Source organism: Lissotriton vulgaris, chromosome 3_1, assembly GCF_964263255.1.
Source record: "Lissotriton vulgaris chromosome 3_1, aLisVul1.2, whole genome shotgun sequence".
NCBI classification, from domain to species: Eukaryota; Metazoa; Chordata; class Amphibia; order Caudata; family Salamandridae; genus Lissotriton; species Lissotriton vulgaris.
In genome coordinates, this window is record NC_141689.1 from 1340713117 (window position 1) to 1341866549 (window position 1153433).

The following is a 1153433-nucleotide window of genomic DNA, read 5'->3' on the forward strand; positions in this document are numbered from 1 at the left end:
ACTATTCAAAGTTGTCTCAAAAAGGAAAGTTAAGCAAGATCAGTTTTCTCATAAAGGGGATACCATATTCTGTTAAGTCATGGAGAGGTTCTGCTGAGAAATCTGGAAAAAGGATATCAGTCTAAGAGTCAGACAAAGAAGATGCTGCTGAATATTCTACATTGTATTAGCTTAAAACATACAATGTTACCATTTAATACGTCTATACACATTATTTATTCAAACTACTACACAATGAGACTACCCTTCAAACTTGCAGTTATTTTCAACATAATATGTTACATTGGACCAAGCTGTGCTCTGCAGGTGCATCACAACAGCTGGTAAATACAGTATACTAAGATTGCATAACAGAAAGCAGTTTACATGAGAACAGAATACCAAGGGCACACTCAGATAATACCAGTGGAGTCGACTTCTCTTGGAATTAACAGACACATTAGTAAAGCAAGATGGGAACCAGAAATTAGACATTTTAAGAATGGGGCCTACATTAGCTATGGTCAATCTAAATGAAATGAAATACATTTATAAAAAGCACATGAATACCTGAAGGTTCAAGGCCTCAGTGCTAGACCAGATGAAGGGACAGACTATCAAATTAGAGTCTTCAGTAAGGCCTGAGGCTTATATAGTGAAGAGCTAAGTTTTAAGGGCTTTCCTAAAAGCCATGTGGCTCTTCGGGCTCTTAAGGTCATAAGGAAGGGTGTTTCATAACTTAGTGGCTGCTGAGAAGGATCTGTCACCTCATTTTGCTTTCCAAAATTTGAGGACCACTACCAGGTTATGTAGACGAGCAAAGAGATCTGGTTGGCACATACTAGGGAAACATTGCTCTGATTGCGTTAGGCCCTGAGTTATATAATGCCTTGTGGGCAATGCACATGGGCTGGAACATGATGTGTTATTTCACTGGGATCCAATGAAGCTTGAATAATTCCTCTGAGTTTGACTGAAACTTGGGGATATCCATTATCAGTCTCTCTGCTGCATTTCAACAAGTTTGGAGCTTGGTCAAAGGTTTAAGTAAAACACATTACAATAGTCAGGTCGTGAGGAAATCAGGGCCAGAAAAAAACGACTTTGCGCGCTGACACCAGGATGTCAGGAAAAAGTTTGTGGAGAATCCTGATGATGTTAAAGCATGTAGTTATGGCTCAGTTAACTTTCAGATCAAAAGCAAGCTGTAGGTCTACAAGAACACCCACATCTTTTGCCGAATTGGCAGGTGTGGCAAGGTTGCCAACATATCTGCCCTCCAGTTATTATTTGAAATAGATGGTTGACCTTAAAAAAATGATGGCTTCCATTTAGTCAGCATTTAATTTTAGACAATATTTGGCAACATCCTTCATGCAGTTGTTAAAGCTGGCGGATATAACATGTCTTTCATCTCTGATAGACATAATTATCTGTGCGTCATCTGTGTATGAGAATGCCTGTAAGCCAAAAGGCCGAATCTATTTAGCCAGCTGGGATACAGATTAAACAATGTTGGCCTTCGGAATGATCCCTGAGGTACTCCACATGGCAGAGTAAAAGAGCTTGATTTAAATTGATCATAGGTTACAATTTGAGATCTCTTTGTTAGGAAAGATTCAGAAGCTGTAAGGCTGAGTCCTTTATACCTACATGTAGTAGTCGGTCAGTCAGTAGGGTTGGGGAGATGGTATCAAAGGCTGCGGACAGATCCAATAGGATCAGTGCAGCAGCCTGACCCATATTGACTAATGTTCTAATGCTATCAATAGCTGAGACTGAGGCTGTTGCTGTGCCATGGCTGTTCCTGAATCCAAAACAGGAGGAATCCAATAGTTCATGCTCTTCAATAAAGGACATTAGCTAGACATGCAGATGTTATTCAAAAAATGTTGTGGGTGGAGGGAGCAAAGATATAGGGCGATCATTTTTTAAACCGTTGGTATTTAAATGAGTTTTTTTCAACAAGCGCCTAACTGCTGCTTCTCCCCACAAGCATGGGTAGCGATCTGTGGTGATGGTCCTGTTCCTGATTGAGGTCAAAGGTGGGGCGATTGTGCTGGCAAATAGCTGAATGGCTTTAGGTGGGCACGGTTCGAAAGGAGGCCAGGACTTGACGTTAAGGAGGTGGAGCTTTGTTTGATCTTCTAATATTTGAATGAAGGAAGAGAGGACCACTTCATTCTCCGTAGTTCCATCTCTACTTTTTCTAAGGTTTAACTTTGCCTGTGAATAGGAGTTTGCAGAATTTTGTGTATCATAAATAGAGGAATCAAATTCTGAATAGATGGTAAGGATCTTCGATTGGAAACAGTTTGCCAATTTATCACAGGACTTCTGGGATCCATCCATTTTTATAGGATCTTTAGGTGAGAACAAAAGGTTTACCGCTTTGAATAGTTCTCTAAAGGAGTTGGGGGTATTCATTTTGTTGGTGCAAAAGTTTGATTACTCCTTTTTGATTGTTAATTTGTAGTCCCTAATGAGAGCTCTATGTGCAATTATTTCCTGGGCACCATAATATTTCCCCCAGTTTCATTTTTGCCTCCAACATGCTTGTCTAAGCTGTCTGAGCCGGTCAGAGAACCACAGGGCTGTTGGCAGCTCCCTATGACTCTGAGTGGCCTTAAAAGGGGAAACCAAGGCCAAGGCAGAACTGATCCAGGATGAGACCTCCACTGTGACCAGATCAACATCCTCAGGTTCAGTTCTGTTGCTAGTTCTGAAGGCAGTGGAGAAGGTGTCTTCTGATAGACACTTCCAATCTTGTTGACCACTCTGTTGTTGGCTCTGCTCGAGTCCTCATGCATAGGCTTCCAAGAGAGTGTAAAACCAACAGCATAGTGGTCCCGGCCAGTTAAAAGGGAGCACTTCACCAAGTTGCAGCCAGGAATCATTGAAAAAGATTTCAGCCAGTATATACCCTGCGATATTTGTGGGAGCATCTACCAGTTGGGAAAGATCGAAGCAAGACATAGTGTCAAAAAGTGACACAGATTTTTTGCATGTGGCATCCTCTAAATTAAAGTTATAATAGTTAATATTGTGAAATTAGCTTTCTCTAAGTATGGTTCAATCAATTGGCCAATTTCTAGAGTGAAGACTGATCTAAGGTCTGGTGTTTTCTTAACTAGTATGCCAGAGAAGGATTTTGTGGTCTAGATTTTTTAATGTGAAGTTTAAAGCCTCACAGGGAATCAAATCCCGCAGAGATTTCATAAAGAAGTGCTACCTAACTTTATGGATAATTACAAGACCTCGGGCGTGGTTTGGGCGCCGATGGCGGAGGCGGCGTGAGCAGCTAGCTCCGTGCCTGATCCCGCCGATTATCCTGAGAACTGCCTGGGTTACGGTGGTAATAACAGGAACGGACGTCGGAACGAGTTCGGAGGCCTTCCTGCCTGCGGAGGTGATGTCTAGTGTCTCCGGTCGCCCCTGAATTGCAGTTTTGCTCCTGTTGCTGAAGTAGGAGGAGCGGCATCAAGATGGTGGCCGGACTCACCCGGGGGAGCTAGTCCGGGACACCCTGCTCGCTGTATGTTGGGGTTAGCTCCTACGGAACGATTGCGGAGGAGGCACAACGGGCAGACCGCCGCTCCGCACCATTATCTGTGGTTACTGGAAGTTGTGGCAGGTCATAAATCGCCACGGCAGAGTGGAAGCTGAGGTGATGGAGGACCTAAAATGGCGCCCGCACTGTTAGTGGCCTGGGTTTCATGGCCCCTGATCCGGTATCGCCGAGGCGACCGTAGCGGCCCAGGAGTAGGACACTGATCATTCCACGGTGGTGCCCAATAACAACGGAGGCCCTGAGGCTGATCTGCGGGTTGAGGCGATTCCGTAGCTCCACGAGGGCTGCGGTAGTGAAGTGTGCCCACGGAGGTCCTGAGACAGACGCTTGGGGGCCAGGAGAAAATCGGACTGCAGAGCGAGCGCAGTAGAGCTCCAGTGCCGGACGAGTGGAACTGTGGCAACCGAAGGTCCCTTCCTCGGGCCGCCGGTGAGTGTGGTGCTGCGGGCCTGATCCTGGCGCTGTGGAGGTGGGGGCGGGAGCAGGCTCGTGGCGCTGGGCAGCAGGGGGCCACGGAGGGCTGAATAGGGAGCCACTGGCAGGGAGCACCTACGGAAATACCTGGGAGCGCCGGCGGTGGACTGCGGGGCGCGCCCTCCATTGTACATGACCAACGGATGTACCGGAGAACAGAGGGGAGCAGCCAGTGACCGGCTGGGGACCATCGCGCTGTTACCCCGGAGGCAAGGTGGAAAGCCCAGATCAGTGGGATTCAGTGAGTGCCGGCTCGGAGGTCTGGAGTTCCTGACTGGAGGGTCAGAGGGGCTACCCAAGGAGTGGAGTGACGGCTGGTGCGTACTGTAACTGTGAAGAAAGTACTGGGACCAGGATGGCCCCTACAGCATGCTCGGAGCTGCGCTGCTAGGGGCCCCAGAGTGGACCAGGGAGAGAGGCGGTGGGGTACGCGGTTTATATGAACAGTGAGAGGAGTAGAGCCTATGGAGTGATAAATCGTATGTTGTGTATCTCCAATTGGTCGCGCAGGTCTCGACCCTGATCTTAACCCCGGTGGTTGTTGGCGAGGGCGCTGTTGCGCTCGACGGTGTCGGTTGGCGAGGTGGGGGCCCACGTGCTCATGAGGAATGAAACCCAAAGGTAGAAAAGAGGATGCCATGGACCCCGAGGGGGCCCATGGAGACGGAGAAGAAGCTTAGACCACGACCTCGGAACAGAGGCTGAACAAACGCCTAGATCAAATCCTAGAAGCCATAACGGCAACGAAGGAGTCCCTCCATCAGGACATAACTCAAGCTGCGACAGGGCTGTGGCTCTTGAGGGCAGACCATTCGAAGCCAGCGGATAGGGTCAAGGACACTGAATCGGTCCTTCAAGACCTCAAGCCAGCGGTGGTTACGGTAGAACGCAAATTGGAAGACGCACTGAGGAGATTGGAGACACTGGAAAAGAAGGCTGAGGATGCTGAAAGTCGTAATCGACGTAACAACGGGCGGGTTGTAGGCCTGCCCGAAAATATTGAGGGGACCGACATGGTTGCTTATCTGGAGAACTGGTTCAAGACTACCGTTGCCCCGGAGGGCCTCTCTCCCTTCTTCACACTCGAGAGGGCGCATAGGGTCCCGGCCAAGCCACCTTCACCGGGCCGCCATCCTCGCCCTGTGGTGGCCAGAGTCCTTCACTATAAAGACAGGGATCTGTTGATTCAAAATGCACGCTCAACGGGACCTTTCTAGGTGGACAATAGCACTGTAACAATCTTTCCGGATTACACTCAGGAGATACAGAGGCGTAGGGCTTCATACTTGTCTGTTAAAAAGGAGCTTAGGGATGAGGGCATACAATACTCACTGCTATTCCCAGCCATACTGAGGGTGATACTGGATGGGTCGACGCAGTTTTTCCTGACAACTGAGGACGCTTGGTCTTGGCTCGAAAGGTACAGGGCAGGCACAGATCGTAGAGGCAAGGGTGAGGGAGGACTGCCCAGGCCGCCGCGGATGCGCCAATCACAGCGCCCCCACAAGAAAAACAGAATACAACAGGCATTGCAGCGCGCACAGATAGCAGCTGATAAACAGGGAGCTCTGGCGGCTACAGCGGGGATAACTGGTTCGCAGCAGGAAAACTCAACCAAGGGAACAGAATCCGAGGAGGACAGGAGGCGCTCTGCAACAGAGATGTCGGATGATGATAGCACTAAGGGCCCGGAGGTTGCGCCCAGATCGGCTGATGACTTGTAGGTTGCTTCCCTCTGCATGGGACTCATTAATGAAGAACTGAGAATGGCGGTACTGGAGGGCCTGGTAACAACTGTGAACTTTATAACTGTGCCTTCTTATTGCGGGACATTGAGGGCTGGGGGCTGGCGCAAGAGCTGTCACCTGTCGGGCCGGACCACCCACCCCATTGCCCTTAAGGCAGCCTCTAGTGGTTACTGCAGGGTAGTACTGTGTGATATGTTAGGGTAGTTTGGATGGGAACTGATAATGTGTTATTGGGACCTGTTCTGGGGGGGAGGGTTCTGGATGTTTTTCGGGGTGTTTTGTGTTTGGGGTTTAGCAGATCTGGTGTGGGTAAGCGAACCATGAGGGAAGAAGTAGAGTGGGAAAGTTGCATTGGGAACGTTACCTGAATTGAAATGTATTACATGGAACGTAAGTGGATTACACACTATGTCAAGGCGTCACAAGGTGCATGCATATTTGATAAGGAGGGGAGTCCAGATAGCGTTGCTTCAGGAGACCCATCTTACCAAACAGGAGTGTACTGCGCCGCAGAGGAGATGGAGAGGTCAGGTGTTTGGCACTGCTTATTCTGCATTCGCCAGGGGGGTGTTAGCATGGGTGAGGGCAGGGATTCCGTTCCAGGCCACACATACTGTGATAGATCCTGAGGGTAGATATGTGGCGGTAGCGGGGAGATTGAATGGCAGAGAGGTGGTATTATGCAGCATATATGCCCTGAACACGGACCAACCCCGATTCTTTGACAACATTTCCGGAAAATTGGCACATCTTCTATCAGGCCAGGTAATAGTGGGTGGAGATTTTAATTCTCTTACAGATGTAGCACTAGATAGGTCGCACCCTCCATTGGTTGACTCCCAGGTCCGCAAGATTGCGAAGAAGAGGGCGGAGTGGCAGAGCGGGTGGGGGCTGATTGACATATGGAGGGTGCACCACCCTGAGGATAGGGATTATTCCTTTTTCTCTGCTCTCCACGAACTGCATGTTAGAATTGACACTATTTTATACACCCAGTCACTGGCACCCTTGGCAACACACTCAGAGTACCTGGCTAGGACCATCTTGGATCATAACCCACAGTTGGTATCCTTTCAATGGCAGCGTATAAGGGCGGAGGTTCCCACCTGGCGATTACGCCCAGACACCCTGGAAGACCAAGCCTTTAGATCCAAAATCCAAGAGGGTATTGAGCATTAGTTTGCTACAAACAAGGAACCAGCATCCACTAGAGGAATGGAATGGAACGCATTTAAAGTGGTGGTGAGAGGGTTATGTATAAGTAAACATAAGGGAGAAAGGACAGTGGTGTTAACTGATGTTGAAAAAGCAGAAGAGGCGCTGCAGGAGATAGAGAAACAGAGACCGGAACAGAGGGAGCTACAGGACCGGCTTTTGGCAGCTAGGGAGCTAATGACCACTGAGACAGAAAGGTTGCGCAGTTACTATTATAAGCAGTATATGGCAAAGGTACATGCTGAGGGGGATAAGGTGGGCACGCTCCTGGCAAAAATGGCAAATCCAAGGTCAGTAGGAAGCCCGGTCCTGTGTGTTCGAACGGAGTCAGGGGATATGGTCTATTCTCAATCTGCGATCCTCTTGTGCTTCCTAAGATACTGCACAACACTCTACCAGAGTCATCTGGAGGCGGACACGCTGAATATTGAGGGCTACCTGACGGGGATTCAGCTCCCGCAGCCAGGGGAGGAGGACGCGGAAACCCTGGGTCAGGCTATTACTATAGCTGAAATCAGGGGAGCAATCAAACACATGGCCAGGAACAAGACCCCGGGGATAGATGGTCTCCCCATAGAATTTTATATGACATACATTGATGCCCTTGCGCCCCAGCTGCAGGAGGTATATAATGAGGCGATAGAGTTGGGCCACCTGCCCGAATCCATGAGGGTAGCGCTGGTCGTCCCCTTGTTGAAACCCGGGAGGGAGGGTGATGATGTGACCTCCTATAGACCGCTGACTATGCTGACGGTGGACTACAAAATACTGAGTCGCATATTGGCCACAAGACTGATGTCCCACATGACTGCTTTGGTTCATGAGGATCAAGCAGGGTTCATACCAACTAGGAACACCTCGATCAATATCCGTCGCCTTATAAGGTTACTAGGAAGTGACCTAGAGGCTGAAATGATGCAGCTGTGTTATCAGTAGATATCGAAAAGGCATTTGACAGCCTTGAATGGGAATATCTAGATAAGGTGCTGGAAAAATTTGGATTAGGCGAGCAATTTAGACGCTGGACAAAGGTCTTGTATTCCTTCGCTGCTGCTAGGTTGCGTCTGGGCTCTGTCGTATAACCAGAATATCCGGTGTGGAGGGGTACGAGACAAGGGTGCTCGCTCTCGCCCCTGCTGTTCGCGGTAGCGATAGATCCTCTAGCGGTCTACGCCAGGTTAGGGATAGCGTATGGTGGCCTGGTCTGTGTTGGACTTCCGCACTACATCTCGTTGTATGCGGATGATTTACTGCTGTTCCTGGCGGATATGACGGTCGCACTGGAAGGGGTGGTGAGCATGTGTTCGGACTTTGGGAAGCTATCGGGATTTCGAGTGAATTGGACTAAAACGTGTGTCTTTCCTTTAAGGATGGATATGCCCCAGCCGCAACTAGCCGCTGATTTAATATGGGAACGATCGTGCTTCACTTATTTGGGAGTTCGGATCTACCATAAGGCGGAAGATATGTTGGAAGGGAACATAGGGCGCTGCATAAGAGCCCTGAGGGGCAGTATGGCGTTTTGGGCAACCCTACCCCTGTCGGTACTGGGGAGAGTTGCGCTGCTCAAGATGGTGGCTTTGCCATGCCTACTCTACTATTTACGTATGCTGCCGCTCTGGGTGCCACCCCAGTTTTTTCGGGAATTGCGGATGCTCACCATTGATTTTTTATGGGGGACGCGGAGGCGACGGGTGGCACTGGATACGCTGTTGAGGTCGAAATCGGAGGGGAGACTGGCAGTTCCTAACTTCGAACTTTATTATTTGGCGGCGCAGCTGCAGATCCTTACACAGAGTGTAGCACTGGAATTTAGGGGCCCAGAACAGGCTCATGGATCGGGATACAGAGGCATGTCCTCTCCTATATTGTCATGCAGCAGCACCTGGTGGACCGGAATTTAACCGTAGAGGAGACGACCCTGAGGATGTGCTGGAATAAAAGCCAAAAGAGGGCGAGAGTGGCACCCCCATAGGCACCTGAAATCCCTCTAGGCATGTTGACAGCATTGCCACACGGAGGGGACTGGTCCCAGCTACTGGAATGGGAGGAGCTGGGGTTACAAATGGTGGGCGACTTATATGCTGATGGCGAGTCGTGCCCTTTCGGGCGTTGCAGGACCAATTTGGCCTTACTGACGGAGGTTTCCTTTTGCACATGGCTGTTGCTACGGCAATGCGGAAACATTGGAAGACAGGGCAATCGGAACCACAAACCACTACGGCATGCCAATATGTAGTAATGGCGGCGGGTACATTTAAGGCGGTCACCTGCCTACATTCCCGAATGTTGTGCGAAGGTCTGGACCCCCTGATGGCCCTCAAACAGAAATGGGAAGCGAGTATAGGGAAGCCCATTCCAGACACAACATGGGGTCGTATCATGACGAGGACCTGGAAAGGGTGCAGGAATGCACGGTTTCAGCAGGTACACTTTTTTATAGTACACAGAGCTTACCTCACTCCGGGAAAGATCCGGAAATATTTCCACGTGCAGGACGCGGCATGTCCTAGGTGCCTAACACCTAATGTGGAACTAATCCACATGATGTTTGACTGTCCGAAATTAGGGCCCTATTGGTCCGAGGTAGGGGCGCTTCTTAATGAAGTTACTGATCGGCAAGTGGAATATAGCATGGCGACTTGTTTATTGCTTTGGTTTCCTCACACTAAAACGACCAAGATAACTAGTAAATTCATTGATCTGGGTCTCATTTTGGCCCAGAGGGAAATAACCTGGCATTGGAAATCGAAGGAAGGTCCCTCTAGTAAGCGGTGGGCAAACAAACTCCATAAATGGGCCCGTAGTGAGAGCACGGTTAGATTACGCCAGGCAGCCCGTACAGCTAATGAAAAGAGTCTAGAGGCAGCACGCGCATGGGCAGAACTAGTGAGAGCGTTAGGTGACAGTCTGACACCAGTGGAGGACTAAGGTAGGAGGGTTCTGGGAGTTGTTCCATGTAGGGTACAGAAGGATAATTTGTGATCCTACAGGTTTCTCCCATTTAGGTGTTAAGACACTGAACGAAGGCCCACACCAGCTGCGGTTTAGGGGGGTGGGTTTCATTGGGGTGTTGAGGGTACCTGCTGTTATTATAGATGGGGTTGACCTCTTAGACTTAAATAGGTGGTTCTTGGGACGGTGCAATCGGACTAGCGTCTCCCTCCTGAGGAGCGGCTGAGAGGAGTTGGTTCGCCAATGAGGTTTACTATAAAGGAATAGGGGATTGACACTAGGCCTAGATACTACACTGGTAGTACTTATCAATACACACCATCTAGAGCAGGGGTACTCATAGTACGGCCCGCGGGCCGCCCGCGGCCCGGCAAGCCTTCCTTGGCGGCCCGCGGACCTTACAGACATGTACCAGTTTAAAAAAAAAAATTCTCGAGTGTCAGTAAACACCACCGGTTGCAGCAGCCTGGACTAGGAGAGGCTCTGCTCTCTGGGGGCTGAGAGATTACAGCCATAGAGTGGAGCTGCAGGGGCCTCAGAAGAGGTAAAACAGAACAAAGACTCATTAAAAAGTTAATGGTCTTTAAAGACGTGTGAAATGCTCCGGCGCGGCTGTGCGCGCGCCAGGCAAGCTGTCTCATCCCGGGCTGACAAGGGGGTGGCAGGGGCGTAACACAGGCCCCCCGCAGCCCCCGCATTGCGGGGTGGCCCTGCGCTCCAGGGGCCCCATCAGTAAGCCAGCAGGCACCACGCACCCATCAGGTATTATTTAAGAATTAAAAGGTTTCGCACATCGCCTTCGTTCTTTTCACCAGCTAGTTTCAGAGCTGCCTGCACCCAGGTATACTCGTGTCCACTCAGGCATGTACACCCTGCTTGGCACTACGATGTGGTAGGAGTAGCTCCATTCAAGAAAACAGTACGAGTCTGGTGCACAGAGTTATTGTTTTTTAATGACATGTCAATCATTTCGTGGCACTGGTAAGGTAACGGCGTGTTTTAGCTTTTTTTCCAGGCTCTCTGGTGGAAAATCTTGACAGACACTTGTGCTTGTTCCCAAAAGCAGTTTACGGCAGCAAGTCCAATGAGGCGTCTTCCAGTCTGCCACAATTTCCTTTCTATTACGGTGCTTTTGTTAAGAACTTCAGTGTATGTCGTCTTTAACCAGCAAATGTTAAACGTTGTGCCAAGTACATCTGCACTTGAAAGAATTACAACTCTGAACACTCTTTTTCTTATCACGGTGCTGGACACAGGCACAGGGAAAGTGGGTGGCCAGAGTGTGCGTGTGCTGCTGACCAGCCTTTACATTGCTGTCAGAGCGCGACTTGCAGAGTTGCTAAAATGCATATTTTTAATTTTACCAGCCTTGCTGCCCTTTGCCCCCAAGAAGGCATTGCTGGGGCTTGGCGGGCTCCCGGGAGGGAAAGTCAGGGGAGGGAAAGAGAGGGAGGGGGAGAGAGAGGGATAGTCAGGGGAGGGCGATGGAGGGAGAGAGAGGGAGAGTCAGGGGAGGGCGAGGTAGGAAGAGAGTCAGGGGAGGGCGAGGGAGAGACAGGGAGGGAGAGTCAGGGGAGGGCGAGGGAGGGAGAGACAGAGGGAGGGAGAGCGAGGCCTGGAGGGAGAGTGAGGGAGAGCCAAGGCGAGGGAGGGAGAGCCAGGGCGAGGGAGGGATGGAGAGTGAGGGGAGGGTGAGAGAGGGAGAGAGACAGGGGAGGGCAAAGGAGGGAGAGGGAGGGAGAGAGTCAGGGAAGGGAGAGAGTCATGGGAGTGAGAGAGGGAGAGTCAGGGGAGAGTGAGGGAGGGAGGGGGGGCGAGTCAGGGGAGGGAGAGAGGGAGAGAAGGGGGAGGGAGGAAGGCAGAAGTAGGGATGGAGAGAGAGGTAGGGAGACAGGGGGAGGGAGAGAGGGAGGGAGACAGAAAGAGATGGAGGGAGACAGAAAGAGAGAAGGAGGGAGACAGCGAGAGAGAGGGAGGGAAACAGCGGGAGAGAGGGAGACAGCGAGAGAGAGGGAGACAGAGAGAGAGGGAGACAGAGAGGGAGGGAGGGAGGGAAGGAAAAGGAGGAAGGGAGGGAGACAGAGAGGGAGGAAGACAGAGAGCAGGAGGGAGGGAGACAGAGGGAGGGAGGGAGACAGAGAGAGAGAGAGACGGAGGGATGCAGAGGGAGGGAGACAGAGAGAGAAAGACAGAGAGGGGGAGGGGGAGGGAGACAGAGGGAGGTAGAGGGAGGGATGGAGACAGGGATGAAGACAGAGGGAGGGATGGAGACAGAGGGTGTGAAGGAGGGAGACAGAGGGTGTGAAGGAGGGAGACAAAGGAAGAGGGAGGGCGACAGAGGGAGGGAGGGAGTCCAAGCGAGGGAGAAAGAGAAAGAGAGAGAGGGAGGGAGAAAGAGAGAGGGAGGGAGACACAGAAAGGGAGGGAGACAAAAAGGGAGGGAGACGGGGAGGGAGACAGGGAGGGAGGGAGGTATGGAGGGAGGGAAACAGGGAGGGATGTATGGAGGGAGGGAGAAGGGGGAGGGAGACAGGGAGGGAGGGAGACAGGGAGGGAGACAGAGGGAGGGAGGGAGACAGAGGGAGGGTGTCATGATCGCTTACACAGACGCAGCGAAGGAAAGTAGAAAAGGGAAACAAGTACGAGGGATCCCTTTAAACTACATGTCCCAGAAGGCCAAGCGGCGCTGGAGAAAAGGAAAGAAGGCGGAGCCTATATAACTCCTCCTTGGAAACAGATCGGCGCTTGACAATTGTTTTCTTGGTTTTGGTTGAGGCGGATGGTGATCCCCGCCGGAGTGTGAGTGAGGAAACATCGCCGATCAAGAGCCTGCGTGTTCAGTCTCAGGAAATCATCGCCGATCAAGAGCCAGCGTGGCCAGCCTAGTTCAAGCCCTTTTTCTGATCAAAAGCCAGCGTGGTCAATGGAGTGAAGTAACTTCCGACCAACTGCAAGTATAACCCTAGGAGAACGGGATCGTTCTTCTACTCTCTGTTTATTGTTTGTCCGAGTTCCTGCTAGCATCCTGCTGCGCATTCAGTATTACCAAGCGTTTGAGTGTGTAGCTTGGTAGAGTGTGCTAAGACATATTCCTTTGTTTCTCAAGCTGCATTGAGGAAGCAAAATACACGGAGCGAAACTACTTTTCCGCTACCCCCGGGGTAAAGCCGAGACTAAGAGGATTCTGCCCTCACGAGAGAGTGACGAATAACTTTCTCACCATCCGCAGAGGACGAAGGAATCTGTTGTTATTTCCTTTATAGAACATCTGAAGTGTTCCTTGGTAAGTGCCAGAGATTGGGGTCGGGGAAGGAAGTGTACTATTGTGGAACCGGGACTTATACCTGTCCTTTATTTCTCCACGCTGCAGTCTGTCCCTTCACTACGGATTCTGCCGTATCAGACCCCGGGGACCCTTCCATCGATCCGTGTGCCCCCCTGCGCCTTATCCTCCCGGCTTCTCGCAAATACCCATTCCGGAGGTGTTCTTAAAGACACCACTGGATGCGGTGTTCAGATAAGTCAGAAGGACATTCATCGCATCGTTCCTGCTGATCAAGAAGTTCTCAGGTTAGTGGCGCGCAATAATAGTAGCGCTGCTTGCAATCGCGACAGATTGTCAAGCCCAAGAATACGTTTCAGCCCGGACGATGGACGCCGACGCTACTCTCGCTTCACTGTTGGAGAGCTTCTCGGAACTACGACAAGAGGTCATCACCTCTCGTGCCGAGAACCAAGCATTATATCAGGAAGTGGCCCAACTGCGTAAAGATATGTCTGACCTGGCACAGAAGGAGCCAGTAGTCAGGCCCATACTCAAACCTGCCACATTACCACCGCCTTCCTCTTCCCGACCCGGGGGGTACTTTTTGCCCTTATCTACTCCCGCGGTAGTCACGGAAGCACTACCAACGGTTCAAGTGATCCAGAACCAAGGGATTCCTTTAGCCCCCCCGGAGAGGTTTTTCGGGGATCCTCGAAAGTTCGAAACATTTTTGAACCAATGCCGGCTTCATTTCCTGTGTAAACCCGTAGTCTTTCAGGAGGAAGCAGTGAAAACGGCATTCATGATGTCCTACATGGGTGGGAATGCCTCGAGCTGGACAATTCCCTTATTGGAGCGAGACGACCCTGTATTGCATAATTTCTCTGATTTTTGTATTGAGTTGAGAAAACTCTTCGATCGAAAATCCCATATGCTCACCCTTGACAGGGAAATCATGACTCTCAAACAAGGTTCACAGGATTTATTAACCTATATCACTACCTTCAATCGCTTGCTGGTGGAAACTGATTGGCCAGCGGAAAAACGGATTTCCCTTTTTTATCAAGGGTTACGAGGAGAACTGAAGGATGTTCTTGCTCAGGTGGTGCAACTACCTACCATGGTATCTGAATTCATAGATCTGACGGTCCAGTTAGATCATCGCCTGCTGGAAAGACGAGGGGAAAAACCAAGGGGAGAGAACCGTTTCTACTATCCCCCCATTCGATCTAGATCCGGAGGAGAAGACAAACCTAAGGTGTCTGACGACGCTGAACCCATGCAAATCGGGGGAGTTCGAGGCCCCCTTACTACAGAAGAAAAGGACAAAAGACGACGCCTGAAACTGTGCCTATATTGTGGGAAAGGAGGACATTTTATCAAGGAATGCAGAGCCAGGAATTATGTTCCCGGGCGCTCTACACTTCCCCGAATCCAGGCGACACAGAAGGAAGCCGAACCGTCGGAAAACTGAAGATCTCGAGTCCGAAGGAGGTCTCCGACTCGAGATACCAGTTCCCTATGATCTCCCCTGTTCTTGCCAATACACTTCATCCCGCAGTGGCCCATATAAATATAAGTGTGACTCTCTGGATAGCTACCAACGATCCCTTGCAAGTAGATGCCCTTCTCGACTCCGGGGCCACTGGTAATTATATCGACCAGGATTTCGCGTTAAGGATGGGCATCCCGTGCGAGAAAAAGCTACGCCCCGAGACGGTAAAGGCAGTCGACCGAACCATCCTTTCTTCAGGCCCGGTGGTCTACAACACCCTTTCTTTATTGATGGAGTTTGGTGAGGATCACCGGGAACACATCCAGTTCGACCTGATAGACGCCCCGCAGTTCCGACTCATCTTGGGAATGCCGTGGCTTACGTTACATGATCCTTTTGTCAGTTGGTCAGCTCGTACGGTCAACATGACCTCTCCGTTTTGCAAGGAACATTGCAGAACCCACGAACCTTTACCATCCCTCTCTGTACCCTCATCGGCCTCCTATCTGGCGAACGCCTGTACATTTGAAAGGTTCTGTTGTGTCACGGTGCTGCCCGTCGAATACCAAGAGTATAAAGCCTTGTTCGACAAACAAAAGGCCGCCCAATTACCACCTCATCGGGTCTACGACTGTCGTGTTGACCTTATTCCGGGGGCCGATATCCCTTGCAGTAGGGTTTATGCCTTAACGGAGAAGGAAACCCAGTATTTGAAATCATATATAGATGACAACCTTGCTACAGGGTTTATCCGCCACTCTACATCCCCTGCATCGTCACCCATGTTTTTCATTGCCAAGAAGGATTGCGATGAGTTGAGACCCTGCATTGACTACCGTGCGATTAACAAAGTGACGATAAAAAACCGTTATCCTCTTCCCCTCATCCCGGTTTTGATGGACCAGTTGAAGGGTGCGAAATACTTCACGAAACTCGATCTCCGGGGAGCGTACCACCTCGTTCGTGTACAGAAGGGGGATGAATGGAAGACGGCATTCCGAACCGAATTTGGTTTATTTGAATACCGGGTAATGCCCTTTGGTCTCTGCAACGCCCCTGCTGCCTTCCAATTCTTCATGGACAAAGTTTTGCGAGGATGTCTGGAAACATACTGTGTGGTATACATAGACGACATCCTGATTTACTCAACATCAATGGCAGAACATGTTGTCCATGTAAAGACCGTACTACGAAAGTTACAACAAAATTCGTTATACGCCAAGTTGGAGAAGTGTCTTTTCCATGTGCAGGAGGTCGCCTTCTTGGGATATATCATAGACGCCCAAGGGTTCCGGATGGACACCAGCAAAGTCGAGGTAATCCTTAACTGGAAAACTCCACACAATGTTAAGGCAGTCCAGAGCTTTCTTGGCTTTGCCAATTACTACCGGCGCTTTATTCAAGACTTTTCTAAAACTATTCATCCCATCACATCCCTCCTGCGAAAAAACGTCCCGTTTGTATGGGGAACCGAAGCAGACCAGGCATTTCAACTTCTCAAACGCAGATTTACGCAAGTCCCCATTCTCCGGCACCCGGATCCTCAGCTGCCATATATCCTGGAGACCGATGCCTCTCAATCCGCCCTCGGAGGCATCTTATCACAAAGACATCCCAAAACCGGACAGCTGCACCCTGTGGCCTACTATTCGAGAAAACTCACACCCTGTGAGATCAATTACACTATCACTGATAAAGAGCTCTTGGAGATCAAAAGAGCCTGCGAGGAGTGGCGACATTATCTCCTCGGTGCGTGTCACACGGTGGAAATTATCACTGATCATCGCAACTTGTTCCTCAAAACGGCGAAGGCATTGACTCCGAGGCAGCTCCGATGGACTTTGTTTTTTTCCGATTATGATTTTGTCATTAAGTACAGGCCAGGGTCACGCAATGGTAAGGCGGATGCCTTATCCCGTTTGGGGGTCGAGGATGCAGTTGAACTCGGAGAACCCCCTTTTATCCTTCAGGAAGCTGACAACCACAGTGCGTCCCTCGCTCTAGTATCATCTGCGGACTTTCTGGAGGATTTGAAAGTAGCCATCGCCGATCAAGATATCGCTTCTTGGATCCAGGAAGACCCGGACCATCGACATGTGGAGAATGACTTGGCGTACCATTACCATGCGTTGTACGTCCCCCAGAAACATTTGCAACAACAAGCCCTGAAGTGGGCGCATGACTCAGCATTAAGCGGACATATGGGGATATTCAAGACCACGGCTAATGTAGAACGTTCCTTCTGGTGGAAGGAGGTTCGCACCGATGTCAAAGAGTACGTGCAAACCTGTGCGATTTGTGCCCAGGGTAAATCAGTGCATACCAAACCAGCAGGTTGCCTCCGTCCGTTGCCCATTCCTCCTAAACCTTGGCACACCTTATCCATGGATTTTATAGTGGAGATGCCTCCCTGCGCTCAGCAAACCGTGGTTCTGGTGGTCGTAGATCATCTCACGAAAATGGGGCATTTCATTTCTTTGCCGGGTTTACCTACTTCTGTGGAATTGGCTAAGGTATTTCTGCAACACATAGTACGTGCTCACGGTTTGCCCAGTGTGATTATAACTGATCGTGGCACGCAGTTTACGTCACATTTCTGGAAGGCACTCTGTGCCATCTTGCAAATCGATGCCCGACTGTCGTCTAGCTATCATCCGCAGACGGACGGAAAAACCGAACGGCTTAACCAAACGCTTGAACAGTACCTCCGCTGTTTCACCATGCAAAATGCTTCGGATTGGACCACCCTTTTGTGGTTGGCGGAGTTCGCATATAACAATGCAGTTCATACCACCCTGGGGTGTTCCCCCTTTTTCTGCCTGTATGGTTTCCATCCAAATATGCTTCCGTTCGACTGGCCTGCGGAATCCTTGGTTCCCTCCATTCAGGAACATCATGCCCATCTGAGGGCCATCCTTATTGATGCAAGACATTGTTTGGAGAAGGCGCAAGCAGCTCATAAACTATTTGCGGATCGCAGGAGGTCCGAGGAGCCGACATATCAGGTGGGGGACAAGGTGTGGCTCTCCACAAAGAACATTCATCTAAAAGGAGTAAATAAACTTAAGCCTAAGTTTGTGGGGCCTTACAGCATCAGTGAGGTGGTGAACTCAGTGGCCATGAGGTTGTCTCTTCCACTTTCCTGGTCCATACATCCGGTGTTCCATGTGTCCCTCCTCAAGCCTTGCCCCTTGAACATGCGATTGCCTGTACGGCCCCCCGCTCTGGAGGTGGATGGCCAGGAGGAATACGAAGTGCAACAAGTCCTGGACTCTCGTATTTTGCATGGCCGGATTCAGTATCTGGTAGATTGGAAAGGGTATGGTCCGGAGGACAGAACATGGGAACCCGCTGATCATTTGCATTGCCCTGATTTGGTAGCCGCATTTCATGAGCAGTTCCCGGGGAAACCGGGTCGACCGCCGAGTCGGCAGTCCTCGAGAGGGGGTTCTGTCATGATCGCTTACACAGACGCAGCGAAGGAAAGTAGAAAAGGGAAACAAGTACGAGGGATCCCTTTAAACTACATGTCCCAGAAGGCCAAGCGGCGCTGGAGAAAAGGAAAGAAGGCGGAGCCTATATAACTCCTCCTTGGAAACAGATCGGCGCTTGACAATTGTTTTCTTGGTTTTGGTTGAGGCGGATGGTGATCCCCGCCGGAGTGTGCGTGAGGAAACATCGCCGATCAAGAGCCTGCGTGTTCAGTCTCAGGAAATCATCGCCGATCAAGAGCCAGCGTGGCCAGCCTAGTTCAAGCCCTTTTTCTGATCAAAAGCCAGCGTGGTCAATGGAGTGAAGTAACTTCCGACCAACTGCAAGTATAACCCTAGGAGAACGGGATCGTTCTTCTACTCTCTGTTTATTGTTTGTCCGAGTTCCTGCTAGCATCCTGCTGCGCATTCAGTATTACCAAGCGTTTGAGTGTGTAGCTTGGTAGAGTGTGCTAAGACATATTCCTTTGTTTCTCAAGCTGCATTGAGGAAGCAAAATACACGGAGCGAAACTACTTTTCCGCTACCCCCGGGGTAAAGCCGAGACTAAGAGGATTCTGCCCTCACGAGAGAGTGACGAATAACTTTCTCACCATCCGCAGAGGACGAAGGAATCTGTTGTTATTTCCTTTATAGAACATCTGAAGTGTTCCTTGGTAAGTGCCAGAGATTGGGGTCGGGGAAGGAAGTGTACTATTGTGGAACCGGGACTTATACCTGTCCTTTATTTCTCCACGCTGCAGTACGTCCCTTCACTACGGATTCTGCCGTATCAGACCCCGAGGACCCTTCCATCGATCCGTGTGCCCCCCTGCGCCTTATCCTCCCGGCTTCTCGCAAATACCCATTCCGGAGGTGTTCTTAAAGACACCACTGGATGCGGTGTTCAGATAAGTCAGAAGGACATTCATCGCATCGTTCCTGCTGATCAAGAAGTTCTCAGGTTAGTGGCGCGCAATAGTAGTAGCGCTGCTTGCAATCGCGACAGAGGGAGGGAGGGAGACAGAGAGAGGGAGGGAGACATAGAGGAAGGGAGGGAGACATGGAGGGAGGGAGACAGAGAGGGAAGGAGACAGAGAGGAAGGGAGACAGAGAGGGAGGTATAGAGGGAGGGAGACGGGGGAGGGAGGGAGACAGGGAGGGAGACAGGGAGGGAGGGAGACAGAGAGGGAGGGAGACAGAGAGAGGGAGGGAGACAGAGAGGGAGGGAGACAGAGAGGGGGAGGGAGACAGAGAGGGGGAGGGAGTTAGAGAGGGAGGGAGACAGAGAAGGAGGGAGACAGAGAGGGAGGGAGACAGAGAAGGAGGGAGACAGAGAGGGAGGGAGACAGAGAGGGAGGGAGACAGAGAGTGGGTGGGAGACAGAGAGAGGGAGAGAGGGAGGGAGACAGAGAGGGAGGGAGACGGAGGGAGACAGAGAGAGGGAGGGAGACAGAGAGGGAGGGAGGGAGGGAGGGAGACATAGAGGGAGGGAGGGAGGGAGGGAGACAGGGAGGGAGACAGTGAGGGAGGGAGACAGGGAAGAAGGGAGAGAGAGGGAGGGAGGGAGACAGAGAGAGGGAGGGTGGACAGAGAGAGGGAGGGAGTCAGGGAGGGAGGGAGACAGGGAGGGCGGGAGGGAGGGAGACAGAGAGGGAGGGAGACAGAGAGAGGGAGGGAGCAGAGGGAGGGAGACAGAGGGAGGGAGAGGGAGAGAGGGAAGAGGGAGAGAAAGATAGGGAGGGAGGGAGAGGAAGAGAGAGAGGGAGAGAGAGAGAGAGAGAGAGAGAGAGATATGTGTGTATGCTGGATCTGGTGAGTCAGTGGACGAAGACGTCTGCTGCAGGGGCCTGTGTTCAACCTCCTGGTCACAGTTTATTTTTTTGCTCTAGCCCCGCCCCCTCTCTCACTGACCCCGCCCCCACCGGTGCGGCCCTCGGCCGCAAACCACACTGTAAATTTGGCCCCTGTGAGAAAGTTTGTGAGTACCCATGATCTAGAGCATAGGACTGGTTAACTGAAGGGGCTAAGGGACAAAGGAAATAATGAAAAGCAGATACTAGATGATCCAGTTGGCAAAGGTTTAGGTCTCACGCTGGAATTACCAAATATGACATTGATTTGCTATCGCCCCCCGGCCTCCGGGATGTGGGCTGAATGGCTGTGGAATGCTTGATTTATGTTGAACGCAAGGCATTTATCTGTTTTGCTAGCGGGACACCTGGAACGGATGGTTGTATATTATCTAATTCGGCAATAAAAAGAAAGTAAAAAAAAAAAAGGATAATTACAAGACCTCCTCCTTGTCTATTTTCTGCATTGTCTGAGTGTCATACGCCCCGGGGGAATGGCATCCGCCAACTCAGGGCCAGAAGAGTCACAAGGCCATGTTTCCATAACTAGGACACAATGAGGGTTTTAGGACACAAATTCTATATTGTTTTTGATAAATGACCTAGCGTTAATCAGGAACTCTCTAAACTTCTCTTATTTGAAGCTACTCTCCTTCTTTAGTGGCCCACTCTCTAGATTACTATGGGGTTTGTTGGGTGCACCAGGTGAAGGAAGAGCAATCCAGGTTGGGAACCCACATGATTTGCAGGTCAGTACCTGTCTCCAACAGAGCCCATTAATGTAAAACAGAGAGTAGCTTTGTAGTGTTCCACCACAATTTCTTACGCACCCGAAAGTAAGTTAACGTGGAGCCTCTTCTGGTGCAAAACAACCATGGTTTCTGGTGCATGGTGTAGTCATGGACAGGCGCAGAGGGACTTGCCTTGCCCAAAATGGCGGCTAACACATCAACCAGGAAGGGGGACAGAGGACAATTGCTCTCTCCCCACAATCGGACAAGCCATGGACGACCAGCGAACAAAAGTGAGGCAAAATAAGAGGCAGTGCCACCGCAATGCACAGGAGAGCACAAGTGAGCAAGTTTTAAGTATTTTGTTTTTTAAGGATTAAAAGCAGTATAATTATGGTCCCTCCCGCTCTCCTTGATGGGGCGTGCCGTTTTATTTAAAATTATGGCACTCCCACGCCTGCTCTATGCCCTACAGAATACACCCTTCCCGATCCCAGACCAAATTTTCAGAACGATTGAATCGGAGCAACGTTCCCTGCTTTGGAGTGGGGGGTGTCCAAGAATTGCTCTTAAGAAACTGCAGAGGGGGCCCTATGAGGGAGGATTAGATGTGCCGGATGTCCGCCTATATTATTAGGCGACACAGTTGATTAATGTCAATGGATGGGTGTTTGGCCTGTTGGACGAACCAGCCTACAGAGTAGATAGGTTAGCCTTTGGCAGCGGTACCTATTTAGTGGCCCTCTATACTAGGGGTAGGCGCGGTCGACTTCTACCTCCCCAAACGGCAGCGGTGGTTGGAGTGTGGAAACGGGCAACAAAATTGCTAGGATGGGAGGCAAAGCCTACGGAGTAGACTCCTCTGTGGGCCGGGACATTCCTACCGGCAGTGGCGAAATTGCAAGGTCTGCGTCAGTGGAGCCTGATTGGTATTGATGTGCTGGGTGATGTTTGGAAACGGGGAGAGATGGTGGGTTTTGCAGACTTGCAGGCTGAGTTCCAGATGGGGAATGGGGAGTTCCTACACTACCAACAGCTTAAACATGCCATGCACCGACACCTGACTCCAGGGGTGGAGCTACCTGAATATGCTCTGTTGGAGGATAGACTACTACTAGACCCTATGATTGATAAAGCGATCTCCCTCACATACAGGAAGCTTATTAATAACATCGCAGACACACTGGGCCCCCTGCGGGAAAAGTGGGAGTCGGATCTGGGGATGCTGGAGGATGAAGATTGGGGGGAGGCCCTGCAATGTCCCAGAGAAGTGGCGATACGTGCCAGGTTCCGACTCGTCCAACTGCGCATCCTGCATAGGTCAAACACCCCACGAACTATGCAATACATAATAGGCTATGTGGACTCACGCTTTTGCTTGCCGGGGTGTGGTGAAGAAGGGTCCTTCTTCCACATATTGTGGGATTGCGCCAGAATCAGGGTGTACTGGTCCAGACTAGCAGGCATTATGTCAGGGGTGATGGGAGCGGACGTGCCCTGGAGGCCAGATGGCATGTCTTAGGAGTCACTAGTGACATCACCTGGCCGGAATGGGACAAAGTGTGGTTAGCTCTGGCGAGTATGGTAGCCAAGAGAAATATCGCAAGGTTATGGGGAAGTGATCTTGTGCCTACGGTGGAGGAGTGGGAGCAAGATTTGGACTGGTACCAACGGGTTGAAAAAGTTATCTATAAGAGTCGAGGTTGTCCTAAGAAATGGGAGAAAATATGGGCGGCTTGGAGGAGGTACCGAGGAGAGTGGATGAACTCACAGGCGGATGAGGAGCCGACCTGAGGGAGGGTCAGTGTGGAACTTTGTACTCCATAGCTGTGCACTTACTACTGACGTCTTGTGGCACTTGTTCTGCATTGGATTCCTTAGGATGTGGATGCACTAGGGAGGGTCGCACTGCGGTCCTAGCGGGGAGGGAAGGGGAATGGGGTGGGGTTGGTGAATATAATATGTCTGCTTTGATGGGTCTAGAGTTAGGGGTCCACTGGGGATGTGTCAGTGTTTATAGGGGGGTCTGTAATGGTGGGTGGGTTTAAAGGCTTTATTAATGAATATGCGGCTGATTTTATTTGTAATTGTCAATGAACTTCAGTTGCTAACTGATGTGCACTGTTATGGAGCTGGTTATTTAAATAAAAAGACCCCCTCCCCCCCAAAAAAAAGAAGTATAATTGTGGTCAAAGAAACACTGGGCTGTTGGCAGCTTCCTATGTCTCTGAGTAACTTTAAAAAAGGGGCAACCAAGTCCAAGGCAGAACTGAGCCAGGGCATGTGACATTTACACAGGACAGCACACCATGTCTCCTTCAAAAAATAACTAAAAATCCTCTTATTTCAGAAAAAATTAGATGAAACAAACCAGGTCTTAGTGATTTGACTTTTCTGTTTTTACTATGGCTATTTTCTCTGCCTTATTTGAACAATAACTGTTGCAAAATAACAATCCTTTATATGTTATCTACCCGTTCTCTAAAGAAGCATTCTTCGGCCCTTGGGTTAAGTTTGTTCTATATTGAACCACAAATAAAATTAATTGATTCATGTAAGCAAAAGGTCTAGATTGCAATACAACAACTATGTATTCCAGATATTAGGGCTATTTAAGAGTTCCTTTGCACTGTTTTCTGAATTCTCTTTTAAAAATAAATGTTTTGATGCCTATTGACTCTGATGTAACTCCATTGGCTCCCACTGCAAACCCACATCATCTCCATAACTAGCGGCATCATTTAGAAAGCCATCATGACTAGCACCCTCGCTTATCTTGCAGACAAGCTCACAATCTCTGATGCTTCTGGGCATACCCATAGTCAAGGCAGCACCAGACTGCATATTTAAAAGGGTGAAAAAGAAAAAGGCAGAAGGCTTTTTTCATCAATGCACCCAGGATCTGGAACAAAATCCCATATTGAGCAAGTCCTGCTTAAACACTGCTCCAATTTAGGAAAGAGTTGAAGACTCACATCGCAGTTAACCCCTTGGGGGGTAAGGATGTGCTGGACATGTCCTTAGTTTTGGCGCTTGGGTTCTAAGGACTTGTGCAACACTTCCTAGCACTTCCCCCCACAAGGGAAGCACTGGTGGGCCACCCTCACTGCATGCCCCACCAAGGATGTCACTCCTGATCCCTCACCATGCGGTCTGATGAAGTCAGTGCGCATACTGCCAATGTCATGGCCAGGGGCGTGCTGAATGCCATTTCCTTTCAGCGTTTCTAGGAAAGAAGGTACGTTTTCTCTCCCAGAAGGGATCGGGAGGGCCGAGAGACACCTGGGGAAAGGAAAGAGTTTTTCCTCCCCGCCCCAGTGTTTCTCTTTAGTGCTTTCCAACTGCAGGATCACAGGTGGGAAGCCGACCACCGTGCAACAGGAATGCACCCACTAGACATCAGAGATGTCTTTTTATTGCAGGGAGTGGCCTCTTGGGTAAGGATCACTCCTCATTCTTTGGGCACATGTTTTGACCTGCTTCCTCCCTTGTGGGTGCAGAACTGCCATTTTGTAGGCCGATTTGCTCCCAAAGGGAGTGGCAGACTACCAGACACCAAAGAGTGTGACATTTGTTATCATTAGGGAATGGCCCCTTTGGCAACAGTCTCTCCCCATTTTTTGTGACATGTTTTGGCCATTATCTAGCTCGCTCATTTTTTAGGCCAATTTGCCTCAATGGGGCATAAAATGACAAGACACCAGGGAGTGTATTGTTTATGAATGTTTAAGAGTGTCCCATTGGGCAAGGGTTGTATCCCATTTCTAGTGATATTTTTAGACTGTTTTCTGCCACCCCTGCCTTAAAATGTCCGATCTGCCACCAACGTGGGGGTGGAAAACCACAAGACACCAGGAATTTTATTGTTTATGTATGTTGTTGATTATCTCCCCAGTATTGCCCACACATGTCCTTTGTTTTCTGCTCTACCTGGGGGCAGATCAGCCATGGAAGGGGGGGGGCAGAAAACAACCATACATCAGGGAATGCGTTTCTGTGTGTGTGTGAACTGGCATTTGGCTGGAAGTGTGTGTGTACTTGTATTTGTATGGCAGTGTGTGTAAACTGGCGTACTGCTGGCATTTGGTTTGATGGTGTGTTTGAACTGGGGTTTTTGATATGGGTGGACTGGCTTGTAGCCAGCAGTGTGTGTGGTTGGCATTTGTATGGTAGTGTGTGTGAACGGGTGTTTCACTTGCGTTTGGCTAGTGGCTGGGGTAAGGGTCACTCCCTTCTGGGGTACTTATTTCTTGCTTTTGCTTTGCACCTTCCTTGAGGTTACATCAGGCATTTGGGAGGCCAATCTGCCCCAGGGGCAGTTTTCATAGTATTTTATAATGTTAACTGGTTTATTACCAGTCATCATTTGCATTTGTGATCTTATTGTTTTATTTCTCCTTTTTATTGTAGTGCAAAGCTTTTGATTTCCTTGGTGGTAACTCCTGTTTGCGGTTTCGGCACTGGTAAAGATTCAATTTTGTAGTTGCATGTGTTTGGTAAGGAAAGGTTTTGTAATGTTTCCTTCAAATTAGTATAATTGCCTTGCTTCAATGCTTTTCAATTTGTTTTTAAATAATTGTAGCATATTTAGTTTATGATTTTGTTTTTTCATATCCATGTTTAGATTTGTGAAATATCTGTATTGTATTATTTAGTGTTTAATTGTTTGGGTTTTTTCTATCTGTTTATTGATTATGTGTTTTTGGATGATATTGTCAAGCAGACTATTTTGTATGAAGGACAGTTTTGGAGGGACAGCAGTGCCACACTTAAGACCCATTTTAGAGCTACCCTGTAGACTACCACAAATCTCAATGAGATTAAGCAGTTCTGGGTTTTACCTTTTTTTCATGGGATTGATAAGGAATCCATTACTGTCTTTATATTGGTTAACTAGTCCCTTAATGGCAACTGTTATATTTTCAGCAACTTTGAGTCAAGATAGGTATTTGCTTCTGCAGCAGGTGCTGCACTTTGTGGATAATGCCCTGATTGTTACTGTCTCTTTAAGCCTGTCTCTCTGCCTGTCCTTGACCATATAGCAGATTGTTTCTTAGAGATTTATGTTCCAGGAAAAGATATATAAGACGCTGGCGTTGTTCAAGGGACGTTTCGTTTTCAGACAATACATTTCCAGCAAGAGAGCACATTTTGGTATTAAACTGTATATGCTGTGTGATAGTGCCACTGGATATGCATATAATTTCATGGTGTACACCACTAGTGATTCTACAGATGGAAGAGAAGTCCACATGGTCACAGTTATTCATGATGAAAGTACTGGGCTGTGACTGTTTGGGGTCATGTAGCACATAGGGGGTACAGACAGAGTAGATCGAAGGTTGGCACCTTACAATGCTTCTTGATAGTCCTATATTTGGTACATGAAGTTGTCTGTTCATCTATTTCATTTAGCATCCTTCAATGCTTACGTTGTTTTCAAAGATCATTCTCTAGGATCCCTGATGACCTTTGTACAGTTTCTGTGGAACACTGAAGGTATTGGATCCTACATCTGACCAGCCCGGATCTCAACAAGTGGAAAAACAGAACAGGTTGGCTGGACAGGATGATTAACAAAGGATTCTGAAATCTCGCAGCCAATATGTACTACATGACCACTGGAAATATATTCCAAGAAAATTTATTTTCTTTTAAACTTGGATTTCAAAAATTTCAAAAAACAACAGACACAAACAAGAAACTGTCAGAACAGTTAGTTCAGCAACATGCAATCATGTGTGCAATATCTACAAATATACAAATTTACAAATGTACAAACACTTACAGCAAAGAATCAAACAAAACAAATATTTTCACACCAAAAACAATAGAACACATAGTAGTCCAAATTAATTGCTATTAAACAGTGCATTATTCGTGCATGAAAAAAAGAAAAGGGGAATCCAGTCCTTAGAACTAAAAACGAAAAGACAGGCGGAACTAAGATGGAAAAGGGTGCCTGCCTGTCTAACAAAGCCTGTGGTCGAATGTTTTTATAGGGTTGCACTGCTAGGGCCCAATGTGGTGGTATAATTTACGTCCTAGCGGGGCCCTTTGATCTTGCCACAGGTTGGGAGTGTCAGTACAGTTTCAGCAGTCTGTCATAGGCAGCCTTGTTGCAGTTGAGCAGGCAAGTATTCCTAGTTTGTGTGGAATGACATTTGGCTGCCAGTGTGTTTTTAATGACCAGCAGCAAGTCAGTACACACATAGCGAAATGCTAGGCCACACATTCAGCAAGCTGGGGGGTGGTATGATTGCTGTGTCTGAACTGGCATCTAGCTGACGGTGTGTGTATCTGTCGTCTAGCTGGTGATGTGTGTGAACCAGTATTTGGCTGGCAGTGTGTATGTGTAGTTACTTGCTGCTGGTCACTACATACACATTCAGGGCCGGACTGGCCACAGCAGGCATAGGGCGTTTGCTCAGGATGCTGGAAGGGTGGTCGCCAGTTCTGTTACTGAGGCCGGTTTTGCAGCGATGCTGGGATATCGGCCCCCAGTAACAAAAGCAACAGAGCTGGGGCCTGGTTTTGTTGAGCAGCAGTGCTTCACGCTTGCCACCCCTGGGGGGTGGGGGCCGGTCCAACAAAATTGCCAAGGCTGCTTTGGGCTCCCAATATGGCCCTGCACAAACTGTCAGCTAAACGCCAGCCCACACACACTACCAGCTAAACATCATTCTACACAATCCGCCAGCTGCCAGGCGGTGTGATTGTGGTGTGATTGCGGTGTCAGTCCTGTGGGCATTTGATAGTGATATGCCCTTGAATGGTGCCATTTATTCAACTGAGTGTTGCAATGTGCTAGGTCAATGGCTGGCGATGTGAATGGTCTTGTGTGTGTGACACATCAAAAATGTGTGAATGGTCTGTAAAGGGGTTGGTGCCTTGTTGTGGCTTTACATCTTATTAGTTTTAAGTCACTGGTTTAGTCTTACCAATTTAAATTGTCCTTATGAACAGAGATTTCTAAGCTTTCTTTTGTTAATAAAATATATATTTTTAACTTTTAAATCACCCTAGTGCTAAATCCAATAGTGTACCTGAGAAGTAGATGGTGGTGCAGAGATATTTGTCTTTTCTGTCTTTCTCTGCCAGGGTGTACATTGCCTCCAGGGAAATTAAACCACCCAGATATTTCCATAAACTAGACACCAGGGGGACTGCAAGAGGGTGTGCCTTACGTGGATCCTACAAGGTGTTTTTTACCCAGAAACCCTTGTATTCTGTTAACATAAGCTAAAAATACAACTTTTCTTCCAATTTCTGTTCTAAAAAATCAGCAAGGAGCCACAAATGTCCTGCCACCATGAGCACCACATGTTTCCCAATAAAAATGGCACCTCACCTGTGTAAGTGGGCCTAGCACCCACAAATGTGCAGGGTCCATGACGCAATGTGGCAACATGAACAACAGTGGTAGTTACAGTTTTTGGGCCTGGGATCTGCGGCCACCCAGGGGAAACTACCAAACTCAGGCTTTCCTGAAAACCAGACACACAGGAAAATACAGGGTGGTGTGTCTCTTGTCGATCCCACAAAGGTTTCTTACCCACATGGCCCTGCAAAACTCTCAGTTTGCCTAAAATCACACATTTTCCTTATATTTCTGTGACATTATCTTCCTGATTTAGAAAGAATCCACTAAATTCCTACCACCCAGAGTTCCCCCACTTGTCCTGATAAAAATGCTGCCCCACTTGTGTGACTGGGCCCAGTGGCCGTGATAGGAATGGATCAAACTAAGGTTAATAGGAGTCTTCGCAAAGGGACACTTATTGACCTTTGTTTGATACGTTCCTGTCGCTGGCAGTCAGCCCAGCCACACAAATGACATATCATTTTTATCAGGACTGTAGGAAAGTAGGATCTTCTTTTATGGTTATCCTCACTTTTTGCTGGTGCTATGGTGTTTCTGACTAGTCTTAGTGGGATCCTGCTAATAAAGACCTTAGTCTCTGTGCTTCTTCCCCTAAATTGGTTACGGTGAGTACTTAAGAACCTCCTAGATTGGCTACTGGTGTACAATTGTAAGTCCCTAGTATATGGTACTGAAACACCCAGGGCATAGGTATATCCCTTGGGCTACAGCATGTATTATGCCACCCACGAGAGACCACTCACATTGTGACTATGGGTCTACCATTGCAGCCTGTGTAAGCTGGTGCTAGCACCACTTACGACAGATGTAGGTTTCCCTATATCTGAGGTCACTGCACTTAAAACCTATAAGTCACCCCTAAGGCAGGCCTTTCAATCCTGAAGGCAGGGTGCTCGGTTCTAAGTGTTAGGGTGCCCCTGCATGAGCAGGACACCCCTACAACCTTCGGAGTCCATTCTCCCGGGTTGTGTGTGCATCAGACATTATCATATATAGAGTGGCCATGCATTATTACGCGATGGCTAACTCTAAACGGGCTGTAGCGAACCCTGTCATGTTTGGTATCACAACATGTTGGAATTATACCCCCACACTTTAAACAGTGTGGGAGGTATGATTCCATGCACTGTAAAGCCCTCAGTGCTCCCGGTACCAGTCGTCTAGACCCAAACAGCAAAACTTGGCTGCTGCCAACCAGAGACACGATTCTGCCCTCCTGCTGCTGAGCCAAGCTTGAGCAGAGAAAGGCAAAACAATAGGTGTCCTGTTAACAACCTCCAGCGATCGACCGCTGACAACTTTCTGGACCGGCTGGGAAAGAGGGCGTGGCGTGGACCTGGGAAAAATGCGTTGCAGTCTACCGGGCGCTGATGGCAGGGTGGGCGGAAGAAAGATCAATCAATCAATCAATCAAGGCATTTATAGAGCGCACTACTTACCCGGAGGGTCTCAAGGCGCTTGGGGGGGGGGGGGGTGCCGCTACTGCTCGAACAGCCAGGTCTTGAGTTTCTTCCTGAAGGAGAGGTGGTCTTGGGTCAGGCGAAGGTCGGGAGGGAGGGTGTTCCAGGTCTTGGCGGCCAGGTAGGAGAAGGACCTTCCTCCTGTTGTCGCTCTTCGGATGCGGGGGACGGCGGCGAGGGCGTGGTAGGTCGATCGGAGGTGGCGTTTGGGAGCGTAGAAGTTGAGGCGGTTGTTGAGGTAGCTCGGGCCTTGGTCGTGTAGAGCTTTGTGTGCGTGGGTGAGGAGGCGGAAGGTGACTCTCTTGTTGACGGGGAGCCAGTGCAGGTCTCTCAGATGTCCGGAGATGTGGCTGCTTCGGGGGATGTCGAGGATGAGTCTGGCTGAGGCGTTCTGGATCCGCTGGAGTCTCTTCTGGAGCTTGGCGGTGGTTCCGGCGTAGAGGGCGTTGCCGTAGTCCAGTCGGCTGGTGACGAGGGCCTGGGTGACCGTCTTCCTGGTCTCGGTGGGGATCCACCGGAAGATCTTCCGTAACATGCGCAGGATGTTAAAACAGGACGCGGAGACGGCGTTGACTTGTCTGGTCATGGAGAGGGAGGAGTCCAGGATGAAGCCCAGGTTGCGTGCGTGGTCTGTCGGTTTGGGTGCGGTGCCCAGGGCAGGGGGCCACCAGGAGTCGTCCCAGGCGGAGGGCGAGGAGCCCAGGATGAGGACTTCCGTCTTGTCTGAGTTCAGTTTCAGGCGGCTGGTCGTCATCCACTCGGCTACGTCTTTCATCCCTTCGTGGAGGTTGGTTCTGGCGGCGGCGGGGTCGTTGGTCAGGGAGAGGATCAGCTGGGTGTCGTCGGCGTAGGAGATGATGTTGAGGTTGTGTTGGCGTGCGATGGCTGCAAGGGGGCTCATGTAGACGTTGAAGAGGGTGGGGCTGAGAGAGGAGCCCTGAGGAACGCCGCAGATGACTTCCGTGGCTGCAGATCTGAACGGTGGTAGGCGGACTCTCTGTGTCCTTCCAGCGAGGAAGGAGATGATCCACTCCAGTGCCTTTTCCTGGATTCCGATGTTGCTGAGGCGCTGCACTAGAGTACGGTGGCAGACAGTGTCGAACGCCGCGGAGAGGTCTAGGAGGATGAGGGCCGCTGTTTCACCGTTGTCCAGCAGGGCTCGGATGTCATCGGTGGCAGCGATGAGGGCGGTCTCGGTGCTGTAGTTGGCTCGGAAGCCAGACTGAGAGGGGTCGAGGGATCCATTCGTCTCGAGGAAGGCGGCCAGCTGCTTGTTGACGGTCTTCTCGATGACTTTGGCTGGGAACGGGAGGAGCGAGATGGGGCGGTAATTCTTGAGTTCGGTGGGGTCCGCTGTTGGTTTCTTTAGTAGAGTGCTGAGTTCGGCGTGCTTCCAGCTCTCCGGGAAGGTGGCGGTGTCGAAGGAGGAGTTGATGATGTCCCGCAGGTGGGGTGCGATGACAGCGTCGGCCTTGTTGAAGACGTGGTGGGGGCACGGGTCGGTCGGGGATCCGGAGTGGATAGAGTTCATCGTGCAGATGGTGTCTTCTGTGTTGATCTGGGTCCAGGCGCTGAGGGTGGTGGTGGGGGGCATTAGTGCGGTCGTTGGGAGCGTTGTTTGTGGGCTGAAGCTGTTGTGTATGTCCGCGATCTTGTTGTGGAAGTAGGAGGCGAGGGAGTTGCAGAGGTCTTGCGACGGGGTGATGTCGTTGTTTCCGGCGTTGGGGTTGGAGAGCTCTTTCACGATGTTGAAAAGTTCCTTGCAGTTGTGTGCGTTGTTGTCCAGCCGGTCCTTGAATGCTGTTTTCTTGGTGGCGCGGATCAGTTGATGGTGCTTCCGGGTGGCGAGCTTGAGGGTGGTCATGTTGTCCGGTGTTGGCTCCCTTCTCCAGGCTTTCTCGAGGGCTCTGCAGTTCTTCTTGGAGCTCTTGAGTTCGTCGGTGAACCATGGGGCCTTCTTGCTGCCGGGTCTGCTAGGCGGGGTCCTCAGAGGGGCGAGGTCGTCTGCGCAGTTGCTGATCCACTTTGTGAGGTTGTCGGCGGCCTGGCTGGGGTTCGCTGAGCTGGCGGGAGGGTGCTGGCTCAGGGAAGCGGCGAGCTGGTCTGCTGTGATCTTGTTCCAGTTTCTTCGAGCAACCTGTTGCTGGTGGTGGTGGATCGTGGATCTTCTGAAAGTGAAGTGGACGCAGCTGTGCTCCGTCCAGTGGAGTCCGGTGGCGTGGCTGAAGACGATGTCCTTGCTGGATGAGAAGACAGCGTCGAGTGTGTGTCCGGCGAGGTGGGTGGGGGTGTTCACCAGCTGCTTGAGTCCGAGGTTGGCGAGGTTGTCAAGCAGGGTGGTGGTGTTGCGATCGTTGTTGTTCTCCAGGTGGAAGTTGATGTCCCCCAGGAGGATGTAGTCAGCGGAAGGGAGGGCGAGCGGGCTGATGAAGTCGGCGATGTTTTCGCTGAATTGTGTGCGTGGTCCCGGGGGTTGGTAGATGAGGGTGCCTCTGAGGGTGGTTCTGGGGTCCGTGTGGATCTGGAAGTGCAGGTGTTCGGCGGTTGTCAGGGTGTCGTCGGTGTTGGTCGTGATGCGGATGGTGTCCCTGTAGATGATGGCGATGCCTCCTCCCGTCTGGGAGACACAGCCGTAAGCCAAAAACGTGAGAAGGGAACTGCAGTTCCCAGAAACCTGTGCGGCACGTCTACACACACAGGAAATGACATCGCTCCGTGACCCTAAGGGCTATGAAAGCTGGCACACATGGAGGGAACATCGCGGATTATTCCTGTTTGCTGGGAACTCTAAGGACGAAGCAGTTGGTGTTACAGAGTGTCCGGTGCGGTAAGGGTGTCTCTGACACCCCCTCCCCTGCTCCTTCCCTGTGTGCCGCATTTCCTCATCGTAGCAAACCTTTTTTGAACTGCAATGCAATCCAGGAGCTAGTACCTTTATTTCACGGCTCGAGTATATGCCACAAGTTTGTTATTTCTGCCATATCGTTCTGCAAAAAAGAAAGAATTGCTAAACCTTCATAGTTACCAGGTGATATAGTATCTGCATTCTAAAGACTATACAAAGTTCCTTTTCTACTCACTCAACTGCTGTTACTGACTTGACGGTGTGTTATAATGCCAATAATCTACCTGAAGCATTACCCAAAGTGAACAACCATATGCCATTTGTATGTGTTAAATGTTGTGTGTTTTTGTTCGTAATATAGCAGGGGCTCAGGGAGAGGTGGAAGCCAAGCCTTATCCTTCCTCCCTTGTGATGTTAGGCATTGCACAAACATTGATGGATACTAACTTGATTTGAAAGATTATCAATTGTTGGCTATCTTGTAGTGTATTTCCTATTTTCCCAAGGACTCGATCTCCCAGTAACCCGCGAGGGTAGCAGGGAAACACTGGAGCTGGATTTCTCGGCAGGAGAAAAGACAGCGTCTCTCTCAGTGCGTCAGCAGGGAGGATCGGCTTCCTTCGGCACTCGAATCAGCTGGGCGTTGGGCAAGTAGATAGCCGATCTGCTCCAAACCACCGTGTGTTGCTTAAGGCAGATGTTGGTATATTTATACCTGGAAGGTGCCGAGTTTGACGTAAGGTTGGACATAAGATGTCACTAAGAACTGGCAGTTCTTTCAGGACTCTCAGGAGTTCTAGGACAAATCAAAACAGAAGCAGGGGGAATTCCCGGGCTGCTGGAGGCTTTGTTTGTTTAAGAATGCGTTGTACTTTCTAGGAGTCTATGAGAATAGCTTTGCCGTATTTGGACTGCATTGGCTATGACTTAATATGGATATGATTCGTATGCCTTTATAAGAAAATGATATGTTATAACCACATAAGGGCATACATTGGGAATATCAAATTAGGGTCCTAGATACATTCACAACACCCAATCCACGTATAATGTCCATCATTACTAAATACTAAGCAATACTAAACATATAACGATGCATGTGTTTTCTAGCCCACCCAAAAATACATTGTAAGCATTTGAAATGGTGTGTACACGAAAATGAGTATAATACTGTACGTTTTTTGTAAGCAGTGGTGTCATTCAGATAATGCATATTTTGTACATTTAGAATATTGACTGATGAATCACGAAATTTACATTTATGAAAATGCTCTTAATACAGAAGAGAAGGTCGAGACCATTTCATCACATATTTATACAAGACTGTACATGTGCTAGAGGCTAAGTTATTGTCTCTAGATATTTTAAAAATAGAAATCTTGTTTGAGAAAGAAACTCTGTTTATTTAGACCGTGGTCTTTAAACAATGAGATCGAAATGCATCACATCAATATCAAAACCATACAAAATGTATAAAATCAGGCTGTTACTCTCCATGCCGCTTTCTATATGTTATACAAAATTTAAAAAGAAAAGGCATTCTATGGGTAGCACAGACATAAAAAATGTTAAGAGGAATTTTAAAACACATGCTATACATAATAAAACTGGAAGATATTACATTAAAAGTAGGCAATTTCGATATGTTTCTCATTACAGTACTATCCGATATCTTATAGGCTTGCAATCCCTCGTAACTTAGCTTTTACTTGTGTCTATCGATATAGGTTCCTCAATTTGATTTATTTTGTTGTTCCTGTGCTATGCGATTCGCCTTTTTCAGAAAGTTACCAAGTGCAATTGCTATTTCCAGATTTTCCATTCCTATCAATAAGTTTGCCGCTTGTACTCGTTGTCTTATGCCATATTTTATAAATAAAGGTCGTAAGAACCGTTTTCTCACTTCTAGACATGTCAAGCAGTCAAGTAGTATGTGCAGCATTTCACACTTGGCCCCCAGGCCACATTTACATGTACCATCTGGATATAACATTTCTGCCTTAACTCTCCCTTCCATTAGCCAAGGGATGGTGCCAATTCGGATTTTCAGTATCTCCCACCTAAATGCATAATTTGGCAGGGTTTCTAAGTATGGGTACCCAGTCTCGTTTTCCCATGATTCTATCATATTTACCACTGATTTTTTGTTTCTTAGATATCCTATATCCTGCCTTCTGGAGTACTCCCTTCCTTGTACTCTGAGTGTACTCTTCGTGAACTCTACATCTAGAGAATTTTGGTTTACTCCCACTTTTAGATTCCCGATTATTTCCTTTATTTTTCTTTTTGCGTCTAGTGCCCACCTTAGGTTACTGTGGCGGATTTCTTCACTACACCAATGTGAGACCTTTTCCCCTACCCCCTGGGATTGGCGTTTCCAGAATCTTACCATCGCCATTTTGGCCTGAGTAGTCCATCCAATCATATCTGTTTCCAGTCTAATTGCCTGTATCATAGATGACTTAGGTAGTGACAATAATGTTTTCAGGGCCTTACCTTCCTCACGATCCCAGCCTCCCTTTCCGCTTAGAAGGAGTACTTCTGCACCATACAGTACTTGGGGCGGTATCATGGACTCGTATGCTTTTAATAAAGGTTTGTGTGACATATCCCCATAGTTTTTATTGAATTTTTTCAGGCCACAAATGGAGGAAGATGCTTTTGCGTTTTGGTGTGCCAAATGTATGTCCCATTTTAAGGAGGGTTCAAACCAAAGACCAAGATATTTATATTCTTTTACCGTTTCTAATTTTATTTTATCTAGGTACCAGCTAAAATTCTTGGTCCCTTTACCGAAGCACATGATCTTTGTTTTTTCCATGTTCACTGTCAGCAATTTATCCTTACAGTAATCATGGAATACATTTAGTTTTCTTTGTAGCCCGAGCTCTGTCTGGTCAGTAATCACAAGATCGTCTGCATACAGCAAGCAAGAGACCTTTCTACTATTCATTCTCGGGCTCGCGCTTCTTTCCACCTCTAGTGCTGCTGGGAGATCCGCTAGAAATATTGAAAAAAGGAGCGGAGCTAGGACGCAGCCCTGTCTCAGTCCATTCCCTATTTCAATTTTCTTTGTCAGCGCCCCTTGTATATCTTTAATGACTTGGGCCCAGTTCCCTCTGTGTAATTCTTTCAAGATTTCAAGTAAGCACACAGGGATTTCATATTTAATCAGGCACTCCCATAGTTTCCCCCGGTCCACTGAGTCAAAGGCTGCCCGGAAGTCGACGAAACAGCAGAACAGGTTCCCCTTTTGTTCTATCGACTTCCGGGCAAGGGCCCACAGGGCATAACAGTGATCCACGGTGGAGTGCCCTTCTTTAAAGCCTCCCTGTTCCACCGGGATAATTGAGTTCTCTTGCACCCAGTCCTTTAATTTGCCAAGAACTATTTTTGCAAATATTTTCTCCCCGATGTCCAGTAGATTAATTAATCTATAATTTTTCGGGTTGTTCATCTCCCCTTTCTTATGTATTGGCCTTATTATGGCCCCATTCCAGTTATCGGGGAGTTTGCTAGTATCTAAGATGACTTCAAACACATTTGCAAAAAATTCCGCCCACCAATCTACTTGAGTTTTGATTATTTGAGCCGGGAGGTTATCTGGGCCTGCTGCTCTTGTGAGATTCAAACCTTTTATCGTCTTTTTAACCTCTGGGGCGGAAAAAACTGGTTTTATTTCTGCTACCAGACCGCTCCAGTCTGTGTACAGATTTTCTTCCCGGTCTTTCCCTGGGCTGTACAGATCGTGTAAATACTCCTCCCATGCGGACTCTTCTACAATGCAGTTCATTTTCCCTGGTTGGCGATCTGCTGCTGAGTGGACTAACTTCCAGAAGTTTCGTAAGTTCTTAGTTTCAATTGCCTCGAGTAATTTTTGCCAGCATCCCTCTTTAAATTCCCTTTTTGTCCTTCTGATAAGCATGTTATATTCTCTTTTTAGGCCCACTAGGGTGTTTACATTATCTTGGTCACTCTTTTGCTGAATGCGGCGGGTCATTCTCCTAACTTCCCTTTTTTTCTCCAGGCATTCTCTAGTAAACCAGCCGGTAAGTTTCTCTATCTTCTCACTTTTCGCTTTATTTTTGTTTTTGCCTCTATTTATATTTTTTAGACCTATACTAAGAGTTTGAACCACCTCCTCGATTTTTCGTACATACCAATCGAGGTTTCGACCCCTTGCTACATTCAGGTCTAGGTTCTGTTGTAATTTTATTAATCTGGCAACATATTCTTCTGTAAGCCTAGTTGTACGGCGTCTGGGATAATCCACCTCTTGTTCCATAACCTTTGGGCCAGATTCGAAGTGCACACCCGGGATCTCTAAGGCTACCATGTTATGGTCACTTCCATCTCTATTCACAATTCTGAACCCTGAGATTAATCTAAAATTCCATGGTGTGGTAAAGGCATAATCTATGGGGCAGATTTGAGAGCCTGGTTTAAATGTTTTTTTAGCGGGGCAGTCTAGCTCGCATCTTCCATTTAAACAGAACAGGTTTTTTGTTCCCAGGAGGTTTCCCAACTGCAAATCTTTAGCACTAGATATACTTTCAGGGAATGTTGCTTGAGGTATTTCATAGGCCTCCAATATGTCTAGAAACCAACAATCTACCTTCTCGGGGTGAAGTTTGTGATTAAAGTCGCCCACGAGAATAAGCATATCCCTGCCGTATTTTTCACTAAGGTAATCTATATCCTCCTTAAAGAGAGCCATTTCCTCTACATATTGCTCGGTGGTGGCCCATTGCATGTACACATTTAACATTAGAATTGTATCCATTTTTATACACCCTGATAGAATTATTCTACATGCCAACAACCATTTGCATTTCACATTTATTTCAATTACTTTCTTCATGATCTTAGTCGCTACCAGAGTCATAATTCCACCAGCAGAACGCCCAAATCTACATTTCTTTGCAGGTCGGTTTAGCTGGTAGAAGCCATCAAAAATCGGGGTCTTGCCACATAGCCAAGTCTCCTGGATACACATAATGTCTATATTTTCCCCCAATTCCCTTATATTATTTTGTTTCAAGTCATTTCCTAGGCCATTTATATTCCAGGAGATTATCCTTATGCTATGTGGCATACCTTTTCCCTATTCAGTATCATCTAGCCAACCTTCCTCCCCGCAGTCATTTGTGTATCTCGATGAGGGTCCTGCCTGGTCAGCCTCCTTACTCCAGTTTCCCCACCCATGTGCCATCTCTGAATTGTTTGCAACTATTTTTATGTTTCCTAGGGGCAATACCTCCTCGTCCTCCAGGTCACATAACCTAACCTGTCTCTTTCCTAGCCCCGCGTGGCATTTTAGAAAGTGGTTTCCCTGCCATCCCTTTCCTTCTACTTCTACTAAAACTTCGTTCTCATTTAGTAGGCGGATACCTTCTTTTTGTAACTCGTTTACTGCCTTTTCAATCGTGTCTTTTACCAGGTTTGAGTACAACGTGATTCTAGTAATCTCTTTTCCTTCTCTATTTTGTCTAAAACCCACTTCCCTAATATCGCTTGTTCTTATCGCTTTCAGCTTTTGGCATTTGGAAAAGCCTTGCAGGAGTTGAGACCTATTCAGAGGCCGCCTCTTACCTAGCTTTTTTCCCCCTAGCCTTAGCGGGATTTGTTCAAGGTATAGCCTCATATTATCGTTTTCATCTTTCCTTGACCTGCTGGGTATAGGATGTTCATTCGTATCTACCTTTTCTGACTGGATATAGGGTCTGTTTACTCTCACCTCCCGTGTTACCCAAGCCTCTAAGTTTCCTCCCAGTTTCTTCCCCCCCCCCCCTTCGGCTGGCCTATGTGTTTGTTATCGACTGTCTTCTTCAGGGGTTTGTGTGGGCCTGCACCTTTTCCCTGAGGCTTTATGTTGTTTGATTTTGGGATGCTCATCTGCAGGTGGGGACCTTTTATTTCCTTTCCAGTAATCCTATCTTCCTCTTGCGTCGTGACTACTTCCTCCAAGGAGGGGCACACCTTCCTAACTGGTTTAGTTCCTGCTCGTCTTACTCTATTTATTGGCCCACGTCTTGTCTGCTCTGCCCTTCTTATTATCCTCATTGGCCACTTCGAAATATATATCTGGTGGCCCTCATGGGATTGATTGTCAGATTGGGGCAGGGCCTCCCTCTGCCGGGCTGGATCAGGGTTAGGGATTTTGCCTACCGTACTTGGTTTGTGCTCATTTCCCTTTGGATTTTTTACGGTTTCTCCCTGTGCCTGAATTTGGGGCTCCGGATCGGGGATTTGTCTTATCATGTTTGGCATATGTGATTTAATCCCCCGCAGCTCCCCCTCTATATTTGCAAGATATGTTTTCTGAGTTTTTAAAATAGAGTTATTAGACAGGGTGACCTCTAAGAGGCCTTGCAGGGTCCAGCATTGATGTGGCTGACAAAGATGAAAGATCGCGATTAGGTTCGAGGTTTAATTCAGATGTTTTATCCAGTTCGGCACAGTGTTTTGAGCTGGTGTTTCCAGTTTCCGATGGACATTTATTTTGGCTCCTGTTCTGACTTGTCCTTTTATTCAGGGAGGTTTCTTTCTCCGTTCCTACCCGAAGTATTGGGCTGTCCAATGGGATTGGGCTGTCCAAGGATCCTCCCTCCACTTCATAGGAGAAGGATAGACGAGGTGATGATGACAGCCGTGGCGGGATCAGGCCCCCCTGGTCTAGTAAAAGCTGTAGCGATTGATTAGCCAAATTGAGGGAGTTGGACCCATGTATCTCCAGGGGTAGGGAGGCCCCTGCGTTCTTCTTCCCCTCTTGGCTTGCATTCCGAGATGCCACTTTACTAGTTGTAATGTCTTTGTCTTTTGCAGGTGAAAACACCTTTTTAAAGTGCTTCCCCATAAACTCCTTTATTGAGTTTGACGCTGCACTACCCGGGGTTTTGGCCGTCACCTTTGGTCTTTTGGCTCCTTTCTTTTTAGTTTTCGGTGTAAATTCCAAACACTCACTGCTCTCTTCCAAGCTGCCCGGGTTTGTCGCATTTATAGTGTTTACAGCGTTGAGTCTTGGTCTCAAGTTATGTTCTACCAGTTTTTTCCCTTTTTTTGAGGCCATAATTGGCTTTCACCCAGCGCTGTTAGAGCTCGCCGGGGCATGGTCTCCCTTATTTCACCTGATGAGTTCTGTTTTTATCCTTACTCTATGAAAGTTGATTCAGTTAAAGTCTGAAGGATAGTTCAGTGCGTCTATTGGATCAGAAAGACTTTTTAGGCTCACTACTAGTATCTAGACGTGCTCTGTAGAAAGTCTTTACTTAAATTTGGAGCGGTCCAGACATCATATATTTATTCATGTGACTCTCCAAGCCAGGATTAAAGATACCGGTGAAAAAGAGAGGAAAAAAAAACAAAAAAAAACCGGGTAAAAATGCAAAGTTGTGTTCAGCGTTTTCACCACCTCGCCGTATCCCCACTTAGGTGAGTGGCAGGTGAGCAGGCAAGCAGGTGGTGTTCTGAGGCTAAAAGAGCTGTCCAAAACTAAGAGGGGCCAAAATAAGCTGATATCAGGAGCGTGGGCAGAGTATGAGCGAGCAGGATGCAAGGTAGTGCCGCTCCTCTCCTCCTCTCCCACCCCCTGCCGTATGGCTCCTGGCTCCTGACACCCAACGGTCGTCTTTCGGCTCACCTGTAGTGATTGCAGGATCGAAGTGGTACGAGGGTAGCGCGGTGCAATGTCCCGTATCCCGTGATACAATCAGTGTTGTTGTCCCGACTCCCGGGTGCGCTCCTGCACCTCCTGCGGAGGTGAGGCTGGGCTGGGGCTGTCAGCTGCAGGTCGATTCGTCCGGTGGGGTTAATGAGCCGTGAAGCCTAAGGCGGCCCGTCACCTCCAGAAATCGGGAGTCGGGCGAAAATACTTTCTGCCGGTCTGCCTGCCGTTCTGCCTGGAGCAGCGATGTAAGCAGCTCCGTGCACTCCACTTCAAGTTTCAAGCTCCGGCACCGGCACCAGGCTCCTGCTCCAAGCTCCTGCTTCGCAACAACGCTCTCACTGATTCGCTGCAGTCCGACGAGTGGATTGTTCTCTAAGAATAGTTCTACTTTAAGCAGAGTATAATGTGCCAAAAAAGGGTAAATATTTTGGGAACTGGAGAAAAATAATTTTGCTCTCGGGAAGAGGAAACAAATAGTTCCAATGTTTTTTAGAAGTTCTGTTTATCAAAACTGAAGGCCGAATTCAAAGTTCAGGGAACGCTGTGTGCTCGCTATTTCAAAAGTTATTCTCATTGTTAGGAGAGAACATTAACTCAGATAGGCTGGTAAAAAATTTGTCTACAACAGTAGGTGAAAGTTGGACCAGGTCCGAAAAAGTAGAAATAGTGCATATGTGCATAGCATTGCCATCATCGGTGTTTTGATCAGCAATGGTCACGAAAGGTTGTACCTGTGTGCCGCTTTCATCTCATACCTCACCGCCACCTAATCGTAATGGTGAGGTCTCAACGAATGCCGTCATCAGAATGGCTAGCCGCTTGGGACAACACGTTGCATGAGCCGTTACCGAACCAAGCAAAGTATTGACATCCATAGGTACCGCTGATGGGAGTGTGAGACAGACGTCTAACATGCATTTTTCTCCGCAAAGCAAGCATCATAGAACAGGTAGGATGCAATCTTGCCAGATTGGTGTGAATGAAAGAAACCAGGTCGTATTCAGATCTCTCGGCCGAGCCAAGCCGAGGACTTTAGTAATCCGCTGTCGGTATTGCATAGCTACGATTGTGTCTTCCATTGTAGCATGAGTTTTGTCTGCGACTTGACTTGCCATATCAAAGCACAAGGAACAAAAATAAGATTCCTGCTACGAGTCCCAAGATCAGAGGCAGGCCACCGAACACAGAATGCACGAAATTCGGGAAGATGCCAAGAACTGCTGCAAAGGGTGCTAACAGTCCTGAAAAAATTGTCTTAAATACATGTGTGATGCCACTGGTATCTGACATGTTTAAGATTTGACTTAACATTTCTACGAAATGTACGGGGCAATTTGTTGATAATAATGCATGTATCTCTGCTGCTGTCCTTGCAACTTGCAGATCATACGTTTCTTTAGACGAGGTTAAAGGCACAGTTGTTTGTAAAAGAATAGACTTCATTCTGCTTAAAGTATCAATTCGAATAGAAGAGATATTCAAAGAAGGCCATATTGCTGCCTCCATGTCTAGATTGCTGTTTGGATACAATACTTGCATACAACAAGTGACCATGGAAGTAACGCTCACGAGATAGGCTTTTCCTGGCACCATGCCACAACAGCTGTGGTCATTATTTATAACCTAGCTGCCGTTGGAAAGCTGTCTGAAAAAAGGCTCTATCTGTGTAGCAGGGGTGCCGTGCTGGTGACATGAAAGGTTGTTTGATGAACCTTCGCAGACTCCATGCAAGTTAATTTCTTGACACAGAAGTGTACAGCTTAGTGAATTTTTACAGTTGTTACCACTAAGAAATACCTCCTTCTTGCCCCCACTCCAACATCTATGTGAATAAGGCAAACTCCAGGTTGACTTGATGTATCCTTTACCCAACCTTTTATACAGGCCTGCTGGTATATACGTTTGGCAGTATTGGAACTGAAAAGTTGTTATCGGGATTGTAACGGTGCCATGTGTTATCCATTCAATGACCGGTCGTTCTGACATTGTCAATGGTAATTTTTCTAGTTTTTCAATGCTCAGCACCGTATAGTCTGCCCATCTTTGTGCCAAAGAGATTTGTCTATCAGTAAGGTTAAAGATAGAAAATAATAACGTTGTGTTGATTAGACGCCATGGCACGTTGCCTGAACGCAGATTTTGTAACGTCCAGCCTAACTGTACAATAGAACGTAATTGGGATTAGCCATGTTGTAACATTAGCATATCCTGTTCTATTATATCAATAGCAGATGATACAATGCTTTCCAGTGAATACATTCTGGAGGACGGAATCGTTAACCCATTGTCCACTACAGACAGGGATTTTTCCAAATTAATACGATCAATTTCTCGTATTTTTCTGCAGTTTCAATTTGTGTTATTTTCCAAGCTTCATTGTAAGATGCGTATATACCGGCACATATGAAACGTTTTTTCCGCTGTTTGCGAGGTCCCAGTTAGAAATCTCACAAGTCAGCACCTTCTTTAAGTAAAGTCAAGTGTTGCTTAATTTCGGGTAGTGTGGATTTCTGTAGCCATTCTAGGCAAAGTTATCCTACACTGTATGTTGTTATTATCCCTGGATGTTGTCTCTGGGAATATCTTGGGCCTATTCTGTGTGAACCCCTGTATTTTGTTCAGGAATCTATCTTGACAGTTATAAGTGTCTGTGTGCCAGATCAACCATTTCCTCCAATCAGGATTAGTTAGGTTTTCTTGTAAAATATAGGACACGTCTAACCCCTCATCTGAAGTGTTATTTCTATCAGGCATAGGCTTTGGTATAGACGGGTTGTTTAAATCTTTTATCTTGGCTAGGCCAAGACAGGTTGTTTGCTGAATGGTGTCATTCAGGAATATCATTTGTTCTGGGATCATGCAGGCTCTGAATAATGATTCTAAACCTTGTACCTGCCATTCTTTTGTACCCCAGACAGTTTTTGTCTTAATGTTGCTTTTCCAAGATTCAAAACCAAATGTAGACATTTTTTCATAAAACTTTTCAGAATAAATCAATTTAGTATTTGTCAACATGTTTTTCACTCCTGTCTTATTCATAATTTTAAAATAAAACGTTTCTGGATCAGTGATATTAAACCCTGAGAAGTATGGGAATTTCTCATAAAATGTTCTCAAACTGCCTTTTGGCGGAGTTGGACAATGTTCCCACTGATTATAACTGAAAACATTTCTAGGATTAGCAGATTTATGCAAATAATGATGCCCAAAGTGATTGAAGCAATACATTTCTTTATGATTCGATGAACCCTGTAAATAATCATGTTCTGTAAGTTTTGCTGACGTTTCTAAATCTGACATCATATTATTAGTATTTTCAAAGTCCCAATCATCAGAGAAAGTACTAGGTGATACAAAGTCACTTAAAGAAATCTTGAACTGATGTGGATATTTCAGGAGCTCAACCGGACCATAGATTTCGTAATCAGTATTGTCCCATGCTACACCCCCAGGTACAGGAATGGCTGTGATGTTCACTGATGATAGTTCTCTTTTTTCAATATGAGAGGATCGGTGAGGTTTTAGAACCAAGTTGATGTTTTGACTTGCTGTGTCCATTGTACTGTATTTTCCCTCAATCATTCTTCCCAAGCTTAAAACTAAGATGAGCCAGAGCAGGGGGAAAAGTACACCTAACACAATCCACAGTTCAATCCATGGTGAAATCAGATATGTTTCTCCAAGTTGATGAAAGAGTTCTGTAATCTTGTCTTTGAAAGTTTTTTTGTTTGCTGGCTTGTCTCCATGTTCACTTGGATCATCAGAAAAGTCATCGAAGTTGATAAAGTAGCCAGATGCAGTTCTGTCATTTGTTGGAATTGCTTCCGGATTTTCATTAATCTTTGGGTTTGCTTCTTCCTTTGTTTTATTACAATAGTCTGAGGCTACATCATTGTAGACAGGTGTTTCTTGACGAACTGTTGAAATTGGGGTTTCAAGAGGCACAAGTTCCATGGCTTTGTTGCATAGTCCTTTTTTATTCATTGCAGGTTTATCAAATGTGATTAGTCTTTCAGTTTGAACCTCTTGGATTGTAGCAAGGTTTGGTCTTCTGCTACTTCTTGGGAGTCCACCGGGCCTACTACTTATTATTGGCCACATGGTTGTGGTTTTACCAGGTCGATTGACACAACTCGGTTCTCCTTTTTACCAGAAAGGGGCGGTAGTATACTACTGATCTTGTTCCACTGATAGCTGTAAGAAGGCCCAAATTCCTTCTTCACCGCAGTCTTTTCTCTGACCAGATCCCCAATCTTTGGAATCCAGACAGGTCTTGCTGGGACAGGTGGTTTTTCTTCAGTGGTTGTTGGCTTTAGCTTTGTGTTACTTAGACTTCTTCTTGTTTCATTTAAGTCCTGTAAAACAGCCAAACGATCTTTGATATCAAAGGTTTTTTGTTCCACCACTGAAGTCTGACAATCGAGATCTTCTATTATCATTCTTGTACCAAACAAAAGTTCATATGGACTGATTCCCCCCTAGAGAATTTCTTGGCAGATTGTTAAGACTACGTTGGACACTTATTAGATGTTTGACCCACCCATCACCCAAACCTAATACCCTTGCTGTTATAGATTGCTTTATGTCACAGTTTTTTCTCTCCACTACCGCATTTCCCTCAGGATGGAATGGACTAGAGTACCGCAATTCAATGCCCATGCTGGCCATGGCCTCCTTGTAAGCTCAAGAGCTAAACGCAGGACGCTGGTCAGAGTGTAGCATGCCAATTGCGTATCTACCGATAAAGACTCGCAAATCTTTTATAACAGTTTTGGCATCTGCCGAGCGCTGGGGCCACATCTAAATAAATATCGTCTTAATATTTATGTGATCGCATTTGTCTGGTCGGACGCCTGCGTGTAGATAGTCTATTGCTGTCTTATAGAGGTGTCTGGGCTGGTCTTATTGTGCTATGGTCAGATATCTGGTCCGGCTCATAACTGCGATCTCTGTTGCAGTCCTGACAATCCATTGCAAAGTTATAAACTTGCACGCTCATTCCCGGCCACCAGTATTCTGATTGCAATTCTATTAGAGATTTCAGGATCTCTTGGTGCCTCAGACCCATTCCCATGTGTGCTTCTTAAATCAAGAAAACTCTCCGGTTCGTGTTTGGAATTTCTCTGTCCCCCACTCCAGGGATTTGAGCAAACGGAACGGAGTTCGCATCAATTATGTATGTATTTCCGAGTGGATAGTTTAGAGGTAACGCCGCATAATTGCCTTCCATTGAGGCTCTTACTGCTAGTAGCGTTTCTCCATCTATTTATTTTTTAGAACGCTTTTTTGTAGCTACGGAAGCCGGTTGACCAGCTGCGGCTGTGGCTCTGTTAGCCAATTAATTCCCTGCAACGTGAACGCCATCACGTTGAAGACTCTGCGTATGTATCACGTGAGTCTTTCGTAGTTCTTTCTGTAAAAGAACTACTTGTTCCCATAGTTTTTTATATTTTATTGTGCCACCGGTCTCATCTTTGTAACTTTTTTCAATCCAGGTCTGCATGGAATTATTGTAAGATTTGACGCAGTAATGCGAATCGCACACTATTAGTGTGGGGAATTTGCGTTCGGCATTTTCAAGCGCCATCTTCAAATTTTGTTGTTCAGTTCGCTGAGCTGTACAGTTTTTGAGTGATTCAGTTTTAGTGATCATCAGTCTGAATTTACCTAAGCACCAGCGACCTTTAACAATCGCGCACGCTGCATTGTAAACTTTTTTATCCACAACGTAGTGTTGTGCAAATCTGTCTGTGTAGATTACACAGCTGTACTGTTCAAGAGGCAGGATTTCGATCGGCAGAGGATATTCTTTTTCATATTCTAGATGTTCTAGCTTTTTCATTTTTAGATCAAATGCGTGTATCACGTCAGTTGCAGCAAGAGAATTAACCCATTGTATCCATTTTGGATCTAATGCCATTGCATTTGTAATGCTCGGTCTTGTTACTGCTTCAAGAGGCAGAATTTCGATCGGCAGAGGATATTCTTTTTCATATTCTAGATGTTCTAGCTTTTTCATTTTGAGGTCAAATGCGTGTATCACGTCAGTTGCAGCAAGAGAATTAACCCATTGTATCCATGTTGGATCTAATGCCATTGCATTTGTAATTCTCGGTCTTGTTACTGCTTCAAGGGCTGATACTGCTGTTAAAATAGATATCCTCCTACCATGAGCTAGGGCTTTTTCTTTTGCTACAGCCGTTTGAACCGCAATTAGAATTTTTTCAGTAGAACTGAATTTCATTTCAGCTTGTGTGTACAAGTGTGATTTGTAAGCTATTGGTACCGTTTCTCCCTCATTAGAGGTCAGGTATGTAAATCCGCATCTTCCTGGGATGACTTGGATTACAAGGTTGCGTTCGTTTGCGCATGTTTGCAGTTTTGTTTTATTTAACATATCTGTTTGTAATGATCTTAAAATTTCTGTGTGTTTTTGAGTCCAATTAATAGGTTTGAAATCAGGTTTTATTAATTGGTAGAGTGGTTTAACCCTCTCTGCATAATTTAGAATGTAAGTTCTTCCGAAATTCAGAAAACCTAGAATTGATTGTAAGTTTTTCAGCGTTTTTTGGAGCTTGGAGTACTGCACACTTCTCTAAGAAGTTGTCTACTAGGCTTTTGCCTTCACTTGATAACTCATATCCTAAAAATAGGACAGTCTGGTGGGTAATTCGTGACTTTTTAAAGTTAAATTTGTACCCTTCAGATGCGAACCCAAGTATGATGGTGTTCACTCTTTTCAAGTGTGTCTCCAGGTCATTGTAAGATAGATGTCATCGACATAAGATAATGCCTCATCATCATACATTTGTAGTAACTCTGTTACCCTGGCTGAAAATAATCCTGGGCTATTCTTGAATCCCTGTGGGAGACGACAAAATTGCTTTTTGGCCCCCATGCTGGAGAAATTGGTCAAATACCTGCTTTCTGGTGCAATGTTTTGACAGAAAAAAACATTTGAAATATCAAATGTCGTTTTATATTTTTTTGCGCACGATATTATTCATTAGTGCTGCACTATGTGAGTTTTGCCCTGCAAATGTTTTGCAACAAGAGTTTAAGTGTCTGTAGTCCAATACTAGACAATATGAATTGGTTTGGAGACAGGAAACAAAGGATTGTTCATTTGTGAGGTGCATGTTTCAATCACCCCATGATACTCAAGTTGATCTAAGATCTCCCTGACTTTTTTTTTAGCTTCTTGCTTTACAGGATACTGCCTCTGAGCAGTAGGTTGATTTTTTAACTGGATTTTATGGTGAGGAGAATCCTCATCCAATCCTACATGATTTTTATATAATGCCGGGGCTTGGGCTACTGCCCATTTTCTTGCATATGTGTATTTTTTATGAATTGGAATGTGATTTGAGAAGGCAGGCATAATCATTTCTTCACCATGTGGGCACTCCCTAACAAACTCTGGTGGCCAGTCTTTCTCTGCTAGAAGGATATCATAGCCTTTAGATAGATTCTCCCAAAAGAGACCTCTTATTTTCCTAGTTTTGTCCCCCTCTATACGTAATGTTATTTCATACAATTTGTGGGGCATGCTAACTCTGGTGGCTGCAGTTTCCACTTGAATGTATTCATTTGTGTCCACTGTCTCCAGAAGATTCATCAGGATCTTGCGAGCTATGGTCACTTCTACTGCGCTGTCTAGCATTGTTTGGGCCCACTCTCCGTTCTTGAGTTGTGTCCTCAGGATCCTCTGCATGTTTTACTTTGATACTGGCTACCTTCTTTTTGGGAAATTGTAATTTTTTACTTTGATGAGCAGGTTCTTTGTCTTTGGACTTGACGCGCTCTTCTTTATGTTCTGACCGTCCTCTTCTTTCCGATTTCCGTGAGGAAGTCTGAAAAGATCAAGAAGGACGTGTATCAATATCTTGATATCTGTCAGGTTTTTCTCAAATTGTCCCTATTTGTAAGGTTATATCTTTTTTCAGAGGGTTCCCGTTGTGGAGCCTTGCCCCTCCTTTCTGGAGATCTATCTCTTCGTTGGGGAGACCTTCCTCTGGTCTGAAAATGTTTTTCTCTGGGAGTGGTTTGCTTATTACCCTCTCACTTCTTCTTTTGACAATTTAGATTATTTTTAATAAAAGTCTTTTCAGGATTTTCAGTTAGTTGGGGTTTTAGCAGTTTCCCACCCAAACTATCTCTGCCTAATTCTTCATAGGATTATTCAATTATTCTGGCAAGTTCAAAAGGCTGTTCTGCTATATCTGTTTCTTTGAATTTTTGGCGGATCGCCACGGATGCTGATTCTCCTTTTATGTTGGCTAGTAGTATAGCCGAGACTTGCTTAAAGATCTTCAGTAATTTCATACCTAGAGTTAAAGCAGGCTCTGGACCGTATTCATTTTGAATCTGTCTTAGTACGTCTGGTATAACCGCCATGGACGGAACACCTGTTATGTCCCATGGAGGTGAGCAGTCTCGAACACTGCCTTGAGACGTGTTTTTCAGGTGGAAACTACAGTTCCCATGATCCTCAGCGATGCGCGCGACACATTATGCAGATGACGTCACACGCGGAAGCTTCAATACAGAGCCGTGGACAACAGCGCCTCGCCGTTGATTCTACCTTTCTTCACGAAGACACGGTAGGGGTGTTCTCACCAAGTTCCAGCGTATCCTTTTCGTGAGCCTCTTGGCTCATCAGGTTTCCAGTTCCTTGAGTATCCCGGTTGAGCATTGTGCTCGAGCGGGAGGTGACTATTGTGTGTTGTTTTGATCAGTTGGCTTGAGGCTCCATTTCTCGAACCTGAGGAGGAGCTCTTGTTCTACTTACTAGTGTCAGAATTTTCACTGGACTCTCCGTTCACGAGAGTGGGATTGACTTTGTTTGTATGAGCGCCCGGATCGGGGCCTCGGATCGAGTTACCTTATTTCTTGATTCTTTTCCTGAGAATACGTGACACTATTTCAAAGCCCTCTGAGCCATTTATGCATTGACTTGGGCAATTGCTCTCTGATTTAAGAGATTCAATTATAGTTCTATTAGGAGGTTTCCTTGGGTACAGTGGAACTGCACAATGTTGGACATCATGCCAAACTGATGTTTATCTTTCTGTTTTGCTGAAGAAGTATTCAGCAATCTTTTGACCCGGTCCCGATGTGATATGCAGTGAGGTATTCCTATATTGGAGTGTCCGATTTCAATTATTCATGGTACCGCCCTCCAGGTGAAGCTAACCAGGAGAACATATCTATTGTGGGATCTGTGACTAACGATTGCGTTATCTTTTGGATTTTCTTGCAACAGGGGTTTAATGAGCTTCGCCTGGCAGGCTGTTTTCCATTGCCCTCTGTTGAAGCCTTTTCTGTTATTACAGTTGGTACGGGTTTACAGTACTAGAGTGTTGTTATGTCATGTACTTGTGATTGGAAAGATAACCTGTAGTTCTTTGCTTTCTAGATTTGTGATATATGTTCTACATTCCGATTGCCAGGCAAAGCAAACCTTTTTCCTTCCTACAGGTACTAAGCTTATGAGTCCATCTATCTCTTGTGGTACATTGTTTAATGCATCTGGGTATAGTGTCTCTAGTGTATGTGCTTGACTCATAGTGCCTTGTTCTCGTTACAGCTTCCTCTCCCCGCTGTCCCCATCCTACCCTACCTGATATCCCTCACTTGACCACTCCTGCGTGTCTGTGTTCATTCAGACCAAGAGGCTGTCAAGAGGTGGAACCCATTGAGCATCGTATGATCCTGAGGACACCCGGACCTAACAACACCATGTGTTTTTGTGTAGATTGAAGCAAAGACTGTTCCCCAAGTATCACAGTCCTCCATATGTGGTGCAATCCCCATTGGCAGGCAGATTGTCAGAATTCTGTGTTTTTCGTGAGGAGTAGTATCAGGAAATACTGCCTCTATCTGAGTAATTTTTTGAGCTAACCAGAATGGAATTTGTTCCCGTTTTGCGGGTATTTTACCAATGCATGATTGTATATTCTGAGGTGTAATTTTATTTGTGTTCCCCTGGTGAGGGGTGTGTTGTGGAATTTTTATTGCTGGTTGGACTGTTAAAGTCCGCATGACATATTGTACCAGTTGTATTTTAATTAATTGTTTTAGTTGAACTAAAATGTCTCTGTCTGACATTTTTTCAATGTCAGGATGAGGTGTATAGCTGGCTAGAACCGGCCATGTGGCTCCTGGTCCACCTAGTGGACCGAGCCTGGTAATGTGATTTTGATGTTTTAGGGCGCCATTAAACCAGAGCTTATGCTCTTGGTAAGTTAGTGGAATTTCAACGTCCTCGAAAGGGGCGTATTCCTCTGGAGATTCCTCTAGTTTGTAGTAGTGGAACTCGTGTGTCACAGCATTCGCTGCTGGAAAATGTATCCATGAATAGAATACCTCTGTCTGCCGATATTCATGTGCCTCGACAACAAATATGACTGTACCACCTCTTGATGATACTCCATTTTCTATAAGTTTTATAGTTATGGTTTTCCTTACATTTGCCGGGATGATTGTAACACCCGGGTCATTTTGTTGGAGTGCTGTGTCATCTAAGACTGCTTGAGCTGCTATTCTAGCTCTTTCTCTTTCTTAGTCACTTTCCGGCATTTTTGCTGACAGAAAGTTTGCAGATCAAGTTTCAAGGACACAAAGATTAGGTGCACAATATTTTGGAATACTGTATCCTTCAACGCTGACTAAGCCAAAAACGAATACAGAGGAATCTCTTCCTACTAAGTTTTGGCGGATAATAACCTTTTACCCACTCCAGACGTCTATTAGAGTTTTTACGGTAAAAGGGGTCTGTGTGAAAAGCACGACTGAGATACTCTAGTATCTAGCGTTAAATTATCGCCTTACCAAATGTTGGGCGCCATGTAGTGTAGTTCCTATATTCCCAATAGGCTCTGCGCATTGGAATAACATTAACAATAGTTTAGACATAGGACTGAGGTCGACTCGGTCTCTATTGAATATGTTAGACTTAATTGTGGGTGCCAGCTAGCTCAGAGGTCACTAGAAATGTTCTCGAGTAAACAAGAAGGTGTTAACTTTCCTGAATAGACAAGAAGGGATTAGCTTCTGACAACCATATAACATGACAACTTTGTTTCCCCTGAAATAAGGAATATCTCCAGAGTCGCGGAAACAATAGATACCGTAACTATTTTACTCAGTCAATCGTGCATGCTTTGTTTCACCAGAAATGCAGAGACATAGAAATTGTCAGGACTAGGGTGGCTTGCGGTCTAGGGCCCGCCCCATCCAGTAACTATTATGGCAACAGTCACGTATCTTGTCCTAAGTGTCCTAAGTATCTATGTGGTAAGGTACATTACTTTCTTTCAAGGGGGCGTTGGTGGAACAATTGTTCAAAGCCCTAATGTATATCTTGTTGTGTAGACCTTTAAATGAAGTTCCATTCCCCCTCTGTCCGCCTAATGCGTGAGGTTCGGCAACCTGAACGCGTCCGCGAGATGCGTGAGGTTCGGCAACCTGAACGCGTCCGCGAGATGCGTGAGGTTTGGCACGATGTCGCATCCGTGAGATGCGTAAGCCTTCCCAATACACGCGCTTACAGGGAAAACACTGGGCGTTGGCACGTCAATGTACTCGACCACGCCCAACCCCTCTTGCTCACTATTCTGGGGATTTTGAAGGTGTGGCAGCTTCCTCCTGATGCTCTGACTTTGGCAGAGAGCTTTGGGAAGCATTTTGGATTTCTTGCCTAGGTCCAGCCGATTCTTGCTGAAGGTTCGTTTTGAAGTGGCATTCCAAGGTGGAGGTTGCTGTGGAGAGGTTTGTGTCGCAGCCTCCAGAGGATTCTTCTAGGATTTGGATTTCAGTGGCCACGCCCTCCCTGTTAGTAGAGTAGGTCGTACTCTACAGGTAGGACCAGTACAAGTATTGATAAGCACCAGTTTTGCCGCTATTTATGCCAAAAGTGAATTGAAAGGTAATTCAATAACTATAAAGTGTGAAGTCAGAATGTTTTTTGGGGAAACTTTGCATTTCATTGTTTAATGTGAATTAACTCCTATGGAGCCTTGATTAATCCTATTTTGAATAGTTCAAGTCACTATACTTTTAGTCGCAATTCAGTTTCCAAGAGAATTAGCAAAAGAGGTAATTTTGTTAAAAGAATTTGAACACAAGCTTCCTGAAGTTGAGCAGAGAGCAGTTTTTTGTCAAGTATGTAAAGAGATATTTACAATATAAAGAAGTTATAGAATCTCTGTTTTTTGTTTAATAAGGAACAACTGTGTCACAAATGTGTCAGTGAATTCACAACCAAGGTCACTATTACTTTAAATGATTATTTGAATTAAAGTCAAGTCTAAAGCCAATTTAGTCTTTGTTTTAAAGAAACTATTAGTGTTTTTCATTTGTTGTGGAGTTTGTTGAATTATCAGGAAAAAACTTGCAACGTTAACTTTTCCTTTTCAGATCTCCCTCCCCGCAGTTCCCTTCCTAACTCCCTTTTCCCCGCTTGATCACTTCAATATTCTGTGTATTTACTACAATCAGAATTGGAGGTATCGAGAGGTGGGCCCTTATATCAACTCGACAGATCCTGAGGAAGTCTCCGCTTGACAGAATAGTGTGCCCACAAATTTTTTCCTCCCGATCTGTCTGAGTTGCCATAATGGCCACCATAGATGATTTGATGGCAGTAATTGTAAAAATGCAGGCTGATTTAAATGAAACCATGAATGCAACTGCGTTATTGGCCGAAAAGGTGGATAATATTCAACTTCAGAGTACTCCACTTCCTGATGAGATTCAGGATGCTGGTGCTAAGGCGTCCACTAATATTTCAGTCACTGTTCCACCACAGATTCCTTTAGCTTCTCCAGAACGTTTCTCAGGAGACCCTTCTAAAGTGCAAACATTTCTAACTCAAATTGAGTTACATTATTCCTGCAGACCAGCAGCTTTTCCTACCCCTCAATCTAGGATTGCGTTCCTCATTTCTTACCTGTCTGGAGATGCTGCTAACTGGGCGGTCCAATTAGTCAGACAAGATAGTGCTTTATTGTATAACTGGATCGCTTTGTAGAGGAATTTGAAAAGGTGTTTGATAGGCGAACTGTGACTTTATCTGCAGACCGAGAATTATTACAGTTAAGACAAGGAAACAGAGATCTCATTTCATATCTATCTCATTTTAATAGACTTGTTGCCGAAACCACTTGGCCTGAAGAAAAGAGAGCTGCTCTTTTTTATCAGGGCCTGAAAGATGAGCTAAAGGACGTTCTCACCCAAATAGATCCACAACCAACAGCTTGTTCCGATTTGATAAATTTGAGCTTACGTCTAGATCATCGGCTCTCAGAAAGAAGGTCAGTTAAGAAAAGGAGTGAGAAACCAAATTGGAAAAATGACTCAAGATCTCGAACTCAATTCACACATTCCGAATCCAGTTCTGAACCAATGGAGATCGGAACCCTTAGACAACCTTTATCCAAAGAAGAAAAAGATAATAGATGCAAAAATGGTCAATGCCTTTACTGTGGTCGCAAAGGGCATTTTGTGAAAGATTGCATGATGAAACCGAAAACTAAACCCCCAAGTGTCAACAAGGCAGCAATCATCGAAAAACCAGATCAAACGTCGGAAAACTAATTTGCCCACGATGTTTAGAAGGGGATCTCTTGGGTACCATCGCTTACCCTTCCATAAACTCTTGTGTGTCCAATTACAAAGCTCATTTCCGTTTAGCAGTGCAAATTCAAATAACTCTTAAAATTTGGCAAATGGAAGTTTTAATCGATTCTGGAGCTACAGGAAATTTTGTCGATTTAGAAACTGTACAAAGACTAAGTATCATTTGCGAAAAAAAAGAGACACCAGAAATTGTCCAAGCAGTTGATGGGAAAGTTTTATCTGGGGGCCAGTAACAATGCAAACTTCCAAGGTGGTTATGGTTTGTGAGGACTCAAAGAAACAAAGACATATGGAAGAAGTGCAATTTGATGTAATTCAAGCTCCTCAGTATGGGTTCATTCTTGGAATGCCTTGGCTCTGTTTGCATAATCCTCTAATCGACTGGCAAAAAAGAGAACTTGTATTCCTCTCTGATTTGTGTCAGTCATCTTGTCTAAAAACTTTGGAACCAATTGTGAGTCAAATAGCAACTGCGGAAGAAAAGGAAACAATATTACCCAAAGTTTACAGAGAATATCAAGAGGTGTTCAGCGAAGAAAAAGAAGCAAAACTCCCACCTCATCGTAGTTATGATTGTCAGATTGATCTCATACCAGGATCTTGTGTACCAAATTGTAGAATTTATGCTTTATCGGAAAAGGAAAATCAACACTTGAGAGACTATCTAGATCAGTATTTAGAAAATGGTTTAATCCGCCCTTCTAAGTCACCAGCCGCCTACCCTTTGTTTTTTATTCCGAAAGCAAATGGGGAATTAAGAACCTGCATCGACTATAGGGCGTTGAATAAAATAACAATCAAGAATAAATACCCTTTGCCGTTAATCCCTTTCCTTTTGGATCAAGTCAAAATAGCAGTAATTTATACCAAACTTGATCTCAGAGGGGCTTATCATCTGGTGCGAATCAGACAGGGTGACGAGTGGAAGACTGCATTCAAAACTCGATATGGTCTGTTTGAATATTTGGTAATGCCATTCGGCCTTTGTAATGCACCAGCAGCCTTTCAATTTTTTCTCAATGATGTTCTACGAGAATTTTTAGACCTGTTTGTTATCGTCTATATAGATGATATTTGAATCTATTCAGACTCTGTGGAAAAACATGAAGGCCATGTTAAACAAGTTCTAAATACTCTGCAAACACATAATTTGTATTGTAAACTAACTAAATGTGACTTCCATGTTTTTGAAGTAGAATTTTTAGAAGTGCTTCTCAGACCAACGGGCATGAAAATGACTGATAGAAAAATTCAAGCAGTAGCTGAATGGCCATTCCCAAATTCAGTTCGAGATGTACAATGTTTTTTGGGTTTTACAAATTTCTATCGTCGATTTATTGATCACTTTTCAGCAGTGGTCGCTCCTATCACTCGATTACTAAGAAAGAAGGTAAAGTTTGAATGGACTTCTGAGGCTAATGATGCGTTTCAGAAATTAAAGAAAGCTTTTACAGCAGCCCCAATTTTAATGCATCCAAATGTTAACGAACCCTTCATAATTGAAGCAGATGCTTCTGATGTGGCAATTGCAGCCATTCTTTCTCAAAGACACCCCAAAACTGGCCAAATGCATCCAGTGGCATATATGTCCCGAAAATTGAACTCAGCGGAGCAAAACTATATTATTGCGGAAAAAGAATTACTTGCTATTCTAGAAGCATTCAAGGAGTGGAGACACTATATAATGGGAGCGAAATTCACAGTAACAGTATATAAGGATCATAGAAATTTGCAATTCATGAGTTCAGCCAGGATGTTGACACCAAGACAGTTAAGATGGATGATGTTCTTTGCAGAGTATGATTTCATAGTAACCTACCGTCCAGGACAAGACAATAAAAAAGCAGATGCTCTTTCTAGAAAAGACTCTTCTTTACCCAGATGTGAAGGAGCTCCTCAGGCAATAATAGATCCAGACAAGGTACTCTGTTTGTTATCTGCAGAACAATTCTTAGAAAGAATTCATGAAAATGTTTCTCCTTCTCAATGGAAAAAATGGGAGAATAAAGAAGAGAATCAAACAATCAAAGAAGGAATACCATTCCATGGAAAACAGGTTTATCTTCCTACCGAAGACTTACAAAAAACTTTGTTCAATTGGTTACATTCTCATCCAATGGCAGGACATCCTGGCCTTAAAAAGACAGTAGAAAAAATACAAAGACTATTCTGGTGGCCAACTCTTCCGAAAGATATAACTCAAATGGCTCAAAATTGTGAAACTTGCGCAAGGTTTAAAACGGATCACAGTAAACCTAAAGGTTTTTACAAGTTCTACCCACTCCAACCAGACCTTGGGAACATATTTCCTTAGACTTTATCACAAATCTCCCGCAGATCAAATCGGCATTCAGTCATCTTAGTTGTTGTGGACAGTCTAACAAAGTACGCGCATTTCATTGCTTGTAAACAATTGCCTACGGCAGGTCAATTAGCACAATTCTTTCTAAAGAACATAGTGCGTCTTCATGGTTTGCCTTCATTACTGTTATCAGATTGAGGTTCCCAATTTTCATCCAAATTTTGGCAACAATGGTGTCATTGTCTACAGATCACTTCAAATATGTCTACCAGTTATCATCCACAAACGGATGGTCAAACCGAACGACTAAACCAAACATTGAAACAATATTTGAGATGTTATGTAACAGATTCCAAAAGATCTTGGTTAGATTTGCTTTGGATTGCAGAAATAGCTTATAATTCATCACCTCATTCGTCTACAGGATCTTCTCCTTTTGAAGCTCTTTATGGATACTTACCAAAGACAATTCCTTTAAACTTGCCTAAAGAAGAGAGTAATGCACCTGCAGTGCAAGACACAGTACAACTCATGCAGACAGTTCATCAGAAAATTCACAAACGATTACTACAAAGTAAGGAAGAATACAAAAAGCAATATGATAAACATGATCGATTGGGACCAATGTATGTTTCAGGAGACAAAGTATGGTTGTCCACAAAGAACTTACATTTTAAACAAAAAAACATGTTTCATCCTAAATTCATCGGTCCATATCCAGTCATTCGTCAAGTAAATCCAGTAACATACAAATTACAACTTCCCAAGAACGTGCGTATTCATCCTGTGTTTCACACATCTTTGTTAAAACCAGCTAGACAAAATGTAACTCCCAGACCAGCACCAATATTGATTCATGGTAATTGGGAATATGAAGTGCAAGACATACTAGACTCCAAACGCAGAGGTACAAAACTGTGATATCTGGTATCTTGGAAAGGTTATGGATCTGAGAATGATTCTTGGGAACCAGCAGAAAATATTCATGCCTCTCGTTTGTTACGCAGGTTCCACCTCCTCCATCCTTCAAAGCTGGACCCTAGACCGCTCTTGGGAGGGGGAAGTACTGTCAGGACTAGGGTGGTTTGCGGTCTAGGGCCCGCCCCATCCAGTAACTATTATGGCAACAGTCACGTATCTTGTCCTAAGTGTCCTAAGTATCTATGTGGTAAGGTACATTACTTTCTTTCAAGGGGGCGTTGGTGGAACAATTGTTCAAAGCCCTAATGTATATCTTGCTGTGTAGACCTTTAAATGAAGTTCCATTCACCCTCTGTCCGCCTAATGCGTGAGGTTCGGCAACCTGAACGCGTCCGCGAGATGCGTGAGGTTCGGCAACCTGAACGCGTCCGAGTGATGCGTGAGGTTTGGCACGATGTCGCATCCGCGAGATGCGTAGGCCTTCCCAATACACGCCCTTACGGGGAAAACACTGGGCGTTGGCACGTCAACGTACGCAACCACGCCCAACCCCTCTTGCTCACTATTCTGGGGATTTTTAAGGTGTGGTAGCTTCCTCCTGATGCTCTGACTTTGGCAGAGAGCTTTGGGAAGCATTTTGGATTTCTTGCCCAGGTCCAGCCGATTCTTGCTGAAGGTTCGTTTTGAAGTGGCATTCCAAGGTGGAGGTTGCTATGGAGAGGTTTGTGTCGCAGCCTCCAGAGGATTCTTCTAGGATTTGGAGTTCAGTGGCCACGCCCTCCCTGTTAGTAGAGTAGGTCGTACTCTACAGGTAGGACCAGTACAATTATTGATAAGCACCAGTTTTGCCGCCATTTATGGAAAAAGTGAATTGAAAGGTAATTCAATAACTATAAAGTGTGAAGTCAGAATGTTTTTTTGGGAAACTTTGCATTTCATTGTTTAATGTGAATTAACTCCTATGGGGCCTTGATTAATCCTATTTTGAATAGTTCAAGTCACTATACTTTTAGTCGCAATTCAGTTTCAAAGAGAATTAGCAAAAGAGGTAATTTTGTTAAAAGGATTTGAACACAAGCTTCCTGAAGTTGAGCAGAGAGCAGTTTTTTGTCAAGTATGTAAAGAGATATTTACAATATAAAGAAGTTATAGAATCTCTGTTTTTTGTTTAATAAGGAACAACTGTGTCACAAATGTGTCAGTGAATTCACAACCAAGGTCAATATTACTTTAAATGATTATTTGAATTAAAGTCAAGTCTAAAGCTAATTTAGTCTTTGTTTTAAAGAAACTATTAGTGTTTTTCATTTGTTGTGGAGTTTGTTGAATTATCAGGAAAAAACTAGCAGCGTTAACTTTTCCTTTTCAGATCTCCCTCCCCGCAGTTCCCTTCCTAACTCCCGTTTCCCCCCGCTTGATCACTTCAATATTCTGTGTATTTACTACAATCATAATTGGAGGTATCGAGAGGTGGGCCCTTATATCAACTCGACAGATCCTGAGGAAGACTCCGCTTGACAGAAATAGAGAGATGGGCGTTTTCAATAAAAGGGTTATTTATTGAGCAGTCTTCTTTCTCATGCAAGAGAAGTGGATTGCCACAATTGTAATACTTGTCATAAAGTAAAGTGCGTACAGTAAAAGGAGTATTATGAAATAATACTGTAAAAGTATTTATATGGTTTCTAAGCCATAAGATACTTAAAATGGATAAAATACATACAATGATAAAATGATGACTAAACATACTCAACGTGTTTCTAAGATACGCCTACCCCAGTGTACCTAACCTAAGCCTAGTACAGGGAAGGAGTAGATGAGTTACAGTTTTTGCCAATAATCTGAATCAAGAATTCTGTAAGAGTCTAATCAGCTCCGTACCTTGGGTATAGAATGAAGGAGGTCTTGTATCTCTCTCTGAGGACTCAATCTCCCAGTAACCCGCGAGGGGAGCAGGGAAACACTGGAGCTGGATTTCTCGGCAGGAGAAAAGACAGCGTCTCTCTCAGTGCGTCAGCAGGGAGGGTCGGCTTCCTTCGGCACTCGTATCAGCTGGGGGTCGGGCAAGTAGATAGCCGATCTTCTCCAAACCATTGTGTGTTGCTTGGCAGATGTTGGAATATTTATATACCTGGAAGGTGCCGAGTTTGACGTAAGGTTGGACATAAGACGTCACTAAGAACTGGCAGTTCTTTCAGGACTCTCAGGAGTTCTAGGACAAATCAAAACAGAAGCAGGGGGAATTCCCGGGCTGCTGGAGGCTGGGTTTGTTTAAGAACGCATTGTACTTTCTAGGAGTCTATGGGAGTAGCCTTGCCGTATTTGGACTGCATTGGCTATGACTTAATATGGATATGATTCTTATGCCTTTATAAGGATATGATTTGTTATAACCACATAAGGGCATAAATCGTGAATATCTAATTTGGGTCCTAGATACATTCACAACAATCTACCTGTCAAGCTTGGCATAATCATATCGTTTCTGCTAATAGTACTTTTTGAATGACATTTGGAACTATACAATAAGGTCTATAGAAGACTCCTTAAGCCAACTGGAAGTGCATGATGAATTCCAATCGTCCTTCTTTAGGCTACTGTAGGAGCTTGTTTTTTTCCCTGTACAGGTATAAAGGGATATAGGAAACCTATGAGTGACTGTAAGATCTGCTTAAACCGTTTCCTAAAGTCGGTGTTATCATCAAGTCTTTCTTTCCACAGATCTACCTCCCCGCTGTTCCCTTCCTTTCCTTCCCCCGATTGACCACCTTAATCTTACGTGCTATAATGGCAGGTCGGAATTGAGGGTGTCACATAGGTGGACCGATTTGAGCAATGAACCGATCCTGAGAGGTCACCGAGGTACACGTGACATTATCCTGTCACATGGAGGAGGTATGACCATCTCCCAGACAGAATTTAGTGTATTGGGGCTGGGTGGGAGCACTTGCCAGTGCCACTCAGTCAGCATGAGGGGCACAATTGGTGCCCTCCTTGCATAGTCCAGTTCAAACCAGCTCAGGGAGCTGTTGGTTTCCGCTCTGGCGTGAAACTGGACAGAGAACATGGCAATATCCTCCCCACTGGCTGACCCCTCCCCTGGGAGGGATCCCTGAATCGTCCCAATCCTTTCCTTAGGGTACTTAAGGGCTTACCTGTAGGTGTGTCCCTAGATTCGTCGTGGGACAAGATTAATTTCAAGATACCACTTCTTCTTTGACCACCTGGTCACTCTGGTCTTCGTTCTGGGCATCAAGACTGCAACTAGGAGGACTCCTGCTGCTCCTGGTCTTGTTGCCCTGCTCGTCTGCTACAACGCTTGCGCCTGTACTCCATATAGGAACCTACGAAGGTGTGTGGACATCCAAGAAACCTGAAGAAATATCCCTTGAAGTGAAAGAGTCATTTCCCTGCATCTTCAGGCACAGCAACGAAGCTGACCGGTCTGTTGATCCTAGGTACCAAGACACCGAAAGGCTCAGCAACAAAGGTTGTGGTTCTTTACATCCCTCGAGGCCTGCCCAGTCCTCTCACCAAGTTTGAGGCCAGTATCCCTCGTCGGAGCCACAGGAACTGAACCCCTGTACATCGTGTCGACTTGCTGTTGCAACGTCTTGTTGGCTTCCTTCCTCCAACATCTTCAGGCTCCAAATAGACCCAACCACAAGTCTCTCCAGTGACCAAGATCTTTGTCCTCACTGCAACTCTTGCAACATGGGCTTGCATCTTTGGTTAGCTGCTCGAAGTGCTCTTGCGACTCCAGTGCCTCCAGCCTGTGTGTCTTAGTGAAGGTCATCTTTGAATTCAGCGGGCTCCACTAATTGCTCGGGCCTGCTCTGACTACCCGACTGTGAGTCAACTGGACCTTGCTGATCCCGACAATGAACCTTCTTTACTTTCCACGTTGCTTGCTGTTGCAAGGCTGATTGGTGCTCCTGACGGACACCGACCGCTCAACTCTTGACATCTGATGCAGGACAGCTCATGCATTGCTCCTGGTCTTCCTCAGCATTGCCTAGTCCACACAGTGGCAATTTCAAGGTCAGCGTCAGCTCTCCTGCAACACTCGATATTGGTGGGCATTTGTCTTGTGTGCCTCCTGGTCACTCCTGAGTGGCTTAGATTCTGTCCCCTCTGCTTGCAGGTACTTCTAAACTTAAATCCACCTTTGGGTTACATCTGACACTTTCACTTTCCCCAGCAGCGGCATCTTCCTGAAGTCCTCCATTAAGTTTGACGGCTGTTTCTAACGCCACTTCACACCGATGCATCCGGCTTCCCTGGAGTAGGTATCCTGGTTCCTAGGAGATCCCTGGGTAGGGTGGCTCTCCAACCTCCAGTCGTCCACTGGGTTTCCTCAGGGTCTACTTGGAAGGGTCCTTCTTCTTTAAAATTGCAACCGCGACCTACCCATTGACTTGTTTTGAGCCCGCGGTCGTGTTCCCACTCTGCACGTCGCCTCCGTGGGGCTCCTGGTTACTTACCTCGAGTGGTTCCATGGGTCCCCGGCATCTCGACGTCTTCTGGGTATAGTCTTGACATAAGTAGTAGTTCGCATACCACTATTTCAGTATATGGTTTGGTCTCCCCCTGGCGACCACTGTGTATTCGTGCTACTTACCTGTTTTTATTGCAAAGTATTATGTGCATTGTATTTGTGTATATCTCTGGGTAATATTTGTGTATATCTCTGGGTAGGAGATATCTGAATATATCTCTGGGTAGGAGATATCTGAATGTGTTAGAGAGTATCTTACAATAAATACCTATTTTCATAAATATACTGTGAGGTTCTTTTTCTCTCATTCTAGACCAATATGATTATACTCTGGAAAAACAAGCTGCTTTAAACTTCTTCTGGACTAAGCCTGAAGCCTGCTCTCTACAGCTACCACTTTGACGGCTTTCTAAGGTTGTCTAAGACCACTAATAAAATCACTAATAGCGTTGTCTGGATTGGTGCAGGGTGCCCACTTACATAAGTATGCATCATATACTAAGCCAGCTTCTTATAAGGAGACTTGGAGGAATGGTAGGATAATTGTGGCTCTCTGCAGATTACACAACTTGCAATTGCAGAAATCTGAGGAAATGTGTTTTAGTTAAAGTTTGAGGTTTGCAAAGGCTTCTGGGTAAGAAAACCTGGTGAGAGCCACCCAAGTGGCCTAAATTCCACAGCTAGCCACAGTCATTAATGCCCCATGAAGGGCTATGCTAATTTGGCGTTTCTTTGTATTTGTTAACCTATCCCACTCCTCCCTAGCTGTTGTACTGCTAGTTAGTGGGGCATCAGGCAGTAGAGAGGGACCCAATAGAATTAATGCAATCTGTTCATCAGAGAAGGCAGGCAGTTCCTGTCCATATCATTGACAGAATGGCTGTAACCAAACACCTTGGGTAAACTTACTTACAGTGTCTGAACAACAGACACGGCCTTCTCTTTAAGGTATCGTTATTTACAATTGGCACAATCATTCGAAATTAAAAACTTTTTGAAATGCCCTCACGGCCGAGCCACCATGCCGAAACCATAAACACAAAAGGAGCACAAGGGGGTATAGTATACAGTCTGGTCGTCCCACACTCAAAAGTCTACAAATACAAGTAGACCTGACTGAGGGCTGTGTTTAAATTCTAGATGCCCGCGTCCCCAGAAGATCTTCGGAACAGAGCACGAAGCTGCTGGCTAAAGGCGGTAGCAGTAAGGGGCTGAGGGCTGGTTTGGGACTTGAGTGCAGGGGTGAGGACAGGGACACCTCCTTGGTTCAAGCTCCCATAGTTCCATCTGTTTATAAATTTGGGTTCGCCAATTGTTGTCGGTAGTTGTGAGTGAGGCAATCAGGCCCACGATTGAGCAGAGTATTTGTGTCAGAGGGGGTGTTTTTAACTTTGCATGAGAGAAAAATGGTGGATGAAAATTCTGACAATAGACGAGAGAATCTTAAACAGGGTCACATAATGAGTGCATGTAATTATTGTAACATGGGTTATATTTAATGCATGTATATTTCTTGGTGTGGCTTGCAGGTACGAGGGATTACAGCAACCACTCGGTAATTATGCACATTTTACAGCAGTTTTGAGACAACCCTGAAGTGCATTTGGAAGTAAGGTGGTTTTTACATTTGGCACGTTATTCTTTTTAATGTCATACAACCACAGGTCCGGTGTGAGTCACAAGTGAGGTGAATACTGGTTACCCTGGCAGCCCTGATGAAGTTGCATAAATAGGCAGCAACAAAATATGTCTGCTTTCTGCTTGTGAAAATGGTTTAAAATAAACAATTTTTTAATTAAGGACGCTCACGGCACCAAATAAAATTATACTTAGCAAGTGAGTTGTACCTCATTTTAAATACTGAGAATTACATATCTTTTCTCACGGACCAGCGGGCATTTGAGTGACACAAGCACTGACAGTGCATTTACACAAGTTTTTCACTGTTTGTTTCCCTTTTCTCACCTCTGAGAATTCAATAAAGTACACACTTTTTCTGTTGTGTAATAAAGCTACTGATGATGATAAGTGGGTGAGCTAGTGAGTACCAACCAGCAAGCACCCCTTGGTGTTAATACCGTGAGGTGCTTTCTTGGACACAAAAATCTTTCTTTCATATGATATGTGGTGTATTGGAGTTTTTTCTTGAAACTGAACAATTAGACACTAGGTTAGTGGTAGTGTGCCTTGCCTTAGAGGAAGTTTTGAAATTTCTTATAAACTCCTCAGGTGTCTTCAAAATATATTGAGTTGTTCAGAATCGAAATTTGCCTAGCATAGTAACAGTACGTTTCAATTCTATTAAGGACACAGAGGCGAGGATTATGCTTTTCTCTCTCCGCTGTTTATTCAAAAGTAACCGCATAGCAGCCAGAAAAGCAATAAACATGGAAAAAATATCACATATGCCCAACATCAGGCTAATAAAGACAACAGAAAAAATCAGAACACATTAGGGAACTACATATCCCATCAGTCCATGCTCATAGTCCTTCTACAGTGTCCACAATCCTTAAGGTAGGGTGTCCATCTTGTGGTCTCTTCCTCTTTCTTCGTGCGAGACACGCCACATCATCAACGGTCTTCTTTGCGCCATCATTACCTAGCAGGAAAAACACAACAGCGTGAGCGTTGCCATTCCGCTAGAGGAAATAAGACCAAACCGTAAGAACAACACTCGTCACCAGAACAAGTCTTAATGATTGCATTTAAAAAATAAACTGATTACTTACACCAATACGGGGAGGGATCTCCGCAGGAAGTGTGGGTGGGATAATCCTCGCCTACGTGTCCTTAATAGAATTGAAACTTACCGTTACTATGCTAGGCAAATTTCGATTCTATGTCAGGACCGGAGGCTTCAGATTATGCTTGTTCAAAGCTTATTAACCACCAAACTTGCAATATCCACCACAGGCTTGAAGTAAAACCGCTTGAAAGTGAATCCGAGGACCAATCCGCCGCACGCATCAGGTCCTCTAAACGTGCTCACAAGGAGAAAGCCTTCGAGGCCATAGCGCCTCTAGCGGAATATGCTCCAAATTGTTTAGTATCAATGCCAGCTTCTTGGAGCACCCACCGTACCCAGCGGGCGATGGTGGGGGAAGACACCGCCTTGTGCGGTTTTCGTAGCGCAATTAAGAGTTGCCTCTCGCCCAGAGGGCAAAATTCCACAGTAACGTCCTCGTATGTCTTCAAACACTGCACAACACAAAGCTTGGGAACGTCCACGAAGGCCGGGTACGAGATAGACCTCGTAGCAGACTTTGTACGGCGCCGCACAGTAAAAGTAACCCCCTCCGGGGAAAACATTCGTGCAGAAATATCCAAGGCACGCACATCTGGAACCCTACGACAGGACACCAAACACAAAAGCATAGCCAATTTTGCCGATAACTCTTTCAGTGAAAGATACGGGTTGTGCTGCCAAGAAAGAAAAAGGTTTAGAACCACATTCACGTCCCATAAGACTGAATATCTCGGCTCCGGGGGTAAAGAAAGACGTACACCTCGAAGAAGTCTGCAAACCAAGGGATGTTCCCCTATGGGGGCCCCATCCAACGGTGCGTGCGCTGCCAAGATCGCCGAATGCATTGCGTTAATGGTCCTGTAGGCCAGCCCATCTGCCGCCAACTCCGCTAGGAAATTTAGGATGGGAACGACACCTGCGACCAGGGGATCCAGGTCCCGTCGAAGAGCCAACGAACCCACCTGGACCATGCTGAGCGGTACCTCTTTGTGGTACTGTCAGCCCACGCTTTAGACAAGAAGGACTCAGCCGAGCCTGAAAGTCCTGGGTGCGACCAGCGTCTCCGGAAAGCCGCCACGCCATGAGGCGGACAGAATCCTGCATGATGAGGTGATGAGGCTCCCCGTCCGGATTGAGAAGGAGACGAGGAAATCGGGGGAGTAGGATTGGAGAATCCCAAGAAAGTTCCAGAAGAACTGGAAACCAAACTTGCGACCTCCACCAGGGCGTCACCATCACCACGTCCGTTTTTTGGCAGCGGAGATGGGCCGCCGACCTCACCACCATCGAAAACGGGGGGAAAGCATAGGGCTTTTCCGACTCCAGTCTTGGAGGAACGCATCGGTGGCCTCCGCCAGGGGATCCGGTCTCCAACGGAAAAACCTTGGTAACTGAAAATCGGGGCGGGACGCAAACAGATCCACCGAGAACGGGCCCCACATGGTCTCTAACCAGTGAAACACCCGCGCGTCCAACTTCCAGAGACTCGAATACCGCAGGTACCTCTAATGCCAATACACCACCTGATTGGCCTGGCCCGGGAGGTACTCCGCCATCACTGAGACCTGATGGGCTAGGCAGTAATCCCAAAAATCCTTTGCCAGATTTGCCAAGGCCCGCGACCGAGGGCCGCCCAGGTGGTTGACATAGCGGACCGCTGTCCATCCGCAAAAGCACACATGACTTCGCCGAGTCCTTGGTCCAACAACGGACCGCGAAAGAGCCCGCCAGGAGCTCTAGACAGTTGATATGGAGTTGTTGCTCCTCCAACGACCAACCACCGCCTGTGGAAAAATCCCCGCAGCGGGCGCCCCAGCCTGTTCTGCTGACGTTGACTCTATTATCAAGTCCGGAATCGACCCGAAAATTGCCCGGCCGTTCCACGCCTCCATATGGGAGAGCAACCAGGACATCTCTCCTTTCACTTCCTCCGACAGAGGAACAGACTGTTCGTAAGTCAGGCCCCTTCTGAGGTGGTAAGCCTTGAGGCGCTGAAGGGCCCAATAATGAAGCGGCCCCGGAAAGATTGCCTGAATCGAGGATGAGAGAAGCCCTACTTCCCTGGCAATCTGGCGTAGGGACGTGTGAGACTTGGCGATCGTCTGACGAAGCACGTGCCGGATTTTGGCCATCTTCCGAGAAGGAAGGCTCAGAGACGCCTGCACGAGTCCACAACGAACCCCAAGAACACCATCTTCTGGGAGGGTGCGAAGACGGACTTGTCCTTGTTGACAATGAAACCCAGACCCTGCAACAAAGAAATTGTCTGGTCGAGTTGAAGCACCAACTTGTTGGTACATTGGGCCATAAGCAGGATGTCGTCCAGGTAGACAATCATCCGTATGCCTCGACTCCGAAGGACCTCCACTGCCGGGCGTAGTAGTTTGGTGAAACACCAGGGGGCCGAGGAAAGTCCGAACAGAAGGGCCGGGAACTCAAAAATCTGGTCCTGCCAGAGAAACTGTAGGAATCGACGATGAGGCAGGTGTATGGGAACTACCAGATAAGCATCCTTGAGGTCCAAACAGACCATCCAATGGTTGGGCAAAAGCATGTCTCTCAGGAGGTGAATACCCTCCATCTTGAAGTGGTTGTACACCAACCAGCCGTTGAACTCCCGGAGGTTTATTACAGGCCTCTTGCCCCCGTCTGTCTTTTCCACTAGGAAAACATTGCTGAGGAAACTGGAGGGGTGTCTCGTTGATCGGCAAATGGCCCCTTTGCGTAACAGCTCTGAGACCTCTTTGTCGATCAACCACCCGTCTTCCCGGGAGAAAACAATCGGGTGCGGGGCGTTCACCTGGAAGGGCTGATTGTAAAACTCTATACGGAAACCCCGTACAGTTTGAAGAACCCAGGCGTTACTCGTGATGGTCGCCCAGGCATCCGGGAAACAAGTCAACCGCCCTGCTATTAGCACTCGGTCCGGAGGGATTACACTCACCGTGGGAACTATTGTTTCCTGCGTCGTTCCTGAAGCCGCCTCTTCCACGAAACCATTGGCCTTTGGTGGGATAAAAGTTGGTATAATTGGCTGAGGAGTTTTACTGGCCTCTGCCGGAGCCTTGCCCTTTATTGGGTTGATTCTGACCACCATGGCCGGTCGTGAGGCCCCTACCACGACCGGCCCCCCTAGAGAAACGCTGCTGGAACACCCTTTTGATGGTGGATTGGGCTTTGTCTAGGGAGGAAAAGGTGGAAACAAACTTCCCCAGTTCTTTTATGAATGGGTCGCCAAACAAGCCACCTTGCGCCACCGCTCCCGCCTCTGAAGAGGCCAGATCCCCTAACTTGGGGTCTAATTTAATGAACAGCGAGCGCCGGCGTTCGGTAGAAAGCGCACAGTTGGCGTTGCCCAACAAAATGACTGCCCTCTGTGCCCAATTAGATAAAACGTCTGGGGCTATGGTAGAGACGGACGCCTTGGCTTCCTCCGCCATATCTAGGATCTTCGTCAGGGGGCCTATGGTATCCAAAAGCTTATCCTGGCACGACCGCCAAGAGCGGTCGATGCCCTTGCGAGGATCCTTCACAAATTTTGCCATAAAGGTGGCCATCTTCCCGTCAAGCTCCGGAGTCATGGCCACCTTCCCTTCAAGTGTCGGACGCAGACGTTCTCCCCTCAGGTAACTACGTGCCTCCTTCTCTAGAGGCTTGCGGAGGCGCCCCCCCACGAACTTCGCGACTTTGTCGCCCGGCGTCCAGGCTGCCGACCTCGGGTGGATTATATCGTCCGGGTCCAGCATACCTGAGGTGTCTTGAGGCAAATCATTCGAAGTACCGGACGGGCGCCAAGACCGCACTGAATCCTCGTCGTCGTCGGTGTCCGCAGGGGAGAGCCCTCCCGGGGAGGAAGGGGCTGTCCCCGTGTGCACCGAAGGGCTCGGGGCCGGGAGCGACGCTGGGGCAGGGTCAGTTGCCTTAGCCAAAAACGCATCCCTTAGGCGTTCAAAGGCGTCCTTATCCACACCCGGGTCACCCCCCGAGCCGCCGTCCCTACAGACCTTCTTGGGTGCTGGCGGATGCCCCTCCACCTGGGACTGGGTACCCGCAGGGGTACTCACTGGCGCAGGAGCCAGCTTTGCGCACTCCTCTACTATACGATCCGAGAGTCAATCCTCCATAGGCCCCACTATCTCCTGCACACACCTGTAGATGGATTGATCCACTGCATCATAAAATTCATCATCCCCCAAATACTGATGGGTTTCCTCCTCCTCTACATAATATCCTTCCGCCATGATTGCCTGTTTGCTATGGTGTGGAAAAGGCAGAAGTTTCCGACTGGCACTAGGGACCAGGAGTATGGGCCAAACGAAGGCTAGCAAAGGCTTTTGTCACTGGCGAGCCAGGGAGTATAGGGGCAGCACTCCACCTAGCGCGCAGACTCTCTTAGCAAAGACTGGGTCGAAGCCACCTTCCTGCGTGCTTCGTTAAGATATACGCTGGCTAGCGGACTAACAACCACCGATAGTGCTGGGAAGGTACAGCCCGAAGGCGTAAATTGCGGTAACCCGCTAGTACAGACCCGTCAGGGGCGTAAATCAAAATTGGGGCAATACAACCCAACAGGGCGTCAAGGCGGGGCAGCAGAGGAAGGCTCCGGCGTGGCTCTCCTCCTCAGCGCGGTTCCGGCTGACAGGGAAGACCGTGGTGAGGAGAAAAAAGACCCAACGCCTCCCTCTAGCGGCGAGGAGGCAGCGCCGCAACTCTCGGGAACAGTCGCGTCAGGGGCGAAACGTCCCAGCGACAATAAATAAGGGGCTCTGAAAGATAAAACGTGCACGTGAATATCAATGAAGAGCCCCTAAGCCAAACTACAAATACACAGTGCCTAGAGCCCAAAACACCCCCACAGTTACAATAACCAGTGAGAGCATAGGAAAAAAGCACTTAACTGGCTGCGAAGCAGTGAAGAAAGAGGAAGAGACCACAAGATGGACGCCCTACCTTAAGGATTGTGGACACTGTAGAAGGACTATGAGCATGGACTGATGGGATATGTAATTCCCTAATGTGTTCTGATTTTTTCTGTTGTCTTTATTAGCCCGATGTTGGGCATATGTGATATTTTTTCCATGTTTATGCTTTTCTGGCTGCTATGCGGTTACTTTTGAATAAACAGCGGAGAGAGAAAAGCTTAATCTGAAGCCTCCGGTCCTGACATAGAATCGATCTGGTCTACTTGTGTTGGTAGACTGTTGAGTGGGGGGGCGACTGACTGTATACCCCCTCAAGCTGTTTTTGTGTTTATAGATGTATCTCCGGCAATGGAGGCCCTGCCTCCTGGTCCCTGCCTGAACCCTCAGAAGATGACCCCGCATTCTGCCTTGGGGGTCATCCCTCTGAGGGTTCATCTGTTTAGTGTGGTATGTGGAGCCTTCCAACATGCATAAGATGCCAGGGGCCGGCTGGGGCCTTCTGCCCGCCTGGCCACATGTGAGTCTCATTGTACTCCTACACCAGGAATGATGCTCTTATTGTCATGATCTGGCATAAGGAGCCTACCAACTACGTCTCCCAGAATGTAAACTTAGTAGGAGGTGTTTAGAGTATATACTGCGGCTGACCACCGGGGCGCGCTGTATGTGATTGTGAATTCTGAACTTGGTTTTGATGGTAACGGTTCCATGGAGAGGAGCTGCTCGTTTCAGAATCCCGGAAGAAAAGGAACACGAGTCCGTGATTTTCTACCTTTGTACCAGAGAGTTGCAAGGAAAACCTTTCTTGCAATACGAACTTCGTTTTCGTGCTTTCCCGCTAGCGGCTGCAGCGGGAAAGAAGCTTTGTGTTCTCAGCTGAGACACGCGTTGTGTGGAGACTCAGGAAGTGGAGGTCAAATGAACATTTACTTCGCTCTGTTCATTCCTTCTCGTTTGGCTCAGCGAGGAAGGGTTTTGTTGCGCGTTGTGTCGGATGTGACACGAGCAAGAAAGTGAAGGCTGTCTGAAGAAAGCGGCTGTTTACTTTGGGCATATAACTCATTGTTGGCTGTGACGGAGAGGAAGAGCAGCCTTTTTGGATGTCGAGTGGTGCAAATATTAGAATCCGGTACTGGCAGTGCTCCGGATATTGTGAAGTCCGTTGGCTACTTTGGAAAACAGTGTGAATTATCTTGAGGAGCTCCAGAGCACTGTTTTCGTTTGGACCCCTTTAAAGCAAAGGCTCAAGGGTTTACGCTAAGGGGAACAAGTCTTCAAGCTGGTACGCCTCGGAGGAGGTTGAACTTGTTCCTATTCAGAACTTATTTTTTTGTGTTCCGTTTAGTTGGGCCCAGCTAGGAATACTGTATTTTTGTTCTTTTTGTATTGCTCTCTTTTGGATGAACTGGTATGGTTTTCAATACTGTATTGAATCCTTCAGCTTCAGACCCCTGGAATGACATTTGGTTTTCTACAGAGAAGTGAGAGCTTCCGGGTTACTGGAGAGAGTCCTGCTATAATTTCAAGGGAAAGGAATTAAGGGTGCGTTCTCTGTATATATATTGGTGGTAGTATTATTCAGTTTGAATGTGAACCAACAGTAATTTTTTGCTTGGTTTTTAGGAAGCAAGTGTAAATATATAGAGCCGTATTGAAGAAGAGAGGAAGGGCTCACCTCCTGATTCAAGTGGTAGGTAGAGATTCATTAGCGAGAATGAAACGAGAGTAGTTAGGATATATATGTTTTAATGCTCTCCGTTTTGTCATTTCAGCTATCCCTTCCGTTCCTGTCCCTTCCCTTACCTTTCCCTCGCTTGATTACCTTTGTGCTCTGTGAGTTATACTAGTCAGAGCGCGGGGAAATCAGGAGGTGGACCCCTTTCAGCATCACCCTGATCCTGAGGAGGAATAACCGTGACAGAATCACATACCCAAGAAATTGTACTCCTCCCGGTCAGGGGGTGTTGAAAGATGACTACCCTGGACGATGTGTTGCAGGCTTTGTTAGTAGTGCAGCAAGAATTGGTTAATTCACGTGCTGAAACTGCGGCTCTTAGGGAGAGGGTGGATAAGCAGGCGCGTAATCCTTTCGATGTTACTGGGGGTGCTCTTCCAATACAGGTCACGGTGCCCCCACCTATCCCGTTGGCCAGCCCTGAACGATATGCTGGGGATCCTCTTAAAATACAAAATTTTTTGACCCAGATAACCTTACATTTTTCATGTAGGCCCGCTTCTTTTCCCACCAATCTGTCTAGGGTAGCTTTTGCTATCTCCTATCTTACGGGAGATGCTGCGAATTGGGTGGTTCCCTTGGTTCGAAATGATGATCCGTTGATGTCAGACTGGGTAGCTTTTCGGAGGGAGTTTGAGAGGGTGTTTGATAGGCCTGCGACCACTCTTAGTGCAGATCGCGATCTGTTGGGCTTGCGTCAGGGAAAAAAAAGACCTGGTGACTTACATGACCACCTTCAATCGTCTGGTAGTGGAAACGGCATGGCCTGAAGACAAGAGAATGGCGTTGTACTACCAGGGATTGAATGAAGATATCAAGGATGTGTTGGCCCAAATTGACCCTCAACCCACAAGCTGTATTGATCTTAACAATCTCACCTTGTGGTTGGATCATCGTCTTCTGGAGAGGAGCAGTGAGCGTAGGAGGGGGGGGGAACATCCGGGGTGGTTTTGAGGTTGCCAGTCCGCCTGTTAGGAAAGACACAGGTCCAGAAGTGATGGATGTTGGGGTGTTCGTCCCCCTCTGACGAAAGCGGAAAGAGAAAGCAGACGTGCGCAAGGTTTATGTATGCACTGCGGGAAGAAAGGGCACTATGTGTGCGACTGTCCGATGAAACCGAAGAATAAGAGTTATCCCTTTCCCGTCAAGAAGGTGGCTGTCACGGCAACTAGGGGTAATTCTGGAGAACCGGAAGATAGTGAGAGAGTGGCAAGAGATGAAAAGTCTGTCACAGAGTGGAGGATTCCTTCGTTAGAGGTGCCGAATAGGGTGGGATCAGAGTCACATGTGGTGTTATCCATGTTTTTGACTATCGGTCAGCAACAACACCCGGTACGCTCGATGGTGGACTCTGGAGCCACCGGGAACTTTATTGACTATGGCTTAGTAAAGCGTTTGGGTCTTGTTAGAGTGCCCACACCTAGACCTGAGACAGTACTGGCAGTGGATGGCACCCCATTGAAATCTGGTCCTATTGTTGAGCATACTGAAATGTTGGAATTGTCTCTTGTGGGTCAACCGTGGAATCATGTGGAGAACATTAGGTTAAACATGATAGCGGCTCCACAATACGAAATCATATTAGGGATGCCCTGGTTGTGGCAACACAACCCAACCATGGATTGGCAGTTAAAAACCATCCAGTTTGAGTCAGATCAGTGTGTAACCCAATGTCTGAAAGGAAACGTTGATTTACACACACTGTCCTTGCCTCAGGCTTTTCAGATAGCTACGGCAGCAGAGAAGGAGGTGGTTTTGCCCGTGGAATACTATGAGTATAAGAACGTGTTCAGTGAAGTGGAGGCAGAGAGGCTCCCGCCCCACCGCGACTATGATTGTCGTATTGATTTGGTAGAAGGGGCTAATATACCATCTTGCCGAGTATACGCTTTGTCGGATTCTGAGACAAAACACCTGAAGACCTATTTGGACCATCTTTGTTCATTGGGGTTTATACGTCCATCACGTTCTCCGGAAGCTTCGCCCCTTTTCTTTATTTCGAAAGCGAATGGTGAATTAAGGGCATGTATCGATTTTAGCCAGCTAAATAAGATCACTATCAAGAATCGCTACCCTCTTCCACTCATCCCAGTCCTGCTAGATCAGGTAAAGGAAGCTAGCCTTTACACCCGTTTGGATTTACGAGGCGTGTACCATTTGGTGCACGTTCGGGCCGGAGATGAGTGGAAAACCGCTTTCAAAACACGTTTTGGTCTGTTCGAGTATCTTGTAATGCCGTTTGGGCTTTGTAATGCCCCTGCGGCATTTCAGTACTTTCTTAATGACATTATGAAAGAATACATTGACCAATTCGTCGTTATTTACATCGACGACATTCTGATTTACTCAAATACCCCTGAGCAACATGTCAGTCAGGTTATCTTAATTTTGAAGAAACTGCAGGAACATTGTTTGTACTGTAAACTCAGTAAGTGTGAGTTTGGGGTTACTGAAGTTGAATTTTTGGGTGTCATTTTGAGTCCTCAGGGTTTTCGGATGGCAGATAGAAAGGTGGCAGCTGTGCGAGAGTGGCCTATTCCTAGGAGTGTTAGAGATGTCCAATGTTTCCTAGGATTCTCCAATTACTAAAGGAGGTTTATTTCACACTTCTCACAGTTGGCCTCTCCAGTAACCCGGTTGTTAAGAAAAGGGGTATCTTTTTGTTGGACCCCTGAAGCCATGATGTCTTTTGAGCAGTTGAAAGAGGCGTTTTGCTCAGCCCCCATTCTCAGACATCCTCAAGCAGATGTTCCTTTTGTGGTGGAGGCAGACGCCTCTGATGTGACGATAGGGGCTGTTCTGTCACAAAGAGACAAGGGCACAGGCCAATTACATCCCGTGGCATTCCTGTCAAAGAAACTTAATCCTGCTGAGGTGAATTACACAGTGGCTAAGAAAGAACTGCTTGCGGTGAAGAGAGCGTTCCAAGAGTGGCGTTGTTATCTTTGGGGGGGTCAACACCCTGTTACGGTGTATTTCGACCATCGCAACTTACAGTATCTGAAGACAGCCAGGCACCTTTCAGAAAGGCAAATGCGCTGGATGTTGTATTTTTCAGAGTACGACTTTACCATCACTTTTCGCCCTGGAGCGGAAAACAGAAAAGCGGATTCCCTATCCAGACAATCAGACTCTGAAATGAAGGTAAAAAGAGTGCCACTGCCGATCCTATCCCCAGAGATGGTGCTGTGTTCTTCACAAGTAGAACAGTTCTTGGATACAGTTCGTAACTATCGTTCATTGATCCAATGGCAGCAGTGGGCCGCGAAGGAAAAACACACGACCCTTAAGCATGGTTTGCAGATGCGTGAGAACAAACTGTTTCTTCCCACTCATGCTCTCCGTCTGATGGCCTTTAATTGGTGTCCCAACGCTATGGTAGCAGGTCATCCGGTTCATCAGAAAACGATTCATGCTCTACAGAGACAGTTTTGGTGGGAAGGCATGATCAGAGATGTGAAGAGCTGGATTGACCAGTGTGAAACTTGTGCTAGAGCGAAAGGTGAACAGACAAGGAGTAAGGGTCTTCTGATGCCACTTCCGACCCCTTTGAGACCATGGCAAGTGATTAGTATTGACTTTGTCTTGGGGTTGCCATTGGATAAGGGCTGTGATGCTATCCTGGTGGTGGTGGACAGCATGACAAAAATGGGACATTTCATCCCCTGTAGGAATCTTCCTACGGCTGCACAAACCGCTCAATTACTGTTGACGCAGGTGGTTTGGTTACATGGAATCCCGAAAACCATCATTTCTGACCGAGGGCCACAATTTGTAGCTCGCTTCTGGCATATGTGATGTAAGGCGTTACACATGAAGGATGCATTATCAACCAGTTTCCATCCTCAGTCTGATGGTCAGACAGAGAGGTTAAATCAGACACTTAAGAAATATCTGCGATGCTATGCTGAGGAGGTGGAAGAATCGTGGGTATCCTTGTTGTGGTTAGCCGAATTGTTCTACAACAATGCTTGGCATTGTTCAACCGGAGAAACACCGTTCCAAGCAAATACCGGATATCACGCACACACACTGCCTGTGGCCATTCCTAGCGACGTGCTGAACCACCCCACTGTGACAGCCCAGATGAAAGCCCTGATGCAGATTCATAAGCGCATTCAGAGACATTTGGGGAGAGCAAAAACCTCTTATAAGAAGTGGGAAAACCGACATAGACAAGAGGGCCCGGTGTATCAAGTGGGAGATCGGGTATGGTTGTCTACCAAGAACATTCGCTTCCGCCTTCGCAGTATATTCCATCCATGCTTCATTGGGCCGTATGAAGTTGTTCGTGTGGTGAACCCGGTGGCGTATAAATTGAAGTTGCCGGCCTCATTGAGAATTCATCCGGTCTTTCACTGTAGCCTGCTCAAACCTGCTAGAGCTGGTAGGCGGAAGGGGGTTCCCCCAGTGATGAGGGATGGCCAACTGGAGTACGAGATGAGGCGAATCTTGGATTCTCGTATCCGGAATGGAAAGGTGTGGTATTTGGTATCCTGGAAGGGGTACTCATCGGAGGATGATTCGTGGGAACCCTGTACCGGAGTGCATGCCCCTAGAGCAGTGCGGTTGTTTTATGCCCAGAATCCGAACAAGTCTGGTGCTAGGAGGCGCTAGGGGGGAGGGTGTACTGTCATGATTTGGCATAAGGCGCCTACCAACTACGTCTCCCAGAATGCAAACTTAGTGGGAGGTGTTTAGAGTATATACTGCGGCTGACCACCGGGGCGCGTTGTATGTGATTGTGAATTCTGAACTTGGTTTTGATGGTAATGGTTCCGTGGAGAGGAGCTGCTCGTTTCAGGATCCCGGAAGAAAAGGAACACGAGTCCGTGATTTTCTACCTTTGTACCAGAGAGTTGCAAGGAAAACCTTTCTTGCAATACGAACTTCGTTTTCGTGCTTTCCCGCTAGCGGATGCAGCGGGGAAGAAGCTTTGTGTTCTCGGCTGAGACACACATTGTGTGGAGACTCAGGAAGCGGAGGTCAAATGAACATTTACTTCACTCTGTTCATTCCTTCTCGTTTGGCTCAGCGAGGAAGGGTTTTGTTGCGCGTTGTGCCGGATGTGACACGAGCAAGAAAGTGAAGGCTGTCTGAAGAAAGCGGCTGTTTACTTTGGGCATATAACATATTGTTGCCTGTGACGGAGAGGAAGAGCAGCCTTTTTGGATTTTTGAGTATTGCAAATATTAGAATCCGGTACTGGCAGTGCTCCGGATATTATGAAGTCCGTTGGCTACTTTGGAAAACAGTGTGAATTATCTTGAGGAGCTCCAGAGCACTGTTTTCATTTGGACCCCTTTAAAACAAAGGCTCAAGGGTTTGTGCTAAGGGGAAACAAGTCTTCAAGCTGGTAAGCCTCGGAGGAGGTTGAACTTGTTCCTATTCAGAACTTATTTTTATGTGTTCCGTTTAGTTGGGCCCAGCTAGGAATACTGTATTTTTGTTCTTTTTGTATTGCTCTCTTTTGGATGAACTGGTATGGTTTTCAATACTGTATTGAATCCTTCAGCTTCAGACCCCTGGAATGACATTTAGTTTTCTACAGAGAAGTGAGAGCTTCCGGGTTACTGGAGAGAGTCCTGTTATAATTTCAAGGGAAAGGAATTAAGGGTGCGTTCTCTGTATATATATATTGGTGGTAGTATTATTCAGTTTGAACGTGAACCAATAGTAATTTTTTGCTTGGTTTTTAGGAAGCAAGTGTAAATATATAGAGCCGTATTGAAGAAGAGAGGAAGGGCTCACCTCCTGATTCAAGTGGTAGGTAGAGATTCATTAGCGAGAATGAAACGAGAGTAGTTAGGATATATATGTTTTAATGCTCTCCTTTTTGTCATTTCAGCTATCCCTTCCGTTCCTGTCCCTTCCCTTACCTTTCCCTCACTTGATTACCTTTGTGCTCTGTGAGTTATACTAGTCAGAGCACGGGGAAATCATGAGGTGGACCCCTTTCAGCATCACCCTGATCCTCAGGAGGAATAACCGTGACACTTATCACATCTCAGTGTGTTACCTACTTCGAGTATTCCTATGGTAACTCTGCTGTCTTGACCCACTTACAGCCTGCCCTGGGGAGGTACAGGTCCAGCCATTGTGCGCCCATGGAAAAAGAGGGATTTTAATTTATGTGCATCAGCTCCTCACTGTCCTGAACCTAATCACGCCCTGGCAAGCTGCGTATTCAGTCTTTCCACAAGTGACAATTGCCTTTAGTGCTGCCTACACTTATGGAGATTTCCCTGTATGTTTCATCCACGCCTCTTGGAAACAACATATATAAATCACTTGCATGTTTAAATCAGTCACCCTTATAGGATTGATCATCTGTTTGTCACCTTAATTATTCTGGAGTTGGGTGCCATTATCCTGGATTAGGTCCTTGCCTACTGCAAATGCCTATATCGGGGGAACACTGCTCTTTATAAATACCACCAATTGGATGCATGAACCTCTGAAGGGTGTTGTCTGTGCTCCGTTGAGTCCAATTGAGAGCATCCCCAAATGTCATACATTGCTTTCCTCTTATTGGCCAGTATTGTGTGGAAGTTGATGTACCCGCTCTGTTCTGATTTGAGTACCGAGTGCTATACTTGTCTCCTTTTCTTTCCATACAAATGTTCGGCACCGACAAGAGCAGGACAGCAGACCTGACCATAAGAAAACCTTATCCAATCGATGGAAGATAACCACTCTTGATATTTATGTTTCCTCTTGAGATAATAGTATATAAATGCATGTATACAGTATTTCCATTTTGCTATAAAAATAAATCCCCCTTGTCCTTCCCATCCCGCCTCCCTCTGTCTCACCCCAAGCTATTCTGAATACTATGAACTCCCAAACATCTTTCTCAGACTTTCACCCCCTTCAAACATTCCACCCAACTAACAAGTACACATGACCAATACTTACAAAAAACCTTTACTATTTTCCTATTCCAATTCCATTCCTGTGAAATTGAGAGCACAAACCTAACAAAATGTATCCACAGGAAAAGATAAAAAGATTGTATTAACCTACTTACTATTAATCTCCAGTTCCAGAGAAGCGTGGTTCTCACTAAAAAGGTGCTTCAAAACACTATGTAAATACATTTACAATAACAATTTCAGATCAGCCCTAAAAAAACATGTCACATATAAACTGGTGAATTTGCTTATCAGCCAAATTTTAGGTCATAGAGTAACCAATCATATCCAGCAAACGTTCATCACAATGTCATGAGGTCAAGGAGATGGAACCTCCCTGTCATCAACCTAATATAGCATTTGCAAAACCCATATGATAGTGCTGACTGCATGCAATCATTCTTAAAAATCAAACGGAATGACACCAATGAGAAAATATCTTCTCCAACATGCAGCTAGAGTTTTTAAAAAAAAAATGTTTCTCCATATTTAGACCCCAGTTCTATAGAGTATTGTGTCTGACTTAACCAGTTAAAGTTTTTTTATTACATCATAATACATTTATTAGCTTCAACCCAACTATTTTTCAGGAGATCATGGATGTGCTCCCAAGGCCAGGCTTACATCCCCTCACTCGCCAAAAAAAGGTAACAAAATGGGGAGCAACAGCCAACGGCAAATAGGTTAAGTGACATGCGGGTTGAAAAAGTTTGGGAACCACTGAGTTAAAGTGTGAGGTGTGCAAGGGCTTCTGGGTATAACAACCTGGTAAGACCCATGCAAGTCACCCCACCCTGGATTCCCTTAGGTAGCTATTTTTCAAAAATATACAGGTTTCTAGGTTTCCCTACGTGCCAGATGAACTAGAGCCCAAAATCCACAGTTATCCTCATTACAAAAAAAGAGTGCATTTTCAGTGGAAAAATGTGATATGTCCATAGTGTGTTTTGCCACACTTCTTCTATTCTCGCCACTAGCCCTACCCACACAAGTGAGGTACCATTTTTATCTGGAGACTCGGAGGAATGGTAGGTGGTAATAAATGTGTTGCTCTCTGCAGATTCCAGAGCTTTCCATCACAGAAAAAGGAGGAATATGTGTTTTTAAAGTCAAAGTTTAATATTTCCAAGGGCTTCTGGTTAGGACAACCTGGTGGGAGACACACAGGTCACCCTACTCTGGATTTTCCTAGGTGTTTAGTTTATGAACATGTATAGGTTTGGTGGGTATCTCTTGGTACTGGCAGACCTTGGTCCCAAATTCCACAGCTACCTACATTGAAATACAGGAAACATTTTAAATGAAAACATTTGATGTATTCATGTTGTGTTTTGGTCCCTTTGATGTTGCAGATACTAAGCCTAACCACACAATTGAGGTACTATATTTATCGGCAGACATCTGTTAATACAGAGTAGTGGAATGTTTGTTATTGCCATTTGTATTTATCTGCATTTGTGCCTTACAAATATATGCCAGTGTGTTAGAAAGAAGACATTTAGAAAAATTCTTACTGAATCTCATGCTATTATGTGTACCCACAAATTCCAAGATGTACAAATACCCACTGCTCATAAACTCCATATCTAGTGTTAATTTCATAAAGACATAGGATTCCTTGATACCCATTTTTTCAGTGTTTATATTTTACCATATGAATTGCTCTATACCCTGTACACAATGAAAAACCATTGTAATCTACAGTTTAGATGTGCTCTGGGTACCTTGCGTTCTTGGAAAACCTGCAAACCCTTTATAACCCCACAACCATGAGGCCTAAAGGAGAACCATCCCAAATACCCAAAAACGGGGAAGAACATTACATCACAATGCTTTAAACATCCACAACCCAGGTACCTTTCTTATCACTCGTTGAACTCTTACTTACCTTTGACCATGTACCGTACCATGCAGCCTTTTGGCTAGTGTAAGTAAATGTACCTGATCCACTGAATTTAGATTAGATATGGATATGTACATATTTTCTAGCTTGAAGGGGGCGGGGCCAACTGTCTATCAAGATGGCTGCTTCTTGATGGGGCTCCTGCCGCTGCTGTCATATTTCCCCAAAAGATCCTTTTAAATCCTCAGTAAGCCGTTATTATTATAAAGGGGAGGAGCTGCGCTGCCCCTTGGGGAGACCGGCTAAGCCCCTCAATCCATGTTCCAGTGCCCTAAGGAGGGGTCGACAGTCAAGGCCTATGACTTGCGGCTTGACCCCGGACTGACGTGCTATTCCATCCAGTGGGAGACGGTTGATTAGCGTGGCGACAAAAGCTGCAAGTGGAGTGTGATCCGAGCCACTGCGCGGAACGGATAATGGGACTCTGCTGAGGCCGACGGTGGAGGAAAGGTCGAGCTGGCATCCAATTCCAGTGGAGCAGTGGCTCGGGTCTCTGTGGCCTGCGGGGGCCCTGGGTAAACTGGGACAGACCTGTGAGGGGAGAGTCTGGGGCTAGAAAAGGGCCGCCTGTCCCGGCGAGGTGCTCGAGGGCCTCTTCCAAACAATCTTTCTCCTGCCAGTGGATTCTGCCCTTTACCGGCAGGCCCCCCTGCTGGAAGGACTACCAGTGGGCCAGACAAATCTCATAAGACATCCTCCTTGTGCTTGGACCTAACTGGAGGTGCTCTAGTTGGGAGCAGCTCTTGGCTGAACTGCCCCTGAACTGTGAAAGCAGCCCCCTGAACCCATGGGGGAGCACATTTTCTTTCATCAGCCATGTGGAGCTGCTGCCAGCAACTGTCCTCACAAACTCACCTCTGATAGAGAGGAGTAGTGCTAATTTGGGCCTCACTGTGACAACGTCAAGGGCATCTAATAGGGAGCTGAGCTCAGCTGTACCACACAGTTGCTTGTGGGGTGGTGGACAGAAACCGAACAGGCCACAGAGGTGCTTTTTCCTGCACTCTGGTGGGTGGTGGTGAATTCAGAGCCCACCCCAGTTGTGACTCCACACCTGCGGTGTGACTCGAGAGGTGACTTTTCTAGAATTTAAGGAAGGAGATGTCGGGGCAAGGGACCTCATACAGCCCGTCAGACAAATGTGGAAAAATATGCGCAGCTCAAGGCAGATGTCCCAGTTTCAACATTGGAGGGACCGCAGTCTTTGTCAGGGACGACTCCAACGGTTGAGGTGACCCAAACTCTACAGGACATTATGACAGTGATCTAGGGCATTAGAACAGTCCTGGAGGGCAAAATAGACTCAGAAACGACCAAGTTCATACTAAATCATGCCGATGTGCGGAATATGGGCACCCGAGTCAAGGAAGAGGAGGACTCTATAACCTTGTTGCAGACTGAAACGAAAACTCTAAAGGCCCCAGTCAAGGAACTGATAGCCAGTACAGATGTGCTGGAGACTAGAGGGGAGGACTTTGAAGGGGGATGATCAACATGTAACAATGTCCCCATAATTGGAACGATAGTGCACCTATTTGTGGAAGATTTAGTACTCAAACATTTGCAACCTCGCGACCTTTCAACCTATTTCTCAGTAGAGTGGGTGCACTGAGTGCCTGGAGGCCCGCCCAGACCGGGGCACCCCTGCACCCTATTGTGGCACATACTTTAAACTACAGACACAGACATATCATCCTGCACACAACGTGGAGTGCATCACTGCTCAAGTGGGAAAACAGTACCATTACCTTTTTTTCCAGCATTTACCCTCCGGGTACAGAAGCTGCAGTGCTCCTTTCTGGAAGTCTAAAAAGACTTGCGGCAACGTGAGCTGAAATATGCTGTGCTCTACCCTGCAACATTGCGAGTGGTGGTTCTTTGACAATGGAGAGGAGGTCTGGAGCTGGCTTGTTGGCCGGGGGACAGTCCACGATAAGAGATCTCACCCAAAACAGACCAAGCGCAGAACGGACCTGATAGCTCAATGCAATGTCGACAAACTACCAACAACTCCGGGCATCCTAAGGATCCGTATATAAGTGACATGGACCATCGAATCGCCAAGGGAAACATCAGCTGGTTCTCTACCAACTATATGGTCTGATCCTTGAGTGACACGATGAATCTACTCCCTACCTCACTTAAGGTGAGGGCAATCTGGTGTGGACATTAAGAACTGCTGTAGGACTGAGTGCAACTAAACAGTAACAAATAATGCCTGTTATATTGAGGGGTATGGTGGAGCGGTGGTAGAATGGTTCCATGCCTCCCTTGTAATAAGTTACATGAGTTGAGATAAAAGGCGCTCTGCACAGTTGGTTGGGGGGTAGTTTTAAGTCTGTCATGCAGAGAGGCAGAGAGGGGGGTTTACAATAGTGGTTTATGCTATTTATTTGTTAATAATATGTGTGTTACTAGCTGCGATGACACATTCTGCCAGATGCAAAGTCCACTAGGGCCTGCTCTCTTAATCTGATCCCTACTCAGAGGTAGTCATTATAATATAAGCTTCCCCAGTAGATCCTGCGCACCAGATGCTTGAGAAGCTTCCACATCGTCTCGGTTTGTCTACCAAGGATCCCTCCCTCCTACTCCGGGACGGGAGAATGACAAACGGTCCCAATTCCAGCAGGGCATGCCCATTGACAAGGTCTGACAACGGCTTTGTTACCAACACCCAGCTTTAAGCAACTCTCCTGGAATGCAAATGGCTTGGGAGACAACATAAAGAGAGGAGTGCTCCTGCAATATCTGAAAAGACACTCTCCAGATGTAGTACTACTTCAGGGAACCCACCACTAGGATACAACTTACTGTGCGATGAATAGGTGGCGGTACAAAATGATTGTCCATGCTGGTTATACAAGAGGCTCTGGAGGTGTGGGCATACTTTTTCGGAATTTGTTTCCTTTTATTGTTCAACATGACACACATGGGCTCTATGTGGCAGTCACAGGACACTGGGAGGGCCAACTGTTCACCATAATTTCACTTTACATACCTCAGAGATTACACAAATTGGAGTTCTTGGATCTGGAAGCACTACTCCTCTGCCTCCCTGAGGGTAGACTGTTAATGGCAGGAGACTGCAATGCAGCTCTTTGCGATGCAGTCGACCAGAGGTCCTCACATCAAAGGTAGACCTCTAGAAAAGTCCTTACAGACTTTCTGTCCACGATGGGCTTAACAAACACATGGCAAGCCCTCAGTCCTACTGCCTGCCAAAATACCTTTCACTCAGAGGCACATGGCAGTTTATCCTGTATAGATTATATGTTCACATTGGCCCACCAACTTGACCAGAGGCAAAGGATGGTGCTTAATCCATGTCATTTTAGGGTGCCCTGTATTCGAGCTGGACTTCAAGAAGCCACTGATACTTTGCAGAGAATGAGGGAACAGTGGTGTGATGGTGGGCGGACTGCAGGCTGGAAAAGCAAGCGAGGAGGCCGGATATAGTGGGCGATGTTGTTATTTATTCAAATACAAGGTATCAAACAAGATACGGGCCACATGACATATAGTCCAGGTAAGGGATCCGAGGTCGGGTACAGGGCTTGGGTCCAGTTCCTTGCTTCAGGTTCGTCTGGTGGGTCCTTCGTCGGGGAGGTACCTCGGAGGGCAATAAGAGACAAAGAAAAGACCGGTTAGTCTGGTCGGGAACTCTATACAATGCTTCCACCATCAGCCGGGTAGTGAGGGAGAGAAAGGAATGACTGTGAGGAAAGGGGGGGCGGTATCCAGAAGGGAGGTAGGGTGAGAGCGAGTCGAGTGAGGTCGTGACGGGTAGGGATTTCACACAGTGAGGTGCTATACATCTAATATACAGTGAGACGAAGTGCCTATGGGATAGGATATATACACAGTATCTACAACAAGCACCTAGCGAGCTCTCAGGTGGAATTACGGTACTCACACGGTCCGCCGTGACTCTCCGCTGAGTCACGGCCGCTCTTCAGCCACCTCCTCGGGTCTCCACCAATCCTCCGTCCACACGTCTTCTTCGGTTGCCTCGTCTCCGTCTCCAGCTCCGGTTCGGGTGTCCTGCCACGATACTCCAACGTCGGTCATCTGCCAGCTCTCGGCTTTTACCTGTTTTGACGCTGCCACGGGGTTGGAACTTCCGGGGTTAGAGGGTTATCCTTCCTGTGGTCGAAAGTCACTGATTGGCTCCTGCAAGAGAGAGGAAGGCGGAGTTCCGTTGGACATGGTTGGAGCGCCTATGCTCGTTACTGTCATGGGGAAATGGTCGCGGCGCCGCAGTCCTGGCGGGAAGGAAGGTGATACAGGTGTGTGGGGGTGTTCGTAGGATAGGGGGCTCCGGGTCTCCGTCTTACATCCCCTTCCCCTAGCTGTCCTTCCTGTACGGGGTGGAGGAGATGGAGTATGGGGGTAACGGGAAAGGTAATCTGCGTTGCCTTGGTCTGTCCCTTTCCGGTGGAGAGTTTTGAAATGGAAGGGTTGTAGGGAAAGGAACCAGCGGAGAACACGGTTGTTGTGCCCCTTGTTCCGGGACATCCAGTCCAAGGGGGCGTGGTCGGTGCAGAGAATAAAGTCACAGCCTTCCAGGTAATATCTTAGACTTTCCACTGCCCATTTTATTGCCAAGGCTTCCTTTTCCACTACCGCATAGTTCTTTTCTCTAGGGAACAACTTCCGGCTCAAATATAGAATGGGTTTTTTGTTCCCCTGAGCATCTCTCTGGGACAACACGGCCCCCAACCCTTGGTCGGAAGCATCAGTCTGTAAAATGAAGGGAAGTGAATAGTCCGGGCTCACGAGGACCGGGCTGGAGGTCAGAGCGTTTTTCAGGTCCGTGAAAGCCTTCCATAAGATGGGAGTGGGGTTCTTTAGAATCTCCTCGGACCTGACTGTTTTCTTGACGATGTCGGTGAGGGGGGCTGCTCTCTGTGAAAAATTGGGTACAAATCGGCGGTAGTAACCCAGAAGCCCTAAGAAGGCCCGGAGGTCTTTTTTAGTTTGGGGGAAAGGCAGGGACTGAATGGCTTTTGTCTTGCTTTCTTGGGGTCTTATCAGGCCATTCCCCAGGAGATATCCCAGATATTTCACTGTTTTTGCAGCCAAGGTGGTTTTGGCGGGGTTAATCGCAAAACCAAAGGAACCCAAGGTGGAGACTACGTTAAAGAGATGGACCAGATGTTGAGCCCAGTCATCACTGAAGATAACAATGTCGTCTAAATAGGCTCTGGCATACTGTGAGTGGGGTCGCAGAACGTGGTTCATGGCACGCTGAAAGGTGGCAGGGGCACCATGAAGCCCAAAGGGCATGACGATAAACTGGTATAACCCCTCTGGGGTCGAAAAGGCGGTTTTCTTTTTATCCTCTTCCCTGAGGGGTATTTGCCAATACCCTTTACAGAGATCAAGGGTGGAGATGTACTTCGCTTTCCCAATCCTCTCAATCATTTCATCCACCCGGGGTAAGGGATAGGTGTCAAAGCTGGATACCTTATTGACTTCCCGAAAGTCAATGCAGAACCTGACAGAGCCGTCAGGTTTCGGCACAAGGACTATAGGGGAGTTCCATTCGCTTATGGAGGGTTCTATTATCCCCATCTTTTGCATTTCCTCTATTTCCTGTCTTATAACCACCCGGCGAGCCTCAGGGACCCTGTAGGGTTGTAACCGGACTACCTTCCCTGGTTCTGTCTGTATCGCGTGTTCGATGATAGAGGTTCTGCCCGGGGTGGAGGAGAAGACCCCTTTTACGGGTGCTAGGGCCGCGCGGAGCTCATTGACCTGTAGGGTGTCAAGTTCGGGATTGATGCAGGGATCAAAAGGGGTTGGAGACGGGAGACCGGTGCCGGACAATACCGGACGGGGTCCTTCCCATTTTTTTAGAAGGTTCACGTGATATATCTGAGTTGTACCCCGAGTGGGATCCAACTCCACTTCGTAGGTTACCGGGGTCACCTGCTGTATGGTGGTGTAGGGACCTTGCCATTGACCCAGGAGTTTCTGGTCTGAGGAAGGCATCATGAGTAGGACCAGGTCACCTACAGCGAAGACGCGGTTTTTGGTGCCCTTGTCATATTGCCTCTTCTGGGGGGATTGGGCCTGCTCTAGGTTCTGGCGGACTATGTCCCGAATCACCGATAGGTGAGTCTTCAGGTTTTCTATATATTCAGGGAGTGGCCGGGTACGGTCTGGCTCCGCTTCCCAGGCTTCCTGAGCCATGTCCAGCAAGGTACGAGGAGGACGCCCATATAACAGCTCGTACGGGGAATAACCCAGGCTACTCTGTTTCTTACACCGAATGGCGAATAGGGCCAGGGGTAACATGTCTTCCCAACGTTTTGCCTCCAAACCTAACAGTTTTTTCAGTGTTTGTTTGATGGTGGTGTTGTACCGTTCCACCAAACCGTCGGTTTGACGTTCGGATTTGTTTGATTCCCAGTTGGGAACAAACGTTTTTCATGAGTGCAGAGACAAACGGGGTGCCTTGATCGGTCAGGATTTCCCTGGGAAACCCCACCCGAGAAAATATGGCAATAAGGGCTTTGGCTATATTTTGGGCTGTGGGTTGGCGTAGTGGAACAGCTTCCGAAAAGCGAGTGGCGTAATCTACTATGACCAGCGCATATCGACACCCGCTTCGGGAAGGCAAGAGGGGACCAATGATGTCCATCCCTATTCTGCTAAACGGGACGTCAATGATGGGGAGGGGCTGCAAGGGTACCCTAGGGGGTCGATATCTGCTATTCCTTTGACAGACCGTACATTCTCGGCAATAGCTCTTAACCCTCTGGTGAACTCCCGGCCAGTAAAACTTCTCTAAGACAGCCTGACTAGTCTTCTCATCCCCGAAATGGCCTCCTAATAAGTGACTGTGAGCCAAAAAGAGGACTTTGTCATGAAATGGAGCGGGGACTAGTAGCTGTGGGTTCTGTTGGGGGCCCCCTTTCCGGTATAGTAACCCATTCTTTTTGTAGAAGTAGGGACCTACGTGTAGGGGGTCTTCGTTCTCTAGGGCGTTTCCCCATGCTTTTCGTAGGAGTGGGTCCTCTTGCTGAGCTGCCCAGAATTCCCGGTCTGTTTGCCAGGGGTGGTCTTCTGGGAGAGCGGGATAGGCAGTTGCATAGTCTTTTTTCTCTCTTCGCTTCTGACTCTTGGGTTTGTGAGACTTGGGTTCGATATCCGGGAAGGTGTGACCCTCTGAGTAAGGAGCTTCCTTCCACCACTGGGTCAGAGAGTCAGTAGTGTCCTGAAGGAGCGAAGGCAGTCCAGGGTAATCACTTCCCAATATGGCTTGTTCCGGTAGTGCCGGCACAAGGCCCACGGTGAGGCTGGTTCCGGAATCTTTTTTATGTTGCACTCGCACTTGAGTCGTAGGGTATTGTTTAGTGTCCCCATGGACGCATTGAATGGCTACAACACCCGTAGGGTTACAAGGAGGATGGGCTAGGTCTTGCGGCCTGAGAACACTCTGACGGCACCCCGTGTCAGCAAGGGCCATGACTTGTTGTCCATCAATAGACACGGGGCAGTGAAAGGGAGGAGGAGAGGCCCCTGGAGTGTTACAAACATAGTTTCTTACGAGGCTTATCTCCATCGGCTCCTCCTTCTGTGGACACATGCGTGCTATGTGTCCAAAACCCCCACAGGAATAGCATTGGGGTCCGGGGTTGGGTGGCCGAAAGGGAACCAGTGGTTGCAAAAGAGGAGGAGGCTCTGTTATCGGGCTAACGGGGGTCGTGGAGGACGAGGGGTGGCAACGTGGTGTGGTCTGTGCAGGTGTTCCTCCTTGCCCCGTTGGAGTTCTTGGGCACGACTGAAGGCACAGGCAATGTCGATGGCTGTGTCTAGTGTGAGGCGGGAGTGCTGTCTCACCCAGCGTTGTGTGGCCGGGTGTAGCGAATTCAAAAATTGTTCGAGATATATTTTCTCCAGGATATCTTCCTTTGTAGAGACCTCAGGTTTGAGCCACCTGTTGGCGAGATCTTTAATACGAAACTAAAGAGCCCTTGGATTCTCTTGGGGTTTTTCTCTTGCTTGTCTCAGTTTTACCCTGTACGTGTCGTCGTCTATACCAAGACGTTCGAGCATGCATTTTTTTATGTCTGCATACGGGGTGGTCCCCTGTACGTTGGCCTGTTGATAGGCGGCTTGTAGGTCACCGGTTAGGAGGGGTCCTAAATATTGGCCCCATCGGTCAACCGGCCAATTGGCTGCTTGGGCCAACCTCTCGAAGTTGGTGAAGAAATAGTCGGCATCTTCTCCTGGCACATACTTCTGAAGGACTACGGAAGGTAGTGACGCCAGGGGTCGTTGTTTTCCTAGGGCATCAGTCAGTTTGCCCATCGCTTGTTCGTGGACGGCGCCCTGACCTTTGAGGACGTCGTACAGCTGGCCCCTGTCATCTTCCGCGGTCTTCAAAAACTGTTCCATCAGTTTACCGAATTGTTCCTGGGACTCGGTCATTTGTTTCACCACGGCCTCCATGCTTCCAGCGGATCCCACTTCTGACACCAGATGTGATGGTGGGCGGACTGCAGGCTGGAAAAGCAAGCAAGGAGGCCGGATATAGTGGGCGATGTTGTTATTTATTCAAATACAAGGTATCAAACAAGATACGGGCCACATGACATATAGTCCAGGTAAGGGATCCGAGGTCGGGTACAGGGCTTGGGTCCAGTTCCTTGCTTCAGGTTCGTCTGGTGGGTCCTTCGTCGGGGAGGTACCTCGGAGGGCAATAAGAGACAAAGAAAAGACCGGTTAGTCTGGTCGGGAACTCTATACAATGCTTCCACCGTCAGCCGGGTAGTGAGGGAGATAAAGGAATGACTGTGAGGAAAGGGGGGGCGGTATCCAGAAGGGAGGTAGGGTGAGAGCGAGTCGAGTGAGGTCGTGACGGGTAGGGATTTCACACAGTGAGGTGCTATACATCTAATATACAGTGAGACGAAGTGCCTATGGGATAGGATATATACACAGTATCTACAACGAGCACCTAGCGAGCTCTCAGGTGGAATTACGGTACTCACACGGTCCACCGTGACTCTCCGCTGAGTCACGGCCGCTCTTCAGCCACCTCCTCGGGTCTCCACCAATCCTCCGTCCACACATCTTCTTCGGTTGCCTCGTCTCCGTCTCCCGCTCCGGTTCGGGTGTCCTGCCACGATACTCCAACGTCGGTCATCTGCCAGCTCTCGGCTTTTACCTGTTCTGACGCTGCCACGGTGTTGGAACTTCCGGGGTTAGAGGGTTGTCCTTCCTGTGGTCGAAAGTCACTGATTGGCTCCTGCAAGAGAGAGGAAGGCGGAGTTCCGTTGGACATGGTTGCAGCGCCTATGCTCGTTACTGTCATGGGGAAATGGTCGCGGCGCCGCAGTCCTGGCGGGAAGGAAGGTGATACAGGTGTGTGGGGGTGTTCGTAGGATAGGGGTCTCCGGGTCTCCGTCTTACAAGTGGACTTGGCTCGGGAAATATGGGAGGCATTCAAACAGTTATTAGAGGCCATGGTTAATCCCTAATGTTATGTTATGTTATATTCTTTTCATCAGTAGGAAACTTTTTCCACGTGAGCAAAGATATCCCATCATAGAGAAGGAGTGCCTAGCCATCAAGTGAGCAGTGGACAAGCTTAGGTACTATTTGGAGGGTACTCACTTTCGCCTTTACACAGATCATGCCCCACTGCTCTGGATGAACCGCAACAAGGGGAACAACCCGAGAGTACTGAGATGGTTCCTTTCCCTTCAACCTTTTTCCTTTGAGGTGGTTCATAGGAAAGGATCAGCAAATGGAAATGCTGATTTTCTCTCCTGACTTCCCTTGTTCCCCGAACGTGAACAAACTGGGGTAAAGGTGTGTGGGGATTTGCAGTCACTGGACTCTTCAACGGAACACTTTTTGCCTCATATCGCCTCCTCCCTTCTGTGTTTACAGCCCAAGGACGACTATGCCTTTAAATGTTCCGAGGAAGCCCGTCATGTGACGGAATCACATGACGAACAGCCCTTCAAAGCGGAAGACGCCAGGACTGGACGGCGTTCGTTAGGACCGTCTCGTGGATCCTGAGAGGAAGAAGAGACACTCGTCAAGACTTTCTCTGTCCTGCCGTGGGACGACGCCTGACCAGCGTGTGCGGGGAAGAAGGAGGGACCTGAAGGATCGTTCCAGGAAGCAGAGTCGGAACGAGGAACAGACGGGCAGCCAGACCCTAGCTGGCAATGCGACGACGCCTGCCACGGCCCAGGAGGGACGTGGCTGGACAAGGTACGGGGCTGCCTTGGGCTGCTGGGGCATAGTAGCGCTATCCTTAAGGGTCGGGCGTAAAGGGAGAGCCTCACTGAGCTATAGCACCGCCTACTACTAAGAGGATTAGAAAAACGCTTGTGACACTGGTGGTGGTGGTGATATCTTCCCTTTCACTCCCGAGCTTCCCGCGCCACTCATAGAAGGGAGAAACCTTCCTTACCGTTCCTTTTTGTGTGTTCTTTGTTTTTCCGGTCCCTCGCACCCTTGAGCGAACTACCTTCTGGAACCAGCTACTGAAGGGGGAGCACCCACCGCCTTGAAATAAGAATCTGAAAGCGGACTACGCCTCCCACAATCCCTTGTCGGAAGGACAAGATTGACTGTGTTCATTGTCCCCTTTTTGTTCTAATCTGTTGAACTGAACAGTTTCCACGACGATACAGGCTTAATAATTGTATACAATAAAGCCTTCACTTAGTCACCACTACTCCCTTGTCCGGGTCTGCTTCTCCACCACTCCACAGTTATGTTATGTTATGTTAACTGTCCTTGTATAGCGCTCAGCTGCCCCAGCAAAGGGACATCCCAGCGCTTTCACTCACAGAGACCCATACTGAAAGTCACAGCGAGGGACGCCAATAAGGAAGTGACGGCAGAAGGTATTGTGATGGAAAGAGAGACGTTTTAATAGCTCTCCTGAAGTCTGACAGGCCCTCCAAGCCACGAATCTGAAGTGACAGAGAGTTCCATAGTTTGGCCGCCAAACAAAGGAAAGAGCGTCCTGCTGCTCGACAGAGCTTCACACGGGGAACCTTGACCAGGTGCTGCCCGAAGGAGCCCAGCACTCGAGATGGAACATCCGGAGTCAGCAGATTGCAGAGCAGGATGGGCGAAGCAAGTTTCAGTATCTTAAATGAAAGACACAGAGTTTTCAACTTGATACGCTCCGCCACAGGAAGCCAATGGAGTTTCCGAATAGTGTCTCAAATAGGACAGAAACGAGGAAGCCCTAACAAGGTTCTAGCTGCTGTGTTTTGAATACGTTGCAGTCGAGTGATCTCAGCTTGATTGGCCCCCAAAAGCAGGGAGCTAGCGTAGTCCAGTCGAGATAGAATAGTGGCCTGGACAATCAGCTGACGCCTTGAGGGTTAAAAAAACTTTAGAAGAGGTTTAAGGCCTCGTAAAAAAAAAAAAACATGTACTGGCAACTTTTTTAGTATGAATCCGAAAACTGAGGGAGGAATCCATCCACACCCCCAGGTTCTTAACCTCATCCTTAGGTTCAGGAGTCTTGTCTAATGCCGTCGGCCACCACTGTTCATCCCACAGGCTAGCATTCTTACCAACTAACAGCACCTCAGTTTTGCTTGCATTTAACTGTAGGTAGTTGGAAGTCATCCAGTCCGCCACGGCCGTCAGGCCATCTCTAAATCTAGAGCCGTTCAGGGTGGAGCCATCAGTCAATGCCACCACCAGCTGCGTGTCGTCCGCATATGAGACGATGGAAAGATCCCACTGCCTGGCAACTGCAGCTAATGGCTGGACATACAGGTTGAATAAAGTGGGACTCAGAGCAGAGCCCTGAGGCACCCCCTGTTCAATGGAGTGCGCCTGAGATACAAAAGGGGGAGCAGTGACTCGAAAAGATTTTCTGGACAGAAAGGATCTGAACCAATCCAGAGCCAGACCTGTGATAACTGCCTCCTCTAGTCGTTGTATCAATATGCCATGTGAGACCGTGTCAAAGGCGGCACTAAGATCCAGTAGGATCAGTGCCGCTGTCTGACCTGCATCAAGAATGGTCCGCAGATGCCCAGTCATGGCAAGGAGAGCAGTTTCGGTGCTATGGCCGGAACGGAAACCATTTTGCGACATGTCCAGAATGTCATTGGAATGCAAAAAGTTAGTATGGTGTTAACATGTGATTCCACCACTTTCGCCACCCACGGAAGGAGAAATATGGGCCTAAAGTTTTCAGGCTTGCCAAATCCAATGTTGCTTTCTTAAGGGTGGGGGACACCCATGCCTGTTTCCACGGTGTTGGCACCATGGCAGAGGAAAAAGACAAATTAATATTCTGGCAGAGAGGGGCTAAGAACAATGAAAGAGACTCTTTAAAAAGAGCAGGCTTTAAAGGGTCAGCTGGGGAGCCTGATTTAATTTTCGGACTTAACCTAATCAGCTCCTCTAGAGAAATCTCAGGAATAACCATGAGACTGGAGCTCACGCCTAAACTTAAGGGAATCGGTCCAGCGGAAGAGGTCATAGGAGGAAAGGACCTATATATAGCATGCACCTTTTCCACGAAGAAGGAGGCCACATCTTCACACTGCAGTTCCGAAGTAATAGCCGGCACCAAATTTTTCATGGCTCTGAGATCTTTTAAAATCTTAAAAATAAATTTTGCAGGGTTAGCGCTGAGCTTAATCTCGTTGGTGTACTAAGCCGCCACAAACAGCTCTATGATACGCTTTAAGTTCGGCCAGGTACAGTGCTTTTATTCTGGGGTCATACTCTTTCCTCCATGCACGTTCTGTTTTCTTGCAAGCCTTCATCAACATGGACAAGGCGTCGTTATACCATGGACTAGAGTCATGGGTGCGACCCTTACACCAGCGCGCTGGAATAAGAGACTTGGCGCTGGAATATGGGAGGCATTCAAACAGTTATTAGAGGCCATGGTTAACCCCTAATCATGGGTCATAAAGAGGAGAAAAAAAATCAATCTAGAAACCTTGGAATTAGAAATCCCAGATTTGGAGGCTCTCATGGTCTTGGACGACCATGCCGCAGTGCTGCATCGCTTTGCTTTTGAGCGGAGGGAATATAAGGATGACGCTGAAGAAGGGTCCAAGGTCAGGTGCTGTGCAACCCAGCACTGGCTCTATGAAGTAGCAGTTAGGGTGAGCAAACTCTTGGTATGGATGGAAAGGCGGTAGATGGCGTTGAGATGGGTGTTTGAAGTCGTGGGGAGAAGGGCAGCCGAATTAGAGATAAACAGGGAATAGCCAACTCATTCTCAGCTTATTACCATCAAATATACACACATTCCTCCGCTTCCAAAATAAAAGAGGCACAAGAGTTGCTGTTAGACCTTCGTAGGCCAAGCCTTGCAGCAGCCGACAGGGACTTCCTTGAATGGGACCTCACCGAGGAGCAGGCCTTGCAGGCCATACATGTACTGAACCTTGGGAAGGCTGGCAGCCAGAACGGCCTGCCCATTGAACTGTATCAACTCACTGCAGCAAATATTGCCTCCTACTTCCTGTGTATGTTTCAGGAGAGCCAGGAGGCTGGAATATTACAGGCAGATCAAAGACTAGCTAATATAGAAGTACTCCATAAAGATAGTAAACCGCCTGACAGCTGCGCCTCTTACAGGCCGAAATCACTACTAAATGCAATGGTAAAAATCTTAGCAAAACTATTGGCAACCCGCCTGCCTTAGGTCATACTGTCAGTGGTCCATCCGTACCAATCTGGCTTCATGCCAGGCAGGAACACTGCACTCATTTTGAGGTGCCTACACAGGGTGCTGGGTCAGTAGGCTCTCTGTGAAGTGAAGATACAGCGGTGATATCGTAGATGCAAGGATGGCCTTTGACACAGTGGAATGACCCTCATGTATGTAGTACTAGAAAAACAGGGGTTCGGCCTGTGATTCTTGGCCTGGATTTAGCTTTTATATTCTGGTCTGCTGGCCCAGGTAACGGTGAATGGGGTTATATCAACTGTTTTGCCGCTGGGTCGAGGCCCAAGACAGCGATGCCCCATCTCCCCATTGATTTTTGCTTTAGTGTTAGAACCACTTGCGGTTTGAATAAGGGGGGCCTGCTAATTAGGGGACGAAAATGGTTGTAGAAATGGGAGGATAGAATCTCCCACAAAGGCAGAGGTCTTCAAACTTTTTTAGGCCAAGCCCCCCTGGCAATATATTTTAGGAGTCGGGCCCCCCATCACTAAAATTTCTAGAAGTTGGGATTTAGCATCTTTGACCACCAGTTTATCCCTGAGGTGTCAGCTGAAAACTAATTTTCACAACAGCAAAATAACATTAGCAGGGTTTTGTGAAGTTAAGATTCGTGAGTTGTAAATGTGGCCCACAACCACTGAACTCATTCAACGCCCTTTGATGGAAAACTTTATTTTGGGGGAAACCACCACAAGGTCAGTGAATGCACTCCCACCTTTCAGGACCATATATAATACCATGTAACCTGATCTAGAGAACAAGCAGAATGTTGGCAGACCAGGCAACCACATCATTCTCGGGGCAAGGTCGTTGCTCTGAAAATACATCTCAATCGATTGAAATTCTCACTGCCATATATGTTTATTTTGTATTATCATGTGAAAGCAGTATAGATACCATAGGCCCTGGTGCAGGCAACAAAAACAGCCTCTTTGATTAGAGCTGGGATATCAGGGTTTAATGGTCCAGATCTATAGTCAGGCTGTGCAGGAGGCTTCTTGACAGCACTATCACAAATGAACAAGAATGGGTGCACAACTGCAACAAGTGGCCTGAAAATGCTGTAGTATGGAAAATACTATGGCAAATGGTCAAATGTAATTTTTCCTCAAGCTCTGAAAATGCCTGCATCACAGCAGATCAGCTGAGGCCAAACAGCTTTTGGCTAAAGCGCCAGGACTCACAGAGATAAGACTCTCAACTGAGACCACTGAACAACAAAGTGCAAGGCTCCTAGGTCATCAGCATTTGCATGGCGCAGTTATGCTCTGTGTAAGACCTCAAAGCGCACTATTGTTTTCTCTAGTTTATTTTTATTTAATGGTTCCTTTTTGTCTGGCTATCAGGGTATTCCTCGGCCTTTTAGAAAGATTCTCAGCACAGAAAGCATCACCCAGACCTTGAAAAGGTCGACAGAAGTGACTCCAGAATTGTACCTTTTGGTGCGACCCAAAATTTGTAGAATTGGAGTGACTCGGTGGCTGCAATCTGAAAGCCAGCGCTTGGTAAAGTTTCAGGCTATTACATTCTGAGTGATTAGTTTCCTTTCCCTTCTGGTGGTGTTTAAATCCACCCAAGTTTCATGAACCTTTCCCTGTTTCAAGTACATGTACAGTCTATTGAACTGTTGCATGCCCTACATGTGTGTGTATTTATGGGTGAAAGATTATCAGCTTGTCTGATAGTGTGAACGCCTGTTGAGTGATAATGTTTGTACAAGTGATGTGCTCTGAGGCAAAACTCAATTTATGTTTAGCAGTGGTAAAAAACAAAAGTAGAACGAAGATGGGGAAATAAGGAAATGATACTGCAGGAAAATGTTTAAACTTGACCTACAAGTAGCATCAAATGTCTAGACATCTGTACAATGAACTGATGTAAAAGGCAGCAGCAAGGACGCCAAAAGGCACCAGCAAGAAAAGCTAAGGCCACGGAAGAAGCACAGCTCTCCCTGCAAAGCAGCAGATGTTTTTAAGTTTCATTTTATGCTGCTGTGTCTCGGATTAAAGGAATGTCAAAGTTGACGCTCCCACATAGTTATTATTTGCTCTGACTGCTGCCTCCAATCAGAGAGAGTCCTGTTTGCGATGGCCATGATTCTCGAGAATGAACAGCAGCAAACATGCTTCACACATCTGAATGAATGACGTAAAGGGGAAATCTTTCTATGAAGCTTGCGCTGGCCCCTGAGATGTTTCCACGGCCCCCACGGGGGGCGCGCCCCACAGTTTGAAGACCTCTGCTCTAAGGGGACGATATTCTGGTATATATACCTGATCTGTACCCTATGCTGCATAGAATATTACATATCTTTGAGCTGTATCGTAAATACACTAGATATACTATCAACTGGGACAAGTCACTACTTATGTACTCCACAGAAATCCCCCATGCTTCCCTAGAGATTGCAAGGCAAGGGTGGTCACAAAGGGGTTGCCCTATCTGGGGGTCTACCATACCAGAGACTCTGATGTTTTTTATGAACGTAATCTTGAAACCCCACTCTCATGATTGCTTAGTGATGTCCAGCATTTGAGGACCCTGCCGCCGTTGCTCTTGGGTAAGGCATCACTTTTTAAAATGATGGCCCTTGATATCAAACATTCCTGAAACAGGCAAATGGGGGTCTGTGTGTCCCACACTTAGAGAATATTTCCAAGCCGCACAACTAAGATATATGATCAAGTGGTACAAACTAGAGTCTAAAAACAATTGGTGTTTCATCAATCGTACAATTGCAAGGATGCACATATGGAAAGTTCCCTAGCTCCCGAAACAGCATAGACCGGCTGGTGTTTACATCTCACCAGTACTGAGGGCGACAATTGGGGTGTGTGACAGAGTACAGGATCCCTTTGGCCTTTCAACCCCTGTTTCTCCATTAACACCTTTCATAGGCATCCCGAGCTTTCCCCCCACTCGGGAAGGGTCTGGGTACCTGAAATGGCAAGAAGCCATCTGTAAGAGGATAGGTGACTTATTCGATGATAAGGGGATTATGGATTTCCCTGAGTTGGTATCAGGCTTTGGAATTCCCCAAGACGCCTATTGGCAATATCTGGTGATCCGACACTGGGTAACACATCCTCAGGTGCAACCCTATGCTGGCCGGTCCCTTACAAAATTTGAGATATGGTACATCACACGCACTTCAGACTAGCGCTTGCTCGCCAATATTTATTCCTTTTTGAATACACACAAACATATTGTTAAGACCCCAGTGCAGCATAAATGGGAATCGGAGATGGAACGGGAATTTCCCCCCAAAGAGTGGCAGGATATAATACACAGGGCAAGAGCCTCCTCCTGTAGTACCTCGGGGAAAGAACTTTTCTTAAAGATCACACATTATTGGTGCTATACCCTGGTTAGAACTGCAAAATGGAAACCCAGGGGAAGCAATTTGTGTTGGCGCAACTGTGGGAAACCGGGCACCCTTACCCATATTCGCTGGCAGTGCCCAAAATTAAAGACCTATTGGAACACAGTCCTGGAGGATGTGGACTCCATTCACCACACTGAAATACCCAGATTTCCCAGTTACACCCTACTGGGGCTGCCAAACCCCCTAACATACCTTCTTAAGTCAAATCAGGGATGGGCCATCACTCTAACACTGGGCGCTTCTAAGCAAGCGCTCCTGTCCTGTTGGGGAGCAGAAGAGGTTCCAACTAAGATAGACTGGCTATACAAGGTGTGGGCAATATTGGGCATGGAAAAGATCACGGCTGGTCTGTCCCACACTCTAACCAGATTTGGCAACACATGGGGCACTACCATCGAATTCCTCTCCACCGAATTTATGGAACCCACCTGCCCAACATACCTCTGAGTGCTCCGACTCCCCACCATAACTTCCCACTCAGGAGACTATGCCCAAATAGAAGAATAATCCCACATATGGCTCTCTGTCAGCCATGTGTAAACAGAACCCCTCCCCAGGCACTAGAACTCTCACCTTTCCTCTCTTATACTTTTGCTTCTTGTTCTTTTCCTGTCATTCTATCATCCATAACTCCTTCTCTATTGTTTCCCATCAGCCATGTACATAGGCCGGGGATGTAGGTGGTGGCTAATGTTAATCTATGCATCTTCAAGGTCAATAAAAAGATTTAAACCATAAAATGATGGCCTTACCCTGCTATCTATATTTTCTCCATAACACCTCATATTCAGTACCACCTTCATACTTTTTTGCAGTGGAACCCACTGTGCGTAGACTTCTTTAGGATGGCATTGCCCTCAGAATATCCCACCCTAAACTGACAAGAGGCTGGTAAGATGGTGGTATAGCACTCCTGGCCCTTCAAAAGTACTACTGGGCCGCCCATTTCACTGCAGTCAATCATTGGGTTCACTTACTCTATGATGAGCCTTCGAATAGAATGGACTGACGTAACTGCAACTGGGAGACTGTGGCGTGGGATTAGGGACAGGCAGGAGACTTTTTCTTGGTAACAAAGGTTTTATTTTTATAAGTGTTCTCCTGCTACGGGAAGTCAGTCTCTCCCTCGCAAACTCCGCCCGATCCGTGGTTGCGATTCTGTTCCTCAGCTGGGATGGACTCACCTTCCTCTACGGTCCGCTCACCGATAGGGTTCTTCTGATCCTTGGTCTCAGCCCCGAAAAGAAAACCAACAAAGGGAGGCCGTCAGTTTCACTATCTGCATGTATGTATCCCCACGGAGACCGGGTTCTAGTGAGGGAGGACACCAGTGCTATACAACTAATTACAGTGCTCGGGTAGAGTGAGGGATGGTTGTGAGGGGAAGGAGGGATGGCGGGACGCGGGAAGGACAATGTAGGGATATTTACAGGATTATACACGAGCACCTCCTCCTTTGCCCCCGACCCAGGCTGCCTAACGCCACCGTACCAGTGACAGCCACACTCCTCCCTCGGGAGTGTGGCACGGCTGTTCACCGGGTCGTTGGCCTCCTGGCACTCCACTACGGGTTTCCCTCTCGAGTTCTCCGTACCCCTCGCTTCCTTCCTTCGGCACTTCGATTCCTCTGCTTTCTGTCAGATCCACGTTTGCTTCCTGGATTTGGTATGATGCACAAAAGGGGTCCACCTCCCGACGTCCCCAACTCTGGATGGAACTCAGAGTAATGAGGCAATCAGGTGATGGGAAAATATTGGATGTAAGGGCCGGAACCGCTGGGAAGGGAATGCCTGCAAAAAAGAACACAGTGTAAATACACAGCATAAACAGTCTACTCTCGTAATTCTCGCTAAGTCTGAACTAATACCTGTGGTCAGACTGCTGAAGCCTTCTCTCCTCAAGACATCAACTAAAAGATCACCAACAGAGATACTTCTCTCCAAGACCATGAAACGACAACTCAAATTGCAACAAGGAATGATCCACTCCAAAAATGGAAACCACCCCCACAGTAGGTAGGGATAGCATCAAGAGGTATTATGATTGACGGAACAGGAAGGGTTCCCAATATTGTCCAGCGGCAATAACAAAATAATAAACTCAGAGTCATTCAGAAAACCCAAAGGTTGAATACTCCCAGCGCCTGGCAACAGCGCGAGTAAACCAAGTTAGTAACTTTCCAGCGCTTTGTATCCAGCGCAAATCAGAAAAGAATAAAGGGCTTACCTGAGCACAACTCGGCTCAGCCTACGGCAAACCTCCAAACAATAAATCAATGTTTCCAAACAGGATAGATGCCCCGCAGTCTGTTCAACTCTCGAACGCTTCCATCAGCGTGAGAGGAACCGAAGAGGGGTCCAGAAGACAGCGCCACCCCAACGCGGCTCTTGAGAGTCCTAGCGATGAGATGCCCGCGTTTTGTTCGACTCTCAAGCGCTTCCGTCAGCGTGAGAGGAACCGAAGAGGGGTCCGGAAGACAGCGCCACCACAACGCGGCTCATGAGAGTCCTGGCGAAGAGTGTTAACCAAAAACCCAGCGGGACACAGATAGCGAGCAGCAGCTTTTCCGCAGCGCGGCTCGCTGAACAGACAGAGGAACAGGACAGGGACCGGAGCAGCAACACAGGAGGGCATCAGGGATTCAGGGAACAGCAGCAAAAGGAAAACAGACGACAAACAAGCCTGTTTGTCTCCAAAGAAGGACATAATTACGCGCACCTCCTATGCGCTCTGGCTGACCTTTATTGATTATGCTCCTCCCCTTGACTAAGAGCATTCTGGGAGATGTAGTCCAGAAACATCATGTAGGCGCACAGATCAAATCCTGACAGTACGCCCACCTCCCATGCGCCTCCTAGAACCAGGCTTATCCGGGTGGGCGGCGTGGAAATCCCGCACAGCCCTGGGAGCATGGACATTCGAGGAAGGCTCCCAGGAGTCATCCACCGCCGAATAGCCCTTCCAGGCGATGAGATACCACAACCGCCCTCGGCGGTATCTGGAGTCCAACACATTCCACACCTCGTACTCCAGTTGCCCATCTCTGTCCAACGGTGGAACCGCCACCCTCCTGGCCTTTTCTGCAGGCTTCAGCAGGCTACAGTGGAACACCGGATGAATACGCAGGGAAGCAGGTAACTTCAGCTTATAGGCCACAGACCCAACAGGACGGATCACCTCATAGGGCCCTATAAACCTGGGATGGAAAATACTGCGAAAGCGGAAACAGATGTTTCTGGTGGACAACCACACCCGATCTCCCACAGCATAAGTGGGACCCTTCTGACGACGACGATCGGCCCAAGATTTGTACTGAGCCTTCGCCTGAACGAGATTCTGTTGGATCTTTGTGCATCTCCTGAAGGACCTTCATTTGAGAGGCCACTGTAGGCTGCTCCGCCACATCACAGGGGATAGTCAAAGGAAGGAATTTAGCATGGAATCCATGATTGGCCCTGAAAGGCGACTCCTTGATAGAGCTGTGCCAAGCGTTGTTATAAGACAGCTCCGCCAGCCATAACAAGGAAACCCATGATTCACTGGCTTCCTTTGCATAGCACCGTAAATAGGTTTTCAGAGTCTGGTTCAGTCTCTCCGTCTGACCGTCCGTCTGCGGATGAAAGCTGGTTGATGTCGCTGCCTCTATCTGAAGAGTCTTGCACCACATTTTCCAAAATCGTGCGATGAACTGTGGCCCCCTGTCCGAGATGATAACCCTTGGGAGTCCATGAAGCTTGATCACATGGGTCAGCAACAGTTGGGCTGTCTGACCCGCCGTGGGGAGGTTCTTGCACGGGATGAAATGGCCCATCTTAGTGAGGCTATCTACCATGACCATGATGGCATCACAACCCTGATCCATAGGTAGACCTAAAACGAAATCCATGCTTATGGTGTGCCACGTCTGAGAGGGAGTCGGCATGGTAACCAACTTGCCTTTTGTTTTGGATTGCTCGTTCTTTGCTCGTGCACATACATCACATTGCTTCACCCAAAGTTTAACATCCTTATCCATGTGTTCCCACCAGAATTGTCTTTGCATCAAACAGAGCGTCTTGTTACATCCTGAATGACCAGCCAAAACAGAGTCATGACACCAACTGAACGCCTTGAGGCGAAGCTCCAAGGAAGGCAGGTACAGACGGTTTTGATGAAAAGGGATTCCGTGTTTGAGGGTTCGATGAGGAACTTGGCTTGCCCATTTCTTTCACCACTCTGAATCCTTATGTGTCTGGACCTCTTCCAGAAAGTTCTCGATCGTGATGGCACACAACACTTTCTCAGGTGCTATGATGGCTTCGGTGGTAACTTGTCTGATTTCATGAACGTCTTCCTGTCTCGACAAAGAATCAGCCTTCCGATTCTCGGACCCTGGCCGAAACGTGACTACAAAGTCAAACTCTGCAAAAAAACAGCATCCACCGCATTTGTCGTTGGGTGAGGTGCCTGGCTGTTTTCATATATTGCAGGTTCTGATGATCGGTGTACACAGAGATCGGATGTTTGGCTCCCCAGAGATAATGTCTCCACTCCTGAAAGGCCTTCTTGATGGCCAATAGTTCCTTTTCTGCCACCGTATAGTTGAGTTCAGCAGGACTCAATTTCTTCGACAAGAAGGCTATGGGATGTAATTGTCTGGTATGACGGTCTCGTTGAGACAGAACAGCCTCCACTGCTATATCGGACGCATCTGCCTCCACTATGTAAGGGATTTCACTCTGTGGATGTTGCAGTATAGGCGCTGAAGTAAATGCTCGTTTGAGATACATAAAGGCATTCATGGCCTCCACAGTCCAACAAAAAGGGTTCCCCTTCCTCAAAAGATGAGTTAAGGGAGAAACGAGCTGGGAAAAGTGAGAGATGAATCTCCTGTAATAATTGGAGAACCCCAGGAAACATTGCACATCTCTCACATTCTTTGGAGTAGGCCATTCCTGCACTGCCAACACTTTTCTGTCAGACATACTCAAACCGGATGGAATCAGAATCACTCCCAGAAATTCCACCTCATGCACGTGAAACTCACACTTGGTTAACTTGCAAAACAAGCCGTGTTCTAACAACCTCTGTAATATGAGAGACACATGTCTAACATGCAATTCCAGATTGTTTGAGTAAATCAGAATGTCATAAAAGATCACAAATTTGTCTACATAGTCCTTCAGAGCATCATTCAAAAAGAACTGGGTACTCGAACAATCCGTAGCGTGTTTTAAAAGCCGTCTTCCACTCATCCCCCTCTCTCATCCTTACAAGGTGGTAGGCCCCTCTCAAATCAAGTCGGGTGTAAATGACTGCCTCCCTCACTTGATCCAGCAAAACGGGGATGAGTGGAAGAGGGTATCGGTTCCTGATGGTATTTTTGTTCAGCACTCTAAAATCTATACAGGTCCTCAATTCCCCATTGGCTTTCTTTATGAAAAATAAAGGGGAAGCTGCCGGCGAACGGAATGGTCGAATGAACCCTATTCGTACATAATGCTCTAGGTACTCTCGTAGGTGTTGTGTTTCGGGTTCTGATAGCGCATAAACCTGACGGCAACACTGCCCCAGGTATGAGGTCTATTTGACAGTCATAACTGCGGTGAGGTGGCAGGGACTCCGCCTTACTCTCACTAAACACCTCACTGAACTGGGCATACTCAGTTGGTACTTCCATGTCCTTTTCAGCCGCTGTTGCTATCTGATAACCATGAGACAAAGCCAATGCATGAGTAACTGACGAGTGATTGCATGTAGTCCGACATATCTCCGAATCAAAAACTACAATTTTCTCAGTCCAGTCTACCGTGGGATTATGATACCACAACCAAGGCATACCTAGGATTATTTCATATTGTGGTGCCTCAATGATGTTCAAAGTGATTTTCTCGATATGGTTCGTGTGTTCTCCCTGTCTAACCAACTCCAATTCCTCTGCCATTTCCGTGATAGGACCAGATTTCAGGGGTTTCCCATCCACAGCCAATACCATCTCCGGTGTATTGTTAGGATTCGGTCCCCAGTCCTCTTTTGATGACCATGTCTTCGCCATCACATGACACGCCAGCAGCATAAAAGGGAGTCCTACCATAGTGTTGATGCTTGTTATTGCTAACCTGTGGGATCCTGCTATCTTGGTTCCTGTGAAGCTTGTTGGTTGTTGCAGATTCTCACGGGCTCGTGAGAATCGTTGGAGTATTGCCTTTTTTCTTCTCCCTTTTCCCTTGTCCTGAGTCCCGCTGTTGTTACCTACTTGTTCCCTCCCTCCTGTTCCCTTGTCTCCCCTTCCCGTGTACTTCGTAGTTAGTTAGTTAGTGTACCTTCCTTGTTTTTTGTTTTTCCCCCGTCTCTTGTTAGAGATTCGCCAACGACATCCAGGGGCTCCTGTTTGTCAAGACACCTTTTGGTGTCTTTTTTTCTTTTGTACCCGAGACATTGCAAGACAAAAGAGTAACGGACGCTAGGCGTTCGTGTTGTAAACACGTCTTGTGGTAACCGTTCCGCCTCGTTATGGGCGGATCTGACGTTTGAGTAGTATCCCGGCTGGGTATTGCCTTTCGGTCATTTCCAAGAGACGAGTTGTTATCGTTTCTCGGCTCCTTAGCTTTTCCCCCTCACACTCCTTTTTTAGGTACAGGGGTTTTTTGTTCATGCCCGTTATTTTGGCATGTTTTTTACCCTGTGAATCCCTACACGCCCAAACCAAACACCCGGTTTACTAGTCCTGTTTTATACAAGAGAAGTCATCTTGGAGTTTTTGATACCCCGGACTAGAAACCCTCTCGGAGCAAACCCTGCATTCGTTTCTGGTAAGTGCATGTGTGGTGAATTGCTGGATATGGTCATTCGTTACAGAGGTAGGATTGGGGACTGAAAGCTTATTGTGAGGTGTATCTTTTTTTCTCCCTGTTTATGCAGGTGCGGAAGCGAGGAGGAGGGTGTTAATAACAAGCCCACGTTTACTTACACTGCCCGAACTTGGATGGATGTGGAATCAGGGGACATGGCAGGGGCTGAAGCCCCCACCATGCTTGATGTAATGGGTGCCCTAGCTGCCTTACAGGCTCAGGTGCAGGACTTACGACAAGAGAACATAGGATTGAGACAGGAGTTGGGTGCAGCAAGGGCGCGTGAGCACGTACAACCCAGAGGTCCGACACCCATTATACAGCCGGCCACGTTCCAGTATGGAGGGGCGGGACAGAGTAATCCTGGAGGCGGTACCCCTGTCGCTATCACTGTGACATCCCCCGTTCCTGTTCCCCTGGCTCAACCCGAACGATTCTATGGAGACAGTGGGAAATTTGGGATGTTCATGAATCAGTGTCAGTTACACTTTATGTGTAGGCCTGGTGCCTTTCCTGACGATGCGGCAAAGGTAGCCCTTACGCTTTCATATTTGGCTGGTACTGCTGCCCAGTGGGCTATCCCCTTAGTTGAAGGCAAGGATCAGGTGTTGCGTGATTATGATGCTTTCAAGGAGTTGATGCGGGGGTTATTTGCTAAACATGCATTCATGCAAGCCAGTGACTCAGAATTGCTGAAATTGCGACAGGGAAGACAGGACCTACTAATATATATAGCGACCTTCAACCGGTTGATCTCGGAGACTCATTGGCCAGCGGAAAAGCGGACCTCATTGTTTTACCAGGGTCTTAATGATGATTTGAAGGATGTGGTGTCACAGGTAGTGGATCCACCAGAGGAGTGCGCCGCGTTCATAGACCTGGTGGTTAAACTGAACCACCGGCTTTCAGAGCGACGTGGGGATCGTGTACGTTTTCAGGTGTCCCGAGAAAACTTTATGAAAACGGAAGTTAAACCGACCCTTGGGGAACAGAAGTCTGTACCGAACCGATGGAGATAGGGGGAGTAAGGGGGCCTCTGACTCCTGAAGAAAAGAAAAGAAGAAGAGATAAGAATTTATGTCTCTATTGTGGACAGGGAGGTCATTTTGCAAGAGAGTGTCCTGTTAAACCATCAGGCGTAGGGTATGGAAAAAAGGTGGCATATGTACAGGTGGGAAGGTCCCTCCTCACTGAGCACTCAAGGGGTCAGTATGAGGTGTTGGGGGCAGTGGATTTGGCGCCCAGACATTTTGTCATTTCTGCTCAGCTATTGTTGACCGCGCAAAGACGGGTACCAGTATCGGTGCTATTAGATTCGGGTGCTACTGGTAATTTTATTGATATCTCCCTAGCAGAGAAGTTGGGTGTTCCTTGCCATTATAAGAAGCAACCGGAGCCCGTAAGAGCGATCGACGGAACCGAATTGTCATCAGGGTGCATCACCAGACAGACTGTGCCTCTGCGGTTGTTATGTGAAAATGGACACTCGGAGCGAGTGGTGTTTGATTTGATTGATGCGCCTTCCTTCGGTCTGGTGTTAGGGGTGCCTTGGCTCCAGGAGCACAATCCCAGGATTCATTGGGTACAGCGTCTAGTAACTCTGGATTCGCATTACTGTTTGAGGCATTGTTATAGCGAGGCCAGTGAGAAGGTCCCTCCATTGTTCTGTGCAGCTATGGAAGAAAGTGGGGTCCCAAGGCAGTATGCTGATTACACCGATGTCTTTGATAAGGGCTACGCACAGAGCTTACCACCACACCGGTCTTTTGACTGTAGGATCGATCTAGTGGAAGGGGTTCCTTTGCCCTGTAGTCGTGCCTATGCACTGTCCGAACCTGAGGAGAAACACCTCAAGGAATACCTAGATGAGATGCTTGAACTGGGGTTTATCCATCCTTCTTCTTCGCCCGTGTCTTCGGCGATCTTCTTTATACCGAAGAATGAAGGCACGTTGAGGGCTTATTATTATTATTAATATTGCATTTCTTATATAGCGCCAGAATCGACCCCCGAAGGGGTATCTCCGCGCTTGCCTTGGGAACCCGTCCTGGTTTTTCCCTGTGAGATAGCCCCTACAGGGCATCCCCAAGGTGAAAGCCAGGCATCCCGCCGCAGGGGGGCCGTTGTGGAGATTAAGCAAGCTTAATGCCCAGAGTTGCATAGTGTGAACCCATGATTAGGTCAGGCACCGAAGCGAGAATTATCGAGTCCGTGGACATTTGAGCTCAACACCCTGCCGCGTCGGGAATCGAACCCTGGTCCCGGGTCTGACCTCTGCTTCAGGGTCTGCCTGCTCTAACCAGTGAGCCACACAGGACATTAAACAAGGCCACAGTGAAGAACAGGTACCCTCTTCCTCTCATCCCCGTGTTGCTGGATCAGCTCCGCAAGGCCACGGTGTTTACAAAACTGGACTTGCGTGGAGCCTACCATCTGATTCGTGTGCGGCCTGGGGATGAGTGGAAGACGGCTTTTAAAACCAAACATGGCTTGTTTGAATACTGTGTGATGCCGTTTGGCCTGTGCAATGCGCCAGCGGCGTTCCAGTATTTCATTAATGAAGTTCTGAGCGAGTACCTGGATAGAACAGTAATAGTGTACTTGGACGACATCCTTATCTTTTCAGAGACGGGAGTAGAACATCATAAGCATGTGCAACAAGTGCTGCAGAAATTGAGGGAACATCGGCTATATGCCAAACTCGAAAAGTGCCAGTTTGATGCGGTAGAGGTGGAATTTTTGGGGTTCCTGATATCAGCAGAAGGAATACGGATGGACCCAAAAAAGATACAGGCGATCATGACCTGGCCTATACCAACCACGGTGAAGCACATACAGGTGCTTCTGGGGTTCGCCAATTTTTACCGGCGATTTATCGCCCGTTTTTCTGATATTGTGGCGCCGATGACTCGGTTGTTGCGAAAGGGGGTTCCTTTTTTGTGGACCCAGGAGGCACAGAGTGCCTTCCGGTTGTTGTTGAAGACCTTTACGACCGCTCCTGTGTTGGCCCATCCTGATCCTGCCTTGCCGTTCTATGTAGAGACAGATGCTTCCGCTGGTGCGGTGGGTGGGGTACTGTCGCAGAAGGAGGAGGGCACGGGCCATATGCATCCTATTGCCTATTTTTCGAAAACCTTGTTGCCTGCCGAACGCAATTACACTGTGGCAGAACGTGAGTTGTTGGCCGTGAAACTGTCCTTTGAGGAATGGCGTCACTATCTGTGGGGAGCCAGACATACGATCACGATCTATACGGACCACAAGAATCTGGAATTTTTTAGATCAGCCCGGGCATTGACGCCAAGACAGATGCGATGGGTTTTGTTTTTCAACGAATATGATTTCATCATAACATACAGACCCGCGGCGAAACAGATCAAATCTGACGCACTGTCTCGGATTCATATTGATCCGGAGGAGGTGAAATCAGGGAAGGAAAGTAGACCTATGATTGATAGTGAGAAGATTGTTGGAGCAGCTTCGGTGGAAGAGTTCGCATCTAAGGTGAAAGACCTATTGCGCAGGATGGATTTGGGCCCATGGGTACAGATGTCTCAGGTGGTGTTCCGGGATGGGTTGTTATATCAGGGTGATAGGTTGTTTGTTCCACCGAGCTGAGAGTAAAGGTGGTGGAGTGGTGCCACTCCTCCTCGTTAGTCGCGCATCCTGGAATGGGTAAAACGAAGGAGTTGTGCTTGAGGTGGTTTTGGTGGGAGACCGTGGCGCAGGATATTCAGCGTGTCAGAGCTCCAAGCATTACCTGATATGTAATCACCTTGGCTTGTACTTGCGCGGGAGCAGAGATGATTCGGGCTCAGGAACTAGATGCTAGTACCCGAATCCCAAGAGACGATGCCGGCAGGTCTATAAGAACCTCCCTACATCATCCTCCGGGAAGGGGGTGTGGATAAAATAACAAACAGAGAAGAGACTGGTCCGGAAAGTTTCCTCAGACAACTTCCTTCAGGATGTCTGCGTATTAGAAACCTGTAAGAGGAGCACACCATTAGTTTTCCCTCCTAAACTACTCTGACTCTGATGTTCTCGGGTTCTACTTTAACTCACTTAATATTTTCCTGGACCTTGCTTCTCTTCTATGGGATATGGTTTTTCTCGTCTAGTTAGTCGTTACTGTATGGGGAGACAAGAGCGAATGGGTTAATTCCTTACTAATACTATTCTGTGGTCACCCCTGAGCCAATTTCCTTTAACATACTTACTTGGCTAACTAATCGAGGACGCTGCTTAGGGGGTTCTGTAAAGTTGCTCAGAGTTGGAAAACCTGGAACAAGTCTTTACTTATAAATAGTCTTTACACTAGCAATTGACTCAAGGGGGAATGTTCTGGTAATCCTTCTTTCCCGCTTATTTCATACAAAGTTCAGGAAATGATTTCTCTTTTCTCTTTTCGCTCAATGTTCAAGAAATAGGTTTCTCGTTTCTCTTTTCACTCAATGTTCAAGAAATAGATTTCTCTTTGTCACACAGGTTCTAGAAGTTCGAGTTATGCACTTGACAATGTAAACTACGTCACTACGAATATCTTCAGTTTGGCCAAACACTTGTTATTCGACACTAGCTTTCCGTTGCTGACTGACTCTCTTACTCGTTGAAATCTTCTTCTCCACAAGAAATCACCTTTACTCACTATACTCTCGACGACTCTTCGGAGGTTCTCTTACTGCTGGAAACTTGGACTTGGAAAAGGGCAGGTTATTACGCGTTTGTATTAATACGCCGTAACAACGTTTCCTCGACACTCGCGCTAAACGCAAATGGAGTACTACAACCAGGATACTTAAACTAAGGATTCGAGGAATTCACCAGAGTACGCACACAGGTTCTTCTTCTCTAACGGTTCAGGTGAAGTGCGTAGTTTCTAGAACTTACGTCCCGCTCATACTCTCCGCACCAGAACGAGGCTAAACGACTAGAGCATCAACCTCACAGCACCACGGCACCGCAGCAGCCATTTTGTCTCTCCAGAGTCGGACCCTCTCCGACCATGATGAATCTGTGTACCTTCGGACTTTACTTTGGGTCGAGGTTGAACCACACATCAGCGTATCCACATGACGGGTTCTGACAGTACCCCCCAACAAGGCAGGCTCCTTCCCTCTGGGCTTGGAAGGGTAGCGTTGATGGAAGGAATGAACCAATCTGGGAGCGTGAACATCTTCTTCCAGTTCCCACGATCGTTCTTCCGGCCCATAACCCTTCCAATCGATGAGGTAGTACAGTTTCCCTTTGGAGACCTTGGAATCCAGAATGTCTTTCACCTCAAACTCTGTTCCCGTCTCCAGGTGAATTGGCTTAGGGGGTACTTGCATTCTCAGGTCTGCAGAAGTTCTCTTAAGCAAGGAAACATGGAAGACAGGATGAATCTTCAGCCTAGGAGGGAGTGTCAATTGATAGGTGACGGGATTAATTTGCTTCTCCACGGGGTAAGGACCAATAAAGCGGGGTTGAAATTTTCGATTTCCCTTTAGTCTCAGATGTTTTGTGTTCAACCACACCTTATCCCCCACGGACAGTGGAGGACCAGCACGCCGCTTCCTATCCGCATAAATCTTATACCTCTCCTTAGCCTTTTGCAGATTGTCTGTTGCCTTTTGCTGGATTTGACTCATCTGGGACACCAGGTCCTCGACAGCTGGGACTGCAGTTTCCATTTGTCGAATTGATGCGTTTGGGTGTCGTCCATAATTCAAGAAGAAGGGGGAGAAACCAGTGGAACTGTTTCTCGCATTGTTATGGGCGAATTCCGCCGACCACAAGTAATCGGCCCACTGAATTTCCTCCTTCAGAAGGAATAGTCGAAGATACTGCTCCAGCTCTTGGTTCACCCTCTCTGTTTGCCCATCTGTCTCTGGGTGATAGCTCGTGGAAAACCTAACTTCAGTACCTAGACCTTTCATGAATGCTCTCCAAAAATGAGATACAAACTGGGTACCCCTATCCGAAATGACCACCTTGGGTATGCCATGGATCCTGACTATTTGGGAGCTAAAATGATCTGCTACTTGTTTAGCTGACGGAGTTCCTTTTAAGGCTATGAAGTGGGCCATTTTTGAGAAGGCATCTACTACCACTAGAATGGTGTCATAACCTCTGCTCAAGGGTAAATCGGTAATGAGATCAAGAGTCACTGTGTTCCAGGGATAAGGAGGGGTGGGTAGGGGTTGCAGGAGCCCCTTTGGTGCTTGTCTTTCAGATTTTCCCTGAGCGCAGATCTCACAAGCCTTAACATATCTCTCAATATCTGTTGACATTCCAGGCCACCAATAGTGTCTCTTTATCAACTCTTCGGTTTTGTTCTCTCCCTTGTGTCCTGCCAGCTTATCATCATGACACTCACGCATCACTTGTTGCTGCAATTCCGTTGTAGGCACATACAAGGCCTCCCCTTGATATGGCAACTGACGAACAATCTTCCTGCTAGGATCTTCCTTAACCCAATTCTGTTTAGCCTCCGAACTCATGCTTTCTGCTATGGCCTCTTGGACATCGATCGAAACTGTGGCCCCAATAAACTTGTTCTCAGGGATGATCGGTTGAACCGCTATGGCCGTTCTCTGAGGGTCGGTGTCCAGTCTGGAAAGTGCATCGGCCTTCCCGTTTTGTGCTCCTGGACGAAAGGTAATTACGAAGTCGTAATCTGCAAAGTACAAGGACCATCTGAGTTGCCTTGGCGTGAGTGTTCTGGCGGATTTCAAGAATTTCAGGTTTCGATGATCCGTGAATACTGTGACTTGATGCTGTGTCCCCATCAGATAATGCCGCCACTCCTTGAAGGCATCTTTGATAGCCAGTAATTCCTTCTCGGTGATAGTGTAGTTGATTTCAGCCGGGGTCAGCTTCCTAGATCGGTAAGCTACTGGATGCAGTTGACCTGTGCTCTTGTGACGCTGCGACAGGACTCCCCCCAACGCCTGGTCTGACGCATCAGTCTCTACATAAAACGGTTCCGATGGATCAGCATGAAGCAGGACTGGTGCAGTAGTAAAGGCTTCTTTTAAGGCTTGGAAGGCCTCCTCGGCTTCTTCCGACCACTCGAACTTCGTTCCTTTCTTCAATAGCCTGGTAAGGGGTAGAATCCTTCCGGAAAACTCTCTAATGAATCGTCTGTAGAAGTTGGCAAACCCAATGAAGCTTTGGACCTCTTTCACGCTCGTTGGAGATTTCCAGGTGGTTACTGCCTCTACCTTCCTCGGATCCATTAAGATGCCAGACGGGGAAAGGACAAATCCCAAAAATTCGACCTGGGAGACGTCGAAAGCACACTTCTCCAGTTTTACGAACAACTTGTTCTCTTGTAATTTCCTCAAGACTCCTTTCACCTGCTCATGGTGTCTCGTCACATCGGAGGAATAAATCAAGATGTCATCGATGTATACAATGGCACACTGGTCGATGAACTCCTTCAGGACATCATTAATAAAATGCTGGAAGGCAGCTGGGGCATTACATAGCCCATAGGGCATCACTTGGTACTCGAATAGGCCGAATCTAGTCCGGAAGGCCGTCTTCCACTCGTCACCTTCTCGCATTCTGACTAGGTGGTAGGCCCCTCGCAGATCTAATTTTGTGTAGACTTGAGCTCCTTTGACTTGATCCAATAGTTCCGATATCAAGGGCAGGGGGTATCTGTTCTTTTTTGTGATCCTATTGATTGCTCGGTAATCGATGCATGTTCTTAATTCCCCTTCCTTCTTTGGCACGAAAAATAGGGGCGATGAGACGGGTGACTGTGAGGGTCGGATGAAACCATTTGCCAGATACTTGTCCAGGTATTCTTTCAGATGTTGGTGTTCTTTCTCGGTTAATGCGTACACTCGACTGCATGGCAAATTGGCTCCAGGTTCTAGATCTATCTTGCAGTCATAGGCTCTGTGTGGAGGTAAAAGCTCGGCTTCCACTTCGTTGAACACGCCTTCGAACTCCTTATACACCTCCGGGACCTGGCGTGTGTCTATGGCACACACAGAGTGCTCTACAAGACTCAAGGCATGAGCTGGGTTTATTTCTTCTCCACTATCCCTTGGAACAAAACAGTTCTCACAACAGTAGTTTGAGTCCATGAGAACGGTTCTGGAGTTCCAGTCAATCGTAGGGTTATGCTCCGTGAGCCATGGCAATCCAAGAATTAACTGAAACTGTGGAGCATCGATCAGGTTGAACTGGATCTGTTCACGATGGCCATCTGCGGTAATCAGTTCCATCACCTCTGTGTGGCTCACGATGGGCCCCGATGACAGGTTTGTTCCGTCCACGGCGCGGACTGGCTCACTCTTCTCTTTCTTAATGGCTCTGATTCCCACCTTGTCCGCAAAACGCAAGTCACAGAAATTTCCCGTCGCTCCAGAGTCTATCATGACGGAGACTTCGGTCAGGACCGTCGATCGGAACATCACTCTCATAGACAGAATCAAATGTGGAGCCGCCGCTTGTAGGGTATTCGCCACATGGTGTTCCTTTGGAGTCTCTTCAGTAATCGCACCCACCCGTTCAACTCCAGCCACGGGTGGTGCCGCTAGTTTTCCTTCGGCTTGAATGTTCCTTTGGGCTTCTTCGGACAGTTTCGGACAAAATGCCCACTCGAACCACAATATATGCACAGGTTATTCGTTCTCCTCCTCTCTCTTTCTTCCTTCGTTAGGGGCCCTCTGATGGTTCCGATTTGCATTGGTTCTACTCCGGAGTTCCCTTCTGAGGTTCGTGTTCCTTCTGGACGCGCCCTGTCAAATCTAGGAACGACCGCTCGGAAATCTTTCTTCTTTTCACCTCTCCGCTCTCCTTGACGAAAATCTATTTCTAGAACTAAATCGATGAGGGCCGATATCTCCGTTGGGCGATTTGGAATTTGAGCTAACACGTACTTCAGCTCGTCTCTCAAACCACGATAAAACACTGCTGCTCGCTTGCTTTCTGGCCAATCAGTCTCCACCACCAACTTGTTAAACTGCGCCAGATATGCTATTAAGTCTCGATTGCCCTGTCGCAAATCTAGTAATTCGTTGTCCACCACCTGGGAGATTCTCCTGCGATCAAATATCCGAAGAAATTCTTGTTTGAAATTTTCGAAGTTCCTTAACAGCGGGTCTTCTCTGGTGACTAGAGGCATGGACCAGGCCGCCGCGTCCCCGCTCAAATACGAGAGAATGAAGGCTACTTTGGACTGCGCGTCAGGGAAAATGGATGGGCGGCACAGGAAATGCAAGGAGCATTGTGAGAGAAATATCTGTGCCTTCTGTGGATCCCCACTAAACCTTTCAGGGGCGGCTAGAGAAATAACTGGAGACAGGGAGTGAATGACTTGTGTAGTTGACCTGTTTGTCGCTTCTAACACTGGGTTCATGGCCTCTCGCTCTAAACTACTAGTTCTGTGTAACCTCAGGGCTAACTCGGCTGTTTCCTTTCGGGCGTTAACTACCTCTTGTTTTAAATTCTGATTCTCTTCCCTTACTGCTCCCAGTTCCTTGTGGATTGCGTCTAGGATTGTCCCTAACGATTGAACATCTATTCCTTCGGCCATCTCTGCTCAGGTGCAAAAAATACTTGGGCACTTCACTCTGTCAGAGCTCCAAGCATTACCTGATATGTAATCACCTTGGCTTGTACTTGCGCGGGAGCAGAGATGATTCGGGCTCAGGAACTAGATGCTAGTACCCGAATCCCAAGAGACGATGCCGGCAGGTCTATAAGAACCTCCCTACATCATCCTCCGGGAAGGGGGTGTGGATAAAATAACAAACAGAGAAGAGACTGGTCCGGAAAGTTTCCTCAGACAACTTCCTTCAGGATGTCTGCGTATTAGAAACCTGTAAGAGGAGCACACCATTAGTTTTCCCTCCTAAACTACTCTGACTCTGATGTTCTCGGGTTCTACTTTAACTCACTTAATATTTTCCTGGACCTTGCTTCTCTTCTATGGGATATGGTTTTTCTCGTCTAGTTAGTCGTTACTGTATGGGGAGACAAGAGCGAATGGGTTAATTCCTTACTAATACTATTCTGTGGTCACCCCTGAGCCAATTTCCTTTAACATACTTACTTGGCTAACTAATCGAGGACGCTGCTTAGGGGGTTCTGTAAAGTTGCTCAGAGTTGGAAAACCTGGAACAAGTCTTTACTTATAAATAGTCTTTACACTAGCAATTGACTCAAGGGGGAATGTTCTGGTAATCCTTCTTTCCCGCTTATTTCATACAAAGTTCAGGAAATGATTTCTCTTTTCTCTTTTCGCTCAATGTTCAAGAAATAGGTTTCTCGTTTCTCTTTTCACTCAATGTTCAAGAAATAGATTTCTCTTTGTCACACAGGTTCTAGAAGTTCGAGTTATGCACTTGACAATGTAAACTACGTCACTACGAATATCTTCAGTTTGGCCAAACACTTGTTATTCGACACTAGCTTTCCGTTGCTGACTGACTCTCTTACTCGTTGAAATCTTCTTCTCCACAAGAAATCACCTTTACTCACTATACTCTCGACGACTCTTCGGAGGTTCTCTTACTGCTGGAAACTTGGACTTGGAAAAGGGCAGGTTATTACGCGTTTGAATTAATACGCCGTAACAACGTTTCCTCGACACTCGCGCTAAACGCAAATGGAGTACTACAACCAGGATACTTAAACTAAGGATTCGAGGAATTCACCAGAGTACGCACACAGGTTCTTCTTCTCTAACGGTTCAGGTGAAGTGCGTAGTTTCTAGAACTTACGTCCCGCTCATACTCTCCGCACCAGAACGAGGCTAAACGACTAGAGCGTCAACCTCACAGCACCACGGCACCGCGGCAGCCATTTTGTCTCTCCAGAGTCGGACCCTCTCCGACCATGATGAATCTGTGTACCTTCGGACTTTACTTTGGGTCGAGGTTGAACCACACATCAGCGTATCCACATGACGGGTTCTGACACAGCGGTATGTGTCAGCTTGTCCTGTTTGTGCCATCAATAAGCCCTCACATAGTAAGCCCTCTGGTCTGTTGCAGCCGTTGACGGTTCCTCCTTCCCCTTGGCATACTATCAGTATGGACTTCGTCACTGACCTTCCCTTGGTGTCCGGTTTCACAGCCATCCTCGTGGTAGTAGACTTGTTCACCAATATGGCGCACTTTATACCACCTCAAAAGATTCCGACAGCAAGGGAGATGGCCTTGGAGTTTATGTCTTCGGTTGTAAGGTTACATGGGTTACCTACAGCAATAATATCAGACAGGGGAGCGCAATTTGTGTCCCATTTCTGGACGGAGCTCTGTCTGGTGCTCAAGATGGATATACGATTGTCATCTGCGTATCATCCTCAGTCAGATGGGCAGACGGAGCTCACCAACCAGACAATGGAACAATACTTGAGGTGCTTGATTACGTCCCTATCGTGTGATTGGGTGACGGCTTTACCCATAGCGGAATTCGCCTATAACAATAGTGTACACACGGCCCTGGGTATGATACCGTTCTTTTGTTCTATGGGATACCATCCTAGAGCCCTAGCTATCCAACCCACTGGGCACATGCCAGCCATTGACGAAGTGTGTAAACAATTGAGTGACATCTGGGAAGTGGCAAGGGGTAGGCTACAGGAAGCCAAGGCGGCTATGAAAGTACAGGTGGATCGTCATAGGGTCTCAGCCCCTGGTTACAAGGTGGGCGATCAGGTATGGTTGGTTTCATGTAACCTACGACTACAGGGGGCACGCAAACTACAGCCCCGGTATGTAGGCCCTTTTCCGGTAGTACAGGTGGTCAACCCTGTGGCTATGAAGCTGTTATTACCATCGGAATATAAGATCCATCCAGTATTCCACACCTCATTATTGAAGCCCTTTGTTCCGTCAGACCAGGTTTTGCCCCCTCCCGCCCCGGTGTTGGTGGATGGTCAGGAGGAGTTTGAAGTGCAGGCTATTCTTGACTCTAGGCATAGGAGGGGAAGGTTGTATTACCTGGTGGATTGGAAGGGCTATGCCCCGGAAGATAGGACATGGGAACCAGCTGGAGGGGTACAAGCGCCCCGGTTAGTGAGGCTATTCCATAGACAACACCCCCGGAAGCCTCGGCCTGTGGGGAGGATCATTGGGGGGGGACTGTTAGGATTCGGTCCCCAGTCCTCTTTTGATGACCATGTCTTCGCCATCACATGACACGCCAGCAGCATAAAAGGGAGTCCTACCATAGTGTTGATGCTTGTTATTGCTAACCTGTGGGTTCCCGCTATCTTGGTTCCTGTGAAGCTTGTTGGTTGTTGCAGATTCTCACTGGCTCGTGAGAATCGTTGGAGTATTGCCTTTTTTCTTCTCCCTTTTCCCTTGCCCTGAGTCCCGCTGTTGTTACCTACTTGTTCCCTCCCTCCTGTTCCCTAGTCTCCCCTTCCCGTGTACTTCGTAGTTAGTTAGTTAGTGTACCTTCCTTGTTTTTGTTTTTCCCCCGTCTCTTGTTAGAGATTCGCCAATGACATCCAGGGGCTCCTGTTTGTCAAGACACCTTTTGGTGTCTTTTTTTCTTTTGTACCCGAGACATTGCAAGACAAAAGAGTAACGGACGCTAGGCGTTCGTGTTGTAAACACGTCTTGTGGTAACCGTTCTGCCTCGTTATGGGCGGATCTGACGTTTGAGTAGTATCCCGGCTGGGTATTGCCTTTCGGTCATTTCCGAGAGACGAGTTGTTATCGTTTCTCGGCTCCTTAGCTTTTCCCCCTCACACTCCTTTTTTAGGTACAGGGGTTTTTTGTTCATGCCCGTTATTTTGGCATGTTTTTTACCCTGTGAATCCCTACACGCCCAAACCAAACACCTGGTTTACTAGTCCTGTTTTATACAAGAGAAGTCATCTTGGAGTTTTTGATACCCCGGACTAGAAACCCTCTCGGAGCAAACCCTGCATTCGTTTCTGGTAAGTGCATGTGTGGTGAATTGCTGGATATGGTCATTCGTTACAGAGGTAGGATTGGGCACTGAAAGCTTATTGTGAGGTGTATCTTTTTTTCTCCCTGTTTATGCAGGTGCGGAAGCGAGGAGGAGGGTGTTATTTTGATCTGCGCTCTACAGGGGTGGAAGGTTTGGTGCCTTTGTTTATATTCCACCCCCTTTTCTGGGTCATCGGGTTACTCATCTGTACCATCTAGTGAGTGACCGGTGAGTCGGGGAAGTGGTTGGGACACACCTCGTTCCTGCAGTGTGTGGGTTGGGCAGGAGCCTAACATGTATCTCTTCGTATGCGCTTCAGTTCTAAACGTTGTACTAACCCGCTATCAATGAAATTCCCGGTGGCACCGGAATCCACCATAACCCCCACTCGATGCGTTTGATGTTGATCCGTTAGGAACATGGGAAGCACTATGTGTGCTACAGAAGTTGTTTCTGTGACTCCTGCCAAAGAAGGCAGCTGCAACCCATGTGAAAGGGATTCTACCTTGGACTCCACCATCTCCGTAGGATTGGGACAAAAGACGGGAACAGTGGTAATTGCCACCTTTTTGGTAACACCAAACTTGCCTGTTCTCCTGGGTTTTGTGGGACAATCCTTCACATAATGGCCCTTCTTCCCACAATACATACATAGACCCATCATTCTACGATTCTCCCTCTCTGTCCTAGACAAGGGAGCCCGCATAGCTCCCACCTCCATAGGCTCTGAATGTTGTTCCGAGGAAGAGGGCGTGTTTCTATTTCCTTTCTCGGTCTTTTCCGTAGGGGCGTAAGACCTTTCACCTCTTCTTTCGGCTAACCTATGATCCAAACGGAGCGTGAGGTTCATTAAGTCTGTGTATGTGGTGGGCTGGGGATCTATCTGGGCAAGGACATCTTTCATCTCCTCTCTTAACCCCTGGTAATATAGAGACATCCTCTTATCTTCTGGCCATGCTGTCTCTGCAATCAGACGATTACATTTAGTCAAATATGTAACTAAATCCTGCTTTCCCTGTTTGAGTTCTAGCAATTCTCGATCAGCAGACAAGGTTGTAGCTCTCCTATCGAAAACCCTTTCGAACTCTCGTCTAAAAGAGTCCCAATCCGTAAGGAGAGAATCATCGTATTTGACTAAAGGGACAGCCCAACTGGCTGCGTCTCCGGTCATATAGGATATAGCGAAGGCTACCCTGGAATGATTAGTTGGGAAAGAGGCGGGTTTACAAGAGAAGTGAAGCATAATTTGTGTTAACAACGTCTGAATCTTCAAAGGATCCCCTGAAAACCTCTCAGGACTAGCCAGTGGAATTGGAGGTGGTACGTTAACTTGTATCTGACACATTGCTGGTGAAGCATCGAACGGGTTTCTCGTCTGTCGGTCTAATCTTTCTCTAAGAGCTGCGGTTTCTGCCTTAGAGGTTGCCAATTCTTGTTGAACTAATACTAATGCTTGCAAAACATCATCTAAAGACACCATTTGTGCACTTCACACAGAACCGAGGAAACGATATATCGTGGGTGCGTAATTCTGTCAGATCCACGTTTGCTTCCTGGATTTGGTATGATGCACAAAAGGGGTCCACCTCCTGACGTCCCCAACTCTGGATGGTAATGAGGCAATCAGGTGAGGGAAAAAATAGGATGTCAGGGCCGGAACCGCTGGGAAGGGAATGCCTGCAAAAAAGAACACAGTGTAAATACACAGCATAAACAGTCTACTCTCGTAATTCTCGCTAAGTCTGAACTAATACCTGTGGTCAGACTGCCGAAGCCTTCTCTCCTCAAGACACCAACTAAAAGATCACCAACAGAGATACTTCTCTCCAAGACCATGAAACGACAACTCAAATTGCAACAAGGAATGATCCACCCCAAAAATGGAAAACACCCCCACAGTAGGTAGGGATAGCATCAAGAGGTATTATGATTGACCGAACAGGAAGGGTTCCCAATATTGTCCAGCGGCAATAACAAAATAATAAACTCAGAGTCATTCAGAAAACCCAAAGGTTGAATACTCCCAGCGCCTGGCAACAGCGCGAGTAAACCAAGTTAGTAACTTTCCAGCGCTTTGTATCCAGCGCGAATCAGAAAAGAATAATCGGCTTACCTGAGCACAATTCGGCTCAGCCTACCGCAAACCTCCAAACAATAAATCAATGTTTCCAAGCAGGATAGATGCCCCGCGGTCTGTTCAACTCTCGAACGCTTCCATCAGCGTGAGAGGAACCGAAGAGGGGTCCAGAAGACAGCGCCACCCCAACGCGGCTCTTGAGAGTCCTAGTGATGAGATGCCCCGCGTTCTGTTAGACTCTCAAGCGCTTCCGTCAGCGTGAGAGGAACCGAAGAGGGGTCTGGAAGACAGCGCCACCACAACGCGGCTCATGATAGTCCTGGCGAAGAGTGTCAACCAAAAACACAGCGGGACACAGATAGCGAGCAGCAGCTTTTCCGCAGCGCGGCTCGCTGAACAGACAGAGGAACAGAACGGGGACCGGAGCAGCAACACAGGAGGGCGTCAGGGATTCAGGGAACAGCAGCAAAAGGAAAACAGACGACAAACAAGCCTGTTTGTCTCTGAAGAAGGACAGAATTACGCGCACCTCCTATGCGCTCTGGCTGACCTTTATTGATTAAGCTCCTCCCCTTGACTAAGAGCATTCTGGGAGATGTAGTCCAGAAACATCATGTAGGCGCATAGATCAAATCCTGACACTTTCGCTCCGAACCTCTGCTTCGTCTTGGGTGTCACCGCACACCGAGTAGAGGGCTTCCGGGTACTTGACCAGTCCGGACCCTCTGACGTCAGGTGGGGGCGTGGTCACGTCTTCTCTGTAGGCCCAGTTAAAGGCGCCCTCCTCTTTTTCATCACCGATGTCGGAAAGCAGCCGACAGCTGTCCCAGGTCGTCTGAGGGGAAGGAGGTGCGGCAGAGTCAGCAACCCACCAGTCACTAGAGGGTATCTCCGTCACCACCCTGTTACAGTCCTCCCCCCTGGCTTCTCCGGATCGGGGAGAACCATTGTTTTGGACAGATAGTCCGAGTTACCATTGTCAGTTCCTTTCCTATGGACAACAGTAAAGACAAAGGGTTGTAGAAAAAGGAACCACCGAAGGACACAGGGGTTCTGGGCCTTGCTCCTTTGCATCCATTAGAGGGGCGCATGGTCCGTATACAACGTGAATAACCGACCCTCCAGATAGTATCTCAGTTTATCAACAGCCCAGCGGATTGCCAAACACTCCTTTTCCACCGTAGGGTATTTGCGTTCTCTAGGGTGTAGCTTTCTACTGATGCACAGTAGAGGATGTCCCGACCCGTCCTCCCCCTCTTGTGATAATACCGCCCCAAGGCCTGTGTCAGAGGCGTCTGTGGCTAGGGAGAATGGTTTCCCAAAGTCGGGGGGTATCAACACCGGACTAGAGGTGATGGCTTTTTTTAGGTATAGAAATGCTTTTCTTGCATCTTCTGGGGGAGGTGAGATGAGAGTATTTTTGACATTTTTCTTGAGGAGATCCATTAGGGGAGCGGCTACGTCTGCAAAGTTTTCAATGAATCTCCTATAATAGCCTATAAGGCCCAAAAATGCCCTCAGTTCCCTTTTGGTAGAGGGAAAAGGGGTATTGGTTATCGCCCTGATCTTTTCCTCTTGTGGGGCTATCACGCCCTCTCCTAATATAAAACCCAGGTACTTTACTTTGGGAAAAGCTACTCCAGATTTTTTTGAATTGACATGCAGTCCTGCTTGCTGTATGGCGGTTAGGACTCTGACTATATGGTCTAGGTGTTCCCTCCATGTTGTACTAAAGATGACTATGTCGTCTAAATAGACCGAACTGTATTTGGTATGAGGGGCCAACACCTCGTTCATCATCCTCTGGAAGGTTGCTGGGGCCCCATGCAGGCTGAAGGGCAACACATTAAACTCGAATAGGCCATCATCTGTGGTGAAGGCCGTCTTACACCTGTCCTCTTGCCTTAAGGGCACCTTACAGTAACCCGTGGTCAGGTCCAGTGTGATGATGTAACGGGCTTCGCCAATTCTTTCTATGAGTTTGTCAACCCGGGGTATAGGAAAGGCATCAAATGAGGATATAGCGTTCAATGCCCTGAAGTCCATACAAAACCTGGTGGACCCGTCCGGTTTAGGGACCATCACAATAGGCGAGGACCAATTACTCCCCGAGGGCCGTATAACCCCAAGTTTGAGCATCTCCTGCACTTCCCTTTTTATGTCCACTCTTCTAGCTGCAAGTATCCTGTAAGCCCTCTGTTTAACCACCTTTCCCTCCTCAGTGTCGATACAGTGTTCTGCCATGTGGGTGCGGCCTGGGGTATCGGAAAAAAGAGTGGAAAAGGGTCTTAAGGTCCGTAGGAGCTCTTTCTGCTCTACCTCGGACAGTTCGGGATTGATGGACAGTAGTCCTAGCGTCGAGCTCTCCTCTCGTGAAGGCAACCCGAAGTGTGTTGGTTTGGGAAGAGGCCCTATCCATTTTCTTAAAAGGTTTATGTGAAACGTTTGTTACCGCGCGGGAGATATCTGAACCCGATAGGTTGTTTTACCTATGGTTTCCACTATCTTGTATGGTCCCATCCACTCGCTCTTAAACTTCTGTGTTGAAGAAGGGAGAAGTACTAACGCCCAATCACCCTTCTCCATAGTCCTCCACTTCTTACCCTTGTCATAGTATTGTTTCTGTTTTTGTTGGCTTTTCTCTAAGTTTGAATAGGATAGATCCCTTAGTTTACCTAGCTTGGATTTAAGCTGCTGTGTATATTCCAATAAAGACCTTTGGTTTGATGCCTCCTCCCGTTCCCAGGCTTCCTTGGTTATTTCGAGGAGTGAGCGTGGCTGCCGACCATAAAGCAGTTCGAAGGGGGTGTACCCTAAGGTACTCTGTACCTGAGCTCGCAGGACGTACAGTGCCAGAGGCAACAATTTGTCCCAATCCTTGTTTTCAGCAGACAACATTTTTTTTAGTGTGGCTTTTATTGTCCTGTTATACCTCTCTACCAGCCCATCTGTTTGGGGGTGGTAAGCAGAGGTGCGTATGTGATGAAGGTCTAACATCTTACATACCTCCTTCATCATTTTCGATACGAACGGGGTGCCCTGGTCTGTTAAGATCTCTCGGGGGAACCCCACCCTTGAGAACAATTCTTTTAACTTTTCTGCCACATTTTTGGTAGTCGGGGAACTAAGTGCAAAAGCTTCGGGAAACCTAGTGTTGTAATCCACAACTACCAGCGCATAAGTATGGCCCCTAGCTGTACGTGGGAGAGGTCCGATTAGGTCCATTCCGGCCCTTTCAAAGGGATTCCCTATAATAGGTAAGAATTGGAGGGGAACTGCAGGCGGTCTATACATGTTTTTCTTTTGGCATACCTCGCACTGTTTACAGTATGCTGTGGCTTCCTTGTAGATGCCGGGCCAAAAGAAAAGCTTTACAATGTTTTGCATTGTCTTTTCTGCTCCGGAATGCCCAGCTGTCAAATGGGTATGAGCGTAGAAAAGGATATGTTCCCTAAAGTTCTTTGGCACTACCAACTGGGGGGATTCGTTTGCTTTCCCTTCCCTATATAGCAGATCATTCTCTATCCCAAAGCGAGGATAAGAAGTGATAGGGGTGTTCTGTGAAACATGAGCCGCTTCCTACGCATTAAGGAGAGTCGGATCGTTGGCTTGTGCAAACTTAAAACTCCTGTCTAATACCCAAGGCTCAGTTGTTAAATAAGTACCCTGAGGACGCCTCACTAGTTGTTCATTTATCTCTCTCTGGAAGAAGGACAAGAAATCAGGGTTGTCTACCCCTATGATGAGATCCTCTGGTAGGGACTCCACCGCCCCCACCCTAACGGAACAAGGAGATCTGCATATAGGATGCAGGGATATGTGGGCCACGGGATAAGGTTTTATGTCCCCGTACATCAGGTTTTAGTTGTGAGGGTAGCACAAGTTTTTTTTGGATCACTGATTGTCTACATCCTGAGTCCAATAGTGCCCTTACGCATTTCCGGTTAACAAGGACTCTTACATAAAAGGAGGGCCCCATCTCTGCTTGTACATCACTGCTTGTGGGATGTATCCGACCTCCAGAGGTTCGTCATTACTCCTTTTTCGTGGGCAAAGCTGGGCGATATGTCCCCAATCCCCGCATTCGAAGCACTGGGGTCCCTTCCATCCTGAGGGGTCTTGCCCTTGGGGGTTCTGGTCCTGTCTTGCTCTTTTCTCCTGTTTCACAGCAGTGACGGGTTTGAGTCCTTTGTCTGTTTCCCATGGGAAGGATCTTGGTTGAGCCCTCGCGTAGTTGGAGGCCATCTCTATGGCCTGGTCGGCAGTGAGGCCCGAGTGTTGCCTCAGCCACCGTTGGGTACCGTAGGGCAGGGCCTCCATAAACTGCTCGAGGTAAATGCTTGACATTATGTCCTCCTTACTACGGCTCTCAGGCTTCAACCACTTATCCGCGGCCATTTTCAAGCGCAGAAACAACGTCTTCGGATTCTCCCCAGCTACCCCTTATTCTTTTCGAAACCGCAACCTGTAGGCCTCTGCGTCTAGCCCCAAATGGTCCAAGATTACCTCCTTTATGTCAGGGTAAGACGATGTTCCTGCGTGATTTGCGACTTGGTAAGCCGCTTGGGCTTCCCCGGACAGCAGCGGAGACAGAAAGAAAGGCCATTTATCCTCTGGCCAGCCGCAGGCCCGGGCTGCCCTTTCAAAGTTGGTGAGGAATGCATCCGGGTCCTCACCAGGTATGTACTTCTGTAGAACAACCCCAGCGGGATGACGTGGATGGCTCTGTCTTTCCAGAGGTATTGGGATGCTGGGGTTCTGTACAGCCTTTTGCAGTGCTTCAATCTGTGCTGTTATGGTGTTTTTAAAAAGGGTCCTATCAGCGTCGGCAGAGGTTATCTGCTGACTGATAGCCCACTCCAGCTTTTGTTACCCCTCTATCAAGTGTTGAATGACCTGATCCATCTGGGGTGTCTGGATGGTGGGGGCGAATCCCACTTCTGACACCAACTGTGGCGAGGGATTAGGGACAGGCTGGAGACTTTTTCTTGGTAACAAAGGTTTTATTTTTATAAGTGTTCTCCTGCTACGGGAAGTCAGTCTCTCCCTCGCAAACTCCGCCTGATCCGTGGTTGCGATTCTGTTCCTCAGCCGGGATGGACTCGCCTTCTTCCTCTACGGTCCGCTCACCAATAGGGTTCTTCTGATCCTTGATCTCAGGCCCGAAAAGAGAACCAACAAAGGGAGGCCGTCAGTTTCACTATCTGCATGTATGTATCCCCACGGAGACCGGGTGCTAGTGAGGGAGGACACCAGTGCTATACAACTAATTACAGTGCTCGGGCAGAGTGAGGGATGATTGTGAGGGGAAGGAGGGATGGCGGGACGCGGGAAGGACAATGTGGGATATTTACAGAATTATACACGAGCACCTCCTCCCTTGCTCCCGACCCACGCTGCCCAACGCCGCCATACCTGTGACAGCCACACTCCTCCCTCGGGAGTGTGGCACGGCGGTTCACCGGGTTGTTGGCCTCCTGGCACTCCACCACAGGTTTCCCTCTCGAGTTCTCCGTACTCCTCGCTTCCTTCCTTCGGCACTTCGATTCCTCTGCTTTCTCTCCGAACCTCTGCTTCCTCCTGGGTGTCGCCGCACACCGAGTAGAGGGGTTCCGGGTACTTGACCAGTCCGGGCCCTCTGACGTCAGGTGGGGGCGTGGTCTCGTCTTCTCTGTAGGCCCAGTTAAAGGAGCCCTCCTCTTTTTCATCACTGATGTTGGAAAGCAGCGGACAGCTGTCCCAGGTCGTCTGAGGGGAAGGAGGTGAGGCAGAGTCAGCAACCCACCAGTCACTAGAGGGTATCTCCGTCACCACCCCATTACAGAGACTTTCTCAGAGCACTCTATGCGGGACTGGCTACAAATCATTTCCCACCCGACCTCCGTAACAATGCAAATATGGCAAGACGGAAGTCTTGTTTTTTAGTCTGGCATCACCCCTTCCATCTAATCTCTGGTGGCCTATAGAGCTGAATCTTCCTCCAATCACAGAAGATTCATCTAGAAACCTGGGGATCAGGCTGGTTAAGGACCTATCCTTTACTACTCAGGTGCGTCACATCTCCTCTGCGTGCTTCAGGAAGCTGAGACCCATTAGGGAAATTTATATACTGACTGTCGGAGGAATGGTGTAAGAGTGTGGTCCATTCTCAGGTGACCTCACAGCTGGACTACGCCAACAGCTTCTATCTGGTCCTACCCCAATACCTGACTCGCAGGCTACAAATAATTCAGAATTTTGCAGCAAGACTGATTCAGCGGGTACCAGGGTCGGATTGGTAACGCGGGCACTCGGGAAATGGCCGAAGGACCAGTAGCCGAGTTCTAGCTGTGGGCTGTTTTTTTGGGCAGCCTAGGGGTTGTCTGTGCTGTTAGGATGCTGCCAGCGGCCCAGTGGGTGCCTGTGGGGCTTTTCTAGAGACAGACGGGCCAGCCGAATAATGTATGTTGATTGAGCGGGGCCAGGGGGCCTCAGCAGAAGTGGTCTCACTTGCATTCATGTGTGTCAACTTATCGTGCATTTTTTTTATCTATGTGAAGTTAATAAAACATGCCCCACACCCCTTTCTTTTCATAAAACTTTGCTGAAGCAGTGTTTTGCTGAAAGGCAATACACAAATGTGAGCTACTTGTTTTTTTGAGTGCCCGGCCGAATTTTTATCCCAATCCAACCCTAGCGGGTACTCCTCCGGCAACATACCTCCCCTCATTTGCGACAACTGTACAGGCTCCCGGTAACCAGGAGGATAGAGTTTAAGTCATTGACCTTGGCCTTTGGAGCCATCAGAGACACAGACCCTAGGTATCTCAGGCAGAGGTTGCATTTATATCATCAGGAGCGGGCCCTGAGATCCAACACCGGTAGCTCCTTCGGGTTCCACGCTTCTCAAAAGCCTGGCAAGCTGGCAGATCCTTTACAGTAAAAATAGCGAAACTTTGGAACTCTCAGTCTGTCCACCTTCTTCTGATTGAAACAGAATTAGAATTCAGGAGGGCTCTAAAAACCTGGCTCTTTATTCAGGTATAACTGCCGGCTTAACCCTCTCGTTAGTCTGCTGTTAGCGCCGGGTCACCTCATCTACGGTAGCTGCGTGCTCTAGAAATGTCTATACAATACATTACATTACATTACAATCTATCCTGGCGGCATTGGGGGTGGTGAGGTAAGATTACTCAGGTGACCCCACTATAGGACACAGTGCAACTGGGGAAGATGGGAGTATCAAGGCTTAGACAAATGGGACCTAATAGGCCTTTCAAGAGTGGGAGATCTGAGGCAGGGGAAGGAGTGATACCCTTTGCGTGTCTACAGAGAGACTATCAGCTAGAACACGCTGAGACGTAATGCTGCCTCCAGATCAGTCATGCACTACATAGGGCACTACAAAGGGGAAAAGAACTTCCTTAGTCCTCCCCTTGGAAGAGAGACTACTTGATGACGATATGGAGAAGAAGGCGATCTCCCTAACTTACCACAAAATCCTAAACAACTACCCTGACATCTTGTCATGTCTTCGAGAAAGGTAGGGGGGCGATGTGGGACAGTTGGAGGATGACGAATGGCAGGAGGCAATGGCATCCCCGAGGGAGGTGGCCATACATTCCTGTTTTATACTCATGCAACTCAAAGTCCTACATAGAACATATTTTGCCTGTACGACACTGATTAAGATGAGCTGTGCTGAGTCGGCGATGTGCCTCATGGGGTGTGGAAACAAGGGCGCATTCTTTCATATGCTGTGGGATTGCCCGGTCCTCCAAGAATACTGGGAGGCAGTGACGTCCTGTGTCATGAATGTGCATGGTGGAGACATGACAAAAGAGGCAAAGTGGTGCCTTATGAATATATGGGAGGCTACAGATCTGAATAGCATTGATCTCCTCTGGGTGACAATGGCTTTATAGTTGCCAAACGCAACATAGCCAAGATGTGGAGGACTTTATCCGCCCTTACCTTGAGAGTGTGGAGGGAGAATATAATTTGGTGTATGCGGGCAGAGCGAGTGATTTACAAGAGTAGAGGCTCCCCGAAAAAATGAAAGAAAATTTGGGGAAAGTGGAATGAATATAGAGAATTGTGATGCAAACCCTTAGCTTGAGTTGATCATGTGAGGATGTCGGAAGAAACGCTGTTTGAAGGGGCGGGAAACCTCTGTTGGTGATACATTGACTGCCTGGACACTGATACAGTTCGCCTATTGTTGGACTATGTCTCAATATACTGTACCGGGATTCTTGATGTCATTGTAATGTTATGTTTGATTATTGCAGATAAAAAAAAGTTTTTCTTATTTTCTAGCACAGGAGATTCAGGGCCAGATGTAGGTAAGTAAGTAAAATCTCTTTATTCGATTGTTTACATGTAACAATCATAAAAGTACATATCAAAAACATTTATCACAAAGTACAGTTTATGCAAAAAAACAAAGTATGTTACCACATAAACACGAGCACAAGCAAAAGTAACAAGTTTGTAATTTAAAAGCAGTAAAAATACAATGTTAAAAAAAGAGATACATATCAGGAACAAAGCTAGTTAGCCTTCCATGCTTTTCCTGTATTTAAGTGCAAGTTTTAAAAAGCTACATAAAAACAGAGTGCTGTCGCTATTTAGCATTTGAAGATAATAAAGTGCTGGTCTGTATTGTGCAAAGTGGAGCCGTTGTAGTAAAGGTTTTAAAAACAATTTGCGAGGGACTGTATAATATGAACAGAAGAATAAAAAGTGTGCCAGATCTTGTGGAGACTTATTGTCGCAGCCACAAGCTGGCAACACTTGACCCCTGTGTGCCCCGCTTGGTACGGCTAGCAAAAGGTGAAACATATCAAATCGGAACCTCGTAAGCAGAAATCGTTCATAACCCGACAAGGGCCAGACAAGGTAGGGTTCTATGTGGAGGGTCGTTTTGGTGAGAGCATGCAATCTCACACTTTTTTTCTCATACTCTCTATCCTCCCTTGCTAGGTACCTAGTTGTCATGAAGGTGTTCTTTACGTAAATAACGTCAGACTTAGTTATTTTCGCAGGGTCTAGGAAAAGATCAGGCCGGCCTAGTTCGGAGAGACATCTACTAATATATTTTAACCACGGGATCTTATACTTCCCTTCCCACACTAATGCCTCTTGCAGGATGTTTCTAGTGAGGGGTATATCTGGATTTAGCCAACTGTTTAGCCAGCATAGCAAGGGGTTAACAGCAATCCTGTCGCTTAGATGGGAAATACCTAATTCTGTGTGGACAGAAAAGTTTGCTGAACCCCTGGGGAGCCTTAGGACTTGCTTTAAAAAGTTGTTTTCAGTGGTCTCAAGGGTGTATGAGGGTTCAGATCCCCATAATTCACTCCCATAGCATGCAACTGCAATGCTTTTAGCTTGATATAACTTTAGAACAGCGGCCACTGGGCTATTACCCATTTTCTTTGCAAAATCCATTATACCTGCGTTTACGCGCACTACCTCACCCTTTTTCTTTTGTATTGCAGGTGCCCAGGTTAGTTTGTGGTCAAAAAGGACACCAAGATACGAGAAGGTCTTAGTTGTCGGTATTTTTTCGTTGTTTACAGAGTGGGGATATCTTTTTTTTGGACCTGAGCCGGTCATCATGATGAAAGATTTCGAGTTATTGATGCTCAGTCCACGGGAATTCATAAATACAAAAAAAGAATCAAGCAGGGTTTGAAGGCCGATCGCCGTTCTAGAGATTAGGACGGCGTCGTCCGCATATAGCAAGACGGGCATGCCCTTCCTCCCTATGTATGGGTAATCTGCACCGGTTTTTAGTAGGTGTTCCTCCAAATCATTAATATAAAGATTAAAAAGAAACGGGGCTAGGATGCACCCTTGTCTAACCCCCCGGTTTATCCTGAAGTCCCTAGTTACTTTCATGTCCTGTGTAAAGCGAACATTTGCTCTGGTGTCCGAGTGTAGATCTGCTAAAAAGTTAATTAGATTTTGCTCCACACCCATTTTTTGCATGACCTCCCAAAGCCTGCCTCTGTCAACGCAGTCGAAAGCGGATGATAAATCCATAAAGGCCATATGGATGGACCCTTTTCTGGCCATGGTGTATTTGCCATTTATTAAATACAGATTCAGACATTGAGCTATCGTGGAATGACCTGGTCTGAACCCGTATTGGATGGGTGACAGAATGTTTTTTTCCTTGGCCCAAAGTACTAGCCTATTTAGAATAATGCCCCCCACCACCTTGGCGATTGAGTTGATAAGTGATATTGGCCTGTAACATGTTACACTTCTCCGATCCCCTTTCTTGAATACAGGCACTATGGTCGAAGACCCCCATGATTTTGGACAACCTTTAGAGATCCCGGCATTTATTACTGCGGTAAGGACTGGTGCCCATAGTTGAATGTCTGATTTAAAGAGGTCGGGGGGAAGACCATCGGGGCCCGGAGCTTTATTGCTGGTCAGGCCCTGAATCCCCTTTACTACCTCCCCCACTGTAAAGCACAACAGTTCTTCATCAGGGGTGTTAAAATCATTGTCCGCTTGTGCATCGTCACTTTGAAAAATTGTTCTAAAATGGGTTAACCACTCATCCTCGGGTATATTTGACCCAATCACAGAATTACTGGGGTCGTCGAACAGGGGCTGGTTTATAATGTTCCAGAACTTGGAGCTATTACCCAGAATTGCTGGGTCACTCAGAGATTCCCAGATGCTTGCCTTCACTTCTTTTTTCCGGGCTGCTAAGGATGTCTTATAGATGTTTCTCAGTTCTTTTACAAGGGTGGAATCTCTGGGGTTAGTCTTTAGTGCTTTTTTTAAGTTACGTCCAGCCTTTGAACAGGTTTGATCGAACCATTTCGGGTGGGGTTCATGATGACCCTTCACTGGTATGGTTAACAGTTCGCCCACTCTATCTACCACAACTGAAAAGGCGGTTAAAGTCACTTCAGGCAAGGTGGTAGGAGAGGCACAAAGTGCGAGTTCTTTGCCACAACTATTATTAATTGAGTTATACAGAGTAACACTGTTGACTTTTGACCACTTCAAACGCCGTTTTCCGTTTATTGGCTTTAAGCTGCCACAGTCTTTCCTGGGCTTTCGAAGTTCAAAGAGACCTCCTCTGATTTTGATGGAGATGGGATTGTGATCACTGAACAAACTTGTTTGAATTTCAAAGTCAGTTACTAGATCAACCAGGTCTCTTGAAAGAAGAATATGATCTATATAGGTGCCATTTCCGGGTCCTTTATACGTGGGAATGTCAAAGATGTGGGAATCCTCTGATATAGACATTGCAACTGTCAGGTTCCTGTCATCAGTTAGGTTATTTACATGGGTACCACGTGGCGAGTGATCAAAGTGGAAGCCAGATCTGTTATTGCAACCTAAAAGTCCAATTGGTGTATCTACAGGGTTACCGCATGGATGCGTGTTAAAATCTCCAGCAATGATGGTGCTGCGGGGCAGACTTAAAGCTTTAGTTTTAAGGAAGTCATGTAGATGGATAATGTTACACTCCCTATTTGATAATACGGCATTATAAAAGTTAATAAGGGTCAATGCCCTTTTTCCCCTCCTGAGTACCAGGGTTTGAATATGTCTGTTGTTGGATTCCCTGTTTGAAACCTGGCAATTGAGTGCAAGGCTAACATAAACTACCAAGCCCCCCTTTGATCTTCCGCTATTCGATGGAGTTGCCGGTAGGAAGAAACTTTGGAAGCCCTCAATATGTGCGTTTACGTCTTCCATCCATGTTTCTTGGAAACACAAAATGGTATAGTCTTTTATGTGTGATACCCATGTTGGATCCTTTACCTTGGAGGCCAGGCCAGCAACGTTCCAGGACAAAAGTTTTATAGTACTTGTTGATGTATCATTTGGGCCTACTTCCTGGGCGTTGGTTGTAGGTGGAGGTGTCACTTGATTCCCTTGGACAGTTATTGTATCCGCTTGTATTCCAGTGCTGGGTAGAGAGTTTACAACGCCGGTGGTGTCGCAGAGAACTTGACACAGCATGGAAGATGGGACCCCCTCAATGAATAAATTGGGACCAAGGAACAGAGGGGAAAATGACAATTCGTTCTAGAAAGATTGTTCCTTCAATGGTCATAGAATTTACTTTGCAGTATACATAAAATTATTTAAACAAGGTGACAGATTTATGTGACAACGTTTACTTTATCATAGTTTTTATTTTCATTTAATGCATTTTTTCATTTCTCTTTTTATAGGAAAGACATAATTCATCATAAATACATTTTTAAAGTGAGTATTTTTTGTTTTTAAGAACAAAACACAATTATTAACACACCAATACATACAACAATCAACCCACACTACAACGGACCGACCATGTGCAGGGGTCTCGAATTCTTCTGAGACCCTAGTATTGACAAATTTTGTTCTTGTCAATTAATACTCAGTTTTTCTCCCTTTTTTCCTTTTTTGTAGTGTGGGTTGATTGTTGTATGTATGTGCGTATGCTAGTGAATTGAGTTGTATGTTTGATATCAGGTGGTTGTCTTAAAATTTATTGTGTACCATAACTGTGTATATATTTCCAATTATTGGTGTGTTAATAATTGTGTTTTGTTCTTAAAAACAAAAAATACTCACTTTAAAAATGTATTTATGATGAATTATGTCTTTCCTATAAAAAGAGAAATGAAAAAATGCATTAAATGAAAATAAAAACTATGATAAAGTAAACGTTGTCACATAAATCTGTCACCTTGTTTAAATAATTTTATGTATACTGCAAAGTAAATTCTATGACCATTGAAGGAACAATCTTTCTAGAACGAATTGTCGCAGAGAACTTGATTCAGAGGATGTGGGGGACTAGGTTCATATAGGGGCAATGTGCTCTCTGACTGGTTTACTGGAAGAGCTGCCTCCGGGGTTACACCTAACCCTTGAGTAGGATTAATCGTACACTCTAGTGTAGTACTCACTAGAATGTTCGAAACTGCTTCCATGCAAAAAGACTCGGAGTGTGTAGGAGGGTGGGTTAGGGGTACAGTATGTCAATCAATCTCGTCCAGATAGTCTGGGGCATAAAGCGTGTCATATCTGTTTGAGACGGGGACCCCATAGTGCATGTTTAGCTGTTGGGGGTGTGAATAGTGCTGAAACTGTGGGCGAGGTGGAAACTCCCTTCTCTCCTGAAGATTTGTACGATATCTGTTTTGCCTGTTAAACCATGGGGGTTCGTTCCTGTGGTTTGTATGATCCAACGGGGTGAGCGGGTCATACTGCCATAAGGTTTCCCTAGCTTGGTGATACGCCGTTTGCTCAGGCAGCCCCCCCTGTCCATAGGTTAGCTGTGATTGTTTTACATTGTGAGTGGGATTATTGGAGGGATAAAAGTAGCTCAGATCCATTGTGCGGATCAGGCTATTGGTCGTGCCACTTTTCCAGCTGTTCACAAAACTAGCTGCACGGCTATCGCCGAAGGTAACCACAATGCAATCACCCTCAGTTGATTTAAATCTGGTGCCCACCCAGTCTACTCTTTTCACATGTGAGATATGGCCAATTATATGTTGTGGAATCGGTCTGTGATTTGTAAGCCAGTGGCTGACCTTATTTTTAAGTTCCGCATGAGATTCTGTTTTCTCGTCCGGTAATTTAGGTACCCCAATCATGACACTGGTATAAGGGCTGGATTCAGGTGAATGATTTATGTGGGTTGGTCTTTTGACTGCCACTGGTTTTGGCAATTTGTCCCCTGTTAGCGTTATAGGTACACTCAAATGTGTAGTTTTAGTTTGGCTCGATAGTTCTGGGTGGGTTGGTACTAGTTTGACTGGGGAACTTTCAGCGGCCCATTCACTTTCCTCAGTTTCATTTTCAGGTGGAGTTTGGGCATTGGTCAGGGTAGTGGCCGCTGTGGGGGAAGGGTTGGCCACCGTGTCTAGATTTACTCTCGGCTTAGAGTGAGGAGTTTTATCCTGACAGGCTGGCAGAGTGTGGTTATTTGCAGTGTTATGATTAGTTTGCTTTGTCCTTACAGCTTTGTTACTGGTTGAGGCAAGTGAACTGCGGGCTGGTACAAAGGTGGAAGTGCTTTTTGTTGCATTCAATATTTTGAGTAAGGTGGTGGATGCATCATTTTGAGCCCTTTCGAATTTCCCTAGAGCCTTCTCGATGTTAATGACTCTCTCACTGATGGGCTTCAAGAGGGTCTTGATTAGGGCTTCTAGTTGACCCAGAAGCGGCTCATTGCTTGTTTGTGTGTTGTCTAACTGATCTGAGTGGGCTATAGTCATGACTGTAGGACCTATCTGCTGCTTGCTCAAGGGCGGCCCTAGCTCCTGACTAATTGTGGGTGGGCAAAAATGTACTGCTTTAGGTGTAGGGTTGGCCAGTCTGAAAGTGGACCAAATATCTTTAACTGGATGGTGTTTTTTGGCCTTTAAGCGAGAGGTTTTTTTAACTAAAGATGTTTTTTTGATTCGAGAACCACGGGACCTGTTTGTATTTTTTGACCCTAGTCTCCTAGCCGAGGAGGGTTCTATTCCTGTAGGAGCTATAGATGTTAAGTCTGCCAGGGTTAAAGACCCGGGATCTAAATGGTCTGAAGACGGTAGACATATATTAGTACCGTTTTCGCTAGGCACCATAAGACTGTTGTCCCTACTGCTACCTGGGGAGGGAATGGACAGGACAGATGGGGTGTTGTCTCTTGTTTGGGGACTTGGGAGCCCTGTGAAGGACAGCATTAAGATTGATTCTTGGGAATTCATTGTAGTGTCTTTTGAATTAACGTTTTCGGTAGTGTGTAGGGAAAGGTCCGGAAAACACAGGTCTGGCGTTAGAGATAGTCGTCTTTCAGTATCCTGGATAGCATCAGCCACCACACTGATTGTTTTCTGTAACATTAAGTCAATAGCAGTTATTGTAGGAAGAGGTGTTTTGGGTGCACTTGTTGTTCTTGTTACAGATCTCGTGGCCACGGGGGTCTTTCTGGTTTTGGACATCTTCACGTTGTTATCCGAGGTGTGACAGTAATGGGGAGCTCCCTTTTAATGCGCTGCAGGTAGAGCAAGGCGTATTAGGCTGCCTTGGCACGGATGAAAGGGGGATGGCCCGTCCCGTCCTCCTCGGTCCCCTGAGGGCCACAGAAGGCCCGCCCTTTGCCCGGGCTTAGCCCGGCGCTGCCCCGCGCGCTCCCGCGACGCGGGAGATGAAGGCTGTTTATAAGCGCCTCCTGGCGCGCTCCGCCTCGACGTGACTTCCGGTCGCGGAGGCCGCTGGGAAATGTAGTCTTTCCCTCTCCCTCACTCTGCGGCAGCGCGGTTGTTGTGAGGCTGCGGCGGGGGGAGGGGCTACTCGGCGGTGGAACTGCAGCGAGGTCGACGGCAATGGCGCTCTTGCGAGGATTCTGCTGGCTGGAATGGCGACGTTACTCCCAGTAAGTTGCTGGCGTTTAGGATGTTCACCCACTCCTCTGATGCTGAAGGCTGCTTTTAAGCGCCTCCTGGCGCGCTCCGCCTCGACGCGACTTCCGGTCGCGGAGGCCGCTGGGAAATGTAGTCTTTCCCTCTCCCCCACTCTGCGGCAGCGCGGTTGTTGTGAGGCTGCGGCGGGGGGAGGGGCTACTCGGCGGTGGAGCTGCAGCGAGGTCGACGGCAATGGCGCTCTTGCGAGGATTCTGCTGGCTGGAATGGCGACGTTACTCCCAGTAAGTTGCTGGCGTTTAGGATGTTCACCCACTCCTCTGATGCTGAAAGCTGCTTATAAGGGCCAGATGTAGGTAAATGTATGTTTGTGATTCCTTAATAGCGATTTTTAGAGAATCGCTATTAAGGAATCGCAAAATGCCAAGTAGGTAGGAATCGCAATATTTATGCGATTTCTTAATATTCCTTAATTGTGAATCGCAAATTGCGATTCGCAATTAAGGAATACCTTCCCATTCATTCCTATGGGCCAAGAGACCCATAGGAATGAAAAGGAATTGTTCCCACAATTTGCGAGTCACCAAGAGGCACTCGCAAATTACGGGCGCAATTTCAAGAGTGCCAGGGTTCCAAATGGACACCCTGTTGCACCCCTGGAATGTGCATGTGTGCACATGTGGCACACATACATGCCCTAAGGACATGAATGTGTGTCACATGGCACTTAAAAAAAAGCGAAAAAGTTTTTTATTAAAGAAAATCGCTAATTACCACCAACTTGAAGTTGGTGGTAATTAGCGATTCCTTAAGGCTAAATTGCACTTTCTTTTGTGCTTCTTACATTGCATTTAAGGAATCGCAATTTCCGATTCCTTAAATGCAAGAGCAAAATAAGAAATCACAAAATTTTGCTAGTAGGTTTCAACTTACCTACATTGCTCGCTGCCAAATAGCGACCACAAATGCTGAAATTCTGCAAATTTCAGCGTTACGGCTTGCTATTTGACCACCTACATCTGGCCCTAAGTGATTGCCCAGAATCACAGAGTGTTAAGCCAACGCTGAGATTCGAATCTGGCTCTCCAGCTCGAAGATAGGCAGCTCTGACCATTATCACTTCCCTTCCTTACTACAGAAGTGACTAGTGCTTTAAAGAAAACATTACATTTTAACTCGGCCATCACCTTAGAAATGGCTGCCTTCTCGATATTGGGCAAAAAGAAGCTCAACATCACTACTAGTATGCACATTTAGCGATTACATTTTTGTGGATTTGCTTTCATAAATACGTTGCACTCAACCACTGTGCGATTTACGTGAACTTCTGGGGTAAAAAAGTCGGTGAGGACACAAGTTTTCAGTTCTTGACTAAGGAGAAGGAGATGTTTGATTGCAAAAAAAAAAGTTTTAAACAACTGTTCAGCGGTATCACGCACAGGTGTTTCTCCAGAACCCCACACGGTGCTGCCTGCATAAAGCTTAGTTAAAAGCTTATTTCTAGTTTTTCGGCAACTCCCTAGGGTTTTGCTTATGTTGGGTTTTCAATACACGTGTTACAGAGAAGTCGTGAGTAGCAGGCTTTGGGACAAAATCATGGCACTCTGAGGATGGCCACCCCAGCGCCTCACAAACAAGAAGGGATGTACTGAGGAAATAGAGGGAGCTACTCCTTCCGCTTCCTTTATGTTTCTTGATTTTTTTAATAGCAGTTTAATGGGCACCAGCACTCATTTTTGGGGACGTGTACTTGTTTGTCATCATCACACTTTGACTCAGAGCAAGAGAAGGGAAGACAGAAAAGTGAGAAAGATAGAAAAACAGTGACATAGGGAGAACGCATTGATGAAAAATAACCATCAAGATGAGGGTAAAGAGGCAGGAAGTGCAGAGTGGTGGAGGAAAGAGGCTTGAGGCGGAATCAGTTGGAGCGATAACATTCCTTGCAAGTGGTGGTCTCATAGGAAAAACGTAGGAGCACTTACTTATTTGTGTATTTATTTATTTTTAGAAAATTGAGCCCCACTATCAATTTATTTAGGTTTCTTGTAGAGCGCTAACAATCATCCCAAAGGGATATCACGGCGCTGAGCTTGCTAAAGTGCGGGTGCAGTGGGCATAGTTGAGTGGATTAGTCGGAGTGGGGGAAAAGGAAGGTTTTTAGTTGTTTCCTAAATGCCAGGTGGCATTCTGTGAGTTGTAGGGCCATAGGCAGTTCGTTCCATTTCCTTGCAGCGATGTGGGAAAAGGCTCGTTCACCCATCCTGGCTCTCTTTACCCGGGGGATGCTAGCTTGCGCCGAGACTTGTGAGCAGAGGTTTCTGGTGGGAGTGTAGAACTGAATCCTGTTTCTAAGGATGAGAGGGCCTGTCTTGTGTAGTGCTCTATGAGTGATACACAACATTTTAAAAGTTGCTCTTTGCTTCATTGGCAACCAATGTAGATCACGCAGACAGCTTGTGGCCGAGTCGAATGTTCTTTTCATGCAGATAGCCTTGGCCGCTGCGTTCTGCACCATTTGGAGTTTGGTGAATAGGTACTCTGCCATGCCTACGAACAGGGAGTTTCCATAGTCCAGCCTACTCATCAGGAGAGACTGGACTAGGATCCTTCTGCACTCTATTGGAATCCATGGAAAGACTCTTTTAAGCATTTTCAGAGTTGCAAAGCCTTTACCACATATAGCGGCTGCATGAGTTTTCATGGAGAGGGAGGTGTCAATAGTTATTCCAAGATTCCTTGCTGTTGGTGTCGGGGCAGGAGGGATACCCAGGGCTTCTGGCCACCAGGTGTTCCACAGTTCAGTGTGGCCTCTGAACAGCAATATCTCTGATTTGTCTGCATTTAGCTTAAGGTAGTGCTTGTGCATCCATTCAGCCAAATCAGAGAGACAGTTTAGAAGCTTGTCCTTGGGGTTATTCTTCTCGTCCAAGATTACAGTGAGTTGGGTGTCATCAGCATAGGAACAAATTTCAACACCCCATTTTCTGCCAATTCCAGCCAGGGAAGACACGAAAACGTTGAACAGAGTAGGGCTTAGCGAGGCCCCCTGCGGGACCCCGTATTTGATGATCCGGCGAGGGGATGAGAACTCGCCCAGGTGCACCGATTGTGATCTTTCCGATAGGAAAGACCGCAGCCATCCCAGTGCTCTGTCCCTAATGCCCCTAGAGGCTAAGGTCTCCAGGAGCAGATTGTGTGGGACGGTGTCGAATGCTGCAGAGAGGTCTAACAGGAATAGGGCAACTGTTTTCCCCTGGTCCACATGCATTTTGATGTTGTCAAGCACGGCCAGGAGAGTTGTTTCTGTGCTGTTGTTGGCCCTAAAACCTGTTTGTGTGATGTCCAGTAGGTTATTCATTTCGAGAAAACTGACCAGTTGCCTGTTGACCAGTTTCTCTAGGACTTTCGACAAGTAGGGAAGTTGGGAAATGGGTCTATAGTTGGCCGGGTTGTTGATATCTAGGCCTGCTTTTTTTAGAAGGGGGGTGACTGTGGCGTTCTTCCAGCTGGATGGAAATTCTGCCGCTTCTAGCGAGTGATTCAGCACTTGGGTCACTACAGGGCAGATTAAAGGGATGAGTTGTCGGAAAATATGATGAGGGCAGGGGTCCAAGGGGGAGCCGGATTTAATTTCGAGCATTGCTTTGCCCACTTCCTCTTCAGAGAATGAGCCGAAGCTAGTACAGCGGGCTTGGGAGGTGGGTGGCTCGTGGTCCACCGGGGGGCCCGCATTTGGGTTGGGGAAGGAAGAATAGATCTTGTCTATTTTTTCACAAAAGAAGTTGTTCATTTTGTCGCAGCTGATTTGCGAGGGAATCAGATCAGATGATAAACTGGGCGGGCTACATAGCTCTTTAACTATTTTAAAGAGCTCTTTAGAGGAGTCTTTATTCTCTAGAATTCTATGAGAAAAGTAGTCCTTTTTTGCCTTCCCAATGGCTTTAGTATATTGCGACAGTTCATTTTTGTAGACTGACCTAGTCTCTTGGGTTCTTGTTAACCTCCATTTGTGTTTGAGCATGGTACATTTCCTTTTTAGTGATTTCAGTTCCTGGCCGTACCACTTTTCTGACATGGTGCGCCTGGGTTTAGGATTCCGACACCGTCGAGAGCAGTGCTCAAGAGCCATTGCGATGTGGTCGTGAAGTCTGTCTGTTGCTTCATCAACACTTATTTCTCCTGTAGGGGGATGGACAAAGTGTTTCTTGAAAGTTTCAACCTTGAAGTTAGCATAACTTCTTTTGTGGGTTGCTATCTGATAGGAGGGCCTAGTGTTTTTAGCCGGTAAGTGAATATCAAATTCAACCAAAGAGTGGTCTGTCCATGGTAATGGTCTTATCCCTGAGATGGAGAAAGGGTTAATATTGGAGAAAATCAGGTCGAGGGTGTGTCCGGCCCGATGGGTTGGTTGATTAATTCTCTGAGACAGCTGCAGTATCTCCATATTTTCAGTTAGTTGTTTAGTGAGGGGGTTATTACTGTCATCGTAGTGGATATTAAAGTCCCCTAGGAGTAATATATTTTTGTTCTGAAGGCAGATTGGCATAACTTGTGCCAAGAGATGAGTGTTGAATTCAGAGGTGCAGCCCGAGGGGTTGTAGATAACGGCTCCACCAAATAGGATGGTGGTGTTAGTGGATATAGAAAATGCCATAACTTCATGGGTACTGACCTGAGTGATCGCTTCTTGTCTACAAGTAAATGAGTCTTTAAATAGCAGTGCTACCCCCCCTCCCTTCTTTTTCTTCCTATTCAGGTTGAGGATTTTTTAGTTGTCTGGGAGGGTCGTGGCAATATCCGGGGTATTGTGGTTGTCTAGCCAAGTCTCCGTGATAAAGGCTAGGTCTGGTTGATCATTTTCTAGAATGTCCCATATTTCAGTTGCATGTTTGGGGAGGGACCTTACGTTCAGATAGATACATTTTAGAGTTACTTCGAGGGTAGTGAGGTTGGTGGGGCAGTGCCAGGGGTTACTCAGCCAGTGGCAGTTCCGACAGCTAACTGGTCCCAAGGTGCTTAAGGGTTCCAGTTGTGCACATGATGCTTGATTCAGAGAGTCTGCGGTATTGAGATTTCTTAGCTCGCTCCCTGAGTAAGTAATGGAGCGTTTGCTCAATGGCCGAGGATGGCTGGAGGGTGGGACAGGGATTATGGCCCCGGGTCCCGGACTGTCGCGGACGGGCGCAGACGGGCTTGCCTTAGGCGCGCCCGCTGCGCCCGTCCGCTGCGCTTCCGGCGTGGTGGCTCCATTTTGTATTGGCGAGGGGCGGGAGGGTGGGAGGGGCTGAGCACTCGCCTGCTCGCCCTGCTCCTGCCCTCACCCAAGATGGCGGGGACCCCGGCAGCGCTTACTCGGCTGCAATGGGGATGATCAGGGGCACATCATGGTGACAGGCAGTAAGTAGCAAACGCTAATTTGGGCACTCAAATTTGTTAAAACTATTAAAATCAGCAAACAAATTTAGATACAATAAAATCGATTTAGACAATGTTAAAAAGCGCTAGTAGAACGTGCAAAATAGCTTGGTTTCAAAAGTCCCGGCTTTCCGCCTCAGGACGCTTTACCCACACTCCACGCTCAATAGCAATCAAAGAGGGAATGCGTGATGGGTCTTTTGTAATGGCGAGGGGCGGAGGGTGGGAGGGGCTGAGCACTCGCCTGCTCACCCTGCTCCTGCCCTCACCCAAGATGGCGGGGACCCCGGCAGCTCTTACTCGGCTGCAATGGGGATGATCAGGGGCACATCATGGTGACAGGCAGTAAGTAGCAAACGCTAATTTGGGCACTCAAATTTGTTAAAACTATTAAAATCAGCAAACAAATTTAGATACAATAAAATCGATTTAGACAATGTTAAAAAGCGCTAGTAGAACGTGCAAAATAGCTTGGTTTCAAAAGTCTCGGCTTTCCGCCTCAGGACGCTTTACCCACACTCCACGCTCAATAGCAATCAAAGAGGGAATGCGTGATGGGTCTTTTGTAATGGCGAGGGGCGGGAGGGTAGGAGGGGCTGAGCACTCGCCTGCTCGCCCTGCTCCTGCCCTCACCCAAGATGGCAGGGACCCCGGCAGCGATCAATTAATATTTCATAGCATGCCATACACACATCTTGGTAGTCTCGAAACATGAAACAACCAAGGGTGTCACACATACATTGAGCCCCTAGGTGTTCTAGAAAAATTTCTACTTGCAATGTGTGGGGGTTTGTAACAAACTGAATATAATATAGCAACTAAATGAATACACCTCAAATGGCCACACCAACGGGGGGCACTTTTTTACGGTTCATCACAGATTAAAGGCACATATAGAAGCTGTGATTATGTGCAGTTTTGTAAACTTGCTTAAACGCTCCCTAAAGCTTTTAGTAGATATGCCTTCAGCCTAACACATACTCGTCGTCACCTTAAAAGTGGCTTTGGCGTCCAACTCTCAGAGGTGTTTCAACAATCCCAGACAGGTTTGGTTTGTTTGGTGTTCGAGAGCGCGGGGTGCTCGGCGTGGTTAAAGAGTAAAGGAGCACATGGGGGAGTTGAAAAGCGCAGGGGTAATTGTAAAGCCCAAGGGTTAGTTGTAAAGCGCGAGGGTTAGTTGAAAAGCGAGAGAGGTAGTTGTAAAGCACGAGCGGTAGTTGAAAAGCGTGAGTGGTAGTTGAAAAAACATTCATAAGCTATCCTCTCTCAAAGCAGCTTCAATTAGTTCTTGGCAGTGCGTACCAACTGTGCTGTTCCAGTGTTCGAGCACTCTGAGAGCGCTGTACATGTAATTGTATGTGTACGGTACATACTGCTTGATGCATCCGCCCAAGCACAGTGAGGACTTCCTGTAATGGTGCTAGTATATCCCTATGATGAGGCACACACTGTACTGGTGTTCACAAGTGCATTTATTAATTAATGCAGAAGAGCGCCGGGAAACGCGTCCGGATCGCTCCGATATCGGCGCTCAATGCACGCACAAAATGGTGGCCCGCTCCACGTCATCACGCTCACGCGTAACAACTGGAGTGCAACGCTACATATTTACCTTCTTTATAACAACAACAACAAGCATACAATGAGTCTCTGAGTCTCCAGGGCAAAAGTTACTTCACTTCACCCAGCTCATAGTCTCTGTATTTGGCAGGTCTCACTATGTTTCTTCCTGCACGTGTACGCCTTACCGGGGGAAGGTGAGGCCCTTCTCACTGTCCTCTGCCGTGTTTGCCTGTCTGATTCCTGTTCCCATGGGACTCCCCACATCAGGAGTCTTGTCAGTCTTCTCCGGATGTTCCTCTGCGATGGGGTTGTCTTCCTCTTCATGCTCGACTCCACTTCTTTCTGCACCTAACTCTTTCCTCCCTTCGCTCAATGGTAGACTGTCCATGGGTGATCTTTGGTTTTCGTGGGGATGCCGTGTTTTGTTCAGCGTTCTCTGCACCTTTCTCAGTTTTTTTTCTGGACGAAAGTGAAAGCCTACCGTGCTTGTTTACAGTAGCCTTGCTCCTCAAATGCTGTTGCTGTGTTGCCATCTCTCTAGGGACACTCAGCTTGAAGACACTCGACTTGCTAGCTGCAATGCTACATCCGCTATGCTTTGCCTCTAGACACGTTGATCCCTCGCAGACTTTGCTGACTCTGCCCCTCCTGATTCTGAAATTGACCAACACAGTCAACACTCTTCTCTCTGTCTTATGATGTCTGCCCTGCCACCATTTACTTCAGACACTCACCCTCACACCTCCTCACCCTCACACACCCTCACACCCTCTCACCCTCACACACCCTCACACACCCTCACTCACCGTCACACCCTCCCGCACCCTCCCCCACACTCCCGCACCCTCACACCCTCACCCTCACTCACCATCTCACGCTCGCTCACCCTCACCCCCTCACACCCCCACACACCTCACCCTCACTCCCCCTCCCCCTCAACCCCCTCACGCTCACACCTCTCACCCTCACAACCTCTCACTCTTACACACCCTCACAACCCCTCACCCTCACACACCCTCATCCTCACCCTCACACACCCTGTCCCCCTCACACACCCTCACCCTCATATCCCCTCACCCTCACATCCCCTCACCCTCGCATCCCCTCACAATCCCTCACACCCTCACAGCCCCTCACCCTCACACCCCCTCACCCTCACACACACCCTCACTCACCCTCTCAACCACCCTCACCCACCCTCTCACCCTCACACACCCTTTCACCCTCACACACCCTCTCACCCTCACACACCCTCTCACCCACCCTCACCCTCACACCCCCTCACCCTCACCCTCACACACCATCACACCCTCACCTCACACACCCCCTCACCCTCACACCCCCACACCCCTCACACCCTCACACACACCCTCACACCACCTCACTCTCACACCTCCTCACCCTCAAACCCCCTCACCCTCACACACCCTCACCATCACACACCCTCACCCACCCTCTCACCCTCACACACCCTCTCACCCCCTCTCACCCTCACACATCCTCTCACCCTCACACACCCCCACCCTCACACCCCCTCACGCCCCCTCACCCTCACCTTCACACCCACACCCTCACCCTCACACACCCTCTCACCCTCACACCCCCTCACCCTCACACCCCCTCAACTCACCCCCCTTCACCCTCACCCCATCACCCTCCCTCACCCTCACACCCCTCACCCTCACAACACCACACCCTCACAACCCCACACCCTCCCTCTCACACCCCCTCACACCCCTCACCCTCACACCCCCTCACACTCCCACACCCTCGCACCCCTCACCCTCACTCACTCCCTCACCCTCACACACCCTCACACCCACTCACACCCCCTCACCCTCACCCCCCCTCACCCTCATACACCCTCACCCTCACACACCCTCACCCTCACACACCCTCACCCTCACACACCCTCACACACCCTCACCCTCACACACCCTCACTGTGAGAAGTTGTCCCAATTCTGTGGGCACCTTGTATCAGTCCAAACAATCCCTTATGGTGGTGGTTGTAAGTCAACCTTAAAAAAAACAAGCTATCCTAGGGGTAGCATGGACTAAGCAGCCTTCAGGCTAAACTCAAGAGGGCATGTGAAGCCAGCTGTTTTACCATATGCAATACTGTAATATCAAATGATATATAACACAAGTTATATATTATAAAATATATGTATTTATTCTCAGAATAATCCCTTGTACTCTTTATGAGTATAGAAGCACAAGCGTTTAAACAAAAGTACAATATAACATATGAAAGTTGCACGTTTATGGATGAGGACGGTGGCCACTCAAACCATATATCAAAAAAGTGGTATAAGTATCACTATTCAATCAGTGGTAAGGCCTATGGCCTTGGGAATCGCTGGGGCTACTCGGGACTAGCAGTGATGAAGTCGGGAGAGGCCCGCGGGACGGGTGCAGCGCTAAAAGCACACGCATGCACCAATGTAAAGTCAATGGTGCGTAAAAGTTATCGAGTTACAGTTTTAGGAGTCTTCCGACTGGACTAGAAGTACAAAACTTTAGACTTAGACACTAGAGGGGTAAACCACTGCAGGAGCACCGGCGTTCAAGAGTTACCTCACCCACAGACAGCGGGTGCACAGGTGCCAAAGTGTGTCGGGTTTCGTCGTGTAGATCTATGGAGCCTGGAGATGAAGATGCTGCAGGCGGCCAGAAGAGAAGTGTCCGGTGTGATCCAAGGGTGGATCGAAGATGTAGAGTACCTGAAAGCAGAGAGGACAGAGTCTGGGTCACTAGCCAGTGACCAGGAAGGAACCAGTAGTGTAGTTCCTATATTCCCAATAGGCTCTGCGCATTGGAATAATATATTCAGCAGTGTAGACGTAGGACTGAGGTCGACTAGGTCTCTACTGACTATATTAGACTTAAGGTTTGCCAGCTAGCTCAGAGGTCACTAGAAACTTTCTCGAATAAACGAGGAGGAGTTTAACCTCCCTGGAAAGACAAGAAGGGATTAGCTTCTGACAACCATATAACATGACAACTTTGCTCCCTCAGAATAAGAGTGTATCTCTAGAGTCATGTGAAAACAATAGACAGCTATTTCACTAAGTCAATTGTGCGTACTTAGTTTCACCAGAGTGCAGAGACAAGAGAGACGGGCGTTTTCAATAAAAGGTGTAATTTATTGAGCAGTCCTCTTTCTGATGCAAGAGAAATGAATTGCCATAATGGCAATACTTAATGTAAAGTAAAGTGTGTACAGTAAAAGGAGTATTATGAAATAATACTGTAAAAGCATTGATATGGTTTCTTAGCCATAAGATACTTTAAAATGGATAAAATATATACATACATTGACTAACGTACTCAACTGGTGCTTCTAAATACGCCTACCCCGGTGTACCTGACCTAAGCCTAATACATTGGAAGGAGTAAGTAAGTAGCAGTTTAAGTTAAGTTGGTTTTGCCAAGAATCTGACTCGAGAATTCTCTTTAAGGGTTTTGTCAGCTCCGTACCTGGGTAATAGAATGCAGGAGGTCTGGTATCTCTCTTTCAGGACTCGATATCCCAGCAGCCCGCGAAGGCGGCTGAGAACACCGGAGCTGGATTTCTCGGCATGAGAAAAGACAGCGTCTCTCTCAGTGCGTCAAAAAGAAGGGGCAGCGTCCGTGAGCTCTCGCATCAGCTGGGCCCTCGGGCAAGTAGATAGCTGCTCGGCTCCAAAACCACCACTGTGTGTTTGCTTAAGGCAACGTTGGTATATTTATACCTGAAATGTGCCAAGTTTGACGCAAGGTTTGGACATAAGACGTCAATAAAGATGTCACTAAGAACTTACTGTTCCTTTAGTGTTCGCAGGAGTTCAATGACAAATCAAAAAAAAAAGCAAATGGGGATTTCCCAGGTTGCTGGAGGTTTGGTGTGTCGAAAGAACTTGTTGTGCTCTCTAGGAATCTAAGGAAGTAGCTTTGCCGTGCTTTGGACTGCAAGGGCTATTTACTAAATATGGATCTGATTCTTATGCCATTATCTTATCTTATCTTATCTTAATGGAATTTTGTTTAGCGCTCTGTCACCATGAGTTTCCTGGCGCTGATTGGGTGCTGAGGGATGTAAAAAGGAGGGGAGCTAGCCAGACTGTGTGAAAAGACTGGTTTTCAGGAGTTTTCTGAATTCCAGAAGGGAGTTAGAAGATTTAAGCGGAAGGGGCAGTGGGTTCCAGAATTTGGGGGCCGAATAAGCAAATCTACAGCCACTAAATTTGTTAAGCTTAATTGGGGGTGCAGCTAAGGGATGGAGATGAGAGGACCGTAGGTTGCGTACCGGACAGTAGGGGATGACTAAGGATTTGAGGAAGGCAGGGGAAGTTCCAGACACAGCTTTGAATGTGAGGCAGCCGATCTTGAACGCAGCCCTCTGTTCGACCGGCAGCCAGTGGAGTTTGCGAAGTAGTGGTTTCGCCGATTGCCATTTCGGGATCTTATAAGCCAGTCTAGCCGCCTGGTTCTGTACAATTTGAAGCCTATGGAGAAGATATTTGGGTAGGCCGTAGTACAGGGAGTTGGAAAAATCCAGGCGGGAGAGCACCAGGGCGATCAGGACTTGAATCAGGGCCTCAGGTGTAAGGAGATGGGAGACTTTCCTGATTTTTCTGAGCTGAAACATGCAAGATGATACAACAGCAGCCACCTGAGACTTAAGGGAGAGCTCTGTGTCTATGACGACCCCAAGACTCTTAGCTGACTTCGCCGAGACAGGCGGGGAACCGAGCCCCACCGGCCAGAACTGTGGGCCCCAGTAAGTGGGGCTGTTACCTGGGAGGATTAGCTCTGTTTTCCCCGGGTTCAACTTGAGCTGGTTAAGGTTCATCCATTGCTGGATATGTAACATGACCACCTGACAATCCAGAGCTGCATTAGGAGAGTTGAGGGGGAAGATGATTTGCAGATCGTCTGCATAATTGAAGACGGTGATGTCCCACCCCTTCAGGGAATGAATAAGCGGTTGGAGGTAAAGATTAGCGCTGCTTCGTGGAGTTTGTTGTTGACAGCCGCCATCGCCAGTCGCGAGGCCACGCCCACCTGACAGGCCACGCCCACCCCTCCCGCCTATAAGAACGCGCTGAACACGAGTGCGCCCACTGTAACCATACCTCTGAGGCGGAAGCCGGAGGAATTACTCGCTGTACTTTTAAATTGTTCTTTTGTGTTGAGACATTTTTTAAAACTTTGATTCCTTGCCCTGAGCTCTCTGCTGGGCTGCTTGCCATACAGGTATTCCACATTCAGCGGACTTAGCGCTGCTTCGTGGAGTTTGTTGTTGACGGCCGCCATCGCCAGTCGCGAGGCCACGCCCACCTGACAGGCCAGGGCCACCCCTCCCGCCTATAAGAACACGCTGAACACGAGTGCGCCCACTGTAACCATACCTCTGAGGCGGAAGCCGGAGGAATTACTTGCTGTACTTTTAAATTGTTCTTTTGTGTTGAGACATTTTTTAAAACTTTGATTCCTTGCCCTGAGCTCTCTGCTGGGCTGCTTGCCATACAGGTATTCCACATTCAGCGGACTTAGCGCTGCTTCGTGGAGTTTGTTGTTGACGGCCGCCATCGCCAGTCGCGAGGCCACGCCCACCTGACAGGCCACGCCCACCCCTCCCGCCTATAAGAACGCGCTGAACACGAGTGCGCCCACTGTAACCATACCTCTGAGGCGGAAGCCGGAGGAATTACTCACTGTACTTTTAAATTGTTCTTTTGTGTGGAGACATTTTTTAAAACTTTGATTCCTTGCCCTGAGCTCTCTGCTGGGCTGCTTGCCATACAGGTTTTCCACATTCAGCGGACTTAGCGCTGCTTCGTGGAGTTTGTTGTTGACGGCCGCCATCGCCAGTCGCGAGGCCACGCCCACCTGACAGGCCACGCCCACCCCTCCCGCCTATAAGAACGCGCTGAACACGAGTGCGCCTACTGTAACCATACCTCTGAGGCGGAAGCCAGAGGAATTACTCGCTGTACTTTTAAATTGTTCTTTTGTGTTGAGACATTTTTTTAAACTTTGATTCCTTGCCCTGAGCTCTCTGCTGGGCTGCTTGCCATACAGGTATTCCACATTCAGCGGACTTAGCGCTGCTTCGTGGAGTTTGTTGTTGACGGCCGCCATCGCCAGTCGTGAGGCCACGCCCACCTGACAGGCCACGCCCACCCCTCCCGTCTATAAGAACGCGCTGAACACGAGTGCGCCCACTGTAACCATACCTCTGAGGCGGAAGCCGGAGGAATTACTCGCTGTACTTTTAAATTGTTCTTTTGTGTTGAGACATTTTTTTAAACTTTGATTCCTTGCCCTGAGCTCTCTGCTGGGCTGCTTGCCATACAGGTATTCCACATTCAGCGGACTTAGCGCTGCTTCGTGGAGTTTGTTGTTGACGGCCGCCATCGCCAGTCGCGAGGCCACGCCCACCTGACAGCCCACGCCCACCCCTCCCGCCTATAAGAACGCGCTGAACACGAGTGCGCCCACTGTAACCATACCTCTGAGGCGGAAGCCGGAGGAATTACTCGCTGTACTTTTAAATTGTTCTTTTGTGTTGAGATATTTTTTAAAACTTTGATTCCTTGCCCTGAGCTCTCTGCTGGGCTGCTTGCCATACAGGTATTCCACATTCAGCGGACTTAGCGCTGCTTCGTGGAGTTTGTTGTTGGCGGCCGCCATTGCCAGTCGCGAGGCCACGCCCACCTGACAGGCCACGCCCACCCCTCCCGCCTATAAGAACGCGCTGAACACGAGTGCGCCCACTGTAACCATACCTCTGAGGCGGAAGCCGGAGGAATTACTCGCTGTACTTTTAAATTGTTCTTTTGTGTTGAGACATTTTTTAAAACTTTGATTCCTTGCCCTGAGCTCTCTGCTGGGCTGCTTGCCATACAGGTATTTCACATTCAGCGGACTTAGCGCTGCTTCGTGGAGTTTGTTGTTGACGGCCGCCATCGCCAGTCGCGAGGCCACGCCCACCTGACAGGCCACGCCCACCCCTCCCGCCTATAAGAACGCGCTGAACACGAGTGTGCCCACTGTAACCATACCTCTGAGGCGGAAGCCGGAGGAATTACTCGCTGTACTTTTAAATTGTTCTTTTGTGTTGAGACATTTTTTAAAACTTTGATTCCTTGCTCTGAGCTCTCTGCTGGGCTGCTTGCCATACAGGTATTCCACATTCAGCGGACTTAGCGCTGCTTCGTGGAGTTTGTTGTTGACGGCCGCCATCGCCAGTCGCGAGGCCACGCCCACCTGACAGGCCACGCCCACCCCTCCCGCCTATAAGAACGCGCTGAACACGAGTGCGCCCACTGTAACCATACCTCTGAGGCGGAAGCCGGAGGAATTACTCGCTGTACTTTTAAATTGTTCTTTTGTGTTGAGACATTTTTTAAAACTTTGATTCCTTGCCCTGAGCTCTCTGCTGGGCTGCTTGCCATACAGGTATTCCACATTCAGCGGACTTAGCGCTGCTTCGTGGAGTTTGTTGTTGACGGCCGCCATCGCCAATCGCGAGGCCACGCCCACCTGACAGGCCACGCCCACCCCTCCCGCCTATAAGAACGCGCTGAACACGAGTGCGCCCACTGTAACCATACCTCTGAGGCGGAAGCCGGAGGAATTACTCGCTGTACTTTTAAATTGTTCTTTTGTGTTGAGACATTTTTTTAAACTTTGATTCCTTGCCCTGAGCTCTCTGCTGGGCTGCTTGCCATACAGGTATTCCACATTCAGCGGACTTAGCGCTGCTTCGTGGAGTTTGTTGTTGACGGCCGCCATCGCCAGTCGCGAGGCCACACCCACCTGACAGCCCACGCCCACCCCTCCTCTCCCTAAATGTGCTTCCCACGCAAGCGCAGCGGACGAGCGCAGCGGGAGCGCCTAAGGCAAGCCCGTCTGCGCCCGTCATCGCCAGACCATCGCCTCTCGCCAGTCCCCCTGCTCAACTCGTACCACACAAACTGCAGTACGATAGAAAGTCCCTCCTCGCACTCAAACCAGACTCAAGATGCGATAAACTTGAAGGCTGCCTTGGACAAACAGGTCTGTATTGCAAGCCCTGCAGTTTTCTGACACCTTCACCCGGGCTAGCCAGCCACAATACTACTGCTTATAAGCAATACACCCTTACCATCCTCCAACTTAATGTTAGATCCCTTGTGAAACACCACGCCGATGTGTTCACCCTTATAACAGAGGAACGTCCAGACATTATGTTTATCTGCGAAACCTGGCTCCACGATGACCAAAACAGCATCCTAAATCTCTCGCTGCCTGAGGGCTTCTCTATAAAAACCATCAATAGAGACTCCAGGGGTGGGGGGATAGCTGTTATTTACAAATCGTCATACAACTGCACTTTTGAAAAGGAAGCCATCTGGGGTTGTGAAAGCGCACGATTCAAAATCTCCACTAGCCCCCAGTTCACCCTCTCCGGACTTTATATCTACCGGCCCCCTGGCCCCACTGCCAGGTTCATTGAGGAACTCCTAGATGTCGCTCACACTCTAGTGATATCCTCTCCCAATTTTACCATCCTGGGAGACCTTAACTTACATTTCGACTCCCTGACCGATCCCACCATTAAGAAACTTCAGGCAGACCTCACAGCCCTTCAGCTAAACCCACTCATCCAAACTCCCACTCACTCTGCCGGGCATTTATTGGACCCTGTTTTCTCCAACCTCTCAGATGCCTCGGCTGTCCCCCTTAAACCCATGGGGTGGACTGACCACTCTCTTATCAAATTCTCCCTGAAGATCAGAGACTCGATTGTGAAAAACACCACCAGTTCCCGATACAAGAGGCAACCTCCACCTCAACCTCACAGACGGAGACATTAACTCTGCCTACGTGGCCTTTCAAAAATGGATCAACTCAGGACTAGATTCCCTAATTCCAGCAAAATGGACTAAAACCCGTAACACTCCATCTAACCCATGGTACAATGAAAATCTTCTAACCATGCGGAAAGACTGCAAAAGAGCTGAACGCCAGTGGAGGAAAGAATATAAGGACACCGACAAAGCGGCTTACCTGCTAAAATTGAGGTCGTACCACAAGGCGGTTCGCACCACCCGTGCTTCCTTCTATGCGGAAGCAATCAGCTCCAGTGAGAACCCCTCAAAAACTATTTTTGAACTTGTTCAAAAACTTAAAGATAGTTCTAATCCTGCCCCTAGTATTACCTCCGCACAACAATGCGATGAACTTGCCATCTTCTTTACGGAAAAAGTAAAGAAAATCTATACTCCTTTCCTCAGATCCTCCCGGATACCTCCAAACCTCGTGAGCCTTTGCCAGAGAGTCCCAGTTTGTCCCTCATCCCCAGCTTAACACATGACGAACTTGCCAAACTGTGCACTAAAGTCAAATCTGGATCTCCCACAGACGCCATGAGACCCGCCAAATTCCTAGAATCTCTCGAGTTCTTCCTTCCTCCTCTGACTACCCTACTTAACCTATCATTCTCCTCAGCGGTGGTTCCCACATGTTGGAAGCAGGCCTGGGTCTCTCCAATCATAAAAAAACCCACCCTAGACCCATCAAAACCAGAAAATTTTAGACCAATTTCATTGCTTCCATGGGCCTCAAAATTGGCAGAAGCCCATGTGAACAAGGTTCTAGCCAACTACATGACGCAACATCAAATCCTAGACCCATCACAGAACGGCTTCAGGCCAGGATTCAGCACCGAATCCGCCCTGCTGACCACCATTGAACACCTACGGAACATCCTGGACGCCGGTCAAAGTGCTGCGCTGATTTTACTCGACCTTAGCGCAGCCTTTGATACGGTCTCCCACTCTATCCTGCTAAAACGTCTCGAAGCCATAGGTATCAAGGACCTTGCCCTGGAGTGGTTCCGATCGTTCCTGACAGACAGATCTTTCCGGGTCTCTGCCCCTCTGTTCATATCCCAGCCTCACCCCATAGAGCAAGGCGTCCCCCAGGGATCGGCGCTCAGCCCGTTCCTATTCAATCTTTATGTCCAGCCACTCGCTGAAATATCAAAAGAATGGGACCTGACGCTAGTGTCGTACGCCGACGACACCCAGCTGGACATCTCCCTGACTGAAGGCCCCTCGATCTCAGCGGCGAGATTCAAGAACGGATTAGAGGCAGTCGCACGCTGGATGTCACACAACTGCCTCCAGTTGAACGCTGGCAAAACAGAGGTGTTGCTCCTAGGTAAAAATCCCGACTACTGGACTGAACACTGGTGGCCGTCCGCACTGGGCCCTATCTCCCCCCCCAAAACCGTGGTAAAAAACCTTGGTGTCTGGGTGGACGCATCTCTTAACTTCCAGACCCACACTAAGAAACTGGCTGCCACCTGTGTAGGCCTGTTGAGGAGCCTTCATCCGATTCTTGGCTTTTTTGACCACCATGCGCGCCAACTGATAGTCCAATCTACCATCTTGGCTCGACTGGACTACGCCAATGTCCTTTTTCTTGGCCTTAACAAAGCTGAGATGGCGCGGCTACAACGCATACAAAACTCTGCTGCCAGGGCAGTTGTAGGCCTCCCTCGTAGGTGTTCTGCAAGATACACCATCCAGAATCTACACTGGCTGCGCATGGAAGCCCTAGTTCAGTTTAAAGCCCTTACTACTGTTTTTAAAATTCTCAAGACTGACTGTCCTGGTCTCTTGCGTCCACTCCTAGAGACCTACATCCCTCAGCGGGCCCTACGCTCCTCGGGTCAAAACTTGGTTGTTACCCCACGTATAAGGCTAAGCAGAATAGGCGGTCGCTCTTTCAGAGTCTTGAGGGCAAGGCTCTGGAACTCCCTGCCACTTCACATTCGCTCCATGACTAACCTGCTGGCCTTTCGTAAAGCGATCAAAACACTTCTATTCCCCCCATCTTAATCTCATCCAGTCCTTCCTTTCCTTCCCCCCCCCCTCAGGTTATTGTTATGGTTCAGCGCCGGGACGCCTCGTTGCTGGGGCAGCTGTTCGCGCTCAATAAAACGTAATAACATGACATAACATAACATTAAAAAGCAGGGGGGACAGGGAGGATCCCTGGGGCACTCCACAAATGAATGACTCCTTAACGGCCATGAAAGGGCCTAGACGCACCGCCTGGGTTCTGCCTGTCAAAAAGGATTTAATCCAGGCCAGAGCCAGACCCTGGATGCCGGCTTGTTCGACACGGTGGAGAAGGATGTTATGATCAACCGTGTTGAACGCCGCCGACAGATCCAGTAGGACGAGCGCCTGAGGAGACCCTTTGTCGGCATTGCCCCTTAAAGAATCCATAACTGCCAGGATCACAGCCTCGGTGGAGTGGGCAGGTCTAAAACCGGCTTGATTGGGTTCGAGAAAGTTGGTACGCTCGATGAAATGAGAGAGGCAGCTGATAACGTGTGCCTCCAGGAGTTTGGATAGGTAGGGCAGGAGAGATATAGGCCGATAGTTTGCAAGGTCCTCCGGGTCGGCTCCGGGTTTTTTCAATAGGGGTACTAGGACAGCCTCTTTGAAAGAATTGGGTACTGTGCCTGTTTCAAGGGAGGTATTTAACAGAGGCAGAATGCAGTCCGGCAGAGCCTTGCAGATGTCGCCAAGAACAGAGGGAGGGCAGCAGTCGTTAGGTGAGCCGTATTTAACTCGGCCAGCGAGTTTTGCCAGGGTGGGAGAATCAAGGGTAGGGAAGCATGATAGTGAAAATTAATTTTCAGGGGAGGGAGCTGACTTAACAGCGGGATAGATGGAGGGGATGGAATTCTTAATCATAATTATTTTTTCTATGAAGAAACTATTTAAGGCGTTGCAGGACTCTTGGGTGGGGGCCTGGGAAGGGAGGGTTCTAGCGTCAGACGTGACCTCACTCATCACTCTGAAGATCTCCTTGGATTTATTAGGGGCAACGAGAATCCTTTCAGAGATGTGAGAGGATTTTGCTGCTATGATTGCACTTTTATATTTTATCCGTGCGGCGACATTTGTTTCTCTGTCAGTAGGCGAGTAGTTGCCTCTCCACCTACGTTCTATGTGGCGTAGTTCAAGCTGCTGGGTTTTCAGGGAGGAGTTAAACCACCTGTGTGATTTGCTGTGACGAGAGTGAGGGAATCTGGAGATGGGGGCAAAACGGTCACTGGCATTTCTGATCCAGCTGGAGAAGTCATCCTCCAAAGTATGGACAGTTGCGACATTACGCGGTGGGGGGTGGGTCTCAGCCAGAAAAGAAAGAAAACCTTGAGAATCAAGGGCGCTCCATTTGCGAGCGACCCCACCTGCGAGGGGAGGAACCTTGACACGACCCCTGATTGTGATCACCGTGTCGATCATATGATGGTCCGACCAGATACAAGGGGTGACCACAGGACAGGAGAACGTGAGGTTGTGGGTCCAGATATGATCTAATACATGTCCCCTGATATGGGTAGGGGAGGAGACAAGTTGGGTCATATTGAAGTTCGGCAGAACTTCAAATAGTTCAGCTGCATGAGGGCCAGCGTTGCTGTCATTATTGATATTGATTTAGGTTCCTAGATAAAAACACAATACCCACTCCACGATCTAATGTCCATCATTACTAAAACTAAGCAATAGTAAACATTTAAAGGTGTATGTGTATTCCAACCCACCCCAAAAGACATTTTTTGCATTCGAAATGGTGTATGCGAAATACACGAAAATGATTATTTGTACTGTACGCTTTTTAAGCAGTGTAATCATTCAGTTAAACATGCTTATATATATTAGCTGAATGATTTGCGAAAATTACACATGAAATGGCTCTTAATACAGAAAAGAAGGTCGAGACCATTCCTTCACATATAAATACAGTTGCTGTAAATGTGCTAGAGGTTGAGGTAATACATTGTCTCTAGAGTTCCTAAAAATAGAAGCTCTGTTCTTTAAGAATAGTTCTACTTTAAGCAGAGTACATGTGCCAGAAAAAGGTAAATATTTTGGAAGTTTGAAAAAAATAATTTTGCTTTCAGGGGAGAAAATAGTTCCAAATGTTTTCAGTAGCTTTTGTTTATCAAAGCTGAAGGCCGAATTCAGAGTTCAGGGGAACGCTGTGTGCTCGTTGCTTAAAAAGTTATTCTTTCTGTTCAGGGGAGAACATCATTTCAGACAGACTCGCAAAAAATTGGTCTATGACATCAGGTGAAAGTTTGACCAAGTTTGAAAGTGCCGCAACAGTGCAGTCGTGAGAATGATTGCTATCATCGATGTCATGATCAGCAATGCTCACAGAAGGTCGTACCTGGGTGATGCTGCTCTCATCTTGTACTTCACTGCCACCTAATCGTAGTGGTGAAGTTTCAACAAATGCCGTCATCAGAATGGGTAGCCGCTGGGGACAACACGATGCATGAGCCGTTACAGGACTTAGCAAAGTATCTGTATCCAATGGTACTGCTGATGGTAGTGTAAGACAGACGTCCAACACGCATTCTTCTCCGCATAGCATACATCGAAGCACAGGTAGGATGCAATTTTGCCAGATTGGTCTGAATGAAAGAAACCAGGTCATATTCAGATCTCTTAGCCGGGCTAATCCAAGGACTTTAGTTATGCGGTCCCGATAGCGTATAGCTAGGATCGTTTCTTCCATCGTTGCTGGAGTCTTGTCTGCAACTTGGCTTCCCATATCGGAGCAGAAGGGTCAAAAATAAAATTCCTGCCACGAGTCCCAAAAGTAGTGGTAGGCCGCCAAAGACAGAATGGACAAAATTGGGAAAAATGCCCAGAACTGTTTCGAAGGGTGTTAACAGTCCCGAAAAAATTGTCTTAAATATATGTGGGATACCACTGGTATCAGACATATTTAGGATTTGGCTTAGCATTTCTACGAAATGCACGGGGAAATTTGTTGATAAAAGGGTATGTATCTCTGCCGTTGTCCTTGCAACCAGAAGATCATACGTTTCTTTTGATGACGTTAAAGGCACGGTTGTCTGTAAAAGAAGACTTCATTCTGCTTAAAGTATCAATTCGAATAGAAGAGATATTCAAAGAAGGCCAAATCGTCGCCTCCGTATCTGGAGTGCTGTTTGGATACAATACTTGCATACAGCAAGTGACCATGGAACTAACGCTTGCGAGATAGGCTTTCCCTGGCACCATGCCACAACAGCTGTGGTCCACTATTAGAATATAGCTCCCATTAGAAAGCCGTCTAAAGAATGGCTCTATTTGTGTTGCAGGTGTGCCGTGCTGGTGACATGAAAGGTTATTTGAAGTCCCCTCACAGGCCCCATGCAAATTAATACCTTGGCACAGAAGTATACCGCTTAGTGATTGTTTACAATTGTTACCACTAAGAAATGCATTCTATTTCTTTTTACTATAACATGTGTGTGTGTAAGGCAATTTCCATGATGACTTAATGTACCCTTTACCCAACCTTTCATACTGGCACGCTGGTATATACTTTTGGCAGTATTTAAATTGGAAAGTTGTTATCGGAATTGTAATTATTCCGTGTATTATCCATTCAATGACAGGTCTTTCTGACATTGTCAATGGTAATCTCTCAAGTTTTTCAATGCTCAGAATCGTATAGTCTGCTCCTTTTTGTGCCAAACTGATTTGTTTATCAGTAAGGTTAAAGATAGAGAAAAATGACGTTGTGTTTATCAAACGCCATGGCACGTAGCCTGAACGCAGATTTTGCAACTATTATACTACTACTATCAGGTATTGGCTTTGGAATAGACAGCTTGTTTAAGTCTTTAATCTTAGCTAGGCCAAGACAAGTAGTCTGCGGAATGGTGTCATTCAAGAATATTATTTGTTCTGGGATCATGCAGGCTCTAAATAATGCTTCTAAACCTTGGACCTGCCAATTTTTTGTACCCCAGATGGTTTTCGTTTCAATGTTGTCTTTCCAGAATTCAAAACCAAATGTAATCATTTTTTCATAAAATGTTTCAGAATAAATCAATTTAGTATTTGTCAACATTGTTTTTATCCCTGTCTTACTTAACAGTTTAAAATAAAATGTTTCTGCATCACACGTGTTAAACCCTGAGAATAATGGGAATTTCTCATAAAATGTTTTCGAACTGCTTTTAGGTGGAGTTGCACAATGTACCCATTGATTATACTTAAAAACATTTCTAGGTTGAGCAGATTTATGTAAATAGTGATGTGCAAAGTGATTGTAACAGTACATTTGTTCATAATTCGACGAACCCTGTAAGTAATCATGTTCTGTAAATTTTGCTGACATTACTAAATCTGACATCATATTATTTATGCTTTCAAAGTCCCAATCATCAGAGAATGTACTTGGTTTTACAAAGTCACTTAATGAAACCTTGAACTGATGTGGATATTTCAGGAGTTCAACCGGGCCATAGATTTCGTAATCCGTTTTGTCCCAAGCTACCCCACCTTGTATTGGAATGGCTGTGACATTCACTGATGATAGTTCTCTTTTCTCGATGTGAGATGACTTGTGTGGCTTTAGGACCAAGTTGATGTTTTGACTTGCTGTGTCCATTGTACTGTATTTTCCCTCAATGAATTTTCCCAAACAAAGTACCATGATGAGCCAAAGCAGGAGGAAAAGTATATCTAACACAATCCAAAATTCAATCCATGGAGAAATCAGATAGGTTTATTTGAGTTGATGAAAGAGTTTAGTTAATTTGTCTTTGAAAGTTTTCGTTGTTGGTGTTTCTTCAGGTTCACTTGGATCTTCAAAGAAGTTATCGAAATTGATGAAGTAGCCAGATGCAGTTCTGTCAATTGTTGGAATTGCTTCCGAATTTTCCTTTGCTTTTTCATTTTTTCTTTCATTAGCATAGTCTGAGGCTACATCGTTGTAGACAGGTGTTTCTTGACAAACTGTTGGGTTTCAAGAGGCACAGGTTCCATGGCATTGTTGCATAATCCTTTTTCATTCACTGCAGGTTTATCAAATGTGATTAGTCTCTCAGTTTGAACCTCTTGGATTGTAGCAAATTTTGGTATTCTGCTATTTCTTGGGAGTCCACTGGGCCTACTACTTATTATTGGCCACATGATTGTGGTTTTACCAGGTCGATGGATACAACTCGGTTCTCCTTTTTACCAGCAAGGGGCGGTAGTACAAAGAATCTTGTTCCGCTGACAGCTAAGACAGGTACTGCTTTTCTGTAAGAAGGCCCAAATTCCTTCTTCACCTCGATCTTCTCTCTGACCAGATCCCCAATCTTTGGAATCCAGACAGGCCTTGCTGGGACAGGTGGTTTATCTTCAGTGGCTGTTGGCTGCTGTTTTAACTTTATGTTGCTCAGGGCTTTTCTTGTTTCATTTAAGTCCTGTAAAACAGCCAAACGATCTTTGATATCAAAGCATTTTGTTTCTACCACTGAAGTCTGACTATCTAAGTCCTGAATATGCATTCTAGTACCGAACAGTAGTTCGTACGGACTGAGACCTTTTAGAGAATTTCTTGGCAGATTATTAAGACTACGTTGGACACTTGTTAAATGTTGGACCTACCCATCACCCGAACCTAATACCCTCGCCGTTATAGATTGCTTTATGTCCCGGTTTTTTCTTTCCACAATCCCATTTGCCTCAGGATGGAAGGGACAAGAGTACCGCAATGCAATGCCCATGCTGGTCATGGCCTCCTTATAAGCTCGAGAGCTAAAAGCAGGACCCTGGTCAGAATGTAGCATGCCAATTGCGTATGTGCCGATAAAGACTCGCAAATCTTTTATAACAGTTCTGGCGTGCAGGAATCCACTGCGACCATGATATATTTATAGTTACCATCCCTTTGTAAGGGAACACAGTGGTCCAGGTAAACACAAGCTAAAGGTCTATCTGAAATTAGAAGGGGCGTCTGTGCTGGTCGCTTCACTGTTGATAGTTTCATTCTTTGGCATATTTCGCATTCTAGAACATATTTCTTAGTTTGTATTCTCATGCGCGGCCACCAATATCTCTGTTTTAATAATGATATTGTGGCGGAGACACCAGCATGTGCAGAAGCAAGCCCTTCGTGTGCCGCTGTGATTAGTCCTAACCTGTGTTCCATGTTTGGAATTGCCCTATCCCCCACTCCAGGGATTCGATCAAATGGAACATTATTCGCATCAGTTATGTATGAGTACTTTACTGGAAAGCCTTTCGGGAGTGTTTTTCTGTCCTGTTTTACTGATGCACTAACAGCTTGCATTATATCGCTGTCTATTTTTGTTTTTGACCGGGTGATAGCAGCTACGTAAGCCGTTTGCACAGCTGCCTTCGCGGCTTCATCAGCCAATGAATTCCCCGCAACGTGAACGCCATCACGTTGATGACTAAGTGTATGTATCACGTGAGTCTTTTGTAGTTCTTTCTGTAAAAGAACTACTTGTTCCCAAAGCGTTTTATGCTTGATTGTGCAACCTTTTGCATCTTTTAAACCGTTTTGAACCCAGTTCTGCAAGTATTCATTATAAGACTGAACGCAGTAATATGAATCGCACACTATTAGTGTGGGGAATTCGCGATCGGTATTTTCAAGCGCCATCTTAAATGCTGGTAGTTCAGCTCACTGAGCTATACAATCTCCTACAGATTGTGTTTTAGTGACCAGTGGTCTAAACTTTCCTTTGTGCCAAAGACCTTTAACAATCGTGCACGCAACACAGTAAGCTTGTTTACCCCCAACTGCGGGTTGTGCTGATCCGTCTGTATATATTAGTAGTATTCTAGAGGCAGGATTTCGGTTGGCAGAGGACATTCATATTCATATTGTAGAAATTCTTGTGTTTTTAAATTAGGATCAAATTAGTGTACTACGTCTGTTGCAGCAAGCGAATTAACCCATTGGATCCATCTCGGATGTAGTGCTTTGGCATTTGGAATGCTTGCTTTTGTTACCGCTTCTAGGGCTGGTACCGGTGTAACGATTATTATTCGTTTACCTTGTGCTAGGGCTCTTTCTTTTGCTACAGCATTCTGAACCGCAGTTAGAATTTTTTCAGTTGAACTGAATTTCATTTCAGCTATTGTGTACAAATGTGATTTGTAAGCTATTGGTACCGTTTCTCCCTCATTAGAGGTCAGGTACGTGAATCCACATCTTCCTGGGATGACTCGGATTACAAGGTTGCATGTGTTGTCGCGAGTTTATAATTTTGTTTTAGCTAACATGTCTGTTTGCAATGATCTCAAAATTTCTGTTTGTTTCTGAGTCCAATTGATTGGTTTAAAATCAGGTTTTATTAATTCATAAAGAGGTTTAACCCTCTCTGCATAATTTAGAATGTAGTTCTTCCGAAATTCAGGAAACCTAGTATTGATTGTAAGTTCTTCAGCGTTTTTGGTGCTTGGAGTACAGCGCACTTCTCTAAGAAGTTGTCTGCTAGGCTTTTGCCTTCACTTGATATTTCATATCCTAAAATCAGGACAGTTAGGTGGGCAATTCGTGACTTTTTAAAGTTGAATTAGTAACCCTCTGCTGCGAACCAGAGTATTATGGCGTTCACTCTTTTCAAGTGAGTATCCAGGTCATCATCTGTGAGATAGATGTCATCAACATAAGATAATGCCTCATCATCATATATTTGTAGTAATTCTGTTACCCTTGCTGAGAATAATCCTGGGCTATTCTTGAATCCCTGTGGGAGTCGACAGAAATTTTCTCTGACCCCATTATTGAGAAAGCGGTTAAATACCTGCTTTCAGGTGCAATGTTTTGACAAAAGAATCCATTAGAGATGTCTAATGTTGTTTTGTATTTTTTGCGAACAATGTTATTCATTAGTGCTGCACTGTGTGAGTTTTGTACTGCAAATGTCTTGCAACATGAGTTAAGGTGTCTGTAGTCCAAGACTAGACGATATGAATCGTCTGTCTGGAGACAGGAAACAAAGGATTGTTCATTTGAGAGGTGCATGTTTCGATCACCCCTTGGTATTCAAGTTGATCTAAGATCTCCCTGACTTGTTTTTTAGTTTTTTGTTTCATTGGGTACTGCCTTTGTGCAGTTGGTTGACATTTTAACTGGATTTTGTGAGGAGGGGAGTCCTCATCTCATCCTACATTATTTTTATATAATGTAGGAGCTTGAGCTACTGCCCATTTTCTTGCATATGTGTATTTTCTATGAATTGGAATATGATTTGAGAAGGCAGGCATAATCATTTCTTCGCCATGAGGGCACTCCCTGACAAACTCTGGTGGCCAGTCTTTCTCAGCTAATAGGATGTCATAGCCTTTTGAAAGGTTATCCCAAAACAGACCCCTTACTTTCCTAGTCTTATCTCCCTCTAAACGCAATGTTATTTCGTATATTTTATGAGGTTTGCTAACACTGGTATCTGCAGTTTCCACCTGAATGTATTCATTCATGTCCACTGTCTCCAGATGATTCATCAGGATCTTACGAGCTATTGTCACTTCTGCTGCGCTGTCTAGCATTGTCTGGGCCCACTCTCCGTTGTTCAGCTGTGTCCTCAGTATCCTCGGCATGTTTGATTATTTTAATACTGGCTACCTTCTTTCTTGGAAATTGTAATTTTTTACTTTGAGCAGGTTCCTTGTCTTTGGACTTGACGTGCTCTTCCTTGTGTTCTGACTATCCTCTTCTTTCCGATTTCTACGAGGAAGTCTGAAAAGATCGAGAGGGACGCGTATCAATATCTTGATATCTATCAGGCTTTTTCAAATTATCCCTATTTCTAAGGTTGTATCTTTTCTCAGAGGGCTCCCTCTGGGGAGACTTATGTCCTTGGTCCGGAGATCTTTCTCTCCGCCGAGGAGACCTTCCTCTGGACTGGAATCTTTTTTCTTTGGGAGTGGATTGTTTATTTCCATCCCAGCTCTTTTTTGGAGTGTTTAGATTATTTTTAATAAATATCTTTTCAGGATTTTCAGTTAGTTGGGGTTTTACCGGTTTCCCACCCAAACTATCTCTACCTAGTTCTTCATAGGATTTTTCTATGATTCTGGCAAGCCGTGTGAAAACAATAGACAGCTATTTCACTCAGTCAATTGTGCGTACTTAGTTTCACCAGAGTGCAGAGACAAGAGAGACGGGCGTTTTCAATAAAAGGTGTAATTATTGAGCAGCCTTCTTTCTCATGCAAGAGAAATGAATTGCCATAATTGCAATACTTAATGTAAAGTAAAGTGCGTACAGGAAAAGGAGTATTATGAAATAATACTGTAAAAGCATTGATATGGTTTCTTAGCCATAAGATACTTTAAAATGGATAAAATATATACATACATATATACATTGACTAACGTACTCAACTGGTGCTTCTAAATACGCCTACCCCGGTGTACCTGACCTAAGCCTAATACGTGGGAAGGAGTAAGTAAGTAGCAGTTTAAGTTAAGTTGGTTTTGCCAAGAATCTGACTCAAGAATTCTCTTTAAGGGTTTAGTCAGCTCCGTACCTGGGTAATAGAATGCAGGAGGTCTGGTATCTCTCTTTCAGGACTCGATATCCCAGCAGCCCACGAAGGCGGCTGAGAACACCGGAGCTGGATTTCTCGGCAGGAGAAAATACAGCGTCTCTCTCAGTGCATCAAAAAGGAGGGGCAGCGTCCGTGGGCTCTCGCATCAGCTGGGCTCTCGGGCAAGTAGATAGCTGCTCGGCTCCAAAACCACCACCGTGTGTTTGCTTAAGGCAACGTTGGTATATTTATACCTGAAAGGTGCCGAGTTTGACGTAAGGTTTGGACATAAGACGTTAATAAAGATGTCACCAAGAACTGACTGTTCCTTTAGTGTTCGCAGGAGTTCAATGACAAATCAAAACAAAAGCAAATGGGGATTTCCCAGGTTGCTGGAGGTTTGGTGTGTCGAAAGAACTCGTTGTGCTCTCTAGGAATCTAAGGAAGTAGCTTTGCCGTGCTTTGGACTGCAAGGGCTATTTACTAAATATGGATCTGATTCTTATGCCATTATAGGGATAGTATTGATTATAGCCGTACAAGGGCATAAAATAGCAATATTAATTTAGGTTCCTAGATAAAAACACATTAAGGAAGGAACCAGGCGATGTCGGGCGCAATCAGGTGGTTGACGTGAAGCTTGTCTCCACTGCCACGTAGACTCTGGGACACCGAGGATGTCCAGGAGTGGATCACGAGCTGTCCCACAAAGGCTCTCGCTGTCGGCGGTGTCGGCTTCCGGAACGGAGTTAACAAGCCTTGCCAAGGGCAAACCACGCAGGATTTGAAGATCCCTTCTTACTCGGACCAGCAAGGTCAGAGTGGGTGCTCCTTTTCAGGGGAGCGAGGGCCAGTCTGGAGCACCCAGACTAGCAGAGCAAATTCAAAGGTTCCTCGGTACTGGGGCCACTAGCCAACAGGCAAGCGACCGGACCAACGCGTCGAGCAGGAAAATGCAAAAGGGCCCCACGCAGCACTCGGTGAGTGTGGAGGGGAGGGCTTTGGTGCAAAAGCTGCTCGGGCTGGGGCTTCTCAAACCCCAATGCACAGCATCGAGGAAGCCTCAGGAGCTGCACGGTCAGCACTTCGTGGTTTTTCCAAGATGGCCGGCCCCACGCTTCAAGTCGCCTCCACGGGTCTCAGATTCGCTGGGACTGTGGATCGAGCTGTATGAAGGCAGATAAGATAAGACAGGCTCAGCTCATGCTAGAGCACCATCTCACATAAAACCAAGCACTCTGCCTCCAGGATTGTTAAGGCCTGCCATAGGAGTGACTGATAGGTATATATGTGTCCAGATATAGGTTTAGATATAGGTATACTATATCTAAGCAAGGGGTGATTACACCACCTTGCCCCAGCTGAGTGATCAGCCTGTTGTGTCGATTTAAGCACCAGCCAGGGGTGGCAAAAGATATGCTGCAGCCACTGGTAGGCCTTGGATGCACCTGTGCCCTGGGCACCTATAGTGCACTGTACAGGGGCTGATAAGGTGTCCAGTACCAAATTGGTTATGCACCTAGGGTGCATGGAGTCCATTTTACAGAGAGAGAAGATAGCCTGGACTCTGATTAGCAGGGTCCCAGGCCAACTAAGTCGAACACCAGCGAAACACAAGGCAAAAAATCTGGGGTAACCATAGTCAGGTATCCACCCTCCTACACTCACACACCCTCACACACCCTTACTCGCCCTCACACTCCCGCACCCTCTCACCCTCACACACCCTCACTCACCCTCACACCCCCTCACCCTCACACAACCTCACCCCTCACACACCCTCACACCCCCTCACTCACCCTCACACCCTCACACAACCTCACAGCCCCTCACCCTCACACCCCCTCACCCTCCCTCACTCACACACCCTCACCTTCACACCCACTCACCCTCACACCCTCTCACCCTCACACCCCCTCACCCTCACCCTCACACACCCTCACACCCCTCACCCTCACTGACCCTCACTCACCCTCACCCTCACACACCCTCACACACCCTCACTTGCCCTCACACTCCCGCACCCTCTCACCCTCACACCCCCTCACTCACCATCACACCCCCTCACACAACCTCATCCCCTCACCCTCACACACCCTCACACCCCCTCACTCACCCTCACACACCCTCACACACCCTCACCCTCACACCCCCTTACCCTCACACCCCCTCACCCTCACACCCTCACCCTCACACCCTCTCACCCTCCCTCACTCACACACCCTCACAAGCCCTCACGCTCACACCTTCTCACCCTCACAACCCCTCACCCTCACACACACTCACACTCCCTCACCCTCACTCACCCTCACACACACTCACACACCCTCACCAGCATAGCATAACAAAACATAGCATAACATAACAAAACACAGCATAGCATAGCATAACAAAAAAAGCATAGGATAGCAAAACATAGCATAGTATAACAAAACAAAGCATAGGATAGCAAATCAAAACATAGCATAACAAAACATAGCATAGCAAAACACAACAAAACATAGCATAGCATAACAAACACAACAAAGCATAGTATAACAAAACATAGCATAACAAAACAAAGCAAAACACAAGAAAACAGCATAGCATAACAAAACACAACAAAACATAGCATACATAACAAAACATAAACATAGTATTGCAAAGCATAGCAAAACATAGCATAGCATAACAAAACAGAGCAAAACATAGCATAGCATAACAAAATACAACATAGCATTGCATAACAAAGCAAAGCTTAGCATAGCATAACAAAACATAGCATAACAAAACATAGCATAGCATAACAAAACACAACAAAACATAGCATAGCATAACAAAACAAAGCATAGGATAGCAAAACTAAACATAGCATAGCATAACAAAACAAAGCATAACATAACAAAACATAGCTTAACAAAACACAACAACACATAGCATAACAAAACATAGAAAAACACAAAAAAACATAGTATAGCTTAACAAAACACAACAAAACATAACGTAGCAAAATAAAACATGTAATAGCATAGCAAAACATAGCATACCAAACACAACAAAACATAGCATAGCATAGCATAACAAAACATAGCATAGCATAACAAAGCATAGCAAAACAGCATAGCATAACAAAACAGCATAGCATAACAAAACACAGCATAGCATAGCATAACAATTCAAAGCATAGGATAGCAAAACAAAACATAGCATAGCATACAGCATCACTCTGCACCACCACAGCATCACTCAGGGGCACCACAACATCACTATGCGCTACCACAGCATCACTGCACGCCACAGCATCACTCGTTCGCCATCACAACATCACTCAGCTCCACCACAGCATCAATCTGTGCAATCATTCAACAACACCTGGTTCAAATATGTTCTCTCAATGTTTCAAGCTTTATTACAAATGTAACAAAAAGATGTTAATATTACACTTCTGTTCTTGGATTTTTGTCACAATAAAATACACTGAACATAATCTTCACAAAAGTTATTTCCAAAACTTTAAGCTATTGCCATTATAAATTTCAATAACTTTTACTTAAGTATTAATTATTGAAAAAAATGTTTAAGCCATTGTTATTTGTAATATCAATACATGTAAGTCACGTAAATACAACACATTTTGTGCTACAAATGCTATAGGTATCACATTTGTGAAAGTTATAACTATTGGCATTGTAAATGACAAAGCTATTAATTTAGCTATTTTCAAAAACAAAACATAAATAAAAAAATTGTTATTTACAATACCAATAGCTCAAACTTTCATCAGAAGCGGCCGCTCCACTCACTGCTCCCTGCCTCCTGGATGTGGTATTGTAAACGCTGAGACCCGGTCTCACTCCCTGCTTGAGCCTGCATAATTTAAAAGAAGCGCCTAGTCAGTGATTAGCGCTAGATCGCCCCGACCGCCGAGCATTTCTTTAGAAATCCTGCATAATTTAAAAGAAGCGCCTAGTCAGTGATTAGCGCTAGATCGCCCCGACCGCCGAGCATTTCTTTAGAAATCCGCCGAGACCACTCACAGCACCTAAGTCCCATAGTGCGCTTGTGCCACAGCAGCTCCTGCACCGTGCTGCCTGAAATTACATTATTGCCTGCAATTGTGCTTTGAATTTGCATCGCGCTCGCCTCCATTGTGCCCCTGTGTTGTTTTGGGATTGCCTGCTTGCTGCTGCCATTTTGCTGCCATTTTGTTTGGCCTTCCCCTGATCTCCACCCCGCCTCCCTGCTGACCCTCCCTCGCCCCTCCCCTTCCACTATCCACATATGTCAGATGCATTTGCGCGCAGCGTTTTCGCGCAGCGACTGCGCCTCATTCGTGCCGAAGGTGCGCCAAAGGTAAGCCCGTCTACGCCCGTCCGCGCCTGGACCGCGCCCAGCGCCAGACCCCCTGGCCCCCGTACCACCCACCCCACCCGCACTACATACGCCGTCTCCACCCTCCTTGCCCTTAACCCCGGCCGTCTCCCCAACTGCGTCCAAGCCGCTCCTGGACACACCCATGGACCCTTCTCCTGCAACTCCTGCAAGTTCGACGGCACCAAGAACAACTCCTCATCCACGAACACACAACAGATATCTGACTTCAACCACCTAAAATGCATCCTGCTCAACAGCCGCTCGGTCCACAGACACGCCATCGACCTCTGGAACCTACTAGACGTTGTTTGTTTGCTCGCTGCCTGCTGGACCTGGCTGGAGCTATCCCTCACTAAGGCTGCCAACTCGCCACGACTTGCGGAACCCGCTCCGCGGGTCCCGCTGCGGACCACCGGCAAAACTTACCGCCAGCTCGCGGTCTCCTGCTGGGCTGCTCTGTGGGGGCGTGCGAGGCTTCAGGGCTGCGAGCGTGAGGCTGAGCCACCTGGCCCCGCTCTCCCTGATTGCCCCGCCCCCACCTTCCTACAGCCCAAAAGGCAACTGGACCCTCCCCTCTTGGGACGTTGTTTGTTTGCTCGCTGCCTGCTGGACCTGGCTGGAGCTATCCCTCACTAAGGCTGCCAACTCGCCACGACTTGCGGAACCCGCTCCGCGGGTCCCGCTGCGGACCACCGGCAAAACTTACCGCCAGCTCGCGGTCTCCTGCTGGGCTGCTCTGTGGGGGCGTGCGAGGCTTCAGGGCTGCGAGCGTGAGGCTGAGCCACCTGGCCCCGCTCTCCCTGATTGCCCCGCCCCCACCTTCCTACAGCCCAAAAGGCAACTGGACCCTCCCCTCTTGGGACGTTGTTTGTTTGCTCGCTGCCTGCTGGACCTGGCTGGAGCTATCCCTCACTAAGGCTGCCAACTCGCCACGACTTGCGGAACCCGCTCCGCGGGTCCCGCTGCGGACCACCGGCAAAACTTACCGCCAGCTCGCGGTCTCCTGCTGGGCTGCTCTGTGGGGGCGTGCGAGGCTTCAGGGCTGCGAGCGTGAGGCTGAGCCACCTGGCCCCGCTCTCCCTGATTGCCCCGCCCCCACCTTCCTACAGCCCAAAAGGCAACTGGACCCTCCCCTCTTGGGACGTTGTTTGTTTGCTCGCTGCCTGCTGGACCTGGCTGGAGCTATCCCTCACTAAGGCTGCCAACTCGCCACGACTTGCGGAACCCGCTCCGCGGGTCCCGCTGCGGACCACCGGCAAAACTTACCGCCAGCTCGCGGTCTCCTGCTGGGCTGCTCTGTGGGGGCGTGCGAGGCTTCAGGGCTGCGAGCGTGAGGCAGAGCCACCTGGCCCCGCTCTCCCTGATTGCCCCGCCCCCACCTTCCTACAGCCCAAAAGGCAACTGGACCCTCCCCTCTTGGGACGTTGTTTGTTTGCTCGCTGCCTGCTGGACCTGGCTGGAGCTATCCCTCACTAAGGCTGCCAACTCGCCACGACTTGCGGAACCCGCTCCGCGGGTCCCGCTGCGGACCACCGGCAAAACTTACCGCCAGCTCGTGGTCTCCTGCTGGGCTGCTCTGTGGGGGCGTGCGAGGCTTCAGGGCTGCGAGCGTGAGGCTGAGCCACCTGGCCCCGCTCTCCCTGATTGCACCGCCCCCACCTTCCTACAGCCCAAAAGGCAACTGGACCCTCCCCTCTTGGGACGTTGTTTGTTTGCTCGCTGCCTGCTGGACCTGGCTGGAGCTATCCCTCACTAAGGCTGCCAACTCGCCACGACTTGCGGAACCCGCTCCGCGGGTCCCGCTGCGGACCACCGGCAAAACTTACCGCCAGCTCGCGGTCTCCTGCTGGGCTGCTCTGTGGGGGCGTGCGAGGCTTCAGGGCTGCGAGCGTGAGGCTGAGCCACCTGGCCCCGCTCTCCCTGATTGCCCCGCCCCCACCTTCCTACAGCCCAAAAGGCAACTGGACCCTCCCCTCTTGGGACGTTGTTTGTTTGCTCGCTGCCTGCTGGACCTGGCTGGAGCTATCCCTCACTAAGGCTGCCAACTCGCCACGACTTGCGGAACCCGCTCCGCGGGTCCCGCTGCGGACCACCGGCAAAACTTACCGCCAGCTCGCGGTCTCCTGCTGGGCTGCTCTGTGGGGGCGTGCGAGGCTTCAGGGCTGCGAGCGTGAGGCTGAGCCACCTGGCCCCGCTCTCCCTGATTGCCCCGCCCCCACCTTCCTACAGCCCAAAAGGCAACTGGACCCTCCCCTCTTGGGACGTTGTTTGTTTGCTCGCTGCCTGCTGGACCTGGCTGGAGCTATCCCTCACTAAGGCTGCCAACTCGCCACGACTTGCGGAACCCGCTCCGCGGGTCCCGCTGCGGACCACCGGCAAAACTTACCGCCAGCTCGCGGTCTCCTGCTGGGCTGCTCTGTGGGGGCGTGCGAGGCTTCAGGGCTGCGAGCGTGAGGCTGAGCCACCTGGCCCCGCTCTCCCTGATTGCCCCGCCCCCACCTTCCTACCACACACCCCGTGGTCTTGGCCCATAAGTATCGGAGAGAGACGCTGCGCGGGAGCGCGCGGGAGCGTCCGGGGCTAAGACCGGGCAAAGAGCGGGCCGTTTGAGGCCGTTCGAGGACAGAGAGGACTGGACTGGGCCACCCCCCTTGGTTTAATATTTTGGTAACTATAATATTATTACCTGAGGGGGAAACAGTCTTGTTTGTTAGAGTGCCCCAGTACTATGGATCCAAGGGTAACCCGCAGCAAGTCCTCCAAACGTGGGTCTCTAGTTAGTGGCCCAATGGACGACTTTATAACCCGCACCAACATAGCCATAGACAAGGAAATATCTAAGCTCCAAACCCGGGTGTCGCTAGAACTAGATGCTGCAAGAAGACTGTCCGAAGTAATCGGACTTTCCAAGAAATCCTCCCTAGGCCACATAGCAACCTCTGTTACCCCCGAGCGCCCGGAACGCCCACATTGCACACTCACTCAGGTAGATATTCATCATTTACCCATCCCGGTCACTCCTAAATCTGCATCAGGAAGTAAGGTTGAGGCTATCCCACTGACGCCTCCTAGTGTGCAAAACCCTACTCCCTTTATACCTCTCCCGAATGTGTCTAACAGTATCTCCAGAGGCAAACAACCAAAGAGGAAACGCAATTCTCGCTCAGCTTACTTTCGTAAGAAAGCAAAAATTGCTGTTCCCAAAGATCTGTCTGTGAATAACATCATAACACCCAATACTGGAGCTGAGTCCACCTCCAATTCCCAGTCTTGTAATGTGGGATATGGAAATATTGCATCGATTCCCCTCACTAATATTACATTAGCCGAGGACTCCGAACCAAACGGGCTAACTAACAACAACAAAGAATTTATAGAGGTGGTCTGGGACACACTTAAAAAACTTCTGTCACCTTTGGACCTAAGACTATCAAGGATAGAAAACAATCTGTTAGAAATGGAAAAGAGCCTTATTGCGTTGGCCACTCTTGGGTTGAGAAGTCTGGAAAACCAGGGCACCATTACAGCTGACCCAATCCCACAACCTATCATACCCCAAACCAATCTAGCTTCCCCCTTGGTCCCACCTACAACAAAACCGGTTCCCAAACCAAGGACAGTTACGGTGGAGCAAGCTCGTGTCAAACCAAAGGCACCTCCACGAGGTGATACACGTAACTTGCAAAACCCCAAATCCGTAACAACAACTAGACCTGCCCCTAGTGTAACCCAGGCCCCCCCAGCCAAAGATAATTTCCGAGGTGGCTATATTGACCTTCCCCCAGAGGCAAACGACTATGTCGTTGTACTGACGGGGGTTCCAACGCTAGGTGATGGCCAATTTGAAAATTACTGGTCACTTAAGAACAAAATAATGCACTGGCTGAATGTAAACAGACCTATCCCCAATGGCAGGAAAAGTGGGGTATCGATGGTTCGCAGAACCCCCTGGGTAGGGCCAACGTGGAAATCCAGTCCGGGAGACTGCATAGTAGTGACCTTTGAAGATCCTCACACGGCGGACTACATTTGCAGTTGGCCCAGTAATGATGACTCTTTAGTTAAACCCAAGCCATTATCCTTTTTCTAACCTCCTCGACCCATTTGTAATCAGGGGGACAATTGGACATCGGTTCAGCAACACCAACGGCAGAATAAGTCCTGGGGCCATAGGGAGACCTTGCTACACTGGAATGGCCTTTCTACCTATAACAGATTTGGTGGTTTAGAGGAGGTGGATTGACTCTCTAAGCAAAAAGCTAAGCAACCCCGGAAGGTATTCTCGACTTCGCAAAGGCATCATTTCACTGTTTGTGCTGCCCTTGAATCTGCAACAATTCGAGTAGGACAATCCAGCAACGCAGGGGTTGATGGTGTGACAATGTCACTGGAAATGGCGGCAAATTGCAACAGGGTTGATTGGCCAAATCCATCTTGCGAGACTTTCTCTGCACCTACTTCTCCTGAACAATTGGTTTCTTCCTGTCCTGCCCTCTATGTGTCCCACAATCTCCCGCAAACTGAGTCGCTTGTGAGGTCTTTAAAATCTGCGGGCGCATCTGCTTCTCCTAGGCCGATGATTATTGACCACACTAGGGCTTTTCCATCAGCTGACTCTGTCCTAAAAATTCTATCTTGGAATGTGGCTGGTCTTGGTCGTAATTTTGACATCCCTGAATGGAGTGACTTCCTGGAACCCTTCCATATTTGCCTCTTACAGGAAACCTGGTGTCTGGAGCCAAGACACCGAGTGGGATTTTCCACTTTTTTCATCCCCGCAGTACGGGAACAAGGATCTAGAGGTCGTCCGTCAGGCGGACTCATAATATGGATCAGCATTGCTCTAGGCTTCAGGGTAACAGAAAGAAACACCCAATCCTCGGATCTCCAGTGGCTAACGGTAACACACAAAGGGGGGAAAAAATTGGAAGTCTTCAACATTTACCTGAGGGGTGCCAAAGGCGGTGCATCCCATTTACAATCCACAGGCCTAATCCGCAACCTGGCCACCTGTGATGCGGACTCTCATATACTGCTTGTTGGGGATTTTAACTGCTGTTTTGAGCCCTTGGCCAATGAAGATATCTTGGACACGTTTGAGGAGTATACTAGGAGAGGGATTCCTATTTTGAATCTTGCTCCGATCCCCAAATGGTCGCAAAATGCAATAGAGATCAATGCCTTGTGCATGGAGCACAATTTGCGACCAACAAATGGCCGTTCCAAATCAGACCATATGGGTGCTCACACCTACAACAGGCAAGACCACACGTCTAGGATTGACTATATTATGCTTAATTATAATCTTTGGCAACATCATCTAGACATGGAGGTCATAGTGTCGGGTGATAGCGACCACAACCCCTTATCGCTATCTATCTCACTCCCTTGGCAGGCAGAAAGGCAAGGCCGAACCGATCACAAGTGGAAATCCTCCCATGAAATAGCCCCTGCAAACTGCAGTAGGCGGTTAAAGTGGGCCAAAGTCCTAGCAGATGTTGCAAGAATTGACCAAGCCGGAACAATTTTGGAAGAGGTGGAGTCCAGGTTGATCAATACTAACCAAGGCGATGAGAAGATCCTACCTCTATTCACTAAGACTGTGCAAGCACTAAGTGACTTATTTATTGTTCCGCAAACCACACGAGGGGGTATTCCAAAATTACTGCCTAAACAGTCAGACAAGTGGTATACCCAAAAATGTTGTGAGGCCAGGAAGGAACTTGTTGTGACATTAAAGTCTAAAGATGCGGTTGCTATTAGGGCAGCTAGGAGAACTTATAAAAAAACCATAACTGAAGCCAAGCGGACTTATGATTTTAATTTCTGGGGAGATCTGGTAGAGGCCAGCAATAGTAAGGATGCTAGGAGGTTTTGGGACCTACTAAGATCTAGGGAAAAGCCAATAGACCAGCAACTAACTTGTAATATAACAGGGGGTGTATGGTTCGAACATTTCTCGCAACTGTACTCCGCTCCCTCAGATCCAGCTCAGTTAGCCTGTCCATCCATGTGTCTTACAGCTAACCCCTCGTGTTATGATGGCCCATTTACCAACTTAGAAGTCGAAAGAGCAATTCAATGCATTGTCCAGAACAAGGCAGCGGGTCCAGATGGAATCCCAGGAGACCTAATCAAGAACTACCCATCTCCTTGGAGTAGACTAATCGCCTTGCTCCTGAATGAAGTAATGTTAGGTGGAGTCTTTCCTGATTCTTGGAGGGGCGCTGAGGTCGTACCTATTTTTAAAAAAGGCTCTAGAGACGACCCAGCGAACTACCGCCCAATTAGTTTACTGGACTCCTCTCAAAAGGTAGCAGGGAAGGTGGTACTGGGCAGGATTATTGAGTGGGCAGATGAAAACCATATCCTGTCAGATCTACAAGCAGGCTTCAGATCAGGAACAGGGACAATCGAGCAGACGTTCCGCCTTCTAATGATCTATTGGAAAGTGGTGGTGCTGGGAGGGGGCAGTCTGTATTTAGTCTTCATTGACTTGCGGACTGCCTTCGACCTAGTGCCACGCACACTCCTGTGGAACGTCCTCGATGGGTTAGGCCTTCCACCCTACTTGCTGTCGTTGCTTGTTAAATTCCATGATAGTAATTTTGCCCAAATTAGATGGGGTAGACAGGGAGAGAAAACACCCCGTATCCCCGTGGACAGAGGCGTCCGCCAGGGGTGTGTGCTTGCCCCCACTCTGTTTTCTCTTTATATTAACGGAGTGGTGGAGCATCTTCTGCAACAACCATCAGATGCACCTACCCTGGCTGGAAGGAAGATCCCAACGCTTCTGTTCGCCGACGATACCCTCCTAATTTCAAAATCACCGATGGGCATTCAATCGTTGCTTTCTAGGTTTCAAAGCTTCTGCAACGAAAGGGGTTTAGCAATAAATATAGGCAAAACCAAGTTTTTAGTCCTTAACCCGCCAAAAAAAACTGTTTATCCCCCGGTTCTGGATTCCGTTCCACTTGATCGTGTAAAGGAATTTGACTACCTGGGTATACGCATCAGTGATACTATGAGCTGGAAGTCACACCATCAAAAAGTCTTCCTTACCCATAAAAGGGTGGCAGGTGCGCTGCTCAAGGAGCAGCGCTCATCATCATCAAAACCCATTGGAGCTCCTTTAGATATCTATAGGGCAAGGGTCGTAAGTGCGGCACTTTACGGTGCTGAGCTGTGGGGCACTCAAAAAGTTGACACTCTGGCCCACCTTGAGAACAACTTTCACAAAGATCTAATGGGTTTGCCCCACAGCACACCAACAATCCCATTGCTGTTAGATGCAGGTACCCGGGCAATCTGCGATCAAGCAAAACTACGTCCACTCCTGTTATGGTCTAGAATCTGGAATGTGCAGGAATTAAGTAGTTATGCAGATGCCCTATCTGACATTTTGTCATTACCCGGCTCTCATAAGATCATCTGGCTCAGGGAGGTTAAAATGCTGCTCTACAAATTAGGCCTAGAAGAGGCTTGGTCAAATAAATCTGCACCCGCGAAACAACAGTTGAAGAAAATCTATTGGGCATGGGTAGACAGTGAGAGGGCACGATCCACAACTCATTGTAAATCTGTACTATTGTTTTTGTCAGCTAAAGAGTCACCGGTAAGGGAACCCTATCTAGACATCATACAGGACCCGAGGGACAGAGCATTATACACTAAGTTCAGATTGGGGGTGCTCCCAGTATACGAGTTTACTTCCACTTGGAAACCCCCAGCTCAAACTGTTCCTTATTGCCCCTTTTGTAACCTAAGGGTAGAATCTGTGCCCCACATGCTGTTCGAATGTAGTGTCTATGCAGCCCCGAGACGTAGGTGGTTGAAGCCCCTTTGCAGATCTTTGGGAACTCGCTCTCATTTGGAAGCCTTGCGTATTTTACGTACAGATGCTAGACCCTTCTTTTCTACCTGTATGGCAAAATTCTTGGGGTGGGCATGGCGACTAAGATCCGCAAGAAAACTATTAATCCAGTAAATGGGCCCATTCAACTAATATACTGTTCTATGAATGAAATGTTCTTAAAATTGATGATGTTGTAAAAATGTTTTTATAAATGAAGTGTAAATGCTTTTATGATATGTTTTTATCGAATAAAGCTACTACTACTACTACTACTAGACACCATTTCTCCCGACGTCGCCTTCCTAACAGAAACATGGATGAACGCCTCATCAGCCCCAGACATCACCATTGCCATCCCTGAAGGATACAAGATCATCCGTAAGGACCGCACCGACCAAACAGGAGGAGGCATCGCTATCGTCCATAAGAACTCCATCCGCATCTCAACCAGCTCAGACGTTAACCTTGCCAGCGCCGAACACCTTCACTTCCAGATCCACACCGACCCCAAGACCACACTCAGAGGCACCCTCCTCTACCGACCTCCAGGACCCCGTGCACAATTCAGCGATGACATCACTGACTTTATCACCCCACACGCCCTCCCCTCTGAGGAATACATTCTATTGGGAGACCTCAACTTTCACCTGGAAAAGAGCAATGACAACAACGCCACCTCCCTTCTGGACAATCTCGCCAACCTCGGACTCAAACAAATTGTCACTACCCCCACCCACATTGCAGGTCACACACTCGACCCTATCTTCACCTCCAGCAAACATGTCTCCTTCTGTCACACCACAGCTCTCCATTGGACGGACCACAGCTGCGTTCACTTTATCTACAAGAAGACCACAACCCACAACCATCCTCAACCTACTATGCGAAGAAACTGGAACAAAATCACCATCGACCAGATCTCCTCATCGCTTCTTAAAAACCCCCCTGCCCACTCCTCAAACCCCGACCAAGCAGCCATTAACCTCACCCAATGGCTATCCAACAGCGCCGACATCCTAGCACCGTTGAAAAAACGTCAAATCAAACTAGGCAGCAAAAACGCCTCCTGGTTCAATGATAATCTTAAGAAATCGAAGAAACTCTGTCGCTCCCTCGAGAAGGCCTGGAAAAAAGACCCAAACACCAGCACCAGGGACGCCTTCAAAAACGCCACCCGCATACACCACCAACTAATCCGATCTGCCAAGAAAGCCGCATTCAAAGACCGACTAGATAACAACGCCCACAACAGCAAGGAATTATTCAACATCGTCAAAGAATTTACCAACCCCTCAGCCAACTCCAACGACATCACCCCCTCTCATCAAGCCCTCTGCGACTCCCTAGCTTCGTTCTTCCACAACAAAATCGCAGACATCCACAATAGCTTCGACAACCGACCCGGAGACCAACCCACCCAACCTTCTGCAGGACCTTCACCCCCCTTGAACATCCTTAATGACTGGATCCCAATCTCCACTGAGGACACCATCCACCTGATGAACTCCATCCACTCAGGAATTCCCACAGACCCATGCCCTCACCACATCTTCAACAAAGCAGACTCCATCATAGCACCACACCTCCGAGACGTCATCAACTGCTCCCTCAACTCCGCCACCTTCCCGGAAAGCTGGAAACACGCAGAACTCAGCGCCCTTCTGAAAAAACCCACAGCTGACCCCACCGAACTCAAAAACTACCGCCCCATCTCGCTCCTTCCGTTCCCGGCCAAAGTCATCGAGAAAGCTGTCAACAACCAGCTCGCCGCCTTCCTCGAAACCAACAAATCCCTCGACTCCTCACAGTCCGGCTTCCGAGCCAAACACAGCACAGAGACCGCCCTCATTGCAGCAACAGACGACATTCGAACTCTACTGGACAATGGAGACACAGTCGCCCTCATCCTCCTCGACCTCTCCGCAGCCTTCAACACAGTCTGCCATAGCACCCTTCTACAGCGCCTCAGAAACATCGGAATCCAAGGAAAAGCACTGGAATGGATCACCTCGTTCCTTACCGGAAGAACCCAGAGAGTCCCCCTCCCACCATTCAAGTCAGAGGACACTGAAGTCATCTGCGGCGTACCACAAGGATCCTCACTCAGCCCCACCCTCTTCAACGTATACATGAGCCCCCTCGCGGCCATCGCACTCCAACACAACCTCAACATCATCTCCTACGCTGACGACACTCAACTGATCCTCTCACTCACCAAAGACCCCAACACCGCCAAAACCAACCTACATGAAGGAATGAAGGAAGTAGCCGAGTGGATGAAGCACAGCCGTCTGAAACTGAACTCAGACAAAACAGAAGTCCTTATCTTAGGTACCTCCCCCGCCGCCTGGGATGACTCTTGGTGGCCAGAGGCCCTTGGAAAAGCACCCATCCCGACGGACCACGCACGGAACCTGGGCGTCATCCTGGACTCCTCACTCTCTATGAACAAACAAGTCAACGCCGTTTCAGCATCTTGCTTCAACATTCTTCGCATGCTCAAAAAAACATTTCGCTGGATCCCCACCGAAACCAGAAAAACGGTCACCCATGCACTGGTTACAAGCCGCCTGGACTACGGAAACACCCTATACGCCGGTACCACCGCAAAACTCCAGAAAAAACTCCAACGCATCCAGAACGCATCAGCCAGACTCATACTAGACATCCCGCGTAAAGACCACATCTCTAGTCACCTGAAAAACCTCCACTGGCTCCCCGTCAATAAGAGGATTACTTTCCGCCTCCTAACCCACGCACACAAAGCACTTTACGAACTTGGACCCGATTGCCTCAACACACGACTTTCCTTCTACACCCCCTCCCGCCAGCTACGATCCTCCAACCAAGCCCTTGCTACCGTACCTCGCATCAACAAAACCACCATGGGAGGTAGATCCTTCTCCTACCTGGCAGCTAAAACCTGGAATTCACTCCCCACTCACCTTCGTCTCACTCAGAACCACCTAGCATTCAGAAAGCAACTTAAAACTTGGATATTCGACAAGTAATTTCCTTCTTCAAGCGCCTTGAGACCCTCTGGGTATGTAGCGCGCTATATAAATCTTTTGACTTGACTTGACTTGACTAATGCGAGACCTATTGCATTGCAAATGCTTGTTCCAACATGGTATCCTTCACATTTCGCCTCTTATTGCAGTGCTCAGTGTATATTCTCTGTGCTCTCTCTAGGTTGTGTTGAACCACTGCCGGTGACCATTTGCTCTTGACCGTCTTCTCCTTCCACGCCAGATTATCCTTGGTGAACGGGTCACGTCCTCTCAGAATTTGGAACGGACTGTATCCAGTACTAAAGGGTGTAATGCGTTAGGCCCACAGCATACTCCATTCTTCCTTCTCCCAGTCCTTGCCCATCGCTGTGGCTGCCTGTATGGAGCCCATTATGACACGATTAAACATTTCGGCTAGTCCATTGCCTGCTGGGTGGTAGACCGACGTGTGTTTCATCTTGATGCCATTCCGTGCTATGTACTGATACCACTTTTCTGATGTAAATTGAGGCCCATTATCACTCAGAATGGAGCGGAGTATACCTTCTCTAAGGAAGGTGGCAGTGAGAAATCTAAGAACTGTTTCCGTGTCCATCTCCTCCTGCATGTCTATCTCTGGCCGCTTTGAAAATCGATCAATGAGAATGCACACATACTTTGGGGTTCCCTATGCATCCACTACTGGCCCAAGAATGTCTATAGACAATTCCTCCCAAGGGTTAGCAGGGTTGTCGAACTTCCCCAACGACGGCCGTAGTAGGGTCTGAGATTTATCCGCTCTTTGGCACTGGTCACATTCACATACTTTCTCTCGATCTGGATGTCCATTGCCGGCCACCAGTACACCTGCTTGGTTCTCAACCTCGTCTTCACAATGCCTAAGTGCCCTTCAGGCAACACCGCTAGCAAGTGTGGTATCAGTGACTCTGGAGGGACTACTTTGTCTCCTCTAAACAGGAATGTCCCCTGGTCTCCAATGGACAATTCCTCCCGTACCTCAAAGAATTTTCTGAGTTCCGCTTCAGGTGTTTTTTCTCCGGCCATCCTTGCAGTAGGAAGCTTTTGATTTCCTTGATATCTTTGTCGTTGTCATATGCCTGTTTCCATTCCTGACCGCTTATCACTCTCTTCAGGTCTTCTGCAAAAGCTACTCTGACTTAGTCTTCATCAGCGCCAGTGGGTGCTTCCTCCATCGCCAAGGCTCGGCTGAGATAATCTGCCACCTTGTTTTTAGTTCCCGGGATGTACTCGACATCGTATCTGTAATCTAACAACTTCAGTGTCATCTTGGCGATGCGGGGTGTAGCGCTTGAATGACCGTGAGACGTGAGTACTTTGACCAGGGTTTTATGGTCTGTCTTGAGTAGGAACCTCGTGCCCCATAAGAATTGGTGGAATTTCCCCATGTCCACATTGCCGCCAGCATCTCTTTTTATATTACGCTGAATTTCTGTTCTGTCGGTGACAATGACCTGGACGCAAAGCTGACAGTCGCCATCTCTCCATTCTTCCTTTCTTGCATGAGGACTGCTCCTAGTCCCTGTTCGCTCGCGTCAGTGGTCAATATGGATTGTCCTTGTGGATCATGCCCTTGTAGAGGGACTGCTTTGCTGATGTCTTCCTTGATTCTCTCAAAATCTCCTTGCGCCTCTCCTGTCCATTCAAAGGCTGTTTTGTCTCGTATGAGCAGCCTCAGGTGGTGTGTCTTGGTGGTGAAATGCTGTACAAACTTTCTGTAATATTCGGCCATCCCTAAGAATGATCTCACTTCTTCCTTGTTCTTTGGTGCGGGTGCTTCACATATCGCCTTGACGTTAGCGTGTTTGGGCGTGATGCCTTGCTCACCTATCTCATGCCCTAAGTAGGTCACTGACTCCATTCCGAACCTGTACTTCTCCCATTCCGCTGTCAGGCCATTTCTTTCCAGTACTTGCAGCACACTTGCCAGCTTCCTGTTATGGTCCGTTTTATCTTTTCCCATCACCAAGATGTCATCATGGAAATATTGTACTCCCTCTATGTCTCTAAATAGTTTGTGCATCAGTTTTTGGAACACTGCCGCTGCTGACTGGAACTGGTAATATCCAAAGGGCATGATAAAAGATATCAGTTTTCGGCTCGTGTGATGCAGGGCTATCTGGTGGTATGCAGACGTGAGATCAATGGTGGAGAACCACTTTTTCCCCTTTGTTTTTGCTAGCCTTTCCTCAATCCTCAGTAAAGGTAATTTCTCCACAATTATGCATTTGTTCTGCTCCCGTAAGTCCACACCCAGGCGAACCTTGCCGTTGGGTTTCGTCACCACCACCAATGGGGCCAGCCATTCTGAACAATTTATCGGTTCAATGATCCCCTTGTCTTCCAATCTCTGCAGCTCTTGTTGCACCGCTTCTCTGATTGCTATGGGTATATTCCTCACCTTGTGAGCCACGGGTATGACGTTCTCCTTAAGATCGATTCTGTGTGTGAATTTTATTAGTCTCCCGACTTTTCCTCCAAACACCGTGGGGAACTCGCTTTTCAATTTCGTGACGTTTGGCTGATGCTCTATGCTGGTCATCTGGACTTGCATGTCTCCTCCTGGGTTCAATTGTATGCCCAAGTCGCCATGGTCGATCCATCCCAGTACCGATGGATCCTTCTCAGCCACATGTAGTTTGCACTCGGCACTGCGTTGTTTAAACACAAACTTCAGGACTCAATATCTGACCATCGGAATGGGTTCGCCCGTAAACGTGACGGGACGTATGTCTGGAGGTTCAAGGTGTGATCCCAGGCTAGGCTCGAAACTTTCACTCCACACTGTCCATTGTACTATGGTGTATGGAGAACCCGAGTCCGCTACCATCTTGACAGTCAAGTCAAGTCAAGTCAAAGAATTTATATAGCGCACTACATACCCAGAGGGTCTCAAGGCGCTTAGGGAGGGGAAGAGGATTACTTGTCAAATATCCACGTTTTAAGTTGCTTTCTGAATGCTAGGTGGTTCTGGGTAAGGCGAAGGTAGGTGGGGAGTGAGTTCCATGTTTTAGCAGCCAGGTATGAGAAGGATCTGCCTCCCATGGTTGTCTTGTTGATGCGAGGTACAGTGGCGAGGGCTTGGCTGGAAGAACGTAGTTGGCGGGAGGGGGTGTAGAAGGACAGTCGTGAGTTGAGGCATTCTGGTCCGATGTCGTAGAGTGATTTGTGTGCGTGGGTTAGCAGTCGGAACGTGATCCTCTTGTTGACGGGTAGCCAGTGGAGGTCTTTCAGGTGACCAGAGATGTGTTCGTTATGCGGGATGTCTAATATGATTCTGGCTGAGGCGTTTTGGATTCGTTGGAGTTTCTTCTGGAGTTTAGCGGTAGTACCTGCGTAGAGGGTGTTTCCGTAGTCCAGTCGGCTCGTGACCAGAGCATGGGTGACTGTTTTTCTGGTTTCGGTGGGGATCCAGCGAAATGTTTTTTTGAGCATGCGAAGAATGTTGAAGCAGGATGAGGATACGGCGCTGACTTGTCTGTTCATTGAAAGTGAAGAATCCAGGATAACGCCTAGGTTCCGTGCGTGGTCCGTCGGGATGGGTGCTTTTCCAAGGGCTTCCGGCCAGCAAGAGTCGTCCCATGCAGAGGGGGATGTACCTAAGATGAGGACTTCTGTTTTATCTGAGTTCAGTTTCAGACGGCTGTGCTTCATCCACTCGGCTACTTCCTTCATTCCTTCATGTAGGTTGGTTTTGGCGGTGTTGGGGTCTTTGGTGAGTGAGAGGATCAGTTGAGTGTCGTCAGCGTAGGAGATGATGTTGAGGTTGTGTTGGAGTGCGATGGCCGCGAGGGGGCTCATGTATACGTTGAAGAGGGTGGGGCTGAGTGAGGATCCTTGTGGTACGCCGCAGATGACTTCAGTGTCCTCTGACTTGAATGGTGGGAGGGGGACTCTCTGGGTTCTTCCGGTAAGGAACGAGGTGATCCATTCCAGTGCTTTTCCTTGGATTCCGATGTTTCTGAGGCGCTGTAGAAGGGTGCTATGGCAGACTGTGTTGAAGGCTGCGGAGAGGTCGAGGAGGATGAGGGCGACTGTGTCTCCATTGTCCAGTAGAGTTCGAATGTCGTCTGTTGCTGCAATGAGGGCGGTCTCTGTGCTGTGTTTGGCTCGGAAGCCGGACTGTGAGGAGTCGAGGGATTTGTTGGTTTCGAGGAAGGCGGCGAGCTGGTTGTTGACAGCTTTCTCGATGACTTTGGCCGGGAACGGAAGGAGCGAGATGGGGCGGTAGTTTTTGAGTTCGGTGGGGTTCGCTGTGGGTTTTTTCAGAAGGGCGGTGAGTTCAGCGTGTTTCCAGCTTTCCGGGAAGGTGGCGGAGTTGAAGGAGCAGTTGATGACGTCTCGGAGGTGCGGTGCTATGACGGAGTCTGCTTTGTTGAAGATGTGGTGAGGACATGGGTCTGTGGGGGATCCTGAGTGGATGGAGTTCATCAGGCGGATGGTGTCCTCAGTGGAGATTGGGTTCCAGTCGTTAAGGGTGTTCAAGGGGGGAGAATGTTCATCATATGGTTGGGTGGGTTGGTCTCCGGGTTGGTTGTCGAAGCTGTTGTGGATGTCTGCACTTTTGTTGTGGAAGAATGAGGCTAGGGAGTCGCAGAGGGCTTGGGAGGGGGTGATGTCGTTGGAGTTGGCCGAGGGATTGGTAAATTCCTTGACGATGTTGAAAAGTTCCTTGCTGTTGTGGGCGTTGTTGTCTAGTCGATCCTTGAATGCTGTTTTCTTGGTCTTTCGGATTAGTTGGTGGTGTGAGCGGGTGGCGTTTTTGAAGGCGTCCTTGGTGCTAGTGGTTGGGTCTTTTTTCCAGGTCTTTTCAAGGGAGCGGCAGAGTTTCTTGGACTTCTTAAGATCATCGTTGAACCATGAGGCCTTCTTGCTGCCAGGTTTGCTTTGACGTTTTTTCAGTGGTGCTAAGGTGTCGGCGGTGTTGGATAACCATAGGGTGAAGTTGGCGGCGGCTTGGTCTGGGTTAGAAGAGTGGGCTGGGGTGTTTAGAAGGAGCGATGAGGAGATCTGGTCGATGGTGATTTTGTTCCAGTTTCTTTGTAGAGTTGGTTGGGGGTGGTTGATGGGTTTAGGCTTGTTGTAGGTGAAGTGAACGCAGCTGTGGTCAGTCCAGAGGAGATCCGTTGTATGGCTGAAGGAGACATGATTGCTGGAGGTGAAGATGGGGTCGAGTGTGTGACCTGCGATGTGGGTGGGGGAAGTGACCAGTTGTTTAAGTCCGAGGTTTGCGAGGTTGTCCAGGAGGGTGGCGGTGTTGCGGTCGTTGTTCTTTTCAAGGTGAAAGTTGAGGTCTCCCAGAAGGATGTAATCTTTGGAGGGGAGCGCGTGTGGAGTGATGAAGTCTGTGATGTCTTCACTGAATTTTGCGCGGGGTCCTGGTGGTCTGTAGAGGAGGGTGCCTCTGAGTGTGGTCTTGGGGTCGATGTGGATCTGGTAGTGAAGGTGTTCAGAGTTGGCGAGGTTGACGTCAGAGCTGGTAGAGATGTGGATTGATTTTTTATGGACGATAGCGATTCCTCCTCCTGTGTGGCCGGTACGGTCCTTGCGTGTGATCTTATAATCTTCAGGGATGGCAATGGTGATGTCTGGGGCGGAGGAAGCGTTCATCCATGTTTCTGTTAGGAAGGCGACGTCTGGAGAGATGGTGTCTAGTAGATTCCATAGGTCAATGGCGTGTCTGTGGACCGATCGAGTGTTGAGGAGGTGAGGTTCCGTGACGATTTGAACCCGTGTTTTCAATATTGTCGGAAATACATAATATTGGTATCAGCGAACTGCAAATGATCCATTTAGCATATCCTGGTGTTTTCGCTATGCTACGAGCAAGAGCACTCCTGTTATGAACACATTTCTGATCTACCCACGGCATCCATCTTAGATCATGGCCGCCATTTTGTGTTCCTTGCCCTCACATATGCAATAACCTCTGATCACTTCATTTCGATTAAGGACACGCAGCCTTAGCCGGAGATTCACCTCTTTCATGACACGTGCACCTTAAACCAGATCACGCTGTAACTACATGACTCGACAAAGGCTGCCTCCTCTGCCCGAGGCCAGCCCACCTGAACTGGTTCTCGTGTCCATTGTCCCGATCATGATTAGGCGGCCGAAGCCGGTAGCCTTGCCCATTTACAACCCACAAACATCTCTTATCCCGCTTTCCTATCTTCTGCACCTGGCTCTGCTCCTTTCCTTCTGGGCCTTTATTAGGGGGAGGTAACGAAATTTACGATGAGGCGGTCCGGCTCTTGAATGCAATATTGACAAGGGATTGTGATGAACTAGTGGGAACCCCTCTCCGTAGATGTTTTGTATCAGATTTTATCAATGGTTCCTGTGTACGCCAAATATTTATTGTCTGTGACACAAAGGTTTTGGGAATGTACTAACATGTGAAGAATTCGCCTGAAGGCCAAAAACTAGTATATAAGGAGCAACCCTCTTTGTACAAATTGAACAGGCTCCTAGACACTGCCCATGCGTAGTTTCTGTGACTTCTGTGTCCCTGCAGTAATAAACCTTTGGTCTTTGACGCCACCATCGAGAAGCCCGTGTTTCTGTTCATTTGCGCACCAAGGCAGGTGGAACTCCGGGGTCTTTGGGTGTTGTTCCCTGACACCTCTGGACGGAACCAAAAAGTCCAGAACTCCAGAGGATGCATTGTAGGTGATTGGGGTCGGGAATCTGTGGTGTGGTCGTAGCGGAGATGTTGTCGGAGCCGATGAATTTGCAGGAGTAGCAAGAGAAAGGTCCATGGGTGTGTCCAGGAGCGGCTTGGACGCAGTTGGGGGCGCGACCGGGGTGAAGGGCTAGGAGGGTGGCGGCATCGTAGGTAATGCGAGAGGGCTGGGCAGTGCGAGGGGCAGGGGGTCTGGCGCTGGGCGCGGTCCAGGCGCGGACGGGCGTAGACGGGCTTACCTTTGCGCACCTTCGGCGCGGATTGGGCGCGGTCGCTGCGCGTAAACGCTGCGAGGTAAGGCATCTGTCATATGTAGGTGTCGGGTGGGGAGGGGCGAGGCAGGGTCAGCTGGGAGGCGGGCGCGGGGTGGAGCTACGGCCTAGTAAGCACAAACAACAACAAAATGGCTGCAAGTAGGGGGAAAACGAAGCTGGGTGAGCCTGGGGGGTAAATAGAGGCACAATCGACAAACGATAGAAATGCTTTCCTACCAACAGTGCGCAGCCCTAACAGCACAATACAAGAATGTCAACAATGCACAGGGCAACAATCACACGAAATGGTACCCCTCCTATAACCATGTCACATTGTGGTTTCCTGGAGCGCCTACAGTCAATGCCCAGCACTTGTTCTTCAACGCACAATACACTGTCATCTTCGTCTTCCCCTTCTTCGTCAACTCCCTCCTCTTGCCCTATTCACTTAACTGTTGGCTTTTTTATTTTGCGATGACACACTTTTTCAAAGTGTCCTACAATTCTGCAGTACATGCATTTCGCCCGTAAGGCAGGGCAACGTTTATCATATGCTGCATTGGATGGGCTCCCGCACGTGTTAGTGCCTTCCTTGTTCGGTTTCTTTGCCTGTGTGGGACGTGGAGTCCATACGCCTTGCACTTTCCTTCCCACCTCCGTTGTTTTACCCCTTTCCGGTGGTTCTGCTTCGACAACTGTATTGACCATGGGCCTCGCGGTGTTCTCTCTCTTCGCAGCATCCGCACATCTTTTGGCTAGCTCAGCCTTTTTCACCACAGCTATTACCTCCTTCAGGTTAGCATCCCCATTCACCCATAGCTTGTCCTAGATCGCTGCATTTGTCGTGTGCATGACTATTTGATCTTTGATAAACTCGTCATGCAAGGCCCCGAATTTGCACGTGATCTCTAGTTTCTTCAATGCCGCCACATAGTCATCGATGGACTCACCCGTTGCTTGGTTCCTCTGTCGGAAGTTGTATCTGTCTATAGACGTGCACACCGCCGGTTTGTAATGGTTATTTAGGTCTTCTATTGCGTGCCGAAACACGTTGTCATCAGCGGCTTGCCGTTGTGCGGGGACCAGATTCTGGAAGACCCTGATTCCTTCTGGTCCTAAGTTGTGGAGTAAGATTCTCTTCCTCCTCTGGCTGGGAAATGCCACTCCATTCTCATCCTCTAGAGCTTCTAAGTAGTTCATGAAGTATTCTCTCCAGTCCTCCCATTTCATCATGGGGCTCGCCCAGTAAGTGGAGATGCCTGCGCACACATTTCTGCTTGTCTATCTGGCGCTGTCTCTTCTCCCCGTGGACTGCCCGGCGCGCTTGTGCCTCTGTGGTGCATTTGATCTTGTTGGGGCTCCAAGGCACCCTCCTGTCCATGCTGTGCTTGTTCCGCCAGGGCCCTAGCTACCTAGTAGGGACTTCTGTTGGGTGGAGCTGCACCTGGTGGGACGTCGGTCCCCACCGTCGTGGGTGGTCCCTCTCTGTGGCTTTCTTCCCTCTTTAGCACGTTCCTTTACTCCTGGGGTGTGCTGGATATGTTTGTTCCCGGGGTTCTACTTCTGCCCTTATTGTGGAATTGGGTGTCTCCCTTCTTTATTAAAAGGTATGCAAGCTCCCCCCTGCTCTTGGCTGCTTCTATCTGGGTGCTTGCCTGTTGTGGTGTAGTCCTCTGCCGCGCTCTCCTGCTCTGCACTGTCCCCTTGGTCACTGTTCCTCGTGGCCTCCTTGCATGCTCTTTAGTGGGTCCTGGTGTTGCGTCCTGCTCAGATCCCATCCTCGTCGCCACTGTAATGGTGGTAGTATATCCCTATGATGAGGCACACACTGTACTGGTGTTCACAAGTGCATTTATTATTTAATGCAGAAGAGCGCCGGGAAACGTGTCTGGATCGCTCCGATATCGGCGCTCAAGGCGCGTACAAAATGGCGGCCGTGCTCCACGTCATAACGCTCACGCGTAAGGACTGGAGCGTGACACTACATTACCCCCTCTGCTCGAGCTCTTGTAGTGTAGTTCCTATATTCCCAATAGGCTCTGCGCATTGGAATAACATAAACAATAGTTTAGACGTAGGACTGAAGTCGACTAGGTCTCTATTGAATATGTTAGACTTAATTTGTGAATGCCAACTAGCTCAGAGGTCACTAGAAACTTTCTCGAATACACAAGAAGGGATTAGTTTCTGACAACCATATAATATGACAACTTTGTTCCCCAAGAATAAGGAATATATCTCCAGAGTCGTGGAAACAATAGATGGCTATTTCAATCAGTCAATCGTGCATGCTTAGTTTCACCACAAGTGCAGAGAAATAGAGAGACGGGCGTTTTCAATAAAAAGGTTATTTATTGAGCAGTCTTATTTCTCATGCAAAAGAAGTGAATTGCTACAATCTCAATACTTGTCATAAAGTAAAGTGCGTACAGTAAAAAGAGTATTATGAAATAATACTGTAAAAGCATTTTACTTAAAATGGATAAAATACATACAATGATAAAAGATGACTAAACGTACCCAACTGGTGCTTCTAAGATACGCCTACCCGGTGTACCTAACCTAAGCCTGGTACATGGGAAGGAGTAAGTGAGATGTAGCTTGAGTTAAAATAGTTTCTGCCAAGAATCTATCCAAGAATTCTCTAAGGGTCTAATCAGCTCCGTACCTTGTTTATAGAATGAAGGAGGTCTTGTATCTCTCTCTCAGGACTAGATCTCCCAGTAACCCGCAAGGGTAGCCGGAAAACACCGGAGCTGGATTTCTCGGCAAGAGAAAAGACAGCGTCTCTCTCAGTGCGTCAGCTGGAGGGTCGGCACCCTTCGGCACTCGCTACAGCAGGGCGTCGGGCAAGTAGTTAGTCGATCTGCTCCAAACCAGCGTGTGTTTTGCTAGGGCAGATGCTGATATATTTATACTGGAAGGTGCCGAGTTTGACGTAAGGTTGGACATAATACGTCAACGAGAACTCGCAGTTGTTTTAGGACTCCAGGAGTTCTAGGACAAATCAGTATAGAAGCAGGGGAAAATCCCGGACTGCTGGGGATTTGGTCTTGTTGTGATTTCTAGGAATCTGTGGAAGTAGCCATGCCGTATTTGGACTACATTGGCTGTGTCTAAATATGGTTATGATTCTGATGCCTATATAAGGATATGATGAGTAATACCTATATAAGGGCATGAATCTGGAAATTGCACTAGAGCCCTAGATTCGTCTACAACACTCTCTTGTGCACTCTCAGCTGAGATATCGATCTGACAAGCGTAAACACCGTCTGGTAATGAGAGGCCCGTCTTCTACCTGGAGTGTGCGGCGCATGGCGCCTCAGGGCCTTTGAAGCCTGCACTGGGGGAGATGGGCCTTCTTAGGACGCCTTATCAGGACCTGCTGCCCTGACAACTCAGAAGCTGTGGCCACAGAGGCGGGGCACTGTGTAACCCTGCAAAGTAGGCGAGAAGTGGTGAAGAAAGGTGGGCAACACATCTCAATTCATGTCACGATAGGTCATGAAGTGAGATATGGTGTTTGCGTTTGTGAGGGAAGGCGGGACGCTGGAAACGAAAGAAGGATGTTAGGGGAACATTTATGTAGGAGGAAGATGTTTGTCTAGCGCATGTCACACATTAGGGGGTTTCAAAGCACTACAAAGGGACAGGAGCAGAAAGGACCAAGCCTCCATCAAAGGAAAACAAATGCGCGCCCGCAAAAGTGACCGAGATCACGATCAAGCGGGCGGCGAGCGATGCCCTTAATGAGGATGAGGAATGGCATATGGCTCAAGTCCGCGCACATGCACTGCAAGCTGTAGCCAGTGCATTTTTTGGGTAGCATTTTTTGAAGCCCTTCTTACTTAAGGTCTGCCCAGACCAGCGCAAGCAAGCGCTGGGTCAGGCTCGACCTAAAAACATGTGTGTCTGTGTACGGCCGGGGGCGGCTAGTCTAGCATTAGGTGGCTGCCGGCCAGGCAGTGCACTGATCTCATTAGTCATCATTCATAAAGCATGCAACACAGTCACAGACAGTACTACCACACAGTGACACGGGGTGGGTGTGACCAGCTGACGACCGTCATGCCACCATCCCCCCCACACCTGAGGTTCCGTGACAATTATAAGTGGTGTTTTCGACTCGTTCGAATATGGACGAGTTTGGTATCTATGAACCGCAAATGACGAGTTTAGTGGGTGTACGCATTTTCGCTATGCTGACCTGAACCGTTCGTCTTATTCGTGGGTTTCTTCATCTGAACCCACAGGTTCCATTTTAGATGCGGCATCCATTTTGTCTCTTGCCCTCAAGTAGCCAGCGAACGGACACTGTCCGCTTCGTGACCCTGGGATTACCAAACTCCTGCGGAAGACACGTGTTCCTTTGAGGGTGTCTTTATGACGAGGGGGATGATACTGCAAAGGCAGATGGCCCCGCTCGAGGCTCATCTTGCCGTGACGGTCTATTGTTTCAGCCGTGCATTCATTAGGCACGACTCCTTTGATCCTGCAATGGTGTTTCCGATATCGCCCCCCCTACACTCTTTTCAATCTGTTGTCTATCTTTGTCTTCCCTTGCACCTGTTTCTGACTCTTCCTTAAACCTCGTTTACAGCCGGAATGGAATGTACTTAATGGTGGGATAATGTACTTTTACAGTTGGGAACCGGCGATGCTACTGTAATTATGTTCCGGGATCCTGAATACATGAAAGCAGCCCTTTTGAAGTTTACTGTGGGAACTGAGTTGTAACCTTTTGTTCGCCATGTTGTGCTATGACGGAAATATGTATAAAGGAGCGATCCACTGTTGCAATTTGAAGCAGTCTCCTAGAACCTACATGCGTTGTACTTCTTGTGACTTCTGTGTTCCCTGCAGTAAATAAACCTCGATCTTTGACGCCGAAGGAAGTGTCCCGTGTCTCTGTCATTTGTACGCCGGAACAGGTAACCCACAAAGGTTTCAGGTGTTGTCCCCTGGCACCGCTGGGCCTTAGAATAGCCTAGTCCTTCAGTTGGCGCCCAACGTGGGGCGACATCAGCGGTACCGGTCCAAAGCCCGACGATCGTGAGGAACTTCGTGTGAAATCTCCGAGGGAAGGTGCACCCCGCTTCATCGATCCTGTTGTCGAAACAAGTGGCCCGAAGACTTTTCCCACGAAGATCCCCGCCTCCTGACGGCTGCGACGGACTGATACCCTGACTGTCAACCTGTTTTGGCGCCTGGCGTAGTCCTTTGTACAGCGAGACGATTGACGGGCCTTCCTGGTGACGCCATTGCTCTTTCAGTTAAGTATTTGTGGGTCGCTCCCAGAGTCCTTGGTTGTTGTTGGTGCTTGGTTGTTTGCATGGTTCCATTGCATTTGTGGTTCTTAGTTGTTGGTTCTTAGTTGTTGGGTTTTATTTGACGATTGCAATTGCCAAAAACCGAGGGTTTTGCATTTTTGCGAGGACATCGTAATCCAATAACCCTTGACGTTTGTGAAACTCGGTTAGTGTGCACGATGCCTGGCCGTAGTACTTTGTTTAGTTGCTTTAAAAGTTGTGGTGCGGATTCCCGATTGGAGGACTCATGTGCGATACCTCCAGTTGGAACTCCGGTCTATGAGTTATATAGTCGACATGGAGTGGGTCCTATTGCATATAATGATTGCTGGGTCCGCTACACTAAAGATTACAATGGTACTTTTGGACCGATTCTTGGGTACGATGTTTCTGATGTCCCTCAAAGACGAAGTCAAATTCCTGATGGTAGGGAACGTGATACGTTAATAAAAATGGCGCGTCATTGGATTAGGTACCCTGCTAAACATACCCCGCGCATAATCTTTGAGACGTTCTCTCAATTTAATGATCCCACACAGAGATTTGTGTTTGAGGAGATGTGTAAATGTTTACGAGAAGTAATGGATAATGACGAGGTAGACAATGTGCCGCCCGAAGTGACTGACCTTCAGCATCAGTTTTCGAGTGGTATGATCGTGGGTGGTAATGTTCGACGTGCTGTAGAACATCTTCTATCTTTTCGGCCTACTGTCCTCCCTCGAGCACTGTTTAAGGATAAAACTGAGGAATGGATGGCAACACCTGGGCAGTATCCCATGCGAGAAGTCCCCCCAGTTTGGATGCCAGGTGATGCTAATGCCGTTCCTATCATTCCGCCACACTTCCAGAGAGTTTGGATACACCTCCCATGGAAGCGATCGGAAGTTTTGCAGGTGAAACAATTTTTGCCTGACCCCCGCAAAAATCCGGCAGGATACTATAAGGAGTTATCCAAACTTGTGGATGCTACTATTATGAATCTTGCCGATATCGACATGTTGTTCGGTAACGTAGTACCTCAACCAATTTGGGCGAAAATACGTCAAGAGAATCACGCAGCTGAGTTAGGCGGTGATTGGGCTGCACTTGTAGCGGCTGACGCATTGCAGGTTGGTGGGGCTAAGCCTGAGCAGTTAATTACGGCTCTGCCTCAAAGAATCATTACACTTATGAAGACACTTATGCCAGCAATGAAAGTTAATTGGGATAAACTGTCTGCGTGCAAGCAAAAGAAGGACGAGAGTGTCTCCGATTTCTTTACGAGATTTGAGGAGGCATTCATCGATCATAGTGGTCAGGATATGAGCACTGAGGGAGGTCAGCGAATATTTGTAGATAAATTTGTATTGAATTTGCTGCCTGAACTCAGCAATAAGCTGAAAAACTCTGAAAGTTCGTGGGCTGTTTCTACTTCTGCTCAAATATTGGCCACGGCTCAATATTACGAAAATAGGGAAAAGGAGGAAAATGATCGTGCGGATAAGAAAACAAAGGACCTCAAAACGAAAGTTTTGTTGCAGCAAGCGTATCCTCCACGCTCGAATCAGAATGACTCTCGGCAGCAGAATAGATCGCAATCGCAGTCTTCTAGGTCGCAGTCGCGTAATGACTCTTCCACGCCGAGATCTATGCTCGGGTATAATCAATGTGCATACTGTAGAGGTGAGGGTCATTTGAAGTTTATTTGTCCGGTCTTGCGCGACCGAAATAATGGTGGTTCGGCTCGAGGAGGTCGTAGTGGTCCTCAACAGGCTTCACGAGGTAGAGGTCGTGGTGTTACTCAAAATCAAAACGATCGTTCTAATAATTCATCCGATTAAAATAATTGCTTTGACCAGCGTGGTTCATTGTCAGGTAGATCTGCACAGTATCATGTGGACGATTGTTACGTCGAACATGATATGGATGACGGTAATTACTAGGACAGCCATAGACAAAGAGAGGGAGTAGTATCAGTTCCGGTTGATCAGAGAGGGCCTTACGTCGCAGTTGCCACATCGGGCGTAGTTGAGCCTTTTCTGTTGGACACTGGTGCAGCGAAAAGTTCCATCATGCATTAGAAACTCCCTGGAGCACCTTTGTCTGGCTTAACGAATGTTTCTGTTGGATTCTCTGGCGCCCCCGTTAGCAATCCGGTTTCTTGCCCTTTGCCCCTCACAATTGGGCCTCGTGAGCTGAAAGCTCCTTTGATTTTGACTACTGGTTGTGGGGAGAATCTTTTGGGCCTGGATTTGCAGAAACGGTTATATGCGACTCTGTACTGTTCTCCTGCGGGAGTGGAGCTTACTTTAGGTCAGAGAGTGATCTCTCCTATGTATTTGTCAACTGATAAGCTCCCACCGGAATTGAGTTCTCTTCCTAAGTCTTTGTGGGCTACAGGTCCCAATGACGTGGGCCTGCTGGACATCTCACCTTATGTTGTTCAATTGAAATCGAATGTACGATTGCCACGTATTCCCCAGTATCGTATCTCTCTTGATGGTGAACGAGCATTGTTAGCGATCATCTATGACTTGATCAAGAAAGATGTTATCGAGGAAACTCGGGGAAATGTGTGTAATAGTCCTGTGTTACCTATTTTGAAACGAACTGATCCATCTAAGCCTCCTGTGTACCGTTTTGTCATTGATCTTTGGGAGGTGAACAAAATTGTGATTCCACAATTTCCTGTGGTGCCTGACATTACGGCTTTACTGACTCTGATTCCAGCCTCCGCTTCATGGTTCTCAGTGATCGATCTGAAGAATGCTTTCTTTAGCATTCCGATTGCTGAGGAAAGCAGAGATCTATTTGGTTTCTCATTAGGTGGTCGCAGCTTCAGGTTTAAACATGCTCCCCAGGGCTATTGTGAGAGTCCATCGATATACAGCCAAGCCCTGAAGAGTCAACTTGATGCGTTTGTGTTACCGGCTGGTGCGGCTTTGATCCAGTATGTTGATGACCTGTTAGTGGCTGCCGACACCAAAGAGATTTGCAAAACTGCTACAGTATCGCTGTTACAGCATCTCTGTGCCTTACATCATAAGGTGTCACCTTCTAAACTGCAATATTGTTGTCAAGAAGTAACCTATCTAGGTCACTTATTGTCAAAGGAGTGAAGAAGGTTGACCCCAGAGAGAATTGCAGCGATCGCTCGAATGACTGTGCCAACAACTCAAAGAGATGTGCGTGCCTTTTTAGGTATCACGTCATACTGCAGGCAATGGATTCCAAATTTTTCATTGCTAGCGAAACCATTGGTAGCCCTCACGTGCAAGGATGTTCCAACTCCTTTGCCATGGACTGAAGAGTGTCAGAAAAGTTTTTCCGAACTGCGTGATGCAATGTGTTCGGCTCCTGTGTTAGGTACTCCTGACTACAGCAAGCCGTTTACACTATACGTTCACGAGAGAGAGGGTTGTGCGTTGAGTGTCTTGACGCAGCAATTTGGTGGCAAGCAGCGTCCATGTGCATATTTTTCCTCGACCTTGGACCCAGTAGCCAGAGCATTGCCGAGTTGTCTAAGAGCGACAGCGGCGGCTGCGGTGTCCATCCGACAATCTGCAGGATTGGTCATGGATAATATGCTTACGGTGATGGTTCCGCATGCAGTTGATACTCTTTTAAATCGTACAAAAACCCAACACTTGACGAGCGCAAGGTTGTCCGGTTATGAGTTGACGCTTTTGGCAAGTCATATACAAATAAAGCGCTGCAATGTACTAAACCCGGCGACGTTGTTGCCGACTAATATGGAATCAGATGATGTACCACCACATGATTGTTATTTGCGAACTGAGGAAGAAACGAAGGGTCGTGTTGACCTAAAAAACACTCCATTGGCAGATCCCGATGGTACCTTGTATGTTGATGGTTCATGTTTTAAGTTGCCAAATGGTGATGTGACGACTGCGTATGCTGTGGTGACGTTGAGTACGGTTGTGGAAACTGCGAGATTGAGTCAGAATTCGGCGCAGGCGGCAGAGTTGATTGCGTTGACGAGAGCGTGTGTTTTATCGAAGGGAAAGCGAGTGAATGGGTTTACTGATAGTCAATATGCTTTTGGCGTTGCACATAGCTTTGGTCGTCTGTGGAGAGAAAGAGGATTTATGACATCGCATGGCACGAAGATCCAACACGGACAGCTCGTGAACGATCTTTTGGACGCACTTACATTGCCTAAGCAGGTGGCGATTATTAAATGCAGCGCGCACCGAAAGGTGACAGATGATGTTGGTCGTGGTAACGCGTTTGCGGATGAGATTGCTAAAGAGACAGCTAAAGACCTTGCAACCCGAATGTACGTTTTGAGAGTTCAGTAAGGTGGCCTGCAGAGACTGGTATGTGTGAGGACACTGTTGAGAGCGTGAAAGCGATTCAGAATGAGGCCACCAAAACTGAAAAGACTAAGTGGAAAGAAAGCACGGGAAAGTTAGATGCGCACGAATGTTGGATTGATTTGTCGGAAAATCAGAGATGGATGTTGCCGGATGCATATGTGCTAGCCGTTGTGACTATGGCTCACGGCTTGTCACATATTAGCGCGAAAGGTATCTGCAAGTTGCTGTCCCCTGTATGGAAGAATGATGGTATCGCTAAGTGTGCTGAGAGAGTGGTTAAGAATTGTATGGTATGTATGATGTACAATCCTGGCAAGGGCACTCCTACTCCACCTGGCCATTTTGCTCCTCCTACATGTCCCTTTGAGGTTATCCAACTGGACTTCATCCATATGGAGAGATGTAATAATCTGAAGTACGTTTTAGTTGTGGTTTGCGCATTCTCCAGATGGATCAAGGCTTATCCTCTCAAAGATAATACTGCCTTGTCCACAGCGAAAGTCCTACTGAAGGAATACTTTCCTCGGTATGGAATGCCACGGATTGTATGGTCGGATAAAGGAAGTGAGTTTGTGGGCAGTGTAATGCAGAGTGTGTGTAAGGGCCTTGGAATTCGACAAAAATTCTATAGTGCCAATCATCCCCAGTCAGCAGGTTTAGTTGAAGGGTACAATAGTACTCTGAAACTGAAACTTGCTAAGATCCAAGCTACGACTGGTTTGTCATGGCCTGATGCCTTGCCTCTGGCTCTCTTGTCGACCAGGGCGACTGTACACTCTCGAGTAGGGCTTAGCCCATATGAGATTGTGTTTGGCAGACCTGCGAACATTTGGGGGGTTCCGAGGCCTAAGGCCTTCGATAATCTTGAGTACCCAATGTTAATTGATTATCTTCATGATCTCAATGCTAAACTGAGGTTAATTCATCAACAGGTCTTTGAAGCACTGCCGGCACAGACTGAGGGTCCTGGACATCGGCTCCAACCGGGTGACTGGGTGGTTACCCGTAATTTCGGCAGGAAGCGCAATTTGGAGCCGAGATTCGTGGGCCCGTTTCAGGTCCTCCTTGCAACAAGAACTGCAGTTCGTCTGGAAGGCCGGAAAAATTGGGTGCATGCCACCCACACCAAGAAGGTGCCTATACCTTTACCGGCAGATTCGTGGGTGAGGACAGGAATTGCCGAAACGGAGACCGGGACCCCGATAAAATTTGTGTCGTTCAGTGATGCTCAACTTGTAGGAGACACTTCATTGCAGTCAGACACATTTGTTGAACCTTCATCATTGGAAAACTCAAGACCTGAACTCTCATCTGATCGACAGGACTCTGTTTCGCAACCTGAACAATTATTTGAAGAGCAGACTCGTCCTGGAAGAAGCAGATATTTTCTTCGTTCTCACAACAAAGACTAATAAAACACTTTTTGCTTTTTCCCCCTTTTTGAATTCATATTACCCCTTATTGTCATTTTGAACATTATGAACAATTGCATCTTCCATTAATTCTTGAGTTCTTTTCCACGTATGTTTCTTTTTCCACAGCTAAGAGATTTGCACTAAAATTGAATGTTTGATTAAAGAAAACCCTACATCCGGGTTGACCGTAGGGCCGTGCGGGTACTTCCTTCTGTTTAGCAGGTTCCTGACACTAGGTCAGTACTTTTGTCGATTCCTGGGAACTCCTGGGAATTAATAATCGCTACTCAGAACGAAGTGCGTCAAGAACGTTGCGGACGGTTTTTAGAAGATGGAATTCTCAAAGTTGTCGGAAGTGGAGAAGATGTTAGTTCAAGGATCAACACTACATAGGGTTTTACGAACAAAATGCTTTCTGTTTCAGGTGTCCCTGCTGTTTTTAACTGTTTCCATGCTACTGCTGGGTGGAGTGTATTTTGGACTACAGTCGTTACTGCCTTCTGCTTTACCTACTTCTTCTTCTGAACCAAAATCTATTCCCACTGTTTCTCCATATTCCTTCCATCCTCTGCCCCAACATGAACAGATTAGACGTGCGGAATTCATGAATAACTCCTTTGTCCAGCTTCTTCATCAACATCAGTTGGTGATGAACACTACTAACTGTTGGGTGTGTGGTTTAATGCCACATACCATGGATCGGGGAATTCCGTATTTGGTCCTTCCTTAAAGTTCCCAGGGGTCAGCTCGAGCATTCCAAACCATGTTTCGTAGCGCACTAGATTCCTACCCCCATCGAGAGCCACGCACTGCAGATCATGGTCCTGGCCCGTACCACAAGCCTTTGGCGAGGGCGATTGCCGATTTAGATAGAGATATTTTTTACGCATCGCTTATCCCAGAGGAAGAGGTGCGAGCATACAGGGATCTGAGTGAGGCTGAGTATAGCATGTCAGTGGGTGATAGACAGCTTAAAAGCTCGTCTCCGATCTGGATCGTACCCCATCTCGGTAATTTCTGCTTGAAAGGTCTTGGCCGAAGTCCGCGAGCTCTGCTTGGGAGGAGTGCTTGCACTGAAACGTATGTTTTACCAACGCTCTCTTCCCCAGTTCTTTTGACTGCCAAGGGTACATACTTTGTATGTTACGACCGCGCATATACATGGTTGCCTCGTGACTTCTCAGGCACCTGTTATATTGCGAATCTGTTGCCGCCGACCTTCACAGTTGGGTCGGACTATCACAAGACTAGAGTTGTGAGAGGCGTTATTAGCGAAGAAGACACTGCCGGTCAAGAAGCAGGAGACTTCTTTAAGGGTTTCTTGCCGTTTTGGGGACCTATGATCAATAGTAGGAACCTGAGACAGTTGACTCGTGTGGTGGAATCGACTGCTAATATAACTGCAAGTGCTCTTGGTAATCTGACAGCAGAGCTTCAGGCGGACAGGCTTATGACGTTACAAAACTGTATGGTTTTAGACGTTGTTCTTGCAGATATAGGTGGTGTATGTAAGGTGATCCATTCGAGTTGCTGTATTTTCATCCCTGATAACGCTTCAACTGTTTATCAAGCCATCTCGAAGTTGCATAAGATCTCCGAGTCCATACACGTGGACGTAGGTGATTGGACGCTACTAGGGTGGTTTTGGGGCCTGATGTCGACGTGGGGTTGGAAGATTCTGATGATCATTGGGGTTGTTGTAGCATTTCTGTTCACGTGTTGTCTTTGCGTACAGTGTGGTCCTGCCTTATGTGGCCTCTGTGCTACTACGTGTATGAGACGGCCATCTGTTACCAAGGAAGCATTGATGGATAGAATAATGTTGCAGCAACATCTGAATGATTTGATGAATATCGAGATCGATTCTGATATTGACTAGTGCTTGCCTACATGAGGGCAAAAGGAGCGTCTGAGGTTCCGTGACAATTATAAGTGGTGTTTTCGACTCGTTCGAATATGGACGAGTTTGGTATCTATGAACCGCAAATGACGAGTTTAGTGGGTGTACGCGTTTTCGCTATGCTGACCTGAACCGTTCGTCTTATTCGTGGGTTTCTTCATCTGAACCCACGGGTTCCATTTTAGATACGGCATCCATTTTGTCTCTTGCCCTCAAGTAGCCAGCGAACGGACACTGTCCGCTTCATGACCCTGGGATTCCCAAACTCCTGCGGAAGACACGTGTTCCTTTGAGGGTGTCTTTATGACGAGGGGGATGATACTGCAAAGGCAGATGGCCCCGCTCGAGGCTCATCTTGCCGTGACGGTCTATTGTTTCAGCCGTGCATTCATTAGGCACGACTCCTTTGATCCTGCAATCGTGTTTCCGATATCGCCCCCCCCTACACTCTTTTCAATCTGTTGTCTATCTTTGTCTTCCCTTGCACCTGTTTCTGACTCTTCCTTAAACCTCGTTTACAGCCGGAATGGAATGTACTTAATGGTGGGATAATGTACTTTTACAGTTGGGAACCGCCGATGCTACTGTAATTATGTTCCGGGATCCTGAATACATGAAAGCAGCCCTTTTGAAGTTTACTGTGGGAACTGAGTTGTAACCTTTTGTTCGCCATGTTGTGCTATGACGGAAATATGTATAAAAGGAGCGATCCACTGTTTGAAGCAGTCTCCTAGAACCTACATGCGTTGTACTTCTTGTGACTTCTGTGTTCCCTGCAGTAAATAAACCTCGATCTTTGACGCCGAAGGAAGTGTCCCGTGTCTCTGTCATTTGTACGCCGGAACAGGTAACCCACGAAGGTTTCAGGTGTTGTCCCCTGGCACCGCTGGGCCTTAGAATAGCCCAGTCCTTCACACCCCCCCCCCCCAATAAAGCAGCGCTGCGTTGGTTTGGCATGAGCGGCACATTTATTGGCATCATGATGATGATCATGGCATGGGCGCATGGCGGCTACCACGCTACTAGTTAAGTTACTTAACTAAGTCAACTTCTTATCTTCAGTACCACTGTCTACTGCTGCTGTTAATTATTGTTAACTTAAAGTAAACTTAGTGGTTCGTTCATGGTGGTCTGGGCCCGGGACACACTGACTGCAGTGCAGACAGTGCACTGCCTTAGGCTGCAGCATTAGGCCTGCCACTGCCAGCCTTCCTGCCTCACCTAGTGCTTCTGTTGTTTCCGTACTGGTTACTACAACAGTACTACTACTAGTAGTGCTGCGCAGCTGCCAAAATTGAGTCCTCCACGCCAACGTCGTTGTTGGGTCGCGCTGGTTGGCTGGTGTTGAAGTTGTTGAACGGACTCAGTAAGATGATGACTCAAGTCGGTGTGGAGGGGTTGCGGCATGCCTCGGCCCGTGGGGGCATGCTGGGACCGCGGGCGTGGCAATAAATGAAACTGCTCTCACGCTGCCTGCAACTTATAACGCACAACCCCAACGACTGCAGAGCCAAAATCCAGCCCCAATAAAATCCCAGTGTCCCTCCCGCCCCCCCAGCGTACACAATAAGAAGCTCACATTGATTATGAAATGAGATTTTATACATAGATATTCTTATATGTTAGAGAATGGTTACTAATAAATTGAAAGTCAAAAGAAATGATTGGTTCTGGGATGTAATTTGCCAGGGAAGGGAACCCGTGGCAAGGTTCCTATAAAAAAGCAGGCAGTACAATTGGAGGATGCAAAGTAGTTCGACCTAGTAGGAAAATAATTACATTTCATTGTTTTTTTTAAACAATATTCCCAGCAATACGGAGAACTCTCAGAATGTTTTCCTTTCATTCTGGGAAACATAGTGGGCTGATAAACTTTCCAAAGACTTAAGGTGTGTTGTGGGATAAAGGAGGAACTCTGTTGGAGGTCACATTTTAAATAGTTTTAAATGCGTAATAAGAATTTTTCACCAAAAACACAAAAGGGAGACCAAAAGTAAGTGCCAGTAAGTAAAAGCGTTCTATAGCAGTAGATTTTCGATGTCAGATCAGCAGAGGGCTAGGGTGACCAACCGTCCGTAAATTTTACGGACTGTCCGTAAATTAAGGCTTATGTCCGTTGTCCGTGACGAATGTCTTAACGGACGGCGTTTGTCCGTAATTTTAGCTTGTCGGATAAATAGCATAAGTTATTTTCCACAGTTTAGATTCCCCAGCTAAAGTGCAGGCGATTCTCCCGTGCTGTATTCCGGAGGGAGGGGCAGACGGCTGAAAGAAATAAGCCCAGGGTGTCTGCTTCCCCAAAGAAATGCAAATGTATGTTAATGGTTACTTGTAAAGGCTGCTAGGGAGGTGCTAACTGCTGGAATCCTTGGAGCTTTCTGATGACAAGATATTTACAGAGTTCATGAACAAGAAAAACAATTGAAAGATCAATAGATTAGGGCAAAGCAAGCCATGGAAGGGGACTTCAAGATACACAGAGTGGCACACTGCAAACTTGAGACAGAAAAGAAAGGGCACAGAGATCAAACAGTTTAAAACCAGTGATGTGTCATTTATTTTCAACTGCTGTATGGCAAGCAGTGGGCAGCCACTTAGAAGTTTAGCAAAGAGCATATAGTATGCAGAAGTGTTCAATAGCACTGTAAAGGTTTGAGTAAGCACAGTTTTGTTCTCACTTCAGCGTACGTTATTTCTTGGATATTCTGATGATTTCCTTTGTTTGATTAGGAACTTCAACAATTTGTTTAGAAATGTAAACTTTTTTCCGTAGTTTTTTTAACAGATTTTTTGTATCTCCTCTGACTCCTACATCTGGCATTGCCACCCTTTGACATGAAGGTGCAACTTTTAAATTGATGTACCACACTACCTTTTAATTGTGGTCATCTGGCAATAGTGCCACCTGAAAACAGAAGTATTAGATTTTTTTCCCTAAAACCTGAGGAGCCATCTTGCCCATCAAGTTCTGGCCTTCTACTTAGACCTCACATTTGTTTTGGTTGTGTTCTCATGTGCTTTCTTTGTTTCTCTTTGCTGTAGTTGTTGAAGTGACTGACACACCAGATTTTGTGGGGGCAGGACTGCAAGCATCAGCCCCCACCAGCACACCTGTGGCCACAAAGCAAGGTCCTGAAATTGTAACCAGTTGGGTGGATAAACAACGGATCTTTCATCCGCTGCGCAGGATACTCCCAGGCAAAGCCCGGGCCTGTTTGCGCCTGGAAGAGGCTGGGTTGGGCCATCGCTCTTGGTTTTGCGGCTAGGGGAATTGTAGTTTTGGACTACAAGCCTGTAATGAGCTTGACCAGCAACTTTAATCAGCTGTAATTGTCTTTTAAAAGCACCTTAGCTTATCTTGTTTTCTGCCCGCTAGTGTTGTTGGATGGCTAAGCGAAGCTAGGTCCTAACATGAAGGGCGCCACTGCCCAAAAAAATATCAGTACACTAGATTAGTATATTAAAAAGGATTGAAGATTCCCTGACTTAAATATATCATGCTGGAACTGACGAATCTGGGAAGGCCGGCCGGCCCTCTTCTCTAATCCAACCGCCATCACTAAATCAGATATAGTCTGGGCTAAAACATTTTTTTTAAAGCATTGTGGCACTGCCAAAGGGAGGAACCCGAAATCTCAAAAACTACTATTAGGGAGTATGTTATGTTACAAGCCTCACCAGCCTTGGAGCCGTATCTTGAGTGGGTGGATAAACTGAGACAGATTGATCTTAATTTGGTTTAGATATAGCTTCGTGAGATGGCACCCCGGTTTCCCCCTTGGGCAGTTTGATCCATCTAGAGCTTTAATATGTCCATCAGATGAAATCTCCCCTCAGAGTCTGCTGCATTTTTTGGGGGTCAATATTACTCTGTTTTACTAAAATAAAATGTACTTCCATTCATAAGGGAATGGGGAATTAAGAGATGTGGAGCATCCCAGGTCTATTTGCAACAACTAAACTCCTCTTCTATCTTTGTAAATTTTTGTTCTGTTTTTCAGAAAGTTCAGTTAATAAAGGACAACTTATGTTATTCTGATTATTAGCAATTTTGGGACCTGTTGAGGGTGCTCTTTTCTTTCTGAAATGTTTATATGTGGGCATCATTAATTTTTATGCTCCTGCACTGTTTATTTATCATCTTTTTGTGTTGCCTGGTTAACTCTCCCTTTTCTCCATATGTATATTTTATCTGCACTGATTCTGTCTGGCAGCAAACAGAAAGAGGGCCCTGACTAGGCTTGGTTTGGTCTTGTAGCTGGATTATTGAGGTCTTTTACAATTTACTCTCCATCGAGCTTGTTTTGTCTGGCTTGACTGTTTTTATATGCTGTATTTTGCTCAAATAACCAAAATGTATATATCGTTGATGTGATTTTCGACACAATTTTATGGTTGCTTTTGGAGCCGAAATAACGTTTTTTGACTGACTAACTGGCTAAACATGTAACTATTTGTTAGCGTTAACAAAATGTTTGCTTTTGAGAAGGAGTGTAGTGGCTGAATGTTCTGTGTAGCCTGTCGGTGTGGAATCTGAGGTGCTGTTTGAGGTGTTAACCCCTTCCATGCTCATGACGAGCCCAGCTTATCATGAGTCACAGTGGAGCTGTGCTCATGATGAGCTGGGCTTGTCATAACGGCCGTGGCCCGCCCATGTGTGATTGATTCCCTGCCTGTGTGGGAGAATTAATCAGTGGGTGGGGTCGTGATGAGACCAGCTCGTCATGAGCACAGCTCCACTGTGACTCATGACGAGCTGGGCTCGTTACGAGCAACGCGGTGCCGCGGCTCCCCTCCCCCGCGCCGTGGGGGAATTACCCCCGCGGCGAAAGGGTTATGGGTTAGAAACACAGACACTGGACAACAGAAATTAAGTGCGCTAAAAAATAGAACTTTTATTGAGAGACAGGTGAACAAAAATATTGTATAAGTAAACATGAGCATCCTAGCCTTTTCGGGTGCAAAATAAGACCCCAAAGGTTTTTATAACTCTTTAGCACTTGGTGCAATACTTTTTTATGAGTTTGGCCAGGCCATGGTTAGTAGAGTTGACTTCTTTTGGGTGCACTTTAGGTTCTCTACACTAATCAGGCCGTACCTACTGCAAGAATTTGTCCTTGCAGTTGATACAGTTTTCTGGTATGTGTGCAGGAAGCACTGCCAATAACCAGGTCCTTGAATTGGTCCTTCTCGTGTTCTTCTAACCCACGTAGGCAAATCTGTGCTTAACATACTGTCGAAACAAGCAGGCCTAAAGCAAGTGACTAGTTCCAAAATTACACACCAAGCAAAACTGGAACTGAATTCTACTCAATGTTATTTTATTGTTTGGTACCACAGGGTACACTCGTTTTTAGTTTAGTTAACTGGTCACTGATACTTAATGAATCACTGTTTCACAGTGAGTCCACCTGGGCTTCCAAATTGGGCCCTCCAATGTCTTTGAGTTTCTTTTATTGGCAAAGGTATTTCATTTATTTTAATCAACTGTATGATCATGGAAAGACCACAAAGCAATAGAATAACAGGTAAATATAATTTTTGGACGTGGACATGAGCGTTAATATGTACGTAAAATATATGGGATAAAGACTGAAAAGGGTATCCTGTTCAGGTGTGTGAAACACAAGAGGTCTGTAACCAAACTAATATCTCCTTTATTTTCGAGAAGTTATCAGACATCTCACACTACTCTTGTGAGTCATTGTGTACTTTTATCATCTGTCCGCGCCATTCTTACCAGGATCTCCTCAGCTAGTAGTCACTCAGATGTCCTGGTACCACTACCGCAAGGAGGGGCTCTGTGGTCATCCAGTGGATTATTATAATCCTGCAATTGGCTAGTAATAATAACAATAAGTGCATGTAGAAAATATTCCCTTTCTTAACCACATCGCTGCTGTGGTTATTTTTCCCCTGTGCTGGAAATTCCTATTCTCCTATATTCATGACGAGCTCAGCCCGTCATCAGCACAGCTCAACTGTGCCGCATGACGAGCTGAGCTCGTCATGAGCATGGAAGGGGTTAAATGTTGGATGTAATCCTAATATGCAATAGTGTATGGATTTATCCACTGCACTACCGGTGCTGAGGTCAGTGCCTCTACCACCCCTCACCAGTGTTCGCTGACCACCGGGCAAGACCAAATCTAACGGCGATGGTCGCCCCATTCTGTCAACATTGGGGACATTCATCCATCCATGTTGTATATATTTTTCTGAGTGTTTGTGGTGTAATGTAGGGTCAATGTGGTATCTTAAATTGGACTAGACTGAAGTGGATGTCACTGGATACTGTTTTATTATATGTGAATACTTTCGCCCAGTCTGAATCGGTTTAGTGGGGTAGCCAGGTCACATTCCCACCTGCCTTGGAAGGCTAATGGTCCTGTCACTCTGATTTGTAAGAGAGCCCTATTATAATAGACACCTACCTACCACCCTCTAAGTTTGGTGTTTGTTTGAAGGGCTGTAGATTCCAGGTGGTCGTCCCAGGAAACTCACCCAACATAGCTCAAAAAGGGTTGGCCATAAACCATTTGAAACTAAACTCTATCAAAACTGAATTCTTCTTAATCGCCCCCCCCCCAACATATCGTCCAGCATCCTCGGCTGGATGAAGCACCTAACAGCCCTCAAAGGGCAACCTCTCATTGTCAAATCAGCGAAATCGCTGGGTGTGACACTGGACAGAAACCTAAAGATGCAGAAACATATCAGCGCCTCCACAAGAGCAGCAAATTTCCACATGAACACCCTGGGAAGAATGAAACCCTTCCTGCCAGCAAACGACCTCAAACTAGCAGTTCAAGCCCTAGTAATCCCAAGAGTGGAATATGGGGCTGTAGCCCTATGCGGCCTCCCCAGATCAAAGACAGCCCAACTAAGAGCCTCTATCAACTCAGCTGCGAGACTCATCACAGGTTAAAAAAGAAGCTCTCACATTTCTCCAGACAGTAAAGCCCTCAACTGGCTACCATTTGAAGCTAGAATTCATCTGAAAATCGCATGTATGATGCACAAGGCGTTTCATCACAACACTCTGAGCTATCTAGCTCAGAAACTGGTTCTCTCTTCTTGTAATAGAGCCTCCAGGAGCTCCAGGAATCTTCTACTGAAACCACAACGATTTGTCAAGAAGAAAACTTACAACCAGACTTTCTCTGGAATGGCTCCCAGGATCTGAAATGCTTTGCCCACAGAAACAAGACTGAACCCTTCTACAGTCTACTTCAAAAAAGAAGTGAAAGTGATTCTCATGGCTAAATTCACTTGACGTACTTACTTATTACTGTAATGTAATGACTAGTCTGTATTAGTGATCACCTTGTATCGAATCAACTATATTTTTATTGTTCTATACTTGTACCTCTTTCCAACATCTTCCATGCAAAGTGCTCTGATACCTGCAAGGGTCTTGTTTGCGCTATATAAAACCTTCAAATAAATAAATAAGATGACTCAGTGAGTCAAATTCCTGTTGCTGACTTCCATATATCCTACAGCACACAGGTCTGAATACTGTCAAGGCTTCTTCAACTATTCATCCTTCCAAGTCCTATAAACTGATTAGAACTCAGTTGGGATAAAATAAACCATGTAAATAGGAAGTGATTCTTGTTATATATTTTTCTGTCTTTATCCACACCGTTGACAGAGAAACACTTGGTTTGATCCTAATGCCTCCTTCTGCCCAAGAAAAAGACCATAACAACTTCATGGCATTTGCATATATGGGGACATAAGGTGCTTGGTTTCAAAAAGATGATTCTATCTGCATCTTGCCTGGCCTCCTGTAATAAGATTCCAGTACTTAAAACGTAGACTACTTGGTCTTTCTTGAAGTAGTTGTAAAAAGTCTTAGAATGTAAGTCACCGAAAAGCAGAATAAGTGGGCATGATGATCAAATCCAGCAAAGAATCCCTAACCCTTTTTGCCTTTTGTGTAAATTTAATTTTTGTTTTGTGTCAGACCTTACGCCATGTATCAGAGGTATGTGCTAATGTCATGTCGAGGCACTTTTGACCTGAAGGTAGTATGAGTTGCCAGATTTATATGGAACCCCTGGCCCAGAAGGGGATCCCAATTAAATAACTTTGGATTATCATATACAAAATATCCAATGAAGATATTGTGGGGGATGATGAAAATGCAACAGCGACATTGTTGTCCGGTAGCATTTATTGTTGAATGCATGTTGCTATAATTTGAAAATGGCTGGTTGCCACATTGTGTGGGTAATGAAATGTGGTTAATGTGGGTCGGCTGACGGCAGAATTATCACAGCGTCAAACACTCCACCCCCACAGGTTTTTGTCTCTGATGTTATACAATCATTGACAACCTGACACACTTTAAAGAGAGTTCATGTATATTCCATACAATGAAATACAATCTCATATATAATGATATGCCCTCTGTGGTGAGGGGCGATATGTCCTTTTTTGTTGAAGGGTCTTAAGAGGCACACAAATCCTAGCCCTTTGCAGTGCATTGCCGCTGATTTAGGGTGGCTCTCTCTGGCCTTTTCCTCGTATGTCCTCTTTTGTATCCCTCCCCTGGCATGAGTGCTCGTCCAGACAGAAGTTCACACAGCTTTTCTCTCCTTCAGTCAGAATCCATGGGCTGATAATGCCATTCTGGAGTTCATCCTCATCTGAATTATATACTATTGCGTGACCTCCTCTGATGTGTCTGTAAAACTTACTTTTTGTCCCAAATTTTTCGTCCTGAATTTTGACCTTCTGTCCTGAATTTCTGTCCTGAATTTTGACCCTTTGTCCTGAATTTTTACACTCACCGTCCTGAATTTGCACCCATGCCAGTTGGTCACCTTAGCAGAGGGGCCAAAAATAGGCAAACCTAACGAAAGGTACGCTGAAATAAAATGTAACTCTTATACAAAGTGGCAAGAAAAATCATTTAAATGAAACCATGATGTTTATGAAAAAAGTGTATTGTACATTTTTTGTGAAAGCTAGTTCGCACATTAACTATAGTAAAAAAGCAGCATATGTGAGACTCAAACCTTAGAGCCTATGTTTAAATATAACGACGAGAGAAGTATTAAGCCTAATAGTGTGTTTGCCTAAGGCTGCTTTGTTAACTGATTGGGGGTGCCGAGGCCAGGCCTGCAAGGTGAGCCGTGATCTTACCTGGGTGCTGTTGGCCACCGGGCGGTACTGGCTCCCAACTACTGCTCTGCTGCCAGTCCCTTAACATCAACGTCGTCGGGGAAGGGGGGGGGGGGGTCGCACTGGCTAGCACTCAGAGTGAATAGTAAGTAACTGAGGCGAGTTGAAAGGCCGCCCGTGGCCCTTTGAACCACGATGACTCAGTGGTGAGGGGTCAGATGCCGTGGGTGCAGATATGTATGCTGGGGGGTGGCCAGGGGCGGATTGGCAAGGCGGGCATTCGGGAATGGGCCGAAGGGCCGGTGCCTCAGTGCCCTCTGTGGGCCGTTTTTTTCTCCCCTGTCCCAGTCCACACAGAGTGGACTAGGAAAGGGGAGGAAAAAAAACGGCCCACGGAGGGCACGAGACAGACAGAGAAAATGAAAGCAGCCTCGCTGTGCGGCCGGACAGCGATTGTCAGCTGTGGCCTCTCCTTCACCCCTGCCCTGCCAAGCAATCAAGCTGAGGCTAGGCTGGGCAGGGGTGATTGATTGCATGAATCCTCCCTGGGGGCCAGGTGTTTCTCAGGCCTTTGAGCCATTTTCACCTCGGCCCCCCTGGGGCCCATGCAGCCCAGAAATGGTGTTAATTTTAGCACTTCGCCCACAGCCCTTCACATTCAGGGCATAGTGGACGAGGAAGAATGGGTCTTGCTCAGGGGCGTAGGAGACACTAAAATTCTGGGGGGGACAGGGACAACCTTGTGGATTTTCCATTGACCCTATACAAATCACCACCCGTTAAACAAATACATTTGCATCGTTTTGAAGTGAAATATTGAGAAAAGCAGGCATGTAGTCACAGTTTGCATATATGCTTTATTGTTGTTTACATTCACATAGTAATCAGACCAAATGTTAAAAAAAATGTATATGAATCTTGCATCTTCATGCACCAAGCAAAAAAGGATGCTGACTTCGGGTGAGGGCGTCATGGTTGCAAGTGCATTATGGCTTGAAAAGTACCTGCTGCTGCATTCCTGGTCTCCAGAAATTTTCAGGCAACAATAAAAATGTGAAGATAACTTCGGTAATTAATGATCTTTATTGAGAGACATCAGAGGTCTGAGTACTGAAAGTTTTGACTCATGGTAAGGTAGCCACAGTGGGGTAATATGCCCGCTACAAAGATCGTGTACCACGCAGATCACAAAATGCTTATAATGTAAATAGGTCAGTGAGTTACTGCTTTTGTCGGAGAGATTCTTTTGCTATTTGCAGTTTATAAGTTAAAATCCTAACACTGAACAGTGAGCTATTACCCTTCATCAAAGAGCTGCATGAAAACTGCAAGGTATAGATTAGAACGTTATGATTTTTACCCAGTCTTTCATTATCCCAAAGTTTGAAAATGGGTTCATTAGGATGGAAATCCATTCTGATCATTAAAGAGAACCCCCAACCATGGTGTTATGTTTTAAATTCTGGATTTGTGCTTCTCTAGTGTTGCAAAGCCATCTGTGCCCTGGGCACTCCCCAACTTTTTGCTGACTGGTACTGGTGGTACCTGACTCCGACTGACCCTGGCCTCTGACTAACCAGGCCCAGGGCTAGTGCTATGTTGAAAGAGACACTTACAAATACAGTAAAAACACCTACATACACTAGGGTGCTCTATGGGTTAGGGTACCTCCATGATTGACATGACCTCTCCTATTACATAATAGGGCATGGGTATTGAAACTACCTTTAAGTCCCTAGTATATATTAGGGCATAGTGGTTTAGAGGCCAGCACCCCTTCCTGCTCTTGCATGTGTGCACTGCTGTAGCCTGAGGTTAGTTTAAAAGCAGACCCGTGTTGGAGGACTGCTTTTAAAATGCAAATTGTGCCCAATCTTGACTTTTGGATTTAGGGCACTTACAAATTGATAAACTACAATGTTGGGGCATATTAGGTATCCCCAGGGGTTCCCCTAGGTGTCCTAGGGGTTAGAGATCAGGTATCTACAAGGAAGGCCCTTATAAAATGAGTGTTATATGCCCTGGGTTTAGTGAAATTGCACATTTCACTGCCTACATTGTAGTATAGTGCTTCACAAAAACGGCTTTTGTGCTCGGAGCACTGTGAAGTGAGGATCTGCAATATTTTGATATAATCAGAACCCCTAAAGTCTTTCCTATGTATTCTAGGGGTGGGGGTCCTGTAGGTATAAGGCGGATCCTTATACAGGCCCTGGTATTGGAGAAATTGGCCAGTTAATTTTTCCATTGCAGATCCCCGGCCCATAGATTAACATTGCAAGAGGTTATTAATTAATAACTGGAGAAAGGAAAGCCATACACCTAGGATTAAAGGACTCAGAAGCATATTAATGATAAATGCAACAATGTGGTATTGTTGAATTTATTCTAAAATGTACAGACAAGAAGTTATAAGATTTTCTTGTCTGCAAGCCACAATTCAGCCCTCTAGTGCCCTGCCTTGATTTGTCAGAGGTAAATGGATTGGACTGGCTCTTTGAAGAGGTGATAAATGACCCCTGGAGTTAGGTGGCCTGTCTAAGAGTAGAGGTTGCTGGGCATACTCACTCCAACAGCAATTGTTGTGAGTATTTTCGTATAATTGTGCAAGATGCATCATACTTTCCAGAACCAACAGGCTTCCCGTCGTGGTACTAAACAACTCATTTACCTGCATATGTCATTAACCCCCAAATAAAAATACTGAGACTAACTAGCTCCAAAAGTAATTTTTACCAATGTTTGCGTATAGTTATGCAAACTGCCTCGTATTTGCCAGAACCAACAAGCTTCTTGCCATAATACTGAGCACCTCCTGGCTAAACGCTCGTATGGTACTCGAGCGTACTCGTTATCTATGTCTCATTACCCTTAAACAGAGTCACCCGTTCCAACTTAGCCTCTTACCTCCCTTTCCTCAAAGAAATATGCTGCTACCGCACCTCTGTGTGGCGTCTCGGCTTGCACCGGCGAATTAAATACACCTGCGTTTACCTTGCAAGGCCTGCTGACAGCCTATCGAGAACTTCCTTACTCCTTATGGGCGCCGAACGAAAAATAGACCAATCAAATGGGCTCATATTTCCAAAATTGTGTTAAACATTTTGGACTGGTTTTAGGTGTTACTTATTGGTATTATAAGCACACATATAACTGCTATATGGAATCACTAAAAGGCCTGCTATTGAGTGAAAAGCCCAATTTTGAAACCTATATTGTTACTTTTAGGTGTTTTAAGCACATATAGCGACTAAATATGAATCCTAATTTTAGTTATAAAACCTACTTTTAGAATTCATATACAGCCAAAAAAGGCTGTTATTATTATCTATGAAAAAAAGTCTAGTGGAGATACCACATATTAAAAAGTATAAAAGTTTATCCAGGTATAAAATCCAACTTTATATTGCAGTCCCTCCAATAATGCATGCGAACATTCCCAGTATTTTATTGCGGTCCCTTCACTAAAGCATGCAACAAATAGCAGGGTAAATACCACATATTATAAAAAGGTGATATAAACACTCAGGGGCAGATTTACAAGCACCTTGCGCCTCTTTTATGCTGCTGTTGCGTCACTTTTGTGACGCAGCGGCGGCGGAAAAGATGCGCCATTGTGCGGGATATTTACAATGTGATGCATCTGGGAGATGCGTCACGTTGTAAAGCCCTGCGTCAGAAGGAGGCGTTCTGGCTCAGGAGGGGGGTGTTCCAGCGCAGGAACGCCTCCTAAAAGCGGCTCATTGATTAGTTGTAGGATAATTCTGATGCTCTATCAACTACTCAAAAGGCTGGAATCCCTCGATTGTCTACAATTATGAATGTGGAATTTACATTTTTCACATTTTAATCATGTTTTTAGTTCCTGGCAAATTGATATTAAAACCATCTGGGTATGTTGTGATGCCTCACATGTATAGGTAATGTATGCTAGGAGAGTTTTATGTAATAATGGCAGTGACGACTGGGGTAGCACCTGAAAATACTTGCACTAAGTGAATGCTGGCTTGGCCTGTTCATATAGATGTGGTGCGTAGCTTATTGTGGGCTCTGGAAGGTCATTAATGGGACTAGTTTTATTGAGGAAGTTTGAAATACCAATATGGAAAGTTGATTTTGCCACATCAATGCACTCTTATATGCTTTAACTCAGCAGGTATGTACAAAAAATAGATGTGTATCCTTATTTTTCAGTCGGACCCTTGAAGTCATGAAATTATTGCTATGAATTATTACATTTGTGGAATTGCTATTTTATTAAAGTTAACTAAAAGACGACTTTCAAACAAGAGATGATTTCGACTTTCTGCTTTTTTTCCGTTGGACAAAATCACATTGCTTGCTATCAGGATACTTAAAGTGAACTATTTTTCCAACTCAACAACCTATCCCATAGATGTGAATACAAATAAATAATTTAACATTATTCCTTTGCACTCCGTTTCTTCCATTTTCATATTAATCATAGTAATAAGCAAAAGGCTTCTTCTCAAAACTTACCGACTTGGTGTCTGCATACTTTGTAATGCCCCATTTGATTCGTGGTAATATCCTCTGTCACAACGTAACCCAGATGCGTGCTTAGACTACGACTAATGCTAATTTGTTTTAATGTTCCAGGGTCAGGTGAGTTTCAACTGCTTAAAAAAAACATTTAAGCAGAACAGTAGCCTTTGGTTGACTGAATTGCGCAGGTAGTGTGAATAAGGTCAAGTCGGTGCAGGGGAAGGGCAGGATGCAGACAGCAATAAACAAACGACTTCTCTCCCTTTGTCCTGAAGTGCAGACTGCAGGCAGCCGTAGTAGCGAGAATGAGGTGTGAAATGATTCCTGGAGTTTTGCAGCACACAAAAGGTAAAGTCACACAGGTTAAGTACAGGGCCATTGGCACGCCAAAGCACTAGTGATTTTTACGTGTCAATGGCCCAGCAACTAATAGGAGAGAGAGGACAAGTTATTTCGTCCCCTCATCCCCCCAACCTTGTCCCCCGTGTCCCCCCCACTAGAAAATCTGGGGGGGACACGTCCCCCGCGTCCCCCACACTTCCTACGCCCATGGTCTTGCTGTGGGGGCCAGGTGATGTTTGGGATTTTTTTATTTTACTTATTTATGCAATTTTATATAGCGCGGACTTTACCCGAAGGTGTCAGAGCGTTTCACACAAGGAACAGCAATAATACATGAGGAGAAAAATTACAAGTGGACAAATTACAAAAGCAAACGTTAAGTTACATGAATCAAAAGTGACAATAGTGAGCAACCAAAATACATGAGGTAACAATCGGTACATTACAGGAGGAAAAAGTGATATGTGTGCAGGTTACAAAAGCGTACAAAGTACAAGTAGTGGTATAATACTGCAATAAATGGCAGACACTCCAGCACAAGAACAAACGTTACATAGGCAATGGTGGCACTTGTGCAAGTATCTAAAGCAAACAAAAGTGAGAGGTAGCATACAGTGTGATACCAGAGAAAAGTGACGTGTGCAAGTTACAAAAGGGTACCATACACAGGTACAAGGGTAATACTACAGTAAATGGTAAACACTAAAACTGCCAGAACACACTGGGAAGGCACTTCCCATGCACCAGCTTCACCTCAGCCTCCCCCCTGGCTACCTGGCTACCTGGCTACCTTGGATGACCCAGAAAGCTGTGTTTTGTGCTCCCATGCCAGGACATTTTCCCGAGGCCTGGAGGGCTGATTAATTTATTAATTGCAGGGGCCTTACCTCTGTTCATGTGCTCCTGAGCGGAAGGTCTGGGGAGGGCTAAGTAGGTTAGTAATAACAGGGGCTTTGCTGCTTTTCAGGTGCTCCTGTGCTGGAGGGCTGGAATAATTTTGTGACAGAAAGGGTCCTTGCTATTTTTTTTAGTTGCTCAGCATGTAGGCCATTGTCACCTTGGCCCTGTGCCGTGTGCAAGAACAGTATCCTCCCACTTTCATTCCTTGTCTGTGCAAATAGTGTTTCATGAAAGGGCCCGCCCCTTGAATGTGGGCCACGCCTCTTAAATATGGGCCACGCCCCTTGAATGTGGGCCACTTTTTTCGTCAGTGCCCGGGCCGAATTGTGATCCCAATCCGACCCTGGGGGTGGCAATGCGCAATCAAAGATGCGCACATTTCCTCCTGCCGCCCAACCCTCGCAGAACTAAAACCCAGCCCAATTCAGTGTCTCGACTCGCCCAAGGGCCGGAAACACTGCTAAGGGCCGCAGCCTCCTCGCCAACACATAATCATCAGAGACAGTCCGCTGACTGCAGATTGCTGCGATTGCGTCTTTGAGAAGCTAGAGAGTCATTCATCATTCATGAAAAATCTCCATTTTCGCCTCTTGGAATCTTCTGTTGATATCCTGATAACCGGCGTAGATCTGGACTTTTTGGGCCTACGGTGGACACCGCTATAACCAACCCCGCTTGCTGTGGACTTCCTTGTTTGTTCCTTGCAATTTAAAGCGCCTAGATGAGACAGAACCCCCAGAGTTGTGTTTTCTGTGCCTCTTGCCATGTTCTGAGTTTACTTGCTCTTCCCATCTTTTTGCATTTGTCTGTTTATGTCCGATTCCTCTCATTCCAGCGATTGGACGATTAAAAAAAATAGATCATGTTTATAACCTAACTTTTAAATTAGACAGGGTAATCAGGCCACTGCAAATTCTGAAATAAACCATTTTCCTGGCAGAACAGTTGCCCTTTTCCTCCCGATCAGCATCCTGGATCTTTAAAGAACTACAGGCTCCGGGAGACGACCGCCTAGGCCCCCACCCCAGACGTGATGTGTTGAGTTAAACCTGAGAGCAGGATGTTTAGACCCTACCATCATCCTGCGGCCGAGGCAAGAGTGACCAGATGTGAGCGCCATTACCAGCATGTGTAGTGTTTAAATTTCCCAAGCCGGAGCCGTGGCACTGAACACCAGAACACTGCTCTATCCCCGCCCCCGTCCCCAGCAGTGCCAGACGATCTGGGTGAGATGTCCACATAGTTAACTCAAGCACACTGACTTTTCCAAAGTCATGACACATAGGGCTGACTTCAAGTTCCAACGGACCCTTCCTGGTGTGTAGTTGTGTTACTTTCAAGTTCCATGACAAAAGCCACCACCGTAACAGTAATACTCTGTGCAGAGAAGCTATCAAAATCAATGACGCATCATGGCGTGTAGACCTGGCCCTGATAATTAAGTGCTGGTGCTAAGCACTTGAAACACCGGCAGAAATTAAGCACTGAGTTTAATATAGCGTGTATATGGCCCAATGGCACCACAGCGCAAAATTACATTAGGTTGTTTTTAAGTCTCAGCTAGACAGTGCTTGCGCTGGATACGTTGTCTCTTCAAGACATGCTGTATCTACTATATGGGTAAGAGCACCTTCCATATTTTTCATTGGTGCCTGTTACAGACCTTTGTAAATGCCTGCTTTTGTTTGGTGAATATGCTTATTAGTCTCTCTCCTTTTGGTGTTTTGGAACCTACCATGCCCCTGTTACATGTCTATAATGTAAGACCAAGGAAAAACATCATACTTCTCTCATCTATACCTTGCAGCTCTTTGATTACAGTTAGTAGCTCACTGTTCCATGTTAGGATTTTAACATATACCCTGCTAGTAACAAAGGGGTCTCTTTGACAAAAGCACTGACCTATTTAAGTCAAGTCAAGTCAAAAGATCTTTATTCGGAATAAAAACATCCATAAAAGTACATGCAGATTGCAATTTCAAACAGTACAGTACAATGATAAAACAGCCGGCATAGAACATAATTCAGTCAATCATTTCCACAATAACACCTAAAATGGCCCTCTTTGTTAAAAACAGCATTATATACAATTAAAAAGTTTTTTTTAAAACAAGTGAAAAAAATAGCAACAACATTAATGGCTCCACATCAATATTGTGCAAAAATGCTAAATGTGCAGAATGAAGTATAAAGTGCATGGAACAAAAGTGCAATGTGCGGATATTATACATCATTATATAAAGTGGCTCGTGACCGAACAGCAGCTTAAGGAAAACAGCTCACTCTGAGTATTACTTCATCTGAGCCCAGTAGTAATAAGGTCCTCAATGCTGTTCTAAAGTTGGACAACTTACATTTCCGACAATAAGGCATTAAATAATGAGCGGAAAACAGTTTATAAAAATCACAGAAAAACAAAAAGTGCATGAGACTCTGTTTCATATTTGGATTACATGGACAATTTAAAGTTTCCAGATGTTTATTGTAACCCAGGGGGAAGTTTAATAAGTTTACTATGCTCCCATCCCGAAAGCGAAACAGTAGGCTCCTGTTCCATCTGCCAAGATGTAAACGTAAGTATCTCTGTGGAGGGCCTAGGTGACTGTTTAGGGATTCAAAATAACCCATATATTTTGTAACAGTACACTTTGACAGATTCTTCCTTTCCCGCTCCTCTCTGTAAAAATGATATAATGCCCTTTGGATAATAGTCTTATGTGAGCGATTTATTAAACTGGGTGAAGTAAACAAATAACCGTGCCCTACGCTATCTAGGCATTCTTTTACAGCTTTTAACCACGGAATACAATGTGCCCTGTCACATTTCAGGCAATCCAAGATTATGTCACGGGTCAAAGTGGCAGCTGGGTTAATCCATATCTTTAGCCAGAAGAGTGCTGGTCTAGATGTAACAAAATCCTCTATATATGAGATGTTTAATTCACTATGACATATATAGTGTGGGGAACAAATGACCCCACCCAGCACCTTCCGACAAAACCTGTTTTCTTCGGTCTGGATATGGATACAGTTTGTACAACCCCAAACCTCAGCGCCATAAGTACCAGTTGGGATGCATTGGGTTTGGTAGATCTTTACTAGTGGTGCAATCACATCAGCATGGTTGGGTTTTCGTAAAGAAGTGACACAATTTATCGCTTTACCCAACTTGTTCCTTGCATAAGAAACATGTGGTTGCCACGAACCAGTATTAGAAAATAGCAACCCCAGATAGGGAAAAGTGCAAGTGCTTATCAGAACATTTGTCCCTGATTTAATCTCAATAATTTTGTACTTTTTGGGGCCACAGCTCATAATAAAAGATTTTTTAAAATTTGTGGTCAAGCCTAGGTCAGCCATGAAATGAACAAAACCTGAGATTAAAGTGCGCAGTGCCTTAGGTGTGCGGCCCATTAGGACTGCATCATCTGCGTAAAGAAGAGTGGGTATGGGAACCCCATTCACGTAAGGTACATCTTTTGTTAGGGTACTCAAGGAGCTGCTCAAATCGTTAATATAAAGAATAAAAAGCAGGGGGGCCAGCACACATCCCTGTCTGACCCCCCTGCCAATGCTGATGTAATTGGAAACTTCGCCAGATTGGTTAATGCGCACATGTGCTCTTAAGTCACTATGTAAAAAGGCTAAGAAGTGGACCAAATAATCATCCAAACCATAATTAAGGAGGGTGGACCATAAACGAGAACGGTTGACGTAATCAAATGCAGAACTTAAGTCCATAAAACCAAAATATAAGGGGGATTTTTTAGCAGTGTTATATTTTGCCATAATCAAACTCAAGTTCAAACATTGTTCCACTGTGCCCACGCTGCTGCGAAAACCAAGCTGGTTAGGGTGTAGAATTTTGCTTTCATCTGCCCAAGTTCTTATTCTTTTAAAAATGACCCTGCCCAGGACTTTCAAGGTATTATCGATTAACGATATAGGGCGATAGCACCCAGGATCCAACCTGTCGCTTTTTTTAAAAATAGGTACAATAGTACTACACGACCACGTTTCGGGCATGGATTCATTTGTTAGATTATTAAAGACGTTACATAACAGTGGGGTCCAAAAGTTAAGTTGACACTTTAATTGATCGATCGAAAGCCCATCGGGACCAGGCGCTTTATTGCCTGCACTTTCAGTGATGGCATCCTCGACCTCAGACACAGAGATGTTCAAAGGGGTTAAAGGGGAAGGGGTTTCTGTGGGGTTGTCAGATGCGGCATAAATTTTAGAAAAGTGATCAACCCATACAGACCCAATGATATTACAGTTAATTGCTATTAAATTCGAACCTAAGGATCTTAGGTTCTTTACCTCCTTCCAGAACCCAGTGGTATCTGTTAGGTCAGCCATACGTGCAAGGGATTCCCAGTGGCACTTAACTAATTCATTTGATCTAGTACGTAGGGTAGATTTATACTCTGCTCTAAGCAGCCTTACTTGGGGAATATCCCTGGGTTCAGATTTAAGTGCAGCCCTTAAGTTCCTGTTTGCTCTAGAGCAAGAGGCATCAAACCATCTAGGTGTTTCCTCAAGTTTCCTGGGAGCCGGTCTAGAAATCTCACTTTTTATTGCAGGGCAGAGTTCACTAAATGATTTGATTACATTACCCCCACGTCCATCAAAGGTAAGACAATTGTCAATCAAAGCTGGGTCTTTTTTAATAACCTTTGCCAGGACTCCCCTGTTATCCACGCCCCTCCAAATTACCCTCAGTTTGTCCGTCGAAACTTCCAAGTTTCTTGCACCTATTTCATTTTGTGAACACTTACCCCCAGGAAGTTGTAGGTGGATTACAATGGGATAGTGATCGCTATATACTTTGCACACTACCTCAGCTTTAATTAAAACATTAGCAATGGGAGGAGCTACGCGGGCATCCAAGATGGTCGCGTGAGCAGAGAGCTCCCGAGACCCGCGCCGTCCTTCTTTATCTATCCTTCACCTATCCTGGTCATTTTGACGGGCTTTTGCAGCGCCATCATCGCTGATACTACTGATCCTTTTCCGGTCAAAATCGGACCCTGGGGACCATTTTTCTGACATTTGCAACTTTCTGGCCTGCCCGCGGGCGCGACCGGGGACTCGGCTGCCCACTGTGGCCGACCTGTAATTGAACAACAACGGCTGCCTGGCATCTGGCCCGCCGGAGGTGTATTGCTTTCACTTTCGGTTTCCTTCCCTTTGTTCCTGTCTCCTCCTACTCTGCCTCGCCTGCTGCCCTCTCAGCCTGCACTATCCTCCGTTGGACTGGCAAGAAGGCCGCGACACCTCTGTCTCAGTGGCGCATCGGAGTTTCGAGACTTTTCTACCTTCTCGTCACTTCCCCTGGCTATCCGGCTGACTCTGAACGCGAGATGGCAACGAAAGTGGAGGCCGAAAAACGCCGGAAGGCTGCGACCCGGGGGGGATCGATCCAGTCGAACATGATCGAACGCTACACCCAGCCGAGAGGCTCCCCCGGGGCCGTATGCATGGGTGCTGAAGGACTTCAAACAGACACATTGTCTACTTCGGATGTGTCGCTCCAAGACCTTATGGCTGCCATTACTGGACTCAAGGCCGACATGAGTCAACAATTCGAAGCCGTAGTGACCAAAATAGACACGGTGGCGGTGGATGTGACTCTGATTCGGGCCGACTTGGCCAAAACAAATGAGCGGGTGAAGGCACTGGATCTTAAAACGTCGAGCCTGGTGAACGACATGGCTGAGGCACAATCCGAAATTGGCAATCTGCGTGCATCGCACGACTTACTGCTCAAGCGGATGGAGGACTATGACAACAGGGCCAGGCGGAACAACATACGCCTTGTCGGAGTGCCGGAAGGCGATGGTGCTGTAGCGACCGATCTTTTGGTCGAGGAACTTATAGTCGCCCAACTGGCTCCGGCAGGACTCAGTAAGTTCTTTGCCGTGGAGCGCGCCTATCGTTTTCCTGGAGGTCAAGTGAAGCCGGGGAACCCGCCGAGGCCTATCATCGCCAGGCTTTTTCACTACCGGGACAGGGATGCTATCCTCCAGGCCGCCCGTAAACATGGTCCCCTGAAGTATGACAATAACTCTGTCTCCATATTTCCCGATTTCACTCCTCAAGTGCAGCAGCAAAGATCAGGTTTCCTTGGAGTGAAGCGTCGCCTAAGGGACCGGGGACTGAAATATGCCATGCTGTTTCCGGCCCGGCTCCGGATCGAATATCGGGAGCGTGCCTATTTCTTTGATCAACCTGAACGTGCAGCCGACTGGTTGGACTCGTTGCCGGCAGATGACTTTGGGAGCGGAGGCCCTGGTGGTGCGGAAGGTGGTGCAGCGGCCCAGGAGTAACAGATGCCCTGGAGGTTCCGATTGAGACTATGCAACGTACTGTGTAAATTGACTTATTTCCTAATGACTCTGCCCGTGGCGGTGCGGTAACGGGTGATTTCTCCCTTCCTCCTCGGGGGGTTCTTTGTGTAGAAGTATGGGGCGACAGGCACACTGCAGTTGGGGGTGGCTTTTTAGTCAGCAGGGGTGCAGGGAGGGGGGTGTTGTAACGGGTTTGGGTTCTGGGGCTGGTGTTTGGGGACTGGGTTGTGTTTCGTTTAATTTGTTCTGTTCTCTGTTTCATGGTATTTCATATCTTGCAATGACTTTTCATAGTGGGTCCTGCTGGGGGGTGGGTGTGGAATGTTTTTGTCGCAATGGGGGGGGGTGAAATGCGGATTCTTTCTTGGAACGTAAATGGTTTGGGTGACAGGATTAAGCGGGGCATTGTACTGCAATTCTTGAGGCGCCACGCCCCTGATGTTGTGTTCCTTCAGGAGACCCACTTGATTGGCAATGCTTGCAAGGCCTTAGACCGCCGGGGTTATCGACTGGTTGCACATGCGGGTTTCACCTCGGGTTCCCGGGGTGTGGGTATTATGGTAAAGTCTTCCCTTGCTCTTGCTATCGACGATGTTATCCTTGATGAGCGTGGGCGGTATGCTGCTGTTTCGGGGAGGTGGGAGGGTAAGCAGGTCGTGTTTGTTGTTGTCTATATCCCCCCGGGGCTGCAGGCTACCACTTATGCTGATTTAGGCAGGACTCTCCTTGGGCTGCCAGACGGCTTGTTGGTCCTGGGCGGGGACTTCAATTCTGTCATGTCCGGCGACTGCGACCGGCTACCCCCTAGAGTATTGCCACAGTCCCAGATGTGGCTCAGTGAAATGGCTGACACTTTTGGCTTAGTTGATGTCTGGCGCTCACTACATCCCACACTCCAACAATACACTTTTCACTCTGGTGCGCACGGCAGCCTCTCCCGTATCGATTATTTTCTTATGTTAGCCTCCACATTGTCCACTGTCCGTGAGATTCGGCATCTCCCCCGGGGTATCTCGGACCACTCCCCCCTGCTGATTACGATTTCTGTGGGCGGTCTGCCTGGTAACAGAGTTCCCCCGATCCCTCCCTGGCATTTTCGAAACCCCCGGCTCCGCTCAGACTTGATTAAGGCAATAGATTGCTATTTTTCTGAGAATCTGGGCTCAGTCACTTCCCCCACTGTTCTCTGGGAGGCCTTCAAGACGGTTATTCGGGGTTCCGCCCTGTCACTCATTGCCACTGAGCGTAGGGTCAAGAGGGAGGCTGTTGTGGCTCTTGAAACCGAAATCACTGCGCTTGAAAGTGAGTTGGGTGGGAATGACACGCCTGCACTGTTGCACGAATTGGAATTGAAGCAAGCAGACTATAAAGCCTGTGTCACGGATGCTGCTAAATTGATGCGGTCTAATCAACTTGGTCGACTGTATGATGTGGGTGACAAGGCTAGCAAGCTTCTTGCGTGGCTGGATAAGACTGAGCGTGCAAGTCGTGTTGTTCCCTCCATTGTTCGTGATTCTGGTGAGACTGTCTCTGATCCGGGTGAGATTGTTGAGTGCTTTGTTGACCACTTCCGTATGGTTTATACGCCTGTTAGTGATCGAGATGAGGCCGACTCCAGGCTACTCCTACGTGACATTGCCCTGCCTACTGTGTCTGATGCTGACTGCCTCGCTCTGGAGGCCCCCTTTACTGTCGACGAGATTGCCCTTGCAATTCGTTCCCTTCGCTCGGGTAAGGCAATGGGCCCTAATGGACTCCCCATTGAACTTTATAAACTTTGCCCCGACAAGATGGCCGCCCACTTGCGTCACATGTTTCTTGAGGCGGTTGAGGCTGGATGCCTCCCCCTTGAGCAGCGCCTCGCTACCATAGTGGTCATCTATAAGGACGGCAAACCTCGTGACCGTTGTGCCTCGTACCGCCCCATCTCCCTCCTTAATGCGGAACCCAAAATCCTCGCTAAGGTGCTGGCCAATCGGATGCTTGCTGTGATTTGTGACTTGATCCACCCGGATCAATCCGGCTTTATCCCCCACAGAAACACTGCTCTTAATTTGCGTAGGCTCCACAGTGTCCTCGCGAGAGCTTCTATTCTCGCCGAGCCAGCAGTAGTCGCTTCCCTTGACGCCACGATGGCATTTGACACTATTGAATGGCCCTACCTATGGGCAGCCCTCGCTAAATTTGGCTTTGGCCCCAATTTCATCGCATGGGTCAAGCTTCTTTATGAACAGCCGCTAGCTCAGGTCGCGGTGAATGGTAGGTGCTCAGACCCCTTCCCCTTGGGCCGTGGCACACGTCAAGGCTGTCCCCTTTCTCCGCTTTTGTTCGCTTTGGCACTCGAACCTCTTGCCGCGTGGCTCCGGTGGGAACCCTCGATCAAAGGGATCCGATGGTCCCCTGACCTCGAGGATCGTGTCTCCTTGTACGCGGATGACATCCTCCTTTATCTCACTTCCCCTCAGAAGTCACTCAATGTTCTCTTCGACGTCCTCACGTCCTTCGGTAAGAACTCGGGACTTGTCATTAATTGGACCAAGTCCTGTGTCTACGCCATAGCTGGTACTCTGCCGCCTCTCCCCCGCAGATTTCCCATCCTGGTAGCGACTGACGGTTTTAAGTATCTGGGGGTCCATGTATCCATGATCTCTTCGGTCCGCTATGAGCGGAACTTGTATGCTCCGCTCCGCAGACTGAAGCAGGATGTTCGGCGTTGGCGCGATCTGCCCTTATCTCCATTAGGCCGGGCGGCGCTTTTTAAAATGATGTCGCTCCCCCGATTCCTCTATGCCCTGCAAAATTTCTTCGACCCTGTTCCAGCTCGCTATTTCCATGAAGTCGAGAGTTTACAGCGGCAACTTATCTGGGACGGCCGTGCCCGCATTGCCTTATCCAAGCTCACGCTCTCCTGGTACGACGGAGGTATTGCGCTGCCGGATATTAGACGATACTACTGGGCCTCGCACCTGAGCGCCATCAACCATGCGACATACTCTCCGGAGCCCGCTCCTGCCTTTGCTTTGGATAAATTGCTGTTGCCCGGTGGCAACTTTAATAGGGCGCTGTACTCTAAGGCCCCCTTCCGACTCCTTACGGGCCCAACGAAATGTGCTGTGCGGGCATGGCGAGACGCTACGGTGGCCACGGGCTGGGGTGGTAGACTGACACGTATGACGCCACTGTATGATTCGGAACGACTGGGCAACCTGTGGAAGACGAAAGGGTTTGAGAAATGGGACATGATTGGGATTAGCACGGTGGGAGACCTGTGGGCACGTGGCGCGGTTAAGTCCTTTGAATCACTAAAGCTGGAATACCGGCTCGATGATAGGGAGCACTTCCGGTATATGCAGGTGAGGCATGCCTTGTCTTCTGTCTTCCCCTCCGGTACGGACGTTCCGCAGTCCTCCCCTTTGGAGGATCGAGTTCTAGATGGCCATGTCCCAGACAGTACCATCTCCTTAATTTACAAGAAGCTCATTAATAACAGAGCTGACCAGCTCGAGAAGCTCCGGGCTGCCTGGACTGCTGACGGACTTGAATTGGACGACGAGGACTGGCAGTCAGCTGTGTCCTCCCCTAAGGAGGTGGCTATTCCGGCACGACTTCGCTTTGTCCAATTGAAAATCCTTCATCGCGTGTATCTTACTGGAATGCGTCTGGTGCGAATGGGTTTGGTTTCGGATGGACGATGCAAGCGTGGGTGTGGGATGGATGGTACCTTTCTTCACGTTCTGTGGGAATGTCCGATGATTGTAGCGTACTGGTCTAGGGTGCATGATGTGATGAGTCGTGTCACGGGGGTCCCATTGCTTCCTGAGGCGCGTCGTTGTCTGTTGAATGTGTGGGAACCGTCTGACTGCACTGCTGCCCAGACACTTTGGGTTACCCTAGGCAATATGGTCGCGAAGAGGGATATTGCGCAGCTTTGGGGCTCCCCTAGACCGCCAGTGCTAAGTGCCTGGAAAGAGAACATGGACTGGTCCATGTTCCGAGAGAAGACGGTATATGAGGCCCGGGGGCGTCCAGGGAAGTGGTCCAGAGTTTGGGCTCCCTGGAATACTTATCGTGGAGACATCTGTTCTCCCCCACTTGACTACGAGGTCCCTCTCCCCTCCTTTCCGTGATTTACGTTCCTCTCCTATTCTCACCACATGCTTTGTTCTCTTGCGCGCGCCACCCCCCCCTCGCCATCGTCGTTTCTCCTACATCCATTCCCCCCCCCCCACCTCCAGCAACCCTTGCCACTATGATACCATATTTTTGTTTGTTTGTGTTCACTTCGACAAAAACATAAAAATAAACCTTTCTTATCCTATTTGTATGATGTTACGCTCTTGCCGATAATGTTGATGTGAGAGATTGCTCCAGCAACGTACTGCCTCGTATTGCACTTTTCGCTCAGCCTGTTTTTGTCATAGCGGCCGGCCCTGCGGGGTTGTAGGCAGACGCTGTGTATTGTGCATTTGTAAATAAAGGTTTTAAAAAAAAAAAAACAAAAAAAAAAACATTAGCAATGGAAGATGAAACAAATATATAATCAATCGTGGTGGCACTCCCATGGCCAATGAAAGTGGGAAACGGGGCAGAGCTTATTTCGGTGCCAGCGTGCTCCGTGCAATTTACAAGTTCTCTAGTTGCAAGGAGATTCAACAGTTCTGCACCTCTTCTACAGGGGGGGTTTCTGGAATGTATATGTGCGTTGAAGTCCCCTCCTAAACAAATACCATCAAATTACCCGTATTTCTGTCCATCCATGATTTCATCAATAAAATCAAACAAAAGTCTAAAATTACGATTAGGTTGGGACAAAAAATCGTTATTGTAGAAATTAATCAAACATAGCCTTGTCCTCTTAGTATATATATCAATGCCATGAAGCTTAGACAGTTAGTTTGAAGTGCTTCAACTTTGGCTTCTGCAGATATTTTGACCCAAATCGAAAGGCCCCCGCTCGGTCGACCTAGAGGGGGGGCCAAAACAGTCCTATTATGACAACTGTACCCTTCAAATAGCAGGTCATCCGTGCACCAAGTTTCTTGGAACATTAACACATCGTGACAATTAACCCAGTCCTTCCAGGATTTGATTTCCATCTTTGCCTTCAAGCCGGCAATGTTCCAGCTAAGGATTAACAAGTTTTTATCGGGCCTTAGGCAAACATCCTGATTGGTTGCTTGGGTAGATACTGTTATTTTATTCACCCGTTGATCACATTGTGGGGTTTCAAACAGGGAGGTGTCGGATAATGTCAGGGGTGCCTCAGATGATATTTCCACTGTATGGTCAAAACCCGGGGACACAACAACTGGTTCCTCAGCAGTAGATGACAGTCAGTCCAAGGTGCCCAAGTCGCGAAGAATTGAGAACCTGTTTTGCAGCGGAAATACAGGAGGTGGCTGCATCATTCTGTGTGGTGGTCGGTAGAAGTAACTTAGCGGTAAAGGGGTCACCACAGTGGATGGGCCGGGTTGGACAAAGTTCTTATTTAACAGAAATTTTACGGTGCCAGGGTTCCTGAAATTGACTATAATACAGTCCCCATTAATGTTTTTAAAAAGAGGACCGACCCAGGTTACTCGGCGTGTAGATATGATTTCTTTGGATATGTCGTGGCCGACCCCCTTATGCTTAGTTAACCAGTCGATGCATTTATTGTGCAATTGAACCCATGATTCTCCTTGCCCTTCCCTAAGAAGTGGAATACCAGCCAGAACCAAGACATAGGGACATGCCTCAGGTGGAAGGTGTAGAGCAGGGCCTTGATGTTTGAAAGGCCTGTTGTCCTCATGTGGAGTCTTGTTCTGGCTGGAGTTGGGAGGAACCTTCTGCTTGGTCGTGCCTATGACAGAATTACATTTCTGATTGATCTTAGGGGCACTAGAAGCAGTGGAGGACGAGGAAGATTGAGGGGTGGATGGTGTACTTAAAGAAGCAGAGGAATTACCTTTCCTTGTATTTGCATCCACCACAGATGTTATAGTTGTGGGCGGACTAATGACAACCTGTGATTCTTTAACCCCATTTGTTGTGGGCAAATTACAGTTTTTTGTGCGGTCACCACTAGTAAGGGCACGGGTGATAGACTCCAGGTCTTTTAACAAACGTTCACCTCATATCTTATCTAGACATACCGTACCCTTTCTCTTAGCATCATCATTTTTGATTAGGGTTTCCAGTCTTTCAAGTCTCTTAAAAATATTATTAAATTGTTTGATCATTTGACCTTCTAATTGTTTAAAAATTGTGTCCGCGATGGTCTCAATAAGGTTCCCCTTTGGTTTAGAATGAAAACTATTTTCATTGGGGGATTCTGTCTGCGTAGAAATTGTAGTAGAATTTATACCGTCATTTATAACAATGGTATCACCCAGGTGAGGTTGAGCTGGCAGAGATACTGTTTGTTGTTTTTGTTTCTTCCCCCTAGTCCACATACTCTGTGGTGTTGGCTGGTTATTACTCCTAGGGGGCTGCTTCCTTTTATTTATTGTAGAATTTACTGGGCCCCTTTTTCGCTTAGCTCCAGTGTTCTCGGTGGTCTCTGTACACTCAGGGGTTATTGGTAATGATGATTGCGAAACGGGATCCAGAACCACAACTGGTGTTATATTAATAGTAGTGTTTCCATCTTCAGGTACGACGGGCAAACTGACAACAGGGTTTGACTTTACCACAGTGACTTCAGGGAATATATGCATATTATCATTAGGGCTACCTGTTGTGCTAGGTTGATTAATAGTAAGTGAGCCCATAGAAAACCTCCTCTCAGTTTCAACAATCTCATTAAAGGCAGTGTCTATTAGTGTCTCAAATGACGTTAAAAGAGATGCTGAGGTTTCGGTGTCCTGAGTGGCTAGATCTGTGGCGTTGCTTATAGCATTACGTTTGCCCATTATAACAGCTGTAATCTCACCTTGGCAAAAGACGTTAGATGGCTGGCCCGCCCGACCACTGTTGACCTCTGAGGGCCTCAGAGGGCCTGCCCTTGTCCCGGGCTTCTCCCGGCGCTCTCCCGCGCGCTCCCGCGACGCGGAGGGTGTAGCTCTGTTTTAAGCACCTCCTGGTGCTTACTCCCACTGTGCGCGACTTTCGAGCGCAAGGACTGCCGGGAGTTGTGGTCCCGCCTTCACGGTCCCCTCCTCTGCGGCCATGCTAGGTTGTGAGGAGCAACGGCAGCAGGGGAAGACCGGCGGCGGCTATGCGGCGAGATGTAAAATGCGAGGCTCCGATGGTTCACCCAACAGGGACACAGGTAGAGTCAGCAGCAGCACTGTGTGAGCGTTTCTCCCCACTCCCCCGAGGGTGTAGCTCTGTTTTAAGCACCTCCTGGTGCGTACTCCCACTGTGCGCGACTTTCGAGCGCAAGGACTGCCGGGAGTTGTGGTCCCGCCTTCACGGTCCCCCCCCTCTGCGGCCGTGCTAGGTTGTGAGGAGCAACGGCAGCAGGGGAAGACCGGCGGCGGCTATGCGGCGAGATGTAAAATGCGAGGCTCCGATGGTTCACCCAACAGGGACACAGGTAGAGTCAGCAGCAGCACTGTGTGAGCGTTTCCAAAGTCATGACACATAGGGCTGACTTCAAGTTCCAACGGACCCTTCCTGGTGTGTAGTTGTGTTACTTTCAAGTTCCATGACAAAAGCCACCACCGTAACAGTAATACTCTGTGCAGAGAAGCTATCAAAATCAATGACGCATCATGGCGTGTAGACCTGGCCCTGATAATTAAGTGCTGGTGCTAAGCACTTGAAACACCGGCAGAAATTAAGCACTGAGTTTAATATAGCGTGTATATGGCCCAATGGCACCACAGCGCAAAATTACATTAGGTTGTTTTTAAGTCTCAGCTAGACAGTGCTTGCGCTGGATACGTTGTCTCTTCAAGACATGCTGTATCTACTATATGGGTAAGAGCACCTTCCATCTTTTTCATTGGTGCCTGTTACAGACCTTTGTAAATGCCTGCTTTTGTTTGGTGAATATGCTTATTAGTCTCTCTCCTTTTGGTGTTTTGGAACCTACCATGCCCCTGTTACATGTCTATAATGTAAGACCAAGGAAAAACATCATACTTCTCTCATCTATACCTTGCAGCTCTTTGATTACAGTTAGTAGCTCACTGTTCCATGTTAGGATTTTAACATATACCCTGCTAAAAGGGGTCTCTTTGACAAAAGCACTGACCTATTTAAGCTATATGCACTTTGCAATCTGCCTGGTTCTTTGCAGCAGGAGTCGTAACCCTATGTGCTAACATATAATGAGTTAAAACTTCCACAAGACAAAACTCTTTTTCTTTTCAGGGAGAACATGAATCACCAGTTATCTTGACATGTTTATTGTTGTATGAAAATTCCCGGAGGCCAGCAATGCAGCAGCAGGGGCTTTTAACACCATAAAATACTTCCAAACACAGCGCTCCCTCGAAGAGTCAGCACCCGGTGCGGTGGCACCGGTCGCACCACCCTAGAACCGGCCCTGGTAAGGTGCACACGCGTGTACCCAGCTGCTCTCAAGAATGGGCATGTGTGCTAAGGCCCTGGTGCAAGGACGGGAAATGGCACAACTATTCCCTTGTTTAAAAGTAAAAAACAGATCTATACTTTGTTTCTGAAGCATGGTTGAGGAAAAGCACACTTTCAATGTCATCAATACACAATAAAGTCCACAAAGCCAGTTTTGATATTCTTTCATTATTCTTGGTTAAAGATACCACAAAAACAGTCAAAGCATGTCGTTCCTTCTGACTGTGGAACTACTATAGGGTAAGAGAACGTTTTTATCCATCACATTGAAATGCTGATGCACTAATTCCTTGTCGTATGTTTTTACAAGCAGTCACATGGCAATCAAGCCGCATGTGCTCCACATCTGGGTGATGTTGGTCCCAACCATCTAATAGCGTTTTTTAGGCACAATTGGTTGCAATGGGCACCTCTGACCTGGCGCCAAACAGTGTCTGAGCTCTCTTCCGAAAACCCTTTTCTGCACACAGTGTGTACACAGTGACCCTGCTTTCAGACTCCTCCAATACCAAACACGGGGACCTCCCTTGAGTACTTGCAACCACTGTACTCTGCATACAGACAACTATGCACAATTCCTGCTGTCACTGAGACAGTATTCCAGATGCACTCTTTTGCTATCTCCATGCCCAGACCCTAGGGCCTAGAGTCTCTCACTTCCACAGTTTTGTTCACATGACACGTGCACAGAACGTTATCATATTTTCATGAAATGGCATTGAAGCCCATCCTTGAGTGTGTGTAACCGTTCACCAGGGCACGCATACATGCTAACCCTCCAGATTCAGACAGGAAACTACTGATTGCAAGGCTAGCCTCCTGTCTCCCGATTCCTGTCTGCAAAAACCTGATCCTCATCAGGCTTCCATACATGCCAACATTTTGGAAGAGGAAAGTGCATTTTATAAAAAATTAATCTAGAGAATGTATTTCTCCCATTTACTCCTATTACGGGCTGCATTGGGTCTATCGGGTGTATGAGACTTGCAAGTGTGCTGCTGCAGAATAGGAAATCAGAAATTCAAATATCGTTTTATTTCCATACCTGTCTGGAGCACTGAGAAATTGCTATGGCAGGCAGAGAAAGCGTGACAAAAATGTTGTGCACTTGCTTGCAGGAGCAGGTTATTGGCAGTGCATATTCCGAGTTACACAAGTCCAGCCCCTACTATCTGAAGCCTACTGAGGAGTCGGGTTTTAACATGTCGGAATCGGGAGGCAGGAGACTAGCCTTGAAATCAATAGTCTCCCACCTGAATCCGGAGGGTTGGCATTGATGGTGAGGTGCCGGGTTTTTAGAGACCCGGTGGTGCCAGGGGACCACACCCGAAGACCTCTAGGTTCTCCCTGTTCTGGACTTACAGAAACTCGGAGTCTTCTAGATGAAGTCAAAGATCGAGTTTATTGGCTGCAACCAAGTAACATGCGTCCTAGAAGTACGACAACACGGGCCGTAAGTTCTCAGGAGACTGTTCGTTTTTACAGAACCAGACTTCTCCTTATATACATAAATAACAGCTGCAGGCAAGAATTCTTAAGTTTACGATATGGCAATACAAATATTTCCACAATAATACAAAGAGCGAAGTCATGCTGGTCAGCACATATTCTAGATGTCCAGTTTGTGATGGATTACCCCGCCAGATCCAGAACTCCCATCAGATATCGATGAAATGCCAATAAGGTCGAGCCCCCTCCCATCATGAAACGGGTCATAAACAAGAATCATGGACAGGTGTGTGTGTGTATGGAAAACAGGGTTTGTATGCAGTGAAGGGTTTATGACATGTTGTGCTTTGATGATATCGGGCTCGGCCACTGGGTGAGGAGCTGCCCAAACAGGCTTGGCTGGAGGCAGTGGAGTCAGCTCGGCCAGGTCATGGGGGAGTCAGCTACAAAGGATGTGTCCTTTTAGATCAAGCTCGGCTTTAATCAATTGACTTATATGAGGGCAAGCCATAAGATGGATGCCGTTTACAAAATGGAGTCTGCGGGTTCGAGACGCAAATCAAGATTTGAGGGTGTTAGCATCGCTTAATCATGACGCAAATGCATGGGGATGATGTCCTAATCATTACCGGTTCGTAGATACCAAATTCGTCATGATACGACGGTATTTTATAACACGAGTGTTGGACCCCGTGGCTGGTGAAACGGAGGGGTCCAGAATTTTACAGTACCACAGACCCTCCTTTTGCCCTTATATAAGGCAATAACTCACGCTAGTCAGAGTCCAAATCGGTATTAATGAATTCACGGAGATGCTGCTGTAGCATCATTCTGTTGCTCAGTTCGTCCCTTGACACAGACTTCCTTACACATGAAGTGGCGCAGAGGCTACATATTGCAGGAGCGCACTGTACAAACAGGCAGAACATAAACAGAACGGCTAAGATCATCCCAATGAAGATCAGAGTTTTCCATCCCCAGGCAGAGATCAGTTCCCAGAACCACCCTAGCAGAGACCAATCCCCTTTCTCTGTGTGAAGGGAATCGGAGATTTTGTGTAATTTGGAGATGGCCTGGTACACTGTCGGAGCATTATCGGGGATGAAAATGCAGCAACTAGATTGGATCACTCTACATACACCACCACGGTCTGCAAGTATGACATCTAGGGCAACCCGGTTTTGAAGGGTCATAAGTCGATCCGACTGAAGCTCAGCTGTCAGGTTGCTAAGGGCACCGGCTGTTTCAGTCACGGCGGACTCAACTATCCTCGTCAATTGTCGAATGTTCCTGCTGTTCACCATAGGCCCCCAAAATGGCAGAAAACCCTTTGCGAAGTCTCCAAATTCTTGACCCGCAGTGTCGTCTTGACTCACGACACCCCTAACAGTCCTTGTCCGATGGTAATCTGCCCCGGCCGTGTAGGTGGGTGGCAGCAGAAACGAGATGAAGCATGTGCCCGAGAAGTCGGCAGGCAACCAAGTGTATGCCTTGTCGTGGCAGATGAAGTATGTACCCTTAGCCGCCAAGAATGGAGGGGAAGTTCGGGAGGCAAACACGTATGTTTCCGTGCATATGCTCTTCCCCAATTGTGCTTCGGGATCCCTGCCAATGCCTTGCAGACATAAGTGACCACGGTGGGGTACTACCCAGACTGAGGATGATTTCTTTGATTTCTGGCTCTCACTTAATGAAATCCCATACTTGGTGATGTTCCACCTACTGCATGGGGTAAACTCATCTTTGGGAGTGGCTCTGATCGTGTCAATATCTCTACTCATGTTCTTGATTCCTGCTATTAATGCCTTGTTGTTTGAGTTCTCTCCCCGAACGTATGGTTCAAGGGAAAACAGGAACATGGTCTGGAAAGCCCACAAAGAACCGTAATAACTGAAGGGCAGGACGAAGTAAGGGATACCCTTATCGGTTGTGTGCGGCATGAGTCCACATATCCAACAGTTCGTGTTGTTCATAACAGATGGGTGCTGGTGTAGGAGTGAGACAAATGAATTATTTACAAATTCGAGTCTTCTGGCAGACTCGTGTTCAGGTAGGGGATGGAAGGAGTGTGTCGGATCAGTGGGAGAAGGTGCGAGTTGTGTGTTGTGTATGAATGGAACTTGAAAAATGGACAGAGCAAAGCTAGTCAAAAACATTATTATACTACACAACATTAGGATGCTTAACACTAGAAAACGTCTCTTTGCCATTATAGTACATATTTTCTTTTCAAAAGTCATGTGTCTAGCAGGTCTCTCAACCCCTGGAAACTCCATCCTCTGGTTGCTGCCCACGGTGGGTGGTTGCTTCTGCCAAGATGTGCGCTCCATCCAGTCCGGGGTGATTCCCTCAGACTGACCAGAACCGTTGTCCTAGGCGTCCCCGGCTGCACTCCTCAGACTTCAACCGCGGCCTTAGCAGCAGAACCGGATGGTGGTTCGAAAATCAAAAATGAGCTAGTTCCCTGGGAGAGAGCTGTGGAATCAAAAATAGTTCATGGAAAAAGGGAAGATCGCACTAGTTCGAGTATGTCAGTTCTTTGGTCTTGACCTTAGATTATATCGTTCCTTTTCAGGCACGGTGTGATCTTCAAACAGTGTTTCAGGTTTTGTAGTGTCCAACTGCAGCGACGGTGGCACAGATCCTTGCAGAATACAATCACTCTCTTTGTCGGTATTAGTTCCTTTTAATCGTGCATCGCTGAAGGGGACAAAACGTGGTACAGATTCGGTCTCGGAGTCAGCGACTCCTTGCTGGACCCATCGGTCGTATGGAAGGGGCAACGGGACCCTTTTGCAATGGGCGCCGTGCACCCAACGTTTCTTTCCGTGGACACGTACTGCAGAGCGGGTCGATAGTAAAACCTGGAAAGGTCCGGTCCAGTGAGGCTCCTCGTTCTTGGTACGTCTGAAATTCCGAATCAGGATCCAGGAGCCGGGTTCGATAGTGTGGCCTGGATCGTCAGACGCAGGTGGAGAGGAGCTGTGGACCTGTTGATGTAAAGCATGCAGTATAGTTGTCAATTCGTGCAAATAGTCAAACAGTACAGGGTGCTCGATCTCACTTATCCTCTTAGGCCTTGGCACACCCCAGATGTTAGCTGGGCGGCCAAACACTATCTCGTAAGGGCTAAGTCCCAATCTAGAATGGACAATCATCCTGGTAGACAGGAGTGCTAAAGGCAGGGCGTCGGGCCACTTGAGGCCTGTGCTGGCTTGTATCTTGGCCAGTTTCAATTTTAACGTGCCATTATAGCACTCTACTAATCCTGCCGATTGGGGGTGGTTTGCAGCGTGGAACTTCTGGCGGATGCCTAGACACTCACACACTCTCTTCATCACTCGTCCCACAAATTCACTTCCGTTATCACTCCAGACAATCCTAGGCATGCCGAATCTAGGGAAAAATTCCTTGACAAGGGCTTTGGCAGTTGACAATGCAGTGTTGCCCTTAAGGGGGTATGCTTCTATCCACCTGGAGAAGACGCAAACGACAACAAGGACGTATTTCAGATTATTGCACCTCTCCATGTGAATGAAGTCGAGTTGCAAGACCTCGAACGGATACGTTGGAGGTGCAAAATGACCAGCTGGGGTTGGGGTTCCCCTACCGGGATTGTGCTTCAAACACACCATACAGTTTCTGACCAGATTCTCTGCACATCTTGGGATACCACTATTCTGCCATACTGGGGCCAACAGCTTACATATTCCTTTCACACTGATGTGTGCCATTCCATGGGCCATCGTCACCACTGCGAGCACATAGGCGTTAGGTAACAACCATCGCTGATGTTCTGACAGTTCGACCCAACAACCATTCGCGTCTAACCTACCCTTGCTTTCTCTCCATTCATTCACCTCTTTCTCAGTCGCGTCAGATTGTATAGATTTCACGCTTTCGATGGTGTCCTCACACATACCCACATCAGGGGTCCATCTAGCAGGACCTACAACATACATCCGACTCATTGTGTTCCTTGCAGTCTCTTTCGCGACCTCATCGGCAAATGCATTCCCTCGACCAACATCATCTCGGATCTTCCTATGCGCGCTACACTTCACAATCGCAACCTGTAGGGGCAAGGTCAGTGACTCGAGAAGGTCGTGTACTAGCTGGCCATGTTGTATTTTTGCACCATGTGACGTCAGGAACCCACGTTCACGCCACAATCTTCCGAAACTGTGGGCGACGCCAAAGGCGTACTGACTATCAGTGTACACATTCACTCGTTTTCCTTTCGCCAACACGCACGCTCTTGTGAGTGCGATTAGTTCTGCCGCTTGTGCAGAATTCTGGGGGATGCGAGCTGTCTCTACAATCGTATGTAATGTTGTCAAGGCATATGCTGCAGTCGTGTCACCATTCGGCAACTTGAAACATGAACCATCAACCCATAAATTATCATTACATTCAGGGAAAGGAGTATCCTGCAAGTCTACTCTCCCTTTTGTCTCTTCCTCTGTCCTAAAGCAGCAGTCATGTTTGTGATTTTATCTGTCTCTGCTGGTGAAATGGGTAGTAACGTAGCTGGGTTGAGTGTATCACACCTCTTTATTTGAATGTGGCTTGCCAACAGGGTCAATTCATAGCTGGACAGTCGAGCACTAGTTAGGTGCTGTGTTTTCGTCCTGTTCAGTAGGATATCTACTGCATGTGGGACCATAACGGTCAGAGTATTATTCATGACTAACCCAGCCGACTGTCGAATACAGACAGCCGCTGCGGCAGTGGCCCTCAAACAACTCGGTAATGCCTTAGCTACGGGATCTAGAGTCGCGGAGAAGTAGGCACATGGGCGTTGTTTGTCCCCAAAGTGCTGTGTCAGGACTGATAATGCGCAACCTTCCTTCTCATGGACGTATAATGTAAACGGCTTGCTGTAGTCGGGATTGCCTAACACAGGAGCCGAACATAATGCTTCACGCAACTCATGGAAACTCGCCTGACAATCTTCAGACCAAGGCAAAGGATTGGGTGTGTCTTTACGCATTAATGCCAGCAAGGGTTTAGCCAGCAGTGAGAAATTCGATATCCATTGTCTACAGTATGATGTAATGCCCAAGAAGGCACGCACTTCTCTTTGTGTCCTTGGGACACTCAGTTCTGCAATCGCCTGTATTCTTTCTGGGGTCAGTCTCCTTCCCTCCTTCGATAAGATGTGACCTAAGTAGGTTACTTCTTGTCGGCAAAATTTTAGTTTGGAAAGCGAGACTTTGTGCTTCATGTCACATAAATGATGCAACAATGACAACGTGGCTTGTTTGCAAATCTCTTCAGTATCTGCAGCGATCAGTAAGTCGTCTACATACTGTATCAGAGTCGCGCCACCAGGTAGAACAATCGTATCGAGTTGCGTTTTCAGAGCCTGACTGAATATTGATGGACTCTCGCAGTAGCCCTGAGGAGCGCGTCTGAAGCGGAAACTTTGTCCTCCTAGATTGAAGCCGAAGATATCTCTGCTCTCCTCGGCAATCGGGATGCTGAAGAAAGCATTCTTCAGGTCAATCACCGAAAACCAATTGGCTGAGGCTGGAACCATTGTCAATAAGGCAGTAATGTCGGGGACGACTGGAAACTGCGGTACAACGATCTTATTCACTTCCCTTAGGTCGATCACGAATCGGTACACAGGGGGCTGTGAAGGATCGGTACGCTTTAAGACAGGCAAAACAGGACTGTTGCAAATGTTGCCTGTGGTTTCTTCAATGACGTCTTTCGCAATCAGATCGTATATTATTTCTAGCAAAGCCTTTTCACATTCTTTTGACATTTTATACTGGGGAATACGTGGCAACCTGACGTCAGTTTTCAATGTTATGACATACGGTGCTATCTCCAAATGACCCACATCATTAGAACCATTCGCCCAAAGTACATCTGGAAGAGATGATAACTCAGTCGGAATTCTTTCTTTTGACACATACATCGGGGAAATCACTCTTTTACCAAGCGTAAGCTGTACTCCTGAAGGAGAACAGTACAAGGTCGCATATAGTCTCTTCAGTAAATCCAAACCTAACAAATTTTCGCCACAACCTGTGGTAAGAATGAGGGGTGCTTCTAATTCGCATGGGCCAACAGAAAGGGGCATGGGACTGGAGATCGGGTTTCTAACAGGGGCGCCAGAAAAACCTACTGAAACATTCATTTCGCCAGACAAAGGTGCGCCAGGAAGTTTTGAGTGCATAATCGAACTTTTTGTAGCACCAGTATCCAGCAGAAATGGCTCCGACACTCCGGATGTAATTACCTCTACATAAGGTCCATTCTGATCTACTGGAACTGAAACAACTCCCTCTCTTTGTCCATGGCTGTCCTAGCAATTATTACCCTCATTCTCAGTCTCTGCGTAATAGTCATCTGCATAGTACTGAGCTGACCTAGAAGATGTATTGTTCTGTTGGTCAAAGCTATTCATAGAATTCTGAGGCGGAAAAGAAGTGGTGTTCTGGGAGAAATTTCCACGGCCCCTACCTCTAGGAACCTGTTGAACACCTCTGCCTCTTGCGCCGGAAACGCCGCTTAAACGTCGTGCAAGAGCTTGGCAATTACTTTTGTAATGACCCTCTTCTTTGCAATATGCACATTGATTCGGGCCATATGGAGAACGCTGGTGGAAAAACTCGTTTCCTTGCGCCTTTCTCGAATACTGCTGTGGTTGCTGATAATTTGGCTGACTAGGGGTGCGAAGCGGGTGTGCTTGCTGGAGAAGAACTTTAGTCTTTAGTTCCTTAGTCTTCTTCTCTGTCTTATCTAGCTCGTCTTTGCGCCTATTTTCATAGTACTGGGTTTTGGCTAAAATCTGTGCTGATGTGGAAACAGCCCAAGCACTCTCTGAATCTTTCAATTTATTGCATAATTCAGGAAGCAAATTATGTACAAATTTGTCTACAAACAATCTTTGGCCACCCTCGGTAGCCGTATCCTGACCACTATGATCGGTGAAAGTCTCCTCAAACCTCGTGAAAAAGTCAGACACATTCTCATCTTTCTTTTGCTTGCACGCAGATAGCTTGTCCCAATTTACGCGTAATTCAGGCATCAACGTTTTCATGTACGCAATAATCCTACCTGGAAGATCTGCTATTAAAGGCTCGGGTTTAGAACCACCAACTTGTCTGGCATCAGTAGCAGTGATATTAGCCCATGAGTCACCTAGTTCCTGATTGTGATCTACATGACGAATTTTACTCCATAAGGGATGCGGAACCACGTTCCCAAACAACATGTCTATATCTGCTAAATTCATTATACATGAGCTGGCAGTCTGTGATAATTCCTTGTAATACCCTGCGGGATTTTTACGTGGATCAGGTAGTGTCTGTTTGAGTGCTAAAACTTCGGATCTTTTCCAGGGGACATGTACCCATACACGCTGGAAATGCGGTGGAACAGGCGGTTGCGCGTTCGCATCGCCTTCCCTCCATACCGGAGGAACCTCTCTCATGGGGTACTGTCGCGCCTTTTTCCTACCAGACACATCGTCCTCATCAAACGATCTAGAGCTATTTCCTGTGCTCCTATAAGATAACAACAAATCCATTGCTTTCTCAACATCTGTGCCTATAATCATGCCTTCGTAAAATTTGAATCGAATGCGGGCTAGTTCCTGCATTCTGCGTTTTGGGTCATTGTCTCGTACATCTTCCCAGAGGTACACACACATCTCCTCAAATACGTATCTTTGAGTGGATGGGTCCCACTGACGAAAACTTCCATAACAGACTGAAGATCATATCTTACAGTATCAGTAACCCATTTGCGTGCTAACTCATTCAGTACTTCTCTTTCCTCGTAGTCGGGTAGTTGACTGCGCAACTGTCTACGTTCTGGTTTAGGGGTCGTTTTAGGCGACCCAAAGAAGGGCGAGAATAGACCAGTGACAGTTCTTGCCACTCTCTGCCTGACAGAAGGAGAAGCTTGCGGCGAAACAGATGCGCCAGAGAAGACAGGCTGATGTAAAGAGGAAGTCGAAGCGACAGCAGAGGAAGTTGAGGCAGTAGCAGACGTAGTATCGTAGTGAATAGTTGGAGCAGTAGGCAAGGTTGTAGAAGTAGAAGGAGTATGTAGCAAAGGCGGCGGCCCTTGAGAAGGCTGCGCCGGCGAAGTAGGAACCAGCTGAAGAGGAGCTGGTGTTTGTGCAAGAGCTGCATTTCGTGCACCTGGGCGCGGTATAACAAAGCGCTTCGGGGGTGCAGTAGCATCTAGCGCATATGGGGGTGGTGAATTCAATAAGTGCGACATTAAAGGATCGTTCTCTGATTTCCCTTTTGAACTTTGTCCTTCATGTGGCAACATCGGGTAGCATTTATCTACTGCTAGTTTCTTGCTTCTGAGCATTTGTTCACTTTCTTGCTCTTCCTCATTATCTCTGTATGCAATGGCGGCTTGCACCATTGACATACCTCTTCTATTCTTCTTTGCTAATCTTATTTCTTTCTGTTTGGCTTCTTTGCGCCATAAGCGAAAAGAGTCAAACATCGCCGGCCGGGCTTTCTTCTTGAACAATTTGACCTCGAGGTTGTCTAATATTTCTGAGTCAAAACTACCATATTGGGGCCATTTTAAAACACCATCCTTGCGGGTGTATTTTATCCATACCTCGTTATACGTAATAGGACCTACTCCATGCTTTATATATAACTCATATGTTGGAGTTCCAATCGGAGGAACCGGACACGAATCCTCTAATCGGGAGTCCTTACTACAACCAAGACAAAACAAGTTTCCAAGTCTGCTGAGACCAGGCATCTTTGCTCACTAGTCTAGCTTCAAACTTCAAGGGATTATCTAATTATGATATTATTGTGAATACACGAACCCCTCGGTTTTGGTGCTTGCAAGTACCAATAATACAAACCGTATCTCTGGGATACCAAAACTAAGAACCAAACTAAGAACTGGGAGACGCTCCACTTATACTTAACTGAATATTGAAGATCGGTGACGTCACTAGAAGACTCGTCTATCGTTTCGCTCTACCAAGGATCACTGGGTCCAAAACAGGGCGATAGTCAGGGCAGCAGTCCTTCGTAGCCGTCGGGACGCGGGGAACCTCACAGCAAAGACCTTCGGAACCACGTCGACATGCAGGGGTCGCTGAAGTGGCTGGCCGTCCTCCGGAATTTTCACACGAAGCTCCTCACGAACATCTGGCTTGGACCGTCACCGCTTGATATCGCCTCGAGTTGGGCGCCAACTGAGGTGCCGGGTTTTTAGAGACCCGGTGGTGCCAGGGGACCACACCCGAAGACCTCTAGGTTCTCCCTGTTCTGGACTTACAGAAACTCGGAGTCTTCTAGATGAAGTCAAAGATCGAGTTTATTGGCTGCAACCAAGTAACATGCGTCCTAGAAGTACGACAACACGGGCCGTAAGTTCTCAGGAGACTGTTCGTTTTTTACAGAACCAGACTTCTCCTTATATACATAAATAACAGCTGCAGGCAAGAATTCTTAAGTTTACGATATGGCAATACAAATATTTCCACAATAATACAAAGAGCGAAGTCATGCTGGTCAGCACATATTCTAGATGTCCAGTTTGTGATGGATTACCCCGCCAGATCCAGAACTCCCATCAGATATCGATGAAATGCCAATAAGGTCGAGCCCCCTCCCATCATGAAACGGGTCATAAACAAGAATCATGGACAGGTGTGTGTGTGTATGGAAAACAGGGTTTGTATGCAGTGAAGGGTTTATGACATGTTGTGCTTTGATGATATCGGGCTCGGCCACTGGGCGAGGAGCTGCCCAAACAGGCTTGGCTGGAGGCAGTGGAGTCAGCTCGGCCAGGTCATGGGGGAGTCAGCTACAAAGGACGTGTCCTTTTAGATCAAGCTCGGCTTTAATCAATTGACTTATATGAGGGCAAGCCATAAGATGGATGCCGTTTACAAAATGGAGTCTGCGGGTTCGAGACGCAAATCAAGATTTGAGGGTGTTAGCATCGCTTAATCATGACGCAAATGCATGGGGATGATGTCCTAATCATTACCGGTTCGTAGATACCAAATTCGTCATGATACGACGGTATTTTATAATACAAGTGTTGGACCCCGAGGCTGGTGAAACGGAGGGGTCCAGAATTACAGTACCACAATGGCCTTTTGTAGCCAGGAACCGGTCTTTTGTAGCTTCAAATATGCACTGCCAGTAACCAGTGCTTAATTTGTAAAAAGAATAAGTGCCAGGGCTGTCAAGAGGCCACTGCAGTTTGCACCACACATTGCCCACCATGCTGCCAATGATAATAACAACACCAATACACACCCTCAAGTGTGACAAGTCTGATTATTTACAGGCTTTCAAAGATATAAGTAAGTCTTGGGCGGCTCTCATATTCATTGTTAATGTAGATCGAAATAATTATGAACTGATGGTGTGGTCAACTCTACATTAGCTAGATAGCGCCATCTTGTGGCAGACTGTAAAGAGCCCCGTTGTTGACATTTAAGTGCAGGTGTGGGTGCCTCAAACTGCAGTAACCTGAAGGCCAGTGCACAGTATAGTATGTATTGTAGTGTTTGGCCCTCAGGCCCACCTGGCGTCGAATGACCGACACAGACACCTAGAAGTATCGTGCGATAACTGGCCCAGGGCGTGCGCCCGGCCCATTTATTAACAGGGTCACCTGGCTGGTGACGCCTGTGGTGGGTGAGTGTGTCTGACATCACAGGCGAAACACTAGAATGTATGCATCCGGATACTTACATGTATGTCACGCTCTCTCAGCCTCCAGTTTTTTTTTCTCAGTCCACCTGACAGGTAAGGGGAAAAAAAAACATGTATTTTCATAGAGTCCCAGTACATGACAATACACCCGATTCAGCCCTCAATAGAAGTCAATGGGAGTGACACATTCTTACGATTGTTATTGTTTTTAATCTCCTACTTTAATATTATATATATAATATATATTATTATTTTTATTATTATTATCTTCCTAATGTTGGCTTGCACGTGGACGTGAAGTAACAGCATTAGCACCCAGGATAATGAACTGCATGGCTCCGCTAAATTCTTATATGGTCCAAATGACGAGGCTATGCCAATGCTTTTTTTTTTTTGTAGTACATGAACATTCATGGAGTTGCCCCAGTTTAAGAGTTTTATCTCGAGGGGCATAACGTCACTCTCACTCTATAAGGGCAACTTGCCCCGCCCTGTTTCCGGTTGCTTATATTTACACTGAGTGACGTATGCTGAATTCCGGCCATTCACGCTCCGAGCATTTGCCAAGATGGCGACTCACATCCGAAGACTGAGAGGAGGTCAGTGACAACTTTGGCAGAGCAACATGCTAACATGCTCTTGTGATTTTCTTCCAAGCACGAGCCAACAAAATAGTGCGGCCTCGTCACGTTTTATTTCTATTTTTATCATGTTTTGAGAAGCGGGTCGGTGAAGGGGAACCCGTGGGCTCGAGGGGAGGAGTGTCTGAGGTGTGTAGATGATAGAAGCACACAATCATGTGCAAGGGTGAGGTGAGTCTGTGCGCTAGAGACACATGAATGGACAAGAGTATGGGGGAGGGAAGCATATGTGCAAGAGAGGGCAACATGAGCACAGCTGGAGGCTAAAAGCACACGTGTGACAGCGATGGGGGGGGGGGGGTACAGAAACTCAGAGGCGAGAGAGGGCACTTAAGTGCGGGTGAGAGAGTGCGACAGGGATTGCTGGGGGCAATAAGCACATGAGCGACACGTGCGCTCATGGACTGCTTCAAGAAACAAGCATTGGCACGGCCAAAAGGTCTCGCCATTTGAACCGTATACGTTTGTAGCCATGCAATGATAACATAGCACATCATTATTACACTGATATATTGGCACGTGAGCAGTCGTTGGCAATGTTGCCCCCTCCGAATGGTGGTGATCTACAATTCACATATAAAAAAAATAGGGGATGTGTGGGGAATGGGAAAAAAAAAACATGTTTTCTAAAGAGCAATAATCACCCACACACAGGGGCGGCTGGTGACATTTGAAAGTGGTGTGGCGTAAACTAATTTGCATATTGCAGCGAGCGAGCCCGAACCACCTTGCATCCATCCATACGTCATTCATGCATCCACCCATCCTGCATTCATACATCATTCATTCATGCATCCACCCATCATGCATGCATCCATCCATACATCATTCATGCATCCACCCACCTACCCACCCACCCTGCATCCATACATCATTCATGCATCCACCCACCCATCCTGCATCCATACATCATTCATTCATGCATCCACCCATCGTGCATGCATCCATCCATACATCATTCATGCATCCACCCATCCATCCACTTACCCATCCTGCATCCATACATCATTAATTCACGCATCCACCCATCATGCATGCATCCATGCATCCATGCATCCATCCATACATCATTCATGCATCCACCCACCCATCCTGCATCCATACATCATTCATTCATGCATCCACCCATCATGCATGCATCCATCCATACATCATTCATGCATCCACCCATCCTGCATCCATACATCATTCATTCATGCATCCACCCATCCATCCATCCACCCATCCACCCATCTAACCTGCATCCATCATTCATGCATCCATCCACCCAACATGCATGCATCCATCCACCCACCCATCCACCCACCCATCCACACAGTGACAGCATTAATGGCCGACAGCAAAGTTAAGGCATCAATTAGATCTCAAATAATCCCTGCGTCCTGTTGTCCAAACACCTCCACATGTCAATTCTTACCCACCAAGGGTTCAATCTAGCGTTGGAACTGTTTTATTTTCAATAGCTATTCCCATAGTTTTAGGGGAAAAAAATGAGCATCAACAAAATTACCAGAAGCCCCAGATTTAATCATTGGCTGAATCTTAATATTTGCCCTTTCTGCAAACTAACTCTATAAACAAAAACAAATGCCGCTGTGCTTTTTGCACGATTTGGGTCAAGAAGATCCGGGACACTACATAAAGAGAACTTGAAAGTGTGGCCTCAATCATTAATAGGTCTTCTCTTTTTCCACGTACTGACTTTCACTTGTATAACTTTTAATTTGGATTTCAGGTTTCATGGGACAGTCTTTTAAAAAGTAGATGATTTTACTACATGGGTCCATGGGGCTTAGTGGGCCTACGCCCCAATGGACGCACCACGCCTGCCCACACATACTTGCGAGTGAAAGCACATCCAGCACTAATATGAATTTTATTTGCATAATTACTTAAAATCATTGCTAAGTTGCAGTACATTATCAAAATGATATTAAAATACGTGTGTCACCAATATTATACAAATGTCTAATCGTATATAAAAAATTGTCATTTAAACAGCGGTTACAGACTATTTCTAAAATGTAGGTTACATTCTAAAATTCATTGGTTTAAAAATTGCGTATTAGAAAAAGTCTCTGTTCATCTGTTCTTGAGACAGAGTCAGTTGGGGGTCTTGTGAGGGCCACGCAATCCTTTCCTGGTGGGGGCTCTTCACTGTTAGTCTCCTTCTGTTACTCCTGGAGACACAACTATTGTAACCAACCGATTTTACTCTGTGCCGTTTTCAATTTGGGCCCTTTGCTTCATATTCGTAATTTTGGCCTGGTCAGAGGGCTTCGTGTTGGACTGGAGCAGGGCCACTTCATCAGCACATTTATCCTATGCCTTAAAAACATTGGTTTTAACAATCTACATCAGTGTAGCAGTAATGTCGGGCAGCAACATATCAGGTGAACCAACTTTTCTGCTCTATAGTTGCACAGCCTGCATCTGAGTATGTTGCTGAAAGATTTCCAGCCGGGGTTCTGTTCTTTTATTGGCAAGGGGACTAGGCGTACCCATTGAATTTCTTTCAAGCATTACTTTCCTAGGGCGTTGTTCATGTATGGCTGAATTTTGTGCGACTCATATGCTTTGGCTAGGCCGATCAACGCTCTGATGGCCTTCAGTTTCACTATATCTTCACTCTTTGATATCTGGGTGGTTTGATTATTTAGCTCCCTCTTTATTGCATGATAGTTTAGTTCTTCTTGGGCCAGGACGCTGTGGCTAAGCCCAGCTCCGCCATTGTCTCTAGACAGTACTTCTGCCATGAGTTTGGTGCCGTCTCAAATATTGTTCTCAATACCTCCTTAAGGGATCCTTCTTGGGCTTTTACTGTCTTGAACCAGAATTTAACCAGTGTGCTCCTGCATTCATATTTTTGTTGTACAAGGCCAAACTTAAGCCGAATCAGGGTGTTTTGTGTATACTTGGGGAGCCTAAAAAGCCTTCTGTAACACTGGCACTGGGATTTTTCCATAATCTTTTCCATCTTTACTGGGAATGCATGTGATGCGTACCCAGCAACAGTGAAGAGTTTAGATTTTGTTAATCTCCTGATAGGTTTCGTGGTAGGGCTGTGTAGTTTACCTTGAAGTTTGCACAGAGCATAGATGATGGCTTGTATTTTGGCTTGAGTCTTGGCATGGTGCAAGGTTGCCTTACCTTTGTCATTTAGCCATGCTCCTAGGTAGTGGTATGCTCTTTCTGTGGCTATGTTCTTACTGTATACACAAGAAGAGGGGGAGATGGACACAACCTTACCTCTTCCTCCTCCAAGACGATATATATACAAAAAAAGAGGTAAGGTGAATACCAGTCTATAAGTTTTAAGTATGTATGAAGTTATGTTAGGAGCACAATCACTTTGTAAAAACTGTCCTTAACCACAATAAATTGTGGTATGCTTCATCATAGGGCTGCTACTAAACGCCTCTGCGCAGACCAACGCTAGTGGCGAACCAATAGGGAGGGGTACACAATACCAACAATAAGAAACAGGAAAAGAAAAGGATCCTAAATAGGTGCAGGCAAATAGTCAGTTTTAACACTAAGAGATATTGTCATAACAATTTTATTCATGGATTCCCTTGTCCGGTATAAAAAAGGTATAAGAATACCCTCAGATGGTGGTGGCGGCGTGAGTGAATTATGCACTCCCCATCCCTCCGTTCTGCATAGAAGTCAACATGTTTCTGCTGGATTCCGTTTCCCTTCCTGCATTCATCAGGACAAACAGGATCCCTATGCTACTTTTCCAGTTGTTATAAATCCCCCTTGGAATTTACACTGTACTAAGTATTACTCCACCTGTAAGTCTGGAGCAGTCCAGTCCACTTACTTATCAAATGACATCTGTAAGTGGAGAAAATAAAAACAGTGATAGCAATCTGTACAGTGGTATACCAACACATACAAAAATTCAATAATGCAAGTGAAAACATGGTGCTCTCAGTGCTAACTTCATAAAAGCAACCCATTTGGTGCGACTAGGGTGCTCTATGAATCATAAATAACACACCCTTAAAATGGGCAAACAATGTCCCTCCCGCTTTAATCAGGAATACCTATTGTAAGTTTCTCATACCTAAAACTTAAATAGCGATGCTAGGGTGAACACCTCTGTAAAGACAAGGTGTGGTGGGGCAACGTGCCCCACGCCGTACTCATAGTTTTAGAAGTATTGTAGAAGCTCTGTCATTTTATGTCATAAAAGAATCCCTTTGGGCACCTTAATTAAGAGACGCCAATTCTTTCGACCACGTACACAGATATAACTAAAACATAAAAATCGAACTATTGAAGCAATGTCAGAATTATAAAAACATAACTCTATAACAACAAATTCAGTTTGCACAGTTTATTCAGGTATCTTTTAAAAAAAGACCAGTTAAAATAGAAACATAATTAAAATTGGGAACACAGGCAATATATAAAGGAACAAAATATATACAAAAAACCATAAACACTTCCTATTGCTAAAATGGGAGGTACAACATAAGAATTAATATTCCGCAGCTGTCGGAATAATCCTTAATCAGTGTGCAATGTACTTGTCCCTTTATTTCAACGCGTTTCAACGGACAAATGTATTATAGCCGCCTTCATCAGGAATATATTAGCTGTCTTCCCAAAGACCTCTGAAATTAAAACAGTTTGTTTTAGATTCCAGAGAAATAACAATTAAAAATTAAAAACCTGCACAAACAAAGTAAATTAGAGTTAAGAGTTATCTACACATTGCTCCTGAAATAATTACACATAGCAAGACATTAATACTAATCATATAATCTGACACAACAATACTTTTAGACAGTACATATATCAACATGTGAACAAACATCTATAATATAGAAACAGCACCTAAAAAAGTTGCAAAAATTAAAACCGTTGCGATAATCATTTCCGATAGAGTGTCCATATGGACAAACCAAAATCTTCATGCAATTCATTGAAAGATATACAATCAGATACCATATATGTAAATCTCAACACTTTAGTTTGGTTCATACTGGCTGATGGGTAATATCAACAGGGCAGTAAACTGATCCCACGCTTAAAGGAAAAACTCCATTCCCACACATACCTTAAAAGCAAAACTGCCTTAACGTAAGGTGTTTAAAGCCTCCTTTCTTGATAAAAAGACCACGAACGATGTAACACCAGGTTACTAATTAGGTTTCACAAGGGTGTCTGTAACACATAATACAAAGGGCATACGTATATACATTAGCCCTTCTCCTGAATAAAAAGATCTCCAGAATTTTCTGTATATATACCTCAATCGGATTTCCACAAAATTTCTTTCAAAATATTCTCAGCCACAATCAAATAGATATGGAAAGCTGAAAAAGCAAGGGAGAATAGGAATTGGATAACAATATCTTAATCCCAGTTGTCATTCCTAAAACTGCGACTAGAGATGCAATACTTACATCCTTATCGCAAATTGCTACTTGGTATTAGTGTCCAGAAATACGTAGCCTAAGCGTAGTCTGTGGTTCTATAAAAATTTGAACCTGTAAGACAGATATACAAATATACCCTTAGTTCACTAGACATGCCACAATGAATCCCAGCGTTTACATAGGGCCCGATACCAATACTCACTTTAAAAAGTGTAGCAATACGATAAATGTGCACGTGGTACGTCGGCCATATGGAAAAAAGATGGCGTTTTACATGTATTTACACACGTCTCATCGTTCGCAATCTACAAAGAATTTAGAGATAAACAGAGGACACACGTTAGTATCACTCTTGTATGTCGCTCATGTTACTAGATAATAGGGGAACTAAGGCCGCTATACTTACACAGATAATTTTCGACTGACGGAGTCTGTGCTTGGAAGATGGAGAGCTCTATCCAGCCAGTCAGTTGTAATGGGTCCGCATTCTCTCCACCAAATGTAGAAGCTCAGTCATTTAACTGTGAAAATAAAAGATCAATAGCAATCACTGAAATAAACAATTCGCTCTCAGCACATTTGTTAGCAAGGTTTATTGGGAACCCAATCAGAATGCAATCATATATACGTGCACACGGAGACCTCAGCAAAGCTCACTGAGTGCTCAATTGGTATGACAGTGCAGAGACATTTTATAGGTATAAGCCCCCACAGGATGGGCATCATAGCATACGTAATCTGGATCAGACTATGTCCTGCTGGACCAATCGGTGAAGTGCAAATGTGGTGTGATACCCTTTTAAGGCTCGAAATATGTCTATACCATGGTGTTGCTGCCCACGTGTCCTCTACAAGAGCAGATTTGGGTTTTCCCCTAAAGGTGAAATCTGTACCTCTGGTATACCTGGACTTGGCACGTACTTGACCGGCCAGGCCTGCAGGTCATGTCGACATGATTTACTTATAATGTGAGGTTTTGCAATAGCTAGCTGGAAGCTGGCATGTTTGTTCTCGGAAAGCCTTGCGTTGCTTGCACGTTGCATCTGACTGACACACAAAATGGAGCGTGCGACCATTTTGTGGATTTCTGCTGGTGTCTTTCTTTAGTAGCTAAAAGAAGACTATAGGCCTGAAAACATATTTATTTGGTATCATAGAAATGTCCGCTTCGTCATCCCCAAATCTGATACTAAATCATATGTTAATCAGAAGTCATCCATCCTTATCATCTCCTGTCCCTCATCCTTATGGTTGTGGCGTATTGTATTGCCTTTCCTGGATAGGCAGCGGTCACAGGAGATGGAAATTACTGTACAACAAACTGGGCATATTTTGATCAGGAGGCATAGTGTCAAAAAGGCTGCTACCACTATTATAACTGCCTTAAGTATCCAGAACCCCATTCTGTGAACCAGTTCATCACATCTTCCCATAGGCCACCTGTGTGTATACTGTGGGCCTCATCTCTAATGTCTTTAATCTTTTTTTATAGCTTTGATTATATTCCCACTGTTATCCGGAATAAATACACAGCATTGGCTCTGAGCCGGGGAAGATGTCTCATAGAGGACGGAACAGACTCCTTCTTCCTTGGCCAGAATGATATCGAGGGCAATCCTGTTTTGGACCACGACTGCCCTCATGGAGGTAAGTATCTCTGTTATATTTCCTAAGGCATCAGTGGTAGAGTCCGCTAGATTCTCAATCATCCTGGATAACTGGTGTATCCTTTCTGAGGTATAGATATTGCCTAGTACTGGGATAATTGCCCCAACACCTGTTGGCATGTGGTCTACCCATGCAGCTGTTCTCTTGGCCCTAACTAGTGTCAGCTCTTTCTTCTCTGCTGGCACTAATTTTGTGAAGTGGGTCATCTGCGGGATGATGGATGCTAGGTAGCAACTCCCATACCATCCTGGGGGCAGGTAGAAGTATGCCCATGGACCACAGACAAAGAAAAGGCCCCTGTAACCTACTAGACCTGGTGACTGCTCGTCACGACTCCTAACTCGAGTTAGTCTGGTTGTATGGTTACAGCTGCTCGTCCCCCTGTAAATCTGGGGGACTGCCTTGGTGGGTAGTATGCCTTTTATCCTGTTTATCCTGCCCTCACAATCAAACAAACCTTGCTCCCCTTTAGCCACTTCTTCGAAGGTGCAACCAAATGAAATGCATTCCTTCCAGTTGTCTTTGGACAGCAGTTCCGAAAAAGTGCATGTTCTGGTAGCTCCTTTCGGCAAAACCGGTATTCTTTTTGGTGTTACCATTTCATCCCTGAGGATGCAGGAGGGGGCTTGTTAGACGGGACCTGGAGGGTCGGCCGAGGACAAGGGGAGAGGCCTCCGGGGAGAGCCGTCTCCTAGCGATCGTACAGACAAGTAACTTCCCCCCCACAGATGGACACCACACAAAGATAAGGTTTAACGCTTTTTATATGTAGTTCTTGAAGTAAGGCAAGGCGGTACAGTGAGATCAGGATACGAGGATCCTCTCAATTCTAGTCTCTGGAAGGGAAAGGGGGTAGCTCGACAGTCTTGTTACCAATCTGGCATGGAGGTGGAATGATGATAGCTCACAATCCTCGAGCTCGGCGTTCTGGAAGGTCGGGCCGCGGCAGCGCCAGCAGGTCCCGAGGAGGTCGTAGATAGCAACGGGCCGCGGCAGCGCCAGCAGGTCCCGACGAAGATGGTGGTTGCAAGGGGGCCGCGGCAGCGCCAGCAGGTCCCGACGAGGACGTAGGTTGCAGAAGGCCGCGGCAGCGCCAGCAGGTCCCTACGAGGATGAAGGTTGCAGAAGGCCGCGGCAGCGCCAGCAGGCAGGACGACAGTTCACAAGGCAGGGCTGCGGCAGCGCCAGCAGTCCGTCAAGGATGAGTTCTTCACAGTGTCTCTCGACTCCAGGATACAACTGCCTTCCTGCTCTGGAGCTGCCTCAGTTATAGGTCTGGCGTCCTTTGATGTCCGGACCCTCGCGCTTGGAGGTCGGGAGGTCCGGGATGAGGGAGTCCAGACACCCAGCAGGGGGGTGGAGCCAGCGCCCTGGGAGGCTGGGGGCGATCGGCACCTGGCGGGGGAGAGCCATCGACACTCCTCTCTCCCATTGACCTGCCAAGTGGTCCGTTCACCTCCTGGGTGGATGGTGGTGCCGGGATGTCGGGGCCTGGCCAGGCCCAGGGTTGGGGTCGAGCTGAGGCCACGCGGCCTCGTGGTGCAGTGTCCAAGATGGCGGCTGGGCCCGGGCAATGGTGCTGACGGTGGCCCGGGCCAGTGACACAGAGATGTTCGAGGGCAGGCGTCCCGTAGGGGACAGGTTGCGGGTTGCTTCTGTGGGTAGCACATGGAGAGCCGGTGTTCGGGCTCCGTCATGCGGGGAGGGAGCGAGCCCTTCCTGGGGCCTGTCCAACAGGGCTGAAACTTCCCCTACCCTCAACCTTGGTATTTTCAAGTGGCCTGTTTCTATGTCATCCCAGCCTGCTCGCCCTTTCCATTTCTCATTCCTAGAAGCCTTGTCAAATCCTTTTAGCAGTCTCCCTTAGTTGGCTGCATATTCATACAAGGGATCCTCTTAGATCTGAGAGGAGGGCCTTTTGTTCTTCTGCTATAGCTATAGCCATTACTACCGCTGGGATCAGCAGTCAGTATTTCAGATGAGGTCATACCTATCGATACTGACACAGACATGCTGTGTTGACTTTGTAACATGTCATGCAATAAGACACAGCCTACATATTTAAATACTGGCAGCACGTGGTACTTCAAACTATGTGTGGCATCTGTGGGCAGGTGTGTGCAAACATAGCAGTCTGGTATATTCAACATTGTCACATACAGTTTCAGCATTTCTATATACTGGTTTCCTTCATATGTATCCCACAATCCTTCTTGGTCCCCTTTATTCACATCCACCCCCACATCAGTAATGTTCGTTGTTATATTCTGTTCATAGTCTCTTGGGGGTTTTGTTGGCTCAGTTCCATCACTACCATCCCACACCCTTCCATTAAGATGTGGTATTTCAAGCTCAGCAGAATACATTATTATTATTGCTGTTACTATTATTGCTGGTATTGGTAACAATATTGCAAGAATCACTGCTCTCCAGTTACATGTGTGTCTTTCAGTGTACTGCATGACTCTGTACAAACCTTGGCCTTCCCTATGCTATGCAATCTTTTTGTGAATAGGCCCTAAGTTTATTCTTGGTCCACTCGGGCTTGTGAATAGGCCCTAATTTGTTCTTCTTCCTCTTGGCGCTATGCTAACTGTCCCTTAGAGTCAAGCATTTAACCACTGCTCTTCTCTTGTTTTTAATATCTCGAATAGGTCTAGGACCCGTGACCTCTGTTGCAAAAACGGCACAATGGAGAATGCTCTAAGTTTTGAATAATGCTAGAACCAGTACTTTCTATCGCAAAAATGGCACCATTGAGAATGTCAAAACGTAGATCTGTTAATTCTTGCTCAGGGACTTGCTCAGGGCCCGTTGGAAAGGCAATCTCATTAAAAATTAATCTTATTAGCTCACTGAGCAATAGTGGCCTCGGGACAAATAATGTTAAAGTTGCAGTTATGTCTCTTCCTGGGCACAAAATAGTTAATTGTGTCCGCAGGCTTGTATTGACACAGATCGAAGTCTATTTGTCCGTGGCCTTTGCATTTAGCAAGCAGTCCGTTAATTATTAATCCACTTCTTCAGCTTTCTGTTTGCTGGAGGAGCGAAGGTTATATCCTCGGTTAGGCTCTGCTGCTGGTATGTGAATCGGTGGGATCCGTTCTCCGTCCCCGGGGGTCACTTTTTTCATGTGGGACGCGTGGATCCACGAAGTTAGACCATCACATTTCACTGCTGTAGCCGTTGTAAGAATGACCTGCATTGGCCCCCTCCATCTGGGCTGCAAACAATTCCTCCGTGTGTGGGCCTTTACCCAAATCCAGTCCCCGGGTAGCAGATCGTGGGCTGGTGGCGTTGCGGCCTCTTGAAGGGACTACAGCACCTGACAATGGAGGTAATGTTAAATATCGGTTAACTTCTTACAGTAACACAATAATAAGTCATCCGTTACTGACAGGGGGGCTGTTGACATATGTTCAGGTATGTGCATTGGCCTTCCAAATACTATGTCATGTGGGCTCAGCTTTGTTACTCTGTCTGGTGTACATCTCATTGCTAGAAGCGCTAAAGGCAGCGCATCTACCCATGAGAGGTCTGTTGATGCACACATTTTAGCTATCTTATTTTTCAAAACTCCATTCTTCCTTTCGACAGCGCCTGCTGCTGGTGGGTAGTAAGCACAATGCTATTTTTGTTTTATGGCCAATCCCTTGCATAGTCCCTTTATAACATTGGAAATTAATGCAGGCCCATTGTCGGACGCCAGGAGGGAGGGTACCCCAAACCTTGGCAGTATCTCCTTCATTAGGCACTTGGCCACGCTCTGTGCATTACAATGTTTGGTGGGGTAGGCCTCTGTCCATTTGCTAAACATATAGACAATGACCAAAACATATTTATATGACTGGGTGGGGGGCTTGTCTATAAAATCAAGCTGAAGGCTTTCAAATGGCCCATGGGGAGGTGGGAAGTGGCCAGGCGCAGTTGGGGTACCTTTTCCGGTGTTATATTGGGCACAGACATAACACTGCTTGCACAGCCTTTCTGCTGTCAGGCGGAAATTTGAGTTATACCAACACTGGGAAAACAATCTGATCATGCCATCACGTCCTACATGTGAGGGCCCATGGAACAGTCTGCTCATTGAAGGGAACATGGTGGAAGCCAAGCATATCCTGCCATTAGGCCCTACCCAAAGTCCCTCCTTTGTTTGTGTGCACCCTTGTTGCTCCCACTCCTCTTTTTCCTGGTTAGCTGTATTCCTCTGAATATGAATTGGGTCAAAATGTAGTGAACCACTATCCTCTTTTGTGTCTGCCCTGTTGTCTACTAATTGTACCATAGCTCGCTGGCAGCCTGTAAGTGCTATTCTCTTCGCCTCTTGGTCAATGAAAGCATTGCCTCTGGAAATGGGGTCTTTTGATGAGGTGTGAGCAGCACATTTTATAATAGCCACTTTGAAAGGTAGTAGCAGAGCTTGGAGGAGGTCATAAATCAATTGTGCATGCTGTATCTGCTGGCCTGCTGATGTAAGGAACCTCTTCATTGCCCATAGCTGGCCAAAGTCGTGGACCACCCCAAAGGCATACTGGCTGTCCATGTATATATTCACTTTCTTTCCTTCAGCCCACGCACATGCCCGTGTAAGTGCCACGAGTTCGGCTGCCTGTGCACTCTTTGCTGCTGTCAGCCTTCCCCCCTCCAATAATTTAGTAGCTGTGCCCACCACATAAGATGCTTGTAATACTCCTGTGTCATCCCTTAAGCATGACCCATCTACGAATAAATCTCCTTGAGCATCTGGGAGTGGTGTATCTTTAAGGTCTGGGCGTATCTTAGTATGCCTATCTATGGCCAAGGCACAATCATGAAAGGAATCATCTGAATCAAAATCCTCCAGCTCATGTTCAGTTGGTAACAAGCATGCAGGGTTCAAAGTGTTACATCCCTTGATGATAATGTGCGGTGTCAAGAGTACCAACTCATACCTGGTGAGGTGCTGTGTCTTAGTGGATGTGAGAAGTGTGTCCACGGCATGTGGAACGTGTAGTACTAGTGTGTGTCCTAAAACTATGTTGTCTGACTGTTCCACGGCAAGTGCTGCAGCTGCCACTGCTTTCAGACACGGTGGGAGCCCTGAAGCCACTGGGTCTAACGTGGCAGAGTAATATGCCACGGGCGGTAGAAAGCTCCATGTTTCTGAGCCAAAACCCCATTGAACAACCACCCTTCTCGTGGCAAAACAAGTGAAAATCTTTGCTATAATCTGGTATGCCTAGTGCTGGTGCTCCCTTCAATCCTCTTTTCAGCTCATTGAAGGCTTTCTCACATTCTTGTGACCAGGGTACAGTGTCAGGTATGCCTTTGTGTGTTAGTGCCTGTAGGGGTTTCGCAATGAGAGAGAAATTCGGTATCCAGTGATGACAATATCCTGCAACCCCTAGGAACGCCCTAACTTCCTTCTGAGTTCGGGGTTTGGGAAAATGTGTTATTGTCGAGATTCTGTCTGGCAACAGTTTTCTTGTTCCTTCTGTTAACTCATGGCCTAAGTACTTCACAGAGGTGAGGCAAAACTGTAACTTCTTTGGGGAGACTTTGTATCCCTTTAGTGCTAAGTGGCATAGGACAGCGATGGTGTCCTTTACACAAGCCTCCTTTGAAGGCGAGGCCAATAGCAAATCGTCAATATACTGTATAAGTGTGGACCCCTCCTTCAGTACCAGGGAGTCTAAATCTGTTTTTAAGGCATGTGTGAAAATGGATGGTGACTCTGTATAGCACTGCACCAGCCTTGTCCAACAAAACCTCTTCTGTCTAAAACTAAAGGAGAAGAAATGTTGGCTTTCAGGGTGCAAGGGGATGGTAAAGAAGGCGGAGCTAAGATCCATCAGTGTGAAGGTGGTAGCTGACACTGGTATATTAGATAATATTGTTGCTGGGTTTGGGACCACTGGGAAAGATGGCAACACCTTATTTTGTTCAATTCTCTCAAGTCTTGGGTGAATCTGTAGACAGGGGCCCCGTTCGGGCCCTTGGAGGCTTTCTTCACTGGGAGAATCGAGATGTTACATTGACTGTATTGAATCTCTCTTAAAGTTCCTTGCTTCAGGAGGTCTTGTATCACTGGTGCGATGCCTTCCTCCCCCTCTTTGGAGATCTTGTATTGTGGCACTCTTGCCCCTGGCTTCAGTTTTATCTGTACCGGTGGGTAGTTCAATACCCGCCCTACGTCATTGACACTTGTTGCCCAGACTTCAGGCGGCACACAATGGCGTAGTTCTGGTGGTATTTTGGGGTCTGTGCATTTCATGAAGGCTTGTACCATAAGGCCATTTGCCTTGCTCTCCAGAAGGACTCCTGCTGGTGAGCAGTGTATGGTGCATTTCAATTTGCATAACTAATCTCTCCCCAGCAAATTCACGGGGCAAAACCTGCTAAAAATAAACTGGTGGTGCACTGTTATTGTGCCTACTACAAACTGTAGTGGCTCAGTAAGGTATTCTGTAATAGGTTGGCCAGTCATGCCTACTGCGGTTATCGTAGTCCTAGAAAGTGGAGCTTTGGGCGTTGTTAGTGCCTTCAGCCTTGATCTTTGAGCCCCTGTGTCAATTAGAAATGGAACAACCCTGCCCAATATCTCTCCCTCTACATATGGTCCGATTGATCTACTGCTATTGCTGGTGCTATCACGCAGTTTCCCACTTTCAGGCATCCCTAGAATGATGCTGGGGGTGGGGTGGGGGCCAGTCAGTCGTTACTGGAGTCCACCCTTCCCCCCCCCTGCCCATTGCTGCTGGGACTCATTTTCCTGTTTCGGGTTGTCTCGGTACCCTGTGTGCCGAGTGTAGTTGGTGTGCTGGTGTCTGCCCTCTTGCCCGCTGTTGTTTGTACCTACTGTCCTCATTTCTTTTCTTCAATATTGGGCAATCTGCTTTCCAATGATTGGGGTCCTTACAATAGAAGCATGCTGTTCCTTGTGGTGGCAGGGAGGTTGATCTGCGGGGTAAGGAAGGTGTCCTGCCGGTCTGCTGTTTTCCTCGCCTCGTGCCCCTCCTCTGTTTCTTTCCCTTCCTCTGTTATTGCTGTAAAACCGTTCTTGTGCTACCATTAGCCTCACTTTTTCTTTCTTTAAGTTTTCTGTCTCCATCGCCTGCGCGCTAGACTGGAAATCTGCGCAGTATTTTGTCGCTGAGAGCACTTTCTCTATTGGCTCTTGTTGCCAGCAGACAAAAGAAGTCCAAGTGTGTTCTGATAGGTGGTGTGAGGCCTTGTACAAATGTAGTTACCAGGGCTGGCATCGCATCTCCCATAGGGTTTTTAAATCCACTGTTCTGCCTATATACTTGCAGGAGGCAGTCAAAGTATGTATTCACACTTTCATCTTTCTCCTGTTTAGTACTTGTAATTTTGCTCCAATCAACCCTATCTTTAGGTACCTTCTCCTTCAAGTGTTCCAGCACTTTTTTGTATAACTTATCTACTTCTGGGCCTGGCGTCCCTCCTTTGCCCGTCCTTGGTTCCACATCTGGCCAATCAATCCTTCTTTTACAATCTTTCCAAAGGTCCTTTGGGATGATGATATTGAATAACGTGCCGAGGTCTCTCCATAGTAAACCTCCTAACGCTGCCATTCTACTAAGCTCTTCATACCATTTTCGCGGTTCTTCTTAGCCTGGGAAAGTCTCAGCTGAAACTGCTAATGTCCTGCCTTGACCATGGGACATAAACATATGCTAAATCGTTTGGCGCGCTGCCAGGTGGTGGCAGTATCTCTCGTAGGGGCATGATAATTGATGGGACCTCTGTTGTGGTAGAGTTGCCTGTTGTGTTGGCTGAGGTGATGGAATGGGCAAGAGAGTGAGCTACGTCAATTACTGCACTTGTGTGTATTAGCTGCTTCCATTGTTGTAATTTATCTATAGCATATTTAAGCGTGTCCTGCAACTTAGACTCCTCCCATGTTATTAAATCTGAGTCTGTGAATCCGAACTTCCCTACATCCCAATCATATTTTTCTGGTAGTTGGGCACGACTACCTGTGGTTGTCTGGGTGTCGGCTTGCTTAGCATATGCTAAGTGGGCCTGGGGTGCTTTGTTCATTAGCTCTGCTCGTGCTAAGGACAGTGTTTTCTCTAAGTACCTCCTATTCTGTGATTGTATAAAGGAGTCCACTGTTAGTGAGCCCTCCACGAGCCGCTGTAGTAGCGCTTGACAATTTAAAGAATCGCTCTTTAACATCAATTTTGGTGACTTTGGATTGGACGCAGAAGCTCCTCCCACCATTCCCCCTAAACTGCCTCTTCTTTTGCTCTCTGGAGCTGACTCTGTTTCTGCCAAACACTGCTCTAGTGTTGAAATGTCGTGTTCTGTGTGATGGACATATGTAAATGCATCCCATATTAGTGAGTGCCACTGTTGCTGGCTGAATGAGTCCTCCTGTGATTCATCCTCAAATAATTGCTGCCATGGTCTGTCTATTAGTTTAGGTGTTTTAACCTGTTTCTTAACACATTCTTTGTGAATACTGTGTTTCTTCTCGTTGTAGTCTCGTCTAGTCTGAAGTGGCTTTGACCGCTGTTTCTCTCATTACTTTCAGAGTACCCAGGTCTTGGATAGACTCCAATTCCGGTCTCGCAACCTTATCTTTCAATGCTCTGCGTACAAAGGTTATGGCTGCCTCTCGTTCCCCGGGAGTTAGCTCAGTGTGTTCTGGCTCAGGTACATGCAGCGGTGAATCACCACCCAGGCATCCCAAGAGATTATCTTCTAAGAGTTGGTCTTCCACCCCTGCCCCACCTTCTACCATCTCTTCTTCTTTAACTTGGACGCATGGGAATGCGCCTACTGTGTCTAGCTGATCTTTTCTCCATCTGCCCTCCAGTTTTGCCTGTAATAATTTCTTTTTAATTCCCATAAGTACACTGTGGACCTTTTGATTTGACTGCGCTTGTTGAACGCATCTCGCTTAACACAAAGTCCCAATTATAGAAAGCCTCCCACTCCAAACTTCTAATCTTCTTTACCTTTAAATTTAACATCTGGCGCAAGTATGACAATTTTGCCATGTCATATGTGCCATTATATGGGAACTGGAGATCCGGGTTTTTAGATGTGAGATCATGCCACTTGTGTGTGTACATAATTGAGCTTAAGCCTCTTTTTATACCCACATTATATGCAAGTGAGTTCTTGGGTGGGGCTGGCTGAGCCCTATCTAAATTCTTTTTACTACTGCTGTTTCCCATGGTTGGATTGTGTGTAGCAGCTAGTCCTAAACGCCTTACAAATAACTGTTCAAGTATACCAGACAGATGGGTTGCAGGGTAGACTTCAACACGGTAACATGCGACACAATAGGTTGACAGAAATACTTCACATATATATTTCAGCCGTACAGTATTTGCAAGAGGGCAACAAGAAAGCCATACGTCAATCACCCCAACAGGTCATGTAGTGCCAATTCACCAAAGCTGTTTCACAAGGAAGAAAGAAGCCAGATCCTGGTTGTTTGTTGAGCCTTGATGGCCTGTGAAATGAGTAAGATAGGAAACCAGACCCTGTCTGTGGCTGTGCCACAGGGTGCTGACATTCAACAATAGAGCCAGAGTGGTGAATTGCTTTGTGCAGTTCAGACAATCACGTAAAACATCTAGGACAGATACTGGGGATCCTACGCGGCAGCGCTGTAGAAAAAACCTTTTGTGCAGAGAGTTTTGAAATTTAGAGAGGTGCACTTTAATCGGTCTTTCCAGCCAGTCCCTTTCAGAGGCCAGAGGGTATTATGGGCGGGAGTACTTATTTGGCAACGTTGGTAACTGGGTGTGTGAGGTGAAGGTTTTTTATCAGATTTCCGCCAAGTAACGTTCTAATACCCAGATTAAATGAATAAGCTGGCAAAGGTAACCTAGAACCTAGCACCAAGCAAAAATACTCCACATACCTAGCAATATTTGGCCTCTACATAGGCCAAGCACATCACAAGTACACAATAAAAAAATGCAATGAAACCTATAATGATGGAGAAAAGAAACACTGGTGTACCAAGCGTCACACCCCCCTCTTTGTGCCGAGGAGAACCCCTAGGCACGAACCTAGAACCACTCTGGCCCCTAGGTGGACGTCTCCAGGTGGAGGCGGAACCCAGGCAGGGCGACGGGCGCCAGCCAGAGAGCCAGGAGCGCCGGGGGTGTTCCTCATAAATGCCCAAATATTTGGCCAGCGGTGCGGTGGCGATGGTGCTGGACCCAGATCAGAGCTCATGAGGACCAAACAAAGTATAATCGATAAATACACAATAGACAAGAAAACCTGGCCGCTAATCCAGCCACCCGTATCGCGATACCTAACAGGCACATACACTAGGTGCCAATCTGGGGAGCAAAACTGCCACGTCCTAAAACGGCGTACTACCTGCTACCACCCACAGGGGAGCAAAAACTGCCACAGCTCAACAATGAGGGGCCAACTGCTACAACCCAATACTGCAGGATGAAAATCCCCCCCCCAAGTGTACTCACCGGGCCTCGTCCAGTCTGTTAGAGCATACCGACGTCCGCTGCAGCCAAGGGCGTCCTGCACTCCCAGCGGCCGGTGACTCTCTGCTGGGGTGTTGCAGACCTTCGCCCGCAATGGCAGGCCAAGGGCCTACTGATACCGAAATCACCAAAGAGTTACTGCCGGCCAGGAATCCTGCAGAAGCTTGCCGTCACCAGCCCGCCAGGGAACGCAGGAGACCAAGGCCAAACCCTACAGAACAAAAAAAGTATGTGAGAAAAGGCAGCGGACTTCAGGTAGCAATGACCAAGGCGAACACACGCCCGTGGCACAGAAACTAAGAAAGGTCAACAGCACAGAGGGCGAGAGAAAGAGAGAGTCGCCTCCGCGGCAGTGTGGTGACAAAAACAAAAATAAACCATCAGAGCCAAGAACAGCAGAATGAAGAAAGCTATCAGAAAAGGAACCACGAAAGACATGGAGTCCGAACAAGCCGTGTAAATATCCCCAGGACACAAGCACACTTGGTCAGACATAGAGAGTCAAGAATAAGAAGAGGCAGAAGCACAACACAAGCGTGCCGAGAGCGAAAAGAGCATTATTACACCAAAGACAACAGAGAGGCCATAAACCGACCCCCTCCAGCAACCAACGAGACCGGGGAGAGATAAACAAACAGAACGTTATCACCTCAAATCCCCGCCCTCAGAAGGGTGCTGAAGGGTCCGATCACCAGTGTCCGCTCCGTCGATGTAGCCAATCAGTTGTAATGGGTCTGCATTCTCTCCACCAAATGTAGAAGCTCAGTCATTTAACTGTGAAAATAAAAGATCAATAGCAATCACTGAAATAAACAATTCGCTCTCAGCACATTTGTTTGCAAGGTTTATTGGGAACCCAATCAGAATGCAATCATATATACGTGCACACGGAGACCTCAACAAAGCTCACTGAGTGCCCAATTGGTATGACAGTGCAGAGACATTTTATAGGTATAAGCCCCCATATGATGGGCATCATAGCATACGTAATCTGGATCAGACTATGTCCTGCTGGACCAATCAGTGAAGTGCAAATGTGGTGTGATACCCTTTTAAGGCTCGAAATATGTCTATACCCTGGTGTTGCTGCCCACGTGTCATCTACAAGAGCAGATTAAATGTGCTCTCATAGGGTCATACATGTATCTTCACTCGGCACACCTTACAAGTTTATTATGATGGGCGCTAGAATAGGCATGGCAGTAAAGGGTGACACCCTGTAGTCACACTTTGTGAGGAGAAATGGTTGACAGGTAAGTGCTAATACCTCCAGAGTATACATATTTATGGGACACCATTGTCCACAAAAATGCTAGAGTTAAATAGTACTGATGCGTATTGGTACAGAGATAAAGCCATTCACAACAGCTGATTACATGGCTGACGCCGAAAGAGACTGCTAGTCTCCCCCGGCATGGTGGGAGTCAACCCAACTGCCTGTTATTCAGAGAAAGTAAGCCCCCAGTTACTTCGCCAAGGGTCGTCAATCGCCACCTCATCTGTCTCTCCGGGTGCAGCATAGATACACAAGCCAGTGAAGACCAGCGTCCATAAATGGATAATCGCTTCCCGTCACGTGGGGTGTGTGCGGCGTAAGCACAACAAGTGCGTTAACTTGCACAACATGCAAGTTAACGCAACTAGAGCGTTAACTTGCCTTCTCCGTTGTGATGTACCTCCGCAAGCATAATAGCTCGTGATTGTGAATATCACAAGTGTAAAGATGGAGAAAGAAACGTAACCCCCCCACCCCCACCCCCGAATTTGGAGAATAATTCTAGGGCGTGTAGCCTGTAATGTATATTGACTTGAGTAAGCTAAAAAGAGTTTCTATAAGCAAGCGAGTTGGCTTGTGACCATTAATGGCTCAACCATGAAACTGATGGAGGACATAGCCACGACAAACCTCTAGTTCGGGTTTGTAGCCTGTTGTGTGTGGTAAGCATAAATAACAGCAAAGTGTGGCATACATGAGTGTAATGACGTAACTATCAACCAACACTTTGTTAACATAGTGGGAGCTAGTGGCTCGCAACAAACGGGTTAAAACAAACATTGATAGTAAGAGTTTCCCTACTCCTGGAGTTGAAAGAGGAACCAACTTTTGTTGTAACTACATCATAAATGGGGCTGTAACGGGTCAGACTTCCCCGATCCGTTAGGGAATGTTATAGAGACAGAGGACACAAAAGAGTGGTGACCAGCCCCCCCTGAAGGATATAAACTCGTTTTATTTCAGCCTGAGACATGGAGTCCTGGAACAGAGGCACTATTGGACGAGGAGTCCCCAGAGATCGAGACTTGTCCCTTTAATGAAACGAGCAGAGAGAGAGACACCACGCCCCCCCCGATGACGTCTCAGCAAGACTGCCAATCGGGAGAGAGGAGGAATGCGAAAAGCTGGAAGGAAGGAGGAGAGGTGTGCGCGACCTGGAAAAGAGACGGTAGGAAGGAGAAGGACGCTCAAGCAGGAGGGAAGCAGGCTGAACCAAACGGAAACGACGGAGACAGAGACGAAAGCCGGACTGGAGGACTTGCCTGGAGGCCAACGTTACCACTTTTCGCCCAGCCGAACTCCAGGAGGAGTGTGGCTCACACATGTACGCAGCCGCCTAGCGGGCTTGGTAGGGAGGAGAGGGAGAGTGAATGTCGAGGGCTATCGTTTAAAAGTTCCCCTGGTACTAGGACGCCCTCCCAGACACCCCTCCCCTTGTCAACCCCTTCACTAGCACTAGTCATGGCGTGTATGAGTCGAATCACACCGTACTGTGTCTACACTCCTTTTCCCCTAATTTCGAGTGACAAAGATGGAACGCTGACGCGTGGTTTTTTTTTGTTTTTTTTTATGTTTCGCCGAACTGTACCACACGACGCTCCCCAGCTGAGGAGAACAGGAAGGTGGGGATTTGAGATTCCGCAGCCCTCCGAGGAGGACGCCAAAAGGAAGAGCCCTGCCTGCAATTAACCCCAAAGACTGAGACCGGGAAGAGCAAACACATAAGTCTCATTCCTAGGACTTTAATAGTTTCATTTGACTCTTTTGTGTGATATCCCTCTTTTGAACCTGGCGTCTGTGAAACGCAGAGTTCACAGAAAAATAAAGCCTCGGTTACAGCACATTGGAGTGGACCTGTTCAGTGACGTAGACCGCCCTGTCCCCAACCCTTCACAGGGACATAGGCTAATAGGCAGTAAGGACAACATCTCCAACTTAATGTGTACCAGGAGACAGTAAGGACAGGCACTCTGGCATAATATTCCTGAACAGTCATAGTGGTACTGGGAGGCCATAGTAGCAGTATAGGATTACAGCGTCATTTTTAGACACCAGATAATAGTCCTCTGGTGCTTATAAAGTAATCTTTACGACAGAGGTAGTCTATACAGGAGTTTACTTATGAGTAGGGAGATAGCCTTACCCTGAGGATAACAGAGAAGGAGGGCTATCGTCATGAATATGTTACAGGGAGGCTATAGAGTCCTATATCCTACCCAGGGCAGTCCATGAGATATCGTCATTTAACCCTGTCTTAAGACTACGAACTCTGTAGACCCACTTCTGTTCACGTATGAACAGGGCACGTGAGGGGTTCCTGGGTTGGAAGAGATGAAAGGTTTATCCAACACGGCCCAATAGATATCCTCAACAGTGTGGCCCTTCTCCATATAAAGTAATGTGAGACGTGTTGTGGTCCTAGCACAGCGGATGTTGCTCCTGTGCATTTTCATTCTCACTTTGACCTTCCTACAAATTATCCCCACGTAGGTCAGGCCACAAGGGCATCTGATCATATAGATGACATTAGTGGAGTTGCAGTTGGTGTGCACACGCTGTTCTCCTGAGTAGCTGAGGCCACGTCAACATTCTTGCTGTTAGTTGTCAACCTGCAAATATCACACGAGCCACATCTCGTGTGGCCTGTGACTGCTGGAAGATTCCAAGCTCCACGAGGAGCCCCTCGAGGGTAGGTTTGCAATCTACAATGGACCAGATGATCCCTGATATTCAAACTTCTTCTGAAGGCGAATAGGGGTTTCTCAAGGCTGAGGCCACTGGAATTCAGTATCCACCAATGTTTTAAGATGATTCGCTTTATTGCTGTAGAAAAAGGGGTGGTGATGGACGGAGCATCTGAATCAATCAAACACTCACACCCAGTCAAAAGATCTGGGTCTAATCCATCACCGTTATTTAGCCCACTCTGCCACCCCAGTTCAGACATGGCTATATGCAAATCAGTCTGACCCTGTGCCTCATGGGAACAGTCCAGCCCGAACTGCCAAGCCATGTCTTCCCTGGACCGGAAACAAGCTTCCGAGGACCGGTTTCTGGCATTCCAGCCGTCTTCAGCCCGGCTTGCTTGAATCCAGTGGCAAAGTGAGCAAGGGACTCACGTCTGAGCATACCCTGCCACACTTATGGTGGCCAAAAGCGGTATAAAAAGGGGTGCAAAAATTGGTGGTGATGGACGGAGCATCTGAATCAATCAAACAGTCACACCCAGTCAAAAGATCTGGGTCTAATCCATCACCGTTCTTTAGCCCACTCTGCCACCCCAGTTCAGACATGGCTATATGCAAATCAGTCTGACCCTGTGCCTCATGGGAACAGTCCAGCCCGAACTGCCAAGCCATGTCTTCCCTGGACCGGAAACAAGCTTCCGAGGACCGGTTTCTGGCATTCCAGCCGTCTCCTTCACCACCCCCCTTTTGTACCGCTTTTGGCCACCATAAGTGTGGCAGGGTATGCTCAGACGTGAGTCCCTTGCTCCCTTTGCCACTGGATTCAAGCAAGCCGGGCTGAAGACTGGATCTCAGAACTTGAGGCCAGTTTTTTGCAGCAATAAGATCCTCTCATACCTTCATTCTATACACTACCGAAAGTACAGGACTGGCAGTACAATACCCCTAGGCCTTTCATTTTACATCTGGCCGAGATAGCACTCACAAAAAATGTCTGAGTACGGGGTAACTTGTTACTTGCAAACCCATGGCTTATCAATGGGGAGTGCTTTCACGGCTAACCTGGCGGGGGTATATGTTGCAGCTTTTGAGCAGAAACACATCTTTGATGTTGGGACATCTGTGTCTGGAAACGCTTAATTGATGATGATATCCTCATATGGAAATGGAACGAAGAATCCATGACAGAGTTCATGCAATGGCTCAATACTCGGAACACTTTTTTGCATTTGACCACTACTATCACCAAGGAAGGCCTTCCATGTTTGGACTAGTAATTTTTCCACAAGAAGCAAAGCTATCTACTAAAGTCCCCCACAAACCTATAGACAAGAATGGACTACTACAGTTTGGGAGTTTCCACCCCAAATCCCTCACGGACAATATCCCAGTAGGGCAGTTCCTGCGCTTTCGTAGAAAATCTTGAGAACCAGAGAATTGCAAGGAAGAAGCTGCCCTCCTGTCAGATAAACTAAACAGAGGGTACCCTAGGTGAGTGGTACATAGGGCACAGAAGAGAGTATGGAATTGCCAGAGGGAAGCCCTTTTGGAAAAAGTAGAGAGACCATAGAAGAGGAACACTATCTGTGTTGCAACATTTAACACAGTCTCTACAGCAATAAAACGTATCCTCTTAAAACATTGGAGGATACTGAATTCCACTGGCCTCAGCCTTGAGAAACCCCTGTTCGCCTTCAGAAGAAGTTCAAATATCGGGGATCATCTGGTCCATTCTATACTACAAACCTACCCTCGAGGGGCTCCTTGTGGAGCTTGGGATCTTCCACCAGTACAGGCCACATGAGATGTGGCTTGTGTGATGTTTGCAGGTTGACAACTATCAGCAAGAATGTTGACGTGGGCCTCAGCTCCCCGTGGGAACAACGAGTGCACACCAACTGCAACTCCACTAATGCCATCCATATTATCAGATGCCCTTGTGGACTGATCTATGTGGGGATGACTGTAGGAAGGTCAAAGTGAGAATAATGGAGCACAGGAGCAACATACGCTGTGCTAGGACCACAACACGTCTCATATTACATTATGTTGATAAGTGCCACGCTGTTGAGGATATCTATTGGACTGTGTTGGATAAACCTTTCATCTTTTCCAACACCAGGGGCCCTTCACGTGTGCCCTGTTAATAAGTGAACAAAAGTAGGTCTACAGGATTCGTAGTCGTGAGACCAGGCTAAATGACGACATCCCATGGACTGCCCTGGGTAGGACATAGGACTTTATAGCCTCCCTATAACTTATTCATGACGATAGCCCTCCTTCTCTGTTATCCTCTGGGTAAGGCTATCTCCTTACTTATTAGTAGACTCTCGTATATACTTCCTCTGTCGTATATATTACTTTGTAAGCACCAGAGGACTGTTATCTAGTGTCTAAAAACTACCCTGCTGTCCCATACTGCTACTGTGGCCTCCCAGAACAACAACTATGACTGTTCAGGAATATTATGCCTGAGTGCTTGTCCTTACGACTCCTGATACACGCTAAGTTGGAGATGTTGTCCGTACTGCCTATTAGCCTATGCCCCATTTATGATGTAGTTACAACAGTCGGTTCCTCGATGAACTCCATGAGTAGGAAAACTCTTACTATCAATGTTTGTTTTAACCTGTTTGGTGTGAGCCACTGGCTGTACCCACTATGTTAACAAAGTGTTGGTTGATAGTTACATAATACACTCATGTATGCCACACTTTGTTGTTATTTATGCTCACCACACACAACAGGCTAGAAGTCCTACCTAGAGGTTCGGTGGTTTGGAGTGTTTCTATGTCCTCCATCAGTTTCATGGTTGAGCCATAAATTGTCACGAGCCATCTCGCCCACTTATAGAAACTCTTTTTAGCTTACTCAAGTCAATATACATTACAGGCTACACGCTCTAGATTTAATCACGGAATTCGGGGGTGTTTTAAGTTTCTTTCTCCATCCTTATGCTTGTGATATTCACTATCACAAGCTATCACGCTTACGGAGGTAGATCACAATGGAGAATACAAGTTAACGCTCTAGTCGTGAGTCAGGGGTGTGGAATTTAATGAAATATGTACTTGTCCATGGGACAAGTAGCTTCATAAATCTACTTGTCCTGTAACAAAATCCACTTGTCCCTTTGGTGCCATGTAGTACGCTGTCAAATATTGGCTGCAATCTCTTTATAGAAGAGCTCTGATAATAGCCTCTCTGGTTATGTCAGGCTAATACTATAGAAGGATTTGAATTTTGGAGGTTTTCACCAGCTCTTCTAATCTTTTCCCATACTGAGAAAGGTCGGAAATTTACCCCCGACAACGGCAGAAGTAAAGTTTCTTCCAGAGTTGGGAAAAATGTGGTTGGAGAAAAAGTGAACTTGTAAACACTCAACTGATTTCTGCTGGGGCATATTCATATTTGCTCATGCTAAGATGCAATTCACAAATATTTTCTAAGACTACGGTTTCCTGGCCTACTTAAGGAAATTCATGTGAATTCATGAAAAACGTAAATCTGCATTAATACAAGGACATATATCATGGGTGCACTTTCGTGACTAACATTTGAGCTCCTAATTAAATTTTGAGTTAATGAAGACCTTTTGTTTATATCAAAATGCTATCTCTGCCTATCTGTGAGCTGGCTTCATTGTGTGTGACAGCATTCTGCTATTTTACAAAGTAGTTTTGTTCAGTGCCAAGAATTTCTATGGCAATGTGGCCTTTATGAGACCAAATACTAGCTGTCTAGTAAGAATGTGCCACCAAGCCTACCTGATAATACTAAGTTAGAGAAAGGAGCACAGTGTAGGCCAAGTGAGTAACCAGAAAATGTAAGTACCTCCCATGTTGATTCAAAGTTCTTATGACACCAAGCAAGCGAAAAAAAGTCATTGGAATCCTCTCCAGAATAGCTCTCTTGTCTCTTCCATCTAAGCATCTATCCATTCATCCTTTCACCCACTGATATCTAGCATTTCACCTTTACATTGGCACCCATTCATTCTTTTATCCATTAGCCTTTCACCAATCTGTTCGTCCATCTGTTCATCCGTCAGTCCATCCACTCATCCATTTCAACCATCCACCCTTTCGCTCATCCATACACCCTCCCTTTCACTCCATCTATACACCCTTCCATTCACTCCATCTATCCTTTCACTCATCTTTCCACCCACCCTTCGACCCATCTATTAATCCATCCTTCCACTCATCCATCCATTTATCCTTTACACTCATCCATCCTTCCGCTCTCTAACCCTTAAAACCTGTAACCCATCCACTCATTCACCCTTTCCTTCATTATAACTTCCATTGTCCATCCACCATCCCCGTCACTCAACCATCCGGTCACTCATTCATCCATCCATACATCTAGCCAGCCACACTTCTACTCACTCATCCTTTCACCCACACAACCATTCATCCTTTCAAATTAATTACGAGTCTTTGTCTGACGAGCTGCAGACAGAAAAGACCCATCAAGAGCTCCACCTCTACTGTAGCTGCTAAAGCCTATCCTGCCATCTCCAAACCTATCGATCCAACTGATCCATCCCGCCTTCCTTTCATTCATCCATCCTTTTGCTCATCCATCCATCCTATTACCCCACACATCCTCCTTTTCACTCCTATTCATCCACCCTTTCACTCATCTCTCCATCCACCCTTTCACTCATCCATCCATCCACCCCATCCATCCTCCTTTTCACACATATTTCCACCTACCCTTTCACTTCATCCATTTATGCTTTTGCTCATCCATCCACACTTTCACCCATCCATCTTTCGTTTCGCTCATATATCCACCCACCCTTTCACTAATCCCTCCATGCACCTTTACACTCAACTGTCCACCCACCCATCCATCCATCAACCCTTCCACCAGGCATCCATCCATTCTTCCCCACCCAGTCAGCCATCTATTCATCTACTCTCTCGCCCATTAATCCACCCTTTCAATAAGCTGCCCATCCTTTCATTTATCAATACACTTTCAACCCATCCATCCCTTCATGCACCCTTGCACTTATCCTCCCATTCTTTCACACATCCATCCTTACTTCCATCCACTCATTCATCCATGCATCTATCCATTCACACTTTTACTCCACTCATTCATCCATCTATCCATCCAGCCTTTCACTCATTCAGCCATCAATTCACCCTTTCACTCATTAATGTATGATCTATTATCCACTCTTGCACGTATTCATCCATGCATCTATACATCCACCCTTTCACTTATTCATACATGCACCTATCCATCCACTCATTCATCCGTGCACCTATCCAGCCACCCTTTCACTCATTCATTCATTTATGGGTCTAAACATCCACCCTTACACTCCGCTCATTCATCCATCCATCCAGCCTTTCACTCATTCATCCATGGCTCTATCCATTCACCATTTCACTTATTGATTTATGCATCTATCATCCACTCTTGCACCTATTCATCCATGCATTTATACAACCACCCTTTCACTTATTCCTAAATGCATCTATCCATTTACCCTTTCACTCATTAATTTATGCATCTATCATCCACTCTTGCACGTATTCATCCATGCATCTGTACATCCACCCTTTCACTTATTCATCCATGCATCTATTCATCCACCCATTCACTCACTCACCCACCCACCCTTTCAAGTCCATTATTGGCCTTTGTCTGTGGACCTGCAGACTGAAGAGGCCCATCAAAAACTCCACAGCCGCCGTAGTTTCTACAGCGGTGTGTTCACAATGAGCTTATCAAGCTGGCTCCAACTTTCAGTTTTGCTTTATCATTTTATTGTTCTGTTCTGGGGACCCAGCTTTTGCATTCACCCTTTCACTGCCAATAAACTGCTCAGAGCAACTAATTAACTGTCTGGGACCTACAGGGTTGAACAGCTGTGTATCGGATTACCATAAAACTGTCTACTTGTCCTTTGGACAAAGTACAAATTAAAACCTCTTGCCCTCCTAAGAAATCTAGATGTCTCGGGCGTCGGGAGATAGGAATACCCCACCCCTGGTGAGTACCTTGCCCGTGTCTCAACACGTTGTGCTTACGTCACACGCACCCCACATGACTGGAAGCGATTATCCATTTATGGATGCTGGTCTTTTACGGGCACATGTATCTACGCTGCACCCGGAGAGACCGATGAGGTGGCGGCTGACCACCCTTGACGAAGTAAGGAGGAATTGGGGGGTTTTACTTTTTCTGAATAACAGGCAGTTGGGTGCACTCCCACCACGCCGGGAGACACAAGCAGTCTCTTTCGGCATCAGCCTACAATGTAATCCGCTGTTGTGAATGGCTTTATCTCTGTACCAATCCGCATCAGTACTATTTAACTCTGGCATTTTTGTGGACAATGGTGTCCCATAAATGTGTATACTCTGGAGATATTAGCACATACCAGTTAACCATTTCTCCTTACAGAGTGTGACTACAGGGGGTCACCCTCTACTCCCGTGCTTATTCTATCACCCATCATATTAAACTCAGTAATGTGTGCCGAGTGAAGATGCATGCTGACCCTAAGAGAGATCATTTAATGATGCGTCTTAAAGTATGAGTACGTTGGTCCACCACACCTTGTCTTTACGGATGTGTTCACCCTAGAATCGATATTTAAGCACAGTATGCTTTGGCTATAAGAAACTCACAATAAGTGTTCCTGATTAAAGAGAGAGAGAGCCATTGTTTGCCCATTTTAAGGGTGTGTAATTTATGATTCATAAAACACCCTAGTCACATCAAATGGGTTGTCTATATGAAGTTAGCACTGAAAGCACCAAGTTTTCACTTGTAGTATTTAATTTTTGTATGTGTTTGTATACCACTGTACAGATTGCTATCACAGTGTTTATTTTCTCCATTTGGAGATGTAATTTGATGAGTAAGTGTACTGGACTGTCCAGACTTATAGGTGGAGTAATACTTAGTACAGTGTAAATACCAAGGGGAATGTATAACAACTGTAAAAGTAGCATAGGGATTCTGTTTGTCCTGATGAATGCCGGTAGAGTCGGAATCCGGCAGAAACATGTTGACCTCTATGTAGAACAGAGGGGTGGTGAGTGCATAATTCACTCACTCCACCACCATCCAGAGGTATTCTTATACCTTTTTATACACCTGACAAGGGAATCGAGGAATAAAATTGTTATGACGAGATCTTAGTCAGTTTTTTTTATTTTTATTTTATTTTTTGAAAACCTTTATTTGTGTAGATGGTTGCATACAAATACGGGCCTACAACCCAGAGGCCAGCCACGGAACAAACTGGAAAGCATCTTTATCAATAAAAATACGGAGTGGTTACGCAATACTACACAATGCTGCGAGTCCGTGATGCTAACTAAGTGGAACCACTCGGAATAGGATCAGAGAAGGTTAATTTTTATATTAAGAGAGTAAAGGATCGGTTGTATAATAAGCGTCCTGGTGCACATGGCGGGGAACAAAACCAACAACATTATAGTAGGGAATCCATAGATCTATTATCAGAAAGGTCCAAAGCATGCAAGTCATAGATGCCCTTGCAATTCTTCTTCGGTAGTGTCCACCCGCAACCTCATATGCCCAAAGACAAGCAGAACATCACTCTCATAACAGTCAAACCATCAGAGAGACGGATAAAGTTGCAATCATTATACAGCCCAACCCGGAGAGTAAAAGAAAACAAAAATACTAGAAAAAAGGAAAAGGGGGACTCCACGTTACTGTACCCGCCCCACGGCGATAATGGCGATCAACAGTCCAGATAGCAAACATGCTTAGGGGCGGGGCGGCTAAGTCAGGATAAGCAGAACCTAAAGTAGCGTATTATATAGGAATACCCAATCCCCCCCCTCCCCCCCCCCAGTAACTCACCCCGCGGGAATCACGCACAGTCATGGAGAACCAAGAAAAGGACACAAAAGAGCCATAGAAACAAATAACTATCTAATAGACCCCAATCCACCCGCCCCACCCTGCACCCCTGCAGAAGGCTATGGTCTACCCCCCCCCCCCGGCAGCGTGCCTGTTGCCCTAAACATGAACCCGAAATATAGAGTGAGATAAAATAGGGAAAGGGAAAGAAAAAAGGGAAAAAGGAAAGCCAAGGGAGAGGAAACCATGTAACAGGGCGCACGGCCCCCCACCCCCTGCCCATACAAACAATTAGTGCGGCCCAAAACGAAACTGGCAAGTTTCCAGGTAGCCATACATATTAAGGATTTGACAAATTATCACAATTTGGGGCAGTCCATAACTCCGTGCACCGAACAGCAGTCCTCCAGATTAAGAACCGGGCTCACCCCAGTCCTTTCTTAGCTATCGCCACGATGTATGTCGAAGTAGCGGGCATAAAACAAAGCGGTGAGAAAAGGCCGCGGAGCAGCCGCTGAACGGCCAATGGAAGCAACCCCTGGGATCTCCTCCGCCGATGGTAATGCAAAAGCTGTTTACGGCAGTCATGTATACCAGTGTCAATGGTCACCAGCAAATCTTCCCGCATGCGAACCGGAACATCGCTACCCCCACCAGAAAGCGGGGAACAAACAGCGACCACCTCGGGCCCATCCGCATCTCTGAGGGACGGCCCAGGAGCAAATCTTAGTCAGTTTTAATACTACTTGCCTACACCTATTTAGGATCCTTTTCTTTTCCTGTTTTTTATTTGTTTGTATTGTCTACCCCTCCCTATTGCTCCACCTCTAGCGTTGGTCTGCGCAGAGGCGTTTAGCAGCAGCCCTATGATGAAGCACGCTACAGCACGCTACAACTTGTTGTGGGAGAGGGCAGTTTTTACAAAGTGATTGTGCTCCTAACATAACTTCATACATTCTTAAAACTTTGCGACTGGTATTCACCTTACCTCCTTTTGTGTATATATGTGTAAATATATATGCTATGCTGTTACTGTCCAGTCTCCACTTTAAGCATGTTTTCTTCAGATATTTACCAAACCCCACGTCTTTCATTTTCTGGAGTTGGCCACAAGCTTGTTCTCCTGGTTGTAGATGTTTAATGCATTCACCCCTCTTTGCAAATCTACTCTGGTGTGATTGAGAATCACCAGGTTATGCTTAGCCGTTGCTGTCCGATTTTTGAGATTGCCAAGCTTTCTCCTTGTATAGCTTTCCCCAAGTCTGCTGTGTAAAGGATAAAGAATGTAGGTGCCAAAACAAAGCTGTGCTTTAGGCCTCGGTCAGTTGGCAGCTTGTGTCTGACCATATCGCCTAACAGTTTGATTCTAACCCAAGTGTAGGTGTACAGCGACATAATTGCCTTCAGTAATATGCTGGGGATCTTCCAGCAGGGCAGTTTGTGCCATAGCTTGCTTCTGTTTACCCCGTCAAAGGCTGCCGAATAGTCTACAAAGCATGCAAATACTGGCAGGTGTTTACGGGTGTTTGCCTGTGGTGCCAGGAACGAGAGAACCATAATCTTGTCGATATTGGAACTTCCTTTCGAAAACCATTCTGGTAAAAAGTTAGTATTTCATTGTCCTCGATCCAGGCTGTTAGTTCCTGTAGCAAAGTACTGGATTATGCTTTACCTTCGATGTCTAACAAGGCAATGAGTCTATAATATTTTGGGTCGGTTTTTGCTCCCTTCTTGTGTATTGGCTGCAATAACGAGCCGCATCAGGCATCTGGCATGTCTCCCAAGGCTCTGCATTCGATGTACAGAGGTGGTAGCAACTCTGTCCACCCCTTGGGGTCCTGCTTGAACAATCCCCCGGTAGGCCATTTGGAACAGGGGCTCTGTCCCTTTTTATCTTTTTTATGACCTTTAAGATTTCTTTCGGGTATTGGGCTAGGCCCACCTTGTCAGTCCGTTCTTCTTACTCCACTTTGGCCCCTTCTAATCTAGGAGACCTGCTGACATTTTGGCCTCCTAGTTTCATAGTGTATATTTCTGCCCTATGTTCTAGCCAGGCTTCGGCTGTGACTGCATTCCGCCTGTCCGTGTTTGTGTTTTCCATCTTGGCTATATGCACTCCCAGAATTTCTTCTGTCTGTTCGGTTTGCATAAATCAAATAATTTGATCCATTCCTTCTCCATCGTCTGACATTATTCTTTCCATAATAAATGTTTGTGGTTCTGCTGGGCTGCTTTATAAACTCTTTCTGCCCCTTTTGGAGCCATTTTTTATATGCCTGTCTGAGGCTGCGGGTGCTCTTCTTTAACCTTTTGTTGTATTTTCTGGTTTGTTCTTGGTGCACTACCAATTTGGGGTCTATGTTCAGCGCCCCTTTCAGGAGGGCTTCCCGCAGTTCATTGATCCAGTTGGCTCCGTTGGGGGAAGCTTTTTATGTCGCTTGTGTGCTAATCTCAGCTTCCAAGTTTCCCAATTCGAGACCGTGAAGTGGTTCCATCTGATCCTCTTCACTAATTTGTGCTTCTCCGACCCGTGTGTAATGCTTATGGGCACCAATTCTTCACGGCTGTCGCACTGGAGATTAAACTCTGCAATAAGCCTTGCTTGGTCACGTTTGTCATTTTGGTGTATCCGGAAGTCCAGAATTCTATTCCACATGCCTTTCCTTATTAAGGTATAATCAAATATGGTTTAATTATTGAAGGTCAAAAAGTTTAAAAACCTTGGGGCTGTGTTGCTCAGCCCAGGCCTGAACTGAGATTAGACCATACGAATTTGAAAAGTTGCCTTGACCGTTGTCTGGACTCAGGTGGTGAAGATTTAAGTCCCATTAATAATCAAGTCCAAATGGGTGTATTGACAGAGGACTTCCTCTAGAGTTGCGATAATCCGTTTGGTGTTTGCCAATTTTGGAGCACCATTATGGTTCAGATATACATTGATGATTAGGAGTTCTTTTCTGGATTTACCATCCCATAGACCGTTTATCACAATACACTGTGCCATGTCCGTTGGACTCCCAATCTCTTCAATTGAGACCTCTACTGCAAGTTTGACGTAAATTGAGACCTCCTGTGGGCATGGAGTTTCCTGGCTGGCACATTGATACAGGCAAATCCATGTAAGTGGATATCCTCTGTGGTCCATGTTTCCTGCAGGCAGAGAATGTCCCCCTCCTGGATCTTTTTCATTGCAGAAACACTATGTACTGTGCTTAAGATTCCTGCCACGTTCCATGTTCTGAGCCTCAGGCTTATCTTGTGTTCTCTATTTGCCGATCCCTCAAAACAATTTGTAATGGAATTATGATGTTTGCCTTATTTTGCTCTTTAGGGCTAGGAGTACCGCTTGATACGACCGCCAAGCAGTGTGGTGGCTTTGAAGGGTGCCATTCTTGTCAGGGGTCTTTGCCAGCCTCAGTCTGCTGTGTTCCTTTCAAGTACTTTCCTCTCACAGTGACCCTTTTTTTTCACTCATTTCAATTGTGAAGTTGTGGAAGCTCGATGGCGTGTCTACGGGGTGGGTCCCTTTTAGGAAGCTTTGTGTCTTTTGAACCATTTCTATGTTGTTCGGTTAAGCCCCCCTTGTGTGACTAGCACGTATGGGTATTTTTCATCTTCTAATTCCCGGACCACTATGCCCCATTTTCCAAAACTAGTCTTTTCTCTTAAAACCATGTCAGCTTGGGTAGATTAATTCCAAGTTGTTAGTGGGTTTTCCATGGTGGATTGCTGCTTATTCACCTCAAATTGTATACTGAGGAGGTCTTTGCTTGTTATTTGTGTTAGCGAGGGGATGTGATGAAGCAACTTCAAAATATTTTCCCTATTAACCCCTCCTATGCTCATGACGAGCTCAGCTCGTCATGAGCCACGGTTCCCGTGTGCTCATAACGAGCTGAGCTCCTCATGAGCCGTGGAACGCTCGCACGCTGGGCTAATTCCCCTGCTGTGCTGAGCGTTCCACACAAGAGGGTGTGGTCATGACTAGCTCAACACGTCATGAGCACACGAGAACCGTGGCTCATGACGAGCTGACCTCGCCATGAGCACGGGGGCGCTGTGCGTGCCCCCCCCCCCCCCGGCAAAGCGGGGGAAACAGCCCCGCAGCCAAGGGGTTAAGGGTGTCTGTCCTTCCGCGTGACCTGTACTGGGGCAGAACAGGACTTTAAATGAAATCAATGTATGAGCTATGGGGTTTTCGTCAGTGTTTGTCTGTGCTCCTGAGGCTCTGTTCTCTGTTAAATGAACTAGGGTTTGCTCAGTTGGTGTTCCATTTCTGGCAGACCCTGCTCCCTCGACGGTCATTTCCTTACGTCCCGTCAGCTCTTCCTGCGATGCCTAAAAGGCAGCATCTATGCCCTGAGGACTTTTTTGTCTCAGGCTTCCTTTGCTCGCCGCTGGCATGGACGTGTGAACGGGTTTCGGACTACTGCTTGTTGCCCCTTGAATTAGCCCTGGCTCTGTGCCCTTGTGGGTTTGGATCGGAGTTGGATTCCTACATACTTCGTCATCCTCCAGTGGTGTTGGAACATAGATTTGTGTGTTCTTCATCGAGTGCCTTCTGTTTTTCAAAAATCAGAATGAGCTTCCTGCAAGGAGGTGTTTCGTTATTGGCAGTTCTCCTCCCGATCGTGGGTGGGTGCTCCCAGATCCTTTGTGCTTGAGTTTGCCAATTAGTTTTGTCTTTTCTTTAGTCTTTTTTTCTCGCGTCTGGACAGGGGCAGGGGTAGCGGCCCTTGGGCTGTTGGAGTATCTGGTCCTGGGGAACTCTTCCGATGTAACCACCCGTTGATTCTGGCTGTTAGCTGCTAATTCTGTTTGTCCTGATCGTTATTGCCTTGCACCGACTCTGTAGGGGGTTGGTGTGAGAAGTTGGCCTGGTATATGATGATCACTTATTCTAGTGAGCACCTTGCACCAGTCCAAACGACCCTTATGGTGATTGGTTGTAAGTCAACCTTATAGACCAGCTATCCTAGGGGTAGCATGGACAAAAGCAGTCTTAGGCTAAACTCAAGAGGGCATGTGAAGCCAGCTGTTTTACCATATGCAGTCCTTTTAACATCAAATGAAAGGACACCACACAAGTTATATATTATAAAATATATGTATTTATTACTAGAATAATCCCCTGTACTCTTTATGAGGACAGAAGCACAAGCGTTAAACAAAGAACTTCATATAACATACAAAAGTTGCACAAATATGGATAGGCCAGGTGGCCCCTCAAACCATATACTAAAATAGTGGTATAAGAACCACGTCACGAACAATGGTAAGGCCTAGGGCCTTGAGAATCGCTGGGGCTACTCTGGACTAATGAAGGTTAGGTCGGGGGAGGCCCACAGGATACGGGTGCAGGGTCTATAGGCAACCGTTGCACCAAAAGAAGTGAATGGTGCGTAAAAGTAAGAAAGTTACTGATTTAGAAGTCTTCCGACTGGACTAGAACTTAACCACTTAAAACTAGGACACTAGAGGTGTAAACCACTACCGGCGCACCTGAATACTCTCGTTACCTCACCCACAGGAAGCGGGTGCATAGGTGTCAAAGTGCCCCGTGTTTCGTTGTGGAGTTCTATGGAGCCTAGAGGAAAAGATGCTGCAGGCGACCAGGAGAGAAGAGTCCAGTTGGATCCAAGGGTGGATCGAAGATATAGAGTACCTGAAAGCAGAGGGGACAGAGTCTGGGTCACTATCCAGTGACCAGGATGGAACCAGGAAGGAACCAGGCGATGTCTGGTTGCGATCAGGTGATGTCGAGTAGTTTGTCTCCGCTGCCACGTGGACCAGGATGGATCGATGACGACCAGGAGGTGGACACGGACTGTCCCACGTAGGCTCTCGCTGTCGGTTCTCGAATCGGAGTCAACAGGCCTTGGCAAATGCAACCCACGCAGGAATCAGAGATGGCTTCTGGATCGGACCAGCAAGGTCAGATCGGCTGCTCCTTTTCTGGGGAGCGAGGGCCAGTCTGGAGCAACCAGACTAGTAGTGTAAATTCAAAGGATCGTCATCACAGAGGCCACTAGCCAACGGGCAAGTGACCGGACAACGCGTCGAGCAGCAAAAATGCAAACGGGCCCCACGCAGCACTCGATGAGTTTGGAGAGGTGATCTTTGGTGCAAAAGCTGCTCGGGGCTGGGGCTTCTCAATCCCCAATGCACAGCTTCGAGGGTGCCTCAGGAGCTGCACAGGAAGCACTTTTCTGGCTTTCCAAGATGGTCGGTCCCACGTCTCACGTCTCCTCCACGGGTCTTAGCTTTGCTGGGACTGTGGATCGGGCTGTTGGAAGTCTGTGAGTCCAGATCTTGTCGGTCTCTGTCGTTCGAGCTCCGGCGGGAGCAACGGCAAAGAAAACCTTTGAGCGCTGATGGTGCCTGCTTGTGCAGGGTGGTCACTCCTTGACCACAAGGGAGATTCTTCAGTCCTCTACATCGAGTAGGATGCCGAAGGGTCCAGAGTTTTGTATCAAAGTTTCAGTCAGGATGATCTAATGTCTATGGGCACAGCTCCTACCTTTATTCCAAATCAAGGGGCTGGATCTCCTGCTAGGTCCCTCCTATGGGTGGGACCCAGGAAGGGGGTGGTTACACCCCTTTCCCTTCGTCCAGTTTCGCGCCAGAGCTGGAGTGCCACAGCACCGGTTTGAACTGGACTTTGCATGGGACACCTTGTGTGCCCCAGGCAGTGTCTAGTTTCATTCAGGCCTCCCTGCCCCAATCCACTATCTCCTGTCTAGGTGGTGCTAGCACCTCCCTGTGACAGGAAACCTTTTGTCCAGGCCTCCCCTGCCGGAGTTTCGGTCAGCAGCAGGAGGCCAGACTTGTCTGTGGCAGCAGCATCCATTTTGTGATGCTGAGGCTCTGGTTAGATTTAACCGCGTTTAAGGAAAGAAACATGTCTTCTCCCTCTAGAAGGGTGGAATGCTACCCCCGTGCCAGGACTGGCGAGAGGGTAGTATTCCAAAGCGAATGACACCTTACACAACATGTTTTGATAAAGCCAAACCATAGATAGCATTTAACCGCGAGGTTCAAAATGCACTTGAGTATATGGTATGGCAATATCCCAGAACAGCTATAAGGACATGGTTCCGAAAGCTGCAGACAGGCTCAGCTCATGCTAGAGCACCATCTCACATAAAACCAAGCACTCTGCCTCCAGGATTTTTAAGGCCTGCCATAGGAGTGACTTATAGGTGCATATGTGTCCAGATATAGGTTTAGACATAGGTATACTATATCTAAGCACGGGGTGATTACACAACCTTGCCCCAGCTGAGTGATCAGCCAGTTGTGTCAGTTTGGATGGCCAGCCAGGGGTGGCAAAAGATATGCTGCAGCCCCTGGTAGGCCTTGGATGCACCTATGCCCTGGGTACCTATAGTACACTGTACAGGGGGTGATAAGGTGACCCCATACCCAATTGGTAATGTACCTAAAGTACATGGTTGTGAATTTAGAGAGAGAACAGCAGGGCTGTGGGTCTGATTAGCAGGCCCACAATCACATTAAGTCGAAAACATTGAAGCAAAAAGCAAAAAGTGGGGTGACCATAGGAAAGCAGACCCTACTCTCCTACAGTTGGCTATTGCTAGGGCCACCTCTAGGCTGGCTTCTTTCCTCAATGTTATTGAGCTGGATTGTGTACTGGGCACCTCTGTGCTTTCCGCAGTGGTCGTAGTTTCGGCCTTTGTTTCTGAGTTGACATTGCATCCATTGTTTAAGGTTAGTTTTTTCAGGTCCGTGGTCAGCGTTGTCAAGACTTCCGAGAGCGTTGAAAGTTTTCCCACGATGACTTTGCAGTGGCAGTCCTTGGTGTTAGCATGTTTTTCAGGCATTTCAAGCTTGAGGCTTATGTTTGCAATGCCCAAGGATATCGTTTGCATCATGTCCATTTGCGGTACAAAAGGGGGTGGTGATTGCTCTTCACACCACTGGAGTCAAGCTATCCAGGCTGATGAAGGCTGATAGCCAGAAACCGGTCCTTGGATGCTTGATTCCGGTCTAGGAAAGACATGGCTTGGTAATTCGGACTGGACTGTTCGCATGAGGCACAGGGTCAGAGCTGATTTGCATATAGCTAGTGTCTAACCCAGGGTGGTGTGGAGTACAAAGAAACGATGGATTTAGGCCCAGGTCCTTGTACTGGGGTGAATGTATGACATTGTTCTACATTCTGTCCATCAACTGTGTTTTTTGAAATTTTCACCCCGAGTGTGCTGGGTATACTCAGACGTGAGTCCCAGGCTCTCCACACCACTGGAGTCAAGCTATCCAGGCTGATGAAGGCTGATATCCAGAAACCGGTCCTTGGATGCTTGATTCCGGTCTGGGAAAGACATGGCTTGGTAGTTCGGACTGGACTGTTCCCATGAGGCACAGGGTCAGAGCTGATTTGCATATAGCTAGTGTCTAACCCAGGGTGGTGTGGAGTGCAAAAAAACGATGGATTTAGGCCTAGATCCTTGTACTGGGGTGAATGTATGACATTGTTCTACATTCTGTCCATCAACTGTGTTTTTTGAAATTTTCACCCCTCATGTCCATTTGGCCCTCTAATTTGTGTGACTGCCAGTTGAGGGCATTTGTGGCTGCCATAAGTGTATCACTGATCGAAGCCAACCTGTTGCTTTGTTCTTTAAAGTCAACCCTGCTGGTCTCTGTGCCTTCCACCTGCTTGATTTCGGGTGTCTTGGCCAAAGACCAGTTAACTTGCTGCTGCTTCTCCACTGAGGACCATGCCTTAAGGCTGCCTCTGCCGGCATCTTCCCACCCGCTTGAATTCAGGGTACTTGTTTGAGGAGGATCCAATTCTATTGGGTCGCATCCTTTGTCTCACTGGCCTTTTTAGGCTGTCCCCAGGACCCTGTATATTGTCATGTGGAACAGGATGGGACTCTTTGAGTGTGACTCCCTAGATAAGTCCTGCTCCATACAGGGCATAGCTGTCAGCTCTGAGAGTTCAATCACGCTGTTCTCTTACCCGTTCGTCAGTAGGCATGTACTGCAGGTGGGCCCTTTGGTGGTGGTGTCCGTATTGTGTGTACCCCACACTGTGCCATCGTTGGCAACATGTCCGGCCTCTGGAGTGGGCATTGGGGGTGTAGCCTCACTGTCACCACTGTCTGGGGGAGTGTGTTGTGCGTTTCTTTCTGGTAGGTCGTCCTTTCCACTGTGATTGTATCTAGGTGTAGCTTTGTGGTTTTCATCCATGGTTGTGTCTATCCTCCTGTAGTAGTCATCCAAGGTGTTTACCCACTTTCGGGCGCTCTCTAGGCCACCTCTCCTTCCTCCTGGTTAAATGTATTTTTCCACCTTTTACCATGATTACCGCCCTGCAGGAATACTTGGGGGGCAATTTTCCAGTCAGCTGTTGGAATGGCTGAGGCCTTGTATTTGGGTCTTGCGAGTCATCGGCGTGTGCCTCTCAAGTTCCCTCTCCCGAGGCCTGTTGAACTCTGTGGTCTCCGTGGGGGATGTTCTAGGTGGTCGTCTAAGTTGCTCATTGGGCTCAGGTGAAAGGCTTGTGTGTGGACTCGGGGTTGGTTCTCCGACTGAGCGGTGTCCTGGATGCTCTTTTCACCTCTGTTATAGCAGCTGTGTTGCTGTGCCGACTGTTGGCCTGGCTGATCACTGGGGGTGGTAGCACACCTTGGCTACAAGCTGCACCCACACCTCGGCGGGCCACCTCTGCAGCTCAGGGGTTCTGCCGTCGCCGCCTCAGCGGGGGCGCCTTGGCCCTCTCCCCTTTGTGCCTCTGTGCTTATTGTGGCAGTGGCTTGTGTTATCTGGTGCGGTGGATGGATGGGCTGGCTAGAGGTCCTTGAGCACCATGAGAGCCAGGGGAGCACGCAGCGTGTGTGCGTGTATGTATGTGGCAGAAATCGGTGTGTGGCAGATGAGAAAACCGGGAACCCCCAATAAAGCTAATAAAGCAGCCAGAGCAGATGGAGCATAATGAGACGGAGTGGGGCGGGCTTGGGCCAGAGCAGACCTAAGTTCCGAACTGGAGAAGAGCAGAGCTTGTGTGAGCTCGAGCCAGCACGGGCACAGACAGGGCAGGTTCAGGTAGGACAGGTGTAGGATAATCCCGACCCCCGTGTAACTCTGACCAGACCCTGCCGTGCCCGAGCAAATGCTCACCAGTGTAGGCGCTCTGGCCTCTCTGTGTCGTCTTTGGCCCTAGGCCCACATGCTAACATGAAGTGACACAGAAACTACTGACATGCTTAGTGAACTGGCTGCTCGCATGTGCACCCGGGCCCTTTTATTAACAGGCTCACGTTACTCGTGACGCCTGTGATGGATGGTTGGTGCATGTGTGCCCTCTTCCCCCTAGGAAGTGGTTGACAAACTCAACCCAGCAGGACACATCACTCTCCTCCTGGGACCGACCCGCACAACTCCGCTTCGCACAGCACAGTCTCACCATCTCTTGTCTTTCTGCCTGCTCGTCTCGTATCCCGCTCACGTAACCTCTCCTTCGCCACGCTTTAAATTTTTTTTTTTTTTAAAGTAAGTAAACTTATTTGTTGATTAATTAAAATCATTACAAACTAGAAAAGCAAAGAAAACAAACAATTATACACCACACTTTTAACAACCTCGGAAAGATCCACCAATTATGAATTAATTAATGACATTTTAACAGAATATTAAAAACCTTACATAGAAATAATTAAAGTGCATTATGCTTACTAAGGTGCCTTATGCTAGCAGCAACTACTATTTTAGCAGCATCTAACTAAAGTGACATGTGTTAGCAGCAGGTATTTGCGATGTGCATCACTACCAAGGATGGTTTATAGATAATATACATACGACCACAGATCTAAGCTAACTTCTGCTTGCCGCAATTCTTCAGCAATTATCAACAGACTCCTTAAATTGGATTGTGCTACTGACACCCTAAGCTGATATCACATTGTTCTTCAAACAACCTATAACCATTACACCTAGAACAAAGTGCATTATGCATTCTAAAATAAAATCCTTACAAGAGAATTAAAGTGATGTAAGCAATGCTTTAAAATAGAATCCAGGGGGCGTGGCCAAGATGGCGGGCTGAGAGGACGCACTTGCTGAGAGCTCCCGAGCCCCTGGAAACCCTGCACCGCTCACGACCGCTGATCTCCCCCAGATCGAGCGGCTACCACACCTGGTGATCCCCGTGGTGGTGTAGAGCAGTCGGAGAGCCCCAGTTGTCCCGCCGCGGCGGTGCTTCCGCTCGGGTACCGACTGAGGCGGTGCCCACTGAGAGACCTACGGGAGGCCCGAGAGCCGCGAGACCTTCAGGCTTGGTGCTCCGGCGAGGTGATCCAGCGACTGAGAGTGGCCTGCCGGCGTGCCCGCGCTACGGCGCCTGGGTGGGTGCCGAAGTGGCCTTCGTCGATGGAGCGGAGCTGAATAGACGGTGGCAGCGAAGGCGTAGCCGGCCTACGGCAACTACGCAAGACCGGGGCTCGAGAAGGCCTACCCCACGTGGCTGCTCCGGTCCCCCCCTGGCCGCAACGGAGTGAGGTCGCGCTTCCAGCGTGTTTGCACATCCCGGCGAGCCGGCCCTGGTTGCCTCGTGCCCTTTGACTGTACGCCCTGCATGTGGTCCCGTGACGGGGGTCGGCCTTGATCCCTGGGCGTTGGCCCCATTGCCTGTAACGGGCGGCCATCTTGAAGACCTCGGAGCAGCCGCCCGGTCTCGACCGGGGCCCCTGGACTACAGTGCCCCCTTACCAGCGACTGGGGACCGGCCAGCTTCTGCTGCTCAGCTGCCCCGGCCTGTGGCGCTTACTCGCCGCGCTGTGGACGTCGGCGATTCCCGCCTCTCCAAGATGTCGAATGCCAGAGGGCAGAGGAGAGGCGATCGGACTTTGCCGGACATGTTGGGGCGCGGTGCCCTGCGCAGCGGGGGGAGCCAGCCTGCCCCGAGCCCCCCGGCCAACTCCATGGGCGCTGACCGCGGAGAGCCCCCAGTGACCCGGTCGTTCCTGGAGTCGCTGTTTAGCTCCTTGAGAGAGGATTTTCAGACTTTGAACAGGAGGTGGCCGGAGAGGTCCGGGAAGTCCGAAGAGAAGTGGACTCCCTGGGGGAGCGAGTTAACACTGTGGAGGCGGCTGGTCATTCTAGAGACGAGGAGATCATCCACTTGCAGCAGGAGGTCCTACGGCTGCGGGAACAGCAGATCGAGTTACAGGCCCACGCCGAGGACCTTGAAAACCGGTCCAGGCGGAACAACATCAGGGTCCGGGGTGTTCCGTCCAACGAAGAGGGTGAGGACGTGGCCGCCTACCTGGGAGCCCTATTCCGCGAAATCCTGGGGGAGTCTGAGGACTTCCTAATACGTATCGACAGGGCGCACAGGGTTGGCCGTCCTCGCAGGGCCTCGGCGCCCCCCCCCCCCCCCCGGCATTTTGGCCTTTCTGTCGGACTTCTCCTTGAAGGAGCGGATTCTACGCGAGGCGCGGCGGCAGCAGCCTTTCCGCTTCAGAGATCACCCGGTGGCTCTGTATCAAGACTTATCCACGATCACGCTGCAGAAGAGGAAAACATTTAAGATTGCCACGGACTTCCTTCGGGGCGCATGTTTTGGTACTTTGCATGGTCTGAGACCCATTTTTAAATTTTTCGATGCTGAGACAAGACCGATTATGGTCCAGGCTCTGGTTCTTACCAGACTGGACTATGCCAACTCTCTGTTTCTGGGCTTAAATCAGGCCGAACTGTCCCGTCTTCAGAGGGTTCAGAACGCGGCGGCTAGGATGCTTGTCGGCCTCCCGAAATTTGTCTCAGCTCGCCAAACCATCCGCAATCTTCATTGGCTTCCGATTGAGCAAAGAGTTAAGTTTAAAGCCCTCTGCTTAACTTTTAAAATCCTCAACCTAGCCTCTCCCCCGATCCTTGCACAGACGATTCTGCACTATGCTCCTGCTAGAGCTCTTCGCTCTGCCGGACTAAATCTCGCCATAGTGCCTCGCTTTAAAAGGGCTAGAGTGGGTGGTCGCTCGTTTTCAGTGCTGGCGGCTGCTCTTTGGAATTCTCTTCCAGCTCCACTCCGCTCAATTTCAGATCTGCTTCTTTTTAGGAAGACCTTGAAGACTTTTCTCTTCTCCACAGTTTAGTTTGTCTCTTGTCTAGCCTTCTTAATCGTGTTGTGTTATTCAGATCTCCAAGCGCCGGGACGCCTCTTAGCTGCGGCATCCGTGCGCTATATAAAAAATAGATAACATAACATAACATAACATAAACGCAGTATTCGTGGGGGCACCCCTTCCGATTGATTTTCCGGTGGAATGGAACATTGCATCAGCTTCGGTCCCTCCAGGATGTCTGCGGAGTATTGGGGATCACGGCCTCGGATATGGACACCCCGGCACCTCGCCGCAGGCGAAGCACTAGAGACGGCTGGCAACAGGTCGGAGAGAGGCGATCCCCGCCGCCTGCGAGGCCTGACTCGCCCACGATTCGAGCGGACATGTCGAGCGCCATCCAGGAGGCCTCCAGGGCGACGACGAACAGCGATGTGGCCTTGACTGCCTGAACTTACTCCGGGGGGAGTCTACATTAGCTTTTCAACATTGCAGGTGCGGGGGTTCTAGGGGTAGGGGGGGCGGGGGTGCTTGTGGTGGTGGCTGGACGTCCACTTGATCGACTTTCCACGGCCTTGTCCGATAAGGACCGGACTGGGACAATGACGCTTTTGAATGGCTTGGGGAGCGGGGGGGGGGGGGGGGGGGGAGTTGTTGGGGGAAGTTTCGAGTTTGGGGGTTCGCTGGGGAGAGGGGGGTTGGGGGAAAGTTGAGGTGTTTTGGGGTTTGGGAACTGTACTGTGCCGTTGGGATGTTTGCTTTCGCTGTGGGATGATGTCTCTTACTGTGGCCTTCAAGTTTTGCCCGGTGGGCCTTGCCCGCCTTCATGAGCGTCTCTGGTGTTCCCCTCCGTGATGGCCCTTAAAGTTGTTACTCTGAATGTGAAGGGGCTTAATAATCCGGTTAAACGGCGGGCTGTCCTGTCCCTGTTAGAGAATTCCCAGGCCAACATCTGCCTACTGCAGGAGACCCACCTGCTAGCCAAGGACTGTTCCAGAATGCGCACCCCCAAGTTCCCCACGCAACTCTTTTCTTCCAGTGCCTCTAAAACAGCAGGTGTAGCGCTTTTGTTCTCAAGAGGGTTCAGAGGGGAGGTTTTGCAGAAGGTAGCGGAGCAGAAGGGGAGACTCCTGGCATATAGGATCAAGGTGGGGGGCTTGGTGTTTACTGTAGGCTCCATGTACGGCCCCAATGACCATCAGGACCAATTTCTGCACAGGGCGCTGGAAGACGTGGCATCCACTCCTGACAGGCACATTGTACTGGGGGGGGACTTGAATGTGGTTTTTGATGCGACTTTGGACAGGTCAGTGGAGCGGCGCCACCAGTTGGGGGAGCTTTCGAGCTCGATTCGTACCCGACTGGAGGAGCTTGACATACACGACATGTGGCGCCGCCTCCACCCCGCGACTCGCGCATACTCCTATTTCTCCCATGGCCACAAGTCCTACGCGAGGCTGGATCATCTTCTAGTGACGGGCCCGATGTTCGAACTGGCCTCGAAAGCCGACATGGGGGTCCTCTCCCTCTCCGACCATGCGCCGGTGGAGGGCACCTTCCGCCTGCCTCCAGTGGCTCGCCCGAGGGGGGTCTGGCGTCTTAGGGACACGTTACTGCACAGGCGATCGACGGTGCAGCAGATCCGCGCGGCCATAGCGGACTTCCAGCGTGTAAACGACAACGGCGACACCACCCGCGCAACGCAATGGGCTGCCCTGAAGGCTGTCCTCCGTGGCGAATTTATCGCTATCTCCTCGGCGGAGAACAAGGATCGCCAGCTCAAAAGGGACGAGCTTACCCGACAGGTGCGGGAGCTGGAACAGGTACATCACTAAACGGGCGCCCCCCGAGTCTGGAGGCAATTGAAGGCCGCCAGGAAACTCCTGTCCGCTCTTGAAGGAGCGGAGTACGCGGTGCTTCGCTTGAAGCACAAGTATTACACCGGTGGGGACAGGTGCGGCCGGCTCCTGGCGCACAAGCTCAGGGTGCAACACCAACAGCACCGGGTGAAGGAGTTAGTTACCCCTACCGGGGGGTCGGTCACGGAGGACGAGCAGATCGCGGAAGTTTTCCGCAACTACTACGCTGACCTCTACGCTGGCGAGGCCCCCTCCGCACGGGCTGAGACGGACTATCTTGACTCGGTGTCGCTTCCGTCGTTGACGCCGGATCAGGCCCAATATCTGGAGCGGGAGATCCGGATTGAGGAGGTGGTTACGGCAATCTCCCGGCTCAAGACTGGTAAGGCCCCGGGACCTGATGGCTTCATCCCTCTCTTCTACAAGACCTTCTGCCAGGAGCTCGCGCCTCTGTTGACGCGTCTCTTTAACACATTTTCGGAGCCGGGTGCCATTCCCCCTGAATTTCTTCAGGCTACGGTCTCTGTGATCCGGAAATCGGGCAAGGATCGGACTGCCTGCGGGTCCTACCGCCCAATCTCGCTTTTGAACACAGACCTGAAGGTTTTCACTAGCATTCTGGCGGCACGTCTGGCGCTTCATCTCCCGGGCATGGTCGACTCCGATCAGGCCGGCTTTGTACCAGGCAGGCAGACTGTGGACAACACGAAGAGAGTGACTCATATCCTTGAGAAGGCCTCGAGGATTCCCGGGGAACGCATGCTCCTCTCCATTGACGCGGAAAAGGCGTTTGACAGGGTGCACTGGCCTTATTTGGAGAAGGTCCTGAGCAAGTTTGGGGTCGGCGAGAAGTTCCGGCACCTGATTTTCAACTGCTACCGTTTTCCAACCGCGGTGGTCCGGGTGAACGGGGGCAGCTCTCGGCACTTTCCAATAGAGCGTGGTACAAGACAGGGGTGCCCACTGTCCCCTCTGCTCTTCGCTTTTTATATGGAGCCATTCGCTCAAAGGGTCCTCCAGAACCCCGACATCATAGGAGTCCGGATGGGAGAGTTCCACCATGCTCTCAGCCTCTATGCGGACGATGTCATACTAACACTTGACGACCCGCGGAGGTCTCTGCCTGCGTGTATCGCGGAACTGGACCTCTTTGCCACGGTGGCGGGCTTCAAGGTGAACCTTGGGAAGTCTGCGGCCCTTGATATCTCGCTGACTAGCGCCACCAGAGCTGACCTGCAGAGGCTCTTCCCCTTGAGCTGGTCTGGGGACCGGATTCCGTATCTGGGGATCCTTTTGGCACCCTCACTCCCTGCGATGGTCACGGCCAATTACACAGCTTTGAGTGCAAAGATCAGGGAGGAATTGGCCCGCTGGGATAGGGGCACGTTGTCGCTGTTGGGCAGGGTGGCCGCAGTAAAGATGACCCTCCTGCCACAGGTCCTGTACCTGTTCAGGGCGCTCCCGCTACAGCCTCCCAAAGGATGGCTCGCGGAGACCCAATCGCCCATCGCACGTTTTGTGTGGCAGGGCCGTAGGCCTAGGATTAAACGGACCATAGCTACACTATCGCCGGATTCTGGTGGACTTGGGATACCAGACCTGCAGAAGTACTTTCAGGCCGCCCAATTGCGCTATTTGGTGGAGTGGAGCCGATGGGAATCGGATAAACACTGGCTGTTTCAGGACCAGGCGGTAGCAGGTAGAACGCTACAAGAGGTGCCTTTCCTGAGACGGGCCCATCGGCCCCCTAACCTTTATGCCTCCTTTGTGACGCGGGTCCCGCTTCGTGTGTGGGACTCTGTGGCTACCAAGCACGAACTCACTACCTTTCCCTTTCCCTTCACGCCGCTGATTGGTAACCCGGACTTTGGCCCGGGTATGGAGCCTGGAGCCTACGATCGCTGGCGGGCGGCCCGTTGTTGCACTTTATATCATCTATATGGCCCGGAGGGTGTCGTTACCTTCCAGGACTTGCGTCAGGATTATGGCCTCCCAGAGACGGAACGCATGCGATATATGCAGGCACGTCACTGGGCGCTACAGCCTCAAGTGCGCGCGACGGCAGACCGGCCGATCACAGCGTATGAGCGCCGGCTAGTGACTCGCTCGTCGGACGCCAAGCTCATCTCCGACTTGTACAAGATGCTGCAACCCCCCCCTTTCACATCTATAACCCGGGTAGGGAGCGGTGGGAACGGGAGCTTGGTCGAGTGCTGAGCCATGCTGAATGGGACCACATCTCCTACCGAGCGCGCCACTCCGCCTATCACACTGGGCTCACAGAGACCTTCACCAAAATCACAACCTATTGGTATCGCACTCCTGAGAAATTGCATGAGATGGACCGCTCAATACCTGGGACATGCTGGCGCAACTGTGGTCAGACTGGCACTCTTACTCATATATTGTGGGACTGTCCCCTTCTGGCTCCTTACTGGGAGGAGGTCCTCAATGAGGTTGACAAATGCTTTGGAATAGAACTACCCCGTTTCCCTGCATATGTCCTAATGGGTTTGCCGAATGGATTGATGTACCCTCTTAGATCTAAAAGGGGTAGACAGACAGCGATAGCTTTGGGGTCAGCAGTACAGAACATACTCATCCACTGGCGCTCCACCACGCTCCCCACTGTTGTCGGCTGGCTGCACAGATTGTGGCATGTCCTTGGCATGGAGAAGCTGTCCCTAGTAGTGGCGGGAGGCGTAGACGCTTTTGAGGAGCTGTGGGCGCCCTTCCATAATTTGTTATGCTCAGAATTCAAAGAAATCACCTGCCCTAGGTATCTTAGACTGTTGCGGCTGACACCGCCGCCAGACCCGCCTGTTTGATCGGCCCATGCTGGCAACTGGTAGTGGGGGTAGACAATAGGTTGCCACAGGGGAAGAGCGAGTGGTTGACGGCACAGTACAGGGGGTGTGGGAGTTGGGGGGTTATTGGCTGGGTGGGAGGAGGGGCAGGGTTGTTCCCCCTTTTGTCCCTTTTCCTTCTTCCCCTTTTGTTTTCACGCACAGGTGCGCGAGCTGTGAGATCCAGGCACGACGGTGCCCACCGTATCGAAAGGACTGCCTTTATGTATCTACTGTACCATGCGCACTGGTTATGAGGGGCACCTGTGGTTCTATGTTTGTTTTTGTTGTTTCCTTCCTTACCCTGCTTCAATAAAATACTTTAAACCTAAAATAGAATCCATAGTTATAGGGCAATGCTCAATACTATTCAATTATAAATTAACAAAAACGGTCTCCGTTAAAAAATAAAAATGTTAAGAGCCTTATAGCCAAACCAGTTTTTTTTAAAGTTAATTTACCACAGGAATTCATTTGCTTAGAACATCTACTTTTTGAAATGTCTTTTCCGCAATAGTGATGAACTTAACAAAGAGATGAATACGTTTAATATCGCCCCCTCTTAAACAGGCAATAATTGCATTCCTACATGTTCTAACTCCCAGTTCGTTAAAAATCGGTTTGAGGATAGACTTCTGAGCGTCTGCCAGGGCTGGGCATAGTTACAATATGCATTAAGGTTTCCTCACTTAGCCCACAAAGCCTGCAGATACTCGTTGACCATTTATTCTCCCATTTTGGAGTTCCGTCTTTAGTCGGATATCTTCCCAACCTTAAGTGCATAAATGTAATCTTAATCAAAGGTCTTAGATGATATGACAGATAAGGTTGGGGCGACAACCTACCAAAAGAGTTAGCTATTGACCAGAAATGATTTTTTTCCTTAAGTCCTCCGTATCCGCTATGGTAGATAATAATGCAGCTGTCTGATTCATTTCTTTCTTAAAAACTAGTTTACTCATCATTTCATCTTCTAATTTTGAACATTGAAAATTACATAGACGGGGGCGTGGCCAAGATGGCGACGGAGTAGGACGTGCCTGTGAGCTCCTCCAGCACCCCGAGCCCTTCATCGCCTTGTATAGCTTTCCTGGGGCGATCTTTGCTCCGGAATCGACTTTATTGGGGTTACTGAGGTGCCCCGAATGCTTTTGAGCCTTTTCCCGACGAACTACGACCAAGACCGGCGGACTTAGCCGAGGTGTTGAGGCGGCGACGCACATGCGCTAGTGCGGCCTACACTGCATCGCCCGGAGAGCATCGGCTGCCATTACCCGGGGGACCCTGGGCCACAGCGACTTGCGGTGAGGAGCAATCGCACTGCAGGATCCCCTGACTGGGGCCACCACGAACTTAATCTACCCCCCTGTGGCTCATCTTGGCTCACATCGCCTAGACGGAGGTGGCGAGGAAGAGGCGAGCTGTCTGGCTGCTGCTGGACAGCGCAGAGAGGCGAGCGGAGAGGAGGTGCTGATCCGACCCTACCCCTTATAGCACGTGGGCGACTCAGCAGACATTGATTGTGCACAGCGACTGCTATCCTCTGATAGCTCCGGCCTCCCGGTGACAGCGGAGCGGAGGTCCCGGGGGGTGCGAGGCTTGGTGGCCTGATATCCCGGGGCGCTCCTAGCGATCGTGGGACGCGCGGGGGCTAGCCAAGGCTCCTCATCATGACGACGAGGAACCGCATGAACAGGCCTGGGAAGGAAGGCCCTGGGAAGGGTCCATCCGGTTCGCCCCCCAGCTCCAGCAAATCCCCTGTGAAGGAAGACGGGGATGGCCCGGTCACACAGGCCTTCCTGATCGAACTTTTTGCGTCCATCAAGGACGACATCACGGAGCTGAAGTCACAGCTGGCCTCCGATCTGCGCGAGGTCTCCGCCGAGATGTGGATGGCATTGGAGAACGGGTGGCGACCCTGGAAGAGCACTATCTAGGCCTTACTGGTGACGTCCACCAGTTACAGCAGGATATGCTCAGGCTCCGGGAGCAGAATTTAGACCTTCAGGCCCACTGCGAAGACTTGGAAAATCGGTCCCGCCGCAATAACATTCGAATCCAAGCTGTGCCCTGGGAAGGAGAAGGTGAAAGCTTGCGGGAGTATGTGGAGGCCCTTTTCCTGCAGGTTCTAGCAGAGGCGGACTTCTCGGAGATCCGCATGGACAGAGTGCATCGAGTTGGGCTGCCACGTGGCGCGCGCTCGCCGCCACCGGACATTTTAGTTTGTGTCCACGACTTTCAATTGAAAGAGAGGATCCTACGAAAAGCCAGGGATAGCAACAACCTGCAGTTTCGGGGACACAGCCCCCAGCTCTTTCAGGACTTGGCGGCCTCCACATTGCCGAAGCGGCTGGACTTCCGCCCGGTCACAGCTTTCCTGCGAGACCACGGGGTGTCCTACTCCAGGGGCCACCCCTTTCGGCTCATCTTTAGATGGCAGAACAGGCTGGTGCAAATACGATCCCTGGCGGCTGCCAGGGAACTTCTGGGCATGGAGGAGGAGGCTGCGTCGGCTGGCGCCAGCGCTTCCCCAAGAAGACGACGCCGTTCCCGCTCCCCGGCATGGCAGAGAGTGGGCCGCCTCGGTGTGGCTGAGGGCCCGACTCCCTCAGTGAGCCAAAATGAGAGGGGAGAGGTCCTTGCCTCGGTGGCTTCGGTGACTGATTCGGGCCGGCTAGACAGCTCTTCGGCAGCCTAGGCTCCCCAAACGGCGGCCCGTGGGGCCGGAGGGGCTCTACCACCTCAGGTACATTGAGGGACCGTGCTCCATTGGAGGGTTACCCTGACCCTGAACTCGAGGGGGCATTACCCGGGTCTTCTACCCCCGACCCTTATGGTCATGTCCAGCTGCTACTTTTCTTGGTTTATTTGTTCTCTTTCCGGTTCTGGAACTGTTTTTTCTACTTAACGTCTTGGGGCTCCTTTGGATGGGGCGGGGGGTCGTCTTGGACAGGGCTCAGTGGTGGTAGCGGTGGATCTGGTATGATTGCGGGTGTGGTCGGGTGGTTTATGGCGCTACAGGGGGCACTATGTAGAGCGGGGGGTGGGAGGGAAATGTCTAAATGATGCCTGTTACGATAGGTTCCTGGAATGTTAAAGGCCTTAATTCCCCCCAAAGCGCCAGAAGGTGTGGAAATACATTATAGATCATCATCTGGATGTAGTGGGTCTGCAGGAGACTCATTTGGCCCGTAAGGACGAAACCAGGCTTAAGAATAGGCAATACCCACTGATATACAGGTCTTCTGCCGCCACTAAGCATCGGGGGGTGGCACTTCTGTTCCTCTCTACACTGCAATTTCAACCCATGGGTGTGCGTAGCGACAAGGAGGGTAGATGGCTGATGGTGAAGGGGATGCTCCTTGGTAAGCTCTGCACGTGGGTGGTTCTCTATGCGCCGAACACGGGCCAAAATGGGTTCCTTGAGGCTTTCATGCGGGAGGGGGGGGATTTTGGGGAGGGTGCCTTGTTAGTGATGGGGGACTTCAATTTGGTTTGGGACAAAGGACTTGATTGCTCGCACCAACAGAGGACGGAGGAGGGCCTCTTCTCCCCCGAGTTGCGGGATGCTATGGACAGTCTGGGTCTCATTGATGGCTGGCGCGCCCTCCACCCCTACACTAAAGACTACACGTTCTTCTCCCATGTTCACCACACGTATTCGCGTCTCGATCACATCTTTCTAACCCAGTCGTTACAGGGGGACCTGCAGGAAAGTAGGATATTCCCGCTCTCTGTATCAGATCACAGCCTCTTGGCAGTATGCCTGACTTGGGCCCCGGGGACGTCCCCCCACCGCAAATGGTACTTCCCTGTCTCACTTACACGAGATCAGGAGTCGCGCACTACACTCAGGGTGGCCATTGGCGAATTCTTTGAGTTTAATAAAGAAGGGACACCTCGGTTTTCACCCAGTGGGACGCCTTTAAGGCGACGACACGGGGTACGTGCATTGCGCTGAACTCCGCCCTGAACCAACTTAGGCGTGAGGAAAGGGAGGCGCTGGAGGCGGAACTGGCGACACTTGAAACTGCGCACAAGCAGAATCCTTCTCGAAGGACGCTCCGTCCGCTTGCGGCAGTGCGGGGTAAACTCAGGGCCCACTATAATAATCGGGCGGAGTTTACCCTCCTGTGCTTACGACGTCTTTCTTACGCACAAGGCAATAAAGTGGGGAAACATCTGGCTCGACAGCTTCGCGATCAGCATGAGAGAGAATATGTGGGTGGCATCCGGGCGCCCGAGGGCGCCTTGGAGCACCAAGACGCGGCTAAGGCGGAGCTCTTCTGCAAATTCTATGCCGCCCTATACTCGGCGGATAGCCTGGTGCCGGAAGATCAAGAGGAGTATCTGAGGGCTCATCCGCTTCCGCAGGTTTCCAAGGAGTGGAATGACCTTTTGGAGGCCCCCTTTACTAGGGAGGAGGTGTTGGCCGCAATTAAGTCCCTTAAACCGCATAAGGCGCCTGGCCCAGATGGCTTCACGGCACCCTTCAATCAGACCTTTGCCTCTGAGCTGGGTGACTTTCTGGTGACCCTTTTTAATGGCATGAGGGAGGCGGGCCAGACTACGGGCTCCATGGCAGAGGCGATGATTTCAATTATCCCCAAAGCCGGGAAGGACCCCTCGAAATGTGAGTCATACCGGCCCATAGCTCTACTGAATGTAGACGCTAAATTATACTCCTCCATCTTGGCTGCACGGCTCCAGGACCTTATGTCTGCCCTTATCCATCCCGATCAATCAGGATTTATAAAGGGTCGCCAGACCCACGACAACACCAGAAGGCTGATTCACTTGATCGAGAAGGCCAATCGCTTCAAGATCACGGCGGTCTTGGTGGGCCTTGACGCTGAAAAAGCGTTCGATCGGGTAGACTGGAACTTTCTGTTTGGTACGCTGGCGGCCTTTGGTTTTTCCCCCAAATTCATAGATATGCTTCGGGCCAACTACCACAGTCCTCGATCAAGGGTCATGGTTAATCGCCATGTTTCACCCTTCTTTGCACACTCCCGGGGTACGCGGCAGGGCTGTCCCCTATCTCCCCTGCTCTTTGCGCTCAGCATTGAACCCCTAGCCCTTAAGGTGCAGGAGGACCCAGGCATCAGTGGTCTCCCCTTTTCGGGAGAGCAACATAAAATCTCCCTTTTTGCTGATGACGTTCTATTGTCACTAGCGGACCAGGGAAACTCCCTTCCGCGGGTACAGGAGGTACTCTCTCAGTTTGAAGCCGTGGCGGGTTTTCGGGTCAACCCTACCAAGTCATACATCCTTAAACTCACGCTACCATCTGCAGAGGTGGACCGTATCCGGCCGCTCACGCCCCTGTCATGGGCCAGCTCCTCTTTACAGTACCTCGGGGTCCGGCTGACCTCGTCCGTCACCACTCTGTATGCGGCCAACTTCCCACCTTTACTGGCCCAGATACAGACTGAGCTTAATCGGTGGAAGCCCATGTTCATTTCTTGGCTGGGCCGCGTCCATGCTGTTAAAATGACGATGCTCCCTAAGCTCCTATACCTGTTTCAAGCGCTTCCTATTGCTTTAGATGGGGACTTTTTAGGCGTGTTAAGACCATGATCCTACACTACATTTGGCATGGGGGTCGCGCTAGATAGACTTTCCTTTCTCATGCTGCGACGGCCTCTGAAGAAGGGTGGGGTCGGCCTCCCAGATATGCACCTCCTATTATAAGGCGGCGCAACTCCGAGTGCTGGTCGAGTGGACCCAGATGGAATCGGAGAAGCACTGGTTGCATATGGATAGGAGTGTGGCGGGGAGGTCGATATGGGACCTGGTCTGGAAGGCGAAGGGGGATCGCCCTTGGAACGCCTATATTAGCACGCCTACGAGTACCACCCTGATGGTCTGGGACTCGGTTTCTAGCGATGAGAGGTGGACCTCCTTCCCGTCCCCCTTCACCCCTATACATTTTAACCCGGCCTTTCCAGCGGCTCTCATGGAGGGCCCATTTGATGGGTGGAGAACGGGGGGTGTTACGCGCTCACGCACCTGTTTCATGGTTATGAGCCACTTACCTTCCACAATTGCATGCGTGATTATGCGGTGTTACCGTCCGAGCGTTACCGACATGCTCAAATGCTACACTGGGCGTTGTCGCCGGAGGTGCGGGATGCAGCGACAAGGCCTCCCACAGATTTCGAATCCTTTATCACCCGCACTACGTCCATGAGAGGGGTGATCTCCTTCCTCTATGGCCTTCTGTTGGCCACGGCTATCTCGCCTCGCCCTAGATACATGAGTTTGTGGGAAGAGCACTTAGGTCTGGATATCTCAGACGGGGAGTGGACTCACCTCTGGCGTGACCTGCACAGATTTAATCATTCCATTGACCTTAGGGAGGTCCACATAAAAACGATGTTGGACTGGTATCTTTACCCAGCCCGGTTGAAAAAGATCTTTCCCTCTACGTCGGATAGATGTTGGCGAGGTTGTGGTCTCTTGGGGGATTTTCGCTATATTTGGTGGGACTGCCCTGTCATTCGCCCCTACTGGGAGGAGATACTGTCCCAAACCAAGGATGTGCTGGGTTACCCGGTTCCTGACTCAATTGGCTTCGTTCTCTTGGGTCTCCGTGATCCGCTCCTGGAGCATCAGACCAAAGCGGATAAACAAATCCTTTGGCTCTGCATGGGTGCGGCCAAGCTGACCTTGGCGGCGGCTTGGAAAAAGAAGGAGGCCCCTGCACTCTCCCTCTGGTATGCTAGGTTGTGGAAATTTCTGAGTATGGAACGTATGGCGGATGTTTTCAGAGGAGATTTTAAAAACTTCATCTTTAGATGGGGTCCGCTAGTCCGCTTCCTTTCTCAAGGTTTACCGTCTGCGGTCTGCCCGCCCACTTTACGTGCGCTCCATTTGTTCCAAGTGTGAGAGAATGTTCGGATGTGTGCCTGTTACTTGGCTGCCACCACTGGGGGGGGGGGGGGGGGCTGGAGGGTTAAAGGAGTTGGGGGGAGGGTGTTTTGTTCTGTCTATCTCTGTGGGTGGTGGGTCTTTGTGTTTCACCTCGCTGCATTGTTTTCTTATGGCCGAGAAACGAGGAGGCGCAAATTAGACTGACCGAATGAGCCCCAGGCTGGGGCGGCTTTTGCCTGGCGCCACTGTGAACCGATGCCTTTCTATGGACTCCCCGCTGGGGGCAGCATTGTTGGCTGGCGGACTTTGAGAATCATCCTGGCTAGGGTGGCTGCGTTGTCCAATCTTCAGCAATATTAAACTCCTATGCCATGTATAGTGAGCTCCTGCGAGGGCTTTTGTCGCATTTACTGTGTTTCTATCCTTCCCTTACTTCCCTTCCTCTTCCTTCTTGTACTTTCAATAAAAATATCTTTAACAAAAAAATTACATAGACATTCATTTAAATAAAGCTGCCAATTCCTCGAATATTCACCTTTTGAGATTTCGAGCCAGCACAGCTTTGCTAAAGATCCGTCCTCTGATCGAACTAATGATAATAAGGACTTTAAAAATGAAGATTGACAGGCCAATAATTGGTCTTCAACCCAAATTCCAATCTTATGTTGGCACGACTAATGTATTTAGGGATCTTAAAAACTAATTTATATGTCCTAATTCTATATCCTCGAGCAGTTTCCCTTCTTTGCCCCTAAAGATGATGGAGCAATAGTCCAAAGATGGAATTAAATTTGCTCTCATCACCCTCATTAGATGTTCATAATTAGGGCATGATAGTTTATCCCTCAATTTTCTAAAGACCAATGCGAGAGAGGAACCCCTAGCTTCAAGGTTATTAAAATGCTGCCTAAATATCAATCCGTCGTCAAAAGTAATTCCCAGATATTTATATGATTTAACATTTTTAATTACCAGGCCGTTAATATTCCATTCTTTTATTCTCTGTTTGCCTTTTCCCATTGTCATTATTTTTCTTTTTTTATATTGATTGTTAATCCATTTTTTGTGACATAAGAGTTAAAAGAATCAATTAATTTTTTTAACCCTATAACTGTTTGGCTCAATAAAACTGTATCGTCTGCATATTGCAGATATTTAATCTCTTTACCATAAACCGAGGGTGAGAGCGAATTAATATTTTTAAAATGGGCTGGGAGATCGGCCATAAAAAGATTAAAAAAGCAAGAAGCCAAAACACAACCTTGTTTCAATCCGACATTAGTAGCCAAACGACGGGTCGTATGTTTGCCATCGCCAATTTTGATCTGTACCCAGGTGTCGGAGTATAGTAGTATAATCATTTTAAAAAGTATTTCCGATATACCTCAATTCCTTAACTTCCAACAAAGAATATTTTGCGGCACAGAATCCAAAGCGGCTTTTAAATCCATGAAACACACATACAATCTCTGATTCTTAATTTTGGCTCTTTCGCTTAATAGTGTTAATAAAATCAACTTAACTCCTATTCTGTTATGCCCTGTTGCACTTCAAATTGCCTGGAATGAAAATTCTTCTAATGAACTAAATACTTATAAGGTCCAAATGACGAGACAAACTAGATTTGCCAATGCTTGTTTTTTATAGCACGTGACCATTGAATGAGTTGCCCCAGATTACGAGTCTTAGCTACTGGGGCATAACGTCTCTCTCACTCTATACGGGCACATCTCACGCTGTGCACAGTGCACTTTCCCCGCCCTATTTCCGGTTGGTTATATTTTCACTGAGTGGCATATGATGAATTCTGGCCATTCACGCTCCGAGCATTTGCCAAGATGGCGACTCTCATCCGAAGACTGAGAGGTGGTCAGTGACAACTTTGGCAGTCCAACATTCTGTTGTGATTACAGACCTTGTGCTGAGGGTGGGTATGTATGGGAGCTTATGAAAGGTGCCGAGAAACAGCTTCTCACTGAGAATAATGTGAAAGGGGCTTTCTTTCTTCAGAGAATCGCTCCAGAGTGCAGACAGAATAAGGATTGGCAAAGCCAGTGGGTCTCGTTTTAGAGAACTATTGGCCCTCTCAATAGATTTTCTTCCAAGCACGAACCAACAAAATAGTGCGGCCTCGTTGTGTTTTTTTATTTATTTATAATGTTTTGATAAGCGGGTTTGTCAAGGGGAACCAGTGGGGTCGAGGGGAGGAGGGTCAGAGGGGTGTGGATGATAGAAGCACACAGCGTGCAAGGGTGAGGTTAGTCTGTAAGCTAGAGGCACATGAATGAACAACAATATGGGGAGGGCAGGATATGTGCAAGAGAGGGCAACATGAGCACAGATGGAGGCTAAAAGCACACGGGTGACAGCGATGCGGGGGTGCATAAACTCACAGGCGAGAGAGGGCACCTAAGTGCGGGTGATGGAGAGCTAAGAGGATTTCTGGGGGGGAATAAGCACATGAGTAACACGTGCACTCATGGACTGCTTCAAGAAACGAGCATTGGCACGGCCAAAAGGTCTCGCCTTTTGAACCGTATAAGTTTGTAGCCATGCAATAATAACATAGCACATAATTATTACACTGATATATTGGCACTTGAGCAATTGTTGGCAATGTTGCCCCCTCTGAATGGTGGTGACCTACAATCCACATCTAAAACAAGCATTGGCATAGCCAATAGGTCTCGCTTTTAGGACCTTATAAGTGTTTAGCCATGCAGCATATTATCCCATGTGCTGTGCCACCAGGGATTGAAGAGCTATACAATTGTTGCATACTGTGTACCCTTTATAAGCAGAATCCATGTGCAAATGGTCTGATTTAGCAAGGACATTATTTGAATGTGGAGTTGTACACTCTGTGTCAGTGCTGGCTTTAGGGAGGTGCGACCAGTGTAGGTACCCCTAGGACTTCCCTATGTTTAGAAATAATACTGGTTTAAAAAGCACATGTTGCAGAGTTTCTGGTCTGTCCAGCAGTTTTCACGCAGCAATAAAAATGTTAAGATAACTCTAGTGACTGTTATTGCAGGGCAGAGATCAGAGTTTAATGTATTGACAGTTTCCACTTATGATAAAGTAGCACATACAGTTAATATGTCAGCTGCAAAGAACGTGTACAATAAAAATTAGTCATGCAACTTTCCCTGGCACCGAGCGGGTACATAAAAGGCAGCCGCACTGCAAGCTTCATTTACACACACACACACACACACGTACAGCTGAGGCATTCCCTACTCACAAACCGGTACAATGGGCAGCAATATACTCTGTTTTTTACACACCTAGCACATACAGCACAGATAGCAACAGTGAAAGCTTCCCTCGCAGAGAGGACAAGCTAAGCATGGATATGGGCAGTACAGGCTTCCTTCATAGACATAACTAGTATAGTGCAGGCAGTCTTATTCCAAATTTCCTGCACAGAACACAAGAAACACACAGATATTAACAGTACAAACTTCCCTCGCACAAGAAACAGGTCCAACTTAAACATCAGCATTGCAAGTGTCTCACATTCACACATCGTGTACATCACAGGCAGAAGCATTGCAAGCTGCTTTATTCTTTGGGGCACATAACACAAGCTTCTTTGGGCTCAGGACAGGTATGAAGAAGACAACGTTTCACATTTCCTTCACATGCAAACAGGCATTCAAGCTTCCTTCGTGTACCTAAAGGGTGCAGCAGACGTCGTAGCCTCAGAAGTTCCTCGCACACACAAAGTATCCATGTGGCTTAATGGCTAGAGCGGCCGACTGTGGAGGTGGGAACCGGGTTTGAGTATGGTGGGAGGCTCAAGCATCCTGTGATGCTGGGCAAATCACTTAATCTTCCCATTCCTAAAAATGAATGTGTACGTCTGTGATGCACTGGTGCTCATGTAAAGCGGTCGAGTTAGCGAAATATAAAATTGCAAAAATAATACCGCTAACTCTGCAAACTTTCCATAGAGACAGAAGAAGGACATGGTGGGCATCACCAGTGCAGGCTTCCCCTCACAGGTGAAGTGCATTAAACAGCAGCGCAAGCTTTCATCCCTAGGGCATTTAGGGAAAAAGACAGCAGCAGTACAAGCTCCATTTCCACTCAAAACAATGAATGCACTGGAAGCAGTTGGCCATATTTAACACTCACAGCTGAAACATGCAGTATTTGTGTATGTGTATCTGATAAACGGCATGTAAATCACATTGTGCACCATTTCAAGCTCTACTTTCCAGAACATGAACAGCAAAGAAAGCATCCCTTGGACAATCGACACAGGCAGCGGCGTGCAAGCTGCTATCACACAAACAGGGTGAGCAAAAATGTGCAAGCTTCATTCACAGTAGTTGCTTCATTCATAACATTCGCACATGTGCCTCAGCTCACCAATATATGGACAAAGCAAAGTCGTGAAAGTTAAATTTGGTCCAAGCAGCCACCTCAGTATGATTGGTTAAGGTAACTGCACTGATTCCCTGACCATCCAGTCCTGCGCCTGCTGGAACTGCCGGAAAGAGTGTATATAAGCAGACTATCGGAATTAAATGACAGGGGGGGGAAATCAAATTATGCAGTAGACCGCTATATAAAAGCTAACAAAAAAAGTTTAAGAGCGAGTCAAAACCTAAGAACACAATACTACCTGCCGTAATGTTAGCTGCATGACCTTAACATGGTTACTTATCATCTTAAATTGGGGACACAGTCACCACACTACACATGCGTGGTGCGCTGAAGTCTGGGCGTGTTTGTACGCATGAAACCTAGTTGCCGTTCAATTTGAAAAATTCGAGCTGTGCACTTGTGTAACGAAACCGTTGTCGTTGTAGTGTATGGCATATTTAAATGCGGATTACTGCTAAATGGTTTGTAGTCGTTTGGAGTCATTTGTAGGATTAAAAAAAACTGCTTCAGTTGCCGCTTTGTACATGGGGAAGGGAAAACACAGATGGCCGTGATGAGACGGAGGTAAGGGAGTCTGTGTTGGTGCCCTGTTCATCGAAAGGTGGGTGACTCTAAGGCAACGGTTGTTTACCGCACGAAAATAGACCAGGACAGACCGGAGCAGAACCAAGAAGAGCAGGGGTTTGAAAAGAGGCCGTGGGGGGGTACAAGAGGCTGCTAGGTGAGACGGGATGCAATAGGAGGGCGGGAAGGAGATGCAGGAGGCGGCCAAACAGAACAGAGAGCGGGTTTAGACAAGTCCGCGAGTGGTGCGCGATAGAAATATCTCATACAGCAGCACAACAGCAAAATATCTCATACAGCAGCACAACAGCACAATCCCCCCTCTGTGACCGAGGGGGGGTGAAAGCAGAGACGATCGGGTGGAGGAGCATAGGAATCACACAGCCATGACGAGAGAGGAAAGCCAGATGGCGCCTGTGCGTGTAACCGTGCAAGTAACCGCACGCTTTAGGCCACACAAAGCGTGTGGTCAGCTTTTTGAAGCCCACGTAATAAAAGTCTCGCCAGAGCAGCGCATGTGCTGGCTTGGGCGAGACCTAAAAAATTAGAGGGGGTGGGGGTGGGGGGGGGAATGGATAAAAAGAACATGTTTTCAAATGAGCAATAATGCCCCACACATACTTGCGACTGAAAGAACATCCAGCACTAATACAAATGACTGCACATAACCGCATGAATATTTCAGCAATATTGCGTCTAATACCATAGGCAGCAGAAAGAAATCAAAGACTAAGTTGAGAGAAGTCCGCTCTGCTACATTGTGACCAATCTTTGACAAAACAGTAATTCTAGGCCTGTTGCACGCAAACCAAGAGGTCTATGTATTATCTTGTATATTAATACGGACTATAACAAATATTTTAATAACCACGAGCAGAACCAAATCTGTGTGCTCTGTGTTGTCAATAACAGACACTGACTATAACGCAGCGCACTAGGGTGACCAAACAATAAAATAATTCACATTCTATATGGTATGCCCTCCGTTCCCTTTAATCGCAGAGACATTAGGAATGCCAATGAATACATAACCAAACCATATGGATCAACAATTAACCATATTTCCTCTAAATTTGAAGCTGTCTAAATTGAGTGTTATACCAACTCTTATGTAGAATAACCAGGGTTACTGGAAATATGAGATATGGTGGCTATTTTCTGCATGATTATGGATTTGCAGTACCAACCACATAAACCCTCACCTAATAGTTTGTTGTTTCTAGCTCAAACAGTTCTACAAATGCTGCTAACTGTGTTGCTGCTTAGTGACTGGCCACTTTTCAGATGCTCAATGCTGTACTTAGATGTTAATTCTGTTAACCTCCTGATTGGGTGACAGTGCAGTAATACTGCCACAGACTGTACTGCATACATTTCACTTTCTTTGCCGTATAATTCGGGCATCCCCTATCAAAGAATTCCAGTTGTCCTGCGTATTATTTACAATCGACTGCACTAGTTACAACTAGCACTACTGACTAACACTGGGCTCCACAACTTTGTATGCTGTCCGTCAGCAAAGCGCTTCAGTTCCTCATTCTGTAGTGCTAGGAAATCTACAATAGAATACCATAACGAAAAGTCAACCAGCAGCAAACGCAAGGCTGTAAACGTAGCAGGCATGGGTTAGATATTTGGAAACCTGTTGCGACACAATGTAAATTGCCAAATCTAATAGCAGCCCTTCTATCAATCAATACCATGTTTCCCTTGTACCAGATGCAGAGGGTAAAGTGTTCAAGAAAAAGAAACGGAAGAAAATGTCATTCGTTTTGCCATTCCCTCATGCTAGGCAGAGGGCAGTATGACTCCTGGCTCCATTCCATGGGTATCCAACGCTGATTGCACTGCCGTCGCCTCTGCCAGTATAAATAATACATTCTTCACATTCTTGACTCTATTTCCAAATCACAAACGAGCAGGGAAACGTTTTCCTCCATTCCCACGCGCGACTGAGATTAGTCCACTACAAAATGGCAATAAAAGAAGTTTTATAAACTGGTGCTATGTAAACGCACAACTTGCCTCTGAGGCTAGGATAGGGCTACTGAGTGGCTCCAGGTTACCAAGGGCACAGTGCTCCAATCTTAATGCATTATAAGAGTTGAAGTCCTACTTATCCCAAGTATATTTTTTGTTCAGAAGATGTTTATTTTCCATCCCAGAAAGCCCTTCTGACATAACCATAAAACACATGTGATTTCAGAGTGTTAATTGCACTCTCGCATCATTCAAATAACCGACTTCCTAATTGACGGTTTGCATTTTTTACCTGCAAAAATCGAAAAGCATCATTTAATGAATCCACACTGTTGCATCAAAACCTATCAGTTTAAACGGCGAGAAGAGGGGTCAACTAAATTAAGGTTAAATAAATGATCAGTTAATAAACAGGGAGCGAACCAGCAAAAAGAGACCAATGTTCTTTTAAATAACATGTCCAACTAGCGCAAGTGAAGTACATCGTAATACGCCAATTGTAGAGAGCCATCCGGCCTCTCACCCACAATGTATCCAGGCACCTACACGCACGCCTTCACCCTCGGGACGGGCACGCCCCGAGGTATATATTAAAAGCGCGGAAGACCGCTCGGGGTCTTTTTCCGGCATACCCTCCACACTGTGTGTACGTGTCCTTCATTACTGTATTTGCTCACCTTGCGAGGCCCAGACCTCGCGCGCTACACTGGCGACGAGGCCGGCTCTGATCCCATGCGTGCCTGGCCGTCTGCTGGAGTCCCGCGCTCCGTTGCCTGCTGTCGACCGCCGGTCACATCTGCCTGGTGCCCTCGTGGCCGCGGAGCTCGTCCGCCGGCCTGCTGCCTCTGTTTCAGTCGGCTCCCCGCCCACGCGCCTCCGAGGTCGGAGCGTGTTCAGCTGGCGGGAGCCGCCCGGTGAGTGGTTCACCCCCGCGCTGTGCGTGCTGTCGCCTGGGGGCCTGCCCTGCTGCGCGCACAGCGCTAGCGCGCTCCCTGCAGTGTGCTGCCCCAAGGGGGTGGGGGCGAAGAGGGGAGACGCTGCACGTCAGCCCCGGGGCCCCATGCTGCGGTGCCTCACACGCCTGCCCCGCTTTCCGCCTGCTTCCGCCCCGGACACACAGCCTACTCCGGCCCGGGTGCTGCTTTCCGTGGAGTTTCCATCAAGCACTGGCAAAAGCAACCGATCAGGCACTGGCTGCCTCGAATACTGCCTATTCCCCACACTGCTGCCACTGCCTGCTCAGGCCCCAAAGTCAGGGGGGGGGAGTGTGGTGCTGCACTGGGACGTGTCACTACAGTGGCACACAAGCACAAGGCTCTCCAACCTCTGCATCCCGTGGAAAGTACTTGTCTGGAGGCTAGACTGTCACACACTCACTGCCCTGACCCCGTTCCTCGCGGCGCGACCCGTGCATGAGGGGTGTGATCCAAGGGAGAAATCATCATTATGTCTGGGCAGGACGCTGCCACAGGAGGCACGTCCACAGCACCGGCCGCGCAGGCCGCTACGCCGCGCCCACCTCCACGGCGCGGAGCAGACACTCACGTGGTCAGCCATGCCCACACTGGTGTGGCCCCGCTTCCACCATTCAGCGAGATTGCAGACCCAGCCACTGCGGCGCCGCGATGGAAGGCGTGGCTAGGACGTTTGAACCTCTACTTTAGGGGCACCCGGGAAACGGATAACACCGTGAAGAGATCACTCCTGATCCTGTATGGAGGCCCAGAAATCTACGACCTGTTCGAATCTCTCCCGAACACCGGCGAGGACGATGACTACGACGCGGCGGTGACCGCACTGAACACCCACTTTGACCCCCAAGTCAACACTGACTATGAGAAGTTCAAGTTCAAACGGGCGTGGCAAACTGAAGCCGAATCAGTAGACATGTACTATGCGAGGCTGCGCCGGCTGGCCAGCAGCTGCCCGTTTGCAGAACCACGTGAGGAAATCAGAGACCAGATCATCGTGGGATGCAAGTCGAAACTGCTCCGAAAGCTCATCCTCAGACAGCCCGGCATCTCGTTGGACGCCATTCTTGTCCTTGCCCGCTCCCACGAGCTGTCGGATTCCAGAGCTGACGAAATGGAACTGGCGCTCCGGTCCCCCATAGCTCCGCAGGTCACACCCAAAATGGCGCCTGTCAAGGAAGAAACCGTCGACGCGATACAGAGGAGACCGGCGGGTGGAAGACCGCGACAGTGGCAAACTCGGGACACTCAGTGTGCCTACTGTGGGGGAGACCATGCCGCGACCGCCGTGTGCAACGCGAAAGGAAAGACGTGCTCGAAGTGCGGCAGACTCAACCATTTTGCCGCGGTATGCCAAGGAGGACGATATAGGCCCAACGCACAAAGGTCGCGGGGAGGATATGGTTCGCGATCAATGACATCCAGAGTGAGACAACTGTCACTAGAGCAAGAACATCCTCCGCCAGACACGCTGGCCCAAGGCCGGAAACCGTACTATGAAGATGAAGAGGATGATGAAGTGTATGTAATATCACATGTCAGCAGGGCTGCCACCCGGAAGAGACCGCCGCCCATGTGCACGATCTCCGTGGAAGGATCAGAAATCAGAGCACTGATCGACACCGGAGCCTCCGTGAATGTCATGGACTCTGACCAATATGAACAGATGTCGCCTAAACCCACACTGGCCCCGACGAACGCTCGGATATACACCTATGGGGGCACCGAGCCCATGCCGCTACGCGGCGTCATCAGCACCACTGTTCGAAATGGAGAGTACACAACGGAGGCCCGGTTCCACGTAACTGAAGGGAAGAAGGGCACCCTGCTCAGCTGCAACACCGCGGAAGACCTAGGGCTGGTCTTCTTCGCCAACCAAGTCCACCAGTCGCACGCCGATACCATGCTAGCCGAATTCCCTGCACTCTTCAGCGGCCTTGGAAAGCTCAAAGGCAAGAAAGTCAAACTGCATATAGACACCTCCATCCGTCCTGTCGCCTTGCGACACAGAAGAGTGCCTTTCAACCTCCGTCCTCAGGTTGAAGAGGAGCTGAAGAAGCTCGAAGCCCTCGACGTAATCGAGAAAGTGTCAGGACCGACCCCATGGGTATCCCCACTGGTGGTTGCCCCCAAACCCAAACAGCCTGGGGCCATCAGGCTGTGCGTCGATATGAGACTACCAAATACAGCTGTGAAACGGGAGCGCCACATTACGCCCACCATGGACGACATTGTCGCCGACCTCAATGGGGCGAAGTGGTTCTCTAAACTCGATCTCAACGCGGGATACCACCAGTTGGAGCTTGATCAGAACAGCCGGTATATCACGACCTTCTCCACCCACGTTGGGCTCCGGCGATACAAGCGGCTGAGCTTCGGAGTGTCATCAGCAGCCGAAGTGTTTCAGAATGCGATAAAAGAGGTTCTGTCCGGGCTGAGTGGGGTCATCAATTTGAGCGACGACATTCTGATCTACTCAAACACGCTGGAGGAACACCACACACATCTTAGGGCCACCCTACGAAGACTACAGGAGCATGGACTAACTCTCCACAGAGATAAATGCTCATTCTACCAAGAAGCAGTGGACTTCTTCGGCTACCGATTCACACGCGAAGGGCTCCGGGTTGACCCGAAGAAGGCGGAAGCCATCCAGAATGCCAGCACGCCCAGAAACCCCACTGAGGTGAGAAGCTTCCTCGGGATGGCCACGTACTGTGGCCGATTCATACCTAACCTGGCCGACCTCGCCGAGCCCCTTCGTACTCTCACTAGACAAGACCATGAGTGGGAATGGACGGGCGCAGCAAACCAAGCATTCCAGGAAATCAAGGCGAGCCTCCTGGACAAGGCCACGATGGCCTACTTCCAGCCACGTAGGAAGACAGAATTGGTCGTGGATGCCAGCCCCATGGGCCTTGGTGCAGTTTTACTGCAAGAATATGGCCAAAATGACTGGAAACCCGTCGCATATGCAAGCAAGGCCCTCACGGACACCGAGACACGTTATGCTCAAATCGAGCGAGAGGCGCTGGCCATCAAGTGGGCCTGCCATCATTTCCACTTGTATCTCTGCGGCCAACCCTTCACCATTGTGACCGACCACAAGCCACTCCTGCCCCTGTTCACCGGATCCTCCAGGCTCGCCCCACCGCGAATTGAACGATGGGCCGTCCAGCTACAAGGCTACAACTTCACCCTGGTCTTCCGGCCCGGCGCCCACAACCCAGCAGATTATCTGTCCAGGCACCCCGATGTAACCAGAAAAGCAACCCTGCTGGCGGATGGTCCATTGGTGGAGGAATTCGTCCACATGGTATCCGTGGCTGCCTGCCCGGAGACCCTCACCCTGCAGGAGATCGGAAAAGCCACCACTGAGGACGAGACTCTGACCCGGGTCAAGAACGCCCTGGACACTGGAAGCTGGACGAGGTTTCTGGAAGGAGCACAAGGACTTCGTCCGGAGATAAGCCATGCCCGACAACAGCTATGGCAGAACCGCCACGAACTGAGCGTTGGCGATGAAGGCATTGTACTGCGAGGGCATCTCATTGTGGTACCAGCGAGCCTCCAACAGCAGACCCTTGCGATCGCCCACACAGGCCACCAAGGAACAGCCAAGACGAAGGCGAGGCTGCGCAACAAGGTATGGTTCCCGGCCATGGATCGCATGGTGGATGAGATGGTGCGCTCCTGTCATGCCTGCACCATCACGGGGTCAGACCCTGCCCCAGCCCCAGTCATCACTGAAGAAGCGGCGACAACACCTTGGACTCAGCTGAGCATAGACTTTGGGAGTTTCCCAGACGGTCGACACACGCTGGTAGTCGTGGACTCTTTCTCGAAATTCCCCGTTGTGGAGCTGCTCTCGTCCACAGCGTTTGGACCAGTCAAGAAGGCGCTGGACCACATCTTTGCCACTATGGGACTCCCAGAGGAGGTGAAATCGGATAACGGGCCCCCTTTTCAAGGGCGAGAGTTCCAAGCATACCTAGGCGGCCTGGGGATAAAACACCGCAAGATCACACCGTTGTGGCCGCAAGCAAACGGGGAAGTGGAGAGGCTCATGCGGACTCTCAACAGGGCGCTCCGCATCGCTGTCAACGATGGCAAAGACCCAGAAGCTGCGCTAGACCAATTCCTGAGCGCATACAGGCAGACCCCTCATAGCACCACCCATTGTGCACCGGCACACGTCCTGTTCAAAAGGGCACCCAGAGGCCACATCCCCGTGTCCTCCGCATGGACCCCGGAAGAGAGAGATGGTGATGCCATCCAGGCACGGAGAGCCATCACGAACCAGAAAGCAAGTGAAAGGAGACGTGCAAGGCACCCAGGGTTGCAAGAAGGAGACTTTGTTGTGGTACAAGATCGGCACCCTGGGTGGAAATTTAGAACCCCGTTTGAAACTGAGCGATGGATCGTGGAGAAAGTCCGAGGAACAATGGTGACGGCCCGCCTCGGCCAACAGACCGTCACACGAAATGTATCCTGCTTCAAAAGAATAGGAATGTCGGATGGCATTCCCCAGGAGGCTGACGACACCATCGAAGATGGTCCAGATGGTCAGGACGATGGAAGAACGGGAGCCCAAAACTCCGTGCCCCTCCAAAGCCATGACCAGTCAGGAGAAGACAGACGCCACCTTGCCGGGCCCCGAAATGAAGCAACTGGATACACTCCTTCCTCCCGAGACGAAGCAACAGCCCCGGCTGGGGCTGTTGAATCTCCTGTCCGGTCCAACCACCGATACCACCTGCGGCCCAATCCTGGGCCGAGTAAAAGACTCCAAGACTTTATGTGCACGTCCCCATAACCATCGGGCTTGGACAGTTGTACATGTAAACTAAATTGAAGGAGGGATGTAGAGAGCCATCCGGCCTCTCACCCACAATGTATCCAGGCACCTACACGCACGCCTTCACCCTCGGGACGGGCACGCCCCGAGGTATATATTAAAAGCGCGGAAGACCGCTCGGGGTCTTTTTCCGGCATACCCTCCACACTGTGTGTACGTGTCCTTCATTACTGTATTTGCTCACCTTGCGAGGCCCAGACCTCGCGCGCTACACCAATGACCAAAACCCTCCCCACTAGCAACAAACACTTCATTGATTGATAATGCGAGTGCATTAGCACAGTCACTCCAAAACGTAAACAAAACACGGAAAATCACAATGATTACTGATAAACGAACAACGCCAGAGAGATTCCAATCCAGACACTATCTTCCAGTACAAATGGTGAGGCATTGAGGATTTCTTAATATCCATACACAGATCCTTGCCTCGGCCCCTCCATTCCCTGAATGCTAGCTTCCAGCTGCTGTGCCTCACTTCCCAGTCTACCTTCACCCCCAACTCGCACATGCACCAGACAAAGATCACCTCCAGCTTTTAATCCCTTGTCGGGCGCAATCACTGCAAAGAAACTAACTGCGAGATGCCCAAAAACAAAGATAAGTTTAAGAAAACCACAACAACCCATTTCACCAGACTTGACTATGGAAGAATAGCCAAGAAATTAAATTAATAGATAAACCCAAAACTGATCAGCATGGCCCATAACATTTTTTTCAGTGTAGGATCTAACTGTATGGAAGAGTCGGTGAGCTCAAACAGTAGGAAAAAAACAAGATACCACATTTTAAAAAACAAATTCAGCTTAAAGAGCTTAGCAACTGGAATACAAATGCATAATGAGAAGGAAAGTTAGGTGCTGCTCCGAGGGAGGATACAAAGGCCAACAAGGCGGCAGAAAGATGAAGGATTGACCAGTAAGGAAGAAGGCTTTTTAAAGGATGGTCAAAATGAGTAATGAAAATGCATTGGTAGGATGTAAGCCCACAGAGTAGGCTACAGAATGTCTCGAGAGATAGCACATGCGCTGCGTAGGCTCGAGCTAAAAAGGTAGCTTTCAAAATGGGAGCTCTGGAGGGATAGAAGTACTTTGGCCATACTCCAAGGGAGGGGCAAATACTAGACAAGCAACGAAAGCCAAGAGGTCTTGCCTGTGCAAGAGCTATTGGCTTTGCCAATATGTATTAGCCATGTTGTACACCAGCATGGCTTAAAGTTAGTGGCGTGAAGAAGAGTGGCGTGGAGTGTTGTAAAGTGCAGTGTTGTGGAGTGTAATGGAGTGGTGTAGAGTGTTGTGAAGTATCTAGATGTCGTAGAGTAGTAGGAAGTTGAGTGGAATAGAGTGGAGTGTGGATTGGCACGGAGTGTCATTGAGCAGAGTGAAGTAGCCTTCAGTGTTGTGGAGTGTTGTAGAACGGAGTAGATTGTCATAGAGTGGAATGGCATAGAGTAGAGTGTTATGGAGTTGAGTAATATGTCATGGAGTAAAGTGGCATGGAGTGGCATAGTAGAGGGAGTTGTGTAGAGCATCCTAGACTAGTGTTGTAGAGTGGCACAGTGGAGTAAAGTGTTGTAGAGTGTCAGAGTAGAGTTTAATGGAATAGAGCATCACAGAGTGTACTGTTGTAGAGTGGAGTCGTGTAACATAGAGTTGTGCAGAGTAGATTGATGTAGAATGCGTTGGTTTTGAGTAAAGTGGTGTAGATTGCATTGGCGTAGAATGCAGTGACTTGGAGTAGAATGGCATTGGATTGTAGTGCAGTGCTGTACAGCGTAGATTGCAGTAGCGTAGTGCAATGGCGTGGATTGGAGTGACGCAGAGTTGAGTCTCGTAGAGTGGAATGTTGCGGGGTGGAGTGTCCTAGAACGCAGTTGTGTAGAGTGCAATTTAGTGGCGTAGAGTTGAGTGGTTCAGAGTTCAGTGCAGTGGTGCATAGTAGAGTGGCGTAAAGTTCTGTGGCAGAAAGTGCTGTCTTGTAGAGTGCAGTGGCATAGAGTAGCGTGTAGTGGCGTGGAGTGCACTGGTGTCGAGTGGAGTGGTACAGAGTAGAGTGCATTTGTGTAGCGTGCAGTGATGTAGAGTACAGTGTAGTGGTGCAGAGTAGACCGGGTAGAGTGCATTGGCATACATTAGAGTGTTGCAGAGCAGAGAGGTATAGAGTGAAGTGGTTAGAGTGCAGTGTCAGAATGCAGTCGTGCCCAGTAGATTAGAGTGGTGTAGAGTGTAGTGGCGTAGTGTGGCGTTTAGTTCAGGGGCAGAGGTTGCACTGTTGTAGTTTGCAGTGGTGCGGAGTTGCGTGGTGTAGAGTACAGTGTTGTAGAGTAGAGTGGTGCAGAGTAAAGTGGGATGGAAAGAAGGTGCATTGAGTAGCCGCCGGTCGGCCAAGCTCTTGGGCCTTGGCAATTGCATAGTGGACCTGTCTGATGTTGTGCCTGGTGGTACGCTGTGGCATTAACAAGCAAGAACATTCCATTCTGTGTATTTCAATTTATGTATTCGCATATATTTTGCAAAACATCATTTGTTTAGACCAATGTCATCCTCATTTTGTAACCCCATGCAGTATATTCTAATCACAACATAAAATTGTATGTATCTAAATACTTTTTATTTAAAAAAAATGTTGTAGTGAATGCTAAAGCGATTCATTAAAAACAAATCATACATATTTTTCAAAACAACATTCTGTACAAATTTCTTGAATTTCACAATAAATCAATACATATTTCTCAATACATCATTTTAAAAACTATAGTTGTACATATAAAAATCTGTGTGTCGACGCGTTTCGGTGCTTCGTTTTTAAAGAATACCTTCCTCAGGACAGGTTTAAAAACATCACATCTTCTTTATTAATATTCAATTTGTCTTTTTGGTACCAGATATGTACCTGGGGTTACAGTAAATGTTGAACCTCCACTTCCACTCTGTATTTCATCAGAGGATTTATTAATGGCCTGGGGGCACTACGCTCCGTTGCGAGGACTATGTTTCAACAGACTTTTGAGTTTTATTCGTTCTGTGTTTCGCTTGCCCGGGGTAATTTCTTTCTTTGGCTCCTCTTGGGGCCACACAACAATCCTTCCTCTTTATTCTTTGAGGGGATATTCAGAGTCTTTCCTCGAAAAAAAAAGTAGCGGTCCGCCTGCCCGGTCTCCCTGGTTGCCAGTGTTCAAAAGTCTGTTGAAACATAGTCCTCGCAACGGAGCGTAGTGCCCCCAGGCCATTAATAAATCCTCTGATGAAATACAGAGTGGAAGTGGAGGTTCAACATTTACTGTAACCCCCGGGACATATCTGGTACCCAACAGACAAATTGAATATTAATAAAGAAGATGTGATGTTTTTAAACCTGTCCTGAGGAAGGTGTTATATAAAAATGAAGCACCGGAACGCATCGACACACGATTTTTATATGTACAACTATGGTTTTTAAAATGATGTATTTAGAAATATGTATTGATTTATTGTGAAATTCAAGAAATTTGTATAGAATGTTGTTTTGAAAAATATGTATGATTTGTTTTTAATGAATCGCTTATGCATTCACTACAAAATGTTTTTTTAATAAAAAGTATTTAGATACATACAATTTTATGTTGTGATTAGAATATACTGCATGGGGTTACAAAATGAGGATGAAATTGGTCTAAACAAATGATGTTTTGCAAAGTATATGCGAATACATAAATTGAAATACACAGAAAGGAATTTACTTGCTTGATTGTGATACTTCCCGGTCCTTTCTGGGTTTATTTGGGAAAATTCTCTCTTTTCATAGCCACGCTGTGGCATTAAGCCAGACTGATTTGGGTGAATGAGGTCTTGGATGCATGATCGAAGGTGATCAGCGAGGACTTAGCACAGGAGTTTGGGCTAAAAATTGAGCAATTAAATAGGGCGATACGAAGCAGGATCTTCTGGGGGCGACCGGGTTTGAGAAAAACTACTGTTTCTGCATGTCGGTGGGTAGAATGTGTTTCTCAAAGGCTTCTTGGAGTGCTGCTAATAAATGTGGGCCCAACATTGTCATATGCGGCTGCAAAAAGTCACTGGGAAATCCATTGGGTCCAGGCGCTTTACCGGGGTGGGTGTTTGGTCAGCGCTGCTCTCAGCTCGTCAAACACTATTATGTCCCTTACCTGATCGGAAAGACTATTCTGTCTACCTCTGTGCGAGCACTGGGAGGATTCTGAGTCCGCCGACGGCAGAGAGTGTGTCTTGAGGTGTGTTGTTTCATTGGCCCAGGAGAACACCGCCTCCGGAGAGTCAAATAAGTAAGGACTTTGAATTATAAATCACTTTCATCCGGGCCGGATACAGCAGCATATAAGAAAAATTAAGTTCCCTGAGTCTGTTTTGCGGCTTCAGAGGGTTGTCGCTGCTGCTGCACAAGCCTGGTATAGTCTGGGAATATCATGATTGGGTGCGAGTTGAAGAGCAATCGGTCCTTGTGGGTTCTCGCACACTGGAGTATAACATCTAAGTCTGCATAATGAAGTAGTTTGGCAATCACCGTTTGCCGAGCGGGGGCTTCTTCATCAGGGCCCGGTGGGCTCTCTTGACCACAAAGCAGGTGGAGAGTGGTACCTCTGGCAGCAGGAACATGAGCCACTTTGTGAGGAAGTTGTTAATCGATGAGCCTTCACAACCCTCTGGAAAGCTGACTGAGTGCTAGTTGTTCCGCCGGGCCCTGCCCTCTGCCTCTTCACACGATGCCAATTCCTGCATCACCACCGTGAGCTTATTACCCTTCTTTTGTAGAGATGTCACTGTAACCTCCACTGTTGAGACTCTGGCTTCTAGCTTTGTGATGTGGTCTACTACCTTGCGGAGATCTTGCTGCAGGAATGAAACCTCGGATCCCACAGCGCCAATCTTCTCTTTGAGTGCTTCTCGTGACAGGGTGATTGCTGCAAGTAGGGTAGCATTGTCCGGGGCAGGGCCTCCCGATCCCTCCCCTCCTGAGCCACCTGAAGATGTAGTGTAATGATCCAGGGTGCTCTGTTTTGAGGCGGCATTTCCCAACTTGTCTTTGCCCATGGTGGAGGGAAAGGGTCATATAGAAGGAGGTATCGCCGGGTGGCATTGCAGCTGGTCTCTTTCCCCAGTGATGTTGCTGCCTTGGTCCGGGCTGCAGAGTAAGTCTTTATAGTGTTTATATATTGCTTCCCCATGGGTCACTAGTATCCCCACCAGGGCGGGGTCCCAGGCCGAGCCTCACGGAATCCGGTCTCCCAGACCGAAAGCCGCACCAAGCCTAGCTTGGCTGCCTCTGCAGCCTGAGAAGGCCGGCTAGTATGCCCCCTACAGGGACCGGAGTTGCCGAACCCCTGACCTGGCAGCCACCCCAGGGGATTCCCACTTCGATTCTGTAGCTGTGGTCCCCACGTTATATGTCCCGGTGACTAGGTGGTAACTATTGCGGTGTGGCCTGCTGTAAGCCTGTGGAGCCCTGCAGTTACCCTGCAGCTGCCTCTTTGTGTTGGGGTCTATGGCCCGCAGCAAACTGAGCATGCAATCAGTCTCTGCCCGGCGTGTTCCAGGGTACCCGGGTCTTAAGTGGTCTAATTCCTCTTGATGAGCCCTAGGTAGAGCCTGCGTGACTCCCACAAGTCAATTTCTCTTGTTTTGCCCCTTGTATTGGCTAATGTGCAATAAGCCTGGAGGAGGGGCTCAGGGTAACCCTGCCTGCAAGGTGGGGGTGGCCGTGCCCAGTCAATCCTGCAGCAGCGCTCGAGAGACACCGCAGTATTCCTTAGTGCAGGGCCCCAGGGCGAGTGTGCCCGGGCCCGGCTCACCACGGAGTGCGATGGCACCCCCACTGCGCACCGCACTGTTCTAGCCCCTCATGGTGGTCCAGCGTAGCTCTCAGAGGGTGCCCCAGGCTGCGTCGGCAGAATGTCCTCACCCGGGACTGGCGATTCAACTGTCCCGGCCTGCCTGTTCTCGGCAGCCGCCAGGCCCAGGGGGTGAAAGCCGATTCTCCTTACCGGCACATGGGCCCCAGGCTCCATTGACATCCGATCGCCGGGTCCCTTGCTGCCGCAAGTATTGCAGTCGGTGTGGCTGCGGATGTGTTGCCTCATGGTCTGGCTCAGTATTACGACACGCACTCCGATCACGAAGGCTACTCCCATTTGGCTCCGTTCTCGCTGCTGCAGGCCTGCTCCACGTGGCAATTATGCAGCGATATTTGCCACAACAATGCCTGGTATCTTCTCCTCCAGCGGCGATGTAGAATTTGGGCACTGGGGTCAGGATAAATTGCGGATATTGGCGGATCTTGGCTTAGTCGGATGGAGCTTCTCTAGGGCATGTCCGCCTTGTTAGGCTGCCAAGCTACGCCCCCGTATTTATTTGTTTTGATCATATTAAAATATTTGTTCAATAGCCAGCATGATTGTCGCATAAATCCTCTCACTTTGAAGTCAGAAAATTAAAAGTTAACACTACGCTTCCTGGAAGACAGAGCCAGATATTTGACCTCTACCTTTGAATGCACACCATATGTGACAAGATTTAAAGACCTGTTTACAGACATTGAACACTGGTAGAAGGAGGCAGTAAATAAGGTGTGGTCCACAAAAGGGAAAAACGCAAGCTTTTATGTATACTGTTATATTGCATTCTTTGTTACGGATGCCCATAACACATTTGTCCTCCACTATGGCATATATACCAACCTCTTGAGCGAGGATAATGTCAATAGCATACCTATTCTGTTCTGAATAGGTACGCATGCTCTCTAGTTCCAATGTAATGCTCCTTAGAGCGTTTTTAGTGGCGTTGGATAATATTTGCAACTTACACCCAAAATCCCTCCCAGGGGGAATATTGAGGCCAGGATGTATCCAAATGTCTTCCCATTGCTGTAATTATTTATCTCCAGGTCTGTGACCCTGAAAAAAAAATTCTGCTGATAGTGTTCTCTTATGCCATCCCACATGGGGTGGGCAGTGGCGCAGGGTACTCCCAAGGGCAAGACCATTCTCAAGGCCACATACCCAGTGCCATTGTAATAATTTGAATATGTTCCATTGGCCAGAAAGTAAATTCCACGTTTGGCATATAATGGGTCCTTTCCCTCCTAATATACTTGCATATAAGCTGTGTTTAGGGACCTATTGCTCTTATCATCCTTCATAACCATAATAAAACGGATCTTCACTTTTCCTGAACAATTGAAGGTGATGTTACGAGCAGTTGTTTGTACAGTAGGGCAGCATGTTACATAATATCCTGGCTTTCTAGTAACTCTTACCTGTCCGGTGTACACCCCAGTTAAAGTTATATTTTCCTCTTCAATGTATATAGAATCACAATCCATGTTAGTACTACAGGCAGGATAACCACTATGCCGGGCAACATTATTGGACAAACAAGGACCTGAATAAAGCATGCCCAAAGTAGCCAAGTATTTTTTTAAAGTCCGGGGGTCTGAAGAATGTCCAGTTAACTATAGACAAAGGGTAGGCAAACTACAACACACTGGTGGAATTTATGCAGGCCTCGAAAAATTCTTAAAAATGTTACTAGACCTGCAGGTTTAGTGACTTAAATACCTCGACCTAATTATAATGCTCTTGACCCATAAGCTGGTTTTAAATTATGTGATCCTGGGCAAGTATTTTAATTCACTGAGACACCATTTTCTTCTTGATCACATATGAGAGCACCTTCAAATACGCATGTTCAGCATGTCTGCTGTACAGAATACTCTTCTTTTTTTTAATTTAATAGACTTAACGTTTGCTCCATTTATATATTACAAATCTAGCCACATAAAAAGGTCCACATGACCGCTGACTTGCCTCAGTTCACTAACTGCATTGTAATCCGCGCAGGGGCAGGAATGTTTCTCAAATCATGTTTTGATAAGTAAACCTAACCAAAGCATAAAGTACCAGCACACCGTCATTTGCAATCAGCAGATTATACATTCAAATGGCTACAGAATTTCCCACTGACGTGGTTTTAAAACTATAAAGTGTACAATGTCTGGAAATCCAGTTTCTGCAAATATTTGTCATTTGCACATCACCAAGTAAAGTGTTCTGATTTGTTTTTGTTTTTCTCCTATGTAAATCTTTGTATCACATTTCTGAATTACAAAGAATAGTTATTTCATAATTCCGAATATATTTTAAAATACTTGTACTATTCATTTACAAGCTGTTTAAATGTTGTTAGAAAAAAAGGAAATGTTACTGTCTTTTCTTTCACAGTCATTGTCAGATAACTTACTATACAAAAAGCACTAAGCAACAATTAGTAAAAACAAACAGACATTTGACCTCTGTCTTTGAACAGACAGCAAATGTGTCAAGACAAAAATAAGATTTAAAGGCGTCTTTATTGCTTATTTGCTTTTAAAGGAACAGAACACCTATTCTTTTCAGCTTAAGTTAACTCGCCAGCAAGGAGTAAATGCTAAAAATAACTTAACCTGATAAAATCGTACTCGCTATTGCGAGTGGATTTTTCAAGGCCTGTTATGGGACAACAAGCTAAAGCATTTCCAAAGAAGCAAATTCAGTTCAGCAAGTGGCGTAAGATGCAGAAGTATGAAGACTCGGAGGAAGGTAAGCAGTATCAGATCAACTTTCACCATCGCCAAGCCTTGAGAAGGTCAAGCACGTCGCAGCTCTGGACCCGGTAATTTTTTTTTACCATTAGTTGTGTTCAGAAGATGCACTTACTACCGTCTCTAGTCAGCACTCAAAACAATTAGAGAGAATGTCTGCAGTGTCTCTTTTTACTAACCTCACTGTACAAGTTAGTCCATTAAAAGTTGCTTTCTTGAGCGCCGGGAGGTTTGTGCTTGTTCCGTCCTACGTACTTTACTATCTAATCCTTCAATCTCCGGGGACGCAAGTTGTAGGGTGACTTAGCAAGTGGGGTGCCCAGGGGTACAGAAGGCACGTTACCACTTGAGGCCGAAACACTTCCTTCTGGAGGCTGCTCTGGGCAAAAAGGTGGTGCTCTTTTCACATTTGACAGATGTTTCCATTTCTTGTGGCCTTCACACCACCCTTCTGTCTGTGTCACCAGGAGTACTTGCACTGGTCCTTTACAGTGGGGCTGTAGACTGTTCTTTCTCACGAAGCTTTTCATCAGGACCCAGTCTCCCGCCTTGATGTTGTGCGTTTCTCCTTCCAAAGGCGGAGACCAAGTGTCTCTGACCTGTTGATGAATAGCAGACAACCTATTAGTTCCTTATAGTACTCCAGCAATGCACAATGAGGTAAATCATGCAGTTTCGATGGAGATGCAAACCTGTGTACATTTGCTGGCTTACCCATTACCACCTCAAATGGAGATAACTTAGTTTTGGCTCTTACAGTGTTTCTCATAGAGAAAAGTGCTTAAGGTAACACATCCACCCAATCAAACCTGCTTTATGCACATATTTTTGATAGTTTATTCTTTAAAGTTGCATTACACCTTTCCACCAGGCCTGTGGCTTTTGCATGATACATAGAATGGAACTTTTTTTTAATGCCCAGAACTTGACACACTCAGTTTATTACTTTGTTGTAACAACTATCTAAAGGACCGCTCCACCACTGTGCATCTAGGTTCACTGGCTGTGTGCAGCAGACCAGTATGTATTGGAGTCCCCCAGGGATCTATCTTGAGCCCTATGCCTTTAATTTGTATGTCACTCCATTGGCCAGGATAATCCGGTCCTACGGGTTTGAGGCGGTCTCGTATGCAGATGATACCCAGCTGCTGATCAAATTTGGCCCTGACCCTACTGACACAATGATCCGGTTTAAAAACTGTATGACCCACAATGACCGCTAGATGGGCCAAAATAAATTACAGTTAAATAACAGCAAAACCAAGATCATTTTGTTCGCAGGGCCGAAGATCACTGGTCAAGCAGCTGGTGGCCCCTGACACTCTGCCCCTGTCCATCTCCAAAACAAACGGTCTGCGACTTGGGAATTAACATTGACAAAAAGCTTTTCATGAAAGTCCATGGGAACAGAGTACTGGGCACCTGCTATGCCATCCTGCGGAAATTACGAAAAATCTTCAAGTGGCTACCAATTCAAACCCGGAAACCCGGAAACCACTGGTGCAGGGCCTTATTGTAAGTCGCATAGACTACGGAAGTGCCTTATTGGCCTCTATAAATGAAGATCTTTTCTCCAAATAACAGATTCTGCAGAAGACCGCAGCTACATTAATCTTGGACTTGCCTCCTAGATCGCCCTCCAGTCCCAACCTGAAACTCCTTCATTGGCTTCCAATTAGGATGAAAGGGCAGTATAAAATCCTGTGTTTAACACATAAAAGCTTCTATGGCACTGGCCCTGGTTATCTTGAAAAAAATTTGAAAAAATTCCAGCCCGCCAGAACCCTGAGATCCAGCTCCAAACCTCTCTTAATTCCTCTGCGGGTTCGCACTGTGCGCAACAGAGGCCGCTCTTTTTCTTATCTTGCCTCCCAACTCTGGAATAAGCTACCGCCCTACCTCCCGTCCATCCCAGACAACCGATGTTTCCGTAGAGAATTAAAAACATGGCTGTTCTCAAATATGAAATGAGATAGAACCCAGGTAGTGGAATGGTCTGCAAGCGCCTTGAGACCTAACGGTGATCTGTGCGCTATACAAGACTTTCTGACATTGTAAAGTGTACCCCGTTATCATTCCAAATGCCTCTGGCCAATCCAAATCTCAGAAAAGTATTCTTTCAACTGGGCTTTTGCAGTGCTGATGGCTGTATTATCCTTCAAAGAAAAAGTCTCCACCCAATTACTGAAACTGCATATCACTACCAACACATATTGCTTTCTGCTGCTAGGGGGGAATTGGATAAAATCCATCTGGAGACACTCAAAAGCATACTCTGGCATTCGGACATTATCTTGCGATACTGATATGCCCTTCCCTACATTGTTTTGGGCACATGTCATACCATTTTTGCTAAAGTTAACTGCTGTTTTTCTTAATTTGTCCGCCCATATTTTCTGATTGGTATTGATGTCATTTGCTCCCACGTGTGGGCCGTGCACCGTTTGGACCATTGGTGGCACACAGCTATTTGGCAGTATCCACTCAGTTGTTGACTTTCTATCCACCCATCCTCCTAAATGGTCACTGAAGACATAACCCATATCTTTCCATTCTTTCCTCATTTGCCTACTTTTGTATTTTCATTACCTCTGCATATGGATCATATTCCTTTCCTCCCATATCCGTTGTTTTCACTACATACATCAGTGTATTCTCGCTTAAGGCAGTACAACTTGCTGTTTCATCAGCAATGGCATTCCGCTGGCTCACTTCATCTGTTATCTTCCTATGGGCTGCACTCTTCAAATTAGACACTTTCCTTGGTATCTAATATCATTCTACCATCTGATAATTGAGTGACCGTGTTTTTTTTTTTTTTTTGCGAAACTTGATGTGATAAACCCTCTTTTTGCCTACAGTCTCCCCGAGTTGTGAGTAACTCCAAAAGCATATAGGCTGTCAGTTAAAATATTTACCGTCAACCTTCCAGATCATTAACAGGCAAAAGTGAGTGCTATCAGTTTGGCATTGTGTTGAGTTTTGTTCTATCTAACATGTTTCTACCACTGTTTTGTTCGTTGTGATCAGATATGCTGCTGAGGTAGTTCAATCCAGCTTCTTGAAACAAGAGCCATCCACAAAAAGGGTGCCATCTACAAGTAGCAGTGGTATGTCAACCAAATCCCCCTGACCCTTGGTTTCAGCTTCATTGACAACCATACAGTTGTGCTGTCCTTCTTCCTGCTCCAATGGAATAGGCCTCCGAGTGGCTGGGTTAATAGTATTACATTGTTCTTAAGTGACATTTGCTTCCATCAGCGTCAATTCATAATGCGTTAACCAGGCATTGCTCAAATGTTGCGTTTTTGTTTTATTCAATAAGATGTCCACGGAATGGGGTATGTAAACAGTAACCTCATGATAATTGATCTGCCTGTTTTTGCTCAGCTGCCGCCTTGTTTTTAAGGCATTTTTAGTAGGCCTCTCGCTACCGGGCCACTGTTGAGGATAATAGGTTCAGGACCTATTTTCCTCTGTTTCTCTGTGTTAGTACAGCTAAAGCACAACTTCCTTTTTCATGCACAAATAAAGCAAAGTGGTGAGTATAATCTGGCATACTCAAAACAAATGGATTACATAGCAAATTTTTCACTGTTAGGAAGCTTTCCTGATTTTCAGGATACAGTGGCACTGGATCCCTGATATCCTTGTGCGTTAAAGACAATAAAGGTTTCCCTATCAAGGAAAAGTTTGGTATTCATTGTTTGCAAAATTAAACCATGCCTATAAATGCATGTACATCTTTAGGAAGTTTTGGTGGAGGCATGTTTTGGATGGCTTTAAATCTATCTGGTTAGAAAATCTCCTTCCTCTTTCGACAGGAAGTGACCTAAATAGGTAACCTCCTGTTGACAATATATCAATGTAGATAGCATTTTAGTAAAACTTGGACTTTCTGTATACCCCTGGGGTGCCCTCCAAAATACATAGGACTTACCTTGAAAACTAAAGCCAAATAGATGTTGACAATCATCATGTACTGGGATACCAAAGAATCATTTTTTGTAAATCAATCACTTTAAACCATTTAGCATTAGTGGGGATCGAAGGAAACATGGCATTTTGTATCTGGGACAATAGGTTACTAAGGCTCCGTTATTTTATTAACCGCTCTCAGATCAACCACCATTCGATATTTCACTTCTCCTCGGACTATCGCATACATTTCCAGGCACTCCATGTAATATTTTTTTCTCCAGTAAATCCAATATTACCTCTTTAAAACCATGCTCTCCTTCCCTAGATATTTTATAATGTAGTATTCTAGGCAGTATGGCGTTTTCTTTCACTTTTATACTCACCAGCTCCATTTGCATACCGTCAGTGTCATTTGGACCTCATGCCAATAAATTGGGATCCATATTTAATTATTCTGGTGGCAAATCTTGTTACCCTTTAATCATAAGCTTTAGCTAAATGCATTCTTTTTGCATGTTAAACACCGTCATGAGTGCCATATATTGTTGCATGCATCATTTTTGAAGCTTTTAAACCCCAAAAATGAAGAGAACATCTCTCTATTATCACAAAAGGCATTTGCCCTGTAATAGAGCCAATTGTGAAATCAGGAGTCTTAAATATGGGGCTACTAACAACAATATTGGAATATCCCACCAACTTGTCTATTTTTCCCGAGAGAGGGACAAGGGGGAGCAGTCGGTGGGAGATAGAGGTGTTGGTGACAGCAGTATCTAGCAAAAATGTTGTCTCCCTCCCTGCAACTGTCACTTTAACATACAACCCAGAAGAATCCACTGGTTTTGCAATTGACTCTCCTTCATGCATTCCACTCGTGGTATTTCCCGCATCCTCCGAGAAGTTGTGTGTAATATGCATTAGCACTTCTGTGAAAATAGGTACTGTTCTGTGCCTGTCCTGCACCCTCAATATTAAATTGTCCTCTTCCTCAACCTCTTCCTCTTGCCTTCTGTGTTCCGCTATTTTGTCATTGTAGAGACTCACTTATTCTTCCAGTGGCCTTCCTGGAATCAATAGGCACATGTGTTGTAGCCTAATTCTGTTTTCTGTTGCGCCGGAGCTGAAGCAGCTCGACCAATCCCTCTTTCACGTCCTCGACCCCTCTGATAACTTCCGCAGTTTATTGGGCATCCCCTATTGGGGAACGCTTGTTGCATTAAAGCTTTACTCTTTAAGTCCTTCATTTTCTGGTCCTTCTTGCACTTCTCGGCAATTCTTTTATTTTCATAATATTCTGCCTTCATTCAGCCAGGCTTTTGGCTGTTTATTTACTTACACCTGTATGGCATCCCTCAATTCTGGCTGCAAGTTGCCAACACACCGGGGAGCAAAAGATGTATCGTCCTGCCACAGTTATGTCCTGTCCACTATGTGACTTAAACACCTCTTCTATCCCGGTGAAGAAATTGGTAACTTCTTGTCAGTCTTTTTGTTTACATGCTGTCACTTTGTCCCAATCTACCTTTTCCATGGCAATATTTATTGTAATTTTTGTATCAGTCTTTGGGGTGGGGAAAGAATATCCTGATGAGGTAATGCTCCAACTGCTCTAGCAGGTTCATGCTGTCCTACGGCATTTCAATCTATCTGTAGAGCTGCATCATTAACATTCTTAGCCTGGTCCCAAATTTCTCTAGGTACTACGTAGCCAAATAGTGTTATAACGATTTTAAGTGTCATGGGACTTACTTTTGTTGCTTGTTCCAATCCTTCATAGAACTCTCGAGGATCCTTTCTAGGATCAGGTAAGTCTTTCTTTATCACTACCAAATCTGGCTTACTCCAGGGGCTGTGAACAAACTGAGGTACAACATTTGCGTTTGCTGCCCCACTGGTGGGTGAAAAGGATATATTTTCCTCATTAGCATAGCAGAGGAGGAGGGAAATTCCTCCTCTGTGTCAGTCTGTATTTGTCCTCTTATTTCTGTCTGCCACAAGTAAAGTTGTTTGAGAGCATTCTTGCAATAGTCAGGGGACAGGGTGGATTTAAGACTATCTCAGCATATGTGTCGCAACATATCAGGTGGTACCACCCTCCCCTGTGTATTTCTGTGTAAATCATCATAATGTTTGGCGAGAGAATATGCCATGTGTTTTATAGCATAATTTTGGGACACTAAAGGTAATTTGTGCATTATGTCCAAGGCGTCGTCTTCGATGGATCTGCCTTCCACCATTCAATATCTAGTAGGTCCCTAAGTCTTTCCTTTTCTCGTCTTCCAAGTTGTGATCTAGCGATTGGCACTAATGGAATACCCCATGTCACATATTTTTTTCTTTTGACAAACCATTGAGCTAGGTCTCAGACTAGGGACACCCCAGGCTATATATTTAGTCACATCCAGAATGTATTTCCTCCAAGAACTGAGGGTTGTTGCATGGGTGCGGTCTGCAGGGAAATAAGAGAAGTGGTTGGGCCGGGTGTCCCAGGTAATGATACTGGAGGGGGCATTTGTGTCGGTAAAAGTGGCTGTGTCACTTGGACTGGGGGCGGAGAGGCATTCAGAACATTTGAGGCATTTGAGGGGGGAACATTGACAACCTGATGTTCTGGTGCAGGGGCTATAGTATCAGAAGTTGCTGAGCCATGTTATATGGAGGAGGTATGTCCATAGGTTTGTCTAGTATGTGTATTTCTGCCTGGTTTTAAGTTGTGCGGTAAAACATGTCTGTAGTCATTCTAAATTCCCTATTGCGGGCGTGTATGGTGTCTTTTATTCTTCAAACACAAGGAGATGATGGACGGAGGGCTGAAACTTTTCAGACACTCACCTCCAGTCACAGATCTGGGTTGAATCATCATCATTCTTTTTCTCACTTCACCACCTCCGTTCAGACCCAGCTATACGCAAATCAGTCTTGATCCTGTGCCTCATGCGAACAGTCCAGCCCAAACTGCCAAGCCAGGTCTTCCCTGAACCGGAAACAAGCATCCTGGGACCGGTTTCTGGGTAACACCCTTCATAAGCCAGGTTAGCTAGAATCCAGTGGCAAAGTGAGCTTCATATTCAGAGGCTTTCTGATGAATGGTTTTCTTTTGTTCACTCTCCCTTTCCTTTTTCTCTTTTATAACCTTGGTACGTGCATATTCTTCCCAAGTGTTATATGTTTCAGTCATAGCCGGCCGGACAGTTTTGCTGAATCAAAGGTACCATCATTCGGGAACTGTAAATTCTTATTCTTTTCAGTATACTTATTCCAAAGTCTGTTTTATAAGTTTATTCTAACTCCCTTCTTTACCATTTAAATCCAACCTGGACTGTCCTCTACGTGAGTCAGAACTCTCATCTAATCTATCTCCTGAAGTTACAAAACACCAACAACATTTTGAAATGCATTTCTTCATTTTTGTGTTATTAGTTCCCATTTTTGTTGACAGCCACTAATATTAATAAATAATAAATATTTCAATAGAACAGTCTCCCCAATATCTCATTCGGTGTCCAACATCGGACCACTGGCCTTCAGACAAAACGTCTTCTCCTAAAATATCAGTACAGGGACCTCTGCCAGGGAGATCCTGTTGTCTGGAGGTCAGTTCGGGACTTTAGATGGCAGCTGCTGAGAAACTCTGTCTCGTCCATGCAGGGTCTTCCACGATCAGTCAGTTCACAGTCGAACCTCCTCGACCACAGTCTCCAGTCTATTGGATGTACTTTAGAGAGGTCCCTTTGTGGTCGCCAGTTGTGGAAGTGCAATTTCTTCTCCACTCCCTTACAAGACCAGCAGTTGGAGATAACTGAAAATGTGTCAGAGTTTATTATCAATCGAGCGGGTATGCAACCTCACAGTGCTAGGATGGCTAAGAGAGCTGCACACGTGCCAGAAATTTCACAAGCCTTTCATACATTTCTTACACAATAGGTGCATGTCGCAGGAGTCTAAAAACATTTAATCTCTTTGGCGCCTATGGTTACAAGGTAGGCGCTCAGGAAACATATAACTCCTTACTGATAAAGACATCTGTGACCGCAGAGTTTCTTAAGCTTTACGCTAGGCCAGGTGTAATATAGATACTGCTCGGAACAACATGCTCAACAAATAAAACTCAGAACATTCTATGGTAATTACTCGCAGGCAGTTCTTGTAAGATTTCCAACAAGCGAGAAGTGCAGGTAACAGAAGCAGATTACTGATAAGCCTAAGGTGAACAGAAACCAGAGAGGCAGGGTAGGAGCCAATACTAGCTGGGCGAAGGCGCGCACAAACCAATCTTGTTTGTGCAGGCATGGAGGATTACTAAAAGCCCCAAACCAAAATGTCGGCCAATTAGAAATTGGAGACATTTATTTTCACTGATCAAATATACTCTCACTCTCACTTCTCTTTTTGCTCTTGTATTGTTTTGTCCCTACTGATTCTTACCTAAATTCATTCTCTCCGCATTAATTCACCCACTCCCCCAATTTTTTCTGCACTCAGTGAATCTCTTTGCTGATGTTTCAACTCACTCTCTTCTGCACTCACACACTCTCCCTACTTCTGTACCCACACTCCCCTGTAATCACATTCTAGTGAACTCAAAATACTCCACATATCTAACAAAAACAAATGAGTCACCTGAGACACAGGAGAGCGGGACAGGAGTATAATCAAAAGTAAATTGGAAATAAAACACCCTCTCCTACAATTGACATTCACAAAAGAAGTTTCTTGAGTCATCAATGTTTCACTGCATATTCATACATCATTTATTGTGCAAAATTAACAATATAGAATTAATATAGTATACATAGCATCATTAATACCGCAGTTCATCTCAATTTTCTTTAAAAATCAATCAATTGTCCACGAGAATGATCAAATATGACTTCCTATTCCTTTCTTTCTTCCTGGTCAGTTGTATTCTTCAGCTATTATAACTTCTTCACTCCATGATAGCATTCCTTTAATATACATCTGGTGTAACCCCAGTTATTGTCCTTACATCACGTATTTATATTGAGTCCATACCTAGCATATAATATAACTGACCACAATGAGATTATTTATGATGCTATATATACTATATGAATTCAATATTGATAATTTTGTACAATAAATTATGAAGTATAAATATGCATTGAAATATTGGTGACTCATTAAGAAACCTCTCTTGTAATTGTAAATTGTTGGGGAGGCGGATGTTATATTTAGAGTTTACTCAAACACTCCATAAGCTCTGGTCTCATCCGCGCTTACTCTATCCTCATGTACTCAGATTAGTTCTCTCCTCTCGCATTAACTCATTCAAACTTGCTACATTAATGCACCCTCTTTCTCATGTACGTTAACTAACCTTGTCCCTTTCACTCATCTCTTGGTCTTTTAGTACTCACACTTCCTCATTCATCCAATTTTACTCCTATCTCATGCAATCGTGCATACTCCTTCACCACTAGTACTTAGGCTATTCCTCTTGGAAGTCTTGTTGTCTTCCGTCTGCACTTGCATTTTTTCATTTTCCAAACACACACTCTGTTCTTCCTTTACAGAGACTCAGTTCTCTCTCCTGCACTCAAGTTCCCTTTTCCTTTATCTGGAATTGCACTCTCTTGGCCATCGTGCTCTCTTACATTGCCTTTGTCCTACGTGTACTCTAGTCCTCCTGTTCTGTACTTCACTCTTCTTCTTTTCCCTGCACTCACACTATCTTCCTGCACTCAAAACTCACTCACACCTGCTGAACTGACACTCACTCTCTCCTCGCAATCACTCACACTCCCATCCCTTGTATGTCCTATCTGTTCCAGGGAGACATCCGCTGTTGCCATCTTAGAGGACAGGCAAGCTAACAAGTTGCGGTCACCATCATTGCACTTGACATGGTGTGCCAACCCACAGGAGGCTCCTCTGCTATGACTTTTTAAATTCTTGTGTGAGCCAGTCCTCCTGATCTGTCTTCAAGAACATCCTCATGAGCTTCATCTCATGGCAGCAGGGAATGTTCTTTAGCTAGTGAATTGGAATAATTCAGTTTTCAGAAGTTTCACAAAGTATACATGATTGAGTTAATGCACACCTGGGGGGTCGGTTTGAAGGTTGTTGTGGGAAGGTGGATATCTGACTACATGGTTACCCCAACTTTTCGCCTAGTGTTTAGCTGTTTTTTTACTTAGTTGGCCTGGGATCCTGCTGTTCAGGGCCCCAGGCTATCTGCTCTCACTGTAAAATGGACTCCATGTACTTTAGGTACATATCCAATTGGTTATTGGGTCACCTTGTGAGCCCCTGTATAGTGTACCATAGGTACCCAGGACATAGGTGCATCCAAGGCATACCAGGGGCTGCAGCATGTATTATGCCACCCCTGGCTGGCCATCCAAACTGACACCACTGGCTGATCACTCAGCTGGGGCAAGGTCGTGTAATCCCCCCTTGCTTAGGTATAGTATTCCTATACCTACCATTATATATAGACACATATATACCTATAAGTCACTCCTGTGGCAGGCCTTGACAATCCTGAAGGCAGAGTGCTTGGTTTTATGTGAGATGGTGCTCTAGCATGAGCTGAGCCTGTCTGCAGCTTTCGGAACCATGTCCTTATAGCTGTTCTATGATATAGCCATACCATATTCTTTTAAGTGCATTATAATGCTTGCGGTTAATGCCAACTTTGGTTTGGCTTTATAAAAACATGTTGTGGAAGGTTTCTAAAAAACACTTGGGAAACTAGCCCCCGCCAGTTCTGGCAGCGGGGGTAGCATTCCACCCTTTTAGAGGGAGAAGACATGTAGTTGTAGATTTTCCCGGTTAAAGTTAAACAGAGCCTCAGCATCGCAAAATGGATGCTGCTGCCACAGACACGAGGCTGACCTGTTTCTGGACGAAACTCCGCCAGGGGAGGCCTGGACAATAGGTTTCCTGCCTTGGGAGGTGCTAGCACCTCCCCAGACAGCCTGTAGTGGATTGGGGCAGGGTGGGTTCAATGGAAACTGCTGTTTCCAGACACTGCCTGGGGCACACAGGTGCTCCATGCATAGCCCGGTTCAAACCAGTTGCTGGGGCACTCCAGCCCAGCTCTGGCGCGAAGCTGGACAAAGGGAAAGGGGTGTAACCACCCCCTTCCCAGGTTCCACCCATAGGAGGGACCTAGCAGGTAATCCAGCCCCTTAGATTGATATAAAGCTAGGAGCTGTGTCTAGAGACATTAGATTATCCTGGAAAGAAACTCTGAAACCGACTCTTGGACCTTCGACGTTCCATTTCGACTGGAAGACTGAAGACATCTCCCTTGTGGTTAAGGAGTGACCACCCTGTGCAAACAGGCACCAACAGTAACTTGCCGGTTTGCTTTGTCGACGCTCCCGCCAGAACCCGAAGACTCAGCGAAGCAGACTCTGGACTTCCAAACTTCTCTGACTCCGACCCACAGCAAAGCTGAGACCCGTGGCAGACATGAGAGACGTGGGACCGGACATCCTGCAGTACCTGCTTTTTGCTAATTGTGCAGCTTCTGAGGCGTTCTCAAAGTTGTACATTGGGGATTGAGAAGACCCAACCCCGAGCAGTAAGTGCACCGAAGCCCAGCCCTCCACACTCCACGAGTGCCGCGTGGGGCCTGCGCCTGCATTTCTTCTCGACGCCTCTTCGCGGTTGCTAGCTCGTTGGCACGTGGCCCTCCTGAAGACATCCTTATGAAACAACACCGCTTGCCTGGTTGCTCCGGGCTTGCTCCTGCTTTCCTGTAAACGGGAAGCTCCCCAGACCTTGCTGGTCTGAACAGAAGCTGATCTTCCCTTCCTGCAAGGATTGCCTTTGCCAAGGCTTGTTGGGTCCAATCCGGATACCAACACCGCCAACAGCTAGATCCTTCGTGGGGCAGTCCGTATCCAGCTCCTGGTCATCGTTGACGCCTCCTGGTCCACGTGGCTGCAGAGACAAGCTTCACCTCCACAACTGATTGCATCTCGACATCGCCTGGTTCCTTCCTGGTCACTGGCTAGTGACCCAGACTCTGTCCCCTCTGCTTTCAGGTTCTTCACTGCTCCGATCCACCCTTGGATCCATCCGGACACTTTCCTCCTGGTCGCTTGCAGCACTTTCTTGCAGCTCTCCTAGGATTGATCGACGAAACCCGACACGAAAGAACACCTATGCACCCGGCTTCCCTGGGTGAGGTAACTCTAGTACTCCTGTGCTCCCGTGGGTAAAAACTATCCAAGTGTCCTAGTTTAACTGGGTTTTCCCGCAGTCCACCTGGAAGTGTTCGAAATCTACTACTTTGGGGACACTGTTTGCCTGTTTGCCTAACCTGGACGGCGCTGCCGATTGCTGGAGGCTCTTCTGTCCTTGACCAACGCCTCGCGGTACCCGCTCCGCGGGTCCCGCTTCGGATTCTCCCGTCCTGTGGACGCTGCTGTGGGGTTGTGAAAAGCGGCAGGGCTGCGAGCGCAAAACCCGGGACTCACACTCCCAGGAGTCCCGGTGTGTGAGAGGCCGAGTCACCTGGCCCCGCTCTCCCTGACCGCCCCGCCCCACCTCGAACAGCTGAAAAGAGGGAAGGACCCTCTGTACTGCGGGACACTGTTTGCCTGTTTGCCTAACCTGGACGGCGCTGCCGATTGCTGGAGGCTCTTCTGTCCTTGACCAACGCCTCGCGGTACCCGCTCCGCGGGTCCCGCTTCGGATTCTCCCGTCCTGTGGACGCTGCTGTGGGGTTGTGAAAAGCGGCAGGGCTGCGAGCGCAAAACCCGGGACTCACACTCCCAGGAGTCCCGGTGTGTGAGAGGCCGAGTCACCTGGCCCCGCTCTCCCTGACCGCCCCGCCCCACCTCGAACAGCTGAAAAGAGGGAAGGACCCTCTGTACTGCGGGACACTGTTTGCCTGTTTGCCTAACCTGGACGGCGCTGCCGATTGCTGGAGACTCTTCTGTCCTTGACCAACGCCTCGCGGTACCCGCTCCGCGGGTCCCGCTTCGGATTCTCCCGTCCTGTGGACGCTGCTGTGGGGTTGTGAAAAGCGGCAGGGCTGCGAGCGCAAAACCCGGGACTCACACTCCCAGGAGTCCCGGTGTGTGAGAGGCCGAGTCACCTGGCCCCGCTCTCCCTGACCGCCCCGCCCCACCTCGAACGTCTCTGCCCATTGGCCCAAGGACCTATAGATGCAGCTGTCCGTCGCTGCGCGGGAGCGCGCGCGGGAGCGACCGGGGCGAAGACCGGGCAAAGAGCGGGCCGTTTGAGGCCGTTCGAGGACTGAGCGGACTGGACTGGCCTACTCTCTTTCGCCCGCTACTTCCTACCACAGAGGACCGTAAAGTTCGATCCACGCCCTTCTTTTCTTATATATATTTTGTTGGTTGGCCTTGCCCCTTGCTTAAGATATGTGCACTAGAATAACCAGGAGTAAGGCCTCCAAAGGTGGTCACCCAATTAGTGGTCCACTGGATGACTTCATTACCCGCACTAACTTCGCCATTGACCAGGAAATATCCAAGCTTCAGACTCGGGTATCTCTCGAGTTGGCAGCGGCCAGAAGACTGTCTGAAGTCATTGCTACCTCCAAAAAATCCTCCTTGGGCTCTATAGCTGTGGCGGTTACTCCAGAGCGTCCTCCCATCCCCCACTGTATAATTTCCCAGGCTGAGGTACACCAGACCCCTCCCCAACTCATCCCTTCCCCACACCACACCTCACAACCCAATCTACTGGAATTGAGCGCGCCCGTCACTTCTTGCGCCCAGAATGCCATTCCTACCCTTCCCCCCCCAGTGGTCTTTAATGCCCCTAGTGCCCCTAGTGCCACCCAATTAAACCGGAAGGCTCGCTCTCGTTCCGCCTAGTCACGGAAGAAGGCGAAAATCGCGGTCCCACAACATTTGACACCGATGAATGGCCCAACACCCACCATCAAAGTTGCTCGGCCGTTTTGGGAGCAGCCACCACTGGAGGGAGTTGGGGTGGGGACAACCATTGAGCAATTACCTGCTTCCACCCCAGTGACTGAAGGTCCACAGATAGATGGTTTGGGTAATAATGATAGGGAATTTATAAATCTGGTATGGGAATCCCTTAAAAAGCTTCTCTCCCCCTTAGATCTCAGACTTTCACGAATCGAAAATAATTTACTTGAGATGGAAAAGAGCATTATTGCTCTGGCCACTCTCGGTTTGAGAAGTCTTGAGAATCAGTGCCTCCCTGTAGCTGATGCTATTTCTCCAGCTCCCATAGCGCAAACGCACCAAAGCCAGCCCACTATACCCACGATTGTACGCCCGGTTCCTAAACCGAGGACTGTGAAGGTGGATCAAATACCTACTGTCTACAATCCCTAAGGCCCCGAAGCGGACCCCAACCCACCTACCTGTCAATTCTAAAGCTGGGCTAACTTCAAAACTCCAGCCTGACAAGGTAACTATACCACCTACCCGGGACTTTCAGGTTAAGAACAATTTTAGAGGGGGCTATATTGATCTTCCCCCGGAAGCAAATGATTTTGTAGTTGTGTTGATGGGGGTTCCACAGATCAGCAATGGCCAATATGAGGATCATTGGTCCTTGAAAAATAAAATAATGCATTGGCTTAATGTCAATAGACCTATCCCCAATGGCCGTAGAAGTAAAGTGCTGATGGTGCGCAGAACTTCTTGGGTGGGCCCAACTAGGAAAACAAATGCGGGGGATTGTATAGTTGTAACTTTCGATGACCCGCACACAGCACAGCACATATGCTCGTGGCCTTGTAGTGAAGGGTCCTCTGTCATTCCGAAACCCCTGTCCTTCTTCTATCCCCCACGACCGATCCACAATCAGATGGACAATTGGTCATTAGTCCATCACCAACCAAGGAGAAACCATTTTAACCATCAAGTGGATCCTCTTTCACATTGGAATGGTTTCCCAATTTCAAACAGATTTGGAGGTCTGGAGGAAATAGATTGACTCCCTAGGCACTCAGGTTCCCACACAGCGGGCAATGTACCATCTTTCCCAGCCCATGGGCGTCCCGGGTCCCTTTGTGCAGATATCGAACCCTCAGCAACTGTACATCCTTTTGGCCTAGTTCGAACACCACACAGCTCTATTTTTGAGGGGGGTTTGATAGCTAAGAGTAGTGCAGATCAAGCCGAACTGACTGCATTGGGAGCCTTTAGTCCACAAGGTAGGAATGCCCAGTCGGAATCCTCGCATATCCCACCAAAGGCCCCTGTACAGGCCACACCTTCATCTGTAGGAAGTCAGTCTGAGGGAATCAGGGTCCTTACAACCTCCTACAAAATTTCCCAAGATGAGCCCCTTGACAGGTCACCCCTAGCGGCTGTGCCTATTTCAACTGCATTTGCGTACTCCCCCAGTCAACCTATCACAGCTGTACCTCCGTTAAAGATTGTAAGCTGGAATGTGGCAGGGCTAAATCGGAACTTTGATAATCCCGAATGGAATGTGTTCATAGAGCCATTTGACATTTGCATTTTGCAAGAAACCTGGACCTTGGACCCAAAACATAGAGTAGGATTTACCACCTATTTTGTCCCAGCTCTCCAACAAAGGGGTTCAAAGGGTCGTCCGTCTGGAGGCCTTTTAATATGGGTTAGAATTGCTTTGGGTTTAAAAGTGAGCCATAGGTCCACTCATTCTCCTGACTTACAGAGGATCTCAATACATTGTGAGGGGGGCAAGATGTTAGAGGTCTTCAACCTATATCTGAGGGGCGCCAGGTGCGGGACATCAAGCCTACCTCAGACAGGTCTTAGCAACGACCTAGCTGCTTGCAAGATTGACTCTTATATTCTCCTTGCAGGCGACTTCAACTGTTGTTTCGAACCGCTGGCAAAGGAGGATATCTTGAATTCTTTCGAAGAAGATGCAAGAAGGGGTATCCCGACTTTGTCCCTGGACCCGATTCCTAAATGGACACAAAGTGCGATAGATATCAATGCACTCTGTTTGGAGCATAATTTGAGATCAGCGAATGGCCGCTCAAAATCGGACCTTATGGGAGCCCACACTTACAATAGAACGGGTCACTCCTCCAGAATCGATTTTATCATCCTGAATTATAATCTTTGGCCATTCCACTTGGATATGGAGGTTGTAGCATCCTGCGATAGCGACCACAACCCCCTTTGTTTAACCCTCTCTCCAAATTGGCAAAACAAGAAGTACAAGCAAGCACCCATTTGGAAGTCATCCCATGAAATTGTTCCGTCCAATTGTGGTAGGCGTTTGAAGTGGGCAAAAGTTAAAGCTGATGAGGCAAGGATGGCGCAAGCCGGGTCCATCTTGTCAGTGGTGGAGCCTCGGCTTGACGCTGTAAGCCCAGCCGGTACAAAGTCTTACCACTTTTTATAGAGACCATAGTATCACTGAGTAAATTGTTTACTATTCAATATACTAAACCCAGGGTGGGTTCCAAAAGTGATTCCAATGCTAGAGACAATTGGTACTCTCCTAAATGTCGTATTGCTAAGGGGGAGCTTATTGCTGCAGTAAAGAGTAGGGACAAGGTCGCCATTAGTTCCTCGAGGAAATCTTACAAAAAAACAGTGGTTGAGGCAAAGGAGGATCATGATTACCATTTCTGGTGTGACCTAACTGAAGCTAGTACCTTGAAGGATTCCAAACGGTTTTGGGATCTCCTAAGAGCAAGGAACAAGCCCATTGACCAACAAATAACCTGCAATATTCCGGGTGATGCTTGGTTTGCCCACTTCTCCAAGCTTTATTCTGTTGCACTGGACTTGTCTCCTCCATGCCCGGGATCTTTGGCCATTACAATAGCTAATTCTCTTCCTATAGACTTCCCTTTCACTAGTCAGGAAGTTGAAGGGGCTATTAGGGGCATTGTCCCCAACAAGGCTCCAGGCCCTGATGGTATCCCAGGGGACTTACTTAAATCCTACCCGGTAGTATGGAGCAGATTAATTGCTTTACTCTTAAATGAGGCTCTGCTAGGGGGATCCTTTCCTGACTCTTGGAGGGGCGCAGAAGTTGTGCCTATTTTTAAGAAAGGCAGCAGGGACGACCCAGCAAACTACCGCCCCATAAGCTTGCTGGACTCAACCCAGAAGGTTGCGGGGAAAGTTGTCCTGGGTAGGATCCTCCAATGGGCCGACGAGGAAAAGATCCTGTCTGATTTTCAGGCAGGTTTTAGAACAGGGACAGGCACCATCGAGCAAACATTCCGCCTTCTGATGATATATTGGAAGGTGGTGGTGCTGGGAGGGGGTACGTTATATCTAGTCTTTATAGACTTGAGAACGGTCTTCGACCTAGTCCCACGGGAACTACTATGGAATGTCCTCGATGGTCTAGGGCTACCTAACTACCTGTTGTTCTTGCTTAAAAAATTTCATGAAGGCAATTTCGCCCAGATCAGGTGGGGTGTCCAGGGAGAAAAAACATCTTGCATCCCAGTAGACAGGGGCGTCCGCCAGTGGTGTGTGCTTGCCCCCACTCTGTTTTCTCTATATGTCAACGGAGTGGTGGAGCATCTGCTGCAACATCCTGCGGATGCGCCTACCCTGGCGGGCAGAAAGATCCCAACGCTCCTGTTTGCGGATGACACCCTCCTGATCTCGAAATCTCCAGCAGGCATCCAGAAATTGCTTTCTAGCTTTAAATCCTTCTGCGATAGCAGGGGTTTAGCTATAAATATAAGCAAGACCAAGTTCCTTGTCCTTAATCCCCCCAAGAAATCTGTCGCCCCACCTGTTTTAGACTCCACCCCCCTGGAGAGAGTCAAAGAATTTGACTACTTGGGAATTCGCTTGTGTGACTCAATGAGTTGGAAGGCACACCATCAAAAGGTGTTTCTGACGCATAAAAGGGTCACGGGTGTTTTGCTCAAGGAACAACGAGCCTCCTCATTGAAACCAATCGGGGCAGTGCTAGATATCTACAGAGCAAGGGTTGTAAGCGCAGCTTTATATGGCGCTGAACTGTGGGGTACGCAGAGAGTCGATACGTTGGCAAAGATGGAAAACAACTTCCATAAAGATCTGATGAGGCTACCCCACAGCACTCCTACAATCCCCCTCTTGTTGGATGCAGGCACTCGCCCAATCTGCGAGCAAGCAAAACTGCGCCCTCTGCTACTTTGGTCCCGGGTATGGAATGTCCCAGAATTGTGTAGTTACGCTGACGCCCTGAAAGATCTGTTGTCTCTCCCAGGTTGTAATAAGATACCCTGGTTTAGGGAGGTAAAACGATTGCTCTATGAGCTGGGATTGGGAGATGCTTGGGCCAATAAAACAGCACCGCCCAAGCTGCTTCTAAAGAATGCCTACTGGCTATGGGTAAAAAATAACAGAATGCGTAACTCCAATCTTTGCAAATCTGTTGCCCAATTTTTACTAGTTAAAGATCTCCCCTTCAGGGAACCTTATTTGGACCTAATCCACAGTTCTGGAGACAGATCACTCTACTTCAAATTTAGGGTGGGTGTTCTCCCCTTAGGATTGTTTACTTCCTCTTGGAATCCTCCCTTTCAAACGGTCCCATTTTGTCCATTTTGCGACTTAAGGGTTGAGTCTGACGCCCACCTTCTGTTTGAGTGCAGTGCTTATGCAGCTCCTAGATTGAATTGGTTAAAGCCCTTGTGCAGAAGTCTGGGAACAAGATCACACTTAGAAGCACTACGTATATTGCGCTCTGATGCCCGCCCATTCTTTGCATGCTGCATGGCAAAATTTCTTGGCTGGGCATGGCGTATAAGATCTGCAAGAAAGCTATTGATTCAATAATGTCCTCTTTTCTGTGACCTGTTTTTAGATACTAGTGTAAATATTTGTAAGGATAGCTTAAATGTGTATTTTATGTATTAATGTCTATTATGATTTCCTACGGTATTTTATATTATGCACTTTTGTAATGATTTTACTTTTTGTACTGCTTTTATGATATGTACCGTATCGAAATAAAGCTATACTACTACTACTACTTTGTAACGTTTACGTTCCCATTGAAAGTCTATGGTAACCCGCTTGTGTGTTTAGACACTGCACACGCATCCTGTGGGACTCCTACTTCCTAACCTTTGGTTGTTCAGTGTAGCCCCTGTGATTTCCAATGCCCTAGGCCTACTCACCTTTCCTGAAGTGGTTCTTATACCACTTACTTAGTATATGGTTCGTGAGGCCCCTAGGGCAGAATTGTATTTGTGCAACTTATAGCATGCTTATTGAGTAACTTGTGCTGTATCTCGAACTCTGACCTCATAAAGAGTTCAGAGGGGTTGTGTTAGTAATAAATACATATATATTTTATATATACCTTGTGTTGTGTCCTTTCATTTGATATTCAAGGGACTATTAGTGGTAAAACAGCTGGCTTCACATGCTCTCTGAAGTTTTAGCCTAAGACTACTGTCCATGCTACCACTAGGATAGCTGGCCTATAAGGTTAACTTTACAACCATCACCATAAGGGTTGTTTGGACTGATACAGGGTGCCCCCTAGAATAGTGGACATCACATGTCAGGCCAACTTCTCACAGTTGTCAACAGTTTGTCTATATTTTTTCCACTTGAACTTCTCTTGTTGGATACATGTCATAGCTGCTATTATTTTGTCCTTTTTTTTTTTTTACTGAAGGATTTGTTGATAGTGCAGAAAATCTTGAATGTGTCCTTGGTTTTGATTGGCAGCTAGTGAAGTGTTTTCTGAGAAGGCTTGATGTGGTCCCTTTTATGTAGGTTATGTCCCATTCAGGCTGCCAGCTTTTGAACATGTTGCAGTATAACGATGCACTTTTTGGAGAAATCTGGGACTGTAATCCTAGAAGAGCATGAGGAGGGCACTGGTCGTATCATCCTGGTAGTCAAGGAGCTATTAAATAATAGTCCAAGCATGAGGCGATGTTAGTAGTGTTGTTTAGGTTATTGTCTGACGGTAAAATAAATGTGGAAGTCAGCGGCATATATATGGACGTTTTCTTGATGCTGCCAGAGAAGCTGTGCCAAGAAGCACACATAGATATTGAACAGGCATCGGGAAAGGGATGAGCGCTGTGGGTACAGGGTTCTCGGGAGTACTGAGTCAGCTGTTCCAAACATTGATGCTTTTGCTGCAATTTTGAGAGAAGCTCTGTGGAGCCAGGGTAGCACAGTAGGCGGACTGGTTCTAGGATTTTTGAGGCCCCAGGCGAAAATGAAGATGTGAGCTCCTCTAATTTGCATGTGCACAAGAAGCGATATCACAGAAAGTGACATCACAGGACTATTAATCTTCTTTGGCATCTCTGAAGTGACCTAGTGTGGATATGAACAACATGGATAAAAAGATAAATACCCCAATTAAATAAGTCTACTTATTTAAAGCCGTATTAGGTGTATCACATTAGTCGTATTGAACGGAAAAGCTTGGCACAGGTCTCACAAAGATGGATGTCCTTACTCTACGTTAACAGATTGTTTACAGATTAGTGCATGATAAAAATGTCAAAACAATGTGGAAAATTAATTGAATAACCTCACTATGGTTAAAATTATGCTACAGGATATAGTGATTTTTTTAATTATTGTATTTTATTGCTTTTTAAAGATGCAGAGAAAAATAACAGACTTACAATAAAACAAAAGAGAAAAAACAAATAATCACTGAAATCAAATGCAAATATGGCGTCGACAATAACAGTACTGAACATGGCAACATTTAGAGGTAGGGCAAGTGGGGGTCATAAGACACAGCAATTATAGAAATAATAAACCAGCAGTGAGGTAATCAGGCGGGGACAGTTCCATGCTTACGGCTGCTAATGGGCTGGAGGTTATAACAAGAAAATACCATTACATTTCAGATACAGTTCAAGACATTAATGGTACAGAGAATTAACACAATTGTTGTCTAATCCTCAGGAGTATCAACCACAGTTTGGTGAGCGGCTTGATACTGAGCATTTCGTTATACACCTCAGATTGGGTGTTACAATGAACCATATTGTGTTCCCACTCCGCCACCGTAGGCATGGGGCCCCTCATCCAATGCATCGCCAGCTGACGCTTGGCGAGGAGACCCATTGCTACCAATTTGCTTGCAGCTTTCGTAAGGGGTTTAGTGTATCCCAGGAGAGCCAGTAGGGGATCCGGAGCAAGTATGTAATTCAACTTCTGGAAGATTGTTTTCCAATAATGTAGCAATTGTGGGCATTGCCATGCCTGATGAAAAAAATCAGTGTCTGGTGTACGACACCGCTCACAATTGTCAGTGTCCCTCAGTCCATACCCAAAGAGCTTGTAAAAGGGAATAAAAAACTCTATTTAAAAATGTTAAATGGGAGAGCCTGTGACTGCCATTGATAGATATCTTGCGAGTAACCTCGAGCAGTAATACCAGATGTCATCTGGGATTGAGACACCTATATCTGATTGCCAGGCTTGCCTAACCTTGCTGAGGTAGGACATCTTCGTGTCCAGGGCTAAGGTGTATAACTTGGAGATGATCTTACGCGGGGACTGAGCACTCAGCAGAGCGGACAAAGGAGGAATGACCAAGGGCTACTGTAACTCCTCTCCTAGTATCGCCCGCAAAGCATGTTGAGTTCTGAAGAAGTGGAATCTGGTGAGGGCTAAATGTGCGCCTATCTGCGCCTGCGATCTCCTTCCATGTGCCCAATCGCCCGTACCGGAAAAGGTCAACCATGTTTTATATACGTAATTTGTTGAGGGAGTCCAGGGCCCCTTTCTCTGAGCCAAGCACGAACCATTGGCACCATTCAACATGCATTCGTGGTGAATATAATTGCGCCCAATGGTACAATCTTAGCAACGCATGCCATGCGTGAACAACTGACTTAATCGAGCCCAGTATACCGCTGTGTCGTGTTGGGGTCTGTGTTATGAAGCGAGGCAAATAGTGAGGGGCAGCAGAAACCCTTTCAATGTGGAGATGTGAATATACCCTGGGATTATCATCAAATAGAACCTTGAGACGCGCTGGATATAGCATAGCATACTCTATGTGCTTGTCCCGTAGTTACTGGTTCAAGGGGATGAATTGCCGCCTGGCTTCCTGCATCCGGAGGGTAAAGTCTGGGAACAGGAAGATGAAAGAGCCTTTCTATTTCAAAGTACCCAGTTCTCGTGCCTTACGCAGTGCAGCATCCCTGTCCCAGTAGTTTAGAAGTTTCGCTATTATAGGCCGAGGCAGGGCACCCGGCTGAGGGCGAGGGCCAAGCGATCGCTGTGCTATCTCAACTACCAAAAAGTGGGAAAAGGTGTCTGCTCCTAGAAGGGTGGTCAAGAGCTTTTCAACAAATATTTCCATGTTTCTGGTCACCGTAGATTACACCAGGCCTGTAATGCGGAGATTAATGCAACACGAGTGGGCCTCCAAGTCCTCAGCCCGATCCTGCAGTGCATCCAATGTATGCTCAACCCGCTTCTGTGTGCTATCAGCGTCTGTCTGGGCCTCCTCCACTTCCGCTATGCGGCGCTCCGCCATGTTTATACATTCTGAATGTTTATCAACTCTTTCGGACAACCTGTCCATTCTGTAGGCCAGCGTATCGATCTTAGAGTCAATGGCTGGTAGCCCCTTCTGCATGGTCTCAATAATCTGCTTGATATCGCTCACTGAGCCGTCAGGAGGGGACTCCGAGTTGGGAAGCTTATTGTCTGCTGCATCCTCAAGGTGCCTGGACTTACGGTACTCAAAGGTGAGCTTAGGTTGGGACTTGTCAGGCTTCCCCATAGCTAGATCCGCACTCCAGAAGAGTACACTGGCCCGGCCACAAGGCGGCGACCAGGAGCGGAGGAGGCTGCAAAACTAGGACGGTAGAGACGACGGGGAATCCACAACGAGGAGAGGAGGATCAGTAGCAAACTCTCCAGTGATCTAACCAGGGTGGAGGGCAATGTAGGGCATGTGGCCATGCAGAGACGAAGGTAGGTATTATTCAGCAGCACTAGGGGACAGTAATTGCCAAACTAGGAAATGCAGCACCCACCACCAGTCCCAGGCACTGGGACTGGTGGTGGGTGCTGCATTTCCTAGTTTGGCAATTACTGTCCCCTAGTGCTGCTGAATAATACCTACCTTCATGAAGGACGCTCCTGGGGCAAAATGATGCACACCCCCAGGTGCAGGGCTGGGCCGCGCCCCCAAGAGGAAGAAAGTCCACGCCTCTGGCAGCCCCCCGCATCAAGGCCAAAGCTAGCTCTAGAAAATGAGGCGAAGTATGCAGTCTGGGGATCCCCCCAATAGGCACGCCAACAGGGTGTGTGGGATAGACTTGTGTGTAATTGTGTTAATGTATTCGACCACCCCTTCCCAGAAAGCTGTTAGTTCAGCGAAGGACCACACTGTATGGAGTATTTCAGCTCCATGTGCCCCACTTCTGGGGCAAGCTGGCCTACTAGTTCGAAAGAGGCGAAGAATTTTACAAGGGGTGAGATACGCCCAATGAAAAAAGTAAAATCCAACTCCTACTTGAATGTTGCACTAGTAATTCTAAATTGTAGCATGTTTTGCTTCAAGTGTAAGGTTTTAGAGAGAGAGTGGTATCGTTTCTTGAGCTGTGCTTGAGATGTATACTGTCTTTGTAGCAATAGGCAAGGTGTCCAAAATACACTGTGTAATAGTGCATCCTCAGTGCCTTTTTCAAGGGAGCTGCAGGGAAAATTAATTAATTAATTGCAGGTTTATATAGCGCTAGGATCGACTCCCGGAGGAGTATCTCCGCGCTTCGACCGCTGCGAAACCCTTCCTGGCTTCCCTGAGAGATGGTCCCTTAGTGGGTATCTCCAGGGTGAGACCAGGCATCCCCAGCGGTCTGGTGGGGCCGTTAGTGAAGATGAGGCAAGCTAATGCCCAGAGTTGCCGAGTGTGAACGCTGATCAGAGTGGGCACCGAGGCGAGAGAATTATCGAGTCCGCTGACCCTGGTCCAGAAACCTGCCGCGTCGGGAATCGAACCCTGGTCCCGGGCCGTCCTCTGCTCTCGGGTCTGCCGCCTCTAACCAGTGAGCCACACTACGTCACCTTTGTGACTTAGGTCAGCCAGTGCAGCTCTCTGCGAGCCCCCATAAACAAAGTCCGACTTTCTATTTTAAGCCCCACTTGCCGACACACCCATAATAAGTTCCCTATGGAGGGTACATCACAGCAACCCCTGCCCCCTTAGTTTACCCCCACAGCAATAGCCATTCAGTAGCATCCCCACAGAAATAAGATGCAATAATATCTTAATGACTACAAGAGTATATAAGACCAATTCTCCAGAGATGAGTAAAGGTTCAGCTTCCAGGTTCTAGCTAAGAAACTGAGCTGTTCCACAGACTCAAAGCAAAATCTAACTGAAGGTATAGTTTCTCTGTCCAGATGATACCAAGGCCTAAACTCTCATTGCAGCAGCAGGAATAAACAGCACTAGTATACTTCTGCAACAAACCCTCACATACTTGTGAACACACTCACACCAAATGGTCCACAGCATTATTCACACAACTTGCTTCCACACAAGTCTATCCCACACACCCCGTTGGCGTGCCTATTGGGGGGACCCCCAGACCGCATACCCACTAGACCCACCACCAGGTTTGTGGATCTTGCCCTGGTCCTTACTATGCATTGGGTGCAGGGTCAAGACTGATTTGCATATGGCTGGGTCCAAACTGGAATGGCATGGTGAGCAAAAAAACAATGGTTTTAGGCCCAGATCTCTGTACTGGGGTGAATGTATGACATTTTTCTGTATTCTTTCCATCAATAGTTCCTTTTGCATTTGTCACCCCGAGTGGGACGGGTATGTTCAGACGTGAGTCAGGAATTAAGCTATCTTGGCTGAAGAGGGGTGAAACCCCGAAACCGGTCCTAGGATGCTTGTTTCCAGTCCAGGGAGGACCTGGCCTGGCAGTTCGGGCGGGACTGTTCCCATTGGGCGCAGGGTCAAGACTGATTTGCATATGACTGGGTCCAAACTGGACTGGCATGGTGAGCAAAAAAAACGATGGTTTAGGCCTAGATCTCTGTACTGGGGTGAATATATGACTTTGTTCTGCATTCTGTTCATCAATAATTATTTTTGCATATGCATTGAATAGCACCCAGGGACCCAAATCTGGCCAAATGGGGAGGGGCGCTCATTTGGTGGGTGGTTTATGAAAGTGGAATATTATTCCTGGAGGCAAGAAGTGGAAGGGGTTCGCTGGAGTTGACCAAAGCGTAGGATCATCTAGTAGACTGCTTCAAAGAGCTTGATTAGTACCCGCCTGCACACACTCATGTACCCTTTGACGAACCAGTGGGGGGAACATGACTAACTTTCCTCAGACGCTCCTTATGATGGCACACGTAGGACATCATATATCAAGATATTTCTAATGTTGCCAGTTGTGGAGGCGACACCAGATGAGGAGTTGTAGGCGCCATTGGGATGGGAGGTATGCAGGGGGGCAAGAATGGGGAGTACTTGCGTATTGAATCGGTAGGTCTGCAGTAATTGTTACCTTACGCTCATCAATCAATCAATCACGAAATTTATAGAGTGCACTACTCACCCGCGAGGGTCTCAAGTCGCTGGGAGGGGGGGGGGGAGGGGGGGGCAGTACTGCTCGAAGAGCCAGGTCTTGAGGTGCTTCCTGAAGGAGAGATGGTCCTGGGTCATTCGTAGGTGGGTGGGGAGGGTGTTCCACGTCTTGGCCGCTAGGTAGGTGAAGGATCTTCCTCCGGTGGTGGTTCAGCGGATACGTGGAACGGCGGCAAGGGCGAGGCTGGCGGAGCGGAGCTGGCGGGTAGGTGTGTAGAACGTGAGGCGGTTGTTGAGGTATTCGGGACCCATGTTGTGGAGAGCTTTTTGTGCGTGGGTGAGGAGTCTGAACGTGATCCTCTTGCTGACTGGGAGTCAGTGCAGGTCTCTCAGGGGGGCGGAGATGTGGCTGTGTCGGGGGATGTCCAGGACGAGTCGTGCGGAAGCGTTCTGTATGAGCTGGAGTCTTTTCTGAAGTTTGGCAGTGGTCCCTGCATAGAGAGCGTACCCGGCTGGTGACGCGGGCCTGGGTGACCGTCTTCCTGGTTCTTTAGGAGCATGCGGAGGGTGTTGAAGCAGGAAGAGGTGACGGCGTTGACTTGCCTGGTCATCGTGAGGGAGGAGTCGAGGATGAAACCCAGGTTGCGTGTGTGGTCCGTGGGCTTGGAGGGGGTGCCCAGAGCCGGAGGCCGCCAGGAGTCGTCCCAGGCGGAGATGGATGGGCCGAGGATGAGGATTTCCGGCACTTGGCCCACTCACACATTGAGGTTGCGTTTTTATCAAGAGACCTGAGGGAACTTTGGGTGGTAGGAAATTTGTGTTGGTTCGGTGATCCCACAAATTTCTCACACAGAAATTTGAGTAACAAGTGACTTTTTAGCTATATTTGAAGTTTGCAGGGGATTCTGGGTAAGAAAACACGGTGAGATCCATGCAAGCCACACCTCCCTGGACACCCCTGGTGTCTAGTTTTCAGAAATGTCTGGGTTGGGTAGGTTTCCCTAGATGGCCTTCGAGCCCTGGACCAAAAACTCAAGTGTACCCCTTGTAAAACTAGGTCGTTTTGTGATTGATAATGTTGATGTATCCAATGCATTTTGGGCTCTTCCCTCTTGCACGCACTTGGCCCGCCTACACAAGTGACGTCTCATTTTTATTGGGAGAGCTTGGGGAACGCTAGGTGGTAGGAAATGTATGGTTACCTTCTAATTCTGGAATCATTTGGCACAGAAATGCAGGGAAAATGTGCAATTTTAGTAACATTATGATTATGAAGTTTGAAGGATATTAAGGGTAGGAAAACATGATGGGATCCACAAGAGGCACAGCACCCAGTACTCCCATGGGTGTCTAGTTTAAGGGAATACCTAGAAATGGTAGACTATGTATACCCTGGCAGAGAAAGGCAGAAAAGACCAATATTGCTCCACCACCATTTATTCTTCAATTACACGCACATACTGGTTTTTACTTCAACTTTGCGGTCTCCAACAATACACCGTCCCTGTGCAGTGACTCTGCAGTTGAATAAAACTAATTTTCATACCATTGCTTTGTCTTAGAGAAGGAACGCATTTTTTATATTAAATGTGTATATATTTATATAATGCACACATATATAGAAGTAGCTTGATGTTACATACAACAAATGAGCTTTTCGCCATTTTTCTTACAAATGTCCGCATTTTAGATTCTGTAAAAGTGACAACAATGTGATGTTGATTTCAGGTGTGTGTTTTTTTTTTTTATATATCCTGCAGTTCTGTCACAATGTCAGACACCGGTTTTCACAAGGGTGAACCTGAATTTACAAGTCTTCAGCAGGAAACATGTTTCTCATGCTGCAAAGTAAGTGCTTTATAAGCCTGTTTTGGACAAAAATGTGTTCTGTTATTTTAGATAACAAGCCTCCATCCGGCTAGATGGTTCTGCCTTAACATTTTCTGCAGTAGTCTACAGCACAAGCAGGAGATATATTGCGCTAATCTGCTTTATACTAGTTGCAACATAAATAGTTGAAAAATACACCTCTGCTTTCAAGAGATACTCTGAGTAATGCTTTACGATTCGGATTATTATATACAGCAGAAAATATTTAATGCTGCAAGCAAGTGACTTCTACCCAATGTCTCGATGCGACAAGCCAGGATTTACTACTGCATTATACAACAGCAACTCCCTCAAAATTCAGGAACTGTTAAATTTTCTTTTTACCTATTATGAACACAGTACAGAATATTTTTAAGGTACCAGGGAGCGTGCTTTTCTCTTACTGAAAGGCTAACTAGCAACAAGTCAGGTAGTGCAAATTGGATAAAGGTGTAGAAAAGAAGAATATGAAAAATATATATAGTTGCGTTTCTTTGATTCCCCAGCACCAGGACACAACTTAAATGTTGCCTGCAGTTGGTGTAGATTCTCTTTGAAAGTGCGGCGTCCAACACTCTATTTGCTTTGTGTATTACTGCTCTTACATTGATAGCACGCAGGGATACAGAAAGGTGATGTTTCCAAAGTCTTGGTTTGCAATGTATGTAGCACTTTACTGGAGTGCTGTCCACGGTCCAAAACAGTTAAGCATGCACCCCTCCCAGTCACTCTTTAGAATCATTGGCACATATTAGTTTTGTCCACATTGACCTGCCTCCTCTCTCCGAATTCAAGTTATCTAAAACACGATATGGGCCAGATGCTTCAATTACATTTAATCTCATACGTTAGAAAAACCTTAAATATAATTTCAGGAAATCTCATCAACATATGTGCATATAGATTTTGAGACCATGCCTGTTATGTATTCTATGCAGAGAAAGTTGAGACGGTCCCGCGATGAAGGCACCTCAGCCGAAACGTGCATAGCTTCCATCTACCTCCAGCCTTCCCATTGTCTATGAATTATCTGGCTCTCCTTTTTTGTATATAAATGTGAAATGAAACAAACTGTTTAATTACTTGTGTAAATCAATTGCACTGTTGTCTCATGAATACATTATTATGTTGTACTGTTCTTTGTGTATTGGCAATTTTAGTTAACATAAATTAAAAATAATGTTTTGATATTTAGAAACAAATAAAATAAAAGCAAAATAAAGTTTTTTTATAAATAATTCATCATGGTCATTAACTTACAATAATGCACACTGTTTTCATGTATAATCATTGTAGAATTTTTTTGAGTATTGTACGCTTGCTCCTAGTGTTCTTTTCCCTTTAATGTAGTATACAGCACTAGCAGGAGATTTATTGTGCTAATCTGCTTCATACTAGTTGCCACATAAATAGTTGAAAAATACACCTCTAATCACAAGAGATACTCGGAGTAATGCTTTACGATTCCGATTATTATAATAAACTGAAAATATGTAATGCTGCAAGCAAGTGACTTCTACCCAATGTCTCGATGCGGCAAGCCAGGATTTACTACTGCATTATACAACAGCAACCCCCTCAAAACTCAGGAACTGTTGGATTTTCTTTTTACATATTATGAACACAGTACAGAAATCTTTTTAGGTGCCAGGGAGCGTGCTTGTCTCTTACTGAAAGGCTAACTAGCAACAGGTCAGGTTGTGCAAAGTGGATAAAGGTGTAGAAAAGAGGAATGAAAATTATATATAGTTGCGTTTCTTTGATTCCCCTGCACCATAATACAATTTAAATGTTGCCTGCAGTTGATGTAGATTCTCTTTGAAAGTGCAGTGTCCAACACTCTGTTTGCTTTGTGTACTATTGCTCTTACATTGATAGCACGCAGGGATACAAAAAGGTGTTGTTTACAAAGTCTTTGTCTGCAATGTATGTAGCACTTTACTGGAGTGCTGTCCACGGGCCAAGACAGTTAAGCATGCACCCCTCCCAGTCACTCTTTAGAATCATTGGCAAATATTACTTTTGTCCACACTGACCTGCCTCCTCCCTCAGAACGCTAGTTCTCTAAAACACGAAATGGGCCAGATGCTTAAAAATTGAAGAGATTACCAAGCCAATTCTCCTTCTTAAAAGTAAAATCAGGCACGACAATATATGAAATTCTGTAGGTAAGTTATTGCCTGTCTCGTGTCCTCTCTGTATCTATCCAGCCGTCATTAAACTCTAAAAGTGGTGAGGGCTTGAGTGTTTTTTAAAGTATGACATTCTTTGACTCAGAGCAGCTAATGGGTATGTGCTGTGATCAAAATAAGATGTCATAAGCAAAATGTAAAAGTAGGCCAGGAGCCTGCAACATCATTCAGTTAACTGGAGTTAACTTTGGCGAACCAGGACTGTATAATGAAAAATGTCCTAGCTATCGTATCATTATGGTTTAAATTCTATTACGGATCGGAGGCGAGGATTAGGCTATTCTTTCTTCTTTATTTTTCACAGCAGCCATGTTTAAAACGGAACACTTAACACTTTGACTACATTTGTCATGAGTCCAAACCACAACAAAGTACTAGAACCAGAAAGTCCATCCAATCTGGGACCTCCACCTGACATAACCGTCGTCTCCCTTCCAAGGACTTCCTTTTTAGGTCAAGCCTGTAACAGCACTTACGCTGTTCTGGCGAAGACTTCATGTAAGGGCTTGCAGAAATCACCCCACACGCTCGCACGTGTGCTTGTAGTTTTGTCCCAGGCTATTGGCCTTTGCGTGTGTCTCTTTAACAAAGACAGCACGTAATTGGCCAAAGCCTCTTTTTGTCCCACCTATGTGCACGCCCACGGCCTAATGCTTACAGTTACGCGCAGCAGCAGCATATGTGTAGAAATTAAGTCCACGTTTCCAATTATCGTTCCCAGACACGGGCGCGATAATTGGAAACATATGCTGCTGCTCGCAACCGTGCGCGCACAGCAGCAGATTTCGCATCTCAGGGGCGAAAAGTGTTTTAAATTATTGAGCCCTGGTGGTCGCTCGCGCGCACCACTCGTTTTAAAATTTTTTTTTACTTTCAGCGGGATGCCTCCGTCCAGGCTGTGTCTGGTTTGCAATATGCGTGTGCATGGGTCGCGCCTATAGACCGCGAGAATACCCCTGTAGCGCCCATGCTATGCTCGGGTATGCTGTGCATGAAGCGCTGTGCTGTTTACTCACTCGCTCCATGAAGCAGCCACACCTGCAGGCTCTGAGGTAACCTTCCTTGGCCTCGGGACCGCCTCAGCACTGCCTCTGGGTGCTTCGAGGCACCTCTAGCGCCGCCTCAGACTGCTTCATGAAGCAGCCACACCTGCAGGCTCTGAGGTAACCTTCCTTAGCCTCCGAGACCGCCTCAACACTGCCTCGGGGGGCTTCGAGGCACCTCTAGCGCCGCCTTACAGACCTCTTCATCAAGCAGGCACATCTGCAGGCTCTGAGGTAGCCTTCCTTAGCCTCCGAGACAGCTTCAACACTGCCTTGGTGGGCTTTGAGGCGCCTCCGGCACCTCTTCCCAGACATCGTCTTGCAGTTGCCACACTTGCCCCTGCAGGCTCTGATATAGCCTTCCTTAGCCTCTTAGACCGCCTGGACATCGCCTCTGGGAACTTCAAGGCGCCTCTAGCACTGCCTCACGAACCATATATGACCGTGCACTGCCGACTCCACACTGCCCCGTGGCACCTCTTGCACCAGTTGCCAGGCTGCTTCACCCAGCCGCCCACATCTTCCACTTCACCACCCCCTCCATCTTCTGGGGTAGCTTTCTTCAGCAACCGAGACTGCCAAACTACTGCCTCTGGGAGTTTCGAGGTGCTAATAGCACCACCTCCCAGGCTGCCCCCTTCTGACTCTCACATCGGCCCCTGGACTGCCCTCCTTCCGTTGCACCTCGAGACATCCTCTAGCACCTCCCAGACAGATTTCAGCTGCCTCCCAGCATTACCCCTCAAGCCTGCCTCATGCCCCCTCCCACACCACCTGCTCCTGCAACGCTTCTAGCAGCCTCCTCCTATAGACTCCAGGCTGTCTCATCACAGGTCCGCAGCTCCCGCCCCCTTGCACTCTCCACTCCTGGCCTCTGACAATAGTACAGTTCGGCTTTAAAGCAGTTTATCGCGCCTCTCCGGCATCGTGTGACACCAAGAGCTGTCTACCTTTGTCGCAGCGCTCGATCATTAATACTGCAGGTGCAATGGCACAGTGGTACAGGAGTGTGAGCCGCATGTAAAGTTGCCCTAGGCCCGCATGCTGAGATACAGGACGGCCCGGACACTGGTTACAAGGCGCATATCTGGCCCAGGGCACGTGCTCCCAGTCCCTTTTAGTAGCAAGGTCACCTGACTGGTGAATCTGTAAAAACAGAGTTAGACCCCACGATCCAAAGGGACAGGGTACCACAATTAGGCTATCCAGTCATATATAAACCGCTCCCTTTGGGTATGTGTCAATCGACCTCACAACCAAATCATACTTTACTTATAGTTGCACATACCATATGTTTCCCTGGAGACATCAAGGTAGGACCCCGTGACTTTACAATTCTTAGGTCCCAAAGGCGAGACCTATTGGCTATGCCAATGCTTGTTCTTCCTGCCAACAAGTCCACTGTTGAAGCTCATCACTCCTGTTTAGAAGATTCTGTCCCTGCAAGCAAAGACTATGTGTGAGAAACCTGGATTTCAGCTATCACCAGCGATAAAACAATCCTTATCCTTGAGAGTAACAGGCAGTCAGGAAAAACCTTTACTTAAGTCTATACGAAGTATCAATACCCGGGCGGGTCATTACTCGAGAATGCGGGCGGGCTAATCCTCACCTCCGAGTCCTTAATCGAATTGAAACATTCCGTTACGATAGCTAAGACATTTCTCCTTCTATGTTAGGACATGGAGGTGAAGATTAGGCTTGTTTAAAACGTATCCACCACGAGCGCCACTATGGCGGGTACTGGTTTAAAATAGAACCTTTTGAAGGTAGAGTCAGAGGACCAGTCTGAGGAATTTAAAATACTGTCAGAGTGCTCCCAGTACGAAGGCTTTTGAGGCCATTGCTCCCCATGTTGAATGGGCACTCTAAAGTCTGGTATCTATGCCAGCCTCCTGCACAATCCACCTGACCCATGTGGCTATAGTCTGGGACAAGACCGCCCTGAAGGGTTTCCACAGCGTGATCAACAGTTGCTTTTCCCCATGGGGCCGGAACTTCGCAGTCATGGCCTCGTAGGCCTTCACACATCCTGCCACGCACAGCCTATGGGACGCCGGATAGGAGATTACCTGGGACTGAGTCTTGGTTCATCTATTCACCTGGAAGGTGAACCCAACCTGGGTAAAAGATCTCCCTGGAAATGTCCAGAGCCCTGACGTCCAAAACCCTCCTGCAGGAGATCAAACACAGCAGCAGAGCCAGTTTGGCGACAACAGTTTGAGTGAGAGATACTTATTCCCCAGCTACGGAAAGCAAATTGAGGACCTTGTTGACGTACTGCAGGGTGGAATACCTCGGTTCTGGAGGGAGGGAAAGCCTGATCCTGCTGAGCAATTTTTTGACTAGTGGATGCTCCCCAATCGGAGAAACCGCCACTGGACTTTCTCCAGCTGAGATTGCCGACCGAAACGTATTGATCTAGCGACACACTAGACCCTCAGAAGCCAATGAGGTTGAGAAATTGAGGATGTGCACAATGTCTGTCCCTACGGGATCCAGACACCGTCGCAGACACAAACCCATCCAGCGAGACCAGGCAGAGTGGTATAGTTTTACAGTACTGTCCGTCCATGCTCGAGCTAGGAGGCCCGGGACTTGCCAGTGAGCCCGGTAATCCTCCATGCTATAAGTGTGAGACTGTCCCTCAGTATCAGGGGGTGAGGATTGCTGGCTAGATTGCTCAGGAGATGCGGCAATGGGTGTAGACTGATTGGAGAAGCTCAAGAAAGTTCCATCAGAACGGGAAACCAAACTTGCGACCTCCACTCTGGCATAATCTCCACCCAAAGGCGAGATCTCCACCACCTCCGCTTGTAGATGGCGCACCTGGGTGGTGAGCCGCATGATCATGGCGAAAGGGGGAAAAGCTCTGTCCCCCAGTCCTGGAGACAGGCATTTGTCGCCAACATTCTTGGATCCGGCCTCCAGCTGAAGCAGCGGGAAAGCTGGTGATCAAGGTGTGAGGCAAACAAATCGATCGTGAAGGGGTCACAGAGCGAGAGGAGGGATTGAAACATCGGTAGAAACAGATTCCAAAGGTTTGAGTCCCACAGTGACGGGATTGCCAATCGGCCTCCTGGTTGGCTGAACCCAGGATGTGGTCCGCCGTCACCAAGATCTGATGTTCCAGGCAGAACTCCCAGAAATCCTTGGCTAGGTCCTCTTGGGTCTTGGTGCGAGTGCCCCCCAAATGATTTATGTAACGGACTGCCACCACATTGTCCATTATGCGTAGGACACAAGATTGCGCCCGTTCCGTGGTCCAGGCAATTGATCAGGACTGATTGCTCCTCTGCAGACAAAACGCCGCCGATGGTGAACTCTCCACAACGGGCTCCCCAGCCTGAACTGCTGGCATTCGATTTGATTACCAGGTCTGGGCGAGAACTGAAAATGGCTAGCCCATTCCACTCTTCCATGTGGGACAGCTCCAGTTGGGCTCTGGCCTGGCCTCCTCGGAATGTGGCACCTGTTGAGCATACTGTCGTAATGTCTATTCTGTCTATTACGGAATGTTTTGTTTTTTTAAAACATTTTTATTCAGTTTTGCATAATTAATCAAAGCATTCTCCATTACATCATGTTCTATTACATCGACCGCTATTCCTGTATGGAATGTTTTATATGTTGGCTCAAGAACTTTCTCGGCATCTTCATCACGCCACTCACCGGCAGCCATCTTTGTTTGGGATGTCCGTGGGACGCGTTGTCTTCGTTATTAAAGAAATTTCTGCTTGTTGTTGTTGTGTGTCATACGGTGATATACACACACACCCCTATTTCTAAGCTTGGAATGCGTTGTCTTTGTTATTGAAGAAATTTCTACTGTTGTATGTCAGGCGTTGATACACACACCCTACTTTTAAGCTTTTGATGACACACTCGTCACTTCTCTTCAACACTCAGTTTTCCAGGTACTCATTCCAGGTCCTTATAATGTTTTATTCATTTTCTTGGTTGTTACACAGTGACACACACACACACACCTGGATCAATTAGTTTGTTTTGTTGTGTATCACACTGTGAGACACACACATTTGCCATCTCATCAATAAGTTTGTATTACTATGACATTATACAACTAATGTTTCATATATTTATATCTATATGTCGAGTTATTCATTTGTGTGTCACATTGTGATACACACACCATTGTGTTTATTTTATTGTAGGGTTTTTCGCTTTTTCTATTTCTTCAGTGTATTTCTCCTCTATGAACATCATGCAATCTATCAACCCTCATCCTGCATTCTTAGACACTCCTGGTGAACCTACTGTCCGATGGGAAATTTGGTATGATGCATTTGAAACTTCCCTGGGAGCCATTGGAGCAACCAGATTTAGTGCTGATTTCTGCTCCACTCACTAGGGTTTGAAGGGATGTAGATTTACAAACATTTACCTAATTTATTTGCGGAAGAGAGTGATGGCATAGATGAGTATTGTGAGACTGTTCTTAAGTTGAAGAACAGATTTGACAAACAACCTAGTCTCATGGTGTTAAGGCACACGTTTTTCAAGAGAAAACAAACTGAGGAAGAAGATGTTGAATCTTATATTTCAGTTTTGAGGAGATTTGCAGAGGTCTGCAAATTTGAAAATTTCATGGATCAGCTCATAAGAGACCAGTTTGTCTGTCAATGCAAAGATAAAAGCATTAGACAAGCTTTTAAGTTTAGGTGATCCTACTCTTGATGAAACCATAAAAAATTGCTAAGAGCATCGAGATAGCCATGGTTTCCTTGAAAGAACTTGATGACAAAATTAATGACTGGAACAATGAGAGTGTTAATGTTGCTTGTACTGGTAAATCACAGGTCAAATCTAAGAATTTAGGTACAAACGTTTTTCTCAAATCTGTCAAGACTGAGGGTTTTAACTCTGATCTCTGTTTTAGGTGTGGTAATTCCCCGCACGGTAAGAATGGAAGGTGTCTAGCCATTAATGTCATGTTCAATTATTGGAAAAAGGTGGGAAATTTCACCAAGCTCTATCTTAAAAGAAGGAACTCCAACTCCAAAAAGCCTGTTGTGTGTGTTGTTGATTCTGATTGTGAGAGTGACACTGATGTCATATCAGTGATTAGTGAAGAGCAATCTTTCTGTAAAGTTGAGAGCAAAATCTCCTTGGAGGATGGTTTACTGTTGAGAGGTGACAAGCGTATTCCTCCCTCTGCTGTCAGATTGAACTTCATGAAAAGAGGTCATGAAGGACACCTGGGTGCCACACTCACCAAGTGTCGCATTCGTGATGCCTTTTGGTGGCCATGCATGGATGCTGAGGTTGAGAACCTGGTCCCTGAGTGTTGTTTGTCGTGCCTCTGACAAGAGCTTGAAAGTGTTTACTCCTCCATTACTTCCAATTGAGTGTCCTAAAGGTCCGTTGTTGAAATTTGGGGTTGATGTTCAGGGACCTTATTATGTTTTATGTGGACAGAAAAAGTATGTCATTGTTATTATGGATTATGCTTCCAAGTGGCCTGAAATAAGGCTTGCCAAGGAGGCTAATACTAAAGTCATTATTGACTTTTTCAAAGATGTGTTCATGAGGGAAGGGTTTCGAGAAGTGATCGTTTCGGACAATGGCAAACAATTTGTGAGCGGTGAATTCCACTTTTTCTTACACTCTCCAGGTATTAAACATGTAAGGAGCTCACTCCATCATTCTCAAACAAATGGTCTTGTTGAGAGGATGAATCGTTTGGTTGGGGGAGTGTGTCAAATGGGCTAGAGCTGGGGACCACGACGTAGGCCAAGCACTCAATTACATGATTTGTCTTTACAGGACCATCCCTCCTTCCTCCACTAAGATTGCACCTTTTGTGTTCATGAGGGTGAAGGAAAGCAAATACCACTTTTAGACCTGTATGGATGTCAAGTGTTGAAACCTGACTCTGATGTTGATAAATTGATGTCTGTTGCTAAAGAGAATGTTTTTGAAACTCAATCTAAACAAAAAGAATAGTTTAATGCTAATAAAGGCGTTAAGTTGTCCTATCTTAACGTTGTTGACTTTGTCAAGATTGAGTCTTCAGCCTATGTAAAGACAGGGGAAAGCAAGTTATCCAAACCAGTCCGTGTTGTCAAAATTGGTTGTAACGCTGTTCAAGTTGAGGGTGGGCATTGGTGGAATGTGTCCAAAGTTGTTCCTTGTTCTAATGTTTCCCTAAACCCTGCCAATTTGTGTAATGTGATTCAAAATTCTAAGGTTTCAGACACATTTGTCTAACAAAGTTCTGCGCCTCCTGCTAATGTTAGGAGAGCCAAATCTCGTGCAAAACCTGCTTGCTTCAGGTAATTTCCTTTGTTTTTTTGTTTTGTTTGGGAAGAAGGGAAGGTGTGTAGAAAAGTCTATTATTTCTATTACCGAATGCCTTATATGTCATCTTTAGACCTTTGCATGTTGCTTAGTGCTGTAGAATGTATTTGCTTGACTGTTCGTCTTGGGCTGCTGAGCCTGGTGGAGTCTCTGCCTTCTGGTTCCACAACCATGTAGTTACTAATAAACTCATCAAATCCTGCTCTAGTGTCCAGCTCCGTTACTAAATGTACATCAGTCTCTGACTCAGATGAGACAAATTGATTTGTCGGAGCGCCCGGAAGTGGAGGGGTCCAGAGAAGATGGCATGGATCGAACACGATAAAAGCGCCACCACCCTGGCGATATTGAGCAGGGAGGTCAGAGGTTTCGCCAACATCCTCCTGACTTTGCGTCTGATTTTCGCTACCTTCCTGGAGGGAAGGTTCAATGTGGCTCCCATAAATCTATGACAAACCCTAAAAATGTGATCGTCTGAGAGGTTTTCAGGTTGGAATTTGTCTGGTTGATGACAAAACCCAGGCCCTGTAGCAACTCCACAGCGTAAAAAAGCTGGAGTGAAAGAGACTGAGTATATTGGTCCATGAACAACATATCGTCCAGTTACACAGTCATCTGAAAGCCCCTCGCTCTCAGATGCTCTACCACTGGGTAAAGCACCTTGGTGAAACACCACGGAGCCGACTACAGACCGAAGGGCAGCAAGGTGAACTCGAACATTTGGTTCCACCATTGGAACTGGAGAAAACAGCGGTACGATTGAGACCGTAGGATAAGCGCCTTGAGGTACAGGCGAGCTATCCAATCTTTGGGCCTCAGGAGATCCCCTTCATTTTGAAGTGGCAGTAAACTACCCACTCGTTGAACTCCCTGAGGTTTATAACCGAGCATTGACCCCCGACCTGCCTCTGTACTAAGAAGAGATCGCTTATAAACCCCCTGGGGTGAGGTATGGTGTGACAGATCTCTCCTTTGGCTAGAAGTTTCCTCGACCACCAGATCTATAAGGGTGGCCTCCTGTCTGGAGAAATGGAGGGGAAACCTGGACGGGAGACCCGTAGAACTCCACCTGAAACCCTTGCACGGTATGAAGAGCCTGGTCTTCCTCATAATAATAATCTCCGAAATCCTCCATCCTGGTAAGTAAACCAGGGCAGTATCGACAACAAGGTGGGAAGAGCAGGGGAAGGGTGGACACCCACCAGGTAAGAGGGATAAAAGGTCTGGGAGACCCATAGATAAAATGTTTGTTTTATTGGAATAATGCCCACAATTGGCTACCCCCTAGTGGCAGTGGGAGCTCAGGGACCAGATTCAGTCCAATCTGGCAGGTAAGGAAAAAGGCACTAGACCCAGGCAGACTCTCCATGCTGAGGTTACGCGCATCTACCCAAGCTTGGAGGTGTGCCCTCTCGTGGCCAGATGAACGCCACACACTCCGGCCCCCTGGTGAGCACAAAAGTGTGCCCGCGAAGGAGCGACAAAGCGTTTCCGCGGCTTCAGCAGCGAAGACTAAGCCCGTGGCTGCAGCGGCATAGACGAAGTCTGCGCTGCGTAAAGAAATGGCAAGAAAAAAACCATGGCTAAGAAACAACAAGGGCACCCAACGAGTCAACACAGGACCTCGGGGAACATAGTCTATATTTAACAACAGTTGTCCTATGCATAAGTTGATAAATCTGGATAAATATAGACACAATGGAACTATATTAGTTGGTGTGATTTATCCAGCCGGACAGTGATCAAAAAAAGTTTTCACTATTTAGAAATTTGACAGAAAAAATTATCTTACATTCACAAAGAGTGAGACACAAGCCTGTGCCTTCACGCTTACAAATTGGCAAGGTAGAGGGATAGGGAAAGGCAAAGAAAAAGATTAATTAGGCAGAAAGTGGGCGATTTCTGAGTAATGAGAAGATAACAGAAATTCAGTTACACCATTAGTCACACTTCTCATTTAGTATACATTTGCATATATGGCGTAACAAGAGGTTGACGACGTTTCGATTCCATAACCATGATACAAGGAATCATCATCAGGACAAAAGTATTGTGCCTAAAAATTGCATTACACAATAGCCTAAAGAAGAAAGGAAAATGGAATATGTCAATAAAGAAAAAACAGAGCAGCCTGCATTTGTGACATCAGGTGAAATTAAGTGAATAAAATTCCTTAAGGGAACAACTAACGGTGACACGCGTGATGGATCATTTAAAAGAGTGTTGGGAGAAAAAAACCAGGCCAATTTACAACAGCAACTGACAAAACGGTATGTGCGGCGAGCTAGCATCCATGTAATTAATAATATAAGACACATCACTTCATGACAAAGATAAACAAAAAAGTGGGGGGGTAGAGTGCGCCCCACACTCCTCACAAGGCTGCAGAAGCAAAGAAAGAGGCAGTCCTTGGAAGAGAGACAACTGTTATGTCAGATGGAGGATCCTGATTGGATGAACTTTCTGGTTCTAGAACTTTGTTATTTGGACTCATGAAAAATATAGTCCAAGGGTTTATTGTTCTATTTTAAACATGGCTGCTGTAAAAAAAATAAAGAAGCAAGAATAGCCTAATCCTCGCCTCCGTGTCCTGACATAGAAGTCTTCGTGAGATCCAAGCACTTACAATTTTTTAAGACTTTATAATTAGGATACGTTGAAAGAGATACACTGCTTAACTTGTGTTTAGATCTTGCAAGTGATATCTTTTAGTTTTTCCAAGCTTATGTAAACACGAAAAAAAGCTTTAAAAAAAAAGTATTGGAGGCGTGGCCAAGATGGCGGGCTGAGCGGTCGCACTTGCCGAGAGCTCCCAGACCCCTGAATTCCTGCACCGCTTGTAACCGCTGATTCCCCCCCGGATCAAGCGGCAACTGAGCCTGGTGCTTACGGTGGAGGTGCGGAGAGCCTGTTGAGCCTGGTTTGCGCCGTCGGGGATGAGATTCTGACCGGTACGGCCCGGGTCGGACCCCGTTGAACGGCTCGAGTGTGAGCCCGAGGCCGCGCGACGGAGCGACCGGCCTCCGAGGGGTGAAGCCCGCAGCGGTGCATGAGCTGTTGGAGTGGGAGTCGGCAGCAGCTTCGCGAGCGGCTCGGAGTTGTCCGACGGCGGCTGTACGGAGCGGAACGGAGCGGAGGTGCAGAGCGGAGGCGGAGTCGGCATCGCCTCACTACGCCAGCCCGTGGCTTGAGGAGGCCCGCTGGAGGAGATCGCTTCGGCTGGTTGTCTGTGTGGGACTGAAGAACGAGTCTCCCGGGGAAGATCTTTCCCTGAAGCCGTGGACCTCGGCGAACGTTGCACTGTGACTCTGCCCACTGGCCGGATTTTTGGCTCTCAGATCGGAGAAGGAGAGGGGATCTCCATCTTGGGCGTTGGCCCCTCGACTTTACTGAGCGGCCATTTTGTGAAGCTCGGCCGGGCCTCCCGGTGCTCTCTGTGTGGGCTGCTCCCGGATGGCATATAGCTGCTTTCTTTGCTGGACAGTGAGCCTCAGCGTCCTTTATTGAGCTACAATGTCGAATGCTAGGGGACAGCGACGGGGCGACTGGACCTTGCCGGAAATGCTGGGACGGGGCTCCCTACGCAGCGGAGGAGCCCAACCTGCCGCGACCTCCCCGGCGCCGACCAGGGGGGCGGATGGTGGAGAGCCCCCGGTGACGAGATCGTTTCTTGAATCGCTGTTTAGCTCCCTTCGGGAGGACTTTCAAACGCTCAAGAGTGAGGTGGCCGGGGAGGTCCGTGAAGTAAGGAGAGAGATGGACTCCCTGGGGGACCGTGTGAACACAGTGGAGGAAGCGGGTCACTCCAGAGATGAGGAGATCACCCATCTGCAGCAGGAAGTCCTGCGGCTGCGGGAGCAACAGATTGAGTTACAGGCCCACGCCGAGGACCTTGAAAATCGGTCCAGGCGAAACAACATACGGGTCCGCGGTGTGCCGTCTGGTGAGGAGGGTGAGGACGTGACTGCATATCTGGTGGCCCTCTTCCGGGCGATCCTGGGGGAGTCGGAGGACTTTCGGATTCGCATAGACCGGGCACACCGGGTGGGTCGCCCCCGCAGAGCTACGGCGCCCGCTCCGGACATTCTGGCCTTCCTCCCGAACTTTCCCTTGAAGGAGCGGATCCTCCGTGAGGCACGAGGGCAGCAACCCTTCCGATTCCGGGACCACCCTGTGACCCTGTTTCAGGACTTATCCACAGTCACGCTACAGAAGAGGAAATCCTTCAAGATCGCCACGGACTTCCTTCGAGAGCATGAGACACAGTATTCCTGGGGACACCCCTTCCGTCTGATCTTCAGGTGGAACGGTGTCTTGCATCAGCTTCGGTCCCTCCAGGATGTCTGCGCGGTGTTGGGCCTCACAGCATCGGACACAGATACCCCGGCCCCACGGCGGAGGCGCAGCACTCGTAACGGATGGCGACAAGCTGGGGGGGGGGCCTCTCCTCCGGCGGAGCGTCCGGGCTCGCCTGCAATCCGGGCGGACATGGCGGCTGCCATCCAGGAGGCCTCCAGAGTGGCGACGAACGGCGAAGTGGCCTTGACGGCCTGAACTCACTCCGGGGGGAGTCTACTCTAGCTCATTCGTATTGCAGGTGCGGGGATCCGGGGGGTGGGCTGGGAGGAAGGGCGAGTGCTGGTGGTGGTGGCTGGACGTCCACTAGATTGACTTACCACGGCCTTGCCCGTTTCGGGCCGGACTGGGACAATGTCTTTTTTGGAAAGTTTGGGAAGCGGGGAATGGGGTTGGGACAGGCGGGCAGATGTTTTGATTCTGGGACCTAGAAGGGGGACCAGTAGCGGGGGGTGGTGTAGATTTGGTTGTGTGGGGGCAGGGGGGGGTTTCTAGTTGTGGGGTGTTGGGGTATGGGGACTGTACTGTGCCAGTGGGTGATTCAAAGTTGCTCTGTTTTGAGGCCTCGAATGGTGCCTTCTGTGTTTGATTGCGGGGCTTTGCTTCTTGACGTGTGCTCCTTGAACTCCCTCCTTGATGGCTCTTAAGGTGCTTACTATCAATGTGAAAGGGCTGAACAATCCGGTTAAGCGGCGGGCAGTGTTATCCTTGCTGGAGAACTCACAAGCGGATATCTGCCTGTTGCAGGAGACCCATTTGCTGGCTAAGGATTGCTCGCGGATGCGTACCCCTAAGTTCCCCACGCAGCTATTCTCCTCTAGCACTTCCAAGACGGCGGGGGTTTTCTAGGGGGTTCAGGGGGGAGGTCGTGTGCAAGGTAGCAGAACAGAAAGGGAGACTTCTAGTATACAAGATTAAGATGGGGGGATTGGGACTGACTGTTGGCACCGTCTATTGCCCCAATGATCATCAGGATCAATTCTTGCACAGGGCTTTGGACGACGTTGCATCCACCTCTGATAGGCACATAGTGTTGGGGGGTGATTTGAACCTGGTTTTCGACGCGGCACTGGACAGGTCTGTGCAGCGGCGCCATCAGTTGGGTGAGCTTTCGGGCTCGATTCGAACTCGACTTGAGGAGCTGGACTTGCATGACATGTGGCGCCGCCTCCACCCCACCACCCGCGCATACTCTTATTTCTCACACGCCCATAGATCTTATGCGCGCTTAGACCATCTCCTAGTGTCGGGCCCAATGCTCCTTTTGGCTTCGAGTGCGGACATGGGGGTCCTCTCTCTTTCTGACCACGCCCCGGTGGAGGGCGTTTTCACTCTTCCGCCGGTGGCTCGGCCGAGAGGGGTCTGGAGGCTCCGGGACACGCTTTTGCACAGGCGGTCGGTGGTGGATCAGATCCGGGCGGCCATTTTGGCTTTTCAGACCGTGAACGATAATGGGGATACTTCTCGTGCGACACAGTGGGCAGCCCTCAAGGCCGTGCTCCGAGGCGAATTTATCGCGATTTCCTCGGCCGAGAATAGGGACCGACAACTCAAGAGGGATGAGCTCACCCGGCAGGTGAGGGAGCTGGAGCAGGTTCATCATAGGACAGGGGCCCCCAGGGTGTGGAGGCAGCTGAAGGCGGCGCGGAAGCTCCTGGCGGCCCTCGACACGGACCGTGCGGAGCATGCGATGCTTCGCCTGAAACACAAATATTACACAGGGGGCGATCGGTGTGGGCGGCTCCTGGCTAACAAACTTAGGGTGCAGCACCAGCAGCACCGAGTGAAGGAACTATTGGACCCGGCCGGAGGTAGAGTCACGACCGATGAGCAGATAGCAGACGTCTTTCGCAGCTTTTATGCTGACCTCTACTCCGGGGAGGCCCCTTCGGCCCAGGCTGAGGTGGACTATCTGGACTCGGTCCCGCTCCCGTCGCTGACACAGGATCAGGCTCAGTATCTGGAGCGTGACATACGTATCGAGGAGGTGGTCACGGCGATATCCCGCCTCAAACTGGGCAAGGCCCCGGGTCCGGATGGCTTTATCCCGCTGTTCTACAAAACCTTCTGTCAGGAGCTGGCGCCTTTGCTGACTCGCCTCTTTAACTCCTTCGCAGAGCCGGGAGCCATCCCCTCCGAATTTCTCCAGGCCACGGTTTCAGTGATTCCGAAGCCGGGCAAGGATAGGGCCGCTTGTGGGTCCTACCGTCCCATTTCGCTGCTGAACACTGATTTGAAGGTGTTCACCAGTATATTAGCCGCACGCCTGGCGTTGCACCTCCCCGGCATGGTTGACTCGGACCAAGCGGGCTTCGTGCCCGGTAGGCAAACGGTAGATAACACGAAAAGGGTGACGCACATTCTCGAGAAGGCTTCCAGGATCCCTGGGGAGAGGATGCTCCTGTCCATCGACGCGGAGAAGGCTTTTGACAGGGTGCATTGGCCCTACCTGGAGAAAGTCCTGAGCAAATTCGGGATAGGGGAGAGGTTCCGTCATTTGATCTTCAACTGTTACCGGTTCCCATCTGCGGTGGTCCGGGTGAACGGCGGCAGCTCTCGACCCTGAGGTTCCGTGACGGTTCCGTGACGACTTGAACCCGTGTTTTCAAGTTTGTCGGAAATACATAAAATTAGTATCAGCGAACCGCAAATGATCCATTTAGTATATCCTAGTGTTTTCGCTACGCTACGAGCAAGAGCACTCCTTCCACTGACACATTTCTGATACACACACGGCATCCATCTTAGATCATGGCCGCCATTTTGTGGTTCCTTGCCCTCACATATGCAATAGCCTCTGATCATTTCATTCACTTCACTTTGATTAAGGACACGTAGCCTTAGCCGGAGATTCACCTCTTACATGACACGTGCACCTTAAACCAGATCACGCTGAAGCTGCATGACTCGACAAAGGCTGCCTCCTCTGCCCGAGGCCAGCCCACCTGAACTGGTTTTCCTGTCCATTGTACCTGATCATGATTAGGCGGCCGAAGCCGGTAGCCTTGCCCATTTACAACCCACAAACATCTCTTATCCCGCTTTTCTATCTTCTGCACCTGGCTCTGCTCCTTTCCTTCTGGGCCTTTATTAGGGGGAGGTAACGAACTTTACGATGAGGCGGTCCGGGTCTTGAATGCAATATTGACAAGGGATTGTGATGGACTGGTGGGAACCCCTCTTCGTGATGTTTGGTATCAGATATTATCGACAGTTCCTGTGTAACGCCAAATATTTATTGTTTAGAGACACAAAGGTTTGGGAATGTACCGACATGTGAAATATTTGCCTAGAGCACAATTTTTAGTATATAAGGAGCAACCCACTTTGTACAAATCGAACAGTCTCCTAGATTCTGCCCGTGTGTAGATTCTGTGACTTCTGTGTCCCTGCAGTAATAAACCTTTGGTCTTTGACGCCACCATCGAGAAGCCCGTGTTTCTGTTCATTTGTGCACCAAGGCAGGTGGGACTCCGGGGTCTTTGGGTGTTGTACCCTGACACCTCTGGACGGAACCAAAAAGTCCAGAACTCCAATTGGCGCCCAACGTGGGGCGACGTCATTCGGTACCGGTCCAAAAGCCTGAAGAGTTCGAGAAGCTTCGTGTGAAGATTCCTGAGGGAGGCGCCCCACTTCATCGATCCCGGCATATCGCAAAAGTGGCCCTGAAGTTCTCTTCCACGAGGGTTCCCGTTCAGGACGGCTGCAGTGGGCCGTTGCCTTGACCGTCGCCCTGTCTTGGACCCGAAGTGGTGCAGTCCTTAGTACGGCGAAACGTGACGGGTTTCTCCTTGGTGACGTCTTCAGTGCCTCAGTTAAGTATTTAGTGATAGCTAGCTGGTTACTTTTGTGAGGATTGTTAAAAATCCTTGATCGGTTCTTGGTTTGGTTTGGTTTCGTAAGATTATCACTAGTTGTTCTGGTTACGATAATCTATTTGGTTCAGTTTTGGGTATCGATACATCAGTTCGTTTTGGTAGGCCTAAGTTCTTGGTTCAAGTGCACAATTTGTTTCGTGTTTTGTTTGTTTTGTGTTCCGGACTGAGAATGGTAAGTCGGAAAATGTTGTCTTGTTTTAGTTGCAACAGTGACTCACAATTAGAGGATTCCTGTCTGGTTCCTCCGATTGGGACTCCCCTATATGACCTATATTGTAAGTATGGTGTGGGTCCTATAACTTATAATGAGATATGGGTCCGTTATTGTAAGAAGGATGGTGTCCTTAGTTGGCCACTGCATGGTAGTTTTGAACAAGAGATTCTCGACAATTTAGAAGCGAAATTGTTTAGGAAGAAAGCCCGGCCGGCAATGTTTGACTCTTTTCGTTATTGGCGGAAAGAATCCAAACAGAGAGAAATGAAAAGGTTGAAAAAAGAGCAAAAAGAACTAGAAGAGTTAACTCTAGAGCAAGCGACTAAGCAGTTGCAGGCTAACGAGTGTGAGAAAGCCATAGATGTAGCCATTAGAGAGCGTAACTTAGCGATTGACAAGTGCTATCCTGCCTTGCCATCGAAAATGGCTAAGATACTGGAGGATTCCGAAAACGATCCTCTGCTATCTTATCTGTTACGGTCGCCTCCACCGTATGCACAAGGTGCTGCGGCTCCACTTATACCGGATGTTCAATTGCCGGTTGCTGGACAACCTGGTGTTCTTGTTCCTCAGAATCAAGTTCCTATACCTCCTGTGGTGAATGTAAATGTTCCTACAGCTCCTCCTCTTCCTGCACTGCCCGCTCCTATACCTACCACTGTACCTATTGGTCCTCAAACTATTTTCCTCGATACTCCTACTGTTTCGTCATCTATTCCTACCTCTACTGCGTTCTCTATGTCTGCGAGTGTACTAACTCCACTTTCTGTTCGTCGAAGAATTACTGATTCTGTTACTAATATGCTGTCTCCTATATATAAAACCTTGATTAAGACTCCTACTCCTGACTCTGTTCAGAGACGGAGTCAGCTTCCAAGTACTGAGGAACGGGGAGTTTTAGACTCCACGGCTCTCAGATGGATTACAAAAGTTAGAAGATATAGTACGAAAGATGTGTTAGAGACATTTATGCAATGGGGAGAGCCAACACAGCGATACGTCTTCGACGAGATGTGCTCGTTGTTGCGTGAGGAAATAGAAGAAGACGATGTCGAATCAGATTTGGAAGATTTAATTAAAATTCAAAAAGAGTTTGCTGCTGGAATGATAGTGGGCGATAATATAAAGATAGCGATGGAACTCATTTTGAGTTTTAGGATTGATCCATCTCTTCGTTCGCCGAGAGATTTAGAGAAAGGTAGAATGAAGCTAAGTCGCCAATATCCTATGAGGGAAGTTCCTCCAATTTGGCGCGAAGCAGTACAACGTGATGATAATGCGGGTATTGCAGCTGCTCCAGCACAGTTCCAAAGAGTATGGATACATATTCCGTGGAAGCGAGCAGAAGTGTTAGCAGTGAAACAGGCCTTGCCAGATCCACGTAAGAATCCAGCCGGATATTACAAGGAATTGACACAGACAGTTGAGGCTTGTATAATGAACTTAGCCGACATTGATATGTTGTTTGGTAATGTAGTTCCACAACCAGTGTGGGCTAAAATTCGTAGAGAGGATCATCAGGCTGCTTTAGGTGGTGATTGGGCAGCTATCACTGCAGCAGATGCTCAACAAATAGGTGGTGCGAAACCCGAACCCCTAATTGCTAATCTTCCTGGCAGAATAATAGATTTAATGAAGACTCTGATGCCAGCATTGCGTGTTAATTGGGATAAATTATCCGCATGCAAGCAGAAGAAAGACGAAAGTGTCTCCGACTTCTTCACGAGGTTCGAAGAGACTTTTGTAGACCATAGTGGTCAGGATATGAGCACTGAAGGAGGACAGAGATTGTTTGTTGATAAATTTGTGCATAATTTGTTACCCGAATTATGCAATAAATTGAAAGACTCAGAAAGTGCGTGGGCTGTATCTACGACAGCGCAAATACTTGCGACTGCACAGTACTATGAAAATAGGGATAAAGAGGAAAAGGAGAAATCAGAGAAGAAAACGAAAGATTTAAAGACTAAAGTTCTTTTACAGCAGGCGTATCCGCCTCGCACGAATCAGACTAATATGCAACAGAATTCGTATCAAAAGACAGATTATAATTCGACCAGGCCTCAATACCAGTGGAATCAGTGTGCGTACTGTAAGAAAGAGGGTCACTATAAAAATGATTGTCAGATTTTAGCGCAAAATAATGCGGCAGCAGCTCAGAGAGGTCGTGGTGGTTTTGCACAGAATTCTAGAGGTCGGGGACGAGGTGCTATGCCTCCACAAACTAATGATCGTCCTTCTAATCACTTTGATCAGCGAAATGTACAGTCAGCTCAACAGAATAGATCTCAGCAATATCTTGTTGAGGATTATTGTGAAGTTGAAGAGGGATTTCAACAAAATGGGTACTAGGACAGCCATAGACAGAGAGAGGGAGTAGTATCAGTTCCAGTGGATCAGAGTGGGCCTTATGTCGCAGTAGCAACATCAGGTGTAGTCGAACCGTTTCTGTTGGATACTGGTGCCGCAAAAAGTTCTATCATGCATGCGAAACTCCCTGGCGCACCTTTGTCTGGCTCAACAAATGTTTCCGTAGGTTTTTCAGGCGCCCCTGTGTACAACCCGATATCTGGTCCTTTGTCTATTTCTGTTGGACCGTGTCAATTGAAAGCACCCTTAATTTTGACGACAGGTTGTAATGAAAATCTGCTTGGTTTAGATTTGTTAAAACGACTATATGCGACATTGTACTGTTCTCCGGAAGGAGTACAGCTTACTTTGGGTAAAAGACTCACCTCTCCGATGTACTTGTCAATGGACAAACTCCCGCCGGAGCTACGTTCACTCCCTGATTCTCTTTGGGCGACTGGTCCCAATGATGTAGGTCTACTAGAGATTCCACCGTATGTAGTAACTTTGAAAGCGAATGTGAAATTTCCAAGAATTCCTCAATATAAAATATCGAATGAAGGTGAGCGTGCACTCTTATTGATTGTGCAAGATTTGATTAAAAAAGGTGTGGTTGAAGAAACGCGAGGAAATGTTTGTAATAGTCCTGTATTGCCGATTTTGAAACGAACAGATCCTACAAAGCCTCCAGTCTATAGGTTTGTCATAGACCTTAGAGAAGTTAATAAGATTGTAATTCCGCAGTTTCCTGTAGTGCCAGACATTACTGCTTTGTTAACATTGATTCCTGCTACAGCTACATGGTTCTCAGTCATCGACTTGAAGAATGCCTTTTTCAGCATTCCGATAGCCGAGGAAAGCAGAGATATTTTTGGCTTCTGTTTAGGAGGTCGCAGTTTCAGATTTAAACGCGCTCCACAAGGCTACTGTGAAAGTCCATCTATTTACAGTCAAGCTTTAAAAAGCCAGTTAGATTCTTTTGTCCTTCCTCCAGGTTCTGCCCTAGTACAATACGTAGATGATCTTTTGGTGGCTGCCGATGACAAGGAAACTTGCAAAGCAGCTACAATTTCACTATTGCATCATTTGTCTAATTTGAATCATAAAGTGTCACCTTCCAAAATGCAATATTGCTGCCAAGAAGTAACCTACTTAGGTCATCTCTTGTCAAAGGAGGGAAGGAAGTTGACCCCAGAAAGAATAAAAGCAATTATGCAAATGAGTGTTCCACGCACACAGAGGGAAGTACGTGCCTTTCTAGGTATTACCTCTTACTGTAGGCAATGGATCCCAAATTTTTCACTTTTAGCAAAGCCGTTGGTAGCTTTGACTGGGAAAAATGTTCCGAGTCCGGTGCCATGGTCTGATGAATGTCAAGAGAGTTTTGCTGAATTACGAAAAGCTTTGTGTTCAGCTCCTGTATTGGGCACACCTGATTACAGTAAGCCATTCACGCTCTACGTTCACGAAAGAGAAGGTTGCGCGTTGAGTGTCTTGACACAGAAGTTTGGTGATAAACAACGCCCTTGTGCGTATTTCTCATCAACATTAGATCCGGTAGCTAGAGCATTGCCTAGTTGTTTGAGGGCTACAGCGGCAGCTGCAGCTTCCATTCGACAATCTGCTGGTTTGGTGATGAACAATATGCTAGTGGTCATGGTTCCTCATGCAGTGGACACACTCATGAACCGAACGAAGACACAACACCTTACTAGTGCGAGATTATCTGGTTACGAGCTGACGTTATTAGCGAGTCATATTCAGATCAAAAGATGCAATGTATTGAACCCAGCAACATTGTTGCCGACTGATCAAGAGTCGAGTGATTCTGAGCCACATGACTGTTATTTCAAAACGGAGGAAGAGACAAAAGGTCGTATCGACTTGAGAGATACTCCTCTATCCGACCCAGATGGTACGCTGTATGTGGACGGGTCATGTTTTAAATTGGAGAATGGTGATGTGACTGCTGCCTACGCGGTAACGACTTTGAAGACGATTGTGGAGACTACAAGAGTGAGTCAGAATTCTGCCCAAGCTGCAGAGTTAATAGCTCTTACGAGAGCGTGTGTTTTAGCTGAGGGAAAGAGAGTGAATGTGTTTACAGATAGTCAGTACGCATTTGGCGTGGCCCATAGTTTTGGCCGGTTGTGGAGAGAAAGGGGTTTCATTACGTCCCATGGGACTAAGATTCAACATGGTCAGCTAGTTAACGACTTGTTAGAATCTCTAACCTTACCGACTGAAGTTGCGATTGTGAAGTGCAGTGCTCATAAAGCAATCACGGATGATGTTGGTCGGGGAAATGCCTTTGCTGATGAAACCGCTAAACAGACAGCTAGAGACATGATGAGTAGAATGTATGTTGCTACGTCTGCAAGATGGATTGCTGAGTCTGGAATGTGTGAGGACACAATGGAAAGTGTGAAAGAGATTCAGAAAGAAGCGACTGAGGAAGAGAAACGCGTATGGAGAGAAAGTACGGGCAAATTGGACTCGAATGGATGTTGGATCGATTTGACAGAACAGCAGCGTTGGATGTTGCCTGATGCGTATGTGCTTGCAGTAGTGACGATGGCGCATGGAGTGGCGCACATAAGTTCTAAAGGGATATGTAAGATGTTAGCTCCGGTTTGGAAGAATGAGGGAATCAGTAAGTGTGCAGAGAGAGTGGTGAAAAATTGTATGGTGTGCTTGATGCATAATCCTGGCAAGGGAACTCCAACTCCAGCTGGTCATTTTGCTCCTCCTTCCTGTCCCTTTGAAGTAATACAGTTAGACTTCATTCACATGGAACGCTGCAACAATTTAAAATACGTCCTGGTGGTGGTTTGTGCTTTTTCCAGGTGGATAGAAGCATACCCACTAAAGGACAACACTGCTTTATCAACTGCCAAAATTCTTCTCAAAGAATTTTTCCCTAGGTTTGGAATGCCACGGATTGTATGGTCAGATAACGGAAGTGAGTTTATAGGGAAAGTTATGCAGAGTGTGTGTGCTGGTCTAGGATTGAAACAAAAATTTCATAGTGCGAACCATCCCCAGTCTGCTGGTTTAGTCGAGGGTTACAATGGCACCCTCAAGCTTAAAATAGCCAAAATTCAAGCATCCACAGGTTTGGCTTGGCCAGACGCACTTCCTTTGGCCTTGTTATCAACGAGAGCAACAGTGCATTCTAGAATAGGGCTTTCTCCATATGAGATTGTATTTGGCCGCCCGGCAAATGTCTGGGGTGTGCCAAGGCCTAAACAATTCTGCTCCATTGAATATCCTATGTTGATAGACTATCTTTACGACTTGACTGCTAAATTAAGTCTTATTCATCAACAGGTCTTTGATGCTTTGCCAAAACCTCCGGAGAGTCCAGGGCATCAGCTGAAACCCGGCGACCACGTGGTGGTCAGAAATTTTGCGAGGACAAAGAATCTTCAGCCTCGCTACATCGGCCCCTTCCAAATCCTGCTGGCGACGAGGACAGCTGTACGTGTTGCTGGTCGCAAGCACTGGATCCACGCTTCTCACGTAAAGCGTGTTCCACTGCCGCTGCCCTACGACGACTGGGTGAAGAAGGGAATTGGTGCCTCCGAATCTGAAATAACTCCAAAATTTGTCCCTTTCAGCGATGCCGATTTGATTTCTGACACTTTGAAACGTGACTCTCCTCTTGAAAAGACTGCTTTGAACATTGAAAATTTGTCTCCAGCATCAGAAGAAACTTTGCCATCTGCGAACGTAAACTCTGCAACAGCTGCTAGTGATACACTATTTTCCGATCAAACAGTACCAGCGAAGAAAAGATACAACCTTAGAAGCCATAAAACGAACTAATAAAGCAGGCAACTGCATATTGTGATTTTGATATTTATATACATTGGACTTTTTTGCTTTTCAGCCAGGAAGTTTGCTATTGTTTATTGTTTTTAATAAATTGCCTTGCCGTCTGGGTAGCCGTAGGGTCGTGGCTGTGTGCCTAGTTTGAATTTGCAGGGGTCTGACACAAGGTCGATCTTTCTGTTAGTACTGGGAACTCCCAGGGCTGACAGAGGCATTTTCATCTACGTACACATCATCAGTGGTCGCGAGCGGATTGTAGAAGATGGAACTTCCTGCGCTGCAACGAGAAAATGTGATTTACGTTCGCAGAAACAGACTAAATAGAATTCTTCATAGCAAATGTTTCTTGATGCAATGTGCCATTACATTTTTGATTGTTTTAGCAACACTGGTGGGTGGAATTGTCTTTAGCATAAATTTGATTTTTGTGCCAGTATCTACAGTACCTCCCCTTGATCCTGCTATTTCTACTGTTTCTTCTATACACTCTTTTCACTCGTTTCCGGAACATGAGCAAGCTCGACGCTCAGAATTCATTAATAATACTTTTGTACAGCTCTTGCACCAACACCAACTGGTAGTTAACACGACAGACTGTTGGGTGTGTGGCTTGATACCCCACACTATGGATAAAGGTATTCCCTATCTGGTTTTGCCTTTCAGCTACAATGGATCATTTCAGGCCCTTCAAACCATCTTTGCTTATGCTCTTGAGACCTATCCTCCACGTCCACCACGCTCCACTAAATATAACTCTGCCAACAAAGCTTTAGTCCAGGGAATTATTGACATGATCAAAGACGTCAATAATACTCCATCTTACCCTAGAGACGAATTGCGAGTATATTTAAGTTGGAATACTTCAGAGTATCGCCTTAGTTTAGGAGAAAGCAAGCGTAAAAGCTCAACTCCAATCTGGGTCGTACCTCACCGAGGTCAGGTCTGTTTGCAAGGTAATGGGAGAAATCCGAGAGCTCAGCTAGGGAGGAGTGAGTGCGTAGAGACTTATGTGTTTCCGGCTAACTCTTCCCCTGCCTTTCTTACTGCTAGGGGTACCTATTTCATTTGTCGAGACAGAGCTTATACATGGTTGCCTGCCGACTTCTCAGGATCATGTTATATTGCTCGATTATTGCCTCCGACATACACTGCTTCACCGGATTACCACAGAATAAGAGTAGCTAGAGGTGTTTTCAGTAAGGAAGATACAGCTGGTCAGGAAGCTGGAGACTTCTTCAAAGGCTTCCTTCCGTTCTGGGGGCCTATGGCCAATAGTAGAAACATACGTCAGCTAACACGGGTAGTTGAATCTACTATTACCGAAACTGCTGGTGCCCTTAGCAATCTGACAGCTGAGCTTCAGGCGGATAGGCTCATGACATTGCAGAACCGTATGGTTCTAGATGTTATACTTGCAGATCGAGGTGGGGTATGCAGAATGATCCAATCGAGCTGCTGTGTCTTTATTCCTAATAATGCTCCAACAGTTTACGAGGCGATCTCTAAGTTGCACAAGATTTCGGACTCCATACATGTAGATGAGGGAAACTGGTCCTTTATGGAGTGGGTTTGGACTCTGATCTCAGCGTGGGGATGGAAGGTTCTAATGGTCATTGGTGTCATCTTAATATTACTATTCTCATGTTGTCTGATTATCCAGTGTGGTCCTGCTCTGTGTAGTCTTTGTGCTACAACCTGTTTTAGGAAACCACCTGCATTTGGAGAAAAGACACGAGAAAGGATGATGATACAACAGCATGTCACTGACCTGATGAGCATAGAACTAGATTCAGACATAGATTGAGTAATTGCCTATGTAAGGGCAAAAGGAGGGTCTGAGGTTCCGTGACGGTTCCGTGACGACTTGAACCCGTGTTTTCAAGTTTGTCGGAAATACATAAAATTAGTATCAGCGAACCGCAAATGATCCATTTAGTATATCCTAGTGTTTTCGCTACGCTACGAGCAAGAGCACTCCTTCCACTGACACATTTCTGATACACACACGGCATCCATCTTAGATCATGGCCGCCATTTTGTGGTTCCTTGCCCTCACATATGCAATAGCCTCTGATCATTTCATTCACTTCACTTTGATTAAGGACACGTAGCCTTAGCCGGAGATTCACCTCTTACATGACACGTGCACCTTAAACCAGATCACGCTGAAGCTGCATGACTCGACAAAGGCTGCCTCCTCTGCCCGAGGCCAGCCCACCTGAACTGGTTTTCCTGTCCATTGTACCTGATCATGATTAGGCGGCCGAAGCCGGTAGCCTTGCCCATTTACAACCCACAAACATCTCTTATCCCGCTTTTCTATCTTCTGCACCTGGCTCTGCTCCTTTCCTTCTGGGCCTTTATTAGGGGGAGGTAACGAACTTTACGATGAGGCGGTCCGGGTCTTGAATGCAATATTGACAAGGGATTGTGATGGACTGGTGGGAACCCCTCTTCGTGATGTTTGGTATCAGATATTATCGACAGTTCCTGTGTAACGCCAAATATTTATTGTTTAGAGACACAAAGGTTTGGGAATGTACCGACATGTGAAATATTTGCCTAGAGCACAATTTTTAGTATATAAGGAGCAACCCACTTTGTACAAATCGAACAGTCTCCTAGATTCTGCCCGTGTGTAGATTCTGTGACTTCTGTGTCCCTGCAGTAATAAACCTTTGGTCTTTGACGCCACCATCGAGAAGCCCGTGTTTCTGTTCATTTGTGCACCAAGGCAGGTGGGACTCCGGGGTCTTTGGGTGTTGTACCCTGACACCTCTGGACGGAACCAAAAAGTCCAGAACTCCAACCCTTCCCCATTGAGCGGGGCACGAGACAGGGGTGCCCGCTCTCCCCTTTGCTCTTTGCCCTGTACATGGAGCCATTTGCCCAGAGGGTTAGGCAGAACCCTGACATTATCAGCGTCCAGATGGGTGGGTTCCGTCATGCGATTAGCCTGTACGCGGATGATGTCATTCTGACGCTGGATGACCCGCGGAGATCGCTGCCGGCCTGTGTGGAGGAACTGAACTTATTCGCTGACGTGGCGGGTTTCAAGGTGAACCTGGGTAAGTCAGCCGCCCTGGACATCTCGCTTACTGCTGCCACTAGGGTGGAACTGCAGAGGCTTTACCCTCTGAGCTGGTCCAAGGACCGGATCCCGTACTTGGGGATCCTGTTGGCGCCCTCCCTCCCGGAGATGGTCACGGCCAATTACGCGGCTCTGGGCGCGAAAATCAGGGAGGAACTGGGCCGGTGGGATAAGGGCACGCTGTCGCTACTGGGTAGGGTGGCCGCGGTGAAGATGACCCTCCTGCCTCAGGTGCTTTACCTCTTCAGAGCGTTACCGCTCCAGCCCCCCGCGGGGTGGCTTGCCGAGACTCAGACCGCCATTGCACGGTTCGTGTGGCAGGGCCGCAGGCCGAGGATCAAGAGAGGCATCGCTATGCTGTCACCGGAATCCGGAGGGCTGGGGATACCGGACTTGCGGAAATATTTCCAGGCCGCTCAGCTCCGCTATCTCGTGGAATGGAGCCGGTGGGAGTCTGATAAGCATTGGCTGTTCCAGGATCAGGCGGTGGCGGGTAGGACGCTGCAGGAAGTGCCATTCTTGAGGCGGGCCCATCGGCCCCCCAATCTTTATGCGTCCTTGGTAACGCGGGTCCCGCTCCAGACGTGGGACTCGGTGGCTGCCAGATGCGAGCTTACCACCTTCCCCTCTCCCTTTACGCCGCTCATTGGCAACCCGGACTTCGGCCCTGGGATGGAACCGGGTTCATATGAGCGCTGGCGGGTGGCCCGCTGCTGCACTCTGTATCACTTGTACTCCCCTGAGGGGGTTGTCTCCTTCCAGGACTTGAGACGGGATTATGGCCTCCCGGAAACGGAGCGCATGCGATACATGCAGGCGCGCCACTGGGCATTACAACCCCAAGTGCGCGACGCGGCACACCGGGAAATCACGGCGTATGAGCGTTGGTTAATTACTCGCACGTCGGACGCTAAACTGATCTCAGATCTGTATAGAATGCTACAGCCCCCCTCCTTTCATATTCACAACCCCGGTCGGGAACGTTGGGAGCGAGAGCTCGGGCGCGAGCTGAGCCATAAAGAATGGGAACACATCTCCTTCCGCGCACGCCATTCGGCTTACCACACGGGTCTTACAGAGACCTTCACTAAAATCTCGACCTACTGGTACCGTACTCCGGAGAAACTGCACGAGATGGACAGGGCAATACCAGGGACGTGCTGGCGCAACTGTGGCAACACTGGTACACTAACACACATTCTATGGGAATGCCCCCTGCTGGCTCCTTACTGGGAAGAGGTCTTGGGCGAGGTGGACAAATGCTTTGGGATAGAACTGCCTAGATTCCCGGCCTATGTCCTGCTAGGGCTGCCGAATGGGCTGATGTACCCCCTTAGGTCTAAGAGAGGTAGACAGATAGCGATTGCGCTGGGGTCAGCGGTGCAGAATATTCTCATACACTGGCGCACCACAACACTTCCCTCTGTAGTTGGTTGGCTGCACAGATTATGGCACGTTCTTGGAATGGAGAAGATGTCCTTAGTAGCCCTGGGGGATACTGATACCTTTGAGGAATTGTGGGAGCCCTTTCACTGCCTGTTACGTTCCGAGTTTCGAGAGATCACCTGCCCTAGATACCTTCGGTTGTTGAGGCTGACGCCGCCACCGGACCCGCCTGCTTGATTGGGGGGGTCGGTATTGTATAGCAGAGATTCATGGAGAGTTCGCAGTAGTGGAGACTGTAGAAATTGGCACAGTACAGGGGGTGGGTTGGGATATGGTAGTTGGGGGTTTTGTTTGGTTAGGTAGGTTTTTGGAGCGGGGTTGTTTCTCCTCCCTTCACCCCTCCCCCCCCCCTTTTTCTTCTCTCTTTTCCTCTCTTCCCTTCCCTTCCCCCCCTTTTTTTTCCTCACCCCCCCTTTTCTTTTATTCGTTCTCTCCTTTGTCCCTCCCCTCCTGACTTTCTTTCCTTCCCCCCATCCCGTCCCTCCCTCCCTTTCTCCCCCCCCCCCCCCCCCCCCCCGTTGTCTGTACGTGCCCACAGGTGCGAAAGCTATGCTCCCGAGTCGGATGGAGCCCCTTGCAAATTGTGACTGCATTGTTGTACTTGCTGTATAATGCGAACTGATGTGCGGTTCCTGTGGTTTATTTGTTCCCTGCCACCTTGTGTCCTACCCCACCCTGCTTCAATAAAATACTTTAAACCTAAAAAAAAAGTATTGAAACAGGCGCTTTGACTCTATCCAAATACTGATCTTCTTTTCAAGCATTTGAATGTTCACCAATTGTTTTATTCAACCTATGAAGTAATTCGAAGACTGATGGACATTTGTAACACAAACCCTTTCCTAAAAATAATAGAAAGGGGCTTTGCAGGGTGTAACTTATAACGAGTACTGTCGAAAGGGATTTCACTCTAAACTTTGACAGACCCCATTGCAAGAGGTTGGTATCACTATAGTGTAGTCCCAAAAAGTACCCTGTCGGACCTACGACGATTACGGATAACATATACTGTAGGTCTGGTGGCAGACTGACTCTGTACACCCCGCCGCATATATTAGGCTATGGTTCGCATTAGCTAGCTCGCAGTGCCACTAGAGTGTCCTGTTATCAGAGAGATTTGTTTTTGCAACTTTAGAACACAATAATCTCAGACTCGTGTAAACAATATATTACTTTACACCCAATCGCTTGTGCTTGCTTGTTTTTGCTCTCAGAGAGATACAGGGAAGAAACAGTCGAACGTATTTACAATAAGAATTTATTGTACAGTAGTTGTTCTCATGTAGAATAAGTGCGCAGTTACGAGTGTAACACAGTAGCAGAGTTAAAGAACCAGCAGTACAGTGAATAAGAAGAAATAGTATTGATCTACCATTTTGCAATAGTCATGAACCTATACATGAATATAGAATGCATTTATAAAATAAAGTGTGTACTCCTAAGATGCCTGACTATATGTACCTAAGTGTACCTAGCATGTGAGTAGGTGCTAAAGAGCCTAAGTACCAAGAATCCCGCTAGGCTTTAGTCAAACCCTCATGCCTGAATAGTGAGTGTGGGACTTCTTCCTGGACTTGAGATGGACACCCCGCAAGGGATCGTCAGTCCACTGTCACCTGAAGTGGTCATGTCGGAGCTGCAGCGTCTCTGGTCAGTGTGTCTGCCTTGAAGTCTCGGTTCCCTCCTGCTTACTTGATAGTAAGAGGTGCTGTATTTATACAGTCTATGTACGCGTGTTACCCATTGTTCAGTATGAGGATGAAGAGGATTAAACCTTGTGCGTTGATGGGAGAGGTGAAGTGTACCTCCTGGAGAGTGTACTCATAAATTATATATATGTGCTAAGGATGACGTCTTAGCAATATCAATCGGGCAGAACCGACTTTCTTCATGAACTAGGTGAAAGGTTTAGTCTATGAAAGGCTGCAGACCTTATAAGACGTGATGTCCTGGTAAAGCATTCTGTCCTTATTTGGAGTTAAGTCCTTATAAGGCTCGTTCATCTGAAATAACGGGAGCTGATGTAGGGAAAGTGTACAGTATTCCTTGGACCTATATTAGGGTACCAATATGAAATATAACAACCACTCCACCTTATACTTAACAATAATAATACACATTTTCGAAATACACATTGACCATGTCAGTGCAGAAAATTATCAAGCAGTCATTTAAAATGTTTTTTTTTAAATGTTAAAAATCATTTAAAAACTGTTTTTAAAAAATTGGAAAAAGTTTCTTTGGTAATGTTTGACATTTTTGTAAAGGTCCACAAATCACAGTTTTAAAGAGTTCGATCATACAAGTTGAACTACTGTAAGCGTACTTAGAAGGCCATGCTCTGAGATAGATAGTGTCAATTTGAAAAAAATCTTTTGAGAGTAAATGAAGGGAAAGGAAAAAGTTCCATATTCGTTCCCAGTACATGGTAAGCCAGATTTAGATTAAATGTTCTGGCTGGGAGACATAACTTGTCGCTGTCTGCTGTCATAGGGGACACACGTAGTACCTCGCATAGCACGTCAAGGGTGCATAGATGAAACTCCTCAGTGCTGCCAACAGTTGTTGGTGAGGCAGCCGGTGCTGTATTCAAAACCTTAGTTAACCCTGGCCACCAATAGCGCTGTTTCAGTAAAGAAAGTCACATTTACGCCTTTATGCGCAGTGCCCAAACCCTCCTGTGTATCTAGTATTAACCCTTGCCTACGATCCATATTTGGTATTACTCTATCCCCCCACTCCAGGAATCTGAGCATATGTAATGTTTTGTTCATTATAACTTGTAGGAGAATTTGAGTGGAAAAGTTTTAGTTACTGCTGTGCTGCCTTTTTGGGATGAAATGACATCTACCATTATATCTGTCTATTCTCGTTTTTGAACGAGTCCGCGCAGCTACGGAAGCCGTGCGAATAGCTCCCTTTGTGGCTTCATCAACCAATTAATTCCCTTCCACGTGCACGCCATCACGTTGATGACTCAGTGTATGGATCACGTGAGTTTTCTGTAGTTTGGATTTCAATTCCACTACCTGTTCCCATAGCATTTTGTGCTTTATTGTGCCACCTTTTGCATCTTTAAACCCGTTCTGCTCTCAATGTTGTAAGTACTCATTGTACAACTGTACACAGTAAAAGGAATCACACAGGATGAGTGCGGGGAATTCATGATCCGTATTTACAAGTGCCAGTAGCAGTGCTTTTAATTCTGCCAACTGAGCCGTGCAGTCACCTAGAGATTGCGATTTTGTGCAACTGGGATGGAACTTGCCATCATGCATGCAACCTTTTACGATTGCACATGCTGAAAAATATTGTTGCTTACTCTCTATGGCCGGTTGCGCAGATCCGTCGGTATATATAATATATTCATACTGTTAAAGAGGCAAGATTTCATTAGGTAGAGGATATTATTGTTCATATTGCAGGAATGCCTGAGTTTTTAAACTGGGATCAAATCTGTATTCAAAGTCTGGTGCAGTTATAGAATTTGCCCATTGTATCCACCTGGGTTGTAACGCTTTTGCATTTGAAATGCTGGCCTTTGTATCCGCTTCTAAAGCTGGTACTGGAATTCCAACAGTAATGTGTTTCCCCTGAGCCAGTGCTCTTTCTCTTGCTACCGCTGTCTGACCTGCTGTCAGGATTTTTACTGTTGAAGTGAAATGCATTTCTGCATTTGTGTACAGGTGTGATTTGTATGTCATTAGTACTGTTTCTCCTTCATTAAAGGTTAACTAAGTGGTGTACTTTTACGAGTGTCTGTGTGGTTGGATGCAATCATGTATTCCTGGAGTAAACAAAGAATATAAGTATGTTCTTGTGTCCAATCCTTGACTGAAAAGTCAGGTTTTATTAATTCATAGAAAGGTTTTACCCTTTGTGCTTAATCCAAAATGTATGTCCTGCGGAAATTTAGGAATCCTAATATTGATTGTAAATTTTTTAAAGATTTTGGAGGCTGGAGCAGCGCACACTTTTCTAAAAAGTTAGCTGCCGGACTATTGCCTTCACTTGACAGCTCATATCCCAAAAATAGAACATTGAGGTGGGCGATTTTTGACTTTTTAAAGTTGAACTTGTAGCCCGCTGCGGCAAATCCCATAGTAATTGTGCTTACCCTGGTCATGTGCCTCACTAAGTCGTCGTCTGTCAGATAAATATCATCCACATAAGACCACGCTTCTTCATCAAATTTTTGAAGTAACTCTGTTACTCTTGCTGAAAGTACACCTGGGCTGTTTTTGTACCCTTGTGCTAGACAACAGAATTGTCGGAGGGACCCCAACGCACTGAAGGCGGTCAGATACCTGCTTTCAGGCGCTATATTTTGACAGAAAAATTAATTTGAGATATCAAGAGTGGTTTTGTATTTTTTGCGCACAATGTTATTCATTAATGCGCCACTTTGTGCATTTTGGACAGCAAATGTCCTTGTGCATGAGTTTAAATGTCTGTAATCTAAAACTAGACAATATGTATTGTCTGGTTTAGCGAGAGGAAACAAAGGATTGTTCATTGGAGAGCTACATTTTTCAATTAACCCTGGTATTCAAGTTGATCTAAGATCTCCCCAACCTGTTTTTTTAGCTTCTTGCTTTATAGGATATTGCCTTTGAGCATTAGGTGAAACTTTGAACGGGATCACGTGGTAGAGGTTGAGTTCTCATCCCACCTCGCGTGATCTTTGTACAGTGCTGGTGCTTAGGCTACTGCCAACTCCTGTGCATAAGCATGTTTTAAGTAAATGGGAACATAGTTGGAAAATGCAAGATAAATGATACTTTCTCCCCTGGGGCACTCCATAACTAATGCAGGCAGCCAATCGTGTTCTGCTAACAGGATGTCATAACCAGATGATAAGTTCTTTCAAATATTTTTGACACACACCAAGGATGTCTGCTGTTGCCCCCACTTTTTGCCATTGCCATGGAGCCGCTTACGTGCCGGCTCTGGCAGGCTCTTCATGATAGTGTATACGAGTTGGTAATACTGATCATGTCATCTCTCTATATTCGGACAATGCCATGATTTGCCTGCATTGACCGTTGATGTCTAGGCACATAATGCTTAAAATTATGCGCACATTTTGGGATTTCTCCAGACAACTGGTTAATACTGCAAAGTCTGCACTATTCCCATTGGGCCAGCTGAGGGGCCTATCCGTGGACGTTCCTCCAAATGCGGGGCTACCCAGGACAATAGAATGTGTCAAATATCTTGCCATATAGGTCATACATGGTGAGCATCAGTTTTATGATCTAAAATGTGTCAAATATCTTCCATATAGGTCATACATGGTGAGCATCAGTTTTATGATCTGATCCTGGGCTGAGTTCTTCGTAACCTACACCCTTTGATTATATTTTGAAATACACTGAGACTGTCCCTCATGGGAAACATAGCCTTAATTAAATTGTGATAGTGCCACGCTTTATCTACAAGGTACAATGTACGGAATTCCCTGAGCGGTATATAGGGACTTAAGTAAGCTGCTCGAAGAGCCTCTTTGGGCAGGCAGAAGGTGTAGAGAGCCTCAGTACACTGAAATAGCCTTGGGATAGGGGTGGAATGGAAGTCGCAAATATGGAATTATATTATCTGGTAGCACAACTATGACACTGTATTCACTGGTTAAATGAGTAGCCTAATTTAGAACGCTCACTTTTAGACGGAACACATGACGCAGACCTGCTTGGGGTACTGCTGATGAGGGGTTGGTGAATTTCACCTTAATTACCCAATGTGATCCAGATGATGGGTGGTCTCTGGGAGTGAATGGTGCAACAAATAATTTGGCAAGTGCCTTATGCTCCTAATCTAGATATTTGGATAATTCTCTTAGGACAAATGGCCAGAGTAATGGCGATAGCTAAATGGCAAATGGGTGGATGCTTGATGCTCTCTGACCTCTACATGGAGGGAAGTTTTTTACACTACAAGATGCCATTTAGACATTCGGACCAGGGGGTGGCCAAATCCTCCAGTACGCCAAAATAGCGGCCGCGGCTTGTTAGTTATGGCAGTCATTCCCTGAGGCCCCTCCTCCTACACAAACACTGGTGTCTGTATTGTCATTGGCCGGTGGGCTTAAACTCAAAAGGCACAATTACCGAGCACTCCGGAAAGACTGACAACTGATACTGCTCTGAATAGAGGATACCTGGCAGGATCTCCACAATGAGCCTATTGTCCCTACTGACTGGCTACAATTGCTTGAGGGGGTCCCTAAGGTCTGTCTGTGCTTGGTTTAAACAATTACAATACAATGTAATACACATGCTTTATGTCACCCCCAGAGGCTAAATGCCGTCTATCCCAGTAGAGACCATAGATGTCCTAGTTGTGGTGCAGCGACTGCAGATTTTTTACATATGATATGGCACTGCCCCATCATCTAATCATATTGGTTGGAAGTGTTGCCACATCTCCGCCATGCAACAGGATGGGAGGTGCCGCATACAATACATTAATGCTTGTTGGGACTCTTACCTCATAAGCCTAGATTGAAGCTGAGTAGACATTCACAATGCTAGGCCTCCTAGTGGCTAAAAGACGCATAGCTATCAGCTGGTTGGGGGCTAAACTGCCTACAAGTGGGGCTTGAGAAAGAGACTAATTGGAAAGGGTGGCAGCACAGGAGGCACATATAAGGAGAACACCTAGTGATACCAATGTGGTTCATATTCTGCTCTCCTTGGCTACCATGACCCAGGCGCTCTTGGAGCCAGAGGAAGAGGACAGATTCATCACGTATAGCCGGACCATAGAGGTTAGAGAGATGCCTTAATTGTAACCGTGACTGGGGACACAGGAGGCGTACCTACACACTCATTGCACGTTGAAACTATGTGTCAGTTGGATTGCAGAAAATGAATTCTCAATAAATTCTAAAGGCCGATTGCCTTAATGGAAGCTTGGGTGGGTTGGGGATGGATGGTGTTTTATATGTTATATTTGAGGTTAAATTGATTTTATATCTGTGTGGGATTTCAATTGCCATGATTAAATGTATTTTAGTTGAAGTACTACCTAGCAGGACGTTCCTGCCACTCGGGCGGTTATGGTCTACCACTATACCGTATGTACTAGGAATACCCGTTTCTACTACCCACTATACGGGTGTGACCGTTGTCTGTTTGGTGGTGTTTGACCATTATACTATGAACCATAATACACTTTCACTTGATATCCTAATAAAGAATTTGTTTTTTAAAGACTCAATGGCACAGATCTAACTTTGTGCTTGTTCGATATTGCCACCTGTTTAACTTTCTTATGTTTGAAACCTACAATTTTTCACAAGCTACCTAAAAAGACACTCGGAAACTAACCCTCGATGGAATCGGATGAGTATAAATATTTGATGACCAGAACATGCTCACTAGCTCCCAGCTTAAGCATCGGCCCAAAAAGACCCTGGTGAAACAAAACCAAGCTATTCAGACTTCTTAGCGCCACATACATTTTTACTTTAATTTTATGCTCCTTAAATTCTAGATCATCCTCAATCAAATCCTTCAATTCCATTTTCCTGCCTTAGTATGTCACTGGAACTCTATCCAGAGGAAACCGTTCCCTGTCTCGCCATGATTTGCAAAAACATTCCGACCTAATCACTGTGATTAATGCCTCAAAATCAACTAAAAAATGCACGTTCTTGTCACCCACCACAACATCAATGTATGGGTCTACACAGTCATTCGGGACCCTCCGGACTCTTGTCATTAGTAACTACCACAATCATGTCCTGAAATTCCTTTACCATATGTTGGACTCTTACTTCATCATCTTCCACAACACAGTTAACTTTAGACATTTTAGTTTGACAGCTCTGGGACACCTTAGAAAAGTTCACTACTTTGCCACATTTATGACCTGAGACACTCCTGGCTGGGCACCCTCTGGTTTCTCTGATATGTGGGGAGTTGTCACACCTAAAGCATATATTGGTGCATTTAAAAAAAACTTTACTACATGTTTGTGACATCCTTACATACTGTTCAACTGCTTGGTAATGCATTAACATTCTCTTTTACAATAGCAGTAAAATTCCGTTCTTTCGAGGCTCACTAAACACTTTTAGCCAATTTAATGACATCTTCTACTGATGGATTGCCCATAGTAAGAAGTTTTTGTTAGTGTTAAGACTCCACTATTGAAGCTTTTGCGGAGTATGTTCCACTGTGTGGCAGTTGGAGTGTATACTTCGACAAGGCATGCACAATGGGGCATGATTAACCATTAAAATGGCAGACAACCAAGTTATGGTTGCGCAGTATAGCGTTTGAAGGAAGGTCACTCCACCCCCTGCAGTGTGCTCTGCCCCAATGCCAGATTCAGCTGAGACGCAGTGCCCAAATCACACGAAGAAGAAGCAGCCACACTTTAGCAGGTCACTTTAGACCGCAGACTGAAACGAAAAGCCTCACTACTTGATATGCCGGACTGCATAGGCTCCTACTCGTCACCAATTTAAGTTAAGGTGAACGAAGCCAAACAATGGTTTGAAAATGTTCAGGGTGTGTTTAACCCCTTCGCTGCTATCCCCCCATGCTAACCCTTTTTTTGGCTATTTGGGGTAGTATGCACGTAGGCCCCTGTAACGTTTTGACCAAATAAGGTATCCACGCCAAATGTGCATCCTTTTCTTCCAACTCAATGGGGATTTTAAAGGTATCCAGGGACTGTTGATTCCCCTGGAGGGGACCCAGAAATTAGCCAAAATACAGCTACATTTGGTTTTTTTCTGGAAAAATGGTGGAAAAGGGCTGCAGATGAAAGTCTGTTTATTCTCCCCTGCAAATAGTATCAACAAGGAGTTCTGGTGATGAAATCACCAGCTTTCAGAGACTGACAGACTTTTTTTCAGAAAACCCAACATTTTACACAGTTTTAGCATTTTACTGGGACCTAGCCTATTTTTGCTATTTTTTGTGCTTTCAACCTCCTTCCAGTTAATGATAAACATGGGTATGAAAGCAAGATAGATCCTAGTAAAGTATACATTTCTGAAAGGTAGACACAATTCTGAATTCATCAAGGGGTCATTTGTGTAGATCCTTCAAGGTTTTGTTATAGAAACAAACAGTTGAAAATCAGAACTATTGAAAATGAGTAAAAAAAAAACCAGCCGATTGAAGGTGGGGGCGTGGCTACGCGGGCCAGCATGGCGGACGCAGCTTAGTGGAGCTCCGTCCCGCCCGCTTCATATCCTGCAATTACCCTGTTTCTCTGGACCGCCCCGCTGCCCGGAGGAGAGGAATTGTGGACCGGACCTGGTGGCGAGTCTCCGGTGATGTTTGTGGAGCTCCAGGGAGGAGAGGCACGACATTGTGCAGCCTGGGCTAGTGAGGCGAAGCCGGGACCTCGAGTTTCGTGTCTCCCGGGTCCCGGCGTGCCGGTGGCGGCCTGCTGGGAGCCGAGTGAGGCCCGGTGGCGCGGGTGCCCCTGAGCGACTCCAGGCGATATTTGGAGCCCCCGGGAGATTCCTACTTGTGGCGGGCTGCGGAGGTGGAGGCAATAGGTAATCACAGTTGCTCTACAATTCTGTGTTCCCTCAAGTCCCCTGATAAAAATGGTACATCACTTGTGTGGGTAGGTGTTGTGACCACGGCAGCAAACGACCCAAAATGCAACGTGGACACACCACATTTTCACAGTGAAAACTCACACTTTTTTTGCAAAGTGCCTAGCTGTTGATTTTGAACCCTAGCTTTGCCAGCTCCTAGGGAAATCTAGCAACCCTATACATTTTTTAAAACTAAACACCAAGGGGAATCCAGGATGGGGTGACATGTCTGGCTCTCACCAGGTTCTATTACCCAGAATCCCTTGCAAACCTGAAACTTTGTTAAAAAAAACACACACACATATGCCCCGATATGCTGCCAAGAGGGCAGAAAGACTGTAGCTATGTTTTTGGGGGGTGGAGGGCATTGGCATGCCCCCACCTCTATGTATAAAAATATCCCTGGTGCCTTGTGGGCTATCTGTCCCCCCCCCCCCCCGGAGGGGAAGATCAGGAACTACTGCCTCATGGGGGGGTAGAAAGACTGTGGAATTTTATTGTGAGGGGCTTAGGGGTATTGGTGTGCCCATTCTGAGCAGGCCCTACCCCGTACTTTGGCGGAAAAAAATCCCTGGTGCCTAGTGGGCCTTCTTCCCCCCCCCCCCCCCCCCCCCCCCCTCCCCAGGGACAGATAAGGGGCTATTGCCCCATCTGCCTCCCAGGGGGCCAGAAAGACTGTATTTCTTTGGGGGTGGGGGTATTGGCATGCGTATAACTTTTTTATTTTAAACCCTGGTGCCTAGTGGGCTATTGCCGCCATCTGCCTCCTGTGGGGGTGGATAAAGTATTTTGCCTTCTTTGGGGGTGGGTAGAGTGGCTGCATTGGGATGCCCATTCTGGGCAGCCCCCACCCCTGGCATATACAAAAATAATCCCTGGCGTCTAGGGTGCTTTCTGCCTCCCCCGGGGGCAGATTGGGGGCTTCTGCCCCATCTGCCTCCCAAGGGGGCAGAAACATTGTGGCATTTTTGTTTGGGGGGGCATTGATATGCCCATTCTGGGCAAACCACACCCCTTGCCTATAAAATGAATCCCTGGCATCTATGGCTAATGCCCCCATCTACCCCCCAGGGAGGGCAGAAAGGCTGTTTGTAACCACATTATATGAGGGGAGCAAAGACCCTTGCCCAAGGGGCTGCTCTCCCCCTCCCTGGTGGCTAGTGGGTGGATTCCTGCTTGGGGTTTGCCCTTTTGGGGCGATCCCCAAGATGGGATCCACTAGGGAAGTGTACCATTGGAAAGGGGAGACCTCTCCCAAGTGTTTCGGTGATAGGGGCTGAGATAGTTTCAGTTTCATTGTTTCAGTACTCGTGGGGCTAAGTTTCATTTTCATTGCAATGACGTCAACGCACCATGTGTGCGATCGGCATTGCAATAAAAATGCAAATTGGCCTTGGGAGGTTGGGGAAGTTCTTCCCCAACCTCCTGAGGCCAGTAAAAAAAAGAAATACCTCTGCTGTCTGCAGCAGAGGGATTTAGTGCCCCTGTTCTCATGACCAAATGGTTCCGTCAGGAGCACTGGTGCTCATGACAGAGCCATTCCGTCATGAGCACTGAAAGGGTGAGTGGCTGTAACTAATGCACAACCACTAAGCCACCGCCTTCGTCTTGTCCTGACACGCTCCAACTGCCACACAGTGGAACATAACCTGCACGAACTTCAGTAGTGGAATCTTAACAGTAACATTCTACATGCTTACTAAATAGAAACAGAGTATAACAGAAACATTGTGTGACACTGACTTATATGTTAATTAAAATGGTGCTGTCATGACCCAAGAAACAGTAGCTAGAACTAATTACTGTTTTCAGACTCGATGATAACAGTTCTTTGACCTAGAAGTTTGTGGACCATAATATGTCTGTCCTGGGCTATGCTATTCAGCCAATGTAGGCTTGCTGGAGCTGGAAGGAAAGTGTTAACTTCTGGCCCATTTATTTGATTTGCATTGATGTGGACAAAATGTCAGCTTTGTGGCAGGTATGCAGCTAATTTTTTAAGCAGTTCATGCTACTAATCCTCTTGACCTAGTGCTGTTCTGAACTGATGGAAAGCATGTTTTCTAGACTTAGTAGTCAGTTGTGTGTTGTGGCTCATCCCCCTTTTCTGCCTCTCGTCATGTTTTAATTACATTACTCCCTGCCTCTGTTCTGCAGCTCATTTTCACTCTCTGACCTATGAGTAAAAGGCACGTTTCTCAGACTACACGTTGGTTTTACAGGGCTTGCCTGCTTTCAGCCCTGATACTGTGTGGCCTCCCAGGCGGCAGGGTGACTCCCACTTATGTAGTGCATCCTCGCAAACTGAACACAGACAGGCATTTTTATGCTTCAGCCCTATTCTTTCTGAGCCTGTGTGCCATCAGCAAAGGAGCACCTTTCTCAGCTCGTCACAGAATGAGGTTTGGAATGAGTAAGAGTCACTGACCCCACCCCAACCTACCCTGTAACGAGCTGCAAAAGTGCTGATTTCACAGGAGGCTGCCACAATACCTGGGAAGAGAGGGGACAGGAGGTTGGACAAGTGAACTGAAAACACATTACAAGGCATAATAATGAATATATTCACCCATACAGTCACTGGTACATCCATTCAAAGACCCAGAGAACCACTCACAGACCCACACAAACTCGCACACCCACTCACAGCCACATAAACGCCCACTCACAGCCCCATACACACCCACACAGCCAGTCGCACGCCCACACAGCCAGTCACACGCCCACACAGCCAGTCACACACCCACTCACAGATTCACAAAACCACTTAGATACCCATATACCTGCTCACACCTATACATCCACTCACTCACACACTCACTCACAGATCCAGAAAACCACTCACACACCTACACAGGCACTAGAAAGCTATTCATACACCCGTTCTCACATCTAGCTACTCAGCCACTACCACACACACCCATATAGCCCCTCACACACACACAGTTACTTATACAGCTACTCGTACACCCACACACAGGCAGTGATACAGTTCTATAAATTATAATAGAATATGCTTATATTAAATGTGTTGTTGCTTTGTATTGAATGTGTGATTTGGATGAGGGCGTGGCTTGGATGCCGAGGAGGTAGGCTGCGTGAGCCCGGAGCTCCGCGCCTGATCCCAAATATCATCCTGATTATCCACGCGAATTCCAGTGAAACTTGGAAAATCTGTGATTTAAAGGCATCGCGGAGGCAGCGGCGCTCAGAGTGGACGACCTGGAGCTGTTCCTCGTCCTGAAAATCGACCTCGAGTAAACGCATCGGGTGTGATAGCCATCGATCTAAGATGGCGTCCTGAGGCCTGGACGATTGTCGCAGTCGGCGGAGGTGGTTTGAGGCCTGATTCCCCTGCTGATCCACAGCTAGCGGTGATTACCGGACCGGAGGGCCTCCCCTAACCCTGTCAGCAGGCACAGGCGGCCTTTCTTCGACCTGGCGGCGAGTTACGGGGACACAAGAACGCAAGCACATTCTCTGAGGAGGCCCCAAAATGGCGGCGGCTTTGTGACGACGACCCTGATTCTCCTCGCGTAGACTGGCACCTCGAGACCCCGTTGTGGCAGAAGACTTCCGGAAGCTGGCCCCACGGGTGCGGTCGGAGCAGCGCTCAGTGCCCTACAGGTGTCTTAGACCCCTGATCCTATCGCTTGGGGAACTATCCGGTGGAGAGGTCCTGCGGTGCGGAGACAGCGAGGAGAGCAAAGGGGGTCCTGGGAGCCAGTGCCTACTGCAGCCAAGATGGTGAAACCAAAAGGGAAGGGGGAAGGAGCGGCTGAATCGGACACGACGAATGGAGCGGATCGAGACCACTCTGCTCTCCAGCGCATGCAAGACCGCATACTAGAGGCCATTACGACCACGAAAGACTCCCTGCAGCAGGACATCGCCCAGGTGGCGACGGGCCTAGGTCTCCTGAAAGCGGACCATGACAAGCTCAAAGATAGTTAAGAATGTGGAGATATCTATTCAGGAATTGGCCCCGGACCACGCAGCCGTGAAAGCACAGATGGCGGATGCTTTGGACAGGCTGAAGGTGTTGGAGAGGAGGGCCGAGGATGCGGAGAATAGGAGTAGGCGCAACAACGTTCGCCTCGTGGGCCTTCCGGAAAAAATTGAGGGCGATGATATGGTGGGCTACCTCGATAATTGGCTACGCACCGAAGTAGCACCAGAGGGACTATCTCCTTTCTTCTCCCTGGAGCGGGCCCACAGGGTTCCAGCCCGACCTCCGGCCCCGGGCCTGCCGCCTCGCCCGGTGGTGATTAAGCTACTTCACTACAAGGATCGAGATTGGCTACTACAGAGGGCGAGGGAAGCGGGACCCTTTCAAGTTGACAATAACAGAGTCACCCTGTTCCCGGACTACACTTTTGAGACCCAAAGGCTCAGGGCTAATTTCCTGTCGCTCAAGCGTGAGCTCCGTGGGGAGGGCATAAAATACTCCCTTCTCTTTCCAGCGAAGCTGAGAGTAGTGGTGGATGACAAGTCGCTTTTCTTTACCACCTCGGCGGATGCTTGGACCTGGTGGGACACGTACAAGGATGGCACGGACGGAGCTAGGGTCAGGGCGGAGGAGGCTAGAGAGAAACAGCTGATCAGGAAGTCTCAACGTATCCGCAAGAATCGTCGGAGAATTGGGAAACCATCGGTGTCACAAACGGAGACAGAGAGGAAGGCAGCCTTACAGGCGGTGGTGGACCTCTCTGGCACGGCGAGGAGCCAGTCCAGGAAGGGCACGGACTCGGAGGAGCAGGGCACGGGATCGGAGATGGAACTTTCGGAATTCGGAGGAGCCAAGGGCCCCATCGTCACGCCACAAACATCAGGAGAAATAGTTGATGCATGAAATGCTGGACTTGAGGAGCGACCTGATGGTCAGACACTGGGGCGCTGTGCCCGTGTGCGCAGTTTACCACTATATGGGACTTCGTGAGTTTCCATGGGGGGATCATGGGGCGGGATATGCGGGACTGATTTGCTTTGACGAACTCCTTCGGCAGCGGTCCCCTCCCTACTGGCCCTTACGGTCATCGCAGTGGAGACTGCGAGTATTAGTGCCTTTCATTGAGGGGATATTTAGTTGTGACAGTTTGGATGGGTTCACTTCCAATTGTGGGGGGGCCTGTCCTGGGGGGGTGGGAACCGAGAGTAGTTGGGGAAGCTCAGGTTGGTGTTGGGGGGATGTGGGGTTCATCTGTTTGGAGTGGGAGGGGGGAGCAGCAATATGTTGGCACGAGCGCATGGTTGATGGCTGTTATTGTTCTGTCTGTGGGTGCAGGGGGGTATGGCTAATACGGGGGCTTTGAAATGTGTGACCTGGAATGTGCGGGGTCTCCATACTATGGTGCTTGGACACAAGGTCCATGCGTATCTGAAACGTAGGGGTGTGCATATAGCTTTTCTTCAAGAAACGCACCTCACCAAGCAGGAGGGAATAGCGCTGCAGAGGAGGTGGAGGGGGCAGCTATTCAACATGACGTATTTGGCCTTTGCGAGGGGAACACTGATTTGGATACGGGCAGGGGTTCCCTTCCAGGTCACCAAAACAGTAGTAGATCCAGAGGGTAGATTTGTGGCTGTGGAGGGAAGACTTAGGGGCCGGATAGTGTCTCTCTGTAGTGTGTATGCTCCGAATGTAGACTTGCCCGCTTTCCTGACAGCGCTTTCGGGCAAATTGGCGAGTTATTTGGCAGGGCCGATGGTCATGGGGGGAGATTTTAATTCGGTGGTGAATACTGATTTGGATAGATCCCATCCCCCATTGCACACCTCCCCAGTACACAGGGTAGCGAAACGTCATTTAGATTGGCAGGAGAGTTGGGACCTGGGGGACGCCTGGAGGGCACTACACCCTACCACGAGGGATTACTCCTTTCATTCTACTTTGCATGACCTGCATGTTAGGCTGGATGTGTTTCTGTGCTCTTGGCATATGCTCTCGGCGGTGGGGAGCGCGGAATATTTGGCCCGCACGTTGTCGGACCACAACCCTTTGTTGTTGTCCCTGAACTGGATGGTGGAAATCAACTGTGTCCCAACATGGCGGCTGCAACCTGATACATTGGATGATTTGCTTTTTAGGGAGGCCTTGGGGGAGCGAGTGACACGTTATTTTGAGGAGAATAGTGGCTCCGCCTCCACTAGGGCTGTGGAGTGGGATGCGTTTAAGGTGGTGGTCAGGGGTCACTGTATAGGGAGCGCTGCAGGTGCTCGTAAGACTTTGTTGGATGATCTTGAGAGGGCGGAGCAGCGGTTGAGGGAAAAGGAGAGGGAGCGCCCGAATCATCCTGAGCTCCAGGAGGAGGTTAGTGGCGCCAGAGAAGCGATGGCGGTGGAGCTAGAGCGGTTACGTAGCTTTGATCACAAGGTATATCTGACGAGAGCGCATGCGGAGGGTGATAAGGCGGGGTCGATGCTGGCGTGGCTTGCCAACCCGATCAGGCGGGGTGCTCCAATCATGGCAGTTCAGGAGGAGGGGGCGGGCTTTGCCACACCCAAGCCGGGATTCTGGATAGGTTCAGAGCATATTACGAGGGTTTGTATGAGAGCGGGCTGACGAGCGGAGCGAAAGAATTGGAAACCTTTCTTGGGGGGTTGCAGCTACCACAGCTGGAGAAATCAGAAGCAGAGGAGCTGGGTCGGCCTATAACGATCAGAGAGATAGGGAGTGCGGTGAAACAGATGGCCAGGAATAAAACCCCAGGGCTTGATGGTCTGCCGATAGAGTTCTATAGCAAATACTTGGAGAGCCTGGCCCCACAACTGCAATTGGTCTACAACGAGGCGCAATCGCGAGGTAGACTCCCACGGTCAATGTGCGAGGCCCTTATGATCCCGTTGTTAAAACCTGGTAGAGCGAGTGAGGCCCTCCCATCTTACCGTCCATTGTCCATGCTCACGACGGATTACAAGATACTGAGCAAAATCCTGGCAAATAGATTGTTGGCTCACATGACAGGCTTGATTCATAAAGATCAGTGCGGCTTCATCCCGACGCGAAACACCACCCACAATATTCGCAGGTTGACTAGGCTGTTGGGGGCTAGCTTCTCGGAGGGGACGACTCCATTCGTGCTCTCCATAGATATCGAGAAAGCCTTCGATAGTCTTGAATGGAAGTATCTGTATGAAGTGATGAGGCGTTTCGGTCTAGGAGAGGGCTATATTAACTGGACCAAAGTCCTATACACGGAAGCCACGGCTAGGGTTAGAGTGGGTTCCCTGATCTCGCGTTGGCAATGGAGCCTTTTGCAGCGGAGGCCAGGTCCGGCCGCTATTATAAGGGGCTGGTCTACGGGGCAGGCCGCATGTCATCTCATTATATGCGGACGACTTGCTGATGTTTTTGGCCGATGCGGAAGAGGAGTTGCTGGGAGCGAGACGTTTGCTAGAACTATTCGGGCGGATGTCGGGCCTGAAGGTGAATTGGCCCAAATCGTGTCTGTACCCGCTGAGACTGGGAGAGCCATGCCCCCTCACGGCGCAGGAACTCCGATGGGAGAATCACTGCCTGCACTACCTCGGCGTTTATGTGTATCATACCCCGGCAGATATGCTGGATGGCAATGTCACTCGTTGTATTAATGCCTTGAAAGGGTGTATGGATTTCTGGGCTACTCTCCCACTCTCGCTGGCAGGTCGGGTCTCCTTGCTTAAGATGGTGGCGCTACCTAGGCTACTATATTATTTTAGAACTCTCCCGATATGGGTGCCAGGCTCAATCTTTCGGCGCCTGAGATCGTTGGTCATAGCTTTTCTGTGGGGGACGGGTCGGCGGCGAATAGCACTGGATACCCTCTTGCGTCCCAAAGATGAAGGAGGCATGGCGGTGCCTGATTTCGAATGCTATTACCTGGCGGCTCAACTGCAGACTTTCACACAGGAGGTCGCGAAGGTGTACCGAGGCCCAGAGCATTCCAGGGATGAGGGCACTCCGCGGCATGTGCTTGCTTATATCACGCTGCATCAGAAGATATTGCTTAGAGACCTCACAGTGGAAGAGCAGACGTTCCGACTTTGCTGGAACCGGGCGCGCAAACGAGCGGGAATCCGCCGCATGTATGCTCCGGAGATCCCGCTGGGAATGGTCACAGCCCTGCCTCATGGTGGAGACTGGTCGAGGCTGCTAGGTTGGGAAGAGGCTGGGGTCCAGATGCTGGGCGATTTGTATGAAGATGGGGCATTGCTTCCTATTCAGGGGCTTCAGGAGCGGTTCGACCTCCCACGAGGCGATTATTTATTGCATGCGGCGGTAACGGGCGCCATGTAAGACCACTGGGGTGAGGGATTGCAGGAACCTGCGACCTCCATGGCGTGCCAATACGCGATGATGGCAGCCGGAACCTTTAAGGCGGTAACCTGTCTGTATTCCAGAATGTTGCGGGAGGCCTTGCAGCCGCTCACAGCCCTAAAAGCTAAGTGGGAACTGGACCTCCAAATGGAGATTCCTGACGCTACTTGGGGTCAACTATTGCGGAGGGCGCGGAAGAGCACGAGGAACGCTAGATTCCAACTCATACATTTTTACATTGTTCACCGAGCATACCTCACGCCAGGGAAACTACGGCAGTACTTTGGAGTGGAACAAGCGGCCTGTCCTAGGTGCGGCACACTGGGGGCGGATCTGGGACACATGCTGTGGGATTGCCCTACCTTGGGGGAATACTGGCAGGAGGTTGGGAGGGCTTTAAACAACGCCACGGATAGGGAGATACAGTACACTAAAGCAGTGGGGGTGCTGCACTGGTTCCCGCACATGTCAAAAAATAAGACAACCAGCAGATTCATAGATATGGGGCTGATATTGGCGAAGAGGGAAATAACCAGGAATTGGAAATCGAAAGTGGGGCCCACATACAAGCGCTGGTATGGTGAATGTCTGAGGTGGGCAGCCTGTGAAAGCACTTTACGATACCAGATGGCTAGGAGGACCGGCGATGAGAAAGCCGAGGAGAGGGCAACAGCATGGGAAATGATGGTGCAGGCGCTCCGGGATGATAATGATGAGGAGGAGGGAGAGGATACGGACTCTGAATCGGCCGACCCCACTAGCGCACCTAGGAGCACACCTTTAGCGATTGTTTAACTCCTCCTTGCACACACCAGACTTTATTTTTCTCTAGGATTCTACTGTAGCGCTGCCATGGGGGGGGGGGTGTTTGGGAGTTTGGGGAGTTGGGGGGGGTGGTTGATAGGGGGTGGGGGAGGGGCGAAAATTTAAAAGCAGTCCGCGCCTTCCTGGGTTTATGGCTACGGACTTTGGACAATGAAGCAGGAAGCAGACTCATTATATTTGTTGTTCAGTCTTCTACCTGGAGACGTGAATAGCATGTTGGGGGGGGGCGAAATGATTATGTGCCTTACTGCTATGTTGATCTGCTATTCCTCAATGTATTGTCTGTGCAATTATTTTGGTACTGCAATAAAAACGATGTTACAAAAAAAAATTGAATGTGTGATTTGGATTGGGAAGAGAGCCGCGAATTTGCCTGCAACATAGCCGACAGACCCTTATTTAGCTGAGGATCAATGGCCGATTCCAGTGAGAATTTCATTTTTTTAACAAAAAGCCCCAATGTTTGGGAAAAGGGTTAGCTCTGAAAAGAGCTATTGTCTATGGTGTATAGATGATAACTGTACATAAAACCGGTTTCAGTCTTTTACGTTGCAGAGGAAGACCCTGTTGCATGTGTCTGTAAATTGGACTCTGTCTTTTCAATATATTCTGTCTATGTTGAAGCATTAGTTGTTAGGGTATATAGAGCCCATGTTGTGGTCTCGGAGAAATGCAGAAACCAATTTGTTGACGTGTTTTCTGGTTTTCTTTATCTGTGACACAAATGAGTAGACCACTACCTTTTTTGTCTTTGCCACATGTCGGAGAACACCAAGCCAGTATGTGGAAAAAGTGACATTAATTTACCAAAGGTATCCTTCATTGGGATTTCCAGTCCTACCCCAGTAATTGTGCTTGGGTCATTGCCACTACACTGCACAATCATGAGGTCTGAATGTTGGCAATCTTCAATGAGTTCAACCAAAGGCAGCAATTGATGCCTCTTTAACTCCCTCTGGCAAACCCAAGTAATGTCTACATTAGATAAACCAAGGCCCCTTTGCGCCCTTTGCTTTTCTGGCTGAAAAGCTGGTTAAACAAAGATCTTGATCTCGCACATAAACTATTAAGAGTCCCTGAGCGTGGATCACATGTCTGACATACCATGGATTAACTACCTGAAGGGGTGTTTCAGCGAGCTGGGCCGTTTGGACCTCTTTTTAACACCTGATTGCATCAGCAAGGCAGATGTGGCTCTTGTGAAAGAATCTTTTATAACGCGCAAGCAAATAAAGTGCGAGGAGAAGGAACTGTTGAAAAATGGTGTCCGTAAACATTTAATGCTTAGAACAACTCTCGCAATGGAGCCATATCTCTCGTGGCCTTTGACAACGCATGAGCGATTTTTGTTAGTCAGGTTCAGATTGGATATATCCATCTTTTATTAGTAGTGCCTAAGGGGAGCCACAAAGGTCAGGTGTTAGCACCCTGTTGCTGCGGCAATGTGTCCACAGGATTTGCTACACTTTGTCTTTTTCTGTTACTTTTATGAAGCCCCCCTGAGGCTGTTTTTAAATCCCTTTTAAAAAAGCTAAACTTTTTGCAGGTTCGTCCAGCTCTCTATTTTTTGCAACTTTTAAAACCTGAATATATTCCGCTTATTGTTGGTTTTTTAAAATGCTCTTTAAGGTATAGGAAATGTCTGGAATCTTAACTGTCCTGGATCCTATGTATTTTTATGAACTGTTTTTATTATAATAATGTGATGCATACTGTTCCCTTAACTTTTGATTGAATAATGGGTCAATTGTACTTTTTATCCTGTACATCTTTTTGCCCTATTTTTGTAAAGACAAAATGTAACTTTTATGGTTTTTATCATGAGAACCGAATAAAGTTTAATGGATAAAAAAACTGAAAACCATACATACAAAGATGTATCGGAGAATAAGAAAGAGGGAAGGTGGTGCATCATCGTCAGCCACTGTGTTAAAAAGCGGTCCAAACGGCCCAGCTCGCTGAAACACCCTTTTAGGTAGTTAAGCCATGGTATGTCAGACATGTGATACAAGCTCAGGGACTCTTTTAATAGTTTATGTGTGAGATCAAGATCTTTGTTTAACCAGCTTTTCAGCCAGAAAAGCATAGGGCGCATACCCAAAATATTACTGATATATGGGAGGCCAGTTTCTTCGTGAACGGAAAGGTTTGCTGCCCCTTTAGGAACCCCCAACAACTGTTTAAAAGAGTTATTTTCAGTCACCTGGATTCCTTCCACTCTAGTGTATCCCCACAGCTCGCTCCCATAAGTGGCTATGGATACACTCTTGGCTTGATAGATTTTCAGCATTGCAGCCACAGGCCGATTGCCCATTTTAGCCGCGAAGCTGAAAATCGCTGGTCACCTCACCCCTTTTCTTCTTGGTTAGGGCATCCCAGTTCAGGCGATCATCCAATAGGACACCAAGGTAGGAAAAGGTGGGGGAAATTGGTACTCTGTCTCCATTCACCACGAAGGGGTACTGACGCTTTGGACGGAGCCCTACCTGCATTATATATGATATTGCTTTGTTTATGGCCAGATCTCTCTCTGCCATAAACCCTCGGAATGTGTCAAGCAGGATTTGCAGACTTTTAGGGGTACGCGCCAGGACAACCGCGTCGTCTGCATATAGCAAGACGGGCAGTCCCCTGCATCCGACATACGGAAAATCAACCCCAGTTTCCTGCAGGGTCTCGTCCAAATCATTAATGTACAGATTAAAAAAGAAAGGGAACTTAGATACACCCCTGGCGTACCCCCCTTTCTGTGTTAAAATCCCTTGTACCCTCAGGTCTTGAGAGTACCTAACATTTGCCCTGGTATCTCTATGCAGATCCCTCAGGAAGTCCACCAAGTTTGCCTCAACCCCCATGGCCCCCATGGACTGCCACAGCCTTTCCCGGTTAACACAATCGAAGCCAGAGGAAAGGTCCATGAAGGCCATGTAGATTGTCCCCTGACGGGCAATGGTGTACTTGCCGAGAATAAGGTAGAGGTTGACACATTGTGCCACAGTTGAGCGTCCTGGGCGAAACCCAAACTGAATGTCGGATATGATCTTATTTTCTTCAACCCAGGTGCTCAATCTGTTCAGCACGACTCCTCCTACAACTTTTACCACGGAATCAATAAGGGAGATTGGTCTATAATTTGTGGTACAATTGCGATCTCCCTTTTTTTTTTTTTTTTTTTTGGAAAACCTTTATTTACGACATAGTAGTACACAGCTATTCAGCCATACATCCCGGAGGCTAGGCAGCAAGTCGTTACGTAGCATGAGTGGTGTACACAGAATACAGTACAAAATCACATGAGGTCTATTTTATGTTCTAAAAAGAGAGAAAACTGTGTGATAACGGAGAAGCACCTACAAGAGTGCAAGAGGGCAAGGCAAAGGAACGTGAGTGTGGCATCGCCCCACTTCAGGGCAGGATGGGCCTATATGCGGAATAGGATACGGGAACAGGTCACATGCATGGATATTGGAGGGGGGAAGGAAGACAGGACATTGTGTATCAGTAATTCAGCTGGACTCCTGGGCTAAGGGGACAGTCGCTCCTCCAAGGGCGCTGTGTCCGGTGGGAGGCAGATATCACCCCTATACTCATTCCAGGGCCCCCAAATCTTTTTCCATTTTTTGGGCCTACCTCTGGCAACATACACAGTCTTCTCCCGGAACATGCACCAGTCCATGTTAGCCTTCCACATCTCTACTGTGGGGGGCAGAGCCGCTCCCCATTTCTGTGCAATGTCCTTTTTAGCCACCATGTTGCCTAGAGTGACCCATTGAGTTTGTGAACTGGTATAATCCGTGGGGCCCCATACATTTAACAGACAGCGCCGGGCTTCAGCGGGCAAGTCAACTCCAGTCACTTCACCCATCACCATGTGTATACGCCTCCAATACGCAGCCACCGCCCTACATTCCCATATAATCTGCATGAAGGTCGCTAGGGAACCACACCCTCGTCGACAGAGACCATCCTCTGAGTGACCCATGTGGATCAGTCGGGGGCCAGTGACATAAACCCTATGTAGGATTTTCAGTTGTACAAGTCTCAGTCTGGCCGGAATTGCCACCTCCTTCAGAGATGAGACCGCACACTGCCAATCCTCGTCGTCCAATTCAATTCCATCACGGATCCACTGATCTCGCACCCCCAGGAGAATGTCAGTACGAACGTTAATCAGCTTCTTATAGGTCAGTGAGATGGCGCTGTCGGGCATGTAGCTGTCCAGCAACCTGTCCTCCAGCGGGGAAGATTCAGGGATCTTTTCACCCTCCGGCATAACTGCCAGGAGGGCGTGTTTTAACTGAGCGTATCTGAAGAACTCCCTTTCCCCCAACTGAAACTCTCTCTGCAGCACCTCGAAGGGCTTGAACTGTCCCTTAGCAATCATGTCTTCCACCCTGGAGATGTCTATCGGGTCCCAGCGGTCAAACCCCTTGGTATGCCACAAGTTACCCAGCAGATCGGAGTCATAGAGTGGAGTCACCATCGTGAGTTTGCCTTTCCATCCCTGTGCCTTCGTCACCGCTCTCCAGATGTGGACCGATGTCTTAGTGGGACCTGTCATTCTTCCATCCAGAGACCTAGAGTACAGAGCCCTGTAATATTTCCCATCACCCAGGAGCCACCGGTCCATTGCAAAGCCCGGATTTATGGCTGGTCCATAGAAGCCGTGATTAAGGGCTGCCAGTTGAGACGCCCAATAATACCTGCGGATGTCAGGCAGCGCAATCCCTCCGTCGTACCACGGGAGGGTCAGTTTAGTAATAACGAAGCGCGGCCTACCATCCCAGAGCAGGGTCCGCTGGAGGCCCTCAACCTCTCTAAAATATCCAGACGGGACCAGATCCTGGGTGTTCTGAAGCACGTATAGAAACCGGGGCAGGGACATCATCTTGAACAAGGCCGCCCGTCCAAGCAGGGAAAGCGGCAACTTCCGCCACCCCTCCACATCACGCCGAAGGCGTGCAAGAGGGGGAAGCAAGCTGTTCGTGTACCGTACTGCGGGATCAGCAGAAATGTAGATTCCCAGGTATTTGAACCCCTGTCTTGCGACCTGTATGTTACAGTCCCGCAGGAGTCTCGGGACCTCACCCCTCAGGACATACAAATGAGACTTCGACCAATTAATGACGAGTCCAGAATGTCTACCGAAGGTGCGCAGTACATCACACACAACAATAAGGGACATACACGGCGAGGTGAGGTACAGGAGGATGTCATCTGCGTACAGAGACACCCTATCCTCAAAGCCCGGGGTCCACTTGATACCCCTGATGTCTGGATGCCCTCTCAACCACGCTGCCAGTGGTTCCAGTGCCAGTGCAAACAAAAGGGGGGACAGGGGGCATTCCTGCCTGGTACCCCTGCCGAGGGCAAATGGAGCCGATGCGCGGCCGTTAACCGCCACTTTGGCAAGCGGGCTGGCGTATAGGAGCTTGACCCATCCTATGAACCCCGGACCACACCCAAACTTCTCCAGCACCGCCCACAAGTATGGCCACTCAAGGGAGTCAAAGGCCATCGTGGCATCCAAGGACGCCAAGATGGCCGGCTCCTGAAGGGTGCGGACCCTCGCGAGGGCTCCGTGAAGTCTTCTCAGATTAAGGGTGGTGTTACGGTGTGGGATAAAGCCAGACTGGTCCGGGTGCACCAAGTCGCCAATCACTCCAACCAGTCGGTTGGCTAGCAATTTAGCCAGGATCTTGGGCTCGGCGTTCAATAACGAGATAGGACGATACGACCGACACAAATCTCTGGGCTTCCCTTCCTTATGAATGACCACAATGGTGGCCAGCCTCTGATCGGGGGAAGTGCACCCGACTCCCGTGCCTCAAGAAACATAGCCCGCAGTGGCGAAGCAACGAGGTCCGGTTTGATCTTATACAGCTCCACTGGGATACCGTTGGGGCCGGGAGCCTTGCCAGATCGCAGGGAGCGTATCGCCTGAGCCATCTTGTCCACTGCGATGTCTCTATCCATGTCCTCTTTCTCAATCTCCGACAGACACGGTACATCTGTCTCGCAGCAAGGCGCCCGAGTCCTCCTCCGACATCTCGGAGTCCGTGGTGTAAACGGATGAAAAATATTCAGCGAAGGCCAGAGCAATAGCGCTAGGGTCGGTGACAGCCGTGCCATCCCCCCCCAGCACCTCCGGGACAACGCGGCTGGCCCTTTCCTTCTTGTCAAGCCAGGCAATGAGCTTACCGGCCTTGTCTCTGACCTCATAGATTCGCCCCTGCTGGTCCCTACCCATGGCCCTCGCCGCCTCCGCAACAATAGCTTGGTACTCCGACTGTTTGAGTGAGAGAGCGTGTAGGAGGTCCGGCGTAGGGCCGGCCTCCAACTGAGTGTCTATCGCCGCTATGTCGGACTCGATAATCTCCACGTCTCTGCGTCTCCGTACCTCAGCTATTAGGGAGAACGCCTCCCCCCCCGGACGGTCTTGAAAGCCTCCCATAAGGAGACAGCGGAGGTAACCGAGCCCGTGTTTTCGGAGAAGTAGAGCTCCATGGCTTTGGCCAGGAGTCCACGAGTCTTAGGATCACGAAAGTACCACGGGTTAATCAGCGCCACCCTCTCGGCCGCTCCAACATCAAAATCGAAGGATACCCAGATCGGAGAGTGGTCCGAGATGCCCCTCGCCATCAATCTGGCCTCTGAGACCGCCGATGCGTGGGCCGCCAATGTCAGGACATAATCAATCCTGGAGAGGCTACTGTGAGCCCCTGAGTGAAACGAGTATTGGCGCTGGGTAGGATGTAGAAGCCTCCAGCAGTCAAGAAGTCCTAGAGTGTCGAGAAAGTCGGGAAGCCAGGTCTGCGCACCTCGGAGGTCTCTGGATGGATACCGATCTAACGTCCCTGAACCTACTGCGTTGAAGTCGCCTCCCATAAGAAGCAGCCCCTCGGGAAGACCTAAAATGGCGCCCACAAGGTCTTTGAAGGTGTCCGTCTGTAGCCCAGGGGGGACATAGATCGAAACTAGAGCCAGGGTACGCCCCTCCCATCTCCCCGTGACGGCGACGTAGCGTCCTCGCTCATCGACCACTCTTAAATCAATCTCCAAGGGGAGGGTCGAGCGCACCATAATCCCCACCCCCCGGGACCCGGAGGAGAACCCAGAGTGTGCCACCATTTTGAAGCCCTTTCTATTAAGTGCGTGGCACGTGTTCCCTACCAAATGCGTTTCCTGCAACAGTATTACATCCGGCACACACCTCTTAAACATTTGTAGTACAATACCCCTCTTGATACGGTCCCCCAGCCCATTGACATTCCAGCTCAAAACATTCAATTTCCTACCCCCCATCATCGAAATCCACACCCATCCCACCCTCGACGGGCACTACCGCTACATGAACAGAATCATACCTCCAATTGCCTTGCCAAAAAGGGAACAAAGAAAAAAGGAATTCAACCCAAGAACGAAAACAAGGAACCCGTCCGCCCCCCTCACCCTGCACCCCTGCATTAGACTAAAGAGCCCACCCAACTCGCAGTGTGCCTGTTGCCCCTAAAAAACTAATCTACGAGAAGCCACCGAGGAGAAAGGAGGTAACCCTATCCCCCTCCCATCCTCCAAATAGAAAAGTACGGGGGAAGCCCCCCATGAGTACAGGATTACCAAACCAAACAGCTGAGGGAAGACCCATTGTCCAAAAAAGTCCTGTAGCCAGTCATCACTCCTGCCGGTCGTGGCCGCCTGTAGCTTCTTCTGACTGCTCCTCTGTGTCTTCACGCCGCTGGGGTAAGGTGTCAAGCCAGTCCGACACCACCTCCGGCAAGTCAAAGAACAGAGCCCGGCCGCCATGTTCGATCCTCAGTTTTGCAGGAAACAGCATAGCATACTTCATGCCCATGTCCCGCAAACGCCGTTTCACTCCCATGAAGCTTTGTCTCCGTCTCTGCACGGACTGAGTGAAGTCCGGAAAGAAGTTAATGGCAGCGTTCTGGAACTTCAAAGGCCCACCGCTCCTTGAGGCCTGTAGAATTGAGTCACGGTCCCTAAAGTTAAACATGCGGGCAATGATAGGTCTCGGAGGGGCACTTTCCTTCGGCCGGCCCCCAGGCATCCTGTGCGCCCGTTCCACGGAGAAGAACTTACTAAGTCCCTTAGGGGCTAGATGGTTCTGGACCAGGTCCTCAACGAAAAGGTCCACAGCCGAATCCTCGGCCCCCTCCGGCACACCAATAATGCGGACGTTCTGCCGCCTGGCCCGACCCTCATAATCCTCAAGCCTCCTCGCGAAAAGGTCGTTGGCCGACTTTAAGTTCCGGACCTCGGTTTGCAGGTCCGAGACGTCCGTGGTGAGGCTCGAAGTCTTGATGTCTAGTGACTTGACTCGCTCATTTGTTTTGCCCAAGTCCGCTCTGATCAGGTTAACGTCAATCGCCAGAGTGTCCACCTTGTGCGCCATCACCTCGTGCTGCTGGTGCATCTCGGCCTTCATGCCTTCAATGGCGCCCATTATGTCGCGGAGCGTGGGGTCTTGAGCCTCAAGCGACACTTCCCGATGTAGGTCCTTTGGTCTCGCGGAGGCACCAGGCGAGCCCTTCGGCTGAGCGTATCTCTCCATGTTGTTGGACTGCGAGTACGTAGTCTTTCTGCTGACCCGAGGCTGTGATTTGTCGGGGCCACCTTTGCCAGCCATAGTTAGTCACCGGGCCACCTCGTCCGTCTACACAACGGGCCTCACTGGTTCACCTACGTCAGGGATTAGTTATCCCGCACTCCCTCTGGTACGTGCTCACTCCGCCACTACGCCAGCTCCGCTGTGGGCCGGAGCGGTCAGACCCGTGCCTCGTCACCTCCGTCTGGCTATGTCGCATCCGCCAGCCCCGGCCTGGATCTTGGTCCCACTGCAGTCTGCTAACTTCCACACGGTGTAACTGCGCCCAGGAACGTCGGATTTGAAATCGGACAACGGGTCCCGTGTCAGCGTCGGTTCACCTTTAACATTCCACGAACACTGATAAGGATATGTGACAGGATTAATACGGAGGATCGGAGGGTCTTCGGAGCTCCGAGCTCACGCGGCCATCTTGGTTGCCAGCGAAGCTCCTCGCGATCTCCCTTCTTAAAAACTGGAGGTTCCCCAGGATTCCGGGCACCCAATCTTTACGACCACGTTCAGCACAGCCACCAATACTGACGCCCACAGTGAAGGGTTAGATTTAAAAAGGTCAGGAGGGGGCACCGTCAGGGCCTGGAGCCTTCTCACAAGTGAGGTTACTTGGCTGCAACTCGGACACAGGTGTCACACTTTTGAAGATGGCACTAAAATGGCCACCCATTCCTCCTCCGTTATGTTTGTACCCAGATTCTCAGGTCTATCGCTTGTTAAAAGTGGACTATTAATAATGTTCCAGAATCTAGAACTACTGGATAGGGTCAGGGGGTCTATAAGCTCCCGCCAGGTGTCCTCCTTTAGTTCCCTTTTGAAAATACATATCTGCTTTTTATAATTAGCACGTGTGGAGCGAATCAGAGAATTAGCCCTAGGAGTTGTTTTCAAAGGGGCCTTTAGTGCTCTAGCAGCTTTGGATCATGAAAGGTTAAACCATTTGGGGTTGCCGGTGATCTTGCTCTGACCTGGGACGGATAACAGGGTCCCTACTATGGAAACTATTCCCTTAAAGATGTTTAATGTGCCCAGGGCTGTAGAGTCTGGATTCAGACAGTATGAGAATTCTGCCTTACAGAATTCTTGTAAATTTTTATAAAAAAGGGATGGTGTTACCTGGGTCCATTTTAAGGCGTCGCCTACCATCAGTTGTCTTCAGGGTTCCCACCATTTGTACAGACTCCTTCCTTTTTAGTAGATTCTCACCTAGTCTAACACATACAGGGTTATGATCACTAAAACGGCTTTCCAGAATTGTATAACCCAACAAGTAAGTGTGAAAGTTTGTAGAAATTAAGATGTGATCTATAAATGAACCACCACTACGTCCTTTAAAGGTCGGTATGTTTTGTGTGCTAAATGGGGGTATCAGTCTCATTGCTAAAAAAAGATCAAATTCATTGATCATATCATTTAGGGCATCCCCCTGTATAGAATGCTCGAAATGAAGGCCCTTAAACATAGGACACCCCAGTTCACACAGTTTGGAGAGTCCTGGGTCACCACATGGATGGACGTTAAAGTCCCCCACGATCATAAGGCTATTTCTTTGGGGGCCACAATGCCACTTAACGAATTTGTCCAGCTCCGCTATCTTACAACCCTATTCTCTATTAACTGCGTTATAAAAGTTGATCAGGCATAAGATTTCCTCGTTCAATAACGATGGCCTGTAAGTCTCTATAGGAAGAGAAGATGGGCTTAATCCTACATTTCAGGGACATTGAAGTAAAGATGACCAATCCACCCTCTGCTTTCCCTCTAGATGCAGGAATCGCGGGGACGAAGAAGGCATTGCACCCCTCTAAGAAGAGGTTACAGTTAACCAGCCATTTCTCCTGGAGAAATATAACAGGAAAATTGCTTACAAACTGTACCCAAACTGGGTCTGCAAACTTTTCCGCAAACCCGGCTATGTTCCATGACAGTACATTAAAATTGTGGGACTTAAAAGAATCCACTAATGGGACTATATTTGTATCCTGGTGTGGTGTAGCCATAGAGGTTCCTGGCAATTCACAATCTGTTGCCACCTTATCCAAAGCAGTTTCTATCGGTACTGCACATGTTGATTCCAATGATGCTATAGGTGGGGGCTCAGTACCCGACAAAGCTATAACAGTGGGCACAAATGGCTGGGCTAACAGGACTGATTGGGCCATGCTCTCACTCAGTCAGTCTCAATCATTTAAATTCTTATCTATTCTGTCCCTGGGTGAAGGCCCCCCAAGGATTAGCCCTGTCTGACCAATGGCTGGGTTTGCTGGTCCTGCCATGGACCACTGATTTGAAAGACCATAAATGATTTTAGGTGTTCCGATAGTGCTCCCTGCTCTTCTCTGCCCTATAGAAGTATCCTAGAGGCAAGATGGCGTTGGTGTGATCAGTGGCAGTAAGCGGAGCTCCGTGGCGTCCAGACCCCTGTAAAGCTAGGAAGCAATGCTCGGCGATGCTCAGGGGATCGGACAAACTGAATCCGCATGGATTTTAAGACATTGTATACTGGGCGAAAACTCAGCAAGGAATAAGTAGAAGAAAGGAGAAAGAAAGGACTAAAGGCAGACAGGAGATTCTGTCGGTGCGTTTGGACGGCGTTTGGGCAGTAATGGCAATGGACGGCAATAGTGGACAGCAAGAAGGCGGTGTAGTGGCGATATTGTAATGGAGGAGGAAAATTATCAACTATCAATGGTTAACTGTGGGGAGAGGGAGAGAGATATACCGGTGCGATACTGAGTGGTACGGAGTCGGAGTCAGACAAAAGTGTGAAAGGCAATCTCTTAAAAAAAAAAAAAACATTCAAAAATAAAAATCATACCTGTTTCTCACTTGGTGCTTGAGATAGCTTGAGATAACGTCTGTGAGGGTCTGCGGTCCGATGGCTCTGTGGCTCCAAACTTCCCCGACGTGGTTTTGCAGCTGATTGGCCACGCTGTATGGCCACGCAGCTAAGAGGATCATCATTTTGGCAGATACAGGTGTCTACGGGTGTCCGCATGTGTGGTCCTCCACTGTTTCGGGGTTCCAGACTGTCCTGACTGTCCTGCTCTTGCCACAACACATCCAAGTTTCAAAGCCTCGAGGCAGACTGGGGCGGATTGGCAGCTCGGCGATTGCATGGACTCGGCGCTCCACTGTTGTCCTGTTTCCAAGGAGACGCTGCTAGACGCTACAGGGCCCGACCGGTGCTTAATGCAGAGCGCACACAAGGCGAATGCTCGAACAGGGACTGGAATATGTTCTGGCTCTGGTTTTGGTTCGGGTTCGGACTCAGGGCAGCTCCATTCAGGCTGCGCTCCCAGCGGCTTGGCCCACTTTGGATACCAGGTAGTAGCGCTCCTGAGGTTTGTGTCACGCCTGGTGAATGGAGGCCCTTTGAAACGGCTTTTCTACGGGTGCTTCTATCAGAGTTCATTGCGGACAAGTGAATTCATGCGGATACCAGGAACTGCAGAGAGAACGGTTTGCCTCTGCTCCGGTTCTAACCGGTATACTGTGGCCCCGGAGAGACTACAGCAGGGTCAGCAGGGCCAGCAGGGCCGGAAACCAACAGTAGAAGAAGTGGAAGAAGTGGCCGACATGACAGAAGCGGAGGGGTCCGGCCCCGGGTATGTACTGCACGAGCAAAGTACTGAGAGCACTTCGGGTGCAATAATTATAACTGACACACAGGGGGCTGGGAAGTGTCTTGAGGATGCAAGTACTCAGGGCTCGATAAACCCAACGAGGCGGGCAGAGACCAGGGCGCTAAAAATAAAGACAGAGACAAAGACAAAGAAGATAAAATAAAAATCACCGACAAAGAGAGGGACAAAATTAAACAGAAAGAGCAGAAGGAAAAGGAGAGGGATAAAGATAAGGAGAAAGACTCAGCTAAAGACAAGGCTAAGGATAAAATCCAAGATAAGGAGCATGATACAGACATTGGTCAAGATGGAATTATTGGCAAAAAAAGCCCAACGGCTACAGACTATAAAAAATCTAAAATCTACCGCCCGAACTAGTGGCCAGGCTAATGATGCTCAACCTCGGATCTCGACCATATTTGCACCAGCAACCAAAGGGCAATCCGACCAGGGGAAGGTAACAGAAATCGACAGCAATTCAAATAATCCGTCTGAAAAACCCGGCAATCGGAGCAAAAACTCTGTAGCCACTAGTGGAAAAGCCATGACAGGCCCAATATCTGAGGTGTGCAGTTCGACTGAACTTAAAAGACCTCCAGAGGGCCTGACAGCCATGTTACCTGCATAACACACACAGACTACCAGCCTATTTGCTCCAACCTCCTTATCATTGCCCTCAAGCTCGACCAGTGTAGTCACGGGAAAAAACGAGCATTCTCAAAGGCTCGATTTAAAACTTGATACTACAGTTCCACTCCTAGAAAACCCGGGATCTGAATCAGAACTAGAATCAGAGACAGAGTCCGGACTATATGAGACGGGATGTCTACCTCAAGTGAACCCTATGGTTTGAGACAAGAACAGATAGATTTTGAAAGCCCCGAGCCCTCTGATTCCAAATTCAAAACTAACTCTAAAAAGACAAATGACTCTCCTAAAGAAAATAGCGCAAGCATAAAACAAGAAAAAAAGACAAAGGAGACATCATAAACTAATAGATGAGGATACTACCGATCAAGGCAATAATACAGATCGGATCGATTATCGCCATAGGAATCCATCAACACAAGGACAATCAACGTCCGATCCAAAATATAATTCGGAAAGAGATGTAAATATGATCGCACACAAATCATCTGACGAAAGGATGGTCACAGTGAACCTTCTCTGGGCGATGTATTTAACTCAATTAAGAAATTTCAAGATATCGTCGAATCTGACAATGAGAAACTTCAAGGATCCACCAATAAGGTGGGACAAACTTGCCTAGAAATTTCGGAAAGAATGGCATCGGTAGAGCTCAGGACTGAGAATCTTGAAAAGGATGTTTCTGTCCTCCAGAAACAAGGGAAAGAACATGAAGGAATTGTGCGAGATTTAATGATGAAAGTGGAGGATTTTGAAAATAGGGCCCGGAGGAACAATCTACGCTTCTTGGGAATCCCGGAGGGAGTAGAGGGGAAGGATCCCAGGGGCTATATGATCTCTCTATTTAAAGAATCTTTCCCGGAATTATCAGCCTGGGACTGGGATAAAGAGGTTCAGCGGGCTCATCGTTTTCCCTTTACTTTAAATAAACGATCACATTCAACAGAGAAATACCCAAGAGCATTCTTGGTTTATTTTGGTAACTTTATTTTACGAGAAGCAATATTTGATCTGGCTCGTCCTACACACCAAAGAGAATACAAAGGGTATAAGTTTTTCAGTCGACCTGACTTTGCCCATGCAACGGTTGAAAGAAGATGGCGGTTGCAACAACTTTTTACCCCTTTTGAACAGCTGGGAGCCACAGTATATTTACAGAATCCTGCCAGACTGAAGGTCATGTATAACGGAAACACCAGAACCTTTATTAGCGAAATCCAGGCGCAAACCTATCTAGAGGAAATCACAAGAAACAGCGTTGGCAAAGATAAACTTAAACAAGCACTGGCGTTGCCAATAGGTTTCGCATTTGGAAAGTTGGAGCTATTGGTTTTGTAAAAGACATTTTATATTTATATATTGTTATTGGCATTGTCAATAACAATATATAAATATAAAATGTCATTTACAAAACCAATAGCTCTAACTTTCCGAATGCGAAACCTATTGGCAACGCCAGTGCTTGTTGTATTTATTAGCAGAATAAGACCACAGAGCACCTGATTGTGCGCTTATAAACTATGGCTCCTATACGGCACTGTTCACTTGAGCAGGGGGAAACCTTGCAAAGATACCATACAATTATAGAGAGGTAATGAGTACAAGGTATGTTTTGACCTTGAGGGTTCTAAGTGACATCATAAACATGAAGCTTCTTCTTCCTGTCAGTTATAACCAGGGCCCTAGACTTATGTTATTGTAAAGTCGTGTTGTTTTTCACGTAATTATAGATTTGCTGCATATCCCATCATCTGCTGCTTAACCTGCACATTTTAGCCGAAAAAAATTGTTTCTATATCAAAAGGTTTAAAAAGATACTAAAAACACAGTGATGTCTTTCTGTGCAGTGGAAGGCGCCTTACAAAACTTGATTGGTAACATTTCTGTTGCTTATTCCTATATATGGGTGTTAAACTGATACTAATAGGGTGCAACCAATGCCAAGACAGTGTTGACAAGTGTAAACATGACAACATCATTTAAGTAATACTATAACGTAAAGTGCTGCATCATGCTGCATAATTTGGCTTTTCTTTCCGCATAATTTACTCAACCTTGCTGCATAATTTACCCTCCCCTGCTGCCGCATACTTCCAGTGGCCTTGGATATAACCCCATAGTTCAAAAGAAAGGAATCCCCTTTATTCATGTTTACACTCCTGCAGTTCTATATGCAACCCATCAAACGATCAAATGTCGAGTTTACCAATTAAGTGCCTAAACCATGAGCAGCACCCATCTCCCATGCAGCCGGCCTCGAAAGCAACAACGGGATTTTACCAGCTACGATGTAAGAAACTAATATGGCTGCATGCGGGCCTAGGGCCCAAGACTCGACAATTATCAGGAGATGGTGCGAGAACAAACATCAGGGGAACGGGAAAGAAGGAAACGAACGGTGGAAGAAATTGAAAACATCAACATCTGTTCCCTTGGGTGGAAAGCATGAACGACTAAGGAAGTGCAATGCCAGACAACAAGGAAGGCATAGCAATAACTCCTAGCGTGCAGGGGAACTAAGAAGAAAGAACGAGTTAGAACTGCAGAGCCGCGACGGCGACAGGGGACACAACGAGGAGATGTAAAACCCATGAATAAAAGGTTTTCTACCGCGTCTTCTAGCGCCCCCTATTAGCCGGGCTCCACAGCACAAACTCATAACAACAACAATGCAAGTGGGAACTTCGCTTGCGCGCAAATGACTGAAAATCCCCTGGAAGCAACGACGCTTCCATACCTCATTCAATTTAACAGAACTTACAGCAACAACTGACACAAATATATAAACGAGGCACATAAACAGCAGGCGGATTAGGGAGATGCGCGTGCTTGTGTGGTCACGTGACCCGCTTTTGTGGTCACGTGACTCACATGCACTGTGGAAAAACCGCAGTGGTTTGACGAGTCCATGGAGCACTTGAATGTTCGCCCATTACATTTGCAAGCGAATGATAATAGGCGAAACCTAAAAAGGGAGGGAAAAAAAACATAATACTTAGTGTGTAACCAAATGTTAGTCAACAGCACACCTGCGCCACAGGAGAACCGGCAGTAAGGACCTGGGGCTGGTCCACGGAGAGAGGGGCTCCCGATGGAAGCTGGCAGGCACCACGGAAGCACTACTAGGGGGATACAGGAGGTGATATCTGGAATGGTAGGGGTGGGTCTGCATTGGGGTGGGCAAGAATTATTGACGGTGTCCCAGTGTGAAATCTGTGTCTTGATGGTGCAAGGGGGGTGGGTGGTAGGGGGGTAAAAGCGGATACTACATGGTGCAGCTGACCAGACGCCCGAGAAGGGCAAACACTGAGGTATCTTCTTGAGAACAGAAGACTTGGCGCGCCGCCCAGCCTCCGGGATGTGGGCTAAATGGCTGTGTACTGTATCTATGTCACTTCAACCTTCGTGGTGCCCTAAGTGTAATGGTTGGCCTATTCTGAGGTCTTGTTTCTAATTCTGCAATAAAAATAAATTAAAAAAAAAAACAGCACACCTGCGCCAAGAAGCGAAAATATATTTTTGAGAAAGAGAGAGGGTGGTGGGCAATATAGTTAGCATAGACAGATGTTATGTCCGTGCAAAATGACTACAAGGAAACGCATTGCTTAAAATGAATATGTAATCCTATACTCCCAATAGTAATAGGGGTTAGGACGCCGAGAGATGCCAGCTGCATCGAATCACACGATGGCCACAACTTGGTTCCGACGGAACCCGGTTGCCTCACAAATAGGTGGTGGGGTGGGGTGTGGGTGGGGGGTAAAGGTAGATGGGTTTTAGGGGGAGGGGGGTGGGGGGTGGGGGCAACCAAACAGGCAACTAATCAGTTCAGAATCTATGATTGACATAGTTGCGAGAAAATTGAAAAAACGGGCATTGTTCACAACTAAAAAGTGCAAATACCAATATATACAAAAAAATTGTCTAATACTCCTAAATGGCTAAACTAAAAATCTTGAGTATCAAAATATGTGGGCTTAATGATCTTAGGAAGCGACAAAAAATAACAATTGGCCTCCAATCAACCAAGGCAGATATTGTTTGTTTGTAGGAGACCCATATTGAGGTGTCCCAAAGACACATATTAAAAAATTTGGGTTATAGAGCAGTTGTCGCTACAACTCAGGCAAATAAAACACGGGGGGGGGGTGGCTATTTTGGCACGGGGTGGTATAATGCGCTTTACAAGATCTGCTGCAGATTCTTGTGGCAGATGGGCAATTACTGAGGGTGTATGTGCTGAAGGGAAAAAGATCACAATTTGCGCAGTTTATGCTGTGTTTTTGATGACCCTGAATTATTACTGTTTTTATCAAATGAACTAGCTCATTGGCCGGTACCCATGGTTATTTGTGGTGATTTTAATATTAACCTCCCAACAAATTGGTCTTCTGGCCATAACTTCAAATATCAAGGAAGGAAACCTAAAACTTTCGAAGCCTTGGAATCACTTTGTAATACTCATGGGTTAACAGATTGCTGGGAGACAAAACACCCGTATAACCCAGGCTATACTTTCTTTTTTCATCCTCATCAAAAACTAGCCAGACTGGATTACTTTTTTGTTTCACACACCATTGTATCTAGCTGTTCAATAAATCGGTTACCCAGGGTTCTTTCTGACCACAATCCTCTACTTATGTGCATTAATATGGAGACGATACAATCTGATTGTAGCCTGTGGACCTTTGAAAGATCTTTATTGCACAACAAAAAATACTGTATACATATGGAGAATTGGATCCCAGAATTTTTAAAGTTTAATATGGGTAGTGCCCCTTTGGATGTGGTTTGGGACGCATTGAAAGCAGGTATAAGGGGCGAAACTCTTAGATTTTCCATTAACAATAATAAGGAAGAAAAACTAAAGCTGTTAAACTTACAGGAAGACTTAATAAGATGGGAAGAAGCCCTTGCTAGAGCGGTGCAATGCGGAGTCAATGTAGAAAGGGCGGTACGAGAGGTAGCGATTGGAAGGAATCTAATATCTAAAATATTTACCACCAAAGCAATCAGTAAAGCGGTAGTGAACAGGTAAAAAACCTACGAACTGAGTGAGCGGGTGGGTCATCAATTAGCTATTCGTATTAGACAACAGAACTCAGAAAATATGATTAAAGCAATTAGAGATCCTATCCATGGATTAACTCATGATCCTAAAGAAATCAGAGAAGCTTTTAAGCGTTATTACTCGGATCTCTATACTGAGATAGGTAATAGCCAGGTCAGTATTGATGAATATCTAGAATTAACTACACGCCCCCGTTTATCTCAATCGGATCAAGATATTCTCTCGGTCACTCCGGATTGGATAGAAATTCTACTCTCAATAAATAGTCTTCCGTCGGGTAAAGCAACAGGCATTTATGGAATCCCTACAAAATTCTATGTCAGATTTAGTAACAAACTGAAAGATATTCTTACTAACTTAATGACTCATATCTTTCAAGGTGGACGCCCTCCGGCATCCTGGGCCAGTACAAAAATTATTGTCTTTGCCAAAAAAATAAGGATCCTACGGAATTGGTGCATATCGACCAATCACATTAATCAACAATGATTCCAAAATATATTCTAAATTATTAGCCTGTAGATTGTCACCTTTAATCCATAAAATTGTATCCATTCGACAACACGGATTTGTACCAGGGAGATCAACCACAGACCATATTCAGAGGGTGATCACGCTTTTCGATATGGCTGAAGTGGCAGGAGACCCTATGGCCTTGATATTGCTAGATGCCGAAAAAACATTCAATAGGGTCTCCTGGCAGTATCTATGGACAGCCATGTCGAAAAGTGCGATTGGCGACCAGTTTATTAATGCTGTTCAGGCGATGTATACCACCCCGAGGCAGTGGTAATGGTTAATGGGGATTTATCAGATGCCATCAATGTGACTAGAGGTACGAGGCAGGGCTGTCCCTGCTCCCCATTATTATTTGCCATCTTTTTTGATCCATTTATTTCAAGGCTAGAATCAAACCACCTAATACAACCCAGGAAAACAGCCAATGGTGAAACAAAGACCTTGGCTTTTGCAGATGACATCGCAATAGTCCCCGCTGATCCAGAGGAAACACTAAAACAAATGGAAGAAGAAGCGAAAAAGTTTGGCGATATATCAGGGTATAAATTGAACGAACCCAAAACTCGGATTGTAATCAGTAGTCAAATCAATTTTTCTGACGACAGGGTGGTAGAGAATGCATTATATCTCGGTGTCAATATCACCTCCAATCTAAACAATTTAGTAAGTCTCAATTTGAACCCACTTCTTAAAAAGACTGAGAAAAGTTTAAATAGCCTGCATAACTTATATTTATCTATCATAGGAAGATGTAATCTTATTAAAATGCTATTCTTTCCGAAATTTCTGTACTTTTTTCGGACCATCTGTTTAAATTTCGACCCATCAATATTTAAAGAAATGGATAATATATTTTCTCGTTTTATCTGGGGATATGGAAGAACACGTAGAGCTCAAAAATATATTATCTTACCAAGGGAAAGAGGGGTTCTGGCGCTTCCCAACCTTAAAATCTATTGGTGGGCAACCATCCTTAAATACAGTAGAGCTCTCTTAACCCCCAGGCAAGAGCCGAATATAGATATGTTAGTCCCAAACCCACAGGAACTCATTCCAGGCAAAGAGACAAGTGATCATTTGTGGAGGTTAACATATGACTGTCATTTCAAAAAGGTCCGCTTTAAAACACTTAAAGGTATTTATATTGTTTGGAACGTGTGCGAAAACTCTTGGGACTCGGTAGGTTCTCCCACTATACCACTCTAGTTAGAAATTCTAATCTCCCTGAGATCTTTACAGATTATTGTATGACACGATGGGTAAGATCGGGAATCACACAGATTGGTTTGTTATGACAGTACGGGCTTCTGCTCATTCGAATCCCTAAAACTAAATTTGGGCTAGAATCGCGTGACTTTTTAAAATATTTGCAAGTTAGGGATTTTTTTGCTAAAAAGGGGGGTGGCAGTAGGGCCATGAATACAATTCCAGCAATCGAAACAGTGGTGCGCACTAATAGGGTTAAAATTGGTGAAATTTATAAAGATTTAGTTGTAAGTCTCCCAGATGATTTAGACAAGCATATCCATTATTGGCAAAACAAATTAGAATTAACAGAACTTCTTACGCGAAATGCTCTAGAAATATCAAATTGCTTATTAATGTCAACCAAACTTAAAGCCCAATTTTACAAGACGTTTTTTCAACTTTATTATACACCAGCTAGAATACACAAATGGAGTACCGGTAAAAGCACACTATGTCCTCGATGTGCTCAGCCCGAAGCAGATTTGGTACACATGTTAGCTACATGTCAAACCCTGAATACTATCAGACAAGATATATCAACGTTTCTGTCAGGAATATTTGAGAGTAATATTGTGATCACCACTGCGGAAATTATACTGGGGGTAGATAGGAACGTTGGATCCGCCAACATGCAGGGATTACTGTTTATCTCAATGGCGGTACTTAGAATCTGCTTAACATCTGCATGGTTGGACCTGTACCCGCCTACATTCCAGCAATGGCGGGCACGATTCCTTGCTACCTATAGCCTGGAAATAGCTGTATACAACCATAAGGGCCTTAAAAAGAAAAAAAAAGGGTTCGAAATATGGTATCCCGTTACACAATGGATCGAGAGATCAGACTCGTAATGCTGATTAATTGCGTGTATATGAAAGGATATTCTTTGTATGGTTATGCACTTATCGATTTATTCGATTTATTATTTGCATAACGTTTAATCTAAAATATTTCTGTTTATATTCATTGCCTGTTTGCGTGGGGTTGTTTTTATAATTGGGTGGGATGGGTGGGAAAGAATGATCAAAAATCATCAATAAAGAATTTTAAAAAAAAAAAGAAGTATCCTAGGGATAGTACCTGTATTCCTTGTTCGCTATGTGAAGGGCCAGCAGCGGCCTCCCCAAGAATTCTCTTGGCGTATCCAGGATTGCTGAAGTTCACCACAATGCAGTCCCCCCTACCCAGTTTCCTCGAACCTCCTACCCAAGCAACACGTCGAACCATAATAATGTTGTTTGCGATGTGTTGCGATCCAACCAATGCATTACTTTATTTTTTAGTTGGTCATATTCCTCTGTTGCTCCATCCGTAAGGGGCGGGACATTTCCCAGGTTTACCACCAGCGGGGTTGATTGGGGAGGCAGATCGATAGTTACTAATTTATGAGGGACCGCATTGATTTGCTCCTGTTGCAAGCCTCCTTTCTTTTCCATGACTTTGGCCACTGCTCCAGTCCTCTCTATTAAATCTATTTGCTGACACCCCGGGATTTTGTCCCTCCGCTCCCCTAAGCTGTTACTTCTAATATGATCCGAGATCCTTGAGACACAGTTGTTTTGACTACTTATACAGACCCTCCAGGATATCGCGATTTCACGGTTTGCAGCGAAATCGGCACTTTTGTAAAAATCCCGCGATTTTTACAAAAGTGCCTTCAAAATCGGCACTTTTGTAGAAATCGCGAGGCATTTTTACAAAAGCAGCTATATCCTGGGGGGTCTGTGTCTTTCTCTGTACTTCGCTACATTCCTGCAGTTACGTACCCTCAGGTGAAGCTGTGCACTGAACATCTGATCTGTACATACATTCTCCGACCTCCAGGACGTTTCTTGCAGCTTCGTGTAGACGGAGCCCAATATCCATCAGACACCACTAAATTATCCGGGTCTGTCACAAGAAAAGCAGGGCCATCACTTTGCAGTGCTCTGTTTTGTGTCAGCCGCGGGGAAGCAGTTTTATTTGCACGGCCGTGCGGGCCTGTGGGTGCCGTCTGCATGAGCTCACATGGGCAGCGGTTGTCTGAAGCCCCCACTGCAGGTTATAGAGTGACCTCGGGCCTCCCCAGGACACATCTGCAAACACAATATCCTTCCCAGAACCAGCAAGGCAAGGTAAAGTGCAATATCACAGCGCCTAGCGCTCCGAAGGAACCGCGAGGTGAGCTGTATAGAATTCTCTCCGCGTCTATTTAACCAAGCCCCACAACCATTTCCCCATCACTGGAGCAGTGCGAGACTTCGATTGCATCTCAAGAAAGCTTTTTTCAAGAGAATTATGGCACGTGGATGGCAGCCAGGGCCCAGTGCAGATGTAGAAGAGAAGAGAGAGGCTAACTTGATATGTTGTTCACGTGCAGGAGGTGGAAAAAGCAATATCGGAGGTTGGTGCTGCTGGGTCTCAAAGCTGTGCAGTGACACACAGATATGTGCCCGATCTTAAACGTAGAAATGCAGACTTTATCACCAAAAGGCAACATTGTCTTTTTAAACTGTCAACAACGGAGAGATTTTGCTCGACATTACCGAATTCGATTTCTAAATTCTTGTTATAATAACATAAGATGTGCGACTTTCAAATATTTAAGTATTGCAGTTATTTCAAATATTTAGTTAACTGAATGCACTTGTGTCAAACCTGTTGATTTTAAATTGCAGTCTCCAATATTCCTGCCAAACTCTTTCTTGTCCAGGTCCTTACGTAGATTATGTGTAACCTACATCCAGAAATCGGCTCCTCAGTGCTTATCAAAACCAACAACCTTCTCAAATCCTTTCTAAGGGCTTCAATATTCTGCAAGAGTATCATCTCTTTCTATAGAGGGCAATCCTTGAAGTTCCAGCAGCCAATGTGTACCTTCATTGACCCTGAGCATATCCTTTTGTGCCCGCACAAGACCTGCCATGTCCGCCCGCAATCTTACTCCTTTCTTGTAAATTCACACTGTGGATGAAGATTGTAGGCTGGCTGGAAGGACTCGGGCAGCTGGCTTCATGCAGGCTTATTTCCACCTAACTTAGAAATTGTCCTAGAGCGCCCTCTGCTCTTTGGCTCCCAAACACCCATCACACTTGACGGTACACCACAGCAGTTAGAGGAGCTGAATTAGTTGCCACCCACAACATCTTGCAATCCTAAAAAGCCTTCCACAGTGGGTGGGTGTGTAGTATCTTTGCGCTATAGTCAAAGCATTCTCAGTTTAGGAAATGGTATGAGTCAAGGTGATGGAACCACCTGCAGAATGTGTTAAGGGGTCCTGAGACTTCCATATGTTGCATATATTCACAGTTTTGGGGTTGTATGGGGGCACCTAAAGGTTGGGGTGCACCCTGCTCCACAGTGGCTTTAGGACACTGTGTTACGCCTCTGAGTTCCGTTTTGAGTCATTGCATTATATCACTGTGCATTAATGAAACATTATATCACGGCACCTAGCTACAGGGAGGTCCCGACCACGCAGATTGCCTATCCAGTGCATTGACCAGATCAGTTGTCGGACCAGGTAGAACACTTCCATATTAGGCACCCACATTGCTCCACATTAAAGGGGAAGAATCACCGTATTTATTGCCATTATTTTGCATTTGACCTCCGCCAAATAAAGTCCAACAACAAACTACTGGGCTCCTTGAAAAATGCTACTTTTCAAATCATGGGTCTGGCCTCAAAGAAGTCCAGCAGCAAAGGCAATAATATCATTTTAATAACTGTGATTCTGCATTTGGGAGAGACTGATCATTTACTTCAAAAGGACACTGAGGATCTCACAGTGTCTCTACATTGTAAATAAACCAAATATACATAGCTTCATGTTGTTAAATAACTAAAAAACTAAGATATCTGTGTTTGTTGTAGGAAAAATGGCCACATAAAATGCCGCAAAATTGCCGCTAAATTTCCATATTTGTGCCGCTAAATTTCAATTTTTGTGCCGCTAAATTTGCTAATCCATGCCGCTATATCCTGGGGGGTCTGTATAACCTCACCCCGCCCCATGACCTGCTCCCTCAAGGCGTCAGCGGCGGTTACGGCTGACGGTACAACTGCAGCTATACCTCCAAGTTGATGATAGGATTGTATATATCTATGCTGGTCAGCTATGGTCTGTTCAATATTATGTAGCTTCGTAAAGATTGGGCGTAATTTCTCCTCTAATATGCTGATGAGTGTAGATTTAAAAACTTCTACTAGCAAAGAATCACACACTGTCTGTGCTGCCCCACCTGATGAACATGAGACAGTAGTTTTAGACTTTTTAGCTTGACTACCCATTTCTTTACCTTTCCTTTTGGTGCTACCAGTGGAGTGCCGAACCCCCTCCAGGTGTTGTGGTGAGATGGGCTTGCTAACAGCCATGGTATTGCTATGGGTGTTGATGACGAAGCTTATACCCCGTCCTTGTTTGCAGGAGCTGGTTGGGTGGGTTGAGCAGCCCCCTGTTTGTTAATTATGGTGACAACGGGGAATAAGGGAGTTGGTGTAGTGCCTGACTCGGGCTCCACACCCTGAGAGAGCACCACCAAGGTAAAAGTACCATTCTCTGCGCCCTGCACAGAAGTAGGGTTTTCAGATTCACCCATACAGATGATAGGGTGAGCTAACTCTCCCTCCAGTGGCAGCCCTGTACAGTCGGATGGTGAACTTGATAACCGCCTGTTTACCAACTCAATCTCCCTGTCTATAGCTGTAGCCGCTCTAGACAGGTATGCGTCCAACAGTTGTTTGTGTTTCCCAAAACATCATCCCGATGTACCTGTGTCTTACGTTTCGCCTTCTTTTCAAGTTTGGTTTGTCAGGCACCTCTAATTGACTGTTCTAACAAAAAAAACACCCTATGTAAAAGACAAGCTTGACAATTATCTCAGACAATGCGTGAGTTCTGTGATGTACTGACCCCGTAAAACACTCTTCAAATCTAGTTCAAGTTCAGAAAGAAAGGTCCAAAATCACTGACCCACGCTGATTATGACTCCTCTTCCATGTAGTCGGAGGGGGTGGCCCAGCCCTGCCTCTGACGGGTGCGGACAGGCCCGCCCGCGCCGCGTGAGGGCTCTGGTGCTTTTGAGCACCTTACGGCGCTTCCGCTGACGTGTTAGACCTGTGCCCGCTGGGAGGCTGGGGGTTGAAGTTCTGGGAGCCCCACCGGAGGCTCCCTCTGGCTCTGAAGGCACCTCCCGGTCAGACAAAGGAGAGGAGACCAAATAATAGCAGCAGGTAGGAATTAGAAATCGTTCAAAAGGAGCGTCCCGCTCCGCGTGAGGCCTCTAGTGCTTTTGAGCACCTCACGGCGCTTCCGCTGACGTGTTAGACCTGCGCCCGTTGGGAGGCTGGGGGTTGAAGTTCTGGGAGCCCCACCGGAGCTGCGCTCCTCACCGCAGGCTCCCTCTGGCTCTGAAGGCACCTCCCGGTCAGGCAAAGGAGAGGAGACCAAATAATGGCAGCAGGTAGGAATTATAAATCGTTCAAATGGAGCGTCCCGCCCGCGTGAGGGCTCTGGTGCTTTTGAGCACCTCACGGCACTTCCGCTGACGTGTTAGACCTGTGCCCGCTGGGAGGCTGGGGGTTGAAGTTTTGGGAGCCCCACTGGAGCCGCGCTCCTCACCGCAGGCTCCCTCTGGCTCTGAAGGCACCTCCCGGTCAGGCAAAGGAGAGGAGACCAAATAATGGCAGCAGGTAGGAATTAGAAATCGTTTAAAAGGAGCATGTTACAAAGTAGTGTATGTGCCATGTGAATACTTTTTCACCCAACCTCTAGAATGTTTTTTCTTGCATAGATTGCATTGCCACAGTTTGGAAGAACTTTCTTTTGTCCTGAAGGGATGGAGAAATATTTCAAAACGTCAGAGGAATTCTTAAGAGGTGATAAATTTTCATCCTGATCTTTCTGTTCTTATTTATTTTCAGCTGAAGACATCTTGACTTTGAAATTCTCTTCTTATGAAGAAAAGCCAAATAAAACGATGGAGCTGTGGTTTTGAGACAGTCTCCAGGGAGATGTGAAACCCAAATAATTGATTTGGGGTGTGGATTGCAATGTGGATGAGTGGTGACTGTATTCAATAAGAAGTTGAGGATTAGGTGTGTTGCTGGATTCGCAGCGGAGTTGTGGTGGCATTGCAACGGATCTGTGGATCTATGAAATTAATACAAAAAAAGAGAGACTTGCGGTCTTGCATTTATCATAAGTTTACAGAAGATATGTTCAGTTGATTTGTTAATTGTCACTTTTAAAATGTATAATTAGAATAAATGTGTTAATAAAATGTATTTATAATCTCATAAGAATGTATATTACTAAATTATAGGTGAACTTGTAGTACAATTAATAATAAAAACTGTGACATTCACTAAAAAAAAAGGTTACAGGGACGTTCTAGTTAGGCTCAGATTTTACACACACAAAACCATAGAAAGTCAGCGTTTCTAGTTACCTGAGCTCACTAGAACTTACGCCCCCTCAATGCACTACTTATGACCTCCCCATATTATATCACTCATTACATGGTCAGTTACATCACGGATGACATCTTCCACAGAACCACTTGCACCCCATGCAACATAATCTCATACAGCCACTCAACACACCCACAAAACCAGTCGTATACTCATTTGCAGACCACCTCATCCAGTGAGTGTGTTTCGTAAACTTTTACTGAAACAGACATATACAAAGCTACTGCATAAGTTAAATTACTGTTTTTTTTGTGCTACTAATGAGTGATACTGTTTCTAACGTGTTCTTGATCTATAATCTAGTTTAAACAGCGGGTGTACTATTTATCAGTGTCCTAGCCTCTATACTGACACATGTCCCCTGCTGATGTATGTGTACTGTAGTGCTTTGTGTCTAAGATGTTCATTGAGACTTCACTCCACAGTGATGGCTGAGTATAGTTTTGTTTTATATAGGACACAAATAATGTCAGCGGGTCTAGACAAGAAAATGTGGAGCATAGAACTGGAGAAGTACTAGTGGAATTCCACACCAAAAATAGAGAAAACAATGATAGGCACCTTGTGATCCCTAACAGGGTACCCATCAGTCACCACTCGGAACCGCCCTTCATCATTTGGGATTCCTGTTAACCATGTTGTTGGTACAGCACTGGTTCCAGATAGAGGGTAAGATGTAGATACCTCTTATGAACCTAGTGGTGCCCTGTATGGTTGGAGTGTGACAGGCCATTCATTGGCTGGACAAAATGAGAGTGACTGATTTGCAGTGCAAGTGGAAGAAAGTGCTAAGTGAAACTAAAATTGGGTGAGGGAGCAGGGAAAAAACATGTTCGAGGCATGTGGGCTGCTAAATTCATATCTTAGCATTAGATCGCCACCTAGTGTTGGGTCCGGATGATCGCACATTGTTGTCCTGGAAGAGTCTTCGAAGTATCCTGAGATGGGTGGCTCCTCCCCTGGACTACAGTGCGCATGGGCATCGGCTCCATCCCCAGATTGTTTTTTTCCGCCATTGGGTTCGGATGCGGTCTCGACGTCTCTCCGTCGGAACCGAATAAACATCAATCTTTACGGCCAAAAGGCTTTGGGGTTCTTTACGTCGGTATTGTTTGCGTACGGTCTCGAGTTCCTCCGTCTCTCGGAGCCGGATTCAGCGGAGTTTGTAACACTCTTCGGACATCGAGGCCTTCTCATCGCGACTCGACAACAAGTTCCCAACATGGAGCGGAGTCCGTTTAAACTCTGTCCGCTCTGTGGGTCCAAATACCCACACATAGACGTGCATCCGGTCTGTAATAAATGCCTTTCGCCAGACCACGACGAAGGCAGTTGCAGGGCCTGTGCGAGTTTCAGGTCGAAGAAGACTCTCACGATTCGGCGCGCGGTGCGCCTTGTGGCCAAACAGGCGGCCCCGGATCCAGAAAACATCTTCACCGACCAAGAAGACGAGGACCAGAGCCATCATCTTCAAATCTCCCCGCCCGAGACGGAGGTCGAGGCCGATCCGGAATATGACGACGACGGGGTCGTGGATCAAGGCCTTGAATACGTCGACGAGGTAGGGGACGACAATATGGTTTATGGGGCCGCGGAAGATAGCTCAGGGGACGAGCTATGCCCCGAAGTTGACGGACATCAGGAGAGGGTCGCGGGATCGCCTGTCGGCCTTCCCCAAGACCCTGGAGCGCAAGCCACGGCCCCGCCTGCTGGCCCGGCCACGGACATACTTGCTGCGCCGAGGGTTTCGAAACCGAAACTGAAAGCAACGGTCTCGGCAGCACCTAAAATGGCCGACCCGAAACCGAAACCGAAAGTCAAGGACTCAAACGTCCCTAAGATGGCGGTCGTCACCGCAAAAACAGCTACACCGGCAGCCTCATCGACTCCGTCGACCTCCGGTCCACAGAAGTCGAAGAAACACGGCGATTCCACAGGGTCAAAATCGGCGCCGGAGGAGAGATCCGCTAAAAAGAGTGGCACGCACAAAACTAGCGCGTCGGCGCCGGCAAAGCCAGCCAAAGCAAGCGACACAGCCCCGGCTCCAACGGGGACATCTGCGCATCGCTCCAAGCACTCGGGGTCGGCGCCGTCCGTCCCTCCAAAGGAGCACCGGAACGTCGCTTCCGAAGGCAAGGCCGCCTCGTCGGTGCCAAAGACATCGGTCACCGACGCATCTCTCGTTGCTTCTTCACTACAAAGAATTAGGGAGAAGGCTTTTTCTTCGTCGACGCCAGCACCATCGACGCAGAAGGCGGCAGACGTCCCGGTCAAGCCCGCAAGTAAACTCCTCTTCCTTCTACCGCCAAAAGTGGCGCCGAAGGCCTTTTCATCGAAATCGACGCCAAAGAAGGCGGAATCTTCTACGGCAGGGCCATCTTCGGGTCAGGTGCTCGACCAGGAAGAGGATTCGGAGTGTTTCATAGATGCGGACACGGGGAAGTTAACCCTTTACAAAAGAAAGATCACTTCGCAGCCGGTGGAATCCTATGTCATTCCCCTAAAGAAGAAAAAGTTTCCACAGGACGCCTCAGGCCTCATGGAACCTATCCAGCCTCCTATGGGAAGGAGCCCAACACCGTCTCCAGACCACTCTGAAAGTGAAGGCTATGGTGAAGATGAACAATACACGTTCCCAGTCAATGAGCCTGAGGCACAGCCAGATTCATATGATGTCATTGGGGACCAGGGCACCCAAGATATGGGACAAGACCCACAGACTTTCAGTACACGTGCGTCCCCTACAGAGGATTCTACAGGTTTTCATGCACTCATTGAAAGGGCAGCTGCTAATCATGATGTGGACATGCATGCTGACCCAGTGGAGGAAGACTTTCTGTTCGACACCTTTGCAGTTTCGGAGAAAACTGTAAAGACACTGCCTATGCTCAAAGGGGTCCTCAAGCATGCTGCGGACATCTTTAAGGAGCCTACCAGGGCGAGGGTGGTCAACCCACGTATTGAAAAAAAGTACAGACCAGCGCCTGCGGACCCTGCATACATTCGAGGACAGTTGCCGCTTGACTCCCTGGTGGTCGCAAACGCACGCAAGAGGGCCAACTCCCAATCAACGGGTGAAGCTCCTCCCCCGGATAAGGAGTCCAAAGTGCTAGAGGCAGGAGGCAAAAGAGTGGCTGCGCAGGCTGCCAATTTCTGGCGTATTGCAAATACACAGGCACTACTGGCACGTTATGATAGATCACATTACGACACACTAGAGCAGATTGTGGAACACCTGCCTCCGCAGTTTCAAGAGGGCACCAAAATGATTATACAAGAAGGGCAACTGATCTCCAACGCGGCCATAAAGTGTGCACTTGATGCCGCGGACACGGCCGCTAGGGCCATTAACACCAGTGTTATGCTCAGAAGACAGGCGTGGCTCCGCATATCAGGGTTCAAACCTGACATTCAGACAACCATACTTAATCAACCAGTCAACCCGGATAGACTGTTTGGTCCAGATGTTGACACCACCCTGGAAAAAATTAAAAAAGATACTGAAACTGCTAAATCTATGGGGGCCCTACAATCACAGCAGTTTCGTGGCAATAATTTTCGTCGCTCAGGTGCCCGTGGAGTCACCAGAGGACAGTTGGGTCAACAATCACAGTTCCCTAGAGGTGGAGCACAATCCTCGTACCCCAAACAAAACAAGAGGGGCTACAGGGGAAACAGCAACAAAGGACGCGGCAAAGGAGGCAACAATTCACGCTCCTCTGCCCCAAGCAGCCAGTGACTCGCTGTCACTGCCCCCCGACCACTTAACACCTGTCGGGGGGAGAATACAGCAGTTCCTGCCCGTCTGGATCAACATCACCACAGACAGGTGGGTGCGACAGCTTATCCAGTACGGTTATTGTCTAGAGTTAAAATCCACTCCACCCAACATTCCACCAAGGCAAAGACCTATGTCCGCAGAGCACTTGCACTTATTGCAGCAGGAAGTGTTGGTGATGCTGCAAAAAGGAGCAATCGAGCTCGTGCCAGTGGGGGAGGAAGGCACAGGGGTCTATTCCCTGTACTTCCTCATTCCAAAGAAGGATGGATCTCTCAGACCAATTCTGGATCTCCGTCCCCTCAATCTGTACATACTGTCAGAGCATTTCCACATGCTTACACTGCAACAGATTCTTCCTATGTTAAACAAAGGAGACTTCTTAGCAACCTTAGATCTCAAGGATGCTTATTTCCACATTCCGCTACATCCGTCCCACAGGAAGTACCTCAGGTTCACTATCCAGGGCACGCATTATCAGTTCAAAGTCCTACCCTTCGGAGTCACAACTGCCCCAAGGGTGTTTACCAAGTGTCTGGCGACAGTGGCAGCGCACCTCAGGAGGCAGAACATCCATGTCTATCCCTACCTCGACGACTGGCTCGTTCAAGCCAGGTCGGAACAGCAGTGCGCCGCGGACATGTCAACTACCATTCACCTCCTTCACGACCTGGGTTTCTCGTTGAATTACCCAAAGTCACACCTTCAGCCGGCACATGTCCGGCAGTTTCTGGGTGCGTCAATCAATACCCTGACGGCCAAGGCGCAACCAAACCAGGTCAGGATAGACGGCATACAGTCTCTAATCCAAAAGTTCAGACCGGGACACTCACTTCCAGCAAGAGTGTTCATGCAGTTGATAGGCATGATGGCCTCCTGCATCTTCATAGTCCCTCACGCACGGTTGCATATGCGCCCGCTCCAGGAGTGCTTAGCAAATCAGTGGACACAGGCTCAGGGACAATTAACAGACCTAGTGTTGGTTACCAGTCGGGCATACAACTCTCTGCATTGGTGGACTCCACACAACCTTTGCAAGGGCCGACTGTTCCAGGAGCCAGTGCCACAGGTTATCCTGACAACGGACGCATCTCTCCAGGGATGGGGAGCTCATCTGCTCACTTACACAGTGCAGGGACTATGGACGACGCAGCAACAGAAGATGCACATCAACTATCTAGAACTGATGGCGATCTTCATGGCGCTCAAGTCCTTCATTGTACATCTGTGCAACAAGGTGGTGTTAGTCCGGACGGACAACATGACCGCGATGTACTACATCCAAAAGCAGGGGGGCACCCACTCACCACAGCTGTCTCACCTGGCTCAGAGCATGTGGAAGTGGGCCATTCAGAGGAACATCTTCCTCATGGCAGAACACCTCCCAGGGAAGGACAATCAGATGGCGGATCTGCTCAGCAGATACAGCCATCAAATGCACGAGTGGGAGATACATCCATCGGCACTCCAGCCGTACTTCCAAAGGTGGGGTCGTCCAGACATAGACCTGTTCGCCACAAGGGAGAACACAAAATGCCAAAGCTTCGCCGCCAGGTTCCCACACCCCCAATCGCAGGGCAATGCGATATGGATGAACTGGTCAGGCAAATTTGCTTACGCTTTTCCCCCGACACCTCTGATACCACTGGTGGCGAGAAAACTAAGGCAACACTCGATGACACTTATCCTAGTTGCTCCAACGTGGGCGCGCCAAGCCTGGTACACCACGTTCCTCGAACTCTCAGTGGTGCCGCATCAAAGACTGCGCCTCACGCCCAGACTTCTGACGCAGAACCATGGAGAAATTCAGCATCCAGATCCGCAACAGCTCAACCTGGCGATCTGGCTCCTGAAGTCTTAGAGTTTGGATACCTCAACCTACCTCCTGAATGCATGAACATCATCAAGGAGGCTAGGAAGCCGTCAACCAGAGCATGCTATGCCGCGAAATGGAAGCGTTTTGTCATTTACTGTGCGGACAATGACATAAACCCGCTAGATGCATCTATCCCTAACATCATTTGCTATCTGTTACACCTTTATAAGTGCAAACTAGCGTTCACTTCTATTCGGATACATCTATCCGCCATCGCAGCTTACCTTCAAAACAGGCAGCATCTCTCAGTCTTCAGGGTGCCTGCCATTAAAGCGTTTCTTGAAGGTCTGAAACGAGTCATTCCCCCAAGAACACCGCCAGCTCCGGTGTGGAACCTCAATGTGGTCCTCACCAGACTGATGGGACCACCATTTGAGCCACTGCACTCGTGTGAACTGCAATTCCTGTCGTGGAAAGTTGCTTTCCTAATTGCGATTACGTCACTAAGGCGGGTTAGTGAGCTGCAAGCGCTCACAATACAAGAGCCTTTCATTCAAATTCATCCAAATAGGGTAGTGCTACGTACTAACCCCAAGTTCCTTCCAAAGGTGGTGTCACATTTTCATCTCAACCAAACTATCGATTTGCCGGCATTCTTCCAGAACCCACAAACAGTGGCAGAAAGAATGCTCCATACGTTAGACGTACGGAGGGCGTTGATGTACTACATAGACAGGACACAACACTTTAGGAAGACGAAACAACTCTTTGTTGCCTTCTCACCACAACACAAAGGCAACCCGATTTCCAAAGCAGGAATAGCCAGATGGATTGTTAAGTGCATTCAAATCTGTTATCAAAAAGCCAAGCGCACTTTAACAATACCCCCAAAGGCACACTCCACACGCAAGTTGGGGGCATCCATGGCTTTCCTAGGAAACATTCCTCTAGAGGACATTTGCAGAGCAGCCACGTGGGTTACACCACATACCTTTACAAAACACTACTGTGTTGATGTACATTCCAAACAGCAAGCGGCTGTAGGGCAGGCTGTTCTCAAAACACTTTTTCAGGTTTCTGCAGCTGGCACGGGCAACCGCCGCTAATGGAGGGACTGCTATGTATTCTATGCTAAGATATGAATTTAGCAGCCCACATGCCTCGAACTGAATATGCTACTTACCAGTATGCATCTGTTCTTGGCATGTAGGGCTGCTAACATTCATATCGCCCACCCTCCTCCCCGGTGCCCGTCGCAGCTGCAGATATACTATTGTATTCAATCATTAGCATGGACATCCTTTACACTTTTCACTCCATCCTCTGCCACAATGGCGAAAAACAATCTGGGGATGGAGCCGATGCCCATGCGCACTGTAGTCCAGGGGAGGAGCCACCCATCTCAGGATACTTCGAAGACTCTTCCAGGACAACAATGTGCGATCATCCGGACCCAACACTAGGTGGCGATCTAATGCTAAGATATGAATGTTAGCAGCCCTACATGCCAAGAACAGATGCATACTGGTAAGTAGCATATTCATTATTTGTGATTTGCTCGCTCCTCCAATGTTAAAAAGCAGCAAAGGTAAATTGAACAAATATTTACTAGGATGTAATCGGGGTCAACATGTTTCTGCAAATCTAGGGACTACAGAGTCTGTTGCATTCATCAGGACCTAAGTTGTAATATAGCGACTGCAAAGATAAATAGTGAAGTGTATATTAAAGAAAAGTGACTACATATAAAGCAATCTGCGACATGAAAAAAGATCACCTGGATCCCTAGGTATCGTCTTATTTCGCAGTTGATGTATGTCACTGGTGGAGAAAAACACAGACATCAGTAAAATGACCACATTCGCTTTGGCAAGGTTAGCATGTGCTTAGTTCACATTTAACCATAACTAGTATTATTATCAAAAACACATTGGTTTCTTAGGTTATCCACATGGAGATGCTGTAATTCTTACATGGGAAATTGTATACTTCGCCTTACCATTATAGTCGAAGTAGAAGGCTGCACCTCGCCTGGCAACGGCTCAGGACTAGAGGGAGGCACCGCTCTATAGGGAGGAAGCAAGGAACAAGCAATGTCATCGCCTCCTTAGTTTGTTAAAAACAGATACGCACCGGCACCATCACAAGAAAGCAGGGAAAATATATACTGACTGATGTTAAGAGTCTTGTACTATAGAGATGGTCAGTATCGGCATGTAAACCACGTGCTACTAAGGATTGGTTTGCCGATGGAGAGACTCGAAAAAGAACGAAGGGTTTTTACAGTTCAAAAAGCGTTTCACGCGCCATATCTTCGGTCTCTTATAGCGTAATTAAAATGATGTCGCAAAGGGAGCAACACCCTGGTATTGACCGAAAAAGCCAGGTTTGTGGTAATAGTAGTTCTCACAGCGAATGCATCTCGTATACAATAACGAGTGAAGCACTCGGCATACGTTTATGGGGGAACTGCCCAGTGAATGGAAAAAATGAAAAAAACAGGTTCTTCGTATTTCTTACCTCTCCGTCGGTACTTCGCTGCCACCTTCTGAACCGGTTGGGAGGTAACGGAGTGGCGTTGAGGCTTCGATTAAAAGCCCACTGCTGATTGGTCCGATCCCGGTCAGATGATGTAGGCGGACCAATCGGAAGGCTTGTAATGGGTGTGTTATGGAGAAGACATAAAACGGGCTATGATAGGTCCACGGAAGGTCAAGTGGACGGACCTTTTGGGTGTATCGAAAGGATCAAGAATGAGTCATGCGGATGAGTTTTGAATTGTCTGTAGTCTGTTCAGGAGGTGTGCAGTGATTCATTCATAGTGTTCCTGTAGTCCAGCCTGCTGGTGACTAATGCTTGCGTTACGGTCCTTTTATTGTAGACTGAGAGCTACCAGAAGAACTTGCACAGAGGTTTTACAATATTCTTTAGTCCTACTAAATGGTCTAAAAAAAGGTGTTAAGTTTTTTAAATTTTATTTTATACATTTATAAGGCGCATCAGCGACCTTAAACAGAGGTGTCCTGGCACTAGCGTGGTCCAGCAAGACATGGGAGGTGAGGGTGTAACAAGACAGAAGGTACTTACTAACTAGCCTTGGCTAAAGAGCCATATCTTTAAAGCTTTCCTGAACTCCATGTCACATGGTATAAGTCGGAGTCTATCAGGAAGGGATTTCCATAACCTGCCCCCAATGCGAGATTTTGCAAATTGGGGAACTCACAGCAAATTCTGTGAGTTAGAACGTAAAAAACTTGTTTGCTAATGGGGGTAATGCATTTTTTAATGTGGTTGGGGCAGCTACCTCTCTGGGCCTTAAACGCAATTGTCAAGGCTTTGAATTCAATCCAATTCACAACCCGCAGCCAATGGAGCTGCTTGACATGCGGAGCGATATGTTGGCTTTCTTCTAATCAATCTCGCAGCTGCATTCTGCACCATCTGCTTTCTCTTTATCAGATGTGCCAGAAGACCAAGATACAGACTATTGGCATAGTCAAGCCTTGAGGTCACAGTGGCATGAACAACTGATTTTTGACAACTCTCAGGGAGTAGATACAGGAATCTTCTCAGCCCCTTCAGGATGCCAAAACAGGTGGATGTGATGGACCGTATTTGGGACACAAAGATCAGGTCAGTGTCCTATTTTACACCCAGGTTTTTTGTCGTAGATGACGGACAGGGTGGGGAGTCCATTTTCTCCGGCCACCACAGACCAGGCGACGGTGGGGAATTCTTGACAAAAAAGAAGACCTCGGTTTTCTCTGCGTTCAATTTTAGCTTATTATTCATCCAGATGGAGACGTCACACAGGCATCCTCTAAATCTCGCAGAAGAGTTTGCTGAATGGTCCTTAAAAGAAAACACCAACTGTGAGTCGTCTGCATAGGTTTTTATTCCCCATTTCGAAATAAGCGCGCATAATGGAGCCAGGTAGATATTAAAAAGTAGAGGGATCAATGCCGAGCCTTGCGGTACCCCACACCAGAGGGGTTTAGCTTCCGATTTGAAAGGGTGCAATATGACTCTTTGCGTGCGATCGCTGAGATAGGACTTTATCCAGATGAGTACCGTCCTCTTCACTCACACCCACTTCAGTCTAGCCAGCAGTATTGGATGGTCCACCGTATCAAAAGCGGCGGACAGGTCCAGTAGCACTAGCATAGCCGAGGATCCTCAGTCCATCTCCATTCTTATAGATTCTGCCACTTCCAGCAAAGCCTTCTCTGTGCTGAAGCCCGCCCGGAAGCAAGACTGTGATTCGTGTAAAATGTCGCTGCTGGCAATAAAATTACTAAGTTCATGTTGGACCAATTTCTTCAGCATCTTCGCCGGTGCCGGGAGAAGAGAAATAGGGTGGTAGTATTTTAAATCCACCGGGTCAGCATTAGGCTTTTTTAGAATGGGTAGGAGCATAGCATGTTTCCATGACTCTGGGAAGTTACCAGAACATGGTTTCTGAGTGCTCAATCTAGACTCCAAAGGGATAGAGTTCCACAACTTTGTGATCAAGTAGCTGAAAGAGCAGCCACCAGACTTGCTCGGTTTATCTTGGGGACTACTGTCAAAGTGGTCTCTGAGGACCTAAGGCATCTATTTGGATGTACAATTTAATCAGGGGTAAGCGGTAATGAGGGCCGTTCTGATAAAAAATGTTGTGGTCGATACACAGTGGCAGTTGTTATAGATAAGGGTAAACCCAAATTAGCCACCGAGACCTGGGTAAAGGACAGTACAGTAAACAGTAGGTCCCAATTTCAGGGATGTGGAATTCCTATAGCCCGACGCCCAGGACATATTGTTTGGGGTCAAGGGCAACAAGTTTTAATGTGTATTTTGTCCTTGGGACAAGTAGGCCCAACCCCCTGCAGCACAAACCCTTTGGCTGCCAGTTTCCAGTACCACATTAAGGATCAGGGAAGGGTACTGTCTGGAGGTAAGTTAATATTTATGTGCATGTGTTAATGCTGTTCAAACTTATATTCATGGTTCATTATTTGAAAGCCTTTATTATTAGGGTGAGCGCGCTAAGTAAATGTACGTTCTGACTGCACTACTGACAGTGGTAGTATGGGACATATACAGACCAAATGAGTTATTGACTCCTGAAATAGGTTGCACAGCCGACAAATTGTTGACTCTGATTTGCCTGCCTATGGTGAAAGTCGATCTATAGATGCAAACGTTCCCATTGTATCTGCGGAAATTTCTTTTTATGATGGGTAGAGAATGGTTTGTTGATATATGTTTGCTGGCCTTTTCTGTCGTAGCTACCGAGGACCAGATAGGCGTGTTTTCTTTTAGTAAATGCACTTTGATTCGATTTCCATTATGTAATTTTTAGGTCTCGCCTAGCTTTGCAGTGCCTGCGCTGCTCGTTCGGCGTGACATATAGTGAGAGAATAGATTTAAGAAGAGAACTTGAAACCCCGACCCCCATTTTCATTGGCAGGCGTTACCGTTTATGCTAAACGGTGGGCTGCCATTGAAAATGAGGTATTTTTGTTTCCGCCTTTTCGTCCGTCCCATCCGGACTGGCTCGTCTGCTTCGCGGCTGTCGCAAAGCAATTTCTTATCTTTAGTGGGGCCATCGGTTTAGAATCAGCAGCATCAGGTTACTTCCGCTGCATGTTTATTTTTGCCTCGCGCTTTCATTGAAAGTGGAAGTGCTATGCAAAGATAAACAAGCGGCTGCGAGCGCTTGTTAATTTGGTAGAGGCTTTCTTTTCAATGTTGTCCATTACACTTACAACGTAGAGATAAGCTCAATGCCATCACGTCACACTGCTAACTCATCCTTATTGTCTTTAAAAAATGATGTCATGATCTAACTAAAGAGCAGATGAGGGTATGTATCACTTGCTGTGGTGCACAAATTGCATTTTCTGCTGACTCGAGCGCCAACGTGGGCTTTTGTTCCAATTGGTCAATTTTTGCGAAAGCGCTTACCCAAAAATTTCCGAGAATATCACAGGTAATCGATCCGCTTGGAATGATTTCAATGAACAATGCGTCTGGCATTTTGTAAGATCTCGTACTGGTTTGGTACCTAACTTTTTAACTCAAACAGAGCATCAACACCGCCAGAGCCTTCGGAGCGTTTTCCAGTAAGGGGACTGGCACAACCGTGCCCCTGCAAACTGCAACCCGGAAACCATTAGGCAAACAAGAGCTGACTTAATGCCGCCTCGGCCGCTCCGGGCAGGGCTCCAGCTTCTAGGGACAGCTGCCAGAGGAAGGAAGCGCCGGAACAGACGTCATGCGCGGTTACTCTACTCTTCTCGGGGGTGAAACCCCCTAAATAAAGAACCTTGTTGGGAGGTGGGAGAGGACACTTCCCTTCTCTTCTCTGGGAATAGTTAAAGATGCTCTGCGGGTTGTCCTGCAGCAGGGTCCGTGTGCAGCGGCTGCGCGGCTTTCAAGGTGCTCTTAAAGGCATACGCACGGAGGAATTAGTGACCACTCGTCTGCACTGCTGGCAACCCAATGGAGACAACCAACCCCGGAGACTTCTTTCAGCCTTTTTTTAATCAGGGAAGCAACTGTTCCTGATGTTTTAAGAGTGGAGGATGCAGTGCTGATTTTTTTTGCTAAATAACTGGATGTTTATTGCCATCTTGCACTGCTTCGCTTGTTGGAAGCAGGAGAAAGGTGATATTTTAAACTGTTTGCTTTATTTTTCTAATTACTTTTGCAATCCTAGAGGTGCAGATTCATAATTAAACAACACCTTTGACACATAACTTGTGTACCAACACCAATTGATAATAATGCACATATTACATGTTTATTAATTAAAACCTTTGCATACCTCCGTTTGCAATGTAGTAGATTTTGCAACAACAAAGTGAGCTATTGCCATTTTCAATTGCACCATTTGATTAATGCTTCACAAAGGTAAAAAAAATACTAACATTTTCAATGCCAATAGCTCAAAACAATGTAAGTGCGAGACCTGTTGCATTGTAAATGCTTGTTACAGTTCTATTCAGGAGTGTTTTAAACTGTAAATGAGTTAATTTCAAGTGTTGAGTATGAACCAGGGCTACGTCTAGGGCTTGCGCCCAGATTTTTGAGAGTTTTGTGCTGTTGAAACCCGCAACTTCGAGCCAGATGCGGTGCTTTAATGATCCATGCACAGCAGATCTTGTAGAGTGCAGGTATTTTATTATGCTGGCCATTTGTACAAGCATTTGATCCTGTAATGGGAATTTTAACCTAATTTGCGCTGGTGAGGTGTTACCTGGCAGTTAAATTAAAGACCTGAACACTGTGCCCTGTTAAAAAGGAGACCCCAATTTTCCTGGTTAAACCTCTGAGCCATATGACAGTGTTGGCACCGGTTTAGCAGAGACAATTTACGACAGATGAAGGAGAACTTATTTGTGCCCTTGGATATTGCCCAAAAAAGCACCTTGTAACGAGGCTAATTTTGGTTTTAGTGAGTTAATGTGTAGTAAATGACCTCCTTTGTTATCCAGCCAGCAGCCCAAATATTTATATTGGTTCGCAGTGGTCAGTCGGTTGTTGTCAAGGTGCCAGTGGTGGTGTTTTCTCTTTTTCCAACCAAAAATAACTATGCTGCTTGTTATTTCATAGTTGATCTGCGTATCATTTGCCTGACAGTGCGTGGCTAGGGCGTCCAACAATCTTTGAAGCCCTACTAGCGTCTGACTGAGCAAGACAACGTCGTCCCCATACAGCAGAGAAGAGATGTGTTGATTCGTCAGTTTGGGAGCATGACTGTTAACCAAATCACACATATACAGATTAAAAAGGGTTGGTGCTAAAATGTACCCGTTTGACACTTTGTTCCGTGTTGATTTTATCTGAAACTGTCATACGTCCTCCTAGTTTCACTCTTGCCCGCGTATTGGAATAAAGCAGTATGATGCATTGTAATAAAGGTTCTGGGATTTTCCAAGCTGTAGGTTTGGTCCACAGCAGGTGAAGATTAACGAGGTCAAAAGCTTTACCGTAGTCAATAAAGCAACAAAACAGCTGTTCCTTTTTCTGGATTTGTTCGGTGGCAAGCATCCTTATGGCCACCAGTTTGTTTATGGTGCCCGCCTGTGTTCTGAACCCAGTTTGATTGAGGCAGAGCAGGTTGGTAGACATAGCCCAGTCTTGTAAGTCCTCGAGTAATAGGGAGGCAAAATACTTTGCCTCAATGTCCATTAATGCAATATGTCTGTAACTGTCTGGAGTTGAGATAGGGCTTTTTTTTATATGGGATGAAGAATCGAGCCGTGCCAGGATAAGGGTACTGTATGCTGCACTATACATCTCTTAAATACATTTTGGAGTGCTCCAGACCAGAAATAGATGTTCTGTTCATAAATTGACGCTGGGATGCCATTTGGGCCTGGCGCTCTGTCACCTCTGCTTTAACGGATTAACCTGGCGATTCTGCCCGCATCAATGGTTGTCGCGTATTGTAGGCTTTTAGACATAGTCGATAGTGACTTAGTTTGTGACAAATTATATTCCGTTATGCCTGAGGCTTCAATGGTATTTGTGGGAGAAGCTTTATATAACGAGGTCACATGTATTACGAATTTTTCAGCTATAACATTATTCCCATTTGTGGCACTGATCGATGACTGACTGTTCTGTCTATTTACGATCATCCCAAAACGTCTTGCATTTCTATGCCTACATGCCATGAACATTTCAGATTGAACCCATTCCTCATGATCTAGTTTGACTTGCCAGGTCTGTTTTTATACTCTAAATGCAGTGCTTTAACCTCATTAGTTAATTTCGGGTTTGCTTGGCTTTTGAGTGCCCGGCACTTCTTGTTAAGTGACCTGTTTAACATCCTTAACTTCTTTGTGTACCACGGTTTAGAAGCGGTGAGTTTTAAGCAGATGGGACCCGGCCTGTTGATAACCATGAAGGCAATTAATGATTGTACTAGCTTTCCCAGTCGCTTATAGCATCAATTAATAGTGACCCCTTAACACCTATAATAGTTTTCCAGTCATCAAACTTTGTCGAGACTTTGGCACCCCATTTGATCCGTCTCCAAATGTAATGATCCTTTCTCCTTATTACTGATATTGATAGGTTTTTATTGGTTGTAGTACAGAGATCCCAGACCTGGGGCATATGATCACTTTCACAGCATAGCTGATCGAATAGGTTTGAATACTGTTAAAGAGCGTGGTGGAGATGAATGTGTAATCCAATTCTGCTGACCTCTTTGGGCAATAATGCGTTGGGTGTATTGGTTGGTCTCCTGCGAAACGGCCATTCAATGCACGCATTGTTAATGCCTCTATTGTTGCAAGTAATGAGCAACCCAAGGAATCAATTCTTTGCAAGCATAAAGCCTGTGTTGGAATTTGCCACTGGATATCCTCCATTTATTTCTGCCATCCTTCAATAGGGATTCTCTAACATGTTTAAGTTAAAATCTACAGTTAATAAAAGATGAGATTCCATATATCTTTGTTTAATTGAAGTGACTATTTATTTATAAAGTTTTAAAACCAAAAACAATGATCATAGATGGTCTAATTTCTTCACACACTTTTGTTTCTCTAACAATGCTGGATGAACATAAACATTTATTAAAAATAAATTGCAGATTATATGGTTAATTTGCCAGTTTTTGATTTCCAAACATTGGTTGCAGGTGAATGGAACTCGCAGTATCCTTCAATTATTGTCTCCTTGTCACACCAAGATTCCTGAATGCATATGATATCATGGGCTCTTAAAAAGGTCATAGCCTCAATATCGGTTTGTAAGTTTTCAAGACCTGTGACATTCCAGGAAATTACCGTAATTGTTCAATTTTTTTATCCTATTTCCTGTTTCTTTTAAGGTTCTATCCCGTCTTTAGTGTCATTGGTTGTTTAAACTGGCCAGTGAACTAGCGAGTCAGTCTCAGTTCTCCTGTTAAGGCTCTATCAACAGGGCAGCTAAAGTGCATTTCCTACCTGGGGGCGCTAGAGGGCGCACAGCGGGATGGCTGTAATGTGAGGTAGATCCGCATGTAAGGGGAAAGATCTGCAGATTTCCAGCGACAAGCGGATGACTACTGGACCACAAATGTAGGGACTAACCATAGGAAGGTGCCTGGAGCAATAAAAAGTGACAAACAGGCTGTGAAGTTGGAGCGAACAGCGGTAAATTGGTGCCAAACGCTACCTCGGTAAGAAGCCCCGGGCTCGCTAAGATGGCGGCGCCCCACAGGGATTGAAAAGGGGACTAAGCTCGGTGGCGAAAAAACAAAAGAACGGCGAATACAAGTAAGGAGGCATGACAACGGGCTTGAATGAGGGATTAAATGAACTAGAGAACAGTAGACAGAGGCACGGGCACAACCGCGGCATACATGCCAACATTTCAGAGGAGCAGTGGGAGATTTTTTTAAAAAAATCGGGAGAATGGGGCCTTGAATCGGGTTACTGTCATGTGTGGGCTTTGGAAGTGTGCTGCTGCAGGATCGGACATTTCAAACGCAAATGCACGTTCTTTTTCTTACCTTTACGAAGCATGGAGCGCAATAGCAGGCAGAGAAAGGGTGATGCAAGTGTTGAACACTGCCTGGCCCGGCACGTTGCTGGCAGTGCATTCAAACACCCCTCCCACCCCCCCCCCCCGCCCACTCCTGAAACAGAGCACACACACCGCCGCCCCGAGTACTTCACAGGTCTTTAAAAGACCATGCGCTTGTTAATGAGGCTTAATTGGTTTTTCACCCCTCCTAGCCCCAGCATCGGCCCTCTGACGTTTCCTGGAAGAATTAGCATGTTACACAATACCAAGCCCTGTCAGCTGAAACCCCCGAGGAATCGGGTTTTTGCTTGCTGGAATCGGGAGGCGGGAGACTAGCCCTGAAATCGGTAGTCTCACGCCTGAATCGGGAGGGTTGGCATGTCTTCCCCGGGGTGATACAAGGTTGCGGCAGCGACATACGCGAGCTCCTCACATGAAATGGCAGGTGGCGCGGGAGCGATCAGCAGCTAAGACGAGCCTCGATTGAGATGGGATAGCGGTGAGCAGGAGGGTACAAGGCGCCACAAAGATCACAAAAGTTGTAACGATTGTCTCCAGGCAGTACACTTCACATAGCATTGCCATTAACTATGATGCATCCCCACAGTGTGTGACTGGTGATCGCCGGTCTCGAGAGATGCAAGCTGCTTCAAAAATTCTCGCACACGGAAGACGAATAAGCGCTGCGAAGCAGAAACAAAGGGACAACGCATGCTGATACGGACACAATAATACTGGCCTGCAGGAGAGTGTGCTGAATTGCTGAGCAGTGGAGCAAGGATACAGGCGCTATTGCAGGGAAAGGCAGGGATATGGCAGAGTAATACACTCGCAAAATGTCAGACAGCGGCAAACTGATCGGAGGCTAAGACGGGAAAGCAACAGGGGGTGCAAACAACAGGATCGTAGGAGGCACATCAGGGCTTACAAAATATATAGCAAGTGGCTTCATCAAGTAAACTCCTCACAGTAATATTATAGACTGGGAGGCCGTATGACCTGCCAATTGTATGTGTATGCTGACTGCTGGTGTTATGCATAGGGCGCATTTGCTGAGATACCCGTGCATGGAGCCCTCAAAATAGTTGATGCTGCGGAAGGGGACCGACTGTGAAGGGAGATGACAGGTCTTCTAACCCAATAGCATGGAAGACTAGAAATCGCCTAGACGCCGAACAGAATGTTGATTTAGGTAAATCGAGAGGAGATCGCGTGCGTCGCCTTGGTGCGACTGGTTGTGACACAGGGCAGAGGTAGACCGTTTAAGGATGGCGCTGGGGCCCTCAGGAATAATAGCACCAGTGCATTACTGATGATTTTCTTTTCCACATGAGATAACTGGCGATCACAAACAGAGGTATAATGGTCTACTGATTGTCTGGTAAGGGCCGGAGGAGTGGCCCATTACACGAGCGACGGGCGGATCTACAGCGTTGCCAAATCCACAATAAGAAGAGTTACCTCAACAAAAATGGGAAAACCCGACAAGCAACAATCCAAATTGTCATTTGAAGCCAAGAAAAGCAGTAACGGGGCAACAGTAAACTCGGATACTGAATTGGACACTGAACAGACCCCAAATGCGAACATGGAAGGAGTTTTGCAAGCAATCCAACGGAGCCTACAAGACATCAATGGGAAATTAGATATCATCACCTTGAGGGTTGATAATATGGTGGCTAAGTGTGATAAACATGGAGAGAGATTAGTCGTGGCGGAAACACGACTATCGGCGGTGGAAGATGAATCGCATGATGCAACACGAAAATGCGCAGAGATGGACAAGCTATTGGATACCATCAGGAATAAGGCGTAAGATTTGGAAGCAAGATCTCGGCAAAATAATATTAGAATCGCGGGAATTCCGGAGTCAACAAACACCGGGAAGATGGAAACCTATGTGGAGGAACTGATTCGAAATGTCTTTGGAGCGGAACATCTGTCCACGGTATTTTTGGTAGAGAGGGCACATCGATCTTTAGCTCCGTGACCAAAACCAGGTGCCACTCCCCGTATCATAATAGCCAGACTCCTCAATTATAGAGATAGGGATGTGATTCTAAGAATGGCTCGAGAAAAGAAACAGATCAATTATCAGGGGAATGAGCTGGAGTTCTATCCGGATTTCACAATGTCGGTCCAGCTTGCTCGACTAAGGGTTATGCACGAGGGTTGAGCTACAGTCCTCTAGACACTGGCCGCAGCACAAGATTGTCTAAAGAAGCTCACTCGAGGCGAAAGGAGCAGCAAAGAAAAGAATGCAATCAGGACTCGGACTAATTAGTTGTAGGAAAGTTAACTTTCGCTGATCGAACATGGTGGGAGATGGTAAAGTATAAGATTGTGTTATGGTGTGTTATGGTGAAAGATCGTTCTGCCATGTGAACAGTGGGGGTGTTAGAAATGGGATTTCTGGTTGGCTGAGGTTTGCGTCAAAACGAGGCAGAAACCACCACTCTAGTCAGGGCAAGGGAGTTACACGCCAAAGATAACCCCTGCTCACCCTCTAGGTAGCTTCGCACGAGCAGTCAGGCTTATCCCGGAGGCAATGTGTAAAGCATTTACGCTCGCACCCAGCAACAACACCCAAGGCCCACCACAAAGGAAACTCCACACAAGGTTATATATATAAAAATAGCCTTTGTATTATACCAAACACATTAGATAGTAAACACATAATTTACACTGTGCCACTGGCACAGGCGGAATTTACAGGGGATTATATATATATGGGACAGGGCCACATGGGCCACCGTCAGAATTAGCACTTAGAACATAGAATAATTGTAGTACCATAGAACAAGTGTAGAACACAACCAGTAACTACTTGTAAAAGGTAGGTACACACTATGCAATCCTAACCACCTTAGGCATATATCATGCAGGGAAACATGAACTCACTAGCATAACCTATACCAGGAAACACAACCTCATAAGCATAAACACATTTAGAGGTATAAGCAAGAAGCATTGCATATTATGCATAAATCACATTAGGCAAGTAATCACATTTGCGCCAAAAATCACATAATGACCCGAGGCCAACTTGGCCTCTCAGGGGCTCACAGGCCCAATGTCCTGAATGTCTGGGCTGGCTATGCAGGCAGCCAAAGAAGAATGCGCAAAAGAACAGGCCTAAACGATGCAGCTGCCCACTAAGTGCTGGGCAGCTGGGGAACTGATCCTGGGCACCAGCGGGCCCCCTGGCTCTCCTCTGGGGCTCAAACAACTGTGCCCCCAAAATAACGTGGGAGCCTCGCAGGCTCTGATTCAGCAAATGGTGCAATGCTTTGGAGCCTCGTGGGCTCTAGATACAAAAATGCCCCCAGGAGCCTCGTGGGCTCGAAATATAGCAATGCCCCCGAAATAAGGTGTGCGCCACGTGGGCTCTAAAGGAACGATTAATGCCCAGAACAGCATTGGAGCCACGGCTCTAAAACAGTAATGCTGCCAACACGTTGGAGCCTCCTGGGCTCTAAATTACAAAATGCTGCCACACTGGGGGAGCGGCCCGCTGCCAACCCGGGCCGCTCTACCTCCAGAAATGCCCCCGTGAACGTTGGAGCCTCGTGGGCTCGAAACACCAAATGCCCCCACAACGAAGCTAGCACCACTGACAACGAGGGGTGGACAGCCTCGGTAAGCAAACAAAAAGCAGAAGCGGGATGGGCACCCGCTAAGGCTCTCAGAAACGGGGTGGCATCAGCAAATAATTAAATAAGCGGGGTGGGCACCCGCAGGGGCCACAAAAGGGCACGAGCGCTCCCCCTAGGAAATACAACAGCGCTCTGCCAATAAATGCAAAATAAAGCTGGGGCACAACAACTACAAAAAGCCCCCAAAGAAGGATCCCCCTAAAGCAAAAAGGGGTCCCAGAGGTCCTGGGCATCAGGAGGGGCAATGCAAGGCCCAGGGTCAGCACACAGGGCACTCCACCAGCAGCAAGTCCCCTCCTGTTAGGAACCAGGGGCTGGGCAGGGCCCAGGGAGGCAAGCCTTCCCCTGGGCCCCAGCAGCAGCACGCCCCTGGTAGATTAAAGTCAGGAACAAGAACATTTTACAGGAGGTCACAGCCTCTTTTTATACGCACAAATCCTTTGTCTCTATGGTGTAGGGTGGGGGAAAACCAGACACAGCTGGTTCTGGAGCACTCTGTTGTGCTCAGCCCCTTTCCCCATTCACAGGACAGGCTAGGGACATCAGTCGCACCACAGGGGGCGGAGCCAGTATTGTCTAGGGAAGGCCCAGCCCTATTCAGGTCCCAGGTGCACCCTTCCCTGCTATCAACATGCAGATCTCTCTATTCACCACCGGGGCAGACCCATCCTGACTCCTGGAGCCAGGCACACCAGCCAGCTCCAGCCAATCACAAGCCAGATAGTCAAATCATATTCACTGCACAGACAGGCCAACGTCTAGAAGTTGCACTTCCACACAAGACACAATAAATCCGCACACATCATCCCGCAGCATTTAATCACACGAGTCCGCACATACCAAACTCGACCCTGCACTCGCCACACATCCGGAACCACCATGGACACACATATTCCCCATGCATTCCTATGGGAGGGCAGGCCACTCTCACACACGCACTCTGAGAGCGCACGCACTTTACACTGCACCACAGTGTCAAAGTGCGCAAAGACCAGAAATCACTATAATGATGTAACAAAAAGTTCAGGGGTGAAATTGCCAGAAGGGCCAAGTCCAACAGGGGGAGTGAGAAACTTGAATGTGAACATATTGCGCAGTAAATGGCAAGTGCAGGAGGGCAATATTGAGGGTAGACTGAGTTAAAATGAGATAGAGCATCCTCATGATTACAGTTGCCAGTACATGCATGCCGTTCTCTAAACCTGACCGGAACAGGCAATTTATATGAGAGGTATTTTACTGCAATCTAAAGGTATTGTCTTTCCTCGGAAATAGGCAGGTGTAAATGTAAATAAATGCCAGCATCTGTAAAGCGCACAGCTACCTCCGATGGAGGTGTCCCAGCGCTGGGGGCCGTCGGGAAGATTAAGCAAGTTATTGCCCAGAGTCACAAGGTGCTAGGCTAACCTGCCACCAGAGCCGGGGATCGAACCTTGAACCCTGTGGTCCGGAGTCAGGCACCCTGGCTGCTGCGCCACACCTTTTCCACCGCCACACTTCTTCCACCTCTAGGTGTAATATGTGATGATTGCTGTATGCCCCCGTTGTTTAGAATATTATGATGGTTAAGGGAGTCATGCATTATAACGTACTACAATTGTGACCGTAGAAGAACTACACATGAGATATAACACTTTGAGCGTGACCTAATTGCTGGCGAGCCACTTCCTGTGGCGATGCCCTTTTTAAAACTGTTTAAACTGAGCTTAGCATCATGGTATGCAGTGTAGAAAAAGGGGGCCAACAAGAATATCAGAAATCAACACCCGAGATAGGACTGCATGCCTAATGGTTATAACGCAAAATGTATATAATGGTCAATGTAAAGTCTGCAATACTAAAGCATACCTGCCCACATCCATTAAGTTGGATGGAGTTGTGTGCATCTGGTGGACCCCCTAGGCGGGTGTTCCCCACTCAAAAGTTGGGTTATGTTGTTCGTTGATATCCGGGTTAGTCTTTGGCATAATTGGGATTCTGAAGTGGTTGGTGGTGGTGGTGGGGGGGGGGGGGGGGTAGGGGGGTAGGGGAGTTATGAACAGTTTAACAGACCAATGCATTTAAGAGACATTGCTGAAATCCAGAATATGCTGAAGCGTATTAAATGCATAAGGTAATTTTGCAAAATGACAAGGCTATATGTTGTACGTTATACAGGACACTGATTGGGAATTAGAGAGATGGAAATGTCAAATGAGAAACTACAATCTGCACAATTGAATCTCTTAACTTGGAACGTAAGAGGATTGAACAACCCGAAAAAGATAAGGCAGGTTTTTGCTTATTTGGACAGATTACAGGTAGCTGTCTCTCTTCTACAAGAGATGCACATTGCACCACATTCGCCCATGCACATTGGAAAACGTTGGGCGGAATCAATATATCACTCACCTTACTCCTCATACATCCCGGGGTGTTATGATATTAATAAGGAAAGATTTAAATTTCCATATAGACACCTACATGAATGATGAACTAGGGCGGTATGTCTACTGACGGGCACACTGAGGGAGCAAAAACTGGCTATAATAAATACGTATGGACCAAATGTGGATGACCCTGATTTCTACCAAACAATATGGCGCAAAATTCATGATCTACCAGACATTCCTGTACTATAGGGGGAGATTTTAACATTGCACTGGGCGATGATTTGGATAGATCTGGAGCATCCACAGAACACAAGCGGGCAAGGGGTAAATTACATGACATTATGGCGGACGTGCCTATTACTGATATTTGGAGGGCACGAAATCCGGACCGTCTAAATGCAACACATGTTTCAGCAGCGAACCAAAGCTGGTCTCGCATAGATTACTGGTTGGGGTCTGACGATATATTACTCTGGACACGTTCAGTGAAGCATATGCCCAGGACACTATCCGATCACCCTGTGTTCATGTCCCTAACAATGCCACATTATACACCACCACTGTATAGTTGGAGGTTCAATGCAAAAGCATTGTTAGATACAGTGTATGTTGACACTATCCAGCTTACCCCCAGCTTACATTTTTCCTAATAGCTGTTAATTTTCTTCCATTTTTATCCTTATTGTCGTTCTGTTCGTGTTGTGTTCCTTTCCAGGCGCAGCTCTGGACGCCCCTTAGCTGGGGCAGCTGTGCGCTTAAAAATTGAGTTAACATAACATCATGCTATCACAGATTACTTTGCTTTAAGCAAACCCACTACTGAAGAACTCCGCCTCCTATGGGAAGCATTTAAGGCTAGTATTCGAGGAATTTGTATCAGTACCACAGCGGGTATTCTTAAAGATATCAGAAACCAGATAGCTGCACGAGAGACTAAATTACGTACACTAAAGCAGGAATATGACAGTACACAGAATACACGGATATTAGGTGAGAACAGAAATTTATTATCAGAATACCAAAGCTATGCTGAAGATGAACTAAAATATGTGACCAAGAGTCAGAGGGCGAGATCCTATGGGGAGAGTGGTAGACCAGGGAGATCACTGGCCGCCAAGATATGTTCAGGGCGTGCGCCGCAGAATGTAAGCCTGATAAGGGATAGAACTGGTACGCTACACCACGATGCACCGGAAATACTACGGGAATTTATGGACACTTATGGGGAACTATATGCCTCAAAGTGTACACTCTGGGGAAAGCATTATGAAATACTTGGTGAACGTGGAACTGGCTTGGTTATCGGACAGGCAGCGACAATATCTATCCATGCCAATTATTGTTGCAGAGGTAACAGAAGTTATTAAATCATTACCAAATGGCAAGGCACCGAGCCCTGATGGGTTCACGGGCGAGTTTTATAAGGCATTCGCGGACCAGCTGGCGCCGCATTTGGTGGAATTGTATGGTGATGCTTATGATAAAAACATTTTGCCACCAACGATGCGAGAGGCATTGCTAATTGCTCTCTTAAAACCTAATAAAGACCCGGAATATTGCGATTCATATAGACCTCTGTCTTTGGTTAATGTGAACACTAAAATATTGGCAAAATTACTTGCTGTTCGGCTGAAACCTCTGATGACCAATCTGATATGACGGGACCAGTCAGGGTTTATTCCTTCGAGCTCAACAGCGCATAATACCAGAACACTCTTTGAATTATCACACTACCTAGCCCCTAGTACAAAAGCTGCATCGATCCTTCTAGACGCTGCTAAAGCATTTGATTCTCTTTAATGGACATACTTGCATACGGTGCTGCAGCGAATGGGATTCCCACCTGGTTTTATACAATGGATACGATTGCTCTATGCAACCCGACAGCATGTATAAGAGTTGATAAATATATATCGGAGGCCATCACAATTGCTAGGGGGACGAGACAAGGTTGTCCTCTGTCCCCATTATTATTTGCGATAGCACTGGAACCCTTAGCGTGTAAGATTAGACAGGGACACCACTACTCAGCACTACAATTTCCGCAACGGCCGCTGCATATAACATTATATGCGGATGATATGATGCTGTATGTAAGAGACTCAGAACAATATCTAAACCCCTTAATTAGAGAATATATTAAATTCGGACAACAATCAGGACTAACAATAAATTGGTCTAAATCAATAATTATACCCTTAAAAGACACCACATGTCCTTGCATAACGGATTATCCGCTGGAATGGAAATCAGAGCCAGTGAGATATTTGGGGGTGTGGTTCCACCAGAACCCAGAAGTGATAATTCGCACTAATTATGGTAGAGCAATTGATGTTCTGGAAGATAATATTGGGAGATGGATACAGTTACCATTGTCATTAGCGGACAGACAGGCCATTGTAAAGATGGTAATATTACCAAAATTACTTTATTTAATAATATCCACATACAGCCATCAGCAGAGGTATTCCTTAGGATAGCAACTATGGTGCTCCGGTTAATTGGGGCTGGTAAACAAGCTCGTATCCAATTGCGCATTCTCACCCTGCCATACTCAAAGGGCGGTTTTAAAGTTCCAGATTTCTTCTTATATTATTTATGTGCGCAGGTGCAATATGCACACTTTTGGTATCACAGAATCCCTTTCTTGACTCGTGTTGCGATTGAAAATGGTGATGCCAGGCCAATTCCACTAGATGCTATATTACCACACAGCAGGCCCCCGCTGTATAATCGAGACATTAATACAATAGATACAACTAACAAAGCTTGGCGGATAATGGGATGGAAAGCTAACAAATTGCCACTATATGCACCTGCGTTACCACTGCATCACCATCCTTACTTATCAGTCACACAAGAGGAGGTGGGAATGGGTCTCCTGCGTCAAGTGGGGATGGATACCATGGGAGATTTGTATTGCGATGGGGCTTTTAGGCCACTTACTGAACTTTCATACATAAGTAATCAGACGTTGCTGTTCCGCTTCACGTATCATCGCTTACAGGGGGCGATAAAGAAACTGTACACGTCTTATCCTGCGGAATCGCCACAACTATCTACACTACAGCTTTTACTCACCGCACCTACAGCTGCACACATGGTATCTAGGCTTTAAGCTACAATGCAGGAAGACACAGGAGACGCGGCACAGGGAGCATGGAGTAAATGGAATGATGGACTGGATGTGCCACTGACGGAAAAGGAATGGGCTACTACCTGTTCACGCACCCGGAACCGTAACGCGATCGTGAAGGATCCCGTCGCGTACTGACTCCCCGCACTACGGGGACGCTTTGCTGTAGAATCTTCTATACTTCTCGCGTTGATACACGCCATTAGGCTATATTCCAAAGCTTCATTACCTGAAGAGCGCAACACTGAATAATATCACTCAATATAGATTCTTCGCCACGCACTCGTTGGAGAAGAACACTTTTGAAATGACAAGGCTTTTTAGAACCCGGTCTCGAGCGGAGCCGGGTCGGAATTATCACCGGCACCGCGACCTGTGGTCATATATCTATTTCCTACAGCCCTGAGGAGTCGCAGAAACTGTGTTTTCTGGCGACGAAACACGTGTCGGCTGGCTTTTCCATGAACAGAAAATAAAAAAAGAAGAACCAAAGCACTGATCCTCCAATCCTCCGTCTGTGATCATTGAACTTTATGTCCACTGAGACATCCTTTGTGCTTGAACTTTATTTAAGTGTGCAGCAGGTTTTGCTTCTTCGATAAATGTATTGAGCACCACTTCTGTTTTTCTGTTTCTGGAGTGGTTTTACAAATCTCAGTGGTATGGCTGAAGAGGGGTGAAACCCCGAAACCGGTCCTAGGATACTTGTTTCCAGTCCAGGGAGGACCTGGCTTGGCAGTTAGGGCTGGACTGTTCCCATGAGGCACAGGGTCAAGACTGATTTGCATATGGCTGGGTTCAAACTGGAATGGCATGGTGAGCAAAAAAACGATGGATTTAGGCCCAGATCTCTGTACTGGGGTGAATGTATGACATTATTCTGCTTTCTGTCCATCAACTGTTGTTTTTGTAATGCTAGGGACCAGCACATTTTCTGTTCTCTGTTGATTTTTAGATGATTTCTGTTGATTGAGGCAGAAGTATGTGCCCAATAATGTCGCTTATCTAGATTTTTGCTGTAATTTAAGTTGTTTTTTATTCTGTTTCTTTAACCGCTTCTTGTTTCATTTAGACAAACGAACTGGAGGGTTTGAAGGCATGATATCCAGAGCTGCAGAGAGATAATGTGCTGTTTTCAAGTCTAGGATGTTATTTTCTTCTTGACTCGTGGGGATGTTATTTACCATAATTGCGGGTTCCGCTTTCCTGGACGCCGGATGAATCTTCATTTACGACCACAGTGTTCTTCCAGGAGGTTAAGTTGCTAACAGTTGTGAGATTTAGGTTTGTCTTGGTGACCTGGTACTGACTGACTTTTGAAGTCTGTGATAGTTAACCCCTTCCATGCTCATGACGAGCTGAGCTCGTCATGAACAATGGGAAACATGGATCTGCAGCACAGAAGAGGAATTGATGTAGCATGGATGTGGTTAAAGCCCAAGACTGTGTAATGATAGTGGAGTTTTTGTACTGAGATTGTTCCTTCCTGGTCAATTTGACTTCATGTAATAGGTCACCTACTATTAAAGGTAAAGGGGGCAGTTTTGCCATGAGGATAGCACACATACAGTCTTTATTATTTACGGATGACGTGATAGACGGGCACCCTGCGTATGGCTGAGGCTTTTGCGCTTCCAGGAGTAAGCTTCTTATAGTTGAATTAAGCCTGTGAAAGCGCGAGTCTATAGTTGTAATGTACTGAGTTCATGTCTCAAGCAGTGATATTTGGATATCAAACTTGTTAGATTGATATTGTAATGCTTAGGCGATAGTGTCTAATCTGCTGAGCAGTTGCTCCTAGGTCCCCGTTTTTAGGTGAGGACCGACTGTCGTGGATTGAGGGACGTGCTGATTATTTTCTAAGGTCTTAGTGAAGGTTTGGCATGAAGGGCTAGAGGTTAAGAAAGAAGAGGGGACCCACAACGGGGCTTGATCCACCAATGACTATTTCCGTTTTCTATGGAGGTTCCCAATTCCAGTGGATCATACCCTTTCACCTTTGGATTAGGCGGTTGTTTTGTTTGATTATCTCACGGTGTGTTACAGGAGTTATGCCCACTAAAGTTTGCTAAAAAACTGGACCATTCTGTCGACTGTGCCTCCTGCCCTTGTGATGGGGAAACTGGTGACTGTGATGGCCTCTTTGGTTGCTGTTCGTTTGCTGAGATTTTTGAGGTCGAGGTGGTGGTAGAATTAAAGCAGAAATGTTGAGCTGGTTGAGAGACTTGAGGGCCGAGTACTGGTTCGTCCTGATCTGTAAGAAGCGTCGAAGGTCGTGGTGGACTAGGTGTTATGTTATCAGAAGCTTTTATAGCGCACGGTCACAGAGAGTTTTATGGCGCTGATACAGTAATTGCGTTGCGTGTGGGTTGTTAGTAAGCTTGTTTAAACAACCAGGTTTTCAAAGCCCTTCTGAAGCCCAGTAGATTGTCACAACTCCTAATTGACAACGGGAGAGAATTCCAAAATTTGGGGGCTAGAAAGGAGAACCTGCAGCCACCTTGTTGCTTGAGTTTGAAGGCAAGGGTGGACAGTAGGTGAAGGTGAGCAGAACGTAATTTACGCTTGGGGACATACTTGGTGACCATGTCGTTGATGAACCTAGGGCTCTTACAATGCAACGCCTTGAAGGCAAGGCAGCCTGCTTTCAAATGCAGCCCGTTGCACCACCGGCAACCAATGGAGTTTGTGCAGACAAGGCCTAGCCGATTGCCATCTCGGCTGTTTGTAGATTAGTCTTGCCGCCTGGTTCTGGACTATTTGAAGATGGTTAAGCAGGCACAATGGCAGGCCCATATAAAGAGCATTTGAGAAATCAAGGCGTGAGAGGACCAGTGCTAACACCGCCTGAACAAGGGCTGGGTGGGTCAGCAGGTGAGCAATCTTTATGATTTTTCGCAATTGGAAGAGGCTGGCGGATACCACTGACCCCACTTGGCCTCTAAGTGAGAGATCTGCGTTTATGACAACCCCTAAACTTTTCACAGAAGGTGAAGGGGTAGGGGAGGTGCCATATTCACTTGGCCAAAAGTGCGGGCCTCAGCTGATATCGATTTTCCGGGCAGCACAAGTTCCGTCTTGCCCGGGTTAAGCTTCAGATGGTTAAGATCCATCCAACGTTGGATATGGAGCATAGTGGTTTTAAATTCCACAACAGAGTTAGGGGAGTCTAGAGGAAAGACTAGCTGGAGGTCGTCTGCGTAGTTAAAGACGGCTACCCTCCTCTCCTTTAGTGAGTGGATCAGTGGCCCAAGATAGACATTAAACAGAGGAGAGAGGGAAGAACCCTGTAGTACCCCACAAGAGGTGGATACTTTGGGGGCCGTAAAGGTGCCAAGGCGTACTGCTTGGTTCTACCTGTGAGAAAAGACTTGATCCAATTGTAAGCAGGGCCTTGAATGCCAGCCTGTTCAACACGGTTCAGTAAGATGTTATGATCAACCGTGTCGTACGCGGCAGACAGATCAAGGAGCACCAGAGCCTGGGAGACCGCAATGTCAGCATTGGCTCTCAGCGTATCAGTAACCGCGAGGATTACTGATTCCGTCAAGTGCGCGGGCCGGAAGCCAGCTTGATTTGGCTCCAGATATTCTGATTGTACTATAAAATTAGAAAGGCACCTGGTCATATGGTACTCCATGATCTTGGCTAGGAAGGGGGAGAAGGGAAATAGGGCAGTAATTGGAGGGGTTTGTGGGATCAGCCCCAGGTTTTTTTATGTGTTAGATAGGGAGAAGCAGCGCATTTAGAACCTCTTTAACCTCCTCTTTTGTAGGGTATAGAGCAGCGCCTTCATAAAGGTGAATTTTTAAGGAATTTTCTGAATCCTGGACCATGTTGCACACATTGAATTCTGAAACTGGGTTAATCCGGGAATTAAAGTGCGCTCAATGGAGGGTGGAGACTCCTGTCTAAGGACTCTTTGCTTGTGCATACAAATTAATTGATGTCGGAGGTTCCCCTCCCCCTTTGAGTTTGACGCTGGTTGTCCTATGACCCTTTCTTTTTCGTTGTACCGTCTGTATTTCACCCCTGCTATGTCCTGAGCACATTTTGATGGCTGGATTACCCTGACCTGCGGCCTACTTTCAAACCGCCTTTCATGCTTCCTTTGATTACACTGCTTTAAGGCCTGAGCTAGAGCGCTTTGGGCCAGGGACTATGCACTTGCTTCAAAAGCGCTCTTAAGTCGTCCTCTTATTCTTTTATCCTTCTCATGGGTTCCATTAACCTATTGCTATAATTGCTTCAGCTATCACCGAAGGTATGTAAGGTTTAGCTCTTGTAGAAAATGCTGTGCATAACGTATGTAATGCTGTACGTCTCCGTCCATCCAGGGGTTGCTAGAGTCTGAAAGGTTGCGGTTTAACTTTTCTTCTGTTGGTCCCCCAGGAACTCTTTAGTTGGACGTCAAACCAGAAGAACTGAATTCCAAAACTTCCACAGCTCCCCCCTGCAGCGTTAATCTTGGCAAAAACAGGTAGAGCAGAGTAGAGACAAGCGGGTGGCAGCAGAGTTAAAATCAGTATTATGTTTACACCCAGGTGAGCAGGGCACTACAGGCGGACACAAGCTGCACCCAGTGGTGCCCGGGCCACCTCCGCCTGAGGCGCATGTTCTCCAGCTACCGTCTAGAGGGTCCGCACTCACCCACTTGAGGAATACACTGTGCTACGCACCGTTCTTTCTGTGAACTCCTGCCCAAGCGTGTTTTCAATTGGACACTTGCTCTTCTCTACTCCAGTGTCCGAGTCTGCATTCTTGCTCACCGTCAAAAAGATGCTGAAGGAATTTGCAATGGGAGATTGTGGCAGGATGTTGCTGGGATGGAGCTGAAGCTAGAGCTGGAAAGACCGGGCTGCCCCCTAACTTAACCGGGCCCAGACCGGTCACGCACCCACAACCTGCAACTCATAGGTCGTAACCCACATCTCGACCGGCTCTTGCGGCTTCTGTGACTCCTCCTCGTGCTACACGCTGCAAGTCTCACGCCTCTGATGTGTGCAGCAGCCCTTGTTAACTCGAGATCCTGGGGCTGAAGATAAAGCCAAGTCTGGCCTCACAAAGCTCCAAACGAAGAATGGAGTATATCGGAGGCCGCAAATGCAGCAGCAATGTGAAAGAGACACTTTAGTGATAGATTCCTTACCTTAGAATATCCCCAGGCGTCAGACTGGATCCGGAAAGTTTTGCTTAGCAGTACCCCTACGCGTCAGTAGGTGGCGTCCTGCGGCTCCGCGTCAGTCGCTGGAGTCGCATGCGCAGAGATGACATCACGGAGACTACTTAGGCGCCACCCATGCGCGCTGACGTCAGTTCTGTACACGACTGTTCGCACCAGGAACGCAGAGCCATGCAAGATACTGCCCATTGGTGCATAAAACTAGGGCCCTAAACGGGGATGACCCTAAGCCTAGTAATCAGTTCGCAGAACGGGGAGGATGGGTGGGGTGGTAAGGAATCTTTTACTAACTAATGTCTCTTACAGATATATCGTTACACAAGTAGTAACTTGTGCATATGAAAGAGACACGTTATTGGTAGATTCCTTACCTTAGAATCGATACCCCAGCAATACCAACCCCAGTGGTGGGTCTGTGGTAAATTAAATTACCTATACCTTTTTCTATACATTAATATCAATAAGAATAGCTCATAAAATGAGAGGCAGAGTCCGTGGTATCTGAGTCAAAAGGGCTTTATTCCAATGGCTCGAGCCAGGGGAGAATCTGGTTCCATCACCACTAAGGTTCAGGAAGGGATATCTTAACGTTTATTAACATCACACATTATATATAGTAAAATCACATAATTGCAATGAATACAGTAGGCGTAACACTCCAGGCGGAGCAAGTGAAAAGAGAGAGATAAGAACATATGGGCGTAGAAAGAGGCGTGTAAAGAGGCGTACACGTGGGTGTTCACTCGGCGTGTCATAGGAGTGTCACAGGTGGGTGGATGCATGGAGGAGATCCGCAGGGTCAGCAGAAACCTTTACCCGACATGCGCGCGCAACTAGTCATGACGTGTAATTGACGTGTAACTGGGGAGAGCTGGGGGGTTGCCTTTAGCACTAGAAGAGGAGTCTGGAGTCTGGGATGTCAGAACGACCTGCACCTTTGGCATATCTGATATCTTGTGTTTGGAGGATGTATTGTCTGAAATAAAGGTCTCTCGAGCAGAAGTCGTTCATCACTAAATGCTAGTATGTGCATACATTTCTTCGTGCATTACGTGGGGGCATGGGCCTACTATGGCAACGGGTTCAGTAAATCACTTGCATGGAGACAGAAAGGCTAGGCCCTATGCTCTGCAGGCGGAAAGTGTTTACCTATTTCAATGCAGGCCTTAGTGCAGAATTAACGTTTCATTCATGGAAGGCCTAATAACTGACATGTCAACGTTAGACGGAAATGCAGGGGCATTATTATGCCGGGCACAGGAAAGGAATTACATGGTAACATGGACATACATGGAGCATATGTACGTGGATAGGGTGCGAGTGGGGGACACATTGACCACACAAAATTTTTGCTTAGCAGTAGACCTCCGCGTCTGTCCCTGGCGTCGAATGCGCAGAGATGTCGTCACAGAGACTACTTAGGTGCCACCCATGTGCGTAGGCGTCAGTTTTCTTTTTCCGTGCCAGCAAGCGCAGATCCGGATTGAGCAAGTACCTCAGTCACTTTTTGACTACTATTTTGAGACTTTTTGTCTCGCCCTTTTTTCTCCTGGTGCGCGTAGGGATGCCTAGCTTTAAGTCTTGTGGTACTTGCGGCCGTAATATGTTGGTAGCGGACCCCCACGATGCTTGCCTCTACTGCCTGGAGACTGATCACGACTCCTGGGACTGTCGAGCCATGGCCCGGAAGGCCTTGCGGGAGTGGTGCCGGAAATTGCTGGAGACTCGGCATTCCTCTAACCGCTGCTTCGGGTCTAGGGGCCGTTCCCAGGACCGCTCGCGGGACCCGAGCCGTCGCTTCTCAGGCTCCAAGTCTTAGCCCTCGTATTCCGGTAAGCGACATCATAAAAAGAAGTCGAAGAAGCATGTTCGCTCTCAGACGTCCCCCCTCGGAGGCAGACTAGGGGGAAAGGGGCTGTTAGTCCCATGGTCTATCTGCCCTACCCGGGTCCGTCGGCGACTCCCAAACAGGTGCAAGAGGTTCTTTCTACCGTGGACCGCCTTTTCAGGCCTCGGACTCCCGCTGGCGCGCCTTCTGGCCCTACGGTCCCATGTCCAGACCCTGTTGGCCCTGCGGCTCTGCCAGCGGCTCCAGCCCTGGCGCCACAGGATCCTATGCGGTTGGCTCCGGTGCCACGTGGTGCAGCACTGCCGGCTTCGGCGCCGCCCTTGGCTCCACCCTCTGCTCCGCACGGGATGCCGTTTATCCCACCCTTGCCCCGGTTCCCGGACCATTTTGTTCTGAACTGGGATCCGCATTGGGAGGCGGCGATGGCACGACCCTGGCCGGCGCCATTCTTGGCGCTGTTTACGAAGCCATTTGTTCCTTCTCCGGCTCAGACCCTGCAGCCGTGACTGGCGCCGGAGGCAGAGGAGGACTGGGAAGGATCTGAGGACCCTCTTGCCCGGCAGTGTGATTCCGAGCAGGATTGGGTGGCCGATCTGGAGGACGCCGGCGATCTCGATGTCTCTTCTGACCCAGGGTTTAATCACCCCTGCCAACGATGGAGGAGGGCACTTCCTACATGATGGTGCTCCGTCGGGCTGCTGAGGCCCTCAACCTCGACTTCCCCTTGGTGGCAGTCAAGTCCGGAGAGGCGGCTTCTGTGGCCGTTCTGTTCTCCGTGACTTTCTGGTGTAATTTTATTCGCAGACCTGAGGAAATAGAAAATTTTGTGTGGTCAATGTGTCCCCCACTCGCACCCTATCCACGTATCCTATGTTTTTAAGATCTGTTGTACGGTCCACATAATGCCTCAGTGGGACTTGAATCTTGTCTTACTTAATGTGCGCTCCATTTGAGCCCCTTCACAACTGTCCCTTACGTCTTCTCACCTTAAAGACAGCTTTCCTGGTAGCTATCACCTCTTATTTATTTATTTTGCGGGTTTGTAGAGCGCTTGAATAAACTCCCAAGGGAGTATCTCCGCGCTATCTGACTGCTGAACCTGCAGGAGATCGAATTCCCTGGCTCCAATCTAGTTCTTAAACTGTGTGGTTAGACCTGGAACAAGAACGTCTTCAGCTTTTTTCTGAAGGCCAGATGGTTTTCAAGCTGCCTAAGCTGGAGAGGGAGACCATTCCATATCCTCGGTCCCCTCACAGACAGAGCCTTACCCCCTTGCCTTACCCGCTTGATCCTAGGAATCGTGAGAAGCATTTGGTCACTGGACCGTAGAGCACGAGAAGGAACATACGGCACAAACTTGTCTGCCAGATAGGAGGGACCCAAACCATGAAGTCCTTTGTGGACCGTACAACAGATCTTAAAAACAACTCTCTGACGGATGGAAAGCCAATGAAGCCTGGCAAGTAGAGGTTTTGAAGGTGTTCTCGGAGGGGCATTTAGAACCAACCTGGCTGCGGTGTTCTGCACAACCTGTAACCTATCCAGATCCTCCTCATTAGCTGACAGCAAGAGACCATTACAATAGTCGAGACGGCTGATAACCAACGCCTGGACCAGAGTCTTTCTGATGGTGTCTGGAAGCAATGGAAAAACTCTGCGCAGCAATCCAATGGTCCGAAAGCAAGATCCAACAATGTTGGTAACATGCTGCTTCAAGCTGAGTTCTTGTTCCAGACGTACCCCTAGGTTCTTGACTATCTGCTTAGGCTCGGGGACTGGTCCTAGATCTAAAGGCCACCAGTCAGGAGCCCAGCAGATCTTAGCCTCACCGAAAAGCATAACCTCTGTCTTTGAAACATTGCACTGCAACATATTCAAAGACATCCACTGGGAAACTGCTCTCATCCCCTCAGAGAAAGAATGTAATACCTCTGGAGTAAGATGGTCAAAGGGAAAGAGCAGCTGGGTATCGTCAGCATATGACACTGGGCAAAAACCAAAGGCTCTCACCTCTGCCAGAAGAGTGAGTGAGCTCCAGGCTCTTTCTTCTAAACCTCCTTTCCTTTCAGTTCATCTGGACAAGGTGGTTCTAAGGACCCTTCCTTCTTTCTTGCCAAAGGTTGTCACGCCCTTCCACATCAGGCAGACCATCACTTTTCCCACCTTTTTTCTGCCTCCGCATCCTTCCAGGGAGGAGGAAAGGCTCTACGAGTCTGAACACAAAACCTGCACTCTCATTCTATCTGCAGCATACACAACAGTTCCAGGTGGATGATCAGCTCTTTGTTGGCTATGTGGGAGCCAAAAAAGGTTGGGCTGTGCACAAACGGACCATTTCTCGGTGGTTTGTTCTGTGCATCAAAGCATGTTACTCCTTGGCCAAGAAGGAGCCTCGTGTGGGGCTGCGTGCCCATTCAACCAGGGCAACTGCAGCCCCTACTGCCTTGGGATGCAGCGATCCCTTGCAGGACATTTGTCCGGCAGCTACGTGGGCCTCGCTGCACACGTTTACCAAGCACTACTGCCATGACAGTCAAGTCCGGAGAGACTGCTTCTTTGGCCGTTCTGTTCTCCGTGACTTCCTGGTGTCATTTTGTTCGCGGACCCACCAGGGTTGGTATTGCTGGGTTATCTATTCTAAGGGAAGGAATCTATCACTAACGTGTCTCTTTCACGCCCCACCCATCCTCCCCGTTCTGCGAACTGATTACTAGGGTTAAGGTAATCCCTGTTTAGGGCCCTAGTTTTATGCACCAATGGTCAGTATCTTGCATGGCTCTGTGTTCCTGGCGCGGAAAGTTGTGTACAGAACTGATGTCCGCGCTCATGGGTGGTGCCTAAGTAGTCTCCGTGACGTCATCTCGGTGTATACGACGCCAGCGACTGATGTGTAGCCCCAGGACTCCACCTACTGATGCACAGGGGTACTGCTAAGCGAAAGTTTGCGGATCCAGTCTGACGCCTGGGGATATTCTAAGTTAAGGAATCTATCACTAACTGATGTCTCTTACAGATATATTGTTACACAAGTAGTAACTTGTGCAACAGGCCCCGCACCAGCAGACCCCCAGCAGGAGCAGCAGCACCCAGCAGAAACAGTACACGGAAGCCCTAAGCCTCCTCTCCGCGAGCTGGGGGCGGTACTGAAGTCTGCACTGGGGGACTAGGGACTAGAGACCTAAAGCTGCAGGTTGCCAAACAGCCCAATTCCCCCTTGATGACTCCTCTCGCTGCTCTCCACCGCCTTTCTTCCCCGCCGAATCACGCCAATGGTAAGCGGGATGGGGGCCAGATTGATGGGTCTGGGGCTGATGACTATTCCTCTGGCTCCCCCAGGCTCATGGGGCGCCACTCCAGCAGTTCACACCCCCTCCAAATGCGCTTGTGCAGTGCTGGGGCGTCAGTAGTGTGCACGCTTAGGGATAGAAGGTGTTCTGCTGTTGTTATATTTTTCTGTCCCTTGTGTAGGGCACATTGCTTGATTTCCTGCCGGCCGGTAGTCCCCACTGCGATGTGGGTGCAGCGCCCCATCTCCCACCCTTAAATGTATTATACCTTTCCACGAAGGTCGGCGGGGGGTACCAGCCGTGGCTCCCTTGTATGTCTCGCCCACCTACGAGGTGCAGTAACAGCTCCTTCCCGCCGAGACTCGTGGAGGGCAGTCACACCACTATAACACTGTTGGGGGCACTTTTCAGTACAGGCCAATATTCTGTCTGGACTAGGGCCAACAGGGTGGGGGGGTTGCCTGCACTATGTGGCTTCTTTTCTTTGTTTGTTTCCCCCCCCCTTGGGCTGTGATGGAATCCTCCTCACCTCCTGTGTAGTGAGGATTTTTGAAGTTCCAGCCCGAACTCCCGGGCCGACGCGGGCCATATGCCCCCACCCCCCCCTCTGGTCGCAGAGTCTCAGGAGCGCCGCGAGTTTGGGCTGCCCCTTTTGCACGGCCCCAGTGTCATTTAGTTGACGTGCCCGCTGCCTCGTTCCACGCTCCAATCCACTGCATCCGTTCTGACTCGCTGTTGGCTTCTGCAGTACTTCCTTGAGCCGCTCATCTCACGCAGGTCTCTGTGGGTACTTGGCTGAGTTCTGAGATAAATTCTGCATGACAAGCTCCCTTTAGAGCGGTGGTTTAGCGGATTAAAGTATCATTTGCTGTCTGGGCCTGTCCCTTTTGCATGGCCCGGGCCTCAATTAGTTGACGTGCCCGCTGCCACTTTCCACGCTCCACTCCACTGCATCCGTGCTGACTCAGTGTCGGCTTCTGCAGTACTTCCTTGAGCCGCTGATCTCACTAATGTGTCCATGGGTACCTGGCTGAGGTCTGAGATGAATTCAGCATGACAAGCTCCCTTCAGAGCAGTGGTTTAGCTGATTAAATTGGTACAAAAGGGGGTGGTGATGGACGGAGCATCTGAATCAATCCAACACTCACACCCAGTCAAAAGATCTGGGTTTAATCCATCACCGTTCTTTAGCCCACTCTGCCACCCCAGTTCAGACATGGCTATATGCAAATCAATCTGACCCTGTGCCTCATGGGAACAGTCCAGCCCGAACTGCCAAGCCATGTCTTCCCTGGACTGGAAACAAGCATCCGAGGACCGGTTTCTGGCATTCCAGCAGTCTTCAGCCCGGCTTGCTTGAATCAAGTGGCAAAGTGAGCAAGGGACTCACGTCTGAGCATACCCTGCCACACTTGTGGCGGCCAAAAGCGGTACAAAAGGGGCTTGGCAGTTCGGGCTGGACTGTTCCCATGAGGCACAGGGTCAGACTGATTTGAATGGGTGTGAGTGTTTGATTGATTCAGATGCTCCGTCCATCACCACCCTCTTTTGTACAGCGTTTAGCGGATTAAATTAACATTTGCTGTCCGGGCCGCCGGAGCTTCGCCGTTGTGCAGCCATCTTGGTTGCGCGCCCCATGATGAAATCATATTTGACACTGTTTATACGTTATTAGAATATCCCTTATGCTTTGCATGGCAGTATCTGGTTCTGTACAATGAAGTAAGGTCCCCTTGTTTCCGAGGAGTGGGAAAGCCTGGTAATAGGTTACGCGAGGGAGACAATGTTAGACTTTTACATTGCGATTTTATGTGTATGCACAGGATTTTGTGAAGAATGTCATACAATCGGAAATGGTCTCTGTGAAAAGATGCGTGCTATCTTTTAACTTTTGTATTCTACAATGAATTCATTGCTTTGTGATTGATCTAATCAAAATCTGATATTTATTTTTTCTTTTCTTTGCTATACAAAATAAATTGGCTAATGACATCTCTTTTTCTACCCTTCACCTTGCAGACCTTGCGTCTTTGCATCTTGTATCAATCCGTGTATTTTCTTCAGAACATTTCTCACTCTTTAAATTCATTTGGTGTTGCTTCCCTTTTAAACCCGCAAGAAAATAATTGTAATGTAAGCCAGATATATGATGCTTTGTGAATGCAGGGATTATGCAGCATAACAATTAGAAATCTAGACAACAGCAGCAATTGAGATAATATGGTTTTCTAGACTGAATTTTATTTTTCTCTCCCTTTTCAAAAGAGTCACAAAGAAAGGATCAAATAATGTGAAGGCTGTGGCGGTCAGGCTCTCTAAAGAAGAACTTGAGTTGAAGCGACAAGACCGAAGCCGGCATAAGCCATTTGGCTTGACAGCATGGGAACCCACTGATGATGTGTATGTCAATAAATACTATCGATGGCCCATCTACGAGATAGAGAATGCTGTTGAAATGTTGAAAAAGTATCAGCAATTAGACTTCACTTACCCAAAACAACCTGTGTATGTTGACCTGAAATTGGATACAAGCCTCGACAAAAAGGTGGGTTTATATTGGTTGAACAACCAGATTTAAGCAATACATTTGTTGATGGATTAGATACAACCATAATATTGTGGACGTCTTATTACTCCTTCCCTATTTGGCAACTTTACTAGTCCAAATGCACTTTTTTTTTAACAGACTTTATTGGTTTTCCAATTATATTCGCCATACTTGGCAGTAACAAAAAGCCTGTACATTGCATTGTCCAATGTTATATCATGTAGTTATAAGTGACAGTGCTCTGCAAAGAAGTACTGGGTCATCATAGAATCTTATGTCGTACATGTACATAATACTTTTCCTTAATTTCGCAGATATCATGAATGTAGGCAAATGTTATATGATATAAACTACCCAACCCTCCTCCCAACTGTGTTCCAGCAAACTTCACAATATTAATGTATAGTGTACGTCCAAGTGCAATTTGCATGTCCGTCTGTTTTATACTGATTGTGCCCCTTAGCCTAATCCTTTGTTCAGTATACTCCTGTGTGCCCAGAGTTGCCTATAGTGTGTTCGGGGTTGTAGGTGTGAGATCAGGATCTACACTTTTAAATGCTTCTAACATGACATCCCATTCCATGGATATCTATTTCTTCTGGAGCCCACAGGCCTCCTCTCAGACATATAGCAGCGCTTTCTGCACAGCCCCAATGTAGCGTTTCACTGTGCCAGGTGTATGTCGTTGGAGGTTTTGATGACTTCCATCTCATGGTTAGGGATCTTTTGGCTATGATGAGTGCAAGGTCAAGGAATACAAAATTTTCTAGCTATCGCGACAAGAATTTTAGATTCTATTAAGGACACGGAGGCGAGGATTATGCTTTCTCATTTCTTTACTGCAACAACAGCAGCCAATGAAAATACACATGTAAAAAATAACATTTCTCATGAGGCTTTGAACCACGCCTCTCTTACAACAACCAATCACAATGGTATCATGTCTATAAATCCTGGAGACACTACTCCGGCCTCCTCTTTCTTTGCGCGAACAGTCAGTAACAGTCTCGTCACACTGAACAAGTTTATTTCTTCAACGGAAAAAACAGATCCACCAGAAGTCTCAACAGGGAAAATCTGAACAGCGAAGGAAATCCTCCATCCGGAAGGAGCGGCAGCCAAAACCACAGGCGGTCTTCAACTCTTGTTGGAGTCGTTCCCTAGAACAGAAAAAGGAACTTTGAGAAAAATTTCCACCACAACCTAGATCGTTGTAAGGGTGGGCAAAACTGTTAGATAAAACCACGTAAACAACAACAGTTGCATAACAGTCCCAACGGGTGGGATAATCCTCGCCTCCGTGTCCTTAATAGAATCTAAAATTCTTGTCGCGATAGCTAGAAAATTTTGTATTCTATGGCAGGACCGGAGGCTTCTAATTATGCTGGTTCAAAGCTCACATTAAAGCTCGTCAATCACAGCATCAGAAACATGAGGAATCGGTTTGTAATAAAACACTTTAAACATTGAATCTGAGGACCAGTCAGCTGCCTTCAGAATGTCTTCCAAGCGGGAACCCAATAAGTAAGCCTTAGAAGGCATCGCACCCCTCGCAGAGTGTGCCCCATAAGCAGAAATATCAATGCCGGCTTCCGACATGATCCACCTAACCCATCTGGCTAAAGTAGCAGCAGCGACTGGCTTGAACGGTTTCTGGATAGATATCAACAACTGCCCCAGATGATCGATCCTATGTACACTAGTACGCTCCTCATAACATTTAAGACATTGAAGAACACACAGCTTGCCGTTATGAGGAAAGGCTGGATAATCAACGGAACGGGACATGGTCTTGGTACGCCTAGTAATGACAAAGGACACACCTTGGGGTGAAAACATCCTCCCAGCCAAGTCCAAAGCTCTGACATCTGAAACCCTCCGACATGAAATGAGGCACAACAACATAGTAAGCTTGGCAGAAAGCTGTTTCAGCGACAAATCAACATTATCGGGCCAGGATTCCAACAAATTCAACACTTTATTAACATCCCACATGGTGGAATACCTGGGCCGAGGAGGGTTGGCCACACTCACACCTTTAAGCAACTTACATACCAAGGGATGCATCCCCACAGGTTTACCATCTATGTGGTCGTGACCAGCAGAAATAGCAGACCTGAAGTTGTTAACCGACCTGTAAGCCAGGCCAGAAGTCGCGCACTCTGACAAAAAGTTCAGTACCTCGGTTATATTTGATCCCACGGGATCCACCTGTTTTGAAAGGCACCAACCCACCCACTTCTTCCAAGAAGCAGAGTATCGTTTTCGGGTGGAAGGACCCCACGCCTGCTGCATAAAACTGGAAGCCTCTCGTGAAAGGCCTGCAAGGCGTTCATGTCTCCGGAGAGCGTCCATACAATCAATGACAGTTGGTTCTGCAGGACCAGGGGGTGGCACGTTCCCACTGGGTCCTGCAGAAGCGTTGGGAAGACTGGGAGCCGGAAGGGGAGGTCTATTGACAATTCCAACAGTGTGGGAAACCACGACTGAGTCGACCAATAAGGCGTTACCAACACAACCGTCGCCTCCTGTCGGCGCAGCAACGCCGCTACTCTCGGGATCAGTGCAAACGGTGGAAACGCATAATTCCTCTGTTGTCCCCAATGGTGAAGGAACGCGTCCGTCCCCATTGCCATTGGGTCCGGCCTCCAACTGTAAAACAGGGGATGGTGGGCATTGAGGCGCGAGGCAAACAGATCTATCCGACATGGGCCTCGTAGTGACATGATCCGGGAAAACAGCGATGGATGGAGTCTCCAATCGCTGGAGTCCCGGAGAAATCGGGAATGCCAATCCGCTACCTGATTGAGTTTCCCGGGAAGGTATTCCGCCACCACGGAGATCTTGCGATCCAGGCAGAAGTGCCAGAATTCCTTCGCAATGTGCACCAACATCCGGGACCTCGTCCCGCCTAGTCGATTGATGTATCGCACCGCGGAGACATTGTCCATCCGAAGGAGAATACAACAGTTGCTCTTCAGCGGTGAGATAGATCTGATGGCAAAGGACCCTGCCAGAAGCTCTAGACCAGTGTTTCCCAAACTGGGGTCCGTGGACCCCCAGGGGTCCGTGACACATGCCCAGGGGGTCCCCAGGCAGCAGTTTCAAAAGAACTGCCAAGTTCCTTGTAGAATTAGCAGTTTTCGAGCAACAATAAAAGTGTCAAGATAACACCAGTGATTAATGTACCTGCTGCAGAGAGATGCGAGTTTTGTCCTGAGGCAGGCTTCACTTACCTAATGTAGCACAGAGGGTTAATATGCCTGCTACAAAGAACGCATAACATGCATTTTAAAAAACAGTATTGTATGTGCATAGGTCAGTTGGTTACTGTTTTTGTCACAGAGATTCTTTTGTTACTCTGCAGCTCATAAGAGACAATCATAATCTAGCACGGTGACCTGTCATCAAAGAGCTGCCTACACACTGCATGGTACAAGTTAGTAACTTATGTTTTTTCCAGTCTTTCCTTATCCTGATGCTGCTTAGGGGTTTATTTGGGTGGAAATACATTTTTTTTGTTAAAGTCAATGCTAACCACTGTGTTATGTTCTGAATCCTGAGTTTGTGCTTTTCCAGACAAGCACTCTTTAAAAATGTCTACCAGTATGCATGACATGTGAATCCTACACCTTGTAGTCCCCTTTGCCTTATGTACCATTTTCTCTACACTGATTTACACATATGATTCATTGTCTTTATATGTGTGTGATGTAATGTGCTCTGACATCCTACAATGGAATGAGAGATGCTATAAAACAAATGAAATAAATGTGACAGATGTGCTATGGAGAAATGAGAGGCACTGTTGAAGGGTGACAATAAGGGAATCATTGAAGAACCCCAATAAAGATAGTTGTATCCTGGTGCATATTAAGGTCATCATTTACTATTCTTTAAAAGCTAATACAATTCAATATATAATGATAAATGTGTTGTAGAATGCACCATTGATTCCTAAGTTTTCTTGGGGGTGAGAGGCCACTCACTGCACTTAGTGTGCACTGTATGGGGACTGGTCTCAAAACACTTGCCTTGGCTGCTTTGGGGTTCCACTCTGGCAGGAGCCTTGTACTGTGAAATAAAACAAACTATTTAAAAGTTAATCACAGAGATGCAGCACCAATCTTCCCTTTACATTTTCCCATTTTTTGCAAACTCTTTCAATATAAAATACTAAAATCCTTAGTAATTCGAGTATTTGATTTTGTGTAAACGTGTGTTTATTTTTTTCGAATTACTCTTTTAATGTTTGAAATTTAAATCATACAAATTGCTGGGGGTCCCCGACTTCCAGTGGTGAGTCAGTGGGGGTCCTCAGGAGTCAAAAGTTTGGGAACCACTGCTCTAGACAGTTGATGTGAAGTGATAGTTCGTCTGCAGACCAACGTCCTCCTGTGGCAAACTCGCAGCAGCGAGCGCCCCAGCCCCACTGGCTGGCGTCGGATTCCACCACCACATCCGGGGCCGCGCCGAAAATAGCTCGGCCGTTCCAGGCCGACATGTGGTCCAGCCACCATTGAAGCTCCTCCCTGGACTCGGGGGAGAGAGGGATCAAATGATCGTAATGAAAGTTTCTTTGCAGGTAAAAGATCTTGAGTCTCTGCAGAGCTCTGTAATGCAAGGGCCGGGAAAAATTGCCTGAATCGACGAGGCCAGAAGGCCCACAATCCGTGCCAATACCCTCAAAGAAATCTTCTCTTTGCCCAGGGTAGCTGTAATCTCTCTCTTGATCGACCTGATCTTTGAAAGGGGAAGGAGAAGCTGGGCCGAGACCGAGTCTATCAGGAAGCCCAGGAATTCCATCTGCCGATTCGGTATCAGCACCGATTTCTTGGTATTGATCACGAATCCCAGATTCTGCAATAAGGACGTCGTCCACTCCAAATGAGTGAGAAGGAGGGACCGGTCCTGGGCCAGGATCAGCATATCGTCTAGGTAGACAATCAGCCGAACTCCCATCTCCTGGAGGCGGGAAGACCACTGGCTTGAGCAGTTTGGTGAACACCCAAGGGGCTGAGGACAGTCCGAAAGGAAGTACCTCGTAACAAAACCAACGCCCTTTCCAGGGGAACTGCAAAAGCTTCTGATGTGATGGGCAGACTGGGACCGTCAAGTAGGCATCTTTCAGGTCCAGTCTGACCATCCAGTCGTTTTCTAAGAGAAGGTCTCGCAAAAGATGGATGCCCTCCATCTTGAAATGGCGATACTTGACAAAGGGGTTGAAGTCTCTCAGATTCAACACGAGGCGCTGACCGCCTCCTTTCTTTTGAACAAGAAAGACGTTGCTGCAGAAGCCTCCCGGAAGGAAGGGTCCCACAGCAATGGCCTGTTTTGCCAAAAGCTCGTCCAGTTCTGTGTCTATAAAACTCTGTTCGAGATGGGAAAAAAGGAGAGGACGGGGGGTGGGGGGAGGGCTGAATGGGGCAAGACACCATCTCTATCTCGTAACCCTGGACGGTCCGAAGGACCCACACATCTGAAGTGAGAACTGCCCAATTCTTGACAAAATGGCGCAATCTTCCCCCTAACGGAAGTAAAGGAAGAGAGGGACTTACCGGAAGATTGGTTATCGAAGTTCTTGTAGCCTCGATTGATTCCTTTGTTATAGCGGCCCCTGAAGCCGCGTGATCGGGACGGGTAAAATCCGGCTTGGTCCGGTTCTTGTGTGTACCCTCTTCACCGTCTAGGGGCGTAGCCTCTTTGAGGACTGGGATTTGAGTAGCGGCCGGTCGAGCGTCCTCTGCCACGCCCTGCCCTACCAGAGACCTGATGCAGAACACGTTTCAGCGAGGCCTGAGACTTGTCCAAGGAAGCAAAAGTGTTCACGAACTTGGCAATGTCCTTAACAAAATTGTCCCCAAACAATTGTCCTTCCGCCAAAGGACCCGGTTCCGAGGAACCCAATTCCACAAGTTGGGGGTCGATTCGGAGAAGGACGGATTTCCGTCGTTCAGAGGCAAGAGCGCAATTCGCGTTCCCAAGCATACAAATGGCCCTCTGAGCCCAGCCCGCCAAAACCTCAGGATGTATGGCGACACCAGTCTCTTGCGCCTGCAGGGCCAACTCCAGGATCTTCGCCAACGGGCCCGAAAGGTCGAGGACCTTATCTTGGCACGCCCTGAGCGCGCGATAAATCCCTTTCTTCGGGTCCTTCTTATATTTTTTAAGAAAGGTGGTCATGGAGGGGTCTTTATCTGGCGTGATAGCCACCTTGTGGGGTAAATCAGGGCGTGGGCATTCAGATTTCAGGCGGGAACGAACCTCCTTGTCGAATCCCTTGCGGAGATGAGTCTCCAGATAGGCCGCCACAGCAGGAGGGGGAATCCAGTCGGATGATCTGGGGTGGACAATGTCCGTCGGATCAAATGAAAAGGGAGTGGGAATGACCGGTGAAGTGGGCTTGCGCTTTTTAGTGCGTTTGCGGGGAGCGGCATCCGAGGAATCGGTATCGGTGCCAGTATCCGTAGTGGTGACAACCAGGGGGGAGTTGGGGGGAGAGGTAACAGGTTTGTCCTGGGACCGGGACTCCTTAGACTTATAAAGTTTTTCATAAGACTGGGCATGAGGCCAGGACAGGTCAAGAGCCGCCTTCTTAGGGGGGGGTTGAAGGGGTTCTTTGTCCGGAGCGGGCATCGGCTTACCCGGGACCAGCAAATCCAACTTCTTGGCCAAAGGGGAGAGGGCCGAGGAAAGGGCTTTATCCAATTTGGCATCAAGTTTTTTGTCTATGATCTCCTCCATGGAGTCCCCTTCATAGAAGTCTTGATGGCCTTGATAACCATACGCAGCATCCTCCTCTTCGCAGTACTCAGTGTCTGCCATCGTAACCAGGAATCCGAAAATTCCAACTCTAATCCCCAGCGGGAAGCAAAAGACCAGCCCAAGCAGGGGCGTCGATGGTGGGGGGTGCCAGGCGCAGGAGCCGGAAATACCAGGAAAAAACAAGGGCAAAATACAGTCCCACTCTAGGACTATCGGAGAAAAGTACGAAAACGTCTCTGAATCCTCTGGAAGGGCAAGGTCAAGCAGGTAGGCACCGTCGCCTAAACCAATGTAAGCTGCCAAAAGCACGGAAATCGCCCACGGCTCCTGGCCCAAGCTGCGTCGATCCCCACTTCAGCCGGGGGCAGAGCGTCGATCTGGCACCTTCGAGAACTGCGCGTGCCAACTCGGCGTGCGCGGGCTCCCCGAGACGTACGTAAGGCCTCAACGGCTCCGACGTACGCTCGTTCCCCGAGGGGGGGGCTAAACCCCTCACTAGTGCGGCTAGCCGAAGCGTGCGCCGCGGGCAGCGATGAATGGAGATCGGGGGAAAGGGCTGGACGGGCCTATGTGCGCAACACGCGCCACCAAGGGGGACTGGGAACGGAGCGAAGCTCCGGCCCCAATCTAAGAGCAATTCGGACAATTTACGAATAAACAGTGCCAACAGAGAGCGCGAAGCGATGAATCAAAGCATACAAGTATACACGAGTAATGAAGAACAGTAATCAATGGTACCAAACAATGCAAAAGGCATAAGTCACAAGTGATAGAGCAAACATGAAAAGGAAAGAGCACTTATCTGGGCTGCGGAGCAGCAAAGAAAGAGGAGGCCGGAGTAGTGTCTCCAGGATTTATAGACATGATACCATTGTGATTGGTTGTTGTAAGAGAGGCGTGGTTCAAAGCCTCATGAGAAATGTTATTTTTTACATGTGTACTTTCATTTTCATTGGCTGCTGTTGTTGCAGTAAAGAAATGAGAAAGCATAATCAGAAGCCTCCGGTCCTGCCATAGAATTGGAGTTGTACCTTATGTGAGGCTGGACGTTTACGTAGGCCAAATAGGCACTCCAACACAGAGTCAGCAATATTGGCGCGTGTGGCTGCCTCCAAGTGACGTCGGACCTCCCCTCAAAACCCTCTCAGGCACGGGGATTCCCACAGCATATGTATTAAATCTGCTTCCTCCAACTGGCATCTAGGGCATTGATGTGTATTTGGGAACATCAACTGTAGGTGGGGTGGCTTAAGCTAGACCCTGTGTATGACCATATATTGTATACATTTAAATTTTGCATTTTGGGTCCCTTTTTTTTGGTGTTCCAATATAGCAGCATTCTCTGTCCGAAATCTCCTGACCCACGTCTTTCATCCATTTAGCTCGCAGGACATTGAGGAGCCCGGACGCCCACATAAAGCCATTTGATGAGGTAGCACTCTTGTCTCATGTAGTATAGGGATTTAACTAATTCGTGTGTTTGGGGTTCCTCCCACTGGGGGCCCCTATGTTTCTTTACATATTGCGATATCGCCGCATGTAACATGTATAGATGGTTTGGCACCCCGGTTTCATGTACAAAGTTCTCATGGTCCATTAAAATCTCGCTGTTGAATAACGCTCCTACCGTGTCCACCCCTTCGTCTGACCATGCTTTAATCCTGTGCCTCGTAAGCCTTCCATTTGGCGTCAGGATCCTCAGTAGCGGAATGTTGCCTGCATAAGGGGGGGGGGGGCAGCGGAATGTATATTGCAGCGCTTTCCTCCAGCACAGTAATGCTGTACGCAGTAGAGAAGGCGAATCCAGGGGAATTTTATACCTTGGTAGCAATAATGTGTGCAGGGTTCCTTGGTCAATGTTTTGTGCAGTGAATCCGATCTCTTGCAGGTTGCGGGCCACCGTCCAACAGGATTGCCATTACAATTGGCATGGGTAATAGTACGCCTGAAAGTCCGGTACCCTAACCTCCCTTTACATGTCCCCAGCTGCAATTTTTTAAGGCTCACCCTGCGCCGTTCCGTTCCCCAAACAAGGTCCGAAGATACTGTGTCTATTGTGTGGAAAGTGACTGGTGGTGCTATGACCGGCAAATTGGTGAAGTAATATAGGAGCAGGGGGAGGTCCACCATTTTTTACACCGCCACTCCCCCAATGACTGAGAGAGGTAGTGTGGTCCAAAAGGTGACCTTCGAGCGTATCCCACCGATTGCCCTATTTAAAGTAACCTTCTAGCATGTCTGTCTGGGATCGGTATAGAGGTATACCAAGATATCTGAAAGTGTGCTGTGCCACTGGTAATGAGTGCGGCCCAAAGCCAACCTCTTCGGGGCTTGCGTGGCTTTGAAAAAAGGCGTTCGATTTTGTTTCATTAATAGCGAGAGGCCCGATATATGTTCAAACCATGTAAAAATTCTTGGGATAGGGTCTATATCGCCTAGGAGATCTTGCACATATATAATTGTCATCCGCATATGCAGATATTAGATGTGTGGAATTGCCCACTAGTATCCCAAGTTGGTTAGCCACCTGACGCAGCCAAAGCGCCAGCGGCTCCAGCGCTAGTACGAACGGCAGTGGGAATAGGGGGCACCCCCGTTGCGTGGCCCTGCATATCTGATATTCTCATGAAATGTGTCCGCCTGTCCGGACTCTTGCTGTGGGGGGTATAGCAGGCACAGCCAACGGAGGTATTCGAGGGGCAGACCGAACTTTGCAATGGCCTTAAAGATATAAGCCCAGGAAAGTGTATTGAATGCCTGCCTCAAATGGAGTGCAATTCAGCCGGCGATTGGGAGATGTTCAAGGTTTGTTGCCATTATATGATGTAGCCTTCTGATGTTTAAGGATGTACTACGTGCTGGTATGAATCCACTTTGATCTATGTGTATTAACTTGTGTAAGTAGGGAAGGAGCCTATTTGCCAAGGTCATGCTTAATTTTTTATAGTCTATCACAACAGTGATAGCGGGCGATAGCCTGTCATGTCTGCTGCGTCCCTCCCCGGTTTGGGTAATGAGACCACTAGGGCCTGGGCGGAGTTATGGAGAAGGTGACCCAAGTCGAGCGATTTATTGTATAGGACCTCTAGTTGTGGAATTAAAACCTCGGAATAGGTAGCAAAAAATTCCACTGGTAGACTATCCAGTCCCAGTGCTTTATTACGTAGGAGCCCATTGATAGCAGCCTTTATTTCAGCCCTTGTGATGGGACGTGCTAGATTTGTTCGCGCTTCTACAGGGATCTGAGGACAGGGAAGGTCGTTTAAGGAAGTGTCTGTACATGGCGTCTAGTGAAGGCGGCTTGGCTCACATTTAAGGGGTGTGGCCCACATTCAAGGGGCGTGCCCTTTCATGAAACACCATTTGCACAGACCAGGAATGAAAGTGGGAGGATTCTGTTCTTGAGCAAGGCACACGCCCAAGGTGACAATGGCCTACATGCTGAGCAACTAAACAAGCATCAAGGTCCCTTTCTGTCACAAAATTATTCGAGCCCTCCAGTATAGGAGCGCATGAAAAGCAGCAAAGCCCCTGTTATTACTAACCTACTCAGCCCTCCCAGACCTTCGGCTCAGGAGCACATTAACAGCAGTAAGGCCCCTGCAATTAGTAAATTAAACAGCCCTCCAGACCTCAGGGCAATGTCCTGGCAGGGGAGCACAAAACACAGCTGCTAAGTCATCCATGGTAGCCAGGGGGAGGCTGAGGTGAAGATGGTGCGAGTTCCAAACATCACCTGGCCCCCACAGCGAGACCCATTCTTCCTCGCCCACTATGCCCTGAATGTGAAGGGCTGTGGGCGAGGTGTTAAGATTAACACTGTTTCTGGGCTGCGTGGGCCCCAGGGGGGCCGAGGTGAAAATGTCTCAAAGGCCTGAGCAACACCTGGCCCCCAGGGAGGCCGATTCTTGCAAACAATCAACCCTCCCCAGCCCACCCTCTGTGACTGCTTTGCAGGGCAGGGGGTGAAGGAGAGGCCACAGCTGATAATCGCTGTACGGCGGCACAGTTAAGCTGCTTGCATTTCTCTGTCTCCGTGCCCTCTGTGGGCTGGTTTTTTTCTCCCCTTTCCTAGAAAAAAAACGGCCCACAGAGGGCACTGAGACACCGGCCTTTCGGCCGATGCCCGAATGCCCACAGTTGCCAATCTACCCCTGGCAGCGCCCCCTCCCTCACCCGTTGAGTCTCCTCATCCGTGCCGGGGGTCGGCTTCTCGCTACTCCCAGGAGGAAGCACAGTCCCAGCTGGATGGCATGACGGTCCCCTCCGGGCAGGCACCGTCGTTCGGGACAGGCTCTCGGCACACGTGGCAAATCACTCATTCAATCAGCCGGTGGGGTTGCAGGGGCATCCAAGAGGCGTCTCCTCTACTCGACGAGTACCGCTGGATCGCAAAATCACCTTCGGGGCCTCTCACCGTGGTCCTCAGTTATCTCGACCTCGCTCCCTCGGAAGATGGCGGCTGCCCCACAAGTCCCGCTGCTAGTATACTTCGTTACTAGGACTGTTTCGGTCACTCCACCATCTGCGGGAGAGCCCAGACTGTCGCAGCACTCAGGCCTGCCGGATGGGGCCCGGATGGAGCTTGGCACACTACGATAACACAGGATTGTGTCGCTCGGGCCCTGCAGCCTTCTAAAATGTTTCAGCCAGGTTAGGTGGTAAGTCACAACCCCCTCCCCGTCCACATGCACTGTTAACTGATTCTTCACAACTCTCTTGGTTGCTTCTAAGTATAAACTATCTGGATGTGGGAGGCTCCAGTCAGTAACACATTCTGCTTCATGAGGTCCAAAGGGCGGAACAAAATAATAAAAAAGTGCAGTCAGTCTATCAATGAAAGCTGTATTTACAATCAGTCGCGGCCGGCATGACTCGAGGGTGGGGGTGTCTCGTGCTAGGGGGGTTTATTTTTGTTTTTTAAACGTACCTTCATGGGTCCCGCGCTGTCTCAGGTCCTGGCCGGGTCCCGCATTTTCCTGCTCCCCTGCCAGGAACAGGAAGCAGGCAGCCTCCCTTCCCTCAGCCAATCACATAGCTGCAATGGCGTGGGGATGCCGATCAGCCAGGCTTCTGTGGGGAGGCCATTTTCTCCATTCTCCAAACAGTCGGGCCTGCAGCAGCATTGGGCAAGCCGCTCCTACCCTACCCTGGTAGTTTTATCATTTTATGTTTCTGCTTTTCGCACTGCAAGAAAGCAGTGTGGCGATGCTCCTCAGTCCTAATGGAGGAGCCCCCCCTGTATAACCAGTGCATCCTCGTTGTTGCGTGGAGCAAACCCGGCGCATTGCCTTCGGAACTAGTGCATCTCCTTCGGAATCAACGTACCTCATTCAGAACCAGCGCTTTGCACTCTAAATCGACGCATCGCACCGGTTGATTGAAGGAAATCGACGCTTTTCATCCAAGACGTGGCTCGACAAAGACATCATTTCGTCGGCACTTTCCTTTTTGGTTGACAACAATGCATCCCAGATCAAGGTAGTTCGGTTTGGCGGGTCCCTGTATCCGCCCGCACTCCATCGTAGTCGTTCTGAACTTTTGACTTTGTCCTAGTCCAGTCCAACCATGTAACTCAGTTAAGCGCTTATTGCTTCTAAGCCCTATTTTATATTTATTCTTTGAAAATTCATATCTCGAATTTTACTTGTTGGTTTTTCCAAGTTTTGTTCTTGTTTTTAGTTATACATTTATTCTTTATTTTCCTAACCTGTTGCAAAGTCTTTTTGTGGTGTTTTCACTGGTTTACTATTTGAAGTGTTGCACAAATTCTTTATACATTGCCTCTTAAGCCTGACTGCTCTGTGCCAAGCTACCGGAGCGTGAGCACAGGATAATTTAGGGTGCGTTTTAATTTACCCTGGCTAGAATTGTGGTTCCTGCTGCGACAGAGTGCATACCTCTGTCAACCAGAGGCCCAATTTTTAACACCTTGCCTTTCTGTGATGACATTTACAGCTCACAACTAATACCTTTTCGTTATAGTTTTATTTTATTTGATGTTTATCTTGTAACACAATTTGTTATGTTTTCTTTTGATATTTTGCTTATATTCCCTTATCAGATTCTATTTCTGTCCAGTGCTTCAAATGTGGTGCATTTAGAGGAAGTTCAAACACTCAAAGAGCTTTTAGGTATGTGCAGTGTAATTATGTTGCATGGTGTGGAATTGTGTGGTATTGTGTGCTGTAAAATTGTGTGGTGTAATTATGTGGAATGCTGCAGAGTTGAATTTTGTGAAGTGTAATTATGTGTTTGGAGCTGAGTGGATATATGTGGAGGGTAAATTTGTGGTGTGAGGTGTAATTATGTAGGTTGAAGTGGAGTTATGTTTAGTGGAGTTGAAATATGTTGCGTGGAGTGATATTATGTGAAGTGGAGATATGTGGCCTGTAATGGAAATTATGTGGCATGGAGATGTATGATGTGGAGTTGAATTGTATGGTGTGGAGAAAAAAACCGGCCCACAGAGGGCACGGATGTTGAAATGTGTTGTGTGTAATGGAAATATGTGTTATGGATTTGTGTAATGTGGAATTGTGTGGCGTAGTGTTGAATTATGTAAAGTTGAATGCTTGTTGTCTTCACAGGCCAGCTGAGTGTGGGGTACAGTCTACATCGGTTGACTGTTTTGTCCAGTGATCTCTGCGGGGCTAAGATTGCAATTAACTTGGAATGCATGCAGCATATCTACTGTAGTGCTGAGATAGCAGCCTTCATGGGGGGTGAGACGATGTTTCTCTTTTCTGTACGCTCACCCCCTAAAATTGGCTGAAACAGTGTGAATGCCATCCAGCAGCTGTTCATGCCTCCCCTGTTAGCGCGGGAGTCTTGAGATGACTCCTGCTTCGGGCAGTTGGATTTATCACCGCTTTGAAGTTTCAACGCAGGCTCTGCTGAGGGGAGGGGACATGTTAATTTATTATGGCTCGCCGAGTCCTCTGTATGTACTCAGCGACCCAATGGCATTCCTGCAGTTCTTCTCTCTGGTAGCATTTTCGGCATGAGGGACAGAAATAAAGTTAATCTATTCCTTCTGATAGACGCATGCATGTCATGGACAAACGGAAATGATGCGTACGAGAGCGCAGTTGCAGGGAACAAATAGTAAGCCTATTAGGCGGGCTGTAGCCCAGTTATTGTAAACAACATGTCTCGAAGAGACAGTGCTGTCTAGCTGATACCTAAAAAGCATTGACAAAGTCAGTAGGTTTTGCCTTTGCATGATCAAGGGGCTTTGTCAATGTTATTTTAGCTTATTAGCGAACGTTTTGTATGGGAGAACGTATTTGAAACGTGCCCACGTTGATTAACTTGGAGTAAGATGTATAAAAAAAATGTAAGTTCATCTCCTTGGGTTAATAAAAAGTATTTATCCTTGATGCAAGCACCAGTTGTTATATTAAAGAGCAATACTTGATGTGAGAAAATCATGTTGCAGCTAGTCTTGTAATGTAAAACAAAGGACCTTCTAAGAGCATCTCATCATCCTGTGTCACCCAATTATGCAGCTACAGCCAGGTTCGGACTGGGCTATAGTGCGATCATGCAGTGCCAATGGGATTATCTGATAGGTCAATGTGTGGGCCGTTCAACCCCCCTCCCCCCCAAAGGTTTGTGGGCCTGCTTTATGGTCTTGTGGGTGGTTTTTACTGTTGATTTTCCAGATAGTACCACAAACATTGCCTGTAATTGATTCTTGACTCAGAGCTTTCTGAGAGCCAGTGCACAGATTGTTGCTGAGTGCTCAAGGGGGATTGCAGTGAGACAGGGCAACTGGACTTAGCGAGGAAATAGCACTGTGGTCTCCGTCCGTCCGGTCAACCCTTAATGTTACCCCCAGTTGATCCCCTTGGGTCCCAAGGGCCCAGTAGCATTGCAGGACTGGGTCTTGCACTAGTGTGGCACGGCATCGGTACCAGAACCGGTGAACCCATGGAGTGAAGCTGGGGGAGGGACATAGACTGGTCGTGCTCGCATTGAGGCCCATCTTCGGCCTCGGTGGTGGCTCCCGTGGACTTGTGCGGGCCACCTACTAGCCCACTGATCCTGCGGTACTTCCGGACATTTATTTATTTATTTTAGTGTTTTATAGAGCGCACAGCTACCTCCAAAGGAGGTGTCCCGGCGCTGAAGACCTTATCTCAGAGGGGGGAAGGGGGAAGGAGTGAGAGTTTAGATCTGGGAGAAGAACCAGGTCTTTAATTTTTTTCGGAAAAGGGGTTCTGAGGTGGCGAATCTTAACTCTGTGGGTAACTGGTTCCAGAGTTTAGAGGTGACAACGGCGAAGGCCCTTCCACCCATGCGTGTGAGACGAAAACGGGGGGTTGTGATTAGGCGTAGATTGTTGGATCTGAGGTTACGCTGTGAATGAGAGAGTCTCAGTCTGCGTCGGAGGTATGCAGGGCCACGGTCATTGAGGGCTCTGAAAGCCAGGGTCAGGGCTTTGAATTGGATCCGCATTTTTATTGGGAGCCAGTGAAGTTTGATAAGGTGGGGGGAGATGGAGTGTCGAAAAGGAATATTGTTGATTAATCTGGCCGCTGCATTCTGGACTCTCTGTAGCTGGTTGATGAGATAGGCGGGGGCCCCTAGATACAGGCTATTTGCGTAGTCCAGGTGGGAGGTTATCAGGGCATGGACTACTGTTTTTCGGGAGTCAAGTGGTAGGTAGGGAATGATTTTTTTTTAACATGCGTAGCTTTCCAAAGCAGGCAAAGGTTACTTTACTGATTTGGGTTTTGCAGGAGAGAGAAGTGTCGAATTGAAATCCTAGGTTTCGGGCCGCTGGGACCGGCACTGGTGGAGGATTTAGTTCGGATGGCCACCAGATATTGGGGGGTAGAGGAGATTTTTGATTAAAAAATAGGACTTCAGTCTTATCAGTGTTGTTTTAAATTGTTCTCGGCCATCCATGAGGCGATCTTTACCATGCAGTTGCGGAAGTTGTCAAATGATTTTTCATCATGATCTTTGAAGGAGAACACCAGTTGTGTGTCGTTGGCGTAAAAAGTCACCTTGACTCCACATGATTCAACAATCTTTGCTAGAGGTTTAAGGTACACATTGAAGAGGAGAGGGCTCAGGGCAGAGCCCTGTGGGACTCCCCAGGTCAGTGGTTTTTTGTCAGAGAGAAACGATTCTAGCGTCACTTGTTGGGTTCTGTTATTTAAAAAAGATTTTACCCACAGGAGGGGAGGGCCGCCAATCCCTGTCTCTTGTAGGCGAGTCATTAGTGTGTCGTGTGAGATGGTGTCGAATGCAGCGGACAGGTCGAGGAGGACCAACATGGCCTCCTCTCCCCTGTCCGTGCATTCTCTAATTGACTCAGAGACTTCGAGTAGTGCAGACTCGGTACTAAAGTCCGGTCTGAAGCCTGACTGGGTGTCATGAAACAGGGAGTTAGATTCCAGATAGTCTGATAGTTGGAGTTGGACTGCTTTCTCTAGTACTTTGGCGGGTTTGGGAAAAAGTGAAATCGGACGGTAGTTACTCAGACAAAGAGGGTCCATACCTACTTTCTTTTGGATAGGGATAAGTAGTGCATGTTTCCAGGCAGCAGGAACAACACTGGTGGAAAGGGAGGAGTTCCAGATTTCGAGAAGAGAGTCGATAATTAAAGGAGCAATGTCATTCAGGATTGAGGCTGGAGCAGGGTCTAGAGGAGAACCGACTTGCAATCCAGAAATAATTTCGTAGCTTGTTCCTTAGTAAGAGGTTGGAAAGCTGTAAAGGCCAGATTATGATTCGTGTCGGGACTTTTAGTGTTGACCTTACCATTTTGTTGGATGGTGGCTGCAATGTTGATAATTTTCTCTTCAAAGAAATTTGAGAGACCGTCGCATAGTGTTTGCGACATGGGGATAGGGGCAGCGAGGGCATTGGGCTGAGTGAAGTCTTTGACTATGTTGAAGAATGTCCTGGTGGAATTCTTAGCTTTGGCAATGGTATCAGAGAAGTATGTGCTCATGGAGTGGTGTTTGAGTTTACGAAACTCTTTAAGGCCTTGTTTGTAGAGCGCCTTGGCTGCTGGACATCATAGTTGACTTCACCTGCCAAGTGCAATGGCGTAGTAGGGGACTGGGGTAGCATGAGAGAACCTCTTGTACACTCTCAGCTGCCAAGATCTGCATTTGTGACTGCAGCAAGATGCTCTCTGCTTTCCCTTGGCCTCACGTTGGACCATTTGTGACCTAATAGCCCTGTCAGATTGAGAGGCCTCCAAATTGAAGTCTGTAAGTGCATGCTCGTTCTCCCCCCTCCATACAGGAGGGGTGAGGCAGGGCAGAACTAACTGACGAAAGGCTGAAGTATTAAAGTTCCCACTAGAAGGCTACAGGAGGAGACCACACAAGGCTTATTGAGCTTAGTCACCCACTCGTCTCATTATGCCCTCTACCATCTCACCCCAACAACCTGTTCAGATGCTGTCAGTAGTAATTGGTTGCAGCTTAAATTCACCTGGCTTCTTTATAAAGCCTATTGTAGGTTTAAAATTGCAGGTGACTAGTGACTAGTAACTGGTAATGGCACCCACCTGTGATCTGTAAACAAGAGGTGGTCAGTCTAGCTACGTGAGTTGTTTGTTCTTGCAGAAATGGTTCGAATAGGTTGAGATGCGAGTTAGATGCTGTGCATCCTTCCTCTGAAGCCCAATAAATCAAACACCACAATGTGGTAGGTAACATGAAATTAGGCAAAGTCAGACAACAGGCCACACAAAAGAGCCAGAACCAAAAAAGTCCTTAATGAAGCTCAAGACCAACAATATGACAAAAGCAAGTGCAGGTCAGCCTAGCCCACTGATATCACCAATCCAAACACTTTCTGGAAAGACAAACTGTGCCAGTAAATTCACGTTTTTGAAGGACCCAGCTGAAGTCATCTATTTAAAAACAGAAAACATTGAGGGCCTGCCGAACCCACTTATGTCCCAAAAATCACACTTGATAACTTGTTCCGATCAACAATCCAACCCAAAAGAGGTTCTAAAAAACAGTATCCTCAGTGTAGGAAGCTGGTTCTCTAAATAGTGGACTAAAAAGTACACTGTGCAGAGAGTCCAATGGGTCTCCAATTGGTTTACAGAGGCTAAAATAGATAATACTTACACTCTCTTTTGTGGTAGTGTGAGCAGTTGGGCTTATCAGAGAGTAGTGCTAACCATTTTTTCCACGCACAGAGGCAATAAATGAGACAAACGCTCAAAGGTAGTGACTCTTCTTTGTCGTTCTGTTAATCTGTCGAAACTGAATCTTGGGTTGAGGGGGCCCACCTAAATACTTGATTCAGGAGTGTTTAAGGGGAGTGACCGGTAGTAGCCAATGGGCTACCTAACGTTAGGGTGTTGACAACCTCCATATGACCACTTCTGTGGGAAGTGGGTATAGCTGTGACCCTAGAATGATCATTCTGTCCAAAACCAGATGGAGGAATCTGAAAAGTGGGGTCCACATCAGCTGGCCTGCCTTACTTACTAATCTTCCTGCCTGTCTTGTCGCCAAAAGTGGGGGCAGGACAAGGGGTGGGCATCTCCACTATCTGGAGAGGCCAGGGTTTCATAACAAAGGCGGCAGTGCCTTTGAAGATTCCCGCCTGGAATGCAAGAGGTGTGAACACCTCTGCCCTGAGCAGGCTGTGTTCCTGGCCTCCAAAAGCAAAGGCTTTCACTTCAGGAGGCCAGAAACCCGTCTGTGGGGGGCTGTCTAGTTGAGACCAGTCAGCCAACACACTAGTAGTCGGTAGGTTAGCATGGGGCACCTCTAAGGTGCCCTTTGGGTGTACTGCTTAATACATCCACCACTGACATAAGTGTAGGTTTATCAAGATGAGGTGTTTGGTACCAAACATTTTGGGGTAAGTGAAGCTATTGAGCTGGGGAACACACAATCACAGATGTCCAGCCCATGTACTTGTCATGGCTTACCTTTGCACTCGTATTATCTAAGGTTCTTCTTGGATATCACAGGGACACATCCACTGGTGCAGATATGCCCACTCATGGGTTATAGTGCACCATGCCTGATGGTTGTACGGCTTGCTGTAGGGGTGACTTGCCTATACCACATTCAGTGTTTTGCTAGGGACACCAGTGTGTGCCATGTCGACTCTTCATTTATCTCTGCACCAAAATACACAGGCTGCAATGGCAGTTTGCATAAGCTTGGTGAGGGTCCCTTAGGGTGGCACAGTTAGTTCTTCAGTCCTTAGTGACCCTCTTTAGTTCCAAGGCCTTCAGTACCAAAGGTACCACTTACGTGGGACTTACAGGGATCCTAAATGGGTTCCAATTGTGGAACAATGGTATGGTTTAGGACTTTAGGTAAAGAACACTGGTACTGGGGAACTGGTTAGCAGGAACCCAGTACACTTTCAATCAAATGTTCACCACAAACTAGGACACCAAGTGTGTGTGGGGGGCTACTGCAACAAAAACCCAGTTTTCTACACTCAGTAGCAAGCGAAATACCATGAGGTAACTCTTTCCCGATAAAGTCACAGATCGATGTACCAAACTGTCAACATTCAACGCCAAGACTAGTCCTAAGACCGAACCCACATCAGTCGTCTATGCAGGAAAATATCACCTGCAACAGTACTAGTAACCCTATTGAAGAGGTTGATAATTCCAGGCTACACTCAGTCTCAATAACGAATTATATGGCTCTCATACAAGCAACGGCAGTAAAGACCATCAACTTTGCTGGCAACCTTCAAGAGTGTACATATTCAGTAATAGACATTTCGAGTCACTTGGATTTATCAGTTCAAGCAGACCCAAGCAATGATCATGAGTCGTCAAGGCAGAACTTAGTAACTTTAAAACAGTCCCAGTCAGATGGTATAGACCGAAATACCCTCCACACCTCAGTAACAAACGCAATCTGGGAAAAGAAAGATGCAGGCATGGGCATACAGAGCAATCGGAATCATGATATCCTAAAGTTGGAGAACATTTCGAACTTACACTCCTCACTACTAAATATCCTACAAACTTCAATCTCGGTGCTCAAAATGCAATCAGACAAACTGGATCTTCAGATTGACCTCATGAACATTATAGCTTCCCACATCTCTGGCATCAACACCAAACTGGATAAACTGACAGATATGATAACCAGCACAGAAGAAAGGAATCCACAGTTCAATAAGTCAGTGGGTGTGACCCCATTATTGATAAGCTAAGTACTATCCCAGCTAGTATCTTAAGTGAGAGGAAAATCCCCGTGGCTGAAATAATATCTAAATGGCTCACCCCAGAGTGAGCAACTGCCACCTAGCTCAAACAACAGAAAAGCAACAGATGCCAAAGAAAGGCACGTAGTTCACCATGTAAAATATCTGTGGATCCAGTGTCAACTGAACAGGCACCCCAACTCCTCGATTCATCATTGGAAAGGGCCTTTGAACAGAATGAACTCATGACTCTAATACAAACCAAGAGACAGAAGAAACGCACTAGGAAGGCAAGAAAGAACCCTCCGCGCATAGTGAAAGACGATTCGCCCAACAACAAAGTATATTCCATCTTTGCATCCAAGCAGGAACATCAAGACCTAGAAACAGCAAACACCTCAATGACTCGGACCAGCGATAATGAATTCAAGGAACTTAAGGGAAAGCTGATATGCTTGGATTCACTAACTAGACTCATTGCAAAGAACAGTTGGAAGGACTGACATCCTCCAGAAGGCACTTGAAATCATTCAAATGCAATCAGGCTCTGATCGGAGCCCACAGGTTGGGAAGATGAGTAAGTACTCCCGCCAACACACAGAGACCCCGGAACCAGACAGGATCCTGTCCCTTGCAACTAAAATCAAATCACAACACAAGTTAAGAATGACAATCGAACACGCCCATCCAACAACAAATAAAGGTAGCACCAATAGGTACAAACGCATCCATAGCCAAACACCTGCTAGTCGTACTTTCACATCAACTAGTAACACATCTGAGGGAAACCCATGTGATGCTGCCTGGGGGGTTCATAACCCAAAGAACCTCTTTCTAAGTGAGGATATTGTAGTAAAAATCAACATGCTAAGAATAGAGGGAGCAAACAATGCAATGCACCTAATAAACATCGACTTGGAAATGTCACTCCCGCCTTTAGCCTAAACTATGCTGTCCAGGAAAATGGAGAGTCCAAATCAGCAAGTCATTTGAACATCTCAGTACTTTTCGCAGGACCAGCTGGACATCTTGAACTGAGGAAATATATTGTGACTGGTCACCGAATTACACACTGTAGCATATCAAATCATAAGACTTGTCATCAGTCAAATTTATATCCAACAAGGATCACAGGCAACTGGAGCAAACCCTCTCAACATGGAGAACAGAAGAGATAGCACTCCTAATCAACAACGCAAGCCAGAAGTTTGAAACATGAAACATAGCACTCTCAAAACCCATAAAATTATGTTACCTTTCTCCTGTGCTAATTCCGGCCAGAAGATCTAGCACCGATCTGTGACCTATTCCCGTTTAATCAGTCCTACAAAGTGCTCGTGGTACAACAGAAACAAGCATTCAATCAAAAACAAACATCGAATCGATAAGAGCCAGGATCAATGGCAGTGGCTAGCATGGGCCCAAAATGATCCAGGTAAAGTGACTCCCAACACAAGGGACAAGTAAGCTCCAGGAAGCTACAATAAACATTGCAGGAGCAAAGCATGAACTTCGCAACAGTGTTCCTCTGACGAATTGGGGAAAATTAGATAATCGCTCTTCAAGAGACCTGGCTGGTCAATCTAGTGCAACTGGTAGGTTATGTTCTCCATCATTTTGAGGCCAGAAAATCCTATCAATTCAAGAGATTAAAGGGGGACCTTTCAGTATTTGTGCGACAGCACTAAACGTCACCTCAGAGCAACTACTCCCCTCGGCCTCTGACTTACAAGTGATCAAGTTTAGCACGCAGCATAAACACTTTACAAAAACGGTAATATTATTCAAGGTCTATGCATAATGCAACGTCCAAAAAAAGACTAACTCATTATAAAGTGATCACTCGTATCAGGCACCTGGAGCTGAGGTTAAGCCCACAAGACGCATGAGTGCACTAGACAAAATAGGATACCTAAAAACAGCTAATCTGCAATGCTTGAGATGGTCCCACTGCTCACTACTGAAGCTGGCCAACAAAGGGAAAGACATGTTGTAGTCTAGTAGTGCACCCAAATGTACCCAAACAGAAGTCTGGACTTCCTTCTCAACAAGGCTGCTAACATGCAGTCCCATTCTAAACCATACCAAGAGGCAACCCTTTACGTCCAGATGGCCTGACGAACAAGTACCAAGCATTGAAAATAGAGCTAAGACAAGTTGTTTGGAGTGAAAGAAAACACAACCCCCCAACTAATATATGGGAGAACATAAAAAACTTGAGGAAGCAATATAAAACATACCTCTAGGAAAACATGAAAACAAATAATGAAAAGTTCCGGTCAAAACTCCTTTTCGATGCCAAACAAACCAACACCAGTGCTTTTTGGGAAACCGTAAATATCATTATAAAGGGACTCCAGTGCGCATAAGTATGTTGCATGACCATCAGGACCCTGGCCTACTGGAGATAGCCAGGTCATCGTACTAGTGGAGAATAAGTATGTGGCCAATTCTGTTCAAATAGAAAGAGATGATTCTTATGGCGGCACAGACCAAGTGGGTGAAGAAGTGAGAGGATTACTACGAGAAGGAGCATGGTATCATAAAGAAGCGGTGACAGGGGAACGGGGACAGGGAGTCCCGAAGAACAATGGCAGGAGTGGAGCACATCTCCTGAGGAGGAATGAAACCAGAGAGGACGCCAGAGGAAGGATCTGAAGAGAAAATGATCAACATGCTGAAGTGACTTCTGCAGCAGCTTGTGAGGAAACTGAGGCAAATTTCCTGGGTAGAGTTGCTGAGGAAGTGGCTCCCACGGCTCTGGACCAGAGCTGTGGCCACATGCAAGTAAAACGCATGGGTTAAGGGACTGCAATGTAGTTGGAAGGACTGTGGAAATCTCTCTTTGGGGTCTAATAAAGAATACACTCGGTTTTAGAGGTCTCTCTCAATTTGTAGCATTGGCATTTTTTTTAACTTGGGATCTGTCACGTTCTAGATAATGGCAAGGAGAAATTTGGCACTGCAGACTTGGGGTTTCAGTGTGCGAAATCACTTCTTACCCTAATCATAAAACACAAATCAGTCACCTTGTTGTGTGGTGTTCGGATGGACATTGACCAGTAAGAAACTGATTAGTAAAGCCTTATGTCCTTTTCTCTCCGAGGGTACAAAACACCTATATGCAAGGACCTGCTTCCAGGAAATCCCGCGGGTAGAGCTAGAAAGAAACCCCGGCGTGTGGTGATTCAGCCGTATTGTCAAACTACAAAACACGTTCTAAATGAAACACATTATACTCATACCTCCTCTGTAGTAGAGTCCCATCCATTCTCAGGGTTTAGGCATCAATATAGATGCAAGAGTAATGAACTGCTCAAACATGATGCAGAAAGCCTGGGTCCGTCTGATTAAAACATTTTCCAAGAGCTTACAAATGGGAAATCCAGAGCAAAATGGATCAGCAATGCTTGGCTTGACAAAGCAAATTACATCACCATCATCAAAAAGCTGGGTATATCTAACCCATATAGCACACCAGACAGGTAGTCTGAGCTGGTCAGTCCACTATGCAACAGCAAAGCGGCAAAAGTGATAGTGGCAGGACGAAGAGACGGGGTTCCAGGGCCAGACGGCATCCCGCAGGCCATCTACAAACTTGACCCCGTATACTGGGTAAACCCACTATCTGTACTATGTAATGAGGTGGGAGGAACAGGCCCAACGCCTGATAGCTGGTGAGGGTCAGTAATAAACCCGGTCTTCAAGGATGGAGACATGTCCAATCCTGACAACTACAGGTTATTAGTACCCATAAATTCAGAAGCCTAATACTATTCAACGGTAATCTTGGAGGAACTATTAGGATGGTCAAGCATTCACAATCTGGTCCCCATCAATCACACCGGGTTCCGGAGAAGATTCGAAACTACCGCGAACATCCTAGCTGTACTAACAATAATAAACAAGTGTAAGCGCTTAAAGAAGACGCTGAATCTATGCTTTATAGACTTCCAAGCAGCATATGACCGGGTGAACCACAGCCTTTTGTGGGGAAAACTAAGGTTGTGGGGGCTCCCAGATGGAATACTACGCAGTTGTACACACACACTTGGATCCAAGTTAAATTGGCTGATGGCATAAGATTATTGAGGAGAGTTCCTACGGAAGTCGGCCTTAAACAAGGATGTGCCTTAGCCCCACATTTGTTTATCTTGTTTGTGGCTGACTTGTCTCCAACACTTGACCCAGTAAACTCCCACCCACTGTGACTGGGACCTTTATGCTGACTCATATTTCTTATGCAGACAATATAGTCTTACTTAGCCAAACAAGAGTGTGACTGTAAAGATGTATCGCGGAACTGACAGAATACACCATGGTCAATGCATTTGTAATATATCAAAAACAAAAACGATTTCTATTTGGAATCGATCTGGCCTACCACTCGAGATCAAGCTTGGAGATGAGATCCTAGAGAAAGTCGGCAGTTCTAATTATCTGGGACCGTACATAGACAAGATATTAAACCTCAAAGTGCACAAACTGTACATCATGAATAAAGTAAATACACTGACTTATGCGTTTTGTGCTCTTGCCAAGAAGCTGGATGGTCCCTCCTTCAACTCGTTCTCAGTAATAGCAGCTAAACTACTCCCAACGGTGGTATTTGCAAGTGCTGTCATGCACAGTAAAGACACCTTGCTTCTGGAATGAATGAATTAATGTATTTGTGTGATTACTTAAAATCATTACAATTTAAAAACCATAAGAAACAAGGTGGCAGTCCAGTTAAAATTCGAGTTTTAAGTGCTAAATGTTTCTATAAAATCATGTCAGCAGTTTGATGTGCGTTGAGCCAGTTCTCGACCCTATGATTTGTGTCCAAATAGTTTTCTTTGTTAATCAATCTAAAAAGAACTCCTATGGGGGTTAGGCTATATTCTTTTTGAGAGTCTTCAATAAAGTGGCAGTGCAATTTAACCCCGCATTCTGATAGGTTATCTATGAGGCCATATTAGGATGTGTAGGATCAATAGTGTTCATAATGGCACTGGGTCATTCAAGAAGTAACTGATCCTCTTAGGAGCTTGGGGCTCATCTGGCTGTTGGTCGCTCTCTGCATATGCCGTTTTGTCTTTCAAACGGGAACGGGTTTGTTGTATGAATTTTACCAAAGTTTCCATGTTCTCATTGTGTCCAAGATGTACAGCTGGTGGACTGGCTTCTATGCTGTACGAATGCCCTAATGGAAAGAGATGAGCCTGAGATGGATTAGGCGGGCTTGTCACAGTACCAGGCAGCCTAATAATATGTGTGCCAGAGATTCCCTTATGTATTTACATAGTCTGAACTCTATAATGCATGTAAGTGACTTCCAGGTTGGGTACAGTTCTCTTAAGGGAGGGAGGTATAGACTTGCGGCTACGATCTGATTTAGGGCCCTTTTTCCCACGGCCTGAGTGAGATGGTGCTTTGTTGTTTGGAATGTTTGTGGAAGACTCATGGTTTTATTAAGGTCCCTTGCCTGGAGAAAATTCAAAGTCTAGAGTGAGGCACTGGAGGCGCAATAGTTTTTTTTATTGTTTTGACAGTTGTATAGTCGATAATGCTTTGATCCCAATTCTCGATTCCAGTTGCAGTGATTCTTTTGCTGTTGCCAGTTTGGCAGACCAGCTATGTTTGGTCTTGTAAAGGTTTTTATGAGTTTCTTCATGAAGTTATCTGGGACCAGGGTTGCCAGATACAAGTATTTTGCTAAAACGGCCAGCTCTGCTAATTTTTGGTGGAAGAGGTCTAATTCAAGGCGAATCAAGGTGTTTCTTGTGCAGGAAGGCAGATAAAGTTGTTTCTTGCAGGCTGAGCATTGTATTTTTTCCAGATCCTCAGCTAACATACCCGAGAATGCCTGTTGCGTTACTCGCAACCTTCTGGCGAGTGTGCTCACAACCCACCCGTAACGGTCACAGCTCGCAATGTTGCACATTAATGGTACCCCCTTCCTTCTCTATGGGGTTAGCCATGTGCACCCGCAATTGATTCCCCCTCCGGCATATTAATACCAGACCTCTTCTCGAGCTACCCTCATCTCTATCGGCGCCTTGAATTAACCCTTCCTCCTAGCACGCCCCCCCCCCCCACCCGGTAAGCCTGCACGCGATCCACGCACGGCTCACCTTCAAGCCAATGAACTGGTTATCGAGACAGTGAATATTCGCCTTGTGAGGTTTTGGCATGTTTGTTCCTACCAGCGTTGGCCACTAATTTGAATAGCCCTCTGTACATTACAGTAATTATTGCATGTACAATGACCACAAGGCTTGTTAATTACATCACCGCTTAAAGCTGCAGCCGCCATCGCTCACACGCTGTGAAATTTGCACAAACTGTTCTTCCATGTTTTATATTGCTATTTACTGACTGTACCGCTGAACGAAATATGCCGCTGTTTTCACAACTTGCATGCTATCTCCTTCAAATAGACATGTAGTCGTCCTTACAGTTCATCCCCCGATTTATGAACCCTTGCCCTCCAATAGACACGTCGCCGTCCTTGCATCTCATCCCCCCCACTCCTAGATTAAGAGACCCTTACCCACCTCACGAGTATTTGCCCACATGCATCTTCCCTCAACACGGCGCACACAGTTAATTTACCAATCCCAAGCAGATGAGTCACTTATACCTCTTTGACTCCAGCGCTCCCACCCTATGTTGAAGTCTCCTGGCTTTCATCACCCTCACCCATAATAAGTCACATCTGACCTCACTCATTTGCACCTCGACCAACCAAAATTTCGCAGAGAGCCACATGGGCCCTCCTCTGGAGCTGCATGCAGGATTGTCACCCTTATTCTCTGACCTATTTGCTACGCCTTCTAAAATTCTGCAATTCTTGTATTTTTTTCTCCTCTTTCCTCCCCAGGCAATTTAGGCTTTTTAAGTATTAGGCATAATATCTATGTCCTGATGATGATCCGCGGATTTTTAACTCTGATCGAAACGCCGTCTACACTTTGAAACACCTTATACACTTCAACCTTGTGTGTACTTAATTGTAAAGGTGTCTAATGTGATTTGTTGCCTTTTGATATTGCTTATTTCCCAAGTAGAACAAACCGTGAAGCTTTGCCTAAAGCCCTTTGTTTGTTGTTTTCCCCTGCATGTAATAGTTTTCCATGTGTTAAGTAGGGCACAGGCTTGTGTCCCACTTTTTGTATTGTTTTGTTTAAATTTCTTTCTATTGCCAAAAGTAAATATTAGACCTCTGGACATGTCAATCCAATATAGTTACGATTGAGTCTATATTCATTTTTCTAAATACTCTCCCTTCTCCAGGGGCCACTGTTGCTTATAAGAATTAACTCCCAAGGTCCCTGGTCGATCTTTTTGGGTTCCCTTGTTGCTTTAAATATATGACTATCAATGGCGGCATATAGTGTACAAAGGGCGTACATGACCATCTTCCCTTTAAGCTTCTTTTTTTGTAGATGGAGCAAAGGGCAGCCTGTTCCGCTCAACCAAGCACCTAGAAAATTGTAGCCTGATACACAGTCCAGGCTGAGTGTACCCAGACACTACTTGGTAAGCCTTTTTTTGGGTGGTTGCCAAAAGATCACAATTTTAGATTTACTCGCGTTGACAACTGTAGGAGGCTGGCTTAGTATAGGTTCGCACTTCTGTAAATGTAGCCCCCTGCACTAATCTAGACAACCCTTATGATTGATTTTAATGGTCTTAAGCAACCTTAGAAAGCTCTCTAAGTGGTAGCTGTGGGGAGGAGCCTTCAGGCTTAGTCCAGAAAGAATGTAAAGCAGCTTGTTTTACCAGCACTTAATCTTATGGTATGAGTGAAGTGAAAAATAACCACACAGAGTAGTTATAAAACATATGTATTTAATATTAACACTGACTTACGCAATGTATCGTCTCCTACCCGGAGATATAAACACAATAAACACAATTACTTTGTCAATAGAATGCATAAATAGCACAGAATACACAGTGGTCCTCAAGGGAAGACCAAACCATATACTAAAACAGTGGAATGCGAACCACAACTTAAGTCAAGAGTGGACCCAGAAGACATAGAAAAGTCAGGGACACAAGGAACCAGCCAAGGTGGCTATGTGTAAAGTGGGAACATGACCAAGTACTTAATTGAAGTCAGTTGCGGTGGCAATTTTAAAGAAGGACTAGAGGACCCTGAAGAAACCCAGTGGAAGATGGAAGGTTGTTGAGCCACCCCACCTATGGATACCCCAGGAACCAGAATACCTACACCATGGAAGCCTGGTGCATAGGTGCATAGTGACGTCTGGAACCGCCGTAGACCACAATGGAAGACTTAAGAAAAGATGCTGCTGGCGAAGAAGGTGAAAGTGTCCAGTGGAACCCAAAGATGGTTTCAAGGTGAGAAGTACATGCAAGCAGAGGGGACAGAGTCGATGCCACTCGGGAGTGACCAGGAGGCACGGAAGATTAATGTCCACTGATGTTGGGAATGCAGGAGAGTTGACAGTGCCCTTGAAGTTGCAGCTGTAGGGACCAGGCAAGGCTGAGGAAGAGCAGTTGACAAGCTGCCCCGATTCAGATGTTGAGAGCCAAGGGGTCAGTGTCCGGTAGGAACACCAACAAGCCTCGACAGCGGCAAGAGATGTAGTTGTTGAGCAAGGTGCAGTGTTGGGTCCAGCTAGGTCCAAATGACTCACCACGGGCAGGTAAGTCAGAGCAGGCCCTGGGCAAGCAGGGGAGCCATTGGAGCCAAGCAAGACCCTCAAGAGGACACACGGGCTGGAGGCAAAGTAGTCGCAAGAAGACCTCAAGCAACTCACCAAAGAATGAAGGCCCACAGTGCAAAGTATGTGGTGCAGGCGAAGTTCTTGGCAGCAGGAGATGCTTGAGGCTGGAGCTTCTTGGAGCCGGAAGATCTCTGGAGAAGAGAGTCAGCAAGCCCTGGCAACGGGAAGTTGACGTGGTGCACAGGGGTACTGCTTCATTGGTTCCGAAGAGGGATACTAGCCTCCAACTTGCTAGGAAGAAAGTGCAGGATTTGATGGAGTTTCAAAACTACCTGTTTTTCTGAATCTTTCGGAGTCCGTAGGAGATCGGGAACAGCAGACCTATCCGCTTCATTGTGGTGCTTGCAGATGCGGGGAAGTGACTCCTTCACTCCAAGAGAGATTCCTTCGGGTGTCTTGGATGTCCACAGGCCTTGTGAAAAACATGTATCGAGCACAGGCACAGACGTCGCAGCAGACTTGCAGGACGAGGAGACAAGGTGCAGCAGGAGTCTTGGTTCCCCCAAAGCGAAGTCCAGCGATGTCCAAAGTGCCCAGACGAAGTTGAAGTGGTGTTGGATCAGAATCTTGTCCCACGACAAATCTAGGGACTCATCCACAGGTAAGCCCTTAGGTACCCTAAGGAAAGGGTTGGAACGATTCAGGGGTCCCTCCCAGTGGAGGGGCTGGACAGTGGGGAGGATACTCCTATATCCTTTGTCCAGTTTCGTGCTGTAGCGGGAGCCAACGGCTCTCTGAACTGGAGTAGGTAGGAGGGCACCAAATGTGCCCTTCAAGCAGTCTTGAATGGCACTAGGAAGCAGCCCCACCCGGTCCCAATAGACTAAGTCCCGTCAGGGAGGTGGTCACACCTCCCTGTAAAAGGATACCCATTGTCCTGACTTCCTCTGCTCGAGCTTAGCTCAGCAGCAGGAGGGCAGAATCGTGTCTCTGGTCGGCAGCAGCCATACTTTGCTGTTGTGTCTAGAAGACTAGTACCGGCAGCACTAAGGGGAGGAGTTTTAATGTGCATGGATCATACCTTCAACACCTTGTACGGTAGGGGGTGATTCCCACATGTTTGATACCAAACACGACAGGGTTCGTTATAGCCAGTTTAGAGATTGTCATCGCGTAATGACACATGACCACTTTATATAGCGTAATGGCTGATGCTCTTAAAGCCCGGGAGAATGGACTCCATGGACTGTAGGAGGTGTCCTGCTCATGCAGGAGCGCCCTCACACTTAGAACCAAGGACCCTGCCTTCAGGTTTTAAAGGCCTGCCTTAGGGGTGACTTATAGGTTTTAAGTGCAGTGACCTCAGATATAAGAAAACATATCTGTTGTAAGTGGTGCTAGCACCAGCTTACACAGGCTGCAATGGCAGGCCTGTAGTCACAATTTGAGTGGTCTCTCATGGGTAGCATAATACATGCTTCAGCCCATGGGAGACCTCTGGTGTACCAATGCCCTAGGTATCGTAGTACCATATACTAGAGACTAAGAAAGGTACCCCAGTAGCCAATCTGGAGTATACCTAAGTACTCACCATGTCCAATTTAGGGAAGAAGCACAGAGACTGGGGTCCTGATTAGCAGGATCCCAGTCAGACGTGTCACTAAAACCTAATGACACCAGTAAACAGTGGGGGTAACCATGAAAGCAGATCCTACTTTCCTACAGCAACCAACTTGTTCTGGATGCTGTAATCAATAAGGGCATTGAGGGCTTTTTGGAGTCCTCTTTTTGTGTGATCTAATTAAACTAGATCAGCGTACTGCATCAGGTGGATTTCTAATTTTTGATTTGGCAAGGGAAGCTCCACACAGTGCTGGGGCCAGATCAGCAGTATATAGGTTAAATAATAGCAGTGCGAGGACGCACCCCTGCTTTAGCCCTCGATCTGTGGCAATTTTTTCTGTGGCAGACTCCCTGGTGAGTTTGATCCTTACCTAGGTTCTAGAGTATAGCTACCTGATAGCATGGAGTAATTTTGGACAGATGTTTCACCCTTCCACTTTCCGCCAGAGGGTGTTACAGACTACGCCTTTGAAGGCTGCTGAGTAGTCTGTGAAATAGGTAAAGACTAGGGTAGTGCTGCAAACTACTGCTTGTTGAACTAGATACAAGAGGACTGTGATGTTGTCGAAAGCCCCCTTATCTAAACCCGGTCTGAAATATGGGTAGGATCCCTTGATGTGCCCAGTCCGCTAGCTCCTGCAGGAGAGTGCTGGGATAGGCCTTTCCCTCGATGTCCAATAAAGCAATCCTCCTGTAGTTTTTTGCGTCAGTATTTGCCCTTTTCGTAAATATAGGCTGTAGAAGAGAGCCCCTCGATGAGTCTGGTACATCTTCCATGAGCCTGCATTCAGCGCACAGCGGTGTGAGGTTTGTGGCCCAAATGTTTGTATCCTCCCTAAAGAGCGAGCTGAGTAGGCCATTTGGGCCCCGGGGCTTCGTCTTTCAGGATCCTTTTTAGGACGATGTGTACTGCTGCTTTGTTTGGGCCTGCGTATACTGCCGGACACCTGGGCACCTCAACTCTAGTATTTTTGTTGTTCTCTGTACGTCATATCCATTAGACAGATGGTTTCCAGATCTATAGTGTAGAGTAACTTCAGATGTGCTACACATGACTCTGTAAAGGCTGAGTCCCCTCTATTTGAGGCCCCATGGGTTAAATTGTTCAAATATTGCCAGAATTGATGGGTTTTACTGGGTAAACAAACAAAAATGAGGAGTATACCCAGGGGACAGAGCACTGTCCTCGTGATATTAGGAAACAAAGAGCACAGGAAAGGAAAGTGTCCTTTCTCTAGAAGACCCCTCACTCACCAACCTAGTTGGTGACATGCCTCATCATTGGGGTCCCACCCGAATAGCCGAATGCCATCCGGGTGTGCTACGACACCTGATTACAGTGGAGCTGGTTCTTATGTTTGTGTGAAAGTGAGTGAAAAAGGTGTGAATTAAAAATTGGCCAGGTATAACCCACTAAAAAATGTTATTCCGGGGCAACTGGACAATATTTAAAGAGTTGTTTAAGATGCTCTGCTAGGTTAAATTGACCTTCAGCATCTTCCAGTGAAAAAAGTGCATAAAGTGCAATAAAAATGGTCTAAATGTTTCAACCCTCAGTTGTAATTGCCAGGTTTTCGTCAGGACCAGTGAAAGTGACCTGGGGGGTGTACACACGCTAAGGTGCACCCTGCCCTTGGTCACTGTGACCTAATCATGTACTCATGGTAGGGTATCCTTTCGTCCCATTAGTAGAAAGGAAATATCTGTGAAGACAAACACAAAGTCACAGACAAACAATTCAAATAGCTACAATGTGTTGTTTTATGAGATAAGTGCTCTTACAATTCCCAATGTATATTGTGCATAGCATGAGATTACCAAAACATCTCAGAATGTGCCTCCTCAGAGGCAGTGAACTGAAGTACTCACGCACACATTGGTGACAGAATTTAGCCACTAGGATTTAAAACATACCAACTAAACACACTTAAAGTGGGTGTCTGCGCACTCCATGTGAAACTACACACCCATCACTCAATCGTGGTGGGTATTGCCCACTCTCATTCAATGAAGTGAGTGAGATCACAGCAGTTTCCGGGTGGCGTGAATTGGGGGCGTGGCTGGGCAGTCATGTGACCCGCGTCAGCACGTCGGTGCGGTGTAAGCGCTCAAGCTGGTGGTGGAGCTGCCGAACAATAAAGTTGCTGGCCTTCAAAGATAGGTGTAACTCAAGAAAGTGGTTGAGGGCATGTTAGACGTTTAGAGGCATGAACGGGAATTTAGAAAAACTCACACAGACTGGGAAACTGAAGTGAGTTGGAAATGTCAAAGGAGGGACACAACTGGAAGAATATACTTGCGATCTTGGTGTAAAACAGGCATTCATCATGCTTGCAAATACTCGGTGCAAACATGGTTACAATAAAAGGACGGGAAGATCGTACTTGCGCAGGTCCATCATGCCTACAAAGTCTCAGTTGCAACATCCTCGTAATTAAGGTGACAGGCAAAATCTACTTACTCAGGTCCTGGTTGATCCCATGTGTTAGCCACATGTGAGAAATAGACAAAACACACCAATCATTAGGTTAAAAAAAACCAGCACACGGATCCCAGGCGTACTCCTTGTGTAAGTGTACTGATACAGCTGTACGAAGCTTCATCGGACAGATAGCTCTCATTTTGTAGAATGGAATTCCATGGGAAATGTTCGTTTAGGAAGAATGGAATTCAATGGGATATTTTCGTTCAGTCCCGCTCTATGGGTGAATAGCCTATAAATCGACTGGAACCTGCAAGATACCAAATTGCTGCCAAAGTACCTGATTGTTGGTCCAAGGAGAACGAGCACCTGAAGAGGCTGAGCCCTCGCCCACCCGCCTCCCGCCGCCTGACCCTTGTCCCATCTGTGGGTCCACTGCTGAGCAGAGCGCGGTGCTGTGGCCTGTAAAAAACTACACTTCCCAGCATTCCCGGCGACGCTGTCCGCGTCAATTGAGCGCCAGGAGGCGCATAAATTTGTTGTCACCCCGGTCGAGTGGGGAACCTGCAAGATACCGAATTGCTGCCAAAGTACCTGATTGTTGGTCCAAGGAGAACGAGCACCTGAAGAGGCTGAGCCCTCGCCCACCCGCCTCCCGCCGCCTGACCCTTGTCCCATCTGTGGGTCCACTGCTGAGCGGAGCGCGGTGCTGTGGCCTGTAAAAAACTACACTTCCCAGCATTCCCGGCGACGCTGTCCGCGTCAATTGAGCGCCAGGAGGCGCATAAATTTGTCGTCACCCCGGTCGAGTGGGGAACCTGCAAGATACCGAATTGCTGCCAAAGTACCTGATTGTTGGTCCAAGGAGAACGAGCACCTGAAGAGGCTGAGCCCTCGCCCACCCGCCTCCCGCCGCCTGACCCTTGTCCCATCTGTGGGTCCACTGCTGAGCGGAGCGCGGTGCTGTGGCCTGTAAAAAACTACACTTCCCAGCATTCCCGGCGACGCTGTCCGCGTCAATTGAGCGCCAGGAGGCGCATAAATTTGTCGTCACCCCGGTCGAGTGGGGAACCTGCAAGATACCGAATTGCTGCCAAAGTACCTGATTGTTGGTCCAAGGAGAACGAGCACCTGAAGAGGCTGAGCCCTCGCCCACCCGCCTCCCGCCGCCTGACCCTTGTCCCATCTGTGGGTCCACTGCTGAGCGGAGCGCGGTGCTGTGGCCTGTAAAAAACTACACTTCCCAGCATTCCCGGCGACGCTGTCCGCGTCAATTGAGCGCCAGGAGGCGCATAAATTTGTCGTCACCCCCGTCTCGCGGGACGCCGGGCGAAGCCCGGGCCAAGGGCGGGCCCGTTTTAGCCCGTTCTAGACAGTGAAAGACTGGACTGGGCCATCCCTCTTTGCCCTATCATTCAAATCAACCCGTGGTAAGGCGACATACTCCTATATTTATAGTGTAATTGGTATACTATTGTTATATTTACCTCCAGGGCAGTGCTGCTTACAATTGTCTGATCATCATGTCGAGGCAGAAAACGCCTGCCACCCCGGCTAACACAATGGATAATTATCTGGTCCAGGTAGTGACAAAAATCAATAATGATCGGAGGTCCTCTCTGGGAATTATGGATTCACCACCCTGTGCACAAATTAACCAATCTGGGGTATTTCAGTCTGCCAGTGATGAAATTATCGTCACCGACCCTATTGAGGACCCTAATGAGTGTTCCGCAATAAATGTATCTACGGCTTCTATTGCTCAGCAACTTGACCCTTTTGTAGATCTAATTAACTTAGAAGAGCCAAATAAATCTGATACAATTGTGGAGCTAGTCCCAGAGAGCAATACCCCTCCCACCCCGGTCCCTGCACCAAGAGCTAAAAAAGGGATTACCAAGCCACCGCCTAGAAGAGGTGGACTACGCTCTTGCAAGAACAAACCTGTAACTCCACCTAGAAGAACAAAGAAAAGGGCGGAAGACGGGATAAGGGAGGAAGAGTACGAAAACATAGATGGGGAGGATACCCTCTTAAATAAGCTCATGGGCTTACTAGAGTTCAAATTATCAGGGCTAATGAAACCCCTCATATCAAAAGTAGACCAACTAGCTAACAAGGTTAACAAGTTAGAGACCCTCCTAAGGAAAACAAATGAGGGGATGGGGGAAATATCAAATTTAATAATAACCAAATTTGAACACATAGAGGCTGCAGGGAAAACACTCGGGGGGAACATGTATGCAGGCCCACAAGTTCCATCTGAGCAAATCCAACAAGTCAGCTCTAGGCACGGTGACACTCCTGATACGGTTTTAACTTTAGATCCAGTACAAGCAGTAGGCAACACTACCTCTGAGATTCCCAACCCAGAAACCGGCCCAGTCGAACTAATTGTCGAAGCCTCCCCCTTGATTCTAGTACTTGCAAATACACCACCGTTGAAAACAGGACAGATCGAGTCTCCAGATTCCTTAAGAAATAAGGCTCTCCAGTGGCTTAGCAACAACATGCATATATCTCCCTGGGGTAAGGAAAAATTATCTGATGATCTGCTTACAGCAAGAAGGGTTAAGTGGATAGGCACTAAGGCAAAGAAATTCCAAGGGGACTGTGTGGTTTTGAATTTCAAGGGCCCTGAAGTATTGCCTGATGTCCTACGGAACATCTTCCCTCCACAACATAGAACAGCAGAAATAGTACCACTGACACTGGATTTCTTCTATAGCAGAAGAGGTCTAGTAGCTAAACCTAGCATACTGAGAACAAAGTGGACAGTTGTGGGAAATAGAAGGACCAGGATTAACCCAGTATGCGAGTGGGGGCTAAACTTGGATAACCACTACTCTGCGTTAACCAACCTAAACGAGTGTGATTGACTCGTATATGCTTCCCCCGTCCCTCCTGAAATCCAACTGGACCAAGGATATGTTAAGACTCCTACTACAGACGAGCCTCCATTAGATAAATTGCCCCTAGACTCTAATGTATCCTTCACTCCCGTTCCAGAGGAACTAAATAGAGTTCAGATGGAACCAAAAAGGGCATTAGAGGTAATTGAGAAGTTACCAACATTGAGTGGAGCCCTGGCCCGAGACATAGATCGTGTAGAAACAATAAATACCCCTGATATTGACCAGACATGCCACCATATGGCCACACCGCCATTATCTATTATTTCTTGGAACATAGCTGGAATCACAAACAAGCTAAATATCCCAGACTGGGTCAACTTTATCGACCAGTACGATATTATCATGCTGCAAGAAACTTGGTCGCTCACACCAATTTTCCGGCAAGGGTATTTGAACTTTTACGCTCCAGCTATAAGAAACCGAGTGGGTCGTCCCTCCGGGGGCCTGTTAACCTGGGTACGTCAAACTTTGAATTGCTCGGTCAAGCAAATGTCTATACCCTCCAATGATATTCTAGCACTCGACATTAGCTGGCAAAATGGCCAACAATTATCCCTGTTTAATCTTTATTCCAGGGGAGTTGCTAGGGGCAAACCATCAGAGACCTTAACGACCCTCGAGCATCACATTGAAATGCTACCAGTCGCACCTCATATAATAATAGGCGGGGATTTTAACACCACCTTTGAACCCTTGGGCGAAGAGGATAGGATCCTGGCCGAAGATGAGGATACCAAGTGGAGAATTCCTCAATTAGAAATCCCAGTAATCAGAAAATGGAGCACAGTAGCAATCCAATTGAAAAGTTTTTGTCTTTCAAGAGGGCTTAGAGCAGTAAATGGTCGGGCACTGTCAGATTCAATGGGGAAAAATACTTTTGATAATGGCCGATCGGCCAGCAGAATAGATTATATACTTCTGGATGTAAGGGCCTGGGACAAATTGGTAGATATGGAAGTGAAGGACAAAATAGAAAGTGATCACAATCCTTTGTGCCTGACACTCCATCCCTACCATGAAATACCCGATCATCCAAGAGGGGATCAAATGGTTACACAAGACCTTGTAAGCTCAAATAACCTCCGCCACTTGAAGTGGAGTATGCTCCTAGAAGACATTGCTAAAATAGAGACCTTAAAGGAAATAGTGGTGGACGAAGTCTCTAAGATTAAGTCCCATTATGGGATGACCGACTTCACAGACTACATGATGGCTGCCCATGAGAAACTGTTTTCCGAAATCCAAAGGTTTTTTGTTAAAACAGTAGCCTCAAACAAAAAGAAAAGGGTCCAAGAGATCAGAGGGTGGTATGACAAGAGCTGCAGGGTAGCACGAGATAATCTTAGCAGGGAACTAAGATCTGGAAGTGCAGACTCTGTAAGGCTGGCGAGAAACCAGTATAGACAGGCTCAAAAATTAGCAAAGAAGCGTTGGGATGAGGATTGTTGGCGAGAACTCAAAGAGGCGTGTGCCTCCAAGGACTCAAAGCGCTTCTGGGCCACAGTAAAATGGGCAAAGGGTGGCATAGCACTCCAGCCTACTAACTATGTCCCGAAAAACAATTGGGTAGAATACTTCCAGCCACAGTATGCCCGTAATCCCATGTTTAACAATGATTGTCCTCCTCCACAAGTTTACTACAAATCACCTATATTTGTTGAAAGGGATGTGAGTATTGTATTGGATTGTGTAGCAGGGGGTAAAGCTCCAGGCATGGATGGAATTCCGGCTGATATTTTTCTATCGGATCGGAAGACCTGGTGTAGCTATTTTGCAATGCTGGCCAATGCGGTGGCTATGGGAGGGAAAGTGCCTGCCTCATGGAAGGGAGCTGAAATCATTCCCATATATAAGAAAGGTGATCGATCCCTGGCTAAAAACTATAGACCCATTAGCTTGATCGATACAGCTCAAAAACTAATGGGCCGATTAGTCCAAAACAAACTGCAGCAATGGATCGACGAAAAAAATATTTTGTCACCTTATCAAGCGGGGTTTCGTCCCTCAACTAGTAGCATTGACCAAGTCCTCCACTTCTTAACTATCTACTGGAGAAACGTTACTTTAAAGAAGGGGACATTGTATGCAGTCTTTGTGGACCTAAAAGCCGCTTTCGACTTGGTCCCCAGGGAAAAACTCTGGCAGACCTTGGCGGATGTAGGCTTAAGCCAGGAATTGCTTACACTCCTTGTTCGCCTACACGAAAATAATTTTGCAAGAATAAGGTGGGGCAAGCAAGGAGAAGTAACTGATCACTTTCCGGTAGAACGTGGGGTGAGACAAGGGTGTGTCCTAGCGCCAACTCTCTTCTCTATTTATATAAATGGCATCGTTGAACACTTAGTGAAGATTGCTAGTGACGCCCCAGTAATCGCTGGCTCTCGTGTACCAGTCCTCATGTTTGCGGACGATACACTCTTACTTTCCCGCACCCCCAGTGGGCTCCAAAAAGTGGTTGATGCCTTTGGTGTATTTTGTGATGGGAGGGGTCTTGAATTGAACACCACCAAAACAAAATTCATGTGCCTCAACCAGCAGTCCACCTTCAAAGGTGTAATAAAATACAAAGGCACACCTCTAGAAAGAGTGGACTCTTTTTCTTACTTAGGCATCACTCTACAAGAAAACATGAGCTGGAAACAACATATAACCACAACCCTATTAAAGTTTAGGCAGCTAGCAGGTGCAATCACCCTAAAACATCGCACCTCGCTGACAAAGCCAGTAAACTGTGTGTTGGAAATTTATTCTATGAAAGTCCTGGGGGCTTGTCTATATGGCTCTGAACTATGGGGGTTTTCAAATTTGAGAGAACTGGGCCGAGCTGAAAACAGGTTTTTACGAGGGATTGTGATGGTCCCCCAAAGTACACCGACAATCCCGCTCAAATTGGATCTGGGAAGAAAATGCATAGAGGACATAGCAAGGCTACGCCCACTTCTATATTGGAGACGGATTATGGTGACTCCAGAACTAAGCCACTATGCAGCGGCATTGACGGACGTCATTAAATTCGACCGCTTTCATAGCATTCCATGGTTAAGGGAGCTCCGGGGACTCCTTATAAAATTGAAACTGGACTATCTATGGGACACCAAAGATGTATCCTGCTTCCCTTCGAAGGCAAAGTTAAAAGATCTATATTGGGAAATGGTTTATTTTACAATGTTTACTGACAGTACAAGCTCAAATTTAACATCTCGCTTCTTAAATATAAAAATGTACCCTTGTGAAACTTTTTGGGACATTATTGAAAAACCTTACGATAGAAAACTTTATTTTCAATTTCGCATAGGTACACTTCCGTTGAACGCGTTTAAGAAGCATTGGTCCCCGGCATGGGATGAACATTGTCACCATTGTAATGAACAAACTGAACACATTTCCCACCTCTTGTTCTGTTGTCCTCTGTACTCGTCCCCCAGACGTAAATGGTTAAAACCTGTGTGCTCAAACTTGGGAACCCGTAGCCAATCAGAAGCCCTCAGGATACTTGAAACAGACTGTTCAACATTGCTTGTGGTTGGGGTAGCAAAATTTCTTGCTTGGTCATGGCTAATTCGTACCCGATCGTTAATGGCAATTGCATCATAATGAAATTTTGTATATTCTCAATTTTGCACTTTGCCATATGGATTATCGTATTTTATTCTATAGAAAATCTATTTTTTATGAACTGTGACAATTTGATGTAATTTGATGTATTTTTTAACCATGTATTTATTCGACATTTCATGTTTAATATGTATTTTTAGAAGTATTTTTACATGTAGTATTTATTGTATTAGGGCTAGGTGAATGCTTTTATGACAAATGTCGAATAAAGCTTTAAAAATGAAAAAAAAAATGACTGTTCTTTTTCAAAAAGTTTTTGTTGTACATTTGGTCACATCCTGATTTGTTATATAATGGTCAATCTCATGTCATTAGTTGTATGTTTTTTTCAAGGAAGTGTTCAGTCAGTTTTGTTGTAGCCCTTTTGCACCTGATCGTGCTGTGGTGCTCGCATATTCTCTGTTTAATTTTTCTGCAAGTCATGCCAACATATTGAAGTGTGCATAGGCACGTTATTTATTTATTTATTTATTTATTTAAACACTTATTAAGCGCAGCGAAGGCCCGTGGGCGTCTTGGCGCTAAGTATTTGCTGAAATCTGCCTTAGAGAGGGATGTAATTATTGATCAAATAGCCACGTTTTAAGCTGCTTTCGGAAGGACCACAGAGAGGGGCTGCTCTTTATGGATAGTGGCAACCTATTCCAAAGCTTAGGTGCTGAGACGAGAAATCTTCTGTCGCCCCATGAGACCAGTTTGGTACGGGGTATTTCCAGCTGGAGGAGGTCAGAAGACCTCAGAGATCTGGTGGGCCGATAGGGAACAAGTTGTTGCGTAAGAAAGGCTGGTCCCTGATTATGCAACGCCCTATAGACAATACACAAGGCTTTGAATTTAGCTCTGTTCCTGATGGAGAGCCAGTGAAGTTCTCTGATGGTTCCTGAGACTGATTGAAACTTGGGGACATCACCCAACAGTCTGGCAGCCGCATTTTGGATGGTTTGCAGCTTATTGAGAACTTTTTCTTGGGAATTCAGAAATAGGGCATTACAATAGTCCAAAGTGGACAGGACCAAAGAGGTGATCAGGGTTTTACCAGCAGAAACTGGAAGGAAGGGGAGAATTTTTTTAATGATTCGTAGCTTATAAAAAGCAGAGGAGGCAATCTGGCTTGCATGAGGGAAAAACGTGAGACGATCGTCAAACATGACACCTAGATTCCTCACTTTGCTGACAGGGGTGGGGGGAGGACCCATAGACTGTGGCCACCAGCGGGAGGACCATTCTGGGGTTAAACTTCCAAAGATGACCACCTCGGACTTATCCGAGTTCAATTTAAGGCAATTAGATGCCATCCAGTTCCCTATGGCCTGCATACCCAGATTGAAGTTATCAGCGATTTTTTGGCCGTCATTTCTGATAGCCAAAACCAACTGAGTGTCGTCGGCGTAAGATGTAAGGCTCATCCCATGGGCACGAATGGTTTTGGCAAGGTCCGACACATATATATTGAATAGTGTCGGACTCAGGGATGAGCCTTGAGGTACACCGCACGGCAAGGACAGGGTGGTGGACTGAAAGGGCCCTATGGTGACTACCTGGGTTCTCTCAGCAAGAAAAGAAGCCAGGAGAGTCCTAGCCCTGTGTCGAATCCCCAGTGCTTCGACACGGTCGATCAAGATGGCATGATCGACCGTGTCGAATGCCGCTGATAAGTCGAGCAGTATCAAGACTGCTGTACCACCCGCATCACGAATGGTTCTGATGTCCTCAGTAGCCTTGATCAGGGCCGTCTCTGTCCCGTGATTTAGGCGGAAGCCAAACTGGGAATCATCCAGTAGATTATGGGTTTCTATGAAGGCTGATAGTTGAATATTTAGGGCCTTCTCAACAACTTTAGCCAAGATAGGCAGATTAGCAATTGGTCGGTAGTTTTTAAGCTCGTTCCTATCTAGGTTATGTTTTTTTAGTAGTGGCTTTAATAGCGTCTTTTTGAGGTCAGAGGGGTAAACACCTGTGTTAATCATTGTGTTACAGATGGTTGTAATAGCTGGTAGCAGTACTTCTGATACTGGGAACAGTACTTTAAAAGGGCAGGGATCAAGGGCAGAGCCTGATTTGATGGATGACACAATGTCCCTAACCTGATTAATAGAGACCTCATTAAACTGGGAAAGAGATGGGCCAACCATGGAGGAGCTCACCATCTCAGGAGCAGTGTTTTGTTTTGTCTCTTCACAGTTGGCAAAGACAGCATAAATATCATTAACTTTGTTGTAAAAATAATTGGCCAATGCATCACAGAATGATTGGGAAGAGGGGGGTTGTAAGTTAGGTAAGCATCCGGCCAACTGTTTGGTGGTCTCAAACAGAGCCTTGCTTGAGTTTTTAGAGAGTTCAATTTTCTCTGAAAAGAACTTCTTCTTAGCATCTAAGATCATGTTTTTATATATAGTGACCGATTGCTTATATGTTGTTTTAACCTCTTCGGAATAGTGTCTGCGCCAGTTCCTCTCATTTCTCCGGCACAGCTGCTTTTGTGCCCTTAAAATTTCCGAGTACCAGGGGGCAGAGGGGGATGATCTATTTCGGGAGCATTGTTTTGACTGAACCAGTAGAGTGGTCGCGGAAGCAACCCACTCGTTATATTGAGAAATAGCCATTTTAGCATCATTTGACAGAGGCGGACTGGTTTTGATCAGAAGCGATTGTAAACTATTGCTGTCAAGATTTTTCCAATCCAGGAAGGTCTGGCGATGGTTGTCATTTTCCTTAGCTAATCCTGGGGCATAGTTGGTTAGGTTGGCCGTTATAACAAAGTGATCTGACCAAATGATAGGGAAGATGGCTGAGATCTGTAAATCATTTAAATTAGTAAAGATGCCATCCAATGTGTGGCCTCCTTCATGGGTAGGGGCTTTCACTAACTGGGAAAATCCGAATGTTGTTAGACATGCCTGAAGGGCGGCAGTATCATTGTCTTCAATTTTATCAAAATGAAAATTAAAATCACCTAATATGGTGAATGAACCATCCAGGGCAGCTGTTTCCAGAATGTGACCGATATCAGAGATAAATGCTGACCTTTGTCCTGGAGGACGGTAAAGAAGGATGCCTTTAAGTAAACCACATTGGTGCTGTTGCAAATTGGGTTAAATTGTTCAAATATTGCCAGAATAGTTGGGTTTTACTGGGTGCCAGTTCAAAGATCTTTATCCATTTCTCCTCGTTTGAGTATCCATATGAGTTGTTTGTGTTGCTTTGCTGCTGATTTTAGCTGCTTTTTTGAGGGCTCGGATATTATTTTCTTATGGGCCCTTTGTTTCAACTTAAGCAGCTGAGTGCTTTGTTTGATCTCCGGAATTGTACCAAGGGTGTGGATTGCCATATTTGTTTTTGTACTCTGCATCTTTCCTCGGAGCAGCATGCCCAGTTCTAGTGCAAGATTTTCCCAGGCCTATATCATGGCCAGCTTATTTGTCGCTGTCGGACAGCCTTCCCTTGTAGATCTCCATCTATCAAATTTGTTGGTGGTTATCTGTGACCATTTTATTCTCCTCAAGAGTCTGTGCAGTTGCTCACCATTTGTCCTCCTGAGGGGTCTGAGGATATCGCGTGTTTGATTATTGAAAGTGGGTCGGTGGGCTGACCCGGCTCGGCCATTGTTGATATAAATTGCGCTGATTCTAAGTTATAAGTCTGGAGGAGCATGTTGAATCTTCCCGTGACACTGGTGTCGCTGCCATGGCTATTCCGTTCTCCCAGGCGGTGCATGTTGAGGTCTCCATGAATATTAATTTCGAGGGATACGTGTTGTGCTATTAGTATTTCAATTTGTTCAGTTAGTCGGGCCAGCTTGTCATTGGTTCCTGGGCTATGAGGATTCTAATATGCGTAAATTATTAGTATTGTTGGTGGCTTGGCTTAGCAGGCTAACATAGTAACGCATCTTAATGTCTCGCTGAGCCTAATCCTCGAGATCCAAGATTAATCCGAATGACTGGCTGCCATCAGCAGACCGGATCGCAGGGCGCACCCTAGGGAACAACGGAGCAATATCTCTGCTACCTTCCTGGAGCCTCTGATTCCTGAACCTGGTGAGGAATGGTGTCTGGCTAGAGGCCTGCACTGCCGTGTGGCGTGAGGGAGCAGATTACTGTGGGTTCCACCCTTTGGCTTGGGATGGCCTGCAGGGATTTTGCCGTGGTGGGGAGACCCGTGGGGGGGCCTAGCCTACGAGTAACCAGACTAGTGCAGGCGGCTGTGCAGTCGCTGTGTGTTGCTGGAGGTCTGCAGCAGGAGCCCACCCCGCCCATTGAGGACCGCTCCCTTCTATGACCCGGGTGCCGGGCCAGTGCTCGTTCCCCTTCCCCCTCTGGCCCGGCTGCTGCTGCGGAGGCCCTGCAGGGCGCTAGGACTAATGACTTCTGCTCCGGCTGCCCTGGATTGAACCTGGTGCAGTCCTTGGTGACGGCTGGGCTGGCGCAGACCCCAAAAAGTGTATCACACAAACGTTGGAGTCTCTTTTCCTCCCCCCTCCTGCTCGGTTGCCCGGCGGTAGATTGCGCTGGTGTGGTGTACCAGTCGAGCTTGTACAGTGGGGCTCCTGAGGAGGGCAACAAGCCGGAGCCGGCCGGGGCTCCGGAAAGGTACTGTACTGGTACTAGTGAGGGGGCCCGCCGGGGCCCGGATATCGGGGTGGGAACCTCCACCCTCACCCTTGAACTGCTCTCTTGCTGGGAACAGCTTGGGATCTCTTGTCCTCAGGGCTGGCGGAGGTGCCTGCTGTCTTTGCTCTACACAGGTGGCCTGCGCCTGCTTTCCTGACTGAGACCAGCCTGCCCACAGGAGGCCCTGACCTTGACTCCTGGGCCTTAACGTTCCTCGCCTGTCAAAGCAGTGCTGCCTACCCCCGGCTGCATCTGGCTCAGATTTGGGGCGAGGGGCTGGAGTGGTGTGGCCCCACACAAGAAGACCTGCATGTCGTGAAGGAGTACCCACAGTGGCCCATCTGTTGCTGGGGCCACCCTCTTTCCACCTGCATTGACTGCCTATGCCCTGCTGAGGTGGATTTCCGGGCCCTAGACCTGAAGAGGGACCTCGATTTTCTGGGCTGGACTGCTGCGCCACCTCCATTGACTCCTGGAGGTTCCCTTGGGTTGCAGTGGGCCTTATCGGGCTCAGAGGACGGGGCCCTTGGTTCTGACCCCCACCCCGCTGTTGGCTGGAGGTTCGTGTGGGTAACCACAGACCTTGCATTACCTGCCTCACCAGCCCTCTGCGGTTGTGCCCCTGGTGCCCTTTAATCGCCACGGTACCGGGGACCACAGTAACTGAATTGGCCATTGGGGATTGCCTCCTGACTGATGGGGTACCTACCTTGCTTATTGTGGCTCCATTTCTGGCAATTGGTTTGGCGTTTGGGTACCTGGGGCTCATTGCCCCCCTTCACACTTACCTCCAGCGTTATTGTCAGTAGCACATCTACTCTGCCACTGATGGGCAAGGACAGGTCTACCAGCTTGGCACCCGAACAGATGAAAATGGATCAATTCATGTCTGTCGCCTCCAGACGACCACGGACCTGGCCCCTCGACTCAAAAACTTACCACAATATTACAGGCGATTTATACTTTGCAATCCGAAGTGGAGAACAAGATAGGGGAAGTTAGAATGGACGTGGCCCTACTGTGCCATGACCTCTGCAACACCTTGACTAACATAATCTGAATCTCGGTTCTCCTCTACTGAAGATTACATTTCAAATCTTAAAAAAACAAGTCTCCACTCTACTCACAAGACCAGCGGACCTCCGCGGGCGTGCAGAGGACACCAAACTGCTCCCTGTGCAACAACATCCACCTGATTGGAGCCCCATAATGGTTGGGATGGCCCCAGATAAGTGGCGGACTGAGTGGCGAGTTGTATAAAGTCTTGGATGCCAGCTGACTGCCTCTCCTCATGGTTTGCCATTGAAAGGACACATCAGGCCCTGATCCCCAGGCCTCCACATCACCCCATAATCGCCCGAAAGCTGAACTTTCAGGACAGGGATGTTACCCTAAAAATTGCCCGGCAACAACCAGACCCTCGTTTCTGGGGTGCCAAAGTACTTCTCTCTCTGAGGTTCAGCAGCACCAATGCTCCTACACTGAGGTCAAGCAGAAGCTGAAAGCAATTCGACTCCAATATCGCCTTCTATTCCCTGTACACCTTTGGGTTCTCCACCTGAGCTAATCTCACTTCTCTGGCACACCTGAAGGCACACCTGAAGCCGTCTGGCAATGGCTCACGGATGAGCTCCCGCTGCATGGCCCTGCTCCCCTCCCTCCCGGCACTAAGAAGTTCCTGGCTCCTTGGGAACACAGACTCTACCCAAACCAAGTAGACAATGTAACCGGTCGTGGAGGGGGGCGCAGGAGAGGGCATTTCATGTCACCTACAGGGTCTCCCCCGGGAAGCTCCCCTCCACGTCCTCCCGGCAAGCTTTGAATTCCACATCAGCAGGCGAGGAGGATAAAATAGCAGCTTAAGAGCAAGGGGCCTTATAGCGGGTCTTGAATGCCCCTCACTCTGACTCCGATCTGTCCTGCAGACATGCCATTAGATAGCTAGCCGGCTGTGCTGCTCCTTGTCTAATAGAGACTCAGCCTTTATCTGTATGCACTGGCACGGCGACACCAAGGAGGCCAAGAAACTGTACGTCTCACCCCTTGGGTCCCTGACCCGTCTGAGTAAGATTGCAGTGGCGGACACAGACACCACGTTGCTCGGGAGGGCGACAGCCTCGTCCTAGCCGCATGTCTCTAGACCTGGCCACCAATCCTGGAGCACCTGCAGTCCTGCCAGAAGCGAGAACCTGATCCAGGCGAGGATACTTCTTATCAGCCTTATACTGCCTCACCTGCCCATCCACCAAGGGACTGCGCGGACTCCTCTGGGCCACGTAGGCCACCTGATGGCTAAATAGCCTCCACTTATAAGCTCCACAGCAACTTTGGTTGAATTTTGAGGATCTTCTACATGAAGAAGGGGGTTGCTCGCATACCCATCAAGACACATAGAATGGTATTAAGCACACAGGTTTTTATTGTTCACATTCTCTGTAGGGCGATTGATGCTTCTGGGGTAGAAGTATGGGAAGGGGTGGGGTTATGGGGTTATTTATGCACACTGTTAGTTGCCTTTTTGATTAACTTTCTTTTCCGCCTTAGGCTTTGGCACAGGCACACACTGTATTCTTATGCACTATCCTTCGCTCACTGACATCGCCCAGAAGTCCTGTTGCTGCAGGAGACCCATCTTTTGGGGGATATTTACCCCTTCTTGGCCCGGAAGGGCTACAACAGTATTCCATGATGGGTATTCACGGGGGGCCACAGAGGTTGCAGTCTTGCTGCACCGCTCCTTCTCACTGGTGGTAAAAAAGGTAATACGTAACCCGCAAAGGGCGCGATATCACCTTGGAGGGCATGCTAGAGGGCCAGGTGGTCCTATTGGTGCGCGTCTACATACCGCCCAGATCTTTGGCCGCCGGGTTACAGGGTCGCTGCCGTCTCTTTGCCCGCCTCCCGCAGGGACTCCATGTGATTGGAGGCCATTTTTAACGCTGTACCTGACCCTTAGATGGATAGCTCCAGTACCCCCATGGTGTCCTCGGGATTGGCACCGGTCATCTTACAGACTGGCCCGCGGATTGGCGGCTTTGCGAGGCCTGGAGGTTTTGGCAGCTTTGACGTCGACAATTTATGCACATCTCAGCGGCTCACCATACCGATTCCCTGATAGACCTGGCCTTCTTACCCACCCAAGACTTCCAGAGGCTGACCTATATCCAGAATCTGGCCCGTGGTATCTCAGATCACTCCCCTTTACTTTTACACCTAGGTCATCCTATGGTGGGTCAGTGACCTATGTGGATCATAAACACCTGGTACTTCTAGGATGAGGAGTTAACACGCCTCCTCCGGTCTGAGCTCCGGTCAATTTTTTGTGACCAATGCAGGCTCAGTGGCCAAGACGCATACATTGTGGTCTGCAAGTAAAGCTACAATGTGAGGCCTCGCTAAAAGCTATATCAGGGAAAGGGAACAGGACCTGTTAGCTCTGGTAGCTTGACTGGAGGCGCAGGCTCTACAGCTAGAGCAGCAGCTGGAGTCTGACTCTTTGCAATACCAAAGGAGATGATGGACGGAGTGTTTGAGCAAATCAAACACTCACCCCCAGTCAACTGATCTGGGTTTAATCCATCACTATTCTTTAGCTCACTCCACCATCCCAGTTCAGACATGCCCATATGCAAATCAGTCTGACCCTGTGCCTCATGGGAACAGTCCAGCCCGAACTGCCAAGTCATGTCTTCCCTGGACCGGAAACAAGCATCCTGGGAGCGGTTTCGGATTCAGAATCCTCATCACACAGGCTATCTTGAATCCAGTGGTAGAGTGAGCAAGGGACCCACGTGTGGGCATACTCTGCCAACTTAGGGCAAACAAAGCGATACCAAAGGGGATGATGGACGGAGTCTGACTCTTGGGCAGGCGTCACTCGCCAGCTGAGCCTCTTCAGGGTAGACATCCAACTACACTCCCTAGAGGCAGCCTCTGGATGTCCACAACGGCTAGAATTTATGGTTGGGAGGACAAGAACAGGAAGCTACTATACTGGCTGGTCTCATCAGCAGGCCACAGGATCGTCCCTGAAGGCCTTGACACACACAATCAACCTCTGCATTCCCTCTCGGAGATAGCTTAGTCTTTCGCTCACTAATACCAATAGGTGTATGGTAAACCTGCGTCCAGGGACGTGACAGTAGGGCAGGTCTTCTTTGACTCTCTTCCGCTTCCCTGCCTAGCACCCCCTGAGGCCAATGGATGAGCCCCTTATGGCAGAAGAAGTTGAGAGGCGATCTCCGTTATAGCACCGTGTAAAACTCTAGGCCCTGACAGTTTCCCCATGGAATACTATAATGCATTCCGGGAAACTCTCACCCTCTACCTTTTGCAGCTCTGCCAAGAGGTCGGTCAAGTCTGGTCCTTTCCTGCTGTGGTGGACTCGGCAACCATAGCGGTGATACCTAAGACACAGCCCCCCTCCATCTTGTGTGCGAACAACCGCCCGATATTGGACCTTAGCTGCGAAGTTAAGATTTTTGGTGGCAATCCTGGTGAACCGGCTTTGGCCCGTCATCACAGGACTGGTGCACCTGGACCAATGTGACTTCATGCCGCTCTGGAGCCCAAGATACTGTATCCTAAGGCTGCATGTGGCCCTGGCCCACAGTCATCGACTGCCCCAGACTTCGCTTTACTGCTTATTGATTTCAAAAAAGCCTTGGACTCGGTGGACTGAGGCAATCTCCAGTCGGTGTTGCCCGAGCGGCCCTCGGGCCCAGACTTTAGGGTTTGGTCTGAGCTCTTTATTCCAATCCTACCGCCTGGGTCTGGGTAAACTGAGCATTCTCTCAGAGGCCTTCCCCATAGAACGGGGAACTTGACAGGGTTGCCCCTCTTTCTCGCTCTGGCAATAGAGCCCCTAGACGCATTCATCCATACTGATCCCCTCGTCGCCGGCTGGAGGTGGAGGATAGGCCACGAGAACCACATTGCGCAGTACGCGGACGATGTCCCGCTGTACTTGGCCAAACCTGCTGTGAGTCGGCCCAGATAGCTCCTGTTGCTTGAGCGGGTCAAGCAGGCATCCAGTCTGCGGATAAACCCCTTTAAGTATGTGTTGGGTTCCTTTGGCACCGACTAGGGCCTGTTTTGACTGGTAGGCGACAATCTCCCTTAGCTTTAAGTACTTGGGTATATGGATCACATTACACCCCGAACTCACCTGGGCCCTCAACCTCCAACCTTTAGTACAGAAAAGAAAGTCAGACCTCACTAGTTGACGTACTCTCCCCTCAACATTTAAGGCCGTATTGCCCTCTACAAGATGATGACTCTCCCATGCTTCCTTTGTCTTTTAGAATCTACCACTTAAGCAACCCTGAGCTTGGTTCTCTGCCTGACAGCAAAGCAAAATAATTTTTGTGGCAGGCTTACCGGTCACTATTGCCCTTGAACACGGTTAACGGGGGCCCTACGACGGTGGCATGGGTATGTTCAATCTCTCTACTATCTATCCTCTGACCCGCTTGTCACTCATGATTGGTTCAACGGGGGTGTTATGTTCCATATAGGTACCCCAATATAGGCTCAGGTAGTCATCTAACCTTTCACCTATATTCTCCCCTACCATTACACTACATAACGATTTTTAGTACGGACTTTTTATCTAGTTCTGGTAATGCCTGAAGATGACATGGGGCTTTCTCCGAAAAGCTTAAGCCTCATTCATTACGCATGAGGATTCTTGGAATCACAGGTCAGCAGGTCTACCATCTCCTGCATAATAACTATGTATAAGGGTGCAATGTCTATCCCAGAGCGTACCACTTTGGGTATATATACACCATATCTTGCTGAGGTAGCCAGATGAGAAAAGGACTTCCATGCCGACTCACTGATGCAAGACGCTGAGGTTCCTGCACGCAGACACTCCAGCTTGCAGTGGTATGACATCCCTCGCGGGGTGTTCATCTCGAGACCAAGAGGGAGTCCCACAGTTTCTCACTTCAGGTAATGGGGTTGAATTTATCCTAGAGGAATTCTTGGCTTTTACACCTACATACATGCTAGGTACACGTAGGTACATCTAGTTAGGATCACATCGTAGGAGTACGCATTCTACTGTCAAGTATTGTATATATTTGCCTGTATTCATTGTTTTAGCACAATGGTAGAAATCTACCATCCTTTTCCTTTGTTAGTACTAATCATTTAGATCTGTTACTGTCTAATGGTGGTTTCAGCACACCTCTTGTACACTAGAATGACGCTGGTTCAATAAATGCTTATTGAAAAATGCCCCCACCGTTTATTCTGTGTAACTCTGAGACAAAGTGAGCATGAGTCACTGAACGAAAAGTAATTCACTGTTTCCACAATCCCTGATGGGACAGAGTTGTCATGTTTGATAGTTGCCTAGAACTATTCTCTCCTTGATCTGCAACAGGCTTACAACCTTACACAAGCTCAGTTTTATAAATACCTTCAACTCAGACACAACCTTCACACCCACTCCCTCCCAATGGATACCCTTTCGGAATTTAACCCTCCTGAAGTCAAGCTACTAATGGGGCACATGGGCAGGGGCGTCATTTTGCATATTTATCGCACACTCATTATCAATTCCCCCAGATCCCAGGACCAGCTTAGGACCCAGTGGGAGGGCTGGAAAGGCCCCGTGGAGGATGGGTACTGGAGGGACATACTAATGGCCCCACGCGAACTCACCACCTCCGCCAGATTGTGTCTCATTCAAATTAATTACCTATACTCTGTCTAGCACTCTCCACACCATTTGCACAGAGCTGGTCTACGACACACCTCCACATGTCCTCAAGTCGATCGGGTTTTTTCACATGGTGTGGGCCTATGACGCTGTGCTCGAGTACTGGCCAGGGGTGACCAGAAAGTGGTCAGAGGTTCTGAGCTGGGAGGTTCTCTTGTCTCCTCTAATGGTTCTCTTGGGGTGTTTGAAGGCTCAGGGGGTACAAGTGCTGAGAGTTTTTTTGGGGGGACGGCCCTCCTGGTGGCAAAACGCGATATGGCCTCGCAATGGATGGCCTCTAGACCACCCGCTCTGTCAAGGTGGAAAAGAGGTGTCAACTGGTGTACGCAGCAAGAGCGGATGGTTTGAAGCACGTGACTGTCCTCGGAAGCATGCAAGGGTGTAGGGTAAATGGCTTGGGCAGATTGCTTAATTGATTGCATTGTTATGCTGGAGTTCTTCACAGAAATTCACTGTCAAACAATTATTGGATGCCTTGCCCATTATGGACTACTTACCTTCTGCAATGTTGTATTTTGTGTGCCCTGCTCTACTGTTTCAGCAATGCTACTGGTCTAAAAACTTAATAAAATCCTATATATATGAGCATGCGCCTGACCTACTCGTTAGCCCTTCTAAAACACCAGCTAGGACCATGTCGGAGGTGTTTTTTAATTTAGTAAAGCTCAACTTTAGGGAATTTTTGATATATATGGAGATGCCTCCCGAATGACTTAGTTTTTATGGCCAGGTTGTGGAATTTCGCATATCCTGGTAATATTGCTTACGTTTCTTGCACACAGAAGAGATCCGCTCCTTCGATAAATTAGATGGCCACCAAACTTTGGAGAGTCTTGTGGATGCAAGCGACATTCCATGTCATGATGTGAAAAAGTTGTTTGCTGCCTTCCGTGCAGCTGGGTCGGAAGGGCCCCATGCTAGTGGCGTGCCTGCATTTTATCGGCCAAGTTGGTAGAGACCCACCCCCAGTAGGCTGAATTTGGGCAGAGTGGCGGACGAGGAACTTTGCTGCTTTTGGTGGAAGTAAATAATTGCCTACCTCCGTTCTGGCTATCCAGTCTACACCTTATGGTATTGATTACATGTTCTTTTGGAGTGCCAACTTGGCTGGTCCCCTTCAAAATGCATACCAAGGAGGTGTTATTGGAGAGTGCCTGTATAATGAATGGGTACTTTTCCTTATCGATCATCCCGATGTCAATCCCCCAGTCAGCAAATTGGCCTTTTTCATTGCTGATGTATTGGCATCTTGCCATGTTATAATTGTCAATTCCCTTCCTAGGTCTGAGGTCGGTGTGACAAACTGGACACTGGCAATGTCTTTGTGGGTGATTTGAGACAGCGACTGGATGTGTTGTAGGAGTTTTAGAATGTTGGTTCTATTTAGGATGTCAATTTTGCCTTTGTATATGTGTAGCACAGTCATACTAATTTTTTTTAAATTGACCGTCTCCTGGGAGATGGTTGCTTGGCCAAAGGCAACTGTAGCTAAGGGAGATCATTTCTGTAAATGGAGTTATAGGGGCAAATATTTAGGTGCTATTTGGAACTTGTGGGTGACCTAAAAAACTGTGTTCTATCTAATATGCAGTTCTTGGGAATTCTATTAGCCGATAAGCTGTTGTGGGCCTATGTGGCTGTGCCATTATTCTTACTTTGTTAGCCAGACTTCCTGATTCGTGGGAGTCCGCCATGTGTCGTATACCAAGGAAGGAGCTTTTTAGGTCTCGCTGAGCCAGCGCGCATGCACTGTTCTGCGAGGCATTCAGTAGGGGCTTTTCAACACTGAACACACGCTCCTGCGTGTGCTTAACCCGCGATTGGCCTTTTCATGCGCCTTTTTTTGTTGTTGTCTGGTGACCTATGTGGCTGCTGGGTGGGACCTGGTTGGAAGTGGGCTGGGTTCTGTTGAGATGCTGGTCTTGCAAGGATGAACTTAAGTCACAATCAGAAATGCTAGATTGGTTGCCTTGGGCAGTGCATCCCTGCATTTTGTGCCAAAGGGGGTGCTCTTTGACTATTGACTGTCCAGAGCTTTCCAATCTGGGTCTGTTGTATTTTGTCCCTCTGTGGTTGACTAACTGATGGTGGCCCCCAGGGTGGCCTGGGCTTTTGTGTGTGTGTAGTAAATATTTTTGTGGTAGTGTGACCCTGTTCTCGGGAGGTCCTGAGATTCTGCTCTCATATGAAATGTAGGATAGCATAGTGTGGTTGGAGCGCTATTTCTTGCATCGGTTGCTTGCTTTAATGGTTCCTTTTTGCCTGCAGTGTGACTTGATTTGGTCAGTGTCGTTTTTATTGACTGCCGTTTTAAGTGCTTTTGTTGTTTCTTAAGAAGTTTTCTCTCTGCGTCATTAGTGGTGCTGTCTGGGAGGAGCCCCAGTGGCCCCCATGTTGATAGCCTCGGGCACTCGGTTTGATTGCTCTGCCCGGCAGTTTGAGCGGATTGTGGTTGCATGGCTTAACTTGATTTCATATGCACAAAGTTTTGGCTGTCTTGCTTCTCTGCTTAGTTCGGTGATCACCTTTGACCCATTGAGCATGGCTGGGTGGGGGGGTGTGAGAGCCTGGGTGGGTTTTAATTGTACGTTTTAACTCTACCAGTGAGGTGAGTACAGTTGGAAGCAAGGTGAATTTGTCCACTATATCTGGACACAGGCACTCCAAAGATGGATTTTTGGCGCTGCTGCTGACCTGGGCAATCTTGTCTACCTTTCTGGCTATGTCAGCCATTGTGAGTGGCATTACTTGAAGAGCTTCCATCTGCATTTTGAGTTTCTCAGTTTGCCATGTTATGGCGTTTATGGCTACCATCAAGGAAGAGTTGACCGACCTTAGTAGATTGTCTTGTGCATATGAGAGTTCAAATGGTAATGGTGAGGGTGGCTTCGGAAGCGAATAGCTTAGTTCTGGCGAATAGGAGGAGTCTAAGATAATGCATGTTCCCTAGTTTCCCTTGTGTGTATGCGATTCCTGATTCGGCTGTGCCCTTGCTGCTTTTCTTTGTGTGGCCGGAATGGTTGGGGCTTGTTGGTAAAATATCCTGTAAGGTCTTGTAGCACTCTGGTGTGACTTGGGGGGATGACTGTAGTGTCTGGTGGCTTTGAGGAAAGCTCGATGATTGTACACTTGTGTCCCTCAGGTTAATGCCGGAGTGATTCCTTTTCCTTTCCCAGGGGTGGCTAGCTTCCTTAGAACGAATGGATGCTGATTGTGTAAGTGCTGGGTAGAAGGATTCTGTTGCCTGCGGTCCGAGAGATAGGCCTGTCTCGGTGTCTGCGCCTGTGCCTATGCCTGAATGCGGGCATTGCTCTCTTTTTTTTACAATAGGCCTTTGTCCCTTCCCCTTTGGAAGTCCCGTTTGTGCAGGCAGCTTGTTCTGCTCTCGTTGGAGGTAGATTTCTTGGTCCATACCCAACTTATAGGCCGTACATCATTGGTTGTTTATCTGGGGTTCTGCTGTCCCCATTTGTATTTGTGTTGGCTGGCGTACCTTCAGGTTTAGGTTTTGTCTTCTGCTTTTGCCTAGCTTCTGCCTGCCATGCTCCTTTCTTTGTCATTGCGGCAATTGCACTATTTGATGAGGGCCAACGTGCGTAGAGGCTGTTGAGAGGCTTCCAGGTCCCAAGCATGGGTCTTGGCTTGTTGTGTCTAGTCTGGTTGCAGATTTGGTGATTGCAGCCCTCTTTGTTCTCCCTTCTGGTTGGCGATTCGATCAGATGTTACTTTGAGATGGACAGATCAATGGAACCAGTAATGGGACGTGCATTGTGGGGGTGGGCCCCTGGCGCCAGTGGAAGTGCTCTTGCGCTGCTGCAGGTTTTACTGTGTCATGACCAATTGCTAGATGGGGCAAGTGAGGGCTGTCCTGGCACCCCCCACAAGCTACACCCAGCACTAGTCTGGCCGCCTCCGCAGGGTCTCCGAGGGCTCACACATACGGCTGCCACCAGCTGGGTGAGCCCAGCTACCACTCTCGGTAGGCCTTGCTTCCGCCTGCAGGCTGCGCTGACCAAAATTCCACTATATCTCTCTCTCCGCACTGCTTACCACCACCGATGTTACTGTGCTGTGCTCAGGGATTATTCAGCCGGCACCTCAGCGGGCTCTGTCGAATCGGAGCTTCCAGTCCTGAGGCGCTGCCGGCCCCGCACAGCGATCTTGCCCCACCCACCCTGCACTGCCGTTGAAACTTGATTCGGAAGTAGAAGGAAGCCCTGTTTCTGTCTATGGTAAGGCCTTATCTTGGAAAAGTGAACCACCTCTCGTGCCGGAGTTACTTCCGCAGAGCATCTCACCCACAAATGTCTGCTCGGAATTCGGCCTCATGCGACAAATCGTAGGGAGAAGCTACTCTACCATTAAAACATGGTACAAAATACGGGCAAACCAAAGATGTTGGTTAATTAATGTCATATGACACTCATAGGAAAAGGACCCTCACTCCATCAACAATGAATACTTGCAGCCATCATTGGAAGAAAGAAACACAATAGACCCATGAAATTTTAACTTACCTCATCCAACCTCTTACCAAGCAATAAATAAAGCTGCAAAAATACACTCACTTTTAAACAACAAACATATACTAACTGGCCGCACGCACAGATGGTATTACAATCTTATAACAACCTGAAGCTGGCAGCATATCTTAGCACGATGTACTTGGTGTGCCTTTAGAGAAAACTGATGGCTATGTGTCTTGGTGCCCTGGCATCCTTGGGCGACCAGCCATCATGGAAATCTAATGGCCCTAAGTCGTGCAGACTGCGGTGCTGTAAAGGACGACATCATCCACCTGGTTAGCATATGTCCACTTTTAAAGAACGTACATATTTTATTACTGATCACATTTTTACGACGGGGGCATCAGAACCTGCAGGAAGGCCATAACAAAATATTTTAATTCTTCTGATACTCAGATTAACTGTAAATTGATGGAATTTTTTTTTTTTAATATTTCTTTTTATTTAACAGTTCAAACAAAGCACGTCAATCAAGTACAAGCAGGCTACTTCATTGTCACAGTGATATTATACAGAATACATTGCCATTGTTACGTCAATCAGATCAAGGGGTGGCAATCGTGTCTGCATCAAATTAGCGGCTTGGCGGATGACAAATGTCACTTCTATACTGGTTCCATGCTCCTCATATCTTAATCCACTTCCCGGGGCATCCCCTGGCTACGAAGACTGACTTTTCTCTGTACATACTCCAGTCTAGATACTCTTCCCACTCAAGGGGAGCGGTTGACAAGCCCCCCACTGCTGCGCGATGTTATGTTTCACGATAATATATGCCAAGGTTGCCCATTGCGTGGTGTATGTATTGAGATCTGTAGGCTCCCAGATATTTTTTTATTTTTTTTTTATTTGTCAAAGTAGCAAATTACAAAACATACATGGCCGCTTGCCTACATCCCATCTCCGGCCGGCGTTATTCCAAAGTATCTTGTTAGGTAAATATGCCCAAAACGAGAAGACCAAGTATCACAGAAAGCTTATATTCAGCTAGAGACGGAACCTCTCAGGCAAAATGTCACTGTTGTCAGATGTGTTTTGTTCTGTGCATGTGTGATCTAATCAGTACATTTTTAACATTTTCTCCCGCCCCGCCCCCCTCCCCAGAACATCCATCCCACCCCAACAATTCCCCAGGTGCTGCTCCTTGCGTGTGGTAGTGTGTAAATTATTGGTGCAATGTGGCCTGTACTGCGTGACTCGTCCGATAGCCCCAAGGAACACCTCCTATATCCTCACTCCCAGGCATGCTATGACCCCCCAGGTTAGTGTCCCGCGGCAGTGTAATCGCTACCCTGGCTACCTCGACCAGTGTCCGAGTCCGGGATGCGCTCCTGTTCCTCCCCCTCCCTTGCTGTGAGTTCGTCATCCACTTCCCTGGAGGTTAAGTAGGTCTGGTACAGTCCCCAGAAGTTCTAGGGTCGACTTCGGGGTGGGAGCAGCTCACTGTAGAGCTCCGCTTGTGTATTACAAAACAGCAAGTCGTTGGACCACCGTTTCAGCATCGGTAATGGGCCCCTCATCCAGCACATCGCCACAACTCGTTTGGCGAGGAGCATGCCCATGCTTACCATTTTTCTCACAGGCACAGGAACCTTTCTCGCAAAGCCTAGCAGGGCGAGGGTCGGGTCCAAGGCCAATTCCATTTCCACGATAATGCTCATTTCAGCGAACACCTTGCACCAGAATCTCTGCACCCCCGGGCACGTCCATGCCAAATGCAAGAAATCCGCAACTGGAGCCTGGCATCTCTCACAGTGCGGCGTGTCTCGGAGACCGTACCTGTGTAGCCTCTCCGGCGTGTGATACATTCGCTGCAAGAATTTAAAGTGGACCAAACGATGTCGTCCGTTCAGCGAGATTCTTCTGGAGGCCGCACAGCAGTATGCCCACATGCTGTCGTCTATCTGGGCATTCAGGTCGGTCTGCCAGGCTAAGCGCGCCCTCGTGTATTGTAGCGCCGTATGTTCGTGTCCTATCTTATAGAGCTTAGATATTAGCTTTTGTGGTGTCTCGGTGGCTATAACATAAGCTAGTTCCGGTATCCCGGGGGGGTTCCTCCATGTCAGGGCCTAGCAGTTCAAGAAGTGCACTCCGCACCCTATGATATTGGAAGAGCTGAAGCAACGAGGGCCGCTCCCTCCCTCGAGTCAACTGGTCCCATATCTTGACTTTCCCATGTTCGAACAGGTCTCCCAGAGTGTGGGCGCCCAGTTCGCGGAGGGCCCTGCAGACTCTTGGTTCCGCCAGAGTGGGGAGCCATAGCGCCCAATGCACCGGCATATTCGGTGCGTACATCAGCTCTTTGTCTTGCCTCTGTAGTATGGAGTGCCAGGCATGGTTAGTGGACAGGAGGGAGTCCAAGGTTCCAACTCTACGGTCCCTTGGACCACAGATTGTCGCTGGGAGTGGGGTCGGATCCGCAAACAGCCTCTCCAGTATCACGTGCGGGATATCCTGATTACCATGAATCCAAGTGTGGAGGTGGGAGGCCTGCGCGATTCTATAATAGCGCTCCATATCGGGCGCAGCCAGACCCCCTTGCTCATACGGTAGCTTAAGGACCTTCCACTGCACTCTAGGTTGCTTTCCGGCCCAGGCCAGTCGTATGAGAAGTTTTTCAACATTGGTGAAAAAGGCCCTAGAGAGGACAATCGGAATGTTATTAAAGAGGAACAGAAACCTCGGAAGAACTACCATTTTCATCATGGCAATGCGTCCCATCAACGACAATGGCAGCTTAATCCAGAGTTCAACATCGTCTGCCAGTTTGTTATAGGCAACTCCGTAGTTTTCTCTGACCATAATGTCGGGGTCCGTGTGGAGCATTATGCCCAGATAACGAATCGGTTCTGTGGACCATTGGAGTGGGTATTCCATCTCGAAAGATTCAGTGACGGGGGTCAGGGGGAACGCCACTGATTTGGGCCAGTTGACTTTCAACCCCGAGAGTGCTCCAAATCGGACCACTTCCCTCAGAACCGAGGAGAGATTATTTACCGGGTCTCTGATGTACAGCAAGGTGTCGTCTGCATACGTGGACATTCCAATCTTGTAGGTGGGGTAATTGATAGCTTCATAAGAGTGATACTCTCAAATCGCACAGGCCAAAGGTTCCGCCACCAGGGCATAAAGGAGCGGCGAGAGGGGGCATCCCTGTCTCGTGCCCCTGCTGATGACAAACGGGTTCGAGACTGTATCGCCCAGTCGGACTCGCGCAGTAGGTTTATAATAGAGCGCGCCTAAGAGTTGGAGGAAGAGGTCTCCCAGGCCCAACTTCTTAAGGACTGCGCATGAACTGCCACTCTACGGAATCGAACGCCTTCTCCATGTCCAAGAAGACTGCGATGGCTTTGGCGTCCTGCCTGGTGTGCTGTATGGCCCCCATCACAGTGCGTATGTTGTATGTGAGATTGCGTGCCGGTATAAAGCCTGCCTGTTCGGGGGCCACCAACTCAGGGGCCACAAGTGCCAGCCTGGCCGCCAGCACCTTAGCGTAGAGCTTGGCGTCCACGTTTAGAAGGGACAGCGGGCGGTATGAGCCTGGAAGGTCATGCGGTTTACCCGGTTTCAATATCGCTACAATTATTGCCTCTCTCCTAGAGGGCGGCATGGCGCCTTCCTCGCAAATTTCATCAAAGAGGGTCGAGAGGTACGGCAACAGCTTATCCCTGTACGCCTTGTAAAAGGTCACAGTTAAACCGTCCGCCCCGGGGGCGCTCTCGGACCTCATGCCATCCAGCGCGTCTGAGATCTCCTCCCGCAGTATGGGGGACCTCAGAAAGTCCCTCTGCCAGTTCTCGAGGAACGGCATGTTGATATAGCTTAGGTAGTTATCAATTTGATCCTCCACCCCGGTAATCTTGTTAGTGTAGAGCTCCGCGTAAAAGTTCTTGAATTCAGTGAGAATGTCCTTCTCCGCTGTTAGCAAAGCTCCCCCAGCCGATTGCAGTTCTGTGACTACCTGCCTTCTCCTGGCGCCTTTCATTATCCTGGCAAGGAGTGAGCCAGGTCGTTCCCCCTCACCATATGTGCGCGCCGTTGCATATTTGCCCAGGTGACGGACCTCCCTGTCTGCCTCCTCGTGGAACTCTTGCAGGAGCTCCTGCAGGGTCCCGTCCTCTGTGGGGGTCGAGTCCGCTAGGCGTTGCCTTTCCCGCTCTGCTATTTGCCCCTCAAGGTGTGTCAGTCTGTGTCTGATGGCCTTCAGGACGCTGAAATATTTAGCCATGGCCACCCCCCTGATGTAAACCTTAAAGGTCTCCCACACCGTCCCGAAGCTGTTCACTGAGCCAACATTAGTGGCAAAGAACATATCTATTTCCTCTCCTAGTTCGGCCCTAAATGTCTCATCCAGTAGCGAGTATGGTGGGAAGCGCCACGTGAATGGGGGCATCTTTTGCCTGGGGGTGTTGAGTACCAACAATATAGGGGAGTGGTCCGACAGTGTGCGGGGAAGCACTCTACAGCCCTTCACAGTCGCCAGGAGTGGGAGTGTGGACAACCAATAGTCTATTCTGGTGTGAATATTATGATACGCAGAGTAGTGTGTATACCCCCTCCCCTGTACCGGTGTCTCTCCCTCCAAACATCCACCAGCCCCAGTCTCACCATTTCAGCTTGCATTTGCTGCGCCGCTGCTGCCGGGCGTCTGGGCGGGCCCGCCGATCTATCCAGCTCCGGGTTAAAGACAAAGTTAAAGTCTCCCCCCCCACAGTATCCTATCTGAGGACCACTCCGCGCAGTGTCCTGCCACTGCCGCGTAAAAGTCGGGAGAGTCATAATTCGGGCCGTACACGTTCATGACCAGGAAATTCTGCCCCTTGCCCGTGCATCTACTTAGCACAAACCTCCCTTCCGGATCAGCTCTTATTTGTGTGAGGGATAATTTGGATCTAGGGTTGACCCATGTGAGAACGCCCCTAGCATGAGTGGTGAAACCCGCATGTGTGGAGTTACCCTGGAGTCCCCTGTGTGCAAGCATCCTGCTGGTGTTGGGCAGGTGCGTTTCTTGTGGCAGGGCCAAGTCTATGTGATGTCTTTGGAGGTAGTGCAAGACCTTGCGGAGCTTACGATAATCATTCAGCCCCCTCACGTTCCATGTTAGAGCCTTAAGAGTCTCAGTGTCATCTATCAGGTCCCCATGTGGTAGGTCAGTCATTCTCAGTGTGGTAATGTATTGTGTGTGGACCCATTTTTACAATTCGCAATCCAAACAACTGCATACCTTTCCTGGAGCCCAAAAAGGCTCCCGCCTTGGACAGTGAGCAGCTTTCCATAGCGACAATCATATGGTACACGCAGCATCCGCCAAACTCCCCTTTGGAATGTAACACTTCGGAGCACGCTGAAAACCCCCCCCAAACATACCCCATTCCAGAACTTCCGATTCCCCCCCGCCTCCCACAGCCAACCAACCCCAACCTGGTGTGACCGAGTTCCCTGTGTCCCTTCCCCCCTCCCCCTGCCAAAACCGCACAACAATTCGACAAACCAGGCCCAATCCGAGCCATAACTGCTGACAGCGCTGGGGCAGAGGTAGCCAGTCCAGTTCTTTTGCTGTCCCCTCTCCTACCGGGACTTCTGTACAATGTCCTTTGTCTGCCCCCTCGCCATCGCCCCACCAGTAGAAATCAGCAGTGACTGTGAAGCATGGTATTCTACGGACAGTCTAAGGTCCCCCCGCCCCCCCCTGGACCCCCGGAGTCACTTTCACCCCTCGTGATTAGCGCCTGGACTCTAATCCCGACTTTAGGCAGTTACAATAGCTAAAGTGCAACCCCACAGTAGTACAAACTCACAGTGTTTCAATCTCACCCACAGTCCACCGTGCAACAGTCCAGCGGCTTCATTGGACTGCTCGGTGAGGGCATCGTCCCCTTCCCCAAGGGGGGAGCCGCGGGGGTTCTCACGTAGTAGGGTCTCCGCAATGTCCCGGAAATTTCCCCCTCTTCCTCAGTCTTGCTCCTCGAGGTAGTTATTACCGGTCTGCTCTGCCGTCCGGGTCTCTGGACTCCCTCGGCGCTCTCTCGCCCAAACCTTCAGGGGTTTTTGTAGTTCTTTAGGGTCGGTAAAAAAATGCGAGTGTCCCTGCCTGTTGATGCGTAGCTTCGCCGGGAATAGCATGGCGTACTCCAGGCCAAGTTCCCTGAGTTGCTGTTTGTACGGGACAAATCTTTGTCTCTCCTCCTGCACTTTCGACGTGAAGTCAGGGTATAGCGATATGTCCATTCCCTCAAACTGTAGTTACCCTTTCTCACGGGCTGCCCGGAGGGCTGCGTCTCTGTCCCTGTAATTTAGTAATTTCGCTATGATCGGCCTGGGGTTGGCGCCTGGAGGAGGCCGTGGACCGAGTGTGCGATGGGCACGCTCAACTATGAACATTGGCGAAAAGGTGTCCTCACCCAGGAGCGTTTTCAGGAGCTTTTCGACGAATAGTTCCATTTTGCCTGTTTGGGTCGTCTCCGCCACTCCTGTAACGCGAATGTTGGAGCACAGAGAGCGCGCCTCCAAGTCCTCTGATTTCTCTTGGATGACCTGCAACAGTCGTCCGAATTGCTTGCAGTCGGCGTCCCACTCCGTTTGCGCTCCCTCTGCCTCAGTCAATCGGCGCTCCGCCATGTCCAGCCTTTCCGCATGCTTGTCCATCCTTTCAGTCATACGGTCCATCCGGTAGGACAGCGCATCGATCTTATTACCAATGGCAGACATGCCTTCCTGCAGACCCTTTTCCATGGTCGTGAGCATCCCTTTTATCTCCACACATAGCGAGGCGTCTGGGTCACCAGCGGCGCCCGGAGATTGGGCAACTTGCTGATCCGGCTCCTTTTGACGCTGTTGGTCGAACGACAATTTCGTTTGCGTTCTATCCCCCTTGCCCATAGGTGTTTCCGGGGGACTGGGTTCTCGTAGGCTGCGTCGATTCCGCCGGTGCCCGGGGGGAGGGTGGTACTCCATGTGGACGCGGGCACTTCTGGTTCCCAGTGCCCCTTGCCAACTTCCCCGTTGTTGGCGGGCACTTTCACGGGTCCAGTGGCTCAGGCGCGGATTATGAGGGCCCCGCCTGGTCACAGTTCCGAGCGCATGTGTCTCCAGGCCAGGATGGCAGTAGCAGGCCCTTCACCCTCCAGCGCGGCCGGGACTGCCTAGGGCGGTGCTGTACACCAATGTGTGGGGGGGGGCCCTCAACACTCAGACGGTCGCACGCTCCCCAGCCTACGTACTGCGCCCCTGTGCTGTGGCATGCACTGTCGGCCGGGGGCCGGGGGTAAGCGTACTGTGAGAAGTTGGCCTGGTATATAATGCTCACTAATTCTTAGTGATCACTTTGTACCATGCCAAGCAACCCTTATGGTGATTGGTTGTAATTCAACCTTGTAGACCAGTTATCCTAGTGGTAACGTGGACAAAGCAGTCTTAGGCTAAACTCTGAAAGGCATGTGAAGCCAGCTGTATTACCATACACAACCCCCTTGAATACCAAATGAAAGGACACCACACAGATATATATTGAAAATATATATTGATTTATTAACTATAAAATCCCCTGGACTCTTTATGAGCACAGAAGCACAAGCGTTAAACCACAAGACAGTTTAAAATACACAAAAGTTGCACAATATGGATGAGCCCTAGGGGCCACCTAAACCATATACTAAGAAAGTGGTATAAGAGATACCAATAGGAAAGGGAACAGGCCTAGGGCCTTGGGAATCGCTGGAGCTATTCGAGACTAGCAGTGACTAAGTCGGGAAAGGCCCGCGGGACTCGGGTGCAGTGTTCAAAGTGCACGCACTTTCCAATGCAAAGTCTATGGTGCGTAAAAAGTACAAAGTTAGAAAGTTAGGAACCTTCCGAGTGACCTACGGAGCTGAAACTTAAGACACAGGCCCTTGAGATGTGTACCAGTGCAGGAGCACCGGCGGAGCTGAGTTACCTCACCCACAGGAAGCGGGTGCACAGGGTCGAAGTAGTGTCGGGTTTCGTCACGCTGGTCGATGGTGCTTGGAGCTGAAGATGCTGCAGGCGGCTCGATGTGAAGAGTTCCGGTGGATCCAAGGGTGGATCTGAAGTTGTGAAGACCTGAAAGCAGAGGGGACAATGTTCAAAGTCACTAGCCAGTGACTACCGTGGAACTAGATTGGAACCAGGCGATGTCGGGTGCAAACAGGCGTTGTCGGGTAGCTTCTCTCTGCAGCCACGTGGACACCGGGGGTCGAGGACGTCCAGGAGTCGGTCACGAGCTGTCCCACGCAGGCTTCTCGCTGTTGGCGGTGTCGGCGACCTGATCGGAGCAAACAGGCCTTGGCTAATGCAAGCCACGCAGGAGTTGAAAGATGCTTAACACTCGGACCAGCAAGGTCAGAGCGAGTGCTCCTTTTTACAGGAGCTTGGGTAGGTCTGGAGCAACCAGACCTGCTGTGTAAATCGTCGGTTTCGTCGCCAAGATGGCCGCTGACCACGTGGCTAGTGGCCGGGATGGCGCGTCGAGTGGCACAATGCAAAAGGGCCCCACGCAGATCGTGGAGATGCTGGAGGGCTCTTCTTCGGTGCAAGGGCTGCTCGATGGTGGTGGTTCTCAATCCCCAAAGCACAACGTCGAGGATGCCTCAGATGCTGCGCAGTCAGCTTTTGGGGGTCTTTCAAGAGGTCCGGTCCCACGTCACTCGGTGCCTCCACGGGTCCCTTCTTTGCAGGGACTGTGGATCGGGCTCGGAGAGGTCTGGGAGTCTGGTTCTTGTCGGGCTCTGGGCTCAGGCTCCGGCGGGAGGCGGCGGCAAAGCAGACGTCGAGTTGCTGGTTGGTACCTGTGTTCACAGATGGCCACTCCTAGGCCACAAGGGAGATTCTCTTCAGTCTTCTGAGCAGCAGAATGTCGAAGTCCAGTCTGCTTCTTTGTTTAAAGTTGATTTCAGGATGATCTGCTGTGCAATGGCACTGCTCCCACTCTTATTCCCAATCTGAGGGGTGGATCACCTACTAGGTCCCTCCTCTGGGAGGAACCAGGAAGGGGGGCGGTTACACCCCCTTTCCTTTGTCCAGTTCCGCGCCAAACCTGGGTCTGGAAAGTCCCAGGACCGGTTTGGACTGGCCTATGCACGGGACACCTTGTGTGCCCCGGGCATGTCTGATTCTATTCAGCCCTGTCCTACCCAATACACAAAACCCTGTCTGGGGTGGTGCTCGCACCTCCCAAGGCAGGAAACCCTTTGTCCAGGCCACCATCTGCCGAGTTTCGGTCAGCAGCAGGAGGCCAGACTCGTGTCTGTGGTGGCAGCATCCATTTTGTGATGCTGAGGCTCTGGTTAACTTTAACCGGGGTTAAGGCTACGCACATGTCGAGTCCCTCTAGAAGGGTGGAATGCTATCCCCGTCGACAGAACTGTCGAGGGGATAGTATTCCAATTCGTATGACACCTTACTCGACATGTTTTGATAAAGCCAAACCAAAGATAGCATTTAACCGCGAGGATTATAATGCACTTAAGAGTATATGGTATGGCAATATCCCGGAACAGCTTAGGGAGTGTTCCCGACAGCTGCAGACAGGCTCAGCTCATGCTAGAGCACCATCTCACACATTTCCAAGCACTCTGCCTCCAGGATTGATGAGGCCTTCCATAGGAGTGGCTGATAGGAACATATGTGTCCAGTTTAGGGTTAGGCACAGGCATAATGTACCTAAGTAAGGGGTGATTACACCGACTTACCCCAGCTGAGTGATCAGCCAGTTGTGTCAAATGTGGAGGCCAGGCCAGGGGTGGCACAATACATGCTGCAGCCCCTGGTAGGCCTTGGAAACACCTATGCCCTGGGTACCTAGGGTACACTGTTACAGGGGCCAATAAGGTGAACCAGTTCCAATTCGTAATGCACCTAAAGTGCATTGGCAGTAATTTAGAGAGAGAACAGCAGGCTGTGGGTCTGATTAGCAGGCCCACAGCCACATTAAGTCAGAAACCAGTGAAGCAAAAAGCAAAAATTTGGGGTGACCATAGGATAGCAGACCCTACTCTCCTACACGTACATCCAGGGGGGCTATGGCGGCAGCTACACAGTCCCCTCCCGGCTTTACAGTTGGTCCGGCGCTGCCACCGAGGTGCCCGTCGCCCCCAGCGACCTGCAGTGTACCTCCGGTGTCCGGTCCTGGGGTCCGGGGCTCCAAGAAGTCGGGTCTCGACCAGGCTCCGCCAGTCCCCGAAGTGCGTGGCTCGCCGCGGCCGCATGTCGGGTGACGCAGCGTGGCCTTCTGTTCAGGAAAGCCCGGGGTTTCGGGCCTGGTCCGGCGCTCTCAGAAAAAACTGCCAAAATAAGGGTTGTCGGTGTCAGTTCGCGCCCAATGTCACACCGGAGGTCAGTCGGGGGTAGGGGCAGCGATTCCCACCGTTCTTGCACAGCGTCCACTGCCAGGGAAGGATATTAGCAGGATAATGTCAGGCGACAGCGAGGAGCTCCGCTCTTACGCGTCCGCCATTGACGCCGGCTAGCTTCGCCCCCCGGCTCCCAGATATTTAATATGCTTCTGCGGGCCTCAGGCTGCAAATGTACCCCCAATACCGATCGCATTGGAAGGTGAATGTCCCTCCAATATTTTTGGACCTGTTGACAGTTCCATAGTATGTGTACTAACGTACCCAGCTCCCCACACACTCTCCTGCGGTCGCGACTGTCCGCCCGCCCGATCCGAACTAGGCCAGGACCTGTTACATATATCCTGTGCAGTATTTTAAGTTGTACTAGTCTCAACCTGGCCGGGATTGCTACTACTCGTGGGGAGAATACCGCCTCTTGCCAGTCCTCATCATCGATTTCTAGATCTTCCCCGGTCCACTGCCCTCTGAGGGCCTGTAACGGATCCTCCATATTGTTTATTAATTTCCGGTATATTAAGGAGATGGTCTTCTCTGGGAAGTGCCCGTCTAGGACTCTATCCTCCAGGGGGAGGTCTCCGGAAGCGTTGCGCCACTGGGTATACGAGTAAGCAGGGCATGACGGACCTGAAGGTAACGATAATACTCTGTGTTTGTCAATTCATATTGGGATTTAAGTGACGCAAATAATTTCACCACTCCCTCCCACAGATGTCTATGATTCGGGAGATCCCTATAAGATCCCATTTATCAAAACCCTTGGATTTCCAGAGGCTCCCCCGTTTCTCCGAGTTCCACAGTGGTGTGGGTAGCGTGAGTCTCCTTTCCCATTTTAATTGTTTGGAGACGGTGTGCCATACTTGGACGGCGTGTGCAGTCGGTCCAGTCAGCGGGTATCTATGAGGTTTAGCGTATAACACTCTAGTATAGTCACCTCCACGGAGCTGCCATCTATCCATGGCGTATCCGGGATCACCCGGAGGTCCATAGATCCCGTGGTTGATAGCTGCCAGTTGAGACGCCCAGTAGTATTTCTTCACGTCTGGGAGACTAATGCCACTGTCATACCAATTAAGAGTCAATTTAGAAAATGCTATTCGAGGTATACCCTCCAATAAAAGCTGTCTCTGGAGACTCTCAAGTTCTTTAAAGTAGGAGCGGGGACCGGATCCATTGTGTTTTGGAGTGCGTATAGAAAGCGAGGCAAGGCCATCATTTTGAAATGGACCGCCCTGCCCAACATGGAATGGGGAAGAGACTTCCAATGTGCTACGTCAGTCTTAAGTCTCTGCATGGGCGGGTCCAAGTTACGGGCATAACGGAGCTTCAGATCTAGCGTCACAAAGATTCTGAGATAACGGAATCCATCAGATACAATCGGGATCGGGCAACCACGTGGTATCACCGCCGGTTCTCCCCTAAGGACATAGACCACTGATTTAAGCCAGTTCACAGTAAATCCAGAGTACCTGCAGAATATGGCCAGTACATCTAGGAGGCAGATCAATGAACCTCTAGGATTTGTAAGGTACAGAAGATCGTAATCTGCGTAGAGACATATCTTGTCCTCCCAGTCCAGAGACCACCTCAATCCGCGGATTGATCGATCTTGCCTGATCCAAGCATCTAAGGGCTCCACTGCCAAAGCAAAGAGGAGCGGGGACAAGGGGCAACCCTGCCTGGTGCCCCTACTAAGCTGGAAGTCTGAGGACTTGCGATTATTTACCACTACCTGGGCCATCGGGTCGGAGTATAGGAGACGAACCCATCCGATGTATTCCTGTCCAAAGCCCAATTTGGCCAACACCGCAGACAGATAGGGCCACTCCACCATAACAAACGCCATTGTGGCGTCCAATGATCCTACAATTGCCGGCTCCAGTATGGTAGATGCTCCACTCAACACTCCATATAAGCGGCGTAGGTTCAGGGCTGTATTGCGATGCGGCATGAAACCCGACTGATCCGGGTGAACCAGAGTGGTAATCACTTCATTCAGACGCGTCGCAAACAATTTGGCGAGAACCTTAGGCTCCACATTCAGGAGTGATATTGGCCGATAGGAGGTACAATTATTTCTTGCCTTCCTTGTGTATGACAACTATGTTGGCCACTCGTTGGTCGTAAGGGAGCAGACCTTTTTTTCTGGTCTATGTCATGATAGCTCGGAAATGGGGAGCAAGTCTATTGGAGTTCAGTTTATACAATTCAATGGGAATACCATTCGGCCCTGTTGCTTTGCCTGAGTTCAAACCACGGATAGCGTGCGCCACTTTTAGATTCGGTCAGAGGGGTATCTAAATAGTTCCTATTTTTGTCTGAGAGCGTGGGAAGTATTATGTCTCCTAACATTTCCGCATTGTCATCCTCCGTAAACCTACCGGTCGTACTATATACTGTACGGTAGTGGTTGGCAAATGCGTCGGCTATGTCCTGTGGGTCCGTTTTAGGACTGGAATCATGCCCTAAAACCTCAGGCACCAGTCTTGATGCCCAGTCACATCTATCTAGCCACGCTATCAGTTTTCCTGCTTTGTCTCCAAGCTCATTTTTCCTGCCTTGGACCGCTCTACTCTGCGCCCTGGCTCTATCTCTAATGATGCTATGAAACTCATCGTGTCTCCATCTAAGAAGATGAAGGCCTTCAGGGGAAACCGCTCGGGCCAGCCCCTCTTCTGTTTTCAGTATATCTTCTTCTGCTCTTTCAAGGTGAGCTAGTCTCTGCTTCTTTTTCCCGGCTATTAGGGAGATAGTTTCACTTCGAATAACGGTCTTGTACACTTCCCAGACAGTCTGCGTGGAATCTACAGAGTCCTTGTTTTCTTGAAGGTAGTGCTCTGTGGCCTTGACCACCTCTTTCCAAATGTGCGGATCTTTCAAGTACCATGGATTGATGGGGGCAATTCTACCAGTGCTCACATAGTCCCACTCTAGTTTCAGCCACACCGGGGAGTGATCTGAAACACCCCATCCCAGATGACGTATTTCTCGGATAGCATGGGTCTGTGCTGCCAGGACAAGAACATAATCTATTCTGGATAAACTGTGATGTGCCCCCCCCCCCTTATGTGTGTGAATTGTTTCATATCTGGGTTATGCACCCTCCATCTATCCACTAGCCCCATTGTGTCTACAAACATGGGGAGCCACCTCTGAGCAGGTGTGATTACACGAGGGGGATGACGATCTAGTTCCTCGGACATGACGGCGTTAAAATCACCCCCCAATACCAGGACTCCTAACGGTAGTGTGAGGAAGATCGTGCCAAGGTCTCTGAACGTTTCTGTCTGCAGTCCGGGTGGGACATATATCGAGACAAATGTGGCCGTCTTCCCTTCCCATTGGCCTGAGACCCCTACATATCTGCCTCTTTCCACGCGACCCTGAGGTAAATCCCACGTATATTACCAGTTTATACCCTCCTCTGTGCAAGGCCATACATTTATTCCCTATCAGGTGAGTTTCTTGCAAAAGGATCAATTCCGGTGCATGCCTCCTGATAAAATGATTGACCATTCCTCGCTTTATTTTGTCCCCAAGCCTGTTTACATTCCAACTAATCACCTTATCCCGATCTCTGTTTATTGTTTGACATCTCATTCCTGTGAAATTATCGTAGCACTGCATTGGTCCTGATGGTGTCTCAGAAATCAAAATTGTTAACAATAAAATTCCAACATTGAAAAATAATCCAACCCCCTCCCAACTCCCCACCCACCCTGCACCCCTGCTCTTGGCTTTTGCTCATCCCAAACTGTTGCCCTACACACTAAAACTAATGATTAACTAAAAGTAGTTGAGAGGAGGAAGCCACCCCCCCCCCGAACCCGTACCATCTCAAACAGTTTGTCCTCTGGAGCTCGGATTACTCTGTACAAAGTCATTGTAACCCAGGAGAAAGTCTAATGTCTTATCATGGGGCCGATGCCCCTGCACCTGACAATGTTCGAGCAAACCATGAGTGTGGATGCCGGATCTCAATCTTGTTCTTGCACTACTTGTTGTTCACCTCTAACCCGTGATCTGGACTCCCCAGGGGGCCGGCTGTAGAGCCAGTCAGACGCCACTTCAGGATTATCGAAGAACCACGCTCCTCCTCCACTTCCTCACGTAGACGCGCCGGGAACATCATAGAGTACCTTATTCCTTTGTCACTGAGTTTCTTCTTGACCGCCAGGAAGTTCCTCTGCTATTTCTGCACCAACTGCGTGAAGTCAGGAAAGAAAGAAAGGGTGGCATTTTCATAACGCAAGGGGGCCTCCAAACGTGCTTCCTGCAGGATAGCGTCTCTGTTCCTAAAGTTCAGGATTCTTACAATCATCTGTCTCGGGGGTGCACCGGGCTATGGCCGCCCGCCCGGAACCCTGTGCGCCCGTTTGATGATGAAGAAGTTACTAAGTCCCTTGGGTTTAAGGTGCTTTAGGACCAAGTCTTCCACGAACAGGTCAGGGGCCGGGCCTTCTGACTTTTCAGCCACTCCCAAAATGCGGATATTATTGCGCCTAGCTCTTCCTTTATTTTCATCCAGCTTACGCCGAGTCATTTCATAGGAGGACTTAAGATCCCACACTTTCTGTTGAATCTGTTCCACATCGTCAGTCAGACTGGCCCTCTTCATGTCTAAGTATTTGACCTTTTCGTTGACTTTGGTGAGGTCTGCTCGTATTAGGGTCACTTCTATGGAAACCGTATCAATCTTCTGTTCCAGCGACTCAATTTTTTTCCCAAGGGATGACTTGACCCCATCTATAGCCGCCATGATATCATGCAAGGTTAGATCCGATGCGGGGCTCGTGGCATCCCCCCCTCACATGGCGGCGAGTCTGCAATCCGTCGGTGATCCCCTGGGGAGAGTGTATCGATCCAATTTATTGGTTTGGACTTGTCTCAAACCCTTAGTGGACCTAGGCAGGTGCTTCTCAGAGTCCAGCTTGGTCGCCATTTATGTAATAGCGTGGTATGCAATCGAGCGGCGTTTCCACAGAGATCTTGTCGCCGAAGGCACAGATCTATGGGAGCCGTCCATGTGTTCACTAGGCCACCGGGAATATAGAATCTGGGAATCCCAGGGGGGACAACACTCAAGCGGCAGTCCTAGCACCAGGCGGGTGTGTCCAGTGCGCAGTTCAGTGCGCCTGTTACTGGCTTGGATGTGTTGTCACAGTTTGCCCCAAATCGGCCCCTAGTATGCTGACTTTATTGCTGCAATAGGACACTGGCCAGGGGGAGTAGATGCATCCCTGGAACAGTCCTGCAAACCTCCACCAGCACGGTCTCACTTCAATCTCCCACGGCTCCTGTGGGTTCATGTGATACTCCTAGGCACTCCCAACTGTGGATCCTCTCATGCGCGTTGATATGGCAGGCACAGGACAGCCAAGGGCGGCTCTGCAGGTGCAGCATCGCCAACCACAGGTCAAACAATATCTGCCCCCTCCGAGTATTGTGAGAGGGGGGGCCCCCGGAAAAAAGCCGCACTCACTCACCCCCCTTCAGGCGTGTCTTCCGCCGCTCGAGCCCCGAGGCGCTCACCGCAGCAGCTGCGCCCCTGGGTCTTAATCTTCACTCAGGGGGTGGGGGAGTGCGAGTTCCAGGAAGGGGAAGGCCTCCGGTGAGGATCACCTCTCGATTTGTTTACCGCTGGACGCCGCCAGAGGCTTTGGCTGCGACTCTCTCCGGTGACTACGGGGGGGATCGGTGACTTCTGATCCAACACTCCTGTTGTTGTTTAATTCAGGGCCGGCCACCAAATCACTCCAGTCCCGGGCCCGAAGCCCAACAGGCCTCAAAAGATGGAGCCCGAAACTCCCATTCACGGCATCGCTGGAGGGCCAGGATTGCAGCCGGTCGATCCACTCCTGTTCCTCCTCCGATTCCCGAGCTTTCCGGGCAGGATCAATGGCAGGATTTTGGGGTCAAGGGATAGCGGCGGCAGAGCCGAGGACTCACACGGCCATCTTGGTCGGGTGCGTGGCTCCTCCAAATTGATGAAATTCTTGATTTTATATGAAAATTGTTTATAGGAAGTGTTTTATTATTGTGAAACAAATTTTAATACCAGCTGCATTTGAACTCAATCCGTTAACAAGCCTAGATGATTCTATAGGTTTAGCAGCACCATGGCACTTTACCAAGAATTATACCTATCAGTGGCTTAGATGAAAATAGAAAATAACACAACAGCATTTTACAAACAGGTAGCTTGATAGTGCAATATTATATAAAATCTAGGAAGGGCCAGACCAAGTTGCGACACTATCGCACAAAATGTGGCATCACTGACAGCAACCTTAATCACAATATAATTGTTTGATGATTTTATTGTATCAACCTTAACTGCAATATGACTTTTTGATGATGTATTTATCTACCATAGATTATGTATTAACTGCACTATGGCACTTTATTAGTAAATATTAATGAACATGAAGCTTGATGGTTCAAGTTTCACTAAATACTTAGGATGCCCTGGACTTCATCGCTACTACAATTTAAAAAAACGAAAAAATGTTCATAATTGTGTATTCGATTTCTTTAAAATTTAATGTGTAATTTATGTAGTTTTGTGTAGGTGTCAATATTATTATGGTTTTTATTGACATAATACAATAAATTTTGATCATTGCCTGTAAAAAGCACAAATGCATGAGGTGCCCCATACCTTGCAGAACACCTATACAACGTGTCTATAAAAGTTCAAAACGTTCCTATTTACAAATGTGGGCCACTTTTTTAGCTATCTGATTCGCTTACAGGAGCCACATTTATTTTGGTGCCTGGTCCTATTTTCTGCCTCAGTATGACAAGGGAATCTCTCTCAGCCGAAGATCTTTTTTTTAAATGTATGTCATGGTACTGTGTACTTGGAAGTGTTGGATGGGGGGGGGGCACAAAAGTCTTATACATGTCAAATGAAATCTCTAATTTTATTTTGTCTGTTAAGTGAGGGAAATATTTTTTTTTTTCAAAACAGATTTTATTTGGTATTTCCTTTAGCATTTTGGCGTGAGGCCTACATATATTTATAAGAAAGCATCTTTTCACGTTTCGTATAATACCTGCGAACATGCAGGACAATCAACAATAACAATATGCAGACAAATCCAGAGTCAGCCAAACAAAACCCCAGGAGAGACATCAGGGAGATAGCGAAGACCAGCGTGGAATCAAGGGGAACAATGTACATGTACCTACTGAAGTATGCCATTCAAGGGTCCACTGGTGGTAAGTGCGGAAGCTCAATCCCACAGTACGATGCCCAGCGGGTCCAAATTTTACAGTGCTTCTGGGGGCAGCCACGTGCCAAAAACACAGCTATTTCCGCACCCTTGCATCTATCTAGCTCAGCCTTCCACTTGCCCAGAGTCTGGGGCGACGTCCCTTTCCATAACTGTGCTATATCACGTTTAGCAATGGTGAGGGCCTGGAAGAGTAGTTTGAAGTTTATTGGTTTATATAGGAATCACCCATGAGGGTATCTCGGCGCTGTGGACGGTGAGGAACATCTTAGACAAGGGGAAGATTAGAAGAGGTGGGTTTTTAGGGTTTTAGTAGGTGCTGCTTATATATATTGCCCCCAATCCCGTACGTGCTATGCAGAAGAAATAAAAGTATGTCATGTGGGAGCTCCCATGCCAACACAGTGCTGAGGCACGAGGAAACCCTGCACCAGAAGGGCTGTAAGGTGGAACACTCCCAAACTGTATGGTGGAATGTCCCTAATTCTTGGTCGCACCGCAAGCATGTAGGGGATTGAATTGTGCCCATTGCCCAAAGTCTAGTTCGGGTGTAATACACGCGATGCAGGTATTGAAAGATTTGTTATGTCTAATTATTGACTAGTTTCTCCTTTTATGTCCTGCAGAAAAAAGTGGAGCCTTTCGTCAGCATCCTACATCTGCCCTACCGTTTCACAACGGAGGCAAACAAGGTCTTGGTGTTTACTGAGGTGAGTGCAAAACTAGATATTCGTTATTGTTACTTATTGAATACCACTGCAGATGAAAGATACGGAACGAACTAGTGAATTGTTAAAAATAAACTTATTAGCAATCTTAGAAACAGCTCTAGAAAACCAGATTCCCACACTCTATTATTTTGATTCATGTGTTTTTATTTTAAGCTCTTGTTCTGTATACGTTGCCTTTTCTCCTACATGCTAGTTTTTGGTTGTGGGTAGCCCGATCCAAGCCTCAATGTGAAGAGAATTGGGGTGGGCATGCATCAATTCCCAGATTATTGAGAAATGAAATCTTTTTTTCTTTTTTACTCTATTGAAACAGTGCTCGACATACAGAGTCTGCTTGTACTTACAATGCACACTTCGAGAAAGAATCCACATTTTCAGGCCAACACATAGGAAACGCCACATCACATCCAACAGCCACCCACTGGTTAGGAATCCCAGAATGCACACCAGGCTCCCCACACCTTTCCCCACATCTTGGAGCAGCCCTGACTTCAGTAAACCACAAATTATGCCCTTTGACACCAGCCAAGATCAGATTCCCAGTCTCAAAGAAGTGAAATCTTGTGTCATTATTTTTGTTGATTAGGTTCAGTGTGCTTGTCCTTTTTCTAAGAATCATTTGCAGTACTCTCACTGTCTTCATTAGAGTTGAGTGCATGTGTGACATTGTCTGGCAGTGGATGATATGTCCATTTTTACTAGACAGATTCACTACTAAAGACAAACTGTCGAAGGTTATACAACACCTCAAACCTACCAATTGCAACTTCGAAATTCTTTCTGTAAACATCATCAAGGCAAAATTCCACCACTTGGAAGCAGCTTGTCGCTCACTGATCAATGCCTCATTCACAAGTGGAATCTTTCCAAGACTGCTAAAATGTGGTCAACTTACTGTAATATTTACAAGATTGAACCTCATTTCCGATTTTAGACGTGTTCCCAATGTACATTGGTTTGGGAAATCAATTAAAGTGTATTTCCAATCAAATTTCAGTATCAATGAAGTACATCTGTTAGTGGACTATCTGTTTAGTTTATGCTCTACCAGTGGCATCGTAAATGGACTTTCCCAAAATATTGCTCAATGTGCACCGCATGCAAGATAAGGGGTAATCTTGTTGTACTCTTGATCTCTCAGCAGCCCTTGACACATTTGTTCTTTGCAGGCAAATATCTAGCTTGGGACACTGCAGAAGCTTTTGTTGGCAAGTTCTGAGTTTGTTTACTTTTATAATCTATAGATAACCAGTGAAGAAGACTGGATTGTGAGTCATTTGGTTCACTTTTGGAAGGGGATGGAAGTGTCCATTCAATAGTGCACGGAGGGAAAAGACCTCCGCCCAAAAACATCATCCATCAGCAGTCACCTTCTCAAGCCTTGTGAAGCTTCTTCAACCCTCACCGCCTGGCAGCTTACTACTGCTCTTCTCTTTTTATCACCCACTAAGTACCGAAAGAAATTTGACTCTAATTTGTGACAGGCTCAAGGTAAAATTATTTCCTACCTACCGCTGTGAAATCTGTGGATTTTGCACTTCACTCAACTCTTTCTCACCCTGCACGATATCATATGAAGAAAGTGGCCAGCATTCACCTTGGCCCTCGTTAAAACATCAACTTTCTACTCTTCCATGCCCAACTGAATTGATGGCCATACTATAGTTCTCTCTAGCTTGGGCTTTGGCAACACCATAAAGCTGGTGTCCCGAAATCCTTAATTTCTCCTCTTCATGCTGTCATTCAATCCACTGCCATGCTCCACAGGATAATTTGAACAAATATGGTTCTCCAAAATGTACATGGGATACCTATCTTAGGATCAGATTTTAAATGTGCTGCCTCGCACAGAAAGCTATTTATCCAAATAAAAAAACTCCCTAACATAATTACTCGCTACCTCAGGTGTAAAAAAGTGGCCTCAACAGCAGGAACTCCAAAACGCTAACATTAAAAAATCTTCCAAGCCCAAAACCAGGCAATAATTGTTGCTGCTGCAGACCTCTGCATCTTATACCAGTCCACCTAAAAACCTTTCCTGCTAGTCTCAATTTAATAAAACATTTTTAAAAACACATCTTTTTTTAAAGTTCCTACATTAGCTTATAATTCCAGTGTACCTGGCCATACCTCCCTGCTTATATTATTGTTCTTTGCTGTATCCATATTTTTAGAAAAAGGGGACCCTACAAATACAATATGCTTGCTAGTCGCAGGGAAAAAGCTATATGTGTAAAGTAAACAATAGCAAGCTTCCAATTACGCATAGGGTTGTTATTGTTATATTGGATTTATATCGCGCCAATCACCTACAGGTCTCTAGGCGCTCGGAAATCGATGGAATTCATACAATAACTACATACAACACAGAGAGATAATGCAGCAGCTAACCTACACTATACCCAAAACCCTTCCAAACAGCAATGTCTTTAAAGATTTTCTAAATCGCAGGAGATTCACCTCTCTGCGTAGCCACTCAGGTAGCTTATTCCAGAGCTGAGGGACCAACACAGAGAAGGCTCTCCCTCCCTTGTTTACCAGTTTGCACCGAGGGCAGATCAGCAACTGAGATTCAGAAGATCTGAGTTAAAAAATAAAGAAAAAAAGGGTTAAAAATCCTAGGCATTGTTAAACATGTAGGTGTAACCACATGGTGTGCTACTATGAACGACTGACTGAGACATCAACTTGTTTCTTGGTATAAAAATATTATATAAAACTTCTGTATGCTACCTCTCTTCTCTCTCTACCTTAATACCTTTCATGTCCCCTTTCACCCTTTCCCTTCCTCTTACTGGGACAGTGGATAGGGGGAACAGCCAAACATACGAATTGTACCACAACCAACATGGCCAGTTTGGGCTACTACCCTGTAACAACAAAGCGATGCCTAGTACATGTTATGTTGTAAAAAAATATTCAATAAAAATATACGTAAACATTTTTTTTTATTTCGTTTTTAAATCTCTTTTGTTTTAGTATTTATTCTTAATCAGTTGTGTTAATATACATATATACAGGATGAATAAACAAACATATATACATAAAAAGGGAAAATCAATCCAAATAATACAAACAATAATTGTTACTTTCGCAAAAACTTGACAGATTTGATGAAGGCTAGCGGTAGATAACAGCTACGCACGTTTTGGCACTTCTGCCTTAGTCAGGGAACCGTCTCTAGCGAAAAACTGTATAGGGCACAGAACATTATTTTATGGTTACACCTTTCCAATATATATACAAGTTGTATGTACGATTGTGCACAAACTATAGCCTAGAATATTAATTTGACCTCTCATTAATACATATAATTCAATACAGATGATTTTATCAAAGATTGGCAATGAACATGTGTAAATAATAATAAATAAGAAACATACATACACACACACACATATATATATATACACACACACACACACACACCCACACTCAAATTAAATTAATATATTATTTGATACATTCTTTGTCCAGTTTCCCAAACAATGGAAATAGCTCATGGCCACTCCATCCATAGCGTAAAGAAAAGTAGAAATTACAGAATTGAAAGGAAAAATAATAAACCTTTTTAGTATAGTGAGATGTAAAACATAATAGAGTCTGAGTTAGATAAAGTAAAAGAATTGAAAATGAATACACTATAAGGCCCAAATTATAAAATTAACAAGGAAAATGTTATTTATTGATGTTATTATATCATTGCCTCTGGAGACCTCTAGTATTAGTTATTAATGTCGTTATATTTTTGCCTCTAGGGTTATTGATGTTGTTATAAGTTTGCCTCTAGAGGACACTGGTATGGGCGGGATCTGAACATAATAATAATAATAATAAAACATTTATAAAGCGCCTAGCTGCACAAACTGTGTGTCCCTGCGCTGACTGTTAACATAATACAGAAATCCAGAGGCGCTGTGGTAATGGAGCTCAAAGTGGGATTAGATGTTCGGGAACAGATACGTTTTTAGTTTTGTCCTAAATCTCAGTTCGGATGGCTCCATCCGCAGGTGGAGCGGGAGCGCATTCCAGTGTTTGGAGGCTAAATATCTAAAGGATTTTCCTCCCATTTTGGCTCTAGTGATTCGGGGAAGTTTGAATAGCATCATGCCAGATGATCTTAAATTCCTGGTCGGGCGATGTATAGTAAGGAGATTTTTTAGGTATTCGGGACCTTTGTCCTGAGCGATGCGGTGGGCATAGCAAAGGGTCTTAAACTTAATCCTCTCCTTAACTGGGAGCCAATGGAGTCTGGACAGGGCAGCTTTAGCAGAGGTTCTTCTTGGGAGTCCGAGCATTCTGCACGCATTGTAATTGGTGTAGGCCCTTCTGGCTGAGCCCAATCAGGAGGGCATTCCCATAGTCCAAATTGGGTGTCACCAGTGCATGGACTATGGTTTTTCTGGCTTCGGTGGGAAGAAGATCTAACACCTTTTGAAGAACTTTTAATATGCCAAAGCACCTTCCCGTTACCTTGTTGACTTGGTTCTTGCCAGAGAGGTCGGAGTCCAGCATAACGCCTAAGTTTCTAACCGCCTCTGTAGGGGTAGGCAAATTACCCAGTTCGCTAGGCCACCATGCATGAGACCACACAGAAGTGGCTCTCCCGACCACCAGTAGTTCGGTCTTATCGCCATTGAGACGGAGACAGTTGTTGTTCATCCAGGCCGCTACTGCCGACATACAGTCTGAGAAATTGGTGGCATATTCTCTTCGGTCAGGGGTTAGCTTAAACACCAGCTGGGTGTCGTCAGCGTAGCTAACAATGCCCACCCCAAAGTCCTCTACAATGTGTGCCAGGGGTTCCATGTAGATGTTAAATAACGTAGGGCTAAGGCTAGAGCCCTGTGGAACCCCGTGGCTCACCTTCCGAGGAGAAGATCTGAAGGGTGGGCAGTGTAGCCGGAAACTTCTGTCGGTCAGAAAGGAGCGTAGCCAAGCAAGTGCTGGGCCCATTACTCCCTTATCAGAGAGACGAGACGGCAGCGTTGAGTGCAGCACGGTGTCAAATGCTGCACTGAGGTCCAATAGGACCAACGCCGCTGTCTCCCCCTCGTCCACCATCTGCCGAATGCATTCAGTCGAATATAGAACTGCCGATTCAGTCGAGTAGCCTGATCTAAATCCTGACTGGGAGGGATGAAGGAGAGCTTCTTTCTCCAAAAACTCCATGAGTTGTTTATTAGCTACTTTTTCTATAATTTTAGCACAGAAAGGGAGAAGGGAGATTGGGCGGAGATTTTGGAACTGAGAAATATGAAAATTAGTCTTTTACTTTAATGGCATGACTTGGGCAGTTTTCCATACTTCTGGAACATATCAATCCTGGAATGATAAGGTGATCATGTGACTAATGTGATCAATTAATGTGCTTTCCATAACTCCCTTACACCGATCCGGTGGACAGGCGTCGGTGGGGGAGCCGGACTGTATGCCGTTAATGATTTCCAACAAATCCTGTTTGTCAGGGGTTTTAAAACTGGTAAGTGGGGATTTGTATGTTAGAGTGGATCTGGTGTCCGCGTTGGTGTTTATGGGAGTTATATTACTTACAAAGGTGGAATGAATTCTATCCACCTTCTCTACAAAGAAGTCAGCAATTTGCTCACATATCTCAGCAGAGTATGTATCTTGAGCATCTAGTCGTGAGGGAATTGTGAGTTCTTTATAGATACTAAACAAGTCTCTCGTGGGATTGTTTGCTTGCTCAATTCTATTTTTATAATGGATACTTTTCTCCGCTCTGACCAGTTTCTGGTACTTTTTTAGTTCCATTTTGTAACTCGCTTTGAGTTCAGGTGCATAGCTTTTTCTCCATTTTCGCTCCGTAGATTTGCATTGAGCCTTTGCTGTTCTAAGTTTCTCCGAAAACCATGGAGCAGTTCTGGATTGTCTTGCTGGAGGTTTGGCTGTCCAAGGAGCAATCTTATCTAATGCTTTCGACATCCATAATTCATAGTTGTTCCAAACCTCCTGTAAGGTGTTACCTATTGTTGGGGGATGTTCTGATAAAATGTTATTAAAAAGTTCAGGAGTGAATTTCTTCCAATTACGACGTTTCTGAGGGGGATGCTTTATGGATATAGTTCCTATAGGTTCTATTAGTATCTCAAACAGCACAATGCTGTGGTCAGACCAGATCAGTGGAATAGGGGGTAAGATGTTAATGCCTTCCCAATTCGCAAAAATGGGGTCTAGAAGATGGCCCTGCTGGTGTGTGGGGGTTGGAGAGAGAAGCTTTATATCTACAGAGTTTAGTGCGGCAGCTACAAGTTGTGCCTCGCTGGAGTTAGTATCTTCAAAATGAAGATTTAGGTCGCCTAAAATAATTAGATTTTTATATCTAATTGCTAGCTGGGTTGCCGACTCAATGAGTTGGCTGCAGAAAGGCGCCGCGGCTCCCGGGGGTCGATATATCAGTAAACCAGTAATCGCATTTGTCGGTTCTATTTTTATTGTAAATATGCCACATTCACTGTTAGTTATGGAATATTTCATTAGAGTGCATTCTAGCTCTGATTTATAGATTAGTGCTAGCCCTCCTCCACGTTGTTTTTGTCTGTCAATTCTCAGTAGGCTATAACTGGGGTGTATTGCGCCCAGAATGTCAGGGGAGGACAACTCTTCTAGCCATGTCTCGGTGAGAAACATGGCATCCAGCTCTTTATTTATCAATAGGTCGTGGATCTCCATTTTATGTTTAGTCAAAGACCTACAGTTTAACAATATCATCTTAAAGTTAGCTACCTTTTTTGGTATTTTATTTATCGTGGGAAGTACTTGGTTGCATATTTTACAAAGGGGGGGGCATATAATCTGGTTCTAGGGTATGTAAGCAGCTTTGAGTCGGCTTCTTACCGATTGTGAGGAGATCAGCTTTGGAATAATATATTCGGGAGCTGCTGCTGCTTAGGGCATCTATTGGAACGGCGAGGCCATGGAGTCCTGCCCCCGCGCCCCGGTCGATCGCGGACGAGCGTAGACGAGCTTGCCTTAAGCGTGCCTTCAGCGCGCAATCGTCGCGCCCGCTGCGCTCGTCCGCTGCGCTTCCGGTAGGTACACATGCTTTGTAGCATTGTGGGATGGAAACAAAAGGGGCGTGGCTACGGTAGTGGGCGTGTCTCTGGCGACCGGCCAATCACGTCGGTGCAGCTGGAAGTCCCTGCCTACGTCAGCATTCAATCTGCTGGTCAGGGAAAGTGGTACAGATACGGCGATTAAAATCAGGTATTTTAGCAGTTCAGTGCAATTTTAAAAACACAATCTGTTCCCTGCTCCCGGCTGTGCCTCAAGAGCTCAAACTATAGAAACGCTGCGCTCGTGATCAGCGCGCGTTATAACAAAAAGGGGGCGTGGCTACGGTACTGGGCGTGGCTCTGTGACCGGCCAATCACGTCGGTGCAGCTGGAAGTCCCTGCCTACGTCAGCATTCAATCTGCTGGTCAGGGAAAGTGGTACAGATACGGCGATTAAAATCAGGTATTTTAGCAGTTCAGTGCAATTTTAAAAACACAATCTGTTCCCTGCTCCCGGCTGTGCCTCAAGAGCTCAAACTATAGAAACGCTGCGCTCGTGATCAGCGCGCGTTCTAACACAAAGTGGGCATGTCTCTGGCGACCGGCCAATCACGTCGGTGCAGCTGGAAGTCCCTGCCTACGTCAGCATTCAATCTGCTGGTCAGGGAAAGTGGTACAGATACGGCGATTAAAATCAGGTATTTTAGCAGTTCAGTGCAATTTTAAAAACACAATCTGTTCCCTGCTCCCGGCTGTGCCTCAAGAGCTCAAACTATAGAAACGCTGCGCTCGTGATCAGCGCGCGTTATAACACAAAGTGGGCGTGTCTCTGGCGACCGGCCAGTCACGTCGGTGCAGCTGGAAGTCCCTGCCTACGTCAGCATTCAATCTGCTGTCAGGGAAAGTGGTACAGATACGGCGATTTAAAATCAGGTATTTTAGCAGTTCAGTGCAATTTTAAAAACACAATCTGTTCCCTGCTCCCGGCTGTGCCTCAAGAGCTCAAACTTAGTTGGTAGTGCCTGGCAATATATGCAAATCTGTTGTATATGTGGATTACTAAATCGTTCTCACCTTAAGTTTTGAGTAGGGGACTAGATAATTAATGCCCTTCCGGTGCTTGAGTTGTTTGTCTAAAAACAGAGAACACCTGGATATTAATGCCTATGTCGTACATCATGTAAAAAGATTGTAAAGCTAAAAAGTCAACAGCATTACTTACTTCAAAATTATAAAGGTGTACGACCATAAACAAGTTGAAATACTGAAATAAGTCCATCTAGGAGGGACAGTCTAAGCTCCTATGGTGGTATAAAGTCTAAAACGATTACAAATTCCTCTTAGTGTGACAAGTCTTCATATTTTGTTATTATCAAAGGCATATAAATTGTTATAATCAGGACGAAGAAACTTACTGTGTGAACGTCAGAGGATACTGTTACACTAACAGACTTGGTCCTTAAGAAAGGATTGTTGAACCAAAGTTAGCGCAAATAATTGATCGGCAGGGAAAAAGTAGAAAGTCTGATAGGGTAATGTGCGATGACCCCAATGATAATTAAATCTTAAAGAAGGATGACATGAACCCCAAATCCCCATGGAGTGGTATATTTCGTTTAGTTAATTAAAAAGAGGTGCTTACTGTTTATACACGGGCTCATGCACCATATATATTCTCTCTTGCCGCAAAGAGTGTTACATCTGAAGAAAAGATGATATAAACATAGCATCAATCACCTAAATCGACAAAGTGGTATATTTCGATTGATAGGTGAAAAAAGCGTGTGGTGATTACTTTCGATCTTTAATGGAAGCTCTTTCGCAAATTAGTTATCTAGCCGCCAAAACTGATAATTTCCTTTAGCCCTTGGGTGATCCATACTAGAAACAGAACATCGGGTCTGTTAGTTAATGTAAGAATATCTGGGAAATATTTTGTATTTTTTAAGTCCCAAAGATTGCCCTGTCTGAACTAACTGCTTACCTGCAGATGACAGCAAATCGTTCCATTCTGTGGCACCCGTTCGCTAGCAATGCCTCTTTCTAACGGATCTATGTATGTCGTCCGGGATTTGGCGCGCTTTTTCAGCTTGATTGGGGGAAGAGAATAGAGAACGGACTGTGTACATAGCTTACTGGCAGAAGATATTAAGAATGGAGAACGGGCTTAGGCTGTGGTGGCTTCGAAAATTCTCAGAGAAGCCTTATTGTGAGTATCCCTCTTCCTCGCGTCACTTCATGTACTTGACATATTTCATTTTTCATAATTATGGTAGCATTTACATCCATTTGTATTAGCCATATAATTTTGGCTTTAAAACCAATTCATGTCGCCCTCAAAATTAAAGTAGGCACATATCACCTGCTAAAGTGTTTTGATAGCTTTGGACATCAGAACAATAACTGATGCAAGGACATCGTGTGGCGTCAGCCTTTCAACCTTGTCATTCTTTTGTCAGGGCTTCAGAGCCTGAAGAACAGATTCTGTAAATGGAGGACCTTTACTGTTCCCTATCCGACAAAGGAATTCTGTCACACAACCTTGTGCATGAGACAACTTGCTTATCATAATAAATTAAATTGAGCTGACTGAAGTATAACATTTAATAAGTGAAATACACCAGGGACCTGGAATGGTTTATGTAAACACACGTATAGCTTTTTTATATCTTGAATATATCCAGAAGGTGAACACCGAACAGGAAGTTCTTTGCAACAGGATCATTAAAGTAATAGATTACACATCTGTGGTAGAAAGGTCTACACATCTATCACACTCAATTTAAAAATTACAAAATCATCAGCATTAACGATGTGGAATGGATACAAATGGGAAGAATATTGAGAATGTGTTGAATTTACTCTTGCACAAGGCAAACCTTGTAGACAAATCTACAAGTTGGAAAATGTGGATCCATTCTATTCACAAGGCCTTCCTTTGAAATTGCAGGCAGTGAAACTAGAAAATGGGTACAGCAGTGGCACTTTCCAGGTATTTTAACTGCATTGTGATGCTTCCAGGGCTTTTCCCCGACCATATCCTACCTCCAATCCCACACCTGTATCGTTTCCCTGTTTATGCTGTTTCAGTTTTGGGCCTCGCCCATCATATGTTCCATCCCTGATTTCACTTGTCATACTTCAGTTTTAGATAGAGATCTGTGTAGCTTCAACACTGTGTGAAAGCAGGGAGCTCAGAGTCACTGGTCTCTCTATGGTTTACTGCATCTCAGCAGAAGACTGACACAAATGTGGTACCAGTATGGCCTAATATCAGAGAGGCAGAAATGCCATGGGTCAGTACTGTGGTCACTATGGCTGAGTCGGATGTGAACAAAGAAGGTGGGGAACACTCTGGAAGGTTCTTTGAAAGGATGTGAATTTTACTTGAGTTTGGAGAAAAGTAGAGTGCAGAAGTGAATATAATCTACCAGTTATTGGACAACTGTATCTGGGCATATTGAAGACATTCTTCCCTTAGAGATCTAGGCTAATTTCATTAGAGAAACATGTAGTTTGCATTAAAAGTCACAAATGTTTTTCCTCAGAAAAACTCCTTTGCATATCCATGGAATAAATAAGTCTGTTCATCTTAGATCTAGTTTTTGTCATACATATGTCATCTGATACACAGCAGATGTCTGGCTTTGAGACAGCCCATGTGCTTATATACAAATACATCAGAACCAGTCCGCTCAATAGGCCCGACAAGTGCTGCAAGTCCATAGTGCTACATAAGTCACATTGTAGGAGAAGGTGCTAGATATTTCACAATGCATGAAAGCAGTGTTGGATCTGTACCTTTTGCAGGGTTATCCCCAAACCCTTTGCTTTCTTCCGGTATTTTTCGGACCTTGGTTTTGCTGGTTTTAGGACTCTGGGCACTTTACCACTGCGGACCAGTGCTAAAGTGCAAGTGCTCTCTGTCTAAATTATATTGGTGATTGGTTTATCCATGATTGGCATATTTTAGTTACTAATGAGGCACTAGTCAAGTGCACCAATTGTGCTCAGGGCCTGTAAATTAAATGCTGCTAGTGGACCTGCAGCACTAATTGTGCCACCCACATGAGCGGCCCTGCATATATGTCTCAGGCCTTCAACTGCAGTGTCTATGTGTGCAGTTCTAAACTGCCATTTTGACCTGGCAAGTGCACCCACTTGCCCGGCTCAAACACTCCCTTTTATTACATGTAAGGCCCTGTAAGGTAGGCCCAAGGTTGCACCATGGACAGGGTGCAGTTTATTTAAAAGGTAGGACACATACTGTTGTGTTTTACATGTCCTAGTACTGAAATACTGCTAATTTTATTTTTCACTAGTGCAAGGGCTATTCTCCCCTAGGGTAACATGGGGTTTGCCTTGAAATATCTTTTAAGGGTCATTTCACATTGAGACAAGATAGAGATTTTCACTTTGGGGACTTTGAACTCACAATTTCAAAATGCAGCTTTTGCTAAAGTTTTTTTTAATTTGCATGTTAGAAAATGCCACTTTTAGCAAGTACTTGCTTAATCATTCTGTGCCTCTGCCTGTCTGTAGAACACACATCTGGGCTGGCTGACAGTTGGGCTCTTGTGCATTCACTCTAGCCAGTCAGACAAACTGAGCTGAGGTGTGCCTTGTATATCCTGATGCATTCCTGAGCTAGAGTAGTGGGAGGAGTTGTCACTGACACCTGAATAGGGTGGTGCTTGCCCTGACACAAAGCTGTCTCCACCCCTTCCCTGTAGTGCGCCTGGACCCAGGTCAGGGAAAGACATGGTCTTGTGCACTAGTAAGACGTTCCTTTGAAGTTTGCCTACTTCAAAGGCATAAAGGAGTATAAGTATTGGACCTCTGGCACCCCAAAATCAGAACACTTCAGGAGTTAGGGCGTTCTGCCAGGTAGTAGAGCTGGATGCTGTAGCAGGGACTGCCACTCTGCCCGTTGATTTGTGGTGCTGGCCTCCTACGTGCTGCTTCCGTCTTGGAAGTGAAAGGACTGGACGTTTCTTTCTGTATCCTTCTTCCAAAGTTCTCCAAGGGTTTGTGTGTGCTTGTCTCGTCTTTGAAGTCTCAGGGCCATCAAAGACTTCACCTGCCAGTGTCTGGCCTCTTCTGCTGACAGTCCTGACTTGCCAAGTGGTGCCAGTTCCTGGTGCCTTGGAAGTGTACCTTTGGTGATCTTAAGGGGAAATTCCACGCATGGACTCCCACTGCCTCTTTTATCAACACATTTCTGCAAAAGATCGATGCATCGCTGCTACCTGCCCCAATGCGGGATTCCCGTTTGAAGCATCGACCACGGTGTTCACCGCAGGTCCCAGCATGCCATCGCTGCCAGTCAGAAAATTCTCACGTGAGTCCCAAGCATCATGTCACCGACGTCAGTGGCATCTGCTCCGACTCACTCTGAAGCAGCACCTGCTTCGCTGCTGTGGAATAGACGAAGCCCCTCCACTGCGGCTGTGGAATCAACGCAGCCCCTGCTTCATGTCTGTGGAATAGAAGCAGCACCTGTATCGACACATCGCGTCTGGATTTTTGACGCATTGTCCCTGGCTGCCGACTCTCCATTGATACCGTCACAGCAGTAAGGAACAGACGCCACATGTCTGGAAACTGAAACATCACCTCCCCTGCCAGTTAATGAACCAACACATCACCTCCCCTACCAGTACGGAACTGATGCATCACCTCACCTGTTTTGTATGGAACCAACGCATTGCTCTGCTTTTTCAGCTTCTCACCTCCCCTCCGTCTTGCATCATCTTTGACTTTTGATGCATGAACTGTAATTTGTGCTAAAACAAAGTATCCATCTATACAGTCCCCGCAGACCCCCAGATTTGCTTGGACCGACGGAGCATACAATACGTATTTGGTACCAAGCGCAGGCCCGCCTAAAGTGTGCAGGAACTATTACACAAATGACACCGCTATGGGACTCAACGATTGGGCTGCCTACGTAGGAGCAAAGGCTTCCAAAACTGGGATAACATAGGTCTTTCTGTGGTGGGTGATCTTTGGAAGAAGGGAGAGGTGGTCGAGTTTGCGCAGCTACAAACGCAATATGGTGTGGCTCAGACTGAGCAATTTAGATACCTGCAGATCCGGCATGCGCTCCGGGCGGTCCTGCCTCGGGGTACCTCCTTGCAGGAGTCCACCCCACTAGAGGATAGACTTTTGACAGAACACATGATGAGCAGGGCGACGTCCTTGACGTACCACAAACTAGTCAACAATTTACCAGACCCTACGTCCAAATTAAAACAGACTTGGTCCCGGGACGTGGGCGACCTTGATGAGTCTGAATGGCAGGAAGCCCTGTCATCGCCCCGTGAGACAGCGATACCTTCTAGTCTCCGGTTGGTCCAACTTAAGGTGTTACATCGCACTTACTACACTAGATCAATTCTTTTCGTGATGGGAGCGGCCCCACATAAGTACTGTTTACGCAAATGTGGGGAGGAGGACACATTCTATCACACTATTTGGGACTGTACACACATTGCGGCATACTGGATTAAAATAATGCGCACAATCTCCCCAGCAATAGAAATCTCGGTTCTACCGGAACCAAGACGCTGTCAACTGAATGTATGGAAGCCAAATGACCTGAATCACCAACAACAAGATTGGGTTATGTTGAGTATGATGTTAGCGAAACGTAATATTGCTATGCTATGGGGGGGTCTGAAGCTTTGCCTACACTTCAAAAGTGGTGTAAAGATATGGATGAGGTGGCGGAGAGGGTGGTCCTTGTTCATCGTGGGTGCCCTCGAAAGTGGGAGAAAGTGTGGGGGGCCTGGAACAGGTTTAGAGGAAATATCTGTGAACCGCCGGACATTGGTGCAGACGATGTCTCCCCATAGTGGGAATGTATTGATGAGGGAGGGTTGGAAACGGGGTGTTGTGTATGGATTTGTCTTAATATTATTGAATAGTGTCAATGTATGGTGTTACTCTATCTCTTTTGATGTGTTCTCAGTTAATAACAGATCTTAATGTATGTATTTTTGCCCTGCCTTACATCTTAATAAAAAAAGAAGCCTCCATTGATTTCTAGGGACTAAATTAGCTTACTCTTTTAAAAGTGATATTTTGACTTGTGTATGTTGGATGTTTGCCGTTTCAGCCTTGTTTTATTCAGATAAATATTGGCTATTTTTCTGAACCGGCATGGACTTTTTTTTGGTAGTGTTTTCAGTGTGTTACTGTGTGTGTAGGTACAACTACTTTACACTGTACCTCTAAGACAGTTCATATCAAGTTACTAAGGGCAGGGCTTATCTTTATTTATTTTATTTTATTTATTTGCTTCTATAGCGCTGGACTCGACCCCCTGAGGGGTATCTCCGTGCTTCGCACGCTGTAGATGACAGAGAATAAAGCCTTGGGTGCTGAACGGTTGATGTGTCTAAGCTTCCCTAAAGAGGTAGGTTTTTAGTGCCTTCCTAAAGGAGAGAAGATTGGTATTATGGCGCATGTTTAAAGGAAGTTTATTCCAATGGGAAGGTCCTACATAAGAGAGGGCACGGCCACCCTGCTTTGCCTTTTTTATAAATGGAATTTTTAGTAGGAATTGGCTGTTGGAACGCAGAAGGCGTTCAGATTTGTAAATTTGAAATATCTGAGTCAGGTAATGGGGACCTGATCCAAAGAGACTTTTGTGAATGATACAGCAACTTTTACATTTGATTAGCTGGCGTACAGGCAGCCAGTGAAGCTCTTCCAGAAGGGGCCTAGATGGAGATCTTGAAGGAACATTGAGAACCAGTCTGGCCGCAGTGTTTTGGGCCACTTGGAGTCGGTTGATTACATGTTCATTTGCTGAAATAAGGATGCCATTGCAGTAATCCAACCGACTTATTACAAGCGCCTGGGCTAAGGTCTTTCTGTAAACATCTGATAGGTAGGGAAAAACCCTTCTCAATAGACTGATTGTCCGAAAACAAGATCCAGTCACCAGATTCACATGTTCTTTTAGGACCAGGTTCTGGTCTAGTCTGACTCCTAAGTTCTTAACTGATTGTTTTGGACAAGGAATAGGTCCCAATTCCAGAGGCCACCAATCTGGTGACCACAGAAGATTTGCGTTCCCAAATAGCATGACTTCTGTCTTGCCCACGTTACACTGGAGGCAATTAGAAGCCATCCAGTGAGATACCGCTCTCATACCTTCAGCAAAGGAGTTCTTAATTTCTGGGGTTAAGGTCTGAAAAGGGAACAAGAGCTGGGTGTCGTCAGCATACGACACAGGGTTAAACCCATACTGTCTCACCATGTCAGCAAGGGGGGGCCACATACACATTAAATAATGTGGGGCTTAGGCATGAGCCCTGCGGAACTCCCTTGGTGAGCTCCCTAGAGATGGAATGATAGGAGCCCAAGCTGACGCTTTGTGAGCGGCCTGTGAGAAAGCTTTCCAGCCAGGACAGAGCTACGCCTTCGATCCCCACCTGCTGCAACCGGCCGAGAAGAATCTCATGAGACACGGTGTCAAAGGCTGCAGACAGGTCTAACAGCACCAGAATCATGGAGCCTCCTCTATCCTGTGTCATATTGATGTTATCTGACACGGAGAGGAGTGCAGATTCGGTGCTGTAGTTGGGTCTGAACCCAGATTGAGAGTGGTCCAGACCCCCTGTAGCCTCAACAAACCGTGACACATGAGTGTTTACATGTTTTTCGGCCAGTTTGCTTAAGAATGGTAGCAGGGAAATGGGGCGTAAGTTGGATATTTCTGACCAAGGCAAGGCCGTGTTTTTACGGATGGGGTTTACCACCGCCTTTTTCCAGTCTTGGGGTATTCATCCCTCTTTGAGAGATAGATTGATGATCGTCTGTATCATGGGAGACAGAAGATTGCTTTTTAGGGCCGTTGTTTTTGCTGGAATGAGATCTAATGAGGAGCCGGTTTTAATGCTACTGATCAAGGATAAGATTTCTGTTTGACTGGTTTCAGGGAACTCAGTTAACTTAGGTTGGTTATTATCAGAGGGCATCAAAGTATTTTTAATGCTAGTCCCGTAGTTTTTAACCATTGTGATCTTTTGATAGATGGTGTCAATTTTTTCCTCAAAGAAGAGGGAAATATCATTACATAATGATTGGGTAAATTCATCAGGACTCTCACTAGCCAAAGGCTTTACAAAGGTCTGTAAGATCCTGAACAGCTCTCTGGAGGAGTTCCCTGCTTCTGCTAGCTGTGATGTTAAGCTGTTCTTTTTAGCTAGCCTGATGTTTTTATAATAGGAGCTTAGAGCTTCTGAGTGATTTTTCCGGCTTTCTTCCGTATGTGTCTTTCTCCATATTTTTTCTAATTTCCTGCAGCCTTGCTTTTCTATCCTCAATTGTTCAGTATACCATGTCTCCTGTTTCGACATGGGATATTGTTTTTTAGTTTCAATGGGGCGATGAGGTCTACAGCTTCTTTAAGGGTTGTGTTATATTTGGAAAGAGCTGATTCCGCATTATCTATTGCAGTGATAAGTGGTTCTTTCCATACCTTCTGGATTTCTTCTAATGTGACCTTGTGCCATTGTCCGCGCCATAAGGGAGGAGCAGACTGTTTTTTAATTGGTTTTACTAATCCAGGAAGAGTGAATTCAACAAGACAATGGTCTGACCAGTTAACTCGAGTAGGGGGTCGACTACATAGCTTAGGGCCATTAGAGAATATCAAGTCTAAGGTATGGCCTCCTATATGTGTGGGACCATTATTTTGTAACTGGAATCTTAATAAGGTAAGGTCTGAGAGCAGGGACATGGTTTCAGGGTGGTCGGGAATGTCAACATGAAAGTTAAAATCACCTACTAACAAAAAGTTTTCTTTGGCTTTTAGGTGTTGTGCTAGTAGTTCTGTTAAAGATAGAGTAAATTCCTTACTAGGCCCAGGTGGGCGATAGATCAGAGCTCCTTTCCAGTTTTGTTTGGAGCCTGACTCTATCTTGAAAATCATCATTTCCATCGCTGAACAACAACTTTGCTCTTAGCTGTGTGATGGCCTTACCTTGACTAGAGTGAGGTTCCCTACTTGGACAGGGTGCAAACCACTATTAACTAGAGACCCCATTTCTAACATTGATGGTCAGCAGTGAGGATAGGACTTGTTTGTACTTTGTATACAGTGATTGCTGAACACTACTTACATATCACAGACCATTAGGAAATCACCTACTGTTTTTCCTTTTCTCTCTGTTTTTGCAGCTGGTGAATTTGATCCGCAATCATGTCTCAGGTTGGTGAACCAGCAGTTGCAGATTTGGTGTTTGAGCTAGAGAGGTTGGATGCCTATACGGTACCTCATCTCAAAATGTTCTGCAAGGAGTTGAAATGTCCTACTAGAGGCATCACTAAGAAGGAGGAGCGGCAAAAGGCGCCGAGGGCCTGTTTGTCAGCAAAGGAGGCTGGTGGGCACACAGCAGGTGAAGATGATAATGTGGATTTGGAGGAGCGAAGCCTGCATGAGAATTTTGTGAATCAGGATCCACCTGGGAGGGAGGCACCTTCCAGGGCAAGCAGCAGTGTTTCTTCAAGAGGTTTGTCCCCAGAGGCGCTGGAGCACAAGCGTGAGGGAAGGGTCGGATAGAGCTGAAAAGTCTCAAGATGGAGCATGAGAGAGATCTCCAGCTGGAACCAGCTAAACTCAACCGAGAGGCAAACCAGGATAACTTGGTTATAAAGGAAAGAAGGATGATGCTAGCTCAAGAGCTGAGCTTGAAGGAGCTGGATTTGAAGGCCAAGTCCACCACAGATGGTGGTAGCATTTCTTCAGTGTAGTCTGAAAGAAACACATTCCTAAGAATCATGGGAAAGAGGTTATCAAGGAGGATGGTATCCAGTGGTGAATTCAGGGCTATGTGGCAGCTCTCCACATGACATGGGGCCCGAGAGAGATTGGGGGATGGTACTGTGGAACTACTTTACAGTGGAGGGGAGAGACACATTGCTAGCCTTAGGGAAAGTACATGAACTCACCTACACTACCACGAAGGACGCCCTCATCACCAGGTCTGATCTTACTCCGATAGTTACAGGGACAAGTTTAGGCAGAGCAAGAAACTTTATTCTCAGACATGGCTTGAATGTGTAGATTCTTTTTGCAGAGCACTGGGTGGTTGGGTGAAGAGCAGTGATGAAACAGATTACCGGATGCTGTACAATCTGAGTGTGTGGGAGCACTTGTCTAGTCTGTGTTTTTCCGAGCTGTGTCAGCACTTGATGGACAGCAGGCTTACTGACTCCAGGAAGCTTGCTCGGGAGGCAGACTACTGGATGAGTACCCTGGTACATAAGAGCCTGTTTGTGGGACAACCAGCCAAGAAGGGTGGTTTAGGAATATATACCTTTACTACACAGTTTTTACACTGCAATACAATTACAAAGCGGTTGTTACAACGACTGTGTTGTTACCACGCAGTACCATTACAACGCAAGTCGTTACAACGACTTGCGCTAGATGGCGCACTGGACTTATGAATAGTATGATTTACTATTCCAGCTCCTGTGTGTGCAACAGTAGGGAAGGTGTTGGAATAAGAAATTATACTAGTCCTTTGTCTAGAGCGCCATCTAGCGCAAGTCGTTGTAACGACTTGCGTTGTGATGGCATTGCATGGTAACAACGCGGTCGTTGTAACAACCCCGTTGTGGTTGTATTGCAGTGTAAAAACTGCGTAGTAAAGGTTGTTTCCCGTGGTTTAGGCTCCCCCAGCAGAGTCAGAGCAAGGTCAAGGGAGATGCTAACAGGTCCCTGGGTAAGAGGCAAGGAATGGGATCCCATGCTCATTCTGAAAAAAACGGGGAGGGAGGGTTTATTTATTTATTTATAAAGTTTTATAGAGCGCGAACAATATCCCGTCTGGTGGCCCCTCTGTTTTGAGTGTTCCCAGTTAGGCCACATGCAGGGGGATCCTACCTGCTGTAATAGACCATCCACTGCTGCTACCACTACTAGGGTGCTCAATGTGGCCTTGGGGGAAAGTAGTCCCCAGATGCAGGTTATAAACCAAGCCATGATGTCCCTTGGTTGGGAGTTGGACTCAGAGGGTAGGTTGGTGAACCCGGAGGTTGGGAGTCATCACTTCCACCAGGTGGGAGTGAATGGGGTCACAGTCGCTGCTCTGAGAGAAAGATGGGCTAGCCACACCTTGATGGTGGAAAGGCTAGTTTCGGCAGAACAGCACACCGCAAGATGTATAGGTAACTCAAGCCCATGAGCAGGACTTCTTCCGTTCTATGGCCCTGGTGTCTCTACAGTGGGGTGGGGACGTGACCCAGAGAATGGTCATAGCTAGTCCCCAGATGCCCATAGACTGCGTTCTGGGAAATTATGCCCCCAGGTGTCAGGGTAACTGAGAGGGGCAGTCTCCACAGGTGCCGTAACAGTTCAGTTTTCTGGAGGAAGGTACTGGGCCTCAGAGGGAGGAACAAGGTGAGGGAGAGCCCACCTCTGTTTTCTGTTCATACTTAGGGTTCAGACCCTGGGCTAAGAGACCTGTCTCAGGATACCACCCCTGAGCTGGGGGAGGTGAAGTAGAAAAAGGGTGCTAGGCGCCTGGGGCTACTGCGTCCACTTTGAGAAACCACAGCGGTCAGAAATCCCTGGATGGCCTGGGGCCTGGCTCTTGACACTGACAGCTGTCAGTAGCCTCTGCTGGTTGTTGTCTGTATAGACAGAGTTCTTCCTGGGTTAGGGATAGAAGTCTGACTCGAGGGGTGGAATGGGCCACATCACTTTGTTTGCCATGGTGTTACGGTCTTCCTATTAGGATGCATTTGTTAGCAAGTTAAAGTTCGGTGCTTCACAGATAGGGCTCACAGATGAGGAGATTGGTCTGGTTAGTGGTGGTGGGGGGGGAGGGAGGGGCTGGGGGGGAGGGAAAGGGAGGAGAGAGAAAGATATATATATATATATATTCTGGAGCAAATAATTCTTCAGTGAAGAAGACTCCGCACACCACTTTGGATTACGTTGATTTGTTTATTCTCCTGTAGGTTTAGGTGGGGTAAAACCTACAGGAGAATAAACAAATCAACGTAATTCAAAGTGGTATGCGGCGTCTTCTTTACTGAAGAATTATTTGCTCCAGCAATTGACAGCGAGGCTGTCTCGATCCTCGCCGCCAGCACCGGCTTCAAGTTGCTCCCCCCCGCTTTGGGACATTTGCTCGTGAATATATATATATATATATATATATATATATATATCACCCCTGGTGAATGGTGCATTGCAGAGTGGTTGTTAATTAAAATGGGTGTGATGAGAGCAAGTGAACAGTGACGGGTGAAAAGGGGTAGCATATGAAGAGTGAAGAGGGGATGTAGGAGAAGCCTAGGCAGATTGGATGGGTGGAGTCAGAGTGTACTGGAGAGCAAGGGTTGGTGATTGGGGCCCAAGTGACTAAGAAGGGGTCATGGATGGAGGAGGGGCCAGGGCACTCAGCAAGTCAGGGTAAAAGACGAGTGAGCAGAGTGGGGGCAACGGTGGGCTCTCATGCAGTGGTTGCTCAGCACACAGATGGGGGGAATACAGAGAACAGGAGTTACGGTGGGGAACCTCAATTTTTTTTTACTGCACCCCCCTTACACTGCTTTCGGGGGCAATCACATTTGGGGGGGCCGTATTAAAAGGGGTTTGGGGGTGTACTATTAAAGGTGATAGGGTCACAGAATGACATGGCGTCTGGGAAATTTTGTGGGGCTATCCTTAGATTTTACTGCTCCCCTCCTCCCTTATGGGGTGCACCCCATAAAAGAAATATGGGCAACGGGGGATAGGTGGGGTGAACAGGTTTGTGACAGCTTAAATTACAAAACAAGACTCATCACCATTGAACTCACCTCTAAGAAGGCTCTACTGCCATCCGCTGAGTCTGCACCACCTCTTGACCTCTTAGACAAGTGCAAACCTTTCAGCATGAACACCAAGAACAATGCTTCATGGGTCACTTTTACCCACTTCAGTGATAAAGAAATCAACAAGATTCTTCAGAGTATCAACCCATCTAACCACTTCAGTAACCCGTGGCCCCCGGCCATCTACAAAGAAATAAAGAATGTCCTCATCCCCACCTGGACAAAGATTGTAAACGCTTCACTGTCACAAGACACAATCCCAGACTGCCTAAAAGCAGCTCAGGTGTCACCGACACTAAAAAAAAACTAACACAGATAGAGCTGACCTCAATAACTTCCGCCCTATCTCCAACATCCTCACCGTAGCCAAACTCCTAGAAAAATGCTTCAATCCCAACTCTGTGCTCACATTGAGAATTTCCAACTTCTAGACCAGCATCAATCTGGCTTTCGGAGGGGGCACATCACTGAATCGACTGTCACTCACGTCTTGGATGACATTTTAAAAATGCTTGATCAAAATGAATTCTGCCTTCTAATCCTGCTTGACCTTTCCTCTGCCTTCGACACGGTCAATCACGACAACCTCCTATCCATTCTGAAGAACAGGATGGGTTTCACTGGTCAGGTTACAATGGTTGTCCTCCTTCCTCAACCACAGATCACAAATAGTCAATGCAAACCACTCTCTCTCCCAGCCCTCTCCAGTACTAATGGGGGTTCCCCAAAGGTCCGCCCTATCTCCTATACTCTTCAACCTATTCTTGGAACCATTAGCTAATTCACTAAATTCCACGAACATTCTCTATCCTACGTATGCAGACGATATGCAACTTTATTTGACAATCTCCTCCCCGGACAACATAATCTCACCCAACACTACCCTAACGTCTACTCAAAACTGGTTAACTGAGAACAATCTCCTTCTCAACACCACCAAAACAGAATTCCTTCTCATCTCTCCTCTGAACCACACCTTTGATCTTTGGTTGAATCCCCTCACTGCTTTTATCTGCTCCCCTCTCATTATAGCCTCAGCCAAATCTCTCTGAATCACCCTGGACAAGCACTTGAACATGAAGAATCATATCACCAATGTGTGCAAGGGAGCTAATCACTTGATGAGGACACTCAGAAATTTTAAACCATTCCTTCCACTAACTGATTTCAAGCAGGTGGTCCAAACGCTTGTTCTGCCGAGGCTAGAGTATGGCAGCGCTACGCTTTGTGGCCTTCCCAAATACACCCTGGCTCCACTAAGAGCAACACTGAATGCTGCGGCTAGACTGGTCACAGGTACCAAACGAAATCCCCAGCCCTAAAATCGCTTAAATGGTTGCCCTAAGATGCTCGAATTCAGTTAAAGATTGCCGTTCTGGTGCACAAAGCCCTACATGTCAAAACTCCCAGGTACCTAGCGCAAAAGCTTGAATTATCCTGTGGTGGTAGAGCCTCAAGAAGCGCTAACTCTTTCCTCTCGAAACCACGCATCTTTAGCAAAAAGAGAACCTGCCAATGAGCCTTCTCCGGCACTGCCCCGAAGATATGGAACTCTCTTCCACCGGAAGTTCGCAGAATCTCCTCCATGATTGCTTTCAAACTGGAAGCCAAAAGATTCCTAATGAACAAGTTCTTACCTTAATTGGGTTAGGATCATCTGCTCTGTCATTGATCCTACAACCATTAGACTCAGTTGATGCTGTTCTTCTTTGCCTTATCGTGTACCACCCTCGTAGCCCGCTATGTACATGTTGATTGTATTACTCGCCTTTGACTCCTTTGTCTTGTAATCATGTGATTATTCTTGTTTTTTGTTCCTACTTGATGTTGATATTGCATTTATTACCTTCCTTCCATCCTTTTGTAAAGCGCTCAGATATCCTTCGGGATCTTGTTCGCGATATTTAAAACTTTATAAATAAATAAAATAAATGTTGAAAGGTTTTTAAGGTCTTTTAATTATAATACATTCATTTTGTGATGATGGTGCTTTGATGAAGTATTAGAAATTCAGTATCTGAAGTCCTTTGTTTTATCTGGCTATTGCATGTGGCCTAGGCTCATTCATAAGTTTCTCTAGCCAGCAGTCTTGAGTTCTGATTTGTAAAACTACCTGGTTTCCATTTCTTCTTACTTCCTCCTTCTTTGGCTGCAACACCTGTCCGTGAATAAGTGCTCTGATATGTGCTGTGTGCATGCCTCTGATGTATACTAAGGCATGCGCCCAGCTGTGTAGTACAAAAGATTCTCATAGGTAAACAGGAAGAGGGCTGAATATCCACAGAGTGGTATTCATTTTCAGTCCAAGACGTTGCTCCACAGGAGGGCTTATCATTTGCAAAATATTTGTTTGAGACATATGAGCTGTAGATCATATGCGTTCGCATAGATCGCCATCTTGTGTTGGGCTCGGATCTTTGCATTTTGTTTTCCTTCGAAGAAGTCTTTCTAGTCACGAGGCAGGTGACTCCTCCTTAAGAAGATAGTGCGCATGGGCATAGACTCCATCCCCAGATTGTTTTTTCCCGCCATTGAGTTCGGATTTGTATTGCACCGCTCCGGTTCGGAATCTTCTTCCAACCTTTTAGACGCGCAATACTTACTACCCAGCGGTATTGTTTTTATCTTGTTTTCTCTTTCGACGTGCATCGTAAAATCCAACTACTTCGATCGACGCTTCAACGTGGGCCTTGAGGCCTACCCGTGCCGACCATGGCAGCAGTCAATGGAACAGACTCCATTGAAGAAATGCCCCGGGTGTGGTGCTAAGTTCTCACACACGGACCTGCACGAAGTCTTTAATCTCTGCCTCTAACCAGAGCACGAAGAAACCAACTGCGAGGCCTGTCGATCATTCCGACTGTTGGGTTTGATATCACAAGATGAGACGCAGCACTAGTCCTGTGCCTGATATTTTCGGGGACAAGTCGGAATTCCAACCCTGCACCGAAGAAGAACACATTTCCGTGTCTGAAGCCGACGACTCCGACATGGAAGAGGACTCGAATGTCACTCCGGCTCAATAAACTGTGAGTAACGAGCACCAACTGCCCACAAAAACACTAAAGACTCTGGTTACACCTTCGCCTTCGGGCTCCGGTCGACACCGTCATACCATTTCTGACACCCCCGCCTTCGAGCCCGGCTATGAAACAAAGACAAGTCTTCCAGCTCGGGATCGAGCCGACCCCATGCAGGTGCCGAACCCACATCTTCTGCACCGAAACACAAGGCTAAGCCTGACGCTCTGCTGTCTGCACCGAAGACCTCTTCGGCACTGAAAGATTCCCATAAACCCAAGGCTTCGGAGCTGATACCACCAAACCCAAAAGCTTCGGAACCGACACCGGCTAAATCGAAAGCATCTGAACCAAAACCAGTTAAAGAACCAGTTAAAGAAAAAATCTTTGGACCCGAAACCAGCTAAAGAAAAGCCTTTGGATCTGAAATAGGGAAAAGTCAAGTCTTCCTTCGGAGCCAAAACATCCCGCACCGAAGAGCACTGAACTTAAAAACCACGGAAGCCCTCTTAAACCTACCGAACGTGAACAGACTCCATCCAAAGAACTTCCTCCACAAGAATCTTTGGATCTGAAACAAAAACAGTTGCATATTGACCCAGAAACTGGAAAACTTCGAACAACACCACATAACTCTTAAGAAAAAAAGACATGGGTAATAACCCATCTCCCCCTTACATACCTCCCTTTCCTCCACCTTTTAATCCAAATCTATTAATTTCACCAGCAAACTCGCCACCACCACGTTTTTTACCTGTTCCACAGGATGACTGAGACTGGGATGGGGATGATAATGAGGACAACATTCCACAGGACTCAGACCACTGGGATGATTATGATAAGGATCCGGATCATACTAAAGACCCAAATCTATATCCCTCCAGACCATCCCCACCTGATGACAATATTGGTTTCGCACAGCTCATTAATAGTGTTGCTCAGTACCATGGGGTGGAATTACATAATGATCCGTTGGACGAGGATTTTTTTAGTGGAAACTTTCGCTCCCTCCCAAAAAACCACAAATGCCAGTAAGGTATTCAAAGACCCTGTTAGAGCTAGAATACTTACACCAAAGGTAGACAAAAAATGTAAATTGGGTCTGTAGGAGCGGCTTTACATCAAGGGTCAGGTACCTTTAGATTCACTTGTTGTTTCAAATGCATGGAAAATGACAAATTCTCAGACAACTGGTGACGCCCCTCCTCCTGACAAGGAGTCAAAACATATGGATGCATCAGGCAAAAGAATCGCATCTCAAGCTGCCAATCATTGGCGTATTGCCAATGCACAAGCTCTCCTGGCGCGTTATGCTAGAGCTCACTATGACGAGCTAGAAAAACTGATGCAACACTTACCAGACCAATACAAGGCTAAAGCTCACAACCTCATTCAAGAAGGTAAGCTTATTACTAACACTTCAATCAAATGTGCCCTTGATGCAGCTGATACAGCCATTAACACCAGCGTTTTGCTATGCTGACACGCTTGGCTTCGAATCTCAGGATTCAAACAAAAAGTACAATCAGCACTACTTAATCCGCCATTTGATCAAGAACATCTTTTTGGCCTCAAAGTCGATTCATCATTGGAAAAAATTACACTGAGATTACTAAATCCATGGGGGCATTACAACTACCTTCTAATAGAGGCTCTTTTCGTCGCTCCTTTTATAGGGGTGGCTCAAATATAACCATCAAAAAACACCTCCTCATCTTATAAAAGTCCTAATCAATCCTCCTCATCAAGAGGATATTTTCAGGGATGATATAGAGGGAATAACAATAGAGGAAGAGGCAGTGTTAACTCCACGTACACTTCCCCTAACACCAAACAGTGACTTCCCTCCACTACCCCGATCATTCCACTCCTGTCTGCGGACGTCTAACAGTTCCTACCTGTCTGGAATTCCATTACAACAGACAACCGGTTAAGACAAATGATCCAATAGGTTTATTGCCTGGAACTTACCTCGACTCCACCAAACATTCCTCCCAAATATTGTACGATGTCCTCGGAACCCAAGGCAATGCGCTATGGATGAACTGGCCCGGAACATTTGCTTACGCTTATCTGCCTCTCCCACTCATTCCATTAGTGGTTGGGAAGCTCTAACAGGATATGCTCAAAATTATCCTAGTTGCTCCCACATGGGTTTGACAACTGTGGTTCACAACCCTGTTGGAACTATCTGTAGTTCCTCATCAAAAACTACACCTCTCACCCACGCTTCTCACTCAGAAGCATGGAGAGATAAGACGTACATATCCCAATCAACTCAACCTTGCGATCTGGCACCTCAGATCAGAGAGTTTGGCTACCTTAAACTCCCGCCAGACTGTATGAACGTCATTAAAGAGGCTAGACGTCCTACCACAAGAGCATGCTATGCAACAAAGAGGAAACAATGTGTAATTTACTGTACCAACAATCAAATCAATCCACTAGATGCTTCTATTCAAAACATAATTTGCTATCTCTTACACCCTACACCACTGTAACTTAGCATATACATCTATACGCTTGCATCTCCCTGCAATAGCTGCTTATCTGCAAAACAGACACACCTGTCTTTGTTTTTTGAGTGCCCGCTATCAAAGCATTCATGGGAGGACTCTAAGAGAATCATTCCTCCTAGAGTTCCACCATCTCCAGTTTGGAACCTTAATATCGTCCTTACAAGATTCATGAGTCTACCATTTGAACCTATGCACAAATGTAAACTACAGTTCCTTTGAAGGAAGCCTTCCTTGTAGCCATCACATCTCTTAGAATAGTTAGTGAGCTCCAGGTACTAACCATACAAGAACCATTTTTGCAAATTCATCACAACAAAGTGGTTCTAAGGACTAATTCAACATTTTTACCTTAAGTTGTTTCTGCCTTTCACCTCAATCAGTCTGTTGAAATAGCAGTGTTTTTTCCTCAACCAGACTCGGTGGCAGAACGTGCTCTCCACACACTAGATGCTAAAAGAGCAATACTTTATTACATTGAACAAACAAAATCTTTTACGAAAACCAAACAACTCTTTGTTGCTTTTTCACCACCACATAAGGGCAATCCCATTTCAAAAACTGGTATTGCACGATGGATAGTTAAATGTGTCCAACCATGCTACATCAAAGCTAAACGCACATTAACTATTCCCCTTAGAGCGCATTCCACACACAAGGTAGGGGCTTCTATGGCATTCTTAGGGAATATACCCTTAGATGACATCTGCAAAGCTGCAACTTGGTCAACACCTCACACATTCACAAAACACTACTGTGTAGATGTGCATGCAAAACTACAAGCTAGTGTGGGCCAGGCTGTCTTAAGAACACTTTTTCAAACTATTGCAACAGATACAGGGCATCCACCACTGGGAAGATAACTGCTGTATAGTCTATGCTAACGCATATGATCTACAGCTCATATGCCTCGAACGGAAAATGCTACTTACCCAGTATGCATCTGTTCTTGGCATGTAGAGCTGTATATTCATATGCACCTTCCCGCCTCCCCGGTTACCTTTATCTGCTACAGTATTATCTTACTTGGATACAACACATATGGACATCTTTTTCTATTCTTACCAACTCCATCATCACCCTTTATGGCAGAAAACAATCTGGGGATGGAGTCGATGCCCATGTGCACTATCATGGTAAGGAGGTGTCACCTTCCTTGTGACTAGGAAGACTTCTTCGAAGAAAAACAAAGTGCAAACATCCGAGCCCAACAGATGGCGATTTATGCTAACTCATATGAATCTACAGCTCTACATGCCAATAATAGATGCATACTGGGTCAGTAGCAGTTTCCTTACTTTTTATTTTTACACGTGAAATTATTGACACATTTTCTTCCTTCTCCTAACAGAGTGCCGGTGAAGCTGAATTAGCCCGAGAAAATGGAGCATATTACGCAGGAGGGATTGAACTGGTCCAACAGGTGATTCATTTTTTTCTTATATGTTTTTAATTAAAAGCCAAGTTTGTTTCCTTTCTGTATTTTGATGCCTGAGACATATCCATAGGTCTTTTTAATGATTTTTAATGCTTATGTTTGATTTACATTTTTTGTGGCTAAGATGTGATTGAGTGTAGGAGTTTAAGAGATTAACTCAAAAAATGCGGTGGTCCAAACCAATGTAACAGCTTGCCTAGAAAGCCAAGTGAGCACATGTTAGGGCAGATATCAAATGTACTAATACTACAATGAGAGAATGTTCAGAACATGGCGGCTGTGAGCTAGACTCTCACGGCTGTGGGTGCCACTGAGGGGAAAGCGTTACCGGGGGAGAGCTCTAATTGAGACGCAGTTACGGGAATCTGTAGCTGAAACCTACCATAATTGTGGTATGTAGCAGACATGCGGGCCGGGTCGGCCTACTGGAGGTTGGTTCCTGGTTTCCTGGGGACGCGTTGGAGAGACGCAGCAGTGGAGCTTCAGCGTTCGTGGGAGGCCAGCGTGAAGACGAGGGCCAGAGACAGAACAAGTCGAGCTTCCCAGCAGTACTCTGAGAAAGTGAGGAAGACGGCCAGGGACTGGAGGAACACAGTAGGAGAGTGGAAGAGGGGAGTGCTGTTTGAGAGAGTGGGGCAGCCCTCGCATATGTAGATAGGTACTATCAAGGAATGTGAGGCACCCTCCAGGTACACTTTGAGGACCAGGAACCCCGGAGGTAAGGCGAACTCTCTTCCTATTTTGCCGGATTCACTGCCAGAATTGACGCAAGGAGTATAAGTTTTTGTCAAGGTAAAGCGGGGGCGGCAAGGAAGAGGGAGTCTCTGGAGTAGAAAATCATTATCAAGAAAAATCATCGAGGGGAAAATACAGGAAAAATTGTAACTGCGCATACCAAAGTAAAAATAACTCCCTCATTAAAATAATTTTTTCGAGTCCTCCCAAGTAGGCAGAAAGATGGTACAGGCAGTGCAGGTGGCGCAGGCCTCAATATGGAAGTAGATGCATCAGACCCATCTAGGAATAGTGTGAATTCAGAGGAGACTGCAACTAACACGAAAAATATGAAAAAGGTTGTGAATAGGCCCGGCTTAACTCATTCAAAAATGAATGAGTTAAGCAGTGATACTATGCAAGTTCAAGGAGACGCTATTACAATTCCTGTGAGGAATAGGTTTATTGTCCTTGCACCACTCGACGATCTAGGAGCTCCTGCTCAAGCTCAAAGTGGAAGCAGACAGAGCAGTTTGGATGCGGGAGTGCTTGAAGTGAGTCAGGGGAGCCCTGAAGCCTCAGAAGCTTTGTTGGCAAGTATCTTATTGGGATTGAAAAATGACCTAAAGAACCGCTTTGAGGTCTCGGAAGCTAATTAGTTAGGCATACAAGCATCATGCTTGGAGCTAACACAAAAGTTGGATGACGTAACTCTTTGTACAAAGAAGCTCGAGGAAGAGGTGGTCATAGTAAAGCAGGATGTGGAGAACAATGCCTCTGAGATCTCTAATCTAGAAAGGCAAAACCAAACCCTAAGGGAAGATATTGAGAGAGTGGCGTACCATTTCTGAAGGAATAATTTGAGGTTTTTGAACGTCCTGGAAGCCAAGGAAGGGTCAGATATGAAGGCCTTCATTATCTTGTTGTTACAGAATACGATTATGAAGGGCAAGGAAGAGAATAATTTTGAACACGAAATTCAAAGAGCGCACAGAGAGCCTTTTCGTCGCAATCCCCAGAGGGCTAAACCTAGGAAGATCCTTGTGAACGTTCTCTCATACACTACTAAAGAAGAGATACTAAGCCGGGCCTTAAAAAATGGTCCATACTTAGTAGAGGGGTATACACTGCTACTCCGGTCGGATCTATGTGAAGCTACAGAGCAGAGGCAGTGGGAGTTAGGAAATCAGATGGAGGAGCTACGGAAGCTGGGAGCAAAGGTTCAGTTAAAATTCCCTCCAAAGTTCCGCATAATGTGGAACAATAACATTTATAACCTTCGAACAGTAGAAGATGTTGAGTCTCTAATTGACAGAATCAAAAAGGGATAAACTGCTAAGTGACTAATCCTTGATTACGGATAGTTTGCTCTCTTGCATGTTGTTAAACTAGTTGAAATTCCCCCAATGATGCGCCCATAGGCATTGTTATGCCTAAAAAGAGAGGGAGGGTTCCCTTGGGTGGGTTAAGGGGGGGGTGGGGGGAATATTGGGGGGGGGGGGCTGTGGGCACGGGTGGGGTGCAGCGGGTCAAAAAAAAGTCCCCAGAACCTCCTATGCAGGAGGTGGAATACACAAGGAAGTATCATGACCAGAATTCCAAGTATTGATTTATCTACATGGCATGTGAATAGTATTAGGTCTATACCAAGATAGAGGAAAACCATTAAGTATTTAGAAGATAGACAGGCACAAATTATGATTTTACAGGAGACACACGCACTAGCAATTAAAAGCAAGGAGTTGTTCGGTAGGTGTGGATGGGTCCAAAATGTCATTACTTCTGATCAAGCACAATGTAAGGGGGGTCACAATTTTAATTAGAAGCAGTAGTGGGATGGAGCTTAAGTCGTCGAGTACAAACAGTTCTGGTAGGTGTGCTCTAGCCCGAATAAGATGGGCAGATTGTGATTTCATATGTGTCGGGTTTTATGGACTGTGAGTGGGATGGATGAAGGCAAGGACACAGTTTCTTTGTGTTCAGGTGTTTTATTCAAACTTAACAAAAGTTTCCGCCTTCTCGGACTGGGGCGGTAATAAGGCAGAGAGGATTCTGGTTCATCGTCTGGCAGCGGGCAGCTTTTTGGGGACCGACGTTGTCTCTCCAGGTTGGCTCCTCTCAAGGCCATGTCCCAAAAGAAAAACGAAAGGTACAGTCAGGAAATGCACTCTTTCCTAACTTAAAGAGGGGAAGGGAGTGAGGGAGGCACACGGTGCGATATGTACAGAAGCACACGGTGAAGGAGGTGTACAGGAGGTGAAGATTTGTGCTCGGGAGAGGGAATATGGTAAGGGGATTGTTTCACACTCTTCTCCCCGCCCAGCCTGCTATTCGCGCTCCTACCTGTGTGAGCCACTCTTCTTCTGAAGAGCGGCTGTGCGGTGTGTGTGTACGTTGGCCTCCTGGCTCCTCTCGTCTCTCGCTCAGGATCGTGGTACTCAGACTCCGCTGGAGTTCTTGCTCCGTGCCTCTCAACTCCGCAAACTCCGTCTCCTCCCCTGCTTCAGCTTCACTCCGCGCTGGTGGCTCGCACACTCCTCCAATGGGCGTCCAGGCTTTCAAGTCTTCTTCTCCAGTGACGTCGGTGAATGGGGTTGGAACTCCCGCCAACTGCGCCCAGTTAAAGTAACAGGACTCCGAGTCTGGTGCTGTTGTAATGAATGGAGCTTGAATAGGCGGGGGACACTGTGGAGAAATATACGGGGAAGGAATGAGACCGGGTCTACAAAGCGGTGATGTCTGTCTCATTCCTACTGACCCCCCTTCCCTGTCACATGGACCCAATGAGGATGATCTGCAGTACAATATAGAATTGGAATTGAGATTGGCAGATACTTCCGCCCCAGCAATTGTGGACGGGGATTTTAATTTACTGCTGGGTCCTGTATTGGACCGCTCAATGCGGAGGGAGAGTGCTTCTGTACCTAAAATGAGGAATGCATAGAAAGGTATGATACAGGATTTGGACTTACTAGATGTGTGGAGATATCTCAGAGGGAAGGTGAGAAGGTACACGTATCACAGTCAATACCATCACTTTTCAAGCTTAGACTATTTCTTAGTTGATAGATGCCTTGCAATCAGTATTAAAAAGATTGAGCTTCTCCCAGCTCAAATTTCAGATCATTCATCCGTCATAATTACTCTACAAACTCTAGGACTGCAGCCAGGTAGGAGATGGATGTTAAAGTGCGCCCTTCGTCTAGAAGGGGGGAGTTGAGATAGCTTTGAAAAAGGCTGCAGTAGAATACTTCATCAATAATAAAGATACTGCCTCCCCTGGAATAGTATGGGATGCCTTTGAGGTATATATTCGCGGGGTCCTGAAAAGCTTTGCCTGTACAAAAAATAGAGAAGATAGGGCAGAGGTAATAAACGTTGAAAAGAAAGCTCGAAGAAGCTTTGCACTCTATAAGCGTTGGAGAGGAAAGGGAGAGGCTGGAAAGGAGGTTAGAAGAGGTCCAATTAAAATTTAAAATCAGGCTGGAGTCGCAGTGTAAAGCAAGATGGCAATGTGAAGGATTTTGAGTATAGAGAGAAAGCTGGGGCATTGCTTGCCTGGAAGGCTAGGGTCGAAAGAACTAGAAATGAGATAAAGGAGCTGAGGGGAATGGGGGGGAGGTGCTTGACAGTTGGGATGCAATGCAGGAACATGTTGTAGCATTTTATCACTGCTTTATAAGGAAGATATTACTCCAGACCCCAAAAGTTAAAAAGTTAGCTTAGCACACTTGGCCTCCCCGTATTGAATGAAGAAGGGGAAAAAAGGATGGAAGACCAATCACTCAGGAGAAGATAAGGGGGTCAATTAAAAGAGCTGAGAATAGGAAGGCCGCTGGTTTAGATGCTGTCCCCTCAGAAGTATATAAAATGTTAACAGAAGAAGTACTGCCTGTATGGGAAAGTTTGTTTAATATGGTATATATGGGGGAGACACAGGCCCCAGAATCGTGGAGAGAGGCTTCCATAGTTCTGATATTAAAACCAGCCAATGACCCAGTGAAAGCAGAGTAGTATCGACCGATATCCCTGCTAAATGCAGGCTACAAGATCTTTGTTAACATTTTAGCAGGGAGGTTGACTAGAATTGCCCCTCAGCTTATACAGGAAGATCAAAAGGGTTTTATCCCCGGGAGGCAGATGCACGAATTGACCCAGCAGTTGATAGGGTGTATCGGCAAACTACATCTAGGTCGGTACCCTTGGCGGCGGTCACATTGGATGCCGCCAAGGCTTTTGATCATGTGTGCTGGGATTACTTATCGCAGTATTGGAGATCATGGGGTTTGGGCCACATTTTATAACAACATTAAAGGTTTTATATCATCGCTCGACAGCTAGGATTTGTCTTAATGGCTCTCTCACTAGGAGTTTTCTCGATTCTTAGAGTGATGAGACAGAGGTGCCCTCATTTCCCCACTATTGTTCGATATATATTTATTGAACTATTTACCCAGATGCTTTGCCAGGATGAACCGGTTATTGCTTTCCGGACAGGAGCATATGAAAAGAAAATTGCGTTGTATAATTTATACAGCAGATCGGTTGTTACAATCCCCAGGGTGGAGCTATTGGCGAAAGAATATGGCGCTTTCTCAGGATATTCAGTAAATAATGAGAAAACTGGGATAGTGTGCTGGAATATTTTAGACTGAAGGGGTAGTGTCCAGAGAGAGAGATCAGGTATCTTGGAATAAGTATTATTTATTCATTAGAGAGAATTCCCCAGCACAATCTAGAGAGGGTAGTAAAGGGTATTGAGAAAACACTCACTAGATGGAAGAACCTCCCGCTGTAATAATATGGAAGAGTAAATCTAATTAAAATGGTCCTACTTCCTAAGTTGACATTTCTTTTTAATTGTGTCCCTCTTACTTTCCCCAAAGACCTGATTGATAAAATACAGGGTAAATTATGCAGTTTTGTCTGGGCAGCCAGGGGAGAATGGATGTCCTGGAACAAATTGCGGCGTATATTGGCAGAAGGTGGGTTGGCACTTCCGGACCCAAGACAATACTGCATGGCATTTCAGTCCAAGAATTGTAGAGCTCTCTTAGGTACACCGGGCCCATGGTGTGGGGCGGGCTGTTGGAGGAGATGGTCAAGGAGTGGGGCACAGAAGGATTTCTTTACACATTTGGGGCAAAAAAAACTTCTAAAAGTTAGACTGAAGACCCTTAAGGCAGCACTTCTCCTTTGGGTAGGAATTTGGAATATATTGGGAATGGGGTACTTTTCAGAGGGTGCACCAATATGGGATTCACCAGGTATGCCAGAATGTTTGCAAGACCAGCTAAGCTTTCCACTAAGGAGGGTGGGAATTGAACTATGGGGGAATCTCATGGTGGGGAAAGAGGTGGTGCCATGGGAAATCTCGACGCCAAAGACAAATAGGGTAATAAAAGAAGAAAGGGAATGTAAGAATTAAATAATGCAAGATAAGCCATGACCAACCCATTGCAGCACCAGGAGGGATGCCATCTGCCACTGCCTTCTAATATGCAGTACTCTCAACAACCTGTACGAGACAGATTTCTAACTGCATAAAAGGTTACAATGATGGAACTAAAAGGAGGCGGCTCACCACCTACAATTAATACATGCTTTTGCAAACATCACGCCAACACCATGTGTCTTACTTGTCAAGTTGTGCTCCCAGCCAAAGGCATCATTTCAAACAAACAGGGATGTTCTGCCTGCTGTGTAACAGTGTAACGCCACTTTACCTCTCTCTACCTTCTAAAACTAGTACTTTTCCTAACTTCTTTCGGTGTGGAGTAGAGGGAGTGGTGCATGAGACCACCTTTGTTTCAATCATAGCTTTAAAAGCGTAAAACGTTCACACTTGAAGCTACATGCATATTTTAAAGGAAACTGAGCAATGTCGGCGCTATGCAACTGTTCTGCTAGAACTTGGCATAGTGAGGTTCTTGGCAGTTTCTAAAGAACGTGCAGTGGCAACGGCCGTTAACCAAGTGCTGCAATAGGGCGCCTGCAGTGCCTAATTTGTAAAGTAGTAATTGCAGAGATTTCTTTGCCCCCTCCAGCCCCTCGGGCGGGGTTGTCAAGGACTAAAGTAACAGAGCTTTCCCTTCGCGATTCCACAGCTCTTCACTCTCTGCCTCTTGATCTTGCTTTTTCATGATCTTTTTTTATTCCCAACTGCTCCATTTATCATAATTCTCTGATCTATCCATTCCCCCTGTTTTGCCTAACTAGCGCCTTCTCAGCATCAAAGACTGGTGGTGAATAGTTTCCATTCCCCAAATTTAAGTGCCCGAGCCGACCACCCGCAACTACGGCACAAATCACGCACAGGGTTTCTGGGCCTGTCAAGGGTAAATTTAAATCACCATAGGATTAGGTCCTACGAGAGATTGTCCGGGTGTGGTGTGCATGTTAGTTGATATTTGACAACCGATACGGAGTTAGCGGGTGCAGTGTAGGGCGTTTTATGTAACACATTTTTGTTCTAAGTAGAAAAATGATTATACTAGACAGGCTCAATGGCATAGATTTTGTGGAACGGAATGTCAGAGCGAAAACCTTCCGTTATTACCACCACGCCACCCTACGGCCTGAAGTGAGAAGCGTGCGTGCATCGTCTTCTTCTCCCGTGTTTCTCCGACCTATCACAGCAGAATTACTTTAGATGACAGCGCATCTACAGGAAGTCCGCAATAAAAACTAGAAAAAAAAGCAGCACTGAAAGTGATCGCTTTCGCGATCACTATAGTAAAAAAAAAAATCCAGTGAGTGGTGCGCGCGCTCGCGCCACTGCAGGCATATGTCTTCAATTATCGCGCCCGTGTCGGCATGATAATTGAAGACATAGGGGCTTTGGTGCGCGTAACAGAAACCAATAGGCCATGGGTGGAGCTATGCGACCGCCTATGGCCTATTGCGTGTTCTGTTTAAAAACAAAACGCACGCAAAGTCCAATCAAAATGGACCTAGGAAATGAACACGCAGGAGCGTGTGGAATTTCCAGGTCCATTTTGAAAACCCATACAAAACGGCTCGCCTGCGCGAGCACTGCTGCGCAGTGCATCACGAGGGCCCGCCCTAAAAAACTGTGAGAGAATGTTCGAGGGGAAATTATTTCAAATTTAAATAGTTTTTTAAATCTAAATCACTCAATTTAATGTTTTTCTGTAAGGATGTTTTTTTTTTTTTTTTGAAAACAGATTTTATTGGTTGCATGACAAAAATATAGCACGTAATGCTCTGAGCACCAGAGACAATCACTAGGGCAAATGATCAATAGCACAGCATGCAAACATTTTCTTAGGCGATAAGTCAGAAGAAGAATGTAAACAAGGAAATGTCCAATAGTACAGGAAACCCCTCTGCCCCTGTCCGCCCCCCCTCAACTCCCCCCTCCCCCCCCCTCCCAAGCGTGCTGCTGCCTACTCCGTCCGTGTCATGCCAAGCGCTGCATATTATTTGCCAGAACAAAGGCCGTAGGGCCATCAAACATACTGTAGGGCCTCCTCCTCTACGGGTGGGTCCAAGTCCGGGCCCCGGTAGTCCGCCCACCTCTTCCAGATTTTATAGTGCTTGAGGGGGCACCCCCGGGCGACATAGACAGGCTGCTCCAGACCCATACAATAATCCATACCATTCTGCCAGGCTGTGAAGGTGGGGGCACGAGGTGCCTTCCAGGATCTCGCTATGTCCCTCTTGGCCAGAGTCCGACCCAGAAGTAGTAAATGACACTTGTATCTATTGCCCCCAATTCCAGCTAGAACATGAAGGAGAGCCAGTTTGGGGTCCCTCTGCAACTCCCAGGCCAGCACCTCACTCAAACACCGGAACACTCTGTCCCAAAACCTCTGAAGAGCCCCACAGTCCCACACTGTATGCAGCAGCGTGCCCACCTCAGAGTCACATCTAAGACAGGTCGGGGATGCAATCAATCCCGCTCTCCACAAGCGCTGTCTAGTGTAATAAGTACGGTGGAGGTACCTGAACTGTATCAGTCGCAAGCGCGTGGAGACGGCTGCTCCCCTGGGCCCCTCCAGGGCCTCAACCCAGTCTTCCTCGTCGAGCTCCCCAACATCCCGCTCCCATTGGGACCTAAGGTGGGCAAGATCCGAAGCGCTATGGTGTACCAGAGTCTGGTAGATGCGGGAGATCTTTTTGTCTGGCAATTCCCCCATAAAGACCTTGGCCTCAATGGGACTGAACTTCGGCAGTTCTTCCACGTCTCGGATATACGGGGCAAGGGCATGCCGGAACTGAAGGTACTTGTAGAATTGGGTATGTGGCATGTCAAACTCCTCCTGCAGCATAGCAAAAGATTTGAGCGTCCCTCCAGACATAACGTCTCCCAGTGTAGAAATACCTATCGTGTCCCATTGCCGAAAGCCCACCAGGGCCGCCAGTTGAGGCAATCTACCATTCTGCCACAGCGGAGTCTCCAGGGTCAGGACATTCCACCACCCCACCCTGCGCAGGGCCTGCCGCCAGACCTGGAAAACCACGCGCGTGACGGACGTCAGCGATCCCCGGAGGGGCGCCGAGTACAACAGAGTATGTAGGGAAGCAGAGCCCATAAGGTATCGCTCCACCGCGTATGCAGGATCCCCCCTGTCCGTGTACCACCAGTCGTTGAGTACAAGGAGGTGTGACGCTTGATAATATGATAGTAAGTCAGATGTGGCAAGACCCCCGGTATAGGTGGAGCGGAAGCAAGTCCGCAGCGCAACTCGTGCCGCGCCGCCTTTCCACAAGAAACTGCTCAAGGCCGCGTTCAGGCGTCGAATCCAAGTGCGCGGGACCAACGCTGGGTGGTTCTGCAATTGATACAGTAGACGTGAGAGCGCGACCATCTTAAAGATGGCACATATACCCTGAATGGAAAGCGGCATCCTGGCCCACACCTTGATATCCTCTCGCGTACGGTCCCAAACCGGGGCGATGTTGCGCTCCATAGCCACCGAGGCATCCTCCGTGAGGTATACCCCGAGGTATTTCACACCTTCAGCCGTCACCTGCAGCCCATCGGCCCACTCACCTAGTGGATGCGGACCCCCTAGAGTCCAGAGTGTGGACTTCCCAGGGTTCATATAGAGCCCCGATGTTTCTCCAAAAATTTGTAGGATCCGCAAAATGCGAGGCCCAGAGCGATCCAAGTTGGAAAGAAAAAATAGCACATCGTCGGCGTATAGGGCTATTCTATCCGCCACCCCCGGTGACCACTGGAATCCCCTCACCTGGGCGTCAATCCGCACCCACGCCGCCAGGGGCTCCATTGCGAGCGCAAAAAGGTATGGGGAGAGGGGGCACCCCTGTCTCATTCCCCGCTGGATACTGAATGAGCGGGAGACACCTCCGCCGACGTGGACAGCCGCCGTCAGGTCAGTATAGAGGAGGCATATATAGGCCAGAAAACGGGGACCCAGGTTCAGTCGATCCAAGAGAGCAAACAGGTCCGTCCAGCTCAGGGAGTCGAATGCCCTATCCATGTCAGCCAGCAGTAGCGCTACTCTCTCTCCCAAGCCCCGCCAGGCCGAGATCGCAACCTGGGCTTGCCTAATGTTATGCCTAGTGGCCCGCTGGGGCATGAAGCCGGCCTGGTCCGGGTGTACTTCTGTAAGGATGTTTGATGTAATTTGCAACCGCCCCCGTTTTTTAACCAAGTCCCAAGGGACTTTAATCCTATACCTACAGCCACATTCTCTGTATTTCAGTAGTCATATTTTACTTGTACTCCAGCCAAAAATGATAACTGCTGATTTGTTTCTATTTACTGCTAGGCTATTTTGCTGATTATACTGATGAAAAGAAGTAGGAAATCGTGTTGTTAGTATATTGCAAGACATTTAAATGGAAATTACCCCTTCTAGGTGGAAAAAAATGTTTCCTATAGAAGTTCATTGCTCATTTTGACTGTGTATAATACAATAAAGGTACCTGAATACAACCTTGCTTAATCTCTTTTCATAGAAACCTTCTGTGAAATTAAGTTTTCAAAATCTAACTTAATCATTACCCAGGTATTCGGCTAAAAACATTGAGCGGCTCTTAATGAGAGAGCTGGAATCCCGGAATTATGCAACTTCCTACGAAGTGTGGACCTATTTACGCATTCAAATGCTGATTCTCAATGAATATTCTATTTTATATAGAATTTGTCCCGGATAGCCATCCTCTTAATGCTTTAATTTAAATTTAATTTTAACCACAGTATCTGGCGCAGCAAAAAACACTATTTTCCAAACTTGTGTGTATTGTTTTGGATGTACTACGTGACAGAGACGGTCCACGTACAAAATGAGATACGTGATCTATACAATAGAGACTTCTAGCCACTGATTCCTTACCATAGAATATTCCTGAGGTCGTCCGACTGACGGAAATTTGTTGAGAGCAATTACCTTGCACTGGTAGGTAGCATCGTCCTCGCCGGAAGTGGCATGCACGGTGCTTATATAGGCGCAAACTGCAGCACGCAGTTCCTTCTTTTTGGCGCCATCAGCGCAGATCTGACTTAATCTCCCTTGTTATTTTTATAATGGATTTTTCAACACTTTGTTGACATTTTGACGAGTGTGCCTTTTTTCGATAACTTTTATGTATATATCTCCAAAGAAACCTGCTGGGAGATCAGACCCCCCTGAAGCTCCTTTGGACCCCATTGGTTCAAGCGTGACCTAACTGAATTTCTGCTAGCAGGTTTGCCCTTGGCACCAGTCTAGCCCTCTGGATTTTCTATTCATGATCCTGGACCGACCCCAGTCACGAATCCACAATCTCCACCGATGTTTGTTCCTGTGTGGTGTTTCCAGCGCCGATAACTGCCGTCGGCTATGCTGATTCCATCATAATTCCTGACTCCGATACAGAGCTAGACTGGCTTCACACAACATCAGCGCCGACCAGACCCAGACAGTCTGAGTCAGAGCCTCATTTCTCAGAAAGGCCCTACGAGGATTATGAATAGAGGGTCTCTGGTCTCTTATAGGGGGTCTGGATTACTATAGGGATCCTCAAAGACAAGGATAACTGGTTGGGGAACTGGCTGATGCTGTCAGGGACTATGTGGGAAATACAGTCAGGGACTTGGGCAAGGACTGGGAACTGGGTAGAAAACGTACACAGAAAGAGGAGTACAGCGCTCCCCAGGATCATAAAGGGAGTCCGAGGAGAAAAAGGGATCCAAAGGGGATGCCTGTATAAGTGAACAAGATTGGTAAGACCTAGAAAGGAAGGGCACTCACAAGGCACTTTAGCATTCAGAATAACTACACCCAGGACGAATGTGCAAGACATATATATGAAACAACATTTACAATAAAGGGGAGTGTGGGGTAAAGCACTCAGGAGCTCCACACGGTAAGACTGAAGCTCAGTAAGTTTCTCACCCACAATTGTTGCTACAGATACTGACTGCAAATACCCACATAAAGGATATGCATGCAAAGGCATGGTCTGTGGAGCTTATACCTATGTCAATGTTATAAATGTAACTCTAAGACAATACTCACAGTGAACAAGAAACGCCACCTAGGTAGTCAGCGGTGCCCTCGGATCCTGGAGATCAAACAGGAACATGCAAGGCAGTAACAGCAAGGTGAAGAACTAAACACAAGCACAATAGACAAGGAGCTAGCAAGGAGGAGTGCTTAACAGGAAAGGAAGGAAATCACAGTGCACACTTGGCAGAAAGCAGGTAACAAACATACAAGGCAACGGAAGCAAGGCAGCCGAATAGAAGGGCAGCAAACTAGGAACTGGAACCAAGGAAATGGGAAGAAAGGCGGGGACTGGAGAAAGATATACAGAAGGGGAGGCTACAAGGGTATACTAGAATAGGAATCAAGAAAACAAAGTAGAATTCTAGGCAGTACTTGGGCAGGAACAATAATTGAGCTAAGGTTCAGGAGTCAAGGTAGCACTGCAGGTAGTGCTAGTTCAGGAACAAGGGAAACTGCTGCAGGTCAGGAACAAGGAATGCTAAGGCTCAAGAATCAATGTAGCACTGCAGGCAGTGCTAGCTAGTTCAGGAACAGGGAAATTACTATAGCTCAGCAGTCAAGGTAGCGCTGCAGACAGTACTAGTTCAAGGAAACCAGAAATAGCTACAGCTCAGGAAACAAGGAGTCAAGAAAGCACTGCAAGCAGTGCAAATCAGGAACAATAAATAACTGAAGCCCAGGAATAGGAACAAAGAATAACTATACCTCAGGAACTCAAGAAACAAGGTAGCACTGCAGGCAGTGGTAATTCAGGTACACGGAATAGCTATAACTCAGGAAACAAGGTAGCACTGCAGGCAGTGTTGAATCAGGTACAAGGACTAGCTATAGCTCAGGAAACAAGGTAGCACTGCAGGCAGTGCTAGTTCAGGAAACGAGAAACTACTGCAGTTCAGGAACAAGGAATGCTAAGGCTCAGGAGTCAAGGTAGCATTGCAGCCTATGATAGTTCAGGAGGATGGAAACTGCTGCAGTTCATGAACAAGGAATAACGAAATCTCAGGAAACACTGGAACAAGGATCGGTCTCACCAGTATACAGCACAATGACCAACCTTGGCCTAAATGGAGCTGGGGCTTAATAGAGCTCACAATAATCACATGCAGCAGGTGTGAGCATGCTAGCAGCAGCCATCCACAAGTGAGCTGAATTCCTCCACCCATCCTTGGCCAGCAGGGTTGGAGACGAAGCAGTGAGCAGGGAACGCTAGGTGGTGGAGTTCCAAATATGAGCAGGCTGGCTTCAAGTATAAGCAGGCTGGCTTTCACAAAACCTGGCATGGATTGGGAATGGCTATCAATTCCAAATAAGTGTCCAGTTGGCTGGAAGTCAGGATATGCATGCAGGGGAGGGTCTGGAAGCTTATTGGAAGACTGGAAAGTCCCACTATGCGGCCCTCTGGTGGTGGGTATGAGAGCACAGGGAACAAATCGGGACAGATGCCAGGCGTCTGATTACCACACCAGACACTGGTCTCCTCTCTCCTCCTACAGTGGCTTCGGAGGAAGGAGCTTCCTTTGCAATGGGGGTGTCTAGAGCAGCTCAGGTCCTTGGCCTTACGCGGTTTACAGTGGAAGTCAAGCCAAACATCTGAACAGAGTTGCTTCAACGTGGAGTATTCCCCTCAGAACTCCTATTCCCTGTTAGGATGGGAAAGTCCTCTGCATGGTAATGGACGTGTACCCCTGCCATGAGTGCCTAACTGTACAGTTGTCTGGAGCCCGAATACTGATTTTTGAATCATGCCTTTGTGCCATGACATAGGCCTGTCTCACAGATTGCGGTCTTGTTGGACCAGAGGGTCGCCCAAGGTGCTATCCTCATAGTGGTAGAAGGCTACCGTCTTCACCAGTAGTTAAGCAGCATGAATGCTGTGGTGGCAGCATGCCATGTAGTGATGAGTAGGAGTGAACATATCCTTTTTAACCTTAGCCATTGAAGTGAGGCCTACAGGTTCACTCGCCTTTTAAAGTCCTGCTGCTGTGTGCTTTACTTACCATTGACCTACATTGGTTAGATGTAAAGTGTTGCACAGTGCAGGAGTGATGACTGCGTTGGTTGTATGTGTGCTTGGTAAAGGTACTGTACAGGGATAGAGCAGTGCTGTGCAGTGTGTGCATGGTGAATGCATGCACCGGATGTGTATGTACTGAGGTAATATAAATTTTATGGTCAAGTTGTGTTCCCTAGCGAGTACCCCACCGACTCCATGTACGAGTTAAAGTGCATGTAACTTCCCTCCTGTGTCAGCTATGAAGACGCAAATACATTTGCGTCCAACGTTAACATGTCCTCTTTCAGACCCACCATGAATGGGTTGAATGGTCCGTTCCTAAGTATGCTATGCCAACGTCTTTTTGTAGTGTACTCCTACGTTTTTCTGCCCTGGCTGAAGTAGGCCCTGAATCTCTGCCACCGAGCCTCTTTTCTGGCTTCTGACTCTGAGAAATCTCTGCCCAGGCAGCCCCCGTACCCGTGAACTCTGACTTACTTCTAGCGCGGCCCTCCGTGCTTAGCTCAGCCTGCTGCCTGCCAAGATTGACTATAACCTTCGAGTTATCTGTTTCCCTCCCCGAAAATACATTCCTTCCTGCTAGCTTCAGTAAACATCCTTCCTCAGCTACAGGGCTAAAGGGCCGACCTGTCTCTATGCAAGTAATTCATAGCTTCTGTTGCCATGCTTCCATGGAAGGCCCCATGCCCCCACGCTTCTCATGTAGACACTCAGGCGCTTATACACGCACTCACAGCAAGTATAGAATAGCTTCTGCTCTAGAGACCTTTCTGCCCAGATAGCTTAGTTCCTAAACATCAGATATCAGATATGATAGAAGCACAAGTTGATCTGACATGCCAGACTTCTGTCTCTTTCCGTCAGTGTAAATGTCAAGTCCCCTGCACCCCTCCAATCACACGTCATCCAGCTGCGCACGCATCCAAGCTTCCGATTTCTGCTGACATTGCCACATTTTCTGTTAGTGCCACCCCTTTGTGACACCTATCAGTGACGTTTCCAGAACACACCTCTAGTTCACGCCTCTTGATTACGCACATGTACCACGTGTATATTGTTATCTTGTCTTCTCTCAGCTGTTACGCCTCTTGCACTGTTACTTATGGAATGAAATAAGTATATAAGCTATGTACTGTTAATAAAATGTAGCGCTCTATCCCTTCTGACACCCTGTGTGGTGGTCAGAACATGATATCTTGGCCATGACCATTCCTTTTTAAGGAATAAAACCCCTTAGAACTCTCACACCACGGACTCTGTTTTCTTTCATCCGAACTGAGTTATTATTGATTAAGTACTTACCTGCATAGAAATTAAGAGAGTAAATTAATTATTTACGTCATTTTGGCGCCCGAATAGGGACCCCTCCCCCACCTCACGCGCCGGTTGGTGCGTTGCAACCTGTGTCCCCTGCCGTCAGTTAGCCGGAACATACGCGTATCGGCAGGATTTCCTGCATCTCCCTCTGACCCACGGAGGTGACGAAGACTGCGATCAGTGCCCAGACGAGGCGGTGAGGAGTGCGGAGGATCCCGACCAGAGCCTAGCCGAAAGAAGCAAGGTCCGAGGTGTCAAGAGGCCCACCAGGTTTCCGAAGTTTTCCGAAGTTTTTCCGAAGTTTTCCGAAGTTTTCCGAAGTCCCGAGTCGAGTCCAGTCGAGTTTTCCGAGGCCTTCTGTTTCCGTGCTTCCCGGTGAGTACCATTGCTGGGTCGTATCTAGACGGGTTTGGGTACGCAAGTCCGGTCTGCACTGTTGTTAGGCAGTGTATCTGTACTGTTTAGCAGTATATCTAGTATTCCGAATTTCTGAATTTCTGCACTGTTACAACAGTGTATCTGTACTGTTTAGCAGTACATCTAGTATAGTGGGGTAGTCATCTATGTTTTTAAATGTTTTTGTGATTAATGTCGTGGTATGAATGGGACTGTTTTTTGTGCATTATTGTGTTTTCTTGTATAAATAGTTACATTCAGAATTAAGTATCAAGGATCGAGCATTTCAGTATCAAGTAGACACAATGCCGTTTTTCAACAAGTTAAAGCAGATAGGAACTAGGAAAGGGATGTTAGAAGAAGAAATTCCGATCCCCCCTAGGGACACTCCAGGTAATTTCATGTATAATAAGCATGGCATAGACGCCATCCTGTATCTAGAATTATGGACCGAGTATACAAAGCACCTAGAGGAAAGATACCGATGGCCAGTTAACGGAACATGGGATGCCGAGTGCATCATAAAGGTAGAAGAAGCATTACGGAAAAAGAAAGCCAGACAATCTCAGAAAGACGCCATAGAATTTTGGCGTAAGGAATCACATAAACGTGCTGAAAGGGCACTCCGTAGAGAAGACAGACTTAAAGAATCAGAAAAGGCCCAAGAAAACGAATTAGTTATTGAAGGAATTCGAGTAAAATCAGAACAAATAGATCGCATCCGAAATAGCCAAGTGAACAACATGTATCTTTTGGCCGAGGGTACACCTGACGCCATTTCAGAAATACCGAAAAATTTGCCGTCACCATTAGTTCCAACTAAAGTAATGCATAAGACTACTAAAGACATATTCCTAAATTCATACTTAGACGATGTAGCACCGGCTTACACCAATCTGCCTGTTCGTGCCCTGCCTATTGACAGGGACGGGGGTGGCACCCCACCCCCAGGTCACGTTCCGCCGGTACCGCAACAGACTTCTCCCGTTCCGCCAGCCCCGCCACTTCCCGTACTCAAAACTGACCTACCGAAACCACGTTTGCCTGATCCACCTAAGCGACAAGTTCAAGCTCAGATACAGACTCCACAGGGAGGTAATGTACAAGCGTCCGCTTCAGGAGGTGCGACCGCGGGTCCTCAGACCCCGCCACCAACTCACAGATTCAATCTCAGAGATATGCAGAGTCCTCTCACGTACAGGTCTCCCCACTCCTCTAATTCATCCCGCCTTGACGCATTAAAAGAAAACATGTCAGTTTGCAGATATGATCCAGTACCCGGAAAAGACGATTTCATGATATTGGCATCATTACGGTTAAGATCCGCTACTGATAGCTTGTTATGCTATGCAGGAATGAAGGATCGTCTAGACAGAATATATGAGTTCGTTCAGACAGGAAAGGACTCTGACAGTATTAAGGATGCCATGGAGAAACAGAAAGTTGGCATGCAAGCACTGATACTACGATTTTTTATAAATTGTCTAATAAGAGAACGAGACAGGCCCGGAACAGATCAGAGTGAATTAGACGCATTAAACAAGTGGGGTCAAAATATAGCTGATGGAAGACATGACAGACAAAATTGCATAGACTCTATGTACAAGAAGATTAGGAAAGCAGTGATAGCAGTACACCAGAAAGAGAAAGAAAAGGCTTCCTCCGAGGAGGAAGAAGTACAGGAAGAATCCGAAAGAAATGTAGGAACAATAGCATATGTAGGTAAGGGAACTTACCTTAGGAAGGGTATCCGTCCAGAGAGCAAGAGAGTTTTCTTCTCTGCCTTAACAAATCCGAATTCTTCTGAGCATCAGTTCCAGGAAACTGATAAAAGGCTTCGAGATCGAGTTGGGTACCATGTACTCAATTCTATGGATGAACAAGAACTCGCCCGATCAGCTGTATCATGGGCCGAAAATGCAGACATATATAATGATGACACAGTAGCGCAGACATTTCTGAACCTCTCCCCCGACGAACAGAAATTAGCAGGTGTATACATGATTCAGCACCTTCTCATTAAATACAGAAAACATTATTCCGATCCAGGTCCCTTACATGAAACACTAGAAGCACTACTGATGGATAGATGGAGAGGTCTAAGCACTAAATTAATTCAAATAATTCTAGAACAACGACACAGATATGATACCTTTGTAAGCTCTGAATATGTTCCCGCCCCACCTCCAGAAAGGAAAATGTACCATATGCAATGCGGGGGTGGTATTGAAAGTCAGAACCCCTTACGAGAAGTGCACCCTGTTATGGGTGAGGATAAAACTTTGAAACGCGTGTATGTACACACGCCTCTGACTAAATTAGAACTGTTAGAAATGAAGAAACTAGTACCATGCCATGATAAAGACCCTGCAGGTTTCCATAGAGAGCTTAAAGACATGTTATTAATGGGGGATTACACATATGATGATATCATGAAAATGTTGAAAGTATTATTACCTACGGGTATATTCGAGAAATTAAAGGAAAAGGAATGGGAGGTGGGAGACACAAAAATTGCCTGGGCAGAAATAGAGGAAGAAGAAAAGAAACGGGTCCCAGGGTTAGGCCTTGGGGACAAAACTAAAGCATTACCAGGTTTGATAGTACAGGTCCTGCCCAGATTATTGACAACTAGAAAGGAGGATTGGGATGCAATCTCGTCCTGTAAACAGAAACATGATGAAGATACTAGTGACTTCTATTCAAGATTCGAGAAATGTTTTATTATTAATAGTGGCCTCCAGCCAAGTAGCGAGTCGTACCCACATCTTTTTGTATCAAAGTTAGTCGAGAATTCCCTACCGTTAGTTAAAAATCGAGTGTACAAGGTTGAGAGTACATGGCAAGCAAATACACCATCCCAGATGTTACAAATGTTACAATATCATCAGAATAGAATTAGAGAAGAACAAGATCAGGAACAAAAACGCATGAAAGACACGAAGATGAAAATGTTAGTAGCTCAGACAGTCCCATCCGACGGACACAGAAAGGGTACGACCCAGACAAGTCATACTGCAGCTCCTGTTAAAGGGACATGCAATTATTGCAAGCAGCCAGGTCACTACGTACACGAATGCCCAGTTCTGAAACATAACATAGCGACAGGTAAAACTAAAGAAAGACCGCATCCGCCTAGACAAGACCATAACCAGCATCAGTCTACACAGAATACACCGCCTATGCATGATTCCTCGACTCCAGCACAGACCGTAGCAGTACCACAGCCACAGCCCATTGCCGCAACTCAGCAAGTCTCACAGCAGATGTACCAGTATGCCCAGTCTGCTTACCCCGAATATTCCCGATATACATGAAACAGCCTAGAGAGGGAAGGTGGCTTGCCTCTTATTGAAATTCCTGTAGATCAAGAAGGTCCTTATGTACACAGTCAAGTATTGGGAAAAGACAGAAAGTTTTTAATTGACACAGGGGCAAGTCGCACTACAATAAGTCATGATGAAGTTCCAGGGGCACCCCTCTCAGGCTCACAGAATGTTTCCCTGGGTTTTTCAGGACAGCCTATTGTAAATGAAGTATCCGAACCAGTCCCCCTGGCTGTGGGTCCATTATCACGCGTTACAGACCTGTTACTCACGAAATCATGTCCAGAAAATCTGTTAGGAATTAAAACATTGAAGGCTCTAGGAGCCATAATCTGCTGTTCCCCGGAGGGAGTTAGACTCTTTCTGCGGGATTTCAAGGGTCATTATGTTCTGCGTGAGTTTGATGTCAGATTGAAAAATGTACCTGATTACTTGTGGGCAAAAGGCCCAACAGATGTAGGCTGTATGCACATTACACCATACCGCGTTACACTCAAGGCAGGTGTTGTATTACCCAGAATCAGACAATATAAGTTACCACCCGATGCTGTAGTGGCTTTACTGAAAATCATTGAAGAGCTCATTGCCCAAGGAGTGGTCGTCGAGACCGACTCCAATATCTGTAATTCACCCATCATTCCGATTCTTAAACGTACTGATCCCAATGCACCGCCAGTATATCGGCTGGTGATTGATCTTCGAGAATTAAATAAATGCATTATTCCACAGTATCCTGTGGTCCCCGATATCTCCTCTCTATTGACTGCTATTGATTCAGAAGCAACGTTCTTTACTGTAATTGATCTCAAGAACGCCTTCTTCAGCGTGCCTATTGATCCAGAGAGCCAATATCTCTTCGGATTCAGTTTAAATGGACGCAGCTTCAAATTTTCGCGCGCACCTCAAGGATTCACAGAAAGCCCCAGCATCTATAGTCAAGCACTGAAAAGACAACTAGATTGTATTCAAATGCCAGTTAACACCGCTTTACTGCAATACGTCGATGATCTGCTGATCACCGCACGAAGTGAGCCCGAATGTGAAAAAGCATCACTGACAGTTCTACACTTTCTGGCCGACAAGGGACACAAGGTGTCTCCTTCGAAGCTACAATTCTGTGTTCAGCAAGTTGTGTACTTGGGTCACTTGCTGTCCAAAGTGGGGAGACAGCTCACTCCCGATCGCATTCAGCTAATTGTAAATATGCCACAACCCCAGACACAAAAGGAAGTGCGGGCCTTCATAGGCCTCACCTCGTACTGCAGACAATGGATTCCCCAGTATGCATTTCTAGCAAAGCCACTCATCCAGTTAACGACACAGGAGGCAGCGACTTCGACTGCCCTCCCTTGGACTCAGGAACACACACAAGCTTTTGAAGACTTAAAGAAAGCCTTATGTCAAGCACCAGTTTTAGCAACACCATGTTACAGCAAACCGTTTACACTTTTCGTTACAGAACGTGACGGTACAGCGTTGTCTGTCCTCACTCAAGATCAAGCAGGTTCACATAAGCCTTGTGCTTATTTTTCTAGTACATTGGATTCAGTAGCCCAAGCACTCCCTGCGTGCTTAAAGTCAGTAGCAGCAACAGCGTTAGCAATAAGACAAAGTGATTCAATTGTTTTAGGTCATCAGTTAACAGTTCAAGTACCACATTCTGTAGAGGTTTTGTTAAACAGAACCCAGACTCAACACTTGACTATAGCACGACTGACAGGTTATGAATTAACACTATTCCAGCCACACATAGAAATCAGACGCTGCAGTATCCTGAACCCCGCAACACTGTTACCCACAAGTATGACAGATCCAGCCTCACATGATTGTATAGAAATCATTAATGCAGTAACAAAGCCTAGACGAGACTTAACAGATGTTCCATTGACAAATCCAGACCTGACACTTTATGTGGACGGTTCATGCATGAGAACAAGTACAGGAGAATTAGTGGCCGCGTATGCCGTGACCACTGAAACTGAAGTTAAAGAAACACATCGTATTGACACACTGTCTGCTCAAGCAGCAGAGCTCATCGCTCTGACCCGAGCTTGTATTCTAGCCAAGAACAGAAATGTTAACATATACACTGATTCCCGTTATGCCTTCGGAGTTGTACACGACTTCGGAGTCCTCTGGCAAGAACGAGGTTTCCTGACCTCTCATGGTGCCAAGATTCAGCATGGTCCCCTCATTCAAGCACTGTTAGAAGCAATACATTTGCCCTCGGGCATATCAGTCATGAAGTGTAAAGCACATACTAAAGTTACAGATTCTGTTTCCCAGGGTAACGACCTGGCAGACCAGACAGCAAAACATACAGCACTGACTCACATCCAGATTACTGATGTGACAAAGACAATAGTACCGATAAAGTGTATGACAGTTAGAGATCCCGCCCTAGACGTAATTGACATTCAGACACATGCTACTCCAGATGAAATAAAGAAATGGACTGAACTAGGAGGGATTCAGACAGATCAAGGTTGGGTGACGAAGGGAAAATCTATATGGTTTCTCCCTGACTCAATGGTTCAAGTCATGATAAATACAGCACATAGCCCGGCACATCTAGGAGAGAAGGCGATGTTAGACAGTTTACAGAATCTCTGGTACAACAAACACTTACGAGCAGCAGCAAAACAGAAAGTGCGTACTTGCATGATCTGTTGTCAGTTCAATCCAGGTAAAAGCGTCCCTGTAGAGCAAGGAGGATTTCATCCTCCCGATCACCCTTTTGAAGTCCTCCAGATGGATTATATCCAGATGAACAGTTGTCGAGGTTTTAAATATGTCCTTGTAATTGTTTGTGCTCTGTCCCGCTGGACCGAAGCATACCCAGTCTCAGACTACACTGCTCCGACCACTGCCAGACAGTTGGTTCGTGAATTCTTCCCACGGTACGGTTTGCCCCGTGTCGTGTATTCAGATAACGGACAGCCGTTCTCGTCCGAGTTGATGAAACAGGTTTCCCTTTTGCTAGGATATCAGTGGAGGTTCCACTGTGTCCGACATCCCGAAGCAGCAGGCCTTGTAGAAAGGCATAATCAGACACTAAAAATCCGCCTTGCCAAGATCTGTCAGGAAAAAGGGGTCGACTGGATAGTCGCCCTGCCCGTGGCACTATTCTACATGAGAATGGTCGCCCACTCAAGATCAGGGCTATCCCCGTACGAAGTGGTCTTTGGCAGACCACCGAATATGTGGGGGACGCCCATTCCGAAGAAAATAACTGATGTTGATTGCAATATGTTGACAGATTACCTTGCCTCCTTGATGTCTGCACTCCAATCATGTCGTTCACAGGTTGCCGCAGCCTTCCCTGACAATACCGATGTAAAGGCGCATGAGGTCCGTCCTGGGGACCTGGTACTCGTCCGGAATTTCGACCGGAAAAGTCCGCTGGAGCCCCGCTGGAAGTCTCCGAAGACCGTCCTCCTTACAACCAGGACCGCCGTGAAGATAGAGGGGAGAAAGGGGTGGGTCCATACGAGTCACATCAAACTTTGCAATGAACTAAAAAACGGACTAAAACAGGACTCTGACTCGTCCACCCCCACCAAAGACTGTGTTGAAACGAAAGACTTTACCATTACCGAACGAGAAAAGACTCCCCAAGAACTGTACCGTATGAAGCTCCGATCTAGCAAGTCAGACAGTTTAATTGTTTAAGTCCTCCCCTAGGTGAATCGGTTAAATAGTTTCTGACATGTATCCCCTAGATCGAGATAGAGAGAGAGAGAGACAAATGAAACGAATTACATACTGCAAATCATTGCGCAGTCACTGTATAGTGACGCTGTTAATAATGTTTTTTCTAAGTATTCTAATTATTATTGCCAGCATTCTGCTACCTATATATTGGCCTATTTTCAGGCGTGAACAATCTGTTTACAATGTCTCTGCTGAACACACTTTTAGTGAACTTCCTGCACATGAACTCTCTTACAGACTTGCGCTGCGCAACAATACATTCATTAGTATGTTACACCACTCCCATCAGACAAATAATGCTACCGACTGCTGGATATGTGGCCGACTCCCTCCCTACCAGAATTACAAGGGAGCTCTGCCCCTCTTTCCGTACCCGTTCACTCACAATGGCTCCTGTGGGGCATGGTTTAAAATAATTAATTCCTTAGATCCCGATATTGCTGTTTTCGATGGGGGCTGGGTTTGGGGAAACTTGAACTTAGTCCTGCTCAACGTCTGTTATCCTGATAAAGAGGGACTTCCCACTCGAATAGGAACTGATCTGGAAAATGAAGTATATGGATTAGGTAATTACACAATTAGCCTTATGATCCTTACTGTTGAATCCGAAGCTGCTCCAGTTCTGCCCCATATGTTAGTATTACCAGTCACAGGCGAACTATGTGTTAGCAAGAAAGGTTCAGTACACGTAGGTCATAGTAAATGCACTACTGTGGTCGAGTTCAGTGACCATGGTAAATCGTCCTTTAAAGCTATTAGTCACTCCTATTTTGTTTGTGGTCATACCGCATACATACGTTTGCCTCCAGATTGGGATGGTACCTGTTATATTGCATTCCTTCTGCCACCTGTTTTTCTAGCTCCCCCTGATTACCATAGAAATACGAATCTAGTGCAGAATAGACCCAAAAGAGATATTCCACTTGTCGACTACACAGAAACGGCATGGGAACAGTACACTGATTTCAATAAAGGATTCTTTTTCTTTCTAGGACCTGTCCAAAACAGTAAATTAATACGCAGATTAACTAGAACACTTGAAGCAGTAGTACATGAAACTGCCTCCGCCTTAGGTAACTTAACAGAGGAGCAATCTGCTATACGGGTTGTTGTCCTTCAAAATCGTCTTGTAATTGACGTCATCTTGGCAGATAGAGGTGGAGCCTGTAAGGTCATCGGGTCAAGTTGCTGTGTTTTCATCCCACAAAATGCACCATCTGTCTATCAAGCTATTACCCGTCTGCATAAAATTGCAAATCAGATACATCAGAATCCAGGCACCTGGACTTGGTCCGGTTGGTTCTGGACAACGTTAACAGCTTGGGGATGGAAGATCTTATCATTCCTAGGCATTGGCCTTGTTATAGTATTCAGCTGCTGCCTGTGCCTGCAGTGTGGGCCAGCGATATGTGGACTGTGTGCCACATCATGCATTGAACATTCCAGTTGTCTCTCAAACAGTCAAAGAAAGAAAGATGAACATATAATGTTACAAGAACAAACCGATCGATTTATGAGGATCGATATATCATGAAGGGTCCGTAGGGAACAAGGAGGGAATGAGGTAATATAAATTTTATGGTCAAGTTGTGTTCCCTAGCGAGTACCCCACCGACTCCATGTACGAGTTAAAGTGCATGTAACTTCCCTCCTGTGTCAGCTATGAAGACGCAAATACATTTGCGTCCAACGTTAACATGTCCTCTTTCAGACCCACCATGAATGGGTTGAATGGTCCGTTCCTAAGTATGCTATGCCAACGTCTTTTTGTAGTGTACTCCTACGTTTTTCAGCCCTGGCTGAAGTAGGCCCTGAATCTCTGCCACCGAGCCTCTTTTCTGGCTTCTGACTCCGAGAAATCTCTGCCCAGGCAGCCCCCGTACCCGTGAACTCTGACTTACTTCTAGCGCGGCCCTCCGTGCTTAGCTCAGCCTGCTGCCTGCCAAGATTGACTATAACCTTCGAGTTATCTGTTTCCCTCCCCGAAAATACATTCCTTCCTGCTAGCTTCAGTAAACATCCTTCCTCAGCTACAGGGCTAAAGGGCCGACCTGTCTCTATGCAAGTAATTCATAGCTTCTGTTGCCATGCTTCCATGGAAGGCCCCATGCCCCCACGCTTCTCATGTAGACACTCAGGCGCTTATACACGCACTCACAGCAAGTATAGAATAGCTTCTGCTCTAGAGACCTTTCTACCCAGATAGCTTAGTTCCTAAACATCAGATATCAGATATGATAGAAGCACAAGTTGATCTGACATGCCAGACTTCTGTCTCTTTCCGTCAGTGTAAATGTCAAGTCCCCTGCACCCCTCCAATCACACGTCATCCAGCTGCGCACGCATCCAAGCTTCCGATTTCTGCTGACATTGCCACATTTTCTGTTAGTGCCACCCCTTTGTGACACCTATCAGTGACGTTTCCAGAACACACCTCTAGTTCACGCCTCTTGATTACGCACATGTACCACGTGTATATTGTTATCTTGTCTTCTCTCAGCTGTTACGCCTCTTGCACTGTTACTTATGGAATGAAATAAGTATATAAGCTATGTACTGTTAATAAAATGTAGCGCTCTATCCCTTCTGACACCCTGTGTGGTGGTCAGAACATGATATCTTGGCCATGACCATTCCTTTTTAAGGAATAAAACCCCTTAGAACTCTCACACCACGGACTCTGTTTTCTTTCATCCGAACTGAGTTATTATTGATTAAGTACTTACCTGCATAGAAATTAAGAGAGTAAATTAATTATTTACGTCAGTACCTACGAGGAGTACAGTACATGAGAGATGTAGAGCTAAGCAGTGTGTGAATGGTGAATACGTGCACTGGGTGTATGTATACCTGGAAGGAGTAGAGTACATGAAGGGTATAGTGTTGTGCGGCGCTCACATGGTGAATGTGTGTGTTGGCTGCACGTGTGCCTGCATGTGACAATGCGGAATGGCAACAGTACTAAGCAGGGCACGCCGAATAAACAAATGTGAGGGCTGAATGTATGTGTGCCTGGGGTGGCACAATACATTAAGGTAACAGTACTGGATAGTGAATGTGCTGTGTGTATACATTGAGGCAAGTGTGCCTGTAAGGGTTGTGATCTCTCACTGAATCAAAGAGCACCCACTGAAGCGTACAGAGGGAGCATCGCTACTCCCCTTCCAGTGTGTCCCACCCACCTCACAGGAATGCATCAATAGACAAATCTGTCTGGGGAAATTCCTCAACCTCCTCATGTCTTCACCAGACAGACCTGGGCATCCCAAAATGGAACCCAGGGTTCTCAAGGAAAGAGCCTGGACACATCTTAGGAAAGGGATGGGACTGATAAAGGAATCATGAAGAGCAGGGCTGGTAGCCCTGTATTACGTTTTTGATGCACTTATCACTGGGGCCGACATCCAGGTGTGAACTCTAGTCACTTCCATGACCTGTGTTGTTGGTCTATCCACTTGGGAGTCTCTCCTGCTGGGGAGACACTTTCAAGGGGACGAGCGAGAGGAAGAGTATGTACTTCAGAAAAAGCAGAACCCAACATTAAACTTCAAAGAACGAGACCCTAAATCACATTTGATGTCTGGAAATGGACTATAAGAAGGGGAGGTTGAGACCCCAAAAATTGTCAGATGGGCTGCGTGAGGAGGGGAAGCTCTGTAAGACTTTTGCTTGTGACCAGTACCAGGGGCCAAGGCCTGTTAGTTTCCTTGTTGGGTGAGAGGACATCACCAAGGAAAACCAAGACAACTTGCTCTGGAGCCTAAATCACCAGTGCCTGCCTGCTTGCCAAGACCAGTGAGCCCTGTGAGGAAGAGGAGAGCTTTGGAGGGAGCGAGGTCCAATGGGGAGCCCTGTCAAGTGGACTTTTAGTGTAAGGTGTGAGGAGATGGCTGCCGCACCAATAGGTTTGTTGCCAATGTACAGATTCAAGTTGGCGACCCCTGTATGCCAGGAGAGGACCGCCGTGAGGATAGCTTTGGAAGTTGGCTGTGTAGTGAGTGCAAAACCAGTGTGCCACCGCTACGGTGACCCCATATTCCAGGAGGGGCCGCTGTGGATGTTACTGCCTGAACAGGAGGGCCAAGGCATGTGCTGGATTGAGGCACTGATCCCGTTTGCCAGGAGAGGCCGTCATGGTGCAGACTGCTGTACAGTGAGGGCTGGCGCCTGGGTGGCAGTGGTGTGACAACACCATATGCCAGGATCTGCTGCTGGAGATAATCATACTGTGAGAATAGAGTTGAAACCCTAGAACTGTGAAGCCGTGATGACCCATAGGTTTTAGAAACATCAAGGACTGCACCTGACCTGATGCCGAGCACTAAGTGAGGACGCCATGGATGCATCGTCACATCTCTGGGACCCAGATTAGGAGTATCGTAATAACTCCCCCGCCCCCCCCCTATTTTGGAGCGAAGAACTTATGGTGCAGGATGAGAGCGGGAACACATCCAACCCCTACCAGAGACGAGCGCATAAGCTCACAGGAGAGCATGCGCTTGCTGACTGCTGCAGTGCCTCCCACATGTAGTGGACTCAAAGAGAAGGACTGTAGCCTGGCGAGTGCCTGCGGATGGCGCACTAACTGAGACACTGCACGTTTCCTCTCTGCTCGAGTGGGTAAGACTGGTAATGGGACTACTGGGTCCGGGGGACTCGATGCCAAGAGCGCTGCAGCGCTAAGTCACCTTTGACTATTTTCTAGGGGTCGGAGTGAATATTTGAGCTAAGGCCTACTAGTGAGCATTCTCTGGATGAGGCAACCAGTTAATGGGTAATAACCATGACCAATTGCGAGGTGCGGGTTGCGACAGGGATTTGCAGGTGAAGCACTAGAACCCTGATTTCAAAGGAAAATGTGTTTTTTTCTATAAATGTCATTAACTGCCTTTGAATGTGTGGCGGTAGAGCTAAAATATTTAATTTTATTATAAAAACTAGCAGCCCGTCCCGACCTTGTCCGGGAGCAACCAGGCTTCAGGGCCCCCGCCCGCCCCGACATTGTCCGTGGGTCCCCCGGAGTAGCAGCCCGTCCCGATCTTGGCTTCAGGGCCCCCGCCCGCCCCGACATTGTCCGTGGGTCCCCCGGAGCCTTACCTTATCTGCCGCACCTCCCGGCGCTCACTGGTCCACCGCTCCTCGCCACTCCTCCCCGCCTGTCCACCGCTCCTCTCTGCGCCTCCCAGCCTGTCTGCCACTCCTCCCCGCCTGTCCGCCGCTCCTCCCCGTGCTCATGTCCGCCGCTCCTCCTTGCCCTCCTGCACACCGCTCCTCCCCGCGCTCCTGATGTCAGCACGCACGTCGCGGCCGGCGCTACTTCCATGGGACTACTTTTTTTTTCTCGTAAATTTTTAAAATAACTTATATTTTTTAAATTTATATAGCCTATGTCCATCTGCACACCCTGACAATTTCAACGATGTATCGGGTGTGTGGATTGGCGCTGTGGTTCCCGAGTTTACCCGCCTCAAAGGTTAAAAGTTCTTCCTTTATAATAGTAGTATAGATAAGTATTTAAATGTTTAAATGGACATTGATTTATTGATACTGCTTTGCACTGTATGAGTAATGAGTTGTGTTCACTAATCTGTATTCACATTCGCCCCAACCCCCCCCCCCCCCCCCCCCCCCTCCACACTTCCCCTGGGACCATTTAACTGCTTTTCCGCTGCTACCACTAGGAGTTAAGCGGAGAAGGGGTACTTGGCCCAGTTGATCAGGATCCATAGTAGCTCAGTCCCCAGGACATCTGGAGTAAAAGAAACCAGCCATCCTTACCAAGCACCCTACCCCTGAGAGCTTGGTGGTCCAGGACTCTACTTCCAAAGTCAACCTTGGCGCATTCCCTACCACACCACCGGATAGAAAATGCAAGAGGCTTGACTCCTTTGAAAGAGGATGTTCAAGTCATGTGTGCTGTAGATACACATACTGGGCATAATTCCACCATCTAGTGTGTGACCCGGATGATTACAAGTTGTTTTTGTTCCAAGAAGTTTTCTTAAAGTCACAAGGCTGTAATACTCCTCCTTTTGGTGATACTGAGCATGGTCATCTACTCCATTACCAGATTGTTTTTTTCCGCCAACAGATTCGGATGTAATCTCTCGTGCTCAGGTTTGAGACTCTTTCCGGCTCCCTTCGGTTCGCTAGTAGATCTTCACTTGACGATATTGTCTAGTTCACGTAGTTATATTTACGTTTCAAGGGATTACCCTTCTGCGTTGCATGTCTTTTACTCGCCTACGGGCCACGCCCGGGCAGGCCTCTTTCACTTTGATAATAACAATAATAATAATAATAATAATCCACTTTTGCAAAGTGCGAACAATCACCCGTAATGGTCTCCAGGCGGGGGGCTGTCAGGAAGATTAAGCAAGCTATTGCCCAGAGTCACATGGTGCTTGGCTAATTTGCCGCCAGCGCCGGGGATCGAACTGTGATCCCAATATTCCAGAGTCAGTCGCCCTGGCCGCGGCACCACACCTCTTTGATGACTTTATCAAACAATGACCTGCTAATGGAACACACTCCATTAATTTTCTGTCCAAGTATGATTCTAAAGATCCCCATACCAACCAACAGTCCATCGGTGATCTATGCCTCTCACCTGATCATCGTGAGGAAAGCTGTGAAGCTTGCAAGTAATTTCGATCGAAGAAAACCCTTCGAGATCGATGTGCCCGAAGCCAAAAGATGCAGCGGACGATGTACCAGATATTTTCAGTCAACAGGAAGAAGAGGAGGAAGCATCAGCAGCATAAGAGGAATCACTATCTATACATGATTTAGATTCTGAGTTGGACTTCGAACAAGACTCAGCCACCATCTAGCTGGCACAAAAGCATCGGACAGAGGGTACATTGATCCCTGATCCAAATCTCAAAACATTGGCACTGTCCGAAAAGACGTCTTGTGGTCCGCTACTGCAAAAAGGCCATGGCTTGCACCAAAAAACCTAATCTGTAGCCCCGACCTCAAATTCTGCTCAAAAGTTCGGCCTACAGCAGGGACCTCCACTTCCTCCAAGTCGGGATCCATAACACAAAGATCATCAGTTTCTGCACTGAAAGAAAGCCATGGTACTTAGGCACTAAGCTCAACGGCACCAAAACATCCTTCAACTCTGAAATACTTCACTTGCGGATCGAAATCTCCACCGGAAACGTTCCTCAATGTAATGCAGGAATTGCTTGATCAGAGGCAGAAAACTCTACAAATTAAGCCTGGAAGAAAGAAAATAATTCTTCAAACTGCTAAGCCTCATTCTTCTAAAAAAACAGTTCTCATTTCAAGAGCCTTTAGATGTTCCTCTACAGCCTCCAAAGAAGAAAAAGAATGATATTGCTACTATGCCTGTACACATTGCTGTTCCACTTCCATCTAGACTAACACTACCACCCCCAGCATCCACTCCACCATCTCACTCGCCACAACCATCTGTGGCAGGTAAGATATCACCTCACTCACCCTTCATAGAAGATTATGATGACATGACACACAACATACACCCTGGGGATGCTTGGGGTGATTATGATATTGAGCCACACAGGTACCAGACCCCAATCTCTATTCCACACGGACATCACCACCTAGTGATGCTTTTGCATTTCAAAAATGTAATACCAAGCAAAGCAGCTTTACACTAAGTACCTTTATATAAGCTCACAATAGAGGAAGATTTCCTTTTTGAAACCCTATCTAATGCTCAATGGGGATCACAATATCTACCACTCCTTAAGGGTATTGTACATCATGCAGATGACTTTTTAAGGACCCTGTTAAAGTTAGGATAATAGCACCAAGCATTGACAAAAAATATAAAGCTGCACCCTTTGATCCCATATGGCAGCGCTAAGCTTTTTGGCCACCCCAAATACACCCTGGCTCCACTAAGAGTAATACTGAATACTGCAGCTAGACTGGTCACAGGTACCAAACGAAATGCACACATATCCCCAGTCCTAAAATCGCTTAAATGGTTGCCCTAAGAAGCTCAAATTTAGTTAAAGATTGCTGTTCTGGTTCACAAAGCCCTCCTTTTCAAAACTCCCGGTACCTAACTCAAAAGATTGAATTATCCTGTGGTGGTAGAGCCTCAAGAAGCGCTAACTCTTTCCTCTTGAAACCACACATCTTTAGCAAAAAGAGAACCTGCTACCGAGCCTTGTCGGGCACTGCCCCGAAGATATGGAACTCTCTTCCACTGGAAGTTCGCAGAATTTCCTCCATGATTGCTTTCAAACTGGAAGCCAAAAGATTCCTAATGAACAAGTTCTTACCTTAATTGGGTTAGGATCATCTGCTCTGTCATTGATCCTACCACCATTAGACCCTCAGTTGATGCTGTTCTTCTTTGTATTACTCGCCTCTGAACCCTTTGTCTTGTAATCATGTGATTATTCTTGTTTGTTATTCCTACTTGATGTCGATATTGCATTATTACCTTCCTTCCTTTTATTTACTTATGTATAAAGTTTTATATAGCGTGAACAAGATCCCGAAGGATATCAGAGGGCTTTGCAAAGCGCTCTGATATCCTTCGGGATCTTGTTAGTACTATATAAAACCTTATAAAAAATGAATAAAATATACATTAGAGGTCTGTTAACTTCTGACTCCCTAGTGGTATCTAATGTGAGGAAAAGGACAAATTCCCAAACAGGGGATGCACCGCCCCCAGAAAAGGAGTCCAAATTAATTGATGCATCTGGGAAACGTGTAGCTGGACAATCAGCTAAACATTGGTGTATGTCCAGAAGTCCGGCTGTACCAGCTCGCTATGATAGAACTCACTGGTACAAGATGGATGGGTTCCTCTAGCATCTTCCAATAGATCACAGAGAAAGAGGGCAGGAAATTGTGAATAAGGAAAAGCTCATTGCAAATAATTTAATACAATGTTCACTAGATGTAGCAGACATGTGGCTATAGGTATGAATACCAGTCTGTTCTTACTTAGAAATGCATAGCTCAGTGTCTCAGGGTTTAACCTCCCATTTGATAAACAACATCTTCAGCTCTCAAGTTGACACAGCCCTTGAGAAAATGAAAACACAGAGGTCTCGAAAATCAATGATGGGGGCTCTGCAGATAATTACTTGTTGTGGTTAATTTCAAAGACCCAACTATAAATGGGGTGCATGATCTGCTTCTCAGACAACAGTGTTGGCATATAAAAATCAAGAACAAACCTCTACTGCTAAAACCCTTTAAAGGGGGGCTTACAGAGGAAACAATTATAAAGGAAGAAGTCATGGAATAATACCCGTAACTCAAACACAAATACCAAATAGTGACTTCCTTGCATTTTCCCCTGACCGTTTAACACCTGTCAAGGTTCGTCTTCAAAACTTTCTCTCAACATGGAGATCAATCCCAACAGATCAATGGGTGTTGGGTACTATCCAACTTGGTTACTGTCTGGAGCTCATTGAAACTCCTCCAAATATTCCACCTAGCAAATACAAATTGTCAATACAACCTAAAAACCTCAGCTCTATTACTAAATGGAGCTATAGAACCAATCCACAAACAGTATCAAGGAACAAGGGGATAGTCATTCCCCAAAAAGATGGAACTTTATAACCCATTCTCAACCTCGGACAACTCAGTCATTACATCCTATTGGAACACTACCATATGGTCACCTTCAATAACTCCATTATTACAAAAGGGCACCTTCATGGCTGCCTTAGATTAAAGGACGCCTACTTCGATATGCTCATCCATCCAGAACCCAGAAAATATCTAAGGTTCCTATTCCAAGGAAACCATTATCAATTCAAGGTTCTAACCTTTGGAATTACCATGTGCCAACAGTATTCACAAAATGTCTAGCAGTAGTTGCAGCACATCTCCGCAGACAAAAAACGGCATACATAACAAATCCTAACTTAACTGCATCAATTGGGGTTCACCATCAACCTACAAAAGTCACATCTACAACCAGCTACAAAACAACCCTATTCAGGAGCTGTGCTGTACACACCATTGGCTTTTTAAAGAAACAAGGGGGACCCAATTGGTAGCTGTGGGCCATGGGTATCAGTAAGAAAAACAAAGGTCCTAAGCTAAAAGGAATAACAAACTAGTACTATATAGACCACAATAGGCTGCTATATATTTTTCCTTGCCCAGCCGGACAGGGAATTTATTATAGGCAAATTCAAATGTTTAAGAGTTTAAATACATTTAGCAACAAACAATTTTTGCAGTAAGGCACAGTCCTGCACCGTACTGGAGAGGTAAGAATAGAGCGGAAAGGGAATGAAAGGAAAGGTTCTTCAGGCAAAAAGGAGTGAGCAATCTGGTCACTGTTTACAATCAATATTAACAGTGTTTCCCAGAGTAGCACATACAAACAATAATGTACAATGGTCAACAGTATGTCTACTAAAAGGAGTCGACGTTTCGATCCCGTGCTCAAATTAAAATGGGATCATCTTCAGGACTTAATAGTATGATTGCCTGGTTAAACAATATATACGCCTGTTAGGGAAGAAAACAGGGAAAAAGAACAAAAAGACAATGCGGTTTAAGTTTCGAGAGGTCAGCTAAGCCACGTTTTTCATCATTCGGATTCGCAGTGATGAGGTTGCCAGCAAGGGCGTGCTGTTTATTTAAAAGTACCGGTGATGCTTGGTGCATTTGTAACTGCCGTGGTTAAGTGGGGGAGTGGGTTGGAAATGGGTGGTTACTAGCTAGGGCCTCCGTGGTTGTGAGGAGGGAGCCAGCGCGACCAAATGCTAGATATGGCATTGGTAGATTTTAAGCCAGCAGGCATTGGAACTTCACGGGGGGCTCTGCGTGGCGTGCCGAGTCGGCCTCAGATGCTAGATCACTGGAGGCAGTGAGTGTTTTCCAATTGGCTAATGGTAGCATGTAAATTCGGACCAAAACGGTGAATACCGACAGACCGGCAGTGAAATTGTGAGCCATGAAGACGGCGAGCAGGCAGTGAATATTTGATCAGCGGGAGAAAGTATACCTTTAAGGGGTTTAATGAGGCCTCAGGGGGGGGCGTGGCTAGCAGGCCATCGTGGCGGACAGAGTCTGCTAGAGCTCCGGTGCTGCCGGGGGAATAAAGATCTCTGCAGACCGCGTAGAGGGGCCGTTTTCATCCACAAACGGCGGCATCCTGATGCTAAGACCCCCCCGCCTGTCCCGCTAGTATTTTTGGAGGTCTGGCGGCAGAGGCCCCGAAGCTACACCGAGAAGATCCTGAGGCCTAACACCACACCGCAAGCCGGGGCCTGGAGTAGAGACAGTGCCCGTGAAACTGAAGAAGGACTGCGACGCGGCAGAACGTCCCGGACAGGAGAAGGGCCCCTGCGGCAGAGATCCCGCCTCTCCAGACGTGGTGAGGCGAGGACAGAGACCTGTAGAGCCTGGTGCCCGGACAGGACAGGGGGACTGCGGCCGGCCCCTGGGCTGCGGGCCGGAGACTCGCAATACGGACATGGGGGCTGCCTGAGCGCACCGTTGGTGGTGCCAGTCCACGGACGGCTGCATCCTGAAGTTAAGGATCCCCGACTGCCCTGCTGATGTTCTTGGGGGTCTGCTGGCCGGGACCCCGGACCGACGCTGAGAACGATCCTGAGGCCTAGCGCCACACCGTAAGCTGGGGCCTTGAGAGGAGAGTGTGCCCAGTGAGCTGAGAGCGGAGGACTGCAGTAAGGTGGAACAGCCTGGGCCAACGGCAGACCCTTGCGGCGAAGATCCTGCATCTTCGGACGTGCGGGGGTGCGGGCGGTGACCTGCTGGGCCTGGCGCCCGGAAAAGGAGAGGTGGCTGTGGACGGGCCCGGGCTGCGGGCCGGAGCTTTAGGCCGCGGTCACTGAGGACCGCCTGAACGTGCCGCTGACGGTGCCTGCCGACTGAGGCCCCCCCCGCCTGCCCTGCTGACCGCCTGCCAAGATTAGAGGTGAGGAGCCCAAAGACACGAGCAGAGAGCCCCTGAGGCCTTGCACCACGTTGTGAGCCGGGGCCTCGGGTGCGGCTGATGCCCGGAGCGTGGGAGGAGGCAGACTACGGTGGGTGTGGACCTGCTGCGGGGTTCTGACTGCACAAGCGTACTGCAGGGAGGCCAGAGTGGTGCTGGGCCGGGGGGTCCGGAGAGAGAAGGGTGCCCGGAGCCTCCTTCCACAGGGGAGCAGTCGTAAATTGCCGGACAGTCCTCCTGCACCTGCCCCCAGCCTACTCACGATTAAGGGGTCACACTAGCCGGAGACCAGACAATACTGCTGCCGGCCTGTGACCGCCGAATCTAGATTGTTGGGGGACGAGACATACTGCCTGGTGGTAGACACTATAAGAGAAAGGCTCTGCACCCCTGATGCCGGATAAGGTGGAAGTCACCCCCCCACAGAAACACTGTGAACCTGTAAAGTGACTACTCTCGGCAGTGAGAGATACAGGCGACCGGTGGAGCGAAGGCTAGAGAGGCAGGGGCGTAGCGGAAGACTGAAGTTCGCCCCAGAACGCACCCCTGCCACCGGGCGGGCATTCAGCGTCTGCCATGGTACGGAAAGGCGTGAAAACCGTGGAGGGCAAGGAGGGAGCACTCACGGGACCCACTCTAGATACGGAACCAGGGGGCTCTACACCGCTAACACTGACCTCCACCCTCACGGGGAGCCAGCAAGGCGACAAACTGGATCTCATACTTAAGGAGATCAGGGACTCCAGGACTGTGATGGAGGCGCAGATGGGCACCCTTACTACCAACCTTTCTTTGCTCAAAGCAGATCATGAAAAGCTAGCGGACAAAGTCAAAGACCAGGGTATGATGCTAGCTGACCTTGCCCCGGCGGTGGCAGAACACACGGACTCCATCCAACTGATCCAACACCAGGTAAAATCCCTGATGGAACGCGTGGAAGATGCAGAAGGGCGTAATCGCCGCAATAACATCCGCGTTATTGGCCTGCTGGAACGAAGCGAGGGGTCCCACCCGACAGAATTCATGGAACAGGGGTTCAGAGACAACGTCGCTTCTGAAGGTCTGTCACCGTTCTTCTGCGTAGAGAGAGCTCACAGAATCCCAACTGGCCGTCCAAAACCAGGACAACTGCCAAGGCCACTCATTGTCAAGATCCTAAACTACCGGGACAGAGACACATTACTAAGCCAGGCCAGAATTATATCGGTCATACAATGGGAGAACAAACGAATATCACTGTATCTGGACTATACCTCTCATGTGCAGAAACAGCGGTCCTCCTACTATGAGGTTAAAAAGAGACTCCAGAGGGCAAAACTACGCTACGCCTTATTGTTTCCTGCGCGCCTGAAGGTGATCCACGACAACAAAACCCACTTTTTTGAAAGCCCCACCGACGTGGAGGAATGGATGGAGGTGATGGAGATTGAAGAACATCTGGACTCGGCGCAAGACTCTCCGGACGACGGGTCTAAAGGGAGCTCGACTCGGGAAGAGACATAGACCGGCACCCGACGCAATCACCCGAAACAACGCAAACCTACTGCCCACCAACAGAAGCAAGGACAATATGATGCTGTGGCGGCGGTGAGTTCCTTCAGAGACGAACGAGAGACAATTAACACGGACACTGAGGATAGCACTATACACTCGGACTCGGACAACAGCATGGTGTTATTCCCGACTGTGACACCCAGAGCAGCAGACGACCTTATGGACAATGCCCAAGAATAATACCTTCTATGGACTAGACCTGAGGCTTCAGATCAACGTGATATCCTTTTCTGTATATACTGGAGGGGCGGCGAGGTAGAGGGAGAAGGATAGATACGCTTACATGATATACACATGTGGTTTTTATATTGCTAATGTGCGCTATGTGGCCTAAACTCGAGGAGGGTTGGAAATGGTTTTGTACACTGTTTGTAGGATGAGATCCGTACACCTCCCGTATTCCTGAGATACAAGGCTGTAGACTAACACATGTATTAGGGAACGGCTGCCCTTCTCTCCCATCCCCCCCCTCCTCAACCTCTTTGTTCCCCCCCCCCTCCACAAGACGTGGATACCTTCATCAGACAACTTTAAGAGAACTCTCCCGGCGGCGCCGTTGAGCCGGCGGTTTGACCGGGTATGGCTCTTTGGACACGGCACAGGCTTGGCCGACCCCCCACAAGCGGATGCACCGACTGCGTTTCAATGTTTATGGTTCGGCACAGCAAGGTTTAGAGGCTGCGCCTCCAGAGTTGGGGTTTGGGATAGGGAGGGAACCGTCTCCTGGTTGACACTGAGGGATCACTTGCTAAGACATATGGGAACACTTCTTGCGACACCTACAAAGGGATATGGCTGATGAAAAAGGAAAGTATAGGCTGGTTACCTGGAATGTGCGAGGACTGGGGGCGGTCCAGAAGAGACACAGAGTACATGCTTTCTTGCTTAGACAAAAGGCACACATAGTGTTCTTACAGGAGTCACATTTAACACAAGCCGAGGCACTCCTGCTACGGAAGAAATGGAGGGGAACTATATTCTCCACAACATACTCTGCTTTCTCCAGGGGTGCCACGATATGGGTACGCCATGGCACTCTTTTTGTGGAACTAGGGAGGCAAACCGATGAGCAAGGACGATATATGCTGGTGAGGGGCACCCTGGATGGGGAGGCGGTAGTCCTGGGCAGCATATACGCCCCGAATTTTGATCAGGACAAATTCCTTGTTACAGTGGGGCGGGCATTGGTGGATTGGATAGATGTTCCCTGGATATTGGGAGGTGACTGGAATATGATACTAGATGTGGCCTTAGACAGATCGCACCCCCCCCCTTCAGGCGGCAGGAATACACAAATTGTCAGAGTCATTTGGGACATGGCTACAGGGATGGGGACTGACTGACATCTGGCGCACAATACACCCAACACACAAGGAATACTCATGCTACTCTCCTGTGCACAACCTGCATACCCGCTTGGACAGGTTTGTATGCTCCAGTTCCGTCATGACTAAGTGTGTCACATCAGACTACCTTGCTAAAACATTTTCAGACCACAGACCACTAACACTTGACCTACACTGGGGTAAGGTACCCTCACCAGTCCCTACCTGGAGACTTAACCCCACACTGCTTGAAGATGGCCCGTTCCGAAAGCACATATCTGATACTTTAACTGATTACTTCACTGAAAACTGGGACTCTGCGTCCTCGAATCTGATAGTGTGGGATGCAATGAAGACTGTAGTGCGGGGGCTGCTATTGGCCGACTAGTGGGAGCTAGACAAGAAATCCACGGTAAATTATGCGACGTGGAGACTCGCATGCGGGATCTTGAGGCTATGGTGGGGCAGAACCCCGACCATAAAGCTGATCTTCAACTGTGTAACATTGAGCACGCTGAATTGCTAGAATCCCTGAGGGTAATGGACTATGGGACCTATCTGAAACGCCAACAGGCAGAGGCAGACAGGTCCGGTGCCTTACTCGCTCGGCTGGTCCGAGATACCCCAGAGAACCCTACAATAATGAGTATCCGAGATACGACAGGCGACCAGGTACACACACAATTGGAAATTAACGCTGTGTTTAAAGCCCACCTGGAGAACCTCTATGCTCCCCCCTCTGTAGATGCAAGGGAAGAAATGTTGGAATTCCTGGGAGAGTTACCAATCCCAGTTTTGACCCCCGGAATCCAGGCGGCCCTAGCTGGACCTATAACGCAGCACGAAATAAAGATAGCAATCCACACACTTAACCGGGGCAGGACTCCGGGTATGGACGGACTGCCGGGGGAGTTTTACCAAACATATTCTGATATACTGGCACCTGTCCTGGAGAACATCTATAAAACTGCTTACGAAGTTGGCCATCTGCCCACTCCGACCATGCAGGCTCTGGTGATTTCTATCCCGAAGCCCGGCAGGGATACCCTAGATGTAAGTAATTACAGGCCCCTCTCCATGCTCTCCACGGAGTATAAGATACTCAGTAAGGCTATCGCCCTGCGAATCCAACATCACCTGCCTGGCCTGATCCACACTGATCAATGTGGCTTCCTCCCAGAGAGGAGCACCTCCCAAAACACGAGACGACTCCATGCCCTTATGACGACTACCCCTCAGGGCTTACCACACGCTGGCTGTATAGCCCTGGACCTCCGACAGGCGTTTGACTCCTTGACATAGGACTTTATGTCGAGGTCCTGCATCGCTTTGGTTTTCCAGAGGCCCTCATAAAATGGATTTGTTTATTGTATACGGGTCCGATGGCCAGGGCACGCACGGGAAGGCACACATCAGACAGGGGCACCCGACAGGGCTGCCCGCTGTCGCCGCTGCTGTTCGTACTGACACTGGAGCCCCTGGCTATCGCGCTCCGAACCAGAGCTGCGGGGGAGGGCATACCAGTGGGAGACACCTGCAACTTAGTCTCCATATATGCTGACGACATCTTGATATTTCTCCGGAACCTGCGTGGGGACCACTCACTCCTAGCGACTATCTTTAGGCGATTTGAGACCATATCTGGTTTGGCTATAAACCCCGGAAAATCTCTAGGTTTCTTCTTCCGGGAAGGGCAACAGCCTCCCCATATACAGTTCGGAACCCATGCAATCCAGGTGGCGCCGACCACGTTTAAATATCTCGGGATAAACGTGTACCGGAACCCGGAAGATCAAATTGACGGTAACATCCGTAAGGCGATCACTGGCCTGCGTGGTAGTATAGGCTTTTGGACATCCCTACCCCTATCAGTAATGGGACGAGTGGCGGTCTCGAAGATGGTCTTACTCCCACGACTGCTGTATTATTTTGTAAATCTGCCGGTGCTACTCCCACGACAAATTTTTACCACACTAAACACATTACTGATCAACCTTGTATGGGGCTCGGGGAGAAGACGAATCAGTCTTAAAAAACTACAATTGAACACCAGACAGGGAGGATTGGGCGTACCGGACCTGCGGAGTTACTACTATGCAAGCCAGCTCCAATGGTTGACACGATGGGTGGCGGGCAGGGACCTGCACGAGATCGCTTATACAACGGACAAATTAGCCCGTGGAGAGCTACACTCCCTCCTCTTACCTACTACTAAGATCCCCAGAGACTGCCACCCCCTCCTACATGTGGCTCTGTCCTGCTGGAGGAAAGCACTGACATACACGGCAGAGACCACTCCCTATGCAGATAACATCCCCCTGTGGGACTCCCGACACCGCAAGGGACCCTGACACAACGAAGACTGCGCCCCTGGACGGAGGCCGGGATGGACAGAGTGGGAGACCTGTTTGGTGACGACACGATACTGGATCACGCCTCATTTGTGCAATCCACGGGAGAATCGCCGCGCTTATACCCATTACATGCTTCGGTGACACACTATGTGCGGCGCGCTTGGGCTCCGCAACGCACGAAACCAGACCAACATGAATTAGTACACCTCCTACACCTTATGGGTACGGGGGGACACCTAGTGCGATGGCTATATGTCGGAATTAGAGAACATGTGTCGTCGCCAATCACCACACTTAGGGAGACCTGGACTGCAGACACGGGAGAACCCCTAACAGACGGAGAGTGGAAAATCATTCTTGGTCATCACAGGAGAGTGTCTAGGAACGTCAAGTTCCAGTTTATACAGGCCATGATTCTCCATAGAGCATACCTCACGCCTCAGAGACTCCACAGGATGTTCCCTGCCACTACACACCGCTGCCCAAGATGTCAGGAAGATGAGGCACACATCCTCCACATGCTATGGACATGCCCGAAGGTACGCAACTATTGGGGGACGATCAAACATACAATACACTTCATAACAACACTCCGAATCCCTGAGGGGGCATTACCCTGCCTGATAGGGAACAGGAAACGACCCAAAACCTGCAAAGCACAACTGAAATTTACAGACCTGGCATTCAGGGTACTCACTATGCGGTGGAAATCGCCCAGGCCCCTGCAAGTAGACATATGGCGAACTGATTTATTGAAATGGGGCAAGGCTGAATCTGCGGCGCTACGGGGGGAGGAAGACAAAGGTCTTCGCAAATACCCTATAGCACAAGAGTGGGACTTGATGATGATCGAGCTGGAGGAACTGACCATTCCGCAAGACTTGGTGGAATGACAAATTACACTCAATAGAGGGCGGGCAAGGTGCGAGAGCATGATTTAAAGGCACGAGGGATAGAGCAGTCCTACGAACTATAACTAATCTTAGAGACGCAGAGGCACATAGACCCAACATGTAGTGTGTAAAAGGGAGGAAGACCAGGAGACGGGGGCGGGTGGATGGGGAGGGGGGGACAGTTGGGGTTTAGCAAAATATATGAATCATACTTATGATATGTGAAGGTTAACATTGGGAAGCATCCGGAAAACTGTAATACAGAAGACGCGCAATTTGGAATGATATGCTATCAAAAGTTAATAGTAAAGAAAATGGAAAAGGCTGATGTATGAAACAATGAAGGAATGTAATAAATGACACATTGTTAAAGTCACGAATAAAGAGTTTAAAAAAAAAAAAATGAGGCCTCAGGGCGTACGTGAACACTGTGTGTTCTGAAGGGGCTGGAGAGCTCAGACGGTAGTGCTCCTGGAAATGCAGGGCGTATGATAACGCTGGTGGCACTGTAACGGGAGGGAAAGGTTAAAGGTACTGTGATGGTCAAGAACTAACAGTTAAAGTGGGTAATAAAGCAATTCATACCCAGGGCTCAAGGGGGGTAAGGACTGTCTTTGTGTCCAGAGTGGACAGTCGTTCTGGCAATGCGGGCTGAGATGCCTTCTTGCTTATAAAGCGGTCGGATGAATCAACACGATCCGCTGGGGAGAAAGGTAGCATGGGTTAAATGAGTGGCTTGTACAATGGGGGACGACAAGCCTGCGGGCAATGGACTTACCAGTTTTTGAACAATGTCTGGATGGTAGCTGGCCACATTGGGGCTTCGCTGTGGGTTCCGCGCTGATTATGGAGCCTTTGGCCCCCAAATCAGCCGAGTGACGGGGGTATGTTTTGGTGTCCTGAGAGCCTTAAGGAAAGTCTTAGATCTTCTCCCCATTTCTGCTCGAAGGACGCTGGTGCACGCCCTGGTCACATCGCGGCTCGATTACGGGAATCTGTTATATCTGGGGGCCGCGAACAAGGTCCTGGGTCGCCTGCAAGTGCTCCAGAATGCCGCGGCTCGGCTTGTACTCAGGCTTCCTAGGAGGTCACCCTCCAAACCAGTTCTACAAGCCCTCCACTGGCTCCCTTTGGAGAAGAGGATAGAGTTTAAAGCCCTCTCCACATGCCACCGCATTCTGAGCGGCAAAGCCCCCGCTCCGCTCCAGAGTCTGGTGACTCACTGTGAGCTCACACGTAGTCTACGGTCCTCACAAACGGGACTGCTAAAGATCCCTAGAATCAAGAAGGCGCGTATGGGAGGAAGATCTTTCAGACACCTCGCTCCCAGATGCTGGAATGCCCTACCGTTAGAACTGCGACTTGAACCATCTGAAGTCCTGTTCAGGAAAAAGCTTAAAACCCATCTTTTCAGTAGGTAGTCTTCGGTGGGAGGGGGGGGACAGTCACCTTACTTACTACAGCGCGGGGACACGCCAGTGGCGTAACCAGGCGCTCTACAAATGCCCAATAATAATAATAATAATAAGGTGTACGGAAGCCATCATGGCTTTAACTCGCGTTGTCATGGGATCGCGTCACGTGGCAACAAAGCGAGGCGTGTGCAATGCACTGGGAACCTGCGGGCACTGTGGCGGCCATCTTGGAGTGATAAAGGGATTCGTAATTAAGGGATATTGAAGCCGGTCACTGTTTACCCCGGGTGCACGTGAAGGGGTTGCTGGACTGGAGGGCTTAAAAACTGTGAATATTAAAAAGCATTACGGCGCAAGTGAGTGTGGCATGTTTAAAAGGATCACTCAGTTTTAGGTGTGGTTATGTGAGGGTGTGAGGGTGAGTGAGGGGGTGAGAGGGTGCAGGCGCGTGAGGGTGAGTGAGGGTGTGTGAGTTATGCTCTGTGTGTGCCCGGGCTGACACCTCTTAACCCTCTAAGGAGGGGGAGACACCAGATGACAGCACAGCAAAATTCACTAGTATTTTCCCATTTTTATATATAAATACAGATAAAGGAAAACTTGTTTTCCGTCTGTGTTTATATGTAAAAATCCGTAAAAACGGAAAACCGGGAGCCCTAATTATAATCCTCGCAGTTACTTGCTAACTTTGGTTTTGCTTTATCAAAACATGTGGTGTAAGGTGTCATACGCTTTGGAATACTACCCCCTCGCCAGTCCTGGTGACGGGGGTAGCATTCCACCCTTCTAGAGGGAGAAGACATGTTACTTTGCTTAAACGTGGTTAAATCTAACCAGAGCCCCAGCATCACAAAATGGATGCTGCTGCCACAGACACGAGTCTGGCCTCCTGCTGCTGACCGAAACTCCGTCAGGGGAGGCCTGGACAATATGTTTCCTGTCACAGGGAGGTGTCACACCACCCCAGACAGGAGATAGTGGATTGTAGCAGGGAGGGTTGAATGAAACTAGACACTGCCTGGGGCGCACAAGGTGTCCCAGGCAAAGCTCAGTTCAAACCGGTGCTGGGGCACTCCAGCCCTGGCGCGAAACTGGACAAAGGGAAAGGGGTGTAACCACCCCCTTCCTGGGTCCGACCCATAGGATGGACCTAGAAGGTGATCCAGCCCCTTGATTTGGAATAAAGGTAGAAGCTGTGCCAATGCAAACTAGATCATCCTGACTGAAACTTTGAAACATAAATCTGGACCCTTCGACATCCTACTCGATGTAGAAGACTGAAGAATCTCCCTTGTGGTCAAGGAATGGCCACCCTGTGCAAGCAGGCACGATCAGCGCTCAAAGGTTTTCTTTGCCGTTGCTCCCGCCGAAGCTCGAACGACAGAGACCGACAAGACCTGGACTCCCAGACTTCTAACAGCCCGATCCACAGCCACAGCAAAGCTGAGACCCGTGGAGGCGACGTGAGACGTGGGACCGGCCATCTTGGAAAGCCAGCGAAGTGCTTCCCGTGCAGCGCCTGAGGTTCCCTTGAAGCTGTGCATTGGGGTTTGAGAAGCCCCAGCCCCGAGCAGCTCTTGCCCCGAAGATCACCTCTCCACACTCATGGAGTGCTGCGTGGGACCCTTTTGCATTTTCCCTGCTCGACGCGTTGTCCGGTCACTTGCCCGTTAGCTAGTGGCCTCTGTGACGACGAACCTTCGAATTTACACTGCTGGTCAGGTTGCTCCAGACTGGCCCCAGCTCCCCTGAAAAGGAGCCACCGATCTGACCTTCCCGGTCCGATCCAGACGACATCTTCGATTCCTGCGTGGGTTGCATTTGCCAAGGCTTGGTGACTCCGAATCGAGTACCGATACCGCCGACAGCGAGAGCCTTTGTGGGACAGCCCGTGACTACCTTCTGGACGTCCTCGATCCTTCCTGGTCCACGTGGCAGCGGAGACAAACACCTCGACATCACCTGATTGCAACCCGACATCGCCTGGTTCCTTCCTGGTTCCTCGCTGGTCACTGGCTAGTGACCTGAACTCTGTCCCCTCTGCTTTCAGGTACTCTACATCTTCGATCCACCCTTGGATCCAACCGGACTCTCCTCTCCTGATCGCCTGCAGCATCTTCATCTCCAGGCTCCATAGAACTCCATGACGAAACCCGACACACTTTGGCACCTATGCACCCGCTTCCTGTGGGTGAGGTAACGAGTTAACTCCGGTGCTCCTATAGAGGATTAAACCTATAGTGTCCTAGTTTAAAGTGGTTAAGTTCTAGTCCAGTCGGAAGTCTCCTAAACCTATAACTTTCTGATTTTTACGCACCATTGACTTGTATGGTAAACGCGGTTGCCTATAGACTCTGCACCCGTATCCTGTGGGCCTCCTATGACCTAACCTTCGTTAGCCCAGTTTAGGCCCAGCGATTCCCTAGGCCTCTTCATTGTTCGTGACGTGGTTCTTATACCACTTACTTAATATATGGTTTGAGTGGCCACCCGGCCTATCCATAATTGTGCAGCTTATTGTATGTTATACTGTGTTCTTTGTTTAACGCTTGTGCTTCTCTACTCATAAAGAATATAGGGGATTATTCTAGAAATAAATACATATATTTTGTAATATATAACTTGTATTGTGTCCTTTCATTTGGTATTAAAAGGATTGCAAATGGTAAAACAGCTGGCTTCAAATGCCCTCTTGAGGTAAAGTCTAAGACTGCTTTTTGTCCATGCTACCCATAGGATAGCTTGTCTATAAGGTTGACTTACAACCAATCACCATAAGGGTCGTTTGGACTTGTGCAAGGTGCTCACTAGAATAGTGAACATCATATACCAGGCCAACTTCTCACATTAAAAATCTACAATACAAAAATAGTTGACAGGCTTGTGGGGCCTATTTTTTCAATCATTATGGCTTTTTTTTTACACATATCCACGGCACTAGAAACACCCTTGCTGACACCTTATCACGCAGGTATCCAGAATCTCCAGTAACTTTTGGTCCAAATATACTCCCTCCTCCATGCAGAATTGGAGTCACCCAATAATTTCTCAAAGTGCAAGCGGATTATGCCAAACATTTAGAGAGGAGTAGAAAGACACTTCAATGACAAATTCCTAAATAAGTAGACCTGATGTACAAAGACTAGCTTTATTAATCCCTTCCAAGGTATTAAAGGACTAAGTCTTTAAGATGTGACACATTTCTCCAGTTGCAGGCCATAGTGGAGTCAAAGCAACTTTATAACTCTCACTCCATTCCTTCTGATGGCCTTCCATTCAAGAAGACACTGATCTCTGTCACTTCCTTCCCATCTTGTGCTCAAAATAAAACTTCTCATTCACTCACGACTTGCAAACCATCTGACTTTATTGTAACATCATTGCCCCTGAAGGTAATTGTCATTTTGATAACAACGGACTCCTTCTCCAAATAGCTTGTTTATGGCCTTAAGGAAATTGGCTTCCGCAAAAGATAGAGCAAGTCTTTGAGGGAAATCTTTCCTCTCCATGGAGTCCCTTGGGTGATTCTTGCTGACGAAGGTCAACGATTTGTGTCCTGATTTTGGAAATCATTTTGCAGATTCCTTCAAATTAAGGTTTTCCTCTCCTCTGGGTTCCATTCTCAGACCAATGGTCAGACTGCACGACTTAACCAAAGTCTAGAACAATATCTTCACTGTGTTTGCAATTCTACACAGAATGATTGGTTTCTTTTTTACCTGTGGCTGAGTTTTCCTAAATCAATTCTGTGCACAGTGATACTAAATCATCCCCCTTCTTTTGCTTTCAAGGGGCACATCCTAGGGCCTTTTCGATTGTTCTTTTAGGTCCTGTCCTTGTTCCAGCTGCTATTAGTTTCCTTAGGTAGTTATAGGCTATAAGACGTAGGGTAACTCTTTATCTCCATGATGCGAAGGTTATGATTAAATTCTCTGCTGACAGTCATCGCTCGCGTCCCTTCTTCGGCATATACTTTTGGGAATAAAGTATGACTCTCCTCGCAGTTTCTTCCTGCTCATCTTTCCTTTAATAAATTCAAGCCTCAATACTATGGCCCTTTTAGGATTGTCCAGGTCATCAATCCTGTAACCTTCAGGGTCCAACTGTCTATGCACTAGAAGATCCATCCTGTATTTCAAATGTTCCAACTGAAACGTTTATTGTGTGGATCCTTCCAATTGCCTCCCCCTACTTTAGTGAATGATGTTCTAGAATATGAAGTTCAGGGAAGTTGTAATTCTCAACTCTTTCAAAAGAAACTGCAGTTATTGATTCATTGGAAAGGGCATCCTCCTAGCGAAAAGACTTGGGAAGATGCTTCCCCTGTTCATGCTCTCGATCTGGTCCACAGTTTTTTTCTTTGTTTCCTGGTAAGTATGGGTTCGAGGCATGTGGGCTGCTGAATTCATATCTGTGCATAGATCGCCGCCTAGTGTTGGGTCCGGATGATTGCACATTTTTGTCCTGGAAGAGTCTTCGAAGTATCACGAGATAGGTGGCTCCTCCCCTGGACTACAGTGCGCATGGGCATCCCCTCCATCCTCAGATTGTTTTTTCCGCCATTGGGTTCGGATGTATATTTGTTAACTCAAGTTCGGAATCAATAGAAAACTTTATATTTGGCATGAAGGCCTCTAGGTATCGTCGGTATTGTCTTTGCCATCGGTGCCGAGTACTCGTTCCAGCTCAATCCTCGAGCCGGACGTCAAGAAGAGCCGCATGGCTATTCAGCACTAAGGCCCCGTCGACGCCAGAGGCCTTGTCGACGATCGATGATGGAACGGAGCCCATTCAAGAGATGTCCAGTTTGCAACTCCAAGTATCCTCACATCGATGTCCACCCGGTGTGCAACAAGTGCCTGTCTCTGGATCACGATGAAGCCAGCTGTATGGCTTGTTCGCGGTTCCGATCCAAGAAAACACTTCGCCTTCGACGCGCGGCGCGGAAGGAAGCCCAGCAGACGGCACCTGACCTGGTGAACATCTTCGATGCTGAGGAAGATGGAGTCGATCAGGAGGTTCAAGGGAACCTGTCGGATCCTGCATCGGAGATTGACTCCAATTATGACGCAGAGGATGAGGAGATGGTCGAAAATGAAGACGTCGTCGACGAGGTAGGAGACGACGATGAGGCCTTTGGGGCCGTAGAAGATAGCTCGAGCGAGGAGCTAGGCCCAACCGTTAATATGGGGGCCGAGACTAAAACACTCTATAAGGCCCAGGTCGAGGGATCGCCACAAGGCCTTACCCAAGATCAAATGCATAGTTCTACAGCCTCGCTTCAAGGCCCGGTTACGGACAATTCAAAAGAGCCATCGGGGGATCGATCGAAATCGAAACCAAAAACATCGGTGACTACCAAACCGAAAGCACCGGAAACAAAACCGAAAGTACAACTTACTTTGGTCGGATCGAAGGCTTCTGAAACATCGGCTCCGACGAAACAAAAGAGTGCTATCGACCCGGAGAGGTCACTAAAGAGTGTCGACCCGAAGACCGGGGCACCGAAGAAAAAGGTCAAGGACATCGACCCAAAGAAGTCGGCGCCAAAGACCGTCGACACAAACAAAGGACTCAACACACAGAACGTTCTCGATCCTAAACGTCGACTCGACTGAACAAAGGCCAGCAAAGACCTTGAGCCCAAAACAAGCAGTGGCTCTAAGGACCCCGTCGAGTCAACACAACCATCAGCCTCTTTATCATAGCAGGTGTCGGACTCGCTGCAGCGCATTAAAGAAAAAGCTATAGCTGTCGGACCGAAGGCCACTCCACTCCCAAAGACAGTCAGTAAAACTCCAAAGGCGTCGGCACCGATTAAATTTGTATTGCCGCCGCCGGTGACACCTAAGGCGTTCGCCCCTAAGACGGGCATTGAGGCTGCCAAGAAGGTATCCATGGGGCAAAAGCCTACAACTACTGAAGGGGCCACAAAGCATCAACAGCTTCTGCCGGAAGATCAGTCGAGGCAATTCATCGACGCTGAGACTGGTAGACTTTCCATTTTCAAGCGAAAGATCGCCCCCGAACAGCCTATGGAGTCGTATAAAATTCCATTAAAGAAAAAAAGGGATTCTGCAACATCACCTCTTCTTTTTGAACCTCTACAACAATATGGACAAGAACCTGCTCCTTTTTCACCCACACATTCAGATGTGGATGTAGGGGATGGTGACAATGAGGATTACAGCTATCCTGTAGACACTGATCCAGAAGACCACACTGAACCCTGGGCAAACACTGTTGACCCAGGGAAGCCACAAAATGCCCCTGACAGTCATATCTATGCTGTTAAAACCTCACCTACAGAAGACACGGCTGCGTAACGCGCTTCTTGAGAGGGCAGCGAAAAATCACGATGTCCAGCTCCATGCTGACCCTATTGAAGAGGACTTTTTATTTGACACCTTCTCAACCTCAGAGAGAACTGTCAAGACTCTACCCATGCTTAAAGGTGTCCTGAAACATGCTGAAGACATCTTTAAGGAGGCCACAAGGGCAAGAGTGGTAAACCTCAGGATTGAGAAAAAATATAAACCAGCACCTGTGGACCCTACATATATCAGGGGACAGTTGCCATTGGACTCTCTGGTTGTTTCAAATGCTCGTAAAAGAGCAAACTTGCAGACCACGGGTGATGCTCCTCCCCCTGACAAGGAGTCTAAAGTTCTAGAAGCCTCAGGGAAAAGGGTGGCAGCTCAAGCGGCCAATGTCTGGCGCAGCTCCAACACACAGGCACTCTAAGCCAGATATGACAGAGCTCATTATGATACACTTGAGACCCTGTTACAACACTTGTCAGATGAGTATAAAGAGGCAGCAGAAATGCTAATACAAGAAGGGAAACTTATATCCAACGCATCTATTAAGTGTGCGCTAGACGCAGCAGCCACTGCAGCCAGGGCTATTAATACAAGCGTTATGTTACGAAGACATGCTTGGCTTAGAATCTCTGGCTTCAAGCCTGAGATACAAACCCCCATACTCAATCAGCCGGTTAACCCTGATTACTTATTTGGCCCAGAAGTGGACACCACCTTAGAAAAAATTTAAAAAGACACGGAGACTGCAAAGTCTATGGGGGCTCTACTGTCGCAGCAGTTCAGGGGTGGTTCTTTTCGTCGCTCCAACAATAGAGGAGCTTCCAGAGGCCAGGTGTCCTAGCAGACACAGTACAGTAAAGGAGGCACGCAGACCACCTACAACAAGAACAATAGGGGTGGCTATCGTGGAAACCGCACCAAGGGCAGAGGTTGTGGAAACAACAGCTCCCGATCCTCCGCCACTAACAAACAGTGACGTCTTGTCACTACCCTCCGACCATATAACACCGGTCGGGGGGAGACCACAGCAGTTCCTGCCCGTCTGGAAATCCATCACTACAGACAGGTGGGTGAGGCAGCTTATCCAGTACGGTTATTGTCTGGAGTTAACATCTACTCCACTCAACATACCCCCAAGACACCGTCCTATGTCCGCAGAGCATATACAGTTATTGCAGCAGGCTGCAAAAAGGAGCCATAGAGCTCCTGCCTGTAGAACAGAGGTACAGGGGTGTACTCGCTGTACTTCCTGATCCCAAAAAGGACGGGTCCCTCAGGCCCATACTGGACCTCCGGCCACTGAACCAATATATCTTGTCAGAACACTTTCACATGCTCACATTACAGCAGGTTCTCCTGTTACTCAGTCAGGGAGATTTCCTCGCAACACTAGATTTAAAGGATGCATATTTCCATATACCAGTACACCCGTCACACAGAAAGTATCTCCATTCAGGATCAGCATTATCAGTTCAAAGTCCTCCCTTTCGGAGTAACAACAGCACCCAGGGTGTTTACCAAGTGCCTGGCGACAGTGGCTGCACACCTACGGAGACAGAACGTTTACGTCTACCCTTATCTGGACGACTGGCTTGTCCAAGCAAAATCGGCCCAGCAATGTGCTACCCACATGTCCCACACCATTCACCTTCTTCACAATCTGGGGTTTTCACTGAATTATCCAAAGTCCCACCTTCAGCCCGCCCACGTACGGCAGTACTTGGGTGCGACAATAGACACTCTGGCAGCCATAGCACAGCCAAATTCAGTGAGGATCAACAGCATGCAATTGCTGATACGGAAATTCAAACCACAACACTCGCTTCCAGCACGAGTGTTCATGCAGTTGATAGGCATGACGGCCTCCTGCATTTTCATAGTCCCGCACGCGGGACTACACATGCGTCCGCTTCAGGAGTGCTTAGCACGTCAGTGGAATCAGGCTCACAGACAATTGAAAGACCTAGTGTTGGTGACCGGTCGTGCATACAGCTCTCTGCATTGGTGGAACCCACATAACCTTTGCAAGGGCCGACCTTTCCAAGAGCCTGTACCACAGATAATACTGACGACGGGCGCATCTCTCCAGGGATGGGGAGCTCATGTACTCCACTACACAGTGCAGGGACTATGGACGACACAGCAGAAAAAGATGCACATCAACCTTCTGGAACTGATGGCAATCTTCATTGCGATGAAAGCATTCAAGGTACATTCGTGCAACAAAGTAGTGTTGATCCGGACGGACAACATGACTGCCATGTACTACATACAGAAGCAGGGAGGTACACACTATCCACAGTTGTCTCATCTGGCTCAGAGCATGTGGAAGTGAGCCATTCAGAGAAACATCTTCCTCATGGCAGAACACCTCCCAGGCAAGGACAATCAGATGGCGGACCTGCTCAGCAGGCACAGCCACCAGATGCTCAAGTGGGAGATACATCCATCAGTACTCCAACCGTACTTCCAGCAGTGGGGTCATCCAGAGATAGACCTATTCGCCACAAGGGAAAACGTAAATGCCAAAGCTTTGCCACCAGGTTCCCACACCCACAGTCGCAGGGCAATGCGATATGGATGAACTGGTCAGGCATATTTGCGTACGCTTTTCCCCCAGCACCGCTAATAACGCTGGTGGCACGCAAACTGAGGCAACACTCGATGACTCTCATCCTGGTTGCTCCAACGTGGGCACGCCAACCATGGTACACCACGTTTATAGAACTCTCCGTGGTACTGCATCAAAGGCTACAACTCACACCCAGACGTTTGACGCAGAGCCATGGCGACATTCAGCATCCAGATCCGCAACAGCTCAACCTGGCGATCTGGCTCCTGAGGTCTTAGAATTTGGCTACCTCAACCTGCCTCCTGACTGTATGGATATCATAAGGGAGGCAAGGAGGCCCACAACTAGAGCATGTTATGCGGCGAAATGGAAGCGATTTGTCATTTATTGTGCCAACAACAACATTAATCCGCTAGATTCATCTACTCACAACATCATCTGTTATCTATTACATCTATACAAATGCAATCTGGCCTATGCTTCCATTTGTATACATTTATCTGCAATAGCGGCTTATCTCCAAAACAGGCAGCATCTCTCACTTTTCAGAGTGCCTGCCATCAAAGTTTTTCTGGAGGGACTCAAACGAGTTATTCCTCCCAGACACCCACCGGCACCTGTATGGAACCTGAATGTAGTCCTTACCAGACTGATGGGTCCACCTTTTGAGCCTCTACACTCATGCGAGATACAATTCTTAACGTGGAAAGTGGCTTTCCTAATGGAATCACATCGCTACGACGAGTTAGTGAACTTCGGGCACTAACTATCCAAGAGCCATTCATACAGATTCACTCCAACAGGGTGGTACTATGCACTAACCCTACTTTTCTGCCTAAAGTAGTCTCACAGTTCCATATGAATCAATCTATTGAACTGCCAGTGTTCTTCCAGAATCCAGACTCAGTGGCAGAGAGAATGCTCCACACACAAGACGTCAAAAGAGCTCTAATGTACTACATAGATAGGACAAAAGATTTCAGGAAGACAAAACAACTGTTTGTTGCCTTTTCACCACAACACAAAGGCAACTCCATTTCAAAAGCAGGTATAGTGAGGTGTATCGTTAAGTGCATACAGATTTGCTATCAAAAGGCTAAGCGCACATTAACGATTCCCCCAAGAGCCCACTCAACACGAAAGTTAGGGGCATCCATGGCTTTCCTTGGAAACATTCCTTTAGAGGAAATCTGTAGAGCAGCCACATGGTCTACCATACACACATTTACCAAACACTACTGCGTAGATGTGCACTCCAAACAGAAGGCAGCTGTAGGACAGGCTGTTCTAAAAACACTTTTTCAGACTGCTGCAGCTGGCACGGGCAGCCGCCGCTAATAGAGGGACTGCTATATATTCTATGCACAGATATGAATTCAGCAGCCCACATGCTTCGAACCGAATATGCTACTTACCAGTATGCATCTGTTCTTGGCATGTAGGGCTGCTGACATTCATATCGCCCGCCCTCCTCCTCGGCGCCTGTAGCAGTTGCAGCACTCAGAATTACTCTTAGCATGGTCATCACTTACTGTACCTCACTCCATCTCTGCCACAATGGCGAAAAACAATCTGAGGATGGAGGGGATGCTCATGCGCACTGTAGTCCAGGGGAGGAGCCACCTATCTCGTGATACTTTGAAGACTCTTCCAGGACAACAATGTGCAATCATCCGGACCCAACACTAGGCGGCGATCTATGCACAGATATGAATGTCAGCAGCCCTACATGCCAAGAACAGATGCATACTGGTAAGTAGCATATTTGTTTTTGAGGAGGGGCCAATCTGTTATGCCTTTGCCTTGCTCGATGTCAGTTAACATGGCACCTGTGAATGGGCAGGGCGTGGTGTCCAGAAGAAGTGTAAGGAATGCCAGTGGGCCGTCCCATTCCTCTCAGACACATGCCTGGCGGAGACCGGCCAACCAGTATAATCCTTGCCTTTTGTCCTGGAGGCATAGTGGCTAAGAGCCTCTTCTGAGGTATCTATTACCAGAATCAATATTATTCCCAAAATCCTCTAGTAAGGGTTCATGGGATATATCTTCCATATACAAAATGGGGGCCACCCATAGACTATCATTAGGTTTCCCAATCCATCATGGTGCCAATCCTTCTGATGCCATTCCCTGGGATCTGAGGTATAAAAGGAACTCTGAATTCTTTTTACTTGTGTTGCAATGTTCCGGCAGTCTTGTCCTAGCCACTTCGTTACCAACTGGGAGCCACTTCAGGGAGAAGGAGGTGAACAAGCAGGTGCAGAGTACCTTCCTGGGTATTGGTACACTCATCCAACAGAAGCTGCCCACAGATCGACAGATGCGATGATCCAACCCTACTGTGGGCGTGGCCCACAAATGGTGGTTTCCAGGCTGGTCAATCAGAAGTTATGGGTGCTACCAAGATCCACAATGGCCCTAGTGCTCAAAGTTGCCTTAAATACAAAATAATGAAAGAAACCCAGCTGCATAACCACAAAGTTGGACATTTCATTTGAATGGTTATTGCATTAAATCCTTTAGATGAGTTGTCTGACTTACATGTGTCTGTGTTTTTTGCTTTCATAATGCGCCATGTTGCAGCTTGGTTTTCCCTCAGTAGTCTGGCTGGGAAAAGCTTGGTGACCGTGGCATACATGATTATGGGGCACAATGAGGGGACCAGAAGAAATGCAGCTGGGGCAGTAGCCCCACCCTAGTAATGGCAATGCCATTGCCCCTTCCTCTTATCCGTGAATACCTTCGATTTCCTTGAAACCCAAAGTCTGTTGCTTTTTCATGGGGCTTCAAAGGATACTTGATAAATTGGTGCTAGGCTGTTCCATATGTACTTGAGGTGAGATACCAGATTGATAACGTGTGTGATTTTAACCCATGATAATCTATTTCTACAGATATTTATGCCATTAAGCACCATATATCCGGCCTATTTTGTTTGCTTATGAAAAATAAGTGACATGTGGCTCTCATGTGTCAAACATGACACTTTTTATTTCTAAAGGTAAGGTTACTAGATGGTTCTATGTCATCAAGCATATAGCTCTCTTGTCCTGTGTTTTTAACAACCTAATGCATTCTAGGAGTTGTAGTTCAGGTTTGTTTCACTTGATCCAATTGAATATGACAAATAATGTTTTTTTATACGTTGGGTGCTTGGCATTGGTAGCCATCTTGTAAGCTTACTTTATGTAATGTGGACTAAAGTTTCTGAGCCAGATTGTTGACTTTCTTGTCAGAGGCAATTAGTATTTTAACTATTCTCTTCCCAGGAACTTGGCAGAAATTAAATGTGATCAGTGATACTGTCTCAAACAATTTTTCTTTTGTTCAGATTATCGACGATGAGATTCAAGCCGATTTTTACATTGCAGTTCCCAGCATTCTCCCCAAGTTGTCTCCTTTAAAGAACAAACTTAGGAAACAATTTCCAAAGAATAAAAGAGGTAGGCCTTTCAGTTGTATTTAAAGCCCTACCAAAGTGTTCACTTTTTTGGTAAATTTCATTTCCCAAATAGCCTCACAACAGCAACTGAAGATGGGGTGCTGCACTTCATAGCATAAATTGGAGCACATTTAAGGTCATATTTCTGCCTCAAATAGTTGACAAGTTATACACTTTTTTTTGGTTCTTGTTAGTTTCTTTAAGTGCCAAATCTTCATCTCTCGTACAAACGATTGAACTAGTTGATCCATTGGTAACAGAGGTCGTGCTTAACAAAGCCCCTCTGTTGTTGTTAATGAAAAATGTTCTTGCTATTGTAATGGAAAGTTTAAATTCTATTAAGGACATTTTTCCCATGAATATTACAAAATAGATCTTGTCATATAGGCTTTTCATCCTTGCCATTTGAGCTCTTTCTTCATGCAACGTTCAGCACATCATCCCCGCCGATCCTCCTTGCACTACTAATTACTTCACAAATTACATTGCTTTTAACATCTTCTATGACCTAATTGATGACATTTGCAGTAAAAATAGCGATGAGAAAACTGTGCATGGCGAGAGTGCGAGTTATAAGTACCTTAAGGCACGAGTTTAAGTTTCCTGAGATAACTCCAACTATAACTGCTGAATTTCTAGGGTCTTGTGTGTGTAATTATGAACCTAACTAAATTGTCCCTTTAACCTTTTTTTTAATGCAGTGAGTGTGAATATATCTGCGCACACATATATATATATATATATATATATATATATATATATATATATATATATATATATATATATATATATATATATAAAAATCATATGAAATGTTGGCTCTGTGTTTTAAGTGTTTAATTTGAAATATATTTTCTATCCTGCACCTGCACTTTCCTTTTGACACCAAAATTTACATTACAAATGATGTCAAAATGGTGGATCAATTGATCCATGTTTATTGAACAGGGCTAGCAGTCTAGTCGTTCAAAAATAGTAAACACAAACAAGTGGTTAAGCACTTTTCAAATACAGTATAGATGCGAGGGACTTTATGGGCCAGTTGAAGGCTAGTGGTAGTTGAAACGCGTAGACAGTCTTATTTTTGCACAATGGTGTGGAAATAAATCACGTTTTAAAAAACAATACCTTGCTGTGGTGCCGTGACTTTCGCTGTGCAAGAAACTCTACACGGGATGCGAAGGAATTCCAGGCATATATATATAAATATATATTTATAAATATATTAGGGCAAGGCCGTTTTTAGGGTTTCGTTTAGGGTGCGTAGGGGTATTTGGGTGACAGGAACATTTAAGGTTTGTATTGGTATTTGGGTGGCAAGGAGATTTGTAGGCTTTAGGGTAGGTAGTGGGATTTGGGTGTAAGGGGATGTTTAGAGTTTAGGGTGGGTAAGGGTATTTGGGTGCCAAGAGTATTTTTAGGATTTAAGGTGGGTAGGGATATTTGGGTGGCAAGGGTATTTTTAAGGTTTTCGGGTGGGTAGGGTTTAGGGGTTGGGGGTCTATAAGGTAATATATATATATTTTGCTGGTGTGGAAGCGGTGTCTGCGAGCGCAGAGCGTGCTGAGGAGGAGCCTTGTTTGTGTGTATATATATATATATATATATATATATATATATATATTCAAACACACACGGTCCTCACTCCCAGGTCCGTTCCACAATTAAGGGCACTCGCAGCACTTTCACGTTGTTTTCAACTGCCATAGTTTATTCTTTTGGCGCTGCACAATCGTATCAACAAACGCGTTACCGCCTTCGTCAGTGTCGATAGATACAAGCTTTCAAACTGTTTAAATAAAGTTACAACATAACATTTCACGTGATTAAAATAAACATAAAAGAAGGCATAGTGAATTTTCTGCATTACTGTGGCGGCCATCTTAGAGTGTCAGAAAGACGCTTACTCAAGTTATAAATTCTGTGTCTGCTTAATATGCAGTCGATTTATAGACATTGTTTAATTTCTACAATACAATGTGTATTTCATTTCAATTATTCTCATGTTTTGCAGTTCAATTTTGCTTTCATAGATTTATTTCGCCCTTAATGGGCTTTCCCTGTTCTATTCACAAGGATATTCTTAAGCGCTATTTTTGTTTCTGATGGCCCATGTGTGTGCCAACAGTCTCACATTTGTTTCCTTTTTAGATACTGCCCTGAATGGGCTAAATGTGAGACAACAAGTTCTCATAGAGGGAGTAGTCTTTGCAGGTTTACATTTAGACATGGAGGCACCCGAGGCAAAGAGGAGCAACGGTTGGTGAAACTGAGAAAACGAAATACACATTACCGGTAGCCCCACCGGTAACCAGCGAACCAGAAAAACGTGGAATCGCACACATTGGTGACGGAAGAAAAAGCCGAACCACTCGCGGGAAGACGACGAAACGAGACTGTGGAGTAGTCCTGGTATTGTGACGACGTGGAACGGGTGAGTGAACGGCTGAAAATTCAAAGATCCAAATTACCGGTTTACCTCGTTCAGCAGAAACGATTGTTTGTTTGCCGTGAGAACCAACGCTGCAGCGGAATATGTTCTCAGATGTTGAGAGGGAGGAAGCAGCAGGAAAACTATTTGTTGTCAAAGCATCAGGAACGAGTAAAGAAAAGACTGTGGAAAAAATAGTACCAGGCACATTGAAAGGCCTATTCTCAGTTTTGGAGAAAACATATGAGAAGGAGATTCGCAAATGGTGGGAGGCAACTAGTCTCCAAAAATATCTGGAAGGCGGTCGAGTCCCGTGAATACTAAGAATCTTCATTGTTCCATCATACGAGAACCCAAATATAGAACTACTACAAGAATGGTCTGAATTCATGACAGGAGTAACACATCAGATCATCACACTGACGAAGGGATTCTTTCCCGAAATGCGTTTGTTCTCTGAATAAACCTTGCTGAATGCTGAAAACCCTGTGAGTGCTTTCTTCTGACCCGGCTGGGTATTTTTGAGGAATTGTAGCTACTATTTGTTACGCGGTGCACCACCGCGACAACAGCACCCGCTTTTGAGTGACTCGTGTTGCTGGTGCAAACGGAGCTTGGATATTTTTGAACGAGTGCACCGCCGTCGTCGTGGAGGTAGAAGGAGGATTGAGTGTTTCCCCTCTCTTCAAACCCACCTCAGATTAAACTGCCAGGAAGTGCGGGCGTCCGTGAAAACAACATGCGGTAAGCCTGCTTTTGAACTTTAAACTTCTGTGGAGTTCTGATTGTAACTGGACGGCATAGCGAGGGGTTTTTGCAGCAAACGAGCAACGGTACAGTGTGGTTTTCCGGGACCGGGATACCACCACAGATTTGAAATAAATAGAACATGTTCAACATGTCTGAACGCAGGGACGCGGCTGGTGACATTTTCAAAAATAAAAACCCGGATATCTCAAAACCGCCTCCTAAAGTCAACACAGGGGCTGTAAACAGCTTAACAACTCAGTTCCAGAAACTGGAAAAGCTCTATGAACGTGAACTTCGTAAATGGTGGGAGGGGACATCTTTGCAGGGGTATATCGAGGTACAAAGGGTGCCTCGAGGACTACGAATTTTTACTGTCCCTGATCCCCCTCCTGCTGGAAACATGGGCTACACATATAGCTAACTCTTGCAAAGGGATGCTTGAAATCCTAGTCCAGTTTGCATGGAGTGACCGGGATAAGGTGGTAAAAAAATTGAGGAGTTAGAAGAACAACTCTCAAAAAACCAAGACGAGGAAGAACAAGAACAACTAAGGGCAGCCATGAAGAAAAGGTTGCAGAAATACGAAATGAAGATCAAATTAAGAAAACAAGAAAAGTTTGACCGTGATGAACGGGACTATGCAATGGGCAGGGCCTTGACCTTCTCCAAAAAATATGACCAGCCACGGAAAGAAGTAGCAAGAAAAAGCCAGATGCCAAAAACATCACCGGAAGTAAGGGTAGAAACCTCTGATTCAGATGCTACCACAAGTGAGATCTCTGGCGATGAAACGGCAGGTCCTGAAACAACAACAAGTACTAAAACTCCTTTTCAACAGGAATTCAAAGTAATCCAGGAAAGCTGGCTAAGAGATGGCAAGAACAAACCCCCGGAAGGGGCAGGCAAACCAAACGCGGTGGCTGGAAGGGGAAGAGACAGCGGACAAACAAAAACAACTCCAAGGGTAACCAGAAGTCAGAGGAGAGGAAGGTGGTAACTGCATCCGACCATCTTACGATAGTAAATCTATCCCACAGACGCCTGACAACTGCGGAGGAGTCCGTTTTGAAATTGGGACTGACATTCTGCCCTAACAGCAATATGGAATACACCCAAACCAGAATTGATCTTTATAAATTCATCCAAAAGATCAAATTACACAAGTTCTTCAAGGTCAAACCAACTGCCAAAGAGGTCAAACATCTGAGAAACAGCAAGAAGGACACTTACCTTTTAACTGTCAATGATTTGACTGCTTGTGAAGTTCTGCAAAATTTAAGATCTGAGGGAGACATGGAAACGAATAAGACATACAATACCCTTACACAAAGACTAGCCAATGTCGACATTGATCAAGAAGCACCAGAGAGCGGTTTTAAACCTATATCGAAGTTTGTCCCACAAACCGCTGTGGATGCTATTGACACTTTCTCTGACGCGGTTATCAGGGATCTGATGGCCATGAGGACAGAACAAAGTTTTCAACGAAAAAACTTCAATGTAACGAAAGAGCAAAGCTTGGCGATAAAAGGTCTGACGGAGGATAAAACCATTGTGTGTAAACCCTCCGATAAAGGGGGTAACATCGTTATCATGTCAAGAGAACAATATGTTGCAGAAGCCATGCTTCAACTACAAGATATAACTTGCTATGCTGTGATAAACAAAAAGGAATATCTCACGAGCATCGAAAGTTTGCATGATTTGCTCAAAAAATGGCATGACAAGCAGATGTTGTTACTCGATGAATACCTTTTCCTAAAGACTGTGAACCCGATTTTGCCTTGCTTCTACCACCTACCCAAGGTCCATAAAAGCATTGTCAATCTCCCAGGGAGACCAATTATCTCCTCCATAGGGGGACTAACTGAAAATCTTTCTAAATTCTTGGACCATTACCTGTTTGACTTTGTACTCTCGCTGAAGTCATATATTAGAGATACTTCAGATTTCATCGAGAAAGTGGAAAATCTAGACTGACAACCGACTTATGTACTCGTTACCTTAGACATAACAAGTCTTTACACATGCATCGAGCATGAACAGGGCCTCTCTGCTATTGAATATTTCCTGAATAAGAGACAGTTAAAATATGCAATGCACAACAAGATGTTGTTGAAACTTATCAAATTTTGCTTATATAACAACATCTTTCTTTTTCAGGATGACCTATACAGACAACTCTCTGGCACGGCGATGGGCTCCTGCTTCGCCCCCAGCTATGCAAATTTATTTGTTGGCTGGTGTGAGGAGCAGGTAGCCTGGGCCCCCAGACAGGCCACATGGAACAACAAGGTGGTAGCATGGAGCAGGTACATTGATGACCTGTTCCTTGTCTGGGATGGGTCAGTAACAGAGGCAAACGAGTATATACAAGCGCTCAACAATAATGATTGCAATTTAAGGTTCACGGGAGAGGTGAGCAATGAAAGGGTCAACTATTTGGACCTTCAGGTTAGTGTGAGGAATGTTAAGATCTGCACTCAACTTTATCGAAAACCTACGGCTGGCAATAGTGTATTGCACGTCTCCAGCAGCCACCCCCGCAAACTCATAAATAGCATCCCCTATGGGGAATTTTTAAGACTTAGGCGCAACTGTACTCAAGATGAGGACTTTGAACAAGCAGCCAGTGACAGTGTGGAAAGATTTTCAGAAAGAGGTTATAATCCCAACCTTTTACGAGATGCTCTCAATAGAGTGAGAAAAGTGTCCCGCAGTTCCCTCTTCGAAAAAAAGACCCGTCCAATCACTGATGGTAAATTTCGCATGATAACACCCTATTCAGCCAACTCTTTCAGGTTAAGATCCATAATGACCAAACATTGGCACATTTTAAAAACTGACCAAATCGATGGATCTGACATACCAGCTGCCCCGCTCATAACTTTCAAAAAGGCCAGATCGCTACGCGATCATATGGTCCAAAGTTATCTGAAACCGTTAGATAAGAAGCAGGGAACGCTGAAAGACGTCAAGGGTTTCTTCCCTTGTGGGAAGTGTAAAGCTTGCGCAGCGAGCATAAGAACCCTGACATATGATGTGAAAGGCTGTAAGGGGGGCAAGAGAATTAACAAATGTATGTCTTGTCATACAGATCATGCTGTTTACTGTTTAATGTGCCCTTGCCAATTGAAATATATTGGCAGTACAATTAATCCTGTAAAATTAAGAGTGTTGGAGCACATGCGGGCCATCGTGAACAAAGATTTCACCTATCCGGTGGCCCGACATTTTGCAATCAAGCACGACAGTAACAGGGATCTTCTGAGATACTTTTGTTTGGACTGTGTTGTTGAAAGCCCGAGGGGTGGCAACAAATTGCAGACACTCAGGAGACTAGAGTCTCGATATATAATAGATCTAGAGACCAGGGCGCCTGGAGGTCTAAATATGGGAGAGGAAATGGCATCACATTTGGGACAATCATAAAATACCGGTTTCTGGATAACTGTATATGCTAAGATGTTTTACTGTATGCTAGAGAAAAAACAACAAACACTATGAAAATACAAGAGAATGTAAACTGTAATAGGGTTTATTGAAATTGATCATGCACCTGTATATCACGCTGGATACGAGAAATGTCTGAGGCGTGGCGAATTTTACCTGCTCATGATACTATCTTGAGATCTAATGCGGCCATTTAGGTCGCAATTGCCGATACACGGCAAGATATTTTCTGAAACTTCGGTACTTTAAACTTATGATTGACGTACAATAATGGAGACGTTATAGTTTTAGAACGTCCATTTCTCAGGAAATCTTTGTTCAGGTAAAAAATCACATGCAAGACCTCATGACTGATGTAACAATACGATATTAATTTCTATGTTACATTCCTTGCCGATACATGGTGTAATTAGTTGTTGAAACAATTTGAAACATTCACCTTGAAAACGATCTTAATGTGATGTTTAAAGATGGCGCGCAAACTTGAATGTTTGATGATGTCCTTTGTTTGTTTCAATGATCCTAGTGAACACACAAAATGGTGCTGCGCAGCTCGTTTAGTTGTGAACACTGACGAAGGGATTCTTTCCCGAAACGCGTTTGTTCTCTGAATAAACCTTGCTGAATGCTGAAAACCCCGTGAGTGCTGTATTTCTTCTGACCTGGCTGGGTATCTTTGAGGAATATATATATATATATATATATATATATATATATATATATATATATATATATATATATATATATATATATCTCCTTTGCATCAATACCTCATGGAGGCATCGGGACCCAGATTTTGAATGCAAATTATTTTTTTGATCACATGAAAGGTATACTCTTGTTTAAAGTGACATTGTGCTTGCTATTTAAATAAATATAAACAACAGACTACATATTAAATCCTCACCAAAATTCAGACTTTTTTGGGGCTAAAGAATTCGATGTCCTTTAAAGAGGATAGCACTGGTATTTTACATAATTTCTTCTCATATAATTTATAGCTAGGGTGTAGAATGTCATCGCCTTTAAAACATATAAAAGTAGTATAAAAGCCCGTTAACTGCATTTCCTGTTAAAATTATTCGAGTATTTACGTTTCAAAAACCTATAAGTAACAACATGGCATCCATTGTTGGACATTAGTCTGTGGGTGTTACATCATTTCTGTATAGACTTTAAACAGTTAAATTGCACATAGGTGAATAAACCATTCTAAAAGATGACCAATCATCAACGTTTCTAATACTTCATATGCTGTAATAGGACCATTTGTGCAAACCTCTGCTATATAAAGTGAATAGTGCCTACTATATAACATGCCATTTGTTGATTTGTAATTAACATATGTGCAGAATCCCTTCTCTTCTCTATACTGTAACTTGTTTGTTCTTCTCTAAACAATAGGCTCTTGCTGTATCTCATGATATAATACAATAGCTACCCGCTTCCTCCTTTGAGGAGCACTTACCGGACAAACTCATGCTTTCCATCAAATATCGCCCTTGTGGGCATAGTATCCCCATCAAACGTTTCGGTCCTCCTAAAGTGCTTAAGTGCTCTTGAAGTGCCAACACCGTGCCCTTGAATATCCATAAAAACCTTGTGTGAATGTGTGTGCTGCATATTGTATGTATGAATCATACCCTTTTCATCTTCAGATGTTTAGTGGCAGAAATGAGAACTGTCTAATATTTACTAGCCTGCCAATAGAAATCCTTGATTTCACCAGGTCACTAACTTGTATCAGAAAAAAATCACAAAGTTATATCTTACGCAGAAAAGTGAACGGAAAGTCAGTGCTTACAGACATGTATACAGATCTTCACTGGCATTTAGCCCATTGGGATTTTTTAAATCTAAATCTAAAATATATCTGGTTTCCAATTTATGCACCATTGCCTCTCGATTACCCTAGTCTCAATTGATGTACCCTACCCAAAAAACGTTTTTCTGTTTTGTCATTCTCAATGTAGAATTCCCTCTTCACCGCAATTGCGTCTCACCCTCAACATTTCCCCAGATTGAATGCTTGAGATCTGAGATTTGGGGAGTGATGAGTCCACATGTAGCAGTGAGTTACAGGCCATTGTTTTTCTAGATAGTGTGGAGGCTATGGTACTGCCCACAGTATATAGTTTAAAATCTAGAAAGGTAATCCCTTTTTGATTTGATTCACAGGTGAGTATAATTTTGCTATTGTTGGCATTCAAAAAATGAAAAAAAACTCTTGTAAAAAGACTTCTCCACCTGTCCAAATCATCAAAATATCGTCATTGTGTCTGCGCCAGTACACACCACATGATTTTGTAGATGACCAGGGCAGTGTTTCCAGATATAATTCTTTTTTAGATCACCCACAAAAAGATTTGCAATAGAAGGGGAACATTTTTAGCCCAAGGCGACACCTTGGCATTGACGGTACCATCCCCCATTGTGCAAAAACACATTGTTGTCTAAAACCAGTTGGATCATGTCAAGCACCACCTGAGTGTGTTCCCACGAATTTACAGCCTGTGACGCTAGAAAATTTTGGCATGCCATAATATCATCTTTTTTGCTGTATGGAAGTGTAAAGGGACGTAATGTCCAATGTAACAAACAAGCATTCTGGTGTCCAGACAAAATCGTTCAATTGATTAAGTAAATGCTTGGTATCTTGTATAAACGAAGGAAGATTAACCACCAAATGTTGAAGGAAGATATCGATATATTCGGAAATGTGTTCCATAAAGGAACTAATGCCCAAAATGATTGGTCTCCTTGGTGGAAAAGTGGCCTGTTTGTTTATCTTTGGAAGAATGTATATGCAAGGTGCTTTCGAGTTTGACACAAGTAGATATCTATATTCCAAATCGTTCAGGAGACACATGTCCTGCCAGATTTTAAGCTTCTCCTCGATCAAGGATGTAATCTGTGACATTGGATTAGTGGACAGTCGAACATAGGCAGTATCATCCGACAGTTGTCTGTTCCGTTCTTTTATATAGTCTTGTGTGTCCATGAGCAGCACATTCCCCCTTTTGTCAGATTCTTTTATTATTATTTGTGAAGATTTTGTTAGTGTGTTTAAAGCAGTCCTTTCTGATTTTGTAAGGTTGTCTCATTATCTGTGTGTATTGTTGGTAAGAAGGTAGATTTCGGTCTGGTAGAAGACCACTGTCCAGTGTTAGAGCTGGTATAATACCAAGGTCAGAACAGATATTTGGACTGGAGAAAGTAGTGGATGAATCTCCCTCCAAGGTCAACAGTAGTTGCAAGTCCTCCATATCTTTGGTGGTTTTGTCACAAGGTTTAGATTTACCAGTAAGCCTGTCCTCTGGATGTTTCGGATTCAAAGCAAAAACTTTTTTTGTTTTATTTTACGTATGAATTTAAATAAGTCCATATGTATCACATTGTAATCGGGTTTTGAACTTTCGTAAGCAAATTTATTTGGCTAGAACTCAACGTCAAACTAGACAAATTCACCGCTTTAACAGTGTTCGAATCCAAACAGTATCAGTTGTAGAGGGAATAACCACAACCCTTGTATCATGGACTCCTTGGTCCATCAGTCTCTCAGTGCCTTTGCATTTGACCTGGTTGTCATGCCCTCCCTTTTTTGTTTTTGCTTGACCTGTTACTTTCTCTGTTTTTTTGTGATATTTGTACTGTTGGTGAAATTTGCCTTTGAACCCTTTCCATATCTTTGAACTTCCCGTAAAAAAGCAGAGGAAGTATTAAGGTGAGAGGTTCTTGCTGCATTTGCACTAGTACTGGGGCCCTCACTTATTTCACTGCGAATGCTGAAACATCAGAATCGCTGGCAGACGTAACATCTGCTAGCTCACCAGTGATGGGTCTGGATAAAGGGTGGCTAATCTGGATATTGTCAAATTTTCTTGCAAAAGTAAAAATTCTTCCTGATTTGTAATTGTTTTCATCGCATTTGAGTTTGCAAGATGTTTTGTCCTTGAGATAAATCCGATGTCTATTCATTACATCCTCTACGATTTTGTATTTTTTGGTGTAGCTTCAGTTAGATTGAGTTTTATTTCCTCTTCCAATAGTCCAATTAATCAAATGCTTTAAAAAAAAAATAGTTTTATTATTTTATTTATTGAGTGATTACAGTGTCATATAGTGTATGCGCATTCCAAGAATGCAATGCAGTGGGGAGGAGCTTCGCGGGCGACCAAGATGGCCGCGTAAGCTCGGAGCTCCGTGGACCGTCCGACCCACCGCAACTATCCTGCCTGAAATCCTGGTCCACATTGGTGGAATTGTGATGCTGGTGGCCTGCTGAGGTGGGGACTGCAATCAGCTTCCGAATCGATGGCTCCTGAGCAAAGTTACGTCGAGCTGAACTCCGCTCCGTGACGGTGCCATTGTCCCTCCGGACTTCGCACGATCGGACTGCGTAGTGCCCGCCTGCCGCCCTCGTGGGTGAAGTAATTGCGCTCCTGCTTGAGCCTCCTACGCCCTGGTCTTGCCTCCTTGACCTGTCTGCCTTTCGGCTGTGGACCCGGACCTGTTGCCACCTTTCCTTTGTTCTCTTGTACCCATCATGGCGGGCAGAGGTGATCCGGACAGGGCATCTAATAAAGGTGGTCGGGGCAAATCGCAAACGCAACACAATCGCATGGAGCGATATGTGAATCTCAAGTCGCCACCTACATCGGGGGCCGTCTCTAAAGGGACCCCATCGACGAGCCCACCGGATGGATCGGACCCCACCCTCGTGGACATCATGGGTGCCATCACGAGCCTCCGGGCCGACATGCAGCAGCAGCACGAGACCCTGACCCACAAAGTGGACTCCATGGCGGTTGATATCGCCCTTATAAGGGCCGATTTGGGCAGGACCAACGAGCGTGTGAAGGCTCTTGACATCAAGACCTCCAGCCTAACCTCGGATGTTTCCGAGTTACAGACTGAGGTCCGCAACTTGCGGATGACCGCTGATCTATTCTCAAGGCGGCTGGAGGACTTTGAGGGGCGAGCCAGGCGGCAGAACGTCCGCATAGTAGGGGTACCGGAGGGGTCCGAGAATGATGCAGCTGACCTATTTGTGGAGGACTTGGTTAAGACTCATCTGGCGCCCTCTGGACTGAGCAATTTTTTCTCAGTGGAACGTGCCCATCGTGTACCGGGGGGCCCGCCGAAATCGGGAGCGACGCCGCGACCGATTGTGGCGCGCCTCCTCAACTTCAGGGACCGGGATGCGATCCTTCAAGCTTCCAGATCGCATGGACCACTTCATTACCAAAATGCGGAGGTGCACTTTTATCCGGACTTCACGAGGCTGGTGCAGCGCCAGCGCTTGAGCTACGCGGGGGTGAAGAGACGCCTCAGGGACTTGGGTCTCAAGTACTCAATGATGTTCCCCGCGAAACTCCGTATTGAGCACAAGGGACGTGCCCTCTTCTTTGACTATCCTGAAAATGTCAGTGAGTGGTTGGACACTGTTTCGCCAACTCGTGATGGACAAGAGGATGAAACTGGAGGCGCCTCGGGCGGAGCGGAGCGGCAAGACTGAACAAGGAGCTGATGCTACCCCCGCCTCGAATGACCGCCGGACTTGTGTTTCGTTACTTAAAGGTCTCTCCTTCGTTTACATGGTGGGTGGCGGGACGTTTTCACGGAGATTCCTTACTCCTCTGGGTCTTTCGTAGAGTAGTTAATGGGGCGACAGGCACACTGCTGGTTGGGGGGGCTTTTTAGTCTGCTGCAGGGGTGCAGGGTGGGGGGTATGTTGGGGACAGTTACTTTGTATGTTGACTTTTCCTTTCTTTCTCTTGTGTGGCAACGGGACATTGGTGCTCTTGAACTGTATTTGATGCGGGTGTCCTTGGGCATTGGGTGGGGCGGGCAGTGGGGGGATGGGGGGTAGATTGTTACGAATTCTCAGTTGGAATGTTAACGGGTTGGGTGACCGAATTAAGAGAGGGGTGGTGATACAACTGATCAAACGTCACATGCCAGATGTTGTCCTTCTTCAAGAGACGCACTTGGTGGGCAACGCCTGTAAAGCTTTGAATCGCAAGGGATACAAAATGGTGGCGCACTCGGGGTTCTCTTCCGGTTCCCGGGGGGCGGGCATCCTCGTGCGCGCGTCCCTTCCCCTAGAGATAGATGTCACCTTGATTGACGACAGCGGGCGGTACGCTGCCGTGGCTGGTAGATGGGAAGGGCGTTCCCTCACGTTGTTTTCTGTGTACGTCCCCCCGGGGCTTCAATCCAGTACCTTTCAGGACCTTGGTGGTGCCATCTTGTCTATGCCGACTGGCCGGTTGATAGTGGGGGGTGACCTTAACTCAGTTTGCTCTGGTCTGCTTGATCGCCAACCGCCCCGCGACCTACGTGGCCCGCAGATGTGGCTGCCCTCCTTTCTCGAGTCCATGGGTCTGGTAGACGGCTGGCGACTTCTACATCCCACGCTCCGTCAATTTTCCTTTCTGTCGGGTGCGCACGGGAGTCTCTCTCGCATTGATTATGTCCTCACACTGGCTTCGGACGCACTGGCCGTTTCCGAAGCCCGCTTTCTGGCACGGGGCATTTCCGATCACTCCCCGTTATGGGTCTCTTTTGACTTTGGGGTGGTCCTGTCGGAACGACCGGCCGCGGTCAATCCGTGGTATTTTCGTAACATCAAAACCCGCTCCCTCCTGGCCAAAGCCATTGATCTTTATTTTTCCGAGAACGTGGGCTCGGTTAGGTCGGCCGTTACGCTCTGGGAGGCCTTCAAGACGGTGCTCCGTGGGGAGGCCCAGGCGCTCATCGCTGAGGCCCGCCGGACTAGGGATTCTGACATGATGGTTGTTGAGCAGGAGGTCCTGCGTCTCGAGGCCCAGTTGGGGCAAGAGCCAGACCCCTCTGTCTTGCATACCCTCTCGCTGAAACAAGCAGAGTACCATGACTTGGCCGCGAATGCCGCACTCGTTCTAGCCAAGGAACAGCAAGGCCGCATCTACGATGTGGGCGATAAGGCCGGGAAGTTACTGGCTTGGTTAGACAGAAGGGAGATGGCCAGCCGTGTGGTGCCCGAACTCCTCGGAGACGACGGTGTGGTCCTTACGGACCCTAGTGCCATCGTCGACTCATTTGCTGGCTACTTCCGGGGGGTCTATGAGTCTGCCTCGGATTTTTCGGAGGCGGACTCATCGGCCTTCCTTTCGGATATTGACCTACCCTGCCTTTCCGAGGATGAGAGAGCGGACTTGGATAGAGACATCACCGCCGACGAGATTGACCTTGCGATCCGCTCCCTACGGACCGGAAAGGCCTCCGGGCCTAACGGCATACCGGTGGAACTGTATAAAATCCGCTCAGACGCGGTCTCTCCGCACTTGCGGAAAATGTTCCTGGAGTCTTTTGAGAGGGGCTGTCTCCCTCTAGATCAACGACTGGCTACCATCGTGGTCATCCACAAGGAAGGTAAACCACGGGACGTCTGTCGTTCGTACCGTCCTATCTCCCTCCTTAACGTGGAGCCCAAGGTCCTCGCCAAGCTGCTTGCCAACCGGTTGATTGGAGTTATTGGCGACCTTGTACACCCCGACCAGTCGGGATTCATCCCCCACCGAAACACCGCGCTCAATCTGCGACGCCTCCACGGTGTCATGGCTAGGGCCCACACTCTCAAAGAGCCGGCTGTCCTCGCGTCCCTCGATGCCACTATGGCCTTCGACTCTCTCGAATGGCCGTACCTCTGGGCAGTGCTGACCAAACTCGGATTCGGACCGGTCTTTGTGAGCTGGGTGAAGCTGCTGTATGCGGAACCGATGGCTAATGTTACGGTCAACGGCCGCCTGTCGGCGCCATTCCCCCTACATCGGGGTACTAGACAGGGTTGCCCCCTGTCGCCCCTTTTGTTTGCCTTGGCCCTTGAACCGCTTGCAGCTTTACTGCGTGTACATCCTGACCTGCGAGGCATTACATGGGCCCCTGGCTTCGAAGACAGGGTCTCCCTGTACGCCGATGATATCTTACTCTATCTGACTTCCCCCTGCAGGTCCCTCATTGTGGCCTGTGATGTGATCAGACTTTTCGGGCGGTACTCTGGTCTGGTTATCAACTGGGCCAAGTCCTCCCTATATGTTCTCAAGGGAGATACTCCACGTCTCCCCAGAGGCTGCAACATTCAGATTACCACACGAGGCTTCAAGTACCTGGGCATCTACATCTCTGGTAACCCCAAGTTGAGACACGACAACAACTTACTCCCCCCTCTATAGCGGTTACGGCGTGATGTGGACAGCTGGCGAAAACTGCCGCTCTCCCTCCTTGGCCGTGCCGCTCTGTTCAAGATGATGTCCCTGCCCAGGTTCCTATACGCACTCCAAAACGCCCAGGACCCGGTCCCGGCGCGCTACTTTCGTGACCTTGAAAGTCTCCTCCGGACCCTCCTCTGGGATGGTCGGCCCCGCGTTGCCATCCACAAACTCACACTCCCCTGGTACGACGGTGGCATCGCCCTCCCAGATGTGCGCCGTTACTATTGGTCTTCGCAACTTGCTGCCCTCAACCACGGATTCTATGGCCCTGGGGGAGTATGCCATGGATAGATGGTTGATGGGCGACGGTAACTATTATCGGGCCCTTTAGTCAAAGTCTTTCGACCGTCGGTTGACGGGCCCCACCCGTACGACGGTCCACACTTGGCGGGCGGTTACTAAGGCACAAGGGTGGCAAGGCAGACTCACAAGGTTCACCCCCCTCTTTGATTCGTACATCCTGGGTAGACTATGGCACACCAAGGGATTTGATAAGTGGGACCTTATCGGCATCAGCAGGGTTGATGACATGCTCTCCAGGGGCTCCATTAAGACCTTCCCCCAGTTACAAACCGAATACCAACTGGGCGCGACGGAGTTTTTTCGTTATGCTCAACTGAGACACGCGCTGCTCTCGGCCTCTCCGCCGGACGGCGTCATTCCTGAGAGCTCCCCTCTGGAGGACAGGATACTAGATGGGCACATGCCGGACAGCGCAATCTCCCTCTCCTACAAAAAATTGATCAATGTGCGCACAGACCTCCTCCTTAGTTTGAGAAACCAGTGGGTGGCGGATGGTCTTGAACTGGACGATGAGGATTGGCAGAGTGCAGTTTCCTCCCCTAAGGAGGTTGCCATTTCTTCCCGTCTTCGCCTCGTGCAGTTTAAGATCCTGCACCGGGTGTATATGACTGGACCCCGACTAATGCGCATGGGATTCTCGCCTGACGGTCTCTGCCGTAGGGGCTGCGGAGCTCTTGCCACTTTTTTGCACATCCTTTGGGAATGCCCAGTAATCGCCTCCTACTGGAGGAGAGTTCACCGAGTTATGGAGGAGGTGACTGGCGTGGCTGCCCACGCGGAAGCCCGTAGATGCCTTCTGAACGTATGGGAGCCTTCCGATCACAATGTAGCGCAGACTAGATGGGTTACCCTTGGGAACATGGTGGCTAAGAGGGATATAGCCCAGAAATGGGGCGCGTCCGCGGCCCCCCTGCTGGTACAGTGGAAAGCCAACATGGACTGGTGCATGTTCTGGGAGAAAACAGTCTATGTGGCCAGAGGGAGACCTCGAACTTGGACTAAAATTTGGGGAGCATGGAATGAGTACAGGGGAGATGTGTGCTTACCGCCTGAATCAGTCAGCCTGCATGATAATGTGTCTCCCTAGCCTGTGACGCCAACTGAGCTCTATTGTGCTATACTCTCCTGTTTACCCTCCCCCCCCTCCTCCTTCCCATTCTGGTAACTTATCCTTGATGACATTTCCCTGCCTTCTTCCCCTACCCATCCCTGACACCCAGCGTCACACTGCCCCCATTGCCACTTTCGCGCCCTCGGGCGCCCTTTTGTTGTATTTCATCTTAATATAAAATTAACCTTCGATGATTATGTCTAAATTGTTTGACACTAATTCTCTCCTGCTACCCCTGCTGCCTTGCCTCCGGGATGTCAGGCTGAATAGCTGTGTGTTCTGATTTCAATAAAGGTTTTAAAAAAAAAAAAAAAAAAAAAAGAATGCAATGCAGTGACGCTCATCAAGATACAGAACAACATAACCATAACAAATAATAATAAGTAGCTAACAATCGGTACCTTTCAGTGATCAGTGTATAACGTACATGCACATGCCTCTTTCCGCCCTTACCCCATAAATATATCGTCCGGGTATTTTAAGCCACTGGAAGGCTCCCTTCCAGTAGGGACCTATTCAGAGTCCAATTCGCTCTGAGCCAATAAATATTCCCGCAGAGGAGCCCAGATGTTCTTGGATCTTGACGTTGCCGGCAGTTCCTCAGCATATAGTTCCAGCTGTACCCGGCAGTACACCATGTCTATAATCCACATATCCACTTTTGGGCTCAGTCGACTATCCCATTTAAATAAGACCCGCCTTTTTGCCAACAACAGAGCCGCTTTTACAAACCTTCCCATCACAACCTTTATTTGGGGGACATACCCTAATAGGCACACTAGTGGCGTACACTACACTACCCTGCCCGTCATGGTGTGTATGAGAGTAATGACCTTTTCCCAGTATTGGAACTCCAGCCTACACTGCCATGCAAGATGAATAAAAGTCAGCACCATCCTGACCACATCTCTTACAACAGTCGGACTCTCTAAGCCCCATCTTATGTAGCTTTTTGGGTGTGTGATACACCTGATACAGAAACTTCAGATGAATGATTCGAACATTGCTATTTGATTTCAGTCGCCCTGTCCGCATGCAAATCTGTTCCCACTCTGTCGGTGATCGGGGGGGTCCCCACAGTGTTCCAATGTTCCAAACTCTTGTCAAATCCATGGGTTGTTTCCCCCTGAACTGCCCTATAGAGCTTAGTTATCAGCTGCTTCCTAGTTGGAGCTACTTTCGCCAATTGCAATGCCTGCAGCATTTCCGGCTCATCAGGAAAATTAGTGTAATGGTCCTTTACTCCCCTTCTTAGCCTATAACAGGTGTACTGGAATAAGAGCGTGGGGTTTTGTATATAATCTAAATCATCACCCGTAATGTACTTTCCTTCAGGGTACAGATCACTCATAAGTGCAATCCCCGCTTCTCTGAGTGCTGTGACAGGGCCATATCCTTGAGCCACAGATAGAGGAGCGTGTCCCCCTAGGGGCAATGCTGGTGCGTAGAGAGGTAGTTTGTGTGCACGTCTCCCAATCTCCTGCCACGCTGCAATAGTGACATCTATCGTGTTGATCTCAGTTTTGGGCGACTATCTATTGGGGTGGGTGATAACTCTACTCAAGTGCACAGGATGAGCGTCCCCCTCGCCTACAGTCACATGTGGGATGAAGTCATGGGGCTTAAACCAGAAGTAATCCAATAGTTGGCTATCGAGAAATACGAGGCACAAGTGGAGCAGGGAGGCCGAATGCAGAAGGAAAGCACGGGTCAATTAAAAAGACAGTAATCCCAAGATAAAGACGGAGAACGTTGTGGATATTGTCAAAACAATCCAGTCACGTCCAGCGTCAAAGGCCAATACCCTGATTTAAGACCAAACTTCCACATATCTCGGTGGCTCCCTTGTCCTCAATTACATCACAGATAAAGGAAAACGTGAAGGAATCTGAATCCAAAGGTGAGTCCATCACTTAAGAAATCATTATAAGCACCTATTTAGAAGAAGGTGACCTGGTGAATGAAAAAAAGTACCTCAAATTGATGACAGAGGTGTCTATAATTCCAGGTCTTTGAAAAAGAACTTTGTCCTAATGAAGGTGTTATAACAAAAACCGAAACGCTGTGTCGACAACCTAGATTTTATTGTTCTTCATGTGAATTGACACATTTTTAAACACTTTGCTTTTTTTATTTCAGATGTAAATCGACTGAATTTTCAATCTTATTGTATGGCACTGTATTTTTGTTATAACGCTTTGAATGTAATACATTTCGCTCATCACATTGTTATTTGTGTTTTTGTATATATTGTTGCTATTGATTTGGCTTTTTGAGTTATGAGGTGTAACATATGATTTTTTCTCCACTCTTGGAAACTTAGGGACTTTGCCTTTATTTTTAAACCAGAAGTACGCATACTGAGCCTGCCCACATTGGTAGTATACATAGAAATCCGGAGCATTAACACCCCCCCCCCTCCCCCCTCATATGCCAATGTTAATGTGTGCCAACTAATTCTCAGTTGTTTATTTCCCCACACTAATGTCAGCAACTGGGTTTGGACTGTTTGAAAAAAATGTTTTGTCAGCTGGATAGAGACGTTACAAAACAAGTATAAGAGCTTAGGAAGGATGACCATCTTACTGCTATGCGAACTGCCAGGGATAGAGGCAAGCAGGCCCAGCGGTCAATCTGTTGCTCTAGCGCGGTGTATGCCCAACCATAATTCTCCCTGATCACGACCTCAGGGTCACGGTGTATTCACACCCCCAAATATTTCACTAGTTCTTTGGACCATACCAATGGATATTCTACCTGGGGCGATGCTGTAGGCTAGCGTTAAAGAAATGATGACCAACTTCTCCCAATTTATCTAGAGTCCTGAAAATAGGCCGAATGTGATACATTCTCATATAACCTGGGATAAATAGCGCTGCAACTTGCGAACATAGAGGACCATGTCGTCCGCGTATGAGGAAATCCCAACCGGTCAGTTATTAAAATTTAGTGCAGCAGCCCTATGAGATTGCCGGATTTTACACGCTAGAGGATCGAAAACGATGGTGAAAAGAAGGGGAGAGAGGAGGCAGCCCTGTCTGGTGCCACGCTCTATACTAAAAGGCTCTGCTGTGAACCCGCCAACCCTAACTCTAGCTGAGTGTAGGAAGGTGGATACCTGACTATGGTTACCCCAGATTGTTTGCCTTGTTAGGTCGAGCAGACCTACCCTCAATGCGTGAGCATTGAAGGTGTCTGCTTCAGACCTATTGTGGCCCATATTTAGGAATGTGGACAGCTACCAGACGCGCGCTTTGACGATGTCAGATTTCACCTCGGGAGCGCGCGTCTGAGCTGCGCTTGCGCGGAGCAAAGCCCTTGCTCACACACAGACACAGGCAGCCCCCACCCCTCTGCATGCACGCACGCACACACACACACACACACACACAGGCGCGCGCATGCACACGCAGGCATACGGCAGGCACACGGCACACCAGCCCCTTCCTCGCATTCTCTCTCAATCACACACAGTCACGCATGCGCACACACATTCCCTCGCGCACACACACGCGCGCACACACTCCCCCTCCCCTCCCCCACAGGCATACACACAGGCACGCACGGACTTCACATCAGCCCTGGGCCCCACTCACCGACTGCGCTCTTCCGGCGGGGCTCCTCTCGCGCTCCGCTCCTCACGGCGCGGCGCGTCTCGTCTCCTCTTCTGAATCGGGGCTCCCTCAGGTCAGAGGAGCCCCGCAACAGGCGCCACACTCCTCCTTCTCCCCGGCCCCCTCCTGGGGACCCGGGCTACCTCGGACCGGCAGGGCGCTCCATGCGCCGGCATGCCTTTTCACGGACCTCGGGAGGCGGGACTTCCGGTCGGCCGCGAGCGGATTGGCCGGGGGGCCAAGAGCTTCTGGGTCGCCGCGGGCAGCGCGGCGGCACCCTCCCTATCACTACAAGGGCAGGGTCTGTGCTCTTATTGAACTATGAAGCAGCCCGTGGATTTATTTTTGGATTTCAAGCCTGCTAATTAAATTGCTGAAGCGTTGGGCATCCATTAACTCACGCAGTTATACTTTTTTTTTACTATTCATAACTCTTCATATGAAAATGCTTTTTACATAATCTGTATTAGTTATTAAGTATAATTATATATACGGCCCGCTTCCTCCCACAGTGCCTTAAAATAGGTTATAACAGGGGTCTTATCTTGTTATGCAGTGAAGTCACACAAATAAAACCTCTGGGGCCTATTTTTCTTACACTGTTCTTTGGCCTCTCAACTAATGTTGATGCAGATAACGTAGCTAATTTGTTTTAGCATATAAAACATTCATGGCTTAATTTTATTAATTCTGCTTCAAGGCAAGTTACCCTATCGTGGAGCAATGTGTGTCTACCGCTCTGGTTCTACATACCTTATTAAGCCTGCTTTCAGAGCAATGCCAGAAATTGCAATTTATGAGTGGGTTAAGGATCTTCAAATAGGTAACAGTGTATGGGAAGACCTTTCAGTAAATAAAGATTGGATGTTGCTGTCCATTCCTTCCCATTCGCCACCCCCTCACCCTCACATCCCCTCACCCTCACATCCCCTCACCCTCACTCACACACTCACCCTCCCACCCACCCTCACACACCCTTTCACCCTCCCACCCACCCTCACACACCCTTTCACCCTCCCACCCACCCTCACACACCCTTTCACCCTCCCACCCACCCTCACACACCCTTTCACCCTCACACACCCTTTCACCCTCACACACCCTCTCACCCTCACACACCCTCTCACCCTCACACACCCTCTCACCCTCACACACCCTCTCACCCTCACACACCCTCTCACCCTCACACACCCTCTCACCCTCACACACCCTCTCACCCACCCTCACCCACCCACCCTCACACCCCCTTACCCTCACACACCCTCACCCCCTCACAACCCCCTCACTCTCACACACCCTCACTCTCACTCTCACACCCCCTCACTCTCACACCCCCTCACCCTCACACGCCCTCACCCTCACACACCCTCACCCTCACACACCCCCACCCTCACCCACCCTCACACACCCTCACCCTCACACACCCTCACCCTCACACCCCCTCACCCTCACAAACCCTCACTCACCTTCTCACCCTCACTCACCCTCACACACCCTCACCCCCTCACCCTCACACACATCCGCACACACCCTCTCACCCTCACACACATCCTCACACACCCTCTCACCCTCACACACCCGCACCCACCTCACCCTCACACACCCTCACATACCCGCATCCTCACTCGCCCTCACCCCAGTCACCCCTGTCACCCTCCCTCACCCTCACAACCCCACACCCTCACCACCCCATACCCTCACCACCCCATACCCTCACAACCCCACACCCTCCCCCTCACACCCTTGCACCCCTCACCCACACTCTCACACTCACACCCCCCTCACCCTCACACCCCCTCACCCTCACACACCCTCACCCTCACCCCCACACACCCTCACCCTCACACATCCTCACACTCACACACCCTCACTCACCCTCACCCCCCCCCTCACCCTCACACACCCTCACCCCCTCTCACCCCCTCACCCTCACACACCCTCACCCCCTCTCACCCCCTCTCACCCCCTCACCCTCACACACCCTCACCCTCACACACCCTCACCCCCTCTCACCCTCACACCCCCTCACCCTCACACCCCTCACCCTCACACACCCTCACCCTCACACACCCTCACACACCCTCACCCCCCACCCTCACACACCCTCATCCTCACACACCCTCACACCCCCTCACTCACCCTCGCACCCCCCACCCTCACACACCCTCACCCTCACACACCCTCACCCCCTCTCACCCTCACACACCCTCACCCCCTCTCACCCTCACACACCCTCACCCCCTCTCACCCTCACACCCCCTCACTCAACCTCACACCCCCTCACCCTCTCACCCCCTCACCCTCACACCCCCTCACCCTCACACACACCCTCACCCCCTCTCACCTTCACACCCCCTCACTCCCCCTCACCCTCACACCCCCTCACCCTCACACCCCCTCACCCTCACAAAATCACTATGTGCTACCACAGCATCACTGAACGCCACAGCATCACTCGTTTGCCATCACAACATCACTCAGCGCCACCACATCATCAATCTCTGCGACCATTCAACAACACCTGGTTCAAATATGCTCTCTCAATGTTTGAAGCTTTATTACAAATGTAACAAAAACATGTAAATATTTCACTTCTGTTCTTGGAATTTCGTCACAATAAAATACACTGAACATAATCTTCACAAAAGTTATTTACAAAACTTTAAGCTATTGCCATTATAAATGACAATAACTTTTATTTAATTATTAACTATTGAAAAAAAATTAAAAGGCATTGTTATTTGTAATATCAATACATGTAAGTCACGTAAATACAACACATATTGCATTACAAATGCTATAGGTGTCACATTTGCGAAAGTTATAACTATTGGCATTGTAAATGACAAAGCTATTAATTTAGTTATTTTCAAAAACAAAATATAAATAAAAAAATTGTCATTTACAATACCAATAGCTCAAACTTTCCTAATGCGAGACCTATTGCATTGCAAATGCTTGTGTTTAGCTGGTTTTCGACTTAGTTAGCCTGGTTCCCTGCTAATCAGGGCCCCAGGCTATCTGCTCTCTCCTTAAAATGGACTCCATGCACCCTAGGTGCATAACCAATTTGGTACTGGACACCTTGTCAGCCCCTATACAGTGCACTATAGGTGCCAAGGGCATAGGTGCATCCAAGGCCTACCAGGGGCTGCAGCATAGCTTCTGCCACCCCTGGCTGGTTCTTAAATTGACACAACTGGCTGATCACTCAGCTGGGGCAAGCTGGTGTAATCACCCCTTGCTTAGATATAATATACCTATATCTAAACCTATATCTGGACACATATAAACCTATAAGTCACTCCTATGGCAGGCCTTATCAATCCTGGAGGCAGAGTGCTTGGTTTTACGTGAGATGGTGCTTGAGCATGAGCTGAGCCTGTCTGCAGCTGTCGGAAACAACTCCCTTAGCTGTTCCGGGATAATGCCATACCATATACTCTTAAGTGCATTATAATCCATCGCGGTTATGTGCTAACTTTGGTTTGGCTTTATCAAAACATGTCGTGTAAGGTGTCATACGATTTGGAATACTATCCCCTCGACAGTCCTGTCGGCGGGGATAGCATCCCACCCTTCTAGAGGGAGAAGACATGTTACTTTACTAAAACACGGTTAATCCTAACCAGAGCCTCAGCATCTCAAAATGGATGCTGCTGCCACCGACACAAGTCTGACCTCCTGCTGCTGACCGAAACTTGGCAGTGGAGGCCTGGACAAAGGGTTTCCTGTCGCGGGGAGGTGCTACACCACCCCAGACAGGAGATAGTGTATTGGGGCAGGGAGGGCTGAAAGAAATCAGACAGTGCCTGGGGCGCACAAGGCTTCCCCTTGCATAATCAGGTCAAACCGGTTCTGGGGCACGCCAGCCCCAGTACCAGCGCGACCCTGGACAAAGGGAAAGGGGTGTAACCACCCCCTTCCTGGGCCCCACCCATAGGAGGGACCTAGCAGGTAATCCAGCCCCCTAGATTGGTATAAGAATGGTAGCAGTGCCAACGCACTCTGATTATCCTGACTGAAACTTATGAAACGAAACTCTGGACCCTTCGACATCCTACTTGACGTAGAAGACTGAAGAATCTCCCTTGTGGACAAGGAGTGACCACCCTGTGCAAACAGGCACCATCCAGCACTTCAACGTTTGCTTTGTTGCAGTTCCCGCCGGAACTCGAGCAACAGAGATCGACAAGACCCAGTGTGCCTGCCTTCTAACAGCCCGATCCACAGTCCCTGCAGAGCTGAGACCCGTGGAGGCGATCTGAAGTATGGGGCCGGCCATCTTGGAAAGACCACGAGGCGCTGACCGTGCAGCTTCCGAGGCCCCCTCGAAGCTGTGCATTGGGGTTTGAGAAGCCCCAGCCCTGAGCCTCTCTTGCACAGAAGCTCACCCCTCTACACTCACCGAGTGCTGCGTGGGGCCCTTCTGCATCTTTTGGCTCAACGCGTTGGTCCGGTCGCTTGCCCATTGGCTTGCGGCCCCAGTACCGACGAACTTTTGAATTTGACCTGCCAGTCCGGTTGCTCTGGACTGGCCCTCGCTCCCCTGAAAAGGAGCACCCGCTCTGACACTCCTGGTCCGAGTAAGAAGCGATCTTCGAATGCTGCATGGGTTGCGCTTGCCAAGGGTTGTTTGCACCAATCCGGAAGCCGACACCGCTGACAGCGAGAGCCTGCGTGGGACAGCTCGTGATCCACTCCTGGACATCCTCTGGGCCCCAGAGTCCACGTGGCAGCGGAGACAAGCTTCACGGCAACCCGACATTGCCTGGTTCCTTCCTGGTTCCACACTGGTCACTGCTGAGGGACCCAGACTTTGTCCCCTCTGCTTTCAGGTACTCTTCATCTTCGATCCACCCTTGGATCGCACCGGACACTTCTCTTCTGGCCGCCTGCAGCATCTTCATCTCCAGGCTCCATAGATCTACACATTAAAGCCGAAACTACTTTGCCCTGTGCACCCGCTTCCTGTGGGTGAGGTAACTCATGAGCGCCGGTGTTCCTGTACTGGTATACACCTCTAGTGTCTATGTCTAAAGTTTTGTCCTTCTAGGTCAGTCAGAAGACTCTTAAAACAGTAACTCGATAACTTTTACGCACCATTGACTTTGCATTGGTGCATGTGTGTGCTTTTAGCGCTGCACCCGAATCCCGTGTGCTTTTCCCGACTTCAGCATTGCTAGTACCGACTGCTCCCAGCGAGGCCCTAGGCCTGGCCACTGTTCGATTAGTGATACTTATACCACTTTTTTGATATATGGTTTGAGTGGCCCCTGGGCCTCATCCATAATTGTGCAACTTTTATATGTTTAACTGTGCTTCTGTATAAACGCTTGTGCTTCTAGACGCATAAAGAGTATAGAGGATTATTCTAGTAATAAATACATATATTTTTATAATATATAACCTGTGTGGTGTCCTTTCATTTGATATTACATGATTGTGATTGGTAAAACAGCTTGCTTAACATGACCTCTTGAGTTAAGCCTTTAAGGCTGCTTAGTCCATGCTACCCTTAGGATAGCTTGTCTATAAGGTTGACTTACAACCTGACACCATAAGGGATTGTTTGGACTGATACAAGGTGCCCAAGAATTGGAGACATCATATATCAGGCCAACTTCTCGGTTCAGTGTATAGGACTTGTATCCAGCGATTGAAAACAGGGGGGAACCCCCTTCTTTGTGGTATACGCATCATGTACTTCCACTGTATAGAGTCAAACGCTTTTGCAGCGTCCAGAAGCACTGCAACAGCTGACAAATCAGGATTGAGCACATGAAACATGGCAAAGATAGTGCGCAGGTTGAGGGAAGTAGAGCGTTCCGGGATAGACCCGGATTGGTCCGGAAGCACAAGAAGTGGCTTAAAGGGCTGCATTTTAGTGGCCAGGATCTTCGCTAAAATCTTTGCATCTAAATTTATCAAAGATAATGGGTGATATGAGTCACATCGCGTAGGAGGTATATCTTTCTTCAGCAGGGTGATGTTTAAGGCCTGACGCAAAGAAGGGGGAGACTACCTGACTCATGAGCCTCTGCGTACATTTCTGGCAAATGTGGTATAAGTAAGTCAGCATAAGCCTCACTCCGCCGTAAGGCCATCCGGCCCAGGAGCCTTATTATTTGGCAGAGACAGAATAGCCTCCTTAAGATCTTCTTCATCAATGGATAGGCTTAAATATTTTCTGTGCACGTCTGATAACCATACACAAGCCGTAGTCATTCAAAGCAGACTCATCCATCCCCCGAGTGGTATACATAGAGGCATAGAAGTTTTGGAATTGCTCCCCTCTAGCATGTTGGGAATAATACGCCTCCCCATCTGCATCAATAATGTAATCGATCGGGGGGGGGGGGGGTTTATCAGTCCTATTGCGCAGTCTATTAGCAAAAGTCCTGCCCGGTCTCCCATCCTCGCGATAAGCCCTGGCCACATGTCGCTTGGATAAATACTTCACTTCCGTATCTGTAAAGAGTTATACTCTTCTACTTGCTCGTGAATTTGGGCCAGTATCTCCCCCGGATGGCGCGTTTTTGTATTGAGTCTCGAGGTCCCTTAGCTGTTCCTCAATCCTATGCAGTTGTCCTCTAATGTCGCTAAGGATCCCCGCCGATGTACTTATACACACCCCCTGATCGTCACCTTAAAGGCCTCCCACAGGGTCACCTGGCTTTCAACTGAACCCACATTTAATTCAAAATACTGCATAATAGCAGTCCTGACAGTCGGTATATATAGGATCTAGCAGAGCGTCTGCTCTGAAGCGCCACGTGAATGGTCAGTGTGGATTGGCAGATATAGACAATTCAAGTACAACAGTGTTGTGGTCAGATAAAGTCTGTGGGAGTGCGTGGACCCTCTCGACCCACCCATTGGCCTCTTCACTAAGTAGCCAGTAGTCTAGCCGAGACCAGCTGTTGAACACTGGTGTTATATGTGTACCTGCCAAAACACCCTCGTTTCGCAGGTGCCAGGCGTCCACCAAGCCCATCTCCAACATGCCATCCCTTATGCACTGTGCAACTTTAACCGTGCACACTCCAGCCGGGTTGGATTTATCCACTAGTGGATTGAGGTGGGTGTTGAGGTCCCCCCCCTTATGAGTGAAGCTTCTGGCCAAGTGCGTAGTATACATTAAACATTTGCAGGTAGGGGATTGTATCATCCACCACAGAACCGTACATGTTTATTATAGTCACCAGCACCATCCCCAGGTTTACCCTGCACCATAGCCCAGCGACCCTGCGTGTCAACACAGGTCTGTACAGCACACCCCTCTTAATGAGAATATGGACTCCTCTCGCATAAGTGGAGTACGATGAGTCCATCCGGTAGGCCGCCCATCTGCATGCCACCCTGCCCTCTGTATGTTTACTAAGGTGGGTCTCCTGCAATAGAGCAATCTTCACATTATGTCTGTCCAGTTGTGCCAACACTTGCCTGGTTTTCTTAGGCGTATTTAAACCACGGACATTCCAAGATATACAGCTATACCTTTCTCCTTTCATCTATAGCGGTAATCATAGCAGTAAATACAGCTTTCCATTCCAGAGCACATGTACATATAGCGCCACCAGTCATAAATGTCATTGTATCTCCAATCACAGTACCTGCGACTAAAAAAAATAAAACATTTCCTCCATCCGCCCACCCACTTCAGCATCCCCAATTTGCAAAAGGTCTGAGCCTCATGTAACTCCCAACCCAACAAAAACAGCAAGAAACAGTGCATTATGTGGGGAATACCCATTGGGGGTCGTATCGGCAATATCCACTGCCAGATCTAGTAAGGAGGGACCGCTGATGTATCAACTCACCCCACTACCATGGCCAAACCATGTCACACAGTAACAGACCTAGTGCAGGATATCTGGTGGAAAGCCCTTGGCTCTATTAAAAACGCGGGAGAGCAAAATACAGTAAAGCAACACTTAGGCTCTCCAAACATGTAGTAGTTCTTCACTTATGTGGAATTTTTTTTAAAGGAGAAACCCTTTAAGAGAAAAGGGATGGGGTTTGAGGCACTCTAAGAAAAACAAAAATTCCCTTTTCTTAAATTTTGTAGAGGTATTAAAACCACTCAGGGATTTTTAATCACCAATTTCAAGGATAAACCGTATGTTGTATCCAGGGTTGCATGAAGATTAACAAATTTACAAATCAAACATTTTCAAAAGCAGTCAATCAAAGACACTTGGGACCCAAAAACACAAATAATGCATTCATAGTTCTTTCGCAATGCTGGACTGGTGAGAATATGCACATACACAGGAGAGATTTTTTTAAAAAATAGAATTTCTTTATTTGATGGTATGACCGACCATATGAGGTTAAAAAACAAAGCACTTTACATTTATTCAATAATCACATTTAAAATACACAAACATGAAATATGTTGACGCGGCGTTTCGGTGATGTGAGTTGTCACCTTCTTCAGGACAAGATTTCAATTTAAAATCACTATGAAATTAAAAATACAAAATTTACAGTTACTACATGTCTCCAATACAAAAAAGTTAATTAAAAAACATATTTAAAAAAACCTTTTCAAAGTGAATGGTGCGGCATTTCCTGTGTCTATTACACATGATCTATGAGTTTATTAAACATGTGCATCCTGATCGATCTTTTGGTAGTTTCTCAAAAGGGATCTTGGTGTCAAACAACAAATATTTTGGGGTCAGAAAAACATATATTTTGGTTACAACCCACATTTCATCAAAAACATTGATAGGTGTCTAGAACATTTGTAAATCTTGCAACCTGCTACGGTATGACCTTGTTTGGTATCCCTCTGCAAAAAACATTTATGCAGTCTTGACACCTATTGATGGTTGTCTTTTGGAAATAAGAAACCCCATTTTAATTGGGTTGCCTATTCGGGCTGTTGGGTTTTAATGCTTAAGAGGAACCTCCTGCCCACTAAGTCTATCAGTTGACACTTCATCTCACATTATATTGTAATGGTTCTTGAGATTACTTAAAGCTTAATATTATTGTACCTACCTACTTAGTAGGTCCGCTATCGCTTTTATCAATTGGCGATTTCCGGAATTCTTACACCTTTAATTCAGATTCTGAAATTAAAACACGGGTGTCATGCACTTGTTTAAGTCTTTAACCAAAAAGTCATTTAATCACCTAGTTAATCAATACCTTATTCTTATGTCTTTCATCAGGGTAGAAGTATCCAATTGTTGTACCCCTCGGAGTTCTTTAAGACAAAAGGTCGTGTTCTCTATATTGGGAAAAGGTATTTCATTCTCATTACTCTTTTATGGAACCTTCCTATTTTCGTTCATTTTTAAAAAAAACGAAGCTTAAAAAGAGACTATCTTCATTCTTTTGAATCCTTAATTTCAGCTGCAGTCTTATGTCCCTTATGTGTATACTATTGCCTAGCGTATCTGATCTACATTTTTTTAAAAAAATGAGGCGTACTAGTTTTAGTGAGGGTTTATTTACCTGGATCATTCGGTTCGATCCTAGAGTGGACGGTCATTTTAAATTCTTGCCCAGCCGTATTGTAGGGAGGTAACCCTAAAAGTATATGCAAGGATATATTACATGTCCCCATATTTATCTCAGTAAGTAACAAGTGCCCATTTAGATTTTTTATTTTGACTTTCTTACCTGGTAGCTGTTTCTTATGTTTATCTGTATACTCGCACCATTTCTTGATTGGCGGCTTATTCTTAAAACTTAAAACACTCTTGGGCTTCTGATACCGAGGTTTTTTTAAAAAAGAAAAAAGAAAAATTTCTTTTTACTCTCTACTCTAAATTGCTTAAGGCAGTAGAGTACACGGACAGAAACCGCTACTTTTTAGTAGGGTTTTTCTAAAATCTCTCTACTTACTGTTTTGAGAGGTTCTTCTGGCGTCTCGGGTGGGCACCTGCAACGACCGTCTTTCCGGGCTGGAATAGCTCAGCTGGAATCTTAACTGTTTATATACTCTCCCTGATTGCTGAATCGAACAACGATAATGTTATAGACCTGTGTGTTCTACGCGGTTGCGTTCTTTTGGACCAAAACAGCGGCGGCCATCTTTTAGTTGATCCCTTCTAATTAATGGGATGTTCTAATTTCCCTAAACGTTCTACATTCTAACTTCTGTGTTTTCGGATGTTTATGAAGCTGTTTCCTGCGTAAATTTGGACTTTTTAATATCTTTTGTTAGTGGGTCAGATTTTATCGTCCGGATTAGAGTGCATTTATGTTTATTAGATCGAGTTCCGATCACGTGTCTTGTTTAGATGCCATGTCTCGGCTCGTTGCGGTAGCGGCCATCTTGGAACACATCGCAGCCCTGTGTGTTTACTATACATATCCGATATTTGTATGGGTTTTTATGTTCCTGAAGAGCCGCATTGATTCACTTGTTCAATTATTATGCTAATGTCGCCTTGTTTTTATTCGACTCTGCTAATATATAGCCCTTAGATGGCGCCTTTCCTTAGGTTGAGATCGTTGTTATAGCTGCGTGCTTACAGGAAAAGACCCGCTCCTATCTTGTTTACTGGGCGGCCATCTTCTAGTGCAGTGGTGTAGTATTTCGTTGTTTCCCTTTCATGCAAAAGTTAGTTACTTTTGCATCAAATTTGCATTATTTATTATTGGGGCGAAAGAGTATACACTTGGTTGGCATTTGCTACATCCAGAGCTTAATAGTTTTAAGCCTATATATGGAAAGAAAGTTTACACTCCCATGCATTATTGCTGTATTATAGGGTAGTTCTATTATTGGAGAGAGTTTTTTTAGATTATTCTGTCCCATTCTTCCCTGCTGTTTAATCCGTTTCTGAATGTGTTGAATTTGGACATATAATACTGCTCTCTCTTTTTTCTTTTACTGTCCAGATCTCCACCACAATTGTTCAATTTGACAACTTCAACAATCCACCATTTAAGGTCCTCAACAGTATGTTTAGACTGTTCCCAGTGCTCGGCTAAAGGTGCATTGGTTCGTTTAGTTCTAATTGAGGATTTATGCTCATTCAGCCTGAGTCTCATCTCTCTTGCAGTCTCTCCAATGTACGCTTTTTGACAAGGACATTGTATCATGTAGACCACGTTCTGGGTTCTACAATTTACCAGTTCTTTTTGGTAATGGGTGATTCCATTATAGTCTATTTTGGGACCTTTGATTATCAAGCTGCAATTTTGACACTCACCACAGGGGAAATTGCCAGCCGGCATTTTTCCGTCTATGGTTTCTATCCTATTCCTTTTTATCTCGATAGGGTATGTGTGTACTAAACAATTTTTAATTGTTCTGTTCCGTCGATATGCGAATATTGGTTTTGGAATGGATATGCATCCTGCATTCTGAAGTAGATTCCAATTCCTATTTATAAGGTTCTTCACTTTATTGCTGATGTTTGAGAAGTTGGTCACACAGACAAATTTCTGATCTTTTATTGCAGTTTGGGTTTTGGGTTCGAACAGACTCTCTCTATTGAAATATTTTGCTCTTTTATATGCATTTTTAATCATCTTTTTTGGATAGCCCCTTTCTAAGAACTTATTAGTCAGGGTTTGGGCATGTTTTTCAAATTCCTCTTTATCGGTACAATTCCTTCTGACCCTTAAGAATTGGCCAAAGGGTATATTGTTTTTTTGAGTTGCGGGGTGATGGCTTTCAAAATGCAACATGGTGTCGATTGTTTTTCTTAGAGTAATTCTTCACTTACCCATCCAGATCTTGCTATCTTGCCCATATATGTCACAACAAGTATCATTCTCATCAAATACATTGTGCAAGCAAACCGAGACTATATCCCCAGCGTACTAGTCATACAAAATCAACATCTAGTTTCAGCTGAGCACCCGTCAGTGCAAGCATGTACATACACTGTCGCAGGGCCCAGGCCCTCTTACTGTTCATTCATCGATGTCCGACGTATGAGCTGTGGAATTTTGCTGACGCTGTAGAGATCTAGCGTGCTCCATCGCTTGTTTGGGATTCGTAAAGATCTTGCCGTTATCTGCTTCTCCAATCCGTAGCCGCGCCGATAGAGCATGGCGTAGGGGATCTGTTCTTTCAGCAGTACCTTCTTAGCATTTTGAAACTCTTTCTGGGCCGCCTGTACAGTTGCTGTGAAATCCAGGTAAAAGGATAGGACATTGCCCTGGTGAGTTACTGTACCTTTTTGTTGTGTTATTCGCAGTACTGCATCTCAATCCCTGAAATTAAGCAGCCTGGCAATTAATAGCCTCGGGGGGCGCCAGGTGGAGGGCGTGCTGCTAAGGATCTGTGAGCCCGCTCCACAGCAAACATGGTTGATAAGTTGTCCATGCCGCAAATGTCCCATAGCAACGTCTCCATGTAATCCACATTGGTGGATTCAGGAAGGCCCAAAACGCGAATATTGTTGCGCCGGGACCGCGCTTCAATGTCCTCATTTTTCGCTTGGATAACAGCTAGGAGTTTCGTGATGCCCGACGTCTTCGCGGCCACTTGCTGTAATCCTTCTTCAGCATCTGGGACGCGCTGTTCCGCTTCTCCGATTCGCGCTGCCTGTTTATCTAGTTTTGCGGAAAAGTGATCCATCCTACCATTGAGGGCCTCGACTTTTCCATCTATAGCCTGGAGGCTTGCTTGAATGGTGGTAAGGGATTTCTCAAGTGCCGTGGGGGCCTGCAACGCTGAATCCAGCTCCGAGGCCGTGTTTTGCACAGACTTTCCACCCTTGCGTAGTTCAAATGTAAGACGTGGTTGGTTCTTTTCTGGTTTTCCCGTGTTGCACACTACAGGCGGAAAAAGCATAGCGCAATAAGTCAAAATAATTCCACACTGCGTTGTGATGGTCGCACCCCCAGAAACCTACACTATGGCGTCCAAGTAGTACAGCTAGCAAGTGGCCCTTAGTATTATCTCCTTCTGCACCCCGGCAGCGCTGTCTCCAGTTGGCCGGTGTTATATGCAGCTGGTCAGTGATCTTGGATGGGCTCAGGGACCAGAAACAACCCTATGGCGCAATGGGGGCACCACGCTGACCAGATGAGTCCTGATGATGTTGGATATTAAAGCAGCGCTCCAGTTGACTTCCTAATAGTGGTGCAGTCAACGTGCACATGTTAGCATGTCCCAGTGCAGAGTCTCCGAGCGGGTACAAACACGTGGTCCTGCGGGGTGGAGGTTGAATGCATACACCACGCTATCAAATTGCGCCCCAAAGCTTGATATTTAATGCAACCAATGTCAAGCTCGGTCTCCCCTCATGTAAGCTAGCCCCGTCGCACTTTGGCACTCGGATGCCTCCAGCGGCGTCCCCACCAGGCAGTTCGTCCGAACGCAGGCAGTTACTTTCCTATCGACCCCCAAAAGAGGGGATTGGGCGGCGCCAACAGGAGGGGGGGCACAAGATCGACGCTGTGTCATGGTGGCGGGCTGTGTCATGGTGGCGGGCTCCGCTGACGACCCTATTTCCAGCCGTGCTTCCTATCTGCGGCCTGCTTCCTGATCCAGTGCCGGCCGCTCGCGTGCCGCGGACTCCCGGTCCTGCTACACGGGCCCCACGCTCCCCTTCTACAGCCTGTGGTGCGGGCTACTGCGATTGTGCAGCACAACTAGTGGCGTCGTCTCCCTCAGCGCAGTCCGGGTTGGTCTCCGGTCTGCCCCAGATACTCCAGCAGCTTACTCTCACGCAGCAAGGGAGCTCAGAAGGCGAATCCCCTGAACTCGCTCAGCCGCCATTACTTCAGCACCAGAGCACGTCACTCGCCTCCAGTCCCTCCGGCGCACCCACACCGGAGCAAAGCACACCACTAGAACAACCTTGTACACAGCAATTAGATCCCACAAAGTATTGCAATGGATGGCTCAGTAGAGGCAGGATATATGCAGGATATCGTTCGGTGGCCGTTAGAGCAACACTACAGTGCGGCCATCTTGCAGAGCACCAGGCCACGCCCCAATTTCTCAAATGCTTGGTATCTATATTTGCTTGTCTAGTAACAATTTATTGACTCTAATTTATTTTTCATGTATTTAAAATGGCTCAAACCAATATTTGGGCAGAAGACCCCCAAGCAAGAAATCTTAAATTGGACTCTTGCTGAACCTTTTTAAGTTCCTCATCACTGATGCATATTCTTTTTTAACCTAAGCATTTCCCAATAGGGAATGCTATTAATTAGATGTTGTGGATGTGCGCTGTTGGCATTAAGCTTAGAATTGCTTGCCATAGCTTTGTTGTGTAGCTTAGTTTAAATTCTGTCGTTGCTGATATAGACATGAACATCTAAAAATCTACTGCCAGCAGACTTGTGTGATGTGAATAGTAAATTGACATTGTTATAATTTATCTCAGATACAAATTGTGTTGCACTCTCCTTGGATCCCTTCCAAATTATAAAAAGGTCATCAATATACCTTAACCTCTTCCATGCTCATTACAAGCTCAGCTCGTCATGAGGCACGGTTGAGCTGCACTCATGACCGTTGGAACGTACGCGCGTGGGGATAATTACCCCGCTGTGCTGAACGTTCGAAAATGGGTGTGGTTGCTGCACTGTGCCTCATGACGAGCCGAACTCGTCACAAGCACATCCGCGCCACGCACGGCCCCCCGCACAGCGGGGGGGAAACACCCAGCAGCGAAGGGGTTAACCAACAGATATCATGTCTTTCCCAGGTTTCAAAGTGTTGGACCATGAGGACCCGCTCCTCCCACCAGTCCGTGGGCAAGCACTCGTCACTGGAAGAAAAACAGGCCCTCGTGGCCACACCTTGGACCTATTGGAAATTTTCTTTGTTAAAGGAGAAATATTTTTTATTTAAACAGAACTGTATGATAGGCAATATCATTTTACTATGCTCATACAGTCTTAGAGGCCATATTTTTTTTTAATGTTCCACTGCTCTTAAACTGTCTAGGTGGTCAATACTTGTGTACAAGATGGCTACATCTTAAGTCATAAGCAAGTAGTCATTACTCCATGGAATATCATATACAGCCTTCAGAAAGTCACCTGTATCTTTGACTTTGGATGGAAGTTCACGAACAAAGTCCTGTAGTAAGAAATCAATATATTGTGAAGTATTTTCAAAAAAGTCTATTGTGGGCCAACATTATTGGCCTTCCCAGGAGGAGAAGACATGTTTTTATGTCCCTTATGTATGAAATAAATCACTGGCATTATAGGGTACTCATTAAGTAGGAATGTGTACTCCTCAATAGTTAATAAACCTTAATTTTTCCATGATGTTAGTTTGGCAAAAAAACATTGTACACCAGTCTGACTGTTGGCACATTGCTTGTTTTATGGAACCCAACGTCATCTAGGTGTTTGTATGTTTCAGCTATATAGTCAGATTTTGGCCAGATAACAATATTTCCACCTTTATCCGCGTTTCGGATCAGGACTTAGTTATTTTGTAATTTCTTGATGAGCTTTTGGTAATTCCTATTGAAATTGCTCTCCCTCTTGCGTGTTTTATTGGGTGATCAGTTTAGTATTTTTAATTGCTCAATTATGTTATCATTTAAAATGTCAATATATATGCTTTATACTTACCTGCAAAATACTTCCTGCTCTATTTGTAGTATTATGGTCGAGCAGCTTAGACTTATCAAAGGGGAGTGTTAAGCATTTGTTATACACATAGTCAATAAGTGAGAGATACACTCAAGAAGAAATCCAAGACCAATTTATAAAAATAACCCTTCTAAATAAGGTAAGTACTTTTGGAGTGAACGATTTTATAAGAAAACAGTAAAAATGCTTGAATAGTGGTTTCTGAGGTATGAGCCTGAAACGCGGTAATGTTATCCTATGGGAGGAAAAACATTCACGGCAAATATATACTTGCAGTCGGTGTTCCGGGTGCCCTTTAGGACGTAAGGTGCTTGGGCCAAGTTCCAAAGAACTATCAGTAGCTTGAGTTTACATACCCTGAGGTGTCTGGGTGCAGAGGGGCTGGCCGGGATAGTAGCCTTGAGCGCCACACCGGTAAATTCAATGGTACCTGAAACAGAGGCTGCAAGTGGGGACTTGTTGGGATCTGGTTCTCCTGTTCTGGGAACCTTAGTGCATAAGCGTTCCCTGCGTGGAACATACTGTGGGGAATGTTCTCACATCGGCAGTTGCTGCCGGGGAGTTCCTGTGACTAGCTGTAATAAAGTGTCCTCCAACTTACCCTGCTGTGTGGAGCTCTACTTCTTTTCAGGACTTTAGGACAAGTCCGGAAGAACCCAAAGGAGGGCTCGATTTGTGAGGACTCCTGGGCCAAGAGGACGCAGTCAGGAGTCGGTGCCGTCTGTCTTGGCTAGCTGGCCACTGGAGGTCAACGCTGTCCCATTTGTCGGCCGATTCGACTGAGGAAGAAAAAACAAGAAAGCAGGGCCACTCGGGTCGTGAATTTCATTGGTCCTGAAGTCTCTCGTCATGCAGGTAACTTTTCCTTGGCGGTGGTGTCCGGACCAGACACAAACAAGCCTTGGCTAGAGCAGGTTCTCCGGCACTCAGAGTATTGGTGCAGGGGGGCTCCTTGAAAGTCTAGTGATCCAGCGGCGTACCAACAGCAACAGATACTCCCCTACCAAATACTCACTTGGGCCCATAAACACACACAATTTAGTAAACCGCTGGAGTCAAAGTTTAATAATTTCTATAATGTTTAGAATTTAGTTATTTCATACTCCTAACCTTTCACTGATCAAAAAGTTCTTTCCTGTGGTCGAGGGACCATCAAGTGATCTAGTTGATGGTAATAATTAACACTAACTCGGACGTATTCATTTAAAGTAAATAACCACACACTCAGGAACGTTTTACATCTTTATCTAAGCTAAATGCATGTGAACCACTTCAAAAATACAGTACAGTCATCATCATTCATAGGAGAGAAATTCAAATTGATTAAACATCAAACACATACTTCGGACTCATGCAACGATTAATGCTCAGAAAGGGGGAGGACTGAGAGAAAAGGACATCTGCAAATAATGAGAATTTTATAGTTAGCAAGAATGGTATGAAGACCAACCCCCTGGCCAAAGGGCTGGTAAGGGTCCCCTGGGATAGATCAGGCGACAATGACTTCAGGACAGGAATCAGGACAGGATTGTTGACCTCTCTAATTGGTCAACTATCCTGTCCTCCTCTGACATTCTTCCTCCTCTAGATTCTTCCAGGATCTTCTTATCTAACCCAATTAATTTAGGATAGAAAGTTCTGCATTAGGGTACTTCATCATCATCTCACAGAATCTCTCCCAGCATTAGCACCCACTATTCACAGCCTCTGCGTCTCCCGAATCTCTGCAAGACCAAATCTGACTAACTAAATCTATCTCAATTATACCTTTCATTCTTCATGTACCACATACTAAGGTTTCAATATCATAAAAATGCGAGACCTAATTGGTCAGGCAAGGGGTGGGGAAGATCATCACACCATGCTTACATGTCATTAAATTCTATTTAACTATTGTTCGCAAACCCTTCCCCTTAATATGTATTCATCATTTTGGTTTCTCACACGCATTCAAGTTTGGTTGAAACAATATTATAACAATTTGAATGAGACTTCTTCTTCATTGAACTTTTCACCGTCCGTTCCCAGGGCAGGACACTTTGCGACCTTGGCTTTCGTTCAACATCCGAGTCATCATCCTGGGTTAACTTTCAGTAGACATGTGCAGTCGTCACATGACTCAGCTTACTTCAGTTATACGTGAGAGGCCCAAATGTGCACTAGTTATAAAGTCAGAAAGACAAATATTAGTTTCACAAATAAATGGTTTCACTGTATTCCACCCATCTCTATTCTGTTCCCCTTTACTTATTAATACTTTCCCAGCATTAGTAAAGCAAGTTGTTTTTGCTGCAGCTAAGCAAATGCCATGTATGCGAGTCTTCAAGACTCAATTTTAGTGCCTTCTGCTCATGCTCAAGAATTTCCCACCAAGCGATAGCTCATCATACTGCGTAGATGCAGTTGACGCATTCGCAGTAACGATTCCCCGCTTTTTGTTTTTATAAACTTTATTTATCATTTTGTCACAAAGGCAACACCATATATAGTAGTGTACACAGTCATCAGAAGTTAATAAAAAGGAGAGTACAGTCGTATACATGTATGTATCGGATCTAGACACCGGAAAGGTCCAGCACAACCTAATACAGTGGTTATTACATTGCAGGTCATACAATCAGCGGGGTGTAACATCTGATCATATTATGGAATTTACAAAGCCGAGAGCACAGTACATAACAACTATCTATATGGCAGAAAAAAAACCTCTCAAGGAGGGCCGATAAGCAGACAGTGCAGTGCGGTGGTTAGATTATGGGTAGATCTTAGCTACCACACTCCAGTGGGGACTATGCCTTGCTCTAGCTGTGAGGTGGAGTCATGCTGTCGAGATGCAAGTATGCTCTGAAAGGACCCCACATGTCTCTGGGACGTGATGTAGAGGGTACTGTGGTGGATTATACCTCACTGTTCGTGTTGCAAGAAACCAAGCTACCCAACCAACTCTGAACTGTATGGACTGTCTTGCCCCCCCAGTGGATAGCCACCTCCCGCTTGGCCAGCAAAAAACTAAGGGCCACAAACATCCGAACCTTCTTGGGAAAGTTTGCAACGTATCCCAGGAGCGCAATTCCGGGTATAGGAGCAAGTGATAAGTTTATCATTTGCCCTATGTCTGTGTATCGCCTCCCTATATGGTTGCAAGTGAGGGCATGTCCATGCTAGATGAGCGAAGTCAGCCTGAGGGGCTGAACATTTGCGGCAGAAGTGAGGTCTGGATGGGTCCAATTTGTGGACTCTAGCCGGTGTGATGTATATTCTGTGAGGAACTTAAAGTGTAATAATTTGTGTTGGGTGTTAAGGGAAACATCTTTTGTGGCTACACAGCAGGCGGCCCATTGATCATCTGTTATCGGGCGACACAACTCGCCCTCCGAGTCCCTATGGATCTTGTCATCACTGACTGGGATTAGCTTTGCATATGCTTTGTACACCCACCTCACTATCAATAACTAAAGTTAAAGGGGCAAGCGATTCTGGTTCGAGGGGAAAACTAGGGATTGTAGAGCGCATAGCAGACTGAATCCGACCCAGCACGAATCTGTCCATAAATGTAGCGTTAGGGAATCTGGCATCGTCACTCACCGTAAAGGCATGGCCCTCCGGGAACAGGTCCCTAATTTTTGTATTAGTAAATTTAGTTAAGGTGCGTTACACTACCCGTTCGCCCATGATTGGTAGCCAGCAGGAGCTGAAGAGTGGTAAGGCTGTTGAGTACAGAGTAGTCATGTTGGTGACCCGTAGAAACTGTCTGAATGTCGCTAGGGTCTTTGGGGAGGCCTTTGGGTAGGATTGTGGACAATTGCTTGGGGAGGACCAGGTCGGATTCTGGGCGTAGGAAGGGGGTCCTGGTGTCTGGGTGAAACCAAGCATGGGCATAGCTGCACTGAGCTATTAATAATACAAATGGAAATCTGGCACCCCGTACCCTCCTCTGTCATAAGGAAGAGTAAGCACTTGCCAACGAACTTGGGCCCCTTTATCACCTCACACCAGACGTATTAAGTGTGACCTAAGCGTAGTGAAAAAACTGTTAGGAAGGGAAATGGGAATATTATTGAAAAGATAAAAAATTTGGGGAGGACCACCATCTTGATGATGGCAACCCTGCCTGCAATAGACAGTGGTAACTTCAGCCATATGTCAATTTGCGCCCCAAGGGTGTTGATTGCTTGTCCATAATTCAGGCGAATGATCTGCTGTGTCTAAGTGGATGTGGATGCCCAAATATTTAACGGAATCGACGCACCATTCCAATGGTAAGTCACACTCCCAGGGTGTTGTGCTAGATGTTAAGGGGAAGATCACTGCTTTACGCCAGTTGATGCCAAGGCCAGAGTGTTAACCAAAGTGAAGCATCTCTTGTATGAGAGGTTTTAGATTGACCTGTGGCTTCCTAATATAGAGGATGGTGTTATCCGCATAGAGTGAGACAAGGAGGGGACCAGTGTTGAATTGCAGGCCTCTCTGTAAATGTTTTTCTTGGAAGGGTCCGATTAAGGGGTCCATGGCAAGGATAAACAGTAAAGGCGACAACGGGCAGCCCTGGCGTGTGCTGCAAGATAGTGAGAAGGGCCGGGAGAGCATGCCATTCAATTGGAGGCATGCCGTTGGAAGGCGATAAAGTAACGCCGTGGTAACCATGAAGCCAGTAGGCATCCCCATACAGCGCATGACCGACATGAAAAAGGACCATTCTAAGGAATTGAAAACCTTTTCTTTGTCAAGTAGAATTGCGGCCGCTGGCACTTCCGGATTTATTCTGTGTCGGACGGAAAAGTGTTCTGAGGTTTAGCGATGTAGAACGGTGTGGGACAAACCCAGATTGAGCAGGTGAGATCATGAATTCCATTAATTGAGACAGCCGCCCGGCGATGATTTTAGCGAGGATTTTATAGTCTAAATTTAAAAACAGTGGCCTATAGGAGCCACAAGACTGCGGGTCTTTGACAGGTTTGGGAAGAAGGATTATGACCACCTTGCGAAGAGTGGGGTGCAGCACTTGTTTCTCAAGGGACTCCGTGTATACCTCGATCAGTTGCAGCACCAATAAATCCTTGTAGGCCTTGTAAAAGTTGCCTGTGAACCCATCCAGACCGGGGGCGGAAGTTGACCGGAGAGTGTCAATAGCCCCAAGGACATAGTTTTCGGAGATGGGTTCCTCAAGAAAATCCTGCATGTTCTTCTCCAGATATACTAAGGCAATCTCGGATAGGTAGGATTCTTGAGCGGTGTGTTCCCTTCATGTTTTGGAGGTATATAAAGTTTTGAAGTAGGACAGAAATTCGTCATGAATTTCCAATGTGTCGGAAAGCAACTGGCCTGTGGATGACCTCAAATCAGTGATGTAGGCTTTGCTGTATGGGGTCAGGGCATTTGTGCCAGTACTCGCCCCGGGCTCTCGCCTTCCTCATATCGTTTGGTGGTGTGGTATTTACCCATACAAAGGATCTCCCTGTCCGCAGTGTCCCTATAGCCTGTGAGAAGGGCCACACTCTCCATTTCAGTATCTGGGTTGTGTGTTTGTGTCTGGGTGATGTCCAAGGTAGCTAATTCGTGTTCAAAGCGGGACAGTGTGGTGCGCAGGTCGCAGAGCACCCCACCATGTTTAGCAATACACACACCCCTTATGTGTGCCTTAAATCCCTCCCAAAGGACCGCCATTGTGTCTACGGAACCGATGTTTATAGAAATGTAGTCTTTGATTACCTCCCGTATTTAATTTTGAAACAGGTCGTCCTCAAGGACTTGGCCCGGAAAGCACCAAAGATTCCTTGTTTAAAGCGCTTTAATCCTTTGATCATATTATTTGCGTTAATAAACACATAAGCAAGCTTCACTAACCCGCGTATTCATGTGGTGCGCATTAGTTTTACACAAAACAATTTTAGAAACTTGTTAATGAGTTAAAGGAACAGATTGCTTTTGATCAAGTCTCTTTTCTACGAGTCCTTGCTCCATCACTACCATCTTGAAACTCAGCCAAGAGATCGGGCTGGCCTAGAGCGACGTAGATTTCCTCCTGACACTTCTCCCTCAGTGGGCCCGTTAGCCAACAACAAGGTGCACCAGACAAGTGCAGTCTGTGCATGCAGACGCAGGAGGATGGCTCCTCCAACTCAAGGGAGATGCTAGATAGTTGGTGAAGTGCTGGACAGTCCTCCAAGTGTTGGGGAGGATGCCCAGCTTTTAAACAAGTCAGGTCTTTGCAATTGTCAAGGTCCCTGCAGCTAGGCAGGGTTTTGTGTCCTGTTTGGAATAGATCCTCATTCCGGCAGTGACTGGTATTCTTTGTCCAGCTCCTGTTTCCTGGTACACAAACCTATTTCTAAGATATCAGAGTACCACTAAATACCCAATTATGGGGTGTTTAGGGTAGTATAGGGGACTATATGGTAGTAGTCAATGAGCTACCTACCACTAGGGTGACAACATCCCCTATGTGACTACTTCCTGTGGGGAGTGGGCAGAACCCTGACCCAGAATGTTCTATTTTCCCCAAAAACAAGATGGTGAAATCCTTCTCTGGCTCTCCAATTCAGGTAGCCCACCTTAGGAGTGTGACTTGTCTGCGAGAGAAACACGCCTACTGAATATGTAATTTCCTACCAGCTCTGGTGCCAAATGGGCCTCAGATCAGGGGGTGGCATTACCCAGGTCTATGGGTTAGCTGTAGTTGCATACCAAAGGCGGCCGCAGCTTTGAAGCTCTTAATCTGCTAAATTCAGTAGCCGTCCTGCTGGAAAAAGTGTGATCACCTTCCACTGGGAAGGCATTGCTCCTGGCCTCTGAACGCGCAGGTACTCACCTGCATTGGATCAGAAACTCATCTGTGGTGGCATGTTGGACGATACCAGTCAGCCAGCACACTAAGGCCCACATGTATGACAATTGCCTTTTGTGACTAGCAATTTGTGAATTTTAGTGACTCGCAATCTGTGAGTTGCAAAAGGAAATGTACTGATGTGTCGCAGGCACATTTTGCGATTCCCAATGGGGTCGCAAATGTCTTGCCTCAATATTCATGAGGCAAGTCACAATTTGCTTTTTTTTTAAAAACAACTTTAATTTTTTTTTAAATGCAGCCAGTTTTCCTTAAAGCGTTTTAAACACAATAATGAATCGTTTCAGTTTATATTTCAAGAGTTGACAGTGGTATGTGGGCCACTGCTTGCTCTTAAAAAACTTAGGGCTGCCACTCACAAAGTGGAAGGGTCCCCTGGGGACCCATTCCCCTTTGTGACTGGCTTACCACCTAGTAGTAAGTAGTAGACGATAAAAAGCAATTGGTTTGAGGCTGCATTCTGGTTGCAAAACATTCATACAACCCCCTGTGACACGCTATCGGGAAGGGACGCCCCTGGCACACCCCTCCCTAATAGCGATTCGCAAACCACATTTTGAGTCTGCAACAGGTTACAAACTCGCAAAATAGGGTTGGTGCATGTTAATACACTTTTTAGTCACTTTCTTGCTTTTGAGAGGTGGGTGGGGTTCTTTACATCGTTGTTTCTTCTAGCATATAGAATTTTGTTGTGTGCCACCTGGGTTCACAGACGGTATTGGCCGCTTGGACTTCCTAGCTTTGAATCTATTGGTAGCCGGCCTTCCGGATGGTGGCCTTATTGCAGCACCTCTTGTACACCTTTGCTAGCATTGTTGGTAGCCGGCGGCCCTTGTGGTTGTAGGCAGAAGGCTGTGTACAACTAAAGAGTCGCCTTATGTTTTAAATGTCTAATAAAATAGATTTGTTCCATAAAACATTTTTTAGTGGTCACAAGTATCTTGAATATCTGTTTGTGACAGCTAAAAACGGTCGCACATGTGGCCGAAAGTGACTAGTAGGCATACAGGGACCTCTGGAGGCATATCTTCCTATAGCTGATACTGGCATCAGTACAGATTTATTAAGACAAGATGTTTGATTCCAAACATCAGTAATTTCAGTGAAGTCATTATGAAGCTGTGTCATGAACAGTGCCCAATACAAACCTTTTAACCCCTCTCCTTCTGATGACGGAACCGCTCCGTCATCAGCTACGGTTGGGCTGTGCTGATGACGGAGCGGTTCCGTCATGGCCCGGCCGCCGCGCCTGTGCGTCGCTGATTTCGCGCCTGCGCGGCGCGTTCTATTGAGCGGGACGGGCCATGACGGAACCGCTCCGTCACAAGCACAGCTCAACCGCGGCTGGTGACGGAGCGGTTCTGTCACCAGCATGCGGCCGCCGTGCGTCCGCCCCGCCCTGTTAGCGCTGCGGCGGAATAGCCGCCGCAGCAAAAGGGTTAAAAAGGCTTCCTGATCACTTGCGATGTCTAGCAATGGAGCTAGACACCATAGGGTCACATCTGCTTAAGCAGATGTGCTGTCACATTTCATTTGATGCATCCAGCCTAAGGGCTCTAAAGCTTGTTGTAGGGGGTGACATATAGTACATGCAGTGTACTTGGGCATTGCACACAGGGCGTGGACAATGTCATGTTATCGGAATGGCTTGTACCATTTCACGCATCCTGCAATGGCAGTCTGCAGGAAGTTTGTGTATCAGTCCCTTTGGATGGCATAATGCATGCTGCTGCCCTTAGGCACCCTCTTTAGTACCCATGTCCTGGGTATCAGTGGTACCATTTCCCAGGGATTTACAGGGGTGCTTAAGTCCTTGCCAATTGGGCTACAATTGAGCATTTGTCTTGTTTTTAGGGAAAGCGTGCTGACACGGGGGCCTGGTTAGCAGGGCCACAGAGCACTACCAATCAACATCCGTATCAGTGAGCAAAAAGTGGAGCTGACCATGTCACAAAGTGGCAGTTTCTCTACAATCGATAAAAATGTTCTGAAGAGATTTATTGTTTTCGAGACAAATACACAATTTCAATTGTGAACTTAATGCAGGTATACTGCTTTGAGAGAAGTGTATTTGAGTGAAGAGTGTTTCTATGGTTTCCACCATTACAGAATTATTGTGCTTACTATGGAGATGGAAGAGTGAAATGGTGTTAACATTCACTAAATCTGATGGCAGTTTTGAAAGAGATTAGCCCAGTGACACTGCAGAGGGGACCGCCTCATTAGACTCCTGTACTACTTACTGCTTGCTTAGTAGCGATGGCAATGCGGCCTCGAGTCCATTCTGAATGTCCGTGGATTGTGTAATAACAGTACATTATCATTCTGCGTCCCTAAATCCATTTAAACATACTCACAAATGTGCAAAAGCCCCAATGTGACAGAAATAATTTGACATTAGCGTAGCAGAAGAGCACCAAGAAACCATGCAGTGCGCAAATTACAGCTTCTCAGAAGCATCTGAGCTAACTGTTAAAACCAAACCAGGAGGACAGCCTTTCGCAAACCAAGAGGGTAGGGTGACCACCTGGCAGGAAAGCAGATTTCCGTTGACAGGAAAAATTCAGGACAAAAAGTCAGATTTCAGTACAAAAGGCCATTTTATGAACATATCTGAGAACGTTGCATGTTTATAAAATAGACAGCTGGCAGAAGTACAAGCTAAAATAGGTTTAAGTTATTTAGTTTATACTACACATTGGAGTATTGAGCAAACATTAACACATAGCTGGACATATTGAAGGATGAAAAAAGAAGCAATGATATACACTCCAAACAGAATTTGACAGTCGACATAAGAGGTAGTTTTCTTCATTCTACCCCGTACCGTTAATGATAGCGCCAGATGGAGGGCTGTGTTGCTGAATGTAAACTTAGAGTTTCACTACTAGAGAGAGTGAAACCGAGCGAGAAATGATGGGGAGAAAGGAGAAAGGAGAAAAGGGGGATATATAGATATGTGATCAAGCTTTGTAAAATGCGAAACGCGTAATGGCGGCGGCAGGCTTGCTGGAGAATAAACACCTCAATTGAGCACTTAATCTGGGTCTGTTCCTTCGTCATTTGGAATCTATGAGCTGGGGCGGCTGCTTCAGCCAGTGTGACGAATCTACGTACATATATATATATATATATATATATATATATATATATAGAGAGAGAGACAGACGTTTGTAACAATAAGTGAACAGTGAGAGGATAGAAAAGCATGCAAGGATCTGCCAGCTGAGAGAGAGAGAATGGATGGAGAAAAGAGGATCACAGAAGAAGATGAGGCATAGAAAGGAAAAAAACAGATGCAGAAAGATTCTGGGGTGACAGAGAAGCTTGAAAAGAGGCAAAAGATTGAAGGCGCGTATTAAATACAAGGTAGAGGGAACCACGAGAAAGCATGTGACAGAGGGAGAGAGACGGAGATAAATGGCAAGGTAGGAGAGAGAAGGCAACAGGTAGTGAAAAGGTAACTGAGAGAGGAAGAGGTTGAATAGGGAGTAAACAAAGAGATGATGGGAGAGTTGGCTTCATAATTTGCATGTCAGAGCTTTCAATCTCAATTTCAATGCACCATATCTTTGTTAATCTGGTGCTGTTAGGCTCTTTCCCTTTTACAAAAAGCAGCACAGCTACTCCGCTTGCTGCGATGTGTTGCATGAAATGTTAATGAATATTCCCCTCAATGATTTGGTACAGGTGTCCAGCTTTAGATGTAGTCTTGAATCTTGTACAGCGCTCTGCTGCGTTTTGGCTAGGGTTACGCTAGTGAAATAACATACATATTGACAGAAAATCACTTTTTGTTAGAAAAATTATATATATTTTTTTTAAAGAAGAATGATGGAGAAATTTAGCCAAGGTTTGTCTGGCAGGTTATAATCTGGCACTAATAGATTTTTGGATTAGTACACGCTGGATATATATATATATATATATATATATATTTTCTAATTGTACTGTTCATTCTCCATTACCTGGAAAAGGTGAAATAAAAAGTTTACCGAAACCAGTTACAATAAAATGACATCCCTCCGTCCATAGGCTATTACTTCTTACCAGTTTAACTTCCAATCAGCTTTAGAACAGGGCATGGCGCATTGCACAGGCTGCCGGAATGGTAGCTATGCCTAGAGATGGTCAGGCCAGAAAAATTAACAGGGCGAGTGTAGGGGGCTGGCTTAGTATATTATGCACACTTATTTACGTGATGCACCTTGCACTAATCCAGGCAACACTTATGGTGATTTCAGTGGTATTTGATAACCATAGAAATCTCTCAAAGTGGTAGCTGTGGAGAGCAGCCTTCAGGCTTATCTTGAAGGAGTGTTAAGCAGCTTGTTTTACCAGTATAATCTTATAGTGTAGGTTAAATGAAAAAGAACCACATAGTGTTTATATAAAAATACTTATATTTATTACAAAACACTCACTAACACATTGATATATCTCATACCGGGAAAAATCAATACAATACACGAAAATACTTCAAATGCTGTCCGATAAGTGGCACATACTATAGTGGTCTCCAGGGAGAGACCAAACCATATACTGTTAAAGGGAAATGCGAACTGCAAAGGAGGACGGTACTTAGACCTGAAGACCCAGAGGAGCCTGGGACACAAGGAACTAAGCAAGGTAAGTACCCAGGAACCCTAAGGCGTCTGTGTGGAGAGTGGGAACACAGCTGCATGCCCAGTCGAAGTCAATGGAGAAGTCGTGGTTGCTGTTTTGCAGAAGGACCTTCCCAGAGGACCCGAATAATTCCCTTGGAGGACGGAAGGTTAGAAAGCCACCCCACCCGTGAATGCCCCAGGAATCAGGTTACCTACACCAGGGAAGCCGGTTGCAAAAGGGGTGAAGAGACATCGGAAACTTCCGTAGACGACAATGGAAGACTTAGACGAAAGTGCAACTGGAAAAGACGGTGATGAAGTCCGATGGAATCCAAGGGTGGGTTTTGAAAGTGAAGAACCTGCAAGCAGAGGGAACAGAGTCTATGCCACTCGAAAGTGACCGGGAGGCTCAAGGACACACTGCCCAATGATGTCGGGAGGTTCGGGAGAGTCAAAGATTACCTTGTCGCTACAGATGTGAGGGCCAGGCGATGCTGAGGAAGACCATGAGCCCTGCACAAGTTGTCCCATGTCAGCTGTCGGAGACTAGGTGGTCGTGTACTGTGGACGCAACTGGTGTGGAGAACAAGGAAGTATCAATGTTGGGAACAGCAATGTCCAAAGTACTAGCCAGCAGCCGGAGAGTCCGAGCAGGCCCTTAAAAAGCTGCAGAGACCACCAAAGCAGGTGAAGACCCCCAGGAGGACCTACAGACCAAAAGAACAGGAGTCAGTCACAAGAGGACCTCGAGCAGCTCACCAAGAAGGCAGGCCCATGGTGCAGATGACCTGGTGAGGATACTGAGCTTGTAGGGAAGAAATACTGGAGGCAGGAGCTTCTTGTAGCCTGAAGATCTCTGGAGTGCAGAGCCTACAAGCCTTGGCAACAGCAAATTGACGCTGTGCACAGGCTTGCGTTCCCAGCGGTTTTGATGATGGATACTGGCCTCAAAATTGCAGAGAGGTCCTGCAACTCCCTCGAGGCCAGAGGGCACGCCTGGCCTCGAGGGAGTTGCAGGACCACCACATGTGTTGCTGAGACCCGAAAAGTCTGTAGAACTACAGGGAAAGCAGACCGGTCAGCTTCGTTGCGGTGCCTGCAGAGGCAGGGGTGTGACTCCTTTATTTCAAGGGAGATTATTTTGGGTGTTCTTGATGCCCACAGGTCAGTGAAGATCCTGGTGAAGCCCATACACAGATGATGAAGAAGACTTGCAGAGCAGTGAGACCAGGAGTCTTCCATGGTGCAGTAGACGAAGTCCACGTGTCTAGACAGCCACTTAGTGACTTAGTGTCAGGCTTGAGTCTTGTCCCACCACGAATCTGAGGACTCATCCAGAGACAAGTCCTTAAGTACCCTAAGGGAAGGATTTGAACAACTCAGTGGTCCCTCACAGAGGAGGGTCTGGACAGAGGGAAGGATGCTCCCATGTCCCTTGTCAAGTTTCGTGCCCCACCAAATACACTAAGTCCTGTCTTGGAGGCGGTCACACCTCCCTGTGACAGGAAACTTATTGTTCTGCCCTTCCCTGCAGGAGCTCAGCAGCAGGAGGGTGACCCTTCTGTTGCTTATTGCTATATTTGGGTGTTAAACTGGTACAAATTAGATGCAACGTATGCTCAGAGATTACTAACGTGAAAAAAATTACATATTAAGGAAACAATACTGTCATAAAATGTGCCTCATTACGCTGCATAATTTGCATTTTCTTGCTCCATAATTTAATCAACACTGACGTATACAGACTGAGGCAGTAGATCACAGAGCGCTGGAGGACGCGAGTGAGACGGCGTGTTGGACAGGCAGCGCCACAGATTTTTGACCCTTCCCGGCCTCTCCGCCTCTCCCCCGGAGCGAGCGGCATACAGGCTGGTGACTTGGTTGTACCCTGCCCCCCTCCCCCGTGCAGTGCAGAGCAGAGCAGAGCGCGGGAGCGCGACCGCAGGTGGCCGCCAGACCTCGCAGCCTTTGCAGCAGCGGCCGCGGGCAAAAACCGGGAGCGGCCCGGTAGCGGCGGGAGCCCTCAGCAGGCAGCCGGCCGGGGCCACGAGAGCTCTTGGTCAGCTCGGGGCCAGTCTGGAAAGCGGAGGAGGATTGCAGCAGGGTCCCCTACAGCGGCAGGAGCATTCCAGAAGCCGCGGGAACACTCAGCAGCCCAGGTAATAGTAGCAGCCAGGGCTACCCCAGAGGCGGCGTGAGTCGCAGGAGCCACTGAGACCAGCCTGTGCATCTGTGCATCTGTCGACGAGGGAGACAAGAGGTAAGAGGTGGAGGCAAGCGCGGCAGCCGTTAGAGGTCGCCGCTAAGTAAGAGCCAAAGGGCGCGGTCTGAGGGGTTGGTAGACTAGGTCTCCAGCTTGCAGCCCCCCTCGTGTGCACCTCTTGCTAACCCCTCCACCCCCCCCCCCCACCCCTCCGTGTCCTAAAAACAAAAAACACAGCTCTACACAGGGGCCTACATCAGCACTAGTACTGGTATCCCCTCCCCCCCAGCACAATCAGGCTCAAACAAGCCTAGCCCCAGCAAACGGCGCAAAAAGAGATGACTCTGAGGAAGACTAAATCCTGCATGGAGGATGAGGTGGAAGTGAACCCTGAGAGTCTAGCACAAATAAGGGTAACCAGAAACATAAGTACCCAAAAATCCCTAGACCTGCTCACTGGCAATTCCCTCCCCCAAGGCCTTATCACTCAATTCTTTCAGGCCTCAAACTAACCCTCACCTTTGGATGAAACGTCACAAGATCTCACGAACAATGCCATACCGGGGTTCCCAAAGATCCACCTGGGCCCAGGGGACTCTTACTCCTGCGAGTCTGCTAACTTCGAGACACCTGGGAGCCTTGAAGCTTGCTTTCAGCCTGAGGCCAGGAAAAAAGAGCCTGATTAGGATCACCGCCGACATTCACGATAGGCCAACTCTGGGGGCGAACGTGGATTTAGACACTGGGAGGACAAGCGAGGCTGTCGCATCCCCCCCCCCCCCCCCCCCCCCCAAAAAAGAGCACAGGCAAGGGTCTGAATGCAATTGTGACTCCTAGGGAAACACAGAGGCCAATCCCGCAGGGTACGGAGGTTCCAACAACTCTGTTCTTACTAAAATTGGAACAGACCATTGAACGTACACTTGAAACTACCCCTATTTATTTAGGAAGAGCTAAGGCCCCGAGCACTGCACAAACGGAGGGTTGGAGTCCGCTGAGCTTAACTCATCACCAAGACTTAACCGACCCAATTGATGAACCCACTTTTAAAGACCTTAACTTGTCAGCAATAAGAGAAGTCCAGAATACAATGGCTAGGGCACTGCTATGGCAGTCTGCAAAGATGGAACTCCAAATCGATCTTTTGCAGTCGATAGCCCAGCATTTGGTGTGCCAAGATGATAAGCTGGCAAAGCTGGAAGTCCAACTTAACGTCCAACAAGCTCATGCCGCCAGCACCAATTCCTGTGACGTCCTAATTGATAAATGGGAAAGTCTACCTGAAGTCTTAAAAGAGATGCTTGCATTAGCCAAGGGTCATGGCGAGATAACCACGCAAGAACAAGCCGCACAAAAGCTACCACCACAGACGACAGAGCATGCCGAAACAGCAACCCTTAGCACAACGGGCAATAGCGCCACAAAGGTTCCCCTAGTCGGGTCCCGCATTAACTTTACTTTGGCTAATAAAGGGAATGGTGACCCCGTGGTCTCGGATCTCGAGACCGTTAGTGATGACCTGTCTGTTACTACCTCTCAGGTGGAGAGGGTCGAAGGAGCATTAGCAAGTGCCAAAGCTCCGTTATCAAGGAGAGCCAAAAAAAGACTTAAAAAAACAACTTAAGAAGTCCAAAGCTAGAAGCAGAAACCCATCCTCGGTGGTATCAACCCTGGGCGACACTGAAACTAAACGTATCCCCAAACCACCCTTCCCCATTTTCATACCCAAGCAGGTGTCTAAAATGGGCAAGCCATGTGACGCACCTCTTGTTCGCGGTGAGGCCCAAAGTCAACAAATCCCTCTCATGGAGGGCCAAACCAATGAGGCTCTCCAACAAAGGCCTTCACAGGTGGCCGTCGCCGCACCATTAAGTGCCCCCAGCCCTTCCGGTTGGGTTCTGAAACATGAGTCTGAAACAAATCCCAAACTACAACAGGGCGCACAGCCAGTACAGTCCAGAGTGGTAGGTCTACCAACTGAGGGGCAAGGGAATCATCAACCAGGAGTTGCACTCAAAAATTACCTAAATTTAACATCAGACCAGGGGGAGTGGCAAGGATGTCCGAGTGTGGAAGGCCAATTAAGCATGGGGCCCAATGGGCAGCAGCCAGAATCCACTCACAAAAACCCTTTAAATTTCAGTAACCAGAGTCTAAAGCTCCAGGGAGAAGGGGTGAGTTTGTGCTCCATCACACAAAAAAACAAACAATCCACCTATGAGCTGCAGTTAACCCCAAGGTACACAGCAAAAGGCTCATTTGACATCTTGAACAGGTCCAACATTGTCCGCCTCTTTGGCCATATTGCCTCGCTGGCCCAAATAACCTCAGAAAATATTGAGTGGGTGATATTCAAGAGACTGGAGACAGACACCCATGACGATTCCACCATAATCGGACTTCCGAGTCAGCAAGTCCAACAGGCTGTCCTCAAGGAAGCAACACTGTTCGCTGAATGGGGCATTGAAGTTGTTGCGCCAAGGACACTGAAATATCCACACGTCCTGTTGCCGCAACAGGACACACACGAACTGTCATGCATTCTTAAAGGTATAAGGCACACCTGCCCAGATTTAGGGGCGAAATCAGGGCGGGCAAAAACCCCGCTAAAAATCTAAATCCAGCAAAACTACGGGCAACGGAGCGTGCAGCGGCATTACCAGACATCTGATCACCTGGAGGCCACATGGAGACAGTGTCCCTAACCTAATAAACAGCCATGTAAATAACACCTGTTCAAATCCACTTAGGGGCCCAGTCCGCGAGTTATCCATTATCTCATGGAATATTGCGGGGGTGAGCAACATCTTTAGGGACATAACTACACCTGAATACCTCGCACAGGGGGACATACTGTGTATTCAGGAAACCTGGGCAAGGGCAACGACCGCCATTGGTGGCTTTTACGAACATTTTAAACCAGCGACCAAAAGGACAATCTTTGGACGCCCGTCAGGGGGTCTCTCTATCTATGTAAGTCATGCGTGCAAAATTAACACAACTGAATTAAAGTTGGGGTCACCTGATCATATATTTTGATATGCATTGTTAGGCGCCTTGATGCCTTCGGGTTATTGTCTGCGCGATATACATTTTATTCAATCAATCAATCAATCAATCTTCAAGCCATCCTAATCAGTGGGTTGTCATCGGATCAAAAATCTCGCCCCCTTCTTCTAATTAACTGTTATTTCAACCCAATTAAGTATCAATCCTCCCAGGCCATGGAATCACTTATTTGAATTTTGGAAGATCTTTTAATAAATTGGAAGGACCAAGACGTAATAATCGCGGGCGACTTCAATCACAGAGGCTTGGGTTTAATTTCGGAGGCACCATCAAGCAAGAAGTCAGCTCTACTGACTGAATTCCTCGCAAATTTTAAGCTGCACTCCACCCATAGAATACAAAAAAAGACCCAACCTGAATGGACCACCAACCCGACCTTTAGAAATGTCTCTACTATAGACTACATCTTTATCAACGAAGGGCTTGCCCACAATCTTTGCAACTTTACAGTGGACGACAGAGAGGAAAGCGATCATAGGCCCCTCCGCGCCACATTCAATCTGGAGCGGGTACAAGCAGAATTACAAGTAGTTATTGGAACTACTACGGGGGAGGAACATCACAAAGTGCTTAAAAGAATAAAATGGTCAATCAATCTCAGTCATAGCCTGCTAGACTATGTAGCTAGAAGGGAGGAAGAACCTAACCCAGCTCAAACTAAGAACATCATCCACCTCTGGGAAACTCTGACCTCCGACTTATTGGAATGCTTGGGCAATAACCACCATTCAAGAAGCCGCCAATTCCACTCTGATCCTCGCCGTGCAACATCGTGGTGCCTGTCACAGTGTAAGCATGCTCTAAATAACGCAATCAGGGCATTAAAGAAAGGCACTCATTTGTCAGGGAGATACTCCATTGCTGCTCTGCGAACAGACTATAAAAAGAAAGTCTGGGCCCACAAAAAACTGCAGACTGAACAGAATTGGTTGACTGTGTTCTCCTTAATTAAAGGAAATGACAATAGCAAGCTTTGGCGTTTCATTAACAGTCTGACCCCCAGAGGAGAGCAAAAGGAAAATAGTGTTGCAGGGAAAGTGTGGGAACAGTATGCCAAGGTGCTGTATACCTGCTCTCAGCTCTCAAAGATGCTAACTTAGCACCTCCAAAACTGGGGAGGCACTTCTTGGGAACACTCCAGTATTGAGACGACATGGTGATCATGGACCACACTAGGGTGGGGCTCCGAAGAGCCTTAAGCAGTTTGGCCTTATACAATAAGTCAAATGACTTGCGGATCAACGTGGGCAAGACCAAAATCGTCATTTTTGGCAAATACCCCCTCAAAAAAGAAGCTTCATGGTCTCTGGGGGAGCACCGTATCGTCACTGCCCCATCCTACAACTATCTGGGCACCTGGGTCTCTGAGAGTGCCTCTGCAGTTAAACATCTCAAGGAGCTTAAACCTAAAATTGACAAAACCATTCTGTCGCTAAGACGCTTATGCCATCGCTTATGCCATCGCTTGGACAGTCCCTCAGCAGAACCAGTGTTGACAGTGCTCAGGGCAAAATTGATCCCTGCCATTGCATATGGGCACATAGCCTACCCAGGTGCATTTGACAAAGCGGCCCAGGCGAAAGCCTATAAGATGGTGCTACAGGCCCCTAGACACGCAAGGAACAATAGATTAAGGCTAGAAATAGGCCTTAAGCGACCTGAGCTGGTATTACTGGGGGGCCTTTTAAAACTCTATATTAGAGTATTGAAAGCGCCAGAACATTCGCTAAAGCACTCCCTAAAATCAATCTTCGATGAGGTGGGCTCCCCCTGGCACTCAAAGGTAGGACAAGCTATTGCAGCATTGAAAATCGAAAGAAGGAGTTTGCCCCTGCACGAAATTCCATTCTCAACCTTACCTGCAAGACCCAGTATCCACTTTCGCGAGAAAGAAAATTTTGTACTTTCGACTTTTAGCCCTCAGGATCATGGACTTCAACCCCAAATGGGCCCGTACGGATGGCACCTTAGCCTGTCATCTATGCAATTACCGTAGAGAATCCTGGCTACACTTGTGCTGTTGCACAAAGCTGGCCAATGACCGCCATCGCTTGCTGCTTCCGATTTTACGGAAGACGGACTATAGAACTTGCAGAGAGGCTTCGGACTGGTGCCTCTCACTCTCCACGACCTGTCTGATAGCCAGAGTTGGGAAATTTATACACCAGGTAAAAATGGCACTCGACTCCCACCTAACTGCATTGTCTGCAAAGTAACTGGAAGCCTTCGGCCCCAGTTATCCAACCTGGGCTGGTTTAAAGATCCACGAAGAATCCATATTTCGTCAATAACACTTGGTACATGAATTGACTGTACCGAACTTTCATGTGCCTCCCCTTATAAGTTGGGAAACACTGGTGCAACCTATACATCACTCCTTTTAAAAGAACTCTGTTTTGGACAGCTAATCAGGACTAATATGTTAGTATTTTAACCTAAAGTGACTTTCACTTTTATGAGTGGATGGGACATGTGAGGGGGGGAGTCGGGACGTTCATAAAGCTTTTTCTTTTTTTTATCTTATACTGTAAAGATTTTAAGTAATCATGCAGTTTATTAATAAAATTGTCCAAAAAAAATTTAATCAACACTGACTTATAATATGGCCCTCCCTTGCTGCATATTCCAGTGGCTCGAATTGTAGTCTATTAAACCAAATGCAGTAGGTTTTTGAACAGAAGTATTCTGAACTCACACATTTGAAGTTACTTTTATATGTGAATGTGAAGAAAAAGGAGTATTGGTAAAAATAAAATATTTGCCTAATATCACACAATTTGGTTATGGGGGAGCCATAGTTAATCAAAGTTTTGTGATTTCAGTTTGTCCAAATTAGCCACTAAATGCATATTCATTTGTCTATCCATTTTACCTCAGATGTTACTGCTTTGTTTTTACCTTTTTGTGCATTAAGTCATATGAAAGCTTGGCTCGTTAGGGGCTTAAGGTTCCAATGGGACCCCGAGGTGAGCCAGAGCCAGTCTTCAGCGCGAGCTACCTTCGGATTACCCACCCGTAGCCAGCTTTAGTGCTGATCGCACCCGGCATGTCATTCTTTGTTGCAACCCAACCCTCCGACCTTGTGCTATGCAGGAGGCACATTATCCCATTGTGCAACTCTACCAGTCAAAACTGAGACTAGTCAAGACTCTGATCTCTCTTATAGATGCAATAATTTGTTGTGCCTAAAAATTGCTGATGCACAAGGATCTCTGATGTCCATGGAAGATATTTTAAAATACGTGTGCAGTAGGTCAAACCCCTGGATAAAAGCAGAATGCCCTGGCCTAGGACGGGGCAGGAGGAGCAACACCATATGCTGAGACCAGCCTGTTGTCATTCTGTAAGGGCAGGTTGGTCTTCAGTTCTAGATTGGGAAGGACTGCTCTTGTGCTGAGAAGACGAGTGTCAGCTGGACCCAACATGGAATTCCGCAGAGCGTGGAGGTTTCTGCAGAGTAGCAGCTCAGATCACTGCAATTCCCAGAATTACGGACAGAAGGCGTCAGTAGAAGTGATCCATCACGGACAACGGACTTGATGCCCAAATAACGAACAGTCTGTGAAATCTATGGCAGATGGCTATCCTAAAAGAGGGGTGGGGGCTCAGAATGGATGGGGAGGAGAGGGATGGTGCTGGCTGAGAATATGTGATGTAACAACGCGATCAAAATGATTGCGGTATGTTACATCGCAGTTTTTACAATGCAAGTTGTTACAACTACTTGCGCTGGAGGGCGCTGGATTTAGGACTAGTAAAATTTATTATTCCAACACCAGTCTATGTACAGTAGGGAAGGTGTTGGAATAGTAAATCTTACTATTCCTTAGGTTATAGCGCCATCCAGTGCAAGTAGAAGTATGACTTGCGTTGTAACGGCTGCGTTGGAACTGCATCACGGTGTACTCACCGTGATGTAAAGGATGTTTCCCCTGACTGAAGGGACTGAAAAAGTAGCACAAGAGCAAGCTAAAAAGCAACCACATCTATCAGATGGTCCCCAGAGGAGAAGTCTAATTCGAAAATCTAATGCATACCTGCTCTTTGTTTTCCAGACAAATCTGAAACGGCCAGCCAGGAGTGACCCTGTAATATCAAATGGTGTGTGACTGCAGGCCACCCCCTCCCCCACACTTTAACGTGCATACTACAGTTACACATTCATCAGACCAACAACAGAATTCTTTGGAAGGCAGGGGGTCTCGAGACCCCCCGGCCGTATTTATCAAAAATATGAAACAAAATGTAAAATAACATTATTTACGTAATTATTAAATGCAAAATTCAGACATTAGATTTACATCCAGTTTAGACAGGTATGGTGGGCTAACCTTAACAAATGTCTAATACAGCGTGATTCCTAACCGAATCTAACATCCTGATATGAATTTGCATTTTAATAATTTCTGGTCCTACGGCAAGGTCGCTAACCGGTGTCAGATCCTTTTACCCAGCTACGCTCTCACGTCCGAGATGCGCATGCGCGACAAGGGCCTGTTTACTCTCGTGCGCTCCGTGAACTCCATTTAACCATAACAGGAGGGCCCTTACACTCGCGCCCTTAGCGTCATAGTGCATAGTGTGTGTGTGGGGTGGCTACCAGCCTGAGGAAAGCGTTGACTCCCCTCCCCCGCACCCAAGCAAGCGGATATCCTGCCCCTGAAGTTCTGGGAGAGACCAATGGCCCCTCCCCCTGGGCGACCCCTTTCGTGAATGGGGCCGCACCCACCTAAGGACCTTAAATTGCTGCTCACCGATTATGACCTTACCGCCAGACCCACATAAATAAATACGACATTACTAATCTAAGAGGGAAAAAAGGCCTAAGGAAAAATAGTTAATGCAACCGAAAAACACACCCAGAAAACATATACATATTAACATTGCCTGTAAACGGGGATAAAGAGCCTAAGGAAGAAAAACATTTATTCTCATGACATTGCATAGCGTTACACCATATACCTACCAGTGTCCTCACCAGAATTCTGCTACAAGGGGATGGAGGGTGGGGAAAATTAAAGGCCCCACAGCGGGGCGAGGAGCGAGCCTGGGGAGCGCGGGCACAAAGAGGCCGCTTCCCGCGCTCCCCAGGCTCTTAAACCCCCCCTAAGCCGCGATCCCGCCCCCTTGACCCGGAAGCGCAAAACTGCTTCCGGTTCAACTGGGGGGGACGCGCAGCCAACCAGCACTGGTGGAAAGGGGGGGCCGGGCCCAGCCATGTGTACGTGGGGGCCGAGTGGCCCCCCCTTTTCTCATGGTCTGTGACTGCCGGCCACCCCCCCACTTTAACGTGCATACTACAGTTAGACATTCATCAGACCAACAACAGAATTCTTTGGAAGGCAGGGGGTCTCGAGACCCCCCCGGCCGTATTTATTAAAAATATGAAACAAAATTAAAAATGTAAAATAACATTATTTACGTAATTATGAAATGCAAAATTCAGACATTAGATTTACATCCAGTTTAGACAGGTATGGTGAGCTAACCTTAACAAATGTCTAATACAGCGTGGTTCCTAACCGAATCTAACATCCTGATATGAATTTGCATTTTAATAATTTCTGGTCCTATGGCAAGGTTGCTAACCGGTGTCAGATCCTTTTACCCAGCTACGCTCTCACGTCCGAGATGCGCATGCGCGACAAGGGCCTGTTTACCCTCGTGCGCTCCGTGAACTCCATTTAACCATAACAGGAGGGCCCTTACACTTGCGCCCTTAGCGTCACAGTGCATAGTGTATGTGTGGGGTGGCTACCAGCCTGAGGAAAGCGTTGACTCCCCTCCCCCGCACCCAAGCAATCGGATATCCTGCCCCTGAAGTTCTGGGAGAGACCAATGGACCCTCCCCCTGGGCGACCCCTTTCGTGAATGGGGCCGCCCCCACCTAAGGACCTTAAATTGCTGCTCACCGATTATGACCTTACCGCCACAGGCCAGCATAGTTGACCGACTATCTGCCCCCCCAGCAGCCTACACTGAAAGGTCATATCTTCCTAATAAAAACCCTCTACCCCTCTAGTTGTTCCTTATCAATAGGGCATTCCCTGACTCTGTCAAATGGGCCCCATCCTGCAAGAAGCAACCACCCCTCCCACCATCCCAACTATTCTTTGTCAGCAGCTCACTGCCTGTCCCCTCAAGTGGACCTCACCCTGCCAATCGAAATTGTCCCTCTCAGATGCACCCATGAGGAATATACTGCAATTGAGGTGTTTGACATAATTTCTCAATCCAAGTGTTGATCCTCTTTACCGAGTGATTCAGCACACTAACAGAGTCCACCCCCTCTACTGCAGCCTAGGAAACAACTTTGATCCCCCTTTGGTGCCGTCTGAATTTATTTTTTGCTAACCTGTTTACTACAGAGATTATCCCTTCCACCAGGACCCCCCTACCCAGTTCAACCCAATCATTCTACCCGCATGTCAGATAATGACTGCGGGTGGTGGGGTGAGCCTATCGAGTACCCCCCCCCCCCCCCCTCTGGATGGACAGACCCCATCTATGGGTCCCTGTGGTTGCTGTGACCGGGGGTATCCTGTTCAAGTTGGAGGGTCTAAAGCTGGGGCTGGCCTACTCATAGGCACCTAACACCCCCCTCTCTGTGCCGGTACCTGGCCTCCTTCATCCGCATCATGGTTCACCAGACCTTATACTTCCCCCGCTAATTTATGTTGATGCAACACTGTCATTGTTGGGCTAAGCCCTGCGCCAGCCTACCTTCTTATCATGGAGCCTCCTAACCCCTCGCAGTCTTATTTATGAAGAAAGGGGGCCTTGCACCGAGGCGCCCCCCTAGCCGTATCCATTTCCCAACGAGGGTGATTTGTGTTCCTGGTCAAACTGCGACGGCATACACCTGCCGTGCATTGCCCTGACCCTGGCAACCCAAAATGAGTGACCCGTACACACATTACAAGCATGATACATGGGTAGCACCTTTACCCACCGGCACCGCTTCAACCGTTGAGATGGCGCTCATCACACTTGATCCTTTTCTTTGACACTCCCGATCCAGGTGTAACGATCCTCTTGGCTGTCCACCTCTTGCAGCTGTGGTGTGTGGCCCTTCCCAGGTATCACCATGGGTCCGGTCAGACATAAAATGAAAAGAAACACAGACGATTAGCGCTTCTGGCTTCCAGGCGGAAGATACCGCACACATGCACGTACTATGTTGTTGTTGCACTCTAAGCCTTAACTAAGGTCTGCCCCCGGATGCATTTCCATCCAACCTGCATCCGCCAGAGTGTTGCATATCATCCCTCTTGTGCCACCTACGGAACATTTACATTAGGGCTACCATAAGGGTGCCTGGTAGTATGATCTTTATGAAAGCCTAGACCTGTAGTCAACACTGAATGCAATAGCCCATCCATGCCTACTTTAGGACAATACACAGTGTGAAATTCCGTGCAATGTTCTGTATTGTTAGGTAAGGTTTCTGGCTTCCTAGCGAAAGCTGCCCTACATGCATCTGCATTCATTGTCCTCAGCTGCTACAATTTAGCTGGGATTAACCCCAGATGCATTTCCCTATTACTCGCCCCTGCAAGTGGTCAGCATAGCATCAGTTTGTGACACATGTAGCGCATTCAACTCAATGCTACCGTGGGGTGCCTATTAGTATAACCTTGCCTGAGAATAAGCCTGCGGGCTAGCGTGAGTGTCATAGCCCCCCTGTGTCGGAATATCAGCACCCCAATAAAGAGGTCATTAGCGTGGAGAAGTTCCCACGCTTGTTGTAACTATCAGCTCAGTTGATGTCATTGATAGGAGTTCTAAAAGAGATGAACTTGTGAGATCAAAAGCTTTTCCTTCGGTTGGGTCCCCATGTGTCAGTACCTTGGGTGATTCCTGGTGGCCCCAGCATTTCTACAGGCTCTAGGCCCTGTCTGTATGCCATTCGTGGTTCTCATAGCTACTTTAGTGTGTGTTAAATAAGTTTACTGACTGTAATTATTTGCCTCTAGTCTCATAAAGTGACTAACTGGATGTGCTCAGAACAAACACATATATGTTGTATACTCCCGGTGTGGTCCTCCTTTCATTTACTCATTCATGAGATTAAGATTGGTAAAACAAGCTGCTTTACATTCCTCCAAGACTTAGCCTGAAGGCTTCCCTCCACAGCTACCACTAGGATAGCTTTCTAATAAAGTGGTTATCTAATACCACTGAACAACTCACGGTGGAAACATAAAATTGAGGTAACCCACAAGAAGAAAACTTTTCATTTTGGCCTTTCGCCAACGGCATCATTGAAAATTCACAGATTTCCCCAATCAGCGCTGCTTGTAGTTCCCAGGAATGATTGCGAACCGCACAATACAGTCAGTCATTCACAGTAAGGACTGAAATAGATCCTGCAGAGCCCAGGCTTCTGGGAGCATCAATGGTCGATGCCACCAGTATCTCCAGTATAAGGACCACGCTACCCTACTTTAACTGTTACAAGTGAAAAAACTGAAAATTTCACCTAACCTGAAAAATGCTTTCCTCTCGAACAAAGTATCAATGTAAGACACGAAATTTGTAGCATTGTTGGCCTAGACAGGCAACCCGAAGGAATTGGCTTGCACTACCCCAATGCCCAACTCTGATCTAGTGGGCACAAGGCAAACCACTGAAGCAGGACCTGCTGCTCTTTAAAGGAAGATCTGATCTATACCAGTTAGCAGTGGCGTATGGAACGTAATTCACTGGTGTAGGCATCCAGTATAGGCGTATAATATCCAGCAGTGCCTTGTTTCAAACTGCTATCTAATACTCTTAGTGGCCCACTGTGGTATTCTCACTATGTTGTCGAGACAAGAGCCATTTAGACACTACTGGTTCCCCAAATTGAATTGATTTCTAGGCCCATCATGGTATTATTTGCCTTCAAAATGAAATATTCAAATGCCTTTGTTTGGCTTTCTGCCCTGAGTTGCAACAGAACGTGGTTGACGTCTGTGCTTAGCACAGTTGCCGTGCAACCTGGGAAACTGGCTTGCACACTATCAAGCCCTACACTTACATACCTGTTTGCTCGCAAGGAGGACCCCTGAAAGAGGGCATTAGCATATAGGAGTTACCATGATTGTTTTAACTATCAACTCAGTAGATACAAATGATAATCATTCTAAAGTGTAAGTATCAAAGCGCTTTTTCTGCAAGTAGCACGCTACTCTGTAACCCAAAGCGAATTGGAGGAGAACTAGTATAGGGAAATATGACATTAATTTGGGGGGTGGACATGTGAGTTTGTTTCCACAGGTTAAATGGATTTTTGACAAAGCTCTTTGCAAGCCCTCGTGTTCTTTAAGTATGCAAGTCTGGTCGTTGGGAAGATACGTAATAATAAACAGGATATGGTGTGTTTTTAATTGTTTGCTTTTATGATTTTTAAAACTAAAATCGAATAAAGCAAAACTGAAACTGAAACTAGTAGAGATGAGAAAAATGCCCACACGTAAGACCCTGATTGACTGCCCGGGAGGAGGAATTGTGGGGACCCTTGACTCATTCTTAACTCGAGCCACATCGGTCTTAAACCATGAAATTGAATTCACACATCGTCGCCTATCTTTGGAGCCTGTGTTGTTAACAGGGACCTTGCAGGGGGATGCAACCGTGCATATCGCTGAGATACACTTCCCCCCCATTAACTCAGGAGACAGAAATACCAGCATACAATGGTTGGGCCCCAGAGCACCAAGACCCTGCACCGCCAACAAACAGGTCATCATCAAGGGCAGTAGGGTCGAAGAAGTTGCCGCATAACTGGAACTTAGGCAAGAGGAAAAGAGGTGGTGGCCCACAGAATAATAAACCTGCAAAAAAAAAACTGAGCTGCAAAAGGTAACGATGATCAAGTAGGGGATAGCGATGCAATTAGTGACTAAAGCATTACATTGGCTGCCACAGAAATTGAGAGTGACAGGGGGCTTTTGCAGAAATCTTTCAAACAGACTGATTATGGCAAGAAGGACACCCTGGATAGGGCCAGCTAAGAAAGAGCTGATACGAGATTGTGTGGCCCTAAACTTTAAGGATGAAGCTGTTGTCAGATACTTATTAGAGTCTATAAGGGGAGGTCAACTAAAGAGATCGCAGTACATTGTGTTTCTGCTAGGTTATTTTTACAGGCCTCCCTGTTGGGTGGCGCCCAGAATGAACTGTCTTCAGCTGGAGGATCTGGCTTGGAAGGAATATGGGGGCCTCTCTGGGATCCCGGTTATAAACTTGGAAAATAGATTTGCCCCCCTATCTGACCTTGAGGCATGCAATTGACTGTACAAATTAGGTACCAATACTCCACTAAATAGGGAAACCTGTGCCACCCCAGGCCATGTCACTAGAGAGTACCCCCATCCTTCTATCTCTCCGAGGCAGGCCAACAATGATCTGTTTAAAATAGCTGCAAAAACCCCAGTTGATGGACAGAATGCAGAACAAGTCATACATTCACCCCAGTACAGAGGTCTGGGCCTAAATCCATCGTTTTTTTGCACTCCACACCACCCCAGTTCAGACATGACCATATGCAAATCAGTCTGACCCTGTGCCTAAAGGGAACAGTCCAGCCCGAACTGCCAAGCCATGCCGGAAACAAGCTTTACAAACACAAGCTCATAGACCTTCCTTTCGTCGCTTCTCGTATAGGTGCGCATCAAGGGGTTTCCAAACTGACAACAACTCCTCTACTTACAAACAGCCCAACCAAACCTCGCCCGGTAAGGGATACTATAAAGGAGGGTATAGAGGAAACAACAATAAGGTTAGAGGCAGAGGCAACAACAATCGCAACGCCTCTACTCCCAAGCAGTGACTTTACTTCCATCACCCCAGACCATTCCACTCCAGACGGGGGAAGATTACAACAGTTCCTACCTGTCTGGAACTCCATCACCACAGACAGGTGGGTGAGACAAATAATTCAGTCAGGTTATTGCCTGGAGCTCACTTCCACTCCCCCAACAATACCACCCAGACAACGTCCTATGTCTCAGAAACAACTCTTACTACTAAGGCAAGAGGTGGAATCACTACTGAAAAAGAATGCAATAGAACCAGTACCAAAGGAACATCAAAACACAGGGGTTTACTCCCTTTATTTCTCATACCGAAAAAGGACGGGTCTCTCAGACCAATTCTAGATCTAAGACCCCTAAACCAGTACATACATTCAGACCATTTTCATATGGTCACATTACAACAGGTTTTACCGTTACTAGAGAAAGGCGACTTCCTTGCCACATTAGACCTCAAGGACGCCTACTTCCACATTCCCATTCATCAGCCTCACAGAAAGTACCTAAGGTTTGTGCTAGAAGGTCAGCACTACCAATTCAAGGTGCTCCCCTTCGGAGTGACAACAGCACCTTGAGTATTCACAAAGTGTCTAGCAGTAGTATCAGCACAATTAAGAAGGGACAACATTCACGTATTTCCATATCTAGACGACTGGCTAATCAAATCCAAGTCATACAACCAATGTGTACAGCACACACAGCAAACAATCTGCCTACTGCACGAGTTGGGGTTTACAGTGAAACAAAAGAAATCACATTTACAACCGTCCCTATCTCAGCAGAACCTAGGTGCCACAATAGATACCTCCAAGGCAATAGCATACCCCAACTTACTGAGAATACAAGCTATGCAGTATCTCATCAAAAAATTCCAAGCACAACACTCACTTCAAGCTCGAGTGTTCATGCAGCTGATAGGAATGATGGCATCTTGTATTTTCATAGTACCATACGCAAGACTACAAATGCTCCCCATACAAGAATGCTTGGCAGGTCAGTGGAATCCGGCTCAACAAGAAATAACAGATCTGGTGGTGGTAGACGACTGGACGTATTCCTCTCTGCAATTGTGGAACAACAAAAACCTTTCCAAGGGCCGGCCGTTTATAGAACCTGTTCCACAAATAATACTGACCACATACGCATCTCTCATGGGATGGGGAGCGCACTTACAAAGTCACACAGTACAAGGTACGTGTACAACGAAACAAAAAGTACTGGACCGGACGGACAATATGACAGCAATGTATTACATTCAAAAGCAAGGAGGAACACACTCCCTACAGCTCTCCCGGCTGGAGCAGAGCATTTGGAGATGGGCCATTCCTCAAAACATTTTTCTGCTAGCAGAACATCTACCAGGAGTTCACAATCCATTGGCAGATCTGTTAAGTCGTCAGAGACAACAGATACACGAATGGGAGCTTCATCCTCCAGTTCTTCAGCCATTTTTTCAAATGTGGGGACAACCAGAGATAGATCTGTTTGCCACACAAAGCAACTCCAAATGCCTAAGCTTCGCCGCCAGGTACCCACACCCATTATCCAAAGGCAATGCGGTATGGATGAACTGGTCAAACAAATTTGCGTACGCTTTTCCACCTCTCCCACTAGCTCCATTAGTGGTACGCAAACTAAGGCAACATTCTCTCACATTGATTCTCATAGCACCAACGTGGGCGAGACATCCATGGTACACAACGCTACTGCAGCTCTCTGTAGTACCACATCATAAACTAAAACTCTCCCCACATCTACTAACACAGAACCATGGAGAGATTATGCACCCAAATCCAATGCAGCTCAATCTAGCGATTTGGCTCCTGAGGTCTTAGAGTTTGGATATCTGAACTTACCTCCTGATTGCATGAATGTCATTAAAGAGGCAAGACATCCTACCACTAGAGCATGTTACGCAGCAAAATGGAAAAGATTAGTTATTTATTGCACAAGTAACAACATTAACGCCTTAGATGTTTCCATACAAAACATCATATGCTATCTTTTACATCTACAAAGATCTAATTTAGCATACTCTTCAATCAGGTTACATCTTGCTGCTATAGCGGCATATCTCTAAAAACAGACAACATTTGTCATTGTTTAGGGTACCTGCCATCAAAGCGTTTATGGAAGGACTTAAACTAATCATTCCCCCGAGAATACCACCTTCTCCAGTATGGAATTTAAATATTGTGCTCACAAGACTTATGGGTCCACCCTTTGAACCATTGCATAAGTGTGAGTTACAGTTTCTTACATGGAAAGTTGCTTTTTTAGTAGCTGTTACATCAGTAAGAAGAGTGAGGGAGATTCAGGCATTAACAATTCAAGAACCATTTATACAACTTCATCATAATAAAGTGGTTGTCAAGACAAATCCAAAGTTTCTGCCAAAGGTCATTTCACCGTTTCATCTCAATCAATCCATTGAGTTGCCAGTATTTTTTCCACAACCGCAAATGGTTGTAGAAAGAGCTCTACATACATTAGATGTAAAAAGAACGCTTCTCTACTACATTGATATGACAAAACCTTTTCGTAAAAGTAAACAACTGTTTGTGTCCTTTTCTCCTCCACATAAGGGCAATCCTGTTTCTAAATCAGGCATTGCCAGATGGATTGTTAAGTGCATTCACATTTGTTACCAATAAGCAAAACGCACTCTATCCATCCCTCCTAGGGCTCATTCTACCCGCAAGATAGGAGCATCTATGGCATTTTTAGGAAACATACCACTAGATGATATCTTTAAAGCAGCTACATGGTCTACTACACACACATTTACAAAACACTACTGTGTAGATGTGCTGGCAAATCAACAAGCAAGTGTGGGCCAGGCTGTACTAAAAACATTATTTCAAACTACGGCAACAGATGTGGGTGACCGCCGCAAAAGGAGAAACTGCTGTGCAATCTATGCAACAGTGTGTGGTCTGCAGCCCATATGCCTCGAACGGAAAGTGCTACTTACCAGTATGCATCTGTTCTTGGTATGTAGGGCTGCAGAACCACACACGCCCACCCGCCTCCCCGGCTACTCATATCTGTTCCAGTATTATCTTATTTAGATACACAATACATGGTCATCCTTATCTGTAATGATACAACTCCATCATTTGCCCAATGGCAAAAACAATCTAAGGATGGAGTGGATGCCCATGCGCACTACGGTCTAAGGGAGGAGTCACCTAGCAGACAAAGACTCTTCCAAGACAACAACAAAGTGTAATCATCCGGGCCCACCACCAGATGGTGATCTAATGCAACAGTGTGTGGTTCTGCAGCCCTACATGCCAAGAACAGATGCATACTGGTAAGTAGCATTTTCCTTATTCCTGCCAATCCAAACTTCCACATTCTCTTATTCGAGATAAAACAGGAAGGCAAGTGGATCCTGATTAACACATGCAATAATATCCATTCCATTGTGAGTCAGGTTGACAGGACCCTTAATCTTATCGTAGGGAATTCCAGAAAGGAGGTTCCAAATATCATTTGGCTGGGGGACTTTAATATACACCCTTGCAAATATAATACAGCCCCCGTGTGTGGGTCAGAGGATCCAGGGGGAAATCATCTGCTTCATTTCATCCACAATGAATATGGCTAAGCCTTAAATAGCATATTATCCTCCAGAAATATTGAAATGACCTATGACCCCAAACCAGTAACCGGCATTCCAATGGGCGCATTTCAGAGAAACAGGGTAGTATCAATTATTGATTACATATTAGTTACCACACCAATCAGTTTAAGGACCACCAGATCCCAGAATTCGTTCTCAAGCTTTAGTGATCACGCCATCCTCCAATTGCAACTAAATGTATTCCCAGAAAATCTCTCTTGTAAGCAAAATATTGACACTCCTCTAGTAGCCAGAAGAAATGGAATACAGGTAAAGTGGGCCCACATTGACAAACCCATACTGACCTCGGCTATCGTCCAAAGTACAAGGAGAAAGGTATCATTATGCCTAGAACCAGATACTAAGCCATGTGAAATGTTAACTGCCTTTTGCAGCATCTTAGAGCAAGTAAAAACATCGCTGACACGCCCTAGAGTGTCAAAGCCAGAAGCAAGTAAAGGCTGGTTTAACTCATCCTGTACTCAATCCAGGAAGGCACTGATACACGCCCAAAAAACAAGTCCCAGAAATAATGTCCAAATAAAAGTATTAAGGGCCAAGTACAAGCTAGCTCGACGGAACAGAGTGAAGGACATGAAGAACGAAATTTGAGCAGATCTTGACCAGGCAGCCAGAACAGGCAACAGTATGGGGTTCTGGAGAATAGTGAATGCTCCACATTTAAAAAACACTAAGGATCCCTCCCTTGATAGTAATGTAGGTGAAGAAGCATGGGTAACCCATTTCGGACATAGACCTACAACAAAAGACCCTGTCCAACGGACGTCAACACGTGTCAGTTACTGAGGAGATAGAACAGTCTATGTGTACTGATACCTACTCCAATCCCCTGCAATTTATGAGGGGACAATTCACTGCACTACGCCCAAGCTTTACGTTAAAAAAGGCCCATCTTCCCTGACAGATACACAGAACAACAAGTACAAGTTGTCTGACCCATCTAGGTCAATAACAAGGATCCACACCAACAATGTTGGACCAAATTCTGCTTAGAAAAAATGTGCGAGAAACAAGTGACACCTCACGGAAACACCACCAACGGGGTAACTGGTATGTAATTTCCAGACAAGCCCCTGTCTCCTCATCGGTAGTCACTTGATTCTCAAAGAAAGTAGAAGGAAAGTGTCCAAAACAAACAACCAAAAACGTGTAACAAACAGTGGACAGCAGAAGCATCTGCTTGTGACAAACACACAACATAAATAAGTGCATAAAACACAGCATCCAGTTCCCTTAACCAACTTTATTCATAGGGAAATGAGTATATGCTGTACATATAAAAAGGCTGGTAGCTATTCATGCATACCATTACCTATTACTCAACAACCAAACCGTTTAGAGAGGGTCCAAGGGATATTTAATTTAAAGACCCCTACCTGATTATTATCCTCAGCTACTTACATATGTACAACACAAAAAACAGGGGGGTCTACCAGCTTAGTTATGTGGCTGCACTGTCAATCCGAGTTAACAGAATCTCGGGGTGGATAAGTCACATCAAGACAGCTTATTTCAAAACAAGGTGAACACTATATGTATAGGAAAGACCAACACGGTACAGATCATTCATACACGGTTGACAAATCCAAAACAATTAGCAAAGGGTTACCATCAAATTGACTCAATGATCAGTCCTATCATATGGCCAAACCCCGGTGCAAATCAGGCTAGTCCCCTGATCATTGGGACTTCAAGCGCCGCACCATTGGTTTCTGGTCAAGGATTTGGTCCACCCATACAAACAGACCAACAATGATGGCTGATCTTTGCTGGTAAAGTGAGAAACCGTGCAACAGACAAATTGGCGATACCCTGTGGAATCTCCCTCCGGTGGTGGGGCACTTGTTCTGTTTGCCCCCAGACAAAACATACAAGTGAGATAGACATTGGTACCAATAGACCATGGGTGCGGTGCACTTTTAGCAACTGCAACAGCAATAACTTAATCTATATGTTGACATGCAGCTGCTCTACTAGATATGTGGGTATGACAACCCGAAAAGTCCGCACGAGAATGTTAGAACACAAGAGCTCTTTTCGCTGCAAGAAGTCCCACACAAAACTCACAAGACACTTCTTGGAGAAACAACACAATGAGACTGACTTCCAATGGACAGTCCTCGAGAAGCCTTTTATACCTGGACATATAAGTGATGTATCAAGTTACCTTTTCTTAAAGGAACAAAAATGGATTGTTGTAGGTCTATGTTTGAGTGTCGGGCGACCCAGTCCTATTTTCCCCTCTGAGCTCCCATTGAGAGTTTAACCCATTTCGGAAACATCTTTGCCTCTAGTACTACGTCACGAACACCTTCCTCAACCATAGAAGAGTGTACCCCTAGTTCCCTTTCCTTCACACTAAATGAAGTGAAGGAAGGACTGAACTCATGCGTCCCAGGCAAAGCACCAGGCCGAGACAGAGTTCCAATTGACTTCTTTCAAGAAATACCAGATCTATGGTCCCCCTTGCTTACAAATGTTTTAAATACTATAGCTAAAATAGGCCCCCTCCCTCGTGGTTCCACAGGTATTATTATCCCAATATATAAACAAGCATTTGCAATGCAATAGGTCTCGCATCAGGAAAGTTTGAGCTATTGATATTGTAAATGACTAATATTTTATTTATGTGTTGGTTTTGAAAATAGCGAAATTAATAGCTTTCTCATTCACAATGCCAATAGTTTTAACTTTCGCAAATGTGACACCTATAGCATTTCTTATGCAATATGTGTTGTATTTACGTGACTTAAATGTATTGATATTACAAATAACAATGTCTTCATTTTTTTAATAATTAATACTTAAATAAAAGTTATTGTGATTTATAATGGCAATAGCTTTAACTCTTGTAAAAAAAGTTTGTGAATATTATGTTCAGTGTATTTTATTGTGATGAAAATCCAAGAACAGAAGTGAAATATTAACATCTTTTTGTGACATTTGTAATAAATTTTGAAACATTGAGAGAACATATTTGAACTAGTTGTTGTTGAATGGTTGCACAGATTGATGTTGTGGTGGCGACGAGTGATGCTGTGGCATTCAGTGATGCTGTGGTAGCGCATAGTGATGTGGTGCCCCGCAGTGATTCTGTGGTGGTGCTGAGTGATTCTGTGGTGGTGCTGAGTGATTCTGTGGTGGTGCTGAGTGATTCTGTGGTGGTGCTGAGTGATTCTGTGGTGGTGCTGAGTGATTCTGTGGTGGTGCTGAGTGATTCTGTGGTGGTGCTGAGTGGTTCTGTGGTGGTGCTGAGTGATGCTGTGGTGGTGCTGAGTGATGCTGTGGTGATGCGATAGATAGAGTGAGGGAGGGCGATGGATAGAGGGAGGGCGATGGATAGAGGGAGGGCAATGGATAGATAGGAGGGCGATGGATAGAGGGAGGGCGATGGATAGATAGAGGGAGGGCGATGGATAGATAGAGGGAGGCCGATGGATAGATAGAGGGAGGGCGATGGATAGATAGAGGGAGGGCGATGGATAGATAGAGGGCATAGGGTACTGCCCCTAGAGTACCCTATTCCTGCTACAAGCAGCACACAGCATTGATGACACATGAGCTGTCCTGCAAAAAGTGTACATTTGTGGTCCCTGAGCACCCTTCAAACTAAGCTGCAGTCACTGTGAGAGTACCTGCTGCAAAGTAATGTGGGGGCCAGTGCAGGGGCTCGTATATGAGGTCTCAACTCCACATTGCAGTCATCCAATTGTATGATCTTCGGCCTAACAGCCTGTGCCCTACCAGCATCTTTGGGACAGATTATAGCACTCACTTTATTTGCTCATGTACAAAGGTCAAGTTTTGAGTAAGATGCTCAGATCGGTCAGGAGATTATTTACAATCCTGCCGATAGTGCAGCCAACAGCACCCCTAATTAGTTGCATATATACACACTTTATATATTTTCCCAAGCCCTGGGCTGAGCGCTGCTGGGTTACAACACAATGTCTTCCTACAAAGTCCCAGGCCGAAGCCCCTAGCAACTAATCAGGGCCTTGGAAGAGGAACATAGGCTGTTGGCCTTTAGGATATAAATTGTCAGTATTAGCTATTTGAAGCTCCCTGTCTGCATCTATTTTATTAAATAGAGGTCGCGCTTCAACTAAAAAAAGCCTTGAGTCTTCCATAGATAGCGATGTTATGACGCCACGTCTTATACTTTTTATTGTGTGTTAAATCACTTTCGTAACACACTAGCAATAATGCACGGAGATAACCAGGCCGGACAGTGTGTGCTGGAGGCACACAGCCATTGATAAACCTACTCATCGAGACATCCACCTTCTTTTCAACCATTCCAATGTAAGCTTTTACGTGCCGGTTTTTTATCTGCCCATCTTCCCCCATGCGCAGCATTCACTGAAAAAATACAAAATGCTCACTCCTCTTGTTTACGTCTGCACAGTAAATTGTGAGCCATCCTCATAGCTGCCAAGGTTCCAGATTGCTATGTGTGACATTTTCAGAATTTTTGTGTAATTATGAGTGACATTTCAATAATTATGAGTGACACTGTCTTGCGAGCAAAAATCTAGCAATTTAGACGAGGGAATCATAAATATTAGAACTTAGACCCAATTGAGCAAGGGAAATTATGAAAATGTTACACATAGCAATCAAAAACCTTGGCAGCTATGTACATCTAGAAAGCAAGTCACATGGCTCCGCTAAGAATTAACACCAAAAGGAGCAAAGACCTGCGTTTAGGCTGTAGAACCACTGGAGCGAAGCTGTGCAATCAGTCCCACTGGCAAGACAACAGTTTAGTAGAGAACACAGCTCTTTACTGGAACATGCCCCACCAATGTAGAAGGGGTATTGATGGGTGCACATGAGGCATTCAGAGGTGTGGTGGACCTGAGCATCACAAGAGCCTGTCCTGATGTCCTGGCATAAATATCTCTAGTGTCACTCAGTGTGTCTGTGTGATCCTGCGAGTGACAAGTAACACACCAAGCATAAATACACCAGATGACACTTCTGGCAAAATTTGAAATGTGTTTTCTGTCCATGGGCAAGAAGTGAAAACATTGAAACGGCACAAAAGCAGCATTGTCTCAAGTCGGGTATTGTGTATGCCCTGTAATGCTGCTTGAAGCCTGGAGAACAGCAAGTGTCAAAAGTCCCCTGAATCTAACACCTCGCCTTCAGATTCAGGCACACACAGGTAAGTGCAAATGTAGTCTGTCTCGAGTGACAGTCAGTACGCACGCTGAAGAGTCTGTGAACTGATGGACTAAGGCTGTTTAGAGAGAGCCCAAATAATAAAAATGAATAAACCAGGCGAGGAGCTTCACTAAACTCCATGCCGCTCTCCCACACGCGACCTGGGCCTAGACCATAAAGCTGACTCAGGTCTGATGCCAGAAATTAATAAATCAGATGACTCCGGCCCCAACAGTCTGCACTTCTGTGATACCATGCTGTTGAAGCCTCAGGAGAGCCTGTTACACACATTGCGGTTACAGTCAAGCAGGCTGATTATTTATTTATAAAGTTTTATATATATTTCAAAAATTATTTTTAAAATGTCACAGCAGTATAATTAAGTGAGTGGCCCTGGGGTCCGGTGCGCTGCTTACTACTACTGCGAGTTTAGTTAACACTTACTTGCACAATTGACTAAACTAAGAGAACAGCGCGTACAGGGTATTAAACATAAACTGTAAATGTCATTTTAAAAACACACTCACTTACAGCATACATGCTTTACTGGTTCACCCTTCAGCGGAGCTTCTCTTCCTGCTGCAGAGTACTTGTTAAACTAGTCCTACCAATGTAAATCTTTTACCCAAGTAGTATTAATTCGAGTCAAAATAGCAAAATAATACTGCCCCACAATGTGCAGTATTATGCCACGTAATTTGCGTTTCATGCAGCACAATCTAGTAAACTTTACTTCATAATGTGGCCCTCCATTGCTGCTTATTGGCCTAGAGTTGCTCTCTCTGCCTATAATTTTCCACTGAGCAAAAGCAGTCCGTAGACAACTACATAAAAGCCCAGGTTAAATGCATTTACTCAAAACACGCAAAGCTAAAATAAGATCCAAACGCTCGATCAACCTTAAGCAAAATTAAAGCACTGCCCACTTCTACTCCTGTCGAGCGACGTTATGCCACAGATAAAGTATGTTTTCTTGCAGTGCTGTGCAGCAGAGCACACACAAGCTCCACCGATGCCGGCAAACATATTACTGACTGGCTCGTGCCCTAATTAAAGCGCGGCTGCATCATGAACAATAAATACGCCGTAAGGGACTTCATCATGTAGTGTACAGTGTGAGTTTGGCAACACAGTGCTACTACACAGTGCTACTAAAGTGGCAGGCAGGTTGCATGGCCAAGTAACTTACTGTCTCAGTTGTGCACTAGTTCGGCAGCATGCACCCGGGGATAGTGACTCCTCCACTGGTGTTTGAGCAAGTTCTGTCCGTAGGTGAGCCGCACCACCGTCGCACTCTGCCGCGCCTGAGGCCTGAGCCTCTCAGGCACCATGCTGATGCTGTCGATGAGACAGTATAGCCCAGAGCTGACTTTCGCCGGCTGGTCCGCCGACTGCTGCAGCCAGCCTCAGGTGCGGGCACAGGCAATCGATTTGCGGCCCCTCTCGGCCGCGGCTGGCGGCCTGCCATCAGTAGCTGCTTCCCAGAGAGACAGGAGATTGGGAACGCGCGCGCGGCCGGCTCCGATCGCTTTTCTGAGCGTGCGCGTGACATCTCCTGTCTCCTGGGAAGCATAGCCGGTGACTATAGTATCGCGCCTGCGCGATGGCATATGGCTTCGCCATATGCATCGCAGGCGCGAGACTTAAAAAGGGGACAGGGCACACCCTAAAAATTATAGACCAATTTCCCTGCTGGATACTACCTCTCCAAACTATAGGGCTGGGCACAGGACAATAATATACTATTGCAGGCCCAGTATGGGTTCCAGCAGGGAAGGGGTACTGTGAACCAGTGTTTAAATTTAGAAATGACCATAGAAAAATATTTCAGAATAAAGGGAGGAAAAATCTACATGGCTTTCATGGATTTGTTGGCGGCGTTCGACTGTGTTGTCCATGAAAAGCTATGGAAGATATTGGAGGAGACAGGGCCTGACCATGCCATAATACATTTTATCAGACAAATGTATACAAATGCAACAGCAATTGTCCGATACACCAAAAATGGTGACTGTACACGCCTCTTTCTAGTTGCTAGAGGAGTAAGGAAAGGCTGTGTGCTTGCCCCTTTTCTTTTCTGTATTAACGCAAATGGTGTTGAAAAAGCACTTAGTAAGGGTTCTCGTGATGTCCCTATATTTGGTTCCCAATCCCTACCTATCTTGGCATACGCGGACGACGCAGTATTGATAGCCAGGACAGAGCGCGGACTCCAAAGTCTGATAAACATGTATATATCTTTTATGGACACCCTAGATCTAAGGGTCAACCACACCAAGTCCTTTGCCATCATAGCCGGGGCCACGAAAAGCGATACAACCCCCTATTTACACGTAGATGGAGAGAAAATAGAGGCGGGTGAAACATTTTCCTTTTTGGGGGTCCTTTTTGATAAAGACTCATCCTGGCTAAAACTGGTGAAAGGTAGGAAGAGGGCAATGGAGAGAAGCCTTTTAACAATGAAAATCCTTGTACAGAAAATGGGTGTAAGATCACTGATACCCCTAAAAAACATTTATCAAGCCAGGGTTAAGGCAGCGGCAACCTATGGGGCGGAAGTATGGGGCCGGGTAACAACAAATATTCTCCAAACTACTGAAAATAATTTTTTTAAGTCCCTGGTTGGCCTTCCCTCCTCTTCATCAAACTATACCTAACACCAGGAATTGGGCCTTCCGTATATACAAGATGCAATCCAATTGGCCACTGTCCATCAACTGTGGTTTTTGCTATTTTCACCCCAAGTGGGCTGGGTATGCTCAGACGTGAGTCCCAGGCTCTCCACATCACTGAAGTCAAGCTATCCAGGCTGATGAAGGCTGATAGCCAGAAACCGGTCCCTGGATGCTTGATTCCGGTCTAGGAAAGACATGGCTTGGTAGTTCGGGCTGGACTGTTCCCATGAGGCACAGGGTCAAGGCTGATTTGCATATAGCCATTGTCTGACCTAGGGTGGTGTGGAGTGCAAAAAACGATGGATCTGGGCCCATATCTTTGTACTGGGGTGAATGTAAGACATTGTTCTACATTCTGTCCATCAACTGTGGTTTTTGAAATTTTCACCCGAGTGGGCTGGGTATGCTCAGACGTGAGTCCCAGGCTCTCCACATCACTGGAGTCAAGCTATCCAGGCTGAAGAAGGCTGATAGCCTGAAACCGGTCCTTGGATGCTTGATTCCGGTCTAGGAAAGACATGGCTTGGTAGTTTGGGCTGGACTGTTCCCATGAGGCACAGGGTCAAGGCTGATTTACATATAGCCATTGTCTGACCTAGGGTGGTGTGGAGTGCAAAAACCGATGGATTTAGGCCCAGATCTTTGTACTGGGGTGAATGTAAGACATTGTTCTACATTCTGTCCATCAACTGTGGTTTTTGCAATTTTCACCCCGAGTGGGCTGGGTATGCTCAGACGTGAGTCCCAGGCTCTCCACATTCTGTCCATCAACTGTGGTTTTTACAATCCTTTTGTGGCACTCAATTTGGCGCAGGGAAACAGTGCGACTCACAAGACTTATACTAAGGGATAGTCTGAGCATGGAAAAAATCAGAAATTCGCTGTGGCCTAGGCTATGTGGAATCAGTTTTGAAGGAGCTTGGCCTCCATGGTCTATTTAAGGAACCCTCAACGTGCAGAAGGGTCTCAAAGAAAAAGGTCTCCTGTATCTTTATTACAAAGGTGGACTATAAGCGGAAGGAGCACTACAAAGGAAAAGCTGCAGTCACCACCTACCGCCTGAACCCGTCATTGTCAGAGAAAGGGTTCTACTATCTAGCAGATGTCACCATTCCTCAGCACAGATTTATACTGTTGAGGTTCCGTATGAACGAGATTCCTTTAATGTTAGGATACCCTGAGAAAAAAAGTATAACCATGCGTCGCTCAGCTTATGTCCATGTGATTCCCTCTAAAGACAAACTGAACTGCATCTGGTTTTATTTTGTAGGCTCTACAAGAAAGTGAGGTATCATTTTCTTAAGCGCCTTTTAAAGCAGAAAAACATTAGGCAGTGTTGAGTTGCAATCTTCTTTAGGTCTCGCCTGCCAATACGCTTGCGCATTGCTGCCGAAGTTATAGTAAGGGAAAAGAAAAGTGTACCAAAACAGCAGATTAGACACAGGTCATGTGAGACAGGCGCGTGCACGAGGCCAGCCAGGTCATACACCACCATTTGTCTGTGCCTCGCATCAGACTTCAAAGGCTGCCACCCCCTCCCCCCAATCAGACTTCAAAGGCTGCCGCTCCACCACCCCCGCATCAGACTTCGAAGGAATGCGCTCCCGCTCCCCCACCCCCCCACCACAGCAATGCCGAGAGCTTGTTTTGCTAGAGTTAAAGAGTTAAAAAACAGCGTTTCTTATCACTATACCCATACTTATTGAGCCGTATGCCGTATCAATGTCTGAGTGTTGACTGTTTCTTTCATTGTCTTGTTTACTGCAAAGACAATTTGGTTCCTGCTACTCTGGGGCGTGCCAAATGTTTTCTTTGCCCACCAGTCAATGCGCTTTTATGACCGGCGTGCTTTAAAAGCCAGCTTCCCAGCGCACGTATACTTTAAAAGTCTTAGCTGAAATGTGCTTTTCTATCTACTTTGCTTTCAAAGCATTCCACTTTGCTTTGAAAGCCTTAGCACAGCTTTGTTTATGTCATTTTGGGGTGGGGGGATTCTCCCACATTAATTTATCACTCAAGCACAGCTTTTTCATTTATTGGGAATAAAACACATTCAGAGACATAGCCATGCGCGAGTCAAACAAAACTGGAAATAGGTCATGTGCTTGGGAACATTGCCATTCGCCCAGCAAACACCAGACGATTATATTCCTAAAATAAACACGGGCCGTCAGTTGAATGCATGCTTTGAACCAGGAAATCCATGGCCGTCTCATGAGGGGTTTTAATTCGTCCCATTTTATCAACTTGTAAAATGGGTTACACAGGAGTGCTCTGGGGTGAGCCAAAGGTTTCCTTTGCCCACCAGTCAATGCCCTTTTATGTCCGGTTTGCTTTAAAAGCCATCTTCCCCTCGCACGTATACTTTAAAAGTCTTAACCGATATGTGCTTTTCTATCTACTTTGTTTTCAAAGCATTCCACTTTGCTTTGAAAGCCTCAGCACAGCTTTTTTTATGTCATTTTGGGGTGGGGGATTCTCCCACCTTAATTATTCCCTCGTGTACGGCTTTTCATTTATTGGGATAAAACACATTCAGAGACATAGCCCTGCTCGAGTCAAACAAAACTGGAAATATGTCATGTGCTTGGGAATATTGCCATTCACCCAATGTTTGTTAAATGGATGCTTTTGAAAAACGAACACTCCCGGTGTTCCTGCAGCAGGGTTGGAAACCCTTTATTTAGTGTTTGAAGTTCAAAAAATGCAGACAGAGCGGCTTGGTAGCACTTACATTCAAATGCTACTCTAAGAAGTGTTAGAAGGAAACAGACGAGGTGCCACTGTGGCAGAAGGCAGACAGAGCCATTCTCTTTAATTCCGTATTCCCCTCCGCAGGACATTTACCACAATGTTGTTGAAGTCCCATCATTTTGGCATATGGGTGAACGCTAAATGGACGACTCAAAAATGGAGGCATTCAAAATCTAACAAAAATTGTAAAGGGATTTATTTTTGGGGTAACATGGACACAGATATGATTTCATTTGTGTGTTGGTTTTACTGTGACTGTTTTAACATCTCTTTTTAGTACCGTGTGCTCTCTGGTGTTTTTGAATGGTTTGTATTACTGCCTCTCTTTTTTTTCACCTTTTATTGCTATTTGTGTTACATTGTTCTTTACAGCCTAATTAACTATACATGTAGCGCTATTGGTCAGTTTTTTTTGTGCTTTATTTATTGATGCACATGACAGACAAATGCTTGTAACTAAGACACATTCCAAACATAGATGTGCATGAGTGAATCGAAAATGGTAATATTTCCAAGCGCACTCCACACGCGACCTGGTTTTGTTTGCTTGTATTCAGATAAAAGTCCAAGGTAATATTAGCAGTGTGCTCCCACTTTGGATTCAAAACCTTCCATAACAATAGCACTCTCCATGATCACAGCATTACTCAGCAACACAGCATTACCCATGGCCACCACAGCATTACTCAGGACCACCACAGCATCACTCTGCACCACCAAAGCATCACTCAGCACCACCACAACTATATCACTCAACGCCACCACAGCTTCACTCAATTCAACCACAGCATTACTCAGCACCAACACAGCATCACTCTGTACTTCCACAACATTACTCAGGGCACCACAACAGCACTCCAGGTCAAAAACAGCATCACTAAGCACCAGCACAGCATCACTCAGCGCCACCTCAGCCTCAACAAAGCATCATTCAGTACCACAACAATATCACTCGCAACAACCAACGCATCACTCAGCGCCACCACAGCATCACTTAGCGCCAACACAACATCACTTAGCGCCAACACAACATCACTCTGCAGCACCACAGCATCACTCACCACCCCCACAGCATCATGCACCGCCACCACAGCATCAATTACCACCAGCACAGCATCACTCACCAACACCACAGCATCACCCACCACCACAACAGCTTCACTCAGCGTCACCACAGCATCACTAAGCAAAACCACAGCATCACTCAGCATCACTCAGCACCATTGCAGCATCACTCAGTGCCACCACAGCATCACTCTGCACCACCACAGCATCACTCAGGGCCACCACAGCATCACTCAGGGCCACCACAGCATCACTCAGGGCCACCACAGCATCACTCCGGGCCACCACAGCATCACTCCGGGCCACCACAGCATCACTCCGGGCCACCACAGCATCACTCAGGGCCACCACAGCATCACTCAGGGCCACCACAGCATCACTCAGGGCCACCACAGCATCACTCAGGGCCACCACAGCATGCATCACTCTGCACCACCACAGCATCACTCTGCACCACCACAGGATCACTCAAGTCCACCACAGCATCACTCACCGACACCACAGAATCACTCACCACCACCACAGCATCACTCACCACCACCACAGCATCACTCACCACCACAGCATCACTCACCACCACCACAGCATCACTCACCACAGCATCACTCACCACCACCACAGCATCACTCACCACAGCATCACTCACCACCACCACAGCATCACTCACCACCACCACAGCATCACTCACCACCACCACAGCATCACTCACCACCACAGCATCACTCTGCACCACCACAGCATCACTCTGCACCACCACAGCATCACTCTGCACCACCACAGCATCACTCTGTACCACCACAGCATCACTCTGTAGCACCACAGCATCACTCTGTAGCACCACAGCATCACTCTGCACCACCACAGCATCACTCAAGGCCACCACAGCATCACTCAAGGCCACCACAGCATCACTCACCGACACCACAGAATCACTCACCACCACCACAGCATCACTCACCACCACCACAGCATCACTCACCACCACCACAGCATCACTCACCACCACCACAGCATCACTCACCACCACAACAGCTTCACTCACCACCACAACAGCTTCACCACAGCATCACTAAGCACCACCACAGCATCACTCCGCACCACCACAACATCACTCAAGGCCACCACAGCATCACTCACCGACACCACAGAATCACTCACCACCACCACAGCATCACTCACCACCACCACAGCATCACTCACCACCACCACAGCATCACTCACCACCACCACAGCATCACTCACCACCACCACAGCATCACTCACCACCACAACAGCTTCACTCACCACCACAACAGCTTCACCACAGCATCACTAAGCACCACCACAGCATCACTCCGCACCACCACAACATCACTCACCGCCACCACAGCATCACTCCCCGCACAATCATTCATCACCACCACAGCATCACTCAGCGCCGCCACTACAGCGTCACTCTGCACCAACACAACATCCCTCAGGGCCACCACAGCATCACTCAGGGCCACAACAGCATCACTCAGGGCGACCACAGCATCACTCAAGGTGACCACAGCATCACTCAGCATCACCACAGCATCACTCAGCAACACCACAGCATCACTGCAACACCAAAACATTACTCAGGGCCACCACAACATCACTCAGGGCCGGCACAGCATCACTAAGCACCAGCAGAGCATCACTCCGCGCCACAACAGCATCAACAAAGCATCACTAAGGAACCTCAACAATATCACTCGCAACACCACAGCATCACTTAGCGCCCTCTATCTATCCCTCTCACTCTATCTGTCTATCGCCCTCACTCTATCTGTCTATCGCCCTCACTCTACCTGTCTATCGCCCTCACTCTATCTATCTATCGCCCTCACTCTATCTATCTATCGCCCTCACTCTATCTATCTATTTATCTATCTATCGCTCTCCCTCTATCTATCGCATCACCAAAGCATCACTCAGCACCACCACAGCATCACTCAGGGGCACCACAACTTCACTATGCGCTACCACAGCCTCACTGAACGCCACAGCATCACTCGTCGCCACCACAACATCACTCTGCGCCACCACAGCATCAATCTGTGCAGCCATTCAACAACAACTGGTTCAAATATGTTCTCTCACTTTTTCAAGCTTTATTACAAATGTCACAAAAATATGTTAATATTTCACTTCTGTTCTTGGATTTTCGTTGCAATAAAATACACTAAACATAATCTTCACAAAAGTTATTTACAAAAGTTTAAGCTATTGCCATTATATATTACAAAAACTTTTATTTAAGTATTACTTATTTAAAAAAATTAAAAGCCATTGTTATTTGTAATAGCAATACATCTAAGTCATTGAAATACAACACATATTGCATTAAAAATGCTATAGGTGTCACATTTGCGAAATGTATAACTATTGGCATTGTAAATGACAAAGCTATTAATTTCGCTATTTTCAAAACCAACACATAAATTAAATAAATTTGATTTACAAAACCAATAGCTCAAACTTTCCTAATGCGAGACCTATTGCATTGCAAATGCTTGTTTTAAAATCATTACCCGACTTTTTAACATGTTTCTCATTAGCCTCTTTTCTTTGGGCCTGCATGAGAAAAAGGAAGAGGGGGATTGCTTGTATCCAAGGGCCATGGAAAAGTTATGCACTACTGTATCTCAGAGAGTGGCTCACATAAGGTCATGGATAAACGGGTACCTATATTATTATCCTCTTATTTTTTATTCTTATACAAGGGACATGAAGTATTTTATGGACATGAAATTGTTACTTTGTATTTATTCTGTGCTTTTATGATCTTTTTAAACTGATCGAATAAATAAATGAATGAATGAATGTTTAAATGCTAAAGACTTGTATTACAGAGCTCTGTGTGAGGCGTAGTCATTTGTGTGCTTCAGAGCTGGGGTAGATGCTTCAACTGGTGATGAGTAGGGGATACGTGACCTGAAGAAACTAGATTGCCCTACCTGAGAGTTTGCTGAGGTCCAGCAAATTGCTTGTGAATGCCACTTGTGCCACAAGAAGCAAACTACGGTTGGCGTATGTGGAATCAAAGCATCGTTGTAACTCATACAAGGCCCTCGAAGAATAACACATAGCCATAATCAATACCCTTGTGGTCATAAGGGGACTTCTTACAAAGTTGTCAGTCAGTCAGTCAATCACTTTTATTCGATTTTTGAGAATCATAAAAAGACACAGGATACAGTTCAAGAAATACACAAGGTATAAAAAAGACAGTATAAAAATATCTACATATTGTATCATACATGATAAATCATACATCAAATCATCAGAGAATATTTTAAGATAACATGTACACAAACAGTATATTGAAAAATACATTCCATTTTTTTAAAAAAGAAATATTAAAACATTTTAAAACATCAGAATGTCTATTGTAAATGCATTAAGATATTTCGTTTATAATTAATTCTTTGTTTCCTTTACTACGCATTTTGTTAATACGGACTCCTGCTACTAGAAAATTTGCAACATGAAAAGTGATTTGTGCATTGTGCAAAAGTTGCAAAAATAGGAGCGCTGGCCTAACCTGTAAAAAGCCAGCCTCTCTTAGGATGGGAACAAGATATTTCCTTTCTGATTTTACCATAGTGATCACAAAACATAATAAAATGTAAAGTATCCTGAGTTGAAAAGTGATCACAGTCACATGGCTTATTATTATCAGGTGTATCCCATCTGTAATATGTGCTCAACAAAATATGTATTAGGTTCAAACGAAATCGAATTAAAAGAAAGCGGTGAAATGGTTTATTAACAAATACCAGGTAGGGTTCTGGGCCTGGGACAGTTTTAAGGGCAAAGTTTCTTCTAACCGTTGTTTTTTTAAATTCTATTTCCTCCCGCTCTACTATAAAAAGATTTATCAGTGATGTCTTTATCGTCTTGACATCCTCCTTTTGGATGCCCTCAGGGGAGTTAAAGAGATCAATGCGTCCCACCTTGGTTAACATTGTTTTTACGTACATCAACCATGGGATCTTTAAGGCTCCATCCGTACTCAAACAGTCTTCGAGGATTTTATGATTTAGTGAAATTTCCTCGTTTAGCCAAGTTTTTAGCCAAGAAATGACAGGGGCACATTTTATAATGTCTGAGACATACCCAGTACCCAGGTCTGAATGGATGGTAAAGGTAGGGGTAGACTGGGGGACAGAAAGTAATGCTCTAAAAAACCTATTTTCCGCCCTCTGGATGAGGACTGGATTTATATATCCCCATATTGAGGCAATTGCCATGCTTTTAGCGTTGTACACTTTAAGAATAGCGTTCGTTGGTCGTGACCCCATTTTTTTAGCAAAATTCAAGATGGCTCCAGCAGATCTGATAACTGCATTTGATTTGGCCTTATGTTGAGCACCCCAGGTACCTTTATCATCAGATAAAACACCCAAATAAACATAAGAAGGGACCCTATGTACTTCCTTTCCTGTGCAAACAAGGGTTATGGGTTTCTTTTTCCTGCCCTTGAGTCCCATAATCATAACATGCGATGTTTGCGTATTTATTTTTAGATCTAAAGAGGTCATAAAGTCCCCAAAGGAAGCCAATAACTAATTGAGGGCCACACCTGTTCCTGCCAGGAGGACCGCGTCGTCCGCGTACAGGAGGACCGGAATGTTAATCTCTCCTGCGCGCGGAACGTCGGACCCCAAGGTAGAAGGCACCAGATCGAGTGCGTTTATGTACAAAGTTACATAATCAGTTGGGAGTATTGAGTATGGTCGATATCTGACTCAGTACTTTCAGTTAACGGTTGCATGCTGAGAAATAAAGACGTGTATTACAGAGCTCTAGCAGTCATTTGCGTGCTCCAGAGCTGGGGTGGATGCTACACTCATTATGTAATGTATAGGCATTTATATAGCGCACTACTTACCCGTAGGGTCCCAAGGCGCTTCGAAGGTCTCTTGTTAATTGTAGACCAGGGATGTCCAACATTTTCTTCAATAAGAGCTACTTATAATCAATGAAAATAACCCGAGCTACAGTGTTGTAATCATGACCACATCAAAAAAGATTACATTATTGGCCACTGCATGCACACTTAAGAGCAGTCGTCACCTTTGTGCATCAGGTAGAATTGCCACAGTAAGGTAAAAAATAATTTGCCCCAGTATTGGAACGTTCATAGATTCCCATGCTTTTGTATCATTCCCAGTCGTCGGAATGGGAGTCCCGGTAACAAAAAATAACTTAGCAGTAGGTACAAAAGAGAAAGAAAAAGGCCTAGGCCTCATTCCCTTTTGTAGCATATCCACCTCTTTGTGTAAAAGAGACCAAACTAGGCATCAGCCAATCAGAAGAGCCTCACCCCTTAGAACCCTCCTGAAGGAACCTCAGAGCCTCAGATTTTCTACTGCACGTTGTGCTAGGGAGTCTCCTTTGAGCTCTGCTCAACATATACTCTTCAGAAGTTTTTCTTCAGGTTTTTTCTTCAGGTTTTTCTTCAGATTGTTAGCTGATCCTTCCAGGATGCCTGACAAGGAAAAGAAGAAGGCCCTTTTCAAGCCATGTTCCAACTGTGCAGCGGGAATTTATGAATCTCCCCATCTCGAACGAAATTAAAGAAGTCCTCTCCCAGGCGAGAGCTCCTTCCACGAACAAGACTTACCGCCTCAAATGGAAGAGATTTTGCATTTGGTGCACGAGAGAGAAAATGTACCCTTTTTCTTCAAAACCTCATCAGCTTCTGCCTTATCTCTTGTCCTTGGCTAAGTCGGGGCTGGCCCATTCATCTATAAAAGTTCATTTTGCGGCAATTTCAAGGTACAGACGGTCGGAATCTGGACCTTCGTTGTGGTCTTCCAGGATTGTTAAGCAATTTCTAAAAGGCTTGTTCCGGGTCTATCCACCAGTGAGGCCTCCGCCTCCTACTTGGCACCTGAATCTAGTCCTCACTCAACTCATGAAAAGCCCATTTGAACCAATTCATCGATCAGACATGAAGTTCCTTTTATGGAAATTGGCTCTCCTTCTTGCCCTCACATCGGCAAGACGTATTGGAAAATTGCAGGCTCTCACAATCCAAGAGCCTTTTCTGCAATCAAAAGGAACACAGTTATCTTGAGAACTAACCCAAAATTCATACCCAAAGTACCCTTGGACTTCCACTTGAACGAGCCGGTTATTCTTAAGGCTTTATTTCCTCACCCGGATGCACCAGCGGAGAGGTCGCTACATTCTCTGGATGTACAACGATGTTTAAAGTTCTATTTAGATCACACCAAAGGATTTCGGAAATCCTCCCAATTGTTTGTTGCTTTTGGTGGTCCGAGCAAGGGTCTTCCTCTGTCATAGCAGGGGATAAAGATGGATTGACATTGCCATTTTACATTGCCATACTGCAGCAGGTAAACCACTGACTGGCAGGGTTTGAGTACATTCAACAAGATCAGTGGCTTCTTCAACAGCCCTCTTCGCGAGTGTGCAGATTAAGGACATTTGCAGAGCTGCTACCTGGAGCAGCGTCCACACCTTTACTAAGCATTTCTGCTTGGAATCCTTACAAGAAGAAGATACTGCAGTGGGCCAAGCAGTCCTGAGGAACCTCTTCCACTAATTAGTGATATTTCCTTCATATCCCACCTTCCGTTATTTTGCACATTTTGTATCTTTGTCATGTTGGCTATTGCAAGGTATGTTATGACACAAAATGTGTTTTTTATTGCTAATTGCTTACTACTCTGATACAAAAGCATGGGAATCTATGAAAGTCCCAATACTTGGGCAAGAAAACAAGTTACTTACCTGTAAATTTAGTTCCCCATTATTGGTAACTTTCATAGATTCCCATGCGCCCACCCACCTCCCCAGGGAAAGCTCAGCCTTCAGCAGATATGGTGACTGTTACACAACGGCTACGAAAATCTGAGGCTCCGAGGTTCCTTCAGGAGGGTTCTATGGGGTGAGGCTCTTCTGATTGGCTGATGCCTAGTTTGGTCTCTTTTACACAAAGAGGTGGATATGCTACAAAAGGGAATGAGGCCTAGGCCTTTTTAGGTCTCGGCCTATTCCATTCCTCAGGAATAAATAGGACGAGTCTATTGCGGTGAAACCAAGAGTTAAACCACTAAGCTCTCCCAAGCGGATTTCCACGAGTGCATGTGCTCTCGTGCACGAGCTTTTGTCCGAGCCGCCTGCCTCCAAGAGCTTCACATCCAAGCCATCTGTTACTTCCCCAGCGTGGTGCCGCCAGCAGCTTGACTTCAAGAGGTTCCGCTCCGCCCCCTGCTGCATCAAAGGCTTTCATTTCGCGGGCGCGTTTTTTTTTTATGCCCCTTCAGGCCACAGACTTGCTCCATTATTTGACTCAGGCCACAGACTCCACTACTTGCGTGCTATTCTTTTAGGTGATACAAGTCGTCATTGCATCATAAGTACAAAGTGTTGCGCCCGACTTGTATTTTGCTGTTTCCGTCATTGTATCTAAATATATGATACTAGTTTCATGCTTTAGGTAAAAAGTATTTCTTTTTCTTTACTGCGCGCAAACACGCAGGCCACAGCCTCTCTCTCTGTCAGCTGCACATTCGTCTATTCCATCCCCACTCCCTCTCATGCACGCTCTACGCTCTCCAAACCCATTACTCAGGCCACAGACTCCTCGCTCTCCATTTTGTTTATTGCAAACAATATTATTTGCCGTTTCCGTCATTGCATCTAAATATATCCTACAAGTTTCATGATTTAGGTAAAATGTATTTCTTTTTCTTTACTGCGCGCAAACACGCAGACCACAGCCTCTCTCTGTCAGCTGCACTTTTGTCTATTCCCCCCCCCCCCCTCCCTCTCATGCACGCTCTTCGCTCTCCATACCCATTACTCAGGCCACAGACTCCTCGCTCTCCATTTTGTTTATCGCAAACAATATTAATCAGGCCACAGACTTGCTCCATAACTTGCATGATAATCATGATTTTTAAAAGTGCCATAAGACCTACTCACTATGGCCTCTGCACCACAGAACATTTGTAACAAAGACTAACACAAAACTCTGCAATTGTGTGGACCATCGTGTTTTTTTTTTTCGAGAAGCATGCAAATAAGACTAGACAGAGTCCTGAAGGCAGCAATTAACAGAAGTTAGCAACATCTAGCTGGCACAAGTAACTAGAAGAAAGGAGCAGTGCCCACCCGTAATGGGAACTGCTGTCTGCAAGTCGCTGTCTGAACTGGAGATTTGTTTTCTACAGGGTAGGGTATTAATCTACCTTGCTTACTGTCTCTTAGCAACGTATCAGGAACATTGGATTATGCAATCAATACCTACCTTTACAGAAAGAAAACCCATGCATAACAAAGGCAACTAGGGTTTTGCATGGTAGTTACATGGGCACGCCCCAAACTTCTATAAATGAACACCCAGCAAAGATAAGTGGCCTGTGTTCCAAATTAACAACATTATTGGCATCAGTGATCTAGGGAATGAGACAAATCTGTCACACTGCAGGTGTCCGTGGCAGGCATATAAGCATTTGTCTTTCATATTGCAAATGAAGTCGGCCCTAGTTGTTGACGTACAGATCACAATCTATGCCAGTGGTACTCCTATGAGACTCTGCTCCATACTGTGACGTGACATCCCCATAGATGCTATAAAACAATGAACAGTGCTAAAGATATGCCTATCGGAAACACACAGCACTAAGTGCAAACTAAGTGGTCCGGCTTTTATGAAATCTTGTCCTCTCGTCGGCTGCTGGGCTTCTGTGGAAGCAGGGCACTGAAAAATACTGCACTAACCTTCATGTAGGGCTACTTTGGAATTTTATTTAGGAACATCACAGTTTGGGTCCCAGTGTGCACGGTTCTCTTAAATTGTTCTCTAGGTAGTAGGCATTAATCACAGTTCATTGGCATACCTTTAGCTTTGCTTTGCAGCTGGTAGGACCATGTAAAATCCTGTAAAATATGGCTGATAGACATGTTTAGTTGGCTCTTACAATAACTGTATTTCCAAGTGCAATGTCTTATGTGGACAGGATCTTGTGTAATCCTACATTCTGTAGCACATGGTTTCACATAGAGAAAAGATGTTGCATAAAATCTGCCATCCATAGCAAATAGCGCTTCAAAGGCCTGTGGTAACCTTGCACTGTGCAACGAGTTGGACTTGCATGGCCTAGGACTGTGACTCTGCAGTCATGCATGACTCTTTAATTGGGTTGTTTCTACTGTAGGTTCCAGGGACATGAGGATGCTCTTAAAAAATGAGGCAGCCCACCTTCAGTATAGTGCACTCTACAGTTAATTGCAAAATATAAATATTTACAATTTTGAAACTTCTATAAACCCCCCTGCCCATCTCCCTCACAATAATCTGTGCCACTTCATTGCTTCATAATGCTGTTTTCAAATCTTATCGTCTCCCTCAGTCTGCTACATTCCCAGTGTGTTCCAGTCTGCCTCCATGTTAGGTTTGCTCCCACGTATATCCTTTCTCCAACTGTCCATCTTGGTCCTCTAACCTAGCCAAGTGTACCTCAAGGTCCGGTAATGTACATGCTGTGATCAAAGGCCCTTTTATCAACAGCAGTTTAACTGAAGGCCCAGTGATCTGTCTAGGAAGTAAAAGTGCTATGACCTATAACAATAGGTTCTGGTAATGTGGTTGGCCGTAAATCCGGGAATCCTATGATCTACCCCTGCACATCCATCAGTGTATGCACAACTCTCAAAAGATGTGCTCCCTGTAGTGAATGTGAGGTATCCAAGAGAATCTTTGCAGGCGTTACTGATGTTAGATCAGAAATGGGAGAAAGAAATACAAACAACCTGGACATACTCTCCCTACTTCATCAAGTACACATAAAAATAGCTACGTTTAAAAAAAAAAAAATCTAATGTTTGGTGCCTTTATGCCCTCTGCATCACAACATCATCACTCAGCGCTACCCCAAGAATCAATCAGCACCACCACATTCTCACTCAGCACCACCACATTCTCACTCAGCACCGCCACATTCTCACTCAGCACCGCCACATTATCACTCAGCAACGCCACATCATCACTCAGCACCAACACATTATCACTCAGCACCAACACATTATCACTCAGCACCAACACATTATCACTCAGCACCAACACATTATCACTCAGCACCAGCACATTATCACTCAGCACCAACACATTATCACTCAGCACCAACACATTATCACTCAGCACCAACACATTATCACTCAGCACCAACACATTATCACTCAGCACCAACACATTATCACTCAGCAACGCCACATTATCACTCAGCAACGCCACATCATCACTCAGCACCAACACATTATCACTCAGCACCAACACATTATCACTCAGCACCAACACATTTTCACTCAGCACCAACACATTATCACTCAGCACCAACACATTATCACTCTGCGCCACCACAACACCACCCAGTGCCACACCAGCACCACCCAGCGCCACACCAGCATCAATCTGCTCCACCCCAGCATCACTCTGCGCCACAATAGCATCACTCAACACCACCCCAGAATCACTCTGCGCCACCCCAGCATCACTCTGCGCCACACAAACATCACTCAACACCACAGCAACATCACTCTGCGCCACACCAGCATCACTCAGCACCAACACATTATCACTCATCCCAACTACAACAACTCTCAACACCACAACAACATTACTCAACGCCACACTACCATCACTCTGCAACACACCAGCATCACTCACCACCACCACAACACAACTCAGCATCACAACATCATCACTCTGCGCTACTACAACATCAGTCAGGACAACGACATTATCATACAGCACCACACATTATCACTAAAATCGAAATTACATAAATACATATACTGTAACAAAACACTATAAAATGTCACTAAAAATATAGCATTGCAATAAGTACACAAATTAAATCTAAGCATTTCTTAAATTTGATAATACCTTTCCTTTGGACAAAAATATACTATGTTGGTTTCATGCTTCTCCTATTACCTTGTTACAACAATGCTACCATTTACTAACAAATTGAAAAATATATCTTAGCTAACTATAATCTGAATGATATGGAATATACATTTTACAAACAAAGGGAAAAAAACATTTTTAAACTAGCCTGGTCTTTTTCTTTGATTAGATGTAGCAATATTGCTCTACACGTTTATAAAAATTTGACATCATCAACATTTAAAGCAATGTTGGACGTTATCCTTTTTTTGCCTATGCAAACAACAACAAAAACAAAGGCCAAACCACAAACACAAGATAACTTGGTGAATGTCACAAATAGCTTTCTATAAAACAAAAAATACCAAATGATCTTTTACTCACAAAGTAAATGAAAACTACACTAGCAACAAATCAACAAACAAACCAATATTACGTACATTAATATCACCTTTAAGTAACACTCACAAAAAATTAAAATCTTAGCTAAACAAACTACAAAAGATCGCAGGAAAAATGGGAATAAAGTGAACATACAACTAAAACGGGACTGCAAACTCAAAGGAACATCCACATTTGCACTTTTAAAATTGCCTAACATTATTCTCATATTTCATTTCACACGAAAATAAGAATACAGGACATTCAATAAAATCAACATTTCCACACCTTCATATAAACAATGTGCTTCCAATACAAAAAGTACAAGATCAGGTAATACCATCACAATAATAAAATAATTACATACGCACAATAAATACCTGTCACAATATGTATTAAATACAATGCAAACAATTAAAATGATGTAATAAACTAAAAATAAAATTCATTAAAACATAGCACATCCAAATAATAAATAAATAGACTCAAAGTACATACCCAATCGAAGGAAAAATACAGAATATGTACGGAAAACTTTGAATACAAGCAATAGATTAATAAAATTTCAATTGTCAAACACATACATAATACATCAACTTTAAAAACATTTACTTTAGTTTAAAATGAGTAAATACGCTATTACAAATACAGTTGCAAACAAAACACTAAGAAATTATAGAAAAACAGTAATAAACATTAGTTACTTTGTACACACTATCAATAGTACATTCAATAAACATAAAAAGACACATACAAAGAAACTCTTACCTGCCAAACGACCCAGCAACAGCACAGGAACAACAACACACCTTCCGCGCCCCATGATTCTCGATCAACTGGGAAATTCCCCGGTGACGCACGCCAATCGGCACTCTACGTCAAAAACGTAACGCTACGATTGGCTGGAAATAAACATCAATCAAAACTTTAACACGGAAGTTGCAGGACAACAAAAAAACTAGACCGCTGACATAATAAACGTAAGTAGCGTCAAGGGGACGCATTGCGTCCGCCATTTAAAAAAATAAATAAATAAATAACTATCTATTACGGCACTCAACACAACACTAACACACACGCCACACACAAAATAATACAACACACACACAAATGAACACACAGATTAACATACACATTACATTTATAACATACTACAAAAAATCAATAACACACATCAATTCAGCAAAAATACACATCACACACTAGCCATAGCAACACTACAATACACTCATACGGCACCAGCAAAGCATCAATAACAAACACCACAACACAACTCAACACCACCACAATACCACTCAACACCACTACCGCATCACTAGACACCAGGAAGGCTCCACCACAACACAACTCTACAACACCACAGCATCACTAAGCACAACACATGCATCACTAAGCGCAAAAACAGCATCATTCATCACAACACCTGCAACACTCATCGCAACACCTGCAACACTCAGCGCAACGCAGCAAAACTACGCACCACACTTGCATCACTCCACGAAACACTTGCAACACTCTACACAAACAATGCATAAGTCAGCAAACAAACTACATCACTCAGCGCAACTCACAGCATCACTCAGCACTACTCTGCACCATTCTGCGCAACACCGACAACACTCAGCACAAACAATACATCACTCAACACTAATGCAACTACTGTATCACTCTGCACAACAACTGCATCACTAAGTACAATACTTGCATCACTCAGCGCAGCCACTGCATCACTCACCTCATACTCTGCATCATTCAACACAATTCCAATATTCAGTCTGCACAACGACTGCATGACTCAGCACAACACCTGCATCACTCTGCCCAACACCAGCATCACTGCGCCACAACACCACTCAGCGCCACACCAACATCAATATGCACCACAACAGCACCAATCAGCATCAACACAGCATCACACAGCACCACCACAGCACAACTCAGCACCACCACATCACCACCAAACGCCAGCCCAGCATCACTCAGCACCACCAAAACACCACTCACCACAACCCCAACAAAACACTCATAATTACCACAGCACCACGCAACATCAACACATCATCACTATGCGCTACACCAGCATCACTCAACACCACCACAATTTCACTCAGCACCAGCACATTAACACTCATCACCACCACAACACCACTCACCACCACCACAACATCACTCACCAACAACAAAAACGCCACTCAGCACAACCACATTATGCCACCCAACTTGTATTTTGCTGTTTCCATCATTGCATCCCAATATGTGATATACATCATAAATACAAAATGTGTGGTGCACAACTTGTACTTTGCTGTTTCCGTATTTGCATCAAAATATTTTAAACACATCATAAATACAAAGTGTGGCGCACAACTTGTATTTTGCTGTTTCAGTTATTACATCCAAATATGTGAAACAACTCATCTTAATTACAAACTGTGTCGCAACACTTGTATTTCAATGTTTACGTCATTGCATACAAAAAAAATCACATCATAAATACAAAGTATGTCACAAAAATTACATTTTGCTGTTTCCATTATTCCATCAAAATATGTTGTACAAGACACAACATATATACCAGGTGTGGCAAACAACTTGTCTTTTGCTGTTTCCGTCAATACGTCGAAATATGTGATACAAATCACATCATAAATACAAAATATGCTTCCCAAATAAAATGTATTTACCAATGCTGTTCAAATTTTGAACACAGGCCATATAAGTATGCCATTCAAGTCTGAACAAGCCCTACTGTACCTCAATTTCGCACCCTGCTACAAAATTTTCCCGCCTGCCAGCCCATGTCTCGGATTTCTAATCCCCCCCTCCCAACAGCAATACCAACAGCTTGTTGTACTTCCAACATCCCAGTCTGGTTTTCCTCACAAGGATTACGTTTTTTTTTCAAATGAGAATAAAAACATGTAATTGTAATTAGCAATTACAAAAAAAGGTGTTGTTACTTTTTCCCCAATACATACATTTACAACACCAGCATTTTTATCCTTTGTTTTTCTAACCTTCTGATACACTCTTTTTTTAAAACTTTCTACCCTCAGCATCACCACATCATCACTCCGCGCTAACGCAGATTCACTCAGCAGCACCACATTATCACTCTACACCACCACAGAACAACTCAGCACCACACACCACAACAGCACCACTCATCACCACAACACAGCACCACTCAGCACCACCACAGCATCACTCAGCATCCACCACAGCACAACCACAGCATCACTCTGCACCACCACAGCTCCACCACAACATCACTCAGCGGAACACAGGTTATAGGTGTCACACTTGAAAATGTTAAAACTATTAACATTGTAAATGACAAAATTATTACTTTAACAAATTTCAAAAACAACACATAATAAAAATATTGTCTTTTACAAGACCAATAGCTCAAACTTACCTATTGCGAGACCTATTGCATTGCAAATGCTTGTTTCTTTCTCTTTTGTACCTACTGCTATGTTATTTTTTGTTACCGAGACTCCCATTCCGACAACGGGGAATGATACAAGAGCATGGGAATCTATGAAAGTTACCAATACTGGGGAACTAAAGTTACATGTAAGTAACTTGTTTTCTTCTCAATTTGGAATACCTTTAGATGAGTAACACATAACAGCCATAGCTGCGATACTCTTGGCGCCATGGAAATGCATCTCTCCAATGCCACATAATTTGTCATTCAAATGTATTTTGGAAATTCAACCATTTTTCTTCAAATATAGAGTTATAAGTTCTCACAGTACACACATTTTCATCTCGTATACACATTTTTCAATTTTGGTATACATTTATTAATTCAGCCATGTGCAATCCTCTGAATTACTGGGCTAGACTTCACACGGGAGAGCTACTTATAGGTAGTTGGAGAGCTACCAGTAGGTTACAGGCTACTCGTTGGAGAAGCCGGTGGTAGACCATGTGAAGCCCTAAGTTCTTTTGAGTTAGGCAGTAGCAGTACCTGCCTTTTACTGTGGTTTGAAAAGTTAGGCCTGATATAATAAATGCTGTATATGAAACAAATTATCATTGTAATGCTGCAAACTGTTACCAGAGGAATAATTTATGTACCACAATGATTGATTTATCATGCTATCATTAGAATCTACATTTCAGAATCCAAAACAGACAGAGTTTCAGACAAAAGTATGCATTTTACCTCACTGCCAACATTTTTGTTGATTTATATATCATTGTGTGTGTGTGTCTGTCGTCTTCTGAGGTGTATTAACTTTTATCATCATTTCGAGGAATAGGAGTGACCAAAATGTCATAGATCTGTGGTCACAGATCGAGACCATTAAGTAGGAACTACCTTACTTGAAATATCTAAACTGAAATACTCAAGAACAGGAACAGGCCCCAAGGGCATTTTAATTATTGCATTTTCAGCAAAGGTTTCAAATTTTCTTTTTGTTTTTTGTTTTTAGGTTCTGTGGGCATGGACATTAAAAACATGCTAAATACCTTCACGCAAGGACACGAGTATTCGGTAGAACACGATTGTGTCCAGACCAAGATAGCATCAGTAAGTTTTACAAATATTTTAAACCGAAAGCTTTAGCAACGGAAACAGGAAATGATTTTCTGAAAAAGCATACTGCATGTTTGGGTAGCTTTTCATTCTTTCTGTTGTATGTTAGGCTGGGCTGGGCTGGGCTGGGCTGGGCTGGACTGGGGAGCAAAATCATACCTCGCAGTTTTTGTTAGAACAGCCTCCCCTTACCCCATGCGTGTAGCAACCATTTGAACCTGACAACTGCAAGATAGGTTGGGCTCTATCTCCAATACATTTTTGGAAAAAAATTGCAAATATGGCGCAATTTACAACATATTTTTCATTATAAAATCTTATCCAGTCATAAAATGGATGGGTGGATGGAGTTTAGAGAAAGGGATGCTTAGCTCAATAAATGAATAGTTGGAAGGTGGGCAGTGGGTGGATGAATAAATTCAAGAATGCATGCCAGTGAATAAAGACTTCTAGCCATATGACTAGGTGCAGTATAAAAATGCAGGATTATGGGTTGAGGAGGGTGAAACCCGAATTAAGTAGCAACCACAATCTTTGTTAGGGTGAAGTCAGAAGCAAATCCCAATTAAACCTTTGTGCAACCCTCTGGTAGATTTGCACAGAACAGTCAGGCTTAGCTTGGAGACAATGTGTAAATTTCTTATGCAGCACTTCAAATCGAAATAAACTGAAAACACAAGATAAATCCCTCACCATATTAGAAAAATAGAGCACATTTTAATAAATAGGAGAGCAAAACAACAAAAATCCAATCAGCAGAGCTGGAGATATGCACTTTTAAAGGTTACCTTGAATATAGCGCTAAAAAGCACATAGCGCCAACTGTGGTTATTTGGTCGCACTAGACTAGGACAAACTCAAAAGTTCAGACCGACTGCGATGGAGCGTGGCCCAGCTTCATAGACCTAGTTAGGCCAATTGAACAAAAGCATCTTCAATCTAGTTTGCAGAGCATTCGGACGTCCTGCGTCGAGGATAAGTTGCGCAGCTGAGGCGATGCGGGGTCCTGTTCAGAGATGTCACGCAATGTTGGTTCCCAGGTGCTTCGGGGTTGTGGTTCAATACTCTGCATCATCGAGGAGACTGTTGAGGAGGGGAACTCCAATGCAAAGTCCTGCGTCGAAGATGCGTTGCTCACATGCCGGTTCCGAAGAAGCTGCTGGGCTTGAGATGTGAAGTCCTGCATCACTGTTGAGGATGCCATCTGTGAGAGGCTGGTGATGTGAGGGCCTGTGTCAGGGATGTGTTCTGATGAGACTGAGGACTCCGAGGGTGATTTGAAGTCCTCGCACTGAGAGTGTACTCGCAGCAGAAGCGTTGCATCCGTTCTGCTTGGGGCTGCACCGAGCAGCAGCAGAGATGCGTCAGTTCTGCTGAGTCCACTGATGGGCTGGCAGAGCACCTTCAGGTCCACTTCCAAGGGTCCAGACTGGGGTGGCACCACTTGGTATGGTAGATTCGGGTCTATCCTCCCCAACAGCAAGTCTAGGATATGCATTCTATGATAAACATTTCAGGCTCTACCCTCGATTTCAGTGAGACTGACGCTGAGGCTATTGGGCCTCATGGTCTCCAGCATCCTTCTTGTGACACATAGCCGTTGGCATTTGAGGGCTCTGTAGAGGGACTTGAATTTACAGTGGGCACATTTTCAGGGGAATCCTTTGACCTGGTCCAGTTCTCTGAGGGAATTGCAAAAGACCTGCAGTGGTGGCTAACGCATCATGATTGGGGCCGCGGAAGACCCCTCTCCCTTTCTCAACCAGAACTGACTAGTGACAGATGCGTCACTCCTTGGTTGTGCAGCAGCCATCTGTGAGAGGAGATTAGATCATTCTAGTCTCCAGTAGAGTGCAGGCTTCACATCAACCTTCTAGAGCTCTGAGCGATCCAGTTGGCATTGAAAGCCTTAATTCCTTGGATAATGGGAAGGCTTGTGCATGTGTTTATGTACCACAACACTGCCTTGTGGTACTGCAACAAACTGGGTGGGTGTAGTCATTGACCCTTTGTCAAGAGGCTCTGTGCCTCTGAACGTGGCTGGGTATTTGGCTGGTGGTTTAACACCTGACGGACTCTCTGAACTCCAGAGCAAACAAACTCAGCTGATACCACTCTTTTTTTTTTGTAAACAAACTTTATTGATCAGTTAAAAAGTGAGGCACCGTACATAATATATGCTGGTTCCACTGGGTTAACCAGCTAAGATACATCTCTGATACACATACAGTTCAATATTGCTATGTAAATGTATTTTCTTTAGCTCTACCTCGTCAGGGGCTTCAGTATTAGATGTTGGCTAAGCACGTGCCTTCAAATAAACCAATAAACAAATAGTGCAACTCCCCTCGCTCTATTCCCCTTCAAACCCCCCCCCCCCCCCCCCTCTCCAGGCGTGTCTTGTGGTATGAAGTCTTGCACTTGACCTCAGGATATCTCCCAATTGCTCCTGTCTAAATCTGTTATGCTCTGAAAGTCCAACTTAAACTTTCAGCGGTCCTCCTGTCACTCCACTAGGCCCAGATCTTGGAATTTGCTGGTAATTTTGTTCTAAGACATATGTGGGAATCTGTGTAGCAAGCAATACCCTGCTGACCGAGTCACTTCTTTCTCAGTAATTTATGCCAAAAGTTCTGCCATCTCCCGCCATTAATTCTCTTTTTCCAGGCATCTCCAGAACATATGGAGAAATTCTGTACCTACTTCGCCACACCAGGGACACTTGGCTGTGTTAAAATACTTGTTAATGCTCCCAGGGGTAAGAAACGCCCTATAGAATATGTACAAATTAACTAGCTGAAACCGGGCATTTCTGGTGACCTTACCGACCCTCTCTGTTAACTCTCCCCGTCTCTTATCCTCCAAGGGTTCTCCCAAGTCCTCCTCCCATTTCTGTTGTAGTTCACTAAGTTGAAGAAGACCTGAACAGCTCAATTTTCTTTATAAGCAGGTGGCCGCCTTAAATGTCCCCGCTGCCGTCATCACATATTTGCGCCCCTCATCTAAACCAGGTTCAATTAGGCCCATCCCCCAATGCTTACGTATTGCTGTAATAAGAAATCGCCCCGATATTCCTTTTTGCTTGCTAAAGTCTGCGAATGGTAGTAGCTCGCCGTCTTGATATAGTTGCCCTATGGTAAGTACCCCAGCTTCTTCCCATGTGCCTAGCTTCCTCCTGTCCGCTCTGAGGCAATGCCTGCAACATTGTAATGGTATCTCCGGTGCATACGGGTGTCTCACTTTCGCTCTATGTGACCTCCTGATCCACCATTTATGGGCCGCATGCGCCTCCGCGTTCATCTCTCTCTCTGATATAGGTAGTTTTAATACTATTCTGGAAAGAAGATGCGGAGCGGGCATCCATCGCCTCTGTATTGTTCCCTGTAGGTGGCCGGACACCCATTTTGTCAGCCATTGCAGTTGAGCTGCTATATAGTTGTATTCAAAATCCGGCACCACCAGTCCCCCCTCCCTCTTGGGCCTCATTAAAGTTGTCAACGCCTCTCTCCTCCTACCTGCTCCCCGTCGGAGTACCGTCACCATTGTCCGTAGCCGTTTGAACCGATCCGCAGTGTAGGAGAGTAGGGTCTGCAATCCTATGATCACCCAGACTTTTTGCTTTTGTTTCACTGGTTTACGACTTTCTCGGGCTGTGGGCCTGCTAATCAGACCCACAGCCTAGCTGTTCTCTCACTAAATTGATGCGTGTACCTTAGGTGCATTACCCAATTGGAACTGGGCCACCCTGTCAGACCCTGTAACTCAGGGCATCGGTGTACCCAGGGCCTACCAGGGGCTGAAGCATGTATTATGCCACCCCTGGCTGGCCGCCTAAAACTGACACAACTGGCTGCACGACAGCTGGGGCAGCGTGGCGTACTCGCCCGTTGCTGTAGGTATAGTATCCCTATATCTAAACCTAAAATGGACACCCGAGTTCCTATCAGTCACTCCTATGGCAGGCCTTGACAATCCTGGAGGCAGAGTGCGTGGAATCGTGTGAATTGGGCTCTGGCACGAGCCGAGCCCGGTTGCAGCTTGCGGAGCCAAGACCCAATGGCTGTTTCATGATAACGCGTATCATATCGGTAACTTCGGCATAGCGTCATCAAGACATGTCGAGTAAGGTGTCATACGAATCGGGATGCTGCCCCCTCACCAATTCTGGCGACGAGGTTAGCATTCCGCCCTTCTAGAGGGACACGACATGTACGTAACTGTGAACCCCGGTTAAAGTTAGCTGAAGCCTCAGCTCCACAAAATGGATGCTGCCACCACAGACACGAGTCTGACCTCCTGCTGCTGGGAGTCCTTCCAGCGAGGAGAGATTGGACAAAGGGTTTCCTGTCAGGGGCGGTGTTCGCACCATCCCAGACAGGGTTTTGTGTATTCTGGGTAGGTAGGGCTTTGCGAGAAGGTGACTGCGGAGTGGCACCCCGGTGCTCACTACGCATCTGCCGGTTAGAACCAGTTCCAGGGGCGCGCAGCCCCTGACCTGGGAAAGTCCGGTAGGGGAGAGGGGTGTAACTACCCCCCTTCCTGGTCCCACCCCTAGGGCAGGACCTAGTCATGTACCCACCCCTTTCGTTAGGATAAAGGCCGGAGCGGGGGACCCTTCCAAATTAGATCATCTTTGAATCAAGAATACTTTCTACGAAAGGACTTCGAGACTCTTCTCAAGATTTCTCCCTTGTGGCTAAGGAGTAGTCACCCTGCACCAGCGGGCACCATCTAAGAACTCTGCGGTTTGCTGCAAGTCCTTCCTCAGGAATCCGACGACCCAGCTCGACGAGAACCGGCTTCCCTGGCACCTCTGACCTCTACCCACATCGTCAGCCCAGCTGAGATCTGTGGGTGCGACGAGACCTAGAGGGACCGGCCATCATCAAAACCTGCACGCTTTCTTAAATCAGCACGACCATCGAAGGAACTCTCTGGTGAGTGCTCTGGGGTCCGAGAAGCCCCGACCCTGAGCAGCTCCAGCACCGAAGTGCAGTCTCCCAGCATCACCACGATCTGCGTGGGGCCCTTCTGCAGCTGCTCAGCACGTTGTCCGATCACTCGCCGCTGGCTTGTGACCCTTTGATGACGAACGACAACCAACGTTGCTGGTCTGGTTGCTCCAGACTAGCCTTCTGCTTCCTTTTACGAGAGGAGCACCCCGGACCCTCCTGGTCCACTCAAGACGCCATTTTAGGCCCACCACGTGGCCCTGAAATCTGCCAAGGCTTGTTGCCCCAATCCTGGGCCCAGCGACGCCGACAGCATCAACCTTCGTGGGACAGCTCGCACCTCCATCCTGGTCGCCGACAACGCCTCCTGGTCCGTGAGACTGCAGAGCCTAGCGTCGCCCACTCACCTAGTCGAGGTGACGGCCATCCGGTGCCTTCCTGGTACCCTCTGACTACTGGCTAGTAGTACGAACTTGGTCCCCTCTGCTTTCAGGTATCATCGATCACTGATCCAGGCTTGGATCTCTACGAACTATTCATCACTGGTCGCCGGCCAGCAACTCCTCTTCTTCCGGCTCCTGGCTCGTCAGCGAAGATCCCCGACGCCTGTAAGACCTGTGCAGCCGCAGCCCTCGTGGCTAGGTAACTTCGGCATCACGGTGCCTGCATAGCCTCCTTACTTAAGGGTCCCGAGTCCCTCGCTTCCGACTTGCCTTATCGGGTCCGCCCGAGACCACTAGAACTTTCCGTGCCCTCGGGCACTTGTTTTAATTGTGCACTTGAAGTATTTTCCTAAGAGTTTTGTTCTGTGCTTAGTACCCTGTCCTCATAAAGAGTACAGGGCTGTTGTGATTCTAATAAATATACTGTTTATTTTCATAACACTTGTGTGGTGTCCTTTCACTTGGTATTCAAGGGGTATGTGATGGTATAACAGCTGGCTTAACACGCCCTCTAGAGTTTAGCCCGAAGACTGCTCGTATCCACGCTACTAGGATAGCTGGTTTAAGGTTGACTTACAACCAATCACCATAAGGGTCGTTTGGACCGATGCATAGTGGTCGCTAGAATAGCGAACGCTGCATATCGGGCCAACTTCTCACACGCAGGGATCCATATTGGCAGAACTCCAAAGATGTAGAGGAGCCTCGGAAGAGTTATCATCTTTAGCAGGGAAGTCCTGTCCACCACTGAGAGGGGGAGGGTTCCCTGGAATTCTAAATTAGCTTTCCTCCCTCGTATAATCATTCCCACATTGCCCTCCAGGAGGTTCTTTTTATCGTGGTATATTTGTACTCCTAGTTATGGGATGCTTCAGTCTTCCCACACAATGCCCTCCACTGTCTGAGGTTTCTCCCGCCCCTGCCTGGTGGGGAATCATTATGACTTACGCCAATTTACCCTGAGGCCGGCACCCTTCCCAAGTCTAACAATAGGTTTTTAGCGCCCACCAATTCTGTCTCTGTATTTTGTAAAAATAGGATCAAATCATCAGCGTATAATGCTATGTGATGGATATGTCCCTCTACCAAGTTCAAGACCTGGCTTTAGCGGCCAACGGTTCCATGGCTACTGCAAATAGAAGAGGTGACAGCGGACATCCCTGCCGCGTCCCTCTCTACTGCATACCCCTGTGAGATAATCTTTTCTGTCCGAACCAGGGCTGTTGAGTTCTTGTATAGTAGGGCTGTCCATGCTCCAAATCCCTGCCCTAATCCAAAAGCGCTCATCACTCTGAATAGGTACGGCCATTTGAGGCTATCAAATGCCTTCTCGATGTCTATTGTCAAGGTAGTCGCCTCTGTGAGAAGTTGGCCCGATATGCAACGTTCGCTATTCTAGCGACCGCTATGTATCGTTCCAACGACCCTTATGGTTTTTGGTTGTAAGTCAACCTATAGACCAGCTATCCTAGTAGCGTGGATACGAGCAGTCTAAGGCTAAAGACTCGAGAGGGCGTGTTAAGCCAGCCGTTTACCACACATGTACCCCTTGAACACCAAGTGAAAGGACACCACACAAGTGTTATGAAAATAAACAGGATATTTATTAAGAATCACAACAGCCCTGTACTCTTTATGAGGACAGGGTACTAAGCACAAACCAAATCTCTTTAGCAAATACTTCAAGTGCACAATTAAAACAAGTGTCCGGGGACACGGAAAGGTTAAGGTCTCGGGCGGACCCGATAAGGCAAGTCGGAAGCGAGGGACTCGGGACCCTAGAGTAAGGAGGCTATGCAGGCACCGAAATGCCGAGTTACCTAGCCACGAGGGCTGCGGCTGCACAAGTCTTACAGGCGTCGGGGTCTTCGCTGACGAGCCAGGAGCCGGAAGAAAGGAGTTGCTGGCCGGCGACCAGTGCTGAATAGTTCGTAGAGATCCAAGCCTGGATCGGAGATTGATGAAACCTGAAAGCAGAGGGGACCAAGTTCGTACTACTAGCCAGTAGTCAGAGGGTACCAGGAAGGCACCGGTTGGCCGTCACCTCGACCAGGTGAGTGGGCGACGCTAGGCTCTGCAGTCTCACGGACCAGGAGGCGTTGTCGGCGACCACGGTGGAGGTGCGAGCTGTCCCACGAAGGATGATGCTGTCGGCGTCGCTGGGCCCAGGATGGGGCAACAAGCCTTGGCAGATCTCAGGGCCACGTGGTGGGCCTAAGATGGCGTCTTGAGTGGACCAGGAGGGTCCGGGGTGCTTCTCGCAAGGATGGAAGCAAGGGCCAGTCTGGAGCAACCAGACCAGCAGTGATGATTCTCGGATGTCGTCACAGAAGGGCACAAGCCAGCGGCGAGTGACCAGACAACGTGCTGAGCAGCGAGCAGAAGGGCCCCACGCAGATCGTGGAGATGCTGGGAGACTGCACTTCGGTGCTAGAGCGGCTCAGGGTCGGGGCTTCTCGGACCCCAGAGCACTCACCAGAGAGTTACCTCGATGGTCGTGCTGGTTTTTAAGAGCGTGCAGGTTCTGATGATGGCCGGTCCCTCGAGGTCTCGTCGCACCCACAGATCACAGCTGAGCTGATGACGTGGGTAGAGGTCAGAGGTGCCAGGGAAGCCGGTTCTCGTCGAGCTGGGCCGTCGGATCCTTGAGGAAGGACTTGCAGCAAACCGCAGAGTTCTTAGATGGTGCCCGCTGATGCAGGGTGACTACTCCTTAGTCACAAGGGAGAAATCTTGAGAAGAGTCTTGAGTGTCCTTTCGTAGAAAGTAGTTCTTGATTCAAAGATGATCTAATTTGGAAGGGTCCCCGCTCCGGTCTTTATCCTAAAGAAAGGGGTGGGTACATGACTAGGTCCTGCCCTAAGGGTGGGACCAGGAAGGGGGGTAGTTACGCCCCTCTCCCCTGCCGGACTTTCCCCAGGCCAGGGCTGTCGCCCCTGGAACTGGTTCTAACCGGCAGATGCGTAGTGAGCACCGGGGTGCCACTCCGCAGTCACCTTCTCGCCAAAGCCCTACCTACCCAGAATACACAAACCCTGTCTGGGACGGTGCGAACAGCGCCCTCGACAGGAAACCCTTTGTCCAAGTGCTCCTCGCTGGAAGGACTCCCAGCAGCAGGAGGTCAGACTCGTGTCTGTGGTGGCAGCATCCATTTTGTGGAGCTGAGGCTTCAGTTAACTTTAACCGGGGTTCACAGTTACGTACATGTCGTGTCCCTCTAGAAGGGTGGGATGCTAACCTCATCGCCAGAATTGGTGAGGGGGCAGCACCCCGATTCGTATGACACCTTACTCGACATGCCTTGATAACGCGACACCGGAGTTACCGATATGGTACGCGTTATCATGGAACAGCTATTGGGTCTTGATTCCGCAAGCTGCAACCGGGCTCGGCTCGGGCCTGAACCTAGCTCACACGAGCCCACGCACTCTGCCTTCAGGATTGTTAAGGCCTGCCATAGGAGTGACTGATAGGGACTCGGGTGTCCATTGTATGGTTAGATATAGAGCTACTATACCTAAAGCGAAGGGTGGTTACACGTCTTCGCCCCAGCTGTCGTGCAGCCAGTTGTGTCAAATTTAGGAGGCCAGCCAGGGGTGGCATAATACATGCTTCAGCCCCTGGCGGCCCTGGGTACACCTATGCCCTGCGTTACGGGGTCTGATAAGGTGGCCCAGTACCAATTGGTAAATGCACCTAGGGTACATATCGTAATTTAGAAAGAGAACAGCCAGGCTGTGGGTCTGATTAGCGGGCCCACAGCCAGAGAAAGTCGTAAACCAGTGAAACAAAAGCAAAAAATCTGGGTGATCATAGGATTGCAGACCCTACTCTCCTACATGACCCCCCCCCCCCAAACGTCGGAACAATAAGCTAACCTTGACCAGGTGAGTCTTCTTGTTCTAAGTGGAAATATCTGGAGAGCCCATCGGCATTGCCATGATCAGTACCAGGTCTATGTTCCACTGTAAAGTCCATCCCCTGTAGGGAAATGGACCACCTAAGCAGTTTGGGGTTTTCACCCTTCACCTGATTTAGCCACAAGAGGGGCTTATGGTCGGTCTGAATCTTGAAGTGAGTGCCAAACAAGTATGGCCTCAGCTTCTTCAGGGCCCAAACCACAGCAAAGGCCTCCCTCTCAATAGCTGACCAATTCTTCTCTCTAGGGGTCAGCCTTCTGCTTATAAAAGCAATGGGCTGGTCTTGACCATCAAAATTCAGTTGAGAAAGAACAGCTCCCACACCCAACTCAGAAGCATCTGTTTGGACAATGAATGGTTTGGAGTAGTCCGGACTCTTGAGGATAGGCGCCGTGCACATGGCCTGCTTTAGGTCATCGAATGCTTTTTGACAGCTCGCTGTCCACTGAACCTTTTTTGGCATTTTCTTACTTGTCAGTTCGTTTAATGGTGTCACAATGGAACCATAGTTCCTGACAAACTTCCGGTAGTAACCAGTCAGGCCCAAGAAAGCTCGAACCTGAGTCTGGGTGGTTGGAGGAGCCCAGTCCCTGATTGACTGTATCTTGCTCTCCAGTGGCTGAACCTGACCTCCACCTACAAGGTGGCCCAGGTATACAACCTGTGTCTGCCCTATCTGGCACTTGGTGGCCTTGATAGTGAGACCTGCCGCTTGCAGTGCCTCTAACGTCTTCCGCAGGTGGACCAGGTGATCCTCCCAGGTGGAGCTAAAGACAGCGATATCGTCAAGATACGCCGCACAGAAGTCATCCAGCCCAGTAAGGACTTGATTCACCAACCGTTGGAAGGTGGCAGGTGCATTTTTCAGACCGAAGGGCATCACCACGAACTGATAATGCCCACCAGGGGTTGAAAATGCGGTTTTAGGCTTGGCGTCCTCAGCTAACCTGATTTGCCAATACCCAGCTGTCAGTTCAAACGTACTTAGGTAGTTGGCCGAAGCCAATCTATCGATAAGCTCGTCTGCCCTTGGTATTGGGTGGGCGTCAGTCTTAGTGACTGCATTGAGACCCCTGTAGTCTACGCAAAACCTCATCTCTCTCTTACCACCCTGGGTGTGAGGTTTCGGCACTAGAACTACGGGACTAGCCCAAGGGCTATCCGAGGGTTCAATGACTCCCAGCTCCAACATTTTCTGCACTTCACTCTTGATGCAGTCTCTAACGTGATCAGGCTGCCTGTAGATTTTACTCTTCACGGGCAGGCTGTCACCAGTGTCAACCTCATGGGTGCACCAATCGGTCTGGCTGGGTGTTAGAGAAAACATATGTCTGAAAGATTGAAGAACCTGTTTACAGTCTCTCTGTTGATGTTCGGAGAGGCTGCCACAAAAGACAACACCATCTACCGATCCATCGTCAGGATTCTGAGTGAGCAGGTCGGGGAGAGGGTCACTCTCCTCCTCCTGTCCCTCATCTAGGGCCATGAGCAAACTCATGTCCTTCCTGTCGACATATGCTTTTAGCCTGTTGACATGAAGCACCCTGTGGGGGCTCCGGGGAGTTCCCAGGTCGACCAGGTAGGTGACCTCTCCCTTTTTCTCCAGGATGGTGTAGGGCCCGGACCACTTGTCCTTGAGTGCTGCTGGGGCCACTGGCTCCAACACCCACACCTTCTGTCCGGGCTGATAAACAGTCAAGACAGCCTTTTGGTCATGCCAAGCTTTCTGGAGTTCTTGGCTGGCCTTAAGGTTTTCAGATGCTCTTTCCATGTATTCAGCCATCCGCGAGCGGAGGCCGAGCACATAGTCCACTATGTTGGCTGCAGGCTTTTTGAGAGGTCTCTCCCATCCTTCCTTCACCAAACACAGGGGTCCCCTTACAGGATGCCCGTACAAAAGTTCAAAAGGGCTGTAGCCAACCCCCTTCTGCGGGACTTCTCTGTAGGCGAACAAGAGGCAGGGGATCAGGACGTCCCATCTACGCCGAAGCTTTTCCGGTAGTCCATGAATCATCCCTTTTAGGGTCCTGTTGAATCTCTCAACAAGCCCATTGCATTGTGGATGATAGGGTGTAGTGAACTTGTAGTTAACACCACATTCCTTCCACATAGCAGTTAAGTAGCTCGACATAAAGTTTGCACCTCTGTCGGAGACGACCTCCTTAGGGAAGCCCACTCTGGAGAACACTCCAACTAGGGCTCTTGCCACAACAGGTGCTGTAGTGGTCCTAAGGGGAATAGCTTCAGGATACCTGGTGGCATGATCGACTACCACCAGTATAAACTTGTGCCCTGACGCTGTAGGTGGTTCCATGGGACCGACGATGTCGATCCCCACCCGTTCAAAGGGTACCCCCACCACAGGCATTGGTATAAGGGGGGCCTTTGTCGTGCCACCTGACTTACCACTGGCTTGGCAAGTGACACAGGAGCGGCAAAACTCCTTGGTATCTTCGTTCATGTGAGGCCAGTGAAAGTGTGAGACAAGCCTGTCCCACGTTTTCGTCTGGCCTAAGTGACCTGCTAAGGGAATCTCGTGGGCCAAGGTAAGTAGGAAACCACGCTGAGACAAGGGTACAACCAGCCTCCTGGTCATGCCAGGCTTGGGGTCTCTTGACTCAGTGTACAGGAGTCCATCTTCCCAGTATACCTTGTGGGTACCTGTGGCGTTCCCAGCAGCCTCAGCAGCAGCCTGCTGTCTGAGGGGTTCAAGAGAAGGGCAGTCTAACTGGTCCTTCCCCAGGTCTTCCCTTGAGGGTCCCCCTGAACCCAAGAATTCAACTTGATCAAGTTCGAATTCCCTAGGCTCCGTTTCCCGCAATTCCTGTAGGTCAGCCTCCTCTGAGACTTGATCCTCGACCTGGGGCAAGGGGGAAGGCGCAGCCTTAACCCTACTGCTCTTTTTCTTGGGAGGTGTCTGGTCCGTTGTTCCAGGATCCAGCACCTGCTCAGTGGGGCATTTCCTGACCTGTGACCTAGTCACAGCGAACACATGTGCTGGCAAACCTAACATTTCCATGTGAGTCCGGTGCTCCACTTCTGACCATTGTGACGACTCCAAATCATTGCCCAACAAACAATCCACTGGGAGGTCTGGACTAACTACAACCTTCTTTTGGCCAGTTACCCCTCCCCAGGAGAAAGCTACAATTGCCATACTGTGATTGGTAGTGACATTGCTTGCATTGGTCACCAGGAATTCTGTACCTGGCATGATCTGTCCAGGGTCCACAAAGTTAGGCGTCACCATGGTGACGCTGGCACAAGTGTCCCTATAGGCCTGAGCCATCTTTCCATTTATGAAAGGCGTCTGTCGGTATTTGCCCAAAGTATTGGGGCTTACGTCAGGGGATACGTCCGCGTCCCCTGTACTGACAAGGACAGCCTGAGTGAGTGTGCCAACTAAGTTGTCACGCCCCTCAGAACCCAGGGTTAACCCTACTAAACCCTTGGGAGGCGCACTACCACTGCTGGCTGTACTAGGGGGCACAGGTGCCTTAGGGGCTGCAGTGGCAGGAGTCTGCCCTCCTCCTTTCTTGGTGCACTCACTAAACCAGTGAGATTTACTTTTACAGTACTGGCACCATCTTTTGGTTTGGCCTTCTTTCTTCTTTTGGGGAGCCTGACCCCCACCCTCTTTGGGTTGTTGGGGACCTGTCGAAGACTTCTGGTCACTTTGTTCCCCTTTAGAATCTTTACCCTTCTGGTCTGCTTTCTTCTGACCACCTTGATTCTGGCCCTGATTCTGTTTAACTCTTGTACGAACCCATCTGTCTGCCTTCTTTCCCAATTCTTGGGGAGAGGTCAGATCCGAGTCGACAAGATGCTGATGCAACAACTGGTTCTGACAATTGTTTAAAATTTGTTCTCTCATCATCAAATTATACAATCCTTGATAATCAGTAACCTTACTGCCCAGCAACCAGCCCTCAAAAGCCTTAGTGGCACAATCGACAAAATCAGACCAATCTTGAGACTGCGTTTTCTGGGTATCCCTGAACAGCACCCTGTACTGCTCAGTGGTTAGGCCGAACCCTTCAATGAGTGTATTTTTCAAGATTTGGTAATTGTTAGCATCCTCCACCCTTGTGGTGAGGAGCTTGTCTCTTCCTTTTCCTTCAAAGGAGAGCCACAAGATAGCTGCCCACTGACTCTGGGGAACACCCTGCACAGTGCAGGCCCTCTCCAAAGCAGTAATCCATTTGTGGATGTCATCCCCTTGTTTAAAGGGGGGCACTATCTTACCAAGGTGTTTCGTATCGAAACTCTTTTCCCTATTACTAGGTACATTGCTGCCACCAGTGGGGACTGCCCCACTTAACTGTTGCTCTCTAGCAAAGGCAAGCCTCTCTTTGGCCAGGGCAAGTTCTTCCCTTTCAATCCTTAGATTGGCTGCCCTTTCCTTAGCTTCGTACACTCTCCTCTGAGGGGACGTCATCCCTCTCTGAGACGAGTTGTGAGAGCCATTGGTTTGAAGGGATCTGCCAGAGCCTCTTGACAGAGATCTGGCTCGTCCATTCCCAATGTTAAGCTGACCTGATAGTGGCCCCAGGGGTCCCCCAGTACCGCTATCATGTTTGCTTAAGTTGGACCTGCTTAGTCTGACGACTTCTACCTGTCCCTTATCTGCCTCATCCCCAGAGAGATCCTCATCCTCATCCTCCTCCACATCTTCGTTCTCAGTTGCGAGGTGGATGAGGTCAGGATCGTCCCGGGTTCCCTCGAGGGGAGGCATGTCTCCTTCTGGATTAGAAGAGCTACGAAGTTTCTCAGCTCTTCTGGCATCATAAGTCTCCAAGAGACCAATCAGAAAGGACGTTGTGGGGTTAGACCCCTGCTGAATCTTCCTGGAGTGACACAGTCGTCTTAACTCCTTGAAGCTCAGCACAGTATATCCTGAAGGGATGACCTGTGGAGGGTCAACTGACACAAGGGGAGACCCAGAGTTTCCTCCTTTGTCCGACATACTGTTTCTAGTGTGGTGTAAGTGATGCACCTACCTACACTACGTGTTTACCTACTGTACCCTTGCTAAGAGTTGTAGCCAAGGTGTGCTAAGCCTTGAGGAGCTACAACAGCTGGTTCAGTAGAACTCAGAGTATTCTAAGCTTTAGTTATATGTACTAACAGTACTTGTGCGATCTTTCAACAAGATATTCTTAGGATACGTGTGGTAAAACAACAGCAAGCTCAAATCCCAACCGCTGCTCACCAATGTGAGAAGTTGGCCCGATATGCAACGTTCGCTATTCTAGCGACCGCTATGTATCGTTCCAACGACCCTTATGGTGTTTGGTTGTAAGTCAACCTATAGACCAGCTATCCTAGTAGCGTGGATACGAGCAGTCTAAGGCTAAAGACTCGAGAGGGCGTGTTAAGCCAGCCGTTTACCACACATGTACCCCTTGAACACCAAGTGAAAGGACACCACACAAGTGTTATGAAAATAAACAGGATATTTATTAAGAATCACAACAGCCCTGTACTCTTTATGAGGACAGGGTACTAAGCACAAACCAAATCTCTTTAGCAAATACTTCAAGTGCACAATTAAAACAAGTGTCCGGGGACACGGAAAGGTTAAGGTCTCGGGCGGACCCGATAAGGCAAGTCGGAAGCGAGGGACTCGGGACCCTAGAGTAAGGAGGCTATGCAGGCACCGAAATGCCGAGTTACCTAGCCACGAGGGCTGCGGCTGCACAAGTCTTACAGGCGTCGGGGTCTTCGCTGACGAGCCAGGAGCCGGAAGAAAGGAGTTGCTGGCCGGCGACCAGTGCTGAATAGTTCGTAGAGATCCAAGCCTGGATCGGAGATTGATGAAACCTGAAAGCAGAGGGGACCAAGTTCGTACTACTAGCCAGTAGTCAGAGGGTACCAGGAAGGCACCGGTTGGCCGTCACCTCGACCAGGTGAGTGGGCGACGCTAGGCTCTGCAGTCTCACGGACCAGGAGGCGTTGTCGGCGACCACGGTGGAGGTGCGAGCTGTCCCACGAAGGATGATGCTGTCGGCGTCGCTGGGCCCAGGATGGGGCAACAAGCCTTGGCAGATCTCAGGGCCACGTGGTGGGCCTAAGATGGCGTCTTGAGTGGACCAGGAGGGTCCGGGGTGCTTCTCGCAAGGATGGAAGCAAGGGCCAGTCTGGAGCAACCAGACCAGCAGTGATGATTCTCGGATGTCGTCACAGAAGGGCACAAGCCAGCGGCGAGTGACCAGACAACGTGCTGAGCAGCGAGCAGAAGGGCCCCACGCAGATCGTGGAGATGCTGGGAGACTGCACTTCGGTGCTAGAGCGGCTCAGGGTCGGGGCTTCTCGGACCCCAGAGCACTCACCAGAGAGTTACCTCGATGGTCGTGCTGGTTTTTAAGAGCGTGCAGGTTCTGATGATGGCCGGTCCCTCGAGGTCTCGTCGCACCCACAGATCACAGCTGAGCTGATGACGTGGGTAGAGGTCAGAGGTGCCAGGGAAGCCGGTTCTCGTCGAGCTGGGCCGTCGGATCCTTGAGGAAGGACTTGCAGCAAACCGCAGAGTTCTTAGATGGTGCCCGCTGATGCAGGGTGACTACTCCTTAGTCACAAGGGAGAAATCTTGAGAAGAGTCTTGAGTGTCCTTTCGTAGAAAGTAGTTCTTGATTCAAAGATGATCTAATTTGGAAGGGTCCCCGCTCCGGTCTTTATCCTAAAGAAAGGGGTGGGTACATGACTAGGTCCTGCCCTAAGGGTGGGACCAGGAAGGGGGGTAGTTACGCCCCTCTCCCCTGCCGGACTTTCCCCAGGCCAGGGCTGTCGCCCCTGGAACTGGTTCTAACCGGCAGATGCGTAGTGAGCACCGGGGTGCCACTCCGCAGTCACCTTCTCGCCAAAGCCCTACCTACCCAGAATACACAAACCCTGTCTGGGACGGTGCGAACAGCGCCCTCGACAGGAAACCCTTTGTCCAAGTGCTCCTCGCTGGAAGGACTCCCAGCAGCAGGAGGTCAGACTCGTGTCTGTGGTGGCAGCATCCATTTTGTGGAGCTGAGGCTTCAGTTAACTTTAACCGGGGTTCACAGTTACGTACATGTCGTGTCCCTCTAGAAGGGTGGGATGCTAACCTCATCCCCAGAATTGGTGAGGGGGCAGCACCCCGATTCGTATGACACCTTACTCGACATGCCTTGATAACGCGACACCGAAGTTACCGATATGGTACGCGTTATCATGGAACAGCTATTGGGTCTTGATTCCGCAAGCTGCAACCGGGCTCGGCTCGGGCCTGAACCTAGCTCACACGAGCCCACGCACTCTGCCTTCAGGATTGTTAAGGCCTGCCATAGGAGTGACTGATAGGGACTCGGGTGTCCATTGTATGGTTAGATATAGAGCTACTATACCTAAAGCGAAGGGTGGTTACACGTCTTCGCCCCAGCTGTCGTGCAGCCAGTTGTGTCAAATTTAGGAGGCCAGCCAGGGGTGGCATAATACATGCTTCAGCCCCTGGCGGCCCTGGGTACACCTATGCCCTGCGTTACGGGGTCTGATAAGGTGGCCCAGTACCAATTGGTAAATGCACCTAGGGTACATATCGTAATTTAGAAAGAGAACAGCCAGGCTGTGGGTCTGATTAGCGGGCCCACAGCCAGAGAAAGTCGTAAACCAGTGAAACAAAAGCAAAAAATCTGGGTGATCATAGGATTGCAGACCCTACTCTCCTACAGCCTCCTCTTTACAATAGGAGTCAGCACCCAACCCTCTTAGCAGTCTCCTCACATTCATTGCTGTATTCCTTGTTGGGATCAACCCAGCCTGATCCTAAAGTATGAGAGTCGCCATGTGTGGCAAGAGCTGCGTAGCTAGTATCCTGCTCAGGATCTTGTAGTCAAGATTAAGCATTGATAGTAGCCTATATGCTGTTTTGTCATGAACCTGCTTCCCTGGTTTCAGCTGTGGGATAATCAGGGCTTCCCTAGTGGACCCAGGCAATTTCCCCTCCTGCTTTACTTGGGTATATAGTGCTACCAGTCGGGATCCCAGCAAATCTATGTATGCAGCATAACATTCTATAGGGAACCTGGCAGTTCCTGGGGTCTTATTTCAAGGCATAGCCTTAGCAGCACACAGTACCTCATGCAGGTCAATGTCCTGTCCCAGTGCTTCCGCCTCGTCTACACAGAGTTATGGTAGTTCAACACTTTCTACATATTTATCAAGTTCTGCAGCTGTGGGGGAAGCTTTACTTTTATACAGTTCGGCATAATAGTCACAGAAATGCTGGTTAATGTCTTGCTGTCGATATAAAGTCCCTCCCTGGTCATCTCTCAGTTCCAAAATAACTGATGCCCGCTTGCTCGGATTGGCCAGCCAGGCCAACAGGGCCCCAGGTTTGTCCCTTACTGTATGAGCTCTAGCCATATAGTTCTTGAAATTGAAGCAACACAGTCTTTCTACACGTCCCGCTGCTTCCTCTCTGGCCTCTAATATATCCCTTTGCTTTTCTGCTTTCTCGGGCCTGTCACGTTCAAGCCGTCGCAGCCTATGGTCTGCATTTAGCGTCTCTCTCAGGAGAGTTTTTCCCGCTCCTACCGCCTCAGAGAGGCAACGTCCCCTGAGCACCACTTTAAACGCCTCCCACTCTGTTCCCATGCTGGAGGCTGAACCCTCATTCTTCGCAAAGTACTGTTCTATGACTGTGCCGATATCCACCTGGAACACCTGATCTTCCATGGCTTCCGGCCTAAGGTGCCATGTAGGGATTCTCACCCCAACCTTGGACCTACTAAGGCAAGTCAGCAAAGGATTATGGACTGAGATTGTGCATGTTAAGAATTCACTACTCTGTATGTGCCCGTGCATGTCAGGGGTCACAGGATGGCATCTAATATGAAGTGAAGGTCGGGCATTGGGAAAAGAATGAGTAGTCCAGTTCCCCAGGATGATGTACCCTCCAAGAGTCTATTAACCCCCATTGCTGTTGCCAATCTCTTCGTGCTCTTGCCACCCTGTGAGCAGGCGAGTCAGGTAGGGGTGGGTGAGATCTGTCAATCTCGACGTCCTCAATGCTGTTGTAGACTCCTCCCAAAATTACCGACCCCGTCAGTGCATGTGCAAATGACCTAGAAATGTCTCCAAGGAATGAGGCTTGTTCTACGTTTGGAGCATATATACTTCCAATCGTTACATCCTGCCCATCTAATTTACCCAGTACCACTACATATCTCCCATTCGGGTCTACGGATTCCCTGATGCATTGGAAGGGGACCCCTGCCCTCGCCAAATCATTGCTCCTCTGGCAAAAGCTGAGAAATATGTATAAAACAATTGCCCTCACCATCTGCATTTCAAGACAGCTCCTTATGTTGCATTTATATGTGTTTCTTGCAGTAGTGCAATAGGCACTCCTCTGCGCACCAGAACCGCATGTATTTTATGCCGCTTTACCATGGAATGCATCCTACGTACATTCCAAGAGCCGCACTTGTAGTCTATGATGGGTCTCATTGCAAATACATTGTCCTAGTGCAATTTAACCAAGTTCCTCAGACACGCCTGGTCCCCAGTAAATATCCCCAAAACAACTGAACTACCCAACTCCCGTTCCCCAGGACAGTCGGAAGAAACCCCCTTCCCATCCAAACTCTTTTAACTATGTTGTCTATGTGGGTGTGGTGATCACCGCCCATCCTTGGAGCCCCTCAACCCGTAACCTCCCTTGTTGGAAAACTATTGGACCCCCCAGCCCCTCATCCCTTTTGTCTTTAGCAGTGGTCGTTGCGGCCCCCTTTTCTCGCAACATAATACATGTTTAATAAAAGGATATAGTTAGCCAGATATTGTAGTTCTAAAGTTCTGTATCTTGCGCTTCATCCCAGCTTGTCCGCAGTGTGAGGTGTCACTACAAGCATCTCCGTCTCCGAGTCCTCCGCTGCACTCTGTATGGGTGAGCTCTCTCATCTGTTCTCATCTTTGTCGCTCCTCGTTGATCTCGGGCTGGACCCCGTTTGGCGGAGTTCCACCACCGCCCTAATGACCTTGCTCCGTTCAACTTGCACTTCCGTCGGGGATGACGTGCTTGGTTGTCCATGATTCGCTCCGCCCCCTCCTGTCACTGATCTCTGTGAGCTGCTTCCCGACCTCCACCCTGGTACCGTTTCCAGCCAATCCCACGCCTCTTGAGTCGTTTGGAAGAACTAGGTGCCTAGAGGACCAACAAGGCGCAACCTAGCCGGGAAAGCATGACATAGGGAAGTCTCATTTGTCGTAGTTTTCTTTTCACTGCCAGGAACGTGGATCTCTGCTTCTGCACCTGCCAGGTGAAATCCAGAAACCCCATCACCCTGCTATTTCCTATTTGTAGGTCCTTCGCATGTCTAGCTTGCCTGAGTATATAGTCTCTGTTATGGAAATACAGCAGGCGCGCTATAATCGGCCCCAAGTTTGGGAGGCCTGGCTGGCACTCTATGGGCCCTTTCAATTGTGTAGAACTGTGATAGCCCCTCTGGCGCCACTTCCTTCCTGATCCAGTCTTCCAAATACTGTACCATGTCCTCACCTTTCTCCTTTTCAGGTACCCCTATTATGAGTAGATTATTGCGGCGGGATCTCCCCTCACTGTCTTCTGCGTGCACCTCAAGGGTTTTAGCTGTCGCCGCCACCTCAGCAAGGGATCTCCTGAGTTCTGCTACCTCAGAGTGAACATCCGCATGCACTTTCTCCGCACCTGTGACCCTTTCGGCCAGCCGATGGTGGTCGTCCTTTAGGAGATTGAGGCCGGCATCAATAGAATCTATTTTAGTTTCTACTGTTTCCCTTGACACCGTGATAGATTCCATTATGTCAGTCAGTGTGGGCTTCGAGGTAGATGCATCCCTCTCCTGGTCCACAGTGTCATCTTCTTCATCCGTTGGGGTGCTGCTGCCCCCTGCCATTGCGGTGCCTTGACCTTTTCTTCTGGGGACTTTCCCCATTCTGACCAACCGCTCTGGGACCTTGCACACACTCAATTGTATGCAGATCAACTCCCTCAGTCTTCGTGTCACCACGCTCAGAGTATGCTCTCAGGAGATTCCACGGCACAGCCCTCATGTACTCCTCAAGTTCATGACCTCTTGGGTTACATGAATTGACCCTCCTCACTCGGCCTCACACCCCTGCACCTCAGAAAACAGCTCCTCTCCTGATCTATAACCCGTTCTCGTAGTAGGTGTATTCATGTCTTGACGTGCTCATCCGCTTTCCATGGGGCTCGCCAGCGCTATCTCCAGGTTGTGTGGCCCCTCTGCCGATATTCACGCTCACATCGCTGTTCTCCCAAAGGCCCAAACAGACCCATACAGGCCAGAGGGCTCAGAACTCAGGGCCTCTACGGGTGCAGCCCTCCAAGACCCTGCAACTGTCGTATGCTTCCAGGTCTCCACTAGGGCATCTGCTCCCTCCATTGTGATCGCAGCCTGTAGACCACTTTTCTCAGTATATGGTTTCCAGCCGCCGGGTCGGCCTCCCGCACGTCTGCACCGGTCTCTACCCTCCTCAACTCAGCCACCGCGTGGGACGTCTCCCAAGAATGCAGTGCTCTCTCAGTGCGCACTGTTATTAACTGTGCGTACAGTGCCCCACTGCCACAGCCGATTGCAGTCTTCCACCTCTCGATGCGTGCAAGTTTTCACCTTGGGGACGTCAGCATCCGCTACCAGCGCCAGTCAGTCACAGCCACAGCCGGCACGTGTTCGGCGAGCCGCTCCTCTCCTCCCTCCTCGCTGTGGGTCGTGCTCCGGCGTCCAATTCACACATCGGTCGCGTTTCCCAGCTTTGTAGGGGAAATTATCGCACCTTGTCACGTCCACTGGCTGCTGGGGGATATCTGCTGCCGATTTCACTGTTGCAGTGAAGGGCCAGGGGCTCAGGATAGTGGCAAGCACGGGAGTCCGGGGCAGAAGCTCCAAGACTCGCTCCCGTCTACATTGGTGCCAAGCCACGTCCCCCCTCCGCTGATCCCACTCTTGCCGAGAGTTCTCAAAAAGATCCTGCACGACTGGGCCCAAGTCATTCTTTTGGCTTCAATTTGGGCATGGAGAGTATGGTATCGCAAACTCCTGAGCATGAGCATTGGTCCTATGTTCAGCCTGCCGCTTCTGGTGGTTCTTCAATTGCAGCAGCAGGACAGGGTCCTGCACCCAAACCTGTGCCTGCTTTGCCTTCATGCTTGAGATTATGCTGCAGCAATTTACAGCGTTTTGCTTTCCCCTTGAAGTCCGTGATGTTGTTCTGACAGCCAAGCGTCCCTCCACCAAGACATTATCAGCCTGCTGTTGGGACAAGTTTGTGACATGGTGTGCATCCAAGGATATTAATCCTCTTTCTGTGCTCTTATCCCAAGTTCTTTTGTTTGTTCTTTCTCTGGCCCAACAGGGCTCTGCTCTGTGCACTGTTAAAGGTTACATATCTACCATTTGGGTGTTCTTGCGGTTGGCGGACCAACCTTCTTTGTTCAAGTCACTTGTTGTGAATAGATTTCCAAAGGTCTACAACACATGTTTTCTCCTAGACCATTCATCATGCACCAATGGGATCTTAATTTGGTCATTACCTTTTTTTATGTGCGCAACTTTTGAGGTGTTGCACAACTGTCTACTCCGCCTGCTTACCATCAAGACCGCTTTTGTAGTGGCAATAACATCAGCCAGAAGGGTCAGCAAACTGGAGGCACTCTCTGTGCACCCTCCTTATACTACTTGGTAGCCAGAAAAGCTGGTTCTGTGGATCTGTGCTTCATTGCTCCCAAAGGTTGTGACACATTTTCCTAGCCTACCTCCTTAGCTTGGCCTGACCCTTCTAAAGAATAGGAGAGACTCCATCTTCAAGACGGAAAAAGAGCATTGTTGTTATACATTCATTGCACAAAAGAGTTCCTGGTGGATGATCACCTCATTGCGGGGTATGTTGGTGCTAAGAAAGGGAAGGGCGTGCAGAAGAGGACCATCTCACGATGGATAGGACTCTGCATCAAGATTTGCTACACATTTGCTAAAAAGTAACCCACTGAGGGTTTGGGTGCGACCTGTGCGCCGCTTGTGGAGGGCCTGCCCTGTACTTCTGTCGCTCAGCAACGTGGGCATCTTTGCATGGTTGTATCACTGAAAAACGCTGTGAAATACTCAGCATGCCTTTACCTCACATTTTTTTAGATCACATATGCTCTTACAACGAATGCCTTTACCACGTATGGTTTATATATACAAACAATGTATTTGTGGGGGGAGACCCCCCCCCCCACACTCCCGAACTTAACCCTAAATGCGTGGTAAAAGCATACGTTATAAAAGCATATGCGTTCTAAAAATGTACGTGGTAAAATATGTGTGGTAAAAGTGCACTCTTTTACGCTCTCCCTTATTCTAAGTCACTCTCTCTTATTCTCTCTCACCAATTCACTCATTCTCATTTGTGGTTACTCTCGCTCACTGTCACTCACTAATTCCCACTCACATTCTCTAACTTCCTCACATATCTTCTGGCTACGACATACTCACTCACCCACTCTTATTCACCTGCAATCACTCTTACTCTCACTATCGGTTGATGAGTTTCACTCACACACACACACAAGCTGACACACACTGACACAAATGTCCACACATAAACACAATTTCGTTCTCATGGTCACACTCTTACCCACAAGCACAACCTACATTTAAAAGTATCTTTATGACCTAAGCTGTCAGTGAATGCACCATGATGCCCAAAAGGGCAAGCTACACCTGTGTTCTTGGCACTGAATGTACCATTTATGAAGCCAGTCAAAGCTGGATTGGGAGCCAAAAGTAGCTTTGGTAAACGATGACATACCAGCCACCATACCGTGCTGAGTGAGCACAGTGAGTTATCCCAACAGTTACAAGGGGAGCTTAGGAAGAGTTCTCCCCAAAGAAATGTTCGAAACTAAATTATATAAAATAGTGCACTATACCACACCTGTTTCATCATACCCGAATGTCCACATCTCCTTTTCCAATCATTCCTCTTTTGCTTTCCTATCCATTTTTTGAATCCTCATATTCCGTCCCTAACCAGAGCACTTCTATACCTTCTTCACTCAGCCTTTCGTTCTTCTTCTTCTCTCTCCTTACTATCACTCTCTTGCTTCTACCTCCGACTTCTTAATTCCCTCTTTGTTTATCCATGCCATTGCTCTCAACACTTTCTCTCCTCATTCCCTTTGATATTTAATTCTTTTTATCATCATTCCTTTTCTCTCTTGCACACAGTTGCTCTTCCTCCATCCTTTCTCTTGATACCTTCCCTCTTTCTTCCTTTTCACCTCTCTTCACCCCTCTTTCTGATCTTACCTCTGCTTTACCTTTAAGTTTCTGTTCCTGTCTCCCATTAATTATTTCTCCTTTCTAAACCAGCAAAAGCACAGGCAATTAGCAATACAGGTAGTGCTTGTTAGACCTGCTCTTCTGTCAGGAAGGGTGCATTTGATGACTGATGGACTTGGCTCTTTTTGCAGGTTCACCCCAAAACTTTTTGCATTTTCCTAGCCTGTTTCTGTAACCTGGTGTTGGTGATTTTAGGCCTCTGCGCACTTTTTCACTGTTGTCCAGTGTAAAGTGTGTGTGCTGTCTGTGTATGTGTGGTGAGAGTGGCCTGGCCTCCCATAGGAATGCATGGGGATAAGTGTGTCCATGGTAGTTCCTGATGTGTGGGGAGTGCAGGGGCGAGTTTGGTATGTGCGAACTCGTGAGATGAAATGCTGCACGATGATGTGCGCAGATTTATTGTGTCTAGTGGAGAAGTGCCACTTTTAGAAGTTGGCATGTCTGTGCAGTGAATGTGAATTGACTGTCTTGCTTGTGAATGGCTGGAGCTGGCTGGTGTGCCTGGCTCCAGGAGTCAGGATGTGTCTGCCCGGTGGTGAATGGGGAGATCTGCATGTTGATGGCAGGGAGGAGTTGCACCTGGGACCTGAATTGGGCTAGGCCTTCCCTCCACAATGCTTTCTCCATCCCCTGTGGTGTGTCTGATGTCCCTGACCTGTCCTGTGAATAGGAAGAGGGGCTGAGCAAAACAAAGTGGTCCAGAACCAGTTGCATCTGGTTCGCCCCTTGCCTGCACCTTTGGAGACAAAGGATTTTGTGTATAAAAGAAGGGGCTGTGACCCCATGATTGTGTTGAAACTACCAGGGGTGTGCTGCTGCTGGGGCACAGGGGAAGGCTTGCCTCCTCCCTGGGCCCTGCCCTGCGCCCTGATTCCTAGAGGACTTTTCTATGCTGGGAGCTGTTGTGCTCCACCTTGATGCTCCAAGACTTCTGGGATCCTGTTGGGGTTCTGTTACTTAGCGCCCTGGTAGGGCTTTACTTTTCCTACAGGACAGTGCTCTGATTGCAAGGAGGAGCGCTTTATTTTTACTGATAATTTGCCCAGCTAAGTAGGAGCACGGGCTGCGCAGCGCGATGCTGCTCGCTTGGAGGGAATCCCCGTCATAGGGATGCCCCCGAGAAGGCCTGGACTTTGCAGGTGCCCCCCCCCCCCGCTTGTTCGTGCTCTACTCAAGCAGGTGCCCACCCTGCGTCTACTGGTGTCGTGGAGGGAGCGGGTGCCCACCCCGATCGCTATTTGTTTACGTTAGAGGGAGCCTACCCCTCGTTTGCCTGCACAGAGAGTCAACGGCGCGGCCCGCGGCGAAAACAGGAAGTCAGGCAGCCATCTGCCTGGCGGCGGGCGGAACTTCCGGTTTCACGGAGGAAGTCCCGCGCACACCCCAGCAGCCAGAGAAAGTCTTCGAGAGCCTCACTGGCTCAATTCTGAAGTCCCGGTCCCGAGACGGGGGACCTGGTGAAGCGCAGCAGGTGCAAAGGCGGGGCTTCCGAGAGTAAGGGAGAGCCCCGCATACTGCCGCCTCCAGAAGAGATTCAGAAAAGGGGGTGGTGATGGACAGAGTATCTGAATGAAGCAGAACACTCCTACCCAGTCAACAGATCAGGGCTTGATCCATCACCGTTTTTTAGCTCACTGCACCATCCCAGCTCAGAACCTGGCTACATGCAAATTAGTCTGTCCCTGGCCCAGTGCATCATGGGAACAGGGCAGACTAAACTGCCAAGCCAATTCTTTTACTGGAAAGGAAACAAGCTTCCGGGGACCGGTTTCTGGCATTACAGCCGTCTTCGGCCCGGCTTGCTTGAATCCTGATGGTGCAGTGAGCAAGGGACTCATGTCTGAGCATACCCTTCCACGCATTTGTGGTGGACAAAACGATTCAGAAAAGGGGGTGGTGATGGACAGAGTATCTGAATTAAGCAGAACACTCCTACCCAGTCAACAGATCAGGGCTTGATCCATCACCGTTTTTTAGCTCACTGCACCATCCCAGCTCAGAACCTGGCTACATGCAAATTAGTCTGTCCCTGGCCCAGTGCATCATGGGAACAGGGCAGACCAAACTACCAAGCCAATTCTTTTACTGGAAAGCAAACAAGCTTCCGGGGACCGGTTTCTGGCATTACAGCCGTCTTCGGCCCGGCTTGCTTGAATCCTGATGGTGCAGTGAGCAAGGGACTCATGTCTGAGCATACCCTTCCACGCTTGAGAGAAGAGAAGCCGCACCGGGTGAAGGGGAGCCCACCCCCCTGCCAGGGAAGAGCAGCCGGTGAGTAGACGCGGCTGAGGGAGAGGGCTCTGGGTGTACAATAGATGGTGCCTGATCGAGGCACCGTGTCGTGCCTGTATTCTGGGCAGGCCCGCCTGGCAGCGAGGTGCTCCAACGGCGGCGACGTCTGCAAAGTTACCCTTCGAGCCTAGAAGGCTCCAACATTTCCAGATGTGCTTCGAGGGCCCAAGGCCACGTAGCCCCATGCTGCCCCTGAAGGGCATTTTCTCAGCTGCCCCACGTTAGCAGGGGTCAGCTGCGACGAGGGGCATGATTGTTTAAGGAGCCAGTGTGCTCCTGGTGGCATAGTTGCTTGCGGAGTCAGAATCCTCCTAGGACATGTGTTGATTTTAGAGCCAGATGGCTCCAGAGGGCACAGTCATTTGTTTAAGGGCAATGTTTTTCCTCGTGGTGTTGCACAGTGGTGCCCATGTTTCTGCAGTATTGAGAGAGTCCCTGAGAGGGACAGGAGTGGCACAGTGGTGCGGGGACTCATGTAGAGACCCCCAGCTGCCCAGCAAGTAGAGGGCAGCTGCACCGTTTAGGCACAATTCTGAGTGAGAGTCCCAGAAAGGGACAGAAGTGGCACAGACGTGCCAGGCCTTCCCAAACTGCGCAGCACTTAGTGCCACCTCCAGCGTTTAGGCCCCATGTGAATGTTCTCCGCTACCCAGCAAGTAGTGGGCAGCTGCAACGTTTAGGTTTGTGCAGATGGCGCACTCCTGACTGGCGCGGCCTTAGCAGCGCGCCCTGACATTCTGGACACAGGGCATTTGAGCCCCTTTTTTGGAGCTGGCCAGTTGGCCAGGGGGACTGGTAAATGTATAGGGCGCAAAGCCCTAATGTGATTATGCTCTAAAGTAATGTGGTGCTAGGAAATGTAATGCATTTAGTATGTTTTGCGCACCCTGTGTTTGATACCGCTAAACTGTGGTTTATGATTGAGGTTATTTTGCATTCCATGTGGTTATGCTAGTGAGGTTATGTTTCACTGTGTGAGATACGTCCCAAATGTAAGTTATACTTAGGAGGTAGGGTCTATTGTGTTTAGACTAGTGAGAGATGGCATATTGATGCTGGTGAGGTTGGCGCAGAATGTAATCCGCGCCTGAGGTGACTGTGCCTAATGTAGTTTGTTACAGGTTGAGGTGGAGTGCAGTGATTACCAGTGGTTACTGGTTGTATGTTTATGATCTATTTTTACTTGTACTAATTTCTGCTAAGTGCTGATCCTGACAGTGGCCCACGTGGCCCTGTCCTGTGTTGATAATCCCTTGTGTATATTGCCCGTGCCAGTTGGCACAGTGTATGTTATGTGTTTACTATTCTAATGTGTTATGAGAATACAAAGGCTATTTTTATATAACCTTGTGTGGAGTTCCTTTTGTAGTGTGCCTGGGATGTTGTTGCTGTGTGAGTGCGCAAATGCTTTACACATTGCCTCCGGGATAAGCCTGACTGCTTGTGCCAAGCTACCAAGGGGGTGAGCGGGGGTTATCGTTGGCGTGCAACTCCCTTGCCCTGACTAGAGTGGTGGTTTCTTCCTGGCTTTGGCGCAAGCCTTAGCCAACCAGAAATCCCATTTCTAACAATGACCATGTAGAGTTTTACAATATGAACAGGCTGGACACTGGATGGCCATGATTCACATGCGAGGAATTGTATTGGAAAAGTGCAATGGTAAATTTGGAGACAACATAAAACTGCTGAGTAAAAAATGTCAATAGATAAAGATGTGAGCCATATTAGCGGTCATAAAATGTTACTGGGAGGTCGGAATATATAGGACAAGTTTTGCTTTCTAAATGATAACAGCTACTTGAAACCAATCAAAGCCAGCCGACACTAACAGAACAAGTTTCATTAGGGACTGGTTTTGAACTGTGACTGGAATCAAATGACTATTCCTCAAAGGATCAATAGCTTTCAATAGCTTTCAAATTCCATGTACCAGCAACTCTACATTGAACATCAAGCGCGTGGGTTAAAATGCAGAAAACGTCGAAGCAAGGGATATAAAAGTAGACTGCAGCAACTGCTGTTTATATAGATTTAGCATATAGATTTAGCAGACACCATCCCTTTTGTCTCTGTGTGCTTTACTTTTTTGATGGCTTACCATTGTGTAAGCTTCCTAAAGCTTGTGCTTTTAATACACAGGTGGTATCCGAGCTGCTCTGGAATGGCCTTTACCTGCACTTGTCAACAATGCTGAAAATTAATGGGGCAGTATTTGCCCCATTATTTTGCCTACAGTGGTGCTACATTTTCAACAGACATACCTCAGACTTGTGTGACAGTGCTCCTGCAACTTTAATTTATTGGTCCATAGCTACAATTGTCATCTTTGTTATTATTTTAAGGTGCAGCGACAGTACCTGTTACCAGTGTTTATACATTCAGCTGGACTGTCTGCACTTGATAGCAGTTATGCTATGTTATAATGGAACTGTACCTTCAATTTTGTGCTTAATTTCTGCAGCAAAGTGTATGACAATCTTAGCAGGATTGTTATCATTCTAATTGGCTAGAGTATACATTGTCAGAAATGCTTTTTATATCAGGATGTATCCTATTATAGGCAAATAACTACACTGTAAGCATTGGTTTTAAGCAGCATGCCCAATTGCGCATTCCGAAGTTCTTAACACGCCAAAGAGCGAAAGCAAGCCAGCAGAGTCGCACGTGAAGCCCTCATCCAGCAACAGGGGGCATACTTTCCAAAGTTCTGTGGTGACAAAATGAGGGACTATAGTCCATGTTTATAACTGCCAGGGCCGAAAGAAATAAATAAAGTTTCGGCACTATCTATCCCTGGCATGGATTTTCTCAATATGGCAAGAAACTTGAATCGTGCCAGTACCCGATGAGTTTCCTGAGTGTACAATAACACTGAGTCAGTGTGTGCTAATGATGAGTAAATACAATCGATAAATCACTAATGTTTACTTACTGTTCTTCGTCTTATGCGACCTTGGAACTTTTACATTATTGCATGTAGGGATTTTTACTTTACAAATGGAATTGCACTATTAGCGGGTTAGCTATCAGCTTTTTTTTTTTTTTAATTTTTATTTTGCAGTATATCAGTTGAGAATAGAAAGGGGGGTGGTAGACAGTAAGAGGGGAAACAGAAAGAAAAAAAGAGAGACAGGCGACATAACGCCACAAAACCCCACACAGGGGGCGCAAAAAAGGGGAGGGCTCATCCAAAGAGGAAGGGCGATATGGCTCCATAGTCCGCAGGCAATAAAGACTTTAGTCCAGTATAGGCATCCTCAGGTCGAGAGGCCCGCCCAAACTCCGCTCATGGCCCAGTAGTCCTCCCAAGGCATAGCTAGTCGCAGCGAGAGAGAAGGAAGTAAGAAGAACACAAAACAATCACCCCAACTATCCCCCACCCTCGTCCCTCCCCAACATCACCCTCCCCCCAGTGGCGGCGGCCAGCAAACATAGCAAACAATACAGACATTCTGGAGATCAAATTTGGAAGAGATGAAGAGATCGCAGCGTTGACGGGCATACAGCCGAGGGCATACCTCGGGACAGAAATCTCACAAGCGAGCCCCAATTGTACATAAAGTTCTTAAAGTTCCCCAGGAAGATGTCAGAGAGGCGTTCCATGCTCAACAGACGCCACAGTCGGGCATGCCACAAGGAAATAGCCGGGGTAGATGGGGACTTCCACGCTGCCGCCAGAGTCACCTTGGCCGCACCCAAACACAACCACATAACACGCTTATCCGCCCTGGTCTGGTGTTCAAGCAGTGGATCCCTAAGCCCTAATAGGACAAAGTCCATGGAGTTCGGGATCGGGTAACCCAAGATGTCTCTAATGTGGGACAGAATCTCAGCCCAGAACGGCTGGATGGTGGGGCAATCCCACCATATATGCCTAAAGTCTCCCAGCATCCCACAGCCCCGCCAACACCTGTCCGAGGTAGCCGGGAATATGCGGTGCAATTTGGAGGGGTACATGTACCAATCAAAGATGAGTTTCATATGTGCTTCTCTGAGGTCAGTAGAGTGATTGTGCGTTGTCACGTCTCTCCATAGGGCCCGCCATTCGGTAGCAGAAATGTCCCTCCCCAGTGTGGATTCCCAATGGTCTTGATATCGAGGTCGTGGTGACACGGCAGAGTCTAATAACAGTTTGTACAGGAAAGAAATGGTACCCCTCATGGTAGAAGTGTGAAGAAGGAAGGACTCAAATTGTGACAAGGGTCTGGTGGCCGCGTCTACTACGGCAGGCAACGTCGCCCAATGCAGGAGTTGGAGATGCCTAAAGCGTTCTGTCGGGAGGACATCATAGTCCCTCATACAGTTGTGGAAAGTGAGGGGTTCGGTGCCATGGAACAAGTGAGTGAGGGCTCTACAGCCCCCCTCCCTCCAAGCGTCAAAGGGACCCTCCGCCAGGGCCGGGGGAAAAGCCGGATTGAAGTGAATCGGGGTGAATGGGGATGGGAACGTGGTCCAACGGTCGTCACCGCTCACCGTGTCCCACACCTTCAGCACCGTACTCGTGGGGGTGCTAATGTAAGCATTCTTGGGGCGGTCTGCCTTAGGCTTCCAGGCCAGATCCCAGATGGAGCGGCCCGCAACGCTACGGTCCATGTGGAGCCAATGCTTTTCCGACTTCTGTTGGGACCACTCCACGATGACCCTCAGTGCGGCAGCTTTGTAATACAAATGCATGTCCGGGAAGCCAACCCCCCCTTCTAAGCGTGGGCGCCTCAGGACGTAGAATGGAAGCCGTGCTCGGCCGCCCTGCCAGACATATCGTAGCATCATGGTCTTCAATCGGCGAAAGTAGTCTAGCCCTATCGGAATAGGCAAAGCCTGAAATAAATACAATAGTTTGGGAAGGAGCACCATTTTAAGGGCGTGGATCCTGCCCAGCCACGAGATGAATTTAGGCTTCCAACGGTCCAGCTCAGTTCTTACGGAGGATAACATCGGAGGGAAGTTAGCATGGAACAGGGCATTCACGGTGGAAGTCAACCGCACGCCCAAGTATAGCAAGGACTCCGTCGCCCAAGCTAGCGGAGTGAGCTGCCTGGTCGTGTGCACCTCCCCCGCCGAGAGGGTCAGGTTTAGGATGTAGGATTTGTCGAAATTAACCTTGAAACCCGCCACTTCCTCGTAGGTAGAGAGCACTGAGTGGACATGTGGCAGCGACAGTGCCGGCTCCCTGATAGACAGCAAGACATCATCCGCAAAGAGCGAGATCTTGTGCTGCTCGCCCGTAAAGGGAAGTCCTAGAATCCTCTCGTTATCTCGCACCGCTAACGCTAATGGCTCAATACTAAGAGCAAAGAGAAGGGGTGAGAGGGGGCAGCCCTGGCGCGTCCCTCGGGAGTGGCGAAAATTCGCGGATCTATGGCCATTGACCAGCACACGGGATGTGGGCCCACTGTAATTAGCCTCAATCATCTTCACGAAAGAAGGCGAGAAACCGAAGGCCAGCAGAGTCTGGTGCAAAAACCCCCAGTCGACGCGGTCGAAAGCTTTCTCCGCGTCGAGCCCTACCAGCACCGCGGGTATGCGGAAACGCTCCGCTTTTTCGATGAGGTGTATGACGCGGCGTAGGTTATCGTGGGTCTGTCTGCCTTTAATAAAACCTGATTGATCAGGATGGATCAGGGCAGGCATCAGGTCCTGCAGCCTACCCGCCAAGATAGAGGAATACAGTTTGGCGTCCAGATTGAGAAGTGCTATCGGGCGGTAGGATGTACAAAGGGTAGGATCCTTCCCCGGTTTGGGAATAACACTGATCAACGCCTCAGCCATAGAGTCCGTGGTCCTGCCATCAACCGCCATTGCGTTGAAGAGGGAGACCAGGTAGTCGCATACTTCAGAAGCAAATGTTTTGTAGAAGAGGGCCGTGTAGCCGTCAGGCCCGGGGGCCTTGTGCAGCTTCAGGCCTTTAATGGCATCCAAGACTTCCTCCCGAGTGATGGGGGAGGATAGTGACTCGTTCCATTCCCTAGAAACCTTCGGGAGAGACAGGCCCTCCAGGAATCTGGATTGTGCGCCGGGATCGAGAGCGTCACTCGAGTAGAGCGCCGCATAAAAGCGCCCGAATATAGCCGCTTTGTCCGCGTCTCTATGCTGAACAGAGCCCGCTTGATCGCGAATACCCCCGATATAGTCCTTCTCGCGTTTGTCCCGGAGTTGCCGGGCAAGATGGCGCCCGATCTTGTTACCCTGGGAGTAGGAGGTACGTCTAAGTCGCAAAAGAGTGAATTCCGCTCTGTTATTATAATGGGCCCTCAGCTTCCCTCGGACCGCCGTCAGGGGGCGAAGGGTCACCCTGGAGGGGTTCGCCTTGTGGGCCTGCTCCAAAGTAGCCAACTCCAATTCCAGAGCCTCCCTCTCTTCGCGCCTTAGCTTATTCAGGTTTGCGTTGAGGGCGAGGCACGTGCCCCGTAAGGTGGCCTTGCACGCGTCCCACGTGTTATACACCGATGTGTCTGAAGGCGGGTTAAGGAGAAAAAAATCATCAATTGCCTTGTGCAGGGCTTTACACGATACCTCATCTCGCACCAGTGCTGCCGGGAAATACCACTTGCGCCAACCATCCCCCCCGGTGGCCCAGTGCAGTCCCAGAACCACAAGGCTATGATCCGATAGCGAGAGTGGAAAAATACTAGCTAATTGTACGTCCCCTCGAAGGGCCTGACTCAGCAAGATATAATCAATGCGGGAGTACGAGTGGTGTACGTTGGAAAAAAAGGTGTAATCTCTGGTCTGTGTGTGAAGAAAGCGCCAACTGTCAATCAGCCCCAGGTCTCCCAACTGCCGTTTAGTTTCGTCTGAGAAGACGCCAGTGTCTGCCCTGCGGCCCCCAGAGCTATCCAGACCCCTGTCCCATACCATATTGAAATCGCCTAGTAAAAGTAAATGACCCTCCACAAAGTCCCCCATCTTGTCCAACAGATCCTGCAGAAAGCTATTCTGTCCCGCATTAGGGGCATACAATACTGCAAAAGTACACAGGCGGCCCCGCAACAGTCCCTTCACCAGCAGCCAACGGCCGTCCCTATCCACACTCACACCCATGGGCTGAAAATGCAGGGAAGCCCGAAAGAGTAGAGCCACCCCCCTGTGCTTCGTGGCTGCAGAGGCCCTGTAGATAAGGGGGAACTGCCGATGTCGAAGCCTCAACTCATCCTTCCTAGCCAGGTGGGTCTCCTGGAGGGCCACTACATCCAGATGGTGATCTATGATGTACTTCCAGAGTTTCTGCCTCTTCTGCGGGGAGTTAAGGCCCTTCACATTCCAAGTTCCTATGCTGACAGGCATAAGGGATTACACAGATTCCACGCCATGCTCACAGCCAAACAGCCACGGTGCCCGCACCGGGCCCGCACACGCTCCACAAACCAAGCCCAGAGAAGAGGAACAAACACGGGGACTCTAGGGAAGAACCCCAGCCACAACCAACCCAGAAGGCCCGCCCGGTCACTCCGCAAGTCCCATGAGGCATCCACAGTCCTAAGGTACGCAAGTGTCAGCGAAGGCAGATCTCCAAACCATATACAAACCACAAAAGAAAATATCGTCAAAAGTCCTCTCAACACACACTCGGCACACAACGCCGCCGCCACTCCCCGAACTCCCTTCCCCAACCCAGAACACCCCGCTATGACACCCATATTCAGAGCGCCAACAATCCCACCCCTTACCCCCCCAAGAACAAAGAATAACAAAATGCAACTCAATGCACTGAACCTGAACCACGCAGTCTTCAGTTCCAGCAGGTCATGGTTCAAAAGGTCCCCGCTGGTCTGGAGTTGGGGCAGGGGTGTCCACCTGGGGACCCCCAGGTCCAAAATCCGGGGTGTCTTCTCCAAAAGTACCTTAGTACCCCGAGGACCTCAGGCCAAGAGCCCCTCCGACGCCACTCCATAAGATCGGGGTCATGCTGCACCAGAGCTCATCTGGGAATCCGTCATGGTGGCGGAGGCCACCGAAGCCACCGCGGCCCCTCTCTCCTGCTCACTAGTCGCCGAATCCGGCCGCCGCCGCTCCGGGGACGGGCCCACCCTGTGCCATGAGGAAGAGCGACGCCTTCTCCGGAACGGAGATCCCCGCGCCTCCTGCGACGGCTCCGTGTCCTCAATACCCAGAAGATCCTTCGCCTCCCGCAGGGAATTGATCTGTCGCAGCCGATTCTCCCATCTAAAGATGATCCGGAAAGGATGGCCCCAGGAGTAGGATATTCCGCGTCCCCGGAGAAAGGCGGTCACAGGACGGAAGTCCCTTCTTTTCTGCAGGGTCGTCGCCGCCAGGTCCTGGTAAAGCTGGGGGTGATGGCCCCTGAATTGCAGCGAGGTAGTGGTCCTCGCTTTTCTCAATATCTTTTCCTTTAACTGGAAGTCATGCACGCAAACGAGGATATCTGGCGGCAGTCCCCCGCCCCTCCTGGGCAGCCCCACTCTGTGCACCCTATCCATCTGGACGTCACGCACCTCTTCGTCCTCTAAGATCTGGAGAAACAGTGCCAGGACGTATCCACGCAGGTCTCCCGCTTCCCCGTCCCACGGCACTGCTTTGATACGAATGTTATTTCTTCTGGAGCGGTTCTCCAAATCCTCCGCATGGGTTTGCAAATCCAGATTTTGCTCCGTGAGGCGTATGATATCCTGTTGGATTTGGTGCACATCGTTCGCCATGCTAAGGTCATGGTCCTCCAACGTCGCCACTCTCTCTCCAATCCCATCTACATCCCTCCGTACCTCCCTGAGTTCCGAGGCCAGCTGTGTGCGGAGCTCGGAAATGTCTTCTTTGATAGTCGCGAAGAGTTCCTTCATGAAAGCTTTAGTTGCCGGTGCCTCATCATCCGATTGCCTGGAGGAGCTGCTGGCACCGGGCGACGCCAGTTGCTGCGATGATTTGGGGGCTACCTCCTTCCCCGTCTTCCCCCCTCTGCGTTGTGAGTTGGACATGGCTGCGGCCTGCTCCCGTGCACTTCCACCTGGGCTCAGGATAACTGCCGCCGGGAGGCCGAGGCGCGGATCGGCGATTCACCGCGTTGGGACGGTCTGCTGAAGGCGCTATCCGCCCTCTCCGAAGGTTATTTAGGTGCACCGACAAAAGTGCGGCCTCTCTTCCACCAGGCCACCGCTATGCAGTGACGCCGCTAGCATTCAGGGGTCCTTCCGGCCTACACCCCAAGGCTGGTGACCAGGCGCGGGGCTTGTGGGTTCCCAATACAGCGTGCGTCCTCACCAATGTCCAAGACCCGGGGGGAGCCGGCCCGGTCCGTCACCGTCAGAGCCCCTCCGAGGTAGCGTCAGGCGCTCAGACCCCAGTAGGACCCACCACCTAGGCGGGCAGTAGTTCAGGCGATCCGCTCTTCAGAAACTGCGCCAGCAAGTCGCAAGACTTTAGCTCTCCCTGGCGCCAATGCCCCGCCGAAGGCCGCAGCAGCGCCGGCGGGGCTTCCCTCGGGGGGGTGCACCACAATTGCAATGGCAGGTCACTCCACAATGTCCACCAGCAGGGCCAACTGGAGAATCAAAGCCCCTTCACCACTGCGGGCCAGCCACCCGCGTTGTATGGCTCTCCTTGCGTTACGCCGGCGTGTGTGAGACCACGCGCCGGCCCTCCAGCCACTCGTATTCACCCGGCCTAAGTACGGAAGGCCCCAGCGTGGCGTGTGTCCCTGGGTAGGTAGAGGGTCTCGCTACCCTGCAGCTCTGCCTTCCTTCCCCCACCGGTATGCTCACCAGTCCGCTGCTTTTCGAGGGGGGGGGGCCGCTCGCTCTGCCCCCGCCGGGCCTGTGACACAACGCCCGTTGCCGGCGCTTCAGGGGCTGCTCTCCAGCTCGTCGCCGGTTCCTCCGCCAGCTCCCAGCAGCGTCCAGTCCCCGGCGCGGCCCGCTAATGCTCCTCTAAGCGCCACTTCGCAAGCGCCCCTCGGCTGGCGCGGTCCGCATCTCGCCTCACCCGCTCATCGCAACACAGCCCGCGCCGATGTCGCGCCAGGGCCCAGGATCGCTCTGCCTCCTCCGGCCTCCAGATCACGTGAGGCCGCCGCTTCACAGGCCTCAGCTCGGCTCCCTCCAAACGGCTCCTGCCGGTCACCCCTCGCCGAGGCGACGACACCGGGACACGCCGCCAGCAAGCGGCAGCCTCCGCCGATCGAGCAGCTCAGGCAGGACGCCTCAGGACCCCGCTGTAAGTTGCTGTGCAGGATCGGCGTCGGAGAGGCTCGAGAAAGCGTCCTACTCCGACGCCATCTTGGCCACGCCCCAGCTATCAGCTTTTAATAAGATTAATGTTTTGTCTGTGGCCTTAGTTGATGCCAAATTAGAACGGACCACCACGGCTCTTAACTGTTTCTTAAAAAGTCCCAATTGTCTAGATGAAGTTTACATTTTAACACCATGAATAAATATAGATTGTTAGGTTTTTTAATTATTTATTGATGAACTTCACAGTTTTCTATTTGCTTACGACGGTACTTATGCATTAAATGGACGCATTTAGGCGGATTAAAAAAAAATAATATAAGCAAAAGCACAGGATTTCGTTTACGCCTGTTTACTGTTCTACGTGTAAATATTTTAGCAATTTTTCGACATGTTTTTTTTATCATTGATGCACGCCCACTATTCGTAATAATTTTTATTAATCAAACAATAAAGTATTTACCCACTAATGTTTACATTTTTGCAATTGGTAAAAGGTATTACCAACAGATCTCTTAAACAGGCACATTGCCCAACTGAGCTGGCTTAAAACAGGGAGCCAAACTCTTCTAGCAGCTTTTTACGTAGTTGAGGGTTCACCGTTGTACAAATATAATGTCCCCTTTCATTGCATGTCAGCTAAGGTCACCAGAAGCCCCCTCTCCTCTTTACCTGAGCTCTCCTTGTGTACAGGTCTGCCAGGGTAATTTGTGTGGCCCTTGTCTTTAGTAGCTATTTTGGCTATGTTCTATTATAATTTATTTATTTACAAGTTTTATATAACGCTAGCTAGACCCAGGGGTATCGGAGCGCTTTACAAATACAATTGCATTACATAGCAAGACATAGGGATGCATAAAGATATAAGCCAAACATAGTAATTAGCATTACATTACATAGCAGGACAGAAGGGTGCATAAGGATATAAGCAACACATTATAAATAGGCATACAGTGAAGGGTGGGGGGTGGAGCTCAAGAGGTTGAGACGGTCCAATATCCACCTATCGAAGATGGACAAGTGATCCGGGAGTTGACTAGGTTATTTGAGTCTAGGTTCGTTGACTTGGAAAGTAAAGTATTTCTTGAGAGGGAGGAATTTGAGGTCCCTATTGAAGCATGGGAAGGAAGGGTTGCATCTGACGTCAATTGGGAGTGAGTTCCATATCCTGGGTACGTTACCAGAAAAGGATCGGGACTGGGTGGTTTTCTTTTTCAATTTCAAAGGAATGAGAAGAAGTTAGTTGGAGCTTCTCAGGGATCTGGATCTTCCAGCTTTAACCAGTTTGCTGTTGAGGTAGTTGCGGGAAAGTGAGTGAAGGGTTTTGTGTGTGATGCAGGCCAATTTGTAGCTACATCTACCTTCAATGGGCAGACAGTTGAGGGAGTGTAGGGTTGATGTGATGTGATCAAGCCTTTTACTGCAGTTATGAGTCAAGCTGCCATGTTAAGGACTGACCTTAGAGGGGCTAGGTGAACTTTAGGCGACCCTGTAAGGATGGCATTCCCGTATTCCAGTTGGATAGGACTAGGGATTGGACAATAGTCTTGAAATCGTCCTGGGTAATAAAAGGTTTCATTTGCTTCAGGTGTTTTAGTGAATAAAGCGCACTTTTTGTAGAGTTTTTGATGATGTCCCTTATCGATAAGTTGTTGTCCAGGGTAATGCCTAGAGCCTTAACAGAGTCGGTTAGGCGAGGGAGCAGTTTAAGGCATCCAGGTTCTTGAGCCAGACTTGGATAGGAAGGCGATTTCTTTTTGTAACAAACTGTTATTAGCTCAGTTTTGTCCGTGTTCAGCTTTAAGTGGTTTGTGTTAAACCAGGATTGGATCTTGGTTAGTGTGACATTGAGCTGTCGAATGTCGTTGGGTGATTTGATTTTGTAGTAGAGTTTAGTGTCGTCTGCATGTAGGTGATATTTAACTCCTGCTTGTTTCAGAATGATTGTAAGGGGTTCCATGAAGAGATTGAAGAGGGCTGGGGAGAGGATCGAGCCTTGAGGGACCCCAAGTGTGACTCGTGTTGGCTTAGGGAGACAGGAGTTGATTTTAATTTGTTGTGAACGGTGCTTAAGGTAGTAAGTGAACCATTTTAGTACACTGCCATTAATGCCAGAACGGCCCTTCAAAGTCTCAAGTAGAACTGGGGGATTAATTGTATCGAAAGCCGCAGATAGGTCAATAGGGATGAGAAGACATGCTTTACCTTCATAAAAGGCTCTATGGTAATCATCTGAGATGTTGAACATGGCTGTTTTGGTGCTACACCCTTTCCTGAATCCGGATTGAAAGGTGTTGAGGATGTTGAAATCATCAATATGTTTAAGTTGTTGGAGAACGCACTTCTCCAAGGTTTTGGCTAGGAACAGGAGGTTGGAGATAGGTCTAAGGTTGTTGAGATCGTTCGGGTCTGCCCCTGGTTTTTTGAGTATGGGTGTGATTTGTCCTAATTGAAGGGAGTCTGAGACACAGCCTGATGTGAGCGAGGAGTTGATGATTTTAGTCCAGAAAGAGGCAATGATGTGGTTGAGTTTTTGCTCTATATGGGCTGGGAGAGGGTCCATAGTGTGTGAGGTAGGTTTCAAGCTCACAATTATAAAGACCTCATTTTCAGACACTAGTTTCGAAGTCCGACTAATTCACATAATTTTTCAGTATTAGGTATTGAGATCCACGTTGAACCATGATTTAGACTTGATAGACCTCATTTGTTTAAGTTTGAGCAGCGCTACTTGATCTAACACCTCCTTCATTGTTGTGTTGAAGTGAGTTGTGAGGTCATCGACCGACATAGTGGCAGGCTGGAACTGTAGATGGGCATGAATCTTGTATTCAAGTTCGGCGATAGGAACTTTATTGATGTTCCTGATCCAGCGCTTCGGTTTGTCGGATCGTATTGGTTGTTATCTGGCAGGTGAGTCGATATTAAACAAAATGAGGTGGTGGCCAGACCAGTCAATGGGCGAGATTGATCTCAGAGAGACCAGTTTATTTTTGGTGATGATCGCATCCAGAATTGCTCCTTTCATGTGTGTAGGTTCATTGCGGAGTTGTTTGAGACTGGTTATTTCAAGCAGGCTGGAGAAGTTCTGGGCAGTGGTGTCTTCTGTGTTGTTCCAGTGGCTATTGAAGTCACCCAAGAACACGTCTTTCGTGTCTGATAGGGAGAAGGGTGTTATTAGGTTGGTTAGTTAATAATAATTAATTTGTAGATTTATGTAGCACAGCTTATCACTTGTGAGGTTATCCAGGCGAGGTCGATGGGCACATGGAGATTAAGTGTTTTGCCTAGAATCACAGGATTTGGAGCCGATGTGAACCCAGATCCCGAGTCTGCGGCTCTGGCTGCTGCACCACATTTTCTCTGGCTATTAAGGAAAACAACGGTCCTTAGGATTTGAATTTTCACAAACAAATGAAAATATAGACTCCAATCAGTACTATATCAGTCAATTTTGCAGAACCCAGCCGGGCCTGAAATTTATTCAAATATAATCATAGACACGAGACCACCAGAGGGGTCTAATTCGGAAACTGATAGGATACAAGCCTGTACCTATCCAGAGCACCCTCGAACAAAGTTCGGGGGTGGAAAAGATAAGAGGGGAAGTAAAGAGGTAAAGAATATCAGGCAAAAAGGAAAAGGGGGGGGAGCCAACTGTCCCTCGCATCATTGGCACATTTTGCAAAGCAAGCTCAGACAGACAATTACTGTAACAAATATTAACACAGTGGCAAGGTTACAGAATTGTAAGAGTGTCGACGGCGTTTCGATCCCTGGCTCCTAGTGAACTGGGATCATCATCAGGACTTTAAAATATATTGCCTGTTTTGTACTTTTTTTGAGAACCTGTTATGAGTAGGAAAAAATAAGATGGGAGGAAAGAAAGAGAAGATCCTTATTTACATAAAGCAATTACTTCAGGTACTATGCATTTCAATTTACATGTTATGCATGCGTTTCATTCCTAGGTACTGAACAGTGACATGTGCCCATTTGTGTTGACAACATATTTCAAGTGGTTCAGTCTCATGCTTTCGGAGAAAAATGCTCACGTATGATACCAGGTGCTTAACGTTAACTTATGTCTGATCATGTTGACATCATATTGCAAGTGGACCAATCTCATGCTCTCAGGGAAAGTGCAAACGAGTTGTTGATTAGCACAGAACGATTCATTATACTGTGAATCTACCGCCACTATTGTGGTTGTGGCTGAAGTGTTGATTCCAATTGTGGAACAGTGGTGGCTGCGACGTGTACATGCAGAGCGTGATGCTCATGAAACCGGCGAAGCTGTATCAGTGCCTATAGTGATTGGTGTATTGTGATTGTGAACAGGGGACAAACCTCTCAGAGCGAGGTGTGCTCCGCTCCTGTAGATCAAGGCACGATGGTTAGGAATGGAGGGAGGCTGGTGCCTAGAAGGGAGAGAGTTGGTGTAAGTCGAGCAACATTACATGCAACGGCCGACCGAGTGTGAACGCGGGGCGAGAGATTACCTCGGGTTCCTGTTGCGGAGGCTTATAACTAGTGCCGATAACCCGTTTACAATGATTAATCCGGGAAAGCGGAATAAATCATTTCCAGCGCCACACGAGGGTGGGTGCTCAAGCGATTATGAAGTCTGGAAAGAAAGCGGGAATTAGATTAGGTGGGGGCAGTGATTGCCAGTGATAAAGAGGCAAGGGGAGAACCTAATATCCCTTACCTTGAGTGCATAGACAGTGCTGACAGGTAATCTCTCGCCCCGCGTTCACACTCGGTCAATGTTCACACTCGGTCAATGTTCATCGCTGTAACGTTGTGACTATGTTCGAGGCCTATCATATGGCTATTAATCCAATCCTCAGTCATCTCTGGCTCTTGTGCTACAGGCCTGTATGCTTTATTCACTGGGGGGAGCTGACACCTCCCTCAAGAAGCCCTCACCTGTCAGCTATCCTGGGCTCTCATGGTGACATGTACATGGCTCCCAGGGAGCACTCTGTATAATTCTCTTTTATGCTGGCTGAGAGGGCCTGTGGGGGAAAACAGCAGACAAAGTGAAGGGGAGAAAAAGAGAAAAGGCTTCTTGCATGACTGTCTTCCGGGTTTGCCTTGGTGTTGCTGCATGGATTGAGACGGTCTTACTTGGTCATTTACAGTCGGTGTAGGACCCCACCCTCTTTTCTAGAGACATTCCTCGTGTGATGATAGTCTAGTCCACCCTCTGTAAGATTGCCATTGCTTTGTTACTTCATGTCTCCATCTGATGATGCCAGAGTCTTCAATCATTTTTATCCATTGCGGTTTTATTAGTGAAAACGTTCATATTTGATAATGATACAATCCCTTTAATTTATGCCTCCAATCTGCCTTATTGGATCATTTCTATTTAATCCTCAAGATCCTGTTCTGAGATTACTTCATGTGCTGTAATATATTATACTGTTTTTAGGTCTCGTAGAGAGACCTAATGCCGTCCATCCACAAAGCTGACTTTTTATGAGGAGGATTTTCAACAGTTCACGTGAATCCCAATCACGTGACCTGCTCTCATGCACGAGCCTTCCCCCTGCCAGCAGCCTTTCTCCCTTCACAGCCATCTGTTCCTCTCTCCCCGCCCCGCCGTCACTTATTCACGGCCGCCTAATCAGCCTGCCCACCCCCTCGCTACATCTGCATACGTCCTGCAGAACTTGTTTTTAAATCCGTGCTTTTCGGCCACCCCCCCTCCACATCAATGCCGACAGCTTGTTTATTCCTCTCTCCCCGCCCCGCGCCGTCACTTATTCACGGCCGCCTAATCAGCCTGCCCACCCCCTCCCTACATCTGCCTACGTCCTGCAGAACTTGTTTCACAGAGCAGGAGCTTCACATAGAGGTGTTTTCGTGTCCTGAACTCAACCGGCTCCCATGGCTTCAGGCTTACACCTTCTACATCCAGACAATCCTCCATTCAAAGTTGACCCTGCTCCAAATCTCAGGCTCCCCTCCTCCCTTTCATTTCTTCAACTTCAGAACCCTACTGCCGCCTTCACATCCAAACGGGTGTAGCTTGGTCAGTAAAGTTGGGGAGCATGTGTGCCTGAGATTTCCTAACACTCACCTTGGCATACCCAAATAAGTTCTACTTTCCCATCTTTAACTTGGGAGCTTGCGTGACAACAACGTTCAGCAAATCCGTTCTGCGCAAGAAACCTGATGTGACTGAAGCACAAAATGAATTTTTAACATGACTCATCAATGCTGCCTATTATCTGCTGCGATTGCTACAAAAATATATATGGCAGAAGCACAGCTTTTATTTTCTATTTAGTGACATTTGTGGCCATGGCGTCTCGCCGCCTTTAGCTTTCAACATCTAAAGCCAAAGTGCGGCAGGCGGTCATTGCTTCAAAAGTCAATAAATAGTAAAACAAAAGCGGGTGGAAGGTGCCTTGTTTTCTGTTGATGTACTTTTTATAAAATCACGGCATGCATCCCTTTACTTTACACATATTCAGCTAAAGCGCAGCGTGCCACGATAGCTACAATAGTAAATACATAGAAAAAGAAATACGTAGGCGGCAAACTTTATTTCTATTTTGTTAGGTCGAGCTTGCTTGACATTTCGTACAGGGGCTTTTCAAATTGCGACCCATGTTTTCCCTGGCTGCAAGCTTGAACGCGCGCAGCGCCAGCTTGCTCCATGTCACCGTGTTGCGCCCCTTCCCCCCACGCATTTCCAGCCCTTTGATGCTTCCGCCGCACTCCAATTGCTCCCCTCTCCCGTGGCGTTTGTAATCTTGCCCCCTCACCCTCACACTGTGCTCGCGTCTTTGTTTTATAACTTGCTTTTAAGATAGCACCAAATGCCGCAGTGTGCTTTTTCTCAGTGCTAACCAGTAAGTAACTTGATTTGCTTTGTCAAAATTCACCCGTGCTCAGTTTGTTGTCATTTGAAAGACGTGAAAAGCTGAGCTGGCATTCATTGTCTTACCCACATCGACTCTTTGTGCACTTGTGGCAAAGTCGTCAGGGCGGCTGGCATGAATGTGTTCACAATAATGTAAAAAAAAAAAAAACACTGCAAAGATTTATAACTTCTACCAGGGTGAACATCTGCATTTCAACCCATCTCTCTCTCTCTCTCTCTCTCTACCTCTCTCTCTCTCTACCTCTCTCTTTCTCTCTCTACCTCTCTCTCTACCTCTCTCTCTCTAGCTCTCTCTCTACCTCTCTCTCTACCTCTCTCTCTACCTCTCTCTCTACCCCTCTCTCTACCTCGCTACCTCTCTCTCGCTACCTCTCTCTCTCTACCTCTCTCTCTACCTCGCTACCTCTCTCTCACTACCCCTTTCTCTACCGCTCTCTCTCTACCGCTCTCTCTCTACCGCTCTTTCTCTACCACTCTCTCTCTACCGCTCTCTCTACCTCTCTCTACCGCTCTCTCTCTACCTCTAGCTCTCTACCTATCTCTCTCTACCCCTCTCTCTCTACCTCTCTCTCTCTCTCTAACTCTCTCTCTCTATCTCGCTACCTCTCTCTCGCTACCCCTTTCTCTACCGCTCTCTCTACCTCTCTCTACACCTCTAGCTCTCTACCTCTAGCTCTCTACCTATCTCTCTCTACCCCTCTCTCTATCTCTACCCCTCTCTCTCTCTCTACCTCTCTCTCTCTCTCTACCTCTCTCTCTCTCTCTCTACCTCTCTCTCTCTACCTCTCTCTTCCTCTCTCTCTCTACCTCTCTCTCTCTACCTCTCTCTACCTCTCTCTCTCTACCTCTCACTCTCTCTACCTCTCACTCTCTCTACCTCTCACTCTCTCTACCTCACTCTCTCTACCTCTCTCTCTACCGCTCTCTCTACCTCTCTCTACCTCTCTACCCCTCTCTCTCTACCTCTCTCTACCCCTCTCTCTCTACCTCTCTCGCTACCCCTTTCTCTACCCCTTTCTCTACCTCTCTCTCTACCGCTCTCTCTACCGCTCTCTCTCTACCGCTCTCTACCTCTCTCTCTACCTCTCTCTCTCTACCTCTAGCTCTCTACCTATCTCTCTCTACCCCTCTCTCTCTACCTCTCTCTCTCTCTCTACCTCTTTCTCTCTCTCTCTCTACCTCTCTCTCTCTCCCTACCACTCTCAACCTCTCTCTCTACCTCCCTCTCTACCTCTCTCTCTCTACCTCTCTCTCTCTACCTCTCTCTCTCTACCTCTCACTCTCTCTACCTCTCACTCTCTCTACCGCTCACTCTCTCTTCCTCTCTCTCTCTACTTCTCTCTCTCTACCTCTCTAGCTCTCTCTACCTCTCTCTCTACTTCTCTCTCTCTACCTCTCTCTCTCTACCTCTCTCGCTACCTCTCTCTTGCTACCTCTCTCTCGCTACCTCTCACACTACTACACGCCACACACTGGTGCAAGCCTCACACTGCTGCACCACATCACTCGGGGACACCACCGCATCACTCGGGGACACCACCGCATCACTCGGGGACACCGCCGCATCACTCGGGGACACCGCCGCATCACTCGGGGACACCGCCACATCACTCGGGGACACCGCCGCATCACTCGGGGACACCGCCGCATCACTCGGGGACACCGCCGCATCACTCGGGGACACCGCCGCATCACTCGGGGACACCGCCGCATCACTCGGGGACACCGCCGCATCACTCGGGGACACCGCCGCATCACTCGGGGACACCGCCGCATCACTCGGGGACACCACCGCATCACTCGGGGATACCACCACATCACTCGGGGACACCACCACATCACTCAGCCCAACCACATCATCACTCAGCACCACAACAGCACTGTGCTTGTTTACAAATGTAACAAAAAGATGTTAATATTTCACTTCTGTTCTTGGATTTTCGTCACAATAAAATACACTTAAAATAATCTTCACAAAAGTTATTTACAAAAGTTTAAGCTATTACCATTCTTAAATTACAATAACTTTTATTTAAGTATTAATTATTTAAAAAAATTAAAAGCCATTGTTATTTGTAATATCAATACATGTAAGTCACGTAAATCCAACACATATATTGCATTACAAATGCATAGGTGTCACATTTGCGAAAGTTATAACTAGTGGCATTGTAAATGACAAAGCTATTAATTTCGCTATTTTCAAAAACAAAACATAAATAAAAAATGTGTCATTTACAATACCAATAGCTCAAACTTTACTAATACGAGACCTATTGCATTGCAAATGCTTGTTTTAATTGTATGTTGCTCCCCTGGGTTTAGTGCTTCAAGTTTAACATCTTCTCATTTGCATATACATTTGCCTTCGCAAAATACCATTCCCCATCACACAGCACATGTAAGTATCATTTATTCCATGGTAGAACTATTGCCTTTTCTCCACCTCTCATGAATGCGGAGCTCGTCTACGTCTACGTTGCATGGATTTGTTTATCTTTGCTGGGTGTGTTGATCTTTGAGAGATTATATGTCTGCAGGGCGGCTGCGCTTCTCTCCAGGAGAACATTTCTCTGTGATTAATTCATTCGTGTAGGAACTAACGGTAAGGCCTGGGGGAGTGACATCGGGTTGGGGGTTAGGTGCTCACTACCTGTAGAACTGTCTTTTACTACACCACTAAGTTGTAATGTGACACAGTTACCTAGTTTGCACAGGGCCCATTGCACCCTCTCTATGACACTGGATGAGTGGATAGATGTATGTGTTTGTGAATGTGCAGGTTGTGTACCTATGGGTGTCTGGCTGGAGAACTGTCAGACTGTGGAACTCAAGTTAGTAGGATTACTGTGTTTGTGTGTAGGTGATTTCTCTTCAGGGTTGTGTGCGTCATGCAAGATGGATGTGTGCTTGTAGTTGGTATTTTTTTTTATCTTGGCAGCCTGTCGCTGCTTAAAATGTGCATGTGCCTTAAGAGAATGTGCGCTGAATCTGGAGAAAGGTCTGGGGCTCATAGGTGATCTTGTTGTCCTTTCCTTCGCCATCTGCGTAGAATTTACATTCTTAAGCCAAAAAGTCTAGAGATCTGTGAAGATGATTCTGCACTGATACAGTGGTCCTCCACAACACCAGTCTGCGCACCATGCACGCAATAATTGTGGTGGGGTGGAGTAAGGGATAGAAAAAGTTGGTAACAGCACAAAACAAGAAGAGAAATAAGAGCAGAAATGACGGAAAATCATAGAGGGGAGAGTAAAGATAAGTCATGAACAAAATAATAGGGAAACATGGAGAAAAAAACCTCAAAATGCGAGGTAGAAAAGAAAAAAAGAATGACTGTTATTTGAAAGTAGCATAAATAAACTGTATGCTGAAGTTAAAATGTGATAGAGTTGTCGCATATAAGGTGCCCATCGCAGAGTTGTGGCTCCTTCCGAGATAGTTGAGTGAGATGCTAACGAATTGCAGAGCTTATGTCGCAGGGTCTAACTGCAGTTCACAAATATGACTGAACGCGCCCAATACAGAGATGTGTGTATTACACTGCAGGGCAAATATTCTGTCCCCATTGTGAGAATTCTGAGGTAATTTGCACAGACATCGGTGTTAGCCGCGAAAGGGGACTCCGGAGACCAAAATATATTGTCGCATCTCCTGTCAGGAGGCGGCCAGGCAGCGTTTATTGGCGCCGCATCTCTCTTCAGGGCAGAATCACTCCTGCAGAGCAGGACATACGCGGGCCAAAAGGCACTGGCCTGGGCGGGACCATCTGCGCCTGTCCGCAGCCGGACAGGGCTGGGCTGGGCCACCCCTCTTGACCCTGTCAACTTTCATCGGTTATTTGGTTGGCAGCTCAAGAAATATGGGTTAGCAAGAAACCATTGTTACTTCAGTGTGTGGTGTTCCTAAGAGGGGGGGTGGCGCAATTACCAACGGACTCCTGCAATGTCTGGCGTCAATTCAGAGATTAATTTGGTGGAGGAGAGGCTGGGGGCTACTAGAAGGTCTCCGACAAAGCTAACATCGAGTGAGCATATTGTTATTCAATCAAACTCAGACCCAGCCAAGATTGCTGGAACGGATTAGGGGACAAGGGACAGTGCAAATAGTTCACATGTTGTGATCCTTTCAACTCCATCCAACTGTCGTGTGCACTCTGGGGATCTCAACATTGTACCCGTGCAGCAGGAGCAGCAGCCTCAGACTGAGACCAATGCATCCATCAATGTCATAGCTGCTGCCGAATAAAAAGAAGGCCAACTCATGTACAATGAGAGCACTAAAGCCCAACGAGAACACGCACCCTGAGACTAGTAAACCTGGGAATAAGGGCGAGTCTTCATTATTGATCGAGAACATGGTGGGTAGAGGCGATGTAAATGTATCTTTAAATGGAGGGTATCTTGGGCAGATAGAAAGTGCCCTTGCAAAACTTTGGCCCTGATGACATCCGCGTTGTCATTAAAAGCACTGTTGCGGCAGGTACATCAAAAGCACAAGTCGCTTGGTTTGCTAGCTGAGGTGGGACCTCATTCTCGCCCCCTAGTAACTGCTACTCTGAATTAAATTCCTGAAGGGAGTGAAAATAGCGAGGGAGGCAATAAGCGGGGCAACATCCCAGATGTTTCACCACAGGTCGTAAGGGATAGCTTTTCTCAACATCATAGTATTAACCCTTCTGTGCCAGTAATACTGATCCAATTGTTTTGGATGGTAAACTACATACTTTGCAGCTCCCCCGGAATGTACCCAGGACGTTTCGAATAAAGTACCTACTTTGCGCCCAGGGCAAATTGAAATGACCCCACAGCTGAAGAACAAGTCGATTCATTTGGTTGTCCCATAATGTTCTTTCCAGGCAAAATTACTCCCTCTTGCTCGGCAGACTCGGGATACAATGTACCTGATGATGTTAGGCCTTCTTTAGAATAGATCAAGGTCAGGCCCCCGTTGTCCCAAAGGGAGGGAGCAACTGGTAAGCGATCTGTCCTGTCGCTTCTGGAATATTGCAGGACTGTGTAGTAAACTGAGTGATAGCAACTAGGTGTCTTTAATATCTGAGCAGCATGTTGTATGTTTACAAGAGACCTGGCTGTTGTCTACTTTACATGTAAATGGTTTTCACTCTGTATTCTCACCTGCAACTGTGGCATCGTCTGGCCATCGCAGTGGAGGGCTATTAACTCATAAAAGTAGGCTGCCAGTCAACATAACAAAGACTTATTTGGACTCTCCTTTCTTTGAAATAATTTGTATACTCCTAAGTGGCGAACCGTTAGTGATATTTATACATTTTTACCACAATCATTTGGTTAATAGTAATATTCAAACTATTGCTTCTCTTGCCTTTGCTCTAGAAGTCATTTTAACAGGGAGGGGATGTCAACCTTGGACTGTCGCCCATCTCTGACGATAGCCTGTGGAGCGGTGGAGTCTGACTCTGTAATTTCTCACACTTCGACCGTACTTTGTGTGGCGATTATGGTCGTATAATTAGCATTGACTTGGGGACCAAGGAGGCCTTGAAATATATAACATTTACAGGTAGAGGAAAGGGATCTGTGATAGTTTTTATTGCAGTACTCAAGGCTTGGGTGGGGAAGGTTTACAAGTTCCAGATATTAGAGAGTAGTCTGAGTGATCTCAATCCATTTGTGTCTGGCCTTTTTATGGGGTTGCCTCCAGCATGTAATAATGAGATTGCTTGGCCAGTTGAGTACCCAAGAAAAAAGGGGGGTGTTACAAGTGGAGAAACATCGACCCACAGGCCTTCCTAGCCCAGCTTTTGGAGAACTAGATGGATCATGTCAAGCAGTGATTAAGTGCTGAACCTAAATCAGCTCAAACATCAGTACATCCAAAAATCCGCTGCCAGACTGGCCCTTGACTCCTGCTTCAGACCCTTCATGCAATACCGCCGTCAACTCCTCTGGCTTCCAGTCAACAAAAGATTCACTTTCAAGCTCCTCACTCATGCCTACAAAGTAGTACACATCGGAAAACCTGCGTACCTGAATCACCGTCTCACATTCCATGTACTCACCAGACAACTCCGATCCCCCTATTCCGCCCTCGCCTCCATTCCCAGGATCTACAGGACCAGAACCAGAAGATCACTCTCCTACCTCGCTGCCAGGACATGGAACTCCCTACCCCTGCACCTCAGGTAATCAGCGTCGCTGACTCAATTCAGGAAGGATCTTAAGACCTGATGCTTCGAATAATCAGCCACCCAGTTCAGCCAGCAGACAGACCTCCCGCCCCGCCCACACCTGTGGCGCCTTGGGACTCACTGGTGAGTAGCCACGCTTTACAAGCCCGTGATTGATTGAATCAAGTGTGGAATTAGGGGCTTATCATGAGATTTGTAAAAGGGCTTCCATTAGGGCCAAATACAAAACAAATGGTTTGACAAGTCATGTACCCGGGCTTTTAGCCTCCTTAAGCACGCCCTTAACAGTCTACCTAGTGAAGAAAGTTTTATAAAGAAGCTGTCAAAGTAAAGAAGGATGTGGTCAGGAAGGAGCTTGGGCTCAACTGGTGTCTGCTTGTACTATAAACAATATGATGCAATTCTGGAAGGTGGTTAATGGCCCTTTTTTCTCTTCGACTACCATAGCCATGACTATTCATGAGCATCTTTGGGTTGAGAATTTTGCCAAATTGTGTGACATAAATGTAAATGTAAATGTATAGGCATTTATATAGCGCACTACTTACCCGGAGGGTCCCAAGGCGCTTCGACCGCTGCGAAACCCTTCCTGGCTTCCCTGAGAGATGGTCCCTTAATGGGTATCTCCAGGGTGAGACCAGGCATCCCCGGCGGTCTGGTGGGGCCGTTAGTGAAGATGAGGCAAGCTAATGCCCAGAGTTGCCGAGTGTGATCGCTGATCAGAGTGGGCACCGAGGCGAGAGAATTATCGAGTCCGCTGACCCTGGTCCAGAAACCTGCCGCGCCGGGAATCGAACCCTGGTCCCGGGCCGTCCTCTGCTCTCGGGTCTGCCGCCTCTAACCAGTGAGATTACTCTGAAATCAGCAAGACATGGGAGGCCACAAATTCAGAGCACAAGGTGGAATTTGTAAATCACCCTTGGAGATGTTATCTCCGCTTTGAAAAGATGCCCCAGCAATAGGCGCCAGGACTGGATATGGTTCCACCCAGTTGACCTGTTTAAGAAGACCAAGCATCTGATATCCTTCAGGATCTTGTTTGCGCTGTATAAAACGATATAAATAAATAATTAAATTATGGTCTCCAATATTGGTGAACGTATTACAAAGTGCTCTATGTGCTGGCCATCCCCAGTCCTGGTCTAGGGCAATTATCGTGCCAATTTTTAAAAAGGTCGGATCGGAGCGATCCTCATTTGTTATTGAACCATATTGTTAATTAATTCCACGGCAAAGGGGTTGAGTAGAATTTTGCTGGATCATCTTGAGAAATGAGCAAATGAGAAGCAAATTTACCTATGGAACAATATGATTTTAAGAAGGGGATTAGGCACTGAACATTTAACTATCAGCAAGTACGTGACTGTCAAAGAGGGTGTCATTTTTAGGTCTCGCCTGTCGATGCGCATGCGCATCGAGCAAGGCGAGAGTATTGGCACTTATCCGCTCTTTATCCACACTGCAAGGAATCGTGGCGATTCCTTGCAGTGCACGATAAATTTAAGCTCAATGCGCATGCGCATTGAGCTTAAATGCGCGTGCACATGCACCCAGCCGCCTACTCTCTCTCTCAGCCTTCCCACAACTCCGCCCCCTCACTACTTGATTGCACGGCCGCTAGGCCGTGCCTCCCCTACTCTCCTCCCCCCTCCTCCTCTCCTCCCATGCCTGCCTCTCATATTGCCTTGCTATAACACTCTTTCTTCGTTTTACAACTTCTCGTTATTCACAATGCCCTTTCTTTTCCGCTTTCTTTGTGTTACATGGGGACCTTTGTGTGCTACTAATGGTGGCCTTTTATGTACATGAGCATTTTTGTCAGGATAGCCGTAATACGGCCTTAAGATTTAGTTGGAGCCGCTTCATTATACTTTTGACTTGTCGGTTTTCACTTTTACTAACGAGACTCCGAACCTCCCTAATTATATTTTCGGGACTTTTAACCTCCGCAGCGGTAATTCAGCCCGTTGTTTATCTCGCCATCCACAACGGAGGTTCGCATTCTAGGCTTTCTCTACCTGTGGAGGCTATAACCTTGCCTTCCGGGTCGGGTGGTAGTCACTTCCGGGTCGAGGACGCGAGTCTCATCGAGGGTGATTCTACACAGGTACGGTTGGTTGGTGTTATATTGCGGACTTTATCTTATATCTTTTGGACACTGCTTGAATTAGATAAGTAGCTTTCAGTACTGGGATCGATCTACTAATAGATCGTTTTTTTTTCTGACTTTTTAGAATTCGAACACCACACGAACCCATGTGGTGTATTTTGAAGAATTTCTTAAACTCCACGATTGGAACCATAGATTTGTTGTTCGCATAGATATGCGTGAAGTTGGCGTCTCCTCTACACAGTGTGTTGAACCGTTTTAAGGGGTAAGAGACCACCTTTGTGTGGTGGGGGTAGGATTCATGACAGCTCAGTGCATGTACCCAATTATAGGCTACTTCAGTTTAATACAGGGGGCTGTGTCAATACATGTACCCGGGACACCAGGAACACTAGAACAAAATGTCATGGGTGCAATTTTGAAGACATGCGTCTCGTAACTGGAGCCCCGTTTCTGTCTTATCTGTCTATACAGCGCTAAGAGGGGTGTTATGATAATAAAATGGCTTCCAGCTCCGGCCCCCAGGTTGAGTTTGCTTTCTTTCCTCTGTTGACATTTCACCCCCGGCCTTCTCCAGATTCCGTTACAAGTGGACAAAGCACTACAGCAAGTGGTTGTGTGTATGGAACACCCTCTGCGGAGGCCACAGCGTTGTGTCGTTCTCATGCGGCCAGGGGGCATTTGCTAGCTTTTCCGAGAGGAACCCCTCACCCTCACCCTCAACCCCTCAAACTCACCCTCACTCACCCTCACTCACCCTGACCATCACTCACCCTCAACCCCTCACTCACCCTCAACCCCTCACTCACCCTCACTCTCACTCATCCTCACTCCCTCACCCTCACTCACCCTCAACCCCTCACCCTCACTCACCCTCACTCACCCTCAACCCCTCACCCTCAACCCCTCACCCTCACTCACCCTCAACCCCTCACCCTCACTCACTCACCCTCAACCCCTCACCCTCACCCTCAACCCCTCAAACTCACCCTCACTCACCCTCACTCACCCTCACTCACCCTCAACCCCTCACCCACACTCACCCTGACCATCACTCACCCTCAACCCCTCACTCACCCTCAACCCCTCACTCACCCTCACCCTGACCATCACTCACCCTCAACCCCTCACTCTCACTCATCCTCACTCACCCTCAACCCCTCACCCTCACTCACCCTCACTCACCCTCACTCACCCTCAACCCCTCACCCTCACTCACCCTCACCCTCACTCACCCTCAACCCCTCACCCTCAACCCCTCACTCACCCTCACTCACCCTCACCCTCACTCACCCTCACCCTCACTCACCCTCACTCACCCTCACCCTTACTCACCCTCACCCTCACTCACCCTCACCCTTACTCACCCTCAACCCCTCACCCTCACTCACCCTCAACCCCTCACCCTCAACCCCTCACTCACCCTCACTCTCACTCATCCTCACTCACCCTCAACCCCTCACCCTCACTCACCCTCACTCACCCTCACTCTCAACCCCTCACTCACTCACCCTCAACCCCTCACTCACCCTCAACCCCTCACTCACCCTCACTCTCACTCATCCTCACTCAACCACCCTCAACCTCACTCACCCTCAACCCCTCACCCTCACTCACCCTCAACCCCTCACCCTCACTCACTCACCCTCAACCCCTCACCCACCCTCACCCTCAACCCCTCAAACTCACCCTCACTCACCCTCAACCCCTCACCCACACTCACCCTGACCATCACTCACCCTCAACCCCTCACTCACCCTCAACCCCTCACTCACCCTCACCCTGACCATCACTCACCCTCAACCCCTCACTCTCACTCATCCTCACTCACCCTCAACCCCTCACCCTCACTCACCCTCAACCCCTCACCCTCACTCACTCACCCTCAACCCCTCACTCACCCTCAACCCCTCACTCACCCTCACCCTCACCCTCACTCACCCTCACTCACCCTCACTCACCCTCAACCACTCACCCTCACTCACCCTCACCCTCACTCACCCTCACCCTCACTCACCCTCACCCTCACTCACCCTCACCCTCACTCACCCTCAACCCCTCACCCTCACTCACTCACCCTCACTCACCCTCAACCCCTCCCCCTCGACCCCTCCCCCTCAACCCCTCACCCTAACCCTCACTCACCCTCCCTCACCCTCAACCCCTCACTCACCCTCAACCCCTCACCCTCAACCCCTCACTCACCCTCAACCCCTCACTCACCCTCAACCCCTCACTCACCCTCAACCCCTCACTCACCCTCAACCCCTCACCCTCACTCACTCACCCTCAACCCCTCACTCACCCTCACTCACCCTCACTCACCCTCACTCACCCCCACTCACCCCCACTCACCCCCACTCACCCCCACTCACCCCCACTCCATCACCCTCACTCCATCACCCTCACTCCATCACCCTCACTCCATCACCCTCACTCCATCACCCTCACTCCATCACCCTCACTCCATCACCCTCACTCCATCACCCTCACTCCATCACCCTCACTCACCCTCACTCATGGAACTCAATACCAGCGCTAAATCACAGCACGAGCACCTGGCCATTTTCTAGCATCAGCCGGGGTTCATTTAAATGACAATAGACTTTTGATAGTTTTGCTTGGCTACCTGCTATTTTGTATTACACGCTCGTTGGGCTTGGACCTCCTTATGTGTTGTGTTCGATTTTTAACATCATTATTCTCCTTTTAAAATACACCTTTCCTTGCATTGGTTCTGTTTTAAACCTAATGGCTGTTAATTATATATTTTTTTCTACTTATTTGATTTTAAAATTAAATCGCACTTTCCTTTGGCTTTGACGTTTTTAAACATGAGCATTTGCACTATTTTTATGATACAACACGTAGCCATGAACCGGCCCACTATGGCATTGTTGAACACCCGAATGCGCTTGTACAAGAGAACATGGCATGCCGGTATCTCACTCACGTTTTCACAGGTCACACGTAATTTTAATATGAGACATCCCATACCGTAGCCACCCTCACTCACCCTCACCCTCACTCACCCTCAACCCCTCACCCTCAACCCCTCACCCTCAACCCCTCACTCTCACTCATCCTCACTCACCCTCAACCCCTCACCCTCACTCACCCTCAACCCCTCACCCCCTCACCCTCACCCCCTCACCCTCCACCCTCACTCACCCTCAATCCCTCACCCTCACTCACCCTCAACCCCTCACCCTCACTCACCCTCACTCACTCAACCTCAACCCCTCACCCTCACTCACCCTCAACCCCTCACCCTCACTCATCCTCAATCCCTCACCCTCACTCACCCTCAACCCCTCACCCTCACTCACCCTCAATCCCTCACCCTCACTCACCCTCAACCCCTCACCCTCACTCACCCTCAACCCCTCACCCTCACTCACCCTCACTCACCCTCAATCCCTCACCCTCACTCACCCTCAACCCCTCACCCTCACTCACCCTCAACCCCTCAGCATCACCCTCACTCACCCTCAACACCTCACTCGCCCTCACCCTCACTCACCCTCAACCCCTCACCCTCACTCACCCTCACCCACCCTCACTCTCACTCACCCTCACTCTCACTCACCCTCAACCCCTCACCCTCACTCACCCTCACTCACCCTCAACCCCTCACCCTCACCCACCCTCAACCCCTCACCCTAACTCAACCCCTCACCCTCACCCTCAACCCCTCACCCTCAACCCCTCACTCACCCTCACTCTCACTCACCCTCACTCAGCCTCAACTACTCTCACTCACCCTCAACCCCTCACCCTAACTCACCCTCACTCACCCTCAACACCTCACTCACCCTCAACACCTCACCCTCAACACCTCACCCTCAACCCCTCACCCTCACTCACCCTCACTCACCCTCACTCACCCTCACTCACCCTCAACCCCTCACCCTCACCTTCACTCACCCTCAACCCCTCACCCTCACTCACCCTCAACGCCTCACCCTCAATCACCCTCAACCCCTCACCCACCTTCACTCACCCTCACCCTCACTCACCCTCACCCTCACCCACCCTCAACCCCTCATCCTCACTCACCCTCAACCCCTCACCCTCACTCACCCTCAACCCCTCACCCTCACTCACCCCCCCTCACCCTCAACCCCTCACCCTCAACCCCTCACCCTCAACCCCTCACCCTCACTCACCCTCACTCACCCTCAACCCCTCACCCTCACTCACCCTCACTCACCCTCAACCCCTCACCCACCCTCAACCCCTCACACTCAACCCCTCACCCTCAATCCCTCACCCACACTCACCCACACTCACCCACACTCACCCTCACTCACCTTCACCCTCACTCACCTTCAACCCCTCACCCTCACTCACCCCCACTCACCCTCAACCCCTCAACCCCTCACCCTCCCTCACCCTCATTCACCCTCAACCCCTCACCCTCACTCACCCTCAACCCCTCACCCTCACTCACCCTCAACCCCTCACCCTCAATCCCTCACCCTCACCCACACTCACCCACACTCACACACACCCACACTCACCCACACTCACCCTCACTCACACTCACACTCACCCACCCTCACTCACCCTCACCCTCACTCACCCACCCTCACCCTCATGCTAAAGATTTACAAAAAAACCCATTAACAATTCTAAAAGCACTAACTCTAATGCTGCGAGACCTATTGCATTTCTAATGCTTGTTTTTTTTAGCATTTATGGATTTAAGTGCAGCTTTTGACAATCTCTGGGGGGGAAACTTTGGAATATGTTCATATAAAAATGTGACAACCCAAAAATTATTCATCTTCTTTCCCAGCCGCACGCAGATGTAGAAGGTAGCATCAGGTGAAGTATACATATAAATGGTGAGTATACTCCTTAAACAAAAAATTAGGTCAAAATTAGATAGGGGGGTCGGACAAGGTTGTGTGCTTACCCCATTAATTTTTAGCCTTTATATTAACGATCTAGATGGTTCCCTGGTGGATGTAGCAGCTGATCCTCCCAAGCTTGGGTCTCGGCAGTTACCAGTCTTAACGTTCGCAGACGACTGCTCATGGCAAGAATTGGGGAGGGGCCTCGAGATGCTTTAGACACCTTTGTTGCTTTTATGTCTGGTTTAGGCCTCTCCATTAATATAACTAAATCCTTTGCCATGATCAGTGGCCATCCTTGGCGTAGGGTGCCTCCAATTTATATCTGCGACAAAGCCTGTAAATGTGTACCAACTTTTGCTTATGTTGGGGTACCATTTGATAGCGCAAGTACATGGAAACATTTGAGAAAGGTGAGAGTAACTCAGTTTTAAACATGCTTTAGCCTCCGTGTTTAAATGCTCTGCAAAGCTAAGTTCTATGCCTTTAGACACTGTTACCATTATGTATAAAGCCATACCTGTACCAATAGCCACTTATGGAGCTGGGAGTTGGGGAAACACTGATAAATCTTGCTCCACGTTAGTGAAAATAAATATTTGTGCAGATTATTATCACTCCTGCCAAATGTCCCGTCGGTGATGGTGCATATGGAATTGGGGCTACGGAATGTGGGAGACATTAAAAGGTGGGCACCAATTATGTTATGGCTTTGTCTGGTCTAGACCAGAAGCAGTGTTAACACAATCAATCATTACTGACTGTATGAACTTTGCTGGAGTAAACACCATTAAATGGGTGTCATATAGTAAAAGGGAATAACAAGCCTTTAATAGAATTGAACTCCTAAACATGATCGGCATTGCTCAATCGCTGAGATTAGCAGAAAAAAAGAATATTAGAATCTATAGTAGCTGCGAGACATTAGGGCGACTTGAGGAAGAGGCTGGTGCTGTTATACCTTCCCTTATGTACAAACCCTGGCATAGAACCATATTTGTTGAAGGTGACATGCCAGCAAAGATTGTGTACAAAAAAGATTTAGGCTTGGTTTAGCACATTTATTGGAGTCCTATCCGTCTAATGTATGTGCAAACAAGTATTTTACCACGTGCCCATGCAATGTAATTTCACAGCAAACACAAATAAATATGATGTGTTTGTGACCTTTACAAGGAGCAAAGAATGCAGATTATAAACCACTCCTGAGGTACTTCGACATTAGGCATTCTAAAGAGGCCATGGAATATTTGCAGTTGCTGTTTATACGTTTATTACATCTGTAGTAAAATACAGGAGTATAATTGGGCAATAAAACAAATTTGATCACCTGCTCTCCATGCTATAGGGAATATTTTAACTGGTGTCTCTAAAAAGTATATTTAAATTGGCTCTAATGTCCTGTTCTCTTTCTTAAATATTAGCAAAATTTATTGCACTTTTTTGCATTTTAAGTGATTATCGATAATTTATATGATTGATTGTGAGCATTTTATGCAAGTTTTTTCTGCTTACATTTTATGATGTGCTTTTATGGTTTCTTTTTAAGCCGAATAAAGCTTTATTGAATTGAATTTAAATAGTGCTCCCATTTTGATGATTTTGTATAACTGGTGCACCTCGTGTGCACAACTGCATATAAGCTTTATTTCGTACATATAGTTTCCACTGAAGTAGCTGCCTCCTTTAAGCGACTGACCGTTTTTTCTCTACAGCATGAGAGTCCTCTGGTTAAAATCATTATACTTAAAAGCAAATTGATCTTAAAAAGCAACTCGGTCGCACTCAAGACTCCCCAAGCTCCTGGCACTGTGAATGTTTTGGCAGTGAAATAGAAAATTTTACTTTAGCATTAGCTGACATTTCACATTCAATAAAACAAAATTGATCAAACTGATATAGATATACAGAGATGTGTTTGTGTGTATGTGTGTGTGTGACCATTTAATTGATTTAGTGATAAGGGTGGATAATTTGTTAGTCTGGAGTGTGTGGCTGCTGATATTTGGTCAGAGTTAGGAATGAGTTTATCGAGCAGATGAATTTACTATTGTGGCGTATCATAATACGATAAGCTTTTTAAACACTTCTGTGAGGTGTTGATCGTTATTTTGGTGAGGTACAAGCCAGAGTGCCATATTAAGTAAGTAGTATTGGCGAGGTTTCTGTCATTTGACGTTTTTTTAGCAAGCGGTGCTATGCTGCTGCTAATAATTAGTGGAATCTGTGTGCCTTTGCGGTTTTGCTTGTTTGATGTGCTGGCAAGTATTATACCGATTGGCTGCTTGTTACATAGTTATGTAGTTTCGGAGGCTAGCCCTCATGAAGGAAAGCACTCTGGTTTGCTATGGCAGTAAGTACGATTTGTATCCAAAGCAGCGCCATACATTGTTAATTGACCAACGAGATTAATTGGATCCATTAATTTTCGGATTCTACTTAGGAATATTTTCTGGTTGCAAAGCAGCATTGCGTGCATGTGTGTGCGTTTTGCTGCTTACTAATGTGATCACTAGGCCCAGTCACAATTGTCTCTCCCAGTTCCGCCCTAATTAAAATGTGACCCTCAAAAACTGTCTCAAGCTGTCCCACTGTCTTCCATAGTATTATTTTGGGTTTGTGTTTCATCACAGGCCGATTCAAGGGTGACATGAAAATAGATAATTCCCTGGGATTACTGAACTGCCTAGTTAGACGGCCATTTTCCTCTCCTACTTCGTCACACCCCCTCTCTCAGAGACTTGTAACTGGATTCCTCAACTTGTGAATACCTCGGAGTCATCAAGCTCAATCCTGAGAATTTTCAATAGCAATTCCTTTGTGTGTGTTTGTAGGTGGAGTTGTGCGGATCTACGTTGGATCTTTCTTGCCCCAGATGACATCAGTTGCTTTCTTTCCCCTCCTTCCAAAGCAGATCTGATGCTCCTTCAAATCCTGTCAGGTTGAAAGGACTCCTCTCCCTCAGTGTGCATGTCACCCCTCTAAAACTACAGGGTTCAAACCAGTGACGGCTGGTGCCATTTAAAAGTGGTAGGGCAAAAATGACTGTTCTGAATGCCATCTGGAGAGTGAGCCCAATTCTGGAGTTCAAACAATGATGTGTGCAGCAGGGGCAGTAATCCACTGAACTGCTTTAAGCATTTGCAATGCAATAGGTCTCGCATTAGGAAAGTTTGAGCTATTGGTATTGTAAATGACATTTTGTATTTATGTGTTGGTTTTGAAAATAGCGAAACTAATAGCTTTGTCATTTACAATGCCAATAGTTTTAACTTTCGCAAATGTGACACCTATAGCATTTGTAATGCAATTTGTGTTGTATTTACGTGACTTAGATGTATTGATATTACAAAGAACAATGGCTTTACATTTTTTTAATAACTAATACTTACATCAAAGCTATTGTAATTTATAATGGCAATAGCTTAAATTTTTGTAAATAACTTTTGTGAAGATTATGTTCAGTGTATTTTATTGTGACGAAAATCCAAGAACAGAAGTGAAATATTTACATCTTTTGTGACATTTGTAATAAAGATTGAAACATTGAGAGAACATATTTGAACCAGTTGTTGTTGAATGGTTGCACAGATTGGTGTTGTGGTGCCCCTGAGTGATGTTGTGGTGCCACTGAGCGATGTTGTGGTGCCCCTGAGTGATGTTGTGGTGCCCCTGAGTGATGTTGTGGTGCCCCTGAGTGATGTTGTGGTGCCCCTGAGTGATGTTGTGGTGCCCCTGAGTGATGCTGTGGTGATTAGATAGAGTGAGGGCGAGAGATAGATAGATAGATAGATAGATAGGTAGAGTGAGGGCGATAGGTAGAGTGAGGGCGATAGGTAGAGTGAGGGCTGTGAGAAGTTGGCCTGGTATGTGATATTCACTATTCTAGTGAGCACCTTGTACCAGTCCAAACGACCCCTATGGTGATTGGTTGTAAGTCAACCTTATAGACCAGCTATCCTATTGGTAGCATGGACAAAAGCAGTCTTAGGCTAAACTCAAGAGGGCATGTGAAGCCAGCTGTTTTACCATATGCAATCCTTTTAATACCAAATGAAAGGACACCACACAAGTTATATATTATAAAGTATATGTATTTATTACTAGAATAATCCTCTGTACTCTTTATGAGGGCAGAAGCACAAGCGTTAAACAAAGACCTTCATATAACATACAAAAGTTGCACAAATATGGATAGGGCTTGGTGGCCACTCAAACCATATACTAAAATAGTGGTACAAGAACCACGTCACGAACACTGGTAAGGCCTAGGGCCTTGAGAATCGCTGGGGGTACACTGGACTAACAGAAGTTAGGTCGGGGGAGGCCCACAGGATGCAGGTGCAGTGTCTATAGGTACACGCGTGCACCAATAGAAGTCAATGGTGCGTAAAAGTTAGAAAGTTGCAGATTTGGAAGTCTTCTGACTGGACTAGAACTTAACCACTTAAAACTAGGACACTAGGCATGTAAATCTCTACAGGAGCACTGGAGTACCCTCGTTACCTCACCCACAGGAAGCGGGTGCATAGGTGTCAAAGTGCGTCGGGTTTCGCCGTGGAGTTCTATGGACCCTTGGTGAAAAGATGCTGCAAGCGACCAGGAGAGAAGTGTCCGGTTGGATCCAAGGGTGGATCGAAGATGTAGAGTACCTGAAAGCAGAGGGGACAGAGTCTGGGTCACTAGCCAGTGACCAGGAAGGAACCAGGCGATGTCGGGTTGCGATCAGGTGCTGTTGTGAAGCTTGTCTCCGCTGCCACGTGGACCAGGAAGTATCGACGACGACCAGGAGGTGGACACGGACTGTCCCACGAAGGCTCTCGCTGTCGGCCGTGTCGGTTCTCGAATCGGAGTCAACAGGCATTGGCAAATGCAACCCACGCAGGAATCGGAGATGGCTTCTGGATCAGACCAGCAAGGTCTGATGGGCTGCTCCTTTTCAGGGGAGCAAGGGCCAGTCTGGAGCAACCAGACCAGCAATGAAAATTCGTAGATTCGTCATCACAGAGGCCACTAGCCAACGGGCAAGTGACCGGACAGACGCGTCAAGCAGGAAAATACAAAAGGGCCCCACTCATCACTCTGTGAGTGTGGGGAGGTGATCTTCGATGCAAAAGCTGCTCGGGACTGGGGCTTCTCAATCTCTAATGCACAGCTTCGAGGGTGCCTCAAGAGCTGCACAGGAAGCACTTAGCTGGCTTTCCAAGATGGCCGGTCCCACGTCTCACATCACCTCCACGGGTCTCAGCTTTGCTGGGGCTGTGGATCGGGCTGTTGGATGTCTGGGAGTACGGGTCTTATCGGTCTCTATTGTTCAAGCTCCCGCAGGAGCAACAACAAAGAAAACCTTTGAGCGCTGATGGTGCCTACTTGTGCAGCAGGGTGGTCACTCCTTCACCACAAGGGAGATTCTTCAGTCTTCTACGTCGAGTAGGATGTCGAAGGGTCCAGAGTTTCGTATCAAAGTTTCAGTCAGGATGATCTAAAGTCCAAGGGCACAGCTCCTACCTTTATTCCAAATCAAGGGGCTGGATCACCTGCTAGGTCCCTCCTATGGGTGGGACCCAGGAAGGGGGTGGTTACACCCCTTTCCCTTTGTCCAGTTTCGCGCCAGAGCTGGGGCTAAAGTGCTCCAGCACCGGTTTGAACTGGGCTTTGCATGGGAATCACACAATATGATCTGGGTTCTATATATTTATGACGTTTCTAATGCATAGGGGTGATGCAATGTTTAAAGGCTGCATTTCATCCAATCCAGGACCCCGCCTCGCTTTCTGTGACTTGCAGTCCCGATTTTATAATTGGATAACTAGGACTAGAACGTAAAGTTAAAATATGGCCTGGAAGAGCTATCCACAAATGTACTTTAGAAACGTGAGTGCTCTGGAATTTCCAAAGGAAAGAACATTGCTGTGTAGTTAAAGGTAGTCATAAGACACTTTGCACAGCTCTAACGTTTCCCAGGCCCCTGCATGAACAGCTCATCAAGTGCACGCCTTTGTTGTTTATTGTGGGACCTGTTGCCCTGATTTACAATGGGATAAACCCAGAAAGTGAAGTACAAAGTGGGAACTCGGGAGCTCTTAGTTCAGCAACCCTGCAAAGTTTCCTAGGTGATGTGCCGCTCCAGTCCACGGTCTTCCCCTGACCTCTGTGACTTGTAGTCTAGTGAAGGCCATTAAAAAAGGACTACAAGTCCCAGAATTCTACAAAAAAACTGTGGACAGGAGCAACATCATGCATGGACCTGAACAACTTGGCAGCTATGGTTCAGGAGTGCGGGTATGCGTGTCACGCAAAATATCAGCCCAGCATGGATGTTTGTAATCAGAGAAAAAACACAGGACACCGTTTGTTGAGTGAAAGGAGGAATCTGAACATTTCTTGTTGCTGGACTAATTATTACCATCCAGCGTTACTCTGTGCAGCTGTTAGTCATACTAACAGCTTGTCTTTATACAGCAGTCCGTTAGCCCTTTCTATGTACTGTTAAGTGTTTGTCATGAAAAAATACAATTCAGCGGTGCTGCTTCAATGGGACACAAGGACGACACTCAGGGTTGCTTTTAATGAGAAAAGTGGCGCGTTTCAAGTGTGTGTATCACGAGGAAACAAAGCCACGGGCTGCTTGTCATGGACGAAGCACAGCGCTGCCAGGCTGTTCGTCATGGCGCTGTGGGGTTGTTGTAAATACAAAATCCAATGCTGTTGTGCGATTTGTCATGACAAGTTCAGGGCCGCATAGAGGTGGGCGAGATGCCTGGCTCTGGCTCAGCTCGATGCCCTCTTGAATCCTGGAGCCCAAAACGAGATTAGCTTTCAAGTGGCTTCTGCCTGCTAAAAACGATTTAATCTCAAGCGCCAAGAATGAAACACAAAGTATTAACTTTGTGGTACAAAAGAAAAGAGAAGGAGACACGCATATAATGGGTGACGTGCACTTGGCGAAACAATGACACCTAGGCCCTTTCCATGAAGGCTCCGCGGAGACCCACGCACCCCTCTTTGTGCGCCTAAGGCGTCCAGCCTTCAAGCATATAATTCCGAACCTCTCCAAGCCAATGCATGAACGTCGACCACAACAAGTCAGAAACTGAGAGTGGCAATCTCGGTCCACTGTTTCTGACTTATTCCGTTCAAAAAACATGCACCGGTTTAGAGAAATTCCTAAGTATATGTTCGAACTCTCGACAATTAAAGCGCAAAAAAAACAGGCTCTTTGCTGAGAACATTACCTTGTAAAAGGAAACCGTAGCCCTCTGTGATAAAAGGAAAAGCGATACGCGCTCTGTTCTGGGAGAGGGGGAGGGCCATTAGCCTGTGAAAACTCGCGCCGGAGATCAAAGGAAGGATGGGAGGGACTTTGGGAGCGAGGGGTGATGGGGTGTGCAGCCTGGTGAGCTGAAGTGGCAGCAGAGACAGAGTGCGGCGCGCGAGCACGTAGTGTCTGGTAGCAAATGGCAGCTGTTCACAATGCGCGTGGTTGTGCTCACATGCACTGTACGCGATCCGCAGTTTAGGTACACTTTTGAAAGCCTTACTATAATCTTGCCAACAAGTATTGCTAAAGCAATGCCTTAGGCTCGACCTAAAAAGGAATACCGTTTAAATACAACCCTTTCTGAAAATAACAACTAGATATTTGAACCCAGCAGACAAAAAGTGGACAACCAGGTTTGCGGTCATCCATCAACCAAAAGATTGGGTAAATTATTTTTCGTGATACGAAAGTGTTTTACTTTGGAACGTGACAATATTACTTCAATTTTGAGAATCACAGTTGCACTAACTGTAATAGGTTGAATTGTAAGATGTCAGCTTTGGTAATGAGCAACGAAGCATTTGGTCTGCCCACCCACATATGGCTTTGAACAGATTCGTGTGTTTAAAGCGATACCTGTGATGGATTCCCGTGTTTACTTTTCCAGGCACTGTAGCAATAAGGGAATACATATCTGGCACACAGGGAAAGGGGGTGGGGACGCGCGCCTTCATATTGTTCTACATGCTGCTGCTAATTGCTTAAAACGCTGGGTTGGAGAGCTCATTCCAACTGCAATCTTGCTAACTCATTATTTTCATGGCTACCTGCAGAGCACATTGTTATCAGGCAGCTCATCATTTCAACATGTGACACACTTTTTTCATGCATTTTATGTTTTTCACACGCATTTTGTGATTTGTAATTCACGTGTGGCATTAATCCACATCTAGCTATTGAATCACACACCGTACCTGTAACATGGTTACAAGTATGCTACCACAACTCATATTGTCATTTCATCACTAAACTCTTTTTTATTAATTCTGTACAACGCCATAGCAATGCAAATAATACTTTAAAACTCGCCTTATGATTCGGTCATTTTTCTCATAAGTTTATCAAACCTTACACATCACGATCACGGACATTGATAAGTTATCTTCCACCTCACGATATTTGCTGCCAGCTAGATGTCACATTTTCTTTATGGTTCAATAACAGACTTACAGCCGTAGCTGACGGATCTGCGCAGACTCCACTCCTCAGCTTCCCGCCTGTCACACTCTTTCCCAACTTGTCACAGGGTGGGTTCCACCACACCCTGTGACGAGTTGGGAAGGGGTGGGGTGACACCGTGACAAGCTCTCCTCCACTCTCTGATTGACGTGGAGAGTTAGCGATCCCGGGCTTGTATTTAAAACGCCTGGGCTAACTTAACCTCCACGCTATCAGGGGGTGGAGACTGGCCCTTGCAGCCAGGTCTTTGCCGAGCAGATGACATCACAGCCTTCAGGGCTGTGAGCAGTGCTTGATTTGTAATAAAAAGAAGTGCAGGTGCTGAAAGTTTTGCCAAGGAGGCCACAGCTCACTTCTTCCTCCGGTGAGCCCCACATTCAATACTCTCACTGCCTCAGTCTCCATCTTCTAACCTTGATCTGTTGTCTGTCCCCTAAGTCTTTGCTCTAAGAGTCTATCCTCTCACCTCTCTAATTGTTTTCTATCCTCTGTCACACCTGGTGTGTTACCTTATTCCCTGTATTTTTGATTTGCCCTCTATTCATTCTAGCCCTGCCCTTTTTCCTCTCCACTTTTATCCATGCTCTGCTCTCTCGCTCTCCTCGATCTTGGCTCTTTACGATCACTCTTCTAGCAGTTATTAGCTGTGTCTCGGTTTTATCATTTGTCTGCTTTTTTTCCTCTGTCCTGTCCTCTACATCCTTTCATTCTATCTTCTCTCCTTTTTTTTTTAAACTTTATTTTTGAGTTATACAACAAGTATAATAACATACCCCACCACAATTGGCATCAATGAACTATTGCATACAGGTCGATGGCCTCATTACGGCACGTATGTGTACATGGATCAGCAGGGAAGCAGTTGTCATGGGAAAAGAAAGCAACAAATTAAATCAGGAGATGAAGCATATGAACATGAGGAAACTGATGCAACCAGCGAAAAAAGCATGCAAGTTCATCACACCCCTACCCCCTCCCCATCAGTCCCCGAACCCTCCGGCGTAAACAGTTCCTCACTAGTACCCTCCGAGTCACTTAGGGCCAGTCCAGCACTACACATGATCCTCCAGGCTAACAGGTCTTCCTGCAGCTTCACATCCCTACGTGCGCACTGCATATGGGTTTCCTCCGCCAGAGACCACTCGCGAACATCCCTGAGCCATGGGGAGATCTCCGGGGCCCTCCTCCCCATCCAAGTAATGGCAGCCCTACGTTGCGCCAGGACCAACATAAGTTCTAGTAACTTATGTGGGAGATTCCTCTTTTAGGCTTAGGAACCAGTGCCAAGAGACAGTGTAGCGGCAGCAGTTATCCAGTATTGGGGTATCTTTCATAGATTCACATGCCTGAATCATTCCCCGTCGTCGAGGCGGGAGTCCCACGGTAAATTATATATATATAGCAGTGCCTAAAAACCATTAGTAGTAGGCTAGAAAAGGATATAGGCCCAACTAGGCCCAAAACTTAGCAGCCTATCTACCTCATTATGTAAAAAGAACTGAAAATGTAGCCTCAGCCAATCAGCTAACCTCACCCTCTAGAACCTTCCCAGCCCAGGCAGTTCTCCTCAGATTTTCACCGCACTTCGTGTGTAAGGGAGTCTCCCTAGTGCCTACTCGGTTTTTCTTCAATTTCTTTCAAAATGTCTGAAAAGAAGGCTTTATTCAAGGCCTGTGCTTCATGTTTCAAGAAGAGAGTTCACGTGGACGACGAGCACTCGGACTGTATTTATTGTTTGCATCCTTCACATGTTGTGAAGGATTGCAGGATATGTCGAACCTTCCCTCCTAAGACCAAAAGGGATAGAGAGGCGAGAGTTCTTTTGTGGCTGAAGTCGTCTGTCAAAGATGACGAGGACAGAGCCTCTACTTCAAGTAAGAGAGCCAGTTCCAAAGAGAGGTGTTCCCCTGAGAGATTGAAAAAAGCTAAGTTCTCTCATAAACCCTCTGGATCCACAAGGAGTGCTGCGTCAACAGTCTTCAACTGTGAGTACAGTCCGCACTAAAGCTGTCACCTTAGTGTCTTCTCTCACTGTTACCACCTATTCTACGTCTTCTACTTCTTCAAGTACTGTTACCACCTCAGCAATTACTTCTCCTGTGATGTCCGTCATGGCTTCTTCTTCTGAGACAAGATCGTCAAAGAAAAGCGCGTCGTCGACGAGTCTGCCGTCGACGACCAAATCACCATCTTCGAAGCGTTCATCATCGCTTCCGTCGACGCTCTCGTCGACGACTCTCCCGTCGACGAAGACTTCCACTATCCCGTCGACGAAGACCCCGTCGACGAAGACCCCGTCGACGAAGATCCCGTCGACGAAGATCCCGTCGACGAAGATCCCGTCGACGGAGGGCCCGTCGACGAAGGACCCGTCGACGAAGGGCCCGTCGACGACAGGCTCGTCGACGAAGACTCCGTCGACGACAGGCCCGTCGACGACAAACACGTCCACGAAGATTTCAGCTCCGTCGACGACTAGTTCGACGACGAGGAGTCCGCCGACGGATCCGTCTACTAGGACGCCTTCCAAGAAGACTTCATCCATGGTTCCAATGCCTATGACGATACCGTCGACGACACTATCGGCAACTAACACTTCTGTCTCACTTTTGCCATCGGCAGCAGCGCTGGCATCTTTGAATGTGCCATCCACGCATTTATTGCCTACATCTCCGGTTAGGGTGCAGTATACCCATTTTCAGATGAAGTCATTTCAGAGACAGAGTTACTCTCATTTGTCTCCCCTCTTGCCTTCGCATATCTTGGAAAACTACGTGGAGGCAGATTCGGATAATGAAGAGGATGATGATGATGATGATCCTTTTGGGGTGGCCCATCACCCTTCCCAGTTGCACATAAAATATCAAGAGGATGAGGATGATGATGAGGTTCATTACTATCAGGAAAATTTAGCTACTCCTTATCATCAGGAGCAACATCACACAGAAGACACGACTCATCTTCCGTCTGTTCTGGTGAAGGATTTACAGGCCATGCTGGCCGATTATCGTCAGAGGTTTCCACCAACTCTGCCTACTCCTAATCCTGTGCCAGAGGACATGCCAGTAACTCCACCGCCACATCCTTCACACTCTCCAAGGCAGGATGTTGACCCCGAAACTGGAGGTCAGGATGTTGACATCTCCTCTCCAGATGAGGATGAAAGAGAGGATGGGGAACTTCCGGATTCCACGCCTACGGAACCATGGAATGATTACATCATTCCTATGCCCTCTCCTAATCTGCCACAACCTTCAGATTCTCCGCCAGAAGACATAGGAGGTTTTCACAACATCATGCACCGGGCGGCTGCTCGATTCGCAATCACAGTTTCGGTTGAACAAACCGACTGCTTTCTTCATGATTTTAAGGAAGGGTATAGAAGGGTGTCCAGATCTATCCCTATCATCGACTATATCTGGAAAGAAGGGATTGATATTATGAAGACGCCAGCTTCCATTCCGGCGGTTCTTCCAAGAGTCGACAAGAAGTACCGAGCACCACCGGATACTCCTTCATGTTTGATTGGTCATCCGCGTCCTGACTCAGTGATTACACAAGCGGCTCAACAGCGATCCAAGAATCCGGTTGCACCACTTTCTACGCCTCCAGACAAAGAGGGCAGGAGATTGGATGCAATTGGGAAGAAATTCTCAGCTAGTGCCGCTGCTACTGTCAAGATTGCTAACTCTTTGGCAATTTTAGCACGGTACGACAGACAAATGTGGTCAGATCTGTCAGAGTTCATCAATTTGGTTCCCGATGACCGTGTTGAAGAGGTCAGGAAGGTTGTCTTGGAAGGCGAGCGGGCAGCTTCTGAGATTATCGATTGCGCCCTCGATGTATCTAATACAGCCTTTAGACAATTGGCCGGAGCGGCAGTTCTCAGACGGCAAGGATGGCTCAAGGCGACTTCCTTCAGACCTGAGGTCCAGACCAAAATCCTTGATATGGCCTATAATGGCGAGTTATTGTTTGGCAAGCACATAGATGATGCATTGCTTGCGATAAAAACGGATACTGATACGGCCAAATCGCTTGGTGCACTACAGTATAAGCGAGGTTTTTTCAGAGGAGCAAGAGGCCGTGGGTTTTCATCAAGAGGACATTATCAAAATCAACAAAACCGCCAGTATCAACCTCAAAATAAGCCGTACTACCAGCAGTCCTATCGGCAGTCATCGTCAGCGGGTTTCTCTCGTCAAGGAGGGAAACGACGTTCTAACTACCAGGGACGTGATTCAAATAAACGCCAGTGAGTTTTGCCGGACACCATCCTCCCTTCCTTCCCTCCCCGTGGGCGCCAAGATCTCCGCCTTTTATCAACAGTGGCGGAAGATAACTTCAGATCAGTGGGTTCTGGACATAGTCAAACACGGACACACTCTGGAGTTCTTGCAGAAACCCCCAACATTACCGCCCAGGGGTCCCTCCCCTCCTCGTCTTCATTTGTTATACATGGAAGCCATGAAAATGCTGCACAAAAATGCGATAGAGACAGTCCCAACATCCCAGAAAAATCAGGGGTTTTATTCTCGCTTCTTCCTTGTGGAAAAGGTTTCAGGAGAGTGGCGTCCAATTTTGGATCTACGAAACTTAAACAAATATCTGAAAAAGCAGAGTTTCCGCATGGTGACACTCACGGATGTCCTCAATTGCCTCATGGAGGGAGATTTCATGGCTTCCCTGGATATGGAAGACGCCTACTTTCACATTCCAATTCATCCAAAGCACCGCAAGTATCTGAGATTCACAGTGGCTGGTGTCCATTTTCAATTCAAGGTGCTCCCTTTCGGCCTGAAGTCTGCACCAAGAATTTTTACCAAGACTCTAGTCCCAGTTGCAGCTGCGTTGAGGTCACAGGGAATCCAAGTGTTCCCGTACCTCGACGATTGGTTAATAAAGAGCCCGACAAGGACTTCAACAAGACAATCGGTCAAGAGTGCTCTGTCAATGTTCTCGAATCTGGGTTTAACCCTCAACGTCAAAAAATCTCAACTTCAACCCAAACAAATTCTGACGTTCCTGGGAGCAATACTAGACACTTCTCAGTGCAAGGCCTTCTTAACCCAAATTCGTCGAGACAAAATCACAAAGCTGGCAAGTCAAATACGGTCAAAAAAGTCTCTTTCGGTCCGACAGTTTGTTTCCCTGCTAGGGATGTGTTCCTCCGCACTCCATCTAGTTCCACTGGCTCGACTCAGAATGAGGCCTCTCCAGGAGGAATTGCATCGACAGTGGCGGCAGGTAGATGGATCTTTCGAGGACCGTATCAAGGTCACGCCCAAGATGAAACAAGCTCTTCTATGGTGGGCGACAAAGAACAATTTGTCTCCGGGTCTCACTTTTCTTCAGACCCTACCGGAATTTACTCTAACGACAGATGCCTCCATGGAAGGTTGGGGAGGTCATCTCCAGGACCTTCAAGTGCAGGGACGGTGGTCCCATCAGTACAAGCACAAACACATCAACTGCCTCGAGTTGAGGGCAATTTTCCTGTCCTTGCGAGCCTTCCTGCCAAGAATTGCAGGCTCTGCAGTACTGGTGCGCACGGACAACACCACCAGCATGTTTTACGTAAACAAGCAAGGGGGCACAAAATCTCTGGCCCTGTCTCTTCAAGCGCAGGAAATGTGGGAATGGTTACTCCACCACAAGATTTCCCTCAGAGCGGAACATGTTCAGGGAATTCAGAATTCTCTGGCCGACGATCTCAGCAGATCGTTCACAGGATGTCACGAGTGGGAACTCGAACAACGCCAAGTGGAAACAATTTTCCAGCTCTGGGGCACACCAACGTTGGACCTGTTTGCCACGCAACAGAACAGCAAATGCATTTACTTTGCCAGCAGGTTCCACCAGCAAGGATCGAGGGGAAATGCCCTGTTGATGAGGTGGACCGGAATCTTTGCATATGCCTTCCCGCCGATTCCTCTCATCCCAAAAGTTCTACAGAAAATGAAGAGAGAGCGTTGCTCTCTAATCCTAATTGCTCCTCGCTGGCCGAGGCAGTATTGGTTCCAGGAGCTTCTGATGCTATCCCATCAACCTCCACTGCGCCTCAAACCGACGTTTGCAATGCTAACAAGAGAGGAAGGACAAATACTTCATCCAGATCCTCAGTCGCTACACTTGCACGCCTGGCTCCTGATTTCTTAGAGTTTAAGGACCTGGAGATTTCTCCAGACTGTAGAGCTGTTCTATCTCAGGCTCGTGCACAGTCTACCATCAGAACCTATCGCTTCAAATGGAAGAGATTCTGTTTATGGTGCGGAGAGCATGACGTCCATCCACTACAGGCTCCTCCAGAGAAAATTCTGCCTTATCTGCTGTCTCTAGCCAGATCAGGTCTCGCTTTTTCTTCTATCAAAGTTCACCTTGCTGCCATATCCAGATTCAGGAAGAGTTACAACAAACCATCCTTGTGCTCTTCTTCCTTGATTAAACAGTTCCTTAAAGGATTGTTTCGAGTTTTCCCTCCAGTGCGGCCTCCTCCTCCTGAGTGGGATCTCAATATTGTGTTATCTCAATTGCTGAAAAGACCTTTTGAACCAATTCATAAATCGGAACTTAAATTCTTGACTTGGAAAGTGGCTATTCTGTTAGCGCTCACTTCAACCCGGAGAGTAAGTGAGATACAGGCGTTCACTATATCAGAACCTTTCCTACATTTTTCAAAAGATTATGTGACACTTAGAACTCATCCTAAATTTATTCCCAAAGTTCCGACTCAGTTTCACATCAACCAACCGGTGAAACTAAAAACTTTCTTTCCAGACCCCAAGACTCCAGCTGAAAGGATGCTGCATTCCTTGGATGTCCAAAGATGCCTCAAATTCTATTTGCAAAAGACAAAAGATTTACGCAAATCTACCCAACTGTTTGTGGCTTATGGACAGGCTACACGTGGTCAGGCAGTGACGAAGGCAACTATAGCCAGATGGCTTTCCTCTGTCATCGTCTTCTGTCATGAGAAAGCGAACAAGCCCCTGACAAGAACGGTTAAGGCGCATTCCACCAGGATGATGTCAGCGTCTACAGCCCTATTTGCAGGGGTGTCCCTGGAAAACATCTGCCGTGCTGCTACATGGAAAAGTGTGCATACTTTTACGAAGCACTATTGCCTGCAGCCGGTACTACATGGAGATACGTCAGTGGGAGAAGCAGTGTTGCAGCATCTTCTTCACTGAGGTCAGACTGTTATGGTTTTATTTTTCTCTATTGCTAAATGTTTCATAATATACTGTTTTAACGTTCTATATATAGATACATATTGTATGAAGGTATTGTCATGATTTTGCATATGTATTGAGATATGTTATTGCTCTAGTACCTTCCAGGTTGTGTGGGGATATATGGTTTGGATTGTCTCCCACCTTCCTCTACCGACAGTTATGGTTGTTACTGCTTGCTATTCTGATTCAGGCATGTGAATCTATGAAAGATACCCCAATACTGGATAAGAAAACAAGTTACTTACCTGTAACTACAGTTATCCAGTATTGGTATCTTTCATAGATTCACATGCACCCACCCTCCTCCCCGGCTGGGCAGTTCTTATATAGGATACTACTTCTCACTTGTGCTGGGAAAATCTGAGGAGAACTGCCTGGGCTGGGAAGGTTCTAGAGGGTGAGGTTAGCTGATTGGCTGAGGCTACATTTTCAGTTCTTTTTACATAATGAGGTAGATAGGCTGCTAAGTTTTGGGCCTAGTTGGGCCTATATCCTTTTCTAGCCTACTACTAATGGTTTTTAGGCACTGCTATATATATATAATTTACCGTGGGACTCCCGCCTCGACGACGGGGAATGATTCAGGCATGTGAATCTATGAAAGATACCAATACTGGATAACTGTAGTTACAGGTAAGTAACTTGTTTTCTTCTATCTTAAGGCCGATGGCGGCAGATATGCGTACCACCAAGTCCGTCCAGAAGCTCTTCACCAAGGCGCAGTCCCAGGCCAGATGGAAGAACCCCGCCCCCTCCGCGCCACATCTGGGGCAGGTGTCCTCCCTATTGCCTGAAATACGCTGTAATGATACCGGGGTCATATATGTGCGATGCATAAAATTAAAGTGTGTGAGCTTGAACCGTGCATTGCGTGATACTTTACGTGTGAGGCTCCCTATGCGCTTGCGCTGTCCCTGGTCCAGAAGGGTGCCCAGATCCACCTCTCAGGCGCCCCATGTGGGCTGGTACGGTGGGACCGAATCCTGATGCATGGCGGAATAAAGCAAGGTAATCAATCTAAGCCCCCTACCGCAGGAGAGGATGATGTTCAGGGTATGTGAAGTCAGGGGCATCTCGGAAAACTGGGGCCATGCCGCCTTCGCTACTTCCTGAAGGCCACTGTAGTGTAAGTGTTGTCCCCCCGACCAGAAAGCATCCACAGCCTGCTCAAAGGACAAGAAAGAGTCACCCGGGTAGAGATCTGCCAGGGTTGCGCAGCCTCCCGCCCGCCAATCCCTAAAGGACATGTGCTCCTCCGTGGCGACCAGGGGTGCCAAGATCCAGACCGGCAACTCCCTGTGAAAGGGTGCCCGTCTCAATACCCTCTCTACAAACCTATGCCAGATGCCGGCCGTGTGTCGGAGTACATATGGCAGGGACACAACCGCTCCCCTCCCCTTCATCAGTGCGGTCTGCAACTTCCGCTCATCGGCCCTACCGTCCAGAAGCTGCATCTCCCAATTGTCCGTTTCCGCAAACCACCGGGCTGCCGGCAGCAGTTGAGTCGCATAATAATACAGGTCAAACCTCAGAGCTTCCAAGCCACCTTCCTCCCAGCTCAGGACCACAGTACGTAGTGCGACCCTACTACGGCGACCCGCCCAAAGCAGAGACGTGAGCAACGAGTCGAGGTTGCGAAATATTCATGGAGAATAGGACACAGCAAATTCTGAAGAACATAAAGCGTCCTAGGGAGCATGACCATCTTCGTACCGCCAGCCGCCCCATAAGGGAGAGCGGTAAGGTGTTCCAGAAGGTCACAGAGCGCCGTAAAGACTCAAGCATCCCATCAACGTTTCGGGCCAAGACCTGTGCATCGGTCGAGGCCACCTGTACCCCGAGGTACCGGACCGCCTCCCGCTCCCAACTCAACTCCAGATCCGGCAGGTCCATCAGTGGTCCCTCCCCGTATCCCGCCAGAGGAAAGATCAGGGACATCCCTTGGTTAATCCTCAGCCCCGAGGCCTCCCCGAACCTGTCAAGGTGCTGCAATAAAATAGGCAATGAGTCTCGCGGGCCGTTAAATAGAAGAGGGCGTCGTCCACGTATAAGGACACCACATTACAGGTGTCCCCAACCTGAATACCCCAACGCGCCACCTCCGACCGAATACAAACTGCCAAGGGTTCTATCGCCAGCGCGAAGAGGAGCGGCAAAAGGGGGCACCCCTGTCGTGTCCCCCGACCCAAGCGCCACTCCTCCGAATGTCCCGCTCCCAGCAGCACTCTGGCACATGGGGCCGTATACTACAAACGGACCCAACGGCAAAAATTGGGGCCCAACCCCACCACACGCAGGACCTCCAGTAGGTATCCCCAATCAACGGTGTCAAACGCCTTTGCTATATCAATTGACACTATACCAAGTGCTCCTCCCTATCTCGGACCTCGTGGAGAATGTGGTTCAACCGGTGCAGATTCATGGTGGTATTACGTCCCGGGATAAACCCACACTTGTCTGGGTGTATCAAGTGGACCATATGCGGAGCCAACCGGGTCGCCAAAAGTTTGGTCAGGATCTTCGCGTCGGTGTTAATCATAGTAATTGGGCGATAAGCCGCCGGATCATACTTATCCCCTCCAGCCTTTGGAATCAAGCACATTTCTCCCTGGTTCATACTAGGCGGTAGAGCGCCACTCTCAAAGGCCTCACCATACACCTGCAACAGGGGACGGGCGACAGTGTCCCCAAATGCCCGATAGAATTCTGGGGGGAAGCCATCACTCCCAGGTGATTTGGCCCTAGGGAGGCCGGCTATAGCGGCCTTGACCTCTCCGAACGTTAAGGCCACGTCCAAGTCCTCCTGTGCGTCTCCCGAGAGAGTCTGAAGGGTCAAGCCCTGGAGGTACGGTACATACGTGTCCTCTGTGATCGCGGGGTCCGCAGTATACACTGCACTCATGTGGGACCGAAGGAGCCGGAGAATGCCCACCTCAGAGTGCACCAGTCGTCCGGCAGGTCCCTGCAGTGCGACTATTCTGTCAGGAGCGGACTCCCGTCTAAGGATCCAGGCCAACATAAGGTCTGACTTGTCGCCTTCCCTATGGAGCCTCTGCCTGTATTGGGCCAGTGTGTACTTATCTAGCCTAAGATGTCATGGACAGCAGCTCGGGCTACCCGTTCCGCCTCCTGTTGTGTGTCATCTGGGTCCGATAATGTTTGCCGATGCAAGAGATTGTCCTCCGCCTCCTGCATGTCATGAAGAAGCTGCCTCCGGACCCCAAACGTCATGGCCATACACTCACCCCGCACCACTGCCTTCAAGGCATCCCACTTAGTGGAGTAGGGGGATAGAAGCCTCCTCCCAGTTCAGGTCTAAATAATTGGTAAGTGCAGTTTGCACATGGTCCCTCCCCACTGGATCCTGTAAGAGGTCTTCCGGCATCCTCCAGCTCCGAGGGCGGCAGGGCTGACCCTCCCAAGTCAACGCGCATGCCACTGGGAAATGGTCTGACAAGAAGCGAGCCTGATGAGTGATCGTCAATGAGACGGAAGTGTCTGTTTGCTACCAGAACCCTGTCCAACCGGTTGTGTGTTATGCGTGGGTGAAAAACAAGTGTACAGTTTTTGGGTAGGGCGACGTTGACGCCAGACATCAGTAAACCCTAAGTTCAGCATCACCTCATGGAGTTGTTTCGTCATTCGCGGCTTCGTGCCCGCGCGAGGTGGGAAGCGATCTAAGTCAGGATCCAGGACACAATTAAAGTCCCCCAACCAAACCAGAGGGGTTTCCAGGTCCGCTACAGGGACCTCCTGCAGGGTCCGAAAGTACTCGGGCCATCTACATTGGGTGCATAGTAGTTCACAATAGTAATATCCCGCCCATCGAGTTTCGCCCGCAGGAGCAGGTATCTACCAGATACGTCCACCTCCATGTACTGAATGGCGAATGGGACCCCGTTTGCCAACCATACGAGTACCCCTCTAGCATACGTGGAAAAGGACGAATGAAATAACTGACCCCGCCACTTTTTCCCCAGTTTACGTGCCCCCTCATCATCAAGATGGGTCTCCTGCAGACACGCAATGGAGACCCCGTGCCTACGGAGATAGGAAAGGGCTTTTAATGCATGTTCCCAGCCCCCTCACATTCCAACTTAAGAACTTATATCCCATGGCCTGCCACCTGGCCCACCCAGGGCCCCTGCTCTACCACCCGGGGCCCCTGCTCTACCTCCCGCGACCCTCCCACCCCGTGCCCGACCTGCAACACAACTGATGCGGAAAACATAACCCCCCCCTAACACCCCCCACGAACCCCCCCACCCGCGAGCAATCTTCCTGCAACAACCTAACATGCTAAGATGCCCTTCCCCTGCTGGTGCCAGGACGTACAGAGCAACCCCATGTACACAAACGTACCAACCACCCCAACAAGAAACCAAAAAGAAGACCCCCCTCCCCCCTATCAGTCCCCAGCACTCCCAGCCCCTTAAATAAATCATGTGTACCCCTGACTCATAAATGTTAGTCATGCGGCCCCCAAAGACCCCCCTCCAGAATAGCCCCCCACCCACACAGCCACCTGGGTCCCGTCATGACTCCTAACACCCTTTACAAAAATGCGTCTAAGGGGCCCAGCCCTTAATCAAGGATACTCCTTCAGGACCGAGTCTCTGCGGCAGGCAATGATTCTCCAAGTGTCTCCGGGATCGTGTCGACAGTGGGCGGGAGTCCGGAGTCCGCAGGGTGTCCGGCACCAACACATCGTCCTGTGGGTGATCCGGCCGTGCCCCCGGAAGGTCCCGGGCCTCCGTGGGCTCCAAGTGAAGGGCTCCGTCGTCTCCCACTGTGACTCTCCAGCTCTCCGCACTGCCATCGACTCCTGGTGAGCGCCTGCGCCGGGACCGTCGTTTCCTCACAGGCCGCGTCCCCCACGTACTGTGGGATCGACCAAGTTCCTCCGGCGGGAGTGCGTCTCCTCTAATCTCAAGCCACTCCCACACTTCTGCAGGCCCATCGAAGAAGTGTGCCCTTCCTTGGGAGAGGACCTTGAGTCTGGCAGGATACAGTAACATATATTGCAGGTTCATGTCTCGAATCTTCTGCCTGACTGCTAAGTATGATTTGCGTTGTCACACCACGTCACTCCACTCAACTGGCCGCCAGGGTAGGCCACTGGAACGTCCCGCTTCACATGCGCATCAGGCAGGGGCCGCTGGGAGGACCCCGATGACTGGTAGGGCCCCCACAGCCCCAGCGCACACAGGCCAGGCCACATGCTCCAGGCCCGGTAGCGCTAGGACCCGCTTCCGCCGTAGCTCCTCCGCGCGGCCGGCCGTCGCTAGTCCCAGGGCTTCGGGCCGCACCCCCACCACTGCAAGTCCGCTAAGGCCAAGGGAACGGAAGGGCGATGTACGCCGCGGCCCAGGAAACGGACGCTGCCTCAGGCTGCCTCCGACCGCTGATCGCGGGTAGGCCGCAGCACCGGCCTCAGGTAGCGGGCTCATCGGGCGGCCACTGGGAGGGCCCAGTTCGCGGGTCTCCGCCCCAGGCGCCGCAATTTTCGATGCCGATGGAAGCCTTAGGTGTTCCGGCCAAGAATTCCACGGTAGGATTGGGCCGTGGGCACCAGGATCTGGGCTAAATCAGGATGTATAGGGCTGGCCGGCCGGGAGCCGCGGGAGACTACGTCCTGACGGCCATGTTGCTAGGCCACGCCCCCCCCCCGTCTTCTCTCTTCTTAATGCTCTCTTCTTCACATCATGGCTGCTTTCTCTTTGTATCTGATTTGCTCTCCTTTTCTGCTACTTAGCTATGTCTTATCTCTCTCCTCTCCTGTTTCTTCTCTTTTCTCCTGCTCTCTCTCTCATCTATAACACTGCTGCTGCCTGTGACCCCTGTCGTCAGCCTGTACATGTCCCTGCAATTTTGAAGTCTGTGTTTTTCTGTTGTCATTCCTAAAGAAGTGGAAGATGGCGTGTTTTACTTTCTTACCTACACAGAGTGCAAAAATCAAAATGTACACAAAATGAAAATGCTTTTTTTTTGCCTATATTAATCAGTGCAGAATGACTGGGTTTATTACGGAACAGACGGCTGTTCAAGCACAGCAGGTGATGTCACTGCTAGTGCTGCCTGTAATTAGTAGGTCCAGGGATAGCGACGGTATTGGCATCCACTGCTCAGCTTGCTGTGACCCTGCCTGCTACAGCACAGGCATTGTCCCCAGCCATAATTCTGCCAATGCCGGTCAGTATGGCTGTGGTGCCTACTGGACTCAAGCACGCTCAGCAATTACCATGCTGCTGTGCAGCGCACAAATTCTACAGGTGACGCCATGGCGCACAAAAGTTGTGTTGTTCCACAGCTGCATCGAGCATGTTAAGGATAGCAGCAATGGAAGGCTGCAGGATATGCTACTCTGGCTACGCAGCAAGTGGAAACTCCACACTTACTTTTGTTTATTCTTCCTCAAGAGCCCCCGAGGTGGCCTCCATTCAGATTGTGGATCCGTCTCTGACTGTGCAACTTGACCTGAGGTCTTCCGTCTCCTAAAGCTCAGCACAGCCAACTCCAACTCCAGCATAGAATCCATTGCTGCCTACGACCCACAACCAAAGACAGCAGTCTGAGCTTCAGTGCTGGTACCAACTCCAGAAGCAGAGCAAATAGTATTGGTGGATTTCAAGACTAATCTTTGAGCCTCTACCTGAGGGGGCAAAGAACATACCATAACTCTCATTTGAGCGCTGAAATACCACAACAACTTCATGAAGAGGATGCAGGTTATAATTATGAGGTTGAGAACCTTTTTAATGACTGACAAAGATGCCAGTGGCAAGGCCTATATACTTCTCTGAACATTTGCCTTCCCTTCCCTAATCCTAGGGTAACAGAAGAATCAACCTCCTTCGCAACTGTTATCAGGAGAGCAGCAGAAGTATTAGACCTCACCTTTTTTCTTTTTAAGAACTTTATTTTTCAGTTTTATGTTGTACAGACATTTAACACCCCCCCCTAATTGGCATCAAAACAGCACGTATACATTTCAACTGACTCATTAAGGCATTTCCGTGGACTAGAGGCCGCATCGAGGTACACGATCCCCCAAAAAACATAGCTGAATAACATACAATACATAAGCATCCTTGTGAGTACCTAACCAGTTCCTACACAACCCCGACTACTAGCTGCACCTTAGGGAGCACCCCCTCCTCAGATCCCGACCCCTGCGGCGAGAATAGCTCTCCACTTGTCCCTTCTGAGTCACTATGGGAAGTGTGTCCCCGTTCCCCAAATCCTGTCGCACACATGGCTCGCCAGGCCAGTAGGTCCTCTTGTAATTTCTCATCCTTCCTGCAGCTCTGCATATGTTTTTCCTCAGCTAGGGACCATTCCTGCACATCCCTGATCCACGTAGGTATCTCTGGGGCCCTCTGGCCCATCCAAGTGATAGCCACCCTGCGTCTGGCCAGTACCAACAACAATTGCATTAATCTATAGGACAGCTTTCGTTTCTTTGGCCGAAGGACCAGCGCCAGCAGGCAGTGCAAAGGGTGTCAGTGTGATACGGAGTCCCGTCGTGGCCAGTATGCGTTCTACTATGCTCACCCAAAACTGTGAATTAGCACGCAGTCCCAAGCCAAATGCAGGAATCCCGCCCCCTCTGCACAACATCTGGAACAATTATCTCCCCCGTCAGGGGAGTAACGCTTCAATAAGATCGGAGTGAGGTAGGTGCGGTGCAGGAAATGAAAATGTATCAATTTAAAGCATGCATTACAAGATACCTTCTTTGTTAGGGCCCCTATTCGCTTACGCTGCCCCTGATCCTGTGGTGTGCCTAAATCAGCTTCCCAGGCCGCCCAAGCTGGTGGCACCGGTGGGGCTGAGTCCCGACACATGGCAGCATATATGGCAGCATATAGTAGGGAAATAAGTCTACGTCCCCTGCCACAAGACAGTATAATATTCAAGCTGTGAGTTGTCGGGGGCACTTCTGGGTACTGAGCCCAAAGCGACCGCGCTCCATCGCGCAGCCCCTGATAATGCAGGTACTGCCCTCTACAAAGACCGAAGGCCTCCTCTGCTTGTTCATAGGTCAAAAAGGCCTCGGTGGGGTATAAGTCGGCCAGGGACTTACAGCCCCCCTCCCGCCAGGCCCGAAAGGACATATGTTGTTCCATTGTCATTTTGAGCACCAGGATCCAAATCGGTAGGTCCCTGTGAAAGGGCAATGTCCGCAACACCCTCTCAATGAATCGGTGCCAAACGCTCGCCGTATGTCTCACGACATATGGCAAAGTCTCACTAGCCCCCCTCTCCCGCATAAAAGCCACCCGTAGCTCCTGTACCGTCGCTCTCCCCGCCAATAGCTCCGTCTCCCAAACGTCTGCATCCGCAAACCATCTGGCAGCCGGTAGCAGCTGCGCAGCATAATTATACAAATCAAAGCGCGGGGCCTCCAGGGACGTAAGGAGCATATTCAGGGTCCAAAAGACCCTAGGGGGAAGAGGACATAGCGTGTTCTGAAGTATATAAAGTGCCCTAGGCAGAATCACCATTTTGGCGACAGCCAGCCGACCCATGAGAGATAACGGGAGGGTGTTCCAGAAGGACACCGAGCGCTGCAGGGACTAAATCACCATATCAATATTGCAGGCCAGTGAACACGCCTCAGTTGATGCCACGTGGATACCTAAATAGCGAAAACTATCTGTTTCCCACCTTAGACCGAGCTCCGGCAAATCCTCCCGGGGCACCAATTCCATCCCTGACAACTGATAAATCAGGGACTTGTGTCTATTGAGTCTCAGTCCAGACGCATCTGCGAACCTACCCAGCTGATGAAGCAACACCGGGAGCGCCTTCCTCGGGGTCCTCAGATAAAACAAGGCATCATCTGCATACAAGGAGAAAAATTGCATGTGTCCCCCACTTGTATGCCCCACTGCGACATCTCCAAGCGGATCCGGACGGCTAAAGACTCTATTGCCAGGGCAAAGAGTAGTGGCGAGAGGGGACACCCCTGTCGTGTACTCCGTCCCAATTGCCACTCCTCCGAACGCGCCGTTCCCAGTCGTACCCTAGCCCAGGGGGAGGTGTATAAGATACGGATCCAGCGGCAAAAGTTGGGGCCCAAGCCCATCACACAAAGGGCTTCTTGCAGGTAACCCCAGTCTACTGTATCGAATGCCTTGACAAGGTCAACGGACACGAGCCCCGTTTGGTCTTCTGACCCCTGGACCTCATCTATAATATGATTCAAGCGCCGCAGGTTTATGGCGGTGTTGCGCCCTGGAATAAAGCTGCATTTGTCCGGATGGACCAACTGCGCCATATGTGGCGCCAACCAGGTGGCCAATAACTTAGTCAAGATTTTCAAATCTGTGTTCATCATGGTGATCGGATGATACGCAGAAAGGTCGCGTTTGTCACCCCCCCCCCCCCCACCCCCCTCCCCCCCGTCATGCAAATCTCCCTACTGGACATGCTCTTCGGGAGAGACCCGTTCTCAAAGACCTGTACGAGGAGACGCGACAAAGTGTCTCCGAACTCGTGATACCTCACCTCACCTCACCCAACGTTAGTGTGAGATCCAGTTCCTCCTGGTCCGCTGTGGAGAGGGATGGGAGGGTCAATCCCCGCAAATAAGGGGAATAAGAAGCCGCAGATACGCCAGAGTCTGCAGTGTATACCTGCTGAAGGTGGGATCGGAAGTTCTCAAGAATGGCACGCTCCGAATGCATCACGTCCCGAGAGTCTCGTAGAGCCACGATACATTCCGGAGTCTGTTCTTTCCGAAGGATCCATGCCAATAGCCGCCCGACTTGTCCCCTTCTCTATGGAGCCGCTGCATATATTGGCCCAGGGTATACTTATCAAGTTGGTCCAGAATATCATGGACCTTACTAAGGGCCATGTGCTCCTCCTCCCTCTGCAGGTTGTCCGAGGACGTCGCTGTTTGGATATCTGCTAGCGCCTCGTCAGCCGCCCGCAAATCCTGTAGAAGCTGCTTTCAGACTCCATACGTGAGTCCCATACAGGCTCCCCTCACCACCGCCTTTAGGGCCTCCCATTTGGTGGCCAGCGAAAGGCCCCCCTCCTCCCAATTAAGGTCCACATAGTCCCCAAGGGCCGTCTCCACATGCGCCTTCCCCACCTGGTCACGGAGGATATCCAGCAGAAACCTTCAAGTACGTGGGCGGGTAACCGGGTTACCCCTTCGAACCTGGCATGCCATTAGGGAGTGGTCGGATTGAAAGCGCGCCTAATGTGTCACTTCTATGGACATGTTAGTCTCCGCGTTAGCAACTAAAACCCTATCGAGGTGACTGTATGTGTTATGAGTGGGGGAAAAACAGGTGTAAACTTGCAGTGTTGGATGTGTCTGTGTCCAAACATCTACGGCTCCTATATTCTCCATAACCTCCTAAAGCTGGGCAGTCATACAGGGTTTCGTGCCCTCCCGTGGTGGGGACCTATCAAGGACTGGATCCAGAACACAATTAAAATCCCCCATCCAAAGAATTGGGGCCCCCAAATCATAAATCAGGACGTCCTGGAGAGACTGAAAGAAGCCCGGATCGTCCACATTAGGTGCATATGTATACAGAATGACAATGTTCCTACCATCTAATTTTGCCCTGAGGAGCAGGTATCTGCCCTGAATGTCTTCTTCTACATACTGGACTGCGAATGGGACCCCAGGCGCTACCCATATCAATACCCCTCTAGCATATGTAGAGTAAGAGGAGTGGAATACCTGACCTGGCCACTTTTTACCCAGCTTCTGCACCCCCTCGTCCGTAAGATGGGTCTCCATGAAAGGACTCTATCGTTTAGTGCAAGTACCTAGCCCTCTCACATTCCAGCTCATAAGCTTGTATCCCATTATCGATGATATATCCCGCCTCCCCATAAAACTCCACCCTCAATGTCCCTCCAGCCCCGTGCCCGAAGTGTCATACATGCGATACCTACAACATTCCCCTTCAACAACCCCATCCCAACCCCTCACCCATGCGCGAGCAATATACTAGCAACAACAAAACCCGCCGATGTGCCCTTCCCATGCTGGTGCCAGGACGTACACAGCCTCCCCATCTGCCAAACCTGGTTAAACCTACCAATAGAAAAAAGAACAACTCCCCCCATCCCCCCCTCCCCACTCAGCTCCCAGCAAGGCCGCTATCAGACCATGAATACACTACTCCGGCCATTACAGTGAAGGAGTCCATTGTGTGTCCAACCCTTCGCTCCCCAACACACACCCCCATTTCTAAGACTTATGACTGAATATAGCCTCCCTCCAAATAGTGGCCCCCTTACGGTCCGACATTGGTGAACCACCCGGCCCAGAGTCCATCAAGCAATGCAGTACCAGTTCCGCTCCTCACGATAGAGTTTCCATCACCTGCCCCTGCGCCCCAGCGGTCTCCGGAATCGTAGCACTGGTAGGGGAAATAATATCCGCGGTGGGCTGCAGCGTGTCCGAAACGAGAACTTCTCCCGGAAGGGGAGACGTTGATTCCGTTGGCAAGCGGTCAGACTCCATCAAGTCCAGGCAGAGGGATCCATCCGCCCCACCATGACCCGGCGGCCCTCCTCTCCTTTATCTGCGGGGGACCAACGCTGTCGCCTTTTGTTACGCCTCCTCTGCGGTCTTGTCCCCATGTGTTGCGGTTTCCTCCCCGCTCTCCTGGTGGGAAGGCATTCCCATTATCACGACCCATTCCCAGACTTCCTCCGGGGCTTCAAAGAAGTGCGCCTTTCCCTGGGAAATAACCTTAAGTTTAGCTGGGTAGAGCAGCATATACTGTAGGTGCAACTCCCGGAGCTTTTGTTTAACTGCCAGGCAGGACTTCCGTTGTTCCTGGACCAATTGGGTATAGTCCGGGAAAATGGAGACCTTTGCATTTTCAAACGTGAGATCCGCAGACTCCCTCGCCGCTCTAAGGATGCAGTCTCTATCTCGATAATTAAGGATCTTGGCAATGAGGGCCCCATGGAGGAGCTCCGGGCCTCGGCGGGGGTACCAAGGCCCTATGGGCTCATTCAATCACGAAGACGTCTGACAATCCTTCAGGACACAGTACAGTATGAATCCAGTGCTCCAGAAAACGTTCTGGGTTACCTGCCTCCGCCTGTTCCGGAATACCCAGTACTCATATGTTATTGCAGCGCACTCTCCCTTCCGCATCCTCTGCTCTCCGCTTCAGGGCCTCCGTCGTGGTCGTAAGCTGCGAGACGGGACGCCACCTCCCCTTGCAATTGAGTGATATTCCCCTCCGCTTCTGTAACCTTGTCGGCCACTTTGCGCAGGTCAGTCCGTAAGAGATTGACGTCGATGGACACCGTCTCAATTTGACGCTCCAGGGCCGAATGGGATCATGTATCGCCTGTAACAGTTCTGCCCGGGAGGGCTCCTCAGGGGCCGAGTCCCCCTCATCCTGGCCCGACTAGCGTGTAATCCTCTGCGAGGGGAGCCGCTGCTTAGTATACTGTGTTATGGTGTTGGGCTGCGTAGCCGGGGGTTCTATCTTTACGCATCGTGGGCATCAGGAAAAAAAGTCCCTCTCCACTCAGACTTCGGTCAATAAGGGGGCCAGCGAATCCCCAGCAACCCTCTGTTATCCGTTGGAGCCTTTGCGCCTTCTCTGCAGCCCTCCAGGGCTCTCCCCACGTTAGGCCGGCTCTCAGGAACTCCCCCGCCGTAGCCACACCAACAGGAGCTGTATAGCAGGCCCCACAGGGCGTCACTGCATACCGGATCACAGCCTCACCTTCTAGAATGCAGGCTCCTCAGGGCGTCTCGCCACCACGGAGCGTCCCCCCTCGGAAAATCACCACTCAACCAGTCCCGCACTGAGGGGTCAGAGGGGACACCTACTTCCCAGCTACCGGGCTCCTGCCTCGGCCCACAGGTCCAACAGCCAGGCCCCCCGCAGTCCGCTGATCACCGCGGCTCCCACGCAAACCGGTGTCCCTCAGGATGAATCGCCCCTTAAGGGGCAGGCCCGCGGGGCTCCAGTCACTCCACCTCTCATGGGGGCCAGCTCCAATAACAGCCCGGCTCCCTCCACCGGAGCCAGGCAGCCTCAAGGGGCTTCCTCCAGTCCGATGCCCCAACTGACAGCGGGCCCCGGGTCTTCTCCGCTCGTCCGCTCCCAGGGGACCCGATGGCAGTGGGCCTCCGGTGTCAGGCTACCCCGGTCACGCAGGGGCCAGCTGCAGACCTCCGCCCCGTGCATGGCCTCTTGCCTGCAGCTCAGAGCAGGCCCCCTCGTCCTCCTAGGGGCAGCCACTGGCCAATCCCTCTTCTTCAGGGCCCCAACCAGCCGGCCCGGTCCGCCTCAGCCGCGCTCTTCGCCTCGGAGGGCCACGATGGCAGCGGGCCCCCCGGCTCTCGGCCGCCTCCTCCTCACGTGTGCAGGCCGCAGTCCCCTGTCTCGGGTTCCGGCGACCCCGTCTCCTGGCAGGGCGGACCGCTCCCTCCGCAGCAGGCCCCAGCCAACAGTGGGCCTCGTTCCGCTGCTGTCGCTTCTCTCACCGCGGGAGGCCCTTATGGCAGTGGGCCTCCCGGCTGCCTCGACTCGCAGTTGCAGCCCGCAGACCCCGGCCTCGATTTGCGGCGGCCCCGTCACTAGGCCGGCCGGGCCGCTCCTCCTCCACAGACCAGGCGATCACCGGTCACAATTACCAACTTGGGGCCCCGGCTGTCAGCGGGCCCCGATCCGTCCCCGGCACACCACTCGCTGCAGGAGGCCCCGATGGCAGTGGGTTCTCCCGCGTCAGGATACTTACGTCGCATGGGGGTAGGCCTCAGTCCCCAGGCTCGAGTTCTTGCCGCCCCGCCCCCGGACAGTCCGGGCCGTGTCCTCCGCTGTCCCACCTGTGAGCAGCCTCAAAGTGGGTCAGGATGTAGCCCAGTGCAGCCCGATCTCCTGGACACCTTATTTTCACGCCAGCGAGCTCTGTGAGGATCTTTATTACCGGATCAAAGTGGCGGCCTGCCGGGAGCCGAAGAAGTTCACGTCCTGTTGGCCATGCTGCTTGGCCACGCCCCGTATTAGACCTCACCTTAACCACATCAGAGTTCAAAACAAATGTCCTGACCTAGGGTCTTAACCCAAGACAGATCAGTCAAGAACATCTTCTCCCTTTTAATGAGATATTTTGTGATGGGCACCTGAGCAAAACCGGGACTTTGCACTCCAATCAATCGGCGGCTAACAAGATGACATAGACTTTTATTGCAACATCCCGTCCCTGAAAGCCATGGGGTGCATGGGTCCACAAGGAGAATAAATCCTAATGTGTTTCCGACAATCAAGCATGATAGGAAGTCCACATGTATTGAAACATATACTAAACACATGTTTATATCTAATAGCCTTGCACGTCTGTCAGTCAACACTAACTACCTCCTTGGGAGGTACACACATGCACTATGGGATATAGTGACAAACATCTTGCCAGCTAATCCGCAGGACATCCGTCAAACCCTATAAACTCTCATACAGGACAGCCAGGACCCAGCAAATTTCTCCAATCTTTCAGGTCAAGACACTACTGACTGTGGTGCAGAGCTGTGAAGGCCACCGCGGCCGAGAAGAAAGCCCACTATTGCCGCCGCAAAAAACTACTGCCCCATGGGCAGGGCTTCGCGGTCGACCCGTGCCCGACCCCCGCACCCTGCTCGCCCCCCACAAGCAAGTTTGTATAAACCTGCAAATACCTGCAAAAAAATCCTGCAGAGCCTGTGGAGCTCACGTAGCCAAATGGAACCGGCCCGTTTTCGGGTTGGCTCTGTTCCCTCTCCAGGAAGCAGCTGGTGGACAAGAAAGTGGAGCGTGCGCAGCTGTGGGGCCGTGTGGGGGTGTGCAGAGGCCGAGCCTTAGAGCCCTCCTACTCACAGCTTCTCTGTCTCTTGACACAGACCGGACCTCCGGACCATTGACCACTGGACTCATTTGACCCAAAGGACCCACAAGACGTCAAGGACTTCAAGGAACTGAGTCTGGAGTCTGGAGCACCGTTAGCGCCCAGTAACAGCAGTAACAACAGCAAGCAAGCCCAGTATCAAAGAGCGCGACAGGTGAGCGTGAGTGCGAGCGTGTGGTAGCGGGTGAAAAGTGTGAGTGCAGTTCTCCATTAGGGAGGTTGCAACGAGAGAGCTTGGCCGTCCTGCAGAGGCAGTCCAGCTAGGTCAGGGTGCAGCATGCGGGCAGGTTGATAGTCCCGTTCACCTTCACTCCGCTTGCCCTGCTGTCCTGCTTGCCTTGCTTGCCTCGTTTGCTCGCTTGCCTCACCCATCCCAATCTAGATTTTCAGTACTAACTTATAAAACGAATAAAAAACATATTTAAGCGACTTGCTGGCAGTCTACCCCCTGTTACCTCCTGTTACAGTCTAACCATATACAAGCTTCCACAAGCTTCTCTGGCAAGGCAAGGCACTTGCCAAGTATCAAAACGGAACACGAACAAGAGCAACCTTAGATGGTAAAATCCAGCTGAAAGCTCCTTGAAGCTCACATCAAGGTCCACACTGAAACTGTGCAGCTCTTCATAAACTCATCGTTGGTCGCATAGTGGTCACAAAGTGGTTGGAAAATGGGTAGGGCCAACATAACATAACATAACGACTAAACACAGCCACATCTACAACCGTAACCGAATCTTAACCGAAAACTACAAGGCAACAAGGAAACAAGAAAGACTCCAATAAATTCAAAGTAAAAAACCACAACAAAAAGAAATAGAAAAAATTAGAGCGGGGCAAGGATGATAGCCCTCTAGATATACAAAAAATAAAACTCGGAAAGCTCGAAGGAAAAAACGACATGCCGATGGCTAATGTGATCTCCAACCTCCCTAAAGATGTCCCAACTAACAGCTCAACTCACAACAGCTCTCACAATAGCTCTCCAAATCAGGATAGGACATCTCCTAAGGAAACAGAGTCAAAACCAGCGGTCAGATCGAGGCCCGGTTTGATCGCACAAGATCTAATAACAATAGAGGGGTCCCCCAATGGAGGAATCCTTGCTCCTTCCAGCCCAAGAAATACACAAAATGTTCTTTTCTGAAAGATCCTGGTACAGTGATATTTTCTAAAACCGGCAAATTAACGGGATGCAAACCCCTCTGCGACCACAAAGTTTGTTCCAACATTACAACCTTTAACAAAACCCCCAACAGACCAAACCATTGTTCTAATTTACTCAAATGAATCTCTGCACCCGAAAACAAACAGAATCATCAACAGTAACTTGAACACCATTAGGCAAAACCGAGAAGTAAAGGAAAAAGCTGAAGTGACTAGAGGGTCAAACATAAAAGTGGAGCATGGCAGTATCAGTCACGAAGTCCAACCACGGGTCAGTGTTACCGTAATTGATAATGAGCAAACACAAGAACTACAGGATGGCCCAGGGGCCACACCACTCGCTGTATATAACCCCGACAACCTTATCATCCCCCCAAAGCAGTTTCTGAAAGAAAATTGGAGGCAGTCACGCTAAAAACTGGAGCAGACTCTAAGCGTAATCAAAGCTCACCACAGAAATTGGGTTTGACTACAATGCTTGACTCTAGGCTCCATCAAGCTACTCTCAATAAAACAGTACAGCAAGTAGACAAAAATTAAAGGACCGTAAATTGCAACCTACTTATTCTTCCCCTCGACACTTGCCACTTACTCAACAGGAAGACTCAACGACCTTGACGTCCGCCAGAAAACCCTGAGAAAGCACATTGCCAGGGCATAGTCAGGTGATTCCTCAAGATGATCACCATAATTCCAATGGTGACATGTCCTTTCTAGCATCTCAAGAGTGGGAGGAATTAGTTGCCTCGTATAGTCATGACTGTAAACTCTCAACAAATAGTGCGTGCTCAGAGCGCAGTGACAAAAGCCAAACAACTAAAGACTCGATCTGGGCAACAATACTAAGTACAATGTAATATTCAACCGCAGAATTACAATATCAATCCCATAAAAACGATCTACAGCTCACAGTGCTCCAAACCTTAGCAGACTTCACTTCAGGGATTGACAGGAAGCTAGCCGACCTGAACAGACTAATAAAGAGAGGGCAAGAAGCGGCCCTTAATGATAAGTTATCACAACAAGAATGTACTTGTGCTCCAATAGTGGACAAATTATTTACGTTACCATCACTGCTGGGTGACTTATTATCCATCATGAAACCAATAACTGAAACCCAGAACACAGCAAGCAGGGATCCATCCACAGAGGGGGGAAATAAAACCAGAACCTCAATTCACGGAGATGACATCAACAAACCGGATTCACTCCCCAGGTGGGAGAGGATCCGTGCAAAACTCCAAAGTGACATCTCCTGACATAGTGGAAATATCTGAATTATCTGATAAAAACACACCAGTGAACACCCTTCGCAAGCAAAAAAGGAAAGGGAGGAAGAGGAAAATAACCTTTCAGGTCCAACATCCGGCAAACCAGCTACAGCCTCAATTACCAGCTATGAACTCCAGCATTAAAAACACCTTATGCTCCCCAGCTCCATCATTGGAAGAAGGTACAAAGGACACATTAATACAAATAGAAACACCACAAACACTGCTAGGGGATTTTCCCCCCCATTAAAAACCAAAAAAAACGAGGCTTCTTCACACGAAACAACTAAGAGACCACCTATTAGCGAACTAACAATAAGTTCTAAATCTCAGAGCAATACCCAGGAGTACGTACATCCGACACATGCGCCAGCCATTTCACCTCAAGTCTGTAGTGCACCCACGGAAGATGACCAATCTGCAAAATTGATGCCGGGCAGCGGTCCGCAGGACACTCATACAGAGCTCCATCAAATACAAATGAAAACTATCAAGCGAAGTATTGACGTGCAAGATAAAACCTGGATACCACACAACCTACTGTCAACTTCTCAAAACAGTACTGGTGGTAAATCAAATAACCCCAACAACTCTAGGACTTCTTCACAAATAGACATTAACAGTGATGGTTTTCTGCCTTTGATTCAGGAACCCTTCAAGGAAGAGGAGATAGATACCATCATTTTTTCCCCTCCTAACAAGTCGCAAGGCCGAGCAGATATCCTAAACAGAGGGAATGTTCTACGGCTTCTGCAATCCATCCCTAACCTAGCCAACATAAATACCTCTGATCTACTCTCTAGAGAATTCCTGCCAAACAACAGTCTGCCAAGCTCTGAAGCGTCCAAAACCAGATGCAAAATGTCAGAGATAGCAAGTAGAATCATACAAGAAAAAAATAGATTCCAAAGTTGGGGGATCATTTTGAAACCAGTGCCAAAACCACTATATCCAGCACCATTTCTAACCACAGAAACTAACAGTCAAAACAGAAAGTCCACCTCTTTGTTAAGGGGAGCAAGTGGCTGTTCTCCAATGGAAGGCCAATCCCTCTTCACTCAATCAACACTAACGAGTAACTGGAAAAGCATACAAAGCACAATAATCTCAGCACAACCAAATTGACATCAGATGTCCAGTTCGTCGAATACCTGACCGGCTCACAACGAAATCAACATATGCATTTGGAATATCAATGGCCTAGCCTCCAAATCAATCAACAATGAGGTCTTAAACTGCTGAAAATCCTTTGACAAGATCCTGCTTCAGGAGACCTAGGAGGACAAGCCCTTTGAGGTACAAGGCTACATCTCTAGTTTTATCCCGGCAACCAAGGATTCTGACTTCGGTCGCCGTTCGGGGGTCTACTGTTCCTATCCTCAATAACACAAATTGCTGAAATTTTTCCCCTAAAGGTTTATATTGCTCCTCAAAGCTGCATCCAGGCCTCAATAGTCAAGCTAATCCTGAACCAGACCGTTCAGAAGGTAATAATAATAAATATCCGTGTACACCCCAAACATAAATTAAATGCAGCCAAGGAGCTGATTAAGGAAGTAAAAAGAGTAATGGAAGATAAGGACACAGACAACATAATCTTGGCTGGAGATTTTAATATGCACCTCCAAGGGCGTGACCAGGATTAAGACTCTACACAAGATCTTACAGGTGCATGAGGAATTCCAACTCAAGGTCCCTCAAAAAAAGCCAAACCAGCGAGATGCTCGAATTACTTTCTTCCGGAACTAGAGCATCTAAACTTGAGAGCAGTAAATGGCCGTCTTAAGGGGGACAATCCTCCAGCACGCACATACCACTCAGCCAAAATATCCTCTCATTTAGATTTTACATTTGCGACTCTAAGTTTGTTCAATAAAATAGCCTTTTTTTAGATAGGTAATAATGAATTTAGTGACCATATGCCAAAAGAACTGAACCTTAAAGCAAACTCAACTTTATCATTGGAGGCTGACAAATCCCTCATCTCTGCTGAAAAAACAAACCTTAAACGATTAAGGTGTAATTCAACAAATATAGAAGCAGTATCAACTACAGCCAAAAAATCAAGCACAGGACAATATAGCGCAGCCGCTGCAAAGCTGGGAAAATTTTTCCATGTCTCTCAGTGACAAAATTACAACCAAAACCGGTCCGAAACAGAGGAACAGAACAGTTCTGCCAATGACGAAGGCAAGGAGCCCAGTCTCAAAAAACCTTAAACTATAAATCATACCCTAAGGCAACTCCACAAATCACTAGTAAACCAGAGTTTGCAGCACTCCCTTCGCGAATTAAAGGCTCTTTTTAAGCAAAGAAGATGGGGCAGCAAAAGACCTAAAAACAATGATATTTGGGCTAATCTTCTTTATGATTCAAAACAAAAAAAATAGCGCCAAGTTACGGCAATCTGTTAACAGACTACAGCGGCCAAACCACCTCGGCATAAATTCCCTCATTACCGAAGCAGCCTGGGTAGATTTATTTTTTTACTATTTTAATGAAGCAGAGCAAAACGCAGCCCCTCTGCTCACTTAGAAATTGAAAGCACCTGCAGGCCTGCAAAGGAACTAACATACCATAGCCCGGCCCTTTCAGAGGAAAGGGCCAGCGCAGCGCCAATCAACAGCAACGGGAGACGGAACCAACATCAGCAAAAAACCGCTCACTCTGAAAAAGGGAGGAGCATAACAGCCTTGTAGTACCACAAATAATCATATAAAGTAAAGGAGGCCCCCTTGTCTAGTAGGTCTGGGACAGGGGTATAGTATTGAGGGACTTTCTTTTCTTCCTCAGTACCACAAATAATGAAACAAATAGCAGGCCGTAGACGGGCAGGAGCTCCTGCCCACCGGCATTGTGCCATTACTGTTCAAATATTACCCGGAATTTTGGATCAACGCATTAGCACCAGTTTTTAAACACCTATCCAGAACGTCCACAATTCCGGAGTCATGGAGAGGCTCAATCATAAGCCCAGTTTACAAACAAGGTGAGAGGTCCGCACTGAAAAACTACCTCTTCTTCATATACTTTACAGCCGCGTTCGACTATGTCGACCGAATAAACTCTGGCAAAAACAGGATGGCTGGGGGATACCTCTCCCTCTCTTAGACCAACTCAGAAATCTGCATACTAATACATGGGTCAGGATACAGCTAGGCGCTGGTACACGCATATCAAAAAAAATATCCACCTCAAAAGGGCTGAAACAAGAGTGCGCCCTAGCGCCATTGCTTTTTAACCTTTTCTTAGCGGATCTACCTGGGGGACTGGATAGATGTACAGCCCATGCACCACAACTAGAAAATATGACATTTTCGAACTTATACGCCGATGATCTAGTTTGGATAAGCAATGCGACTCAAAGTTTTTCACAACGGAATGCATTAAAAATAAACTTCAATAAAACAAAATATTTGGCAGTAAACTACCATAAGAAGAAACACCCTAATTGGTTCCTGGACGATCATCATTTAGACCAAGCAGCAAACTACAAATACATGGGGTTAATACTAGAGCAAAACAACTTGTTTAAACCACAGATGGAATCTCTGCAGAGAAAGGAGGTAATGACTTACCTAGCCATAAAACCATTGAAGTTGCTGCTGGACCTGACGCTCGACCCTCTCCTAAGGGTTCTGTGAGCTAAACGACAGCCCACAATAACATATGGGAGCGAATCGATGAAAGGAAAAGATGCAACAATCCTAGACAATATGATAACTAATGCATATCGAGCGATCTTCCAACTCCCCAGATATGCTCCCCCTGCCCAAATACGGTTGGAGTTTAGGCTCCAAATACAGACAATGGAAAGAAGGGGAGCATATGTGAAATGCTCGCATAAAATTAAAGGAGATGAGGATCCTGAACAACTGACTCTGGACGGAACGGTCTTGCCCCGAAAAACCACCAGCCAGAGAGTATCTGAAGGAATCCATCAAACTTTTAGGTCTGACAGACCTTTGGAATATTTCAATGAATCATTCCTCTTTTAAACAAGCTGTAACAAAGGTAACTCGTCTAATATCTATCATAGAGGACAAAAAAGCATTAGCCAACGAGTTCACGGCTGGGTGGTACTGAACACGTACAACACAATTAAACCCATATCACCAAGAAGGGGAGCATATGTGAAATGCTGGCATAAAATTAAAGAAGATGAGGAAGGAACCCTGAACAACCGACTCTGGACGGAACGGTCTTGCCCCGAAAAATCGTCAGCCAGAGAGTATCTGCAGGAATCCATCAAACTTTAAGGTCTGACAGACCTTTGGAATATTTCAATGAATCATTCCTCTTTTAAACAAGCTATAACAAAGGTAACTAGTCCAATATTTGCCATAGAGGACAAAAAAGCATTAGCCAAACGAGTTCACGGCTGGGTGGTACTGAACACGTACAGCGCAATTAAACCCATATCTTACTTGAAAACAGGAATAAAAATCACCACCAAGGAAAAATTCCTAAAACTCTGCATGGGGGTGGGGCATTGCAATCAGTTCCTACCTCCTTGGAAGAGAAGTGGTGGCGACCAGCTCTGCTGTTTAGTGGCCATGGTTTCGATGACGTTATCCATGTTATATTCATCTGCAACAAGCTAAGAGATATAAGGATAACCTTGCTAAAACCAGAATTCAGACAGCATGGAGTTAGGACCTGCAGACAGGCGGTAATGCTGTGCTTCAATCCAGAGATAGTACAGCTAAACTGTCTGCTAGCAATTTTTTTTTAATATAACCGCAAAAAGATTGAAAAACTCCATACTGGCTAAGAATAAATCTTAATCAGAATACAGACTTATCAGAGCATGGAGGAGAAGGTTTTAACAACTTGAGTCCACCCTTTATTTACTTTTCTTTTCTATTTATTTATTGTCTGAAGAAAATGTTGTTTTTTTATTTAAATAGTGCCCTTTATAAGAGCTAGATATTTTACTTTAAATGTATTTGTGTATGCAATGGTTTTAATTAATCAAGCATAATAAAATGTACTTACTTACTGACTTTCTGGAGAGAGCAGTCGGGGACAGCATGGGGCTTAGGCACCGCACCTGCATTTGCTCCACTTTTTTTTTTCCAATGATGCCCAGCAGGACTTAATGAATATGCTGTTTGATGGCTCTAGACTATTTGGAGCAAAGGGGGCTTGGCTCTGGAAAGACTTAATGAGAGTATGGCTACTGCCGGTCTCTAGGCCTAGCTCCACCTGTTCAGCAGTTCCCCCAGCAACATTGGTCCTTTTGAGGCTTTGGTGGGGAATACCAATAGAGAGAGTTACAGAAGGCACACTCAGTCCTTTTGAGGCAGAGGCATGAGATCAGGCCGACAGCATCCAGGCCCCTAGGGCAACGATCTAACTTGACACCAGCCCAACTGTGGCTGTCACTAAACAGCTGACAAATGACCCTCAGCAGAACTTGATCATGCAGTTGAAGGCCTCATCACTTCCTACCTCACCAGGTGGAGGAAAATTCCATCTGACCAAATGGTACTTCACATTATGGAGCTCAGTTACTCCCTACCCTTCCTGTTAAATCCCACCGATATGCCACCTACGTTGCAACACCTCCTTAAAGCCAACTTGTCCATAATGTGTGGAAAAATTCCAGCTCTCTTGGTCAAGGGAGCTATAATAGAGCGTGCCGGAAAGACATTGGGACTGGATTCTATTCTTATTTTCTGGTGCCAAAAAGGGATGAAGGACTTCGCCCCATTCTCAATATTTGCCCTTTACACCTTTTCCTTCGAGAGGACAAGTTCAAAATGCTCACCTTGGCCAAGTTCGGTCTCGCCTAGATCTAGGAAACTGGATGGTGGTTTTTGATTTGCAGGATTTCCATTTCTACGTCCCAGTCCTGCAAATCCACAGACTTTCCATGCAGTTTCAGGTAGACATCAGCACTTTCAAGCAGTATACCACTGTTAAGAACATATTTGAACCTTTTCAGCTCCACTCTCAAGTCTAAAATTAGAAAGATAAGCTCCTCTTGCTTTCTGGTTTGAGAACTCCATACCTCTTCTTCCTACTGTAGTGTAGTTCCTATATTCCCAATAGGCTCTGCGCATTGGAATAACATATACTATAGATTAGACGTAGGACTGAGGTCGACTAGGTCTCTCTTGAATATATTAGACTTAATTGTGAGTGCCAGCTATCTCAGAGGTCACTAGAAACTTTCTCGAATAAACAAGAAGGGATTAGTTTCTGACGAGTGCATAAACATGACAACTTTGTTTCCCGAGATAAAAAAGGATCTTCAGAGTCGTGGAAACAATAGATAGTTATTTCACTCATCAGTCAATTGTGCATGCTTCGTTTCACCAGAGGTGCAGAGAAATAGAGTGACGGCCGTTTTCAATAAAAGTATTTATTGAACAGTCTTCTTTCTCGTGCAGAGGAAATGAACTGCTACAATCGTAATACTGGTTGCAAAGTACAATGCGTACAGTACGAAAAGTATTATAAAATAATACTGTAAAAGCATGATATGGTTTCTAAGACATAAGATACATAGAATACATACATTAATAAATATAGACTAAAAGTACTCAACTGATGCTTCTAAAATACCGCTATCTCGGTGTACCTAACCTAGGTCTAGTACACGGGAAGAAGTAAGTGAGGTGTAGCTTGGTTTCAGTATTCTTTTGCCAAGACCCTATCCAAGATTCCACTAAGGGTCTAATCAGCTCCGTACCTTGGTTTTAGATTGAAGGAGGTCTGGTATCTCTCTCTCAGGACTCGATTTCCCAACAACCCGCAAGGGTAGCTTGGAAATATTGGAGCTGGATTACTCGGCAAGAGAAAAGACAGCGTCTCTCTCAGTACGTCTGCTGGAGGGTCGACTTCCTTCGGCACTTGCTGCGGCGGGCTGTGTCGTGTAGGTAGATAGTCGAACTGCTCCAAACCACTGTGTGTTTGACTGGGCAAGTGTGGGCATATTTATACCTTGAAGGTGCCTAGTTTGACATAAGGTTGGACATAATAACGTCATCAAAGACTCAGTTCTTTGAAAACTGCATGAGTTCTTGGATAAATCAATATTTAAGCAAGGGGAAGTCCCTGACTGCTGAAGGCGGGTTTTTCCAAGAAATCGTTGTGGATTTTCGGAACTAGTGGAAGTTGCCGTATTTGGACTGCATAAGTTAAGTCTAAATATGTTTATGATTTCTATGCCTATATAAGGACAGGGTGATTCATATCTATATATGGGCATGAATCGGGAAAATTACACTAGGGTCCCAAATTCATATACAACACTACAGACAACTTAAAAACATTTGCCTATGCAGTCATTACTCCCACATTTGGTTTAGGAACTCTGAAAGAGGGCTTATCCAAAGTAGGGCTTATCCAAATAAACTTTGGCATGGCTGCAGAACATGCAAAATACTGCTGTTAAGTTTCTCTTAAGACAACTTTCTGGACCTTTATTTCTGATTAAGCTTCATTGGTTGTAGATAGCTACGCTGTTGCCTTTATACCCCTCTTTGTTTGTCATCGAACTGTAAAAGTTACAGCCTTTCCTCATAAATTCTTGGTTCTCCTGGTACTGCTCTAACCTTTCTGCTGACAATCATTATAATTAAATACTCCAAAATAGGTAGCAAATCTTTTTTTATCCTTGGGTGCCTGACACACTCTATCCCTGCTCCCTATGTCGACCCAATCATGAATCCTTGAAGAAGTACCTTAAAAGGTGATTGGTCTCTGCCTCTCTCATTTTTATTGGCTCTCTGACTGTGGAGTTCGTGGTTCCTAGTGTTGGGATAACCCAGCATTCATGGTTTATGAATGTCATTCATTTTGTCCTTTATATAGTGACACTTCTCAGGCAAAGCAGGTTAAAAAACATTCCTAGTAATTGCCAGGAAGTCTAATTTATTCTGCAGGTCTGCGGATATTGGGATTCTTACTGCTACAGACATTTGTTGCACATGGTCACAGCAATGAAAGCCTTAGTGTATTTTAAATTCAATGTACCTCTTGTTTTTTTCTATCTAACATCACATTAGCATGCTGTTTCTGAATATTGTTCTCTAGATGTCAGCTTTGAGTCGGATGCTTCATTTGACTTGGCCCAGTTTAAGGAAAGAATTGATGAAAATTGGTTGTTGATGAAAAGATAAAAGCGTTTAGATCTTTTCACCAGTGTGGAATGACACCTTTGAATCATTCTCTTTGTACTTGTTTTTTCCCCCCCAGATAACATGTCTCTCCACCCTAGTCATAAACGCTTAAAAGGCATAGAGTAATGAGAGGCCAAATTTCTCAGAGTGTAACTATAATGCAGGACTAACCAGACTTTTCCATGTGTTCTACCCTCTTTCAAATTGTAGCTCTCCCCTATTCTCTCATGATGAGGTCTTCCCTATACTGTAGCACCAACCCAATGAACAATCGGGTGGGGAGATCGCAGCCACTCAGGCAACCAAGTAGGCGGCCTAGTGTGGCAATCTCAGCGGCTCACTTCATCTGAAGCAGTCAGATGGCGGCACCCACCGCATATATTACATGAAATGCAGCGGTATGGGAATCCGGGGACAGAAAAGCTCTATGGGCGATCTCCGACATGCCAGCGGGCTAGAAGGAACGCTGAGATTGACTACGGCCTACTGTGGGAGATGTGCCTCAAAGCCCTGGCAGTGCCAGGGGCTGCCGTTGAGCCTGAGGACATCTCGCACACCCCCCGCCACCCCTGCCATGTCGGGCGGGTCTGCCTTTCTCTGCTGCCTGGTGGCGGAATAGTGCTGTCCCTGTATTTATTGCAGCATGTGCTCAAAAGGCTGGCTGTGATGTGGCAGCCGAAGGGCCTGAGGATGCCTCTCGAGGCTGCCTGACAATCTAGGTCGAACTGGGATCCATCTCCCCCAGCCCCTCGATTTGCTCTCATCCCTATGGCATCCCCTGGCCCCAGGTGCACTGTGATCTATGAGTCTCGTATTGCTAGGTATGTTCATAACTGTCCTGGAGAGAGGAGCCTGGGACCCGAAGATATGTGGCGGACAGAGAATTTGCCATGATTGGTGACTGTACAGCTGCTTGGCAAGACCTACTGGATGCTCGGCTGGGCTGCTTCCCATGCATGATGTGATATCTGGATGGCAGCTACTCATACCCTCACAACTTCCCACCTGACCTGACCTGGACACTGAGCCCCATCATGGCTGTAAATCCCTTATGACACTGGGGGGATTTTAAAGTTACTGCACAGGCATGCAGAGCCATATATGCTGTGATTGTGCATCTGAATATTATCAGCATTCACCGTGATTGTCTAGTGCCTGCCAGAAAATAGAGTATATAGATCGCTGACTCTTGTCACACGGGTAAGATTTTGTGCTGGTAAAGGTGACCCAAAGCAGGGCAAACTGTCTTTTGATATGAGATGAACCCCATGTTGCACACTTGCGACCAGCCGGGTCTGCCTGTACCCCTAGCTAACCCTGGCAGCCAACCATCCTGGGAGTCAGCAGCACGTGCCGAGCTTCTGAAGGTCTCGAAGCGAGTACAAGGAAGGGGAGGGAGGGAGCAGGGTTTTCTCAATGAGAACAGAATAGAAATCGTATGGTGAGAAAGCAGCGAGGGGTGTTGATGCCCTTTCAACGTCTCAAGTACGATGGTCCAAGTGGTTCAGTTGAAGTAAATCAAGAAAACATTTGACAAGTTCCCGTCTGGAAACCAGGTTCTCTGGCTCAGCGTGAGCTTAGTTTTATTTTTGCGTTTTCATTGTCTTAAGTTCGTTCGTTCGTATAATCCAGAATTTCTCGTAGCTGATGTATGACATGGAGACAGCACAAGTTTGAAATAGTTAAGACGGACTCCCTCGTGATATGGCGGCTCGTGTTTCCCTAGCGATAGAACCTGCGCATTGAAGAATGAGTGAAGCAAAAGGGCAAGTGGTAGGCAGGGGTAGAAAGGAAACGTAATGAAGTGTGTTCAACGGGCCGAGGTTGCAAAGAGGTAGGCAGAGCAAATAGGTAAATAAGAGGAAAGAAGTGCGAGAGCCAGTGGAGGACTAGTGAGAGTAGCAACTACTGTAGGAGGAACGGAGCACTTTGAATAAAGTGTACTGTAGGAGTAGGTGCTGGGAGTTGCAACTGAAGCAGTGCTAGTTTTTTTTCCAAACTTTATTTTTAAGTTTATCATCATATAACCTGACACTCAGTATATGAGTAGACATAGCATGCCAATACAGTTTATACATGAGAAGGTCAACGAAAAAGCATTCAATACTCTCATACAGGGCCGGCCCTAGGCATGTGCAAAGTGTGCACCTGCACAGGGCCGCCAAACCCCAGGGGCCGCCACGACGAGGATCGGATCGGAAGGATCTGATAATCGTGCTTGGCAGTGGCGGCCCCCTGGCAGGGGCGTAACACAGGCCCCCCGCAGCCCCTGCGGTGCGGGGGCCCCCACGCTCCAGGGGCCCCTGGGAGGCCCCTCACTGTCAGCATAGGACGGCTGCATGCAAGCCTCAGTCTTCGCAAATAAACTCCTGCTCATGAGTTAATAGGGCGCACGGCCTGGCCGAGCCCTCCCCAGGTCAGTCCCCATAAATTAAACCTTGGCGAGCATGCAGCGGTGACAGCCTCTTCCAAGCCCCACCCTATCTTTTCATTAACGTTGGTGCCGTGCGCACGCCTGACTCTGGGCCTCTTAATAAATTAAATAAATAGTTGGTGCACACCAGGCTCTTCCTATAAATGATACGTGGGCGTGGCGGTGCGCAGTTGTCTATGCGTCTGTGCGGTGCCACGGTCTTCATGGCGGGGGCGGGCTGGTGACTAAAGCCTCTATTGTCATGGGCAATGTAATTAATAGTGCGTGTGACTTTCGTCCTGTCTTCTGCTGCCCACTCGCCTCCGAAGCTACAGGTGAGTGAGTATGTCCGACTCTGAGGCAGGGCAGGTCAGGTCATCAGTAGTGGTCCGAAAAACGGCGAGCCACTGCCCTTGTGGTGAGGTTGGAATCCTGGGCAATCGGAATCCTGGTATGGGGCCCAACCACTCCACTACAGATTTATTCAGTTCGTTATACTTTCAGCAGCGCTCCCCCGTGAATTCATTGCAGAGGGAGTATTGGATGGACGGGTTGAGTACAATAACAATAATACATATGCAAAGCCTGGTCCAGGATTGGAATCTGAGGAGGGGGCGACCAGGCCCAGTCAGCCCGCCTCCGCGGTATTTACACACTGCTGCAGCTCGCTGCCCGTCTAGAAAGCTCAGTCAGAGAGGCAGCATGCAGGCCGGGTAACTTACACAAACACTTTTATATAGGTACACACTCACAGGGATGGAAACATAAATACACAGTTTACAAACACACACTGATAAATAGATGCGTATTTAAACACAGACATTTACTTGTACACGCATTTGGCCTCAAAACGCCAGGCAAGTTGCTTTCCCTGAAAGGTGCACATACATCAGAGTCGTCCTACTCCCACCACAACTCCTGAGGAATGCTCCCTCCTCTTCACTTGATCAGTGTTTAATTCCGCAGGCCCCCTCTTTAAGTACAGTTCTGCATTTGCAGTTTTTGTCACCTCAAAGATTGATGTTGTTAGATCTCTGCAGACCTCAAATGAAAAGAGCAAACAACTCCTGCTAATCAGTGGCTCTCACAGATCCACTCTCCGCGTGGAGCAGGCTCCGCTGAGCGTGAAAGAGGTGGAAAAGCCAAACTGGGGTTGCGGAATAGCAGGACATCGTGATATTTTTGTATATTTCAATTTGAGCTGGGTAGAGTTTTTTTTAGGGTGGGTGGCACAAGCACAGGTATTTCTTTTCCAATTGGAAATAATTGAGAGATTATGCAAGGATTTAGGTGGAGCAAGGTGGCATGAGGCCAGTTTTTTGTATTATTTGGGGGGCAGGCCATGCAGTGTATGGCTCTCCCGTCCCTGTATACATGTTGAAAACTGGTACAGATGAGTTGGGAGGACATATATAACATAAAATTCCTGCGCATGATTCCAGCCGATGAAGGCTGATTTGGGCTATCCTTTCAGGAGGCAGGATGGTGTCAAGCTCAGCTCTACTCCTGCATGAATACAACTACTTAAAAAAAAGTCCTAAGCTTGTCTGTCTAGCTCTTGTATTCAATAGAACACTACTTGCTTTGGCTCCTACTCCGACAGTGGATTCTGATAGATATGGATTCAGGAATTTCCGTTTAATATCTAAAAATAAGGGTAAAACATAAGCATATGCTGGGGTGCATAGATGATCGAATTATGTTTGGACTCTTTGAAATCAATAGGCACATCAGAATATTTTCCCTTCATGTCAGATATTTCCGTTTGTTTGACACAGGATGTAACGACCAAAGCCATTTGCGTAACTAAGATTATTTTAGCTGCTCCACAGGTTGCATGTAGTGTTTACAAAAGTCGTGAATTTTCACTTGCTACTTGATTTAATCGTGATGTAATTTTATGGTAGAGCAAACATCTCACTGGAGTGGTGTGGAGTGGGCATTCGAGTGGGGTGGGAGGTGCCTTTAAAAACAGTGGAAAACTTGCAGTGTGTGATTATTTGTAAAGTTTAGAAGGCGTTCCCAACCTTGATCTAGTAGAGGGTTTACACATGCTAAGGGTCGGAATAAATAGCTATCCAGTGTGGGGTTTGTCAGGGAGCAAGCCTTGATATATTTGGAGAACATGAATTTGACATGGGCTTAAATTATCTATATCCAAATTGGGAATGTGGAAGGAACACCCTCTAAATTTATGGTGCTGGGGGGAGGGGGAGGAGGGGTGTATCTGTTTGGTTCCAAGAAAAGTTACACACTTTGTTCACTTGCCTTTAGTGTTCTAGTTATGTACTTGATTTATAATTTATTTGTAATTCCCTAACCTATTGCTAAGTAAACTTTGCACTTCTAGTAGGAGAGAGATGGAGTTCACAGTATAAACATTCTTCTTAAAGACTGACGTGGGCAACTGTTAAGAGTGCATATTTGAGATGGATATTGGTGGGAGCTACACTGTGAGCCAACGGACCGTGAGGAGCGCTATGATAAAAAGGTTGATGGGTGGGCCTAAATAGTGTTTGCTCATGGTCATAGGTTTCTTTGAATAACTTTTTCTTCAGTACTTTGCTGAGGATGAAAGTTTGACGGTGGCTTGAAGGATGTGGTGCAAGGAATTACAAAAAGCATCCCCTGAGCTCTCACTGATTACCGCATGCTGCTTTTATCTGCATATGGGACTATTGGAGGACTTGTGCTGCTTGACCTCAGGTTCTTTCCTGGTTCACATTTAGGGTCAAGTCACCACAATAGAAAGGACAAAAATACTTGAAAGGATTTGTATACATAACCTTTGAATGTAATTCTTAGTTTAATGGGAAGCCAGTGCAGTTCCTTCAAGGCAGGAGGTATTAGACTATAATGATTAAATTATGCTCCTTGGAGACTTGTGTGGATGTCATTGTAGCTCACTGACATCCTGCATTCATCAAGTAGCGCTGCCTTTTTGCCTGGCTGTGCATCAAGCAGTTTAGAGTCATATTTCTTTAAATTGCCGTTGATTTGTGTCGGGGATGTGTCTTACACCTGTCTTTACTTGCTGTCTTATATTCTCCTTGTTCTAAAATGACATGAGCCCCATTGCCAGTCTGACAAGTGGCATCAATAAATGAGTTAACAGAGATGTTAGGGTTTATAAAGCAATTTAATATTAAAATATTAACCCCTTCAGCGCTGCGCGAATTCCGCTGCGGTGCTGAAGGTTCTAAAGAACCAATAGAACCATGACGGAACGGTTCCGTCATAAGCACAGGCCAACCGACGCTCATGACGGAACCGTTCGTTTGCTTTGATACTTGCACAAGTGCCACCATTGCCTTTGCCTACGAACGTAACGTTTTTTCTTGTGCTCGAGTGTCTACCATATATTGCTGTATTATACCTCCTCTAATTATACTTTGTTTTCTCTCGAGCAGGCTTCACTTTAAAATAGTTTATTGCAGGGGATTAGACTGTAGACACCTAGATCTTTGTTTACCCAACAAATTCCAAAGCATTGTAGCTGTAAGATAACTTTGGTGGTGAATACACTTGCTGGGGACTGGCGAGATCTGTGTGCAGTCTAGTTACAGGCCGGCCTCAGTCACTCACGGGCAAAGAGCCACCGATTATTTCTCTGTGGGGGGCTGTGGGGGTCCGGTGCCCCCCTGTCATGGCCCTGGCACTGCAGCTGTCTGTGCGCCCAGTCCCTCATGTCGTGTGTCACAATGTCCTCCTCCTCCTAAATTGTATCGTTCTGAGACGAATTCGGAAGGGTAGGAGCAGCTGCAGGTACTGGTCAATCATCTAACGACTTTTCTGGACGTATTATTAAAACACCTTCCTGAGCTCCGCCCAGTACGGACCCCCTCTTCCGGGGCCCCCACCTACGCTCCCTGCACGGGACCACCATGAGCCTAGAGCCGGCCCTGTCTCATATGTACAGATCTGCCTAGAAGTTTGTCTGTAACGGCCCGCAAGGCGTTTAGTGCATCCTCAAGTCCTCTCTCCTGCAAAGTTGTAAGTGTGTTTCCTCGGCTAGGGCCCACTCGGTCACGTCCCTATGCCAGAGGGCTATAGTCGGGGCTCGCTGTGACAGTTTGAGCTATTGGCATTGTAAATGACAATGCCTTTTATTTATGTGTTGGTTTTTAAAACATAAATAAAAGGCATTGTCATTTACAATGCCAATAGCATAAACTCCCGCAAATGCGAGACCTATTGCATTACAAATCCTTGTTTATTTTATTTACTGATCCATCATGAATACGTAAATAAGAAATAAATGGCACCTACGACATTGTAGGGTCACTATCCATTGATGCATGCTAACAACCATCGTCTTGTCTGCCCATACCTTTTTGTGTGCTTTTAAAAAATATTTCTCTTGGCCATACCGCACAGCAACTTACTGATGCAGTACAGCGTCGTCAAAAGTAAACACCCAATGCTTGTGTTAAGATTTTTACTCATATTCAACTCAGTATCGTTGATTAGCAAACATCCGTGACAGCCGTCCATGCTTCCCATTTCTAGTGTACCACGGCAGGACATAAGGCCCCTTGCATATCATTCTCCGTTTCTTTCATGTTTCCACAGCACAACCTCCGACGGCAGCAGCACTGCCACTTCATGCGCAGCTCCCTCCCCCTGCACAGTGTGGAGGTGTTGGAGCTACCTCGTTAAACGCAGTGCTTGGAAAAGGGTCAAGAGGAAACTAAAGAATAACACTTATTTAAAGAGAAGTTTCCCAAAAATATTCAAGTTTAAATGTAGATGTGCATAAATATTCTTAACGTCCCATCCTCTCCCTTTCTCCCGCTGCACGGGTAAACAGTTAATTGTTAATTAAGTTTACATTTCGCTACTAGATTTGAATGTTTGCGAATCAGAGATCTTTGAGCATTGTAATAGTGGGCACGTTTATTTTAACTTCTGGCAATGCCTGTTTTTGTGCTTTAATGTGCAAACTCAAGGTCACTTATAAGTACTTGTCACTCACTGCTAATTGAGCACTAAATGTTGATTGTATTATGTATTTCAGTTGGATATGCCTTGTGAACAGATTGTTGCCAATGTGGACGCACTTATCAAGGATGTCTGCCGCCACAAACCGCTCCATCTTGGTAAATAAAGTTTCCATCTTTCTTGCATAAGCATATTTCTTTCTAAGAAATGTAAGCTACACCTCGATTGTCAAGAGTTGTTCGTTGCACCTTAGGGGAGGATGCCTTTACTTTCTATAAATATCAGTAGGGGCGGGCGGAATTTGCATAGTCGCACTACGCAAAGCTCCGCGAAACGGTAAAAATTCTCCGTGAGCATGCAGAAATTCCGCGAACACGCGGAATCACTTTTTCCGCCCGTTCGCGATGCTTTTTTCCTGTTCGCGAACGCTGTTTGCATGCTCGGGGGAGAAATATCTCGTGAACACGCATGTTGAAAGCGTAAACAAGCCAAACATTCCGCAAAGCAGCGGATCGCAGAATTTTTGGGAATTCCGCATTCTCCGCATAACGGAAAATTACCCAAATTCCGCGAGCTGAATTTACTGCCCAGGCCTAATCATCAGTATGCTTTTAATAAAACTGAAAATCATAATAAATGAATGATGGGGCTCCCGGGATGCTTAAGTTTAAGCCCTCCATTGATAAAATACATACAGATGTCCTTCCTGGGACCCATTGCTCAAGCCATGCTATTGTACACCCTGCAAAATGTTTTTCTTGCTATGTTAATCGTAATCTGAACCGATTTGTCATATGTGTACATCCATCTATTAAACTTTTTTCCAATACTGTAACATGACCTTCAGAAAATTTATCTCTTGGCATGATGTGACTATAATGCAAAAAACCTCAATAAAATTGTTTAAATGGACTATCTATTGATAGAGTGCAAAGATGACTATTGTTATTTGCACTTATGACCATTTGTGGAATTTTCCATCTCAAATCATTTGAACATCTATAGGGACGAGAATAGACACTGGTTTTATAAACATCTATCTACTACGCAGATTAGCGTGCTAAAAGGTAATTTTGCGACAGAAGAAATGTAGGTAAAAAGGCCTGCAGAAGATTGACCTCCATTGTTGGTTTTGGCAATTACTTCATAACCCTGGATAGACATGCCATCCATCCGCCAAGGTAATTGCATTACACAAAACACTCTTCTACCTTTTCTAAAACTAAGGTCAATCAACCAATATTTCTTTATTGTTTCAGCATTAAGCCATACAATAGCACACATAAAATTTAACATGTTCAATCTGACTTCTAGCTGCAGGTTACTTACCGTAGAAGTATACTCTGGCTTCAGACTGAATCCGGAAATATTTTCATGAGCAGTACCCCTGTGCACCGGTAGGTGGCGTCGTTCAGCTCTGTGTGGCATTGTGCCACACCAAAAGCGACATGCTATACCTATATGGGTCGCCATAGCCACGGAGAGCCTTGCTGCCTGATAGACGCCTTTTGGGGAAAAGATATAACCAGCCTCTGTACACCCTGCCCGCCGCTCGCTGGTAAAGCGTAGCCGCCGAGTGGAGAGCGGGGCAGGAGACCACAAGACCCATCAGCCCATGCGGGCTGCAACGCATCAAGCCGCGCCAGGAGGCGCTTAAATCCAGCGTCTGCCCTGACAAGTGTGGGATCGCCATAGCCACGGAGAGCCTTGCTGCCTGATAGACGCCTTTTGGGGAAAAGATATAACCAGCCTCTGTACACCCTGCCCGCCTCCCGCCGCTCGCTGGTAAAGCGTAGCCGCGGAGTGGAGAGCGGGGCAGGAGACCACAAGACCCATCAGCCCATGCGGGCTGCAACGCATCAAGCCGCGCCAGGAGGCGCTTAAATCCGGGCCTAGGGCGGGCCCGTTTCAGTCCGTTCCAGACCGAACCAGGCTGGGCTGGGCCACCCCCCTTGTCACTTTCATACGGACACTGCCTAAAGGTACTGCTTTTCCACTCATTGACATTGGACATTTGTTTAACCTACTGTGATATCATAAATTGCTATAACCATGACTAGGGGTTTAAGAAGTAAAACAGCCCTTAAAGCTGCCTCATTTACAGGTCCTATTGATCTATTTATTTCTAAAACAACTGAGGCTATTAATCAGAACATTGCTGTTCTAGAACGTAGGGTCTCCCAGGACCTTGCGATTGCCCGGAGATCCTCATTGGGTCCCTTAGCAACTGCCTTAACCCCATTGCCATCAGTTACCTCAATCCCAATCCTAATACAATCTGGCACCATAGCACAAGTTCATTCCATCCCTAGTGCGGTGGATTTATCAGCTACTAATCTGTCACTGGAATCGAAGATTTAACGGAGAATCTTGAGACAACTCCTGACCTTGAGCATATTCTTTCTGAAGATCCGGTTCAGGACCCTGTACAAACTAACAAGCTTAGGGGGGTCAGGGAAGGCGCCGTTCCAAAGCAGCCCGTACAGCACAAAAAGGGGAATACTAAACCAAACTCCCATACTACCAGCAAAAAGAAAGGGCCAACTATCGCACCATCCAAAAATGCCTCTTCTAGCAAAACTTCTGCTACATCAGATCTACCTAGTCTACAATGTCCCACATCGGTCAATGTCCAAGAAGGCGGCCATAACCCGCCGGACAGTGACACATCGCAACTCCTTGCTATTTTCAGGGACCTACTAAAAATCCACCTCCAACCCTTGGAGAAGAGTATCATGGCAATAGAAAAGCAACTTGCCATACTCCTCACCAACTACCTAACCAGACCAGGGCGGGTATTACTAAAACTGGAGGGGGACCTATCACCACCAATTCAGGGACTACACCGACTAATCCACCCAGACCGCCGGTCACACCTAAAGTACAGGTAAAAACCAAAGAACTTTTAACTACCTCTTTACCTGCTCCAAACAAGAGTGTATCTGCCAAACCCAAGGCCAAATCTATATCACAACCTGTATCGCAGCTACACCCAACTAGTCAACAAAACCCTATCCAACTGTCCCCTGCAGTTTTACCCCCTGCTGGTAATACCACCGCTGCACAGGGGTCACTGCAGCCACCTCAAAATAAACCCCCGGTCACTCAAAAATCACATCTTATGGATGCTTAGAGGGGGCCCAGGCCTAAACGCCCAGTTCATCTTCCATCAGAGGTCACACCATTCACGGTAATCCTAACGGGAGTCCCGGAACTTCCAGTGGGTACTGATGAACCCTCCTGGTCCCTTTTGAATAAAATCCTTCAATGGCATAGCATCAACAGGCCACTACAGCCTACCAATACCTGTAGAATATCTTCTGTCCGTAGGGTTCCATGGGTGGGGGCGACTCCCAAGAGTATTCAGGGGGATTGCGTCATTGTTACCTGCGAAGACGCATCCTCGGTGAATCATATTTGTTCTTGGCCAGAGTTGGAGAAGAAAGGGGGAATCGACACTCAGCGGCTCTCCTTTTTCTATCCACCAGTATTTAATTTTCATGCTCTAATATTAGCCCCCAATTGGGTTATCCCCCAAGAACAATCCTGGAATTTTGGAGGCCCCTGGGTGACACAAAAGAGCAGGAATAGGGATTGGCCACCCCGTCCTTGGTATCCCAACAAAGGCCAACATATGGGGAATGGATGGCAAGGTATCCATACTAGCAACAGATTTGACTGTCTGGAGATGGTCGACTGACGCAGTGCCCCACTACCCTCTAGCGAGCTTGCCACCAAGGTATCTGCCTATGATAAAGTTACGGCACCCCGTATGTCGGACTGTGTACCCACTGTTGTATGGGTGGGCAGACGATATGATACGGTAAAAGAGGGAAGTCCCAACGAACAATCTACATTTTATTCTGCTTCTAGTAACAACCCAAACACTCCCCCCTTTAAAGGTACCCATTGTATTGGTCCTGATGCGAGTACACCCATTGACGCCTCTAGACCAGGCTCAGCTGCCAGCACCCAGGAAATTAGTTCAACTATACCCTGTGTTACCCAGCCGGGGGCTGCCATCCATGATACCATCAAGTCAGCCGGTCTTACCCTTATCTCCTGGAACATCGCTGGTATTGCAGGGAAACTAGACTCACCCTTTTGGACCAGGTTTATTAGGGAAGGATTTGATATAATCCTCCTTCAGGAAACCTGGTGCCAGGAACAAATTAATATTGAAGGTTACTCATCCCATTGCCTTAAAGCTACCAAATCCAGCTCAGGTAGGGCTAAGGGGGGTCTCCTGCTGCTCCTGTCCAACAGGTTGAATAACTGTGTAGTTAGAAGTAGTACGACTGTGGGAACCCACAGCCAGGTAGTGAGGGTTAAGTGCAGTAAGGGGATCGATCTGGTTATTGTTAATTTCTATAACAATATCTTCGATGCCTCCAGAGGGAACATTTTATACCCCCTTGAAAAGGAAATTGTAAGGGTCATGGGCATTTCGAATAGAAAGGCTGAGGTTATATGGGCAGGGGACTTTAACCTACAGCCATGCCATTTGTCTAATGGGAATCCCTGTGGTCTAGGAGTAGCAATGTCTAACCAATGGGGGCGATCGGGAGAGAGGAGCCCTCTGTAATCTTAACAAACTCTAGCGCCGAGACACCGAAAGGTATTTGTGCGCTCTAGAAATTTTATAAATAAATAAATAAATAAATAAGAGGGAGGAATTCCTCCACTTCCCACACTGTCATTATGGCACATTACTTAACAAAATGTTAACTAAGTTAAACCTGCACCTGTTAAACTGTAATAGAAACACACAGGCAGTCACATGTCCTACTTTTACAGGAAGGGATGCTGGGACATTCATTGATCATATCTTGCTGTCCAGTACCGGAGACTTCTCTAACTTATATATTAAAGAAGAAAGTCTCAGTGACCACAATAGTATTTGTATTACACTCCTGGGTCATGGTACATCACCAACAGAGTTAGGAGAAAAGTGCTCTACTGACCCAGTACCCATCAGACCAAATGGTCTAAGGATCAGATGGTCTGGAACTAATTCAAAGGCCAAACAGAAGGAGGTTTTAACTAGCTGTAAATCCCAAATAAGCTATTGTTTAAGCAATGTAATTAACCCCGAGTCCCTATTGTTACATTTTATCAATATCAATACTACTATTGAAGGTATTTTCACTAGGGCACCTTCATCCGCCCGAGGTGTAAAGCAGGGGTGGTTTGATAAACCTTGCATGTTTGCCCTTCGGGAATTAAAGAAGGTATTGGGTACCAAACCACGAGACAGGGATGGAATAAAACTTCTTAGGGCCAACTATAAAATGGCAATCACCAACAGGAAAAAGCTCCTACAGTGTGAGGCATGGGATAAGTTAAAGGAAGCAGCAGAGACCAAAAACTGCAAATTATATTGGGAAACAATTAACAGCCCTTTTCTCAATAATGACGACATCCCGGAACTAACTTCCTATGTCGCATGCAATGACTGGATTACCCACTTTACCAACATCTTCAACCCGGAAGGGATACCCCTAGAGGTACTACCTATCGAGGCTACACCTTGGATACCCCTACCTTTGGGAGTAACGTTGGAGGAAGTCTATGATGGGCTCTCCAATAGTAAAGGAGGAAAAGCTCCAGGCCCGGATGGGGTCCCGATCGACTTGTTAAAAGCCGAACCGCATCTGTGGGCCCCCATCCTGGCGAGGATCTTTAATTGCGCGGCAGAAGATAATTTTCCCCCTTCTTGGGGCCAATCAGTTATAATTCCCCTATTCAAGAAAGGCAGCAAATCTGAGGCCTCCAACTACCGTCTGATTTCTTTGCTGGATGCCTCAGTTAAGGTTATGAGTCGGATTTTGCTTAAAAGGTTAGAAACCTGGGCAACCGATTCGAATATTTTAACTAAAGTACAATATGGGTTCCGTAAAGGTATGGGCACCCTGGAACAATGTGTTAATTTGGACCTTATTATTAATAAATATACTGTGGCCAAAAAGGCAACCTCTTTTTATGTTTTGCTGATTTGAGCAGCGCGTTTGATTTAGTTAACCATGCTATTCTTTGGGAGGTTTTGCTTGAATCTGGGGCACCGAAGGAAATAGTCCACTTTTTAGCCAGGCTTTATGAAAAACTCTCATGTAAGGTCCGTTATGGCACCCTAGGCGAATGTACACCATTTTTCAAAGTTTCACGGGGAATTCGCCAGGGATGCGTTTTGGCTCCTCTTTTATTTTCCCTTTTTATTAATGGCGTTGACCGTATCCTGGTCGATATCCCCGCAGATGCCCCTTTGATTGGAGGAAAACCTGTCCCACTTTTACTCTATGCGGACGACGCTGTTCTTTTATCCCGCACACAGATTGGCCTCCAGCGCCTAATTGATAGTTTTATGTTGTTCATTCAAAACAGGAGGCTCTGTGTGAATAAATCCAAGACGTATGTTATGGCATGCGGGCAGGCTGCAAATAAGACGAAGCATAGCTTTTTCCTGGACAAAGATAAAATGACACACGTCAAAACTTTCTGTTACCTGGGAATCACGTATAACAACAGTGGGTCTTGGATTTCTGAATTTGACAACATCAGACTGAAAATGTTGCGGACCACCAGCAGCATATTCCGATTTGCCTCTAAACTTGGCTCTAGAAGTATCCCAGATATGATTAACATATATAACGTTCGCTGTGTCTCTTCTGCACTGTACGGGGCAGGTGTATGGGGCCATAGTGAAGGCCCTTCGCTCCAAGCTGATGAAAATACATTTTTAAAGAGATTGTTATGTGTTCCTCCCTCCGCCTCTGTACAACTGATCCATGATGAGGTAGGGATCGAGTTTATATCTGACTTAGCAGCCGTTCGGCCACTCTTATTGTGGCGTTCTATTTGGGCTAAGCCAGAGACTCGATTCACTCAAGAGAATATTCTTGATTGTATAGGTCTTGACCACTCATTACGTATACAGTGGATGAGATACATTCATTTCTGGTATAACCTTCTATTTGACATCGATGTTTTTCTTGATCCAAAGCAGGCTGCTGCCATTTCCAAAAAAGAAATCAAGTTAACATTTCTAAACTTTAAAAAGGTTGAGCGAGACAAAGTGCATGGTAAGCTAGCCACCGTGAAGTTTTATAAAGACCTGAATTTAACTCCGGGGCTACAATCTTACCTTGTGAATGTGACCCGTCCATCTCACCAATTTGTACTAACCCGTGTTAGATTGGGTATCGTACACCACCTTGTTGCGTTCCCAACTCAGAAAGTCAGATCAGAGACTCCCTGCCCGTGTGACAATACTTCACGCCAGAGTTGTTGCCACTTTTTACTTTTTTGTAAATTTTATCATTTTCTTAGGTTAAAATACCTTAAGCCTATTTTTATAAAATATAACACTCGAACCACAAAGACCGCATTAACATTATTATCCTCAATGGAGAATGTGGATATTTGCTTTTTTGTGGCTACCTATATCTTGAAATGTACAGCTGCCAGGAAAAGTATAGTGCTGTAACCCCCTTTATACTTACCTGTCTGTAACTTTTCTGAGATGTACAGCTGCCAGGAAATGTATAGTGCTGCAATTATTTTATACATTCCTGTCTGTACACAAAAGTTTTTATTAGTTGCAAATATGGAATGGTTACTCATGTTTTATGTCCACAGTATGTATTGTAAGGTCCCTCTTTACACCCCAAAAATTTACTTTTTTATGCCCTTTTGAGCGGTCCGGATTTTGTTTGTTTTAATGTACAGCTGCCAGGAAACTCCACTTGTGTGTTAATTATACTGATTTCCTGTCTGTACATATCTGTATATATCCCTATATCGCTTGTATTTTTAAATTACTAACTGCTGCCCAACAACTGATGTACATGTTTCTTATCTTATCTTTTTCCGCACTATTAATGTGAAAATTGAGTATTATTTGTATATATATGGTGTTGTATTTTTAATGTCACTTGTATGATTTGTATCTTCAAATCGAATAAAAGCTTATGAAATTGAAATTGGGTGCCACCCCAGCGCACTGATGTAAATTATTTTCTTATCACACCAGTAGTGCAGATCCGTAGAAAAGCTACTCCTTAATCATTTTTAGACTAAACTTATTTTCAAAGTCTCTTTGAGGCTTTTTCTCCTGGTGTGGCAGGATTTCATCAAGGAAGTCCGGCTTTGAGCCCTGCCGGGTACCAGTCAATGATTGATGTTGGTGACAAACCTTCGCCTTGTATGCCTGTAGTGCCTCGAGCATGACCAGAACCTTAAGGCCTGCACAGGATGCATCAGCATGCAACCGAAGGCCTTGAGGGAGCTATCCCTCGAGCTCCTGGCAGCTCAGCGTGCGACACTGCAGCGATCGAGGTCCCAGTCGAGAAGGTGGTCAGAGGTCTGTTTGTTGAGTCTGGGATCCTCGTCGCATTCTTTTTTAAATTAAATTCAAATTCTTTATTTCAGCATGAATGCCATAAAAGAGTCACAACACAATTCATTATATTAAAGATAGACATTTTGACAGGAAACATTAAAAAACATCAATTAAAATACATTTCTTGATACAAATAAATCAAAGCACAACCATCAATAAGATACTAAAAAATCCTCCTGTAGTTACTAGAACACATTCTAATTCTATTCTTAAGGGTAATCTTCATTTACAACTGTTGTCCCTTTTTTTTTCTTAGGAAAAAGATTGAATGTAAGAATCGACTAACACTAAATATTATTGATTGATTTGTGTTAGTTTTGAGTATTCTCAGGGCCTGTTTACATGATCTCACGCCTAACAGTAGGCATAGTGGTTTAATCCATCTTTTTCTGGCCAATACATAGGCGGGACAGAAAAAGAAGATATGAAACTCATTTTCAATCTGGTGGCAATCATACATAGAACAAATTTCGTCTGCCACTAAGGATGGAACATTAGGCCTCCTTGCCCAACGTGCCAAAGTTGTTTTTATCAGAAGATTCCCATATCTTAATTTTAAAAATAGGGTTTTGGCAAGTGGGGGCTCTATCTCATCCATAAAGGTCTCAAATAGTGGCTCATCCTTAAAACTGGGGAAGTTTGTTACTAAGGTTCCAGCAGTTGAAGCACTTATTGTCATATTAACAATAAAGCTCCAAAAGGCCCTTTTTAAAATTAGTTTTGGGTTAGACGGTAGATGTTCTGGGCTCTCCCAGAAGTGTTTTAAACCTATTTTGGTGAACCAAATTTTAACGTGCTTTAGCCATGGGATGGTTTTTGAATTGTCTAGGCCCATGATTTCTTTTAGCCCATCTCTATAGTCGTGTAATTCAGGCACCCGCCACAGTCTAACCCATAACATCAGTGGGCGAATTATAGTGTAATGGTCAGTTCTTTTAATATTTAGATCTAGCTGAAGGGGCACTAGAGGAGTGCCTCTTGGGACCCTTACCAGGCTTCTCATGAAATTATTGTCCAGGACACTAAAAGTATCCTTTGACCCTGGTCCCCAGATTTCTGCACCATATAACACTGCTGGTTGAACCTTAAATTTGAAAAGCTCAACGACCGGGGACACAGCTTTACTAGTACTCAAACTTTGTTTCCTAAGGATTGGCTTTGCATTCTGAGTGAATGCCAGCTTGCTTTTTTCTATTTGGGCTCTCCAGGAAAAATTATAGTCTAAAGTAACCCCTAAGTATGAGAATTGTGGGACCGATTCTAGTTTGACACCATTCAGTGTTAGACAGCCTTTATCGGTTTTTGTTGGATTGAGGGCCATACATTTAGTCTTTTTCCCATTTATTTCCAGTCCTTTCTTACTACAATATTCACTAAAAGAATTCAGTAGTGCCTGGAGACCTTTCTTAGTTTGGGAAATCAAAATAGTGTCATCAGCAAATAATAAAGATGTTACCCTTTCTCCGTTCAGTTTTGGTGAATCATTTATACATCCCTCTAGATATGAAGGGATGTCATTCACGAAAAGAGAAAAAAGTGTGGGGGCCAGTACACAGCCTTGGCGAAACCACGCTCGATAGGAATTTTTTGGGTCAGTTCCCCACGTGGGCCCCATCGGATTTTTGCAAAATTCCCTTCGTGTAGCTCTTTTATCTGAACCAATAGACTATTTGGCAACCCTACTACACTCAATGTTTTCCATAAAAGATTGCGTGGCACTAAATCGAATGCTTCCCTCAAATCAACGAAAGCAACGTATAGATGTCCCTTTTTGATATGTACATATTTCCAATAAAGGCAGCAGAATCTAAATATCTGGTCTATTGTGCTTACTTTACATCGGAAACCAGCTTGGAATTTAGTTAAAATTGCGTTCTCCTCCATCCAATCACTAACCCGAGTTAAAATGTGTCGTGAGTAGATTTTCTGGAGGATGTCCATCAGGCTGATTGGGCGGTAATTAGAGGGATCCATCCGATCCCCTTTTTTGAAGATTAAAACAATTTCAGCTCCCCTCCAACTTTCGGGGAAATCTAAGGTAAGGGATAACTTATTACACAAATAGTTTATATATGGTGCCCATACTTTTAAATCATGCTTATATAAATCCCCTGGGATCTTATCTAGGCCTGGAGCTTTACCAGTCTTTACTAGGTTAATTGCCAACTCGGTTTCGCCTAGTGTAAAGTCCAGGCAATCTGTAGGGTGTTCATAGCATGGGACATCCATATCAAATTGGGCATCATCATACTTTTTATAGAGGTTAGTAAAGTGGTTAACCCATGTTAGCTCGTCCAGATAAACGTCCTTAACCACTCTCCCTGCATGGTTCCCGTTATCTACTAGCCTCCAAAAGCCTACGCTATCACGTGTCTTAACAGCTAGCAGCATATCTGCCCATTTTTCTTCCTCCCAGGCTATTTTTGAAGCCTTTTGTACTAACTTATAGTTATTCCTTGCTATTTTTATATCAGATAGTGTCTTAGATTTGATTGCTGATAAAAGAGCCATTTTAGATTCTCTACAGATTCTGTCATACCATGGTTTACTGTGGGACAGGTTCTGTGTCTTTTGTTGGTTCTTCTTGGGCATTTTGGTGACTAACATTTTTAAATCAGTAAAAAAAAATTTGTGGAGTGACATGAAATAAATTGAATTTTCCTCTTCTGCCATTGAACCTATGTATGAGCCAAAGGTCCCTGCAAAAAGTGTATATATTTCTGCGAGAATCTCGCCATGGTCCAATATAAATGGCCATTTGAGTACTCGTCTGTTATTACTGATGTGTATCTCTACGTTGCCACCATTGTTTCCATCTGCTGGGGGTGAAGACACTACTCCCTGAAACAAGGAAGCTTCCATCGAAAGACTCAAGGGGAAGTGGTCACTTTCTAGCCTGTGCTTTACCTCGAGGTCTAGAATATTCGGCCAGATGGGTATAGAAACAATCACAAAATCTAAATTACTTTTGTAATTGTTTCTGCTAAAGGTTGGTCTTTTCAAACTGTCAGACGGAAACCGTCCATTACAAGCCCTGAGGCAATACTCCGTACATAATTTTGGTATTTGGACTGCCAGGACCGAACATTTAACCGGTTTGACATTCTCCAGTGTGGGGATTTTGTTAGCTTGGTCCTCCTCTTCAAAAATGTCACTAAGCCCCAGGACTGGTTCGTAGTTACAATTTAGATCACCAGCCAAGATAACGTAATCCTCTTTACCATCTAATCTACTTAAAAAACAGTCTAGTTTGGTTAGTGTGGGTGATTCTCTAGATAAGGGTGTTGGTCTATTATAGACATTTATTAGGAGGAATTTTTTCCCTTCGCGTGTAATAATTTTTAGCGCTAATATATCAGGAGAATTTGCATCCACCACCTCAATCTGTACCCTCAGATTTACTTTCACCCAGATTAATAATCCACCCGAGGGCCTTCCACTTCTGGATGGGATAGCACCTATTCCAAACGACTTAAACCCTAGTCTATGTGGTGTAACCACTGCCCAAGTTTCTTGTAGCAGGCAAAAATCATAAGCATCAATGAATCTTGCCCATTCAGGATCCCTTAGATTTTTTGAGACTCCAGCTATGTTACAGGAGACTAATTTTAGTGGCTCCCTCGTTTTAGCTAGGGTCTCGGGTTGGGCCACCAGTGATGCTTCCTCAATTGTTAACATTCTTATCGGCATGACTTCAGCTACTCCTAATGCGTTAGGACGTTTACTGATCTCCCCCTGAATATTTTCATCCCTCACTACCGTGTTAGCCATTGGTGGATTTACTATGATCGAACACCCTGGGATAGATCCTGCGGCTTGGTCATGACAATAATCCGAGGATCCCTGGTCCCCGAGCTCGTTGGAAGGTACCATTAAGGCTGGGTTATATTGTGAACAACCTTCCCCGCTAGATGTTGAGGGACCTGGGTGCTTATTGCGCCCCATGGGCCTCTGGATATTGTCAGTCGGTTTTAGAACTGCCGTTTCCATTCTTCCAAACAAACTACTCATGCTTATTACAGTGGTTGGGAGGTTAACCCCGGAATTCTCCATCACTTCAGCTCCATTGTCAACGCCCTCTATACTGAGGGTATGGATTCCGCTTCCCTCATCCCCCGGTCTCACAAAACATCAATCACAATCATCTAGGCCACTAAATATATCAAATCTATTTGTGGTCTCCAATGGTGTGAATGGTTTTAAATGATCCATTCTCCTATTGATGGCATTGTTGGATCTAGCTGGTACAAAATTCCACCCATGGGGATCTGGGACCAACTTAGGATAGGGCACATATTGAAGGTTCTTAACGCTCTGTGTGATCGGAAGATGGGTATTCGGATGGGTTTGTGTTAACATATGCTGTGGTGGTTGATGCTGAGATGGGAACACCACTGATCTTGGGTAAAAGTATGTCAGTGGTCTGGGAATTATGCAGTTGTTGGTGCTACCTGGGGGCCAGTTTAATATAAAGTGGAAAGTGGACAGCGTTTGGGTCCCTAAAGTTCACTACCACCACATCACCCTCAATGTCCTTGGGTCTGCCCCCCAACCACTGAAGGCGGCGAACGTGTACGATTTCCCCGCTGATGTTGCTTGCAATTGGCCTGTATAAGCTCAGCCAATGCATGATCTTATTCTTCAGTTGTGCAAAACCCTCCCGCTTATTTGTTTCCAACACAGGCACCCCTGTAAGGACTACAACGAAAGGTATTGCTTCCGGTGGAAGTTCTGGGAGTGGAGCCCGATTTGGTCTCCCCCAAGTATGCCTAGTACTTTCCGCTTTCCTTATTGGTCTCCCCAATGATGTATTAGCCAGGCCCTTAGATGGTCTACTGGCTAAAGTAACCGGGATCTGATCAGGTTTGCCTTTAGGCAAATTAGGAGGTGGATTATTATTTGTGTAATTTATATAGCGCGCAGCTACCCCAACGGGGTGTCCCGGCGCTTCTGAGTGAAAGCAGAGTGATAGTCCTGGGGGAATTAACAAAAGAGAAAAGTTTTTAGTGCCTTACGAAAGGGTAATTCTTCCTGGATCATCCTAATTGCGATCGGGAGTTTGTTCCAGAGAGTTGTGGCACAGACCTGGAAGGTTTTACCTCCAGAACGTGCTTTCCTGAATCTTGGTATGGAAAGCAGATGTTGGGAGTTGGAACGGAGGTTCCGAGAGTTACAATAAGGACGGATACTAACAGAGAGGTAGGCCGATCCCCTACCCCTAGTTGCTCGATGGGCTAAGGTCATGGCTTTGAATGCAGCTCTTTGATGGATTGGAAGCCAATGTAATGCTCTGCGATGTGGCGAAATATGGGTGCGTAGGGAAACCCCGCAGACCAGCCGAACAGCCGCATTCTGGACTGTCTGGATTATGTTGTTTATTAGTTTTATTTTCGGGGGGCTTCGAAGTGGTTGGTTTCATATTTGGAACGGAGGTCGGGGCAGATGTAGTAGGTTGGGTTGGCAGTGTGGTAATTTGTGTAGCCTTACTTGCAGCTGTCTTAATAGCAACTCCCTTGCTTCCCAATTCCTGCTCGATTTTCCCTAGTCTGTCTTCCACTTTGTTCAGTCTTTCTATAATTGCTATGGAATATCTTCTGATTAGACTTTCTATGCTATCCAATGTAACAAGACCTTGCACTACTTGGGACATATTGTCAGCTGCGCTGATATCTAGGCTAACCTCCCTATCTATGTGTATGATAGGTGAGGGTAAAGGCGTTGTACTTGTTCCCTCAGGTGCAACTATAGGGGCCTTAATACTCCCAACAGGAATCTTAGCCTTTTTGGCGAAATCGGAATGGCTCAACTTTTGTTGGTGTGATTCCCCCCTTTTCCGCCGTTTTTTGTTAGGGGTGGGCCATATATTCTAGGTGGTGGCATAATTGTTTTAACTCTGTTTCGTGTTATTTTGCATGGCATAGGTGCAGAGGTAATCGGTGCCTCCGTTATGCTAGGGGTACTAATATGATTAGTAGGAGAAGGACCATTCATAATTGACTTGGGGCAAGTACTAGGTGTCAGCGGGCAATCTCTAGGTACCAAAGGCTGACTATCCAGTAAGAGTACACTATCGTTGCCATTCTGGCTCCCTTCGTCAGTGGAAGCAACAGATCAGGATGATGGAATCACTAGCCTATTCTTCATACTCTCTACAGAGCTACGGCGTTCCGCTCGTCGCTCCTCTAAAGCAGTTTCCTCAGGGATGTCAGCAGCAGACTTTGTAAAATAGTTATCCAAAGTTCTGTTAAGCAAACCCCCTGGCCTATCAGGCATGGCTTGGTCTGTACTCAACGATAACAGTGACATTTATAGAAGACTACCAGCTATAAATAATGGAACAATGTGGTCTTATTTAACACTTACACAGGAATGACTAACGGCCAGGGGGCTATGCCCAGTCCAGTCTCTTCGGGCCTCTGAGGGCCACAGAGGCCCCGCCCTTTGCCCGGGCTTAGCCCCGGGCGCTCCCGCGCCGCGGGGCGGCTAACCTGATAAATTGGGGTCAAATGGGCGGGGGGCGGGGCAAGCAGGGAGAGCGGCCCAGGTGGAACAGGTTGGGCACACACAGGGACTCCTGGGATATGGAGTCCCTGTTTCAACGCTCGCAGCCCTGCCTCCTCACCGCACACCCCAGGTCCTCCTCGGGCACGGTCAGAGTCCTGCAGCACCAGCAGCTCCCGCCGGTAGATAGGCGCTGCGGGACCCGCGCAGCGGGTCCGGCGAGCTGGTCACGGTGAATCAGGTAGGAAGCTCCAGAGTCCGGGAAAAACAGCAGCAGTGTCTCCTATTACAGGGCAGAAAGAGCAGAGTCCCACGGAAGGAAGACAGGTGCCCAGATTTAACACCGAGGGCGGGGGCGGGGCAAGCAGGGAGAGCGGCCCAGGTGGAACAGGTTGGGCACACACAGGGACTCCTGGGATATGGAGTCCCTGTTTCAACGCTCGCAGCCCTGCCTCCTCACCGCACACCCCAGGTCCTCCTCAGGCTCGGTCAGAGTCCTGCAGCACCAGCAGCTCCCGCCGGTAGATAGGCGCAGCTGGTCCGGCGAGCTGGTCACGGTGGATCAGGTAGGAAGCTCCAGAGTCCGGGAAAAACAGCAGCAGTGTCTCCTATTACAGGGCAGAAAGAGCAGAGTCCCATTCAGTCGTCCGGTCATTCTGATAAGTCGCACAACCACAAGAAGAAGTCGAAGAGATCTTCGACTACCCCTCGTCTGTTGGCATCGAGAGGAGGGAGCATCCACATTCGAGGCTTGGCTCTGTGGTTGAGCCTGCCCCTTGGCTGTCTCTACTCCTCCCGGAGAATTATATGAGGCCATGTGCCACATATTTTGGCAGCTCATTCCCTCCAGAAAGCCTTTGGGCTAGAGTGTTCGGCAGGGACCTCTTAAGGTTATGCGCCGGCTGCTCCAGCACTGGCATCATTTGGTCCCTAACATCCATCCCTGGACCTGGACTGACACCAGTCATGCCACTTAAGCCAGTCCGTCCGTACGCTGTATCACCTAGATGTGGTCCACAGGAGCAGCCTTCTAAAAATACTAAAGTGCTAAAAATGCTTTACACGTGGTAGTTCTTTTTACCACTCACTTTTCTCACGTCACTCACTTTCGTTCTGAGAGGTCCTGAATAAAGCTCCGTATTTTTTTAGAGGGCTGAAACATGTTGACTACCATAGGGTAATAACAAACTACACATAATATCTGTAACCCATTACCCACTCTCCTGTTTTTAAATATACCCCAGATCACCAGGAATAAAGTAACAGGTAGATTCCTAGAGGTATTTTTATATTCACATCCACTTCATCACACACACACACCTCAACCAACTCCACTGTAATCAGGTGTCGCAGCACAGCGGGGTAGCTTTCGGCTACCTGGCTGGGACCCGATGATGAAGCATAACACCGACTAGGTTGGTGTGTGAGGGCTATGTTATTAAACCTATGAGGAGCCAGACACTCTAGTGTCAGACAGCCATTCCATTTGGCCGTCGTCTTTGGTTACAAAATACTTCAGGGACACGGACGGCCGTCCTACAGTCCTAGCTCTCTAAACTTTGTTTGTTTTTTAATTAATGGCAGTACACATCCTGCTGCATTAATGTATCAAACTGTAGATACTGATAGGTGCAGATTAATACCTATCAACTAGATTCACAAATTAATCTTGCACCTTCCAAGAGATATCTTGGGTTACTTTGAGACTGGTTAAATGCCTCTCTTACACTCGGCCAGTCTGTCCAAAGATACAAAGCTACAGAATTAACCCCTTCGATGCTCATGACGGAACGGTTCCGTCATGAGCATCGGTCGAGCTATGCTTATGACGGAACCGTTCCGTCATGACCACGCCCGTTTTAATTAGGGCTCAGCACCGGGGGGGAATCAGCGCCGCACGGAAGCGGTTAAAAATAAGTTATTCATCCATTCTAAGACAGAAGGGTAGGACATTACTAATGGAGCCAACATCATAGTTCCTAAATAAGGGCAGCACCCATCTTTTACAGGGAGTTGCTAATTCTGTGCAAAAGAGCAAAAAGTACACAATATTATCCTTTCCCCCCATTAATGCAACCCCAATATTCGCTTCCTCTCTAAAATCTTTCACATCTACAAGATAATCCCTAGTAGGAAAGATTCTGAATCTGAACTCTACACGCTAAATGCAAATCTTCTTTATTAAAAACTAGCAGCCCGTCCCGACGTTGTCCGGGAGCAAAAGGCTGCTTCAGGGCCGCAGCCCGTCCCGACGTTGTCCAGGGGTCCCCTGGAGCGCAACCGCCACCTTCAGGGCCCCCAATCAGCCGAACCGGCACCGTCATGGCCCCCAATAATCCGCACACAGTTCACCGCTCCTCCCCGCGCTAACGGGCCACTCCTCCCCGCGCTTCACTTAGCTGCACACGTTCCGCCTACTCCCAGCACTTCACTGAGCCGCACAGGTTCCGCCTCCTCCCAGTGCTCCCGCGCTTCACCTACCTCAGCCCGACTTCACCGCTCCTCGTTCCGCCTCCTCCCATTGCTTCAGTCAGCCGCACACGTTCCGCACCTACCTCAGCCCGACTTCACCGCTCCTCGTTCCGCCTCCTCCCATTGCTTCAGTCAGCCGCACACATTCCGCTCCTCCCCGCGCTTCATGTATCTCAGTCCGACTTCACCGCTGCTGTCCGCCGCTCTTCCCCGCGCTAGATGATGTCAGCACGCACGTCCACGTTGTTTGCTCACACGGCCGGAGCTACTTCTTAGGGACTACTTTTTTTTATTGTTTATTTTTTAAATATCTTTTTTTTTTTATTTTATAGCCTATGTCCATCTACAGGACCCCCCCCCCCTTTCCAACGCTGTATTGGGTGTTGCGATTGGTTGTGTACTTTTCGAGTTTACCTGGCTCAAAGGACACAGTTCTCTCTTTATAATAGTAGTATAGATTTCCACCTTAATCCCGGAGATGATCCCAGTACCATGACTTTAGTCTTACTGCTGTTGATGGTAAGGGTCCTCTTATGGTAGTAATCAGTAAAGCTGTTTACCACTATGCAATTAGTTCCCTATTTAGTCCAATAAAAGCATATTGTGTGCAGAAAGGAGAACCAGAATTTTCTGGCCAGCTATTATAGAGACATCAATAGGATTTTCCAGTAGGTTGTCAACTACATAATTTAGGAGAAGAGAAGACTAAAAAGTAGAGGCACAAGCACACATACCCAGGTGTGGAATTTATTAAAATATCTTCTTGTCCATGGGCAGGTTACTTCACAAATCTACTTGTCCTGTAACAAAATCAACTTGTCTCATTGGTGCCATGTAGTGCGACCAAAAGTTATGGCAGCAATCTCATTATATAAAAGCTCTGATAAAGCTTCTCTGATTATGCCAGGGCTCATACCAAAGTAGTGTTTGAATACTTGCAATCCCCTTATATTGCCATGTTTCTGCAGATCTACATACTCGGGCTGAAAGTAATGGTAAGCAATAGTTCCAGCGTTAGAATGCCTTTTGAGTCTTTGTGAACCTACTAACTTGCTTTGTTTTTGTTTTTTTAAACAGACTTTATTGACAGACTGCACACATTTCGCAGGGCTCTGCACACCAGAGGCATCTGCAGGTTAAAAATATGACATCCACTGAAATGCAATTGACATTTCTTTGTATATGCAAAAACCAGCTAGTATAAACAAAGCAACACTGAACAAGCCCCACCCTCCCAACCGCCCCCCCAACTCCCCCCACACCTGTTCCCGCCCCCCCCCCCCCCCGGGTCGCACTAGTTCCGCACAAGTCTCCTATACACAACAGACCCAGATAACTGCACATGCATACCCGCCGTCAAAGCCCCCATCACACCCCCGGGAGGTCTTCCAGTTCCACCGGAGGTTCAAGCCACAGGCCCCTATACGCAGCCTAGCATTTCCAAATTTTATAATGCTTTCGCGGGCTTCCTCGGCCACAAAAATCGGCTGCTCCAGCCCCATACAAAAATCGAACCCCTTTTTCCATATAGCCACAGTGGGGGTTTCCACGGTCTGGCCACGTCTCTTTGCCAGTGTGAGGCCTAGCAGCAGCAAATGCCTCTTGTAGATGTTGCCACCCACCCCTTCCATCACATGCAGTAAAACTAATTGTGGTGTACGAGGGAGCTCCCACCCCAATACCTCAGACAAACAGGGCAGTATCCCCCTCCAGAACGATCAAGGGAACCACAACTCCACACCGTATGTATAAACGTCCCTTCCTCCCCACCACATCGAAGACAGGCCGGCGAGGCTATCATTCCCGCCCGTCACTGCCGCACCCTGGTGAAGTAAACTCTATGTAAGTATTTAAATTGGATGAGACGCAGGCGCATCGCTATGGTTGCACCCCTGGGGGCTGCCAGTGCCTGTCTCTAATCTTCCTCCTCCAATTCACCCACGTCCTCCTCCCAAGTCTCCCGGAGCTTCTACAGTGTGGGGGAACAATGTGTGACTAGTGACTGGTATATGCGTTAAATCTTTTTCGTCTCCAAATCCCCCATGAGCATCTTCGCTTCCAGGGGATTAAACTCAGGGAGGGACTCCAGACCCTCTAAGCTGGGGGCCAGTGCATGGCGGAACTGAAGGTATCTAAAAAACTGAGAGGGGGGCATACTAAATTCCTTGCAAAGATCCTGAAAGGACTTAAGCGTCGTACCAGAAAGTGCCTCCCCTAAGGTCGAGATGCCAATGCTGTCACCTCCCCGGAAGCCCTGCAGCATCGCGAGCCCAGGCAACCGCCCATTATTCCACAGGGGGGTTTCACCAGTTAGGGTATTCCACCATCCCATTCGGCGCAGAGCATGTGTCCAAATTTGAAACACCACCTGTGTGGCGGATGGCAGTACCCTCCGCAGCGGTGCTGTATAAATAATAGTGTGCATCGTATGAGATCCGATAAGGTAGCGCTCCAGAGCTTACACCGGGTCCCCCCCTGTCTCCATACCACCACTCGTTCAAAACAAGGAGGTGGGAGGCCTGATAGTAAGAGAGAATGTCAGACGTTGCCAATCCTCCACAATATGTGGATAGAAAGCAGGTGCGCAACGCCACACGTGCAGTGCCCCCTTCCCAGAGAAACTGCCCCAGTACAGAGTTTACCTGCCGGAGCCATTTGGGCGGGATGGGGTATGGGTGGTTTTGCAGTTGGTATAATAACCGGGATAGAGCCACCATTTTAATAACGGCCGACCTGCCATAGATCGTCAGTGGCATATGGGACCATGTCCTGAGATCCGCCCGAACCCGGTCCCAGACAGGTGCTAAATTCCGCTCCCAGGAGACTGTAGGCACCTCAGAAAGAAACACCCCCAAATATTTAATGCCCCTCACTGCCACTTGAAGTGTAGATGCCCAATCCCCCACTCCTGAACGCTCCCCCAAAACCCATAGGGTGGACTTGCGAGGGTTCATATACAGCCCCGACATTTCTCCGAATATTTGCATGATTAGCGGGATACGCGGCCCAGATCTATTGTGATCTGTAAGAAAGAACAGGACATCGTCCGCATATAGCGCGATCCTGTCGGACAGTCCCTGTGCCCACTCAAACCCACTTAATTGCGCATTCATGTGCACCCACGCCGCCAATGGCTCCATAGCCAGGGCGAAGAGGTATAGCGAGAGAGGGCAGCCCTGCCGGGTACCACGCTCGATAGGAAATCTGGAAGAGATGGCCCCCGCCACACGAACTGAAGCAGTCAGGTCCGTGTATAGAAGCTGCAAATAGGATAGGAAGCGGGGCCCAAGGTTAAGACAGGGCAGGAGCGCAAACAGATAGACCCAGCTCAGCGAGTCGAATGCCCTGTCCATATCCGCCAGGAGAAGCGCGGCCTGTTCTCCCGTACGTCGGACCACTGCCACATGCGCACGCCGAATGTTTTGCCTGGTTGCCCTCTGGGGCATAAAGCTGGCCTGATCTGGGTGGATAAACACTGAGATATGAGGTAGAAGCCGGTTTGCTAATGCTTTGGCCAAAACTTTGGCCTCCACGTTCAAGAGAGAAATTGGCGGTAGGAAGCGTGGTGCTCCGGGGGTCGGCCCAGCTTGTGCAACACCCCCACCTTGGCGTGTCTCCAATCCAGGGGGAGGCTACCCTGTTCCCTGACCTCTTCCAACGACGCTCTATAGTGGGGACCTAGCTGTAGGTGATATTTCTTGAAAAATTCATTGGGGAATCCATTTGGTCCGGGAGCCTTCCCCGAGTTGAGCTCACCCAGTGCCGTACCCAACTCCTCGTCTGTCAGTGGGAGCTCCAACTGCTCCCGCACCTCATTAGACACTGCTCGAGGCGGCAGATCGGTTATAAACTTGACCACTACATCCTCAGGTAGGCACTCTTTCAGGGCATACAGGTCTGCATAATACGCGGCGAAGCTCTCTGCCCGCTCCCTCAGGTCCGTAATCGAGGCACCCGCTTCGTCCAGTATCCCCGGTATGATCTGCGTCTGGCAGGCACCCTGACACAGCCGGTGCAACATCGTACCCGATTTATCCCCCCACAGATATATCCTGCTAGGCGAGCCACATCTGCCCGCCTCATCCATCAGAAGAGATGCATAAGACTGATGCGCCAGGAGCAGCTGCCCCACCACCTGGCCCTCACCCGCGGCACAGCCCTGGCGTTCCAGCGCTTCTATCACAGCCTCGGCCCACACCAAGTCCGCCCTGCGCCACTTCCGAGCTGCTGCACACCACGCTATATCCATCCCCCTAACGTGGGCTTTAGGGCTTCCCAAAGCGTCCCGGCACTGGCGACGGACCCCACTTTCTCAACCAGGTACTCACCAACTGCCTCACCCATATGTCTCCCGTAGTCCTCCTGCTGCAGGTGCCACACTAGTGCTTAATTTGTGCGGGTGCTTTCCGGTGCTTAGCACCGGCACTTTTTAGGGCTCGCCCCTTTCCTATTCCGCAGGAATAGGAAAAAGAGCCCTAATGCAGCTAAACCACAACTTAAGGCCAAGGGCTATCCAGCGGATTTTGGGAAGTGCATGCCTCGTGCACGAGCTTGCCTGAGCCTTCTGCCTATCAGCCTGCCAGTTCTCCTCCCCTAATTATTCACTTCACTGACTCTGGCTCTTCAAAGGCTCTGCTCCCCGCCCCCACCTGCACTTCACGGCCGCCCCTGTCGCTTCATCTGCTTGCCTTCTGTCCCTTAATCTCCCCGTGACTCCCCCCTCCCCCCTCCCCTTACGTCTCCTCACCTCGATCACTTTCAGTTTCGTGATCACCTGTGTGCCACATCTCCTGCCATATTCATTATCAAGCTAAGAATAGATGACGCCTGTGAGTTATCACCGCACTTAGCACTCAGACGAAACCGGCGTAAGAAGCCGTCCATACAGTTATAAAATGACGTGGCGTGACTGCATCCTCTCAGGGGCATTTCTTGATGCTGGTGCCTTAGACACAAAGGGTACTTTCTCAGAAAGAACGGATTAGAGTAACATATTCAGCCAAGAGGAAGCTGGGAATGGAACACACACCCTGACATGGAAGTAACATTGGAGCAGCCGCACAGAATTCGCAAAAATGCTTTTTCAACAGTTTCCTGGACGTGTGACGTCTGCCTGTGATTGGCAGGTGTGAGAAGGGTGTTCCAGAACCCGCTTGTGGCACCAGTAAAGACATTAATTCCGCTATGCTAGTGATCTTCAAATTATATGGAAATCTTTGTATGAGGTGAATGACTACACTTTTGATTTCAGCCCTATTCCAACATACAGATCACTGCAGTAGTATGTATCAGTCCGGTGCACTATCTTAGTATTTGAAATTGAAGACCCTGTCCAGCAGATTCTATGTAGTTCTCTGCAGCAAGTGCAATAACCCATTGACGTATCTCACTCATATTTTAACTGACCGAGCCTGTCACTATCTTCCATCGCGTATTTTTTTCAGAATTGCACGCCCGCCTTCTGGATGCCTGCCTTTTAGGTCACATATTCTGATGGCAAAGAGAGGGCCCAGGTCCAAATTGTGCGAAGTGGAGTGCTGTTATGGAATTCCACGCTGCGCAATCACAAGCTGCCAGAGTCCCCGCGCATAGATCTCTCAGGTAGGAGAAAAGCAGACCAAATGTTACTGCCTGGAGCTGTGGCCGATAAAAGTGCTTTTGAATAAAAGGGCTTCCTTGAGCCAATTTCTCAGCATGTCCCTCCCGACAGGCGAAACCCTTCCCTCCCTCTCCCACATTTCCCCCATCCCCTGCCACCTCACGCTGCCTTCCCTGCAGACGCAGACCTCCTGCTTAGAGCAGTTAGTACATGTGTATGTTAAACCCTATAGAATCGGGATTACCAGGCAGAAAAAACAGTTCTGCACAATTATTCTCCTGTCGGTGGCATTTAACTTGCAATTTATTTCAGGAATTCCATAGAGAGATTCTGGCTTGTACCATAAATTCAGTCTGTCCAGAATTCTGCATGGAATCCTGTATTCCAAAGGCTATAAACTGCTGACTCAGTAGTGGTTATAAACTAAGATTGAGACGTGATCATGGAATTATACACAAGCATTTGCAGAGTGCAAACCTCGCTGGAGAGCAATGAAGTACTGAACAAGGGAAGAAGGCCTGAGTTAAGGTTTAGGACCTATTACAATGAAAGAGGCTGTTTCGGGTTTGAATGACCAGGGGCATAGCTTCGGGGGTGTTTGTGGTATTACACCCTCTAATATATTATTTAGTAAAATAGTTGGGTACAGGAGCTTTCAGTCGGGTATGGTAAGGTGTCTGTCGAATTTCACCAGGAATTTTAAATACCCAGACGCAAACACATGCGTACTCATCTGTTTTGAAGATCTTAAAACATTGGTATTTATAAAATGTGGTGGTTTTAAGTACCCCTCACAATCGGCACTCCTTTCCTTCCCATTGGCCCATAAGGCCCCTCATGCACTGCTTCTCATAACATATCATCCCAGTGTGATTGCCAGAAAATCTGAAGCTCCTCCCCAGTCTTACTGATCAAGCCTCACCCTTGTGAATAACATCGTGTGGAGATGCAGTAATCCTGAAGTGGTGGGTCTGCAGCTCCTTTTTGAACTGTGGAAGGCATGAGGATGTTGGTCTCTATTCTGAGAGCATAGATGGATAAGGCTTATCTCCTGGCTGGCTTCTGTTTGTAGTTTTCCATTTTCAACCTTGGGCCGATCTGGTTTCCGGTTTGGCATTGTCCAACTGAGGTACTTCATTGATCTGCCAGTCTCCCCGTTGTGTCATGTTAAGTATTGTTTAGCATCAAACTTGTTTATTATTGCCGGTCTCTTGTTCATAGCAAAAACTCGCATAGGCCTACTTCTGCCTTCTTTCCCTGTCAACTCCTGCAGCCTCCCCTGCCTCTTCCAACTCTGTGTCCTCATCGCTCGCTCTCTCCTCCCCTCTCCATTTCACTCTGCCTCTCCCCCCTTATTTTCCACCATCACCCCACTCTGCTTTTCCACTTCCCTCTTTCCTAGTACCTTTCTTCTCTCCCATGACTGCATTTAAGCCGTTCTCGCCTCCCTTCCTTCGTTTTCTTCCTCGCTCCCTACTCCTTGAACTTAGTTTATCTGTTTCTCCGTGCCTCTTTTGCCTGTGCACTTTCTTATTACGCCTTCATCTTACTTCTCCCACTGCTCTTTGATCCTTATCTTTCTTGCTTCACTAAACGTCCGTGCTTCTCTCAGCTCCCTGCTCCTCACACCTTCTTCCCTCTTCACCTCTATGCTTCGCCCTTTGCTTTTTAGCCTCCTTATCCCGCTCCCCCTTTGAAACACGACCCCCCCCCCCCTTCTTTCCTACCTGGCCCCCTTTTATTTTCCTGCGATTTTTGTCTGCCTCAATGCCCTACCTCACTTTTTGCCCACTTCCCTCCCTCCGCCTCACATGTCATCATTCTCCCTCTCTCCCTCTGGCCATTCCTCGCACCCTCTTACAACTTGCTACACACCTCTTAACATCCGCTCTTCCCTCGGGCTCTCTCCTCCCCTACCCCACCTCCTGTGCTGGGTTTCACCCAGCATGCTGCTGCCGCTGCCTTTGCTCGCAGCCCCTGGTAGACACATTCTGATCTGTTCTAGCAGCTGGCTGCAGGGGTGCTGGCCCAGTACCGATCACTAAACCAGTGCATACCTGTAGACAAATGTTGTCAGATGACCACCTATACCCCCTGACTTCCCTCAAAGTACGCTGCTAGCTTGTCACAACTTGTTTACAATACTGCGGTGACTTCTCACCCATCCCCGGGCGAACAGCACCATCATAAGGCACAGTATCTATTGGTTATATTAGAAGTGCTTCAGTTTGTAAGCTCGGTAAGGAAGTGCCGGTATATACTTTATTAAATGCCGTACACAAGAGCAACACTTGTTTTAAAATTGAATAATACAATCCTAGATGGTTCTTCTGGTCGGCAAAAGTGGGAAAGAGCAGACAGCTTCCATGATTTATTTCCTTGCGGGAAACCTCCCCTCAAGCAATCCGTTTGACAGTCCGGCAGGAAGGCCTTTGATCACTATCTGTGTCACCATCTTTTGTTAATCTGCGAGCAGGAGCCCCAACCTAAACATTGATTGCTTTTCACCACATGCTGACACACTTAATACTTCCCTCTCAAATCCCAGACACTGGTCTACATTCTTTGTATGCTTCCTCAACTGCATTTTAAATATATTTACTTTATTCTTCATGCTGACTTCTGATGCATTTTAGGGTCTTACTTCTGCTTCACATACTTTTATGCTTCCCCGAGTATAATGCAGTTGTGTACCTCTATGAACTTCCCCTACTGTGTAAGGTAATTTTTCATCAAACCCAGGGTTTATGTGCACACTGATATACCGCACACTACATAACATTGTTTAAATAAGTGCATTTTATTAACAGTTCCAAGTTTATAAACTATTAAACCTTATGTTGTTTTGTGCATTTTAAAGGCACGTTACTACCACCTCCACCACCACGTCCACCACCACAACGTCCACCACCACCACGGCCAGCACCACTACGCCCAGCGCCACCACCACCATTACCAACACCACCACGTCCACCACCACGTCAACCACACCCAGCAGCACCACCACCACGTCCACCACCACCAGTACTTCCACCACCACGTCCACCATCACCATGTCCACACCACCATGTCCACCACCATGTCCACCACCATCACCGTAGCCACCTTCACCACCACCACCACATCCACCACCACGTCCACCACCACCACTTCCACCACCAAATCCACCACCACGTCCACCACCACCATGTCCACATCCACCACCACCACGCCCTCCACCACTACCACCACGTCCACCACGTCCACCACCACTACCACCACGTCCACCACCACCACACCCACTTTCACCACCACGTCCCACACCACCACATGTCCACCACCCCCACACGTCCACCACCACCATGTCCACCACATCCACCACCACCATGTCCACCACATCCACCACACCCACCACCACCATGTCCACATCCACCACCACCACCCTGTCCACCACCACCACGCCCTCCACCACTACCACCACGTCCACCCCCACTACCACCACGTCCACCACCACCACACCCACTTCCACCACCACGTCCCCCACCACCACACGTCCACCACCCCCACACGTCCACCACCATGTCCACCACATCCACCACCACGTCCACCACCACCATGTCCACCACATCCACCACCATGTCCACCACACCCACCACCACCATGTCCACATCCACCACCACCACTACGTCCCCCCCACCACGTCCACCACCACATCCACCACCACCACGTACCCCACCACGTCCACCACCACCATGACCACCACATCCACCACCACGTCCACCACCACCATGTCCACCACTTCCACCACCATGTCCACCACACCCACCACCACCATGTCCACCACCACCACGATGGCCACCACCACGTCCACCACGAGGCCAACACCACGTCCACCACGAGGCCACTACCACGTCCACCACCACCACATCTACCTCCACCACCACCACATCCACTACCACATCCATTACCACCACCACCAAGTCCACCACTACAACCACAACGTCCACCACAGCCACCACCACGTCCACCACCACCACACGTCCACCACCACGCGTCCACCAACACCATGCATCCACCACTGCGTCCACCACCACATCCACCACTACTACGTCCACCACCACTCCCACCACATCCACCACCACTCCCACCACATCCACCACCACTCACACCACATCCACCACCACCACATCCACCAGCACTGCGTCCACCACCATGTCCACAACCACCACCACTCCAAATACCACTCAGTGCCACATAATTACACGCCACATAATTACACTCTACTGAATGCAACACACTCCACACAATACCACTGAGTGCCACATAATTACACACCACATAATTACACTCTACTGAATACAACACACACTCCAAACAATACCACTCAGTGCCATATAATTACACGCCGCACAATTACACTCTACTGAATACAACATACACTCCTCATGATACCACTCAGTGCCACATAATTATATGCCACATAATTACACTGCACTCAATGCAACATACACTTCAAATACCACTCAGTGCCACGTAATTACACGCCACATAATTACACTATCCATCGCCCCTCACTCCATCCATCGCCCCTCACTCCATCCATCGCCCCTCACTCCATCCATCGCCCCTCACTCCATCCATCGCCCCTCACTCCATCCATCGCCCCTCACTCCATCCATCGCCCCTCACTCCATCCATCGCCCCTCACTCCATCCATCGCCCCTCACTCCATCCATCGCCCCTCACTCCATCCATCGCCCCTCACTCCATCCATCGCCCCTCACTCCATCCATCGCCCCTCACTCCATCCATCGCCCCTCACTCCATCCATCGCCCCTCACTCCATCCATCGCCCCTCACTCCATCGCCCCTCACTCCATCTATCGCCCTCCCTCCATAGCCCTCCCTCCATCTATCGCCCTCCCTCCATCTATCGCCCTCCCTCCTTCTATCGCCCTCCCTCCTTCTATCGCCCTCCCTCCATCTATCGCCCTCCCTCCATCGCCCTCCCTCCATCTATCTATCGCCCTCCCTCCATCTATCTATCGCCCTCCCTCTATCTATCTATCGCCCTCCCTCTATCTATCTATCGCCCTCCCTCTATCTATCTATCGCCCTCCCTCTATCTATCTATCGCCCTCCCTCTATCTATCTATCGCCCTCCCTCTATCTATCGCCCTCCCTCCCTCCATCTATCGCCCTCCCTCCATCTATCGCCCTCCCTCCATCTATCGCCCTCCCTCCATCTATCGCCCTCCCTCCATCTATCACCCTCCCTCCATCTATCGCATCACCACAGCATCACTCAGGGTCACCACAACATCACTCAGGGTCACCACAACATCACTCAGGGTCACCAAAACATCACTCAGGGTCACCACAACATCCCTCAGGGTCACCACAACATCACTCTGTGCTACCACAGCATCACTGAACGCCACAGCATCACTCGTCGCCACCACAACATCACTCAGTGCAACCATTCAACAACAACTGGTTCAAATATGTTCTCACAATGTTTCAAGCTTTATTACAAATGTCACAAAAAGATGTTAATATTTCACTTCTGTTCTTGGATTTGTGTCACAATAAAATACACTAGACATAATCTTCACAAAAGTTATTTACAAAAGTTTAAGCTATTGCCATTATAAATTACAATAACTTTTATTTAAGTATTAATTATAAAAAAGAAATAAAAGCCATTGTTATTTGTAATATCAATACATCTAAGTCACGTAAATACAACATATATTGCATTACAAATGCTATAGGTGTCACATTTGCGAAAGTTATAACTATTGGCTTTGTAAATGAGAAAGCTATTAATTTCGCTATTTTCAAAACCAACACATAAATAAAAAATGTGTCATTTACAAGACCAATAGCTCAAACTTTCCTAATGCGAGACCTATTGCATTGAAAATGCTTGTTTCTCAGGGCCGGGTCTACGTCGTAAAATATTTCACATTGAATTGCTCATCGATTCATGCCTTATTAAGAGGCATATTCCGTCTCCCCGGGACAGCCAGAGACACACAGTGGAGCAGTGCCTTCCCATGACCCCAAGGCTGATAATGATCTTTCTCCCTGGCTGTAATCACGTCCCTCCTGCTGCCTAAAAAAAGCAGCGCAGCCTCCAGGGCAGATCAGCCTTCTCAAACGGGCACCTTCCCCGCCGCCTCTCCGCTTCCGCTTCCTGCCCCTGACACGGTCCTGAGGTCACTTGAATAGCAGAAAAAGCTGTGCATTTTCTTTACTGGAGGGAACGTGTGAACTAAGTTTGGCAGCGCCATCCTACCACCATTCGCACTGCACAGCCCTCTTGTGATGTCCCAGACCGCGCCCACCGAAGGAGTGGTGGTGGTGCTTCAAGTTCAGCAAGTTGTTGAGTCCTAGACCAGCACTGCACGCAGCCCGTGCTGTGTGTAATGGTGCTGTTTCCCCAATTATGACAGGACACAGATGTGGAGGTCAACGCTATTTATTTAACTTAATTCCCCTAGAGAGCGCCGAGCCGGTGCGCACTCTCTCTCGGCTTTCGCGCCTCTGCCCCCGCGATGCGCGCGCAGCCGCCAACATGGCCGCCGGCACGTCACGTCGCTACGTGACGTGCAACCACTAGAGCGCAACATCACATATCTCCCTTTTTTCCAAACAATAAAACGTTTAACTTACAGTCCGCCGCTCATGTCAAAGTCTTGAAACCTAGCCGGTCTCACCACGGTTCTTCCCCTCCGGGTCAGTCTTACCGGGGTGGCCGTGGTCTCCCTCTCCTGAGTCTCTACGCCACACCTTCCATCTCTCAGCGCAGCCGCGCTCTCTCCTTGTCTCCTCAAGTCCATTTCCCTCGCAGTTCCCTGGTTGCCGTCGTCACTTTGCTTCTCGTTCTGTTCTCCTCTTCTCTCGTGCAAATCCTCCTCCGCTTGTTCCAGCTCTACATTGGGTTCCTCCTCATCTTCTAGCTCTAACCCACCTTGGCTCCACCGTAATACTTTGTTGCATCTTGCCATGCGGTCTTGGGACCACACGTTTCCGTCGCTCAGCAAGTCTGCTCTATCGTACACCTCCTTGACCTGCATGGGTTTACTGTACTTGCTGTCCCCCTTCCTTTGTAGTGTTGCGAACTTGGCTCGCACCCACTCTCCTTCTTCCAATTCCGTTTTCTTCACATTCCTGCGGTTGTTGTAATGTTTGGCGTAGATGGCCTGGGCTTTCTCCAAGTTGGCTTGGACCACTGCTGGGGACCATTTGCTCGTTATGGTTTTCTCTTTCCATACACGGTTGTCCCTAGTAAAGGGTTCGCGACCCCTCAATATTTGGAAGGGACTATATCCTGTTCCTGTGGGGGTGATTCTGTACGCCCACAACATGTGCCATATCTCCATCTCCCAGTCCTTGTTGCTTGATATTGCTGCTTGCACTGACCCCATCACTACTCTATTGAAACGCTCTACCAGCCCATTTCCCGCGGGATGGTAGAAAGAAGTATGTTTGTAGAGGATGCCATTTCTCTGCATAAAGTTGTTCCACTTGTCAGACGTAAACTGAGGTCCGTTGTCACTCAAGATGGACTTAGGAATACCCTCACTCACAAAAGTGTCAGACAGGAACTTCAAGATCGTCTCTGTGTCCATCACCTCATCCACCTTCATTTCGGGCCATTTTGAATATCTATCAATGAGGACGCATACGTATTTTTGAATGCTTGTCCATCTAAAATCGGGCCCAATATGTCTATGGATAACTCTTCCCATGGATTCTGTGGGGGGTCGAATTTTCCTAGTGCTGGTCGTAGGAGTTTGAGTGTCTTGTCTGCTCCTTGGCACTGAAGGCAATCTCTAACATGCCTCTCAGCTCGTAAGTCCATGCCTGGCCACCAGTAGTTTTGCTTGGTCCTTAATTTCATTGTGCCTATTCCCAAATGGCCCTCAAGGAGCAATGTCAGTAACTTGGGAATGATGTCAGCTGGGGGAATGACCTTGTCCCCCCTGTACACGAACACCCCTTGATCGTCCATAGATATCTCTTCCCTGACCTCGTAGTATGGTTTTAGGCTCATTGGTTTGTCTTTTGTCCGGCCAAGCCTTCGTGATGTACAACTTCACCGCTTGCATTGTCTGGTCTTTGTCATAGGCTTCTTTCCATTCCTGATTGCCAATGACTCTTTCTTGGTCTTCCGTGAGTGCCACCATTTCTTCCTTCCCTGCTTGGTCTTCTTCACCTGGTTCCATGGCCGCCGCCCTGCTTAAGTAGTCCGCCACTCTGTTACGGCTGCCTGGGATGTATTCTACATCGTATCTAAATTCCAGTACTTTCAGGGTCATCTTCGAGATCCTAGGCGTGGCACTCGCATGTCCACTGGATGTTAGTACCTTCAGTAGGGGCTTGTGGTCTGTCTTCAGCTGGAACCGTGTGCCCCACCAGAATTGCCTGAATCTTGTCATTGCCCAAACGACTGCCAACATCTCCTTTTCGATAACGCTGTATTTCTTTTCTGTGTCACTTAGTGTGCGGGATGCAAAGCTGATTGTTTCCATCACTCCTTGCTCTCGGTCCTGCATCAACACTGCGCCCAGCCCCTTATCACTGGCGTCTGTTGTGAGCACTGTCTTGCCCTGGGGGTCGTATCCCTGGAGTGGTATGGCTCCTACTACATCTTTCTTTAGGATTTCGAATTCTCCTTGAGCTTCCTCCGTCCAACAAAACACGGAGCTTTTTCTTGTCAGCTTTCTCATGTGATGTGTTTTAGTGGCGAAGTGCTGAACGAATTTACTGTAGTATTCCGCCATACCCAAGAATGATCTGACCTCCTCCTTGTTGGTGGGTGGTAGTGCCTCGCAAATTGCTCTTAAGTTCTCCGTTTTTGGAGTGATTCCTCGCACTCCTATTTCGTGGCCTAGGTAGGTCACTGACTTCATGCCCAACCGTCACTTAGCCCATTCCGCTGTGAGGCCTTTATCGTCCAGGATCTTCAGCACCCTGTTGAGCTTTGCGTCGTGGTCCATTTTGTCTCGCCCCATTACCAGGATGTCGTCTTGAAAGTACTGGATGCCATCCATATTTTTAAATAGTTGGTGCATCAGTTTCTGGAACACCGCAGCCGCCGATGCTAGTCCAAACGGCATGCGACAGAACTGATAGCACCCGAATGGGGTAATGAAAGATGTTAATTTCCTGCTCTCCGGGTGCAAGGCAATTTGGTGGTATGCTGAGGTCAAGTCTATGGTGGAGTACCACTTAATTCCTCTGGTCTTGGCCAACATTTCTTCGATTCTTGGTAATGGGAACTTCTCCACCACAATATTCTTGTTCAGTTCGCGCAGGTCTACGCATAGCCTGACTTTCCCGCTGGGCTTCATGACCACCACCAATGGCGCAAGCCACTCCGCGCACGTGATCGGTTCGATTATCCCCTTTTTTCCAGTTCTTGTAGTTCCTCCAGTACCGCCTCTCTCACTGCCAGGGGTACATTCCTCACCTTATGGGAGACTGGGGTGGCTTCGTCCTTCAGCACTATCTTATGTGAGAATTTCTCCAGTCTTCCTACCGTTCCTCCGAATACTTTGGGGTACTCTCTCTTCCATCTGTCCAGATCTGGCCAGACCTCTGGTACGGTAAGAAGTATCTGTTCTTTTCCACCCGGATCCAGTATGATGCCCAGATCGCCTTGGTCCAGCCATCCCAACACCGATGGACCCTTCTCCGATATATACAGTTTGCAAAATGCGGAGCGGCCTCTGAACTCAAATTTTAACGGTCTGAATCCAACCATGGGTATGCGGTCCCCATTGTATGTGACTGGTCGGATGTCCAACTTCCAATTCCGGGCCCAAGTGTGTCTTGAAAGTTTAGTTCCACACCGCTATCTGTACAATGGTATAGGGCGAGCCTGTATCTGCCACTATGCTTATCGGCACTCCTCCAATTGTCATTTCCAGTACTGGTTTGGTCGGATCTTTTACCATCCACACTTAACACTTGGTCGTATATGTATAGCACGGTGTCGATATCCTCCTCTGTGTCTTCTTCTCTATCTTCCAGTTCGTGGTCGATATATTTCACCATGCCTTTGGAGGAGTTCCTTCGGCACACTTTCTCATAGTGGCCTACTATGCCACAGTACATACATGTGGCGGGAAACACTGGGCACTTCCTGTCGTGCGCTTCATTGGACCAGCTTCCGCATCTATAGCACGTTTTCTTGTTGTTCCCAGTCTGTTTTCCTGTAGGACCAGGGTTGCCTTGCCATTTGTTGGGTCCCTTCGATGTGGACCCCTTGTATCTGTGGTCCCTGCGGGGCTCCTCGTCGTCTACTTTGTTCACTATGGGGCTGGATACCGTCTCCTTCTTCGCCGCTTCCGCGCACCTGCGCGCCAATTCTGCCCTCTTGACTATTACCATCACCTCCTTCAGCGTGGTGTCTCCTCTGGCCCACAGCTTGTCCTGCACGGCCGTGCTCGTGGTGTGCACCACAATTTGATCTTTGATGAATTCCTCTTCGAATGTGTCGTATTTGCATGTGGTCGCCAGTTTCTTCAGAGCTGCCACGTAATCTTCCACTGACTCCCCTGGACGTTGCTTCCGTTGCTGGAAGTTGAATCTGTCTATCGATACACACACTGTTTGTTTGTTTTGCTCATTCAAGTCATCTATGGCATGGGCATACATGTCGTCGTCTGTGCTTCCTCGTTGTTTGGGCACCAGGTTCTTGTAGATTCTGAGCCCTTCTGGGCCTAGGTTATGTAGTAGAATGCGCTTCTTCCTCTTGCTGTTGAACTAATCCTCATTTTCATCTTCGAGTACTTCTATGAATTTGTCAATGTAGTCTCTCCAATCTTCCCACTTCATGAGTGGCTCTCCAGGTTTAGGCAGTAATTGCACTGGGGCCGTTGCGTATACCGCTTGCGCGCTCATCTTTTCGCGCTTGACCTCTCGTGGCGTGCCGCTGTGACTTCTGGGACTGCCTGGCGTGCTGTCTGACTCCTGTTTTTCAGTCTGTATCTGGGGTCTTTCTGTGTCTGCCCCTCCACTCTTTCCTGAGGTAGCCAGCGCGATTTCCCAGTCGCAGGGTCACAGTACTTTTGAGTGCCCTTGTCACTGGTTCTGTTTTGATTCTTCTTTCCCCTCCCCAGTGCTTGTCTTACTCCCGTGGGGTGGGGGGGGGCTCTGCCGCACTCTCTAGGGTTGAATGTGACGTGTGGTAGCTTACTTGCAAGTCAGTGCTTGGTCGCTCCTCTCACTTGCCTGGTTCAGCTACTTTTCTCCTTGTCCTAACTGTTCGACTCCACTGGTGCTTCTTTAACTGTGTTTTTTCCTTGTGTAGGTGTTCAGCATCCCGGCCTCGTCGCCATTGTAAAGGTGCTGTTTCCCCAATTATGACAGGACACAGATGTGGAGGTAAACGCTATTTATTTAACTTAATTCCCCTAGAGAGCGCCGAGCCGGTGCGCACTCTCTCTCGGCTTTTGCGCCTATGCCCCCGCGATGCGCGCGCAGCAGCCAACATGGCCGCCGGCACGTCACGTCGCTAATTGATGTGCAACCACTAGAGCGCAACATCACACTGTGAAGGAAAGAATCGTCGGGCTCTGCTGTTACCATCATGGCCCTACTCCTAGTCCAACGTTAAGTTTTATTATAAGCTTAAAATAGAAGTCAACTGCGTCTTCAGCGTTAATAGATTCAAAACACTCGTTTGTTCAAAAAGGTAAAAGAATAATTCTAATATAGGCTGGTGTGACAATGAGAAGGAAAACTGAGTGAAATGACAAAAGTGAAATGACAAAAAGTAACGTTATTTACTCATAATACAATGTGCAGGTCTTATGTGAAAGAACAACTCGCAAACCTCAAACCATTCAATAAGGCAAAAACGTATAAGAAAGATGTCAGACCAAAACAAAATGCTAATTATGCAGTCTGGCCTGCCTCTGCTCCTTCTCGGTAGAGTTTCTGGCGCTTCTGGCCCTGTCCCAGAATCTGCTGAGGTAATACTGTGATCAGTGCTTAATTTATAAAATATGAAGTGCAGGTGCTCAAATTTTTAGGAGGCCCACCTACTTCCCTCGGCTCCACCAACTTCCACTAGTGGGTCCTCCTGGAAGTAAATGAGGTCAAGATTCAGGAAGCGCAGGGACTTTGAGGCGTGCGCAGGAAGTTACACAGTCCTGTAATCCTGCTGCATACAGTCAGCATAGCTGACAGTTTTAAGATCTTCTTAGTTTCTCGCTGGCAGTGGATAATGAGAAGAAATTACTCAGCAAGGAACAACGTTGGATATATCGCCTATCCACCCAAACCAATGGCCTCAACGACGCCATACCGTGGAATTCAGTCACACCCTAGACCTACACTATTACCTTGCCGGTGTACAGTGGCCAGTCCCCCATGCCATAGTCCCTCTGTTCATAGACATAGATCATGCTCCCCCTTGTGTGTACCACTAGGCTGCCATAGTCATGGGCACATGCTTCAACCCCCCCTAATACTGCCATGTCAACTTTAGCGCGCAGCGCCTAATAGCGCATGCGCATTAAGCAATGATTAACGGGCGGAACCACTCTGGGAGGCGGCGCGTCCCACAGGCATGTTTCCCCAATATTAGCGCATACATAGCCAACGCTGATCCCTTCGCGCCTGCGCAGATAAGACCACGCTACACCTAACACGGGTGTTGCCCCTTTTCCCCGTACCAACGGCGGCACATTTTTGTTGCTACATGTACCTTAATACAATCGCACTATCATACTGAGCATATGCAAAAGACTAGAGTACAAATCACCTGCATTTTAATCACGCATTCATACTGAGCATGTGCGAGAAACTAGTGTGCAAATCATGAGCATGAGCAACAACATAGCAATCGCGCTGATATACTGAGCATGCACGAGAGACTAGTGTGCAAACCACGAGCATGAGCAGCAACAACACAAAGGGATAGTCTTTCCACTCTTACTATTCCCTCAGGTGCTCATCATTACCTCGTTAACCATAGTATAAAAAGCCCACACGCCGACAGGCTCATTCTACCGGAGGATGACGGCGGGACAACAGGTACAAGGCAGGCACTGACCAGAAAGACTGCGAGTATGACAAACCTGACAAGCCTCCAAACAACAAACTGGGTAAGCGCTTCTTTCCTCACAGGTCCCTTACCCCTACAGCCTATCACTTTTTCTCCCATAGGGTCATCCCCTTACCGCTTCCCTCCAGGAAGCCTTGGCTAATAACCCAAAGCGTAAGAACAATTTTCTTGCGGTCTGCCACACTAAGTCAACTCCTTTCAGTGTGATTTCCGTGTTTTAGCCACACCACGCTCCTAATTAGTCGCGTATTTTCACTCTGATGGCACCACCAGTACCATCACACCTAGCCGACTATAGTCCTCTCACCTTGCACTATAGATCCGGCCACCTAAGCATTGTTGACCATATGTCTAAATTGACTACTGACTCTCTCTGTAAATGTTTTGTCCTTGTTCTTAATGTTTGTTTGTACAGGTATGCATGAGAAGGGAATCCCCCTCTCACATATAGAAAAACGCCTTAGTGAGTGTATCACATAGTCTGTACCACAACACTAAGTCTGTTTTATCACACCACACCTTTTTAAAAAACGGTCCTGAGGAAAGCCAGAATACTCTAAGGCACTGGCTGAAACATGTCGACCATCTGAAGGACGCAGGGGGCAGTAACTCGCCACCCTCACGCGTCCTGTAGCCTTACTTTTAACCGCTGGTGACGGCCCAGTTATTAAAATTTAAGTTACCCTCGGGTACTGGGACCACCACCAAGCCGTTTTAAATCGCAACTCACCCAACCTCACTGCACTCTCAGCAATATACCAGCTCCGCTGTAATCAGGCGTCGTAGCACACCCGGGACAAACTAGGTGTCACTGGGTGGGCCCGATGATGAAGCATGCCACCAACTAGGTTGGTGGGTGAGGGCTTCATGAATACACCAACAAGGTGCCCGTGACAGAACTAATTTGAGTACTGTAACACTTTGGTCATCTTAAGCTAGTCCTCTTTGTTTAATCACATATAAACCCTTGGGGACTCGGACTAGCTAACTAGTCCTCTCTCTCCCTCTTGTTACACGCATAAAATCATTGAAAGCCATTAAAGATCTAGCCAGTGCACAGTGACATCCATGTTACCTATCATGAGCTTATGTATTGTTTTGTTTAAATCGGTTTATTAAAGTTCGTTTTACAGATTACATAAATTTTAGCACGAGTCACAATCTTGTACTTTTCATACTTGGTGACACTGGTACCAGATATGGTAGTATGTTTTACCAGCTATAACCATCACTTATTGCCTGAGGGGCTGATTAAGACTTGGTCCTATTAGATATGTTTGCATTAATGTGAGCTTGAAGGGTACAGACCGGTTGTCTGCTATAACCAATGCTACCACTGGGCCAATTGTGTATCTGGAATTAATCAAGTGAACTGAGTAAGAAAGAAAACATAAAAATCAGCTAATATACCCAACATGCCCCCTTACTCACCCACTCCCCTTAACAGCATATCTTCTGCACTCGTTTTAAGCAGTAGGTTTGTAGAAGCGTAGAGACGTTACGTTCAGTCAGAAACCTGGTACCGTGTATGTGTTGCGTAGACCCTCTTTGCTACAGTAACCCGTTATCATGTCTAGTGCCCTCCTTCATCTGATTTTTTTTTTTAATAGTTTTTATTGCAGACTTATGACATACATAATGCATTTATGCATACATTACATCCTTGACCTTCTCTCGCATCTATCAATATTCAGTTCCTTACACAGCCTTGGAACCCACAGCCCGAAGGTCGGGCGGCGTTGATCAGGGAAGTGTCATAGTCAATATTGCAAAATACAGTTGCATCGATTACTTAAGGAGTTCACATGTCTGCTTTTAGTTTTTCTCCCTTATCCCCCTCTACTTCCCGCGAACTACCCTCAACTGCCCTCCCCCCCCTAACTTCCACCACCTACGCATGGAGCTCTTGCAGTCTATACCTGTGGGTGTCATCAGGAGCTAATAGTTGTCTAGGTGTGTGATGTGCCTGGTGTGTCTTGGGGATTGTCTCCTTCGGGGTCCTGCGGTTCCTCATCATCTTGCAATGTACCATCTTGCAGTGCCTGCACTAGCGTTTCCCATGCAGCCGCTGCAGTCATCGCCCTGTCGTCTAGTCTCCGGCGTGTCATTTGGTATCGCAGTGTGCTTTCAGCAGCCGCCCACTTCAAGAACTCGTTTGTCCATCTCTTGTGTGTGGGACCCATTCTCGCCTTCCAAAGCCTCGTGATTTCCCTTTTGGCTAGGAGAAGGCCCATATCAATACATTTGCTGGGAACTCTATTTTTGGGGGCGTGTGGGAACCAATGCAGTATACTGACAGCCATATCGAACTGTAGGTTTCTCTCGGTCACCTCATTCAGCGAGTCACCTATTGCCCGCCAGTAATCCCTCAAGTCTGGACAGGACCAGAACATATGTTCCATTTCCGCTCCCTCTGTGGAACATTTTGGAGTGCCCTCCTTCATCTGATAGTAGCATTGGCGAATTTCCATCTGGTGTGTGGGCCAATTGAGCAGCAGATCGTAGGTCTACTAATATAGCGACTCCAGCTGGATGCCTTAGGGTGTTTGCTGCGCCCTAGGTTGTCCTCCCTATGCAATGCACTGCATTCCACCTGAGCCCATGTCAAAAAGGGACTGCAGACAAGCTATGAGTGATGGAGGTTCCTGTACATTCCATCTTAAAGTGATGAGGAACTTGGACGTGATCAGCCCTAGATCAAGGAAACAAGATGTGACCCTGTTTTTCTTGGTTCTACGATAGATCCCTAGAATACGCACCTCCCAAGCAGTCAATTCCAAACATCCCATGCAGGCGTATAACCTAGCAGTGACCCCCTGCCAATAATGTTGTAGGCTTTGACATCTCCAGATCATATGTGAGATGTCAGCATCCACCAGTGAGCAATGAGCACAGCCTCCATCTATACGTCGGACGTATTGATGATTTTTGCTGGGGTGAGGTATGCTCTGTGTACTAGGTAGTATTGTATTGAGTAAAGTCTGGCATTGTAGGTAGGGCATATGTTGGACCCCGCAGCAGTATGTCCCATGCCCTGTCGGTAGAGGTACAGTTCAGTGCTTGGTCCCATTTGTGACGAAGGGGGGGTGCACTTGGGACCAGTGTGCTAGCATAACAAGTGCGCGAACCAGTGACTCTGATGTCTGCCTGTTCCCATTACATGCATATACTGCATGACAAGATGCTTCTGGAGCTCCAGTGCCATGTTGCCCCAGCTTTTCCTAGGAAGATCACTAGAGAGTTGTGTGAGAGTGAATGCCCTGGTGAAAGGCCATCCTCCTCAATTAAGGACTCATAAATTAGGAGATAGTTGTCACGATAAAGGTCTCCAAGTGTGGAGATACCATTGTATAGATCTGCTTCCGTGTGATACACCATGATGCCTGAATATCGGAACGTGGAGGGCTACTCGAGAATGTGAGTTGGGCCAAACGGGAGCGAGTGAAAGGAAACAAAAAAGATTTGGTCCAGTTGACCCTAAGGCGAGACAGATGAGCAAATCGATCTAACGTGAGGGCGATAGTGTCGGGCATGGAGTGAAGGTCGCATAGATAGATAAGCAAGTTGTTGCCATATAGAGTGACTGAGTGCAAGCTGTCACCCAGTTGATTACCCCATACTGTGCTATCAGTGTGGAGGGCAAAAGCCAGTGGTTCAATAGCCAATTAGAAAAGTAGGAGGGAGAGTGGGCAGCCTTGGCTGGTTCCCCTGTGGATCTGGAATGAATCCCAGATCAGGGGGCCAGTTTTGACCCAGACCGATGCCCAGGTGTATAAAAGTTTGACTGGTTTATGATAACTACCTTCAATGCAATAGTGTGTTAGTGTTTCAAATAGAAAAGCTGATTCGAGTTAGTCAAATGCTTTGGCCACTCGGACCACAATTCCGGATTTGGAACAAGCATCTGAGGTTTAAAGACGTGCTACGCAATGTCACAAATTCAGTCACGTCAGCGTGTACTAACATGGGTATTATGGGTGCCAGCTGCTAGGATCTTGGCGAGTATTTTATAGGTTCGTATTAAGCAATGCTAGGGGGCGGTAAGAACTAGACACAGTGGGGTCTTTGTGTGACTTGATGATGATGATGATGATAGCAGTTCTTCTCGTAAAGAGGGAGGAAGGCATGAAGCATCTAAGGCTTCCTCATATAGGGTGAGTAAACAGGGGGCAAGTGTTGCTGTGTATGCCTTGTAAAATTCGACAGGCTGCCCACCTGGACAGAGCGTTTTGCCTGTGGCCAGGGCATTAATTGCTTCTTGTACCTCAAAGAGCGTGATTGGTTTATTTAGCTCTGCTCTTTGAGGGAGGGTCAGACAGGTTAGGGCGATAGTTTCAAGAAAGGTGCTTGTGTGTAGTGGAACAGCAGAGAGTCTGGATTGGTAGAGTGAGGTGTAGTGTTACATTAGTTCCAGGCGTATGTCACGCTTAGTGTATAGTAATTTACCAGAAGTGGACTTTAGTGGAACGATGGGACATCAGGGCTGCTCCGAACATATCAGCCATACCAGTAATGTGCTAGATTAAACAGGATTTGCATGTGTGCATGCGGAATGGGCAGCGTTGTTCAAACAAAGCAGCTGTTCCAGAAGAGAGACATGTTAGCGTTGCGCGAACAGAAGGCAACGTGAGTTATACGGATCGCGTGCCGCATCTATTTCGTATTGCAAGAGTTTACATACTATGCAGGTTATATCTGCATCCAGTTGCTTTTGGACGTCGCAAGCCACCCCCAAACTGTGGCCCCTGGCCACCACTTTAAGTATGTCCCATTCAATTAGTCGGATTGTTGATGTTCCATGGTTATGTTCGAAGTATTCTTCAATAGTGGCATGCAACAAGGTGCGAAATGGGGGGGTTATTACAGCACTGCGGGTTGCTAACGCCATGGCGGAACGGGGCGTGGCCGTTGATTCATGTTAGCTGAAGGCACTGTGGGTTGTGATCTGAATGAGTGCGAACCAGTTAGTCAGTGGATGTAACAAAGGGTAGGAGGATGGCAACGAATCGGTCGAGCCTGACATGGGGTTGGTGTAGTGAAGAATAGAAAGCGTATTCTTTGGTGTCGGCAATTGCTGCCTCCAGATGTCTACCGTGTGCCAGTGCCCCAACCAGTCGCATAACTCATGTGCATAGGAGGTGGTTGGGCGCTAATCGATAAGAGGGAAGGATCTGTTGAAGTTGGTGTTGAGAACACAATTAAGATCCCCGCCAGTAGCCAGGGGATTCCGTTCCAAAGATGTTGACAGCTGTTGGAGGAATCGTGGTTGCTCTGTGTTAAGAGCATAGATACTACCAATAGGGATGTGTTGGCCATCAAGGTGACTTTTGACAAGGACGTAGCATCCTTAGCTGTCGATTATTACCTCCTCGATGGAAAATGGGACCCCAGGTCTGATCCACAGCAGGTCCCCACGTGCATAGGGGGAGAAGTTAGTAGCATGGACCTGCCCACGCAAGCGGTGTTGGAGTTTTTAAGCTTCAGCTAGAGTTAAGTGAGTTTCCTGGATCATCGCTATCGCTACGTGTACGGAACAGCACTTGATGTAAGCATAAACAGCATACTGGTGTGCATGCCACGCGTGTTCCAGGTCATAAAGGTGGTGTGTGCCATGGCAATAGTGTGAGTGCGCGGGGTGAACTGTCAGCCTGTGTGACCTCACCGATCAGGCTTGTGATTTTCTTGGGGAGGCATAGCGGCAAGCGTCGGGGTAGAGCGTGAGGATGCATAGTGGCAACAACCATTGGAGAGGATAAAGAAAGTGGTGTGTTAACTTTCAGTACTAATGGACAGTCAAACATTGGGTCTACCTGCCCAAACTTGTGAAAACAGCAGTAAAACTTAAGACCAAAGGTCTCGTCGGTGGGAGGTGCAGCAGCCAAGGGCGGTGTACCCCATGCAATGTTGTCATGTGTATTCCGGGTAATGGGAGAGTTGTATAAGGGGGCCCATGTGTCTCCGTGTGTGTGCGATGCTGGTGCTGGCGTAGTAATAAAAACGGAGCACCAGGAGTAAGGTGACAGCTAGCAGCAGTAGCATGCAGTGTAACAGAAGCAAATATATTAGGTTGCCATGTGAGCATCACTGAACTGCGAGAACAGTCCAAATAATGTCATCCGCTATTTGTGGAGTGACCTCTGATGGTGCCCATGATTAACAAAAAGTGAGCGACCCAAGAATACCCTTGGGGGCTTGGGTAATTAAATAGAAAGGTAAGGATGCCTTCAAGGGGATTTATTTTGAACGTATTTAGTAATTTAAAGTGATTTTGGAAGGATGAATTAATAATCCTTATCAGCAATCAATTGGGCACAGTGAGATTCTGATTCAATATAAAGACTCTGTTCAGTCAAGACATGTACACAACATATAAACAACAACACAAGGTGTATTAGAAAAATATAGTTTTATCAAAAAATCATTTAGATGAATAGTTTCATATACAGATAAGTGAACAAACAAAGAAACTTAGGCCTGTAGGTACACACATAAATAAATTAATACGTGACTCAACAGAACCTAAGAACACCTATCCCAAATCAAACTGAATAAAACAAGACCGGGATAAGATGAAAGGTCGGCGTTTCGGTTTCCTAAGAATTAATTGTAGAAACCATCTTCAGGACTGATGTCAATTGGAATCTGTATAGAAAGATTGTAATCTCAATTCCTAACGCTGCCGGTCTGGAATGGTTGTAAGACGGCCACAGTATCGTATCAAGTTGGGGACAGCTCCTATTAGACGTGTTGTATAACTCCTTGGTGTTAAAAGTGAATTTTATAACTCCTCTGTGTTACAGTCAAATCTCGTCTCGATTTGACTGTATGCTGCGCTGCACCTCGCCACTGCTGCTCCGATTAGAGTATATCTATATTGAATCAGAATCTCACTGTGCCCAATTGATTGCTGATAAGGATTATTAATTCATCCTTCCAAAATCACTTTAAATTACTAAATACGTTCAAAATAAATCCCCTTGAAGGCATCCTTACCTTTCTCTCTGATGGTGCCAGCGCGTCATAGTCTACAGACCACATAGCAGTGGAGTCTTCATCACTGGAGGATCTCACGGATCGGTCATCGGGGCTGGTATCGGGTTGAGCGTCACTAATTGCCATTATAGATTGGAGAGCCCGTCTTCTTTCCTGTATTACCTGCTCTAGGTCCGATACCACCATGGTTCTGGGATCCTGTCCCATCGCCCCATGTCCTCTGCTGCAACGTCTACCACTGGGTCTGTTAGCATCAGACCCGCCTCTCACAGGGTGGCGAGGCAAAAGCGAGTCTTGCGATCTGTTATCACTCTTAATCGCGCCGGGAAGAGCAATGAGTATTTCAAATTCTGATGGATACATCTTTCTGTGGATTCCTCACCTTTTGAATTACCCTTGCGCCAGCATTCCACGGAAACTTATTTTCTAGCTCTCCAACGTCGACGAGGACCTTATAATGGCACGGCTCCGCTCGCGACTCCGTATGACGTCATCGGAGCCACAAGAAGACCTCGTGTACGTGCTGACGTCCGTTCCCTTTCCGTCGACGCGTACCGGTTTTCTTTGACTCTCCAATTTCTTCATAGGCAACTTCGTTTCCGCCGTTTCCCTTGATGTAGCAGTGCTATGGTGACATCGAAGAAGTCCGGTTTCAAACCTTGCACAGAGTGTGGGGGTCACATGTCTATCACAGACCCCTAGATGACTGCTTGTGGTGTCTTTGTTCTGACCATGACATCGGAGGCTGTTCCAGTTGTCAGAAGATGAATCCGAAGGCTTTCAAGGAGCATGAGGCTAAGCTTTTTATGGCGAAGGCAAGAAAGGAGAAGAGGAGCCGAAAGAGGTCAAAATAGAAGTCGTCGACCTCGCATACTTTGAAGTTGAAGAATCACAAGAAGAAGAGAAGGCACTGTTACCGACGTCGTTCATCGAAAGGTAGAGCTTCAATGTTGCCGTCTCTGCGACGTCCCTCTAAAGATTGCATCTCGCGGTCACCTTCCCCTTCTCCTCAAGCTACTCCCGCTCACTCTCCGACTCCGGGTTCTCCTGCGCATTTACCAACGCCGAAGGGTTATCCAGCGCCAAGGATATCTCAGACACCGAGAGATTCTTAGGAGCCTAGGATGTCTTCTCCTGTGCCTGGGGCCTCTCCTGTTCGGGATCCGACCTCCCCGACGCCTACTGGGCCTCGAGTTGATTCACACTCAGCTCTTATCCACCCTTTCCTGGGCCTCGGTCAGATCCTTCGCATTTTCTGCCAGAGCAGCTTACCCTACTGGTGTGCCGTCGGGCACCCTGGGTCCGCTTGCATTCAATTTGGGCGTTCCTCAGTTCCTCAACAATATGCCCAGGCACCCTTCGTGCCCTTTATGCCGACGGCGCCGTCCTAGCAGATTCCGGCTCCGAGGTTTTTGACGCCGTTTTCAGTCTCCGCAGCCATCTGGTGGTCCATCTTCCTCTCGACTTTTATCAGCGCCGTTGCCCACATCAGAGACTCTTCCTTCGACGCCGGCACTGGTGTCTCCGGTGCCGCACTTGGTGCCGCCAACAGCGGTTCCGAATTTGCGTTCAAGAAGAGAAGCCCAAAGACTGTTGGAAGAGGAAGAATTTCAGCGGGAGGAGGCTGAAGAAGGTGAAATTGATTAATCTGTTGACGAGTTTGAGGGCCTTTGAGAGGCGAGTGGTCTAGACACTTCCCCAGAGTGGGAGCTTCAATCACCAAAGGCCTTACCATCTTAGGATGTGGCACCATACCATGATGTTATTAGGAAGGCTGCTGAACTTTTAGACCTTCCGTTACTCACTGCTGAGTTCAGATCAAATATTCTTACAGAAGTATTACATTCCCCATCTTCTGTGGTTAGACCTCTTTTGCCTTTGAATGAGGCTTTGACTGAGCTAATTCTAGAGGTGTGGCAGTAGCCCCCTTCTGTTCCTGCTGTCTCAAGGTCTGTAGCAAGGAGGTACATGCCTGCTCCTGGTGATCCTGCTTTTCTTTCTGCACATCCTTCACCAGAAAGTTTAGTAGTACAGGCTTCTTGTTCTAAACAGTCTGCAAAATCTTTTCCTCAAACTCCCTGAGATAGAGACTCTAAGAAATTGGAGCAATCTGCCAAGAGGGTCTTCTCTTTCTCGAGTATGGCATTGAAGTCCACCAATGTTACGTGCTTGTTGGGGAGGTATATTCACGCATTATTGGATTCGGGCCAAGCAGTTGGCTCCCAAGTTACCCGACAATGATTGTGGCTCCTTTTTGGAAGTTCTGGCGGATACGCAGGCTGCAGCCCATCAAGTTATCCAGTCTGGTATGGATACTGATGATTCGGTGGCCAGGGTGATGGGTTCTTCTCTTGCCACCAGGAGGCATGCCTGGCTCAGGTCTTCTGGGTTTTCTTCAGATGTGCAGGCTACTCTCCTTGACCTTCCGTTCGATAGATCGAAGCTGTTTGGTGAAAATGCTGATTCTACGCTGCATAGATTTAAAGACCCTAGAGCCACTGCAAAATCATTGGGTCTTTAGTCCCAAACCAGAGGTTTTGGATATAGGAGGGACTGTGGTTTTGGTAAGGTGGCTTCCTTTCGTGTCCATTAACAGCCTTGGCAGCAGCAGAATTCTCTGTACAGATCTTGCAGAGGAAAGGGCAGAGGTAGTCTGCTAGGTGCATCCTGTCAACTTTCCCCCTCCTCTTCTTCCTCTCCTGCCCCACCACTGGTACCACAGGAAAGCACCTCTAGATCCCCCATCTTGGAGCATGCTGGTCCTGTAGGGGGTCTGGTGTCCCATTTTCTTCAAGATTGGAAAACTATCACATCAGACCTTTGTTTTTTTAATCTTGTGGAAAATGGGTAAGCCCTTCCGTTCCTGGAATCCCCTCCTCCTTACCCTCCTCGCCAGGGTTGGTGTTCAGAGGAACATTTGCAGCTTCTGCAGCAGGAGGTTCTTGCCTTATTATAGAAAGGTGCGATAGAAGTGGGTGGTCCCGGAGCTGCAAATGGGTCAGGAATGCTACTTCGGTATGTCCTGATTCCCAAGAAGGACGGCAGATTAAGACCTATCCTGGATCTTAGGGTCTTGAATTTTTACCTCAGGCAGGAAAAATTCAAGATGTTGACCCTAGCTCAGGTTCTTCAGGCGCTGCAGCAAGAAGACTGGATGGTGTTAATCGACTTACTGTGGTGGTGAGTCTCCGCAAGGCCTACCAGTGCTAGGGGTTCTCCCTTCTCTGCACAGAGTTCCCAGACCAATAGAAAGAAGTTGGCACAGAAGCTGGAATAGAAAAGACAGAGTTTAATAAACCTCATGAGGTGGAACTACGTTCACACAACACCCTTCGGCAAAGTATGAAGCAGCACACTGGAAGGAGCTTGGTCCTTTTATACCCACACAGGGGCTCAAATGAAGGTGGTACAAGTACAGAATGCTGGTTTTAAATACATATAAGGTCATACAGAGAGTGTGCTGGCAACGAGTGGGAGGGGCTGACAGTTAGCTAATTCTGGTGGACACATCCTGACAGTTACAAGTTGAAGACAGCTGTAAGCTCAACTGAGCATGTGCGAAGCAGAAGAGGCTAAATATATCTCGTCTCTAGGCAGATTTCAAGAACAGTTAACAGGAAGGTAGGACAGAGCACATGGCAAACAAAATGGTTGACAGAAATGCAAAATGGATTCCACACAATGTACAAGATAGTCTCTAAATACAAGATTTCTTCTGCTAATGCTTAACCTAATCGCTGCTAAATTACAACAGACGACCCTTTTAGCATTAGCTGAAGACATTCGTTTATCTGGGGTAATCTAGATATGCATCCTGTACATTGATGTTCATCATCTCAGTAATTTAATTATTTAACATTTGTTGTGCTTTTATGTTTGCAGTATTTCCTTTGACAGGTGTACAAGAAATGATGCACATGGAGCAAAGCATAGGACCACAATGTATACAAGTACAGCATGTAAATAGTATCACCAGTAGTATACGTAGAATAGTCAGTAGCTTCCAGCCCCAAGTAGCAAAGAGTGTCCATATCCAGTTTGAAAATGTCCATGTACCAGTCTCTGTGTGAATTTCTGCAGCAATCTTATGCAGTTTTGAGATTGCATCATATCCTGAAGGTGAGTGATCCGGTATAAACACACAGCAGCTTCTACTGATGATGTGACATGCACCACCTCCATCAGCCAAAATCACGTCTAGCACCATCCTATTTTGGAGTGCTACAATCCTCGCAATTTGTAATTCCTCTGTAATGTTCCCAAGTGCTGTAGCTGTTTGATTGGTGACAGCTTCCACAACACGAGTTAATCGCCTTATCTTTCTGCTATTCAATGCATCACCCACAAAGAAGAATAAACCCAAATTGAAATCGACATATTGTTGCAAAGTGGTATCTGTCTGGTCAACCTCATCTGTACTTATTGTTCGTTTGTATCTATTCTTGGAAATATCATTATACAACTTTAAATTCAGGTGATATGATGGAGGGGCCAAGAACACAGGTGGTAACAAAAATGATATGTAACATACCCCGGACCACCCAACAGGCAATTAATAGTATCCTTTATTACCACATACAAAATACGAATTATGCGAAGAAGTAAAACTACTGTTGTTAGCTCCTTCAATAATCAATGTCAAAATACATTCACTCCGTCCTACTGGAATTCTCCCAACACTACTTATACACAGTTCTGCTTTAGCTCTGGTCACAGAAATTACAAAAGGTCCATTGTCTTTGATAGTCCTCATATTCGTGAAGATAAATGGTGTCAAAATATTGTCCGGTTGCTACTCTTCCCATTCCCATTTAGTCCCTTTAGCTTGAGGATAACCATCTTCATCTTGGTAGCATACTTTATTCAACCGAAAGATGATTCCACCTACTGCTGGCTTTCCGAAAGCAAACAAAAGAGCATACCAAGCTTGACATGAACCATTGTGGGAAAATGGTAGAGGAATCAAAGGTGTTCCTCCTTTCTTTTGGTGTGCAGGTATCATTCCACACACCCAACAGTTGGTAGCATTCGTGGCATTGTGTGTATGATGCAACATCTGGATGAATGTGTTATTTAAGTAGGATTGTCGATCTTTCTGCATCGGTCGCTCCCCCAGGCTCCCTGAACACTGGGTATCGTAGCGCTAGCCTTTAAATTGCACCCTCAGCATTTGTGCTCTGCATTTTGGTGACGCTATTTACCATTACTCTTGCCCACATCACGCGCGTGACTTTTATTCATTTTTATTCCTGCTGCGCGAGTTACAAAGTAAATTGGCTACTGCGCTTGTGACAATTGTTGGCTCTGCCCGCTTGTAAGTTTAGCTGTGCCTCTGCCCACATTTATGTTTTAATTCCCTGATTGCCGATCTCGTCGTGTTGGTGTATAGGACTTCCGGCCATTTTGTTTGTTGTTGTGCCTGCCAGCCTGCCCCTCCACCACGATCACACCTCCCTGCGGCCCCCCTCCCACGGACTGTAGAGAGCTGACCCGCCTGAGCCTCCGCTGTGACCAGCCTGACTCGTGCAACATCGGTCGCTCCCCCAGGCTCCCTGAACACTGGGTATCGTAGCGCTAGCATTTAAATTGCACCCTCAGCATTTGTGCTCTGCATTTTGGTGACGCTATTTACCATTACTCTTGCCCACATCACGCGAGTGACTTTAATTAGTTTTTATTCCTGCTGCGCGAGTTACAAAGTAAATTGCCTGCTGCTCTTGTGACAATTGTTGGCTCTGCCCGCTTGTAAGTTTAGCTGTGCCTCTGCCCACATTTATGTTTTAATTTCCTGATTGCCGATCTCGTCGTGTTGGTGTATAGGACTTCCGGCCATTTTGTTTGTTGTTGTGCCTGCCAGCCCGCCCCTCCACCACGATCACACCTCCCTGCGGCCCCTCCCTCGCTCCGCCCCCTCCTCTTTCCATTTATGACTGATGCCCCAACGCGCAGCGTCCACGCGCTGCGGCCGCGCCGAAGGTGCGCCAAAGGTAAGCCCGTCTACGCCTGTCTACGCCCAGTCCTGACCTGGAAGAGGTATATTGACGACATCCTTATCATCTGGGATGGCGATGATAAGAGTGCCCAACAGTTCCTGACATGGCTCAACTATCAGGATGAATTCCTCAAATTCACCAGCGTTACAACAAAAACCAATCTGGTATTCCTGGATCTGAACATCTTCCCCAAAAATGGCAGATTGATGACAACAACCCATTTTAAGAGTACTTCCAAGAACTGTCTCTTGATGTATCAGAGCTTTCACCCGAGACACCTGAGGGATAACCTCCCCTACGGCCAGTTCTTGCGACTTCGTAGGAACTGTACGGAAGTTGCCAATTTTAAAACTCAGTCAGAAGAGCTAAAGAAAAAATTGAAAATGAGGAACTACCCATCTAGGATCATTGATCAAGCCTACAAGAGAGCAAGGAACAATTGCAGAGAAAGCCTCTTGGAGGACAAAGTCAAAAAAGTGGAAGAGCAGAGACCCATATGTGTGACCACGTACAACACCAACTCTGACCAGGTGAGCAAAATAATTAACAAAAACTGGAAGATCCTGAACAGTGGGGGCCTAGAAATTCCAAAACCAATGTTCTCGCACAAAAGAGCACAGAGTGTCAGGGACATTTTGGTCCACACTAGACCAAAGGCCAACAGGGTGAACAACACTGGCAATCCTAACTTTGTACAAGGGCATTACCCCTGCGGCGGATGCAAGGTATGCTGTCTGACCAGGAAAAGCAAAAAATTGACCTTCAACAACGGGACAACATGGGAACAAAGAACATTCAGCAACTGTAATAGTTCCAATGTTGTGTATCTTATCACATGCCCCTGCAAACTCGAATACATTGGCATGACGAGCAGGGCAGTGAAGTTAAGAATAGGTGAACACAAAAGCACAATCAAGTGCAAAAAGTCCAGTACCAAATTAACAAACCACTTCCTGGTAAGTGGTCACAAACCTGAAGACATAATGTGGACTGTAATTGAACAGATCGACAACGAAAGACATCTCCTTGAAAAGGAACAGAGATGGGTTTTTCGTGTCCAGTCCAACAAAAATGGGTTGAACGATGAAATTCCGTGGGGTCAGTTATAGAACCCCCGTACCCCAAATGAACCCCTACTCTCTGAGGCACCACCCCTAACCGTGGCCAAGATAATAACAGAGGTCCTCTACTGGCATGTGGAAACCACCCCCTTTGGAATACAGCACCACGGGTGTATGACTACTGTGCCCTACCTTAGCACAGGGGTCAAGTCTCAACCCACATAATAATTATGTTTTTCATAAACATATCCCACAGCGAATTTCGCTGTTTAATCTGTATACCCAATACATCTTTTCCTAACTCTGGGCAGGAAACTGCGTAAATATTCCAAGCTAAATTCTATTAACCCTTCATACATGTTTCCAGTAATTTGATAAAACACCAATACCTCCCAATCTAGGTCCACCACTATTGACCCTTTCATAATATTATGGCTTCCGCTCTAATTTGCTGTTGCATAATCTCCCTGTCATAATTTGTGAACAGCGATCTGTTTTGCATTAAGATTGACATTGTGCAGGTAAAATCTGAGTACCAACAGTATAAGTACAATCTCCTCTGTCATAATTTGTGAACAGCGATCAATTTTATATTAAGATTTACATTATGCAGGCAAAATCTGAGTACCAATAGACACAGAAGGTAGACTTCCGCATTTTTACCCTCCCGCGTTCCATTTCGGGTGGCCATTTTGGGTTAGCGCGCCAGTGTTTGGACACACCCGGCACCAGCGCGCAGTGACGCTTAAATGATTCACCGCTCCCAACACGCGAGCATTCAGCAGAGCGGCAACACTGGTAGAAGTAAGACTTAGAGATTATGCGGACAAAATAAGTTACAGACCTTTACCCCAGGTCTTAAAACGAGTGGGTTTTGAGACACATTTTTCCACTTCTCGAACAGTTTGAACAAAAACGCTAAGGGCGTGGCTCTCTTTTTTGCAGAGCGCCGCGGTGAATTCCTACCGATTGTCAGCTCATGGGGCACCACGCACTTGCCACAACAGTATGTATGGTTACCATTCTAATGCAGGGGTGCGTCCCGGTTTGTGGGGATTTTTATTGATTCAGTGATCATAACCTTAAGACTAATATGAGAGATCGGGCTCCTCCTTTTTAATCCTGTGAAATGTCGTTGCATGCATTGAGTCGCGATGGTGTGTGTGTGTGGAGATAGAACCAGCCCTAATTACAAAGGGCGCGTACAAGTTCGGGAATTTACTCGGACAGGCAGGGGATGGCAGATTGAATCATCACTCTGTCCATAAAGTCTTGTATTAGGGCTTTAGGCAATGGGCTAATGAAATTTTAAAAGAAGAATTGTGGCGCAGACAATTATGTAAGCGCAGTGACAAACCACAGTTACTACTATGAACATCTGTGTGTTTCTCGTCCACTGTTCGGCATCACCTACGGACAGCCAGGGGATGGCAGACTGAACCATCACTCTGTCCATAAAGTTTAAAAGTTATTCTTTGTGTAATGGGTGAATGGATTTGATGAGTGAAATTGTGGCGCATACAACAATGAAAGCGCAAAATTCACAGCTATAAATGTAAATATCTGTGTCTCCCTTTTTTTCCCTTTTCTTTACAGAGACCACATTTGGGTCACTAATTTTGACAATTTTTGCTTCCCAGGGGGCCAGCTCATGCCCTGAAGCATAAACTAACAGTGGAATTTTACTGTTAGTTTTTAGGAAGACAGGCTGACAATACTTAGCAACTGAGCTTATTTTCGTAGGGACCAGTAGAAGGTCCTGATGAGTAGGCAGTAGGGGACTGCCTACGAAACATGTAGACCAGGTTGTAGCGATCGGCTCAACCCCAAAACCCCCTTCTTAACGTCCCCAGCTAGAGAAGCTAATAAATTGTTTTTTTCTACTAGCCAGAGGATTTTTAATTTTTGTACTCACACACATTGTTAGGTCCCTACACTTTCACTGACACCTTGCACCATCACATAGTCCTGTCACCACTTCAGTGCTCCCGCGTAGTCGGTCAGGTCGTAGCACGCCCCGCCCCGTAGAGGGACGGGAAGACCCCAATGATGAAGCATGACACTACTGGATTTTTTTAGTGTGTGAGGGGTATTTTAAAAAGCACATAGCGCTCTCATCTTTATCACCCTAAGAGAGAGTACTTTCACTATATTTTCATCACTGTAAAACCAACAAATAAAATACATGTCCACACATTGATAGAATCTCTTTGTTTATATACGCCCAGCCCGCGCCTAGCGCCAGACCCCCAGACCCCCTGGCCCCCGTACCACCCACCCCACCCGCATTACATACAACGCCTCCACCCTCTTAGCCCTAAACCCCGGCCGACTCCCCAACTGCGCCCAAGCCGCTCCTGGACACACCCATGGACCCTTCACATGCAACTCCTGCAAGTATGACGGCACCAAGACCAACTCCTCATCCACGAACACCAAACAGAGATCTGACACCAACCACCTAAAATGCATCCTGCTCAACACCCGCTCGGTCCACAGACACGCCATCGACCTTTGGAATCTACTAGACACCATCTCTCCGGACGTCGCCTTCCTAACAGAAACATGGAACGCCTCCTCAGCCCCAGACATCACCATTGCCATCCCAGAAGGCTACAAGATCATCCGAAAAGACCGCACCTACCAAACAGGAGGAGGCATCGCTATCGTCCATAAGAATTCCATCCGCATCTCAACCAGCTCAGACGTCAACCTCGCTAGCGCCGAACACCTTCACTTCCAGATCCACACCGACCCCAAGACCACACTCAGAGGCACCCTCCTCTACAGGCCTCCAGGACCCCGTGCACAATTCAGTGAAGACATCACTGACTTTATCACCCCACACGCCCTCCCCTCCGAGGACTACATTCTATTGGGAGACCTCAATTTTCACCTGGAAAAGAGCAACGACAGTAACGCCACCACCCTTCTGGACAATCTCGCCAACCTCGGACTCAAACAACTTGTTAATACCCCCACTCACTACGCAGGTCACACACTCGACCCCATCTTCACCTTCAGCAAACATATCTCCTTCAGTCACACCACAGTTCTCCATTGGACGGACCACAGCTGCGTTCACTTTGTCTACAAAAAGACCACAACCCACAACCATCCTCAACCTACTCTGCGAAGAAACTGGAACAAAATCACCATCGACCAGATCTCCTCATCGCTTCTTCAAAACCCCCCTGCCCACTCTTCGAACCCCAACCAAGCAGCCATTAACCTCACTCAATGGCTAAACAACAGCGCCGACAACCTAGCACCTTTGAAAAAACGTCAAATCAAACTAGGCAGAAAAAACGCTCCCTGGTTCAACGATGATCTTAAGGAATCCAAGAAACTCTGTCGCTCCCTTGAGAAGGCCTGGAAAAAAGACCCAAACACCAGCACCAAGGACGCCTTCAAAAACGCCACCCGCACACACCACCAACTGATCCGGACTGCCAAGAAAGCCGCATTCAAAGACCGACTAGATAACAACGCCCACAACAGCAAGGAATTATTCAACATCGTCAAAGAATTTACCAACCCCTCAGCCAACTCCAACGACATCACTCCCTCTCAAACCCTTTGTGACTCCCTAGCTTCGTTCTTCCACAACAAAATCGCAGACATCCACAACAGCTTCGACAACCAACCCGGAGACCAACCCACCCAACCTTCTGCCGTACCTTCACCCCCCTTGAACATCCTTAATGACTGGAACCCAATCTCCACTGAGGACGCCATCCGCCTGATGAACTCCATCCACTCAGGATCCCCCACAGACCCATGCCCTCACAACATCTTCAACAAAGCAGACTCCATCATAGCACCACACCTCCGAGACGTCATCAACTGCTCCCTCAACTCCGCCACCTTCCCGGAAAGCTGGAAACACGCCGAACTCAGCGCTCTTCTGAAAAAACCCACAGCTGACCCCACCGAACTCAAAAACTACCGCCCCATCTCGCTCCTTCCATTCCCGGCCAAAGTCATCGAGAAAGCTGTCAACAACCAGCTCGCCGCCTTCCTCGAAACCAAGAAATCCCTCGACTCCTCACAGTCCGGCTTCCGAGCAAAACACAGCACTGAGACCGCACTCATCGCAGCAACAGACGACATTCGAACTCTACTGGACAATGGAGACACAGTCGCCCTCATCCTCCTTGACCTCTCCGCAGCCTTCGACACAGTCTGTCATAGCACCCTGTTACAACGCCTCAGAAACATCGGAATCCAAGGAAAAGCACTGGAATGGATCACCTCGTTCCTTACCGAAAGAACTCAGAGAGTCCGCCTTCCACCATTCAAGTCAGAGGCCACTGAAGTCATTTGCGGCTTGCCACAAGGATCTTCACTCAGCCCCACCCTCTTCAACGTATACATGAGCCCCCTCGCGGCCATCGCACGCCAACACAACCTCAACATCACCTCCTACGCTGATGACACTCAACTGATCCTCTCACTCACCAAAGACCCGAACACCGCCAAAACCAACCTACATGAAAGAATGAAAGAAGTAGCCAAAGGATGAAGCACAGCCGTCTGAAACTGAACTCAGACAAAACAGAAGTCCTTATCTTAGGTACCTCCCCCTCCGCCTGGGATGACTCTTGGTGGCCAGAGGCCCTTGGATAAGCACCCATCCCGACGGACCACGCACGGAACCTGGGCGTCATCCTGGACTCCTCACTCTCGATGAACAGACAAGTCAACGCCGTTTCATCATCTTGCTTCAACATTCTTCGCATGCTCAAAAAAACATTTCGCTGGATCCCCACCGAAACTAGAAAAACGGTCACCCACGCACTGGTTACAAGCCGCCTGGACTACGGAAACACCCTATACGCAGGTACCACCGCAAAACTTCAGAAAAAACTCCAACGCATCCAGAACGCATCAGCCAGACTCATACTAGACATCCCGCGTAAAGACCACATTTCTAGTCACCTGAAAAACCTCCACTGGCTCCCCGTCAATAAGAGGATAACATTCCGCCTCCTAACCCACGCACACAAAGCACTTTACGAACTTGGACCCGAATGCCTCAACACACGACTTTCCTTCTACACCCCCTCCCGCCAGCTACGCTCCTCCAACCAAGCCCTTGCTGCTGTACCTCACATCAACAAAACCACCACGGGAGGAAGATCCTTCTCCTACCTGGCAGCTAAAACCTGGAACTCACTTCCCATTCACCTTCGCCTCACTCAGAATCACCTAGCATTCAGAAAGCAACTTAAAACTTGGATATTCGACAAGTAATTCCCCACCCTTCTTCAAGCGCCTTGAGACCCTCTGGGTATGTAGCGCGCTATATAAATTATTTGACTTGACTTGACTTGACTTGAAGTGTAAAATAGTGATGTTCCACTGAAGCTGGAGTAGTGGCAAAAAGAAGCTGTCGAGCAGGAGCCACTTTCTCCACAAACCAGGTGATTATCGCCATAACCACCAGAGCAACAACAAACCCTACAACACAAATGATTCTTTTGTTATTCATTTCAGCAACAGCGATAATTGATCTTCCTAAAAACTCGTAGAAAACAATCGTTGGAGCTCTTATCCCTTGGGCAGCCGCTGATTTCTTCACCTTGGGCCAAGACGGGTGTCACTACACTAACGCAGGGCTGATTTCCCCCCCCCCTCTTGCCACATCGGATCTCCGTTTCACTAACCCAGGGCGGTAGCTCAACTAGTCTTTTTCAACACTGCAGATTCTTTCCTCGGTCTCAGGTGGTATTTCGATGCTCCAGGATTCGAGTGGTCCGGGAAGACTTCCGCAGATTAGTCAAGTAAGATAGCTTGACCTTTCTCCGTCTCCAGAATCTCTTGATGGTCGGCCAGCACAGCAGGTTCCACCAAGGCAGGCGACACGCTCACAGTGTGTGCTGTGGACCCAGTTCTTCTTGTTCGTCACTCGAAGTGCTGTCCTTGTCGCAAGGAGCACTTGCTCCGGACCTCGCCACCTCGGTTCCAGGCTGTTCGATCTGTCGAAGACCTTGACCATCACATAGTCGCCAGAACGGAGTTTGTAAGCCTCACCTGTAGGTCTGTCAGGAAGCGCTTCTCGAACCTGTTGATGAATAGAGATCAAACTGTCGGTTCACTGTGCCAAATAATCATTCATCAGAACACAAGGAACATCATGTATGGTGCGTGGCTTAGGAACTCCCCAAATATTCACCGGTCTCCCAAAGACCACTTCGTACGGGGTGAGACCAGATCGTGAATGTGGCACCGATCTTATGGACAACAAGGCCAAGGGTAAAGCATATGTCCACTCTAAAGAATTGAAAGCCAGTATTTTCACCAACTTCAATTTTGAAGTAGCATTGTATATTTCCACTAATCCTGCTGATTGCGGGTGGAAGACTGTATGGAATTTCTGTTTGATCCCTAACACTTTCAGGACATGCTCAACAACTTGCCCAATAAAATGAGGTCCGTTGTCACTCCACAAAAGTTTACAAACACCGTATCTGGGGAAAAACACCTTCAGAAGCACCTTTGCTGTGGTGAGAGCAGTATTATCCTTCATAGGGTATGCCTCTATCCATTTGCTGAAGGCACATACCACCACTAGGACATACTTCAGATTATTGCAGCGTTCAAGTTGGATGTAATCCATCTGCAAAACTTCAAAAGGTGCCGTTGGTGTAGCAAACCCTCCAGTAGGAGTCTGTGTCCCTTTTCCAGGATTATACTGCCAACAGATCAAACAGGACTATACTACTCTTTTAGCTGTGCTAGCAATTTCAGGATGCTCCCAAACTTGCGTAAGCAATTTAGTTATTTCTAGAGCTCCAACATGTGCCAGCCCATGTGCCATTTGAACCATAGGTTGTAAATAGGCTGCAGGCAATTTCCACGTATTCATTTCTTTGTTATGCCAACAACCCTCATCGTCTAACATTCCTTCTTTAGACCATTGCTCAAGCTCTTCCACAGAGGCAGATCTCTGTATATCCAATGCTTCCTCTCTAGTGTCATTCCAACGATCAGCTTGAGTCTTCACTACGTACATGGAAGTAGTGCTTTGCTGCATCGCAGTCTCACGAGCTACGCGATCTGCAAAGGCATTGCCTTGTCCTATTTTGTCAATGATTTTCTTGTGTGCGCTACTCTTCATAATAACAACTTTCTTTGGGTATGTAAGTGCAGTCAAGGGATTATGTACTAATTTTCCGTGCATTATCTGCATCCCGTGGGATGTAAGAAAGCCTCTTTCCTTCCAGAGTAGGCCAAAATCATGGACCACTCCAAAAGCATAGCGACTATCCGTGTAAATGTTTGCACATAAGTCAGTGCTAAGTTCAGATGCTCATGTCAAAGCTATTAATTCAGCTGCTTGAGCTGACTTCTGAGGTATGCGAGCTGTTTCCACTACTGTCTCAAGCGTGGTGATTGCATAAGAAGCTGAAGTTGTGCCATCTGGTAACTTCAGACAGGACCCATCAACCCACAGTTCCCCATCTACATCTGGAAGGGGCTTATCTTGCAAATCAATGCAAACCTTTGTCTGTTCCTCAGTAAGGAATATACAATCGTGAGGTTCCTTTGACTGGGACTGAGTCACAGGATATGGCAACAAAGTGGCTGGGTTCAGTGTTGCGCACCTCTTCAAGGTAATATGAGGTGCTAACAGAGTCAATTCGTATCCTGTCAGGCGAGCACTAGTTAAGTGTTGTGTCTTAGTCTGATTCAAAAGGGCATCTACTGCATGAGGTACTAGCACCAACAGTTTGTGTGACAAAACTATCCCTTCACTCTGACGTATGGACACAGCTGTCGCTGCAACTGAACTGAAGCACCCAGGCAATGAACGAGCAACAGGATCAAGAACTGCAGAAAAGTATGCGCAAGGACGCTGTTTGTCCCCATGTGTCTGTACTAAAACTGACAATGCACATCCATCTTTCTCATGTACATAGAGTGTAAAAGCTTTCGTGTAATCTGGTGTGCCTAACACTGGTGCAGAGCATAGAGCTTGTCTTAATTGACGAAAAGCGTTTTGGCATTCATCTGTCCATTGAAGGGGGATCGGAGTGTTTTTAGTCAGAAACGCTAGCAAGGGTTTAACAATGTGTGAAAAGCCCAATATCCATTGCCTACAAAACGAAGTCAAACAAATGAATGCACGGACATCTTTCTGTGTGGAAGGTACTGGGGTGTCTAAAATTAATTGAATGTGATCTGGTGTCAATGCACGGCCCTCCTTAGACAGAAGGTGACCTAAGTAGGTTACCTTCGGTCTACAATATTGCAATTTCTTTTGTGACACTTTATGATGGTGTGTAGCTAGAAAAGAAAGCAAAGACAAAGTACACTCTTCACATAGTTCAGGCGTATCGGCTGCCAACAAGATGTCATCGACATATTGTATGAGAGCCACTCCTTCAGGCAAAGTAAAGGAATCAAGCTGTCTCTTCAATGCTTGACTGTAATTACTAGGACTCTCAGTATAGCCTTGAGGAACTCTACAAAATCTGTATGATCGGTTATTCAAAGTGAAACTGAACAAATATCTACTTTCAGGATGAATAGGGATCGAAAAGAAAGCGTTCTTCAAGTCTATAACAGAGAATGTAGTTGCTGTCGGAGGAACCAAAGTAAGTAATGTCGTTATGTCAGAAAACACAGGGTACTGTGGTACTACAATCTTGTTGACTTCTCTTAAATCAATGATGAATCTATAAATCCTGGTGTCAGTATCTTTTTTCTAAATGGGAAGAATCGGACTATTGTAAACATTGTAAGGAACTTCTTCCACAACCCCCACTTTAATCAAATCATGAACAATGCGTTTAAGTGCTTCTTCTCCTTCTTTAGAAATTTTATACTGCGGCAGTCTTGGCAAAGAAGCACCCTCCTTGACACTAATATGCACTGCCGGAATAACCATTTGCCCTACATCGGTGTCTGAAGTAGCCCACAAAGTACTAGGGAGTGAGGCTAGTGACATGTCCTCTTTAACAATACAAGATCTTTCAATCACAGGGTAGTTGTCATTCAAAATAACCCGTACTCCTTCCGGAGAACATCGTATCGTAGCCCAGAAATATTTAAGTATATCAAGACCCACAATATTGGCTGGTGTGTTTGGAGAAAGCAAAAACGGACATGGAGCAGTAAACTTATCAACATGGAATGCAATTGGTTGTGACAATGGGCTAAGGGAAGGTGTTCTATCAAAACCTACCGATGTAATGGTTAAGCCAGACAGGGGAGCCCTTGGAACCAATTGTTTAGACAAGGCGCTACGAGTAGCTCCTGTATCAACCAGAAACTGATCCGTAGAAACTGAAACATGTGCTGTAACATAGGGACCCCTCTGATCTACTGGAACTTCAACTGATTCCTTACCCCATCCTAGGCAATCCTATCCATAAGCAGAATCTTGCAAATCAAACGGCACATAGTCGGACATTTGATATTGGTTCCGTCTATCAAATGTGTTAAACCAACCCTGTCCATGTGTATTAGCATCAAACCTAGCGCAATCATTCGTGCTTCCTCTAGGCCCTGAATATCCTGAGCGAATTCTCATTTGTCCCCAACCACGTGGACCCTGCTGAGTACGCAGTACTGGACAATTAGAAAGCCAATGTCCAAATTTCTTGCAGTACGCACACTGGTCAACAGATAAATTCGAACGAGTATAAGAAGGAAAAGACGAACCATAAGATCCGCGTCCGCCGCAATCATTACCTCTAGAAGGTGGTCCATAAGCTTGAGCTAACATAACCTTCGTTTTTAACTCTTTAGACTTTTTATCCTCATTACTTTTAGCTTCTAATTCTTTTCGCTCATAATACTGAGCCATGGTTAAGAGAGAAACCGGAGAAGAGGTAGTCCATGAACTCCCACCGGCCTTTAGGCGACTAGCTATTCCTGGCAAAAGGTTTGCGACATATTTATCGACAGATGCCTACACGTGTCATCTGTCAATGACTGTCCACTAAAATCGTGGAATGCTTCATCAAAGCGTGTGAAGAAGTCAGAAACTGATTCATCTACCTTTTGCTTGCAAGACGCTAACACTGTCCAATCTATCTTTTTAGGGGGAATAATCGTCTTTAACTTAACTAATATTGCTGCCGGGAGATTTAAAATTATCTGACACGGTTTCTGTGCAGGTTCTCTATCTTCATCTAACTGCTCTAAATCTTTCCAAAATGCTCCAAATATCGCACGATCATCAACTTTACGCACCGATCTCCACATATCAGGCAGTAATATTAGTCCAAAAAACAAATCAATATGAGGCAAAGTGATAGTACAAGAGCTAATGGCACCCTTAACTTCCTCATAAAAGGCTGCTGGATTCTTTCACGGATCAGGCTATGAATTTTTAAGGGCCATAACATCTGCTCTATTCCAAGGAGTGTAAACCCAATTATAAATAAAATATCCTTTAGCATCTACAGAAGTCTTATCATTTGTACCCGTTCCCTTAGGAGGAACATATAAATGCGCGGCTTTCCGCATGGGTTTCACATTAATTACAACATTCTTATCTGTTTCAGGAGTAGAAGTTTGTGCCATGCTGATTCGGGATGGTTGTGCAGCTGCATCTGCTGCCTTTTTCTCCTCTCGCAAACAAGCTGCTTCAACACGCAGTTTAACCAAGCGTCTGATCGGGTCAGCCACCTGGGAGAAGACACAAAGACCGTCACGTAGTTTTTTACAATCAGCTGCTACGTCATCGGGCTCTATTTCTACCTAATGTTTCCTAAATCGTTCAATAACCTCTGCAGCAAATGTATCAGTAAAATATATTTGCTCTCTTTCCTGCCAACCTTTTATACTATCTAAAAGTTCAGAAGCAGTGGCAGTACTACGAACGGCTTTACGCGCAGCAGATCTAATCTCAGACGCACGTTCAGCAGATAACATTGAGCGAGTTTCTCGAGCTTTGTCCTGGTCTGTAGGAGAGTCCTCATCTGACTCATAAGGAGCAGAAGGAAGAGTATACAGAGGTGGACAATGATCTAATAAGAGAGAATCATCTTGGGGGTTATTAAGAATAGGATAAAGAGGTCTACGAACAGCGTATTGGTCATTTATCTGTAAATGACGCTCCCTATCTTCCCTTCCTTTAATTTCTCTAGTTTTTATTTCCAATGCTTTCGCATGTATGCTCTTATGTTGTTCTTTTTCAATCAAGGCTTGCTCACGCTTTATTCACTCACGCACTTCTTTCTCTCACATTCACACACAGTCAAACATATCTTGCCTAGCCTTTCGCTTAAACATTCGTTGCTCCACATACTGAATCTTTCGCAAATCAAATGACCCATGCATAGGCCAAAGCAACTCAGGATCTTTACAAGTGTATTTATTCCATAACGTGCTGTACTTTATGGAAGAAATACCATACTTAACATACATGTCCCTATTAGGCGTCCCCTCCGGGGGGGGGGGGGGGGGGGGGGGGGGCGCCTGTGCTTCGTCAAGTCTCAAATTGGTACCACTAGAAAAGCAACACATCCTACAAAGTGTGCTGGAAACAAGCATGCCAAAAATAGTGCAAAATATGCAGTATTATAATCAAAGTAGCGCTTAAGGTACTCTTTGTACGTTGCGCCGTTCAAACAAAGTTAAATAAAGGAAAATCTCCTCATTACCTGCCTATATGAATTGCAATCCATATATAATTGTCAAACAGATTTCAATATTGGCCAATCGTAGAAACAAAGCCGCAGTAAGTGTTACTAAACTACCTTACCAATCAAAGGCGTCAAACCAACAGCAAGTGCCGCAGAACGGCTCTTACCTATAAAATGGTGTCCAGGTTCCAACTGCCAAGTTCTCAATCGACCAAATGGTCACTGCACGGCGAATCAACAGAAGAGATCTCAGTCGAGGACTGGCGTCACTTGGATGGTCAGATCAGAAAGAAAGTAAAAACGCCGTGGGTGCCAAGACTCTGGTCTCCTCAGGCAGCGATCGCGTCCAAAATGAGATTCCAATCCTTCGTCGCGACCAGTTCTTCGGACATCCGAGTCGCTGATGAGCCCCGCGTTCGAAGCGCCAATTTGTGGTGGTGAGCCTCAGCAAGGCCTACCAGTGCTAGTGGTTCTCCCTTCTCTGCACAGAGTCCTCAGACCAATAGAAAGTAGTTGGCACAGAAGCTGGAATAGAAAAGACAGAGTTTATTAAACCTCATGAGGTGAAACTACATTCACACAACACCCTTCGGCAAAGTATGAAGTAGCACACTGACTGGAAGGAGCTTGGCCCTTTTATACCCACACAGGGGCTCAAATGAAGGCCCGGTCCCGGGGATGCCAGTGGGTGGAATGGCTGCACCTCAGGGAGAGGAAGCGGAGACAGCCGCTGAGCGAGACCCCCGGGTGCGCTGCTACAAAAAGCGCCTCCTTGGGGAGGTGCTGGAAATGTGTAGCAACTTCAGCAAAGCTGTTCTGGAGAGCCAGCCGCAGCTTTGTCCGGAGCACAGGAACAGGGAGTTGCAGGAGGCGCTCTGTACCTTTGAAACAACAGTACAAGAGAATGTCACTGTCCATGGCCTGCCTTGGTCCGAAGCATCAGACTCTCAAAGTGGCCTCGACATAAAAATTCTAGAAGATCAGTTTGATGAAGTCATAGTGGATACAGCTACAAAACGGAAGTACCATCCTAGGAAGATCATTGCGCATGTCTCCAAAACCTTGAAAGCTGAGCGGGAAATAGTGGGGCAGTACCAGCCTGTTGTAAATCATGAACCGATAAGGTGTGATGCTAATCAAGTGTTACGCATGGCTAATGTGACGTCTGAAATGTCGACGGTGTCAAAACAGATAAGCGAAAGCATGAAGTCTCTCCCAACGCTGATTGAGACAGCTGAAGGACTCTCTCAGGTCTTGAGCATGCATCCCGTCTTGCAGCTTTCAAGAACGTACAAAGAAGTATTCGCCCATAATTAATCTGAGGAAAAGGATAAAACTATGGACCTTGTCAGAGGCCTAGAAATTACTCCAACAGAGACTGAAGCACTAAAAACAATTGAGCTTAATCGGAAAAGGAAAAGATTGGACTCCCCAGAAAGCAGCCTCTATCCACTTCGCTCATGGTCCAAGAGGAAAATCAGCATTAATGCAGCACAAAAACATTCTTGAGACCTAACAATAAACCATTTACACAAGGCTCCAGCGATGACAATATAAAGAAATTAAGCAGTGTGCACTTCGCAGAAATACGGATAGTACTTTCTTCATTGATGCTTCAGTGATTTTTTTTTTATGCCATGAACATGTTGAGAATTGTTTTTCTTGACTATCAAGCCGCTCGGTGCACAAGCTAACCGAGACATACATCTCCAAGGCTATGAACATGGATCCATTGCACCTACATCTCCAGTTTTAAACCGATTTTTAATGCCTGTAGCTAAAAAAAAATACTGCTAGGAAAAGTGTTTTAAAACTATTTTTGTAAAATATCCCACCACAAACAATAATTTGTTCCCAAAACAATTTGATTTGTATGCTTTTTTTGAATTTTTACAAAGTGAAGCTTTCAGTTTATTACCATTTTGATGCTGGTGAATATCTTAACATATAGTTTGCTACCTAAGACATTCAGCAAGGCATTCCCGTTTTAGAGAGTGCTGTTCTCTGATGACTGGCCAGAATCGTCCACAAAACACATGCCAAATTGTCCCTTCTTGCTAGGTTTGATTTTTTTTAAGTACTATGTGTAAACTGTTCTCTGCATTGCCTGATTTCAAATGTAGCCGTTCCAACACTAGAGATGCCAGAAATGAGCAGGTCTGATTCTGAATGCAATGTGCCTAGTGAAGTGCATATCCTTTTAATAGCACTGTTATGGTAAAATCTATTTGTAAGTATCCAGCACTCATGTTTTTGGGTACTTTTATTGTTTGTGTTGTCTCGGTCAGTTCACGAGCATCAATTCTAGTACCGCTTTTATTTAACTTGATATTTAATGCACATGCTTGCAGCTAAGACAATTGTCAAAAGCTTCCACTTGTCTATTTCTCTGTTAAAAATACAACTACGCATTGTATTACATGACCACACATTTTAAATGACTGTCCGTTCCGCTGGCTCTATCTGTTCATTTTTATTACTAATTGTAATTTGTATATTTTGTATATTTAAATATTGACTTTATTTGAAAGTAATTAAAAAGGAAATAGAAAGTAGTTGGCACAGAAGCTGGAAGGAGCTTGGTCCTTTTATACCCACACAGGGGCTCAAATGAAGGCGGTACAAGTACAGAATGCTGGTTTTAAATGCATATAAGGTCATACAGAGAGTGTGCTTGCAACAAGTGGGAGGAGCTGACAGTTAGCTTATTCTGATGGACACATCCTGACAGTTACAAGTTGGGGACAGCTGTAAGCTCAACTGAGCATGTGCGAAGCAGAAGAGGCTAAATATATCTTGTCTCTAGGCAGATTTCAAGAGCAGTTAACAGGAAGGTAGGACAGAGCACATGGTGAGCACATGGCAAACAATATGGCTGACAGAAATGAAAAATGGATTCCGCACAACGGACAAGATAGTCTCTAAATACAAGATGTCTTCTGCTAATGCTTAACCTAATCGCTGCTAAATTACAACATTACCGGATGCGTATTTCCACATTGCCTTCCTGAAGTCGCACCGCAAGTATCTCCGTTTCACAGGTGTGTCTCAGCACTACCAGTTTGCGGTCCTTCTATTCAGTCGTACTTCCACACCTCAAGTCTTCACAAATGTGATGGCAGTGGTGGCAGTTCATCTCAGTAAGTCGGGAATTTCTGTTTTCCCCTATCTGGATGACTGGCTGCTGAAAGCAAGGTCGCCAGAGATGGTGCTTCATCATCTGCAAGTAACAGCAAGAATGTTGTTCGACTTGGGTTTCTCGCTAAATGTACCCAAATCTCACCTGGTGCCCTCACAGCGTAATCTTTTCAAAGGATCAGTACTGGTCACTACTTTGTGTTGAGCTTTCCTGCCTCCGCAGAGGATTCTCAACACTTGGGAGATGATTCCTCTGTTTCATGATGGAGTGGTTGTTCCAATCCTGAAGGTCCTACGCCTGTTCGCTTCCTGCATTCTATTGGTCAGTCGTGCCCGCTGGCACATGAGGGTACTCCAGTGGTGCCTCCGCAGGCAGTGGTATCAGCACAACCGAGTCTCAGTAGGCATTTCTCAGCTGACCAGAGTAGAGGCTTAATCCTGAGGTTGTCCATCATATCTTTATGAACTGGGGATTTGCTCGGTTGAACCTTTTTGCCACTCACGAGAACGCGCACTGACCATTGTTCTGCAGTCTCCCGTTTCTGATGCGGGTAGGGTTGGGAGACGCGTTTCAGTTGGAATGGAGTTCGCAGCTCCTTCACGCGTTTTTCCCTCTACCTTTGATTCCTCAGGTTCTGAGGAAGGTTCGCCAAGACCGGGCCCAAGTCAGATTGATCGCCCTGGATTGGCCAAGAACAGTGTGGTACACAGATCTTCTTCACCTCTCTTTGCACCCTCCGCTCCGTCTCCCGCTAAGGGCAGATCTCCTCTTGTAGTCGCTGGGGCAGGTTCTATACCCCCACCTTCAGAACCTACACCTTCATGCCTAGAGATTGAACGGGGACATTTGTCTTATTACTCTCTCCCAGCGGATGTGGTGGATATTTTTTTATCACCCAGGAGACACTCCACCAAATCTGCTTATTCCTCCAGGTGGTCCAAATTTGTGAAATGGTGTGGAAAGCGGTCTACTGATCCCTTGAAATCCCATTTGTCTGATGTGCTCGTTTCTCTCTTTCCTTGGTTCAGCAGAGTTGTGCTGTGTCCACGGTTAAGGGTTATTTGTCGGCCTAGTCGGCTTTCCTCTGTTTACCGGACCAGCCATCTTCATTTAAGTCTCCCATTGTTAGGAGGTTTATTAAGGGCTTCACCAATAGGTTTCCTCCCATTTCCTTCATTATGCCTCACTGGGATTTAAATCTTGTACTCACTTTCCTAATGGGTTCTCCGTTTGAGCCTCTTCATAGTTGCCCGTTGAGGCTTCTTTCTTTCAAAATGGTCTTTCCGATCGCTATTACCTCGGCCAGGAGAGTAAGTGAGCTTCAGGCTCTTAATTTTAAACCTCAATTTTTCAAAGTTTTTGGTATGAGTAGGTGCACACCCTTCTCCAGGAGCGGAACTGTTGTGGGATTCAATTCAAAAGGTGAGGAATCAACAGGCAGATGTATCCATCAGAAGAACAAGTTACTTACCTTTGGTAACGCTTTTTCTGGTGGATACAGTATCTGCTTGTGGATTCCTCACTGACCCACCCTCCTCCCCGTTGTCCACCTTCGCATAGTGAAAAAGTTTTTCTTTATTGGACATGATTGTTTCCCTATGTCTGATACTTGCCATACTGTTGGTGGTTAGGACATGCTTTGTTTCTTTAGCTTTTCCTATTTATCTATATACTGTGTGTATTTGTGTATTTATTGTATACTGTATATACTCCAATTATGTTGGCAGTCCACCCCTTCGCCTCAAAGGTATGGAAAAAATGAGGTCTTCTTGTGGCTCCGGTGAAGTCCTAAGGAGTCGCGAACGTAGCCGTGCCATTATGAAGTCCTTGTCGACTTGGGAGAGCTAGAAAAAAAGTTTGTGGAATGCTGGCGCAGGGGTAATTCAAAAGGTGAGGAATCCACAGGCAGATACTTTTTCCACCAGAAAAAGCCTTACCGAAGGTAAGTAACTTGCTCTTCAGGATGTGCAGGAGATGTTTGACATTTAGGAAGGAGGGTTTTGTATTGCACTGTTGCTGTACACTCTGGGACTATCATGACGTGGACATTGCCCACCACGAATTTGTTGAGTTTCCTGGCTTCACTTAAATGATGTCTCTATCACTGTAATGGAGGAGACAAATTAGCGTCAGGATGTGGTGTGCATGTGCTATAGAGAAAAACTATGTGAGGGTGTCAGGCGGGAGCAGGTTTCTCAGCGAGGTATCCAGATAGGCGATAGGGTCACGTCCTTAGACTCCTTCTGGAAGGACCACTACACGCACGTTGTTCCTGCATGATCGGCCCGCCGCGTCCTCGGCTGTTGCTTCAAGGGTTGGACGCAATCCATTCCCATCTGGACTGGCAACTCCATTTCACCGTTGCCAACCTCATCTGCCAATTTATGATGATTGGCGTGGAGCAGATTCAGGTCTGTGGCTATTCTGTCAATCTTGTTTTCCAGTGAGACAGAGTTCACCAGTATTGTGCTGGTCTTTTCCACTGTGTTCAGTACCATGTCCATCTTGTCTTCCAGTTATGTGGGGCGATCGTGGGTACTGTAAGGGCGGTGCGGAAGACCAAGGCAGCGATTCCGCCTTTCATTTTTGCTGGTGGGGCGGCGGTGCCCGAGCAGAGGTGGCCCATCATGAGAGAGGTGCCCCACCTTCCGGGGCCCAAATGCGGTTTCAATCAGTAGAGAGTTCTTAAGGTGGGCCCACTTGTCAACTCCTGGAGGGCAGCTGAGGCGTTACAGCACAAGCAGCCCGGTCACACTCTGCAGAGCGAGCTACAATGAGGCAGTGGGTAGGAAGGCTGGCAGCCACAACACAGCGTGTGCAGATTGTCTCGGTACCTCAGCCAAGCATTTGATGTAATTGAGATGCCCTTGACCAGGGCAAGCAGATGAGCTCTTTTGCTAAATGCGATGTGGTTGGCTAGGTTGTGTTAGTTGCGTCCCCAGGGTGTGTAGTCAGCAGTGGCATGGAGGAGCAGCGCTCAACAGAAGTGCCAAGTGGTGTGAGTCATGTACAGAGGGCCCGCTTGCCAGTCAAAAGGGCTCAGGGAATCTATGGCATAGGCGCTGTCCCAGCATGAAGTGTTCAGTGCCCAGCAAGATCTAATGGCTTTTGGGCTGGGGGTGCCTTATTTCATTGCCATGTGTCATCATGCAGTCTGCCTCATGGAGGGTGCTGTCAGCCAGTTCCCAGCCCCCCTCACTGGTCATTGGCCACCCTGGGGGCAACAACAAGCTGTCAGTGTGTTGCAGGCGTCTAAACCGGTGCCTACGACCGGCCCTTCATCTTTCAATTTAACAGGCCAATGCGAGAGGGGTGCTGCGTGTATCGTGATCGGGCACATACCCCATTCATTTGGCCACACTTTTTTCCATGCTCATAAGGCCCCTAAATTCTGCAGGCTGGGATTTGGGGCCCAGCATGGGACTATTGGTCGGGAGTTGAAGGGGGCCAGGCCCGCGGAGCCCTACAGTTCACCCTCATGCCGCTAGTGCAGAGCAGAGGACCACCAGCTGCAACTTGCATTAGTTGGGCCCAAGCGCCCCCCTGGTCTCTCATTGGATATCTCTATGTCCCCTGCAGCAGGGCTCCCCAGTTCCGCTGATGGCAAGCCCAGTGGAGTCAGTGCTACATTCCCAGCAACTCGGCCCGCCCAGAGTTGCAAACGGGGCCCGACGCTCAGGATGCTCACCGGAGAGTCCCCAGGCGACCCAGCGGGAGCAGGCGATACCGTCAGCCATCAGATGGCGGCGGGTAAATGCTGCAGTGTGTACGTCTCCGCCGCCCAGAGGTCAATGCCATACAGATAAGTGGGGTTGCTCTGTGAAGCTTGCTAATACATGCCCGCCGTCTTGGCATCGCTAGTCATGCCCCACTGTCTTGAACATATGTTATATGTTAAAAAGATTTGTTTTCAAATATCGCGTCATCATAGGTTCAAAAAGTGGAGACAGTCTAAAACAGAATGCACTTCTGTACATTGCTTTTGCAATCACACAGCACATCCGCTTTATTAAAAGAAATTCTACCGGTCGGGTGTGCGTAAAGAGTATGTAGCCCTATCCAAAATGTTAAAATTGTACTATGCATCCACAGATCTGAGAGACAATTTAAATATAGAAAACAAGAGGAGTTTATTTCCCAAGACTAACACAAATCTGCAGTTTAAGACTTGATTCATAACTACCAGAGATCTTCTACTCAAGATCGTCTAACCGAACCGAGCCATTTGTCTCTTAAATAGGGCTAATGGTTGAGTTAAAATAGTAACCTTTATTACAGTTGCCATATCAGCTGTTTCCTTACCTTCTCTGCCCAGCTAACATTGCTCAAGTTAATTTTATCTTTACATAACGTGGCAATTTCGGATTGATCCGACATAACCAATTTGTTCCAAAATATGGTGGTGGAGGACTAGGATTGCAAGCTGGACTCTATTCTAATGGCTGGGACCATGGATAACCAAGTTGATTAGACAGCCGCCTTCCACCCTTCCTCAGTCTAGATAACCACTCTGGCCCAAAAGCTCAATCAATATAAGAATTGCAAAGGGACCATGACTTTATAAGTTGCAATTACAAGACGTAAACAAGGTCCTCCATAATAACGTGTGTTGCCCTAATTCTACAGTGGTTAAAAGTGCTTTTGAGTTTAAAGTGTCAATGTATGAAGACTACGTTAATGTTTTAATAAACCGTCCCCAAATTCTTAAACTCTGAAACTTCCTCTGCTCTTGTTGGCCCGCTTGACCATACATGCCCATGTTGCTTCTGTCAAGGCCATAAGTTTTGTCTTATCTAAGCTAAATTACTTTATTGATTCGATAAGACTTATCAAACTCTGCCAGTGTTGTTGCAAGCTTATTTGAAGTCCGATCTATATAGTAGCGTAATGAATGTTTAAGGGACCCCCTGCCATGTACACAGAGGGGCCCGCTCCAGATTTTATCCAGAGCGCTCAGAACTGAGTAACGTGCTGAGTGGGCCCCATGCAGCTGGGGGCCCCGCACCGCACGGGATGTGAGGGACTGTGTTACTCCCCTGTATCTATTATTTTGAGGTAATCTGCATAAAGAAGGCAGGTGGCATAAGAACCCCCCATTTTTGAAGAGAAAGTATACGAGTCTAATAGGATTTTAGGGAGGTCTTCTAGATATAATGCAAATAATGTTGGTGCCAACACAACAGCCTTGATGGCATGCCATTCTCAATATTTATCTTCTTGAAGAGGCTGCCTCTATAATACAACATTACCATCTCCCAGTTATTTTTGTGTAGTTCCTTCGGTATCACTAGCATACTGGTACGCAATCAAAGGCTGGCAAATAACAGAGTCCTGCACTCTATTTTAACTGTGTATAAGCAGCGCTATCCATATTTTTTGAGTTGCAGTTATTGTTGTTGGCATATGGTAACAATACCATTTGAGAACACTTCTATAGAAAAATCTATTTCTCTTTTCTAGGCACTGAGCATGTATTGTTAATCAAAAGGAGAGGAGGTAGAAGTGTCAGGGGTGTAACCACTCAAATTCCAGCCGTGAACAACAAGTCAAAGGTTTCAATCAATGATTGACTAGTCCCTATCTAACTCCCCTATTGGTTTTTAACCTTATCCAAGTCTCAAAACGTAATAAGTCATATTGGGTATTTGAGGTAATTTTATATAACCCACAGAGATCGCACTGACAATTTCCCTTAGAAGGCCTTCCTCCTCCGGGAGGTTGAGCCCACTCAGCGACACTAGGTGTCTTGAGTGCCGACCCAATGATGAAGCATACCGTTGGTTAATTCTAGTGGGTGAGGGGCTCTTAGTAAAACTCCAAGGGACTCATGGTGTTTGGCATTTTGGGACTCCACTCTCCTTTGATTTTCAGGTCTTGCCTAGGCAGCGCTTGCGCTTTCTCTTCAAGACATGCTGATTTCAGGATATGAGCATAAATCTCTGCCCATCTTTTTAATTGGCTCCTGTCCCTGTTCTTTGTAAATGGTAGCTTTTCATTGGTCAATTGCTTAGTAGTACCTCCTTAGTACCGCCTTGTCTCTTCTTGTAACCTCCCATGAGGACCGCCCCTGTTACATGTGTTGTTACTCCCCAGAGTACTATTTTCCTAAAGGGCTTCAGGCAGGGCACACACTTGGCCCTGAACAAGGCTGGCAGTGGTTACTTTACTCACTAGCATATCTCACATATATATATGAGACCTTCTATAAATTTCCCTTCATCAGCTTCATACAGAGTACAACCTAATCCGGGATTAATATAATAGTTATTTTGTCTTATTTCAAAGCTACTAATTGTATGCATGGACATAACTATTTGAATGTGATTGTGGTACTGTCTTGCATGCAATGCATTATTGGTACGGTGGATTTACCATATCTTCTACAGGGTGCAGTACCATATGTGGCCAAAAGAAGCCCCATGGGACCTCTTTTGGCCACCTATGATACTGCCCCCTGCAACATGGCTAGGTAAAAAAACATTGCCATTTATAATGCCAATAACTCCAACTCCAACATATGCTAGACCGATTTCCAATGCAATCGGTCTCACATTTGTTAAAGTTACAGCTGTTGGTGTTGAAAATGACATTTTTTTACTTTTGTTTGTTTATGCCAGTGGCAATAGGGCTAGGCAAATTTAATAACTCCACTGCAAAATTTAAAAAAAAAGTAAAAAACATTGTTATTTTCAACGCCAACAGCTCTAACTTTAACAAATGTGAGAGCTATTGCAATGCTTGTTTTGTTTACTGTGCATGTATTGTCTGCGATGGCTCGCAAGAGCAGTGTATGGAACACAGGGCTTCCTTAGTATTTACTTCTTCGTGTTGTAGCAATTGGAATGTCATAATCAGTTACCCAGCGATTTTGATGACTTAGCAATAATTAACCAAAAAAAAGCCAATAAAACTGGTTGTTCGCTTCACTGAGTTACTCAGCTAATAGCGCAAATACAATGACAGTATTTGACCCCGCCAAAAGTGGGTTCTAATACGGTTTGAGCTCTTGACCAAAGAAAACTGTGTAGTTCTGGTCAAATCTCCCTCAGCCTCTGACTGTAAATATTTAAAATGCAATTCGGTATACTATAAAGGAAAGTGTACGTTTCTGCATGGGTGTACTGTACTAAGATATCATAATTTGATTTCTGTATCTTGCACCCCGCTGAACAACACACTATATAGTATTTAACATACTTGAACGATGATTCAATCCTTTTGGTAAATCTCTGCTGAAAACAATTTGTAAAATATTCTGCTCCTCCTTAACGACAAGCCGGCTTACACCAATTACGTTGAATTAAATATAATAGAAATATTTGATTGTAGATGAAGAACACCTGTGGAGCGCCTCACTCTGTAGGGCATTTGTCTCCTCAGCTGCGGCACAGTATCATTGATTAGAAACAACTAATGTACCCGGGATGCAGGTTTATAGACTTCAGCAATCGACGTGAAGCAGTTTATATAACATATTTACAAATGTTGACTGAGCGCATGCCTGCAGTAAAACTCCAAGAATGTAACTTTATCTCCTTAACTTTCTCCATTAGGACCGTTTGTGAAGCGTGGGCTCATCAGCAGTGCAACAAGTGAAGCTTTGGGCTTTAATTTCGGACGATTTATTCCTCGTTCGGGAGAGGAGCAACCCGACAATAAAAATGAACTGTAATAATAATTATACTGCTGAGATGTTCTATGTACACTTTAAGTATAATAAAATGTATTCAGGTTTTTTGTAAACGTGTACGGTTTCTTATTGAACTTTTTAGGATTAGTTATGTTGAGTATTTCTTAAATGAATACATTATTTTTCCTATAAAACGAGTCTTTTTCACCCTCTTATTGCTTCAGACAGCAGTCTTCAATGCTTATTAATTCTGCTACAGCATCGTCTCGCAAGTGTTTGTGCTCTGTATTCCTGCAAGCCTTTTCCCTTTTTCCTGCTGAACCCGATTTTCGTAGAAAATTGTTGGATTTTGTTTAAGAAAAGCGCTTTTCAGTTTAAATTGTTTTTCTTTTATAAATGTTAAAGACTGTGCTTCTTGAATTGTACCTTTCTGTTGTTGCAATATATTCTTACAACATATTCGTGTGTAAAATATGTCTGTAACTTGTTACACAGAGATAGCCAATGATGTAAGGCTACAGGGTATTCATAGTGAACTTTCCAGGGTGAAAGGCTTTACCTTGCAGTGCTTGGATAGTCTACTCTTTTGTTTTTTCGGTCCAAGGGCTTTATTGACTTTCATGTAGTAGCACCATTAGACACATGAGAGTTTAGGAATCATACATATTTTTAAAGATCGACATGTTATCTTGTACAGTATTTCAAATGGAGTGAGTCATATATTCCATGGTTGCTACAATGCAACATTTGTAGGAAGTGGCTTGATTTAGTAAATGTTAAGTACAGGTTGTCATCTTATGGTATTATACAATGGTGATTGTTGAGTCCACTTGGGACTTGATTTATTGTTGGCGCTGAGTGAGAAAATAAGAGAACCGAGAAGAGAAGGGGGAGAGTAGTGCTGTTCAAGCCCATTGGATGGTGGTAACGCCCATCTTCATGGCACCAGTTACGCGCATCCCTGACACCACAGCACTTCTCATACAGGGCCTGAAGAAATAGGAGTACATCACCCTCTTCTTGATGGAGCTCCATTGGCTCCCCTTTCTGGTTGCACCATCTTCAAACCCAGCTGCATCATTTACAAAGCCATCATAACCAGCATCCCCATTGATCATGCAGACAAGCTTAGCATCTATGGTTGTTCTCGGCACATCTGCAGTCATGTCACGATCAGACTGCAGACTAAGAAGTGTAACAAAGTTCGGCTTCCCTTTTCATTTTTGCACACAGGGTCTAAAACAACATCCCTGTATCCACCAGGACCACCCTAATGCTGCTCCAATTTTGCAAAAACCTGAAGACACACCTCTTTAAAGAACACTGCATTACAATGCATTAACAGTCCACAAACCAGCTTTCTCTCTCCTATCACTTGTTAACTTTAAGCTTGTGTTTGGTCCTGTACAGGATTCTGCAGCCTTTTAACTAGGTTTGTGCTATAGAAATACCACACACATACATGCATAGTGCTGAAACCATCAATTCTAAAATATGTAATTAGTTCATTATATTAAGAAGTGAATGGTCTCTCAGACCAGAATAGGCAGATGTTGCTCCAGGCGGGTGGAAGGGAGAAAGATATGATCCTCTCTAGGTGGTTAAGGTGGTTCTGTGAAAGCATCCAGTTTCTTCCAAAATGTATTTCTAGTGGGTTTCCTGTTAGATTATTGTTTAAATATTTTGTCCAGACTCCTGGAGAATTGGATCCAAGCTCACCATTTGTGTATAAAGAGAGTTGTCAAAAATCTTTCCACTCTGAGAAGATCGATTAAACCCCCTTTGTTATCTTCAGGTCTACATTTCTCAGTACAGAACCTTAGATTTGCTTTGCAAGCCTTTCGTCGTTGATCGAAAGTCATTGTTGAAGGCTTCCCATCTATGTGAAAAAGATGGCTTTATTCAGGAGCAGCTGAGTTTGCATCTACGACCTTGGCTGCACAAACTAAAATTCACTATCAATTTACTAAAAGTAAGCACAAACGCACACCCATGCTTAAAGCTCACAACCCCCATTTTTTTCAACTAGTCAAAGTCAAAGTAAGTCCCAAGTAGAGGTGGTCGTAATTCAAGCGAAGAAAACGAAATCTGGGAATTTTGCCTGTTTTAAATTTCGCGTGTTTTTCTCTCACCCACTGAGCGAAATTAGACTTAACCTCCTGTTCCCTGGGTGGAAAAATATAAAAAAACATAGCTGCTATTGCACTGCGAGGGGCTGGCAATGTATTTATCATAATGATGACTGCATTAAGGTAAGTACATTGGCTGGACCCCTGACTACACTTTAAAACAATTTCCCCAGCAGGGAAGTCTGTGTGCGGCATCTGCCTGCAGCCCTACCAAGATTCTACCAAACTCACTTGCACTGGGGTCATACCACCAAATGTACTTTCTATAAAATGTAATACCTGCTAATTTCCCTGAAATGCTAACTGTTGACAGCCCTCTCCTGCCCTCCAAGTAATGTTCTCTACTCCAAGTCCACAGACCTCCAAGTTTACTGATAGATGTTCCTTTTCTACACTGCTTCAGATTGTTCAGCTCCTGCAATGCTTTTTTACTTGCTTAGTTCACAGGTCACTGTCAAAACCGCTTCTATAGCCAACCACAGACTCTCATGCGAAGGAAACCACACATCAGCCAGCTCAGTGCAGGAATGTGCCTTGCTCTGATCCTAACAAGCACATTATAAAAACCAGTTAGCAAAAACAGCACCCATTGGTCATTAGCAGACTTTTTTTGTTTACTGTTGCCAATGCTTCATAGTCAATTATATATGAAAATATACATGATCGCTCCCAAATATTGGGTCTGATCCTGCTGGTTTTTCGACTCTGAAGTGAACTGGGTCCTGCTCACCAGGTCCAAGTGCATGTGCTCTGACTCCTCAAAGTGTACGTATAATTGGATAATACCTGATTGGCATATTTAACTTACCAATAAATCCCTAGTATATGGTACAAAGTGTACGTAGGACTAGTAATCTAAATATCACTAGTGGCCTAAGGAACGAATTGTGCCACTACTGCAGTGACAAAGTAAAAACATAGCTCTAAGTCTGCCAGTGCAGCCAGTCGGGTAGTTTTAAACTGTCAACTCGACATTGCAAAATAAACCCTTTTGCTAGTTCAAAGCTTTCCCTTTTAATATTTGTAAGTCACGCCCAGGGAAGGTGTTAGTAGTGCACGAGGCAGAGTGCTAAATATATTAAAAATAAAAAGAGGACATGCCTCTTTTATACTTTACTCACCCTAACATTTAGTCACATTAACCCAACTGCCAAGTGCTAACTTCCATTACAGACCACCAAATATAGTACTCCAAGGTATCAAATGAATTAAACTCGACAATGCTAAATTCAGATTTAAGGTAACGTTTAATATAAATGTGATTTTAGAAAGTCACCACTTTATTGCCCCTAAGTAGAAGTTTCTTATCAACTACAGCAGTTGTCACATGAGACAGCTGCTTCCCTCCTGCTAAGAGCTGTGAAGATCTCCCAGGAATGGGGAAATAAAGGTTTGATAGTGGGAGGAGGTGTGACTCCAACAGAAAGGTTAGATATCTGTGCCCACTAATGGCCCAGTTTCAAAGAGGCTACCACCTCTGATAATCAAATGTGAGTCACACTGTAGCCTGCTCTTTCCTTATGCAAGTAGACAGGCTGGAATTTCTCCCAAGAGCGGCAACATATACAGAACTGGTATTCCAGGAGGGGTGGCTCATTATATTGGACACACCAAAGTCTCTGGGCACACGCCCATGGTTCTGACCCAAGGAAAATGGTCCCAACATTTGAGATTTGGGAAAGAGATGCACTGTGTAATTGTTTAGTGCCATCCCCCCAGGAAATGATGTAATAGTAGGTAAGGTTGCCTTAATGACTAGCGAGTCCTCCCCACCACAAACTCAAAATTGGCAAAAAAAGTGGCAACTCTCGCTACCAGCCTCAGAACATTGCTGGACTCGGAAGGGACGGAATGCAGGGCCGGACTGGCCGTAGCGGGCACAGGACATTTTCCCTGTGGGCCAGAGGAGTGGGGGCCTGCTTTCTGGCCGTAGGGGGCCGCTTTTACTACAGGGTGCAGGTTTTGCAGCAGTGCTGCAAAATCGGCTCTCTGTAAGAAAAGCTGAAGCAGTGCTTAGCGGCTAACAACCCCCTACCCTCCCATTACCAGGGCCGGTGGAGAAGCAACCTGCCAGGGCTGGTTGCTTCTCCCAGTCCCTGACAGAATGAGGACTGCACCTGCACCTGCTGAATATGTGGAGCAAAAAGTTGCAAAGTTCATACTTCTTAAGTATTACCTCTGATTGTAAATCTGTAACATTGGTACCATGGCATGTGAATCTAATCCTGAAAACTTCAAATGTGTAGTGGGGCTCTTTTTGGGGACCAAAGGCACCCAAAATTAACCAACCACTTTCTCAAAATTCTCCATCAGTCTTTCACTCACGCTCCTCCCCGTCCTGCCCGCAATTAGTTATTTTTTGTGGTGGTGCAGTATTTTCTATGACCCTGACATCTCATTCACCACTCACTGCAGAAAAGTGCCACATTTTCCAAAAAGCATACATGCCACACAGCAACCCATTGGTATTGCCTTGAACATAAAAATCTATTCCCGGAGCTGAATGCTCAACAATGATAACTCGTCATAATGTTCTGGTAATAATATAAACACTGAATAAATATCTGTATGTTTGAGGCATATGGGCTGCAGACCACACACTATTGCATTAGATCACCATCTGGTGGTGGGCCCGGATGATTACACTTTGTTGTTGTCTTGGAAGAGTCTTTTGTCTGTTGGATGACTCCTCCCATAGATCGTAGTGCGCATGGGCTTCGACTCCATCTTCAGATTGTTTTTTTCCGCCATCGGGCTCGGATGTGTTAATCGTTTGATCCCGTTACCGATCTCTTTTCGAATTCATAAATCAATCATAATACCATCGGCATAGTCTTCGACAGTGATTCCGGTTACCCGCGTCGAAGAAAGGCTTCACTTCTCGATTCCAGCGTTCGTCGAGTCCGTCGGGCACAACTGCGCCATTGTGTCTTTGGCTCATGGAAAGAACACCCTTCAAGAAGTGCCCTCGGTGTGGACACAAATTCCCTCACACCGATCTTCATGAGATTTGCAATCTGTGCTTATCTCCAGAGCACGAGAGTCGAAACTGTGAGGCCTGCGCTTCATTCCGGTCCAAGAAAACCATCCGGGACCGTCGAGCTCGAAGAGTGATGGCGCAATCATCTTCATGGACATAGACAAGGCTCCAATCCAAGTAGAAGCCGAAGAACAGCAGCAAGAAGACGTCGCTTCCAAAGCAGAGGATTCAGCTTCTGGAGCCGAGGATCAATCCGAAGACGACGATCTTCAAGCTGGTCAACAGGTCGTGATTACAAGCATCGACCCTGTTCACCCCACCATACCGGGACTGGCTTCAGTTCCACCTCCACTTCCGGGTCCAGGTGCACACTGACCAAAATCTTCTGACGCCCGCCTTCTGGCTCGGCAACGAAGAATATAAAAAAGCCTCCAGTCGACTCTGGCTCGAGTCAGTCTGTCGGTCCCAAAAAGCAGGAGGTCCTTAAGTCAAAATTAACACCGGCACCAAAGCATCCATCAGTACCAAAAGCGGTCGAGCTGAAAGCAAGTTTGGCACCGAAAGAGGTTCCCAAAGCTACCGAACCAAAGACCACTCCAGTTCCGAAAAAAGTGGACCCGTAGACGGTTCCGGTACCGAAACATACTTCGGCTCCGAGGGTAGATGAGTCCAAACGTACCCCGGGAACAAAAATTTCGGATCCAAAGAGCACGGATCCTAAGAAAAAACAAGATAAGTCTTTGAAACCAAAACCTGCTCCAAAAACAATAGACACTGTAAAAGCTAAGCATTTTGGCCCCAAACCAGATAAATCGACGCCGAAAAAGGATTTTCCAGTAGAAGAGCTTTTCAAACCTGACCCAAAGCAAAAGATTCTTCATATTAATCTAAAGACTGGACATATCACTACAGTGCCTAAAAAGAGGAAAATGGACTATCCTAAACCACCACCAGTTCATCTAAAAAAGCATGCTCAAACTTCCCCCATAAGGATTCCTTCACCAGAAGTAGAAATACCAATACATATTTCTCCTGTACATTCATCATCTAGTACACATAGTCTTATACCACAAGATGAGAATAAGGAGGATACTCACAGGAGGTAGAGAGTGAACATTACATAGACGACATTAATGACCCAGATGATATTCCTGGGCCATCAGGTGACCCATGGGAAGATTATAATGCACCAGATCTGCCACAACATGATGCATACCCGTATAGACCATCCCCCCCAGATGACACTATTGGGTTTACGCAGCTCATTCATAGAGCAGCCACTTTCCATGGAGGAGACTTACGCACAGATACAGTGGAAGCAGATTTCCTAATGGACACACTAATGTTATCACATAAGACCACAACCACACTTCCAATACTTAGTGGAGTGGTAAGATATGCACCCGAAATATTTAAAGACCCAGTCAGAACCAGGGTAATTAACCCCAGACTAAAAAAAAAGTACAAAGCGGCTCCAACTGATCCAGCATACATTAAAGGACAGTTGCCATTGGACTCGCTAGCAGTGTCAAATGCGAGAAAAAGGGCTAACTCGCAAACAGGGGATGCTCCACCCCCTGACAAAGAGTCTAAGCTTTTAGATGCTTCAGGAAAACGCACCATCTCACAAGCAGCCAATGTCTGTAGGACTGCTAACACTTAAGCTTTGTTAGCAAGATATGATAGAGCTCATTATGATGAGTTAGAGTCACTCATGCAACACTTGCCTAAACAATATAAAACTGGGGCTTTTGACCTAATACAGGAAGGCTAGATTATTACAAATACCTCCATACGCTGTGCACTAGACACTGTAGACACAACCTCTAGAGCAATAAATACAGGGGTACTGCTGTGTAGACATGCATGGCTACACATCTCTGGGTTCAAACCAGAAGTACAAGCCAGTATTTTAAATCAACCATTTGACCAGCAACACCTTTTCGGGCCAACAGTCGATAGTGCACTAGAAAAGATGAAGAAAGATACAGATACGGCAAAATCAATGGGAGCTTTACAAACGCAAGCCCATAGACCTTCCTTTCATCGCTCCTCATATAGGGGCGCCTCTAGGGGTTTCCAAACTGACAATACCTCCTTCTTACAAAGCGCCCAGCCAAACCTCGCCTAGTAAGTGATATTATAGAGGAGGGTATAGAGGAAACAACAATAAGGGCAGAGGTAGAGGAAACAACAATCGCAACACCTCTACTCCCAAACAGTGACTTCCCTTCCATTCCCCTATACCATTCCACTCCTGTCGGGGGGAGGTTACAACAGTTCCTATCTGTCTGGAACTCCATCACCACAGACAGGTGGGTAAGACAAATAATTCAGTCAGGTTAATGCCTGGAGCTCACTTTCACTCCTCCAACAATACCACCCAGGCAGCGTCCCATGTCACAAGAACACCTCATACTACTAAGACGAGAGGTGGCATCTTTACTGCAAAAGAATGCAATAGAGCCAGTCCAAAAACAACATCAAAACACAGGAGTTTATTCTCTATACTTTCTCATACCCAAAAAGGACGGGTCCCTCAGACCTATTTTAGATCGAAGGCCCCTAAACCTGTACATACAATCAGACCACTTTCATATGGTCACACTACAACAGGTTCTACCGTTGCTAAAGAAAGGCAACTTCTTTGCCACATTAGATCTCAATGGACGCCTACTTCCACATTCCCATCCATCAATCACACAGAAAGTACCTACGGTTCATACTAGAAGGTCAGCACTACCAATTCAAAGTACTCCCTTTCGGAGTAACTGCAGCACCTCGAGTGTTCACGAAGTGTCTAGCAGTAGTAGCAGCACACTTAAGAAGGGAAAACCTTCATGTCTTCCCATATCTGGACGACTGGTTAATAAAATCCAAGTCATACAACCAATGTGCACAGCACACGTATCAAACAATATGCCTGCTACACAAACTGGGATTCACAGTAAATCAAAAGAAGTCACATCTCCAACTGTCCCTGTCTCAGCAGTATCTAGGTGCCGCAATAGATACCTCCAAGGCAATAGCGTATCCCAACCCAACAAGGATACAAAGTATGCAGGATCTTATCAAAAGATTCCAGCCACAACACTCACTACCAGCTCGAGTGTTCATGCAACTAATAGGAATGATGGCATCTTGCATTTCCATAGTACCATACGCAAGACTACAAATGCACCCCATACAAGAGTGCTTGGCAAATCAGTGGAATCAGGCTCAGAACAAATAACAGATCTGGTGGTGGTACACGACCGGACATATCGCTCTCTGCAATGGTGGAACACCAAAAACCGTTCCAAGGGCCGGCCGTTTATAGAACCTGTTTCACAAATTATACTAACCACAGACACATCTCTCACAGGATGGGGAGCGCATTTACAAAGACACACAGTACAGGGTACATGGACAATGCAACAAAAACTACTCCACATAAATCATCTGAAGTTACTAGCGATTTTTGTAGCTCTAAAATCGTTTCAGCATTACCTATCAAACAAAGCTGTACTAGTCCGGACGGACAATATGACAGCAATGTACTACATTCAAAAACATGGAGGAACACACTCCCTACAGCTCTCCCGGCTGGCGCAGAGCTTATGGAGGTGGGCCATTCCTCAGAACATTTTTCTGTTAGCAGAACATCTACCAGGAGTTCCCAATCAAGTTGCAGATCTGTTAAGTTGTCAGAGACAACAGATACACAAATGGGAACTTCATCATCAAGTTTTTCAGCCATTTTTTCAAATGTGGGGTCAACTAGAGATAGATCTGTTTGCTACACACCAAAACTCCAAATGCCCAAGCTTCGCCCCCAGATACCCACACCCATTATCCAAAGGCAATGCGGTACGGATGGACTGGTCAAACAAATTTGCATATGCTTTTCCACCTCTCCCACTAATTCCATTAGTGGTACGCACGCTACAACAACATTCTCTCAAATTGATTCTCATAGCACCAGCGTGGGCAAGACAAGCCTGGTACACCACGCTACTAGAGCTCTCAGTAGTACCACATCACAAATTAAAACTCTCTCCACATCTACTGACACAGAACCATGGAGAGGTTATGCATCCAGACCCAATGCAGCTCAATCTAACAATTTGGCTCCTGAGGTCTTAGAATTTGGATATCTAAATTTACCACCTGATTGCATGAATGTCATAAAAGAAGTAAGACGACCTACCACTAGAGCATGTTATGCAGCAAAGTGGAAAAGGTTTGTTGTATATTGCTCAAATAACATCAACCTCTTAGATGTTTCCATACAAAACATCATATGCTACCTGTTACATCTGCAAAGGTCTAACTTAGCATACTCCTCAATCAGGTTACATTTTGCTGCTATAGCAGCATATCTTCAAAACAGACAACATTTATCATTGTTTAGAGTACCTGCAATCAAAGCGTTTATGGAAGGACTCAAAAGAATAATTCCTCCCAGAGTACCACCCTCTCTGGTATGGAATTTAAATATTGTTCTCACCAGACTTATGGGTCCTCCTTTCGAACCATTACATAAGTGTGAATTGCAGTTTCTTACATGGAAAGTTGCTTTTTTAGTAGCTGTTGCCTCACTCAGAAGAGTAAGTGAGATCCAGGCATTAACAATTCAAGAACCATTTATACAACTTCATCACAATAAAGTGGTTCTTAAGACAAATCCAAAGTTTCTGCCAAAGGTCATTTCACCGTTCCATCTCAACCAATCTATTGAGTTGCCAGTAATTTTTCCCCAACCGCAAACAGTTGCGGAAAGAGCTCTACATACATTAGATGTAAAAAGAGCGCTTCTCTACTACATTGATGGTACAAAACCATTTCATAAAATTAAACAACTGTTTGTGTCCTTTTCTCCTCCACATAAGGGCAATCCAATTTCAAAATCAGGCATTGCAAGATGGATTGTTAAGTGCATTCAAATTTGTTACCAAAAAGCAAAACGCACTCTATCCATCCCTCCTAGGGCTCATTCTACCCGTAATTTAGTGGCATCTATGGCATTCTTAGAAAGTATACCATTAGATAAGATCTGTAAAGCAGCTACATGGTCTACTCCGCACACATTTACAAAACACTACTGTGTAGATTTGCAGGCAAAACAACAAGCAAGTGTGGGTGAGGCTGTACTCAAAACATTATTTAAAACTAATGCAACAGATGCGGGTGGTCGCCGCTAAGGGACAAACTGCTGTGCAATCTATGCAATAGTGTGTGGTCTGCAGCCCATATGCCTCGAACGTAAAATGCTAATTACCAGTATGCATCTGTTCTTGGCTTGTAGGGCTGCAGAACCACACAAGCCCACCCGCCTCCCCGGCTACCTATATCTGTTTCAGTATTATCTTATTTAGATACATAACACATGGTCATATTTATCTGTAATCGTACAACTCCATCATTTGCCCAATGGCGAAAGCAATCTGAAGATGGAGTCGATGCCCATGCGCACTATGATCTTAGGGAGGAGTCATCCAATAGACAAGACTCTTCCAAGACACCAACAAAGTGTAATCATCCGGGCCCACCACCAGATGGTGATCTAATGCAATAGTGTGTGGTTCTGCAGCCCTACATGCCAAGAACAGATGCATACTGGTAAGTAGCATTTTCCTTCCCATTTCTGCTCCATTTCCGCATCATTCTTATTGCATATTCAATATTCGAGTAAGTTACTGTGCATTGACTCGATCAGTTGAGTTGTTTACCACCCTTTTGTCCAACTTTGACAAATAATAATACATCCGAATTCTCCCTCTACGGTTTTTGGTGCAGTGCTCAGAGGCTAAATTAGTAAATCCTCCAAAAGAGGGTATTTAAAGGGGCCTTTATTCCCTTCCCTAATTTGTTCTAGATCATTTCCATAATTCCTGTGTATGACTATAGGATCTCTCTCCACCTGCTGGTCATTGGCCCTTCATAAGGAATCCTAAAGTTGTGTCCAACAGTCTGGCAATTACATTGTCAGGGCACTTCCACAGGCACACTGCCACCTTATCCAATTTAGCTGGTGTTACTTCTCTGAACCTTTCACATTTTATCCCACCATACTTTTGCATACCCATTTTCTGGTTCCTCCGTATTCCAGTTAGTGTTATTAGTGTTTCTGGGTGGTTTTTGAGGAGTTTGTGCTTGTAGTTTTTGTGGCATGTTTGGAGAGATTTTGCCAACGTTTTATGTGGTAGGAATTGGGATCATATCTTTCCATGATGGGGTTGGGAGGTCATAGTTTGGTGCAAGGTAAGTCGTTTTAGGATAGTGAGGAGAGAGTTTGATGGGTAGCGGAGTAGAATTGGTGGTATTAAGTGTGATAAGAAGGTTAGTTGCCAGAGTTACTAGGTAGGAAGAGAATATGGAATAGGAAACCAAATTTACAACGCAGGGGGAATTAGGCATTCTGTTACCCCACAAGTGTTACCCCGCATATGCCTTTACCACTTAGTGATAAAGGCACTCAGCACTCTAGATTCGCAGCAGATAGTTGGCGCGAGTGGTAGGAGGAACAGGAAGGATCAAGGCATGGCTTGGTAAGTAGCGCTGGGGCCTAGGTTTTAGGGCTCAGGACAGGGGGTTCGGGGTATTTTTTAGGTCTGGGAGACCGTTTTAGGGCAGAGGCCTGGGGTAGGGGTAATTTTGTAGGGCTGAGGCTGGGTTTTTAGGGCTCAGGGTGGGGGGGGGGCTGGGTCAGGGTAGTTTTTAGGGCTGTGGTCTGGGTTTTAGGGCTCAGGGCAGAGAGTTGGGTAGTTTTTAGGGCGGGTCATTTGCAGGGCTGGGTGTTAGCGCTCGGGGGGCACTGGGGTGAAATCTTTACTACGCATATACCAAAATTCATTGTAAATGCATGTGGGGTAGGGACGTGGTTGTAGTAAAGACCACATTGTTAAGAGATGCGATATAAGGTTCCCTCATACAATCATCTGAAACCTACTATATGTAGATGGAGATTAGACTTTGCAAGTCGGGTTAATTTTTGTTGCTGTTCTGATGGAAGGAGGGGTAGATACATTTAGGGCTAAGGGGTGTCCAAGTATCGAACATGGACATGAATGGCAAGGATTGGTTACCTGAGGACAGTTCCGAAGTCTGTAATTTGGTGGCTCCAGTAGGTTTTGGAGAGGGAGTCACCAATCCTAGTTTAGCCACTAAGTGAAGTTTCAGGGCTGTTTGGGGCAAACTTCGCTTTTTATCGCCCTGAATGCTGGGCTCTGAGCCGGACTGGTGTCAAATTACTTTTTTGTGTTTTGGGAAATATTGTAAGATGGGGGGAAGATGGCTGCCGTGGTAGAGGAAAGTATGCGGCATGGAAGGGGCAATGAACCCCAGAATAGGGCCAGCCCTTTCTGGCCATGTCAGATTAGGTTGGATGCCAGCTCACAGGCAGCTTAAACTGACCGTTCTGCCTCAGCAGCTTTAGAGGTTTCTTTGCATTGCCAAGCACAAATAGGGTACACAGTCAGAGGGTAAGTAATAAATAAAACAGGATGATCCTCGAGATAAAGGGTCAACTCCATGCTCTCCCCTCTGGGCTCTCCCAGCTCAAAACTAATTCCCCATGCAGTGTATGTGAAAAGTCGTCCGAGCATTGCTTGTCCCTGGAGAAGTGAAAGCAGATGTGGCTACACAGGCTCAGCGTAATAGTTGCGTTGCTGTCAATGTAGTAGACTGCTCGTAGAGTTTGTGTGTGCAGCAGCAGGAGGAGGGGCCGCCAGCGGTATCCTGGGCTCCAGGGCCCAGTAGTTGAGTTTGTGGAACTGGGTCTTGGAATGAGCAAATTGGGGTTGCTAATCTTAAAAATATTTCATTTTAGGTCCTTGCTACACATCTTCCAGGTAAGTGGTGCCGATTGTATCCCATTTAGTGAACTCCTCTAACTGCAATACGTGATTGCCATTGCACTTTCCAGAGTGGGATATATTGCATATGTTTCCTACCCTATCCAATCGCCATTGCATGACGCCAGGTCAGGAACGCCACTCTGGTAGGTTCTGAGAGATGTGGGGATTAGCTCTCCATAGAGTATGTTCATAATGTTATCAACCCCCAAGAAGGACAGTTCTGTCTAATGTGCTTGGTCCCACCCTCACACTGTTCAGCCACATGTTTATTACCAGGATCTTTGTTGCTCAGTAGTACAACTGCGTATCCGTCATGCCCATTCCTCCATCATTCATTGGATGGCAACATAGGACAATACCAAGAGGATGGCTGGCCCAGATAAAGGAGCGGACCGTGGCTGTAAGGTTCTGAAAAAAGTATTGCCAGCGAGAAATTTTGCAGAATGTAGAGGAAGCTGTGCAGAATCATAATTTTAAATATTTGCTCCTCTGCCAATGATATGGAGTGGGAGATGATCCCAATGTTGAAAATCCTGCTTTATGTTGCACAGGAGAAGGTAAAGGTTGAGACTTCAGGTCAGGCCAAGTTCAAGGGAAATGGAATTGTCCAGGTACTAAAATCTATGCTGCTTTATTGGGGTTGATGCCTGCCAGGCAGTCGTATCGGAGTCTCCTTTGAGGGAATAACAACGATTTGGACCAATTAGTGCATAGTCCTGAAGCGTCTTCATATTGAGCAAGGATCTGCAGTATGCATTGCCCTGTCAAGTATAAAAGAGCATCGTCAGCATATAGTGCTATTCTATCTTCCTCCCCTTTCCCACAGCACCAGCACCTTACCAGCAAAACACACCTGATTAATCGATCCAGGGCTTTAATGGCTAGGGAGAAGTGAAGAGGTGACACGGGCAGCGTTGACTGGTCCCTTTGCAGGTTTTAATTGGGTCAGAGAGGACCCCATTTTTTTGCACATGGGCGTTTGGACCCAAATAGAGGAACCCCACGTAGTAGCGAAAGTGAGGTTCTAATCCTATCTGCTTGAGGACCCTGCAGAGGAAGGGCCAGTCAACTGAATCAGAGGCCCTGTTAAAGTTAACAAGGAACAGGGTGAAGGGGTCTCTTATATCTTGAAGAAGAGCCAGTGCCAACTGTAGGAGTCTAATGCAATTATGCGTACTGCTCTCCCAGCATAAAACCACATTGATCAAGGGGAACAAGGGAAGGCAGCATTCTGAGGTGCCCTTTGGGCAAAGGTCTTTGGAAAAGATTATAATTTTGCAGTGATGAGTGAAAAAGGCCTAGAAGAGGAGCACGGCTTCAACTGGCATCCTGTTTTATCAATAGCCACCATAAAAGCAAGATTAAGATCTTAGCTGACCGTTTCCTTAGCTTCAGCTTCCATTTAGAGGCCTAAAGATGAGGGGTGGACTCTCTGTCGTAATTTGTGATATTTGATGGGAAAGCCATCCAGCCCGGGTGTCTCACCAGCTTTCATCTCTGTCAGAGCATCCCCTATTTCTTCCAATGTATGGGGTAGATCTAGGTCTTTCCTCAGGGGCGAGGTAGAGTGAGGGCAAAGGGATGTCTGTAAGGATTGATCCGGATTGCTCTAATTAAAATCTTGGTTGATGAGCATAATAATTGGAGAATGTTACTTCAATGTCTGGCTTTCAAGGGCTACACCCCAATGCAGTCAAGCAGCTCAGGAATTCTCCGAAGGTCATGTCTCTGGTAGCCACAAAGAAAAGTAGCTTGCTAGATTTGTCTCCATACTCATAAACCCTCAAAGTCGAATCCCTTGAGCACTGCAGGGTCTTATCTATGACCATTTGGTGGAGTGACGTGTTGTCTAACTCCAGTTGCTGATGGAGGGTGGGGAACAGCTGGTCAAACACTGTCGCTCAAGTTTAAGGATCCAAGGTTCTAGGTCTCTCATTAGGGCTTGGTTTTCTCGTTCTCTACAATCATCTTGGGGGTTTGAAAGGGTCATCTTATTGCAGCACTTTCTGTATGGTTTGAAATCAGAATCCCCTTTAGGAGACATTTGACTTAGCTGCTGTTTAAAGCTGAGGAATGTATCGGTGAGACACAGAGAGCGCCGGGCCATGTCGATAAGGCACTGAAAAACGGGAACTGCTACCAGTTGCTGGTTAGAGTAAAATAGACCTTGGTCACATGTCCGCTGCAGAGTCATGGCTGGGGCCACAGGTTGCCACCTGGCGACACCCTGCTGGAGATTTTCTTTTTGTTTTAGACAGTCTGAAGCCTGGATGGAGTACGCATATGGTGAGTAATCTGTAGGAAGATGTTTATAGCAAAAACAAAATCCCACACGTTCACACAGAAAATTGGGTTCTGCAAAAAATGAAACATTATTTATTTTATTTATAAAGTTTTATATAGCGCAAACAAGATCCCGAAGGATATCAGACCGCTTTACAAAAGGATGGAAGGCAGTTAATAAATGCAATATCGACATCAAGTAGGAATAACAAACAAAACATTGGCCAAAACAAACTTTTAAGAATAAAACAGCACAGAAGTGCATCTACCCAGAGAGAGCAGTAAGGGAACTGAAAGCAAAAGAGTTGAGACCTCAGTGTGGCCCCAGTCAGAAGGGAGAGAACAGCCCCTAACGCTCAAGGTGATTGGGAGGGTAAGGCAACAGGGTAGGTGTGGGGTGTGATGTGGCAGCCACCCTTGGACTTGCCGTTAAAGAGAGAATATTTTCATTGCACACAGCTGAAGAGAGGTCACAATGGCTAGCAGTAATCCCACTAAGTACAAGGCGGAGCCCTCCTTGGTGATCCTACCAGTGGAAGAAAATTGGCTGAGTTTATAAGACGTTTTCTGAGCTTCTAATTCCCAAATTGCTGACGCTGGTAGAGGAGATGGCGGAGACGGCAGTGATGCCACCAACGATGAGGGAGGCCATTATTGTGGCTATCCTTAAGCCTGGAAAATTCCCCCGATGACTGCGCTTCCTATAGGCTGCTATCACTGCTTAATGTTGATGCAAAGATATTTGCTAAGATTATTGTTAATCGTCTAAGTCCGCTGATTCCAAAGCTAGTAGCCCCCGACTTACAATATACGGACAGTGTTCGTGGCCTTTCAGCATACGAGACAGGATGTCCCGGTTGTAGCCGTCTTCCTAGACATGGAAACGGCTTTTGATTCTGTAGAGTGGCCTTTCCTCCGACTAGTGTTGCGTCGTATGGGAGTGGGTGAACTCTTTATACAACTTTTGGATACACTGTATGCTTCCCCAATGGCTAGGGTTCGTTTAGGCTCCCTTACGAATGAGCCTTTCTCAATGGAACGTGGTGCCCGACAAGGTTGTGCGGAACAGTGGAAATGAATCCCATCAGCCCACCCATGTGGCGGAGCCTCGTCATCTGGGATTAGTTGTGGGGTCCCGGTTCAGATGAGGAGACACACCTGATGAATTGTGTGTTTTTTTCTCCAATCATCCAATCAATTTTACTTCACGCTTTTTCTCATATGTTTTGGTACACTGCAAATCACTTTTCCTTTGAGCCCTCACACCATCTTACCCATTGCACATTGGAGGTCGGATCCGCCTGGGTGGTCCTGGATGATTGGAGAAAAAAACACACAATTCATCAGGTGTGTCTCCTCATCTGAACCGGGACCCCACAACTAATCCCAGATGACGAGGCTCCGCCACATGGGTGGGCTGATGGGATTCATTTCCACTGTTCCGCACACTCTTTTCTAACTCTCATGCATTCTTCTTTTCTACTTTTAGAGATCAGTCTTTTGCAGAGACCCCATTAAGCCTTTCTTTCTGGTTAAACTGTCTAAACTGGGGGTTTAGGCTATGAGCGGTCTTTAAATATCCTCACCCCTTGGACCCTCCCCCAACCTTATGTGTTATACCCGACAAGGTTGCCCATTGTCACCTCTTTTGTTTGCCTTGGTTGCGGAGCCTCTGGCATGTTTGTTGCGAGAGTACCATAGCCATTGCGGTCTCGGTTTTCCTACGTATAAATTGATCGTGTCCACGTATGCAGATGATACTTTATTATATGTGAGGCACCTTGAAGATAATCTCTCGACGGTGCTAAGGGAAGTCGTTTTATTCAGCTCGCTTTCGGGGATACATGTGAATTGGGGCAAGACCATAATGTTTCCCCTCATTACTGCGACACAGAGAGTAGACTCGGTCTGTTACCTGGACATTAAGCTGCACACGGATCCGGACGTAGTCCTCAGGGAGAACTACGGAGTGGCCGTCTCTAGGCTGGAGGACGATGTATAAAAATGGATTGCACTACCCTTGTCTCTTATGGGACGAATATCATTGCTAAAAATGATTGTGCTGCCTCGTTTTTTATTCTTTTTCAGTAACATTCCTATGGTTCTGTCGGGCGCATTCTTTCGTCAGCTTCATACTTTAGTGCTCCGTTTGGTATGGGCTGGGAAACAGCCCAGGGTTGCCTGGAACATCCTTATTCGGTCGTATGAGGATGGGGGGCTTAATGCCCCGGACTTTGAATTATACTACCGGGCTGCGCAAGGGGCGCATGCGTATGGCTGGTTACATGGCCCTGCAGATGCGCCGCATCTGAGAATTGAGGCACTGGTGGCTGCTCCGGCTCCGCTGCCGGCCTTATTATCCCGACCTAGAGATCGTTGCACGGGCATTCTGGATTCAATGAATGTGGTAACGCACTCATGGTATCACCTCATGGATGCCCAGGCTTGCTCACTGTTGTATGCCCCAGGGGCAAAATTGGCATGGTGCTCGTGGCTTGCACCCTGCAGAGATAGGGCAGTGCTAGATGCCTTATCTGCATTGAATGTCGATACCATGGGCGATCTCTTTGTGTCTGAAAGGGCCTGCACATGGGATGACCTTAACCCGAAGAAAAGCGTTGGAACTCTGTTGCTTCCGCGCTTTCAATTCCACAGAGTTCGTCATGCCCTGAGAGAACTGCTTGGTGAGGACATGACGGAGCCCCAAGTGGTCTTGGCGTATGACTATATAGTCACTGCCAAAACCTCCACTAAATTGATTACGAACCTCTACCATATCACTCTTGCCGAAAGAACGACGGATTACACTAAGCCGCAACTGGCTTGGCAGACGGATTTAGATATCGAATTACCTGAGGCTACATGGAAATATTGCTGCGCTAGTGTCTGTAGGGTTTCCCTTAACGGCAGACTTAAATTGTTACATTTTAACGTTTTAAATAGGGTTTATTACACCCCTGAGCGCTTATTTAGATACAGCTTGCGTGACAGCCCAGGATCCGAAAGAAGCCGAGCTCCGACGGCCGATTTCCTACATCTAGCTTGGCTGTGTCCGAGAGTGGCAGACTTTTGGAGTGTGGTATATGATGAAGTAAATAGGGTTACTGAATTGTAGTTGTCCCCATCCCCGTTACTGGCTTTGTTAGGGTATTCAAAGGATGTACCACCGGCTGCACGCCGACTGGTGGATATGGCCTTCATAGTGGCCAAAAGGTGTGAGGCACTCACTTGGATGCAAGGACCGACTCCTACACTTGCTCGCTGGTCTAACGATATGTTATGTTGTTGCACACAATCTGAACACTATAGTGAATTACTCCCACCACAAAACAGACCTAAGAACTACTGGGCGTTGTATCTGGGAAACAGACCTATACAGGGTGAGGGCGAACAAGGAGAGACACATTCTGCACTGGACACGGGGGATGCATGGGAGGAGGGGTCACCTCATATCGACTAGGATTCTAGATGAGCTGGTGGCGATGGAGTCCTGGAAGTGTATTCCGACTGTATTTGTTGTATTGTGCGGGTGGAGTGGGAGATGTGCTATTTTTTTTTTTAATTGTGATGTCCATGATGTTCGATCGTTGAAATATTGATGTCCTGAATGTGCTCATAACGTGCTCTAAGATTGTATGTTACTGAAATGCCAATAAACAAATAAAAAAAAAAGTGGCTGCGTAAAGGAGAGCCTCTGTAATGCCAGGATCACAAGATCCTGGCATTTGTGGACTTGAGAGGGCAGAGTCTGCTGGGGTCCATGAAGCAATGATGGCTTGCGGTAGGGGCGGAGTGTGGGGAGTCTAGGGGCATTCAAGCTGCCCCCGGAAATAAAGATATGGTAGGTGAAGGCCAAGGGGGTGCTGTGATGAAAGATACAGAACAGAGGCAATGTTCAAAAGAGGCAATCATAGTGGCCATTATGCAAAATGGGACTCCTCAACAGGCAGAGTCTAGTGCCTGGCATAGTGTGCCATACCCCAGTAAAGTGGAGTAGGCAGCATCTCAGAGCTTTGCTATCAAGAGGAAGGCTGGGTTGAAGGGTTCCCTAGACAGGGAGGTGCAAGAACTGCTGCTGAGTGGCCCGGATAGCAGACAGACCACTTAGTGTTGAGATGACAATGGAGAAAGAGCGGGCACCTCTAGTTGAGATTTTCTCAAGTTCCGTTACAGGATTCCAGTGTGTTGGGGCAGAATACATGATGCATGTGCCTCTGCAAGTGGGGTTGGCAGGGGACAGGCGATTGGTAGAGGATGAGAGGGGAGAGGCAGACGGGGCACCTCCTGCATCAAAAAGACAATCTCTTAGAGAAGGAGAATTCGGGTGGTTGAAGGTAGGTGAAGGTGCTGAGCAGCTGTGTGCTCCGCAAAACCTACACTGGTGATAGTTCACAAGATAAGGAGTAGGCCTGGAGCAGAGGGCTGGGGGCCCACTGCACATAAAACACCATGGCAAAGTGTAGTGGCGGAAGAGAGGTTGACAAGGGTGAACTTAAGGAGACTGGGAAGGAGTCATCGGGCAATAAGTTCTTGGAAAGAGGCAAGCTGATGAGTCCGAGAGGTACCATGGGAGAGAGACATAGCTGTAAAGAGGGAAGGTTTGGCAGGAAGAAGTCATTAGACAATGGTGTTGCAAAGGAAGAAATGATTTATACAGGCACCGAGGAAGAGAACAAAGTGACAGGTAGGAGGAGAGGTGGGAGCTACAGCCTGTACAGCAGGGAACAGGAAGCAGTGAAGAAGCAGGTGTCCTTGCAGGGGACAGCAGAGAGAGTAACACAGGACAAGTGCCCCAGGAGATCAGAGTGTGAATTTACAACAGCTCAACACATGGGGGCCTCATAATGAATTTTAAAATCAAACACCATACTGGATGAAATCACCTCACTTCGAAAAGATACAAACATTTGCTCCAACTCTCTTTCTAACCTCACGACTATGGCGAACACTAATCTTGCCACAAACATGCACCTAGACTCCTCACGGACTACCCCCTGGTCAACTATCCCCTATACTCGGTACCACCTTAAATCTTCACGCACACCACTGAAATGTCTAAGGGACTGAATAGGATAACGGTGGTCTTGGGACCACTGTATCGTCGTTGGCGGTCCAGCCATCCGGATATGAGGAGTGCGGTCAGACCACTGACAGGATTTCGGATTCTGCGGCAATGGGGAAAGTGTTCTATGGAGGAGGTGCCAATGCTGAGACTGCTGTGGTACTCATGACCTGCTTTTCCGCCCTTTACATATCAGGGACCCTGCCATGTAAAAGTCAGTGGAAAGACAGGGAAAGGGCTCCAAATAGTGCTCCAGGACGTTTTAGCCCATTGGGAATTGTGGCTGGGGGCACATGTTGTGCCTCCCTATGCCAGCCCTGTCGTTAGTGCACTGTGTCCATGTGTAACATGGTGCAGGGCAACAGTGCGCACGACGTGCAATTGCCGCTGCACTGTGGCGGCATGTGCTTCACTTTCTCTTTATGAACCGAAGCATTCCACCACCGCCAACATACCAGCAGCCTGGTGGTAGTGTCCTAATACATCAGTCGGGATATTGCCAGCTTGGCTGCTTCTCCCTGCCGCTGCAGTCCTGGATTTAGGTTAATCCAGGAGGGGGGCAAGCATGAAATGCAGAGCATGTTTTCTGCTTGTTTCTCACTTTGTGGGTCATCCAACACTGGGGGCCACCTATGATTTGTGTCTAGAGTATCACCCCTTCAAGTCACATGTTCACATCGCGAAATGGGAGCTGTGTGGGTTTTTCCAGTTCCTTTTTTTATTGATAGCTGTTATTATTATTTTTGTTTCCCCTTTTCTTTATCCTCCAGGTTTGCTAGAAGGACGAACCACTCTGCATTTCATGCTTGCCCCCCTCCTGGATTAGCTTAAATTCATGACACAGGGATGGTACATTTTAGGATACCTACTCGTTTTTGCTTGTGACCAGGACCAGGGGCGGACTGCTGTGCTCCCTAACACTCACCTGGATCTTCACTGTGTTGCTGCTAGCGGAACCCGCTTCGCGGGTCCCGCGTCGCCCTAGGACCAGGGGCAGAAGATCACATCACTGCGGAGCGGGACCGAGGGCTGCGAGCGTCGGGGTCTGGACTCCATCTCCCAGGAGCCAAAGGGAAACCCCGAGCCCGTGTCACCTGGGCTGCTCTCCCTCAGCGTCCCGCCCCCTGCCGCTGGCGGGATAAAGTGCCCCGTGAGGCTCGTGTAGGCGGGACTCGTTTTTGCTTGTGACCAGGACCAGGGGCGGACTGCTGTGCTCCCTAACACTCACCTGGATCTTCACTGTGTTGCTGCTAGCGGAACCCGCTTCGCGGGTCCCGCGTCGCCCTAGGACCAGGGGCAGAAGATCACATCACTGCGGAGCGGGACCGAGGGCTGCGAGCGTCGGGGTCTGGACTCCATCTCCCAGGAGCCAAAGGGAAACCCCGAGCCCGTGTCACCTGGGCTGCTCTCCCTCAGCGTCCCGCCCCCTGCCGCTGGCGGGATAAAGTGCCCCGTGAGGCTCGTGTAGGCGGGACTCGTTTTTGCTTGTGACCAGGACCAGGGGCGGACTGCTGTGCTCCCTAACACTCACCTGGATCTTCACTGTGTTGCTGCTAGCGGAACCCGCTTCGCGGGTCCCGCGTCGCCCTAGGACCAGGGGCAGAAGATCACATCACTGCGGAGCGGGACCGAGGGCTGCGAGCGTCGGGGTCTGGACTCCATCTCCCAGGAGCCAAAGGGAAACCCCGAGCCCGTGTCACCTGGGCTGCTCTCCCTCAGCGTCCCGCCCCCTGCCGCTGGCGGGATAAAGTGCCCCGTGAGGCTCGTGTAGGCGGGACTCGTTTTTGCTTGTGACCAGGACCAGGGGCGGACTGCTGTGCTCCCTAACACTCACCTGGATCTTCACTGTGTTGCTGCTAGCGGAACCCGCTTCGCGGGTCCCGCGTCGCCCTAGGACCAGGGGCAGAAGATCACATCACTGCGGAGCGGGACCGAGGGCTGCGAGCGTCGGGGTCTGGACTCCATCTCCCAGGAGCCAAAGGGAAACCCCGAGCCCGTGTCACCTGGGCTGCTCTCCCTCAGCGTCCCGCCCCCTGCCGCTGGCGGGATAAAGTGCCCCGTGAGGCTCGTGTAGGCGGGACTCGTTTTTGCTTGTGACCAGGACCAGGGGCGGACTGCTGTGCTCCCTAACACTCACCTGGATCTTCACTGTGTTGCTGCTAGCGGAACCCGCTTCGCGGGTCCCGCGTCGCCCTAGGACCAGGGGCAGAAGATCACATCACTGCGGAGCGGGACCGAGGGCTGCGAGCGTCGGGGTCTGGACTCCATCTCCCAGGAGCCAAAGGGAAACCCCGAGCCCGTGTCACCTGGGCTGCTCTCCCTCAGCGTCCCGCCCCCTGCCGCTGGCGGGATAAAGTGCCCCGTGAGGCTCGTGTAGGCGGGACTCGTTTTTGCTTGTGACCAGGACCAGGGGCGGACTGCTGTGCTCCCTAACACTCACCTGGATCTTCACTGTGTTGCTGCTAGCGGAACCCGCTTCGCGGGTCCCGCGTCGCCCTAGGACCAGGGGCAGAAGATCACATCACTGCGGAGCGGGACCGAGGGCTGCGAGCGTCGGGGTCTGGACTCCATCTCCCAGGAGCCAAAGGGAAACCCGAGCCCGTGTCACCTGAGCTGCTCTCCCTCAGCGTCCCGCCCCCTGCCGCTGGCGGGATAAAGTGCCCCGTGAGGCTCGTGTAGGCGGGACTCGTTTTTGCTTGTGACCAGGACCAGGGGCGGACTGCTGTGCTCCCTAACACTCACCTGGATCTTCACTGTGTTGCTGCTAGCGGAACCCGCTTCGCGGGTCCCGCGTCGCCCTAGGACCAGGGGCAGAAGATCACATCACTGCGGAGCGGGACCGAGGGCTGCGAGCGTCGGGGTCTGGACTCCATCTCCCAGGAGCCAAAGGGAAACCCCGAGCCCGTGTCACCTGGGCTGCTCTCCCTCAGCGTCCCGCCCCCTGCCGCTGGCGGGATAAAGTGCCCCGTGAGGCTCGTGTAGGCGGGACTCGTTTTTGCTTGTGACCAGGACCAGGGGCGGACTGCTGTGCTCCCTAACACTCACCTGGATCTTCACTGTGTTGCTGCTAGCGGAACCCGCTTCGCGGGTCCCGCGTCGCCCTAGGACCAGGGGCAGAAGATCACATCACTGCGGAGCGGGACCGAGGGCTGCGAGCGTCGGGGTCTGGACTCCATCTCCCAGGAGCCAAAGGGAAACCCCGAGCCCGTGTCACCTGGGCTGCTCTCCCTCAGCGTCCCGCCCCCTGCCGCTGGCGGGATAAAGTGCCCCGTGAGGCTCGTGTAGGCGGGACTCGTTTTTGCTTGTGACCAGGACCAGGGGCGGACTGCTGTGCTCCCTAACACTCACCTGGATCTTCACTGTGTTGCTGCTAGCGGAACCCGCTTCGCGGGTCCCGCGTCGCCCTAGGACCAGGGGCAGAAGATCACATCACTGCGGAGCGGGACCGAGGGCTGCGAGCGTCGGGGTCTGGACTCCATCTCCCAGGAGCCAAAGGGAAACCCCGAGCCCGTGTCACCTGGGCTGCTCTCCCTCAGCGTCCCGCCCCCTGCCGCTGGCGGGATAAAGTGCCCCGTGAGGCTCGTGTAGGCGGGACTCGTTTTTGCTTGTGACCAGGACCAGGGGCGGACTGCTGTGCTCCCTAACACTCACCTGGATCTTCACTGTGTTGCTGCTAGCGGAACCCGCTTCGCGGGTCCCGCGTCGCCCTAGGACCAGGGGCAGAAGATCACATCACTGCGGAGCGGGACCGAGGGCTGCGAGCGTCGGGGTCTGGACTCCATCTCCCAGGAGCCAAAGGGAAACCCCGAGCCCGTGTCACCTGGGCTGCTCTCCCTCAGCGTCCCGCCCCCTGCCGCTGGCGGGATAAAGTGCCCCGTGAGGCTCGTGTAGGCGGGACTCGTTTTTGCTTGTGACCAGGACCAGGGGCGGACTGCTGTGCTCCCTAACACTCACCTGGATCTTCACTGTGTTGCTGCTAGCGGAACCCGCTTCGCGGGTCCCGCGTCGCCCTAGGACCAGGGGCAGAAGATCACATCACTGCGGAGCGGGACCGAGGGCTGCGAGCGTCGGGGTCTGGACTCCATCTCCCAGGAGCCAAAGGGAAACCCCGAGCCCGTGTCACCTGGGCTGCTCTCCCTCAGCGTCCCGCCCCCTGCCGCTGGCGGGATAAAGTGCCCCGTGAGGCTCGTGTAGGCGGGACTCGTTTTTGCTTGTGACCAGGACCAGGGGCGGACTGCTGTGCTCCCTAACACTCACCTGGATCTTCACTGTGTTGCTGCTAGCGGAACCCGCTTCGCGGGTCCCGCGTCGCCCTAGGACCAGGGGCAGAAGATCACATCACTGCGGAGCGGGACCGAGGGCTGCGAGCGTCGGGGTCTGGACTCCATCTCCCAGGAGCCAAAGGGAAACCCCGAGCCCGTGTCACCTGGGCTGCTCTCCCTCAGCGTCCCGCCCCCTGCCGCTGGCGGGATAAAGTGCCCCGTGAGGCTCGTGTAGGCGGGACTCGTTTTTGCTTGTGACCAGGACCAGGGGCGGACTGCTGTGCTCCCTAACACTCACCTGGATCTTCACTGTGTTGCTGCTAGCGGAACCCGCTTCGCGGGTCCCGCGTCGCCCTAGGACCAGGGGCAGAAGATCACATCACTGCGGAGCGGGACCGAGGGCTGCGAGCGTCGGGGTCTGGACTCCATCTCCCAGGAGCCAAAGGGAAACCCCGAGCCCGTGTCACCTGGGCTGCTCTCCCTCAGCGCCACGCCCCCTCACTTAATTGGAGGAAGCGGTCTATATTAACTGTTGAGCCCTGCTGCGCGGGAGCGCGCGGGAGCGCCCGGGGCGAAGCCCGGGCAAAGGGCGGGCCCTCTGAGGCCCTCGTAGGCCTGAGGAGGCCGGGCAGGGCCATCCCCCTAACAACTGCTGTACGTAGACCCCGATTATTCTATATTGGGTCATGGCTACTGAGGAGGACACCCCAGGGAGAAAGGTCAGTCTGCGTAATGGGTCCCTGGAGAACTACTTCCAAAAAAAGAGCGAGGGGGACGAGGACTCCACACTAGCTAAACGTAGGGCAGAGCGTCGTCGTTCTGTCGAGAGTATGAAGCTCAAACCTCTCTTGGATAGCTCCTCGCTAGCCACAAATCAGGAAGTAGGTCCTATACACTTGAATGTGGCTAACACTAGTTTAGAGGACGTCCCCTTATTATTCCGTGACTTTGTATCCACACCGTCTATAGCTGAGGATAATATTACAATTGTTACCCTTACCCCCGGCCCTAGTCGCACCAAGACAACCTTTAAACCTAGGCAACAGAAACCCAAGCCGCCACCTGCGGTACAGATTCACCGTCCACCACCAAATAAAAAAAGAAGGAAATGTAGGCAGGCCCTAGGCAAAGCTAAAATCTCGCATTTAGATTTTGGGAATAAGGATCAAATCCCCCCTCTAAATGATATTACCTTAGCAGATGTTCAGGACCCGACACCATTAGTAGATCCAATATTGATTTGTAGCTTACCTGAAGCAGCCACAGAGGTTGGGCCTCCAGAAAATAGTACCAGTAATATTGATAGGGATATTACATCCTCCCCAACATTGATGGGGAACTTGGAGTTCATGTTAAGATCTCTCCTTGTACCTATCAATGAGTCGATAAAAAAGGTGGAAATAAGACTCACCATATTGGAAGCTGCTATGACTAGTTTAGCTACTCTGACAAAAACCCAAGGGAGTGGGGTGGCGCAACCTACACCTGCAATAAAGCCCCCCCCCACGAATGCCCAAAAGACCCCACATGTGGTAGCCCAGCTGTCTAAGGAACAATCCCGACCCAAGGGTATAGCCGACCCTCCCCCTGTAAATCCAAATCCTCCTAAAAATGACAGGTTACCTGCTGTTGAGTCAGGTGGTACTCTAAATACATCAAACCCTAAGGTCCCGGCAAGCATCAGTCAAGATGATCAAGGGGAATATAGTAAAAATAGAGTAACATGTAAAAAGGTGCCGCCAGTGGAGATTCCCCCTGAAGCGGTGCCCTTTGTGGTGGTACTAACAGGGGTTCCCCAGTTAACTGCTAACAAAAAAGAGGGATATGTTGACCTGAAGAATAAAATCATTCACTGGTTAAGAACGTATAGACCGATAGCGCCAAATATAGATGGAGATATAGCCCACGTCAGGCGCATTAACTGGTTGGGCTCCAGAACAAAAGACCTGGAGGGGGATCTAGTTGTGATCAACTTTAGAGACCCTCGGGCAGTCGACTATATAATAAACTGGTCATCAGGAAATGGGGGAACTTGTATAATCCCTCGGGCTCTTACATATTTTTACCCCAGGCAAGAGGATGCTCCCTTTAAATACCCATACAAGTCATATCCCCTTAGGCCTCCACCCTTACCACTTATACTGCCCCATAACAACAATTATAATCATTTTGGGCAATATTTTCCCCTACCACCAGATCAGTTTTCTGCCTGGTCTACTGTCCCTTACAGGCATACGACAAACCATGGTAATAGGATGAACCATCTGAGGCCTTTTACTCCACTGGACACTTACAATCGGTTTTCCCAGCTTTCTAGGCTGGAGGATTGTGATTGATGTTCAGCTCCAGGGGGGGAGGCCTGTGAACCTCTGGGTGGGGAGGCTCCGACAAGAGCCCTTGGTAGTACAGATATAGTAGACGACTGTTCACTACTAGTACAAACGGTTAGCACATGTGACGTTATAGAGGCTTCTCCTTCTGATGAGCCAATGTCTAGTGTGGTTGGTCACCCTATAATACCTACTCTCCGGGCCCAGGAGGGGGAGTGTCTCAAGAACAGGGCGGATAGGATAGGTAGTAATGGGGGGGAGTTAACCTTGGTACCCAATGGTCGGCAGGTAATAAATTTCCTTTCATGGAACATTGCAGGCCTAAAAAGGAAGCTAGATATCCCTGAATGGCACGCGTTTATTGAGAGGTTTGATGTCTGCCTTTTTCAGGAGACTTGGTGTCTACTACCCCTACATAAATCAGGGTACACTACTTATTTCCTGCCAGCGACAAGTAAGGGGAAGGGTAGACCTGCGGGTGGTCTTATGGCGTGGATCAAAGTGGAATTAAATTTGGAGGCCACCCCCCATAACCTTGAGTGTAAGGACATACTCCACCTCTCCCTTAAGGGGAAGTCAGTAGGTAGCAGGCTTGACATTTTTAATGTTTATGCGAGAGGGACACCTGGGGATTCGGCTTCTTTGACAGTAGCAGCTCTGGACTCCGCCCTAGATAATTGCCCTGCTGCAGCAAAAATTATCGTGGGGGGGGATTTCAACTGCACGTTTGAACCCCTCCTCGGGGACGACCCCTTGGGTATCGAGGAGGAGGATTCAAAATGGTCCATCCCAAGTTTATCTCTCCCTCCCATCAGGAAGTGGTCGGCTAGGGCAATCCAACTTAATACATTGACTAGGGTCCACAAGCTCAGAGCCCTCAATGGTAGGACTACATCCGATCAGGTTGGGGCACTGACCTTTAATAGGCTCACTGGGCCATCTCGTATTGATTACATCTTAATGGATATTAGTTTTTGGCCGGAGCTTATAGATATGGAAGTCCTCCCAACCCAGGATAGTGACCATAACCCCTTGTGCTGTAAGTTCTATTGGGGCACTCTTAAAGCTAAGAGGCCGAACGGCCCTTTAAAATTATCTAAAGAGATTATCCCCTATAGTAACAACCGAAGATTAAAATGGGGCAAGGCCAAACTTAAGGAGGAAGATCTTGGTGCGATAAAGCAGTTGGTGGAGGGCTTGACCTCCAAGCTGGAAGACGGGTTGGATGTACATAAGACCAGTAGGGTATTATACCCCCCTCTTGACTCAGTATATAAGGATACAATCGATCATGTTGGTAATTATTTTACCTCAAAAGGGAAAAGAAATAGGGTGGCCTTAAACCCCCCCGCTACTAGTAAACCATGGTATACGCCATTGTGTAAGGGAAAAAGGAATCAGCTAACAAAAGCCCTAACCTTGGGGGATCCTTCGATGGTTAGAGCGGCCAGGAAGGATTACCTCAAAGTTCAATTAAAGGCCAAAAGTGAGTGGGAGGAACAGCATTGGCTGGACTTATCCAATGCCGTTAAAAGTAGGAACCCGAATCTCTTTTGGGATCTGATCAATGGTTCTAGACGTAGGAAAACGCAACCCTTGGCTGTCCATATAACCAGCCAGCAGTGGTTTGACCATTTCTCACTACTGTATGGTGGAAATGCGGAAAAGCCTAGCTGTGAGGTAGCTAGTCGGTGGGATGGTGATCTCGTAGGGGCGGACGAGCCTCCCTTTACGTCTATAGAAGTAGAGACGGCGATTAGACATCTAATCCCGAGGAAGGCAGCAGGACAAGATGGGATCCCCGGAGATTTGTTGATAGCTGAGCCGCAGGTTTGGGCTAAATTAATTGCCACAATTATGAATCTGATCTCCAGGGGTCACCAGGTTCCTGAATCCTGGAAGGGGGCGGAGGTCGTCACTGTGTACAAGAAGGGGGAAAGAGAGGACCCTGCGAATTACAGGCCCATCAGTCTGATTGATATAATTCAGAAAGTAGTCGGCAGGGTCATCATTTCAAGAGTAGGAGATTGGATAGAGGGGGATAGTATACTCTCGCACCTGCAGGCGGGTTTTAGAAAGAAGATTGGCACGATGGATCAGGTCTTTCGCTTTTTTGTTATCTACTGGAAGGAAGTCACCATCAAGAAAGGCAGTCTATATATGGCCTTTATAGATCTCAAAACTGCATTCGACCTGGTCCCCCGTGCAAAATTATGGGAGATTTTAGGCGAAATGGGATTCCCAAGTGGTCTCCTGACCCTTGTCATAAGGCTCCATGAGGGGAACTATGCAAGGGTTAGATGGGGAACCCAGGGGAATTTGACAGAGAAAATCCCTGTGCAAAGAGGAGTACGCCAGGGCTGTGTTATGGCTCCGACTCTTTTCTCCCTATTTGTGAATGGAGTGGTGGACCATCTGAAGGGGGAGGAGTCGGATGCTCCATCCCTGGCGGGGGAAAGAATCCCCACTCTCCTCTTCGCCGATGACACCTTACTAATCTCCAAATCCCCTGGGGGCTTACAAAAACTCCTGAATCGGTTTAGCTCCTTTTGTACTGCTCGAGGCTTAACCATCAATACCTCTAAAACTAAACTGATGGCATTCTCCCCCTCTAAGAGATTTAAAAATAACTTCTTGCTGAACGATGCCCCCTTGGAGTTGGTCGAGTCCTTTGACTACCTTGGAGTCAGGATAAATAGCCGTATGACATGGAAGGATCACTTGGCCAAAATGTTACTTAACCATCAAAGGGTTTCGGGGATGGTCCTGAGGGAATTCCGTGAATCCAGCAGTAAACCTATCTCCCCGGCGATGGCCATTTATGAGGGCCAGATCCTCCCAGCTGCATTATACGGCGCGGAACTATGGGGGTTCGAAAATGTATCCGATTTAACAACTGCGGAAAACAAATTCTTAAGAAAGTTGGTGGCTCTTCCTGCCTCCACCCCATTAGTTCCCTTGAGACTAGATCTGGGCAAAAGAGCATTAAGTGACCTGGTAAAACTACGCCCGTTGCTCTACTGGACTCGCCTACGAAGAACGGAAGAACTTGCTAAATATGCCGAGGGGCTGGATGACCTCCTCCTATTGGATACCGGGGAAAAAATTGGATGGTTGTATAAATTGAAGGACTTAGTGCTCAAGTTAGGCCTAAGAGACGCTTGGGAGTCACAATCGCCGCCATCAAAGGAGGTGATCAAAAAGCTATACTGGGACTGGGTCCTGAGTAACATGTGGAGGGACCTAGAAGGAGGCACTCTTACGGACCTATTTTTGTCATTTAAATGCACGAGGAAATTAGAGCCCTTCTTGGACTTGATAACCAAACCCCTTGACCGCGCTCTATATATAAAATTGCGTTATGGGACACTTCCGGTGCACGACTTTACGTCAAGATGGTCTAATTCTGGCACCCCCCCGCGTTCATGCCCTGGATGTGCTGCACCAACTGAGTCAGTGGCCCATGTATTTTTTGGCTGCCCTGCATATAAAGGGGCGCGCAAATCTTGGCTAAAACCTGTGTGCAGGGAATTGGGCCTGAGGTGTCACAGATCAGCCCTTCGAGTCCTCTCTACTGACTGCTCATCTCCCTTTATGATTTGTGGGGTAGCAAAGTTCTTGGGAAGTGTATGGATGATACGATCCCGCCTTCTGAAACTCCAGTCGTGAGGTTAATATACTGACGGGGTTCAATAAGTATCAGATCAGTGTTGGAGTTGTAAATTGTTTTTTTTTTTTTTTTAATTGTATTTTAAATATTTATATCTGTCGGAAATGTATTGTATTGTTTATGTTGACTTTTATGGTGACAAAGTCGCCGAATAAAGTACTTTGGATACCCCTATGACCGTCTCCTACATTTAAGAGTAGATATATTTTTTCTTCCCGGATCCTGAAGAAACGCCGCACATCCACTAGGAGTTTTTAAGAGTGAAACATGTCTACCTGTTAAGCACCAACACTCGTCACCACACATAGTGAGCTGCAGCAGGACGAATTCCCCCAGCCAGCCACGACTCTTGTAGTCTCGTCTTTTAACCATAGCATAAGTGTCCAGCTAATAAAGGTTCCCTGGGGCACTCATAGCTATTTTCAAGCACACTTACTGCACCCACTTTACTCACCACCCTTCTTTCCCTCCACGACCACACAGAGGGCCTCCTGGCTTTCAATACAGAAGACCTCAGGCAAAGAGCCCACCATGCAGAGCCCGTTGGGTATTGGAGCTGCCCTATGATGAAGCATACATATAGAAGGGGGTCCCAGTACAAGAAACTGTAAATTCTAAATCAACATGCAAATAACTCAACACACAAAATTGTTTATCAGTTTTACACACTTTTACTCACAGTGTGTATACGAGGAAAGAGATGCAAAATAACAAAAACATTTTTAGTCATCATCATAAAAAGGGTGTGCCCCAGGTTGTGGGAGGTAGGGAAAGGTGGTGTGATGTGAAAATAAATAGTGACAGGACATTAATACACTCTTCAGTATAGTGGTAATTTCAACAGTTCATGCAGAAATACATTATTCTCCCTGGCTTCATCTGGGAGCCAGCTACAAAAGAGGACATAGAATGTTCATAGCATATTTAGTGCAGTAACATTATAGATGCGCTTTGTACGTGTATCAAATTCGTTTTTAGAGCAAGCTGTTAAATAGGAGGAAACAAAGTCGACGTTTCGACCCCAATACAAGAGTAGGCAACACTTCTGCCTTAAAACGGGGTCTTCATCAGGACGTGAAGGGATGTGGCGGGGCAAGCGGATCTAAAAAAGATGAAGGATGGGGGGCGTGGCCAAGATGGCGGCCTGAGAGGACGCGTCTTGCAGAGGCTCCTCGTGCCAATCCCCTAACTGTGCTTAAAAGCACACTCTCTCGCCCTCTGAGCTTCTTACCGGCTGCCGGCGGAGAGCGAGATACCTGCTGGGGGCCCAGATGCCGGAGCAAGCGCCAAATAGAGAGGCGCGACCCGCGCAGCGGCAGCGGCGGCCGTCCCCGGCCGGAGACGAGACTTAGGCGGCCCGGCCCACAGCTGAGCGGCCACACCAATGCGGCGAGGCAGTCCCCCGCCTGCAAAGAGAAGGACGTGCGGTGCGGGCGGAAGAACAGCAGCAGGCTGCCGGAGCACAGCTCGCGGCACGGAGCGCTGGGCCGGGCGGCGTGAGGAGCTACCCGGGGCCCCGGCTTGGGCCTACTCGGCGGAGACGCAGCAGCCACGGAGGGAGATTGCTGCCGGCATACACGGAGGTGAGGAGCGGGACGAGGCAGTACTAAGGGGCAGTACCTCGGGGGGGGGCAGACACTCGAGCCCCCGGCGCAAAATGAACCGGGGCCGGTTCCACTGGGGCCCTACATCGCGCGGCCACGTACTTAGAGGCAGCACCACAAGGCCTCGCCTGGGCAAGGCCTCACCCAGAGTAAAGAGGATAGGAGCCGGGTGGCACAGACCCGCCTGAGAGGGCCCGCACAGCAGACGGAGGCAGGCTCTGGGGCCGAGGGAGAGAGGAGGAGCTGGGCCTGACAGCCAGAGGCATTACTGGAGGACCCGGATTGGGCCTAATCAGCGGGAGTGGAGACGGCCGCCGGGGAGGACGAGTAACGGCTGGCGGGAAGGTGCGGCGCGACCAGGGGGACGGACCCTTGGGTTGAAACTCGGGGGGCTGGCACTCGAGCACCCGGCGGATCACGACTCCGGGGGCTGGCACTCGAACCCCCGGCGTGCCATTAACCAGGGTCCAGGCACTGAGACCCTTCTGCACACAGCCGCACCATCACAGGAAGCTTTGCAACGCTGACCCGAGGCCTAGCAGCAACACCGCGTCCACGCGACCTCACCCTGGTGTCAGAGGGGAGGCCCCTGAGGACCACCGGCGAGGCGCCGGAGAGAGGGCCCGCAGAGCAACAGAGGACGGACCCCAGTGCGAGGGCTTAAGCTCGGGGGGCATAGGACGGGCCCCCGGGGATCGGCGGCAGCCTGGTGTGAGGGGCGGCGACTGCCCAGTGCGCAAGACGAGATTGCTGGCGTATCAAAGAGGATTTTTGGCCTGAGAGGCCACCGGATAGCACGGTCAAGGAGCCTGTGCCGGTGGGCACACGGCACTCATCACAGCGCAGTGCAACCCGCACGCATAGCCCCTCCCCCCCTCATAGACCCACCATTGATTGTGGACTCACTAGGGAACGCAGCAAGCGGGGGGAGAGTCGGCCGGACTCGCAAGGGAGTAGAGCATGTCTTCCACTAACCGTAGAGGGGGCCGCACCATCCCAGAAATGCTGGCCAAAGGAGCTTCCAAGATGGACAAAAGCCCCGACAAGCCGGCACAGTCGATTCCGCCTAAAGGGAAGGACCGAGACGAAGGGGAGGCCCCGGCAACTAAGTCATTCATGGAGGACCTATTCACCTCTCTCAAGGAAGACATTCAAACCCTCAGACAAGATATGGCAGGAGACTACAAGGAACTGCGCCACGACGTCGACGACCTTGGTGAACGGGTGGCAGCGACCAAGCTCTCTGGGCAGGCTAGGAGCGAAGAGGTAGAACTTTTGCAGAAGGAAATCATCAGACTCAATGAGCAACAAATGGACCTACAAACCCACACAGAAGACCTTGAGAATCGCTCAAGATGCAACATCATACGGGTCCACAACGTGCCGTCTGCAGCGAAGGGGGAAGACGTGGCGGCATATCTGCAGAGTTTGTTCCGAGCGGTGCTGGACGAGGGCGAGGACTTTGGGATCCACATCGACAGAGCCCACTGGGTGGGCCTAGCTCTTCGGGCGCCGGCTCCCCCTCCAAACATCCTGGCCTTCCTGCCCGACTACCCCCTCAAAGAACGCATCCTAAAGGCGGCACGCCTAAAACAACCTCTTCGCTTTCAGGGTCACACAGTGGAGTTATTTCAAGACTTGTCGGCAATCACCTTGCAGAAGTGACGGGCGTTCAAAGTGGCAACCACCTTCCTGCGTGACAAAGGGGTCCTGTATTCATGGGGGCATCCCCTTTCGGCTAATTTTCAAATGGAACGGGGCCCTTCACCAGCTTAGGTCCCTGCGAGACACCTGCGCCTTGCTGGGCATTCCATATGAGGGGGACACACTGGACGAGGACTTCGAAAGGTGGTCCTCCCGGGTCCAGTCCGGATCCCCGCGGACGACCAGTGATGGTTGGCAGAAAGTGCGACGTAGACGTTCCTCCAGGAAAGGCCTCAAACCGAATCCCGAGACCGTGGCGCAGGAACAAGCCGCGGCGATCCAAGAGGTCTCCAAAGACACTAATACCGGCTCATGAGTGGACTGAGGCAAGGGTGTTATCCGGCTAAGTTGCAACACTACGGTGGGGGGGGCAGGACGGGGGGCCTCGGGCCGCCATTGCCACGCTTTCCCTACACTTGACACTCTACCACAGGCCTGGACTGACGTTGTATAGGCCTGGGACAATGTTAATCAGTTGGGGATTCACAGTTGGGGCTGGGGTGGGGAGGGAGGGGGGGGGGAGCGGGATGGGGGTGGAGTCGGGGGGTGGGCTCCGGTGTGTTCAATTCACTCAGGCAGCGAGAGCAGGAGCGTGGGGCGGCTTCGGACCGGGACAGGGGAAGAGAGAGATAGGGTGCATACCTCCTCATGGCTGACGAGTCTATTCAGGTTCTTACCCTAAATGTTAAAGGGCTCAATAACCCAATCAAGAGAAGGGCAGTACTCTCCTATTTGGGGAACTCCGGGGCGGCTGTGTTCCTTCTCCAGGAGACGCACTTGCTGGCCAAAGACTGGCATCGCATGAAGTCCAGGGCTTTCCCGACTCAGTTTTACTCCTCCACTACAGAGAAGAAAGCAGGGGTAGCCCTTCTTTTCACTAGACATTTCAAAGGCCGGGTGGGGGACAAAGTGGCAGAAATTAAAGGCAGACTATTAGCCCACACTGTTTTTATTGGGAACCTGTCGATCACGATGGGGTCCATTTATGCTCCCAACACCAAGCAGGAGACATTTCTTACACTATCGGAGGTCATGAGTACAGACTTGAGGCACACACTGATAGGCGGGGATATAAACCTGGTTATGGACAACGAGAGGGATAGATCGGGTCAGAGGTTCGGCGATTCAGGAGCTCTCTCTACTGAGGGGAAGCGCTGGCTCGCCAGTGGGGGTTTCCAGGACACATGGAGGGAGATCCATCACACAGCCCTGGGTACACCTTTTACTCATATGTGCACTGTACATATGCCAGAATAGACCACTTTCTAGGCTCTGCGGAACTGGCGCCCATGGTACAAGATATGGAGGTTGCCCCGGCGTCCCTGTCAGACCACGATGCGGTAGTGCTTCGCCTGCAGGTCCCGCGTATGCAGTCACATAAGGGTAAATGACGCCTCAGAATCTGCTTTCCCGCAAAGGGGTCACTCAGCAACTTTCCCAGAGCATCACAGAATATTTAAGCCAGAATGACACGGGGGAGGTGGCCATGACAGCAGTCTGGGGGGCCCTCAAGGCAGTCATCAGAGGGGTACTCATAGCGATCTCAGCAGCGGCCAATAGGGAACGGAAGCAACAACGCCAGGAGCTGACGGCACAGGTGCTGGAGCTGGAGTGGGTGCACAGCCGGACAGGGGCCCCTAGGATCTGTCGCAAGTTGAAGGCAGCCAGAGCGCAGCTTGCGAGCCTCGATTTGGACCGGGCGGAATATGCAGCATTGCGTCTCAAGCACACGTACTACGTGGGGGGGGGACGACAAGACAGGCCGCCTGCTAGCCAGTAAACTTAAAGCGAAAATTGTCCGGTCTAAGATCCCAGTCATTCACGAGGAAGGTGGTGGGGAGTTCCGGGAGGACGACCGCATTGCGGAGGCGTTCAGGACATTCTACGCCAAACTTTACAAGGCTGATCTGGCTTCGGATGCTGGGGCGGGAACAGCATACCTAGGCGAAGCTAATGTAACAGCCCTTAATGAGGCAAACCCCCTGGCTCTGGATGCCCCCATACGATTGGAAGAAGTGATCTCCGCTATTGCATGTCTCAAACCGCTTAAGGCGCCAGGCCCGGACGGATTTTCCGAGGGCTTTTATAAATCCTTCTGCCCCCTCCTAGCCCCCATACTGATGAAACTATTCAACTCTTTTTAGGGTCCGGGATCGATCCCACAAGAGATGCTGGATGCAGACATTATAGTCCTGCCGAAGCCGGGCAAAGACGCGTCCCAGTGCACGGCCTATCAGCCGATCTCACTCTTCAACCTCGACTTAAAGCTCTTCACCGGGATTCTAGCCGCGAGGCTGGGCCCCTGTCTCCCAGGTATAATAGAACCGGACCAGGCGGGCTTTATACCTTCCCGTCAATGCGCAGATAACACCAACCGCCTGATGCACGTGATTGATAAAGCACACTATAATGCTACGGACGCGGCCCTTATGTCAGTCGACGCCGAAAAAGCATTCGACCGGGTGGACTGGATCCATCTAGACAGAACGTTAGCAAGATTTGGCATGGGTGATAGGTTCAGGGCTTGGGTGGCGAGCTGCTACGCGTCGCCCCAAGCAACGATCAAGGTGAACGGGACAAGCTCCAAACCGTTTGCCATCCAACGGGGCTCGAGGCAGGGCTGCCCGCTCTCGCCACTGCTATTCGCCCTCTATATCGAACCTTTTGTCCCAGCGCATACGGGACAACCAGGCCATCAAAGGCATTCCCTTTGGGGGCGAAGAACAAACTATAAGCCTGTCCGCGGACAACATTCTGGTCGCCGTACACAACCCTAGGGTCTCGATACCAGCATTTTTAGAGGAAATTGAGCGGTTCGGGAGGGTATTGGGCTTTAAAATGAATGTCGGGAAGTCAGTGATTCTCCCTCTGGGGTGTAACACCCGCCAGGCCAGCAGAGGCTCACTTCAACTGGGAGGATTGTCCACGCAAATGGCGCTCCCATACCTGGGGATCGAACTGACGCCCACAACAGCCCAGACAGTCGAACTGAACTACACCAAGTTTCTCACGCGCATCCGAGGGGATATTCTGAGATGGCGACAACAGCCGCTCTCCTGGATGGGCCGGGTGGCTGCTGTTAAAATGTCCCTACTGCCAAAAGTGCTATACCTATTTCAGACCATCCCGGTCACCCCTCCTATAGGTATGATTAAAAAACTGCAAGACACTATACAGCAATACATCTGGGCCGGTAAACGTCCTAGGATGCGGCGTGACCTGATCATGTGGGTTCCCGCGGAGGGAGGGCTGGGTGTACCTGACCTGCAGCGATACTTCCAGGCTGCACAGCTGCGATACCTCTTAGAATGGTCCAGGCCGACTTCGGAGAAATGCTGGCTGTTCCAAGACAGGGCTATGGCGAGAATGCCGCTCTGGAGAATCCCATTCCTGGCGCGTCCAGATAGACCAGCATACATCAAAAAGTCACCCATCACCAGGACACTCCTCCAGGTGTGGGACGCGGTGGCGGTAGCCAGAGACCTTACGTCCTTTCTGTCGCCGATGACGCCTCCTTGACAACCCGACGTTCTCGCCTGGGATGGTTCCCGGTTCCTTCCCGCAGTGGCGACAGACAGAGTGCCGCTCGGCCGGGCACTTGTTTGATCTGCAGGGCTTTATGACACTGGATGCTATAAGGGATGGGTACGCCATTGACAAGCTGCAAAACTTCCAATACTTTCAGCTATGGCACTGGCTTACCCACAAAGATACAATCCCACATGTGGGCCGCTTTCTTACGCCGTACGAGAAGTGGCTCTTGACCAAATCCACGGATAAGCGGGCGATTACGGAACTGTATAAGCTGCTGACCCCCCCCGCCAGTGACTAGATCAGCGGGGCAGAAACGATGGGAGCGAGAGCTAGGACGCGCGCTCTCGGACAAGGAATGGCAGGACATCATCTACCCGACTCACCACACAGCTCGCAACGTGGCCAGTCGGGAATCAGCGGTCAAGGTGGCCTATTATTGGCACTTGACCCCGGAGAGGTTGCACCAGACCAACCCTAGTCGTGATCCCATGTCCTGGAGGGGATGCGGGCACACAGGGACCATGCTTCACCTGTTATGGGAATGCCCAGGGGTGCAGGAATACTCGGAGGAGGTCCTCCGGGACATAGACCTGTATTTTGAGACTGAGATTCCCCGCTTCCCCGCGTATGCGATCCTGGGCCTGCCTAACAAACTCACCTTCCCACTCAAGTCAATACGGGGGAAACAAATGGGGCTGGCGATGGGGGCAGTGACACAACATATCCTCTCACTTTTGGGGCACTTCACGGAAACCCACACACACAGGTTGGCTCCATCGGCTATGGTATATAATGGGAATGGAGCGAATACAAGCCTCTCTTACACAAACATCGGACACCTTTAGAGAAACCTGGTCACCTCTGGTCTCCCTGTTATCCCATGAATTTCACGAGCTTACATGCCCAAAATATCTCAAAGTCCTCAGGCTGGTAGATGAGTTCCACAAAACACCGGGAGACGAGAAACGGAAGTTATGACAGGGGTCCATTCGGATGCCATGTGGCTGTTCAGCGGAACAAACCGGAGGGGGTGGGAAGGGGGGAGGGGGGAAGTTCAAGGAGGGGGGCTGTTGGGGTTAGGGAGGACCTGGAGGGGGGGTTTGATACAGGAGCTCCAATATGCATCATTTTGATGGGTATTAACCTCACCAGCATACACGGACAAATGGCTTTTATCCCCAGGGATCAGACTCCTGACGCTGGATCGGAAACATGGGGCGACAGAAGCATTTTGTGTTGTGACTGTCCAAATGTTGCAATGTTTTGTCTAAATGAAAATAAAAATAAATTTGATCAAAAAGATGAAGGATAATGAATCTACTACTCAAACACAAAACTGCCTTAATCGGAAAATAGTGAAAACACAGGGTGCCCGAGGGCATTTATCATGGGTAGGACATCTGGAGGTTTTGGGCCACGAGGCTCCAAATATGATGAATGCACATGGCAATCTAAAAAGACAAAGATACTACTGGTATCTCAAAGTATCATTGGACTGCACAAATGCCAAAGTAAACAAAGTCCCTGAAGTGTATACTCACTCCAAAGTACCCAACTGTGTCGCCAAAGTAAATTAATTACTGAAGTGCGATCGTGATATCGATGAAGATTCTATAGGAAACAGAGAAATAAATAGAGCCATGTACTCTATATGTGATACAAGTACAGGGGCTGTGACTAGTGTGTAAACAGTCAGAAAACCTCCTGATACTTACATTGTTGAATGTGAAGTCAGGTAATGTACACACATGCCGCTCCAAAAGTCGGCAGCAACTGAAAGAGAAAATTGAAATAGCTGCAGCTACCACTCGGCGATAGAACATGACACACTATTCAGACACGGGCTCATAGCCCCTTTCGACGCGTATGCCTATTCTCACATACCTTCCAAATCAGCCGCAGCGCGGTCTCTCCAAGTCAACGTGCATCTACGAAGACGTGATTACCCACAAAGGCGGTTAAGGGTGGTTTATAGTCACCGCCGCCGGGAAGCGTGCACGTAATCACGGGTGATGCGTATGTAGGCCAGTGAGGAAAGACTTAGCCTAGTGGAAAATGGCAAAGTGCCAACCCCTGATGTATTTGCCGATACTGGAATACCATCCCTGCTAGACAGGTGGCAAGAGGACAGCAGGAGGTGAAAGGGAACAAATCAGTTAGCAGTCAACGCGCACCTTTCGTAACATGAGGGTGAAGGTGTTGATGTGGAAGCAATACAAATATAGCACAACGTCATTAGCCTATTGGAGACAGACAACGCGTACCTCTCCAACATGAGGGTAAAGGCGTTGTGTAAAGTGAACTGCAGACTGTCTACAGTATTCAAAACAATCGATGCATGGTATTTTCACAAAATATTCCCAATGGGTAGATAGCGGGGGGAGAGCTAACTGGGCATGGCTACTTTCCACTTCATTTAGACCATTGTTAATGGAGTCAAAAAAGGCCATCCAGTTAGACTCCAGGACATTCAGAATCATGGTTATGTCGCCGCCCCTTGGGCCAAGTGTCACTTTCTCAACTGCAATCTATTGTATACTCTCATGGGTATGCCCACATCTCTTGAAATGTTCCACTAGAGGTGTGCCTGCTACCTCACAGCGAATCCTGCTGCAGTGCTGCAATATTCTGGACTTTACTTTTTGCTGTGTCTGGCCCACATACACCAGGCTACATGGGCATCTTATCACATAGATCACAAATCAACACTTGCAGTTCGTATACGAGTTGAGGACTACTGTGCGTTCGTTATGTGTGAATTCTTTGGTTTGTAGCGTTGTGTCGCAAGCTTTACATGATCCGCATCGGTGGTGCCCAAGTATGGGTGGAAGATTCCAAAGGGTGAGTACAGTGGCTGGTTGTTCTAAGTCAAGAAATGAATGTACTACCATATCCCTGATGTTTTTCCATCTCCTGAATGAATGAAGGGGAGGATTGTTTTGCTGGATGTCATCAGATATCAATCCCCAGTATTTATTTATGATTTTTTTGATGGCATTGCTCTGTGTGGAAAAGGTTGTCACACATATCTTCTGTTTGTTAAATGCGTCACCGCGTTCATAGGGCTGTAGGAGACTCTCACGTGGGTTATATCATGTACGCTTGCGTGCTCTCATAATCAACCTCCCTGGGTAGCCACGTTCCAGTAGGCGATCTGTAAGTTCTTGTGATTCGCGCATGTAGTCCATCTTTAAAGAACAATTACGTTGTATGCGCAAAAATTGCCCAAACGATAAGCTGTCCCGTAATCCCCGTGGGTGATGACCGTCATATTGTAGGAGCGAGTTTCGCTCTGCCAGCTCCCTGTATAATTTGGTCAACAAGGAATTGCTCTCAGCAAAGATTGTAATGTCCAAGAAATCAATTCGCTCATTGCTTGACTGGAGGGTGAACTGGATATCAGGGCTCTTGCATTTATCCACATATGGAAGTTGGTCAAGTCCTCATTGTTCCCAGTCCAAATCAGTAGGACATCGTCAATATAGCGGGCCCAAAGGTCCACACAGCCTCCGTATGGGTTTGTGTGATCGAAAATGTGTCTCTTCTTGAAATCATCCATATAAATTATGGCCAGATCGGGAGCAAAAGTTGCCCCCATAGCCACTCCCTTGGTCTGTAAGAAAAAATCCTTTTGAAAAATAAACAAATTCATCATCATAGCTAATTTGAGTAGATCTATGATGAAATATGTTGGGACCAGTACCGGTGCCATCCTTTGATCAAGTGCTCTCTCAGTGACCTCCAATGCATCGAGTTGGGGTATGTTAGTGTACAGTGACACTATGTCACACGTGACCAACAATTGTTTGGTGGGATCAAAGTGTCGCTCATCCACCAGATTAATAGTCTGCATAGTATCACGCAGGTAAGTCCACGTATTCTCCGCAACCAGTGTAAGGAAGTGGTCAATATACTTACAAAGTGGTTCAAGCATTGAACCACAACCGGAGACGATCGGTCTCCCAGGGGGGCTCTTCATGTTTCTATGCACCTTGGGGGGTGTGTATATAGTGGGTAGGCGTGGATGGCTCTGGTTGAGAAACTTAAATTCCTGTTCAGAAATGTAACCTTCATCCCTGCCTCTCTGTGTAACCTCAAGGATTTCGAGGGCTAATTCCTTAGATGGGTCCCTGGAAAATTTGGTGTAACTAATCCCATTGTTCAATTGTCTATAGATCTCTTCCTTATACTTAGATAGGTCTTGCACTACTATGGCCCCACCCTTGTCCGCTGGTTTTATTATCACTTCCTTCTTATCTTTCAGGGTATTCAGGGCAGTTCTTTCCGCTTTGCTCAAATTGAATTTGGTATACTTGTGTCCGACAAGTAATTTGTCCACATCTCGGGATACTACACTCTGTAGGCTAAGATTTTGCTGGTCATGGCGTAAGCCGGTGGAAAGAAATTTGAAGGTTTTTTCAAGCCAGTAACTGATGTGCGTTGTTGGGTAGTAGAGTTTCTGAAGTAGTAGCGCAGTCTGATTTTGTGGAAGAAGCTACACAATTCTGTTTTGAGTGCAAATTTGTTAGGGATGGCTGTTGGCACATAGGATAGACCCCTGCTTAGCACTTTGATTTCATTATCGTTCAGAGCTACGGTTGAGATACTAACCACTGAGTTAGTTGGAATGTTCGCTCTTCCGGTTACCACCGGTAGACCTTCTGTCTGGTGGAGATCTCCCCGTGATTCTCTGATGGGAAGGTTACTTGCTTCTGGGCCCGGCTTCTGCCACCATCCCAATCCATATTGTTCGACATCTGGCCCAGTGGTGGGCCCCGTGACCAATTGTTGCCGCAGCCTCTTGGTGGTCTCCATTGGCCTTGACCCTGGCCTAAAAAAAGACTGTTGTGGAGGATAACCAAAATTCTGATAATTGTATGCTGCTCTTGGGCCTGGCAGTTCTTGGTCACTTCCCGAACTATAGGATGAGTCCGAGAAAGTGGTGTAGTTGCGTCGTCCTCTAAATCCACCCCTGGTTCGATTGGTGAAAAGGCCTTGTGAGTCCCTTTTGTAGTAATAAGTCTGTAAATATGGATACATGTTTTTTTAATCAAAAATACGTAAGTCACGGGCCAACCTCTCGAGTTTCTTATTCTGTGTCGTGACCTCAAAATCTTTTAAAGTCGCATCAAGGTTGGAGAGGGCGTCCTTGGCTTTGGTGAGACTGCTGTCGCCAGCAATCTCAGCCCTTAGGGCAGCAATTTCACTGGTCAAGACCTGTATTTGTTCCGCAGCGGTCTCTACTCCCAGCACCATCCAGTGCCGGGAGCAGTTGTTCGCTACGAAGCTGAACTTTGGCACATCCACAAAGATCGCTGGCTCAATCTTGATCTGCAATCCTACTGGTATGATGTTCTCCTTTAGGTATTTAGTTAGCAGGTGTACATGAAGACGGGTCTGAGTCAACTTCTTTTCTAGGCGTTCTAAACGTGAGATCTTCTCATTTAGTGTGAAGTCTATGTTGGGGGTAGTGGCTGCAAGAAAAATATTGGAGGGGTTTTGTATCAACTGGTTTATATATTCCTCCGTGTAGGACAAAAGTTCACTTTCTACCATGGTTAGCACTAGATTTAATCAAGTCTGGAAACAACCTCGCAGGTCAGCACCTGCTCAGATAGTGATACAGAGGAAAGGGTTAACCCAATATAGTCACTGGGACCTGAGTATTTAGAGCGATACATATAGAAGGGGGTCCCAGTAAAAGAAACTGTAAATTCTAAATCAACATGCAAATAACTCAACACACAAAATTGTTTATCAGTTTTATACACTTGTTTTACTCACAGTGTGTATACGAGGAAAGAGATGCAAAATAACAAAACATTTTTTAGTCATCATCATAAAAAAAGGTGTGCCCCAGGTTGTGGGAGGTGGGGAAAGGTGGTGTGATGTGAGAATAAATAGTGACAGGACATTAATACACTCTTCAGTATAGTGGTAATTTCAACAGTTCATGCAGAAATACATTATTCTCCCTGGCTTCATCTGGGAGCCAGCTATAAAAGAGGACATAGAATGTTCATAGCATATTTAGTGCAGTAACATGCTAGATGCGCTTTGTATGTGTATCAAAATAGTTTTTAGAGCAAGCTGTTAAATAGGAGGAATCAAAGTCGACGTTTCAACCCCAATACAATACTATGATGAAGCATGACACCTCTCGGGTGTGTAAGGGCCCTTGCACCTTATTGGCGCTCTCCCTCTCTAGTCCTTCGTCTACCTAGTTCCCAACCCATTCCCTCCCTCCCCCCTTTCTCTTTCCCCCTTCCTTAGGAACTGCATACCACTATTGAGCTAAAGACTTTTTCAACATCATAAAGCAGCAAACCTCTTTCCCGCAACATCCAATGGTTGACTCTGTTGAGCATTGTGAAGAGTTCACAAAATTCTTCTCTGAAAAAAATAACAAGTATCTAACTCTCACTGGACCCCTCACCTTCTCTACCCGCACCAAAGATCCACCTTCTACTAAATATGGTTGCCCCACTGCCACACTTCCAACCAATGGTGGCGCCTCATAAGTCACCTCCTCAATGAAATATAACATCAACAACAATCATTCAACGGAAAAACAATGCATCCTGGACCAAATTTGAAAATATCTCTGAAGAAATCGCCAAAATACTTGCATGCATGAAGCTTACATCCCATCTTTCTGACCCTCTTCCCTCCTCTCGTCAACAATCTCAGACACATTATCTTCCCAACATGAACTAAAATCATTAACTCCTCATCCAGCGGCTTTATGCCATCCTCCCTTAAACTTGGCCAAGTCACCCCCCTCTTCAGAAAGCCAGACACCGACCCAAATTACCATAATTACAGACTTATAACCAACCTCCCTCTCCTTGCCAAAACTATTGAAAAATTACTTATCACAACTTAACCACATTGGAAAATTCAACCTACATTACAACTTCCAATCTGCAATCCTGAACATCATGGATGACCTACACAGATTTCTAGACAATTACCAGGCCTGCCTCTTAATCCTCCTGGACCTGTCCATGGCCTTTGATACAGTCAACGACAACCTTCTCCTAAACACCCTCTCTCAACGTACAGGCATCAGTGGCACTGCCCTTCATTGGTTTACCTCGTACCTGAACCAGCGATCACACGTAATCACCAGCAGTGTCAGTCACTAAAGGAGTCCCCAAGGATTAATCCTGTCCCCTGCAATGTTTAACCTCTTTATGTAAACCCTTTCAGTGATCCTGAAACAAGCTAGAATCGCTCACCACCTCTTTGCAGATGAAACCCAACTCTACATTAAAATCTTGTCATCTAAAGACATCCAGCTTCTAAACAATGCTCTCTCCATGGCATAGTCTTGGCTGATCAACAACCACTTAAAGCTTAACCTCAACATAACCCAATAACTCCTCCATCAACCAAAAGGAAGGTCCTATTTTGTCCACAACTAGCTTGACAACCGAACTGCTCTTAACTGTAAACTATCTCCAACTTTGTCACTAGGAATTACACTTGACAAAAACCTAAAAGACCATATCAGTCCCTCAACAAAAAGTGCCTTCTACACGTTGAAACACCTGAAACAAATCAAACCCTTCATCCACCTTGAAGACTTAAATACTGTAGTGCAATCCCTGGTCCTCACCAAACTGGATGACAGAAACGTAACGATCACTGGTACCCCAAAAATGTACCTAATCTCTATGAAATCACACTCAGCGCAGTGGCTAGACTCCTCTCTGGGGAGAGCCACAATTATCACTTCACTCCCACACTAAAAAAAAACACAACTGGCTACCAATTGAAGCGAGAAGTATATTCAAAATGGCCTGCATGACCCACAATGCTCTCTACACTGAAAAACCTATCTACCTCGCAAACAAACTATCAAAAGCTGGCCGAAAGAGGCCTTTGTAAAGCTTAAACACTCTACTCCTGATTCCGTCCAAACTTAAGAAAGAAAAATCCCTCACCCGTTCGTTCTATGGGAATGCACCCCAAATTTGAAATGCTTTGCCACAGGACTTATGTAACTATCATTCCTACTCTTCAGGAAAAAACCTCAGACTACTTCTCCATAACAAATACGGAACCTGGGGTTATAATCCTGCTGAAGTTACAGTGATTCCTTTCCACAAGCGTGAATACACTATTTAATATTTTTGAGCCCTGACGAAGTTCCTACTGAAAAGGAACGAAACGCATTGGCTGATGGCTGATTTTAAAGTTTATGATCAAGAATTTTCATTGATAAAAAGATGAGGATGAACTGACACTAGCAATACTGAATCTTTTTCTGGTGCACCTTCCTTATCAATGTATATCTGTTTCTCTGGTTTACAGTGGCACTAAACGTGGCAAGTTCCGGAAGAGGATGGACAGGACTATTCATTAAAATAAATGTGAAGGGGATTGTGGTGCTGAACCTACGGTCAGCTGACGTTAGCTTTGTGTGTTGTTACTTCTCCATAACAAATGCATGGACCTCCTAATATAATCAATTTCCCTGGATACAATCCCCCCAAACCTTCAGAGAGCCTTCAAAATCTCCACCATCTATTTTATATTTTCACCCTGTATTCTTCTCTTTTGTATTCCTTCTTACGTTTGCTGTGTACGCTATGTAAAGCACTCTGATACCCTTGAGTCAAGTTCATGCTTTATAAAAGTAAAAAAATAAAATAAGTACATCATGCCCTTGTATGCCACCAAGCAGAGATCTGGAACTCGCTGAATGCAGTCTCCTTGAAGCTAAACTGCTTATAGGTTCCCTGGTAAAGGGGGTATCTACCACATTTACAAATCATTAATTATTAACACACCAGATGCATTTGTAGCCCTCAAACAGAGATAGCAAGGCATGGTGGGTCCTCCGGATGATGCTGATAGGAGAGATTCACAGTTTCCCCGACCCCCCACCTCTCTCCACAAGGATTTAGGCTATCCCCATCTGAGACTCATCCAACTAAAATACTTGCATTCCATGTATCTTACAAGTCTGTGCCTGTGGTGGGCCCACAGGCTTGCTGCTCCTGATTGCTTCCTGTGCTCCACCCAAAATGGTAATGAATGGGTATTGACCTGGGCTCTAGGGACCCTAGTGGAATTGACCCCCTAGAGCTGCATATTTGGGCATCCTGGGTTACTTGGGAGGCCCAGTGGAGATCGCACAGTAGTGTATCTACCTACAACCATGACCAAAAGAGATATTGCCTGCCAATGGAATTCACTACAGCCTCCTTGAGTTTCAGAGTAGCAAGCTTCTATGGACTGGTGCACAAAACTGGAGGAACATATTTATCAGGCTATGGGTTGTCCACGTAAACATTTTATAATATGGGGGCGCTAGTGGGACTACTTTGGGCTGGTTACCAAACACTGTAATACTTAGTGTACCTTTCTGCACTGTTAAGTTTTATTTGTTGTAGCAATTATACATGAAGATGTCCAGCTGGGATGATATTGGTATTCTGTTGTGTAAGTTTTAAACTAATACAATTTGTGATATAAAAATAGCATTCAATATCTGGGGAAGTGTCTTACTCAATATTTCTTGCCTGTGGGTTGGATTATGATCTGTTGATCAGTTTTGAGGGAATCAATGGCAGCTGTTTCCAACGTTATTGAAATGTACCTGCAGAACCTAGAGGATTATAGAGAGGAATGCCTAAGTCTATTGAATGACCTAAGGAATTATGAAGTACTGGCAAAGACCCAACTGAAACCCTGAGGGCAGAAATTGTTGTTATGGGTGAGGAAGCTGAAGCAAGCATATGGATTTCAAAAAGAGGATCTGAGTCCCTTGTGGCAGATAACGCAGAGATGCCTTACCTTTATACACTCCCCAAAATTCTCAAGAATAGAATTTCTACACTGGGGAGACCTTTTGTATCAGTAATCAACTCAGTTCTTGAACCTCTTTCAATATAGAAGTGACTCCCGGACTCCGTACATAAAACTATACTGTGCTATGGCAGGCCACAATAGCCAAGATGGTGGCGGCTTTGAGGGGAAGATGAATGTTGGGCTACAGAACTGACTGGGTGCTTACCCTTGTGGCACCTCTCCAAGTCACAGCAATCTGACATTGATGGGGCACAGCGATGGGACTATCCCCGGCACCGCTGTGGCTGCAACCTGACTCACCAGGGGCACACCCACCCTCCCCAAGATGGCGCTGCCACAAGGTAGCAGTAATAGTACGGCAGTAGGGAGGTAGGTGCAGCCAGTGACCGCTGGGAGTGCCGTACCCAGAGTTTGGGTGTAACAATGGATGCATATCGCCTGCAGGGAAGCCACCTCAACCCTTAAACAAACCCATGACCTATCCAGGAACTCAGGCCTGCCCTGTATTCTCCCACCCAATATATAACTGTGTGGCTAATCCCTGGTGTGTGGTGACCCAGAAGAGAGGCATCGGAGGACCCCCCTGTACTTTTGCAACCCTGCTGGGGGAGAAATGTACATGGGGGGGGGGTTGCTACTACATGTTTGACTTGTCAGCTGGTGCTTTGGAGGCCCTGTTGAGCCAGGAGTGGCCTGTTGCCAAATGCTGGGTACTCCGGACTGATCCCTGTCTAAACCAGCCCCAGACATGCTCACTAGCAAGCGGACCCTGTATAGGTTATTCATGGATGAGGCCCCCCCTGTGACCCTGCTGCACTACCCATATGGGCCCTCTGGGAACCTACTGGCCAATCGCTACTGGTTGCAGCCATTGTTAGGTATGCTCATGGTCTTACTCTATGTAACTGGAGGGATCAGACAAAGCCCCCTCAGGTCTTGGGTGATCTGACTTCACTTCCCTGTCCAGGCAAACTTGACAGATCCTGAGGAGCTGGGGTGAGAAGCTGTACGACCTGAGAGGTCCATCCTGGGTGAAAGGATACCACAGCCGGTTTGCTGCTGGTGCATGGGACGCCCTCAGTGGGGCCCAACAATCTATCAGCCCGCACCGCTGACACCTGCGGCACTGCCTCAAAGTTGCCTAGATAACAGAAGAGAAAGACCCCGCCCCCCTCACCTGCCCTCGCGACCTGGTGATTTCGGCCTCCTCTTCAGACGGGAGACGCGTGGCCTAGGCTGGACCTGGCCACCGCCTGAGCTAAGAAGGAACGTCCCTAAAGGAGATTCTGCCTAAATTGATGGGGAGCCAGCTGGGGGACAAACCTCTCCCCACTTTCTTGAAACAGCACGTCGACAGAGATAAAAATGAGGGCCTGGTTAAACACACCTTCCTGGAGGCCCTGTTCGCTTCCCTCCAAGAGGTCTTGCAAACAGTTAAGAGACCTATCACATGATCTAAAAGAGGTTAGTTGAGAGCTGTCCGAGGTGGGAAAAAGAGTCTCAACACTTGAGGACCATGAATTCAGTCAGGAGGAAGGGCTCAAGCAGCTACAGCATGAAGTCCTCAGACTCAGAGAGCAGCATATTGACTTACAGGCCCATGTGGAAGACTTGAAAACTGGTCGGGGTACAACAATATACGGATTAGGGGGCTCCAACTAACTCTGAGTAAGCCAACATAGGAACGTACATGCAAACCCTCTATACCCAGATTTTGGAAACGCCACCCCGAAAAGGAGATGCATCTCAACTCTGCTTAAGGTGCAGATTCAGTATATAGCTAGAGATTGGCACCCTTTGCAGTTCTGAGGACAATCACTGTGTTCTATGAAGATTTGTCAGCTCTCACTCTGTAGAAAAGGGCGACTTCCAACCAGTCGCCACCTGTCTCCAGGCCAAAGGAGTAACCTACTCTTGGGGGCACACAATTCAATTCAATTCAATTCAATTTTATTATGTTTTGGCACTCCGAAGAGGTCCACATAAAACAAAATACACAAATACAAATACACATTCTCAGAAATAAAAATGACAACTACAACATTTTCCACTAGACAGGATAATCAACGGCACAAACCTCCATATTTCATCAATAAATAGCTAAAAATCCTTTAAAAAAGTTAAAAATATTGAAGCAAAACATTTCATTTGGGGGAGTATATAGGGCCAGTAAAAAAGAATTCACATTAAGTATACTCAATTGCAAATAAATAGATCTTAACCACTTCAACCCAAGTGGGCGCAATGCAGGACATATAAACAGAACATGAGAACGATCCTGTACAGACATATTGCAAAAATTACATGTGGGAGAGAACCCGTACCATTTTGCCAAAAGAATGTTTAGGGGTAGCAAATCCTGCCTTAGGAGGAACCAAAATCTCCACGCACCATGTGGTAAATTCCAAGCGACATAGGGTTGGGCAAGCTTCATTGAGTACGTATTAACAAGAAAATCGCCTCCCCTCTTTACTTGCATGGACTTCTTGTCCGACATGAAGCAAAAATAACATGAAGCCTGTTTCAAACGAGATTTTAGCTGGGAGGGAGAGATAGTAAAAAGGGTACTCTCTTCCAAATCAGGAAGTGCCTCAGCTTTTCTAAAGTTCTTAACGATTTGGGAGTATTCCTTTAAGCTGCCCAACAATTCCCCCTTAAGTAGGGATCTCAAAGACCCCATTTCTCCTCTAGCCAGGCTAGCAACCCATCGAACTAGAGCTGACAGGCCCTGCGCCCAACTGCTGCGAAGACCGAATTCAAGTCTACAAGCGGCCACAGAGCAAGCGGGGTTGAGAGAAGTTATAGACCTTAACAATCTTCCTTCTACCGTCTGTAAAAAACCCCAATGCTTTAGGTCAACCAATTCCATTCCATACAAGAGGGTAGATGGAATTTTTGCCCTAAAAACCTCCAGTAAACAAGCAAAATGTCTTCTCCCTGTCGCGGAATAAAGGGCGCTCAGACTTTTACCTTGGGATAAAGCTTTACGGGAGTTATTCTCTATATGAAGCTTCTCGCTCAGGTTGGCGGAGATTATTTTACCCAGAAAGGTGTATGTCTTAACCACCTCCAATTTCTGACCACCTACAGACCAACCATAATTCTCAGATTTAGATTTTTTCTTTCCTGTAATGCACATAATCTTGCTTTTTGTGGCATTTATCCTCATGAAGTGGGTCTCTGCAAAAAGATGTAAGGCCTGTAGACGATTAGCCAGTCCCTTGGGTGTTAAATCTAGGATAAGGATATCGTCTGCATATAGCAGGCAGGAAATAGAAGAACCCCCTACTACCGGGGCTATGCCAACACAGGATGAAAGCGAAGCTGGAAGATCAGCGATATACAGGGAGAAAAGTAATGGGGCCAGGAGGCAACCCTGTTTTAATCCATTAATGGAGGGGATAACCCGCGATAGACCCCTTTCTCCACCTTGTAGCACTTGGCACCAAGTGTCCGTGTGTAAAGATTGCACCAAGTCTAATAGGGGGGAGGCATACCCAAGTCCGATAGCTTTCTCCACAGCAAGGGACGGTCGACTTTGTCGAATGCTGTGGAGAAATCAATAAAAGCAGCATACACTCCTCCCCAGCGGACTCTTATATATTTATCTGAGATAACCTGAAGGGCAGTAAGATTGTCCAATGTGCCATGCCCTTTACGGAAGCCAGTTTGTTCAAGGGGTAATATCTGGTTCTCATCAACCCAATCAGTAATTAATGATAGAAGACATTTGGAAAATACTTTTCCAATGGCATCAAGGAGGGCTATCTGGCGATAGTTTATTGGAATGTCCCTTTCGCCCTTCTTGAATAATGGAACCAATATGCTCCCCTTCCAAGAAGAGGGCACAATTTTAGTAATGAAGCAAGATCGAAATAATGGAAAAAGAATCTTGCTCCATGAAACAGGATCCTGCTTCAATACTGATATGGGAAGTTCATCAGGCCCCATTGCTCCCGAGGAACGCATGTCCTTAATGGCCAATTCAATGGTTTTATCCGAGGGGAGTCAATAGAAAACTCATCTTCTTTCAAAATCCCCTTATCTTCTACCCTTCCACAATTCCCAGCATACAAGTTGGAAATAAAAGAGACCCATGACGATTCAGCAATGGGAATAGGGAGAGGACTAACTCTAGCTCCACACCCCTCACCAATGAGTGACCAGAATTGTCTAACTTTCCCATGAACTGCGGCCTCCCGTAGACTTATCCAAAGTGAATCTTCTTTTTCTTTTTTAAGTTTCTTCCTAATTCTGCTTCTCCTTCTTTTTAACAGATATATTTTATTATTTATTTCAATAGATCTACACAAAAATTGCTCCCGCACTAATTTATTTATTTCCTTATTTAAAAGGGTAAGCGGTCTAGGAACATAAAACTTTCTTACAGAGGGGCTAGACCTTTTAGCAACGAGGATGATCTCCTTCATAAAATTCTCAAAATTAATCATTTCGGAACCCTGCCAACTATTCAATTCTAGTATTGTTTTACCTAGAATACACTCCAGGCGCTTTCTGGCTTTAAAATTCCAGAAGCATCTTCCAGATACCTTATGAAAGTTAATTACATCACCATTAAGGGACCATGAATCGGGAGTAGGAGGTTGTAATGAGAGGCTTATAGTAATCACATTGTGGTCGCTAAATAGTGTCGGAGAGACCGTCAGATCCTACACCAAGGAAAAAATACAGTAGTCAGTGATTACATAGTCTAAAATTGACTCGCTTTGAGAGGATCTATGAGTATATTTAGCAGGAACATCAGATGGAAGCCTGCCATTCACTATTAACCCCTCCGCCGCTGAAAGTTCTTCTAGCAACAGTTTACCTCTCTTATTGGTTTTAATTTTATTAGGAAAGAGGGATTGGGGAATAAGAAAGGCTTCTTCTTTAAATTTGTTTCTTTATAGCTTTAAGCTGGAGTTAGACACCTTGCAATTAAAATCACCTACTAACAACACATATGGGGAAGGTTTTAACACTTTAATCTGTTTAATGTATGAAAAGACTTGCTTCAGTATAGTATTAAAACATTCATCGGGGGGAATGTAAGCGTTTATAATTACCAGAGATTTATTATTTCCAATACTGGGTAAACTACTGAGGGTCACCGCCTGAAAGAGGTTGCTTGGATCAACATAATGGGAGAAGTTCCATTTTAGTTTATTAGTCAGTAGGCATGCAATTCCCCCTTTTGCATGCCCTTTCATTGAAGGAGAGGCCACTGCCTCAAGGACAAAATAATCTCTCCCAGCACACAAACTACTAACACACCAAGTCTCTTGGATGCAAATCACACTAGGGGGCACACCTTCTGCATTGTTTTCAGCTGGGAGGGGAGGCTCTACCAGTTTTGCTCCCTGACAGAGGCGTGCAAGGTACTACAGATTGAGGAGCCTTCCAAAGTGAGTGTAAAACCTGGAAATGCCTCTGATGGCAGGGGGGACCGGCCTCCTCCAGAGGCCTCCGTCCAGATCCAGATACAATGGCTATGGAGAGACGAGCAGTGTTGTAAACGCTATCTGGATATCCAGATAGACAAGAGTGTACCTGAATGAGACTGAGGGTCTTACACTGTGGACAATGCTGGTGAGATTAGGGAGGATAGGGTGGGGTCAGAGGGACGGAGCATAGGAGAGGAAGGAGTATGAGAAACCCTGAACCCTTACACCCAGGTACTCTATAGGACAATGTTGAACTTACCCAGCACTTCAACTCTGTTGTTTTTCCATTTTGGTTATTGTTTGTTGTATTTTATAGGTAGGGGTACTCATGCCATAGGAGAACGCACTACACTACAGGTATTCACCAGCACAGGGTTTACCATGTAACATGCTGTATCAGGGACGGCATGGCTGGGCTTTTGGATGGGGTGAAAGCTTGGAGGATGTTTTTCACTTCCCTCACAACACGATAAACTAAAGGTTCTCACTGTCAATGTGGAGAGACTTGACCTGATAAAAGGCAGAGGAATCATATAATTGCTAGAACAGTTAAGTGCATATATATGTTTTGTAAAGGAGACCGATCATCACAGACTCCGATCCCGGGCCTTTTGCCAACAATGTTTTTCAGCTGCGACCAACAAGACGGCAGGAGTCACTTCTGGTCTCTCACTCCAACTGAGGGAAAGTGGGTGCCAAGCTACCAGAGATTAAGGGAAGGCTATTGACATACATGGTGAGTGTGGGAAAACACACCTTCGTCGTAGGTGCTTTCTATACCCCTAATGATGGCCAAGAAAGTTTTCTCAGGTGTGCAGTGGCAGAGGTTATGTTCTCGCAAGATAAGAATGTGCTGAATGAGGTGGGGGGATGTACCTTGTTTATTTCAGCTACATTGATCTCCAAGATATGGAGGTTTGTGGGACCTTTCCTTTGAGCGAGTACAATGACTACAAGAGATGGGATTAAGGGACCTCTAGAGAGAACCTCATCCCCAGACTAGAGGTTATACCTTTTATTCCTATGCCCTGCTTGATCATTTTCTGTAGACCCTCCATACAATGATTTAGAAAGAGCCCTGCTCCCCTTCCGACCATGCAGCAGTTTCTCTCACACTAGCGCTCCCGCCCTCGCATCGCATAGCTCAACCATGGAGATTGAGAGAAACACCACTTTAGAGACCGGAAGTGGTCAAGCAGATAACTCAAACACTGACTAATTATCTAGACATTATCAACACAGCAGACATACCAATCTCTCTCCTCGGGGAGACTCTAAAAGCAATCATCCGGGCGTGTGTGAGTGGGGGTGAGTGGGGGAGTTAATAGCAATATTTGTGGCAGATAACAAAATATGAGTGGGAAAAGGGAGCACCCGAGTCAACAGGTGCAAGAGCTGGCGCTCCACTGCTATCGAGATGGCTGGAGGCGGCAAGAACTCAGCAGGCAGGACTAGACCTGGATATGGTTGAATATGCGCTGCTTAGACTCTGACATTCCTTCTATGTAGGGATAAATAACTGTAGGGGTCTGCTCGCCAACCAACTTTTAACATCATGTCAACGTACTGGTTGGAGTCCCTTCAGATACTGAACGGCACGGAGATTGTGGGAGATGTTCCCATTGCATCTAACTTCCATCACTTTTATGGGGAACTCTACTCAAAGAAGCAAACCCTCCCTACTGATGGCCCAGACATCTATCTTACAGTTGCACGCACCACGGGGATCAAAGCAGACCAAGTTGACTCGCTGTACCGCCCGATTTAGATGGAGGAGATGATTTCAGCCATTGCAAAAAAGAAACTCTTTAAATCACCAGGGCCAGATGGATTTCCAGCCTTGTTTTATAAAACATTCTGAACGAAATTGGCTCAGATTTTAACCCAGATTTTTAATGTGATAACCGGTCCCAGCATCTTCTCCGCAAGTCCCCACGTCTCCTTCAACCACACCACCAAACCCCACTGGAACAACCACAGATGCGTCCACTTCACCTTCAGGAAACCCGCCACACACCACCGCACCCAACAGCTGCCACGTCGCTGCTGGGGCAAGGTCACCAAGAACCAACTGACCACCATATTCGCCCTGAGACCACCCGCCGACCACAACGACCCCGACACCGCCGCCATCTACCTCAAACAGTGGATCAACGACTGCGCCGACACCCTCGCCCCACTCAAGACCTCCACAACCATTCACACCAACAAGAAAGCTGCATGGTTCACCGAAGGCCTCCGGACCTCCAAGCGCACCTGCCGAAAGCAAGAGAAGAAATGGCACCACGACCGAACACCAGACAACTACACAGCCCACAAGAACGCCATCCGCAGGCACCACCAAGTCATCAGGAGCGCCAAGAGGAATACCTTCAAGGACCGCCTAGACAACAACGCACACAACACCAAAGAGCTCTTCAGCATCGTGAAAGAACTCTCCAACCCCAGCTCCAACACCAACGACATTCCACCATCACGAGACATGTGCAGCTCACTGGCCACCTTCTTTCACCGCAAGATCATCGACATCCACAACAGCTTCAACTCCGACACCCCCAAACCTACTGCCGAAACCAACACCCCTGCGACATCCACCCGTACCAGTCGCCTGACCGCCTGGTCTAACGTCAACGACGAAGACACCATCAAGACCATGAGCTCCATTCACTCCGGATCCCCATCCGACCCATGCCCTCACAACGTTTTCAACAAAGCCAGCACAGCCATTGCACCCCATCTCCAGAAAACAATCAACATCTCCTTCAAGACCGCAACCTTCCCGGAGAGCTGGAAGCAAGCCGAGATCAACGCCCTACTGAAGAAACCCAAGGCAGACCCCAAGAACTTCCGGCCCATCTCCCTGCTCCCTTTCCCGGCGAAAGTCGCGGAGAAGATTGTCAACAGACAGCTGACCCGCTACCTCGAAGACAACCACATCCTGGACCAATCCCAGTCCGGCTTCCGCAGCAACCACAAAACCGAGACCGCCCTCATCGCCGCCACCAACATCAGGATCCTGATTGACAAAGGAGAAACAGCCGCCCTCATCCTTCTGGACCTATCAGCAGCATTTGACATGGTATGCCACCGCACCCTAACAGCACGCCTCCATGACGCCGGAATCCAAGAGAAAGCCCTGGCCTGGACCACATCCTTCCTCTCCGGCAGTACCCAGAATGTCCGCCTCCCACCCTTCCGCTCCAAGGCCACCAAGATCATCTGCGGCGCCTCACAGGGATCTTCCCTCAGCCCGAAGCTGTTCAATATCTACATGTCTCCACTCGCCCACGTCGCACAACAACATAACCTCAACATTATCTCCTACGCCGACGACACCCAGCTGATCATATCCCTCACTGAAGACCCCCACACCGCCAAAACCAACCTCCACAGAGGAATGAAGGCCGTAGCCGAATGGATGAAGGACAGCAGGCTGAAGCTGAATTCAGACAAGACGGAGGTCCTCATCCTCGGACCCACCCCATCAGCCTGGGCCGATTCCTGGTGGCCAACATCGCTAGGAACAGCCCCAGAACCCACCGACCACGCACGCAACCTGGGGGTCATCCTAGCCTCCGACCTCTCCATGACCAAGCAAGTCAACACCGTCTCCGCGTCCTGCTTCAAGACCCTCCGAATGCTCTGCAGGATCTTCAAATGGTTCCCCCCAACACGAAAAAAAACGTCACCCAGGCCCTCGTCACCAGCAGACTGGACTAGAGAAATGCCCTCTTTGCAGGAACAACAACCAAGCTCCTGAGACGGCTGCAACGCATCCAGAACGCCTCAGCACGACTGAACCTCGACGTCCCCCGACGCAGCCACATCACACCCCACCTGAGAGGCCTGCATTGGCTCCCCGTCAACAAGAGAATCTCCTTCAAACTCCTCATCCACGCACACAAAGCCCCACATAACGCTGGCCCAGTAAACCTCAATGACCGACCCAGCTTCTACACCCACTTGCAGCCTCTGCTCTGCCAACCTCGCCCTCGCCAAAGTTCCTCGCATCCAGAAAACCACCGGCGGCGGTAGATCCTTCTCCTACCTCGCCACCAAGACCTGGAACACCCTCCCTACCGACCTACAACACACCCAGGACCTGCTGGCCGTCAGAAGACTTCTCAAGACCTGGCTCTTCGATTAGTAGCAGCCCCCCCAGCGCCCTGAGACCCTCACGGGTATGTAGCGCGCTTTACAAATGGATTGATTGATTGATTGAGCACAGTCCCGTTCTCCATGATGGACGCTTTTATCGTCCTCATTCTCAAACCTGGGCAGGATCCCAAACAATGCAGATCCTACTGATCAATATTCCTCCTTAATGTGGATATTAAATTGTTTACCAGAATTTTAGCAACATGCCCAAACCCACTCATGCCAGGGCTTATTGACCCCACCCAAGCGGGATTTCTTCCGTATAGACAATATAGTGATAACATCAAGCGAATCCTACATCTGCTCAACAAGGCGAAACACTCCAAACTAGAAATCATACTTCTGGCTATAGACGCTGAAAAGGCCAGGTGAACTAGCTATAGTCATTTTGGTTTCGGGACACAGTTCCGCACCTGGATACTCAGCAATTATGGTGACTGTATGGGTAAACGGTCAAAGCCCCATTTCCCAACCGCAGAGGGACAAGACAAGGGTGTCCACTTTTACCCTTGTTCTTTGCTTTGTACGTAGAGCCCTTTGCTAAAAAATGTGTGACAATCCGCACATCACTGGGGTTGCTTTCTGTGGGCAGGAGGACACAATCTGCCCTATGCTGATGATGTCATTGTAGTGCTAGAAATCCCCTAGGAGGCCCTCCGGTCTTCATTACTGAGATGGAGGCCTTCAGTAGAGCAGCAGGATTTTGGATAAACATCCAGAAATTGCAGGTCCTAAACCTCTCTGTCGCTTCAGAGACTGAAGCTCCCTTGGCCCATTGCTATCTGATCAATGGCAATCCATCTCTATCTCCTACTTTGCAATCCAATTAGCCCCAACTGTTAAGGTGATTGTGATCCTAAACTACCAAACACTCCTTTGGCAAATTAGGAGAGATCTGACGCAATGGAAACTATACTGGCGCTCATGACTCAGCTTGAAAACCAGTATAAATTTGCACTGAAGATGACCGCTCTCCTGAGGAGTGCCGTCTGCTTCCAGGCACTCCCGCTTTAGCCTCCTGCAGGCATGATTCAGGTCTTGCAGGGGGAGATGCATGGCTTTGTATGGGCAGAGGGAAGGCCTTGCATGACCAGAGATTTGAGCTACCAACCTCCAGTGGAGGGGGGCTAGTAATCCCCAATCTCATGCAATATTATCAAGCAGAACAGCTACCCTATAATTTGGAATGGTCCATGGAACAATCCAAGAAACCTTGGCTGTTAATGGATCGGCCCGTAGTAAGAACTTCTCCATGGAAGGTCCCCTTCTTGTCTCACTCGCAGAGAGTATGGGGACTTTATTCCTCCCCAGTCACTAAAGCTAACTTGAATGTGTGGGACTGCGTAGCTACCCGCAGGGGTTTGACGTCATTCCCCCCCCCCCCCCCCCCCCCCTTGACACCAGTGGTAGGCAACACAGACATTACACCCGGCCTTGATCTGCGTTCCAAGCTGGCAGATCAGTGGCTGTAATCTGTTGGCCACTTCTTCAGTGGAGACGGCCCTCTCCCCTTGGAAGAACTCCAAGCAAACTATAAACTCCCGGAGTCAGAGAGGTTGAGATACCTGCAGGTTTGACACTGGGTAATGCATCCTACAGCGCGACAGGAGACGCATGGCCTCTCGCTACATTAGAAAAATGGTTAATTAGCATAATCACAAAAGACTTAACTATACTGTCTCCTGCAATAAGTTTCCCTGGTGCCAAAGACCCCAGGCTAGAAGCGATGGGAACAAGAACTGAGTTAACGGCAAAGGAGTGGGAGAAGGTGTATTACAGAATGTGCCACACAGCATGTAACATGGCCAGCATTGAGACTGCTACAAAAATAGTAACATACTAGTATCTTACACATGTACGATTACATAAGGGCACTCCTATACGAAGCACCGAATACTGGAGGCACTGGTCCTCTGGAACACTGGTACACTGGCTATGGGAATGCCCTAAACTCCTGCAATACTAATACGGGGCCCTGAATGATATCAACTCCTTCCTTGAAACTCAACTACCTTGATTACCTGCATACATTGTCTTAGGTCTCCATAATGCGCTCACATTCCCACTCAAATCACACAAGGGAGGACACATAAGGGTAGCACTGGGAGCATCCGCCAGAATATCCTTACGTACTGGGGCACAGATACACTTCTGACACACCTTGGATGGCTCCATCGGTTATGGCATGTGTTGGGAATGGAGAAATCAACCATAGTCCTAAGTGCACAGGGAGACTCTTACAGGGACCTTTGGCACTCCTACATAGCTTTCTTCTCAATGGAGTTCCGGAACTTACCTGCCCAAATATGTACGCCTGCTGCACTTGACAGAAGTTGTTGACCCTTGATAGATAGTTAGAACCATCCAGACTAACCCAAGGCTGTTGCTTAGTGCCTTACAATACACATACTTATAATGTGACTACTCCTAGGATGGGGGGACGGGGGTAGGATTGGTCCTCTGTTGTATCTGTTTTCTTCATTACTCCTAGGACGCTGCAACGCCCTCGTTTGCTGCTTTGTTTTCTATGATTTCTTGCAAAATTCCAATAAAGAAATTTGAACCAGAATACATACAAATTGTAATTCATCCAATGTGGTATACGCAATTGTCTACCCCTGTACACTTGGGTACAAGTCAATAACTTGCAGAAAGGTGGAGCTGCATATAGGCAAACAATGGAGCAACTTCAGATGCAAACCGGTCACTGTAGTGAGCCACCCAGAACTATCCCTTAGTAGCCCCTCACCCCGATATGCACCTTTTCTCATCATCTAGCCAGGCGTGGCCAGGGGCTATCAAATAAAGGGGCGTAGGTCACACATGCTCTTTTGCCCATACCAATATAATGGTGTATTTGTGCACTTCTTTGGCTCCAAGGGTGGGCGGCCTACACTCAACAGGGACCCTGTGTCACCATGAGGTCCCCTTCTACACTTGCAACGAGGGTGCTTCCACACGCTTTGCTCTTGTACACTGTGCAGCCTGCTTGCTGACCCTTGTACAGCTGAGCACCGGCTGTGAGCTGCTGCCTCCATGGCCCTGGCCCACATACATGCTGCTTTTCACGCTCGGTCCAACTGCTAGAGGATTGTGCGGCAGGGAGCATGTGACCCGCTGGTGGCTGTGCAAACTGCCCCGCAGAGTGGCCCAACTCATGCTCCCTGCCGCAGTGCCGACATCCACGGGTGAGTGGATGCACCACGTCTCTGAGCCTGTAACGACTCACCACATTCTCGTTCAGAGGCCCTAAGCTGCTGTTTAGAGAGGAATGCACCGCTCCGGAAGCCTGACTGCCTCCCCTCCTGTCGTGACCCGACAATGGGGCACTAGGACCCACAGGGTCAAGTGACTTGGGGAGCCGGACACCGGACACCACATCCGGTCAAGGGGGCGGAGGGCAGAAAGCCAGGAGCGGGGAACGAGTATGGACGTGTAGATGGGAGGCTACAAGAAGAAACAATAAAGGCGCCTGTGCACTATACCTGATTATCGTGTCTTTCCTTGGGGGAGCTTCGGTGGATATTACAACTGGCGACGAAGGTCTTGACGAATCGACATGTTGTCCATATCGAACTGCATCGAAAAAAAAAAACAGGAGCCCACCCTGGATCGCATCGTGACGAGAAACGGAAAGAATCTGGCCCTTGGATGAAGAGCGGCGACGCGGGAGCCCACCCCGACCGCTGCGAGAGAAAACTTGTCGGATCCTGGTAAGCGCTGTGTGCGAGCCCGCAAAGTGAAAGAAATTGGCGCAAGCTCTCGCGAGAGTCTCAGCGGCCATTTTAAAGTCAGGCGGATTTGACCAATCAGCACGCGAGAAAGAGGAGCGGCCATTTTGAGGTCAGGCAAAAGCCGATTGGTCTAGAAATCTCGAGAGAACCTCGGCGGCCATTTTGAGGTCAGGCAAACAAGCCAATAGGAAGGTGAGAAAAAGCCGTCGGCCATTTTTGAGGTCTGGCGAAGTCAAAAAACAAGCAAAAGAGATCGAATAAAGGACTAAAAGAACACGGAGAGCTGCATTAAGGTCACAGATGAAAAGGAAACAATAAATAAAGAGCCAGAAAGAGCACAAAGAAAGAAATAAAGAGACAATAAAGAAACAAGTGCCAGAAAGAGCACAAAGAGGGAAACAAAGAAAAGATAAAGACAAGAAGTAAAAGAAACAAGTGCCAGAAAGAGCGCAGAGAGGGAGGAAATAAAGAAAAGAAATACAAAGAGACACATAAGACCACTATAGAGAAAAGAGAAATGTCAGAACCAAGACAAAGTGCACAATACCGCAGACCCCTCCCATTCAATGTATCAGAACCACAAGTGGGAATAAGATGGGAGCGGTGGATTGTAAGATTTGAGAGATACATGGAAGCAACCGACGTAATAGAAGAAAAGAAGTTAGGCCTGTTCCTAAACCTAGTGGGTGAGGAAGTGGATGAGCTGTTAGTGACTTTGCCAGCAAGCGAGACATCAACATACAAAAAACTCATCAAGTGTTTGACAAACAAGTTTGATCCTCAAAGAAATGTCGATTTCGAAAGATACACCTTCACCATAGCATTCCAACAGCCTGACGAGTCATTGGATGATTTTGCAACGCGACTAAGGAAGCTAGTAACACACTGTGAGTTCGACAAGTACGACAACGAACAAGCAATCCATCTAAGGATCATTGAAGGGTGTTGCGACACAGAATTCTGCACAAGGATACTAAAGGAACTGACATCCTTAGAGAACATTCTAACACTGGCGAGAGCAGAAGCAAGAGCAAAGATGCATGCGAAACAAATGGAGCGGCGTGTCGAGCAGGCACACTGCATAACAGACAACAGCCACGCTGGAAACTGGAAGAAGGGACAGAATGACCAAACAACAAGGAAACAACAAGGGTCACAATGTTATAAATGTGGATTGGAATTTCCACACCGAGGTGCATGTCCAGCCTTAGGTCAGACTTGCAGAAAATGCAACCGAAGCAATCATTTCGCCAGTATGTGCCAAGGGGTACAGTTCAGAAACGAAAGAGGGAGGCCAACAAGGCCATGAATGACGACAAGCAGGCATGTCAGGCACATTGAAACAACAACCAGAAGCTCATCGTTGGAGTCAGGAGGTGAAGAAGAAGAAGAAGAAAAGGTGGAGCGACTCTACCTCATGTCCACGAACGAAGATAAAAGTGAAGAAAGCATTTGTCTAGTAGACAAGAAGACAATCAAAAAGACAGAGTCTGTGACTATAAACATAGGGCCACATAGAGCCAGGTTCGTGCTCCACAGGTGCCACATGCAACATAATGTGCGCATCGGAATACGAAAAGATGGAAATAAAACCAATACTGCAACCATCAAGAGTAGAAGTGTTCACGTGGGGCTCGAGAAGACCAGTAACTAACCTAGGAAAATGTACAGACAACCTGACATACAAGAACCAGACGATCACAGAAGAGATTCATGTGTTGAGAGGGGGCATTTCAGCAACGTGCCTACTAAGCAACGTCACAGCCCAAGTAATGGGCCTGCTCGCGATGACATACAACATGTCAGATAAAGGAATCATCTTAAAAGAGTATCCAAGATTACTAAAAGGACTAGGGAAACTAAAAGGGCGACAAATCACGCTCCACATCGACGAAACAATAAAACCTGTAGCTCAACACCCTGGGTGTCACCCATAATGGCTGTGCCGAAGAAGAACACATCGAAAATCAGGATCTGTGTCGACATGAGGATACTAAACTCGCCCATTGAAAGAGAACGACACCCTGGGCCTCACCTTGATGACATGATTAGCTGCCTAACAGGAACAAGACGATTCTCCAAGCTAGATCTGTGCAAAGGATATCACCAGCTAGAGCTGTTGCGTGCTTATCTAGGATCCTGATCGATACTGTGACCTTATGCCCCTATTCGGCTATAAATCCATTTATTCCCTATATTGGCATAACCGTTCAAGTGCGATATTCAGAAACTCATCTCTGGCCTCACACGAACAGAGCCACATTCCAGAATAGCTTTCTCTGCCACTTCCTTTGCAACCAATTAGTGCAATGACAGAGCAGAAGTCACTGTCTGAGATTCCTAGATTAACACTCTGAGTTCTTCAACAAGATAAAAACTCAGCAAACCTGGAAATCCCCGCTTGCTGTGTTTTGATTAGTAATAGAACTCTAATGAGCACTGATAGACGATCACTTCCTAGTGACATCTTATTGACATCTTATGTCCAGCAAACTTACGTCAAACAAGGCACCTTTCAGGTATAAATATTACCACCGTTGCCTTAAGCAAACACTGCTGTCTTGTTGCTGTTTCGCTGAAGCTGATGCTGCCAGCTATCTCGCTGCTGCTGAAGAAGCTGTCATGCTGATGATACCGTAGCTGCTATCGCTACTGCTATCGCTGCTAACTAGCGAACGATGGTGTGGTGAACTTAGGAGCTGAACAGCCGTCCCCCTGCAAGAGCCCAGCAGATGCAAGCTGCCCGCGGACGCTGTCCCCCCTACTTCTCCTCCTCGACGCGCTGAAGAAGAGACGCTGTCTTTCTCCTGCAGAGAAATCCAGCTCCAGCGTTTCTGGTCTACCCTTGCGGGTGACTGGGATATCGAGCCCTGAGGGAGATACCAGACCTCCATCATTCTATTCCAGAGGTATGGTGTTGACTAAACCCTTGAGAGAGAATTCTTGAAGCAAACCTTGGCAAAACCAACTTAACTTAGCGCTACTTACTTACTCCCCTCCCAAGTATTAGGCTTAGGTCAGGTACACTGGCGTAGGCGTAGTTAGAAGCACCAGTTGAGTATTTTAGCCTAATGTATATATGAATGTATATATGTTTTATCACTTTTAAATCATTGTATGGCTAAGAAACCATATCAATGCTTTTACAGTATTATTTTGCAATACTTATCTTACTGTACGTACTTTTTATCATAACAAGTCTTGCAATTGTGGCAATACATTTCTCTTGTACTAGAAGAAAGACTGTTCAATAAATGATAACCCTTTATTGACAAACGCCAGTCTCTCTATTCTCTACATATTGTGAAAGTAAACTGCACCAACCTGACTGAGTAAAATAACTGTCTATTGTTTCACGCAACCCTAGAGATTGACTCTTGATCTGAGGAGCAAAGTTGTCATGTTGCACGGTTGTTGGAAAACTGAATCCCTTCTTGTCTGTGCCAGAGAAGCTGATCACTTCCTATTTCAGTCAATAAAGTTTCCAGTGATCTCTGAGCTAGTTGGTAACAAACCCAATTAAGTTTAGGATAGTCAGTAGAGGCCTGGAAGATCCGCACTTCTACGTCGATACTACTGTTTATGTTATTCCAATGCGCAGGGCCTATTGGGAAAATAGGAACTACGCTACAGAGCTAGATCCGCAGTCAAGATATATAACGACATTCTCCACACACCTAGGCCTATTCCGGTACAAGCATCTGAGCTTTGGGATATTGTCAGCAGCTGAGATATTCCAAGAGACCATCAGGCAAGTGATAAGACCAGTAAAAAACAGTTTGAACTATAGCGACGACATCCTGGTCTTTGGCAAGTCAGACGAGGAGCACGACAAAGCGCTAAGAGAAGTATGCTCCCAACTAGAGGAGGCTGGACTCACACTAAATGAAGAGAAGTGTGAATTGGGACGAGAGGAATTGGTGTTCTTTAGGCACATCTTTTCAAAAAAAGGAATGCGACCAGATCGCAGCAAGGTAGAAACTCTGGAAAAAACTAAACAACCAAGCGACGTGGCAGAAGTCAGGTCATTCCTTGGCCTCGCCAGCTACTGTGCAAGGTACATCAAGGACTTTGCAACAGTGAGTGCACTGCTGAGGGAGCTGACAAAGCAAGGACAGATTTTTGCATGGACACAAGAATGCAGCAAGGCCTTTGAAGACATAAGGGAGTCTGTGACGGCTGTCGATCATCTGGCATATTTTGACCCACTGTTGTGCACTGAACTGACAGTAGATGCAAGCCCAGTAGGATTTGGCGCAATACTGGCCCAGCACAGACCAGGAAAGGTCTCACCAAGATGTGTAGTGGCTTATGGAAACAAAAGCCTATCGGACATTGAGAGAGCATACTCTCAACCAGAAAATAAAGTTTGGCAGTTGTGTGGGCATGCGAACATTATCACATGTTCATATATAGGAAGCCGTTCACGATAGTACTAGACCACCAAGCACTAATAACAATCTATGGGAATCCAAACGCCAAGATACCACCCAGGATAGAAAGGTGGGGAATTGGGATGATGGACTACAACTTCAAAATAATACATAAGCCTGGAAAAGAACACAACCCAGCTGACTATATGTCCCGGCATCCTCTGCCACACAAGGCTAAGACCACGACAATGGCGGAGGAATATCTGAATTTCATCCTGAGACACAACACGCCCGCTTCCATAACAAAGTCAGAGCTGGAACAGAAAACAAAACGAGACCCCACCGTGCAAGCAACTCAGAAAGTGACGAGACAACAAAGGTGGAGACATATAAATAACAATAGCACTCTGGATCATGGAGTATTAACACCTCCTGCGCTGTGCTGAACGTTCTAATGAGCCAACGGGCTCATGACGGAACGGTTCCGTCATGAGCACAGGCCAACCGACGCTCATGACGGAACCGTTCCGTCAATAGCATCGAAGGGGATAAAGGAGGAATTGCTAGCATTCAAATTAGCGAAGAACTATCTGAGACTGAAAATGGCATCCTGATGAGAGGAACAAGGATAGTGATGCCCCGAAAGCTGAGGAAACGAACAATAGAGCTGGGACATGAGTCACATCGAGAAATAGTGGCAACCAAGAAAATGCTGGGAGAAAAAGCGTGGTTCCCGGGACTGGACAGCATGGTCGAAGAAACTGTCATGCGTTGCCACATCTGCCAGGTGACGGGACCGCCACCAAAGCCAGAGCCGCTGCACATGTCTGAACTACCAAAGGCAGTGTGGACAGAATTGGCGGCCAACTTCTATGGACCACTAGAGACAGGAAGCTACGTACTGGTCATCATAGATGAATTTTCAAGCTTTGCAATAGTGAGGCAAGTGGCATCCACGTCCGCAAACGCCACTCTACCGATAATGGATGAGATATTTGCTGCATGGGGCTCGCCGCAAATACTCAAAACTGACAATGGTCTGCCATTCTCGGGAGAAGAATTCCGACGGTTCATGGAATACCTCGGGATCAGGCATCGGAAGATAACACCACTGTGGCCTCAAGTAAATGGAATGGCGGAGCAGTTCATGGGGACCATAAAGAAAGCAGTTCAAAGAGCTAAGTAGACACAAATATCAACAGGACAGGCACTATGCCAGGTACTGAGGGACTACAGGAATACCCCACACAGCTCCACGGGCCGATGCCCGGCTGAACTAGTTCTAGGTCGCTCGAGCAAGACCAGACTGCCACAAGTAGAAGCAAAAATGAGTGCAGACCGAAGCGACATAGCTGTCGAAGATGGAGAGGCGAAGGAAAGGATGAAAGCATATGCTGATCGCCGGAGCCATGCCTCTGATCCAAAAATAAAAGAAGGAGACACCGTAGTGGTGCGGCAAAGGCAGCAAAGAAAGTCTGACAGCGCATTCTCCAAAGAACCACTGACTGACTGAAGTAAAAGGACCAATGATAACAGCGGCGGCAGGTTGATACAGAATAACAAGAAACAGCTCACACTTTAAGGAACTGAAAACAGAAAGGGAAGAAGTGCCAACAGAAGCTACAACAGCAGTGAAGGAGGCAATTGATGAACAACGAAACGAAAATGAAACAAGACAAAGAAGAACATGCAAGAAACCGCAGAGACTAATTGAAGAGATGTAGAGTGACCAGATCTCTCTCTCTCTCTCTCTCTCTCTCTCTCTCGCTCTCTCTCTCTCTTTCTTTTTTCTCGCTCTCCCCACATCTTTCTCTCTATCTCTCTCTAACTACCTATCTCTAACTATCGCATTCAGCACTCACCAGTGGCGGTCACAGGACGCGTCATGAAAGCATTTTGTTTGTAACAAAGGGGGAGATGTCGTGACCCGACAATGGGACACTTGGACCCACAGGGTCAAGTGACTTGTGGAGCCGGACACCGGACACCACATCCGGTCAAGGGGGCGGAGGGCAGAAAGCCAGGAGCGGGGAACGAGTGTGGACGTGTAGATGCGAGGCTACAAGAAGAAACAATAAAGGCGCCTGTGCACTATACCTGATTATCGTGTCTTTCCTTGGGGGGGCTTCGGTGAATATTACACCTCCTCAGTCCTGCAGGGCCCGTCTTGAGGTGCACTAACCAGTGTCTCTGGCTAAAACAGCCTGGGCAGTGCTGCTGATCTACCTGTGCCCTGCGCAACCGCACACTGGACCCCTTCAATGTTATGCAAGGCCTGTCTCCGCTGACAGAAAACAACTGAGACATTCCCCACAAACGAGGTTAGTACAGCTGAGTGAGAATCACAGGGATTTTTGCCCAGGCCCTGGTGTGCAGAAGACAAACCCCTAGTAATGGCTGATGACGCAAATGCTGCACCCCAACCGTAGCAGCAGATTAATTTCCTTCCGCACCATACACTTGAGGGGGTCCTGCAGCTGTTCTAGGGAAGTCGCTGACCCAGCGATGATGTCTCCTTGCTAGGAGACATTGGTGGTGAAGTTGCCACCAGAAAAACTGACCATAAAACGCTCACTGCTGCTTCATTACGCGAGGGAAGAAATCTACAAATTTTTGGATCTCTGTCAAATTATTTTCTATGACAACGAAAGCGGAAGGAAACTCTGAGCTTAGAGCACGCCCTTACAGCTGCCTGCGCTGAAGAGCATGCTAAATGCCAAGCGCTAACATGAAAGTTATTAGTTTGCAACCTGTATAAAAAGCAAAACAATGATGACTATTTCTTATGTCCCTATGGACATGGCACCTATCTCTTTGTCCTGTAGATGATGTCTGCATTCCTTTAGAAGGATCAAAACATTGTTGACTCCTCGCACTTAGACATAACTGAATACTTTTATCAATTTTTAAAAAAAATGTAAAAATATATATATTTTTTATTGCAGACTTATCATATACAGGGTACATTTGTATAGGCACTGTTCCCCTGACATCAGCGCCCGACATCGTTCGTTTACCTTCATACACGGCCTTTAAGCCCACATCCCGGAGGTCGGGCGGCATCAAGCAATAAAACACCAATCTCATTAACGCATTAACAGTTGCCGTCGTCTAGCAAGGGATTCACTAGTCCGCTTTTATTTTCCTCTCCTCCCTGAACCCCGCCTCCCGTTTCTACGTAACGACCCAGCCCCTCTCCCACCTCCCCGCAAGTCCCTCCACCATTGCCTGAGCTCTCGGTTAATCTGTATCTGTGAGTGCAGTCAGTAGTGAATAAGTATCTAGATAAGAGATGTACCCGGTGTGTTTTTGGGAGCTTCAGCGTCTAAGTTAGGAGTACTCTCTTCTTCTAGCGACGTGCTGTCTCGCAAGGCCTGCACTAGCGCTTCCCACGCAGCTGCTGCTTCCAGTGCTTTATCGTCTGATGTACGGCGAGCCAGTTGATATCGGAGTGTACTTTCACTAGCTGCCCATTTCAGGAGGTCATTGACCCACCGCCTGTGTGTGAGGCCCGTTCTTGATATCCAAACTCTTGTTATTTCCCTTTCGGCCAAGAGGAGGCCCATATCAATAAATTTACTTGTGATCCTATTTTTGGACGTGTGAGGGAACCAGTGCAATATACTAATAGCCTTATCATATTGTACTGTTACTTCGTTGAGTGTCTTGCCAATCTCCCGCCAGTAGTCTCGCAGGTGAGGGCAGTCCCACAGCATGTGGCCCAGTTCAGCTCCCCCCGCAGTGCATCTGGGGCATGCCGCGTCAGCCACTCCAAAATATTTCCCAATTTTACCAGGTGTTAGATAAGCTCTATGGAGGACATAAAAGTGTATCAACTAGAAGCGTGCGTTTCTCGTGCTCTTCCATGCCCGCCGCACTATTTGTGCCCAAGTCGTGTCGGGGATCTCTGTATCGAGGTCCAATTCCCATTTAGCTTTCAATAATGTCAAGGGCTGTAATGTCTCCCGCAGCATCCTAGAGTAGAGGCACGTCACCGCGTTATAGGTGCCGGCTGCCATCATGGTGTATTGGCATGACATGGATGTCGCGGGTTCCAAAAGCCCTTCCTTCCAGTGCGCCTGCATGGCCCCAGTCACCGTGGCGTGCAGCAAGTAGCCCCCCCTCGGCAGGTCGAAACGGTCTTGTAAAGTTTGGTACAGTATCAGCACTCCATCATCGTACAGGTCGCCAAGCAGTTGCAGCCCCGCGTCCTCCCAGATCTGTAGTTGCGACCAATCCCCACCGTGGGGGAGCGCCGTCACAATTCCCAGTGGTATCTCAGGCGCGTACGGATGACGCACGCCCGCCCGACGTTGCGAGCGGTTCCAGCAGAGCCTGAACGTCTGCTCCTCCAGAGACAAATCGCTGAGGGCGAGCCTCTGCTGTAAGGTGATATAAGCTAAAACATGGCGTGGGGTGCCTCCATCTCTCTCGTGCTCCGGACCTCGGAACACTCTCGCCACTTCCTGCGTGAATATATGCAACTGTGCCGCTAGATAATAAAGCTCGAAGTCCGGGACCGGGCGAATAAGCGTGGTTAATGCTATTCTGCGCCTGCCCGTTCCCCAGAGAAACGATGTCAGTAGTGACTTCAGTTGTCGGAAGACGGATCCGGGTATCCACATAGGAAGCGTTCGGTAGTAATAGAGAAGGCGCGGCAAAGCGATCATTTTTAATAAAGAGATTCGGCCGGTTACCGACAACGGGAGGGTGGCCCAAAAAGACATGCTTCCCTTCAGCGCTCGCATGCAGCGGCCCACATTGCCCTCCAGCATATCTGCTGCCGTGTGGTATACGTACACCCCAAGGTATTTTAAACAGGTGGGCTTCCAATTGAGTAGTGGGCGGTTGGCGGGACGTACCACTCCCTGCCGCAAAGGGAATAAGCAGGTCTTAGACCAATTAACCTTCAGACCAGATAGCCTACAAAAAAGCGAGAGAAGACTCTCTACGCCCTCCAAAGCTACTCCCGCATTCTCAAGGAAAAACAGGAGGTCATCTGCGTACAGCGAGATAAACTGTGGGCCCCCTCTGCTGACTATACCCTTATAATGTTTTCCCGTCCTGGTCTCAGCTGCAAGGCGTTCTATTGCCAGGGTGAACAGCAAGGGGGACAGGGAGCAACCCTGTCGAGTACCGCGGCCCACTGGATATTGATGCGATATGAGGTAACCCACCCGCACCCTCGCCACCGCCAATTTGCACAGCACCCTCGTCCAGTGGATGTAACCGTCGCCAAGGCCAAAGCGTTGCATGACCTTGTACAGGTACTCCCACTCCAAACTATCGAACGCTTTCTCTATATCTATTGATAGCACCAAGGGCGTCTGTGCTCCTGGCAGCGGCTCACCCAGCAGGCGTATAAGTCTCCGAATATTTAATGTAGTATTACGCGTGGGAATACATCCAGACTGGTCACTGTGGACCAAACCAGGCATGTACTGCAATAATCTGGCCGCTAGTATGGTACTTAGGATTTTGTAGTCTGTGGCCAGCATAGATAGTGGCCGATAGGAAGCAGGGCTGTGGCTCTCCCTCCCCGGTTTCAACAAGGGGATCACAAGTGCTTTGCACATGGACTGGGGTAATTGGCCATTCATCTTGGCCTCGTTGTACACCGTTTGGAGTCGCGGAGCCAGCAGTTCTAAGTATTTGCTGTAAAATTCTATGGGCAAGCCATCTAAGCCCGGAGTTTTGTTACGAGCCATCTTCTTCACAGCACTCCTGATCTCTCCCAAGTCAATGTCTCTGCCCAGGGTGTCCGCCTGCTCCTGGTCTAGTTGTGGCAACTGTAGCCCCTCTAGGAAGGTGTCAATATCGCACTCCCGTCCCTCTAATGCCCTCCTATAAAGAGTCTCATAGTATGTTTGGAAGCTGTTCAGTATCTCCATCTGAGTGCAGAGTGTGCGTCCTCCCTCCCCTTCCAGTGTCAGGATCGGGGGGCTGCGCTTGGCAGGGTTAGCCAACCATGCTAGCAGTGTCCCAGCTTTGTCCCCCTCAGCGTGTGCTCTCAGCAGGTAGGCCTTGTGATCGAAGCTACGGAGGCGCTTCACCTCGCCCGCCACTGCCTCCCTAGCCGTACTAACAACATCCTGGAGCTCAGGGTGGCCCGGTCGTGCTACCTCTGCGTCTCGCAGTTTCCTCTCCGCCTTGTCAAGGTCATCTAATAGGATTTTACGCGCTCCTGCGAATTTCCCTATACACTGTCCTCGAACAACAACCTTGAAGGCATTCCATTCCATCGCCCTGGATGTAGTGGTGCCCTCATTTTCGGCAAAATAATGAGTGATCCCCTCTTCAAGCGCCGCTCGAAACAGTGGGTCGTCTAATGTTTCAGGTCGCAGTTGCCATGTAGGGACCCGCGAAAACCTCAGTCATCCAGTCCAGCGTCAGCAGCATGGGGTTATGGTCAGATAATGTGCGGGCGAAGTACTCGGTGCGCGCCACAGCAGATAGCACTAGTGGGGAGCACAATATTGCATTGAGTCGGACATGGAGGTCGTGCAAGCTAGAGTAATACGAGTAGTCCCTTGCAGTTGGGTGTTGCGCGCGCCAAGCATCTGCCAATCCCCACCTCTCCTGCCAGTCGAGCCTGCCCTTCACAAGTCGGTGCACTGGGGAGTCTCCCAGCGGTGGGTGGGATCTATCTAATGCAACGTCCATCACCAAGTTAAAGTCCCCTCCCATCATGATAGGGCCCGCTAAGTAGTTTGCAAGTGCTCCAGAAAGTCTCGTCAAGTAAGGCAACTAGTCAATGTTGGGTGCGTACACGCTACATAAAACTATGTCCCGGCCCCTAAGTTTGCCCTCGACAGCCACATATCTGCCTTCAGGATTTGTTATGTGCCTGACCACCTGGAAAAGAGTACCCGCCCTGATCCAGATCAGCGCACCTCTCGCGAATGCAGAGTACTTGGTATTAAACAAATAGCCCTCTCCACCGGCGCTGCATTGCAATACCCTCTTGTTTCGTCAGATGTGTTTCCTGCAGTAACGCAATATGGACTGCCCTACGAACCAGGTAAGCGTGAACCTTATGCCTCCTCGCCATAGTATGCAGACCCCTCACATTCCAGGTTATACATCTCAATGTACCACAATTAGCCATAGTCCCATAGTAACTGAAACAGTGTAGCACAGTTCCGCGCCCCCGCGTAAGTGGTGGTGCCCTCCCAACAGAACTTCAAGTCAACTTTCCCCCCTCCTTACAGTCCCCACCCTGAACAGAACCAAATGAACTCCAACGGTGAGCATCCCAACTACCCTCAGCTCCCTCCCCCCCAGAACAGGACCCAAGTGCACAGTATCAGCTCCCATCCAAACTCAGAAAAAAAAACCCAACTTCCCGCCTATTCCACAGTCGCCACTGCGGCAGCCTTATGGGCCAATAGGGCGTAACTCGATTCCGAAGGCAGCTATCACAATCCCATCCCCCCGCCCTGCAATCCCCTCATGACCACATGTGGAAATCCACTCCGTTTTGCTATATGTTTCTGCATCGTTAGGCAGAAGCCCCCCCCAGTTACCACAAGTGTCCGCCTCAGTCAGCTTCCGTGTCAGGCTTCCACAATTTCCTCAGACGTCTGTGGCGTCACTATCGGGCCCTTAGCGCCATTAACATCTGACTGGTCCGTTTCCGAGCCCGTGGCGCGGTTTTCCGAGTCAGTACCCTGGCGTGACTGGGTGGCAGCAGTCCCAGAGAGGTCCACCACTGCCTGCAGTGCCGCTCTCCTCTCCTCAGCCGTTTGAGAACCCGTGGGTTTTCTGGATCCTTGTCGGCGCTTGCTGATCCTCTGCGATTTCCGCACCGGAAGCCGGCATTTCTCCTCTTCCTCACTAAGTCTCGCTCTATCCGTTCCAGCTTTGTAAGTTTCCCACCATGCCCAAGCATCCGCTGATGTGGGGAAAAAGAGCGTCTTGCCATCTACCCCCACTCTGAGCTTGGCCAGGAAGAGTAGAGAGTATTGTATGCCCTCGGCTCTCAGTTCTCGTTTAATGGATAAGAAGGAAGCACGCAGTCTCTGGGTCTCAAAAGTATAGTCAGGGAATAGCGTCACTTTGCTATTGTCCACTTGAAATGGGCCTGCGTCCCTGGCCCTCCGAAGCAGCAAGTCTCTGTCCTTATAGTGCAACAACTTAACTACTACCGGTCGGGTGAGCTGGCCCGGTCTGGGAGGCCTAGCCGGGACCCGGTGCGCTCTCTCAAGTGTGAAGAAAGGTGAGAGGCCCTCTGGTGCCACTTCTGATCGAAACCAATTATCTAAATACCCAACCATGTCCTCACCTTCCTTCTTCTCTGGCAGACCCACTAAGCGAACGTTGTTGCGTCTGCTGCGATTTTCGGCATCCTCTGCTCGTCGTTCCCAACGCCTGTATTCGGTCAAGTGCGTCCGCCAGTTTCACATCTACCGACTTATGAGCCGGGACCGGCTCCAACAAGGCATCCTCCGTGCACTTGACTCTGTCTTTAAGTTTGGCGTGGTCCGCTCGCAGGATCCCCAACCCCGTGGCCACCTGCGCAATATCTTGTTGCAAAGCTTCCTTCGTTGCCGCAATGGCCTCCAGAATGTGATCTTGGAGTAACTGCAAATCTGCAGGTCCCGGCACGGTACCCTCTGGTGTTTCGGAGCTGGCGGCTCCCTCCAGTTTCCCCTTGAGCTTCCCCATCGTGCCACTATGCCAGCCAGTCGTGCCACACTGCAGCCCCAGGGGGGCACACGCAGCCCCACACAGAGGGGGAGTGCGTCCTCTCCAAGCCCGGGCTCCAGAACCGTTATTGCTCTCACAATAGACCAGCGCGCAGAGTCTAGTCGGTATAGATGCCTCAGTATCCTCCCAGCGCACAATCACCTCCGTCCCCAATTCGTAGTCCTCTCATCACTCTAGGGCTGGGGTCGCAAAGGACATAGTCATCTCTGGCTCGTCATCCAGTACCTCAGAAACCTGCCGGGCAGCAGCCGTGAGAGGGCACGGAGGCACCCTCAGTCCCTCCCACTCCTCGCCTCCGCTCTTCTCGTTTGCCTCTTCAGGTCAGGGGTGTGCCTCACCTGACGCTGCTCCGCCGGTTGCAGGGCCCAATCTCGACAGGGCTCGTCGCCAATATTCCTCACAGGCCTCCCATGCCAATCAATAGCAGGCCGTCACGGTGATTTACCCTCCACTCAGGGGAGCGTCCAAAGCGACGATCCCATCAACGGAGCACACGCAGGGTCAAGCACTCGCGGGGAGCGTCCCGCACCACCGCCTTGCTCAGCATATAATGAGCACCAGCAGCACGGCTCAGGGCGAGGGCCACAGATTGGCCACGGTCCATGCGCACCCAAGGTGCTCTTTCCGCCTCTGAGCTGGTCAGCTCACCTGTCTCTGGAGTCCACGGGGTTCCGGGAGCCCTCCACAGCCCAGCCCCCGCACCGCTGCAGGCTCAGGGCGCTGTGCCGTCGCTCTTCCAGCTCGCCGCAGCTAAGTAGCCGATAGGCTTCGCTGCCGCCCCCTGCGACAGGCTCAGTTCGCACCGCTCTGCCGAGCAGGATATCTTCCTAGCGCGGCTGACCCCTCACGGATCCCGAAGCCTTCCAGCGCTCCATCGCCGATAGTCCGCACTCTCTCTTGTCTGCCGCCGAGCCACTCCTCCCGTAGCCAAGTGGCAGTGCGAGCCAGCCGTCGCCACAAGAATCCGCAGCTTCTCTCTCCTCCCCCGGCCTCCGGCAGCCTCCTCAGTGGCCGGTACGGATAGCGACCGCGATTTTGTGGAGCTCTGTGTCGGCCAGCCGGCAGCTGAAGTGGCGCTCACCACCGGGGTAACAAGCAACGGCCTTCCTCACAGCTATAGCCAGGGTTGTCTCTATTGCCTCTGCATCACTCCCCGGCCTTGGTCCTTTAGATGTGCCGGCAAGCGCTGTCCGTCAGTAACTCCGATCTCCAGCCGCAGACTCCCCCTCCATTTTGGGCTGCTCCGTCCTCGAGGCCAGCCGCCCCCCCGTGCGAGCCAGTACACCGTTGAGGAAGTGTTTCCTATGGCTCCTGGGGTGCCGCCACCATTCCGATGTGTTTCAGCGCGTGGACGGCTCCGTCCACGCAGGATACCGCTCTTATTTTCAGGATTTTATCGGGGATCGGGCACGGAGCTCCGGGCTCACGCTGCCAGTCCCTCCGGCATCCAAGCCACGCCCCCTGAATACTTTTATCAATATGTGCTAGGATGCTCAAACATCTCCCCCACACTGGGCCTGCAACTAAGGATGCAGTAGGAGTCCTCAACGCACATTTTGACCCTCAAATAAACCCTGATTTTGAGCACTTTATAATCCGCCAGGCCCAACAACGTGAGCGAGAATATATAGACATGTGCACGCTTGCATGAGCTGGCTAGCACGTGCACTGAAGATGATAAGACGAAGGGTACAGACATTCCAAGGGTGTCGCAACAAGACTCTCAGAGGTCCCATCTTGAGTAACAAATATCAGTCTGGATGATATCTGATTTGTGGCACTGTGCCACGACCTGTCAGTCGTGAGGGCCATTGAGATGGACATCGCTATCTCTCAGGCACCAGAAATGACCCCCTTCATCAAGGTTCAGCAGGCCAATGCAGTTCATACAAGGGGAAAAACAGACCAGACTAAGCCACACTGTAACTACTATGGCCGCGATGAACACTCCCTGGATGATTGCCCTCGTAAGTTTCCATGTGTTCCAACTGTGGCAAAAGTTACCACTTTGCATCAATGTGCCGGGGAGTGTTCAGAAGATGATGCGCCTAAGGAGGGAGAGCACCATCCAAAGCAGTACGACAACTATCCCTGAGTGAACCAGAATTGTCTGGACCACAAGAAATTTGCAATGATACAAACACCGGGTAGAAGAATTGTCTCCTGCCAATGAGGGGAAAGCCTTCCTTATCTCATTCATGAACAAACTGAAACTGCACTGAAGACCACGGCCCACGTGCGTGATCGAAATCACCTGATCGGAAGTGGGAGCCCTCATCCACATAGGCGCATTGGCAAATGTAATGGAAGTCCAGCAGTACAAATGCCTCCGACCCAAACCAACACTCACCCCGTTACACACCAAGATATTAAATCACAGGAGTTAGTCCCCGTTGCCCTTACGACAAACTTTTCATCCAATTCCCTGCACTGTTCAGCAGCATAGGATGCCTGAAAGCTCTGCCATTCGAGTTGCATATTGACTGTTCTGTCAAGCCCATGGCCCTGCACCACCAAGACATGCCATTTCACCTGAGGCCTCCGGTGGAACAAGAGCTCAACAAGCTTGAAAAGCAAGGAGTGATTGAAAGGGTGACAGGGCCAAAGCTTTGGGTATACCCTATTGTCACAGTAGAAATACTGAAACAGCCAGGTAAAATATGCCCCTGTATTGACATGCTCTTTCCAAATAGAGCCATCAAGTAGGAACGACATATCATGCCCACAACAGAAGACCTCATTGCGGACCTGAATGGCTTGAGATGGTTCTCAAAGCTAGATTTGAATGCCGGATATCACCAGCTGCTCCTCTGAAAATAGAGTAGGCGCTTAACAACCTTCTCCACTCACCTGAGTCTACACTGGTACAAATGGATCAATTACTCTGTCAGGGCTCCAGGGTGTCATGAATGTGAGTGACATTCGGGCACACTTTCATTACTTTTGCTTCGCTTCCCGGTCTTAGCGGTTCTTGCTATCATCAACCACCCTGGTGGCACTCAGAGTCCCAGGGTGCAACGCCAATAATAGCCTGCAACTGCCGAGGGGGGAGGCGTGAACATTGCGCTATAAAGCGGTGCCTCGACCCCCACGGCCTGAGCCCGGGCCAAGGGCAGGCCCGTCCTGCGCCCATTGGCGACCGGAGGAGACGGGGCAGGGGCACCCCCCTTGAGTTTGACTTCCGGGACCATCCAAGCAAAAAACTCTGGTAGCAGCAGAATTGTGGTGCATCGTGTCGGCTGTGTCCGGGGCTCGAGTCAGGGTACCACGCGGGTGGACGGCATCCCCCCACTTATTTTCCAGGGGGGACACAGTCCCCCCTGCTTTTCAAAACGCCGTCCACCCTCCGTTGGATTTGGTCCTTCAAAATACGATAAAGAGCGCACAGTGCACACCGACCAAACCAGCCTCGGAATGCTTGCTGATCACCACGCCCCTGACGGGCAGAGAAAATTATGTGCTCGGGAGTCAGCGGCGCGTGAACCCCCACTCCAGACTGCGGAAGCAGAAAGCACAGAGGCCGCGTGCTTTCAGCTTAAGGGGATTGATTTCACGCTCAGTGAACAAGCATTTCGCAGCTGAACAAACATGAGGGAAAAACAGTGATCTGGCTCAATGTCAAAGGCCATATAATCACCTCGTAATGCGAGCCGCAGGGGGGGGATCACCGGCATCAAGGATTCCCCAGGTTTGACTCCCCACCATGCTCCCAGTCTGATGCCTGGGCCTCACAAGACCAAGGTCATCTGGAGTATGAGAATGGCTCCCGGGGTCCGAGTTCCTCCAGGAGCTATGAGACCACTCGCCGCAGCTGCGTTGGCGGCCCCGCTCCACACGCGGCTCCACACCCGTGGGCCGTTTTTTAAGCCCTGTGTCACCTGGCTCACAGAACCTTGCTATCTTCGGCAGCGCCCCAGCCAGGCTGGGTATTGTAAGGCAGGCTGACTGTCTGGGCAGAGACTTGTGTCACAAGGCTTGCCATAGCGACCTCAGCGTAGCCCTTCGGGGGCTGCACAGACAAGTAGTGTTCCTTCTCCCCTGCTGGGCTGTCAAACAGAGACGGGACTCGAAGAATAAAGCAGCCTCACTGGGGGGTTTAGTGTCAGGTGATAACGGCCGATGGCCCATCTTCACTTCAGCCGCCATTGCCCCTCCACCCCCCACCTCAGAGGCCGGCCCAGAAGCTTTGTTCTTTGCTTCCTTCCACTTCCGCCAGGCAATATCTCTGAAGCTATAGTGGGCTGGGGAGGGGGTGAGTGGGAAGCGGCCTGCCTGGGGGCCAGTTGCTGCTCTGGCTGTAGGGTCATTTTCACATCACCACCTTGGGTTCGACCCAGCCCAAAAGCACTGTCTTCCCCTGTACTCTCCACCACTGGGCCATCACATCATACTCAATTTACAAAAGGGGGTGGTGATGAACAGAGTGTCTGAATTGAGCAGACCACTCTTACCCAGTCCAAAGATCAGGGCTTGATCCATCACCGTTATTTATCTCACTGCCCCATCCCAGCTCAGAACCTGGCTATATGCAAATCAGTCTGTCCCTGGCCCAGTGCATCATGGGAACAGGGCAGACTAAACTACCAAGCCAATTCTTTACCAGAAAGGAGACAAGCTACCGGGGACCGGTTTCTGGCATTTCAGCCTCTTCGGCCCGGCTTGCTGGAATCCTGATGGAGCAGTGAGAAAGGGACTCATGTCTGAGTATACCCTGCCACACCTATAGTGGCCAAAATCGATTTACAAAAGGGGGTGGTGATGAACAGAGTGTCTGAATTGAGCAGACCACTCTTACCCAGTCCAAAGATCAGGGCTTGATCCATCACCGTTATTTATCTCACTGCCCCATCCCAGCTCAGAACCTGGCTATATGCAAATCAGTCTGTCCCTGGCCCAGTGCATCATGGGAACAGGGCAGACTAAACTACCAAGCCAATTCTTTACCAGAAAGGAGACAAGCTACCGGGGACCGGTTTCTGGCATTTCAGCCTCTTCGGCCCGGCTTGCTGGAATCCTGATGGAGCAGTGAGAAAGGGACTCATGTCTGAGTATACCCTGCTACACCTATAGTGGCCAAAATCGATTTACAAAAGGGGGTGGTGATGAACAGAGTGTCTGAATTGAGCAGACCACTCTTACCCAGTCCAAAGATCAGGGCTTGATCCATCACCGTTATTTATCTCACTGCCCCATCCCAGCTCAGAACCTGGCTATATGCAAATCAGTCTGTCCCTGGCCCAGTGCATCATGGGAACAGGGCAGACTAAACTACCAAGCCAATTCTTTACCAGAAAGGAGACAAGCTACCGGGGACCGGTTTCTGGCATTTCAGCCTCTTCGGCCCGGCTTGCTGGAATCCTGATGGAGCAGTGAGAAAGGGACTCATGTCTGAGTATACCCTGCCACACCTATAGTGGCCAAAATCGATTTACAAAAGGGGGTGGTGATGAACAGAGTGTCTGAATTGAGCAGACCACTCTTACCCAGTCCAAAGATCAGGGCTTGATCCATCACCGTTATTTATCTCACTGCCCCATCCCAGCTCAGAACCTGGCTATATGCAAATCAGTCTGTCCCTGGCCCAGTGCATCATGGGAACAGGGCAGACTAAACTACCAAGCCAATTCTTTACCAGAAAGGAGACAAGCTACCGGGGACCGGTTTCTGGCATTTCAGCCTCTTCGGCCCGGCTTGCTGGAATCCTGATGGAGCAGTGAGAAAGGGACTCATGTCTGAGTATACCCTGCCACACCTATAGTGGCCAAAATCGATTTACAAAAGGGGGTGGTGATGAACAGAGTGTCTGAATTGAGCAGACCACTCTTACCCAGTCCAAAGATCAGGGCTTGATCCATCACCGTTATTTATCTCACTGCCCCATCCCAGCTCAGAACCTGGCTATATGCAAATCAGTCTGTCCCTGGCCCAGTGCATCATGGGAACAGGGCAGACTAAACTACCAAGCCAATTCTTTACCAGAAAGGAGACAAGCTACCGGGGACCGGTTTCTGGCATTTCAGCCTCTTCGGCCCGGCTTGCTGGAATCCTGATGGAGCAGTGAGAAAGGGACTCATGTCTGAGTATACCCTGCCACACCTATAGTGGCCAAAATCGATTTACAAAAGGGGGTGGTGATGAACAGAGTGTCTGAATTGAGCAGACCACTCTTACCCAGTCCAAAGATCAGGGCTTGATCCATCACCGTTATTTATCTCACTGCCCCATCCCAGCTCAGAACCTGGCTATATGCAAATCAGTCTGTCCCTGGCCCAGTGCATCATGGGAACAGGGCAGACTAAACTACCAAGCCAATTCTTTACCAGAAAGGAGACAAGCTACCGGGGACCGGTTTCTGGCATTTCAGCCTCTTCGGCCCGGCTTGCTGGAATCCTGATGGAGCAGTGAGAAAGGGACTCATGTCTGAGTATACCCTGCCACACCTATAGTGGCCAAAATCGATTTACAAAAGGGGGTGGTGATGAACAGAGTGTCTGAATTGAGCAGACCACTCTTACCCAGTCCAAAGATCAGGGCTTGATCCATCACCGTTATTTATCTCACTGCCCCATCCCAGCTCAGAACCTGGCTATATGCAAATCAGTCTGTCCCTGGCCCAGTGCATCATGGGAACAGGGCAGACTAAACTACCAAGCCAATTCTTTACCAGAAAGGAGACAAGCTACCGGGGACCGGTTTCACATCATACTCAGGCGTTAGTGGACAGGGAGGGAGAGAGTATTCAAGGGCTTTGCTATGGGCCAGGTGTTGTCATCTTAGGCTGTGTCTTTCTGCACTGAGTGTAAGGTGTGTGGAAGGAGGGGGGGCACTCGTGTGTTTGCACAGGCCTAGCTGTGAGGCTACCTTGACCAGAGATTCCAACTTTGGAACTCTGGAACTATGTTGGAGTCCCGGCATTAGTTCAACATCCTGTGATTCTGGACAAATCACTTTGGGCCTCATTTACGAGAAGTGGTGCATCGCTGCGTGAAAGCAGCGATGCAACACTTTTCAGTGCACCCTCCTTGCGACACCAATGATGCGTCATATTTACAATATGACGCATCATGTTGCAAGGAAGGACAGATACGTCAGTATAACTGACGTATCTGTCAGTGCAAAAAGTGGCGCATTGCTGGAGTTGTGTCGGAAGCCTATTTAAATGTGGTGTTCTAGGTAGCGTAATACATTTTATAGTTTTGATAATCACTATTGTGGTTTCTAGCATGTGCTTTTCTTTGGGTTATTTTCAACGTACAAACTCTGCTTTTGTTCATGGTGCCATGTTTTAGTATGCCTCACTTACAGCACTTATTTGGCTTGACTAATGTTGTTGTATGCCAAACTTCATCCCTATTTGGGCTGTTTAATTCCCCCACACAGGGACCTTAAGTCACAGGCTTAAGTACTGAGCAGCTTCAATTGTTAAATCTTGCAATATGTGCAAATGATAGATCTGCCTCACATGTGATGTCACTTCCTGCTGTGATGTTACTTCTTGCTGTGATGTCACGTCCTGTTGTGATGTCACTTCCTGCCGTGATGTCACTTCCTGCCGTGGTGTCACTTCCTGTTACACCACCTAAATTGGAGAGTCCCCCTTCTTTTTAGGTCGAGGTAATATCCGGTCTGCCGAAGGCAGAACCGGAAGTACAGAGATTTAATGACTTTTAGTAGTACGATTTGTCCCTCCTCTGGTTTTGCTTCTCTCCCATTGGCTGACTTCCTAAACGGAGGCCAGCCATTGGAAAAGAGAGCTGTCCCTCCGAATAGGCTCCGTCCTTTTCGGATTTGGAGGTGTGTTTGGTGTTCTTCTTTCCACTTTTAGGCCATGCCCATTCTGAGAACACCGAACACGCCCCCAATCCGAAAAATTTCTGAAGCTTGAGGCCGCCATTTTCCTGCTGGTAAAGTTGAGGTAGGCTGCTCTTTCCTTGTTCTCGCCATCTTTTTTCCCGCCCCCTCCCACTGTCCGTGTCTTTTTGTTCCCGTTGTATCCCGCCCCCCTCCCGCTGTCCGTGTTTTTGTATCCCGCCCCCTTTGTTGTTGTGAGAACCAGCTCCGATGTTAAGCGGGTGTGGTCAGTTTAGCCCCGGCCGTTCTGCAGGGTGTCGGATGCTGACTTTAGAATCGAGTGCTGTGTAAAGTGTGCTTGTGCGTGAGGACGCGCAGTCCCGCTCGATCAGGACTACACTGAATGTGGTGTCGGTTTCAGCCAGGAAGTTTTTCGCCCCCCGGGCCCCTCCCTGTTCTGCTGGGCGTGTACGTGTGGGCAAGAGGCAGGGACCGAGGCCTGAAGGGGCGTCTCATCCCAGCAGCAACAGCCAGCATCCTGCGGCGGGCAGGACCGGGGGCCTGGTACCGGAGGCCTGCGCCAGGCAGGGGGAGCACCCGGTCTGTGCAAGGGAAAACTGGGGTAGAGGAAGCAGGGAGGAAGTTTGGGTGCAGCGGTGGACATAACAAGAAAGAGAGAGCAGGAAACTGGGGCAAAGCAAGGGACTCCTGGGGCGACAGGGTAGCGACAACACATGCGGGGGATGGTCGTAATAGCAACAAAGGAAGTGTAGGGGGCGGGCCTGGTAACACAGACCGCGGGAAAGAGGAGAAAGTGCTGTGAAGGAAGTGGGCACGAAAACACAGAGCTGAGGAACGCACGGGGGAGGGGCTTCCAAGAGAGAGGAGGGGTGCATGAGGGTACCTGCCAGGGCAGAGGCTGCCATGGTAAAACGTCGGCGCGGGGCATCTGATAAAGAAAAGGCACTTTAAGAATCACGCGCATCATGTGGCGTGTGCTCTTTCGACTTTGAGAGTCGAGAGACCGGGTCCTCCGAAACTTGCCTGTTTTTGGACAAAGCTGAACTTTGAACTAATGATGGGCGAGAGCTCACAGATACTGAACTCAGAGTAACTTCTTCACTACAACAGAGAGACCCTGAGGTGTACAGAGTACAAGGAGATACCCGGCCTAGGCAGATGAGTGGGGTGATGCTATCAGTGAGTGCTAAGGAAGTGGAGGGCAGCGCCGGAGAGCATTAAAAGGGGAAGTTGGCTATGGGTACCGGCAGAGGAAGGCAGGAAAGGCTGAGAGGACCGGGGAGGGACGCCAGGGGCTGCAGAAGTGTGGAGAGAGGGCGCCCAGAGCTTGATTGATTGCTTAAGTGAGTGAGTGAGGGTGTGGAGGTACTGGAGGGCTCAGCAGCTGTTGTAGTGAGAGCTGTAGTGACAGGGTAGGGGGCTGCGACACCGGACACTCCCGGACCAGCCATGAGTGTGCACGTTGTCCGGACCAGCGCCAGCACCGTGACGGTGTCCCAGGACTCCGGCCCCATCGACAGGGGCCATCTCCGGACCGTGCAGGCGATGCTCAAAGTGGTGCAGATGGTAAGTGCTACCCCCACCCCACTTCACCCCCTCGGTCAGGAGGTTGACCCTCTTTGTGTTTTAACTTATTGTGTGTAGCTGGAGTCGTTTCCGACATGAGACAGGCCAGACTCTGCAGCATCGTAGTATCATTTTCCGTAGCGCCGATATAAAGCCCGGAGGCAACTTTATAGCGCTATGTTCACATACAAATTTGAACACGGTCTATTTTTTTTATTGCCTGTCAAGCGCGGTGGGAGGCTGTAAACGTACAGAAATGCCAATAACAGTAGCAGGGAGCGGTTTTATAATGCCTATAAAGCAAAACTACTAGTACCAGCCTGCAAGAGGGATTCTGTATTCTGCTCTCAAATGACACGAGGTCACGTGACATCTTTGATAGCTCGGACATGTTAGCCTTACTCGTGAAATCACATCTACAATGGCAATGCGTTTCGAAAACTGACTGTATTTTTCGTTAGACCTCAACAGAATACATCTGGAAAAATATGTATTAGTTGAGCTTTATGAATGCTGTGCTTGCTCTTCTGTCCCCTGGCTGTGCTTGCTCTCCTGCCCCCTGGCTGTGCTTTCTCTCCTGTGTGTGTGTGGCTCTGTGTAGATAGCTTTTTTTGTAGGTGGCTCTATGTGTGGGTGGCTCTGTGTAGGTGGCTCTGTGTGTGTGGGTGGCTCTATGTGAATGACTCTGTGTGGGTGGCTCTGTATGTGTGTGTGTGTGGGTGGCTCTGTGTGGGTGTAAATGCAATAGGTGATGCATATGCGAGCGATTAAGCTATTGGCATTGTAAATGACAATGCCATTTATTTAACGATTGTGCTATTGGCAATGTAAATGACAATGCTATTTATTTATGATTTAAAAAAAAAAGTCATAAGCAATGCCAATAGCTCTTCCTTTAATACTGCCGAGACCATTGCATTGTAAATGCTTGTTTTAGGACTTGAGCCCTGGCTGTGTCATAATGCTAAGATCTTCTAACTGAACTCCGAATTTCCGAAAAGGCAAGCGCCAACCATAGTAAAATAAGATACTGTTTTTTAGAGTTTAAAATAGGAAAGCTTATTTTCTAGCTCCCTGCCGCTTGCACCTTTGGTTTTTGTGTGTTAATGCCCCGGTTACTTACCGGTAATCTTCATTACTCCGAGTATAGTCTTCCTCGCCACATGACTAACATAGTGAGCTTCAGCTCCACGACAGAACCCTCCAAAGTAAAAAAAGCCTCCCATCCCCTCCCAACATGGCCGACCAGTCACCCCTGACCTCTATAAGAGGCGGGCCGGCCCAACCAACAGTCTGAACCACCAAGCAAAAATGAAGCCGATAGCCAGACAGGGAGGGGGGGAGGGAACTCATGTGGCGAGGAAGACTATACTCGGAGTAATGAAGATTACCGGTAAGTAACCGGGGCATTACCTCCTCGTTAGTCTTCCTCGCCACATGACTAACATAGTGAGCAAATACCCAAGCCAAAAGGCTTCATTGACCACAAGATAAAACAACACCACACGGTGAAGTAGAAAACCAACACAAGGTTTATTCAGTAAAAAAGAAAAGAAAACAGGAATATCAGGAAACCTGAATCAAGACAGAAACAAAAGGCCATCAAGGAGCCACAGCTCCAGCACTCAGAACTGCCCCAGCGAAGTTCCCAGGAACAGAACCACCCAAGACAACACGATAATGTTCCATGAACATGTGGGGGGACGACCACGTCGCCGCCCGACAAATCTCCTCAGTGGAGACACCCTTGAAGGAGGCCCAGGACACAGACACACTCCTAGTGGAACGACCCTGGACCCCCACCGGAACAACCGAACCCAGCGAAGCATAGGCAAGGAGGATAGCCTGTTTAAGCCAGCGACTCAAGGTAGAAAGAGAGGGCTTGTGGCCAGAATGAACGGGACGGAATGTAACGAACAGGCTATCACACCGGGAAAGGGAAGACGTGCGCTCAAGATAAACCAAAACAGCACGCCGGACATCCAGCAATGACAGGGAAGGATCCGCGTCGGGAGGGAAAGAAGGCAATGACACCTCCCGAGACCGGTTCACCAAGGAAGGAACCTTGGGAAGAAAACGTGGGTCATGATGGAGAATCAGCCGGTCAGGCAAAACCCGCAAGAAAGGAGGAGAGCGAAGGAACGAACCCAGCTCACCCATCCGACCGGCGGATACAATGGCAACCAGGAAAATCACTTTAAAAGTGAGAAACCGCAGGGCCACCGAGGCCAGGGGTTCAAAGGGGGGACCCTGAAGGGCCCGCAGTACGAGGGGGAGATCCCAAGGAGGAGACAGGCAGAGCGTCCGTGGGCGACGGAGAAAACAACTCCGGAGCAGACGAGCCACCAGGGAATCCAGCCCGTCGAAATCCGGACTGCGTAAGGCCCGCAAGGCTGCCCACTGGGCCCTAAGGGATGAAGGGGCCAAACCCAAGGAAAACCCCTCAGTAAGAAAATCCAAGACCCGCAAGGGATCCACGAAGGCGGGATCAGCACCCTGCAGACCGCACCAACGTGAGAAGGAAGACCAGTGCCGTGCATAGGAGGACAAGGTGGAAGACCTGCGGGAGCCCTGCAGCAAATCCACCACCCCTGAAGAGCAACCACAGGAAAGCGACGTCACCCGCTCAAGAGCCAGGCCTGCAGATGGAGCCGGCGCAACACCGACCCCGGGAGCGGGGGGCCCTTCAAAGGAAAAGGAAGATCCGGGATCGGCCAGCAGGCCTGAACCGCCAGCTCGCAAAGGAGAGGGTAACAGGGGCGGCGAACCCAGCCGGGAACCACCAGAAGCACCCTGGCACTGTCCAAGCGAATTTTGCAGAGGACCCGAGGGATCAGGGGGATGGGGGGAAAGGCGTACAGGAGACCGGAGGGCCAAGGGAACGACAGGGCATCCACACGCCACACCCCCGGAACCGGGAGGAGAGAGCAGAACCTGGGCATGAGGGTCGACTCCTCGTCCGCGAATAGATCCACCAGAGGCAGACCGAAGCGAGACACCAGGTGGCGAAACACCACTGGAGACAGGGAGAGACAGGACAAAGACGGAAAGATCCGACTCAGACGATCTGCCTCCACATTGTCGGACCCCGGGAGATAGACAGCCCGAAGGGACAGGACCGACGACTCCGCCCAAGACAACAACTCCTGAGTCAGCAACCAAAGGGAGCGAACCCTGCACCCCCCTGATGGTTGACATAGCTCCTCACAACCTGGTTGTCCGTCCTGATCAAGACATGGTGACTCCAGAGAGAGGGAGCAAAATGAAGGCAGGCCAGGAGGACCGCCTTCAACTCCCGATAGTTCGAGGAGCAGCGCGACTGGAGGAGATCCCAACGACCCTAGACCGACCCTGAACCCAAGGTCGCCCCCCAGCCGAGGAGACTGGCATCGGTCGTAACCACCCGGGACGGGGAAACCAAGAAGGGAAGACCCTCGGAGAGGTGAGACTCCACCAACCACCAACCCAACTCCGAACGAAGCTGAGGGGAGACCAGGACCAGGAACTCGTAATCCTCCGAGCGGGGATCCCAGAAGGAAAGCAGATGGTTGACCAAGGGATAAAGGTGGAGGCGAGCCCAGGGGAGAACATTGATGGTCGCCGACATCAGGCCCTGAACCCTTAGCCAGAGGCGAACAGGAGCGGATCCCCGAGCCAGAAGGGACCCCAGATCCCGCCACAAAGTGTCCCGGCGACCCAGAGGCAAGAACACCTTCCCCAGCACCATGTCCAGCCGACCCCCAATGAAGGCCAAGTCCTGAGAGGGCAACAGATGGGACTTCCGCTCGTTGATCAGGAAGCCGTGGGAGGAGAGAACCTCGCAGACCCGTCCGACGTGCAGAATCCCCTTGGAAAAAGAAGAGGCAGAGATTAACCAATCGTCCAGGTAAGGAAAAACCCTGATCCCCTCCCGGTGAAGAATACCCACCAGGGGAGCCAGGATTTTAGTAAACACCCTCGGGGCAGATGACAAGCCAAACGGAAGTACCTGGAACTGATAATGGGAACCCCCAATGGAGGTTGGCATCGAGGAGATCCAGAGAAGCCACAACCTCGCCTTGAACCAGAAGAGGCAGAATTTTCTGCAGAGAGACCATCTTGAATTTAGTATGTGGAATATAAGAATTCAACCACTTCAAATCCAAAACTGGCCGAAAATCCCCAGAAACCTTCCTTACCAGAAAAAGGATGGAGTAGACACCCGAACCCCTCTGAGAGGGCGGGACTGGGCGGATGGCCCGCTTGGCAAGCAAGTCCTGAACTCCGGCCAGCAAGGCCCGTCTCTTGACCAGGGAGGAAGGCAGGGGTGTAGCGAGGAAAAAGTCCGGAGGAGGGGATGAGAAGGCGAAGGAAAATCCCTCCTTCACAATCCGAAGAGCCCAAAGATCCGAGACAGACTCATCCCAGGCTGGGACGAAGTGGCGGAGACGGCCCCCCACAGGGAACACCCCGGAGGGAGACGGCCGAAAGTCAGGATTTAGGGGTGGAAGAGGAAGCGGCAGCTGCAGGCTGAGACCGGGATTTGTGGAAGAATGGGGCGCCCCGGCCGCGACCCCTCCCTCGAAAGGGCGTGCTGCCCTTACCCCTGGAAGATGAGGAAAAAACACGGCCGCGACCAGGGAAGCGGGCCCCAGACGACTTGATGGGAGCCAGCAACTTGCGGTCTTCAGCAGACTTCTTAATCATAACCTCCAGAGGAGGGCCAAACAATTTAGCCCCAGAAAACTGTATCTTCATGAGCAAAGCCTTCTGGGCAGCCTCAGACTTCCATTTGCGCAGCCAGATCTGACGCCGAGCCTGTATCGCAGCACCCCCAGCGGCAGCCGCCGCACCCAGAGTGTCAAAGGAGATGTCCGACAAAAGGCGAGTCTGCTGTTCCATCAAGGCAAGGGTCGGGACTACATCAGCCCCCTGATCCAGGAGCTCACCCAGTGACTGGAAGTCCTTCAACAAAGACTGCACCGTGCAAGACAAATACGCCGATGCCCTGATGGAAAAATTAGCCGCAGCATAGGAACGTTTAGCAGCAGCTTCCACGCGCTTGTCCACAGGGTCAGAGGGGGAGGCATCCTCCGAAATGATCGACCCCTGGGAAGACAGCCCCACCACCAGAGAGTCCACTTTCACCGCCGGAGGAAAGTCCTTAGTGAACTCGTCAATAGCGTAACGCTTAGACAGATAACGCGGGAAGGACTGCTTATCCACATCCAACCACTCTCCCTCAATGACCTTCTTGATGGACGCATGCAGATGAAGGGAGTCCGGAGCCTTTCGCTGATACTGCACAAAGAAATCCTCAGAAACATCCTCCGCCGCAGGAGAAGGGAAAGCCAAGTTATCCTTAATGTGGGAAAGAACGTCACGAAGGTCCTGACCCTGGATGTAACGGCCATGGAGATCTTCCTCCTCCCCCTCCGCATCAGACACAGGAGAGGGGTCCCGGCGAGGACGTTTTGGCGAGGAAGGGCCCAGGGCATCACGCTGCGCAAGGGCATCAGCTACAGCAGACTGAATCATCAACTGCAGGGACTGCGCAGAAAAAGGCATCGCAGACAAGGTGTCAGCCCCCGACTCTGCAGTGACAGCATCCCGATCCATCTCACAGTTGTAAAACACCACCTCACGGGAGCAACGGGAAACACAGGGACACCCAGGACGCCGGCGAATAAATAGCCCAGGCCGAAGGCACTGAACCAGCAGCACCTGGTGCGAAACCCCGCCCACAAGGGGCAGGAAGCGCCCGGGGCCAATCCCAGCGCGTCACCGCGGGAGGAAGTACAGAAAAACCCCGGAGCAGACGGCAGCGTCCAGCGCCGTGAAACAAACACAGGACCGGCAGACGGCAAGCCCCATGTAAGGTAAATGTCCGCTTTTTTTATGTGCACGAGAAGGAACCCGGTTCGAGACCGGGCAGAACAGCAGCTTGCCGTGCTGTGCGCAAACATTAGGAAAGCCGAGAAGTAGAGCCAAACCCGGCCCAACAACGGCTCCCGCCCGGGAGAAAGTGTATTTAAAACAAAGCACCGGCTCGCTAAGTTTAACTTTCAGCAGACCGAGGACCGCACACAGAATGCGCAACACAAACAAACAGACGCGGCCGGCAGGGACACGCGTCTGTACATGCAAGGCATCCCGGAACGGAACTCGCAAAAGACGGGTAAAACGAGGAGGGCGGACCCGCGCCAATAAATACATTGAAAAGGCGGCCGCCCCATGCAAGGTCACTGGAGTCCTGTAACATCAGGGGCACCAGCGCAGGACACCAGAGCCCCCCCCCTGTACACCCATGGTGTGCTAAAGCAGCACCTAACCGGCCCCATAGGACCGGGGGAAGGAAGAGGGGGAGGAATTGGAGTCCCAGGTCCCAGGGTCCGCTAAGGCAGGACCTCCAACCCAAAACCCATGTACCTGCTAGAGCAGGCACAACCTACCTGCACAGCGCCTCTGGAGAGAATCGCGCAGAACAAAAAAAAACAGACTGTTGGTTGGGCCGGCCCGCCTCTTATAGAGGTCAGGGGTGACTGGTCGGCCATGTTGGGAGGGGATGGGAGGCTTTTTTTACTTTGGAGGGTTCTGTCGTGGAGCTGAAGCTCACTATGTTAGTCATGTGGCGAGGAAGACTAACGAGGAGGTAATGCTATTTTAAATACTCCAACACGAGGCTCGATCCGCCTACTGGAAATTATTATCTCCCTCGCATATAATGCGGGTCGTGGACTTTTACACATTTGCTTACTGTTAAACTGAGACAAGGGTTGGACTCAATACTTTGTAATACTTGATAATAATTAATCATACTACAGTACTTGAGTTGTGTATTGTTATTTTATTTTGAGATTTGCCTTTTACCCCCCCCTTGGAAATGGGAAAGAGAAAGCATCTAAGAGCAGCACTCCAGACAAATCCTAAAATACGCGTCTGAAGTATATTACAGGGGCTATCGAAAAGCAAATGTCTACGATTGAGGAGGCATTACATATAAACAACGATTGCGACCATGTTTTCAATCACGTATCTCACGAGCATCACGACTGCTAAGCACCCGACTGCATAATAGAGAATCACAGTAGTTGTATTCACAATATTAAGAAATATTTGGGCCCTAGAAAGGAACACAACATATGTAGGAAATCAATATAACTCGGAAACTATTTCGCCAACAAAGTCAAATTCTCCCCCGCAAACGGGGCAGAAAGCCGTGGACTGATCCGTGTATTACCAGAGACAGTGCGACCTAAGCAAGCGAATAGCCATCCACAGTTTATAGAACAACATGCCCATACCCTACACATAAAGATATTGATTCAGACACATTAATGATTGATAAGGTAGATATCCTAGCTGAACCCATTAAACAATTAGACCAACACGTTAACAATATCTTGGGTTCCATACAAACTCGGCACGGGATAACACATCATGTTTAGCTTTGTATGATGCCCCAACACAAATCAATACCGAAGTAAGTAACACACTGTCAAATGGGTCAGGTTTACCTGCCCTTCCCCTTAACCATTCAGGCGAACAAATGAATAGAGCAGCAGACCAGCCAACCACAATTATACATACCTCCCAATCTGAAGACAGAAGAGGACGTAAACATGGTACTGGTGTAACGCCTTCAGCCCTAATTGAGCATCAAACTGATCCCATAGTAAACCTATCTGACCGCTTGGATCTACCGCCTGCGGCTACACCACATGTGGTAGTATTAACGAACCCAGACAGTAGAGAAGATTGGGTATTGCTAAGAAACAAGTCACTGAACTTTCTAGGTGCCAGAAACGTGTTAACTAAACATTTATTCTGTGGGTTAAAGATGGCAAGAAGGTTAAAATGAGTAGGGAGCGGGAAAAAACATTTCTTGGTGACTGTACTTTATTAACATTTAAGACACCGATGTTAATTGAAATCGTGCTGAATAGAACTAGAATTACCAGCATACCTGTAGATATGGTTGCGACTGTCCCGCTAGGATATTTTTACCAACCAAAATCCGATGTCAATGACATCAGACCAATACCAATACCTGCATTGAGAATGAGGATGGACCATAGTCACCCGGTTCAAACCTCCAATCGTTTTCATTGCCTATCCTCCCTAGACTGTTTGGACTGACTTGATGACTATGCGTCTACGGGTTGTATAGACCAGTCTTCAAGACTGTACCCCACTGTCAAGGTTATCGAGGGTAGATGTCCAAAGTTGGCAACCAAGGAAGCCCAATCGGTTACTGAAATCATGGTAGACACAGATGGCAGTAACAGGCGTACAAAGGATAATGATGAACTGTTAGAATTTCTAAGTTGGAAGGTGGCTGGCCTGAAGAGGAATAGTCTTAACACAGAATGGATAGAGTTTGTGACAGACTATCAAATAATTTCTTGGCAGAATACATGGGTCACTGAGCCTGTTCACATTAATGGATTTAGGACGTACTTCACAACGGCCACCCATTCAATCCAAGGGCGGGCGAAGGGAGGATTGTGTACCTTAGTGTCTAATTGTGTTCGATTTACCAATATCAAAATGGTTGCGTATCACCTATTTTACCAACTATTACTATGCGAGATGCTAGAGGCAACAAGACTGGCATTAATCAACTTCTATAATAACACTACAACAAGGTGAATTATAGCACCTTGAAGTGCTTGAGTGTGGAAGACTAACATATTTTCACCGGCAGAAATAGTCAAACCTTTATTTATTGGGGTGGCAACTTCAATAGGCAAGAATCCCACACCCATATGGATAAAATCTTTGGCATTTCATGGAAGGAATAGCAGGGTATCATGGATTACATCCTACTCTCCCATAGGTGTTTAGGCTACCTCTTTAATTTTATCACTCACTCAATTCCACTTAGTGATCACTTTCCACTGAGTATACATATGATCATGGCATTATATTTTAAGCAGAGACATAGCTGTATATATAAACAGGCAAATTAGGTCGAGCTAGCAAGGACCAACTGCTATTCCCTGTACTCGTCTCAGAATAATCTGGAAGGCCTCCTCGCCAAGCTGGTTATTAACAAGAGGAGTGACTTCGAATGCTGTCTAGATGACTCAAGATCAAATACTGAAATCATTGCAGCCTTTTTATCAATAACAGATGGTATTAAAGAGGGAATTTTTGTTACAGGGGAGAAGATTAAACAGCAGGAACACGTATGGTTCAACTCATTGTGTTCTAACACACTCAAAAGACTGAAGGAGGAGCTTCATAAAACGCCTCGAAACCCCACAGAAGTACGTAAAGGTAGATCCGAATATAAGCAGGCAGTGAAACTATGGCAACTAACACTAAGAGAGAAGGAACAGAAGCACGTACAGGAAGCAAGCATTAATAATGATTAAAGAGCCTTTTGAAGGGTTATTAATTCTACACCCATTGCTAACCTCGAAGTTCCCAGAGTGGTATTCGCCATACTGGAGGGAGAATGGATCAGCCATTTTTCAAAGATTCATGCTCTCCCTGATACACCTGCAGCACAAGGGCCTGTCCATAGTCATGCTGAACATGTCACCTCACCTCAAACTTCCTCCAGTATTCCTTTCACCTTGAAAGAAGTCAATAATGCTATTTCTGAGAGTAAGAGTGGTAAGGCACTGGGACCGTATGCAATACCGGTCGATTTGTTTAAGGGTAATATTGACTTTTGGTGGCACGTGCAAACTGTAGTACTAAGGGCCTGCTGTCTCAAAGGGAAGCTGCCTACATGGAGAGAGTCTATCATCGGCCCGATTTAAAAAAAAAAAAAGACCGGCTTAATCCCGCTTGCTATAGGCCCATTTCACTTCTTGATTCTAAGATAGCAGGACGTGTAATTCTAAAAAGGTTGCAGGACAGGGCAGAATCACAAAACATCTTGTCAGACTTGCAATATGGCTTTCGCCCGGTTATTGATACGATTGAGCAGAGCCTCAACTTTTATTTTAGGAGTTTTATATAGTGCTGGCTGGACCCAAGGGAATAAGAGCGCTTTACAGCATATACAGTTATGTGCAAATATACGGTACAGGAAATTGGAAGAGCATGAAGGATCGCGACTGTAAGGGAACATATAGTTGAGCGAAGGGGCAGAGGGGAGTCAGGAGCAAGACAACCAGACGATCATCTGAGCGTGGTCATTGTTCAATTAGTTCGTATGAATAAAGTTTTCTTAATCTGATTCAGTGTAGTTGGTCCCAGATAAGGGTCAGGAGGAGCATTGGCTAGGAACTTCCTTGGTTTTATCATATTGTTCGGGAGCGGTCGAGGAAGAGGGATATGAGTAATGCCTTCAATTTAGGAAACAAAGGGGTTGTTCTGATATGGGGGGGATGGAGTTCCAGATTTTTGGTGCATTTCCAGCAAATGATTTGGTTGTGGTTTCCGTGTTTTTAGCTGGATGAGTAGAAGAGATTTGGAGCTCCTGAGGTTTCTGGACTGACCGGCCCTTTTGAGTTTTGCAGCCAGGTATTCCGGTTTGCCTGTGTGAAGGGCTTTGTGAGTGAGGCAGGCTGTTCTAAAGCTGGCTCGTAACTCGACTGGGAGCCATTTAAGTTCTTTAAGAGCAGGAGACATGTGTTTGAATTTCTTAGTTCCTGTAACCATTCTGGCAGCTGCATTGAAGGTTGTCTTCAGGGGGGCAAGGTGAGATTTTGCTGTCCCTGTCAGAGCAGCAATCCCATAGTCTATTCTGGAGAGTACCAGTGCTTGGGTGGCTTGTTGAAGGTCCTTGGGAGGGAGGAAGGGTTTTTTATTTTGTATAATAGTTTAAGATTGAGAAAGGCATTTTTAGCAGATCTTGTGATGTGTTTTTTCATGTCCAGTTTCGGGTCAAGGGTGATCCCTAGAGATTTTACTGACTCCGCTAAGGTGAAGTTGCCATTGAGGGTGTCAATGGCTTTTAGCCATTCTTCGATTTGGGGGTTTTCATCTTTGTTGGAGATGAGGAGTATTTCCGTTTTCTCTTGGTTAAGTTTCAGGTGATTACTTGTGAAAGTATGTTAAGGCCAAGAAAGGCGATTTATATCTAGCCTTTGTCGACTTAACCTCGGTCTTTGACTGTGTCATACACTCCAAGCTGTGGCAAAAACTGATATATGTGAGGGTGGAAGCACCAATCATGAGCCTATTGAGGGACCTGTATTCGGGCTGCAAAACCAGGGTCAGATATGGAAATAGGGAAGAATGCACTGAAGCTTTTAGGGTCAAGAAACGGGTGAGGCAGGGATGTGTTCTCGCTCCCTTCCTGTTTTCATTATATATCAACAGCATAGGGGAGGTTCTTGCAACATCAACAAAAGACCTACCAAAAATAGGAACGAGCTCAGTCCCGGCCCTCCTCTATGCTGATGATGCTGTTCTTATTGCCAGCACACCCTTAGCTTTGCCGTCCCTGTTGTCCAACTTTTCAGTCTACATGAAAGATCTTGGGGCCATATGTAGGTGGCCAAATACCGGTCGGTAACACCGAAAATGGCCCTTTTTCGGCGTTACCGACCGGTATTTAGCCATGTGAGATGTACGTAATACCGAATTCAATCGATAATAACGAATCGGTAAAAAAGTACCGATTCCTTATTTACCGATTTGGAAATACCGAAACAATGAATACCGAATCGGAATTAACGAATCGGTAAAACCCCCAAAAAAGCGATGTAGCAAACCTCGTTATTACCGAATATGACCAGATTCGGTAATAACGAATCAGTATTTACCACGTTTCAAGAGCATGTGGTAATCAGGTGCAGTGCATAAAAACAGGCCAAAAATGCATCTGTGTGAACACAATGGCAGCCCTCTACGTCATTGCAAGGCGGCTACGCTTGAGAGCAGCAGGAGTGAGGATCTGGAGACGTGAAGAGCGGGTGTACAGAGTACGCATCACATTGTTCCAATTGACAGAACCAGAAATCCATGAAAGATACAGACTGCACCCAGACACCATCCTGGACCTAATACGTGACCTAAAACCCTATCTGGAGCATCAGACACCAAGGGCCCATGCTATCCCCACCCATGTCCAGGTACTCTGCTGCCTGCACCTCCTTGCATCAGAAAGTTTCCAGGGTGTGATAGCTGCAGTGGGTGGAGTGTCACAGAGCTGTCTATCCCGTTTCTTTCAGACCTTCCTGGATGCCATGATGGACAGAATGGAACATTACATTTCCTTCCCCAGTACACAGGCGGAGCTGCAGAGAACCAAGCTTGAGTTCTACCAACGTGCACAGTTCCCACACGTAATTGGCTGCATCGATGGGACACACATACCCATCTGCCCACTTGCAGCAAGTGAATACATATACAGAAACCGCAAATCCACCCACTCCATCAATGTGCAGGTGATTTGTAATGCCAAATACATCATAACTGACATTGTGGCCAAATTCCCCAGGAGTAGCCACGACGCCTACATCTTCCGTAACAGTGGCATCCATACACGTCTGCTTGCTGGTGAATTTGGAGACGGATACATACTAGGTAAGCAAATGTGACACACCCTGATGTACACCCTGGCACAAGCTGTTGGTCACAGTAATCAATGCCACTTACTTCTGTACATAGGTGACAGCGCATATGCCCTCCGGCCTTATCTACTCACACCATATCTCAACCAACCAACCCAAAGGAGAGGAGGTACAATGTGGCATATAGGAGCACACGCAACATGGTTGAGCGCACATTTGGATTGCTCAAAAGCAGATTCCGATGCCTCCACAAAACTGGAGGTGCACGTCTGTACAGCCCCACCAAATGTTGCAAGATAATTGCTACATGTGCAATGCTACACAATCTGGCCACAAAAAAAGGAACAGCAGTGGAACTAACTGACTCAGAGAACGAGGACGAGCACAACCCTCAGCCAGAGCCCTGCGCAGCGGGTGTTGCAATTGAACATGATGGGAGACAGAGACGGGCAGAGATTAGGTCAAACTATTTCTGAGTGAGTAACGACACTGAACCATTAACAGTTACATGTTAAGGTGTTTATTGGGCACACCTCCAGTATTGTGAGCAATGTCCAATTGGACATGGGTTACATGGATCACTGACAAAATTTCGACCTCCAAAATATCGACCTACAGAAATATCGAGTCTAAAATATCGAGGGCAAGAATATCGACATCCTATCTACAACATGGTAAGTACAAAAATATCGAAAAAATAATATAGATGTTAAAAATATCGATGTTAAAAATATCGTTTTTTTTTCTTTTAAAATATAATTGTAAAATAAATTAAATAACGCTAATAAATATAATATACATAGTTATAAGTATCTAATAATGTTTAAACTTAATAAATAATGCATATATAATATTAATATATTAATTAAATATATACTGTAAATATATAATATATATGTTCTGAACAATATGTTGTGATAATTATTTTAATAACTTATAAATTATTAAAATATATTCTAATTTACTAATACATTTACAAACATAAAACAATAACATAAATAAATTGTACTAAACATAAAAAATTAAATATACTTTTAATATTTTTACAATTAATTATATAAAATGTTGGATAGCGTAGGGGTAAAAATTACTATTCCCACTCCAGAGAGTGCAACAGTAGGGAAAGCTTTGGATAGCGTAGAGGTAAAAATTACTATTCCCACTCCAGATAATGAAACAGTAGGGAAAGCGTTGGATAGCATAGGAAAATAAATTACTATTCCCATTCCAGAGAGTGCAACAGTAGGGAAAGCGTTGGATAGCGTAGGAGTAAAAATTACTATTCCCACTCCAGAGAATGCAAAAGTAGGGAAAGCATTGGATAGCGTAGGGGTAAAAATTACTATTCCCACTCCAGAGAGTGCAATAGTAGGGAAAGCGTTGGATAGCGTAGTGGTCAAAATTACTATTCCCACTCCAGAGAGTGCAACAGTAGGGAAAGCATTGGATAGTGTAGGGGTAAAAATTACTATTCCAACTCCAGAGAGTGCAACAGTAGGGAAAGCATTGGATAGCGTAGGAGTAAAAATTACTATTCCCACTCCAGAGAGTGCAACAGTAGGGAAAGCGCTGGATAGGGTAGAGGTAAAAATTACTATTCCCATTCAGAGAGTGCAACAGTAGAGAAAGGGTTGGATAGCGTAGGAGTAAAGATTACTATTCCCACTCCAGAGAGTGCATCAATAGGGAAAGCGTTGGATAGCGTAGGAGTAAAAATTACTATTCCCACTCCAGAGAGTGCAACAGTAGGGAAAGCGTTGGACAGCGTAGGGGTAAAAATTACTATTCCCACTCCAGAGAGTACAACAGTAGGGAAAGCGTTGGATAGCGTAGGGGTAACAATTACTATTCCAACTCCAGAGAGTGCAACAGTAGGGAAAGCGTTGGATAGCGTAGGAGTATAAATTACTATTCCCACTCCAGAGAGTGCAACAGTAGGGAAAGCGTTGGATAGCGTAGGGGTAAAAATTACTATTCCCACTCCAGAAAGTGCAACAGTAGGGAAAGCATTGGATAGCGTAGGGGTAAAAATTACTATTCCCACTCCAGAGAGTGCAACAGTAGGGAAAGCGTTGGATAGGGTAGAGGTAAAAATTACTATTCCCACTCCAGAGAGTGCAACAGTAGGGAAAGCGTTGGATAGCGTAGGAGTAACGATTACTATTCCCACTCCAGAGAGTGCATCAGTAGAGAAAGCGTTGGATAGCGTAGGAGTATAAATTACTATTCCCACACCAGAGAGTGCAACAGTAGGGAAGGCGTTGGATAGCGTAGGGGTAAAGATTACTATTCCCACTCCATAGAGTGCAACAGTAGGGAAAGCATTGGATAGCGTAGGGGTAACAATTACTATTCCCACTCCAGAGAGTACAACAGTAGGGAAAGTGTTGGATAGCGTAGGGGTAACAATTACTATTCCAACTCCAGAGAATGCAACAGTAGGGAAAATGTTGGGTAGCGTAGGGGTTAAAATAACAGACTTATAAATAAAATCTTTTTATTTAAATAATGATATAAAGTATTGAAAAAATGTAAACCATATACAATACCTATACATAATTATAAAAAAACATGATTACCTAAATATATTTAAGCAAAAATAAATATTTAAAAATACCATTTTATAATATTTAATTACCAATTACTAATTATTTAACAATTATATTATTTACAAAATAATCATTTAAAAATTTTTTTTACTTAATTACATTTACATTACTTCCACCATATTCCCCTATAAACCCACTACCCACAACAGAACACATTTATCTATTTATGAATTAATTGAAATTATTTACCAATCAATTAAAATTATTTACCAATTAATTAAACATAATTACCAATTATTTAAAATTAATTTATAATTACTACTAATGAATAATTAATTATACATAATTAAATAACTTCCCACCCTATTCCCCTATAAACCCACAACCCGCTATAAAACATATTTATCAATTAATCAATTAATTAAAATGATTAACCAATTATTAAATTTAATTACCAATTATTTATAATTAATTAATTAATATTAACTACTAATTATTAATCAATTTAACATAGTTAAATTACTTTCCACCCTATTCCCCTATAAACCCACAACCCGCTATAAAACATATTTATCAATTAATCAATTAATTAAAATGATTAACCAATTAATTAAATTTAATTACCAATTATTTATAATTAATTAATATTAATTACTAATTATTAATCAATTTAACATAATTAAATTACTTCCAACCCTATTCCCCTATAAACCCACAACCCACTCCGGTACTAAAACATATAATTAACTTAGAAATACATTTATCAATATATATATATAATACACATATAATAGTACTTATTTTAATAACTTAAGTAAAACATATAACACATACATAATAAAAAACAACAGAAATAATACAAATATCGATATTCGTGTAATCGAAATTAGTAACATCGATATATATGCTATCGATATTACTAACTTCGATATTACTTACATCGATATTAAGTATTTCGATATTACTTACCTTAGGGTCGATATTCTGTCCAACGATATTCTTGTCTTCGATATTCTGCACCTTCGATATTATTGACACGATATTTTGGTACATCGATATTTCTAACTCGATATTTTGACTGTGTACCGGGTTACATCACCCATCTCATGCATGGAAACAGCCATAGGTCTTTACTTCCTACGTCCACGCGCTGCACGCGCACGTTCCCTATCGACACTGTCTGGTGTGCTGGAATGTTCATGTGCAGCCACGTTGCGTTCACTATGCCTCCTGCACTCAGTGGGTGAGGGCGTAATGCTACCACGGCTGGTAGCCTCCTCACTGTCCCCCCCCCCCTTCCATTGTGGCCACCTTAGCATTCTGCATGAGCTCTAGCACTGAGGTCATGGACACCATCCCCCTGGCCACATCCCTGCTGCAATGCACCATCTCCTCCTGCATGGCGATGGACCTGCGACACATCAGTGATGTTGTAGTGGCCAGCCTGTTCACCCACTTGGTATAGGCCTGGAGCCTCTGTCTCTCCCCGCGCCTGCCAAGACGGTCCTGCTCAAGCTGGCTGCAGAGGTTGTCCACCGAGGTAGCTACTCTCTCCATTCCCACACACAAGTTCTCCCACATAGCACTGATGCCCTTCTACATCCTGTGCATATGCTTGTTGATGTGTGCCACCTCCCTGTGCATTGACTTCATCTCCCTCCATTGCAGGCGCTGGACCTTCAGCATGTTGCCTTCCAGTCCAGCAAACACACTGTCACCCTGCTCAGATGCTTCTGGACTGTCCGGCCTTACCCTGCGGCGTTTTGATGTGATGTGGGCACCCTCGGATGCTGAACCAGCCCTCTCCCTGTTGTATCTATCACCTATGGGACTTTGTTCGCCCACTCTGCCCTCCTCCTCCGACTCCTCCATCTGCTGGAGGGTGGCCACGGCATGCCTCCTGCCTGACTGTGGTGGTGGTGGTGTTGGTGATCGTCGCAGTGGGGACTGAGTGAGAGGGGATTGCGGCCTTCCCTGGCGCTGTGGTGATGGCTGTGGTTGAGGATTGGGTGGCTGTGATGGCGCCGTGCTTGTGGTCCCTGAAGGCATGCTGTCATCCTCATGTTGCCTCCCCTCTGGCCTGGCTGACTTGCCTCTGCTGCCCTCTGCTGCACTGCGAGATGACTCGCCTGTAATGACACAAATGTAGATATACTCAATGCTCTGTCAGCAATGGAATTACATTAAACAACATGCCTACAGAGCACAGTGGTTGTCATGACGTAGCCAATTACTTTACCATGCTATTGTGAATGCTAGCCTGACTGTCCTATTCATGAGTTCCCTTTGACTACATCACCCATAATGCTTTGCAGGTAACCAGTAAGACATGGGGTGGAGTGGGAGTCCCTTTGCCACTATGGGGATTGGGGTTGGGGAGGGGGTAGCACAGCATGCTGGGCATGCTTCTTACCTTGTTTTCTTACTGCTCTGGCTGAGCTGTCTGCGTCTCCCACACCACTCACACTCTCCGGCTGGATGGTGGACTCCACCATCAGTTCCAGTGGTGTTAGTGCTGGGGCTCAGCTTTTACCTCCACCTGTTCTGGCAGCTTGCCTCTGTCTCTCTGCCATCCTCAGTTTTGCTGTCTTCCTGAGGTCGTACCAACTCTTCCTGATGTCCTCTATGGTGCGCTGGGTCACACCTATGGCATTGATTTTGTCCCGAATGCCACTCCAGATTTGCCTCTTCTGTGACTCTGGCACTTGGAGGGACTGGGCTCCAAAAAGCTTGTGGTGCTCTTGGCTGACATCCTGGATCAGGATCTCCAGCTCCTTGTCACTGAACTTCAGTTTTCTTTTTCTGTCACCTCCCTCCTTCTCCCTGTCCTGGCTTGCCATTTCAATGCTTGTTGGTTTTTCAGTCTTGCTTGTGGCTGTGTGGCTGTGTTGCTGCTGCCTCCTCAGCTCTCCTGCCTGGCTGCCTGCCTGCCTCACAGTGAGCTCCAGGTCCTGTGCACCTGGCTGGGTGTGGCCACTTCCTGTTTGGGAGGTCATTGGGTGATTCAGGATTGGCTGATTCACCAAAGTACGATTTTTTAAATTACTGAATCGGTATTTACCGATTCGGTAATGGATTCTGTAACACCGATTCGGTATCTGGATTTATTTTTTTTTTATTTTTTTACCGATTCGTTCAGATTCGGTATTTAATACCGAATTTTAACGATTCGGTATACTTTAACGATTTTTTTTCTACATCGCGTTTACCGAATTCTTAATACCGATCCGGTAAAATTCGGTATTAAGGATTCGGTATTCTACATTTACCTACATATGGCCCTTAGTCTTTTAATTAACATAGGGAAAACTTTTATCTTGACATACGGAAGGGCAAGCAAAAAATGCAGAGATATAAGAATTGACGATACCACCATTGGCTTTACTAATACATTCTCTTACCTAGGGGTTTTATTCGATAGATTGTTTGTGGAATAAAGCAATTGGCAACAGGAAGTTACTTTTTAGTCAATCTTGTAGGACTCTTAGGTGTTTTGCAAAACGCCTGGGCACAAATCCTCCCGAGGTTATGATGAAAATATACAAAGCCAAGTGGCTGAGTACAGCTACATATGGGGCAGGATTGTGAGGGTACAAAAATTGCACAGACCTACAATTGGTGGAAAACTAATTATTTAGATATTTGCTTGCCATCCCTAAAAGTATATCAGCCTATGTTACTCACGCAAAACTAGGGGCACAACATGTTACAGACATGATAAAGTTACAACCAATTCTCCTTTGGTACAAATCTGGACCTCAGAGTAAACAGCACTGAATCAAGCTATTATTTGGGACTGTTGAAAATTGAGTTTGCATAAAAGAATTCTATAGTAAGCATATGTTCAACGCTTTTTTCAAGCTTTGGGTTGCAGCAAGTATTATGAAATACCCTACACTCTATTAGTAAAAAAAAGCCTGAAAGAGAAAGGCTTGATGTACCTAGGGACCCTAAGATGGTCACTTGAAGCACCTAAACCAAGTGTACTAAGGAATCTACTAATTGTAACTAGTTTAATATGAAACCCTTTCTTAAATCAGTTACACATGGCAGACAGATTTGTTTTAACTCGTTTAAGACTAGATATTTTCCACCGATTAGTTAGTTTCCCAAAGATGAATGACTGGGCAGCACGATTTATTGCCCCAGGACACAATGCACGTGGTTTTCTTTTGCAAGTTATATACTTGTCTACGGAAAAGATACATTGTTCCAATATTAAAACAGCATGGTTTTACTCAATGCTGCCTGGCATACTTATACTTGCAAACCCTACCTACTTAAGAAATATGTTGTAGAATGGTGTCATTTTCATGATCAGTCATTTATACTAGAAAGAATTTGGTTGTAATGCCTCGATTGGAGTAGATCATGTTGTATTACATTTTTTATTGTTTTTATTAAAATGAACACTCAGCAGTATAAAGGGATGCATACTATAACTATTTTACAGCCATATTTTTTACTTTTTTGATTAAAATCAGTTTATAGGTACCTTATAACATTTGGCCAGGTATGCTTGCCATTAAAACGGCACCTGGAATTGGATTTGCACATAAGTAAAACATGTTAATATAAATGTTTTTTTAAAGTTTTAATATCGTTAGTGTATTTCAACTAACTATAGTAGGCTATTCATACTTTTGGATATGTATTCTACAAAGCTGCTTTGATGTATATTATGCTTTTATGGATGTTTTTATGCATTCAGGTAAAGATTACAATAAAATACAAGAATATGAGTGAAGACATTCTCATCTATTCGGCATCATCACAGACACGAGCCACCCAGAAGCGCCTCTGGGAACACTGAGTCACTCTACACAAGGAGAAATGTTTTTTCAGATATCAATCAATTCTTTGGCTGTGTCTTTAAACAGGGTAGGGTACAAGTCGACCCCCAAAAGTTGCAGGCCAACAAACAAACCCTGGCACCGACCACCATCTCTAAAGTGCACAGTATCTTGGGCATGGCCACTTACTGCAGCAGATTCATTCAAAAACTAGTGATGATTGCCAAGCCGCTGAGAGCCCTGACCAAGGCAGATGCCGGCTAGACATGGAGCCAAAAAGAAGACAATGCCTTCCAGAGGGTAAAGGAGGCCCTTCTGAACAAGGCCACCATAACTTACTTTGACCCCATGAAGATGGAGCTGCTCGTAGATGTGAGTCCCGTGTGCCTGGGAGCCTTACTCACCCAGGAGGTGGAACCTGGGAGGTGGACACCACTGGCATTTGCCAGTAAGTCACTAACCCAAACTGAGACGTACTACACACAGATCAAGAGAGAGGCTTTGGCGATGAAGTGTGTCTGGATACACTTTCACTTATACCTGTGCGGAAGACCATCCACAGTAGTTACGGACCATCAACCAAATGGCTGCAGCACTAACACATGGAAGTCTCTATCGACATGGCTCCAAGAAACCTGCAGACTTCCTCTCACCCCACCCGATGCAAGTGAGCGAACGAGAAGCACGCAGTACTGACGGTGTTGAGGACTATGCCAACATGATCTCACAAGGCACCTGCCAAAAGAACATTGGAGAAGCCATGAAGTCCAATGCAGTACTTATGAGGGTGAAGGAAGCCGTCCGGGGTGCCTCCTAGAAGAATTTTCTACGCGATGCCATTGACTGGCAAGGACACAACAAAGGATGGCTGATTAAAATGGGGGGGGGGGGGGTGAATAACTCAGTGCCACTCAGGATGGCATCCTTTTTCTGGGCCACTGGCTAGTGATCCCAGCAAGCCTACAGCATCAAGTGACATCGCTAGCCCACAGTGAGCACCAGGGGACGGTGATGATGAAGTCCTGCATGCAGGAAAAAGTGTTGTTCCATGACCTCGAAGTCACGGTGGATGGGATTGTGTGGCAATGTCCCACGAGTCAACTCACAAGCTCCCAGAAACACCCAGCATTCATCATCACAGAAGAACCCTACACAGCCCCTTGGTCCAAAGTAAGCCTCGACTATGGGAGGTTTCCGGACGGAAGAGTCAGAGTGGACAACTCCTCTACTCTACGCTGCACCAGTGCTGGAAAAGATATTCACAATGTTCAGTCTGCCAGACTAAATAAAAACCAACAATGGACCACCCCTTCAAGGGTCAGAATTCAAAGGTCTGCTCAGTAACCTGTGGATATTTCACCACCCTGCCACTCCTTAGTGGCCGCAGGCAAGTGGTGAGGCTGAAAGATTCATGCACACCTTAAACAAGGCCCTCAGGATAACCATGGTTAAAAAAACCAACTCCGAACCGGGGACACAAAGAACACTCAGAATGCAGACAGGATGCCGGACCGCTCACCCCACCTGCGGTATGACTTCTGGCCAAATCCACAACTGAGCCAACCTCTCAGAGACTTTGAGTGTGAAGTTCAATTATGACAATTTTATAGTCAGTAAGCAGGGGATGCAGTGAGCCACCCAGGACCGTCCAGTGGTAGCCCCTCAACCGGATATGCACCTTTTCACATCCTCTGGGCAGAGGCTACAAAATAAAGGGGTGTGGACCGCATGTGGTCTTCTGTCTATACAAATACAGTTGTGTATGTGTTTGCTTCTTTGGCTCCAAAGTGTGGGCGGCCCACACTCAGCAGGGACCCTGTGTCATCGGGAGGACCCTGCTACAGTCACCACAAAAATGGGAAATCACTTTATAGGCACTCTACATACACAGGATGACTTCACATGCACAATCTTAGAGCCCCTGAAATCTGAGCATGCGCGGAGGAACGCTCCATTCGACGTTCATGTTGTGGCCAGGAGTTTGCTTATATTTTCCATATATGTTGCAGGAAGCATAACTGATGTAAGAATGGGAGTAGCTCATTTTCTTAAACACTGATCTTACTATACACTAAAGAAGATATCATTCCTTGGTTTTAACAAGGGACAGTTCTTGCGACTAACCCTAAGGAGTGTTGTTTTTTTCTAAAAACATTACATTGACTTGTACTGGTCGAAGTAGCATCATAACACATAAAAAGGCATATGAGCACAACAGTTGGCAGGTCGGTGCACACACCTGCGGCACTAACGCATTGACGTCTTATGCGTTAAAAACACAGCGCCCGGCAAGAGTAACTCCACTCTGCACGAGGTACAGAATCTGAAATAGTTGTACCTCGTGGACAAGTGAGTAGGACACTTTTCCGCATATCAATCACAATTTTTATGATGGCAGTATGTATCTGAACAGAGTTTACCTTTAGCACTCTGACAACAGGTTGTATTTCCTTCCGATCAGAGTGTGAAGCTGAGGTCCGACCTGTCTGTAACCAACTTAAGTGCCATTATTATTATTATTATTATTATGGCCATATACATTGTAGCTGCCAAATTAGCATTGGCTGTGGTTAAACCTTGGAAGTGGTGGGGCATAAGATGTAATTGTGTCTTATTTCTCAGCACAGTTTTTTTTATACATTCTAGACCAGCAGCTTGCTTAGAGGGAGCAAAGACACTGGTTCCTAAAGTTGGACCTCATTTGGTAGTTTTGATCCCCTTGCCTTATTATGTACTAAGGCTTTATAGGGAGGGCATGCCAATCCTAGGGATACCCTAACCCATAGTGTATCCTTGTGTATGTAGGTTTTTTCACTGTATCCTAAGTATCTTTTCAGCATAGCACTGGCCCTGGTTAGGCAGAGCCCTGGGACAGTGAGAGTCAGTTACCACCAGTATACCTGTAAGCAAAAAAATGAGGGTGCCCAGGGCACAAAGATGACTTTCCAACACCTGGTCACACCGGCAAGCAGGTAAGTCATGAGACTGTGCACATGGCATTGGGGAAGCAGTCCTAAAATGGATCATAGAAATTCTGAAGAGAGAAAGGTAGCAGCGATGGATGGAATTTGCAACCCAAACAAGAAAACGGTTCTAGGTCGGAGCAGTACTAATCAGGATGTATTTTATACATGATGCCATGTAATGGACCTTCTGCAACCTTTGAACCGATAGGTAAATTAAAAAAAAATGATTTTTCTTCCTTTTTACTTCTGGTGATCGAATGTGGAATGTCAAACAAATCTTTCATGCCTATTTTCCCAAAAGATTTCCTTCTAAATACCTAAACCAAGGGATCCGAGCAACTCCACTTAGGGATAGACAATCAGAAATACAGGATCTAACCAAAGATGCTTCTGGAATTACCCTCCACTTGATCCAAATAAGTGAGGACTAACTCCTCATGACATATCAGGTTTGTGGTCACTTTACCCATTAAAGTGTAGGAAAATGGATAGATTTGAGTTGATCAGCTAAGTAACAAGAACACAACAGAAAATAAATAAACAAACAATTAAATAACTTTATGTACCAGCTTAAGCTATAATGTACAAAACAAGCACATTTTAACGAATGATTTTGTAATGTAAATGTAATATTGTAATCATTTTTAATAATTGGAAACAATAATTCTTTTTGACTTGACTATAAGTAGCCTTCGTAGGAAGCGATTTTCAAGCAGCTGAAGAAGTGACAGATGGGCATACCCCTTTGGGTCTGCGCCCTATGACCCTGCAGATATACATTTAGTTTTATACAAATTAAGCATTTCTTTAATAGGTTTATGGCCTAGCCTGAGGTAGAATCTAAAAACTCCCTCTATATTTCTTTTATGTTGCTGCGCTCTAGCAGTCAAGAGTTGATTCCAGGGAAAAGAGAATTAAAAAGGATCCCAACGTAATTAAAATCATTAACCTTCTCCAGTGGCAAATTTCCCATAAAGAAGGATTTTGACTCTGTGTCACAAAACTCACATGTCATAATATGATTAACCTTGAGAGCAAGGTTAACCATGTATGGGAAAAAAGGAGCCCAGTAAGCATTGTAAACCGTTTGCCATGTGAGCTATTAGCACAGCATCGCACGCATATAATAAAATGGGGATTGATTGCTTGCCTTTTCTGGGAGTATGCTTTCCTATATCAGCAAAGTGTTTTGAAATCCATTTTATATAACTTAAAAACTGAATACCTTGGATTTCAGTTAGTAATTAAAAAATATATCTATTGATACTGTTTTATAACAAATTTAAAAATTACATGCATAATCCTACATGAAGTTTGATGGTTTTACAAATGTTTTGTTTCTTCTTACAAAACCCCTATTTTCATATTGCTCATCTACACACTCACTGCCTCTATGTGCCTCACCATTCACAACAACCATGCATCTTAAAATCCAAATGTGATTGTCTTCAAGTTTCACAGTATTGCAAATCAATTTAACTACCTTCAGGTTGTACAAAATTCTGGCAAGTTCACAGCTCCCTGAGGATTTTAAGCCCTCGCAAATCACCCATAGCAACCTGGTGTGACAAACAGTAGGACGGCAGTCAAATAGTTTCTTCCTTTTTATTTACAGCCATATAACGCATCCCTGTGCTTTCCTCTGCACTGGCGCACAATTGGCCGCCTAGCGCCAACAAAGGCACTCGTGCACCATGGTGGGGGGGTGCCTGCGTTGCATGGATGATTGTTTTTGCGCAGGAAGGGATACTGTCCTGCAGAAAAACAATCATTGATGGCATTTTCTTCCTTCTATTGTGCTGCAGAATGCAGCACACATAGAAAGAGCCAGAAACGTGGAGAAATAAAGGTATTTCTCCTCGTTGTGGCGCTTGAATGCCTTCCCTATGGAGGTGTTAGAATCTGACGCATTCCAAGGTTTACAAAACCTTGTAAATCTGGGAATGCATCAGATTTTATGGGTGTTGCGCCGAAACACTCACAGCAACACACATGGAACGCACCTTCACGTGGAGTAATGCGTGAAAGGGGCCATATTTACAAAGCCATGAAAAGCCACACAAGGTGGCTTTACGTGGCCTCCGGCAGCGTAAAAGAGCAGAAAGGGCTTTGTAAATATGCCCCTTGGTTTTTCTGCCTCTGCAAAGTTCAAAAGGCCCTCTGCCAGTGACAGAATGTGGTTTTAAACACTACAACCCTTGACAAACTTTTACCCTTCCAGTCTTTACCATGCAGTTACCATACATGCCAATCAACGCTATACAGGTGGGAGACTTTTGATTTTTTAAGCTAAAAATGGCTTTATTTTGGCAGTTTCCAGCCTGAAACTGCCTCTTCTTCAGTAGAAGTCAGTGGAAAAAATACATTCTCCTGATTCTTTTTTTTTTAATCTCCCACTTCCCTCTTATAAAATGTGGGCGTGTATGAGTTTAGCAATCTGAAAGATTGTTTAAGAACCCTGTTAAAGTTCTTGTTAAAAATGGGGGTCTCTAGGTGGCAGGTTGTTACCCTGTCCAAGTAGGGACCCTTCTTCCTAGTCAGAATAAGGGGGATACACTCCTAAAAAAACCCTTGCTCACACCCTTGGTAGCTTGGCATGAGCAGTCAGGCTTATCTCTGAAGTAGTGTGTAAAGCAATTGCACATAACCAACAGTAATACAGTACAAATGCTACAAAAGGACACCACACCAGTTTTAGAAAAATATCCAATATTTTATCTGTGCAAAACAAGACCAAAAATGATTACAAAATCCACCATACAGTTCTTAGAAATATTAATAAGCAAAAACAGACTTAACCCCTTCTGTGCGAGGACGTAATGGTTACTTCCTCGGTAGTGGTGGAGCTGTGCCGAGGATATAACCATTTAGTCTTGGAACTGGCCCGCGGAGAAAGCACTGGCACTCCCCCTGTGGGCCGCCCCCCTATATGCTCCCACCGGGGATGGCAGCAGAAGCGCTTCCGCAGCCTCCTCCAACCCCTCCCTTGACAATCGGATGACATCGGTCAACTCACGGCGCGTCAACATCATCATGGGCTGCCGGGTATGCTCTGGAAGCCATTTGCTTCCAGCGCTTCCAGAGAGAGAGGACGTAGATCTGGTGAGTCCGTCTCTCCTTTTCCTTTCCCCCTGTGCCTGTTTCTAATGGATTCCTGCTCCACAATCGCGCTTGAGGGCCATGATTGTGGAGCAGCAATCCATCCACTGGACCACCAGGGATTTCTTTTGGGGTTTTTTGGGGAGCAACCCCCCTAAGCAAGGGTCACTCCCCTAGGGGCATATACATCCATGTTTCAGGCCCCCACTGGGTGCTGGTTCCATGGATATTAGGCTGATGGGGGGAGTCGAAATCCACTAGCAACCAGGGATTTTTAATTTGCACATTTTGGGAGCGACCTTTTGAGCAAGGGTCGCTCCCATGGGGATGATTTTTTTATCTGTGTTTCGGCCCCCCTGGGGTCTGATTAAGACATTTGTAGGCCGATCAGCCCCCCCGCCCGGGGGGCCAAAACCCACTTGGCACCATGGATTCTATTTGTGTGCATTTTGGGAGTGACCCCTTGGGCAAATGTCGCTCCTATGGGGGTGATTATTTTTCCTCTATGTTTCACCCCCCTGGGGCTAGATCTGCCATTTTTCTTGCTGATCTAGCCCCTGGGGAGTCAACCCACTAGGTGCCAGGGATTCATTTTTTGATAATTACAGGAGTGATCCCTTGGGCAAGGATTGCTCTTCTTTTGGGGATAGATGTTTTTGCCATTTGTGCACCCCTTGGGGGCAGATTGGCTTTATATTTTTAGGTCCATCTGACCCCAACGGGGGGCAGAAACTGCTACAGAACCGGGGATTTTATTGTTTATGATGCAACATTTTTTGGGAGGGGCCCCTTGGGCAAGTGTCGCTACCCTTTTGGGTGTGAATATTCTGATTGTTTAGGCCCCCATAGGGCTTGTATTTTTAAGCCCATGTGCCCCCAGGGAAAGTTTGTGTGTTAAATGTAGTTCTCCTGATGGTCTGCATGTTTTGCCATTATTTATGATCATAACTTTTTTTTCTCCTTTTTTTAGTGCATAGCTTTTGTTTTACTTGTGCTTGCAGTTTCGGCCCTGGTAGAGCTGCAGTTTGTTTAGTTGCAAGTGTTTGGTAAGGAAACATTTGTTTATATTGTTTACTACAAATGTGTATCAATGACCTCCGTTAATGTGTTTTTTGGAAATGTTGTAATAATAGCAGCCTATTTAGCTTCTGTTTGAATGTGTGTGACATTTTCCTTGTATTTGTGCACAAAATGTTGTGTTGGCTTTGTGTGTAATTCTCTTTTGTTTTCTTTTTTAGTGGGGTATTGGTGCTTGCTGTGTCTGTGCAGAATATGTGCTGGTGAGTCTAGCTGCCTCTGGCAAGTGAGTGGTATTGTTTTACAGTATTTAGGTCTTTGTGTGCTTTGTTTTGATTTACTTTACCTTGTAACTGCTATATGCCTGTAGTTTTTCTTTTTGGTTTATAAATCCACACTTTGTTTATTACTATTTTTACACAGTCTTGGGTACTGTTGACTTATTTGTCAAGTTACTTGTATGACTAAGGATTATGGCTAGCTTCAGGATGACCATTAAGCAGGATGTTGGTTTACTTTTTGAGTCTTCTTCTAACCATGATTATGAGACTGACTCTGCATCTGAGGCAGAGGAGGAAGGCCCGGATTCTGGCAGTGAATTTTCTGCCAGAGAGGAATCATCTAATGATGAAGGTACTCTCAGTGCAGGTGAAGTGTCTGTTTTAGAGGAGGACACTGATGTGCAAATTGTTCAGCAAGAGGTATCTGGAATGCAAACTGGGGCTGTAAGGCTTACCGTTGGAAGTTCTGGACTCTAAGTGGAGCAAAAGATGGTGCAACCGGTGCTGCCTGTCTTTAGTGGTGTTGCAGGGTGTAGAGTAAATTGTGAACATTTTCTGCCGATAAATTTCTTTCCGTTGTTTATGGACAATGTATTTTTTGGCTGAGATTGTTAAGCAGACTAATTTGTGTGCTGAACAGTATTTGAGGGACAACAGTGCCAGACTTAGGCCCCACTCTAGAGCTACCCAGTGGACTCCTACAAATCTGTATGAGCTGAAGAAGTTCTTGGGTTTAACTTTTTTGATGAGCCTGATTAGGAAGCCATCACTGTCTTCATATTGGTCTACTAATCCCTTGATGACAACAGCTATATTTCCTAAAACCATAAGTCATAATTGGTATTTGCTTCGTCTTCGGATATTTCATTTTGTTGATGATGCTTTTGCGTTGCCCCGAGATCACCCTGATTGTGACTGTCTTTTTAAGGTTCGGCCTGTCCTTGATCACTTTGTTAATTGATTTTCAGAGATCTGTGTGTCCGGGAAAGAAATAGCTGTGGATGAGTCTTTGGTCCTATTCAAGGGCCGAATGATTTTTAGGCAGTATATTCCTAGAAAGAGGGCACGTTATGGAATTAAGATGTATATGCTGTCTTAGAGTAGTTCTTGATATGTCTATAATTTCAGGGTCTACACTGGTAGGGATTACAGTATTGACCCCCCTGGTTGTCCGTCCACTTTCGGAGTTATAGAGAAAATTCTGTGGGAACTGGGTAGAGGACTTTTTAACAAAGGTCACCATTTATATGTAGATACCTTTTACACTGGTGTGCCATTGTTCAAGGAATTGTTCAAAGTGGACACTGCTGCTTATGGCACAATCTGCTCTAATTGTAAGGGTTACCATACTGGTTTGTAAAAAAAACTTCTGCGGGAACAGTGCAGAGCCTTATAGTGATGAGCTTCTGAAATTTTCTGATAGGAGAGATGTCTATATGCTATTGTGCTTGTAACTATTGTTTTGTATTTATTGCAAATTGGTTTGTGTTTTTGCATAAAATATGTGATGGCGGTGTGTGTGGACTGGCTCTTGGCTGGTGGTGTGTGTGGACTAGGGCTCACCTTGTGGTTTATGTGGACTGGTGCTTGGCTGGTGGTGTGTGTGGAATGAGGGTGTATGTAGACTGACGCTTGGCTGGCGGTGTGCGCAGACTGGCGCTTGGCTGGCAGTGTGCGTGGACTGGTGCTTGGCTGGCGGTGTGCGTGGACTGGTACTTGACTGGCGGTGTGTGTGGACTGGCACTTGGCTGGCAGTGTGCGTGGACTGGTGCTTGGCGTGCGGTGTGCGTGGACTGGTGCTTGGCTGGCGGTGTGTGTAGTGACTTGCCGCTGGTCACTACACACACAGCTAGACAAATGCCGGTCCACACACTCTATCAGGCAGTGTGGTTGCTGTGCCAGGCATGTGGGCATATGAAAGATATGGGCCATTGAATGGCGCTGCCTGTTGGTGCGAGTGTTGTAATGTGCTAGGCCTGTGGTTAGCAGTGTGAATGGTCTTGTATGTGTCACAAATGAAAGGTGTATGAATGGCCTGTAAAGAGGTTGGTGCCTTGTCGTGGCTTTACCGCTCACGAGCAGTGAGTCATTGATTCAGGTTTTAAACCTTTTACCTATTAACAGTGCTTTTCCTTTTTGTGAAATCTCTTGTTAATACATTTTATATACTGAACCATCACTTACCCTCATGCCAAATCCAACCAGTATGTGTGCGTACTTAATGAATAGTTGGTTGTGAAGTAGTTTACATTTTACTAATTGCACTTTATGGCTTTCTCTGCTGGGTGTACATTGTCTCTACATTGTCTGTTGATGTGCATGTTGTAATGTGCTGGGCCCGCGGCTGGTAGTGTGAATGGTCTTGTTTTTTTGTCCTCATACGCCAAAAGATATTCTCAGAGTACCAAATCCATACCATCCACTGCGCAGCAGACGGGCCCCACATTACTTGGTTATAAACTCTGAAGATCTTAATGGATGCACTTTCTGCAGATACCCTCGAGGTAGAAAGAGCAAGTAGTCAATTCAGTTCATCTATCTTGCCCACCACGGAACTGATCCTGGGGTAGTTTATTCTGCAAAAAGGCATAATCATAGTACAATAGTTACAACTTGTCCAACCAGTTAATGCAGGGAATTCAGAAGTGTTTCCTCCTCTTCCAAGCTACCCTATCTAGATTCAGTGGATATTTAATTGCGTTTATCCAATCTAAATAAGAATGTGCAGTGTCTTTTACCCAGAGTTTGCAGATTTCTCTGCGTGCAAGAATAATCGTATATAGTGACAACTTATTAATATCTCGAGGGAGTGATTCATCGTTATTGAAAATACCAAAAAATATAAGTGTTACTCACACCTGTATATCAAAGTTAAACAAGTTTTTCATACCTTCCAATACTGTGGACCAAAAATTATGCAAAACAGGGCAGGTTAAAACATGTGAAGATCATCAGCTGTTTCCTGCTTACACTTTGGACAGCAGGGGATCGTATCTTTAGAAAATTTAGTAAGCTTAGCAGGAGACAAGTATACTCTGTGAAGAGAAAACAGATGGTTGCGTTTTAAATTGGTTGGAGAGTCTGTGGTGTGTAGTAAGTCAAAGGATACTTGCCATAACTCTGCCAGCTCTGCATCCGGAACGTGCTCTCCCCATAGGTGGACTGGCAAGGTGAAGTCGCCGTCATCTGCTTCCAGGATAGTCCAATAAAAAATTGCTGTCTTAATCTTCCTGCTCTTCCCCTGAAGTTGTTTCTCCAAATAGTCTCTACTCCAATTTCCGATCCAACCACCTGGCTCCAACTCTTAATTTGCAAAAAGTTAAACTTAGATTGCTCTCAGTCAGGATACAAATCTCGCCCCAGCTTAGCAGCGACCCGTCAGACGTCAGCTGACCCCAGTATTTTATATCAGCGTCCAGCAGGGGTTGAACTAGAGAATCTTTAGTCCACTCGGAGAGCCTGGAGACTCCCAGATAGAAGCCATAGCTGAGTAATATGGAATATTTAAAGATTTCCTTACTCTAGCCCAAATAGAAGCCATATCCCTCAACATCTTCAGTCGGGCCTTCTTGAAGAAGCGTGGATTTCCAAACTTCAGCAGCAAGCCATGAGAGCCGCCTTGGATTTCTGACAACATTATATCAAACATTATGCCTGTTTCTGTGCTATCTGGTTTATCGAACAACGTTATTCCTGCCTTGAGTAACAACGTCCAGGCATAGAATTTCAGATCTGGGGCACACAGGCCACCTTTACTTTTCTTCCTCAGCAATTTTTTCCATGAGATCCTTATACCCTTGGAGGCCCATACAAAAGAATTCCATTTGGCTTGTATTTTCCTCAGCTTATCTTCCTTGAAGGCTAACGGAATATTCTGGAATAAAAATATTAGTTTGGGCAGCAGCATCATCTTCACAATATTTACTCTCCCTATTAAAGTAAGGGGAAGAAGCGACCAGCTCTTTAAAGATTCAGCGATTTCTCTGTCGATTTTAGCGAGATTTCTATCCGTTAGTCATTCTATATCCTGCGTAATTTGAATCCCCAGGTATCTTATCTCATGCTTCAAAGTTGGAATCGAGATTACTAAATTCCAGGCCATGCATTCAGACTTGGACTGATTAATCTGATAGCCCGATATTTGGCCGAATTGAACAGCTGTGCTATAAATTAGGGGAATTGCTTGTGATGGGTCCGAAGTGTATATCATCATGTTGTCAGCATAAAGAGACACTTTTTTCCCAGTTCTTATATTTGAAAGGTGCAATATTGTGATCCTGTCTGATTTCCTCTTCCAACGGCTCGATATATAAATTAAAAAGCAAAGGCGATGGGGGCACCCCTGTCTTGTCCCTCTTTGAATAATTATAGGTGCTGAGAGGCCACCATTGATCAAAACTTTGGCTATGGGATGTTGGTAAAAAGAGAAAACAGCTCTATAAAAATTCCTGCCCAAGTTACATCTCTCTAAAACTCTAGCCAAATATACCCAATTAACGCGATTGAACGCCTTAGTGGCGTCAAGTGTAATAATCGCCATTGGTAGTTTATGTAGACAAGCGACATCAATTGCCCCCACTAATGCTTGAGTCAGATCTATGTTGGGATCGAAAATTCGATATATACATATTATTGGCCAGCTATATGAATATAACTTTGTATTAGTATATTTGTGTAATTAGAGTTTATGTTAGTAGTATAATAACCAATGATTCACTTTCTCTGTACATCACTCCTATTGGTATTGCTGGAGCCATTTTGTTTCGTTTCTCTGTGTGCAAGTAACGCTTCCCCGAAATCACGTGACTGCTCACTGCTCGAAACTACAGGCAGTTGAGCTGCCTATTATATTTGCTAAGCTTGCATCTTGAAGAAAAACCAAGGTCACACCTGCCCTTCTTGGGGGATGGGCACATTCTAGCAGAGCCCGTTCCTGTACTCCCCGGGCTACAGATAGAAAGAGAGGCACCTAGCTGACCTTCCCCCGGAATAGCTTAGGCCTCGGCTACTAACGAACCCATTGTGCCTTATATGGGTTTTCCTCTTGGCTTACTGACAAACTGTATTTTTCCTTGTAGGGTGTGATCGTGAACCTATGAAATGTATATATGCTTTGTATCTTGAACATGTAGTCAGTCTCTGCGCACCTCTGAGGGTTGTGCAGACTGAGGCTCCCTGTCAGGGCTCGCGTTTGATGAATAAACGATTGAACCTTCTCCATTGCCGACTGAATTATTATTAGTGATAAAGGTATATGGGCTATTGGTAAGTATAGCCTGACTGAATTAATTTTGCATCCTTCAGTTGGCGACTCCGCCGGGACTCCGCGATAGGGCCATCCCCTCCTGTAAACAGGGGTAGCGGGACAAGGAGGAGTTCTGGCCGAGTGGGTGGACAGAAAGAGGATCCTGATTTGAGACACCCGTTTGTGGTATGAGAAGAAGCCATTCCACTCTCAAGTTCAAGTTCAGGAATTTGTATAGCGCACTACTCACCCAGAGGGTCTCAAGGCGCTTGAGGGAGAGTGGGTGCATTACTTATCGAATAGCCAGGTTTTTAGTTGCTTTCTGAAGGAGGGGTGGTTCTATGTAAGTCCGAGGTGAGTGGGGAGAGAATTCCAGGTTTTGGCCGCTAAGTAGGAGAAGGATCTTCCTCCCATGGTGGATCTGTGGATGCGCGAAATTGTGGCGAGGGTTTGATTGGATGATCGTAGTTGGCGGGTGGGTGTGTAGAAGGACAGTCGTGTGTTGAGGCATTCGGGTCCTAGGTCATAGAGGGCCTTGTGTGCGTGGGTGAGGAGACGGAACGTTATTCTCTTGTTGACGGGGAGCCAGTGGAGATCCTTCAGGTGACCGGAAATGTGAGCATGACGGGGAATGTCCAGTATGAGTCTGGCTGAGGCATTTTGGATGCGTTTGAGTTTTTTCTGTAGTTTGGCTGTGGTCCCGGCGTAAAGGGTATTTCCATAATCCAGTCGGCTGGTGACCAGTGCGTGGGTGACTGTCTTTCTTGTTTCGGTGGGTATCCAGTGGAAGATTTTTTTGAGCATGGGTAGGATGTTGAAGCATGAAGATGAGACGGCGTTGACTTGTCTGGTCATCGAGAGGGAGGAGTCTAGGATTAAGCCCAGGTTATGTGCGTGATCTGTAGGTATGGGTGCTGTACCCAGGGCCAGTGGCCACCATGAGTCGTCCCAGGCAGAGGGGGATGATCCTAAGATGAGGACTTCCGTTTTGTCCGAGTTAAGTTTTAAACGGCTGTTCTTCATCCATTCGGCTACTTCTTTCATTCCTTCGTGTAGATTGGTTTTGGCGGTGTTTGGGTCTTTGGTGGGGGAGAGGATCAGCTGGGTGTCGTCTGCGTAGGAGATGATGTTGAGGTTGTGTTGGCGCGCGATGGATGCGAGGGGACTCATGTATACATTGAAGAGGGTGGGGCTGAGTGAAGATCCTTGTGGTACACCACAGATGACTTCGGAGGCCTCTGATTTGAATGGGGGGAGGTGGACTCCCTGGGTTCTTCCGGCGAGGAAAGTGATGATCCAATCCAAAGCTTTTCCTTGTATTCCGACGTTGTTGAGGCGTTGTATGAGTGTGCTATGACATACTGTGTCGAAGGCGGCGGAGAGGTCGAGTAGGATGAGGGCAACTGTTTCTCCGTTGTCCAGTAGCGTTCGGATGTCGTCTGTAGCTGCGATGAGGGCGGTTTCGGTGCTGTGTTTGGCTCAGAAGCCGGACTGTGAAGGGTCGAGGGAATTGTTGGATAAAAGGAAGACGGCGAGCTGACTATTGACGGCTTTCTCAATGACTTTGGCAGGGAATGGGAGGAGTGAGATGGGGCGGTAGTTCTTAAGTTCAGAGGGGTCTGCTGTGGGTTTCTTCAGAAGGGCGCTGAGTTCGGCATATTTCCAGCTTTCCGGGAAGGTAGCGGAGTTGAAGGAACAGTTGATGACATCGCGGAGATGGGGTGCGATGATGGAGTCTGCTTTGTTGAAGATGTGGTGGGGACATGGGTCGGTTGGCGATCCTGAGTGAGTGGAGTTCATCAGGCGGATGGTGTCTTCAGTGGTGATTGGGTTCCAGGCGAAAAGGTTGTGAGAGTGCTGTTTTGGTTCGGAGGTGGGTGGAGTGGGCTGTTCATCGGACTGGTTTTCAAAGCTGTTATGTATGTCAGCGATTTTGTTGTGGAAGAAAGAGGATAAAGAGTCGCAGAGGTCTTGGGAGGGAGTGATGTCGTTGGTGCCGGCGGTGGGGTTGGTAAATTCTTTGACGATGTTGAATAGTTCCTTGCTGTTGTTGGCGTTGTTGTTGAGTCGATCCTTGAATGCTGATTTCTTGGTGGATCGGATCAATTGGTGGTGTTTGCGGGTGGCGTCCTTGAAGGTGGTCAGGTTGTCAGAGGTTGGGTTTTTGTTCAGGTTTTCTCGAGGGTACGACATAACTTCTTGGATTTCTTAAGGTCATCGTTGAACCAGGGGGCCTTTTTGCTACCTTGTTTGATCTGATGGTTTTTCAAGGGTGCTAATACGTCAGCGCTGTGGGTGATCCATTGTGTGAGTTTGGTGGCAGCTTGGTTTGGGTTCGATGATATGGCAGGAGGGTTTTGGTTTAGCGATGTGAAGAGTTGGTCGGTGGTAATTTTGTTCCAGTTTCTTCGAGGAATAGGTTGTGGGGGGTTGTGGGTCGTGGCCTTTTTGTAGCTGAAGTGAACGCAGTTGTGGTCTGTCCAAAGGAGAGCTGTGGTGTGATCGAAGGAGATGTGTTTTCTGGAGGTGAATATAGGGTCGAGCGTGTGTCTGGCAAGGTGGGTGGGGGTGTCAACAAGTTGTTTGAGTCCGAGATTGGCCAGGTTGTCCAGAAGGGTGGTGGTGTTGCTGTTGTTTTTCTTTTCCAGGTGGAAGTTGAGGTCTCCCAGTAGAATGTAGTTCTCGGAGGTGAGGGCATGTGGGCTGATGAAGTCGGTGATGTCTTCGTTGAATTGTGTGCGGGTTCCTGGTGGTCTGTAGATGAGGGTGCCTCTAAGTGTGGTCCTGGGGTCGGTGTGGATCTGGAAATGAAGGTGTTCGGCGGTCGCTAGGTTATCGTCGGAGCAGGTCGTGATTCGGAGGGTGTTCTTATGGACGATGGCGATGCCTCCTCCTGTTTGGTTGGTGCGGTCTTTTCGGATGATCTTGTAAGCGCCCGGGATGGCTATGACGATGTCGGGCGCTGATGAAGCGTTCTTCCAGGTTTCTGTAAGGAAGGCGACGTCCGGCGATGCAGTGTCGAGTAGGTCCCAGAGTTCAGTGGCGTGTCTGTGGACCGAGCGGGTGTTCAGCAGGATGCACTTCAGGTGTTTGGAGTTGGAGCTGTGTTTGGAGGTAGTGGATTTGGTGTGGGTCCTGGTGCAGGCGAACTTGCAGGAGTGGCAGGCGAAAGGACCATGGGTGTGTCCTGGGGCAGCTTCGCAGCATTGTGGTGTGTGTCCGGGGTTAAGGGCAAAGAGGGTAGCAGCGTCAAACGTTATGCGGGAGGAGTGGGTTTTGCGAGGACCAGTATCCCTCCCAGCTATTGAAGACCCTACGCCGGAGTCCTACGGGCTTAACCCGAGAGAGGAACAGACTGTGTCGGTCTGTTTAGGTGTTGGCAGTGGAGAATTCGCAATCGGCCTGAAGTGCACCATGTGAGTGACATTGCTAATTAGAATTGGATAAGAATCACTTAGCGGAAGTGTTTTCTTTTTGCATACAGTTAACTGTCTTTGTTTGCAAGGTGGCCGGGGAAGCCGGACCACGAGGGAATCTGAGGACCTGCTGTTGTGGCGAAGGGGCTGCTCAGTGGGTACCGCACGGACTAGTTTGCATAGAGATTACACCTGATGCCTTAGCAGAGTACGGCGTTGCTCGCTCGGCCGGACCCCTCCTCGGGAACAGCCTGGAAACAACTGGGTAAGCTTGGGTTTTGGTGCTACGCGCCCAGATGCCCGGCCCAACCAGAACGGGACCATGGGGGAACCTGTGAGGGGGTTCGTGGTTCGCCTATCAGGTGCTCTCGGACCAGCCTGAGTTGATGACTGTTCTTTTGGTTTTATTTTGATGGTCTGGAATTCTTCTGAATCGGTTCCCAGAACAGGAGTCGACGGGCTCTGTTCGTATTTGAAGACGTCATTTGCATAGAAGAGACTTTGAGGAACATTGGCCTTGCACTGCTTTTACAGCACTTTATTGCAATGATTGAATGAGAACTGTAAGTGTGAGTGGTAAAAAAGGACGCGTCCAAGTGTGTGTGTGTGTTTTGAAGTTATGTGAAATAAGAACTGTATAATTATTATCACAATGCCTTGTCTTAGTAAACTATGTTTTGGGTGCTGCTGTCGGAAGGGTACACGGCTGGAAGAAAGACAGCCTGCCCCTCCCGAGGGCAGTCCCAGTTTTGACATGTATGTTAAACACGGACTACAGCCAATTTTATTTAATACCCTTTGGAACCGATACACCAAAGACAATTTGGAATTTCAATGGCCTCTCACGGGGTCTTTTGATGAGAAAAAGATTAATTATATACATAATAAATTGTTTATGAAGAAAAGCCGTCAGTCATTGTTTGACTCCGTGAACCTATGGTTGAAGGAGGCAAAAAGACGACGAATTAGAGAAGAAAAATTGAGTAAAATGAAGTCGGGACAAACAGTAACTCAGAAAGCGGTAGCATATGATAAGGGAAAAGTGGAAGAAAATATTGAAAGAATGGATAGGCAGTTTCGATTAGAAACAGACAAAAGCTATGTGGCCAGGCCAGAGACAGGTGATAAGTTAGAAGAGTTACTGGAGACCCGACCACCTCCCCCTTATGCCCCGCAAGGACTGTATCCAGCCGTACCTTTGATACGAGCTGACCAGTCAGGAGCGGCAGCAACGGCTAAAGAACAGATCGGGGTGGTCGCCACGGCCCCCACTGGCGGAACAGGACAGACTACCTCGTTCTCCCCTCCTTCCCTTCGACCAACTACCTCACCCTTAACATCCCTTAAGTCGGATGCGGCTGTTCCTTCGCCCTTGCACCCTGTGTTTCTCTCCCCTCCGACTCAGACTACTTTAGACGTACGAAATATGGGAAGTCTGAGCGGTGCCAAACCTAAGCGAACAGCGACAGACTTGAGTGATCAACGAGCCTACACTCGGTCGCTGATGGGGCAGGAGGAAAGGAGAGCTATTGTAACTCAAGCATCCCAGTGGATGCGTAATCCCATCTATACTTTGGAGGATATTTGGAGTACTATGAAGGATTTCGAACCAGTTGCACAACAACTGGCCTTAGAGAGCATGGCGATCTGACTAATTTCACTATGGGAACAGTACTTTGAGGAAGGATTGCCTCCTCAGATAGTGCGTGACATTAGGGATCATGCTCATAAATTCCATCTTCAAACTAAAGAAGTATATCAGAATGTGAATACTCTTTTGCATTATCGAGAACAAATGCATAGGAAAGGTTTTGAGTGGGGAGCTCAACACCCCATGAGAGAGGTACATCCTCTCTTCGTTCCGGAAGTACCTGAAATAAGGGATGGCGGGGGCAATGTTACCAGAGCAAGGGTGGACGCTAGGCTTCAAAAACAATGGGTTTATACCCCATGGAAACGAAGCGAGGTCCTTACGTTAAAAGCCCAGCTCCCTGACCCCCGTAAGAATCCTACAGCTTATTATAAAGAATTGGCCGAAGCCGCCAATTCCGCCATTATGACTGTAGCTGACATTGAGTTATTTTTCGGCCTCTTGATCCCAGTTGATATTTGGAGGCAGATTCATGATACGGATCATGTTCCCGAACTAGGGGGAACATGGGATCAACTGAAAACTTGGGATAAGGAACGAAAACCAGGTGAGAAACCCCGGGATGAAATATTAACAGTACCAGATAAAATTGTTGCATATATGAAGACTCTTCTTCCCCCTTAGAAAAGTAGATTGGGATAAACTGACAGCATTCAAACAGAAGAAGGATGAAAGCGTATCAGATTTCTTTACCCTATTCGAAAAGTTGTTTATAGATTTTAGTGGTCAAGACCTCTCTACGGAGGGAGGGATACGATTATTTGTAAACCGATTTGTTACGAATTTGCTCCCGGAGGTTATGTCCCGTCTCCAATTGGCTGAGAGTACATGGACAATGTCCGTCATCCTTAGTATGGCCCAATATTATGAGCATCGTGAAAATGAGAGCAAGGAAAAATCAGAGAGAAAAACGAAGGAATTAAAAACTAGAGTCTTGTTGCAACAAGTAAGCAGGGGAGAGAATTCAGGACGAGGAGGACGAGGTTCGTTTCAGCGAGGTAACATGACAGGACGAGGTAGAGGAGGTTTTCCTAGTGTCGGGCCAAATCAATGTTCCTACTGTAAGCAGGAAGGACATTGGATGACGGATTGCCCTCTGTTGTTAGCAAGAAATGGCTCTCGTAGAGGTCGAGGAAGGAGTCGAGGGACTACTGACCGAAATAGCATGCGACGGGAGAATTCACAACATGAGGGTTCACGTAAAAACTATTTTGATGACCCTCAGAATAGACAATATTACAATGAGACTTATCAAGATGACCGATATGATGAACGGGATTATGCATGAGACAGCCACGGACAGAGCGGGGGCCATATTACAGTACCAGTTGACCAAGAGGGACCTTATGTACAAGGAGAACTGTTGGGTACATCGGGAAGGTTTTTAGTGGATACTGGAGCGATGAATAGTTCAGTCGCCCACACACTGGTCCCAGGAGCAGCTCTGTCTGGCCAAAATAATGTATCAGTAGGTTTCTCTGGAATACCGGTAGTAAGCCCCATTTCAAAACTTCTCCCTTTTACCATAGGTCCCATTTCCATGCATTCACCCTTTCTCCTAACCACTAATTGTGGTGAAAATCTCTTAGGGTTGGACATTTTGAAGAGGTTACAAGCACGCATTTATTGTTCCGTAGATGGTGTTTACCTGACGATGCAGAAGCCACCAGTCACAGAAACTCAATACTTTGCTAAAAATGAGATTTTGTCCCCTGAATTCACTACCATTCCTCAGACATTGTGGGCCACAGGGGACACCGATGTTGGTCTGTCAAGAATAGCCCCTGTGTCAGTCACGCTAAAACCAAACGCACAGCTGCCACGCATTCCTCAGTATAAGATTTCACCAGAAGGTCAACAGGCCCTGTTGCAGATTATTCGTGATCTCATAAAGAGAGGGGTGGTAGAGGAAACAGCGGCTAATGTCTGTAACAGTCCAATTTTACCGATTTTGAAGAAGACACCAATTGATGGTGCACCAGATTATCAGACTGCATATCGTTTTGTGATTGACCTCCGAGAGGTCAACAAAATAGTGGTCCCACAGTATCCAGTGGTGCCAGAAATTACAGCAATCCTAACCATGATTCCTCCTACGGCTAAATATTTTTCAGTAATTGACCTAAAGAATGCTTTCTTTAGCATTCCGATTCATCCTGATAGCAGACATATCTTCGGATTCTCATTAGGAGGCCGACGTTTTAGATTTACGCGTGCACCCCTAGGCTATACAGAAAGTCCTAGCATATATAGTCAGGCTTTAAAAGCAGTCCTTGATGAATTAATTTTGCCAGCTGGAAATGCGATCATCCAGTATGTGGATGATATTTTAGTGGCCTCTGATACTGAGGAAGGCTGCAAAGAAGCAACGGTGAAGTTGCTACGTCATTTGGCTGATAAAGGAAATAAAGTCTCCCTCTCCAAATTTCAATATTGTCGACAGGAAGTGACCTACCTTGGCCACTTACTGTCGAAAGCGGGGAGACGACTAACACCAGAACGAATATCTGTAATTACTAACATGTCTGTACCTCGTACCTAACGTGATGTTCGTGCTTTTCTTGGCATAACCTCTTACTGTCGCCAATGGATTCCTAACTATTCACTCCTCTCTAAACCTTTGTTGTATTTGACTACCAAAGATGTACATGGGCCCCTACCCTGGACGGATGAATGCCAAGAAGCCTTTGAATCTTTAAAATCTGCTTTACGTTCTGCACCTGTCTTGGGTACCCCGGATTACCGGAAGCCTTTTTCACTTTATGTGCACAAGGTGGACGGTTGTTCCCTTTCAGTATTAACGCAGGGTTTTGGCAGAAAACAGAGACCCTGTGCCTTCTTTTCAGCAGTACTGGACATGGTTGCACAAGCCCTTCCTAGCTGCCTGAGGGCCACTGCGGCAGTAGCGGTGGCCATCCGGCAATCAGAAGGTATAGTTTTAAACACCGATCTCACAGTCATGGTACCGCATGCTGTGGATATTCTGCTAAACAGAACCAAGACCCAGCACCTTACAAGTGCTCGTTTGACGGGATATGAATTAACATTGTTTGCACCCCACATTACAGTTAAGAGATGTGCTACACTGAACCCAGCAACATTATTGCCTCTCCCTTCCAATGATAAGCAGGATGATATCCATGATTGTATATTTAGAACTGAGGAAGAAACGAAAGGGCGTGTAGATCTTACTGACACCCCTTTACCCGAATCAGAAGGGGAATTGTATGTTGATGGTTCTTGCTTTAAATTGTCAGATGGTACTACAACAGCTGCATACGCTATTACGACCCTGAAAACGGTGGTGGAAACGGCTAGGATTTCTCATCACTCAGTCCAGGCAGCTGAACTAATAGCCTTGTTACGAGCATGTGAAATTAGCAAAGGCCTGAAAGTAAATATTTACACAGACAGCCAGTACGTCTTCGGCGTGGCCCATAGCTTTGGGAGGCTGTGGAGGGAGAGGGGTTTCTTTACCACACATGGCCAGAAAATTCAACATGGTCCTTTAATTGATCGATTGTTATTTGCCTTGACCCTCCCAGATACCGTTGCTATTATCAAGTGCAGCGCTCACAAGAAAATCATTGATTCTACAGGAAAGGGGAATGCTTTCGCTGACTCAGTAGCTAAGGAAACAGCCCAGACTAAATTGACTCCTATGTTTCCTAGCACCTCGGCTCGGTGGGTGGGGGAAACATCTGTGTTTGATAATACCATTGAAAGCGTAAAAGAGTTGCAAAAAGAAGCTACCATAGATGAGGTGAAAAGGTGGGAACAGGAAGTAAATGAATGTTGGATAGATCGAACTGAGAAACAGCATTGGTTACTCCCTAATTCCCTGGTATATACTGTGGTATCCATGGCGCATGGACCAGCTCACGTAGGAGCCAAGGGCATTTGTGCGATGTTAGACCCAGTCTGGAATAATCCAAATATTCCCAAAACTGCAGTACATTTGGTTAAGTATTGCCCTGTATGTTTGCGTTACAACCCAGGAGGTAGAGAATCTGTCCTGAGTGGAAACTTTGCACCACCATCCCTGCCATTTGAAGTTATACAGATTGACTATATACAGATGGAACAAGTGAATAATTTAAAATATGTGCTGGTGGTGGTTTGTGCTTTCAGTAAATGGGTTGAAGCCTACCCCACCAAGGAAGCCACTGCGGTTGCAACTGCCAAAGCTTTGGTTAAGGAATATTTCCCCCGATATTGTTTGCCCCGGGTCATCTGGTCTGACAACGGGACACATTTTAACTTTGTATTGGTTCAAAGTGTTTGTGAAGGTTTACAAATTAAGCAAAAGTTCCATGCAGCCAGGCACCCTCAGTCAGCTGGTCTAGTCGAAAAATATAATGGTATCTTGAAACTTAAAATGGCAACAATTTGTGCAGGTACTGGATTAAAATGGCCCGATGCACTCCCTCCTGCATTACTGTCCCTGAGAATGACACCCCACACAAGAACGGGTTTATCACCTTATGAAGTAATTTTTGGCCGCCCGGCCAATGTGTGGGGAGTTCCAAGGTCTAGGTCTTTCAGAGATATTGATTATCCTTTGATGACAGACTATTTTTATGCCTTGACTAAAGACCTGCGTTCTATTCATCAACAGGTATCCGAGACATTGCAGCCGCAGCCAGAAGGTCCTGGACATCGAGTGGAACCGGGCCAGTGGGTTCTGGTGAGGAACTACCAACGGACGTCAAGTTTGGAGCCAAAGTGGTCTGATCCCTACCAGGTCATACTTGCTACAAGGTCCGCAGTGAAGGTGCATGGACGCAAACACTGGATCCATGTGAGCCACCTGAAGCGCCTCCCGCTCCCTTTGCCCTTTGATTTAAGAAACTGCGAAGGAATCCCGAGCCAAGAAGGAGAGTTGTTACCAAGCTTTGTACCCTTCTCAGACGCCCAAGAAGCAGGGCAGGCGATTGAAGCACTGCCCCCGGGTGAAAGGGCGGTGGCTCGACCAGCGGAGGCAAGTGTTTCTGGTGCATCACAGGGTTCGAATGCATCGGATGTCCTTGTCACTGAATTGTTTTCCGACCAGGAGCAGCCTGATCGTAGTAGATACAACTTGCGGCCCCGAAAACAGTGCAGTACCCCAGATCCTCATGGTAGGAGCAAGAGAAAGACTTGAGTTGAGAAAAATCGGCTAGAAATACTGGGGTACTGAGCGAGACACTGGACTGAACACGTTGAGAGCTTGGAACACTGTGTTAAACAGCTCTGTTCAGAAAGAAAGACTGAGTTAAGGGCTGCAGTTGTCCAACGGGAAGAAGGAAGCTGTTCTCTGTTCTTTTCTTTTCATGGGATAACGGGAGTCTACCTGTGAGGCTCTAAAACGGACACAGGAAAGAAGAACTCCTCTGGTGGCGTGCGTGCTTTGTGGATACAAAGTTAGAATTGGACTTATAGAGAGGGACCGAGTTAGAATTGGACTTATAGAGAGCATGTTTCCCTTTGCTCGATTCGCAATGGAGGATGAACGACCATTGGCCCCTCGGCGAAATGTAGATAATATGCATTTATTTTCCGGATGGCCCACCAGAGTGAAGGTGGCATTCGTTGCTTTTATTGTAATTATTACAGTAATATTGATGTGTGTATTTGTGTACTTAGAATTTCAGCACCCAGTGCAGAAACTGTTAGGAACTACTGTTGCTCCGGAAGAACATCTGTTTTTTACTTTACCCCCTCATAAGGCAAGACATAGGGAAACCTATATGAAAAATGCTTTTATTGAAATGTTGTATTAGACTCACAGCACTACAAAGAAAACAATTTGTTGGGTATGTGGGTTACTTCCCTCAGACATGCATCAGCATGAACTCTTCATTTCCTTACCAATGTCTTATTTAGCTAGCTGTGAAGCCTGGTTCCAATTATTGTCGTTGATGTATTCACATTATGTAGCTGAGCCGAAGTTTTATACTGAAAAGGATTACGAGGCCATTCTGAGATATATAGAACAACATCAAGGATTTGATGCCGCAGGAAAGGATGGAGAGGGCTCCTTGGACCCCAATGCTTGCATGAATGTGTATACAGATTACAAGAATAGTATTTGGTTACAGGAGGAAATGCAGGATTTCGAACTTTTTAATGATACCATGTATTTCCAGCAATTTAAAGACCGAAATGTTACGAATGACAAAGCATTGACAATTCCCATCATTAATACTACCTCCCCCTTTTGTATACAACGACGGGGACATGTTAAGGTAGGGAAAAGCAGATGCAATTATACTTACACTTTACAGGTATATAGTACTCCACCTATGATTACTTCTCCAGATGTATATTTCGTATGTGATGAGAATGCGTATACCTGGCTCCCGAGGGGATGGGCAGGAAGCTGTTATCTCTCATTCCTCTACCCTCCTGTCTATATTTCTCCACCCGACTATCACCAGACTCATCAGTTGGTTCAAAAAGAGTAGGAGCTTTGATACCGACAGTACTGATCAGACAGATTCCTCTCTGCAACAGTTTGAAGACTTTGCCAAAGGTCTCACACCCTTTTGGGGACCTATATTTAATAGCCGTAGTATAAGACGCTTGTCTAGGATAGTGGAGAATGTGGTTCAGACCACCACTGGGATTTTAACAAACATTACTGTAGAGCTTCAGGCGACGAGGCTCGTTTCGTTCCAGAACCGGATGGTTCTTGACGGTATCCTCGTAGATAGGGGGGAGCCTGTAGTGTGATCGGCAGCTCTTGCTGCGTGTTTATTCCTGATTCGGCCCCTACCATTCACCTAGCTAAACAAAAACTACATCGACTAGCCAGTGAAGCACATGTGGATAATGGTACCTGGTCCCTTAGTAGTTGATTTTGGGGTCTCCTAGCTACCTGGGGTTGGAAAATATTTGTGATACTAGTTGGAGATTTTGGGGTAATATTTACTTGTTGCCTATGTCTCCACTGTGGCCCGGCTTGCTGCTCATTCTGTGCAGCACGGATAATGACTGCCCTGACCTTCTCTCGTCAAGCCAAAGTTGAAAAACAAATGATTCAAAAGGAGGTGTCAGATCTTATGCAGATAGATGAGGGAGTTTTCGTAGAATAAAACCCTGTTATATTGGCTATAGTAGGCCAAAAGGGCCTTCTGTTGGGATCGAAAATTCGATATATACATATTATTGGCCAACTATATGAATATAACTTTGTATTAGTATATTTGTGTAATTAGAGTTTATGTTAGTAGTATAATAACCAATGATTCACTTTCTCATTACATCGCTCCTGTTGGTATTGCTGGAACCATTTTGTTTCGTTTCTCTGTGTGCAAGTATCGCTTCCCCGAAATCACTTGACTCTACTCACTGCTCGAAACTACAGGCAGTTGAGCTGCCTATTATATTTGCTAAGCTTGCATCTTGAAGAAAAACCAAGGTCACACCTGCCCTTCTTGGGGGATGCGCACATTCTAGCAGAGCCCGTTCCTGTACTCCCCGGGCTACAGATACAAAGGGAGGCACCTAGCTGACCTTCCACCGGAATAGCTTAGGCCTCGGCTACTAACGAACCCATTGTGCCTTATATGGGTTTTCCTCTTGGCTTACTGACAAACTGTATTTTTCCTTGTAGGGTGTGATCGTGAACCTATCAAATGTATATATGCTTTGTATCTTGAACATGTAGTCAGTCTCCTCTGCGCACCTCTGAGCGTCGTGCAGACTGAGGCTCTCCTGTCAGGGCTCGCGTTTGATGAATAAACGATTGAACCTTCTCCATTGCCGACTGAATTATTATTAGTGATAAAGGTATATGGGCTATTGGTAAGTATAGCCTGACTGAATTAATTTTGCATCCTTCATCTTGTATGGTGCGTCCCTTTTGATCAGAGTGTAATAGTCTACCAGCTACCCAATTTAATCTCTCTGCTAAGATCTTCGCAAGAAACTTATAGTCAAGGTTCAGCAGAGAGATTGGCCTATAAGAATCACACTACGACCTGGTTTAAGGACCCTTTGGGTGTTTCTAATAAGTTCTTGTTCTGAGGCTTCCACTGCAGTAGCTTGCTTGATAAGCATTCCGGAACTTTCAGAAAACTGAGGTTATTCCTCCTTTGTGCGTTTTCTATGGATTCCAACTTTTCCTGGTATCCCTGTTCACGCTGTCTTAAGTCATCTATTTTCTTTGTGTGTTGAAGGGCCAAGGTTTTTAACTCAGTGACTGTAGATTCTAAAGCAGGACTTCTAACCGCTAACGAATCAAATTTTTCTTCTAACTTCTCACAGAACAATTTTATTTCTTGTTCGTTCTTCTGTGAAACCTCAAACCCATTTTTCATCTCATGACTTAATGACTGCAAAATTGACAGGACAGATCGATCACTAGGGAGTACTTCCACATCCTTGTCCTCCCACTCGGTAGACATACTGCTCCTTGAAGATACAGCTCCCGAGGTTTTAGCCTGCTCTTTAGTAGCTGAGAGATCTCCTCTAGATTCTAAGTCATCATCGTCAGGTATTGCACTCTGTGAGCTAGGTACATTTTCGCTTCCCTCTGGACTATGCATCATTAAGATATGAGCTTGATCTTGATCTTGATCCACCAATAGCTGAAATCTATTGGGGCTGAGAAGGCCCTCCGGAAACTCTGGAAAAGTAGAAACCGTGGAAGTAGAAACCCCAGCCGAACGTTTTAATTCCAAAACGGAGGGAATTACCTTAAAGTAGTATTTAAGTGAAGGTGGCGGCTTAGCCCTATATACAGCTTCTTGAGCTGTCAAATTACTTTTTGGGCCGCTCTTCCTCTTTTTCTTTGATTTAGGCTCATATTTAGATACTGTAGGGATTTTTACTACTGATACTTTATTTTGGCCACAGACGCCCGAACCATTTTTTATATTTGTCGGAGATGGAGTGTCTGCCCGTGCAATCCCTTGTTTCCTTGCTTTGCTTCTAAGCGTATATCTGGAGACTGGATTTCTCCGTAGATCACCCCCAAATATAGGCGAGGAATCACCCCCTACAGCACTTAATCCACTAAATGGAGAGTACTCAACACTTGTTTGGGCAGCTTCCCTGATGCATTCTTGGGGAGATAGTCCATGCTGATTCGCTTGACCACAGATTCTGCCCGTATATGATATTCTCGTTACTGCCTTGCGCCCCCTTCTCACCTCACACGCTGCTCTGGCCCACTGCGCTACCCCCCCTTCAGTCCTGTTGACCTTCTACCTCCTCACCTCCTCCTTCATGCAGACGGTGAGCAGGTCATTTCTTATGGCGGCTTCCGCCGCACCTTCGCTGAAAGCTCCCTCCAGGTCCTCGGTGCTTGAACCCAAACACACACCGGAGCCGTGAAATCACCTACGACCGCACCACCGCACCACCGCTTAGGGCTGCCCTCGGAAGCCCCATCCGTCAGCTAAGGAAGCCGCTCAGGCAATCCACCACGAACATCGCCGCCGGGCGCCTCTGTAAATATGAAAATTAAAGTTATTTTCTTGCTTTTACCATGTACACGCCCTGCGCGTAAAAACAGCTTTCACCAGCAATTAGCTGTTAGCGAGTCATCTGGATATGTCGGAGCCTCCCGGAGCCTCACGACTAGCTGCTACTGCTAGCTGCCATGTTCTCCATCGGAAAAAAAAATGCAGTGTGAATGGTCTTGTATGTGTCATAAATGAAAGATGTGTGAATGGTCTGTAAATAGGTTGGTGCCTTGTTGTGCCTTTGCAGCTCACGAGGTGTGAGTCATTGGTTCAGATTTTTAACCTTTTAACTTTGAACAGTTGTTGGAAAGTCATCCTGTGCCCTGGGCACCCCCGAACTTTTTGCTGACGGGTACTGGTGGTAACTGACCCTGGGCTCTGCCTAACCAGACCCAGCACTAGTGCTATGCTGCAATAGACACATTTAGAATACAGTAAAAACACCTACATACACAAGGGTACACTGTTGGTTGGGGTACCCCTGTTATTGAGATTTGGGACGTATGGGACAGAAGCAACATGTCTGCCCGAGCGCTTTTACCGGGTCTCCCATGCCAATATCTATGGCCTGTAGTAAAAATTGGCTTTGTTTCGCTGGCATAACATATGTATGACCGCGTAACTGAGATTAGGGATATATTCCCAAGCGCTGTTACCGGGTTGCTAATGCTGACACCTAAGGCCTGTAGTAAAAAGATCATGGTAGCGCCCCCAGTGATTGGCTTTGTTACTATTTAAAAAGATGCACGATCGCGCTACCACGCTACCTGCGTCCTGATTAAGCCGGGGCCCTCAATCTCACTTTAAATGAAAAAGAGGGGTAGAAGATAAGGAATGTGAGAGGTCACTAAGAATAAATACCATATGTTTTGGTTACTTATCTCCCAAAAGACACTGAGCCTATTTATAATAATTTTTGAGCCAACCAGTCTCTGGTTATCTCCAAAAAATACAAAAAGAGGAAACAGACGGTAACTTGACAGCAGGAGGCCCATCGCTTTCACATTTTGAGGTATATGTTAGCCAAAAAATGTGCGCTGTAACATGTGTAGAGTAACTATGCTTTTTGACATATAGGGAATCTGAATATAGTATTAAAAACAAGTTATATATTATATATCATTATAGGTTGAATTGCTAAAATAATAACACATGGAAAGAAGAAAATAGTAGTGGAGCTAATATCCATCAACAGTGCACAGAGGTGAGATTTATGTGAAGTAGGAAGTGAAATGACTAAACAAATAAGAGGATATGTTTCCAATGATCCCTTTATATCATCCTCTTAGCTCCCCCTACAACAAGGGATTTGAATATTACTCCAGGCCAAGAGCCAGACTAAATTGGGCAATAGAAGTCGTGGTGTCAACATAATAGCTAACCTTGTAAATAGAAGGTGAGTTGGCACACAAAAATACGATGTGTATAACGAAGGAGTATAGTGTCCCTTCAGTTTTGAATGGTATGGAGAGTCATTCAAACTAACTGTTTTCCTAACATGAATGATTGTATGTGAGTAAGGGTATGTGAGTAAGGATGCACTAGGCTAAGGGCTTTGTACCATTAGACAGAACCAATACAGAATGAGGTGTCAGTATGAATCTTTGCTAACTGTTAGCAAGTTTGACTCTGTTCTAAGAGTTAGGAGAAAAGAAAAACATTTGTGCAATAAATATAATGTTAGCTAAAAATATGGAGTTATGTTTAGAAAGTGTATGCTTCCTTTTTAAAAAAAAAAAGACCATTTGAATTCTATGATGTGTGTAATATAAACTATGGTTTCTGAATTTAATTTATGTTTCTATAGGTGCATTGTCATTCACAACTGTATCCTGTCAAATGAGAGTGATCTTTTGGTCTTGATAAAGATGGAATAAATTGAGAACCCATCGAAACGCATCGACGCACACTAATTAATACACAACCCCCTTGCCTCGCTCTACTTGAACGGCAAAAAAATACACAAATGTTGTGAAGTAATGTATTTACCATATAGCGAAACAGGGGATGTGTAGCTCTCTAAGACCAAGTGTATAGGTCTGGTGCAATACTCTCTGTATGAAATTTTACCTGTGCATTTATATTCATTTGTGATTATTAACATTGTGTATTGTTTTTATGAATTTGTTTGTGTGTACAGTTGTACTTCTGCTTTTAATGTGAAATTGTATATGAATCTGTAACCAAATAAACTACATAATAATTGAATTCAGTGGTCTTTGACGTACATATAGGAATATGGTCTGTAGTATGTTCAAGGTGAGTGAATGGAATGAATGACATTTTGAGATTCATTGAGTGTATGTGAATCATTGATGAGTAACTTACCCATTGGGATTTTGCCATTTTACAATACTATATTTAAGCCAGGGGTGATTACACTACCTTGCCCCAGCTGAGTGATCAGCCAGTTGTGTCAGTTTGGATGGCCAGCCAGGGGTGGCATAATATATGCTGCAGCCCCTGGTAGGCCTTGGATGCACCTATGCCCTGGGTACCTATGGTACACTATACAGGGGCTCATGAGGTGACCCAATATCCAATTGGAGATGTACCTAAAGTACAAGGAGTCCATTTTACAGTGAGAGCAGATAGCCTGGGGCCCTGATTAGCAGGATCCCAGGCCAACTAAGTCGAAAACCAGCTAAACACTAAGCAAAAAGTTGGTAACCATATAGTCAGATATCCACGTTCCTACACCGGCCCTTCCACAGCTGTTGAGCAGCGCGCCACAACATTAGACCGCCTGCAGCTGCACTCTCCCCCCACTCTGCAGTGCCAAAGTCAAGGAAAGCCGCTGGAACCACCATGAGCCGCACTCCCGGACTCCCAGACTCACATCAGTTGATTTATTTTATGTTTGACTTGATAGTTTTTCTCTCTCCGTAGGGAAAGGAAAGGAAGCCGTTTTTGCCCCCTACCTTTTCGAGTCAAAAAATCGAAAGTTGGACCGATATTCAAGTTTGCTATTCCATAAGATATGCAGCAGAACGCCCGAGCTCCCGGCCGTGCTACTTAGCCAGCCGCCATGTTCCCTGTGTGTTATCTCAGAATAATAGCCTGGAATGTCAATGGCTTGAGGGTACATAAAAGAAGGAGGAAGATTCTAGAATTAATCAAATTGTCTGACAATGATATAATTATTTTGCAGGAGACGTATCTACGAGAGGAGGAATGGGGAAATATACTTAAACAAAACAAATGGATAATACATATGGTATGCTTTAAGAAGTCATGTAACGTCAAGGGAGTAGCCATATTATTAAAAAAATCGGCTAATGTTAAAATAGCGGACTGTAAAGTTGATAAAAGGGGTAGATGGGTAATAGTGAACATCAAAATAGATAAATTAGGTCTTACGTTGGTAGGATATTATGGTCCCAATGTGGATGACCCCTCCCCTCTTAATGAACTGTATAAACACTTATTAGATACCAAATATAACATAATCATGGCAGTAGATTTTATTATTTGAATGAATCCTCTACTCGATAGATCATCAACACAACACATTATAAGTGCCCCAAAAATGAGAAAGAGCATACAACAACTAGTAAAGAATCTAGGGCTAGTGGATATATGGAGACTCAATACTTTACATATTGAAATAAAAAGTACTCCCACGCCTCAAGAATCGATTTATTCTTGGTGAGTGAGAGATTAAGGGAGAATAATATTAGGGTAACACATCAACCAGAGCATTTGTCTGACCACGGAGCAGTGAGGCTAGAAATGTCCACGAGGCGAAACTTAATAGAATATAGATGGACACTAGGCAGAACACTTTTAGGGAAGCCAGAAGTGGTGGATATATTAAAAGAAGAAGTGGACAATTTTTTTGACATAAATCTCGAGTCTGCAGCACCGCATATAGTCTGGTATACTTTCAAGGCTTATATCTGGGGGAGACTCATAACTCAGGCTGCTTATTATAAAAAAGAGGGGAAAGAAGAAATCAAAACATATGAGGATAAGATTAAAACAGCACAGGAAACTCTCACAGGATGCCGAAATATCGCTTTAAGACTCGGACTGCAGAACAAACTAAAAGTGGCTAAAGAGCAGTTGGCAGAATTCTTGGAAGGAAAGATTAAAGAGCGATGGGAAGCCAGTAAAATGGCCCATTTTGAATACGGGGAAGGGTGTGGGAACCCTCTCGCGTGGAAGGTAAAACACGACCTGTTGAGAAACGAAATTAAAAAAAAACAGGATGTAGGTTCTCAAGAATCATGTGAGGATAACTTAGTATAGGCAAGGCGTTTGGTGCTTTTTTTCAAGAATTATACACTGAAGAGAAAAGGGCATCCCAATTAGAACTAGATCAGTGGTTGGATCAGGACCCCCTACCCGGGATAAACACTGACCAACAAGATATGTTAAATCAGGAAATCACTATCCTGGAGATAGAAAAAGCTATTTCTAGTTTAAAGAGGGGGAAGGCGGCAGGACCGGATGGTATCCCCAATGAACTCTATAAAGCCCTAAAGGAGATTTTGGCCCCATATTTACACAAGCCATTACATAGCATATATATTCACCAGGCATCTATACCAGCCTCATGCAATGAGGCCGTAATTACTTTAATACTGAAGCCTGGGAAAGACTCACTGAAATGTGAGACGTATAGGCCAATTTCGTTTATTAAATAGTGAATATAAAATCTTCATACAAATTTTAGCCACAAGGTTGGGCAGGACATTGGGGAGCATTATGCACCCAAATCACAAGGGCTTTTTTTTCTGAAGCTTGAAGTTTTTATTAAAACAGCTGTCTACTAAATACAATTACATTGCATAAAAACGTATCAGCTTGTTACTGTCAGATACATTTCCCACCTTTGCAATCGCTGGCTGGTGTGGTCTTTGGTGGTTCACAAAAAATTGATCATCTGGAACAAATTCCTTTACTGGGTAAGTGTTCCTCTGTTATAGGGGCGCCCAGACCCGTTTGGGGAGGCCAGAGCATCTGCTCTGAGGAAGAGCCTGTCCATGGTAAAGCCAAGGTCCAGAACTTGTTATGTGACCTAGGAGCGTGTACTGTCCATGTCTTGGGTTAATTACATACAGCAGTAGTGGCCACAGACTGATTTTTGAGAATTTATAGTTCTTGGAAGATACATTTTGTCTGACACAGAGGAGCACAGCCTTCCGGCTCTCTTATGTAAACATTTCTGCTGAGATGTGACAACTCGAACTGACATATCATGTGACCCTAGTGCATGTGTGCACATTTGATGTGTGGTACTTGTGCCCTAGTGAGCCTTCATGTGTAGTGTGAGTATTATTGTTCTGACCAGTGGGATCCATTTTTGAGGACTCCTGGTTTCAATCTGGCACAAGATGAATGGTGGATCAGCTACCCAAATCACAAGGCCTTTATGGAATATAGACAGCTGAAGGATTTAACATATGAATTAATTACAGATATTGATTTAGCCACTACAACAAAAACATCACTAACTGTTATAATGATAGACGCTGCTAAAGCATTCAATAGAGTAAGCTGGTCGTATCTGTATAGAGTAGAGGTCTTCAAAACTTTTGTAGGTTGAGCCCTCTTGCTGAATCTTTTTAGATGTTTGGCCCCCCCCACCACCTAACATAAATTTCAGGAACCTGACAGACTACACAAACTAACTGGATGCCTTATCCACCAATGATGCAAGGATTCCAGGATCCATTTGCCCACCCGCCACAAATGTATGGGTGGCAACCCCCGTTCCAACAACCGTTCTTTCCACCAAACAACTTACGGCCGCCTTTTTAAGCAGGGGCCGAAGGGGAAGGGGAAGACAAAAGACTCCCAACCAGGTACATTGGTCAACCGAGGATCCAGTAGGGAACCACACAAGGAGCAAGAACCAGCAACCGAGTCCGAGCAGCAGCAAGACCTAGTAACCAATCTGTCCTCCAGACCTCTGTCAACCACTGAAATAACAGTCCTTAATAAAGGACTAGGTTATGTCCCGACACCAAGATGGGACAAATTCCTGCTACATTGCGAACTGGCAACCTTCTTCCGGAAACTAAAACTCAAAGCCTTTTTCGAAAAGAAAGGGGATAACTCCGTTACAAACGATGATCCCAATGAGACCGGATTACGTTTAAAACCAACCTTTCTACCACCACCACACACAACCCCAGTGGAACTAGCTGCCTTCGAGCAAGCGGTATTCAATGACATTGAGAAATTACAACCACCCAAACCCTACACGAATCTCAACAAAAGAGAACGGAAAGCCCTGGATGATCTGAGAAACTGTGAAACAATAGTGATCAAACCAGCAGACAAGGGTGGAGGAATAGTCATACAGGATAAAACTATGTACCAGAATGAATGCTTACGTCTACTAGCAGATGAGTGGAACTATCGGATACTACCAAGTGACCCTACACAAGATCTGAAACAAGAAATAAGATCCCTTGTGGAACACGGGGAAACCATGGGATTCATTTCAAAACAAGAGGGTGACTTCTTGTGTAACAATGAGGGCAAAACGCAGTATTTTTATACCCTCCCCAAAATGCACAAAAATAAACACCCCCCTCCAGGAAGACTGATAGTTTCTGGGATAGGATCATTACTGGAACCCTTGTCCCGCTTCTGCAACGTATTTTTGAAACCGATGGTACAAAAAACCACTACATACTTACGGGACACAAAAAACCTCTTACAACTACTTGACCAGATTGAAGTGGACGAAATAATCTACTTGTGAGTTTTGACATAGAGAGCCTGTACACGAGAATACCCCAGGACGGCACCCTGAAAGTATTGAAGAAGGTCCTCAATAAAGAAGAATCAACACAGAGAACACCCAAGAACTTCATTTTAGAATGCGCAAGACTAGCACTAAAGAAAAATTTCTTTGAGTTTGAGGGAACACTGCACCTGCAAATAGGGGGTGCTTCGATGGGCAGCACGTTTGCTCCAAGTGTAGCTGGAATATACGTGCACAACTTTGAGGAACAATTCATCTTGAATGATTTTAACCCCTTTGGATCCTATATAACGTTCTGGAAATGCTACATAGATGACAGTTTTGTCATCTGGCAGGGATCGGAAGCAACCCTGCTAACTTTTTTTGACTGGCTCAACTCCAGGGACGATAATCTGAAGTTCACGTACACAAAAGCCCCGCAAATATGGTCTTTCTGGACCTGGTCATTAACAAGGAAAACGGACGGCTGCATACAAAAACCCACTACAAACCTACAGCAAAAAACAACTTGCTTAGGTTTGATAGTTTTCACCCCAGACCTCTGAGGGAAAACCTGCCATACGGGCAATTCCTTAGAATACGCAGGAACTGCAGTAACCTGAACGATTACCGAGACCAAGCAAAAGATCTCACCTCCAAACTGGAATCTAGGGGGTACCCAAAAAAGATCCTAAACAAATGCCAGAAAAGAGCCAGGAACCAGCAACGTGAAATACTCCTGGAAGATGATACAAAAACCAACAATGACATCCCACTGACATGTGTGACGACGTATAGCCCTGCATCAAATAATGTGACAAAAGCCATCCAAAAACATTGGAAAATACTTAACACTGGCAACATGAAATGGGAAAAGCCCCTTTTTTTCCTTCAAAAGAGCCAGGAGCATAAGGGACGTGGTGGTGAACACTAGACCCAAGAACCTTGGAACAACATGTTCTAAAGTCCTTAATGCATGGGGCCCCCCAAATGTCACTGGACATTACAAATGCGGTAACTGCAGCGTGTGCCACCTGATGGAAAACACAAAAACCCTTTCCTTGGAACCAGGAAAAACTTGGACCATCAGGTCCCACACAAACTGCAAGAGTACCAACGTAGTATACCTCATCACCTGTCCCTGTAAACTTCGCTACGTAGGTATGACTAGCAGGAAGGTCAAGCAAAGAATTGGCGAACACAGAAGCACCATTTGGTGCAAAAAATCTATGACCAAACTGACGGAGCACTACCTTTCCATGAACCATACGCCCAATGACATGGCATGGACTGTCATAGAACAGCTAACACCTGGTGACAGACTATCACAGCGACTCTATGAAAAAGAGCAACGTTGGATATATAGACTGTCCACCCAGATCACAGGCCTTAACGACACTATTCCATGGAATACAGGGCTCTCCAGCTAAAACATTTACCCACATTTGTCAGAAGTTCTAAAACTGAGCCGTTACAAGATTCTGTCCCCTGAATGATCATGAAATGATCCCATTCTTTGATAAATCTCCCCATCACTTTATTATTATTTTTAATCACCTCTGTTCCAACACTACGCTGACGAGAGTTATCCCACTTTACTTTTCGTTATACCGAAGGGCTCCCAGCGCCTTTAAGGCTGCTCAACCATCTGAGGCTGCGCAACCCTGGCATCTGACTTGAGCACTAGTTACCCTAGCAACCGGGCAACACGTGACTGCGCCACACCCACTCCCGGCAAACACGGAAGTACATTTAAGCTTCAGTCTGGAGCCCTTACCTCACTCCCACGGAGCTCCCGACTGAAACGCTGCTAGGCTAACCAGCCTGACTTTCTGATGCCACAAGTAAGCTTAAAACAATCACCCAACCGTAGCTGCCGAGGTTCGACGGAACCATATAGATCCTTTCACTTCTCCACCACTTTCTGTTCTAGGTGGTGGCTATACGGTAAAGCAAGCTCGGGGGAGATCATGAAGCCCTGAATCAACGTGCTTCGAGTAAGAACGTTTTTTGTAATTTGTGTATACCTGTTCGCATGTGTATGACTGCTTGTGCTGCCTGTATGCTAGTGTTGTGTGTGTGTCTTTTTAATAGATCTTAGAGATGTGTTTTGCGCCGCATTACTATATTTATTGCTCGTAGAAATCACGGCACGCTCCGCTATTGGAGCTTTTTACACGGATAAAGTTATTTCCCCATGAGCCTTACCCACTCATGTTCCGGTCACTCACGGGTACCGCTGCAATCATCTTTCAACCTGTCACGAGACAACACAACAGGATGGCAGTAGACGCGTGTTTCTTTCACTAACAGCACGTCAGTGTGCTCCGTTTATGATTGCTCCTGTCCGTAACACAGTGCACAAATCACAAATGTATTTGTATGTCTGCACTGGACTAGCTTGCCCTCACCGCACCCTCTCTCTCCCCCCTTTTTCTCCACAGGTTTTTATTCAAGACTACACGGAGTACACTTTTTTAGAAATCACAGGTTTGTGATTTCAATTTCATCAACAGGCTTGGGACGGATACTCCTTAGCGTGTGTAGACCACCCAGCCTGTTACACATTGGTCCTGACGAAAACCTCTACAATCATACGAAGGTTGAAACATGTAGACCTATCTTTTTAACTACACCCACGCCTTTTTTCTGACACCACAGCCTACCTAATTAGGCAAAGGTGCCACATATTAATATTATTGTAAATATTATTTTACTTGTTGTCCAACCACTCCAGAATAAAGTCTTTGAGTGGGTAGTGTTGAGACAACTTTTAAAAACACCCCCTTTTTAATATCACATATAAACAAAATAACCAGCTCCACTGTAATCAGGTGTCGTAGCACAGCTATCCGGTATGGACCCCAATGATGAAGCATGTCACCAACCAGGTTGGTGAGTGAGGGGTCTTCTAAGGACAAAGGATTGTGCCAGATTGGGTCACAGGGCATGCACCTCAATACCGCAGTAAATGTGCAGGTATTACATACCCTCAGTGGTTACTCCTTCATTTGTTTAATTACACTACACAATCGACCACCACGCGCATATCATGGGCCATATCCAACAAATAATGTTCAACACAATAAGAGTGTTTAGGACACTGCAGGTTTGTGAGTGGGTGTGGTGAAATTACAGAGGCTTATTACACAGCTCAAAACACAATTTTCCAAGATAAAATGTGCGCAAATTATTTTTACTAGGATGCTTTGTTTTACACATGACAAAGATTATTAATAACACCACCAACATAAATGTGACGGGTGTGCTTGTTTTTCGTCACAGAGACGGTCAATCTCTGGATGCCATCCTCAGGTTGTGCTCCACATCCAGTCTTGAACGGTACTTACAGCCTGATTCATCAAGGTGAGTATTTGCTATTCCTTAATAGCGATTATTAAGGAATCGCTATTAAGGACTAGCAAAATGCTATTCACCAAGAAATCACTAAATAAATTGCGATTTCTAATTATTCCTTAATTGCGATTAGCAAATTGCTAATCGCAATTAAGGAATATCTCCCCATTCAGTCCTATGGGCCCAAAGGCCCATAGGAATGAATGGGAAGACATTTCAATGTGCGAATCGCAATTAGCGATTCGCATATTGAAATTGCGATTTCAAGGGTGCAGGGGTGTCCAAAGGACACCCTGTAGCACCCCTGAAATGTAAGCTACATTGGTGTTGCGCACACACATGTCCCAAGGACATGTGTGTGTGTAACATGAAACTTAGAAAAATGCATTTAAATGCATTTTTCTAAGTTTCCGCCATTTACCACGAGGTTTGACCTCGCGGTAAATAGCGGGAAACATTTGCGAATTCGCAATTTAAAAATGTTTCAAGAATAGCATTTAAGGAATCTCTAATAGAGATTCCTTAAATGCTATTCCTCGCAAATATGCGAATTCTTAAATAGCGATTTTTGCATTTGGGATGATGAATCCCAAATGCAAAAATACCGCTTGCAAAGGGCCAGATTCTCAGAATCTGGCCCTTTGCGACCGGATTTAACAATGATGAATCAGGCTGTTAGTCTTTGATACCGCAAGTGCTGAGAACCCAATCTCACATAAATGGGACGTGCTGAAAGGCAAGTGAGTTTTGATAGCAGTTTCTCTGAAAGTTTAATATTATACAGACATTTTCAGCCAAAACAGTGACTGTAAATTCTAAGTGTTTACATCTAATATTCAGAGATCGTGATGTGTGGTTTCACTGTAGTAACAAAGCAGGAACCCACAAATTTAGCAGCGAATACCTGTGATATCCTCAAATATCTCATAGACGAGGACCCATTTGGATCTAAAATAAAAGTTTTTGTGGCTGTTACATGAAACAAAACATTTCTCTGCAAATAGTAATAGACTATCTCCCATCAATCACATTAAAAAGAAATGAAACGGGCGCCGGGCCCTACAAAGCCTTGTTTAGCACCTGTCCCCAGGCTTATCTGCGAGCCTTCGGACCCCCCGGCATCCCCTGAGGGCAGTGTCCGGTTGTTGGCTGCGGTCCGGCAGCGGTGAAGCCCGAGATCGGCGCCAGACTGGAGAGGCGTCTCGCGAGGTTGGCCGGCGGTGCAGCGAGGCCGCAGGGCATTGCGGACGACTAGCGGAGGGAGGAGAACTGAGGCGGCCTAGGGGGGCAGCTGGACCCGGCGGCTGAGGAGGAGGCCCCCGGTGATGGCGGCGGCCTCCGGTGTCGGAGCGGAGGCGGGCCAGAGCGGAGCGGCGGCGGTGACTCCCGGCCAGCAGCCTACGCAAATCCGAGGTTCGCGGCCTAGTTGCGGAAGGTGAGCCGGGCTCCGCCGGGGGCCGCACTTGAGCGCCGGCGGTTGCCTGGAACGGTGGAGGTCCCGCAGGAGGTGCATCGGCGATGCTGGAGGAGTGCGGGGGCACGGCTGACAGAGGTGGGGGTCCCGACATCCAGCCTTGCAACCCACACAAGCGCGCGGACGGTGATCTACCCGGCGCGAGGGAGGAGGAGCGAGTGCTGTGGCTTCTCATGGGCCTGGGCCCCTGGCGACTGGGGGTGCTGGAGATGGCGAATTGCAACGGGCCCCATTGAACCCGAGGAAGAGGAGTGAGGGACGCGAGCGCGCCGCGGAGAGTCCCCGAACCACGTGGGGGCGGCCGATGGTCCGGACGGGGCCTTGGGGTAAGCTTGGTCCCCCCCTGTAGAGGACGACTCGAACTTGCAATTGGGGCACTGCACTGTGGAGGTGGAGACCGGGGTGGGGCTGTGGTGGTCAGTGGTGCGGCCTCAGGAGGGGCAACGGGTGCGGCCTCTGGAAGGAAACCTCTGATCCGGACTGCCAAGAAAGCCGCTTTCAAGGACCGACTAGATAACAACGCCCACAACAGCAAGGAATTATTCAACATCGTCAAGGAATTTACCAACCCCTCAGCCAACTCCAACGACATCACCCCCTCTCAAGCCCTCTGCGACTCCCTAGCCTCATTCTTCCACAACAAAATTGCAGACATCCACAACAGCTTCGACAACCGACCCAAAGACCAACCCACCCAACCCCCTGTAGGACCCCCACCCCCCCTGAATATCCTCAATGACTGGAAGCCAATCTCCACTGAGGACACCATCCGTCTGATGAACTCTACCCACTCAGGATCCCCCACAGACCCATGCCCTCACCACATCTTCAACAAAGCAGACTCCATCATAGCACCACACCTTCGAGACGTCATCAACTGCTCCCTCAACTCCGCAACCTTCCCGGAAAGCTGGAAACATGCCGAACTAAGCGCCCTTCTGAAAAAACCCACAGCGGACCCCACCGAACTCAAAAACTACCGCCCTATCTCACTCCTTCCATTCCCGGCCAAAGTCATCGAGAAAGCGGTCAACAACCAACTCGCCGCATTCCTCGAAACCAACAAATCCCTCGACTCCTCACAATCCGGCTTCCGAGCCAAGCACAGCACTGAAACCGCCCTCATCGCAGCAACAGACGACATTCGAACTCTACTGGACAATGGAGACACAGTCGCCCTCATCCTCCTCGACCTCTCCGCAGCCTTTGACACGGTCTGCCATAGCACCCTTTTACAACGCCTTAGAAACGTCGGAATCCAAGGAAAAGCTCTGGAATGGATCACCTCGTTCCTCACCGGAAGAACCCAGAGAGTCCGCCTTCCACCATTCAAGTCAGAGGCCACTGAAGTCATCTGCGGCGTACCACAAGGATCTTGACTCAGCCCCACCCTCTTCAACGTATACATGAGCCCCCTCGCGGTCATCGCACGCCAACACAACCTCAACATCATCTCCTACGCCGACGACACTCAACTGATCCTATCACTCACCAGAGACCCTAACACTGCCAAAACCAACCTGCATGAAGGAATGAAAGAAGTAGCCGAATGGATGAAGCACAGCCGTTTGAAACTGAACTCAGACAAAACAGAAGACCTCATCCTAGGCACCTCCCCCTCCGCCTGGGATAACTCTTGGTGGCCAGAGGCCCTTGGAAAAGCACCCATCCCGACGGACCACGCACGGAACCTGGGCGTCATCCTGGATTCCTCACTCTCGATGAACAGACAAGTCAACGCCGTTTCTTCATCTTGCTTCAACATTCTTCGCATGCTCAAAAAAACATTTCGCTGGATCCCCACCGAAACTAGAAAAACAGTCACCCACGCTCTGGTCACGAGCCGACTTGACTACGGAAACACCCTCTACGCCGGTACCACCGCAAAACTCCAGAAAAAACTCCAACGCATCCAGAACGCTTCAGCCAGGCTCATATTAGACATCCCGCGCAAAGAACACATCTCCGGTCACCTGAAAAGCCTCCACTGGCTCCCCGTCAATAAGAGGATTACCTTCCGGCTCCTAACCCACGCACACAAAGCACTCTACGAAATCGGACCCGAATGCCTCAACACACGACTATCCTTCTACACCCCCCCCGCCAGCTACGATCCTCCAACCAGGCCCTTGCCACTGTACCTCGCATCAACAAAACCACCATGGGAGGCAGATCCTTCTCCTACCTGGCAGCTAAAACCTGGAACTCACTTCCCACTCACCTTCGCCTTACTCAGAACCACCTAGCATTCAGAAAGCAACTTAAAACGTGGATATTTGACAAGTAAGTCCCCACCCTTCATCAAGCGCCTTGAGACCCTCTGGGTATGTAGCGCGCTATATAAATTTATTGACTTGACTTGACTAGCTGTGCGGTGGTAGGGACCTGAGCTGGTGTCCCCGGGTGGAGTGGAGGATCTCTGAACGCTGTGCCTTCTCCTTACCCCTACCCTCTGCAGACATATGAGCGGTGGACTGCACGACCATCGGGGGGTTACTGAACTAATTGGTTGGCGACACTCGAGTCTTGGGAGGAGTGTGGTCGCCTCGGCGGAGTTCCACCCACACGAAGAAGAGAGCCTCCGCATTGACTTCCAGTGCCGCGCAAAGGGAAGCCTGGCAAGGATGGCCAGCCCAAGGGCTCCCAGCAACCGGTGTCCCCTGGCACTAGCTCTTTGCCCAGGAAGTCGGATGATGAAGCCCCAGCAACCAAGGCTTTCATGTCGGAACTCTTCGCGTCCATAAAGGATGATATTTCGGAACTCCGTGCTCAACTGGCATCTGATCTCTGTGAGGTGCGTAGGGACGTGGACGGAATCGGCGAGCGTGTGGCTACCTTAGAGGATCATGACCTGAGCATGGCCAATGATGTCCACCAATTGCAGCAAGATGTGCTTCGGCTCACGGAGCAGAACCTAGACCTGCAGTCCCACGCGGAAGACTTGGAGAACCGTTCCCGTAGGAACAACATCCGCATACGGGCGGTACCGTGGGATGGCGAAGCAGGCGACCTCCATGGCTATGTGCAGGCGCTCTTTCTGCAGGTCCTGGGCAAAGAGGATTTGCATGAGATCAAGATAGACAGAGTCCACAGAGTAGGCCTTCCTCTGCGAGGTGGAGGGCCGCCACCTGACATCCTAGTCTGCGTGCATGACTTCCAGTTGAAGGAGCGGATCCTCCGAAAAGCGCGGGACATTCCGTCCTTGCAGTTCCGTGAGCACCGGCCCCAGCTTTATCAGGACCTGGCGGAAACAACGCTTCATAAGCGGCGCGAATTCAGACCAGTGACTGCCTTCCTGCGTGAGCATAACATTCCCTACTCGTGGGGTCATCCTTTCCGCATTGTCTTCCGGTGTCAGAATAAGCTGGCGCAGATCCGTTCTCTTCAGGTGGCGAAAGAGCTTCTGGGCATCGAGGATACGACTCCTGCATCTGCAGCTGGCAGCCCTTCATCGCGGAGACGGCGTCGATCCTCCTCTCTGCACAGAGTGGGGTCGGAGACGGATCGCGTGAGGCCTGATCGCACGACTAGTCTGCTGGAGAGGGGAGAGGCAGTGGCGTCAGTTGCTTCAGCGACATTGATGTCTTCCCAGCAGAGCTCCGGGGCGGCCTGATCTTCGGGCTGATGGCCAGTGGTGCCAGAGGGGCACAGGAACTCAGGCCCGTGGGTATGGTTGTACTTTCTGAGAAGACACCCCGGGCAGTGGCCTTGGGAGACCCATCGGTGGTTTCCCGCCCCCCTCCCAGGGACTGTTCTATGTTCTGCTCCAATCTGGGACTGATAAGTACTCTTTTCTTGTTTATTTGCTTGTTGGGGGGGTGGGGGATGGGGGGGTTTGGGGGTGGACTGCACGGGGGGAAGTTGGGGCTCGGGGTGGGGGTGGGTAGGGGGTGGTGGCGACCAATGAATGCTTGTAGTGAGTGTTGGCCTTTCTGGAGGAGCCTTACGTGGGCCTTTGGTTACGGGGTTTATGTGCAGACGCTATCAATGATCCTTGCTGTGGTTGGGGACCTCTTCCTCTTGCTGTACAATTGGACTTTGGGGGTCTTTGGAGCTTGGGGCCGGAGGTGGGAGAGTGGGGATGGGGGACTGGCAGGGGAGCTCGGGGGGGGGGGGGGGAATGGATCCCGGGAGAATGCCTAGATGCTTGTGAGGGACAGGGGACGGGGTCAGGTTACCATGACAGGTACACAGCGTTGGGACCTACTGACTCCTCATGCCTATTAGTATTGGCACTTGGAATGTGAAAGGTCTCAACTCCCCACAGAAACGCCAGAAACTCTGGAAATACCTGTCTGACCATCACCTTGATGTGGTGGGCCTCCAGGAGACCCATCTGGCTAGGAAAGATGAACTCAGGCTCCGACTCAAACACTTTCCTCTCATCTACAGGTCTTCTGCGCCCACTAAACACAGGGGGGTGGCTCTACTCTTTCGGGCGTCATTTCCAGCCTTTAGGGGTTAGTAGTGATAAAGATGGCCGTTGGCTGATGGTGAAAGGGTCGTTGTATGGCCGATTATGTACCTTTGTTGTGGTGTATGTTCCCAATGCCAGACAGAATAGCTTTCTTCAGGACTTGTTGGACAAGGTGGGGGACTTTCTGGAAGGGCACTTGTTCTTATTGGGGGATTTTAACATGGTGTGGGACAAGGACCTGGACAGCTCCCGTGCACAGAGGGCGGAGGCTGTGGTCTTCTCCGCTGAAACGCAGCGACAGGTGGGTGAATTGGGGTTGATTGATAGCTGGCGCTTCCTGCACCCCCAGACCAGGGATTACACCTTCTTCTCCCACGTCCACCATTCCTACTCTCGCTTAGATCATATCTTTGTGAGCCAGGCCCTTCGGGGAGATGTCTGTGACTCCAGCGTTTTTCCACTCTCCGTGTCTGATCATAGCCTGGTGGTTCTCGGGTTGCATTGGTCGATGGGAGGGGATGGGTGGCGGAAGTGGTTTTTCCTGCGGCACTGGTCTGGGACGATGTCTCTTGCAAGGAGCTGCGGAAGGCCATTAGGGAGTTCCTGGCTCTTAACTCGCCATCGGACACTTCAGTGTTCAACACATGGGATGCCTGTAAGGCTTCGTTACGGGGCACCTGCCTAGGCCTCAATGCGAACCTCAACAAACTACGTAGGAAGGAGCGTGAGGACCTGGAGGCGGAAATGGCAATGTTGGAACAGGCGCACAAATCAAATCCGTCCAGGGTGACCCTCCGACCTCTAATAGCGTTGCGGGGGAAGCTGAAGGCCCACTACAACAACCGAGCAGAATTCACTCTCTTGCGACTGCAGCGAGTTTCCTACTCACAAAGATGGGGCGGCACTTGGCCCGACAGCTCCGGGATAAGAGAGAGAGGGAATACATTGGAGGGATACAGGACTCGGTGGGGTCCCTGCAGCACTGAGATGCGGACAAGGCGAATATTTTTGGCCGTTTCTATGCCGAACTGTATAAGAGCGACGCTCTAGATCAGGAAGCTCAGACTGGGTTTCTGGCCGGCCTCCCTATACCGCAGGTCTCCAAGGAGTGGAATGAGTTGCTGTCTGCCCCTATCACCAGTGCGGAGGTGCTGGACGCTATAAAGGTCCTGAAGCTCCACAAAGCTCCGGGCCCGGATGGCTACACTGCCTTGTTTTATAAAACGTTTGCGACAGAACTGTGTGATTGACTGGTCTCCCTCTTTAATGAGATGGCAGTCACCGGGATGACCTCTGGGACCATGGCTGAGGCTTTGATTACCGTGCTCCCCAAAACGGGGAAAGATCTCACCAAGTGCTCGTCGTATCGCCCGATAGCTCTCCTCAATGTAGATGCTAAATTGTACTCCTCTATCATCGCGAGCAGGATCCAGGACTTGATGCCGGCCCTCATCCATCCGAACCAGTCCGGGTTCATAAAGGGGCGACAAACACACGACAACCTGAGGCGGGTACTCCATCTGATAGAGAAGGCCAACAGGTTCCCTATCCCGGCGATACTGGTGGGGCTCCACGTGGAAAAAGCCTTTGACCGCGTAGATTGGGGATTCTTGTACCGTACTCTGGGCGCCTTTGGCTTTTCACAACAATTCATAAAAATTATCAGTGCCAATTACAGCAGCCCCACCTCTAGGGTGATGATCAACGGGCATCGATCTGCTTGCTTCCCTCACTCACGCGGGACGAGACAGGGCTGCCCTCTCTCCCCTCTCCTCTTTGCTTTGAGTATCGAGCCTTTGGCCCTTGCAATTCGGGAGAAGGAGCACATCAAGGGTCTTCCCTTTACAGGTAAGCAGCACAAAATGTACCTCTTTGCAGACGATGTGCTGCTGTCGGTGGGGGACCCGGCCCTCTTGACTTGACTACCTCATATTCAAACGGTGCTCTCTGACTTTGAAGCGGAGGCGGGGTTTAAGGTCAACTTTGACAAATCATACATACTGAACTTGACTCTTCCCCTCGCGGAGGTGGACCAGGTGCGCTCACTTACGCCCTTATCGTGGGCGTCTGCCTCTCTGTTGTATCTAGGCATCCGGCTAACACCTACTCTAGGCTCATTGTTCTCGGCTAACTTCCCCCCAATGCTAACGGCAGTGCTCGCTGAGCTGGAGCGGTGGAAGCCAAAATACATCTCATGGCTTGGTAGGATCCATGCTCTCAAGATGGTCCTACTTCCTAAGTTCTTAAATCTTTTCCAGGCTCTGCCCATACCGGTGGAGTTGGATTTTTTTCGCCGCCTCAAGACTTTGATGCTGAAGTTTGTGTGGCAGGGAGGCCGGGCGCGCTTCTCGTTCGCAACGCTGAGGCGGCCGCGGAAGGAGGGGGCAGTGGGGCTCCCGGACATGCACCTGTACTATAAAGCCGCGCAGCTGCGGGTTCTGGTGGAATGGTCCCAGCAGCTCTCAGAGAAACACTGGCTGCATATGGATCGGAGTGTGGCCGGGAGGTCCATATGGGACTTGGCCTTGAAGCCTAAGGTAGACCGACCCAGAAATGCTTACATCAGCACCCCTACCAGCACGGTCCTGAAAGTGTGGGACACGGTTAGTGGTGATGACCGTTGGACCACGTTTCCGTCCCCATTTATGCCCATTCACTTTAATCCGGCATTTCCTCCGGCTCTGAGAGAAGGACCCTTTGGACTATGGAGAGAGGTAGGCTGTAGAGCCCTCACGCATTTGTTCCACGGAACGGCGCCTCTCACCTTTCATAATTGTATGCGAGATTATGGGATTCCGCCCACTGAACGCTTCCGCCACAACCTGCTCCTGCATTGGGCAACCTCGGCGGGAGTGGTGGACGCCGCCACGAGACCATTGACACCATTTGAGGCCTTTATTCTCCGCACGTCTACTATGAAAGGGACGATCTCCTTCTTATATGGGTTGTTGCTGGACACTGCGGTATCCCCACGTCCCCGCTATATGGAACACTGGGAGGCCCTTCTAGGCAGAGACATTTCTGACAGCGAATGGAAAAGCCTCTGGCGGGACGTAGCGGCGCATAATCATTCGGTGGACCTTAGAGAGGTTCACTTAAAACTCATGTTCGATTGGTACCTCTACCCGTCCAAGCTACATCGGATATTTCCAGCCTCCTCAGACAGGTGCTGGAGAGATTGTGGTCTGTTGGGGGACTTCTGCCATATCTGGTGGGATTGCCCGGCTATCCGCCCGTTCTGGACTGAGATTTTGTCCCACATCAAGGACGTCTTGGGTTATCCGATTCCGGAGTCGATGGATTTTGTCCTGTTGGGGCTCCGTGACCCGATGCTGGAACATCAAACTACGGCGGACAAACGTATTCTATGGCTATGCCTTGGAGCTGCCAAGTTAACACTAGCGGCGGCCTGGAAGAAACCGAATGCCCCGGCTATATCATTGTGGCACGCGAGACTCTGGCGATTGCTGAGCATGGAGAGAATGTCGGACATATTTTTGGGCAATTTAAAAAATTTCTTGTTCCGATGGGGCCCTCTAGTCCGCTTTCTGTCTCGGGGCCCGCCTTCTGCGGTTTGTCCTTCTGCATTTCGTGCTCTTCACCTTTTCCAGATTTAAACAGATGGTTTGTATGAGGGCTTGGAGTCAATGTGTGGGTGGTCGCCACCACCAGGGGGGGGAGGGGGGGAAGGGGGGAAGTGGGGGGGCTATTGTTGGGGTTGTTGGTTCTTACCTGTTGCGACACTGCTTAGCCTACGGAGATGGACTATTGTTTGAGTTTTATGCAGCAATGTCCCCCGGTTGGGGTTGCCGCCTCGCATAGCAAGACTATAGCCGGTCGGCTGACCGCGAAGGGGTTTAAGCCTAATTCTCCTTCTGCTTCTGGCGAGCATTGACTCTTGTACCTACACCTAAACGTTCCTCTATGCTGCCTTCTCTTGGCTCCTTTGAGAAAGCGTTCTCCAGCTCCCCCTGTGTGGGATTATTTGCGGATTGTCGCTGTAATTTCCCTTTATTTTTTTTATTTTTTTTGCTTTCCTCTCCTTCTTTCCTGCAAAACTAAATAAAAAATGTTATAAAAAAAAAAAGAAATGAAACAAAACGGTATTTACTAGAATCTGTTTAGGAATTATTCCAGGCCATCAGGGCAAAAAACAGAGTTGCCAGGGCAAAAATCAGAGTTGGGTCTCCATGACTGTGCGTGATTCCCGCTGGGTGAGTTACTGGGGGGGGAGGATTGGGTATTCTTATATAATACGCTACTTTAGGTTCTGCTTATCCTGATTTAGCCGCCCCGCCCCTAAGCATGTTTGCTATCTGGACGGTTGATCCCCATTATCGCCGTGGGGCGGGTACAGTAACGTGGAGTCCCCCTTTTCCTTTTTTCTAGTATTTTTGTTTTCTTTTACTCTCCGGGTTGGGCTGTATAATGATTGCAACTTTATCCGTCTCTCTGATGGTTTGACTGTTATGAGAGTGATGTTCTGCTTGTCTTTGGGCACATGAGGTTGCGGGTGGACACTACCGAAGAAGAATTGCAAGGGCATCTATGACTTGCATGCATTGGACCTTTCTGATGATAGATCTATGGATTCCCTATTATAATGTTGTTGGTTTTGTTCCCCGCCATGTGCACCAGGACGCTTATTATACAACCGATCCTTTATTCTCTTAACATAAAAATTAACCTTCTCTGATCCTATGCCGAGTGGTTCCACTTAGTTAGCATCACGGACTCGCAGCATTGTGTAGTATCACGTAACCACTCCGTATTTTTATTGATAAAGATGCTTTCCAGTTTGTTCCATGGCCGGCCTCCGGGTTGTAGGCCCGTATTTGTATGCAACCATCTACACAAATAAAGGTTTTCAAAAATTAAAAAAAAATAAAAAATAAAATGGAACCAAGATTATCTTTGGAATTACAAACTAATGGGAAAGAGATGCTGAGTGGGTAGTGGTCACATAGGGCGATGGTGTGCCTGGAAAATAGTGTTTCTCTTAACCTCTCCCCATTTGAAACCAAGATATAATCTATTGTTGTTTGGTGACCCTGCCCGTGAAATGTGGGGGCCAATGTTGACATCTCGTTTTGCAGGTTGTTTGCTTGGACAAGATTTAACTCAAACAAAGTTTCATTGAGATGGCTTCCGAGAGTAGAGTGTCTAAAATGAGATATTGGGTTGTCCCTTTCATCAAGGATGCCGCAGGTGTTGTCGTTGCCAGCTAGACAAGGTCCCAAGTTGAAATCCCCCGCCCAGATTATCACTTCTTCTTTGGTGGACTTCTTTGCATATGTTAACAGAATAGAGCGGATCGAGGATACCAGGTTTATTGCCTCTTTCTCCGGAAGATTGTTATAGTAGTTCACTATAAGGAACTTGTCCCTGTTGTTTAAAGTTAGGGCAAGAATCTGAAAGCTGGACTCAAGTTTTATGATGACTACTTCCATCGCTTTCAGGAGATTGGAGACGTAAATGGTTAGACCTCCCTTTGCTCGTCCTGAGGTAGAAGACTTAGCTGGTGAAAAATAAGTTTTAAACCCTGCAATATGTATTGCGTCGAGTAACCATGTCTCTTGTAGGGATATGACGTCGAAGTTGGAAGTAAATGTCGTCCATTCTTCGATTGAGGTTTTAGTGCGTTGCCCTGCTATGTTCCAGAATGAGGCGAGAATGAAAGGCCTGGTTTCTCTCTCTTTAGACCTCCCTTTCCCTACATTTGTTGGGGTGGTATTTATGTCCTGTAGGGGATCGACGACATAAGGGGGTCGATTGGTTCCACTAGTTCTGGTCTCCAGGTCTTTGGCTGTGACCTGGAGCTCAGTGTGTTTTATCTGGGGCTCATGGAAAATAGAAATGCGATTTGACTCGATGTTTTTGGGGGGGACGGCCGAATAACTGTTTGGAGTGGCATGTGATGTAGACTTATGGTGCAGTCAATCAACTCCCTCCAGACCCGAAAGACTCGCATAACGGTTTTGGAGGGGTATTAGGTGGTTAGCCTGGAAGTGATTGTTGACTCTGGAGTTATAGGCTCTGAAATTGGGTCGGGGAACCAGTGAAGATCTAGGATAAAAATAAGTCAGATCACAGGGCGTGATGGATTTATTGCCCTTTTCTGGAAACCAGTTTAGTATATGACTAACTGTTCTGTGATCCCTGAAATTGATGACAATTATGTCTCCCTTTTTGTCCTTTGTTCTGCTACCAAGCCATGAAAGACGGCGAACGTGTAGTATCTCGCCGTTTAGGTTTGAAGGAAGAGGACGGTTCTGCCTGATCCAATGCGTGGTTTTGTTTTTTAACTGGGAGTGGTTTTCCCTCTTACCATCTTCTAATATTGGGACTCCTGTAAGGACCACCACCAGTGGGACCGCTTCCGGTGGCAATTCCACTTGACGCCCTCTAGGCTTTGTTAACCTGTCTGGGGTTTTTCTATCCTGCTTACTTTGTAGCTTCCCTGAGTCAGGGATTTTCTCTCTCCTGAGGGCCTCTCTGTCTGCGTGTTGTACGGCCTGATGCGTTGGTTTATCAGTAACTGGCCTTGGGGGTTTTGTTTTATTTGCCTCAATGGATTTTGGCTCTTTTTGGGCAATGAAATTTGAGGATAATGCCGTGGGTGGGATTACTGGTACAGGCCTGACATTATGGTTGGTTAGCCCTGTGTTTATGGCTAATGTCTCCTCTAAAGTTCTGAGCCGATCTTCTATTCTTTTCAGTCTCTCTATTAGTGACAGTGTTGAGGCTCTGATCAGGTGTTCCATTGTTCCTATTAAGTCCTTACAGGGAGTTTCAAGTGTCAGGCGTTGTGGTGGGGTGCCTACTGCAGGTATCATTGTAGTGTTTGGTGTGAGGGCTTTAGCGGATTTACCAAAGTCAGTGTGGCTAATCTTTTTTCTCTGTGGTTCATTCCCCTTTTTCCTTCTTTTCCTTGGCGGTGAGCCTTGTGCTCTAGGGTGATTTGAATTTTTAGGCTTTTTTCGCGTGACCTTTACTGCAGGAAAGGGCGTGTCGGGTATAACTTCTATTTCCGGTGGTGATTTACAAGGAGAGGGTGAAACTAGTCTGTGCGATACACTGACTGTGTCAGGGGTGGAAGTTACATCTCGTAAGAGGATTGGGATGCTGTTGTTAGTTATATCTGGGTCCTCGTTATCAATAGGGCAGCTAATGTGTGGTGAGCTGTCTATCTGTAACTGACCAGGGGAGGAGCGTTTGTTTTTAATCAGTTCAACTGAGCGACGTCGCTCAGCTCGTCGTTCTGCAAGTGTGCTCTCCCTTTCGGTGTCAGAGGTAATCCTGTATACATAATTGTCCAAAGTTCCTTTATTAGCGCCACTTGGTTCTTTCGTGCAGGTCGAGGTCATGATGCGTAGCAGCTATTATCTGGGGCAAAGTCAAGCAGACCTAGGTTAAGGGATAACCCCGAGATGATAGGGGCACAACCAAAGAGTCTAGCAGGCTAGCAGGCCGATAGTCACACACAAGAAAATAATAAAAGCCTAGTACCTTACAGTGCGATTATTTTTGAGTAAGATGTCAGTCAGTAGGCCCAGCCCGGCCTCCTTCGGCTCCTGAGGGCTACAGAGGGCCCACCCTTTGCCCGGGCTTCACCCGGCGTCCCGCGAGGCGGGACTTACACCATTTTTATGCGCCTCCTGGCGCTGTCGGGTGATGCAACGGCCGCAGAGGTTGCCGGTAGTTGTAGTCCCCGGCCCGCACTCCGCTCGGCGGTCGCGCTGGTTGGATGTTGAAACCAGCGGGATGGCGGGAGGCAGGCGGGGGGTCCGGTGTCAAAAGGAAAAGTACAAGCACAAACAGGAACCACCCAGAGATCGTGTCAGCTGGTCAAGAGAGTTACCCCACTCGTCAGGGGCTTACACCATTTTTATGCGCCTCCTGGCGCTGTCGGGTGATGCAACGGCCGCAGAGGTTGCGATAGTTGTAGTCCCCGGCCCGCACTCCGCTCGGCGGTCGCGCTGTTTGGATGTTGAAACCAACGGGACGGCGGGAGGCAGGGGGGTCCGGTGTTAAAAGGAAAAGTACAAGCACAAACAGGAACCGCCCAGAGATCGTGTCAGCTGGTCAAGAGAGTTACCCCAGAGACAATCAGGGTGTGTGAGACAGAGGAAGAGAGGGAGTGAGACAGTCAGAGTGAATGAGACAGAGGGAGAGATGGAGGGAGGGAGTGAGAGAGTCAGAGTGAGTGAGACAGAGTGAGACAGAGAGACAGAGGGAGGGAGATGGAGGGAGAGAGAGGGAGGGAGAGAGAGGGAGGGAGAGGGAGAAATAGAGGGAGGGAGAGAGAGAGAGAGAGATGTGTGTATGCCGGGTCTGGTGGCTCGGTGGACGAAGGCATCCGCTGCAGGGACCTGTGATCAACCTCATGGTCACAGTTTTTTTTTGCTCTAGCCCCGCCCCTTCCCCACTGACCCCGCCCCCACCGGTGCAGCCCTCGGACACAAACCACACTGTAAATTTGGCCCCCGAGAGAAAGTTTGTGAGTACCCATGATCTAGACCTTGGGTAAGCCAAAGCAAGACAACCACAATTTGCCTTTAAAATTCTGTAGAAAAAGCTAAGCAGCAGCACAACAAATTACTTTTTAGAGGTCGTAGCAGCTAAATTCTTGCCATCTATCTCGTACTGCTCGTAAATGCTAAATACCAAAGATTCAACAACTCGAAACACAGCCCAATCCAGTCTATTTAAAAAACTGTTGCTTATTCCATGTCGCATTTCTCAGGCCCACATACGACTGGAATACGGTTTAAAAAAACTGATACCGGCTTGACAAGTAGCATTGGCCAAATTTTACTGGAGATTGAGGGCAGCTGAAGAAAACACATTAGCCCATCAGTGCTGGGAGGAGGTTGAAAAACAATCAAGGCAGAACAAGTTAATATTTTTTTTATTTTTTATTTAAAGACCTTTATTCTTCATATAGCATGGTACGCATTACATATCTCACAGTTTCTCGCACAATTGGACATAGCAATATTGTTATGCGACATAGTATGAATAAGTTGGACACAGCCATTTAGCCGGCATCCCGGGGGCCCAGCGGCGTACAGTACAGCAGATATACAAAGCTAATAGCGGCTAGCCATAATATTGCAGGAGTATGATTAGCACTGTATGTGGTTAAGTTCTCATGTCGCTCCCAACTTACATATGCCTCGGCAATGCTCGTGAGTCGCATGTCCATGGTCCTGTCTGCTTGTGTATCTGAAATCTTTTGAGTAGAAAAAGGCAATAAACAAACTACCCCAACCAACCCTCGCCCTCCCCCAAGCGCCAGCAACCATGCGTCTAGTGATGTGCCTAAGATGTGCTATCGGTCAGTACATACCGAGCTACCTACGGAACTCTACTGTGGCGACCCCAATCCGGGTCCTATGCTAATCGGGAGCAATGCTACGGGAGCTGTCACTGGGTTACCCTCGTCCCCACCCAAGACCCCACGTTCACAGTTCCTCCTGTTCCTCCGAGAATTCCGGGGGGTCCAGTACCCCGGCACTATCCAGGTCTTCCACCTCGCTTTGTTGTATGTATGCCTGATATAAACCCCAGAAATTTTTGGGCCTGCTCCTGGGTGGTAGTAGCTCACTGTAGTGTTCGGACTGCGTGCAACAATAAAGTAAGTCGCCAGCCCATCTCTTCTTTGTGGGAAGCGGGCCCCGCATCCAGCATATGGCCACCACTCTTCTGGCTATCACTGGGCCATATCCACTAGGCGCCGCTGGGATAACGGAAGTGGTTTCGAGAAGACTAGGAGCGCGAGGTCCTGTCTAACAGTCAGCTCTGAGCCCAGAATCATACTAAGTTCTAAAAAAACGTCCACCCAGAATTTCTGGATTCCCGGACAGTACCATGCCATGTGGATAAAGTCTGCAATCTGCGCGTGACACCTCTCACACTCCGCCGTCTGCCTGAGCCTGTAACGGTGCAGCCTCTCCGGGGTATAGTATACCCGTTGTAGAAACTTAAAGTGCACCAGTCTATGCCTTCCATTGAGTGAGAGTCGTCTGGTGCTGGAGCAGCAGTAGTGCCACATGACGTCATCAATTGGAAGCTGCAAATCCTTTTGCCATTCCTCTCTAGCTTTCGAGTACTGGGGCTGCTGATGCGCCACTCCCAATTTCTTTAAGGTGGAGACTAGTTTGCTGGATGACGTGGAGTTAATCACATACGTGAGTTCAGGGACCTCCGGCGGCTCCGCCATCTCAGGGCCCAACAAATCCTTTAACGCGCTCCGTACCCTGTGGAACTGGAAGCGTAGTAGTAGAGTAGCCTCCGGTTGCGTGGCAAAGAGCTGCTCCCAGGTCCTGGCGACTCCCTCGGCAAACAGGTCTCCCATTTTAGTGATTCCCAGTGCACGCAGTGCCTCCGTTACCCCCTTTTCCCTTAGCGGGCCCAGCCAGAGTGCCCAGTCTATCTGCATCTGAGGCGAGTACAGTAAGCTATAGTCTCGCGCCCGAGTCAGCGCGTGCCACGCGTGGTTGGTAGATTTAAGAGAGTCTAGTTGACCAATAGCTCGATCTACTGGGAGACAGATGGTGGCTGGAAGGGGAAGAGGCTCCGCAAACAAGCGTTCCAAAGTCACATGAGGTATGCGTGGGTCCCCATGAATCCAAGAGTGTCAATGGGCTGCCTGCGCTATACGGTAATATCTTTCAATGTCAGGCGCTCCCAGACCCCCCATTTCATAAGGGAGCAGTAGTGTCGTCCACTTAACTCTAGGCTGTTTACCCCCCCATGCCAGCTTGATGAGCACTTGCGTTAGTTGTTGAAAGAACGCCTTTGAGAGCACCACCGGTATATTGTTGAAGAGAAAGAGGAACCTAGGCAGTACCACCATTTTCATGATGGCTATTCTGTCCATTAGGGACAGCGGGAGCTTGCACCATGCGTCCACGTCCTCAACCAGTTTTGCGTACGCTACTCCATAATTTTCCCTGATTAGAACGTCTGGATCAGTGTGAAGATGTATGCCCAGGTATCTAACCGAGTCGGTGGTCCATTTCAGGGGGTATTCCATGTCAAAGGGCTGGGTCGCGGGGGTCAGCGGGAAGGCGATTGACTTGTCCCAATTCACTCTGAGCCCCGAGAGGGCGCCAAATCGCACAACCTCTCGCAGAACAGCCGTAAGGTTCGTTTCCGGGTCGCGGACATAGATGAGGGTATCATCAGCATACGTTGATATGCCAATTTTATACGTTGGAAAACTGATACCTTCTAAGCTGTGGTATTCCCTGATTGCGCACGCCAGCGGTTCCGCAACAAGCGCGTACAGGAGGGGCGAGAGAGGACAGCCCTGTCTAGTGCCTCTGCTGATGTCAAACGGGTCCGTGACCCTATCCCCCAACCTCAGCCTCGCTGTGGGCCAGTAGTACAAGGCCCCCAGCATCTGCAAGAACGGCTCCCCTAATCCTAGCCTCCTAAGGACTCTGAGCATGAAAGGCCATTCCACTGAGTCGAAGGCTTTTTCCATGTCCAGGAAAACCGCTAGGGCTGTGTTCTCCTGGCGCACGTGCTGCATCGTCCCCAGTACCGTTCGGATGTTATATGTCAGGTTTCTGTTGGGGACAAAGCCGGCCTGTTCGGGTGCTACCAAGTCCGGTACCAGGAGAGCTAATCGCGTGGCCAGAACCTTAGCAAATATTTTAGTGTCAACGTTTATCAGGGAGATCGGCCTGTAAGAGCTGCAGGACTCCGGGGGTTTCCCAGGTTTTAAAATGGTGATTAGTAGGGCTTCCCTCATGGACTGGGGCATACTACCTTCCTCGCATATGTCATCGAATAGGGTGATCAGGTGCGGGACCAATTTGTCCTTGAACGACTTGTAAAAGCCTACCGTCAACCCGTCTGCTCCCGGGGCACTGCCGGAACGCATGCTCGCTAGTGCCTCCAAAATCTCATCCTCCTGGATTGGGGACATCAAGAATTCCCTGTCCGAATCTGGCAAAAACGGCATGGCGATATGCTCTAGGTAGTCGTCAATCTCTACCTCCACCCGCAGTGATCTGGATTTATACAATTCTGCATAGTACTGTCTGAACGTTTGGAGGATCTCATCTTCGTCAGTAATCACCTCACCCTCTGGCGTGAGTAGTTCATCCACCACTAGGGGCTTCCTGGTCCTCTGCATCATCCTAGCCAGCAGTGCACGCGGCTGCTCCCCCTCCCCATAACAACGCGCCGTAGCGTATTTGCCCATGTGTTGTACCTCTCTGTCAGCCAGGGCGTGATATTCGGACAGTAGGAGTTTGATTTGAGTCTCGGTCGAGGTATCGGAGCCATTCTGTAGGTGCCTCTCTAGAACGGACAGCCGAGCTTCAAGTTGTTTCAAGTCCCGCCTTATAGATTTAAGCACGCTCGAGTGTTTGGACATTGCCATACCCCTAATGTAGACCTTGAAGGCCTCCCACACTGTTTGGAAACTGTCAACAGACCCCAGGTTTTTTTCAAAAAACGTATCAATATCTTCCGCCAGCTCACCCCGAAACGCATCGTCCAGGAGGGAATAGGGGGGAAACCTCGAGGTGAAGTGGGGGATTGTTTTCTTCGGGAGCACTAGGTGGAGCAACACAGGGGAGTGATCAGAGAGGGTACGGGGCAGCACCTCACAGCTTCTGATGCTATCTAGTAGGGCCTGAGTCACTAGCCAGTAATCTATTCGAGTGTGAATATTGTGGAAGGCGGAGTAGTGAGTGAAGCCACCTTTCGTGGGGTGCTTGCATCTCCATACGTCCACCAGGTCCAGTTTAAGCATCTCCGCTTCCATGTGCAGAGCTGAGGCCACTGGCCTCCGGACAGGCCCCGCCGACCTGTCCAGGTCTGGGTCGAATACAAAATTGAAGTCCCCCCCACAGCATTCTAGAGGGGACATGTGTTCTGCAGAGCGCCGCTAGTGTTGTGTAGAAGACAGGACTATCATAGTTCGGCCCATAAACATTGACCACTACCAAATCGTGACCCCTGCCCACACACCTAGTAATAACGAATCGACCCTCTGGGTCTGACGCCAGTGGAACCAGTTTTAACTGTGAGGTAGGGTTGACCCAAGTGAGTACCCCCCTGGAGTGTGTTGTAGAACAAGTTAATATTTCGAATTTTAAAACAAGCACTCTCAGTATTAAAGCTAGAGGAAGCCTGGCACACATCATTGCCATATTCTGCAGTCAAATACATCACCAATAAAGCAATCACAGACCAATCGTTGCAAATTGATGAGCCTCCTTAGCCTGCAAAAGACATGCATGGATGATGATGCCATCTTATAAACACCTGAAACATCAACCATATTTACAAGATAACTTCACCGACTATTATAAGCGTAACTTGACCCTATTGGCACTGGGGTCCTTCCCAACGAAAGATCTCATTCCAAAATGGCAATGGACCTGGTCAACTACGGATTGCCGCCTTTGTGGAATTGGAGAGGAGTCACTATTGCACCTACTATGTATCTGTCCGGTTCTCCGAAACACGAGGAAGATCATTTTACGGCCTATTATGAGAGAAGAAGAAACAAGGGTCTGTAGAGCGGCAGTCATAAAATGTCTTGGTGGTTCCTCTGTTCAACTGTCTTGTAAGACAATAACATTTTTTAACTTAGCAGCGAAGAAACTAGAAAAGAATTACAGATGAATTGTATCCTACCCTAAACTTGTTGTGTTCACCCCAGTATTTCTTCTTATCAGCACAAGCACTTTATCCCATGCCCGAGGAATAGACACGCTTACAAACAATCTTATAGAAACTGGCTGAAGTGTCTTATCACAAAAATGTTGGTCCTTAGAATCAATTACATAATGTTTCTTTTTTTTTTAATATCTTTATTTGCATTGTTTAATTTTTCCAGAATTCCAGATGACAAAATACATATATGAAGTAGGGGACAATTGACTACATTAAATGTGATAGATGGTGCCATTCTCCCTGCTAAGACATGTCATGCTGAGCCTGATATCAGTTCCCAATAGCAGTAAAAAATGGCTACATAATATGTCCCCAAGCGCTGTGTCGCATACAAATGTGCAAGATGCTTGTCACGTCTGACGTGGTATTGTCTTTTATCCATGCGCCCAGTTAGTATTTCACGTGAATGTCTGTACCTGAACATGCAATTGGAACAGAGAGTTGAGGCAAAATATGATACAATTTATAATCAAAGAAACAAACAGGGCCATCCTCTACTCACCACGCCTGGGTCAATGTGTATGTAGTGTATATGTTTCATTCCCAGCACTACCATGTGAGTCTCGCCACTCTTTCCTTGTCAAGAGAACCTATCAGGATAAACAACCATACTGCCCCTCCGTTGACCTTTGTGCATCTCAAATGCAGCCCATTTTCCTGTGACAACCTCTAGCCTTATCCTGAGCCTGAAGTGTTATGTAACTGTGAGTCCGTGCCCACGTCTCTTACATCAGCTACTTGCAAGGAACTATCTCCCCCTCCCCATCCCTGTGCGCTAAGTCTGTGAGTATGGTATCATAATACTGTGCGATGGGGTATTTGCGTAGTCCAGCTATTTCCTCTCTGTGCAGGGATGTGCTTTCTTCTTGTCCCCACACTAGGAGCGATTTTTTCCAACTGGTGACAACAGGGTGGTCGGTGTGTTTCCATCGGTAAGTTATTAGTCTCTTTGCCACAATCAATCCTAAGTCAATAAATCTGGATGTAACCTTATGGTTCTTTGACCTGGGGAAAAGGCCCAATATGCATACTTCCCATGTGTATGTTATTGACCTGGTAGTGCATGTTGCAAGTGTTGTGGTAACTTCTTGCCAATATGTATGTAGGGAGGTGAAGAACCAGAGCATATGAAGGAGGTCTGCATCTGTCTGTAGACTTTTGAGTACGCTTTGGAATACTACCCCCTCGCCAGTTCTGGCGACGAGGGTAGCATTCCACCCTTCTAGAGGGAGAAGACATGTAGTTGTAGCTTTACCCGGTTAAAGTTAAACAGAGCCTCGCTCAGCATCACAAAATGGATGCTGCTGCCACAGACACAAGTCTGACCTCCTGCAGCAGGGATCCCTTCCAGCGAGGGAGGCCTGGACAATAGATTTCCTGCCTTGGGAGGTGCTAGCACCTCCCCAGACAGGTTATAGTGTATTAGGGCAGGGTGTCATGAATCCTCACCTACTCCTCAACCCAAATAAGGCAGGGAATCTTTGAACACGTGAAAAACCCGCCCCAATCCCGTGCGCCTGCACAACCGTGAATTTATGTGGTGATTGGTGTACAAACATGCTGCATTCTGTATTCGTATAATGAGGGAATCTTGGTATCAGTCTTTATTTGTGATTATTTGTGATTATGCCAATGTAGAGTTAAATGATTGCCATCGAGAATTCCTTCATGAGTAGTGATGCTTTAGGTCTAATTTACACGCTGCAGCCCTGCGCTCTGGAAACCATTCTGAAGGTTTCTACACGCAGCTGCTCTGCGCGCGTGTAAATCATTTTTGAAGGTCTCACACGCAGATGCTCTGCGCGCAGGAATTCCTTCAGTTTAAGAACTCTCTAGAAGGGGACTATTTACCTGGGTGCGGTCCTCTATTTAAACCGCACCCAGGCTTCAGGAATCTGCTTTGCCTCGAGGAATCTGCAGAGTCAAGATCGCGCCTGGAGGCCTCTTCTTTTATCATCTCTGTGGGGCCCTGTTTTGGTTTGAGAAGACATTTTCGGAACATTTAAACGTCAAGGAGAAAGATAAGTACTTTATTATTTGCAACTTTGGCGCCCTACGCAAGAAAGACTTGGGAAGTTCTTTCTCAGGGAGCAAACTGTTTGGACTTGAATTTTAACAATTAAAGAAGACATTTACCTGAAAGAATTCGTTTAAGAGAATTATGTTATTTTCTGAAGATTGTTTTGAATATTGTTTTATGTTTCTGTTTTTCTGGTGATTGTGCAAAGGTTTGGGGCAACTCCAGAGATAATCGAATACAAGTCATAATTGTATATCGACGACTCGAGCAGTGTGAACCACGGACACTACCGAAGGAGAAGGTCTCACGCTCCGCTCCCGCATCGCATAGGAGCGGGCGCACAGTCACCAGCTGATAGAACAGCGAGCACGAAGCAGTTCACGAACGGCGACTTTGATCACGCCTATTGGGAAATACTATTCCACTCTGGAGTTTCACCTGCCTGCCATTGTTTGAGTTCTTAATACTATTGGATTAAGAACCATTCCGGTCCTGAGGAGAACCCCCACTTAACTGAAAGGGGTTCGAAACGCGTCGACCAGCTTTTCTGTCCCGCATCTGGTCACCAATTTCTCGTTGGAACAGTTGTTTGATTCATTTGGTTCTACAAGACAGACTGTGACAATCACAACTAGAACAGATTGTTAAAACATGAAATGAAATATTCTCCATTGAACTGATTGACCGATGCTCGGACGCATTGTTTTTCTATTTTTTGTTGTTGTGAATGCATGGTGTATGAATGTATGGCCAAGTGTGTCTGAAACTGTATATCTATCTGTTTGTATATTTTGTATATAATACCTATTGTATTGTGTATTTTGTATTTTCCATGCACGACGAATAGTGTGCTCAAAAAACAAAAAAAGACAAAAAGTTTGATTAACAATATAGAATAAATTTGTCTGTGGTTAAAGGAATATAGGTTGTTTTTGCTTCAATCAAAGCAGCCGTCGCCTTAAATTGACTGGTCATCAAAATTGACATTCCAGTGTTGGCTCTTGTTTTGTTTAATACTATTAGTTGGACTCAGCCATCCTGAGTAATGAGTCAAGGCCCTTCTTGATTCTCTAAAGGTTGAGTTGAGCACTACAAGAGTTTATTGTATTGCGAACAGCTAGTATTGTAAAAATATCTGCATAGAGAGGGGGATTTTCTCTTTTCAATTTGATTACAGGTTTACTCGCACGCAGATAGTGTAAGAAATCTAACCAGGACTTCAAAGAAGTACCCTCAAGTACGTCTAGAACAGGAAAGAGTCTTTTTTATATAGTTTACTGAAGACCTTACTAAGTGATTCAATCTTCGCATTATTTTCAGGTCAGCTGTAAACCTGTCCCTCAAGACTGGACCCTCACCACAATCTCCTGACGGCATCAATCCAACAATCCAAAAGAACTACTGGACTAAGCTAGAACTTCGCTGATTGCAGGTAGGAGACTAGTAGTTAAGGATTAGACAGGCTTACTAGAGGGAGGTTACGGAAGTTTATTTAAGAAAATCAAGAGATAACTCTAAGTCCTAACAACGTCAATCCTACTTGTTGTTTCGCAGGTCGGCAGCGAGTTAACGTCTACTCCACAGCGTCCAGTACCGGCCCTCCTCCCTAAAGTCTAAGGGCCAGATGTAGGTAATTTCCATTTACCGAATGGAAAATACCGACACACACCGAATCGGTATTCCCCAGTCGGAAAATGGTATGTAGGTAAAAAACCGTTAAAAGTTACCGACTCGGTATGACCCGGTAAGCCAAATCGTAATTTACCGAATCGGAAATGTCCGATTCGGTAAAATCCGATTCGGGGAAATACAAGCTAACCCATGGCCCACATTGCCCATAGGAATCAATGGGAATCACCGAATCGGAAAAATCCGACTCGGATTACACCGACTCGGATTTTACCGATTCGGTAAATACCGATTTGGGAGTTTTAAACTGCCATGTGAGCCTGTCAACCAATCAGGGAGAGCCCACACCCACCCCAGCCAAGGCCATGTGAAGCCAACCAATGAGAGAGAGGCACCACACCCCAGTACCTGGGATTGGCCACACCCATGCAGGTGGAAACCAACTGTTCAAACAAATCTGCAGAGGAGAGAGGAGCACAGCATTCACAGGCCAGCAGACTGAGAGAATGGAGGCACAGGAAGGTCAGAAGGATGCTGTTTTTTTTTTTTAAACTTTATTTTTGGTGGCGAAGAAAATAAAGAGGCACAAATTATACAAATGACAAAGCAGTTAACACATACGGACCAAGAAGGTCAGATCCAAAAAGGAGGTACACAGCCAGGTGCGGCCCACATCCCGGGGGCAGGGCGGCACCTCGTTAAACCTGCAAAACAATGAAGTGATTTGCTCTTGTGCTCCCAGAATCCCCTGGTCGATATCAATACCTTCGCCAATTTTCTTACATGGTGCTATACCAATCCAAACAAAAACATAACAAAAACAAGAACCCCATGAATGGCATTTGTGGCATTGATGCAATCACATAAGGAGAGGTAGGCAAGGGCCTACTACAGAGCGGTCCTCATAGTAGAATGTGGTCGATGGTAATCACAATGATCAACAAGTGTACGCAACAAGGAATATCGGCATGACTCAGGGGACTGCTACACCACCTCAAGACACCGCACCCCGGATCCCTCCCCACCATCATCAGACTCCGAGGAAGCGGAGGAAAACAGCTCCGCGCTGGTAGCGTCCGAGTCATCCTCCTCCATCCCCTCGATACACATGGCCCTCCAAGCGAGTAAGTCCTCCTGGAGTTTCCCATCCCTGCGTGTGCTCTGCATATGTGTCTCCTCCGCTAGGGCCCATTCCCTAGCGTCCCGTAACCAACTAGAGATTTCAGGCGCCCTCTGTCCCATCCAAGTAATGGCCACCCGCCTTCTCGCCAGAACCAACAGGAGTTGCAGTAATTTGTAGGACAGACCCTTCTTCCTGGGTTTGGGCACTGGCGCCAGCAGACAGTGAAGCGGTTCCAGTTGGATCGCAAGGTGTGTAATCCGGGTAATGTGTGCCACCACCTCCACCCAAAAGTCATGTACTAGGGGGCATTCCGAGGCCAGGTGAAGGAATCCCGCCCGTTCAGCCCTACACCTCGGGCAATTATGGCTCCTGTCCAAGGAGATACGGTGGAGGGAGGCAGGTGTCATATATGTGCGATGGAGGAAATTAAAATGTATCAATTTGAAACGCGCATTACAAGAGACTTTACCAGTCAACATTCCTATCCGCTTCCTCTGGGCTGGATCCAATTCAATCCCCAGGTCCGTCTCCCAAGCCCTCCAAGCAGGCATCAATGGGGGAGTCGAGTCCCTGCGCATCGCCAAGTAAAGAAGGGAAATCAGTCTCCTACCTCTGCCACAGGACAAGATGAGGTCCAGGGTATTAGTGAGCTCGGTCGCCTCTGGGAATTGGGGCCATGTCGTCCTGGCTACATCCCGGAGACATCCATAATGCAGGTACTGGCCCTCACGCAGTCCAAATGAGTCCGCTGCTCTCTCAAATGACACAAATGAGTCGTCCGGATAGAGATCCGCAAGTGTCTCGCAACCGCCCATGCGCCACTCTCGGAAAGACATATTCGCCTCCATCTTGAGTATTGGGGCCAGGATCCAAAGGGAGAGCTCCCTATGGAATGGCGCACGTCGCAAAACGCGTTCAACAAAGTGCTGCCAAATGCGGGCCGTATGCCTGACGACATAGGGCAGTGCGTCGTCGGCGTCCCGACCCTGCATTAGAGCTTCCTGTAGCACCCTGTCCGAAGCCACTCCCGCCAACATTGCCAACTCCCAGTTCTCAGTGTCAGCAAACCATCTGGCCGCCGGGAGAAGTTGTGCAGCATAGTAATATAAATCAAATCTCGGGGCCTCAAGGCCTCCCGCATCCCAACACTGCGTCACCGTGCGCAACGCAACTCTGCTGCGACCACCCGCCCAGAGAAGAGATGTAAGGAGCGAATTCAGTGTGCGGAACACCCGGGGGGGCAACGGGCATAGGGTATTCTGCAGCACATATAGAACTCTAGGGAGCATCACCATTTTGGCAACTGCTAGACGGCCCATAAGGGAGAGAGGGAGCGTATTCCAGAATACAACGGACTTGCGGAGGGCCACAAGAATCCTGTCCATGTTATGGGTTAAGAGAGCCTCATCAGAAGCGGCCACCTGAATACCCAGGTACCGGAACGCCAGACGTTCACACACGGAGGCCCGCACAGTGAGAATCCGGCGTCGGGACGAGATCATCAGGAGTCAGTGGGAACACCAGGGACTTATTAACATTTATGCGCAGTCCCGAGGCCGCACCAAAGCGGTCCAAGAGGCGCAACAGAGCGGGGAGGGCCTCCAGTGGAGAGGTCAGGTAGAAAAGCGCGTCATCGGCGTAAAGGGAGATGACATTTGTAGTGTCTCCCACCACAATACCCCATTCATGTAACTCCTTACGGGCTGATATGGCCAGGGGCTCAATTGCGAGGGCAAATAAAAGGGGGGACAATGGGCAGCCCTGTCGGGTACCCCTCCCCAACGTCCACTCATCAGAGCGGGCCGAACCCAGACGCACCCTGGCCCGGGGCGTCCTATATAAGATCCGTATCCACTCTCGAAAGCCGGGACCAAATCCCATCTTAAGAAGTACATGCATCAGGTATCCCCAATGCACTGTATCAAAGGCTTTAGCCAGGTCAACGGAGACCAGCACATGGGGAGTGTCTCGCCCCCGGACCTTGTGCAATACGTGGTTCAGGCGGCGTAGGTTCATTGCCGTATTGCGACCAGGGACAAAGCCACATTGGTCTGGATGGACGAGCTGAGTTACGTGCGGGGCAAGGCGATTGGCCAACAGTTTGGTTAGGATTTTCGCGTCTGAGTTAATCAAAGTGATAGGACGATACGAGGCGGGGTCTGTGCTGTCACCGCCCGGTTTCAGGATCATACAAACCTCACCCTGATTCAAGGTGGGTGGGAGGTCACCTGTGCGTAAGGCTTCATTGTAAACCTGTAAAAGGAGGGGGGCCAGGGTGTGCCCGAACGTATGATAAAACTCTGCAGGGAATCCATCCCCACCAGGGGTTTTGGCTCGTGGGAGGGCGGCAATCGCCGCAGAGATTTCACCGATCGTCAGTTTGACATCAAGGTCTTTTGCCGCTGCCTCTGGGAGGGTCGGCAAGCCAATGTTTTCGAGGTATGGGTGGTAGACCTCCTCAGATATAGACTGGTCAGACTCATACACAGCCCGCAGGTGGGCCAGCAGAACCGTGAGTACAGCAGCTTCCGAGTGGACCATATCGCCATTGGGCGCCCGCAGGGCTACTATACGCTCAGCCGTGAACTCCCGGCGAAGTATCCAGGCCAACAAGCGGCCAGATTTATCCCCCTCTCGATGCAGTCTCTGTCTATATTGGCCCAGCATAAAGCGATTGAGCCTCGTGAGAATATCATGGATCGACCCAAGGGCCAGGCCCTCCACGCGCTGATCCGAGATGTCCGGGTCAGGGCGGGCTTGGACATGCAAGAGCTCAGCCTCCGCAGTCTGTAAGTCTGATAGTAGTTGTTTCCTGACCCCGTACGTCAGGCCCATACACGTACCGCGGACGACCGCTTTTAGTGCCTCCCACTTAGTGGAGCAAGACAAGTCACTCCCCGCCCAGTTAAGTTCCAGATAATCGGAGAGGGACGTTGCCACATGATCCCGGGCCACCTGCTCTTGGAGCAGATCAGTTGGCAGTCTCCACGGCGGGGACGTTCCGTCCGGTCAGGCCATTGCGCCACGCACGTGACCGGAGCATGATCCGATAGGTATCGAGCCTGGTGTGTGACCGTCAACGTGAGAGAGGAGGGGAGATTGGCCGCCAACACTCTATCTAGCCTACTGTGAGTGCCATGGGTCGGGGAGTAACAAGTGTAAAGCTTCTGTGTGGGGTGACACGCGCGCCAGACATCGATCGCCCCTATATTATGCATCACGTCCCGCAAACACGCCGTCATATGGGGCTTAGTTCCCGCCCGGGGTGGATTACGGTCCAGTTCATGATGTAGCACACAGTTAAAGTCCCCGCACCAAAGGAGGGGCGCGTCTAGGCTAGGAGCCACTAGATCCTGCATACGGGAGAAAAATGCCGGGTCATCAATGTTCGGCGCGTACGTATTAAAGACCAGAAGGACCTTATCGTCCAATCTGAGTTTCGCCAATATGTACCTGCCTTCCACATCCGCATCAATATATTGGACAGTGCATGGAACCCCAGGGGCCACCCAGATTAGGACTCCCCTAGCGTATGTAGAGTAGGAGGAATGAAATAGCTGGCCTCTCCATTTCTTGGCTAGTCGCAGCGCACCATCATCATCCAAGTGGGTCTCCTGTAAACAAGCAACTGAAATCCCATGGCGTTTTAGGAAGGTGAGGACCCTGTGTCTCTTAGTGCACGTACCCAGGCCACGCACATTCCACGTCAAGAATTTAAACCCCATGGCCACCATTCATGCCCAGCCGGGCAACAGTTTACACACAGCCTAGGCTGTCGCCAGTAGGCCCTTGCCACAAAGAAGTTCAAAAATGCATCGCACAAAGCAAGCGCCCCGCTAAGCAGAAGCAACATGCGCCAAATGCCAGTGTCATCAGTGTCACACCCCAAACTCCGCCCCCCAACAACCCCAACCGAACGAACCCGGACACCTCTCCCCCCCTAAGTCAGCAATGCAGGAGGAGCAGGCCACACTCACAACCCCCCTCACTCGGTGCACATGCAACCCAGTCGCCAAATGCAAGGTATCGATCAGTGAACAATCACTCACAACATCCACTCTGAACGAGCAGAGATCTAAAGAGCTGCTGGGCTATAAGGAACTATACAATAACAGCAATCGCACAGCAGAGTCAGTGTAGGCAGGGCCAGGATCATTCCAAGTCTAGGGTCTGCAAGGCAGTTTCCGGGACCACTGGGGCCGCAGAGTCCACGTTCACCGGCGTCTCCTGCAGGGTATCCGGGACGAAAATGTCATCAGGTGCAGCCGCACCGTGTAACCGTGACTCAGTCCTTTCAGGCGAGGCTTCCATCAGTATGGCCCCGTCCGGACCCACCGTGGGCCGAGTCTCAGGAGGACCACGGGATCCAGAACGGCGATTCCTCCTGCCACGCCGTCGTCTCTGCGGCCTGGTCCCCCACACTTCACGCGATCCCCCTCTCTCACCCGGGGGCAGATCATCTCCTCTGATCTCGAGCCACTCCCATACCTCTGCCGGCGTCTCAAAGAAGTGTGCCCGGCCCTGGGAGAGCACCTTGAGCTTAGCGGGGTATAAAAGCATATACTGTAGCTGCATGTCGCGTAGCTTCTGTTTGACCCCCAAGTAGGATTTCCTTTGCTCCTGCACCTGCTGGGTATAGTCGGGGTAAATTGAGATGCGACTGTTCTCGATCGTGTGGGGCCCCGATTCTCTCGCCGCCTTGAAGATACAGTCCCGGTCTTTATAGTTTAGGATTTTTGCGATGAGGGCTCTAGGGGCCTCCCCAGGACGCGGAGGGGGCACCAGGGCTCTGTGGGCCCGCTCCACAATAAAGACACTGGACAAACCGTTCGGACAGAGATGCTCACGGATCCAGGTCTCCAGGAATCGTTCAGGGTTCCCTGCCTCCAGCCGCTCCGGGACCCCCAGGACCCGTATGTTACTTCGGCGCGCCCTACCTTCTGCATCCTCGGCGCGTCTCTCCAATGCTCGGGTAGTAGAGGCAAGCTGAGAGAGTGACTTCTGTAGGGACGCTACCTCCCCCTGCAGCTGAGTGATGTTGCCCTCCGCGTCCGAGACTTTATCCGCCACCTTGCGAAGGTCAGTCCTCAAAAGGTTCACATCCACGGACACTGTCTCAATCTGGCGCTCTATGGCAGTGTGCGAACCCTGTATAGCCTTAAGAAGTTCCGCCCTGGACGGCTCCGGTGACTCCCCATCCCCATCTCCAGCGCCCGTTTGGCGCGTAATCCTCTGCGGTGGCAGACGAGGGGTAGTGTACTGTGTGATCGTGTTGGGTTGGGTAGCCTTAGGGCCACGGCCAGTCCGGCCCGTCATATCTGCTGCACCAGGGATCAATGTTCTCAGCGGGGCCCTCCCTGAAGCCACCCAAGCAGGGTAGAGTGCGCGCCACCACAGCGCCGAAGGGAAAATGGGCAAGCAGTGCACGGGTCCACAAGACCAAGATCACAGTAGGCAACGCAGGTCACAGTTCAGATGCCACCAGAGCGCAGTGTCACGGGTTCACCTCTACCAGAGAGCAGGGCAGAGCGGGGCACAGATAGACTCCTCTACCGGCCGCCACCGATCCCAAGGAGGCCGCCCAAGACCAAGTCCAAAATGGCGGACAGCCGGGGGAGGGGCGCCGTTCGTCCACGGGTCCAGCAACACCTCTCCGTGAGCTCCCCCGGTTTCCCACAAGTGTCAGGGATCCCGATCTGCCTCAGGGCACAGGATACTAGCCAGCGGGAGGGGGCACAGGAGTGGCAGATCCAGAGTGGTCGGACCCCGGCAGAATCACAGCAGACCAGGGCCCCCACACGCACCTCCGCGCCACAAGGGGGGGCCAGGGCAGATTGGTTCCACAGCCCCCACTCCCAGATGAAGGCGCTCCGTCGTCCGATCGTGCAGCGCTAGCAATCAAAGAGGGGGGGGGGGCCTCCGCACTTCAGCCCAGCGAGGCCGCGTAAGATGGCCGACACCTCTGTCCCTCTCCCCTCCTCACCGCATAACAGTAGGGCCTCGGTCCTCCGGCACCGCCGTCTCCCGGTCCCGGGTCAGGATCCCACAGCAGTCAGCCAGCGGGCATCAGGTTACAGACTCAGGCTGGAGTCGCTGCTCACTTCTTTCGCTGTCCGGCCCAGCGAGTAGGCCAAAGCCGCGGTGCCGCGTGAAAGAGCACGCCGGCGCCGCCTTCAGGAGCAGCCAGGCCGCAGATCGTGGCGGATTGCCGACCACGGGTCCGGTCCCCCAGGCACAGGGGTTCGGCGGGACTTCCACCGCCTCTCCGACACGCTTTCCCGGGATCGAGAGGGTCCGGGCAGGAGAAATAACAGGATTTAAACGGTCTTCGGGACGGAGCTGGTGGAGCTCACGTCCTGTCGGCCATGCTGCTTGGCCACGCCCCCCCAGAAGGATGCTGTTGAGAGGAAAAGGAAGCAGAAGTTCAGCCAAGAGGAACTGCAGGTGACTGTGGTTGAGATTGTCACTCACTACAGCCAAATATTTGGGAGGCAGTCTCTGCATGTTGCAGAGACTGGGAAGCGCAACATATGGCTAGCTATCCAGGGCAAAGTGAATGCCATAGGAGTCACCCACCGGGACATTGAGGACATCAAGAAACGGTGGTATGACCTGCGTATAGTCACCAAGAAAAAGATAGCAGGACAGAAGAAGGATGCCGGTCTGACAGGAGGTGACAGGGCCAAAGCACCAAAACTCACACCAATAGAGGAGCAAGTTGCATCCACCATGGAGTCTGAATGCATCCACGGGATTGGAGACCTGGATAGCACCGCTAAATCAGCCAAAAAACAAGGTAAGAGGCATGTACCCACATGCATCCCCACCCATCCCAACCCTGCACAACACTGTGTACACACATCACACAGCAGGAGAGGCCAGAAATACTTGCTGCAATGCATCCTGGTAGACGTAGTCATGTACACACAGTAGCAAAGTACAGCACACATGACTCAGCAAGGCATGCCACACACACACCCATACAAGCAATGTGGACTGTGCAAAGGTGTGCATGAAATTTAATTAAGAAAAACACACAGACAAACTACAACATTGACACCATGTCAATTTCATTCCACAGGAGAGTCGTCACGCAGTTCTGCACCGCCAAGGGAGGAGAGGGCATCGCCATCTAAAAAAGGGGAAAAAGAAAAAAGTAAACAACGTCACAGCGCAGGAGAAGGTGGAGACGACACTACCCAGGACCCCTCAACACCAGACCCACCCACTACACCAATCCCAATGTCCCCTCTGTTGTTTGGGTCTCCAGACCTCACAAATACGCCCATGCCGGTAGGGGAAAGTAGCCAGGCGGAGCCCCCGCACAGGATCCTGCAGACCTCTGAGTCAGAGGATGAGGAAGATGTCCCCCAGAAGAGAGCACCAGTGCCTGACAGGCCAAGAACAACTATGTCTGCTGGCTCTGCGCGCACTACTGTCCTTGGCAGGAGGGCACGTGATGGTGGGGAGGGCCAGGATGGTGAGAGCGTGTTCTGTGGGCTGGAGGGCACGATGGTGAAGGTCCAATGGCAGCAGGCCAAATCGCTGCAAGCCATGCAGCGCCAGGTGCGCGGTCTGAGCGCAACAATGTCCAACATGGACAAGGGCATTACACAAATGGCTAGTAGCATGGACCTGATTGCACAGGGGATCTCAGACATTTCAACCTACATGGGGGTCCTCTCGGACAAGCTTGATAGGGAACATCTTCAGCGTGCAAGGGAACGGCGGTACATGCACGACCAGACCAAAGCCATGAACAGGTTTGCTGCCAACACAGCTCTCCTATGCAGACGCTCCATTGCTATGCAGGAGGCTATAGAGCACTGCTGCACTAAGTTAACACGGGGCATGGGCAGAGTTACCTCTGCAATGGAGCAGATGTTGACCTCAAACGTAGGTCATGCTGGTGACACGGGTGTGGAGGAGACTGAGGGGTCAACCAGCAGGAGTGGCTCCAGTACACCTGTCCAGGAGGTGCGCAGGAGCGGCAGGCACAGCCATGGTGAGTCAGGCACCATCAGGGAACCTGAAGGACAGGCACCTAAGTCCTGCAATGTGGTGCGAGGGCGCAAGAACTGAACAATGCAGGGAACTGACTCTGATGCACACAGTGAGAGCAACTGAGTATGTGCATCCAGTGACATTCACGTACTGTCTTGTGACCATCAAGGAGTAGTGAGGAATAAACTACTCATGTCTGCAAGTATACCTGTGTGTGTGTCATACTTTACCTAGAAATAGCGTTGTGTAATTTCACTCCGTCTCAATCTGCCATCTACTGCGGCTGGCCCTGTAGCCTGGGGATCAGCATGTTCTTGGTCCTCATCTATGTTCTCACGATGTGTCAACTCCACCTCTGTGCCTTTCTTGGTAGCAAGATTGTGCAATATTGCACAGGTCACTATTATTTTGCAACACAGGAGGGGGGTGTACTGTCGCGCACCTCCACTTTTGTGGAGGCAACGGAACCTGCTCTTCAGGAGTCCAAAGGTTCTCTCCACAACATTGCGGGTGGACCTGTGAGCAACATTGTATCGCCTTTCCGCTCTGTTGGTTGGGTTCAGGTACGGTGTCAGCACAAAGGAACGCAGTGCATATGCACTATCAAGAGGTACATGGGTTTCATACACATTCCACATGGAGCAGAAATACTTTTCAGGGTGTGTGCTACATATTTACCTAGCAGATAACCATCTCCAAAATCACCATTCTGAAGCCGTCTATATATTCCACTGTTCTGAAATATGTAGGAGTCGTGCGTGCTCCCAGGAAATTTAGCTACTATGTCGGTGATGATGTTCCCTGCATTGCATATCACCTGCACGTTGATGGAGTGAGTAGACTTACGGTTTCGGTATATGTGTTCCGTGGCTGCAGGTGGGAATAGGGGAATGTGGGTGCCATCAATGCAGCCTATCACATGTGGGAAATGAGCCAGTCCATAGAAGTCTGTTTTAGTATTGGCAAGTTCCGCAGGTGTGTCAGGGAACTGTATGTAGTCTCCCATTCTCTGAGTCATGACATCCAGGAAGTTCCGGAAGAATCGAGACAGACAGCTCTGGGATACTCCTCCTACTGCAGCTATCACACTCTGGTAGCTCCCAGAGGCAAGCAGGTGTATGCTGCACAGCACCTGGACATGGGGAGGTATGGCGTGGGCCCTGGGTGTTGGATGATCCAGGTATGGGTGGAGGTCCCTTATTAAGTCCATGATGGTATTGGGGTGCAGCCTGTACCTCTGGAGTATCTCAGGCTCAGTAAATTGGAACAGAGTGATCCTTTGCCTGTACACCTGCTCCTCCTTTTGCCATACCCTCAGTCCTGCAGCCTGTAGCCTCCGCCTCCTCGCTATCACATAGAGTGCAGCCATCTTGACAGGAGGGTTGCATTTTGGGAGCCTTTTTATAGCATCCACATGGTTACCACCACCTTTCAGTCCATGGTAAAATCCGACTCAGAAATACCGAATTTGGATGAATTCGGTATTTTTTCCCTTTCCTACATCTCGATGGCCATGTTTTCCGATTCCTTAGTTTCCGATTCGGTGTATACCAAGTCGGTATTCATCCGATCGGTGAATTCCGACTCGTTAAATATCGAATCGGTTATTTCCGAGTCGGAATTTTACCGCTTGAAATTTACCGATTCGTTTTTTTTTGGGCACCTACATCTCATTCTCGCAATACCGCTCGGTAACGGCCGATTTTACCGATTTTGGCCCGTTACCGACCGGTATTGGCCGACCTACATCTGGCCCTAAATCTAATCTAGCTGTATATAACAATCAGTAAGTTTATAATTAGACTTTTTGGAAGTTGGTCCCTTGCGTTTTTGCGAAATCTCCTACGTCGTCCAGAGAGAATCCTGGTCCTGCCCAAGGTAAGGGACGACGTAGCTTGACCTTGACACAGGGTGGGTTGAATGAAATGAGACATTGCCTGGGGCACACAAGGTGCTCCATGCATAGTCCGGTTCAAACAAGTTGCTGGGGTCCTCCAGCCCCAGCTCTGGCACAAAACTGGACAAAGGGAAAGGGGTGTAACCACCCCCTTCCCTGGTCCCACCCATAGGAGGGACCTGGCAGGTAATCCAGACCCTTTAATCAGTATAAAGATAGGAGCTGAATCTAGAGACTTTAGATTATCCTGAACTGAAACTCTGAAACAAAACTCTGGACCTTCGACATTCTACTGCAACTAGAAGACTGAAGAATCTCCCTTGTGGTCAAGGAGTGACCACCCTGTGCAAACAGGCACAACCTAGCGAATTGCCAGTTTGCTCCCGAAGGATCCCGACAACCCTGCTTCACAGGACTGGACTTCCAGACTTCTCCGACCCCAACCCACACCTCCAGCAAAGCTGAGACCTGTGGCGGGCACGAGAGACGTGGGACCGGACACCTGGCCATTTTGCTCTTTGCTAAATTGTGCAGCTTCTGAGGAGTCCTCGAAGTTGTGCATTGGGACTTGAGAAGCCCCAACCCTGAAGACTCCATTTCGAAACAACGCTGCTTGCCTGGTTGCTCTGGGCTTGCTCTTGCTTTCCTGTAAAGGGGACTCTCCACAGACCTTGCTGGTCTGTACAAGAAGCCAATCTTCACTTCCTGCGTGGGTTGCCCTTGCCAAGGCTTGTTGACTCCAATCCGGAAGCCGACACCGCCAACCACGAGAGCCTTTGTGGGACAGTCCATATCCTGCTCCTGGTTGTCGTCGACGCCTCCTGGTCCACGTTGCTGCAGAGACAAGCTTCACTTCTTCACCTGTTTGCAGCTCGACATCGCCTGGTTCCTTCCTGGTCACTGGCTAGTGACCCAGACTCTGTCAACTCTGCTTTCAGGTTCTTTGTTGCGTGTTTATCTAGGTTCCTGATCGATACTGTGACCTTATGCCCCTATTCGGCTATAAATCCATTTATTCCCTATATTGGCATAACCGTTCAAGTGCGATATTCAGAAAGTCATCTCTGGCCTCACACAAACAGAGCCACATTCCAGAATAGTTCTCTGCCACTTCCTTTGCAACCAATTAGTGCAATGACAGAGCAGAAGTCACTATCTGATATTCCTAGATTAACACTCCGAGTTCCTCAACAAGATAAAAACTCAGCAAACCTGGAAATCCCCGCTTGCTGTGTTTTGATTAGTAATGGAACTCTAATGAGCAACTGATAGCTATCACTTCCTAGTGACATCTTTAATTGACGTCTTATGTCCAGCAAACTTACGTCAAACCAGGCACCTGTCAGGTATAAATATTACCAACGTTGCCTTAAGCAATTGCCTGTTGCTAGCTGTCTGCAAGACCCCGTTGTTGGTGAAGCTAGCACCCTGTTGCTGCAGCCTGCTGCCCGTCGCCTGAAGCTGCTGATACCATTATCGCTGCTAAAGCGCGAACGATGGTGTGGTGTAACTAGGAGCTGAACAGCCGTCCCTCTGCGAAGAGCCCAGCAGAAGCCAAGCTGCCCGCGGACGCTGTCCCCCCTCCTTCTCCTCCTCGACGCGCTGAAGAGAGACGCTGTCTTTCTCCTGCTGAGAAATCCAGTGCCAGCGTTTCTAGTCTGCCCTCGCGGGTGACTGGGATACCGAGTTTCCCCTGAAGGAGATACCAGACCTCCATCATTCTATTCAGAGGTATGGTGTTGACTAAGCCCTTAGTGAGAATTCTTGAAGCAAACCTTGGCAAAACCAACTTAAACTGAAGCTACTTACTTACTCCCCTCCCAAGTATTAGGCTTAGGTCAGGTACACTGGGGTAGGCGTAGTTAGAAGCACCAGTTGAGTATTTTAGCCTAATGTATATATGAATGTATATATGTTTTATTACTTTTAAACCATTGTATGGCTAAGAAACCATATCAATGCTTTTACAGTATTATTTCGCAATACTTATCTTACTGTACGTACTTTTTATCATAACAAGTCTTGCAATTGTGGCAATACATTTCTCTTGTACGAGAAGAAAGACTGTTCAATAAATGTTAACCTTTTATTGACAAACGCCCGTCTCTCTAGTCTCTACATATCGTGAAAGGAAACTGCACTAACCTGACTGAGTGAAATATATGTCTATTGTTTCACACGACCCTAGAGATTGACTCTTGATCTGAGGAGCAAAGTTGTCATGTTGCACGGTTGTTGGAAAACTGAATCCCTTCTTGTCTGTGCCAGGGAACCTGATCACTTCCTATGCAGAGAAGAAAGTTTCCAGTGACCTCTGAGCTAGTTGGTAACACACCCAATTAAGTTTAGCATAGTCAGTGGAGGCCTGGAAGATCCGCACTTCTACGTCGATACTACTGTTTATGTTATTCCAATGCGCAGGGCCTAGTGGGAAACTAGGAACTACACTACATGGCGCCCAACGTTTGGTAAGGTGATAAACTAACGCAAGACGTTAGAGTAACTCAGTCGTGCATTTTTCACACAGACCCCTTTCTCCCGTAAATACTCCAATAGACGTCTGGAGTGGGTGAAAGGTTAAAATCCGCCCGAACTCAGTAGGAAGAGATTCCTATGTAAAGCTCTGGTTTATTCAACGTTGAAGGATACAGTGTTCCAAAATATTGTGCACCTAATCTTTGTCTCCTTGGAGACCAACTCTGCAAACCTGCATTTAAAAATGTCAGACTTAGAAAACTGAACCACTGGGGGCGCAGTAAATGCGACTAAGCAGGGTCCCGAACACACAGACCCGGATGCAATTATCATCCCGGTACATTTAAGAAAATCTATAACGTTAAAACTTATAGAGAACGGACTGACACCACGAGGTGGTACAGTAATTTTCGTGATAGAGGCTCACGAATATCGACAGACAGAGGTATTCTATTCATGGATAAACTTTCCAGCGGCAAACGCTAGAACAAAAGAGTTTCACTATTACAAAATAGAGGAACCTCCGGAAGAGTACGCTCCTTTCGAGGAGACTGAAATCCCACTAAAATTCCAAGAGCACCTGCTCTGGTTTAATGGCGCCCTAAAACACAATGATCACATTACCAGGCTCGGTCCACTAGGTAGACCAGGAGCAACGTGGCCGGTTCTAGCCAGCTACACACCACATCCTGACATTGCAAAAATGTCAAAGGAAGAGCTGTTAGTACAGCTAAAAACACTAATTAAAATACATAGGCAATTAGTCCAATATGTAATGAGGACTGCAACAGTCCAGCCAGCTGTTAATGTACCACAGCTGACCCCTCATCAGGGGAACACTAATAAAATTACACCACAGAACATACAGTCATGTCTTGGTAAAACACCCGTAAAACGGGAACAAATTCCTTTCTGGTTAGCACAGAAAATCACTCAAATAGAGGCAGTATTTCCTGATACTACCCCTATAGAGAAACACAGAATCTTGACCATCTGCCTTCCTATGGGAATCGCACCACACGTGGAGGACTGCGACACTTGGGGTACAGTCTTTGCTTCCATTTACACAAAAACACACGGTGTTCCGTCTATGGCGGTAATACCAGAAGTGCTAAAACAGATTCAAATTGAATACGGTCCAGAGCCCGCTTTAAATCTTGGTATGAAATTACTGAAAGACTTCAAGCAGGTCTCGGCTATATTATTAGCCAACATAAAGGGAGAAGCAGCATCTGTGGCGATCCGCCAGAAGTTGAAGGAAACAGATATAAAAGATCCAATTGAGCTTGCCAAAATCATAGAAAAATGCTATGAAGAATTAGGTAGAGACAGCTTGGGTGGAAAACCAGTAAAGCCCCAACTTCTCGAAAATCCTGAAAAATTATTTATTAAAAATAATTCAAACACTCCTAAAAAGAGCTGGGATGGAAATAAACAATCCACTCCCAAAGAAAAAGTTTTCCAGTCCAGACGAAGGTCTCCTCGACGGAGGGAAAGAACTCCGACTCGAGAACACCAGTCTCCCCAGAGGGAGCCCTCTAAGAAAAGATGTAACCTTAGAAATAGGGATAATATGAAAAAACCTGATAGATATCAAAGTATTGATACACGTCCCTCTCGATCTTTTCCACAGAAATCGGAAAGAAGAGGACGGTCAGACCCAGGAGAGCACACCAAGTCCAAAGACAAGGAACCTGCTCAGAGTAAAAAATCTCAATTTTCAAAAAAGAAGGTAGCCTGTATTAGAGTAATCAACCATGCCGAGAATACTGAGGACACCGTTGAAAAACGGGGAGTGGGCATTGACAATGTTGGACAGTGCAGCAGAAATCAGTATAGCGCGCAAGATCTTGATGAGTCATCTGGAGACAGTGGACACGAATGAATACATTCAGGTTGAAACTGCCGACACCAGACTTAGCGAGCCCCATAAGATATACGAAATAACATTGCGTATAGAGGGTGATAAGACTAGGAAAATTAGAGGTCTATTTTGGGATAAACTCTCAAAAGGCTATGATATTCTGTTAGCTGAAAAAGATTGGCCCCCAGAGTTTGTCAGGGAGTGCCCTCGTGGCGAAGAAGTGATTATTCCTGCCTTCTCGAATCACATTCCGATTCACAAAAAATATACATATGCAAGGAAATGGTAGCCCAGGCACCAGCATTATATAAAAATCATGTAGGATGGGATGAGGACTCTCCTCCTCACAAAATCCAGTTACAAAGTGAACCAACTGCCAAACGGCAGTATCCTATTAAGCAAGAAGCTAAAAAACAAGTCAGGGAGATTTTAGATCAACTTGAGTACCAGGGGGTGATTGAAACATGCACCTCTCAAATGAACAATCCTTTGTTTCCTGTCTCCAAGCCAGACAATTCATATCGTCTAGTTTTGGACTACAGACATCTTAATACATGTTGTAAAACTTTTGCAGTACAAAACTCGCATAGTGCAGCCCTAATGAATAATATAGTTAGGAAAAAATATAAAACGACATTAGACATATCTAATGGTTTCTTTTGTCAAAACATTGCACCGGAAAGCAGATATTTGACCGCTTTCTCCGCATTTGGGTCGCAGAAAAAATTCTGTCGACTCCCACAGGGGTTCAAGAACATCCCAGGACTATTCTCAGCTAGGGTAACAGAGTTACTACAAATCTATGATGATGAGGCATTATCTTACGTAGATGATATCTATCTCACAGACGACGACTTGGATACTCATTTGAAAAGAGTGAACACCATTATACTTGGGTTCGCAGCAGAGGGTTACAAATTCAACTTTAAAAAGTCCCGAATTGCCCATCTGGCAGTGCTATTTTTAGGGTACGAATTATCAAGTGAAGGGAAAAGCCTAGCGGACAACTTCTTAGAGAAGTGCGCTGTACTCCAAGCTCCAAAAACGCTGAAGAATTTACAATCCATTCTAGGTTTTCTGAATTTCGGAAGAACATACATTCTAAATTACGCAGAGAGGGTTAAACCTCTCTACGAACTAATTAAACCTGATTTTAAACAAATCAATTGGACTCAAAAACACACAGAAATTTTGAGATCACTGCAAACAGACATGTTAGCAAAAACTAAATTAGATACACTTGACAATACACGCGATCTTGTAATCCGAGTCATCCCAGGAAGATGCGGATTCACGTACCTGACCTCTAATGAGGGGGAAAAGGTACCAATTTCAACTAAATCTCACTTGTACACACAAGCAGAAAAAGCATTCAGTCACACAGAAAGAACTGTGAAAACAGTGCAAATCGCATTAGCAAATGAACGAGAACTAGCACACGGCAAACGGATTAATATCCTCACAGCGGAATCCGCCTTCGAGGCGCTATTCAGCCCAGTAAACCTGCCTACAGTGTCACTGGATCCGAAATGGATACAGTGTGTAGATTCTCTAGGAGCGGAAGATGTGAAATACTATTTCGCCCCGCAATTCGAAGAACTGAATGATTTAGAGTATGAAGAAGAATATCCTCTGCCAATCGAACTTCTGCCTCTCCCACAATACGCCTGTATAATCTATACAGATAGATTTGTACAGCATTTCAACGTAGAGAGCAAATCCTACGATGCAGCCTGTGCGATTATTAAAGGTCGTTGGCTGTGCGGTAAATTCAGACCGAAAGTAACAAAAACTGAATCATTGAGAAACTGTTCGGTTCAGAGAACTGAAATCAGATGTTTAAAGATGGCGCTCGAAAATGCAGAACGTGAATTCCCGACACTTATCGTGTGTGATTCTCATTTTTGCGTCAACTCTTACAGCAATAAATTGCAGAGGTGGATTGAAAACGATTACAAAGATGACACAGGTGCCACAATAAAGCATAAATTGCTCTGGAAACAGGTAGCTCTTTTACACAAAGAACTACAAAAGACTCACGTGGTACACGCACAGAGTCTTCAACATGATGGCGTTCACGTTGCAGGGAATTCATTGGCTAATACAGCCACAGCGGAAGCAACTAACCCGGCTTCCGTAGCCACAAAAAAGCGTACAGAAAAATACATAGACGGGGAAACCATGCTGGCAGTAAAAACGACCGTAAAAGGAGACTGTGCAGCACTGCCCGTGAACTATCCACTCAATTATGCATACGTAATCGATGCAAACTCCGTTCCTTTTGCTCGAATCCCTGGAGTGGGGGACAGAGTAATTCCAAACAGGAGCAGGAGGGGCTTCCTCTTACTGGAAGCACACATGGGGTTGGGTCTGAGACATCAAACAATTAAGGATTCTCTGAAAGAATTACAATCAGAGTACTGGTGGCCAGGAATGAGCATAGATATCCAATGTTTTGCTCAAAATTGTGAAAACTGCAACAGAGATCGCAGTAATGAACAGGCCAGTGTAGTTTCAGGTTCCCTGCTAGACAGCATAAGGCGGTCTATCTGCGCAATCAAAGAAGAAAAGCGCGTCCCATTGTACACAGTTAAGGCTAAACACACTTAAATAATGTAGCCCCCAGCGCTCGGCTGACGCTAGAACGGTTATAAAAGATTTGCGAGTCTTTATCGGCACATACGCAATTACCACGTTCCATTCTGACCAGGGTCCTGCTTTCAGTTCTCGAGCTTATAGGGAGGCCATGGCCAGCATGGGAAATGGGTTGCGGTATTCTTGTCCGTCGCACCCCGAAGGGAATAGTGTGGTAGAAAGAAAAAAACGAGACATAAAGCGATCTATAACAGCGAAGGTATTAGGTTCAGGCGCTGGGTGGGTCAAACATTTAATAAGTGTCCAGACTAGTCTTAATAACTTGCCAAGAATTTCTCTAAAAGGTTTCAGCCCATACGAACTATTGTTCGGAATTAGAATGAACATTCAGGACCTCGATAGTCAGATGTCAGTGGTACAAGAAAAAACAACAGACTTTGACATCAAAGATCGTTTGGCTGTTTTACAGGAACTGAATGAAACAAGAAAATCCTTAAGCAACATAAAGTTAAAGCAACAGCCAGATACCACTGACGAGGCACCACAAGCAACAGCCCCAGCAAGGCCTGTCTGGATTCCAAAAATTGGGGATCTAGTCAGAGAAAAGATCGCGGTGAAGAAGGAATTTGGGCCTTCTTATAGAAAAGCAGTACCTGTCTTGGCAGTCACCGGAACAAGATCAGTAGTACTACCGCCCCTTGCTGGTAAAAAGGAGAACAGAGTTGTGTCTATCGACCAGGTAAAACCACAAGCATGTGGCCTATAATCAACAGTAGGCCTAGTGGACTCCCAAGAAACAACAGAATACCCAAACTTGCAACAATCCAAGAGGTTCAAACTGAAAGACTAATCACATTCGGTCAGCCTGCAGTGCACAGAGAAGGACTATGCAATAATGCCATGGAACTCGTGCCTCTTGAGACACAGATTGAAACAGTTCGTCAAGAAACACCAGTCTACACTAATGTGGCATCAGAAAGTGCTACCGAGAGACAGGTTGAAAGAACAATCCCATCAATTGACAGAACTGCCTCTGGTTATTTCATCAACTTCGACAACTTCTCTGAAGATCAAAACGACCCCGAAGTGATGCCAGAAACAAAAAAGACTTTTAAAGAAAAAGCAACGGAACTCTTTCATCAACTAAAGGAAATCTACCTTATTTCACCTTGGTTAGAGTTCTGGTTCGGTCTAGATGTATTTTTCCTCCTGCTTTGGCTCATCATGGTACTGTGTTTGGGAAAATTCATTGAGGGAAAATATAGTACAATGGACACAGCAAGTCAGAACATCAACCTAGTCCTGAAACCACACAGATCATCCCACGTGAAGAAAAGAGAACTGTCAACAGTAAATGTCACAGCAATTCCAATACCTGGTGGGGTAGTATTGGAGAAAACTGACTATGAGATATATGGTCCGGTCGAAATCCTGAAGTATCCTCATCAACTGAAGGTTTCCTTAAGTGACTTTGTAACACCTAGTACATTCTCTGATGATTGGGACTTTAACAATATTATTGACATGATGTCTGATTTAGTAATGTCACCTAGATTCACAGATCATGATTATTTACAAGGTTCATCTAGTTATGAGCAATTATTCTGTTACACACATTATGGTGATCATTATTTGCATAAATCTGCACAGCCTAAAAATGTTTTTATGTATAATCAATGGGAACATTGTGCTACACCACCTAAAAGCAGTTCTAAAGCATTTTTTGAGAAATTCAAATACTTCTCAGGATTTAACAACAGTAATGCAGAAACGTTTTATTACAAACTGTTAGATAAAACAGGAATGAAAACAATGCTGACAAATTCTAAATTGATATATTCAGAAGCATTTTATGACAAAATGATGACATTTGGTTTTGATTATTGGAAAAATAACATTGAAACGAAAACCATTTGGGGTACAAAAGATTGGCAGGTACAAGGCCTTGAAGCACTATTCAGAACCTGCATGATACCTGAACAAATGATGTTTTTAAATGACACAATACACCAAACATCCTGTCTTGGCCTAGCTAAGATCAAAGACATTAAAAAACCGTCTATACCAAAGCCAATACCTGAAAATATAACTGCAGATATTGAGTTAGACGTAACACAAATTTTACATTTTAACAGAACACATCCTGATTGGAAAAAGTGGTTAATCTGGCCTACTGACACAAACAACTGTCAAGATAGATTCCTGAATAAAACACAGGGGTTAAAAATGACCAGACAAGACCCGAGATATTCCCAGAGACAACATCCAGGGATAATAACAACATACAGTGTAGGGAAACTCTGCCTCGAATGGCTAACATCATCCACACTGGCTGAAATTAAGCAACACTTGTCTTTACTAAAAGATGGTGCTGATTTGCGCGATTTCATTCTTGGACCACGCAAACAGCGTCAAAAGCGTTTCATAGCGACCAGTATCTATGCTGCTTACAACGAGGCTTGGAAAGTCAAACAAATTGAAACAGCTGAAACAATACGAGAAATTGATCGTATTAATTTGGAAAAAACACTTTCTGTAGTGGACAATGGGTTAATGACTCTATCTTCCAGAATATATTCGTTGGACAATATTGTATCCTCTGCCTTTGATGTGATAGATAGAGACTTGCTAATGTTACAACATGGCCAATCTCAATTACGTTCTATTATACAATTAGGCTGGACGCTGCAAAATCTTCGTTCAGGCTATGTGCCTTGGCGTTTAATCAACACAACGTCATTATTTTCCATTTTTAACCTTACTGATAAACAGATCAGTTTGGCACAGAAAGGAGCAGACTATACAATCCTGAGCATCGATAAACTTGAGAGATTACCATTGACAATGTCAGGGAGTCCTGTCATTGAATGGATAATACACGGAATTATCACAATTCCGATAACAACTTTCCGATTTAAAAAGTGCCTTGAGTACATACCTGCTGGCCAGTATGAACAATTGGGTAAAGCATATGTAAAATCAGAATGGAAATTACCATACACACATTCTTGCTACAGTGACAGCGACAAAAATGTATTTCTTAGTGGTGAAAACTGTAAACATTCACTAAGCGGTATACTTTTGTGTCAGGGTATTAATTTACACGGAACATGTGATGGAAATTCTAACAACCTTTCATGCCACCAGCTAGTCACACCTGCAACTCAGATAGAGGCCTTCTTTATGCAACTTGCAAACGGGAGTTACATTCTTAGAACGGATCACAGATGTTGTGGCCTTGTGCCAGGGAAAAGTTATCTTGTAAGAGTAACATCCATGGTCAAATGCTGTATGCAAGCATTGTTCCCGAGTGGGCCTGCAGACACAGTGACTCCCATCTGGCCTCGTCTGAATCTCTATTCTATACGAATTGATACTTTAAGCAAAATGAAGTCTGTGCTTTTACAGACAACAGTGCCCATAACGTCATCAAAAGAGACGTATGATCTTCTGGTTGCAAGGACAGCTACTGAAGTTCATGAACTTTTATCAACAAATTGCCCCGTGCATTTCGTAGAAATGCTTAGCCAACTCCTTAACATGTCTAGTGCCACAAGCATCCCAGTCATATTTAAGACGATTTTTACGGGACTACTAACACCTTTTCAAGCAATTTTGGGAATCGTCCCTAATTTTGTACACTCTGTTTTTGGCGGCATATCCTTATTTTTGGGACTTGTAGCAGGGATTTTATTTTTGTCCGTCCTGCTTCGTTATGGCAAACCGAAACTCAGACATAGCTCCCATGGGAATGGAAGAGACAATCCTAGCAATGCGCTACCGGGACAGGATAACTAACGTCCTTGGATTGGCCAGGCTGAGAGATCTAAACATGACCTGGTTCCTTTCATTCAGACCTATATGGCAGAACTGTATCTTACCGGTACTTCGATGTATGCTATGCGGAGATGAATGCGTGTTGGACATCTGTCTTTCACTTCCATCAGCAGTACCAATGGACGTCGATACTTTGCTCAGTCCAATAATGGCTCACGCATTGTGTTGTCCCCAGCGGCTACCAATTCTGATGACGGCATTCGTTGAGACTCCTGTGCTACGACTAGGTGGTAACAGTGGAGCGAGTGACAAAAGCAGCATCACCCAGGTACGACCTTCTGTGAGCATTGCTGAACCCGACTATGATGACAGCAATCATTCTCACACCTGCCAAGTTACAGCATTATCGAATTTGGTTGAACTGTCACCTGATTTTGTAGACCAATTCTTTGAGAGCCTGTCTGATATGATGTTCTCACCCGAACAGAAATAATAACTTTGGAGAAGCTTTCCGACACACAGCGTTCCATGAACTCTGAATTCGGCCTTCAGTTTTGATCAACAAAAACTGCAAAAAGCGTTGGAACTCTATTTCCCCATTCAAACAATAGTTCTTTTGAATTGGATATTTTTTAATATTGACCCTTTTTTTGGCACGAACAATTCTTTGCTTAAGGTAAAAACTATTCTTAGAGAACAGAAGCTTCAAACTTCTATTTCTAAACACATCTAGAGACATAACAACTTACATCAGCCTCTAGCACACATTTATTGCAATGCATTTATATGTGATGATTTATCTCGCCCTTCTTCTGTTTCAGAGATATTTCATGTGTAATTCTTTTTGCATAATCGTTCATTGATTTCACATGCATTAATTTTTGAATGATTTCTATGCTTCAAAAACGTACAGTACCTAAATTTCACGTATTACAATATACGCCTATTTCAAATGCATATATGTATTTTGGGGTGGGCAATGTTACACATGCATCTTATTGCTCTAGTTTTAGTAATTTGATGGACATGAAAACGTGGAGTGGGTGTTGCGTGTTTATCTACGTTCCTGATCGATACTGTGACCTTATGCCCCTATTCGGCTATAAATCCATTTATTCCCTATATTGGCATAACCGTTCAAGTGCGATATTCAGAAAGTCATCTCTGGCCTCACACGAACAGAGCCACATTCCAGAATAGTTCTCTGCCACCTCCTTTGCAACCAATTAGTGCAATGACAGAGCAGAAGTCACTATCTGATATTCCTAGATTAACACTCCGAGTTCTTCAACAAGATAAAAACTCAGCAAACCTGGAAATCCCCGCTTGCTGTGTTTTGATTAGTAATGGAACTCTAATGAGCAACTGATAGCTATCACTTCCTAGTGACATCTTTAATTGACGTCTTATGTCCAGCAAACTTACGTCAAACCAGGCACCTGTCAGGTATAAATATTACCAACGTTGCCTTAAGCAATTGCCTGTTGCTAGCTGTCTGCAAGACCCCGTTGTTGGTGAAGCTAGCACCCTGTTGCTGCAGCCTGCTGCCCGTCGCCTGAAGCTGCTGATACCATTATCGCTGCTAAAGCGCGAACGATGGTGTGGTGTAACTAGGAGCTGAACAGCCGTCCCTCTGCGAAGAGCCCAGCAGAAGCCAAGCTGCCCGCGGACGCTGTCCCCCCTCCTTCTCCTCCTCGACGCGCTGAAGAGAGACGTCTTTCTCCTGCTGAGAAATCCAGCGCCAGCGTTTCTAGTCTGCCCTCGCGGGTGACTGGAATACCGAGTTTCCCCTGAAGGAGATACCAGACCTCCATCATTCTATTCAGAGGTATGGTGTTGACTAAACCCTTAGTGAGAATTCTTGAAGCAAACCTTGGCAAAACTAACTTAAACTGAAGCTACTTACTTACTCCCCTCCCAAGTATTAGGCTTAGGTCAGGTACACTGGGGTAGGCGTAGTTAGAAGCACCAGTTGAGTATTTTAGCCTAATGTATATATGAATGTATATATGTTTTATTACTTTTAAACCATTGTTTGGCTAAGAAACCATATCAATGCTTTTACAGTATTATTTCGCAATACTTATCTTACTGTACGTACTTTTTATCATAACAAGTCTTGCAATTGTGGCAATACATTTCTCTTGTACGAGAAGAAAGACTGTTCAATAAATGTTAACCTTTTATTGACAAACACCCGTCTCTCTAGTCTCTACATATCGTGAAAGTAAACTGCACTAACCTGACTGAGTGAAATATGTGTCTATTGTTTCACACAACCCTAGAGATTGACTCTTGATCTGAGGAGCAAAGTTGTCATGTTGCACGGTTGTTGGAAAACTGAATCCCTTCTTGTCTGTGCCAGGGAACCTGATCACTTCCTATGCAGAGAAGAAAGTTTCCAGTGACCTCTGAGCTAGTTGGTAACACACCCAATTAAGTTTAGCATAGTCAGTGGAGGCCTGGAAGATCCGCACTTCTACGTCGATACTACTGTTTATGTTATTCCAATGCGCAGGGCCTAGTGGGAAACTAGGAACTACACTACATCTTCACTTCCCTGATCCACCCTTGGATCCATCTGGACATCTTCCTCCTGGTCGCCTGCAGCATCTTCTTGCAGCTCTCCATAGGAATCGACGGCGAAACCCGACACAACTTCACACCTATGCACCCGGCTTCCCTGGGTGAGGTAACTCGAGAACTCCGGTGCTCCCGTGGGTAATAACTATCCAAGTGTCCTGTTTTAACTGGGTTTCCCTGCAAGTCCACCCGGACTGTCCGAAATCACATAGTTTCTAACTTTTATGTTCCCATTGAAAGTCTATGAGAACTCGCGTGTGTGTTTAGACACTGCACACGCACCCTGTGAGACTCCTACTTCCTAACCTGTGGTTGTTCAGTTTACTCCCAGCGATTCCCTAGGCCCTAGGCCCTAGGCCCTAGGCCTATTCACCTGTTCTGAAGTGGTTCTTATACCACTTATTTAGTATATGGTTCGTGAGGGCCCTAGGGCAGAATTGTATTTGTGCAACTTATAGTATGCTTATTGAGTCACTTATGCTGTATCTCGAACTCTGACCTCATAAAGAGTGCAGAGGGGTTGTGTTAGTAATAAATACATATATATTTGATATATACCTTGTGTTGTGTCCTTTCATTTGGTATTCAAGGGGTTATTATTGGTAAAACAATTGGCTTCACATGCTCTCTGAGGTATTAGCCTAAGACTGCTTTGTCCATGCTACCACTAGGATAGCTGGTCTATAAGGTTGTCTTTACAACCATCACCATAAGGGTTGTTTGGACTGATACAGGGTGCCCACTAGAATAGTGGACATCACATATCAGGACAACTTCTCACAGCTAGGGCCAGACAGGTCTGCAATAGGCACGGTAATCTGGCAATAGGGGTAAACAGGTGATATATCCGAGATTGGGACAGGGTGGCAGCATGGTGGCTGAAATTTCTAAACTCATACCCGCAAACTGTCTCGTCACCCATTGTAATTGCACCTCCAGATAGTACAGTTCCATACTGGGGACTGCCAAGCCTCCTTTACTAGTAGGGGCATGAAGTTTCCATAATGCTATATGGGGCCGGCCCTTGTTCCAGATGAGGTCACGGATCAATTGTTCAAGGTCACAGAATATTCTGGCCAGAAAATAGACCGAGAGGTTTGAGAAATATTATAACAATTTTGGTAGTATTACCATCTTAGTCAGTGTGATCCTGCCCATCATGTTCAGAGGAAGTGACTTCCCGAATTGAATCTGAGCTCTGACAACAGATATAGCCCTGATCAGGTTTCCCTCCAACACATCATTGGGGTTCCGATATATGAAGATACCTATGTATCGGAACATAGATGGATACCAGCTGGGAGAATTGTTCATGCTCACGTTTGTTTCAGTGATTTTGTCACAGAATGGGTACCTGCCCGATTTTGTCCAGTTCACTCTGAGACCCGAAACCCTTTCAAAGTCCTGAAGTGTATCCGCTGTGGTGGTGTGTATATCATGTAGGTCCCTTAGGTACAGTAGCAGATCATCGACATACAATGAAACGGTATGCAGGGTATCTCCCAGACGGATGCCCCAATCTGCTCCTTCCCTGCGGAGTCGCGTTGCCAGCGGTTCCATGGCGATAGAGGGAAGGAGCGGGGACAGGGGGCAAACTTGTCTGGTACCTCTATTCAACCATATGCTATTTGATATGAGCCCATCCATCGGAACTCTAACAGACGGCGGCTTATAAAATAACTGAACCATTTGTAGAAACGAGTCGCTTAGCCCTTATTCCCGCAATACCTCGAAGAGGTATGGCCACTCCAAGGAGGCAAAGGCTTTCGCCAGATCTAAGATCAAGCAGCCAGAGCGGGCTAAATGTCTGAAGCATAATGTTGCACCCTGAAAAGCCTACGTATATTAAGCGCTGTACTTCTAGTGAGGACAAACCCATTCTGGTCCGTGTGCACTAAATTTCGTACTAGTGGAGCCAAACGTGCAGCTATAAAGGATGCTAGGACTTTGTAGTCGGTGTTAAGAAGCGCCAGTGGCCTGTATGAGCCCAGAGCTTCCGGGTCTCTGCCGAGTTTAGGGAGAGAGATCAGTGGCGACTCATTCTGCATGTCAGAAAGGGTGGAGTCCTGTATTGAGGCCTGATAGACCATCTTGAGTTGAGGTGCCAGTAGCTCCATATAGGTCTTGTAAAAGTCCGCCGGTAAGCCATCCAGGTCCGGGGTTTTGCCATTAGCCAGTTAACGTATGCTCGCCCTAATTTTATCTAATAAAATGGGGTCATTCAGGTCGAGTTTTTGCTCAGGCGTGGTCTGTGGCAGGTCAATGTCTTGTAGGTACCTTTAGATATCATTCATTGTAGCCAAGGTATGGGACTTGTATAGTGTGGTATAGTGAGTTGTAAACTCCCAATGTGTGTCTTGTTGTGAGTATACTATAGCACCCTGAATAGAACGGGGGAAAGTAGTAGGTGATGTAGCGTCGTCTTGACGGATCAACCAAGCTAAGAGCCTTCCAGCCCTGTCACCTGAGTGATGCGTACACGCTGAGTGTGCTGCATACTTAAGGCAACTGAGTCTTTCCTGCAGTCGGGCATGTTCCTCCTTATTGTGTGTTAACGTCCTATTTGAGCCCTCAACCGCCTCTCTTTCATGGGACGCCAATTTCCTTTCTCATGTAGTGAGGTCTGTCTCCAGCTATTTGCGCATGCTGACCTGCGTGCCTTGGGAGTGCCCTCTAGTAACTACATTAAAGGCGTCCCATTCTATCAATGGTGACAAGGCAGTGTCTGTATTGTCCTCAAAGTATTGTGCAACGGCTGTTTCCAATTACTTCCCGAATGTCGCATCTAATAAAGTGTCTGGTTGTAGGCACCATCTTGAAATCGATGGTACGTTACAAATCCATTCCAGATGTAGCGTGTGTAGATTATGGTCTGAATGAATCCTCCTGAGATATTGCAGTACTGCAACAGCTGTTAAGAGGTCACCAGATACCATTATTCTGTCAAGGCGGGCATGCAATCCATGTGCCTCGGAGTAGAATGAATACACCATATCATGTGGGTTTCTGTGCCTCCATGCCTCCGTTAAGTGCCAGTTGTTTAGCGCCTTAATGGCAGAATGTGTGGGTGAACCGGGAAGAGGAGGAAAAGAATGATCCAATGAGACATCAAGAACACTATTGTAGTCTCCCCCACCACCACCATCATAGGAATCCCATGCCAGATAGACAATTTGCTTGACAGGGCCTCTAGAAATGTAGCCTGATCGGTGTTAGGTGCGTATATAGATGCAATGACCACGGGCTGTCCATCTAGTTTTCCCCTCACGATAACATAACGGCCTTCTGTGTCAATGAGTGAGTCCTCAATACAAAATGGGGTCCCTGGTCTGACCCAAATTAAAGCTCCCCTAGCATATGCTGAGTAACCTGTGGCATGTAAATGTCATCTCCATCTTCTCTGAAGTTGCTTCACTTCAGACCCCGGCAAGTGCGTTCTACTCAGTATGCATCAGCCCAGCGTGTAACGAATGGCAAAAATACTATAAACTAAAACTAATAATACCAAAAGGGCAAAAATGCAACATGCAGTCGTCCAAACAGTAAATAAAAATTACATTCTGTCAATGACAAGGGGGGTTCTGCTCAAGCAGGGTGTTTCTGTAATACAATAGGTGCATTACCATGATGACTCCCCGTCCCCAGGGAAGCATAAGTCAGGGCCTTATAACAATGAACACAAGTCGTGCCATGAGGGAAATCTCATAACATATGGTGTGAGCCCGGTCTTTCTAAGCCCCCACCACACCCAGAATCTATATTCTATGTAAGCATACATGCACATTACAGCAGATCAGCATTGTGATACATCATTAATAGGGACTTCTTATACTTGCGTAGGCAGCAGTGTATTCTGGTCGGTGCTTGTCTTGAGTTGTGTAACATAGTCTAAACAATGTCAACTGCAGTCTGAGTAGTGACCTCTGGCAGATTCTCTGCCAATTCCTGTGAGTTCAGGACTTCGTCTGATAGTTCTCCCTCACTTTCTCGTCATTGCAGGCTGGATGCAGAGGATGTTTCTCATTGTGTCCCTACGATTTATGCTGCTGTCTGAAGGGCATTGCATTGATCTTGTAGCATCTGCTCTGGGTTAGGTCCAAGATTGTGTGATAACTGAACAGTTTTGTGTTTGTGCCTCTTCCCCATCCTACTGCTTCCAGTGTTCATGTTGTTTGCTCTCGTCCTCGAGGCAGCGTCTCCTGCGGAGCCTTGTGTGTCCAGCCATTCCCCTGCTGCCTCTGGGGTATTAAAGAAGTACATTTTACCACTTACCACCACCCATAAACGGTCTGGAAACAACAGGGAATATTTATGATCTTGTTGCCAGAGTCTCCTCTTCACTGCCATGTAAGAGTATCGCTGTCTCTGTACCAGTATCGTGAAATCAGGGAAAAACATGATTTTGTGATTTTCCACTTCTATTTCCTGTAATTTCCTGGTTTCCTGGAGGATGGATTTTCTATCCCTATAGTTCAGCACTCACAACAGGAGCGGTCTGGGCTTGGACCCCGGAGGCGGAGGCTTAGCCAGAACCCTGTGTGCTTGTTCAATGACGAAATGGGGGGAGAGTATCCCCTCCGGGAGGAATGCTCAAAGCTAGGATTCAGTGTAGGCTACTGCGTCTCTGCCTTCCGGCAGGCCCACTACACGCACATTATTGCGCATCGATCTCTCTTCAGAATCTTCGGCTGTTTTCCAGGAACTCCACCCAGGCCGTGAGGTCTTTAATATGCTTCTCCGCCGCTGTCATCTGTGGAGAAATCTCCACCATGGGGGCCTCCATTGCGGATGTTCTGTCCGTAAGTTTGCAGTGGTCCGCATGAACGAGATTCAAGTCAATGGCCACATTGTCTATCTTTACTTTCAAGGGAAGTATGGGTCTGGTCCATAGTTTCACCTAACCTTTCCACCGCCGCCAAAACAGCATCTAATTTGCTGGACATCAGTTCGGATGTCAACTCCCTGGGCATTTTGTCAGACTGGGCGCGGGTCAGGGAAGGCTGGGTCAGCGGATTCCCAATACCAGTCCGCAGTCTGCCTCTGCGGGACATAGAGCCAAGGTGGGGTGCTTATCAGCAACCACCCCAATATGGTGACACAAAGTAAGCTAGAGGAGATCGCTGCCCAGCCCGTTAGGCGAAAAAGAAAACTGGTGCACTATAATATATAGCTAGGTGCGAACTCGCATCTTCGGTGCACCAATCAACAGGCCCAGGATCCTTGGTCCACACAAGTTCCCAGCTCCAGTCTACGCAGGGTTCCTCGCAGAGCGCTTAGCCCGTCCCGGATCACCAGGGCTTCGGCCGCCCGGTACAGGATCTAGGTTCCAGATACGTTTTAAATGGCACCGCCGGGCTCCGGGTTATATTTCCACCATTTTATGTCCTGTGCGCACTTTACTTCCTTGCACGGGGTCTCCAGCTGGGTGTCGTCTGTTAAGTAACAACTAGTGCACCTTGACTACTACTGTGTGCTTGCCAGGTCTCAAAGTGTCTCCGGTGTTGACCCCGTGTGTTTCTGGGGTCTAGATGTGCTTTGAATATTACCGCCGGGCCCAAGGTTACATGCCTACTATTTTTTACCTTGTGCACACTTCAGTTTCTCACCCGATTCCCCCGGCTGGGTGTCGATTGCCGAATCTTGCTCAGTACCGCTCCGCTATTTATCGGAGACTCACTTGTTCCCGACGCGCCTTCGGCGCCGTCCCCCGTGTGCTTCTGAGTCTGGGTGCACTTTAAAAGATCAACGCCGGGCTCTGGGCTGCCTGCGTGTCATTTTGGATCCAGTGTGCATATTAAATTCCTAGGCAGATCCCCAGCTGGATGTTGGCCACCATGCCCGTAGGTATGCTGGTGTGCCGGTCGTTCCCAACCCCCCCAGGCCCTGTCAATGGCCAGCGGGGGTCCAGTTTAACAGCGCGTCTCTCGCCGCTGCGTATCGTGGCCTACTGGGTGGGGTGCATCCTCAGCCTTGCGTGAAGACTTCCGCTGGGCTTCCTTAACTTCCATTCGGTGCCTCGCTGCTGTCTGGCTCCGAACGCGGGCTCTGGCGTCTGTGGCGGCTCCAGACTTCACAGCGTGCCACAGGTTGGAACAGAGCCCGACGGACAGGTCACCGGTTCCGAGAACCTGCTGTGTCGGATGTTTGTAGCTGGGAAATGGGAGCCAGCAAGCTCTAACTAAGCATATCTGACTCCATTGCCCGCGTAGGTACGCCCGCCCTAGACTCAATTACATCATGTAGAATACGTTTTATTGTCATTTTAATCTAGATTAATTGTGTTGCATTGTACATATCATGGCGGTTTTAAAAAAATCAAATAAAAGTATTTTTCACTGCAATTCCAATGTGGGTACCTTGGTGTCCCTCTCTCCAATGCTTGTTAGCTTCTCATATTGGTTCGTTTCCGTATAAACTGTACTTGCGATGCGATCTATTATATTTTATATTTTTTTTCAGTAATAAAATGTTGGGCAGTATGTCCGCAAAAATGAAAAAGTTGGCTATCACTATTAAATCTTAAGGAAAACACTAAAAGTCCCCGCTTTTCTCACTACGTCCGTCCGTAATCTCTGAATTTCACCTCTGTTCGCGTCCCCAGGACAGTCATAAATTGCGTATCTCCGAGGCAGCAGCTACTTCCTGTCGGCCCACATTCCCTGCATTGTTCTGGTAAATGGGAGGGGCCCGGTTTTTAAACCTGGAATACCAGGGCGGTCACCTGTGTTGGCGCTTAGGTCTGTCATCACCTTGCGAACCGCCCAGGACATGTTTGACGTTTCCTGGAATGTTAGTTGTGGGTTTGTCTGGCGCTGCAATGATTATCTGAGAGGTGCACAGGTGGAAGTTAGACGTGTTGAAACACAGACCAGAGACAAAGGGGCCATTTACAGACACTGACGGCGGGAAGTCGATCCTGATTGCCCAGCGCCGGAGAATGTTGGAGTGATTTCGAAAGTCAGGCATATGTTACAGTTGGCTGCTATGTGTGATAGTTTCACAATTTCTGTGTGATTAACTATTAGTGACGTTTCTACGACTAAGACAGACACTTTCTCGTGAGCTGAATCAATGAAGTCGAGTTCCCCTTCCAGTATGAACATTAGAAAAATCACGGAGAGCCATTACACAGCCCAGATGTCATCCGACACTCAGCCCAGCCACCCTCTGCCACAGCTCGCCCAGTGATTATTAAAGCCTCATCCCACTGGCCGCTTACCAACTGCCTATGCTTCTAGTGGTCAATACTGCCGGAGAGCTCATCCTAGCTCTGCTTTTATAATCACGACCACCCCCATCACCATAGCATAAGTTGAGAAGCTAAGAAACTCATGGGGCCTCATTTATGAGGCCGTGCGTCACTTTTATGCAGCCGGTGCATCACTTTTTGTGACGCACCCAACGTAAAAATGTGTCTTGTTGCACCATATTTACAAAAGTGACGCATCTAGGTAGATGCGTCACTTTGTAAACCCCTGCTCCACATTATGCCTGCGGCCGGTATAATGTATGCAAGGGGGGGCGTTTTGACGCAAGAAATGGTCATGGAAGTGACGCAGTGAAATCTATAAGATTTCACTGCACCACTTCTAGGACACAAATGTGTCAATTTCTTATGCCTGCTGTGTGCCTCACAGCAGGCGTAAGATTGACGCAGGCCCTTTCACATGGGGCTTGCCCCATGTGAAAGGACACATTGCTGGAGTTGCGTCACTTTTGTGACACACTCCAGCAATGCGTCACTTTTGCGCCATACAGATACGTCAGAAATACTGACGTATCTGTAACTCCTTGCGCAATGATGCGTCATACTGTAAATATAACGCATCATTGGTGTCGCAAGGAGGGCGCAATGAAAAGTGACGCATCGCTGTTTTCACGCTGCAATGCGTCACTTTTCATAAATGAGGCCCCTGGCATGGCCACTACTAACCACGACTCTCCTTTCGAATGTTGCAGCGCCGCCAGGCACAGCTGCCACATCTGCCTGGTGCCCTTGTTGGTTGATTACCTCTCGCAGCCTTAAATTGCTGCTCTGGTGTGCCACTTGCTGTGCTGGGCAGGCTCTAGATCGGACCCTCAGGCCCGTACCTCAGTCTGTTGTGAGTCAGGGCTCCCTCTACCTCTGCAGAGCTGAGGAGCCGCGTTCAAGATGGCTGCTCAGACAGAAATGTGGCTAGCTGGACTGGTGATCGCGGGTGGCGCTTTTTTATTATTTAAATATATGCGCGCGGCAGGATGGATGGACACTGTGCCCGCCCCCACCCAACCCTTAACGAACACATCTGGTGGTCAGGTGAAGTTGTTGACTTATCATCCAGGGGCGGCAGGGCATAGCGGCAGGGGTCTGGCTGTACAACTGAGGCCGGGAGACAGACAAATGGCTTGGGGAAGAAGCATCCTGATGAGACTGGGGAAGGGGAGTTGATTTCAGCCCCAGCACTAAACTAGCGGAGAAACCCCCCTGGAACTTGGGTCAGCTCAGCTCAGCTCGTCCCTTGTCCGACTGCCTGGGTCAGGAGGGGGTCTTGGGGGCAGCCAAGCGCAGCGAGGTCTGCCTCCCGGGATGTTTGGGGAACGGCGTCTGCTCTGCCCCTTTTGGGCGGATTGGGCTGTTTGGGCTATTTTATGGCCCAAAGGGTAATTTACTTCGCCATTTGGTGCTATCATCCATCATTTTGTGGTGATCCCGGTGGCTGGTAGTAGGCAGGACAGATTTTTCTGGATAGAGGGGTGGAGGATTCGATAAAGTGAGTTCTGATTTCGTTTGTTTTGGGTATATTGGTTCAGAGGTAGCTAGCGAGGGCTCTATTCCAGCGGCGAGGAGGTGTACATGACTTCCCACTCTGGCAACAAGATCACGTCCGCGCCCCAGATGTTGGGAGCGGTAGGCCGGCATAAAATCCTGTGACCTGGAGTGCTTGACGTAGCGTGAGTGTGCATGGCGCGCCATCCGCACTAGGACGAAAGCTGGGTTGCTGCTGCTGTGGCAGCCCGCCTCCTGGAGGGCAGTGGAGCGAGAAATAAGGTAGGACAGCGCAGGTGGGGGAGGGGAGGTAGACGTGGGGACACCACGCGAGCAAGGGAGGCAGGTGCTCTTGCCTCCCAGCCCGCTTAGAACATGCTGACCAATCCCTCCTCCCCACCCCGGCCCTGGTTACTATGAGTCAGAAGCGGGCGGGGCAGGGGGCCCGGGTGCGTGACAAGTAAGTAAGGTGGAAGCCCAACACATAACGGTAGGAGGCAGGGTGAGCCCCCACGTGGTGCAGTCCCGCGGAGAGTAGGAAGAGCGCAAACACATCCACCCCAGCATGAGAGGGCTGGGGAACAAGGCGCCCCCCCCCCCTCAAAAAGATAAGAGGCCTGCAGGGGGGGACATAACCAGACAGTGTCAGTAGGCCATAGGAGTATGCTGGGACAGGTGGAGTCGGAGCCATCAATGTTCGGGGGACTCTAGGGTGTTCCAATAGATGGGCACAGGTGGATATCGAGGCACAGTGGGGGGTAGTGCCGGCCAGTCCAAGAGACGTAGGCGCGCTGTTGTAGCTATGTGTGAAGCCCTTGAGAAGGCGGACGCATCCAGGGCACGGGCGAAACAAATATATGCAGGGGAGGCTTTAGATGCTAAGCAAGATACTAGGACCACTGGCCGGGGGGGGGGGGGGGGGGGGGCGGGGGGGGGTCAGTAGTTGGGTGCCAGCCGGGGGGTTGGCTTAGAGATGACATTGGGAAATAGGCGTATAATTTGGGCAATCTCGCAAGCCCCTGTTAAGGTAATTAGGAAGGGTGGTATGTTTCTCCACGCGGTATGCCGGGAAAGGGATATAGCGGGATACAGGCAGGGACCAGCACACCGGGCATATCTTCGTGGCGGGTTCACTTATGCAGCGTTCCCGACACAGGAGGGTACAGTACGGCTCCATTACCCCGTGGTGAAGAGAAGGCTGGGCCCAGTACGGCCAGGCTGGAGCATCGGGGGCCCACAAGATCACTGCCCTGCGTAGACCCCGTCGGCTTCGGCGGTGCACCAGGCAAAGGCGGATGGCATTCCCCCTGGCAGAAATCGACTTGGAAAGCAGCTTCTATGGTATGGTATGACTGGTAGGTGGTGGACTACAAGATCACTGCTCCACATATGCCCGTACGGCTTCGGAGGTGCACCAGGCCAATGGGGACGGTACTAACCCTGGCGGAAATCGTCATGGAAAGAAGCTTCTAGGGTATGGTAGGGCTGGTAGGTGGTGGACCACAAGATCACTGCCCCACGTATGCCCCGTACAGCTTCGGCGGTGCACCAGGCCGAGGGGGACGGAGCTCGCCCTGGCAGAAATCAACTTGGAAAGCAGCTTCTAGGGTATGGTATGGCTAGTAAGTGGTGGACCACAAGATCACTGCCTCACGTAGGCCCTGTACGGCTTCGGCGGTGCATCAGGCCAAGGGGGACGGTATTCTTATTGGCGAAAACCAACTCGGACGGCAGTTTTTAGAGTAGGGTATGGCTGGACGGTTGTGGACCACAAGATCACTGCCACACGTACACCAGGCCAAGGGGGACAGTACTACCCCTGGCAGGAATCAATTTGGAAAGCAGCTTATAGAGTATGGTATGGCTGGTAGGTGGTGGACCACAAGATCACTGCCCCACGTAGGCCCGTACGGCTTTGGAGGTGCACCAGGCCAAGGGGGACAGTACTAACCCTGGCGGAAATCGTCATGGAAAGAAGCTTCTAGGGTATGGTAGGGCTGGTAGATGGTGGACCACAAGATCACTGCCCCATGTAGGTCCCGTACAGCTTCGGCGGTGCACCAGGCCGAGGGGGACGGAACTCGCCCTGGCGGAAATCAACTTGCAAAGCAGCTTCTGGGGTATGGTATGGCTAGTAAGTGGTGGACCACAAGATCACTGCCTCATGTAGGCCCCGTACGGCTTCGGCGGTGCATCAGGCCAAGAGGGACAGTATTCTTCTTGGCGAAAACCGACTCGGACAGCAGTTTTTAGGGTAGGGTATGGCTGGACGGTTGTGGACCACAAGATCACTGCCACAAGTAGGCCTGGTACGGCTTCGGCGGTGCACCAGGCAAAGGGGGATAGTACTCCCTCGGGCAGCAATTGTCTCAGAAATACGGATAAAGGTGAAGCGTTTTGGAGGGAACTCTGGCACAAAGAGTAGGTTTTGTGCCGTTGTTGGGGCACAGGTTCAAAGGATAAGAGTTTGTTTCCTGTTGATGCTGTCGAAGTACTTTGAGGATGTACAGTTAGGCACAGGGGTAGGCAGAAGAGGTTGCTGGGCATGGGGGCGGACACATGGATTGCCCCGACCCGACCTATGAGGGAGTATTTAGTAGAGGATAATTGGCAGAAGGTATTGAATGGGGTGGGAGGGGACCTCACCAATGTGTTCATGACATTTTTCCAGGTAAATTCAGCAGGCATGTGGTCGGGGAGCACTTTCTAATACACCTAGTAAATTGGTCCTTTAAATAATTTTGAGAGGGGAGGTATAATACCAAAAACTTTGTAAATGAACAGGGGGTTAAGGGAAACTGCGCACAAGTCGGCGGGGGATTCTCCAGAAAGGAAGAATCGCAGTTGGTTTTCCAGCCTAGGGTATTCTGCAGGGGGCATCTCGATTGGACGTATCGCATGGGAGGAAGAGGCCTGTTTTGCTTAATTTTCAAAGTCGAATGTCATAAAGGACAGGTCATTTTGAGATAGCAGGCCACTGGGGGAAAAACGTTGTCATTGTGGGGTGGCCTGTTTCCACAGGTGGCCGGATATTTTGGGGCGTTACGGTGGGTCTTTGTTTTTTTTTTCTTCCGTGTGGCGTTTGAGCCATTACAACGGATTCAGTGCCTAGTGAGGCCTAGTTACCATGGGGTTCCACGATTGGGGTCAAGGGTGATTTGAGTTCAAGGGAGCACAAGAGCAAACAGCTGGACATGTTTTGGGGCTGTAACGTTAGGACATTGAGATCTATCCTGTGGCCACGGAGGCCTGGTTGTGGTGGTGATAAAGTTTTGATGTTCATTGGGCACCAGAGCGGACAGCTGGACCCTGGTTGGGGGCTGTCAGTACAGGCCGGTGAGATGGAGCCGGAGGCCATGGTGGCCTGGTTACTAATGGTGATGCATGAAAGACAAGTGGCCCAGTACGGCACTGTGACATGCCTGATGAGCTCAGAGTTGACCTTTGGGGAACCATTGGCAACGTATAAGATACGTGGCCCAGAATGAACATAGCACAGGCTTGAGGATCCTGGAGTTGACCTTTGCGGTAGCATGGGCAACCTAAAAGATACTTGGCCCAGAACGGCCATAGCACAGGCTTGAGGAGCTCGGAGTTGACCTTTGGTGTGCATTGGGCACCAAAGCAGACAGCTGGGACCAGGTCGGGGGCTGTCAATACAGGCCGGTGAGATGGAGCCTGAGGCCATGGTGGCCTGGTTACTAATGGTGATAAGAGTGAACAGGTTTAGTTCCATTGGCAACATAAAAGACAAGTGACCCAGTACGACACTGGCACATGACTACGGAGTTGACCTTTGCGGTAGCATTGGCAATCAAAAAAATACGGGGCCCAGAACGGCCATAACACAGGCTTGAGGAGCTTGGAGTTGACCTTTGCTGTAGCATTGGCAACTTTATAGTTACATGACCCGGAACGGCTTTAGCACTGGTTCCAAGGGCTGCCGGAGGTTGCTGGGCAGGCTCGAGGAGCTCAGAGTGGACATTTGGGGTACCATTAGCAACACATCAAACAGGTGGCTCAGAATGGTAATAACACATGCTGGAGGAGTTTGTGTTTATGATTTAGGGTACCCCTGGCAACATATAAGTCAAGTAGCCCAGAACTGCACTGGCATTCTGGAGCAGAGCACATGGTATAGTGGTAGATAACAGGGGCTATGTGTACCTTTTAATCAACAATGATACTGGGGCCATGGAGGCACGGCTGGTTGAGGTTGATTGGAGCTGACAAGTCTCTTACGCGGTGCCAGAGGAGGCTTGACAGTTATGGGAGGCATTGGTGAATCTGGAGAATAGTTCACAGCATGGAGGATGGCCTGAGCAGCACGGCACAGTCATTCTTGGGGTATGCCATTGAGGTCTGAGACCATGGAGGCCCGAGTACGGGAAGGGATTAGAGAGGATAAGCCCGGTTCCACTGTCTGCCCGAGGAGGCTGGACAGTGCGGGGAGCTCAGGGGCACATTCAGAGTACTTTTGGAAACGAGGAAAGCAGCTGGACCCAGTACGGTGTTGCCACTCATGGGCATTGTAATTGATACCGTGACCAAAGGGGGCATACCTAGAAAGGGGATGGTTCTACAGAGCCCAATTCCAGGGACTGCTAGAAGGGGCGGGACAGTGTTTTGGACAGCTAGGGCCTGGCAGGGGCCCGTTACCAAAAGAGCGGACAGTGGGCCCACGTACGGTGCCGAATTGGTTGCTGGCCTGGTATGCACAGGTCGAAATTCGAGGGCATGATGTCAGCGCTTAAGAGGACGGGCAGGGATAGGACATCGCTGAGGTTTTTTCCCAGCTCACAGTTGGGTGAGTTCCGGTAAGATGTACATGGTTCCCAGGCTTGCGGTGCTGTCCTACTTAGCAGGGAGCAAGGGAGACGATAAGACCAGAGTGAGGATTGAAGTGGGGCTCAGGGGATTTGGCATCCGTTGGAACAGGGATAGTCACTAATATGTAGGACAGCGGAAAGGTCCGCAGCAGAGGGTAGTTTTTAGGCAGGGGTATTCCCTGTTGGCAGACAAGTGGGGTGCAGGTTTTAAGGGTTTGGGGTGGAGGTTTCTAGGAGTGGGACCCCCCCTCTTTAATGACAACAATGACTGGGGCATAGGTACTAAGGTTATTCATTAAGTTAGGCGTATGTGGCTCTGGAGACCAATATACCTGTGGTTCTTGTCCCGCCCATCGGGGAGGTTCTGGGGGGATATTTTCAGGATATGAATTGGTATGGTAACAAGGGTTTAGTTTAGGGGAATGCCGCCCTAGAAAAGCATGCATTCAAATTTTATAAGGGTGCAACAGATCGGAGAGGTCTTGGCAGGGCTGTAGGGCGTAGGTATCTGTTTTGTTGCCCGGGGACTTGTGGCACTTCCCTGTAAGAAAGGTGGCACCGGGCAGAGGCCTGTTATGTCACAATGGGGGCAAAGGGGCGACTTTTCCACTGTTTTCCAAATAGCTGGGTAGCTGCAGCCACACAAAGTCTTGGGAGGCTTGCCATGGGGTCAGTGCATGGCGGGCATGACGTTTTTGGGAAGTAGGACATGTAATGCAGTTAGCAATGTGTGTAGGTGGAGGAGGAAGGGTGCTCAGATATTTCATTTCGGAAATGTTAATGCTGTTTTTCAGGTTCGGCTCTGGAGGAAGGTCTCTGGTGCATTGGTCTCGATACTGGAGGATTCTCTGTTCATTTGGGAAGACCAACAAGGGAAAGAGGCAAACTCTGGGTCTCTGGGGATCCGCTCTGTACCGTAGCATATGGTGTCGTATAGGAGAAGGGGGCCTGGGGGGGGGGGGGTTGCTGCGACCCTTTTAAGATAGGCTGGTTGGGGGGGAGAGGTTTGCGGTTGGAGTTTCGCCGTTGGTCAGGTGGTGCTAGGTGGGTTGAGTTCTGGCCATGCGGGGTGTGGCATAGGGGCCGTACGCATGGAGGCAGTAGGAAGGCATTGAAAGGGTCTATGGTGTCAGGACGTCTTTTCACGAAGTTCATGCAGCTGGCTTTGTCTTATGACTTGGAGGTAGTTGTGGGCGATTCTCTGGGGTTTCCTTTTTCTCATGGGTTGTTTTGTCAGGGGCGATTTTCCCATGTGGAGGCTCTGTCAGGTCCTAGGTTTGGGGGGGCAGAAAAAGGGGTTGTGTCCCCCTTTTTTCTGGGTGGCGGTTGGCTGTCAAGTTTGCATATTTTAGCCAAGTTTATTCGTTATTGACAGAGGCAATCCAGGCTGAAAGGGAACGGGTAGACAAGTTCACGAGGTAGGATCTTTAAGGTGCTTTAGGAAGTTAGGTGAGTGACAGGTTAATAGTCGTAAAGGTTAAGGTTGAAAGGTCAACGGGTAAAGGTCAAAGTTCAAAGGCAAAGGTTAAAAGGTCACAATGGGGGTGAAAGGGCAAAGTTCAAAGGTCATAAGATAAAAAGTCACAGTAGGGGGTACTGAATTGCAGGTTTTAAATGTTGTGTAGGGGAACCTTGGGGGTGGGGGTAGCGTAACTTAGGTAACAGGTTGTATAGTGAGGTTGTAGTTTTGTAAGGCATCAGGCCAAGGGCCTTTTAATTGTGATGTGCACCTGTTTCAATAAAAGCGGCCTTTTACACACTATTTTGGTGTCAGTGGTCTGTGTCGCTCCCCATTTTCCTCAAGGGGGTCTTGGGGGGCAGCTGAGCGCAGCAAGGTCTGCCTCCCGGAATGTTTGGGGAACGGGAGCGGCTCAGGGGTCTGCTCCGCCACTTTTGGGCTGAATGGGCTGTTTGGGCTATTTTATAGCCCAAAGGTTATTTACTTCGCCATTTGGTGCTACCAGACACCATTTTTTGGTAATCCCGGTGGCTGGTAGTAGGCAGGACAGATTTTCCCCGCCCTCCCACCCTTTTTCAGTTCTTTTTGGGGAAATTAATTTTCACGACTAGCAATCTGGGTTTTTTGGGGTTGGATTTGCATTGGAATTGTGTACAGGGGATATATGTGATTGTGTTAGGTCTTTCGCTTGAAGCAGGTGCAGGGGCGGTTGGCTGTCAAGTTGGCATGTTTTAGCCAAGTTTATTCGTTATTGACAGAGGCAATCCAGGCTGAAAGGGAACGGGTAGACAAGTTGAAGAGGTAGGATCTTTAAGGTGCTTTATTAAGTTAGGTGAGTGACAGGTTAATAGTCGTAAGGGTTAAGGTTGAAAGGTCAAAGGTGAAAGGGTAAAGTTCAAAGGCAAAGGTTAAAAGGTCACAGTATGGGTGAAAGGGTAAAGTTCAAAGGTCAAAAGATAAAAGGTCACAGTAGGGGGTACTGAATTGCAGGTTTTAAATGTGTGGGGGAACCTTAGGGGTGGGGGTAGTGTAACTTATGTAACAGCTTGTATAGTGAGGTTGTAGTTTTGTAAGGCATCAGGCCAAGGGCCTTTTAATTGTGATGTGCACCTGTTTCAATAAAAGCGGTATTTTACACACTATTTCGGTGTCAGTGGTCTGTGCCGCTCCCCATATTCCCCAAGCGGTGAAATCTGGTGTGGCTGGGGGGAGGAGGCGCCGCCCATTGGCAGGCTGACCTGGTGGACTGTCTGGCTGTACAACTGGGTCTGGCCCTTCGTCTCTTCCTCAGATCTGATGCCGGATAATGGATCCTGATTCATTTTCGCTATTGTGAGAGTAAAATGTCATAGGCTTAGGCAGAGCAAGCTACTTTTAGCGCACTGGCAGGCAGCTTTTTATGTATTACATTACTAGTACGTCTCTTCCTGGGGTGGTGAAAGTGGTCTTTTTAATAAGCTGATTTGCGTAACAATGTTTTTACTTGCGGTAATGCGGTACAGTGAATTAAAATACTTTCGTATAACACAAGATATGTGACACTTGGTAGTGCTGGTATTTTTATTATTCATCCAAACTCTACTTAATATTTATGAGGTGGCGGTGGGAGGCACAGTTTGCTGGTAAGTTCTCATGCCGATTATCAAAAAATATGAACCCCCCTCAGCACTTTGTTTGTTAACATATAGCACCAAGCTGTTCTTTTCCATAGTCTCAATACCATGGGGCTTATTTAAAAGCGATTGCACTGCCGGTGCATCACTTTTAATGACGCTCAGTGGCGCAGAGAGCCGAACCATATGTACAAGGCAACGCAAAGCCACTTGACGTGGCTTTTCATGGTCCTGCAGATATGGTGTAAGAAGAGATGTTTTAAGTCAGGGGCAAAGTGCACTCTGGTCCAAGACCCCTGGCTTTCAAGGGGACCCTGATAGAGCCATTGTTGTTCTGCAGAGTATTTATTTATTTTATTTAATGCGATTTTATATAGCGCGAACATTACCCGAAGGTGACAGAGCGCTTTACAAAAGAACCAGTTGTGTTACATAAGGACTTTGGATTACACAAGTTACATAAGAGATTCAAACAGGAAAAATGTGCAAATGTACACGTTGTAAAGTCACACAACGAAGAGATGCACACAGAATTTTTTTTGCAAATGTACAAGTTGTAAAGTTACTCAAGGAAGAGATACAAACGGATAAACTCTAAACTCATAGGAATGGTAGTAAGTACAAAGGTCTACTACATATACTAGTAGTTAGAGTTATACATAAATATATATGCAAATAGCACATTTACTCATGATTACATTTTACCAGCGATTAGGCTTAGACAATTAAATATTACATATTTACAGAATGAATGGAGAAATAAAACATCAAAAGGGGTAGAGAGAGGTGGGGGGGAGAAGAGTCGGAGGCTGAGATTGGCGAGAGGGGGACCTGAGGGGGAGAAAGAGATAAGGCAGTCCAGCAACAGAGAAATTGCTGCAGTTCGGCAGGATGGAGTCCAACGGACTGAAGGACAGGACAAGAATCAACAAAATGGCGGATACGGGTCGTGGGCATCAAAGGAAACAATCACAAAAAGGCAAGATGCACCAAGTCAATTCTTCTATAGAATGTTTTAAATACCGTTTTCTTTCATTAATTTTAAGGTGGGTGATGTGTGAAAGTTTATTACAGACATTTTGCAAAGAAATGTGTTTATGTTTTATGCAACAGTAATAAAAAAGTTTGTTTAAGATCAAAACAGGACCTCACATTTGAGAAATAGGAGGGGGTCACAGAGATTATTTTCAATATTAACGAGCAGCTGCTGTGATTCAATATTGAAAACACACATCACTAGCCCTGAATATTAGTTGATAACACATTTAGAATTTGTAGGAGTGTGCCTGTGCTTTGTCAGTGACCTGACCAAAGGTGGCTTGAAAGAGCTGAAATTGGATTATAAACTCAAAGCGGTTATGAACAACGGGCCCCAAAATCATTTTGGGCCAGGGGCCCCAAAATCCTTAAGATTTCCCTGGGTGTAAAGCAGCACAGGACAAGTCGGTTATGGTTAGCCCATGTTATTGTTATTGTTAACTATAGCTTGTATAGTGCCAAATCACCTTCAGGTCTCAAGGCGCTTTTGACAGAAGGAAGCTAAGCTAACAAAGGAACAGATGCATGAAGCCATGCTACTAAGTGAAGCTAAGAGCTTCTCTAAACAGGAATGTTTTTAAAGATTTTCTGAACTGCAGTAAGTTAGATTCTTTACGAAGGGATTCCAGAAGTTTGTTCCAAACCTGTGGGACAACCACAGAGAAAGATATTCCACCCTTCGTAGCTAGTTTATAGCGAGGACAGGACAGCAATTGAGTGTTTGAAGACCTTAGTGATCGTGTCGGTTTATAGACTCCAAGGCGTTCTTTAATGTAAGCCGGTGCTTGACCATAGATTGCCTTATGGGCGATGCACAAACTTTTAAACTCCACCCGTTGTTTTATGGGGAGCCAATGTAGCTTACATAACAGTGGCGATGCATGAGTGCGTCTAGGTAGCCGAAAGATCAGCCTAGCTGCATCGTTCAGGACTACTTGCAGTCTATCAGTGTTTTGGGGAGACCCAAATACAGGGCATTCCCGTAGTCTAGTCTCGAGATGATTGTAACAGAGACAATTGTACGGAGCGTGGAGGGGGAAAGCAAGGGGACTAACTTGCGTCACTGTCTAATTAAGTTAGTACAGGTCCCGACCACTGAGGAGATCTGGCTGACCATTGACAGCTCATGGTCGATCTTAATGCCAAGACTTTTTTTTTGTTAAAGATATTTTTATTGAAAGTACAAGAAGGAAGAAGAAAGAAAGTAAGAAGAAGATAGAAACACAATAAATGCGACAAGAGCCCTCGCAGGAGCTCACTCTACATGGCAGAGGAGACTGAACATTGCTGAAGATTGGTCAACGCGGCCACCCTAGCCAGGATGGGTCTCAAAGTTCGCCAGCTAATAATGTTGCCCCAAGGGGGAGTCCATATATAGGCATCGGCTCACAGTGGCACCAGGCATAAGCCACCCAAGTCGGGGGCTCAGACGATCGGTCTAATTTGCGCCTCCTCGTCTCTCCGCTGAAAGAAAACAATGCAGCGAGGTGAAACACAAAAACCCACCCCCTATAGAGATAGAAGAAACAGAACACCCTCCCCCCCAAACTCCTTCAACCCCCCTACCTCCCCTCCCCCCAGTGGTGGCAGCTAAGTAACAGGCACACATCAAAACATCCTCTCACACCTGGAACAAATGGAGTGCACGCAAAGTGGGCGGGCAGACCGCCGACGGCAGACCCTGAGAAAGGAAGCGGACTAGGGGGCCCCATCGAAAAACGAAGTTTTGGAAATCTCCTCTGAAAACATCCGCCATACGCTCCATACTCAGCAGTTTCCACAACCTCGCATACCAGAGGGAAAGTGCAGGGGCCTCCTTCTTTTTCCAGGCCGCCGCCAAGGTCAGCTTGGCCGCACCAATGCAGAGCCAAAGGATTTGTTTATCCGCCTTGGTCTGATGCTCCAGAAGCGGATCACGGAGACCCAAAAAAACAAAGCTTATCGAGTCGGGTACAGGGTAACCCAGTACATCTTTGATTTGGGACAGAATCTCCTCCCAGTAGGGGCGTATGACAGGGCAGTCCCACCAAATATGGCGAAAATCCCCCAAGAGGCCACATCCTCGCCAACATCTATCTGATGTGGAGGGAAAGATCTTTTTCAACCGGGCTGGGTAAAGATACCAATCCAACATCGTTTTCATGTGGGCCTCCCTAAGGTCAATGGAATGATTAAATCTGTGCAAGTCACGCCAGAGGTGAGTCCACTCCTCGTCGGAGATATCCCGACCCAGGTGCTCTTCCCACAAATCCATATATCGAGGGCGAGGTGAGATAGCCGTATCAAGCAGAAGGCCATAAAGGAATGAGATCACCCCTCTCATGGATGCTGTGCGGGTGATAAAGGATTCAAAATCTGTAGGAGGTCTTGTCGCTGCGTCCCGTACCTCAGGTGACAACGCCCAGTGTAACATTTGGGCATGCCGGTAACGCTCGGAGGGTAACACCGCATAGTCATGCATGCAATTATGGAAGGTGAGTGGCTCATACCCGTGAAACAGGTGCGTGAGCGCGTGACACCCTCCCGCCCTCCACACATCAAAGGGGCCCTCCACAAGCGCCGGCGGAAAGGCCGGGTTAAAATGTATAGGGGTGAAGGGGGACGGGAAGGAGGTCCACCTCTCATTGCTGGAAATCGAGTCCCAGACCTTCAGGGTAGTGCTCGTCGGGGTGCTAATATAGGCATTCCGAGGGCGATCCCCCTTCGCCTTCCAGACCAGGTCCCATATCGACCTCCCCGCCACACTCCTATCCATATGCAACCAGTGCTTCTCCGATTCCATCTGGGTCCACTCCACCAGCAATCGGAGTTGCGCCGCCTTATAGTAAAGGTGCATATCTGGGAGGCCGACCCCACCCTTCTTCAAAGGCCTTCGCAGCGTGAGGAAGGAAAGTCTAGCGCGACCCCCTTGCCAGATGTAGTGTAAGATCATGGTCTTAATGCGCCTAAAAAATCCCCCATCCAATGTGATAGGGAGTGCTTGAAATAGATACAGGAGCTTGGGGAGCATCGTCATTTTAATAGCGTGGATGCGGCCCAGCCAAGAAATGAACATGGGTTTCCACCGATTAAGCTCAGTCTGTATCTGGGTCAGCAAAGGCGGGAAGTTGGCCGCATACAGAGTGGTGACGGACGAGGTCAGCCGGACACATAGGTACTGTATAGAGGAGCTGGCCCACGACAGGGGCGTGAGCGGCCGGATGCGATCCACCTCAGCAGATGGTAGCGTGAGGTTAAGGATGTAGGACTTGCTAGGATTGACCTTAAAACCCGCCACTGCCTCAAATTGAGAGAGTACCTCCTGTACCCGTGGAAGGGAGCTTCCCGTGTCCGCCAGTGACAGCAGAACATCATCAGCAAAAAGGGAAACTTTATGCTGCTCACCTGAAAAGGGGAGACCACTGATGCCCGGATCTTCCCGTACCCTAAGAGCTAAGGGTTCAATGCTGAGCGCGAAGAGAAGGGGAGATAAGGGACAGCCCTGCCGCATAGCCCGGGAGTGCGCAAAAAAAGATGTAACATGGCCGTTAACCATGACTCTCGATCGAGGACTGTGGTATTTGGCCCGCAGCATAGCTATGAATCTGGAGGAGAAACCATAGGCCGCCAGTGTACCAAAGAGAAAGTTCCAGTCTACCCGGTCGAACGCTTTTTCAGCGTCAAGGCCCACCAAGACCGCCGGGATCTTGAAGCGATTGGCCTTCTCAATCAGGTGAATCAGTCGTCTGGTGTTGTCGTGGGTCTGACGACCCTTTATAAATCCCGACTGATCGGGATGAATGAGGGCAGGCATAAGGTCCTGGAGTCGTGCAGCCAAGATGGAGGAGTATAACTTGGCATCTACATTCAGTAGAGCTATGGGCCGGTAGGACTCGCACTTCGAGGGGTCCTTCCCGGCTTTGGGGATAATCGAAATCATCGCCTCCGCCATGGAGCCCGAAGTCTGACCCGCCTCCCTCATGCCGTTAAAGAGTGTCACCAAAAAGTCGCCCAACTCAGAGGCAAAGGTCTGATAGAAGGGTGCTGTGAAGCCGTCCGGGCCAGGTGCCTTAAGTGGCTTAAGGGACTTAATCGCGGCCAACACCTCCTCCCTAGTAAAGGGGGCCTCCAAGAGGTCATTCCACTCCTTGGAAACCTGCGGAAGCGGATGAGCCCTCAGGTACTCCTCCTGATCCTCCGGCACCAGGCTATCCGCCGAGTACAGGGCGGCATAAAATTTGCCGAAGAGCTCTGCCTTGGCCGCGTCTTAATGCTCCAAGGCACCCGAGGGCGCCCGGATGCCACCTACGTATTCTCTCTCGCGCTTATCGCGAAGCTGTCGAGCCAGATGTTTCCCTACTTTATTGCCTTGTGCGTAAGAAAGACGCCGTAAGCGCAGGAGGGTATACTCCGCCCGGTTATTATAGTGGGCCCTGAGTTTACCCCGCACTGCCGCAAGCGGACGGAGCGTCCTTCGAGAAGGATTCTGCTTGTGCGCAGTTTCAAGTGTCGTCAGCTCCACCTCCAGCGCCTCCCTTTGCTCACGCCTAAGTTTGTTCAAGGCGGAGTTCAATGCAATGCATGTGCCCCGTGTCGTCGCCTTAAAGGCGTCCCATTGGGTGAAAACCGAAGTGTCCCCTTCCTTGTTAAACTCAAAGAATTCACCAATGGCCGCCCTGAGTTTTGTGCATGACTCCTGATCTCGCGTAAGAGAGACAGGGAAGTACCATTTGCGGTGGGGGGACGTCCCCGGGGCCCAAGTCAGGCACACTGCCAGGAGGCTATGATCCGATACAGAGAGCGGGAATATCCTACTTTCCCTCAGGTCCCCCTGTAACGACTGGTTCAGAAAGATGTGATCAAGACGCAAATACGTGTGGTGAACATGGGAGAAGAATGTGTAGTCTCTAGTGTGGGGGTTGAGGGCGTGCCAGCTATCAATCAGACCCACGCTTTCCATAGCATCACGCGACTCGGAGGAAAAGAGGCCTGCCTCCGTCCGCTGCTGGTGCGAGCAATCAAGTTCTTTGTCCCGAACCAAATTGAAATCCCCCATTACCACCAAAGCACCCTCCCCAAAGTCCCCCACCTCCTGCAAGAAAGCCTCAAGGAACCCGTTTTGGCCCGTGTTCGGTGCATAGAGAACCACCCATGTGCAGAGCTTGCCAAGGAGCATCCCCTTCACCATCAGCCATCTACCCTCCTTGTCGCTACGCACACCCATGGGTTGGAATTGCAGTGTAGAGCGGAACAAGAGTGCCACCCCCCGGTGCTTAGTGGCGGCCGAAGACCTGTAAATCAGTGGGTATTGCCTATTCTTGAGCCTGGTTTCGTCCCTACGAGCCAAATGAGTCTCTTGCAGTCCCACCACATCTAGATGATGATCTATAATGTATTTCCACACCTTCTGATGCTTTTGGGGGGAATTAATTCCTTTAACATTCCATGAACCTATCGTGACTGGCATCATTTAGACATTCCCCTCCCCCGCCCCGCTCCACATAGTGCCCCCTGTAGTGCCCTAAACAGCCCGAATAAACCCACAGTCATACCAGATTCACCGCTACCACCACTGAGCCCATTCCAAATCAACACGCCCCCAACCCAAAGGAACCCCAAGACACTATACAAAGAAAACAGCCCCAGAACCTGAAAGAGAAAAAATAGACCAAAAGAAGAAGCAGCTGGACATGACCATAAGGGTCGGGGGTAGAAAACCCAGGTATTGCCCCCCTCGAGTTCAGGGTCGGGGTAACCCTCCAGTGGAGCAAGGTCCCTCAAAGTACCTGAGGTGGTAGAGCCCCTCCGGCCCCACAGGCCGATGGTTGGGGAGCCTAGGCTGCCGAAGAGCTGTCTATCCGGCTCAAATCAGTCACCAAAGCCATCAAGGCAAGGGCCTCTCCCCTTTCACTTTGGCTCACCGATGGATTCGGGCCTTCCGCCATTCCAGTGCGGCCCACTCTTTGCCATGCCGGGGAGCGGGAACGGCGTCGTCGTCTTGGGGAAGCGCTGGCGCCCGCCGACGCGGCCTCCTCCTCCATGCCCAGAAGTTCCCTGGCAGCCGCCAGGGATCATATTTGCACCAGTCTGTTCTGCCATCTAAAGATGAGCCGAAAGGGGTGGCCCCAGGAGTAGGACACCCCGTGCTCCCGCAGAAAAGCCGTGATCGGGCGGAAGTCCCGCCGCTTCTGTAACGTGGAGGCCGCCAAGTCCTGAAAAAGCTGGGGGCTGTGTCCCCGAAATTGTAGGTTGTTGGTATCCCTGGCCTTTCTTAGGATCCTCTCTTTCAATTGAAAGTCGTGGACACAGACTAAAATGTCCGGCGGCGGTGAACGTGCGCCACGTGGCACCCCAACTCGATGAACTCTGTCCATGCGGATCTCCGAGAGATCCGCCTCCGTTAGAATCTGCAGAAAAAGGGCCTCCACATACTCCCGCAAGTTTCCACCTTCTCCTTCCCAGGGCACCGCTCGGATTCGAATGTTATTACGGCGGGATCGATTTTCCAAATCCTCGCAGTGGGCCTGAAGGTCTAAATTTTGCTCCCGGAGTCGGAGCATGTCCTGTTGTAACTGATGGACGTCACCCGCAAGGCCTAGATCGTGGTCCTCCAGGGTCGCCACCCGCTCTCCGATGCCATCCACATCTCGGCGGACCTCGCGCAGATCGGAGGACAGCTGCGACTTCAGCTCTGTGATGTCGTCCTTGATGGATACAAAAAGTTCAATCAGGAAGGCCTTTGTGACAGGGCCGTCCCCGTCCTCCTTCGGGGGTGACTTGCTGGAACCGGGGGGCAATGTAGATGGACCCCTCCCAGGACCATCCTTCCCCGGCTTATTCATGCGGTTCCTCGTCGTCATGATGGGGAGCCGCGGCTAGCCCCCTCGCGCTCCGCGATTGCCAGGATCGTCCCGGGATATCAGGCCACGCTCCCTCGCACCCCCCGAGACCCCCGCCTTGCCGACACCGGGAGGCCGGAGCTATCAGGGGACAGCGATCGCCGTGCACTCTCAATGTTCGTTGAGTCTCCCCCTAGCTGTACGGGGTAGGATCGGATCAGCACCTCTTCTCCTCTCGTCCCTCTGCGCTGTCCAGCAGCTGCCAGACAGGCCGGCGCCTCCCCGTCACCTCGTCCAGACGACGTTAGCCGAAATGATCCGCAGGGGGATAGAGTAAGCTCGGGGCGGTCCCAGTCAGGGCGTCCTGTATTGCGATTGTTCCCCACCGCAGGTCGCGGTGGCCCAGGGTCCACCGGGTAAAGGCAGCCGAAGATCTCCGGGTGATGCGGTGTAGGCCGCACCAACCTCGTGCGTCGCCGCCTCGTCACCTCGGCTAAGTACGCCGTTCTTGGTCGTAACTCAACGGGGAAAGGCTCAAAAGCAATCAGGGCACCTCAGCAACCCCAATAAAGTTGATTCCGGAGCAAAGATCGCCCCAGGACAGCTATACAAAGCAATGAAGGGCTCGAGGCGCCAGAGGAGCTTGCAGGCACGTCTTACTCCGTCGCCATCTTGGCCACGCCCCCCGCCAAGACTTTTTTAAGTTGGAGCAGGGTTTAGGGGTCGGGCCAAGATCTTGCAGCCAAAACAAATCACCCCAAGGAGACGCTTCAGATGAAACCACTAGGACCTCCGTTTTTCGGGATTGATCTTCAGCGAATTTGCTGTCATCCAATTCACCGTATGACTAAGTATTTTTTGAGCATGGGTCTGTGCGGATGCAGTGTTATCGATACTAAGTAACAACTGGGTATCATCCGCATAGTTAAAGGTTTTACAGCCCATGCTTACTAAAGAGTCAATTAAAGGCTGCAGGTAAAGATTAAAAAGAAGTGGGGACAGAGCAGATCCCTGGGGGACTCCACACTTCAAGGTACCCAAGTTTGATGTACAGTCCTCCAGTTGAATCCTTTGAGATCTTCCAGAAAGAAAGGATTTAAGCCATTTATAGGCTACATCCTGTATCCCAAACACGGCCAATCTGTCCAAAAGCAGGGTATGGCTGACAGTATCGAATGCCGCTGACAGGTCTAATAATATCAGGGCACTCGGTTTTTTACTGTCAACCATACCTCTGAGCTCATCAAGCACCGAAAGCATCACCAATTCGGTGCTGTGATGCGCCCGAAAATCTGCTTGACGTTCGTGGAGAAGATGGTGTGACTCCAGGAATGATGACTGAGACATCAGAACATGTTGTTCCAAAATCTTGGACAAGAAAGGAAACCATGTGGTCTGCATAGCCCGAGCAGCCCGCAGAAACTTTATCTTGAACCGGATAACAGATCCTTATTCATTTGCACTACTGGGAGAGAAAATTGTTAGAGGCGCAGGTAGAGCAAGCCAATTGTAGTGCACTGGCAGGCCGTTTTTTAAATTTATTACATTACTAGTGCGCCTGTTTGTTGGGTGGTGGTGGTGCGCATAATTATGCAATTATGTGTGGACAGTTCCATGATGTCGTTTGAGGGCTGCTTGTATCACATAAGAATGATTCCCATTTGTTTTGTATTGATTTGCAGGGCTAGTAGGCGACAAGAGGGAGTAAAGCTAAGAAGTGACATGGCCTCCTTTACTGTATGAGCATAAAGTATGGGGTAGATCAGCAGTGATAGGGATTTGTGTCTGGAGATCATTGCTTTAATTTTTACAACATTGTAGAAGTCCATGTCCTTAAGGTCAAATTCGGCTTTAAGATGGGAAAAATGTAATGGATTATGGAAGGTGCCATGGTCTTCTATTATCTGTATGCCTTTTTCCGCCCAATTTTCTAGAAATATTGTTTTTGCGTCTATCCGTAGGTACTCGTTATGCCAAAGAGAGGCAAGAGGTGAGTGTCACATTTTGTTAGGCAGTTTGTTATCGATTTTCCGGTGGGCTTGCACTGTGCATGTACGAATGTTTGCTGAGTGTTCTGTTAATATTTTTTTTAGTTGTGACAAAGGAGGTAATTAAGAGTGGTCTGCCCAGCGTTTTTTTAATCTCAAGCCAAGAAAGCGAGATTTTGCTGGGGTGGGCGGGAGAGATTCAGAGGCTTCATTACATTACTGGGAAGTGCAGATACTGCAGGATGGCCTAGAAGGATCTGTGAGGGTCGACCCAGAATCTGTGAGCCGGAAGGATGACGTCACACAGTCCTCTATCTGGATTGAAAGGGGGGAGGGGTGACTGTCCTTTAACAATGCAAACCTTCAAAAGGTGCCTTCCCTGGCATGCTCCACCCCTACTTCTGGATGGGGGGAGACCTGCATCTGGTGTAGAAGCTGCAGGCATAAAATAAATCTCATCCCACCCAATGGTTGACCCCCAGACCTGATTTTTTTCAAATTCCTTGGTCTGTGGGAATTATCTTTAGTGGGAGGTGAAGCTTTCCTCCATAGCCCTTACCTCCGACACCACAGCAAGTCTGCTGTGTCCAGCCTGCTGCAAAGGAGAAAGGACCCCCTGTCTTTCTGTTCAGTTATCTTCATCTTCAGACTCTCACAGACCCCGCCTTTAAAACCCCAAATCTGCGCTTGCCCCACCCCAGCCCCAGGAGGAGAAGAGAGCCTGGAAATGTCTGCACAGGTTTTTGCTCAGGAAGGAGATAGTCAGCACCATCTGCTATGTTTGCAGAGATAGGCTGAATAATTCTGGAGGAAATATGTGCCAAGAACCGGGCTGAGCTGGGCTCTTCTATCCAGAGACTTTAGGGGTGCTTTCCTTCCGGCCCTTGAGGTGTTTGTGGTCATTGTTGTTGTTTATTATATTGAGTTTCAATTTTACTATTGTAAAGTGCTCTGATACGGTCAGGTCTAACTAGCTCTATATAAAACTCACAAATAAATAAAAAGGGAAGGTAGGGACTACCTATGTGGGTGGCACAATTTATTTATTTATTTATTTATTTATTTAAGAAGCTTATAGAGCGCGCAGCTACCCCCAGAGTGGGTGTCCCGGCGCTACAGATTAAATGCCAACAGAGAGGGAAAGCTGCTTTAAGAGGTAGTAAACAGCCAGGTCTTGAGTTTGCGGCGGAACACTAGCTCTGACTCAATGAACCTAAGAGCCAGTGGGAGGCTGTTCCAAAACTTGGCAGCAGCCATTCCAAACGTTCTGCCCCCGCTCCTGGCACGGCGAAATCTAGGTACCACCAGGAGACGTAGGCTGTTTGATCTCAACGATCTGACAGATAAAGATAGTTTGAGTCTTTTACTCAAGTAGACCGGCCTAGTCCGTTGAGAGCACGGAAGGCAAGGATCAAAACTTTAAACTGGATGTGGCGGGAGATGGGAAGCCAGTGCAATTCTTTCCGGTAAGCTGCTACTGAGTGGCGGAAAGGGATATTTCCGATCAGTCTTGCAGCTGCGTTTTGTACAACTTGTAACCTTTCAATAAGGTAGAGGGGGGCGCCAGCATAAAGACTGTTGGCATAATCTAGATGCGACGTGATCAGGGCATGGACAATAGTCTTACGGGAGTCCAAAGGGAGATAAGGAAAAATCTTCCTGATCATGCGTAGTTTGCCGAAGCAGGCAGATGTAACCTTATTGATCTGGGCCTTGCAAGACATGGTATTATCAAATTGGAAGCCCAGGTTACGAGCTGACTGGACTGGGATCGGAGGAGGATTCAGAACTGTAGGCCACCACAGAGTAGCGGGAGGTGCTGTTTTTTGGTTAAAAAATAAAACCTCAGTTTTGTCAGTGTTCAAACCAGATGGTTAGAGGCCATCCAAGAGCAAATGTTGCCAAGGCAGTTGCGAAAGTTGGTAAAATGGGTGTCAGAGTGATCTCTAAAAGAAAACACAAGCTGCGTATCATCAGCGTAAGAGATCACTCTGACCCCCCACGACTCAACCACCCTGGCTAGCGGGCCTAGGTAGACATTGAACAAAAGAGGGCTCAAGGCCGAACCCTGAGGCACTCCACACAAAAGAGGTTTATCCTCTGATTCAAAGGGCCGAAGAAAAACCCTCTGCGTCCGCCCTGTAAGGAACGATCTGATCCAGGTCAGTACAGTGCCTCCAATTCCCAACTGCTGCAGGTGGTCCAGTAGTATCTCGTGGGACACCGAATCGAAAGCGGCGGACAGGTCGAGGAGGACCAACATGGCCTCCTCGCCCCTGTCCACACACTCACGAATCGTCTCCGATACCTCTAGAAGAGCGGTCTCCGTGCTATAGCCGGTTCTAAATCCCGACTGGGAATCATGTAGCAGCTGGTTAGCTTCTAGATAATAAGCCAGTTGCCTCTGAGCCACCTTTTCCAGGACCTTAGCTGGTTTGGGAAGAAGGGAAATTGGGCGGTAATTACAGAATTGTGAGGGATCCGCATCCGCTTTTTTCAGAATAGGGACCAGCATAGCCTGTTTCCAAGCTAAGGGAAATTGACCCGGGCTTAGCAAGGAGTTCCAGATGGAAAGAAGAGAGCTGATTAAAACCGGGGCAAGATTGCCCATCATCTTAGCGGGGACTGGATCCAATGGTGACCCTGAACTAACTTGAACAAGTAGTTTAGTGGCAGTCTCAGGAGTAAGCTCTTCAAAGGAATTAAATGAACATTGCTGAGAGTCAATCTCAGTGGTCAGAGGGGGGGACAAAACTGGTTCAAATGAGGAAGATAACTTAATAATTTTATCCTGAAAAAAGTCAGAAAGCCCGTTGCAGAGGGCCTGGCTAGGAGAGCTCTGAGCCTTCATGGCAGGAGGATTAACAAAATCCTTCACTATCTTGAAAAGGGTTTTGGTAGAATTCTCAGCCTTCTTAATTAGCTGTGAGAAGTAACCTCTCATCGTGGAACGTTTTAACTTTTGGAATTTATTCAGGGCAGACTTGTATATTGTTTTAGACTCTGGATCATAAGTCTGCCGCCACTTACGTTCCAGCTGTTTACATCGACTCTTTTCCTCCCGCAAAGTGGGAGAAAACCAAGGAGCAGAGGGCCGAGATCTAGCGGAAATAATAGGGTTTAGTGGGGAGATGACATCAAGTGCAGCAGAAAGAGCGGAATTGTATCTAGCCACTTCCTCATTGAAGTCCGTAGAAAGATCAAACTGATAGAAAAAACAGGGATCGATGGCGTCACAAGTGACTTTATGCCATTTTCGTCCTTTCTCTCCATTCAAAGTAGAAGTGGGGGGAAGAGGAGGGATGGAAATTTCAAAAGGGAGGAGAAAATGGTCCGACCAGGTAAGGGGCAGTGCAGGAAGAGAGATAATACGCGGATGATTAGTAAATATTAGGTCAAGGGTATGACCTGCTGTGTGAGTCGGGCCCTTAACTAATTGAGACAAAGTTAGTCCTTGCAAGGTTTCAATTAAAAGAGACGCTTGTGTGCAGGATGGGTTATCAACATGTAAGTTGAAATCTCCTAACACCGTAAAATAAGCGTGTCTTAGAGAGAGGTCGGCTATCGTGTGCAACAGGGTGGTAAGTGAAGAAGTAGAAGCAGTAGGGGGGTTATATACCAGGATACCAGCTAGAATAATAGTGGCGGAATCCAAGATCGTGTAATACATAGCTTCAATAAGTCCTAAATTAGTGAGTTTCTTAACGGTCAAGTTAAGATGAGATTTTAAAATAACAGCAAGGCCCCCTCCAGTTTTGTCGTTGTCACAATTGATACCCACCAATCGATAGCCGGAGGGAGTGGCCAAGTGTATATCAAGGGTGGACATATCTTTAATCCAAGTTTCAGTAAGAAATAGGATGTCCCAATCCTGAGTGTCAAGAGATAACCATATCTCATTGGCGTGACGAGGCAGGGAGCGACAGTTGACTAGAGCCGCCTTTATCAACCTAGGGGGACTCTGGGGTTTAGCGATCTTCAACGATGGGGGCAATGATTCCGCAAGGAGGTAATAGCGAACTCACAAGATAAACAATTATAAGGGAGATCCTCTAAACTAAGAGGGCAACAACAGACACCTGGGGAACAGATACCTTGTCTGAGCTGAAGAAGCTGGGTGCTAGTCCAAGTAATTTTCGTAGAAGGAGTGACAGGGGGACCGGCGCTAGGCGCGGGCCAGGCACGGACGGGCGCAGACGGGCTTGCCAGCGCTGCAGGCCCACTAGTAGCATTCCATTTACTGACCCTGGGCACATGTTGTGCACTCTATTGGGGACTTATAAGTAAATTAAATATGCCAGTTGGGGATGAACCATTATTACTATGTTTAAGGGAGAGTACACAAGCACTTTAGCACTGGTTAACAGTGGTAAAGTGTGCAGAGTCCTAAAGCCAGCAAAAACGAGGTCAGAAAAATGGAGGCAGGCAATAAGTTGAGGGAGGACCACCCTAAGGCTGTCGGGTCTAACAGATACCATTCTGTAAACTGCACTCCTGACCTGTGCCCAGGGCATCAAAAACCTAAATATATAGAATTATAGATGGGTAAAATTGAATTAAGGGGATGATTTTTCACCGAGGTGTTTAGAGTGATGTCAAATAGATCAGAGGGAAGCTCGAGTTGTCTATGATGTCACTCAAAACCCCAAGGTGAAAAACATCCCCGTAATTCACTTTTTACCCATCTATAATTTAATGTTGTGTATGGCCCCGAAAATCATTTGCGCCTGCCTTTAACAACTGCGCAGGGGCAAAGGATAATTGGAGAGCTAACATTACATGCCCTCTCCTCCCTGGCTCAAATATGAAAAATAACTATCTTACCTGCTATCCTTAACCAAAACCCACTACCATCCCTGCTTCCTCACTCCTGCAGCTGTGCTTTCTGCTTTCATTCAGAAAGCCCTGCCACCTGGCTTGGGAAGGCCTTTATGACATCACAACAGTTGATAACCATCTCTGTTATCAAATTTGTGGTGTCATAACAAGGAAGTATGACTTTCAGAAACTTAAATAAACAACAGAGGCACTCTATGAGCCTACACTACCTGGCTAGAAGCAGCGACTAATAAGTTAGCCCCAATGACAACCATCCATAACAATGGGCAACGGCCAAGGTCTCCGTAGTACTCCCAGGACCTAAGAGAAAGTAAACTTCTCTGTAAACATCAAGAAATGGTATGGAGGAGGGAGTACAATGCTGAGGAAAAAAACAAACATAAACTCTGCTTATCAGACTATAAGAAATGACTGCAAAGAAAATACAGTCTGCGAAAAACTCCACTAAAGAACTATTTAAAACAGTTACTGCCCTAGCCCACCCCCCTTCAAATCCTGTTGTAGCCAGTCAAGAACTGTGCGATAAGATAGCCAACTTCTTCCTTAAGAAAGTGGAGGATATCTATGGTACATTTACAGTAGATACTAATCACATCCCTCAATTAAAGACGGCCAATGAGGAAGAGCTTGGGAATATTATGTCTCAGCTCTGTAACTTTACACCTACTACAGCAGTGGATGTACACACTATTCTGACGAAAGTCAAACCGGATCCCCAACGGACCCTTGTCCCCCCTCTATACTGAAGTTGGTATCCGAACCAGTTATATCAATCCTGACAAAGATCATCAATATGACTTTTAAAGAGGGCTATTTTCCGAAAGCCTGGAAGACAGCATCGATTCTACCCTTGCTTAAAAAGCCCAAGGTCGACCCTATGGACTCCAATAATTTTAGGCCAATTTCTAGATTACCGCTCCCCGCAAAAATTATTGAAAAATTATTAAATACCCAACTTAGTCGATTTCTAGAGGAAGGATATAAACTCGATCCCACGCAGTATGGTTTCAGAGGGAGCCACAGTACTGAGTCGGCCCTTATGAAATCTACCGAAGATATAAGAGCCACCCTAGATCAAGGAGGGAATGGAGCCCTGATTATGCTGGACCTCTCGGCGGCGTTTGACACGGTCCATCACAATTTATTGATGGACCGGCTGCATGAGATTGGTGTCACAGGCAGGGCATGGAAACTGATTAAATAATTTTTAGCAGACAGAGTGCAGACAGTTACGCTCTGCAACTTCTCTGCAAAGCCATTCTCCCTCCCCTGTGGAGTCCCGCAGGGGTCATCCATGAGCCCCACTCTTTTCAAGGTTTATGTTTCCCAGGTCGCTCCTCTTATCGGCTCCTTTGGACTCAAGCTGACCTCATACGCCGATGACACCCAGATAGTTGTCTCTATGCTTCCAAATGAAACCCAGGAGCCAGCAAGGCGTTTCCACGACTGTATGACAGCTGTGGGTGGCTGGATGGCCCAGAACTGTTTGAAGCTCAACTCTACTAAAACAGAGGTGATCCTGTTTGGAAACAACCCTCAATTTTAGACACCAGCATGGTGGCCAGACTCTCTTGGCCCTCTCCCAACACCAGTCAGGAAAGTGAAAAACCTAGGGTTCATAATTGACAACAAATTGACCCATACAGATCAAGTAAACTCAGTTGTTTCAACAACCTCTTACATTTTAAAATCATGCAAAAAAAATACTGGCCTATCTCCCTTCAGAAAGTCAGAAGTCAGTCGTCACGGCCTTAGCTATGTCCAGGCTGGACTATTGCAATGGCCTATATGTTAAAGCGCATGAAGCTCTCCTAAGGAAACTACAACTCCTACAGAATGCAGCAACCAGACTGCCATCTGGCACTCCAAAATATGAATCCATCTCGGCAGAAATTAAAAAGTTACACTGGCTGCCAGTTAAGAAGCGAGTTTTGTTTAAGGTCCTATGCATTACTCATAAATCACTACACTCAACGGGTCCAAGCCATCTGATCCAAAATACCAATTGGTATGTACCTACAAGATCGTTGTGCTCCTCAGAGGTCAAACTGATTCGCATTCCATTGGCAAAAAAAGTCAATTGGGGTGGCAGGAGTTTTTTTGTAGGTGCTGCCAAAGCATGGAATGCCCTTCCACTTTCTCTCAGAGACACAACAGAGCTGCTCGTTTTTACGAAAGCCCTAAAAACCTGGCTGTTCAACTCATAAAGCTCAAGGCAACTCTACTACCAGCCTCCATGGTGACATCTCTCACAGCGCCAGGACACCTTTGGGCAGCAGTGCGCTTTATAAATGTCATTAACATTAACATTAACATTATGACAGTCATACATAACATATGAAATTTTAGATGGGCAACAGTGAATTACGGGTATATTTTTCATTGATGGGTTCTGAGTGACATCAAATAGACAATGAGAGCGAAGCTTGAGTTATCTATGATGTCATTCAGAACCCCAAAGTGAAAAACATCCCTGCAATTCACTTTTTGCCCTGTGTCACGGGTTCCCTGGGGAGTGGGCACCACAGACTTCATCCGATGTTGACACTTTAATCCTCGTTCGTACACAGGAATGGCCTGGCCCCTTTAAGACTGCTCCGGACCTGTGGGAGGGCGTATCAGCCAGCATGACGTTGGACCCTCTCCTCCTATCGGAAGGCCCCGCTGGGATGAAAAGGGAGGAGCCAGAACCAGGAAGGGGGCAAGTCGGAAGACAGACTGGGGAAGAGGAACGTGGAAACAAACCGGAGGAGCAGCGGCTGAATCCTGTATCGTCCGGCGGTCCTGACACCAAGGAGAAGAATCCGGAAAAGGACCCGTCGCCAGGAGACCAACGTTCCCAAATGTCGTCCCGCCACGCTCCAGGAGGAGTGTGGCTAGAGCAGGGACGTTGTCATCTGAGGGGGCTCTCGTTTTCACAGGGAGGGAATGGGTAGGGTTGTGAGGGTGGGCACCAATTTTCACTCTTCTTTTGCACAGGTGACAGTTATTCGCAGTGATCCCCTCGCACCCTCCTGCCCTGGTCAAAAGCGGCTCCCTCGAGTTTCCCACTGACATGTAGTTATTTCTTTTCTTTTGGTGCTGTCCGGAACGTTCGCTTGCCGGTGCTGAGACAACGCGGACTGCCACAGAAGCTTTCCTGCCATTAGGATTAAACCGGACTGTAGAGGCACTTCCGTTCCCCCCTCCCCCCCTCTCCTTGTTTACAACAACGCTGGATGGGGGGGAAGAGCTACGACAGCAAACAAGATGGCTGCTTAGGTTCCCGGCTCCGCTGATCTCCGTATTCCGCCGCAAGATCCTGTACAATATCCTGAGCTTACTCCCAGCCTCTGCTTGTATGAAGTGTTCCTCACTCCGATGGCGAAATCCCGACGTTTTTATCTGCTGATTTAACGAACTTACACCGTGTTGAAGATTGTGGCCTGTTCTGACGGTAAAGCCGGGGCCTCGAGTATCCGCAAGGCTGGGCTGCAGTGCAACAACATCGGCAGGGGACCTCGGCAGGGTCCGGTCGATCGCAGTGGAAACTTCGTCTATGACCGAATTTGGTGGCGATTGTTTTCCTATCCCAGCATCGATAGAGAGGTGACCAGCTTGCTGACCGAGGGTGGGAATCCCCGTCCCGCGGACCCGACATAGATTTCTGCTGGGTCTCGGCGGGTCGGGACCCCGGCCTGCGTGTTCCGCCGAGTCATCGCGGCTGAGGATAACGGCGGGTCACCGTTTACGCCTGCCCCCTCGTGATCCTGTTCGCCCCTCCTGTAAATACCAGTTTTCGCCCGGGGAGCTGATTGCTACTGGTGCCGAACTTGATAAAATGGATCAAACGACATCTGGGCTAAAGTTGAGATCGATACTGTCGGAACTTTGGGAGTTTCGCTCGCAAATGGATGTGTCTTTGACTAAAATGGATGCATGCCTAACTGAGATTCTGCTCGGGCCCCGGACCCTGCCATACGGTTGAATCAATAATCTACAGCCGTTCCAGCAGCGGCCATTTTGCCTTTGTGTGAGGACCCCGTGAGGGAACGAGTAGAGAACCGAATATTAGAACCAACGGATGGCGCCCTGGAAGATTGTGTCCCGAGACCGTGAGTGTGTCACTGTACCTAACATCCTCATTGACTTTGGACGTATCGTGTGGTGTTCCCCCTCCCCGGAGACCTATGCCATAGACTCTCCCCTCATCGTGTGGTGGTCTCTTCCTCCTTTGGATATTCTACGATCCCGAGACGAGAAATATCGAGACGGTCCAGCGCGGGGAAGGACACTTTCAGTGCTTGAACTTTTAGTAGAGTTATCAGCTACAAGTGGTACAGGCTTGACTTTCGATGGCCTCCGTCTTATTTCTGACATGTATGTGTGCTCAGGGGTCTTGATGGGGAAGGTCCGTGTGCTGGTTCGGAGGGGTCAGGGTTAAGTTTGTTACATTGGGATGATTTGGAATTACTGTTATTGGCGCCTGACTTGCAATTGTTTGATTAATGAGGCTGGGCGGTGTATCACAGTACCCCCTGTGGTCTTTCGTAGGAGTAGCACGACATCCGTTCTTTGTGACAGGGGGGATCTGTGTTGGGCGGGGGGACTAAGGGGTCAGAAACTCGTATGAATATGCCCCCCTCCACTCTTTTTCTTCTTTCCCTTCTTGTAGGGTTTAGGTTAGTGGGCGACAGGCACGCTGCTAGTGGGGTTAGGCTATAGCCATCGGCAGGGGTGCAGGGTGGGGGGTTGGATGAGGGTTTTTTTATTTTGCCTTTTTTATTTTCTATGGCCTTTCTTTTCTCCCCTCCCTTTATTCCTTTGGATCAGTATGGTTTGTGCCTTATTTTGACTTATCGAGCTCTGGTATTTAGTGCCCTTGATTTACGTTCGGTCGAACCTTGGGTGGGCAGGTCCTGAGTACTGGCGTCTACGGAAATGTATATTGCACTGTTGTGTTCTCTGAATTGTAAGTCAAAACACCAGAATCCCATTAATGGTTCTTTTATCTGCATATCCTGATTTCTTGGCCTGTCCCCCGTGTTCTATTGTTCATAATGTATGCACCTGATCCGCTCTTTTAATAATGTAAAATGAAACCTTTATTATCTCCTGTAATGTATCAATGCGTTTTAGTACAAGATCCATTCTGAATCGCTGCCGTACCTCAGGGTTGTCGGCTGAGGAGCTGTGTTAAACTCCGGTAAATCATGATAACTCAGGTCTCGCTTCTGTTTAGCGACCGGCCCCCGTGGTTGTAGGCCCATACTTGTACCTTATGAATGCTGCAATAAAAGTAAAAAAAAAAAAAAACAACGCTGGATGGACACTCTTACTTTTTGAATCACATTACTCACTGAATAAAAGAAACCGTTCATCTTACTAACTTTCTGGGTATCCTCATATTCATTACTGATGCAGCGGTCCCTTGTCCCTACAACCTCTCGGGGGTCCGTGACAACTTGGTGTCAGAAGTGGGATCACTTCATCTAATACAATATGGAAAATCTCATCGCCCCAATGACAGAGGGACAGAGCAAACTCTAGTTTGCCATGGAGAAAACTGTCAGTCAAGCCGAAATGGACAGGGCTGTCTTTACATCAGCCATACAGACTGATGCTGACAACCTTACCAAACTGGTTGAGGGACAGTCACAGCGCATGGCTGCCCTGGGACAAGGAAGAGTGACCACTATGCCTGGTACCGTGGTGCCCTTACAAAAGTATGTAGCAGGAGACAATCTCGTTTCCTTCTTTCTTAATTTTGAAAGAGCAGCTAGGGCCAGCGCGTGGCGTGGAGACCGGTGGCCGTTCTATCTGGCCCCCTTACAGGGGAGGCACAAGTAGCATACCAGATGGCCAATAGGGATCGTACAGCCACCTACAGCCATGTAAAACAATTCATTCTTGACAGACTAGGCATCGACGAGGAAACCCATCGCCTGAAGTTTAGACAAGAGAGGGGTATACCTGATGACACCCCGAAAACAGTGTTTTATAAACTGAAGGACGGCACCAACCGCTGGCTAAAGCCTTTAGAGTCTACCCCTGAGGAAATCATGGACAAGATTTACCTCAAGCAGTTTCTTGAAGCACTCCCCTACGGTACACAACGCTACTTACACCAACACGCAGGTTTAACATTGCCCATGCCATAGAGATGGCCATGTCATATTCCAGTGCCCAGAATCAACCAACGTTGAAAGAACCAGAGAAAAACTCCAAGGTCCCGCAAGCGTGAAGGGCAGAAAAAAAGTCTATAAAACCACCTTATGACTCCACAAAGCCAAGATATGGAAAGCCAGAAGCCCCCACCACATCAGGTCCTCAGTGTTTTGACTGTGGGGAGTGGGGGCATATTGCGAGATACTGCAGAAGGAAAAAAGAAAAAACATAGGACGAACCCATGGATGTGAGCTACCTCCCCCGTTCCATCCTTTATGCTCAGGAAACAGGTCCTACCTTTTATGTGGATGTATGACGTTACAACGCATACTTTTACTCCGCATACCATCACAACGCGGTATTTACAACGCATACCGTTACAACGCATAGCGCTTTGGGGTGCTGGATAGTGGTAAGTATAATTTACTATTCTAACTCCAGTCCCCGTGGACCCTAGGGAAGGTGTTGGATAGTAAATTAAACTTACCTCTTATCCTAGAGCGCCCCCCAGCGCAATGCGTTGTAATGGTATGCGTTGTAATGCCTGCGTTGTAGTGGTAGTGCGTTGTAAAAATTGCGTTGTAACAGGTGCATACCCTTTTATGTGAGTGTTGCCTTGAGCGGCCAGCCCGTAACTGCTGTTAGATTTAGACTGTAAACAGTCAGTGGTTAGAAAAGAGCTCCTGTCCTCCTACCCTCTCCTTACCACTAAAACAGTCAGAATAAGGTGTGCACATGGTGACACAAAAGATTTTCCATTAGCCCGGGTTAACCTCAAAACCAAGCTGGGGGTTGGGTTTCAGGTAGACGTCTGGGTTTTGCCTTATCTCCTTGAGCCCCTTATAATAGGGATAGACAACCCCTGTTTCTCTACCCTTATGTTGGAAGCCTTGTCACACCCCCAGAAGAATGATAGTCCCCAGAATATCCTGCTGACATCTGAACCTTGGGCCATTGACACATACTTTAGAGCCGCCCAACACAATGACGCTACACTCAGCAACGCATGACAGAGCGCTAGAGAAATACAGCAGTCCTTACGAAGGGTTTATCCCTGTTTCATGGAACAGAACGGACTTCTCTATAGAGTGGCTAAGAAGGGTGAACCCCAATAATACTACCAAGCTGGTTCAGAGATCAGGTCCTTTTTTTTTGCTCATGCCCATCTCCTTGCAGGGCAATGTGGAGCCAAATAAATGACCCAATCTATACTTCGCAGTTTCTTTTGGCCTTCTGTAGGAGAGTAGGGTCTGCTTTCCTATGGTCACCCCAGATTTTTGCTTTTTGCTTCACTGGTTTTCGACATAATGTGGCTGTGGACCTGCTAATCAGACCCACAGCCTGCTGTTTTCTCTCTAAATTCACATACATGTACTTTAGGTACATCACCAATTTGGTATTGGACACCTTATCAGCCCCTGTACAGTGCACTACAGGTACCCAGGGCATAGGTGCATCCAAGGCCTACCAGGGGCTGCAGCATATCTTTTGCCACCCCTGGCTGGCCATTCAAACAGACACAACTGGCTGATCACTCAGCTGGGGCAAGGTGGTGTATACCTATATCTAAACCTATATCTGGACACATATATACCTATAAGTCACTCCTATGGTAGGCCTTAACAATCCTGGAGGCAGAGTGCTTGGTTTTATGTGAGATGGTGCTCTAGCATGAGCTGAGCCTGTCTGCAGCTTTCGGAATCAAGTCCCTTGGCTGTTCTGGGATATTTGGATATAACCAGGGGGGGGGGGGGAGAGAGAGAGTAAGTGGATTCAGTCTCCCTTGGCAATATGATTAAACAAAGTGGAATCCACTCAGAAAGTGGTAGTGGTCCCAAAAGTGACGGGGAGCACACAGTGTTAGCGGTTGTAACACCCTAGTACGTATATCTACAACCTCACTCTGCACATTTTTAATAATACCAGCCGAGGACACAATAAATTATTTTTTCCTACGCGCCAGGTATTTTTTAAAACTCACTTTTTTCACCTCACTTCACTCACACTCTCTCCCTTAGAACACACTCCCTCACATAGTTCACTACTAAGTGCTCCTACGTAGTCGTGAGTCGTAGCACGCCGCATCCCGTAGAGGGGTGCGAAGGCCCCGATGATGAAGCATGACACCAAGGGGCCTGTTGGTGTGTGAGGGGCATTTAAACAACACTGTGTACTCCCCATCACTTTAGGGACCACTACCACTTTCTGAGTGGATTCCACTTTGTTTAATCATATTGTTCTGGGATATTGCCATACTATATACTCTTAAAATGCATTATAATCCTTGCGGTTACTTGCTAACTAAACATGTCCTGTAAGGTGTCATACGCTTTGGAATACTACCCCCTCACCAGTCCTGGCGATGGGGGTAGCATTCCACCCTTCTAGAGGGAGAAGACATGTTACTTTGCTTAAACGCTGTTAAATCTAACCAGAGCCCCAGCATCACAAAATGGACGCTGCTGCCACAGACACGAGTCTGGCCTCCTGCTGCTGACCGAAACTCCGGCAGGGGAGGCCTGGACAATAAGTCTCCTGTCACAGGGAGGTGTTACACCACCCCAGACAGGAGATAGTGGATTGTAGCAGGGAGGGTTGAATGAAACTAGACACTGCCTGGGGTGCACAAGGCTTCCCATGCAAAGTCCTGTTCAAACCGGTGCTGGGGCACTCCAGCCCCAGCTCTGGTGCAAAACTGGACAAAGGGAAAGGGGTGTAACCACCCCCTTCCTGGGTCCCACCCATAGGAGGGACCTAGCAGGTAATCCAGTCCCTTGATTTGGAATAAAGGTAGGAGATGTGCCCAGGAGCATTAGATTATCCTGACTGAAACTTTGATACAGAACTCTGGACCCTTCGACATCCCACTCGACGTGGAAGACTGAAGAATCTCCCTTGTGGTCAAGGAGTGACCACCCTGTGCAAACAGGCACCATCCAGCGCCCAACAGTTTGCTTTGTTGCAGTTCCCGTCGGAACTCGAGCAACAGATATCAACAAGACCCATTTGCCCTGACTTCTAACAGCCTGATACACAGTCCCAGTGAATCTGTGACCCGTGGAGGCGACGTGAAGCGTTGGGCCGGCCATCTTGAAAAGACTGCAAAGTGCTGACCGTGCAGCTCCCGAGGCACCCTCGAAGCTATGCATTGAGGTTTGAGAAGCCCCTTCCCCAAGCTGCATGTGCACTGAAGATCTCCCCTCCACACTCATCGAGTGCTGCGCGGGGCCCTTTTGCATTTTTCCTGCTTGACGCGTTGCCCAGTCACTTGCCCGTTGGCTAGCGGCCTCTACGACGACGAAACTACAAAACTACTCTGCTGGTCTGGTTTATTTATTTATTTATTTTCAAAGTTTTATATAGCGCGAACAAGATCTTTGCAGATATCAGAGCGCTTTACAGAAAGAAGGGGTAAGGGAAACAAGAGGGTGATTAAGCAGACTTTTTGTTACAATAATGGTAATAGGTAGTACGTGAGTAACAAAATAAGATCGCAGTCAGATAAAAGCATAATACATGTAGATAATCAAATAAACAGCTAATACAGAGTCGGTGTAAAGTCTTAGATCGGACAAAAATAGAGTTCAAGTGAATTTAGCCATTAGGATGGCTTTTACTTCTTTCTTAAAAAATGCAGTGGAGGAGATCAGCCTCGTTTCGGGAGGGAGTGCATTCCAGATCCTGGGTGCCATTCCTGAGAAGGAGCGTTTGTATGTTTTTTCCTTCCGGAAGCTTCGAGGTTTCAGGAGGAGATTTTTTGAGCTTCTATTGGTTCTCGAGCCTCCTGATACAGTCAGCTTTTGGGTGAGGTAGTTGGGTGACTTGTGGTGTACAGCCATGTGTGTCATGCAGGCAATTATCAACTGTATTCTGGCTTCAAAAGGCAGCCAGTTCAGGGATCTTAAGTCAGGGGAAATATGCGAATGTTTTCTTGATCCAGTGATCAGTCTCGCTGCAGCGTTCAAGGAGGCTCTTAGTGGTGCGGTAGTAGATAGGGGGAGTCCGCTGAGAGCCACAATTCCGTAGTCTATGCGTGGGATGACTAGGGCTTGTACTGCGGTTGGAAGTCCTTAGCTGGGAAGAAGGGTTTAAGTTTCCTCAAAGTGTTGATTTGGAAATTAGCTCCCTTAGTTGCTTTGCTGATATGCTGCTGCATGTTGAGATTGGCGTCAAGTGTGATGCCTAAGGATTTCGCTGAGTCCACGATGGTGGGTTGGATATTGAGTGCGGTTAGGTGCTTGAGCCAGGATTGGGTGGTGGAGATTTTCGCAGGAGGTGAGATCAGAAGGAACTCAGTTTTCTGCGCATTAAGTTTGAGGTGATTATCGGCCAACCATGATTGGGTGTTTCTGAGCGTGGAGTTCAGAAGTTTGATGTCTTCCGGGGATTCTAGTTTGAGGTAGAGTTGAGTGTCATCAGCGTACATGTGAAAGTGTACATTAGTTGCTTGAAGCAAGGTGGTGAGTGGTTCCATGACTAGGTTGAACAAAGTGGGGGATAGGGAAGATCCTTGTGGGATGCCTAATGTTACAGGTACAGATGAGGACAACACGTTGTTGATCTTGAACTTCTGAGACCGGTTATGTAAGAAAGAAGTGAACCATTTGAGAACAGTCCCAGATAGACCCATTCTGGTGTTTATTAGCTCAAGTAGATTCTCATGTTTGACGGTGTCAAATGCTGAGGAGAGATCAAGTAGGATGAGGAGGCAGGAGTCATTGTGATCAAGGATTTGGAGGGCGTCATCAATTATGTGCGTCATAGCCGTTTCCGTACTGTGTCTTGCTCGGAAGCCTGATTGATGAGGGTTGAGGAGGTCAAACTGATCAATGTGTTTTGTCAGTTGGAGTTGTACGCATTTTTCTAGCTGTTTGGCCAAGGTGGGGATATTGGTGATAGGGCGGTAATTGTTTAGGTCGGCTGGGTCAGCTGTAGGGTTCTTGAGTATAGGCGTGACTTGTCCTACCTTGAGGGAGTCGGGGATGAGTCCTTGTTGTAGGGAACTGTTAATGATTTTAGTCCAGAGTGGAAGGAGCAGGGGGGTGAAGTCTTTTACAGCATTAGCAGGTAAGGGGTCTGTGAGGTGATTACTCGGCCGTACACTAAAATAACATGGCCATATATTTGAACTTTACACTTTAACTTTTTAACTCGGCCATACACTAGAACTTGGCCGTACATTTGACTTGGCCGTCTCAGCCACCAATGTCCTACTCTGCTGCGCACATTGTGCCAGCAGGCCACAACGCGCTACAGCCAACAGTTGCACTTTAACTTTTAACTAGGCCGTACAATAGAACTTGGCCGTACATTTGAACTTGGCCGTTTCGGCCACCAATGTCCAATTCTGCAGCGCACATTGTGCCGGCAGGCCACAACGTGCTACAGCCAATAGTTGCACTACTTGAGATCAAGGGCACCGCATAACGCACTGGCCCACCGGGGTACCTGCCCACAGGCAACCTCCCCAAGATTGTTCTCAGTCCATCCGTCGTGGGTTAGGGCAGTAGAGTCCAGGACTACCGGAAGGTCAGTCCCTCCTCCCCGCCGACCCACTGCAAACGTGGAATCTACCCCCTCCTGGGGTCCATGGAATGGCTGCACCTCTATTGTTGTGCTTCCGTCTTTGCTGTTAACTGTCAGCGCTCCGCCACAGGGTGAGAAGCTCCCCGGCGCACTCGCCCTCCCCCCTCCAGACGCTTACTATGCTCCACAACGGCTGCCTTTTACCTACAGACGTACTTTATTGTTACAGAACAACGCCAAAATCCTGACTAGAATAAATGGCATACCCCAGAAAATATATAGGGACAACTTAACCCGATGCATATTTCCTCTCATATCAGGCATGCCCTGCCTTATAACAGCTTTTAAGCCTTATCTAGAGTCTCATGCAGACACCTTTGCCTGTTTACTGTTTTATTTCCATCACATCCTGCACATATTATTGTGACATCCGATGTGTCTCACCTAGACACCTTTACCTATTTATAAACGGTAAGTACAGAGAACTACGAGGGATAAATTGACCATATGTCTATGTCCTTCCCCATTTAATGGAAAACATACCTGGTGAAATGCCCGCCGAGCACAGAATGCTGGTAGGCCCTGCCTTGCGCAGCCTTCGCCCAGGCCCTAATCAGATCCCTTGCCTGTTTATAAACAGCATTTACAATTACTGTGCCCAGTGTGCCATTAGGCCCAGCTTTGCAACCACCTCTGCCATGTTCCCATTAGGACATCCTGCCGTTTTATAAATGGCCTAACCTGGAAAATATGTGGGATAAATTTACCACATGTTTATGTCCCTCTCCATTAAGACAGAACATACCACTTGAAACGTTCACTGAACGCAGTATGCCGGTAGGCTCTGCCTTGCAACAGCCTCCCCAGGGATCCTAACTAACATTTATATTCACTGTGTCCAGTGTGCCATCAGGCCATCCCAGATGGTGTATAAATGACCTACACCGGAGAACATGCGGGATCACTTTATCACCTGCCCATATCATCCACCATTAGTGGAGAATATACCTGACCATAAAAGGCATACCCTGGAATACATGCGGGCTAACTTAACCACATGCCCATTTTGTCCACCCACTGTGGAAAACATACCTTATAAAATGTCTGCAGCATGCCAGCAGGCCTCGTCTCGCAACAGCTTATCCCCATGGTCCACCCGAGGCATGCCTGCCCGTTCCTGCAGGAAGTTTGCTGACAAATTATTCAGACCACTACATCAACTACGGGCACTGCATACTGCATTGGCCCCCTGGCAGAACTTAATGGCCGTCAGATAAAGACTGCACTGTGCACAATCCGCACTTAAGTTGGAATAGTGGGCATTGGAGTAGAAGCAAATTGGGCATCTACCCTCAATGTTGCACAAAGGAAGCGCTGCCACCGGGATACCTGATCCTAGGAGATTCCTAGTAATAAACTATGAGGATCCCGTTCTCATACTGTTATTATTGTACACTTTATGAAGAGTACTAACTCGCTACAAAGGGATGTACTTTGATAACAATGCATCAATCAATCAATCAGTGGCACTTATAGAGCGCGCTACATACCCATAGGGTCTCAAGGCGCTGGGGGGGGGGGGGGTGCCGCTACTGCTCGAACAGCCAGGTCTTCAGCTTCTTCCTGAAGGAGAGGTGGTCTTGGGTCAGGCGCAGGTCGGACGGGAGGCAGTTCCAGGTCTTGGCGGCCAGGTAGGAGAAGGACCTTCCTCCTGTAGTCGCTCTTCGGATGCGGGGGACGGCGGCGAGGGCGTGGTTGGCTGATCGGAGGTGGCGTTTGGGAGCGTAGAAGTTGACTCGGCTGTTGAGGTAGCTCGGGCCTTGGTCGTGTAGGGCTTTGTGTGCGTGGGTGAGGAGGCGGAAGGTGATTCTCTTGTTGATGGGGAGCCAGTGAAGGTCTCTCAGATGTCCGGAGATGTGGCTGGATCGTGGGATGTCGAGGATGAGTCTGGCTGAGGCGTTTTGGATCCGCTGGAGTCTCTTCTGGAGCTTGGCGGTGGTCCCGGCGTAGAGGGCGTTGCCGTAGTCCAGTCGGCTGGTGACGAGGGCCTGGGTGACGGTCTTCCTGGTCTCTGTGGGGATCCACCAGAAGATCTTCCGTAGCATGCGTAGGATGTTGAAGCACGCCGAGGAGACGCTGCTGACTTGCCTGGTCATGGAGAGGGAGGAGTCCAGGATGAAGCCCAGGTTTCGTGCATGGTCTGTCGGTTTGGGTGCGGTGCCCAGGGCGGGAGGCCACCAGGAGTCGTCCCAGGCGGAGGGAGAGGAGCCCAGGATGAGGACCTCCGTCTTGTCCGAGTTCAGTTTCAGGCGGCTGGTCGTCATCCACTCGGCTACCTCTTTCATCCCTTCGTGTAGGTTGGCTCTGGCGGCGGCGGGGTTGTTGGTCAGGGAGAGGATCAGCTGGGTGTCGTCGGCGTAGGAGATGATGCTGAGGTGGTGTTTGCGTACGATGGCCGCGAGGGGGCTCATGTAGACGTTGAAGAGGGTGGGGCTCAGGGATGATCCTTGGGGGACGCCGCAGATGACTTCGGAGGCCTCTGACTTGTACGGTGGTAGGCGGACTCGCTGTGTTCTTCCGTCGAGGAAGGAGATGATCCATTCCAGCGCCTTGTCCTGGATGCCGATGTTGCTGAGGCGCCGTACTAGGGTGCGGTGGCAGACCGTGTCGAATGCCGCGGAGAGGTCTAGGAGGATGAGGGCCGCTGTTTCTCCATTGTCCATCAGGGCTCGGATGTCATCGGTGGCGGCGATGAGGGCGGTCTCGGTGCTGTGTTTGGCTCGGAAGCCGGACTGTGAGGGGTCGAGGGATCCGTTCGTCTCGAGGAAGGCGGCCATCTGCTTGTTGACGGTCTTCTCGATGACTTTGGCTGGAAACGGGAGAAGCGAGATGGGGCGGTAATTCTTGAGGTCGGTGGGGTCCGCTGTTGGTTTCTTGAGTAGAGCGCTGAGTTCGGCGTGTTTCCAGCTCTCGGGGAAGATGGCGGTGTCGAAGGAAGTGTTGATGATGTCTCGCAGGTGGGGTGCGATGACAGCGTCGGCCTTGTTGAAGATGTGGTGAGGGCAGGGGTCGGTTGGTGATCCGGAGTGGATTGAGTTCATCGTGCGGATGGTGTCTTCGGTGCTGATCGGGGTCCAGGCGTGGAGGGTGGTGGTGGGGGGGGGTGGCTGGTCGGTCGTGGTGTGCGTTGGTTGGTTGTTGAAGCTGCTGTGTATGTCTGTGATCTTGTTGTGGAAGTAGGAGGCGAGGGAGTTGCAGAGGTCTTGCGATGGGGTGATGTCGTTGTTTCCTGCGTTGGGGTTGGAAAGCTCTTTCACGATGTTGAAGAGTTCCTTGCTGTTGTGTGCGTTGTTGTCCAACCGGTCCTTGAATGCTGTTCTCTTGGCGGCGCGGATCAGCTGGTGGTGTTTCCGGGTGGCAAGTTTGTAGGAGGTCCTGTTGTCCGGTTGCATGTGAAGCAACTGTCACCTCCCAGGTGCTTATTGATGAGTTAAACTAGCTTCTAATGTTAGCCCAATGTGCTGTTCAGCATGGTCCCATACACATTGTCCTCATTTTTTGTAGAAAGCTGTCCTTTTGCGACTAGCGCCTCCCGATGGATCTTGCAATTGCTCCTTAACTTTTTAGTAGGACCAGGAAAATTGCTCCAGACTGGCCCTTGCTCCCCTGAAAAGGAGCCACCTCTCTGACCTTGCTGGTCCGAGTAAGAAGCAATCTTCCAATCCTGCGTGGGTTGCATTTGCCAAGGCTTGGTAACGCAGATCCGGAAGCCAACACCGTCGACAGCGAGAGCCTTTGTGGGACAGCTCGTGATCCAGTCCTGGTCATCCTCGATGCCCCAGAGTCCACGTGGCAGCAGAGACAAGCTTCATGACAACCACCTGATTGCGCCCGACATCACCTGGTTTCTTCGTGGTTCCATCCTGGTCACTGGCTAGTGACCCAGACTCTGTCCCCTCTGCTTTCAGGTACTCTACATCTTCGATCCACCCTTGGATCCAACCGGACTCTTCTCTCCTGGCCGCCTGCAGCATCTTCATCACCAGGCTCCATAGATCTCCACGACTGTAACCTTTTCAGGACTCGCGGGGATAGCAGAGAAGGGCAACAGGCGTGTTTTGGTTATAACGGGCTTTAATGAACTCAATAAGTGGTCAGAACAAGTCTTTCTGAGCAGGGGGGTTCGACGTGGAGATCGACTTCGGGACCTCCTTCTTCTTCGGTGCTCTAAGTACTGAGTCCTCCGATAGCTGGTCTGGCTTCGTCGGGCTGTAGAATCGTCTTGGTCCGTCTTGACAACGCCTCTTCCCCAGGACCGTAAGGAAACAAAAGAAAAGGCAACTTGTGAGCTGGTTGTCCTACTCGGACTGAAACTGACGGGAAAGGGAGTGAGGAAGTAAACCCACACGTGCTCCAATCGTATTTACAAGTGAGTTGGACGCAGGGGTGCTCAGGGTAGGGAAAACCGGGAACCAGGGACTCCGCTACTTTACAACCGGACCGCCCTTCCGTCCCACCCAGCCCTTGAGCCGATTACGCACCTGAGCAAGCCACACACCTCCCCCGGGTGAGTGGCTGGGCGGCTCATGGGATCGGTGGACTCCAGGCGTCTCCTCCTCGGTCTGGGCTCCTCCTCCGATATACGACTCCTCCGTCCAACTTGCTTCTGTCTTTCGCCGACCTTTCTCCTCGTCTCCTCTCCAGGTGTACAAGCACACCTCGTCGTCCTGTGCTTCCGCTTTTGACGGTGTTCCGTCGTCCTATAACTCCACCCACTCGTCCTCTCCTTGACAGTTAAAGGGCAAGTCTCTGTCTCTTTCAGGGGCTGCTGCAGTCTCGTCTCCCGCCCCTCGATAGTCCATCTGCTGAGGGATACAAGAGGGAGTAAGTGAAGTACTTTTCGCAGTCTCTGGTACTTGAGCAGGTCCCTGTCCCATAATGGGGATCCATGTCGGGCCACCCCGTTACAAACCTCCCCCCTAGGACGCTCACGTTCGGGGAGCGGATGACGGGACAGGAAATCGGCACCTACGTTGTCCACCCCTTTCCTGTGCCTCATGGTGAAGGCGTACGGCTGTAGAGACAGAAACCAGCGCATCACACGCGCGTTATTTGATTTGTTCCTGGCCATCCAGAGCAGGGGGGCGTGGTCAGTGAACAGGGTAAACGGATGCCCCTCCAGGTAGTAGGAAAGTTTCTCAACAGCCCATTTAACCGCCAAGCACTCTTTCTCAATGGTGGCATATCGCAGCTCTCGTGGAAACAGTTTCCGGCTTACATACAGGATGGGATGATCCCTACCGTCCTGCCCAACCTGTGACAGCACAGCCCCTATACCATACTCGGAGGCGTCAGTGTGCAGGGAGAAGGGTTTAGAAAAATCAGGGGAGGACAATACTGGGGTGGATGTGATGATATGTTTGAGGTGGGTGAACGCGGATAGCATGGCCTCCGTTGGTAGGAGGGACGTAGTGGATTTACCGGGATGTCTCAGTGCATCTGAAAGGGGGGCAGCTATGTGAGAGAATTGGGGAATGAAGCGTTGGTAATACCCAACTAATCCCAGGAAAGCTCTTAACTGTTTTCGGTTGGAGGGAAAAGGGGTTTCCGCTATTGCCCTTATCTTCTCGATCTGTGGCTCAATGAGCCCATGTCCCAGGACATAGCCCAGATATTTCACCTTCTGATAGGCGACTTTCGATTTTTTTGCATTTATTTTCAGGCCAGCCTTTTCCAAGGCTACGAACACTTCATGTATATGGCTTAAATGAGAGGACCATGATGGACTATGGATAACAATGTCATCTAGATAAGCCGATGCGAAATGGGAGACGTCTTTCAGTACGGTATTCATGAGTCGCTGGAAGGTGGCAGGGGCTCCATGTAGGCCGAACGGGAGGACCGTGAATTCGTAATGTCCTTCATGGGTACTGAAGGCGGTTTTCCGTCGGTCTTCTTCCTTCAAGGGCACCTGCCAGTATCCTTTGGTGAGGTCGAGTGTCGTGATATACTGGGCATCCCCTAACCGCTCTATTAATTCGTCAACTCTCGGGAGGGGATAGGCATCAAAGCAGGAGATCTCATTCAGCGCCCTGAAATCCATACAAAACCTACGTGAGCCATCTGGTTTAGGGATCATGACTATGGGACTGGACCAATTGCTTTTCGACGGTCGGATGACTCCCAGTTTTAACATGTCCTCCACTTCCTTCTGTATCGCCCTTCTCCTCGACTCTGGTACTCGGTATGGTTTGATCTTTACCGTCTTCCCTGGGGCCGTCTCGATGCAGTGTTCGGCCATAGAGGTTTTGCCCGGTATATTGGAGAAGAGGGAGTCGTGTTGTAGTAATAGATCGTTTAACTCTTCTTTCTGGATAGAGGTTAGCTCGTCATTGATCTTCAGCTCTTCTCGGGTAGATGGTGTAGGTACTGTCGTGGCTAAATGGGCCCCGGAGGGTACTGGACCTAACCACTTATTCAGAAGATTGATATGGTACACTTGTGTTTTGTGGGGCCCGGTCTGTAGTCGGTAACTGGTGTTTCCGATGGTTTCGACTACTTTGTGGGGGCCCACCCATTCCGCTCGGAACTTCTGGTTTGAGGAGGGGAGGAGAATCAGGGCCCAGTCATCTACCTTCAGATGTCGCCATCTCTTCCCTTTGTCGTAGGAGGCCTTTTGACGTCTCTGCTGAGATTCCAGGTGGGTATAGGCCAGGTCCCGCAATTTCCCCAACCTTGATTTTAGGCTTTGGGCGTATTCTAAGGTGGTGGCTGTCTCCTCCGGTAACTCATTCTCCCACGCGTCCTTCGTCATTTCCATCAAGGATCGGGGTTGTCTCCCGTATAGAAGCTCAAAGGATGACACGCCTAGGCTGCTTTGCCGTTGGCCTCGGATCACATAAAGAGCCAGTGGCAAGATCTGGTCCCATTCAGCCCCACTGACTTCTAACATCTTCCGGAGTGTCGTCTTAAGGGTCCGGTTATACCTTTCCACAAGGCCATCAGTTTGCGGATGGTACACAGAAGTGCGAATCTGGTGTATATCAAGGTTTTTACATACTTCCTTCATTAGTTTGGACACGAACGGGGTACCTTGGTCCGTAAGGATTTCTTTTGGGAAACCCACTCTGCTGAATACTTCAATCATCCGCTCAGCCACCTGTTTAGTGGTGGCCGCTGTCAGAGGAAAGGCCTCAGGAAATCGGGTGGCATAGTCTACCATTACCAACACATGTTGGTACCCCTTACGTGTTTTCGGGAGGGGACAGATGAGGTCCATGGCAACTCTTTCGAATGGTTTCCCTATAATGGGAAGGGGCTGTAGAGGGATTTGAGGGGGCTTCGTCATGTTCTTTTTTTGACATATGCAACATTCCTTGCAATATACCGCAGTGTCTTTATATATGCCAGGCCAGTAAAAGTGTCTGAGAATGTTTTGGGTAGTCTTTTCTCCCCCCGTGTGGCCAGCCAATAAGTGACTATGGGCAAAGAATAGCACCTGATTACGGAAAGACACAGGCACCAGTAATTGAGCTTCCTCGTTGGGGTTCCCGTCCCGGTATAACAGATCATGTCTAATGACAAACCTGGGAAATCTATCCGCATGTGGTGGTGAGCTACCTGGACTTTCTGTGCTAGATTTAAACATGGACAAAAACCGAGGGTTGTCTGTACCTATGATAAGGTCCTCGGGCAAAGAGGCTAACACTCCCACCCTAACCGTCTGGGTAGCCCCCTTTTTGATTTGTATGGGAATGTTCGCTACGGGGTATGGACGTACATCACCATGCACACACCGAATGCTCACCATTTGTCGGGGGATATACTGAGACAGGGTAACATGTTTGGTTTGAATTACTGACTGTCTACACCCCGAGTCTAATAAGGCAGGAATAGAGGCCCCGTTTACCCTGACACTTACTCTGTACGTGCCCCCCATCTCCGCCGAGAAGAGTACAGATTTGGGGAGGTATCCCACTTCCATCGGTTCGTCCGGGGGTCTTCTCTTGGGACAGTGTCTGACAATGTGCCCCCAATTTCTGCAGTCAAAGCATTGGGGACCGGATGCTCCCAGACTAGTGGGTCGCCAGGGCCGTGGCTTGGTTGGTTCTCCCTGACGCGGCGGCTTCTTCTCGGGTTTGAGAGCTGGTCTGAGAGCCTTCTCATGTTCCCATCCTGGATTCCGGGGCTGAGCACGGGCAAACGAGGAGGCCATTTCTATGGCCTGAGCTGCCGTAAGGTTATGATGCTGCCTTAGCCACCCCTGAGTGGCGTATGGAAGGGCTTCTAAGTACTGCTCCAGATAGATGGGGTCCATTATTTCCTCCTTTGTGCTCACGGAGGGTGTTAACCATTTGTCAGCAGCCATTCGTAAACGTACGAATAGAGTCTTGGGATTCTCCCCAGGGGTACCCCGCTGCTTTCGGAAGCGTAGACGATACGCCTCCGCATCCAGCCCCGTTGATCTAAGATGATTTTCTTTACCTCAAGATAAGGGGTATCTCCGGTGGGATTTGCCACCTTATAGGTGGCTTGCGCTTCACCCACCAGGAGGGGGGCTAAGAAAAACTGCCATTTCGCCACAGGCCAGCCACAGGCCAGGGCGGCACGTTCAAAATTCAGGAGGAACGCGTCCGGATCCTCCCCAGGCTGGTATTTCTGTAGAGCTAAGGCGGCCGAGCCATGTGGTATTACTCTCTCGACACTGCTTCCTGATTGGACGGGATCCACCCACGGGGCTGAGGGCCTGGTGGCCAGGGCCTCCTTCAGTAGGTCTCTGTTGGCTTGGGCGGCGTGGTTCCATCCTGGTCACTGGCTAGTGACCCAGACTCTGTCCCCTCTGCTTTCAGGTACTCTACATCTTCGATCCACCCTTGGATCCAACCGGACTCTTCTCTCCTGGCCGCCTGCAGCATCTTCATCACCAGGCTCCATAGATCTCCACGACTGTAACCTTTTCGGGACTCGCGGGGATAGCAGAGAAGGGCAACAGGCGTGTTTTGGTTATAACGGGCTTTAATGAACTCAATAAGTGGTCAGAACAAGTCTTTCTGAGCAGGGGGGTTCGACGGGGAGATCGACTTCGGGACCTCCTTCTTCTTCGGTGCTCTAAGTACTGAGTCCTCCAATAGCCGTTCTGGTTCGTCGGGCTGTAGAATCGTCTTGGTCCGTCTTGACAACACCTCTTCCCCAGGACCGTAAGGAAACAAAAGAAAAGGCAACTCGTGGGCTGGTTGTCCTACTCGGACTGAAACTGACGGGAAAGGGAGTGAGGAAGTAAACCCACACGTGCTCCAATCGTATTTACAAGTGAGTGGGACGCAGGGGTGCTCAGGGTAGGGAAAACCGGGAACCAGGGACTCCGCTACTTTACAACCGGACCGCCCTTCCGTCCCACCCAGCCCTTGAGCCGATTACGCACCTGAGCAAGCCACACACCTCCCCCGGGTGAGTGGCTGGGCGGCTCGTGGGATCGGGGGCCTCCAGGCGTCTCCTCCTCGGTCTGGGCTCCTCCTCCGATATACGACTCCTCCGTCCAACTTGCTTCTGTCTTTCGCCGACCTTTCTCCTCGTCTCCTCTCCAGGTGTACAAGCACACCTCGTCGTCCTGTGCTTCCGCTTTTGACGGTGTTCCGTCGTCCTGTAACTCCGCCCACTCGTCCTCTCCTTGACAGTTAAAGGGCCAGTCTCTGTCTCTTTCAGAGGCCGCTGCAGTCTCGGCTCTCGCCCCTCGATAGTCCATCTGCTGAGGGATACAAGAGGGAGTAAGTGAAGTACTTTTCGCAGTCTCTGGTACTTGAGCAGGTCCCTGTCCCATAACGGGGATCCATGTCGAGGCCACCCCGTTACAACGACGAAACCCAACACACTTTGGCACCTATGCACCCGCTTCCTGTGGGTGAGGTAACGAACTAACACTGGTGCTCCTGTCGTGGTTTAAACCTCTAGTGTCCTAGTTTAAAGTGGGGTAATTCTATTCCAGTCGGAAGACTTCCAAAACAGTAACTCGATAACTTTTACGCGCCATTGACTTTGCATTGGTGCATGCTTGTGCTTTAGGCACTGCTCCCGTGTCCCGCGGGCCTCTCCCGACTTCATCACTGCTAGTCCCGAGTTGTCTCAGTGATTCACAACGCCCTAGGCCTTACCATTGTTCGAGAGGTGGTACTTATACCACTATTTTAGTATATGGTTTGAGTGGCCACCGGGCCTATCCAAGATTGTGCAACTTTTGAATGTTTAACTGTGCTTTTGTTTAAACGCTTGTACCTCTGCACTCATAAAGAGTACAGATGATTATTCTAGTAATAAATACATATATTTTTGATAATATATAACTTGTGTGGTGTCCTTTCATTTTGATATTATAGGATTGCATATGGTAAAACAGCTGGCTTCACATGCCCTCTTGAGTTAAGCCTAAGACTGCTTAGTCCATGCTACCCCTAGGATAGCTTGTCTATAAGGTTGACTTTACAACCACCACCATAAGGTTTTGTTTGGACCAATAGAAGGTGCCCACAGAATTGTGGACATCATACATCAGGCCAACTTCTCACATTGGTGTGCAGCGGTTGGGATTTGAGCTTGCTGTTGTTTTACCAATTGTAATCTTATATCATTTGAAAGATCACATTAAGTACTATAGGTACATATAAACAAAAGCTAACATACTTAAGTTCTACTGAACTTAGTAGTTGTAGACTAAAGGGAGTAGCACACCCTGACTACAACTCACTAGCAAGGTTCCAGTAGGAAAACACTTAGTGTAGGTAAGTACACCACTTACACCTCACTAGTCATGCCTGGCACAGGTGAACCATCCAGTTCTCTACCTGTGGGTGACCCTCCCAAGGCACCAACCAGTTATGAAAAACTCAGCCACAAGGACTTGAGTGCCCTATGGACTTCAAGGGGGCTGAAAAGGGGTCACAACCCCACCATCCCTATCCTCATAGCTATCCTAGAGAAAGCTGATCTTGAGAAGAAGCCTGAGACAGGTCCTTCAGGTAAGATAGGAGAAGGGACCCCCAGAGAAGATGAGACCCATACCCCAGAAATTGAGGTAGATGATGATGAGGACTCAGATGATCAGGGAGATGTCCAAGTTCAGGTTAAGACCCTGAGCAAGGCCAATGTAAGCCTACATGGGGATGGAGAGGGTTCCCACCTCCCCAGACACAACAGCAGACTTAACCCTGGCACTAGAAGGGTTAGATCTCCCTCAAGGGAATCTGACCAGTCTAATGCCTCAAGGGGATCTCAAAGGGGAATGACTTCCCCCAGAGAAAATAACATGAGGCTAGGATGAGAGCTGTCCAACTCCAGGTTGAGAAGGAAGAGGTAGCCCTGGCCCAAGCTAAACTTGCTATATCAATGGGCAAAAATTAAGTGGATTAGATTCCACTGGTGGCAGCATTATCCCTAGAGATAAAGACAGGTCCTGTGACAATAGACACCTGAGTAAGATTATGCCCCCCTACAAAAGTGGGGATGACATCCACAAATGGATATCTGCTCTTGAAAGAGCCTGCATGGTACAGCAGGTTCCTCAAGACCAGTGGGCAGCAATCTTGTGGGTCTCCTTTTCAGACAAAGGGAGAGATAAGCTCCTCACTGTTAGACCTGAGGATGCTAAAAACGACACTGTCCTGAAGAGTGCTCTTATTGATGGGTTTGGCCTAACCACTGAGCAATACAGGTTGTTGTTCAGAAATACCCAAAAAGCTCAGACTCAGGACTGGACTGACTTTGTTGATTGTGCCACTAAGGCTTTGGAAGGTTGGTTGCTGGGAAGTACAGTTTCAGACTATACAGGATTGTACAATCTAATAATGAGAGAGCAGATCCTTAATAATTGCCAGAACCAGTTGTTGCATCAACACCTGATTGACTCAGATCTGACCTCTCCCCAAGAATTGGGAAAGAAGGCATACAAATGGGTCAGAACCAGGGTTAAGCAGAAAACCCTGAACCAAGGAGGTGATCAAAAGAAGGCAGACCAGAAGGGTGGAGATAAGAAAGAAAAAGACCAAAAGTCTTCTTCAGGCCCCCAAAATAATTCTAATAAGGAGGGTGGTTCCCAAAATTTAAACAAGAAGAAGAAGAATGATGGCCCAAAGAAACCTTGGTGCAATACCTGTAAATCAGTTTCACACTGGGGTAGTGAATGCACTAAGAAAAATCCAGTCCCTACCAGTGCAGCCCCTAAGGTACCTGCACCCCCTAGTACAGTCAGCAGTGGTGGTACACAACCCAAGGCTATAGTGGGGTTAACCCTGGGTACTGAGATGGAGTCTGGCCTAGTCAGAATCCCTACTCAGGCAGTTCTGCTCTATGATGTGGACATGGCTATGTCCACTACTGTGAGTCCCAATACGTTGGGCAAGTATAGGCAGACACCTTTGATCAATGAGAAACTGGCTCAGGCCTACATCGACACATGTGCCAGTGTCACAATGGTGACACCTAACTTTGTGGACAAAGAAGGGGGTTCCCCGTGGGTATCTTTAGGATATGGGCAGGTAGTAGGGGGGAAAACCAATATAAATAGAAAAGGAGAGTACCCTGCCTCAGGATATATAGGCCCTGGCTAGGGGGTCCTAACTGATGTGTATGGAGGGGTGATTAACCTAGGGGTTGACACTACATATAACAATCACATGGTCAAATCAAAAGGACTATACAGTTCAAGATTAGAAAATATATTTTTTTATTGTTTTCTGATAACAGGGATATTACAAAAGATTTTTTGGGAAAAATATATTTTTTTGTGTATATCATAGGTACATATAAGTCATAAATAAAACAAACAGATATATGGACAACAATATCAAGACAATGCGTCCTACCCAGTAACAGCCAATCTTTAAACACACAGTATCATTCACTTCAATCCCTACTCACTCTTTCTCTCCTAATGTCATACACCATTCATTCTATCATTCATTCTACTATTCCTTGCGAATACAGCACATAGGTGGTCAAATCGGGATGTTCGTCCGGATAGGTGGTTTTAGCTACGGGTCCTGGTGTAATGAGGACAATGACCGTATTCCTGGAGACATGCGCCGACGCGCGTTTCGGTGACAGGCCAATAAGGCCGCACCTTCGTCAGGGCAAGGGGCAGTATACTGGGACGGGCACAGGGATAAAAACTCTGCAATATAGAGAGCAAAACAAAATTCATTTTACTTTTCTGTATAATCATGTACTATTCAAAATACAGTTCTGTGCTAGCAACCAGCTTTCATCACCATAGATCACTACATTTTTCAAACGTTTAAAAAACATGTTTCCAATATTTCAGTAAGTTATTTTTTCCGTCTGATCAGCCTTGGAGCAATGCTCCTACATTTGACCGGTGATTGCCCTGTTATGTCAACCCTCTAGAGACACTCCCTAAAATAGATTCGCTAGTACGTGGAATCTAGAAGGCATCATGATAGCCTTAACTGTATGGACCATAGAGCACATTTAGCACAACAAAAGAATCTTCACTTGCATACAGGTATATCTTCCTTTTATCATACACATTCACTTAAATTATAGTCTCTCTCACTGCTCCTCTTGAGTACACGCATGATTCTATATTACAGACCAAGGACAAAGTCTTGGGACGGCAGTAAGTTCAACTGATCATGATTTGTCAGAATGGATCCCAGTTGGGGACTAGCCAGTATTTTATAACCATGTACATAGCTATTAGGTTATTCCTCCGCCATTTAGACTCAATATTTTACCTGATTTCGTATTAGGTTCTGCTATTCAAGTATATCAGGCTTCGGATGGCGTCATAGGGGTGCATGGGCGCCGATGCTGTTGTTGTTTCAAGGGACAGGCTACAAGCAATTCGAATCCTGTGAGGGGGGCAGATACGTAACCTCTTATCTCTCTAGAAGTATCAGATTTTAATAGTTAACTAATACCCCTAATCTTCTCTGAGCTTATTGCCATATGATGTTGTCAGGTGTCCCTCTCTACCATTCTCTTGTTTTTTAGCCAAGTCGAAACTGTCATATAGAATCTAGCTGGTAGGCACTTATCTTGTGCCAATAGAGCACAATATAATGCTGCCGGTGTTAGAACCACCTACCAGTAAGGGTTGGCTCCTTAGCGTTATGCTTTTTAGAACCCTTGGGTTTTGGCGATCATCTCGGTTCTAGACAGTAGTTGGCACACATAGAGCCTATAGAATAAAACATTGTTGGGTCAATATAGCATCATGGCCACATTTAGTAGATTATTATCACTATAAGGCGATAGCATGTTTGAGGGACATTTCTTAACACCTTACATCGCTACCCCCCAGCACAGCTGTTATAATCAATACATACCGGGGGTGCAAGCTTATAGTGGTGATATATTTCGTTTTCAATGTTCATGAGGCGCAGAGGTGCACAATTCTATAGGGCATCTACGAGCCTAAGGATGGAGACAGCGGTTGAAGAAGCTAATAAACCCAACCCTTACAGCTTCATATATCGCGTTCGTTATCTAATTTTATTTACCTTTCAGGCTTCAAATAAGCGTTTCTAGGCGGGGATTCCAATCGTGTTCTGACCTATCAGTTCAGAGGGCGCAGAAGTGCAGAATTCTAGAGGGCATCTACGAGCCTAAAGATAGAGACAGCAGTTGAAGGGGCTAATAAACCCAACCCTTACCGCTTCATGTTTCGCGTTTGTTTTCCCATTTCATTTACCTTTCAAAGGTAGGGTAGCCGTTCCTAGGCGGGGGTTTTTCAATTGTGCTCTATGATGTCGGTTCCTTTCATGGGTAGCGGGTGGAAGCGATGCCGTCTTACAGTTCCGGGCCACCTTCGTAGAGTGCTGGCTGATGTACCGCCTGGGGAGGGGACGGTAGAGAGTATTTTAAATGGGGTAACCCCGAGCGAAGTTTCTAATTTTCGAGGCACTTGATTTGAGTGCTTACCTTTGTCCCGGAGGCTGTTATCATCAAGCTGGGATTCCGCCGACTCGGTCTGTCGGCCAATGGATGGATTCCGGATTCTCTCTTGTTTCCGGCGTCCGAATTAAGTACCGTCATGTTCGCGCCTCCTGGGGTTGCCTAATCAGCTGATCCCGATTGAAACAGTTGAAACAATTGACGGACTATCGCTCCCTCTATGCACTCAGTCGCCATCTTTTGTTTACCGAAGGCGCTGTTTTTTGAGATATTATCTGAGGTAGTGTGCCGGTCATCTTAGTGCAACCGGTCGTCCGCTGTCAAAATAGCCTTTCCCATTACTGTGGGTCATACTGTCAACATACGTGTAGTCATGTAAATATTAGAGAGGAGGGTGACACTTAGATCAATTGTCTGAAGATTAGAGTATGAGTTCTCTCTTTTTAAACTCTAAAACGCCACAGTGTTGTTATAGAAAGGCCTGATGCCAGGGGCATTCCTCATTCAGACCTTTTTTTACAGAATCCAAATAAAAAATCCAAAAGACCTCCCGTTTCTTTCGGAGGCATGTTGGATCAGTTCCAGGATTGGCTTTTATCTTTTCCAAGATAAACCAGCGAATTTCCACATCTTTGTGGTCTTTCTCTAGCCAGTGGGTCACAATAGGGGCTGCCGTCTTTTTGTTTCTTATATTGGACTTATGCTCCCCTATTCGTACCCGACATTCTCTGCCAGTTTCTCCAACATATGGGAGATTGCACGGGCACAGAATAAGGTAGATGATGTTGCTAGTGCGACAATTGGTTAACGTCGCATTCCTGCTAACTGAGATGGTGCGTGTATTGGTGATGACTGTATCCCCCACCATAGCCTGTGGACAAATGTGGCATGTCCCACATTTATGGTTGCCATATATTGGACCCATTCCTGTCAAGGTGGTTTGTTTGTTCGTGGGGGGTTCCTGTATTTTTCCTTTTACTAGATGGTTTTTTAAATTCTGGTTTTTCTTAAAGGCAAAGATGGGTCGCCGTAAGTGTGTTTCCTCATCCTCCAGATTCAAGATATGCCAGCTCGAATTTATGACCTGCCTGATCTTGTGGTTCATTTCGGAGTGACGAGTTACACACACTAGTTGATTCAGTTTCTCCGATTCATTCTCCGTAAACATAGCTTCCCTGTTTGTGTATCTGGCTCGTTTGAATGACTCTCTGATCAATCTCGGGGGGGTATCCCCGGAATCGGAGTTTTTCCTGAAGTATGTCAGCCTGGGTCAAAAAATCTTGTAGGTCCGTGCAGTTCCTTCTAATCCGAAGGAACTGACTGTAAGGGATACTATCCCTCTGGCTGCGCGGATGGAAGCTGGCATATTGAAGCAAGGTGTTTCGAGCTGTCGGTTTGGTGTACAAAGATACTTTGATGACGTTATTCTGATGTTCAATCCAGATGTCTAGAAATTCAATTCTAGACCTGCTGGTGTGACTGGTAAATTTCAGATTGGTATCTGCCACATTAAGCCATTCCATGAATTCAGTCAATTGTTCTTCTGCCCCCCTCCAGATGAAAAAGATGTCGTCAATGAACCGTTTCCAGTTCATGACGTTCTCGAAAAAGGGGGCCATTTCGTTAAAGATATTCGTCCTTTCGAATTCCCCCATATACAGGCAGGCAATGCTAGGGGCACAGCTTGCTCCTATACTAACACCGGAGGCCTGTCTATATAGGGTGTTATCGAATTCAAAGTAGTTCTCAAATAAAACCACTTTGAGACATTGTAGGATGAATTCAGAGTTGGTTATGCTGGTATTCCTGGAGAGTACAGTCTCAATTGCATTGTATGCTCCTTGTTGTGGTATATTCGAGTACAATGCCTCCACATCAAGTGTGACCATTATTTCAGAGTTTTCGTGGAATGGAATCCCTTCCACTTGCTGGATAAAGTGCCCAGTGTCCAGTACATACGATTTCAGTTCTGTCACCATTGGGTTTAAAAATTTATCGATGTACTTCGATAATGGCTCGGTGGCGGAGCCAATGGTTGAGACTATTGGTCGCATGGGAGGATCTACACTATTTTTATGGGTTTTTGGTAAACCATATATAATAGGTATTTTGGTATTGGATGGCGTAAGATACTCTGCTTCAGCTTCACAAATGTGGTCTTGGTTAACCGCTTTTTGGACCATTACCAGTATCCGTTTTTTCAGGGCATTTTCGGGGTTCCTAGTGACACGTATGTAGTGGCCTGAGGATGATAATAGTTCATTCATTCTCCTTTTGTAATCAGTGGTATCTAGCAGTGTTATCCCACCACCTTTATCACAAGGTTTAATTGTGATATTTTTGTTTGTTTCCAAATCCTTTAGGGCTTTCTTTTCCTTGATAGATAGATTGGCTTTAGGTAGGGGCACATATTTGGTCATCTTGTTGATTTTCTGCATGACGGTTTTTTCAAATATATTGACCTCAGGTCCCACCATCTCCAAAGAAGGTGTAAAAGAAGATGGGGGTTTACAACCAGATCTGTTGTTTTCCTTGTTGGCGGGGGGTGCTTCCAGGAAAAACTTCTGGAGGCGTACTTTCCTAAAGAACAGTTGTAAATCTTTATTCAATTCAAATTTGTTAAAGTTGGAGGATGGTACGAATGAGAGGCCCCTAGATAGAAGTTGGATGGCCTCGGGGTCTACAGTTTCATTGGACAGATTGAATACAGGGAGCCCCCTTATGTTCGCCAATACTGATGATGGCGAGTCTGCACATACATCTGCGGTTGTCCGCGACCCTGATGGTAACTCCTCGTTTGGGGGGTTCTCGATGGGGGACGGGTGTTGCCCCGGCGGTTCCCTAAAAAACGGTTTGGTTGGTAGTTGCGGTCATATCCTCCATTTCTATTTCCCCTGTTGGGATTGTGCCCTTGATTTGGGTTATGTCCCTGTTCATAGCTTGGGTCATATTCCTCAGGGGTATCCCCCTCGGAGTCGGTCGTTTCAGAAAAGGTGGTGACCTTCCTTCCTTGTCCCCACCTTGGTGTCTGTCCTCGAGGGGCATTTTCTTCTTGGGTAGTATAGAAGTTGGTCCCTAAGTAGGGGTAAGCCCTTTCTTGTGAGAACATTCGGACGTCCTTCCTTAGTTTTTCTGTTTTCCTTTTAAGAAGGTAGTCAGAGAAGGATTCCAATTCAAATTGGATTTCTTCAAGCTTCCTTTTTCCCTCATCTACTGAATCTCCCTCCTTCAGCTTATCTTCCAATTCTCTGATTTCTTTTTCAAGGATCTCCATAACGGTCCGTGCCGTTTCCACAATCAGCATCATCCAGTCCCTGGAGCAACGGTTGGAAATAAGGGCCCATCGCTCCAGGAACTGTCTGGTTTCGATGAACATTCCAGGGATGTTACAGACTCTAAGCCCAATGGGAATAGTACCAGCTCGTAAATAGTCTAACATGAACTTGGCATGTAGTTCTGTTCTCTTGGATTTTTTCCGGAGATTTAACAATTTATTCCAATCTCCATTTAGTCCTTTTGGTACAGTGAAATCTTGATTGCCATCCACTGGGAGGCCAAGCATTTTAGCAAAGCCGTCGTCCGTAAAACCAAACGTTTTTATGGTGTCCATTCTGGTTCTTTTTCTGGGTGGGATTAGTATAAGGCAGGAAGGATGTTAGCTGGTTAATAGAGATAGGCTAATAGGATACCAATCGTCTAAGTATGGCGTTAATTTTTATAGTTCACTGGGCCTCAGTTGATATTAAGTATAGATCATGCGTGTGTCACTTTCAAAACCCAAAAAATTGTCCTAACACTTACAAACAACCACTCAAGCTCCACTTGTACATTCTCTAGGTCCATTCAGTCACAAGAACCCGAACAACCCCCACAGCTCAAGGCTGGGAATCAAGTGGACAAAGAAGGGGGTTCCCCGTGGGTATCTTTAGGATATGGGCAGGTAGTAGGGGGGAAAACCAATATAAATAGAAAAGGAGAGTACCCTGCCTCAGGATATATAGGCCCTGGCTAGGGGGTCCTAACTGATGTGTATGGAGGGGTGATTAACCTAGGGGTTGACACTACATATAACAATCACATGGTCAAATCAAAAGGACTATACAGTTCAAGATTAGAAAATATATTTTTTTTATTGTTTTCTGATAACAGGGATATTACAAAAGATTTTTTTGGAAAAATATATTTTTTTGTGTATATCATAGGTACATATAAGTCATAAATAAAACAAACAGATATATGGACAACAATATCAAGACAATTCGTCCTACCCAGTAACAGCCAATCTTTACACACACAGTATCATTCACTTCAATCCCTACTCACTCTTTCTCTCCTAATGTCATACACCATTCATTCTATCATTCATTCTACTATTCCTTGCGAATACAGCACATAGGTGGTCAAATCGGGATGTTCGTCCGGATAGGTGGTTTTAGCTACGGGTCCTGGTGTAATGAGGACAATGACCGTATTCCTGGAGACATGCGCCGACGCGCGTTTCGGTGACAGGCCAATAAGGCCGCACCTTCGTCAGGGCAAGGGGCAGTATACTGGGACAGGCACAGGGATAAAAACTCTGCAATATAGAGAGCAAAACAAAATTCATTTTACTTTTCTGTATAATTATGTACTATTCAAAATACAGTTCTGTGCTAGCAACCAGCTTTCATCACCATAGATCACTACATTTTTCAAACGTTTAAAAAACATGTTTCCAATATTTCAGTAAGTTATTTTTTCCGTCTGATCAGCCTTGGAGCAATGCTCCTACATTTGACCGGTGATTGCCCTGCTATGTCAACCCTCTAGAGACACTCCCTAAAATAGATTCCCTAGTACGTGGAATCTAGAAGGCATCATGATAGCCTTAACTGTATGGACCATAGAGCACATTTAGCACAACAAAAGAATCTTCACTTGCATACAGGTATATCTTCCTTTTATCATACACATTCACTTAAATTATAGTCTCTCTCAGTGCTCCTCTTGAGTACACGCATGATTCTATATTACAGACCAAGGACAAAGTCTTGGGACGGCAGTAAGTTCAACTGATCATGATTTGTCAGAATGGATCCCAGTTGGGGACTAGCAAGTATTTTATAACCATGTACATAGCTATTAGGTTATTCCTCCGCCATTTAGACTCAATATTTTACCTGATTTCGTATTAGGTTCTGCTATTCAAGTATATCAGGCTTCGGATGGCGTCATAGGGGTGCATGGGCGCCGATGCTGTTGTTGTTTCAAGGGACAGGCTACAAGCAATTCGAATCCTGTGAGGGGGGCAGATACGTAACCTCTTATCTCTCTAGAAGTATCAGATTTTAATAGTTAACTAATATCCCTAATCTTCTCTGAGCTTATTGCCATATGATGTTGTCAGGTGTCCCTCTCTACCATTCTCTTGTTTTTTAGCCAAGTCGAAACTGTCATATAGAATCTAGCTGGTAGGCACTTATCTTGTGCCAATAGAGCACAATATAATGCTGCCGGTGTTAGAACCACCTACCAGTAAGGGTTGGCTCCTTAGCGTTATGCTTTTTAGAACCCTTGGGTTTTGGCGATCATCTCGGTTCTAGACAGTAGTTGGCACACATAGAGCCTATAGAATAAAACATTGTTGGGTCAATATAGCATCATGGCCACATTTAGTAGATTATTATCACTATAAGGCGATAGCATGTTTGAGGGACATTTCTTAACACCTTACATCGCTACCCCCCAGCGCAGCTGTTATAATCAATACATACCGGGGGTGCAAGCTTATAGTGGTGATATATTTCGTTTTCAATGTTCATGAGGCGCAGAGGTGCACAATTCTATAGGGCATCTACGAGCCTAAGGATGGAGACAGCGGTTGAAGAAGCTAATAAACCCAACCCTTACAGCTTCATATATCGCGTTCGTTATCTAATTTTATTTACCTTTCAGGCTTCAAATAAGCGTTTCTAGGCGGGGATTCCAATCGTGTTCTGACCTATCAGTTCAGAGGGCGCAGAAGTGCAGAATTCTAGAGGGCATCTACGAGCCTAAAGATAGAGACAGCAGTTGAAGGGGCTAATAAACCCAACCCTTCCCGCTTCATGTTTCGCTTTTGTTTTCCCATTTCATTTACCTTTCAAAGGTAGGGTAGCCGTTCCTAGGCGGGGGTTTTTCAATTGTGCTCTATGATGTCGGTTCCTTTCATGGGTAGCGGGTGGAAGCGATGCCGTCTTACAGTTCCGGGCCACCTTCGTAGGGTGCTGGCTGATGTACCGCCTGGGGAGGGGACGGTAGAGAGTATTTTAAATGGGGTAACCCCGAGCGAAGATTCTAATTTACGAGGCACTTGATTTGAGTGCTTACCTTTGTCCCGGAGGCTGTTATCATCACGCTGGGATTCCGCCGACTCGGTCTGTCGGCCAATGGATGGATGCCGGATTCTCTCTTGTTTCCGGCGTCCTAATTAAGTACCGTCATGTTCGCGCCTCCTGGGATTGCCTAATCAGCTGATCCCGATTGAAACAGTTGAAACAATTGACGGACTATCGCTCCCTCTATGCACTCAGTCGCCATCTTTTGTTTACCGAAGGCGCTGTTTTTTGAGATATTATCTGAGGTAGTGTGGCGGTCATCTTAGTGCAACCGGTCGTCCGCTGTCAAAATAGCCTTTCCCATTACTGTGGGTCATACTGTCAACATACGTGTAGTCATGTAAATATTAGAGAGGAGGGTGACACTTAGATCAATTGTCTGAAGATTAGAGTACGAGTTCTCTCTTTTTAAACTCTAAAACGCCACAGTGTTGTTATAGAAAGGCCTGATGCCAGGGGCATTCCTCATTCAGACCTTTTTTTACAGAATCCAAATAAAAAATCCAAAAGACCTCCCGTTTCTTTCGGAGGCATGTTGGATCAGTTCCAGGATTGGCTTTTATCTTTTCCAAGATAAACCAGCGAATTTCCACATCTTTGTGGTCTTTCTCTAGCCAGTGGGTCACAATAGGGGCTGCCGTCTTTTTGTTTCTTATATTGGACTTATGCTCCCCTATTCGTACCCGGCATTCTCTGCCAGTTTCTCCAACATATGGGAGATTGCACGGGCACAGAATAAGGTAGATGATGTTGCTAGTGCGACAATTGGTTAACGTCGCATTCCTGCTAACTGAGATGGTGCGTGTATTGGTGATGACTGTATCCCCCACCATAGCCTGTGGACAAATGTGGCATGTCCCACATTTATGGTTGCCATATATTGGACCCATTCCTGTCAAGGTGGTTTGTTTGTTCGTGGGGGGTTCCTGTATTTTTCCTTTTACTAGATGGTTTTTTAAATTCTGGTTTTTCTTAAAGGCAAAGATGGGTCGTCGTAAGTGTGTTTCCTCATCCTCCAGATTCAAGATATGCCAGCTCGAATTTATAGCCTGCCTGATCTTGTGGTTCATTTCGGAGTGACGAGTTACACACACTAGTTGATTCAGTTTCTCCGATTCATTCTCCGTAAACATAGCTTCCCTGTTTGTGTATCTGGCTCGTTTGAATGACTCTCTGATCAATCTCGGGGGGTATCCCCGGAATCGGAGTTTTTCCTGAAGTATGTCAGCCTGGGTCAAAAAATCTTGTAGGTCCGTGCAGTTCCTTCTAATCCGAAGGAACTGACTGTAAGGGATACTATCCCTCTGGCTGCGCGGATGGAAGCTGGCATATTGAAGCAAGGTGTTTCGAGCTGTCGGTTTGGTGTACAAAGATACTTTGATGGCGTTATTCTGATGTTCAATCCAGATGTCTAGAAATTCAATTCTAGACCTGCTGGTGTGACTGGTAAATTTCAGATTGGTATCTGCCACATTAAGCCATTCCATGAATTCAGTCAATTGTTCTTCTGCCCCCCTCCAGATGAAAAAGATGTCGTCAATGAACCGTTTCCAGTTCATGACGTTCTCGAAAAAGGGGGCCATTTCGTTAAAGATATTCGTCCTTTCGAATTCCCCCATATACAGGCAGGCAATGCTAGGGGCACAGCTTGCTCCCATACTAACACCGGAGGCCTGTCTATATAGGGTGTTATCGAATTCAAAGTAGTTCTCAAATAAAACCACTTTGAGACATTGTAGGATGAATTCAGAGTTGGTTATGCTGGTATTCCTGGAGAGTACAGTCTCAATTGCATTGTATGCTCCTTGTTGTGGTATATTCGAGTACAATGCCTCCACATCAAGTGTGACCATTATTTCAGAGTTTTCGTGGAATGGAATCCCTTCCACTTGCTGGATAAAGTGCCCAGTGTCCCGTACATACGATTTCAGTTCTGTCACCATTGGGTTTAAACATTTATCGATGTACTTCGATAATGGCTCGGTGGCGGAGCCAATGGTTGAGACTATTGGTCGCATGGGAGGATCTACACTATTTTTATGGGTTTTTGGTAAACCATATATAATAGGTATTTTGGTATTGGATGGCGTAAGATACTCTGCTTCAGCTTCACAAATGTGGTCTTGGTTAACCGCTTTTTGGACCATTACCAGTATCCGTTTTTTCAGGGCATTTTCGGGGTTCCTAGTGACACGTATGTAGTGGCCTGAGGATGATAATAGTTCATTCATTCTCCTTTTGTAATCAGTGGTATCTAGCAGTGTTATCCCACCACCTTTATCACAAGGTTTAATTGTGATATTTTTGTTTGTTTCCAAATCCTTTAGGGCTTTCTTTTCCTTGATAGATAGATTGGCTTTAGGTAGGGGCACATATTTGGTCATCTTGTTGATTTTCTGCATGACGGTTTTTTCAAATATATTGACCTCAGGTCCCACCATCTCCAAAGAAGGTGTAAAAGAAGATGGGGGTTTACAACCAGATCTGTTGTTTTCCTTGTTGGCGGGGGGTGCTTCCAGGAAAAACTTCTGGAGGCGTACTTTCCTAAAGAACAGTTGTAAATCTTTATTCAATTCAAATTTGTTAAAGTTGGAGGATGGTACGAATGAGAGGCCCCTAGATAGAAGTTGGATGGCCTCGGGGTCTACAGTTTCATTGGACAGATTGAATACAGGGAGCCCCCTTATGTTCACCAATACTGATGATGGCGAGTCTGCACATACATCTGCGGTTGTCCGCGACCCTGATGGTAACTCCTCGTTTGGGGGGTTCTCGATGGGGGACGGGTGTTGCCCCGGCGGTTCCCTAAAAAACGGTTTGGTTGGTAGTTGCGGTCATATCCTCCATTTCTATTTCCCCTGTTGGGATTGTGCCCTTGATTTGGGTTATGTCCCTGTTCATAGCTTGGGTCATATTCCTCAGGGGTATCCCCCTCGGAGTCGGTCGTTTCAGAAAAGGTGGTGACCTTCCTTCCTTGTCCCCACCTTGGTGTCTGTCCTCGAGGGGCATTTTCTTCTTGGGTAGTATAGAAGTTGGTCCCTAAGTAGGGGTAAGCCCTTTCTTGTGAGAACATTCGGACGTCCTTCCTTAGTTTTTCTGTTTTCCTTTTAAGAAGGTAGTCAGAGAAGGATTCCAATTCAAATTGGATTTCTTCAAGCTTCCTTTTTCCCTCATCTACTGAATCTCCCTCCTTCAGCTTATCTTCCAATTCTCTGATTTCTTTTTCAAGGATCTCCATAACGGTCCGTGCCGTTTCCACAATCAGCATCATCCAGTCCCTGGAGCAACGGTTGGAAATAAGGGCCCATCGCTCCAGGAACTGTCTGATTTCGATGAACATTCCAGGGATGTTACGGACTCTAAGCCCAATGGGAATAGTACCAGCTCGTAAATAGTCGAACATGAACTTGGCATTTAGTTCTGTTCTCTTGGATTTTTTCCGGAGATTTAACAATTTATTCCAATCTCCATTTAGTCCTTTTGGTACAGTGAAATCTTGATTGCCATCCACTGGGAGGCCAAGCATTTTAGCAAAGTCGTCGTCCGTAAAACCAAACGTTTTTATGGTGTCCATTCTGGTTCTTTTTCTGGGTGGGATTAGTATAAGGCAGGAAGGATGTTAGCTGGTTAATAGAGATAGGCTAATAGGATACCAATCGTCTAAGTATGGCGTTAATTTTTATAGTTCACTGGGCCTCAGTTGATATTAAGTATAGATCATGCGTGTGTCACTTTCAAAACCCAAACAAATTGTCCTAACACTTACAAACAACCACTCAAGCTCCACTTGTACATTCTCTAGGTCCATTCAGTCACAAGAACCCGAACAACCCCCACAGCTCAAGGCTGGGAATCAAGTGGACAAAGAAGGGGGTTCCCCGTGGGTATCTTTAGGATATGGGCAGGTAGTAGGGGGGAAAACCAATATAAATAGAAAAGGAGAGTACCCTGCCTCAGGATATATAGGCCCTGGCTAGGGGGTCCTAACTGATGTGTATGGAGGGGTGATTAACCTAGGGGTTGACACTACATATAACAATCACATGGTCAAATCAAAAGGACTATACAGTTCAAGATTAGAAAATATATATTTTTTTATTGTTTTCTGATAACAGGGATATTACAAAAGATTTTTTGGGAAAAATATATTTTTTTGTGTATATCATAGGTACATATAAGTCATAAATAAAACAAACAGATATATGGACAACAATATCAAGACAATTCGTCCTACCCAGTAACAGCCAATCTTTACACACACAGTATCATTCACTTCAATCCCTACTCACTCTTTCTCTCCTAATGTCATACACCATTCATTCTATCATTCATTCTACTATTCCTTGCGAATACAGCACATAGGTGGTCAAATCGGGATGTTCGTCCGGATAGGTGGTTTTAGCTACAGGTCCTGGTGTAATGAGGACAATGACCGTATTCCTGGAGACATGCGCCGACGCGCGTTTCGGTGACAGGCCAATAAGGCCGCACCTTCGTCAGGGCAAGGGGCAGTATACTGGGACGGGCACAGGGATAAAAACTCTGCAATATAGAGAGCAAAACAAAATTCATTTTACTTTTCTGTATAATCATGTACTATTCAAAATACAGTTCTGTGCTAGCAACCAGCTTTCATCACCATAGATCACTACATTTTTCAAACGTTTAAAAAACATGTTTCCAATATTTCAGTAAGTTATTTTTTCCGTCTGATCAGCCTTGGAGCAATGCTCCTACATTTGACCGGTGATTGCCCTGCTATGTCAACCCTCTAGAGACACTCCCTAAAATAGATTCCCTAGTACGTGGAATCTAGAAGGCATCATGATAGCCTTAACTGTATGGACCATAGAGCACATTTAGCACAACAAAAGAATCTTCACTTGCATACAGGTATATCTTCCTTTTATCATACACATTCACTTAAATTATAGTCTCTCTCAGTGCTCCTCTTGAGTACACGCATGATTCTATATTACAGACCAAGGACAAAGTCTTGGGACGGCAGTAAGTTCAACTGATCATGATTTGTCAGAATGGATCCCAGTTGGGGACTAGCCAGTATTTTATAACCATGTACATAGCTATTAGGTTATTCCTCCGCCATTTAGACTCAATATTTTACCTGATTTCGTATTAGGACCCTGTGGACCCTGGACAAATTGTACTAGGTGAGAATTACCTAGTGACCAATGCTAGCAACGCCACTACTACACATAGTGCGGCTGTTGTTAACTTCTCCTGGGAAGGGGTAAATGGCCTCAAGAAGTTGTTGTGAGAGCAGACCTCCCAGTTGACTGTCTTTTGGGCAACGATCTAGAGAATTCTTTATGGTCAGAAGTGGAGTACAGGACTCATGCAGAGATGCTAGGTATTTCAGCACATGGTGTTGCTGTAACCAGGTCCCAGGCCAAGAAGTGCCTACCTGAACCTGTGGTGGATCTTGAAACTATAGACCAACCACAACCCAAGAGGAAGAGCAAGAGGGTTAAGGCAGTGCCTTCCCACTTGCCCCAGATTGAGGATCAGCCCTCACAGGAGGCTGATTCTGTGATCCAAGAGGAGACTGTCCTAGAAGAGCTTGAACCTGATCAGGTTGAGTTTCTGGGGACAGGGGGACCCTCAAGGGCAGATCTGGGGCAGGCTCAGTTAACTTGCCCTTCTCTTGAGCCCTTCAGACAGCAAGCTGCTGCTGAGGCTGCTGGGAATGCTCAAGGTACTCATTGAGTGTATTGGGATGATGGACTCCTTTATTCAGAGGCTAGAGACCCTAAGCCTGGTGCTACCAAGAGGTTGGTTATACCTCTGCAATTTAGGGGCTTCCTTCTCACCTTGGCCCATGAAATTCCCCTAGCAGGACACTTAGGCCAGAACAAGACTTGGGAAAGACTTGTCCCTCACATTCACTGGCCTCACATGTCAGAGAATACCAAGGAGTTTTGTCGTTCCTGTGACACCTGCCAAGCCAGTGGCACATCAGGTGGCACCACAAAGGTCCCCCTAATACCACTACCTGTGGTGGGGGTTCCCTTTGAGAGAGTTGGGATAGACATTGTTGGACCAATGGATCCCCAAACAGCATCTGGGCACAGGTTTATCCTGGTGGTAGTGGATCATGCCACCAGGTACCCAGAGGCAATTCCCCTGAGGACCAAAACAGCACCTGTTGTGGCAAGGGCCCTACTTGGAGTATTCTCCAGAGTGGGCTTTCCAAAGGAGGTACTTTCAGACAGAGGTACCAACTTCATGTCTGGATATTTGAAAGCAATGTGGAAAGAGTGTGGAGTGAACTATAAGTTTACCAGACCCTACCATCCACAGTGCAATGGGCTTGTTGAAAGGTTCAACAAGACCCTAAAGGGAATGATAAAAGGGTTACCTGAAAAGCTAAGGCGAAGATGGGACATCCTTTTACCCTGTCTGCTCTTTGCTTACAGAGAGGTCCCACAGATGGGGGATGGTTACAGCCCTTTTGAACTTTTGTTTTGCCACCCTGTAAGGGGTCCACTGTGTCTTGTAAAGGAAGGATGGGAGTTACCTCTCAAAAAGCCTAAGCTTGATATTGTGGACTATGTATTTGGTCTCCGCTCCAGGATGGCTGAATACATGGAGAAGGCAACCAAAAACCTGGAGGCCAGACAAGAATTACAGAAAGCTTGGCATGACCAAAAGGCTGTTCTTACTGAGTACCAGCCAGGGCAGAAGGTGTGGGTGTTGGAGCCAGTGGCCCCAGCAGCCCTCCAAGACAAATGGTCTGGACCTCACACCATACTTGAGAAAAAGGGAGAGGTCACCTACTTGGTGGACCTTGGCACCTCTAGGAGCCCCCACAGGGTGCTTCATGTAAACAGATTGAAGGCATATGTGGACAGGGCAAACATGGGTTTACTCATAGCTACAGATGGGGACCAGGAGGAAGAGAGTGACCCTCTCCCAGACCTGTTATCTCAAAACCCTGATGATGGTTCAGTGGATGGAGTAGCCTTGGCAGGCAGCCTCACTGACCAACAGCAATGAGACTGCAGACAGGTGTTGCAGGCTCATAGACATATGTTTTCTCTCACACCCAGTCAAACTAACTGGTGCACCCATGAGGTGGACACTGGTGACAGTCTGCCTGTGAAGAATAAAATCTACAGGCAACCTGACCATGTCAGGGATTGTATAAAGGCTGAGGTGCAGAAAATGCTTGAACTTGGAGTAATTGAGCCATCAGAGAGCCCCTGGCCCAGCCCAGCAGTCCTTGTGCCAAAACCTCATACCCAAGATGGAAAGAGAGAAATGAGGTTCTGTGTGGACTATAGAGGTCTCAATGCTGTCACTAGGACAGATGCTCATCCTATTCCAAGGGCAGATGAGCTCATAGATAAATTGGCTTCTGCCAAATTTCTGAGCACATTTGACTTGACAGCTGGCTATTGGCAAATCAGGTTAGCTGAGGTGTCTAAAGCCAAAACAGCATTCTCAAACCCCAGTGGACGTTATCAGTTTGTGGTAATGCCCTTTGGTTTGAAGAATGCACCTGCCACTTTCCAAAGGTTGGTGAACCAAGTCCTTGCTGGGTTGGATGACTTTTGCGCAGCTTATCTAGATGATATTGCTGTCTTTAGTTCCACCTAGGAGGATCACCTGATCCACCTGAAGAAAGTTCTGGAGGACCTGCAAAAGGCAGGCCTGACTATCAAGGCTACCAAGTGCCAGATAGGGCAGAGCAGGGTTGTGTACCTGAGCCACCTAGTAGGTGGGGGTCAGGTTCAACCATTGGAGAGCAAGATCCAGGCCATACAGGACTGGGCTCCTCCAACGACCCAGACACAAGTCAGAGCCTTCTTGGGCCTGACTGGCTATTACAGGAAGTTTGTAAAGAACTATGGGTCCATTGTGACACCATTGAATGACCTGACATCCAAGAAGATGCCAAAGAAGGTTCAGTGGACAGTTAGCTGTCAAAAGGCATTTGATTGACCTGAAGAAGGCCATGTGCTCTGCACCTATCCTGAAGAGTCCTGACTACTCCAAAGAGTTCATTGTCTAAACGTATGCTTCTGAGTTGGGGGTGGGAGCTGTGCTTTCACAACTTAATGTAGATGGTCAAGACCAGCCCATTGCTTTCATTAGCAGAAGGCTGACCCCTAGAGAGAAACGTTGGTCAGCCATTGAGAGGGAGGCCTTTGCTGTGGTTTGGGCCCTGAAGAAGTTGAGACCATACTTGTTTGGCACTCACTTTCTAATTCAGACAGACCATAAGCCCCTCTTGTGGCTAAATCAGATGAAGGGTGAGAATTCCAAACTGCTCAGGTGGTCCATTTCCCTACAGGGGATGGACTTTACAGTGGAACACAGACCAGGGACTGATCATGGCAATGCAGATGGTCTCTCCAGGTATTTCCACTTAGAACATGAAGACTTATCTGGTCACGGTTAAGTTTAATGTCCCTGCGTTTGGGGTGGGGCGGGGGGTTATGTAGGTGAGTAGGGTCTGCTTTCCTATGGTCACCCCAGATTTTTGCTTTTTGCTTCACTGGTTTTCGACATAATGTGGCTGTGGACCTGCTAATCAGACCCACAGCCTGCTGTTCTCTCTCTAAATTCACATACATGTACTTTAGGTACACACCAATTTGGTATTGGATACCTTATCAGCCCCTGTACAGTGTACTATAGGTACCCAGGGCATAGGTGCATCCAAGGCCTACCAGGGGATGCAGCATATCTTTTGCCACCCCTGGCTGGCCATTCAAACAGACACAACTGGCTGATCACTCAGCTGGGGCAAGGTGGTGTAATCACCCCTTGCTTAGATATAGTATACCTATATCTAAACCTATATCTGGACACATATATACATATAAGTCACTCCTATGGCAGGTCTTAAGAATCCTGGAGGCAGAGTGCTTGGTTTTATGTGAGATGGTGCTCTAGCATGAGCTGAGCCTGTCTGCAGCTTTCGGAACCAAGTCCCTTAGCTGTTCTGGGATATTGCCATACCATACACTCTTAAAGTGCATTATAATCCTCGTGGTTACTTGCTAACTTTGGTTTGACTTTATCAAAACATGTCGTATAAGGTGTCATACGCTTTGGAATACTACCCCCTCGCCAGTCCTGGCGACGGGGGTAGCATTCCACCCTTCTAGAGGGAGAAGACATGTTACTTTGCTTAAACGCGGTTAAATCTAACCAGAGCCCCAGCATCACGAAATGGACGCTGCTGCCACAGACACGAGTCTGGCCTCCTGCTGCTGACCGAAACTCAGGCAGGGGAGGCCTGGACAATAGGTTTCCTGTCACAGGGCGGTGTTACACCACCCCAGACAGGAGATAGTGGATTGTAGCAGGGAGGGTTGAATGAAACTAGACACTGCCAGGGGCGCACAAAGGCTTCCCATGCAAAGTCCTGTTCAAACCGGTACTGGGGCACTCCAGCCCCAGCTCTGGCACGAAACTGGACAAAGGGAAAGGGGTGTAACCACCCCCTTCCTGGGTCCCACCCATAGGAGGGACCTAGCAGGTAATCCAGCCCCTTGATTTGAAATATAGGTAGGAGCTGTGCCCAGGAGCATTAGATTATCCTGACTGAAACTTTGATACAGAACTCTGGACCCTTCGACATCCCACTCGATGTGGAAGACTGAAGAATGTCCCTTGTGGTGAAGGAGTGACCACCCTGTGCAAACAGGCATCATCCAGCGCCCAATGGTTTGCTATGTTGCAGTTCCCGCCAGAACTCGAGCAACAGAGATCAACAAGACCCAACTTCCCTGACTTCTAACAGCCCGATCCACAGTTCCAGCGAATCTGAGACCCGTGGAGGCGACGTGAAGCGTGGGGCCAGCCATCTTGAAAAGACTGTAAAGTGCTGACCGTGCAGCTCCCGAGGCACCCTCGAAACTGTGCATTGAGGTTTGAGAAGCCTTTGCCCTGAGCAGCTTGTGCACCGAAGATCTCTCCTCCATACTCATCGAGTGCTGATTGGGGCCCTTTTGCATTTTTCCTGCTCGATGCATTGTCCGGTCACTTGCTCATTGGCTAGTGGCCTCTACGGCGATGAAACTACAAAACTACTCTGCTGGTCTGGTTGCTCCAGACTGTCTCTCGCTCCCCTGAAAAGGAGCTATCTCACTGACCTTGCTGGTCCAAGTAAGAAGCAATCTTTTAATCCTGTGTGGGTTGCATTTGCCAAGGCTTGCTAACTCCGATCCGGAAGCCGAAACCGCCGACATCGAGAGCTTCTATGGGACAGCTCGTGATCCACTCCTGGTCATCCTCGATGCCCCAGAGTCCACTTGGCAGCGGAGACAAGCTTCATGACAACCACCTGATTGCTCCCAACATCGCCTGGTTCCTTCCTGGTTCCATCCTGGTCACTGGCTAGTGACTCAGACTCTGTCCCCTCTGCTTTCAGGTACTCTACATCTTCGATCCACCCTTGGATCCAACCGGACTCTTCTCTCCTGGCCGCCTGCTGTATCTTCATCTCCAGGCTCTATAGATCTCCATGACGAAACCCGACACACTTTGGCACCTATGCACCCGCTTCCTGTGGGTGATGTAACCAACTAACACCGGTGCTCCTGTAGTGGTTTACACCTCTAGTGTCCTAGTTTAAAGTGGGGTAATTCTATTCCAGTCGGAAGACTTCCAAAACAGTAACTCGATAACTTTTACGCGCCATTGACTTTTGCATTGGTGCATGCTTGTGCTTTAGGCACTGCTCCCGTGTCCCGCGGGCCTCTCCCGACTTCATCACTGCTAGTCCCAAGTAGTCCCAGCAATTCACAATGCCCTAGGCCTTACCATTGTTCTAGAGGTGGTACTTATACCACTATTTTAGTATATGGTTTGAGTGGCCACCGGGCCTATCCAAGATTGTGCAACTTTTGAATGTTTAACTGTGCTTTTGTTTAAACGCTTGTGCCTCTGCACTCATAAAGAGTACAGAGGATTATTCTAGTAATAAATACATATATTTTTAATAATATATAACTTGTGTGGTGTCCTTTCATTTGATATTATAGGATTGCATATGGTAAAACAGCTGGCTTCACATGCCCTCTTGAGTTAAGCCTAAGACTGCTTAGTCCATGCTACCCCTAGGATAGCTTGTCTATAAGGTTGACTTTACAAACACCACCATAAGGGATTGTTTGGACCGATACAAGGTGCCCTCAGAATTGTGGACATCATACATCAGGCCAACTTCTCACACCTTGGAAATATGCACAGGTACGGCGATACTGCCAGGAGTGCCAAATATGCCAGAAGAAAAACCCATATGTTCCACCCAGTGTCCCACTAAATCCTCTTCCTATTATTGGTAAACCATTTGATAGAATCGGTATGGGCCTTATAGGCCCCCCTACCCAAATCCAGCTGGGGGTATCAATATCTCCGTGTATAGTGGACTACACCACAAGATATCCAGAAGCCCTTCCCTTGAGGTCGGCCACATCCACCACGATAGCCCAAAACCTGATAGAAGGTTTTCCGAGAATAGGGTTTCCTTGTGATATCGTTACAGATCATGGGACTCCTTTTATGTCAAGGCTAATGAGGCAGGTTTGCAAGGAACTGAACATCCAACACATAAAGACATCAACCTACCATCCCCAGACGGACAGGCTTGAAGAGCGCTACAATGGCACCCTCAAGTAGATGCTCACTGGGGATGGAAAGAACTGGGATCAGCTACTACCTTTAGCATAGTTTGTGCTCACAAGTCAGACCCAGAGTAGTCTTGGTATGTCCCCTTTTGAGCTACTCTTTGGCGGAAAACCCCGAACCCTCTTAGAGATTACAAAAGAGAGTTGGGAAAAAGAGGGGGCACGGGAAGCTCAGGCATTGTTGGACTACGCAAATCAAGTTAAGTCCCGTTTGCACAAACTAAGAACCTTAGCCCACGTGTCATTAGAAAAGGCACAACAATGACAATAACACTTCTACGATAAAGGAAAGAAGTGGCGTGAATTAGACATAGGAGACTGGGCTCTAGTCCTTCTTCCGTCCTCCTCTCACAAGTTAAGAAATGAGTGGCAGGGTCCTTTCCAGATCACAAGAAAAATAGGAAAAACAACTTATGTCCTGAGCCTCTCCCTGAGGAAAACTCAAATGTATCATATCTCTTAAAAAATGGCTCGGCCCTCCACCTAAACAGACCCATAGTGTATCCACTGTGGAAACTCTGCTCCACACAGTACAGGACACTATAATTAATACTGAGTTAACCAACAAAGAACGGGAATAAATCAGGGCCCTCCTTCTTAACCATAAAGAGATCTTCTCCGATCAACCTGGCAGGACCTATCTGGCGAACATTCAATCCCGACTCAAGAAGGAGTCGTGACCAGACAGAAACCCTATAGGGTCCCTGAGATCTGGCGCCTCGCTGTCCAGAATGAGTATCTCAGATGCTAAAGACGGGGATCATAGTACGCTCTAAGAGCAATTGCTGCTCCCCAGTCGTCCTTGTAACTGAAAGCAGATGGCAGCATCCGGTTTTGTATTGACTTTCAAGCGATAAATCGTGTCTCCAAACAGGACGGCTATCCGCTTCCCAGGCTTGATGAGCTGATAGAGCGCCTTAGTGAGGCTAAGATCTCACCAAGGGCTATTGGCAAATTCCCCTAAACCCTGCTGACCAAGAAAAGACAGCTTTTTCCACACCGATGGCCTATACCACTTTAAGGTCCTCCAATTTGATTTGCATGGCGCCCCGGCTAGTTTCCAGAGGCTGATGGATATGGTATTAGCACCTAACCTATCCTACGCCTCTGCCTAACTAGACGAAATCGTGGTATATAGCACGTCATGGCACGAACACCTTCAACATCTTCAGGCCATCCTTACCAAACTTGGGCTCGCTTGTTCAACGCGAAAAAGTCCAGATTTGCTTTCCAGAACGTTAAGTATTTGGGATATGTTCTAGGGAAAGGTCTGATCGAGCACCAGACCAAGAAGGTAAACGCCATTCAAAACACACCCTTCCCAGCTACCAAACGTGACCTTCGGGCTTTCCTCAGGTTGGTGGGGTACTACAGACGCTTCATCCCCAAGTTTCCCGAGGTTGCTGCCCCCTCTCAGATCTTTTTAAAAAATCAGGCCCTGCCTCATGGCTACATTACCCCTCGGTCCCTGAAAACTGGGCCTTTCTACTCCTTAAGATCGTCTTGACAACCTCCCCTGTACTGATGACCCCAGACTTTCAAAAACCCTTTATCCTCCAGACGGACGCCTCAAGGGTGGGAATTGGGGCAATGCTGTCCCAGGTTGATAGTGAGGGTGAGGAGAGACCTGTCGTCTATATCAGTAGGAAGTTGTTCCAGAGGTAAAGGGTCTATCCCACGATAGAGAAAGAATGCTTAGCAGTAAGGTGGGCAATCGAAAAACTGTGCTACTATCTTGAGAGAAGACCCTTTATTTTATATACTAGCCATGCTCCCCTGACATGGCTCCAACTGAACAAGGGTTGCAACAACCGTGTCCTCTTGTGGTTCCTGACCCTACAGCCTTTCCGGTTTGAGGTGCGTCACCGTAAAGGAACGGAATAGGGGAACGTCGACTTTCTTTCCCCCGATCGGGGAAACCCATGGGGGAGGTTGTGTCATGGGTTTCCTGGGAAATGGGCCCCACTGACTTCATCCGACATTGACACTTTAATCCTCGTCCGTACACAGGAATGGCCTGGCTGGTTTAAGACCTCTCCGGACCTGTGGGATGGCGTATCAGCAAGCATGACATCGGACCCTCTCCTTTTATCGGGAGGCCCCACCTGGAGCCAGAACCAGGGAGGGGGCAAGCCGGAAGACAGACTGGGGAAGAGGAACATGGAAGTGAACCAGAGGAGCAGCGGCTGAATCCTGTATCCTCCGGCGGTCCTGACACCAAGGAGAAGAATCTGTCATGTCGCCCAAGAATGCTCCAGGAGGAATGTGGCTGGAGCAGGTACATCATTGTCTGCGGGGGCGCTCGTTTTTACAGGGTGGGAATTTATTTATTTATTTATGCAATTTTTAAAGCGCTGCAATTACCCATGGGTGTCTCGGCGCTAAATGGAATGGGTAGGGTTGTGAGGGTGGGCGCCGATTTTCACTCTTCTTAAGCACAGGTGACAGTTATTCGCAGTGATCCACTCGCACCCACCTGCCCTGGTTAAAAGCAGCTCCCTCGAGTTTTCCACTGACCTGTAGTTATCTTCTTTTCTTTTGGTGCTGTCAGGGACGTTCTCCTGCCGGTGCTAAGACAACGTGGACTGCCACAGAAGCTTTCCTGCCATAAGGATTAACTGGGCTGTAGAGACACTTCCGTCCCCCCCCCCCTCTCCTCGTCTACAACAACGCTGGATGTACACTCTTACTCTGTGAATCACATTACTCACTGAATAAAAGAAACTGTTCATCTTACTAACTTTGTGGGTATCCATCCTCATATTCATTATTGACCCAGCGGTCCCTTGTCCCTACAACCACTTGGTGGTTTGTGATACCCATCTATAATTTTATATTATTTATTGCTCCCCAAAATCATCTGCTTCTGCTTTCAACTGCTATACATGAGCAAAGGAGTAATGACTGAGCTATATATAACATGGCATCTGTTATATATCCCTGTTCAAAAGGTAAAAGAAATAAAAACTAACCTGCCATCCTTGACCAACTCCCCACCACTTTCCCTGCCTCCCTTCCTCCTCCTTTTTAAGGAAACAAGGGAACCCGGGGGTACTACACTAGGGACCTTGGGTGAGTAATTGTTACTAAAGACAGGGGTCCCTAGAAAACGAGTACACGTCAGGTAATCAACTTATGCTAAATAGACAATATGTTCTTTGTCCAGCCGGACAGAATTTATTTAAACAATACTTTTTAGGTGAAAGAATTTTTAGAGTGGAGCGCCACACGCGACCCATACATAAAAAACAAGGAACAAAATTGGAGGGAGGGGGTTCAGGCAAGGAGAGGAAAGTTTTCTAGTAATCAGTAGACAGACTTGATTGTGTATTAGTACCATTGTGCATTACATTCACAGTATTAAGTGCCATATGGTACATTGGTGTCGACGTTTCGATCCCTTTATTCAGATACATAGGATCATCTTCAGGACAGTAATTATGAACATCCCTTGCTTGGAATAGTCCGGAATGACTGTGCTTCCAAAAATAGCGTGCAGGTTCTAACGGTGCGTGGGTCCGGCCTTGTGGTCCCGCCGTATCAGTGACGGCCTCTCTACATTGAAAGCTCAACTGTTTTTAAACACAGTGCTGGGATTAGATCGTTAAAATCTTTGTCATTTGCCCACCTCGATCATTAACGTTTGGATTATACAAGGCCGGACCGGTTTATACAAGGTCGGACCCATGCACCGCTGGAACCTGCACGCTATTTTTGGAAGCACAGTCATTCCGGACTATTCCAAGAAAGGCATGTTCATAATTACTGTCCTGAAGATGATCCCATGTATCTGAGTAAAGGGATCGAAACGTCGACACCAATGTACCATTTGGCACTTAATACTGTGTATGTAATGCACAATGATACTAATACACAATCAAGTCTGTCTACTGATTACTAGAAAACAGACATTTCCTCTCCTTGCCTGAACCCCCTCCCTCCAATTTTGTTCCTTGTTTTGTATGTATGGGTCGCAAGTTGCGCTCCACTCTAAAAATTCTTTCACTTAAAAAGTATTGTTTAAATAAATTCTGTCCGGCTGGACAAAGAACATATTGTCTATTTAGCATATGTTTATTACCTGATGTGTACTCGTTTTCTAGGGACCCCTGTCTTTAGTAACAATCCCTTCCTCCTCCTGCAGCTGAGCTTTGTGTTTTCATTCGAAGCAGAGAAGCACAACTGCGATGACAGGCTCTCAGAGTGCTCTGTCAGCCTGGCCTAAAAGGCGTTTATGATGTAGCAAAGTGGAGGATAACAAGTTTAATTATCAACTGTTGCTACGTCTTAGCAGTAAGTTATGACATTTGGAAATTGAAATGAAGGTTAGTGACTCTCTATGAAACCCATACATAACAAAGTAATTTTGTTGCCACATGTCAGAACTCTTTTGGGTGGGAGGGGGGCACAAGGCAGATGGGCTACTGGGTCCTAACCATGGTGGAAAGAGTTGCTTGCCACTGGTGTCCTGGTTTTGTTTGTACTATGGCTCTGCAAATTGGGCCAAGTAAGCACTTCTAGCTTGACTACCTCGATAAGGCTCAGGCATCCATCAAAATGATTTTCACACAAACTTTTTTGCCTGGGCTGGTCGAGGAAGGGAGTGCTCAACCAACTGGTTCTACATGCAAGGCCCTACCCAAGCCCAGGCTAATGCAAGAACAATTAGCAGAACCATCCACGGGTGAAGAGTTCTTCCCCGTCAAGAGAGCGCACAGAGGTTGTGGTACATGAGGAGCCAACAGAGGCCAGTTCTACGAAATCCAAACAAGTAAGAGTTTTCCTTTCTTCGCAACTGAAACTGGGGGTCGACTGGCATGTTTCCTTCACACTGGGAGAAGATAACCTCACAACCATGGGTACTTCAATCGGTACAGGGGTTCCACATAGAGTTCTACAGTTCCCCAGAGCAATAGTTACAGCCTCGTCCATTAATCTTTCCTGAGGCCCAGTGCCTCCTGATATATCACAAGGTATTGAACCGGTTGCACAAACACGCATTAGCCCAGTCCATCCTATACCCAAAGGTCTTTCTCAGCAATATTTTCCTTGCAAATAGGACAGAGTTCAAATACCTGTGATTAATCTCCTTGAGTTAAATGGGTGGTTGATTTACTGCCATTTCAAGATGGAAGGTATCCACCTGTTGCAAGATCTGCTGAAGCCACAGGACTGGATGGTGCATCTTCATCTCAAAGAAGTGTACCTCACTATCCCCATTATTCCACCTAATCACAGATTCCTGCAGTTCCATTGGCAAGATGAGGTTTACAAATTCAGAACCCTTCCATTCGGGCTTTCTTCCGCCTCTTGGTGTTTCACTAAGGTGCTCAAACCGGCAATGGAATTTCTTTGCACCTAAGGCTTCTGTCTGATTATTTATCTAGACTATATCCGTCTACTCAATCAGTGTTCAGGCAGATAGTGCAAGTAGTTGCAGATGACAGTCTATTTGCTGAAAGCTTGGGTTTTGTCATAAACGTAATGAAGTCCCTTCTCAAGCAGTCCAGACAGACTACCTTTCTGTGGTTTGTGATCACTTCCACAGAGTAAACCCTCCTCAGCCTTTAAATACCAGAAGATGTGGGATCTCCTTCACCGACGGAAAAAGGTCCACAGAAGAGCAACAACTATATATCAATTACCTGGACCTAATGGCAAGATCCTTGCAAGCCATTGTTGGACGAAGGAGAGAGTGAACTAGTGAACTGATATGTCCTTTTTTTTTTTCTTCTCCTTTTCAAAGACATTTATTGGGTATCACACATGTCATACACAGCACCAGGCCTACAACTCAGAGGCCGGCCACTCCAAATAGTCTGGGATAATAACAAATTCGATCTCGTATAACAGCCTTTCAGCCGACCACCTGGGGGTCCGGCAGCATAATAGTACATCCGAGTGTGACCAAAACAAAAAGATGAGGGGGGGGGGGGGGGGGGAATCATTAGATGGAAAGTGCCACCTCCTCGCTCCCTAGGAGCTCTACTGAATCTAGTACTGTGTGCGATTCCCGATTCTGGCCCGCCACCCTCATCAGCCCTGATCCCAATTAGGCCCGAAGCCAACCAAAAACACAATAGGAACACCACCCCACCCTCCCTCCCATGCACATTTGTCCCCAATTAGTTCCATAGTATACGCCACTTCCTACATCGGAATCTAGGCCGCTCCGATGCCCTACAATAACCTGAAAGTTTCCAGCCCTCCAGACACACCAGCTAGAGCCGCTCCGTCGCGCTAGGGGCTACTCTGCCTCATCTGGCTGCGCCCCTTCGGGCACTTTCTCCTCCTCTACTGTCCCCTCTCCTCCCGTCGCTTTGCTCTCCGCACTCTGCAAGCGCGACTTGTATAGGCCCCAGAAGTTCTTCTGATGACTGGTTGGTGGCAAAAGCTTGCTATAAAGTTCCGATTGGGTGCAACAATACATCATGTCGTGCGCCCATGTTTTCACTGTGGGCAGTGGTCCTCTCATCTAGCACATCGCTAGCAACCGTCTGGCAATCAGCATTACCATGTCTGCAAGGCGCCTGACGGCAACCGGCAACGGTTTGGAGTACCCCATCAGCGCCAGTGCCGGATCCGGGGTCAAGTCTGTACCCAGAATCTGGTTTAATTCCGCATATACGCCACACCAGAACCTACTGACCCCTGGGCACGTCCACGCCAGGTGCAAGAAGTCCGCTACCTGTGTTCGGCAGCGTACACATTCCGCCGAGCTCCGGAGACCATATCTATGTAATCTCTCTGGTGTGTAATACACTCTCTGGAGAAATTTAAAGTGTATCAATCTATGCCTACCATTTAGCGATATCTTCTTCGTGCTCGTGCAGCAGTATCTCCACATGTCGTCATCAACGGTGTTCTGCAAGTCCTGTTGCCAGGCGGCCCTGGCCTTCATATACTGGTGTTCCCTGTGCGTCACTCCTGTTTTGTACAGCGTGGTTACAAGCTTACGGGGCGTCTCCGCCTTAATTACATACGTTAATTCCGGGACTTCCGGAGGCTCCGCTAGGTCCGGGCCCAGTAATTCCAGTAAAGCGCAGCGTACCCTGTCGTACTGAAACTTCTGCAACAATGAGGCATGAGCTGTATCCGACTCTATCTGATCCCACTCTTTGACCCTACCGTCCATGAACATGTCGCCCATTGTGGAAATGCCTAATTGATGAAGCGCCAGAGTTACGCCGCGCTCTGTGAGTGGCGAAAGCCAGTGGGCTCATTCTATGGGCATGGACGGCGAGTATATGAGGGCAGCCCCCTGCGTCAGCAATAGAGAGTGCCAGGCATGGTTTGTGGCCGAGAGCGAGTCCAATATGCCCGTCCTGCGGTCCATTTGCCGGCAGATCATAGCCGGCAGTGGCAATGGTTCCGCGAATAGGCGTTCCATCCGAAGGTGGGGTATGCATTCGTCCCCATGGATCCAAGTGTGGAGATGTGCCGCCTGCGCCACTCTGTAGTACAGTTCCAGATCCGGGGCCGCTAATCCGCCCATTTCATATGGGAGTGTCAGTAGAGACCACTTTACTCTGGGTTGTTTGCCCGCCCAGGCAAGCTTAACCATTAGCTGTGTCAGAGTCTGAAAGAAGGCCTTTAACAGCACCATCGGGATGGCACTAAGTAAAAAGAGAAATCTTGGGAGTACCACCATTTTCATAAGGGCAATGCGCCCCATAAGTGAGAGGGGTAGTTTACACCATGCCTCAACGTCATCTTCTAGTTTACTGCAGGCTACACCGTAGTTTTCTCGTAGCAATGTCTCCGAATCCATATGTGTCCTGATTCCCAGGTACCGGACTGTGTCACTGGACCACTGCAGAGGAACTCCATTTCGAATTGCCTCATTATCGGGGTAAGCGGGAAGGCAACCGATTTCGACCAATTAACCTTCAAACCGGAGAGAGCACCGAATAGCACAACCTCTCTTAGCAAGGAGAACAGGTTGCGTTCAAGATCACGGACGTATAGCAAGGTGTTGTCCGCGTAAGTCGAGACAACTATCTTGTAAGACGGAAAGCTGACTCCCTCATGCCCGTGGTATTCACGCAATGCACAAGCCAGCGGTTCCACTACCAGAGCATACAGCAGTGCAGAGAGGGGGCAGCCTTGTCTTGTTCCTCTGCCAATTTGGATAGGGTCAGTGACCAGGTCTCCCAATCGAAGTCGCGCTGTCGGCTTATAATACAGGGCCCCTATCATTTGCAGGAACGGCTCACCCAAACCAAACCGCCGCAGCACCAAGGACAGGAATGGCCACTCGACAGAGTCAAATGCCTTTTCCATGTCTAGGAAGACAGCAATCGCCTTCGTGTCCCATCGCACAGGTTGCATGGCACCCAAGGCGTGCGTATATTATACGTCAAGTTTCTGCTGGGGATGAATCCCGCCTGTTCCGGGGTAACCAGCTCATGCGCCAAGAGGGCAAGACTTTGGCGTATATCTTGGTGTATACGTTCAACAGTGAGAGCGGTCTGTATGAGCTACACTCACTGGGCACCTTCCCTGGTTTAAGTATAGTGACTATCAGGGCCTCTCTCATCGAAGGCGGCATGGCTCCATCCGCACAAATGTTGTCAAATAGCTTAGCTAAGTGTGGAAGTAGCTTATCTTGGAAGGCTTTATAAAATGCAACTGTAAGCCCGTCAGCGCCCGGTGCGCTGCCAGAGCGCATGCTTGCTAATGCTTCTGTTATTTCATCCCTTTCTATGGGAGCCATTAGGAATTCCCTATGAGTATTTGTCAGCTGCGGCAGGTCGATGTGATCCAGGTAGTCACTCGCCTCTGCAGTGAGGTCACCACCTTTAGCGGAGTACAGATCAGAGTAGTATCTCCTAAATTCGTCCACTATTTCTCCTTCCTCCGACACCTTACCTCCGTCCGCAGTACGCAGTTCCACGATCAGGGACTTTCCCCGAGTCCCTTTGATTAATCTGGCTAATAGGGAGCTCGGTCGTTCCCCCTCCCCGTACACACGCGCCGTGGCATATTTCCCCATGTGTTGTACCTCCCTATCTGCTTCTTCGTGGTATTCGGAGAGCAGCGTTTTAATCTCCTCAGACACCTTGTCACATGGGGTGGACCGCTGCTGTTGCTCAAGGGCAGCGAGCTGGTTTTCCAGCGTCCCTAGTCGCTGTCAGATGGATTTTAGCACACTGGAGTGCTTATACATTGTGACACCGCGAATAAATACCTTAAAGGCCTCCCATATCGTCTGGAAGTCGTCCACAGAGCCTATATTAGCCAAAAAAAGATGTCTATCTCCTCC

The 1153433-nt window shown here is 47.6% G+C and overlaps 1 protein-coding gene and 1 pseudogene across 1 annotated transcript; both read left to right on the plus strand.

Annotated features, from left to right (window-relative positions):
• Positions 1 to 238844: 238844 nt before the first annotated feature.
• On the plus strand, positions 238845 to 880795 carry MRPL1 (mitochondrial ribosomal protein L1). Its single transcript, XM_086961813.1, has 9 exons — positions 238845 to 238908; positions 341473 to 341560; positions 453030 to 453309; positions 526607 to 526690; positions 554460 to 554531; positions 609222 to 609333; positions 703395 to 703492; positions 808304 to 808385; positions 880606 to 880795. The coding sequence occupies exons 1-9, from the start codon at positions 238878 to 238880 to the stop codon at positions 880722 to 880724; spliced, it is 966 nt and encodes a 321-aa protein (XP_086817939.1). The 5' UTR covers positions 238845 to 238877; the 3' UTR covers positions 880725 to 880795.
• LOC147727855 (kinetochore-associated protein NSL1 homolog pseudogene) lies at positions 857501 to 872076 on the plus strand (annotated as a pseudogene).
• Positions 880796 to 1153433: the final 272638 nt, after the last annotated feature.

Bases quoted from the DNA above. Each gene is read 5' to 3' on its own strand.
- MRPL1 (XM_086961813.1), top strand. From the start codon at position 238,878: ATGGCGACTCACATCCGAAGACTGAGAGGAG. The intron at 341,561-453,029 runs GTAAGTGCTTTA...CCTTTTCAAAAG, and splicing joins CATGTTTCTCATGCTGCAAA to AGTCACAAAGAAAGGATCAA. The intron at 703,493-808,303 runs GTAAGTTTTACA...TATGTATTTCAG, and splicing joins TCCAGACCAAGATAGCATCA to TTGGATATGCCTTGTGAACA.